Raw genomic sequence first — 1,141,105 nt, forward strand, 5'->3', positions numbered from 1 at the left:
TGGCAAGTGGGGACTGTCTGCAGGCAACTGTGTTAACATTGGTGGTGAGGGTGGGCTGAGCAGTAACTGTCCGCAGGTGGCTGTGGCACTGTTGGCAGCAGGGAGGGGTCTCCCCACAGCCATTGCTGACTGGGGGTCTCCGCATGGCCACACACTGAGCCCAGAAGTGCCAGGGGCACTTCTTAGGAGGGGGCACCAGTGGTCCATCTGCCTCCTACCCATCGCCTAAGCTGAGAGTCCTTGCTTGGGGGGGGACTAGGGCGCTCAGGGGATCACATGCACGCCTGTGCACCCCCTACACGTTACCTATGATGGCTTTCAACAAGCATTCCCACGTCCCCAGCTAGTCCAGCTCGGCTGAGGACACCCGAACTTCGGGCGGCCAGTGTGGAAACAGGCCCACGAGGGCGCTGAGTTGCTCTAGCAGCCCCGGACTCCCGCTGAGGCTGTGGGCTCGGCTCCTCTCGGAATGTCCTGCGGGGCACTGAAAGGCGGGGACGCCTGGCTGTGGCTGAGGTAGCGGGGTGCGAGCTGCGCTCCGCGACCGGAACGGGCGCCCAGGACCTCGGCCCACGCAGCGCTTCCCCGGTGCAGAGCGACCTGTGGAGGACGCGGGGCAGGTGCGGGCTGTGGAGCAGGCGGCGCTGCTCCCCCCCGCACTGAGCCGAGAGCGGCCGCTCGCTGCCGGGGTGGGTTGTGCCAGGACTGAGCGCATGGCCAGGCGCTGGCGGGCGCGGGAAGGCCCCCTCCATGTTTGGGGAGCCTCGAGGCTGCCCGGAGCAGGGCTGAAGCGGCTGCTGCAGCAGCAGGAAGCCGGAAACCCCCGAGACAAGGCGGGCGAGGGGTGGAAGCCCCGCGCTCCCCTGCCGGGCAGCGTGGGCGGTGACTCAGCCCCTCTCGGCTCCACCGGGGGAGGGGGGAGGAGGAGGAGCGGCCGCCGCCGCGCGAGCCCCCAGCCCGCGCGGCGCATGCGCGACAGCCGCAGCCCGGAGTTGTGAATGGTGCGGCTGTTTGGCCGGAGTTTACGAGCTGGGAGGAAGTCGTGGGGGAGGGGGCTTGAACGCGCGGCAGTGGCGGCGGGAGCCTCGCGGCGCGCGGGGAGCGGTGGCGGGATCCGCCGGGTCTGGTCGGCCCGGGAGAGCGGGACGCTAACAAAGGGCAGGGCAGGGCAGGGCAGGGCAGGGCAGGGCAGGGCGAGTCGCGCCGCGCAGCCGGGCTGGGCCGGGCCAGGGAGGCGGCAGCACCATCACCATCACCATCACCATGCCGCGGGTGGTGCCCGACCAGCGCAGCAAGTTCGAGAACGAGGAGTTCTTCAGGAAGCTGAGCCGCGAGTGCGAGGTGAGCGCGCCCCGCCGCGCCCCTACCCAGCACTGCTCTTATCGCGGCCGGGCGGCTCGTGATTTGCTCCTGTCGCTTGCAGATTAAGTACACTGGCTTCAGGGACCGGCCGCACGAGGAGCGCCAGGCCCGCTTCCAGAACGCCTGCCGCGACGGACGCTCCGAGATCGTAAGTGCCGCCGCCCGGGCCCGTCGCAGGCGCCACTTCCTCGTTGCCGCCGGGGGCGGAGGCGGCTCCTGTTGTGGTGGCCGATCGGCGCTGCGCGACTTTACAGCAACTTCTCAGCCGGCACCGGGGTGGGAGGCCCCGCTCCTCTGCTGGCCGGGACGGGGACAAGGACAGGACCCTGCTGGTCCTGAGGGGCAGCCCCTTGCTGGGCCGGCTTCGCCTGTAGCAGCCCGCGCAAGGGCGCTCAGCTGCTTCCACCTTGTCCTTTCTCTTAGTCCTTCTCACACCCGGTTCTGGCCATGACTTGGGGGAACCTGGTTTTTGAACATCAGGGTTTAAAGGGGAGGTATTAGGAGCATGGAAAGAAAGCATTTTCTAGCCTGGGCCATGACCTGCGAGGGTGGCTTGGGAGGGCTCCCTTGGAGGCATGGAGGGGAAGGACAAGCTCCCCAGTTGTCTTTCTTACTCACTCACTTCACTAAGAAAGCTTTCCCTGAATTACTGCTTTCAAAGCCCTCTTTTCAGGCAGTAACTTCTTACCTCAGAAGCATGTGTTTTATCTTCACTTTTTAACACAAGGAAGTTTGGGTTTCTTTTTTCTTCCTTTCTGATAGAGGCAATGGCCTTGAATAGACCCTTCATATCCGTGCAGCAGAATATAAGGCTTGTGTTCCTTGACGTAGTTCAGAAAGGGATGCAACTTATTTCCTGGTTACAATTTCTGCTCGATCCATACCTTGCAGTGGTGCTAGTGAGAGAGTTCTTAGCCCCACACCATTCCTTAAAATGCAGAAGTCACCTCAGTTTGCTTTAAAGCACAAGGGAGATGGTGGCAGAATTTTCCACCTCATTGAAATAGTAGATCTTCATCTCTATGGAAATAGACTTAATTTTAATCTTTATTTGAGTTCTTTAATGTGTTTTGCAATGTATTTGGCTCTACGTATCTGTGTTTTCAGTTACTTCTGTAGTTATGTTACAGAACATCTTACCTAACGCTGCAAGGGAGCAGAGTTTTAGAGAATAATAAAGTTACTTGGAGTTCCTTGCGGTAAATATGTAAAGTTTCTTTCGATGCTGTTTCCACTAAACATGCTTTTCGTTACTCTAAAAAATTTACTGCAGAAGAGAATGGGTGTATGAAGAGAGAATTTTATTAACTTCTGATGTCCCTGAGCAGGTGACAGTATACACTATATAGCTTTCCCTGACTGTTTATTGAAGCCTTTAGATTGAAGCTTTAGTTTCAGTTAATCCTGAAGAGTTATTTCTGTAAAGTGGGAAATCACTGTAGTTTTACCATCTCATTTTTATGCTTGCTGAAACTCTGCCCCTTTGAAGCAACCAGTGATGCTTGTTCTGTTATAACTGTAGAATTGTTCTTCATTATAACTGTAGAAAATTGTTTGGTCCAATAACACTGATCACACGATATCCATTTAGAAATGGTGTGTTTCCTATGATCAAAGCTTAAAAAATCATAACCAGTTAAGGTAGAGTATGTGGAGGGTTTGCTACAAACTAATTAACTTCCTTTCATGTCTTTGGAAGGAGGGAAGATGGTAGATCCTTAAGTATTTAGAAAAATAATGTGGAGGTGGGCTTGTGATAGGAATGCATCAATCTGTTGAAATTTAGTCTCTGTTACCATTATTAAATAGCACTTGATTAAATGAGGAAAACACATTTGCAAGGAATTGTTAAATGTAATTGTCATATGCCACTTGAACTTTCTGCTTAATTTCTTAAAACGAAGAAATGAACCAAATGAGGAAAGAACAATAAGGTGGCCTGAGAACAGATTATTTCCATATCAGGCTTCAGAGGATACTTATGTAAACATCGTAACATCCAAGGCACTATCAAAGTAGAGGTTTGTACCACCTAATAGTAGTTCCCCCTGCAAAATTTCAGGTTTCCCAAGCATCCATATAGTAGTATATTTATGATTGAATTGCAGTTTTGACTGCTTAGCAGTTTTTAACTACTGTTAAGTGCTAACTTCAGTGCTAAGTTTCAAAAGAAACCCATCACGTCACAAATGCTTTTTAAATTAGGTAACAAAGTTGGCTCAGGTATTGGCTTATATTACCAGTCATATTTGAAAGGTTTTGATATTTTAAGGAGAAGGGCCTATGGCTACATTTGTCTTCTAGGAGTGGTTTGTGCATGTAAACTTACCTTTATTCTTAATATGCAGAAATATGTAGGTAAACTAAATGGTCTGAAAAAGGTCTTTTAGTCTAATGAGCAATGAAAAATCCTTTGGAAAAGAGAAAAAGAAATGTAGCCAGAAATGTTGCCTCAAACTTCTGTTTTTGAAGTAGAAAACTGAAAACCCTGTGAAAAGCACCTTTTCTAACTAGATTAAATCTTGTGCATGTAAGTATGTCTGTATATAAGTATGTGTGTACACTCGCACAATATGTTTTTATAGCTATGTATAAGAGATTTATCATAAAAGGTGAACTCTAAATGAGAAGAATTTGTCAGTGTCATACGTGGCAACAAGAAAGCCAAGATTTTTTTTCTTAAGGCTGCATCCAATATACAGCAGTCCTTGATTGCCTGACCTGCAGGAAGTTGTATTTTTGAAGTCAACTGACTTGCTATTAAAATGCTGCTATGGTAATTGATGCTTTTTTTTCCCCCTGCTCCCTTTTGCGGCTATGTACTATCAGCTTAGACATGATATGCTCCCCTAAAACCATTGATGGCAGCTGAGTTCATGGGGATGATACTCTTATAGGGTGGAGGTTTGAACTTTTTTTTTTCTTTCCTGTGGTGGACTTCTAATCTGCTTGTGGACAGGGTGAGAGACTAAGGATTGACATGCTTATTAACTACTTTTGGGAGCTCAGCTATGTTGTTAGAAACAGGGCTCTTAACAGTGTTCTTACCAGTGCCCCACAAAACACTGGTAGTGATAGCTGGCCTCTACATCAGTGATTTTGATACCTAGGTATTATGAGCTCCTAAACTTTTTATGGAGATTGGGAGGATAAGAGGGGCACCCTTAGTTTACATGTGATATTACTCTTTTATGTGTGTATATGATGAAATTTGAGGAAACGTGGGGAAAATAGATGTACACTATACATCCAGTGTACATATATGTACGATAACCCTTAGGCCAGATACGAGCTGCACAGTGCAGTGGGGTATGAGAGCTAGCATGCTTTGGTATTGTCTCGGGTTCTTTTATTCCCCCTTTTTTATAACTCCTTGGCCACATGAGGATTTATTCTAAATGGTGCTTTTCCCTTTGCATAGAATATATTGTTGTAAAACCAGAATCCTTTGGCTTTCTAAAACTTGTGCAACTTGGGAAGCTGCAAATGTCATCTAAATCAGGCTGTATTTGGGGGGTTTTTTTGTCCGAGTACATATTTATGTAGCATCCTTAGTTTTTAAATACTTTATTATTGGATAAAGATACTGCAAAGATAGCCAAACAGTGTCACCTCTATGTTCAACGTTACTGCATTGAGCAGCATTTTAAACCTGTGCAGTTTTAAAAAGTGGGTTCTGTATTTTAAAGAGATACTTAAAACTTTGTACAAAGTGTAATTCTTTTTGCTTTCTTATGTAATGCACTGATTAAAAAATATGTGGGGGCAGAATTCAGTGCAAAGTGATCTCACATAAGCAGTGTGAGCTCTAACATTATTTCTTATAGACTAGATAATGATGGAACCTTGTTCATAGAAGTGCATTTTCACGTTAAACTTCTGCTTAGCTTTCTGTGATGTGTTTTATATTTCTTGAGTTGTTTTTCTTTGTCTTGTATTCCAGACAGGTAATCTTACTCATGCAGTATCACTTTGATACTAGTGACTTATTAAAATTGACATATATGTTTGCTTAATGTGAATTCTTACAAACACTGCTTTGAAAAAGAAAGTTAATAGAATAGAACCTAGTCACAGGTTATTAGTCTCCTACTACGTAAAATGTCAAGCCAAAGCAGGTTTTATTTTCGAAGTGGAAGATATTGATCTGATAGTGACAGAGTTCTACTGCAGTGAGTTGCACTATACAAAATGATATTGAGAGCTGTTTTATTTTAGGTGATGGCAAAGTTCTTTTTGTTTCTGATACTACTGACTTCCTGATTTCTCAGTTGCTTGGAGAGGAGACCCCTGTTTTCAGTCAGAAAATCTTCCTTATAAATTAATATCGCTTTGAGCTATTCTTTCATGAATAAAGTTCCTTCTGGATTAAGGCCCTTTTAAATGCAAGTGAACAGTGATAATCAATCCAGGTATTTGATTGCAACAAATTTTGTTTGATGTAGCGTTCAAATAGTTAATTCTGGTGGAGCATTTCTGTATGTGCATACAGACGCACACTGTAGTGTACCACATAATGGAAATCCTGAGTCTTTTACTTTTAAATGTGCAAATCTTTTTCTCTCTCCTGATTCTTGGAGCTGGAGTTTTCTTTTTTTCCTAGGAATTAGTGTGAAATCTGTGACTTTGAGGAGTTTGTAACAAGAAATGAATCACTTAATTTTCTGCTTGCAATTCAATTGCATTATTTACCTAAATGTAACATACGTTCTCTTCTCTGCTTCCCAGGAACCTTAAGTCAGGATACCTTCAAGTATTTTATAGAAGTGGCACATGGTGGTTGGGGGGGAGAACTCAATAGATTTCGCATACAGGAAACATTAAAAAAAATCTTGGTTCCACTGAAGCTTTTGCCTACCTACATACTAATCATGCTGGCAACAAGATGTCATGTTTTGCATGGTCTAATAACGTATGATTAAAAAATGTTGTTTATTTCTATATGCTCATTCAGTCAAAGTAAGGATAGATAGTTTCTTGTTCATCTGTCTGGAGACTTCAGGTGCAATACTTTCCAGATTTAGATATCTGTACAGGCGTAATAATGATTTGTTTTTGTTCAAATTCTTTTTCCTACTAACAAATCCCTGGAGTTCATTTTCTTCTGAAGTAATGAAAGTATTTAAAATGCGAAAGCCATTTTAGTAGGTTTCATATATTCAGTTGATACAGGATTTCCAGACAGAACTCTGAAATAACAGATTCTAATGTCAGCAAAAACTGATTTGAAAGAAAGTATTGATTCCATGTTGTATTTTATATCCAAAGCAGCCAATGGCAAATGTTGTCAAAATGGAATCAGATGTTTGTAACTTAATACTTAAGAAAAATGATGAGTGCATGTTTTTGACTTTAAGTATTCTCTGTGCTGCCTGGCTTAAGACACAAACTGATGTAAAAATAAATGACTGCCTGCATAATTTATGTAATGTCTTGCTCCCTGATCCTGTTTGTATTGATTTTTCTAAAAGGCTTTTGTGGCCACAGGAACCAATCTGTCTCTCCAGTTTTTTCCGGCCAGCTGGCAGGGGGAGCAGCGACAGACACCAACCCGGGAGTATGTCGACTTTGAAAGAGAAGGAGGCAAGGTAAGAAAAAAATGTTGCAATCCAAGGATGTTTATATGCAGTGTCAGTGGGCTTCTTTAATACAGACGGTGTATTCTGATGTAGAATTCCTAGTGTTCTATAATTTAATGCATATAATTAATCCTAGAAGTACTACTGAAACTTAAAAGGATGAAATCTGGTAAATCTTATCCAGTTATTGTGTTAAATAAATGTAATACTGCTGCCCCCCCGCCTAAAAATGTGATTAATATTAGGCTCTTCTGCTTTAACTCATTTATTTTGGAGGGGAGGGAAGAAGCCCATTTTCATCATCATGGCATAAGAAATCTGATAGTTTTAATATTTGGTGAATACACTTTAGGGACTCTGTTAAAATTACAAACTTTGACCAACAGATTTTCCTTGAGACTAATAAAAAATGGCTTTTTGAATGTTATAGCTGCAGGGCTTAACTTGGCAATTGACATGAAGTAAAGGAATTGCTGTTTAGTGGGAAGAGTAACAATTTTTCAATTTCACCATAGAAAATTATAAAATATCAGTTTTTGACTCTTCCTACTTTTGTGTCCTGAAATGATTGACCCATGCTCCTAGTCTGAAACCAGAAGTTTCAACTTCTTGTCTAAAAGATTTATTTTTACGAAGAGTTTTAATGAGACTTGGCGGACTTATACTTCTGTCTTAATGTGTTCTATTAGCAGTAATAATTTAACATTCAGGAATTGTGATAAACAAAACATTTCTTACAGTCTACATGCATAACTTTTTATCGTCTTTATGTACCGGTTGGTGGAAGAGAGGCATTTCCTATAATGGAAAAACCACAGAAATTATCAGAAAGATGTGCCCAAGGGCACATGTGACACCTGAAACTTCCTTTAACTCATCTATTGAAATTCAAGTGAATGCCATCTTAATTTTTTTCTCCTTCTCTGTATTGTGGAGACCTACACAAGTTTAAAACATATGTTCTGGGGATTGGGAGTGCGAGAACATGGTTAGACTGGGTACTAGCTTCTGTACTGCAGAAACTGAATTGAATCTGTTGTTACTGAGAAATATTGATTCTAGTTCATAACTGAATGAAAAATTATTTTCTTGTAACATGGAAGACTTAAGTTTCTCTCTTCACTATTTCAAAGGAGATTTTATTTACTTCCATAATTTTTTTTACCTTTGTTTCCTCCCAATGAGCTCTTAAAGAACTGAACTATTTCAGTCATTTCCCTATGTCATTTTTACCATACAGAAACTTGGTACCTACTACTGCACATTAAGATAAATGATCCATCTTGTTGTTTGTATGCTGCTACTTGCTATTTACATGTTTTCTTAAAAAGTAGTAAATTTTAGGACACTTGATTAAGTACAGGCATACTTCCGTTACATTTTTCATCTCCAGCTATTAGGAAATGGGGGGTGGGGAAATGGTGCAAACTACTTGCATTGTGTTATGCTATGAGCAAAACACACATTCATGATGGGTATGATTGAACTTCATATGTACTTTATAGTATTGAAACTTTACAGAATTAAACTTTTTGGAAAGTAAAGCCACTCCCATAGTTTGAAAAGAGAAGCAAACAGAAGAAAGAGAGTAGGTCATGATGTTAGCAGAAATTACCTGGTGGTATTAATATTGTGATTTTAATTCTTTTGTTATTTAGAGGACTTAGCTTAAGAATCTCTTTCACGTACTTCAGCTATCCCTTAACTGAGCACCATGTGATTTCTGTAGCTGTATGCAACATTTGTTTTTTGAGCTTTGATTCTTGAGGCAGTAGCATAATGTGTATTTGTTCATCACTGGAGTTTTGCCAGCAAAGCACGTTTTTAATTATATGAATAAAAATAGGCTATCAGGGGAGCTGTCAGTTAATTATTATTCTAGGCTTCAGACTGAGATCCAGAATGTAGATAAGCTTAACAGTTTACAAACACTGAAATATTTTTATTCTGGAATTCTATTTTACAGTACTTTGTTAATCAGCTTTTGTCCCAGAAATATTTTATCCAGAATATGTAAGTGTATACTAGCTATGTATAAATAATAAAAATAATAAATCGGTTCACCAGCAACATTACCCTCTTAGCTGTATAACTGAATTCTAAGGAGATAAATGGGACTTTGAAAATAATATGAGATTCTGGATTTAATTGTTTATATAGCTTGTGCAATTATATTTTTTTTCAGTAAATGGTATTTCTTATTAACTAAAGAATTGTTCATACATTTTTATATGGTTTTCTTAAGGTCATATATATAAGTGTTCACAAGGAGTGGATATGAAACAGTTGCTGCTTTTTTTTATTCTGCTTCAGCTTTGCTACATACATGATAAAACATTGTTTTTATCACTTTGTGCTACATTTGGCATAGAAGAAGTATACGCCTAATAAAATCTATTTCTGGAGAAGGCTTCACTTCTTATTTTAGCATTTTATACATGTGAGGACCTGGTATGGCACAGTTTTTTATAAAATTATTGGTAAATTTGATTACTACAGGATGTTCATACTTCACTATTGAGATGCAGAGGGTCAGATTTTCCACTAAGGACCTTTTTGGTTTTGGTATAGAATGAAGACAGTCTTTAGTAATCTAATGTACACTGTACAATGCTACATTTAATATACTTCAGGAATGGATATTTCTTTGTTAATTTCCACACTTCACAGGCTATCATATTAAGGATTCAGGTTCACAGAATCATTAAAAAAAAAAAAGGGCTACAAGGGACCTCAGAAGGTCATCTAGTCCAACCCTCTGCTCAATTCAGGGGCAGTCCTGCTTAAACCACCCCAGCCAAGTGTTTATCTGACAGGCTCTTGAAAATTTTCAAGAACAGAGATTCAGCATCCTTTCTGGGTAGCCTGTTGCACTGTTTAGCCAACCTCATGGTAAGAAAGTCCTTCCCAATGTTCAATCTAAGTTTCCCCTGCTGCCATTTGAGACCCTTTTTTCTAACTTTATCCCTTACAACTCACATTATATTGCAACTGACTCCACAAGGTTTAATGCAGCATTTTAAGACTGGGGTGTAAGTTGTAGCTGTGTTGGTCTAAGGACATAGGCAGGCAAGGTTCTTTGGGTGAATTTGATATCTTTTATTAGACCAACTTAAATAGTTGGGAAAAATTTTTTTACAAGCTTTTGGGTTCAAAAACCCTTTGTTAGGCTGAGGAAGTCTCTGCAGTTGGGCGTGCTCTTCCTGGTTGGAATGAATAGTAAAGAAGCCAGAGGCTGGGTTGGTATGCATCCAAGATAGGCAGTCAGTAAAGATGTAAATTGAGGAATCAATGGGTGAGAGATGGATTGGGTTGGGGGGGAGGGTCAGGAGAGAAGACGGGGGGTGAATGTAGCAGTTAAATAGTGGAGAGGTAGCTGGGGATGTCAGGCAGGTTATAATGCGTCATAAATCCAACGTCTATATTTAGTCCATGATTTTTTGTATCCAGGAGGTTGATGAAGTGAAGTTCATAGGCTCGTCTTAGAAGTGTTTTGTAAATTCCCTTTGAAGATTAGAATTGAGAGATTAACAAGAGGGTATTTTAAGACAAACTTTTACAGCCTAGTAGGTATCTAAATTCTTTAAGGAATAGGACAGGATGGGCATGAACATTTTTAGAGACTCTATTTAGGATACAAAGAGAGAGATTGCATTTTTAGTGACAAAACTGAAGATGGAAAAAGCACTTGATAGATTGCGTGATGCTAGGTCACTATTTCTAGTTATTATCATTCATAATGACTTCTCCCTACTTCTTAGCAACTTACAGGAAGATGAGAGTTTGGAAAGTGTAACTTGAAACTGCTTTTTTAAATATTTCCACTTGATAAGGAAGGAACTGAAGAACAAAATTGCAGTTACCTGTATAGATGAATTTCATAGATTTCATAGACATTAGGGCTGAAGGGGATCTCGGAACATCATCAGGTTCAGCCACTTGCCCAAGGGGCAGAAAGTCAGCTAGAGTCAAACGACCCCAGCAAGATAAACATCTAAATGTTTCTTGAAAGTGTCCAGAGTAGGTGCTCATACCTAATTGAAGGTCTAGGTCTAATTCTTGCATCTCCTTGCATGTTTCTCCCTCACTGCAGAAGTGCAGAGCTGTGTTGTTTTACCATATTTTGAGTGCCATCTTGCTGTCTCCTAACTAGGACATATAAAGACTTAAAAATGTAAGAGTTATGATTCTGAGCCTCCCTGGCTGAGTTCTATTTCTGGCATTTGCTGCTGAGGGCTTGTATACCAAGTTGAGTGTCTGCACATCTTTCCTTTCCCTATTCCAAATAGAATAAGTTATGTCTCATATTGGAGTCCTTTTGAAGTAATTTCTCTTTCATGAAGATCTCTGGCAACCCTCCTTTCCCCTATGTTCACTCCAAGACTTTTAGCTGTCTTAATGTCTGAGATTATAATTGCTCCCAGAGGTCCTGTCTCACTTGAGTATTTTATAACTCTTTGGTTTCCCTTATCAGAACACACTACAGCTTTGCTTGCAGGTAACTGTTATGCATATTTGACCTCTTCAACAAAATTATCTAAAAACAATTTTTAAAAATCCAAGGCGGATTTTAAATTGTTAGTCCAGCACACCATCCAAAGATAAGGACTTCACATCCCATTACTCATCTACAAAATTAGAACTCTGGCCCACAAGGCCTTTAGAAGATGATAAAGGTCTTACTTGTTACTAGGACTATTGGAGACTGGTCTTTTCAGATAGGTACAACCTATGACTTGTGTGTGAAGTTTGCATTATTTTGTAACTTGTAGGATGTAACACATTCTTGGAAACTTGGTTCTAGATTCTAAGGAGCCTAAAACAAAATCCTCCCTGCTAAAATGAACTCCTTTGGTACCCTAGGCCAGATCCAGGTTACAGGGCTCCTTATGGGCTGAATCTGGACACAGTACTGGTGCCAGAGCAGGTTGGGGATAGACATGGGGTTAGCAATGCTATGTTGGCTCAGGGAACCATGTATATTAACCTATCTGTTGCTCATCCCTTCACTGAAATGAGTCCCCAGTGTGGCTCCAGATCTTTGGTGGTAGGCCAGCCCCTGCTTACCCTGTCTCTGAATTCCTGGCCTCTCCAGGAGCTGCACAGACCAGATCGGGTGTAGAGGAAGATGGGGTTTACATGCTTGATACGGATTGTAGCTCACCTGATTCAGTGCCTTGACAGCTGCAATCGCCAGACTTTTTTGAATTGTTTAAAAAAAATAAGAATAAGGAAAAAAAAAGAAACATCAGGATGCAGGTGTATGGTAATCTGCCTAAATTAGTCTCATCCTAATCCCTAAAAGTCAGATTGATTTTTAAATGTCAAAAAAATAAGAACTTTAGTTTCCCAATTCTTTGTTATCATTAATTATTGTGACTGTTTTTGCCTATTTCTGGCTCCTCATTTTAAGTCTGATCTACGTTTGATGTTAAATGTCCCTTTTGTTTGATGAATCCATGGTCAACTTCTTGTTACTCTTCTCTGTACTTTTATACAATAAATAGTTCTTTGCTTTTCAGTGCCTTCACATGATTTTTTTTGTATATGTCTAATGTAGTGATTCCCAACCAGGTACCACAGCACTCTGGGATGCCTTGAGAACTGTTCAAGGGTACTGTGGGATGCCACACAATATTTTTGTTTTTCAGATGACCAAAACTTTATTTCAGTTATGCCATTCGGAGACTTCCAGAATTCTACTGGAAAAGCACATTCAGCATAACTTATATAATTAGTAACCATATTACAGTGTGAAAGTGCTAATGTTGGTTGTATATCTGTTGACTGAATTAAAACCTTAACTTTGTGCTACCGTTCTATTGAGAAGCATTTAAGAGTATCAAAAATTCAGCTTTCTTCATAAGATGCCAAGTGGTTTTTAATTTATCCTTAACTACTACTATTCTCCACTTCCTTTCCTTTTTTGTGTCTTTGTGACAACATACTTAGCAGAATTCACAGATTTTGTTGGAATCTGACAGGCTGTGGTGTGAGCACTTCTGCTGTGGCCTGAAACTTGCAATCTCTGGGCTGTCAACCATGTGCCTTGGCGCCTGTGCCACCCTAGCCTGCTATTTTCCACTGAAACTAGGATTGTTTTCTGTTTGTGAACATAGGAAATCAAAATGTTCTCACACTCAACTCATCCAAAATCCTTTTAGCAGTGAAACTAAAGACTTTGTGACACTAAAGACTTTCTTTCACCTAAAGAAAAGAAAGTCTCTGAAGTTCTTTTGAAACTCTCTAATGGTCTTTTTTTTTCCTTCATTAGAACCTATGTTCCCAGTTGTGGCCTTCATTGTACTAGATTTAATTACAGACTTCAGCAGTTTTTTCCCCAGCTTGGACTAGACCTCAGCCATTTTGTTGTTCTCAAACACCAGTGATCAACTGATTGCCTGCTCAAATCCTGGAGCAAACAGTGTTTCTAGCCATATAAGATCATGCTGTTCACCAGTGTGCCTTCTGGAATTTGTCCAGAGGGCCAGATTCTAATTCTTCTCTTTCTTTCTGCTTTTTTTTTTTTTTTAGAGGTGTAGGGAGGGAGAGGTATGGCTGCTTGTGTAGAGCTCTGGCTTCTCTTCATATCTAGAAAATACTAAATTGAATCTTTCATTCAATTTCTCTTCTTGCTGGAGCTCCCGTGGCCCAAAGGGATCAGCCAGTAGTAAATACTTTCCTTCTCTGCAGTGTAGCCAATGATCAGCAGGTTGGCTATTGGGTAGGTGAAGGGAATATGACCAGTGAAGGGAATATGACCAGTCTTTATGCCAGTAGTCATCAGTTTCATGTGTCATTAATGTTTAGACCCTGACAACAAGTTAAATGAATGATCTGGGATATTATTGTGGTTCTAACCAACCTGTTGCAAATTAATTTTAACAATCTGAAACCTTTCAACTTAAGTTAGATTTAATTTAATATACTTTCCTGGTGGTAATGACTCCATCCTAACCTTCATAGTCATCCTTAGGTGGAATTAAATTAATCCATTATTTAAATGTTTTCTGCCATTGATAATGTGGTCTTAGGGTTGAATTGTATATATATTCTAAAACAGAAGTGTTGTAACCTCACTTTAATTCTGCTGTTACTTTTCCAGTCCATTTTGTCAAGCTCACCTTCTGTCTAAACAATATAGAAGAAAGTCATTAAAGCACTTGTTTTGACCATAGATTAGTAGATTACATACTGTATCCAAAAGACATCTGGCAAAAAGTCTCAGCGACTTTCCTTGGGTTTTTGATAAGGATCGTGTTAAGATTTCTAGACCGTGAGGAGTAACCGCTTCCCTAGTTGGCTCTGAATAAATTCCCAGTAGAAGATTTGTAAAACAGCTTTGACCAATGATTTTGCATTTGGCATTTTACATGCGTTTAAAATCTATTCTTGAGTAGACTTTTCAGTTGTTACATTTCTCTCTCTGTTGATGGAGACTGAATTCTTTCCTGCAGTAAGGAGTATTTTCTGCTGAACACTCCTTATTTTGTCCTCCTTGCTCACAGATTTGATACCTGTGACCTGTTTTTTGTTCTGGTTTTTTAATTAGAAATGATTTAACTGAAATTCTTGGTTTGAAGTTAAATAGTTGTAACATATCTTTTGCTCACTTATTTTCCCCCTAGAAATGTAGTATCATGTATCTGCAATAGTTGCATGGTTACCACAACAGAAATTGTAGGAAAGAAACTTCTGGACAACCTCTAGGCTTGGTGGGATTCATATAATGCCTGCCTTTCTGTGGCTTTTCAGTACTTCATATCTGCTGTCAGTAAAACTGATTTTGATTGAACTTTCTATTCCATGCTGTAGAACCATTTATTTATTTGGTCATGATATATCTATCTATCTATCTATGGGGAGAGGGATGTATGTGTATACATAACACACGTGTATGTATGTGTGTGTTATATAGTTATAGTGTACATGGCTACCATACATCTGTAGTTATTGTTATCATTTACGTGGCTATCATTCCGACTATTAGAAAAAAAGTAAAACGTATATATAGGTTTCACTTTTTTCTAATAGTCAGAATGGTAGCCATGTAAACTATCACTAAATACTTCGAATTTCACAACATATTGTCGTAGTGAGAATGAAGATAGAATAACTGTATTTACTTTTTTATGTGCTGCATCAATTAAAATGGTGCCTGAACATACATCTTGAAAAATCCAGTCTTTTGTCATGGTCTATTGTTCTCCCAAATCAATAGAAACTGATGTGTGAAGTGTATAGTACTTCTCTGTTTTTTAAATGCGAGAGAGAAATATATTAAAAAAACAAAAACAAAAAACCCTTAATGTTAGGGATTTGAGCATGAATACATCTTTGTGGAATTTGGATAAAGAAATATCTCCCTGCTTTTAAGGAATTGTTTAAACCTTTTTTGATGTCTAGATGTTCATTACCATTTTAAAATGGGTTTGTTTGTGAATCATTGGTATCCATTGTAAAGTTATTTTATTGTCCAAATATAAGTGATAAACCAAAAGCTTGAATTCAGATGAAGTATTACAATAGGGCTGTGTGAAATTTCATCAAGCTCGAAACAGCAAAATAGAAATGAAATGGAGAGCTTTGAAACAGCCTCGAAACGAAATGAGGCAAGTCAAAACGTTTCAGAATTTTCAAAACATTTCAAGTTTTGAAGCTCAAGCTGGGCTTGCCTGCAGGGAAACAAAAACTAAAGTAGTTTTTGAGAGAGGTAGAGCAGGGAGGAGGGGCAGGAGGGACTGCTCTCATTAGTGACTGTGTAGCTGGCCAGTGACTGTCATCCTTCCCTAAGGTCCCTTTCAATCCCAGTGCTGTGGGGGAGGGATGGAAAAACTGCATAAAAGGCAGCATTGTTTGAATTGCCTTGCTTTCTGCCTTGGTGTCAGTTGAGTGAGGGGGCACCTTAACACACACCTGTCACCCACCTGCGTCACAGTTTGCCTGTCAGCAGCTAGAGGTGCAGGGCCCCAGAACCCAGACTCCCTCTGCATCCGTCTCCTTGAGAGCTGGCAGGCTTCGTGGCCACAGCAGGGCCTAGCAGGCCTGCTGTTTTCACCCCCCTATGCCCCAAGATAGACCCAGTCCTCAATGTCATGAGTTTTGCCTGTCAGCAGCCAGAGGTGCAGGGCCCTAGAAGCCCTGCACCTATCTTCTTGAGAGCTGGCAGGCTTTGTGGCCTCAGCAGGGGCTAGCAGGCCTACAGCTTTCACCCTGCTGCACCTTAACACATGCAGTGTCACCCATGTCACAAGTTTTGCTTGTCAGGAGCTTGAGGTGCAGTTTCCCCCAAACCCCTGCACCTATCTCCTTGAAACTTGGCCCTTCATGTCCTGAGAAGGGGCTACCTTTCCTACAAGTTTTATCCAAATCAAGCCAGAAATAACAAAATTATAGGCTGTTTCAAGCTTTCCCGTTATAGCCTATGGGCAAAACATTAAAACAATGTCAAAATAGAATGGTGCTGTTTTGCACAGCCTTATATTACAATTGGATTAGTTTTACCAAATGTCTTACCAGATCATAGGGTAGGTAACAGACCTTACGAAGCCATTAGTCTGTCTCAATCAAGCATCTAACCTAGGTCTTGAAAACCTGTAGAGATGGAAATTCTACAACTCCTGTGTGTAGCCTGCTCCAGTATTTGATCATGCTCATAGTCAGAAAGTTCTTCCTAATCTCCAATCTAAATTTCTTCTGCTGCATCTTGAGGCCACTGCTCTTAGCCTTTTGTCTGTGGCTGTAGGGGACAGGGCTGTCTCTACCCTCTTTGTAATTGCCCTTTAAGTATTTGAAGACTGTTACCAAATCCTACCTTGGCCATCTTTTTCCCAGACTCAATAATCTTTGTTCTTTCAGCCTTTCTTCCTAGGCCATGCAATCCCAGAATGGATTGTATTCAAAAGCTTGTCTAATTTTATTCCAATAAAAGATAAAAACAAATCCTTGCCTTAGTTCCTCCACCACCCTGGCTTCAGCATCACTAGCACTAATCATTTCTGTCATTCTCTGCTGGAATCTTTTCAATCTGTTCCTGTCTTTCTTGAAGTATATATTTCTGTTTTGATTGAAAATTTTTAAAGGAGTCTAAGGAGCTCGTGTCCAAATGTCTTTCAGTGGAATTGGGTATGTAACTATTAAGTTCCATTTGGAAAATTTCTTCTATTTTATGATGAAAGCAGCTGAACATTAGCAGCGCTGGTAGCAAAAACAGGTTAAATCAACATTTGGAGTAAAAGAATTGCTACTAGGGAAGATAAGGAAAGATTTATTAAGGGATGAACTTAGTAAGTTAAGATCTCTTCAGTAAAAAACAATTCCATACTTAATGGACATGGCAAATAAATCTGGAAGATTAGTGGATTAGCCTATTTCAATGCACCTTGTGACTGATAGTGAAATGTAATACAAGTGACCCTCGCCATTTACAGGGGATACATTCTGGCGGTCCCCACGAATGGCAAAATCCATGAATACAGCACCGAGTCCATGAATGCAGTGACCCCGGCAGATGGGAGGCGGGCTGCACTGGCAGCAGTGGGAACCCAGTGGCGGCGAGCGCGGAGCTCCTGAGGAGCTCCTGTAAGTGTATTTAAGATGCGGGTTTGGCATTCGGACAATATTTGAAACTGCGAATGCCAACCCCACAAATAGCAAGTGTTTCCTGTATAAGAATTTTCTTTTTCAGAAGGTCCTTATTTCAAACACAGATGTTTCCTAGTAAGGATTATTATTGTCCTAGGTGTTTGGTCTGATCAGAAAATCATGAATTTCTTCAGCTTCCTTAAGTGTGTTTTAACTCTGTTTTTCTCAGTCTGCATCACCTTTTAGACTAGGGGCTTGGTTTTTATCTTTGCTGTCCCTTAAATCTGTATTAAAATGTCATGCATAAGTAGTAACATGTTTGCACCTGGCACAGAACTGAGTGAGTCATTAAACTTTCTCCACTGATAGGAAACACCGATGAACAAAGTTGTTTACTATATGGTACAAATCGGTCTTGCAGGGGAGAACGTGGCTAAAGAACCCATCATGTCATGTGTAGCTTTTGATCACTTAACAAGGATGGAAGATGGGATTCACCTCCAAGGAGGAATATTCTGCACTGGTCTGGTCCTGCAGCGAGCAAACCAGGAAAACCAAGGCTGCAACTGAACTCCAACTAGCTTCAAGCATCAAGGACAATAAAAAGTCCTTTTTTAGATATGTGGGGAGCTGGAGGAAAAGCAAGAGCAACATTGGACCCCTGCTGAACCAGATGGGACAACTGACGCCCAGGAAAAAGCCAACCTATTAAATGGGTACTTTGAGTTGGTCTTTCATCAGTCCCATGGGATGCCCATGCCCGCTATGGGACAGGGAGGTCCAGGTGAGGGAGATGCCCTCCAGTGCTGACCTTATGAAGGAACACCTTGAGAGGCTAGATATCTTCAAGTCAGCTGGCCCTGACAATCTACACCCCAGGGTACTCAGGGAGCTGGCGAACATCATAGCCCAGCCTCTAGCACGGATCTTTGAAAACTTCTGGCTCTCTGGTATAGTGCGTGAAGACAGGAAGAAGGCCAGTGTGGTGCCGATCTTCAACAAAGGGAGGAAGGTGGATCCAGCCCATCAGCCTAACTTCTATTCTGGGGAATGTCTTTAGAAAAGTTTATTAAAGAGGCCATCCTTAATGGACTGGCCAACCCCAACATCCTGAGGGATAGCTAGCACAGGCTTGTTGCTGGTAGGTCTTGCTTGACCAATTTCATTTCCTTCTACGACCAGGTGACCGATCACCTGGACAAGGGAGAAGAGATTGATGTCCTATATTTTGACTTCAAAAAAGCCTTTGACCACCTCTTGGCAGAACTGGGCAATTGTGGCCTTGGGTCCGCCACAATCCAATGGCTGGGAAATTGGCTCTGGGGTCAGACCCAGAGGGTAGTAATTGATGGAAGTCAATCATCATAGTGCTCTGTGACCAGTGGCACTCTCTGCTGTCCTTGGACCCATATTGTTCAACATCTTCATTAATGATGTGGACATTGGAGTCAGGAGCGGACTGGCCAAGTTCGCCAATGACACCAAACTTTGCGGTAAAGCATCCACACCAGAAGACAGGAGGACGATCCAGGCTGACCTGAACAGGCTCAGCAAATGGTTGGATGAGAACCTGATGGTGTTTAACACCGAAAAATGCAAGGTTCTCCACCTTGGGAGGAAAAACGTGCAGCATCCTTATAGACTTGACAGTGCTACGCTGGCTACTACTGCAGAAGAAAAAGACTTGGGGGTCATCATTGACCACAAGATGAACATGAGCCTGCAATGTGATGCTGCAGCTAGTAAAGCAACCAGAACGCTGGCTTGCATCCATAGATGCTGCTCAAGCAAATCCTGGGACTTCATTCTCCCCTTGTACTTGGCCTTGGTGAGGCCACAGCTGGAGTGCTGTGTCCAGTTTTGGGCCCCACAATTCAAAATGGATGTGGAGAAGCTTGAGAGAGTCCAGAGAAGAGTCACGCACATGATCAGAGGTCAGGATAACAGACCTTATGATGACAGGCTGAGAACCATGTGGGTCCTTAGCCTGGAAAAGCTCTTTAGCCTGACCCACCCAGTTTATCAGGGTGACCACCAGGATCTGGGGGAACGTTTGTTCACCAGAGCGCCCCAAGGGATGATGAGGTCGAAGGGTTATAAACTAGTGCAAGACTGTTTCAGGTTGGACATAAGGAAGAATTTCTTTACTGCCTGAGCCCTCAAGGTCTAGAACAGCCTGCCATCGGAGGTGGTTCAAACACCTACACTGAACGCTTTCAAGTGTAAATTGGATGCTTATCTTGCTGGGATCCTATGACCCCAGCTGACTTCCTGCCCTTCGGGTGGGGGGCTTGACTCGATCTTCTGAGGTCCCTTCCAGCCCTAATGCCTATGAAATCTATGAAACAAAACCAATGAAGGAATTTCTTGACAAAAAGACAAGGCATTATAAAAGATGTTCTCTCATCAGCTATATGGGAGAAGAAAATTGTAAAGGGTTTCCTTATTCCTGTGAAGAATCCAAATGCAGAGAGAAAGGGAAGGATCTTCTTTATTTGCTGAAGGTTGATCTGAGCATCAAAAGTGCTCAAAAGGGCTAAAGAAAAGTAATGAGGCAAGGAAATGCTTACAGACATTTTACCAGATCGACCCAGTTTAGGTCAGAGGCCTGCCGTGGATGGCAAGCATGTACTAGGAACCAGTCACTACTGCTGCTTTTCCCTGCTGCTGGTGTAGGGAAAACGCCTACCACTGCCACTTTACTATATTCTAGGTACTAGTCACTAGGAAGGTCCTGTTCTTCTGCTACTCTGTATTGGCATTGGCAGCAGCGAGTGCTTCCCCCTTTCCCTTCCATTGGCATGGGGAAAGCAACTGCTGCTGAAGCCCCCCTGCTGACCAATTACACCAAAGCCCCATGTCCATGGACTGGATCTGACTGCAGGCTGCCAGTCCCTGGCCTAGATCTTTGCTAGGTAAAGTAGATTGGGAAGGATTGGGGTAGCTGAATCATAAGATTACGTGTCTGTGAAGGGATAAAAGACGGATCCTATTCTCAGGATGTATGTTGGAGAGGCCTGGAAAAGAGCTAGTGCTGCAGCTTGCTTAAGTCAAGGGAATCTTAGCAGCACAAAATCTCAGTGTGGGAGTCCTAATGACTCCAACCAGGAGCACTTTGCCAGCATTGTGATGAGTAGATGGGAAACCTGTTGTTTCTAGTTGCGTCAGCTGATCTTCACAGACACTCTAAGAACTATTTGTATTAAAAATTACAATAGTTCAGATGTCCTCTTCTTTTTTCAAAGGATCAGTATTGGTGATTCTCATTCAGGGAACCCTCAGAAAATGTCATCTTAGTTTTCACTCATTTTTTTGACTATGGGAAAATAATAGAGCAAGTCTTCTGTTGCAAAGAACTCGGAAAGAACATAGCAGTCAGACCATTTTTGACCCTATGGATTTCTGATTGAAATCTCTGAGTTTATCTTGTGTAAACACCTGCACATGATTCACATCTAAGAGTGCTAGTATTTCATGGCACCCTTGAAAGGATCTGTCTCATAGCATGCCACAGCACCCTGGTTGAAAATTACTGATCTGCATAAACGATAGACCATTCCCAGTCCTTTCAAGCCTCAAGTTGATTCAGTTTAAACAGGAAGTATGGTTCATGTCAGGTTTTTTTTAATTTCTAGAAAAATGTATCAATGAGTGCTGTATGTGGAGGTCAGGAAGTGGTAAATGGTACATAGGCGTTGAAGCAATAATCCAGTTACTTAAAACTTTCTTTCCACCCTGAACAGTGATGATGCTGTCTCTCTTTCTGCTTTCACTGTTAGAGAAGTCCTACTCAAAACACTCCTTGGCTTTGTAAAATTGAACTGACCCTTATTTATGATTTTCAGTTTTGTAAGTTTTTCAGATACTTACGGTGTGAAAAGCTTAAGAGAGTTTTTTTTTTTAACAGAACGACTGCTTTATTGCTTTTAATAAAGTTCCCAGGCATTCTTAACAGTGTTCCTTATCAGAATCTGAATGTCTTCTACATGGAATAAGCAAGATGCTGTAAAATTTTACTGGGTGATGATAGGAAAATACCTAAAATAGAGTATGAAAGACAAAATGGGATAACTTTTGTATTACTTTAAACCTTAATACTATATTACTTGTTGAATAAATGTTCCTACATTAGATTCTTAGCAACGCTGTGTGCCATATGTGTTTAATTTCCTTGGAAAAGGTTCTTCACTTAGCACTATATTATGTGGTATATAAGAATTGGAAGTATGGTAAAGGAGAACAGTAATTTAAAAATAAGTTTACCTAGTTTTTTTTACAATGGTCTGCTTTTTTCTCAGTATAAGCTATAACCGTTACCTTGACTTTTGTTTCTGTGGTGTATGTGAAGCATTTCTCAAACCAGATTGTGAGGCCAGGGATCCAAATGACAAAAGCAGCACAATTGCCACTGTAGCTGGCTGCTCCTATTGGGTGGTGTCAGCAGAAAAAAAACTAAGGGTTTGAATGGGGATGGAGGTTGCCAGAATAAATTGAAACATGTTGATAGGAACCATGAAGAAGTCTCTTTCCCATTCCCAAGTAGCTGAGGCTCTTATGTCTTTACACCTCAGTTTTAGTTAATAAAAATGAACTGATTTGTTATTTTTTTAAATGTAATTACAGTCTAGTGTAGTGGTTCTGAACAAATCAAGCTTGCTTTTGCCAGTACCTCTCTTTCTATCCTGCGTTGTAGGGAAAGATTGTAATTTATTTGCTGCCTTTCCCTTCTCCTTTCCTAGGTATGGTCCACTCTGATGGAGCTGTTGCATTGTCTTTGGGGTTGCTGGGGTGAAAGTGAGCAGAACTGGGTGAGAGTTGAAGGACAGAAAGAACAAGATACTTCTTGCCTCTCCCCTAAATGCTGTGGTTTCTAGCACAATTCTTTAGTTGCTGTTTTATCTTCCAAATATTGAGTTCATTCTAGTAGGTGCCATCTTGCTAGTCACTTCTGGTGTTTACTTTTATAAGTTGAGAAATGTTGGTTGCCATTTGTGTATGTGTAGAGGGGACCCCCCCTTTTGCAGTTTTTCATACTGCTGTAATTGCATACTGTTATTTGCTGTTCTGGAAACTTGAAAATAAGGTTGTGTACACACATTCAAATAATCTGGGAGAGTTATCCCAGATTTGTTCTCCTGATAGGAAAAACTTATCCAAATTGTGTATACAAATATTCAAATGCTGAGGCCCTGAAGAATAGGGAACTTGCAGTATTGATACTGTAGAGCCAAGCAGGGGGAGGAGGCTGTGCAACATATCAGCATGCTTTGTAGGCTCCCTTAGTCTGCCTGGTGACAGATGGCAGCAGTACATATGGCAACCCAGATTGTGCCACAGGGAAACATTGGCTTACCCTGAGCAGTTGGGCACAGCAAGCATGAGGACTGTGGTGTGTTCTCTGATGGAACAGCAGAGTCCAGCAAGTGATACACTGTCTCCCTGGCAGGGGTGGGTGCTGGAGGGCTGTGTTCTCTTCTGAGAGAAGTCACAGCATGTACAGAAACTCCTGCGAATAATTAACCCTGGTTGTTCTCAGGTTATTTTTCCCTTGGACTGGCCTTCTTTACTCTGGGAGAAAAAGTCTTAACATTATACACATGTGGCTTCTCATGGGAGAGCAGCAATTCTCCCAGGAGAAACTGAATGTTTGTACAAGGCCTAAGATGAATTTCCTTACCAGTTTAAAAAAATTTCATGTGCAAAATGTATAGTCTAACATGGCAGAAATCCCATTAGTTAACTTTGTTTTCTGGGCATAATCATTTGTCAGTGGCATGTATGCATCATTTCAGTAGTCTTAAGAGCAATACGACACTGGAATAAGAGCATTTTTTTTAAGATGCACATATACCAAATTATAATAAAAGAATTTCAGTTTTTAGAAACCTTTCGTTAGGGGAAGAGACAGTAGAATTAAAGTTCAAAAGCTTTTCCATGTAGGAGAATCTAGCTATTGTTATATAATGATGGGTGACCATCAAAGTTCATATTGGAAAACCCCAAACCATATCACTTCTTTGAAGTAATCCATGTGTCCTGTGCTTTCTTGATGGCTAGTTGTTCCAAGGGTCTCTGTGGTTTTATGCATTCCTTGTGAGGGTTATGGGTTGAGTTATGAATTTTGGGGATGGGGGGGGGGGGAAAGAATACAGGCTTCTATTTGCTGAGGTTGAGAAGCAAACAAGCTATCTTTATTAAAACCAGTAAAATAAATAAATAAAAATAAGAGCGAGATATGCACAACTGTTGGACAAAACAAAGGGAACTTTGACATTATAGGAGATGCCTCCATATGCCAGTGCATGTATTCAGGACCTGTAGACTGTTTTAAGAGGTATCTCTTCAGAAAATAATTATGGGTTGGTAAATAACTAATTGAAGAGTACTATGTTAGTACAAGTACATTTCCATCTTGTCTCCACTAACTTCTAAACATAGAACTGACAATGATTTTAATTAAGAAATACAACTTTTTGTGGCACTCATGGCTAATATCCATTCTGCCATTTGTTAGAAGTGTTTTTCTGGCCACTTTAGGTAATTTACAACTCCTAATAACTGATTTAGTTATTTGAACCAAACATTTAAGTTTTGGAAAAAGTATCATGTTCACATAGTTGTTTTAGAAAATTAGTAGAAAAAAATAAAATCATACAATTAGTAGTCTGGTTTGCAGTTTCCTGAAAGATGAATGAAAAAATTCTGTGGTATTCAGTTTAGTAGGAAAAATTTTGTTTTTGTGTGTGTTTGTATGTTGCATTTTTGCTTCATTTTTAATTGAATCATGGAAACCAAAACTAAAAGACATTTGTGGAGTATTTCACTAACGTTAATACCATATTGAAAGTGTTCTGCCACCATTTTGAGCTTCATATTTTACTGCTTATGAAACAAGTTTTTAACATGAGTTCACAAATTAATTTGATTACTTAATGGGATAGTAAAAAAGGATGACACTCCATTAATATCCAGACATGAAAATCCTTTTTAAACATGATCACCTTCCAGACGGGTCTTTTCCAGGACACTTTTTTTCTTGTAATAAGCAGTATATATAAATGTCAGTAATGAATTGCTGAGTTGCTTAATGGCTCTCCAACATTTTTTGCTATAGAACAAGACTTTTGGGAGTAAGCATTCCCTTTTATAATACTTTGAGTGCATTCCTGCTATTTTGAGTGGGCATACTGGGGGAATAATACTATTTGTTATCCAAACACTTCTTTCCAAAATTGGAGTGCTAAAACAGATATTTCCATTGCTGACATTCTTGGATAGAACTTGTGGAAATTTCATTGATATTTTTTTTCCCTTAAAAAAAAAAAAGTTTATATTTTGACCCTGAAAAATAATTTGGCATTGGTACATGTAAATTTTAAAGCTATAATCTAGCCATTTGTGTACAAAAGTACTCCATCAGTACATCTAAAATGTCTTAAAAGTAGCATTGTTTTTCTCTTCCAATTCCCAAATAAGTATGGCAGATGATATGCTTTGCCAAAGTTAAAAACAGAATGAAATACTTCTAACATCTCATACTAAAAGGTAATGGCGGGCTGCAGCTGAAGGCTGGGGTCAGGGCAGTGCCGGGCTCTTCTCAGCGGGGGGGCAGGGCTGGCGGTGGCACTGGAGGGGGACTGGGGGAGCTATGGAAAATTTTGGCGTGGCTGCAGCCTACCCTATGGCCCCCTCCCAGCACCACTGCCCTAAGTGCAGCCCAGCCCAGCCCTCCACTGGGAAGAGCCTGGCACCACCCCAGGCCCAGCCTGCCCCCTCAATGTGCAGATCCTGGGGCACGCCCCCCCCCATGCTTTCCTGAGGTGCACGCATCAGTGGGAAGCCCCCCATGCCTTCCAGACAAGCTGCTCTCAGCTCTGTCCCCAGCTCCGCCCCAGCTGTGCAGCACCCACCCCAGCCCCACTCCCTCCCTCAACACAGGGGGCCTTGATATGCTCCCCTCCCCCACACACCCCTTCCCACCTTGCTTTCCATGCTGCCCAGCTGCATATTGGAATCTGATCAATATTGGCTGATACAGCTCATTGAAAATAGGCCGTTGGTATTGGCCCAAAAATTCTCTGTCAGTGCACCCCGCGTTAATTCATATGTGTGTATCTTCTGAAGTTACTTATTTCAATGTACAGGCATACCTCGGAGATATTGCAGGTTGGGTTCTAGACCACTGCAATAAAGCAAATATCGCAATAAAGCGAGTCACACAAATTTTTTGGTTTCCCAGTGCATATAAAAGTTATGTTTACACTATACCGTAGTCTATTAAGTGTGCAATAGCATTATGTCTAAAAAAACAATGTACATGCCTTAATTAAAAAATACTTTATTGCTAAAAAATGCTAACCGATGGAAAAATGGCACCGATAGACTTGCTTGACGCAGGGTTGCCACAAACCTTCAATTTGTTAAAAACACAATATCTGCGAAGCGCAATAAAGCGAAGCGCAATAAAACGAGGTATGCCTGTATAGTATTAGACTGGACAAAGGATATTTTGCTCTGGTGGAAATACATGGGTGTTTATAAAAACTCAACTTGTTAATTGTTTACATACAAAAGCTATGCAATTACTTCATATAACTAATACTCAGATAAATCATTTTTAATACTTTAGTTTCCCAGATATTAGCAAATTTGAAATACTGTTGATTATCAGTTCATATGGATTTACTGAATTATAGTTTCAGTTATTTAAAAAGGCATAATTTATCCATTAGTTTTTCAGAGGTCTGACTTCTTTTCTAACCCTTGAAGATCAAATATTGACAGTTGTTTTGAAAATAGTATTTTTTTTTATTTTGTCTAAAATGCTAGACCAATACAAGTATAATAACATAGAAGATAAGTGTCCATAGGTAATGTTCTGTTAGGTTTACTTTTGTATGTTTGTATGAGGAATTGAACAGTTGCTATTGGGCTAACAACAGAGTAAAATAAGTTTTGATTTTGGAGTTTGAACACTACTCTTCTGAAAATTCTGGGAAATGCTATACAAAATTGCAGTTCATAACGTGATGCGTCAATGACATAAAGCAAAGGGCAGAGTGGTAGAGCTGAGGTCATCCTTTACTAAGGAAACTCAAGATAATTGAAGGTGTTTAAATTGGAAGCAAGCTGAAGCATCATTAATTGGCTGTTTCTCAATGAAAAGAGGAAAATCAGAGTAGTAAAATGGTTTCTGTTGTCTGCAAAGGATGCTGAAGTTACCGAGTACGTGCTGGAGGGGGATAAAGGAGAGTCACTGGTTGGGGATGGTACCAACTCTGTCAGGAATCGAGTAGCTTCCATTGGGTGCATCTACACATTCATTAATGTGCTGTAATTACAGCACATTATGTTAGTGCCTGTAATAACAGTTTGAATTTTATTAGTAGATGTTAAGAGTTATGAATCCAAAAAGGTGACAAAGCCAGTAAGGAAATACAGATTGCCTGAGCAAGGGACTAACGTAAGAGGGATGAGGGTGAGGAGGGGAACGCAACTAGGTTACAGAAAATGCAACGTTAGCCAACTAAGCAAAAGGGTGGAGGAAGCTGAGGGAGGGGATTCGCAGCACTGAGAGAGAAAGAAGATAGATGCACATAACCCGCAGGTTGAGGAAAGTTTCTCAGTCCATATAGAGACTAATCGCGGGGGTCCTCTTCTGGTGGAGCAGGGTGGTCCATTGCTGAAGATTCTTCTCAAAGTGAACTCCATCAGGTGCAGAGGGGGGTTCAGGCAGTCCCTTCTGGGTCTGGTCTGGTGGCGGTCCATCTGGTGGAGTCGGTGCACTGATGATGGCCCGTGGTGTGCTCCACATAGATGTCACGGGACCAACGGATCATGTCTGATACCATCAGGCAGTGCCACAGTTTAACATAGTGACAGGAGACATGGCAGACACACAGGACGCTCTTGTTGCTGGGGTCCCAGGCTCCGAGCATTCCCACAATGAGCGCGTCAACTGTCACGTCTTAGCTGTGGCCCCTTAGGATGTCAGCCAGCGGGGCGTACTTCTCCCACTTGCGAGCCTGGGTGTTGGTGAAGGCTTGGTGCCAGTTCTCAAAGGCGATGGTCACATCTATGATCATGATCTTCTTGGCCTCTTTGTCTGTGATCATGATGTCGGGGTGCATCTGGCTCTCAGCCCAGGACAGTGCGGTTCACGGAGATCTCCTCTGCTGCAGCCAGAATGGTCCTCAGCAGGTGGTCCTGGACAGCGTTGTGGTGGGGCTGCCAGGCTCTGGCATGTGGCCTACAGCTGCCACACCGTTGGCACCTCTTGTCCCTGTGGCCAAAGTGGATGGCCCTGTTCAGAGGCAGGCAGTTGAGGCTGGTGCGGTGGAGGAAGCGCCAGTTCATGAAGCATGCGAAGCTCCCACTGGGCATGAAGTGGCTGCTGGAGTCCTGCTTCTAGGTGATGTTGAAGACCTTGCCCTGGTCGGGTTTGGCCCTTAGGTTGCCGGAATACTTGTTGCAGACAGCATCCTTCGGGAACCGCTCCAGGAAGATCCTCATGAGGGGTGTCACAGTGACGCAGTTGTCTTGCAGGGAGACGGTGGGGCATAGAGCCGAACGCATTGGAGATGTCCAGCCATGTCACCACGCACTACTTCCTGTTGGAGAGTTGTATTTTGTTTGGAGAAAAGCAACTTGATCCTAATGTGTTGTTAATAGTAATATAAAAGCCTGTATCTTTCAGTGTATTATTAATAAAATGTTTATATCAGTGTCAGTATACACTGCATTTATTTGAAAGAGAAAACTAAATAGCGCAGATTTAAATTGGCATTTGGATAAACAGGACAGCTGTTGTGACCTGTGCTTTGACCACTTTTCCTTATTTAAGTTCAGAAGATTTGTGCGAGTGATCAATATTTTAAAGTATTATCTGGAACCAATATGCTTGGGTTGATCTTTTAAAGGTGTTTTTCTTCTTCCCTCTCCACCCTCCCTTCCCCCACAACTACCAATTAATATACCTATCACTATGCCACTGTTAACCATCCTGTTTTGCCCCAGATATTTCAGCATTTTACCCATGTGCAAGTACTATTTTTTGCTGGTTTAAAAAAAAAAAAGCAAACAGTAGGTTTTCTTTCTTGGTAGTTCTCCCATCTCCCTTCTTCCCAATACCCTAAGTAACAACTGTTTCTGCAAAACTAGATGTACAAGTGAAGTGGGGGAAACCCCAGAAAACAAACCAACCATATGGCATTCTTTGGTTCTCATGTAGATATCCAACTAATTTTAAAACCATGTAAAAACTTGGGGGAAAGTGCACATAGGTTAATGTATAACAACGTGTATATTTGAACAGTTTTGTGAGTTAGTTATAGATGAATGCTAACTTTTTTGAATATGTGATTACCTTGAACGGGTTCTGTATTATTAACTAGTGGGAAGTGGAGAAAATCAGGATACGAGTAATTAGGATGATAGTCGGTCTTATTAACTACTGTGATCTCTTTCTCACTTGCAGGTAATATTTTATAGATGCTTCTTTTGTCATAGGCAGTATTCAGTAAATTAAATATTTGAATGGTAGTTTTCCCTAATGATTTAATTTGGGTATGATTCAGGGGCAGGTGGCATCAAAACTGAAATTTAGTAACTATGATCAGTCAGTTGACTGAGTACTTATCAATGGGGAGAGGCATGTGATTAGACCACGATGATGAGTCAGAGATTAGTGTCTTCGCAAAGAATGCATTTTGGTCCAGTATGCTGGGAATATAATTGAAAGGAAATAGGAATGGGGCATACCAGTTCCTTGAAGACTTTTCCTGATGGATCAAGTTTGTCACACTGGCTGTGGCTGCTATTAGTGTGCTGATTCACTAGTCAGTGGGTGGTGAAAAGAACTATGTGCAGTCACTGAGGGAGGAAGCAGCTTAGTTGCTTTATGGAAAAGGAACTCTTCTTTCTGTAACTGCAGGATGTCTGGATGAAGCACACAGATAGCATATCTAAAATCACGTCAGGCATATACCCTGGTATCATGTGATAAAGGCTTACCAGAGGACTAAAATAGGATGTGAAACTGAGAACTAGGTTTTGAGTTTTGTATTCAAGTAAATCACTCTTTCAAAATCATTGAGAACTGTTTTTTCATATAGTGAATAAATGTAAGGGAATCCTCCAGTTTTGGTTTTAAATATGTATGTCATTCTTCCTCTTATACATCAGCTTCTTTCCCTTTCACAGTAGCTGGTTGGTCATCATGGGGCACTGGACTATATTATTATTTTAAGAAATAATTTCTAATCTAATCAAGGAACAGCAGTTATACCTACAGATGGTAGCAGAACTGTGACATGAGGCAGCCTTTGTCCTAAGGTCAAAGGGAGTGCCTTTTGTTGGCCTCAAATTTCTGCTTATACTTGGCTAGTCTAGGCTATTGAAGCTTGCTAATATGTGTCTTTGTTTCACATTTCACAGTTTGCTTTTGGCTTTCTGCCAGAAACTGTTAAACTTGTATTGGCCACATGTGCATGTCACCAATTCTGTGTCTTTCATAACCCTTATTAAACAAGACCTTGCACATTATACCAGTGGTCTCCAAACTTTTTTGATCGCGCACCCCTATCAGTAAAAAATTTTTTGAGTACACACCCCCAATCTATGTATATTTATTTATAAATTATCCACATGTACTACTGTACTAATATATTATGTACAATATATGTAGATAAAAAATATATATAAATAGAAGTTCTAATATTTTCTTCTCACACCCCAACGGATTATCTTGCACACCCCTTGGGGTGTGTGCACCCCACTATAGAGACCACTGCACTACACAACTTTGAGAATGGATGATGTCTAGAATGACCCATTAAGGAATGCAAGAAGTATGCTTTCAGAAACTACTGGTACTGTTGCTGTCTGGAAAAGGGGGTACTGTTGCAGTAATCAATTGCTTCAGTACATTAGGGTACTCTGGTTCACTGAAGACAATATCCACTGTTTGCCATTTTGTCTTATTTTTTGAGCGAAGCACAGAGGTTGTGCGGTTGTGCTCATGTTTTAGGGTTCAAACCCTGTTGCTGATATTGATAAGACGGAAAAGTTAAATGTGGTTTTAAAAAATCTAGTATTCTGAAGTTTGTAAATAACAGATCTTCAGTTTCCAGTCTAACCTGAGTTTTGTATTATTTATGATCCTGTTTCACTTACATAATCTCCTGTTGTTTTCTTCACGGTATCCCTGTCTCATGTAGAGATCTGTATGAGAAATCCCAATAGTTGTGTGTGCCTGTATGGCATTTTCTGTATACCATAAAACCCTGGACTAAACATGAGATCATTAATTGCCTTGGGGTTTTGTGATCATAGTAGCTGAGTCTCAAACACAAATTTATTTCAGATATTCTCCTGACAAACATTATCAGCAAAGAGAACTGACAATGTATGAAAGAACTGATTAATCTTGAAAACAGATTTTCCTTTAAGCTTTGAGGATATTGTTGCTAACAAAACTAGTTATTGAGCTAATTGTCATCACAGACTAATAATTACCAGTTTATTAGGAAAAAATCTTGAGGCTGACTAGAATTGTTGTAGTCTTCTTTCACTGGCTTACTGTGATCCGGTAACATCTTCTGGATAACTGACTTGAGCATGTGAGTTTGTAAGAGATAAAACACTTTGGATTTCGAAGTGTGCTGACATAGATTGTGTGATAACTACAAAGCAACAAGAATTTATTAAGATTCTGTTGAGTTTGGAAATTGGAAAGGGACCAGCAGAGTTTTATATGAAAATAAGGAAATACGTGGTTAAACGGTTTAGGCTACAACAGTAGGTGGTTTCCCTTCTTCCAGAAAGAGAGAAAAAAGAAAGAATCCCTGTATGCCTTTTTCTGAAAGAAAGGAAATTGCACCAATGTGCATGATTTAGATGTTTTGAGGGGAGGGGGTGGCATAAAATATGTGCAGCTGGCAGAAAGAAATACTCTGGTTTTATTCAGTAATGTGTCTGTCTGTTTGTAGTTCATTACTAATTCAGCCTTTCAAATAAGTTTTGGGGGTTTTTTTTCATTCTTGAGATGTAAAAGTTGTGGAAATAAAATGATTGAAAAATCGAGTGAATCAAAATCCAGAATACAATCTATGTACTATCTTGCATGGATATTAAGTTCAGTCTACTTTGTGCTGCTTGTAACTGTTCTCATAATGCAGATAATTGTTTTGTTTTTTTGTTAAATGTATCATGCAAGTTTTCTTAACAGAAAACTAGAGGGTTTTTTGGTAACTGCATAGGGGAGAAATTGTCCATCAATGTACAGTCCGTGGGTTGACTCCATGCTGTGAAACCTTCTTATCCAGCCCATGGAGCTGGAGGGGTTCCAAAAGAGTGGGATGGGAGGTGCTTTGCCCATGTAGCAGCCAAGCAACAGGGGGGAGTGGTGACTGGCTTGGCTCTCATACTTGGTGTTAAGTTCTGTTAATGCAGCCCCTGCTACAGAAACAATGCCTGCCCCTGGCATAGGGGAAAAATTGATGCTCTTGGCACTTTAACAAACAAACAAACAAACAATGGGGCAGAGTTTGGGAATGTGAATTAATAAACTTCTTCCACATATTTATTTAAAACAGTAAAGGCTGAAATATTTAATCATTTATAATAATGTTGTTGCTAATTGACACAAGTCACCAGTTGAATAGCATATAAGTAATTACGCAGTTGCTACATCAGTTTATTGTATTCTATTCCTTTGTGCAGGCAAGATTAAGCCATTCCACATGAAATTAACACGATGCAATAAACTCCAGAGCAGTTCAGCTACTCCCAGGTGCAGCATCTACATATATGCTCAGGACAGCAGTAGTTTGAGTTGCTAGATGTTGTTTTTTTGTGGTTGCCCTGAGTCACTAAAGGATAGAGGTGTGGAGAGGGGGTGAACATGTCACCTCAGCCTCCCATTTATTTTTTAATTTCCTATAGTGGTAAAAGTCCAAACATTAGTTTTTTAAATGCCTAGCTAGAACGTTTTGTTGGACTACAGAACATACGGATTTTAAGCAATATGGACAATTGTGAACAAAATCCTGGATCAAGATCTTTTGATTCAGAAGCTTTGATTCATAGATTGTTAGGAGCTGGAAGGGACCTCGCAGATCATTGGGTCCAGCCCCCCTGCTCTAGGCAGGAAGACAGCTGGGGTCAAGTGACCCCAGCGAGGTGACTGTCCAGTCTCCTCTTGAAAACCACCCGGGTAGGTGACTGCACCACTTCTGGAGAGAGTTTATTCCACAGTCTGGACACCCTGACTGTGAAGGAGTTTTTCCTAGTATTAAGGCTGAAGCAGCCTTCCAGGAGTTTGCATCCGCTAGTCCTGGTTTTCCCCAGGGGCATCCTAGTGAACAGTTGTTCACCACGCTTCTGATGCCCACCTCTGATATAGTGGTAAACCACTATCAAGTCCCCTCTCAACCTTCTCCTCTTTAGGCTAAAGAGGCCTAGGTCCCTCAGCCTTTTCTAGTATAGCTTCTCTTGCAAGTCCCTGATCATACCAGTGATTCTTCTGATAAAATGTAACAAGTGAAAGTCCTGAGAGGTTTACAACTATCTAGGAATTCTACTTTTGTTGGGTGTTCAAAATCGCTAGCAGCCCTTCTTTATCTGTTTTACTTTTCAGACATTTATTCACATAAGCTTCTATTCCAGATACTGTTTGCCTGCAGAGGAGGGTAGAGTATCTACTGAAAGCAGTTGGACATTTTCATGAGTTGCACTGTACTATAATGAGGAGGGGGTGGTGGGGTGTCTCTTTAAAACTGATGTCAACAAATGTAACCAAGCTCCCTTAACAGAGTATCTATTTCTTTTTTAAATTTCCTGTGGGAAGATGAATGTCTGGTCTTTTGAGTAGAAAGTACTTTTGCTTTAAATCACAATATCACCTATCACTATATGGATTGTAGGTTCTTAGTGCTGCATATTGTTTCTCCTGCTCCTTTAAATGACACCATGAATAGTATTTCAGTAGAAATCTTTAATAATTGTCATTTTTAAATAAACTGTTCAAAAAATATTAGAAAAAAACTTCAAACAATTGGCTTCCTTGTGAGGAGTGGGAATTAAAATATTACCTCAGTCTTTGTGGTTTGGTTAGGGCAATAGCATTAAACTTGAGCTTTTTAGGCCTAAATGAAATTGATGGTTTTCAGTATTGGGGAAAAATGAATTTCAGGCAGAGTAACAACAAAATACAGCACCTGTATAAGAGTAGGAAAGCCAGTCTTCATTTAACTTTTAAAAACAAATTTGTGGTAAATCATCTTTTCCTGGTTGACTGTGTGCCACTTTACACATCAGACTTCCTATTACGTTTACATGTAAAACCGAAGGTGCCTGTAGATGTGCTGGGAGGCTGCTCCAACATGCTGCAATTACAGCATATCAGAGCAGACTCAACGAAGTCTGCTGGAGTGTGCTAATTAGTGCTCTAGCAGCCTCTGCATCTTGTGTATCAACATCCACGCGCTTAAAAAATGGTGGTAGGGTGCTTTAGATCAGGTGCTCAGGGCAGTGCAGGGCCTAATCCCAGTGTGCGAGGTTAGACTGAGGCAGTGTGGGACCCGATTGGGGTGCACACAGCCAGGTGATGGTGGTAATGTGGGGTGAAATCAGGGTGGGAGTGTGTGGGGCTGGGTGGAGCCAGCTCTGGGCAGCTGGTTGAGGCTGTTCGAAGTCCTGTCCTGGCTTTCAGTGGAGACTGCATGGGGCTTGCTCGATAAGCTTTAGTTAAAATGCCTCTGCTACCATTTTGAAGCTCAGGGACATTGAAATACAAGATACTGGCACTTAATTAAAGCATATTCCCACCCCTGGAGCACATATAAAACCACCCCAAGTGACTTTGTGAGCAATAATGGAGTTATAACTGAAAACTGGGTATACTAGCTTATAAATGAATGCGTAACATAAAATAAATTTAATTTTTGTAGTAAGCAAAATACAGGGTCCAGATTAGTATCTTGTAAGCATTTGAGTAGAATGTAGTTCATGGGGGAGTGAAGCAGTTCCGTGGAATTTCAGAGTATGCACTTAGGTAAGTGTTGTATGTAGCTTTTTTTTTTTTTTTACACTAGTTATAGAAATACAGCAGTATGCTATCTTTAGTGTGTATAAATGCTCTTGAATTCAACCCATATATGTTTGCTATGTTTCAGGTGTACTTAAAGGCTCCTATGATTCTAAATGGTGTCTGTGTTATCTGGAAAGGCTGGATTGATCTACAGAGACTAGATGGTATGGGCTGCCTGGAATTTGATGAAGAGAGAGCACAGGTAAGGTAGTCTCAAACCCTGTAGTCTACCCACATAGTCCTGTTTGTAAAAATGTGCAACTACTAAGAAGATGTGGTTTCTTTCAGAAGAGTGACTATTGTTCATTCAGGTTTCAGATTTAATAAGAGATCACAGGAATGCTCTCTAATTTTTGTCTCTTCTGCCTTCAACCTTGTGGAAAAAATTTAGCAGGAAACTTCCAGTCTGGAAAATCTACAAAAATAGATGGTTGCACTTTTATAAATATGTTGTAAAAATAATTTGTAATTTCATTTGGGCAGGGACTGTCTGTGGCAGTGGTGCTCAACCATTTGGCCCTGGGAGCTGGGTCAGTCTGTTGGCCAGATCGGGCCCTGCACACCAGGACTGGGCCCCATGCAGTCTCCACTGCAAGCTAAAATAGGACTTTGCACAGCCTCAGCCAGCTGCCCAGAGCTGGCTCCACCCAGCCCCACACACTCCCACCCTGATTTCACCCCGCATTACCACCATCACCTGGCTTTGTGCGCCCCAATCGGATCCCATACTGCCTCAGCCTGACCTTGCACACTGGGATTAGGCCCTGCACTGCCCTGAGCACCTGATTTAACATGCAGGGCCTAAAATCCTTTTTATCTGGCCTGTGGGGTACCTCATGTGTCCAGAACTTTGGCAGTAGGGAGCAGCAATTTTGGATCTTGGCTACACAGGCCAGACCTGGTAGATCTGTTCTACAGGTTACATGAACTATGAGGCACTCAGCAGATTTGGACAGTAAAACATCTATGCTGCTGAACTGAGAGTACGGGAAAATTATTGGCAATCTAGTATTAAAAAATAGCATAGGCATCATTTAAGACTTGTAAAAATTATAAAGAGCAGTGGCTATTACCTAAAATAATTGAAACAAGCCTATTCCAATTCACCATCATCCAAGACATTTTCTTTTTCACAGTAGATTTTTGTCCCCCACTTCCCAGCCCTTTTCTGATAGTGGATGCCTTGGCTTTGTATAGATATGACATCTGAGAAGTCTGATAGTGTAACTCAAGTGAAGTGATACTTAGGCTTGCTTTCTAGACAGTATATAGGAGCACAGTAAACACTTGCAAAGTACAGTTCCATTTGTCAGGCAAGATGACGCTCTGAAATTTATATAATATGTTAAAAGTTGATTGCATTACTGGAAGGAGGTTTAGTCTGCAGACTCTTTTGCTTCTTAAGAACAGCTTTAGATCTGAGTTCTTCATCTCTTATCAAAAAAGAGGATACAGCAGTTTATCACAGTAAGTGTCTGTGCTGCCTTGAAGACTATAATATGTTATTGCTTTATTTTCTTTGCTGCAGAAAGGAATAGCAGTAAAGATCATGTATCCTCTCTCTTCAGTGTACATGTTGTAGGCATTGTTTGTATTGTTTTTTATATTGTACTGATCATACTGAGTGGTTTAGAATGGCATGAAGATGAGGGCCCTGGCCTGGGGCAAACAGTTTCTAAATAGCAAGAAAAGAGAGGTGATGGATGCTGTGGAAAGCAGAATGATTTAAGCGCCTTGTTACACCTTGCACTGAGAGGCATAAGTGTTGATCTGTATTAGTGCTAGCTCAAGTTTGGAGCAGTTGCATGTTAAGGCCAGCAGGGACTTGGAGGACTGAAAGGGAAGACTCCTTCCTCCATGCTGGACTCCTCTGGGCTCCCTCCAGCAGAGCACGGAGACCTGTGCAGCAGGGAGTGGGGGAAACAGCAGGCTCCAGTGCGGGTCTTCCCCTGCTGCAAGTACTGGATTTGCAGGTGTGTGGCATGGAGCCCTGGCAATAGAGGCAGCCGAGCAGAATCCACTCCCTCCCTCTACACAGGGCTGGCCAGAGCCACACCCCACTGGGCACTTGCACTGGGCATGAATGCCCTGACCTCCCCGCCTGCTGCTGCTGCTGGCAGTGGGGCCTGCATGCCATGGGAGTGTGTGAGGGGTCCCTACACCCCCCACCCTCCCTCGTGCCCTACGCAGGCACACCCTGCCCCCACAACCCCACTTACATGCATATACCCTAACATACCTTACGCCCCCCTACACAGCCACACCTTCTCTCAACACCCCCCCACACGCATGCATGCACACACATGCACACACAGTAAGAGTGAAACAATTTTATAATAAAATATAATAGGTGTTTGACTCCTAGTGTATGATTTGGTTCTTAGATGGCAACCCCCACTCCAAAAAGGCGTATTTCGGGGGAGAGGGGCTTCCAGTGGCAAAGGTCAGGTTAGGGGGCAGGACTTCTGATCCCAGTGTGGTAACCAGGGGCCAGGGCAAGTGTCAAGGGGTGAGACAATCTGTGTGGCCCCCAACAACTTGCCAAAACTGTTAAGCTGCCCTCCACCTGAAATAATTGCCTGCCTCTGTTTTAGACATTCTTCTTCACAGGGATGAACTAAAGCCTGTGTGTGTGTGTGTGTGTGTGTGTGTGTGTAGTTATACATGCACATGCATATATATGAGACATATATACTGATGTGTATGAATATGTGTATATATACACACGTGCACCCCCAGGCATACATGTGCGCACACGTGTATATTAAATGTATGTATGCATGTCTATGTATCAATATACATGTATATATGCCTATACATATACACATATGTTACTACATACACGTGCTCATATACATGCATGTAGACGCATGCTTTGACTGAACCAATGCTTCTCCTGGGACCAAAGCTGGAGGTTCCTGGCTAGAGGGTCTTGTCGCTCAGCACAGGGTCAGACCGATTGCCAGATTTGAGATCAGGAAGAAATTTTACCTGGGGTCAGAACTCCGGAAATCTTCAAGGGGAGACTAGACAGTTGCCTTGTTGGGGTCACCTGACCCCCAGTTATCTTTCCTGCTTGGTGCAGGGGGCTGGACCCAATGATCTTCCAAGGTCCCTTCCAGCCTTACAGTCTAAGAGGATTAACTGGTGCTTTAGTTTAATTCTTTTTACCCTTTTTCCCTTAGGTAGGGAAATAAGTTTTGATCTATTAAAATGCATGCATATTAGGATTATAAAATGCATAGATGGATATACCTTGTAAACTGAAAGAAATAAACCCGTTTTTTTTTCATATACTTATTCCCTAGAACCCCATCATCAATGTACACATGCCTTTGATGACAGGGTGATAGGCTTCTAAACAGCAGTCACAGTTACAATTGGTGGTTCCTCCTTCAACTACAGGATGCTCCATAAAATTATAGAAAGGGTTGTAACTGAATTTTGTAGGAGTTTTTAACCTCTGTTTCCTGAAGACTATATGTCTGCTACTCCTGAAAATCCCAAGTCACATTTGATATAACTTTTCCCTTTTCTTTTACCCTTCCTTTTGGGGCTTGTCTTGAGACAGATGGATACTGGAATTAATTAAATGATGGTATATACCATCTGTTGCACATTCCCATGGAGGAGTGCTTTCTTGGGATCTTTGGCATTGTGTGGTCTCTCTTAGTACCTCCTAAAGACAGCCCAGGCATGGGTTCTTGAGTAGGGGGAGGAAGCCCTGACTTCCCAACTCTGAGACGTTAGACTTTTAGTCCCTGACCCTCCCTGGCCAGCTGTCTTCCTTCCAGTTCAACTCCTGAGAGATAGACTTTACTTCTCCAAAGGGAGAAGAATACAACCCAAGCAGCAAAACAGGCATCTCCTTTTCATCAATAAAGGCCTTTCCTGGGGGCAGAATAAAATGTTTTTATTGTTTCTGGGTAGGTAGGGTGGAGGGGGCATGAATAATTAATTGCCTTTGCCAACTTATGGTGTCTCAAATATAAATACTTGTAGTAAGCAGTGAACCACTGGGTTCCGTGCATTCTGACTTTACAAAAAACGCTAGATGTTCAAAAGATAAGTTCATGGTTCATTGTCTGGTGCATATGGTCACATTGGAGGGAGCTTTCACTTTTTTTCCATGATTGGTCTACTGTGTCCTAGTCATTTGACTAATGCTGTGTTTGGTGGGCTTTTTTGTATGAGTGAAGGGGACTGATGCATTCAATTTCCACAAAGTATAAACCTTATTTAAATAAAACAATGCATCTTTTAAATTTAAGATTTCTTTAAATTATAAAATGATAAGGTATAGAAACTGTTTGACATCCAGACAGGCCCAGCTGTGCCTGTTTGGTCAAATGATACAGTAATCATGTTGGAAAATTAAGGCGTTTTTAGCATGAGTATTCCCAGATTAGACGAACCTGATTTTTTTTTTTTTTTTTTTTAAGGCCTCTTAGGGTTTCTACTCATTTTTTTTCCTCTTGTGGTATTTCTGCAGAAAGTAAAACTATGGAGGAAGGAAGCCCTTTCTGTCTTGTAAAAATGAAGTTAGTCTAATCCTAGACCACAACCACTAAAATACCTCAATTGCAATAATGCTATTATTGCTTGGTGTTACTAGAGGGTAGAATTAAGACTCTTTGGATCCCTTAGCTGTGAATTTACATTCCCTAGCATGTCTTTATTGCTTTTAAGTGTAACTTGAAGTCTGAATTTCCTGACTTATATATATATTTGTTTTCACAGTATTCCTGTAATGTATTTTATCCTTAAGTTACTAAAACATATGTTTAACCTTAACTAGTTTAAACAGTATTTTTGTCTTAAAATGTATCTCTGCATTGAACCTGGATTTTAATGAAAGACTCTATCTTCAGCCTCAGATGGTAGTCTTTTCTTGGGGTGCCTAAATTCAGAATGTAAAGAGTAAAAATATACTAAGGGTGCTGATCTGTAAGGTATATGATTGTGCAAACTCGATTACAAATGTGTAATCATTCTTTTCAATGTCTTATTTTAGTTATGCCTTAAAATGAATGATACTGTTATGGTAGATAATCATGTCTGTCATAGAAGTGCATAAGGACCAATCAGGAATTAATCTCCATGGTGCTGGGCAATGCACAGACATATAAAAAATGGTTCTTTAATACCTTGTTTAATTTCCCACTTAAATCTCCTTAAAAGGTTAACATACATAAATAAAATATATACTCATTTTTGAAGTTTCATTTTGACCAGCTTTCAAAAATCTAGGTACTATTCTTCTAGTATATTTAAGTTGCAGCCTCTGAACTGTTTCTCTAATATACTTCCCGTGTCCCTTTTTCACTTTTAATTTTCAAATAGCTGAAATCTTTATTTACTTCCACTTGTAAAACTCTTGTAGTAATATTACTGTAAGATGACTGCCTGCTATATTCAAACTCCAAAGTAATTTAAGTTATCCTGATGCATATTATACAGTACAGTGCCTGGGACAGCCACCATCTAAGTAATTTCATATTATGTTGTCTAGTTGATACAAGTGGTTTTCTCTATTGTGTGAAAGTTACTTTATAGAGATAAAACTGTCCCTGCATTCTCTTGCATTTTCAAATCTCTTTCTACTTCACTTCATAGGGAATTCAGATTAAATTCTGTCACTTCCATTGTTTTGAAATAAACTATCCTCTTCTAGGTCATAAAATATCTAAAGGATGAATTGCACATAGACATTTTCAAAAGATATGATGACAATTAAAGTATTTCTTTTTTTTCAAAATTAACATTTTTGTTATTTTACAGATATTGTAGTAATCTTCCCATTTATTAAGCAACCTGTAGATTTTCACCATTGTTATTGAAAGCCTATACTCAGCAATGAGTTTATATGTATGTATGTTTAAATACAAATAGTCTATGACTGGCTTCACTAGGATGACTACTGTAAGACCCTGACTGAACTGAGGCAAAAAATCACATATTTTGAATTTCTAGGTTTTTGGTAATTTGTCTGTGCTCTGTGACGATGTACATATTTTGGTATAGCACTATGCAACATACTTTTGCTAAAGCTCCTGATTTATCTAAACCTTATTTCTGTCAAATTTTCTTTTCCTATCAGGTTGCTGCAGTGTCACTGAGATATAATTGTGCTTATGGATGGCAGCCTGTCTTTCTTACTGAATATTTCCTGTGTTATGTAGAGACCTCAACTGTTTTGCTTGTTTTCCTCATTAATCTGATAAATGTTGTCAGCTGTAAAAGCCAACTTTTTAATTTGATTAATTTGTATTTTTTGTGTGTGTGTACAGCTCACTGGGACAGATTTGAGGCGGCATTTGGAGGGATGGGACAAAGGCCTTCTATAAAAGATTTTCTGTTGATCCACTTTATTGTAGGCCATGACAGCTTCAGTATGAAATTTATTACTTGGAAATGACACCCTCACCTTTTTCCTAGGTACTAGTGAGCCAGTCCTATAGCCATCAATAGATGCCCACTCTAGGTATCAGCTTACTGAGTCAAAATACTGCCAAGGTTTAAAAGGTTTTGAAGTAACTGGCAAGTGAGTACATAAATATTATAAGAGCTTAACTTCCATCCCAAAACTGAATTCTTACTTGAGAAGATGGAATAATTACTTAATGATTTTGGTCCCAAAAAGCCTTTCAGAAAGATTTCATTCTTTGACTATATAAAATGATGGAATTTTCCAATCTTCTATCTAAACAGATGCATTAACCCCTCACCCAAAACAAAACAAACCCACTTGTGTATATCCTTCTATGATCCAAATGGTTGAAAGATATGGGAAGTTAGATGAGTTACTAGATCAGTAATGTTCAGTCAGAGATACTTTTAGGGAGGACTATATGTTTTTCCCATTAGGTTTCACCTGTCTTGAAATACTGTTTTTTTTCATTATACAAAAAGTCATTTAAATTCAAGAAGTAGGTAATCCTAATTTTCTGTATAGATCCCCTACATTTAAAAATTAGGATAGTTTTTCTATACTCATCAGTCACCAGCTTTGCCATCTATTTTGCTGCTGTCTTTCTCCATTAAAAAAACAAACTCTTCCCTTCCCGGAGGTAAGCGGGCTCATGGTGGGAAGGGGTTAACTCCTCGCTCCCTGGGAGGAGGCCGCTGCCTGGTGCCGGGCCGGGTCAAGCCCCCGCCCAGGCCCCTACTTGGCCCAGCCCCCAGGGAGTGACAAGAGAAAGAGTGGGGTACTCACTAGTCCCTCTCCTGTAGGGCAGGGCCCCCCAAATCCCAGGCAGGGCCCCCCTGGCCTGAGAAACCAGCGTTCCCCGATGGCAGGCCCACTGCATATGCGCGCAGTTTAAAAGGGCCTGCCAAACGGGGGGGGGGGGGAAAAAAAAAGCTCAGTTAGGCTCCAGAGTGGAGAGAGATGCACGGGTGAAGCCCGCTGCGCCCCCGCTCCCCCGAAGCCCCCCAGACACCCCCTCAGCAGCTGCAGAGCCCCCTGCCGACCCCCAGCACAGCTGCAGGTAAGCGGGCTCGTGGTGGGAAGGGGTTAACTCCTCGCTCCCTGGGAGGAGGCGGCTGCCTGGTGCGGGGCCAGGTCAAGCCCCCGCCCAGGACCCTACTTGGCCCAGCCCCCCAGGGAGCCCGGCGACCGGAGCCGTGCGAACAGGCTGCGTAAACAGGCGCTCGAGTTAGCGCGGAGTTCGTGCAGGAGAGGGCGTGGGAGGGCACGAGACCCTGCCTGCAACCCCCCAGAGTAGTCGGCCCCAGCCGTAGCCAGCCTACCAGAGGCATGACACGGATGGGCACGCGCCGCACCCTGAGGGTCCCCTTGGGCTCTGCAGCCCCCCCATCGGGCACCTCAGAGATGGCCGCCAGGACGGAGCCCATGGTTCCGGGCTCCACGCAGATGGAGCCCCTGGCTCTTGGCTGCGGGGGCTGCCTGTCCCTTTTTCAGGCTCTGGGGCCTGGGAGCATGGCCACCTCCCCTTGCGGGGTCTGCTCTCTACTGGGGTCTCTGGCGCGCCAGCTGGAGGAGCTCCAGGCCACAGTCCAGAGACTGCGTGCCATCAGGGACTGCGAGCAGGAGATAAACTCCTACTGCCAGGCCCTTCTCCCCCGGGAGCCGCAGGGGAGAGCACTGTCTCCCTCCAGGACTAAGGAAGACTCTGGGACCTCCCGTTCTGCCCAGTCAGGGGCATGGACCAAGGTGGTCAAGGGCCCGAAGGCCCGCCGCACCAAGGCCCCTCCCTCACCGGAGCTTAGCAACAGGTTTGCACCTCTTGCAGCCCCAGCAGAGCCTGCTCAGTTGCCGGCTCCCGCAGGCAACCCAGGCTCAACCACAGCTACTGCCCCTGCTCTCCCCAAGTCAAAGCGAAAGGTGTTTGTTGTGGGAGACTCTATCCTGCGGGGCACTGAGGGGGCAATCTGCCGCCCCGACCCCTTAGCCCGGGAAGTCTGCTGCTTCCCGGGGGCCCGCATCCGAGACATTGTGGAGAGGATCCCGCAGCTCCTCCGGCCCACAGACCACTACCCCATGACGTGGGCACCAATGACACAGCTCAGAGCACCCCCAGCCAGGTCATGAGGCGCTACAGGGATTTGGGAGCGGGGCTTAGGGGTCTGGGAGCTCAGGTGGTGTTTTTGTCGATCCTCCCAGTCTCGGGCTATGGGCTGAGGAGGGAGAGGAGGATCCACGCAATGAACCAAAGACTGCGGAGCTGGTGTCATCGGGAAGGCTTTGGCATCCATGACCACAGCCCGCTCTTTGGAGAGCGAGGTAGCGAGCTGTTGGGAAGAGATGGCCTCCACCTCTCCCCCCTGGGGAGAAGGCTCTTCTCAGCCAGGCTGGCTGACCTGCTCCACCGGGTTTTAAACTAAGCCCGCTGGGGGATGGGGGGACTACTGCCACTGCTGGCCCGCTGAGCGACCCTTGCAAAGCCAGCAGACCGAGGCACTTAAGGGAGCCCACCCCTGCCCCAGCCCTGGCACAATCTGTGGGCAAGGCAAGAGCCCCCAAGGGCACACTTGCCTGCCTGTACACTAATGCCAGGAGCCTGGGAAACAAGCAGGAGGAGCTCATCCTCCTGCTCAGTGCAAAGAATTATGACATCATTGGGATAACAGAGACCTGGTGGGATTCCACCCATGACTGGACCACAGGTATAGATGGCTATACCCTGTACAGGAGGGATCATGTTGACAAAAGGGCGGGGGTGTAGCTCTCTATGTGAAGGAAAGCTACATGTCCCTGCAAGCTGATGTTGGCGACCGGCATGGACAGCTAGAGACCCTCTGGGTAAAAATTCGTGGGAAAAATGGCACAGGGGACACAACGGTGGGAGTCTACTACAGACCTCCCACTCAAAGTCCTAAGCTTGACCAGGAGTTCGCCCGGGAACTGACCGAGGCCACTTGCTCCAGGACCTTGGTTGTCATGGGTGACTTCAATTACCCGGACATCTCCTGGGAAGATCACTCAGCAAAATCCGAGCGGTCGCAAAGCTTTCTCTCGTGCGTGGATGACCTCTACCTGACTCAAGAAGTCTGTGGGCCAACGAGAGGCAAAGTGCTGCTCGACCTGGTACTGGCTACGGGGGACGACCTAATCGGCGACCTAGTGATCGATGGGAAGCTGGGTGACAGCGACCACGAGCTGATCACCTTCACCATCCGCCGTAAAGCTGGCAAGTCAGTCAGCAACACAGAAGTCCTTGACTTCAGAAAACCCAACTTTGACAAGCTCAAGAGGCTTGTCGGTCAGGCCCTCAGGGACCATGACCCCAGGGAGATGGGAGTTCAAGAAGAGTGGTTGCTTCTCAAGGAAGCGATCCTCAATGCACAAGCTAAATCTATTCCAACACGGAGGAAAGGCAGCAAGAAGGCACAGCAGCCCTCCTGGCTCTCCAGGGACCTAGCGGACCTCCTGCGGCTAAACAGGAAAGCCTACAAAGGATGGAGGACGGGATTCACCTCCAAGGAGGATTATTCTGCACTGGTCCGGTCCTGCAGGGAGCAAACCAGGAAAGCCAAGGCTGCAACTGAACTCCAACTAGCTTCAGGCATCAAGGACAACAAAAAGTCCTTTTTCAGATATATGGGGAGCCGGAGGAAAAGCAAGGGCAATGTTGGACCCCTGCTAAACCAGATGGGGCAACTGACACCCAGGAAAAAGCCAACCTATTAAATAGGTACTTTGCGTCAGTCTTTCATCAGTCCCGTGGGACGCCCATGCCTGCTATGGGACAGGGAGATCCGGGTGATGGGGAACCCCTACCCTCCATAAATGCTGACCTCGTGAAGGAACACCTTGAGAAGCTGGATACCTTCAAGTCAGCTGGCCCTAATAATCTGCACCCCAGGGTACTCAAGGAGCTGGTGAGCGTCATAGCCCAGCCCCTGACACGGATCTTTGAAAACTCCTGGTGCTCTGGCGTAGTGCCCGAAGACTGGAAGACGGCGAATGTGGTGCCGATCTTCAAGAAAAGGAGGAGAGTGGATCCGGCAAACTACAGGCCCATTAGCCTGACTTCTATCCTGGGGAAGATCTTAGAAAAGTTTATTAAGGAGGCCATGCTTGATGGACTGGCCCAGGCTAACATTCTAAGGGACAGCCAGCATGGGTTTGTTGCGGGTAGGTCTTGTTTGACCAATCTCATTTCCTTCTATGACCAGGTGACCTATCATCTGGACAGGGGAGAAGAGATTGATGTCATATATCTTGACTTCAAAAAAGCCTTTGATCTGGTATCCCATGATCACCTCTTGGCCAAACTGGCTAGTTGTGGCCTTGGCTCCACCACGATCCACTGGCTGGGAAACTGGCTCCGTGGTTAGACCCAGAGGGTTGTAATTGATGGCAGTCACTCATCGTGGTGCCCTGTGACCAGTGGGGTCCCTCAAGGCTCTGTCCTGGGACCCATCCTGTTCAACATCTTCATTAATGATGTGGACATTGGAGTCAGGAGTGGACTGGCCAAGTTCGCCGATGACACCAAACTTTGGGGCAAAGCATCCGTGCCAGAAGATAGGCGGGGGATCCAGGCTGACCTGGACAAGCTCAGCAAACGGGCGGACGAGAACCTGATGGTGTTTAACACCGAAAAATGCAAGGTTCTCCACCTTGGGAGGAAAAACCTGCAGCATCCTTATAGGCTCGGCAGTGCTACGTTGCATAGTACTACAGAGGAAAGAGACTTGGGGGTCATCATTGACCACAAGATGAACATGAGCCTGCAATGCAATGCTGCGTCTAGTAAAGCAACCAAAAACGCTGGCTTGCATCCATAGATGCTTCTCGAGCAAATCCCGGGACGTCATTCTCCCCTTGTACTCGGCCTTGTTGAGGCCGCAGCTGGAGTACTGCGTCCAGTTTTGGGCTCCACAATTCAAAAAGGATGTGGAGAAGCTTGAGAGAGTCCAGAGGAGAGCCACGCGCGTGATCAGAGGTCAGGAAAACAGATCTTACGATGACAGGTTGAGAGCCATGGGACTCTTTAGCCTGGAAAAGCGTAGGCTCAGGGGTGATCTGATGGCCACCTATAAGTTTATCAGGGGTGACCACCAGGATCTGGGGGAACGTTTGTTCACCAGAGCGCCCCAAGGGATGACGAGGTCGAATGGTCACAAACTCCTGCAAGACCGTTTCAGGCTGGACATAAGAAAGAATTTCTTTACTGTCTGAGTCCCCAAGGTCTGGAACAGCCTGCCATCGGAGGTGGTTCAAGCGCCTACATTGAACACCTTCAAGAGTAAATTGGATGCTTCTCTTAAATTGGATCCTATGACCCCAGCTGACTTCCTGCCCTTTGGGCAGGGGGCTGGACTCGTTGATCTCCTGAGGTCCCTTCCAGCCCTAATGTCTATGAAATCTATGAAATCTTCCACTGCCCAGCCATAATTGCTATATATTATGCCCATATTAAAAATAGCCAGCAAGAGCCCAGTGTGCTATACAAGTTACTGCCAAAATGGTATCTTGTTGCTGGCAGCTTTAAACGTTGCCCTTCAATATAACTTTCTGGGGACTTAATTATGGAGAATTATTGACTGACAGATGTTTGTATTAAAATATGTTGGGTCACCTGGGGCACTCTTTCACATCATTTCACTATGTAGCTGTAGGGTACAGTATATAGTGCCTTAGGCAAAAAAAAAAGCAATTTCACATTCTCTTAGACTAGAGACATTTTATCTTAAATTTAAAAATTAATGCATTTAATCCCTTGATATATAAAAATCTAGTTGGGTTGTCAGGAACTGAACATTTTTGTCTTTTAAAGTTCAAGGTTAGGATTTCTGTCTTTTAGGAGAAATCTTCAACTTGAAAATAACATTTGCCTAATATGGACAGTTAAAAGTACAATATCAGATTGCAAGAACAAAAAAAGTTAATATGAAAAGGTATTTTTTACTTTTTACTATTTGCTGTTCCCTGCATAGTTGGCTCATCTTTGCTTGACCCTTAAAACCATCTGCAAGGGAACAAACTTTTTTTTTTGTTTAATTTTAAATCAGTCAGTTTATAATTCCTGCTTAGTAGGTCCCTTTTAAGGAAAGTGCATCTATAAACCAACTGTGGCAGTACTGGCTGAAACAATGAAATCTTCTATCAAAAATACTGTCACTGGACTCTTACAGAGTGGCTGCTAGAAAAACAAGATGTTTCCCCTTCTCTTCTCTTTCTAATTGTAAAGCTATATTTAAAACATGATTTATTTTTTTACCAAAACGTGGAAGTCTGCTGATAAAATTTAGATGTCGTGTGTGTGCACACATGCACAATTGAGAAACAAATGTTTTCTACCTCTTTACACTTCCTAATATATTTTTAACATAAATTATACCCTGAGGGCTGTGACTAATAAATATATGTTCAAGCTACGCCGTTACAAGAATTTAAATGTTCATCTGCTAACCAAAATAGTTGCTTTTAGGACACAACAATTGCATTTAAAAGCCATCAGTTGTCAACTATGGCTATTTTTAGTGCTATCAGTGAATTTACTAGAAAACAAAAAAATAGCAAATTTCCATGAAGAATTTAATATTTCAACATGTAGGTTCAAAGATAAAATCTATTTTACAAGCCAGTTAATTTTTTAACACAGGTGAAAGGTAATGCCATTTTCCTACAACTCTTGAGGCTTCCTTTAAATAGTTGATCTTAAACCTGCACTCCAACTTGAAGCAATACAAATAGTCCTTTAAAAGCAGTTCTTCTCCGGAAGGTGTAGGGGCTTTTTGGTGGTTGTTTTTTTTGTTGTTTTTTTTTTTTTTAAGGTGGCTCTTTTTCTATCATTTAATATTATGTTTCCTCAGCTTGCTTGTGAAAAGATATTCTCTCTAGCTGCTAAACTGGCAAATTCAGTCTGCAGTCTGGATTGTAAAACTGTGGCCTCCCTACTTTTTGTGTCATTCTTGCCAGTAGATTTCTGTAGATTAGTTGTCCCTTGCTGCCTGAGGTCAGTATTATTATCTTCAAATGATGTCTGAAATTCAATAAAACAGGATTTTTTTGGAAGTAAGTATAGAGTTTTGTGTCATTTTTCTGTCTTCTGGTTTGGTAGCAGGAGGATGCATTGGCACAGCAAGCCTTTGAAGAAGCTCGGAGAAGAACTCGCGAGTTTGAGGACAGAGACAGGTCTCATCGGGAGGAAATGGAGGTGAGGGTTTCACAGCTGCTGTCAGTAACTGGTTAGTACTTTACCAACAATCTAGATTGTTTCTGTTAACTTGTCTGTTTGTCCAATGGTGGGGCATTTCTGTTTGTTTCTGTTGAATTTTGCAATGTGTAAAGCATATTTTTTAAATTACTTGCACTTAAAATTCGGAAAACACAAAGATATATTTTTGAAATTAGTTGAGTAACTATAGGTTGTTTTTATTTACCCTTGCTTCCTTAGGTGGCCCATTTTCCAATTATGGGCACATGTTTCTCAGGTTGGCTTGTATGACCATGATACAAATGCTAACAGCTATTAAAAAAAAAAAAAGTGAAGTTAAGCTGTATTAGTGAATCTGTTACTTTCTGCCTCTTTCACAGACGCTGGAGAAGTCTGGGGGATGCTGGCAGTCTCTCCCCTAGTGAAAAAAGAATACCAACAAGTTGATTCAGACCCTTATTTTCTACTGCTGGCTTAGATCTGCTCTCATCTTTCCATCTCCTTCCTCTCTTTAGGTCTATCCCCTGAGCCTGACACCATCTTCTGTCTCTGGGCTAGCTCTTCATTTGCTCTTTCTGGTTTTGGTACCATCTGAGTTCTTTTCCTTCTTGCTGAATAGAGAGCAGGCATCCACTGGGTCTAAGGAAACAAAGGAGCTGGAAGAGCAGATTGGGAGAAATTTCTTATTATACCCAAGAAAGGGAAGCTACCGATAGAGAAGTCCATGGAAGGAGAAGGCTAGGAAGCTGAAGGAAGTGGTGGGTGAGAATATAAGAGAATGCGGGGGAGAAGTTATTTGAATTTCTTTATTAGGATTACTTCCCACTCCCAGTTTCATCTGTAATTACCTTGGAGACAAGCAACAGTGACAGGGAGCCAATCTTCTTTCTCTCAAGCTATTTGTAACTTTATTTGCTTCTATCTCTTTCTTTGCTGCTACCTCTACAGAGTTAGCATTAGTCTTGCCATTACAGATAGCAGTGAAAGCTGCTGAGTAGCATGGCTTCAGTGTGGAGTTCAGAGACCTTCCTGGGCATCCCAGATGATTGAATGGCTAAAGCCTGTGCTACTTATTAGGGCTGTGCAAAGCTTTGGTGCCTAATTTGATTCAGTCCAATTCAGTGGCTGAATCTCCGAATCAGAATGGAATCAAAGGACCGTTTAATTTCTCTGAATCAACTCAGAACCCTCTGAATTGATTTGGCAATTTGAACATAGACACAGTTTAAAATTTTTTTTCCCTACATACTTCTAGTAGCAGGCAGCTCATGAATGCTGCGATGCTGGGGTGAATGGAGTGTCCCACAGAAATGTGGGGGGCTCCCCAGTGCACTCTGCAGCAGATCCAGAAGTGGGCCAATCGCCAAGCCGAGAGGGGCGCGGGAGGGCCCCCAGCACACTCCCTGGCAGACCTGGAAATGGACCAGAAGTACTTGCAGTCCACTTTCTGGTTCGCTGCCAAGCACGCAAGGCTCCCCCCGCCCCACCCCAGCATTCCTAAGCCACACCTGGTACCTTGAGTTATATAGAAAAAACATTTAAAGCCGTGTCTATGGCCAAATCACTGATTCCCTGAATCAGCATCGAATCTTCAGATTCAGATTCAGCTGAATTGAGTCAGGGACAGTCATCCGAATCAATTAATCAAATCACTGTCCCTGATTCAGGCCGGATGCAAATCAAATAGGGACTTTTTTGTACACCCCTACTGCTTATGGCTTCATTTCTAATAGAACCTGTGTTAGCAAGACTGAAATTAGACGGGGTAAGTTTGTACCTAGGATGACCATAATGGCCTGATTTAACTACGATGGTCCTGGATTTCGAAGGCCAGTCCCGCCTGGCTGGTGTGAGTTATAATGAGCATTCCAGAACTGTGGGGGCATAGGGCACAGTCTAACAGGGAGACAGAGCAATTCGGAGTGGCATGGTAGGCAAGTAGGTACTGCTACCTGCTCAGCGTACAACACTGTCCCACCCCTGCCTCTGCCTGCAGCAGCACCACTGACTTGGGAGAGTGGGGAACAGGATGGGCAAGTGTCTCAGATTTCCTTATGGTCAGCTTGCTTAGATGTGCAGCAGTCATGCTTCCCACTTGTATTGTAGACAAAGCCCAGTTTATTGTCTCAGGCTGCTTATTTCCATAGTTTAAATGCTTCATTATAACAACAACTATTTACTCATTGGTAGCATCTAGAAGTATTCATTCTGTTGTGTTTAGGCACTGTACACAGATACTGAGCTTATCAGTTTTCATGAAGCTTGGAGCTGGGAAGAAATATTTTGTTCTCACATGCTTTTTAAAAATGTGTATCTGGTTTGTTTGCAGATAAGCACTAGGCAATTGATCTTACTTAAGACTATAGAGAAGTCGACATATTTTGAAGCAGACAATGGCAAGATCATCTAAATATGGGGTTTGAGGAAAAAATTGTCTGGGTGGTTTTTTTTGTGGTTCCCCCCACCAATTCAGTGTATTTTAATTGAATTATAGTAGTGGGCATAATCATTAAACACACAGATAACACAAGCATGGCTCAGTGTAAAATCTGAAATGGAACAGAATACATTTTAAAAATAGCATTGTAGATTTTCATGTTCGCTGTGTTTCTAGTCCAATCTCAAATTTCTTAACTACTGCACACGTGCAGTCAGTATCGGATACAGTTGTCAATCTGTATTTCTTTTCATGCTTGTATCATTGCCAGTAATAATGCTTGAGGTCACATTCTACTTAGTTATATTTATACAGCTCCCGTGACGTTAAATCATCTGTTGAGTTCATAGGTGCAATATAATTTGACCTGTAAAAACATGGTACAATGAGGTTTTGGGGGTTTTTTGTAGAAAAGGTAGTTGGAAGAAACATCTTTTAAAGTAGTTTAGCTTTACTTTGGATGTTGAAACACAGTGAGGACCCTGCAATAACATTATTAGTTACTCTACATGTAGAACTACGTATCTAATCCTTTTGTTAATGTTGTTCTGTTTATCATGGAATAAACAACAAAGCTGGGAACTGCTGGACATAGAATAAGAACTCATCAATGTAAGGCATTGTCCTAGGAATTGAAACAATGTCTGTATAAAATTAGACAATTTCAGACTGTAGTACTATAGCTGAAATGGCTTTAATAGAGACCAGATTCTAGTTCAATAAGAGAGGGGAAAAAATCTTACAGTACTCCACCCGCCCCTACCCAAAAGAGAGGCGCCAGCACTTTGGAAACAGTCATCCAAAGCTTGGCAGCATATGAAAATGATCACAGATTTCATTCTTTATTTATACAGCTTTCTTTCTTTGTAGATATGTTTCTTTATAAGTCTTTATGTAGATTATTTTTTTTAAACGTAACAAATAGTAGATCATTGCCAAAGCATGTGTCTGAACACTTTAAGTACTCTTTTGTGTTGATATTTGTTTTTTAAGGACAATTAGAGATTTGGATTGGTGGTATTTTAGGAAACAAAAAATAATGATTGAAATAGCTGCTGCTTTAACTGAAACTTTTAAATGTAATAGTAGAAAATTGTAATGGTGAAAAAACATTGCTTCTGTATTTGTGCACACAAGAATTGCAATGCAGACTGTTAGGGAACATATCTGAAGTATCTGAGACCAAAATTGAAGAACTATGTAACTTAATTCCCCTTCATTTTGTAAATAATTTTTATTACGTCATTATTATTATTCTGCATTTGTATGATATTCCTCGGTTAAATGACAATTTTTAAATGTAAAAGTAGTAAACACTTGTGGAGAGGATTTATTTCTAAATGTTAAGTTCTAGTTCTTATAAGTATTTTTTCCTTTAGTTGACATACAACATACAATTCCAGCGTGGCCTAAATAGTTTCTATTCAAAATTTCTATGTTTAAAATAAATGTCCTTGAACATAATACATGTTTTCAATAAGTACTTTCTAAATTAAGGTTGTGTTTTAATGGCTTCCACTTTTGCAGAATGTTGTTTGAATGTTGTCAGAATAAAAGTTGAATGGGATGTATGTGAGGAAAGACCAACATTCATAATTAAAGGACTTAATTTGCTGTCCCTGGTTTTGAAAATCTTTCATGCACTTTTGTGATGGAGCCACTAGATAAAGCTAAGAGCCAAGTTCCATAAGTGGATGCATACCAGTAATGAATTTGTCCCACAACCTTTGCCTTACTAATTCATGTTGTTAACTAGTTGTTTTTTTTATATAAAAATCTCAACTTGGAATATGTTTGCTTTTTCATTGTTCTCCATACAGTAAAGGAGTTTCATAATACTCTTTGGTTCTGGAAGAGGTGTCAGGTATATAATTTTCATATCTCCTGCTTTTTTATTTTTTGGAAGAAAGTTGTCAGCATTCATCAAGGAAACCTCCAGTGTATTTTCACTATCACTAATGGACAAAGTGCTCCCCGTAGGTTGCTGAGCAGTACTGATGCCTGAACAGGTTTTCCTCTGATAGAGCATATAGAAGTACAGTCTTAAATACAAACAAGGTAAACCCCAGTTACTGCTTCTTCCTCATCCAGCTCTCACCTTCCAGTTTCCATTTGCAGTATAGATGCCCTAAGGATCAATGTCAGGGGTGCAAGGCTCCTGCTTTTAATATATCGGTGGGAGATGGCAAGTGGCTTCTACTTTTTACATGAGTTAAATGGCTGTCCAGGCTGGTTGTCACTGTCTCGCATGCATTTGACTGTAGTAGTTTCCTATGCTGTTTCAATGTGATGGAGTCTTGAAATAGATTTTTCTTTATAGGCACTATTTTAACTGAACTTAGTGATTTGTTTTTTACAGTGGGCACATCTACCTATGCTACACTATGCATGAATAAACTGTTCCCGGGCATGCATCTGAATGTGCGCCCAGGAGCAATTAACTTCAGAGAAATCTGCTCCGGGGTTTATTCACGAACAGCATGTGCAGCTGTGTTGGAGCACCTCTAGCTGTCAGGGAATCCCAGGGATCAGTCTGCCAGCCCAGGGCTGCTCCCCTTGGCCCAAAGTGCTGTGGAGGGGCTGGCTTGGGGCATGAGGGAGCTTCATTGCAGAGCTACCCAGCAGGCAGGCTCTGCACTGAAGCTCCCTCATGCTCCAGGCCAGCCCCTCCAGCATCTATATGTGCGCTGCTACGGAGTTTTTTACTCAGCAGCAGGATAGTACTTTCATTTACAAGTAGTACTTGTATTTACAATTACTATTCTGCTGCAGAGTGAATTAGTTTACTCCTGCCTAATAGGGGTACACATGTAGATGTTGAAAGATTTACTGTACAACTAATTAGTCAAGTGCTCAGTATATGGCTACTACCAACTAGAGAGACTTTCAGGAAGAAATCTTCCAGGGCCTCAGACCAGTGGAGTCAAAATATTTTAGGAATAATATAGTCTGTACTTGCTCCAAAGAAGCTGCAATTAGCTGCCTTCTGCCGAATGTTCAGTGGAACAACAGGTACAAAGTGGTGGTCTTATAGCAAGGGATTGGGCATAATGTATTGGAAATCCTGTGCTCCTGTTTTGTGGTGTCTGTAGATAATTTTGGTGAGGGTTAGCTTTGTATGTGGAAATTACAGTTTTATAATATAAAAGGTTTTTTTGAAAGCTCAGATTGTGTACTTTCTATGACAGAAGCTCAGATGTCCAAATTCCCTCCTCCCTTACCCCATTCGTTCACTCATGAACTTGGTCAGAGATATTCTGTTAAGTCTGGGTTCACTTGGGGGTTGAGCCATCAACTATTTTTTTAAATTCAGTTTATGCAAAAAAGCAATTTAAAGAATTGCACAAAAAAGAGCAGGAAAAAGAAAAACTAAAATGTTTAAATTTCATTTCCCAAGTAACTGCAGTGCACTTTATTTTCGCAGTACTGCAAGCAAAAAAGCAGAGTGGTTTACTCTTCCCTGAAACAGCCTAGTCTAGGAGTCTGTCTCTTTGTGGTCTTATGCTAAATATAAATTACATTAATGGGTAAGCAGAGCCATTTTAGGAAACTAAATGAAATTCCCATTTAATATGACTTTAAGTTTTCTTAAGAAAACATTAAAGCTCGGAAACTTTTTGTTGTTCTTTCTATGAAAAGCAACGCACACAACTGCGAATACTTGAATTATGTTTAGTAAAAAAACATTTAGCTCATGACTGGACAACTGCTGTGCCTCAGTTGTACATATCTCTTCACTGATTGTTGTTGGGAATTATGCGTGAATATGCACAATAGATTTCCAAATGAATTTTTATGAACAGTTAGAAACCAGATACAAATGCTGATACTAGATGATCAATATGAAACAAAACAGTATGATTAATTTTCAGATTCATTTCTGAGGTATTGGGAAAAGATGCACCTTTCCTGTCTACCTTGTTTTTGTTTCTGTACTTTTAGAAATATGTTTTAAATCAGTGGTCACCAACCAGTGGATTTCAATTCACTGGTAGATCTTGGAGCCTCTTGGACTTGATCCGAAGCTGGGGTGGGGGTCTGAGTGTACCCCAGCCCAGCAGGCAAGTCCATGGGGGAGGGAAGGGGCAGGGGATAGATTGAGGCCCCCACGGTGAGGGGCAGTGCTACAGAAGCAAAGGTAAGTTGAGTGGGGCCCCGGCTGAATGGGACTTACCGCACCCCCAAATAATTTTTTCCTTCCTCTGCCTCGATCTATCTCCCTGCCTTCCCTCCCCACAGACTTTTACCTGCTGGGTGGGAGGGAAGCGGGGGGTGGTGATAGCAGCACACAGTAGATCTTGGGTTGCTTTTAAATACCAAAGGTGATCTCCTACTTAAAAAGGTTGAAGACCACTGTTTTAGATGAAAATTGTAATTTTTAAAATGCCTATGCAAACAAAACGTAATGGTTAGATTTCTTTTCATTAAGCATGTTATGTATTCTAAGATGAATCGTGCATGTGACTTCATAGATTTCATAGACTTCATAAACATTAGGGCTGGAAGGGACCTTGGAAGATCGAGTCCAGCCCCCTGCCCAAAGGGCAGGAAGTCAGCTGGAATCATAGGATATAATCAGCTAGGGTCTATTGAATATCACACACCCCTAGTGCTCAAAGCCCTCCCCACAGGCCAGATCTGGCTTCTGGTTCCATGTGCTCTGATCTGCAGGGCTCATCCCAGGTCCAGAAGTTTGGCAGTGGGGAAGCTGGGAACACTACTCCTCTGATGCTAAATTTACAGACCTATGGGGAGGTCCAGGCCTTGCATGCTAACTGGGGCGCTAAACCTTTTACATATACAAGTGAAACCTTGTAGCTGTTTTTTGCCCACATGTAACTCAGATGTGTAAGGGACATAGGACATCCATGCAGAAGCCCTGTTTTTCTATACCATCTCTGAGCTATCAGCCCTTGGTGGCAGCTCCCAAGAAACTTTCCTAATGAGGAGATTCTACATTCTTCTACAGAGTACCCATGGGCAAGCCCAGGTCTGACTCCTCTCTAGGCTGTGCCTCCTGCTGCTGTGCTCTTATCCTGCACCACATCTTGTTTTCTTCCTCCAAAGTGACCTAGAGTATGATCAGGCCAAGAATGAATCATTTGCATTCTTAGCTTAGAAAGTGTGAATTCCTTGCATGTACTATTGCCTGAAGCCATCATATAAGCTGTTTCTTTGTTTAAAAGGTAGTATGAAATCACAGTTTTTTGGTACCATAGGCTGATAATTGGGCCTTTTTTGAGCAGTTTCTCAAAACTGTCAATGTAAAGCACTTGAAATTTAGCTCTTGTGTGAAGATATTTTTTCCTAGAAAAAATCTGAAATGCTTGCTTTTTCGAAGGTATGGTTTGAAGTTGGTGCAGAAGTTATAAATATATAATTAGTATTGATTGAGTTCAGTCAGTATTTCTCTGTTGCTCAGCCCCTTTCTAACCTCATTGTCCGAAAGAAGATGCTTATATTACACTATTCCATGATTTGCAAAATTGATCTTTTCTGTACTACATTCAGAATTGATTCTACATGGCACATAAATTGTTTTTCTGATGTATGTGCTCTCTGTCACTTTAGGCTAGCATCACCTGTTCTGAACTTTTTGTGAAACAGTACTCTGACTAGATAATTATTTGGACATTTGTACTGTGTTCATATGTTACAATCTTTTAAAATAACTTTATTTTTAAAGAGAATTTACTTCAAGAAATCTTAAATACTCAGCAGTATTATTAGAAGCTTCTCAGGAACTTGGCATAAGTGCAAGTTCCTCCTGGATAGTTGTATTGACTTGTGTTAGGTGATATTTTCAGATCTTTATTACACTAAGGACACAGCCACAAAATGCAGTTAATTTATTAGAAGTTGAACTATATATGTGTTTTTAGTTAAGAAAACTACACTTCTAGAAAATAGAATTGGTAGAAAGAATGGAATTTTTATAGATGTTTGGTTGTTAAATGTGTTGGGGTTGTTTATGCTTAGCAAGATAACCAGTGAATTCGGCACTGAAAATAGATGGTGGAATTAGCATTCCCTCTTAAGCTGTGCGGCATAGGCGGCCACGCAGGTGCACTCATGCCACACTGCCAGGCATGATTGCACACGCTGTGCAGCTTAGAGGGAACGCTGTACGGAATAGATATGGGATAAAGAGCATAAAATGTGTAAGTTCTATTGAAAGTGTAGACTGCCAAACTCCTGTAGAACCAAGTGAGAGAGGCCAATAAACTAATTAGTCAAATAGTAAAATTGATACCTGACACATCTGATGGTGAAAGTAGGACATTCTGCTTCCAGGCTTAAGTGAAAAATAGGTATGTTTACAGAAATGGAGAAATCGAGTTAGACCTCTGAGATCAGGTTTACAATACAAAGTTTTGTTGGTGTAGCTGTCGCACACAGACGCATGAAAAAAATTACTTGACCAACCTGTGTTGGTGCTTACAAGTCAGTCTGTATACATGTATAATGATTGGGGAGGGGGCTTAATTATGCTGGCAAAACAGCTGCTTTTCCCTCTAAGCTTTGAATCTTGCCAGTGTAGCTTTGGAGGCTCTACACTGGTTCTGGAAAGACTGCTTGTTTTCCTTCCTATCCCTTCTCTTTATTGTTTTTCTGTTTTTCTTCTTTCCATACCATACTGTCAATGATGGTTGATATAGAGGAACTGGCCGTTTAACCATAGTCTACTATTTATAAAACATCTTGCTAAGTGGCATTTCAGAGAACAGCTTTTAATTGGTACTGTTATTTTTATGATGTTTGTCTCCTTCCTGTGATGTGGGTTGATCATTATCTTTAAAACATTTTTTATAATTAATATTGATAATGTAAGGCCGTGTAATAAGTTTGTCTTTGCTAGTATTAGTCTCTTCAGGAAAAGACTGTGGAGAAAGACTATATGTTTAAAAAACACCACCCCGGTGACTATTCGTTTTAAAAAAAGTTCTTGTTCTTTTGTACAGGTATAAGCATTGTGTTCCCAAAGAGATTTTTTTTTTAAGGCTTTAAAAAAAAATCTTCTAAAAGGATCCCAATGTTCCTGTTTTTATGTTTTTATTGTTTATAACATAAGTTGATTTTTTTTTTTGGCTTCTTTAGTAAATGATAGGCAACAGATGCCAAAGGGTATAGTATATCTGATTTGTCTATCATAGATGTATGCAGCTGCCAAAATGCAATTAAGAATAGTAGTACAGTTGCTCATGAAAGGGTGGTTATTTTGCCATTCTTTGATTCTGCCTTTTATTTTAGAAAGGATTTTTCTCTTGTCAACATTTCTTCATGGAAAATTATACATTGGACATGAATACATTTCAGGAGCATCATACAAGCTAATAAATGAGACCTGATTTTTAAAAAAAAAATTTAAAGTGCAAATTCAGAATTTTGGTTGCCAGTTCCCATTGGTAAACACTATGCACCGTTTATTTTTCTCATTTAAATGAATATTGTGCATATTATTAACCACCACACCTAAAACCTAAAATGAATATTTTCCAAATAAAATCTCAAATGTTATCCAGAGTTTAACAAATTAACAGTAACAGCATCAGCAAAAATCCCATCCCCCTGATATTGTTAGCCTGTACCAGTCTCCTACCTAACTGTTCCCAGTTGGCATATCCTTGGGACTTCACTCAGTTGCTGACACACCCAGCCAGAGTGAAGGTATATAGGACTAGCAGCAAAATTGACTTCAAATCTCTCTTTGTTTGATCTTTGATCAGTTATGCTTCTTTTTCTGTTTCAGTTTTGCTTTGTATTAGTCTTGGTACATTCCCCACCCCTTGCAGTGTTTTGTGCTCCAGTTATAAATAAGTCTAGACTTACATGAAAAGGTGGCTTTCAAATGTTTTCTGACAAATAAGTTCCTATACTTTTTTTCAGTCAGTCATCATGCCATCTCTAAAGTTAGGTTTTAGATGGCTTGTTGCCAGTTATAATTCCTTCCGTATTGCAAAAGATTTGCATGGTTTCATGTGCTGAAAGCTGTATATGAAGCTTTTTGGGTGTTGGAAATTCCCTTTATTTCTATAACTTAAACTATTTAATTTCAGGATATTTGGTGAAACTGCTAATTTAAATAATAAATCATTAGCTTCTAAGAAACATATTAGTGTTCTAGGTTCTCCCTGTACTTGCAGAGATGAAAGTGGAAGCTTTTCTCATAACCTATTCCTCATACTGACATAATTTGTGTTGTGTTGCTCTGAATAAGTCACTCAGCTGTTAAAATTCTCCTATCTGTTGCGTTATTCACTATTAAACTTGGGATTTTCAAAGAATCTCTTCCCCAAATTTAAATTCAACATCGTATTGAAAAGTGCAGTATGTAGTATTACAATAAACAAACACTTTTTCCCATATGATTTTTAGTGCATGACTCACTGGAATAGATTTGATAAAATGTAGGTGCAACTTTTATTGAAGTGATTCTGAAATTCAGCTCACTGCTTATCTTGATGATAGTACTAAGAAATATTTGCTTAATTTTTTTTATGGCTTATTATTCAGCAGGTTGCCAGGAGATATTATAAGCATCTGGTTCAAAATACAGAGAATTTTCAAGTTGTAATTTTAAAACTAGGTTAAGCAAATAAAACTTTTTTATGTCTGCATTAATAAATTGAGGTTCCCTGTAGTGTATTTTCTGTGATTCTTCCAGATGCAGTATCATACAGGAAAGATAATTTGTCCTCTACTTACAAATAAATATTAATGATCCAATAATACTTTTTTATGAAAGTAATTTTCTCAGTGCCTGTGACTAGAAATACCTGTACTTTTGTCCAGTATAATGTAGTGTGCTTGCCACCTGCATACTGGCTGGCTGGTTTCTATTCTCCACTCTAGAGGCGTTTCAGTAGTTACTGTGGTGGGTGTGTGTGTGTGTATGTGTGTGTAAAAGCAGTATGTTATAAGGTTCTTTCACATCCTTTAAGATGCAAAATGTTATTTCATCATTAGCTGTGGTGACTTGACAGGATTATGTCTGTATATATGTATATGTATATATTCATATACATGCACACACAGTTCAGTAGCAAATAATTGGGGATTCTTAGACTGAGCTGTCATTTCAATATGTAGAAATAGCATACATAAATCCCCACTCACTGAATACAAAATTATACCCTTGCCCATATATACCAGTAACATACTGTAATGAATGTTTTTCAAGACATTTGAGGATAATTTGTCATTCCGTTCATAGCTTACTTGAAAGAGCAGATCTGGTAGTTGTTCCACAGTGGCTTCTGCAAAAACCTACAACTAGCTATGATGTCATAAATCATGTAGATACTCTCATATATTTTGAAGGAAAAGGCCACTTTAGAAAAATTATAAATACAACCATATGCTTGTACCTTGGAGTCTTTATTGAGATTTGACAGTAAAATTACTGTGTAAATGATTTGTTTTCTGAGAGACTCCTTCCCTTTTAAAGTAAAAATAAAGCAGCAACTTGTTGCTTTTTTTTTTTTTTTTTACTGTGAAGTGTGAAATATGTGAAGACCAAATTTTATTAACTAAATTGATCTAAAGATCTACCTAAATAAGAATTTGTGAGTTGTTAAATTTAAATCATAGCCTTGTTTTTTTCTAAACCACAGATAGTTGAAAATTGAAGTCCAAGAGATAACAATGAAAAATAGTTACTAGAGGTGCACTGATACATTGGTCTGATATCGGATCAGCACTGATATAAAGAAAATTGGGAAATTTTTAGGGAAATTGGCCTGATGTGGCCAGTAATTTGGCTGATAAATGCCTGTGCCAGCTCGCAACTGCAGCGTAGCACACGGGCAGTGAGGAGCAGAGCTCGGTAGGTCCGTTGTGGTGAAAGCGGAGGGAAGAGGTGGGGGGGCAGATCGATTGACACCCCCCCCCTCCCTCCGCGGTGAGGAAGCAGCAGGACTGGGGTAGGCGCTGCCTGGGCAGGGTGGGCACAGGACAGAGCCGTGGCTCATCTAGGAGGCATGGGGAGGGGAATGGTGCCGGTCCAGGGGTGGCTCATCCGGCAGCTGCTGCTGCTGCTCCTGCCATTGCTCCAGGAGGGCACTTGGGGGGGTTGCCCCCAAATCTGCGCAGGGTGGGCCGGGCAGGCTACAGCTGGGGCCGGGGGCAGCGCTGCACTTTGCTCAGAGTGGGTACCCGCAGCAGCTCATCCTGGGAGCATGCCCCTCCCCATCCCCCTGTCCCACGCTGATCTGGGGGCACATGCCCCCTCCCAGACAAGCGGCAGGAGCAGTGGCAGGAGCTGCCATGTAAGCAAACAAGTCACTCCTGAACCAGTGGCATGCAGTGGCAGGAGCCAATGCCCCCCCCCTCCCGCACCCGCAGGATGAGCTGCAGCTCTGTCCTGCGCCCGCCCTGCCCCGCCCCTGCTGGACAGCACCAGCCCCACTGCTCCCTCACCACAGGGAGTATTGATGTATTGATCTGCCTGCCCCATGCCCCTTCCCTCCTCCCTCCCCTTTCACCACAACAGATTTACCAGATGCGTGCAGCTGTATCAGAAATCAGATTGGTATTGGCCAATACGCCTCCTTAAAAATCAGCTATCGATATCGGCTTCCAAAATCTCTATCAGTACTCCCGTAATAATTACCTTTTTAGTCTTAGTAATACTATACTTCTGTTAGTGTACCGTACAGGATTATAAAACATCTATTCTGTTGAGGAGAGTAACTTTGCACAGGATTCTCCTTTTTAGGGAAAATTGAACTGTAACCTTATTTAATAAAAACCAGTATTTCATATACTTTTGTCAGTGTCATTAAAGGTTAGTGAATTAATGTGGAAGCAATAATTTATATTTTCTATAGTAATTCAGAGGAGGTAGTTTACGAAACTTGTTTTCCTGGATGCAACAAATAGATGCCCTCTAGCATTTAAAATCTTTAGCGCTGTACATGATTGATTATAATCTATTTTTTAATTTAATTGTCTGTACAGAAGGCTTTCTGAAAGTTCAGGCTTTATACATAACCAGTGATGGTGGCTGTCCTTGTCAATTTTGTAAGCATGAGGCATAAAGGAATAATTTCCTTTTGTTTTGAGTATCACCAAAGTAAGTGATTCAATGCAGAAAGGCTACTTAGTCCAAGCCTCAAATAGCATATAATCCAAATTAGATAGTGATTTTTTGGGGACACATGATTGTACCAGATCAAATTTTTAGCAGTTTTTCAATAGTTTATGTTTAAATGACTTCATGAGGGGGGGAAAAAGTTTGCTGAAGGAAGACGTTTTGAAGTACCGGGATGATTATTTTAACAGAAATAGAAAGGCTTTCAAACATAATTACAGGGGTGAGTGGATGAGAACAGGATGGGTTTCGACACTGACAAGTACAAGGTGATGCACCCGGGGAGGAAGAACCAGCACCATACCTACAAGTTGGGGAACTCCCCTCTTGTCAGTGCAGAGGCAGAATAGGATCTTGGAGTCATTGTTGATGCCAAAATGAATATGGGCTGGCATTGTGGGGATGCAGTCAGGAAGGCCAACCGCACCTTGTCGTGCATCCACAGTTGCATCTCAAGCAGGTCCAAGGAGGTAATACTCCCCCTTTATGCGACAGTGGTCAGGCCTCAGCTGGAGTACTGCGTCCAGTTCTGGGTGCTGCACTTCAGGAGGGATGCGGACAGCATGGAGAGGGTCCAGAAGAGGGCCACTCACGTGATCACGGGGCAGCAGGGCAGGCCCTACGGGGAGAGGCTACGGGACCTGAACCTGTTCAGCCTCCACAAGAGAAGGCTGAGAGGGGATCTAGTGGCCTGTTACAAACTAGTCAGAGGGGACCAGCAGGCACTGGGGGAGTCCCTGTTCCCCCGAGCAGTACCAGGAGTGACCAGGAATAACGGTCACAAGCTGGCAGAGGGTAAATCAAACTAGACATCAGGAGGCGCTACTTCACGGTCAGGGCGGCTAGGATCTGGAACCAATTTCCAAGCGGAGTGGTGCTGGCTCCTACCCTGGGGGTCTTTAAGACAAGGCTAGATGAACACCTTGCTGGAGTTGTTTGACCCAGTACTCTTTCCTGCCACGGCAGGGGGTCAGACTTGGTGATCTGCTCAGGTCTCTTCCGACCCTACCAATTATGAAACTGTAAGAATATGCTTAGGGCAGGGTTGTCCAACTTCTAAGCTCCTGGTGGCTGCATCAGTGGTGACCACAAGCCACGTGGGCCACACAAGGCAGGGCATGGGCCACTGGGTTGTACCCTACATGGAACACCCTCCCTCCCCCCAGCCACTTCCTGTTGCTGCATATGGATGTGATCCCCTACCCCCTTCATGGCCACAATTCTCCCTCCCTGCCCCCTGTGATCCAGAACACTGAGCAAGCGCGTTTGTAGCAGTGGGAGTTCATATTGAATGAAGTGTTGTTATTAATATGGGCTGCCAGATAACCAGAAAGGAAACTGTATGAGGTAAGAGATAGTAGAAAATAGGCAAGCAAGCAAAAGAAACTGCTTTTTTAAGAGTAGTGATGTAGTCCAAATAGAATTGAGCTACCTGCCTGGATGAAGTTCAATACATCATGAAGTTACAAGCTCACTTAATGAACAAAATGGAGTCCTCATAATGACTGAGTTGCAAGGAAAGAGTTTTGAAGGATTCCAACTTTTAGCTTGCTTAGTTTGATGCAGTAATTACTGTTACATATCCACTTGATCATGTTGGAAGGACAGTTGGAGATGCAGGACTAAACAGATTAAGAAAAGTCAAAGGGAAGAGAAGAAATAAATTTGGGAGTCCTCAGTATAGCGGAAGAGATAAGGCTACATAGATGGTGAAGAAAGAAGCAGAACACTGGGGAAGGATGCAGAGAGGAGACAACACACTGAAGGTGCAGAACACATTTTAGCCAAAGCCTACCATGGATATAGGTAATGCTTGACTATTTTAACTATTTTAATATTGGATGAAAATAGGCTTTTTATAGTGGGTGGTGGTGGTAGTTATTTTTAAGATGAGGTAACAAAGTGTACTTAAACGTGAGTTCAGCGAGCCAGATGTGAGGAATAGTTTCAGAGAAAGGGAGAAAGAAGCAGTGAGACAGCAAATAAAGTTCCATTCAGAAGGGAATAAATTAGCAGTGCTTGTCTGAAGGTTGGGAGTTGAGATTAAATTTATGCTTATTGGAGTTCCAAAATAAAAGAAAACAAACTTCATATTCTGCAGCAATGTTTATAGCATTAATGCCAGGAAAACTTCCTGTTTTGTTAGTAAACTCAGCAGGTATAACACTGAAGAAATATAATACAAGTGCAATAATTGTCATTTTTAATTAGTGTTCTGGAAACCACACCCTTGATTGCAATATTTGAATATCAACTTATAAATTGAATTCAAGGTAAGGTAGAGGTGCTTCTTAGACTAATGGACTCGGAGGTGCATAAGCTTTTGTGAGCAAGAGCTCACTTTATCAGATGCTAAATAGGACTATTAGTTACCTCATATCAAGCCTACAATGAGTGAACACTTAGGTCGCTTTATAAAAGTAACCACAAAAAGTTAAGCTTTGGGGTCTTTATATTAAATTGCAGTAAGCTGTTTAACACAGTTTGACTAAATCTTTCACTGGTATTGAAGATACAGCTGCTACCTTACACTTCCTTCCCTTTGTCATCAAGGTTTGAAGGATCTTTGTGTAGGTCCTGTGAATTTTGTAGTCCACAACTGTAAATCCATACAGTTTCATTGATTTCACTGGAACAATTATCACTTGCACCACTGGGAATCTGCTCTGTGATATTATCTTAGTGTATTTGTGCCAAAAGCCAGACTTACTGAGCTGTGCATTGTACAGACATGAAGAAAATATACCAAAATATTAGACTAAAAATGGGGAAAAAATGGTGAAACACTTCTTGGACAGAAAAATAAGTACAGCTTCTAAAAAAGAAGTCCTTACATTGAACAAACCAGTCTCTTTAAGTGTCTGCTGACAAAAAGATTTTCTGTACTTACTGGAGAATTGTTGATAGTTAGAAACATCACTGGGAAATGAATGAGGAATATCCTGTCTCAAGAGGCCTTGATAATTGTTAAAGGCACCATTTTCATTATGCTATTGCCAATCTTGTCAAGTTGGCTGCAGCTCTTAATACCTTTGGCGCTTTAGGAGCTCAGTAATGTCTCCTCCATGGCTTGACTAGGAAAACAGGAGGCAAAAGTAACTTTTAAAATAATTTGAGCTGCATTGATCTCACTGAAACTGTAGAGAACAAACATGGTCGTTTTGGGTTAATCGGGGGGGGGGCAAGGGGAAGGCCATTAACTAGACTTGTCCCATGTATCTCTAACTGAAGTTAAATCAAGGCTGTATTTGCAGGAAAAAAATATTGTATTATTTATGGTAGTACCTGTACTGTGTGATGTGGTTGTCAGACATGCAAGGAGCTCAGAATCCAAGAACACACAAACAGGAAAGCATGGGAAAGGGAATGAGGAACTTGTGCACAGTTGATGTATAAGTCAACTAAATTGATTGTGACAAAGGAGATGTAAAACAGTAGGGTGGGGCATTTGTGGATGAAACAAAAGGTGCATCATGCATGTGGGCTGTGTTCAAAGAAGGTACAGTGGTGATTGTTTGGGATTGACAAGTGAGTAGATAATGTTAACAGCATTGATATAGCAGGAGGAACAAACAGTAAAGTGAAGGCAGTAAGCAAGTGTAAATAGGGGCAAAACAGAGTTCATAGAGCATGGAAGGGACGACCATGGACAAGCTTAAATGAGGAGCATTGCCTAAGAAGCCACTTGCGAGGGATCCAAGGGAATTGCATATCCCAATCAACAGACAACAAAAATGAGGTTTAGGAACAGTTTGTGGTACTGAAGCAAGGTAATGTTTATTTTTGGTTAGGACAGAGGAGAATGTTAAAGTAATTGAGAGGAAAACATTTGGCGGCAGAAATGTACACGTAAGATCTTGGCAGTCTTCAGAAAGATGTGGTATCCAGAATCTGTATCCATCCTATCTGTATGAAGAGGCAGCAGTCAAAGTAATTTTCAGGTTTGGGGCCTGCATGATAGAGGTGGTAATGTCAGCAGCAACGAGAGAGAAAATGTTTTACCACCTTACTATTCACTACATCAACCTCCTTGTAACAGCAGGCATCTCAGACTTTGTGTTTCCACATACTTTTCTACATAAATTCATTGGAAATGTGGCTCAAAACATCTACATTGACTATGTCTAGGGTTTAAGATAGGGATGCACTGATAAAGATTTCTTTGGCCAGTTATTAACTAGCCAAATTGCCCAATGCCAGTCCAATAGCCAGTTATGCAGCCTGGCAGCTTGGAGACCAGCACCCAGTTGGTAAGTTTGTGGGGTGGAAAGGGTGTGGGGGGCATCAAGGCCCCCATGTTGAGGGAAGGAGTGGGGCTAGAGCAGGGGCAGGCACTGCTGGGGTGTGGTGTGGGACAGAGCTTTGGACAGCTCATCAGGGGGGAGCCAAGAGGCTCCCTGCTGCTGTGCATACCCCCATGTGGCGTGTGTCCCCTGGATTTGTGTGTGGGGTGACAGCAGACTGCAGGGTCAGGGGCTGTGCCTCTTCCTGGCAGGGACTGGCTAGGGCTGTGCTCAGGGTGGGTGGGGGTGGTGCAGGCAGCAGTAACACTAGAAGGGGGTTATGGGGTGGGCAACAGTCACCCCAGAATCTGCCATAGCCCACCGCCCCTACTGGGAAGAGGCCAGCACAGCTCCTGGCCCTGAGCCCGCAGCAGGCAGCCCACCCTTGCCCTGTGCAGAAATCTGGGGGGCACATGCCCCCCATGCCTTGCATGGAGTGCATGCAGCAAAGGGAGCCATTCCCCACCCTGTTTCCCTCAGACGAGCTGCGTGCAGCCCTGTCCCACACCCCACCCCAGCTGGGCAGCGCCTGCCCCAGGCCCACTCCCTCCCTCACTGGGGACCTCAATCTGCCCCCCTTCCCACACTGCACACACATGCAGGAAGCTGCTCTCCGGGCTGCATTCCTGGCCCCATGCATGCTGCAGGTGCATGCGTGCACACAGCATTTATCAGTGACATTGGTTACACCAGCCAAAAAAAGCTGATTGCTGATAATGTCAGTTTTCATTTTATCGGTGCCCATCCAATATGGACTGATGTATTAGTTTTAAGATAGTGTACAGCTGTAACATTCCTGATTAAGTGGCAGTGTTTCTAAGGTTTACACTTAGATTAGCTATGACATATTTCATGGACCCTAAAAAAATAAAAGTTTTGGCTTTCAGACTCTCACCCTTTTAAAAAAAACAACCAAACTGGATTTTTTGGGGATGTTTATAATTTGTAGTTAAGATTATAAATACAGACTGAATCTACAGTCTTTTTTGTCACACCTGCATCTACATAATTTTTGCATAATAAAGCATTTGGTTCTTAATTTGCTTTTTTATTAACATAAATGAAAAGGTATCCACCAGTACGACCTTGAGGACACACCTGAGAAAACAGAATACTTCACCTAATTACTGCATCTTCATTTATTGCTTTTTTTCTTTTTTTCTCTTCAGTAATATTTTTCCATGTGAGCCAACTGTTTTTGTTCATGGTTTGAAAGTGGCCAAAACTGAGATTAGTTTGAGGGTAAAAACAAATGAACAAAAAAACTGTAGATATAATGTTAATGAGTGTATTATTTCATTATATGTATTGAAGTTCTTCATTACAAAAAATAGATTGTGTTGAATGTCTGTCAAACTAACATGTTTCAGGTGGATTTATTTAGGAATAATGACAGTATATTTCTGCCTTTTTGTGTAGACTGTGCTGCTATAATATATACTTACAGCAAAGGGCTCCCATCCAATAAGCCCTTAGACAGTTGTTCAACAGGAAGGGGTTTTGAGAAGAATTCTGTTTTGGGAGAACCGAGGCAGAATTTTTAGCTTTCCTGCTGCTCTCCTGGAAGGCTCCAGTCAGTCAGTTGGCAGAAACTGAACTTGACAAGCCTTCCAGTCCAGCTGCAAAAGAGGTGCAAGCCTGGACAAAACTTGCCAGCTCTGGAAACCAGATAGCTGGGAAGTTCTGAATTGCCAACTCCAAATCCGTGGGGGAGAAATTGAGTGCTTGGAGTCTGCTGTGATGGCTCCAGAGCTGGGGAGGGGAAGCCAGAAAGTCAGAGAACTCTGCTTCTGCAGCTGTCTTGGGAGGCTTTTGTCAGTTCCCCTTCTGCAGGCATAAGGTGGGGGTATTTTGGCACATTAAATATACTTGATCTAATACTATTCGCAGTGTTGACCTTTTTGTCTTGGAATTGAATGGTTTTATTGCTGTAGTTGAATTGTTAAATGTGCTGTTCCCAAATCATATGTATTATTCTAAACACATGTTTGTTAACACAGGCAAGAAGACAGCAAGACCCTAGTCCTGGATCTAACCTAGGAAGTGGTGATGATCTCAAACTACGTTAATCGACAGCAGCAGCAGACATGCCATGGGTCTGTGCATATGCATTGCTTATACTTGGCAAAGGATTGAATAAAAGACCAGAAACTGTGATAACTGGGTATACTATGGTCTATTTCCTGACCGACAGCAGTCACAAACATCATGAACTGCCATGGTTTGCACTATGTTTATGTTACAATACCTGCATTTCCCATTTTAAGCATGTAGCCAGTGGCAATTTGAGATTTTGTTTTTCTATGCAAACTTATTTTTGTTGGCACTATTTTAGTGAAATGGAAACTTATGCAGCTATAAAACCATTTTTCTCAACTGTAATAAAAATTGTCACTTAAAAATAGGTCAAGATATTGCAGATTACAATTTGTTTCGTTTTTTGTAAATTGCTGGAAGCCAACGCATTCCAAACTTAATTTTTTTTATATGGGCTTTTGGAAGTTTCATTTGTCATTATTGTGCTCCTGCTTTTAGATACGCATTCTTATCTTTTTTGCAGTTTCTTTTTTGTTGTGAATTTGCAAGACATTTTAAAGACTGATGACTTTTTTTACATTATTTACAAGTTAAGCCCAGTAGCAGAGCTGTCAGAATCAATTTTCTAACATATGGTTTTGATTGTTCAAGTTGCAGTATTCTTTTAACTGCTAACAACTCATTGGTTCCATATTTTTAAATGTTAATTTTAAAAAATATATATTTTTATGTCCTAGTACATTCTGTCCCAGGACCTATTCTAGGTTTTATTTCAGTGCAAAATGAGTTTGGGTGTTAATGTGCCCCTGTATATAGTACTCTACTGAAACTTTCAGGAAGTCGCAGGCTGGCTTCTGTTTTATTCAGGGATTTCTTTTTTTTTTTCTTTTTTTTTTAATAGTTCTGAAATGGAATACTGCAACTTTATGATTAAATTTGACAGCATGTTAAACTGGGGACAAAGTGATCAGCTGCAAATATGATATGTATTAAATCATGTTTAAGATAGCTGCTTTAAATGTATTTTATACCTTATGCTTTTTGTAAAATTATGCTGAATGATGAAAGAGATCAGTGGTTGTGTACAGAAAAATTCATTGTGCATATAACCCACTTTCTTTTATTAAATCTTCTGCAAATAAAGCAAAGTTACACAGTATTGTTTTCCACCATGGTACGATTTGAAATTAATTTACTTGTGTGAATGAATGACTTTGTAAAGGGCTTACTCCTAATTTCCATTAACTTCATTACTAACATAACAGGTTGAAAAGTACTGCCATTTGGTTTTGTTTGTATCTATATTCTTTCTAACTTTTAGTCATTTGAATTTTGTCATGTGAAATAATTGCTTAATATTAAAATGCTGAAGCTGTTTGGTAAACAATTTTGAAAAGGAAGCTGTGGGAGCATCAGATGAAAATATTTGGATGCATTGATTTAGCTATGGGTAATCTGAAGACCAGCTTCAATGTGGCTTTTGGCCCACCCAGGTGTGTTTATCCCTCCTTCCCCAAAACCCATTTTTCTAGGACGTTTATGTAGCATACATACAGCCCTAGCACTATCCTGGTTCCTTTCTGCATTCTGTATAATTTTGATGCAATAGTCTGAAGATTTATTTTACATAATTTTCCTAGTGGTTTTAGATCTTGGTTTTAAACCATAAGTACACAGAAAATTATGCTATCAGATATTAACATTGCTCTATGTAAATACTGAACCTTTCCTGTCATCATTTAGCATTGTGCTGCTTACTATATCTTAATGCTGGCATTAAGATCACAAGTCCTTACCCACTCTGCTGGTTAGTGCAGACTTTTTAAAGTGCGTTTTAAGTTATTGATGCAATTTGATATTTTTCATAATTTCTATTTAAACAGAAGTTGCATCATCTTTCTTGAATTCATCTCCTCTAAGAATTGCCTTAAACTACAGGATTGCTTTTGCTACCTTTGTGTTGTATGTTTAACTTACTTTCATAATAAACTTCTTGTGTAGTGAAAACAAATGGCTGTAAATTTATTTCTGACAATTCTGGTAATCCACACTAGCACACAGATGTTTGTTAGAGATTAACTGAATGGTGCGTACTATTTCCAAATTGCTATCATTTGAGGTCTTAGTGTTTAATTTTTTTAAAAAGCAACAGTGACATCCAGTGGTCATTTAAACCAGTCCTAAAATTCCCTTTTACTTTGAATATTTCAAAATATTAATGGCTATTGTAAAGTACTTGCAATAATAGTAAAGGAACACAATCAGTGTTGGTGAATTGAAACTTGTTATTGCTTCCTTTAAACTTGTTTTTTGCTTGTAGTTTAGCTTGTAAAGATTTAGCCATTGATTTGTAGTATAATTTTAAAATAATGCTTTTTTAAAACAATGTGTTACAGCAGCAAAAAGTCATGTACTTCTACAGTAAATGTTTGTTTGTATGCATGTTTCAGTATAAGCAATTAAAGCACACTTGTAAAGTAGGTCACTAAAAAAACCCTTCAATTTACAGGACTGGGAGATTTTGGAAGCTAAATGTTACATTTAAAAAAACAAACAAACAAGTTTTTCAGCTGAAAAACCATAAACATTTAACATTTGATGATGCTGTTACCCCAGGTCACACACAGGATTCCCCCCCTAAAAACTTCAGCTTGAAGTCCAAATAGAAAATGAAAGCATTAGAAATGAAATAAAGATAAAAGGCAAGATTTTACTCCCAAATTTTCAAAATTTCCTTTTATGTAAACGAAGCTCTGAATTAACTGTATTTGCTTGAATACAAGATTAGGTTTCACCCTAATCAGCCCTGGGGGAAAAATCCTTCATCTTAGTCGTATTCGAGGAAACTTCCATTAAATACATTGTCTGTTTTTGAACTTTTGCTAAAAGCAGTATGTGCTCAGTCATGGTAACCAGTTGTCATCAGCAGTCCCTTGGAGTCAAGGATGATGTCTGTCAGGCTTGATGGGTCCTCAGGTGACTGAGGAGCCTGATTCTGGATACACGCATTCTTCATAACCAACTATGACCTTGATGAAGTGCGGCCAATGCTAAGCATGACTACAAAGTACATAGCCCGTATTGCACAAACATGCTGATGAGAACTTTTTTTTGGAGGGGGAGGAGGGGGCCTTAAGAAAAAAAATTGGGCAGGTGTTTCTTCCACAGGCCAGCATAGGGAGGGCCAGAGCCAGCCCTGACGACCCTCCCCTTGGTGCCCTAATTGCTGCATTTGATATGCTGATGGGAACTTTTTTTTTTTGCACCGGTCCTGGAAGCACTGCAATACCAGGTCAATGCATGGAGTGGACGGAGCACGCTCCGGTTCCACCAACCAATACCAAAAAGAATCTGCTCAATATAAACCTTCTGTGGAGGACATAGGAACCTACCATATGGCTAGGTTAGTTCAGCCCATTTGAATAAGATGTACAGTAGTGCCCATTGAGCATAGCTCCTCTCAGCATTAACTCTTTCAAGTCACGGTGAGCTGCTAAATCGAATAGATTTTGACTTCTTCACTCCCACACCTGAGCTGCATCTTTCTTTCCCATTTCCAATGACTCATGTTTCTTTACCATCCTTAAATATTGGGCAAACATCACCAAATGGGGCCCCAAACAGTTCATCCAGAATCCCTCCCAGCCTGTTGCATATGATGATTGTGGCCCTACCTGTCATGGGGTGAAACTGGACCAGGTTGCTGTGTGCTTCATCTGCATATAATTTTTGGAGGATCACATAACTCATGACAAGAACACCCAGTTAGCACCCTGGATCCTTTGTGGGGGGTTTCTGGAGTACACACACATACAGACTGAACATTTCTGAGCAGTGGGGTCAACATATGGCCTGAAATGCTCTTGACTCTCCTGGGGCTCAGCCCAATGAACTATATAGTAAATCATGAGTCTCTGAGCTTCGAACCAGTATCATGCATAGTTTGGCACCTACTTACATATAGTACAGAGTGCTACTTAAAAGTGTGTTTATGGAGTACCTGTGCTAAATCTCGTAGCAGTTTCAAAAAAAGTAAAATGTATCAATTCTGTATGAACAATCTATGGGTACTATATGCAAATTACTACAGTTACATTTATCTCAAGATTTTTTTTCAAATTTGCTCATCACTTTCACGTGTTAAGGGAGAGCAAGCAGTATGTAAGGGTGGGGGGCATAGGGGTTACCTGATCCCCCATACTTATTTTCCTTGATGTAGAAATGGGAGCAATTCAAGACAAAGCTCCGTTCATTAGATTATATACCTGGAAAATTACCAAATTCCTAAATTTTCCATATGTTGAATCTAATTATGGGGGATTGACTTGTAATTAGAATCATCTTATATTTGAGCACATATGATAATTTAAATCCTTGTTTAAAATAAAATTTTAATGTTAGTTCAGAATTTTCAAACTCATTAAATTAGCCATTGAATTTGGGCAGGTAGTTATTATGGTAAAATGCAGTAGTTTTCAACTTTTTTTCATTTGCAGACACCCAAAAATTTTGAATGGAGGTACAGGACCCCTTTGAATTGTAAGTGTGGGTATTCACATACTTTAATTAAATCGTAGTCATCTTTCACAGACCCCTTGGGTGTAGTCTGCAGGCCTGCAGGGCTCTTCAAACCACAGATTGAAAACCACTAGTATAATGAATAAATTTCAAGTCTTTCACTCAATAGAAGCAGTTTGTATCCTTGCCACTGCCATGTATAAGCTGTTAACCTTGGGCAAGTTGTTTATCCTTTCCTGTGCTTCAGTTTCCATCTGTAAAATACTAACCTGACTCAACTCAGTGTGTGAATATCATTGCTTAAACTTTGTTGGCTTTTTACTGTTGGTGATTAGAAATATGTATGAGTAACCTTGTCTCTAAATTTATCAAGTTGATTTTAATGGGAAATTAGATCTTTAGAGAAAAACTCAATGTCTGCTACAGTAGTAGGTAAAAAATAATGCACTAATTAACATAGACCATGCTTTAGCTTGTTCTACTTTTCAGAGTAAATTTGGCATTTCCCATGTCAAGTCAGGTGTTTGTTTAGGAGGGGTTGAAAAACATTTTTGAAGACCTGGTTAAAATAGTAAACCTATTACTACAGCTTACTTGTTCGTTCTTGGGGCATTTAAACTTCGTATGTGCTACAAATTAGATAAGGACGTGAGTGGTTCAGATCCCACCTTAAATGATAATCTTAAAAAATCCTTGACTAGGGAGATGTGCTTTAGTACTTTCCCTTTTTCTTTAATCCGTGTTGGAGACTGTGCTGGAATATGCAGGCAAAGAGCTGGAGATCTGGGCAAAAATTTAACAGAAATGGCATTAGTACAAGCTTGAGGTTGGTGGGGTTAAAGCACAAGATTGGGCTAATTGCTAGTACCAAAGGCCAAGTGAATGAAATAAATGTTGGTTTTGGGAATCTTGAACACCACCTGGAAAAGCAAAGTATTAATGGTCTGTTTCACCCTTGTATAGTATGGGCTTAGCAAGCACCTGTAATACCTCCCTAGTCTGAAAGATTTCAAAAAGATTTGCTATTTGATTTACTCTTCACTTATTTTAAGTTATAAATGAATAATTCCCCTATTCTCCTTTGAAGGGGAAGGAAGTTTTAACACCTGTCCCTGTGAGCTCTTGTTTTCACTTAACCTGTAATTAAGAGGTGGTTATTAAGAAAATCAAGTTCTTTTTGTCAATGGAAAGAACAAATTTCCTTTTCCTGTAAATTACACTGTGCGTATCTTGAATATCCTTTAGCTGAAGGGCTGGAAAATAAATGGGGGGAACTTTTTTGGAAAGAGTCCAAGAGCCCATTGTCACATCATCCATAGCATACTTGGATCTCGTCCATTTTTTTAATTACTGCGTAGTTTGGGGACTTTAGATGATTTGTGGTTTCACTAGAAGTCCATCTATCCGTTGTCTGTACAGCCAGTTTACATGATTAACATGAAATATGCCACACTTTTAATTGGGATTTGTTTGCATTCCAACTGCAGAATTGTAAAAACAACCTATGAGAAATGTTACATTTTCAATTTAACTTGTACAGTAGCCCCCTAAGCTACTGCTCTCATTTTAGGTCTCTGTTCCATTTAGCATCCTACATTGGGACTCTGGTGAATAAAGATGTTTGTGTAAAAATATAAACCAACCACTGTATGACTTGGAACTACTCAAGATGTTACATTTATTGTATTAAACACATTTAACTGTTACCAATTGATATAAGCAGACTTCCATAATCTCCCCACTCCCAGATACTGAACTTGGCAGAGATGCAGGGTGAATGTGAATGCTTGTCAAATAATAAGTAGCCATTAATAGTAAACCCCAAATAGATCAGCTTCAAGAGGAAAAAATTCTGAACTCTTGCATGGAGAGAGTGTAAAATTAACAAATTATAGTGCATTTCTAAGGTGGCCTTGTCCCCAGCTTATTGAAGTTGATGGCAGTCTTTTAATAGGGTCTAATGGGTACTATGTAGTGTCCAGCACCTCAGGCAGCATGTCAGGCAGTTTTGAGAGGACTGTGCTTGGTTGTTGGATCCATTTGGCCTGTTAGTTTCCTGCACCAATATGCAATTGGTATGCAGCCAATGGTGAGTGTAACTCTGCCTGTGTATTTTAGGAATGTTTCAGGGCTGCTTCCCCCGTGTAATCCACACAATTCGTTTTTCTTGTTGTGCTTCTCAGTGAGATCACAGATGTAAAGAGCAGATGTTTGCCTGAGAGAGAAGAGGCTATTAGCTGAAAGAGATGGGTGTGAAGTGGGTTTAGTTCTTGTTTCACCACCCAGGTTCTGTGGTAAGATTTCTTAAAAGATTTGTTCAGGGAGGGAAATTACGAAGCTGCACATGCATGTATTTCAACTCTCAAGGATTTTTGTAGTGCCGTTACAGAAAACAGATTAGAGAAAATAAATCTGCCTCTCTGCACCAAATATTACTACTTCTTTGTATTTGTGAGAAACTATTTATTTGAATTCGGCCAATATCTTGTGCCTTGTCATGAAGGTCACTCTGCAGGAGTTTCTGGAGTCTGCATAAACAAAAACAAGCTGATGTCTTACCACTAGCATTTCAGCTCCTTCCCAGCCTGCCCCTCCAGTGCCACTGTTGTGGCTGCTTGCTGATGGTTTTTTGTTTTTTGTTTTTTTTAAAAGCACTTTACCAAAGAAGCAGCATGTTACTTTGACCTGGCTCCACAGCATCTGTATACATCAGGTGCTTCAGCAGGTCTTTGACACTTTTAGCTAAAGCTCACTCAGTAAGCTATTGGATAAAAGCACCAAAAAAGCCCCACTAAAGGACCCAGTCTATACAGATGTCAGGCAAGCTGGCTCCAACTAAGGCACTGCCTCTTCTAGGCATGCACAGGACTCAGTGCAGGAACATGCCAAGTTTAAAGTGTTTTTAGGCAGTTTTTTTTTACATCTGCAAGCAGCCAAAACATATGTGCAGATCCTATTCACTATAGGGAAGGTGAAAGAATGAAAACCTGTAACTTTGTCATTTTGTATTCACTCTTGGTTTATTTTGAACTTAATGTGAGGAAAGTAATTGGTTGTTGCCTCTGGCTTGAGTTACAAGCAGAGCAGGAGCAGATATTGTACCTGCAATGTACAGTCCACTCAACTAATGGATTCTGATTGTGATTATCTGCAGCATTCCTGCTTCTCTAGTCATGGGCATCTTCTGAACAGACCTTCAATAAACAGACCTTATTTCTCCTGTGCTAATGTCTGTTCTTGAATAGCCATTTAGAGAGAGAGAGACATAGTAATGGGGTGATGTAAAAGGCCATTAGTTCTTTTTGAGAGAAAATGATCCTACTTCACATATTAGTTCTGTTACCATCTGCTATGGTCCCTATTACCATAACGTATGAATCATGTAATGTATAAGTTTGGGGCACAGCAGGGAACTGAGCAGAGGCCTCCCAGATCCTGCACCTTGCTGCTTGTATGGCGCTGATCTTAAAAGTTAAACTCCATGGGCACATCCAGACAAATGCGCTCATGTGGGCTGTGGCTCTGCAGACCTGTCTGCAGTACCACAAACCTCATGGACCATGCATGCAGGCATTTGCCATGCTACTGATTTGTAGTGTGGCCGAATTTGACACTGGGAGATCTGGGTGTCAAAAAAAACCTGCACCTGAAAAAAGTGGGGTCGGGCACATGGTGGCAGCATGCACTGCCTAAAATTGGAGCCAAGCCAGCCGGAGCAAGGCTGGCTCTTAATAGGACAAGAATATCTAATTCAGTGGTTTTCAGCCTCATTGGACTTAAGGCACCCCTCCGTAAGTCTTATGAATTGAGTGGCATCTCATTTCGAAAACAAATTACAGTGCTTCCACTCTTGCAGAGGGGCCAGGCAGTGAAGGTAAGGGGTCAGCCAGGTAGAGACAAGCCTGAGCCTGCATTGACCTGCTTGTCTCCATACACCTGGCTTATTTCATCACACCTTGAGGCACCCTTCAGAGTATCTGGTAGCACTGATTGAGAATCACTGATTAGTTCCTCCCCCAAAAGAATGGGTCATCAACACTGTCAGCACTCTTGAAATTCAGACCTTTATTTGGGAGCGTAAATATGGCCTATTTTTTTAATGTCTTAATCGAATGTTGTTCAATGTTTTCTGAGGTTATACTGGTACAAGTTTTAGGGTGAACACTTTTCCAGCCCATATGGCTGATTTTAATATTGTGAAAAAAATCAAACTTCACTTTGTGGTTGAATCAGAACTGACAGAGCCAGATTTTCTTTATTTAGGGCTATACTGTGATCACAGGGAGAATTCCGCACAGCAAGGGGAATCACCCACTTGTCTGTTTCAAAGGAATCCTCCCCCTCCCTAAATTTCTAAGCATTTTTATACTTAAGACAGATAAAGAGAAAAAAAATACAACCTTTAAGAAACTAAAACAAACTTACTTAATTGGACATTGTGCACACAGTAATAATGCAGGATTTTTTTTTATCTCAGAATGTATAACTGAAAAAAGCAGTATCAGCACTTCTGGTCTCTGTCTGTTTTTCTAGTCAGAGAGGCCAGAAGCTTGACTAAATTTACTACTGTATTCCCTGATTTTTTTTTTCCAACAAGTTAGATATTTATAGCCATTAGCCTTTCAACCTCTAGTTGTCTTTCTCTTTACTTTCTGCTATTTTAACATATAAATCATATACTTTGTTTCTGGTTGATGAGCTATTTCTCATTTGCTTGGCAGCACAGTTTAAGCAACATTGAATTATCATAAACAGTAGGCATACTCCAATAAAAACAACGAACAATATCAACAAACTATGAATGACGGTAGAGCCTAAGGAACTGAAAATACAGTTAAACTAAGAATTCAAATTCCAGCTATCTGACTCATGCAATTTGCCTGCTTCTTTTCGAATATGTTTACTTAAATCCTGGATTTCTTCTGAATTATCAGGAATATAAGTACAACATTCTTTACCTATTAAAGCACAGACTCCTTTGCTGGCTAGTATATAATCTAATGCAAGTCAGTTTTGCAATGTCATTTGCCTTATTGCCTTCATTTCTGTATTTATTTTATCAAAACTATCAGCAGTAGCATTAGCAATCTTTTCCAGAGATGCTGCAACTTTCTTTATCTCGGACATGGCTAAGCCTGCGCCATAACTGGGGAACATTTATACCCCAAAACCTTTGATTTTCTGTAATTTTGCAAACATTGCAAATTCTTCCTTTAGGTAAGTGAGATCTGATAGTAAAGGCAGGATACGCTGCAGAGACATAGCATGTTCCTCTCCAACCAGAGGGAAGATTTTTATAGGCCTTATCTCCACACACAAAATAGTGACCAGCTAGTGCAGTATGTCTACCTGTATTATAGCGTGCTTACAGTGATGGTGTCAGCTTCTGCACATGGGTAGGCTTCTACCCATCCAGAAAACATACATACAATAACAAGAACATATTCATAAGAACAACATTTCTGCATTTGAATAAAATTTAATTGTAAATTTACAAACGGTCCCCAAGGTGGGGGACATGCTGCCTTCTCTGTTTTTACAGGCTTTCCCACATTATGGGCTTGGCAAATAGGACAGGTGTGGCAGTACTGGTGAGCCATAGATGGAAAAGTTGGAGCAAACCAATCAAGCTTAACAGCTTCTATCATCCCCCCTTTGTTCACATGTGCCATGCCATGGTATATGCGAGCAAGATGAGGAACAAGGACCATGGGGGCCACCAGGCGGCCATCCAGGGAGCGCCACAAATGGTCAGGGTGTAACAAACACCCAGCCAGTCTCCATGTATGTTTCTCTGGTTCTGGAGCCTGATCTTGGAGAAGGGCAACGTTGTGAAGACTTGCCAATGGAAACGGGTCAGTTGGAATAGACAAAAACACAGGCGTAGCCTGAGGAGTGGAAATAGCCACAGCTTTGGCAGTGGAATCTGCCAGAGCGTTTTCACATGTAACGTAAGTTTTCTGGTGAGCTTGGCATTTAATAATAGCAACAGCAGAAGGTAATTGTAAAGCATTCAACAAGGCATTTATGTATGGACCGTTACTGATTTTGGCACCTCCTGAAGTGAGGAAGCCTCTTTGTTTCCAAAGTTGACCATATTCGTGTACAATACCAAAAGCATAGTGAGAATCAGTATAAATATTAACAGAGGCACCAGAGGCTAGGGTGCAAGCCCTGGTGAGGGCCACAAGCTTGGCAACTTGAGCTGAATACACATTAGGTAAGTGATGGCTTTTTATAATATCATATTGGGAACATACTGCATATCCTGCAACAAGGGAACTTTTTGAGTTTTGCTTATCTTGAAACCTGTGTTCTCAAATTGATAGCTGAGAGAAACTTTTTAAGAGTGACCGACTACCCTGTTTGCAAGTGGAAGATCTTTGTATTTGAAAGACAGTATCTTGGTACTGGAAGTTTCTGTGGGATGGCTAGGAGTACACAGCAATATGCAGTGGTCAAAAAGTTAAATGTATTGCCAACACAAGTTTGTGCAAAATGGGTTTCTGTCACTTGTGTGCTAAGCAAAGGTGTTAGTGCTGGTAATGTGAGCTGCTGGTTCCAGCCTCCTTGAAACATGGAGAGAAGGATGGAAAAGTTTATTGATAATTTAATGCACTTCGTGCAATTTCCTTTTTGCAAATTACTTGGATAAGAAAGAAAGAATATAATTGTCACTGAAACATTAGATCATGGCAATGCAAGGAGAAACCTCCCCTCTCGTTTTTTGTCATTTTCTGACTAGAGTCAAGACTGATTAACTTATGGTAAACCATCTGCTATATAGTCAGAATATCAAATCTGTAGAAATGTGCTAAGTTCATGTTAGACCCTTTCTGAGTACAAAACTCATCAGAAAATGATTGTAAGAAGTCCCAATATCCTGTAAAGTAGGCCTGATACTACACTTGTCATAACTGAGAGATTGTTCATCTGAAGTCAGTGGCAGTAGTATACAACCAGTTCAGTTGAGAAGGAAATCAGGAGTGTGTGTTCTGTTTTTACTGGACTGCTTGTAGATGATAGCAACAAATCATGTAACAGCAATTTAGCACCAATTTCTTATATAGCTAAAATTTCAGATTTATCAACAGGGTCCATTTTCATTCCATTCCCTCTCGCATGATAGACCTAAAGGATCAAAACAGCTGTAGTTTTTTTATTTATTGCTGTCAATGTTCTGATAAATCCCATTTAGCTAACGTAACATTATCCAGACTATCATGGGCAGCAGCAGACTGGGATTCTTACAGAAAGGAGGTAGAAGCGGACTGGTACTGGGCTAGTAATGATGTGGACTTGTAATAGTAACCTATCTTGTGAAACATTTTCATGCCAAGAACAGCTTTAGAAATGTTTCTTTTTGATTCTGACGATTCAGGCCTTTGCAGAGATAATGTGGTTGGTCTTTGACATTGTGAGTTTTGAGAGAGAGAGGCAATGTTACCTGATGCATGGGCACTAGACCAGGAAACCTGGGAGGCTCTTCTCTGCTGCTGATCATTCACTGAGACCTTGGGCAAGGAACTTCCTCCCTGTGCCTCTGTTTCCCAATCCATTGTCTAGACTGGAATGTTTCAGATCAGGTTCTCTTGCTACATCTGTATGGGCCACAGCAGAGCTGGTCTCAGCTGGGAATTTCTAGCTGCAACTATTACAAACAACAATGACATGCCCAGGGCACCCCCTTTTTAAATCATTTTTCTATTGTAAGAATAATGCCACAGTGCTAGTGTCAGATTTAGAGGAGATGACTTGCCTTATCTCCAGGTCAAGTATGAACTTCTTCCCTAATACCTGTGAGCATGGAAAGGCCAGAGAAACAGTGTACATGGGTGTGTGTGGGGGAGGAGATCTAGAAACAGGAATCTACAGATACCTCTCCAAAACAAACTGCAATGGCTGTGTGGGTTGCCAGGTAGGGGGTTGGATTTGGATGGAATCATCTTGTCATCTGTTAATGATTAAACAAACCTTGTTTGTGTTGTTTCTTAAATTTAAGAATAAGAAAATGGAAGACTAAGAAATAACTGTAATTTTTTTATATTTATATTTGTTTTATAAATGTTGTTTATCAATGTGTACATTGCACGTGCAGATCGATGAACTTCTAAAATGACCTTTGATTGCATCATGCTAATAGAGAAAATGTTTTCATTCTGAGCTCTTCAGAGGCCAGTGGAAAATGAAGTGTGGAAGGGTGAGCAAGGGTCTATAAATGGGCAGACAGCTTTCTGAACATAGCAGGCAAATGGGAAATACATAAATAAAAGGGCTGAAAGATAAAGGTGCAAGAATTGTGCAAACAGCCAGGGAACCCTTTCCAACTCAAGCACAGTTAGCCACACCTCTGTTGCCTCCATATGATGAAGTGGGTAGATGGGTTGTTTGGGCCACAGTTCAACATACAATGACCTGCACCCTTAAAGAAGCTTGCCATATGGGGCTTATCTCACCTCAGGTATAAGTTAAAGGACTTGGAGTGTGAATCATGGGGATGGAGAGCACCAGTGAAGTGGCATTTCAATGAAGAAAACCTGCTATGCAATCATACCCCAAAGCTATTTTAACATACTGTTTTCTGGGCTTAAATTTGTCAGCCTTCTTCTCAGGCCATATGTGACTTTGTTCATAGTTTACAAAGACATGCTGGCTATTTTTAGTGCTCTAGACATGCCACATTTATTCCTAAACATGCTGCTGCCATCAGACTTTGTCTCCTTAGCTGAACTGCTTGACAAGAAGAGTCCCGCAAAAGATGCATCCTCTTTCTAGTTCTGCTTTCAGTTATGCTGTGCTAAAGGATGCATGACATGGCCACCAGGGCACAGCATCAGTTGGATTGTGAAGCATGTGACTTACTTTCTAAAACCATTTTAACTTGGGGGTTTATTCGCATAAATTGTCACATTTGTATTAAATGGCAAGCCGTGGTCACAGCAGAGGTTTCACTATAATTAGTACCTGAGCATGGAATCTGGCCGTGGTGTGGTTTTAGCATTCACACTTACCATAGCTGCAGTGCCTTTCACCAAGGCTCTCGGGTATTTTATAAACAGTGAACCTTGCAACTCCCTAGGAAGGTGGATAGGCTCAATCCCCACCTTAAAATTCCCTAAGAGACTTTCCCAAAGTCCTGTAGAGAGATGATAAGAAAACGAACCCAGGAGTCCTCACTTCCTTGTCCTGACCACTTAGACTCCTGCATGGTAGATGGTTTTTCTCTATTTAGTTGGTCACATGATGGTTTGTGACTGTGATGAAGGTTTTCCATAGCTGCAAAATCAGATGAGGGAGCTGGGGGGAGCTACTAGGCTGTATTTTAGCCTCTGGAAATCAACACCTCAGTAAATGCCAAGAAGGAGGGTATGGCTTCCCCTCCATAGGTGTGGAAGAGAAGATGATGCAGGGAGCCTTCTCTCCTTATACTGCTGTCAGTAAACAGAGCCCCTCACCACTTCCTTGCACTCCTTCAGCACAAAAAGAAAGGAGGCTTAGGGCTGTCTGGCATGCTGATGTCCTGCCATGCAGCTCCTTACTTGCTGGCAGATCAGGACTCATGCTTGCAGGGGGTAGGGTTGGCTGCTTCATGCATATATCTACCTAGAGGCATTCTGCTTCTCTGCAGTCTGTCAGCAGAATGCATCCCATCTCTGTTGCTGGAGCATTCCCACCTCCACACATACCCTGTTAGCAGCAGTAGTTTGAGAGGCCTCAATCTGGCCCTGTGTTAGCTGCTGCTTTCTTGACCGGAGCCCCTGCTACCTGTTCTGGTCCCAGAAGGGCTGTAAATGGCTGAGCCCATTGCAGGATTAGCTCATTCATTTTGATGACACAATCTTTGTGTGGCCTGTAATTTGGAGAGTTTCGTTCCATGTTACGTTACTCCATGAATTACTGTAGGTGCAAGGTTCTCAGGGGAGGCGTGAGAACAGCACTCTCAGGTTTACAAACAGGGCGTTAACAACAGCAGTCATTGCTAAGTAAAGCTGCCTGTCTTCCCTTGGCTTGCATTTGGCTGATTTCTTCCTGGGACACAACCAATGTAAGATTTGCACTTCTGCCCACAGGCAGCATTTCAGGTGGCTTTAACTGGAAGAGACTGAATAAAAACACTGTTTCTCTCTCTCTCTTTCATTGTGCTTTTATGCCTTTGGCAGCAGATTATGCCTAATCATCTACACTGTTTTTCCCAGGTGATTTAGTCAGTTTCTCTTCTTTCTTTGAGTTGGGGTTTTCTTTGGTAGAAAAAGAGAAGTGCTATCGTGAATATGCTTGGAAGATGTGCTCTTTCTGTACAAGAAAAGAGGCAATTTATAGAGTATCTGCAATGAGCTGGTACTGTTTTGTATAGTTACCTAGATCTTGAATGGTTGGGGGTCCTTTTTATGCTCATTTGTGCCCAGTATGCTCTCAGTGGAAAAGTGGCTAATTACCTCATTTATTTTGAGGCCCCTGGGAGGTACTGTGCTGGGGACAATGAATGGCCTATGGATGCTGGATGAAGACTGGCCCCAAATTCCATAAGTTGGAGCATCCCCTTCCTTCCTTTCCTCAAGCCCTGTTCTTTACCACCCTTATATGAGAGCAATGTTGCTGCCACTGATAGTGCTGAACTTGATGGTAGGATGGGGGTAGGGAGGCTTTTTGTGTTGCTGTTGTTAAAAATATCTTACTGGAAACAAGGTTCTGGACTCCAGGTCTACACAGAGAGCAGGCTTTGGTGGTAGTGTATCCATCTGCTTCATGCAAGACCAGGAACCTGTTGGAAGAGTTAAAGATGCTTGCATCTGATTCTGAGTTCTCCCAGGACCAGTGTCATCTTCCCAGGAAGTAATCCTTCATTTTAATGCTAAATGGCACTGACACACACGGGGAGCCTTCTTTGATATTCTGGAAATCCAGCTCATCAGAGCAGACTCGATTAATTGAGCATGTAAATTGATGTGCTCTGGCAGCCTCGCACATCATGTGGTGCAGCACATCCCTGCCCTGAGAAAATGGCGATGGTGCGTTTTGAAATAAAACACGTTCAATGTGCTTTAGTTCAAAGTGCCCCGCTCCCATTACATCAGTGCTGGGAAATACTGTGCTGCTGATGCATGCGATGCACAGGGGCTTTTAATTAGCTCAGCTCACTAATTAAAAGTGCCCAGCGCTGTGTCAGGAGCACAGGTAAAAATGCCCAAAATGTTGTTCTTGGTATAGGTGACATCCATGTGAGAGGGCAGCCTGACATCTATGCACTACTAAGACTTGTGCACTCTTGACAGGGGTACTTCTGTGGGATTTACAGTCATCACTACATGGGCTTTGTGCTCTGACCTTTTTTGGACTTTGGTGAGTTTCCCCATGCTGATGGGGTTGGGGGGAAAAACCCCTCATTAGCTACAGAAGAGGGTAAAGAGTTGGATATTGATTTGCTAGAAGGAACATCTTTCACCAATCATAAATAATAGTGGGTTTGTGCTGAGTAATTCAGAAAGAGCTGAACTGTTTTCATAATGCGTCAGATCTGAGGTCTGCATGTGAATTGCCAAGTCTCAGTCAATTGTTTCCTGGCTAGAAAAATGAGGCCTCATACACCGTTTTGATAGCTAGAGCTAGAGATGAATTTTGTACCCAAACTTTGCCTTTAATATGCATAGAGTGAATTGTATCCAAGTCCACATACATTATCTCCAAAGCAACCTCGTTTGGAATAAAGTGAAACTTGTGCATCTGTTTTTAATAAAACATCCAAATTTAAATCTAACTCTGCATGAATCATAGCTTCAAATATAACTAGAGGGGCCAAGTTCTGTGAAATTCACATAATTGTGCTGGCCATGAATGGAGAAGCACTACAGAAGAAATCAGCATAGCAGCAAGCTTTTTAGGGGAACTGCTATTTTGTGGTTAACAGCCACACCCACAGCTATTTTATTACTTTATGATTTACTTCGTAGAAACGCTGTTGTGTCCTCGGTTCCAGTCCTTATGTCTGGCTAATTGCCATCAAGATAAACCTAGCTCATAGGGTGGGATGAAGTATCTAAAGCCTTTCCTAAGCAGTTTGTTGATGCTACTACTCCTGAGCTTGGCAGAATAAATCTGTTTCTCTCTCCTCATTGATGGGTGGGAAGAGAGAGATAAATCTGAAACAGACTGATAGGGCAGTTGCTGAGCAGAACAACTGTACTATTTCCTTTGCTGGCCTTTTTTCTTCTTGCTTAGCATTTAATTGAATTATCTTTTAAAACAATCATAGATGTTTGTGTTAGAAATGCGCAGCTTGCATCTTGCACCTGATAAGAAAGAAATACTGCTCAAGGTTTCTTTCTCCCCCGGTCCCGCCTTAGCCTTTCTCATGCTGATTACAGAAGCTGGAATTCAATTGACTGTGGCCTTGGGGTATGAACTTTTGGCGAACTGTTGTAGTTTCTGGGCATGCTTAATAAGCTGTTACATATTTACCCCTCCGCCCCGCATACTTAAGTAGCTAATTATACTATACATGCGATGTATGTAATGATGTAACTACATGTATGCTTGTATGAAACGGAAGTAGCTGTAAGAGTTCCGGTGTCTGCACACGTGCTCAGGAGAGAGAAGATAAATTCCGCTTGCAAACACAATTAGTTTGTCAGAAGCTGATTTGGGCATCAATGCCCCACTCTGACCTTGTTTGCAAACAAATACATCCTTTTGTGCCGGCTGATGTTTGTGTGTCTGTGATCTTTGCGGGCCTCCAAAGAAACGAACCACTTTTTGCAACATTTGCTTCCAGGGACAAGATATATATAAAATATCTTTTGACTCAGACTTGGAAGCCTCTTTTCTGCCTTTCTAATAGAAACTTAGTACTGTGCTGAATTATACATATAGCATGGTCATGATTTTGGGCTCAGCAGATCAGGGTTCAGTTCCCATTGATAGGCCTCTTGGGTGACCTCTCCTGATACAGTTAGTGAAATGGGGATAAAGGTCCTTTCTTTGTCTGTCTTTCCTGTTTTAATTATAAGCTCTTTGGAGCAAAGACTTCTATTACACACTGTCCATATGAGCCTGGCACAATGGCAGCCTGTGCTGAATAGGGGCTACTGTACTACAAATAGTGATATACTTACTGTAGGACTAGGGGTGGTCTGGAGACTCCCATGGTTGGCTATGGAGCATCTCAGCAAAGAAGCTGAAATCTGTGGTGTTGCCTCACTGTTCTGCCTTGGAACTGGCTGATTAAAATTGTGTTTCAGCAAGTGGTTTGGTTGCAAGTAAATAATTCTATTATTTGACCATCCATGGCTCCAGCCAACGTATTATCCCACTTATTTCTCATCCTTTCAGAGGTTGTTCATACCTAAGTTGCATATGGGATTGGTAGATAATGTCATGTCTCGCCCTTGTAGTGGGCTTTGTGAATGTTACTTGTTGAAAGCAGAGCCTTATTGACATGCATGTTACTGATTTACATTCACTCCCAGATGTTTTGATATTGCTGAGGCCATTGGCCTTGGGTAATGTCTGAAGTCCTTTTACTGTCAGTTACAGTTTTGTGGAGTGCAAAAGCTCATTTGTTTTTGGAATCTGATAAATCTGGGCAACTTAAATGGCTTTCCTGTGACAGCAGAACGAACCCAGCTGTCAGGCAACCTTCCTACTTAAACACAATGCTCCTTGGAGTTCACTGGGTGCATATGTTCAGCCTTATATAATTAAGGCAGCATGGCCAGATTCTAATCCAAGTTCTATTGGCGAAAATCAGAAGCAACTTGACTAAATTTCTCTTCTCTGTATCTGAGCACGTGCCTACCTCTGAACTTAGAAACATAATGAATTCTACTAATGTAAGAGTCAGCAGCTTCAATGAATTCAAATTCCCCACTAACTAATTGCCTTGGGTTCAAGAAGTTCCTTTCTGAATCATTTTTAGTCACACTCATCATGGAATGGACACTCTTCGGAACAGAGAAAAGGCCTTTGGAGGAGCTTTTCTTCTTAACCTTTGTTGGTGTCTATATTATTTAATGTATCTGAGCCCACTGAAGGCTTCTGGAAACTGCTGGAGTCCCGAGGGCCAACTAATGGTTGGGTGATTGCTTAAAGAATAGCCTGTTCTGAATGGATTCTTTCCCAGCAAAAACAAATGGAAATTATTTTTGTAGGATGCATTTGAGCGTAAGTGCTCGTCCAACCATTGTTCAGAGGAATGACAATGGCATATACAACTCATAGCAGAGATCTAAAATCAGAGAATTGGAGATTCATATGGTCAGAAGGGTCATCAAATACAACCTCCTGCACAGATGTAGGATTCACTGTTCGCGAACTAGAGAGATGCCTCATTTGAAGTTTTTCAGGGAGATTTCAGAAGTTTCCAGGGCAGCTTGTTCCATTGCCCTATTGTTCTTACAGTTAGGAAGTGTTTCCTGATGTTTGCTCTAAATCTGCTTCACTGTAGTTTAAACTCACTGCCACATGCCCTGTCCTCTGTAGTAAGGAAGAAAAGTGTTTCTCCATCTTCTCTGTAGCAGCCATTCAGATATCAGAATATCAGAATACTGCTGTCTTGTCCCCTATAATCTCCTTTTCCAAGCTAAGCATATCTAGTTCCTTCAGCATTTCCTCATGCAACTTGCTTTACCACACTTTTATCATCTGCACTGTTTGCTTCTAGCCCCTCTCCAGTTTCTGTGTGTCCCTCTTAAAATGTAGTTCAAAAGCTGTATTCTACTCACATGGGGAGATCTAGGATTTTGAAAAAAGGGGTGTAGTGTTGTGCATCATTACATATAACACAACATATTTTTTTCCAGGTACAAAGAAATTAGAAGCTTTACTAATATACTAGGAGCCTTGGGCTATATTATTCAGTTAAGATCAAAACAAGAACAAATATAACGTTATTGGAATGTGCATTAATTTGCTATATCAAACACAACAAACAAAGTAAAAATAATCAGAGGGTGTGTTTGTATGTGTATTTGGTCTGGGAGCAGTTTACTCGTGAGTAAACTACTTGCTAGTAAACACGTTCAGGCAGGTGTCTACAAGTGCAGAGTCTTGGGAGCAGATTTGCTGCTCATGGCAGCAATCTGCTCCTGCCCCCATTGGCTCTGCACTGGCTTCCTGCAGCAGCCAAGGGGAGCTCTAGGCTCCCCTGGGTGTTAGGGAACACCTGGCCAGGAGACAGCCGTCTCCTGGCAGGGGCTGGGACATTGCTCCCTGCCCCTGTGGGGGTTGCCTGCTGCCAGGACAAGAGCAACATCCCCCTGCCCCAGCAGCAGGGAACACCTGGCATCAGCTCCTGGGGGCCAGCAAACTTGGAAAGAGCTTCATGAGAGGGTCAGATCCCAGCCCCCTGCCCAGCTCCATGGGGAACAGGCTCCGCAGGCCCTGCCAGCAGGGAGCTCCCAGCCCCCACTCGCCAACTGGGTCTCCAAGCTGATGGGGCCAGGGGGACGTTGTGCAGTAAAGCATCTTTTGTAGATGCACCCAAAAGGTGTTTTTTTTTTTTCTTTAGTGCTGTGGTGATTAAAATTATATGTTCTTTCACATTTATAAAACAAAATCAAGCCTTCTGGATCATCTTGACAGTACATCCAATGCTTCAGTGAGCATTATTTCCTTGCCTGAGTTGATGTTTCAGCTATGGTTAAAAATAGTTTGTAGGACTGTGAAATAGGAGCTACATTAAAAGGATCAGTTAACAGACAGCAGAATTGCAGAAGAAAAAATAGATTGATTACTGGAGTATTGTGACCATTAAAAAAAAGGAGAGAGTGCTCTTAATACCTGTCAAATGAAGAGTTTAGAAGGAATCAGGTAGATTAGAATGAGCTACAAAGTCAAATGACTTTTTCACTGCTATGGTATAGAAATGTTTCTGCTACTACCAGGAACTTTGTTTTAAACCTTGGGTGGAACAGAAACCAAAAAGCAGGTTGCAGCTGTACCACCGTACCCCCTGAATCTGCCCCTGTCTATTTATTTGAGGCCTAACCAGTTCTGAGTAAACAAGTACCATCTTCTCTGGCGTCTTGCACGCAATGCAAGATGACACATGAAAGGAAACCCCAAGGGAAGATGTGAATGATTGTGGAGGGAGCTCTCTTTCTAATATTAGTTATTCTAAGGCAGGGGTTTTCAACCTTTTTCAACAAGTGTGTACCCCTTCTGTCTCAATGTTTCAGCTTATGTACGCTTTTATATTTTTTTCTTGTTTTTAATGTTACCAATTATGTGATATAAGGCAGGCTACACTAATTAACATTAATGCATTATTAATATATGCAGCATCCAGCTTGTAAGTCTGTTGGGGGGGGCAGATAGAGGACCCCACAGTGAGGGAGGGAATGGGGCTGGGGCAGACGCAGGCACTGCACAGCCAGGGTGGGGTGCAGAACATCCACAAGTGGCTTGCCTATGGGGAGGGGGGTGCAGCTCCCACCGTTGCATGCACCCCAGACAGGCATGGGAGGCATGTGCCCCCAGGTCTGCACACAGGGCTGGGTGGGCTGCCACTGTAGGCTGGGATCAGGGCTGTGCCAGGCTCCTCCCAGTGGGGGGCTGGGCCAGGCTTTGCTCAGGGCAGGTGGCAGAAGTGCTGGAAAGGGGGCTACAGAGGGGGAACCAAACCCCTCCCAAGACTTCCCCGTATCCTCCCTTCCAGCACTGCCGTCACCCGCCTCAAGCTCAACCTGGCTCAACACCCCTGCTGAGAAGAGCCCAGCACTTCCTTGGCCCCAGCGCACAGCAGCAACCCGTCCTCTCCCCAGGTACAGATCTGGAGGCACAACCCCCATGCCCTCCTGGGGGTCTGCATAGTGGCAAGAGCCACCACTGCTTGGCTTAGGCCTGTGCCTTGCCTCAGCTGAGCAGCCCCTGCCCCAGTTCCACTCCCCCCCCCCCCCGCTGGGGCCTCAGTCTGCCTCCCCATACCCCTTCCCTCACAACAGACTTACCAGCTGTACCTGGCTGATCTCCACGCTTCTAGGATGCGCTTTCTGGCTGCCTGGATGCTGCGCTGTGGCTGCGTGCATGCATGTGGCATTATTGGCCACATTATCAGCTACATAAGCCAAAAAAAGTTGATTGCCAATGCAATCAATTTTCCTTATATCGGTACCAATCCACTATGGGACCAATGCATTGGTGTACCTCTAATTTTTTCTCATTCATTCTGCATACCCCCTATGACCTTTTTAAGTAACCTTAGGTACACATTCCCTGCTACTGCTCTAAGGGGTAGAGGGTCTGCATAGAGATTAAGCATTCCCAGTGTCAGTGAATAACAATGGGATAGTGCTACTTTAGGGAGGAAATAGGGAGCTACAGAAGACAGTCTCAAAGCATCATGGAGCTTCCAGTGCAGCCCAGAACTGGAAGTGCTGGTTCAAGGCCTGTCTGTGACCCAGCCTAAAAAGGGTTCTTCTCCCCAGGTCTTGAAGAGGCTGCATGACTCCCCGGGCACGCAGACTGTTACTTAGGCTGTGCTCTGCTTTCCCAGATTGGGCCCTTTGGTTCTGTAGCATCTCTGTACTTTGCCTCTGCCTTCCTAGCAGCAGTCTCCTGGAGTATGTAGGCCTGGCAGAGCACTGCACACCCACAAATGTTTTGTGTATTTTGCTTTGAAAAGGCTATTGCAGATGTGGGGAAGGTGCTATAAAAATTCCTTATAGCAGCAATTATGTGGCTCCCAAAAGGCAGGAAATATGAATCAGAAGGGGATGCTCTGTTCCACATTAGATAACATTTTTAAGAGATCTCTTGCATGCACACGTGTATCTGTGTGTTACACGCATCCCTGCATATCCAAGCACACACAGGCAACCCCCCAGCCTACCATGCACAAATGTAAGTGTGTACATTCTATGACCCAGGCAAACACATGCCCCACCATCTGTACACACCAGACTCTTTTAATCTGTAAAAAGGCTTCACCTATTTTACCTATGTGACAACCAGCCCACCTGGATGTGCTTTAAGCATACAAGTCCAGTTTGACTAAACCCAATTTTCATAGCCTTGCTTGGAAAGGAGCACAGGGTCCTAAAACACAGAAACCAAGGAAAATGCTAAATTAAAAGCTACTACATTAGTAAGTGCCAGAGTCGTTAGGACGAATTGCTGGAAAGCAGCTTTTTCCCCAGCCCCACACGGGTATTTACTCTGCAAATTCTGCCGCTGTTAACCTTGGCTGAGGCTTGAGACCATTTCTGGAAGACTGAAAACATCCAGGCAATATTTAGCTTTAGCTCAAAGGGGGAAGAAGGAAAAATGCTGAGCCAGTGAAAAAAGGCAGCCAGGTATCTCCCCCTGGAGGAACACAGCTTCTGGAGGGAGCCAACAGCAGCCCCAGCTCCTTTAAAGCAATAATCTCCTTACCTAGTTAGATGTGACTGGTAATTCAATCTCTTGCTTCCATTGTTACTGATAGGGCTATGGAAGCACTCTTGTCCTTGGGACTGTGATCTGGTGTATAGGGTACTGGGCTGTGTCTTGGGAGAGCTGCAATCTGTTCCTAGCCTTGTTGCTGAGCTACTGGCTAACATCAAGCAAGTTGGCTCACCTTATTTCACCTCTCTTTTCCTTGTTGGCTTTTAGATTGTAGCCAAGAACAGCATACAGTATACAGAGCCTAGCACAGTGGGCACCTTTGTTGCTATCTAGTTCATTAGGTGCTTCTTTAATCCAAATTAAAGTAGGAGTCATAATAATAAAGATCCATTCCTTGCTTTGGTTCTAACAAAATCCAGAAGTCTGAATAATTCAAGCAGTTTTTCAAGGTGGGAATGAAGCTTCATTAAGGTAAGATGAATTTGGCCATTTATGTACTGGGGCAGTGGTTTTTAAACGGCATTTCAGGGTGTGGCAGCGCACCTTTGGTGCCTGTCACTTTAAGGGCTGGAGCAATCATCTGGCAGGTCCTTGATTAAAGTGGCCATTTTCAAACTTAGGCAAGCCAGGCAGAGACAGCAGTTTGTTGCTTGCCACCAAGGGAACAACATCATCCAGCTGAACCGCTGCTCACAACATCTTGCAGGTAAGAGCAGGAGCTATGGGGACAGCAGGAGGCTCCTGGTCCTGGGCAGGACCTGAAACTACCCTGCTGGGGCAGGGAGGCCTGGAGGGACTGCCTGTGTGGGACAGTGTCATTCAAATGCCAGGACCACTAACCTCCCCAGTGAAAGGTAGGTAGAGGGGTGCCTTAATATCCCCAGCCCCCACAACATTGTGGGTAAGATGCATATCTCCAGACATATGAGCTCTAGGGAGTGCAAGACCCCAGAAGACCCAGTAGTAGGTAGTGGGGCCAGGCATGTCTGCAGACACATGAGCCCAGGGGGATGTAAGGTCCTGGATGGCCCTGAGGGAGCAGGCAGGAGAATGATCCCCAAAAAAGGGCAGTAAGATATTTGGTGGACCCTCACAGAGTAGGGAGCATCTTTATGAACTGAAGGACTGTGCATAAGCAAGAAGCAGAGTAGGGCTAAAGGACTGCTTTGGGGGGGGTGCTGAGTGGGGCTGAAGGACAGCCAGAAGGGCAGCACACAGGCCAATACCCACAAGACTGTATTTTGTATGTACAAAAGTGCCTGCTTAGAGGCTAAGATGAAGTTAGGCCAATGTCTGGTGAATTGGCTGATCACTACCCAGACGAGGGTCACAGAAGAGGCCCAAAAGGCTGCATGTCGGCCAGTCAAGGAGTGAAACTGATAAGCCTGATGACCTATGCGAGCCGCTCAAGGGAGCAGGACAGAGTGAAGGAGGCCCAGTAAGGAGCAGCAGGAAAGAGGCCTGGTGAGAGAGGGCATGGTGTAGGAGCCATGGTGTAGGGGTGTTACAGACCTGTGGATAGCGCCCCTTGGCATCAGTGCATTATAATGGGCAGCTTCCCATTTAGAACACTAGTTTTTATTTTACCAGCGAGTCGAGACTGAGTAGACTACCCTATTTTGATAGATAGGTGGACCAACGTGAGATCCAGCCCCAGGATGCCCCCCCATCACACAGGGAAACCTGGGCTTCCATGGTAGGTCATTAGGAAGTTTTCAAAGAGATTAGGGGTAATGATGGAGAGGGCTGGGCGGTGGTGCATCGCTGTTGCTGAGCTGGGTCGCCTGGCTCCATGCCAGTCATTAAGAAAGTAGTAACATGGCAGAAGTAGTATGAAAGGGATCCATGACTTTAGGAAGTTTGAAGACCACTCTTGGATCTCACGTTGTATCAGGGAAGGGTTTTTCATGGTTTTTTAAACATAGACTAAAATTAATTCCGTATGTCCATTGTAACATCTCAGTCTGAGCAATAATCAGGGGCATGATGGAGTTTTGGGGTTTTTCTTCGCACAATGTAACAAATAATTTTTAAAAATGTTTCAGCATTTCTCTTCACCTGATGCGAACCTTTTCACAGTGAAGCTCCAGCAGACGGAATCTAGCAATGACTAAATAGAAAATGGAAGTGTTTCATTTGAACAGGTCTAAACAAAATATTTCAATTTAATCGAAGTGTTAGCATTTTTTCAGTCCAACTGATTTGCCACATTCAGCAGAAATTTGCCAAACATTCTGAGCCCTCCAGTTAGTTCATTTGTTGGAAAATTTTCATTTGAAAAATGTTGCCCATGTCTAGTGATCCCTTTTTTTGTGTGGCTTAGCAGATGAAGCTCTCCCTTCAGAGTCAGCCATTCAGCTTTTCTGTTATTTTCTCCTTCAAACATCCAAAACTCATGAGTCAGTCCTTTAAAAAAAGAAAGTGGTTTAAAAATAATGAGATTATTTTTTTTAATCTGATTTTTTTTTTGTAGGTTGGTTTTTGAGCCTTTAGGTTATATTTGACTTATGGTATTAAGTAAAAATGTATGGGGTAGATTTTTTTAAAAATGAAACAGGCATTCTTGTGTAATGACAGGTCTCAGAGGTGGAATATTAAGGGAAAACATCAAATGTCAGGAGATTTGCAGTTAATTCGTAAGTGTTAGCAACACAGTGGCTGAGGACAGAGGGAGGAAGGGAGAAATGGAGCCAGCTTCCTGTTAGCCTAGAGTCACATTCCCATTCTTCTAGAGTTGCAATCTGATAACATGGCCAAATAAAAGCATGGAGACAGATCTTCAGCTGCTGTATCTGGCCCAGTGACAAAGTGAATAGAAACAGACTGGTTTACAGCAATTGAATATCTGCCCCAAAGTTTTAACTGTAGCACTATGACCGTGTAAATAGGAGAAAGCAGGGCAGTGTGGCACTTTCCAGATATTCAGAGGCATGAGCTACCTTGCTCTACCAGTGTAAATAACCGAAGCTTTGCATGTAATCAGATTCAAGTGGCTGGAGGTTGCTGTGATGCAAAGCTAAAAAATAATCAGGTTTACACAATGTGACTTCCTAAGCTGTTTTCTTCCCTGAGGTATATTTAGGATGACCCTGAAAAGCAAAGGTCTCAGCCAGTTTCTCTGTATGTTTAGTCTCCCAGCATGGGGTGTATGTCTTTGGTCTGGGATATTGCATTTCAAGCTGACCAAATAACTGCACACATGACCTGCTAGGACTTGCACAGGGAAATACATTGTGGAAAAGAGCCAAGCCCTCAGCTGGTGTAAACTGTCTCAGTTTGTTGTAGTCAACAGAGTTAGTGCTTGTGATGATGTGAAAACTGGATCCCTTTGAACCATCTGAAGCTGAGCCCCACAAAACTGAAACAACCAACCTCACTAAGGGGTTTCCACAGCTTGCTCGTTTTCTGCCCATGATGTTATTATTCATGCCCAGACATAGAGAGAGCAAATGCTGCCAGTCAGAACTCCCCTACCATTTATTGTCTAGGAGCATTTTATCCCTGCCTAACCCGGACAGATATCTGTGCTGCACTTGGAGATGTGTGGCTTCATGTTAGTTTTATACCACTCGAACTTAGGGCCACTGGTCCTCAGGCCAATTCATAGTGTAAAACAGATCCGACTCTTAGAGTGGCTAAAGAAGAAAACTAAAGATAGCTGTTGATGTAAAGAGAAGAGCAGGGGTGAATCTGTTTTCAAGACTGCTTTAGCTCTCCTGACACCTCGCTGCTCTAAACTACAAGAGCAATGAGCTACAACTTAATGTTACCATTATCCAAATGGTCTCTTGCAGTTCCCTTTCTTTCCTCTGACCAGCATAACCAAACAACTTGGAGAACCTAAAAAGAAAGTGTTCCCATTCTTTTATATAAAACATCCTGGTTGAATGTACTGCAGCTGCTGCCACAAACACACTTGTGAATAAGTTGGTCTAATAAAAGATATTGGATTTATCCAAAGAACCTTGTCTGCCCCTGAATAAATGCACTTTATTTTTGAAGGGCAGAATGAAGGGGGGGAAAAAATCTTTCCCTGCTTCTGCAGCAGGAGCCTCTGCCAGAGAAGGGAAGAGGAGGGGAGAATGAGCCAGTGTCTACACTCAGCAGATCAGGAACCCCAGGTACAGCACAGCAGCATTACTTTTGTTTCCCCCACCTCCTACTCCCTGGCATAGGTAACTACTGCTATTGCCATATTTCCTCACATATAATACATCACCCAAATTCAGGCAGCTGATGTTTGGGGGGAAAGGTGCCTGTTGTAACCAAGAAAATATGGTATTTCTTTTAAAAGTGAAGATATATCATCATGCATGTTTTTCACTTTTAAAAGAAATACCATATATCTCAAAATATTAACACATCTCTGGCATTAAGACATTGTACAATTGTTTAATAGATTGACTTATACTAACTGAATTAAAAATCACATTTGCTTTTTAAATGAAGAAAAGCCATATTTGTTCATTTATTTTAAAAGCTTCCATTATGGCTAAATAACATTCAAAATGGCCTTTTTACAAAATGGCTGATGGTGTTAAAAGTGCATATATCCAAATATCAAACCAGAGGGGCTTTGGGGAGGCAGTGGAGGAGAAGGTTTGTAGGATTTTCCAAACTGCTGGGCTAAAAGACTAGACAAAAATGGTTTGGTAAAAGGACAGGGGAGTAGGGAGTTGATACGGGAAGGAAGGGTACTACTATGGTCAGTCAGAATTATGACCCTTGTTTTTGGCTCTGTATTCAAGCCATATCTCTCACATGTAGATTAGGATTGAAAAGTTCTGTTTTCTCTACTCACCCAGGACAAGGAATCTTTTTTTTTTTTTTCAGTGAGTCACTAAGATACTTTGTTTCACAGGAAAATGACACACTGGGGAAGGGAACTGGATAAGAAATTCGGAGGTCTGGCTCCTATCCCAGGCCTTGGATGGTGCTTTGGCCCACACTTATCCAAGAAGACTGTGTAGAATTATACTCAAGTATAATTCAACACCCACCTGGACAGGGTCAGACCCTAGTCATACAAGTAGGCTGTCCATACCAGTGTTACTAGGTACCCTATATGCCCTAGTCATATCTGACCATTGACCTCCACTGCTTCCTGTACTCCCTCTTCAGAGTGCACCTGTAGTCCCACCATACATACTGTTCCAGTCTTACCTTGCCACCTAAAGGCATCTGAAAAGCAAGCCCTAAGGAGGCCTATGGGAGACAAATCCAGTTGCATCTCAGCCCAAATAGCTGTCCTGTGGTTGTGATAAATGTCAATGGCCACCGGAGGTCCCCCTAGCCACAGTTTTCAGCTCTTTTAGACTGAACTCTCCTAGGGAGATGTGGCCAGCCAGCAGCGTTTCTTGTTCAGTGGAACATCTGTATGCTCGTTTAAATCATCAGCTGGAAAAGATACTACTTTCTTAATAAGCAGTGTGGTTGGTGACAGTCTTGGAAAACACACAATAACCATCATGCCTGCATTACATTGCATTGCATCATGCCCGTATCCAAAGCAGTCACTTGCTCCCATCACAGCCATGGCACTATGAGCCTCACCTTTCAAATATAGCTTCAGCTGGTTGCAATTTTTGAAATAGTAGATGACATTTTGGAAAAAAAGGGAAAACATTTTCATAATTTTCCTCCCTTTTATTTTTCACAGTCTGTTTATGAAGGAAGTCTGCCAAGCCTTCCCATGAAATCCAGATGATCTTATCCTTTCATCACAGGTTTTGTAGGACAGTAGAAATATTTATTCTGTCAGCAGGGCACTAGTAAGCAAGTTTGTGCTGTCCTGTGTGAGGATGAAATTTTGAGTCACAATATGCCTGGCATATTGGAGGTTAAAACTGTGCCTCATTAAGTAATATGCCTTACTGCTGCTATCTGCTCTCTATTAAGCTCAGTAGCATTCTCCAAGGAAAGGGCTAATGTCTATCTGGCAGTGCACACTTGATTTCTTCAGACACTGGAGTTATAAATCAGAGGGAAGTGGGAAGTGGGTAGGAAAAAGGGTGTGTTGAGATTGGGTGGGGAGGAAATGTGAATGTTTTATGAGTGCCTGTAGGCTTAGCACTGCAGGGAGGTTGGTGTTTTGATTGTAAGCTACTGGATGTTTTACTCTTGCTCTTTGCTGAGACAAGCTTTAGTTTTATGACTTAGGATGAAGGAAGCTTTAGTGCTCTCAGATGATGCTGCAGATGGCTGTCTCCATTATTTTGATTGTCAAAAGAGTTCCCAATCAGTGTAACTTGGGAGGTCAACATGCAGGACAGTGTTCCTGCTGAGATCTTCTGAAAAGATAGCCTGCATGCAGGTGCTTGAATGATGGGGAGGGGAGGTGTTGAGAAGCTGGTGGATGTTGAAAAGCCCTTGCAGAGACAAAACTTCTCTGGGTCATGGGCTGAGATAAAAATTTTAGTGCTAGATGTCTTCAAAGAGAAACTGTTGTTGTTATGAGATTGACGAGTAAGTGAGGAGGAGGGGCGAAGTGCGGGGCCAGCTGTAGGAGATAGGAAGGGGTTTTCCCACCCTCCAGTTCCCATATAGTAGTGCCAGGAGGGAGCTGCACAAACAGGCATACTCTTCTTGGGTGTTCTGGAGTTTGCGTGGTAGTGGGTGTGGGCAAGGAGGAGCCGGGGGGCATGTGCCCTTGGCTTCTCCTGACCACACCTCACCACACCACACCACATCAGAGCAGCCTGTCTCCAGCAGATGAGGATTTAACACACAGGTAAGTGGGGCGAGTGGGGGGGTGCAAAGTGCGGGGCCAGCTGTTGGAGATCAGGAGGGACTTTCCCACCCTCCAGTCCCTATATAACGGCACTGGGAGGGAGCCACGTGAACAGATCATGCAAACAGGTGCGCTCTTCTGGGGTATGCCGGAGTTTGCGCAGGAGTTTGTGCAGGAGGGGCCTGAACTCTAGGCATCAGTGGCCCCAGCCAAAGACTTTGGGAGAGTGGAAGAGTTTTCAACCCTTGTAAGGACACAATTCACAGCCAGGGATCCTACCCCAGTGATGCCTCCTACGTGGGGCTCCTCTGAGGCCTCCGCCCAGATGGAGCCTTTGCAAGGGTTGGCAGTGTGGCAGGAAACCACCTTTGTTTCTCCCCAAAATCTCTGCTATGTGACAATTTGGTTAGGATGGGCCCAGCAGAGGATACACACCTTACCCTTAGGTAACCTGAGCTGGCTACATTCCTGAGGGAGGGGGGAAACCTGCTCCCTCTGCCTACATGACTAGTATCACCTACCTGGATGAGGGGCTTCTACTTGGTGGGCTAGAGTCTGCCTGGCAACTAGTAATGTATTTCAAATTGGTTGGCCGATAGCCAACCAGTGCTGGCCTCCATTGGACCAGGTGAACGAGGTCACAGGGGCTATATAAGTTAAGACTGCCCAAGAGGAGGGGGCATGAGCCATGTGGGGGACTCAGACATAGAGAGGAGCTTTACGATCTGAAACGGGCTCTCTCCCCCATAACTCATGAGCTAGGAATGGCCTGCCTCCAGAGGGACTCTCCAACAGCCTCTGGATGATACTTGTGAGTAAGCTACTTGAGATCTGATTAGATATATTGCTGGCAGTAACTCAGATGAGTGATCAAAAGGCTACCTTAGCCAGACTGCTTTGCTCTATGGGATTTCTATGATATTACTCTATCTTGTACCCTATTTTTACGCTACCCCTTGTAATCAATAAAGTTCTCCTTTGTGACCGGTGTAGGAGACTTATTGAGGGATGAGTTTAAATTATGCCTAAGAGACCCCTTAGGTCTGCAGACTAAGAGGGAATTTCTTTTTTGACCCCTGACTCGGGGAAGTGCCCCAAGTGCTCGTACTGGGTCGAGTACCCATTGGACTATTAGGCCCGTGTTTCCCCAAGGACACAGAGCTTAAGAGGGTCCCCCCTCGGGGTGGTGGCAGCACACGTTACCCCTGGATTCTGCGGTGGGGCTCGAAAGCCGGTCTGCCAGGGCTTAGGCACCTTTGGAGAGACGCGTGGAATCCAGAAGGTGGATGGGCGTAGTGAGGTGGGAGGCTTAACGCAGGAGCTCCCCCTACTGGCCTGCTACCAGCAGCACCCTGTCCCCCCATCTGTGGGAGTTGCCTGGCAGGGCCCCTGAGGCCTGGCAGTGGTGAGAGGAGGGGGAACAGGAGTCCCCTCACCTGTCTCATGTGTGCCCAGCTTGAGACCCTGGAGAGGCAGGTGAAGGAACTCTAGACAGAGGTTAGCATGCTGTTGAGGATCAGGGCTGCTGAGGATGTGATTGATGGGTATTTTCATTCTCCACAGGATTGTACACCATCTCTCTTTGGAAAGTAAGAATCTGTTCTCTTATAGGCTGGCTGATCTTCTATGCAGGGCTTTAAACTAGGTTCATCAGAGGATGGGGATACAGAAGATTGAGAGAACCTAGGAACAATGAACCACAAGCTATGCACTGGAACAGCCCACATAAGTACTAAAGGGCCTGATAGGCATCAGGGTTTACCAAGGGTACCTATCGAAGGGCTTAAGTGTCTCTATACTAATGCTAGGAGCATGGGGAACAAGCAGGAGGAACTCACACTCCTGCTTGCAAACAAAAACTTTGACCTGGTTGGATTAACTGAAACCTGGAGGGACCCTACCCATGACTTAAGTAGGCATTGGGGTGTATAGGCTGTACAGATGAGATAGTTGGGGAAAAAGTGGGGGTGTTCTCTATGTTAAGGAGCAATACACATCTTCCATAATCAAGGTGAGATCAAAAACGGGGCAAATTGCGGTACTGTGGATCAGAATAGAAGAGGGTCAGGGTAAAGGGACCTGGTAGTAGGGATTTTGTTGTAGACCATCACAAGAGGAGGATGAGCTAGACCTGGAATTCTCAAGGCAAATCTCAGTAGCAGTACATTCAAGGGACATGGTTGTCATGGGTGACCTAAACTACCCTGACATCTTCTGGGAGGAGCAATCAGCTAGATCTGATCATTCATGTAAGTTCCTTTAGCATACAAGACCTTCACCTAATGCAGGAAGTATAAGGTCTTACTAGGGGAAATGCCTTACTGGACTTGGTGTTTGCTACAGGGGATGACCTGGTGGGAGATCTGCATATACAGGGTAATCTGGGGGATAGTGACCACCAATTGTTGGAATTCACTATCTGGTGAAAGGTGGGAAAGACAACCAGTAGGGCAGAAATACTAGACTTTAGAAAGGCTAACTTCACTGTGCTCAGGAGATTAGTAAGAGAGGCACTGAAGGACAAGAGCAGTGGTGAGATAGGAGTCCAGGAAGAGTGGTCATTCTTCAAGGGAACGATCCTTCGGGCACAGAAGGGAACAATCCCATTGCACATAAAGGAGGGCATCTGAGCCAAGAAAACCCTCTTGGCTGAAAAGGAAAATCCAGAAAAGCATAGGAGTGAAAAAAGAAGCATACATACTGTGGAAGAAGGGGGTAGCCACCAAGGAGGAGTGTATCTACTTGGCTTGCACTTGAAGGGAGTTGGTTAGAAAGGCTGAAGCAGCAATAGAACTCAGGTTGGCATAAAAAATTAAAGACAGCATAAAGTCCTTCTTCAGGTACATAGGGAGCAAAAAGAAGATGCATGGCAACATAAGACCCCTACAGGACAGACTACGGCAATTGGTGACAGACAGGAGCAAGAAAGCTTCAATGAGTTTTTCACATCCGTATTCCTGAACATGGATAAAGACACATCTCCCAGTTGGATTATAGACAGGCACAAGAGGGACACCAGCCCACCAACACTTAGCATGGACCTAGTGAAGGGACACTTGGTGGGGCTGGACGTGCTTTAAGTCAGCAGGCCCAGATGATCTTTATCCCATGGTGCTGAGGGAATTAGCGAGTGTCATAGCAGAACCACTGGCAAGACTGTTTGAGCACTCATGGCACTCAGCTCAGGTCCCAGATGACTGGGAAAGGGCCAATGTGGTCCCTATTTTCAAGAAAAGGAGCAATGAGGATCCAGGATGGTTAGTCTCACCTCTATCCTTGGGAAAACCTTTGAAAAAATTATCAAGTATCACATTTGTGGTAGTCCAGCAGGAAAAATAATGCTGAAGGGCAACCAGCATGGGTTTGTAGCAGGTAGATCCTGCCTGACTAACGGTGTTTGTTTTTATGACTGGGTCACAAAATGCTTAGATGTAGGAGTCAAGGTAGATGTCATCTACTTGGATTTTTAAAAAGCCCTTTGATATAGTGTCTCATCCCATTCTTATAAATAAACTAAACAGCTGTGATATAGATGATTATATGGTCATGTGGGTGGCAAATTAGCTTATGGGACACACCCAGAGAGTGGTAGTTGATGGGTCGGTATCAGCCTGGAAAGATGTGGGCAGTGGGGTTCCCCAAGGTTTGGTCCTTGGACCACTGCTGTTCAATATCTTCATCGGTAACCTGGATGAGGGCATGGAGAACACTCTGTCCAAATTTGCAGACAACACCAAATTATGGGGCAAAGTAAACACATGGGTGGGCAGGGAACAGATTCAGGTGGATTTGGACAGGTTGGGAAAGTGGGTATAACAGAATAGGATGCAGTTTAACAAAGAGAAGTGCAAAGTGCTGCACCTAGGGCAGGGGTGGGCAAAATATGGCCCACGGGCTGGATCCAGCCTGCCAGGCCATTCTGTCTGGCCCACGGTGTCCCTAAAAAATCTAGAAAATTAATATTTATTAGGACCCCGGGGAAGAGCCAGCAGGTTGCTGCAACATCAGGACCCCGCTCTGCCACTGCCCCCCCCCCAGTTGGAAGTCCCTGCCTAGCAGGGACTTATGACTTGGGACTGTGGGGCTGTTCATGGCTGTGCCAGTGTGGGAAATTCAAGTAAGAAGGGCGGGGGAGGCAGGGAAGGACCGCAGGGATTGTCCCAGTCCTCGGGGATGGGCCACCTCCTGCTGAGCCCCATGATATGGCCGTGCATCCAGGAGTCAGTGGGTAGGAAAGGTGGTGATGGAGGCATGCAGGAGTGGAAGTGAGCAGGAGCACAGGGCCTGTGCCAGTGTTGTTAGACCCCAACTCCATGCAGCTTCTAACAACTAGGGAGATGATGGTCCAATTGCCCATTGATCCTGGTACTCATTAGCCAGAGCAGAGCAGGGAGCAAACACCAGCACACATTGCTTGCAACAGCTTTATTCAGAATGGAGACAGCTTCAGAAAAGGGTCCCAAAAAACAAACCAGGGACCTGCCCTGAACATCAGTTCTTTCCAACATTTATACACCTTGGTTCATACATATTAACATTTGCTGTGGCTAAAAAGGAAAGCCTACAAAGGATGGAGGACGTGATTCACCTCCAAGGAGAATTATTCTGCACTGGTCCGGTCCTGCAGGGAGCAAACCAGGAAAGCCAAGGCTGCAACTGAACTCCAACTAGCTTCAAGCATCAAGGACAACAAAAAGTCCTTTTTCAGATATGTGGGGAGCCGGAGGAAAAGCAAGGGCAATGTTGGACCCCTGCTGAACCAGATGGGGCAACTGACAACTGACGCCCAGGAAAAAGCCAACCTATTAAATAGGTACTTTGCGTCAGTCTTTCATCAGTCCCATGGGATGCCCATGCCTGCTATGGGACAGGGAAATCTGGGTGAGGGGGATCCCCTACCCTCCATCAATGCTGACCTCGTGAAGGAATACCTTGAGAAGCTGGATACCTTCAAGTCAGCTGGCCCTAACAAACTGCACCCCAGGGTACTCAAGGAGCTGGCGAGCGTCATAGCCCAGCCCCTGGCATGGATCTTTGAAAACTCCTGGCGCTCTGGTGTAGTGCCCGAAGACTGGAAGAAGGCCAATGTGGTGCCGATCTTCAAGAAAGGGAGGAGAGTGGATCCGGCTAAATACAGGCCCATTAGCCTGACTTCTATCCTGGGGAAGATCTTAGAAAAGTTTATTAAGGAGGCCATCCTTGATGGACTGGCTCAGGCTAACATCCTAAGGGATAGCCAGCACAGGTTTGTTGCGGGTAGGTCTTGTTTGACCAATCTCATTTCCTTCTATGACCAGGTGACCTATCACCTGGACAAGGGAGAAGAGATTGATGTCATATATCTTGACTTCAAAAAAGCCTTTGATCTGGTATCCCACGATCACCTCTTGGCCAAACTGATCAGTTGTGGCCTTGGCTCCACCACAATCCGCTGGCTGGGAAACTGGCTCCATGGTCGGACCCAGAGGGTTGTGATTGATGGCAGTCACTCATCGTGGTGCCCTGTGACCAGTGGGGTCCCTCAAGGCTCTGTCCTGGGACCCATCCTGTTCAACATCTTCATTAATGATGTGGACATTGGAGTCAGGAGTGGATTGGCCAAGTTCACCGATGACACCAAACTGTGGGGAAAGCATCCACGCCAGAAGATAGGCGGGTGATCCAGGCTGACCTGGACAAGCTCAGCAAACGGGCGGACGAGAACCTGATGGTGTTTAACACCGAAAAATGCAAGGTTCTCCACCTTGGGAGGAAAAACCTGCAGCATCCTTATAGGCTCGGCAGTGCTACGTTGGATAGCACTACAGAAGAAAGAGACTTGGGGGTCATCATTGACCGCAAGATGAACATGAGCCTGCAATGCGATGCTGCAGCTAGTAAAGCGACCAAAACGCTGGCTTGCATCCATAGATGCTTCTCGAGCAAATCCCGGGACGTCATTCTCCCCTTGTACTCGGCCTTGTTGAGGCCGCAGCTGGAGTACTGCGTCCAGTTTTGGGCTCCACAATTCAAAAAGGATGTGGAGAAGCTTGAGAGAGTCCAGAGGAGAGCCACACGCATGATCAGAGGTCAGGAAAACAGATCTTAGGATGACAGGCTGAGAGCCATGGGACTCTTTAGCCTGGAAAAGCGTAGGCTCGGGGGTGATCTGATGGCCACTTATAAGTTTATCAGGGGTGACCACCAGGATCTGGGGGAACGTTTGTTCACCAGAGCGCCCCAAGGGATGACGAGGTCGAACGGTCACAAACTCCTGCAAGACCGTTTCAGGCTGGACATAAGGAAGAATTTCTTTACTGTCCGAGGCCCCAAGGTCTGGAACAGTCTGCCAGCGGAGGTGGTTCAAGCACCTACATTGAACACCTTCAAGAGTAAATTGGATGCTTATCTTGCTGGGATCCTATGACCCCAGCTGACTTCCTGCCCTTTGGGCAGGGGGCTGGACTCGATGATCTCCCGAGGTCCCTTCCAGCCCTAATGTCTATGAAATTTATTCCACCCTCATCCCACCTTTGGTTCCACCCATTTCTCCTCCCATCTCAAGCTCCACCTCTGTTTACTGTTTGCTTCCTTAGCATGGTATTGCCTATGCATTTTATTCATTTACATGCCTCTCTGCTAAGAGCACATGTGTAACTCTTTGACCCCTATCTTCTTTTAGTCACTTTGCAGGTTCTTGCTGGTTCTTGCTGGTTTTCTTGCTGACTTCCCTATCTCCAAGGCTGTATCTCTGTTTTTGTCCCCTAACACTAGTTGCTTAACACATCATGCACTTTGCACCCTACCCTTTTGTCAAGAATCCGCTTACTTAAGCATTGGGTAAGTTAGCTGGTTTTAATATATCAGCTAGCCTTGGAACCGACAGCTTTTGCTGAGACAGGAAAAAAACCTTCATTCAGCTGCACACTCAGTACTGCCCAAAGTTCATATTGTTACCCCAACATCCAAAATCCATATTGTTACCCTAACAGATGTCCCGGGGTCAGCACTGGTGGGGCCCAGAGTGGGACAGTGGGAGTGTGGGGTGTGGGCTGGCAGTAGTGGCCATATGGAAGAGCCACTGAGCAGCAGAGGCAAGCAGCGGAGCAGCCGCACCACAGCCTAGTGTGGCGCTGGCTCTGGGTGGGTGAAGCAGTGAGTGGGGACGAGCGCTTTGCTCAATGCCGAGCAGCAGCTTCTGCTGAGCTGCTGCTGCCATGGCTGAGCCCCGACGGGCGAGCCCAGAGTTGGCGTGGGGCCCATGCCAGCAGCGGCAGTGGGTTACGAGCTGGTGCTCAGCGTGGGGGAAAAGCGGCCCCTCCTCCCCCCCCGCCGATGCCCTGTGCCACAGCCTCCCCGAGCCCACGCGCGGCTGCCTGTGCCTGCTCTCCATTGCCACCACTGTCGTGTGGGGCGACGGTGACACGGTGGGGAGGCAGGAGAGCCCCTGCCGGCTCTGAGCAGCTGCAGCATGGGGCGCCGGCCACGAGGGGAGCACTTTCCCCCACGCTGAGCACCGGGGTGTTTCGCACTGGTGAGCGCAGGGTCAGGACCGCAAGGCTGGGGCAGAGACACAGGGAGTGAGCGGGCAGTGGCAGCCGGGCAGGAGTGCGGGGCCTGTGCCAGTGTCCCGGGGCCAGTGCCAGTAGGGCCCGGACCAGGGCGGCAGAAGCGCGCTGCCAGGGGCTCTGTGGCAGCTCCCCCTCTCCCTGCTGGTGCAGCCCACCCTGGCTCCACAGACCCCTGCAAGCCCCCACCCCACGCTCCTACCACCCTGCTCTGGGACATTAGTGCAGGCCCTGTGCTCTCACTTGCTTCCTTTCTCCCCCTGCCCCTACTACTTTCCCCACTTTCCTGCCTGCCCACTTTGTACTATACATGGCTTCCATACCCACCACACACACCAATCCACACAGTCCCACAAACCCCCATATGCAATCACTTCTGCATATACACCACAAACGCCCACAAATCAGGACAAAAGTATTGTTTTTAATTAAATTTAAATATACTATTATGGGTGTTTTGATTTTTAGTATGTAATTTGTTTTTTTCCCCCTAAGATGGCATATCTTCTTCCCCAAAGGAGTACTTCCAGGGGCAATGAGAGCGACATCCAGTGGCAAAGGTCAGAGATTTAAGGGCATCACTTGACAGGTGCCCTGCCTCAGAATGGCAACCAGGGAACGGGACACCTATCAAGTGACTGGGCTACTCATGCAGCCCTCAATAGCTTGCCAAAACTCGGTAAGTGTCCCTTCACCTGAAATAATTGCCCACCCCTGACCTCACCGACACACATACAGACTGGGGGATGACCTTCTAAGCAGCACAGCAGCAGAATGGGATCTTGGAGTCATAGTAGACTCCAAGATGAACATGAGTCGTGAATGTGACAAAGTGATAAGTAAAGCTAACTGCGCTCTATCGTGCATTAGCAGGTGCATCATGAACAGGTCTAAGGAGGTGATACTTCCCCTTTATGTGACATGGGTAAGATGCAGCTGGAGTACTGCATCCAGTTCTGGGCACTGCACTTCAAAAGGGATGTGAATAACCTTGAGAAGGTCCAGAGGAAGGTTACTCATAATGAGGGGCCTACAAGTAAGGCCCTACAAGGAGAGATTGAGGAACCTGGATCTCTTCAGCCTCCACAACAGAAGGCTAAGAGGTGATTCTTGTGGCCATCTACAAATTCATTGGTGGGGGAGGAGAAAGCAGCAAGGAATCAAAGATACTCTGTTTACCGGGGCACCCCTCGGGGTGACAAGAAACAATGGCCACAAACTGACAGACAGCTGATTTAGATTGGACATCAGGAAGAACTTCTTTAAGGTAAGGGTTACCAGAATCTGGAATGGGCTTCCAAGGGAGGTGGTGCTCTCCCCTACCTTGGAGGGCTTTAAGAGGAGACTGGACAAGCACCTGGCTGGGTTCATCTGACCCCAGTGCTCTTTCCTGCCCAGGGCAGGGGGTCAGACTTGATGATCTACTCAGGTTCCTTCTGACCCTAAAAATCTGTGAAATATATGAATTGACCAATTGTATCCTCAGTGACAACCAGGCTGGTTTATTCCCTTCTGCTTACTCCTCTCTGTTTTGGTACAGGCCTCAGTTTAATGGAGAGTGGAAGAAAGAAGTCTAGGATCTTTGCGGTACAATGTGCCTCTGCTTCTCTGACTTTTGTGGAAAGAACGGTTTAAAAGGCAGCAAGTGAGTGAAGAGGCTAGTTATTCAGGGAAATGCGTTTCTTTGCTCAACTTAAATACTTGTTCTGTTGGTGTATGGCTGGAGGCGTGTAGTGCTTAAGGACACCATATTTTCTCACATACCACACATACCCAAATGAGATGTGTCTTGTTTTGGGAAGGCAGAATGAAGAAATTTTTTCCCCATAGTTATGGTTGCATAGAGCAGGGACTGAGGCTAATCTTCAGTTGACTCACCCTGCCTTTCCTGCTTAATGAAAAGCTGAAACCCTAGCTGCTGCTGAATACTGGTCTCCATTGGTGGAGCTATGATTTTGAAACAAGCTAAAAACAGTTTCCAAGCTGTGAAATAGGAGGAAAGAGATCAGGAGTAGCTAAAAGTAAGAAACAATCCAGAAAAAAGGTTGGCTTCATTAGTAGAACAGCAAGGCCATTAAAAACAGGGGGCTAATCATTAACACCTGTGGAATGAAGAACAATAAGCCATTAAGTCAACTGACTCCCACAGCTGCCTGAACAGAAATGCCCCTGCTATTGCAAGCAGGAATCAAAGTGGGGCACTTTTCTTCCAGGTTGAAATCAGCTTCCCCCACTTAAGACGTAAACCCCAATGGAGGAGGGGGGTGATATTTTGGGGGGCAAAAGGTACATGCATGTATGAGTACCTATGACACACTCGATAGTCACAAAACCTAAATTGGCTGGTGCTCAATTGTGATCACACCTGTTTCTATTTAAATTTGATCTGCATGTGATTCCTTCTTGGCCCCATTGCAGTCTCTTTATAAAGAAACTAGAATCTATTGCTTGTCTGTGTTCAGTGCTTAACACAGTGATTCTCAGCCAGGCTCCGGGAGCACCCTGGGGTGCTGCACTGCTGGTCTCCTGTGTAAGAAGGTAAACGTTCTATTTTCCCAGTCCAGTGCCCAGCACCCACCCTAGCTACTCAGCACACTTTGGGCTACTCCATTAGTAACTGCCACAGCTACTGCGCTCCTCTGCCCTCCTCCCACCCCCTAGCAATCCCTATGCTAGCTGCCCCTCATGCTTCCAGTAATAAGCTGTGTTACAGGTGGGCAGCTGGGTAGATGTGGAGTAGGTGTGCCGCCTGGATTGTCCCCTCTGCTCATCCTGTGCCTCCAGGATTGGCAAGAGAGGGTAGTTTCTGGTGTGTGAAACCTTGCAGGAGCAGCCTCAGCAGTGGGGACTGCTCTTGCCACCCTCAGATACAAACCAGGTTAGGTATCACCCGATCTACTCATCTGGCACCTGCTCAGTCAGTGGTTCTTAACTTTCTTATTCTCCAGGCACCACTCCATGTCTTTTCTAAATGTAGATTGTAGCTCTGTGATTCTCAGCTAGGGTGCTGCAAAATTCAGAAAAGTTATGGAGTGGGCCTTGAGGCTGAAAAGTTTGAGAAGCACTGGCTTAGCACAACAGATTCCCATGATTCTCTGGTATTTAATGTGTCATAATAAATACGATCACTAATGTGCTTCTTTCAAAACTTTAGTCCTCTTAAACAGGGCTGTCCATCGTCTAAGCAGCCGGGGGCTGTACCAGTGGGGGCTGCATTAGCAGGAGGGGTGGGAGCCCTTCCCCGCCTCGACTCCCTTGGCTACACTCCATGCATGCACATAGGCAGGCTTTCCCCAACCCTGCTGCACTGCACTTTTCCTTATACAGCACCACATGTGGGTGAGTGAGCACAATCCTACCCTGCTATGCTGCATGCGTGCATTACAGGGGCCTGTTACAGATGTGATGAGTCTTGGAAATACTATGGGGCATCCTAAGTGGTCCCACTGTTCTTCACATGGTGTGGGTGGCTGAATAGCTCAGTCACTGAAGCTCTAGGTTGTCCATATCATGGACCTCAGCATAGTGTAGGGGTATCTCAGGTCATTTTAAATGCTCAAGCTTGGGTATGGGTTGTTGTTTAGTTGCAGTAGCATGGAGCTTGGCAAGGGATAGCTTACTCTGCTTCTTGGCAGCTCCATGCCACTGTTATATCTGTAACTCGTACTTGAGAGAGCACGACAGACTGCAGTATTAGATATACTACCCATACTGATGGAAAACTGCATGACCTATATTGCAGCAGGTGTGTGGCAAGTGTGTGCTGGAGGTTTGGCACTGACTAGACCACTTAGACATCCAGCTGTTTTATGTTACAGTCATTGTGCTGCATCCTTTCATTATATCCTCTTTCAAACTATTATCGAGACAGCAGGTGAATGCTGTGGATCAGATGCTGTGACTTTAGGCTCCCTCTAGTTCAGTGGAACAAAAAGGCCCTAAGGCTGCCTTTTAAATAACCAGCTAAAGATTCCCCTCTCTGACACAGAGTCCCCATCTCTTTCCTCTGCTTCCTGGTGAGAGGGATATGACCAGGGCAGGTTGCACACTTAACAGTTGCCAGCCCTGTGTGTTGCTTTAATTCCTGGTGGGGATCAAAAGATCCCAGCTGCTTCAGGGAGGTGGGATACCATAATAGTCGATGACTGCCTTTCCGTCTGTATTCCTTCACCTTGGATTGCATATGATTAGTCAAAAATCTGAAGCTTTTAATAGTGAAATGCAGAGAACCTGTGCCTTCTGGGTTGGCCACCAGTGAGTGCTTGTGTAGGTTTTGCCTGGCTTTCAGAGCAAAGAATTTAGCTAAGAAATACAAAAGCTTTTATTTTTTAATCCTATTCTGGATGTATTAGTGACTCTACCTTATGGCCAGGTGTTGGAGTGAGAATAAATTGAACCTCAGATGTGTATACTCTCCAGCCTTCAGCTAGCTATCCTCCAGTGTGAGATCTTCAAAAGGTCAGTAACCAGCTGGCAAAGAAGCTGAAACAGTCTGCTAGAGGGAATGGTATAAAAAAGGATGGAGAAAGTTATCTTTCTTCCATGCGGACCCAGCCAAAGGCAGTTGATGCAGTGTAGGAAATGGGAGTTGAGTGGAATACTGTATAGACAATTCCAAACAAACCCAATATAGTACTGAATACCTTCTAGAAGTGTTGGAAATATAGCAGCAATGAGGAAAACTGAGGCTTTCTCCAAAGCAAAACCTTTTATTTTGGAATTCTACAGATTTACACACCCATTGTCCCACTTTAAGTACCTGTGAAGTATCAAAGAAACTTTTTTCCCAGATAATAGGACTAACTCTAGTTAATTTCCATTCCAACTGTGTATAAATGACTGTCCCTCCTGCCCCCAACCTACCTCTGCACCTGTTTTGTTGCAAGTCAAAGTCCAGGACAATCAGACCTGGGATAAACCTAACCTGTTTTTACCCTGACTTAATCTCTGTATGGCTGTCATTGGCTGCTAGTAGAGTTTGACAGATCTGTGCAATGATTCCTGTTAATGGTCCAGTACAGGGTTGGGCAAAATACAGCCCGTGGACCGGATTCAGCCCACCAAGGCAATTTGTCCAGCTTGCAATGGGTCGCTCGGCCCCACCCAGTCTAGGCCGTGGCGTATGTGGCCAGACTTCATTTCCTGGCAGCCCCAGCAGTGACTTCTTCCAGCTGCTGCTGCCTGGGCACCTCTGGCCATCTGCCCCGCACCCACTGTCAGGGGTGCTGGACAGGGCAGGCAGGTAGGGTCTCCATAAAGACTAGCTAGGACCCATGCAGGTAGGGTATGCAGTCAGGTGGATAGGATAAAGCATCCAGGACTGGGATGGGTGGACAGAGACAGGGATAGGGATCAGGATCATGAGGCAGTGACAGCGCAGGCCTGGGGACAAAGGCAGAGCCACAATCCACTATGAAAACACTCTCCGCTAATGACATAGCCATCTGGCACCAGCTAAGTCTGGTTGTTCCACGTAGTTAGACCATCTCTTATCAATTGTGAGTCAATCCCTACCAGAGCAAACAACTTGAGTTGTGGTCCCAATCAGCTGTGGATCATAGTGAAACTACCTTGGAGCAGGGAGGTGCATAGATTCCCATAGTGTGGTATGGGAATACCTCCAATGTAGGTAAGCGTAAGAAATTGAGGGCTGTAGCATGTGAGTAAGAATATATATAACTCCTTTCAGTTTCCAGGTTCACAATGTAGGAACAAGACACCAGTCTGTATGCTTTTGTCCTTAATGGAGATGGTGACAAAGGCCAACTTGAAGAGAAGTAATGCACTCTGTGAGGCTTACAGATGGTGCCTAAAAACAACACTCCTGGTAGGAAATGCACAAAAAGAAATAAACCAAGGTTATCTCTACCTGTATTTAATTTGTTTAGCATGTGATAAAAACTGAATCTCTGAAAGTCTGTCCTTTCCTCTTATAAAAGTCAAACAGAATTAGCAAGGTTCACTGACACACAGGTCCATTGCTACCAGTAAATGAATTACCTGATTGAGCGGTAGCTTTCTTTGCTCAGTGTTGTTTTCATGTTCTTCCCTAAGGCATGGGAGGGTTTAGGAGACAGAGAAATCAAATAAAAAATCCTGCTGGAAAGACTACTTGATGAGTACATGGACACATGATGCTAGATATTTTTTAAGGGAATTGATAATAAAGCTGCCTGTAAAAAATTCTTTGAAAATATTTTTCAAGGAAACATGTCTCTTCAAAGGAATAGAATTTTTTGCCAAAAAAGAGTTTTGCTACCCCATTATTGGTGGTTTCCCTGCAGTAAAAACCAAAAAATATAATCATCTCCTACCCCACTCCCCAACTAGCACTTCTCTGCTGTCATGGTAGGAGCCATATTTATTTTTCAGATGCAATGACTGTAATGTGGGAACCAGATTTGGTCATGGACTTGTATATACTGGATATGGAGCTTTGCTCATGGATGTCACAAAAGCTAAGTACAGACAGTCAGAAACCCTGAGGCTGAATCAATTTAGTCCTTGCAGGTTACTCTAAACTGCAGAGATAAAAGTGAGAAACACCTGGACAGACTCTCACTTTTGATTCAGAAAATTCAGCCACATACTTGCTGTGGCTCAGGTCAGAAGTGGGGGGTGCTACAACATGGCCCTCTGGCACGTAACCAGTAGGACTGTGCAAAGCTTTGGATCACAATTCTGATTCGGAGATGGTTCAGATGATTTAGAGGCCAAATCTACGAATCTGAATCAAATATCGAGATGCTTCAGGCTTTCTGAATCGATTCGGAAAAGATTCTGTGGTTCGGAGGTTTGGCTATAGGGTATAATGGGGAATCAATGAAATATCTATAACTTTGTTGTATTTTGGCTGATTCAAATGAAACCTGATGGGATGGTAGCCTCTGCTGAGAGCATGACGCATGCCAAGTTTCAAGGTGATAGGTGCAGGGGTTTCTGGGAAACTGCACCTCAAAATCCTGAAAGCAAAACTCATGTCACGTGTGTGTTGAGCCACAGTGGGGTGAAAATTGCAGGGATGGTAGCTCTTGCTGAGGCCACAAAGCCTGCCAAGTTTCAAGGAGATAGGTGCATGGGTTTGGGGGAAATTGTGGGGTCCCAGCCAGCAGGGACTCTATGGAGGCGGACCAACTCCCTGCTCTCCCTGCTGGTTCAGTTAAACATGGCTCCACAGACCCCTGCCAGCCCCTACCCCGTGCTCCACACTGGGCCCTGCTGGCGCTGACCCTGGGACATTGGTGCAGGCCCTGCACTCCCACTCACTTCCATTCCCTCCCCCCCACTGCTTTCCCCACTTTTGTGCCCACCCACTCTGCACTACATGGCTTCCATACCCACACATACACACATCCACACAAACCCCCATATCCAATCACTTTTGCATATACACCACAAATACCCACAAATCAGGACAAAAATATATTTTAATTGAATTAAAATATATTAGTATGGGTGTCTGATTTTTTGTATGTAAGTTGTTTTCTTTCTCCCTAAGATGGCAAACCCTCTTTCCCAAAGGAGTGCTTCCAGGGGAAAGGGAGGGACTTCCAGTCAGATGCTTGGCCCCAAGATGGCAACCAGGGGGCAGGGCACGTGTCAAGGAGCAGGGCTACCCATGCAGCCCTTGACGGTTTGCCAAAACTTGGTAAGCGGCCCTCTGCCCAAAATAATTGCCCACTCCTGTATTAGAGCCCCACTACAGTACTTTCTATGCCTAATATTCCATATTTTATTCTCTGCAGATGTGCTTAAAGTTGGCTGTACAAAAATGAGGTTTTGATTTTTGAGTTTTAAGCATTAGGGATTTCAGTGTTGAAGCCTTGTAAATAGTGCTGTGCAACATGCTGCTTATGTTTAGCTTGCTTATGGCTTCAGTCTGTGGTTTTTTTAGTAGACTGAGGAAAATACACCCTAATCATTTTCTTACAGATTAAAAAATGCTTTTAAAGATTTTTTTAGTGATAAATTATGTGCTAATGTTTTATGGGGAAAAACCCACTGTGCTGAGATTTGTAGAGATGAGAAAACACATGCTAAGATTTGCAACATGCATGCATTTAGTTGATTTAATTTCTTGTGAGATAAAAACACATTGTGCACTTGTTTCTGCTGGTTGGTTGGTGATGTTGTTTTGTTTGTATCTGTCATGGTTGTGAGGTCAACATGGCATGCTGGGTGGGCAGAGGCAGGGGACATAACAATGAGACTGTACTGTAGCCAGCTAACAGATTGATAATGGCTGGGCTGCCATTTTGAGTATGTGGCACTGGGAAAAGTTGGCTTGATTAGGGGAAAGGGAGATGGAATTAATTGGGAAAGACTGTGAGTGGGACAGTTAACTGGCCCTGGAGGGTTAGAGCTGTTATAAAGTGGATGAGTTAATTATTTCATTCACGTTGACTGTGTTTGCTGATTTAAGCGTGCAGAGAGAAGATGTAATGTGGAAAAGGAGGGAGAAAAGCACAGAGAAGACACCATCTGCCATCTGCCCATGATGGCAATACCAGGAATAAAAAACGATTCCAGTTGTGGAGCAAAATGCATACCAGTTGTTTATAATAAGGGCAAACAAATATCTGATGCTGCAATATGGTGCCATCCAGAATGCAATTAATCTGCATAAGACTGACTGGCAATAGGAATGGAGGCCTAAGACATTCCAATCTATTTGTGTAAGGTCTTGATCTGGCTCCTGTAAATTAAATGCACTGGCTGTCAGGTGCATTTTTGTGGAAGCAATCATCAGTTGTGTAGTCCCCAGTGTCTTCCTGTCTGTCAGCATGCCTGAGACAAAGTGCCAATAAATACTTACATCCTGTGCTAATGTCTTTGGATAACTGGATGGAATATTGCTGCATTCCATTAACCTGCTTCTAAGTCACCTTCATACCCTTCTTTTTGATACAGCACTGCACCCAGTTGTTAATCTCACCTGGTCTTACTATGGTGATGCTCTTAAATACAATGTTTCTGTGTTTCAACACCAAAACTTCTTGTGCTTTTGCCTTCCATGGAGGGCAAGGAGATCCAAAAACCTCATTCCTCAGTTCCTTCTGGAAGCACAACCAGGAGAAACATTAAGGGAGTAGGATAGAAAGTGATGTGTGCTGCCCCCTGGAGAATGGAGACACAGAGGTAATACCTGACTACATGCCACATGTAGAGGTTACATCTAGTCAACATGACTCCAGAACAAATCGGACCATCTAGGTCAGTGGCCACCAACCAGTGAATCTCGATTCACTGGTAGTTCTCAGAGCCTTTCGGAGTCAATCCAAGGCTGGGGTGGAGGGCTGAGTGCCTGCATGCATGCACACGTGTGCCCCAGCCCAGCAGGTCAGTCTGTGGGGGAGACAAAGGTCAGGGGCTAGATCAAAGACCCCCATGGTGAGGGACAGTGCTGCAGAGGCAGGAGCAAAGGCAAACTGAGTGGGACCCTGGTCAGGTGGGACTTACCTGTTGGGGAGGTTTGCTCCCAAATATTTTTTCCTCCCTCTGCCTTGATCTTTCCTCCCCATAGACTTACCTGCTGGGCAGGGCAGGGAGGGGGGATGGCAGCAGCACATAGTAGATCATGGGTTACTTTTAAATGCCAAAGGTGATCTCCTACTTTAAAAGGCTGGAGACCACTGATCTAGGTAAATAGAGCAGCCTTTTGGGCCAGGGCACAAAGTGTGTGGGATAGCCGCTAGACAACCACCACAGTACTTTAGAGGACAGACGCATGGGATGCATCTACACATGTATTTTACTGCAGTGTTCTCTAATGAGCTCCACAGTAAAATGTCATTGTCTACTCATGCACTGGTATTACGGCACAGTAAATTAACTATACTGTAAGATACTACTGTCAGGAACAGTACTATCTTATGGCAGAGTAAGTGCAACAAAACATGTGTAGACAGTGGCAAGGGCTGGCTGGGGCAGGGGCTGTCTGCTGCATGGCTGTACATTTTAGCCCTCTTGTGCCCCAGCCAGCCTCTCTGCCATCTAATGTAACTGCCCAAGGCTGACTCTCCTGAGCCTTCTGCCAAGTGCTGCTGTCTCAGGCACACGTGTAGAGTTTATTGCATCACATGTACGCATGGAAACCCAATGTATTGTTCTCCTGTGTGAAGTTACTCCAGATTCCAACAGAAATAAAAACTCAAAAGCAATTTGCCAGTTAAATCGGTTTAAGGAGTTGCATCATGTGCACACAGATCTTCCTACATTAATGCAGCTTGGTTTGTGCCCACATAGATGAGCACTCTAACTGATTAGGAAGGTATTTATAATTAGCACTCTGCAAAAACAGAGAAATATCCCATTTTCTCTCTCAAAATTTCATATAAAAATAACTAACAGTGAAATCATACCACTACATTTTTTCTTTGTGCCATCCAGCTCAATTATTTTGTCCTTTCCTTCTACTTGGAAAGTGATTTTTATTTAGTTTTTTGCTAAAGGGGTGTGGAGGGAATCCTTTCACTCAAAAATGAATCCATTTACACCTGAATATTTCAACATTTGTGATGAGCCACAGTATCTTTGCTATACTGGGAGCTCTATTTCACTTGATAGTTTACTTTCCTGTACAGCCTGGTTGGCACCTGTTCTTGTGACATGATCTATGCCATCGGATTCTAACTCTCATGCAGAGCATCTCTGGATAGGGGTAGACTTTACACACAAACCAGTTTAAGTGATCAGAAACTGGTTTAAACCTGTAACAGAACATACGTTCAGTGCACATAAACCAGTTTCAAAATGGCTGAAACTGGTTCTCCCAGCAGGACGCAAATGGAGGTCCTGAGAACCCCTCCCATGGCGGGACCTGAGTCTGGGATAAGCTCCCAGAAAAAGAAAACCAAAAGCCCTAAGGAGGAGGCTGACTTACCTCCAGCAGGAAAAACTGTGCTGTCAGTGCAGTTCATCAGCCATTTTTATTTGCAGCTGGGAGCAACGCTGGTGGATGACATCATCAAAAACCGCTGCCCGGTGGATTTAAAAGCCGGCGGTGGGGAGACAAAGAGGAGGGCATCAGAACCAGGGATAGGTGGAGAAGCTGTCCCCCAGACTGCAGGACCACCAGAGAAGGGAAGCTGCAGGAGTCCGGATGGGGGCCCACCAGAAGGATCCTGACCCTCTTAAAAAGGTAAATGCCCGGCTCAAAAGGACAGCCGGATCAAGGAGGCCAGCGTTGAGGGATCCTGACGACCACAGACCCTGGACCCATGTGTGGGGCAGGCTGTGCCCAAACCCCTGCTGTTTCTTTTTCTCCTTTTTTTTTTCTTTGATTTCTTAGTTGATATTGGTGCCTCGTAGGGCACCCAGAGCCCGAACTGGGGAAGCATCCCCAATTGACCTGAAGGGTCAAGAAGAAGGGTAGAGGCCGCCTCAGAAAACCCGACGGCTCAGAGATAGGGCCAAGGCGGAAGTTGAGACAGGGCCAGTCCCATACCCTGTAGAGGGGTGAAGAAAGACACTGAGGAACAGGCCAGAGAGAACAAGAACAGGAGCGAGCATCAAAGAGACAAGCCAGCGACCCATCACCTGGTCATCCTGAAGGCTGGTGTATGGCTGGAGCGGAGGTGGAAGCCCAAGAACACTCAGAAAGGGCAGTGCCCGGTCCATGAGTTTCCGCGAGGGAGAGTCCCACTACTGAACAGAAGATCAAGTCATGGCAGGCGAGTGTTGGGGCCTCCCTCGGAGTTGAATGCAGCCCAACACCTAAGTCTCAAGGACATGCCCTGAGGCCTGGACTGGGCGTGCACTTCAAGGCTGCTAAAGAGTGCCTATGTCAAACTAGACGGACGCACTGGTTTAAGATAAACCTGGTTGAATGTAGTATCAGACTTAACTGATTTGGGTCAAACCGGTTTATGCAATGTCTGTCCCAGACCACTTCTCGGTTTAAGTATGAAGAAGCAGGGAGAGGGAGATTGAAAAGCTTAGGATCATCAACAGATGCGTGCACTTCACATGCTCCCCTTTGCCTCAGAGAGCCAGCCCAGGGCTAGGTTCCGGCCACACTCCTGCCTCTTGAGCAGCAAGCGGGGAAAAGTCTGGGATTGTGCAGGCAGGGTGGGGGCTCAAACCCCTTCCTAATCAGAGCATCCTGCTGGGGCCTGGTCATGCACCCCTTCAGCTCAGCACTGTTAAAGGGAAGAGGGGGCTGGTCAAGTATCACCTGCCCCCCGCCCCCCAGCTTCTGGCCTGAGCCACTGCAGGCATGTACCTGCATTTCCTCCATCCAGAGGATGTCTGTGCAGTTGCAAACTGATTCAATCTAGACAGGTTAGACTAACCTACAAAGATTGAATCAATTGAGGCTTGGGCTTTTTGAATGTCTGTCCCTTGCCTCTGATTTGTTTTCTGAGGTGTATGAGAACAGATCAAACAAACAAAAAATTAATGCTGAAACAGAAACGAGGTTCTTAACTAGGAGGTTGTCTGTGTTGGCTAGTGAACTGAGCACTAGACAAGGGACTTAAGTGTCCTGAGTTGTAATCCTAGCTCTGCTGCTGGCTTGTTGTGTGACCTTGGCTGAGCTATTTTTTTTCTCTCTTCTTCAGTTTCCCCATCTCAGAACTGGGGATAGTAGTTCTGACCTGTGTGGTAAAGCACTTTGAGATGTTGATGATGAACAGCACTATGAAAGAGGTGGGTGCGATTGTCATTTTATTATTTAAATTTGCTGTTTAAACTAATTATAGTAAAGAAAAAAAGCTAAGATTTCTTCCTGTAATGCTAAACTTGCAACAACAGGAATTCAAAGTGCTGGTTTTGCTTTTCCTGCTTAATTACAATCCTTAAAACTATGGGGAATTGTTAGAACTGTTGTTATTAAGGTTGCTGCACACTCCCCATTATAAGACCCTGTGTCTAGTTCCTTATAACTTTGCTATACATTAACTATCCAGGCTGAAGTTTCCTAAGTTGTCTCCTGAGGATCACTCCTTTCCTCCACTTCAAGTCAAAATAGTTCAGCTTTTTCTGAGAACAAGGAGGGCTGGGGGAAAAATGAGGTAGTATCCCCCTGATGAGATACTGCTTGTTTTCGAGAGGTGGGGGGGAGGGGTTCCTCAGGACCTCCTGTCTCACTCAGAGCACAGGAAGTACCAGTTCTGGTGTATTGAAGAGACTGATGGTCTGTTTGATCCCAGCTTCCTTTGTTGTGAAAGGTATATGCTACTTGGATGCATTCTGGTATGGATGGGCCCAAGCCTGTTCTAAAAGTCCTTTCCCCTTTGTCTGAGGTTGGGGGTTCATGGCTAGGTCCCAACCAATTTTTGGGGAACCACAAATGCAGAAGTGAGGCTAGGAGTGCGGCCAGAGAGGCAAAATGAGGGTTACAGAGATGAACATCAAGCAGACAATCTTTGAAAGCACTCACTACTCTCCAAAGTGCCCAAAGAACCTACATACACTGCTAAGAGTAATGCTGACTTCAGCCTTGAAGCAACAAAAAAACAAAATTGGGTCTGACAGTCATGGTGCTGATTCTTACCTCTAGTGTCATTGATGTCCAGCAGGGGCAGGGCTAAACAAGCAGGTTCTGAGTTACACATGCACACACAGACACACACATACAGTGTCTCTTTACCTGGGTGTGGCTTGCTGGGGCCCATGTGCGGAGCATGTGACCCCTGACAGCCAATCACCTTGCCTGCAGCTCCCAGTCCAAGCAGCCAGCCTGGGAAAGGAGCGGAAGAGCAAAAACCTGGACATTTGCTCTCATTTTTTAAAAAACCCTGGACATAAGGACAGGGGGCCAAAAAAGAGGACATGTTCAGGAAACCCTGGTCCCAAGTCTTTCAGCCTCTCCTCATATGATCTGGTCTCTAGCCCTCTAATCAGGCCATCCTTTGGACACTCTTGAGCTTCTCCACATCCTTCCTGAAGTGCTGCATTCAGAACTGGACACAGTACTCCAGTTGTGGTCTCACCAAGGCCAAGTAGAGCCTTGGAAGGATGACATCCTTTGCCTTGGAAGACTCATGCCAGTGTTTGATTAACTCTGCTAGCCACAGCAATGCATTGGTGGCTCATTTTCATTTTGTTGTCAATCATGACACCCAGGTCTTATTCAGTTGTGGTGCTGGCAAGCTGAGCCTGTAAGTGTGTTGTAGATTATTTCTTTCCAGGTGGAACACTTTACATTTCTCTTTATTAAACGACATCAGGTTGAAGTCTGCTCGCCTCACAAGCCTGTCCAGGTCAGCCTGTATTGCCAGCCTGTCTTTGAGAACGATCATGCTCCCCTGTAGTTTGGTGCCGTCAATGAACTTTGCCAGTTTGCTTGTAATACACAAGTCCAAATCATTGATGAACATGTTGAAGAGCACTGGTACGAGTACTGAGCCCCCAGGGGTGCCACTGGTCACCTTCCACCATAATTACTCAATTCCATCAATCAATACCCTTTGGGTCCTATCATGAAGCCAGTTGCCTAGCCACTGAACTGTAAAGTAGTCAAGGCTGTATTCTCCCAATTTAACCAGGAAGACATCATGGGAGACTAGGTCAAAGGCCTTTTTGAAATCCAAGTATATGACATCTACCTTATTTCCCCTATCCAGGTGGTGAGTTACCTGATCATAGAAGGAAATGAGGTTGGTCTGGTATGACCTGCCCATAATGAAGCCATGTTGGCTATCCTTCAGAATACTGCCTTCAGTTAGCCTATGTGCAAGGTTCCCCCTAAGGTGCGCACATGTGTGGCCACACACAAGTAAAAGTCTGGCCACGCACCAACTTTTTCAGGCCTTGCACCCAGCAGGAGAGGAGCTGGGCTGCAGCGTGGGACACTTACTAAAAGTAAGCTCCTTCCCGAGGCAAGGCAGAGGCAGGGGTTTGGCACAGGCTCCGCCGGCTCTGGGGAACTGCTCCACTCCCCTGCATCACCTCAGGGAGTGTGGAGGTACATGGCATCAGGGCTGGGGAGTGGAGCACTTCCCCAGAGCTGGTGGAACCCATGGAGCAGTTCCCCAGAGCTGACAGAGCCTCACTCAGGGCAGGCAATGGCTTCTCCCTGAGGTGAGGCAATGCAGGGATGGAGGCTGGGGTGGGGGCTGGCACGGGCTCTGCTGGCTCTGGGGAACTGCTCCACCCCCCACATCACCTTCGGGAGCGAGGAGGCACGTAACATCAGGGCTGGGTGGGGGAGTGGAGCAGTTTCTGCACTAGCCTCCAGGCCCCCCAGTCCCCACTGCCTGCCCCAGGTGAGGAGTGAGGAGCTTACCTTTGGTAAGCGTCCCATGCCACACCGAAAGGGGGAGGCAGGACCGAAGTGGTGAGCTCATGGATCAAAGCGACACACTCATGGACCACTACTCCTTAGAGGGAACATTACCTGTGTGTAATGAATGAATTCTGGCTGCTCAAGGGGTGGGAGTGTTGCCAAACCCCAGCCTGTTGATTAGCTCCAAAAAGCCCTAAGCTGATACTGTCCTGTCTGCCTATCCCAGTGAAACTGGAGACACACACACAGACACCTCAGCATTAGTTAGCATACCACATGCCTAGGGTCCGTGGGACTGGGGTCTGTGCTATGGGAGGGAGGGAGGGGGGAATCCCTGCTTGAGCAGCAAGCAGTGAGGGAAACCAAGTAGACCCTGCTGTGCCTTTGATCTCCCCCAGAGCTCTGGCTAGGGAGGAAAGGGGTGGGACCAGCCTGTTCTCTGGAGCAGAGGTCACAGCCTAGCCCAGCCCAGCAAAGCATCTGGGATGCTGTGGGACTCCGATTTAACTTAAACCAAGAAGTTTAAGGGACAGACATTGCATAAACTGGTTTGACCTAAGTCAGTTAAGTCTGATACTACATTCAACCAGGTTTATCTTAAACCAGTTTCAGCCATTTTGACACTGGTTTATGTGCACTGAACCAGTGTTCTGTTACAGGTTTAAACCGGTTTCTGATTACTTAAACAGATTTATGTGTAATGCCTGTCCCTAAAAGGCCACTTTGCTGGAGCGGGGAAAGATTCTTTAAGGGGCATCTTTCTTCAGAAACATGAGAAACATGACAGTAAAAATGCCACCTCCTTTGAGTATTTGGAATAGGATTTTTCAGAGAAGTTTCAAAGAGTTAAGCTTTGGAAGCTGGGTGCCTGATAAAATGAAAAGCTTAGAATTAGGTCTGTGTGTATTATTGACTAAACTGATACTCGCACCTTATTTCCTTTAGTCCCACAGGGCAGCTTCTGCTCTGGAAAAGCATTACAGCCTATCTGGGATCATATGCAAAAATTACTATCTTTATTACTGGTGATAAGCAGGATAGTAAGAACCATCAGTTCTCAGACTGAATTTGCAGGGAAGGCTTTTGGCTGGGGTCGGGGTGAAAGTGAAGGGGAGAGGAGGGCAGAAGGAAATGCTGTGTTCTAGCTACTGAAGAAATGGGATATGCAGTTATTGAGAAAATATACCTTGAGCCACGTAATGGCCATCAGGAGCACACCATTTCACAGTACATCCCAAGTTTGCAGCCTGTATGAACTTGTCATGTACTATGAAATTCCGTTAAGTTGATAGAATTCCATCCATTGACACCAACAGAGGATCAAGCCATATACCTTCAATCCATTCATTAAAACAATAGGAAATGTTTATGTCCAGACTCAGATTTTAAAGAACAAAACTGCGTCTATGAATTACTCAACAAGGAATCGGACATTCTGCTTTGCCCAGCATTTTACTCTCTTGTTAATTATCATCTTAGGTTAAGTCTAAGCCAAGGGACTGAATTCTTCTCCCTCGTGAACTGCAATTAATTTAACAGCACCAACAAAGCAAAATTAGAGCCAGTGTTTTTAATACACCTCCTCCATGCATTAAAGTAAATGAGAGTGGATTTTGTAGAGCTTGTTACATAATTCATTAGCAAAAAGGGCCTTGGAATTTCTTGAGAGAGTCTTGTTCTGCAGCTTGTTGGAGTAAAGAGAACAGATAGATACTTCCTGCAAATCAACTTTCAGAGTTCAACTTCAGCTTCAGCCTAACAAAGCTACTGAACCTTGTTGCAGACTCATAGTGAAATGGAAGGGAAGCTGAGGAAGAGCTGGATTTCCTTTGCAAACCACACTGCTGCTGTATTTGCTTGGCACAGTTCAAGACTAGTTATTTGTCTCATTGCTAAGAGGCAGAAATACCATGAAAAGCCCCATCAGCACCAGTGCTTTTTCAGACTTGGAATCAAGTGTGGTGTTGGATGAGGCTACTGGTAATAGTATCTTTCCAGCAAGTGTCTGGTCACCTTTCTGCTCTGTAATTAATACTTCCCCATCACTTACTGCATCTGACCCTACTGGGAAGGCTGTTCTGGAAAAAACTTGAACTGTTAATTTGATGGACTCTCAATTAAAGAAGAAGACTGATCCTTATGGCTGGAAGATTTTTTCCACCGGGAAGCAGAATGGAGTCAGTGGGTAAAACCACATGTTCTTAGAACCTCTCAGAAGAAGCTTAAAACTAAATGGGAGATGGATTCCCCCAAGGTGGCCTCTGAAACTCTGATCAAAGAAATGACAAGTACCTTGTCATGCATCCACAGATGCATCTCAAGCAGGTCCAAGGAGGTGATCCTCCCCCTCTATGCGGCACTGGTCAGGCTGCAGCTGGAGTACTGTGTCCGGTTCTGGGCGCCGCACTTCAGGAGGGACGTGGACAACATGGAGAGGGTCCAGGGGAGGGCCACTCGCATGATCAGGGGACAACAAGGCAGGCCCTATGAGGACAGGCTACAGGAACTGAACCTGTTCAGCCTCCACAAGAGAAGGCTGAGGGGGGATCTAGTGGCCTATTACAAACTAGTCAGAGGGGACCAGCAGGCATTGGGGGAGTCCCTGTTCCCCCGAGCATTGCCAGGAGTGACTAGAAATAATGGTCACAAGCTGGCAGAGGGTAAATTCAGGCTAGATACCAGGAGGCGCTACTTCACGGTCAGGGTGGCTAGGATCTGGAACCAACTTCCAAGAGAAGTGGTGCTGGCTCCTACCCTGGGGGTCTTTAAGAGGAGGCTAGATGTACACCTTGCTGGGGTCGTTTGACCCCCAGTAATCTTTCCTGCCATGGCAGGGGGTCAGACTAGATGATCTGCTCAGGTCCCTTCTGACCCTAGAAACTATGAAACATGGTTTCCTAGCAGGAGATGAGAGATACCAGACCACCATGCTAAATCGACCCTCCCCACTTCCCCCACAAGAACAGAGATCGTTCCATCAGGGCTTATTTCCTGATCTAGCACCTAGTGGTAAATCCATCCACAAGCTGTAAAACATATGTGGGCGCATCAAGTGTTGCAAGTCTAGTGCTCCAACAGTCAAAATAAGACAATAAAACTGTATTTCAAAACACTTACAGAAAGTTCAGTGTGGTATATCCTCTCCCTGGAGCCTGTTTGGCCCAGGACTTGTAAAGAAATGTTGTGTGGAGGAGGGGAAAACAAAAATCCACTTTGTGTCAGTGTGGCACAGTGCCCTCTTGTGGACTCAGCACGTATCAAATGAGGGAGATTCAGATTGAAAGAGTGCATAAAGGTTCTCTGCATAAGCAACTGCATTCAGTGTGATCTATCATGTTCATGTAATTGTTAAATAAAAGCATTTCAGGGCAATATCTGTTTCCTCAAAAATCATGTAGGCACAAGGCACATACCAGCTGCCAATTTAAACCCAGGTCAGACAGAGGAGCTTCACTAGCAGGGCCACAGGTGGCAGTTGAATACACTTAGATGGAGAGAAATTACTGCAGTTTAAGGCTGCCACAAAACCATCAGTAGCAACCCTACTCATGTACCAGGGGGAAGCCCGGCAGACTGCTGTGTCTGCTCTCTCTGCCAGAGCCTTACACAGCACTAGCTAGCATACCACATGCGTATGGTCTGCTGTGGGAGAGGGGAAGGAAGGCATCCCTGCTTAAGCAGCAAGAGGGATGGGGGAGGGGGCCATGGGGAAGACAGCAGACTGCGGTGTCTACAGGTCTGTGCTGGAGGAGGTCTGCTCAGGGAGCAGAGGGGAGGGACAAGCCATGCTGTGAAGCAGAGCCCTGCCCAGCCCAGACAGCATGCTGGGACGCTGATGGAGTCTGGTTTATCTTAAACCAGCAAGAGGTTTGGGACAGACATTGCATAAACCGATTTAACTCAAATCAGTTAAGTCTGACACTACATTCAATCAGGTTTATCACAAACTCGTTTCAGACATTTTAAAACTGGTTTATGTATACTGAACATCTCTTCTGTTACAGGTTTAAACCAGTTTCTGATCACTTAAACCAGTTTATGTGTAATGTCTGTCCCTAGCCCTGCAAACTTAGATGGACATCAGTTATAGTTTGTTCAAATTTTCAAACTTTTCTTTGCATCCAGCAGAGCTAGGAACATTTTGTTAAAGAGATATTTGATTCTGATATCTGTGTGTGAGTCCAGGAGCTGAATTGAAACCTTTGATATGGACCTATAGCACTCATTCTTTATTCTAGCTTTGGTACAGAGAATATACATAGAAAGAAAAGCAGTTGAGTAAGAACTCACTTTTAGACCATCACTCTTCCTATCTTAGCCAGGCTCAGACGTAGAACAGCTGTGAGTTTCTATTGTCCGTCCCCCCACCCCACCACCAATGATTTGGTTTGTCTACAAAGAAACACCAACCAGCTTTCAGTTATTAGTATATAAATTATCAGTACAGGCAGTCCTCCCACTTGCAACACAATTGGTTCCTGAAAACCACATCTTAAGTTGAAATGTTGTAACTCAGAACCGATTTTCCCATAAGACACAATGTTATAGATGGGGGATTGATTCCTGAACCAAGGCCTGACACCCTATTTTCACCAAAAATAACCCAGAATTTTGTACTCAATCAATTAGAGATGAGCAATATAGCTACATTAATGTATTTATATTGTAAATAGCAATCATACTGATTTGGAAGGACTTCTTTGAGATGACTTTGCTGGACTTTTTGAAGGGCTCTCAATTAGATTTTTTGAAGGGCTCTTGGCTGGGGTCTTCTCAGGAGTCTTGGCTGCAGGTTTTTCTGGAGTCTTGTCTGCTTTCTTAAAGGAAGTGTCCAAGGAAGTTTGAACAGATGCTCTCTAAGGAGATGGGCAACATGGCAAACTCGTTTGCTGGCATAGTGTGGCATTGGATCAAGCATTGTAAAGGCAAAACGGAAGTCAGAAAGTTGAAACCGTGTCAATTTATAAGGTTGTAAGTGCAAAACATTGTAAATCGAAACATTGTAAGTCGAGGGCTGCCTGTAACACAGTTTGAAAACATGACTGATAGCTTTAATTTACAACTGTTCTAATATATAGTCCAGGTGCATTATGTGTCTATTGATTTAGATGGAACAGTGGTATTTATGTAATCTGCTGGCATTAAACATCCCATTTTGTAGACTGAGCAGGAATGATGCAAAATAACTGCAACTCCAATATTCTGCATGCAAGAACAATGCTTCTTACATGCTGCTAATAAGTGTATGCCCAGGAAGTCTGAACAGATGCTAGTGGGGTGCTGGCTTTCTAATCACCACTGACCATGGTGGAAATTAGATTGGAAACAGAACCAAATTACTGGGTGTACAGTTGGATTAGAAGCCCAACCTGTGAGTCTACTTGAACAGGCTAGATTGATTTTATTAATCTGATATGTCTGTTTGTCACACAAGAAGCAAGTTCAATATCTGACTTGAATCCCTAATGTAACAGAAGCAGCAGCAATTTGTCTTTTGCTATGAGAGATTGCAATTCTCTGTTGTTTACCAGGTGCTAAACTATCAATGCAGAGCTAGGCCAACAATGAGCCAGTAAGAAAGTCCCACTGCCTGTGCCCAGAGGCGCTCTCTTCGGTACTAGACAAGCAGCTGGTCCAGATTTAAAATTATCTTGGTGACACAAAATATCAAGAACCCTACATTTATTGCTAGGGGAGTTTTGCTTGTTTCAGGACTGCAGGTTTAGGTCCTGAAATAAATGTGGAAAATGTTATTTGCACAAGAGAGTAGAAGGGGAGCATACTGCCAATCCAGGACAAGGCCGTGCCAAAGATTCAAACAGTCTGCAAAATATTTCAGGAGCTTTCCCAGACAAGACAATGTTCACATTGGTTCCATTTTAACAATAATGTGAAGGAGTCTTTCTGCAGCTCTACCTGAATGTGCATCCCTTGCTTACCTATCTGTGGTCGTGGCACGTCACCAGCAGATCAACAGAGAGACAGCAAAAAAACCCTCCAAACCAAAATAGAACAAGAATCTGTTTCACTAGTCAAGTCATGTAATTTGGTGTGTGAATCAGCTGCTTCAGCAGAGGGAAGGGAGGACAAGACGGTCCCTTTGTCAGAGGTTAGCATGGTTCCTTTGTCAGAGGTTTGTTCTTGAGGGGAGGCTGGTGTTTGCAATGAGGAGGAAAAATGAATTGGTGCAAACAGAAGAAAAATAGAAAATCCCTGAGGTGGTGGTGTCACTCAGCCTGGTAATTGCTGGGTATAGAGCTGAGCCTTTCCCCTCCCTGCTTTTCTGAAATAGCCACTCTCTCCCTTCCCTGCTTCTGCTCATTACCAGCTAGCCATTCTTAAAGATTTGCCGGCATTAGGCTCACTCTCTTCAGCTTGTGTCTTAGCTGTATATCACATAATATGTAAATTCAGGAGATCTGAAGAAATTAAGGCTACTGTAAAGTGACTGTGACTTGAGACACACTAATTGTGAGTTCAGTTTGGAGAAAACTGCTGGCCCTCCCTGTGTCTAGGAAGAAAGAATCTGTTTCTGACCTCTTGGTTCATCTCTTCAGAAACTGCAGTGGGATTATGAAGGTGCGTGAGAGCAGAACGTGGCCGGGTATCCTCAAGCATTGCACCCAAAACATCCATGCTTAGGAAGAGCAAAATGTCAGTGGCTACCAGTGCCTGTCCGTGAAGGCAGGAGGGTTAGGGCACAAGATATATTTTTTTTAAATGGGGGGAGGAGGATAGTTATGTAATTTAAATCTGCCTGTGTCATATATTCCCTCACAGCTGCTAAACCACATTCACTACTGGAATAAGCAAGTGCAACTGCTGAAGTTCTTTCAGTTTTCAGTAACTAATGTTATTAGGAATTACAATCTATTTAACATGGTATTAAAGGTGATCAGTTCAGCTTGGATCATTTAAAATGGTAAACAGAACACATATATCAGCTTCTCTGGAATTGACATCCAGGTGCCAATGGCAGTATCCGGCCATTTGTTGTACAGTGCATGGAGAGCTTTTGAAACACTGGTTTTGTTTAATTCCTTAGTCACTGCACAAGTCCAGATGCTATATGGGACACAGTACTTTACCACCAAATTCACACCTGTGTTTTTTATTTGTCTCTCTCTTTGGGGCAGCATATTTGCCTAAAACCACTCACTTTCAGTCAAGTTCCTGCTATAAAACGGATGATCTAATCCACAACAAAACTTTTACATACAAACTGCAAATAAATAGAATTCCAAATTGGACAAAAAACTTCTCCCAAATTCCCAAAGGTTTGCCAAAGGAGAAGGCATGATCAGTGCTGTGGTGGGGGCAGGACAAGCTGAGTGACTGCCCCGGGCACCAAAGCAAAGAGGTATCAATAGGCACTGCCCAGCCAGGGCAGAGAATGGGATGGAGCTGCCAGTAGCTCGTTTGGCAGGGGTGCAGGGATGGGGGAAGGACAGCTCCCACTGTTGCATGCACTCCTGGGCAAGCACGGGCGGGGGCGTGTGCCCCCCTCATCTGTGCATGGAGTGAGGTTGGGCTGCTGCGGGCTTTGCCACAGGTGCCAAACTTCATTGCTATGGCATTGGGCATGATCTGATGGATGGTGAGTGAGGCTATACAGCAATAGCACTCAGGAGCTGGTAGTTTCCTGCAGATAAGTAACTTTTCTGCATGAAGCATAGGGTGTGTGCTTAAGAAATTTCTTTGTCAGGCCTGTGCTTCCTTCCTTAACTACCAAATTGTCTTTAAACGTGACGAGAAAACCAGAATTCCCACTACAAGGTGGTTTCTGAAGGGAACATTTCAAAGTAATCTGGTGATCAGAGCCGAGGCACTAGTCCGGAGTTTCAAGGCAGCTGGGGTCCCTCCACAACGGAAGTGGCAAATTCAAGATCTACCCCTGGCAGTGTGACTTAAAAACCCAGAGCTGAAAAGAGTAAGAAGTCCCTTCCCAGACCCAGAGGAGGGGTTTAGCAGCATGCAGGGCTCAGGATTCTGGGTCTGATTACAACAGATTAGTTTCTATCCGCTTACTGGACCCTGTGCCTGCAACATTTAGCTTGCAAACCACCTAATTCATCTTGAGGAACTGATTTAATTTCCTCTGAATCCTATCATCTCTCCTATATTTGTTAATAACTTGTACTTCCTTTTAAAGAAAATCACAAATCACATGCAACTCAGGTATACCTGGTTGTGTACCACCTTCTCCAATTGAAGGGAGATGTTGGCAGAGCAGGTGCTCTGTGGTGGGAGAACTGCTGCTAGCTATGTGCAGTTTCCCCTCCCCCCATAAACAGTCAGATCTGCACTTCAGATCTTAACTATATACACATTTATTACTATATGTAAGATTTACAGAAAAATAATGTTAATAAACATATATAACATATAATAACTTATACAATACTATATTCTATAAATAGCAACTAGCGGATTATGCCATCCCAAGGGCTTCATACTCTACACAGGAAATTAACTAATCTAGAACAAATAACAAACAGGTAAGTAAAGGTGAACCATAAATAAGTATCAACAAGGGTGTTATTAGAATATACATATATAACAAAACATTTAGACCATCAAGAATATAGGTAATATTTACCTAGTCCTATATCCCCCCTCAGGATACAGGTAACTGAGAATTAAATTTAATTTTCAATATTTGTCTTATAGCTTTACATTCTACCAGATCCAAATCTACATAAACATTAAATATAAACATATAAAACATACATACTCTGTCACTACTTAGCCTCATTATATCAGATTAACAATTTTAATATACCTCTTCAGTTTAGACTTTATTAACTTGCACTTATAAAACATAAAATATAAACTATATAATACAGGAAGCCCATTCACAGTATATAAGGTGCAGCCCCCCCTTTGAATATAGCTAACTCTTATAAAACCCCAAGGCCCAGACCATTCTGGAGCCTTGGCTGTGATCCTGTGGCCCAGGGGCAGGGTGGGGGTAAAGAAATTCTCCTGGTGCCCTTTAGGCTTTCCCCAGCCCAGCCAAAATGCCCCTAAAACTATAATACATTTAAACTCGGAGAGTCCTGTCCTTCTAGCCTTTCAGGTCAGCTCCACCGACCTGGGTGGACTCTGTCCCCACTCCCCTGTGAGAATTGTCTTCTCCAGGAACTCATACTCCAGGGAGCAGGGTAGAGGGTCCTTGTCTCTCCCCCCATGAGTCTCTCCTTCTGGGCTCGCCAGCCCTGTGCACTGGGATGTGCACCAGTGGCTTAACTCCTTTGCCTGGGGTTGGGGCCCCAAGCCACCTTGCCAGGTTCCAGGGTCTCAGCCCTTGCCGGGGCTCTCCGTGCAAGGCTTGGGTTTCAGATGCCTGGCTTTGTGCCGGGGGGTTGGAGGCCCCAGCTGCCCCATGTAGTTTCTGGGACCTGGGTCTACTCCTGGACCCTTCATGCAGCGTCCCCTGCACTTAGCTTTACCAGCCTCACGCCAGGAGTTAAAAGCCCAAGCTACCTCTTACAGCTCCGGGGCCTTGGTTTGGTCCCACCTGGACCATGCCATGCACTGACCCCTGCCTAGTTACCACAGGCTGTGGACCCAAGCCGCTTCATATGGCTCCCAGGGCCCTGGTCTGCTCCCAGACCCTCTGTGCAGTGACACCTACATTGGGCCTCTAGCATCATCCCAGGGGTTGTGGACCCAAGCTGCCTCATATGGCTCCAGGGTCCCTGCTCTGTGCACCGCACCTCTGGCTGCACACCAGAGGTGCAGACCCGAGCTGCCTCATACAGCCTCCAGGGTCTTGCCCCATGCATTGAGCTGTACACCACTGTCGTGCTTCTCAGTGGTACTGCTGTGGGCTACACCACTCACCACTCCCCATCCAGCAACCAGAAGGGGTCTTCAGGCTCTTCTGGTACTGCCACATTTGCCTCACTGGGTAGCTCTCCCCAGCTCTTCTCTGGCCCATCTTCCCTCTTCTCCATCCCTTGCAGCAGTATCTGTGTGCTGGGCACACTGCTCTTTTATAGCCTCTGGAGGCTCTGCCCCCGGATTGCAAATAGGACCAACCAGGGTGAGGGGCAGTAGGGTCCTCACCCAGGTCCAGGCTCTTCACCTTGCCCCGCGCAAGGGTGGGGCAGCCTCTCCTTCATTGCCTCCTGATTGGTGAGAAAGTCTCACCAATGGCTCGAAGCCCTTTCAAGCAGGCATGCTGGGCTCCTACCAGCATCCCTGCCACACACAGATACAAGTAAGTATGGACCATACTAACTTCAGAAATTAGTACCAAGGTGAATTGCTATATCACTAGTCCAGTCTCAGTCCACAACAAAGCATGCAGGCACATTCATCTTTCAATTAACTACAGTTTTTTGGTAGATCTACAATCTGGAGTGCTTTGCAATAAGTGTCTGGAATGTCTTACCACAGTTTGTGTTGGAAGAAAAGAAGGGGGATTATTGTTGATGCCTATGCTTTCTCAGATAATGTTGCTACAGCAATGACCCTCATTTAATGCTTGCCTCTTTGAGTCATTCACAACAGTATTTCAGTAACTTTGTCTGCATTGCTCATTCCTGCTAAATTCTTTTGTGCAACTTTGTTCTATGGCTTTGTGTTTGCTCTTAATTTTCCTATCTCAGTAACCTAGCTGAGGTTCTCCTTAGCTTACTCTGGTTCCTGACAAAATAAATAGAGGGCATGAGCTTTCTGTTCAACACCTACCTAAAAGTATCTTAATGCAGCCACCGGATAGAGATGCGTAGGCTAGGTATAGACATTCAAAAAGCCCAAGGCAGAATCGATCCAAGTTATGTGGTTTTCTGCAAGTGATGTAGTTTAGATTGGTAACAAACGGAATACACAAGGCGCAGACAGACGTGACAATTTTTACTTCATTTGGCCCCTGAAAGTGCTCCATAACCATGACCAAACAGACGTGCATGGCTGCAGAGTGCTTTAAAAGGGCCAGATCCCACAAAAATCTGAAGCCTCACAATGACAACACTCCAAAATGAAGCAGCTTCAGTAACGTGTGTCTGCATTCCTCCTAGCCCTGGCGCTGTTTTCAGAAGGGAGGGGGGAGGGAGCAGAGGGAATTTGGTCTGTGGTTTTTTCAGCTGGCACTGGAAGGTGGGGTAGATGGATTGGAGCCCCGCCACAAGTGGAGGGGCTCCAATCCACCCACCCCAACCTCCAGTGCCGGCTGGGGAGACCCCAAGAGCACTGGGGCTGGGAAGGGGATATTGCTACTAGACAGCCACTCTAAACACCAGCTGGATTCCCTAAGTCTTGGAACCCAACAGTGAACTTCTGTTGGGCCTGGGGGATTGTTATAATTCATGGCACTTCTTCTCTTCTGTCTGTGCCTACATTTGCCCTTTGGTAATGGGGAGAGGTGGGGGTACAAATCTTAGACTGGGTTCCGCCATTTTTAAACCAGTCTATGTGTTCCAAACTTCTGTTCTGTTATGGGTATAGACTAGTTTTGTATGCTGAGCTTTAGTTCATTTGTACCTGTCCAAAGAGTTACTATGCCTTGTAATGTTGTGATATTTCCTGGATGAAAATGATATAGGAGAAATTGTTAAAAGCCTCTTCCTGATGTGGCCTTATGAATTAGTTTATCAGATAGCACTAGTTTTGTATTTAGCCTGACAGCTACATGCTACCCAAATATGCATACTTTAAAACATTTTTTCCAACCATTGTGAGAAATAACCCGCAATTTCAGGGACTTATCACGAATCCTAAATTCCCAGCGCCTGTCAGTGGCCATATTTTACCTTGTTCTAGGAAAGAAATTGCACCTCATTATCTCAGAGGTGAATCTCTGATACCTTTTGCTGTCTCTAGACTTGACAGTCTTCATAGTTCCTAAATGGGACAGTTGTGAAAGTTGTTGGGCGTGATAGTGGGGAGAGCATGAATGGCATCTAGTAGCTGGGCTCTATTTCAGTTTACATACTGCTAGAGAGGGCAGACATGAGCTGTGTAAATTCAAACGATTGTGAATATGTGAAGTAGTCAAAAATTGGTATTTCCTTCCATGGGAAATTCTGAGATTATTTGAAATGGGGTCTTATCTGAAATCAGAATGAAACATCCTTTGGGAATATTTCATTTCTCACAATACTCTCTCTGACCTGATGGTTTTGATTTGATCTTATCTTCAAAACAGTAAAGTTGAAAAAGAATGTTTTGACTGTATCGAAACAAAATATTTGAGGACTTTCAAAAGTCTTGATATGCGCCATCCATTCTTTCAAAATGCTTTATTTTTCATCCTTTTTTTAAAAACTGGCTCCAATGAATGTATCTTAAAATGCCCATCAATATAATTGTATCAAAGACAACAACTAGTCCAATCCTGTTGTGCTGAGAAGGAAGCTATATATGAAGTGGATATAGATGACAAGCAGATGGGGTGGGGAGAGGTGGTTTTTGGGACTCTGCAGAGATAAAACAAAGGAATATGTCCCTCCTATCGGCATCACCAGTCTGAGTATGTCCCTCCTATCGGCACTGCTAGTGATGAATACCAGCCTGTATTCCTTTGGGTTTTCACACTGAGACATCAAACTGTTAAGTCCCACCTTATCTAAGGTAAGCAGCAGCCAGAGAGGAAGGTTTCACCAGGGTAAAAATTATCCCCATTATCTAAAGATTTGCCAACTCTTCCTCTGTTCTTGCTCCCATTAGAATCATTGAATTAGGGATAGGGTAGTTAGCTGTGTTCATCTGCTGAAGTCAGGTAGAAGAAAGGGCAATAGTGCATGTTAGAGACAGTCTCTCTCAGAGTGGCATAAGCTTCATAGGTGACAGCATCTGACAAGGTAGACTGATGCCTATGAAAACTTAAGTCTCTCTGAGCCAGTTAGTCTCTCAGGCAGGGGTGGGCAATTATTTCAGGTGGAGGGCCACTTACTGAGTTTTGGCAAGCTGTTGAGAGCCACATGGGTAACCCCTCTGACTTGACAGGTGCCCCACCCCCTGGTCACCATCTTGGGGCCAGAAGTCCCACCCCTAACCTCTGACTTTTGCCACTGGAAGTCCCTTTCACTGCCCCTTTAAGTACTCTTGTGGGGAAGAGGGTTTGCCATCTTAGGGGAAAAAAACAAATTACATACTAAAAATCAAACGCCCAAAACAATATATTTTACTTTAATTAAAAAACATATTTTTGTCCTGATTTGTGGGCGTTTGTGGTGTACATGCAGAAGTGATTGCATATGGGGGTTTGTGTGCATGTGTGTGTGTGGGTATGGAAACCAGGTAGTGCAGATTGGGTGGGTGGGAAAGTGGCGAGAGGGAGTGGAAGCAAACAGGAGTGAGGGGCCTGCACCAATGTCCCATGGCCAGCGCCAGCAGGGCCTAGAGCGGGGCGGTAGGAGTGTGGGGTGGGGGCTGGCAGGGGTCTGTGGAGCTGGACTGGGCTGCACCAGCAGGGGGAGGGGAGGAGCTGGCCCAGCTCCATAGAGCTCCTGGTGGCAGGGACCCTGTGCTCCTGCCGCCCTGGTCCCAGGACACTAGCACAGGCCCCGCACTCCTGCCCACCTGCCGCTGGCTTCCACATGCCCGCTCCCAGCCCCATGCTACAAGCAGGGAACAACACGCAGCCCCAGCCCTGCGCTCACCGGCGGGCAACAAAGGGAAAGGCGCCCCACCCACCCATGCCCAGTTCCCAGTGCTGGATCCGCTCGGAGTCCGCAGGGACTGTTCTGCCTCAACTGTGTCACCGCTGCCCTGCACGGCAGTGGTGGCAATAGACAACAGGCACAGGCAGCCCTGCGTGGACTTGGAGCAACTGCAGCACAGGGCACTGGCCACGGAGAGAGCAGCTGCTCCTTGGCACAGAGGAAAGCACTGCTGCCTACTTTTCTTGCTGCCGCTAGGCAGTGTTTGCTTTATCTGCAGCCCAGAGCCCATGCCACACTAGGCTGTGATGTGTCTGCTCCACTGCCGCCACTCTGCTGGGCAGCACAGAGGTGGCAGCGAAGCAGCTGCACCATAGCTTACTGCAGCGCAAGCTCTGGGCCAGCGGCTGCAGCAAACACTGCCCAGCAGCAGCTTCTGGGGAACAACCTGGTGCTCAGCATGGAGGAAAAGTGCCTCCCCGCACCCCCCATGGCCAGTGCCCTGTGCTGCAGTTGCTCTGAGCTTGTGCAAGGCTGTGTGTGTATGTGGTGGAGAGGTAGGACAGCCCTTTGTGGGCTGTAAGTGGCTGCAGCAGGAAGCACCGGCCTTGAGGGTGGGGACGCTTTTCCCTAGTGCTGAGCACCAGCTCATTCCCTGCGGGCAAGTATGGGGTCAAGGCTGCACGCAGCTCCGCACCTGTACCACAGGGCTGGGTCAGGGGCACTGGGAGTGTGCGGGAGCCAGCAGCAGCTGGGCAGGAGCACGGGGCGGTGATGGTGTCCCAGGACCAGTGCTGGTGGGGCCCAGAGCAGGGTGGTAGGAGTGCAGGGCCCTGGCCAGCAGGGCCTGTATGGAGCCAGGAAGGCTCCCCCCCATCCCTGCTGGTGCAGCTCAGCCTGGCTCCACAGACCCCTGCCAGCCCCCCACCCTGTGCTCCTACCGTCCTGATCTAGGCCCCGCCAGAACTGGCCCTGGGACACTGGCACAGGCCCTACGCTTCTTCTCGCTTCCACTCCCACCTACCCCCGCCACCACTTTCCTGCCCGCCTTCCCGCAGCATGGCCGGACCATGGGGCTCAGCAGGAACTAGCCTAGCCCTGAGGACTGGGGAGATCCCCGCGGTCCTTCTCTACCTCCCCCTACCCCTTACCTGAATTTACCATGCTGGCGCAGTCACAAACAGCTCCACAATCCCAGGCCAGAAGCCCCTACTAGGCAGGGGCTTCTGGCTGGGTGGGGGAGAGCTGTGGCAGGCCCTGATGTTGCAGAAGCCTGCCAAGGCTTCCCCTGGGTCCTACTGTACCTGGCTTCTGTCATCTTTGACAGAAACCAGGGGCAGATAAATATTAATTTTCTAAAAATTTTAGGAGCCCCATGGGCTGGATAGAATGGCTTGGCAGGCCAGATTCAGCCCATGGCTGTATTTTGCCCACCTCTGCTCTTAAAGTGCCACCCTGCTGTACCTTTTAACTGAAGTCATCAGGAAAAGTCATCCCCAGTGTAGTTCTAGCATACTTTGAGTGCTTATTTTTCAACTTCAGTCTTCTGTCATTTTTTCTGATGTACATGTATCCTCTATTTAAAAAAAATAATAATACTGACTAATCAGGCAATGACATGGCTTATTTTGATACAATCCCCAGAGAGTGAGACATCTAGTTTACATCAAGAACTGAAAGTAAGAAGAGATGGATGTGTATGTATATATGTGGACTTATACTCACGCAATATGTCTAACTGAGATTCCCATCTAAACATAAGAAGCCATGGGAATTGTGTTTTTCTGTGTTAGAGGCTGGCTTTGAACAAAACAGACAGATGCACTGCAGATGTTAGCAAAGAAAAGGGACAGAGGCCTTTTAATTTATGTCATTAATTGAATATAAATAAAGTCTTAATGAATATCTGCTATCACAAAGTCCTCACATTCTTTTGATACTGTGATTTTGCATAACATTTAAAGGAAAATACCTGTGGCAAGATTTTGCAAGGTTTTATTTTCTATTCTGAATTAGGGCACCATTCAACCTTTTTTCATTAGGTTTTGTTTAAATTACACCTGTAATTATCTTAAAGGTAGCAAAAGATCTTTATTAAGCTGGTTCAGGGGGACCACCTTCAGTTATGGCTTTTTGTGATGCCTATGCACTGCTGTGGAAAGAGTAGCATCAACTATTTACATTTAAATGTTATGATCTGTTGTCTAGACTGTGATCTTATCAGCCGTATCTGTTACAAATGTAAGTTGGAAGTAAACAGCAGGAAGAAACTTCACAATTCCAACTAGCCCTACACATAGAATGATTACAAGAATAGGGGTTTTACCTATACCCTTTTCATATTAACACACCTCAACCTACTTTACAGAGTAATAATGAGGTTTTGGTGGTAACATAGATGCATGAGCAAATGGAACAGCTGTTATGGGCTCAATATTAATAACTTCCAGCCTCGGGCATTAGTACTTGCTTTATCAAGAGAATCTTGGCCAACACACCAGTGTTATCACTTTACTCTGTGTCAAAACATATGATGAGCTCTCAAACTTTTAACTTAGAGAGCCACAGAAGAAGGGACTTTGGTTTCATGTGCTATGGAACCAGTCCCTTTTCCGAGCCTACTTCTGCACTAAGCTAGTTCTGTATTTGGGGGTGGGGGGAGGTGGTAATTTTTCAAAGAAATGCAGAAAGCTGGAACAACTCCCAAGATGTTTTCTCCTACATATTTCCCTCTCACACTGAATGCTATCTTCTTATAATATAATTTATAACCCTACTGTACTGGAACAGCCTATTTAGCTTTTGTTTAAATCTGTTATCGCTCTCTCTCCGCCCCCTCTGCATCCCCTCCCCTACCCTACACATGCCTCATTCTTACCTTCCCTGTTGACTGGTTTTCTTTTTCCTTTTATCTGTTCTCTCACCAACTCTCCTCTAGCTTATTATTTTAGTTGTCTGCTTTCCCTCCTCCTGTATTAACAGCCCCGGCCCCAGATCCAGTCACTTCCAAGTTTTGGTTTTAGGCTAAATGCTCTGAACTAGTTCTCAGAGCAGTTCAGAAATTTAAATCACATAATTTCTGCATTTGTGAACTAGTTACATAGTTGTTAAAATTCAGTGGTGCTGTTGCTTTGTCCACAATACACAAAAATCAAAAGCTCAACCCCCTCATTTTGAGTATTGCCAAAAAGATGAAACCCTTTCTCCAAAAGCATCTCTTTGCTCGCCTATAAACTAGCTGGTATCTTTTTAAAAGTCCTGCCTCATGCCATCTGAAATTCTGGTCCATGTGAGGTTAACAAATGCAATCTCAAAAGATACTTTCACTTGAAAAGTTAAATATCAAATTAAGTTCAGAGGGAAGAGAGGAGAGATGTTACTTTGAGAAACACAGTTAATTATATTGTAATGTAGGAGATGGGAAAGATCCAGTTTTAGGTTATTAAATCCATCTCTGTCAGTACAGGATTATTCTATTCACTACGTTTTCCTCTCTTATATGTTTAAATGTTTGAAGCCCATTTGCTTTTTTAATCCACTCTATAGTGGAGACAGAAGCAGAGCTGACCTTGGAACTTTTTTGTTCTCAACATCCACTAACAATTGTTTGGCTGATCCTTCTAGACATTGCTGTTTCTAAAAGAGCTTGTGAGGGTCAGAGATTAGTATGCTGATGTGACTTCCAAGGCACTAGGAACAATCAGTGAAACTCTTCAGAGAGCTTCTGAAAGCCCCAAACCAGGAAACCTTCTCTACTGTCTCTCTGCATGTTAAAATAGGCTGAAGTGGGAAATCCTCAGAAACATTGATATCTTGCCTACCAATTTAGAAGGAATGGAAGCAGATCCAAGGGTTCTTCTCGACCAACTATATTAAGGTAATTACAACTTTCTATGTCTATACTAGAAGTTTACCCATTTAGCTGTCATCTTAGCTATACTACTATAAAAGTGCATTTAATTTTTCTTCGGATGGACATGACCAAAGTTTCATGGGTTTTACTAAACATGTTGTTATAGAGTGCATCCAAAGTAGGGAAAAAGGTGCATTCTTACCATGTTAGCTAGTGTCTGGTAACTAACCCAACATAAAAACCTACAGAGGGAAAGATCCTTGGAAGTTTTCACATGCATTGATAGGTGAACACCAACTCTAGATTTTATCTTGACCAACTAAAATATTACAGCCATAAATTGGCTTGTTAAAAGCACCATGTTTTTAATGCAGAAAACCCATAGGCCTTCTATATGTGAAAAAGGGTTTGCTGGCATGACTGAATAAATATAGATATTCCATCACACCCTCTAGGGCTGATGTCCTGCAAAGACTCTTTTACTGGTGTTAGAAATATTATTAAAAATGTATAATGAATAGAGTGTTGTTAGAACTGCACAGTTTGTATCTCGTACCTGATAAGGAGAAACACCACCAAGGACATCTCGCTAATTTACTATCTTTTTCCTACACTAAATCACACATACCTTCAAACTCCTCTGCCTCTACTCTTGTAGATTACAGAAACTGTGATTTAATTGGCTGTGTCCTTGGAGGAGAGAGGGGTTTGAACTTTTGGTAACCTGGAGAGCTTTCTAAGCATGCGTAATTAGCTAATGCATATAAGCCTATCCGCCCTGCATACTTAAGAAGTTAATTATAATGCACATGCGACGGATGACGTGACATCATTTCATGTATGTTTGTATGAACCGGAAATGAGTTGTAAGAGTTCCTGCTTCTGCACACATGTCCAGGAGGGAAGGGATAAAAGCCAGCTAAGAGTTTTCCTCGGGGGCAGAGTAGTCTTTTGTCTTCACTCTGACCCTATTTGCAAATATATCCTTTGTGTTACTAACAATGTGTGCCTGAGGAATTATTATTCGTGAGCCTCCAAAGAAACGAACCGCGATTTTCATATCACTGGTACAGTTAAACCTACCTCCCTGAATGTCATAGGCTATGCCAACAAAACAACTTTTCTTTTTGCTGTTACATCTATACCAGGGCTTTTGCCAACACACCTTGGTTAGTTAAGGGTGTGATTTTTTTTTTAATTTCATATTCTTAACTGACTTATCAATGCCAGCTAAACTTTTAAACATAGCCAAGGCCTGCATGTTGACATGGGAGTAGAATTTGGGGTGGGGGGGAAGGGGGAGGAGGTCACATAAAGAAAAGATTAGACAGCAGTAGTATTAGATCAGACATGACAAAATAGGATCCCACAGACACCCTTATTGTTCAAACTCTTCTTGTCTCAAGATGGATCACTGCTTGAAAAGCCTGTCATGGAACTCTTCCCATTTAAAAGGGTAGCGTAAATAATCCACTTCTGCTTGAAATAAATGATGTCACTGCCAAAATCATGTCTCACAATATTTTTGTTGGGTTTTTTTATTAAGAACTCAGCTGCTGGAATTAGACTGAGAATCTTTGGCTTTTGTTTAACAACAAAGGAAAAAACTTGTGGCTGTGGAGAAAAATCTTGAAAATGTGACAATTGCATCTTAGAAGGTTCAGAAACCAGAAGGAAACGAAAAAAGGATATATAGCAATCTCCTGAGTTTTAAGCCAATTGCATATGACATGTGGCTTTGACTGTTTGGCATCCACATGGGGGTTAGAAAACTGATGTGTGTAAGTAGAAGGTAGCTGGTCATCTCAAGCTGCAGTGTGTTTCCTGGTTGCCTCCAAGAACTGGAAGAAAAATCTCCGTATTGACTGCCCTTTAAGTGCATTTTTTGACTTTGGGGTTGTTTTTGCTTTCCTGTGACAGCTAGATGTGGGGGATTGGCTGTGCACTGGTGCCCCTACTAATACTTAGCAATCTCTCGAGATTGGCTGTTATGGTTGTCCAACTGGTTGCCAGGTTTGAGTTCAGGAAGGAATTTTCCCTTGGGTCAGACTGGCAAGGACTGCAGGTTGTGGGGCTGCTACTCAGGCTTAGCTCTGTGTTTGTTTTGCTTAGCCCTGCTTGGGTTTTGTCTTTCTTTCCAGCACGGGCCACTTCAGCACCCTTGGACTAGTTTTTACCTATCAAATTCTCAGCTGCGGCCATGGGGCCCAGGTCCTTTCCTGTTACATGCTGTAGGTTTTTATCATCCAGTGCTTTGTGACAGGGGTGGAGGAGAATAGCTGGAGCAAATGTTTTTCTGGCCCCTTTTTGGGCCAGCAGGTGTGAACACAAAGGACTGGACAGCGCAGCTCAGTAAGTCCCCTCTAAATTCTGCGTCCCTGCCTTTCTTGCAGGCCAGCCCCCTGTCTCTGAACCCAGGCATCAGCAGGGCAGAGGAAGGGACTGGCACAGCAATGGGGGGTTGCTCCTGCCCCCACTGTTTTACATTCTCCCCCTGTTCCTGTCCCAACCCAACCACTCCTGCCCGGGCGGTGCTGACAGGAGGGTAGAAGGGACTTGGTCAGGGCCACGCCTGTGGCACCACCAGTCTAAGAGGCTGAGGTGAGTTGAGAACTATCTTGCTCGCTTAGCCCCGCCCAGCCGCGGCGGTCTCGCTTGACGGCAGCTGCAACGCGGCTTTTCAGCAGCCGCAAGTGAGGTGAGTGCAGCCCACGGTGCGGGGGGAGGGGGTCCCCCGACCGGGAGAGGGGCGCTCCCGCCTGCCCGCGGCCGAGGTGCTCGGGGGGCGGCGGAGCCCAGGGTGGCGGGCTGCGGGCGGGGCAGGCCGGGCCGGGCCGGGGGTGACCGGGCCCCGCCGTGACTCAGCAGCCAGCTGCAGGCGGAGCGAGCCCCGGGCCGGGGAGGGGTGACCGGCGTCTTTGTGCTTCCCCGCTCAGGACCGCCCGCCCGAGCCGCTGCGTGAGCCTGGGCCCGGCCGCCCGAGCCCGACGCTGAGCCAATGCTAGATCTGGAAGTGGTTCCCGAGCGCTCTTTGGGCAACGAGCAATGGGAGTTCACCCTGGGTAAGTGCCGGCTCGGGCGCTGTGGGGATGGGATGGGATGGGATGGGATGGGGTTCCTGCTCTTGGGGCGTGGGCCTGCCGCCGCTCTTCACTTGCTTTGCCTCTTATTTACCAGCTGCCCGGTGTCCCTCCTTCCGGAGCCTCTTGTTGGCATATTTTACCTGTCATTCGAAGAGTTCCCAGAATAGACCAGGGGGTTGCATCCCTCAGGGATGAGTAACGTCAGTCAGGTGACAGGGTGCTTGGTGCAGGGCTTTTGCCCATGGGGATTTCAAGTGAAGAAATCCCCATGGATTTCTGAGAGGGCGTTGCAGCCACCTCCTGGAGTAGCTGAGTTGTCTTCATTTTGTACTGGGGAGGAAACAATGGTAGAGTAAAATGCTGAAGGCACCTAACGTCACTTCATACCTTCAGCATGTTTTCCGTGCTTAGATTTTGTCTCCTTTAAAAGATGCTTCTTTTTTTTTCTCCCTTCACCCACTCTTCTTCCCCCACTCCCATTTGGAGAGCCAATCTTTCCAGCACCTGACGGAAATTTACTTTGCTTCCAGAGCTAACTCCAGGCGTTTGCACACAGTGGTGGGTTTTACATGGTATGGAATTGAACAGCTGTTTAGTTTTCAAGCCTGTGTGTCTAGTGCTGTAAAGGTTCAACCCATGGCTATACTCTGCACTAATCTTAAAGCGGCTCTGAGTGAGCTTATTTTACAGTTGCGTCTGGTTTTGGCATTAGGTTCTTTGCCCATAACTTCTTACTGTAGATACTACAGGTTTCTGAATCACTCTTGGTTAAGATAGTCCTTTGTACACTAGCATTTCTTCTGTGTAGAAGCCAGTGTGTAGACACTTGTTTATCTAACCTGCTCAGAGCAGTCTTAAACAATGTAAGAATGGCTTTAGATGTTGGTACCACATCTGTGCTATTACTCCCATTAATGCAGCAGTGAGTGGAGGCGAACCAGTGGTGGAAAGGAAAGGAATCATGGATGAAATACTCAAAAATCTTCAAAGGGTGTCTGTTAGGACCAGTCCTACAACTACCTGTGCCTACATGGAGCTCTGACTTTTTTGAGGCTTCGTGTTGGTGCAGAGGTTCACCAGTGTAAAGCTCATTATGGGATTGTTGCCTTAGAGTTCTCCCTGAACTGTTTTTTATGGGTTTTGTGCAGCATAATTAATTAACCCCAGCGTTAAGTAGGATTTAATGGCTGATTTGAGTGTCGATATGGTTTTTGGAAGATAACTGTAGTAGCCTTCATTTTATGGTGGCTGCCCCCATTTTTTGACTGAACTATAAAATTGTCTCTCAAATAGTTTTTCAGATAGGCATCCTTTGATCAGGGTAGCAGCCCTGTAGTTGGGAATGAAGAGGTACTTTTTTGTTGTTCGAAGTCCCCTGTCTCCAACGTGTTACTGAATTGCATTTTGAGGCTGATGCTTCATTTTTGTTCTCAGTCCAAAGTCTGAAGTTTCTTCCTTTTTTTTTTTCTCTTTAAATATAAAGTTTGATCCAATTCTTTTTGAACACCTGAATTCCCTATGGCACTGGATGGGGGAAGAAAAGGTTGTGAAAATGCTTGGCTCTAGTTCTTGTAGTTTCTTAGTACATATATGAATGAATACATTTAGCATCTTTCACGTTATTTCAGTGTTTAGCATTTTCATTCTAGTTAACTCTCTAGTTTGGGTATCTTTTGTGTTCAAACTGGGGAAATAATTGGAGGTATACTTGCATTAAAATGTGCCACAGAGCAATTACAAGTCCTAAAAGCAGATTTCTGTATTCTCATGTTTATAGCTTGTTGTTTAGAGCACAACTCTGTGACTTTATACAGCAAAACAAAGGTATTGGTTTCTTCAGACTAGTATCTCTTATATGCTAAATCAGGGGTTGGCAGTGTTTTTGGTTGGCGTGCCAGAAACACCCCAACCCCATTCTTCGACATGGCTTGCCAGGGGCAGGCCACAGGGGAGCCACGAGCCCAATCCTTGTCAATGGTGGCAGCTACACGTGCACCTCTGGGCCAACAGAGGTAGAGGGTTTGGAGTTGTGCTGCCTCAGTCCCTTCTCCACCCTGCACCCTGAGGCACATGTGCAGTCGCCACCAGCTGATGCTGGGACTCTGGAGCCTCAGTACCAGCCCTGCACCTTGGCTGGGTGCACATTGCCTCAGATCAAATGTTGGGACAGGGACCTGGGGCAGCGCAACCCCAGTCCCTTCCCCCACTGTCCACCTGGAGGCACTCGTGCAGTTACCACCAACACAGAACCTGACTGAGGACTGTAGGGCCCCGTACAGCTCTGGGCAGTTGTAGCAGGCAGGCAGCAGGCTGCAAATGGCTGCACTGGGCTCTGGATCACTGACAGTAGCTTCATTGTGGTGGTAACTGCATACATGCCCCTGGGCAGATGATGGGGGAGTGGCTGGTGTTGCACTGCATCAGGCTCCTCCCCTGCTGTCCACCCGCTGGCACAAAGCCTGGCTGGGGCTCTGGCAAACAGCTGCACTGGGTTCAGCCTCCTATCTGTAGTTGGCCCAGGCTTTGGGTAGCTGGTGCCAGCCATGGAGCCTGGGCTGCTTGCAGCAGGACTTGCAGCCTCCTAGCCACCTGCTGGAAGCAGCCTGGGCTCCATGGTTAGCAGCAGCTGCCCAGAGGCTGGGCTGATGGTGGTGTGTTGAGCAAGGTGGCCTTATGTACCATGCTGTGGCACACATGCTGGGGGTTGCCAACCCATGTGCTAAATGTTCTCTCTCAGACTCTCTAACCTAGGAGTAGGCAACCACTGTCACATGTGGCACCTGAAAGCATTTTGCTTGGCATGCATACTTTGGAAGGGCCAGGGACTGTGCTGCCACAGGGATTGGTCCCCTTGAAGCTTCCCTGGCATCCACCTCTGGCACATGAACATCTTAAAAGTTGAGGTTGCTGGTGTTTTGGTACCCGCCCCAAAAAGGTTGCCAACCGCTGCTCTAACCTGTTGGTTCTCACCGTTTTTTTGAGATAACAGTTCTCTCTGTGCTAATGGTAGGTTGCTGTTCCTACCTCATGCTGTTACAGTTTTGTATGACCTTAAATGATCCCTGTATTTCTGTTAATCTGAACATCTCTAAAATCCACTTTAAAGTATTTGCATATACTAGGTACGCTTATTTCACTGTGTGTGCACTCACTGTTTGTTTTCTTGTATAAAAACAAGCAAACAAGGAAGTGAATTTTTTTCTCTCTCTTTTTTTCACCCTGCAAAGAACAAATTATCCTGTCAGTGCAGTCTTATAGTCAGGGATCCTGGTTTCCTCTGCTTAAAAATTCCAAGTCCTCTGATTTTAAATCCCACAAACCTGCATTTTTCTGTGATTTAAAATGCAAAGCATATATACGTGTGTGTGTGTGTGTGTGTGTGTGTGTGTGTGTGTGTGTGTGTGTGTGTGTGTGTGTGTGTGTATACATACACACACATTCACACACACCAGTTGAACACAGTGGTTTTTAATATATTTACATTTTTAAAGCAATTTGGAAACCTACCAGTGTCTCAATAATTATAATAAAATACGTTCTAAATACTGCAAAAACTTTATTATCTGGCACCCATGGGGGATTGGGGTACTGGATAACAAAATATGCTGATTTAATTGAGAGGCCCAAACAGGTGTCTTTACCTGTTCGGGCCAGTGTCCCTCCAGTGGGCCCCGAGGGACAGGGAGGCAGGCCCCGCGCAGCCTGCTATACTCTGGGCCGTTGGGCCTCGGCAGCACAGGCTGCTTTGTCCCAGGCTGTGGGGGCCCAGCACAACCAAAAGTACCACGGTGGGTACTCCCAGTTGCGCTTTTACCTTACAAACCGCATGCCGAGTAATAGAGAATGCCAGCTTGTAAGGTGCTGGTTAAGGCAGCTTTTACTGTACCTATATATTTTGGCATTTGATTTAATCTTCTTTGTCATGGAAAATCAGAGCTCCTACTACCCCCATCGCTCACAAGGACATTGGGTCCAGCTGTGGCTGTCCCTCTCTTTTCCTTTGTGGCTCTGAGCAGTCCTGATATGTCGGTGTCCTGCCCCTGCCCCTGTTATTGCCCCTCACTGCTAAGTCACAGCCCCCTCCAGCCCCGCAGGTGGCCCTAACTCCTGACCTACGGCCCTCTTGGCTCTGTGGGCATACTACTGACCCATATGAGAGAGGGGTACAGATGATGCATTGGAGCTGGGGGGCCACATGCTCCTTCCCCCCCCCCCCCCCGATTTCTGCACCCACAAGTGGTGTGCAGGGTGTGGGGCTACAGCTGCGCCAGATCACCTGCAGGCAAAAGCTGCCTGGCACAGGAGGGAATACCATGCCACCATAGCTGCTTACAGACATTTAAAAATTAAAAAAAACACAACCCCAAGCAAACCTTACTTTACCAGAAGAAGCAGTGCTTTAGTTTGACCCAGCTCTGCATCATCTGTATAGAGTGGGCACTTCAGCTGGGCTTTTTGATGCTTTTATCTACTGAACCAGCTAGTAGATTAAAAGCGCCAAACAAGCCCCACTAAAACACCTGATATATATAGATGTTGGGCAAGCAGAGTGCAACTTAAGGCACTGCCTCTTCTGGGTATGTGCTGGGCTCCAGGAGCATGCCAAGTTTATAGTAAAACATTGTTTTGGAAGTGAGGGAGGGGTTGGTTTTGGTTTGGGGGTTGTTTATTTATTTTTATTTTTTAAGATCAGTAAGCAGCCATAATTCACAGTTCAGCTCATGAGGCGTGAGATACTATTTGTGTGACCTAGGGGTTTAGAGGAGAGAACTAAATGGCTTGCAGATCGCTTGCATTTTGTCAGTGTGGGTGATATTTAGCAGAGATTTTCTGTTGGTACTAAAATAGGTTCAGTTCTGCCAGGGGAGAGAATGGTTGGGAGCAGTCACGTAAATAGATTTCTGGCAGCCAAATGGTGTTCCTGTGAGCTGTGACAATTAGATCTACTTTGAGTAGAATTAGATGACAGCATGCTTGAAATGCTGATGCCTTTGTCTCCCTGGTGTCATACCATGGTGGGAGGTGATTAGTAGGAAATGCCAGGAAAACTTTAGACAGGACCTCAGATTCTGTTCCTGTCTCAGGTGCTGACTCACAGTGAGACCAAGGCATAAGAAATTTACCTGAAGATTGAGTCTTCTGGTCATTTAAAAATGACTGTGCTACCCCACTTCCTGCACCATCTTTTGCCATTTTAGAGGAGGCAGATAAGTGAGCACTTACTGGCATGAGCTTTCTATTCTACATGGTATTCTATTCAACATGGTTTACCATTTTTGTAGCTATTTTTTTTTAAATTCCTTTCCTAAAATAGGACAAGGTGCACCTTTTACTACATTATCCTCATTCTCTTTTCTCTGTCCTTCTCTCAGCTACCCATTGTAAAACATGTCAGTCTTAGAATTTTTACTAGATATTTAACAACTGAGGGCCTGAAACAACTAGCTTGAAACGAGTAGCTAGATGGTACTTCTTTTCATAGGCAGTGCATACATAAAAAGTTAGCCTTGTCATCCTAGCTGTTGGATTGAGGGGGGTGGGATAGTGGGATGCCAAGCTGTTGGCACTAGATTACACTTATGGAACCTGTATCTGAATTTGGCTAGCTACTACTGACTGATGAATTGGTAGCCATTTCTGCTCGCATCTGAATGCCAACTGACTGGCAGAAGAGAAACAACCTTCTCTCTTCTCTTTCACCACAGAGCCTCCTTGTTGTGGCTGGGATGGGTGGGGATGTTTTGTTACTTAGTCCCTACCTTGATTTTGTTTACTGCAGGAGATGGGTGGGTGCACTACCCTCCACCTGTGTTTCAGGTTCTTCTCCAAACTATGCTGGGAGTACCTCTGCTACTATTCAGAGCTTTGCTAAGCAGCACTACAGTAAATCAACCTGGTTCTTAATCAGTGAGAATTAACTAAAAGCAGTCTGTTTTTCTATTGTTTGCACCTGGGGAAAGCTCTGAGTAATAAGAACATTAGCTGTCTCAGAACCTTTTTGGAACACAGGACCTCGGAGTCTATTTCTGGATCAGTTTTGAAGGTAGTTTTTGCAACAAGAAGTTTACTTTTTTCATTTTGAAGTTGATGCCACTTGCCATGGCCACATGGAATCTTTAAATCTGAATTGAGCCTTTGAGCCTCAATGTACTTAGTTTTTTAAATAGTTTTTTCACCTCTGCATCTATGTATTTTTCAACTTGAAAGTATTGGGTTTTGAGAATCCAAAAACTAGGTACTCAACATATATTGCAAAGTAACCTATCTTTGCATGTATGTTATGAGATTTACTTAATGCCTGGAATGTGCTGGACACTAGCACCTTTTGACATTAAAAATCCTGTGTCAGTTATTTAGCTTATATTTTAAAGGTGCTATTTAAGAGGTAATATTCATCTTCTAAGAGTATTTTTAGAGTGCTTATATAAGAATGTTTTGCTCGTCTCCTTGATAATACGAAACATCTTTATATCATTACAATAATACTGAAATGTACAAATCCACAAGCATTTTTTTCAGCCCAGTACTGCTGATCTATTTTCCACCTATTTACCCTCTCCATTTCATATATCACTTATGTATTAAGTTTGAAAAGCTTACATTTTCCCTTCCTTGACTGATTATGGAAGTTCTTCAGTTCTCCCAAATCCTGTTGTTTATATGTGTGAACAAGTGATTTTTTTTTTCTTTAATTGAATCTGGATATCCCTTTTGGCAGTTCTGAGCAGTGCCAGTGGCTCAGCTTGTCTTTTTCATCTAAAATAATAATAAAGAAGAAATATCTCCCTGGAGTCCAGTTTTCTATTTATGATTAAATTTGTTCCTCATAGTGATAGGTACCTCGGGGAATCTTTTTTTAACAAGATTTATATTCAGTGTTTATAGCTCGAACACTTATATTATTAATCTATAAATGTGTCTGTTCTTGCAAAACTCGAAGCCATAATTCTTTATCAGCACAAGTTGTGGTATGGAGAGAGTTAAGACGTGAGAGTTTGACATATTGATAAAAATGTGTACATTATCTCTGGTGTTGTTACAGTAAAGCTTCATCTGTGTAGTGAATTGAAAATGGGCTAGGGGCATTGTAGTGAACTGAAGAATGGCCTGGGGGCAAGGGCGATAGTTAGGTATTCATTAAGAATAGAGTTAATACCCAGTAACTTAAAATTTGTATATGAGTATGAGACATTGAATAAAATAATTACCAAATTTTCCTGAATGGAGACACTTGGCTTAAGACAAACTTTCAAAATGAGAAAATTTAGATAGAGGCAGGGGTTGTCAATAAAAATAGGCAAATTAACATGTGGCAATCAGTTCTGTCTCATGTTAGGTACCAGATTCAGACGTCGGGGCTATAATATGTGCACATCTGGTTTGCACACGATCACATTTCATTAAGAGACACAGTTCAGGCTTTGTTTTCACTGCTGAAAATTAGCTGATACAGCAGTATTCTGTATGCACAGTCACTGTTTAGCATCAACCCAAAAGGTATCCACTAGTTTTACAGGCTACAAATAAGTGCTCCCTAAAGTGGTGTTGGAAAACAAATTGTAGCAGGGCTTTTATTTTCATTAAAGCAGATTGTAACACTATATTGATTGTACTTCCTTTCCTTAACTGAATCTGCTGAACAGTTTCTTTAGAAGGCACTCGCATTTATTTAGCAAATTCATCCTAACTGGCATCCCTGGATTTGCATCATTGACTTGCATCATTGATTGGCCCATAAAAGTTCTCCTTCCAGTTTATTATAATAAAAATCTGACAAAAAATATTTTCCTCTGCATTTCACTTGTATTGTACAGTTGCTAAATAGGTTACCAGGGATTGTTAAATGTCCCCTTGTAAGGGACTGACACAAAAGTCTGTTGATCATACCCTTTGGCTTCAATGAGTTTTGGATTGAGCTATTAAAAGGCTACCCTGTGATTCTCAACAAGATGCATGAGATCCTTTTACTGTGCAGCTTCCTTATTAGCAGTTCTACATCCAGATACCTTCACATGATTCACAAGATAAACACAGAGATTTCAAATAGTAATCCTGAGTGTCAAAAACATTCTGACCTGTAGTGGTATTTCTGAGTTCTTTGCAACAGAAGAATTGCTCTAGTATTTTTCTATACTCAAAAAATGAATGAAAGCTAAATGCTGGCATTTTCCAAGGGATGCCTCCAATCTAGCAACCTTGAGAACCACTGGCAAATTGAATCCCCCAGGAAAGGCTAATTAAATAGAAACCTGCTCTATAAAGGTTGAAATGTTGAAGTTTTCTTACACAAGTTTTCTGTCTTTTATTTTTGCCTTTGGGGATAATCTGTCTGTCAGTCGGTTGCTTAGGTGCTGGCCTTTCTGTTCCAGAAACTTAGGCTTATGCTGAGATAAAGACCAAAGTAGGTTTATTTGTTGGCTTGCAAATCTTTATGTTGTAATTTTACTCTTACCTGATGAGCCAGTATCACCACACCTTTAGCTTTAACCTGTGGCCACATCACTGACAAAGAGTTGTTGTTTTGTGGGGGGGTGCGGGTTTTGGTCAGATTGGAGAAATATGATTGTTTTTATTTGCAGGAATGCCATTGGCTCAGGCCGTAGCAATTCTTCAAAAACACTGTCGTATTATCAAAAACGTCCAGGTTCTCTACAGTGAGCAGGTGAGTAGTGAAAGATCTGGCCAGGTTGTTCAGGTAATCGCAACTAAGCAATAAGGTTTGATGGGGTGTGGTGTTATGTTATGTTAGTAGTTATATTGTATGTATTGTTCTGTGCTTTACACTGGGTGACATTAGACAGTTGCCACATTCTCTAGCACATCATATCATTTCAAAGGAGCATCTTAAATGTTGGGTGGATTTTAACTCTGAATCTTAAGAACTGACAGGAAGTATTTTTATTGTCCTCCCCAAGGGTTGGTATTGTCAGGCCTCATTTGGCAAATGCTACTCTCTTGCCAAATATTTCAGTGCTACTGGAGCCTTTGGAAAATAATGGGGAGTTGGGAAAGGAGGGTTGCAATCTACTGAGTCTGAATGTGAATTAACTCAAACACGTAGCCTCTGTTTTGAATGTGTATTTCCTTTTTATAGTCTTTCTTTGTTAAGCATAGAAAAGGACTCTTGCAACTCTTCTCTCTTAAATAGCTGGGTATGATTTAATTCCAGTCTTTATGTTGTTACCGTCAAGTATTGTAAAAGCAAGATGCTTATTACTTCCTACATTTACACTGGGTGCAGTGATGGTGAACCCACTGGAAATGCTGCTTCTGCTCTTCCTCTGTGCATCTGCAGTTCTGCCTTCAAAAGTGGATGCAGTAGTTTAAACCAGTTTGATGTTTGAATCATGCAAAAGCATGTTTTGAACATTACCCAGCGCTAAATTTAATTTCTATAATTTTAAGTTCCATCTTGGCCTAATTGTCATAATGTGCTAAAAGAAAATCTATTCATTAAGTGCAATAAAATGCATTTTTGTACCTGACACACCTTGAAGTGAGAAGGAAAGGGAGATTTTGGTTTGTTGAGGAGGGGGAGGGTAAGGAAGGAATAAAACCAAACACTGAAAACACCTGTAAAAGTGACCTATTCATCAGCTTGCAATATGTCATCACATGTATAGGAAGGAATAAATATAAAAGGTTTCTGAATTTTGTCCTTGACATCATTTGAATTTGTATCAAAATGTTAAATACTGAGAGAGTAATTTTTGTACTCATTGTACATTAAATGACAAGGGAGAATCCTGCCTCTTAGGTTTGCTGTCAGCAGGGCCGGCCTGTCCTATCCTCCGGAACCTGCAGCTGCAGGGGGTCCCGCAGAGCTGGGCAGAGAGGCCACGGCCCCTCCTGCATTTGCTGGTTGCCTTGTTTGCAGTGTAGCCCACCCGGCAGGTTGGTTGTTTAACTCCTCCCCCCATGTCTGGTGTACTGGGGTGTTCGTTTACCAGCATTTTTGTGCCGTGGGACAGTAAAGGGGGCCCCGCACAGGCTGATTTGCCCCAGGCCCCGTACCCTGCTATGGTTGGCTCTGCCGATGGATCAAGGAGCCTCAAAAAAATTGTGGGCCGGCCCTGGCTGTCATATTTTTCATTAATTGAGTCATCCCTTTTTTTATTCCGGATTGTATAAATTGATGACTTTGATAATGACTGAATATTTACTTGGAAAAGTTAGCTCATTACAGATGGTCTTGTACTGTTTGTAGTTAGTGTGGACATTAACATTAGTTTAAATGTCCCGTTTTCTTGCTACAGTGCACACCAGAATTTCATCTGGATTGATTTAGAGGAATAATTGGATTTTTTTTTTTTTTTTAATTTCATTTTCTAACATGGAGTGATAGAAGGATTAATAGTCCAGTGCTAGGAAGCATAATACACCACTAGCTGACCTGTAGTCTTTTAGAAAAGCTACACTGAGACTGATCATTTCCTGCCTCTTTCAAAATGGAAAATCTTTATTCATATTTGCTCTTTGTGCAGATTTTCCATATCTTTGTCTCCCCAAATCATGCATACAAAACTAGAAGAATGTCTGATAAATGCAGTACCAAAGATAAAAACATTTTGAGCTTTGTGAGTGGATGGAAATACAGTTGGTGTCTCTCTCTAATTGTGCTATACTAAACTCTGATGCTATAATGAAGTTTCACCTTATAGCTGACTGTAGGGGCATCCTTGCCCCCATGTAGTTTTTCACAGATTTCAGTGGTATAATAAATAGGAAGATTCAGTGCCTTGAAAGAAGTGTCCTTCATGCTGGCTAGTTTAACAGTTTTATTTTTAAAACTATCTTCCCCTCTGTTTTGAAAAACATATAACTTACATTGTGGAATTTAATAACTTAGTTTAGATCAGCAGTGTTCTATGTATTTGGTTCAGCAGGCCAGATGAGTGGCACAGGGCCTGTGTGTGCACTAGATTCCTAAGCATGGGGTCCATGGATGCCATTTGGTGCACCAGCCTGACACCTCCCACCAGATCCATGCATAGACTGCATGCACCAGCCCAACCCCATGTGTGAGGCTGTCATCCAGAATATGGGGTTCCCCACAGGTCTGGAAATTTTGGCAGTTGGGGAGCAGTGGCAGTGTTAATTGTTGCAGCTCCAGGAGCAATTAACCCTGCCACCACTCTCCGGTTGCCAAATTTCTGGACCTGAGGGGTGCCTCATGGGCTGGTTGACGTGGCTCCATGGGTCAGATGTCTCCATTGGTTGGGATGATTAGTGGGGATCTGGGTTTTTCTGTGGGGAAAAATGCAGATTTTCTCCTTTAAAGGAGAAATACTGTGGGAACCCATGGATTTTTTTCCCCTTGCAGTCTACCAGAGTTCCAGCCTGCAAGAGGCTGCTTGGGGCTGGGGTGAGTGGGATGCAGGGGGTGCCATGTGTGTAAGTGGTAGCCAGGCAGGGTAGTGGAGAGCAGGTCCCTTAGTTCCCTCTAGGTAAAGTCCATGGGAGGGAAGCAAGCAATTTGGAGGGGGCACGTTCCTCCATCCCCTGATTTCTGTGCCCACAGTGGGCTGTACCCTGGCCATTGGCCAAACCAGCTCCAGGGAGGAGCTGCCTTCATGGCATAGCTGGTGGAACCTGGTGGGGAGGGAGCACCATGCTGCCATAGCTCCTAAGGTGAGACGACACCCTGCCTGCCGGCCAGCAGCAGGGATCATAACTCCATGCTGCTGTGCCTCACCATGGCGGTGTGGTGCTCCCTCCTGTGCCAGATCCCCCCTGCTGGGCTGCAGAGGCAGCTCCTGTCTGGGGCTGGTCCAACCCAGCTGCAGCTGTGCACCCCATTGTGGGTGCAGAAATCTGAGACGTGCCCCCTTCACTGCCCCCCATGCATCACCTCTGCCACCCCCCATCCCCTTTTGGGGGGTGGGTGACTGTGGTTTTGGAGTGAGGGGCACCAGCAGGACCAGGAGACAGGGTGATTTATAAAAACAAACAACCCCACCCCCAACCAAAATCAAATGCCAAAATTTACAGGTGTTTAGAATTTATTTTATTATAATGATTGAGGCACTCATAGGTTTCCAGATTGCTTTAGAATGTATTAAGAAAACATTGTGTTCAACTGCTTGCATTTAATTTTAATTGTGGAGAAATGCAGACTTTGGGGTTTAATCGGAGAATTTGGGCTTTTTAAACAGAGAAGACCAGGATCCCTGATAGTCAGGTACACTGAGATCTTAATCATGTACACCATGATTCCATGTTTACTTTTCCCTGTATTCAAAAGCTAGTCAAATAAACCTGGCACTGACAATGTAAATTGTAAAGGGTTTACTTTTAATAATGTACAAAGGGGATGCACAGACTAATTAGCCCCTTTCTGTAACTGTTAGGTAAGGAATATGTTTAACTCTGGTTTTTAATTGCTCAATTAATGCATCCTAAATTTAAAGATATCTGCATTTCTAAGTTGGGCATCTAAATCTCATTTGTACCTTTTGAAAATATCTTCCTTTAACTTTTATAGCCTCAGAATTGATGTCGTAGGTGCTTCTATTCCCCAGAGTCTTTTGTGGATTGGTGATGTTGATAGTTGATAAGGCATTGTAAGTAAAGCTTTTTGGAAGGGATTCATCCCAAGGCACCTCTTGAAATTTTCCTGTCATACTTGAAGTCCTACTTTCAGTACCAGAAAAATCACACAAACTTAACTGGTGTCCTTGAAGCTTTTTACGTCTGGCTGTGTAATCTGCTATGGGAGCAGATGTACTGATGGTTGTGACAATTATCAAGCCTTCTCTTGGATCTTTTTTTTTTTTGTCCACAAGGACACTTTCAACTATCACAATATTTTTGGAATGAGTTTATAAACATTTTGACTAGAAACTTCTAACCTGGCTTAAATCATCTTTTGGATAGGAGGTACTAGAACCAATGACATACAAGACCTGTCACTTATAGGAAAAGCTTTTTGGGTATGTTTTCAAAACAATACAGCAAATGTTATTAACTCTGTATATACAGCAAAAGCTTTGTTATCCAGCACTTTATCAGCTGGAAAGCTCCACTAACCATCATCCGAGGAACACAGCAAAAGCAAAACTAGAAGTCCTACTTCTGGTTTTGCTGCCGCGAGCTGAGTTCTTCATTTCTTCAGCCCACAGCCCAGGGCAAAGCAGTGTCCCCCGGCACACTGATGCCAGGGAGTACACTGGATGGTGTACATTTGATTAAGCGGCATATTTTTATTAACCAGTATCCCCCATTCCTGGTTTTGCTGTAACCCTTTTTATTTAATTTTGTAAGGCAGTAGAAAAGATCATCAGAGCCAGCATCCATTTGCTCTTTTACATGCATTGTATAGATGGTTGTTTACAATCAGTAAGTCTTAATGCTATTGTCCAAGGCAATGAACAGTAAGACCTGACCTGGAATAATGCATAAAAGTTTGCTTACACATGTTCAAGTATTAACAGTGAACTAGGTATGCCAAAAGGCTGTTGATGTAATCGGGGAATTGGAGAGTCCTGACTGACAGAGCATATCTATATAGGTTTCCTCCCAACCCTGGATCCCCTATTGACAAAATAACTCCTTCACTCTTTGCTTAGTGGGTGCACCAGAGACCAGCAGTTCTGCCACGGAAAAGCTGTCTGTTTTACCCCAGTGCCAACTGTATTGCCTTACTTAGGTTCTCTGTCCTAGCAGAGCCCAAGAGCAGTACTGGGTAGTGTTTAATGCTCTCAGCTGCCCACCCCTCTTAATTATTGGTGCCTGAGGACTAAGCAGGAGAAAGTACACAAAGCTAGTTTGTTTGTGGAAGACCTGGGATTGTGAAGGGAAAACCTTATGGCCATGTCCTAAAAGGACTTGACTTGTTTGGCCTAGTAAAATGAAGGATGAGAAGGCATGAGAGGTGTTTTCATTATATATTTCCAGGGGAAGAAGAAGCACAAGGGAAAGACAAGAGCTATTTACGTTTAGTGTGCCAGAAATATCAACTAAGATGAGCTATCTACAGTAAAGGGTCGCTGGAAATTAGAATTGATGCATAATTGTCAGAAGCTGCTTTTCAGGAGTAGCTTCCTGATTAAGGCTTGATAACTTTTATGAAAGGGGTTGAATGGTGTAAATGGTGTACTGGTTTGTGGTAGGTGTGGACAGGAGTCTGATTTGGGAGGTGCTTTCCAGTTCTGATTTCTGCCACATCACTTATTGTTTGGGTAGAACTGAACTGCTTCTCTAAGTGCATAGAATGATAAAGAAAACAAATGTTTTGTTGTGTGGGATGAGGAAAGATGGCTTCTATTTCTTTTTCATAATTGAATGGCTACTGTCAACTGATTGCAGGTACTAGGATTAAACTACCTTATATGGAAACAGATCCCTGCTGGTATTCCTAGTAAGGGCATTTTTTGTGTATTATAATAGCAGTTAAAATGGAATATTCTGTAATTAGGGACTTACTTAATTCGTGGTTTTCTGGATTTTGTGGAAACTGCAAAATCTGGGATTGTCTGCAAAATCAACAAAAAAAACTCCTAATGAAAGTACAGTGCTGGCTCCCCAGTGGGAGTCAGCAGTCTGTGCTGCCAGGAGGGGAAGGCACCAGCTTGTGGGGTTGCACAAAGGAGAACAGACAAGATGACTGCTGCCCCCTTGTCCTTCCCCCCACTTGGGGCATCTATGCCAATCAGTCAAGGGACAGGATGACATGAAAGGCAGCCAGAAATCAAGATGGCGGCTGCCCCCTCACCCTTCTTCCCCCCCCACCAGGCCTCTCTGCCAGTCAGCGCCAAGGGGCAAGGCTGCCATAAAATACCTGTGAAATCTGCTCAGCAGCTACAAAAACCCCTTTGTCTCCCCATGATTTAGGTAGGTCCCTATTTATAATCTGATCTTCCATAATGTAAACTACATGTGGTTCTGCATAACAACCAGTTTCCTAAATGCAACATATTCCATGGTTTTCTCAGCATGCATTATTTCTTACATTGTATGTACTGGTCTTAACACTGCAGTCTGTGCAGCTTTCCATAGCTTCCATATTTAAATAAAAAGAAACTTCTATGAACCTTTTTCCCCAGCTTTGGCATAGTATGACAGTTCACAGTATAACAAATTGAAAACTATCAAGGGAAACATTGAAGGAGGTATGCTTTCCCCCCCCCCCCCCAAAAAAAAAAAAAGCTATGCATCTTCATTCGCTGATGAAAAGCAACATGCTCTTGGTAGTTTATGAGAAATTTGTGTTTAAGTGTGAGATTCTGTTGCATAGGATAATGTTAGGACTTCTCTCACCTATTGGCCTGTACAGTTGGTCTGCTTTAGTACTCTATTCCAACTAAGCCATGATGATGGCACGGGTATAATTCATCTCCTTGCTGCTATGGTAGTGTTTTTACAGTGCGTGAACTTCTCTTAGTACTGCCGCCTTTCTCCCATTCCATTTGAGCTTCTCTAGAGCAGTAGTCTCCAAACTTTTTTGATCGCGCACCCCTATCAGTAAAAAAATTTTTGAGCTTGCACCCCCAATATCTGTATATTTATTTATTTATAAATTTTATATGCATGTACTGCTGTACTAATATATTATGTACATTATAAAACATAGGCAAAAATAGAAATTAAAAAAGAGAAAGATGAAATACAATTTTTAAAATATTATTTTTTTTATTAACGGTACAAAAAAACTTTTTGCTTGTGCTAAAAAAATATTATTTCGTTTTTACCTTGTAATATGGCTAACAAAGAGCTTGTACTAGGAGTAGGAGAAGTGTCAGCTTTGCCATTTTCTTGCTGTTCGCTTGTGCTCGCATTATTAGTGTCATCTTCAATCCACGGTTTCTTTGCAGGAATCTTTTTAAGCCACTTGTCCATTTTGTGAGGGTTAGTTTAGTTAAAACTAGACAATGTAATTCATAAATCCACTTAACTGGGCACACGTAAACTGCAATACGTTGCAATATGCTGAAAGCGAACGAACGCTTCTTCCCTCAGGATACCTCACGTACTGTACATAACACGTGACCGGGGGGAGGGGACGATGGGCATGTGGAAATTTTATGCATTTCAGGTGACAGACCTCTTCCTGAGGGGCCCGAGCACCCCCACATACTCGGTGCCTCTGGAATACCCACACTTATAATTCAAAGGTGTCTGTACCTCCATTCAAAATTTTTTAGGGATCTGCAAATGAAAAAAAAGTTGAAACTCACTTCTCTAGAGGGATGGGATCAAGGAGTCCTATGCTTGATGTCCCATTTTGTACTGTATTTTACTTATGTAAGATTGAGTATAAAATTCCAATCAGCATGGGGGGGGGGAGGCTTCTTGTCTTGCACTTGCATACAAGGAAACCTCATTAAATGCATCATCTAAACTGCCAAAAGCAGCTTGTACTGAGTAATGGAAACCACCTATGAAGGTAATTAAATGTAGCCAACACCGAGTGTGACTATAAAACACATAGCCTGTAATGGGCAAACCATACTGTCCCTTGGCTATAACATAAACCTAAGCCATCTGCCTATAATAACATTCCAGCCACTCTGGGGTTTCTCAATCTCTCACCAGTACCGCATCATTCATTCATTCAGGCCTCTTCTCTGTTCTTACTGCAACAGAGTTCCTACCCCTTTGGCAGCCAGCAGGGAACTGCTTGCCTGGCTTCAATCTGGGAGTTATATGGGAGCCAGGCCCAGCCTCTTCCGGTCAGCTGACTCCCACCGGTTACCCTGGCAACACAAAGTTTTGTGTTGACTGTTTACAACCAAAGGACTGGGTGAGGCTATAAGGGTATGGAGGAGGCCTCATAGGGGAGCCACAGCCGTGTGGAGACCCCAGAGAAGGCCCAGAGAGGGGGAGCGAGAAGCCTCAGAAAGGGGGCTGTGGAAAGCCAGAGTGCCTGTGGGATGCAGCTGAGAGATGAGGGCTGCGGCGAGCCCAAGTGCCAGAGAGGGCGCAGAGAGTGAGATAGACCAAACAGCATCTGGTACATCTGCAAGGCTTGGGGTGTGGTACAGGGGTGGTTGGAGCCACACATAGCCCATAAGGCTGGGGTTTTTGGAACTCCATTATAGAGGCAAGATGTGACGTAACTGAAGCACCGTGACCAACAAGACGAGAGGCAGCCTCCCTTTAAAATATTTATGATCAAGACATGGCGGGTGAGAATGAAGGGTGCCTTATAGACGAATTGGACACGTTGAGGAGTGCTGGGAGAGAGCACGGCAACCTTAGGGGCCCCTGCCTGGTACAGAGTAAATATGGTATATTCTAGCACTATTGCCTGCTCTGTGTACCAACCTTCTTCCTTTTCCCCCTTTACAGGGGGTGAAGTTTGAACAGTAGGTTTCACAGTATGGTGGAAGCTCCATCCTTGGGGATTTCCAAAACCCTGCTAGACAAAACTTTTGCTGGGATGGTCAAGTTGGGGCTGGTTCAGCTTTGAGCAGGGGTTGGACTAGATGACCTCCTGAGGTCCCTTCCAACCCTACCTTTCTATGATTCTATGTAAGTGCGAGTGTTTTGGGTACTATGTGCTCTAATAGGCTGCATTAGAAGCAACTTGCTGGGAGGTATAGGCAGCAGTGATGATAGAGAGAGCTGCTACCACCATGTCTCTAAAAACAGATAATTTTATACCCTTATTCAAACTCCACTAAAGCTAATAGAATGTCTCCTGTTGACTTCAGAGGGCTTTACACTAGGCCAACAATTTTCAACCAAGGTGCTGTACTTTTAAGAGTGCCATTAACACTGTTAGGTATGCAGACATGTGCGCATGATTCACAGATTAAACCCAAAGATTTCAAATAGGATTTCATACTATCAAAACATTTTGACCTACTGTGGTCCTTATGAATTCTTTGCAACAGAAAACTTGATTTATTATTTTCCCATAGTCAAAAAACAAGTTAAAGGTAAGAGCTGACATTTTCGGAGGGGTACCTTGAGTCTAAAGAGGTACATTGAGCCTAGAGTCTAAAAAGATTTAGACCTAGTGGATTAGGCCCTCACTGTTACGACTCCGTAACTAGGAAAACTTAAAATACAGCATAAGAGTCTGAAGTCTTCCTTGCATGGACTGTCTACTGTTTGTGATGATGTTTATTGTTTGAAGTACACAGCCCTCCCTCCCCGCCCCTTAATATTGCATATAGTATCTAGCCTTTCCTTCTAAATGACGTGCAGTTTTCCTTTCCACACAGTGGGCTTTTACACATCCATGAAGACACTATTACAAGTCTCCTGCGTGTATTCAAGGTTTTTTATTTCAAACCCAAAACTTGCCCTTTTCTTTTTAAAACCAATACACACTGCCTTCCTATTTGGTTCGGAATATATGCAAGTGGTGAATCCTTACCAAGGACACTTATTTCCTTTTAATATGAAAAGTAAAAGGGGAGGAGGACTGATGAACTGTGCTTTGGCTTATGCTTATTTATAGAACCAAACAATTGTTTTCTGTAAAAATAGAAAATCATAGACCAGTTATTTGGGAAGGATAGTTCTTAATTTGATTTTTATATATGCAACCTGGACAGCTTAATAATAAATCGTTAAGTGAAAAGCTGATGTCACTTTTGTTTTATTTACAGTCTCCTCTCAGCCATGACCTCATCCTTAACCTGACTCAGGATGGAATCAAACTGCTGTTTGATGCTTTCAATCAGAGACTTAAGGTAAAATGATAACTAAGATAGAGTCTAACCTAATATGATGATTGAACAGATGAATCCAGTTATTTATATGCTACACACAATGTGCTCTGGAAATAATTGGCTATATTGTGAGTTTCAGTGGCCAAATGTCATATTTGTAGAAATATTTAATGTTAATATATTCTGTTGGAGACTATATATAGATGCCATAAAAAATACTTATTCTAACAGGATCTGTTTTCACTTGTTTTAGATTGGAGCATATGCTTAAAAGGACTTGACTGATCAGTTTAAACACAGGATCTAAGTTCAGATGGATTACTGCAGTACAAGTAGCTGTAATATTGGGAGGCAGGGTGGAGTCTTCACCCAATTGCTTTTTTTTCTTGCTGTTTTACTTCTGTAAATCCTTGTTCCCACCTCCACCCACCCTTTAATTCCTACTTTTAGGTGAATTATGTTCATAATAAAATCATGTGGCCACTGGTGTATGTTTACTCTCAGAAGGCCAGATAAAAGGCTTGTGTAACCACAAACTTTACCATGGAGTTCAACTGCATTCTTAGAATCTAACCCAAAAGCTTAAGAGCCTCAGCCTACCAATCCCCCTCACAGTGCACTGAACACGTTGTTACTTAAACAGTTTGTATACAAAGAATGCTTTTTATATTCACCATTTTTAGTAGATGACAAAAGTAGCCTCTGCATGGAATCTTGGGGGGAAAAAATGCTACTATTAATGTGATGTGATTGGTGAGTACAGGTGTAGGGCTTTGTGGATATTTGGTTGCTAGTATGAATTGAATAGCATGCTCTACAGTCCTCCTTCAGAAAAGGTTCCTCCAAAAAGAAGGGCACCTATACACGTGAATTGAGGCTGCTCTAATGCACTGTAATTACAGTGTGTCAGAGCAGACTTGATCAGTGCATATACAGATTAGGCATGTGCCTAGGGCCCTAAGTGAAGAACGGGTCCAGTTGTGGTTATTTTACATGTTCTAATTATTGAGTGAAAAGAAGTAGGGGCCCATGAGTTTGTTTGCTTAGGGCCCGCTAAGGGGTTAATTCGGCCTGGTCTGCTGCAGCAGGGTAATTACCAGAGGTGCACCAATACATCAGTCCAATATCAGATCAGCACTGATGTAAAGAAAATTGACTGTATCAGAAATCGGCTTTTTTTTGCCCGAGGTAACCAATAAAGGTGGCCAATAAATTCTCCGTGCACATGCGCAGCTACAGTGTAGTTTGTAGGGAGGGAGAAGCACAGCCTGGCAGCTAGGAAAGCTGTGTGCAGCTGGTAAGTCTGTTGTGGTGGAAGGGGTGGGGATAGGGAAGGGATGTGGGGGGCACAGATCAAGGCCCCTACGGTGAGGGAGGGAGCAGGGCAGGCACTACCCGGGAGGGGCACAGGACGGAGCTGCGGCGGAGGGGGTGGGGAGAGGCTCCTGCTGCTGCTGCTGCTGCTGCACACACCCCAGGAAGGCACAGGGGGCATGGGCCCCCCAAATCTGTGTGGGGCAGGGTGGGCTGGGGCTGGGGCTCCGCTTGGGGCAGGGCAGGCTCTTCCTGGTAAGGGTGCTGGGCTAGGCTGTGCTTGGGGTGGGGTAGACGGCAGTGCTGGGGGGGACAGTTGGGGGCTGTGGCAAATTTTGGGGTGAGTAGCCCCCCTCCCCCATGGTCCCCTCTCAGCACCGGCGCAGCCCCAGCCTGCACCAGCAACCTGTCCCATGCAGATCTGGTGGCCCCATGCCCCCCATGCCCTCCTGGAGTATGCATAGTGGTGGGAGTTGCCCCACAAACAAACCACTGCTCTGTCCCACATCGCACCCCACTGGGTGGGTAGCATCAGTCCCATCCTCGCTCCCTTCCCCCTCCCCTTCCACCACAACAGACTTACCAGCCAGACACTGCTCTTCAACTGCTGGACTATGTCTTGGAAATCAGATTGGTATTGGCTGACATGCCTCCTTAAAAACTGGCTATTGATATTGGCCCCAAAAATCTCAATTGGTGCACCCCTGGTAGTTACTGCACTCCAGCAGACTCCAGCATCAAATGTATCGGCATCCCTGCACTGAAAAATGGTGGCAGGGGCACTTCAACAAAAGCTCATCAAATAAGCTTTAGTTAAAACACCCCACTGCCATTTTTCATGACAGGGACGCTGATACACATGATGCTTCAGGCGCTTTAGTGAAGTGGCTCTTGGAGCCTCTCTAATTAGGGTGTTTCCCTCCCTCTCTCCAGCCTCCCAGGGTACATGTATAAATGCTACAGGTCTGTGTCATGCCTCTCAACCATTGCTAGGGTAATATGTGATAAGCTGTCCTTTTTATCCATGGCTATGCCTGGTTGACAGTTTGAAGAGCAAAGTGAATAAGTTGAGTAATTTCCATTAGCGCAAACGCTTCTTTAAAGATAGTTAATAAAAATAAGGGATGAGGAGATCAGTTCATTCAGATTTAAAATATTCTCATACTTGTATTTATATTAAAACATAAGCATTTTAACAATTTAAGATTTCTGTAGTATTCTAAAATACTTTGCATTCATATTTTGTAGATGTAGATTTTCAACATTAAAAATAACTTGTGTGTTATGCAGAACAATTTTTCATTAAAATTTAAATTGGATTCAGTTAAACTCTTCTTTACCAGAATAGTCTGGATTCTAATGCATAATTGAGTTGTTGAAGCTTCTGGTCATGAAATCACTTATGTATTAACAGTATTTTTGTTTTCTTCAAAATGGAGGGTTTACTGCTATTCAAACAGTGGAGGTGAGCCTAGGTTTTTCAAATAAATACCTTTTAAAGCTGTTCCTATATCTGATGGATTACCTTTTTGCGGTGGAAGATACTGCATTTCTTTAGATATTCTTTCCAATAGAATAATTTCTTTAAAGTAACTAAGCTTGATGAGACAGAAATAATCATTTCAAGGATGTGTTTCACTTCGTGCCATTTATTTGAACCTCTGAATCTCTCTCTCTCTCTCTCTCTCTCTCTTTTTAATTGAGAAAATTTATATATTCACCAATTCTGTCTCTGCACAATTTTTGAGACACTGGGATCAATGCTGGAATACCAGTAGCTCTAAGAAACATTTAGGAGCTCCCTTCACTTTTCTCTTTCCTCCATCATGTATTTTAACTTAATCCATTTTTTTCTTTTTTTAAACATGAAGATGATGTGGCAATTAGTATTAAACTCATCTGCTGTGGCATAGTTTAGTGATCCACGAAAAATATTTTGATTGTTTTTCTTGTCTCTAATTGTAAATTGTATAATTTTCAGAAGAAATGTTGGCAAAGTTGTAAAGGAAGAGGGGTTTTATCTGTGTGCTGTGAAGTTCTAAGTGATATTTGTAAACTTTTTTTCAGTTTTTATGTAAAAAATGGTGTAAAATTTAGTACTTCTTGCAATAAGTTGTGTTTCTCATCCAAGAAGAGTGTAGATGGGGGTTTAATGAAAAAAAAACAAAGTTACCCAAGCTGAACAGTTCATTGGAGTAGCATGAGTAGGACATGCCTGTTTCTGTATGCAGTAGTACACAAGAGTGACTGGACAAAATTATGTTTGACTGACCACCTTTGACTCCACAGAGTGAATTATCATGTACCATTCACAGCTGGATCAGCTGAGGAAAGGCTTACAGGAGGATTCAGCATAGGTGTAGAGCAGGGCTTGAATTTGTGCCTCTAGAGTGGTAACAGGATGCCTTAACTTCACTACTTCTATGGGCTGGCATGTGGGAGCTGGTAAAGATGACAGAGTTCTTATGGGTTCCACTACTGTTCCAAATCCAGTGGGTAGAAGAAAAATTAGAAAAATAAATGTTAAATTCATTCTGCTTCTCGAGTAGTCTGCTGCTACCAGAGCTAGAATCTTTTAGGTCGTTAGGATAGAATTGAAAATAAACTTTGCTAAAAGGTAAAATACACAACGAGGACTTTTAAAAAGTAGTGTAAATGGACAGTGGAAAAACTGTCTCCAGTAGCCAGTTGCATTCCAGAGATTTTAACCTATTGTATGAGTTAGCCAGAGGCTGTTTCATAGTTTCTAGGGTCGGAAGGGACCTGAGCAGATCATCTAGTCCGACCCCCTGCCATGGCGGGAAAGAATACTGAGGTCAAACGACCCCAGCAAGATATTCATCTAACCTCCTCTTAAAAACCCCCAGGGTAGGAGCCTGCACCACCTCTCTTGGAAGTTGGTTCCAGACCCTAGCCGCCCTGACTGTGAAGTAGCACCTCCTGATATCTAACCTAAACCTACCCTCTGCCAGTTTGTGACCGTTATTCCTGGTCACTCCTGGCGGTGCTTGGGGGAACAGTGACTCCCCCAATGCCTGCTCATCCCCCCTGAGTAGTTTATAACAGGCCACAAGATCCTCCCTCAGCCTTCTCTTTTGGAGGCTGAACAGGTTCAGGTCCCGTAGCCTCTCCTCATAGGGCCTGCCCTGTTGTCCCCTGATCATACTAGTGGCCCTCCTCTGGACCCTCTCCATGCATCTGTGGATGCATGACAAGGTGCGGTTGGCCTTCCTAACTGCCTCCCCACACTGCCGGCCCATGTTCGTCTTGGAGTCAGTGATGACCCCAAGATCCTTTTCCGCCTCCGTGCTGACAAGAGGGGAGTTCCCTAACCTGTAGGTATGGTGCTGGTTGTTCCTCCCGAGGTGCATCACCTTGCACTTGTCTGTGTTGAAACCCATCCTATTCTCATCCGCCCACCTTGTAACCTGTTGAGGTCTGATTGTAGCCTATTGCATCCTTCCAGTGTGCCCACGTCCTCCCACATCTTAGTGTCATCAGCAAATTTGAACAGGGTGCTTTTTACCCCCTCATCCAAATCACTGATGAAGATGTTGACAGGACCTGCCACTAATGAACCTGTGTTGGTTGCTCCTAAGCATGCAGTCCCCTGCTGGCCCCTCCTGGATGTGTGCCAGCATAATTTTCTCGAACAGCTTGCCTAGGATTGAGGTAAGACTAACCGGCCTATAATTTCCCGGGTCCTCCTTCCTGCCATTTTTGAAGATGAGAACCACGTTGGCCCTCTTCCAGTCCTCCAGTACCTCACCAGAGCACCACGAGTGCTCGTAAAGCCGTGCCAGGGGACTTGCAATCACCTCGGCCAGTTCCTTTAGAACTCTAGGGTGGAGATCATCCGGACCGGCTGACTTGAATATGTCCAACCCCTCCAGAAGCTCCCTAACTAAATCCTCGCTAACCCGTGGCCCAGGTGTGCCTCCCCCAGGGTCCAAGGGGGGCCCAGCAGGGAGGTGGCTGTTCTGGTCCCTACTTAGGAAGACAGAGGCTGTATTGCAGCATGGAGCTCTGGACTGAGGTTTTAAGACTAGTTCCTTTTTATGAATCTTGGAACTTTCCCTCTTGCTCGCAAATAAGTTGGGATGATTCCTTTGTCTATAGCTTGTAGATGTCTGGGAAATTTTCAAAGCCCTAAAAAAAGCTAAGTGTACAAATGTAAATGTGGTGAAATTCTTCAAACGGTTTACATTGATGCCATTGTTTAAAGCGACCAGTTTTGCTCAATTTGAGCCCAAAGCTGCTTGGTTGTGTAGAACTTTGATCCAAGATTAGTTATAAATTCTACCTGATTGGCTTTCTGTGGGCAGTGGAATAAATGCCATGATTTCTTTGATTTCTTTGTCACTAGTAGCTAAACTGGTTGTTAACAATCCTGTCTTAACTTTGTCTTCGCAGTATTTCTTCCATGTACGTCTGCAAAGACCATGTGCTTATGTAAATACAGTGGGTGTTACAAGACTGCTTGATTATCTGCAACTATTCCTAAATTCAGCTAGTTCTTCCTCTCAACTGGAGTTAATAATGTATTATGCCAGAATAGATTTGAGTTTAATCATAAGCCTTTCTCCTTTCTTTAATAGCAAGCAACACAAAAATTTATGCCCTCCTTTGACCTAAATCTCATTTGTGAGAGATGTTATTTTCTTGGCTGTTCTTTGATTCATCCTTTTTAAATTTATTTCTGGATCATGAATCGTTTTAGACAGGTGGCAGGAACAGCCTCTGGCTCCAGTGCTCAGGAGGAGCCTGTCTTTTTCTCTTATTTTTGTGCTTGATGAGAACTCCTCCACCCCCTGCCAATTCCAGAGAATGTTCTGCTTAAGTACTTCAAAAAACTATTTTGATTTCTTATGAGTCAATTAAACCTATGTTTAAATAGTGTATCTTTAAGGTCTTATTTAAAATCATACAGGTGTAGTATGCTGTGTAGTAACAGCAGAGTTTTAAAAATATAGGAAATGACTAATTCCTACCTTTTTAGTAGGAAATTCTCTGGGGAATCCTAACTTATTATCCTTGTCCACAGAAATTTTGCATCCTGTCAGAGAAGTGTTTTTTCTAAGTCCTGTTAAGGATGTGTTGCTCTAGACCAGAGGTGGGCAAAATATGGCCTGCGGGCCATGTGCCCACAAGACCATTCTATCTGGCCTGCGGGGCCTCTAAAAAATTTAGAAAATGAATATTTATCTGCCCTTGGTTCCTGTCAAAAATGTTATGGAACCAAGGCCAGTAGGACCCAAGGGAAGCCCAACGGGCTCCTGCAACAGCAGGGCTCACCCAGCCCCGCCCCCCCAGCCAGAAACCCTAGCAGGGGCTTCTGGCCTAAGACCACATGGCTGCCCTGCACTGGAACTGCACGTAAGGGAGAAGTGGGGGGAAGGGCAGGGAAGGATCCCAGGGAAAAGTGGCCCAGGGAAAAGCTGAGCACAAGGGGAGAAAAGCAGCCCTTCGCTGGCCCTGTGCCCGGCACCCCACACTGCAGCCACTCGCAGCCTGCCTGGGGCTGCCTGTGTCTACTCCAGACAGCCCCGTACAGTCTGTGAGTGGCTGCAGCAGGGAGCACCGGCCATGGTGCTCCCCCACCCCTGTGCTCGTTTTTTCCCCCGGGCTCCTTCCCGGCATGGAGGAAATTGGCCCCTCCCCCACCCCGTGGCCAGCACTCCCTGTTGCAGCCGCTTACAGGCTGTGCGGGGCTGTCCTGAGCAGGCACAGGCAGGTTGCAAGTGGCTGCAGCATGGGGCACCGGGCACAGGGCAGGTGAGGGGCTGCTTCTCCCCCCCTGCACTCAGCACCAGCTTCTTCCCTGCTGGTGAGCAGGGGGTCAGGGCTGTGCACTGCCCCCACCTGTACCGCGGGACTAGGGGGACACTAGGAGTGAGTCGGCAGGGAGCCAGCGGAAGCACAGGGCCTGCACTGGTGTCCTGGGGCCAGTGCCAGATGGGGCTAAGAGCAGGGCGGCAGGAGAACGGGGTCCCATCTGGCAGGGGCTCTGTGGAGCCGGGCCAGCTCCCCCCTCTCATTCTGGTGCAGCCCAGCCGAGCTCCACAGACCCCTGCCAGCCTGTGCCCCACTTTGGGTCCCACCGGTGCTGGCCCTGGGACATTGGTCCCAAGACAGCGGGACATTGGTCCCAAGATGGTGACCAGGAGGCGGGGCACCTGTCAAGGGGCAGTGCTACCCATGTGGTCCTTTACAGCCTGCTGAAGCTGGGTAAGCAGCCCTCTGCCCAAAATAATTGCCCACACTCTAGACAATAGTGCAAATTTCATTTCTGTTTCCTCACCAGCGTTTGGACACAGTTTTTACCTTGAGACAGTTGTATGGTTAAATTCTTAGTTCTTTGTAGTGGTTTAGAAATGTGATTTTGGGGCATTGGTTTTTCACTTTTTAATTGTATCAGGTTAGATGCCAACGGAGCAGGTTTCCTTTACGTAAAGAGAACTTCATAACTGCTTTTACCTTTTGTCAGTCAGTCTGCCCTAAATATTATCTTTTGAATATCTGTGAATTCAGAATAATTTTATACACTTTTTTCTTTTTTCAGGTGATTGAAGTTTATGACTTGACTAAAGTGAAGTTAAAATATTGGTAAGTGATTTTAAAATAATTTTGTCATTTTGTCTTCCGCACTTTACTAATTACATTCTCTCTCTTCCCTTGCCCCCCACTGTGTGTAGGCTACTGGCCTGCATTGAGTTCTTGTATCATTGAATTCCTTGTAATAAAACAATTTATCTCACTGTGATTTATATTATTTAAAATATTGTAAACTCTGTTTCTGTAAAATGGCAAATGAATTGGACTGTAACTCAATCAGTAGTCTAGATTTAAGGCTGGTGGCAAAATTGTGATAGCTTGGTATTCTTACTGTATCCATAAGATTGGTTTGAATGAGTTAGCTGTGCCTGTTCTTTCTATTTTAAGCATGAGGAATAAAATATTCTTTTTGTTTAGCTGGGAATGTGTTTTACTTGTTTTTGTTCTCAGTAGTTTAACAGATGGAGAAGAATTCAGATGACTTCAAAAAGTCATTTGTAAAAATGATCAGCTTCCTTTTTTTTTTTTTTTCCCTTATAATGGTAGTATTACAGCAAACGCTTTATCTGGCACCCATGGGGAATGGGGGATACCGGATAACAAAATATGACGGTTAGCTGAGAGGCATGAACAGACGTCTTTGCCTGTTCAGGCCACCGCCCCTCCCGTGGCCCCCACAGGCCCTGAGGGACAGGGAGGCGGGTCTTGCTCAGGCTGCTATACCTCTGGCCATGGGGACTCAGCAGCTCAGGCTGCTTTGCCCCAGGCTGTGGGGGCTCAGCAAAACCAGAAGTGCCACGGTGGGCACTTCCGGTTTTGCTTTTACCTTATAAGCCAGCGTGCCAGTTAATAGAGCATGCCAGCTTGTAAGGTGCCAGATAATGCAGCTTTTACTTTATTTGTTAAACAGCTATATGCAACATCCCTATACCTAAAGCTTTTTTAATAGAATAAGGTCTCAGTTACACCATGAAGTACATTAAAAACCTTGTGTGCAGATTGAAATAATATTAAGCTGGATGGAGAAAGCAAAGTTTATGCAAAATTGTTTTAAGTTGAAAGCCAAAATGGGGGGGAAGGGGAGACTCAAAGAACCTCTGGCATCTGGTTAGCAGACCTACAGGATCCAACTGCATGTGTGATTATGGACTGCTGGGGGTCCCTAAAATAGAGGTGGATTGGAAGGTGACACTCAGGGAGCTTGTAGGAGAGAATGGATGAATGCAGCAAGTCCCTCATGTACAGTGTGCAGCCTTGGCCCCTTTTTCACCACTTGCCTGCAACTGGCAGGCTGCAAACAGCTGCACCACCGGTGCCCTTGGTGTGGTTTGGATGGTGGCATGGTTGCACACTCATTTCTGGTGGATAGCGAGGGAGGGGCCTAGGTTGCAGGCCAGGCCATAGCTCTGGAACCCAGTGCAGCTGTTTGCAGCCTTCCAGATGTAGCTGGCCTGGGCTGCTTGCAGCATGGCTTGCAGCCTCCCGGCCATCTGCTGCAAGTAGGCCCAGCTCTAGCCGGCAGCAGCTCCCCAGAGCCTGGGCTGCCTGTTGCTTGCTAAGCAAATGACCTTGCATGCTATGTTGCAGCATACATGCTGGGGGTTACAAACCCCTGACTTAGTGTATCTTAATCATTTTAAGTAATGTACCCCCTAAATAGCTTCTTCTTTAACAGTGTTTCATTTATTTTCTATTTCTTTTTCAGCGGTGTCCATTTTAACTCTCAGGCAATTGCTCCAACCATAGAGCAGATTGATCAGTCATTTGGAGCAACACATCCAGGAGGTAGGTTGCAGCTTTACTAAGTTACTTAGTGTGTATAGATAATGAACAGAAATGCACCTTTCTGTGCTGTGCCTTTCAGGATAAAGGGTAACTAGAATTGAATGACCTGTTGTGTTGTCCCCAAGCCTTCTACACAAATTTAGGCATAAGACTGAAATAATACCAGCCTATAACCATTTAAAGTAGGCAAAATGTCCCTTTAAAGCATCTATTCTCCTGTCTGTTACCTCAGTTATGTTCATTTGGAGATCTTCAGGCTGGTCTCAAATAGGCTACAACCAGTGTCTCCTATGTTATTGGGGGGCTTTCTTGCCACATTAATTTTCTGTAGACAGTATCTTAAGCAACCAGTTACAGGGATTAAGTGATACAGAGGGCCCTGCACTGGTTTTAATAGTTATGCAGTTGGAGGGAGACATTGCTATAGCTATAGAAGTTGGATATCAGATTGGGATAAGTGAATGTCCTTGATTTCCTTATTTAAATCAAGTAAATGTAAAGATATGACTGGTTTATTTGGAAATGTGTAAGGGAAGAAAAGCTCATAAAGCTATGAATTGGTATTTGAACCATAAGGATATGTTTACAGCTATAAGACTTGTTTATTTGATAACTAGCATTCTTTATAACCATGTAAATTGGTATACATACAGTTTTACTAAAAGTACTAGAACAGCATGACTCCTTGAGCTGCAGCTACCCCAGATTCTATATACCCATTGTATCCAAATTAAAAATATGCACTAGCTTGCTTCTCTGATTCTAATTGTCATGATGTCTTAATTCACTCATAGAAATTACATTTTCTCACATACAAAAGCTCTTTCTTAAAAAGTACAGGTGTTCCTACTAGTATCTATGTCATGGTTTTCACTAAAATGTGACTGAATTTTATCATGAAGTGCAAGTTTAATGCATTTTTATACTTTCCTCCTTTTAATAAATACACTTCATGAAGCCTAGTAAGAAGCATTTTGAGGATTCAAAAACTTTACCCCAAATTGGGAATATATTTTGGCAAATCAAAACAAATTCCGTATCAGGTTATCAAGGGCCTTCTCTTTTGACTTCAGCCTTTTTTTAACATTTCAAAATGAAAAGTTGTTTTATCTCAGAATCAGTGGAATTTCCCACACTGACCTTTTTCATGACGCAACAATTTGGATCTTGAGAGGAAGGTGAAAGATTTCCCTTGGAAGAAGAAGTTTGTTGCCTTTTATACCTAGATATTAAGAAACATTTGTAACAAATGAGAACTGATGTAAGTTGCCTAATCAAATACCCTGTTTGTTATAAGCGTTCGGAGCAAAACTTCTCCAGCTGGCTACAGGCTCTGGAAAAGATGCATTGTATATTCATTGCATGTAGGAGAGCTGAGTAATTTTTCTGTTAATCAAAACAATTATTTTGGGGTGGGGGGGTTTGCACGCACAATCATTTTTCAGTGATACAAGTCCTCTGAAAGAAAAGGACGAAGAGGGAGCAAATTTAAGAATGTTTGAACTGATTCACGGCCAGTCTGCAGCAAACACAAATAATGATCTTTTGGAAGCTTACAGTGGAAAACAGATCATTTTATCAGAGTTTTTTTGCCTGTTGGTTAAACTTATCTGTATAATCAAAGTTCTTATATATAGCAGCTGATGAAGTAGACTATAGCTTACAAAATCTCACACCTTTCTGAACAGGTTAGTCGTTAAGGTGTTGCTCTTAACCAGCGACTGGAAACCAGACAAACCTCTCTGTAAAAAGCTTACAAGTGATCAGACTGAATTCCCTTAACTTAATATTAGTGCGCTCAAGTGCATGTCCCAGGGCCATGATACACACACCTTTCTTTCCTCCTCAGCATTGTCTGAACTGGTGACCCATTTTGGAGCTGAGAAACTCAAACATGCTTCATAATGCAGTTTGACTGTAGTTTGTAAAACAATGCCAAACTGTTTTATGATCTTAAGTGTGAAATAAAAAAAAGTGAAGCCTCCGTCTTCAGTAAATGGGATGAAGGGGAAAAACTTCACTTCAAGTCTCTTCTGTTCCCTCCCTCCATTTTTTTGCTGCTATTGTCTACTGACTTCTTTTGCAGATATAGTGGGTACAGTGTGTAAAAAGAACAATCTCTGTATGCTCTGTTCCACCCAGCCAATAGCAGTAACTGACTGAAGCTTGGTAGCAACATCATGAAAATGGTTTCTATGCTGCTGAACTGCCTTATTGTTTAATTCTGCAAACCTCAGAAGACAGCCTGTCTTGTTAGAGTAAATTCTGAGGTATCTTTCATTGCCACTCGTATTATGCAATTCTTTGAAGTAAATTAAAACATTAAATGTCATGTGATGACAGTCAACTTATTTTTGTATTCCAAATTTAGTCACGTCCTTGCAAACTGACTAGTAGACTTGTTTCTAGTGACAAGACCTAAACAGGCAGGAATTAGCACATGTGAGTGTTGCATCCCTGTGCTGTAGCAGGGCTAGCTGGGGCCCTCATGCTAGATACGTCTTTGGGTGGAATGCTTCCAAAGCTCTAGGATGCTGGATGTTGCAGTCCTTCTGGATCAAAGTACTGAATTTAGTGATCTTTAAGCACTTATGCCAGTTAGGTGCATTGTTTTTAAAAAGGCTGAGGGCATGCGTCCCATAATCGTGAAGGTACAGAAAAGACGTTGCTTGGTAGCTGCTGCTGATTTAATTATTTCAATGATGCTAAGATGTAATTGTATTGTTAATGATATGTTAGTGAAGCTTGGATAGATTTTTTATTAAAGGGCTAAATAGGTAGATTTAAGGCATTCTGTATGCTTTATTATTATTTCCCTTTCCCTCTTTTTGAGGTATTTCATTTAGGGATGTGAACAGTTAAATGACTAATTTGATAACTGGCTATAGCTTACTGGTTATCATTTAGTGCAGGGCAGGGTGTAATCCAGCAAGAAAGGGGAAGAAGGCAAGCCGTGTGGTGCTCCAGCAGGAACCAGAAGGCAGCAGGGCAGGCAGGAGGGGGGAGGTGGGTGACTAGTACCTAATAATTAGGCTCTGAGGACCCTGGTGCAGCTGCTTGCAGACTCCCCGCTTTCTGCTGCAAATAGCCAAGGCTCTGGGCACCCGTCACGGCGTCCGGGATGCTTGCAGCAGACCATAGGAAGGCTACAGGCAGTTGCATGAGGGTCTGCAGAGCCTCACTATTATGTACTAGTTCTACCCCCCTCATTTTCATCGCCTACTCTGCTGTCCACAAAGAGCATGTGGAGTGCGGAAGTCAGAGCCTGGCAGGGGCAAGGTGGACACAGGATGGCTCCTCCAGGCCTGCAGCTCAGCCCTGCAGTGCACCCCATTTGCCTTCCCTGTCTGCGCCCAGGGATGGACTCAGAGGGCCTGCCTGGCTCATTACGAGACACAGCCCTGGGGAGCTGCTGAGTCCCCACTGCACCTTGGAGGGGCTGGACATGCCCTACTTGTGCCAGGCTGGGCAGGGCACCCCACAGGCCAGGCTGGAAAAACCTTACATGGTCCAAGCTGGGGGTTGCTATACTAATTAATTGTTTAACCATTGTAATTACAACAGATTAAATGGATATTTTTTAATTGTTTCATTTTTAATTTGCTTATTGTGATAAGACATCCTTGCATTCTACATAATTTTTCTTAAATTTCATCACATTTTACTGAGGTAGAGGAGGTAGCCAAGAAGAAAGTAAGGCAATTTAAAGTGCTGTTAGGTCTGAACTATGCCTGTCCATTTCATAACTCCTTTTGGGTTGGTTTTTTTTCTCCCCTCCCGCAGTGTACAACTCAGCTGAACAACTTTTTCACCTCAATTTCAGAGGACTTTCGTTTTCCTTTCAGTTAGACTCATGGACTGAAACTCCGAAGTATGAGGTCAGGAATTTTTCCTAGTTAATACATGGTCTCTGTTGGTTTTTCTCTCCTAACATTTGCAAAATATTGCCTATAGGCCTGCCTCACTTTCAAGCAAAACAAACCATTCATTTGCAAAATTGAATGTTTTCCAAATCAAAAGTTTATGCCTGGCTTTTAGCTGAATATTGTTTGGCTTTTATTGCCAAGTGGGAATGGCAGTTCCATTATTGAGATAAATCTCAGAAATTTGTCTCTTAACTGTAACTTCTCCATTAGTATTTACAAATGTTTTCGCTAAACAAGTCTTGCTTTTGCTTTAATATCAAAAGAGATATGGCTGTCCTTTTCTCAGTTCTGCTTCAGATTCTTTCAAAGCTAAATTGCAACAGTGTAAAATACACCTGTGACTTTAAAAGTCTGCTGTTATGTGAGTTGGGAAGCCAAAATAAATGTTTGGTATGTTGTTCATATTTCCTTAATTACGAAATATTTTGATGTTACTAAATACTTAAGTGGGTAAGCTTCTGTACCCACTGAAACCTGTAACAAATATCGTACTCAAAGTATTTCCACTGGATGCAAGATCAGGTGGACTGCAATTCACATTAACAATAATAGAAATATTATCTTTAACTTATAAAATGAACCCTAGGGTGTTACCCTTCTTATCAAGTAAAGATAATTGTATATAGTGAAATACTAGATTCTAAGATGATGAAGAGCAGAAATAGAACTGAGAGTGGAAGTAAGTCAAATTAGTTAATTGGCAAAAGGGCATGTGTTCTCACTATATTAGGAGCTTGGTGCTTTATGAGTTACACATTTTGACTAATCCAGTAATCCGGGATAGTTCTAAAACTTCTGGCTCAGGAGAGGCAAGTGGTGCTTCTCCGTGCAATTACAGTTCTTTGACAGTCTCCAAAATAGCTAATAACATTGACACATCATGTTCAAAGCATCAGGTTACCTTCAAAAAATTATTGGAGAGATTAAGTTTTTAGAATAAGAGGCAAAGTTCTTCTGTAGATTATAAAGTAATGTAGACATAGAAAATAAAGAATAGGATAAAATGGTCAACATGGGGAGGGAGTGGGAAAGGCAGAAAATGCAGTCTCTCACAGAAGTGCCCTGGGAGGGGGACTAAGGAAGTGGTGAAATTTTCTTATGTCAAAGCTGTTTGCTTAGGATTAGAGAGAATGACATTGCATCACATTTCTAGGAAGAACACTGAGCTTTTGAAACTTAATGGATAACAAATTGCAAGCACCATTGGAGATGTTTTCAAATCATTGTAAAACTATATATAAAAGAACACTGAAGCAGACTGTTGGAGAGAGGGAAATATTGAAACACTACAGAAAAGGGAAGGGGTACATCAAAACATGTTTTCCAGACCAACAGAGGAAGAAATATTCTAATTTTGGGGGGATTTATTGAGGTATTACAAAGCTGGTGTGAGTAACATAGCAAAAGATAACTGACACCTTCAATTTTAGAGCTAATTTTGTTGTTTACTAGTACTATAAATAATGTAGCATACCAATGCAAATGCTTTCGGAGATGACAGACTTAAGATGCTAATCACAGACTACAGACTTAATCAAGAACATTTGAATTCGTGGGTCCCTGTAAGGCCAACTGAAAGACTGCTGCCATTTTTGACAAATAATAGAATTGAGGAAGAATCAACAAATGCTGTAATGCAAGCTGTTTTTGTCTTGTGGCTCGTTTTCACTTTCGTAGTAGACATAAATTCAGCTTAACTAATCCTTGAGGTTTGCAGTACATGCTTATGAATACAGTTGTTTCTTGTGCAGGATTTTGAACTGAAGTGGTTTTGTACTTATGCAGTATACGATACAGTTGGTGAGAATCATTTTATATATCCACAGCCTAACTTTGCCCATGGCCTTGCTTCTCTACAAATTCCCCATGGCGCAACTGTGAAACGTATGTACATCTACAGTGGAAACAGTCTGCAAGATACAAAGTATGTATATAGTTGGATCATGGAGGGTTGTTAGAACAAATATAAGAAATCTGATTTTTTATCTTTTCTATTTTATTTAGACTTGAATGAATGATAAATATATGTGAAATTAATTGGCTAGTACCATTTGTTCCTTATTTTGAATACCAGCAAATATATTATTTTTAGTAAATCATCTTCAGATATGTCCACAGGTTTCATGCAGACAAAATTATCCAATAAATTAATAAAATTATACTCAAGATGTTGATTATAACTGAAAGACTGCAAGCAGACCATATCAGGATTGCTTTGAATTAAATAGATATAAGTATTGTATTTCCCTCATTTTCATGAGAACGAATTTGAAGCCAAGGACTCTGAAACATGTTCCAAGAGGTGTACAAAGTCTGAAATCTAGATGCAGGTGCTGTAACTTCCAGAGACTAGCAACACATTCATTTTCATGATAAAAGACCCTGTCTTTCTTTCATGCTGCATGTTTATTCCTTTTGCTGTGTAACAACTTTATTCAATAGTATCAACTTTTCTCAACTGACATATCAGTTTCAAACATTAGTTTTCCCCTCTTTTCATTCAGGAGAGTGTAGGTCCTCCCATATCAATTCTGTAGGTTGTATTTGGTTCTCTCAAAACTAACAGACAGTTCAAAGCTTGGGCCTATCCTGGGTATTTTTTTGGTACATCTTATCTGTTTCAGGGCTCCCATGATGCCACTCAGCTGTTTCCTTGGTAATGTGTATGCAGAGAACGTTGATGTTCTGAGAGATGGAACTGGACCCTCAGGTTTACGACTCCGCTTACTCACTGCAGGTATTACTGAAGACAGGTGTTGGCCCTTATATAAGTCGGGAAAAGGACAAATTTGACTAAATCGTGTATAGGTCATTTATTATGTTTCCTAGGAATGTTTCAAAAGCGTTTTGTTTTTATTTTAAAATATAAGCCATTGTATAAAAAAAGAACCTACTGCTGCTATGTATCCGTACCTCTGGATGATCACAGGTGGCTGTGGAATTTCAGGAATAATTGTGATTTTGTAGTTTCTAGTTCATGGTGTCTCTTGATGGTAATAGATTTTATTTCTTTGAGTAGATATGGGGAAAATGCAGATACATCCCAGGAAACAAAGAAACTTCTGCTAGGCACTCATTGTTCTGTGCATTGAACCCAGCTGTGAGATGCTTAAGTTTTAATGATGAATCCTCAAAGATGTGTAAGAAATGCATCTTACAATGCTGTCTTAAACCTAGCATTCTAAATTGAATTCAGTGATAAACCATTCTGCTTTAGAGTAGGCTGAGAGTGGTGTTGCTGTGATGGTCCAGGAAATGTAGATGAAGCAAGGATTTTTAGTAATGTCTTTTATTGGACCAACTGTACAGTTCAGAGAGCTGTTGCTTCTTTCTCCATGCTTCCATCTCCCAACTATACTTTTGGTCCAATAAAAGTTATTACTAAAAATCCTTGCCTCTCTGTATTTGGAAACAGCATTGTGAGTGACAGGCTGTTTGGTTACTTTCCCACATATCTCTTTAAAGTCTTACCTAACTTTAAAGCAAAAATATATTGCTGCAGAAAGATGCTTGCCAGTAATTCCCCTTTTAAAAAGATTTAAAATATTGTCAAGCGGTATAGTCAGTTTACTCAAAATTCTTTTGAATAGCAGATCCTGTTTTTTTTCCTTAAGAACTTTTCAAGCCTATTTATGTTGAAGAAACTCTTTAAAATGTATTCCCAATATGCAAAAAGTGGAAAAAAATAAGGTAAGAAATAAAAACCAATGAATAAAAATATAGTAGATTTGTTAAAGTTACTTTGCTTCTGTCTTTACAGAGGAAGATAATGGAGAGCTGCCTAGGACAGGGATCATATATCCTGCTGTATTAGGGAAGGAGTTAGCTATATTATCCTGATAATGTAAATGATTTTGAAAAATTGGTCACTTCTAAGGTAGAGTGTCGAATCTAGATGAAATACATGCCTAAGTTTTAAAGGAAAGGTTAACGTTGTAATAAATATTTTATTATTTTTTACATGAATTGTCAAACTTCTAAAATTTTGCAGGATAGGCGTGCAATAGGCCATTATTTCCTTACTCAACTTAGCACCTTTAGGGAATAGGTTCCACAACCTCTCTAGAATTAACTTCTCTGTAAGCATCTTGGTTTTTAACTTAAAACAACAACAACAACAACAACAAAAAACTGTCTTAAGCAGATGGGGGTGGGGAGGGTAAGTGTGGGTCATTCCAGTTTTGTTATAGTTGAGAGAGAGAAGTACTAGCTACTGGACCAGGAGATGGAACGGGGGTGGGCAAAATGCGGCCTGGGGGCTGGATGCGGCCTGCCAGGCCATTCTGTCTGACCCGTGGGGGCCCCTAAAAAATTTAGAAAATTAATATTTGTCTGCCCCTGGCTGCCTATCATGTGGCCCTCGATGGCTGCCAAAACTCAGTAAGCAGCCCTCTGCCCAAAATAATTGCCCACCCCTGAGGTACAGCTTGATTACCTTTTCTTGACTATTAGGAGAGCCTTCTGAATTATGCTGAGAGCACTGTTACGTGGTAAGGAAAATGTCACTTTCCTTTGGCTTTTGGAAAGCATAAATTTAAAATGACAACTAAGTAGACCCTCTCTCAACCTTTGAAGAAGCCAGGAGACCTATGGTGACCCAGCGAGTAGCTAGACAAGCAGGGGATGCCTAATGGGCCAAAGAAATCTTTCCATGAGCATGTCTACATGGTAAACTTACTGAGCCAAACATCTGGGTGTTAAAACGCTGTGCTACTCTACAGTTAGCACCTCCCAAATTGGAAGCTAATTATTCATGGGCATGCTTTTTAGTACTGAGAATTCCACACTGCACCCACAACATTGTGGTAAAGGTCCCCATGTAGAGCAATGAGACCTGTTTGAGTGACTAACAGCCAGGTACAGAAAAATGATGATAAAAGTAACCTATTGTGTTAATGCAGCTGAAAGGCCCTGGTAAGGTGCAGCCCAGCATATCTGAGGCTCTGCTACTTGTCTGTGTGTAGCAGTTAAATAAATGGTCCTTGGCCATGAAAGATTAGAAATTTAGATGGCTTCTAAGAGTTCAATATCCAGAATTCTGTGAATAGTGTTGAAGTTATTGTTGGTGAAATGCAGTGAATTTGGCTTTTTAAATGGACAATCTCTACCTAACCAACAGCAAGCTGAGCTGAAAACTTAATCATTCAGTGTATAATACCCTTCAGTGATGCTTCAGATATAAAAGGAAGTAATTTCTTTATTTGTTAACCAGATTTTGGGATTAAAATGGCAACTTTTTGTTTGGCAAACAGTTTGAATACAGGCTTACAGATGATTAGTAATGGGATGTTATTTACAGTGATTTGTCTTATAAATAGTATGTTTCAACTATGCATCTATATATTAGAAATTCATTGTTGTTTTTAATAAGGCTTGTGTATATATGAATGCATTTGCTTCATGTTCCATAAAATATAGGAATCCATAAAAATATCACTGTACATTTCCTACCATAGAGCAGCCCTCGATGAAGGACGAAGAATTTTGATCCATGGTTTCTACTTTCGACTGTTCAGATAACATGTTTTATAGTTTTTTAAAATACTTCAGTTACTGCAATTTAGCCTTTTTAAGGAGAGAACTAATTCTTGGCAGTTGAAGATGATATCAGCTGATCAAATTTGGATTTGACTGTGAAAATGAGTAAATTCAATCTTGTGAAATGAGAAAAGGCACAGAAATATGCATCTTAATATGCTTTCCAAGAGAAAGCATTGCTAAACTTGGCCATTAAGGTATGGGCCTATGTCACAGTCAGCAGTAATATCACCTAGATTCGAGACTTTTTTTCATAAACAAACAGCCAGAAGTGAAGAATTAGATTTGCGTTATTAACGTGAGGCTTTTTCATGTTCTCCAGGTTGTGGCCCAGGTGTACTAGCTGATGCTAAGATGCGGGTATTTGAACGCTGTGTGTATTTTGGTGATTCGTGCCAGGATGTTCTGAGCACTTTGGGGTCTCCACATAAGGTCTTTTATAAGTCGGAGGACAAGGTAAGAAAATACATTTGTAATCACAGCGCAGTGTTTGTGTTCAGTTCAATTAAATGTGTAGAATTTCTCAAATAAAGTGAAATCATAGTGCGACACCAGGTACTCGGTGTGGATAGGATGGTTATGTACGCAGGTGTAATTTTCATTGGTTTTGTGTAGCAGTGTACATTATGCCAAGATTGGGAATGGGAAGGTGTGCAGTCACCTCGAAGTAGCTTTTGCAGCAGGTGGCCTTTACTGTGCCTTACTGCTAGGTACTAGAGGAGGAGCTACTAGACCTTTTTTTAAAGCATATAGATACCCACTAGTGTTTTGCCCCCTGACTCTTCAGAAGGTGGAGTGAAGTTATCCCAGTTCAGTGGTGACGTGTATCCCCTGAGAGCACTGGTGCACCTCCTGACAGGCCGTGCTCTCTGCTTAGGTGACCGGGGGGGGGCAGACGGGAGAGCTGGTGCCCCCCCTGCAACCGCCGGCCAGGGAGTGGGGGTGCTGTGGCCACTTCCAATCACCTCTCCCATCCCCCTTCCCCCCCCCCCCAAAAAAATGGCTGTGGGGGACCCCCTCCTCCCCCCCAGTTGCCGATTTGGTTGCTAGGAGGGGGCACATGCCCCCACTGACTAAGGTGGCACCAGTCACCCATGCCAGTTCAGGTGTTTACATCCTCTATTTCTCCCTTTTTTATACTGGTGTAATGCTGGGTTGCTTGTTTTTGTTTTTATTTAAAAAAGTAAAAACTAAGGTCACATTTGTGTTTTGAAAAGTTGCTCTTGTTGTTAAAATACTGCCAGTAGCAGGTAACATTTAAATATGACATTTTACAATTTTAAATATAATTTAAAACTACCTTTTGTAGCAAATGTTTTAATAGTGAAAACTGCTAATAGTATCAGTTTTGTACTTTTCATTTACTGCAAGATGTAGAAAAACTCCATGAACCTTTTTCCTGCACAAGGCAATGCAGTGTGTGTTCTCCAAATATTTTTAGATGAATTTGTATGTCTTGGATATCACCTGCTCTTTCAGTACTACAGGGAGAAGGCATTTTACAATGGTGGCTTTGCCCATCGTGCCAGAGAGAAAATGAAGAACATTGCTGTGCTCAGGCACTACAGGGTGACCTAGCCAAGCTAGATTTATTTAACTTAGTTATATTTATTTGGTAACTTTATCACCAAACCAAAGTTGAATCTGCTACAAACTCCTTTCTTTAGGACTAAATGACCAATAGGTTTTGAGACTTATTGCAAGTGACTCGCCAACTATGATTTAGCATCTCTCATTGCTATGCAGAGATGTAGAGGGTGCATTAAAATGGAACAGTATGGAAAGGTGTTTTTTTTCAAAATGTGTAATCCCTTATTTGTTGTTAAAATATTTAGTCCTGGTAGAATAATCTTAACTTATTGCGTTATAGACCAAAAAAAATCCCTTGCCCATCTTTTTGTCAATATTTGTCTGTTGGCTTTTCCTTAAGTAGGATTTCCTTTTTGAAAATCCTCACAAATGTTGAAGAAAGCTAGGATCTAACTGTTTAATGTGAATAGTCTCTGAAATTTCCCTCTCTCTTAATTGAAACAGAGTCCGTTTGTGCAAATCATGTTATACACAACTTACACTACACTATCTCTAATTTTAGATTTTAGGATTTAACTTAAATAGAGATCATTGTGTGGACAAACCATGTGGTTGAATGTTATCCTGCTGACCACACCTTCACTAATGTAAGCATCAGTAAGGAAATCTAAATGTGGGTTTTTTTGCAGATGAAAATTCATTCGCCCTCCCCTCATAAGCAGGTTCCATCAAAATGCAACGACTACTTCTTTAACTACTTCACACTTGGAGTGGTAAGTTGAAGATTTCCATAAATAAAACCATTTTAACTTTGAATTGTCCATCCAGTGTTCCCTTCATAGTTGTCTAATGTCAGAGTTTCATATTTTGTGAAACCTTCATTTGCTGCCTCACAAATCTGACTATGGAAGATGAGACTTTGTTTGTTTGAACTTCCACCAGTGCATAAAGGCTCTGTAAAGTTTGGAGTTTTTTAATCTTGGTGTTACACAAGCTTTCCTATCTCAAGTTATGCTTAATGTGTAGGAACCACAGGCTCCTGCTTACAGACTCTAAGCTCCTCTTGCCCCAGCAAATGCTTTAAAAGCATGCCTGTGCCTAACTGTCTTCATGTTTCTCTGGTATTTGTAACCATGTTTTTTCCATCCTCGTCTTCAATTTAACGTGATCAGGAATTGAGGTTCTAAATATCTTGAATGAGTATAAATTGAATGATAATAGGCAGACAAACTTTTTTTAAAGAAGTTGCCAGTGTTACAAATACTAATACATTTCCCGTTAGCAATATAATTATGGTTGGGTTGGCATTTTATGGGGGAAGTAATGAATTTGCATTTACAGATATTTCTCTCTTTTTTTTCTTTAAAAAGCACCTTTTCTTGTTACTTCTAAAATACCTGCCTTGTAATTATACCTAACTATATTCCTTCACAACTCTTTCTGTTCATGTCTCTCCTTTTTTGCAATAGGATATTCTTTTTGATGCAAATACTCACAAGGTGAAGAAGTTTGTCCTGCATACAAATTATCCTGGTCATTATAATTTCAACATGTAAGTGTAAAGTATTACCCTAAAAATGAATTGCGGATCTGCCACCCATAAATCCTGTAGTCTCTGCCAAGCAGCTTTTGGCCACTATTGATGGGGTAGAATTTAGAGCCACCACTAATGGGGCTATTTTTCAGCTCTTTTGTGAGTTGATGTATATTTTGAAAGAAAAATGGAAAAGTACAGCACTTCCATTGCTATAAGGATGTGAAAAGCATTTTTCCTGTGCTGTTCAGTAGGTAGGTATCCTTTACCCAATTTGAGGTGCCATATTTTAAGAAAGATGTAGAAAAACTAAAGATCAGAAGACAACACAGAGTGGTGAGAGATTTAGGAAATGTTGAAACATGGAGGTTTTTGAAAATGGGAACGTAAATCTTCAAGTATGTAGGGTGGTTTGAGAAGTAGTTGGCTTAATTACAGAAGGAGAAATTTAGGGTTATAGGACAACCTTTCTTACTGTGGGAACAAATAAATCCTGGCATTGGTTACCTACAAAGTAGAATTCCAATCCATGCAGGTTTTTAAGAACAGGCTGACAAACTTCTCTGAGGGATGGTTTACAAATACTTAATTTTGCCTAGAAGGACACGAATGAACTAGATTATCTTTGAGGTCTAGTCACATGTTTATTTTGAGTTGCAGATGTATGGGAAGTCACAGTCGTCTTTGGAGGCAGTAAGAAGTATTGCAGAATAATATTTTACAACATGTTTACAACTACAGTACCACAGCAGAGTTAGTTAATGTATTTCTTCTGAGACAGTAGTTATGAACATTGGTAACTTAAAATGTTATCTCAAGAAGTTATTTTTCTCAGCTTCTGTTAGTCTAATTTTCTCCTTAGGAACAGTCCTTAGATGCATTTTTTGGGGTATCTTTTCAAGAAGACAAAGCAGTATATGGCAAGTTTTAACTATTAAAACTACACAAGTGAATACACTGGATTGTTACAGCTATATGGAAGCAAAATGACCAATTGAATGTATCTGCATATATTTACAGCAGGTTGTCTTAATATGCCATGCACTTTACTAGTTTAGCATTCAGAACAGACGACACTGAGATCATACTAATCACTAAAAGTGGTACTAGCCTGTATAAGTCATAGCAGAATTCTGTTCCTTTCTTTGAAATACTGGTGACCCTTAATAGCAAATGTATTTTTCAGACACCAGTATGTAGTACTGTAACACTTTCTAGAAATGTAACCCTTTCCTTTATGTCAAAAGATAATTATTTGCAAATACAATGCTTTTTAAAATTTCCTACATCTTATTTCCCATCTGGTCTCAATCCTCTGACACGTTTTCCACAACAATTTGATTCATAAGCTTTTTTTCCTATATTGGAAAGGATTTTCTGGAATAGTTATACTAGCAATTCTATTAAAGATGCAGCTTATATTGTTAACAGAAAATACTTCCATTGGTATATTAGTGTGTTTGTGACTTTTACTAGATTAACTGTTTGTCAGTGATAATTTCTCTTCTATCCCCCTTTACATTCATAATGGCTAACCAAACTTTTAAGTGTGGACCAAATTATAGAGGACTTTAACTTAAGGAATGAGCAAGAGGAAATCTGAAGAGCAAGAGCCTGTTCTTAGTATTGGGAAATGAAAAAAATCCAACAACTGGATATTGTTTCTCCACTGAACATTTTTCCAACAACTTGGTGGCATCAGCAGGGTTTTGATATGCAATTGACTTTCCTTAATAAACTTTAGGAAATGTTGTCACTTCATTATTAGTCTGTCTCCTTCCTTCATAAAGAAAATGAAGTGTTAGTGTTCTCCTCCTTAATTTATTAGCATTGAGGCTGAGAACAGTTCACATAAAGAATAACATTCGTCAGATTGTCAGTGCTAACGAATTAATAGTTCAGTCAGACCATTCTGTCTGGTTTCTTTTCCTAATAACTTTACTATTGCAATTTTTTAGTTACCATCGTTGTGAGTTCAAGATTCCACTGGCCATTAAGAGAGGTGAGTAGCTTATCCTTATACTTCATATGGTTGTATCATAAAATACAAAAACAGAAAGAGGACCAATTTTCTCTTCAAATGCAGTTTTAAACTGCAGAAGTTGTTAGCGCTGAAGGTAGAAGTGTGAAACCTTCTGAACAGAGAAGTGTAGTACATTTGGAATAACATTAAAGGTTTAACTTTTATAGTCAGTTCATTAATAAAACTGAAGTAATGGTTTCCTTATTCTTAGAACATAGGTATGTGTGCTGCAACACACCACTGATTTCCTGGAGAACTGTTCCATAGAAATTGGGTTGCCCATTAAAGTTGTAGAATGGCATAGTGAACCTGAGCCTATTTTTCCAAGCACCTTTTTGGTATTGATTTCATGGTGCCATATAAAACTTTTCTTCTCCTTACTTCTTAACTGATCCCCTGGAAAGGCTACTTTGATTAAACTGGGTGTGTCTGTGTGAAAACTTTACTGTGCAATTGACTAATTAGCTGCACCGTAAACATCTCAGCATCTACATGTGCATCCCTTTTAGGCTGGAGTAAACTAATTTACTTTGCAGCAGGAGCAGGATAGAACTTGTAAATACTGCAAAGTAAAAAAACTGCAGCAGTGTGCATGTAGATGCTGGAGGGACAGGCTGTGGCCCAAGGGTGCTTTTGTGCAGGGGCAGCCTGCACAACTCCTTCATGCCCCAGCCAGCCCCTCTGCAGCAAGTTGAGCTAAGGAGAGCTGCCCTGGGTTGGCAGGCTGATTCCCCCAGAGCCCCCTGGTAGCCAGGGCTGCTCTGACCTGGCTCTGCATGCTGCTTATGTATAAACTCCAGAGTTGATTGCTCCAAAGGTGATTTTTTCCTGGGCACAGTGAAGCTGGCATGTAGACTTGCCCACTGTCAGTTTGTATAAGCATGACAGTGTGAACCTCCACTAAGTGGAATATGTTTTTCCCTAACAGATACTTGGAAATTTCCAGACTCAGGAAAAAGGATAGATCTCTGCTTCCTAAATTTCTTGTTCCATTTTGGCTCTGATTTAGTAATGTATAGTCTCATTAACACATGCTTAAGTGTTCCTTGATTAAGGCCATTGTGATCATGTTTTAACAAACAACTTCCTGCCTTGTCCTCCTCCTGCTGTTTTACCTGTGGCAAGTTAGTGTTCTTCATGTGTTCAGGCATTGTAGCCTGTGGATAAGGGTTGCTAATGCAGTTTTAAGAATAGGTTAGACAAATACTTGTATAGGATGCATAGATAAAGATGATTCTGCCTTGAGCAGTAGGTTAAATTAAATGACTTCCTGAAGCATGTGCTTATGCATCTTTCTGCATTGGGGTTTTAATACTGGAAAAGGATGTAGGATGCTGGTTAAACTGCTGCCCAAGATCTCTTTCGTTGTCTCTTGATTATCTCTGTTAAAAGTGCTCTTCTTCATAAACCTTGGTACTTTCACTGAAGACCAGGGATCCTGGCTTTCTGTGATTAAAAAAAAACTCCCCAATTTTCAGGCTAAAAAAAGTAACCCCAAATCCACATTTTTCCATGATCAAAATGAAACACCACTGTATGTATGTATATATTATTGGTGTTTCATTTTAATCATGGAAAAATGTGGATTTTGGGTTACTTTTTTAAATCCAAAAATTGGAGATTTTTTTTTTTGTCAGAGAAAACCAGAATCCCTGCTGAAGACATAGCAAGAAGGAGGAATGAGTCAGGGAAAAGAAATAAAGTTTATGTCTGCATATATATGCATATTTATTATAAGTAAACATTAGATTTTTGAGTCTGGCCAAGAGAGCAGGCAGTAAAACCCTTTACTTTCTGTTTCAAAAATTTCCCTAAGGCTTTTATGCAATATTTTGAATACTCCCAGTGATATTTTTAATTCAGTCCAAGTAGTTCCATTAACTGATATTGAATTTATAATTCCTTGGATCTCCCCAATCCCTGCCTACCACACTGAAGTTTGAAAGCAAGCACTGATAGTATGAAACCAATTGAAAAATCTGTGTCTTTTCCATCTGGCCACAGTGTGCCTTGGAATTCTCCCATTTACATTCAGCGGTCCCAATGGACAACTCCTTGTTGTGACAATCTCCTTAAACGGCAGACCCACCAACATGAGAGAGAGCTTCCTGTTTGTTTGTTTTTTAATGAGTGGCAAATGTAAATGAGCTTTCCATTAAATTTAAAGAATGCTTGCAGTTTTTGGCATCCATTAGCTTCACTTCCTCCCCATTGCTCTGGCGAGGATATTTTTCATTTTCACAATTACCCTGAGAGAGATAAATGTACCCAGAGCCTGGGGAAATTTCTAGCAGTCAATTCAAAGACTCAGATTTTCTCTGACTGTAATCCCACATGTGGTAGTATCCTTCCATGCTCCCTGATGATTTCTTTTTTGGGAGGAAACAAGGATTGATATTCTCAGGGTTTTTGCTTTCTCTGCCCTTCAGAGAATAGTATCCACATGCAAAGTCAGCCTAGAAAACAGCTATTGGCATCTGTGTTCATCCATTCTGGGGGCCAGGTGAGGTTTGTTCCCCTTCCCTTTTCACAAGGGAGACTGGTAAAATAGAATCTACTATTTTTGAAGAGATTGAGCCAGATATGAGAGCTTTCATTTTCAGTACACTGCTCGGTCTGCAAGAGAGCTTGTTATGAGAGTCAATTTATTCCTGCTGCTAGGCCTCTTATCTGGTACTATGTATAGTCTTGATGCATCTGTTCTGTACATTTAGAATACTTCCTTCTCATTCTCTTAAATCTTTATATCTCAATTTGCAACTTGCTTGCTTGCTTTTTTTTAATAGACATAAGTGGGGAAGAAAAAATCTGTGGTATAAACAGTGTCAGTTTGACATCTGCATACTCCCTATCTGAAATAGTTTTGGAATTCACAACAGAGTCTTCTTTATGTATCTTTCACAGATAATGCTGACTCTCAAACTGAAACATGCACAACATACAGCAAGGTGAGTCTTCACAAAACCAAATACAACAATTCTTGATATAAACCACCTAGATGATGCATGCTGCAGTAGTATAATAGCTGTATACAAACACTACTTTTAAAAGAAGGTAATTTAAAATCCCCTCTTCCCCCAGCATCATACTAAATTTTACATGAATTATACATTTTTTCAGTTGGGTTTTTTTTTTGATTTTAAACTTTTTACTTGTGTTTAAAAAAAAAAAAACAACCCAGAAATAATAGTGCACCAAATCAATGAGTGTACCTGGTATTTTGTTTCACAGTTTATTAAAGTGAGGGCCCTATTAAACCTTAGACTGTAAGCTGCACAAATGTTGGTTGATGTTAGTACTTGCTTTGAGTTTTGGAGCAGTCACTTCAGGTGAGCATGGAGGACTGAAAGGCAAGAATCCCACCCCCCCTTCCCATTCCAAGTCCCTCCCCTACCTTTTGGGGTTCCCCACTGCACCCCCACCTACTTGTAGCTGTCAGGTTATCTGTCCCAGGGAAGCAGGCAAGGAAGGGTTAACCTGCCTGCCCAGGTCCTTCTGCCGGGCTGCTGCTCTTCTTAGGGCTGAGCCTGCCCAGAAAGCTGCAGCAGGGCCAGCCAGGTAGGCAGGTTAACTCTTCCCTGGGACAGTATGGGCAGCCACAAACAAGGAAAGGGTGGGCAGTAAGAAGGGATCTGGGGTTCTGGGGAGGGCTGGGGGCAGCAGGCCCAATCTGGACCAACAGGAGAGCAGGGCTGGTGGGATGTTTACACTAAGGTATCACCTAGAGTGGCTATACCTTCCTATAACAGGAGCTGCCTAGTATAGATCAGAGGGAATCCTGCCTTGGAGTGGTATAATTTTGAGCCTCATATGTGTTAACATGTGGGCAGTCCAGGTGTTAAGAGTTCCAGGAGCCACTCAAAATTACCATGTAACAAGGCCCTGAGTTATGAGTTAGAACAGTTCAAGACTCTTTAGCCTGGAAAAGCGCAGGCTCAGGGGTGATCTGATGGCCACCTATAAGTTTATCAAGGGTGACCACCAGGATATGGGGGAACGTTTGTTCACCAGAGCGCCCCAAGGGATGACGAGGTGGAACGGTCACAAACTCCTGCAAGACCGTTTCAGGCTGGACATAAGGAAGAATTTCTTTACTGTCCGAGCCCCCAAGGTCTGGAACAGTCTGCCAGTGGAGGTGGTTCAAGCACCTACATTGAACACCTTCAAGAGTAAATTGGATGCTTATCTTGCTGGGATCCTATGACCCCAGCTGACTTCCTGCCCTTTGGGCAGGGGGCTGGACTCGATGATCTCCTGAGGTCCCTTCTAGCCCTAATGTCTATGAAATCTATGAAGATATTTTTGGAGTATAATATTAATGAAAAAAAGCAATAGTTTGGCTTGAAACAATTTTGGATGGTTCTAATTATTACAGAAAAACAACATTAGTCACAGTAAGATGACCCTGCATTGTTAGGAATTTCATTTAACTAGGTATTTTTTTCTCAGATACGTCTTTCCTTTGTTTTTAAAGGAATTTGCTGTGATTTGGGGGTGACTTACACTTGGTTTTGAAACTTTTATGATCATTTCTATTGTCTGAAAAGGGTTCATTACAGTTTTCTGAAAGTTCAAATAAAGGCAAGACTACTTTGGCTAGCCAGAGGAGACTGCTCAGTACCTTTTTGGGTGAACACTATATTTGCTTTTCATAGCAAGATGAACAACATTAAGTGGAAAAATCTTCAGTGGTTTGGTTCCACAGTCTTTACCAGCCCATGTCCAGGCAAAATCAGTGGCACTCGCTTAACTGTTGGAGGCTGAACAGTACACTAACACTTACAACATTTTTATTTCCTATCCACTTGAAGAATCAGTTCAGGCCTGTGAGGGGAACTCGGTGATTGTAGTGACTGGAAGTCCCATACAACAGTACAAAATATTTACAGAACTCAAGAGAGTCCTCAGGCTGTGGTTTCATAGATGTTTTAGTTCATCCTCATTCTGGAAAAGATTTGTTTTAGTGGGACACTTTGCACTGTTTTCTTTAGGAGAACAGCGGACCATCACCTTTGGGGCTTGATGCTTCACTGCATTGTTAGACCTTTCCCCTTTTTTTTAAGTGATCACACCAAATGAATGGTACTGGAAATTCCCAAATAGACAAACCATCCATCTGTTCTGCTAATGTCCAAGACTTGCATTTAGAAACAACCAAAAGTTTTTGAGAGTGAGAAAGGAAAAGCTTTGTAAGAGAGTGACTCCCCTATGGGAAACTTCAGATACCTCTATCTCTGAAATAATGCTTGCAGAGTTTAAAGCTTGCAGAGTTTAATGTTGTTGTTCTCTCTTCAAACGATGTTCTGTTTGCGACAGGAAGTGGAATTTAACCCATAGGAAGGTACAGAAAGTCTCAGCTGGAGCTTTCAATTGTGTGACTAGTTTTATTCTAACAGCTTTTAAATATTGCAGTGGGACAGTATTCAGGACCTTCTTGGGCACCCGGTGGAGAAGCCAGTGGTGCTTCACAGGTAATACATTTCTCTTTTTTTGATGCTCTGTACATTTGTCAAGACACAAGCTGGGCACACTTTTGCTACAAATAGAAAACTAGCAATATGGTAGCAGTTACCCAGAGGAAGTGGGGATTTTACCATCTCAATGCATGGGTACAAAACACAATGGCTCTGGAGTAATTTATCTTGGATTTTATTCCATAGTAAAAGCTCTACTAGTAAGGAGTGACAAAAACCAGCTTTCCCAAGCTTGCCAACTGTAATAGGTGCTATTACGGCTCTTGGCCACTAGGTGGTAGGGAGCTGGTTTGCTTTAAGCAAGCAGCTACCCTGTCATGAAATTTATAAGGAAACTGTGTAAAATACATTCCTTGCAGTATTTTTCCTATGTAGTAAACTTTGCCAAGGGGTAACTCGACCTACGTTTGTGTGACTTACTGTGTAATCGAGCAGTGCACTGGGTCCACTTCACTTTTAGTGTATAGGAAAGTCAGTTTACTACATAAACAACTCGCTACAATTTATCAAATGCTTAATACCAATCAGTGTGGTGTGTCCATACCTTTTGCTGTTGAAGTTTCAGTTCTGCTGCCTCTATCTAGAAATTGTTGAAATTCTGCAAAATCCTGATCTCTGCAATGGGGAGAGCTATGAAAATATAATTGATACAGTATGCGGCTGTGGTTTGCATAGTATCTGAGATTACTTAGATTCTAGTTGTATCTGAAGGCCATGGTAAAAATCAGCACCCTCTTGTATGAATCTCTGTGTAAGCATCCAGGAAGGTGGTAAAGAGCCTGAAAGGTCTCATAAGCCCATTCCTATCAGGTTCTGAAATATGTTTGTTTTTACATATTCTGATTTTGAAAACGCCTGGAAATAGTCAGCTAATAATGTTTCTAATGCAGCCAATATACTGTAATTAATGTTCCAATGATAAGACAAAATAACTTAGATTTCAGGTTTATAATACGTATTGACTGTAAGATTTAGGAAGGTTCTGTTTAAACGAGGACAGCTATTAACTTTAGTCACTTTCCCTGTTACAATTAGTTTAGTTAAACTTCAGTCCTGTCTCTCTGGTATAAAATAAGCGATAGACATAGGGAATTAATAATGGCCTACTATCTTTTCATGTCCATTGTCCACCAGCTCAAATCTAATATGAATGGCGTTACCGTTGGATTGTAGTTTGAGTCCCCATTTAGTCAGAGTCCAGGTCCTAGTGAACCAGTGTCTCCAACACAAATATATAATTGGTGCCCTGATTAGCCCTCTTTCCTAAAGGTTTGAATGGGCATGAAACCAAACCTCTTTTCCTTGCCAGAAAAGGTAACTCCTCTATAATAGCTTGAAAAACACAGGTCTAGCAGTGTGTTTTAAATATTCTTTTTCATGTTAGGCCATTTCTATGGTTAAAACAGGAGTCTCCTCTCCACAGGGCTGTGATACTGCATCTGTTTGCAGAACAATAGTTAAGTAAAGGTTGCTATCAACCTGGTAGATGGGGGAGGGAGAGAGGGGGAGCTCTTTTAGAGATTTCAGAAATACTTAACCATGACCATATCTTTACCAAGCTTACACTATTACTATTAAGCATTGGATTTTAAACTACTGTGGTCCAAGTTTCCATTATTTTGCTCTAGTTTTAGTTTAGAGAAATCACCAGAACTGTAGCAGCATACATTTGGGGTGAAGCATTATTAAATCAAACTTTTTCTTTTCAATTTGGGCTGCTAAGCAGAGTGCAACCCCAGCTTGCTTCACAAAGCACTTCTACACTCGTATGTGCAGCTAAAGAAATTTGCCAGTTACAGACAAAGCTAAAATGTAATAAGAAGGTACATCTGGAAGAAGCTGTGGCCAGAAATCAGTCTTAAATATGCTGGAACTACAGCATGAAGCCATATGATTTACTTTTTCCGGAGTTTGTCTTATCTAAAATCTGTTGCAATCTATGAGTCTTGATTGTGACTTCAAAGGACTTCGGCCTGTTTCCATTGGCTAGGTACAGAAATTATACAGAAACTGGTTTAAGTGTCCAGAAACTGGTTTAAACCTGTAACAAAACAGAAGTTCAGTGCACATAAACTGCTTTCAAAATGGCCAAAACTGGTGTAAGATAAACCTGGTTGGATGTAGGATCAGACTGAACTGATTTAGGTCAAACCAGTTTATGGAGCTTCTGTCCCAGATCCCTTCCTGGTTCAAGTTAACTTGTAGTCCCCCAGCATCCCAGGATGCTTTGCAGCCCTGGGCTATGTTGTCTGCTCCAGTGGATCAGGGACTGCCTCACCCCTCTGCTCACCCCACAGCCTGCTTTCTGCCTGGATGCATCAGCCCATGGGGTTGGGGTGGAACAGGCCCCCAGACCACTCTCATCAGGGTTTACACAGCACATGGAGGGGAGGAAAGCCACTGTGGTGGAGGCTTTTCAACCTTGACAGCACTCTCCCCTCCCCCCTCCAAGTTGCTAACTGCTTCAGCCACTGCCACAGGAAGGAGAGAAGAGTCCTCCCAGCTGGGTGCCTGTCTGTGCAGCAACGCATGGGGGCATGGGGAAGTCCTTGCCTTGTGGGGGCAACCCTAGGAAGTTTATGGGAATTCTTCCTCTCCCAAACCCCAGAGCTGCTTGCCTTATCCCTTGTGAGTCCCAGGCCACCTCAGGGAGCAAATGGAAATTCTGCTCCTCCACAGCCAGTTTTACGTCAGCAGCTGTGAGTCTGAGGCAAAACTAGTTGCAGGCAGTGGAAGAATTTCCCTCAGGCCACCTCAGGGAACGAAGACCCACAGCAGCTAAGGCAAGCAGCTCTGGGGTTTGGGAAGGGAAAAATTCCCCTTGGCTCCCTGGCGCTGCCCCAGGCTAGGGTGTGGGGGAAAGTCACCCAAAGGCAGGGACTTCCTGATGCCCCCATGCTGGGCTAGATGGGCAGATAAGTGGCTGAGAGAACGTCAGTGGCTGAAGCAGACAGCCACTGGGAAGGGGGAGGAGGGAATTCCCCCAAGGTGGGCCAGCACCTGGACAGGGGGCTCCTTAACCCCCTGTGGGGGGATGTCTTAGAGAGCCAGTTGGAGATGGTTGGCTGGGCTGGTAATGGCCAGCAGGCTGGGAGACATGCTCTAGCACCCCTAGCCTACTGGCCTCCCCCTACCTTTCCCAATTAAAAACTGAATGTCAGTTCTGTTGGTATTGGTTCAACCTATGCAGCTTAGAGAAAACTGACTTGGCCTTTTTGACTGTGTATTTAGCTATAATAAGTGCTGTAGTAGGAGTTTTGTTTTGTGTTTTGTTTTGTTCCTGCTGGTTCACCTTGCTAGGCTGCTCTGTGGCTCTCTTGCTCCCTGGCTTCACTAATGATCTGCCACACGGACTACACTGGAGCTAAAAACTAGGGGTGCATTAACAGATTTTTGGAGCTGATACCGATAGCTGATATTTAAGGAGACATATTGGCCGATACCGATCCGATTTTTCCAATACAGCTGCCTCTAGCTGGTAAGTCCAGTGTGGTGGAAGGGGAGGGAAGGGGCGTGCGGGGAGCAAATCAATGTCCCCTGTAGTGAGGGATGGGGCAGGGGCAGACGCTGCCCAGGCAGAGGTAGGGGGGGTAGCTGCAGCCACAGCTTGTGCAGCTTGTGGCTTCTGCTGCTGCTGCTTGCACCCTGGGAGGGCACAAGTGGGGTGTGTACCTCCTGGATCTGGACAGGGTGAGCTGTGCAAGGCTCTTCTCAGTGGGGGCTAGCGGTGGGCGCCAGCAGCGCTGGGAGGATGTTGCATCCACCCTAAATTTCACCACCAGCTGCCTGGCACAGCCACAGCTTAATGCCTCACCTGCACCCGTGTGTCGGGAAGAACCAGGGCTGAGCTGGGTAGCTGGAGGTGGTGGCACTGGGAGTGGAGTGGCAGTGAAATTTGGGGTGGATGCAGCATCCTCCCAGTGCTGAAAAACCATGTGCAGCCTGCTCCCCTCCCCCACTCTGTACAAATCCAGGGGGCACACGCCTTCCCAGGGTGCAAGCAGTGGTGGGGGCTGCCCCTCCCCATGATCCATAGCTCTGCCCCCACCCCCTGCCTTGCCTGGGCACTGCCTAACCCTACCCCCTGCAGTGAGGGAGGGGGTATTGATCTGCCCACTCTGGACTTACCAGCAGGAGGCAGCTCTCCACGCTGCCTGAGTGCTATGTTAGAGCTGCGTACAGCATGGGCATTTATCGGCCAAATTGTTGGTTCCATGAGGCCAATCTCCATACAGCCAATTTTCTTTATATCAATACTGATCCAATATCGGACTAATGTATCAGTGCACCTCTACTAAAAACCCAAGACATCCCAGCTCCCTAATCCCTGCAGTGGAGCCAGCTGTCTAGAAACCTCAGTGTCACACCAGGATTATAGAGTTTCTGGCCTTCTAGTTTGCCTGTCTTCCATTCCCATGGAAATCTTTGGGAACTACAGGGTTATGGGAGTCTGGGTCACCTAGCTATTGTGAACTTTTCTGGGTCACCTAGCTATTACCTTAAATGGAATGCTTAAGAGCCACAGAGTCTGGGCTGCAAAGGGTCAGCTTCTCTTCTGCTACCGTGACAGAGCAGATGACCCTGTGCAGTACCCTAAGAGCACCAATTATGTCCCTTCAGGGTGCCACACAGGATCATCTGTTCAATACAGTAGTGCCTTATTGTTGTGATCAGAAATCAACCCCATGTCTAAGTCAAGGGTGACTTTTCTCTTTGGCGAAAGGGGGAAGTTACCTTAATCAGGAATAACATGGTATTAAACATATTAGATGTCTATTCACCATGGCCCAGCATATTTTAAAATAGTGTAACTAATTTACAGTTAAAAAAAAAAAAAGTTGAAAGGGGACTATAAAGGTAAAAGGAGCTAGCCACAAGCTTCTTTTCTTAATCTTTTCTTTTTGTTACCTATTTGTGTGTGTGTCTTTTTTTTTTTTTTGTGATTAATTTGTACTTCTGGGACAGGGGCAGGCAAAATATGGTTTTCAGCCCACCAGGCCATTCTATCCGGCCCACAAGGCCCATAAAAAACTTTAAAAAGTTATCATCATCTGCCCCTGGTTGCTTGTCAAAGATGACAAGGCACCGGCAGCAGCAAGACTTGGGGAGTTGGCAGCGGGATTCAGTAGCTGCAGCAGGAAGGCCTGCCAGGCCCCACTCCTCCCAGCCCTCCCCACCCCCAGCTGGAAGCCTCTACCTAGCAGAGGCTTCTGGTCTGGTGACCTTGGGGCTGTTCCCCACCTCCCTCTGTCCAAGAGGGAAACTCAACTAAGAATGGGGAGAACCACGGATAGTCACCCCTTGGCCGGTTCCTGCTGGGTCCTGCAAGTTCAGCTGAGAACCATGTGGTGTGGGAGTGGCCAGCTGGGGGGTGGGTAGAAGTGGTGGCGACAGAGGGAAGGAAAGCGGGGGTGGGGACAGGAAGATGCATGGCAGCAAGCAGGTGGTCATTCATGAATGCAGTGACAGCTGGGCAGGACTAGTGGAGACCGAGGTGGGGCGGCAGAAGTGCAGGGCCCAGCGTGGCAGGGACTGTACAGAACTGGGCCAGGCTGCACCATCAGGGAGAAGGGGGAGTTAGCCCAGTTCGATAGAGCTCCTGTCACCCCGCTCTGGGCCCCCACCAACCCTGACCCTGGGGCATTGGCATGGGCCCTGTGCTCCTACCCAGCCATCGCTGCATTCATGCCTGCCCACCTGCTTGCTGCCACACACCTTGCACTGCTGCTGCTACCACCATTTCCCCACTTTCCTGCCCACAACTGCTGCTTCTCCCTCCCGCCCCCACCCCCCACTGGCCGCTCCCACACCATGTGGTTCTTAACTGCATCAGGCCACAGGAGTTGGCAGGAGCCAGCCCTACCCAGTCCGGTCCCAGTGATTCTCTGCTGGCTCTGCGCAGTGTTGGCCAGGCCAGGCCAGTCCCTGGTGCTTGCTGCAGTCTTGGCTGTGCAGCTGGGAACCGCATGGTGCCAGAGCAGTGGACAGGCAGCGGGGGATGGGGAAGCAGCAGCAGTGGGCTGGAAGGTAGGGAAATGGCAAAAGGGCAGCAATGGCAAAAGTGACAGGGAAGTGACAGTGAGCAGGAGCTTGGTGCCCCGGGGCCAGGAGCAGCAGGAGCGCAGAGCCCAGGCTGGCAGGAGTGCTGGCAGGGGCTCCAATTGTCATGGCAGGGGCTGTGGGCAATGAGGGAAGGGGGTGGGTGGGTGGGTGGGTGGGTGGGTGTGCATGTGTGTGGGCATGTTTGTAGGGCAAATCCCTCCCCACACACCCCACCATACACATTTACCTGTACCCTATACCCCCAGCTCACACTGCCATAATGTCCCCCTCCACACATGCTACAACCTTTCTCAGCCACTCTCCCCTCCACATACTCACAGCCCCCGAGAAACCCCATACTCACCCACGCTCCACATATCTACACACATACGCACATGCTCCCACACCCCCCCTCCTCTACACCCCACATTACCACACACCCACAGCCCCCCAAAAATCTATGCCCCCCATAATATATTTGAGTAAGTCTTCATTTTAAGCTATTATACAATCACGTCTATGAACACTACACAACGCATGTAAATCAGAACAAAAATAGTTTTTGAAATCAATTTAATTAATGTGGTAGATGTTTGATTTTTAGGATATAATTTGGTATTTTTCTGGTTCCAAGATGGCAAACCCCCTTGCTGAAAGGAGTACTTCTAGGGGCAAGGGGAGGGACTTCTAATGGCAAAGGTTAGGGGTTAGAGGATGTGACTTCCCATCCCAAGATGGTGACCAGGGGCAGGGCTACCCATGCGTCTTTCCACAGCTTGCCAAAACTTGGTCAGCGGCCCTCCAGCCAAAATTATTGCCTGCTGCTGCTCGAGGTACTCGGAGTCCTCTGTTGCATTAAACGGAGAGCAACTTTGGGGGAGTGAGTCATTTGGAATCCACAGGCAGTGTAGCAAAATATAAATAAATGTGATCCCTCTCATTTTAACTCACTTTGCATGATATTTTGCCACGTACTCATGGGTGGTTATTATTTCTTATAGACCTTTTCTTTTAATTAAGGTCATCCTCTCCAAACAACACTAACCCATTTGGATCAACGTTTTGCTTTGGACTGCAGCGAATGATTTTTGAGGTTAGGAAAACATTCATCTTCATTTGGGCAGCAGAAAATAGCGTGGTGTTTGCTTCTTTTTCCTTTTAATGCACTCTTTCTGCTTTTCCACATTGCAGAAGCTAGCATTCAAGAATGGTTATATTATCAAGGAGCTTAAGAGAAGTGAGATCCCCAGATCTGAATCTTTTTCATGTGCCAGAACTGGTATTTGTAGCTCGTCATCAATGACTCGTACTATTAGGAGACATGCTTACTGATTTTTCTAAATACTTGTAGATGGGTGGGAGGAATGTTTGTGTTATGACAAGCACTGAAGCCTGAAAGTAGAGAAATAAATATATAGCTAATCTTTGAAGTCCAGCTGTTCTATTTTTTTAATATTATTTTATTATTGTGAGGTATCCTGGTTGTAGCCATATTGGTCTATAGGAAAAGGCAATCCAGACTCATAATAGAGAGGATATCTTTCATTAGACCAACAAGATTTTTGCAAAAGTCTTGTTGGTCTAATAAAAGATATCCCCTCTACCACAAGTCCTTTTTGCCTTATTGTTTTCTTATTTATTTCAGGGAAATAAATGTTCTATTTGTGTCGCTGCTGGTTTTTCTGAAATCCCCTTTGAGATGTGTGACATTTTTAAAAAGCAAAACTGTTTTTCCCTGCTACCCTTTTGCAGGTGATGCAGAATAATCACATAGCATCTGTTACTCTGTATGGCCCTGCCAGGCCCACCAGCCAGTTGAGACCTTCGGACCTTCCCCAGTGAGCATCCCCTTCAAAACCCGCTAATCTAAATGCTACAAAATTAGTACAGCGTGCCTTGATTTGCTGCCAGTTATAATATGGAAAGCACGGTATGATTTTTTTCCAAAAACAACCTTCCCACCAATGCGTGGTGTGGAGGAGAAATTCTCTCAACCCTTCATCATGAGGCATGGAACTAGTGGTGGAGGAATGCAGTTAGGTGCCTGTGTCATCATCTTATTCCTCTTGGTTGCCCTCACCCTGTGTAGCACAGGCATGAAGAGACTGTGTATCCTTCCTGAACTGGCAGAAGGGTGAGGTGGAAGAAGGGGCACATAACGACTGCAAGAGTTAGAAGCACAAACTTTCTGAGCCTTGGAGCATCTGGAAGCAGGTATTGATTTTAGTCTGTGTTTATGTTACTGTATTGATGTGGTGGTCACATTTTAAGAAAACGAATATGTATACAATATATATAAACACATCGGTATTTCTGTGACTAAGGACATTGTACCAAGTGTGACAAAGGTGTATTTATGTCCATGATTTCAGGCACCACATCTTTGTATAACTTTAAAACAAGCAAGTAGCATGTGCAGAATACTTGGTTGTAACATTTGCACTACATACACTTTAATTACTTGATAAATGTTCATCTTCACTGAGGAGCATCTGTGTATGACGTGAGTGGGGTGTAATGGTTATTTAATGTACGCTGCACATAAAGCTTATTTATACTGTGGATCAAATAATCCACCTTCCTGCACTAATACTTGACATGCTGAAGCATTTGTTTTCCTGCCATGCCTGGTTTACTAAAATTTTTTTTTCATGTGCAGTTTTCTTCAAAAAAAAAAAAAAAAATTCTGGAGGAGAAGGTTATTCCTATGAATGGAAGTGTTTTACTTTAAGGGGTTTGATACCTTTTGTTTTCCTTTTATGCTGAAATATTTTTTTAAAAAAAGTTGCCTCATTTATGTTTGCTCTGGACTCCTTCTCTCCTCTCCTTTTCCCTTGGGGAATTGTCGTGTGTGTGTATATATAGTATATTGAAAAATAATTCCCCTGCTCCTTCGGTACCAAGAAATCTTTTTCCATAATGTCTGATGTATAATTTTTATTTAATGCCAAAGGTTTAGCCAAAGACATCCTCACTGTAAGTTCACCACTTCTGTACATATATTCTAACTGCACACCCTGCCCCCAGGTAACCAGATAGAAGGGGTTTTTTTAGTTTGGAGATGCTGCTCACTGCGTGTTATCCAAAGTGGATACTTTGGGTTTCTGGTTCTTTTACCTGTCTTATTTGGGGAGAATAGATGGTCTGTCTTTGCAATATTAACCCTTTTTAAAAAGGAAAAGAGAAATGTATAATTTTATCCCATTTTTAATATTTTGGTGTAGCAACTTGTGATACATAGACAACAATTTTGTGAGTTTTACTATGTGTGTACAGATTTTGTAAATATGACATTTTTGTAATTCTAACTCCATGTACAGTGTAATCCTGTATAGTTTATCAATGAGTGAGAGATAGGAAATAGAATGTTATCTCATGTTTTGGATCCTGGACCAGTAGCAGGGATACATGTGTTGTATGTACAATACTCCTTTGCCATTTTAGTCTTCCTGTATACTGTGATATTCTAGACTGTTTTAATTAAAACAAAAATGTCCCATTGAGAATCTAACTTAACTGATAAGGAAAATGTTACTGTTTACCTTTGTTCCTAGGTGTTACTCCTCCTTGAATTCCTTTTCAGTCTGTGCAGTTTCCTGTGATCATTGCTTGCTAAGAAAATTCTACGCCTCAATCTATTTCTTTATTTCCTTTCTAATTTTAATCTTGTTTTACGTAACCCTCCTGCAAATGTAAATGGAATACATAATGAGCATGTACACTGAAAGACAAATAAAATGAAAACTCAGTTACTGTTTTGTGCTAAATACAGTTGCTGGGTGTTTCTTGTAATAAAGTTGTGAATTTGTTTTATTTATTTCATATCAGTCATTTTATATTGTACAGCATAACTGCCATCTGACAGGTCATATTGCCAGTATTTTTGTTCTAAAAGTCAGAACAGCACATCTCTTGATAGACATATAAATGCAGAACATCCAATCTGTTTAATAACAGGTATTTGTATGCATAGCATAAACACTTGCATTTCATCTTATAACAATGCTCTGAGCTAAGAAAAAATTACTTTGAAGGCCTGTAATAAAGAGCCTTCAATGTATTTGGATATTTTTTTAAAAAAGAAAAGGCAATCTTTGGCTACATTTGTGGCAGTGGTTCTCATTTTCTGAGCGGAACCTTGAGTCTCAGAAGTTGTCAGGTCTTAGCTTTTACTATGAAAAGAATAATAAGGGAATTCTTATGTTGTAAACAACTCAAAGACCACAACAGACCAGAATGTTTTTGAAACTATGCTTTTCTAATTGAATTTTTTAATTTATCTTATGAAGCATGTAGGTGTTTGCACACCTAATAGTATTGTGACACCCTGGTTAAGAATCACTGACTCATAGACTTCAAAGTTTTTCTGCAATACATGAAGTTAGAAAGATATACACAGTACTGCATGCAGCCTCTTTGTCTGTTGCCTCTGTCCTAAAGCTGGGGTAACAAGAAAGTACTTAAAACGTGCTTAAAATCAGTGTATATGTATATTCTTGGACCTCTAAACAAAGAACTTAGTCAAGTGGCTTACAGATTAAAGCAAGGATTTATACATAAGACTCTGGGCTCTTTTCTCTCTAGTAGTGACTTGGAAATGGCATTTGAATTAATCCATTCCAAAGGGAAGCATATTAATTTCAGAATTCCATTACCATGTGGAATGTTTATAGAACATTTTAAAGTCTTTGAATGAATTTGTGTCACACATTCTTGTATGTTACTATGGATAGCAGTAAAACTGTATTGCTTGCTATGAAAGCTTAATTTACTAAATCATTTGGAAAGCTGACAGTTGTTAAAGACTCTAGTTTAAAAGCACGGGGAAAAACCCACTTATCTACAGAAATAGTACACAGGAGCTATTGCTGTGTAAATCTCCTGAACCAGTGACTATTGGTTTGGAGAGAGGGGACATAACTAAGCCTAAGAGCAGGGGTTGACAATTATTTAGGCTAACAGCTCACCCTAAATGGTTCTGCCATAGGGCCTGGCCCCACACTATCACCACCTGGTAATCCCAGGGTCTTCATGGAGACCAGTCAGCAACCCCTGTGGGCAGGGTTAGTTTGGATTGTAGGGTGCATGCCAGCCTCTGGCTTCTTTACTATTCCTTCCATCCAGAAACAGCACACAGGCACACCAACTGCAGGTGTTTCCTCAACCCTAAAGCTAGCATCCCAGGCAGCTAAGCTGAGGTCACCTGGAGCCTCACAACTCCACTGCAACCAGCAAGGCTCAGGCCTGTCAGACATCATGGGTCTGGGCCTTCCTTAGCCAGGACTGTGCATGCATGTGGTAGCTGGAGGTTATGACACCTCCTACCCACCTTTCACCAGGGGGATCCTTGGTCATGGCATTTCCTGGGGCTGCTCCGCCACCAGCAGTCCCACCAGGCCTCCCTCACCCTGGCAGAACACAGTTTTACTAGTCATGACCAAGTCCTGGGGCCTCTTCCCCATAGCCCCAGCCCATACCTCCAAGTTTGTCCTGGCATGGAAGCTCAGCAGGGACATGTTCTTCTCCTGCGGGCTGCTGCTGTAGTCAGTGCCCCTCCAGCTCAGAGAGGGGGCATTAACTGGTTTAAAAACAAAACAGAAATAGGTGCAGATGGAGTGAAGAGAGTGGCACTCTGTCTGCAGGTGGAGCTTGGGGAATCCCAGCAGCGGGAGGTTCACCTTCAGGAACAGCTGCCCCACGAAACCAGAATCCAAGCAGGTGTGGTGAGGTGTCACAACATCCCCAAAAATGCTGAACACCTTCTCGCTCAGAACATGGGTCAACGGACAGGACAGGTGTTCCTGGGCAACTGCGGTACATCCGGCCACATCTGGCTGTGGCTTGCCCAGTAGGCCAAGGGGTCACAGTCCAGCAGCTCCACATCTTTGGCAAGATAGGTAGCCACCGAAGCCTTGGTGCTACCTGCCCAAGGCTGGGGTCTGGACCCCAACATTGAAGCCATGCCCTTGGTCCACATTGGCAGTGGCTGGCGTGGAGGACGCTGGCTGGTGCTGGGAGTGCTGGCATGGGAAAGTGTATCCCCTTCCTCCACATCACCTCACCTCTGTCCTTCTGCGTCAAAACAGTGATGCTGTTCTGATGCTGTTTCGATGTTTTGCCTGTAGGCTATAATGGGGAAGCTCGAAACAGCCTCTCTCATCCAGCAGGCAGATTGGGGGCCTCCAATGCTGGGAGGGCTGCAGGGGCTGTGCCAGTTCTCCTGGGGTTGCAGGCCCCCAATCTGCCTGCCAGATGAGGGAGGGAAGCCGGATGCTGCCGCCGGTCCCGGGGCTGTGCGATTGGACTTGGTTCTGTTCCCCAGCCTGATTGGGCTGGGGAAGGGAACTGAGCCTGATTGATTGCAGTGCTGGGGAGGGGAACTGAGTGATTGGGCTCAGGTCCCATCCCCTGTGCTATGATTGGCTTCCCACAGCCCAGGCGCAGGAGGCAGGGAGAGCCAGACTTTTTCTTCTGTGTTGTATTTACTGTTGTTTCTCTACTTAAAATAATATCTCTTTTGTTCTATGACTCTCTGACTTCTGTGTTGTGTTTACTGTTGTGTGTGTAACTAAAATAATATCTTCTATGACTGAGTGTCTGACTTCTGTGTTGTGTTAATCTGAATTTGTACCTGACTACTTCTGTGTTGTCTTTAGTCTGTATGTAAATATAACTAATACTAATATTATAAAAGCCTAAGTCTGTCTGTCTGTACTGCTTTATTCACACTCTGACTGAAAAATAAAATCAGAGTGCAAACAAGCATTCCAACAGGAGCTGGTGGCTGGTGGAGCTCTGCCATGATGGTGGGGACATGGGATGGAAGGGGGGTGCAAGGCCAGTGCGGCTCGCCTAGCCCCCAGCACCCTGCTCCCTGGAGGCAGGCGTAACAGAGCAGATGGAACGGGGGGCAAGACCAGCAGCGTTGGCCTTGCTTCCCCCTGCCCTGTTTCCTGCAGGTGGCAAGGATTGAGGAGTGGGGTTGGGTTGCTGGAGGCAGGGAGAGAGGGAGCAGGCCCCACCCCTTCTGTCGTTGCTGCCTGCTGGGCCTGAAGAGGGATGACATGGCGGTGGTGGGGGGAGAGGGTCCAACGCAGGTTGGGGGAATTATCTAGGCCTTGGGTTCCTAGATAATGACCCATGCTTTTTGGGCAGGGGGACTTGCTCGGGTGGGATGGGCTTCACCTCTCTCCTAAAGGCAAGCATGTCTTCTCTTCCTGGTTGGCTGATCTCGTACGGCAAGCTTTAAACTAGCCTCACCAGGGGAGGGGGCCGCAGGAAGACGAGGAGACACCACCCGAGCAAGACAGGTGACAAATGCAAGGAATGCCCAGGTAAGAAGCAGGGGTCCAGACAATCTCCCAAATCGGGGGGTGGCGCACGCAGCTAGGCAAGGCCTTAAATGCCTATATACCAATGCTCGTAGTACGGGGAATAACCAGAAGGAACTCACCCTCAGAATAGCCAGTTCAGACCCAGACATAATAGGGCTTACAGAAACATGGTGGGATTCATCCCATGACTGGGCAGTTAGCGTTAGGGGCTATAGGCTTTACAGGCGGGATAGAGAAGGAAGGAGAGGTGGGGGTGTGGCGCTCTATGTCAAGGAGCAATACACATCCTCTGCCAGCAGAATGGGGTCAGAGGAGGGGCAAGCTGAAGTGCTCTGGGTCAAGATACAAGATGGCCGTGGGGACAGGGATCTAACGGTGGGGGTCTACTACAGACCCCCCAGCCAAGGGGAGGAGCTAGACTGGGATTTTTTGGGCCAGCTTGCAGAGGCACTTAAGGGATGTAGTTGTCATGGGTGATTTAAATTATCCAGACATCTCGTGGGAGGAACAGTCAGCCAGGTCGGACCGTTCCAGGAGGTTCCTGGCCGAGATACAGGACCTCCACTTAATTCAGGAGGTGCACAGTCCCACCAGAGGAAATGCCCTGTTGGACCTGGTCCTGCCCACAGGCAACAACCTGGTAAGGGACCTCCAGGTCCTTGATCACCTGGGTGATAGCGATAATTGCTTGCTGGAATTCACCATCCAGCTCAGGGTGTCAAGGGCCTGCAGCCAGGCAGTAGCCCTAGACTTCAAGAGGGCCAACTTCAACGAGTTGAGGAGATTAGTGGGAGAGGCACTGGGGTTCTTGAGAGCAGGGGAACTCAGTGCCCAAGATGAGTGGTTGTTCCTTAAGGAGACAATACTCAGGGCCCAAGGGGTGACCATCCCAACAAGAAGCAAGGGGGGCAGGAGTGTCCAAAAGCCCCCCTGGCTCACCAAGGGTGTCCAGGAATGCCTGATTGCCAAAAAGGCAGCATACAACCAGTGGAAGGGGGGGTGCTATTTCCAAAAAGGAGTATACCTCCTCTGCTCGGGCATGTAGTGGGGCTGTCAGGAAAGCTAAGGTGGACATAGAGCTAGGACTAGCATCCAAAATCAAAGATAATAATCAATAATCCTTTTTCAAATATATAGGGAGGATGAAGAAAGCACCGGGTAATGTGGGGCCCCTTCAAGATTCTCTGGGCAATCTGGTGGTTGCGCTAGAGGAGAAAGCAGACCTCTTCAACCAATTCTTCAGCTCTGTTTTCTTGGGCAGGGACTGGGACTTCCCCACCATGATGCAAGACGGACTCGAGGGGGATGCCTCCAGACCTCAGTTTGGGGAGGACTGGGTTAGAGAGCTTCTGGAGGGGCTGGACATGTTCAAATCAGCGGGTCCAGATGCTCTCCACCCCAGGGTGTTGAGGGAGCTAGCAGGGGTTATTGCAGAGCCCTTGGCATGGCTTTTAAAGTGCTCGTGGTGCTCGGGCCAGGTGCTAGATGATTGGAAGATAGCCAACATGGTCCCCATGTTTAAAAAAGGGAGGAGGCAACTATAGGCCCATCAGTCTTACCTCAATCCTAGGGAAACTCTTTGAGAAGATCATCAAGGAGCACATCTGCGATGGACCGGCTTCAGGGACGATGCTCAAGGGCAAACAGCATGGTTTCATTAGGGGCAGGTCATGTCAGACCAACCTGATTGCCTTTTATGATCAAGTCACAAAAGCATTGGATGCAGGTGTCGCCGTGGACGTGGTCTTTCTGGGCTTCAGCAAGGCCTTTGACGATGGGGTGAAAAGCAACCTGTTTAAATTCACCAATGATACCAAAATTTGGGGTGAGGTGAGCACACTAGTAGGGAGGAAAAGACTGTAGCAAGACCTGAGTAGGTTACAGGGGTGGGCTAACTAAAACAGGATGCATTTCAATACTGACAAGTGCAGGGTGCTGCACTTGGGCAGTAGTAACCAGCAGCACACTTATAAGATGGGGAAACTCCCTTCTTGAGAGCATGGAGGCAGAAAGGGATCTTGGAATCATTATTGACTCCAAGATGAACATGGGATGACAATGCAAGGTCACGTTTGGCAGGGCTAACCGGACCTTGTCGTGCATCCACAGGTGCATCTCAAGCAGGGCCAAGGAGGTGATCCTCCCCCTCTACACGACACTGGTCAGGCCACAGCTGGAGTACTGCGTCCAGTTCTGGGCACCCCACTTCAGGAGGGATGTGGACAACATTGAGAGGGTCCAGAGGAGGGCCACCCGCATGATCCAGGGACAACAGGGCAGACCCTACAATGAGAGACTGTGGGACCTGAACCTGTTCAGCCTTCACAAGAGAAGGCTGAGGGGAGACCTGGTGACCGTCTATAAACTCACTAGGGGGGACCAGAAGGGTTTGGGAGAGACCTTGTTTCCCCTAGCACCCCCTGGCATAACAAGGAATAACGGCCATAAATTGTTGGCGAGTAGGTTTAGATTAGACATCCGCAAGAACTACTTCACAGGGCGGCTAGGATCTGGAACCCACTTCCAAGGGAAGTAGTGCTGGCTCCTACCCTGGGGGTCTTTAAGAAGAGGCTTGATGCCTACCTGGCTAGAGTCATCTGAGCCCAGTTTTTCTCCTGCCCAGGGTGGGTCGGACTTGAAGATCTACAAGGTCCCTTCCGACCCGGCTTATATGATTCTATGAATAACTGGCATGCTGCACCGGTAGCGATTGGGGGAGGGGAGGAGTGGGCCTGGTCTCCATGAAGGGAGGAAGGAAGACCAAGCCTGAGCTGGGGGAAAAGCCAGCCCACCACAGCAGAGGGAGCAGATCCCTCCCTGCAGCATCCCAACCCCACTCCATCCGTGCCACCTGCAGGGAACAGGGCAGGGGGGAGCAGGGCCAATGCTGCTGGCCTTGCCCCCCTGTTCCATCTGCTCTGTTGCCCCTGCCTCCAGGGAGCAGGGTGGTGGGGGCTAGGCCAGCCACACTGGCCTTGCACCCCCCTTCTGTCCGCTGTGTCCCCACCATCATGATTGGAGCCAACAGGGGGAGGAAGGGGGTGGGGGAGGAGTGGGCCTGAGCTCAATGTGGGGAAGTGTCTCGAGTCTCCTGTCACCCAGCTGCTGCTGCATTGGGCCCAAGCTGCTGCTCTCGCCCACAGTTGCGGTGGACAGGTTCTCCCCCAGCTTGGGCTTGGGCCTCCTCCTGCCCTCAGGTCCAGGCCCACTCCCTCCCCCCCACATCTCCCGCATTGGCTATGAGCCCACTCCTACCCTTACCCCACTGCTGTAAGGTCAGCCCAAGCCCAATGCTACTGCAGCAGGCCAGCTTCTCCTGACCCTTGGGTGCAGTCCTCCCTCACATTGGGCCTGGGCCCGCTTCTCCCCTCCCTGCACCGTTTCAGCGGGGGGGGAGGGCAGACCTGGACCCCACTGCCAAGGAAAACAGCCTTCTTTTTTAAAAGTGTTGGAAAAAAAAATCAAGAACAGATTTCAATTGAAAGAAATGGCTAGGCTAGGTATATGTAGAGAGATTCTAGTTAATAAGCTATATGCAATCCTATCCAAGAAAAAGAAGTAGCAGGAGACTGATTAGGTAGGAAGCCAAACCAGTTCAGTACCTTTAAGATGCCATTCTCAGGCAGAAACAGCTTACAAAAGGCACAGAGAACGTGCAGACAGAGGCTTATATGCTGTTTCTACATCCCTTCCTCAGAGCACTGTGATTGGAAGGGGACTCAGGGAAAGATCACAGTCACTGGCCAGCTCGAGATGTCAGTCTTAACCCCCCTGCTGCCCCTCCCTCTTCATAGTTTCTGTTCCCCTGAAAGACTGCCTTCTGAATCTCTGAATCTTTTCTAAATTGATTTGGAGGTTTTTTTGTCTTCTCCCAATTCAATTTGGAGATTCGGCCTCCGAATTGGGCTGAATCTTCTGTGAATCGAATTGCAGACTGAAGCTTCACACAGCCCAGGGAATAATTTCATCTGGTGAATCAGTTTGCATCTTGCAAAGAGGGCAGAAACTCTTTGCACTGATTGGAGAAGTTGTATGGGACTTATGAGGTACATTATCTTCTGCTGAACCCTAGTGACTTAAAGCTGCAATTAAGTATAAAGCTGCTTCCTAGCTGTTTATATCAACCAGGTCCACTTTTCAAATAGTCACTAACGCATACTGAACTCCAACTAGCTTCAAGCATCAAGGACAATAAAAAGTCCTTTTTCAGATATGTGGGGAGCTGGAGGAAGAGCCAGGGCAACATTGGAACCCTGCTGAACCAGATGGGACAGCTGACAACTGACATCTAGGAAAAAGCCAACCTATTAAATGGGTACTTTGCATCGGTCTTTCATCAATCCCATGGGACGCCCATGCCCGCCATGGGACGCCCATGCCCGCTATGGGACAGGGAGGTCTGGGTGAAGGTGATTCCCTGCCCTCCATAAATGCCAACCTCCTGAAGGAAAACCTTGAGAGACTGGATACCTTCGAGTCAGCTGGCCCAGGGTACTCAAGGAGCTGGCTAGCATTATAGCCTAGCCCCTGGCAAGGATTTTGAGAACTGGTGCTCTGGTGTAGTGCCCGAAGACTGGAAGAAGGCCAACGTGGTGCCTGTCTTCAAGAAAGGGAGGAAAGTGGATCCATCTAACCATAGGCCCATCAGCTTGACTTCTATCCTGGGAAGATCTTAGAAAAGTTTATTAAAGAGGCCATCCTTAATGGACTGGGTGACACCAACATCCTGAGAGAGAGCCAGCACAAGTTTGTTGCGAGTAGGTCTTGCTTGACCAATCTCATTTCCTTCTATGACCAGGTGACCTATCACCTGGACAAGGGAGAAGAGATTGATGTCATATATCTTGACTTCAGAAAAGCCTTCGATCTGGTATCCCATGATCACCTCTTGGCGAAACTGGCCAATTGTGGCCTTGGGTCCACCATGATCTGCTGGCTGGGAAATTGGCTCCGTGGTTGGACTCAGAGGGTAGTAATTGATAGAAGTCAATCATCATGGTGCCCTGTGACCAGTGGGGTCCCCCGAGGCTCTGTCCTTGGACCCATATTGTTCAACATCTTCATTAATGATGTGGACATTCGAGTCAGAAGCAGACTGGCCAAGTTCACCGATGACACCAAACTTTGGGGCACTGCATCCACACCAGAAGACAGGAGGACGATCCAGGCTGACCTGGACAGGCTCAGCAAATGGGCAGACTAGAACCTGATGGTGTTTAACACCGAAAAATGCAAGGTTCTCCACCTTGGGAGGAAAAACCTGCAGCATCTTTATAGGCTCAGCAGTGCTACGTTGGATAGCACTACAGAAGAAAGAGACTTGGGGGTCATCATTGACCACAAGATGAACATGAGCCTGCAATGCAATGCTGTGGCTAGTAAAGCGACCAAAACGCTGGTTTGCATCCATAGATGCTTCTTAAGCAAATCCCGGGACGTCATTCTCGCCTTGTACTCGGCCTTGGTGAGTCCACAGTTGGAGTACTGCATCCAGTTTTGGGCTCCACAATTCAAAAAGGACGTGGAGAAGCGTGAGAGAGTCCAGAGAAGAGCCATGCACATGATCAGAGTTCAGGAAAACAGACCTTACGACGACAGGCTGAGAGCCATGGGGCTCTTTAGCCTGGAAAAGTGTAGGCTCAGGGGTGAGCTGATGGCCACCTATAAGTTTATCGGGGTGACCACCAGTATCTGGGGTTCACCAGAGCGCCCCAAGGGATGATGAGGTCGAATGGTTATAAACCACTGCAAGACCGTTTCAGGCTGGAAATGAGGAAGAATTTCTTTACTGTCCGAGCCCCCAAGGTCTGGAACAGCCTGCTATCGGAGGTGGTTCAAGCACCTACATTGAACACTTTCAAGTGTAAATTGGATGCTTATCTTGCTGGGATCCTATGACCCCAGCTGACTTCCTGCCCTTTGGGCGGGGGGCTGGACTCGATCTTCTGAGGTCCCTTCCAGCCATAATGTCTATGAAATCTATGAAATCCTTTCTCCAGTAGCATGCTGAGTTTTCTGGATGGCTTATAGCCATTCCCAGTGTTGCTGGCTACTTGTGGACTGCAATCATTTGAAGACAAAGTACCACTTTGTGTATAGGTCTAATCCTGTTTAGGAGGTGGGGATGATACTAACCCTAGATAAAACTAAATCTTCCTCTCCTCACTCACCAAAAATTCCACTCAAATATCTTGGTACAACCATTCTATGTATAATCACCTTGGAAGCTACTTTAATGTGTGTACTTAAAATTCCAGTCTGCACCATAGGTTGTAATTGGTGGGCCAGTTTGGACAGTCTTGTTGCATGACTAATGCACACGAGAAACTTTAAAACAAAGTCAGTCTAAAAAACCGCAGGCCTGTGTAATGTTCAACCCATGCCACCAGGTAATCCAAGCAGAACCTGATACTGCTGAACTGCCAGCTCCCCTGCCTACAGCTTAATTTTAGGGTTTGTCTCTCCATCCTGCTCTCCCTCAGAAAAACTTGTGCTGATGTAGCTAAATAGATCTCATAAGCTACCATGTGAATATGTTTAGACGGGTACTTAATTTAAGAATGATGTAAATAACTAAGCTAAATGTGTATGTGTGATAATTTTTTAAAGAGCATGTATTGGCAGTTTGCAGTGACATCATTAAATTGATTTGTGCCAAGCATACAGCTGTGTATGTCTGACCCTTCTGGGTTTTCTCGCCTCTCCTTTTGTTTGACAGTAGCTTTTCCTAAAGTCTTGTGCTATCTCTCACTTGCTTCCAAAGCTGCTGTTGACACAGCTGCTCTAAGCTACTTGTACCCCACTCTTTTTCAGATCTTTACTGTTAACAAGTCCATGTTACTCTCCAAACCTCTGGAGAGCTTCCTTGAGGAGAAGGGTAGGAATGATTGTCCTTTTCAGTGCCAGGTTGCCTAGCATAGAACCTGAATTTGCTTGGTTGTCCTACTGGGCTGATGGCTGACTTTTTATTGAAGGGGCTGGGCAAGAAACAGGAAGGGGCTGTTAGACAATGTCTATGAGCTGAATTTGAACAGGCTGCATTAGGAAGCTATGCTTGTGTGTTGTTTTCTGAAAGACTGTAGTGGAAGTGGTATCTATTTACCTTTATTGTTGGCTGCCTGAAACCTCTATAGCACCTTACTAGTGTCTGAGACTGAACTTTTGGGGGTGTTGGTTGTAGCCGTATTGGTCTAAGGACACAGGCAGACCAGGTTCTTTGAATAAATGTGATATATTTTATTAGACAAACTAAATAGCTAGAAAAATTGTTCTTTGCAAGCTTTCAGGTACAAACACCCTTCTTCAGGCAGAGGGAGTGTCTGCAGTTGTACTGTGTTCTGATAGGATAAGCCAGTATGCAGGAATGCAGGTCAGTGAAAATGCAAATGCCTGGCATTCTTCCTCTGCCTGAAGAAGGGTGTTTGAAGCCAAAAGCTTGCAAAGAACAATTTCTCTAGCTTATTTAGGTGGTCTAATAAAAGATATTACATTTAACCTTGTCTGCCAGGAGACTCTTCTGTCTGTGTTGCATACACCTTGCACAAAAAACGTAAGCAGCAGAAATGGTAAAAAGCAGGTCAGATGTTCAAGTTTTCCAGTTTTAGTCATCACAAGAAGTATGGTGGACTGGTCTCCAGAACTTTTATGCATCCACAACACCTGCAGTGCTTCTAAAAGTCATGTCATAACATTTTAGGGCTTTAAATTATTATTTTTTAAAATCAGATTGTCTTTTTAATATTCTCACGCTTCTTAACATTGCAGGTTAGCATGAATTCTCAAAACTTGCTTCTGTACCTTTTTTGATTTCAGTCTCCAGAGTTCACGTCCAGAACCTGCTTTAAAAGACATATTTTAAACTAGGATCTAGACATAAAACACATAATTCTAATACCTTGTTGCTTCAGAAAATTCCATTTTTCTTCTTTCTGGTCATCAGTCAGCCTGATCTAAAGCTGGGTCTTGGCATTCACCTTCAGTTAATGACTTGGGAGACAGAGGTGCTGAATGTGAAGTCCAATCCAACTCCTCATTAAACAAGCCTAGCCTGGCTGACTAGCATAGTCTGAAAAGGGTTGGATTGTGTGTGGATCCCTGAGTTTCAATAAGTACTGCATTAGCTTCATGTTTGCCTTTAGTCTTGAGGAAGTCTGCTTGCTTTACTTGCTACTGTTGGAACCCACATAGCACCTTTTCAGCATCTATCCTTCCTCACTGAGGGTTATTGTCATCTACAGAGCATCTACAGTGCATTGATTCAGTCCGCCAATGACAAACTCAAGTGGCTTTTAGCAAAACAGATGTATTTAATACCTGGTTTTCTGTGATGCAGCTTGGATTTTTTTTTCACATCTTGTTGCCATTTATGGTTTTTTTTGTTTGTTTTTTATGCATATCATTTTGCTTGGAAAAGGTAAAATGAAAAGTCGCTGTCTGGATCTCATGTATTTATTCTCCTGCAGTGTTTGTGTGTGTGTGGGAAGAAAAGAAAACCACACCTAGGGTACAATAAATCAATCTAGTATGCAACTGGTTTCAGTGAAAATGTGTAGTCAAATTGTCCAGTCTGGGGGCTTGAATGGAGTATCTTAACCTGCTTTTCAGCATTTGAAACATTTTCTTTCTTTTTTTTTAAATTACTGAGCACCTCTGAAAATTAAGCCCAATATAAACACCTAACTATGGACTGTAGCTATCTTATTTTAGACATAATAACGTGAAACTGTTGTTTTATGTTTATGTAACATATTTGTACTCAGTAGGTGTTTGTAAGACCCTCTGTTCTCTCTCCCCCTCTGGAAGCCTATAGGGCAGCATTCCATATTTCGTTTTACAAAGGGTCTTCCAATCTACTGGTGGTACATGCACCATGAAAGCAATTGATTCTCTTTGCTTGCTATGGAGACAGCCTTCCTGCTTCCAAAATTCGAATCCTGTCCTTTCCAAAGAAACTTCTACTGGTGCATTATTACTGCACATAGGCCTAGGGCCTTACAAAATGGTTCTCAAGCTTCATTCTACCCATTATTGTGCAGAGGGCTTCCAGGTAGCCTGCTAGGCAACACAGAGTGAGAGAGTAGCATTTTCAGAAAGAAAATAGCCCAGTGTTATCAAATGGACCTAGTGGGTGAGCTAGTAGAAGAGCCTTCCTCTAGGAAATGAGGGAATGGTGGTGCTATTTATTTCAGTGTGAACCTGCAGCTCAACACTGCCACTTTTAGAGGTAGATGGAAAGTTTTAATATTAGACAAAATGTGCAGAAAGTTTTGACAAATAATGATGGGTCCTGGTGCTTCCTGGGCAAAGAAATGAGGTATTCTGAAAACAAGGGCAACAGAGGTGAATAAATTGTGCCAGTTCTACTCTTAACTTTTGGGACATATGCTGATGTCCCAATGATAGCCTTTCTTTGTTCCAGGCAGTTTGGCTAATTCTCTTGTTGGGCTTACCCCTCTTTTTTACTTAGTGGAAAACCAAGACCCATTCTGTCAGGATTGGGTTAGTTGCTTCCTTCTGCAAAATCCTGTGCTCTGTCTCCACAACATGGGGGAGATATTTACATTAAGAACAATGGATAATATGGCAGTCTTGACACTAATGCTGTGCTCTGAGTGTTGCAGCTATGGAAGCAATGTTCAGCAAAACAGGAGCAAGAATTTGTCTGGCCTTGCAGCTCAGAATAACAAGCCATCATGATTATGGGTGGATCTGAGGACTTGTCTTCAGTTTAAGAAGACTCAACTGGATGTCATGAGGACAGGAGGATCTAAGTAGTTACATGATGAGAAGTTCTAAGGTATGTACAACTATTTTTTTCTTTCATTAGAATAACAAACCTCTTCCTTCATTAGAAAGGATATTCTGTGGTATCCAAGATAACTAATTTTCTTCTGCAGGTAGTTTTCTCTGTTCAAAAATATGTGTATCATTTTTTCTTACCTCTTCCCACCACCCATCTACCCATACATACAAACCAAATTAATCCCAATAATTGGATAAGCATGTTGCTTTTAATTACAATATAAATAATTTCCCAACTACCAGACTAATAACAACACTTTTCTGTACAGCTCATAAATACATACATAAGGCACATTTACTACAGGCCCTGAGTGGTGGTTTCTAACTGACAAGGCTATGACATATTTTCACCCTCTGCAGAACTACTATATTTTTCAGCAATGTTTTTTTGTTTCTGGAAATCTATATGTGTATAAAATCTTATTCCCAGAAATTGCCAACCTATTATAGATCAGCTTATAGATCTTCAGTGTCTACTGTAGCTAGTATTTTTCCCTGAAAATATGTTGTCATAAGGCTAAATTTTAACCTGGAACACATTGCTGAGCATCTTTAATTGCAGTAGTGAATCAATGTCCTTAACAGCCTTTTTTCACTCTCTGCATAGTTAAAGTGGGGACTGAGCTTTGGCTATGGCTAAATAGAAAAATAAAGGCTGGAATTCTGTGGAATCCCACGTTTGAATTACAGTTGTCACCTAGGCTCTGATTTAGAATGTGCTTAAAGTTCTGTTGACTTGAAAGACTTGTGTAAGAGCTCTCCAAAATAAGGATGGGTTTAGCACATGCTTAAATGCCCTGCTCTCAGGACATTGTTGAGGGAAGAAGTTTCATAAAGATTGGGAAACAGTTTCAGCCAGCTGAATCCAGATCCATCATCTCCAAGATTAAAAGGCCTTTCTGACCCTTTTTAAGTGATTCATTTCCTGAATGTGATGTCCAAGGAAGGGTTTGTTTTAAGATTCACTGTTATTGGGGGGAAATGTTTTAAGTGGAAAAAAGTTCATTCAGTGTCAAATAAGCTGGTGATCTTCTGCGAAGTTTAAAATGTTTAAAAAACAGGACATAGGATACCATTTGATGACAGAGTTTGGGGGTGAGGTGGTTTTTGGAGAGGGGGGAGAGGGAGTTGGGTTTGTTCTTTTGTAATGAGTTTTGAAAGGCTCTTATTTTGAAACCTTTTTATCTGAATAATAAACTTGTGTCCTCAGCAATCTGAAAAGGCCCAGCTGCTTCTTATAGTTGACTGCTCTCAGTATAAAAATGCCTCAATCTATAAACTAGTGCGCTATACTGATACTTTTCCTTCCAATTCAAAGGAGGGAGAAAAAAAATGTGGTCCTCCTGGGAGTTCTGTATGTTGTTCCTCTTAACAAACAGAGGTCAAACATGGAGCTGCATTGCTGCATACTGGCTGAGGATCTGGTCTGCAAAGGTGAGCGAGAGAGAGTGAGAGAGACATTGCCACTTTCAAATGATTTTTAGCTTCCATTGAATATAAATCAAGCTTATCAGCTTGCTAGGAACCAACCCAATTTGAGTCCTGATTCAGCAGCAGTTTAACAGGTGTGTAATCTGTATATGTCACTATAAGCAATGAGATATCAATATGTTAAGATGGAGCAATTGAAAAACCTTGTCCTTGTCTTTAAGGCTCATTTCAACTCTGCCCCTTCCTAATTACCTGGGGATCTTGGGTCACTTACCTATATTCTGCTCTGCAAGTGACACCATCCTTAATTTCTTATTTGTCCCTTCTTTCTCCATGTTCCCCCTATAGGACTAGAGTCCTCTCTATAATAGAATCCATGAGGGGATTAAATGTTATTGCAGTTCTAATAAATCTAATTTTGTGATTATATGAATTACATTAGGGAGAAAATCCTACCATGTATAGTATGTACAAACCAGGAAATCTGACAGGCTTCTGCAAAAACTTGCTCTTGTGTACTTGAAAAGTGCTAAAATACTCTATTTCTAAACCAAGTTTATTACATTGAAGCCTTCCTTTGTTTCCTCCTTTCTTGAGCCTGGCTCACCATGTGCTTCTGTTATACTTTGTCTGTTTTATCAGGAAGTTGCAGCTTCTGTTACCATTTTAGTCTTCTTCTTCCATTGGAACGGCTTTTTCACTTGCTTCTTTTGGGTGCAGGAAAGCCGTGGGCTATGCAGCAAGTTCCACATAAGCCAGATCTCTGGTACTTTTAGACTGTGGACCACCATAAGATCTTTGTAAAAGCAGGGCTCAAATGTCTGTAAGTGTGGGGCAGCAGAGGGCTTCACGATGCCAAATGTCTTGAATCCTTCATGCAAAACAGGTTTGAGATTGATCCTCTGCAAGCACATGCCCAAAAAGACATCATCGATAGGAAAAAGCTCCACTTCTTTGCAAGCCTCAGAGAGCTTTTTCATGGTTTGGCTGGACAACAAGAATCCCCCTCCTCCTGCATAGGCTGGATACATGCCTAGCCCATACATTGTTTCCGGGATGTAATATTTACTCTTTCTCACACGGATGGGGTGTGCATTGTAAATTATGTCCCCAACAAAGAGGTCCTCTGTGGGGTCACGCCTCTCAAGGAAGTCAATGATGTTCTCCACATTCACAAAAACATCATTATCTCCCTTAAAAATAAAGTTCACATTTGAACAAAACTCATTGGCCCAGTTCAGGAAATTTAGCTCTTTTAAGGTCAAGTTGAAGAAGGTATCCATAAAGTCCCAGAGTAAAATGTCCCGGTAGGTCAGACTCTCTTGATGGATGAGGGTCTCCCATGTAGCCAGTGCTGTCTTATTCTTTGGTATTCCCAGAAGGAAAACTCGTTGAACCTGTGCCCCATGTACCAAACCTTCCCTGCCCCAGGTCTTACGGACAATTTCACGCCTGTCAAAGTCCTCAACCACTGATTTGATGGCAATAAGCAAAAAGGGACCTCCAGGCGTTCTTCTGCATTTTTTGGGCTGGTTAATGAGAAGTTTGAAGTTTCTTTTGTCCTTGTTGAGAAGATAGCTCTTGAAGTCAAAGGTAGAATAAGTCACTGGGGACACAGTGGTAGTTTGGGAATAATCATCCACCTCTGCCTTCTTTGTAATAATAATTCTGGGTCTGGCTACTATCACTTCTTCTTGAGAGTATCTCCCAGGGGCTTGGGGGTCTGGGAAGATTCTTTGTGTTGATGAAGGTTTCTTGTGAGCTTGTTCCTTGTTACCTGCTAAAGCTAAGTGCTCCAACTGAGAATAGAGTAAAGAGCAAAGTGCTATAACAAGGAAAAGGGTGCAAATTGCATCTCCTTTGAGCTGAACTTTCATTGTTTCCAGAATGTTACCAGGAATGTTAAAAGTTGTTTTTGAGCTGCCTTACAGCTATATCCATCTGCAAATAAACACATGGAGCATCAGTAAAAAACAGCATTTGGTTAAATAATTAAGTAACCCCCATAAAACTCCTTGGAGAGAGAGCTATACAGCAAACTGGGGGCAGATTAAGGATTTGAACTCAGGAGGACCTGGCTTTCCAGTCCTGCTCTCTGGCAATTTGGATCATGTTGCTCTTTAAGTATGAGATACTCAACTCTTAAACTCCTTCTACAAATCTCAAAAAATATCGTGTTTCTGGTGCCTAGAAAACCAAAGTGTAAAACTGTGCACAAGCCCATTCTTAAAATAATGACCTGATAATGCTAGGTGATCTCCTTCTAATTCTTTAGTGCTTTTCATGTCTTCAAAAGTAAGAGGTGGCTGAAGGCTGAACATTAAATGGCCAAGCGGATATGTGCACATAGTTTTGAGAGGACCCATAAATGAAGAACTAAATAAGGCTATGGTGGGGGTTGTGTGCATCTGGAGTCATAGTTATATTGGGGTTACCATACATCTGGGTTTTCCCAGACATCTCCTCTCTTTGGGTCCTCTGATCTCCACTTGGGCAGTTTTTTAAAATATGATCAAATGTCTGGGATTTTGCTCTGCTCCACTGATAGGACTTCGGGAAGGGCAATTGGAGGCAGGGTCACCACATGGATCTGTGGCTGGCATGCAGCCAGGCAGGGTGGTGGGAACAGCCTCAGCATCTGGATGCAGGTAAGTCTGCGGGGGTGGAGGGTTGGAGGGCCAGAGCTTGGGGACTGTCTGGGTGGGGGAGGTGGAGGGGATGGGTGTCTGAGGGGGGGACAGGTGCCTGCCAGTGCTGGGAGGTGATGTCTAGGCACTTGGGCTGCGGCAGGGTACAGGGGCAGGGGAAGGTACCTGCCCTTCCAGCAAGGGAAAGAGCTGGGGGGGCCTTTTGCAGGCAGTGGAGAGCTGTGTGGCCAAGCTAGTGGTACCAGGGGCTGGTGCCCATGTTTACAGGGGCAGCGCACCCAGGAAATGCTGCCTGACGGGGGGAAGCGGGGGGTCATAGCCTGGCCTCCTGGTGCTCTACAGGAGCCACAGCCTGGGGCAGGGATCCCCTCCTCCTCCTCCCTGCAGCTTGTGCTGCAACCAGACTTGATCTGCTGTCACCTGCAGGAGCTGGAGCCACTGCAGCTGCTGCATTCTGGCCTGGTTGGGATAGGGGCAGCTGGAGGCTCCCTCTGTCAGGGCTGGGGGGGGCTGTGGTGGGGAAAGAGGGGCAGAGGGGAAATGGAGGGCTGTGGGGCAGGAGCATGGGGCTGTGGTGGGGAAAGAGAGGCACAGGGGAGATGCAGGGTTGTGGGCCAGGAGCATGGAGCACTGACAGCAGCAGGGGGCTGCGGGTTGGGAGTGAGGGGCATTAGCTTGGCCCCGGGGGAGTGGGGAACTGGTTTGGGAGTGAGAGGTCTGCGGGTCAAGAGTGAGGGGCAGCAGCAGGGACGGGGATTGCAGGTTGGGAGTGAGGGGCACTGGCAGGGCCAGGGGTTTGCGGGTTGGAAGTGAGGTGTCCCCTTGTTGGTATCCTCTTTTTTGGAACTGGAAATATGGTAACCCTAGTTGTATGCAGAATCTAACTTTTGTGTGCCCATGATAGTAATTGCACATTTACTTTGAGTCCAGTGGGTGTGCTTCTGAAAATGCACATTTAGCTCAGTTGCTTTCTTTATCATTTAATTAATGGGTGGAGGGTTTTAATAGTTATTTTTTATAATGCCTAATGGTCATACTGTTGTTTTAGAAATTAGAGAGCTGCCAAAATCAGTAAGACGAGTGGCCCATTTTCCCTTTGTCCAATCACTGATACCTCTTAAATAAAAGAATCCCACTTACATTCAGAGACAGTTGTGCAGTGTTGTTTAAAGATTAGTGAAACCTGATTTTTTTTGTAAAATAAAAGGTTTGACTGCCCACTTACACTTTCCCCAGAAGTCTTCTGTCCAGATCAACTAGTTTTTCAGCTGCAAAAGAAAAATTATAGCGTTCCGAGGAGGACGCAGAAAACAGGATCTAAATATAATCCAGAGGGAAAATACTGATCATGTGTCTATTGCTGGAACAGGGACAGATTGTTAATCACCACAGTACATGTAGCTACATTGTTTCCCACAATAGCTAAGTAATAAGTGGTACAGAAGTGACCTGCCAGTGACAGTCATTCCAATCACCCTTAGAAGAGATTGGTTCCCTTTCTCCCTAGGGAAGTATGCATCTCTTTATTTAAACCCTACGTAAACAGCGGAGGTTGGAAACAAAATACTAGAAGCATCAACACCAAAGCTAGTTTTTTAAAAGGTCTGTCCAAGGAAAGCATGTGGTAAAACTTCATCTAATTACATTTCTTATTGCTGCCATTGACTACATTCAGTGACCAAGATTTTCAAGTCCTTAATTCTGCTGTACATTGATTTCTATTTGGATGCTTTTCTTTCCCTTATTTCTATAGTTTGTAGCTTCTTATTTACATTATTTCCTATCAACTTTCCCTTACCAATTTCTAATATTATTTGTATTGCTGCTTTCTCTTCTCTTAGCCAATTGAGCTATAAATCAGTATAGCCTTCATTCTCAGTTATGGGATGATATTTTTGGCATCTTGTAAAATGTTCTTAAACAATTTCCAATTACCATTCACATATTTCTGTCTAAATTCTAACAGCTGATCTGTCTCAGTTGTTTTCAGCTTTGTGACACCAGCCCTTCTAAGGCACTAAATGTCATATGTCTTAGTTTGTATTTTAGTGTGTTTGCACACCCCTTTGCACCTAAGCAATTTGATCCATTTTCTTTTATCTTTAAAAAAGAGGTGCTTTTTGTAATCTAGATGTGCTTTTCATAATTTAAAAAGGTTTGGGGACCAAGATGCTGAAACTGAGGCAGTAGGAATGATCCATGTCAGTTTTCACCTATTTTGAAACAGTTAAGTCACATATGGAAAGATGAGACAGAAGACTACATTTTTCATTTAGCTATTATATCTTTTTTTACAAATAACAATCTTTTCCTTTCTGCATCTGCTTCTTGCCTGCAAAACATGATCAGTATGGAATCTACCCAGCAAGAAGATGAGAAATTAGGGAATTGTTATTACTGATCTTGGTGGTTATGGTCATGTTTGGTCCTGGGGCCCCTTTACCCTAGCAACTGTATCAGCCTTGCTTGAAAGTTAATAGACTGAGAAAGAAGTGGAAGTATTTCCAGATCCAGGCAATTTTGTTCCATGTTACAATGGGTCTGGTCTTTCAAAATACAGTACTGAGCAAACCTTGTGAGAGGCCTCTGATTTCAGATTGAGGATGCTCAGCCTCTTATAGGATTGATCCCTCTATTAGAAAATCCAGCGTATGCAGGGATGTTCATTGCTTATTCCAGATTAATCTTAATCCATTAGTGGTTTTCCATAAAATCATGTCTCCATTCCCATTTTAAATGTGATCTCTTTTCTTTTATACCAGCGTCTGATCTTATTTCAGCTATCAGACTCCAGACACTAATTAGGGACTTGGATTAAAAACCTATCCCTTTACTACTTGTTATTTTATGGGTTAGGATTTGGAATGAAATGCATATGTGTCATGAAGCTCACAATTTCCATGATTTACAGAATTATCCTGCCAATGTTTGGAGTCTGGCAATTGATTTCTTGTGGAGAAGCCAAAAAACCCTGGATTGTTACATGTATCGGCTGAATGCCCAATCCCTCTTCTGTGTTTTCATTTATTGAAAGAAAAGCATCTAAAATGCAGAAATTTAATACTGAAATAAGTGTTTTAATGTTGAATGTGCACTTTATATTAAAAAGCTATTTCTAACCCAGGTCCCATATTGAATTCTATGGCTCCTGATGACAATACTGGTTATTTCCCCCTTATACAGCTATGAGCCAAGAGTCACTTTTTTGGCATTTGTCAGTGCAGAAGAGCTCTGTAGGTCTTGTTACTAAATTCAGACAACAATGAAGGTGATGACTCCTGCAGATCCCTTATATCTTCTAGAGCTGAAAGATTACTCATCTCCATTCAGCATCAGAGAAGCCTGCTATGGTATCAAAGCCAACAGAAGATACTATGCACCAAATGAGAGTACTCAGATCAACTGTGCATTCTCCAGTGAGCACGTCTGCATAAAGAGTATGGTTACAGGTAGTCACGGATCTATGTTGTAGCTGTGTTGGTTTGAGGAAAAAAAAGATAAACAAAGCTCTTAGGTCAGGGGTGATATCTTTTATTAGACCAACTAAATAGTAGCAAAAAAAAAATCTTTTCTTTGCAAGCTTTCAGGCACATACACCCTTTTTCAGGCTGAGGAGAAATCAAAGATTGAAAAAGTCCTCCTAGGTAGAAAAGAAACTTCATTTTGCACAGGGGAGATAGAGAGTGGATACCCCTGGGTATCTCAGAGTCCTTTTGTGAGAGTGTTGCTCTGTGACGGCAGATTAGGCTGGCTTCTTTTCTGGAGGTATCTGATGTTAGAGTCAGACAGGAAGGTGAAAAATCCTTCTTTCTTGTGGTTAGGAATGAAGTTTACTTTTCCAAATGGCTAAAATACAATATTTCTACTTCCCCTTTGCAAAATGAAGTTTCTTTTCTACCTAGGAGGACTTTTACAATCTTTGATTTCTCCTCAGCCTGAAGAAGGGTGTGTGTGCCTGAATGCTTGCAAAGAAAGGAATTTTTTTTGCTACTATTTGGTTGGTCTAATAAAAGATATTGCCTCTGACCTCAGAGCTTTGCTTACAGGTAATATCCATCTGATGTATGGCTTGGACGATTTGTGGCCTCCCTCTGCATGTGACTGATGACTTCTAGTTGATGATATGAAATGGTTGCATCATCGGATAGCTATATGCTGTCAGGCCTGTGCTGTGTGTTCTTTTGATGACTAGAGATAAAGGAAATGGTAATTTAAGATAATTTAAGGATAAAGGAAAGTCATTAACTTTAATGACTGTACTTTAATTGCTGAGAAGTAGGTGTTTGAGCAAAGAAGCCAAATTAATTAAGTTTGTCTACAAGGACCCCGAGTTTGGAGAATTAAAAATTCCTCAGTAGCTGAACAGAAAACAGGTGTTAATGGTAGGACTTCTGAATGGGGGTAGAGGGAGAGACTGTGGAGGACAGGCAGAAACAACTTTGGGCCTGAGAGAAGAAAAGAATGACATGCTTGCTGGAGAGGAAGGGGCTTCTTTTTAATTGCAAGATTAGCCATAGTGAGAAGAGGAGGAGCCTGGACAGAGGTAGAGATTACTTTATTTAGAGAGGGAACTGTAAATTGCAGGGAGGTCCTGAACATCCCAATGAATTCTCCAGAGTAGTGAGGAAACTGAGGGAGGAATCTGCATTCATATTTTGTGTTATTACAAAGGTCAGACCAAACCAGGTCTGCTACCATTACAACAGTAGATGGTTCTACCTGCAGCTGTCAGCCCCGAGAGCTGGGCAGCAGGAAATAGCCAAGTAACCTCTATGGTGCCAATAGCTTCAGGCAGAGGAGCAGCCTAGAGGAGAGTACTAGTCCTTACCCCTAGTGGAGGAAATGCCACCAAAAGGCGGATGGCATGGCAGAGTGGACTGGGCACTCCTGACTTGGTTGGCAACCAGACTAGGAATGCACCAATCTAGGAGTGCAGCCTCAAAAGGCAGACTGACTGAAGTTCTTCGTACTAGCAGCTCCTGCAGCCAAGCTGGCTCCAAATATACTGGCTTCTGTTTCCACCAGTCAGTACAATAACTGCAATATCCACCATTACTTGCTGATGAACAGATACCAGATACCATTTTGTATGGAGCCATATGGTTTTGTGCCTAAGTAAAGAGGAACTGTGATTACTTTGGTAGAGCATTTTGGGAGTCTGTCTACTTCATCTTATCACATGCCCCTGAAGATTTCAGCTGTAAACTCAAGGCACTCTGAGGCTCTGGGAAAGGTTGTGCATAACGTATCAAGAACATACAGGTTCAGTACTGGGCTTGGGAAAATAGGAATTTCTCTTTTTGTCTCCTGTGACAAGGCATTTAGCAGAATTGGTAGATTTGTTGGAATCTGACAGGGCTGCGCTGTGAGCACTTCTGGTATGGCCTCAAACTTGCAACTTCTATAGGCTGTCAACTATGAGCCTTAGCACCAGTGCCAACCCAGCCCAGCCGATAAGAATAAGGCAACAGGACAATGAAGTCCCATCCTTGTGAAGGGATTAAAGATTCAGCCTGTATCCTGGAAGTAGACAAGAGAGAGCCAGTGCTGCAGCCTACACAGATCAAGGGAAGCTAAAGAGGACATGAACCTAGTGTGGTGGGAGCCAAGTCCAGAAGAGTGAACGCTACCTGACTTGTTAAATGTTTGAGATGATGGCTCAGTCTTCCTTCTGTGCTTTCATTTATTACAGGGAAAGACTAAAACACAGCTATTTAATGCAGAAGAGTTTAGTAATGAGTATAATCTTCTAATTTAATATAAATGTTATCCCTGGATCTATACTGAATATTATGGACCCGCATGTCAACACTGGGTATTTCTTCCTTGCATAGTAACCATCATGCCCTCAGTTATTAGCCATATGTCAGATCTTTTTTGGTTTTGCCAATGTGGGAAAGGCATGCCAGGTCCTGCTGAAGTCAGCCACCAAGGCTGCCTATATATGTGCTTGGAGGTGCTCATGTTTTTTGTTGTATCACATTTTGAGGCAACTTTTGAGGTTTCAGAGTTTGCTTATATTCCCCACCTCATTGAAATCAAAACCTTTAGGCAAAAAATTTTTGCCAGAGTGTCTCTGTGGTTGGCTTCTTGCCCTGGTGCTGAACACACGGCCTGCCAGGCTGAATGTTCAGCACCAGGGCTCCAGTGCCATAACTAAGGGATGGGGGGGAACTCCCACTGGCCCCACTCACTCCATCAGCCCCCCCCAATCCCTGCCCTGCCCAGCCTTATCCCTCACCTGCCCTCCGAGGCCCCCATCACTTCCCTGCCTGGCCCCTCTACCCACCAGCCCCGCCCCAACCACCCTGATCACTTCCCTGCCCAGCCCTGCCCGCCTCCTGTCCCCCCACTCCAGCCTCCCTAGTTTTAAAAAACCAAAACCCCGGCACTTACTGGCAGTTCAGCTGCCATCTGTCTCACTGGGGCCCCACCTGCACAGTGTGCCCAGGGGGCTCTGCCAGGAGGCCCTGGAGCACCCCCCCTCCCCCCGCTTCTAGAGTAAGTAGAGGCTTTTTTTCTGGGTTTTTTTCTGTTTTTTTCCCTTTAAAATGATGGTGCCTGGGGTTGGGGGGGGCTGCCATGGGGGCCTGGGGGTGCAAGTGGGGGGTGGAGCTGGGCGGGGCAGCCATTGGGGGGGTCTGGGGGAGTGGTGCAGCCATTCAGGGGGGCTGCAGCAGCTGGTGGGGGATGGGGCCAGGTGGGGCAGCAATCGGGGGTCTGGGGTGAGGCATGTGGACAATGCGGGGGGGTGGTAGCCTCTGCAGGGGCCATTTAACCCCTGTTGGGGGGCTGTAGCCCTTGTGTGGGGGTCAAATCCCCTGTTGGGGGGCTGTAACCCCTGTGTGGAGGCCATAGCCCCTGTGGGAGGGCAGCAAAATATATATTCATGTATTCATCAATTCAGGAAACATGTATTTAGAGTTCACGTTATTATTATGATAAGAGACATGCTTTAACACTGCAGATATATCAATAAAACATTGCCCAACTAATCAGTTTCTCTCTCTCTCTCTCGTGGTCTTTTGTTTTACTTGTGGAGGAACATGGATTTTGTGATATTTTACAGAGTGACTTCGGGATTTTTTTTATCAGGGATTTTTCAGTTTTCAAATAGGGAACACCAGATTTCATGCTAGGGAGCCCTGCTCAGACCTGGCACCTTGGACCCAGCTGGCTGTGGGTGACCTCCTGGCCAAATGCGGCCAGGAAGATGTGCTTTGACAGTTCAAAGCAGGCTACCACACCCGGAACATCTTCTGGGCGATAGCTGCCTAGATAGCCGGGCAGGGGGCACATGTGACACTAGTGTCACACAGAGGACAACCCTGCAACCACAGCCCACTGGCAGCTGGCCCAGAGGGGCAGATGCCTCTACTGGCTGTGCTGTCCCTATCCAGCAGGGCTATGCAAGGCTTTGGACCGTGCTTCAGTTCCAGAGACGCTTCGGACATTTTGGCGTCCAAAGCAGCATGTCCGAATCAAAGCGCTGGCTTTGTTAGGCTTTCCGAAGTGGTTGGGAGCTTCCGAAGCACTTTGGAAAAGCTTCGGAGCCGCTTCGGAGATCTGGCCATAGGGTATAATGGGGAATCAATGAAATATCTGTAAGTTTGATGTGTTATGTCTGATTTGGGCATGAAGCCTGCCGAGTTTAAAAAAGATTGGTGCAGGGGTTCGGAGGGAACTGCACCCCAAATTCTTGAAAGAAAATTCATGTCACATGTATGTGTTATACCACAGGGGGGTGAAAACTGCAGGGGTTGTAGCTCCTGGTGAGGCCACGAAGCCTGACAAGTTTCAAGGTGATAGGTGCAAGGGTTCAGGGAGAAGTGCACCCCACATTCTTGAAAGAAAACTCATGTTATGTCTATGTGTTACACCACCGGGTGGTGAAAACTGCAGGGGTGCTAGCCCCTGGTGAGGCCACAAATCCCACCAAGTTTCAAGGAGATAGGTGCAGGGGTTTCAGGGGAACTGCACCTCAAGCTGCTGACAGGCAAAACTTGTGACACAGATGACCCTGTGTGTGTTACAGTGCAGCAAGCTGAAAACTACAGGGGTAGTAGCCCCAGCTAAGGCCACAAAGTCTGACAAGTTTCAAGGAGATAAGTGCAAGGGTTTGGGGGAAACTGCATCTCAAGCTGCGAACAAGCAAAATCCGTGATATGGGTGACACTGTGTGTGTTCTTGAAACTTGGCAGGCTTTGTGGCCTTACCAGGGGCCACCACTCCTGCAGTTTTCACCCACTCTGGTGTAACACATACACGTGACATGAGTTTTTCTTTCATGAATTTGGGGTGCAGTTCCGTTCTTCCCAAACCCCTGTGCCTATCTCCTTGAAGCTTGGCAGGCTTTATGGCTTCACGAGGGGCTACCCCCCCTGCAGTTTTCACCCCACTGTGGTGTGACACATACACGTGACATGAGTTTTGCTTTAAAAAATTGGGGTACAGTTCCCCCCAAACTCCTGCACTGATCTTCTTGAAACTTGTCAAGCTTCATGCTCTCTGCAGAGGCTACCACCCCTGCAAGTTTCATCCAAAGTAGACAAAGAACAACAAAGTTATGGATATTTCATTGATTCCCCATTATACCCTATTGCCAGATCTGTGAGGTGGTAATGAAGCTCTGAGCTGCTTTGGCCGGATCAAAGCGGAAACCCGGTCCGGAGCTCTGGATCAGATCCCTGGCATGTGAAGCAGCTGGATCCAAAGCGGGATTGAATAGCTGCCTACTCGCACAGGCCTACCCTTCGCACAGGCCTACCCTCCAGGTCTGGCAGGTGCACAGCAGGTCACAGCCGAGCAGCAGCCCCCACTGCCAGACTGCTGCAGGGGGTACAGGGTGCAGGGAACTCTCAGGGCTGCTTCAGCAGTCCAGCTAGCACAAAAGGTAGTGTCCCCAGGTACCAGTTGGCTGGGCCCCAGAAGCTCTTTAGAGCGAGTAGCCACAAGCTACTTGACAGGGCAGCTTTTTATACTGCTTGGGACAGCACAGGTACTGGTCCTGGGCTCTAGCTTCCCCTGGCTGAAGATCAAGGAGGAGCCAGTCAGGGTTATTTTGCCCCAAGTGGCACAATTTGCTCCACAACAAAGTGCATCTCCAAGCATATGCTCTGAGGCAAAAAGCCCTGGCTCAAATTTGCAGCACTTCTTTGAGCTGCTGCAAGCGCATGTGCTTGCATGTGTGGACAGGCCCATAGAGTGAATCTGGTGCTATTGCAGCTACAAACTGTTATTGGTAGCTAAGCTTGCTAAGGTAATGTCTGCCTCCAGCTTCAGTGTACAGAAACCCCAAGAGACAGAGCTATGGGTACAGAGTGGGAATGCAGTCTCATCTGCTCTAGGTTTTACCCTGAGTTTTAAATTCCCATGAACAGAAAATAGAGGGCCAAAGTTCGGGATACAGGGAGGGAGTCACTGAGGGAGTTCAGTACAGTAAAAGAGAAGATAGGAAAAATGATCAAACTATTTGTCTCAGGACAGCTGAGATTTGGACAGGGAAGTGAATAGTGGAGACAGGAGAAATTATAGGGGAGGCTTCATTTTGTTACCCCCAGGTACCCACTAGAACTCATCTTCGGAGCCACCAAAGCCTTAGATTGTAGTGGAGGTGCAGGACTCATCCTCTCTCTAGGCATACACCTAAGCCCTGCTGCCCCTCCAATTGCTTCCTGCCTACAGAAGAAAACACTGCTGGTCAGAGGGAGTTACTGGACTGCCCCCCCCCCCCCGGTGTGTGGTAAAAGCACAGACCTACCTCTGCTGCAGAGGCAGGAGTAGCATCCCATGCTGCCCCTAAGAATATCACACAAACCTAACTACAGCTGTACAGAGTGGGCAGGAAGGTCCTAGGACAGTGTTCAGAGTTGAGCCAGCCCATGTGGTGCCTTGCAGACACCTTGCAGGATATAAGACCACACAGGGCTATCAATCAGGTGCGCAGCAGGTTCCCTTAGGAGATGAAATACTTGTAGCTTGCATGAGTTACCTGACTGATACAGCTGTTCTGGTTCAACACTGGCTGCTCTCACTGTCTTCACTTTTCATGCCAGGCTCTCAGATGCGGAAATAGAAAATGTAGCCCTGATGCATACTGTATGTGTTTATGCAGGAGCAAGCAAACCCTGGGGCCCCAGCAGACCAAAAAGCCAGCTGCTCAGTGTAACGATCATCTCACAGAGCTAGCTCTGTTCTCAAAAAGTCCATCTCAAAGAGCCAGCTTTGTTTGTTTGGTGGATCCTAGACTCTTAGTGCATCTGTGGACAGAAAATACAGTGTTTTTCAGCACCTTTAAACTGGAGAATCTAACCTTGTTGTTTCTTGTGGCATCACAATAAGAACTGCCAGGAACACATCTGCTGGTTAGTCTCATTCCACTTCAGCAACAGGAAACATGAATCCAGCCCTCCAGGACAAAGGAGTAGAAGAAAGCAACCCTTATTCTTAAAGAACAGGAAATGCCAATATGAAGAATTAAATCAAGCAAGTTAATAAACATTTCTCTCCAAATCCAGATGTGCAGCTGAGTTTTACTCTGCCATTACTGTGCTCCAGATGTACAACTTAGTCAGACTCATTCTCAATTTGATGTTCTGCTTGCACACAGTTCTAACACAGTGTCTGAGGCCTCCCTGAATTCTAGGTGCACAAGGATGTTTAGGCAACACTCCAACATGCAACTATATCACCATGCCTGACATTAAAATAACACCAGCAATTGTCTCACATCCTTCCCAGTCTGCACTGCATGATACTGTTCTAGAATTTCTGTTTAATCGTTCATTTATCCGGAGTGCAAGTTAACTTTGGACATGGCCCTTGTGTTCCAAACTTGCTCTGCCACTGACTATCAGAGTGACCTTGGGCAAGTCACTTCTCATTGTGCTTCACTTCCTTACCTAGAAAATGGGAAGAATGGTAATTATCTCCCAGAGGAGAGATGAGTCAGGTGTCCAAGAAGGCGGTGCTGGCTCCTACCCTGGGGGTCTTTAAGAGGAGGCTAGATGAACACCTTGCCAGGGTCGTTTGACCCCAGTACTCTTTCCTGCCATGGCAGGGGGTTGGACTTGATGATCTGCTCAGATCCCTTCTGACCCTACCAACTATGAAACAACTATGAAACTATGAAGCTTCCTGTGAATACCATATGACACTCCTATTAGTAGGTTCCAGAAGGCTATAAACTTTTGCAATAATATTACATTATTTACTCATATGCAGCTTATAATCACAGTCATCCTCAGGCATGTTTCAGCAGTCCTATAGCTTTGCCAGTCATTCCCCATTTTGTATTTGTGCACTTGATTGTTCTTTCCCAAGTGTAGTATGTTGCACTTATCCTTACTGAACATCATCCCCTTAATTTCACACCATTTTCCCAATTTTTTCAAGGCCACTTGAATCCTAAGTCTGTCCTCCAAAGCACCCAGGTTCACATCATCCATAGATTTTCTAACTATATGCTTAGTTTCACCTTTCAAGTATGGATGAAGACACTGAACATTACTAGACCTAGGTCCAACCCCATGGGAATCCCACTTGATATCTCCTTTCAGTCTGACACTGAACCGAAGATGATGGCTCCTTGGGTATCGGTTATGAGCTCATATTATAGTAGTTTCATCTAGACTTAGCTTACTTACTAACTAGAATGTTATGGAACGCTATCAAAAGCCTAACCTAAAGTTGAGGTATGTCATAGCTACTTCTTTCCACCCCACTTTGCAAAGTGTGTTAACAGTCATAGAAGAGAATCTGATTGGTTAGGCATAGCTTGGCAAATCCATGATGGATATTAATAATCATCTTTATATTTTCTAGTTGCTTACCAATTGATTGTTTGATGATACAGAATCAGAAGATTTGTCTGGAAAGGACCTAGAGAAGTCATCTACTCTACAAATACAGAACTATAAGGCTGGAAGGGACCTCAGGAGGTCATATAGTCCAATGCCTATTTAAAGTGGTATCATCCCTGTCTAAATCATATCATCCAAGTGCTTATCTAACCTGCTGTGTTACTACAGTATCTTTCCAAGTATCAAAGTTAGACTGACTGATCTGTAATTTTTTTGTGTCCTCTTTTAAACTTTTTTTAAAAGATGAGTACTATATATGCCCCTTTCCGTTCTCTGGGACCTTCATTTACCTTCATGAGCGTTCAAAGATAATAGCCCAATGACAGCCCCAACACACCTACAGGCTTGGCGGTACCGAACTGACTAGCACCATGAATGAAAAGGACCTGGGGATAATAATAGACCACAGTATGAATATGAGCTGGCAGTGTGATGCTGTAGCCAGTAGGGCAAATAATACTCTGTTATGCCTCACCAGCAAAACCAAGGAGGTGATTCTTCTGCACTACTCAGCACTGGTGAGACTGCAGCCAGAGTACTGCATCCAGTTCTGGGCACTACACTTTAACAAGGACGTGGATAAGTTTGAGAGAGTCCAAAGAAGAGCCACACGTATGATCAGAGTTTTAAAAGGCAAGCCACATGAGGAAAGACTGAGCGATCTGGGACTCTTCAGCCTGAGGAAAAGAAGACTGAGAGGGGACTAGGTAGTAGCTTACTGCTACACTAGGGGAGTACATCAAGGGCTTGGTGAGCAACTGTTCACCAGGGCACCCAAGGAGAAAATCAGGAGTAATGGCTGGAAGATCAATTCAGGCTTAACATTGAAAAAAACTTCTTCACAGTCAGGGTGTCCAGACTGTGGAATAAGCTCTTCCCCCCAGAGGTGGTGCAATCACCTACCCTGGAAATCTTCAACAGGAGACTAGACAGTCACCTTGCTAGGGTCACCTGACCCCCAGTTATCTTTCCTGCTTGGTGCAGGGGGCTGGATCCTATGATCTTCTGTGGTCCCTTCCGGCCTTACAATCTATGAATCTATGACTCTTCAACTGCCTCAGCTAGTTGCTTGAGTACCCTTGCATGAATTTAATCAGGCCTTTTCATTTCCCCATCAACAACTGATTCAACTGAGGGAAGATAGGAAACCTGTATTTACCAGCAGTCCCCCACAGGGGGGCTGTTCTTTATAGCACATTTCAGAAGTCTCTATACGTATTTCTCTACATATCCAAACAACCCCCACTTCCCTACTCTTTAGACTAGGGCAGTGATTCTCAACCACGATGCCGTGGCACTCTGCAGTGCCTTCAGATTCATTCAGTGGTGCTGCAGGATGCCACACAATATTAGCACTGTTAGGTGTGCAAACACAATTCACAAGATAAACCCAGAGTTTTCAAATAGGAATCTATAATGTTAAAACCATTGTGATCTGAGTTATTTGCAACAGAAGAATCGCTCTGAATTTTTCTTTAGTCAAGAAAAGAATGAAAATGAAGACATGGAATTTCCCGAGGGGTGCTTTGAGTCTGTCAAGGGTTGTCTTGAGTCTAAAATAATTGAGAACTACTGCCTTAGAGAGAAACTCAGGGTTCTATAATCCTATCAGAAAATACGCAGGTTGCATTCCCTTTGGACCTAGCAGACAGACTCTTCATATTCCCTGTGGATAAATGTAGCTATCATTTTTCTCTCCCATTGTAATCCTACTCTGGGGAAAGGATTAAAGCTTTGTTGAAAGAGCAGCCTGGCAAGAAAGGGAAGGGTAGGTAAGGGGGAAGGAGTGGCAGGGGGTGCTGAGAGGGGAAGTGTATACTGGCTGCAATAAGAACAGCAGAATAAGAGAGAAAACAATCCTTCTGAAAGCAACATGTTGCTCAAACCCTCTCCCGCGTAAGATTGTGTATGCATTGCAGCCAAAGGAGTGGTTGCAGCTCTGGCAGCTATAACAAACTTGGCTTTAAACTAGTTAGGTCAGATACTACTAGGAATGAAGCTAGGGCAGCATGGATTTCAACATGGGTTACAAAACCTATCTGAGAAGCTGAGCAAAAACCTCAACTGTTTAATTTCTATTTTAGGTGTGTCTATGTGAGCTGCTGTATGGTAGTGTCCCTATTGGAGCTGCATAGTACACCCATTTTTTACCTTTATTCCTCTCTCTGATTAGATTTAGGACTTGTCTCCACTATAAAGCTACACTAGTTTAACTGGTGTAACTTAAATGTGTTAAGCCACTGTATACTTGTGTGGCCACTCCCTTGGATTAAAGAGCAACTTATTTGGGTTTCTGTTGCTTCAGATAAATAGAAATCAATAGGATTCAAAGCTGAAATATGTATGTCTTATGCTGAATTAAGATTGTCCATAAACAGCTTTTGCACTGGTTTAATATCACACACTTACAGTTACAATTTTAGTGCAAATTTCCATGTATACAGAATTTCAAACAATATCCATATTTGACTTCTTCAGAGAGCCTCTGAGGCATGCTGTTGGTTTTCAATACAACTTTAATTCTGATGCATGTACCTGAAAACTTTACTTTAAAAAAATCAGAGTCAGAATAAGTTCTAACTGTTCATGATTGTGAATGCCAAAATGGTCTCATCTGCAAGCAAACCAGCATCTACCCAATGGAAATCATGGAAACTATAAAGTTTCTGAAGCATTTAGAAAAATACCATTGTAATTTTAAAATAAAAAGAAAGCTGCTACATTTGTGGTCTTGAGTCTTACATGTCAAGTTTCAGCCTTGACTCTTTTTTCAGGCAAAGTCACAAACCTCATCAAAGTTTATAGTATAAATGAATATGGTGCTATGTGGGCTTCTCTAAGTGCATGGAAAAGGGGTATCTCATGAGGAGGTTTAATTTGAAGATCTAAGATTACAAAGCAAAGCTGAGTGGTTTGATCTTGACCTAACTAGGGACAAAATGCTTTGAAACCGAGAGAGGCCCTTGGGAAGCTAAGAAATAAAGCATAAAGCCTTGGAAAATGAAGTAACAAATGCAATCAGTAAACTGATTTACCAAAAAAAGTGCTTTGTTAAGACGCTTAGAAGTTTCCAAATCTATAAACAAACTGAAACTTTGCTGTAGGATTTGATTAACTGAACATTTTACAGAGCTTTCCAACAAGTCTGGGAGCTGATCCAAAGCCCACTGAACTTAATTCAAGCACTCCTGATGACTTTGAGTGGGCTTTGATAAACTCCATACTGAAAGACTGTGAGTTTTCCAAGGCAGGGATTGTCTTTGTTATGTTTTGTACAGCACCTAGCACCAAGAGAAACTGGCCATGGCTGAACCTCATAGATGCTACTGAATTATAAGGGTCAGTGAGGATCTAGTCAGGGAACTTCTGGAGGAACTGTATGTATTTAAATCGGCTGGTCCAGACGATCTCCACCCCAGAGTGCTGAGGGAATTAGCTGAGGTCATTGCGGGACACCGGCACAGCTTTACGAGCACTTGTGGTGCTCTGGTGTGGTGCCAGAGGACTGGAAGAGGGCCAACGTGGTTCCCATCTTCAAAAAAGGTAGGAAGGAAGACCCGGGAAAATATAGGCCAGTTAGTCTTACCTCGATCCTGGGTAAGCTTTTTGAGAGAATTATCTTGGCACATGTCCGCGAGGGGCCAGCAGGGGAGATTATGTTTAGGGGCAACCAATACGGTTCATTAGAGGCAGGTCCTGTCAGACCAACCTGGTGGCCTTCTATGACCAGGTCACCAAATCCTTAGATGCAGGGGTAGCAGTGGACATAGTCTTTCTGGACTTTCGGAAGGCCTTCGACACTGTCTCTCATCCCATTCTCACTAAAAAACTGGGAGACTGTGGTGTTGACACCTACACAGTCAAATGGGTCGCCAACTGACTGGAGGGCCGCACCCAGAGAGTGGTGGTGGATGGGTCATTTTCAACTTGGAGGGATGTGGGCAGTGGGGTTCTGCAGGGCTCAGCCCTCAGTGACAAAGGGGTAAAAAGCACCCTGTTCAAATTTGCTCATGACACTAAGATGTGGGGGGATGTGGGCATGCTAGAAAGAAGGAATAGGCTACAATCAGACCTAGACAGGTTACAAGGGTGGGCGGATAAGAATAGGATGGGATTCAACACTGCCAAGTGCAAGGTGATGCACCTGGGGAGGAAGAATCAGCACTATACCTACAGGCTGGGGAACTCCCCTCTCATCAGCGCAGAGGCAGAAAAGGATCTTGGAGTCATCATTGATGCCAAGATGAACATGGGCTGGCAGTGTGGGGATGCGGTCAGGAAGGCCAACCGCACCTTGTCATACATCCACAGGTGCATCTCAAGCAGGGCCAAGGAGGTGATCCTCCCCCTCTATGCGACGCTGGTCAGGCCACAGCTGGAGTACTGCGTCCAGTTCTGGCCACCGCACTTCAAGAGGGATGTGGACAACATGGAAAGGGTCCAGAGGAGGGCCACTCACATGATCGGGGGTAGCAGGGTAGGCCCTACGAGGAGAGGCTATGGGACCTGAACCTGGTGCTGGCTCCTACCTTGGGGGCCTTTAAGAAAAGGTTTGCTGGAGTTGTTTGACCCCAGTACTCTTTCCTGCCATGGCAGGGGGTTGGACTTGATCTGCTCAGGTCCCTTCTGACCCTACCAGCTATGAAACTATAAAACTATAAATATTAGAATCGAAGAGATATAAGTTTGGAAAATACCTCAGGTTATCAGATAGCCCAATCCTCTGCTCAAGGAAGAATCATTCTTCTGTCTAAATGATCCCAGACAAATGTTTGCCTAACCTGCACCAGTAACAGAGGCTTCCATAGTATCTCTAGGTGAAAAGTGCTTACAGTTAGAAATCCCTCTTAATATCTAACCTAAATCTCCCTGGCTTTAATTTATGCCCATTGGGTTCATCTACCCTGCCTCTTTTAAGCAGACTTAGCCTAAAATCACAATTTTTAAGGTGCATTAAGGGTGCATGTCTACATATGTGTGCCCTTACTGCACCTTTAAAATGGTGATTTAAGGCTATGTGAGCCTAAGTGAATAGCTAAGTCGCATTAGTGCATGTGTAGATGTGCTAATGCGTATTAACATTGTATGTATCAATGGACACACACCACATTAAGTCGCATTAGCAACTCTGTACATGTGCTGATGCAACTTAGTTATTTGGATATTTTTACAAATGTGTGCATCACAGCACCGGGTGCTTTGAAAAGCGCCTGGTGCTGTGATGCATGCAGTTGGATAAATGGCAAAATGCATGTCAGCACTGAGAAAATGGTGGCAGCGTACTTTTAAACTAAAGCACCTTGAAGGTGCCTTAGTTCAAAAGTGCACCATTGCCATTTCTGCATGCTGATGTGCAGTTCACTGCTTATACAACTGCATGTGGCACAGTGCAGTTTGCCTCAGCTTGTGGATCTCTGGCGCGTCACTAGAAAAAAAGTCTGTGTATAAATACACTTTGAACCTAATTTTAATGTACCTTAATGTGCATTAGCGCATCCATATGTAGACACACACCTAAATTGCCTTAATGCACTTTAAATAAAGGCGCATTAAGTTTAGGCACGTGTAAATACATGCCCATTATTTCTTGTCCTATCCCCTTTATGTATAGTGAACAATTGATCACCATCCTCACCATCCTCTTTATTACAACCTGTATGGAAGTTAGCAAAGGCCTTGCTCAGCTTTTTCATCTTCCAGCATTTCCTTACATCATGTTATATAGGCAATTAATCGTAAACAATGATTATTTCTCTAATTCTAGTATTGTGTGCTACTGTTGGTGCTAAAAACCAGTTGGCAACAAATCAGCAGCTTCTAAGCCTTCAGCCAACAGAGGAATGTGGTTTGTCCAGAATGATGCTTCTGTGTGGATCTGGACCTTAAAATGTCTGATCATCTCTATTTATATTTATATTTGTCCTTTGGTAGCCTATAGAGACCGAGGCACCCTGTACAAATAACAGAAATATGGTTCCTGCTCCAAAGAGGTTACAAAACCCCTCCACAGGCTAGAAAAAGTTAATCAATTAAATCCATATTATAACAGGACAAGACAGGATACATTTCTTTTTAAGTTTCTATTTGCAAAGATTTTTAGGAATATGATCTCTCGCCTTTCCAAGCTACTTTAATCACTTTTTCAGGCAGGTCACACTTGGTCACATAGCCCCTCATGTCATATTTCAGTTCTGTCAGCCTTTTCATTTCCGGGAGACAGATGCCCAAAATTAGACTTTGAGAAAGGCTCTAAAAAATCTTAGATGCAAGGCTGTCTAGATATTTGGTTTCAGTTTCTACTTGATTAGGTATCAGATGCAAATACTGAAATGCAGAGGAAAGCTGCTGCTGTCTCTAGCACAATGTTATGAGTGTAAGACATTGAAAGAAGCCAATGGGGTAAAACGCTTTGCAGTTACTAGACCCAATCCTGAAGCCCTGTTTGCCTGAAGCTGTTGGATAAGTGCTTTGCTGAAGTGATAACAGTCATGGTGTGGTGTAAAGGTCGCCCAGGATTTGGGACTGAAACTCTGCTTCCCTTCCTGAATAACCACTTGCGAAGCATCGTGTGATCCTGAGATCTCACTAAGGGAGCAACTACTTTGATCTTTCATGAGCCTCCGTTGACAAACTACAAATGTGTGCGGCAGGGGTGGAAAAGCGAAGGTTCTGTGAATCCTGAGTTATCTTCCGCATCCATAACAGAGCCCACCCCAGTCTATACCTTTGTGCACATTATTTGAATAAGATTCCCAATCCAGCTACTCACAGCAAGTGTTCTTTTATCATTGGATTCTGATCTAACATGTATCTTAAGGGAGCTTCTGATGGTTTGCAGCATACAGTCAAAACGTGTAAAAAACGGCAGCGTTCAAGTTAGGTTTCTTAAATCCATACTTAAGCTCCTATATAGCTGGTGTGATTTTCAGAGGTGCTGAGCAACAGTCCCCTCTGTACTCGCTTCTTGCTGAAGTGAACAAATGCTCAATGCTTTTGTAAATCAGGCCACTCAGCATAGAGCCTGTCGCTAGCCTTCTGTTTCTGAAAACTTTGACTTTCATGTCCCCTGAACTCCAGAATCAAAATGGAGTCCAATAGTATAGTGAGCATAAATCTTTGGATTTTGCTTTCCTGCTCTGTAAAGTAACAGATGACTGTCATAAAGTACTGTTTACTCCAGCTATCTGTGTTATTTATTGTCTTTCTTGTTCTAGCTTCGATTCTGTATTAATCTCTCTCTCTTTCTCTCTGAATTACTTAAAACTGGCCTATCTTGATGACATGGCACTGAAGAATAGCAACTGAAACAGGTTTAAACTTCACACACCTCCATACAAATCTTCTGTCATTGGAGTTTGATAATTTATTAGCACCTTACTCTGTTAGTAGCTCTGTATCAATTTAAATGGGATAGTCATGGAGTAAGATACAATGTGCATAAGAATACCATCATCCAACCCACAGCTGTTAAAAATAAGCAATGCCAACTTTCTGCTAACTTGGAACAACATACATATGTTTCTATAACGCAAACCTTACAAGTGTAAGAAAATACTGAAATCCAAAATTTTAGAATAGATAAATGTTGGTAATAGAATTTCATAAATATTGTGAGTGCACCCACAGGAGGGTGTCTTTGTAAAAGTATCATGCCTAAATTTTCACACATTTACTTTTGGAAAGGTGGAGCTCCAAGGTTTTTCAGAAAGAATCTCCTAATTTCTTGTAAATGTGCAAATAAACCATACAAAAAAGATCCTATTGCAAATAAAGAGCAAGCTGTGCAACGTGGGCCAGAAGCAGCAAATTCAACTTGATTTTAACTGCTGCTGTTCCATGTTCACAAATCACAGTTGCATGGTTTCTCTTAAAAAATGCTGTCGGAACAAAAAGCTGTAAGATTGAATAAAAGTATGACTCTACAAAAGTCTCTAAGTCACGCTGCCTTTACTATAACAGTCTTCCCCTCCCCTGCCCCCACCAATAAAACATAAATACTAGATACTTACATCCAATTTGATAGTGTAGATCCTGTGTCTCCTCAGCAATGTTTCATCAGCGGGATGCCAAGTAGGCACATCTGGATATGGTTACTGTAGGCATTCCTTAGCCTCTGAGCGAAAGAGAAGAAATCCTTGCTGAGCAAAGCAGTGCTTCAAGTGCTGCGTTTTGGGCCATTTTCACTATGGAAGCCACTGCAGTTCTTCCATGCACACGTGTACCTGTGTGTGCATGTGTTAATATGGCTTGTGACAACACTCTACATTTCTTCGTTCCAGACACTTTTGTATTGTAGTGGTGAAAGGGGAAACTGCATGAAGGAAAGTAATTCAGTCAGGCTCCAAGTCCTGGTCATGTGACATAAGCAGATGTCTCCGTACTCAGGATTTGGGAAGCTTTATAGAGCTCTGCTGATGTTTGCTGCTATTGCATATTTGCTGGCTGTGTGTGTCTGAGAGTATAATGATGGATGGTTTGCCTGTCAAATCTGGAAAGCGTTCCACGTAGTTTGCTTGGAACAATAAAGTTAACTCCTCATAAAGGGGCAGAAAATGTCAGTTGTTGGGGATTAAAACTTGGTTTCTAAGTGGAGACTTCCAAACACCAATTAACTCTCTCTTTACTCATGTACAGGCAGGCAGAGTGCCACTACTGAACGCTGGAGCTGCCTGAACAATGGCAATTAGTTTTCTTGACATTGTTTGACACAAACCATTTTCATTTTGTTCATATTCTATCACAGACTTTACATTTTATGTCAAAATGATTGTTTGCAATTAAAAATTAATTTTGATTTGATTCAGATCAAAATGAAAATAAATGTGAGGGTTTGGTTTCCAGTGGAAAAAAATTAAAATCTATTACACTGCAAATAATGTTATTAAATGTGTAGAAATACACCTAAAATTTCTGGTAGACTGGAAGAGCTGTAGCAGCACTGTCTGTAAATCAAAGGCTCATTGTATCAATTTAGAGCTTTTAATCTACAAAAAAATCTGGGTAGTTCAATGACTCTGTATAGCAAATGTACTAGCAATGACGCATGGCCTTGTAGGTATATATGGAGACCTTGTGGGGATAGTTAAGGCGAACTATTTTATTTTTTCTTAGCAGTCTCATCACAACATTGTCCATATCATGTATAAGTCAGTTTTCTTTGGGCCAGCATAGGTTCTCTATCTCATTGTATATCTTCCTGTTTTGCAAGGTTTAGGCTCTATCCCAAAGACCACTGGTTGGGCAGAAAGTTCAGGCAAACCTATAAAGCCTTAAATGAGTGATGTGCTACCTTGTGAAACAGCGTACAAACATCTCAGGGTTGGTTTCAAATATTCTATCTACCAGTAAGACAGTGAGTTCTGCATTCTGTGAGACTGTCCCTGAGCCTTAATCCATGTGGTTAGATCTAAAGACATGTGATAAGCAGAAGAAAGATGATCTTGTGGTAGAGGTTTTGGTCTCAAGATCTAGGGTGAAATAATGGCATCATTTAATTTGGGTTTAGTTTCCAGCTCTGTGACCTTGAATAAGCTACTTTCTGCCCCTGTGCCTCTACTCCCCATCTATAAAATGGAAATAATCTTTCTGTGCCTTTCAGGGATGTGAGGATAGGTCTGTTTATGTTTGTAAACTGCATGCGTACTATGGTTGATAAGAATCATGTAGGTGGACTGTGTCACACACAATGACGTTGAAAGAATCTAGGGAAAATTTGCCAGTCTTCAAATTTTGTGCTCCGTTTCTCATCATGTTTGCTGAAAGGTCCATCAGTGTTAGGTGGAAACTATGAAATATGAGGGTTTAGCCTGATTTCAGCCGAAAACAAAATCAATTAACTTGTAGGTGGGACATCAACCCTTACAAACCAAAATGACTGAGATTTGCACAACTGTCATGAGAGTTCAAATCCACCCAGGATTTGCACCTCCTTAGTTTTGGACAGGAAAACTCTCCTCTATTTTCAGAATCTTTCAGTTGGATAACTCTTCAGAGACAGTGATGACAGTACTGTTCAAAGCTTTAGTATGTCATTTTTATCTTTGTCACCTTCTTTTTAGTAAGCTTTACTGAGTAACAAATGATCGCTCGGACAGAGGAAACCAAAATAATTTTATTTCCCTTGCTAAAAACTTTGTAAAAATAGTCTCTCATGCATACAATGTTCACCAAAAATATGTTTGCTTGTAGGACAAATAAGAAAAAATAGAACAAAGTGCTCTCTAGTTTAAAAGGTGAATACCATGAGACTAAATGCCAGCTAAGGTTAAATGCTGTACTTAAAATGTGGGCATATGCAGTGTTCCAGTTTATCAACAACTTCAAAGGCAGTCTTAAATTGCCGACTGCTGATCCAGACCCAGAGCCAAAATTCAGGGGAATTCAGAGGAGTTTGTTGCAGGGCACTTCTGTGCCCTGCTCCTAGAAAGAGGGACAAGTGCCGGTTGCCGGGGCAACCGCAGTTTGGTCAGCTGACCAGAAGGGGGCAGGGCCTGGCCTATATAAACAAGCCAGGCCGAGGCCAGAGGCAGTTTCCCGCTAACATCCAAGGGTGAAGGAGCTCTGCTGGAGTAAGCAGTGTAGAGAAGCCTGATGGCCTGAGCAGCTGCGGTTCAAAGATACTGGGTGGAGAAAGCCCTGGTAGGGAGTGGGATGATGATTAGCCAGGTGGCTTACAGATTGCGTTTTAGCCAGGAGGCTTAGTTTGAGTTATAGCCAGTTGGCTCGTGTTATTGCGTTTGTTGTTTGTTATTACACCGGAGGACCGGGCGAGGCTAGTAAGGGCTGGAGGAGGCCTCATGGGGGCTCCACAGTAGCGGGGAGACCCAGCGCCAGAGAGGGCGCAGTGTTTTGGGGTGTATCGACCCCGGCCCCAGTGTGGGCAAGAGCACAGAGAAAGGCCCTAGTGCAGGCGTAAGACCTGAGAAGGGGGTCTAGGGCCAGGCATGGCTATGGCCACCTGAATCTCGATTGTGGGATTGTGAGAAGCCCCAGTGCGGGCAGGGGTCACGAGGCGAGGCCCCAGTGTGGGTGTGGGTGCAGAGAAGGGCCCCGGTGTGGGCCATGAGTATAAGACAAGCCCGGAGGGCGTCCACGAGGGCACAGGCAACAGTAATTGACTAGACAACGTCTGGTACATCTGAGAGGCTTGGGTCGTGGTATCAGGGGTGGTAGGAGCCACGCGTAGCCCTTAAGGCATTAGTGCACAGAGTCACCATAGACGGGGCACAGACTTGGATACGTCAGGGATACTGTGTCAAGGAGGACAAAAAGGCAGCTTCCGTTAATACTTTTGACATCAAAGATGTGGTGGGCGAGAACAAGGGTGCATAGACACCAACTTGGCATAGTAGGGGGCGCTAGGAGAGATCACGGCCACTCTTAGTACCCTGCCCCGTGACAGAGTTCATATATGAGATCTTCAAAGCTGGCTACGATGTTTAGCTACTTCACTCTTCTTGAAATGACTGAGGGTTGTGTGGCAAATCTCCTATTTGGCCTGGAGACCTCAGTTGTATTAATTTAAACAAGGAACAGCTGCAAAGTTCAGATCCCGACTTGAACTCACCCAGAGGACACAGGGTTAAATCCTAAACTGTGTAAATCACTATACCTCCATTACTGTCCAGAAAACATTCCTTATTATCTCCCTTTCCAGTGTCCATCTCAGTGGCTCAGGGCGCATAATGTAATAATCCCTTACAGGTACATTTTTGTGAGAATTTCCAGTCAAACTAAACCAGCAGTTTGAATGAGTTCATAGACTTTTCATTGAACTGAGTCCATTTCTGGCTTCTGATTTTGGTGAAACATATTTTGAGGCTCAGAGGTGATTCTGGGGTTCACGCTGAATCTAGAGAAGGATGAACTTGTCCTAGCCATGTGGCCAACAGCTTGCCAGCGTGCTCCTACTAGTCCTGTTATGTACAGGTTGATGGGGAGGCAGCTCCAAGATAAAAGGAAAACAGGGCCTTACATCTGAGCTATTCCAAAATCAAAGTATCCTGATATTTTTTCTTAGTAAGCATTTTTCCTCAGCTCTAAGCCTACATCCCTTCAGGTATTAACTTAATGAGTAATATGAAGTATGTCTTGTCATTTTCATTTTCCTCCAAATTCAGAAGTATGTACACATAGTTTTATGATTTGCTACTTATTAAAACCAAGTGTTGCTAACTCCTACAAATTTATTGTAAATCGCAGAACTTTTCTTAAAGCCCTATGTCCTGAAATAGTATGAGATCAGAATCTCGGCTTTCATTAAAAAAGAATTAAGTTTTTAACTTGCATAATGTCTGGGATGATAAAACCTTACAAGTGCTAACACCAGGTGTCAAATAAAGAGCTCCAAATGTATTATATTTATACTCTCATCCTTTGTAAATTAATTTCAAGATTTTTGAATGCCTGGTATTGACAATACTGAAAACCTTGTGTTATCCTTGGAATCATTCATAGTTCTTGAATTACAATGCTTTGTGCCATGAGTCTGTGTTGTGTATGTAAGAATTGAAGCTGATGGAATAAGGTATCTACAATATGGTGTGCTCTTCCTTCCCCAGCTGAATTAAGTTAGGGCACTAGTTCTCAACCTTTTAGCTAGGATCAAGGTACCCTCAATAGTATCAAGGCAACCTCTGGAAAATGGCATCCCTTTGTTTTCGTTCCATTTTTAACTACATAAAAATAATAGAGCAATTCTTGTTGCATATAACTCAGAAAGACCCCAACAGGTCAGAATCTTTGACTGTCTAGACAATGTGCTTGGGGGTAGGGGGTTGAGGGGTGCATTTTAATTACAGCAGTTCCTGGAGAGCTGCTCTAATTAAAGTGCCCTATCATCATGTATATTAAGCCCCCACAGGTCCTGAATTGGGCTGGGCCCTTTATGTAAACCTCATATGATGAGGTTTAGATAAAGCACCCCAGCGGCTATTTTTAAACTGTGAGGGCTTATATATGTGATGATGAAATCATCTGGAGCATTCTAATTAGAATATAAACCAGGATGTGTATAAGCAGCCTTTGGATTTGTGAATCATGTTTGCATGCCAACCAGTGCTAACCTTGTGTGGCACCCCAATAACATGCTTGAAAGGATCTCAAGGCACCCCAGAGTGCCTTGGCACCCTGGTTCAGAAGCACTGGGTTAATGTGCAATTTTTCAGAAAAGCCTAATAGGATCAAAAGTGTTCTGCTTTCATTGCCTTTTCAGAATTCCATTCCTAATAGCCAGTTAAACATTCCATTCCAATTAGATATTCCATTTTCTTCCATTACAACTTTCAACAAAGATGTCCTGTCAGGTTGACTTCTTTCCTTCATGTAGTTAAATTTATTGTGGCATTCAAAAAGTGGTGGCCATTTTAAGTTTTGTTCTCCTCTTTATCTTCCATATAAGCCCTTTAGCTCAGCTGTAGCAAAACAAATGATTCAAATTCCTCTTGGCTAAAACTCTTCTTCCCTCTGGCAGAAAGAAAAGAGACTTTCACATTTGAAACAGCACTACAAAACAACTGTACTGCAAAATAAGCCCTCTTAGATTCCTCCCAGTAAATTCACTTTGGCCTTATCTCCATCATTGATTTAGTAATTTAACTATTTATTTAATTTTGATGCATCTGATCAGTTTCTCTTATGGCACTTTTGACCTGAGGGGGAAAAACCTGCAGATACATCTTAACAGAATCTCATTCAGATTCAGGACAGGTGTCAAGCTAGAAGGACACATTCAGTGGTATCACAAACCCATGGTGTACTTCAGGGGGCAGTAGATAAGGAACAGAATAGACAATAGATAAGGGGTAGTAAGGGAGTATTGTAGTAAGGGAGTGTCATTTACCTGGCATTTTAGTGAGTGAAAAGTGTATGTACTTGACACACCAATAAGAGGCAGGAATTGAGGCAAGAAAGGCAACCTGCATGAGCCTCTCATTGATAAGAAATGATGTGGCAGATGAGCAGAATTGCAAAGAACCTAACTTTACTGCTCCTGCAAAGAGGCCAACAGTATATGCTGAGGCTCCGATGCTTGCATACTAGCAGTGCGGCTCAGCTTGCATTGCTGGACACACTAGGTCCATCAGTGATCTTGACCCCTTTCTCTGGGTCCACTCATCATATTACTGAGGTAAACCAGGCCCCCTTAGATTATTCACCAAATCCCTGTTATTTCTTTTCATTTCACATGCTCCCCTTCTTCCTTTTCTGTGCATAAGCCATATTCTTTTTGCACATTTGGTGCATATTGAGTGTAATTCCACTGATTTAAGTGAAATTAAAAGGATATAGAACAGGGATGTGATCAGAATTGGGTCCCTCATAGAATGCCAGATGAAAGCGGTCCAGGGACTTCCATGAGTTGCATCAGTTTATTCTAGGTCTGAGTTTGGTCGCAGTACTTGATGATACTAAAAACCATATAGTTGAGACATCTGTGGAATACAGGATTGGCCTGAGACCAGAATACAATTTTGTACTGTGTTTAGTGTATAGTTACTGCTCCTAGAATGAATAATCACTAAAAAGGTGCTGTGAAATATTACCATTTCTGGTGATCCTAAATTACTTGGCATACTTGTAAGAGCATTATTAAAAGCAACACTGGAAAAAACCCTCTATGAAATGAAAGTACTTGTGAATACTGTTATATAGTACATAATACTATACAAATGACCAAGAACTCCAACATTTATGGCACTTTTGAGAGAATATCTGAGTAAGAGGGGAACACACGTCTACTTCTTGCAGAGGGATAAAAAAAGCACAAGATTTGTAATATGAATTTATGCTTAGTCCCACACAAAATGGCAACAGCAATTAAAAACAAAACAAAACAAAACCCAGATTTAAAATAGAGGTTGAAAAATAAGATTAATGCTCATAATTTTGAGCATTAATGTTTCCTGCAGAGAGCTGGCAGCTTTCCCTTTGGACGGCTCTGGCCAATCTGTGCATAGGAAAGTAGTATATATGGCCAACAAAATTCTATTACATTGATAACTTAAATGTTAAGTATACAAGTGGCAGCATGCTATGCATATAATCATATATTCTGTAAAATGTTACTGTAAAATGCAAGAGCAAAAATTTGATCTTTTAAAAAGAGATTTTCAAGTTTCTGATGATTAAAATGGCTGTTAAACAAGTTCTCTTGCCAGGAACTAGCAGAAACATAAAATAGCTAGTGGCCCAAAGTAAGACTTCAGTACTGCTCCCTTTGAATGCAATAGCAAGATAATGAGAGCAATATTATTTTCTAAATGTGCTTTTCCAGATTTTATACTTCCTTTATCCTACTGGGATATAAAAATGTTTAGCTTTGGAGATTCACACTGTATTCAAATGAAACCTTCCTGAGGTTTAGACTGAATATTCAGGTTGAGCTTGTTTTAGGCACTAGGGCCACAGTTTCAAATCAAAGGGAGTTGGGCACCTAAATAGGAAAGAGATGCCTAAATGTCTCTGATGATCTAGTTCACATGTACTAAACAAAGGAGTACAGAATACATTCTAGCATTGTTCTTATTGGCTGTGTCTGCATGAGATGCTAACTGCACTGAGGAATGGCTTCTTTGTGACGACAACTACGCAGTAGCTCATGACGACTGCACCGTGGCATCATGTCACATTTCCTTTCATGCGACACTACTACACAGTAGTCATGGGCTGCTGCACAGTATGCGTCTCATGCAGGTGTGGCCATCTTTGTGAACCTACATCTGAATTCAGGTTGTGCTCTTTCTTATCAAGGACTTCTTTGTTTCTACCAAAGCAATGGTGTACTGACTGTGTTAAAATACGAAAGGGTTAAAAGGCCATCAGGTCTTGTCTGTGGGACAGCTTTTGCACTTTGGATGCAGAACCAGTTGATGCTTATCAGCTGGGGCAGATCCATCACCCTATACTGGAAACATATCCCAAAGATCAGCTGCAATTACATGGTTGCAGAGGTCTGACTAGAAGAGGTAATAGAGCCTAATAATAAGTAAAAACCTGCCAGGATGCCACAAAAAATGTTCCAATAGAAATCAATCTGCATATTTTGGTTTGCATGACCTGTACCTGGCTATCCTCCTTCTGCTGTGTTACACTCTCATAGGCAAAGGCACAAATTCTGCTCTGCTGCATCATGCACAAACCTTCTGAAGCCAATGGTCTTCCATGATGCAACTAAGAACAGATGCTGGCCCTGGATCTTTTTTCACAAACTTTATTGTTGCAATGCAGACCATGTGATCCTGGCACACAGGCACAACCAATTCCTGGCTGTCACTAAATCACATCTTGCCAAGGATGGACTCCTCTAGTATGCAAGACCCCCAAAGTCTGTATTGTGGGGAATCACATAAGACAACCTAACAGACCTAACAGGTTGGGTCGTTAGTTGTTTTTTGACTTCGCAAGTATCTTTTCAAACCTGGCTTGCCCTTTACTGCTTCTTTACCACCTGAAGTTTATTCTGCTACATCTGTTTGCCATGTGGAGGATTATGACTGCCACAGAATAGGAAGGATGAGTCCAGGTGGGAAAAGAAAGAACAGGCAAACTCTTACTGGGATGAGGTGGGTAAGTTTCTGGTTTCATGAAATGTCCTTAATTTTATGAACAAAGGGACAAAATTCTCTCTACATATAGAACAGTGGAACTCAAGCTTCTCACCCCATGGGTGAGATGAGTATCGGAGGGCTGGCCTGTGGGCCAGATCAAGCCCTGTGTGTCCAGATCAGGCTCTACACTGCCTCTGCCCCACAGGGCGCCTCATGGGGCTGGAAATTTGGGAACAGGGTAGCAGTGCCACTGCTCCCCCACTGAGAAATTTTTGGATCCATGGGGAGCCCCATGGGCTAGCTGACACAGTGTTGGGGACCACAGCTGGCCCACAGGCTGGAGGTCAAGCACCACCTGGTATAGAATGTTTCCCAAACAATTTTCAAAGACCCTGAGGGCTCTTTAAAATGCTCAGGAGTGGAACAAAGTTCCTCTTTGGCATACTAGAGGGTAGCATGTGGAAGTTTGTTTTGAAACCATTTGCACCATTCCACTGGAAGATAACAGCCCTGACTTGTGCCAGCAGAGAGAAAGGATCAGTATCAACACTGTCTTAACTGAGTACACCAGCCTGGCTTTTGTGAACGCACAAGCTTATACTTTGGGCCAAAGTGGATACCAGGCTGGTTAATAGGGCTCTACATTCCTGGGTCTCCAGCAACAGTCTTGTAAACTATCGGAAATAGGACAAGTTCCAGATTAGAACATATGATCACCACCCAAGGGGAGGTGCCTTCATTTTTGTTCTATGATGTGTCGTTGTCACTGTGGTGGAGGCCCAGCAGTTCCTCTGCTAAGTGTATGAGACTGTTTTCCTCCAGGGCTGCTATCAGTCTCTGTAATGTGGCTCTTTTCCCCTCCGACTGGATAAACTTGAGAAGCAGCTGATAGGCTTGTTCATACAGTCCCTCACGGTCATATTCGAGGGCCAAGTTGTCAATCACAGGATCCCGAAGAGCCCGGCAGTTCTTCTGCAGAGACCGACCCACTTGCTTCCACTTCTTTGAAACGAGCTTGGCAAATTTTTGATGGTCATCCCGTGTGAGTGTTCTGTTGGCTTTAAAGGTAACAAAAAGCACTTAACAGTGGAAGTCTGCATTGATTGTTGCTGTGATGCAAATAAAGTTATGTTAAAGTCTACACAATATTTAGGAGAACAAGGACCTCCAAGCCAAATGGCAAAGTCTAGATATGCACAGTGTGTTAGAACTCCATCACACAGTTCAAGTATGCCATCATTAGCTTTTGTATACCTAGTACTTCCCAACTGACACTAGCAGCTAAACTGCTGCAGTTGCTACCCAAGACAATTATGTGTTTAGGATGCCCCCATGAGGCCAGTTCTGGTTATATGCTGCCTCACACTCAAATACAACTGTCTTACTGTGTGTTGGGGTTTACCTTTCTCTGGGACATTTTTTGCAGTCTGTCCCCAGTTCCCTTAAAAAAACTTTTCTTTAGGTTTCCTTCCTCCTGCACTTTGTATCTCCTTTTTCTAAAAACCGTGTTCCTTATTGGCCCCAGAAATACTGAAACAAAGAATGCGAAGCTTCCTCTTCTTTTTTAAGCTCTAAAGTCTTTATCAGGCCCTGCACTGCCTCCACCTGGCCCTGCCTGGCCCCTGCATGCTGGTATCAGGCCCTTAGGGCCTGGCCATCCGGCCTTGTACAGTGGGCCCAGGCTTGATTTACTTGGTCTCCAGTGCATAGCGCACAAACCCATATTTGCTATATGAGACCAAGAAAACATGCTCTTCTCAGGAAAGGGCCAAAACGGCCAGAAGTGCTGATGACCACAATTGGAAACCCTGAGCTGGGCTTGAAAGGGATCCCAGATAGTGCCTGGTTTTGATCAATGATATTTCTCCCTCTTTTTCAAAAGTACTAATTTCATTCATGGGCCAGTCTTTGCAAATAGAGACATCTTCCTTTTTTACATTTATAAACTTTCCCCTGTTCACTCATTCTAAATGTGAATTTTCTAAACTTATTTTATAGCTGTGTGGAGCATCCTCATGTTAGAGCAGGAATGGCCAATTATTTTGGCTGGAGGGCCATTTAGGGAGTTTTGGTAAGCTATTGCAGGTTAAGGGAAGTGGTGTTGACTTGGCTAGGTGGGAGGTGTGTTGAACCTTCCTGGTGTGGGAGAGAAAGGCACCTGATCCTATCTGGCCTGTCTGCCCTGTACCCACCAGGAATACTGGGTGGGGTCTCCATGGTGACCTGCCGGGACTCCTCAGGCAGGGCATGCTCGTCCAAGCGGATAGGATGGGGCCATGGGCAGATGGAGAGTGGCATCTGGAAGCAGGATGGATGGGCAGGGAGTCAGGGGCTGGGGCCAGGATCACAAGGCAGTGACAGCATGGGGCTGGGGCAGGGATGCAGGGAGTGGATCGCAGCTTTGCCTTGGGCCCTGGCTCCATGCTGTCACTCCCCCACAATCTCGGCCCCAGCCCTGCTCACCTATCGTGTTCCTGGATGCTGTTCCCCGCCCAACCACAGCCCCATCCTATCCGCCCGACCAGATGGGAATGCAGCAGGCTAGATAGTATCCCATGGCAAGATTTTGCCCACCCCTGTGTTAGATCCACTGGTGTCCATAACATACCTAATTAGTAGAAATCCAATTCAGAGAGCCCCACTGCATTCCCAAAGACAAATGATGCTCCTGATTGACTTCAATCATGTGGCATGCAGAAACAACACTAACATTTTAATTCACCCTTTTTCACTGCTGGCAAAAGTGAGGCAGAGTTACAGCAGTGAGGAGAACTCAAGAGAGTGGAAGGGTGGTAAACTCTGAAACATCCACTGCTGTCCATTGTCAGAGCCAGGAGATTGGACGAAGTACTGATCTGCACAGTCTGTCAGGACCTAGATTCATATCATAGTCCCTGCTACCTCGGACTCTGAGAAGTTCACGTTTTGCCTCATCCAGGAACACCTGGAACCAGTTTCATAGTAGGGGTCAGAAGGAACCTGAATAGATCATCTAGTCTAACCCCCCCGCCACTGGCTGAAGCACATGCTGAGATCACACGACATCACAGCATACAGTTACTAGCTCCCTATGGTATTGGAGGAAAGGACAGGCAAGAACTTTAGGTTTCGGACAGTTTATGACTAAACACTCACCAAAGTGCTGTCCTTGAAAGATAAAAGTGGTTCCTTGGGGTAGAGAGCTTGCCCCAGAAGGGTAAGGCAAAGATGAGGAGTTCAAAGAGTTGCTTTTCTTTGCAACAACCATGTTGTTCTCCTGTCGACAAGTCAGGCTCCTGAGAGATTTCTCCAGCTCTGCAATTTCCTCATCCCTCAGACGGTCAGGCTGTAAGGCAAATAGCAGCAGTCATTTGAGCCAAATTGTCCATCCCAATAAGCAGTCAAATCAAGCCTTGATGCCTTTCTGGAAAACATGCTTTAGTCAATTGTAAATCATTAGGTTCAACACAAGGACAACCAGATTAAATTCTATTGCTCTTAAGTGGATCAGACTAGATGGCCTAATAGCCCCTCTCTGTCCTTACAGTCTACGGATTTGCACTACTTTTCATTTTTTTAAACGTGGCTTTCCCTGAACTCCCTCCCCACCTCCCTGCCATTTTTGTTTTTTCACACAAGTTTAGTAACTACCCATAGAGTGAAGGGAATATACTACTAATTGCTACTTATAAACAGAGCCTAATTGGGTACATCTACACATGCCCCTTAATGCACAGTGGTGTATTCTACTGCGCATTAAAGTGGCACGTAAAAAACCTTACTAATATGTGAATGCACAGTAGAACATGCTGCTGCACCTTAAAGGTCACCTAAAAAGTATGTGCTTACCCTAGTGCACATTAGGGCAGCCAAACACACATTAATTTAGTACCTCATATTGGAGGGCATTTGAAACACTTTTAAAAGTGCCTGGCACTGCGGCGCATTCATTTGTATAAGCAGCAATATGCACGTCAGCACTGAGAAAATGGCAGCGGTGCACTTTTGAACCAAAACACATCAAAGGTGTGTTAGTTCAAAAGTGCACCACCACCGTTTTCTCAGTGCAGACGAAGATTTCACCATTTATACAAACGTATGTGATGCAGCACAGGGTGCATCAGCTCACATGCCAGATCTCCAGCATGTGCATACCAGACAAATGTATGTGTATAAATGCCCAGAGGTACTAAATGTAATGTGCATTAGGAAAAGCACATTAATGCACATGTAAATGGGTCTACTGACATCAGCTCAACTACCCTTACTTAAACCAACTAAGGATCAGGCCCAAAAAATAAGTGTCAAAGCAAGAACTAGAACCCATATGTTCCAATTCCCAGCACTATAAGCATTAGATTTTATGCAGAGATTATTAATTGCAAAAAACTGTCTTTTTTGCTAATGTTCCTTTGTTCCAGTCAGTACACAAAGGTAAAGATGAGACCATGTTCTGTTGCTGAGTCTGTCATAATATTACATCAAGGATGGGGATTTTGTGGCTCAAAGTTTGTCTAAGATGTCACAACTACACAGCTGGTCCAATAAAGGGTGCTGCCAAAAACACCCTGCTTCTTAGTTTGTCACTTTAACATTTGTTACACTAACAGGCATAAATTAGACTGAGTCCATTCTGGGGAGTAGAGAATGCACTCATCTTTTTTTTCTGGTTGGTCTGTTAAGTCCATAAAAGGGATGGAAAGAGAGGAGCAGTCAAAACTGACAGAGCTTCTAGAACAGTCCATTGTTTGGGCCCAAAATGAAAGTTTTGCTCTTTGTTTCCTATATGCTTGCAAAAAAGCAGCTTGCTGTGAAACAGGTACCACTTACTCCTTTGGGATATTGCAGGTGGCTTTTATTCCCTGGGGTAGTCAAGAGACTTGGAAGCTACCATTTTTAGTTTTTCCTAATGGTTTAGATAGGGATGATCTTGCCTCAAGAAGGGGATTGAACTAGATCAGTAGTGCACAACCTCCACCCATGGGCCAAAACTAGCCATCCAGCCCACAGGGCTTCCTACAGGTCTAGAAATTCTTTGGCAAGGGAGCAGTGGCAGTATTAACTGCCAGTTGGTCTGAAGCCATATTTGGCTTATAAGTCTGAGCTGGTGCACAAGCTCTGTCCACAGCCAGATGTAACATGTGCAGTCTTTCCATGGCCAGATCTTGCACAAATAGCCTGTCTGTGCCTGGATCTGGCATGCAGGGTCTGTCTTTGGCCGTTTCCAGTGCATGGATAAAGACAGGATGCAGGCTCTGTGTGCCAGTCTAAAAGCCCAATCCACATGCTGAACCCATGCTGGATCCAGCTCCCAGACCAGCCTCCTGTTATTCATCTGGCTCTGTTTGAGCACTACAGAACTATATGACTTCCAGAGGTCTCTTCCAGTCCTATTTTTCTGGGTTTTTTCTGTATCTTTTTAAGATTTTTTTTTCCTTAATGAATTCCAAGTTGAAACCAACATCTCCTAAGTCCTCCACTTGTACCATCACCCCCAGACAATCCTTCCTCACCAATTCACCTTTTCTTTGTAGATACAGTCTAAGCAGTGCTCCACTTCATTCAGCATTCTGTCAAGATGCTCACTTCCAGTCTTCAGATCTGTTTCAACAGATATGGTGGGCATTGACAGGGTGAGTTGGAGGTGATTCTGGAGAGACTTCTGGAGCGCTCCCTCTCGGTAACTCTGAAGGAATTTACGGCAGTTCTCTTCGTTGCAAAATTTGAGCTGGACAATCAAGTGTGGGTCACTGCAGTGCACTTTGAGCACATCAACCCCATTCATGCTGCCTGTGGAATCTGTTAGGAAAATATCCAACTGTGAGACAGCCAGTGAAAGCCATGACCCAGTGTACATCTCAGTGTCAAGCTCAGTTAGATTCCTTTTTCTGTGGTCATTTCCCCTTCGTGCTATATCACAGTGTTTTTTCATGACTAAGAGTTTGTATTTGAAACTGGGAAGAAAGGGTTAATCTTTTATTGACTATGATATAATGAATTCATTTTATGTAGGCAACCTGATTAAACTTAGGTGCTGGTAATGAGGTGTTGGTGCTGAGAGTTAGTAATTAAACCAGAGGTGAATTAAAGGCTATTTAAACTACAGTGCACAAAGGGAGAGTCTTTGACTTCCTGCAATGGGGAGAGAATCTGAACATTTGTATATCTAATGTAAATTAAAATGTACCCTGCACACAAAACCCTTGTTTACACTTAACCTTCTACCAATAAATCTGATGACAGGTATCCTCACAGAAAATGGCTTTATGACTTGTTACTATTTACCTTCTATGTCTGCCAATCTTTCTGCACTCTACAGGTAATAAGTACCCTTTCCCTTTTGAATGCGCTAGCTCTTCCACACAATTATCTATTCTACTGCACTTCTCTTGTTTTGAAGTTATTCCCTTTGCTCCTATTTTACTGCCTTCCTCCATTCCTTTAAGTGACTGTTTTTTCACATACATACGCAGTCATGGAAGTCATTGTTCTGTTTTATTTAGGTCAAGCTGTTTCTGCTTTTTTCTCACACCTGAGGAAGGGCATTTTGTCCCAAAAGCTTGTCTAAAATCTCCCCCAACTATACAGTTAAAGGTATCACCAAAAAAAGCAGCACATGCCAGCTAAATCAGTGCTCTCCACTGCTCTAAAACCAACAGCCAGATAATCAAGCTTTGTATAAGGATGTTGTGAACAGGGATTAAACCTGGGAGCTAAACCATCCATATGAGCTACACCAACAAGTGACGCAGACCCACAGGGAGAAAATACCTATGTTAAACCAATGAGGTAAATTTAATTTTCAATCAGATTTTATTTCAAAGGAGATTAAACAGAAAGATTTCTTCTGCCAAGGAGCGTTCCTCTCTTTGTCCCCTATTGAGGTGAGAACTAAGACAAAGTTTTACTTGTCTGCCTTCTGTTCAGATTTGTGATCCCTCTACATAGTAGCCAAAGAGCTTTTTGTTGGTAGAGCTTATAGAGCAAGGTGAAATTTTGAAAAAAGTCTTCCTGGTTTAAATTAAAGAAAATACTAAAAAGTCTTACCAAATATGAAAATTAAAATGAAAGAAAAACAATTAGACTTGATCGAAACCATGTTGTTTCAAGCACATTGCATTGTTTTGCTTTTGAGATTTTTAATGTTTTTAAAAATAAAATTAGATTCAATTACGTTAAAAAGTAATTTCAGATTGAGACGTCAAAATGTCAAATGTCAAAATGTTTCATACAAAAATGTTGAAGGTGCATGTTTTGGAATTGTTAATGTTTTTCCAAAATGAAAAATTCAGCAGAATGAACACCCCCTTGTGAAATGTTTCAGTGACACCATGCCTGAATTTTTCACTGAAAAGCATAATGAGAACTTTTTGATTTAGCTTTAACAGCTTCTACTATTCTCCTGGATGGAATAAGCTATACCTACTAAATTATCTTATTATTAAGACTAGACTGGGGTGGGCAAAATACAGCCTGAGGGCCAGATCTGGCCCACCAACTGATTCTATCTGGCCTGCAGTAGGTCCCTCGAACCTGCCCAGCCGAAGGCGTGGGGGGCAGCCCAGATCATGGTGCATGCAGCTGGTCCCAAGATCCCTTGCTGCAGGGGTGCTGCTTGGCACAGAGTATAGCCTGCCTTAGCCCTGTGTGTGGCTGTCAGGCACACTGGGAGCTGTAGTTCACAGAGCCAGGGGGTGCACCAGTGGAGTAAGGGCATTGTGGTGGCTGGACTCAGCTTCCTGGCAGCCCCTGAAGCAGTAGCTCCTTCCTGCTGCCGCTGCTAGCATCTCCCCCAATGCCACTGGACCTGGCTCCACTGCCTGGGCACCCCAGCCCATTTGCCCCTCATCCACTGCTGGGGGCTCTGGATGGAGCAGACAGCCAGGATCTCCATGGAGACCGAGCCGGGACCCATCCCATCTCCCCAGCTGAGCACACCTTGCTGGCTGTAGTCCCGGGCCCCGCCTGCTCCGTCCAGTGCCCCCAGCAGTGGATACAGGCAGACAGGCCCAAAGCCAAATAAGATAGGATGAGTTTGGCATTTCCCTGGACCCCAGCCCGCAATTGGGTAGTGTAAGCAGTAGGGGTGTGCAAAGTGGGTTCTATTTGATGTGGATTTGGATTTGGCCCAAATCAGGGACAGTGATTTGATTAATTGACTCGGATCACTGTTCCTGATTCAATTTGGCTGAATCCAAATCTGAAGATTCGCTGCCGATTCGGAGAATCAGCGATTCAGACATATACACAGCTTTAAAAGTTTTTTCTACATACCTTGAGGTAGGAGGCGCAGCCTGTAATCGCTGTGATGCTGGGGTGCATGGAGTGTCCTACACGAGCATGGATGGGGGCCCTCCATGTGCTTGTTGGTGAACCCAGAAGTGGACCAGAAGTACTTCTGGGTCTGCCAGGGAGCGTGCTGGGGGGTCCTCTGCACCTCCCCAGCTCAGTGATTGGCCGCAGGGATCCTGGGTGTCCCCCCCCCAGACCCAGGAGGCACCAATCACTGAACCAGGGGGCACAGGGGACCCCCCAGCACACTTTTGGTCCACTTCCGGGTCTGCTGCTGAACATGCTGGGGAGCCCCCTGCACTTCTGTGGGGCACTCCATGCACCCCAGCATCACAGCATTCACAAACCCCTGCCACCTAGAGGTATGTAGAAAAAACATTTAAAGTTGTCTTTATGTCCAAATCTCCGAAGCTTTCCAAATCACCCAGTGTGGGTGTGTTTTAGTTATAGCCAGTGAGCTAGTTTATGTTCTAGTTCAGTGGTTTTCACCTGTGGTGCACAGACTCCTGGGGGTCTGCAGACTATATCTAGGGGATCTGTGAAAAATTATTATGATCATTCAAAAGTATGTGAATACCCACACTTACTATTCAATGAAAGGGGTCTGCATTTCCATTTGAAATTTCCAAAGGGGTCTGCAAATGAAAAAAGTTTGAAAACCACTGTTCTAGTTTATACCGGTGGACAAGGAGTGGCTGCAAAGGGGAAAAGAGGTGGCCACAGATGGGTGCCTGAGTGGTGCACCTAGACTTGAGCCCGAGTGGGGTGCCTAAGAGGAACACTGGGGTGTAAAGCTACAGGGTGCCTGAGGGGCAAGTAGGCCATTGAGTCCTGCCAGGGGGCCAGGCCTGGCTCAAGCATGGTCAACCAAGGGTTAAGACCTAGAGAGGGACTGAAGCCTAGCATGGGTGGAAGCCAGACAGGGCCAAGGGGCAACAACAGGGCCAGGGGCCCTAGAGGGGCGAGACAGGGACTGGAGCCCCAAAGCTGCAGTCTGGTGTGGTGGACCTAGGCTGAAAGGGCCCCAAGGGGAAAAGGGCCAAGTCTGGAAAGGCTGAAGCCCCAACAATGGTGTGGAAGTGCAAGGAGGCCTGAAGTAATAGCTGGTAACATCTGTGAGACATGGGTGTGGCTGTAAGGGCAGAAGGGGGCCATAAATAGGTCTTAAGGCAACAAGTGCCTTAGGGGCATGGATGGGCCAGAACAGCCCACTTGGCCTGAGAGGGCAGAACTGAGACCCTCAGCATCCAGGAGGGACCTCCTGGTTACAAAGAGGATGAGGGCTCGATTTGGGACCTTAGGGTCTGAGGGATCATTGTAACTCAGAACCCTTCCTGAAAAGTGTATTGAGTTACAGCCTTCCTTTTGGTAATTTAATTATTCCATCCAAGGCATGGCAGTCAAGAGAGAAGGGAGAGTATTCAGTGAGCTGGATCAAAGCAGGAGTCGAGCAGCCCCCAGAAGACACCATGGCCCCCCTGGGGCCTGATCCTTCCTGCAGCTACACAGATGCCTTGTCTCCACTAGAACTTGACATCACAATGGCTAACTTGAGATAGCAACCTTGGTGTAACAACACTCCTTCTTTGCAGTCAAGACAACAGAATTCTGAGAAGCTATTTAGGACACCAAACCACATCTATACTGGATCTGTTTGTTCTAAAGAGCAGAGCATTTTAAATCAGCTTCAGCATCTGTCAAGTCTCTTTGCACTAAGTATACAGTGAGTGTCTCCTGTGGTTTAACAGTGGACATCCTTTACGACTTTCCGGTCACAGCACAAAGTCTGTTTTAGAGCAGATACGTGACTGGGTCACCTGTGAAGGAACCTAGGGAACAGCATTTCAATTTACTGCTGACAAGCTAATGTTCCTTTCATTTTATGACTCCAATTTATTGGGAGTGAAAACAGGTTGATTAAACAAAGGTTTGCCTAAGAGTTTGATCTGTTCAAACTGGTATCATACAAACCCAGAAACCTTTATGTATTATACATGTTATCTTTGTAGGCTGCTTCAAAGAAGAGAACTTTGTTCTTAATTCTTCCAGAAACCTATTCCCTTCCTAGGTCTGAATGGACAGCGTGGTTCTTTTGGCTGGTTTCACCAGTACAATCTGGCTGTTTCACACCACCCTGGTGACGCAAAGCAGCCATAAATTTGGCTGGCAGGCAATGAACCTGTGTTATAAGCATCCAGAGTAGACTGGTGAATCAGGGGCAGTACTATTACATTGGTGAATCCCAAAAGAAAAGGCAGGAGGACTCTGTAAGCCCAATTAAAAAATTAAAAAAAGAGTTGGTTGCATGGTAAATAATGGACAATAGAATGATTATTATAAAGAAGAGAAAATAAACAGGAAAGTTGGTTTTACTTAGTGTTACACAGGCAGTTAATGCAGTGAAAAAGATAATAGATGACATTTTTTGGCTCTCTGTAACTCAAATTCCCTCTTGATACAAATGGATTCTGTCCCACTGCGTCTAATGGGTGTCTAATGGAACTAGTTCTTTTTATAGCAGTAAAAAATTTCCCACAATGTGCTGACTAACATGAAACCAAATAGCAAAATATTGGCCCTTTTATTGTATGATTTTTATCCTGGCAATTTTTCAAAAACATCCCTGTAGCAGGGCACTAAGATGCCTGCTCCTCTTAGAGCAGAGATAAGAACCCAGGTACAGGTTGCCAGGACAATCGGTTAATGAGGGAATTGGCCGCACCTGCACCTGATCAGCTGGCGGGCCCTAGGCCCATATAAACCTCAGGGGTGAGACCAAGCAGTTAGTCCCTTACCAGCAGCCAAAGAGGAAGGAGACTCCAGGAGAAGGAAGGGCCCAGAGATGTGGTAGCCGGTAGATACGTTACCCTTAGAACAAAGGGGGCACCAGGAGCCCATAAGGTATCTTTGCCTACTAGGCACTGAGCCTCAGAGAGGGAGTTTTACTCTTTTAAAAGGGCAGAGCATGATGTGAGCTCTGCGTTGTTACAGCCCAGGGACTCATGGAGGTTGGTGGTTGAGTGTGTGCTGTCCGATAACAACCGATGGTTTGGTTGAGCCTATTAGGGGAAGGAGGATGCCTCATAGGGGCTCACGGCAGCGTGGGGACCCCAGCACCAGAGAGGACACCGCACTTGAGACAGGGCTGCGGAGAGCCCACCTCCAGAGAGGGTTCAGAGACAGGGCTGTGGAGAGCCCGATGAAGACAAGGACCCAAATTAATAAGAGCCCTAGGCAAGACAATGCCTGTATCATCTGCAAGGCTTGGGGCATGGTAAAGGAGTAGTTGGAGCCACGCATACGGCCCATAAAACTGAGAGACTCGGGAACCATCCACAGTGAAGCGGGATGTCAAAGGGGGTAGAAACAACAGGGTTAATAGGATCTAGCCTGACCGTGTCCAAAGCTAAAGCTCAAGGGTAGCATCCCTGTATTTATTATACCAACAAGACATGGCAGGACAGAATGAGGGTGCTTGTCAGGCGAAAGACTGGCATGGTTAAGGACCCGGGGGGGTAACATGTCCACCCCTAGGTAGCCTACCCTATTACAATCCCATACTTCACAAGTCTAATTGTCAAATCACTGGACTGCAGTAGTAAACCTAGGAGTAAGAAACAAGAGTCAGATGTTCCAATCCCCTGAGGGAGTTAGATTGGGCATATTCCTCCCTCCTGAAACCCCTCTGATATTTGAGGAGGATAAAACTGTTGTCATTTGGTTTTACTGATTTATCTAAAATAAAAAAAACAAAAATCAGGATTTCAGGGCAAATTGCTGGCTTTGTGATCCAAAATGTGAAATCACTTGGTGAGTTGTTGTGACCACTGTGGGGACCTTGCAGGGAATTCTGGTTGCATTTTAGAAATAATTGCTTTGCTGAATATGTGGGTATATGTTGCTTCCTTCCTTGGGTATATGTGGCTTGCCAGGGCTGGGTTCACATCTGGCCAGATCAGAGACAATGGAGAGTTAACCAAAATGGTTCTTTCAGTTAGGAACATCTGGGAACACTGGTGTTGCTAGAGAATTAAAGGACTAGCAGCAGGGAGAAGGATTGTAGCAGTGAAATTTCTCCAGAAGGAAATGGGAGAAACCAATTATTAGTGCTAGAATTTAGAAACATGGGGTACATGTACATGCCACGAAATCTGCCCTTTCAGGCACTGCAAATGTGTGTGTGCTCCTTATAAATCTCTTAAGTGCAATAAAACTGCATGTTCCCCTGCATAGGCAACTAGCAGGGGGTACACGTGCCCCCCTGATGGGGCCAGTGCCCCCCTGACAGCCAACACATGCTGTCGGAAGGGCTGGCCCTCTCCTTGACAGGGCCTCCACCGCCAGTGGTTTCTGTGGGTGCCCCCCCAGAGTCAGTCTGTAATGCTCTGTGGTATGGTATTAGTTCACTGTAAGACCAATGTGATTTTCATCTTCCTAAGGGGAGCGGTGGGGGGGGGAGGGGTGGAGAAAAAAAAGATGATGAGCTCAGTTGGTCCAATTGGCCTGATATTTTTTTCAAGTCCCTGCAGTGCACCTACCTTGGAAATTAAGAAGATGAAAATGTGGTACTATTTCAAGGTAGCATTGCGCCTAGTTAGGAGAACTATAATCGGTGCCAGATTACGACATGCTGGGGCCCTAAACTGTTTCCAGCTTAAGAGGCCCCATACGATAAAAACAATACTTTATTATTATCAGAGAGAGGACACTGGAAATATAAATGCTTTATATTTGCACATATAATTACAAATATATAACTACAGAGTCATATATATCTATATTTCTGTCATATTAGAATGAAAATGTCTATATTTAGAGAGTCACTTTCCCATATGTCTTTTATTTACTGACTGATTGTTATAAAACTTAATATTGAGTCAGGGTTTTTTTTATTTAGAGGCCCTTTATATGGTGATGCCCTAAGCTGTAGCTTAAGTAGTTTAAGCCTAAATTCAGCACTGATTGTATGGTACTAGTTATAACATGACAGGAGAGAGGTTGGTTCAGACAAGCAAAAGTTTGGATGGTCAAGAAACACAGGATGGAAATCTCCTGGGAACAAGTTTCTCCTGAAAGTTCTTGTGCTATTCATATACATTCTTGCTCTTACTCCTATCTGTCAAGCTAGAAATGTTATTAAGAAGAGTATTTCTTTGGTATGTCTACAATTAAACTTCTGACGGTAGACAGTTGGATTTTATTAAGCAGAACTACATTTTAAATGAAATTTTCATCTCTTGAAAATATGCTGTGACCTTTCTCCACTCTGTCTTCTCAAGGGCGAGGGTCCGAACTGATCCAACGTGGGCATTTCCGGACTCCTAAGGTAACCACCCCCCCAATTTAGTTTTTACTTTTCTACAGACACAATTCAGAGCAAGTCAACCACTCCTGATTCCTTTTCACTCACTTCTGTGGCCATAGAGCAGAGAGCAGTGAAAAAGCTAAGAAAAGCAGGGAGGGCACCCCCTGGCCCATGGGGCGAGAGCAGAGGCAGCAGGCAGGCAACAGAGACCAACCCTCCCTCCTCCCCAATTCCATGTAATGTGCCCCTGTGCTGCTGCCAGTCATGATTGCCAGTCTCCAGTCATAGTCAGACCTAAATCCTTACCACTGCTCCCACCTGCCCCACTGTTCTCTGGCCAGGGTGAAAACAGCACCTTCTCCCTCTACTCTTCCCTTCCTCCTGACTAAATGCAGCACCTAGCCATGGGTTTTTCCATTTTATGGAAATTTTTTACATTTCAAAGAGGGTAATTAGCACCTTCTCAAGCCAAGGCCTGTCTGTGTTCTCCTGGGAGCAAGAAAAGCTGAAGGGTTTTCTTCCCCTCCCGCCCCATCCCACCCAGAGGCAGGCATTTTTCCTCCTTCCCAACAAAGGGGACAGACAGACAGACAGTGGAACATGCAGTTTTATTGCACCTGAGAGATTTGTACACCAGTATTAAGAAAGTCTCCTTTGTTTGTCTTGAAGGAGAAAGGACACTATGCACCCAGAGTCCCCAAGACAAGACAGTGATCTGTGGGTCTGTCAGGGGTCCCCATGGAAACTGTACCAAGCCTGGGCAGCTGGGGGATGCTCGGAACTGTAGTCCTGTCAAGCAGGGAGAGGGTGATGGGGGGGGGGCAGTGACATGCTGGTGCCCTGCTTTGCCCATTCTGTTGCCCCCAGTGTCAAACCACAGCTCCATGCCAGCCCTGCTGCTGCCCCTCACTCCTGATCCACTCACTCCAGCCCTGCCAGTGCCCCTCACACCCAGACAGCAGTGCCCTGTCCCCCCCAGGCCATGCTGGTGCCCCTCACTTCTGACCTGTAACACCCTGGTGCTGCCAGTACCCTGCACTCCCAACCCACAGCCCCTCCACCCTTCCCTCTGGTGCCCCTCACTCCTGATCTGCAGCCCCTGCCCCCTCAGCCCTTTCTGTGCCCCTCACTCACGACCTGCAGCCTCCTGTGCCCCCATCCCTGCCGGTGCCCTTCCCTCCCAACCTGTAGCCCCCTGCCCCCTCCCCAGCCTTCCCAAAGGGATCCTGAATGTTCCTTCCTGACTGGGCTGGAGCGTGGTGGCTCCATTTCATGCAGGCGGCGGCAAAGTGTATCTGGCCCAGTGCAGGCTGCAGGGAAAAGGGGAGGCTTGTGGCACCCCCCACCCTGGGATGGGGCTGCTGCATTGTGCCAGGCAGTCTGACTCCTTCCCCGTCCTTCCCCGGGCGCAGCGTCTCGTAAGTATTCAGCACCTGCAAGCACAGGCACCAGCCCCTGTGTTACCCAGCAGGCCACGATGTTCCCTGCTGCCCTCAGAGGCAACACCCAACCCCCTTACCTGTTGCAGCCCCTGCCCTGTTGCAGCCCTAGCCTCCGCCCCTGCTCCAGCCGCCCTAACCAAATGTCAGGGATTTCGCTTCACTTGCCTGGTGGGAGTAGAGGGAGGGCAATCTGAGCCAGACTGGTATTTGGTTCTCCATGCTGGAATTTAAGGGGAATTGCACATGGGACTTAATTTGTTCGCAACCCTGTTGTGTGCAAATACAAACATGATGCAACAAAATAAACAAGTTTAAATTTTTTAATGCTCGTTAAGTTAATGAGGATTATATGTGCCCATGGATGCAGAGGAGTTTCAGGACTCACAGAGAGAGCACAGGGAGAGTTTCTAGATAGTGGGATAGAATTCTAGAATTTGAGATAGTGGGCTGAAGTTCTCTGCTCAGTGTCCTGCCTTGGCACCCTAGTTATTAGACTCTAACCTGCATTTCTGTTCCTATTTTATTATAATCTGCCACAAGAATCTAGTTGTTATACATTTAGTGGCCTCTCTCTAGCCACTGGGTGTGTGGGGCAGCAGGGGGACTTGTTGTTCCTGCTGTAGTGTACTGTCATTGTGTGAGGAATAGGTTTCATGGTGCTGGGGGTGGGTGGAGGGGAATCTTTCTGACTGCCAGGCAAGTTAGATCTGAAGGAAAGAAGAGATGTAGTCCAACTGGCAGCCTGCATTACTACAGAAACAGACCTCCTGGGTACAGACAAGTGCAACTTCCAGCTGTAACTCAGAACCATCTCTGCAAAGCAGTCTGAGTCACAGCATTACCCCAAACCAGATGAGTCCACTGTTGGCTTCAGGGGACAGGGAATCTAGCTGCAGGCTGGGAGCCTGCAGCCAGGTTCCCATAGCAACAGCCAGGCTCTCTGTCTGTGCTCACTGTTTTCAAAATGGGAGAAGAGGGAGTTTGTTCTTGGGGCTCCCCAGCTAATGCTGAAGGGTGGGATGGGTGAATTAAAGCCACCCCCCCACCTCCAGGGGGGTGGGGGCTCCAATACACTGGTCCCATGCTCTGGGGGAGGAAGGGGAGCTCAAAAACTGAACTCTCTCTGGTCCCTTTCCCCCCTCCCATTCTGAACACCACAACAGGCTGGGAGCTCCACAGACACAAGTTACAGAAGACCCTACATTTTAAAACATCTTTATCTGATACCTCATGCAATGAAGGGTCAGATTTTCACCAGATCGGCCATTTTTAAAGCTGTTTCAGCCATGTACTTGTATTTGGTCACAGCTATAAACTGTTTTCTGTGCCTAGATCAGGCAAAAATTATCACTTCTGTCTGCATCTGGGGGGTCATCATAACTGTGAGCTGAATGAGTCAGTGATGTAATACAGCTACATAAAGGTTAATATCATTCTGGGATATATTAACAGGAGTATCACATGTGAGTCACAGGAAGTGACTCATCCATTTTAGGCACAGACAGAAATGATGCCTGATCTGCCCACAGAAAGTGGTTTATAGCCATGACCAAACATAAGTGCATGGCTGCAGACTGCTTCAAAAATGGCAAATTGGGCAAAAATCTAAACCCTCATTGCATGAGGGTCCAGATGAAGACATTTTAAAATAGAGTGTCTTCTGTAATCTGTCTGGGCTGCCTGCCATCCTCTGAGCTGTTTTCAGAATGGGAGGGGAAAAGGGACCAGAGGGAGTTTGGTCTGAGGTTTTTTCAGCCCCCACTGGAGGATGTACAGGTGTACTTGAGCCCCGCCACCCAAGGTGGGGAGGCTCCAATTCATCCACCCCACCCTCCAGGGTTGGCTGGGGAATCCCCAGAATGATCTCCCTCTGCTGTCTTTACCCTTCCCATTCTGAAAACAGTGGGGACTGGCAGGGAGGAGGGGCTACTGCTAGGGCAAACTGGCTGCAGGCTCAAAGCTAGCAGCTAATTCCCCCTCTCCTCTGGAAGTTCAACAGTGAACTTCAGCTTGGTCTGGGGGATTGTTCTAACTCAAGAATCTTCCTGTGAGGCATACTGAGTTACAGCTGGGAGCTCCACTTCTGTCTGCACCCTTTATTCCTCACTGGTGAAGCTTTCTGTGGAGTACATGTCCAGTTTTGGACATCACACTTCAAGAAAAATGTGGACAAATTGGAAGGAGTCCACAGGAGAGCAACAAAAATGATTATAGTCCAGAAAATATGACATATGAGGAAGGGCTGGATAAACTGGTTTTATTTACTTTAGATAAGAGAAGATTGAACAGTGAGTTTGCTAACAGTTTTCAAATACAACTGTTCAAAAGGAGTTGCTATTAAGTGATAGTGATAAATTGTTCTCTGTGCCCAAAGGGTACAAAACAAGAAGCAACCGGCTTAAAATATAACGAGAGAGATTTAGGTTATGGACAGACATAGGCAGGCATACACCCAAGCAGTGCTGAGCTATGAGGTCACCATGGCTTGAAATGCTGTTGACTCTGCTGAGGCTCAGCCCAATGAACTATATAGTAAATCATGAGTCTTTTAGCTTTGGATTAATATCATATGTAGTTTGCATTATATATAAATAGATACAAAAGTACTGCTTAAAAGTGTGCTTATGAAGTACCTGTACTAAAACTTGCAGCGGTCAAAAAAAAAATGCATCAATTCTGAAATAACTAAATCTATGGATGCTATAAGCAAATTACTACAGGCCTTTATTTCAAGGTCACTGTTCTCAAATTTGCTTCTAACTTTCATATCCTCCTCCACACCCTCCCACAAACATTGCACCCACCCACTTCCCCACATGTACCCCCTGTGAGGGGAGCATGCCTCTGGGGGAAGCCCCACTCACTGCTACGTGCACACATCCCACCACACACATGCACACACCTCACCATATACACACACCCACAAGCATGTATACCCCACATCCACCCATCACATATATACCCCAAGCCACCTCTACACACCCCACAAACTCCATACCCACCCCCACACATACCCATACATCCCCCAAAACACCACCCCCACAAGGCACCCCTACCCACCCACCCAAATCCACACATCCCCACACCCTCCCCCATATGCCACATCCACACACATCCACAGCCCTCCACAAATCCCATACCTACCCACCCATAACCCTCCACACCCCCCACAACATACAAGAGTAAGATTTCATTTTGAGCTATTATGTAATCACCTCTATATACGCAACACAAACACACACAAATCAGGACAAAATATATTTTTAAAATAAAATTAAAATGTTATTGTCAGTGTTTGATTTTTAGTATATAATGTGGGGGGCAGTTCCAGTTCCAAGATGACAAAGCTCCTTCCCAAAAGGAGTACTTCTGGGGGCAAGGGGAGGGACTTCCGGTGGCAAAGGTCAGGAGTTAGGAGGCGGGACTTCTGGTTCCAAGATGCCAACCAGGGAGTAGGGCACCTGTCAAGGGGTGACCCTTGGAGCCCTCAACAGCTCACCAAAACTCATTAAACAGCTCTCCAGCTGAAATAATTGCCTGCTCCTGATTTAGACTGTAAACTTTCTGTGGCACAGACTGTCTCTTTCCCTGTACATGCACAAGCGTAATGCAATGGGAATGAATCTTCAATCTTATTTCTGCTACTACAATACCAAAAACAATGCCCAGAATATGCTCAGACAGTTCTGTGAAGTACTAGTTTTAAACATGTGGTCATCCAAAAAAAAAGAAACTGTGTTCCCTCATGGGTTGCAAATGCAAAAAAAAAATTTCCTGTCCAAAAGGGAATCCTTTTCCCCATGTCAGAAATGGGGCTAAATGACTAAATGAGCAGGGAGGTACAAATACAGGAGGTTATTCTTTGAGAATGTGTGTTAGTTTCACTATACATATTGCTTTTGAATTCAGGTTTTGCACTTTGATTTGGCAGCCTAAGAAGGAAGCATGGTCTGAACATAAGAGTAGGAGCCAGAAGTTTCTGACCTGTAAGCCAGAATCAAACTGTAACATTAAATCATTCTATTTTTATTACAGTCTTTCTCAACTTTTTACTATCTTTTCATCCAAGCTTACAAGCACTACTAACAACGAAAAGGATTGCACATGATTTTGATGTTGGAGGAAAGGAAGTGTTGTATGTGAATGTTTAAACTATTATGGAACTAAATCATCTGACAAGAGAGCATACAATCTGGTTTAAGGTCTGAATGAATGTAATGCAAGATCTCATGCTATCAGTGTAGAACTAAAATGTAACTACACCATTTCACTGCCTTCTGTATAACTTAAATATTTATCTTGTGTTGTAGTGAAAAGGAGAAAAGAGAAGTTATCTTCTCAGTGGATCATTGTTCATCTACAAGTTGCAGGTATTTTGAATGACTTGGAACTCAAATTGACATCTTGGATTGAAGCTCTCTGTAAAATCCCTGAGACTAAAATCAAGATTAACACAAATGTATAGAATGTGACTAATGAAATTAGAGTAGATCACTTTGACTCCTGAAAATTGTTTGGTGTTATGGATCAACCATTTTTTGACAGGCATCACATTCATGTAGCAATTAAAGAAATCAAAGGGCAACAACAGAAACAGGATTAGCATTCCCAATTGTATTCAGTGCAGTGATAAGCAAAATGAGATACGTACCTGCTAATGCCAACTTGAGGGCTTGGAACACCTTGGGTTTCTGTTGGGAGCTTCCATAAAGAGAGGGCAGAACAATCTTCTTAGACTGAAGGAATAAATAAGCGCTGCCAATCCAGACTTCAGAGCTGCTGGCCATCTTCTGAACCTAAAACACCATGTAGGTGAGCTGTGAGCCTGGTCCACTTTGAAGGCAGCTCTGATATGGGGTAAGCACAGAAAACACTACTACAAGCTTGTTGGGTGCTAGTTTGTTGCCTTTTTATATAGACTTGCTCTTCTTTGTGTGTGAAAAACACTGCATTAGTGATACTGAAGAAGTATTATTATTACTGTAGTTTCTAATGGATGAGATACATCTGCGTATAAGATGCCATTCACACTCCTCAAAAGGATAACATTTTGGGGATACATGTTTTTAAGATAAATTGAAGTTTGATCATCTCTTATTAAGATGTTTTCTATAATTTTCAGTACCTTGGTAATAGTATGGGATGCACCTTAATTTTAGACCTTTTCCAGGAACAGAACTTGTTGCTTATACACTAGAAAACATGGTATTTTTGTAAACAGTGTTACAGCATTGTTCCCCAGGAAAACAGTGGCTCAAAGAAACCGAACATTAAAGTCCCACTAATGGGTCAGTTTTTAGTCCAGGGAATCTCTGAACTTAAAGTTGAGAACCTGCTGAGGGCTCACCAATCAGGATTCTAATCAGGATCCCAAGAACTGCTTAAACTTGGCTTCTTTCCACCCAGTAAAAAATCCCAAAGTTCAAATCTTGGTTTCACTGAAGTCACTGGGCAAAATGGACATGAACTTCATTGAGGCCAGGATACCATCCTGGTAGGACAGATGGAGGGAAGAAGATGGATCTGGCTCTCTACACACTCAGCTCCCCCACCAAAAACCTGTCTGAGTTAGTTTACAAGGTGCCACACTGCCCTGCCTTCTGTAGTGGTTTTGCCAGTTAGCCACACTGTAAAGGCATCATGACATGATGTAGAGCACGATGGTTGGTGAAACTCTTAAAAACAAAGCCAGCTCTTACATTTGACATGAAAACAATCCTCTCCTAAGTGTAAACAGTTTAAGCTTCAGCTACTTCAGAAACCATTTGCAACCTGCATAAAATAACCGATAAAGAACAAACCACAACCATCAGCAATGTATTTTTGTTTTAGGGTTTTGGGGTTTTTTTGTTTTTTTAGTCAAGAGTTGCATAAGATGTACCCCATGCAGAGAGGAAACTTGATAACATCTTGGTATCAGCCAGGCATACTCCCCTAACATGTGCCTGTTAAATGGAAACAATTTTGCAGCCAGAAATGGCCTGAACACTTATTGCAGAGATGCAAGCAGGTCTGAATTTTCCAATTATTGGAACCTGGTAGAATAAAAAAAACCTTATCGGACTTTAATCGTGTACTTGAGGTCTTGGATACTTGGGAGGTTGCATCACATAGTAATCTAAAACTAGAAGCATGAATGTATTTCTTTTTTGTAGGTATTAGCCTAACTATTCTAATTTGTGCTGGCTTGAGGAAGCCCCACCACTCCTAGCAAGGGCAAACCCTCCCAGCCTTCAAACCCTCAGTTCCATGGCATCATAACTTAGAGCTATTTTGAGACCTCTTCTCCATTCACAAGCCTGACCCTACGTTCTCTTCCTGTCTACATGCCCACCTACCTCACCTTCAGTCAATCTTTTCCCCTCCACATATCCTCTTCCTACCCTGTTAATCAACTTCGTCTCCCTCAATAGGATGCTGTATCCCATTCTCCATGTTGTTTTCTAGATTTTAAGCATGATGGCTGTTATCTTGGCCAACATGCAAGGGACTGAACCAAGGACTTCCAGGCCAGACAGCATGAATTTGGGATTTCAAGCCTTCTCCTTGGCGAAGAGCTGGTCTGACGAGGAAGTCCCAGGGAATCTTGAAATTGCACACCACATGCAAAATAAGCTTAGAAGGTAAGTAGTCCCACACTGGCTTCACAACCAGGAATTTTCACACCCATGACAACTGAATCATAGGGTTGGAAGGGACCTTAGGTCCTCTAGTCTGACCCCACACACAGATGCAGGATGTGCCTCTTCTAAATCACTCAAACAATGTCCATCTAGCTTCCTCTTAAAAACCTGCAGTGAAGGAGATCCCACATTTTCCTCTAACCAGCTTGTTCCATTGTCCTGCTGTTCTTATAGTTAGGATTTTTTTCCTGAAATTCAATCTGAGTCTACTTTCCTGTTTTTTAAACCCTTTGTCCTGCCCTCCTTGGCTTAGGAGAACAATTTTTCTCCATCTTTATGGCAGCCAGTATCTGAAAACTGCTATTGTGTTTCCCCTTAAACTCCTTTCAGCCAAACTTAACTTCCTTAGGTCCATTAATTTTTCTTCATGTGAGTTGCATTCCATGTCCTTTATCATCTTTGTCACTCACTTATGAATCTTCTCTAGTTTCTCTCTGCCTTTTGAAACATGGAACCAAAACTAGACAACGGTACTCCAGCTGAAGCCAATTTGTGTCATGTAGTATAGTATCATTGCATCCTGTCTCTTGCATACAGTGCTTCTATTACTATAATGCAATATTGGATTTGTTTTTGTGTGATGGCATCACATTGCTGAGTTAGGGTGAGTTTGAGAGCTATCATCTCAGATCCTTTTCATCAAACCAGTTATACCCCATTCTATATTATGCATCTCACTTCTCTCCCCTATGTATTGCACTTTATCTTTGTCTTTGACTTTCATCTTGCTGGTTATAGCACACAGTTCTATCAAGATGCCTTTGAATTTTAATCATGTTCTCCAAAGTATTTGCAGTTCCTCCCCGTTTTGTGCTACCTGGAATTCTGATCCTATGTCTGAGTTATTAATTAAAATACTAAACAATAACAGATCCAGAACTCTGCAAAACTTCTTGTAAGTCCAACATTGATACATTAATAGTTACTCTTTGCTTACTGTTATTCGACTAATTATGCACCCGTTTCCTGGTTATTCTATTTCCTTGTATTTCTCTAGTTTATCAATGAGAATACCAAGGATTTTGACATAGTCCCACATGACAAAGTCCAGGTATACTATGCCCACAGCATTTCCTGTATTCACCAGATCAGTTACTCAAGATCAAGGTGGTTGGTTTGCCATATTTTTTCTTAAGAAGTCTATGTTGGCTACTAGTGATCACCTCTTCATTCTACAGATCTTTGCAAATTTAATGTCTTATCATTTGCTCCAACAATTTTCTAGATATTGAGGTCAGCATGACACTATAGTTCCTAATTACTGCCACTCTCTACTACCATCAGTCTCAAAATAGACCTTTTAGAGTTGTTGTTATATCACAAGATTTTGCACTGAATTTTGCAGTTTCTTCTTTCATATCTCATCTCAAAATCTCAATCATATCTCAAATGTTAAAAATTATTTTAAATATTAGTTGTAGTTTCAGTAGCATCTAGAAGTGCTATTGTGCTAGGTGATATAATAGAATCATAGAAAACTAGGGTTGGAAGCAACCTTTAAGAGGTCAGCTAGTCCAACCCCCTGATCAAAGCAGGACCATTCCCAACTGGATCATCCTGGCCAAGGTTCTGTCTATCCAGGTGTTACAAACCTCCAAGAATGGAGATTCCACAACTTCTCAGGGTATCTTGTTCCAGTGCTTTACTACCCTCCTCATGAGAGGTTTTTTTCCCCCTAATATCTAACCTAAACTTCCCTTGCTGCAACTTGAAACCATTGCTCCTTGTTCTGTCATCTGCCGCCACTTAGAACAGTCCAGCTCCATCCTCTTTTAAACCACTCTTCAGGGAGTTGAAAGCTGCTATTGAATCCCCTCTCAGTCTTCTATTCTCCAGACTAGATAAGCCCAATTCCCTCAGCCTCTCCTCATAAGGCATATTCCCCAGCCCCCTAACCATTTTTGTTGCCTTCTGCTGGACTCTCCAATTTGTCCACATCTTTTCTGTAGTGAAGGGCCCAAAAATGGAACAAACCCAGAACAAAGAGATGTCAAAGAAACCCAGAACAATGAGATCACCACTATTTAAAATGCAAATAGAATAACCATAGTTCTCATTGTGTTACTGTATTATTTACATTTACTTGGTGTAATATCCTTCCTATGCAACATGATATTTCCGGTAGCATGCTCTGTTAGTAGGTTGCCTCCAGTTTAATGCTCCTAGCCTTTTTCTAGAATCACAGCGAGAGCTCCAGTGTACCAGATCCAGTGTACCAGAATACCTGGAAGGAGCAGCAAGTGCTGACAGAGTGTTTCATTTGTTAGTACAGTGGTTCTCAACCTTTTTTTAGACTTGGGCACCCCTCAAAAATGCCAGCTCTAAGCTTTCACTTGATTTTTTTCACTACAGAAAAATAATAGAGCAATTCTTCTGTTGCAAAAACTTCAGAAAGACCACAACAGGTTAGAATGTTTATAACACTATGGATTCTTCTTTGAAATCTATGGTTTTATCTTTACACACCTAATAGTGTTAAAATATTGTGCAGCACACTTTTAAGGATCTCTCAGCACCCCAGGGTCGTGTGGCACCCTGGCTGAGAATTAATGGGCTAGTACCATCTCCAGTAAAAATATCTTGAATTACGTATTGTCTTTAATACATGGCTTCATAAAGGAGAAAGATGTTCTATAACTCCAGAAAGTCCAGTGCAGAGTGATTTATTACAAACAGTAACATTTGGCAGAATATTTGCACAAATATGTTAGATTACTGAGGTGGAAATAGGCCTAATTCTTCCAGTGATTTAAATGATTCATTTTTAATACAGTAGCCAGTGTAAAATGCTTTGCTGGTCCCTCTGCTGATTTAGTTCTTGGTGAACAAATGTCACCGTCCGGCCATGTTTATAACTGGTACAGAAATACCTGTACCCGCAAAGTATGATTTTGTACCATTATATTAAAACAATGCATTGTCATTGCAGTTTTGCTAATATCACCGCCTCTATACCAGGGGCTGCAGCTGACACAGTTATGATAATCAAGGACTGCACCTCTTCCCACCTCTAACTGATATGGCTTTGCCAGCTGGGGTCTATAGTATGGGCCTGACCTCCTAAATCGAGCATCATATCTGGTACTTATTAACAAGACACATCAGGATTATCATCTATTAACATTTGAGAGGTCTTTTTCAGTACCAGTACTGCAAGATGACAAGATTCTGGCCTGTTAGTTTCTACCGTTAGGCTGTTTGTTTGTCTTCTTTTTGTAAAAAGCAATAAAAACCATGCCGATGCGTGCATACAGCACATGGGTAGGCCTGCCTGTTGCGCTTAATGTGAGAATTCTCTGCTGGGGTAAAACAATGCTGCTCCATAGACTACACCAGCAGCAAACTGGGTTCTGTATTTAAAAATGGCATCAGTGACATACGGTTAGGAAGGAGAAAGAATACTAAGCCGCCCCACTGGACTGACAGCTCAGAAAATCCCCTTTCCAGAAGTGAAACTTTTTTCCGAGTCCAGAAAGTTAGCTTAGCTTAAGAGCACATGACTATAGAAAAAGTGCTTGCTTTGCTTTTTTGTTTAACTTCCGATTTAGCAGCAAAAAACAGATAATTTAAAATTAAATGCTGGCAAAAGGCAATGACAAATTGGTTATCTCAGCCATCAAGTTTCAGATCAAGAGGATGTGTAGGGCATGCTGAAACTTTCTGGGCACTAGAAGGAAAAATCAGGATAGTCTCCCCTTGCAACCAAGGCCCCTGATGGATGTGAACAAAACACATAGTGTCACATCAGCCCACTTGCGAGCCACCCCCTTATCAGTGATGTTCATTTACCTTTTCCAAACACCCCTCCTCACGATTGCGAGAAGCCTGCACTTCCGTCTCTGCGCAGAACAGGAGAGAGAGGTTCACTGGGGGCTCCTGGTCATGTGGCTCCAATGACAGGTATCTCAAGAGGTACAGGAGGGGCTGAAGGCTACAAATCAGTGCCCTCCACAACTTCCTGGCTATAGTCCTAGTGCCAGTTGGCTAGTTAGTTGCAAGGCCTGCGAAGTGCTACTGCAGAAAGGAAAGGGGTAAAATCTAGCATGCCTGTAGGTCACAGAGGCTCAGATAAAGCAAGTTCTGTTTCTGGGAAAGTGTGTTTTCCTGTGTGCTAGAGCTGAACCACCCTCAGGCCAAGGAATCAATGTTATTGGTCGAGGCCCTTGCCAGTCCTGAGTACATAAAAGTCTCACTTGAAAGTTAGCAGTGGGACAGGAAGGAGGAACTGGTAAAAAAAACAGGCTTCTCTCATCAGCTGACTCACTAAACCAATCAACTGGATTTTAGGGACATGAGAGTGCCTTTGCCCTCCCTTTACCTTGGTCTGAATTCAGCTGTATGTAACCCTTTATAGTCTGGACAGAAGTCTTAATATTCCAAGTAACATAGAAAAGCAAGCTTTAAATTTAGAGGTTTACACCTTAGTTTTCCCAGTGTGGAAATTTGGGAGTTTGTGTTTATAAAAAGAAAGAAACGGGACAGGCGGGAGGGGGTGGGGGTTGATGATGCAGAATATAAGATTGGCACTTTTAGCATGCGTATTGAATGAGCACCACATTGTGAGCATCAACTATGTCTTCTGGCACCCAAATATTGCCCATGGTTAACGAGAGAAACTGAGGCACAGCACAGTTAGGTGACTTGCCCAAGAGCAGCAAGTGAGGCACTGGAGGCCGAGAATATATTCAAAAGTTCTGATCTGATTTCCTCTTGCACCAGATGATATCTTCTCTCAAATCGGCCCATTCCCACAAAAGATTAATTCAGTCACTGCACCTATGGATTTGTTTTTAACAGGACTTTTTCACCATGGGAAATGGAGAATGAGAATGTGATGGAAAAGCCAAGGAAATCCTTTCTATAGCATTAAACCTCTAAATTAGAAAAATGAAAGAAAGAAAGTCCTTAATACAGTTCCAATGTGCCTACAAATTCATTGGGTGGCAGGACAGCAAGGAATAGGAAATGCTCTGTTTACCAGGGCACCCCTTGGAGTAACCAGGAACAATGGCCACAAACTGACAGAGCAGATTTAGATTAGACATCAGGAAGAACTTCTTCATGGTAAGGGTTGCCAGAATCTGGAATGGGCTTCCAAGGAAGATGGTGTTCTCCCCTACCTTGGGGGTCACTAAAAGGAAGCTAGACATGCACCTGGCTGAGGTCATCTAACCCCAGCACTCTTTTCTGCCCAGGCCAGGGGGTCGGACTCGATGATCTACTGAGGTCTCTTCCAACCCAAACATCTAAGAATCTAGGAAAGTTCAAACATCTAGTGTGCATTTCTAAAAGGCTACTGCATCTTAGTTGCTTACTGTCCATGCAGCATGGCAAATAAAGAAAAAGATCATTGCACTGAGCCATAAACTGGGGCTAACCACTCTAGATTAAAAGACTAGTAGCTGTGACCACACAAAGCAACTGTAGAAGAGTGCAGGTTGGGTCCAACCGTGCTGTCTTTGAAGAGCCATAAAAATAGCCATGGTCTAGGAAATGAAAACTTTTTTAAAATCAATTTTATGAAGCTGTTTTCATTTCAAAGGCCTTGAAACCGCCCTATGTTTGCTTCGTTATATTAAGTCAACATATTTTAAACATATATTCTCCAATCTTTTTTTTTAAATCTAACTGGTTATTGTCATACTTTTACTGCAATGCTGATTTTTGGTAAATACTTTCCCTGGGCCGTAGGGGCTGTATGGCCAGACTTCTCCTGGTTCCCTATGCCTGAGCCAGGTGGGGCTGTCATGGAGCCCCAGCCCGCTGGGAAGTGCCCCACAGGGCTGGCCCATGGAGACAGGGCCCTCCCCAGACACTGGGGTGTGTGACAGCCCAGCCCAGCCCAGCAGCACAGGTGGGGGCTGGCTGGGGAGCAGGCTTCCTGGGCCTGCTTGGAGGCGCTGGTGGGCCCCGAGTCCAGCAGCCACCACTGCACTTCCTGTCCTATGTAGTGCCTGGGGCTGCAGGCACAGAACCATCTGCAGGCTGGCCGGGGTCAGGGTGGCTGTTCTGCCCCCGTCACCTCCAGCTTCCTGTTGCTGCCACACCGCACCACTCTGGGTTGGGGGGATGGGAAGCTTCAGCCCCATGGCTTCTGCCCAGCGGATGGGTCTCCAGCTCCAGCCCCTGGATGCCTTCCACCGGATGCCAAAGTCTGGAGCTGGAGCTCCACATGCTAGGCAGAAACCACGGGGCTGAAGCTTCCTGCCCCCCTACCCAGAGCAATGCAGTGCGGCCACGGCAGCAGCAGCAGCAGCTGGAGGCGAGAGGGGCAGAAAAACCTCCCCAGCCCTGGCCAGCTCACAGCTGCGGCCGTTGGGCCTGAGCCCCCCAGCACCTCGGAGCTGGGAACTCCATTCCCCAGCCAACCCCCGCCCATGCTGCCAGGCTGGGCTGTCACACAGCCCTAGTGGGCTGGGAAAGGACTTGTCCCCTCAGGCTTGCCCTGTGGGGCACTTTCCATGACAGGCCCTCCCGGCTTGGGCACGGGGAGCTGTGCAGCTGGCTGAGAAGGACCCAGCCCTGGCAGCCCAACCTGCCTCCACCCTCAGCAGTACTCACAGGCCAGCTAGGTTCATCCCTGCAGCCCCAGCTGCTGGCAAGGCAGGTGGATGGTGGGGGCCATGCCAGTGGTTCTGGCCATTCTCCTTCTACTGTCACTGGAGTGGGGAGGAGGGAATGGCTGACAGGGGCTCCAGTCTCCCAGCAGACAAACCCCCTCCCTGCTCCCTTTGTCTCAGGGGGCCATGCTACTGGCCATACTCCTGCCCCTGCTTGGGCTGGTGAAAAGAGGGGTGGGGCTAGCCCTCTTTTCTAGAGCAGAGAGCCCAGCCCCTCCCAGGATTACAAAGTATACCGGGATGCTGGGGGACTGTGATTTAACTTAAACCAGGAAGGGGTGTGGGACAGAAGTTGCATAAACTGGTTTGAGCTGCATCAGTTAAGTCTGATACTACATTCAGCCAGGTTTATCTTAAACCAGTTTTGGCCATTTTGAAATTGTATGTGTGTACTGAACTTATGTTCTGTTACAGGTTTAAACCATTTTCTGATCACTTAAACTGGTTTATGCATAACTTCTGTCCCTAGCCTGGGAGCCAGAAAACCTGCTTCCAAGGGAGAGCAGGGGTCTTTTCTGCCCTCCTCCCCCTTTCACTGGGGTGGCAAGCAAATGCTATTTGAAGGGAAAGCCTCAGGTAGAGGGAGAAAAAGTCTGTTTGGGAGTTTGAGACTCATATTTCCTCCCTCTTTCTTTTCTTTTCTTAAGTGGGTTAACACCATGGGGATGTTAATCACTGACGCAAACTGCCCAGGAATGGGTTCTGGCAGTTACTGGCTACAGAGGCCTGGCCCCCTCTGATTTGTAATTGTTTTGTCTCAGCATAGGGTATAGCTGAGACCCGGTGTCCAGGCCACAGCCATAAGCCTGGGCCTTTTTTTCTGCTGTTTCTATAGCTATGGTGTTTCAGCATAGCTGCATGGCTGAACTCCAGCTGTATGTTCAGGCCTCAGTACAGTATAGGCCTGGCTGGCCTTTGCTGCCCAGTTCAGACCCTGTGAGGTAGGCCTGACCTCTCCTTCAAAATTTTCTTCTTGCAGTTTCTGCCCAGCAGAGCTGGGACTGTGACTAGGTATTCAGGGGTGCAGTATGCTATCTGGAACCACAGTTAATCCCTCAAGGCCACCCAATGGAAGTGGGCCATGACCCTACAGCGTCACAGGGAGCAACGAGGGGCCCCTTGCAACACAGAAGGATCCCAGTTCTCTGGCAGCTTTCCGTGGCCCAGTGAACCTGAAGAGCAACTCAAAGCACTCTCCAGTGAAAGCCCCCTTCTCTAGCCCACTGCTAAAGGGAGGTGTAAGGGTGCAAACCTCTGGGACTGCCTTTTGGGTGAGCCCCAAGTCCCAGACTGCCTGGGCATGGGTGAAGCCTTCCCAAGAGGTTGCAATCTATGAACTATGCCTTGCAGTTGGTAGCTTTTTAAATTGTATTGTTTTTCTTTGTTTGCTTTGCCTTTGTTTTTTGTAATAAGTTTATCCTCTGTGTTTACACTGCTTGCAAGGAAGGGGTTTGTTATGCAGGACACCCTAGCAATTTATTTAGTGTTTCCCAGGTGATCTGGGTGGGACCTTAAGCCATGGCAAAATATACTTAGACCCCAAAACTGAACCCAGCCCTTGTTGCTGCTGACCAGTGCCCGGCAGAAGGGTTACACTTAAAAAGTGCTGAAGACCTTCAATTCCAATTGGCTGGTGGCCTCAGAGGTAGTAAAGGGACCTAAGTGCTCTTACAGATAGGGCCTCAAAGTAGGCCAGCCACGAGTTAGGTGACTAAAGCTTGTGGGTCCTGGATATAAGGCTGGTGTTTCACAGAAGTCACTGGAATTGCTAGGGCAGATAAAAATATAGAAGGCAAGAAAGCTAACAGAAGGCAAGAAAGCTAACATGATCACATGGGCCTGTAACTTATTAACCAGAACAGGAAATTCCACCAATCCAATACCTTCTCTTGCCCTGGATATAATTGAAAACCGAGTATCCAAGACATCAGATATCTCTCTAGAAATTTCACTTAGCAGTGTTGTAACTCTGAACCATGTGCTGAAGAAGTGTGTAGACTTCCCTTTTTTAAGGAAACAGAAGACTTTAATCAGGTGCAGTTCAGTTGTCTCATCTCTTCTTTCTGAAAGGTGGAGGAGGAAGTTTGACAACTGATGTAGACCAGGAACAAAGTGAAAAAGAGAAAACCATACAAAAGCAAAGAGCTGAGACTGAGCAAACCGTTTATAAAAACAGCTGCCAGTGGAAGGGAGCAGAGCACAAAGGGCCACCTTGGAACACTCATAGTGACCAGAAAACAGCATCGTGGAGAGCAGGTAAGAATACCCTGCCTGGTTTTCCAAAACTTAACAGGTATTTTTCGTTAAAGTGCAGATGAAGTAGTGGGTATTTAAATCAGTCTATGTACATGACCAAAGAAGGTTTGTTTAATGTGCATCCTATCTTAAGTACGTATTTATTCCCCAGACCTGTAATAGCCAAGCAACCCACAGCACTCCTACAGGGCAGGAAAATATTGTTGTCTCTGTTGTACCTCCTGGGAAAATGAGGCACACAAAATTGAGTTTCAAGATACTGTGGCAAAGCTAAGAATTGATCCTGAGCCTGCTGAGTGCCAAGCAGCATGCTAATCACTAGACAGTCCTTCTTTCTGATTTGAATGTGTTTATCTTTATCTAATACATCAAAAATAGCAATGTATTACTCTTCCTAAATAAATAAGCACCTTTTGTTTCAAAAGCAGCATGTAAACTGTCTTGAAGGTAAATGTTCAGAATAAATATTTAACTGCAGAGATGGTAAGTGTGATATTAAATTTCCTTTATCAGTGAAGTTTGGCAGTATTGCTTTTCTGTTCTGAATTGCACTAGGCTGTACAGAACTCAAGTGGCCTAACAGGATTTATGTTCATACCTCAAGGAATGACTGAAGTCCAGAAGCCATGGTTGTTTGTCAGTAAACTCATCTGAAAATAGGGTTTTCATCTCTTGAAAATTTGATGTTTTCTGGCAAAAATGTCAAGTTGATATATTTAGCTCGTTCATTTTTTGATGAAAAAATATCATAAGTTCTCTATGAAAAGCTTTTCAGAAACAATACATTTAATCAGTACCACATTTTCTGTCCAGGATCAGTTTGAATAGAATGGAATATTATCAGCCAGCTCTAGCTGTGTATATTTGCTAAATTTCTGAGGAGGAGAATATTGCAGGGATTGCTTGAAATAAAGAATGGGGAAGTACAAGAGGAGGAGATTTTCTTTAGAGCCCAGACAAGCACAAAGGCTACAGACCTAGCAGCCCTTCAGGCTAATCTGGTTAAGCACAACAGTATTTGTAGCTAGGGGGCACATCTACATGAGACACTTTACTGCTCAGTAATGATAATTACTGCACAGTAAGCATCTGCATTTACACATGCAGACACTGAGGCTAGATACAGACATTCAAAAAGCCCGAGCCTGAATCAATTCAATCTTTGCAGGTTAGTTTAACCTGTGTAGATTGAACTGGGAAGCAAGTGAATAGATGCTCACTTTTGATTCTGGAAATGCAGGCACATGCCTGCAGTGGCTCAGGCTCAGGCTAGAAGCCTCCCTTCCCTTCTGCAGCAGGTGCAAGACTTCAAGGAAGCTGACTGGGGAGCAGGGGGAGCCTGGCCAGGCCCTGGCCAGCCACTGAGTATGATAGGGGAAGGGTTAAAACCCCAACCCTGGCCAGCAGGGCCAGCCACTGTGAGCAGTGGTGGAACTCAGTGGGATTGGGAACAGCAGCAGTGACAGGTCCCCTGGGAGGAGCCAGCTGACCTCTGCAGCACCTGAGGCAGTCTGCACCTGACCACTCAGTAGCTCCACTGCTCCTGCAGGGCTGTCCCAGCTAAGCAGCATGCTTGAGTGCAGCACCTGGAACAGCTGCAAAAGGCCCCAGCCAGGCCAGACCCAGGCAGAATCCAGGGCTGCTTCCCTGCTTGTAATATCCTGGCTGCTGCCCCTGCCCCATGTGGCTGCTCCCATTTTGTTACAGGTTTAAACCAGTTTCTGATCACTAGTAACTTCTGTCCCTAGCCTTACTAGCGGTGATTCTGTCCCAGCTTAGTAGCAGTAATTGGCTCTAATCATGAGTAAATTTGCTACCTGAAAATGCAAGTAGCAAATTTACTCAAGTTTACTTACTGAGCAGTAGTGCATATGTAGACACCTGACCAGGAGCAAATGTGCTTCCAGGAAGCAAGGGGTAGGAGACTGTTTCCTGCCCCTGGGAGCTGTCTGCTGCCATAGCAGGCTCTGCCACTGGAGCCCAGGTGGGGACAATGCCTCTCCTGCCCCAGCAGCAGGGAACTCCCAGCTCCCGGTTCACAGTTGTAGGGCCTGGGCTGGGAGATCCTTACCTCCCAGCACCAGCTCTGTGGTTGTGGGGCCAGTACTGGGAGATTCTTCTCTCCCAGTGCTAGCTCTGCAACCACAGACCTGGACTGGGAGATAAGGATCTCCAAGCCTGGGCCCCATGACCACAGGAATTGGACTGGGAGATAAGTAAACTGCTCCTGGATTCTTTGCACGTGTGGATGTGCCAAGTGGCACACAGGAAATGATGTCACTAGTATGCCATTGGCTGCCTTTGACTCCGCTGCAGAATGATCGTGTATGGGGAAGACTTCAACACAAATCCAGAGCAAAGTTTGGGACTCATACCTCTGCATGCATAGTGAGATGCCCTAACTGCTCCAGCACTAGACTCCATCTTGAAGTACAGCAAAGAAAATTTATAATCCTTTAACCATATTTTCTGGACCATTATGACAACAACATCATTTCAGCACTACCAACAAATTGTTATATGATGTACCTGTGAAGCAGGGATTACAGCAGAACTCCAGTTAAAAGAACTGTTTGCCCAAGACCAGATGTATTTCATACTCAGGGGTGCAAAGGATAGGACAGCTCATGGAAACGAGAAGCTTCAGATGACTGCAGCTCTGCTGAATTACTCCCATTTTATAGAGTGGAAAGCTGAATCATGTAAGAATGAAGCTACTTGTTCATGATTACACAGAGTCTGAGCTAGGAAAGCACATAAAATGCCTGACTCTTAGTTTTCTTGCTGTGGGGGATTCAGTCTACCCAGGTTTGGGCTAAGCACTGCAGATGCAGCCAAGTACAATACAGTATATAGGAAGCCTTCTATAGTGAAGTGTTAACATTTTAGCCCTGACAGGGAAATTGTTTCCTTCTGGAGGTTTAGGATGTGATGACAAATGAAGTGGGAAGGGTGTAGGTTGTAATCAGTTTCTCCACATGAAGGATATAAAAATAGCTTTGCTTTCACTGTGAGACGGGGAAGGGATTTCTTTCCTAAGGAGGACAAACATTATAGTTACCAGAACTCCTCCCCCCACTCCACCCTCTGAAACGTAGCAGCCTGGACTGTGATGTAGATGAGCTCAGTCCCCTGGAGGGGCTGGCGGGAGCAGCAGTGAGGAGAGGCACAGAGGAAGAAGGGTTCTCCTGTAACCGGTACGCTGGGTTCCCTTTCCCTTGCTTCATAGTGGAGGAACTAAAGCCACATCCAGAAACCATAGGAATCTCTTAGGAGCAGGGAAGCATAGCAACTAACCGCCTCTCTGGGAAGCTGCACAGACTCCACCTGTCAGGGCCTTTCCCTGGGTTGCTTCCTGGGGGCTGGCGTGGACGTGGTGGTTCACCTCTCTGTCCCTGTAGATATAACCTTTGTTGCACTTCCAGCCTTGCCAGCAACTGGTGATGGGAGAGACACTGTAATGAAATCTGATAGGCCAGAGAAGCTTTAAATCATCATGCTTCTGCTCTGGCTACTAAAAGTGCATGCTTTTGCTGGCTTGGTTGGCTAGCCCTATCCTTTCCTCTGTCCCTCTGATTGGCTGGGGGATTTGCTTTTTTGCTTGTCTGAGAGGCACTGTCATTCTACAGTGCAGTCAGGACATGTGACAGTTGCTGGCTCCTCTCATCAGTCATGTGGGCTGGTGGGATGAGGAAATCCTCTGGGTAGGGCTGATGGCTCACAGGAACCAATCTAAAAGTGAGACTGAGGCTTCCTGGAGAGAACTGGCGATTAACGCTTTAGACGCTGAACTGAAGTAAGCAAGCAGTATCACCAATGCCAAGCACCCCGAAATCAAGTCCTGCAAATAATGTAGTTATAGAAAAGGAGTACGTTCAGGATTTTCTTCCTTTGCCTTCATGTTTCTGAGCTTATAGGATGTACTCAAGTCACATTTTTCAAGCTGCTTTGTACAATCAAAGGATTCTATTTCACAAGACTCTGGGATCTGGGGCTTTGAGACAATGATCACTCGGGATTAAGTTAGAAGAGCTGGCAATACAAAAGGCTGGATATGGGATGGGTAATAATATCTAATACTTCGGCAAGAATCAAAATGGCAAGAGAATTTATTAAAACAGCTGGAAATAAGAGCACTGAAAGCAACCATTGTAAGGCATTGCCGGAGACAACAGGGAAGAAATATGCAACTGGGGAAAGCAAAAACAATGTTGCTAGGGAGGTAGCCAGAATACATTGTTGAACAAATGGTAGGAAAGTATTTGGAAGAGAAAGGAGAACACAAGCAGATGTGATATCTAGTTAGAGGTAGCTGCAATATTGTCACCCTTAAACCTTTAAATATTACAACTTGGGTCTTAAATCATACAATGTTTTTAAAAAATGTATTGAAGTTCCTTTTTCTTTTCTTTCTAGTTTCTAAATCATAGATGTGTACTTAGGTTGCCTTTTCAGGTGTGTCTCTGACCATAAAGACTAGAAATTTCCCTTAAAGTTTAAAAGGAAAGCTGAGATTTGTGTACCACAACATGACCCTGAGAGTTGGGGAATTTGAAAACAATACTCACTGTCACAAATCTGATGATTAAATTCTGAAAACTAGCAACTCTGCTGCTGTAATCAAGGCAGGAAGGAGCCTTCACATTTTAAAGTACTCTTATTTTAAAACTCCCCATTTGTTCTTGAGAAACTTGAAAGAGAAGAATAAAAGTCCTATTTGTACAGAAGTATACAAGATAAGTAGAGAGTGAACTCCAGTGAGGAACAAGGAGTAATGTTGCTAAGATGCGATGTTTTGTGCTGTACGACTCAGAATGCTTTCCATGTATATACTTTTCCCTTTTAATTCTCATAGAAGTATAATGAAATGAAAAGTACATCCATATTCAAGATGTTTACATATCATTTTGTGAGTAGCATGATCACAGGAATAATAACTGTTTACCAGATGGCCAGGTCTTAGCTACCGGCTGCTGTAGCTAATAACCACTATAGCTAAAGTCACAAATGTTTTCATTTTAATTATTTGTTTTTATGTACAACAGAAAATTCATGCTTGAGGTTGTTTTTCATGTTTAGACTCTTTCCTCAAGATTATTTGTTTCGTTTTTTTCCTCCCAGAGCTTAGAGGGGAAAAAAGAAAGAAACCCTTCCCATGTTTTGAATTCAAATGGTAGTAAAAAAATTATCTTCATTAACCAGGGTGCAGTGATTACAGTGTTTAGGACTAATTGAATTAAAAAAATGCAAACATTTTTCAAATGTTTCTCATTGCGCTAAAAAAACTGGAAACTGAATTCTTGAAAAATTTCCAACATGAGAAATGTAAGATGCTTGGTTTAAAAAATGAGGAAAAATATTGGACAAAATTTTGTCTCAATTTTACCCCAAATCTTTTTCCATCAAATTTCAGTTAGCTGAACTTTCAAGATTAAAAATGTTCTGACCAGCTTTAATAGTGCTGTCATTAAAATATCCAAGGGTTGGCTTGATTTGGCAAATAATTAATGATCTTTTCCCATCCCAATATGTTTTCTTTTTTTGAGGGCATTATTTGCAGCGTGGAAGATTGTCCAGCTGAGTGAGAAAGATGCCTGCTCCAACATCACACCTTTGGAATTACATCCCAGAAGAAATCCTTATCCATATATTTTACTACCTGTCTCTTCGAGACAGATACACAGCATTGCAAGTGTGCAGACACTGGGCTGCAGCAGTTACTACTAGTTCAGTGTGGCATTTCACGGAGATCAGGTGAGGGGGATGGTTTCTAATGCTTGAAGCTGTGGATGGAGATAAACATATGGGAATATATCAATATCAATCAGTATCAATGCCATGAGTGTGCAGTGCCATATAATCTGTTTTCTGCATCATTGTTTTTTGTACAAAAGCAGCATTACTAGTTATGGCCTACACAAACAGAGACATATAACCTGTGTCAGTAACATTACTACAAGCAGTAGGTTCTGTTTGCAGTAGGGAAAATAAAGTTTTTGTTGATGGCATGATTTTTAAAAAGAAAATATTAAGTATTTTGAGTCAAAGAACAGAAAATCAAGGAAAAAATGGTTTTAGTATCCAGTTCTTTTTATAGTGCTTATAATCAGTAGGACATAGAGGTGTTTTTATAGAAGAGGTCGGTATCATTATTCCTACTTTGCTGATGGGGAAACTGAGGCATGGTGGAGGTGAAGAAACTTCCTAAGCTTGCTCAGCAATTTGGGAATAGACCTCAGGTCTCTTGAGTCTTAGTTCCATGCTCTCTCAGGCCACACTGGGTACATCTACATGTATACTTTGACTAATTAGCACTGCAGTACAGTGTCATTGTCTATGCATGCACTGGTATTAGGGCACAGTAAATTAATTAACTCCGCTGTAGGATAGTACTTTCCCCGACTTTTCCTACCATGAAATAATTACATGTGCAGAAAGACATGGGTCAATGGTGACAGGGGCTGGCTGGGGCACAAGAGTGCTAATGTACAGGGGCTGCTTGCTGCCTAGCCCTGTACTGTAGCACCCTTGTGCCCCAGCCAGCGTCTCTACTGCCCTACACTGCCATTCGGAGCCCAGGGCTGCTCCACCCTGGCTCAAAGTGCTGGAGTCCCAGGGACACGTGTAAACACTGTGCCCAGGAGCTGCTGACTCTGGCACAAACTGCACCAGAGTTTATTTCTTCACACTAATGGCACATGTACATGCAGCCACTCAAGTGCAAAGGAAAAGCTGCAGCAATCTTGGTCTGCATTCCCAGGTCACTGGAATAATTATTGTGGTGCCACCAAAGCTGGATTCACAGGTTAAGGAATAGTGAAGTAGTGATTTGATTTTTACTTTATGAATCTGACTGAAATAGCTGTGGAACATAAGCTTTATGAAAACCACCAGCACCCCACACCTTCAGGTCTGTACATCCTGCTAGGCTCCAAAACTCATTCTGTTCTTGTTACTATTATTTGTTATAGTGCCTGAGGAATTGTAGGACCATTGGGCTAATCATCAGGGCCGTCCCTAGGCGGGGATGAATCGGGGCAACTGCTCCAGGTCCCACACTTTGTGGGAGGCTCCGCGGAGCTGGGCGGAGCGGCAGATCTGCATGCAGCCACTTACTACCTCCCCCACTTCTGCTGCCGACATACAAAGTCAGTGATTATAGTGGCTGTGTGGCAGCATTCCTACCTACCATGTGGAAGATATGGGTTCAAGTTCCAGCTGAGGTGACTTGGGGTGAGTGGGATAACAAGAAGCTAACTGGCATACAGACTCAGTGAGAATCTGTCTCAACAAGCTAGAACCTAAATAGATGTGTTGGAAGGGAAACAGTCTTGAAGTGGTTGGTCCTGTAACAGTCAGCAGGCCACTGGCTGGCCTGGAAAAAGGACTCTGCACTTCTGACACCCAGGCTAATATGGGATCCACTATGCCATGCTACTCTTGCAGACATTAAAAGAGACCCAAACTCTAAGACAGCACAAAAGTGTAGTATTAATAGCAGTAGCAGCATTAATAATAATGGAGCATCCTTCAAAGTAAAGTCCCTGCTTTGTGCTCACTTATAGTAGCTCCAGCAAATGACTGTTTTTATAATGCTTTTCTAGTTGTGATTCGGAGGATGAGGAGGGCATGCTGCAGAGTTTACACCAGTTCTTAAGCCAGATCAAACACCTGAAGATTGTATTTGACCAGTCCAAGGAGATTAACCGGAAGAACGTCACTCACATCCTAGACATGTTGGCTATGCAGAACCACAAATTGCAGAAGCTGTGTATTATGTGCCAAGGAGAGAACCCTTACTTCTACTCTGGTCAAGACATCCTACAGAGCATACGGAATATATGTCAGAGTAAGAACCACATAGACCTTCAGCACATTGATTTTCGGAGAATGCCATTCACCCTTGATGATGGGCTTGTTGGACTCATAGCTGCCAGCAGTCCAAACTTGCACAGTTTGTTCATCAACAACCGCACACTGGTTTGCAACGTTAAGTCAGAAACCATTATAGAGGTTCTGAGAATGTGTCCTAAATTGTCTACCTTAGGAGTCTACTATGCCAGTCTGTCTGATGATGTCTTTCTGGAATTGATCAAGCCAAAGAGAGAGTCTTTCACAGGCTTAGATATTTTCTGTGAACGTCTGGACAAATACATCCCAGTCATTTCTGAAGAGCTTTGGGCTGCTGTCACCCAGAAGCATCCTCACCTCTGTGTAGACCTGGAGTTTGACCATACAGTTCCTGCCTGGAAGATACCACGAATCCTAAAACCAAATATACCTGTGGGCACTTTACAACTTAATACCTTCACTTACATGGTGAACCAGGTTAGATTTGTCACCAATAGCTACAGCACCACGTTGAAAAGACTGGTGCTCCACACTACTCCTTCAGAGGACTTGAATGCCTCACTAATAGACCTGGCAAAGAAATGTGCCAACCTGACAGAGATTCATTGTTACTGTGTGGTGAGTCAGGACGTGGTGGGTGCCTTTCTTGAGCACTGTCCCAATCTTAAACGATATACACTCAAGATTACCAAAGAACAACATCCTTGGAAACCCATAATACTTCAGTGATTTCCTCATCCTAACTTATGGATTTCATGGATGCATAGATTCACGGTGAATGGAGTTTGAATTTTTAGGGACCTTTCCTCAAAACCCATACCCCAGTCTTTTCACTAGCTCTCTTTGCACAAGCACAAATGTACACAGACACCATCTCTCTTCAGCCCTAGCCTACCTTCTGTAAAAAGTACAATGTTTGCATCTTTGCTCCAGAAACAGAGGTTTTAGACTTGGAAGTAACATGCAAAAGATTAAAAGAATTGGAATGTGTCTTTTTGTTTGTTCCTGAGATAATGTGGAGGTTCATTTTTCTGTTCCTTTATTTAAGTTAGCAATATCAGGAATGTTAACTTTGCACTTTTTTTTTCTTGAGGACCTCAGGACTGTGCATTGTTATTAATTTAAATTTTACAGTGTGGTAGCACCCAGGCCACCCTTTGAAGCCATATTCTATTAGGTGCTATTATAGCTCCTTAAATAGAAGGGAAGGAATTGGTTATCTTTAACGAAGTCTTTTATTAGCTAGAATGCCCATATTTCGTTGTGACAGACTATGGGATTTATCATATTACAATATTTCTGTTTTAAATGTGTTCATGTTATCATGTTGTATGCCTCAGTTTGCCCATGAACCTAGTACATGGGAAAGGAATGAGTTAAGAGGCAGTGAAGCAAGAGATCTGTTTACAGTGTGGGACAAGACTAGACATAGTTTCATAGTTGATAGGGTTGGAGGGGACCTGAGCAGATCATCAAGTCCAACCCCCTGCTGTACCAGGAAAGAGTACTGGGGTCAAATGACCCCAGCGAGGTATTCATCCAGCCACCTCTTAAAGACCCCCAGGGTAGGAGCCAGCACCACTTCGCTTGGAAGTTGGTTCCAGATCCTGGCCACCCTTACAGTGAAGTAGTGCCTCCTGATATCTAGCATAAATCTACCTTCTGCCAGCTTGTGACCATTATTTCTTGTCACTCCTGGTAGTGCTCGGGGGAACAGGGACTCCCCCAATGCCTGCTGGTACCCCCTGACCAGTTTGTAAATGGCCACTAGATCTCCCCTCACCCTTCTCTTGCTGACTCCTGATTATGTGGGTGGCCCTCCTCTGGACCCTCTCTATGTTGTCCACATCCCTCCTGAAGTGCAGCACCCAAAACTGGACTCAGTACTCCAGCAGCGGTCTAACCAGTGTCACATAGAGGGGGAGTATCACCTCCTTGGACCTGCTTGAGATGCATCTGGGAATGCATGACAAGGTGTGGTTCACCTTCCTGACTGCTTCCTTACACTGTCTGCCCATGTTCATTTTGGCATCAATGATGACTCCAAGATCCTCTTCTGCCTCTGCACTGATGAGAAGAGAGTTCCCCAGCCTGTAGGTATGGTGCTAGTTCTTCCTCCCCAGGTGCAGTACCTTGCACTTGTCAGTGTTGAAACCCATCCTGTTCACATCTGCCCATCCCTGTAACCTGTTTAGGTCTGATTGCAGCCTATTCCTCCCTTCTAGCACGCTCACTTCTCCCCACATCTTAGTGTCATCAGCAAATTTGAACACGGTGCTTTTTATCCCCTCATCCAAGTCGCTGATAAAGATGTTGAAAAGTGCGGGCCTGAGGACTGAGCCCTGCGGAACCCCACTGCCCACATCCCTCCAGGTTGAAAATGATCCATCCATCACCACTCACTGGGTGTGGCCCTCCAGCCAACTAGTGACCCATTTGACTGTTTAGGTGTTGACATCACAGTCCCCTAGTTTTTTAATGAGAATGGGGTGAGAGAGTGTTGAAGGTCTCCCTAAAGTCCAGAAAGACTATGTCCACTGCTACACCTGCGTCTAAGGATTTTCTAACCTGGTCATAGAAGGCCACCAGGTTGGTCTGACAGGACCTGCCTCTAATGTTGGTTGCCCCTATGCATAATCTCCCCTGCTGGCCCCTTGTGGACATGGGCCAGGATAACTCTCTCAAAAAGCTTACCCAGGACCAAGGTAAGACTTACTGGCCTACAGTTTCCTGGGTCCTCCTTCCTCCCTTTTTTGAAAATGGGAACCACACTGGCCCTTTTCCAGTCCTCTGGCACCACACCAGAGCACCATGAGTACTCGTAAAGCTGTGCCAGGGGTCCTGCTATGACCTCTGCTAATTCCCTGAGCACTCTGGGGTGGAGATCATTAGGACCTGCTGATTTAAATACGTTCGGTCCCTCCAGAAGGTCCCTGACTAGGTCATCACTGACCTTAAGTCTGGGTGCGCCTCCCTTGGGACCTATGGGGGTCCCATTGGGGGGGGTGACCCAGGCCCTGCTCAGGAAAATGGAGGCAAAGAAATTGTCAAAAAGATTCGCTTTGCTGTCTGGTGCAATGACCAGATTTCCTAGTGTGTCCTGCAGAGACCCTATGTTACCCGGTACCTTCTTTTTACCCGCTATGTATTTAAAAAAGGACTTCTCGTTGTCTTGATCTGGGTAGCTAGTCCCAGTTCCATCTCCGCCTTGGCCTTCCTGACCACCCCCCTACGGCCCTGAGCAACCGAGCTATAGTCCTCTCTGGTGATGGCCCCTCCCTTCTGTTGGGTGTATGCCTCCTTTTTAGCTAGGAGACATTCCCATATGCTTTTGATGACCCATGGGGGCTTTTGCACCCTCTTGCCCCCTTTGATCCCTGTTGGGACAACCACTCTTCCTGGACACCCGACTCCTCTCCCCCCCCCCCAGGACCTCAGTGCCTCCCTGACTATTCTCCTTACCTTATTGAAGTCCGCCTTCTTGAAGTCCAGGGCTGCTGCCTTGCTGCAGGCCTTTGCTACCTTGCGCTGGATGGTGAATTCCAGCAGGTGATGATCACTGTCGCCCAGGTGGTTGAGTACCTGCAGACCCCTCACCTGGTCATTGCCCATGGCCAGGACCAGATCCAACAAGGTGTCTCCCCTGGTGGGGCTGTGCACCTCCTGGGTTAGATGGAGGTCCTGTATCTTGGCTAGTAACCTACGTGAGCAGTCAGGCTTGGCTGACTGCTCTTCCCAGCAGATGTCTGGAAAGTTCAGGTCACCCATGAATGACCATGTCCTTTGACCTAACTACCTCCGTGAGCTGACTTAAGAATTCCTGGTCTAGCTCTTCCCCTTGGTTGGGAGGTCTGTAGTAGACCCCCACTGTTAAGTCCCTTTCCCCTCGACTTCCTTGTATTCTAATCCAGAGCACTTCTGTGTGCCCCTCCTCTGACCCAGTGCCTCTTGTTGAGGATGTGTATTTCTCCTTGACGTAGAGCACCACACCCCCACCTCTCCTCCCTCTCATATCCCTCCTGTACAGCCTGTAGCCCTTGATGTTCACTGCCCAGTCATGTGTTGGGTCCCACCATGTTTTGGTGAGCCCCACTGTGTCTGGGTTGGTGTTAGCTAGCAGGAGGGTGAGTTCCTCCTGCTTATTCCCCATACTACAAGCATTAGTGTAGAGGCATTTGAGGCCTCCTGAAGACGTATGCACTGGTCCCCTAATCTCAGTACTACCCAGGCTCCTGTTGTCTACCTGGGTATTTATTCCTCATCAGGTGATCAGGGCTTTTCCTGGCTGCATCATTAGTGCCCACATGGATAAGGACCATGGGGTAGTAATCGGTGGGCCAGGTAGTGGCCTGGATCACCCCCCTCACATCCTGAATCTTTGCTCCGGGCAGGCAGTAGACCTCACGTGTCGAGGGGTCCTGGCAACAGATGGGACGCTCTGTACCTCTCAGGATGGAGTCACTTACGACGATCACTCAACGTTTCTCGAATGTCTATTTTCATCATCCCATACTTCTTCCAGGTCTAAAGCTATTTATCTGAATCTCTCTGAGTGCAGGTATGATGGGATCCACATCCAGACCAAAGCAGTTTTGCAGTCTTTAAAACCAGTCCTGATTTTGCCCATCTGTGGTTGCTTCTGCTTAGGACAAGTAAGCAGTGAAATGATGTTTAAATTCAGCGCCTTCACAATCTGGTCTCTGTGCTTCCTAGTATCCTGTAAGTAGACCAGCAGGTGTTTTCCTAGTTCATTCCCATAATTTGCTACCTTCCCAGCTGAAGGTGTAAAGCACGTGTTCTCTTTGCATGACACTGCATGTTTATTCACAGCCCTGTGAGATCCACTGCAGTGCATTTTCATTTTGTGCATTGTTCTCTGTGGCTGGTGATGCCATGGCATTGTGTTGAGTTTTTAACTGTGTGAGCCGTGCTGCTGATGTGATTCATGGGGGGCCTGCTCTCAGCCTGACCTGGATAAAGCTCAAGGGCTCTTTCTCCCTCTGACATGCACACAGAGAGACGGGTGCATTAAAAGATATGGAGTTTGTGTAACCAAAGACTGAAAAAACTATGCAAGATTCAGCTAATTCCCTGACAATGGATGGATATTCCAGTAATGTGCCAGCATTCCTAACTAAACTGTGGACACTGGTGGAAGATCCTGAAACAAACCATCTCATCTGCTGGAGTACTGTAAGTACAGCTAATACAGCTTGTCAGTTACATTACATGGAACAGCAGGGCACAAGCATCTCCAAGACACTGAAAAGACAGACCATTCCACAGTGTTCATCTAGCACTTTACATTTGCAGAGTACCTTGCAGGCACTAGTTGATTTACTGAAAAAAACTGTAGTTCTTTAGAGAGACTTTATGGATCTATGTAATGGTATATTTTTGTAAGCTAGAGAGATCAAGATAGTCCAAGGCACTAACTGTGGGGTTATGCATTGTTTCTGGGTTTGTCTCTTTGAAATACTTTGAAGGGTAGCTAATCCCCAGATCTTTAACTATTCACTTGCAGGAGTCTGCAGTTAGCACCTAAAGTCACTAGTCACATTGGGGGACCCTAGACACTTGAAACAGTTCCTGCAGTGATCCAAGTGACATATATGTATTGTTAGTTTAGTTTTTTTTATTTTATTGGGTTTTATTTGTTGTAGTTTTTGGGGGGAAATAATGATTTCTTATTGTTTTTCATTTTGGGCTTTAAAATGCTATGTGCAATCAGAGGACTAATGTGCTTACTTTTTCATGTATCATTTTGAAACCTCACTGCATGCCTGACTTGATTAATAGCCGCTGCAAATAATAGCATTAATACCTTCAGCAGTGAATTACCAAATGTGATGTGTTTGTAAACTTGTGTTCCAAAAAACCTTTATCTATAATAAACATTTGGTTTTGTCTGTTTTTAATGTATTTTGGTTTAATTTTTTTGTCATGTATGTAGGTATTATTCAGTGCTGTTTCCATTCAGAATGCAAGGGGTGATATGCTAGACACACTGTTGTTTGATTTATGAAATGCCATGTGGAGCTGGTATTACAGGTCTTCCCCAGGCCTTTTATTGAATCACTGGTTTTGCATGTAGTGCAAATGCAGAGAGAACTTCCAGAACAGGGAGGATTATATTTTCTAAAAATAATCCCTTTTCCCTTTCATGTTTGTAATTTGCTAGATTTTTTTGCATTTGGTCAACTATTATTTTTTATTTCTCCACACTTCTTTATAGCATAATCAAGCTGTATCTAGAAAGAGGAACTCAGAAAAGTTAAGGTGAATTAATGAATGAAGTCAATGTGCCTTAATTAAGGGCTTTTAAAGTTCTGTGTGGAAACTTTCATTCATACAGCAGCCTGAGTTTGCTTTAGCGAACATACTAAAGTGCCTTTAAACTGTAACAGGATTGCCTGTGGAGGTGGTTTAATGTCCTTCAATTAAGGTACATTGACTCCACATCTTTCTTTGGTTGCTTTAGCTTTCCTGGCTACCTCATGTATGCCTCATGTAGCTAAGCCCCCACTGTCTCCTACTTTGACATCTACCTGATGAATCTGTAGTAACACAATCATGTCTAGGGCTAGAGCTGTAAGGAGCATTTTGAACAGAGTGTACCCAATGGCATGAATAAAGTAAATCTAAATTTCAGCTTTTAATTAGGTTAACCAATCCTTCTAATACTTCCTAAGTGTTGACTGAGATGTTTATATCTGAATAATGTTTAGCATACAGGATTATAAGTGAATTGTTCATTTTCAGAGCTTGCAATCTGTTGTTCCAGGCATATGACTAAAGTCACATGGTATTTCTTATGCTTCTTAACTGGACAGTTGGGGAAATGAGGATGAAATATGCCAAACACACTTTTCCATAAACTAATGTCCTTGCTTTCATAAAAAGAACAGACATTCCCCAAACATTTGTCTGAACCAAAAAACCATTTGTGAAAATGTTTGCTAGTAGTGGATTAACAGTGGGACAAATCCATTGAATCGGACAGTTAGTCAGAATTTGATCAAATGTTTATGAGCATATAGCATTGGATCAGCTTGAATTATGAGTTAACTCCAAAGCGGGCAGAGAAGAAGTCAAGCCCCTTCAGATGTAGAGATCAGCAACAGCAGCAAGGGACTCATAATAAAAATGACAGGAGTAGTAGGGTTTGCTTATGTGCATTCTTCAATAGCAATATATTGCATATAGAAATACAGTAGTATTCTTTTAAATAGTTTGTGAGTCATCCAGTGGTGCTGACTATGTTCTGTGCTTTAGAAGGTGCCAGAAACTAGGGAGAGCAACAGTATGCTGCCTTGCCTAATCTTTTTGTGCATATTCAGTAAACATGGCTATTCTAGGACCCAGCTGAGCCCATACCGTGCCTGTATGAAGAGGAAAAGGTCCAAAACTAACTTCTACAAAATAATAATCTCCACTAAAAATATTTTCAGTTGCAAAAAATATAACCCACATGACAACATGAATGGTGATGCTGAACTCAGCACCATGGAGAATTATGGGTTCTATGCTTTTAGCTTTCCCCAGCTACCTTGTATGGATGTCACTGGTGTCTCAGTATTATCTTGCAGTATAATCAAAGCAGAACTAAACAAAAAGTGTGAAGTTTGGAGCTGCCAGTTATGACTCCAAACAAAAACCTGCAGTCTCTTCAGTATTAGAGGGTGAACCATGTGGCACTCACAAGTGTAGTGTAAAGAGCTTGGAGAAGCAATGTGTCTCCAATACAAGTCTGTTCATAGCTGAGAGACTGCTTAGTATGCCCATGAAAAAGTAATTTAACCTTTCTGTACCTCAGAATCCCCACCTGTGGAACTGGCACAAGATCTTAATCCACTTCAGAGAGCCATTGTGAGGACTAATGAGTTTGGGCATAGTGCCAGAGAAGGAAAGAGCTATACATCTGCCACTGATTCACTGGAAGAGGTTCAGTGAATCACAGTAGGCAATACCATTTCTTCCTCTCCATTTCCATTGTGAGGCAAAGGAGAAAGCTTGGAAGAAAAGGGCTGTACTACAAATATTAAAGATATTACAGTTGTTTACAAAACTGAATGATCATAAAGGCTGCTGAAGACCTCAGCTATGGATCAGAACTATCTGGACTTCTTTCATTTGCAAAACCTAAAACCAGAAGAAAAAAAGTTGTGGGAGGTGGGGGGGAGTTTATGAAAAAAGCTGCTGGGGAGTGGGGAACCAGTTTCTCCATCGTTTTTGCGTTCGTTTCTTTGGCATCAACTAGAACTTGGAAGCTTGAAGAAATAAGGAAAAAAAATATTTGCCCTGGCTGGAGTAAAGGTTCAGGTAAAATCTACTTTACAGACTCCTAAACAATATCGTGGGATGAGTTAGAAGTGGAACACTATCAGAGATGCAGGTCTGCAGCCTGACACTACTGGCAAAGCCATGGTAATCTCTCTTTAATTCATAATTTTTGGTAAATATTCCACACATACTTTGAAAAGTAGCCTGAAATCCTTTCTTCCAGAATCTGACAGGCACCCCTCTGATCACTGCAGCATAAAATTTAAACGAATCCAAAAATATTCCTGAAAAAATGCATATGCATTAATTCATGTTTCCATAGTTTTAAGATAGCTGGTTCTTCTAAACGATAGTACATTGGTCTAGTTATAAATGAATCTCAATTTCTTCTGCCCCTTAATAATATAGGGCTGGATTTTATTTATCTAAGGTTTTAGTGAACAGTATGCTGAGTACCTCCAGCCAACATTTGTTATGGTTAGTCATTAAGAGATTGACCTAGGAAAGCATTTCAGATGGAGTTTGGAAACCCAGCAAATATATGGAAATACCCCCATCTTGCATTACTTGGATGCCATCAATCTTGACAACACAAAACAGTTGCATAGCCAACATCACCCACTGACCTTTGTGCCCTATTGAAATGCAAATTGCAAATCCCTGGATGGTAAACCATGCCAATTAGAATTTGCATGGCTCATTAAGCAGCAGTTGTGGAAAGCTAGTCCTGCAGCAGAATTAGCACTGTCCCTTCAGCAGAGAGTGATGGTGTTTATAGTTCATCAGTGTAATATTTCTGTAGCATACCCTGTAGCAATCTTTCTCCCAGCTTCCCAATGTCATGTGAGCTCATACTTGCAATTATTCTGTCAATAAGTGATCAGACAAGTCAAAAATGTAGTGCTGAGCAAAAGGTGGGAATATGTGCTAGGTAGACAAACAAAATAGAGACATTGGAAATTTCCCCCCATCCAGGGAAGGAGGGGTTAACAGAACCTGCCAATAACTTCACCACAAAAAAGGACTCCTATCTTTTCCACTCAAGTGGGAAGAAAAGAACCTTGTTCAAGACCTATTTACCCTAAAAACCTTTACAGAATCTTTCCAGTATCCTCAAACAAGGGGCTCTGATGAAAAAAAGAGACAGGGATTGACAGACAACAGGAAGCAAACCAAATGGACTAGAGGCCCGTGGACAGCAAGAAGCAGATCCTTTGCAGGTGTTAGTGAGATCATCATTATTCTGTTGACTTTAATGAAGCTACAACAGTTTGCACTATAAGAATCTGCCCCTGTCACTGTGGCTGCCACCGGTGACTTCAAAAGCAGCCTAACTTCAGGCTCTGCAAGGAGGTGCCCTGTGTTACTGTTTTGAATTACTCCCATTGATGATTAATGGGGTGCTAGCTACTTTCAGACTGGGCCAGAAAGCTTAGTGCACGGGAAGGGTGTAGGCTTATCACAGCAGTTTAGGGCTTGTTAGCTATATATTATAATTGTTACCAGGACATGAACTCTACTCTTCCACCAACATTGCTCAGTGCCAGAAGTTATTTGTGTTCTCTCAAACAACAGAAGGGAGATTTTGTTCTGCTTTCTCTGTCACATACCAGCTCTTTGGTTTTATTCAAGGGTGCGTGCACTTCTGTGACTACAGCTCATGTAGGTACAAAAGAGCTGGCTTTAAAATGATTGGCTCAGGTACTACTAGCAGTGTAGCCATGGCAGGACAGTGGTCAGTATGGGATGATGACCAGGTTCTCAGGCAGCTTTGCAGTCCATGTACAGCAGCTACAGTGATAGCAGATACAAAGTGTATGTCACTATTGTACGGCCTGCAGAACATGGGCCCAGCAACCATGGAAACCCACAAGAAAATCCAAGAGACGGTGAGGAAAAGAGACACCATGTCACCCATGGACCTGCTCCCGGGAGGTGCGTGCCAAGCCATGTGGGAGTGCATCCACCGCAAGGAACTGCACAAAGATCAAAGGGACCTAAATTGGCTTATAGCTGACGGAGCTCTCCCGGTAAGGGCCCAGAGATGCAGAGAGGGGCAGTTGGGGAGACCCAGCTGCCTGTGGCCCAACTGCCATGGGGCCACCAAGACAATAGAACACCTCCTGCGGCTCTGCATCTGCACCAAGGAGGTATGGAAGAGGGAATAGCAGCTTTGTGAAGTGGTGACCGGCGTCAGCTGGCTCACCAGCGAGGCTGCGGTCGGTGTACAGGCATCTCACCAAAAACCAGGGGAGCCCCTTGCTCCAATCTGACCAGTTTGCATCCTGTGTCAGGAGCACCGTGTGGAAGGCCAGGAACCAGCTCCTCTACAGACAAACAGATGTAGCGGTAGTGGGCTGCATGAAGATGGTGCTGAGTGAACTCCGGACCTACCATCAGAAATTGGTAGCAAAGGATGGAGAAGACTCAGCGAACACCATCTGGCACAGGGACACATGGCACAGAACCATACAACCCCTGCCAAGGAAAGAGGAGAGCGACGGCAGCAGAGAAGAGGACCAGACAAGTGGGACGGAGGACAGCGACAGTGACAGCAGCAGCAGCGGGTCCTCCAGTGGAAGTTGTAGTGGCAATAACAAAGAGACCAGCTGAGCTGAGTACCTGACCCCAGAAACAGGGCACGAGTAGACGTGAAGGGAGGGCTGGTTGAAGAGACCAGAAAGAACTGGGTGTATTTTGTGTGTTTTGTGTGTGGTTTGCGGACATTGTAATGGGTACAGCTGGCCAGCAGGCCTTTGTACGGGTGCACAGGAGCAGGTTTGTTTTTCTTTTATAGCAGGATCAGTTAGATATATATAACCATATATAGAGACAGAAATATATTTTTACAAAAAAAAAAGTCGCTATTGTCTCTGTGGCCATCCTGAGACCAGTGCTGAAAAGCAGGCCCTGTCCACATGCTCCTGCTCCACATGCTGGAAAGATGCTGAGTGGTTGCTTTTTGGAGCATGCCTGGGCACACCCTAGGGATTTCACTCAAGAGACATGGTGGTTGTGCTCAGCACTGCTCTAACAGTTATCACAGAGCATTTTTCCAGCCTGTGATGCTTGTGGTGGAAGAGCAGGTGCATGAAGCTTGTTTCTCAGTGGTGACTTCAGGATTGCAGCAGAGATGCTACCATCACAATCAAAGCAATTAAGCAATTAGTGCAATTATGGCAGCATAAATATACTTGCAGCCACCAGGTGAAGACTGTTTTGGGCCACATGACTCATTCAGTCTTCCTAAAACCATCACTCACCTGAGAAATGACCCACTCACACAGCCTTTTTTTCTGACACTGCCTAGAAGTAGATGTAGCTCAATTAAGCAAGTCAGCTGTGCTGAAACGTGTCATGGTACAGCTGATTTGGATCACTGAGTGAAATGCATGTCACCCCTTGCACCACCCTTGATGGTGGAGGACAAGGGGCAATGTGATTTCTTGGCATTCTTCATTCAGCCAGACCTGGGGCATGAATTTAACTGAGTGAGGAAAATGCCACAGAGGTAATAGGTGTCCATCACAATAAAGCAGCAGAGTCTATATTGCCACCTTTTGTTGCACCACTGATTTTCCTTCCAAGTAGCATAACAAAGGGTAATGATGTCTATTTGCATTTGTACTGCCCTAAAAAATATTATGGCAGCACAAGTGAGACGTCAGACAATGTCGGTTTCCACCCTATGTTACATTCCCCAAGTTTAGCAGTTAGTGGGAAGAATCACAGATCCTACCCCTGAATGGGCTTGAGTAGCTTTTGGTAGTTATGTAGGTGTTGCCTGCAGAGCTAGTGGAGTTGTTGCATCTTCAGTGTATGTGTAAATAGTTAACAGGTAGGTGCTAGGAACTGATGTTCAAAAGTATGCAGTATAGGTCCTGGGTTGGTGGAGTTACAGCAAAATTTCACTGTAATATGTACTACTATAGGCTTCCTTTCCACAGGTCTGGAAATACTGGGAGTCTGGAGATGCCCTTGGGCTGGGGCATGGAGCATTGGCAACCCCTAGCATTCAGAAATCATTAGCCAAGCCCCTCCAAGTCATAATGTTTTAAAAAGCATGTGCATAGCTCTCTCAGGTTCTTTATTTTGTCTTCTAGTTTATGAACCTTTAGCTGACACCCAAGTGACATTTTCAAGCCCTTTGTCACAACCATGAAAAACTAAGAAATTACTGGTACTAGTTTACAGAAATAAAAATCTTGATCTCCATAGTCATGTGACTCCAAGACCTGAGATTTTAAGAAAGCACCAAATGTTATGAAATTCATTGAGAATGTGCGAGTGAGTGGCACTGGGTGAGCAGCACGCCTACCAAATGATAGACAATTCAGTTTATTGGAGGTCCTTGTGCCCTGTCCCATTTCCTTATCCAGTGCTAGAACTGCTTGCAAGTTATTTGGCTCCTGTGGCTAAAAGCCTTAGGTCCCTGTATTCTGTTTACTCACACATGCATCTTTGCCTACATATCTCTCTTCCATTGTTGTAGCACTTCTGGATTTCCTTTTGACCTGTGTTAGGTTCACAGTCCCCAAGGAGAGCCATCAGTCCTGTTGAGGAGCAGGTAAAATGTTATTCTTTAGAATGCTCTGATTTCTCCTCTGGTTTGTACATGCACATAGTTCTTGTGTTGCCCAGCAGTACTCATGGCTGTATGGAAAAGCAATAAGGTCACAATAGCCAAGGAAACCTTAGCCTCAAAGTGGAAGTCTTGTGTTCTGCCTACCCATATAGGTATTGCCATCATTGTATCTGATGATGTTTTTATGGTTTGGCAGCTATGGCCCAAAGATAAAATTAATTTGGCTTCAAGACATTTGTGGAGATTCCTGAATTACTTCACGCTATCATTTTCTTTTCTTTTTTCTATAGAATGGAACCAGCTTCCATGTTTTCGATCAAGGACGCTTTGCCAAAGAGGTGCTGCCTAAATATTTCAAACACAACAATATGGCCAGTTTTGTCCGACAGCTGAACATGTGTAAGTACAATTCTAGCTCAAAGAGCAGTGATTCACAGCCAGGACGCTATAGTGTTAGCACTGTTGGGTGTACACACATGGTTCACAAGATAAACCCAGAGATTTCAAATAGGAATCCATAATGTTAAAAACGTTTTGACCTGCTGTGGACTTTCTGAGTTTTTTGCAACAGAAGAATTTCTCTGTTATTTTTCCATAGTCAAAAGATGAGTAAAAACTAAGCTGGCATTTTCTGAGCAGTGCCTTGAGTCTAACAAAGGGCGTTTTGAGCCTAAGAAAGTTGAAAGCCACTGCCCTAGAGTGTGCTGCCGTGCAGACATCACTTGTCTGGTGGGAACCACAGGAATAAAATTATATACATAAAAATAAATAAGTTTAGATATAAAAACCAAATCCCAAACATGGGCTTCAAAACATGTGATATACAAATAATAAACGAAGTTGATTGCTTTTGCATTGATATTTTTGCCTTACCTTTCATGGTAGCAAGTAGCATTTATGCTGCGAAAAATTTATAATTCTATCAGTATAGTGATTATAATTCTATAAGCTTCTAATTCTATGAGTAAGATGATGGCAGGTGTATGCTTCTAAAATGAAGTTATGTGTCTAAAATGAAGATCTTCCCTTGTAAAGAGAACAGTTTGTGCCATATGGATAAGCAATTAGAATAGAAGGCTGCGGTCTGGTTGAAAGGTTCTGAGGAATGCATAGATCATGAAAGGCTTGTTTTCAGAAGACAAAGAGGAGATTTCCTAGTACTATATTTATAGGAATGCATAAAGGTTATTTAAAATAACATAAGCTAAGGAAGTTTCATTCCATAGTCTTCTGCTTACGCTTAGTAAATCCGATTACATAAATTTAGTCATTATGTTTATGAATCTTTCTATATGGAAATTTTTCTGTATGGATATTTACTGAAACTTGTATAAGACAGATGCTCTACCATTAATGCATCTTAAGGAACAGCTGTCACCCGTGCTTGGGACATGGCATTACTGAGGACCATTTTCCATCAGTTTTTCTTAGAACGTCATCTCTGTTGAGAAATCAGTTTTTATTGGCCATTGACCAGTTGCTCAGTACACCTTTCTTTGTGAATTGTAAGTATGTAATGGCATAGTTTGTATGTTAAGCCACTCTCAAAGGATCTCAGATCTAGTTTTAAAAACCCATCTAGTTGTACAGGGAAGTGCAGAAAAGTCTCCAAAGGACAGCTTTTAGAAGGCCCAGAGGCCATTTAGGTGCCCAACACTCACTGAAAGTCATTGGCGTGTAATACTGATTTGTGCCTTTGAAAATCTCTCCCAAACTCTTTTTAGAGTAGAAATCAGCAGGGATATTTTATAAGAACTGTTTTTTTAAGGCTTTGATAATATTAAATTGCTCCTGGGCTTAGAAAACTAGATTTAGTGTTGATTTAGCATTTCTTATTAACTTCAATTAAAATAACATTCTATCCTTTCTTAATTATTGGGGAGGTATTGATGTTGGTATTGAAAAACCCACATCAACTGAACATTTCACATGACTCATTCCTAAAAAAGCCTTGAATGATTACAGAACACATGATCTGTTCCACTAAAGTATCTCTTGGATAACAATATACCCCAAATGAATGCTTTTAAAAGATAACATTCACCCTGTGCAGAAGACCAGCACACTGCCTATGCTCTATTTAAAACCTGCTTGGAGAACTCACATGGGGGAATGGTGCTGCTTAGCACGTGGGTTTGACTGTCTGTCTGGAGATGAATTTTGTCTTTGATTACATTTTAATTTTTCTTAAAAGATTTAGGAAGTAAAAATGGGCAACTGATCATGGGCCTTTCACTTCAAGTCCAGCAGTTCATAGCCAGGCTAGGTCAGCCCTGCTTCAAAGCTGTTCCTCTCTGATAGCTGTTCAGTAACCCACGTAGAACAGATGAGTGATCATGGGCAAATTCGTAGTGGATAAGGGCCTCCAAATTCGTAGTGGATAAGGGCCTCCATCAGATTAAACTGGCTGTAGAGATTTCACTGCCATAAACTGTCTCCATCCTGAGGTTTAAGTCATGTTTGCCAAGACAAATTAGGCTTGATAGGAACTATTGGGATGTTATGTAACCAATGTAGGGTTTGCTCTTCACAGCATATTGACAAAATCTAAGATAGCCCTCAGGCAGAAGTGAAGGGATATCAACTGCATTTAAGAATCAGTGGGTAAGTGTGTGTGTGTGTGGGGGGGACACACATAGGGGTCAGAGCACTAATTTACACATTGAGATCCTTTTTCCTTCCTGTTTGGTCCTATCTATCTGTTTTTCACCAGTTCTGTTTATATTTAGATGGCTTCAGGAAAGTGGTAAATATTGAGCAGGGTGGCCTTGTCAAACCTGAACGTGATGACACAGAGTTCCAGCACCTTTATTTCCTACAAGGTCATGAACACCTCTTGGAACACATCAAAAGGAAGGTAGGAACTGAGTTTCAGCTGCACCTCCTTTTCTAAGGGGTTGTTGTGCATCTGATGGCTTACTGTCCTCACATGGTGGTAGAAAGGAGTTTCTTGCAAGGGTTGTGCCATTAGCAGACCTCATTTACTATAATCTTTAATCTTAGAGAAATAGAAGGTTTTTTAAATCATCTAGTTAATTTTCACAAGGCTAGTGCTGCACTGATCCTTTCTGTCAAATTGTATTTAAAACATGCCCACTGATGGGATTTCCTCTACTCCTCTTAGATTCTTCTCCTCTTATTTTTCATGGTTTTCACTCTTTTCATTCAATTTGCCTAAGCACAGTTCCACAGGCCACTTCATACTCCTAAAAATGTGTCCTGTGTTTTAATTCATTACAACTGAATAACCTAGCTGTAGATGTGAGTCCTGCTTAGAAGCCCTTACAAAGCTTTTACCTCTCTGTGCATATGTTGTTCGTGTCTGTCTTATGTTTTCTTCTCAGGTCTCAGTTGTAAAAAGTGAGGAAACTAAGATGCGCCAAGAGGATCTCAGCAGATTGTTGTATGAGGTCCAGATCCTGAGAAGTCAACAGGAGAACATGGAATGTCAAGTGCAGGATATGAAGCAGTGAGTTAATCCTATTCACATGGTTCCTTCATAACATTGGTTTCCTTGACATTGGTTTCCTTGTAAACCTTGGTGAGTACTTAAAAAAATGAGCCTCACACCTCCACGGGCTTTATCTTGCAAACACATTGACATTCCTGTCATGGCCAATGAAGGTTTTTTGGTTTTAGAACAGATCTATGCTGTCCAGTGATAATTATCTCGGGGCCATGCTCAGATCCTGGATGCACCTGGATCATAACTTTTTAGGACCTTTTTGCAGTGTGGTTAAGCCAGTGATTCTCAACCAAGGTGGAATGATTCACAGTATAAACCAAAAGATCTTCTGTTATTCACGTGATAAACCATAAATTCAAATAGGAATTCCATAACATCAAAAACATTCTGATCTGTTGCACTCTTCCTGGGTTCTTCACAACACAAGATTGGTTTCTTACTTTTGCATAGTCAAAAGTAAGTGAAAGGCAAGATCTGGAATTTTCCAAAGGCTTAAGGATTTGATGGACTCTGTAATTTTGGATGCACAGCTCAGTTCCTTTGTGATTCTTATCCCACCAAGTATACTCTGGCCTTCCTGTAAGGCTTTCTAAGAATTTTCCAAGGGCTGATTTGAGTCTAAAAGGGTTGAAAACCACTGATGTAAACTATACCAGCAAAAGATCTCTCTTCTTCATGCTCGTAACCAATGTAGTTTTGTCAGCAAAAATTTGTTGAAAATTTTACCCATCCAACAAATCCAAAAATTTGTTGAGTGAACATGATCTTACTACTATTGTAAATTAGGAGTAATTCTGGTGATGTCAATGGATCTATTCTAGTGGAAGAGGAGCATCAGGACTGATGTTCACATTCATTCACATTTCACATTTGAATTTGAAATGTGAAATCAAATATGAAATGTTAGCATAGGTGTAGTTAGGGATCTTCTGGAAGGGCTAGACATTTTTAAATCTGCAGATCCAGATGCCCTCCACCCAAGGATGTTGAGGGAACTGGCAGGGGTCATCACGGAGCCCTTGGCCCAACTGTATGAGCATTCGTGGTTATCTGGCCAGGTGCCAGGGGATTGGAAACTGGCTAATGTGGTCCAAATTTTCAAGAAGGGGAGGAAGGAGGACCCAAGTAACTATAGGCCTGTAAGCCTCACCTCGGTGCTTGGGAAGATCTTGGAGAGAATCATCAAGGAGCACATCTATGGGCGGCAGCAGGGGAGATCATGCTCAGGGGCAATCAGCATGGGTTCATCAAAGGCAGGTCCTGCCTGACCAACCTGGTTGCCTTTTATGACCAAGTAACTAAATCCTTGGAAGATAGTGTCGCTGTGGACGTAGTCTTTCTAGACTTTAAGAAGGCCTTTGACACTGTCTCAAACCCCATCCTCATCAATAAATTAAGTGACTGTGGCACTTATGCCTGCACAGTTGGATGGGTAAAAAATTGTCTGATGGGGTGCACCCAGAGAGTAGTGATGGATGGGTTGTACTCAAACTGGCGATATGTGATCAGTGAGGTACCCCAGGGCTTGGTCCTTGGGCCCGCACTGTTTAACAACTTCATCAGCGACTTGAACGAGGGGGTGGAAAGCACACTGTCCAAGTTTGCTGATGACACTAAGATGTGGGGCAAGGTGGACACACTTGAAGGGAGAGAGAAGCTGCAACTAGATTTAGACAGACTACAAAAGTGGGCAGATGAGAATAGGATGGGGTTCAACGTAGACAAATGCAGGGTGCTGCACCTTGGGAGAAGGAATCCACAGCATACAGGCTTTGTAGTTCCCTTCTTGAAAGCACAGAGACAGAAAGGGATCTTGGAGTCATTACTGACTCCAAGATGAACATGAGCCACCAATGCCAGACCGCAGCCAGCAAGGCCAGCTATACCTTGTCATGCACCTAAAGATGCATCTCAAGCCAGTCCAGAGAGGTGATATTCCCCCTCTGTGCGACTTTGGTCAGGCCGGAGTTGGAGTACTGTGTCCAGTACTGGGTGCCGCACTTCAAAAGAGATGTGGCCAGCCTGGAGAGGGTTCAGAGGAGGGCCACCTGCTTGGTGAGAGGGCAGCAGGACAGGCCCCAGGATGAGAGACTGAGGGACCTGAACCTGTTCAGCCTCAGCAAGAGGAGGCTGAGGGGGACCTGGTGGCTGCCTACAAACTCATCAGGGGAGATCAACAGCAAATAGGTAGAGCTGTTTTCTCCCCAGCACCACCTGGGGTGACGAGGAACAATGGTAATAGGCTGAATAGGTTCAAGTTAGAGATCAGAAGGCAATATTTTACAGTTAGGATGGCCAAAATCTGGAACCAACTTACCAGGGAAGTGGTCCTCGCCCCTACCTTGGGCAAATTCAAGAGGAGTTTGGATGATCACCTGGCTGGGGTCTTGTGAACCCAGCATTCATTCCTGCCTGTAGCAGGGGGTCAGGCTAGATGATCTGTTCAGGTCTCACCTGACCCTAGCTACTATGAAACTATGAAATAGCTGCTTGCTTTGACCAAAAGAAAGCTTTTTCACTGTTTGAGCCCTTTAAGGTTTGTATTTTTAAGTTTTCCTCTGTAACCTGAAAGAAAAAAAAAGGTAATGGGTGTTTGTGTGCTCAGGGAGTGTTTCTGTTTCACTTTCAGACAGAATGAAGTCCTGTGGCGGGAAGCTGTATCCCTCAGGCAGAATCATTCACAGCAACAGAAAGTGATCAACAAGGTAGCAATCAAACCAGTTCAGATCAGATAAGTTCAGAGCTCTATTGCACTGTTTTGCAGAGCAGCCAATAGCTTTAGAGAAGTAATTTTTCCCCTCCTTCCAGACCTTCCATAATATTTCTCTTTCTCTGTATTTTCCTCCTCTTCCTAATTGCATTGCACATGGCTGTCATAAATGTTAACAGGAGCTGTGGGCATGTCAAAGTGAGGCTAATTATCCCATTTGACATTATCCAGTTTTACAGCGCTGCAGCCTCAGGATAGCAATAGGAAGTTCATACTCAGATCAGGCACAAAGAAGAGCAATATCCTCAAGAAAATGAGTTTGCATGACTTCTTAGTGGTCACAGTGACTTTAAGAAACCATGTATGGGAGTCACAAACGCTTTCAGCTTGAGCCTCTTTCAAGTGAAATCAATGGCGAGGGCTTACTAATTTCAGTGGGAAGGAGATTGTGCATTTTATTTACTGTCCATTTTGTACAGTAGTAGTTAGAAACATGAATAGGTTAGGAAGCAAGTGTTCACTGCAAATGTTAGGGCTCCTCAGATTGCTCCCCAGATTCTTGTTTAAGTCACTAGAAGGTGTTTATAAAACCTATCCATATGCTGCACTTGAGGGCTAGAGGATGCTAATCTCCCTCATCCCAATGGCATTTTCTAATGATATTGAGGTTAGTGGGCATAAAAGCACTTGTCAATGAGAGTAGATATTGCACAGTGTTACCTTAAACTTAAGATCCTTGATTCTGCCCTCACAGGAACCAATACTAAATATCAGGAGTACCTCAAATACTTCAGCAATGTTACTTGATTTGAACAGGTACATTTTTGTGGCTTTTAACAACAGTTGAAGTATGCCTGTCTTTCTCCTGCTTCTTCATCAAAAACTGCATCTGCACCTCTGTCTGGTGATTCAAAATGAGTTTTGTACTTAGAGAAACAGAAGGTCACTGTTTTTACAAAGGTCAAACAAGACAGGCCTACAGTGTGCCCTACTGCAGGGGCATCAAGGGGCAAAAGGCCACCCAACTCCTGGCACAGTTGAAATTCCTGAATAGCAGCACTGGCCAGTTGCCCAGAGGACCACACCACATATCCTGTAAAGGTGACTGTCCTCCATTGCCTTTGTGGCAGCTCCATGAAGAGCTCTGCCCCCAAAATATTAGGCTGGTTGAGAAATTTTTGGATGAAAAGTTATGGTGTGGGTTATGCAGGAGGTCAGACTAGACATGATCACAATCCTCTTTCTAAGATATATTGTTCTTATTTGGGAAGGCAAAATTTCCCAGTGCCTCCACTATGGAGCTAAGTGACTAAACTCACAGTGATTTCCTGTCCAGCAAAGAATAGTGCTCTGATTTTAACATAATGTTGTAGCAGTAGTTCTGCATATACAGTAGTTGCATTGGCACTACTGTTACTTATCCTATAATAGATGGATGCAAGTTATAGTGATATTTGGCTTGAGTCATCTAGCAAGATGGTGCTATGCCATGAAGGATTTCTCACTGTAAAAGCATTCTTGCATCATGGATCATGTCTGATTCAGAAAGGTTGAGCTCAGTAGGATTGAAAAATCCATCAGAAATGGCTGAGATCCCTAATTCAGACCCTCTCTTTAGGGACTGCCTTTTCATTTGCAAAATAGCCGATGGCTTGAGGGAGAGGCTGATTCTCAGCCATCAGCATCTGCATACATTCAATTATGTGCTTCCTTTGCTCACATGCTACTACAGGTGATGGTGCTAGATGGGGACTCACATGTGCACATAATGAGAGAGCTAGGCCTACGTGCGTATGGCTAGTAGTGTGTGTGAAAAGGTAATGCTCAATTCTATGCACATGAAAACTTGCTGAAAATCAAACCTGTAATAAGTTCCTATCTTGCTTTTGCACTGTTGAAACAATGTCCTCTTCACCAATCTGTCTCAAATATTTCATGCCTTGTTCTAAAGAGCAGGCTCCAGTTCTTTGGGGGTTGTGCAAAATGAGGGAACGTGTGTAATAAGAAGGATGCTGTGGAGGATGGAATGCTGAATCATTGTGCTGATTAACACCTGACTTGATTTCCACTGACAGCTGATTCAGTTTCTGTTTGGCCAGCTCCAATCAAACCCCAGCAGTGTGGGAATAAAGAGAAAATTGTAAGTACCCTTGCATGGCGCGCACACATGCACACAGATAGATAATGCTCACACTTCATTAAAAGCACAAACTCAGCTCAGTGTGGGGTGGAGGTCACCTGACTTGGACACCATAGTGATGACAATTGAATGGAGCTGAGCTGCTGAGTCAGACCTGCTGACCGTCCTCATTCAGTGGCCTTTAGAGAACCACCATGTCAGCTTGCTGACCTTCATTTTCGTAATACAGAGTGAGCCTGAGGGCCTGATCCTGGCAAAACTGATGGGGGTTTTGACATTGGCACCAGTGGGAGCAGGATGGGGCCCCAGCCAACTGAAATAGCCTATTCTTTAAAATAAGGTCTTTAACTAGAATGCATGTAAAATATTTCAGGTTACATGTAACTTCCAGGTGTGTTTTCTACTTCTACAATGTCCATGTTAATTTATTGTCACATGGGAGGCATTGATGGAAAGCAGCTCTTGCAGTGCTCACCTAAGTATTTACACTTAGGAATAAGCATGTGTTAGTTGGCTACAAAGCTTTGTTCCATGTACAGAGTACCAAATGTATGCCTTATTTTGTGCTCTTAAGTGGGCAATGTGCCAGTGGTGAATTTCACCCAATGTGTACCAGTACCACAATGATGGGCACAGGTGAAAGATGGGACCTAATTTTACTCTCACTACATCAGTGTAAAGTTGTAGTAACTCCACTAAAGTCAATTAGGTTGCACTATTGTAGAAATGGAGTAAACCAGAGAAGAATCAGGTTCACTTATTTTTAGTTATGACTGTTGGTGAAGGAAAAATTGTTCTTGCTAAGAGTCACCATCACTTGCAGGTGTTTGTAGCACTGGGCTCATACTTCTAACGAGGCTAGTCTTTCCTGTACTGAGCTGTCTGTAGAAGGTTAGAAAGGGGCCAGAGCTATAAAGCCTAGATCCAAATGCAAACTTCCTCATGTACAAGTGTGTTTGCATTCGGAGTTCCAGTCTGGGATCATGATCTGTGGTTGATGCAGTGGTGACATTGAGCAGTAAGAGTAGGAGTTGAAAGAATGACAACAGAATTTTTCCAGGTTTTGTCAAGAAAAACCCAAAGCAGATGGAAAGGCACTTTGGCTCTCTACTTTGTAACTTGATGCAGCTCTTAAATGAAAGCATTTTGCTTCTAAAGGACTTTGTCTCGGAATGTTATGACATTCTGTAATGTCAGAAAGTCCAAGAGTTAATAAAGTATTGTCTCCTGCAATAAGCAGAGTCTCTTTGCTTCCATACAGGCTAGACAGAGTGCAGAGACTGTGCTGTTCCACTGGTTGTAACCTCTAGAACAAATCCTCTCTGATAGCTGTACTGCTGGCTTCACTTACAAGCTTCAGAGCCCAGGTGGTTCATGGAAATAGAGATAAAAACACATTTGGTATGGATGGATGTAATGGGTGTAATCCAACTGGCTTTACTATATTCCCAAGATGTTTATTATTAACCAGACTTCTATTCTTTTTAAAAATAACTGAGAATGAGAGACCAGTCAAGATTTGGTTGAAGGGGTTGGATTGTTTTTGGTGTTTTTGTAACTAATAGTGATGATGAGAACACTCAGTAAAAAAGAGATGCAGAAAGAATGGGCTAACCTATGGAGTCAAACCCATAGGACAGCTCATTGTGGGAAGGATTTGGAGCACCATGCTAACTCAGCTATCTGTCACTGAAAACCAGGTCCAGTTTTTCAAGCAGCTTAATATGCTTGGCTACTTTCTTTTTTTTTTTAATGTACTAAGGTTTCCTGAAACCATCATTTTTCCGTATATCAATTAGAATAATCCCACTTCTTGTCCTTTCCAGAATAAAAGCATTGAACACTACCCTGAGAAGTCTTTCCACTGTGACTTTCCTCTCCCTAAAGTGCTTTTTGTTGGTTAGGATTTATTGCTGTTATTAAGCACTGACAGTGCGTTCAACATCATGCAAGACAAAATGGAGTCTTTTTCTGTCCCACATCACTTCTTGCAGTATTATGAAAGGCTGGGGTGAATGGATGGTTTTATATAGTTCAAGCTAAGGATAGTGCCTCGGTACAGTTCTCAGCTCTGCTACCAATATCCTTTCTGGCCCAGGGCAAGTAACTTAATTTCTCTGGCCCTTAGTTCCCCACCTGCAAAATAGGGATCAGGTAATGAATGGGTTCATTAGAGGTAGGTCCTGTCAGACCAGGTCACAAAATCCTTGGACTCGGGTATCACAGTGGATGTAGTCTTTCTGGACTTTAGGAAGGCCTTCAACGCTGTCTCTCACCCCATTCTCATTAAAAAATTAGGAGATTGTGGTGTCAATACCTACACAGTCAGATGGGTCATCAATTGGCTGGACTCAGAGAGTGGTGGTGCATAGGTCATTTTCATCCTGGAGGGATGTGGGCAGTGGAGTCCCCCAGGGCTCGGTCCTGGGGCCTGCATTGTTTAACATCTTCATCAGTGACTTGGATGAGGGGGTTACAGGGATGGGCGGATGAGAATAAGATGGGATTCAATACTGACAAGTACAGGGTACTCCACCTAGGGAGAAAAAACCAGTAGCATACCTACAGGCAGGGGAACTCCTCTCTCATCAGCACAGAGGCAGAAAAGGATCTTGGAGTCACTATTGAGTCCAAGATGAACATGGACCGCCAATGTGGGGATGCCGTCAGGAAGGCTAACCACACCTTGTCATGCATCCGGAGATACATCTCAAGCAGGTCCAAGGAGGTGAACCTCACCCTCTATGCGGCACTGGTCAGGCCGCAGCTAGAGTACTGTGTCCAGTTCTGGGCGCCGCACTTCAGGAGGGATGTGGACGACATCGAGAGTGTCCAGAGGAGGGCCACTCGCACAATCAGGGGGCAGCAGGGCAGGCCCTACAAGGAGGGGCTACAAGACCTGAACCTGTTCAGCCTCCACAAAAGAAGGCTGAGGGGGGATCTGGTGGCTGTCTATAAACTGGCCAAGGGGGACCAGCAGGCAGTGGGGGAGTCCCTGTTCCCCCGAGCACTACTGGGAGTAACAAGGAATAATGGCCCTAAGTTGACGGAGAGTAGATTCAGGCTAGATATCAGAAGGCACTATTTCACTGTCAGGGTGGCTGGGAGCTGAAACCAACTTCCAAGGGAAGTGGTGCTCGCTTCTACCCTAGGGGTCTTCAAAAGGAGGCTGGATAATCACCTGGCAGGGTTTGTTTGACCCCAGTACTCTTTCCTGCTTGTGGCAGGGGGTTGGGGTTGATGATCTGCTCAGGTCCCTTCTGACCCTACCAACTATGAAACAGGGTGTCTTGCTTTTTGTTCAATATTGTGTTGGCAAATCCACACATGAGCTTCTGACAGGTAGAATCTGAGTAAATTTTTCAAATGTGTCACTTTTTGTGTAGTGAAGTCCTTTTCCCTGCCCTGCCCCACCAAAAAAGGGTGAGGTTCCCATAAATGTTTGTCACTTTTGAAATCTTGCCCAGAGAAGATGGGCAGATGGGAAATAGTTTGAAGCACAGGAAAGGAAATCTTGTCTTGTTGCTTGTGTCTGTTGCAAAAGGGGCAAGTCTTCTGAGGCATCCAGATGAAAAAAACACGGCCTCTTGACAAATATACATATTTGTAGATATACATGTATAAGTGCTGACTTAACCCATTGGGCGAACTAAGTTTCGTCCTTTGATCAGAGAATGGCAGCATGGAAAAAACTAGGTTAGATCTTTAGCTGGTGTTAACTGTGTTAGATGTATAAAAGGAGTTGTTATATTTTACCTCAGATATGAGGATCCTCTCTATGAAAACAGAATAGAGGAGGAAAAATGAGTTTTATCATTAAGTAGCTACTCTGATGCACCACACAGACACTTGGGACTGAGTGACCAGCTGGGATTAAGGCTGTGCCCTGTTCTGTGAAAGCCCTGCTGCCCAAGAGATATTGCCATGGGCCAGACTGTGGAGGAAGTAAATAATTATTGAAAGAAACCGTGGGAGTTTTAGTTGTTTTTGGCCAAAAGGCCCAGAAGCTGATCTCTTACTGCTGTCTTATTAGGGAAATGAGTCACAGAATTACTGAGGATGTTGTCTGTATCAATCAGGCTGATCCCATCTCTTTTTTGGGTAGACAAAAGAGTAGAGCAACTAAATGGATTCCTTTTGCTGGAAGCTGCAGTCACTTTAGCTGCTCACTGAAGAAGACAAAACTACGGGAATGGTTTTCAAATTTATCTCAGGAACTTACAGCTGTAGAGAACTGCCCTGATTGCTTACCACCTGAGCTTGTAACCAATCCCTGCTCCCTGGAAGTCAATGGTAAAAGTGAATTCAGTTCGTGGTAGTGGTGCCAGGACTTCAGCTTCATGTATAGATCCTATCAAAATGCTGGCAAGAAAGAGCTAATTCCCTCACACTGGAAGGACCACAGAAATCTTCCCTTACTGGAGGACAACAAGGCTGGGGTGGCTCTGGGGAGTTAGTAGGCCCTCTTCATCATGCACTCAAGGAGCTAATCCTGAATACTACTGAGCACTCCTTTCCTGGGTATGTTTTGCTTCCATTCAAGCCACTGAACAATGAATGGGCCCTTAAAAAAGGGACATCCTGTGGGTATGGTGGGGAATGATCCATAGAGAAGGCATTCATGCTCTAGATCTGGGATAGGCAATATTTTCTGCCTATGCGTTAGAATGACCTGTCCAGAAACTGGATCCAAAGATTCTGCAGGTTGGGTCGGCTTGCAGGCTGTAGGTTGCTAACCCCTGTTCTAGTCCTTTACTTTGGCCTTGGCTGAAGAAAGCCCCCTGCTATACCATAACGCAGGTTGAAGTATACCCCACTGTATTCATGTGGGCCCCTTATGGAGCCAGGCCATTTACTTTTCCACTTTGTAATGGAACTATGTGCACAATCTAACTACCCGGCTATACAATATCCCACCATGCTCTGAGCAGCCCACTTCCTTCTCGGCCTCCTTTCCCAAAGCTGCTTCTGTACTCACACAGTCAGCACCACTTGCAGTTCCTGATGTTAAGTCCCTCATCCCTTCAACTTATTTGATTTCAGTGGCAAACCCAGGCATCCACATGCAGGGCCCAAAACACAGCCCTGTTTGCTGTTGTCAGCGCTTGTCCGGAAAAGCTTGTCACAGCCATTCTGGAAGAATCCATATATAGCGCACTTGGGCTGTGCTCTGCTTTGTATCTGCAGTATAGGACACTGGTTCTTTTTATGTAGTACTAGATATGAAACAGTTTTGCCAGCAAAAAGCCTTTGGGCAGGGGACAAGCAAGTTCATGTAGAATCAGATAATGGGCTAGATTCTCTGGTTTCAATCAGTATGGCCACCCCTGACTCCAGTGCAGCTGTACCGAGTTCCACTGGCCAAGGATCTTGCCCACCCAATTGCAGAAACCATTGGGATCAGTTAAAAATTTGAACAGTCTGTTGGTTTCTGCCCCCTCCCTGTCCTTCCTCCCTCCCTCCCTTGGTGACCTTTTGCCATAGGGCAGCCCTGTTTTCCAGTTAGATGTGGGACACACAGATGCAGGAAGCTTTGTATGCTGAGATGCCACAAAAGCTCTGAAGTTAACAATACCTGGATTACATGATGATCTATTTTAACAGCATTAATGCTTCCTGCAAACTCAGTAAATAATTTCTTGATGTCATCAAGCATCAGGGCATCAGATAGAAGACAAGCCTAATGAAGACCGGGGGGGAGGGCGGGGGAATAAGTGGTATTACCCCCTCCCCCATTATTGTATCCTCCAGAATTATGTAAAATACAGCAGTCATCCTCTGTAAAACAATACAACGGAAGATTTCCCATTCCAATAAAGTCCTTTGCAGGCAGGCCTTTGAGCTAAAATCTTTCTTCCCTTTTTCTGCAGACCTCTGATATTAGATGATGGTAGCTCAGCTCCCCAGGTGTCCAAGTTCAGTCGCCACCTGTCTGTGGATCTTCTTCATGACTCCTATTTCATTCAGTCGGTAGGTTCAGTTATCCAACATAGATCTTCTTTTCATTCCTTCTTTCCTTCATGGATCTTCTTTGCATTGTGGGAAATGTTGAAATTTGAGAGAGAGAGTTGAAAGTTGAGGGAGAGTTAAAAGTTGAGAGAGAGAGAGAGATGCTAGACTAAGTTGTAGTCATGTGTTTATTCACACATATACCACGCTGTAATAAAACAGCACCTGTCTAACTATTTCACTGCAGTGGTCCATGGTTTACTGCTATAGCTTAAGCTTGATGTTTTGTTGCTCAGGTGACTGACCCAACTCTGGCCACTGCTTTTTAGTTGTAGCTAGCTCACAGAAAGACAACTGGGGCACTGCCCAGTGTCATCCTAGCCAAGCCTGTGGTTATGAGTGGCCTAGACAGACTATGGTTTAGGCTACACTTCAGTGGTTTGTTAGAGTCCTCCCAGGCTTAGAGTTTTGCAATGGGATTTTCAGAAGCACCTAATAAGTTAGGAAGATAAGACCCTGAATGTCACCCCAGACTCTCTAAGTATGGAGACCTTACCCAAAATGGCCTGGTAGTTGTATAACAGGGTTGTTAGTCTAATTTTAAGAATAGGTTAGACCAGGACCTGTATGGTATGATTTATATAGGGATGATCCTACCTTGAGCAGGGGGTTGGGCTAGATGACCTCCTGAGGTCCCTTCGAGCTCTACATTTTCTATGATTCTACTAAACGCTCATGGATCTTTCCACCAAGGGGAAGTGAAAGGATTTTGATGGAACTAAATCCCCCTGTTGTTGTTTTTTCAATTGAAATAGTTATTTGCACAGCTGAATTTCAGGGTTGGTAGCTGAAAGATTTCACATACTTATTGTGCTGTATTTTAGGTATGGCCCAGTCCATTTTCTTCATGTGAGGAGTCTCACTAGTTGCTTTGCTGACTTCAACTAAACTCCTCACAAGAGCATCATAAGCAAGGTTTGCCTAACATATCACATAAGTTCTTACTCTCAACAATAGTTTTTTCCTTCTAAATGAAGTTCCACTGAACTTAACCAGACTGTGCTTGGCAATGATGAGTAGCATTTGCCAATTTGCTACAGCCCAATTAGGAATGATGTAGCTGTGTCACCTCAATGGAAGTTGAAGAAATCAAGAGTGCATCATTTTCTCCCTATCTGTTGGGCTTCTTGTAGGTTCAAGGAGTTGGGTGAAAATCAGACAAAATTCCTGTGCTAATCCATCTCTGTCTCCTCCTGGGAGCCTGCATAGCTGACATAATGAACTTGCTACTTATTTCCTTTGGTGTCTCAAAATGATAATTTTGCATAATTTTTTTCAGCCATCTACAGAACCTGTCTCTTGTTTAAACAGTCCCACTATTGCTGGAGGGCCTATTATATCTGATGTTACTGAAGCATCACCACCTAATATAGCGACAATGCAGTCTCCTGCAGGTGATAACAGGTAATGAACATTATCATGATCATAAATTTAGGAAAATGACCAGAATAGATTATTGCCAGCTTTTAATTCTACTACAGTATCTTCATCTGAGTCACCACCAGCTGCCCTGCCTCTTTATGGAGAGCTATTTTGTCTGTTTTACAACACACAAAACTTTCAGAACCAGATTGTGACATATTCGAGCATAAATTCCAACATGAAGTTGTAGGCTTTGTGCTGGGAACTACCACACACTTCCTTGAGAAGTTCTCCATAGTTCCTTAGCTATACTTTTTTCTTAAGAAACTGGCTATTTCACTCCTTGTCAGAAAATGAGATCTCTGACTATGTTGGTTTTATTTTAAGAATCTATGCGAAAAAGTAAGCTTCCTTTTGGTTTTGATGAGGAAGAAATAGAACCATCTTCCTGGTGATAAGAAAATAAAAACAAGATTGCAACAAATGGTCTAAACCTTTAGGTCAATGTACAAAATTTCCAGAAACTTTCAACCATGAAATACAGAGTTATTTCAGAGCTTAACTCCTGCTTCTAGATAGTAAGGGATTTTAGAGCTAGTGTCAACATTAAAAGCACTAACAATGTGTAAACTGACAAGAATGATGGAAGTCATGGAATAGACAAGGCAGTTATTCTCCTGAAAAGATCTGCTTATAGATATACCAGGTGAAACCAGACCACCATACAATTTCCTGAAAGCATGCTAAGAGTTCCAGGTAGAGATCTACACTCAGGAAGCCATTTTCAGTTAAATTGCTCCTGGGAAGCCTATGAACAATGCTGCTTCTTAGTCTTGAGTGCCATCTACTGGCAATTTATTTATTAACTATCTACATATATGTACATATTCATTTTGTAGAGAACAAAGATATAATGAATGCTTAATGGTGTGGAGTCTGATAAAGGTTTTATTAGGATGAACTTCTGACATGAAGGTTTTACCAGGATCAACTTGGAGCTTGACATTAATAAATTCTGTAAATGATCCCAGATGAGCATTGGTGACTTTTGTACCACCACATGTGCTGTGCTTTACAATTGCAGTGTTTTAATTATTTTTATCAGTATAATTTCAAGATCCTTATGCCAGCAGAGAATTTGGCTCACTATACTCATTTTTTTTTATATTTTCAACTAAAAGAATAACAACCATCTTAATGCAGGGTATTCCCTGTAGACTGGTCATCTGAAGTTAGTTAATGACCCAGAACTGTACCTGGGATCAAGAATTTCACTTAACTGGTTATATATCTCCATAATATAGCAAAGCTTCGGTCATTGTTACTTTTGCATAGCATGCAATCTGAGGAGCACACCAGCTGGTAAGTTAACGTAGTAGGAGAATAAAAACAGATATCACTATACACCATGGTTCTCTTAATTCCGGTAGCTGTGTAGTCTGTAACACGACTGAGCTTTAAGGGACACAGTATCACAGAAAGAGCTGTGTATCAAGTGGAGCTGCTGGGCAGCAGAGACCACCAAGGTTGATCCCCAATTGTATTTATCAAAATGTGTGTGAGGTGAAATCAAATGTAAATATCCTGTCATTGGTATGACGTTTGAAATCTATGACTCTCCAGCCAGCTTTTCTCCTTGACAGATCTTGCTAATGAGAAGTGGCCTCCGCGCTTTCCTTACTTGTAATTCAAAATGTATTAAACTTAGGCGTAGGTAGAGTTCGTTTCCCTGGATACAGTGTGAATGAAGGCTGGGGAATAAAGTCATGGCAGTAGGATCAAAAGTAGAAACAGCCCTTTTCACACTCACTTCCCCTCCCATGAATGCAAAGCCCCTGCTGAGCATATGAATGATGCTGAGACTTTCTTTTGCTTCAGGGAAAAGTGCCTTATGCTGATAAAGGAAGAACCAGTTAGTCCTGAAATGAAAGCCACATCTGAGCCAGATGCCCCCTTGAGTGGCTGCAGTACCTGTGCTGAACCCCCGGTGTTACCAGTGGCAATGGTTCAGTCTGTTCTAGAAGGCAAAGGGAGCTGTGGTGCACCACAGTCTGCGAATTCACAGCCACCAGAAAAAAGAGGCAGAAGAGCACCTCTGGACAGGTGAGGAGAGGAGAACACCTGTGACCTTCCTTGCCATTGTGCTATCTGGCTGATGGCTGGGTAACATCTTGTCTGCTGATAACATCTGTAGCTGTATAAGCTCCATTGTGTGCAGGGCTTTGCGCTTAGGGATCCTGTAGCTTATGTAACTCCTGCCAGAAGTCCCACTGAAAGCATTGGTACTTTGAACTAGATTTCTTTGCAGGATTACAGAAATCTGAGATAACTATGGTCACCGGACATCCTTTTTGAGACCCTCACATGCCATGGGGGTTAGGAAGGAACTTCACTCTCTATTGCCATGGCTTGTTGTGTAATTGGCTTGTTTAATTAAGAAAAGGGAACAGAGACTCCTCTTTTTCTGAGAGCCATCAGAAGAATGTTAGTGAGTATCATCGAGTTTCCAGCAGATTCAATGTTTTAATTATTTCCCATCTTTTATTAAAACTAAGGCCTTCTATGCAAGCGAATGAGTTGTGCATTGGTCTTGTATGAATAAGTTCATTAAAGTTGATGGACTATGACTTATAACCAAGCTTTCAACTGCTAAATAAACAATTATTGAAATGCCTTTTAAAACAAAAAGATGCCAATCTTTTTCCATTCCTGAACAAATGCTTGTCACATGGTTGCCTGTGATTCCAGTGGTCTAGCCCAGGGGTCAACGACTTAATTAATGGAGCCCAGTCTAAGGCAGGCTGCCACATGCTGCCAGTTCTCACCTCCCCACCCTGCTTCCTAAGGCTGCTGATTCCCATGCCACTGCTGATCCCCCACTGCTGCTCTCCTAACTTTACAGGCTGTATACAGTCTTTTTGCTGGCCAGAAAGTTGGGCCATAGTTGTTGATCCCTAATCTAGACTCAGTGTCCAAGCGATGTCTTTGAGGCTGATGTTTGTATAGGATAGTTCTGTCTTTGTCTACGTTTTTTCATTCTATGCTGTATCTGTGACTTACTGGACTCATCTACATATGACATTATGTCACTGTAGTGATGTGCTACAGCAACATAGCATCAGCAGGCACAAACTGTGACACCAATGCTATGTCACCATGGTCATGAGCTACCTTGCTGTAGCACGTTGCTATGGTGACATAACTGCTAAAATAACCATATGCCATCATTTAGTACTTCCTAAAGCAAGTACTAAATGATGGTGCAGTAACAACTGCGCCATGGGGAACACGTGTAGATATGCACCTACTAGAACGCATTTTAAAATGAAACAAAAAGATGGCAAGCCAGGTCATTAATAGGTACGGTTAACAGGCCTGTTGAGTCCTACCCCTGAGCTTTATCCAGAACAAGATGGCATAAGCCAGGGCTAAAAGTGACCTGCGAACCTGCTAAATAAGGTTTGGACATCTGACTTTGGAAAGCTACCAAGTCAAATTTTCTATATAAAAGTGTGTACATTTCATAATTTGAACTGATTTTCCTCTCATCTTTCCACAGAGCAGAGACTTCTGACCCACTGGAGGGCACTGATTTGAGCTTGGAAGGCCTCCAACTATTCCTGAGAAGCCAGCAGTATAATCTGGAGCCTGCTGGCATCTTGGATGTGAGTGCCAAGATCCATACATAAAAAGTTGTATAAGAGAATTTGTAGTGCCCAGCCATGGAACAATGCTATGTATTGGCTCCTAATCTATTAACGATTTACAGATATGCAGATACCATTTTTTAGTGCACTCTTCACATTAAGTGTTTCAGACTCATGTTTCTGTATGTCTTGGATATATATTATCCACCAGGATAACTAAACACAGTGTATGTGGGAAGGCCAGGTTGTAAGACCTAAAATAGCTTAAAAATCTCACAATTAGATAAAAATAGTTGCAATACTGTTATCCAGCTGGCTGGCTAATTGATTTCTTATCATATTCTGAATCCAGCTGGCTTACGTTTGGGGCTCTTTGCCTTCCTCTTTTCCTCCAGTTCTTAGAAGTTCCAGTGGTGTCATATCGTGTCACTACGTGGGTCATTCCCTGTCTGGGACTCTCAGGACATTTTAGTTACAAATGGGCAATGGAGCTTCATCCATATTGTATTGACACAAACACAGACACACACATACAGTTTTATTCAAATAATCAAATAAATTATACCTATAGAGAGGGAATGTTTCTCATTTACACTTCTGGCAGTTACACTTGGATAAGTAAGAGTAATTGATCAACAGAGAGCAGATATATTTTCTTGTCTTCTGTGTTTAGGCCTTTTCAGGGCCAAATCTTGCAGATCTCAAATGTCTGTTGACTTTCTAATGATGGAATCCAGTTCTTCTTTTTCTGTATTATGAGTTTTTCTGCTAATACTATAACTAAATTCTTCTCCCTGGATAACTGAACATCAGATTTACTGGGTGTGAGTCAGAAGGTAGCTCCAGATAGTTAAGAATGGCCTGATTTTTTAAGGAACTCTGGGTACTCAATTGAATGTCACAGTGAGAATGTCTGGGTGCTGGCCTCCTTTGAAAGTTTTGCCCTTCTAAATTACTGTGCCTTCAGACAGTTCTTCAAAACAGACTATACATCTTAAAGCCTCTGTAGGATCCTTTACCTTATGCCAGGAACACCCATATCTTTTTTCAACAGGTATTTAATCCAAATTTGTCTGTGAGTGATTGGAATATGACTGAGATGGAAGCCAACTTGTCACCGGTAAGGGACACGTGTTTGTGTCTGTGTGTGAACAACAACATGAATATGAAATGGCAGTGGACAGAACTTGTACATTCATGGATAACTGAATTTCTTACAACATTTTTTGAAAGATATATGAATATCCTAAATACTGTTTGTTCCAAAGTACCTTACAAAATTTGTATACTTGAAAATGCAGGCTTCTGTGGGGCGGAACTGTTTAAAAGCATGGAGCAACATAATGGAACAGAAAGTTGTAAATATATTTAATGGTAGAAGCTGCAGGAGAAAAAATGAATTGGGCTGGAATTTGACATTGGGACCAATATCACTAAAGTTCAGTGGAAGCAGAATGATAACAGAGGGGCAGAAGAACTTAGGTGTCAGAGCCAGGGTTTCTTCTGCTGCTTGAGACCAGTGGCAGAACTTCAGTGCTACAGTATCTACACAGGGTGAAGTCCTCTCTGCAGAATTGCATATGAGCTTCCTTTACTTTCTCTGTCAAAAGTGGGTTTTACTTTTCTTATGTCAGTGCTAATGAGGTAACAAATGCTTCTAAAGCTTCAGAACATCAATGTCCCTTATGTTTTGTTTTGAGTGTAATAATTGTGAATTTTCTACTCAATGTTTTTCTTAGCAGTTAGGAGGGAAAATTAGTCTTCTTAAGCCTAGTTGGTATTCCCAAGGTTCAACAGCAGAGCACACCCTCTTTCACAATGAAGATCTTTACATAAGAAGCTTCTATTAACCAAGGCCAACAGCTACTCAGACCCTGACCCCGAATGTAGAAGGAACTTACGTGCTTTATCATTCAATCCTATAGCTCTAAAAGGTTTTCCAGCATCAGAGGAAGACTCCCATAATGGGCTTGTTGGTCCAACAGGGTAGCAGACTAGAGTCTAAAAGCCTTCCAGCAATAACTCCACCAGTTTTATGGCCAGAATCACAGTGCAAGCAAAAGCAAAATTCAGCCAGGTACCCTAAGTCACAAAGCAGGAGGTACATTGAAACCCCTGACATGCATGCTTAAATATTCTTGTGCTGAGCACCCTCAGCTTCCAGTCCAGCATTGTTCATCTCTCAGGATTGCTCCAAACAGGAGGTAATTCAGAGTTAAGCCTCCAACATCACCTTTAACTGAGTTGCTCACACGTCAGAATCTGTACATCAGAAGATCAAAGAAGAGCCCTGGGGATTTGGAACCTGTTAGAAATTAGACATGCTTTTTGTTTTATGGCACCTGGTGTTTAGCCTTAGAAGCATTCTTAATCAAATTGGGCTAGTTAATTAATACCATTTCTTGTTGGGTATAGGCATGCCCTTAGCTAATCCAATTCGATTAAGAAAGAGAGATTCCTGCTCCTCCTATGCACCCAGCTGGTGCTGCTTGGTTCACAGGAATTTTAATGTATCATTAAAACTCTCTTAAAAGCATGTGCCATCTTTGAAGTGACAGGATTTTTTTACTTTCCAAGTTAGCCAGAATGAGTGGATTGGGCTAGGTAGGGTTCTTCCACACAGGGTATCTTACCACCCAAGTAGCTGTGAGGCAAGACAGCGAAATTCAAATAAAAATACTTTCTTATGAAAATATGAGAGTGGGTAGGTCAGCTAGGGCTAGGACTTCATTGACTTCGGGTTTATTATATATGCTTAAGTTTGCAGTCTTATGGTAATTCCTACTGTGTGCAGACCTGCAGTTATTAGATGAGACGCTAGTAGGATGAACGAGGGAATACAATGACAATAAGGTATGTGGGAAGACTGAGGATTTTGAAAAGGGGGGTACAGGTGGTATGATGCATCATCACATGTATAACACACATTTTTCTCAAGTTAAAGAGAAACTAGAATGATTAGAATGATAGGGGCCCAGTGCTCTGTGATTTAGTTTAACATCAAAGCAAAAACAAATGTAACTTTACTGGAATGTGCATTAATTTGCTAGATATTAATTAAAAACAACACAACAAACTAGGCAAAAATAGGCAAAGGATATTGTTTTAGTTGTCCTGGAGTCATTAGAATTAGAGGTGCATCTCTTCTTCATATTTGTAAAACAAAATCTAGTCTTCATGACTGTCTTCAGTGTGTCCAACACCGCTGTCAGTCATTTTCACACCTGAGTTAGTATTAATACACCTAAGTTCAGGTTTTTAGCTACAGCTAAAAATGGTTTGCAGGTCTGTGAAATAGAAGAGAGACATTACCAGACAGTAACAGTGTAGAAGAAAGGATAGTCTGAAGAGTGGAACATCAAGATTGTTACAAAGGATAAAGGATCATTAACACCTGTAGAGAGAAGAGAGATGAGCAGGAATCAGGGAGATGATAATGAGTCATGAAGTCAGTTGACTCTCTTGGCACTGCCTGAATAGAAATGTTGCTGTCACTCACAGGCAGTTGGTTTTAAAGTTTGGGTAGAACCGGGATCAAAGAGGGGTGCAGCTGCACCACCGCACCTGCTTCTTCCCTGGATCTGCCTCTGATAGTCTGTATGTGCTATGCTATACTAAGAATTATTGATCTTGAAAAATGACTTAGCTCTAACCAGTTCCCTGCCTTTGTATAATTGTACATTGTAGTTTGTATTTTTGCATCAAGATTCAGCAACTCACAGTGCATCTGGAGAAGAATGCAAATGAGCTGTCTTCAAAAGCATTACATCCTCTGTTTATGCCGCTTGTCCAGGTATGTGCATTCACTCTTATTGCATACACAACAATGAGAACACAGAAATTCAGACGAACTATTAAGCATTGTTATAAGTTAGATGAAATGTTCAGCAGTGATCATTTAGCATATGAGAAACATTTTACAGAACAGAACTACTTGTATGCTTCAGATGACTGGTTAATACTTGATGTAACAGCAGTATGATGATGATAGTAACAGAAAAAGGGAGAAATTGGAATTGGTCATGCCTAAGTTGTAGAAGTGAGAGAAGGCTGAAAGCGCCTGGGTAAGTGGGCAAAAAATTGCTCTTACCCAGTCTGCAAAGTCTCTTACCCCAATCAATTCCCCATGTATCTCAGCTGCAGAGACACAATCTAGAGCCCAGTGAAACTACCAGAAAGATTCCCACTGACTTTGGTGGCTTTCAGACCAGTCCAAGTTCCAAACCTGGGAGTTTCAAAATCCTTCCTGCCAAGATGATAAGACCCCCTTAATCCCTGTTTATCTCAGTATTTCATACAATCCAGTCCTGAATTCATAAATGACCAGTGGCTTAAGTGGTAATAGATAAATTGAGAATGAAAAATAATTTGTTTGTGTATTTGTATTCCTAGGGAAAGATGTAGGTCTTGAAAGCACCCAGCAGCTTCTCACTGATCATGCAGCAGGCTTTGGAAACGACACCATAAGCCTACCTGAAAGTTCTGTTCCATCTGAAAATATGTCTTCCTTTCTCTTTTCTGTGCATCTTGAAGGAGCTATTCCATTGAACCTGAGCTCTCTGACTGAATGTACTGAGTGATTTAGCTTTTTCAAGAAAGTAGTGCCTCCTGCCTCCCCCAACAAAAGATTCACAAGTTTGAATGTAAAGAAACAAAAGTGACTCAGAAACCAATGGAAGAGTTATTTTGGCTGTTTCTTTTTGAACTTATGGGATAGTCCGTCAGCTTAGTTGTTAGCAATGCCCATACTGCACCTGTTCTCCACTGTTTGCCCAGTGCAAAATTTACAAAGTGTTGTTGTCTTCCAAAAAACAAAATTCAACCTTTTCTCTCTCATGTAAGGAGCAAGGTTTGTTATTTTCTTTATCCACAAAGCAATTAATTTTGTTTAAGCATTTGCATGGTTAATTCCTCTGGGAAAAGCTTTTAAGAATCAAACAGTGGAGTAGATGGCAAGGTTGTGTCATGTATGTTAAAACATAAATGAGCCTTTATTAGTGTTCACTAAAGGAAGACCCATGGTTTTCAAGTGGATTAGCAAGACAGTGTATGGATGTGAGGGGAATTTTGACTGCCTTGCTGCAGAAAATCAGCTGTATGCTGGCCCACCCACTGAAAGCATTTTCTTTTTACCAGTTTCCTTATTTTGATATAATGAGATGTGCTCCTATCTCTCCCTTATCTTTCCCTTTTAAGCAGGACACCCTGAATATGCACAACCTGCAGTTAGTGTCAGTCTTTGCAGGAAACAGCTTTACTGAGTAGCCTGTCTTAGCCTGCGGGCATGATTCTCATAGGAATGAACTAATATCACACCCACCTCACCCCCTTCCAGTCCAAGCACATAGCATGTGACTTCAACCTGCCTTCTCTGAGAGACACTCAGAGCAGCACCAAACCAACACACTCCACTGCACATACAATTCTCCCCTTAGGTAAAAGATAAAAGAGAGAACAAACCACTTAACAGATGTTAGTTATGTCATGTGTTGCACTTCTGGAAGGCACTCAGTTATGAACAGTTGTCAAGGCATTATAAGAACCTCTGTAGAATATTATAGAAAATAGAGCATAGGGCTAAATATCATTTTCATTGTCAGGGGTGTTTCAACGTCTCACTTACTCATCCAGTTGAGTGAATTTTGTCTTGGCATTGACAAGGACGTTGTTCTAATTCCCCTTAATACAATATAGACAGCTTGTCATCTCATTCACATGCACAAGTGAGATGACTCAGGTTTTTTAATAGGACCTGAAGTTCCTTTCAGCACAGATCCCAGCACTGGGTAGGGAAAGGGCTGAAATGTATGGTCCGCTAGCTTTTCTTCTGTCTTTTCTGCCTACTTGGTCAGCTTTTCATTTGTCTCCGCTTCCATGTGGTTTCTGAAGACTGTTTCTCAACAAAGCAGAGCTTTGTTTTTTATGCTGTAGTTCTAGCATTATACCAAGGTTTAGTAAGGAGAACCCTAGATTGACTGTGTACTATTTATTTCAATATTTCTAAATATGTTATTTCCTTGGAAAAATTACTGGCTCAGCTACATGGCAGCCAACCCAAGCAAGTTGAGGGTGAAATTCCTAGCTGAAACAGAATCTGGGTATATAAGCCAGAACAGTGTTAATGGAAAGGAGCACCTTATCCACTCACACTGCTGTGATGAGTCATGGTATTTAACTATATTTATGAGCATCTTGAGTGGTCAAGTGACATCTATCCCAGACAAAGCTGTCATTCAGTTTAAGCTGGCTTGCAGTAAATTCTGTTGAACAGGGAAAAATACCCCATGTAAATGGACTACCTCCTCAGGGCATTTTTTCCATCCCCTTGTCAATAAATGAAGACCTGTAAAAGTTTAGAAACATTGTGCTTGTCAGCAAATTTTGTCCCATTTGACTAATAACAGATGAGTGCAACTATTTTAAGTTTTGTTAGGTTATGCCATCACTACCAGACATGGTATAGTCCTTTCAGAACTGATAGTATAGCAGCATTTTACTGAAATTACAATCAGTGTCTTTGTGCTCAGGATTACAAGAAACCCATGGCTGCCCCACAAGGATTGGTATTTAGAAGATATATTGGGGTAGCTTCTTAGACCACATATCCCCTTTTGACACTTGTGTGCTTAGAAAATTGTCCTTTAATGATTACACGCGCTACTGTAACTTGTGTTTTTTTGGCAATGTATTGACATTTATTTGATTTTTTTCTGTTTACTTATTTTCTCTGATTAGAAACCTGAAGATTGTCTGGAGTCTTATTCCACCTGACAGACGTATGTTTTCTTTATCCAAAACCCATGTATTTCTATAGCACTTGATATACTAGAGTGCTGTATCAGTGAGCTATTTAAGCACATGCTTTAAGTCTATGACAAGTCCCCCTGACTTTGCTGGGACTATCACATGTTTAAATTATCCATGTGCTTAAGTGCTTTGTTGAATCAGGACCTAACTATGGTTAGAAAATGAACTTGAATGGGATAGCTACATGCAAACAGACATTTACTTGATCCAACCCAAAAGGATGCATGAATCCAAACTAACTCCTTTATAAAGAATTTTTAGATTCTGGTTTCTCGTATTACCAATCAGTATTCTGTGCTTACCATCAGCAGCTACTCTGGAGTGATTCTGTCCTTTTTTTTAGACCATTTGCTCTATGATAAACATTAGATTGGAAATTCATGGTAGGAGAGGAACCCATAGGAACAATGTTTTGAACTCCTGTTGTGAGGAAGCGTGGTTGTATTTCTTGGCTTTTTACACTTTGTTAACTTTACTTGAAGTTAATGCGCTGACACTGCCTTTTGCACTATGCTGTACATTTGTAAAGTTTTACAGAGAACTAAAAATAAAAATGTTGCCTTTTTCTCATTTAATCATGCTTAGTCCCTTTCTCTTTCCCCTCCATTCCTAGACACCGACTTTTCTTTTTGCTGGGGGGTCCGAAGGTGATGAACCTGTGGAAAGTATTATGCATTTCAGGTGACTGCCCTCTTTCTGAGGGGGCCAGGGCCCTTGGGCCCCCATATACTGAGCACCTCTGCTTCTATGCCTCTTTCTTGCTGAGAAGTGGCCATAGTTCCAGGCTGAAGGGAAATCTGATTGTAAGCATTTTCCAAAGAGAAGACTGTCTCCACAGATCGTTTCTATAAGAAAAGGGAAGAAAGAGGAACACAAAGCCACGACAGTAGAACTTTTGGATGCTTGTACATATGATGCTCCAACCCTAATTTTCTATGATTAACATGTATATGTGATAAAAATGTCATTTTGTGTGGCTTAATGGTATCACACTATACAGGTTCCTTGTTTCCCGCCCCCCCCATGGCCAGGTGGTGAGCTGCAGGGGGCCCTGGTCCTTCCCTCCATGGTGATGGTACCCCCCAGGGCTGCCTGGACAAGCTGTTAGTGAGCTGGGGGCTGTCCCAGCTCAGAGGGAGCACCCAGCCTGATCCAATTCTTCCTTGACCCCAAACTGGCTGGGGCAGCACCCAGTCCACTGGCAGCCCGCCCAGGCAACTCCAGAGGGTGCTGCTGCCACAGAGGGAAGGAACGGGGCCTCCTGCAGCTCAGGAGCCATACAGTCCACTGGCAGCTCACCCCCTGGCCATGGGCAGGCTCTGACAAAAAAATAAGAAAAAAAAAGGATCTGGTTCCTCACCATAATGTGATGGAAAAATTAAAATGGTGGGTTTCAATGAAAAACCCACCATTTCAGTTTAGGGGGCATAGAATGCAACACTGGGGATTAAACCCCTGAGTACAAGCACCATTTCAGACTAAAACCCTGTGTATGCACTTTATGCATGGGGTATAGGTTGCTAAAGCCAAGACCAGGGTCTAAAACTTGTTGTCCGGGGCCCTAAGAGGCAGTCCAGCCAGGACTAATTGCTTAATTGGCCAAATTTGCCTGTGGTTCTACCTAGCAGCCACATCCTAGCTGATAAATCAGCTACAGTCTCCTGATGGGCTGCTGGGGACAGCAGCCTCCCCATGTAGTTCTACCTGTGGTTGCAAACTGCGGGGCAGCCAACAGTTTTGCCTGATGGTCTGCTGTGGTAAGGCCCCTCTGGATCCTGGGCTCTTAGTCCTCTGCCTTCTGGCCCTGCTCAGTTCTGCTTCTGGACTTCGGCTGCTTGGAAATTCTGCTGGGTGTTGGCAACTCACTCCCTAACTGCAACACCCTGATGCAGGGACTCTGCCCCTGGATTCACCCCTTGGAATTGGTTATTTGGTCTCTGACTTTGGAATTTTTACTCAGCCTGTAACTTAGAATCTGTTTTTGGAATTTCCCCTCAATTTGGGTACCTTGAACCCCATCCAACTCCTGTCTCAGGCCCTCCCCTAATGGCCTACCCCCTAGGCCAGACCCCTTATGCCCTGGACTTTACACTGGTTAGCTGCTGACATCTGACTATTTAACTATTTATTTTGTGGAAATATTCAGGTAGGATTTCTTTAGACTAAATACAGGACTTTTTTCTTCTTTTCTCATTACATCTCTCCTTTTTGTGTAGTGGTGGAGGAGGAAAGATGACAAATTGTAATGATTAGAAAAGGGCTCATTCCACTGGAAAAATGACCTGCTCCATCTTTGGGATAGTAAAATAATGCAAAGCACGGACTGAGAGATGCCGCATCGTTTTGGGTAGCCTCTTTGCCTGATCATGGGCTGCGGCCCACTCCTCCTTTCAACCCTAAAATTATGTTGCAACATGGAACTGTATTTTCTGGATTTACCCAACTGCATCCCTGATTTCAGGTAATTACAGTTCACCCAATGTTACATAATTAAATCCAACTAAATGATGCAGCTTTATCAGTGCTTTATATAAAGGGATAATGTTGTGAGTTTGGAAATCTGGCTGTGATTTGTGAATTCCATTGGTTCTTCCAGAGTTGTTGTGAAACTGGCATGCACGTTCACATGGCAGGCTTTGGTAGGAATGCAAAATCTGACATTTGATGCTAGCATCTATAGCAGCTTTTGATCAGATCACAACAATGGAAAGTTGGTAATATTCATGTCTGTGCTGTGCTATATTGTCCTGATAACCCAATTTTGAAGCAAAATGAGATTCATTTGTCTACAGAAAGGGTAACACATGCCATTCTGCTCTGGCTGCTGCTTCTCCTTTGCTTACAGACTCAGGATGCTGGATTATTGGTAGCTCTAGAAGCATTTTCTTCACCAGTTTAATTTCTGCACTGTCTTGCTTTTTGTGTACATTTTTCCTGTTGGTTTGTCCCTCTTCCTGCCACAGGAGATTGTACAGTAAAGAGATGAAAACTAATTGTAGACTAATATAGCAGTGCTGGAGAGACAAATCATTCACCCATTAGACAGCACCAAAGTTGAGCAGATGAACAATACGTATTTCCTGTAGCAACAGGACATTAGCTTCATGTAAAACAAATCAGGAGGGTGGCCCTCAGTTCCTAGAGACTGAAACCATATAATCAGCATAACCACCAAGTAGAAAACCAGATCCATGTGTTTTCACCTGAGACTGAGTGTCTCTCTCTCTCTCTCACATTGTCCAAAGGGCAAAACTAGTTTCAATAACTAGATTGTAAAAGGTGGCACAGAGACTTTAGTACTTATTGTATATATAGATTCAAAAACGGACATTTTCCCATCTTCACTGAGAAAGTCCTCGCTGCCATGGCAGCAATGGAGTGAAGCGGGGGTCGGCTGTTTGTTTATGAAAAAGAGAGGCAAAGACAGCAGCAGAAGAGAAAATGGGAGGATCAACTCTCTCCCAGGAAGGAGATGTGGGAAGGAGAAGAGTACAGCAATGGTGAGATAGGAGAGCAAATGCAAAGAGCTGGAGTCACTGCAGTGGGTGAGGTGAGCAGCCAAAGAAAGCAAGGCCTTGGTGGGCAGACAACCAAGGAAAGGACATGGCACATGGCCAGCTCCATGCATGCATGCATGAATTACTTGTAAATGAGGAGAGGACTCAGAATCCATGTTCAATGATTTTTATTGTTAATTTGGAATAGGCCATAGGGAATGACCCCTGCTCAAAACCCAGAGGAAAGCAAAAAACATTGCGGGTCTTTGGACAATGTGCCTTCTGAAACTCTCTCTTTGTATGAGGGAGTAACCAACCTCCACTCAGGGCCATGTACTCTGGGCTGTCACCCAGGGAGAAACACCAGAGCCCCTGACAAAACCCAACACTCCCTGTATCATAATAGTGTTGCCTGATATCATCGCCACAGCTTCTATTGGGCATTGTGAGATAAGGGCCCAGCTTGCTCCACTGCCTTGTCTAACCATGATATCATCTTAAGTACCTTTCTCTTGGTTTCAGGCTCATTGGCTTTGCCTGTCAGGGGTTTCCGTTCCCGCTAAGGAGGTGGAGCCAGTTCTACCAGCGTGGGTTCTAGCCCTGCTCAGCAGCTGGAGCTTCTTTGGGGTCCCCCCCCATGGAAAAGCAGAACAGGTGCCCCTCCATTTCCCTTCTCACCCCAGGGAAGATGCAGCTGCATGGGTTTCCACCTGATGATCCTGAGGATCTGCCCCTCTCTCATTCACACTCTCTGTCTTCTCTTCCAAGGGCCATGTCCTCTTTCGGTGACATGGCACCATCAGAGCACAAATCCAGGCTTGATACAGACTTGATTAGCTGTTTTGTTGTTGTTTTTTAATGGATCGAAATACAGACGTTTTCCCATCTTTCCCAAGAAAATCCCCTCTTTCCATGCCAGCAAGAGGGTGAAGCAGGAGCCAGCTATTTCTTTATGAGAGAGGGAGAAGCAAAGACAGAGGTAGAAAAGAGGGTGTAACAGCACAGAGACATGGGAAGGAAATGAGCCCAACCCTAGTGCGGGAGGCGAGCAAATGGAAAGAGCTGGAGTGAGTGGGGTGGGAGAGGGGAGCAGCCCCCGCCTGCCCCATGGCTGCTTTGTGTCAAATTTGAAAGGGATAACCTCCTTGCACAGGCCTACAAGCCATTTCTCCTCCTTCTCAGGAGCTCTGCCCAAAGGCATGGCTTTATTCATACTTACTGCAATGTCCGGGGTGACTTCCTATCTTGCCATGTACATGGGGAGGCATTTTCCTCCTCTAAAAGGAAAAGCCCAACTGCAGATTCTCACTTGTCTGCTAAAAGTAGATGCCTGACCTCAAGATAAACAGAAATCCCTTCTGTGTGCCGTGGCTCTCTTCTCCTCCATGATCTAGGGCTTTTGGATCAAGTGCAGAAATCAGTGCCTGATGTCATTGATAATTGACAAGCTCCCAGCAGCCTTAGAGTGTGTGTTTCTCTAAGTTATATGCTCACTGGCTCTGCCTGCCAGGGATTTTCCTTGCCCCCCCAGCAAGGGAAACAAGTTCTGTCTTTCTCAGCTCAGCACCTCTGAGCAGGTGGAGCTCATTCAGGAGACGTAGGAATGAAAAAGCAAAACTATGGGGAGAGAGAGAGAGAGGAGCAAATGGAAAGAGGTGGAGTGAGCATGGCGGAAGTGGGGACTACTCACAGGAAGAGAAGGCCTGGTGGAGAGGAATCCCTGGGGTGGATTGCCACGTTAAACATATGAATTGGGGCATGTGAAGAGGATAAGGCCCACACATGTATGAATGATCTATAAATGAGGAGTGGACACCAAATCCATGTTTAATCATTTTTATTGCCAATTGGGAATGGGCCCTAGGGGATGACGTCTGCTCAACGCCTAGAGGAAGGCAAAAAACCTCCCAGGTCTGTGGCCAATGCGCCCTGGAGGAAAATTCCTTCCTGACCCCAAATCTGGCAGTCGGTGCAGAAACCATTGTGCTCAAGCCCCTGCTGGATACTATGCCTATAGACCCTGCTCTGCCTTGGTACTGATGCCTCCATCTTCCTCTCGCTCTACTCTTCTTTCTTCACTTACCTGGTGTCTCTTGTCACTCTTTCATCCACCTCTTCCCCCAACCCTGCCTTTCTCACTCCCTCAGTCCACAACTCCTACCCGTTTCCCCAATTCTCCCTCCTTATTCAAGTCTTGGGGCTTGTCTACACTCTGGTGCAACCCTCCTATTAGTGGGGAGCAACTTACTTCCAGTTAGAGCCATGTGCTCTGGGCCCTCACCCAGGGGGAAACAGCAGAGCCCCTGGCGACTAACCCAACGCACCCTGCATCATATTGTTGCCTGACATCATCACCACAGCTCCTATTTTACGTTGTGAGCTAAGGGATCAGCTTGCCCACTCCCTTGTGTCACCATGATGTCATCTCAGGGCTTTGTGCCATCGCCTCCGTCACATTTTTTGGAATTTCTGTGACAACAGAAGTAAAACCAGCTAGAAGCAAACTGCTCTAGCCAGATATCGGGGGAGCTGCTTTAGCTTGGAACTTGTGTTTTTTCTGTTCTTTAGAATTTATTCTCCCTCAGCTACCATATTTCTAAGAGCATCCTAGGTGAATTCCTGATTCCCTGAAGGTCAGAGGTACTTGAGACAGTATAGGAAAGAGGAGAGGTGCTAGAGGCTAGCACAACGCTAACTCTCTTGGTACAAATTCTGTCCTGAGTCTCAACAAATCTTTCTCCATTGATGGGGAGCTTCTTCAACCTAGAGTATTTGGCTTTTTCTGGTCCCAAGGGTCAATCCACATTCACAACCTTACCCTCTCTCAGGGACTGCCCCATATCTCTAGTCTTCAATTTATAGCACTGTATCTTTCCTTCTGAACAAAATAATAGCCGTTCACATATATTATAATGCACAATTCATATGTTTAACATGGCAATACTATAGAGAGTTGAGGTATCCCCCCCAAGTACAGGCAGCTCGATCTGTTTGCACAGAAAAAGAATCAGTTCTATTGTCCAGGCATCTCATTGCATAGGGGGCAATCTAAGTAATCTGCTGTGTTATTTAACAATGTGTCTATACAATACAATGGGTCAGATTGTGTTAAATTCCACACACATTGGCTCTGGGTAACTGGTTGTTTTCATGGTATACTCCTTGATTGCAGTGTGACTAAGCACATTTCCATACTTGAGCAGCAGCACATGCTGCCTAGGATGCTCCTGAGCACACCAAACACTCTAGCAAAGCTTCTACAACCTCTTGAGAGTTTTCCCCATTTGCTTTTGCACTTATGTAGCTGCAGCACCCACATACATGAACTGGACAGAGCAATACAGACAAAAGAATGCCTTGACCATTAACACTAGGCCTTGCATTATTAGGTACGGTCATAATGCTACGGTGTTGGATGGAGACAATAGCCTGTACCAACAAAATGTCCCAGTGACTTCATCTATGTTACCAAGTTGTGTCCCAGGGATGGCTATGACAGCCCCTGGTGGCCCCATAACCTTGTACCCCACTCTGCATTTAGGGTAACCACTCCATTTTTTTTGTCTGCCACATCTTGATGTACTTATTGGATTGAAGCGGAAGCTGACTTGGGAGTCTTAGAGTGAGCCCAATAGCCAGCAGGTCCCTCCTGAACACCAGTGGCTTCAGTCCTGCCCTTAGGCTGAGTAGGCATTTTCAGTCCATCCATGTTCAGGGCACTCATAAGCCTTAAGGTAGGGGCGAGCAATTATTTCAGGTGGATGGCTGCTTAACACGTGTTGGTGAAGTGTCAAGGGCCACAAGGGTATTTCTGCCTCTTAGCAGGTGCCCCACCCCCTGGTCACCATCTTGTGACTGAAAGTCCTGTCCCCTAACCCCTGACTTTCGCAGCAGGAGCTGGTGCAAGCTCGGCTGCAGCCTTGCCAGGCAGGTGTGGGACAAAGACTAAGGGAGCTGGTGATGCCAGGTTCAGCTTCCTGTCCCCCCTCCTCTCTCAGGGGCTTCTGTTGCTGCTGGTGGTGGCAGCTGCTTTCCTGCCCTTCCCTGAGTTAGTGGAGGCTGGGGGAACCCAGCAATTCCCTGGGCACTGGCAGCAGCAGGAGCCCTTCTCAGAAGCTGTGCTCCCAGCCTCACCCATCAGCAAGAAGAGCACACTCTGCCTCAGGCAGGACTCAGCTCCAGGCAGAGCACAGCACAGCAGAGGCAGCCACAGGTAGGGACAGATCCAATTAATTGGTTGGTGCCTGCCTGTGGGCTGGATCCAGCCTGCAGGCTGTATTTTACCCACCCCTGCCTTAAGGCTAATTATGTGGCTCTGTCCACCCCATACCACATCCCATGCCTCGCTGTGACAATCCAATCTGTCCCTTATAGGGGTCTTAGTTCACTTGGCTTCCACCCATTTAACTCATGATCCACTGTGTTAGACCCAGCTTCCAGGCTCTAGCTCCAGCCTTGTCCTATTGGGCTCCAGCTTAGACCCTCCTAGGTGCTAGGCCCTTGACCCCGTCTCTGCCAGTCCCAGGCACTGGACACTGGCTTCATGCTCTACTCTGGGCATGGGGCTCAAGAGAGCCCCATGCTCCACCCCGATCCAGGCTCTGAGTTTGATCTGCCTTAAGCCTGTCCCCCAGCAGGGCTCAAGGTGATCCTTGAGAAATAGAAAATAGAAATAGAAAAGTTATAAATTTATTTAACCAACTTAGTGCCCCTGGGGATACCCAAAAAACCATCCCTCCTAGTCCCAACCCAAGCCACCAGTTGAAAGTGTAACCAAAAGATAACCCCCCTGGCTAGAACACAAACTCTCTCCAGGGTTCAAATCACATTCTCTTAGCGGGGGTCTGTGGTGGTGGCAGCAGCTAGAAACCAGAAGAAGCCACTGCCACCAGAGACATGGGGCAGGCCAGGGAGGGCTCTTTTCTCTTAAGGGGGATCGCTCACCTCTTATGGGGGAGTTCAGCCCTGAGATTCCCTGTAATCCAAACCCTGACTCTCCCTACTGGGCTCACCAACATCAACAAAATGGAAAACAGCATACTGTCACTTTAAAAGGGAAAAGCTCCCCCCACCTCAGGTTAAGCTAACAAACACCCAGGACAACCCTCACTAGGTACCAACATAACCCCCAGCTCAACGTATCTCCACAAGCTGTCTCACTGGTGGTCCCAAGGCAGCTCAGACGTCCACCAGGCACTCCGCAGCTTGCAGGCCTGGCCTGCCTGCACTGGTTTATATTCTTCTCAGGCCCCACCCCTCTCTGGTCAGGTGACTCCACAGCGGCGGCAGGTTTCCACTGTTTAGATTCACTGCCTGGTCTCCAGGGCAGCCCATCTGCTGTACTACTGTGGAGCAACTAGCACTGCAGTAGGTTCATGCAAGTATAGTCCTATTGTGGTAGCTCTGAGTAAGCACTCATAGTTCCTGTTCCCCTGGGTCAGCTCTCCTGCAGCTTCCTCTCCAGCTAGATCTCTCCCTGGGCTCTTTCGTCCTTACAGTACCCAGGGAGTCCCAAGCTTTCTGTTACACTTTGGTCAGGCTTTATCTACTCCTTTTAGATGATTTTTTTTTTAAATCCCAGCACACCCCTCTTCTGTATTCCCACCAGGTGTGAATAGCTATTGTAACTAGAGATTTGATCTTTTCACACTTCTATCTGGGTCCCTCTCAACTGGATCCATGAAGATGTGTATGTACTAGTACTGTCACCAAACTTAACTTTCATTATGGCAAAAAGCAGCACAGCTGTGTAGTAAACCTCCCTGTATAAAGCCCTGGAATATTGTCCCATGCTTGTCAGGACAAAATGAAGAAGGTCCAGAGTATAACTGTCACAATTTAATCCTTACTTCATTTTTGGTATTGATGAAAAGAACAGATTCTGGCCTCCAATGTTATAACAGAGACTTTAGGTTCATTGGTACAGCCTGGCCTGTTATTTCCAAAGTGGATTATTGCATTGGTCTAAGAACTTGTATATATTAGAGAAAATCTACTTAAAACAGATCTGTGAGCATCACAGGTCTTTCTAATAGAAGTAATATATTAACCTGTGTTCATTTTCTTGTATTGAACTAAAACACCTATTACCTCATGGGGTTGTGGAGTCTATTTCTGTCTGATGTGGGGGTGGATATTCATTTATACTGGAACTGCAGATGATTCTGAGCATCATTATGGTCTTGGAGTAGTTTAGAAAGAAGTGGACCTAGCTGAATGTACAAAAATATGCATCCATAATTTGCATATGCACTTGTGTATGAATATTTGTATCTTACTAAGTCGGTTAACTTGGGTTTCACTGAGCATTTATCTGACACACATCTGCTAAAATATACACATGGGACTGTGATACAAGTTAACAATACACCACATTCCTAACAGAAATCTTTATTTAACCAAATTAGAAACAACAATGAGCTCGGGTTAAAACTAAGTAAATAAGCAGCATTTTAGGATAGAAATATGTTTTTGGTTTTTTTTGTCAAAATGTAGAAATAAACTGACCTCTGAAAAAAAAAGCCTGCATTCGAATTTTAAATGTCAGGTATCTGGTTTTCAAAGGTACTGAGAACTCATAATTGTTACTAACTCTTGTGGGGGCTCAGTATCTTGAAAATCAGCTCCATAAGGCACTTTTCATCTGTAAATTTGCTAGATATTAGCGCTTCCTTTCTGCACAGTAATGTATTCGGCACAAATTTCTCTGATGTTCACAACCATGCTGTCTTTTAGCATAGAGTTTCTGTGGGCTGTTTTGCTGGTTGAGCGTGGGTAATGGGGCAATGGTCCTTTTCTTAAAGGCAGTAGTTCTGAATAAGGTTACCAAAAGTGTTGTCTCTGGTGTTTGATTAATTGAATAATTGCTAAATTGGGTATTTTGGAATAAACACAAGTTTCATGAGTCAGCCTCAGTGGCTTATTCCAAATTCAGTCCATTTTATCCATTGCTAATCTAATCCATATTCAATCTTCTTGCTGCTGTCTTGTGGTTTATGAGCAATCATTCCATTCTCAGCTAGGCACTGGTCAGTTTTGTTGTCAACGCTAGTCCCTGTTAAAGCACAAAGATATTTTAAATTGTGATTTGTGCATTTATTACTGGAAAAAAGACTATCAACCCCCAAATGAAACCTATCAAAAATATCTGCATGGAAAAGGGCAAATTAATGCTCTATGTTCAACCTACTGTGATTCCAGAAGAGTAAAAATTGAAAGATAGAGCCTGGGGACTTATGTAATCTCCATTAACCTTTATTGACAAGGATGAACAAAACCCTTCATTGAAGATAGAGGCACCATTTGCTGTTTCACATGGTTTATGTGATTGATTTTTTTCCCCTTTTCTTTTACATCCTGTTAAAATAATCTTACCAGAACAAAGGGGTGCACTGTGATTGTCCCCACTGTCCTTTTCCCATGGGACTGGATCATTATCATTATCTACTTCATTGCAGGCTGATGACACTGGCATATCACTCTCATTTTCAGGAATAATCTCTAGTATCAATGGTTTTGGAGGTCTGGCTTGGTTATTTTTGGTCTCCAAGTTTGTTTCTGTATTCAGAGGCTCTGTTAATAAGGCTTCCACAAGGGGACTTAAGGTTTTCTTTTGACTGTCTTCAGGTACCGTGTATATATTTGAAAAGATGGCTGTTGGGATCTCTTCTGTTACTAAATTCTCGAATGTGGTTTTAACATGTTCCTCTGATAAAGACTCCTTATCATTAGTTACTTCAGAAATTATTTCAATCTTTAGATGATATGTTTGCTATAAAGATAGAAAAAGACAACTGTAAAGGGTCTTTTTGTAAAGGAGCAGCTACTAAAAGACGTATATTACAATGTAAAGGCAAACTTCTGCTTTCAGATCCATATGACTATTCTCACTTAAAATTATAGAATCACAGAAAAGTAGGGCAGGAGATAATTTAGCACAACTCTTTACTCTTCAAGGCAGGAGCAGCCATGTTAAACCATCCCAGACAGGCATATCTCTTAACTTGCTTTTAAATATTTACAACAATGGAGATTTCTTAACTTCTCTAGGTAATCTATTTTAGTGTTTCATGATTCTTGTAGTGAGAAAGTTCTTTCTAATAGCCAATCTAAATTTCCTGCTTTGAACTTAGAGGTTATAAATAGACAACCAGTTTGATGCAGCCTTGATTATGACTCACTGGGCCCAGCCATTTACATACTAGGCTTACATGGAATTAGACACAATTGTTCTGAGGCTAAGTATCAATCTGGATAATTCACAGGTACTTAACGTGGGACATTGAGCTTGGCTGCCCATAAAGATGGATCTGATGCAGCACAAAACACTCTCATGTGAATCAAATTGGTTGTCTGTTTTAAGATTGTTACCACTTATCCTGTCCCTTGAAGTCACAGAAAAAGTCTACTGCCATTCTCTTTATAACCCCTCTTCATGTATTTCATGCTCCCCATTGTTCATGGGTTATCTGCTAACTACATAGTCTCACTTCTATAGTTTCACTTTTCTAGAGGGCAAAAATGCTAAGGTTACTTGTCAGATATGAGCTGAATTTTTCACTAATTAGTTGCACTGCCTCAGTCTTGAACTAGTTTTTTATAAACTAAACATACTTCAGATTTCACTGGTAATGATCTTATTAAAAGTGAACAAAATAGTAACAGCAAACTCTAAACACCTCCAGCTTAGGAGTAGCTTGCGCAAATTAATTGACTGGTTTAGAAAATAAATTGAAAAAAAAACAAACAATGTTTTAGTTTATCCTGAAACTAAAATTTTTAGGGAATCAAAAATAATTTTAGATTGAATGAAATGGCTTCATTTGCGTAATTTTGTGCATTTTGTAAAGAAAAAGACCACTTTTTAAAAAATACAGAAGAAGGTACTATCAGCACTCCGTCCCAGAATTTAGGACACCAAACTAGGATATGGAAAATGCCCTTTCTACCTGATTCAGAAAAGAGATATAAACACAAGTCTTCTACACTTCAGAAGAGTATACTAAGTACTGGACTTTATGGGTGGAGGCTGCTCCAAGGCACTAGAATTCCAGTGCATCAGGGAAGACTCAATTAATCAAATCTGCTGGAGCCTGGCAATTACTGCGCTCCAGCAACCTCCTATGTCTCATGTATCACCATCCTTGTGCTTAAAAATGGCAGAACTAAAGTCTGTCAAATGAGTTTTATTTCAAGTGCCCCTGCCACAGTTTTTAAACATGGGGATGCTGATACAGGATGTGGTGATGCTTTAATTAGAGTGGCTCTTGGAGCTGTTCTAATTAATGCGCTGCTCTCCCTCCCACAGCATGTGTAAAAGTATCTTATTTTTCTGAGGTGAGTTTCTCTCTTGTTGATACTCTTCTCTTTTATATAAGATACTTAAAACTTCATTGAGCAGAAGAATAACTCTACAGTTTTGTTGGTGGGCTAGGGAGAGAACACCTGGGTTTCTGTATCTGTTTCAGTGGGAGCTTAAGCATTTTATACACACTAGAACATGTATAAAATGTGTTTTTAACAGAGATAATGTGGAAATTCAAGTTAAAACAATGAGACTCATTTTACTTTTGCATGGTTACAGAACATGCTTATATATTTTACTTTATAAAATCAAAACCTAACTATTCTCTCAAACCAGAAAAGTACAACTTGTACTTTATTTATTAATTAATGGATTAATTAATGCATGCCAGAAGGAAAATACTAAATTGATGAGAATTGGCAAGAAGCTCACATTTCTGGTTGAGACGTCCTCTTCTTGAGAGAATTCACTAGCACCTACATCTTCTAAATCAGGCAGTTCCTGAAGAAAATCACAAACAGCTTATTAAAGGAAAAGGTGACTTCTAGCCCATTTGAAACTTGAGATCTAAACTACATATTTAATGTTGGCAGACCTTTACTAGAAGTCACTGCAGTCATCACCCCCCCCAAAACAGAAGCCTTATCAAATGCATGCTTGATTAAAAAAAGCATATATGCTTCCAATTCAGGGTTGCAGTAATCTTAAACAGAAGGCTAACTGCTCTCTATTACAGTACAATGTACAATGTGCTGGTGATCAAAAAAAGAGAAAACATTCTGGGACAGCAAGACTATAAAAAGTGGCAAATGGAGGGTGTGCTCCACTTAATAATACACAAACAAAGTAACTTGCATGACAGTTACGATGCTGAAGATCTATTGGGTGAAGGCACTGATTCTGAAAAGTTTCTGCACTGTATCCCATGCAGCGCTTAAACCTAATTGATATCTAAATGGAAGTAAATGTGTGTGGAGGTTAATGCTAAAGCCTACAGTAAAGGAAGAATATGAGTTATCTGTGATTTCGAAGTCCCAGTTTTTAACAAGAAGCAAATAGAGCCCAAATATTTAGATTTAGGCTTTTGCGCCCTAGAGACGTCACCCCAGCTTCACTTTATTTTCAAACAAGGACTACTTTCATTGGGCTGAAATGGTCTCACATGGTGTTATTCTATTGTCTTGTAAGACAGACTGATACCCACAAAAACAAAATCCATCAAGGAACTGCATATTTCATCCTATATAATCTCTTATTCAGATTCATAAAACAAAATCCAGTCTTCTTGAATGTCTTTTACAATGTATCCAATATTTCACTGTCAGTCATTTCTACACCTGAGTTAATATTTACCACACCTGAGTTATGGTTTTTAGCTACAGATGAAAACAAACTTCAGGGTTATGATATAGAAGAGACACCATGACTAGGCATGGCTAACAGACTGCAAAGTTACAAAAGAAAGGATAGTTTGAATGGGCCTCTACCTGCCTTTTTTGGAAAAGGAAGTATCTGAAATTAAAATCTTTCATTCTGTGTTAGGGAGGTACAGGATATTCTGTACCTAATTGGAATAAGAACTGCATTCCTTCTAAAAGAAACTTCTTATGAGATCGCCCTTGAAAGAAACAGGGAAAGTTGGTTTGGACCAATTAGTGTACAAAACTGGACTGTTAAATCAGCAGAAATATTTTTCAGTGACAACCCAAATGCACTTGTATGTATGCTGTCAATAACAATGAAAGGCTTCCTCAATAAGTTGCTGAAAAATAGGAATGGGTGGGCTAGATCTGAAAGACTGATTGGTGTCCAAGTCTCACTGGGTGCATCTACACAAATGTTTACCGTGGAGTAGACTAATTAGTTCCAGAGTAAATGTCTCAGCATCTACACGTAGGACACTAATTAACTCCACAGCAGAGTAGTACTTCTAAATACAAGTACTGTAGTATCTCACTGTGGAGTTTTTTACTCCACTGCACTGTACTGCATGTGTAGAGGCTGATGGGGCTGGCTGGGGCATGAAGGTGCTTCAGTGTGAGGGCTGTTGCTAGCCAGTGTAATATGTTCAGCCAGGTCAGAGCAGCTCCAGGCTGGCAGGTTGACCCCTGGGACCCTTGCCAGCCAAGGCTCCTCTGACTTGGCTCTGTGTGCTGTGGTCCCAGGTGCACATTAACGAAGCACTTGGGATTAGATGCACTCACTCATGTTTTGTTAGGGGTTTTAGGTACCTCTTCCAGACAAATATGCTGAGCCTCTGTTATCTTTTTCATCTATCACTATAGGGTCCTAAAGCCATGATGCTGAGGCCAGTGTCACTTCTTCATCTGGTGAGGATCACAGGTGGTGAAACTTTTTGTTCAGGCACACCTTCCTCCTCTGACTGTCACTGTTGCAACATGTACCTACTGCTCAATAACTGAAGTGAGCTTAAAGCTTTCCAGGGTCAGTAGAGTGATATGCTTTAAGATGGTGTTTCAACACTGGATCCCAGGTTTCTCAGCCAAAACCCTACCTTGAACTTCTTTCATATGGCTAAGGCAAGCAACAGCAGAGAAGGTGCAGGTTAATTAAAGTTGCATGTTGAGGCTTGATAATTAGTTAATGACATCTGGGCCAGCTAAGTGGATTGCTTTAATCCCTCCATGATATGCAAGTTCAGGCCAGGAGTCTGCAGTGTGGCTCACTTACTGCACCTCACTGCATATGCAGTTTGGCAAGTTTTAATGCCCCATTTGTTCAATAGACATACTTCCCATGTCCTATGCAAATGGGGTTTCACACAGTCCAATATTTACATTGCAGGCGGAAACCCAGAAGCTTGATGGTCAGCTATATGGCCAAATTTTTGTTGCACGCTGTTGCTGCAGACCATATTTAGCACCAGCAGCTCTCAGCATCCAGACTATTTGATGAAGGTTGGAACGCATGTAATTGGAAAGGTTTCCTTGACTTAGGTTTGTTTGGTGGGTGTGTGATATCTTGATACAATGGGAGTTCAGGGTCAGTCATGATCTTTTGTACTCACAAAGTATAGCCTAATCCCTTCTCACTATGGAGGGACTGATATTCGATAACATAAGCAGCCACAGAAACAGTATGGATTTTAAAGCACCACTTACTACTTGCATGGCAGCATTCACTTATGTGTTGGTGTGAGGGCGCATTGCTTCCCCAGGTTGTTTCAGCAAGCTTCTCTATAATGTTTACCTTCATCACTATTTGCCAGAATATCGAGGTGCTGGCAGTAACTCAGAGTTCAATCTAGAGCGACTCCAAGGTACCGTGGATGATTTTCATGCGTTTAGTTCCACAAAACCTATACACCAGCAACATCCCGTAGACAGCATTGTATAAATTTATTTATGCCAATGATATTGCATTAGCCACAAAAGGTGATACTTTCAAGACAACAGAAAAAGTCCTCAAGCGATCTGCACACCCTAGAGGACCTATTTCTGAACTTAGTGTTTGAAATCTAATACAGCTAAGATGGCCATTTCCTCTTTCCACCTGAACAACTTTCAGGCCAATAAAATGTGAAATGTACCTTGGACTAAGCTGAGAAGAATATATTGAAAAAGAGTACAGGTAGTGCAGTTCTACTTTTGGCACACATGCAGAGAGATATGAGGCTCTTCTATGCCAGAGGTTCTCAAACTGTGGTCCTCAGACTACTGCTGGTCAGCGAGCTCCATTCAAGTGGACCACAGAAAGGTTGTGGAACAATTGAGAATATCTGTACTTGTAAGGTAGGACTACTGCTATTAAAATATGAATTGTGTCCTTTGATTTGTAGAACAAAAAAAAAGTTAATTAAGTGGTCCACCAAGATCCTCAGCAATTTTCAAGTGGTCCATGAAAAAAACATTTGAGAACCACTGCTCTATGCAATAAAGACAAATATAATGGTCATTGTTTAAATGCAAAGGCATAGATAGTTCTTAAAACTGGTGAGTTAAGCTTAAAAATCTTTTTGCTATTAAGTGAAAAATAAAAATGGAGAAAGGTAGTAGAAATAAATTGGAAGAGAAAATTCCTTGTTCCTCCCAAAGAAGCTCAAATATATATTAACATCTAAAATACCAGAAACTATGTAGAAGTAAAATGAAAATCTAAGTAGTTAAGCTAAAGTTAAGACACTAGTATTCCATTTCACACCAAGGGCACTGAGAGGGAATGAGAGTGGAAGTTGGTCCTGAATCTCCTGTATTATAGCATAGCGCATTGAGGCTGGTTGGGGTCCATGTGTATATCAACTAGGCATTGCCATTTAAAAGTTCTGGGGTCTCACACATGCATACCCACACTGGAACACACCCAGGGCAAACACTCAGAGATATAAACTTCTAAACATTTCCATGTTCTTTTGACTGGTTGGGGCTTGATGAAGCTGTCACAATTGCTGCAGGGTAAAATGCCATAATGTGTAGTGCTGTTACAACCTGTGCTTACACATCCCCTTCACTCCTAATTTAGTCACTACTCTGTCCAACTTTAAAAATTCTCAGAGGAGATCTGGATCTCAGACTACTACCAGGATTTCTCTCTCCTGGTCTCTCTGCTGTTTCCCCAGAATGGTTCTGACAAAGGTGGCTATGGGAACTGCTGTCATGTGAGTATTGGATATTGCTATCAGAATCTTTTTCCATTACTGTGCACAGTTTGGGGAATAGCTGCAGAATGGAGTACTACAGGGCACTAATAAGTACATTAATGTTGTAATTTATCTGGGGTTTTTAAAATTTCTGTATGGCTAAATTAATATATCTCTTCTGAATCAAAACAACACTTGTGCAAACTCAAATTCATGAGAAAAATAGTGAAAAATTTTTTTAAACAATATACTAGCGTAAGTGCAAAAGGACTTGATATGGGGCAAGGTAGCCCCATAAAAATAATCTTACATACTCCATGTGGTTGTCACACTGTTGGTACATACAATACTAAGATGTCTTTGAAGCTAGTTTTTGAGTGTCTTCAAAATGTGCACACCAAACTAGATACTTTCTAAGGTATCTGTTTTGACAAATACTCAGTGCTAGCACAAAATTATAAATAGTCAATGGAATGATGCATTGGTGAGCCCTCCAAAAAGGCAGTCAGTGTTTGCAGGGTCAGGTCTTTAAAGAATAAACTGGAAATTATCCCAACAAACCTAAAAAATAATGTAAAGGTACTATAATGATGCTAAAAAGAATCATAATGCAAAAACAGTGACTTGTGTTAGGAAACAAAGACTATCTAGTACCTTGAGAAAAGAAGTTTGACATTACCAGTACCACAGAACCTGAATCCACCAAGTTAAGATATTTGAAATATTTATCCCCTTTGTGCTTGGTTTAGACCTTTGATTATAGCTAGAGAGATTTTTTTAAATGGTATTACTCATGTCTTTAAAGTTAAACAAATGAATAATTATCTGAAGTATCAGGGCCTTGAATAATGGAGTGTATTAGAAGTGGTAATTGTGAGTTGTATAATGGTTAATGTATATTACTCAAGTTTTAATTATTAAGCATCCTGAATAATTAAGTTTGAAAAAAATGATTCCAGACATTTACATGAAATGATTGGGTGGCTATTTCTTTCTTATGAATTTTTTGTGAAGAATTTATTTTTCATTATACACAAGTTCTGGATTCTGGCTACTGCCTGGATCATCTTTGATAGGGACAATTCTGCCCTGAGCATGGGACTGGTTTAGATGACCTTATGAAGTCCCTTCCCTACTTTCCTATGATCCTACATTGTTTCCTGATGAGAATCTTCATATTGCAATTTAGTGGATCTTTTTTGTTTTTGAGTGAAAAATATTATTTCCTTAAAACTGGAATCAGATTTGGAGCTCTCAAAGTCTAATTGTAGAATTACTGTGTGCAACAGAGAAGACAAGATTTGGAAGACCAAATATTCTTTAATCGGAGAATTTCAGGACATCTTTTTTAATGGCAGATAGCACCTGAGATGAAAGGAATGAACTGCCTGTAAATTATATGAAAGAGAGGGGAAGTTTCCACAGGGGTGGGCCACATACAGCTGTTTAGCCAGGGCATAAGAGAAGTGATTTTGTGAATAGATGGTATCTGAATGTGGAAATCCCAAAACCTGAAACAAATTACTAACTTACATACACCAGCCTTAATACATACATCAATGTAAAACTTCTCTGGAATTTCCAGTTTAATTTGTTCTACGTCTGCAGATTCATTCAGTTCAGTTACTAGGGCTCTTTCAGTAGCCATCTTCCCTGGAAGTATTTCTAGAATAAAATATACATATATATATATATATATAGATGTTATTTTTATTTACTAATAGAAGGCTAAATGCACAAAATGACTTATATGTTGCACCACTGAGCACCACAATGCCTAATGCAGTGGTGGCAGCATTAAATGCCATAGCTTCTACAGCTGTGGCACTTAACACTGTAACTGCTTGTCTGCTGCCAAATTTTTGGACCTGTTAGGAAGTCCCTGTGCTGGATGACATGATTCTGTGTGCTAGACTGCACCAGCGCATGGGCTCAGTTTGTGGCCAAATCTTCTGCAGGGCTGGGCCAGACTGATTCCACACCACTTATCTGTCCCATGGGGCTGGATGACTTGAGCATAACTGCTAGACTATAAACTTATATTCGCGGTTGCCTACAGCATAGTCTTGGATTATATCTCTGGTTTGGTGATTATGGCACTCTCCTGGGTGATAAGCACTTCAGATTCCTTCTGCAGAGCAGGAAATTGTATCTGACATGCTCATGTGCATTCTTAACCACCATTAAATGGATAAAACAGCATGAGCAACAATACTAAACCTCACTCATGTTTTGTGGCTGGATTGGGCAACATAGGTGGAAAGGACTACCTAATTTACAGGTCTCATGGCCTCAGACTTGGCTAGACAGCAAATCTCAGTAACATTTATATATATCACATCTGTATACACCACATGTAGCATTATATATGTTAAACATGAATATGTGCTTTATTATTATTTTACATAGGATTATATTTAAAGGCTGAATTATGCAACTCATAGTCAAGTGAAGCAATGCTTACAGAGGAAAGCAGTCTCACTTAACTGCATAAATATTCAAGTATAATTTGCAGAATCAGACCTGATGTACATAAGAAATGTTATCAAACCCAGTTTAAATCTTTTAGTTTGATATCTTCAGATTGTTGTACTGAGTTCCATCTGTATCTTACCTTTCTGTTTTACCACACTGCCAATGAACTCCTTTTAATTTGCAAATTGTCTTTGCATTTTCAAACACTGCATCTTGTGAACTCACAAAAAATGAAATGTAGATCAATGTAACTATTTTAGGTATGAGGATACCAAAGCATCAGTTCTCTCCATTATATTTCTTTTCTTCATTGGCTCTTAATATGTAACCCAAAATAGCAATTTTTCAGCTGCACACTGAAAACAGTGTTTCTTCATTTTTAGGTGTTTGTTACACATTCATTTTGGGTGGTTCCTAAAACCCTTAATCCTTGGATTATCAGCACATTAACACCTTTAAATGTATTAAAGCACTTATTATGTAGCTCAAAGTTACACCACTCCAGAGCAGGATTATTTTTTGATCTGCCTAACCCAGCTCCTCTTCCATTAAGGTGTGGCCACTCTCCATAGATGCACTGCTCAAACTGAAAGTATGACTGCAATCTAGCACTAAGCCGATCAACATTTTTGCAGCTCACAGTGTACTGTGTAACAAGGCCCTTACATCCTTGTCCGCTAGATCAGAGAGGAACATGTATCAGCATAAAATTTAGGATCGTCATTTCTATTTCTTTCATTTTTGTTTGGTTATTTATAGTGTACATTACCTTTGCCTTTAGTGGTAAAATTTGGCCGCTTGTGAGAATCTGATTCTCGCTCATCCTCTTGAACTTTAATTACAGTCTTACAATTTGGGATATTAGACTGATATTCACTGCTGGAGATTGCAGATGGAAATTCATCATGGACTTCCATGCTTTCATTTACAACTTTTTCAACGGTACTGTCAGTTGCAATCCTGTCACTTGACGGTAGAAAGTTTCCTAAAGTGGAATAAAGCAAATAAAAGTTCAGGGTTGCATTAGATTCTATCAAGCTAGGAATGATAAATCAAATTTTGTTTTCACTCACTGGATATTTACTCTGGTATAACTCCAGTAAATTCAATAGCGTTCTGAATTTACACCCTGCTAAATAACAGATTTTTTACCATTGACTGTTGTTTGATCAATAAGAATATCAAAGCAAGTTAAGGCCATTACTCCAAGTCAGAGTTGAAGCAAACACAATCAGGGGTTTTATCCAAAACTGTAACCACAAACCTTCCAATGACTTTGTTATGTCTATGTTTTCACATTTTTCATGTGCAACACTTTGTTCCATTTGTCTTTTTTTCTCTTCTGCTTTTTCCCTGATTGCTGCTAGAGCATCAATACTGTCTTGGATCTTCCTTCTCTCTCTGTTCTCCCATTTTTCCCTTTCTTCTTTCTCAGCTTTATTCCCTCCTTTGGCCCAGGCTTCTGCACAGGCTCTAATGGGAATGGGAAAGTATATTTTTTTAGCAAAAGAAAAGTTACCGAGATGTCACAATTTTAACAATCATAAAATGGTCCACAAAGTCTACAGTAGATACAGACATTTTTAGGTGACAAGGAGCACACATTTTTAAATGCTACTAATTATAAAAGCAGAGATTACAGAGTAGCCTAAGTTCTTTTCTTCATGACTCCACTCATAAGCTGAGTTTGGGTTACTGTCTTTGAGGCAAGGCAGTTCTGTACAAGAGGTTACTTGCACATTCTTATGGAAAACTACTAATTATAAAATCCTAGTATGCATAAGCCTACCTACTCCCTTTGGCTACTGGTCATATTCTTCCTCCTCCCGCATGAAAACAATACATATAAAAACTAAATTTGGTGGTATGACCATTAACACTTGACCTTCCCTGATGTGTAAATAAGATTTTCCTATTTCTCACCTGTCCTTTGGAAAAACTGGCCTATCATCCAGGTATGTTAACTGTTTCAGTCGTACAGTAAGGGTCTTTCGATAATTAGCAATTTTCTTTCTCACTTCATTTCCCATCAAATTCAGCACACGCTAGAAAAACAAGGAAAATAATTTTAAAGACAGAACATTAAAATGTAACTCCTGTTTGACACTTTCTTTTTCATCTTTAAACCCAGAAGTTTGAAAAATAATAGTAAAAATCCCAGCACTAAGAATGCTTCAAGTCAATTCTACAATTCTAGTGAAAACTCTATTCATAAGAATTGGTTTAGATCACAGGTAGATTGGCCCCTTATATTTAATTAGCTACAGCAGCATTTACTAATAATGCAGACCTAGCTCAACTACTTCCACGCTAACTATGTCTAATTTCCAAGATTTTTACCAGTAATTAAAATTCTTACATAAATTATAAAACTCTTCCCATCAAATCAAACTAATCTTTGCTAGAACAAAGAAAACCAAAATAAGAGCAATTAGCCTCAAATGAAATTTTGGTAAAATTTGAAGCTTTTCCAATGTTATTTGGTTTATAGTCAGCATTTTTTCCTAAAATGCAAATTCTGTCTGGAATTCTTTTTAAAACATTCAGGGGAAAGATCAGAATGTTCACAGAATATAACTGACCACTGCTTTTTATTTATAAAGTACCTTCTTCTGCTGAAATGTATTTTTGTGTCCTGAGCTCTGTGATACTGTTGGCCCAAACACATGAAAATGAACATTTACAAAAACCTTCAGATATATATATCTATTGCTTACCAAATCAGGCATGGTCTCCAAAACATTTATAATTTGTGGATCATCTAGCTTGTTGTGGGAAAGATCAAGAACACATATACTTGGACACTCCTGTAAATGCTGTATATCTTCCACAGTTTGTAACCTATTGTGAGCAATCTGAAGAGTATGCAATACTCTCAGACAAGCTGTCAGACAACAATACAATGAAAGAAAAATTAAACCTCTGCAAAGAAAATTTTTGGGAAAAATCATGCTTCTAATATCAGGATTTATTTTTCATTGTGTAGTTTTCCTAGGCCTCACTGGAGTATTTAACATTTGCTAAAACATTAAACACTGTAGGCCTCATAGTATTGTCAGGGAAGAGAGTCAGTACTTGTAAGTTTAAGAAAGAAAAGGAACCCATAAATTAGGGTGCATGGCAGATCCAAGATACCCATGTAATGTAATATGTGGTTTGTTTTAATTAATGTGTTTTTGCTTAGTGGGTTGATCTGGATAGAACAAGAGCTTAGAAGCTTGGAATTTTATATTGCCCTGAGAACATGGTGTGTGGTAATACCTTGTTGCAGCAAGCACAGGTTAATTGGAATGTAAACATTGTGTCTTGCTTATAATAAATTTATCTGGGCACTTGCACATGCAACGCCATTATCATGTGCACGTGATAAAAATGTCACTTGTGTGACTTAATGGCATCACACCGTACACATGCTCTAAGAGTTTGGGGGTTTTAAATGAATTTGCATCATTGCAAACTAAACTACAGTTTCTAGCGATGTGTTGAAGCTATTGGTCAGCTTGCCCCCTGGCTGTGGGAGAGGCGGGCAGGCTCTGCAGAAAAAACAGATTGGCTCTCTAACCACTTCTGCCTTCAGCAGACACCTGACAGCAGGCCAGGTGCTGCCCCAGGAAAAACCCTTCATTTTAAAATCAAATGTGAAGGTGGGGGGAGAAGGGGATTGTGAGTGGGGAGGCAGGCACTGTGGCTTGGGTTCCAGCCCCTACCTGGGATTGGGGCTACAGCTATAGCTTCTTCATGTCCCCACACCTCTGCCTCTGAACCCAACCATCTCCCCCTGAAGTCTCTTACCCCTGTTCCTTCCCCCCTGCCTGACCTTGTCCTTCCCTGACTTACCTTTGCTTCATGCATACTGGGGCACTGAACACAGCCCCAGCCCAGCTCCATAGCTGCGGCATGCAGCCTGCTTGGCTATTATGGGGTCAGGCTGGGGCTGTGCTCAGTGCCCCACCCTATAGCAGGGATCGAGCCTGCTGGGACAGAGGTGGAGGGGAGAAGCAGATGTTATGGGGAGGAGGGAACAGACACAGAGGCAGAAATGGGAAGCAGAAGCTGCAGGGTAAAGCAGCAGAACTGAGGACAAGGGGAAGGAGGAACCAAGGCTGCATGGGATAGGCAGGGGGCAAAGGTGGCAGGGGGACAGGCACAAGCATGGGGTAAGATGATTAATGCTACACCACCTGCCTATCTGCTGCCTGCCCTCCCTGAAGCAGTGCAAGGGATGAATTGAAGATGACCCTCCAATAAATAGATTCCATATATGGAAAATTGTAACAAATTTATAAATTTTCCATGTATAGAATCTATTTATGCGGTGGGTCTTCTTAAATTAATTTTAGATTCAAGCAAATACAGTTGTCAGTTAAACATGTAATGAATTCTTTTGTACCTTCTTTTGTTGCCAGCTTGACTGTGATAAATAGGAACGAAAATAAAGGATTAAGTAGTTACTCCAATGTATAGAGTAACTATATAAATTGTTCCAGTCATCAGTGAAAAATATTTACAAAATTACTTCTGTTTTGTTTACATTTTAACCATACAGAGTTGACACTACTTTCAGAAGCTCTGCTGAACTCCCCCCCCCCTCAATATTTTAACCCAATAAACTAAAGTCTGTAAACCACTTTGACTAATAATAATTGATAAGATGATGCTTGGGAAAATGAATATAACATAAATAAGAACACACTGTATTAGGAATTCTTACAGAGATTTTCAATGGTCTTGACATAATTGTTACTGATGTTGAGAGAATCCAGCTTTTGTAGTGGTTCAAGATTTTCAATCTTACTAATTAAGTTGAGTTGCAAGTATAGGCAGCGCAACTCTGCCTGTGCCTCCAGATTCTCAATCTTTGTTAAACCGTTGCACTCCAGCCATAAACACTTCAATCCTGTGTATTCTTCAAGATTCTCAAGACGGTCAAATCCTGCAAGAAACATAATAGTGCTTTAAAGAGAGAATTGGCTGAAAATGAGCCAGAAGAGCAACAAATATGAAAGCAATGATGATGATACAAACTGTAATTGTGCTTTCACTGATGTCAACAGCATAAGTCCCATTGACTTAGGTGGCCTAGTAGCACAAAAAGTATCATTAAATGGGAGATGAGATCACTGGAATCTTATAGCATGTTATATTTATATTTATATAATATTCTTACACTATTATGGAAAAACTAGTTATACAAAGAAAAGGACACAACTGCATTAGTTCTAAGAATTTTTTCCTCTAAAAATACTGAAACAAAGACGGGTATTATACGTTGTAGCCATGTTTGTCTAAGGATATAGACAGACAAGGTTCTTTGGGTAAATCTGATATTTTTTATTAGACCAACTAAAATAGTTGGAATGAAAACAATAACCTACATTTGGATATTGCTCATCAGTAAGACAATCAACTCGCTTCTTTTGGATCCATAATGGTAAATACAGTGAATGTGCTTGCTTCTTCCTTGATAATTTTTTATTAGTATCTCTGGAGCTGTTAGTCCTGGTGAGAAAGCCCAGCTGTGGGACATTTGGATTAGAAAGGAGTGTCCAGCAGGAGCTTTAAGAGCTCCCCAAAGAGTAAACAAACTTTGAGTGGAACAGTGTACTGTTAGGAGGGGCCAGAGCAAAAGAGGCTCCCCTTCTTGTGCTTGGGACAGGGCAGAAGGATTTTGTTTTGTGTTTCTTTATTTGTTTAAAAGACTGCTTCATTTGGGAGGACTGGCTGAGGACCTCCTCAGGAAGCAAACGTGCCAGCAGGCTAAGCAACCTGTTTACAAACTGGAAAACTGCCTCTTTAGAAAAACACACTGCAGAAAAAAACAAGGTAATTTTTTGCTTATCTTGTTGGAACCAATATTTTAAACCAGCATCTCTTAAGTGAGAGGCTAATGTAAATCTGATGTACTATGTTTTCCAGATTGTGCAAGTGCTGCATTTCGGTGCATCTGCCCTCAAAGTTGACGCTGATGTATTCCTGTAGTTTGATACTGATTTAGCTCAACTCTTAATTATTTATCCATTAAACTAAATTATACTTCTAATACAACAGTTTTAAAGTACCTTCCCTTCAATGAGCTCAAATTCTCTGCCATATTTCTATTTAATTTGACAAATCATTTTCATGTGCCTTACCTTTATAATGTAAATAAAGTGTATCATTCAAGGATGGGGTCAAGTATAATTTTTGCTGTTTGCAGATGTCTTGCAAAGCCTTCTTTGTCATTCTAAAATATTAAAGGAAAGAGTGAACAGCTAAAGAAAAACATCTTTAAATCACAACATGTGTTCTGAAAACTTTTTAAAATCTATGTTTGAGTTTTGAATAGTTCAACTATCTGGTTTCTCACTAAGACAATTAATTAATGTCTTCACCCTTCTGGAGATGTATCTACAGCTTTTAGGAGCATAATCAAAACAATTATAAAGCAGTTCTTTCAGGATGGCTTTCTATTTCCACCTGTTTAAGTATAGCTGTATTTCCCATCATACTATATAGGCTGTTAAAAAGGAGAACAAACATTTAAATAGCTGAAAAACCACATGATTTTGATGTTAAAACCTTTTATGCTCTTCCCTTGTTCTTTCATTCCTCTTTTCTTATTTATGCCTTGGAAGTTGAATCACTGCCTGACAGGGCAGGCATACTGCTAATGGAGGATCAAGGCCTTAAATTACAAGTTTAATCAAGAACCTGACTTTTTTGTATTACTCTATGCATGCTTTGGGTATTTATTTAAATAAAAATGTTTGAATGTGTAACTTTCTCATTAAGGCTATTGTCAGAGCAATTGTGAGTGGGTGGGAAGCACCCTGTCCAGATCTGCGGACAACACAAAGTTATGGGGTGCAGCTAACATCCTGGACAGGAACCAGATCCAGGCCAACCTAGACAGGCTGGGGAAGTAGGCAGAGAGCAACAGGATGCAATTCAATAAGGACAAATGCAAGGTGCTGCATCTAGGGAGGAAGAACTGCCATCATACCTACAGGCTGGGGAGTGACCTTCTCAGGTCCACTGAGGCAGAAAAAGATCTTGGAGTCACTGTTGACTCCAGGATGAACATGAGTTGCCAATGTGATGAAGCAGTTGGCAGAGCCAATCGCACCTTGTCGTGCATCAGTAGGGGCTTCACAAACAGGTCTAGGGAAGTGATTCTCTCCCTCTATGTGGCACTGGTCAGACTGCAGCTGGAGTACTGTGTCCAGTTCTGGATGCCGCAGTTCAACCGGGATGCGGACAACCTGTAGAGGGTCCAAAGAAAGGCCACTCGCCTGATTTGATGCCTGCAGGGAAGGCCCTACAAGGAAAGGCTAAGGGACCTTAACCTCTTCAGTCTCTCTAAGAGAAGGCTGAGAGGGGATCTTGTGGCAGCATACAAATTCATAAGGGGAGAGCAACATGAAGTAGGCGACGATCTGTTCACCAGCCATAAGCTACTAGAAAGAAGGTTTAGGCTGGACATCAGGAGAAAGTTCTTCACTGTCAGGGTTGCCAGAATCTGGAATGGGTTCCCAAGGGAGGTGGTGGTTGCCCCATCCTTGGGGGTCTTCAAGAGGAGACTTGACAGGAACCTGGCTGGGATCACATAACCTCAGGGTTGGTGACTCTTTTCTTGCCTGCCAGGGGTAGGGGGTCAGACTAGATGGCTCACTGAGGTCCCTTCCAACTCTATGAATCTATGAACTTGCAGAAAATATTTAATTATTTGGTGAGATGAGTTTGTACTGAAATATACATCCCTAAAAGATTGAAAGAAAATCTTAGTAACTTATCTCACGTACCTGCTTAGTTTAAAAAGCCCTCTACCTGGTTTTGCATGGCTGTATTACAGCAACCAAAATTACATATTGCAAAACTGTTTTTCAGGCATATTTTCCATTTTTCTTTTTAATTCAATAAAAGTAGAGGTCGAATTGTTATGCTCTAGTCTTGCAAAGACTTATTCATAAGCTTAACTTAGCACATTATTAAAATAGTCCAGTTGAGTTCAATGCTGCAACAAGTTAAATATGTAAACATTTTCAAGATTGCTGCTTAAAACAGCAGGATGTTCCTGATGGGAAGACACTCCTAAACCAATAAAGCTGGTAGAATCGGACTTCTAATAAAAAAAAAAATTGCATTTAGATTTGTAATACTACACTGAAAAATTTGTTTTTTTTTTCTAAGGAACAAACAGTTCTGACACAGATTACTCTTCAGCTGAATTAATAAGGCAGTATAAAGCATGCATAATTGTCAGCATGTAGCTGTCTCTCCGAACCAAACATGACTGGAATAAATCCTAGGAGGTCTACACGTTCCACAAGAGAACTGGAAAGACATAAATAATGACCTAAACCATACTTTAGTAGCTAGTGAAAACTGCTTACATAATGTAGTATGGTATTTTACAAATCTAACCTATTTCACTGTTATTCAAAAATAGATCTTGTGTCTTTTTGGGAGGTCTTTAGATTGAATTCTTGGCAAATTATAGGTTCACGATAATATTAAATTAATTCCTTTGGAAATGCAAATTATTTTACTATGTACACTATTTGCTCCAAAACCATGGAACTGAAGTTTTCTACATATTTAATTTGATACACTGCCTGATAAAATCAGTGGACATCTATTCTTCAGCTTTAAAAGCAGCAGGGAGAAGTCCCTACAAAACAGGTATTTTAGGGCTAGCAGAAACACAAACATCCTCACATTATCTTTTACAAAAAAAGGATGAATTGCTACTGAAGTGAGGAATAGTTCATTCCTCACAGCCATGCAATAGTATGGCCTGCATGCTGAAATACTCAACAAAATGACCAATTAGTACTAATTGTGGTAGCAGGTTTTGTGATGTACTCATGCTTCTGCTGGGAGTTGGACTGAACAAACTGGCTTATTTCCTGTTGGTCTCTGAACAAGACTCAAATGGTAAAAATCTATATTGTCCTGGAGTGAATTTGACCAAAACTTACTACATAAACGAGTTAGGTCCCATTATTTATCATGAGGAGAAAAATAAAATTATTCACATTTTAACTGTGTGTTGTCTGAATTGATAGTAAGACAGTCACTTCATACTATGGCCATCAGAAAGCAGTATGGAGTTTGGAACAACTTTTTATTGGCATCAGGTTTATCTCATATAACATTTTTCTGTATTACTTAAGATGCATTTTGAGAGTGAAATTTTGCTTTCACTGAAGTTGTGACAAAACTTGAGTTGATTTTACTGAACTGCAAATTTAAGCAATAAATAACATTAAAATTACCTTGAGCAACCTTTTGTTTCTTCTACCTTTTGCATGGATAGATCAGCCACTGGTTTATGATCACCACTTAATTTCTGCTCATTTTGTTCATTTGTTTCAGATACAGAGATCACAGTTTTCTTTTCAGGCTGAATGTCTTCATGTTTTTATGTAATAAAAGAAAATTAAATGTATATATAAGAACAGTATGTATGATAGTTATGCTGCTCATCTAAAGAGAGAGACTGACAGCTATTTGCACGATTTCAAAGGAAAAATGTGTTTTTTGGCTTCCTTTTCAAAATTAAGAAAAATTGTTGTTTGGAAACAGGAGTCTACTAATCATAGGATATGAATGTTAGAATGTTTTATTTATTGTTTAGATTAGATAAGTTTGAAGTGAAGTTGAGGTAGCATCTGGGTTTCCAAAGGAGCTATGACATATGATGCTAGTAATACTGACATCAAAGCTCTTGTGGTCTATTTAGTTATACAGATTATAGTATAACTGTGCTTTTAATTAATCCTAGTTGGATGTTAGGATTGTCAACCATATGTGTAGACAAACTAAAATAACATTGCATTCATATTATGTCAGTACGCTGGAGTTTTGTTAGTGTAGCTTTTCCATGACTTTCCTTTACCTGCTTTCACACCTATCAAGGTGTCTCCACTGCTGTAATCATTTGCAATGTCTTCTTTTCTTCTAAATTCAGCTTCACCATCTTTGATCCCCTCTTTGGGCCTTTGTTCTACAGATTCTGACTGTAATGGTACTTCAACCACTGAGAGAGAGAGAAGGAGGTGGTGTCAGTATTGCCTCTTAGGAACTCAGGGAAGCTGTATAAATATAGGGACAATTTAATCCACAATAAAAGGACCAAAATGTATGTAAGGTTCTAATTCTGTCCTATGTTATGACAAACTTACTGATCTTACTGGGTGTAGGAACAAACTTGTCAGACTATATTCTCATTTCTTTAACAGCAGGGTAACTAAGAATTGCATTTGGATGAGTAAGAGCAAAACTCAATATTAAGAGTGGAATCGGTACAATATCCCCTACTAAATCTAATATTACAAAAACTTAAGTCTGTCTATCTGTCTGTCCATAATGCTTTATTTGCACTCTGATTGATTGGCTGACAGAAACAGCCGATCAGAGTGCTCCAAGAGTGGGAGAGGGCCAAAATGATTCCAAAGCCGCGCCGAGGACCGGACAGAGGGTGGGGGGGAGCCAGGGCCAGCAGCATTGGCCTTGGCTACCCCACCCTGCTCCCTACAAGAGGCAGAACAGCGGAACTCCATCCCAGGCCCCTCCTTTCCCCCCCATCATTCTTGATGGGCAATTGGCTAATAAGAAATAAAATCAAATAGCCATGTAATCACTAAATTATGATTACCAGAGAGAATTGTGGCCAACTGATAGCGTAGCTTTTCTTGCAATTACCTGCTTTTAAAAAAGTGTTTTCATTGTTTGTCTGGGTTCTACAGTCACTCGAAGACTCTTCTGACACCTCTTGCTCATTAACATCTGCTCTGGCTACCTTTTCCACACCAGTTTCTCCACGCAGTTGTTGCATTTTAAGCCCTGCCATTTAGATTAATAGCAATCAAGTTAGTAATAGCCTTCCGATTCAATCCTTTTGCCTGTATTCAGGCCAGATTTCCAGTGGTCTCAATGAGAATATCTCCTATGTTGCAGTTGTATCAGTGGGTGCTTATATGCATGCTCTGGAGTTTGAGGAAGGAGGGGGGCTTTTGAATTAGAGTGGCTCTCGGGAGACGCTGTAATTGTAATGCCTGCAGAGTCTTGTGTATTTAGCATCCTGCTTTTCAAAATGGTGGTGGGGCATTTAACTAAAACTCATTTGACAAGCTTTACTTAAAGCACCCCGCCACCATTTTGAAATGTGGGATGCTGAATACATGAGACCAGTGCCGTAGTGATGAAGTTTGGTGCCTGGGGCAAAGCCTGCAGTGGCAGCCCATCCTCACCCCACACACAGATCCATGGCGTACACACCCCCCATGCTTGCCCAGGGGTGCATGCAGCAGTGAGAGCTGCCCTTCCCCCACCCCGCCCAAATGAGCCACTCGCAGCTCCGTCCTGTACCCTGCCCCAGCTGGGCGGTGCCTGCTGGGGCCCCTTTGCTTCACTGCCTGGGGCAGTTGCCCCACTTGTCATCCCCCCTTTTATGGCACTGCATGAGACACTGCAGCACCCTGGAGCATCCTGGTTGGAGCACTGCAGCAGGCTCAATTAATGCTCTGACATGTTCAGCGTGAGCAGACTTCTGAGCCTGTGGCATGATGAACAATTACGTCCAATATCATTCAGACAGGACTTTTAACATATCAATGGGAGTTATGGGATCATTTGGACAGGAAACTGGGTAGAGATGCACCGTTATAGATAGAATCATAGATGCCGATGGGTATTTGGAGCCTGAACTCGCAATGACTTATGCATCTATTTTACCTTCTCTATAACCCTGTGCCTGCCTTTAGACTAAGAACTGCTAGACTCAGTATCATCCAGGAAATTATTTGGGTGTCTGAAAAACAGGGTCTGTGAGGCCTTGCTGTAGGACTTCACAGTCCCAGCCCTCAGGGTCATGGCAAGAGTGAGCTGCCTGCAGACCCTGCTGCTCATCAAACCAGACCTGGACAGAAACCCGCCACAACTACAGCGGCTCTACACTTTCAAGCACGAGCTTTGGAGCTAGCGAGGTCCCATTTATCCAGTGAAAATGACTTTGCACGTGTGAACGACCCTAGTTCCCTGCACAGAGGCGTACTCTATGTAACCTGTAGCAACTCTCCCCCCCAAAGAGCCAATGGAGAAGCTGCGAGGGCCCCAATTCCCACCCCCTGCAGCCACCGGGAAGCAGGCCTCTGGCCAGGGCGCCCGCGAGCGCATGCGCCCCTGCCCGAGTGAGTCTGAGGCGCACTGCCAGCTTCTCCAGCTCGGGCGCTGCCCGCCACGTCCAGCGCAGTGCGGAGCCTGCCGCGCCCGGCAGCGCATCTAGCCTGGGGGAGTTCACCTGGGACCCGAGCAGCCCAGCGCCGCTCAACCGCTCCAGCCGCTCCTCCCGTTTCCATGGCGACTGGGAAGCGGGACCGGCAGCCCCCGCGCCAGCGGGCCCGCCCCCAGCGCCTTGGTGGGCCGCGGGCTGAGCGTATGGTGCAGGGCCAGGCTGCTCAGGTAGCGGTGTGGGGGGCTGGGTAGCGTCGGGCCGGGCCTGGTGGGGTGGGAATTGCCCGCCCGGACGGGACGTGTAGGATCTGCAACACCGCTCCGGAAGCTGCAGCGCCATGTGTGGGCCGGACCCTTGCTAGAGGCGGGTGGTTGGCGTTACCCTTGGAGCAGGCGGAGGGCACCTGGGGCAGCGCCCGCTCCTGACCCGAGCTGAGCCCCTGCCCTCTAGGTCACCCCCGGCCTGGGCGTGTCCTGCGCCCCCCAGCCCCTCTTGGGGCTAGTTTCCTCGGCGCCACAGGGCTGAGCGGAGCCATTTAGTAATCCTCCAAAGAAAGGGCCTCGTGGTTCGTGTACTTTGATAGCCTCCGCCTCTGGTATTCGGTATGGATCAGTCTTTTTTTGTCGGGTCATCAGGCTGCTGTTCAGTCTCCGGTGCATCTGAACCTAGTGAATGCATTGTGTCTACTTTTGCTTAAGGTCTTTTGTTAGATTTACTTGGCATGGGCCCTTTCTGTTCTTGACCCTTTTCATTGCAAGTGCTATTTCTTGCAGTTGGAGATGATCCATTTCACCAGCCCCATTAATGTCATGTAATGGATTTTTTTTAACCATCTCCTAGAGTTTCTTGAAATGTTCCTTCCTTGCGACCATCACTCGCTCTTCTTATTTCAGATTTTTGCCTGTTTTCCGTGTAATGACTTTAGTTTGCAGTGTCCCATCAGCGAACCGTCTTGCACCTCAGCCTTATTTTACTAAAGTGCAAAGTAGAGTTTTGTGATACAAGCTCTCTTAAACTACTTTCATATTCTGTCAAGAGTGAATATCACTCTCCTAGTTTCTCCCTTGTCTCATGATGCTCGGTTACGTACGTTTCTTTGTGTAGTAAAATCAAAACACCCTGCCAGCATTCTCTTGTGCAAGAAAGTAGTGCACCAACTTCAGAATAAGTATAAATAAATAAATAATAATTATAAAAATATGTTTATAGTTGTATTTTCTGCCACTTTGCCACAAGGCTGAATAAGTCCTATTGTTTCTTCCTGGCGGACTTTTGATCATTGGCTTATCACCTTTTACATTCAGGACCCCCAAATAATTTTCCTCAAATTAGGATGGAGAGAATCCATCTGAATTATAATTTAGATCCTGGCCTTAGAAACTTCAAATATCAGGTTTCTGCACTGTGCTTCCACTAAAATCATAATTTTACAATTTACCTTGGTTTACACTATGTTCAGGATGTAGAAAATGTCACACTTGCTGCTCTGTAAAAGTTGAGTGTAAGAAAACCTGGATTATGGATCTTTCAATTCATGGTTTGTCAGCGCTGCTCTTGGCATTTTAGGTGATGTGAAAATTCATTGTCCATGTTTTCCTCTGATCTTGAAGCAGCAGCTGGTGCTGAGCAATAAGAAGAAGATGCGGGGGGGGGGATTTGCTGCCTGGCTAATCTCGCTGACAATACCTTCAAGCATTTCATTAGAAATACTGGACTAGTTTTTCACATCGTATGTAAAATGTTGTGGATTTCATCTGCTGTAATGATTTAGTTTTACTTGATACAAAAGAAAAGCTATTAAAGGAGTAAAGCAGGTTAGTTTGTGGTTGCTTTTCACAATGAATTCTTGAGGGGCAGGTTTTGTTTTTGTCTTTTAAAGGATTTGGTGGTAAAAATTATTTAAGATTAAACATTTAACAAGTTAAGAAAGCTGAAATGAAAGTATTACTACAAAAATGGTATCAAGAAAAAGCAAGCCTAGCTAGTAAAAAAACAAAAGAAAAACAGGGCGAAGACAATACCTCCTGGATGAGTGGCACGCTTCAGTTGCCTTGTATGCTAGTGACCTTGAGTCCCGTAAGTAAATAGAGAGGAGTTAATATTTTCCAACAGAATAGTTTGTGAATTTCAGCATTCATTGAATGACTGAAATGAGAACAAATAATACAGAGGTGGTCAGAGTCATTCTTAAGACCCAAATTAGGGGATGATTCACTTGAGAGGCAGTAAGTCGGGGTGGGCAAAATGCGGCCTACAGGCCAGATGTGGCCCGCTGGGCCATTCTATCTGGCCCACAGGGCCCCTGAAAAATTTAGAAAACTTATTTATCTGCCCCTGGCTGCCTGTTACGTGGCCCTCAATGGCTTGCCAAAACTCAGTAAGCAACCCTCCACCCAAAATAATTGCCCACCCCTGCAGTAAGTAGTAGTGCTGTTCCTTGTGGCCTCCATTGAAAGGTGCAGCCCTAAGTGACAGAATGCACCAAGAACCTTGATGCAGGACGCACTGAATGAGCATACATGCTCACTGGCTTGGCCCCATCCTCTTGAAGTAGTATTACCTGTAGCTCTCTAGGATGTTGTCTGCTGTACAAGACTTCCATCATCTTCTTATAGCAAAGACTGAGTTTTTTTCTTATGCAGGCAAGTTTAAAGCAAGGTATTCTGACTTTTAGGTTGTTTGTGGATGTTAAAAAAAACCACGAAACAAACCCCAAAAAACAAACCTTCCTTTCCCTGTGCTCTATTGGGTGTTTTAGTGGGACATTTTTGGTGCTTTCATCTAATAGCTGATTCAGTTGCTATTAAACCAATAAAATGCCTGATCCACGAGAGTGCACAGTGCTTAAAGTAAAGTGGCATTTTTGGGGGGGTGGGTGGTTGTTTTTTTAATGTCTACAAGCAGCTGTTGGGTAAAGAGCTAATGTGAACATTCCAAGATGTTTTCATGGCTGTTCCCTGTTCTTTTAAGAAAATGAATGCTTCTCTGGTCCCATCTTCATTTAATAACATATACTTGGGTAAGGCATTCCAAATACTAGGTTCAGATTGCTCATTACATTATCCTGCATTTGCTCTCAAGAATTAAAAATCTTCTGTTGTCACTCTCAAAGAAGAAATAAAATTCTAACTTTTAAGTAGTCTTAAAATATTGTAGGAACCAATGAAATTCCATCATTTATGGTCTCGTATCACGAATGAGCATATGTAAAGCATTTGCATCTCTAGATGTGATCTGTGTTGCTACAGATTTACATTATATACATAAGTCGTGTACTGCCTGTATTTTGTTTTATATTAGTTTTTCATATAAGTAAGTTCCTTGGACTAGAAATTACATATTTCTCTGTTTTACAGGGTAATTTAAGCATCACTAGTATTTTGTGATATAATAGCAAGAAGCATGAGGCTAGTGACCAGCAGAATTTGGTATACAAGACAAGATCAATGACGGCTATTACAATTAGATAATTAATAATGGGAAGATATTATTTTTTCTGGAAATATTTGCTTGAAAGTTAGTAATTGTTAAACAGATCAACTGCTAAAAATTGCTGAGAGGAATAAGTACGCGGTTCTCTTGACTTAACTTTCAAGAACTGATTTTATTAGATTTGATACATCTCAAGTGTCACTTCTATCCTGTGCCAGCTGTTTTTCTGCTCTTCCATTTTTCTGTGATTCCTGGCTTTTACCATTTCTTATGCAGCCCCCAAGATTAAAGTAGCTTCCTGTTTTCTCCTCCACAGTGACTTTTCTCTGCCAAGTTCTGTTTTAACTATTTTGTGCTGTTCTACATTTGACTAAGTCCAGGACTCTTTCTAGAACATATACAAGACTTAAGGCTCTGTTCTGAAGGGTTACAGTAACTTAATATACTCTGTGAATAATAAATAAGATTTGGTGTCCTTTCAAGGAAATTGAGATCTACTGGGTCAGTTCAGGGATTAAAATTTCCATTACTGGCATAGAGATTTCAGACTGGAGAGGCATTCTTCTGGACATGTTGTAAAGACTTTTAGTGACTCTTTTTAGATTCTTGTGGTGGGTTTTGTTATCGCATTATTGATCGTTATTTAGCAGCTCTCTTCACCTGCAGATGGGGTGAAGGGGGATTACCCAGTACCTTGATAATTGGAGTGTCATGTCTGCAGTACATCAGTGACATTTTTTAGTTTGTTAGAGAATAGAGTTTTAGATTTATTTTATTTATTTTTCTTAAATCAGCATTTCCAAATGTATTGTTATTCCTGGTTTCTTTATTCTTACCATTTGATTTGGGGTTTGGTTTACTCCTGTAAATAATATGGAACACTAGCAAAATAGTGATGTTTCCCATGCAGACTTTGTACTATTCTAGTAATATTGAAAAGGGGTTGGTTATTCCTCATATTATTCTAGCTGATATCCATGGACATATTTTGTACAAAGGTTTCTAAAAGATAAACTTTTGTTTTACAAATGGTCATTTTATTCTGTTTTTTAGGAATTTATTGACAACTTATTTCTTGCTTTCAAGTAGATCCTTTCACAGCAACATCTGCTTGGAGGGGATTGACTTGCAAAAAAAATGCAGTAGGTGATCTGTTTTCAGTTTTAAATGCATACAAATGAATGGGTGATATTAAATGAATATTTTGGTGCTTCGGTTTGACCTAGTGGGGAAAGTTTATTTCCTGGAAGCATTCATATGTTCTAAATTCAGGATATCACAGATATCTGTGCATGAGTATCTGATGGTATTTTTAAGTCAGATTTTGATACAGACCACATTCTGAGTTGAGAGTGTTGCTTAAAATTAATGAGGCAGTAATTAAAAGATGCCAGATAAAGATTTACAGTAGATTATTGAGGAGACTTGTTTAGCTCAATACTGCTTTATAGATGGTGACAATTCATGTGCAAAACATTAGTAATTTCATGCTGTTTTGGGCAGTAAATGACTTGGGCAAGAATGTTTTTGTCTGGATTTCCAAGCATGAGTGGGTTTTCCTGTACCAATTAAGCTTCAAAGTTAGTACTGCTTAATAAAAAAAGAAATGGTATCCAATATGTTTTACAGTTTTACACATGTGTATACTGACAGGTGAGTGATTGCCACACTAAAAGATAGCTATTTTGGGGGTAAAATGTGGCTTACAATTATTGGGAATACTGAATAATAATTTAGGAAAGGAAGTTAAAGTATTTTTCTGTCTGAAACCATCAGTTTGGGTAAGTAGAACAATATAATTATAGGACTGGAGTTTAGTTTTGGCAGTGACTTTAGTGTTGCTGTTTTTAAGTCTAGGTCAAACTTCCACTGTTTTGTTGAATGTAAACTATTACCCTTCCTGAAGTGTATTTGGCAAATAACTATAAAGGTACTAAGCTGTGTGTGGTGTCATTGCTGAAGAAAAGGGGTTCAAATAACTACTACTATCCTCTCTCTTTGTTAATCTAATGATACCTCTGTATTTCATTTGTGAGCAGCGGTTACTGATTTTTACTGCTGTGATTGTATCTGTTCTAAAACAAGAAATACGCCCTTGCAAGGCAGCAGAAAACTTTACAATATATTACAGCTATATTCTGGGTGAAATCTCGCAGGCCCAAACACTTCATAGGTTAAATAATGCAATTACACTGATAAATAGATCTCATAGACATTAGGGCTGGAAGGCACCTTGCAGTATCATTGGGTCCAGCCCCTGCCCAAGGGGCAGGAAGTCAGCTGGGGTGCTCTGGTGTTGCATACAAAACAATAGCAGAGAAATCAATTATCATATGGGGGGGAAGTTTTGCACCTATAATTTGCAAAACGTTGGAAAGTTAATGGATGAGTATAGAGGAAAGCAATTTCAGGTAGAAAGCAGCATTGTTAAAGGTACTTGGTGCAGGTGCTAAATGAGCAGAGGTAGGCATGAAGGGTGGGATGCTGAAAGCATATCATATTGTGTCTTTAAAACCAACAAATGCAATTTTGATCTTGGAATTAATAGTTAGACTCAGATCTGCAAAGGAGTTTAATTTACGAGTGCTGACCATGGCTTCACCTATTGTGCCTGGCCCTAGGGTGGAATGGACAGCGGAGAGAACAGTGCGGACACTTGGAAAGAGTTATTCATTTCAGAACAGGCTTAGCAAAAATTGGCATGCTCAGCAGGGAGCTTGAAAGTTATCCACTAGAGTTGTTAAGTATGAGGGTGTTTCAGAGAGGCAGGAAGGATTTAAGAGAGTTAAATGCATATGTATGCACTCCCTGCACTGGGATTCAGTTTTAGTTTCATCCTCCCCATCCTTTCCACAAAGGTATCTTCCCAAGTCCTTTCACAAAAGGTAAAGGAGTTGCTCCTTTCTTTAAAAATATAGGGATGGGCTCATGGGCTGGAGGTTGAGCACCTGTACTATTTGCCGGTGACTGGGGCAGATACCATGGGGGCTGGTCCCTGGTCTCTTCTCCCAAGATTGTTCATGCTTTTGACAGTAAACTGTCACTGGATACATAAACAGCCATTGGAGCAGGGACTGCAATTCAGATGTGGTTGTCCTAATCACTAGGTTTAAAAGGTCATATCGTTCTTAATCCCTAGTTTTGGGTCAGGAAATCTTTGGATTATTCCTTGCAAAGTGGAATAGTTTAAATAGGAGGAGTAGAATAGGGTCAGAGGAAAGTTGGGGCTGGAAGGGATTTCCTAAAGTCATCTAGTCCAGCATCCTATTCAAGGCAGGATCACCCCTGATTCCACAACTGATGATTCCACAACTTCTCAAGGTCACCTGTTCCAGTGCTTAGCCACCCTCGTAGGGAGAAAGTTATTTTTTAATCTCCAACCTAAATTTTCTTTGCTGCAGCTTAAGGCCATTGCTCCTAGTTCTGTCCCTCCAGTGACGGGAAAAAAAAAAGTCCATCTCTATCCTCTTTATAATTTCCCTTTAAGTATTTGAAGACTTATCAAATCTTAATCCCCCCCCCCCCTTTTTCTCAAGGCTAAGTAACCCTAGGTCTTTCAGCCTGTCCTCTTAAATCATGCTTCCCAGGCTTCTAATCATTTCTACCACTCTGTTGGACTCTGTCCAGTCTGTTTGCATTTTTCTTGTGGCACCCAAAACTGGTCACAGTGTTCCAGGTGGGGCCTCATCAGTGCTGAATAGAGTGGAAGAATCATTTCCTTTGACTTGTAGGAGTCCATCCTGTTAATAAAACTTGGTATGGTGTTGGCTTTTTTGTAACAAAAGCAGGATCTCTGGACTCCCTCTCTCTCCACTGGCTTCAGCATTTTGCCCCCACCCCGCCATAGCACAGTATTGCAGAAAGCACCTCCACAGTGCGTGGCAGATGAGTGTCTGTGCAGTGTTGTGCTGCACTGTGCAGCAGGGAGTGGAAGAGTGGTATTAAATACGTCTGTGATTCTGGGCCTAGAGTTTGGGGCAGGTATGGGGAAACATATAGTAGGATCATCCTTCATGTGACAGTCCAGAGTAGTGGTTCTTAACCTCATTGGACGCAAAGCATCTCTCAGGAAAATGCTGTCTTTCAGTCTCCACTTTATTTTTTGACTACAGAAAAATAATAGAGCAGTTCTTTTGTTGCAAAGAACTCAGACCACAGCAGGTCAGAATGTTTGTGATATTGTGGATTGCTGTTGAATTGCTGGGGGTTTATTTCATTTGTTTATCTTGCTATGGCACCCTGGTTGAGCATCACTGTTCAAGAGAGAGAATTTGGAGCAGGCAGAAGACTGTCAATAAATAAATCAAGAAAAGATGGCTGGATCAGGATTCGCCTGAGGTGCAGTTGATATCGTGGTGTTTGGTGTTTTAAATACACTGTATACATTTACAGGAGCTCTTTGGGAGCTCCACGCTTGCTGCTACTGCCGAGCTCATGCCGCAGCCACTGCGCTCCCGCCATCACCACCAGAGCTGTGTGTGTCATTGTCGTTGTCCCCCGCCACCCACCAGCCACCGGGGGGCACTGCATTCATGAACGCAGACTGTGTTCATGAGCACAGCGCCTTATTCGTGGATTTCGTCATTTGCGGGGGATACCAGAACGTATCTCCCAAGAATGGTGAGGGTTGCCTGTATGGGAAAAGGAAGGTAGAAAAGTCAGATTGAGAGGATTGGACAGTGCAGTTGTCAAATGTTAGACTGCAACTTTGGAAGGAAGCAATCATGTCTATTGCATCCAGAAACATTACTAAACACAATTACTGAGCGTAAAATTCCACTGTATCTCAAAGATTATCCTCTGTTCTGCATATATAAGTGCAATGCTGCTAACCTGCTGATAATTACTGATGCATTACCTGTTCCTTTATTTTATTTTTTTTAGACTACTTATTGTCATGGCTGCAGTTGACAGTTTTTCCCTCTTGTACAAGGAGATTGGCCGTACTTGCAGTTGTTACATGGAGGTACTGGCTATAATTGGAGCCTGTTATACAGCTAAAAAATGCATCGTTTGTGCATGGGATTGTTACAGCCTGATCAGGTGGCATTTCATCCCTAAGCTGGTCAGAAAGGCTGATCTGATCAAGCAGTATGGAAGATGGGCTGTAGTCACTGGTAAGAGACTGAAATAGTGGTTCTGGTATTTTTTTTTTTTTTTTTATGGAAGAATATCCTCTGTGAAGAGTTATCTTGTGCCCTTTTCTAGGTTCTAGTCCAAACTCTCCACCTCCTATCACCACCAACATCCATACATGCACAAATCTCTTATTTGTAATTAGACGATTAGAAGCATGTTGAGCCCAAGCTAGTTTACCAGCTGGGGTGTAGATGAGAACCTGGGATTAACTCCAATTCAGATTGGAACTACTTTGACACTGCAAACTGAATCACTCATATACTGATAATCCCTCTGTGCATTTTCATAATCCCTTCAAAGGATGCACAAATGTTACTACAGTTGACTGTGAGAGAGTCCTAAAACAATTGAGTCCAAAGACCCAGGGATAGATCCAGGGGGAGTGTAGAGGGTACAGTTGCACCCCCTTGAGCTGTTGTGCATGTACAGTGAGATGAGCTCGCTATCTTATCAGTGTGGCTTCTTGTCAGAACCACTGCTTTGGCACAGCTCTGGGACCCCACAGGTCACTACCACTGGCCCTCCCTACCCTCCCTCTTTTCCCCAGCCACTGAATTTTGGGGTGGGAAAGAGGGTAGCCTTAGTTGAACAGAACACCAGAACGTTTCTTCCTGCTACATGTTATTCCCTATATATGCTTTGGTGATGTGTAGTATATTTTTGTTAAGCTCTTTTTTTTTTTTTTCAGTTGGGTGCTTCAGAAGGGGATGCTGTTGCTAAAATGACAGAATTGACAGTTAAGCTTCCAAGCAATGTTTGCCATCTCCTCTTAACAAGGATCCAGGTTCAGCTCCTTTTAAAATATTCTTTAGGGAATGCAAAAAGGAAGGTAGTAGGATTTCCATCAGCAGTGGCACTTACCCTAAAACTTCCAGTGTGCAGTTCCACTGACTTTTTTCTACATTCTTACAATCTTTTCCTGTAAGACTTTTTTTCCTGGATCTTTCCTCCTTACTTGGTTATTCTGATGTTTTGTTTGTCAAGTCAAACTTTGGAGCTAGTGAATGTCCTGGAACACCCCCTGGAGTCTAGTGGAAAGTGGCTGTTGAAGAGGCAGAATAGCAGGCAGAGATGTCCCTAGTACCAGATTCTCACTGTGCATATAAAGGATTTAATTTAATGTAATGCTCATATTTGGCCCTTAGTGAAATTCTGCATCTTGTTTTCCACCTGAGTTTTCTCAAGGCTGCTGTATCCCTACTTTGCATCTTATTCTGTTTTGTTATAGTTATGCTTATAATTTAGAATTTGTGGTTTTAACTAGCTATTAAATAGTAACACACTGCTGTGGCTTTTTAAAATGAGAGCAGTCACTTTTCCAATGGCACATCACTTAAAGAATGATAAATTTTTTGTTCCTTATCTTTACAAGAAAGTGGAAACAACTATGTCACCATATTATTGCTATATTTTCTTACTACTATCTTATCTTCTGTTGCAGGGGCTACAGCTGGAATTGGAAAAGCCTATGCTGAGCAACTGGCAAACCACGGTGTGAATGTTATCTTAATCAGCCGGAACAAAGAGAAGCTTCAGGCAGTAGCTAAGGACATAGCTGAAACCTATAAAGTGAAAACTGATTTTATAGCAGCTGACTTCAGCAAAGGTCGTGAGATTTACTCGGCCATTAAGGAAGAGCTGAGAGACAAGGAAATTGGGATCTTGGTAAATAATGTAGGAGCGTGTTATAACTATCCAGACTATTTTATCAGAGTGTCTGAGGATAAACTGTGGGAAATGATCAATATAAATATTGGTGCTGTTAACATGATGACGCACATGGTTCTGCCAGGGATGGTAGAGAGGAAGAAAGGTGCTATTGTAAATATTTCCTCTGCATCCTGCTGCCAACCTGTTCCACAGTTAACAGCATATGCAGCCTCCAAGGTATGACAGTATAATGTTTTGTTGTGACTTTTAAAAAGATCCATGTTTATTAAAGATAATTATACTTAAGAGTTCCCCCATAAATCACCCTATATTAATCCAGCTATTTTTTTGGATTAAATACAAGATATTGTTAAAGTGTGGGTGTTTTTTTAGGGTTTTCTTATTTATCAGGGCCAGATTGAAACCAAGGTATGTATGTGTAGATACTGTGATGATATCTTGCTGCACTAATAGTTCCAGAGGCAATCTTCAGGGCACTCTTTGAGACAGTGAATACTGGGTTGTTCCTCTGCCATTTGAACTCTGCAGTATGCACAGGTAGACAGAGAGGGGTCTGAAGCTGTTATTTATTTATCTTGCAGTGGTATAGTGGGAGCTCCTCTATTTACATATGAGAGTACCACTGAGAGGCTGTGCCAGATGTCTCTGCAGTGACAGGTATTGCAAATGGTGCTAATCCAGGGAGCACAAGGACTGTAGTTGTGATGGCTGCTTGTACAGAGCACAAAGCAGGAGGGAAGGCTCCATATATCCTTCTTTTTCCCTCTTCTCCAAGAGCTCAAAGTTCTGTATCGTACTGTGTTCCCTCAGGTGCTCCAGTGGTTACATACAGTGCTAAATGCCATACACTTTGGTGGCAAGTTTTTTTGTTTTTTTTAAAGATTTCTCAGTAATTTGCTATGAATACCAGGAAGCCTTTAACAATAGAGTAGTATCACTGCTTCTCACCATTTCTTTTCTGCTGAATTCATCCTAATTGAATACCTGTTTCAGAATTACAGAGTCTCCTGTTGTGCCCCACTGCTGAATTTAGAGATAAGTGTACCTGAATCTAACCTACCTAGATCTAAAACTTACAGTGCAGGAAATTCTAGAAGTGACTAAAGCTTATGGTGATGGCAGTAGGGCTGGTATTGGTGACTTCCTGTCCTATCTATGAAATCCTGTGAAGGACCATGATTACTGGCCCCAGCATTGCAAACATGCACTTGATTAAATTTGGTGATATGAATAATCCCACACATTTTTAGCTACTGATATGCAGAAGTATTTTCATGTCTTCCCACCACTCTCTAGAGATGAGACAGGAGAAGAATTTCAACAGCTGAGTGATGCTGATTGTGTGGTCACACTTTGGGACTCTGGGATCATGTTGTTTGGCTGCTTTATAACTTGTATGAACATGAATAAAATTCCTAGCACTAACTGGTCACATACTGTGGTGGTAACCTTCAGCATTGCACTAGTGTTATTGGTATGATTGGGCCAAACACATTTTTGTGCTGTGCCTGATCACGAAGTCTATTGGCTTCGTGCTATTCAAGATTAATTTCATAGGGAGAAATAAAATGAGCGGTGGGAAGTGTTTTTGCAGACGCTCACAATTTTGGCCCTAATCCTTCGAATATTTATGTGCTTAACTTTTATGCCTATGTTGAGTAGAACCAGCTGATTTTCTAGGGAAAGTTATGAAACTGCCCAAACCTTGTCATGTGTGCAAAGTAAACAAAATGGGGATCCGAGTCAAGAGAATGTTTCAAATGCAGTAAATGTCATGATGTTTGTAACAATAGCAGATTTTTAAAAAGATGTAGCCAGAAATTAGTTTGGTTTTTTAAATGATAACAGATTTTTGTTAAATTCTCTTCCAAGTTGCTGAAAAATACTCTACATTTGTCAGCGAATGAATTCTGAAAAGTAGAAATCTTGAATTATGCTAAACAAGTATTTTATTCTAATACTAATATTAAAATAATGGTTTTATTTATTTATCTCTCTCTATTAAAAGGTTACAAAAATTTAAGTTTCCAAGAGAGATTTTTAGTAATATTTACACCAAGATTTTGTTGCCTTCCTACTACAAAATAAAGGAACTCTGATTCTCCACTTTCATCTTATTAGGCCTATGTGGACTATTTCAGCAGAGCTCTATATTACGAATATGCTCCAAAAGGAATCTTTGTTCAGAGTTTAATTCCACTGGTCATCGCCACAAACATGACACAGTTCAGTCGGTTGCTGTCCAGTAAGAGTTTTATAATACCTACTGCTGAAGTATATGCACGTCATGCCATTTCTACTCTTGGGATATCCAGAAGAACAACAGGATACTGGGGCCACTTTGTTCAGGTAATTAAATGAATCCAACTTTCATTAGTAAACCTCATTAAATTTTTCCCTTAGCAGAGTTAATCTTGTAACTTCCATTTGTTTGTTGTACACAAAGTATAGTACCATATTTTCTTGCATACATACACATCTTCCCCCTAAAATCAACCGTCCCAAAGTGGGGCATGTGTATTAAGCAAGGAAGCTGATTTTTCTGCCTGGGGCTGGAAGCACCCTGGTTTCATTCCTGCTCCACATTGCAGCATCAGTGGTATTGATTTCAGACAACTGAGAAAGTCAGTTGACTTAATGGTTCATTGTTCTTCACTCTACAGGAGTTAAGTCTCTCCTTTTTAATGGTCTTGATGTTCCACTAATCAAGCTAACCGTTTGCAGGGCAATTTTGCTATCTGCTAGCTGTTCTTAGTCTCTCTCTTTCACATACTTTTTAGGTCTTTTCATAATCATGGATCTACCTGTGGTGACCAGTCTTCAGCAGCAGCTTAGGGATTCATCTTTCCTTATGCAGAAAAGGGAGGTTGACTCAGCTGCAGCTTAGGCTCTGTCCCTCCCGCAGCCATATCTCTGGGCCTTTTTCCCCATCAAAAGCAAGACGTGTATTATATTTGGCGGTGTGCTGTATGTGATAAAATACAATATTTTGAAAAGTTAAGGCACAAATAAATTGGCATAATCTGGAGGCTGTGAGATACAATTCTTGACCAACTCTGTTTAGTTAAGTTGTGATGGGATGTAATTGACTTTAAAAGTAGAAAATAATATATTAATTCTAAATGTAGGGACCAAAGTTAAAATACAATCTTGTATTAAAAAACACAAATAATATTTTTCAGCTCACTGAACTTAGACATGAGTTTACTTTCTGATTCTGGTACTCAGTTGAAACAAAAACTTTTCATAGAATCTTTCCTAAAATATGGTGGGGTTTTTTAAAGTCTACTTTTTAAACTGAAATGCCATAAACTGTTCACTTGTTGGTATTATTGTGTTTTTGGTTGTACAATTGGTGCCCAAAAACCTCCTGTGAAAGGTTTGATGTATGCACTGATGATGCTCCAGTGGTTAATTTCCTAGCATTTTAAAAATAGGAAGGAAGGAGGGCATAAGGTGGGAATTAGTCCAAAGTGGGAAACTTGCAAAGAAAGATTATGTAAAAGTTGGCAACTGAAAGAAGGAAACAGGAAACACCATGCTATTACAAGTTCAAAGAAAATTTGTAGTGCCTGATCTGTCAGCATAATTGTAAGGGCTTTGTATCTTAATTTTCTCATGCTCTAAGGGGAAATGGTAACTGCTGTTCAGACCAGGAGTCTTTTTTTATACTTCAGTAGTAATTTTAGAAGCTACTTGTTCACTTCAAAAGAGTAAATTTTATTTATAACTTCTCTCTTCCTTTCCCCTCTGTCCCCTTCTTTTTAGGGCTGCTTACTGAGCTTACCAGAGTGGTTGTATGCCTGGCTTTCCAACAATATAAGCTGGTTTCTACGTCAGGATGCCTTATCCCACCGACTGGATTAGAAATCTCGTCTGTAAATAGCCAGTGTGCTAACCTACTGCAGTAATCTTGGAAGAACACTTAAAAATGTGACTAGCATGTATTCATCATTTCTAAATGAGTATGCATATCCTAGACAGCAGAGAAACCTGGATCTTGGTGATGTCCCTGTACTGCTTGGCCCATGTAAAAACATTTTTATTTGAAAAGTGAAGGGTTAGTGTAACCCACAGATGAGCTATGGACTATTTACTGTGATCTCAGAGACTGCTAGTAGTTTGTGAACTGCAGTTGGGGAATCTCTGGTGCAGGATAGGGTAAGAGCTGTATTTCATGGTGGTGATATTGAGAGAGGATGCACAATTTGAAAGATAACAAAAATTATGTATAACTCCATATTCTAAATAGATTTCTTTTAAATAAGGAATATGCATATGGAGCTACCACTTCTCATAAATTTACATAGAATTAAATACCAAAACATTTTGAATATTATATTTGTATTCATTTTTACCATGTAAATGCAGCATCAAATAAAAGATTCTTTATTAAGCCAAGTTGGACTATGTTAAACAAGGAATTATGGGTAAGAAGGGAAATGAGGTTTATAATGGATCAGGGTTTTGTGTCTGGAGACAGAATGTGGCTTTGGTTGGATTTGGTTATTTCAAGTGACTGTTGTCCTCCAAATAAATAATTGCATTGTATTGGGAGAGCTGTGTGAAGAATTTCTCCACGTCTTTCATGTGGTAATATCCTGTGTGCACTATTCTAATCTAAGTCTACACAAGCACAAAAATAGGTCTCATCTTTACAGATTAAAAGGTACAATTGTCTGCAGTGTAGCTTTGTAAAGTTTAAAGGCGCAAGATAAATAGGGAACACATAACTATGTACATTTGTCTTAGATTTCAGAGCTTACAGTATGCTTAACTTTTTAAGACAAGAGTTGGCAAACAACAGCCTGTGGGCTAGATACGGCCTTTGGACCTGGCCTGTAGAGCTGTGTCTTCAGCAGCATTTGGCAGCGGGGAGTTCTCACTATGGTTTGCCACAGTCAAGTGTTTGAGCTTTCAATGGAGAGGGAGATCTGCTCATGTGGTGCTATTGTCAGGAAGCAAAGGCTCAGGTGAAGGGGAGCTTTTGTCATGGTCTTTCTATGGGGTGGGGGTAAGGAGGGGAAGGAGCAGAGGTGGCTACTGACTCTTAATGCCTCTGTGCCTCCAACCTGAGGTGCTTCATTCCAGCCCTTGTGCTGGAAAATGTTGCTGATACCCATTTTAAAACATAGCTGTAGTTTAATAAAAAGTCCTTTTTCAGATATGTGGGGAGCTGGAGGAAAAGCAAGGGCAACATTGGACCCCTGCTGAACCAGATGGGACAAATGACGCCTGCAATGTGATGAACATGAGCCTGCAATGCGATGCTGTGGCTAGTAAAGCGACCAAAACGATGGCTTGCATCCATAGATGCTGCTCAAGTGAATCCCAGGATGTCATTCTTGCCTTGTACTCGGCCTAGGTGAGGCCGCAGCTGGAGTACTGCGTCCAGTTTTGGGCTTCACAATTCAAAAAGGATGTGGAGAAGCTTGAGAGAGTCGAGAGAAGAGCCACGCACATGATCAGAGTTCAGGAAAACAGACCTTACGATGATAGGCTGAGAGCCATGGGGCTCTTTAGCCTGGAAAAGCGCAGGCTCGGGGTGATCTGATGGCCACCTATAAGTTTATCGGGGTGACCACCAGTACCTGGGGGAACGTTTGTTCACCACAGCGCCCTAAGGGATGACAAGGTCAAACAGTTAAACTACTGCGAGACTGTTTCGGGCTGGACATAAGGAAGTATTTCTTTGCTGTCCAAGGTCCCAAGGTCTGGAATAGCCTGCCAGCGGAGGTGGTTCAAGCACCTACGTTGAACACCTTCAAGAGTAAATTGGATGCTTATCTTGTTGGGATCCTATGACCGCAGCTGACTTCCTGCCCTTTGGGCAGGGGGCTGGACTCTGTCTTCCAAGGTCCCTTCCAGCCCTAATGTCTAGGAAATCTATGAAGAAAAAAAAAGACTAAAATATTAGGGTTTCCTGTGTCAGCGATTTTTTTTTTTTTTTTTTTTTTTTTTTTTTAAATCAACTGTGTTCAGTTTGCACAAAAATGTTCTCTGTGTAACTACCAGAAGTTCATCGTTACCTCAAAGCTGAAAGTTGAGCTGTCTTGCTAGTTGAAACCGGAATTACCTAATTCTTTGACATGTTAGCCAGAATGGACTCCAGCTTGTTCTCTGGCATGTCCTGGCTCTGCAGATCTGACAAATTTATTTCTCTATGCTATGACATGGTGGCCACATTGCAAAAAGTGCCAAATTACTATTATATTAGTTACTAAATCTAGGGCTGTGCAAAATTTCGCCAGCTGTTTTGTCTCAACGCTGTTTCAACTCATTTTGAGTTCGAAACAGTGAAATCGAAATGAAACAAAGTGCTTCAAAACAGCCTCAAAACAAAACAAGGGCATTCGAAACATTTTGAGTTTTGAAGCTCAAGCTGGGCTTACTTTCTGTTTCCTTGCAGGCAAGGGCTGGGGGATGAGGGGGAGGGGGAAGGACTGCTCTGGTATTGACTGATGGCCAGTGACTCTGATCCTTCCCTGACATCCCTTCCAATCCCAGTGCACTGTGGGACGGGTGGAAAACACACAGTCATACATGTCACAAGTTTTGCTTGTCAGCAGCCTGAGGTGCAGTTTCCCAGAAACCCCTGCACCTATCTCCTTGAAACTGGGCAGGCTTCATGGTCTCACAGGGGCTACTATCCCTGCATGTTTCATTTGAATTGGGCAAGAAATGACAAAGTTATAGGCAGTATTATGCTTTCCCATTATAGCCTATGGGCGAAAGTTTTGATGGAACGGAACTCGAAATGACACACTGTCCTGTTAAAATGGAAGTCGAAACAAAATGGTGCTGTTTCACACAGCCCTAACTAAAGCTGCTATTGTTAGCTGAAGTCCCATTCCAAATCTGTGAGAACTACAGTCATGCCTCATGGATGAATATTATGTACAGGTTTTCCTCGCTTTATGCGGGTTCTGTAATGGCAAATTTGCTTTCATGCAATGACCCTTTTTATATTAAAAAATCGTTATACGCGAGGTAAATTCACTCTTATGCAATTGGTGTGGTGGTGGCCTGCAGTTGCTTTGTGCAGTGCATTGTGGGAGTGACTTGCACCAAACTAGAGGCTCCTGGGTGGATGTGTGCTTGCTTGTTCTTTAGTTGCCATCCTCATTATGATAGTGCCCTGTACTTGTGTGTACCGTCTGCTGTTGGTGAGTACCAAAATTGTCTTGTAAAAGTGGTAGAAATAGGTCTGGGGGTCAGTACAGTTGAGGTCTTGGAACATATCTCGCCGTAACATATTTGTTACATTGTAAAGTGGGTTCCCTGTATGTGAATTTGAGTTATGGGCCATTTTCCAGGAACACAAAGCATAAAGTGAGGGAAACCTGTATGTGGCTCATGCATAAACAAGTCTGGTTAAAGAGGTCTTCCTTGTAGCCTTAGGGACTTGCATGCAGTTGGATGCGGCCAGGACATCCACTATTGAGACAGATTTGTATTAATCTTTCTAATGAAAGAATGAACGTAATGTAAAGCTCTTATCCAGGCTGAAAAAGCAGGTTCTCTGGCTGTAGGTAGATCTCTCATTTAGGGATGTCCAGATACTACTGGCTTTTTCAACCTGGATCAAAACGAGAGGGATGCAGCCATTTACACAGGTAGTGCTTCCAAGCTGCGCCAGTGGGAGTTAAGCAGAGGGGCAAGGCCCTGGAATGGAGGTCGCGTCCTACAGGGCCCTCCCGCAGAAAAAGCGTTGGCCGGCTTCATAGATGCTTGAAGCAGCATGCCGGACGTGCAGGGGGCGGGAGCCAAATGCTTTCTCTTGGGACAAATGCAACATCTGGTCGCAGCCGGGGCCTGGCTTTGAAAGTGAGAGGTAATGGATTAACTAGCACGGTAGGATCCCCATTCCTTGGAAGAATTAACGCTGTACTAGACCGCAGAGACACGCGCTACGAGCCGCAGCTGCCCACCCCCGACCGAGTCCGCTGTCGGACCAATGGGCGCCTCCGCACGGAGCGGCGCGACCCCGCGGGCGGTGACAATCGCTGTAACCTGCCCCGGCCAGAGCAGCTTGCACACGTGTGCACGCACAAGTGGCTGAAGCTCGGCGCTGGCGGAAACCTGCGCTCCAAGCCTGAGGCGAGACGTAGCGCAGCAGCCCCGCGAACCCTGCCAACCTGCGCCCTCTGCCCCTGTCATAGTGGGGCTCGACCGCCCTCTCTCCCCATTGGCCAGCAGGCGCGCCGAAATCTCGCGAGACTTGTGGGAGTCACTACAGCCCCTTAACCCTCCTCGGGCTGCGCATGCGCCAACGCGGTTTGTTCTGGCAATTGCGGTTTGCAGGGCGGGCGTCGATACGTGTTCTCGCGAGACAACGGGGTAAACACTGCACAAAATGGCGGCGGGCGGCCCTGTGAGCCCAGCGGCAGCACGGTGAGTGCTGGGAAGCGACGCGGGGGGATGCAGGGCGTGGAGGGGCGCAGGGCCTGGTCGGGCGCTCCGAGCCTCCTAGTTTTTGTCCAAGTTGCTTATGGCGCTGGGAGCATCGCCCTGCGGCTTGGGCCGGGCCAGCAGCGCGGTGTGTGCCGTGCCCCAGGTGACTCCTTTCTCCCAGCCCCGGGGCGGCCTGCAGCTGCCAATTTCGTCTTCTCGGTGTTGCGGCCAGGATCGGGTCTCCTTACTGTCTACCCCGCGGGGCCTGCTTCGGTCGGCACTGCAGCGCAGCTTCCGGCGCCGCACGATCCCCTAGCTGAGCCCGCCGTGCCCGGATAGGCCCGACCCCTGCACGCGCCGACCCTGCCAGCGGCACCCCACGGCTCGGAAGGGGAATGGCGGCTCCTGCTACTGCTTGCCTAACACCACGTTTTCAGACCCTTGGGGGGCCCGGTGGGATGCACGGGCTGGCTGTGTAGACTGGGGACCTGGCTCCCTCTTCCCAGGGTGTCCTGGAAGGCTGATTCACTTTCACTTCCACTTCCACTACACTCTCACACTCATTTACACACATGCGCTTCTACTCTCCTGGTCTGGGATCAGAGGAGACCTCTTTTTCATGTGACTCACAAGTACTGTAAAGGAAGATGGGCAGAGATGCACCTACATGCTAATTGAATTATTTGTATAATACAAATCTCTCAAGTAAAAAATGAGGTCTACTCTCATAATAGGAAGGCCAAGCAAAGTAACACTGAGCTTGCCCTTAGTATTTTCCTTTGGCATCAGTTTCTACCTGTTTTAACGGCAGAGCAAAAAGCAAGAAACATTGCACGTGGTTTCCAGCCTCGATCTGCAAGATAGGAAGGGAAGTTTGAGTGCCCAAAATATCTATCTGCTGACTCTTCTATGCAATATTGAATCATAAACTTAGTAGTTGTGATTGTAGGGCTGAGCGCTCTACAAATGTGGATGTAAAGATGAGTATATAAAGAGATGATTGTATAATTATAAAGGAAGCATTTTCCTTTCTGATGCTGCCAATCCTGGATGGCAGTAGGCAGTAATAGTGCTGTAACTTGGAGGAAAAAAAAGGCCTAGAAGTAACTAAACTAAAATCAAGAAAGGTAAGGTGACACTTATCTTTTGGAGAAACTGGAATTCAATACAAGACCTGTCAACATTCTCTCTTCTTTGTGCCATGTGCTTTCCTGGGCATTATTTTTTAACATGCACAGGAGACGTTTCAGACATCTTGCTAATACATTTTTAATCCTGCATGACAGCATACAAGTCAGGATTATTGTCTTTCAGACTCTTCTGCTTTTTCTTCTTCATTCAAGATCTATTTATAAGCTAAGTGAAACACAATCTAGCTGAAGAATAATTTTTTAACATCAGAACCATCTTTTATCCTATCTACTCCTTTTTGTTCCACCTTGCTTGGTACAGATATAATTTTTGATACATGTGGATGTTTAAAACCAAAATAATCCTTCAAATGAATTGGACTTTGGGCTGCTAAATTGTCAGTACTGAAGGCAATGCTTCCTTAGGCGCTGCATGTGCAAAGAGAGGGTTTGAATTTTTTTAAATACAACAATTCCTAGTAGTTAATATTGTAGTTCTGTTTTAAAACTTCCCTAAGGGGCAAAAGGGAAATAACATGTATTTATGGCCCTGAGGATACCATCAACTTTGTATCTTGTTTTGTTTTTCTCTTTGAATCTTTCCCTTTCCCACATGCATGGCATGCATTAATGTTACATTGTAATGACTTTCTTTCCACCTTCAGGAAGGTTTAGTGAGCTTTCATTTATACTACCTCTCTTTTTGCCTGGAACTCAATGCTTTCTTTGTGCAGTTTTCTGTTCCTTGCTGGTGGTAGGAACAGTAGTCTGAAGTGGAGTTTTGTCTTTTAGTGCAGCACCAGCCAGTGGAGCTGTAGTGTTGGTGGTTTTTGATTGACTTTTTTTTTCTCCAGAAGGAAGAAATTATGTGAGTATGATTAGTTTTTCAAACTGCTCTCTTTCTATCTCCATAGTAGGCTGTAGGTGCTGGTTTATTCTCTCAGCTGCTGCTAAAAGAAATTTTGAACTCTTTGGTAGATGTAATTATATATTTTGGTCACAGTCGTGAACATGTCAGGAATGGTAGAAGTTCTTAAATCTTTTGACTTTTCAGTAACATTTCATTGGGAAAAAAAAAAAAAGTCACCAGTGTTTAAAAGTCTAATGCAGGCTGAAGTAATATGATTATAAGGTTCAGTCTTGATATTTTTTTAAACTTTTTTTGTTTAATAACAGCTAAAACTTCTTGGTTTTTTTTTTTGTTTTGTTTTTTTTTTACAGGTGGGATTGCAAAAAGCTTTGCTAGTTCTACCGTGGGGTTATCGTTCCCATCAAAAAATGGAATTTAGGACTCAGCTGTCACATCCTGAGTAAGAAAATCCTGTCTTCCAAAATGGAGAAAAAGCGTAGAAAGAAATGAGCCTGTTCACTAGGCTTGACATCAAAAGACCATGAAATCTAGATTTTTGCTTATCTTGGACACAACATTAAGAATATCCAGTTCAATAGCATTAGCACACTTCATAGGTACTTTGCATAGCAAAGGCAGCGTTGCAACAAAAATGAACTAATTTTTAAAGAAGACAAGTGTGACTTGAATATATGGAGTTTTTGGGATGAAACTCTATTCTTTTAGGACCATGAAGTTTGCAAACATCTGGTTGGTCCTGATTGTGATTTTGCTCTGTGGCAAGAAACAGCTGGGCACCAGAGTAGGAAATTCTTCCCAGGAGGCCCATCCTTGTTTTGGATGCTCTCATCTTACTTTGAAAGTGGAATTCTCTTCAACAGTAGTAGAACATGGTAATGAGAATCTAGGTTTTAAAGTGTTTTAATACCTAGGTATTAGTACAATGATGGTGTGTACATTATTTGTATTGGTTATAATGCTGTAAAGTTCCAGGTGGCATGGGATCCTTTTGTGATAAGTTCTTTACAGTCATGGAGCAGAGCCTGGTCCCATTTTCAGAAGCATCTAGCTAACTTAAGGAAAGATGTGAACAAGTGTGCCATAGTAGCTGGAAGGGGAGGGAGCAGGGAAGTCAGGAGGCATGGATGGTAAAAAATAATAACAATAATAATGATGCACTGCTCATGTAGGCTACAGAAGTGCACTGTATAATGATTTTAAATATTTGGCAGGGAGAATATGGAATTAGAGGAGTATTGTGTTTCACGTCATTTGTTGACTTATATTCAAATCGGAGATGAATCTTGAAGACACTTGAAAGAGGAGAAGCTCAATGGACTAGCTCAGAAAGGATGCTTATAAGTAGGAAATGCAGAAAGATACTTGGGAGAGAAGCAGACAGATGACAGTTAAGGCTAATGTGATTGTCAGAACAAAAAGGGTTGAGGGGGTTTCATAGTTTCATAGTTTGTAGGGTCGGAAGGGACCTGAGCAGATCATCTAGTCCGACTCCCTGCCATGGCAGGAAAGAATACTGGGGTCAAATGACCCCAGCAAGATGTTCATCTAGCCTCCTCTTAAACACCCCCAGGGTAGGGGCCTGTACCACTTCTCTTGGAAGCTGGTTCCAGACCCTAGCTGCCCTGACCGTGAAGTAGCGCCTCCTGATATCTAACCTAAACCTACCCTCTGCCAGCTTGTGACCGTTATTCCTGGTCACTCCTGGCGGTGCTCGAGGAAACAGTGACTTCCCCAATGCCTGCTGATCCCCCCTGACTAGTTTATAACAGGCCACAAGATTCCCCCCTCAGCTTTCTCTTTTGGAGGCTGAACAGGTTCAGGTCCCGCAGCCTCTCCTCATAGGGCCTGCCCTGTTGTCCCCTGATCATACGAGTGGCCCTCCTCTGGTTAGCAAGCCAGAACAAATAAATAAGTGAACTGAGTTGTGAAGAATTTTATAGGTCCTATAAAAAGCTTGGATTGGTTAAAGTGGAGAAGAGAGCCATTCAAAAGGAATAAAATATTATGAGAAATGGCTAAGCAGCACTGACATTCATATTTGGTGTACTCTATTTTTCAAAAATCATAGCATTTCTTATAGAAGAATATTTAACATCTAATTTGATCTTGTATAAACAATCTTTACCTCAAGGAATTTGCTGTCCCATCTCCTAGACTAGCTGGAATTAGGAGAGACAACAAAGAAGCATGGAGGAGAGTATAAATAAAATAATGCAGTTACATAGGGAGCTGTTTGAAACTTGATGTTACTTAAACACTCAACGATAATGTCAAGAACCATCTTTACACTGTAACTGAGTAGTTATACTTATTTTATAATACAGTGAAAGATGAGTAAAAGGAATGAACTATGTGAAATTAATATATTAACCTTTTGGCAGGGTAGGTATATTGTTCAAGGCTTAGGGCTTTGATTCTACATCATTTTAAGCATGTGCATAATCTGTAAATAACCTCATTAAAATAGGTGTTCATGTTACCATCAATTTAAGCCCTGTTTCTGCAACTAACTATAGTGGAAGTTGTGGATATGCTTGTAAAGTTCAGACCAATACCTGTGAAGTTGGAACTAATTCTGTGTGGGCAGACTGTCACTAATTTCAGTGAGGTTGCACACGGGGTTGAGGTTTGCCTGTCGTTCTCAGAACTGGGACCTGACGTAACTTCCTGGGGTCTGACTTTCAATTTATAGTGCTAACATAATAGCATAACATAGTATAACATAATTCTAGTTCTAAGTGAAAATAGCACATATCAATCAGATAACAAATTCTTTTCTTATAAAACTGAATACTAAATTAGCATTTAATTTTTGGGGGGGGGGAGATGTGGAGGGAATTATGTTAGTTTTTGTATCGTTTTGTTTACCAATTCAACTGTTAACACTCATTCTCTTTCCAGAGGTGGCATCAGGTTTTCAGAATTCAGAACCATGCCAGTTTTTTTCTTAAATGTTTAGTTCATAAAATGCAGAAAGCCATGTAAAACAAACTGTTCACAAAAGTATGCTGTGTTTAAATACATTGCCTCAGGATTGGAAAAAACATTGTGCACCTACCCTGTGTCTACACTCTTTCGAACACATTAACTATAGGAAAAACCTGCTTTAAACTTTTTTCCTTCTTGTTAAGGTTTGTTACCTTGCTTCTCAGACCCTTGGCATTGACCAGACTTAGTTCAAAGTTTCCTTTCAGCTTTGAAGTTGATAGTTTCAGTTACACAGAATGACTGTGTACTTTCACCCAGAGTACACAATAGGGCCAAGAGTTCCTGTGAACTTCAGTGGTATATGGTATTAACCAATGTGCAAGTAACTGGTGTTTGTTCCAATAGAGAACAAACTAGGGCTGGCATTGTTATAAAGTTAAATGGATTATTAATTCATCTGATATGCCTGTAAATAGGGTAATACTATGTTTTATTTCTTTTACAGTTTCTCAATAAATCTAACTCCAGTTGAGAGTAGTCAGGCAGTCAAGAGCTCTTTCTTATTTTTCCATTATAATGAATATCCTTATCCCCTGCTTCCAAAATATGAACTTATACATAGAGATCCAAGTTACATTAATAATACACAAATTGAATCTAAATATTTTCATTTAGGAGGTATAAGGGATTCCTTTAATTTGTGGTGGTTGTTTTGACGGGGAGTAGGAATATTTCATCATCTGGAGCTATGTAAAAGTATCCTTTGTAGTATACAGTTCAAATGTCAATTCTAACATGGTATTCTCCTTGCAGAATACATTGTGGCTTTCAATGGATACTTTACAGCTAAAGCTAGAAGTAAATTTATTTCAAGTGCATTGAAGAACAGTGATATAGAGAACTGGAGGATTGTACCTCGCAACAACCCAGCCAGTGACTATCCTAGTGATTTTGAGGTGATCCAGATCAATGAGAAACAGAGAGATGGAGTGCTGACACTGGAAGATCATCCAAACATCAAACGGGTAACACCCCAGAGGAAAGTCTTTCGCTCTCTCAAGTATTTGGAGTGTAAGTATATTCCTTGTTTAAGAGTGGCTTCTAAGCTGTTTTCACTCCATTCACTGTATTAAAAAAAAAAAAGTCTGTAGGATTTATTCAAGCCTCCCAAAATTAGTATGATGTAAATGCTCAAATGAGAAAGCATTGATAAAGACTCATCCCTTTAACTGTGAAACTATCTAGTTCTTACTTTGTTAAACTGCTAGTGATTACAGCTGTGACTCAGAAGTTGTGTTTTCTGTAGTGATCAAGGGCACTATACTACTGGTCAATTAGGGGTGTGTGAAATGAGCTATGTTCGATTCAGATTCAGCCCACCCCAATTTCAGCTCCCAGTGTGAGCCTCCCAGTGCCAGAGGAGGAGCTGGATCTGGAACCAGCTAAAGAAATTCTGGGGACTGAGGAGGAATCTGACTTTGTGGTCCGCAGTTCTCAAAGTTCCCCTAGAGCCAGGTCTCCTTCTCAGAGGAGGTTGTGGAGGCAGGTGGCTTAGCTTTCCCTGTTGTTGTGCCTCTGCCTGCTGAAGAGGGGGATAAGGTAGGATCCCCACCCTGAACCCAGAAGTGGGGGAGTAGTGTAGCTTGGGATCATTTTGAGGTGGCAGATGATCCCAAGTAAGCTATCTGCCAGCACTGCCGAAGGCATATCAGTCGGGGCAAGGAGGTGAAACACTTCACCACCATGGTGATGCTGCTGCATCTCAGGAGGCAGCAGCCCCTTGCCCTTGTTCCTCCTCAGCCTGGCATCAGTGGGAGCATGCCCAAAGGGAAGTCCCCCTCTCACTCCAAAGCCCCTGTCCCCACAAAGCAGAGGCAGGCCACCTTGGAGCGGTGGGGGAAAGGTGCAGACAAAAGGGGACACATTATAAAGGTGATGAGGTCGCCCATAGCATTGGAGAGATGCTTGCTCTGGATGGCCAGAGCTTCTCCTTAATTGAGCGGTCAGGGTTCAGGCAGCTCATGGCGCTCATGGTCCCATCCTATCAAGTGCCCTCACGTGCCACCTTTAGCAGGGCAGTGGTGCTCTTCCTGTATGAGGCATGCAGGGAGTACTTGAGGGAGGAGCTGCACAAGGCAGGGCTGGAGGTAGCCTTGCACTTCACTTCTGACATCTGGAGCAGCTGGGGTGGAGATCACGCCTGCTTCTCCCTCACAGGGCACTGGTGCGATCAGTCAGACCATCGGTGGGCTCTACTTCAGGCTGAGGTGATGGATGAGTCCCACACAGCAAGGGAGATCATGGTGGCCATGAACCACATGGTGCAGGGGTGGCTTGTTGGGCAGGGCGAGCTGACCCACGGGTTCGTCGTCACCGACAGTGGGGCCAGTATGGTCAAGGCAGTCCATGATGCCAACTTTGTTGGCATCCACTGTGTGGCATACAAACTGCACCTCATAGTCACAGATGCCTTGGAGGACAGGGCTGCCAGTGATTGTGCCATCACTACCACCCACCTGATTTCAAAATGCAGGAAGGTGGCAGGCTACTTCTACCACAGCATCAAGGGGGGCAAGATGCTGTGGGAGAAACAGGCAATAGGCCTCTACGAAGTAGCTAGCATTCGCTTTGGATTCAGGAGATAGCGATTTGAATCACCAAATCGAATCACTGTCCCAAATCAATTCAGCTGAGTCCGATTCAGAATCAAACAGGCCCCAGGCCCCAGCCCGCTCTCCCAGTCCTGTCCGTGGCTGCCCTGCCTGGCCCCAGCTTCCTAGCTCTTTAGAAGGAAAAAAAGAAAAAAAGCCCTGTACTCGCCAGTTGCTGCAATGTGGGGGGCACAGCGGCAATCCTTGCTGCCCCCCACTGCCAAAAAAAACCAACAAAAAGCCAGGAGCTGGGGCTGGGTAGGGCAGCCTTGGAGAGGTGGTGGAGGGGCACTCAGTTGGGCTGGGGGAGCAGGCAGGGGGTGGGGCCTGGCAGGGGTCCCCCCCATGGTCCTCTCCTTCTTCCTCCAGCTCCTTGCCCCCCACTTACCAGCACAGAATCTGGATCTAGCTCCCTGCAATGGCAAGTAGGGACTGCCATTCAAATCTCTGAAACTCTCTAGATCGATTCAGAAAACATTTGGAGAGCTTTGAATCGATTTGAACCTTTTTATTTGTCTCCTGATTTCATAGACATCAGGGCTGGAAGGGACCTCGGGAGATCATCGAGTCCAGCCCCTGCCCAAAGGGCAGGAAGTCAGCTGGGGTCATAGGATCCCAGCAAGATAAGCATCCAACTTACTCTTGAAGGTGTTCATTGTAGGTGCTTGAACCACCTCCGATGGCAGGCTGTTCCAGACCTTGGGGGCTGGGACAGTAAAGAAATTCTTCCTTATGTCCAGGCTGAAACGGTCTTGCAGGAGTTTGTGACCATTCGACCTCGTCATCCCTTGGGGTGCTGTGGTGAACAAACATTCCCCCAGATCCTGGTGGTCACCCCTGATAAACTTATAGGTGGCTATCAGATCACCCCTGAGCCTATGGTTTTCCAGGCTAAAGAGCCCCTGTCTCTCAGCCTATCATCGTAAGATCTGTTTTCCTGACCTCTGATCACGTGCATGGCTCTCCTCTGGACTCTCTCAAGCTTCTCCGCATCGTTTTTGAATTGTGGAGCCCATAACTGGACGCAGTACTCCAGCTGCGGCCTCACCAAGGCCGAGTACAAGGGGAGAATGACGTCCCGGGATTTGCTCGAGAAGCATCTATGGATGCAAGCCAGCGTTTTGGTCGCTTTTACTAGCTGCAGCATTGCATTGCAGGCTCATGTTCATCTTATGGTCAATGATGACCCCCCAAGTCTCTTTCTTCTGTAGTGCTATCCAACGTAGCACTGCTGAGCCTATAAGGATGCTGCAGGTTTTTCCTCCCAAGGTGGAGAACCTTGCATTTTTCGGTGTTAAACACCATTAGGTTCTCGTCCGCCCATTTGCTGAGCATGTCCAGGTCAGCCTGGATCACCCGCCTATCTTCTGGCGTGGATGCTTTGCCCCACAGTTTGGTGTCATCGGTGAACTTGGCCAGTCCACTCCTGACTCCAATGTCCACATCATTAATGGGTATGGGTCCAAGGACAGAGCCTTGAGGGACCCCACTGGTCAGAGGGCACCATGATGAGTGACTGCCATCAATTACAACCCTCTGGGTCCGATCACAGAGCCAGTTTCCCAGCCAGCGGATTGTGGTGGAGCCAAGGCCACAACTGGCCAGTTTGGCCAAGAGGTGATCATGGGATACCAGATCAAAAGCTTTTTTGAAGTCAAGATATATGACATCAATCTCCTCTCCCTCGTCCAGGTGATAGGTCATCTGGTCGTAGAAGGAAATGAGATTGGTCAAACAAGACCTACCGACAACCAACCCATGCTGGCTATCTCTTAGGATGTTAGCCTGGGCCAGTCCCTCAAGGATGGCCTTCTTAATAAACTTTTCTAGGATCTTCGCCAGGATAGAAGTCAGGCTAATGGGCCTGTAGTTAGCCGGATCCACTCTCCTCCCTTTCTTGAAGATTGGCACCACATTGGCCTTCTTCCAGTCTTCGGGCACTACACCAAAGCGCCAGAAGTTTTCAAAGATCCGTGCCAGGGGCTGGGCTATGACGCTCGCCAGCTCCTTGAGTACCCTGGGGTGCAGACTGTCAGGGCCGGCTGACTTGAAGGTATCCAGCTTCTCAAGGTGTTCCTTCACGAGGTCAGAGTTTATGGAGGGTAGGGGATCCCCATCACCCGGATCTCCCTGTCGCACAGCAGGCATGGGCGTCCCATGGGACTGATGAAAGACTGACGCAAAGTACCTATTTAATAGTTTGGCTTTTACCTGGGCGTCAGTTGCCCCATCTGGTTTAGCAGGGGTCCAATGTTGCCCTTGCTTTTGCTTTTCCTCCGGCTCCCCACATATCTGAAAAAGGACTTTTTGTTGTCCTTGATGCTTGAAGCTAGGACTTTTTGTTGTCCTTGATGCTTGAGTTGGAGTTCAGTTGCAGCCTTGGCTTTCCTGGTTTGGTCCCTGCAGGACCGGACCAGCGCAGAATAATTTTCCTTGGAGGTGAATCCCATCCTCCATCCTTTGTAGGCTTTTCTTTTTAGCCGCAGGAGGTCCGCTAGGTCCCTGGAGAGCCAGGAGGGCTGCTGTGCCGTCTTGCTGCCTCTCCTCCGTGTTGGAATAGATTTAGCTTGTGCATTGAGGATCGCTTCCTTGAGAAGCAACCACTCTTCTTGAACTCCCATCTCCCTGGGGTCACGGTCCCTGAGGGCCTGACTGACTAGCCTCTTGAGCTTGTCAAAGTCGGCTTTTCTGAAGTCAAGGACTTCTGTGTTGCTGACTGACTTGCCAGCTTTACGGCGGATGGTGAAGGTGATCAGCTCGTGGTCGCTGTCACCCAGCTTCCCATCAATCGCTAGGTCGCCGATTAGGTCGTCCCCCGTAGCCAGTACCAGGTCGAGCAGCGCTTTGCCTCTCGTTGGCCCATAGACTTCTTGAGTCAGGTAGAGGTCATCCATGCACGAGAGAAAGCTTTGCGACTGCTCAGATTTTGCTGAGTGATCTTCCCATGAGATGTCCAGGTAATTGAAGTCACCCATGACAACCAGGGTCCTGGAGCAAGTGGCCTCAGTCAGTTCCCGGGCAAACTCCTGGTGAAGCTCAGGACTTTGAGTGGGAGGTCTGATTATGAGTTGGACATTTGGCTGCCAAATCGAGCCAAATTTCCTCCTTATCTAATCAGTTCCTGGAGCTTCGCAAAGTCCTCACAGGCAGAGCTGAGCATCCTGGAGCAGAAAATAATGCAAAATATGGAGACTGGTTGGAATGCCACATACCTGATGCTGGAAAGGCTGGTGGATCAAGAGAAGGCCATCCATGAGATGGCCTTGCTTGTGAAGATTGGGATCAGCGGTCCCCTTAACAGAGATGAGTGGGATACCATCTCCCAGATCTTGGTGGTCCTCAAGCTCTTCCTCAAGGCCACTGAGACCCTCAGCACTGGCAGTGCCCTCCTTAGCCAGATGATCCCCATAGTGAGGGAACTTGAGAACCAGATGGAGAAGTTCCAGGGAATCAATGTTCTTCTGAGGCAGATTCATCCGAATGGATTCGAGACAGTGATCCAAATCTCTGAATTGAATCACTGTTGTCTGACTCAGCCAAATCCAAATTGAATACTTCCCTATTTGCACAGGCCTACTGGTCATTAAATCACCAGGAGATTAAATCTAAACTTTACCTGTCTTTAGTGGAATTAGAATGTTATCACTGACTGATTTTTTTCAGGTAAAAAAAACTTTCCCATCTGAAATGTTGATCTGTGATAGGGCTGTAGTGTGAGGGGTAAGGGTTTCTTAAGGTGATATCTTTACTGGACCAACTAAATGGCTGGGATGAACTTAGATAGGCTTTCAAATGTAAAACATTGCTTTTGAAATGTGCACCTCAGAATGTAAGGCATTTAAAAGGTTGTCTAACTGTATCCCTCTCATAATTTTTGGACCATCGTAGCTAAAGCATCACCATTACACTACCATAGAGCTATAGTATAATAATAGTATATAAAATGCACGTATTTTGTATTATCCTCTTACATATTTTTCTCCATCTTAATAACCATATATAGTTGATCGTACATTGAACTGCAATGAAACCAGATGGACCCAAAAATGGCAGTCATCTCGTCCCCTGAGAAGAGCAAGTCTCTCCCTAAGTTCTGGATTTTGGCACGCAACTGGCAGACATTCAAGCAGGCGTCTACTGAGAGCTATACCACGGCAAGTTGCACAGACACTTCAGGCAGATGTACTCTGGCAAATGGGTTATACAGGTATGCTGTTGCACGTTGGCTTGTCATAACAAATAAGCTAAGTGCCTCTGAGATGCAGGGAAAGCGAATACTGCTTTAATAAGCATGAGGTAACTCATGCATGTATTCAGTTGATACTGATCATCTGCATATTTTGTAGAGGTTGAGAAGTACCTGTTTTTGCAAAGCATTGATTTAACGAAGTTTACTCAATGTAAAGGTTTGCCTGTTGTTTGAATTTGTGTAGGCTAACCTGGAGACAGTTTTTTCATGTAATCCAAAAATAAAATAATGCTTTATTGCGTGAGAGATCACCAAGCCCCAGAGCCAACATTCATACAACTCTTGAAAACCTCCAGGTTTTTTCTGTGTTAATCTCCTTTCTTCTCTCTTCCCACAGCCTTATTTCTCTTCCGTTCCCATTCCTGCTGTCCTATCACAACAGAGTACTAAACTCTCAGTCTGTAAAAAATGAATGCAGTACTGGGAGACTGTTGGGAACAGGGTGTTCAGTGTTAGAGATGGAGCACATATCCACGCATGGTAGGGGGAATGAGAACAATCAGTCCTCTGAGCAGGACTCTGTGGGAGGCCTAGGAAATAACAGGCCTGTGTAGGCAAACTGCTTTGCACTTAGCATATAAGCATCCATAAACCAAACACTAAATTGCTCCCTATTGGACTTTAAATATCCAGCCCTAATTCCAGTCTCATACTTATTCATATAAAAATAACATAAAGGTTTGCTCTATACCCATAATCAAAATTTTAATTATGCACTATAATTTAGCTTTACTCAGATTTAAGGTTGTGCTCTGGATGGAGAAATTTTGTACCTCTTCCATGGATAGTTACATATTGGAAATCAGAGGAGCATTATGCAGGTGATAACATTTACTGCATACCTGGGACAAAATGAAGGTTGCACAAATAATTATTTTTGTCTCACCTTTTAAGTGATTCACTTCTTTAAACTTTATATTTTTTTGTAATCATTTTTAAAAGAGACAAATATAGCATTGATATTGGAAAAACCCAAATACATTAGTGCAACTTTCAAATATACTTTAATACAAGTAAGAGTAAAACAAGAGATCACATTGTTGGCCTCTTTATCCTTAAGTAAATTATAGCTCATTTTAGTTTGGGAGAACACAAAATTATAGGCCACATGGTGCTTTAAGCAGACTGGTCTCCTTTTATATACAAGTATAAAGTCATATGAAGATATAGTTAAGAACATGTAGTTGCATACTACTAAGACAAAAATATTTCTATATTAATCCTTTTCTTTGGCAATAGGTGCTGGTGTAAGAGTAGCTGTCTTTGACACTGGACTCACTGAAAGACATCCACATTTCAAAAATGTAAAGGAAAGAACAAACTGGACAAATGAAAGAACCTTGGATGATGGTAGGTCTAGCCTGTAGCATTCTTAAAAGTAGGACTCGTACATATGATTTAACACACTAACTTGGAATGTGAAGCTATAATTGTTTTTTAAATGTTACAGCAATGTTTTCTTCATGTATAATAAAGTCTAATTATACATGTAACAGAATGTGGCAAAGTCTTACCGAGGTAAGTGGTACTTTCTGATTGATATGGTATAAAGACTCAATACTTCAGAAGATCTTGTGTTAAGTTTCCCTAAGTCTGTCATATGTAACTCCAGAAGTTATAAACAGAGCTTAAATGTGGACTTCAGAACATATGTCCTTTTTCCAGTATGATGTAGTCTTCCCAGTTTTTAACCTTCTGTTTGAAATGTTACTTATTGAAAAATAAAGGAAAAGGAACAGTCTAGCAGAAAACATTTTTTGTCCAAGAGAGATTCTATTTCTTCTCTACTTGCCCATTATTAGGAATCTGGCATAATGGAAGTAAGCAGCAAACCTCAGTGGGACTGGATTTTCACTATATTTCCAGTTATAGGCATTTTTGTGGTTAAGAATCTTTTGGACTGTTGTATATGTGGTTTTTAAAAATAAACGTAGGCCTCTGAGAATGAAAGATGAAAGCATTTGCACAGACTTCATCAATTTATTCTTAATAAAACAGAAGTCATTTGGCCTCCAGCACCTGCTTTTATTGACTTTATATTATTGTTTACATGCCACAGGCCTTGGACATGGGACTTTTGTAGCTGGTGTGATAGCAAGTATGCGGGAATGCCAGGGATTTGCCCCTAATGCTGAGCTGCACATTTTTAGAGTCTTCACAAATAATCAGGTAAACAGTGTAAATATTTTATTTTCATTCAAGCCTTTTTGCCTTACAAATCTTGCATATTCCTATGGGCTTTGAACTAATTCATTTTATGGAGAGAAGTTATTCAGTCTAGAGCTGCACCAATACGTTGGTCTGTTATCAGATCGGCACCGATTATAAAGAAAATTGACTGTATTGGAAATCAGCCTGATGTGGCTGATAATTTGGCTGATGAATGCCCGTGCATGCGCGCATCTGCAGTGTAGCACGTAGGCAGTGAGAAATGCAGCCCATGTAGCTGGTAAGTTGGTTGTGGTGGAACAGGTGTGAGGGGACAGATCAAGGCCCCTGCAGTGAGGGAGGGAGTAAGGCAAGGGCTGGGGTAGGTGCTGCCCAGCTGGGCTGGGCCAGGGCACAGAACAGCCGTGGCTCATCTGGGGGGGTGGTTCCGGCCACTGCATGCACGTGTGGGGTAGGGGGAGAAGGGGGCAGGCATGTGCCTTGTAACAGGGGGCCTGCTCAGGACTGTTCCCAGGGTGTTCCTGGGCTAACTGCCTGTGTTCTCACCTGCCATGCCTTGATGTCAATAATTAATTAATGTTAATTAGCGGGAGGCTGCCCATTTACTGCCCCGATCCCAGGGGGTGCTATCTGCAGCTCCATTCCTCCCCTACACCTCAGCCCAAGCCTTGCCGATGGCATCTAGCTGTTCTCGTCATCAGTGGCCCCACGCTGGGCCCCAGAATCCTTCTATCGGGACCCCTCCATTCGGGTGGCCTATCCCATCTTCATTCAGCCTATCCCTGAAACTATTTTCCCCTCTTGGGTGTGGTCTTCCCAGCACCTTTGGCTACCAGCCCTGGCCCACCTCCAGGCCAGTTGGAACCCCAGGCCCTCGGCTCTTGGGCATCCCTTGCAGTGGGTCCCTGGCCCTTTTGACCGTCCTGGTCTTGGCCCCAGCATGGGCCAGTCGACGGTACTCTCTCGATCAGGTCCGAGTCTCCAGCCCTGTCTCTCTTGGGGTCTGCTCTCCGAGCCCTACAAACAAAAGGGTTACCCACCCAGTTGTGGGGGCTAGGGGTTACGGTGCCCCAACCCACCTCTCACCGGGGTGTCCCAAGCACATCCCAGCCCAGCCTCCACCAAGAAGAGTCCAGCGCTGGCTGCCTAGCCCACAGCTTCACTCTGCCCTGCCTGTGCCCTGCGCAGATCTGGGGGCGCCTACCCCACCCCTCAGTCCCCCCCCCATGCCTCCTGGGGTGTGCGCAGCAGCAGGAACTGCCCCCCCCAATGCCTCCCAGATGAGCCATGGCTCAGTTCCATGCCTACTTCACCCTAGCTGGGCAGTGCCTACTCCAGCCCCACTCCCTCCTCACTACAGGAGCCTTGATCTGCCTCCCCCCACACATCTTCCCTCCCTTCTTCCCTTCTACCTCAACAGACTTAGCAGCTGCATGCTGCTCTTCAAGCTGCAGGGCTGTGTATCGGAAATCGGATCAGTATTGGCTTATATACCTCCTTAAAAATCTGCTATCGGTATCAGATAGCCTCCCAAAATTTCTGTCGGTGTACCCCTAATGATCTACCCCACTTAATTCAAAACGTGAAAATTTCCTTTATTCGGAGCTGTTGACACTCACTTTCTCATTTTATACAATCAAATGACAATTTTAACTGAAAAACTCAATACTTGTTCTTTTGTGTGTTTCCTACCCTTAGTTTTTTGTGTCTGCTGCCCAGTTCATTTTACTGGCATTTGATTTTTCAAGGGGCGGCTTGTTTTCTTTTCTTAAACAGGTCTCCTATACATCCTGGTTTCTGGATGCTTTTAACTATGCCATCTTAAAGAAGATAGATGTGTTAAACCTTAGTATCGGTGGGCCAGACTTCATGGATCATCCTTTTGTTGATAAGGTTAGCGCAAAAACAGTGGTAAATATATTTTTAGAATGTTCACCTCAAAGGTCCCAGTTCTGCAGCATTTTTTTATGTGAACAGATAGATAGCTTCGCCAGGTCTGCGCAGTAAAAGCCAGCACAGTACAGAAAAAAACAGCGGCGGATGAGGATTCCCAGAGGTAGCAGGCAGGCAAACAGTTATCTCCCAGCCCCTTCCACTTCCTCAAAGTGGCAGCAGTCCTTGTGTAGCTGGCCCAGCAGGAGGTACTAAATGTGGGCCTTGGGGCAGGGCTCAGCTCAGGCCAGTCGGCAACTGGGGGGCGGGGGTGAGTCCCCCTGTGGCTGATCTCAACAACTGGGGGTGGTGTGCCCCTGCTCCCTGGCCAGCACTCACAGAGGAGGCACCAGTGTTCCCTCCTGCCCCCCCTGCCTGTTGCTTAAGCAGGGAGCTCTGCCTGTCATGGGGCCTACGTGTTGCTACTGAAGGCAGGCAAAAAATGGCCCAAGGATCCAAGTTTGGTCCATCAGGCAATTCCATCTAGCCTGTAGGCCTCCTCCATAAGCCTTGGCCCTGGGCTGCTCCTTTGCAAGCCAGCATGTCCCTGCAGGAGGTGTTGGTCGCTAAGCGACTACCCCCACCCCAGCCTGGCCTGACCCACCCAAGCCCTGAGTCAGGCGGCACCATTGACAAGAAGCCTCTGCCTGGCAGAGCTTGTGCCTGGCCACCCCAAGTCTGTTCCCAACCTCACTGCCTGTGAGACTGGGAATGCCAGTACAGGCCTCATTGGGCTGGGGCCAGGGCTGCTGGGGAAAATGGAGCAGGAGCACGAGAAGCTGTGTGCTATGGGGCAGGCTGGGCAGGCCCTGCATGCTGCAGGAGCTGCGCACTGTGGGTCTGGGTGGGGGTGACCCTCACATTGCCATCATGTGCAGCTGGAGACTGAGGTGGGTGTGTGCAAGGTGCACACTGTGGGGCTGGGTGGAGCTGGCCCCAGATGCTGCCCCCATGTGCAACCAGGGACTCTTGCAGGAGTGTGGGAGCTGCAGCTATGGGGCCAGGTGGAGCTGGCCCCACTCCCTGCCCCCACACGTGGCTGGGGATTTGGGTGGGAATGTGGGAGTCGCACACTATTGGGCCTGGTGGTACTGGCCCCTGCATGCTGCTGCCATGTGCAGCCAGGGGCTGGAGCTGGGGCGAGGTTGGCCCCGCACACTGCTGCCACCTGTCTAGGGACTGGGGTGGGGAGCACAGGGAGCTGTGTGCTGTAGGACTGGGCACAACTGGGGACTCGGAGGACCCCCTCTCCCCCACACAATCCCACACCCTCCCACCATACCCTCATACTTCCACATACCTCACCCCCCAGCATAACCTAGAACACACACACCCTTCTTACCTCCCATATAATATACAAGAGTAAGACTGTATTTTGAGCTATTATGCAGTTGCCTCTAGACATACAATGCAAATACGCATAAATCAAAACAAAATATTTTTTAAAATAAAATAAAAATAAGTTACAGTAGATGTTTGATTTTATTTATTTAAATAATATATGATTTGTGTGGTGTTTTTTTTACAGTTTCAAGATTGCAATTCCCCCTCTCGTCAAACGAGTACTTCTGGGGCAAGGGGTGGGACTTTCAGGGGGAAAGATCAGGAGTTGGGGTCGGACTTTCAGCTTCAGGATCGGGGGGAGGCATCTGTCAAGGGGTGGGGCTACCCTTGTGGTCCTTGACAGCTGGCAAAAACTCATTAAGTAGCCCTGCAGCTGAAATAATTGCCCACCCCTGAGTTACATGTTTCCCCGATGTTTCATCAAGGGGTTAGCATGAACAGGATCAAAACATAAACCAGATAATAAAATTATATAATTCACAAATTGGTGTCAATAGATGAAGTGCAATATTTAGGTGGTTTTGAGGATCTATCATCTCTCAACCATTTTTGTCTACAATAAGTTTATCTAAAATTTGTTTAAGAGCAATTTTGATTTAAATTGAAATAATAGTCTGGATTATTTGATTGCAAGTCTGTCACCTAATAAATCTGCATTTTAAAAAAAGATCTGTTTTAGCAAATATAGCAAATATAAAAGGAATAAATAGAAAATTTAAAATTATAAAATTTAGCAAATATAGAAGGAGCTCACAAGGCACTAAAAACTGACAGAACTGGTACATAAATTCTGCAAAATGCAACTTCAGTTTCTTTGGTTATTTCAGCCTGTCTTTCAAAAGCACTGAATTAATTTAACTGAATCAAAAGTATACTTTAGAAATGGCTAATGAGGAAGGGTACAGTTCTTTTTTTAATATATTCTGAATTGCTAGAATTGAATTTTAATCTGACAACCAAATTTGAATGCTGTTTAGCAGGACTTAACTCTGACTGAGGGTCTAGGCAGACAAAGTTGCAATGAAGTAAGAGGGTGAGGTTTTACTGCACGCTTTTTATTGAGGGTTAAAATACCTCGGTGTAGCTTTCCATCTACTAATGGTAAGAGCACATGAGCAGTTGCCATGGAGCAGCTGATGTACAGGAAAATTTTGCTCCCTTATAACTTGCAATTAGTTTATCTGCCCGTGCCCTCAGGTCTCTGAATATATATTTCGTAGTATAAAGCTGGTATTTTACAACAGTGCAAGCAGAGCTAGTACAGCCAGCAGTGTATTGCTGATATTATAATATTTTATATTTGATATTAAATGCACATCATGTAGCTTTCTTAAGCTCTTGCTCTGCATTAATAAAAGGTTGGGTTTTTTTTTTTTCCCCTGTAATAGTTAACCTTGAGGCTGACAGGTATTACTAAAACTATCAATAGGGTGTATGTTGCAAGTAACATTAAGATGAAGGTTGTAGACATAAGAAAATTGCTGCCATTATACCAGTGCAATTGATAAGTGTTCTAAAACAGAAAAACAAACCAAAAAAAAGCAACCCCAAAAGCTTTTTGACTTCAGTACGTTGTTTTAAGTGTCTGTTTTTTGGCTTTGGAGGTATGGGAGCTGACAGCTAACAATGTGATCATGGTTTCTGCTATTGGCAATGATGGCCCCTTATATGGGTAAGTTTCTTAAAAGGATTATTTTCTCCTCTTGAAAATCATTAGTCAAATGCTAATCTGTCTATTAAGAGTAAACTGAGTTAAGCTGTTTTCTCCACTTTCACTTTGTGCTTCACAAATATGCTCCTGAATTTAGCTGGATAAATTTAATTGATTCGGTTTTCACAGGGTTTGCAAAACCGGAAAAGAAAAGTCTTTCCTTACTTTTGAGTATCAACAGATGTTTGCATTGGCGAATTTCAGCTTTTAAAGAATGCAAAAACATGGGCGTCTAAAATGATTGCTACTTCAAAATTTGGCCCCTTTGACATGATGCTGTAATATGTAATCATTGCCTGGTTTTCTGGATATGCTTTGGTCACTTTAGGTATTGCTTGAAAAGTTATTGTTAGTGAAATAAGTGACCGTACTATCAAACAGTATCTGTTATCATAACCATGGAGAACTCTGTTAGGTACATGCCTGTTGTATTTATGGACTCTCTTTCCTCCTCCTCTTTAGCACTCTCAATAACCCTGCAGACCAGATGGATGTGATTGGAGTAGGTGGAATTGACTTTGAAGATAATATTGCTCGTTTCTCATCTAGGGGTATGACCACTTGGGTAAGTTACTCTGTTTAGCTTAATCAATTTAGGTTCCAGTAAATGCAGGTTTCTGGGATTTAATGGAATTAACAGAAGTTTATGAAGTTTGGCTGATGGAGGAAAAGAGAAAATTTAAAAGTTTCAAACTTCAGTGGTTCTAATTAAAATGTGTAAACTGACAGAATACCTGTTCTAAACACAAACTGACATCAACTCAGTAGTTTTTTTTATATTTTAGATTATAAAAGTATGGCCATAAAAAGGCATTTGTTAATGAAGAAGAGGTTGGGGCCACTAGCTTATTCCTTTTTAACTTTTGATGTGAGCTTGCATCAGTTGCTGGCATCATTCTTGAGCCATTTTTTAATTGGAGGCACAAGAACTAAAACTCTCTACACACCATGTAGACAGGAGGAGGTTTCTTGTTCTTTCTCCTTATTCTCATCACACTTATACATGCCACAGGATTGGTTACAATCCACCCATTATTACATATTTATTTTTAGCTGTTAGGTCCTGGGAAAAGATATGCAGGATCTCTACTTTATGTATGTGAAAAAAAGATAAGCACATGAATTTTTTCACAGGCTTGTCTCCTGATTTTTTTTTTTTCTTTCCTAATTCATAAAGTTTTTTCTCACATTTTTTCCTGAAGTATTAACAAAACCACGTTTAGGCTAGTTTAATCACGTGAGAATTGCCGTATTGAGATTTGTCCATCTACTTCAGCTTGTCAGGGGCATATCTTCATTCATGCCACAGTTTAGATCAGTAAAGCTTTGTTCCCTTTAAATTGCTACAGTTACGAATTTATAAACTCACTTTTTCCAAAGCAAATGGCCTTTTTTGGTTTAGCTGGTGTCATTTTGGAGGAAGTTTAAGTAGAAAAAAGTTTGATTACTATAATAATTATAACGGGCATAATAGGTACAGATTTACTATGTAGATAAACATTGCGTTCTTCGTCTCAGCAGATCCTGTCCTAATGAGTTATACTAGGGGTTGGCAACCCCTGGCATGCATGCCAGAGCATGGCACATAAGGTCATTTTGCTTGGCACACCACAACTGACCCAGGCTTTGGGCAGCTATCGCCAGCTGCAGACCCCAGGCTGCTTGCGGCAGGGAGGCTGCATGCCCTGCTGTGAGCAGCCCAAGCTCTACGGCAAGCAGTAGCTGCCCAGAGCCAGGGCTGGATGTGGCAGGCGGTCGCAAGCCTGCAAGCAGCTGCACTGCAGTCCAGAGTTCTGGCCCAGCTCATTGCCATGCATGCCTCGGGGAGTACTACAGGGAGGGGGCTGGGGTCTGTGCACTCGCAAAGCCTGGCATCCCCACAGGGGGCACATCCCCATGGTGCTAGGCCCATTTGCAAAGAGCAAGGCGAGCTGCGTGAACTCGGCAGACGTGCTCAGGAGAACTCTAACCAGGTGGGTATGGCTCTACTGCTCTCATCCACATGTCTTCTCCCTGTAGAGCTCATCCACATGGTGGCTGAGGGAGCTGTGTCCCAGGGGGGTCACACACTAGGTTTGACCTATAGCCCTGAGGACAGGATGGGGCAGCCCTTAGCCTGGCCATGGAGCCAAGGGAAGGTGCTTGTGGGCAGGGATCTGCCATCCTGGCCCAGGGAGCTCCTTTTCCTACACCCAGGTGCTGGTGGGCTGAGCCGAGCTGCACTGCCAATCCAACCCCAACTCCATGGAGAGCAGTGCAGGCCTGCCCAGTGCCTGGGTTACCTGAAGCATGCAGCTGCATGGCTACAAGTGGCTGCACTGGGCCCAGCTCAGCTCATTGTTGGCAGCAACTGCATGCGTGCCTCAGGGAGCACAGTGGGGAAGGGGCTGGGGCTGTGTTGCCACAGTAAGGTTAGGCCCCTTGCAACTATGCCGCTGCCTGCCCCTGGTGTGCTAATATCTTTGAAGTCCAGGTTGCCTGGGTTTTTGGTTCTCAACCCAAAAAAGGTTGCTGATCCTTGAGTTGCACAGTCTAGTAATCCTATACTGTACTGTCGTTTTTTTTATGAGGTTTAAATTTCCCATCTTTTATTTTCATTAAATGTCCCCTTATTTTTGTATTAAAGGAGAAGGGACAGAAAGAAAATGCATTTTATATTAATTTGCATTTATTTTCCTTTAACTAATTAACTTCAGCTTATTCTTTTTGATAATGTAATTATTTTTGAATAGCTCAGTAATTAATTTTGCAGATGTCTGAGATGCTCAAGCCTAGACAAAAAGAGGATAACTTGTTTATTTTTTAACAGGAACTTCCTGGCGGTTATGGTAGAGTGAAGCCTGACATTGTTACTTACGGCTCAGGAGTAAGAGGTTCTGGTATGAAGGGTGGCTGCCGCTCCCTATCTGGAACAAGTGTTGCCTCTCCTGTAGTGGCAGGTGCTGTCACCTTGCTAGTCAGGTAATTGTTGAATGATAAATACAGATTAAGTACAGATCTTAGCAACATTTGATTCACAGCTTGTAACGTGACCATGAGAAGCATATTCATTAACCATTATTTTCTGCAAGGCTGCTAACTTTGAAGAATCGTGATATAGTTCTTCAATTTGAAATGTTAACTCGTCTCAAGAAAAATCCAATTCTGTGGAGGAGAAGCTTGGGCCTAATTGATATATGGAATTGAATAAATATTCTATTTTGTTGTATTCTGTCATCCATTTTTTATTGGCAGAAAGGGGAGCAAGCTCTAAAAGTTTAGCTTTACAAAAAAACAGGCTTCAGGTTTCAAACTGCAGGAGACTGGCAGAGAGTAGATTTAGGCTGGATATCAGGAGGCGCTACTTCACCGTCAGGGCGGCTAGGATCTGGAACCAACTTCCAAGAGGAGTGGTGCAGGCTCCTACCCTGAGGGTTTTTAAGAGGAGGCTAGATGAAGACCTTGCTGGGGTCGTTTGACCCCAGTGCTCTTTCCTGCCCTGGCAGGGGGTCAGACTAGATGATCTGCTCAGGTCCCTTCCGACCCTACAAACTATGAAACTTCAGACAGGGACTAAGATATCGCTTTGTCTCAAAATATTGTTGATTGAATATGCTCAATTCTTAGGGCAATGTTGAGAATGTGAGTCTTCAAACACACAGGAAAATCTTTCATTTTCACCTTCTGCAGTTCTATTGAAAAATTACTTGTGAAATATTCTCTAATGTAACTGTTATGTACAGACTAAATGTCAGTTTTATGTTGTTTCAGAATGAACAGATTAAAGCAATGGGGGCAAGCTTTTATGGCAGGTGCACAACAGATTAGCTTCACACCTTCCCCATATGCCACTCACATTCCTTTCCCATGCCTAACTGGCTGCTCTGCTTTCTGCTCCCTGCCCTATCTGTGTCTGTGTTCCCTGTTCCTCCTCAGTCTTCCAGGTGTCCCACACAGAAGCTGCCAATCCCACAGGTGGGCCGCCCCTGGATTAGAATATGTTGTTTTGTTTTATCATTTTATACTTGATAAGACCAGAACAGGACCTGCCAAATGTAATATTAATAACTATTTCTCAATTTAGCACAATTCAGAAGCGTGAAATGGTGAATCCAGCTAGCATGAAGCAGGCTCTCATTGCATCAGCGCGTAGGCTTCCTGGCGTAAACATGTTTGAACAAGGACATGGGAAACTGGATCTTCTTAGAGCTTATCAGATTCTCAGTAGCTATAAACCACAGGCCAGGTTGGTTTTCATTATTAGTTAAGTAGTATCCTTTTGTTCTTTGAAAAGAAAGTTCCACATGTATTGTTCAGTTAAATCGTCTACATTGTGAAAAAAGCTTGCCTATGACTTAGAATTTCAAAATTGTAAGTTTATATGAAAGTCTAATGAACTTGCACATAATTTACGGTTATTACTGTAAGTCTAATGATCAGAGGTCAGGAAACCAGAACTTACGATGACAGGCTGACAGCCATGGGGCTCTTTAGCCTGGAAAAGCAGAGGCTCAGGGATGACCTGATGGCCGCCTATAAGTTTATCGGGGCGACCACCAGTTTCTGGGGGAACGTTTGTTCACCAGAGCACCCCTAGGGATGACGAGGTCGAACGGTTATAAACTCCTGCAAGACCGTTTCAGGCTGGACATAAGGAAGAATTTCTTTACTGTCCCAGCCCCCAAGGTCTGGACCAGCCTGCCATTTGGACGTGGTTCAAGCACCTACATTGAACACCTTCAAGAGTAAATTGGATGCTTATCTTGCTGGGATCCTATGACCCCAGCTGACTTCCTGCCCTTTGGGCAGGGGGCTGGATTCGATGATCTCCCGAGGTCCCTTCTAGCCCTAATGTCTATGAAATCTATGAGACATTACCCCAGCAGGACAGTTGACAAATGCAAAGAATGCCCAGATAACAAACAGGGGTCCAGACATTCTCCCAAACTGGGAGGTGGCACGCAGCTAGGCAAGGCCTTAAATGCCTATATACCAATGCTCATGGTATGGGGAATAAACAGGAGGAACTCGCCCTCAGAATAGCCAGTTCAGACCCAGACATAATAGGGCTTACAGAAACGTGATGGGATTCATCTCACAACGTTTGTTCACCAGAGCACCCCTAGGGATGACGAGGTCGAACGGTTATAAACTACTGCAAGACCGTTTCAGGCTGGACATAAGGAAGAATTTCTTTACTGTCCCAGCCCCCAAGGTCTGGATCAGCCTGCCATTGGAGGTGGTTCAAGCGCCTACATTGAACACCTTCAAGAGTAAATTGGATGCTTATCTTGCTGGGATCCTATGACCCCATCTGCCTTCCTGTCTTTTGGGCGGGGGGCTGGACTCTATCTTCCGAGGTGCCTTCCAGCCCTAATGTCTATGAAATCTATGAAATGAAAAGTCTTTGGTCAGAAGCCACTGTAATAACCCCGAAATTAGAGACCAAGAGTGTGAACTTGTCTCTTCTTTCTCATGAAATCTTCTAAATTTTCCTTCTTTTTCTGGATCAGTTAAAACCTCATGGTTTGTAGTGGAAGATTTGATATAGCGTTAAGAATAATCTTTTGAGTAGCACAATAAAATAGAGAAATAATTCAGTTTTAGCTAGACATTGCAAGATCGTTTTTCTGGGCTAAATTGTTTATTTTTTCCTTTCCTTCTAAAATAAAGAGTGAATTTTTTTTCATACAGCTTTTTCATGTTGTTCATGTTGGTTTTTAATTTTTTTTTTAAATATCTCGATAACAGCAATAAGAGTGACTAGAATTTGCATGTTTTGCTTCTATTTAATATTCCAGTTTGTATGAATACAAAGGTATTTATTTAACTGTATGCGTGTATGTATGCATTTATTTTAGTTTGAGTCCCAGCTATATTGACTTGACGGAGTGCCCCTACATGTGGCCCTATTGCTCCCAACCTATTTACTATGGAGGAATGCCAACCATTGTTAATGTTACCATTCTTAATGGTATGGGAGTCACTGGGAGAATCGTAGACAAGGTAAGACTTATGCATGACTTGGAAAAATAGCATGCCACGTTAAAGTACTGTTGCAAAATAGTTCTTTCATGAAGATCATTTCAGTCATAATTCTAGTAGAATAAATTTTCTGCCTAGGAGGGGTGCCTCATTTCGTTTCGATTATTTTTTTTTAAAAGGATGGTATCAACTTAATGAAAGTAGACATAGTAAACTGGTAACATCTGTTCTCTAAAGATTGCACTGGGGTTAATTCTTATTGTTAGTTTAGCTCTGTAAAAACCCTTCTGATTTGAATAATATGATATAAAGTCATTTTTATGTTCCTGACAAGCCTTTTAATGTGTTAGGGTACTCAAGCTGATCATGCCTATGTTGTTTTCTTGTGCTGGAGCAGAGCAGTCTCAGTGGAGGGTCATTAATCTGTATATTCTCCATTATGGTTCAAAATCTGAGTATTGACCTTTCTCAGGACCTTCTGCAAAGACTGTCAAGTTACCTACAGTTGTTAGTGTGTGTAAATTGCCAGTAAATGATCTTAGTTTTTGTGGGTCAGAATGTATTTTAATGTTGCCATTATGCAGAATTCTGTCTTGCAGGAATAGAAACGTTTTATAAGATGCAGTGTTGTTGAACAATTCCTAGTCTATTCCAAAATTGAAGCTTCCTTCAGAGTTATATTGCCACCTCTCAGTAATGCAGGCAAAGCTAACAATCAGACCATCGTAACTTGAATAGAGCTGCCTTAGGCATCACCCTTTCTACTGCTGTGTTGTATCTACTATTCTGGTATGCAGGGACCCCAGAATAACCAGTCCATTTTTGCTGAGCACAGTGCAGAAACTGATTAAAGACACCCTCTGCCCCACAGTGCTAATTCTGTGGCCCTCAATCTTTTGGTCCTGTGGGCCAGATTAGGTCCAGCATGCCAGGATCAGGTGTCATGCCACTTCTCTTGGCTTGTGTGGCCTTCTGCCACCCAAGTTGGCTCCATATGCTCAATCTAGCACACAGGGCCATGCTATCCAGCCCTTGGGGCTCCCCCTTCAGGCTCAGAAATTTGACAGCAGGGGAACGGCAGCTAACTGCCACCCCTTCTCCACTGCCAAATTCTTGGACTCCTGAGGAGCCCTGCAGGCCTGATAACAGGGCTCTTTGGGCCAGGTGTTGAACACCGATGGTCTAAATAATTGGTGCAGGGAGTACTTGATAGCTGGCTTCTAGTTTTCTGATTATGTTCATTTAGCACAATTTAATTAAAAAAATTAGTATATGTAAAATGTGGTGTATTTGCATTGCAAATCTTTTCACCAACATTCCTGAACGTTATTGCAAATCTTTTCACCAACATTCCTGGACGTTTACTAACACCTCTTATTTTCACTCTGCAGCCAGATTGGCAGCCCTATTTACCACAAAATGGGGATAATATTGAAGTGGCTTTCTCATATTCCCTGGTGTTATGGCCTTGGTCAGGATATCTAGCAATATCAATCTCTGTGGCAAAGAAAGCAGCATCTTGGGAAGGCGTTGCTCAAGGTCATGTTATGATCACAATATCATCCCCTGCAGAAAATGAAGTAAGCTTTCCTTGTGTTATAATTATCTCATGTGATATATCAGTGTTTAAGTGTTTACTTTAATTCTGTAAGATAAAATACCATATGATTTGTGATCAGAGAGGAAGAGATTATTGAAGAATGGACTAACAGATGAGAGCACGATCAAGCCATGAAATGAATGCTCTTAAAAAAACCCAAAAAACCTGCCCACATGACCAAACCCCTAGTGAGGTTAAACTAAGATAAAATTAAGTACATTTTATGAAAAGGGGGTTGCTAATGAATAGAATGTATTTCTCTCTCTTCAAAAGAGCGCTTCAAATTCTTGAAAACTCTTTAAAATGTCAAATGTGTAAAGCAAACAGTACTATATTTTGATTTCTGGGTATGCTTTCACTTAGTATAGAAAAAGTGTTGGAGCACAGTGTTACTTATACTGGTTTAGACCTCTTAGTTGCCATTTTTTGGCACTGGCATTGGAAACTAGATCCTCAGTGTAGTGGATAGACTTGCCAAATAAAGGTGGAACGTAAGTTCTATTTTTAGACCTTTGGAAGTTTAAGTAAAGCTATGAACAGCGTATTGGAAAAAAGGATTTTGTTTTTGTTTTCTCTTTTAGTCTAAAAATGGTGCAGAACAGACTTCAACTGTGAAGCTGCCAATAAAAGTAAAGATTATTCCGACCCCTCCTCGTAGTAAGCGAGTCCTTTGGGATCAATATCATAATCTCCGTTATCCACCAGGGTACTTCCCCAGGGATAATTTGAGGATGAAGAATGATCCATTAGACTGGTGCGTATCTTAGATTTTATTGATAAATACTCAGTATTTCCTGTAGTTTTTGTTTCTTACTACTGTATGTTGATAGTATGTTCTATCGTGTTCCTCTAGAGAATTTAGTATATTTCCAGCATCATTCTTTGCAATAATTTCATGGAAGACTGCAGTCTAGAATATATTCCTGGCCTGTATCTGTGGTTTATTAGTAAATTACAGCCAGCTTTTTTAAAGAAAAAAATGAAGGATGACATTTATTTGGAAATTTTAATTTTTCCTCTTTCAAGGTTTTTAGAATTACATAAAATTAGTGCTCTCAGGGGATCTCAGGAGGTTATATAATCCCTGTCTAAACCCTTCTAGACAGCAGTTTGTCTGACCTCCTGTGTAAGATGTCCAAGGATGGAAAGTCCACCACCTCTGTGTAACTTGTTTCAGTTTTTAACCACCCTCATGTTGGGAAAGCACTTTCTCATATAAACTTCTTTGCTGCAATTTAGGAACATTTCTCCTTGTCTTGTCCCTTGTAGCCACAGAGAATGGTCTTATTGCCATCTTCCATATAGCCACCTTTCAGGTTTTCAAAGACTGTTATCAAATCTCACCTCAGGCTTTTCTTCAGACTATATTATTCTAGTTCTTTTATCCTTTCTGTATAAGGCATGTTTTCCAGATCTCTCTACATTTTCATTGCCCTTCATCGGACTCTAATTTTCCCATGTCTTCTTTGAAGTGAGGGCCTCAAAAATAGACACAGTACTCCAAGTGAGGCCTCATTGGTGTCAAATACAGCAGAACAATCACTTCTCTTGACTTGCAGGTGAAACTTTTGTTCATACAGCCCAGTATGCTATTGGATTTTTGCAACAAGAGCACAGTGTTGGCTTATAGTCATTTAATGGTCCATAAGAATCCCTTCTCTGCAGTGCTATAGCCTAGCCAGTCGTTCCCCAGTCTAAATTTAGGCATGCAATTGTTCTGTCCCAAGTGCAGGACTTTTCATTTGTCCTACTAAATTTCATATGCTTTATTTTGGACTGTGTCTCCAATTTATCACCAACTTACCATCCACAAATTTTTCTAAGCATGTACAGTACTCAATCCCATAGTTGAAATCTACAAAATCTCTTCATTAATGATTTGATGATATTAGGGTCTGGAAGGGACCTCATGAGATTTGAGTCCAGCCCTCCGCGATAAGCAGGAAGTCAGCTGGGATCAAGTGACCCCAGCAAGATATACATCCATATGTTTTTTAAAAGAGTCCAGAGTAGGTGCTTGCCAGACTGTGGACACTCACATTGTAAAGAACTTTTTTCTTATGTCTAGTCTAAATTGGCCTTCCTCAAGTTTATGGCCATTAGACCTTGTTATCCCTTGGGGAAGCTCTGGTGAACAAGTGTTCTTCCAGGTCTTGATGTACCCCTCTTATGTAATTGTTGGCCACCACCAGGTCCCACCTGAGCCTTCTCTTCTCCAAACTGAAGAGTCCCAAGTCCCTCAGCCTCTCCTCTGTATGGCCCTCCCTCCAGGCCTTGGATCATATGAGTGGCTCTCCTCTGGACTCTCTCAAGCTTCTCCACATCCCTCTTGAAGTGGGGGCCCCAATACTGGATGCAGTACTCCAGCTGGAGTCTCACCAGGGCTGAGTAAAGCAGGAGGATGACTTCCCTGGTTTTCTTTGGTGTGCATCCACCAATGCATCCCGAGTTTAGTTTGCTTTGTCAGCCACAGCATAGCATTGGTGGCTCGTATTCATCTTGTGGTCAGTCAAGACCCCCAAGTCCTTTTTGGTAATGGTGCTAGCAAGTGTAGCACTGCCAAGCCCGTAAGTATGTTGAGGGTTCTTCCTACTGAGGTGCAGCACTTTACACTTCTCTGCATTGAAGGCCATCATGTTTTGGTCTGCCCACCTTGAGAGCGTGTCCAAATCGGCCTGTATCCTCAGCCTGTCCTGTGATGTGACTGCCCTCCCCCATAATTTTGGTATCATCTGTGAACTTGGCCAGTTTGCATCGGACTCCTGAATCCTGATCATTAATGAAGATGTTAAAGAGTGCTGGCCAAAGTACCGAGCCCTGAGGGACTCCACTGGTCACCCTGTGCCACGTTGATTTGCTCTTGTCAACTAGTACTCTTTGGGTCTGACCCCATAGCCAGTTGCCTAGCCATTGGACCATAAGATGATAAAGGCCACAGTTCCCCAGCTTAACCATGAGGACATCATGGGAAACGATGTCAAAGGCTTTCTTGAAATCCAGATATATGACGTCCACATCATCTCCCTTGTCCAGGGCACATGTTACCTGTTCATAGAAGGAGATGAGGTTGGTCAGGCAAGACCTGCCAGTCCAAAAGCCATGTTGGCTGGCATTCAGATGCTTGCCTTCCGTTTAAACTGGTGTTGATAAATCCCTTGACAATTTTTTCCAGGATTTTTCCAGGGATGCACATCAGACCGATTGATTGGTCTATAGTTCCCTGGGTCATCCCTCATCCCTTTCTTGAAGATTGGAAAAGAGTGAACATGGTCCCTGTCTTCTGGGTCCTCGCCCGAGTGCCACAAATTTTCAAATATCTCTGAAATATATCTATTTGAAATATATCTTGTGGAATGTATTGATGTCTGCCAGCTCCTTCAAGACTCTCGGGTGCATTCTGCCTGGTCCCACGTACTTGTGAATATCCAGTTTCTCAAGGTGTTCCCTCACTTGATCCACATCAATTTGTGGGACTGTCACCTGCTCTCTTTCTGCAAGTGTGATCCTCCTGGGAGGGTGAAAAACCGATGCAAAAAAGTCATTTAGGAGACTGGCCCTTTCTTGGGAGTCGGATGTCAGTTGCCCTGTTGGATCTCACAGGAGCCCAATGCTATCTTTGTTCTTTTTTCAACTTCCCACGTATCCGAAGAAGGACTTTTTGTTGTCCTTGATTCCTGTAGCTAGCCTGAGTTTGGTTTGTGCCTTGGCTTTTCTCAGCTGCTCTCTACAGGTGCAGGCTAGTGCTGAGTAGTCCTCTTTGGGGTTGCTTCCTGTTTTCCAGCTGGTGTAGGCCTCTCTTTTGAGTTTAATAAGGTCCCAACAGTTCCTTGTTCAGCCAAGGGGCTTCCTTGTCCATTGACTGCATTTCTTGCAAGATGGTATGGCTTTCCCCTGTGCTTCTAGGGTTATGTTTTTGAGCAAGAACCATTCCTCGTGTACTCCCTTTTTTAGGAGGGTATGGCCTCTAATTGCCTGATTGACCAATTCTATGAGTTTGCAAAAGTCAGCCTTCCCAAAGTTAAGGACTTCTGTTTTACTGAGGGGTTTGCCTGCTTTTCAGTGAACTAAGAATGTGACCAATTCATGGTTGCTGTCACCAAGCTTCCTCTCAATCCACACATTGCTTACCGGGTCCTCCCCTTTGGCCAGGACCAGATCAAGCAATGCCTCTCCCCCAGTTGGCCCATCGACCTCCTGCGTTAGGTAGAGGTCATCAATGCAAGTGAGAAAGCTACGCGACTTGTCAGATTTGGTTGAGCGCTCATTCCAAGAGATGTCAGGGAAGTTGAAGTCCCCCATGACTATCATGCACCAGGAGCACGCAGCTTCAACCAGTTCCCTATTGAATTCCCGATCTAGTTCTTCCTCTTGGTGGGGAGGTCTATAGTAGACTCCTACAAGTATGTCACCCTCCCCATGTTCTTCTCATGTTTTGACCTAGAGGGTTTCAAGATGCCCTTCCTGGTTAGAAAACTCAACCTGCAGGCAGGTGAACTGATCCATGACAAAGCAACACCCCCACCCCTCTTCCCCACACGGTCCCTCCCATACAAGATGTAACCCTCTAAAGCCATGAGCCAATCATAGGTGGAGTCCCATCAGGTCTCTGTAATCCCTACAAAGTCATAGCTGTTTTCACATAGGAGAAGAGCCAGTTCCTCATGCTTATTTCTCAAGCTCCTGGCATTTGTGTGCAGGCAGTTAAGTCTGCCATGAGAAGCCCAGTGCTTCCCTGAGGGGTGAAGTGGGACCTTTCCTTGGGCTGCCCAACTTGTTGGTAATGCAGCTAACCTAACCTGGGCCAGAACTGTTAATAGACTGCCCATCCCCCAGTGGTCTTAGTTTAAAGCCCTGTCCAGAAGGTCAGCCATTCTGGCTGATAAGAGATTCTTCCCTTTCCAGGTGAGGTGGAAGCCATTTCTTCCCAACAGTCTGCTCTCTCTGAAGTGCAGGCTGTGGTTAAGGAAGCTAACCCCTTCATGATGGCACCATTACCAGAGTCTTCTATTCACCTCACCACTGCACTTATGCCCCTGGAGCCTGTGTCCTGTGACTGGGAGGATCAAAGAAAAAACTATCTGTGACCCCAGCCCACAGCCCTGTAGTCCTGCATGACCCAGCCCGGACTGTTCTGTGCTGTATCATTGGCACCCACATGGATGAGTAGCATGGGATGGTGGTGGCATAGCATGGAATATTAAACAAGACTGGAGCCAGGACAGACTTCTGAGGAAAACCCACTAAATATGTCTTCTGATTAGACATTGAGCCATTAATGGCTACTTTGTTTGTAGTGGTGATCTGACTAGTTATATATCCACTTTACAGTGTTTTCACTGATGTTGTATGTCCTTAACTTACTAATAAAAATGTTGTGGAAGACAGTGTCAGGAGCCTTGATAAAGCCAAGGTACATCATGTCCACCTCTTAATTTACATCCACTTTGTCATAGAAGGAGATCAGGTTGGTCAGACATGCCTTGCGCTTAATAAATTCAAGATGTCTGTTCCTAATCACCTTGTTCTGCTCCAGGTGCTTAGAAGTAGATTTCAGGCATCAAGGTCAGACTGGTCAGTCTGTAATTCCACAGTTCTTTCTTCCTTTTCTTAAAGATGGGTACTATATTTGACCTTTTCTAGTCATTGGGTCCTCGCTTGATCTCCAGGATATGCTCAAGGATAATAGCCAATGCCTCTTGGTATTACCTCAGCTGGTTCCTTGAGTACTTGAGGATACATCCCATCTCCCTGTTGACTTGAAAATACCCAGATTTTCTAAATAATCCCTAATCTTGTCTGCTATCCCAGGGTGTTTTGCTTACACAGGCGAAGGGAGGGGGCAGGAGGAGAGGAGAGTCCATGAGAGTCTTTTGTTTTGTTTTTTGTTTTTTGTCCTTTATTTTTTTTAACATGTGAGTGTGGTACTTCCCATTTGCCTTCCTTTTCCTAGTAAGTCGGTACAAGCTATGTTCACTGTCTGTACTGGCACCAGAGCCAACCTGAGCAGGGTGCAGGACCCGTGATAAATCAGCCTATGCAGGGCCCCATCCCCACTCCAATCCCGTGTGCCCTGGACCCAAAGAAGCTGCTGCCGCCACCTGCAGCAGTGGGGTGGGGGGTAGCAAGTGACTGGACATGAAGCCAGTGGCGGTGGTGAAGAGTTGCCATAGCCATTCCTCCCAGCTCTGTAGAGCCCCCCAAAAGCTCAGGGCCTGGGGCAGTCTCCCCAATCCGCCCCCTTTAGGGACAGTTCTGACTGGCACTCAATCATTAGTGTGGCTCTGACTAATAAAATGCCTTTCAGTGATTCCTTATACCTACAGGAGTCTGTATGAGGGTAAAAGAGAGCTTACTCCAGTGTCTGGTATGAGTAGAGGGGAGAGCTACAGGCAGTATGTGGCAGGAAGTATAGAGTGAAACACTAGGGAGAACCATGCATGTTTCAGGGTGCAGGATGGCTGCCTCTGAATAACTGCCTGGTGCATAGGGATATGCTGTCTTTTTCTTAGAAGGGCTCTTTGCAAATGGCCAGGAGCTGTTTTGGGCTGGTTTCAGCAATTGTCTAAAGATAGTGCTGCTTATGTGCTTCATCACTTGATAGCTGAAGCTGCTCTCACTGGCTTTTCAGTGTGCAGAAAAAACTAAGAGCATGTTTTTAATGTAGTAGCTTTCCTGAAGTATAACTACAAAAAAAAAAAAAAAATTGCAGATGTAGTTTGTGAGTAACTCAGTCATTAGTTTAATTGTATCATTTAATGTAATATGGTTAGGGATCTACTCAGTTCACAATTTTGCAATTTTTGTGGAAACTGCATAATCCTGGAATCCAAAAATGATTGAGGATGGAAAACTAGAGATCCTGATTGGAAAATACCAGTTGTAGACTAGAAAATATTCTATAACACAATGATACAATTTAAGTTTCTGTGTGGTATTATTGTTTACCTTTAATTTTATTAGGAATGGTGACCATATCCACACAAACTTCAGGGATATGTACCAGCACCTGAGAAGCATGGGCTATTTTGTTGAGGTTCTTGGTTCTCCATTTACATGTTTTGATGCTAGTCAATATGGTAAGTATCAGAGAGCTTCAGTGTTTGCGTTTAATTAACTTGCTTTATGAGCTTTAAAGGTATTGAGAACATTGGAAAAAACACAGTAGAATAAAATTTAGTAAGAAGATAATACCATAAATTTGTTTTTAATTATGCAGAATAAGCTTCACCATAGCATTTTACATGGATTGGTGATAAAATTAGTCTTCTCTTTTGTTATGTTGAAAAGCATGAATACACTGAGAAGGGAAATTCCTAATTCAGTCTGTGTCAATGATTTGGTCTCCCTGCTCCATTGTATCTAGAACAATATGTAAAAGTTTCCAACTGTGATGAGTCCTTTAGACACACAGCTTAAATTTTGTTAAAGTGTCTGGGTACAATTAGGCTTGTGTGACTTGCAAGCTTAACACAGAAATTCCCACCTGAGAAATGCTTCATCTCAACTGTGCTGTTTACAAAATGTTTAGGGAAGTAGGCTGGAAGGGACCTCCTGAGGTCCTGTAGTCCAGGCTTTTGCTCGTGGCAGGATGATCCCTGATGAAACCATCCTAGTCAAGCATCTGTTAACATTTCTTTTGGGAGCAATAATATTGCATAGGAGAGTGTTGAAATGATTCTTTGTCATTCACTTCAGGTGCAGGGATGAGAAGGTGTGACTATATATATCTATATCTATATATCTATATCTATATATATATATATATATATATTTTTTTTTTTTTTCTGTTCATGGAGTGAGGGGAGGGTAGCTACTTACTGCAGAGCCATAGAATTGTCTAGTACAGGTCAGCTCTGGTGAAGTCTGTCCCCTCCCACCCCCCAGTTGGCTGTGGTGCCCTCTACAGTGTACCTGCCCTCTCCATAGAGTATCTTCCTGTGTAACGGGGGCAAGGGAGCATTCTTCAGGGATTGCAGGGTGGCTGCTTCAGATCAGATTTTGGACACATTAACTTGAAAGCATGGAACACTTGTGCTGATGCTGCCTCACTGTTAGGTCTCAAAGTAGAGATAACACTATACTGATTGATCCTTCAGACATTTTGAATTCCTTTGCTCTCTTTACGTAGGGACTTTATTGATGGTGGACAGTGAAGAAGAGTATTTCCCTGAAGAAATCACCAAACTGAGGAGGGATGTTGATAACGGACTCTCACTCATAGTATTCAGTGACTGGTACAATACTTCAGTAATGAGAAAAGTCAAGTTCTATGATGAAAATACAAGGTATGAGTTTCTTTGTGTTCTTGTGAGAATCAAAACACGATTGCTGCCTATAAGGAAAGTACTGAAACGAACTGCAGTCATGTTGGCTTAGTATTTGCAGTATTTTCCATAGTAAGAATAAGGAAGAGAATGCTGGCAATGCAAACTTACCTTTATCTTTAAAACAGAGGTTTCTGAGGGCAACTCCTATATGTGCCAACCAAGGTATTAGACTATCAGATAGGGGTGCACCAATAGAGATTTTTTTGGGCCATTTAATGATAGCTGATTTTTTTAAAGGAGGCATATCAGCTGATCCAGGGGCACATGCCCTCCTGGGGTGCATGGAGTGGTGGGAGCCAACCCTACTCCCTGTGCCCCCTGGATGAGCACTGGCTCTATCCTGCACTCCACCCTGCATGCATCCACTGGGCATTTATTGGCCACATCAGACAAAAAAAGCTGATTTCCAGTGCAGTCAATTTTCTTTTATATTGGTGCTGATCTGATATTAGACCAATGTATCAATATTGGTACCTCTCATATCAGATGACGTAGTCAATTCATACAATTTGTAATTTATGATCTTTCCCATTCTTCCTAAAATTGACAATTATTTTACTACTTTGGACACTCATTGCTTTCTTTCTTCTCTTTATATTTGGGACATTTACAGATTATGTCATACATAAAGTTCTTCATCTAAAGACGGCAAGTGTTCCAGCTCTAAATAGAATAGAGAAAACAATGAATACATAGAATACAGGTGGTATGACTTGGCTAAATTACCCAGTATTTCAATATGTTGGATGTTTCCCTATATTTTATAAAGGGGAGAGTGTATTGTTGCTTCTGATTTAAGGAAAAATTGGTAGTTTGAAAATTAAAAAATCACTAAGGATAATTATCTGTTAGTTTCAGAGAGTTGCAGGGCAGGGAGATGCATAGTGCCTGAGTTGTCTTGTCGACTGTTGGATAGACAATATTTTATTTATTGAAGGCTGTTACTTTTCATTTTGACAGCAAGCCACCTTTTTAAATGATTTGATCTCATGCATGCTAGGTTTGGCTAGGATAAATCAAAGAGTTTATTTATAAGATATTTTATATCCTCTTCTAAAACACACTACGAAGCTGGAACACTTTAAGTTTCTAATTCCTTTTCATTAATTAACTTATTTTGGGTTTTTCAAATTGACTTTCAGTGGGATTTGGGAATACAAGTCACTTAATCATGTTTTACATTCTTGCTTCTGCTTTTGTTTTAGTGAATTCTGGATATCATGCAGATACACCTAATTTGTTATCGAGCAGAGTGTACACTCCTCCACATACTAACAAACTGTGCCATGTTTAAACTTTTTATAGGCAGTGGTGGATGCCTGATACTGGAGGTGCTAATATTCCAGCTCTCAATGATCTTCTTTCTCTCTGGAACATGGCCTTTAGTGATGGACTATACGAAGGTGATTTTACCATGGCAAGCCATGAAAGTAAGTAAAGGAGTACAGTATTTAACACTTCCAGGAATAGTATGTTATTGGTGCCATTCTGGCTTTTGTGGTTTAATAATACAATTCTAAAATCATGTTGAAATTTTGTGAAAAGGAACCTACTGAAAGTTCTTAAATTAATATCCATATAATAAACAGTGAGGTAAAGTTTACAGATCAAGTATTGATTTGTGTTTGTATTGTTTGTTATCATTTTATTTAAAGACTATTTTGTGTTTTATTTTTAAAAGTTCTATACTTGAAGTTACTTCAAAAACTATCCTTATTTTGACCCCCAGTCAGATGATCTTTAAATGTTGTTTAATGCATCTTGTCCTCTTAGTCTTCTGAGTTGAGTTCTACCCATAATAGATTGATTGATTGAAATTTGTTTCAGTGTCTGAGTTTGTAATTAAGAGAACTTCTGGTTAAAAGACTGAACTGACCTTAGAAGCTCTGAGTTTGTTTCATGGCTCTAGTGACTTGTGGCATGTTGCTTCATTTGTTGGTGTCTTGACTTTGAATCTTCTACATGCCATGTGTCCTATTTTAGAATGTAAGTTCTTCTGTTTAGGGAATTTTTTTGTTAGGTGGTGACTGGTGCTACCTTGCTTAGTGATGACTCGGCACTACCTTGCAGGGTTACTGTACTGCAAATACTAAACTCCTTGTTACTGGTTTTAATCAATTATATGGGTGTAACAGTGGTTTGTAAAAGATAAATCAATGTAAACCTCTCATTTTTGCTTCTAAAATAGGCAAATATTCTTATGAAATACATGAAGTTAGGTAAGTGAAATACATGCTTTGGAAGTGCCCTAACAGTGAAATGAAACTCTCATCCCCATTTGATGTGCAGATTATATGGTGATTTTAATCAAAATATGAGAACTCAGGTATATCATTTTGCACTTACTGTTTTTCAGTGAACTACGCATCTGGTTGTAGTATTGCTAAATTTCCAGAAGATGGCATTGTGATTGCACAGACTTTTAAGGACCAAGGTACGCAGTTGCATATCTTCATAGAAATTTCTAAGTAGATATAAAGATGAACTTGTAAATAAGTGCCAAGTTTGCCACCAGCATATGGAAAGGAAAATTCTTTGTTGACAGACAAATTGTTTATTTTTTTGCAGTACTCCTTACTTAGAATTTGGTGCATGAACAATTTGCACAATAGTTATAAATGGGTAAATAACACTTTTTTTTTTAAAATGCAGTACAGCTATATGCAACTATATATACAGGTATTTATTGAAGTTTTGCTGTATGCATCTATGTAGGTGTGTTTCCATCTAGGTATATAAGAAACTTGCTTTGTTCAGGCTATGATGATTTAATTCAAGCCATTGTTCATTCTTCTCCCTTGCATATTTAGTTAAAATGATAGCTGAAGTCCTTGCAGTTAATTTTAGGCTTTTGCCTTTTGACTGTTTTCTTATATACCTTCTATTTTTTTTTAAATCTTTTGCTATGTCTTAGTTACAGGCTTTTCTTTCCAAAGCCGTAATCAAGTGGTAAATTTTTCTCATGGCTATGGCTGATGCTTTGGATGAGTATCACACTTCTGTTAGCCAGGAGAGTGTCCTTCAGGGTTCATTTTCTAGCATATTATTTACTTTCTGTAAATTCTTACTTATGCTTGGATATAGCTTTTTTTTGTATATGTAAGCAGTTGCAGATGATACGTGTATTATTATGACTAACGAACTTCCATCCTCTTCAGAAAAGTTATTAAGATTTTCTGAGTTCATTTTGTGGGTGATGATTAGGATATAAAAGAGGTGGTTACTTTCCTTGTAGCATTCTAGTATTATAAAAGCCCAAGTCTGGTTGACGGAAACGGCCAAACAGAGTGCTCCAAGCATGGGGGAGTGCTGCCATGATTCCGAAGCCAGGTTGAGGACTGGACAGAGGGTGGGGGAGCTGAGGTCAGCAGCAAGCAGCACTGGCCTTGGCTCCTCCACCCCGCTCCCTGCAAGAGGCAGAACAGTGGCAGCATGGGACATTAGGTGGCGGCACTCCATCCCATGCCTCCCTGTCCCCCCTCCCCGGTCATTCTTGATGGGCAGTTGGCTAGTCCTTGGTATAATGATGAGGGGCTCAATGTGTAAGCATTCTGGAGTAGGTTTGGTACCCAAGAATTCTGTGTTTTGTAGATTGTTAGCATATGTTTCAGTATCTGCACAAAGTTTGGCAGTTTGTCCATTGCTGTTTACTTTTCTGAGCCCCTTTCAGTTTGTTTTGCTGTTGCAGTAGAGAGGTAGTATCTGATGTCGAAGAATTTGAAACTATCAGGTTTTTTGAGTTTATTTCAGGTCTTCAGTTGATTTCATGCCTGAAATGGATAATTTCACCTAAAAGTAATTTTAAGTATTTTTTTTCCTTTGGCCCATTGTTTTGCTTTTTATTGTTACGTCAAAACTTAAGATAGCTAAAAGCTTCAAAAAATTAGTGCAACATGGTGTACAATTTTGTTCACCTAAAAATATGAGTGGCTGATCATAATTTTTTTTTTTTTTTTTTTTTGCTCTTTAATTAATTTATCCAACCCAGCACCCACCTCTTCAGTTTTGCTCCTTTCCCATTCACACATCACTTCAATATAGGTGCAACTATTTCACTGACAGGGTTTAAATAGTAGTGGAGAGATGTGTAGCTGTCATGGTCCAGAAAATGTGCAAGAAGCAAGGAGTTTTGCTTGTGATTATCTTTTGTAGGACCAACTGTATGGTTGGGATAGATTTAGAGAAGCTTTTGAATGCAGAACACTCTCCCAGTTAATTAAATGAATAGTCTTGTTAGAGACAGACATCTAAATAGGCCCTAAAATGATAATTATGACCATCTTGGAGGAGACTGTTAAGCAGCACCTGATTTAATGGATACTTTGCTTTTAAAATAGAAATTTTAAATACATGAAACTAGGAAATCATTAATAAAAGGGAAAATGGGAGAGCCATGTAAGTTAACTCTTTTCTTTTTGGCTTATGTCTCCTTAATAAACTTAGCTTTTCATTTGTTCATAAACTGAAAGCTTTAACTGTGAATATATACTGGAAATTTGTGCAGTGAGAATGAAAAGTGCACACTAGAAAATGTTTGACTTGATTCCTGAGAGCTATGCCTGATAAATGTGGTTATCTTCTGTGAGACGTTACATTTTATTGTGCTTTATTTTAGGAAACCATTGTTTCCAGTTTCATGACAGTTTTGAGGCACCTAATGCTGTTGAAACATTGCTACCAAATATGTGGATGTAAATCATTTTGTGTCGCAGTGGCCAATTTTTAAATTAGTAGGTGTTGCTCAGTCTTACAAAAACATTATTTTCATAAAATCACTTTATATTTAATTAAAAAAAACCTTTGTTCTTTTCATTGAAGGAAAGATCTTTTGTGGGAAAACAGACTTTTCTGCTGACTTAAATTTTAAGAAGCTAGGTAGATTATCTAATATGATCTTTCATATTAGTTTCAAAGTTACTTTGAGTCTTATCATCATCACCATCGCTGGTACAAATTTACCTAGGAACTTTTTGTATTAACCTATTTTAAAATAAGGAGCCAAATAAGTGTGTTTCTTCATGGCTGGTGATTTTTAATTTTTTGATGTGGAAGGTTGTTGTGTGTTGAACTCTCATATATATTTTAAAATTTTAAAACTTTCCCTCTTGCTTCTTCAGGTCTTGAAGTTTTAAAGCAAGAGACTGCTACAATAGAAAATGTTCCCATTTTGGGACTCTACCAAATTCCTTCTGAAGGTGGAGGCAGAATAGTACTGTACGGAGATTCTAACTGTTTGGATGATAGCCATCGGCAGAAAGGTATCTAAATTATGAGATGCAGAATAAAGGTGCAATATGATAGTGGTGCTGATGATTAGAACTCCTATCAATAATGTTTATGCTTGCCAGGAGACCATTTTAAATGGCACCAAGCCAGAGGTGATTTCTTCATAACAATATTGAAAATTGTTTTCTCACATATTTGTGAAGCAGTACCTTGTATAATCTCAAATTGCAGTTGTTAAGAAGCATGACTGTAAAATAGCTCCATGATGTTCAGCAAACTTCATTTTTGTACTTATCAAGAGAGCTGTTCTGACAAAAGTAAAGGTTTTTACTCCAGGTAGCACTGGCAGAGTGCTGGAGCAGCAGGATTATGCTCAGACCCTATTCATATAATTTTCCAGTAGCAGTGTCTTTGTTGTGTTTCTGATGTATAAACCAGAAGGAATACTGGCAGATCACAGGGTGAACATCCAGCCTTAACACTTGGAAAAGCTTTCTTTATTTGCAAAATGAACACATTCTGATTTCAAGTCATTGGGAACCAAGTATAGAACCCTAGGATACAATTTTTATAGTCATTTTCGTTGTATAACTTAGTTGGCTTCTCTCCTCCTAAATGTCTTCCAATTAATGTAGTGTCTAATTCACAAACATGGTGACATCAGAGCGTTGCAGATTTACTAGAGGTTATTAAAACACCTACAGTGCAAAGGATGATAGATAGTTAAGAAATTAGTCTAGCAATTGTAAGCCATGACTTAAACATTGATTTTTCTTAAATTTGGGGTGTATACTCTTATGAGACAAGCATGCTGGAAAGCTTGACCAATTCCATTACATTGGCTGTTAAGTTATGAATTAGCAGCTGTATCTCTTGCTGAGACATTGCTGACCTTAAATTTCTAGCATATGTGAATATCAGTTGCGTAAAAACCGAAGGTGGAGATTTTATGTGACGTTAGAATTATGAAGATTAACTCGCCTTTCCCACTGAATGACCCTTCAAGATAGAGAAATTCTGAGAAAAATGTTTTGCTATGTATTTGAAATGTATTAATCTTTGCTTGTCCCTGTTTTGCAAACCATAATTTCAGACAGTTTGAGACAGAGGAGGCATAGGGTATTGTTGCACATTACACTTAGCATGTGCTAACTGCAGTTGCAACACTAGTGTCTCAGCCTTCAAGTAGTGAAGCATGTGGTAAGTGCCATTGTAGTTTGGTAAAGTTAGGTCTTTTCCAGAGAGGAGCATCTCCAGATCATATTATGTAACGTGTGTTGAGCTGATGTCAGACTGCTCCATGGAGGCAATATGATCAGGGGATCCTGATGTGATGGGAGGCATGAGCGTCTGACAAAGCTGTTTGCTGGGCTCCTTCCTCCCCCTATTCCCTACCTCACCAGAGCCCTGGCATTTCAAGTCTCCTATGCAGTAATGTAACGAAGCTGAAGACAACACTGGCATAGCACAAGAACCAGTCCCAAACCTTGCACTGCACAGGAACCCCTGCACTGCATTGTGTCAAAGCCAGATCAATGCTTGGGTGCACTACTGGGTGCCAGTGTCACTCTCAGCCTTTGCAACACACTGGCTCCAATGCAGTCCTAGGGCTGAGACCAAGAATCAGCTGATTTTTTGGTCTTAGCGCCAGGACCACACCAGAACCAGATCAAGATTCTGGTGTGGTACTACAATAACTTTCTGAGTTGTATTAATACTTACTATGATCTAAATGTAATATATAACAATACCCCTACTTTTTTAAATTGTTTGTGACGCTTGTTTCTTCTGAGTTTTACAGTAGGCCAGGGCAAACTGACATTCAAAGTGTGTCTCTGAGAGATGTTAGAAAGTGAAGGATGCTCAAGAAGGTAAAAGATGCCTAATAGCTTCTACACGTGAGCAGATAAATTGCTATCTTGGGTAGTAACTCCATTTGAAGTTCTAAATTTTGCCAAACCAGAATTCCCAATAATTTAACACTGTTGTGGAATGACCTAATTCTAGCCTCAAGTATTAGACATTTTTTGTTCAGAAGATAAGAAAATATTTTCATTTAAAACTAAACAGTTTGTTGTTTGACTCATTAGAAGTCACTCCATCTGTCAGTTTATCTTCTAGGTGTATGGGGGAAAAGCATAGTACATTTAAAACAAAACATTTAAAACAATAACAAAAACCAGAGAGAAATTAGATACGTTTAACACTATTTGGCAACATATTTAAAACTCAATCATGACTGCATTATTTAAAAATCTTACTTAATCCACAGACTGCTTTTGGCTGTTAGATTCCCTTCTGCAGTATACTTCCTATGGAGTGATGCCACCAAGTCTCAGTCATTCTGAAAACAGACAGCGGCCTCCAACAGGAGCAGGCTACTCTCTTCCTGAAAGGATGGAAGGTGAGGACTAGTTTACTCATCAGAGCCAGGAATGTTTTCTTTTGGCCTAATGTTGTTTTTCTAAGGTACCCCAAGTGTGCTAGGACCATGTTGTGCATCAGGAAGCTGATTGGTTAGTAAGTTGCCCAGAATTTTCATGTATTCTTAATGCGGCATTTACAATCTTTTTATAGATTTAAAATAATTCATAAATACACTTCATTTTTAAAATACAGGTTTGTTATCAGTATCATGCAAATTTGCCTATGTAATTACAGTTGCTGAACACATCTCTAACATAAAACCTGACAAATAAATGAAAGCTGGGTAGATACTGAGTGCTTAAAGTTTACAGAGAACTTAAGAGCACAATTTTGTCTAAAATAACGATTACCAACACTCAAGAGGTTTAAAAACTGGCAGGCTGTTGACTGTACACTTACCATTTTGATTTGGAAGATGCTGTTTAGTTGTTTAGCAGCGAAGCTAAGCTCTAGGATAGTTTGCAAAGCAGTCGTTCTTACCTGCAGTTATGCTTGTTATAGTTTTAATATTTGAAAAAAAATATCTAAGTGTAGTTTCTTGATTGTAATTTTTATCTTTCTTTGTATAACAACGGACTTTCAGGTAATCATCTTCACCGGTATTCAAAAGTGCTTGAGGCTTACTTGGGAGACCCAAAACCCCGTTCTCTTCCAGCTTGTCCTCATTTGTCCTGGGCCAAACCACAGCCTCTGAATGAAACTGCACCCAGGTTATTATATGTATTTTTATATATGGTATAATATAGATTTTCATTTTTGGACATGCTTTTTAGAAGTCTTTTGTGTCAGGTGCTAATTGCTTCTGTTTCTTAAACCTTATGTAGGTGAGTAAACATGGGATATATCACATAGGAAAATGAGGTTAATGCATTTCTGGCACATTTTTATGCAGCTCCATTATGACAGCTATGACTTACGACATCTTAGAACTTTGTAGGCAGTTTCACAAATAAAATAGCATATATCCAGGGTGCTTGTAATCTGCTAGCTACATGATCTCATGAATGACAGTGATACAAATCTGCATTGCTTTTTCTTTTTAGAAAACTAAAAATACCTTTTATACTTTTTGAGTGTGTCTGTCTTGATGGAAATGTCTTGATTGCTTAGGGATGAACAAATCGGTGACCACTGACAGATGTGTGGGGGCTGGGGGAACAGTGCTTTAATGAAGGAGGAAGTATGTTAGTTTGACACGGCTCTCCAGTGTCTGTATAAATTGGGTGCTTCAGCGGAGCTTTTTGGCACTTTTTATCTAATAGCTGATTCAGTCAGCTATTAGACAAGTGCCAAAAAGCTCTGCTGAAGGGACTGATCTATATAGATGCTGGGCAAGCCGGGTCAAACTACCATGATGCTGCTTTTGAGCATGAGCTGTGTTCAATGCAGGAGCGTGCCAAGCTGAAAGTAAATTGTGGTTTTCTTTTTTGTTTGTTTGTTTGTTTGTTTGTTTGTTTTTTAAGTCTATAAGCAGCCAGTATGTCCTGTAGTTTTCCAGTGAATCACTATGGCTAACATCTGGTAGTCCACACAAACAGATTTTTAAATAAATGGTGATTCTCTGGACTTCCTTTCTAGAACATTGGAAACCTGTTTTCTTATAAAATTTAGAAACAATATAACATTGTTTTGTTACATCTTCTCTAGTTTACTGACGTTTTTGTTCAGATCTCTGCCACACACAGTCTGCAAAGCACATTGAAATATTTGGATCAGCATACCAACACTTACATTATCATTTCTTTCAGCAACCTTTGGAAGCATCAGAAGTTGTTATCAATTGACTTGGATAAAGTGGCTTTACCCAACTTTCGACAAAACCGACCCCAAGTAAGACCTTTATCCCCTGGAGAAAGTGGAGCATGGGACATTCCAGGAGGTGCGTTAGAAAGTTTTATGTTTGTTTCTTTATATAAAATTGTTACTAAAAAAAAAATTCAATTTTGCCTAAAGGGCAAAAAGATGGCAAGTCTTTTTCCTGGGGGAAACCTCAAACTGCAGAGGTGACTGGTGGTATAAAGGTTTGCTGTACTGAAATATATATATTTGTATTTGTTTAAATTAAGCTTTTAGTGAATGACTTAAATAGACTCAAAATATACTATACTGACTTCTGTAATAATTTTGTAGTTTTAAGACCATCATGCTATGGCTTTTGTTACCTTTTGTGTAGAACTAGAAAAGACTCAAGATTTACTTGAAAATAGGACACTGTTAAGGATAAAATTCTGTCATGATATTAATTATTTTACCAACCTGGTAAAATAACTAATAACAGGGTGATCTTAACAGAACTGCACATGCTAGGGCATATTTACATTTGCATAAAATTTAGTGGGTTTTATAAGCATATACTTAGCTTTACACATCATAGTAAGGTGTCAATAAATGAACATGAGGGCCTCACATTATCTGTGCTTGCTCTCATCCCCATGGTTTTATGATATATGTTTGTTTTTAATTTATGCACCAAGAAGGCATTGTGCCCACCATCACTTTCCAGTAAATCCAGTTATAAAAGTCTTGGAACAGCTACGTGTCTCTGAGGCTCAGCATTTCATGCTAGCTGAGTAAAATGAGGCTTCTGTCACCTCACTACCCTTTTGGATGTGCACAGGGCTCCTGGCATCTTTACCATCATCCTTCATTCTCTCTGGGAGAGTTGGCCCCGGCTTTAGCTGTTCTGCTCCATTTCTATTACAAGACCTAGTCCTGGGTGCCACTCTGTTTCCTATTATCAGGTTGCTCACCTAGTCAAATGAGCAAGATAAGTTTTCATAGAGGTAGGGTTGGAAGGGACCTTGTAGACCTTCTAGTCTGACCCCCTGCCCTGGGCAGGAGAGAAAACAGGGCTCAAGTGACCCCAGCCAGGTAAACATCGAGCTTCCTCTTAAAGACCCCCAGGGTAGGAGCCATCACCACTTCCCTTGGAAGTTGGTTCCAGATCCTAGCCGCCCTGTCTGTGAAGTAGTGCCTTTGGATGTCTAGTCTAAACCTACTCTCTAGCAACTTATGGCCATTATTCCTTGTTTCTCCGGGAGGCGCTCGGAGGAACAAGGTCTCTCCCAAACCCCGCTGGTCCCCCCTAGTAAGTTTATAGATGGCCACCAGGTCCCCCCTCAGCCTTCTCTTGTGAAGGCTGAACAGGTTAAGGTCCCATAGCCTCTCCTCATAGGGTCTTCCCTCCTGTCCCCGGATCATGCGAGTGGCCCTCCTCTGGACCCTCTCCATGTTGTCCACATCCCTCCTGAAGTTCAGTGCCCAGAACTGGATGCAGTACACCAGCTGCGGCCTGACCAGTGTTGCACAGAGGGGGATGATCACCTCTTTGGCCCTGCTTGTGTTGCATTTGTGGAAGCAGGACAAGGTACGGTGAGCCCTACTGAACGTGTTCTCGCATTGTCGGCCCATGTTCATCTTGGCATCAGTAATGACTTCAAGATCTCTTTCTGCCGCTGTGCTTTTGAGAAAGGAATTCCCCAGCCTATAGGTATGCTGCTGGTTCCTACTGCCCGAATGCAGCACCCTGCTCCTTGTCAGTATTGAATCACAGTCTATTTTCGTTTGCCCACCCCTGTAACCTGTCCAGGCCCTGCTGTAATCTGTCCTTCCCTTCTAACGTGCCCACCTCACCCCAAATCTTGGTGTCGTCTGTGAATTTAAACAGGCTGCTCTTCACCCCATCGTCCAAGTCATTAATAAAGAAATTGAACAAATGTGGGCCCAAGGACTGAGCCGTGGGGGACCCCACTGCCCAGTTCTCTCCAGGTCGAAAATGACCCGTCCACCTCCACTCCCTGAGTATGACCCCTCAGCCAATTTGCAGTCCATCTGACTGTGTAGGCATCAGTGCCACAGTCACATAGCTTTTTAATGAGAACGGGGTGGGAGACAGTGTCAAAGGCCTTCCTGAAGTCCAGAAAGACTACGTCCATGGCGACACCTGCGTCCAGTGATTTTTTTTTTTTTTTTTTCGTGACCTGATTGTGGAAGGCAATCAGGTTGGTCTGACAGGACCTGCCCCTAATGAAACCATGCTGATTGGCCTTCACCATCATCCCCGCTGCTGGCCCATCACAGATATGCTCCTTGATAATCTTCTCAAACAGCTTCCCCAGGATTGAAGTAAGACTAACGGGCCTATTGTTGCCCAGGTCCTCCTCCTTCCCATTTTTAAAGATGGGAACCACATTGGCCCTCTTCCTGTCGTCTGGCACCTGGCCAGAGCACTACAAGTGCTCATAAAGCTGTGCCAAGGACTCTGTGATAACCTCTGCCAATTCCCTTAACACCCTGGGGTGGAGAACATCTGGACCTGCTGATTTGAACACCTCCAGCCCCTCCAGAAGTTCTCTAACCTGGTCCTCCCCGACCCTAGGCTTGGCGGAGTTTCTCCCAAGTCCGTCCTGAATCTCGGTAGGGGAGTCTAAGAAAATAGAGGCAAAGAAATTGTTAAAGAGATCTGCTTTCTCCTCTGGTGCGACCACCAGATTGCCAAGCATATCCTGCAGGGGCCCCACATTACCCAGAGCCTTCATTCTCCCTACGCATTTAAAAAAAGGACTTTTTGTTATCCTTGATGCTAGCCCTAGTTCCATATCTGCCTTAGCTTTCCTAACAGCCCCCCTACAGAAGCGGACGGTGGAGGTATACTCCTCTTTGGTGATAGCCCCTCCCTTCCACTGGGGGTACGCCTCCTTTTTGGCAGTCAGGCATTCATGAATGCCCTTGGTGAGCCAGGGGGCCTTTTGGGCACTCTTGCCCCCTTTGCTTCTTGTTGGGATTGTCACCCCTTGGGCTCTGTTTATCATCTCCTTATGGAATGACCACTTATCTTGGGTACCCAGTTTTCCTACTCTCCAGGACCCTAATGCCTCCCCCACTAATCACCTCAGCTCATTGAAGTTGGCCTTCTTGAAGTCTAAGGCTACAGCTTTGCTGCAGGCCCTTGACACCCTGTGCTGGATGGTGAATTCCAGCAAGTGATAATCGCTATCACACAGGTGGTCAAGGGCCTGGAGTCACCTCACTAGGTTGTCACCTGTGGCTAGGACCAGGTCCAGCAGGGCATTCCCCCTGGTAGGACTGTGCACCTCTTGGGTTAAGGGGAGGTCCTGTATCTCAGCCAGGAACCTCTGTGAGTGGTCAGACTTAGCTGACTGCTCCTCCCAGCAGATGTCCAGGTAATTTAGATCGCCCATGACAACTACGTCCCTTGCCTTTTAAGTTACTGAGTCCTGGCAATGTTGGAACCTTGTAATAAGGTTAAGAATAATATTAGTAGCTGCTGATTAGAATAAATATTTATAGAGAAGCAGGTAGGTAGTCTTCAAGGTGCCACTCTACCCTGCCTTCTGCCTAACTTCAGATTACCACAGCTAAATTGTTCAGAGAGGTGTGAGTTTTTATAGACTGCTTCGTCCGGTGAATGGATTTGATTTCTGAGGTAGGCTGTAGCTTACAGAAACTTGTGCTTCTCTGAAGGAGGTCGTCTACCAGGTGTCATACATACTGCCCTGCCTTCTGCCTAAAATATATGTAGATTATACAAGTGGTTTTACCTTAGGTTCAAAAAATGGTTTGTGTGTTGATCAGAGTTTATAGTTGTCATGGTCTTGAGTTTGAATCAACTTTTAGAGATGGAATTCAGGATTTTGCAGATGAAGCATTTTCATGCATCTCTAGATTGAACTCTTTCACATAACATGAAACAACTGCAAATGTTGGTGTAACTTAAGTAAATGTACAATATCTAATATTTAGAGTAGTGACTATTTTCAGTGATATGTTAGCTGTACCATGTTAAACTATTGTTTTCCTTTCTTAGGCCTACAGTCCAAACTAAACTGTGCATCTCAAATTCACAGTGACCTATTTAAATAAATGTAGATTACATTCAATTGTTTCTACTGAAAGCTTCATTGACTGCAGCACATCGAAGTCTAAATGACACTGCTATTTGGATAATAATTTTTGTGATGATAACCCTTTGGCCAGTCAAGGTTTCTTTTTTTTGTCTGGTTACCTGATGGATATTAACAGTAGTCTAAAGGGCAGGCTTTTCAAGTTGTATTTTGGGGAGGGCTGTTTTGTCCTTTAAGTCTGTGGATGGAGAATTCCCATTAAGATAATAAGAATTGTGTGCACGACGAGTCTGCAAATTGACTCTAGGACAGGAAGGGATTGTAAAGTATTGCCAGGTAGTTAGCAGAGTTTTCAGCTTGATACAGTGTCACTTCCCTCATGAGTTTTCCTTTACTGGCACTGGGATCTCTGCCATTCATTCTGTTTTAGGGCTTTAAAAAAGAAGGTTTAGTCTCAAACCTGTCCCTCAGTTTGTCCATGTAAAGCAGCCTGAGCAGTTGAAAATTAATCTGCTGACTGCATCAATATTTGCTGTTAATGTATGGCTTAAATTTAAAATGTGTTCCTGGTTAGGTTTTTTTGTTGTGTGTGTTTGTTTGTTTGTTTGTTTTTTAATCTTGTTTTCCCTAACAAGAAAAACATAGCTGCTACGTATTGAGCGCTCTTCTTTTTTCAAAACAAAGTCGAGATGAAATCTCTCTTTACTATGCCATTAATTGTTCTGCATTTAATATTTTCCCTTTTCAAATGTTTTCTGATTAATTGGTCTCATTAAATTGCTAAATTTAGAACAGTTACTGTACTAACTGTAGATGGATAGAATGCAAACATTGTACTGAAACAAGTACAGTTGCTAATTGTTTCTCCTCCCACTCCCTTCTACAGGTATAATGCCTGGCCGCTATAACCAGGATGTGGGACAGACTATACCTGTCTTTGCGTTTCTTGGTGCCATGGTGGTTTTGGCATTCTTTGTGGTGCAGATCAACAAAGCTAAGAGCAGGCCAAAGAGGCGGAAACCGAGAGTCAAGCGACCACAGCTTATGCAACAGGTTCATCCGCCAAAGACACCTTCAGTTTGACAGACCACATTTGCCAAAGATGATCTTCCCTTACTAATTGCTATACTGGATAGGTGGTTGCTCCTAATAAAGATCCATCAGATATGGTGATTTGTACAGATGATTCACCTATGACATCATCTCATTTTTTTTGTTTGTTTTTTAAAAAAAGGAACTAATTTTATCATATGTATATAAAACTGATTTTAAGCAGCTGAACTCACCAAAGACTTGAACACTGTTTAAAATGCTTAGTCACTACGTATCCCAAGAGGGAAGAAGGACCTTTTTCTTTTTCTTTTCCCTTTTTTTTTTTTTTTTTTTTTTAACTGACCAAACTAAAATTCATTTCTTTAGAGGCTATTTTCTATATTTATTGTTGGGGAGGGAAACGTTACTTTAAGGACCTCTGCTATTTGGAAGCAAAAACCATTTTTTCTGGACGGAATGCAATTTTCTAATACTGTATTATGATGAAGAGCAAAATTTACATTGTTAAAGGAGGACAGTGTAAAGTGGAATTGGTATATTTGAGGGAAACAGGTACAAATCAGTGAGACATAGTCCTTCTGTTTATTTTTATAAAGCCAATTACCATGATGTTTTGTAATTTTTTGGTCATAATTTCACCATTGTTGGTGGAGCAGATTTTCAATAAATATGTTACCTATATGAAGCTGGAAAAAAATGGTGCTTATACCAGTTCTTTCTCCATCCGGCATAGGACAACAGACTGCCAAGCTACAGAAGGATTCTGAGGCTGTGTTTGTTCTCTCCTACTTTTTAGCCTTAGCTTTAACATACCAGTTTGCAGTATCCCAAATGGTGGATTTTGTTTCTGAGTATTTAGCCAATCAGCCTTAATACTCACTGTCTTAGTGGTGTGCAGTCTGTCAGAGTCTGGGAACCGCTGATCTAAACCACAAAAATGAGAGATTTAGTTGCAACATATTCGCAGATGAGACTAAATTATGGGGCAAAGTTAAGACATCAGAGGGTAGGAAATAAATCCAGGCAGATCTGGGCAGGTTGGAACAGTGGGCGGAACAGAATAGGATGCAGTTCAAGAAGGACAAATGCAGAGTGCTGCATCTAGGGAGAAGGAATCGCCAACATGCTTAGAGGCTGGCGGGGGACCTTCTCAGTAGCACGGCTTCTGAAAGGGATTTTGGAGTCACTGTTGACTCCAAGATGAACAGGAGTCATCAGTGTGACAAAGTGATCAGTAAAATTAACCACACTTCCCCCCCGGTCAGTCATCAGCAGCTCCCTCCCCCTTGGGCAATCTGGTGCCCACCCCCCAGACTTGGGAGGCACCAGTTGCCCATGAAGAGGGATGTGGACAACTTCAAGAGGGTTCAGAAGAGGGCCACTCATATGGTTAGAGGCCTGCAGGCAAAGCCCTATGAGGAGAGATTGAGAGCCCTGGATCTCTTCAGCCTCCACAAGAGAATTCATCGTGGGGGGACAGCAAGGAATAGTAGGAGATGCTGTGTTTACCAGGGCACCCCTTGGGTTAATTAGAAACAATGGCCACAAACAGACAGCAGATTTAGGTTAGACATCAGGAAGAACTTTACAGTAAGGGTTGCCAAAATCTGGAATGGGCTTCCAAGGGGGGTGGTGCTCTCCCCTACCTTGGGGGTCTTTAACAGGAGGTTAGACACGCACGTGACTGGGGTCACCTGACCCCAGTGGTCTTTCCTACCCAGGGCAGGGGGTCAGATTCAGTCTGTTAAGGTCCCTTCCTACTTAAACATCTATGAATCTATGTTCTCAAAGCCAATACAATCCAGTTAAAACCCTGTAGAGCAGACTGGATCTAACCATATTGTAACTAGGTTGTATAACTAAGCTAAAAACCTGGTCTGTGTCAAAACTATTCTAATTTATAGATGGGTTTCTTAGGAAGTTGTGTAAAAATATAGAAAATAACTTATAAAGTCTAAGTATCAGTGGCTTAGGGTTCAAATTAACAGTATTTATCTAACAACTTGGTTATTGTGAATTATAAATAATGAGGGAGGACAAAAGAAATGGTAGTGATAGACAAGAAGGTGGGCAGGCAGGGAGAAGAGGAATATAGTGGGGGCACTTCATCCTTTGCTCTTTTTTTGTAGGGGCCTATATTATTTATGATCATGTATATATTTGGTGTTCATAGGGTGAAAATAACTTGAAAAAATCCTCAGGACTGGAAATCTCTGGTCATCTCCCTTGGGGGAAGATGCTGGCTTTGGGTTTTGATTTTGGGTTGCTTCTGTTTTATTTCCCAGTGCGGGGTATGTGCTTAATTTTGATTTCTGCTCTAGACCAGAATAGGATGTGGACCTTTCCAATGTCCTGTGCCGTGGTTTCCTGCATAAGGCAACAGGTTATCAGGGCTGAAAGGACAAAAATTAATGAAATGAGTAATATGGCAAATTAGGGCTTCTTAAAAATAGGTATATTTGATTTTTGGTAGATAAGCCTTGTGCTATTTCTGGTCACATCTACATTACCGAATTCTGGTAGCATAGCTACATCAGTCAGAGAGAGGAATGAAGAGGTATGATCCCTGATTGACATAACAGCTCAAGTCCTCATAAATCTGAAGTCCTTGGTGTAGACTAGCAAAACTGCTTTTACCAGTATAGCATGAGTTCAAATCTGTGCAAGTAGCAGTACCCAAAAATGAAATTAATGTGATAACAGATTCTTCCTGTATGAATAATTATCACCTTAATTGCAGTAGCTCCTTAAAGGCTACTACAGAAATTAAGGCCCTGCTGTGCTAGGCCACCATGTGTTAAGAAAAGACATTGTTTATTGAAAAGAGGATCTGGTCTGAAAAGCCTTTGTCTTCCAAACACTTGTGATTTCAGTTAATGCTGTGAATGTGTGTAGTGCCTTTGAAATCAAGTAAGCAGTGTTGTTTGTTTGCAACACTGGGGTCCAGCTGTCCAGTATCTCAACCTGCTTGCTTTTTCACAGAGGATTTAAACACATCAGTAGACTTTAAACATTTCTGCAGAAGTCCCATGGCCATAACTTTAACTACCTTCATTTGAATAAGTACTCTTGCAGCTCTACTTCTTTCTGCTCTTTTGAGGTAGATCAAATACAGCTTTGAAAAGGTGGCTCTTGAGGGAGCAAACACTATCTTGCATGCAAATAGCTTTGGGAATTAACAGGCAGGAAAGAATCTAGTTACAGCTGTATTAACTTTCTTGGTAATTATGTATCTTTTAATATCCTGGCAGAGACTCTACAAATGGCTTGGCAAAAAGTCCACAAACAGGAGCAAAGCCCACAACCCTTTTTTTACTTGCTAGCTCTACAAGGATTAAGTGGTAGAAAGGTAGGTGCAGCTGGAGCTCATTGCAATAGTGAGTGCAGCTAATATGCTGAAACATGAAGCAAAGGAAAGGAGAGGCTAATAAGGGGGAATTAGCCTATATTCAACAAGAGGGGAGACTGCTTTTTCCAGCTTCAGTCCTAGAGTGAAGAAGGTCTGCCTGTTCATATAGGTTCCTAACCTGCATACAGGACCTGCACCTAACACAGGAGGTATGCAGTCCCACTAGGGGAAACGCCTTACTTGACTTGGTGCTGGCCACAAGGGAGGACTTGGTAGGGGATCTACAAGTACAAGGTAACCTAGGGGATAGTGACCACCAGTTGATAGGATTCACTATCTGGTGAAAGATGGGTAAGACAGCTAGTCGGGCAGAAGTGCTAGACTTCCAAAAGGCCAACTTGAATGAGCTCAGGAGATTAGTTGGAGTGGGGCTGAGGGGTAAGCACATCTGGGAGTCCAAGAAGGGTGGGAGTTTGTCAAGGGACTGATCCTTCAGGCCCAGAAGGGTACCATCCCAGTACATATAAACGGAAGTAAAGGAGCCAAAATACCTTCTTGGCTGAGCAGGGAAATTCAGGAGAGCCTTCAGAGGAAAAGAGAAGCTTACAGGCTGTGGAAGCAGGGGGCAGCCACCAAAGAATAGTATACCTGCTTTGCTTACGCTTGCAGGGAAGCAGTGAGGAAGGCCAAAGCAGATACAGAACTCAAGTTGGCAACAAAGATTAAGAGTAAAGGCCTTTTAAAAGTTGGCCTTTTGGAAGTCTAGCTGGAAGATAACTAACATAGCTAATATGGTCCCCGTCTTCAAAAAAGGGAAGAGAGAGGACCCGGACAACTATAGGCCTGTCAGTCTTACTTCTATCCTTGGGATCCTCAAAGAGCACATCTGTGATGGGCTGGCTTCAGGGATGATGCTCAAGGGCAACCAGCATGGTGTCATTAGGGGCAGGTCAAGTCAGACCAACCTGATTGCCTTTTATGATCAGGTCACAAAGGCAATGGATGCAGGTGTTGCCGTGGACGTAGTCTTTCTAGACTTCAGCAAGGCCTTTGACACTGGCTCCAACCTCATCCTCATTAAAAAACTAGGTGACTGGCATTGATGCCTACACAGTCAGATGGATTGCAGATTGGCTCAAGGGTCGTACTCAGAGGGTGGTGGTGGACGGGTCATATTCAACCTGGGGGGAAGTGGGCAGTGGGGTCCCCCAGGGCTCGGTCCTGGGGCCCGTGCTGTTCAATTTCTTCATCAGCAATTTGGACGATGGGGTGAATTGCAACCTGTTTAAATTTGCTGATGATACCAAAATTTGGGAGGAGGTGAGCACGCTAGTAGGGAGGGAAAGGTTAGGTTACAGGAGTGGGCTGACATAAACAGGGTGCGTTTCAATACTGACAAGTGCAGGGTGCTGCACTTGGGCAGTAGTAACCAGCAGCACATTATAGAATGGGAAACTCCCTTCTTGAGAGCATGGAGGCAGAAAGGGAGCTTGGAGTCATTATTGACTCCAAGATGAACGTGGGCTGACAATGCAAGGTCACGGTTGGCAGGGCTAACTGGACCTTGTCGTGCATCCACAGGTGCATCTCAAGCAGGTCCAAAGAGGTGATCCTCCCCCTCTATGCAACACTGGTCAGGCCTCAGCTGGAGTACTGCGTCCAGTTTTGGGCGCCGCGCTTCAGGAGGGATGTGGACAGCATGGAGAGGGTCCAGAGGAGGGCCACCCGCATGATCAGGGGACAGCAGGGCAGGCCCTACGAGGAGAGGCTACGGGACCAGAAGAGAAGGCTGAGGGGGGATCTAGTGGCCTGTTATAAACTAGTCAGGGGGGATCAGCAGGCACTGGGGGAGTCACTATTCCCCCGTGCACTGCCAGGAGTGACCAGGAATAACAGTCACAAGCTGGCAGAGGGCAGATTTAGGCTAGATATCAGGAAGCGCTACTTCACGGTCAGGGCGGCTAGGATCTGGAACCAGCTTCCAAGAGAAGTGGTGCAGGCTCCTACCCTAGGGGTTTTTAAGATGAGATTGGATGAACATCTTGCTGGGGTCGTTTGACCCCAGTATTATTTCCTGCCATGGCAGGGGGTCAGACTAGATGATCTACTCAGGTCCCTTCCGACCCTAGAAACTATGAAACTTAGAGAGTAGATTTAGATTAGACATCCGCAAGAACTACTTCACAGTTAGGGCAGCTAGGAGCTGGAACCAGCTTCCTAGGGAAGTGGTGCTGGCTCCTACCCTGGGGATCTTTAAGAAGAGGCTTGATGACTACCTGGCTGGACTCATTTGAGTCCAGTCTTTTCTCCCACCCAGGCGGGGGGTCAGACTTGAAGATCTACAAGGTCCCTTCTGACCCTGCTTCTATGATTCTATGATAAGTACTTAGAGAGCAAGACGAAGGTGCAGGGTAAAATAGGGCTGCTACAGAATGGACTAGGGCAACTCAAAATAGATAGGATGGATAAAGCGGAGCTCTTAAATGATTTCTTTGCCTCTGTGTTCCTGGACACGGATACAAACACACCTCCCAAGGAGACTAGTCTGGTGTGAGAGAAATACCAATGGTTAGCGCTAACCTAATGAAGGGGTACTTTGAGGGGGTGGACATAAGTTGGAAGGCCCCGATGCAAGGGTACTAAAGGAATTGGCCAGTGTCATAGCGATACCACTGGTGCAACTGTTTGAGCACTTGTGGCACTCAGGACAGGTCCCAGAAGACTGCAAAAAGAGCCAATGTAGTCCTGATTTTCAAGAAGGGGAGGTAGAAGGACCCAGGTAATTATAGGCCAGTTAGCCTCACCTCTATTCTTGGTAAGACCTTAGAAAAAATCATAAAGGATCACATTTGTGGGGGGTAATACAATGTTAAGGGGCAACCAGCATGGGTTTATAGCAAGTAGATCCTGCCTGACTAACCTGGTCTCCTTTTATGACCAGGTCACAAAGTGCTTAGATGCAGGAGTGGAGATAGATATTATTTACTTGGATTTTAAAAAGGCTTTCAATACAGTGTCGCACCCAATTCTCACAAACAAACTGAGTAGCTGTGTTGTGGATTTTTTCACAGTAAGGTGGGTGAAAAACTGGCTTAGGGGACATACCTAGAGAGTGGTGGTGGGTTGGTTTCCTCCTGGAAAGATGTGGGCAGTGGTGTCCCCAAAAGCTCTGTCCTTGGACCAGTACTGTTCCATATCTTCAGTGATCTGGATGTGGGTGTTGAAAGCACTCTGTCCAAATTTGCAGATGGCACCAAACTATGGGTAAACACACTGGAAGGCAGGGAGCAAATTCAGGCTGATTTGGATAGACTGGGGAAGTGGGCGGATCAGAGTAGGATGCAATTTAACAAGGATAAGTGTAAGGTGCTGCATCTGGGGAAAGAGAATCTCCAATACACCTATGGACTGGGAAGTACCATTCTGAGTACCACAGCAGTGGAAAGGGATCTCGGAGTAAGAGTCGACGCAAAAATGAATATGGGTTGCCAATGTGACAAAGTAATAAGTAAGGCTAACTGCACTCTTCCTTGCATTAGTAGGTGCATCACAAGCAGGTCAAGAGAGGTGATACTTCCCCTCTGTGCAGCACTGGTGAAACTGTAGCTGGAGTAGTGTGTCCAGTTTTGGGTGCTGCACTTCAAGAGGGATGTGGATAATCTGGAGAGAGTTCAGAGGAGGGCTATTCATATGGTTGAGGGCCTGCAGGTAAGATCCTATGAAGACAGACTGGGGGACCTGAATCTCTTCAGCCTCTGCAAGAGAAAGCTGAGAGGTGATCTCGTGGCTGTCTACAAACTCATCAGGAGGGTCAGCAGGGAATAGGGGACACTTTTTTCACAGGGTGCCCCTTAGGTTTACTAGAAATAATGGCCACAAATTGAAGGAGAGTAGATTTAGATTGGACATCAGGAAGAAATTATTTATGGTAAGGGTTGCCAAAATCTGGCAGGGAGGTAATGCTCTCCCCTATCTTGGAGGTGTTCAAGAAGAAGAGGAGAGCTTTACTATCTATAATCTTAAAATACACCTCTCCACCATGGTATCCCTCCTGCAGACTTTCCTATGCTTATGTCTGACTGACTGACAACATTATGTTTGAGGAAAAATGTGGGTACAGTTTCATAGTTGGTAGGGTCGGAAGGGACCTGAGCAGATCATCAAGTCTGACCCCCTGCCTTGGCAGGAAAGAGTACTGGGGGCGAACGACCCTGGCAAGGTGGTCCAGCCTCCTTTAAAGACCCCTAGGGTAAGAGCCAGCACCACTTCTCTTGGAAGTTGGTTCCAGATCCTAGCTGCCCTGACAGTGAAGTAGCGCCTCCTGATGTCTAGCCTGAATCTACCCTCTGCTGGCTTGTGACCGTTATTTCTAGTCACTCCTGGTAAGGCTCGGGGGAACAGGGACTCCCCCAATGCCTGCTGGTCCCCCTGGCTAGTTTGTAAATGGCCACTAGATCCCCCCCCTCAGCTTTTTCTTGTGGAGGCTGAACAGGTTCAGGTCCCTTAGCCTCTTCTTGTAGGGCCTGCCCTGCTGTCCCCTGATCATGTGGGTGGCCCTCTTCTGGACCCTCTCCATGTTGTCCACATCCCTCCTGAAGTGTGGTGCCCAGAACTGGACGCGGTACTCCAGCTGCAGCCTGACCAGTGCCGCATAGAGGGGGAGTATCACCTCCTTGGACCTGCTTGTGATGCATCTGTGGATGCATAACAAGGTACGGTTGGCCTTCCTGACCGCGTCCTCCCACTGTCAGCCTATGTTCATCTTGTCATCAATGATGACTCCGAGATCCTTTTCTGCCTCTGCACTGACAAGAAGGGAGTTCTGCAGTCTGTAGGTCTGGTGCTGGTTCTTCCTCCCCAGCTGCATCACCTTGCACTTGGCAGTGTTGAATCCCATCCTATTCTCATCCGCCCTCCCCTGTAACCCATCTAGGTCCGATTGCAGCCTAGTCCTCTCTTCTAGCATGCCCACTTCTCTCCACAGCTTAGTGTCGTCTGCGAATTTGAACAGGGTACTTTTTACCCCCTTGTCCAAGTCTCTGATGAAGATGTTGAACAGTGCGGGCCTGAGGACTGAGCCCTGGGAAACCCCACTGCCCACATCCCTCCAGGTCGAATAAGACCAGTCCAGGGTACAGCCCTCTAGCCAGTTAGGGACCCATCTGACTGTGTAGGTGTCAACGCCACAGTCCCCTAGTTTTTTTTAATGAGAATGGGATGAGAGACAGTGCCAAAGGCCTTCCTAAAGTTCAGAACAACTATGTCCACCGCAACACCTGCGTCCAAGGATTTTGTGACCTGGTCATAGAAGGCCACCAGGTTGGTCTGACAGGACCTGCCTCTAATGAACCCGTGTTGGTTGCCCCTAAGTATAATCTCCCCTGCTGGCCCCTTGTGGACATGTGCCAGGATAACTTTCTCAAAAAGCTTACCAAAGACCGAGGTAAGACTAACAGGTAAGACTAATAGTTTCTGGGGTCCTCCTTCCTCCCTTTTTTGAAAATGGGTACCACATTGGCCCTTTTCTGGTCCTCTAGCACCTCACAGAGCTGTGTCAGGGGTCCTGCAATGACCTCGGCTAATTCCCTCAGCACTCTGGGGTGGAGATCATCAGGACCTGCTGATTTAAATATGTCCAGTCCCTCCAGAAGTTCCCTGACTAGGTCCTCACCCTAGGTCTGGGTGTACCTCCCCTGGGGGCCTATGGGGGTCTCAGTGAAGGGGATAACCCAGTCCCTGCTCAGAAAAATGGAGGCAAAAAAATTGTTAAATAGGTTAGCTTTGCGGTATGGTGCAACAACCAGATTTCCTAGAGTGTCCTGCAGAGGACCCACGTTACCCAGTACCTTCTTTTTACCCCCTATGTATTTTAAAGAAGGACTTCTTGTTGTTCTTGATCTGGGTAGCTAGTCCCAGTTCCATCTCCGCCTTGGCCTTCCTGACCGTCCCCCTGCAGTCCTGAGCAACAGAAGTATAGTCCTCCCTGGTGATGGCCCCACCCTTCCATTGGGTGTACACCTCCCTTTTAGCTAGGAGATGTTCTTGGATGCTTTTGGTGAACCTTTGGTGATGCTTTTGCCCCCTCTTGCCCCCTTTGATCCATGTTGGGATTACCTCCCTTTGGCCTTGGAGGATCATCTCCTTAAGGAACAACCACTCTTCCTGGACACCCAACTCCCCTCCCCTCCGGGAACTCAGTGTCTCCCCGACTATTCTCCTTACTTCATTGAAGTCCAGGGCTGCTGCCTTGCTGCAGGCCTTTGCCACCTTGTGCTGGATGGTGAATTCCAGCAGGTGATGATCACTGTTGCCCAGATGGTCAAGCGCCCACAGCCCCCTCACCAGGGCCATCACTTGTGCCCAGGACCAGATCCAACAAGGTGTCTCCCCTGGTGGGGCTGTGCACCTCCTGGGTTAGATGGAAGTCCTGTATCTCAGCTAGGAACCTACGTGAGCGGTCAGACCTGGCTGACTGCTCTTCCCAGCAGATGTCTGGAAAGTTCAGGTCAGTTAACATATCCTATTTGATATATAGAGATATTAACAGGCCGGCTCCTGTTTTGCCTTCCTCAGTGTTGTTTTTTTTGATATATGATTCTCTCAGAGCAGGGATTTTGCCTTCTTTGTTTGGTACCCAATTAGCATGTGGTGTAGCCCTGCTGTAAATGGGTAAGCATCTTTGCCTAGACAGGAGGGAGCTGTGCTTTGGATTTGCTTATAACCCAGAATACTGAGAGTTGCTTGTTGATGAGGGTACTTGCCAACCTGGTAAACAGTGCTTTTAGTGCTGCTTTGCAATCTGGTTTCACATTCTTGATTGCTGATAGTCATTTTATTGTAGAAAGGACATCACTGAATGTTGCTTGGAACACCTCTGTATGCCAAGCTGCAAATATTTGTGAAACAGTGAATAGGGTAGATAAATGTGAGAACCTAAAAGTAAATATTCTCTAGATGATAGCTTTTAACTAGCCTTGGGACTTGTTTGAGAACAAATCTTTTTAGGCTACCTATGCGTTGTAATTATTCTTACAATACATGTCATGCGATGGGAACATGTTCCAAAACATTGGAAAAAGGCACTTCCAGCAGGTCAGCAACCTCCTGGTGTTAAGTTTTCTTTCCAGTATCATTAAAGCACATCTCTACATGTGGGACTTGCATGTGCAACCTGTTCAGAAGTAGGTGAGAATGCTACCAATTGAACTGTACATGTACCATCATAAAAAATAACTCTAAAAGTGTATTGAAAATAATTTGAAGCACAGATCTGTGTGCTGAATGCTTCTGCTCTCAATACAGCAATACATTTCAGTGATCTGCTTACATTTTTTTTCTATTTACCTTCCCCCATAGCCTTCTTTCAGATTGTCTGCCACTTGCTAGTAGTGCCTCAACAGAACTTAATTCTGTGATCTCACATAGGATGTATTTGATGTGCAAGTACTGGTTCTAGTGATGTCACAAGCATGGTATCCTGCTGCTCCTTGGGGTTAGTACCTGTGATTTAGCCAGTGCCAGGAGGCTTTGAAAGATAGGAAAATTTAAAATATGAGCTTCTAGGTCTTTGTCCTGAGTATAACCCATCGGTCTGATTAGCAAAGACACTGCATAAGAAGATATGTTTAACTTATTAAATATTTCTTAAAGAAAATTGTAATCTTAATACATTCTGTGACAAATTCCCATGCAAATGAACTGTGACACAAGGACTATAAACACTGTCATCCACGACTGCGGCATCTGCAACAGATTTGGCATCTGTGTGTGACACATTACCTCCTGCTAACAAGCTCATGTCATGGCTGTGACCTAAATCTTTAGTCATTAGTGTATGGCAAAATGGTTTTGTATTGGAATAACTGTTGTCTCTGTACTGCTTATTTCAGCAGGATTTGGGATTATAAGAAGATTCATGCAAAATACAACAGATTTGTAAAAATGCATGCTCCGATATAAATGAGCAGTTACTACATATTCCCAGCTTTTTGAGGGATATTGAGTATTTAAGCTACAGATAAGAGTCTCTTTTCAGTTGTGTAAACAATGTAACTTCCTTGCCATCACTGCGCTAGGTCCAATCACATAAAATGAAGATGACTTTGTGGGGGGAGGATGCAGAGGAAAGAAAGGAGGGATCATGATAGATAATTAATTGAACACAACCCCCCAGTCTAATGCTGCAGCCAAAACTATTAGTGTGATTCCAACATGTATAAACACAGGAATCTTGAGCAGAGGTATAGAGGTTATAAATTGAAGCCTTTCTGTTTTGAGCTGGTGTGGTTACTGGGGATACTCTATCTAGGTCTAGCATGCACTATTTAAGGAGAAGGTTGATAAGGAAGAGAATTCGGAGAAGAGTCACAAAAACTATATGAAGATTGGAAGGTATGGCTTAGAGTGAGGGATTTAAGGCATTCAATCTATTTAGTTTACCAAACAGAAGATGCATGGCAGTCTTGATTACAGTCTAATAGCAATTACCTCTAGCAGGCAAAGGTGTAAGAAAGTGCAATAGCTGGAGGCTGAAATCAGATAAATTCAAACCTGAATTCAAGCCCAAATTTTTAGTAGTGAAGGTAATTAACCATAGAAAGAATGATGGTTGGATTTTTGTTCTAAAAGATATGCTCTAGGTCAAACAGGAATTAATTTACAGAAGTCCTGCAGATTAGTCCGTGCTGGGTTTCAGGGTAAGCAAGGTAGGTTGTCACCTACCATAACAAGGAGTTAGAGGTGCCAAGTAAAATTTGCACATGTGAAACATTTATTATTCACATATTTTCTATTTATGGGCAAGACTTACAGGAAGCAACAGATGACCAGCAATGCTGAATTGCTTGTAAATCCTTGGGTACTTCTGCATGACATACCTAATAAAGTTAATGTGGATATAGAACAAACTGCATCAGCTAATGGCCTTGAAGGATTCACAAACAAGAGATTGTTTCTAAATATATCCTTTAGAACCAACATTCTGGTTACACTGTTTCTGCTGCAAGATGTTAACGTTTTTCAAAACTTAAGCTTATATATTTGCAGTCCACAAAAGCAAAGTCAAAATTAGTGGATCTTGCTTTTATTTCAAGTGAAAGCTAAATTGTGGAAAGTATTAATCTAAAAGCCACTATCCATGAATGAATGTGTACACATATTAAAACAAGGAAAATTAGTTTAGCTAGAGGCTAGTTAAGTAGAAGGAAGTATAATAAGGCAGTGCAGCTTAGCCTACTCTAAAACATAGGCTAAAGTTGGCACAGGGCACAATATGCAGCAGATCAGACAAGATAGTCGTACCCTTCTGACTTTATAATCTCTGAGAAGTCAGACTTTTTTAATAAATTTACCCAAAAAAAATCTCAGCTCAGAGGTGGTATCTGCTCTACCTCCCATACCCACTGAGATGTTGCTGCTTACCTGATTTTCTAAATGAATTGACTGAGGAACAGAAAGGTCATAGGACTTGTCAGAGGTCATGTAGTAAATCATTGGCTCAGCCAGAATTAGAACCTAGGTTAAACAGCTTAACCCATGTGATGTTCTGTAAAATAATTCCTAATCAGGCTGACATCTTGCATACCAAGCTTTATCCTAATGCAATTATAAATAGCTGATGGACCAAGCTCCCTCTGGGAGTTGCAATAAAAAGAACCATGTCCATCTTTATTACAATAGTTGAGCAAAAATTGTACACTGGACAATTTGCCAATAACTGGAAATACCTAGACTGGTTAAGTAATAATGTGAATTTTGGGGTGATGTTATAGCCATGATGCTCCAAAAATACAGGGGGAAACAGGTTTTTGTGGGTGATATCTGTTTTTTAATTATGTGTGAGTGATACAGATGAGCTTTTTGGTACCACAACTATATAGTTGGTGCAATAAAAGATATCCCACACACAATTCTAGGCTGATTAAGGAAAGTATTGCTTGAACTCTTGTAATATTTCCAAGCACTCATTTTAAATCTGCTGTAATAAAAAGGTGGCTTAAGAAAGCTTTCACTCATGCAGACTTGCATACAAAATTGGTTAAAATGCTTCTTTTTGTTCTACATACTGACTGAAAAAAATATCTTGTAATACTAGGTACTGTACTTGGCAGGATGAAGCAGTTGTAGACCGTTGCAATGCCTGATGAGAAATGTATTTATTTATTTTAAAAACCCTTTGTAAATGGTTAAGACATTGGGCCAAATTCCAAGAAATTGCAAAGAAATATTTTACAAACTACTTTTGATTATTTTAAAAAAATATATTGAAATGTGATTGGAAGTTATTAACTTTTATTTCTTAGAAAGGAGGTTTGGGGTACAAAAATGGTATGTTTTCTACTTTTAAAAAGAAAGAAATGGGAGTTTTTTTACAAGCAATGAAAAATTCAACATGAATAATTTTTCAAAAAAAATAATGAAAAATGACATTTTCCAACAATGCTTTTAATTTAATAATGTTGATCAGCTCTAAGTTAAAAGTGTAATTGGCATTGATATAATCATTTCCTTGTTCCCATCTCTCCATTCTCCTTTACTTTTCATCCTGTCTGGGGGAGAGCTCTTTCAAGTGCCAGTGCCTTAAGCTGTATCAGGCAAGTGGGCTGAGCTGAGGTAGAGAAGGGGTGAAGCTGGTCTGCTGGTGAGGGTTAATAACTCATTCCGGCTCTCAAATGGTTCTTTGAATTCTATTTTGATGGAAGGTTGTGGCTCAGCTAGCCAAGTGCCAGGGGCCCTATTTGTTTCCCTCCTTTGAACTTTTCTGAAGTTTCATCACAATAAACCTTTTGAAACTGAGAACACTCCCTAAAATTTGGAATCCATCAATGTGACATTCAAACATTACTGCATTTCAGGCAGAAGAATGCTATTCATTGAGTTGACTCTAAGTGTACACATAGTTTGGTCAGTTGTTTAAGAAAGACACTAACAAAAGTGCTGGAGTTCAGTCTTTTACAGTCTTTTACTAATTTCAGTTAAAGCCTTTTCCCCTCACTAAAATAGATAAATTAACATGATACGTAGTGTGGGTACCATTATATTCATTCTAACACATTCCCCACAATGTGTAGGAATAAGCTCTTTGGTGTATGAATCTTCCAGGGCAGTGAAGGGTGGCAGTACCTTGTTAACTAGGATAGTCCCAAACTGAGGTAGATAAAGCAGTACAGAAATGATATATAGACCAACACTTATCAAACTAATAGCAAGAGAAAAAGGATTTTTGTGCCATTTCTGCCAGGCCTTTTTTCTCAGATGTGCTTAATGTTTTTTTAATTGCTTTGAGCTGTACCATCTTCCAAGTCAGACTTGATAATCCATATTATTAGCACAGGAATTTCATAGACATTAGGGCTGGAAGGGACCTTGGAAGATCTTTGAATCCAGTCCCAGGGGCATGAAGTCAGCAGAGGTCATAGGATCCCAGCAAGATACACATCCAAATTTTTCTTGAAGGCATTCAAAGTAGGTGCTTGAACCACCTCTGGTGGCAGGCTATTCCAAACCTTGGGGGCTCGGACAGTAAAGAAATTCTTCCTTATGTCCAGCCTGAAACGGTTATGGAGGAGTTTATGGACATAAACGACCTTGTCATTCCTTGGGGTGCTCTGGTGAACAGATGTTCCCCCAGATCCTTTATAAACTTAAAGGCAGCCATCAGATCATCCCTGAGCCTGCACTTTTCCAGACTGAATAGTCCCATGGCTGTCAGCCTCTCATCATAAGGCCTGTTTTCCTGACCTCTGATCATGCGTGTGGCTCTTCTCTGCACTCTCTCAAGTTTCTCGACATCCTTTTTGAATTGTGGAGCCCGATCAATTGTGGATTGATCTTGTAAGTTGTGCCTGTTGGTGTGTGTTTTGTAGGAGTGATTTGTTTTCTTCTGATCTCAGAATGACTTGCATTATCTAATAATGTGCTGCTTGTTTTCAGCTTTCACAGTGTATTTAGTAAATTTATTTCATCCCTCAATTTTTAACACTCAGAAGTAGTGTGGGGAAAGGAGGGAATGACTGCTGGTGGTATAGATTCTTTGGGTACGGAGGTCCAGCAAACTGGTTGAAAACCAGCTTGTATCCATATGAAAAGAAAATATCAAACAGCTTCACTTCTCACTTCTCACTGATAGACCGCAAAGTGCTTTCCAAAGGTTGGGGCAGGGCACATGGATCCAACTGAAGACCGGAAAGGTGAAGCAAGTTGCCCAAGGCCACACAGGACCAATGTCATAGCCAAATGTAAGATCCAGGTCTCCTAATTCCCAGGCTACCTCCCTCTCCTCTCTTACTATACAGATAGTTAAACTGAGGAGCAGACAGAAAGTGAACTGCCTGATGTTGCCCATTGAGCCAATGGCACTGTTTCAGTAACACCAAAAGACCTTGTTTCAAGTCTTTCTGATGATATTGCAGTAGTGCCAAAAAGAGCCATCCAGGCTTAGTCTGACATAACCAGCCAGTTCTACTCCGGAAGGAGCTCAGTTAGTTCAGATCTAAGATGGCTTTTAACATCATCACTGCCTTCTTCAGTATTTCTTATAACTTCTTCTGATGCATCTGATAATAATTATTGTGCAGGACAAGATCCAGGTCTTATTTGATATAGCAAGTCCTAGATTCCTAAAATGGCCATCTGCAATTTGATCTTGCCTTATCTTAGCCTGCTGTTAACTCTTACACACGCAACTAAGAAATGGAAGCATGCTGACTTCAGCTGCTGTTAGACTAAGCTCTTCTTCAAAACAAATGTGGAAAACCAGAAAGCAGTGAAGGAAGCCAAACAGTACAGCAGACAAGCCCAAACCTAACTGGTGTGTTTTATGATTGGCCTTCAAAGCTACCATGAAAGCCAATCTGCAAAATGTTAATAGTAGCATAATCCACCCGAATAAATACTGCATGAAACCTTCTTTGCCTCTTCTACAGGGGATTTGATAACCATAGAATGTGAGAACCAGTGATCTCAGTTCACAATTAAGTTAATCAAATCTTTTGCAAATGAGGTCATGTGACTTCATCTGCTGGATGCCTCCCAGACTTATATTCCCTTCCAATTTTTTGACACTCTTGCTTAGTACTTGCTTTGAAGAAGGTTATTAGACACTCCGGAAGGCTTAAGTCATTGATGTATGGAGGTCTAAAAATGTCATGCCAGAATGCAAGGCATACTCCATCAATTGCTGATAGACCATGAGAGATTGGTCAGTTAATCATAATTTGTGATGCAGGTGATGCACAGGAATGCACTAATGGAACTGTCTTTGCCTAAACACTGCACCCGATCATCCCACTACCCTTTCCCTGCTGCGCAGCCTGCCTCACTTCTACATTGAATCCTCTTGTGACAGCTGATCCCACCCTCTTCTTTTTCCTACTCCACTGACCAGTACGTTCCTATTTTCCAGGAGAATAGATATTTGTCTCCCACACTGGGCTTGTCTACAGTGCCTCAAGGATGGTGTCAGGGAGTGTTGCACAGCTTGCTCCTATGTGCCAAAAATGAGTTAATGCAGATGCCTTAGAACAGTACTGGGCATGTGCCAATAAACTCATTCACTTAGGATAACATATTTGTGCATGTTTAGCATCTCACTAAGGTAAATACACTACATCAGTGTTGGGATACTACTCATGTAGAGTGGGTGTGGCATAATATACTATAGCACTCCCAAGCATGGTCTTGAGCCATGGTGCTAGAGACATGCCAACTCTTGTTCATCTTGTCTCTGATACCTTCCCTGTCTTCTGAGTGTCTTTTGGCCAAACCACTGATCCCTTTCTTTACGGCTGGAGCTTTCTGGGGTTAGACATTTCCTCAAAGTCTCCTTCCTTAATCTGTATGCTGTGCCTCCTACCTCAGGGAAGCAGGGCAGAGGTAAGTGCCCAGGGTAATGCTGAAGGCAGCAGCAGCAAAGCAGTTCCTGGAAACAGAAATGGGAGGGAAGGATTTGTAGCCTGAATGGATGACTGAAAGCTTGGTAGCAGAAGTGGATCAGTTCCTTCTAGAGAGGATCACAGAGGAAAAGCAGCTGCGCAGAGAGCAAAAGTTGATGTTATGTTTCAGGGAGTATGCAGCAACAGAAAAGCAGAAAGCAAATGAGATGGCCTGGTACAGCATATTTTAACCTCCTGGGCCCACATGTGCTGCTTGCCCTGCATTGGAAAGCTGGGAATTGCTCCTTTCCAGGGATAGAGAGTCAACCGTTTCTAGGCTTGAAGGGGGAGCTGATCTGGCTACCATGAAGGACAGGTGGCTGAGTGAGGCAGCCAGAACTGCAAGCTGGTGCCTCTGGTACAGCTTCTCTGTACCTCTGCAGTGATTTTTTTGTACTCCAAAACATGAGTGACTAGTGTCTTCTGAATCGGGGGTGGAGGGGATACCAGCAAAAGCTGCCAATAGCAGTGGCCTTGTCAGGGGGCACCAGCCCTGCTGACAGCATCAGTGTTGGCCCTCGGGGGGGGCCACTGTCCCTGTTGGGGACCAGTCGCCTGTGCTCCAAGATATGAGCAAGTTCGCTCTCCCATGACAGACACAGAGCATGACTGCTGGGAGTATGTAACACTGGGGAGAAAAATTGGCACAAGCCACTCACTGCAGCAGCCTTAGTACTACCATGCCATGTATGCACACACCACAGGGACCTTCTTGACACACTTAGTTCCGTGTTCAGGGCCAATGTGCTGATGGCCATCTGGGGCACCTGGCACAATCTGAAGCAGATTGCAGCTTTCCTTCTTAATAATGTCAAGGTGGACTTCAGAGAGACTAGTGACCCTATTATGCAACATGCATCATTGTGATCTGAGCAACCAGGTCACCTTGATCCATGCCAGAGCGTGTTCTTTATGTGGACTTCATCTCCATGTTGAATGACAGCAGCTGAGAGTCATGAGTCTAGATAAACTTTTGGGTCTTATTTGTCCTAAGGACTGTACACCAACCACTCCAGGTCCTGAAGGCATGGGGCTCTTTATCTTTATGCTGCTGCATTCACTTCTAGGGAGAGAGAGAGGATGGAATCTTCCTTTCCTTGTGACTTTGGTCCTCAATCTGGTTAGGTCTGACTGATAGGTTGCCTTGTTGGTCTAATATGTGTGCATTTGCCTTAAGGGGAGCCTGGGAAGCCTTCTTCTTTTACTCAAGTCAGTACTAATGGGGGAGCTGTACCTTCTCATAACATCATAACAGATTACAAACCCCTCCCCAACTTTGAAACTAGAGAGAAATTGTATCAAAGAACCAGTCCAAATTAAGAGGCTTTCCCATTGGCTGGTATTTTACAGCTCAATGGCCAATTTTTAAATCATACAAGCCAATTATTTCTGAATTCTTTTGTGTACAGCTAATGAAGGCCTAAAAGAACCCTTTAAATGGTTATAAACACCTTAGCCTGCAAAGATATAATTGAGGTGGCAGGTAGAATTAGTCATCTGTAATTCCTTATAGCAGCTGATTAAAGTCTCTTTATCCTTCTTACTGAGAGCAAGAGGTCACATATTTGGGAAATATAAAATGAATTTGTTAGAATGTTCCATGGAGTCATTTGTATAAAATATGTTAAGGTGTGCTTTCCACAGAGACAGCATTCACAGTGCAATGGAGAACCAGCACTAAGCAGCCAGATATTGCATGATATGGGCAAAATGTTCCTCGTGGTGCAGAGATTTAGTCCTTTTCTCCAATTTGTCTCAATTCATGGGCCAAAGCTGAGATCAGAAGGTGGCAGCAAAACTATTTAACAACTATCTTTTCCCTTTTTGTGCGGCTGCATATTGTGCTGGCTGAATGCAGGCAGGGCTTTGGCAGCTGTGGGTATATGTGTACTTGTTCCCCATGCAGGGACAGTTATCTTGCCTTGAGAAGAGGGTCTGGGTAGTCTGCTAAAAATGAATACCCCATATATGAAATACAGCTCTGTGAGCATCCCCATATGCTGTCCTGGGGAGTGTAAAGAAACAGAATAAACTGGAGATAAAATTAGGGACGAGGCATGGTACTGATGTGTCAGTCACTGCCTGAATCTGCTGAGCATTGTCCTTTGCGGAACTGGGAAATACCAATGACATGTAATTACTACACCTTCAGGGTTAGAGTAACAGCAACAGGAAGAATCTGGGCACAACCCCTTGCAGTACTTAGCTCTGGTAGTTGCATACTGGGTGCATCTACACTTTACTGAGGAGTAGACTAATTAGATTTCCAGTAAAGTGTCACTGTCTACATATGAACCTGTATTAGGGTGCAGTAATTAACTCCGTCATAAAATAATACTGTCAGGGACAGTACTATCTTATGGTGGAGCACTTATGTGTGATCACATGTAGACTGTAACAGGGGCTGGCTGCGGCATGGGTGCTAAAGCGCCAGGGACTGCCTGCTGCCTAGCTAAACAGTGGTACCCTCATGCCTCACCAAATCCAGATGCTACCACTTGGAGCCCAGGCCTGATCCACCCTAATTCTAACTGCTCTGGTCCAGGGCACATGTGTATATGCTGCACCCTGGAGCAGCTGACTTCAGTACAAACTGTGCCGGAGTTTATTTAATTTAATTAATTGCTCATGTAGATGCACCCATTGGATACAGGATTTGGCCATTAGTGCTTGTGAGAGGTTTTAGCTTTGTAACCTTGGATAGTGAAGTTCCACTGTGCATAAGGCTTGGATAGTTGGAATGCAAACTCCCCTATTGTCCCAACAATGTGCCTCCATCCTAAAGGAAGGGAACACCCCCAAGCCCTGCAAGAAGAATTAATTCTGCGTGGCTGTTCAGTCCTTGGTGCTTCTAGTGCTGCGGTTGGCAAGAATGCTAATCAGTACCAGATGCTGTGGTGGTTTATATGGGGCACAGTGACTCTTTGCTCAGAATTTCCATATGAATGAGCCCTCTATTTGGCTACTGCAGCTTTGAACGTCCCCATTCCAGGCCAGCCCTCCCACCCCCAACCCTACCCTCTGAGATGGAGGAATAAGTCCAAGAGGATCACTTGCCAGTACTGGCAGACCATAAAGCAGTCCAGATGAGAGCCTCCCATAGCTGCTTATGACGCTTGCTCCCTCCCCCAACTGCTTCCAAAAGGAATTCAATTCGTGGGAAAGTTGTGGACATGGCAAATCCAGTACGAGCCCAAGTCCTGATGGGAAACTTGAACTCTTGAAATACTGACCCAGGGATGAGCCTGTGACCTTCTGACCCACACAGACCGCTCACGTAGACTTGTAATTCTCCTTTGTCACTGAAGTGATCATGCTCCCATTTAAGTGCTTATGAGAGAAAAAAAAATGCTATGGGGGATCTGGATGCTTTCCTTTGGCCAGGGACATTTTCTGTGTGCCCAGCTGCTTTATTGATGAATAAAGTAGACTTTTCTGTGAACTAGGATGTTATGTATTACCTCACAAGAGTTTGTGGGGAAGAAGCTTGCCTCATTGGAAGGTTTGACTTTTTGCTCAGTCACCTGGGTGTAAATCTAGGCTATTCCACAAATATTAAGGGAATTACTTAGCTCTACTCCAGTGTAACTGAGAGCAGTATTTGGCCCCTAGTTCTGCTCATGCCAAAAGTATCTAATTCTCTTGTCTTACTTGCATGACTGTTGATTTATGATCTAATATGAAAACTATAACTCAAAGCTGAGAAACAAACAAAAAAAAAAATTCAGGAAGCTTCTAATACTGAATATTTTCTATGGAAGAAAGTTATCTATTGTGTTATTACATGTTATCCTACATTGTTTTCCTACAGAATTCTGCAAGTTAAAAATGTAATGTTGAAGGAAATAATTGTTTGGTTTTATATTTACATTGTGTACATAAAACTTTTCCTCTGATAAGCTGCTGTCTCTATATGACTTTGTGCATAAGCTTGCAGGTTAAATAACATTGTCCTGTGGTATAAAATGCACACAAAATGCATACGGCACAAAATGCACTAAGCACAATACTTAACAGCTCCATCAATCAAATCTGTGAGCGTAGAATCCTGTGCCATAGCTGATAGCTGAGATGATCTGAGTGCAGGATCAGGGCTTTAGTTTGTTCATTGCATGTACCTCTGCTACAGGGTGGGATGATGATGATGTGTTTTGGGCAGAGCTGTCAATCATAGTTAACTCATGCAATTAATGTAGAAACAAATTGTGTTAATTTTTTTAATTGCACTAATTGCACACATCCTTTTGACCAGTGGAAAGGATCAGCTCCGATGGAACCTGTGCACACAGCCCCGGCTCTGGCCCACTCTGTGCCTGCTCCAGGCATACTTGCCCATGCTGAAAAGCAGCAGCAGCAGCAGCAGCTGGGCAGAAGCTACAACTTGGCATGAGAGAAAAGCAGCCCCACCCCCTCACTGCTGCCAGGGCATTCTTGCTGCAGAGTCCAGAGCCTGTGCCCAGACTGCCCCACAGTGAGGTGACAGTGCAGAGGAGCTGCAGAGCAGCCTGGGTATGGGCTCCAGACAGCTGCAGCAAGAAGGGCTTGGCAACAGTGAGGGGAAGGGGCTGCTTTTCCTTTGTGTTGAGCAGCAGCTTCTGCCTGGCCACTGCCATTGCTCAGGATGGGCAGGTAAGTCTGGAGCAGGTGCAGGGTGGGGTGGGGTTGGGGCTGTGAGTGCAGGTTCTGGCTGGTTTGCTTCTGCTGGGGCAAGTCTGAAGCAGGTGTGGGGTGGACCAGGGCTGTGCACTATGGGTGGTGGCAGTGAGGAGCCACAGGGCAAAAGGGGTCTGGGCTGTTGGATGGGGGGTGCTGACTATTGTTTAACTATTCAGTTAAAATTGCAATTAATTGCAGCTATTTTTATTTCACAATAATTGCAATTAATTTTTTTTAATAGTTTGTCAGCCCTAGGTTTTGGGTAATACTTACACACCAAGGGATCTTCAGTACAGGAATACTGCTTTCACCTTTGTCTATGAAGCAATTACAATAATGCAACATGCCTGGGGAAGTCTTATTTCTAGAGAACAAGCATTAATGTAACTGTTTAGTTTTGTTAGGTGTCACAGTTAGTGGCTAGTAGGGCTGTGCGATGCTTCCGGCGCTGATTCGATTCGGAGGAGATTCGGTCCGATTTGGTGGCTGAATCTGAATTGAATCAGGAGAACAATTAAAAGGTCCAAATCTATTCGAAGCTTTCTGAATCGATTCAGAGAGCGTTGGAGCTTCAGGCAGTCCCCGTTAGCTGCAGCAGGGAGCTGGACCCGGACTCCATGCTGCTAAGTAGGGGGCAGGGGGGGACACCACAGCAGGGCTCCTGCCAGGCCCCATCCCCTGCCTGCTCCCCCCAGCCTCCCTGAGCACCCCCTGCCCACTCTCCCAGCCCCCCTAGCTCCCGGTTCTTTAAAAAAGAGCCCCCACTCACTGGCTGCTGCTAGGTGGGAGGGCCAGCAATCCCCGTGGCCCCCCAAGCCCCATGCCACATGGGTGGGCTTTACCCTGAGCCCACTGGCTCTCCCAGCCAGGCCTCACCCCCCCATAGCTGCCCTGCCTGGCCCAGCTCCCAGCTTTAAAAAAAAGAGCCCCCACACCACTACTGCAGTGGCCTTGGGGCTTCTGGGGGCTTGTGGCAGTCACAGGGCAGTGGAGTGGAGTGCAGTGCAGTGGGGATGGCCTTCTTCCCGTCCCCCCCCACCTAGCAGCAGCCAGTGTGCCCAGGGCTTTTTTCTTTTTTAAAAGAGGGCCAGGACCTGGGGACCAGGGGGCTTGTGGCAGAGTTTCCCTCCCCCCCAGCATGGAGTAGTGGGGGGCAGTGAAGATCACCCTCCTACCTGGCAGCAGCCAGTGGAAGTGGGGTTTTTTTTGTTTTTTTTTTTGTTTGTCATTTAAGAGAGCCAGAGCTGGGCAGGGAATGGGGAGATTCAGTTGGTTTGGCTGTGGCTGAATCTCCGAATCAGATTTAGCTGAGTTGATTCAGGACAGTGATTCAAATTGCTGCCCCCTGAATCGGCAGAATCCTAATCCAACGCAAATATAGCCACGAGGCCTGTGTGAAGTGGCTAGGAGTGCTGCTTCTCTCACAGACCCCTGTTATCTCATTGTTTCCTAGTACTTCCCTGTCTGTGTTCTTTGGTTGTCTCTTTTCTTGTGGTTTAGGCTTGGACATGCAACACGTTTCCATTCATATAATTAGTCTTTAAACTGGTATACAATACAAAGTGGACAGCCAACACAAACACCCACATTGATGGGTCATTAGACTGCCATGTAAAAGTACCCCATGGAAAACCAGAAAAAATACATTAGCATAAGAACTGTGGCTGCTTATAGACATGCTCGTTCCCATTCTAATTAGACCACACCAGAGCAGACTCAATTAATTGCCTCATTGTCACCCCCATGCATTTCAAAATGGCTATGAGGGCACTTTATCTAAACTTTGCCAAATAAGCTTTAGATAATGTCATCCCATGGCCATTTTGAAATACATGGGGATTTAATACATGCGACAGTGAACCGTTTTAATTACAGTGGCTGTCCAGGATCTGCTGCAATTAAAACACCCCTACACCTGAGCACATGTAAAGGCAACTGCAGTTACCCCAGGGCAGTGGGTTCCAGTGTACAATATTACATGCTTCTTCACCAAGTGGTGAGGTGCTGCAAATTTTTAGCCTGGGAAAGCTACTGGCTCCCAACTTAACTTGCATTGGTATAAAGGTGTTCTGTGTCAACATCCTTAGCTTGTAAATTTTTGAGATGGGGACCAGCTTTGATTTACATTTTCACTAGAGATGCACCTATACATTGGTCCCATAATGGATTAGTACCAATAGTGGGATAGTACTAATAGTATCGGAAAGAACCTTTTTTTTGCCTGATGTGGCTGATAATGCAGGTGATAAATATCCTGTGTATGCATGCAGCCACAGCATGCATGTCGCCAGGAGCACAGCTCAGTGGCTTGGAGAGCAGCGTTGGCTGATAAGTCTGTTGTGTGGGAAGGGTAGAGGGAGGGAAAAATCATGGGGGGGGGGCAGATTGAGGCCCTTGTGGCAAGGGAGCAAGTGGGGCATGGGCAGGCGCTGCTCAGCTGGGGAGGGGCAGGCATGGGACAGAGCCATGAGTGGCTTGTCCAGAGGGCGTGGAGGCAGCTCCTGCTGCTTCCCTACCCTGGGAGGCACAGGGGGCAAGTGCCCCTGAATCTGCATGGGGTAGGGTAGGGCAGGCTGCCACTGCTAGCTGGGCTGGGCTCTTCCCAGTGGAGGTGTTGGTCTGGGAAGGCACTGGGGTCTTCCTGGTGGGGCTGGGATAGGCTGCACTCAGGGGGTTATGGGGGAGCTAGAGTGAATTTTGGGGTGGTTGCAGCTCCCCACCCCTGTAGCCCCCTCTCAGTACTGTTGCCACCCATCCTGAGCACAGCCCAGCCCAGCCCCCCTACTTGGAGGAGCTCAGTGTTGCCCCAGCCAACCTTTGCCCCATGCGCAGATCTGGAGGCACATGCCACCCATACCCTCCTGGGGTGCATGCAGGGTTGGAGCTCCCCCCCCTTGGGCAAGCCACTTGCAGTTCCATCCCATGCTCCAGTCCCCTCCTTCCTTCACCATAGGGGCTTTCGTCTGCCCCCCACCCCAGATCCTTCCTTCTCCCACACCTGAATTACCAGCCTGACACTGGTTTCCAAGCTGCCTGGTTCCATACTGGAATCGGATCAGTATTGTCCAATATAGCTCCTTAAAAATCAGCTATTGGTATTGACCCAAAATCTCTATTGGTGCACCTCTAGTTTTCACAGTGTGTAGCACTGTGCAGTCCTTCCCCTTCCTTGCTTGTGTTGTACAACAGTGTGTGGGTCTCCATGGAAACTCATGTTTGCCTTGCCATGTGTCTGATCATTTCAACAATGGGCACAGCAATAGGTAAGAGCAAATGTGATGGGAAAGAAGTTGAGGAGCAAGGTTTAGAGTAGGAAGTTCACCAGGTTACTTAGTTACTGCAAAGCACATCAGTGGCTCAGTGCTTTGAAGCAATAGCAGAGGAAAGTCCAGTGCAAACAGTAAACTTCTACTAATAAATGTGATTCTGTCACTTCAGGTATAGATAAGTATCCAGTGAAGGTCTCAATTCAGCAAAACATAAGTGCATATTTGAGCACATGCTTCAAACACTTTGCTGAACTGAGGTCAATAAGAACTGATCTAAATCCTACTGAAATCATTAATGGGTCTCTCTCTTGATCTGTAAGTTGGGGTAGGTCCCTCTTGTCTGCAGGTATCTAGCTTGCATTATACAGCAGACCTAAGTTGTTTCTATTTAATGATGCCCTGACCCTGGAGAGAGCCCTAGAGCTCACTTTTCTGTTCTGTTTTGAAAACACCTCTTTGCTACAAAATCTTATGCAACTTTGCCACTTGTTTCACTGCTATTTCAACTGCTCCACAGACATGCTAATTGAATTAGCAGCTACTGAGACATGACTGAACACAGCTTGTTTTGCTTAATTGGCTCAAATTCTCCCAACCCTTGATTGGTTGAGAAGCTGTTTTTTTCCTCCCATCTGGGAGCTGTGGTGAGGGAGAGTGTGGAGGGCTCTACCCCTTTTAACTTTTGTTCTCCAAAAGGGCGGGGGGAAGGGAATAAACTCTTTAACCTAAGACGTCTTTGGAACCTGGCCCTAGGACAATGAGCAGACCTGCCTTCCTGAGAAATTGTTACTGCAGATAGAGTGGTCAGTTCAGTAAGGTCTGCCCACTCTGGGGCCATTAAACCCGCCCTCCTTTCCTTCCAGAGATGGAGAAGCTAGTTAGAGAGAGAATCAGCTTGTTAGCCGAGCACCCTGTGGAGAGGGGTAACCCACATTTATCCTCAGCTGGGGCTGTCTTCATCATGCTGAAATCAGCTCTGGGAGCAGGACTTCTCAATTTCCCGTGGGCTTTCAATAAGGCTGGAGGGATCACAACAGCTGTGCTTGTGGAGCTGGTAAGTGGCACGGGCCCTTACTCTGTACTCATTGGCTACCAGCTTGGGGAATATTCTGCTTTAGTGGCTAGAATGGCTTCCATAGCTTAACCTGGCCTTAGTGATAATAATTGCCTTTCTGCATCTTCCCTTCTCCCTCCTGAGAAGGAAGATGCAGAAAGCCTTTTCACCCATAAAATCCAAATCCTGTGCATCTGTAGCTACCTCCTCTCCCTCCTTGAGTCCAGCCAGAGCTGCAAACCTTACACCTGTCTGCACAGAAAACAGCTATGTTGTCTTGCAGCATCTGACAGAGACTCTGATTGTGACTGGAATATATTCAGCTGCTTCCATAATGTAGATATACCCTTTTGGAAGTTCAGGAGGTGCTCTGGGCTCAATAATTAAGTGTACACTGGACTCAGCCTGCCCTATCAAATAAGTGGTTTACCACTGATTTTAGTTACAGCGGATGATCCTGTTTTGAAGTAGCCTGTTCAGAATCAGTCTTTATATGGTGCGTCTCTCTTCTTTAGTACCCTCTGTCCTTCAGTAGCTACGGTGCTAGCTTGGGACTCCAAAGGCCAATGTTCAGGTTTTTGCTTCAAGATTCCTGTAGCAAGTCACTCATACTCAGATCCACAGCAGGATTTGAGTGCCTATTCTACTTATCACCGTGGAGCTGTGGCTGTAAGACCTGTGATCAAGCTGTTAGGCATCCACCTTTTTGTCAGCAGTTTCCCCAGATACCAAAGACTTTGCGCCTCTGCATGCCCACAGCTGCTACACTTTGGAAAGTGTGTGCAGCTCATTGATGATCTCAAACCTGTAACCAAACAGGATCCCCAAACGAGCGTTCTTCACCACAACCACTCCCCCCAGGGGGTTGGTCCACCAAGCATACGTACCATTAAGAGCTCAATGCAGAGCCGCCTCTCATTAAAAAGTAAACGTGGAGCTTCATTTTTCAGCTAGGTTTCAGTGGTTAGAGAAATCACCTGGACACTGGAGATTATGTTCAGCACCCTGCTTTGTCTGAGGGGATTCTAAGCCATGTCTCCCACCTCTGAGTGCTTTGACCACTAGGTTATCAGTTAGATTGTACCCTGCCTGTGATAGTAGTGCCACAGTAGAAGGAGAAATGCAAGATTAATGGTGCCAGAGAAACTGCACCACATGGCGTACAGTGTTAGTCCAGGTGCCTGGCTTATCCTGGTAGGATCCTTCCATTTTGGAAAGAAGAAATAATCATCTGATTTTTGCACTCCCTCCTCCAGCCCCCCCCCCCGCCAAGTTTGAGAAACCATTACAAATGCACTCACATTCTTCCCTACCTTCATAAGCCTTGCATGAGTACAGAAGGAAAAGGTTGGGTTCTAGTGTCTTCACTGTGATCCCTTGTTCTCTTCTGTTCTTTAGCTAATTGACTGTTGTCAAAGGTGGAAGCTTCTCCAGCCATGTTGTAACTGAAATGCAATAGCAAACACTATGTGAGCCTATTCCTACCTGTGTGGGTTAGCTATGTTGAATGCACCTGCAACAATGAACGCCTCGGAAGACAGCATGGAACAATGGACCCCCAGCAAGCTTAGATGCGAGAGATGTATTGAGACAGAACTTTAGGTGCCTGGGGACCCTTAACATTAAGAATGAGATGTCTCTGCAGGTTAGGCACTTCCAGGATGACATAACAGCTGAGTTTTGCTTTCAGAAGCACAGTTTTACAAGGTCGTTTGGCTCCAGCTGTACAATTCCCTTTCTCTCCCTGCCTGATCCAAGGTCCAAGGATCAGGTCTTAATTCATATTTCCTAGAACGTGCTTCATATTTTCTCACTATATTAAACTTTGTAACTTGTATTCACAATCTTTGTATGTCCCCCTCTTGGTAATCAGTTGAAGAACTCCTGAGAAATGTCTAAGACTTTATGTAATAATTGGATCCTTTTATTTTCCAATAGCATGCAGGTTAAATCTATGGAAAGAAGTGAAAGGTACAGAATACGAGTGGGGTAGGAATACAAACAAAAGCCTTTCCTCAACACCAGATGTACATTAAATAGTAATTTAATAAATCATTTATAAGTAATAATAAATTAGTTCAAGTTAAACATGTACAATGCTTAATGATCTCTTCAGTGAACTCTATTGTTTTCATCTACTCTGGAAATATATAACTAGTTCAAAAACATAAGTTCTTCCCAGAGGAGATTTACTCTATTCTCAGTTGTTACAACAATATTTTAATATCGTTAAGTATATTTCTTAAAGAAAAAACAATGGATACCAAAAGGCAGAGGGTTTGTGTTTGTTTCTGAGAAACCTTCCTGATGCTATTATAGCATCACCCTAAAAGCATGTTCTGCATAAGCCGGTATATTTATTTCATTGCCGCTCTAATCTTCAGTACAAGAAATTAAAGGACTCTGGGTTCAATCCTGTAAAATAATAATGCATGTAATGATTACTGCTGTGTAAATCTGTTTTCCCTTAGTGGGACTAGATGAAATAGATAAGTGATAAAAATTTGGAGGACTCCATCTTAAGCAAAAGACTTACTGCCTTATAAAGCAGACAGGGCTTTTAGCATGAACAGCTAGCAAGATTTCCAGTGGCGCTGCCTAGTCCTTATTCTCACCTCTCAAGTGACACAACACAAATCCAAAATAGTGTGGCTGCTACCTCAGAAGTATTAAGTTAGTGCAGAGTTATTATTTCCCAACTTGCATCTATCATGATTACCAAGTTGTTCTATGCCATCCTGGTAGGTCTGCACTGTAGTCATTGCAGTTTGTGCAAGTTTACTTGAGTTAGCTTGTCCTAACCACACTAGCTCTGGTACTGCCAGCAGCAGACCCACAATAATAAGAAACTTAGTATGGCAGGGGTGGGTAAAATGCAGCCCGTGGGCTAGATCTGACCCACCAAGCACTTTCATCCAGCCCAAAGCGCCCACCAGCAGATTGTGCCCTGCCCAGCCCTTCCACCCATGAGGGTGGGAATGAGGTACCCATGTATACACACAGCTCAAACATACCCTACTGCCTTGCTCCCACCCTCACGGGCAGAAAGACTTGGTCAGCCAGCGCGCAGCTTCCATGCAGGGCTGCTGCTGCCACTGCTGCTGCCCCTGGGGACCTGCTTTGCTTCCCTGGTCTCCTGCTGGCTCTGGGCAGCAGGTAGGGAAGTGGCAGGGGTGTAGCTAAAGCTGGACAAGAGTGTGGACTATGGGGATGGTGGCAGTGTGGAGCCCACACCTAGGGAGGTGGTGGCAGTGCACAACTCGGCTGGGCAGGGTGTGGGTGTGAGGGAGGGTGAGCTGTGTGGGGACCCCCCCACATATTCCCCTCATGGCGCACAGCCCCAGCAAGTGATGGCAGAAGCAGCAGCAGGTAGGGTACTCAGCTCCAGCCAGTACTGCACAGCAGTGAGGTTTCACAACCTCTGCTGGGCTGCTCCCTGCCAGTCACATGCAGCCCCTGCACTTGCACAGCACAGGAGGGAAGCCTCAGGTCTGGAGCCAGCTGCCTTCACTGCCCACCAAGAGAAGGCACCTGGGTCTTCTCTTCCCTGCTGTGCAGCCCCAGCAGGGAAGGCAGCCAGGTCTAGTACCTGGGGCTTCTGTCTCATGCTGTGAGCACAGGGGCTGTGTGTTTCTGAAAGGGAGCACCAACAATAAAGACAGCCCAGCGGAGGTTGTGCCCATTGCTGTGATGTGCAGTGCTGCTGGAGCTGTGCCCCACCAGGCACCTGTGCCCTGAGCATCCCACCTGCTGCTGCTTCACCATGGGGGGGAGTGTGGGGAGGTCCCCATTCCTCACTCCCCACCCTCCCCCTCACATACCCACACCCTCTCCCCAAAACCTCCACATATATACAAGCCCCCAACATACCCTATGCCCCATACACAGCCACATCTGCTTACAATCCCCCCACACCCTACCCCACCATATGCCCACCCACACCCATATCCCACCATACACCCCCCACAATAAAAAAGAAAAACTAAGAATTTATTTTTGAGTTATTATGTAGTCACCTCTGTATACAGCATGCAAACAAATCATGACAAAAATATTTTTGTAATAAAATGTTATAGTAGTTTTAGTGTATGATTTGTTGGTTTTTTTCTGGTTCTAAGATGGCAACCCCCCTCCTCCAAAAAGAAGTATGTCTGAGTAATAAGAGGAGGGACTTCTGGTTGCAAAGGTTAGAGGTGGGACTTTCAGTCCCAAGATGGTGACCAGGGGGTGGGGCAACATCAAGGGGTGGGACTACCCATGCAGCCCTCAACAGCCCACTACAACTCATTAAGTAGCCCTCCACCTGAAATAAATTGCCTGCCCCAGAGTATGGACTAACTGCTTGAGCACATTCCCAAGTTCCTGAGCTCAGCAGTGCTACAGCTACAAGGTCAGCAGTGTTTGTGATAGCCTTATACACTTACCAGAACTGGATTTAAACTAAGATAGAAGGAAAAAAAAAAATCTTGCTAGTGATGGTATCCTACTGTTTTAATTTAGCAGTTATATCATCCCCAGTAGGAAGGGGATCTGTGCAGCAAATCAAGGGGTAGAAAATGGAGTGAAAAAAGAGCATAATTATAGGAAAGTCTCACTAGTGACTATCTAAATCAACTTAATGCACAAACTTCCTCCATATTAAAGAACTCTTAAATTGGTCTAATTCCTAAAAAATAATGTTCAGTGTGGAATAGTAGGGGGCGCTCCTGTATCAAGTCACCCACCTCACTGTGCCCGACCACCTTCCAGGCTCCAAGTGCCTCCCTGGGGGCGCCTCACGTCTGGCCAACCCCTTTCCTGGAGCACAACTACTAGCCTGGTGTTTCCACTGCCACCACCCAGGGCTGGGCTTGATTCTAGCTCTGTGCACCCTGGGAAACACAGGCCTAGTAGTCCTCAAGGGTACTTGATTCACTTCAAGAACTTGGGATACTTCCCTCAGTCAGAAGCACAAGTAGTGATCTCCCTTAGTCAGCCAAACCAAGGGGACCCCAAGGCATAATCTAGACCCACTCCCAATAAGTCTCCCACACTAGGTACAAAGGAGAACTTTATTGGTTACAAGGGGTAGGGTTGGAATAGAGTACAGGGTAGAGCAATGTCAGAGAAATCCCATATAGCAAGCTCCCATGGCTGGGTAGCCTTTGATCACACATCTGAGTTACTGCAAGCTATACATCTAGTTAGATCTCAGGTAGCTTACTCACAAGTATCATCCAGAGGCAGGTGAAGATTCCCTCTGGAGGCAGGCAGTTCCTTGATCATGAGTTTTGAGAGAGAGAGCAAGTTTCAGATGGTTCAACTCTTCTCTCTCTCTCTGAGCCTCCCCCCCGGCAAGTCCTTGACTTATATAGCCCTTGTGACCTCATTTACCTGGTCCAATGGAGGCCAGCACCTGTTGGCTGTCAGCCAACTGATTTGAAATACTAGTTGCTGGGCATACTGACAGTTCCTAGCTCCCCAGGGAGCAAGCCCCTCACCCAGGTAGGTGATACCAGTCACATAGGCAGAGGGAGCAGGTTTCCCCCTCCCTCAGGAATGTATCCAGCTCAGGTTACCTAAAGAGATAGGGTAAGGTGTGTCTCCTCTGCTGGGCCCATCCTAACCAAATTGTCACAGAGCAGAGTTTGGGGGGAGAAACAGAGGTGGCCTTCTGCCACATTGACATATACCAAATCTTTACAGAAATCACATTAAGTTCTTCCTTGCCACATCTTTTTTTTCAAACTGTGGAGAACTGTAAGAGACTGGAGAGCAAGGATCATAGGATGAAAGCTATTTCTAAGAAATGTACTGATTTAAAGTCTGACTCAAAAGGCTGATAGGGTGACAGACACTGAAAACAGTATGTACCTTCAGTTTGCTTTTACCTTTTTAAAACTAAAGACCAAGTGTATGAGGCTTCTATTAAATCTGCTAGATTTCAGCAGGCACATATGCCAGTCCTACAGCCACAAAACAATAAATTGCAATAAGTCGTGATTTCATTTCCATCCACTTGGACATGATCAATTTGCATATATAGAGTTTCTAGTGATAGATTTAATTGCATCCATCCTATCCTTTCCTGAGGGTTCTCATTACAGTTGAATTCATAAGGACAGTTAGATTGCTGGGGTAGTTAGTTGTAGGGTAGGCAGGTCTTGCATACTTGCAAGTCCTCCGGTGGAAGAATTTAAGTTACTTGTTCCAGTTACAGATAGAAAACTCTTGTCCACATCTCAGCTGCTTTTACTGTGAGATTTCTTGATTGGTAGAAAGTACCAATGAAGTAGCCACTGAGTGACTTCTAACACAGGATACTTCGCTGAGGGGTTGGCAAAAGAGGGAAACAAATTTTGGTGAAAAACATTTTAATATTAAAAAAAGGAATCTCAAGATACATTAATTTATGGTTTACAGGCTATTTCTGCCGTAAACAAGTATATGGACACAATGTGCATTTCCTACGCACCAGCTGTGCTAAGAGTTAATCTAAATAATCTTGATGAGCAGACCCCACAGTATTTTGGGGCTTTACAGAGATCTTTGGCTTAGGTAAAAGAAGTGTTGCTGCACAGCAAGTGGAGAAGGGGAAGCAGAGAAGAAAAATACACCCAGTTACCACCAGTTTGACTATAAAAGTTATTTATTGCTATGTATATGAAATTTATGATGGTACTAGTAATAATAGCCATGCAAGGAAAAACAAAAACAATTACAGTTCAGTTGGCTGGTTCAGTTGACTATTTGGGAGGAACCTAGCTCAAGATTAACTAATAAAATTCAGGTTCAGAAAGCTACGCCTAGAGAGAAAAAGAGAGAGAGAGAGAGAGGAAGAGCGAGAGCTGCGAACAGTTTCATGCCTGACTTTTAACTTGATGGAGCTGACCCAGTTTCATGCCTGACTTTTAACTTGATGGAGCTGACCATGGATGAAAACAGACCTTTTTTCATACATCTGGTCAATCACTCCATTAATCATTGGGAACCTGGGAAAGAACTGGCTGTCAGGTTGAGGAGACTGGACAGCTAGGCAGGCACTGTTCCTGCCTCCAGGTGCCTTGGGGTAGGACTCCCCTCAATTCAGTCATCTAGGCCTTGAAGCCTTCTGTCTTATAGTTTATCTCTGGGGGCATACTCTTAACAACAGAGGTCATTCATGGGAATCTAAGTCATCAGTGTCACTGGGGTAAAGGGCTTATAAGAAAGGCTTACTGCCTGGGCAAGTTCTGTCTCAAGGTGTTGCAGCTTTCTTGTGTGTGTCCTTTTGTTTCCTCCCCTCCCCATTTGATCAATAATATCCAGTGTATAATATGGGGACCTTAAATGTCACGATCAGTGTAGCTGAATGGAATGACTCTTCTATGTAAGAGATTTATTCATGTGACTTGCAAATCAAGCATACCTAAGCATCGTAGAATCTGTTACTTTTGCATGAATTGGGAATGAGATGCCATTTTAATGGAGTGTCTTGTCCTTCCTTCTAATATTATGTCTCCTAAAATGTGTAGCAGGATGCCTTAGGGCTTCATTAGCCTGTTTTGGCCAGACCATGTGACCATTCTCTCAGTCGCATGGAACCACATACTGCAATATTACTCAGGACATGCAAATACACCGGAATGTCTCATAAATGTGCATGTTGCCAGGACGGGGACCTCACTTTGATGCTGAGGAAAATCTTTCAAGAGATGCTCACCATCCACAACACAGGCTGAAGTACATGGGACTTGGGGCAACTCATCCAAAATGAAAGTCAGCTGAATACTGAAGTAGGGTTGGAGGGTTGCTGTAGCTGTGATGGTCCAGGAAATATGCAAGGAGCAAGAGTTTTTGGTGATATGTTTTATTAGACCAGCCATATAGCTTGACTAGCATCTCTCCTAACTATATTTAGGTGGTCCAATACAACATATTACCAAAAACTCCTTTGCCTCTCTCACATATCCTGTATGATCACAGCTACATTAGCATTTTAACCCTACAACAGCAAGGAGGGTATTGAAAATTGCTACCTACATACATGAGTTGAGGTACTTTGTGCCCACAAGGTTAAGATCTCTCCCAATTATACAATTCAATGTCACCAAAAAAAACCCTTGCTTGTTCAAAATTGAGACACTGACCATAATTACCCATATACAATTGAGTAATTAATTAGGGGCCTTTTTTGGGTTTGAGTAACTTTAATATGAAAGCATAATTGAAAATAAAGGAAGCTTCAAATCTGTTTCTTTTATAATTTGCTTGTTAAGTTTAATTTAATTCAATTTTATTGCTAACTTTTGTATTAAGAGATTTCTTCTCAAGGAATAGTTCAGGTATTAGAAAGTGGGTTCATTTCCTTCCTCTTTAAAGAAGCCTTTCTCTCAAAATGTCATTTTTTTGCAAGGTGTAATCTTTCAGATATGCTAGTCTGCTGAGGTTGTCCTGTCTGCCTTTATCTGTGGTGGTGCTGTGTGGGCCTAGTATGGTGGGGAGAGGAAGAGGGGAGGAGAGCTGCAGACTTTGGAATTTCTGTATCGTCCTAGAAATCCTTCAGAAGCATTTAATTTGATTTTTGGCTCTTACTTATTGAATATGACTTCCAGTGTATTGCTGTGTGTTTTATATAATAGTGATTTGAGTATAGGCATTTGGGGTGGGTGTACTCCTTTCCTCAGCATACTTTTGCCCATTTGCTTCTAGGTTACACCATCCATCCTCATAGACACTAACATCTCCTGGATCACAAAAGTTAATGCGCCTTTTAAAAACTTCTGTTATTAATCAAGATTAATAGAGGCCACAGAATGCAATGGGAGTTTTGCCATTAACTTCAGTTGGACCAAAGACTGATCGCTTCTGGATTAAATTAGAGAATTATATTTTTCTTTCTCTTTTATGTATTTGGCAGTAATTTCAGCATATAATCAGTTTTATTCTTTCCCCTTTAGAGTCAATCGGTTTCTCATCCGGTTGGAATAAAGGTAGCAAAGAGGAGAAAACATTTCTAAAAAAGGATTGTAACTCCCTTCAAAATGTCAAGGGGAGCTGGGTAACTGTCAGACTTGAAATTACTTCTGATTCTTTTTCTGTTTTTGCTGACTACGTTCCAGATGGCCTGCTCCTTTAACTGTGATAGCAGTCAGGCACTCTGATGGAAGCAGTGATATTTCTTATTGTTGACTAGCCAAACCTCTGGTAGTTTATCAGTGGAGAAATGTGAGTCTGAAAAGGAGAGAGTATAACAATCCTAGGTGGTTCACATCACAAGCAGAAAGTGAAGCTATGTTGCAGAATAAGAATTCTCCAAGGATTCTTGATAAGTTGGTAGCTGCTTTTAAATCTGAAACCTGCTCAAGCTAAATCCGTATGTCTTCTGCCAAGAGTTTATTGGGGAACAGCATAAACAGTGACAGTTTATTGGGGGCAGCTGCAGTCTCTTAAAGAATACACAGTGTCTGCTCAACTGATGGATGAGACCTGCTTGGTAGAACAGCAGCACAAGTGCAAAGTAATGATCAGAAGAGTCCAAAAACTGGGATCTGCTAATATATAGGGATGAAAGAAGATCTTTGCCTAATGTTATCTTTCTCCAAACCACAGTTTCTTGTCTGCATCCATATAGGGGGAACAGTCTCCCTGCTAGGTCTTCTCTTTCCCATTTCAACATCCCTAATGTATTTCATATGTGACTGATTCAGAGTAGTAGCAACATGTTTATGCCCTGTTGTTTCTAAATGGCTGTTACTGTTGTAACAGGGAGTGCCATCTTACCAGAAATATTTCCCTTACCACATGCTGCTATAAATAGGTGCCAATTGTATTAGCATCTGTGGAGTAAGATGCCTTTTATATACAAATACAAAGAGGTAGTTGGCCATCGTTAGTCTGAAATTAGGCAGAAACCAGGTCTGGGTGGCATTTTATAGATGAACTTAGGGGTGTGAAATGTAAGGTCCGTGGGCTGGATCTGGTCCATGAAGCTCTTAGAAGGGCCAGGAATTCAGGGGTGGGACAAGGACAGGGACTGCTGCCAAAATCTGGGGTACAGAGCCCTCCTGGGGACCAATGTCAGCTGTGGGGAGTGAATAACAGCTGTGTTAACCCCTGTGGCTCTCTGACATGTTTACTTCACCACCCCTGCTGCTTTCCCTGCTGCCCACAAGAAGTCCTGTTATCTATATCCAGCCCTCAAGGAGCCCTGAGGTTCAGATCTAGTCAGGGGAGCTGGGTGAGTTTGACACTCCTGGATTAACTTGTTCAGAGAAAAATGAGCTTTCATAGTTTTCAGCCTGCTTCATCAGATGTTATGAATGGACTTGCAGAGAGCAGGGGTATTAAATAGAAAGGAATATGGTCATTCAACTACAAAAGAGAGGGAAAGAGGGAGGAAATGATGAAAGAGATGAAAGTGAGTTGAAGTGATTTCAAGTGAAAGGCCAAACCACAGATTGACAGCCTTCGTCAGTGATTGCCACAAAATACTACCCCCAGGCCCAACTCCTTTCCTCTGTAATCTTTAAAGAGGGTTGTAATGATAGCTGGTGAATACCAGTAATTTAGTTCTGAAGCTGTGACATCTTTGAGGTTTATTTGCCATCCTGCCAGTGGTGCTATCTGTTTTCTGTTTGTTCTCCATGATGGTGTGCATGCATACTACAGACACTATGTTTCCATAACTAAGCTGCCACTCTCAGGATTTCTTTAGGAAAGACTTTCACAACATGATATGGGTGTCTAGAAGGACCTGAGATGATCGTACCTCACTGCACTTTACTATGTCTTCTGTCTCTGCGCAGGGATCATTAATATTCCTAATCAGTGGCCTAGTAATCCTGGGATATGCCTCCTCCATTAGCACCCAGTCGACATACCAGGGTGTTGTCAGAGAGATCTGTGGATCGGCCATTGGGAAACTCTGTGAAATATGCTTCATTTTAAACCTCTTCATGATCTCCGTAGCCTTTCTCAGAGTTGTGGGTGATCAGCTGGAGAAATGTAAGTCTCTGTCTCTGCATAGAGCATGAATTCTGGAAATAAGGCCCTTCGTTCCCTTGACCAGAAGCTTAGATCCATTCAAGCAGACATGTTCATCCAATTTCATGCCAATAAAACCATTATACATACAGCAGCCTTTGCCACTCATACTCTGTGTTGATGTGAAATATTCCACAGCAATGGAAGTGATTTCCAGTAAAGGTACTGGCTTTAAATTTTTGGGTGACCATCCTGAGACACTATAAAGGGGGCCAGATCTTTGGAGTGAACTGAAGAGCCTGTCCTCTGAACAACTGGTAATCTCCAGGCATCTCTGGAGCACCTAACATTATTTGACACTTTAGTGAAATTAGACCAGTTGTGCCCAAGCTTTTGGCTCCATAAGTCAAATAAGTGGTGCAGGGCTGGTCCACAGGCTGGATGCCCTGCATGCTAGGATTGGGCCCTAGAAGTCTGGTGCCATCCCATTCTAGCTCCTACACCAGGATTGGGCCCTGGCCTGCCAGCACCACCTGTGCCTGGCCCCGTTGTGCTTAGATCAGGCACCCAATCCAGCTTGCTGGGCTGGGGGCTCCCCACAGGCTGGAAATTTCATAGCCTGCCACTAAATCTCCGGACCTGTGGGGAGCCCTGTGTGCTAGATGACATGGTGCTGCAGGCTGGATTTGGCCTGTAGGCTAGGAGTTTAACACCATTAAACCATTAACTCTAGCAACACAGAGATAACATTTAAGGGTTGCAAAATGTTTGTGGCCTGTTCCCTGTAGAGTTGGTGAAAGGAACCCATGAAAAGGCCATCTTCTCTGCCAATACTTCCCAGACCTGGGATTCTTTGGTGCTGGTGAGATCTACAACCTCTTCTCACTATTACTAGGGCCATCTTTGCTTCTGCTCATTAGCATGCAACTGATGCTGAAATGCTGTGCCTCAAGGAATGTTCTACCCCTTGACCACCTCTTCCATTGTTCTTCCCAGTATGTGACTCCTACCTGAACGAGACACTGAGTGAAGGAGGGCCACCTACCCAGCATTGGTATATGGATCATCGCTTCACCCTGACTACTCTTTGTGTCCTGGTTATCTTTCCTCTGTCTGTTCCTAGAGAGATTGGCTTCCAGAAGTACTCAAGGTAGACGTGGGTGAAAATAACACATCTAGCCTCCCAAGACTATACACTGTGACCAAATGCACTCAGAAATCAATCCTGCAGAAGATGGTTGAGGGAATAGTGCTGGGCCACTAGCTGGGCTGCAGGGAATGGGAGCTGCTGGCTGGTATACAGCAAGAGCCACTGCACTGTACTGTGAGCTAGGAAGCAGTAAGTGGACACATTCAGGTTCACTTCATGTTACTAGTGGACCCCTATCACTGCCTCTGGTCTTCTTAAAGTACTCCAGTGAGCCTCTGCTTCTGGCTGGCAGTGAGAAGAACTGAGATCTAGAATAGGCAGCCTTTGCATTCATTCAGACTCGACCTGATATCATAAGTCCACCCTTCTGGCCATTTGAGACTCCTCTTCGCCAGTCCTCAGTTCATTGCAAGTGCAATAGCCTCAGCTTTAACTGCAGAAACACTTCTGCATCTGCATAGTGAACCAGGATGGAGTGGTTAATATTTTTGGACAGTTTTGGCAGCCTGCAGTATTGATCAGAGTCCCAAATGTGTACAGACGTGACCTGTCATTGGGCTAGGATTCTGGGAATTTGGCTTGCTCCACTGGAAAAATTCAGGTCAGTCTTTACCGCACATCAGAAAGTTTCTATCTACCAAGTGATAGTAGGGCTAAATGAAAGAGGATGTTCGCTAAACACCCTGTCCTAGCTGTTGATAAATGAGCAATGTGAAACATGAACCAGGGACAGCAGACATCATTGTAACATGTTCAGATGGTCAGGGAGTATCATTTATTTTTGAAGCAATGCTGTTTTGGCCACTGGATTCTATTGGCCATTCTGTAATGTCATTCAGAACCCCGGAACAATCTTGAAAGAATGCTTAAATCAGTGTCCTGGTCAAGCTGTAGCATGGGCAATGGTCCTGGCTGCAGTTTCAGACTGAGTTATTAACCTGTCACTTTTGCTTCCCCAAAATTCCCGAGTAGTGCCGTTTGTGCAGTCCCTCAGTTGTTCCACCCCAGAGAAGGCCGCAGTTCAGTAGCATATGCAGTCACACCTGTTATTACTTCCCAGCTTTACAGAGATTATATTAAGTATAAATAAGTACTATATATAAGTTCTAAAAAGTATGTGGCTTAGGGCTTGACTGCTCTTCTTTATGATGATGTGATTTGGGAGCAAAATCAGTGGAGTATAAAATGGAATGAGAGAAAATTGGGCCCAGTGCCCTGTTGGAAGTTACGTCCTTTGTGTCTGCGACAAAGGTTTTTCTCTTTATGCAGAAACTGGTCTGGGTTTGGGGTGCTGCCTGCTTGTCAGATTTGCCAAGCACAATATTTTTCTTGTGCCCTTAGGCAGCCAGTTTGCCAGGGTTACTAATCTCTAGTATATTTCTTGATCTTCTTGGTATGTATGCCAGTTGGACCTTACTGTATGCCAAGAAGCCTCATCAACTCTTCACTCTGCACAATAAGTTCAATAATCTGATCTCCAGTTCTTTGTTTTAGTGTCCTCGGTACCTTGGCAGCGTGCTATCTGACCCTGGTGATTGTATTAAAATACTACTTGCGACCAGAGCATATTATCATGCACGAAAACCATTATGCCTCAAGGTAAGGATTGGTGCAGCCATTTATCACTGCTGCAGGAATCTGTTTGTGTATCCTTGACTGGGCAACTACATCCAGAAGGCTAATAGCTTGAGCTTGAGCAATTAAGATGCTAACACAATCCATGGGCTGTGACTTGTGGGCCTTTTTTATGCAATTCATATAAGTCCCATCTTGTATTATTCATCTTTTGCTTAAATTCTGAGTGTTTCTTTCTGGTCCCACTGAGATATTTTTTTCCTGAACTGCTCACCTGGGTATGTCTTCCTTTCTTAATTTTGCAGGGCTTCTTCCTGGGCTTCCATGTTCAGTGTCATCCCAACCATCTGCTTTGGATTTCAGGTAACATCCCCTTGGATTCAACTGGTCTGCTGTATAGAACAATGTCCAAGCCTAGGGAAGAGCCTCCTGGGACAGAATTGAAGAAAGCAGAGACTGTCCTGCTGTTCCCCAGACATTGCATCCCTGCCTCCACAGAAATTGCTAGCTGTTAGGATGGGAATCTGGGGGGAGGAACTGATTGTTCCATTGAAGTCGATTGCAAATCTCATGTTGACTTCAGCAGGGCAAGGAAGTCACCTTGGGAGTGAGTGTAGTGCAAATATTGTAGAATCAAATCAAAGCCTGGAAAAGCTGTCAAAAAGTCATCTATGTAGCCTTTTGCACAAAGCAAAATCACACCGTCTAAATCCTCCCAGACAAGTGTTGGTTTAAATCAGTGTTTTTTAACTTGTGGTCCATAGACTATGTCTAAGGGGTCTACGAGAGATGACTATGATCAATCAAAAGTACATGAATGCCCACACTTACAGTTCAAAGAGCTCTGTACCTCCACTCAAAATGTTCAAAGGGGTCTGCAAATAACAAACGGTTGAAAACCACTGGTCTAAATATATAGTCGAGACAAGAGCATAAAACTTCAGCTGTGTTTTTCATTAATCACTCTGGTTGAGAGTGGGGAAGGCTTGGATTTTTCCCCAGTCACTCCCAGTGATGGACATCTTATCTATAAACAGGACTTTTAAATAAGGCCACTATGCACTCATTGTACACATCCTATTGCATTGTACTCATCCTATTGCACATGCATGTGCCCCCAGTGAGAATTATGACCTGCGTTCTGGAGTCAGAGCCAGTGGATTTCAGATACAAAGCAAAGCTTATACTGCTCCTGTTAGGTCCTGGACTCAGTTCACTCTCCCTGGGGGTAATGGGGCAACACATGGTGTGTGTCTTCCACACCCCTGATCTCTGGCCCTGAAACGAGGGTGGTACTGAATCAAGTAGCCCCATCCAGAGGCAAAAAACATCTTCCTTCTTGCCTTGGGTGAAGATGAAGCAATCCTTGGCCCTTTGGTGACTGGGGAAAATCATTTTGAGGCAAGTGACCTATACATATTGAAGGAACAGCCCCCCCCCCCCCCAACATGTAGTGGGTGATATGCCACTCACTGGAGCAAGTGTGCATGGAGTGGCTATGGAAAGCCACAGGGGAAGGTTTGAGTGCAAGAAAGGTGGTGCAGAGGAAATGTAGGCATAATAACCTGCATCTGTGTGTTGTGATCTACAACATTGAATCTTCACTCCACCTTCTTACAAGGGGATTATACTCTCCTGTGTATTTCAGTGCCATGAAGCCTGTGTTGCCATCTACAGCAGCATGTACAACAAGAAACTCTCCCACTGGATTGTGGTGTCTGTACTCTCCATGATCATCTGTTTGCTCATTTATTCCCTTACAGGTAGCCCTTCCCTATCATATTATTTCATCCTCCCACCCTGGTCTCTTCACCCTCTCTCCCCATATCCCCGGTGTCTTGTCCCACTGTCTTAGCTCCCCCCAGTTCCTGGCTCCTCATTATCTCTCTTGGCCTCCCCCCTCACTCCCTATTTCTGTTCCAGTCTTCCTCCAACTCCCTTTCCAATATCAGCCTCAGGCCTCCTCCCTCAAGGTTCCTTATCCTTGTCTGCTATTCACAACATCCACATCTGGCTCTTGTCCCCTTTGCATTTGAACTGGACAACTCTGTCCTTTGTGTTACTTGGATATCAGGTGGTGGTGGGGAGCAGGGGTGAAGCAGGGAAAGTACTAGTCCCAGAAGAGACTGGCTCTCTGCTCTCAGTTCCAGCACCCAGCTTCAGCCTGGTCTGCAGCAGCAGTTTTTTCACTCTAAATGTTATGAAGAGGTCTTGGGCAGCCTTAGCACTAATCCATGCTGTGCCTATAATAAAGAACTGTAATTTTACCTGGTGGCTATTTCTTCCTTCAGTCTCCTCACCAAAATGTTTGGGGGGTCATATGTCAACGCCTTGCTATGCTCTTTGGCCTCTATTTTGTAGGACTGTATGGCTACTTGACATTTGGTGGTGATGTTGCTGCTGATATTCTGATGTCCTACCCAGGAAATGATGTGGTTGTCATCATTGCTCGCCTACTCTTTGGTGTCTCCATCATTACCATCTACCCCATCGTTGTCCTCTTGGGAAGGTAATGGGAAGAGTGAAGATGTATGTGTATGGTGAGTGACGTGCATGAAAGACTGCAGGACTGATATCCAGGAACAAGCTTATGCCCTCTGTGTCAGAATGGTATCTCTGGAATTTAGATTTCAGGGAGAGCACCTAGCTTGGGAGGAAGCCTTACTAATGGCCCTGCCCACCCCCACTCCTCAGTTTTGTCCCCATACCTTCTGAGAGAGAGGCAACAAAAGTTCCTAACCTTTGGTTAAAATTTAGATGAATCTGATTGAATGTTGTCTATCAATGAATACCCTTTCAGACTTCTGAAGCAAGAAAGCTAGCAAACTCCGCAGAAACATTAGAGAAGTGATAATGCACCCATGCAAGACAGGGAGGATTTCCCAGAAATGACTGCTAGGCAGAGATACGTTATGACACTTGTGCTAACTGACCTGGTTCAACAACTTTTGGGAAGGGTTGGAAAGCATTGTTGTAGGATGCAGCAGGAAGAGGATGTCTCAAGGTGACATATCAAAAGGTTCAGAGAAGAGAATGAGAAAGCAGGTAGAGAATGAGAAAGCAGTAGCATCTTCTAAACCAAGGTGAGCCTAACTCCTGGGACCCTGGTCTCAGGTGGAACATCTAGATGCTACTGAAATATATATACTGGGGTGTCTCTGGCTGTCATGCAGGGGGGTGAGAATTTCTTTCCTTAAGGGCAAATGTGGCCATAAAACAGCAAATGTGGCCACAAAATGTGCCATACCCCATTTGCCCCTGGGAGAGCCTGTTGCACTGCAGAAAGTAGATGCTCTCCTTCTGTAGGCTGTGTAACTTTGGAAGAAGGGGGAGGGTAGTGAAGGACCTGTCGACAGAATGTTTTTTTCATGAGCATCTTCCCTGTGGCAGTGCAGTTCAGCTCTGTGTTGTCCTCTATTGCTGGCATTGCCTAACTATCACAATCCAGCCCACAATATTCTATGCCTAAATTATGTACTTACTGGGATACAGAACAGTCAGTATCTTAAGTATGTAACTGTAAAGAACTGATTGTGTATGCTGTTAGTTTTGGAGCAAGGCAGTCAGAGTCTGGTGAAGAGGGGGAAGCAGAGTTACAAATAAGATGGCTTTGTCTGCATTAGGTCTGTCCTACGGGATGTCTGCCTGAACTCCAAGTGCAGCTACATGGTGATCATGGAACCTTATGAGAGATGGACGAGGATCATGCTGACTAGCACATGGATCATAGTCACGCTCATTATTGCTTTGTTTGTCCCTGACATTAGTGAAGTCATCAGTATTATTGGTGGCATCAGTGCATTCTTCATCTTCATCTTCCCAGGCATGTACATTGTCATCCGTGTGTGTGTGTGTGTGTGTGTGTGTGTGTGTGTGTGTGTGTGTGTGTGTCTAATTAAAAAAAACAAAAAAGACTGGGGAACATTTAATGATTTAGCTGCTATTGATCACTAAGGCTGTTCAACTTGCTTCACATGTTTGGCATGTCTGGGAGGAAAATGCTTTCTAAATCAATTCAGTCTGAAAACCAGGGTTATGCAAAAGACTCCACTGAGTTACCCTCTGATTAGGGGGCCCTGGAAACTCCAGGTAAGTCTGAAAAATTACTACTAGTCACTCCTCCATTTGCCACTTAAAAAACCAACTTTCATCTGTTCTCTTCTGAGCAAGTGGTTTTTTTTTTTAATGTAGTTTACAGCAGAGGTGTCCATCTCATGGCCTCCAGGCTGCAGCTAGCTTGTGAGGGGTTAGTGTTCCTGCTGTGCTAGGGTCAGGGGTCCCTGGGGCAAGACAGCATGGTGAGAGGGGAATCTGGTGAGTGTGTTGCCCATATGATGGCAAGAGGGAGGTTCACACTGCCTATGCAAAGCTGTGAAGGGAGGGCTTGTGCTATCCATACAGTGGGGAGGCTATACCAGCCATGCACAGTGAGGCTCTTGGGGAGCCATGGCCATGGTTTATACAGCTTTGTGTGGACCTCTAGGTTGAAGAGCTGTAGAATCCCTCAACTCCTGAAAGCAGACTTCAGAGAAGCAACTGCTGTATGCAAACAGCAGTCTGGCTATTTTGGTACCATATAAACACCCTTTAATTGTGTTAAGTGACTTGTCTCCATTCCAGGCATAAACCCTGATTCTCAGTGTCCTGTATCCTGTGTAAGCATTTCCACTCCTGCAAACTAGGTGTAATGCACTAACAAGTTAGAAACTGGGGCTTGTATATTTTTGGCTGTGTAACTGCTCATTCATCAGCAAAGGTATTCTTTTTTGTCTGTTTACTGCCTTCTTCAATTATCTTCCCATTTAACAAATGTCTTATAGGTTCCTTCATTAATCTTGTGATAAGTATGGATACCCGGAAGCCTATTTAGTTTGATTTCAATCTGCCTTGTGCTGGGTGTTTTTATGTAAATTCCCTTCGTGGAATCACTTGCTAAAGAATATCCTTGGCCTCTAGAGTAAAACTTTGCACAGGCTTGTAGCTTCTGATGGTAGCTCTGGTCCTGAATTTACAATGTAGCAGTTAAGATTTGCAAGTCTCTCATATTAGCTGTAAATAACTGATGAACAATTTCAGTGTTCACCATGCTTAGTGAAAAACTGCATTACTGGAGGAATCTTCATCTCAATGTATGTAAGGTGATAAAATTAAGGAGGAAAGTTTAGTCAAATTGCCCATGTATCAAGACAAGAATTCTTGTGAGTAATCTTTTATTGGACCAGCTACATCATGGGTATAGGCAAGTCTTCTTCTTCTTTCCAATACAAACTTAATTCTTTGATAGTATATGCAGAATGTTCTTCCAAGTTTTTGAGATGCTGTGATCCTAACGGGACCTACCTACTAGCTACACACCTTTTTCCCCCTTGTGGTTGATACATAGAGGTAGCTATGAAGTTTTAATGGATGCATCTGACCATTTGAAATGTATTGTTTTTTCATGTCACATTAAAAAACATTACATTCTCTACAGTCAAAGTATAGAGTACTTCATTTCCCTCTCTACGTGCATTTTTAATGTACTACTTCATTTTTCACGCCTCTAGCATTTCTCTCCTCATACAAATTATATGCTCATTTTTTCCAAGTAAAATGTAGCTGACATAACTCAGATTCCATGTATCCACTTAACTGCTAGGAGTTGTATAACAGTTTAAAGTAACAAATTACAAGTGAGCTTTCATACTCCAAAGAAGAAGTTATGAAAACTAAATGATAAAAAATCTTACCAAATGTCTTTAAATGGGGAGAAGGGGGAATGTTTAATTATGGCTCTAATAATTAAATGCATCAGACACAGGGATGATTTTTATCCATGCATGTTCTAGTAGTGTTGATTGGTGATGCACAATTGAATTAATATGCAATTAATTAAGTCCATGGTTCCTTCCTAACACTGCTTTCTCAGTGTTTACTGAGAGGAATATTTGGGAATGAATGTAGGTGTCATAATGAGAGTTTCATTTTAGAACCACTGACCTTTTTTGATTGCAGGGCTGTGTCTAGTTTGTGCAATGGAAAGTGAACCCATTGAACCACGGAAAAAGTAAGTTTATATTTACTATGATAAAGGACGTAGCTAGTGATTGTGTAGAAAGATGAACCTACTACACTACACACAACCCAGTGACCCAGGGCAATGGGTATAAAGTGTGATAACTGATGAGGTCCTTCCATTCCTATCTTTCTCTCTTGGCAATAAAAAGCCAGAAGGACACATGTATAGAAGTAACATTTCCCAATTTAGGAAAATTAGCATATTTTATGAGGCGGGGAAACAGAGAGTCTAGTTTTATTCTATAAAGCTGTGTAAACTGCAAAAGAGGGGGAGTGGTTAGACAGTTTTTAATGATGAAAATTAAATTTTGAAAGATTTTCCCAAATAATCCTAGGTGAGCTACTAGAAGTGACTGATTTGACCAGTTTGGACAAAGGAACACAGCAGGTTCTGCTTCTCTTAAAAGCTGCCTTTCCAAGTTGTGATTTCTGCTTAAATTGAGACCGTTTGCACCTTGTTTGGTATTTGGGGGGTGTGGCCAGTCAATCAAGCCACACCATGGTGGTTCTATTCCCTGAAAAACTGAAGCGCAGGCCCTGGGGACATGTTGGCTCTTAACATTTCTCTGCAAATATCTGTGAATTAGAAAAAGCCCCATGGAATATTAAAATAAAATAAAAAGGTTCCTGAGTACAATCAGAGCACGTGTGTTTTGTGAGAGGAGGCTGGGGTAGGCACAGCTACAGAGACAGTTTAGGTTTGTGAATGCTGATGACTGCAGCCTAAGTGCTGGAGGAGCATGGGGCTTAAGACCCTGGTGAATCTTAGGCACTCCAGAATGGGAACCACACATCCAGGTTCTTTTGATCTAACCCTAAATTTGCTGCAGCAGGCAGTTTTCATAGCAAAGTACACAACCTTTTATCTTGCGATGCTTTACTTGAAAACTGCTGTTGCCTGATTAGAACTTGCTTTTTGTGTGGAATCATTGCTTTGGAGGGTTGGGTTCTTTATCCACTAAATGCTTCTCCCCAGGTATTTTTTCTACCAGCACTCATGCTGCTCCACTTCTTGGTTGGTATCCATGCTTCTAGTCAAAGGAAATTGGTTGTAGTCTCCCACCTGAGTTCCTTGCAATAATATCCAAAATTATTGTGATCTACCCACAATGTTTCAGTGCTGGGCTTTGGGGACTGGGCTAGGGAAGGAGAGGGAGGAATGTTTCTGAAACACAATTTGGCTTAAACATATACTGAAGAGAAATCAACTCCAATTCACCCATTCACAAAAACTAGCATGACAGCCCTAAGGGAATTAAGCCCTAAGGGAATTAAGTAGGGCATAGAAGTAGAGTGTTCACTTTCCCTACATAGGTAAAAAACCACCCTTTTAAAAGGAGGGTTAAGTACATCACTGTAAGCCAGAGGGTTAAGGACAGAATCAGATTTCTCTCATAGCAAGTCTTTCAAAATAGTTTTTGCATTTCAGTAATGCTCAGGTTGACATTGACAGCCTTGCCCACCTGAAGAGAGTTGTCAGACTATTGCTCCCCTTATCCTGAAATGGGTGAACATCTCACTCACCTGCTAGGTTTGTGAACACATATGCAGACAGTAACTTGAAGAGCGTCCTCTGCTTTTTTTTTACCCCAGCATCCAACTCCTCTCATTAATTATGCAGTGATGTAGTGGAAACGATTAAAATGTTAAATGCAGGCAAGATTTTTATTTTTACTTCCATCAGAGAGATGGACCTTGTCATTACATGACCTGGGACTTAGTAGGTTCTTTCTATAGTTGCTAGGACTCAGTTGTGCCACTGACACCACTGGGTGAGTGTAACATGAACACAGGAGGAAAGATCTTGTCCTGCCCCTAACCTCTGTTTCATTCTTGAAACCAAATGCCAGAAAGCAACTAGTTTCCTTCATCTGAGTACTACAGCATTTAAGATGTGTGGCCTGTGACAAAAATCTTGGAAGTCTACATGCCTCAAAAAACCCAGCTGGAGAATAAAGACAATGACTTTGTGGGAGAGAGATTGATTTATTTAAGATTTGGATGCTCATTTGTTCATAGCTAAAAAACCTAACAGTTTGCTTTCATCCTTGAGAAAGAGATTCATATTTTATTTGCTGAGGAGGACAGAAGTTTATGGCTGTCTGCTACATCCACTGCTGCCACCCCTGTACTACCAGTTCTCCATAGGCGAGTCCAGCTGTTCTGAGCAGGACACTTGACTGACAGGGTATCTTTGGGCAGCACCCCTCCTTCTCAGTGAAATAAGTTATAACATGTGAAGGCTGATTTGGTTTTTGTGCAGCAATTATATAATTCACAGTGAAGACTGCAGTAAGGTATCAGGAGTCATTTTATATAGAGAGATTTTTTTCCAAGCACACAGGATCTCAAAGAATGTAAGGCATTTTTTCAGACTTAGGCAATGTCTAAAGGGAAAGTTGTATTTAGGATTATGCAAGGGACTTGTTTCCCAGAGTAGCTTGCCATGGAATAAATTCTGTATTCTGTTTATTTTTTTAGGTCCTGTTTAATTGTCTGGGGGGTCATCTCTGTCTTCTGTGGAGCTTTCATCTTTGGCCAAAGCACAACTATTGCCATCATGGAGTTGTCCTATAAACTCTAGGTGCTTTTAGCAAGGATACTCGCAACTTGATCTCCTATAGTCTGGTCCACTGTGACCAGCTTGGTGCTATTTGTAAAGAATAACACCCCTCCATAGAGGACAGTTTGGAGCATCATTTCCAAATGACTGACAGGAGTGTATCAGCCTTCCTTTGTAATTTAATAAATCGTTTTTAGCTTTTAACAAAATAAAGACTGATTTTACACAATGTGTCACTTTTTCTTGCCTGGTAGGTCCTAGAGGTCTATATGGTAAGCGACAGACCTCTTCATTCACTACAGCGTGTGCCTGATAAATTTTGTACCAAATGTACATATGCCACACCATTATCACCTCATAGAAAATGATTCTATGCCGTAAGAAGGCAACAGTTTACCGGAAAGTCATGAATATCCCAGCTGTCATCAAATTATTTTAATGCAAATATTTTTCTTCCAGGACTTTCTTACCATTTCCCTCCTAAGGAGCAGGAAGATAGAATAAACCACTGCAGCTTCCCAATGAGATTTTATTTGGTATCTCTAGTACTTAACTGTACATATTCTAATATTAAATTACTTATATGTTGCTTAATACTGACACCCTGTAGTGTGCTATGCTTTCAGAGCCAGGTACATTTGCTGACATACATAGAGAATAATATCAAACGTCATAGTCAAAAGTGAAGAAATAAGCAAGCCTGCATCTCAGAGTTGGTTCCCCTGCAGTAGTTCCCATTAAAAACAAATAAAAATGCACTAAACTTAGTAAAGGAACAGATTGCTACTTTCTACAGCAAGAAGGCATCTATTGTACATCAAGGCTTAGTTAGCATGCATTGGCTTTAAAGTGAAGGAAACTTCAGTCTGACAGGAATTGGAGAGGAGGAGGAAAAACAGTTTTCATTTTCCTCCTGATTACACAGGACAAAACCAATGATTAAATTAAAAATCTAAAAATGGTGCATCAATTCTAAGGCAGAGTGGCTCTCCTTCTCAAGTTAGGCCTGTTCCACTAGGCAGCTCTGAGCTGCTGATACCTCACAGCTGGATTTATTTCATAAGTAAATGGCAAAGCTGAGTTCTAGAGAAAGGGTACAGATTGCGTTGCAAAATGTATTCTTACAAGCCTACTAGATGAAAAAACTAACATCTATCTGGAACAAAACTTTCTGAGTAGAAGTGGCTTCTTCTGGCCTCATCACAGGAAGGGCTGGCCAGACTGAATCATACTGTTCGGCCCATGCTCCAGTGTCCTCCCTATCTATTTTCTGTAGTGCCATAAAACCTACTGTTTTTTTGAATTCTATGGAAATTGCAGCACTTCTGAAAATTAGGCCATTGGTGCTGAACAGTCAGTTCTGAGAGTCAGGCTTTGGCCACGTGTTCACTTATTTAATTATTCCCACCTTACTGAGAATAATAAAGAAGTTTTGCCTAGTATCACAGAGCCTAGAAGAGACCCCATAGCTCTGTGGTTTCTCAAACAGCAACAGGGCTCTAGTGATGAGGAGGCAGCCAACAAACTCCACTCCGCCCTCTTTCAGAGATGGTCTCTGGGGAACTGTAAGGGTTTTTTTGTTTTGGTTTGTTTTCCTTCACTTCAAACAGCAAGCAAATACATTTCTGACATTCCTGGTTAGAAGTGTATTCAAAAGACAATACTTGTAACAAAGTCATTAGAAAAGACAGGAGTTTAGTCCTCTGTAAAGGAAGAGAAAATTCAGAAGACCGAAAAAGACAAGAAGGTGAGAGTCTGAAAGTTGCACTGTTCACCTTTCTGTGTCCTCTCCAGGAATGCAGTTAGTCTCTGTTCAGAGTGCACCAGGCCGCTGTGAGAAGAACACAGAGTCAACTCAAGTGCTCAACATCTTCCCCTGAGCTTTGCAGGCACCCCAGGGGAAAGACTGAAGGATTCATCATCAAAGTATTCCGAACGGGCAGAACTTGATTTTGTCAGGCAAACCAAAGCATGCAGGAGAAAAAGAATGCGTCTCACAGCTCATAGGTCAAGGGATAAGAATAATGGAGGAGGAGGAGTCACATCCTTGAATTAAACCACCCGCCCCCATGTAAATTAGTGGAATTTTGCTATTAGCTTAAAATGGAGTTGCTTATGTAATATAACATCACTTCTTTTAGTCCCTGGAGATCTTCTAATGGATGGGGCTTAATTTAGAAGGTAGTTCCCTGTGGGAACTAAGCAATTATCCACAGGAGAAAACTGAGACCCAAAATGAATAAGGCCTTTTCATTATACATAAGTCGAATGTTATTCCTTTCATGATACAGGGTTGTGGAAGTTTTACAACTTGTGGAATATGGTTATATCATTATAACTTATTCCCCCTGGGGGTGAGGGGAAGGTGGCCCATAACTTTGGCAGTAAAAAAGAAAATCTACTTGTAAATGAGTCAGCACTTGTTGGTATTTCCTGGGGTTTTACCCAGAAGTCAGACTTTAGAAATTTGGCACATGGGCAGTGCACTCCCTGTCTGGCAGTGAGAAATAGGGTCTGTGCAGTATCTTATTTCTGTCCTTGAAAATGAAAAGCTCTTGAATAAGCTAAAATCCATAATTTGTTCGCAATTCTACATGCAATTTCACACTGCTCTGAGAGATGACAATGAACCCAATGGAACTGACTGGCAATCATATATCTTGTGCAAAGGCATGGCTGACTTTGCAAACAGTGTAAAATGCTGCCAAGAGGTAAAGAACGACAGAGCATAAGGCTGCAGAGGATAAGGCCATCTGTGTGCAGCCATGTGGAGCTGCAAGGTGTTTTAATGTCCACAACTTAATGAATTTATAGAACCTTCACATTCAGTTTGCCCTTCAGGATGAGAATGTCTCAATGAAGTTCATGTAAACTTACTATGAAGGGCAGATAAAGTCTTGCAGAAACTGATGGAATTAAGACTGCCAGACTTCAGGGTGACTAGTGAGCAGCGGTCACTAGCACTCAAGCTGAGATCTAGCTGCTTAGTTTCTTCAGGGGCTTCTGCCTCTACTGGTAGCTTTGTCAAGGCCCTTCAGGTGTTAAGATACCTCTATTGGCTTTACCTGGAACTGACACACTGGAAACAGCTTCCGGCTGAGTCAGGGTGTCCACTTTCACATGCTGGAACCCTTTGCAGGCAGCGCTCTGCAGGTGTCTGGAACAAAGATTAATAAGTGATGAGTCTTAGCCTAATGTAACAGGGTAAGAGCAGCTATACTGCTGTACATAGGGCAGCTGTACTGGGGCCTCTCATTGCCACTGGAAGTTGCCAGTAGCAATGACTAATGGCACTCATGACATGTATGGTTTCTGGTTTGTTCTCTAGGTCAGGGAGACCTGACCTCCTCTTTTAGCTTGCCAGGATTTTTATATTAATTTGCAGCAATCCTGAGTGTTCTCTTTTTGTGTGTCTTCCTTATCTTTCCAGTAGTGTAAAAATGATGTCATAGCCATGATGGTTCAGAAGTTGTGAGAGACAAGGATTTCTTAGGGTGATATCTTTTATTGGACTAACTATCTTGTCAGGAGAAAATTCGACTCTCAGTAAGACCTGACAAAGAATGCCTTGCATTCAAAAGCTTGTGTAATTTTATCCCAATGACACAGTTGATCCAACAAAAGATATCACTATAAGAAATCCTTGCCTCTTGCATTATCTTTCAGGCACACTTTTCCTCATTCTCCACGCAGTGTACAAATGTGTTCATATGCAAAGTACAACACAGATTCCAAACTTTGGCCCTGAGCTCAGCTGAAAGGAGTAAGGGAATAGAGGAGAGCAAGAGTCATGAAAAAGACAAGGCTATTTGCATTACCTGAACAGATGGAGGATCTATGTGGGCTGGGATTACCCTGTGGGGTTGACGAATTCTGTAAAACATCCTATGCAAAACTTTCTCCTGACATCTGCAGTCAGAGGGCACTTAGCTAATTAATGTGATTTAAAAGGTAAGCTGGTTTCATGTTAGTGTCAGGTAGAGTAAATTAGCAACTAACAGGAAGCAGGCCTGTGCCAAATTTTTAGACAGGGGAAAGCCCATTGTGACCGGCCAGATCCATACAACAGCCCATCCATACTGGTTCAGCATGAGCTGTTACAGGTTAAGGTAAAGTAGGTTTGGCCACTGTTAGCAAATAAAACATGACTGAAGGTAGTGGGGTTTACCCTCACCTTCTCCCTTCCCCCCCCCCCCCCACTAGGGCTGCAGTTGCCTCTCTTTACACTACATAATATAACGCTGGCCTCTACTGTGGAGAATCAGAAGCTGATTTAAAAACAAGAATCTGTAGCTTTTATCTAATGTTCTTCCTCATCTCATGGAACTACTGGCCCCAGAGAGTCGAACAAACCTTTCTTCAAGTCCTAGGACTCTACAGCAATGATAAAATCCATGTATTTGTTGGCTTTTCCATCATTTAGTTTACTTTTATGCTCTGGGAGATAAGTGGAAATATCAGCACAACGATTTAGTCATTTCTTGGGCTGAGCTGGGAAACCCTGAATGATTCCCTGGGTGCTTTCACAGAATGGAGATGCAAGCAGAATATTCCTTAGCCTCTGGGTGGCATCAGTGAACTACTTCTCAGGAGCAGTTTCATATTCAGGCTGTATGGTCAAGCTGTGGTCACTGAGAAAAAAACCCCATGGCATCGGTGAGCCTTAACTTCCCCTCCCTTGTGTGTACTTGCAGCCTGTATGCTTGACAGTTTCTCATTGTCTTTTTAGCTTCTTGAGAAGTCCCCATGTCACATGGTTGCTGTCTTTGATCTTCCTACCAATCTAATACAGCTCAGTTGAGCCTGAGGCTTCTTCCATGGTCATTTTGGCTCCTACCAGTCAGGGACCCAGGACAAGTCACATTGCTTTCTGGCACCTGTTCTCCCTGGGGCTTGCAAAGCCTCAGCTTTCTCTGGATGTTAAATGGCAAGGACATCCATTTCTTAAAAGGGCTTAAGTTTCTTCCAATACAAGGGGATATTGATTAGGATGCTGTTTGGGAAAAATTTCTCATTCTGCCTTAAACCCTGCATTTGCAGAGAATATAAATACACAAGCCTGTTCAGGTAACTAGGGCTGTCCACCAGCTTCTACTGATGCAAAAAGCCTGAAATTCATGTCACCTGTTGTGCTTTGCTTACTATGCACCAAAGTGAAAGGAAATCTACCAACTAAGTTGAGAATACCCTTCCTCCATGTCATTTCCACCACCATTACTAACCCCTTCACACTACAGTCATACTTGACCAAAGATTCTTATATGAAACACAAGAACCATAAAGGGGAGATAAGGTAGTATTTTCTTTTAAAACTGCACCTGCTTATCTCCCTTTCCTGAAATTCCTTGTAGCAATTTCCTGTCCCATGAGCCTTTTGCTGCTCCCACATTCCATCTCCCTGTTCCAGAAAGAAACAGTTTTTGTTGCCTCACCTGGCCACAGCATTTTCCCATCTAGGAGATACCAGGTCAGGGCCCTAGCAATAGTAGATGTTAGCTATTATGTATAGTATCATAAACCCTATGCTTGGAACATGTCAAATGAAAAGCAAGATGAAAGTTAAAAAATGCTGAACTTTTAGATACTCACATGGAGAGACCAGCTTCTGCATTCATGCACACACATGCATGCGCACACTTCACCATACAGGGGAATTGCATACCCTCTTGCTTGTAGATGATAAAATGGCCCAAACCAACGCCCACCAGGTTGGAACACCCCTCACCTGCACGTCAGACAGGATTAAATTTTGTTCTCTTACCTCTTCCAATCTTCCTCAGACTCCCAGAACTCATAGACAATGAAAGTTACTCCATCCGGGAGCCTCACTGCAGTTACACTGAAAAGGCAAAGAGAGTAAAAGCAACTCAATCATGATTTGTGCAAGACAGACAATTCCAGGCACCTCACTGGCCTGAGAACAGTAAGTGATACCCCATCAGCTTGTGTGAAAGCCACTACAGTACGAGAATGAATTACCCCAAGATCTTGTATGTCCTGATTCCCATGCTGGCATCATGGCATGAGTTTGAGGCAAAAATACTTGGAGCACTCACAGCTCCTACTCATATGTGCAGAGAGCTGAGGATGCTCAGTATGTTTCAGGACCATGCCTGGAGGCCGAACAGCACAGCAACCGGTTGTTACATTTTATGGGAGTATGTACAAATTCATCACTGAGATCTGAATGGTAGCACAGATGATTCTGAAGTTTGCTGTCCCACTGCCCAAAATAAATTAATGGGTAGTTTAACACTGTTAGGCTATCACACCTGTTCTCAGCCTGAAATTGAATCTGGCATTAAAATGTTGCTTTATCTTTCTCATCAGGTGAGAAACCAACTACAGACAGATTGCCTAGGTCACAGGCTAGGAGGAGCCATCAGGTGCATCTGATAAGAGCAGGGATTCTGTCTGATGAAAGAGGGCAGTCTTGTTGCAAATGAGCTAGCCAGTCTGTTCCAGGAGCTTATAACAGTGATGTGAAGTCACTTCAAACTACAGCACTTTCAAGCACTTTGGAAAAGCATAGGAAAATCACCACTTGAGGACCCCTCTGAGCACACTGCTTCCTTTGCTTCTGCTTTGCCTCTTGTATATGTGAAGAAGGGAGCCCAGCAGTTAGTGCTTTCCCTTATATATAATGACAGAGGACTTCACACAAACTCCTTAGGGGCACCTATACCTATGCTGAAGCTCTGCTCCGTGTAGTAATTAGCATGCATCAGACAAGACTTGATTAATTGAGTCTGCTGTGAATCTGCTGGAGTGTGCTAATCAGTGTGCTCCAGCAGCCTCTGCATCACGTGTATTCAGTGTCCCTGCATTTCAAAATGTCGGCAGGGGAGCTTTAACTAAAGCTTGTCAAAAAAGCTTTACTTAAAACCTCCCTGCCACCATTTTGAAGCATGGGATGCTGAATATGTATGATGCTGTGGGTACTTTAATTAGAGCATCCCCAGAGCTGCTTCCAGAGCCTCTGTAATTAAAGTGCCGTCCCTCCCTCCCACCCCAGAGCACATATAAAGATGTCTTAAGGTACTCCAAAAAAGGTGTGGTTTATTGTAAGTAACCCACATTAGTTTACTTGAGTTAAAATAATTGTGTAAATGAGGCAACTTGACTTAAGTCAGATTAGCAGCTCAACTTGAGCCCTAAGTTCCTCTATAGGTTTTAAAAGGAGCTGCTAATGCAAGTTAAAAGTTATCTAACTGGAATGTAGTGCACAGTATTTTTTTGCACTGAAGATAAACACTTACATATGGAAGAACATGCCAAGAACATGCCAGACACATGTAGGAAATACATTTCTTCCAGATATACTAGCATTCCTTGCTAGCATACACTAGCATCACACCTCAACAACCCCCTTTTATGAGGTTTCCTGACTGATGTTTGGGGTTTGATGCAGGGGCCATTTGCAAAATCTGGATCTGCCTCTAGCTTTAGATTTCAGATGGTCCTTTTCCCTTCTCCAGGCAATTATGATGGGGATTGGATTTGTGATTTTGTTTGGGGCTATCTAACTCTTGATTAAATCTACATCTGTACTTATGATTTATAATTGACAAGGCTGGTGGGATATGAACAGCTGAAGCAGTAGCTGTGCTATGTTATGCAATTAGATATTCATTATAAAACAGGTGCTCCCGCTTTCCAACAGAAAAGGGAAAAATCATACTTACTGGAAACAGTCCCTCTCTCCTGCCACAATCTTCAAGTACTGCTTAAGGGAGCTACAGAATTCTCCCAGGTGCTTCTGGGAAACTGTCATCTCATTCCGTACCAAAAGGAGATACTGTGAAGACAACACAAGTACAAAAATAAACCGGGGGGTTTAAAAGAACTAGAAACAGACACTCCTAGATTGCTTTCTTTTAAACCAGAACCACAAAAAAGGGTTTCAGCTGTCAACTTTAGGTCAGTCATCTGGCTGTCAACTTTAGAGTCTTCTGGCTCTGTTTAATTACCTGCATTTTTTTGCTAGTACCTTAGTACTGATTCCACAACATTCCTAGCAAAAAAAATTCTAGAGCTTGTTTAGTACGGTGGTTCTCAGCCTTTTGGATACCACAGCACACCTTAACAACTACTTATCCATAAACCACCAGGCCTGGAAGTAGTATAGCCAGAACTGGAAAGAGCATTGTGTACACTGCTTAATATGGCTCTGTGTTGGTGCAAGGCATTGCTGTGCAGAGTTACCTGAGCAAACTCTAGTTCTGAAAAGCTCCCTAGGTACCAGATCATATCATGTCATGAACTGCTCCACACTTAAAACTTCCCAGCCCAGAAGCAGCATAGCTATGCTAGTGCAGTGCTCTGCTTGGGCTAATTAGCTCTGCCTCCCATCTGGGCTATTCAGCCTGCCCTCAGTGTTGCCCTGAAGTGCTTGTGCTGTTTTGGGTAAGCATGCTTGGAGCAAGTCAGTGCCTCATGTGACACTGCTTGGCACCAGGGGATCCTTTGCTAGCCTGTCCTCACAGCTTCTCACAGCAATTCTGGAGCCTGGTTTTGGAGAACTACTGGCGCAGGAGTCTAGAGAGTTCCTCTTTCCAACTCTTTCACTGCCCTACAGTACAACCCCATGCCATGCCAGTCATTTAATCTTCATTACCCCTCCCATATTTTATCTTGTCTACTTGAATTTTAACCACCTGCAGTAAGGGGGGTACCATATACACTGCTTAACAAAAAGTGGCTCCTACCTCAGATGAGGCTTCTGTTACTGTAATAAAAATAAGAAAAAATAAGGCAAGTGCCCAGAAGACTTTAACTGGACTTGCTTGGTAAGCAAGCTCTTAACCTGGCAGCTTTACAAGACTAAGTCATGAACCACTGAAAAATTACATATATGTATATGTGTGTGTGTGTATAATCATGCACATGTGTGCATGTACATATACACGCAAAGCAATTACTTGCTTTGAATTCTAATTACTGCCTTCATGCACCAGATATGTTCTATACTGACAGCTCTTCAAAAGCTGATTGACATAAAAATCCAAGTTTATAAGTACAGTGCTGTGAATAAGTGTTTTACATCCTTAATGTCTATAGGATTATAGAGTGCAATTTTGAGTTGAAGTATTGTCATGCTAAAAAGAGGTTACAAAACAGTCAGCATGAGAAAAACCACCATTTTCTTGGGTCTCCCAGGGAAGAAAACTAAATTAGATGTAAGGTTCTGCAAATAATTTGGTTTATTTGAAACAGTCGTTCCCCCTCTCTCTCCAGTCTGGCTCTCTGACCTGAGACAAGCTCTCTCTGCTGGAGACAGGTTTACCACTGTCCCACACAGATTAGATGTACTCTAACCATCCCATCACAGATGAAAGATAGAAAGCACTGCATGTTCTACAGAGAGAAATCCACTAACATTTCATTACGCCTCATTTTGAGTCTCTGATATGTCTGTGGTCCCACATTTGCCTCAGGGCAGCTGAAGTGGTTTGCTACCCCTGGTACCAAACCAAGATATTGTGTGACCAAGAATTCATCTTAATGCTTTTTTATGACTTGCCTTCCTAAGCAGGCATAGCATGTTTCTCAAATCTCAGGTTATGCTCAATAACAGGATTTCAAAGACAACATATGAAAATCATCAACACTCCTATAGCCTGGGAGGTACCATTCTAAGCAGCACAGCTGTGGAAAGGGATCTCAGAGTTGTAGTTGACTCCAAAATGAACATGAGTCACCAGTGTAATGAAGCAACAAGCAAAGCTAACCACACTCTTTCTTGCATAAGTAGGTGCATCACAGACAGGTCTAAGGAGATGATACTTCCCCTTTATGCAGCATTGGCGAGGCTGCAGCTGGAGTACTGTGTCCAGTTTTGGGCATCGCACTTCAGGAAGAATGTAGATAACCTGGAAAGGGTTCAGAGGAGGGCCACCCGCCTGGGTAAAGGCCTACAGAAAAAACCCTATGAAGATCAACTGAGGGACCTGAATCTCTTCAGCCTCCACAAGAGAAGGCTGAGAGGTGATCTCGTGGCTGTCTACAAACTCATCACGGGGGGACAGAAGGAAATAGGGGATACGTTATTTACCATGGCACCCATCGGGGTAACTAGAAACAATGGCCACAAACTGAAGGACAGCAAATTTAGACTGGACATCAAGAAAAAAATCTTTACAGTGAGGGTTGCCAAAATATGGAATACGCTTCCAAGGGAGGTGGTGCTATCCTCTTCCTTGGAGGTATTTAAGAGAAGACTGGACAAGTACCTGGCTGGGGTCATCTGACCCCAGCACTCTTTCCTGCCCAGGGCAGGGGGTCAGATTAGATCATCTATGAAAATGCTCTAGCTCTGCTCTATGCGTGTTGTTATAATACAAAGAGTGATCTGCAAGCAATTCCAAAGTGGACCAGAGAGTGCACCTCACCAAGATGTAAGCAACAGGCATGAGTCATGGAGAAGAACAACTAATAAGATACTTTAAAAAGTTCCTTGGCTGTGAAGCAAGGCATCAGTACCTTCCTGAAATGCTCATTAACTGCCTGTGAATGGTAACAGCACAGGGCAAGCTAATATCTCCACCAACTTTTTAGCATAGTGCTTGTCAAATTCAATTTGTCAGGCAATCTGTCCTATGCATGTGTTGTGAAAATGCAATGTGAAGCAGCAGACAGTGAATTTTTAATGCAATCTGTCCACTGGTAGAAAACCTGTCTGTGGTACTCTTTGCCCCCTTCTCAATGGATTTCTAATGACAGGCTTAGGGCCAATGCACCTTGGTATTATTCCACTGAAATCAAAATAGTCACACCAGGGCTAAGTGTGGCCTCAAGTGCTTTCATGATCTGTGATTTAGAAGGAAGACACTGCTCTACATGAGGTCTGGAAACAATTGTGAACTTGGACTTTTTTGTGTCTCAAAAAATGAGTGAAGATAAGGTTCATGAGTTGGCCTTTCATGATAGCATGGGGCACATACCATGGGAATTGGATATAATCTCAGGCAAATTTGTTCAAGCGGATGTTTGCACCTGTTATTCTACATGGGCAGTGGGTGAGGAGCAGACTTTCAGGCAGGTCAGTAGCTCAACCACACCTTGTAAACCCGGTGCTTTACATCTTAGTCCACTCTATCAATTGGAAGACTTAAACTGACTGGCCAAAGCAAACCCTGGACACTTCTGCAGGAACAAAGACTCAGCACCTTGGGGGCTCTCATGCCCCTGCTTCATTAAGACTGATATTTCCTTTCCCTTGTTACATCTCCACTCCCCTGTCTATCAGACACAGCACTGGATCACCTTTCTATCTCTCCTTCTATATCAGGCTCATGTTGTGGTAGTGTCCTCAGTGACAGACCTCTAGGGAAGTGTTACATCCCATCTAGCTGCCTTGGCAGCTTCCTTTTACCCCCTGAATAGAGAACTTCACCACTCTGCTATTCCCATACTGTCCCAGCTGGGTTGTGTGGGGCAGCAAAACCTGTACACAGATTGAGCAATGTTCTGAGGTCCAGACAACATTATGGCAACTTGACTCAGTTTCTGTTGACTTTTTGATCCTGTCTTTCATCCTGGTTCTGTCCCAGGCAGAAGCTCCTTTCTCTTCCAAATAGCTCAACAGTCTTAATTGTTTCCTGTTTACATCTCTGGTGCAATGCTTTACAATGTTCTGTAACCACAGCCAGAGGGCCAGACTGACAGGCTGGCTGACTGCTTCACCAAAGGGACAATTATCCAGCAAAAATACATCAACATACTTCAGCTTCCTTGAAATGCCACTTCAGTTCCAAGTTAGACAGTCACTGGCAACCTGCAGATCTGTGAGCTCATTTGCTGGTGCATCTCTGCTTCAGGAGATTTTATATTCAGGGTAACTTCTTTGACAGGTCACACTTTCCTTCAAGAACAGGGCTTATCTACACAAGGGTATTTTTCTTTGATACAGTTGGATGTGAATTTAAGTGGCTTGAGCTACTTTGGAATACCATATTGTTCTGATTATAAGTCAAACCCATCTCTTTTGGTTCAAATTTAGGTTGAAAACCAGCTTTTTGCCCTAAGTATAAGTCAATGTTTCTGCAAAGGTCAAAAGAAAATGAGTCATACAATGCAATTATGCCTGCTTGCCAGGGGACAACCTTCCAAATAAGTAGAACATAAAATAGATTTCATAGATTTCATAGACATCAGGGCTGGGAGGGATCTCGGGAGATCATCGAGTCCAGCCCCCTGCCCAAAGGGCAGGAAGTCAGCTGGGGTCATAGGATCCCAGCAAGATAAGCATCCAATTTACTCTTGAAGGTGTTCAATGTAGGTGCTTGAACCACCTCCAATGGCAGGCTGGTCCAGACCGTGGGGGCTTGGACAGTAAAGAAATTCTTCCTTATGTCCAGGCTGAAACGGTCTTGCAGGAGTTTGTGACCATTCGACCTCGTCATCCCTTGGGGCACTCTGGTGAACAACCGTTCCCCCAGATCCTGGTGGTCACCCCTGATAAACTTATAGGTGGCCATCAGATCACCCCTGAGCCTGCGCTTTTCCAGGCTAAAGAGTCCCATGGCTCTCAGCCTATCATCGTAAGATCTGTTTTCCTGACCTCTGATCATGCGCGTGGCTCTCCTCTGGACTCTCTCAAGCTTCTCCACATCCTTTTTGAATTGTGGAGCCCAAAACTGGATGCAGTACTCCAGCTGCGGCCTCACCAAGGCCGAGTACAAGGGGAGAATGATGTCCCGGGATTTGCTCGAGAAGCATCTATGGATGCAAACCAGCGTTTTGGTCACTTTATTAGCCGCAGCATTGCATTGGAGGCTCATGTTCATCTTGTGGTCAATGATGACCCCCAAGTCTCTTTCTTCTGTAGTGCTATCCAACGTAGCACTGCCGAGCCTATAAGGATGCTGCAGGTTTTTCCTCCCAAGGTGGAGAACCTTGCATTTTTTGGTGTTAAACACCATTAGGTTCTCGTCTGCCCATTTGCTGAGCATGTCCAGGTCAGCCTGGATCACCCTCCTATCTTCTGGCGTGGATGCTTTGCCCCAAAGTTTGGTGTCATCGGCGAACTTGGCCAGTCCACTCCTGACTCCAATGTCCACATCGTTAATGAAGATGTTGAACAGTATGGGTCCAAGGACAGAGCTTTGAGGGACCCCACTGGTCACAGGGCACCACGATGAGTGACTGTCATCAATTACATCCCTCTGGGTCCGACCACGGAGCCAAATTCCCAGCCAGCGGATCGTGGTGGAGCCAAAGCCACAACTGGGCAGTTTGGCCAAGAGGTGATCATGGGATACCAGATCAAAAGCTTTTTTGAAGTCAAGATATATGACATCATTCTCTTCTCCCTTGTCCAGATGATAGGTCACCGGGTCATAGAAGGAAATGAGATTGGTCAAACAAGACCTACCCGCAACAAACCCGTGCTGGCTATCCCTTAGGATGTTAGCCTGGGCCAGTCCATCAAGGATGGCCTCCTTAATAAACTTTTCTAAGATCTTCCCCAGGATAGAAGTCAGGCTAATGGGCCTGTAGTTAGCCGGATCCACTCTTCTCCCTTTCTTGAAGATCGGCACCACATTGGCCTTCTTCCAGTCTTCGGGCACTACACCAGAGCACCAGGAGTATTCAAAGATCCGTGCCAGGGGCTGGGCTATGACGCTCGCCAGCTCCTTGAGTACCCTGGGGTGCAGATTGTCAGGGCTGGCTGACTTGAAGGTATCCAGCTTCTCAAGATGTTCCTTCACGAGGTCAGCATTTATGAGGGTAGGGGATCCCCATCACCCAGATCTCCCTGTCCCACAGCAGGCATGGGCGTCCCATGGGACTGATGAAAGACTGACGCAAAGTACCTATTTAATAGGTTGGCTTTTTCCTGGGCGTCAGTTGCCCCATCTGGTTTAGCAGGGGTCCAATGTTGCCCTTGCTTTTCCTCCGGCTCCCCACATATCTGAAAAAGGACTTTTTGTTGTCCTTGATGCTTGAGTTGGAGTTCAGTTGCAGCCTTGGCTTTCCTGGTTTGGTCCCTGCAGGACCGGACCAGCGCAGAATAATTTTCCTTGGAGGTGAATCCCATCCTCCATCCTTTGTAGGCTTTCCTTTTTAGCCGCAGGAGGTCCGCTAGGTCCCTGGAGAGCCAGGAGGGCTGCTGTGCCTTCTTGCTGCCTTTCCTGTGTGTTGGAATAGATTTAGCTTGTGCATTGAGGATCGCTTCTTTGAGAAGCAACCACTCTTCTTGAACTCCCATCTCCCTGGGGTCATGGTCCCTAAGGGCCTGACCGACAAGCCTCTTGAGCTTGTCAAAGTCGGCTTTTCTGAAGTCAAGGACTTCTGTGTTGCTGACTGACTTGCCAGCTTTACGGCGGATGGTGAAGGTGATCAGCTCGTGATCGCTGTCACCCAGCTTCCCATCGATCACTCGGTCGCTGATTAGGTCGTCCCCCGTAGCCAGTACCAGGTCGAGCAGCACTTTTCCTCTCGTTGGCCCATAGACTTCTTGAGTCAGGTAGAGGTCATCCACGCACGAGAGAAAGCTTTGCGACCACTCGGATTTTGCTGAGTGATCCTCCCACGAGATGTCCGGGTAACTGAAGTCACCCATGACAACCAAGGTCCTGGAGCAAGCAGCCTCAGTCAGTTCCCGGGAGAACTCCTGGTCAAGCTCAGGACTTTGAGTGGGAGTTCTGTAGTAGACTCCCACCATTGTGTCCCCTGTGCCGTATTCCCCACGAATTTTTACCCAGAGGGTCTCTAGCTGTCCATGCCGGTCGCCAACATCAGCTTGCAGGGACATGTAGCTTTCCTTCACATAGAGAGCTACACCCCCGCCCTTTTGTCAACATGATCCCTCCTGTACAGGGTATAGCCATCTATACCTGTGGTCCAGTCATGGGTGGAATCCCACCAGGTCTCTGTTATCCCAATGATGTCATAATTCTTTGCACTGAGCAGGAGGATGAGCTCCTCCTGCTTGTTTCCCAGGCTCCTGGCATTAGTGTACAGGCAGGCAAGTGTGCCCTTGGGGGCTCTTGCCTTGCCCACAGATTGTGCCAGGGCTGGGGCAGGGGTGGGCTCCCTTAAGTGCCTCGGTCTGCTGGCTTTGCAAGGGTCGCTCAGCGGGCCAGCAGTGGCAGTAGTCCCCCCATCCCCCAGCGGGCTTAGTTTAAAACCCGGTGGAGCAGGTCAGCCAGCCTGGCTGAGAAGAGCCTTCTCCCCAGGGGGGAGAGGTGGAGGCCATCTCTTCCCAACAGCTCGCTACCTCGCTCTCCAAAGAGCGGGCTGTGGTCATGGATGCCAAAGCCTTCCCGATGACACCAGCTCCGCAGTCTTTGGTTCATTGCGTGGATCCTCCTCTCCCTCCTCAGCCCATAGCCCGAGACTGGGAGGATCGACAAAAACACCACCTGAGCTCCCAGACCCCTAAGCCCCGCTCCCAAATCCCTGTAGCGCCTCATGACCTGGCTGGGGGTGCTCCGAGCTGTGTCATTGGTGCCCACGTGAATAAGGAGCATGGGGTAGTGGTCTGTGGGCCGGAGGAGCTGTGGGATCCTCTCCGCAATGTCTCGGATGCGGGCCCCTGGGAAGCAGCAGACTTCCCGGGCTAAAGGGTCGGGGCGGCAGATTGCTCCCTCAGTCCCCCACAGGATGGAGTCTCCCACAACAAACACCTTTCGCTTTGACTTGGGGAGAGCGGGGGCAGTAGCTGTGGTTGAGCCTGGGTTGCCTGCGGGAGCTGGCAACTGAGCAGGCTCTGCTGGGGTTGCAAGAGGTGTGAACCTGTTGCTAAGCTCCGGTGAGGGAGGGGCCTTGGTGCGGTGGGCCTTCGGGCCTTGACCACCTTGGTCCATGCCCCTGACTGGGCAGAACGGGAGGTCCCAGAGTCCTCCTTAGTCCTGGAGGGAGACGGTGCTCTACCCTGCGGCTCCCGGGGGAGAAGGGCCTGGCAGTAGGAGTCTATCTCCTGCTCACAGTCCCTGATGGCACGCAATCTCTGGACTGTGGCCTGGAGCTCCTCCAGCTGGCGCGCCAGAGACCCCAGTAGGGAACAGATCCCACAAGGGGAGGTGGCCATGCTCCCAGGCCCCAGAGCCTGAAAAAGGGACAGGCAGCCCCCAGAGCCAAGAGCCAGTGGCTCCGTCTGCGTGGTGCCCGGGACCATGGGTTCCGTCTGGGTGGCCATCTCTGAGGTGCCCAATGGGGGTGCTGCAGAGCCCGAGGGGACCCTTGGGGTGTGGCGCGTGCCCATCCGTGTCATGCCTCTGCTAGGCTGGCTACGGCTGGGGCTGACTACTCTGGGGGGTTCGCAGGCAGGGTCTCGTGCCCTCCCACGCCCTCTCCTGTGCGAACTCCGCGCTAACTCGAGCACCTGTTTACGCAGCCTGTTTGCGTGGCTCTGGTCGCGTGACTCCCTGGGGGCTGGGCCAAGTAGGGGCCTGGGCGGGGGCTTGACCCGGCCGGGCTCCAGGCAGCCGCCTCCTCCCAGGGAGTGAGGAGTTAACCCCTTCCCACCACGAGCCCCTTTACCTCCGGCTGTGCTGGGGGTCGGCAGGGGGCTCTGCGGCTGCTGAGGGGGTGTCTGGGGCGCTTCGGGGGAGCGGGGGCGCAGCGGGCTTCTCCCGCACGTCTCTCACCGCTCTGGAGCCTAACTGAGCTTTTTTTTTTCCCCCCCCCCGTTTGGCAGGCCCTTTTAAACTGTGCGCATGTGCAGTAGGCCTGCTGTCGGGGAACGCTGGTTTCTCAGGCCAGGGAGGCCCTGCCCGGGATTTGGGGGGCCCTGCCCTACAGGAGGGGGACTGCTGAGCTCAATTAGGCTCCGGAGTGGTGAGAGACGCGCGGGTGAAGCCCACTGCGCCCCCGCTCCCCCGAAGCGCCCCAGACACCCCCTCAGCAGCCGCAGAGCCCCCTGCTGACCCCCAGCACAGCCGGAGGTGAGCAGGCTTGTGGTGGGAAGGGGTTAACTCCTCACTCCCTGGGAGGAGGCGGCTGCCTGGAGCCCAGCCGGGTCAAGCCCCTGCCCAGGCCCCTACTTGGCCCACCCCCCAGGGGGAGAGAAGAGAAGGAGTTTTGAAGAAATAAAAGGCCAATTTATAATCAGAGCAAAACAGTAGTTCCTGGTGGGAGGCATTCATTTCAGAAGTAAATGTGTCCACCCAGGAGAACAGACATTCCAATCAATTTTCCTGTGGAATAGCTGGGTTGTAAGTCTCACATACTGAATGTCAGAAGTGAATATTAACTTATTATAGCTGTTCAACCTGATAGGTGATGCTTACTGGTGATGCTCTTATTGTGTGTACAAACACTGCCAACCACAGTGCTGGCCACTATTATAACTTGTATTATAGGGATGTCTAGGAGACTCACTCATGGATTGGGCCCCATATGGCTAGGTGCTGTACAAACACAGAATAAAAAGTTGGTCTAAAGTTTCTTCTGGAAAAGGAGTAAGAAATAATATAGGTAAAAACTGGGGAGAAAATTTAAAAGTGTAGTGCTAACAAAGGCAAGCAGTAAATAAAATGCTTATAATCGTCGAAATCTGGAAAATAAGAGTAACTACTTACTGGAAAAGTAAAAAAAATGAAGCTTAACATCTGTGCTATTATGATGCCTCACTACAGTAACAGTAAGGTGAATGTTGCATTAGAAAAGTCTAAGATCGAACCCTACTTTTTAAAACCACACCTAAGAGAGCAAAAATATCTTTTTTCCAGGCTTCTGGGATTCTAAGAAGCAGCTTGAGAGAGGCAATTTCCATATCATTTTTCTCTTTTAATTAAAATAATTGAGGTCAATGCATCTTCCTACATATATCAAACTCCTCTGATGCAACTTAAAAATGAATATGAGAACAGTGTGCCTCAAGGGAAAGAAGCCAGCCTTACTGAAATCTGCCATTAAAAGACAATTAGATTTTTGGCTCCACTTGTAACTGAGTGAGGAGAACAATAATCATTGAACAATTCTGACTTCCTTTTTGCAGGGTGTACAACATGAGGAGCAGCAGTATCACCCCGGGAACACAGGCAGGCGTCATTTCAAGAGAGACTTGTTAGAGTCCATTTTGATTTGCAATCTTGGACTTTGAAAATCCTAACCCAAGGGAATGAAATATTTGGAAGACACAAGAGCTTTAACAAGGACCACAGAGATGGCCATTCTGGACTAGTCCTTCTAATCCAATCTTCTCTTTCCTGTAGGGACAGGACTGGATCAGTGGTGCCCAATCTCTTGGCCCAGCACAGGGCTGGTTTGTTGCCTTGATCCTGCAGGTGGGGTTGGCGCATGGGTGCAGTCTCACATACTGAATCCTGTATGCTGGATCTGACCTGACCCTTGCAGACCCAACCCTGTGCACAGGCTGATCCTGTGCACTGCATCTGGCTGTGTAGTAACCCCGTGTGCTGGCCCCACCAGTGATCTAGTATGCAGGACCACGCCATCTGGTCCATGGAGCTGCCCCAGGGTCCAGAAATCTGGCAATAGAGGAGTGGCAATTAGCGGAATTCAGCTGTTTCCCTTCTGCCAAATTTCTAGACTAGGCTGGATGACATGGCTCCATCATTGAGCACCACTGCTTCAGAGAAATGTACAAGAAATCTTGCACTATGCTATGGTGGGATAATCTACTAAAATCCTTCCTAGCACCATGCATTTAGTGGCTAGCCTAGAGCCCTGAGGGGTTATAGCTTTCCCACTTTTAAGAAAAATATCCAATCCAACTATTTCATAGTTTTCATAGACATTAGGGCTGGAAGGGACCTCGGAAGATCATCGAGTCCAGCCCCCCACTCGAAGGGCAGGAAGTCTGCTGGGGTCATAGGATCCCAGCAAGATAAGCATCCAATTTGCTCTTGAAGGTGTTCAGAGTAGGTGCTTGAACCACCTCCGATGGCAGGCTGTTCCAGACCTTGGGGGCTCGGACAATAAAGAAATTCTTCCTTATGTCCAGCCTGAAATGGTCTCGCAGTAGTTTATGACCGTTTGACCTTGTCATCCCTTGGGGTGCTCTGGTGAACAGACGTTCCCCCAGATCCTGGTGGTCACCCCTGATAAACTTATAGGTGGCCATCAGATCACCCCTGAGCCTGCGCTTTTCCAGGCTAAAGAGTCCCATGGCTCTCAGCCTGTCATCGTAAGGTCTGTTTTCCTGACCTCTGATCATGTGCATGGCTCTTCTCTGGACTCTCTCAAGCTTCTCCACATCCTTTTTGAATTGTGGAGCCCAAAACTGGATGCAGTACTCCAGCTGCGGCCTCACCAAGGCCGAGTACAAGGGGAGAATGATGTCCCGGGATTTGCTTGAGAAGCATCTATGGATGCAAGCCAGTGTTTTGGTTGCTTTACTTGCTGCAGCATCGGATTGCAGGCTCATGTTCATCTTGTGGTCAATGATGACCCCCAAGTCTCTTTCTTCCATAGTGCTAGCCAGCGTAGCACTGCCGAGCCTATAAGGATGCTGCAGGTTTTTCTTCCCAAGGTGGAGAACCTTGCATTTTTCGGTGTTAAACACCATCAGGTTCTCATCACCCCTTTTGCTGAGCCTGTCTAGTATAGCTCTGCCTTCTCTTATTAGCTATACCAGCTCTTTTGTGAATGCCAACAAACTCTTGGCCTCAACTAGCCCATTAGCAATAAGTTCCTCAGGCTAATTGTTCCGTAAGTAGAAATACACCAAATATTTCCTTTTGGCCTGTACCTTTCCAAGGAAAGATAATCTTCTCTGAAACTGATTCATACAACTGCGCTCCTTATGAAATAGTATCAGATAGCACACAGACATACACTGTGCAAGCTATTTTCCATCTCTCTAGGCTACAACTATATCCCTACTGCAAAGGGTTGTGTTAAGTAAGGGAACAAATTCTTTCTAATGCTCTTAACAAACAGTTGCCTCACTCTCAAAGCTCAGACTTAAATAGGACAATGGATCAGAATCTAAGGGACCCTCCCCTCTTTTCTTGGGAGATTTATCATGGCTTGCTGCTAGTAACAGAGGTAAGGGAAGATGATGTCCAGACCTTCAGGTTGTTTGTCCTTAATGCACACTTACTACTAAGTAGCAAGTGTGAGTATCTCCATTTGTATTGCTTTTTGCCCTTTGTAGTCAAGCTATTTGCCTGAAATGATGTGGTAACAGCACACAGGATAAATACACTGTCTTTCATCAGACACCTATACAGGAGAGATCACAAGGGGCCAAGACTGATCAAAATGGCTCCAACTCTAAAAGCAAATGTAGTTAAACAGGAAACAACATAAAATCTATGGTTCTTTAGGCTTTGGATAACTGAAGCTAATCTAATCAGACTGCAGGGATTCTTGGTGCCCAGGACATGCTTCATCTATTTCTCCAGTGTTCTAATAACATGCTACAGAAAACACTGACAGGTTCTGTTCCTACCATACTTCTCACTATCTCAATTTTGACTTCATTTGAAGCAGTGCCACAAGGGAACCTTTATTTATTGGCTGCCCTCAGAAACTTCTTTTAAAGAGGGACTTTCCAGCTTTGAACAGGAAGGGTGAGTCAAGGCAGTGTGTTCTATTCTAGATAGGTCCTTTTGCCAACTAGCAACAAGCCGCTAGCACCCTGCCTTAATTTATTCACACTGCCTTAACTTATCCATCACTGGATCAGCTTCAGATTCCCCTGAAATTTGGTGAGAGAGGGAAAAATGAACCTCTCCTGGCTTGTTCCTTCCTCTAGCTTTTTCTGGGTACCCCAATTCCTCACTATCATAAAATGCTCCAAAACTTTCATATCTTTGCCTTTATGACTCTCCTTCCCCCTACATCCACAACATCACAGATGCCAGGTAGAGGTGTGACCAGGTAGCTCAGTGCTCAGGGAAACTGTGACACATGGGCAGTGGTGGCTCTTGGGTGCTAGTAATGTGGCCAGTTGGTGGCAGTGGCAGCTATTATTTCCTATCCTCTAAGTTGATACCTGGAGCTGCTGACCCAGCTTTAATTATGCTACTGATGCCAGCACTTTTTCAGCCTTTAAGTCTTCCAGAGTCATTCAAAGTTTCTAGCCAGTCCAAACTACAATGCTTGGACCTGAACACCTACTTTTTTTTTCTGGAGTCTGGCTTGTTTGGTACTGAGAATTCAGGTCAGGCTCATCTTATTGGGAAGCAAATCTCATCTGCTTCTCAGTCAGAGAGTAGCTAACAGCACTATTGGTATACTATCACCTACACTGTTCTGAATAAAGATGTGTTTTGCAAAGCAGTATCTAACAGAGCAGACAGTGTAAAATGCTTTTTGTGACAAGGATAAACGTTCATGCTTAAAATAAAATTCATGCCAGCCTTTTTATTCACCATCTGAACATTAGGAACATTTATCTGTGTTATGGTAATGCCTCAGGTCCCAAATGGAAAATGGCCTGGCTGTGTTACACTCTGAACATATAATTAATAAGAGAGAAAGCCGTTCCCTGAAGTGGATGACACCAAGCTGGGGCTGTAGTCAATACGCTGGAGGATAGGACTGGGATTCAGAGTGAACTCAACAAATTGGAGGATTGGACCAAAAGAAATCTAATGAGGGTCCTTACAACAAGGATAAGTGCAAAGTCCTGCACTTAGGATGGAAGAATCCCCCTGCACTGCTACAGGCTTGGGACCAACTGGCTAAGCAGAAGCTCTGTAGAAAAGGACCTGGGGGTTACAGTGGACAATGAGCTAGATATGAGTCAGCAGTATGTCCTTGTTGCCAAGAAGGCTAACAGCATACATGGCTGCATTAGTAGGAATGTTGCTAGCAGATCAAGGGAAATAATTATTCTCCTCTGTTCTGCACTGGTGAGGCCACATCTGGAGTACTGTGTTCAGTTCTGGCCCTTCCACTTCAGAAAGGATGTGGACAAGTTGGAAAGACTCCAGCAGAGGGCAACGAAAATGGTTAGGGGGCTGGGGCACTGGCTTATGAGAGGCTGAGGGAAGTGGGCTTATTTAGTTTGCAGAAGAGAAGACCGAGGTGGGATTTGATAACAACCTTTAACTACCTGAAGCATAGGTAATGCACAGGGGAGGTATGGGTGGGCACATGTCCCCCTGAGATTGGCCGCTGTTCCTGGTGTCTCGCCATCCCCCACCTCTCCTGCCACTGACACCGCTGCAGCTGCCTATGTGTGGTCCCCACTCGCCGCCACCATGCCTCCTGCTGCCAACACCACCACCACTGCCTGCAGGTGGTTGCTGTGCCCCCCCAGCCTCAGAAGGCACCCACCCTGAAGTGGGTTCCAAAGAGGATGGAGATGGACTGTTCCCAGTGGTGGCAGAACAAGGAGCAATAGTCTCAAGTTGCAGAAATTAAAATTTAGGTTGGATATTAGGAAAAAACTTTCTCCCTAGGAGGGTGGTGAAACACAGGAACAAGTTATCTGGAGAGATGGTAGAATCTCCATCTTTGGAGTTTTTTAAGGTCCAGCTCAGCAAAGCCTTAGCTGCAATCATCTAGTTGGGGATGGTCCTGCTTTGAGAGCAGGATTGGGCTGGATGACCTCACGAGGTCCCTTCCAATCCTAATATTCTATGATTCTATGAAAGATCTGTCTGCTGAAGCTGCAGTGACATACAGGTTCATGAGAAACAAATGCCAAAAATGCCATGGGGAATATCTGTGAACACAGAACTTCCCATTTACAAGTGCAAAGCTTTTTCTCATGGTGCTTCCTGCCTCATTCAGTCAAGGAGCAGACATACCATTATGCCAGTTATGTGACCAGTCATGACTAATCTATGCAGTTCACATTTTGTGTATTGAATGTTTATCATAAGTAACCCTTTGAGTTAAACAAACAAACAAACAAACAAACAAAAAACCCCAAAGATATATACGTAAGGCATTTCAGTAACCAATACATCATGTTAAAGTGAATTTAGCCAGGCTTTTGGCTTCTCTGACTAGAAAAACAGACAGAGACCATAAGTGTTTCTCTTGGTCCTGTTTCTGATCAACATGCCTTTCTCCTTAGTCCTTGTTCTCCTGTTAATTTATTAGGCAGAGATTTGCTTTGTAAACTCAGCTATAGTATCTATTGCTCTCCTAATGGTGTTTATCTAGATGTCCCCTGTGATAACGAGACAGCAGTACTTGCTGCTTTAGCTAGCTCACCTCTTGAGCCTGAGTTCCCTAATCTTTCTGTGTTGCAAGAAGAAATCATAAAAGCTGTCCCTCCACTTCTCTGGTCCCAGCATGCATACAAATCCATACTACCCAGCCTGTAAAAATTAAATTAAACCCAGCTAAGCCTTTACCCAAAGTTACTCAATACTCTTTACGTCCAGAAGCTGATGAAGGAAAATGCTCTGTTATGACTGCCCTTTTAAAGCAAGGTATCATTGTCCCAACTAAGAGTCCTTGTAATACACCTATTCTTCCTGCAAAAAAAACCTAGAAAGAATACCTATCACTTTGTACAAGACCTTCGTACAGTAAATTCCGCAGTTTTACCTACTTTTCCTGTTGTACCAAATCCAGCTACTATTTTGTCCTCTTTTCCTCTTAATGCTTGTTGTTTTACTGTTGTTGACTTGTGTTCTGCATTTTTCTCTATCCCTATACACCCTGATAGCCAGTTTTTCTTTGCATTTACCTACCAAGGACTTCAGTATACCTGTACGTGTTTGCCCCAGGGCTATACTGAATCCCCTTCTCTTTGTTCTCAAATTCTGAAACAAAGATCTAAATGACATAATATTTAAAGAAAATTCTGTGCTTGTGCAATATGTTGATGATTTGCTCTTGGCATCTACCTCCCTTGAAGCCTGTAAAACTGATTCTTTAATTCTCCTCACCTCTCTTGCTCTAAAAAGCCATAAAGCATCTAAAGAAAAGCTGCAGCTTTGTCTTCCTCATGTCCACTATTTAGGTCATGATATTTCTGCTAGAGAATGACTGCTTTCCTCTTCCAGAATAGAAGCTATTCTTAAAATTCCTATACCAACTACTGTGTCCCAAATGCATACCTTCCTAGGCATCAGTGGATACTTGGCTATGCCTCTATAGTCAAGCCGTTGCAAAATCTGACTCTTGTTAATACCCCTGAGCCTTTACCCTGGACTTCAGAGATTGAAGCCACTTTTGTCTCTATTAAACAAGCTCTGTTGAAAGCTCCTGCCTTAGGCCTTCCCGATTATACTAAACGTTTTATTCTTTTTTGTCATGAAAAGGATGGATTTGCACTTGCAGTATTTACTCAGACACATGGAGACAAGCACCGTCCCATTGCTTATTATAACTCTGCTCTTGACCCAGTTGCAGCTGGATTTCCCCCATGTCTCTGACCTGTAGCTGCAGCTGCCGTCACTGTTGAACTTTCCTCCACCCTTGTATTAGGTTCTCCCCTTATTGTTGCTGTCCCACATGCTGTAGCAGCCCTTTTACTAAAAACAAAAACCTAACACCTTTCAAATGCTAGATTAACTAAGAATGAAATCTTGCTTCTCTCTGCTGGAAATGTCACCCTAACTAGGTGCCCTGTTTTAAACCCTGCTTCCCTGTTACCTACCCCTTCAGATGGTGAACCCCATGATTGCATTTTTGTTACTGCGCACCTATCAATGCCCCGCACTGATCTAAAGGACAACCCCTTGCAAAACCCAGATCTAGTATTCTATGTTGATGGATCATGTCAAAGAAACTCAAAAGGTTCCCTTGTTGCAGGATATGCAGTTTGTTCCCAATATGATGTTATAGAAAGCCATCACTTACCTAATGTGTATTCAGCTCAAGTTGCTGAGCTTGTGGCCCTCACCAGGGCTTGCACCCTAGCCTCTGGTGCCTCTGTTAATATTTATACTGATTCTCACTATGCTTTTGGTATTGTACACGATTATGGTCAACTTTGGAAACAAAGAGGCTTCCTCACTTCAGGAGGTGCCAAGATCAGTAATGGTCCATATGTAAATGCCTTGTTGAATGCTTTACAATTACCTTCTGCTGTCACTATTATTAAATGCCAAGCTCACCAGAAAAGTTATGATGATGTTACACGTGGGAATGCTCTGGCAGATTCCGCTGCCAAAGCTGCAGCTATTTTCACTCCTCAGGCTACGCCTGTGTTTTTGTCTATTCCAACTGACCCGTTTCCATTGGCAAGTCTTCACAACGTTGCCCTCCTCCAAGATCAGGCTCCAGAACCAGAGAAACATACATGGAGACTGGCTGGGTGTTTGTTATACCCTGACCATTTGTGGCGCTCCCCGGACGGCCGCCTGGTGGCCCCAATGGTCCTTCTTCCTCATCTTGCTTGCATACACCATGGCATGGTACATGTGAGCAAAGGAGGGATGATAGAAGCTGTTAAGCTTGATTGGTTTGCTCCAACTTTTCCATCTGTGTCTCACCAGTACTGCCACACCTGACCTATTTGCCAAGCCAATAATGTGGGAAAGCCTGTAAAAACAAAGAAGGCAGCACCCCCCCCACCTTGGGGACCATTTGTAAATTTACAATTAGATTTTATTCAAATGCAGAAATGTTGTTCTTATGAATATGTTGTTGTTATTGTATGTATGTTTTCTGGATGGGTAGAAGCCTACCCATGTGCAAAAGCTAACACCGTCACTGTAAGCAAAAAGTTGCTCAGAGACTTTATTCCAAGGTTTGGTATTCCTTTATTCCTAAACTCTGATAGAGGAACTCATTTTACTGGACAGATAATGAAAGAAATCTGCAAAGTCCTGCAGATCCAACAGAACTTTCATTGCCCATACCATCCACAGGCTTCGGGCCAAGTGAAACGCCAAAATGGCATTCTGAAAAATAAACTGGCCAAAATTTGTGCTGAGACTCACCCAAAATGGCCAGATGCATTTCCCATAGCCCTTATGAGTATGAGATCTGCTGCCAACCAAAAGACTGGGCTTAGTCCACATGAAATTCTAATGGGAAGACCCATGAGGCTCCCCGCCTCGCCACCTGTTGCCTCCCACTTTTGCGATGTACATTCACTTGATGATACTATTCTAGACTATTGTAAGGCACTAATGAAGTGTGTTAAGGCTTTTCATTCACAGGTACAAGCAGCTCTCCCCAAAGAACCAGATGAGCCGTCCCATTCTATCATGCCTGGAGATTGGGTCCATGTAAAAGTCCGTCAACAAAAGTCATCGCTGGAACAGCCCATTCCAGGTACTCCTGACCACCAACACTGCAATAATGTGTCAAGGACTCCAGACATGAATCCACACTTCACACAGGAAGAAAACATCAGCCCCATTAGACCAAGAGTCTCATCCATATCAAGCTTGTAATCAGCCTCCAGAGACTGGAAGTGAACCTAGCGCCTTCCAGCAACAGAGCTCAAGACCAGTAGTGAGCCAAGCACCTACTGGCGAAGAGGATGTGCCCCAACGACACCACTATGCCCTTTGGGACAAGAAAAAGGCCTCTACCTAGTTCCTGGTTCCCAAGGTGGAGTTGGTTAGTCATGATTTGGGTAGATCTCAGTATTTCCTTTTGGGCCATCTTATATGAACTTGACTCATCAGTTATAAGAAACTCTGTAAACCAAACTACACTTCCGCACCGACAAAGAAGATCATTGCATGAAAATATATTCTCGTCTTTAGTTAACCAAATTGGGATAGATTTAAACGTCTCTCGTTGTTGGATATGTAGCCATGTCCCTATCTATTCTACCGGAGGAATACCCATGATACCAGTACCCTTGAATGCAACTCAGATGTTAGTCCCTTACTATTCAGATTTTCATGGAAATGAAACTTGGCAGAATGTAAGTTGTAACTGGTCTGACTATGTACGATTACCTTATGCCACCCCTGGAAAGTTCTGTTGGACTTGTAATGGATCTTGTGTTGCAGTAGGAGTCAGTAAGTGTGAGGTAGAATTTAAGATAAATAGTGCTTAGTTTTCTAACGGTTCCTGGATATCTAATTACTCTCCTGCAAGTCAATTTTCAGGCTATTATTCACAATGGATGATATCCCCACACTGTAACACAGGTGGATATACTGCACTAGCTGGTCATTATTTTGTGTGTGGAGATAAGGCCTATAAAAATCTTCCCTCTGGTTGGAGAGGAACGTGCTGTGTCTCTGCAGCGTATCCTGCCTTTACTATGAAATCACACTTACCTAAAGGAAGAATTCGCAATGTTTGCAAAATTACAGAAAAATCAAAGGTTTTGGGGTATAATGTTCCCCAGCTATGGCACAGGCTTAGCTATGTCCGAGATAAAGAAAGTTGCAGCATCTCTACAAAAGATTGCTAATGCTACTGCTGATAGTTTTGATAAAATAAATACAGAAATGAAAGAAATAAGACAAATGACATTGCAAAACCGACTTGCATTAGATTATATACTAGCCAGCAAAGGAGGAGTCTGTGCTTTAATAGGTAAAAAGTGTTGTACTTATATTCCTGATAATTCAGAAGAAATCCAGGATTTAAGTAAACATATCCAAAAAGAAGCAGGCAAACTGCATGAATCAGTTAGCTGGAATTTGAGTTCTTGGTTTAGCTCTATTTTCAGTTCCTTAGGCTTTACCGTCATTCATAGTTTGTTGATATTGTTTGTTGTTTTTACTGAAGTATGCCTAATGTTTATGATAATTCAATGTTGCTTAAACTGTGCTGTTAAACAAATGAGGAATAGCTCATCAACCAGAAATGAAGTATATAATTTGTATGTTGAAATAGCAGAAAGTAAAGAAAAAGAAAAACTAGAAGTTGAAAAGCTAATGGCTATAAATATCTAACTTGTTGAAAAAAAAATTAGGGAATGTAGGAGTGAATTTAGTCAGGCTTTTGGCCTCTCTGACTAGAAAAACAGAGACCAGAAGTGCTGATACTGCTTTTTTCAGTTATATGTTTTGAGATAAAAAAAAAAATTCTGTATTATTGCTCTGTGCACAGATGTCCAATTAAGTAAGTTTGTTTTAGTTTCTTCAAGGTCATTTTTTTTCCTGTTTATCTGTCTTAAGTATAAAAATGCTTAGAAACTTAGGGAGGGGGAGGATTCCTTTGAAACAGACAAGTGAGTGATTCCCCTTGCTGTGCGGAATTCTCCCTGTGATCACAGTATAGCCCTAAATAAAGAAAATCTGGCTCTGTCAGTTCTGATTCAACCACAACGCGAAGTTTGATTTCTTCCACAATCAGAAAATTTACTATCTATCAGTAGATGGTTCGTAGAAGTAAAAAAAATGGGCCATTCATATCTTTTGTTTGAGCAAATCTGGCATCTCCTGTTAATGCCAGGTTGGATATACACCTCTGCGCCTGAAAGCAGAATTGGCTCAAGAGAGACCCCTAGCGGTGAGAAGGGGGAGGCGCAACTGCCAGTCACCAGGGCAGTACAGGTGCTGGTTGCTGGGGCAACCAGTGAAACCTGCTGACAGGAAGGGGCAGGGCTTAGCCCTTCTTAAGCCCAGGCAGGAGGCCAGGAGGGCAGTTCCCCTCTGGCAGCCAAGGAGGGGGGAACTCAGCCAGTGCGGAGAGAGGGGCGAAGACTGGCTGCATGAGCAGCCCCTGGTTTGCTGCCATGGGCTGGAGTATTTTCCTGGTAGGGATCGAATGGTGTTTTGACTGGACGGTTTAGTTTTACGTTATAGCCCAGGGCTTTGTGCTTTGTGTTTAATGTTTGACCACAGGACCGGGTGAGGCTATTAGGGGTTGGAGGAGGCCTCATAGGGACTCCATGATAGCGTGGGGGTCCTGGCGCCAGAGAGGGTGCGGCATCTTGGGGGTGCATTTTGGCCCCAGTCCCCGAGCAAGGAGCCCCGAGAGACAGAGGGGGTGGCGAGGAGCCCCAGAGAGATAAAGGGCCAAATTACAGCAAGGCCCAGGTCAAGATCCTGGCAGTACCATCTGCGAGGCTTGGGCTGCGGTGTAGGGGAGGAAGGGAGCTGCAGATAGCGCCCCCTGGCACTGGGGCATATAACGTGGGCAGCCTCCCACTAATTACATCATTCAATCAATTAATATCAAGGTGTGGCAAGTGAGTAAGCAGGCGGCTGGCCCATAACAGGAGCGCGAAGTCACCACTAGAATGACTCCGGCAGCAATCCCCCTGTCACAACATCCAAACACCTTGGATAGTGACAAGCATAGAGAGATGCACAGATTCAAGCTAGGGGGGATCTGTGCATCTCTCCTATGTATTGCCTATGCTTCAGGTAGTGAAAGGTTATTATCAAATCCCTCCTCAGTCTTCTCTTCTGCAAACTAAATAAGCCCACTTCCCTCAGCCTCTCATGCCTCCAAGCTCGCTTCCCTTTCTAAAGACAAAGTCTTCTTCTGTGCACTCTCTAAAGCCCAGAATGAATAGAAGCAGTTTGTGATAACAACATTGTGACAATAGCAGGAATGATTATCTTCCTACCTTAGCACACAAAACAACTTGCAACAAAAGATGTGTATTTTTCAATGTACTGTTGCACATATTCTTTATTGAGGGACTTTCATTTATGCTTTTGCTACAGATGAAGACAAGTGCAAATATCTATTCAGTTTGAGACTAGAAAAATATTAATTCCACCCAGTTGACTAAGGTGAAAGCAGCTCATTAAGCTCTTCAAAATAAAAATACACGTTTAATTGTCATTTCCCAATGTAATTGCCAGATCATTTCAGGGACTCTAACTAATCTAGAGGGATCAAATGTTATCCATGGAAGGAGACAGCTTCATTTACTTAACTTCTGAGGGCTATGGATATTGCACTGCTCATTAGAGCAAGTATTAACAAAAAGCTTCATGTGACAGAATAAATCTATCTGATGATTTCTGGAAATTGTTAATGTTTGCTCCACTGAGAAATCCTGAAAATAATGAGAAGCAGAATCTTGGTCTTCAAAACTCCTAATCATACAGTTGCTTGAAAAGGATGTTCTGTCCATTTTCCTCCCTCTGAAAGGTTTCATGAGAAGTAACTCAGTTAACTGGAACTTTATCTTGCTGGAGTGATATCATAAGGCATAGTCAATATAGAAGCCTAAAGGAAGATGTTAACCTGACTTAAACAATAACAAGTTGACCTATATCAAAGCCACAGCCACAGCTTTAGCAAAGGCCAAGTGTGACACATCAAATGTGTCAGGTATGCACCTGTATTTGCATATACAAAAAAAGACCTTGGTATTTGCAGGGTCGTGATTATTTGTATATACTCACTGTGCAAGCACTGCTTTCGCTGTCTGACAGTCGCTGGTGCAGGTCAAACCAGACAGTCTAAAAAGCACAAAAAGAAACAGTATAATTTCAATGAACAGGGAAGAAAGACCTGTAAAAGGTCCCTTTTTCTGATCTGAATGTATCACATCGAGTGTCAGGCCTAGTGGCTGATGCAGCTAATATGATGCCACACCTCTCCTACTTACAGTCTGGCCCCTGGACTTGAGCCCCTGCATATCAACTGTCCCTCTCCAGTAAGTGTGACTGGGATCAATATTTGGAGTCTTTCACATTAGGAGTCTGTACTCAGTGTACAGAATAACAAATACTCCTCTTAAAACCAAAGCATTATTTATTTTAACAGTAGGAAGAAAAGAGAGGAGAAAAGGATTTTAGATCAACAGTTCATAGGCATATTGATCTTATCAATGGCCATACCATCACATTACAGGGACCTAGGCAGGCCTAGTTTCCTCAGGTACTCTCACAGGGTCATGCACATCAGGCTATAGTCTTTCTGAACAACTCTTCAACAGCTATTTTCCCTCTGTGAAAGATGGTCCGTTTCTAAACTGCTGTCCTTTGGATCATTTGGTTCCCAGATGTTGTCTTGTCCTTATTTTCTCTTAAGCCACTTCTCAGAAAATACTGAAAAACTTATCTTGAGCCATTCTTCTTCCATTCCTGTCTCCTTTCCTTACAACCTCTTTATTACACTAAATCAAGATAGTCACACAGTAAATATTCAGTAAGCGGTTACAGAGCAGTTCCATTTCCGTCGGTCTCAACATCTGACACTGGTGGAATGCAATTAATGTGGCAATGTTTTGCACTGGTGGCATGATCAAACACTTATATCAAATAATTTCGTTTTGAATAGTAGGGCTGGAAAGGACTTCAGGAACGCATCTAAGTCAGCCCCCTTGATCAAGGCAGGATCACCAGACAAGTATTTGTCTAACCTTATATTAAACTTCCAAGGATGAAGTTCCCAGCACTTCCCTAGGTAATCTGTTCCAATGCTTTACCATCCTCATAGTAAGAAAGGTTTCCTAATCTCCAACCTAAATTTCCCTTGCTGCAATTTAAGCCTGTTACACCTTGTCCTGTCTCTCAAGGCCACAAAGAATAGTCTATTGTAGGAGTTTTCAACCGTTTAAAATAAATGTACCCCCAGCGGCCCCCTTTTTAGTAAGTGTACCCCGGGGGGGGGTGGCAAGTGGCCAGATGCCAAGCGTGTGTGTGGGGGTGGGGAGGGAGGCAAGCAGTCAGACATGGAGAGGAGGTGTGGCAAGCGGTGGAGCGGTGGCAGTGCAGTGTCTGTGCGGTCCTGCTCTCGCTCCACCACGGTCCTGCTCCTGTGAGGCAGTGGCGCAGGGTGGTGGTGCTCCATCCCTGCCAATCCGTGTACCCCCTGGGACCTTTCAAAGTACCTCCAGGGGTACACCTACACCCTAGTTGACAACCCCTGGTCTATTGCTACCCTTATCATCACACTTCAAGTATTTGAAAATTGTTATCAAATCCCCCTTCAGCCTTCTCTTTTCCAGACTAAATAATTCTAGTTCTTTCAACCTTTCCTAAATCATGTTTAGCAACATACTGATGAGAAGCAAACAGTTTAAAAATAACCACTCTTTTATCCCAGCCCATCCTTTCTGTGTCTTTAAAAAGAACAGTTGGATCTAGCAAATGAACACCTTCATCCATATGCAAAAGAAGCATGATGCTGGTTGTGCTGGTACAGTTTCATCCAGCTACTCTACCAATGCTCTACAATTGTGACAACCTCAGTGGTTATGAGGAATTTCAGCCAACAGCAGCCATTCTGTTCTTGGCCTCTCTGCTGGGACTGACAAAATCTATAGCAGGGGCAATCCAATTTACTGGACCCCATGGCAGCATATGGCCTGCAGGGCTTCTCACGAGCCAGATGACTCACCACTGGTATTGAGTTTGCAGCTTGCTGGAGGGGCTGCTGGATGCACTGCACTGGCATGGCTCCAGAACCAGTGGGGTGGAAGCTGCTGTTACTCACTCCCTCCCATCCCCCTGCTGATTGGAGTCTCTAGTGGTAATGGTACAGGGCTCCATATCTTGCTACCAGTTTTTATCCACCCAGCCCAACCGTCAGAAGTAAATTTGTATATGCAATTTACTCATAGCAGTAGCTGAACAAATTAGTTTAACATATCTTAAAAGTCAAAGTTATGCAATTACTTTATCACCTTAATAGCATGAATACTAATAGTCTAGTTAATGTATGTATGAGCAGTGGGACTCTTGTGTCTTTTATCTATCACTTTCAACACCTAAGCTAATTTATCACTAAAAAAAACATTTTCCTAGGTTCCCAAAGTGAGGCAGAGAAGCTGTTTCCCCAGCAACTTGCACAGACAGCAGGAGCTCCAACAGACACAGAAAACAGAGTTATCTACTGGCAACAGCCATGCAACTTCACCTGTTTCTCTTGAACTTGAAATGCCAATTCCTAATCAATTATGTTGAGACCAATCTCAAGGCTGAAAGTTGCAAACAACAGTATGTTATTTATTTATTATAACAGGATCAAATTCTGAGCACATAACATATAGGGGCCTACCAAAATTGTGATTTTGCAGTTTTCATGGAAACTATGATTTTGGGTAAGCTTTGCAAAAACGCATGTGCTCCCTGGGAAAAAAAAAAACTTAGAGAAAATAAATTGCTGACTCCCAGTGGAGAGTCCTTGTGGCTGCTGTAGCCCAGCTGTGCAGCCTGCTGGAAGGGGAGGTGGGGCTGCCAACACAGCAAGATTGGTGCCCACCAACTTTGCAGGAAGATGCCAGTGGCTGCATCCCACCACTGATTGTCAGTGAGGGCTGTCTATCATATGGCTCCACCCCTCTCTACTAATCAGTGGCAAGGGGTGTGGCCACTGGCATTTTCCCATGAAATCGGCAGGCAGCTGCCTCAAGTTTGGTAGATCCCTGATAATACACCCTTAAAGGGTAGCAACAATTTAGAATTGATATTCACTGTCTTCTCTAGGACAGGAGAAAATAAGAACAAGAGTGGAGCTGAGACTACAGGTGAACTAATGAGACAGAAACATGAAGCTACTTAACATTGTTGGCCCTTTTCCTTGGGCTCTGGAGTCTGCTTGCATTCCATTCTAGCTCTTTGTTCTCACATCCAAGGCCTCATGCAAACCTGGCCCCTCCCTTTAGCTCTCACTTTCTCCTGTTGTCCACCCCATCTATATGTTCTTCCTATTTCTCTCTCCTTAGCACCCATACACATCATGTATTTTACCATGCTGCTCCCTAAGACCCTGACCCAGCAAGCATTCTTAATTTTGCTATTGTAAATCATTCCATTACTTCCATTGAAACTAGTTGTGATAGTAACGGTTCAGCACATGCACAGGTGTTTGCAAGATTGGGAGACTAAGCCCAGAAAATATTCAGCTCCCTGCACTTTGAGTAGAAATTCATTTAAATTCTCTGCATTGTGACACTTCCAGGAATCTTTCAGACCTTGCCTTTTTCAAGCATAGTCTCTGTACATACTCCCATAGCTCAGCTGTTGCACTGAGTCTCGTCTTGCATTTGCTTTGTCCATTGTATCTGCTTCAGGGCTAATCATGTAATTCACTGGGTCCTGCCTTTGGGATGCCAAAGATCTCCTTTCAAAATGGTATATGTATTTCTGAAGAGTCAGGAGATAACCCTTAAATACAGAGTATAATATTCTGCCATGGTGGGCTTTGGCCACTATACATGTTATATATTATTTGGCCACTATACATGTTACATCAGAAGACATGGAACAACCATTTCTATGACTGGCCAATTTACAGTGGTGACCAACCTGTCTCAGAGGTTTGCAATGCTCACAGCAGTGGCAAGTGGATCCAAGAGGGCACTGTCCAGGTGTGGTGATAAAAAGCTTAGGATAAATGCAATTTAGCACTGAGTGCTGCAATTTTCCACACCAGTATCATCTCCTCATATGTGAGATATCTACTGATATGGAACCAGGCAGAGAGCCAACAACATCAGGTGTTCATGACAGGCTGCTGCTTTTAGCAATGTACAGTTTATACAACATTCAAATTGGGCCAGCCTCAATACACCCCCTTTCCAGCATCAGCCCTCTCCCAAAACCCTGCATTAAGAACAACAAATCTTTTCCTGTAAATTCTCTCTCAACTGCATATTTAATTGGCATCTTAAATTACAGATTTCTCATACGAGAGACAGATGGGATCCTTAATAAGTCTGTAGAGTTCAAGCTCAACACAGAGAATATTGACTTGTTCCTAAACCCCCTACATAAATGACCTGGGACAAAAATGTTGAGATTCAAAAACACAGTCCCTATTGTTTGCCCACAGAGAAAGCAAAGAGCTTACTGCAGAGCATCAGGATATTTAAAACATTTGAATCACAACTGAGTGCAATGTTATGAGTAACAACATGTTTCTGTATGGCATAGGGCTGAGTTACCTTTAGTTTGGGGTACTCTGTAAACAGGGCTATTGCCTTCCTCACAATTTTCTTATGCTAGTAGAACTGCCAGTTCTTTAAAAGCTGAAGACCTAATAATGCCTGTGTAATGCTGTCCCAGGCCCCAGCAGGTTAAGCAACTAGTATGTTTCTCAGTATGCACCTGGCATTTGTAACTCCTTCCTACACTGTTGAAGAGGTTCTGAATGATATAACACAAACCAGTTTCTTCACTATAGGGATCACTGAAGGGCATTCTCAGTAACTAACTAAAAATGTTGTTTGCTCAACAGCAAAATTAATCTGGAGCTGCTTAAGTCCCCCTGAACAGATTTTTCAGGAAGTTAGTTTGTTACCCACCCAAGGGATTTCAGGACATAGGCCAAAGCAGCAGGGGCTGATCCAGAGCAGATGCAGTGTCACGGTCGCAAACAGCAGCAGCATTTACCCCCTGGGCTCCAGAGCCATAGGAAAGCAGAAACTCCAGCCAGACCCTAACCTGATCAGTTGGTGAGCTTAGAGCTCACTGCATATGCACGACACAGCCAAAGTTGCAAGGGGAAGACACCCCTCTTGCCTTCGTCTTGGATCCACTACTGCAAAGCAGTCCTCCTTCCCATGGTGTCCTGCACACAATCCTTTCCCTCCTAAAGCATATTTGCTGCACAAAACAACACAACATAATCCCAAAGCAAACATACCAAACATGGAACATACTGAATAATGGACATGTGAATGGTGTTTGTAAAAGATGCTATTCATTTATAGCTCTTCTGCCTCTTATTTGGATAATGCCACTAATAATGCCACCAGGTGCTTTAAAAGATGAGGAGTTTGAAGTCTTTTTAAATAAGGAACCCCATCTCCTTAGTGTTGGAGGCGTATGAAAGGAAGGCAGGAAGGATTTCTAGGCATGATTGTAGCAAGTCAATGTCATTCTACATCACTCTAACCTTAAAGTCAAACCTTAAGTAGCACTATCTTGGCAAGGAAATGAAAGAGAGAAATAGATAATAGGTGAATTGAGAGCAAGGAGGGCTGCTGTGCTTCAGCCAACTTTCTCTCTGTGTATCCATTTATATCCTAGCTATATTAAAATCACTGCCAACATTGCTCTGCTGTGACCAGGACTCATATTTTGGATATTGTATGTGATGGATGCCAGCAGAAGTCAGATGTCACAGAGTTCCATTGCACATATACCTATCTCACTATGGCACTTAGGGGTAAGACCAATCTAACATATGGTTTGCCAACAGTATAATCCTGGGCATCAAGCAAGCTTCCATACCGGTGCACTGTTTTTTATGTTGAAATATCTGTGCAGACCCTGCCTCTGTGCGCAAACCTGATAAAAATGCATACAATGATTTGATGTGCACATGTGATATTGCAAAGGCAAAGGTGATGGATGTTTCCAAACTTAAATCTTGCCTTTAAGTTTTACCCTAGTTGGCCCTCAGTGACACATTTTATAGATAAAAATACAAATAAGATAGGTGCAACTGGGAAAGTGTGGCCTGGATTCCAAATTAAATTTCATCTTTCATTAATGCTTGATATATCTTTTTAAAAACACAAAATTGGGGGAGGAAAGCAGACTCAAATAAAGGAAAATGCCTGTGCCAACTCAAGGGTGTCAAGTAGGGCTGCGCACAGCTTCAATCGCCGATTCGATTCAGAGGAGATTTGGCCTGATTTGGTGGCCGAATCTCCAAATCTGAACAGAATCAGGAGACCCATTAAAAGGTCCAAATAAAATTGGAAGCCTGCGAACTGATTCAGAGAGATTTGGCACCAATTTGGAGATTCAGCCATAAATTAAACAGGCAGCAGTACTTGACCATGCTGGACACAGCTGCCTCCAGCTGGTAAGTCTGTTGTTGTGGGTGGAGGGGGGAGGGAAGGTCCTCACAGCAAGGAAGGGATTGGGACTGGGGCTGGGACAAGCTGCCCAGCTGGGGCAGGGGGCTGAGGGACTTGGGGAGGGGGGCTCCTGCCACTGTGCACTGCCACGCATCACCAGTCCAGGAGGGCATGGGACCAGAGGTGTGCCCCCGGGTCTGTGTGGGGTGGGCTGGGCTAGGCTGTGCTCCAGAAGGCTAGCCCCAGCTGCAGCCCTGGCTCTGCCCACCCTGCAGAGCACAATGGAGCAGGGCCTATGTGGGGGCTGGAACCTGATCCAGGTGCACGCACCAGACCCCATGTTCTGCCACTGCTCGCCCAGCCGGGGCAAAGCTGCAGCTTGTCCAGGAGGCACAGGGAGGCTGGAGCAGCTTCCGCTGCTGCATACCGCTTGCCTGAGGCAGTGCAGCAACACCATCCTGTGCCTCCCTGACCCAGCTAGGTGGGAGGGCATGGCCCCTGCTCCCAGTACATTCTGCCTGGGGCGAGTTGCACCTGCATCATGCCCTCCTCCCCTGCCTTCCCCCTGGCTGGGAAAATGGCAGCAGGGCATAGTCTCTGCTTCCAGCGCTGCCATGCCTGCATCTCATGCCCCCCTGCCCCAGCTGGACAAGTGGCAGCAGGGCAGAGCCCCCACTCCCCATGCTGCCATGGTGCATCCCCCTCCCCCCGGACAAGCAGTGGCAGGGCAGAGCCCCCGCTCCCAGCACCTTCCACTGCCCGTCCAGAGGGCAGCCCAGCTCAACCCACCCCGCGCAGATCTGGAGACACACACATGCTTCCATGCCCTCCTGAATTGGCAGCATGCGGCAGCTTGCAGTGGCAGAAGCCCCCCCTCCCCGAGTCCCATGCCCCCTTGGCCTCAGCTGGGCAGCCTGTCCTAGCTCCAGCCCCAATTGCTCCCTCACTGTGGGGGTGTTGATCACCCCCTCCCCACACCCTTTCCCTCCCCACTCTGCCCACCACAACAGACTTACCAGCTGGAGGCAGCTGTGTCCAGCATGGTCAAGGACTGCTGCCTGTTTAGTTTATGGCCGAATCTCTGAATCAGCAACGAATCTTTGGATCTGAATTGGCTGAACTGAATTGGGACAGTGATTAGAATTGAATCACTGTCCCTCCAAATTGGCCAAATCCAGATCGAATACTTTGCCACTTGCCACTTTGTGTCAAGCTATTGAAGTGTTCTTGATTGACTGACTCCCAGACCAAGCCTAAAATTGGGTTCAATAACTTACCTTCCCAGCCACAAGGACACACATACAAAAACTAAGAAAGGAAAAGCTAAGGGAACTTCACCCATAAGACAACTGCCAGCTAACTAAAGTGTGCTGCAAACTAGAGTGTGTATTAAAAAGGAAGGACCTGTAGGTATAGGTACTGGTACAGATTTGAAGTTGGGTGAGAGGCAACAAGGTGCATCAAGAAACTTTTCAAGAACATTCTGTGATGGACAGAATTAGTACAAAATCGGTACAATAGATGAGAAAAGCATGTAGGGCAGTACAAATACACCTGGTACAATAGGGAAAAGAGGCATATAGAACCATTGTTATTATGTTCATTCATTAGCTCAATGTGGTGAATAACACCAAATATTTTTTGGTAATGACTAATGATGCATGTGTGGCTCAATTAGGTTATAGTGGCATGATCAGGATAATGATTGGTTAAGAAAACATGCTTGGGAACACTTATATCCTATAAAAAGGGTGGAATAAAATGTATGTTAGATTTATGTTTAATTCTGCACTATGCTTGCTGTCAGCCAGCCTGATCACCAGGTTGATAGTATGGTTATAGTTAAGTTTATACTCACTGGATAACTGTGTGTTTAGTGAAACTGCATTGTGGAAGCATCAACACCCAAGCCTTCAGAAGCAAAGGCCCTCAATCTAATAGTTTTCAGCACTTTATCGAATTTTAAGCAACAAGGACCATTACCATCACCTAGTCTGACCTTCTGTATAAGACAAGACCATAGAATTTCATCCAGTCGCTCCTGTACTGAGCTCAATAACTTGTGTTTCTCTAATGTATGCAGTCGTGGTATGGCTCATTCAAAAGATAGAGCTTGGCAGCTTGGTCAAATAGTTAATCTTCTTAACAGTGGACCATGGGCTCCCCAGCCAATTAGGAAGAATGCATTTGCAGAGTTCAGAGGCAGGTGGAAGGGAGCTGAGATAGTGGTGCCAAAAATGAGGCTTTTTGAATGAGATGAAAGAGCAGAAGGGACATGAATAATAAACAAGGCTTCTCTCCACAAGCACTTTCCTGGTCCAACCAAAGGCACAAAAGGATAAAGATTAAAAGGTGAGAAGAAGCATTGCATATGCAGGTATTGTATGATCAGTGTATCCAACTTCCTCTATTGCTTTCTTATTGATTAAACAGGAGTCAGCTGTGTTTTGCAGGAATAAAAGAAAAAAATTAAATAAAACTTTTGGTAGAATAAAATGACCTTGGAAAATGACATTCTGTCTCCTTGACAACCAATTTTCTAAAAATATTGTCAAGATGAAGATTACTTACTGAGCTGCCTTAAGTTGTTATGACAACAAGAGGGGAACTGTAAAGTCCATTAAGGATATAAACACTACCCGCTTTCTAGAGTTTCCATTATACAAACCATGTCATATTGATATCTATCAGAAGCTCTAGGGGTCCTACCAGATCCCTACTCATTTCAGTAGATCAGATGTAAGGTTTCCTCAACTATTCTGTGAACCAATTCATGGCTTCACTCCACGACAGCGCTCTCTCTCAACTATCTAACCTCCCTGAGGCATCTTCTATGTGTTCTGATTGTCCAGTGGCCACAGGATGACAAAAGGTTTGGACCTTCTGTCAATATTTAAATCATAGTTTTTCAGATGCTTTAAAACTTTATTTTACATACACATGCATTCAATGCCTTTTTGACAGTCTGGGCTTTTCTCCATGGGAAATGGCCTGGAATAGCTATCCTGCACTTGTTCACTATGTGGACATTTCCATATTAACTACCTCTCTCTATACGTCCCCATGTGCAGTCAGGAATGCAGGACTAAGAGATTTCTGGGGTCAGAGTCCATCCTTCCCCTATCACAGGCACCAGGTTAGCAAGGTTATCTCTTTCATAAATGAACCAAGCTGCTTCTTAAAACTATTTAATTTTTTCTTGCTACTACTACTACTGGAAGGTTGTTCCCAAACTCACTACTCTGGTGTCTAGAAACATCTTTCTAATTCCTAGCCTAAATTTAGTCATGGTCAGTTTATACCCGTTTTTCCTTGTGCCCAACTCAGTTGTATAGCTTAAATAGTTCTTCTCTTTTCCATGCCTTCCCTCCTCTAACTTTTCTAACAGATGAACCCTTGGCTTAGATCAGAAGTTTGTCCATAAAGGAATGACCCTGCACTTTGCACTACTGAACTGGAATGCAGCAAACTCATTTGGCACCCAGGGTGCAGCGGATATGCTGACCACTGTCAGAGAGGGGAGGGGTGAGGGACAGAAAGGGAAATTTTACCTGCTCAAGCTCACTGCACAGGGAAGGAAGCTGCTATTGGTAGTGCTGCCACTGCTGTTGCCATTGCTGCTACAGCAGCAGAGGCAGTAGCAGCAACATCTGCCTTCCCTGTGGAGAAAGCCCCAGCAGCAGTGGCAGAGACAGAGACAGAGAGGGAGATGGAGAGAGAGTATCCAGAGGTCAAGGATCTGCCCCGAGGGCCCCATTCACTTTTCCCCACCCAAGATATGCTATTGGGCAAACGACTGTGCCTACCGGAAGAACGCCCCCCGGGGGGACGGGAGGCGAGAGGAGCACCATTCCATTTGCGCCCTCCTCCCCACTGCCCCAGATGCACTGATGGGTGCAGGGCCATGGCAAAGTCATGGCAGGGAATACTGGCTTCCCCTCATAGTTAGTATCTGGGACTGGTGCCCTGCTTGCCTCTTCTCACCTTCTGCCAGTCACATTACTGCTACATTACTCATCCATTTCCTATTATACCAGTCCTACTACTATTGCTATGCTTAAGTTCACAGCCTGGATCATTTCATAATAGCTCCCCCATCTAGACAAGGCTTAATTTCAAATTTCCCTTTTGTCAATGCTGCTCACGTAATTTTGGGTAATGCTAGTGTGACATAAGGGCTCCGTCTGAAAGGCCAGTTGCAGGTGTTCACAGCTTTATGACTACAGACCTCTACAAAATGTTTCTGCTTATTTTTCTTTCAATCACTGGGGTAGAAATATCAAGGTTAAGGAATTCTATACACTGGTTGTTTTCATTTTTCATAACAAGCCAGTTTGGCACTTACACAGCAAGGCCCAGGTGTTCCACAGCTCATGGTATTTATTCCAGGTCATTGTTCTGCACAGACCTGTACTGGACAAATTCCAAGGGATCACAAGGTCAGGGGGCCCCAAGAGTAACTAGCGGAAGGCAAGAGAAGTTGTTTCTAGTATAAACAAAGTTTGTCTTGAAAGTTATTTTAGAAAGATGCCTGGGACTGAACACAACCTTAAGTGTCTTCATCTTGAGACACTGTCCATTTGGGTCAGCACAGGAAGAATGCATCAGGAGAAGTTTGCATGAGCTCAGCTTCACCTTTTCAGAGAGAAATGACAGTCAAGTTCCTTCACCGTCTGGTGCCCTTTATAAATATAATTTGTTCTCCATAAGCAAAGTGAGAAACATTTAGATTCTCAGTTAGGAGACACGCCTGGATGTTCCACTCTGTTATTCTTCAACTGAATTTTAAATGAACTGAAATTTAAATGAAAAAGGAGAATTAAGAAAGCTCCAGCTAAAAGTTAACAGGCTGGAAATGGGATTTTCAACATTATTGTAGATTTTGACACAGTTCATATGTTCTTGGAGCCTCCATTGCATGATACAAACTCATGAGAACATGGTTCCTAACCTGAACTTTCACTGCTACTGCAGTGACAGGACACTGATTTCCCCCCTCTGCTTTTTACCTGTGGGCTGTTGTAGGGTATTTTTGGTTTTGTTTTCACAGTGTGTTTTGCAGGTTTGGTGGGAGAGTGTTTGGGGTAGACAATTTTAGGACTTCTTAAATAAATAGTTGCTTGTAAACACCAGGGACTGGACTTGATGGTCTGAATAGGTTCTTTCTAGTCCTATTTTCCTATGAACAACTTATAATATAACTAGACAATCAGGGCAAAGTTGAGAGAAGAAAAAGCAGCACAGACTCAACATGTCTCATCCAAAGTCACACAACAGGTCAGAAGTTAAATGAGTAATAGAAATCCCATTTATTAATTCCTAGTCTAATGCCTTATCCATCAGATTTAGAGTTTCATTTATATTAGGTGTTAATTTTCAAAGATAGGGATGAAGTTGCCCACAAAACTTCTTCAAGAACATTATTCTTTAATTACATTCAGCCTATTGGAAATACACTGCTCTGATAAGGCAATAGCTAGCACACAGTTCAACAAACACAGGTCATTAGAGAGAGGTAATGAGAAGAGTTAATGAAATGATCCAGGTAAAAACTCCTTTTTGAGTATCTATTTGTATCCGTTACTGTGGTTTTTTGCAGCACTGTTACTCCAATGGCTTGGAGCCCAAGTCAAAAGTTATAGTAGTATTTATAGTTTGATTGCTAACAGATTGAAAATAAAGTTACATGCAGTAATTTAAAACCTGAGTACAGTGGGTCTGGAGGCAATACTGGAGGTAAAAACACAATTTGTTTTTAATATAGGTCTGTCACTCAGATGGATTAAAGGTATTATTAAAGTGGGATTTTGAGAAACATAGTATCTAGTGGTTTAGAAGGTAAAGGGAGCCAGTTTCAGAAAGGAGAATGGTGTTTTTTATGGAACTGGGTAAGAACTGCAGAATGAAATCCCACAGGATCCTAGGACCATTCAAACCTCAGCACTCTATGCCAAGTGCAAGACTTTTGCCCCTGCTGTCTCTTATAGATGCATACAGCAGGTAATACACAAAATGGAATGAACAGAAGGACAGTGACAGATACTAATCATATTGCTTAATATTCTGTACAGTACTAAGGTGCACAGATAAAATGGTGTCAATCTGAATAGACAGGAAGAGCCACAATCAGAGTAAATGGATGTGGTTAGAGAGAAGGGCTGAAGGGATTCGTTTGGAGAGTTGATGCAATCAATGAAAGCTGACAAGTAGGACAGCTCAATGCTGATTGAGTATGAAACAATAATGGGCTGTGTGGTATTTCATACACACTACAAAACTTCAGAGATGTGCTTTGTACTCTAGAGTATTGCTAGTACTACTGCATCCCAGAGACCACTGGGTTCTGGGGACCACTGCTGGGCAATAAGGCCATAGTTCCTACTTATATCTTTGTGTGATTCTTATGGATCTTGACTAAGGACTACTTTGCTGTACTCAACAGTAAGTCTTATATATGAATCAAGCATACATTTTCCTCCAGCATCCTTATATTCCCCTCACTGCCTGAGAGAGTCAAGTTGGAAAAAAAAATTCTTAGAACAGGGAGTTGGCAGTTTACATCTGAGTTTCATAGGCAATATGAAGCCAACCCTCCCATTCCCATGAGGACCTTCCACTTTGAGATGACAAGCAATGTTTAAGGGCTCAGAATTATTAGTTCTGACATGACTCCTCCATTCAGGAGCAAACAACAAGTCTTCCTATTCTCTTTGTCCTACATAACAATGAATAAACAGGGTGCGTCTACATGTTGCCCTATGGCAATGTTGTTACTGCACTGTGCTTCAGTACTTCCTTTTGGCAGTACTACAGTATGGCACAGTAATCACTCGTACTGTGCCATATGCACAGCGCATGGTTATATCGCTAAACATTTTATCCACTTCCCCCACTGCTTCACCTGAAGTCTTTAGTTTCCCATATAAAGCTTTGCCTGGCAAAGAGCCTTACTTCAAGTTGCTTTATAAGGACTCCTTTTTATATCAGCTTCTTAATCCAATGCACACAAGTACATACAACCAATCTGAGCGTCCATGTGAGCCAAATTCTTTAAGGATAATTTTCCTTATTAACAAAAATCACCAGATCTCCTCAAAAGCTCAATAAGCTTTAAATAGGCCTCAGAGATATCTAAAGGTCTATTACTATTGCTTTATTCAGAAGGTAAATAATGCCGGTAACACTAAAGGATTTTTGGTTTGCATGTTATAAATGAGTTAAAAGAAAAACTGTCCATTCAAACTGTAGAGTGCATGGTACTACATGCCCCGGCCTATCCAAAAGTGATGTAATATTAAGAAGTTTGAATCCAAGACATGGGCAGTGAAGAAAGGTTATGAAGGTTCGAGAACCAGTGAATTTTCCACCTCTAAGGAGGTACTGACCTTGTAACATATATTAAGCATGTGCAGTGAAGACTTGGTAACAGGAATTTTGGCACCAAAAGGTGACCAACATCTTATGAGGCAAGATGAATAATGAGTAGCCTAGAGTTTGAAGATTGATATGTTTGTTTCAATGTGATAATTGACAGACACATCAGTTGAATGACTGAATGAGTGGCATATGCTCTAGACATATGATTGGACTGATAATATGGTGTGATTTTGGGATATAAAAGGGGCCTGAGCTCCACTCTGGTGTGTGTCTGGTTCTGGCTATGTGTGGGAGTTCTCATGTGTGAGGTGTGACTCTAGTGTAAGTTTGAGATTGTGAGAAATTAAGGGTGTTTTGTGAGTGTCTTGTGTCTGTGGTCTAATAAAATTTGAGTTGAGTCTAATAAAAGATATCAGATTTACCCAAAGAACCTTGTCTGCCTGCTGTCTGTGGAATGCTTGGAGTTGTGTGTAGCCTGGGTGGTGCAAAGCTCCCCAGCAATCACTTTGGGATTCAGCCACAGACTAGGACCAGTGCCCATTGACCAGCACCCATATGGTAAAGTATCACCCATTCCCTTTGTAGAAGAAGGAAGAGTACCCTGAAGAGGGGAAAATCTTATGGGGAAGTGGGGGAATCCTCCCAGTTCTCACTGAAAGCACAGGGCCTGAGACCCTGTAACAACTAAGCTCTCTGTGTCTGCGTATGTACATTGCAAAATTGCTTGGAGTATACAAACCGAACGTTTTCATTCTGTTCCTTCCTCTGTCATTGTTTTCTTACTCACCATTGTAATATAATTTTTGTATATAAACAGAAAACAACAACTATGGTTATTATTAATACATTCTTGTGGTTTCCAGTTAAGTAATGAGTCTTTTTATTTGTACTACTGTGGCGCAGTAGTGCTCTGCTGTAAGCGAACATCCTACTTAAAATCACCAATCACCTTAAAAATCCTTTCCCGAGCTGAATTTTAAGAGGAGTAATGCTCTTATTTGTTTAATTAAGTGTTCAGCATTTAACAAAACCATGTTTAAAAAATGATAGGTTGGTAAAGGAGACAACAGGTTTGACTCTGATTTTAGTCATATAGCTGCCTATCTAATAAAGCAGATGAATTACTGTGGATTCAGGGATTCTCTGCAATTCATTGTAAATTTTCCTTTCACATTAGAGATGCAGTATTTGGCCCTTTTACCAGTGTATAAGCCAGGGGTGGGCAATTATTTTGGGTGAAGAGCTGCTTACTGAGTTTTGGCAAGCTGTTGAGGGCCCACCCTTTGACAGGTGCCACACCCCCTGATTGCCATTTTGTGACTGGAAGTCCCACCCCCTAACCCTTGTCCTTTGCCACCAGAAGTCCATCCCCTTGTCCCTAGAACTACTCCTTGCAGCAAGGGGTTTTGCCATCTTGGAACCAGAAAAATACTAAATTATATTGTAAAAACTGAATATCTACAACATTCATTAATTTGATTTCAAAAAATATTTTTGTCCTGATTTACATGTGTTTGTGTAGTGTACATAAGCTGCACAATAGCTTAACATGAAGTCTTACTCTTGTATGTTGTGGGGGGGTATAGGTTTGTGGGGGGCTGTCAGATGTGGGGGAGGGTGTGGGTGTGTTCATGGGGGTGGATAGGTGTATGAGCAGTGGGGTGAGGGAGTATGTGGGTGTGTGTGTGGATATGTGGGGGGTGGGTGAGTATGGAGTTTGTGCAGTGCTGTGTGTAGGGGGAGGGTGGCTGGGGTGTGTCGGGGGGGGTGTGTGTGAGGGTCTGCATGTATGGCAGTGCGATGGGGGTGTGTGGATGCATGTGTATGGTGGAGTGTGTATAGGAATCACCCTATGATCACACACACACACTCTTCCCCCCCCCCGAAACTGTTCCTTCCTACACACACATACACACACACGGGGTACCGGCACAGCCCCGTGCTTCCTGGTCCAGTGATGCAGCCAGGAGCCACATGGTGCTGGAACAGGGCAGGGGCAGAAAGACAAGGAAATGGCTGGGGGTGGGGCAGGGCTGTGATGCTCGGTCCTGCTGCCAGCTTCCCCTGGTTCCTACTGCCCCTGGCTCCTGTCATCTTTGAGAGGCAGCCAGGAGCAAATAAATATTGATGTACTAAATTTTTAGGGGCCCTGTGCGCCAGGTAGGATGGCCTAGAGGGCCAGATGCAGCCCATAGGCCACATTTTGCCCACCCCTGGTATAAGCCATCCTACTTTATGCAATATAGTGTATAACATAATTTGGTCCAGAAACTTAACTTCTATCAGTAATTTCATTTTTAATTAAGGTTGGCCATGCAATCTAGATTGGGCTCCCTTGTGCATATGTAGTGTTATGATATGGTCTTAATTATACACTCACAAAGTTTTTTTCCAGAAAGCCTCTGACTCATTGAGTGAACAGGATGGAAGGTAATGTATAACTCTCCAGTATTTCTTTTTATCCTCAGCATTCAATGTGTGGCCTCATGAATTACTTACTGCACACCCTCCAATCTGGTATGAGTACACAGGAACAAGTTTTACCCTGAGAGACTTGGAGAAGTGCTTGATAACTTGGAAGGAACAAATCAATAAAAGAGAATAAAAGACTTTCCAAAAGGCCTAAAAATAAGCTGCAAATGTTTTCTCCCAACTACACCTTAGTTTAATCCCACTAAGTGTCTGATCAAAGGCCTACTGAAGTCAGCACAAAGTTTCTCCTTGGCTAGGGACAGACATTCAAAAAGCCCAAGCATGAATTGATTCACTCTTTACAGGTTAATCTAAGCTGCACAGTTTAAACTGATTAATAACTGGACAGACATTTTCTGTTAATTCAGGAAATGCAGTCACATGCCTGCAGTGGCTCAAGCCAGAAGCTGGGGGGTGCTACAGCATGCCTGCCAGCCGTTGCAAAAAGGGGAGGAAAGAGATGCCCTCCAAGGCTCCCACCACTCCCTGCTGGAGCAGAGGGGGCATGGCCAGCCACCAGTGTGTGTGTGTGTGGTGGGGGGGAGGCAGCTGTTGCCAGACTGAGGAGTGGGGATGGGGAAAAAGTCATCATCCCAAGATAAGCATCGAAGTGTTTTTTAAAAGTGTCTAGAATAGGTGCTTGTACCACCTCTGGGGGGAGTCTATTCCAGGCCTTGGGGGCTCGGACAGTAAAGAAGTTTTTCCTTAGGTCCAGCCTAAAATGGTCTTGGAGGAGTTGAACAGGACTGTTGAACCTTGTCATCCCTTGGGGTGCCTCAGTGAACAGGCATTCCCCCAGATTCTGATGTAATTATAGGTTACCACCAAGTCACCCCTGAGCCTGTGCTTCTCCAGGCTGAAGAGTCTCATAGCTTGCAGCCTGTTCTCTTGCCCTCTAATCATGCACGTGGCTCTCCTCTGGACTCTTTCAAGCTTCTCCACATTCTTCTTGAATTGTGGAGCCCAGAACTGGATGCACATACACAGTGAACAAAGCAATTTGCAAAGCATAAAACAGGGAACTACCAAAAATCTTTGCCTAAGCTAAGATACAGCCCATTAAAACACAGCATACACAGCTTAGTCTAACTTAAAATGTAAACTAGGAAGACAAGAATTGGTTTTACTAATCCTGAAGGCAGAATGCCTCCTTATAGCCAGGCATTCAGAAAGGCTCTGTTTAGGTATTCCCAGCTTTTATACATTCTGTTTTATAATGTAAATGTAGCTCTCTGCATTCTTTGGTGAAGTTGTCTGCAACTTCCCTTAACTACATCTCCAGCATGTGTGATGATTGTCAGTTCTTTGTCAACACTTTCAACCTCTTAGTCTGGTTCTGCAAGTCTTAGCTCTGGGCTCACAGGTGCAGGGTTTGGATCTACATACAGGGGACTACTTGCCCTCCCCTGCTCCAAGACATGCTGTGGAATTAATTCCCTCCCTGCCTGGCTGCTGGCAAGTCCCAGAGACTGTAGTCAAAGCCCCAGGGTTCTGAGGGGGAGAGAAGGGGCAGAGGAAGGAATTAACTCTGTCCCTGCCTGGCTGCAGGCAAGCCGTGGAGGTGCGGCTGGGGTTGACAAACCCCAGCTGCAGCCCCCAGGTTTTTCTGGGTGGAGGGGTGTGGAGACAGGACAGAGGGAGGACTTTGCCTCAGGGGCCATGGCAGGCCAGCATCTGGCTACACCCTGACCCTGCTCCAGCTAGAGAGGGGAGGGGAGGGGAGCGGCCAGCCCAGCTCACTGGAGTAGAGATCCACCCAGCCCAGAGAGCATGCCGGGATGCTGGGGGAGACTGATTTAACTTAAAGCAGCAAGGGGTCTGGGACAGACATTGCATAAACCAGTTTGACCCAAATCAGTTAAGTCTGATGCTACATTCAACCAGGTTTATTTCAAACCAGTTCAGACATTTTCAAACTGGTTTATATACACTGAATGTCCCTTCTGTTACAGATTTAAACCAATTTCTGATCACTAAAACCAGTTTATGTGTAATGTCTGTCCCTACCCCTTCAGTTCAAGGGGCTCTGGATCAGGTTTTACAGCACTACCATCTCTCCACCCCACCACAGATTCACTAAAATAGTCTATTCTTATAAATGGTTTTCTATTTTCTCAAGCAGCCCATTCACAAGCATAATAAGAAAGGCAAGGTGTCGGAGAAATGGACAAGCCAAAAAAAGGAACCCTAGAGGAAAACTGGCAGCTTAGGAAAACCAAACTCTCACAGGGAATGCAGCTCCTTTACAGACTTTCAAATGTCAAACAAATAAGTTTTTTCTTATTTTAAACTTTTTTCTCCTAGTCTGCAAGAAAACCATGGGTGTGTTGTTAAAGTGACACACTGCTGTTTTTGCTCTCTTGAAAGCAGATGATGGATTTTTCGTTTTCAGGCATAAGCATGTGGTGCTACAATCCTACTGGGGAAGCAGGTTTCTCTACAAGCCTGTATTTTCCTACACTGCTTAGCACACAGCTTGCAGGAGCCTATCTTTTTGTGGTATTTTAATTAGCCATCTCCACTGTAACCACTGCAAATAAAAAATAAAGACTTGTTTATTTGTGGTTACAAAGAACTCAACCTGTACTCAACATGCTGTACTAAAAGAAACCTAGCAGAACTCAATAGTCTGAGAGACTGCCATGGGACCCATGGGACATGCTCCCCACACAGCATGTCACCCCCATGGATAATCTAGAGAACATCTGTGTTTCCCCTTTACAGCAATAACTCTTTGGCTGTAATGCTGAAAAGGAGACCTTGGAAATTAAATCTTGTACATTACCAGAAAATCATTAAACCAGGGTGTGATAGACTAAGGAAGGAAGAGTGCTTTAGAACCAAGAATCTCCTCTGAGAATGTTTTGTTTTCAACACTCTTCCATTTACTCATTCAAAAGAGGGCTTGTATATCACATACCTAAAACAACTTCAGGTGAGGGCAGTGCCTCTGCTCATGTACCTTGATGTGCATAATTAGGAAAGCTCACCAAAAATTGAAGAAAAGAAAAAAATTATAATTTTTAAATTTTTGCAAAAAAGAAAAATCAGATTTTAGTTTGTTGTTTAAAAAAGAGGAACTTTTGAAAGAAAACAGAATTTTCCATGAAAACATTAGCTTTGGAAAAACGTCATTTTTCACAGAACATAACCATAACTTTTACAAATTGACCATTTGTAATTATGAATAGAAGTGGCTGAATACAGAAAAGCAGTGCTTGTCAGATAATTTATATGATGACAAGATGCAGCAATGGAGATCACCTCTGGGACTTGAACCCCTAACCAGTGAAGAATTGGGACTGCTGCCATTGCTAGGGTTTATTAACTGTCTCTGAAAACCTTGTCCAAATGCTATCAGTTGTGCAAGGACTGTATCATAAGCATTCACTGCTACCAAAATCTAATGTGAGGCTATTAACACATTTCCCAGAGGCCAGCAAACCACTCTCAGATGGTACCTAATAAGAATTGTTTTGGTCTGGATGTCACAAATGTTTCAAGAGATCATGACCAACTACAGTGCAATTCAGAGAGAGAGAGAATAAAATGGTGACTATATCACAAACTATTCTGGAAAGGATCAGGCTTAGATTTGACTTGGACTACATGGCATAAGGTAACAACTATGAAGTGAAACGCAAACAGTTGTGAAATTCGTATGTATAAGTGTCTTACCTGTATCACAGGATATTACTCTATCATTACAGTTGATGAGAATATGTGAGACTATGACTGTTTGGAATAGGTTTGGTTATTAATTTATAGAGACAGAACTTCCTCAGAAATGAAGAGGATGCTTCAGATGATCACTGGAATGACATGCTGCTGCACACATTTAAATACTGCAATTGCTTATGGGGAATACAGAAGCTAAGACATTTGTGTCTCTTCTTGAAGAGTGTGGCAGGTGTGTATAGCTTGTCAAGGGAGTATAATCTTCTTGACTTATTCTATCACTATATTTATGCTCTCTTTTCCTTCTGCATTTAAACTGAGGTGGAAATTTCCAGTGTTAACCTATTGCTTTTAAAGATCCCTACCCAGCTTTACTGTAGTTCAGTCCAGAAGAAGGGACTTGATTAATTCCACCCCTCCTTTCTTCAAAGATCATGTGTGGATTTTAGGGTTCCATGACTATTTTAAATTACTATGGTTTTGGTAATAAACATTTTTGCAGTGATGTCAGCTGTTTAAAGATACAATTTTACTTTTCACTCACTAGGTGGAGGAAGGAAACCTAACCGAGGAACTTTTCCTTAAGTGAAAGTTAAATGTCATTTCACTTTATACTTCTAAATATACATTGTTACCAACAATATGGCAGAGGAATATGTTCCTTTACTCCCAATATCAATATTCCAGAACCTACTTTAGAATCCATATTGGCACAGGCAACTGGCAGGGATCTTTTGCTACAGGGACCTTTACCCACCGTGGTACAGTGTCCGAGACTCACCTCATCAACTTCTGTTCAGGAGCCAGTGTCCCCAACCTCTCTTGGCCTTGGCTAAATTCTCTGTGCACACAAGCTGTTTGAATTGTCAAGCTGTTTGAATTTTTGGTTGCTATCTGGCTTTACTGGCTTTTCTCTTGGCTTTCGGTTTCAACATAGCAGTTTTTAGGTTCCTGCAGAAATCTCTTTTAAGATACTCCCATGCACAATTATATTCATCTGTCATAGTGCTAATGAAACTCTCCCAGGTGAACACTCACAGAGCTACTACATTTGAAGCACACACATTGGGTTCACTTATTTTTTAGGTTTCCCAAAAGTGAACAGAGCACAGGCACTGTGTCTTGCTCTGTGTCAAGAGATACCCTTGGACTACAGATGTGCAGGCTTCCTGAGAAACGAGACCATGACTGTTATTATCAGCACTCCCAGATTCACCAACAGATTTAGCATACTCTTTCCCTGAATTCCATCTTGTGCACATTCTGGCTTGCACAAATCTCTCTCAACAGCACAGGGACTATGGAACAAAGGGTTCTGGGCCTCTCTCAATTTAAATTATTCAAATCCAAATCCCCTTGACTACATCAGAAGACAGAGATAAGCAAACATTTTTCTCTCTCTCCCCTTAGGTCTGTGTTTCATATTTTATCTTTTTTCTCATGTTTGAATGTGAAAGGGGAACTTTTGGGGCTACCTTGGAATTTTCTTATGTTTCCCCCCAGGGTTGGAGGTCAAATCCTTCTCAGTTTTTACGTTTGTAATGCTTGCCTTTGCTTTGTAATTTTCAGCATACTTTTTTTTAAATGTAAGTTATGAGGAGGTGCAAAGCCAACACACAGGAGATACAAGGAGGCTAACTGTGTTCTGAAGTTTACTGTCCCTGGAAAATCAGTCAATGCTGAAGAGGCAGACAGATTTTTTAAAAGCCGATTTCCTCTTAAGATTCCCTCATCATACAGATGTATAGGCAATTAGAGCAAGAGAGGACTAGAGGCACGCCCAAACAGAATTTCTAAAGACACAGGGGCTAAGTTACCAACCAACCTTTGAGAAATAGCTACAGTCTGCGAGGCAAAACTGTACCAGCGGAAACAAGGTAGGCTGAAAAGCATCAAGCATTGATTCCTGGTGCCGATTAAAAAAAGAAAAAAAATCATATAAGCTTATCAGTAGGGCAGAAGAGACAGAAAGTCAAACTCTGTGTTACAGCCTGGGGTTATCAACAAAGGTCCAAAAACCCCAAGTTAGATGAGAGATTTGTTTGAATTTCCTAGCATGTAAAGTTTAGCTCTTCCCAGAAAAGTTACTAAGAAAAGCATTGCAGAGCTGAATGCTGAAAGATTGTCCTTAGAAATGATCTTCGATCTGTTTTAAGTAAAGTTTAGTTGGAGTGCACATCTATTCAGGAGACTACTGAGTCAGAAGTGTCAACATCTGGTATGGTACATTTAAGTGACATACTTTAAAGTTCACAAATTTGATCCTACAAATGCTTACTGCTGTGAGGGTGTACTATCTAGAACAGTATATGGAAATGAATAAATATAGTGGTGCCTGCTTGAAGGAGTAGGCCTGCATGAGGCAAATCTAAAGCCTTCACTTAAGCAAGCAGAGCTTCTCTCGCAGCAGAACTACAGTAGTTTCTGTGCAGGGGCAGAAGGAAAAGATTCCATTGCAAGGAACCTTAATACTGCAGCATTGTAATGGCAGAAGGAGGCATGGCTGGTTTGGAGAACTTGGTCATTTACCCTTGTTCATCCCTGCTGCATGGGCCCATAGAGCCTTTTTGTGGATCTAGAGGTCCCAGTGCAATCCAAATGTTGCTATGATGTAGCTGTATACACAGCCCAAAAGACAACAGTGACTTATTTTCATTTCCCCCAAACAAGCAAAGACATTGGCCTGGTTTGTTCTTACCTATTCTGCTGGTATATGTTCTGGAGGTAGAAAGCAGCTGCCACTGCCATCCTGCCAATGCATATGCTCTTCTATGCACTTCTGGTGGCTCCACAGTAGCAGCTGTACTGGCAGAGCACAAAATGCACTCTAGGAAGGCATCAGCTGCTGAAGGGACCACAAGATCCAGGAGAAGGTGTGGGATCATTTACCTGGCCTTCAGCCAGATGATGGATGGCAGCAGATGACTGCTTCTGTTCAGGAGAGTTGGTGTAACTCCACCAGCAGGAACGGGAAGGAAGAAAGTTTTGATGGTGGAAAGTTTTGCTGATGGAACAGTGTAGATAAGGCCATAGTAAATGAAAAAAAATGATTCCCCAGTTGCCACATGGTGTTGCTAATGACATGAGGCAAGGAAACTAGTATTACATGTCACAATTTTTAAATGGATGGCAACCCTTTTTCTCAAAATAAAGAATGATTAAACTTAACCTTTCTACTAACAAAAAATCATTAAAAAACCCCCATTACCTTATTTTCCAGTCTTCCAATCAGCTCAGCTAGTCTGTTAATCTGAGCCTCCAGTCCTTCCTCCTTAGTGTCTGAAGACCCTAATGAAAGAAATTAAGTAGAAATACAGTGAAAGAGAAACATACACATAAAAACACATTTAGGCACATATGCTTATACACAGTTTTGCTGAAGTTTTGGATCATAGATTGCAGAGTACATGATCAAGAGGTTTAAAAACAATTTGATGTATTGTTTTCCCTCAAAAAAGGACCTGATCAATTCCTGCTGAAGTCAACCAAAAGGCATTTAATTTCAATTTGAGTTGGAGGTTGGTGCTGACATTTGAGCCTACATTTAGGAAGCCAGTAGTAGTTATTGTTGAATGGGATATAAAGTATGGGCACTCAGAAACCTATGTCGAGACATGATAACTGTGAAGTAGTTTCTTTGATACTATTTGTTGTGGCTTCTGTCCATAAGAAACTGGACACTATGTTGACAATACACTAATGATTGAACTGGGGCAGTGGTTTGCAACCTGTGATCCACAGACCCTTGAGGTTGGCAGACTATGTCTACAGGGTCCACAAAAGATGACTATGATCAATCAAAAGTATGTGAATACCCACAGTTACAATTCAAAGTGGTTTTCATCTCCATTCAAAATTTCCAAAGGGGTCCATACCTCCATTCAAAATTGTTTAGAGTTCCACAAATGAAACAAGGTTGAAAACTACTGATTTAGAAAGTTCCTGAATTAAAAGAATGAGCTGTTTACCCTGAGCTAAAGGTCTCTAGCTGCAGCTGTAAGAAACTTACTATAATCTCCAGAGCGGACACAGGTGGGGACCTCAACACAGTTTTAGGATTCATTTTTGTGTCACTAAGTGCATAAACTACCCCAGCCTGGATGCGAACAGTTGACCTGTCTCCAGTTGCCATTTAGAGTTCCCTTTCAGTCAGGCTATCGTCTCTGTGAATTAGCTTAACTTGTTCATATTTATTACTTACTGTACTTTCCCTTCCTTGTAAATGTATGATAGAGGGTCTCCGTGGTCTCCTGAGCCATGGCTTAGTCTATAGCACAAGCAGAGTTGTCAATGTAATGGAGTAAAGGTATTCATGAAAATTTCAGGTCACAGCATAGTTGCAATGTTTGGATTTCAAAAATTCCCAAAGTTCTGGGCAGGGGTAGTTGCATCTCTACATATAAGTCTCATTGGAATGAGTTCCAATTTTGTCTCTTAAAGCAGGCCCCTCTCTTAAGGAAAGACAGAGAACTATGGTTCAAAGTTACATTCAGGTTCATGTCACGTTGATCCCTTACATGAGTCCTGGTTCCTTCTTCCCCACCTATATAACAAATACCCAGCTACACGCCAGATGGGTTTTCCCTAGGTCAACAACCACATTTTCACTCCTTATACAAACTGTTACTCTACCTAGCAGGCAAATGCTACACATCTTCATCAGACTGGTAATGGCAGATAACAGATGGGAGCACCTCTTGGCAGTCTCCCTGACCATTAAGTAGCTTTGCATCTCACTTAGAGAAGAGCAGAAGCAGTGGTGGATGAAGAGAAGACCCGCTAGCGAGGCTAAGATTTCTTCTCAATGACAAAAGTCAGCTTGTGGCTGAGAAACAATTTTTGTCATAATCAGCAGGGCACTAGTTAGTAGTGTGCTAATGCTGTTGGACATTTAGGTATAAGAGTTCAGGTATCAGCCCTGATAGCTTGGTGAGTGCTTTGAAGTGAATGTCTCATCAGGAAGGTCATTCCTGTGACAGGCTTTGTGGCTTTGTTGCTATGTGTTTGAGAAGGAGGCTCTAGAGACAGCTTCCTGGAGACCTATAATAAAATCCTGCCACTAATCAGAAAGAAAAATAGGGACGTCTCTTTGTTTCTGATTATACTAGCATATGGCCTTCTTTCCAAATAGCACTCTCCAGGAAAACCTCTCCCACTTTGGGGAGCTGCTTCATAATTTTCTTACAGGGACTGCATAATTTTCTACATAAAGCAACAGATTGGTAATCAGGGCATTTTCTGCTTGAGCTCCAAGGGAGAAGGAGATAAAATGCTATGTCACTTTGAATGTCTGTGACATCTTATGACAAGACATCCCAGCACGTGCGCATATCAAAAATGCATCCTTGCTTTCCTTCAGGGGTATAGGTTGTAGCCGTGCTGGTCTAAGGATATAGGCAGACGAGGTTCTTTGAGTAAATCCGATATCTTTTATCAGACCAGCTAAAATAGTTGGAAAAATTCTTCTTTGCAAGCTTTTGTCCTTGCTTTGCTGGCATTCATCTCTGAGATCCATCTAGCCAAGATATCCATGAGTGAGACCTTATCATTAGAAGCTGTGGGTGGAATAGGGATGAGACCGTTCACCATGTCTCAGAATAATATTTTTTCAAGCTCTTCTGCCAACTGACATGGCAAGTATGATAATAACTGAAAGCATCAGGGAAACTGATGTGCAACACCCCATTACAGAACCCTATAAGGAAGTACAGCAGCTAGAGATGGACTCAAGCAGTTATGTTTTCATACTACTTTACCCAAAACTTTAAAATCTGAATGTATAGCTGTAGCGTTAACGGCTAACATTCAAATTCATATATAAACTTTCCCAGATATCTGGAGTAGAATAAGAAAGTCTCATAATACAATAGCAAAATCACACCAAAAACTTAAACACACTCACCAGTCTGGAAGCTTTTCCTGTGCTCCTTGGTCATAATTCTGTTATTAGGGGAGTAATTAGGCACAGGGTTGTCATACCAAGTATCCATTATACCATGGCCAGATTTACTGTGGTAGTGCCTGCAGTGAAAGAACATACAGATACTTGAAGAGATCTGGAAGAAACTGACTCTAGATAATCTCTGTTGCCTTTGTCTGTTCACAAATAACACACTCCATGCTCTTTACCATGTCACTCCCTCCTGAAGGATGGTAGAATACTACCTCAGTAAAAACAACCTCCTGTTTCCTGACTAGAAAACAATTTGTTATCAGCTGAGATGACAATTTTTTATAAATGGCTCTTTTTTATGTCCTAATTTAATTACCCCAGACATAATCCTAGCTACAAAAAATTAGTAGCATTTGTTCTGCAACCTTTTCCTAGGAAGTTAGGTGCCCATGATAACAATTTCCAGTATTGTATAGTTCTTTGATATCATTAATTATATTTTTGATATCATTAAAGTAACCACTATCCATTTCCAGATCTGATCACATGACTTTTCAGCAAACTCAGAACATCATTACATAATCTCTTTCACCATCCATTCCAAAGTATTTTTATACAATGTTATCTCTTCGCAATCTAATACATCATTAATGTTCAGTGCTACTCTACTACCTTCCTCTCTGAATACCTGTAAGTCATGACTGATGTTCCACCATATTTCTGAACCCATAGTCCTATAGCTGAGTTGCTCAGGCTCTTTGCACAGAGTATTAATACAAACCCTCTACCCTGAAAGCTCGTTACAGAAGTCTTGTGCCCTTCTGAGAAAATAAACAGAAAATCATCAGCCTCCAAATGACTCTCTCCCTTATTCTGTAGGCAAAAGTCAGAGAAGAGAGATGGATTTTATACTATAGCCAGAAGTTCCACAAAGGGGAGATGCACTGGACACAGCAGTGATTTGGAAGAATTCTTCTTGCTCTGCACCACAGTCATGGTGCCCTACAGACTTGGAATTTCCTTCAAGCCCTGCACAATGGACCCCAGGTCTGGCTGGTTGATAATGCTTGATAAACAATAGTACACTAGCTGTGATGATGCAGAAATGAGCATTTATAACATCTGTACAGATGCACCCTTTGGAAAAAAAAGCAGTTATGGACTTGTGGGAAGGTTAGTTGAAGTCAGGTGATTTTCATAAAACATTTAAAATAGTAATAAAAGTCATATGTGAGATGGGAAAATTCTTAGCTAGGTATATGGAGAATGCACAGCAGATTCATAATTCATTTTTGAACTTCAAATATTTTATTAAAGTTAATGAACCCAGTTCACTTAACTGTGTTCTTATTATTGCCCCAAAACATGCAGCAGAATAATTATTTGTGAAATGAGTGTAAATCAAATGTTTACTTAACCAAAGTTAAGTTGGTTACTTACCAAAGTTATGTGAAATTATGTTTGATCCCGGACTGGATAACTAATACACACATATACAGCAGCTATCAACAGATTGCACTGACACTGACTTTTGAGCAATAATAAATATTCATGGTAAGGACTTCTTCACAAATTCTACTCAGTTTCTGGATTTATAAGGGCCAGGTTGAAAGCCTGCCTCTCTAAAAGAATAGTCTGCAGAAGAAATCTGTACTTCTGGGGGAACTATAGTGTTCTGGTCACTGGACTTGCTTTGGACAAGTCACTTAATTTGCTCATGGCTGTTACAAACTGTGGAGAATAACACTTTCTTCCTCCAAACTCCTGGTCTATCTTCTCTGTTTAGACTAAAAACTTACCCAGACAGGAATTGCCTGCTTACTTCCTAATGCAAAGAGCTAAACTCTGTTGGACTTTTAGGTACAAGTACAATACAAACAATAATCTGACATTAGTATTTGAGCAAGCAAGAGAAGGCCTTCAAGGCTGACCAAGGGAATGGACAGACTGTTTTACAAGAGGAGATTAAAAGGGCATGACCGGTTTCTCACAACAAATTGAAGGCTGGGAGAGGGCATGATTACTAATTTGTAAATGGATCAGGTGAGACAATATCAGAAAAAAGAGCTATTTAGGCTAAAGGGTTATACTGGCACAGGACCAAATGGTCATAAATGAGCCATGAATAATTTTAGGCTAGAAATTAAAGGAGTGAGATTCAAGAATAGCCTTCCAACAAGAGTAGTAGGGACAAGCAACCCAACTGGCTTCAAGATGTAGATTGATACATTAATGAAAGATTAGATTATTTTGTTGTTTATAATTGCTAGCCTTGTTGATTCATGACGCCCCTTCCAGCCCTGCGTTGCCTTGTTCAGGACCATTTATCTGTAATCCTGGCACAAAAAAAATAATAATATAGTTGGTCAAAAATATTATGTTTTCACATTTTGTGGAAAAAGTGGACCAGGTTATAAGCACTTGAAACAGGAGCCAAGATATTAACAGCAGCCCCTAGTTTACATAGTGTAGTAGTGTAATCTTAACTCAAGGGTGGGTGGTAAACATGAATCAGGCTCCATCACTGATTCAAGTGAGAATTAATGCTTTCTGCTTTGAACCTACTCAGTGGTTTCTAAATGATTATCTGTCACGTGAAATATGTTGAGAATTAGTAATACCCACAGAGATACTTTCAAGCAAATCACTTCCTTTTAATGTGTGCTCTTCCACTGAACACCAACACTAAATGGCATTATGGGTGAGGGAGAAATAAGGTTCCATGACCAATTTGGGATTCAGCTGGTTAGCAGAATTTTTACATAGCTATTACTGGTCCCAGCATATGCTGCAGCCTTTAAACCAGTCTCCTATTGATGGAGCAGCATGTGTATATCTGAAGACAGAGTTGGTCTGTGGCATATGCCAGCACATAGCATTTCTTATTTATGCATGTGCATGCACGCACACACGTGTGGTTCATTTCTAGGACTGTTTCCATTGTGTTTGTTATGGCACAACACAAACTCTTAAGTCCCTCTGCCCCTCTGATTGACCAACTATAAATATACTGTGGAAAAGCTCTTAAGCAAACCACACCCAATCCTCCTGTGAATTCTGTCAAAGGGCTGGAAGGATTTGGATCAAAGGAGATGGACAAATTGTTAGCTCTACAACATTTCCAGACTCTATCAGCCTGGAATCTCACACCCCCTGCACAGAGCTTGCTCAGAGAACTGGGCCACCTAAACCTAGGCAGCTGGGAGATTTGATCACATCTGAGGACAGAACATATATAACTATAAATCATTTATTCTTTATTTGTTTGATAAAACAAACAACTATTAGGTCCTGTTGTGACTGAAAGTATGAATGAGGCAAGCTGTAAGTGACACCAGGACCAAAGTTTCCCTTTCACACAAAGCATAACTCTGTACTCTCCATACTGCTATAGCTTCTCTGGACCACCCATCTGGGTGCGTCCACACATGCAAGCACATGCGCTTGCAGCAGCTCAAATAGAAGTGGTGCAAATCTGAGCCAGGGCTTTTTGCCTCAGCGCACGTGTTCAGACATGCACTTTGTTGTGGAGCAAATTGTGCCACTTGGGGCAAAATAACTCTGCCTGGCTCCTCCTGGATCTTCAACCAGGGTGAGCTGGAGATTGGGGCCAGCACCCCAGCTGTATAAAAAGCCGCCCTGGCAAGTAGCTCAGGGCTATTAGTTCTCAGGAGCTTCTGGGGCCCAGCCAACTGGTACCTGGGGATATTATCCCTTGTGCCAGCTGGACTGCTGAAGCAGCCCTGAGCATTCCCTGCACCCTCTACCCACTGCAGCAGTCTGGCAGTAGGGGCTGCTGTCTGGCTGTGACCTGCTGTGCACCTGCCAGACTTGGATGGGGACTGCAAAGCCAGTAGAGGCATCTGCCCCTCTGGACCAGCTGCCAGTGGTTGCAGGGTTGGCCTTTGGGTGCCACTACTGCCATTTGTGTCCCCTGCCCAGCCATCTGGGCAGCTATACCCTGGAAGAGGTTCTGGGTGTGGTGGCCTGCTTTGAACTGTCAAAGCATGTCCTCCTAGCCCAATTTGGCCAGGAGTTCAGCCACAGCCATATGGGTCCAAGGTGCCAGATCTGAGCAGGCAGGGTCCTGTCACTGGCCTCCCGAGCAGGAATTCTGGTGTTCCCTATTGGAAAACTGCAAAATCCCTGATAAAAAAGATCCCAAAATCACTCTCTAAAATACCCCGAAATCCATGTTCCTCCACAAGTAAAAGACCACTATAAAGAGACAGAGAGAGTGAGACAGAGACAATGATCAGTTGGACAATGTTTTATTGATATGTCTACACTGTTAAAGCAAGTCTCAAAAAGGGACATCATGGAGAGGATCCCGGCCTACATCTGACCTGCAGACCAGTACCCCATGGTTATTATCCACGTGGGAACGAATGACATAGCCGGGGCAACCCTGACTGCATTATGAAGGATTTCAAGGCTCTGGGGGACAAACTTAAGGAGATGGGGGCACAGGTGGTATTCTCCTCTCTTCTTCCGGTGAGTAGGCGGGGACGGTGACACGAGGCCTGCATTGGTAAGGTCAACCGGTGATTACACAGTTGGTGCTGCCAGGCAGGCCTTGGGTTCCTTGATAAAGACCCATGCTTTTGGGCAGGGTGTTTTGCTGGGGTGGGATGGGCTTCACCTCTCTCCTAAAGGCAAACATGTTTTCTCTTCCAGATTGGCTGATCTCGTATGGAGAGATTTAAACTAGCCTTGCTGTAGGAGGGGGCCGCAAGAAGACTTGGGGGTCATCATTGACCACAAGATGAACATGAGCCTGCAATGCGATGCTGCGGCTAGTAAAGCGACCAAAACACTGGCTTGCATCCATAGATGCTTCTCGAGCAAATCCCGGGACGTCATTCTCCCCTTGTACTCGGCCTTGGTGAGGCCGCAGCTGGAGTACTGCATCCAGTTTTGGGCTCCACAATTCAAAAAGGATATGGAGAAGCTTGAGAGAGTCCAGAGGACAGCCACGCGCATGATCAGAGGTCAGGAAAACAGATCTTACGATGATAGGCTGAGAGCCATGGGACTCTTTAGCCTGGAAAAGCATAGGCTCAGGGGTGATCTGATGGCCACCTATAAGTTTATCAGGGGTGACCACCAGGATCTGGGGGAACGGTTGTTCACCAGAGCGCCCCAAGGGATGACGAGGTCGAACGGTCACAAACTCCTGCAAGACTGTTTCAGGCTGGACATAAGGAAGAATTTCTTTACTGTCCAAGCCCCCAAGGTCTGGAACAGTCTGCCAGTGGAGGTGGTTCAAGCACCTACATTAAACACCTTCAAGAGTAAATTGGATGCTTATCTTGCTGGGATCCTATGACCCCAGCTGACTTCCTGCCCTTTGGGCAGGGGGCTGGACTCGATGATCTCCCGAGGTCCCTTCCAGCCCTAATGTCTATGAAATCTATGAGACAATACCCCAGCAGGATAGTTGACAAATGCAAGGAGTACCCAGATAACAAACAGGGGTCCAGACATTCTCCCAAATTGGGAGGTGGCACACAGCTAGGCAAGGCCTTAAATGCCTATATACCAATGCTCATGGTATGGGGAATAAACAGGAGGAACTCGCCCTCAGAATAGCCAGTTCAGACCCAGACATAATAGGGCTTACAGAAACGTGATGGGATTCATCCCATGACTGGGCAGTTAGCATTAGGGGCTATAGGCTTTACAGGCGGGATAGAGAAGGAAGGAAAGGTGTGGTGCTCTATGTCACATCCTCTGCCAGCAGAATGGGGTCAGAGGAGGGGCAAGCTGAAGTGCTCTGGGTCAAGATACAAGGTGGCTGTGGGGACAGGGATCTAATGGTGGAGGTCTACTACAGACCCCCCAACCAAGGGGAGGAGTTGGACTGGGAATTTTCGGGCCAGCTTGCAGAGGCACTTAAGCCAAGGGATTTAGCTGTCATGGGTGACTTAAATTACCTGGACATCTGCTGGGAGCAACAATCAGCCAGGTTGGACCATTCCTGGAGGTTCCTGGACGAGATACAGGACCTCCACTTAATTCAGGAGGTGCACAGTCCCACTAGAGGAAATGCCCTGTTGGACCTGGTCCTGGCCATGGGCGATGACCTGGTAAGGGGCCTCCAGGTTCTCGACCACCTGGATGATAGCGATCATTGCTTGCTGGAATTCACCATCCAGTGCAGGGTGTCAAGGGCCTGCAGCAAGGCGGTAGCCCTAGACTTCAAGAGGGCCAACTTCAGCGAGTTGAGATTAGTGGAAGAGGTGCTGGGGTTCTCGAGAGCAGGGGAACTCAGTGCCCAAGATGAGTGGTTGTTCCTTAAGGAGACAATACTCTGGGTCATCCCAACAAGAAGCAAGTATGGCAGGAGTGCCCGAAAGCCCCCCTGGCTCACCAAGGGCGTCCTGGAATGCCTGATTGCCAAAAAGGTGGCATACAACCGGTGGAAGGGGGGTGCTATCTCCAAAGAGGAGTACACCTCCTCTGCTCGGGCCTGTAGGGGGGCTGTCAAGAAAGCTAAGGCAGACATAGAGCTAGAACTAGCGTCCAAGATCAAAGATAATAAAAAGTCCTTTTTCAAATATATAGGTAGGATGAAGAAAGCACCGGGAAATGTGGGGCCCCTTCAAGATTCTCTGGGCAATCTGGTGGTTGCGCCAGAGAAGAAAGCAGACCTCCTCTTTAACCAATTCTTCAGCTCTGTTTTCTTGGGCAGGGACCAGGACTTCCCCACCGTGATGCAAGACGGACTCGACGGGAATGCCTCCAGACCTCAAGTTGGGGAGGACTGGGTTAGAGAGCTTCTGGAGGGACTGGACATATTCAAATCAGTGGGTCCAGATGATCTCCACCCCAGGGTGTTGAGGGAGCTAGCAGGGGTTATTGCAGGGCCCTTGGCATGGCTTTATGAGCGCTCGTGGTGCTCGGGCCAGGTGCCAGATAATTGGAAGATAGCCAATGTGGTCCCCATCTTTAAAAAAGGGAGGAGGGAGGATCTGGGCAACTATAGGCCTGTCAGTCTTACCTCAATCCTAGGGAAACTCTTTGAGAAGATCATCAAGGAGCACATCTGCAATGGGCCGGCTTCAGGGATGATGCTCAAGGGCAACCAGCATGGTTTCATTAGGGGCAGGTCATGTCAGACCAATCTGATTGCCTTTTATGATCAAGTCACAAAAGCATTGGATGCAGGTGTCACCGTGGACGTAGTCTTTCTGGAATTCAGCAAAGCCTTTGACACTGTCTCCCACCCCAACCTCATTAAAAAACTAGGTGACTGCGGCATTGATGCCTACACAGTCAGGTGGATTGCAGATTGGCTAAAGGGTTGTACTCAGAGGGTGGTGGTGGACGTGTCATATTCGACATGGGGAGAAGTGGGCAGCGGAGTCTCCCAGGGCTCGGTCCTTGGGCCCGTGCTGTTCAATTTCTTTAGCAGCAATTTGGATGATGAGGTGAAAAGCAACCTGTTTAAATCTGCTTATGATACCAAAATTTGGGGTGAAGTGAGCACTCTAGTAGGGAGGGAAAGACTGCAGCAAGACCTGGATAGGTTACAGGGGTGGGCTAACAAAAACAGGATGTGTTTCAATACTGACAAGTGCAGGGTGCTGCACTTGGGCAGTAGTAACCAGCAGCACACTTATAAGATGGGAAACTCCCTTCTTGAGAGCACGGAGGCAGAAAGGAATCTTGGAGTCATTACTGACTCCAAGATGAACATGGGCTGACAATGCGAGGTCACATTGGTAGGGCTAACCAGACCTTGTCATGCATCCACAGGTGCATCTCAAGTAGGGCCAAGGAGGTTATCCTCCCCCTCTACGCGACACACTGGAGTACTGTGTCCAGTTCTGTGTGCCCCACTTCTGGAGGGATGTGGACATTGAGAGGGTCCAGAGGAGGGCCACCCGCATGATCCAGGGACAATAGGCCAGACCCTACAATGAGAGACTGTGGGACCTGAACCTGTTCAGCCTTCACAAGAGAAGGCTGAGGGGGGACCTGGTGACCATCTATAAACTCACTAGGGGAGACCAGAAGGGTTTGGGAGAGACCTTGTTTCCCCTAGCTCCTCCTGGCATAACAAGGAATAATGGCCGTAAGTTGTTGGTGAGTAGGTTTAGATTAGACATCCGTAAGAACTACTTCACAGTTAGGGCAGCTAGGATCTGGAACCAACTTCCAAAGGAAGTGGTGCTGGCTCCTACCCTGGGGGTCTTTAAGAAGAGGCTTGATGCCTACCTGGCTGGAGTCATTTAAGCCCAGTTTTTCTCCTGCCCAGGCAGGGGGTCAGACTTGAAGATCTTCAAGGTCCCTTCTGACCCTACTTCTGTGATTCTTATCTTAATAATAAAGTGAACTCTAAATACAGGTTTCATGAATTCATATTTTGCTGCCCTCCCACAGAGCGATGGATCCACACAAGGGCTATGGCTCCCCAACAGGGGATTCAGCCCCTACACAAGGGATTCAACCCCACCAACAGAGGGTAGCCCCCACACAACGGCTACACCCCCCAACAAGGGGGTTCGTCCCCCACACAAAGGGTTCAGCCCCCCCCAAAAGGGGGTCAGACCCTGAAAAGGGGGTTTGGCGCTCTCACAAGGGATGAACCCCCAACAGTGGGTTCATCCCCCACACAAGGGGTCTGGCCCCCCAACAGGGGGGTCAACCCCCACACGAGGGGTATGGCTCACCAACGGGGGCCAAATGGCCCTTGCAGGGGCTACCACCCCCCTCTGCAAGGCCCACATGCCCCACTCCAGCCCCCCGATTGCTGTCCCACCTGGCCCCATCCCCCACCAGCTGCTGCAGCGACCCCCAGTGGCTGCCCCAAGGGCCCGGGGGGCTGACAGGGCTTGGGCCCAGCCCCGGCAGGGGTCAGGGGCCTCGGGGGGGCTGGTGGGAAGAGGGGCGCTGGTGGAGTGGGTGGGGCTGCTGGAGGTCCCACCCCATGGTCCCCTCCCCCCTCCTCCAGTCCCCCCGCTCTTACTCACCAGCACTGGAGCCCTGGTGCTGAAACATGTGGCCTGGCCAGCCATGTGTTTCAGCCCCAGGGCAAGGGGCAACCATAGAGACACTCTGGCTGCCTCTTTGGAGGACCCAGCCTCTGATTGCTTCAGGTCACAGCCCTGCTTTTTTATACTTCACTTTTTTTGGACCCCTGGATAGTCAGAGGTCTAATTTTCTCCCCAAGCTGCAAGTTTACAGCACGGGGAACATTTTTTTGTTCCCCCATGTGCCTGTTGCCCTGCCTCAAAGGGGTCTGAGGTGGGGCAAGAGGTATATGCGCGCACATGTGCCCATTGTCTTCCATGGCCTCCCAGCATTGCACTTGGTCTGCCCCCTAGCTAAAAATCCAATAACCCTTTGCCTTTTCTTTCTGGTGCAAATTTCACACTGAAAAATCTTTGAAGGTAGTTAGTTGCCATTCCCTTTTGCATAATATGCCTCTTATGTCTCTAGCTCATTGCTGGGGACTTCAAGTGGGCTTGTATTCTTGCACTATGCTTGTATCCCTGGCTAGTACTCCAAAGATATGGTACTCAGGATACAGTATGAAATAAATGACTTGACATTTGTACCAAAGTTTGCAGGCTCTATTCTTCTGAATACATATTTATCAGTGTTTACCTTGGTTAAGTGAGAGCTTTGTTTAGTATATTTAGAAATGGGTGATACTCTCTCACTCCTTATAATAACCACTTACAGGCAGTTGGCACAATCGCCATATTGTACAAAGAGACAAAAGGACATGTAAAATGCAAATGAAAGAAAGAAAAAAAGGTTCTGCATATTTGCTTAGTAGCCAGAGAAAAATGAATGTTTCAAAATAAGACAGGATTTTCTCTTCTGCCTGAACCATTATTTTTATACATGTGCCTTGGGAACCAGCTGGCTCCAGGGTTTATTAATGGATATTTATATCTTTAGGTCAACCATCTGATTTATGATTCAAAAAACAGTCAATAACTTCTGAAAAATAATCCTCAGCCCGGATGCAATGAAGTGGCTTCAGTCCATTGCCATGTGCCCATCTTGTATCAAGTATACAAGGTATCTGTGAAACTTGGGAAACATCTTCACAATGAGGTCTCTTTTTGTCAGCCTGAAGTGAGGACTGAATGAGCAAGCAGCCTGATATACTCTGTCTGGAGAACATCCAGGGAGGCCTGAAGTGCTCCTGCAGATAAAGATTGAAATTCTCCAGAGCTCTAAAGCCAACCTCCCTGTTACCACACACACACAAGACCAACACACTTGCGCCGAACTACAGGATAATAATAAATGCCTTGTCAGAGTCACTGGCAATGTAAATGCAAAGGATCTATATAGGCTGTAGCCTATATAGACTATAGGAATGGTGACTGCAGAGACATGGTTTGCATACACAGGAAATGGAAAGCAGGATTATAGCATACGCTAACAAAACCAACCTCACTTGCGCAATGACACCAGGAAAGGCACAACAGCACAGGACTCAGTATTGGTTAACAATTAGAATACAAATTCTCCAGAGTCTCTTGGGATGTACTTGGCTTGCTAACATTCTTTCCCAGGTGTAGTCATCTCATACATATAGTTGTATAAGGCACATCAACATCTACAACACCCCACTGATAACTGCAGGAACTGACGCATGGAAAAATAACTTTAGGGCAGTCCTCTTTATTGTTAGACAACCAGTGTAAAGAGTATGTTGCCTTTCCAAAAAAAGATTAACAACACTTTCTCCTTCTGCTGTTCATTCCCTCTCATTTGGAACTACTGCCCCTTACTCCCCCAACTTGTTTATCCATGATCTGCTTCCTTACTCCTGCACTTCCTGTCTTTCTTGTAGCATCTCTTGGTGGACGCTCCACTATTGAATAGAAAGCTTGCACCTCTATTAAGAACACTGCTGTGGCAGAGTAGATGCACCTGATTTCACCTGATCTTGGAAACTAAGCAGTCCTTGACCTGGCTAGCACTTGAATGGGTAGGCCACTTCGGGATTCCAAGTACTGTAGATGCAAGGCAAGAGCTGTGACAAAACACTTGTCATATATAAGACCACAGAAATGGAATGAGGGGCTAGTCTTCATTGAGCTTTACCACTGCTGCTGAGCTGAGAGATGGAAGTAAAAGGAAAATAGGATGGATGGGAGGACATTAATAAAGACTGCTGATAACAAGGGAGTTATATCAGTTTTAGAACAACCAGTTTGGTTTTCTCTCTTTTCCCTCACTTAAATCTATTTGAAACTCACTGGAATACAATATTGTCCATTATCCCAGACTAATAGGACATTTTAGTGTAAGAAGAAAAAAAAGTATATTTTTTCCTCCTCTACCTATGAATTGATATCATTGTGCATCAGGCAATATATTTGATTTTAATCCTATTCAATTGTTCTTCCCTGCTCTTTAAGTAAACAAGATAAAAATAGAAAAAGAAAAGTGCACTGAACAAAGATGGAGGTTAGTCCTAAATCTTAATGTTGGATTCAAAGGCTGCAAACCTATCTGCAGTAACTTGTGAAACCTAAGACATGGTACATAGTGACTCAAGTGCAACAATTAGCCTGCTTATGTATATCAAAGCATAGAATTCATGTTTATTTTATCTCAAGAATTTCCTAAAGCGGTATACATAAATATACACTATGTGAATACTAAAGAAGGTTTAGAAATTCAAATCAAATGAATGAGTTGCATGAGAAAACTTAGTTTCAAAGACAGAGACTGACTACTGATGAACTGCACAGACAAAAGGCAGCCATACAGGTAAGTTGTTTCAGCCCACCACATAGCAATTTTAAAATAGATTAGTGTGTACAATTATTTAAGTTGGAACTCTCCTGCTTTAGATAAGAGTTCATCATTAAGATGAGACAGATGGTAGTTCTTCATTGAGATGAATGTCCATTAAGGACCATTGGATGAACTACCAATTAGAAAATACAGGGTTTTACAATGAACTTTTGACTGGGTATTTCATGCCTCTTTGAAGAATGATGTCATAATTATGCAGTTTTCCTATTCATTAGCTTGACAAATATTAAAAATGATCTTTAAAGAGTCTGTTTAAAGACTCTAATTGATACTTTTAGTCATACACTGTAGACCTTGTGCTAAATTCATGACTGCTCAGTGCACAATTTGGGCCAGATATTCTGGGGAGTTCAGCTCCCAATTAAGTATCTAGAACAATGACCATCCAGCATCTCTTTTTGTTCTGCTGATGGCTCAGTTTTTCAAAAGAACTCAGCAGCCACCACGCTGAAGAAGCTGGCCACTTATTTTGGTCATTAGATGGGAGTGGAGCCCTTTTAAAAATTTTAGATACTGTGTAATTGAAATGCATGCACAGTATATTGCAATTAATACATTACAAAATGAAACATACAGGCTGTTGTGGCTATTTAAACTGCCTCTTTTGATTATGGCCTACTGCAGTTATTAAAGTCTGGAAGAGGGAAAATGATCTGATGTGTAACACGCCTTATTGTCAAGGGAGCAATTTCTAGTCTCCTATTGTCCCTGAGATCAGCCAGTATCTCTGAAGTTTGAAGACTTATATAAGATAACAAATGCATCTGACAGATGGTCCCAAAGCCAGACACTAGATAAAAATAGAGAACAATAGTAGAGGTACCAAGAGAAATGCACATCATTACACTGTATTTAATAATTCCACTGTCAGTCACTGAACGATACCCTGTCAATGGACAGGAAATTATTGAAGAACAGACAGTGATTTTTTTTATTTTATTTTTTTAAGTATAATGATGTGTCTCATTCTTGGTATCTTTGCTATTGTACTTCCTTTTGCAGACCTCTAATTATATAGTTTTTAGAGCATGTCTTTGTCTGTCTGAGATAATTTACTGTTTTTTTGTAATTGTTGAAAGCTTTACAGCATATGCCAATGAGGAAAGAGCTGTATTTTTTATTACATGTTCAGCCCAGACAGAAGCGGAAAAAACGGGATCAATAAAGATGCCACAAATTGCTCCATCTGAACACTGACTCATTTCCTCTTCATTGTTTCCTACACCTACCCAGTAGCGTAACTAGGGCAGGGCACCAACTTAGAGGGGAGTTTTTACCATGGCAGGCGCAGCCTTGTTTCCCAGCTGAAGGAGCCAGGCAGGCACAGCTCCATGCCTAGTAGCATATTTGTGGGGAGAGTAGGTGGGAATAAGACCCCCATCCCAGGAGGCACAGCCCTGTGTCTGCAGGTGTGGAGGGAGTGAATGGTGCATGAGGAGTAATCCCCAGGAGCAACCCAAGCCTGTGCTGCTACAACCATAGCTGCAGCAGTAGCAGCTACCAGTGGAGTGAGGAGAGCCAGGCAGGTAAGAGTTCTCTTCCTCTCCACTCTTCCCCCTCACCCTCACCTCTGCCCCAGGTGCTAAAAGAACTCGTTATGCCTCTACTCCCATCTTATTCGGCTTTATGAAAAGGTTTGCTGAAGGCTGTGAGGAGGCTTCCAGAATGACAGAGAGGAATGCTCCCAGTCATGTAAATTAATAATACACCCACCTCACCTGGGAAATATTGCCAGGTATTACTTAAGCTACTCAAGCTCACACACCTCCACTTCTGTTACCCATATGCATACAGCATCTGGTTTCCTACATTGTGAATTTTGCATGATATTGCTGAAGCAACAGCTTATTCATACTAGCATAAAACCTTGTTAATCTCCTTTGAAAGAATGATTCTTTAAAAAATGGATACTATGGCAGAAGTAACTTATTCTCTGCAAATAAAAGGCAAGCTGTGGGTTGCTGGTAATTAGTAGGAGGTTATTTTCACCATCCTTTGAGAAGACATTCTGGAGAGAATCAGCTCTTAAAGCAGAAGACAGACGAATTAGTCTTGTGTGTGACTGCCATATATGTAAATGTTATTGACTTGGAATAGCATTTTTATTTTTATGCCAATAGAGAAGATAGCAGTGGTGTGAATGAGTGAGAGATCATAAAGACAGCATGCAAAAGAACTTCACACATTCATGTGTCAAGATGATAGATGACTATAGCCAAAGAAATAGGAAAGGGAGCAGTAGAAAAAGCCATCATCTGTCATGTCATGGGCCTGATTCTCAGGCCTGTCAAGTCCCTTGGCAGAAAACAGCCTTCAGCCTGGTAGAACAGGCTGTTAATTCCCTCAGTGCAGGGGAATTCTCTGGTAGCAGAATGAAAGCAACAGCTCCTGTGCCATTTCCTCCCAATCGCTGGTGCAGAAATTATTATGGGCATGACTAAAGTGCCCCTACAGTGTCAGAATGCTATAATCTGGCTGCTAAAACAAGTCCTTGGGGCCATGTGTAGATGGGTATAAAACAAAACAACAGTTCTGTTTTATACTTGGTACTAGAACACCAGTCAGCAGCCCTGGCAATACGGAAGTTTAAATATGACGTAACACTGGACAGCATAGCTTGATTAGACCAAGGAACACATATGCTGGAGTTCAAAATTACTGGTCACTTTTGGAAAGCATCAGAGTCCAGTGTGTTTGACAGGAGAAGTTAAAGCTAAGGCTGAATTTGGTTTTTCATTCCCCAAATCTAGCATGATTTGATGTAGGTTCCAGTCAAAACACATTGGCAAATTTTGAAGGGATGGTTCTGAAGGGAACAATGGACCCAATGACACATTTGTAGACATAAATGGCTTCCCTCACCAGAACAAAGCTGAAGCATACTGGTGGGGTAGTAGGAAGACTGTGATGCACCTGTTTTGAAGCCTTTTATTTTCCAGAGCTATTAATCCAGCAACTTCTAGTCCAACAGCCACCAGAATTAAAATGACTGGGCTGAGGACTTGCTAACTTACTTTTGCACCAAGGGCTTGGACTTGGGATGTGTCAAGTCTGCCTGAAATGCAGGACTACTCTATTCTGCCTTTTTAGAAACTTTCTGGACATACATTACACCTGAGTCCTTATGGCAAGTGCAAAATGGTGATCACAGTGGCAGGAAACATGACCATAGAAGGAGAAGGTATAAGCATTTTTATTTGGTTTCTTGCTGCTAGTACCTTAAGCTGATTCCACCTTCTTGCTGCTGGAAGAAAGACTGCTGTACAGGATGCTACAATCACAAAAGGGCAGAGGTAGACTAGGAAAAACAGTAGGAAATACAACACAAATATTTATCTCCTAAGGTTTAGGAACAGGTTTTTCCAAAGTCCCCCTCCCCCCCCATCCTCAACCCCCTCCAAATTGCATTGCTTTTAAAACTCTGAGAGCTTTTATTTAAGCATCCTGCACCCAGCAGGCCCTCTTGTTTTAATTTGCAAAGGCTAATAAGTAACTGGCAGGATGCCAGAAGGTACTGAAGAATAGCAGACACTCACAAGGCCAGTTTTCATCTCAGCCAGTGCTAGAATTTACCTAAAAACTTAAACAATATTAAAATAAATGGCATCAGTATGCTTTCCCTTGACAACAGTATATTTTCTGTTAATTGAAGGCAACCAGGCACAAAGCAAGGCTGACAAAGATCTCATTTCAAGGGAGGTGAAAATGCTGCTCTTTGTCAACTTGTTAAAGGCTTCCAGTCTGATTTACCAAAATATTAATGCACAGATGCCCATTAAAGACAGGACTAGTCTGTTGTAATCAGAAAGTGAGAAAGCTGGCATATATTGTGTGAAACAAGCTTCTACTCTGCTCAGGCCCAGTGGCCAGAGCAGGTTCCTAATTTCAAACCACACACAAGGTGGTCCTGGACTAAGTACTGGCCTGGTTTTCAGAGGTGCTACCTCTCTGTAGTTCTCAATCAACTTAATGGAAATTGTCTATACTCTGAAAATCAAGTAATAGGCACACATCTGTACATGCATAATTATGCAAGCAAACGGGCCAAGATGAACTAGGGAATATTTTGCACTTTCAGATTCCAGGAATACGAACTGAATTTCTCCAAGTGGTGTAAAAATTGGAAACTGAGAACAAAATTCTCCTCTCTGGTCCTCCTGGCAATTCAGGACTTACCCAAATGTGCTCTTCATGTGTGAATGGAGTGTTATGTGGATGCAAGAGCAAATCATTCCCCTTTACCTCGGTCTCCATTTCCTAGTGATGATATCTTTCCAGACATATTGAGTCTTGGCATCACAAGCTAATTTGGATTGCAGTTGATGTACTAAATGTCATTGTGCACCAAATACGAAGGAAGAATTGTCTGTGTATCCAGGAAAAATACCAGGACAACTACATCCCTGGAATAACAGAAAGTATTTTAGAAGAATTTGAAACAGAATTTTCAGTTGGGTAAATTTGGGTCAATATCTTTTAGCATTTATATCTATTACACCAATATAGCTTGTTTAGTTGTAGTACTAATTTGAAGTACTAATGACAAAGCTTACCCACAATAGACACATCTGGGTTACTGATAGGTTTATATCGGCATTAAAACTGCCTGCAACTTAAATGAGGAAAATAAAGCAGAAATTCTAAAAAGGTCAAATTTTCACTGCTCTAAAAACTCAAGCTGAAGCTTTCCCCCTTAAAATAGTTGAAAAAAATGGCTCATTCTTACTTATACATCTTCAGCAGATTGAAAAAAATACATACCTTACAAATACCTTCTCATCCTTCTGGTTTTCATATATAACCAGAAAAAGTCTCTTTAAAGGCTTTTGATTTACCCTAAACTGTTTCTATGGCAACCCTTGGCTACAGTGAGTGAGCTCATTACTCCATAGAGATGCATGACACTTTGACTTCCAAGGAGTCTCTATGCCAAGATTCGGGCTGTGTTTCTGGGTATCCCATATCTTTGTCATTACTTGGATTTTAAAAATAAAAACCCAGAAGATCTGAAACTCTTTTTTTCCTCTATCTTTTCCTGACAGGAACGCATTCTATGAAAAGCCTGCCACGGATTAAAGAGTCATTCTTTAAAGATCCTATCCTGTGGTATGCTGAAAATAATAGAAATTTGCAAGGCAGCAGTACCATCAGTGCTGCCAACATGCTGACATGGGCACAATACTTCCGGCATTCTTTTCTTCTCCTTTTCCACAGGATTTGCACAGCACCTCTGATTACTGTCTCTTGCTTCATTTTTATCTTTGATCATATTTATTAGCATTTCATATGATATGGGGTCACTAAAGAAGAATACAAATTAAAGGGAAAAAAGTGTGAAAAATCTGTGCCATATATTTTGGAGAGAGAAGCAGCCTCAAAGCTCCAGCAGGGGAGCTAGGGGCTTTCATCAATATTAGCCAAATATTTTGTTAAATTAATAAATAATTTCAAAAAATGCCAAGCAGATATATAGAGTACTAGGTGAAATTCAGAAGCAAAAACTCAAAAGTCTTGCAGAGTCCAAGTCTAGTCTAGAAGGTGGATAAAATGGTGCAACTTCCTTGTTTCCCCACCCCACCACACCCTCTTTTTTTAGTACACTAAGAGTAAACTACTTTAGAACATGTGTACACACACTGCAACATGTGTGATGTGGTTTCAGTAGGCACTACTGGGCCAAATGTAATCTGGCTAGTCTGGAAAAGAAAAGAAGTCAAGATAAGGTAGCATTCAGTTCAGCACAAGTTAGAAACCCAAGTATTTGTCTAGGGTCCCAGTGGGCTTGTACAACATGTGCTGAAGTCCACCATGTTGCTTCTTCACTGTTACTGTTAGTGCACACCTTTGACACATTGCAGACATATCTTTGAACTTTTTCTAAAGGCCATCAGGATTTATTTAGACTTGAATCCCTTAAAGTCATGACCACTACTGATACACACTCCCTTTTCTCCTCATGAATCTGAACTTGGCATACTGGATCTAACTGAACCTAAAACTGTGAGCAAGCTATATTTTAGCAACAGTGCACATGATTCCCTTACCAAATGTCTTGATAAAACTGTCTGCTTGGCAGTTATTCTGCCAAGGGGCAAAAGAGAAAATAAAGCAAGGACTAGAGAAGGGTGTAAACTAAGGACACCTTAATTGCCCTTTGGGGCTAGGGACAGACATTCAAAAAGTCTGAGTCTGATTTGATTCAATCTTTGCAGGTTATTCTAACTTGCTTAGGTTGAACTGGTTTGCAACTGCCCAGACAACCCCTCTAGACTGAGGAAATTCAGGCACATGCTTGCAGTGGCTCAGGCAAGAAACCAGGGGGTGCTAGAGCAGCCCATCCCTCCCCTTCCACAATGCTGACCTGAGGTGGGGCATGGCCAGGCACCGGCAGGACACTCTGATGGGGGGAGGGGGGCGTTTACCTCTCCTCCCTGTCTGCACAGTCCCAGGCTTTTCCACTCGCTGCTCAAAGAGAAGAAGTCATTCTTTAAAGATCCTATCCTGTGGTATGCTGAAAATAATAGAAATTTGCAAGGCAGCAGTACCATCAGTGCTGCCAACATGCTGACATGTTGCCAGCTCCCAGATAGCACTCTGAGGCAAAGTGGCAGGGAGGAGGGTTGTGCAGCTTATGCATCTGTTGATGATACTGAGCTTTTCAATCATCCTCTCTTTGCTTCTTCATGCTGCCTGCAGTAAACCTGACAGGAGAGGGAGCCAGCAGGGAGCTGATAAACACAGTGTTATCAGCCCCCTGCCAGCTTCCTCATCAGCCCATCAACAAAAGAAAAGCCTCTCTCATTAGTTCAAGCTCTTCTTAAACAGATTTTGCCAAGGAAGGAATGAGGGACATTACCAGCTGACTTGCTGATTAGCTCCAAAAAGCCCTAAGCAGACACTGTTCTGTTTGCCTTTGTCCTGTCCCAGTGAAATTGGACACACACACACTTCTCAGCTAGTATACCATATAACTAGGGTCTGTGGGGCTGGGGTCTGTGCTGTGGGAGATGGGAGGGAGGGATCCCTGCTTGAGCAGCGAGGGTGGGGAACGGGGAGAGCGGGAAGCCAGGCAGACCCTGCTGTACCCATCTCCACCAGAGCTCTGGATAGAGAGCAGAGGGGTGGGGCCAGTCTGTTTTCTGGAGCAGACAGCATAGCCTAACCCAGCCCAGCCCAGGGCTGCAAAGCATCTGGGATGCTGGGAGACTCTGTTTTAACTTAAACCGGGAAGGCGTCTGGGACAGATATTGCATAAACCAGTTTGACCCAAATCAGTTAAGCCTGATACTATACTCAGCCAGGTTTATCCCAAACTACTTTCAGCCATTTTGAAACTGGTTTGTGTGCACTGAACTTACATTCTGTTACAGGCTTAAAGCAATTTCTGATCACTTAAACCAGTTTATGTGTAATATCTGTCCCAAGCCTAGGTGTTCTTGTCAGTGGCCAAGTCATGAGAAAGTGTCTGACTTCAGGAAAGCCATTGTGCCTCACTGCCTCACTTTCCTCATTTCTCAGATTAAGTAGAAGTGTAAGTGTTTTTGTGGCAAAAACCCATAAAAGACAAACTCCATGTCAGCAGAGAACAGTAAAATCCTGTTTCCTGTTATGTCTTTTGTATTGTGCCTTTATACAGGGAAAGATCTAACTCTTCCTGTGCATTTGTTACAAGTTCTAATTCAAAGCAATTTTCACTGGGGTCTCTATTGCTAATTTACTCCTGGCCAGCTACTAGCCCAGCAGCTCTATCTTTGAGCCTGTCCATTAGCTCAAGTTAGTAGACTCATGTTACTCTGCCAGAGCTAGCTTAACCATAAGTGAGAAGGACCATACCACACAGACTACACAGAGTGACCTGAGTAGTCAGTGATGAGCTGCTGTAACTCAAGCTGCTGCATCCTTAGACTGGCTTTCAGCAGCACTCCAGCTTTCATGTGCACCCCTAATGGGCCTGCTAGCTTGACTTCAAGGCTGTTTGAGCTCCACTACTTGACTGGAATTTAACTTCAGCTAGAGACTCTTATGTGGATGGGAGTCTTGGGCAAAAGCCTGGTTACAGTTTGAGCTAACAGTGCCAAGATGAGCCTTTTCAGATAAGCCCATTGCAAAAGCTTGTAAACAGAGTATTTTGCACTATAGCAGATAAGAGACTGGTCCCTGGAGGATTTTTCCTTTTCCCATCCTTTTTTAGTGATCCAAGACACTGTTTTTCACATCTGCATCCAAATCCTTTTCCCCAGCAAGGTCCAAAAAAGAGCTGCCATCTCAACCCATCTGTCAGTTTGCTCAGATATTTCAAACGGCCTTCTCTGATGCATCTAGGGGATGCAGAAGCATCTTAGTTGCTGAAATGAGCGGATCATTTGCAGCTTTCATTTGCTCGCATCTGTCATGCTGGAAATGCTTCAAAAGGTGCAGTATATTCTAGCAAGGGACTGGGAGTCAGGAATTCCTGAGTCTTAGTCTTGAAGCTGCCCTTGATTTACTGTGTGGCCTTGAGCACATCAGTCAAGTTCCTTCCACCTTTGAACTCTCTCTCCTGAAGCATTTTTTAATGGAAATGGAAATGTTCACATAACACTCTAAAAACACAAAAAATTATATATAAGCATTACGTTTCATGGATTCTCTCATTTGCCTGGCAAAGAAACACAAGACACAGGATCTGCTAGACTGGTTTGGACCTAGTGATCATTTTGGCTCTCGAATCTTCTATCTGGCAAGGGCCTGGACCAGATGTTTCAGAGACAGGCTGGCCCATTCATAATTAACAGTTAGGTAACAGAATGGAGGCAGTTCACTCTATTTCCCATTGAATACTACCCATGTGTGGCAACCAGCCATCAGTCTATTCCAGTTTCAGTCAGTGACAGTATGGTTTCACACAAACAACGCTCAGTTTTAAACACATCTTGGGGTTCTCACTGTTTGCTACTCACAGGATAGAACTGAGAGGCAAGGAATCACATTCTTCCAACTTGGGATTGCCAACCAATGGAAGGAAAGTGAAAAGGGGGCAAAGAATCAGAACAAAACCTTTGAGGTCTCAAAGAATGGAGGCCAAAAATAGCCACAAAGAGAAACACAATTATGATCATCTTATGAAAAAAAGCTTAAGTGACCAGACTTGTGAAGATCTGATGGATGCTGTTGGCCCTTCTTTACTTAAAGAAACGAAGTTATTGGCAAAGAAAAACTGAAAGTGATCAAATAGCACAAAGCACTCCAGCACAAAGGAACTCTGAGAAGAGGCTTTGAGAGCAGTGAAGAGTGCCTGCAATAACCCAGAAGACTAAAAGAGCCCTCAGCACAAGAGCTGGAAAAGAGAAAGGGAAATGAGGCAGTACCTACCTTGTAGAGAGTGTTCTCCCTCTCCAAACTGCTTTGCCAATTAAGGTGCTGATCTTGTAAACACTTGTAACTTCACTCCCATGAGTAACTGCACCAAGCAGAAAGCGTTTGCAGGAACCAGGCCCAAGTCATTCAAAGATACACGGATAATACAATTAGTCTGAACTGTACACAGGGATGAGATAGCTGAACTTGCCAACATGAGTAGATCCAAAGTTACATTAATGTGGCGAATTAAGAGATTTAAAGACAATGCCAAGGCTGGTGTTAAAAAATTAGGTAATACTATCACTGAGGTGGTCTGAGCAGATGATCAGTAAGTAGAACAAGCATGAAGCACTTAAACAGATGCTAAAGATATTCTTTATTTTATAGCATCATTTTCTCAGTAACACTTTCTGAAGACTGGTGAGGAGCCACTAAAGTAAAAAGTATGCACTTTAGGAAAACACAAACCATTGAGTTTTATCAGCATTGTAAAGTATATCTTACATAAAAAAGCATCTCCAAGATGGAGAAGATTCAGTATTTGCAACAAAGAGAGGAAGGTAGGAAGAGATTCAGATTTTTGCTTCCGAGGTCTTGTTCTAAATCATAATTTAGCTATAAAACTAAGAGTCTTTGTCAAGACGCACAAAAATTTAAACATGACATATTTCCATTACACATGTCCACAAACACCAGTCAGTTATACACATATTATTAATTGTTTTGATGCCATTGTTTCCTTGACAAAGAAATAATGCAAGTAGTTTACTCCTCAGCAACAACCAAGCAGCACACACATTCCAGCAACCCCAAAACAAAACACCTTGCCCAGCTCAACTGCAAGCAATCTTCATGGCTGTGGCTTTTCAGTGTGGAGGTACAAAGGGTTCACTGAGCCCTCTTCTTTCATTCTGCTCCAATACATGGGATGGGGAATGCCAATCACAACATTTTTATCTCAAACTGCGGAACTGCTTCACATTCTGGGGCATAACATCCTGTTTTTAAAGTAGTGTAAGTGCCTACATCCAGCCTTCCCAGTGATGGCCAGCTAAGGAAAAAAGTACATGCTGGACTGTCTTCAAATTCTGGGAAGGATTGTCCAGAGGGTTTAGTGGTAGACAGATTTGCTAGTGGCTCTCCACGTAGGAGCATCCCTCAGAATTTCTGGGCTTTAAAGGTTACAGAAAACAATTGGACAACTTACAAAAGCTGTAACATTATTTTCTGTCTCTACTTTGAATCACTTGCCCATTCAATCTGAAGTAAAAGGTGTTTGAGAAAGACAAAAATCACATGATCAAGATGCAGACAGAATTGATGAGCATTCACCCATCAGCACCAGGGATGCCAAAAAGTCTTGTTAAAGATCAGGCAAACATTAATTTATGAGAACAGCAATAAGCTGCAGAATGCAAGTGGCCCGAATATGTTACTAACCTGATCTGATTGGTTTGTTCATCAATGGCATCAACAGCACTCTCCACAGAGCTCAGCAGGGACTGGATCTGGTTGGCAGTCTCCTTCAGCAGGAATCGGGTCACAAACTGGTCCACATTGGTCCCTCTTTCATACACCTGAAAATGAACGGCACAGAGCTCTGTGATAGTGCCAGCCACTCTGGAAACTACATGCATCCCAGTGAAAAAGCTCTGTGATGTTTCTTGGCTCAGAACCCAGCACATGCAGGGCCATGGCCAGCAGCAATTTCCTCTACCGAAGAGGGCACCAAGCAACCAGAGAACCAATTGAGCTACTGTAGCACTGAGCCTGCAGTAGTCACCATGAGATGATTCTGTATGTACCTACTTTGCTGCCCTGGATGGGGAACAACTCTTGTGTATCCCCCCAGAAAAGCCTGATTCCATCATTTGCTCTATAAAGAGCAGAATACCTTCCTCTCCTACTTGCTAACTGGGACAGAGAGTAAGAAGATACACTGCAACTGTTATATTGTCACCCTGGGAAACAGACTAGTTTATCACAGTGCAAACAGATATTACTGGGAAATGGGTGATGCATAAGAATTGCTGACAAGGCATCATTTGAAAGCGTTGACTTTTTCAAATGGATGTGGGATAGTAATCTTGCTGCCCTTTTGGATAGTTATTTAGAGGCTTGCAGCAATATGCCATGGATCACTCCAATTTGACTCAGATCTATCCATATTAATTGGCATTTTCTCCCCCACACAGCAATTCATTAATCTCAGTGGCAGATCAGCAGTGTTGACAGTAAAAAGAGGGTTGTTGTAATATAAATATACCCCCCACTTTCAAAGAGGTTTCAATTCATCTGTATTAATTTTGTTGGCCTGACAAGCTATACAAGCTCTCAGCTGGGGATATAAATTACCCCATCCATTCCACCCCGATTCAAATTTAAACTCAAAATGGACCTCTGGTTTTCAGGGCCAGCTATCTTGTATGAGGGACTGAGTATGAGGTCATTATTTAATTGTTTGTGCATAGCTTCTTGTTTTTTCTGCTCCCCTTTCAATCTTCTCTCAGTAGACTGGTCAAGGATTTGGAAGCTCCACATCATCAGACACTTATACAGACCTCCAAGGGGCAAATGCTGGCCTCTTAAATAAATGTCAGCAACAGAGAAGCTGAATTGGTCAGGAGTTATCTCATTCATACACAGGGAATTTTATGCAGTGGAACCTTAACATTCATTAGAAATTGTCATCTTATAAATTTGGTAACTGCCATACTATTACCAATGAGGAGTCATAATCCATTACTGGCGATTATTTGTATTATGTTAGTTCTGAAAGACCCCAGCCAGGAAGAAATCCCCATTGTACTAGGCAACATACATGCATCTACAAATATATAACCCCCATGTCCTAGAAGACACAGGACTTGCTCTAAAGGTTCAATACCTGGGAGGATTCACTGAATTGATGCAAGTATGGCAAAAAATACTATTTCTCTAAGTCAAATTTTAGTAGGGTTTTTTTGCTTTGATGTTCTTTCCTTGTCCAGTATCTCCCGTACTTTTCTGTTAACTTTTCCTTAAGGCAAACAGGAAACCACACAAAGAACTAGGCTTGACTCAGAGTCCAAATTTGAGTAACTTCCAGGAGTGAATAAAAATCAGGTTCCAAGATGCTAAACACCACTGAAGAATCGCTGTCCCAGAGAAAAGCCTTAACAGATACATCATAGCCTAATACCCAAGCATCTGACAAACACAGGGGGAGCAAAGGTCAAAATCAGCTAATTAGCCATTCTTGTGACAAAAGGTCAAAATCAGCTATTCTTCTGTCTGATTTTTTAATGGTCTGTCTAAGTTCCACTTCGTCTTCCATGTAACCAGCTGGACTGCGATGCCGAGGTATTTTAGAACCTATCTGAGAAAAGCATCAAATCCAGCCACTTTATTAAAAGCAGCTACTAATTATAATGGGCACATTTGAACTGTTCTCACTACTGGATAAAAGGCAGATATGCCCACAGATGATGTTAGAAGCAGCAATGTCCTCAGCAGTCAGGAGGACAAATAGCTGCGGAAGCGGGCTTTTTGTTGGCTTCACTTATTCTTTTAGACAAATTGCAAACAAAGATGGATAGACAGATGCTCTCTCCTTTGCAGTCCCTGCAGTGCTCTATTCTATCACACCTTCTAGTCCATGCCTATGAGGAAAAAGACTGTAATATTCCACATACTCAATATACTGATAGTATCTCCATCCCACTTCAGTAGAAAGAGATAGTACAATCTTCCAGATGAATCAAGATCTGAGGCTTGTCTTCATAGGAGAATTTTAGCAGTCATATAGATATATCAGTTGTGATGGCCAGAACCAGAAGGGTTAACGAGCAACTTATAGCAAAAAGAAAGAAATTTGCTTTTTGAAGGTATCTGAAAATATTGGCTAAAATAGAACGTATGAAACTGCTTCCTGTAAATGTTTCCTGCCTGTCTGGAGTATAACCGTAAAGAATATATATAACTGTTTGTATCAGTCATGAGATAGACATAAGTTTTTAAAAAGTAGAACTAAAGTGAAACTGCAAACTTAGCTGATTTAAAAATTTTTTGCTTAGAGTCAGTAAAATTAATGAACCTAACCACAAGGTATAATTAACATAAGTGGGTTGACCTTTGGGTGGGAAATATGCTAATCTCAAACCCCAAAGTGATGTGGTGTGATTTGCTTATTGGGTAAACCCAAGCTTGGGCAGTAACCTATTATAATGATTTCTAACACCTTTTAACCCCATAGGGTAACAGCTATAGAATAAGATTGTGAGTGGCTTTAAAGCCAACAGATTAGCATAAACAGGATATAAAAGAACACACACATTAAGTGACCAGCAGGAAGGACAGAACAGAATGGTCATTGCACCTCTGATCTCTTACTTCTAGTGTGAGCCAGGACCAGATCCTGGCTGAGGGATCTTCCCTGGTATTTTCCTCCGACAGCGTGGATCGGGGACACCTGACTTCGCTGAATCAACTTGACATGTACCTGACACTGAGGGACTATCTATAAGTTGCTAACCACGTGGGAACTCTTTGTTCATTTGTCTGTCTGTGTTTATTATCAATGCCAGTTTTTAACATTTATTGATATGTCTATTAGCTTAACTTTTTTATAAACTGCTATATGTGTAAACTATATCTTTTGTTGTTATACATAAAATGCATTTTTATTGTCATAAGTTAAACTTGTTCTTGCTTCCCTCCCAACATCACCTCCTCAATCCCAAACCAAACAGCCCAGTGGCTGATACAGTTGCAGTACCCAGTCAGCCTGCAACTAAATTGATAAATTCATAGTGCCCAGCTGACCTGTGACAATCAGTATACATGCAGCCTTCCCTCTCCCCTCTTTGGACACTGGTAGAAAAGTAGCTTGTTTGGTTAAGTGTAAACATCCTTCCCAAAAGACATAAGGCAAATATACCAAAGCATTCTTATACCAACAGCAGCAGTGACATCAGGGGTTATATTAGCACATACGTTATTGGTTTACATCCACACGTGAGGTTAGGCATAAATAAAAAATCCCTCTACCTTTTCTTTATAAAGAAAGACTAGAGGAAACAGGATCACAGATGGAAAAAGACCTGACTCAGATAAAGGTGTGGCCTTTGTAGGAAATTCTTTTCATGATACCTCCAGTTATGCATAAACATGGTTCATATGAAACAGTAATTTGTTTCATTCATAACTACATGCTACTTTTGCTGTTACAAGGATAGGTACATGAGACACGTGCAGGGACATGTTTTTAGAAATAGCCTCATGTAACTACACAGCAAAAATAAGTATCTTATGTGAATATACAGTAGGGCTGTAAGAAGCTTCGAGTGCTGATTCGATTTGGAGGGGATTCAGACTGATTTGGTGGCCGAATCTCCAAATCTGAATCAAACTGGGAACCAATAAAAAGGTCTGAACTGAGTCAAGGCTCTCCAAATCAATTCGGAAAAATTTGGAGAGCTTTGACAATTTGGGCAGTCTCTGCCAGCTGCAGCAGGGAGCTGGAGCCAGATTTAGAGCCAGTAAGTAGGGGCTGGGGAAGGTGGACTGGGAAAGGGACCATGGGGGGACCCCTACCAGCCCCCACCCCTTGCCTGCCCCTCCATCCCACCCCACCTCACCCCCCGCCTGCTCTCCCAGCTTCCCCATGGTTGCCCCACCTGCCCCAGCTCCAGCCCTTTAAGAACACCTCAACCCCCACAAAAAAACCTGAACTCATCAGCTCCTGCAGCGGCCTCAGGGCTTCAAGGGGTTCATAGAAAAGCCCCCCATGTGGTGCAGGGCAGTGGCGGGCAGAAGGGATCACCCCCCACCAGGCAGGAACCAATGATTTCGGGGTTTTTTTGTTTTCTTAAAGGACTGGAGCTGGGGTGGGTGAGGCAGCCATGGGGGGGTGTTGGGAGAGCGAGGGAGGGGTCAGGGGACTCATGCAGAGCCCCCCCATGCAGCATGGGGAGTGGGTGAGCAGTGGGGATTACCCCTCTGCCCAGCAGCACCCAGTGATTTGGGGTTTTTTTTTCAAAGTGCCAGGAACTGGGGTGGACAGGGCAGACATTGCCGGGCTGGGAGAGTGAGCAGCAGCTGAATCTCTGAATCAGATTCAGCCAAATCACTGAATCGAATAACTGTTCCCTGAATCGGTCAATTCCAAAGCAAATACTAGCTGTTTCATACAGGTCTAATATACAGATGTGGTGATTGAACACAACTAGCGCACTAATGAATGCCATTATCATTAGACAGGCAATTGTAAAGTAGCAGCTCTAAAAATCTAGGCCACATGGCAGATAGAATCTGTTTCTTCACTATCCATTTGCTTTAAAGTTTCCCTGAAGAGGGAAGGAAGTTCTCTTTCAGTTTGATGGCTCACTGGGCTAACACGGCTCATGCACATGAAGGGGTAATGTGGCCAACACCACATCTGGCTGCCTTTGTCTCTCTGACCTGATACTTTTACAGCAGAGTCAACTGGGGGTAGCCTCTGGCATAAGCCCAGAGCAGGGCTTGAGCTCACACCCCAGCAGTAACACCTTATCCACTGTGCCACATTGCTTTTAGCCCTAATGAAACAGGACAGCATATCCAAAAGTGCTCATAGATATTTGGAGTTTTTTCTTTTAAGTGATTCATATATGCAACATGAAGGAGCTCAGGGAAGATTATACTTAAGCAAACAGCTTCACATATCATTAATTTTAAAACTGACTGTACTTCAAAAGTAGCTATTATCCAGGGCTTAAATATGTTTTTATTATGATTTTTATGTTAAGATATTAGCATTTTGGTTAGCGTTACTGATCTGTTAAGAATATTTCAAACACCAGTACACTATTTACATTCTATAGCACTGAAGAATAAAGATAATCTTCTACTAGGTCACCTGGTAGCCATTTAAATAACAAATTCAACAGAAGAAACGGACTACCAGGGGACTGGGCAGAAAGGAAACAAGGTATTCTGCCTTTAGGCTGCTACCTTGTTCCTAAACTATATCAGTCATATCAGAGGCATTGCAATATAAGGGCTTGCTCACTTTATCCCCCAGTAAACAAATAGCTCCACCATAAATACTTATCATCGTTTGGCACTCTGTCTCAGCATCAAGAATTAAGAACATAAGAATTGCCTTTACTGGGCCAGACTGTAGTATCCTGTGTCATGAAGTTCCTCCTGAGTCTGGCCTTGCTGCCCATCTACAAGATCAAGAAGGAGGCTCTGGCTGGGAGGAACCCTGGCAAGTGTGGGGCTGTCTTCCTGTCACTCCTTCATTCACATCTCTGGGTAGAGTTTCATTGGTCAGTGTCCACTGGCTCCCTTGACCTATTCAGGAGGCAGTGGGCACTGGCCTATGTGGTTGGCATGGGATCCCTTGTTTTGAACCTGTAACTCTCACACCCATTCCTGTTTTCTTTTTTATTTGTCCCAAGCAATCAGCTGATGTGTCCCCATTGGCCTCCCTTATTAAGGGAGGCTTGTAAGTAGTTCATGATAGGCCTTAGCCTGTGATCTTATGGCACTTCAAATAGGACTGTGTAACACAGCAGCAGACAGTGGATGCTGACATGGAGCATGAACTGGGTATGGCCATGGTTTTTCCCCTGTTCCTCTCTCACTTGCGGCCTCCAGAATTTAAGGTTTAGAAAGTTCTGATTTAGAGGCTGTATCCCTAACTCCCGTGCTCAATAGCTACTGATGCCCTTTTCCTTCAAGCATTTGTCCAGTCAGTTTTGAACACTCATGGACCTGATGTTTTAAACTGTCCTCCCATCCACAGAGATGGCTGGCCCCTCTCAAAGACAAAACTTTCAGGACAGTGTGGAAAACCTAAGCTCGTATTTCTCTCAGCCATGCTTTATCCATCAGGTAGAGGCTGTCACTCACCAGGATTTTCAGTTCATTAGCTTCCACCTGTTCTGCAATCATGCAAATGAATGCAGAGCAGGTAAAAGCTAGTGAATGAAATAAGATGAGTTTAAATCCCTGAGTGAGATTTCCTATCCCTGGTGTCCCCCTTTGCAAATCATTCTCATCGTGATGGTGGATAACAGTCCATTGTACTTACATAATCCCTAAATATTTGATTTTACCTGAATATTTGAGCTAGTTTAAGTCTCTCACTAGCCTGCTGTCTGGTTTTTAAAGCTGTCCTCACTGTAAAATGGGGACTCTTTATTTTTTTGTAGTGGATTAACTAACATACATGCACTATTCTGCTCTGAAGTCTAGTAGAAACAAGGCTGTATAGTTTTTAGTGTCAGTTAACTAGGCAATGTCAATGTTACACCTCCTCTCACAGTTGACCTTGACTGTTTTATCTCACTGAAATGCTGCAATGCAGTGCTGCCACTAAGACTACATAGCAGTATGGTTCATTTACACTGGTTATGTCACAGTAAAGATGCACCCTTTTTGGCAAAGAAGAAAACACCCACCTATCAAACAAACCCCTATAACTTGTAAGAATCTATATTCTAGATTCTCTGATGCCCCTTTCCGTTATTGCTACTACTCTAGTAACACCACAGGTATTTGTATTACTGCAGCACCTAAAAGCCTGATCCAGTCCCATTGTGCTAACTGTTGCATGAAGACAAAGTAATCAGCAGTCCCTGTCTTGAAAGCTTAGGCTGTTTAGATAAGAGGCAGGGAGGAAAAGCTCAGGCACACTGAGATGACATGACTTACCCAAGGTTACATGGCAATTTGTTGTAGAGTCAGCAATAGACTTCAGATCTCCTGACATCCAGTGCAGACCAGGGCAGACAGGTGCCTTATCCACTACCTCATACTGCCGCTCATTTTAATTCCTTCCCTGCCAGTTTATGATTAGGAGGGAGACGCATGGAAAACTATGTTACTGTCAGGAAAAGTTATGAAAGAAAAACCAAGTCTTGCATTTAAATTTGAAAAGGGCAAGACTCTGGGTTTAGGACATAGCTTCAGAGGTACATCTCATAGTTGAGAACACCTTTCCCTTTGAAGTCTTATTTAGACGTCCTTCCAGAGCTTGGTGCAAAGAGACACAGAAGAGATCACTAAACTAAGATGGAAAGTATTCCAGAGATGTGGGTTCTTGACAGAGACAGTCTTCTCTAGACATCTTTGTGGTGTAGTCACCAGCTCGTCATTCTATCTGTGTTCCCAAAACAGAATTAAAGATAGTTCTTTATTTGAACCAGTCCAACATATGGGTTACACTTCAGCAGGGATTATGCATACTTTCAGAATCTCAGGTAATTTTACAATGTTCCCAGATGACAGATGCAACAGTAACAGATATTTTCACTGGCTCTCTGCAACACAATTTGAAGTCAGTTCTTTTGAGGGAAAATTCTGTGCACTAAGACACCATCTATTTAGGCTGGGGTTTCCAAAGCTATCAGAAGATTTGGATGCGCAAGTCATATAAAAGTAACTGGAACGATGTTCAGATCCTCTATGTGTCTATGAACATTTCAGCCTTATTTTTCATCTAAGAGATGTCACTGGGTGCGTCTACATGTGCTATTAATTCACAGCAAGCTTACTCTGAATCACATCTACATGCGGTACCTGTTGAGAGCAGATTTGCTCCCAATGGAAGCAGCACAGTACAGGGCTGTTCCTACCCTGCTCTAGCTCCCTGCAAGGGGGAGCTCCAGGCTCCCTCTGGTGCTAGCTTAGGGGCTGGCAAGGGGCATGGGGCTGGTCCCAGTGGCTATGGGGCCAGGAGAGCTCCGCCGCCTGCAGTGTCAGTTCTCCTGGGGTCCTGGGGCACACTGGGAGGGGTCCTGATGTACACTGAGACAGGAGAGAGCTGCCCCTGCAGTGGGCAGAACTCTTTTGGCCCTGCACCCTTTGGGGGACACAGCTGCCAGCAAGCCCCCTGCTGGGCAGAGTTCACTGGGAGCTATCCTGGGTGTGGGGCAGTTGCTGGCGAGCTTTCTGCCAGGCAGGGGAGGGGCACAGAGCTTGCCAGCAGCTGCCCTGCTTGGCACAGAGTTGGCTGCTCCAGGGAGTGGGCAGGCGCTGAGAATCCAGGTCCTACCTATCCCCAACAGCAGCTCCACAGCATACCAAACTGGCTGCTCTGGGGAGCAGCTGGGTCATGGGCCTGAGCATGGTGTGGAGCTGCTCTGAGGGACAGGTGAGGTTGGGTTTCCAGTCCCCTCTTGCTCTCTGGAGCTGCCAGCTCTGCTCTGGGAGCTGAGAGCTCCCCAGTTCCAGCGGTGATAGGCTCCCAGCTCCTCAGTTGACCAGTACCAGGACCAGGGACAGAGAGCTCCTTGTCAGTTTACAACCTGTATTTGCAGGTAGTAGCTAACTGCATAGTAGACTAATTTATTGCATAGTAAATGGTGTGCATGTGTAGACAGTGATGCAGACAAACCCACTGAGAACTTATCTTATATTCTATCTCATGAACACACAAATCTAACAAATTATACTGAATAGACATTACAGGAAGTACATAAATGTGAGGCAGCACACAGCAGTAGTAACATTAATGAAGTGAAGTTTCTGTCCCTTAACAACAAAACTGACCCTAATTTTGAAGGGTTTATTCAATTAAGCATCCTCTCCTGTATGAATGTTAGGCTGAGAGGCCATAGTCATTCTTTAAATACACCATCCAATTTAAAATAAAACCACAGATGCATATTTTCTTAGTCTGCTGTTAACAGACAGTACACTTTCCTTTTGAGATCTTTTCTTTTGATCTCCTCTGATCACTTTGTCCTTTAAACTATCCATCCTTTTACCTTATGCCTATTTGGACCAGGACGATGCATCTGAATCCAAGATCACCAAATGGCAAAACTGTTCGCTCTTGACAAGCTTCCAAGACCCTTTTGTTTTAACAGCAGCATTTTATAATTGAGGTAAGGTTATATCAGACATCTGTTCTCCTGTTTTGATCCACACTCCATGAAGACCCCATCCTTAAACTTCCCGCCTTAAACTTCCTGCCTTATTAAATATGATTTGGTAACTAACCGATACGTAATTTGTTTTCCTGTACAAAGAGTCATCACAGCTTTTGTCAAGGTTAAACTGAATTTGAAACACCATAATGTTAATTTAAAATATTGTGGCTAACCATATGGACAAATAAGACTTTTAAACCATGTGAAAAGTTGGCGTACTAGGAGTACAAAAACACTGCAGACAGATAATACACTCTGAAGCAGATTTATGCAGTGGCATATTTAGTCCTGGATGAATCAGTGGTAAATATATACCATTCTAAACCACATTAGAACATACTAGCTGTCTGTCCATGGTCTAAACAATATTGTCTCAATGACTATTAACTACCTTGCAGCTGAAAACTTCCTATTTCTAATTTTCAAAGTACTGCATTTACCTGAATCCAAGATGACCCTGAATTTAAGACGACCCCTAGTAATTAGATTCAATAAGTGGAAAATTTACAACTATCTTATAATTTTCCATGTATAGACTCTAATTATTGCAGAGTTGACTTAAACGTATCCATCCCAACTGCTGCAGCAGGGAAAGCAGTGGCAGGGGGGCAGGCAGTGGGAAGGGAGCCAATGGAACAGGAAATGGGGGTGAGCAGTATGTAGAGGTCAAGCAGCTTTCCCCCTTCTATCACCCCCACCACTTGCACCCTGCTGCCTGGCCCCCCCACATCTTGGATTTACTGCCCTCCCTTCCCCACCATCTTCCCCTCTCCCCTGCCCCTAGCAGCCAGTGCTATTGGACTAGGTTGGGGCCATGCTCCATGTTCCAGGCTAGTGTAGGGACAGAGCCTGCCAGCACCAATTCAAGGGTAAGTGTTGGGAGGGGGGTAGGCAGAAGATTCATAGATGTTAGGGCTGGAAGGGACATCAACAGATCATCTAGTTCACCCCCTGCATAGGCAGGAAAGTGTGCTGGATGTGGAAGAGGGGGCAGGAGACCCAAAGGTGCAGGAGGGAAAGGGGAGGAGGAAGCAGCTGCAGTTCCAGCGCTGATCCTAGGTTGGGTCTGGAGCCATAGCAGGTGCCTGCCCTTTCAATGCCTCACACTCAATTCCAAGACAAGGGGTCTTTTTTCCCCATGTTAAATGGGGGAGGGGTTGGAAGCACCTGGAATAAAGTAAATCTTTCCACACTCAGATAGGTCATGGCTCTGCAGTAATGAGTAGACATGTGCAAAGCCTGCCCTATTTTATTTGGATTTGGATTCAGCCGGAATCAGGGACAGTGATTCAATTAATTGATGTGGATCACTGTCCCTGTTTCAATTCGGCTGAATCTGAAGATTCGATATTGATTCAGAGAATCAGCAATTTGGACATAGACAAAGTTTTTTCTACATACCTTGAGGCAGCAGGTGCGGTTCATGATTGCTGTGATGCTGGGACACATGGAGTGTCCCACAGGAGTGTGGGGGGGGGCCCTCCATGCGCTCGGCGGTGAAAACGGTTCTTCTGGGGAGCACCCTGGGGGCACCCTGGGTGCCTCCCTGAGACCCAAGAGGCACCAGTCACTGATCTGGGAGGGTGCAGGGGACACCCCCGGTGCTCCCCAGCAGACCTGGAAATGGACTGGAAGTGCTTCTGGTCCACTTCTGGGTCTGCCGCCGAGCACACTGGGGAGCCCCCCATGCTTCTGTGGGATGCTCCATGTGCCCCAGCACTGCAGCACTCATGAGCCCCTGCTACCTAGAGGTATGTAGAAAAAACATTTAAAGCTGTGGCTATGTCCAAATCACCGAATCTTTCTGAATGTCTCCAAATCGATTCAGAGGGTTCTGATTTGATTTGGAGAGATTAAAGGGTCCTTTGATTGGATCTGGATTCAGAGATTCAGCCACTGAATTGGGCCAAATCTCCACCAAATTGAATCAGGGACCAAAGCTTTGCACAGCACTAGTAATGAACATAATTTTCAGGGGGAACCATTGAATATTATTGTTAATTTTTATCATCTAAAGGACCCAACCTTTGGTGGTAGGTAGTAAGTTGGGTTGCCTAGCTGATGTGAGCAGGACAGTATTTCAGAATTTATAATCAATACGGACAAAACAAACCCATGTCTTACCCAGAAGATAGTTCTTCCTTTACATGCACCCCTGGTAAGTGTGCCATAGCAAGAAGTCCTCTGAATTCCCCACATTTGAACAACACACTTGAAACATCTGAACCTGGAGTGTTTCTCTGATCAGAGTCATAAACTTTATATAAAAAATGATTGCCATACAGTGACATTTTCAAGTAAGAAACAATCTCCGAAAGGATCCTGACTTTTTAGGAAGTTACAATTTTTTTTTTCATGCAAATACAGAATAACTTTATTATAATAAACCCATCTTATTATAATATACCCCATTTCCAATAGCAGGAAATGACTTTATTATTGTTGTTATGCTTTTTATGTCATCATTACAACTAATCCTATTATAGTAAATACCCTCTTTAAATTAAGTTTTCCCCTGGTCCCATGGGGGTTTACCATATGATGTTGTATTGGATCTTGTATCTTACACAAATAAAAGAGAAGTTCAGATAATACAGACTCTCTATCAGAGATATCCTTCACTAGAATACTGTTTACAGTTTACCATGAAGGTTTTTTAAAGAAAATATTTTGCTATTCTTCCTGGCTGTACCAACACATTTTGTTCTTAACAGAGATTAAAGCAAATCCAGTCTTTTGGAGGAAAACACTCCTGGGTTTTATCTGTCTGACATATTCCTAATCTTAGGGATTTTCTCGTTAAGAAAACATTTCTTTAGCAAAGAAATAAAAAAGTACATTGCACCGATGTGTGTCTGATTTGAAGCCATTCAGACTAAAAGAAAGATTCCTACCATCTTGAATGGGTTTTGGATTATGCATATAGCACTTGACATTTTCTAAAACGTGTATAGCTTTCAGGTTTCTCTCTATTATTTGCATTAGAAAAAGCAGCCAGAGGCAGCAATCAAAATCAGGGCCTTGATATGGTAAGTGCTGTACATACATATGGAGAGTGATGTCTATTTAAATAGTAAAATCCTTGGCAGGAGCTAAGGGGGAGATAAAGGCCTTGTCTACACTAGGCTCTTTCTGCCACCAGAGCATGTTCCCATCAAAATAATTTCACTATACAGCAGTTGTGCTGGCATGGGAGAAATGCAGGTTGGGAAGGCACTAGCTGCTGAAGGAACTGTGGCAGCCAGCAAAAGGTGCTGGTGTATCTCTGTTTGCCTTCTGCCAGCTGTTGGGTGGTAGCAGAAGACTTTTTTCTGTTGGAGAGGTGGTGTCATTCTGCCAACAGAAAGAATGGTTTGGCCTTCACATGGAATCTATACATGTTCTACCAATCCTCGCAGTCTCATTGGTAGAACATGTATGGTCTAATTATGTAGAGTAGGCTGGGCACATGAGGCAAGTTGTCCAACATCACACAGGAGGTCAGTAGCAGAGACAGAAATAGAACTGATGTCTTCTCAGCAATATCCAGCAGACCATGGGGTCTCTGAAATAGGTTAGGTTATATTTATACTCTGCTTCTTTTAAGAGATGCCAGCTTTCATTAGTTTGTGCAACATTCAAAATTCCATTATTTGAAGAAATATTTAGATACCGCCACGATGAGAACAGTAAAAGAGAAAATACCCAGAAATATTGACAAGGCCTCAATGGGGGCCACAAGCATATGTGGTTTGTGGCACTGGCACTGCAAACTGCACATGCTGTACATGCAGGTGTTCACCACACTGCTAATTTGCAGCACACCAGGTTTTTTGGACAAAGAGAGATCCCGGTATCAAAAAACCTGTACCAGAAACAAGTGGGGTGGTCCACATGGTGGCAGTGTGCATCACCTGAAACTAAGGACTGAAACTAAGTCCTGGCTGGCCAGAGCCTTGCTCCAGTTGCCAGTCAGGCTCTGCATGCCTAGATCACCACTGTTTGAGCCCCAGGAGGCTCCCAGGACCCCAGGTAAGGATGCTGGTGTCAGCTCAGGTGCTGGCCCCAGCTTCCCCTACCCCACCTGGGGCAACTTGCCACACGCCATAACGTACATGTAGGGGTACTATCTGGGGACAACTAGCAGCAGTGGGACATGCCCAATTTGTTTTTCAAGGTGTAAATAAAACACTATAAGGAAACAGCAACATAGGACACAGACAGAAGTGCAGCTCCCCACTGTAACTGAAAATGCTTTGCAGAAAGAGTTTTGAGTTACAAGGAACCCTTGAAAAAAACAGAAATTCACTGTTGGTTTCAGGGAGGAGGGGAATCTAGCTTCTGGCTGCCAACCTTTAGCCAGTTTCCCCTAGTAATGACCCCTCCTCCCTGTCAGTCTGTTGCTGTCTTTAAAATGGGAGGGGGAGGCTCCAATATACCTGCCCTACTCTCCAGTGCTGGCTGAAAACCCCCCAGACTGAACTCCCTCCACTCCCTTCCCCTCCTCATCCTATTCTGAAAACAGCTCGAGACTGGCAAGAAGTGCAGACACAAGTTCCAGAAGATGCTCCGTTTCAAAATGTCTTCACCTGACTCCTCATGCAATGAGGAGTCAGATTTTCACCCAATTGGTCATTTTTGAAGCAGTCAGCAGCTATGCACTTGTGTTTGGTCATGGCTCTAAGCCACCTTCTGGGGCCAGATTGGCCAAAAAAATTGTCACTCCTCTCTCTGCCCATATTTCTCACAGAAATTATGCTCCATATCTTTACTGTTTTCTTAAATAACAGGCTAAAGTCAAGGGATAGAGGCAAAGAAAATGGAACCCTGAACTTCTGGTATTTATTTATTTATTAGATGTATATGCCTGCTTTCTGCTTACAATAAGAGGAAAATAACTAACAAATGCAGATAGAGTATTAAAATGAGATATTAAACAACATCTCTCTAAACAACATACTCACAGCTCTTCTAGTGATTTGCTCTATCAGGTTGGGTTAGTGATTTAACTTGGGGATGGTAATAGTAAAAACCTATCTAGAAAAGGTGTTTCAAGGTATAATTTATCATTGGACAAAAGACACCACTGAATACAAAACCCCAAGTTTACAATGAATAAACAGCTCTGCAAACACCCTAGCTTTTTCCCTACCTATTAAAATATACTAATCTAATGTATTGCACGAAAACAATTTTCATTTCTTTGCATTTTATTTTGAGATGTAAAACTCATTCAACTTGATTTTAGAGCTGTTTAATAACAATTAACACTACTTTCAATAAGAAAACAGTATGCCAAAAAACCCACCTTTGATCCAACTGGGATAGGTTTATTATAATACTTTCAATGAACCTGTATAGATTAAGCTGGAGATCTCTGGTACATCTCATGTTCTCAACAGATAAGGCATAAAATGGGTTTTCACAGGGGAGGAAGACTCTGCAGACATCCCAAGCTTGTTGTACTATGTAGAGCTTTTCAGAAGTAACTGGTTTGCTATCAGCTTGAAGGAACTGGTTCATATAATTGAATGTGTCATTTCCAGATGCTGTCAGCTATTTCCCCAGGCACATTACCAAACAAAAGCAAAGATAGAATGATAGGTGGAAAGAGTTGAGAAGTGTGTTTGAGTTTGTGACCTGGTACTTGCACCGGATGCATTAATTAGGAGTTATGGCAGTAGGTATAAACAACAAGTAATAATAACAGTAGCAGTAGTAAAACATTTTGTCTTGTTGGATCTAAAACAAAGTTTTGCTACAGCTGATCAGCACCTCACTGCAATCCAAAAAGAGGAAAAAATTCTTTGCTGATACTTTTCCCATTAGAATTTGTTTATTTCCACCAAAGGAGAAAGAAGATCACATTGGAAAACTTCAAGGCTGCCTTAAGCAATTTACAATGGGGAGTGAGCTGTTTTATCAAACAGGACTTGAATATTTGCAGAGGGAACCTTCCTCTGTTCTGCATGTTGGCTCAGTTACAAACACTTTGTATGCTGCAAGTAATTAAAGCATACCAGCTGGCTGGCCAGAATAAAGATAACTAAAACATGCCAGATCCTGGGCCAGAGTTAGTCTCTTTTGGCCCAGAAGAAAAAAGAAACCAACACCTGCTACGGCAGCCATTCTTTCTTTTCCACAGAGGTGGCCGTTAGCAGCTCATACGCAGCATGACAAATGCTTGACCACAGAACTAAATTTATTCAAGGTCTCTTTAGACTCCCTCTACCACTATGCCTTCATCTTAACTGATTAAAGTGGACATATGCTTTCAAAAAAGGATACTGCTACACTGGAAAATTACAATGGTTTGAAATAAGAGATAATCATTGTGAATGATAAAATAGCCTCCTGTCTCAATAAATAGCTTTACCTGAGAAATTGTTTCCTGCAGGCTCTAATGCAGAAATCCCACTAAAACTTAATTTCATTCATAGATTCATAGATGTAGGGCCAGAAGGGACCTTGTAGATCTTCTAGTCTGACCCCCTGCCCTGGGGGCAGGAGAGAAAACTGGGCTCAAATGACCCCAGCCAGGTAAATGTCAAGCCTCCTCTTAAAGACCCCCAGGGTAGGAGCCATCACCACTTCCCTTGGAAGTTGGTTCCAGATCCTAGCCGCCCTGTCTGTGAAGTAGTGCCTTTGGATGTCTAGTCTAAACCTACTCTCTAGCAAATTATGGCCGTTATTCCTTGTTACTCCGGGAGGCGCCTGGGGGAACAAGGTCTCTCCCAAACTCTGCTGGTCCCCCCTAGTAAGTTTATAGATGGCCACCAGGTCCCCCCTCAGCCTTCACTTGCGAAGGCTGAACAGGTTAAGGTCCCATAGCCTCTCTTCATAGGGTCTTCCCTGCTGTTCGTGGATCATGTGAGTGGCCCTCCTCTGGACCCTCTCAATGTTGTCCACATCCCTCCTGAAGTGCGGCGCCCAGAACTGGATGCAGTACTCCAGCTGCGGCCTGATGAGTGTTGCACAGAGGGGGAGGATCACCTCCTTGGCCCTGCTTGTGATGCATCTGTGGATGCAGGACAACGTACGGTTAGCCCTACTAACCGTGTTTTCGTATTGTTGGCCCATGTTCATACTGGCGTCAGTAATGACTTCAAGATCTCTTTCTGCCACCGTGCTTTTGAGAAGGGAGTTCCCCAGCCTATAGGTATGCTGCTGATTCCTACTGCCTGAGTACAGCACCCTGCTCTTGTCAGTACTTAATCCCATTCTATTTTCATTTGCCCACCCCTGTAACCTGTCCAGGTCCTGCTGTAATCTGTCCTTCCCTTCTAGCGTGCCCACCTCACCACAAATCTTGGTGTCGTCTGCGAATTTAAACAGGCTGCTCTTCACCCCATCATCCAAGTCGCTAATAAAGAAATTGAACAGTGCAGACCCAAGGACCGAGCCCTGGGGGACACCACTGCCCATTTTCCTCCAGGTCAAAAATGATCCGTCCACCATGATCCCTCAGCCAATTAGCAATCCACCTCATTGTAGGCATCAGTGCCACAGTCACATAGCTTTTTAATGAGAATGGGGTGGGAGACAGTGTCAAAGGCCTTCCTGAAGTCCAGAAACACTATCCACTGCAACATCTGCAGCCAGCGATTTTGTGACCTGATTGTAGAAGACAATCAGGTTGGTCTGACAGGACCTGCCCCTAATGAAACCATGCTGGTTGGCCTTCAGCATCATCCCCCTGCTGGCCCATCACAGATATGCTCCTTGATAATCTTCTCAAACAGCTTCCCCAGAATTGAAGTAAGACTAACGGGCCTATAGTCTACCAGGTCCTCCCTCTTCCCAGTAAAGATGGGGACCCTACTGGCCCTCTTCCAGTCATCTGGCACCTGGCCAGAGCACCATAAGTGCTTGTAAAGCTGTGCCAGGGGCCCCGTGATAACCCCTGCCAATTCCCTCAACACCCTGGGTGGAGAGCATCTGGACCTGCTGATTTGAACACATCCGGCCCCTCCAGAAGTTCTCTAACATGGTCCTCCCTGACCCTAGGCTTGGCAGAGTTTCTCCCGAGTCCATCCTGAATCTTGGTAGGGGAGTCCTGCACAAGAAAATAGAGGCAAAGAAATTGTTAAAGAGATCTGCTTTCTTCTCTGATGTGACCACCAGATTGCCAAGCATATCCTGCAGAAGCCCAACATTACCCAGGGCCTTCATTCTCCCTATGCATTTAAAAAAAGGACTTTTTATTATCCTTGATGCTAGCCCTAGTTCCGTATCTGCCTTAGCTTTCCTAACAGCCCCCCTACAGACCCGAGTGGTGGAGGTATACTTCTGTTTGGTGTTAGCCCCTCCCTTCCACTAGGTGTATGCCATCTTTTTGGCAATCAGGCATTCACAAATGCCCTTGGTGAGCCAGGGGGGCTTTTGGGTACTTTTGCCCCCTTTGCTTCTCATTGGGATTGTCACCCCTTAGGCTCTGATTATCATCTCCTTATGGAATGACCACTCATCATCTTGGGTACCCAGTCCCACTACTCTCCAGGACCCTAATGCCTCCCCCACTAATCACCTCAGCTCATTGAAGTTGGCCTACTTGAAGTGTAAGGCTACTGCCTTGCTGCAGGCCCTTGACACCCTGCGCTGGATGGTGAATTCCAGCAAGTGATGATCGCTATCGCCCAGGTGGTTGAGGACCTGGACATCACCTGTGGCTAGGACCAGGTCCAGCAGGGCATTCCCCCTGGTAGGACTGTGTACCGCTTGGGTTAAGTGGAGGTCCTGTATTTCAGGCAGGAACCTCCGTGAGCGGTCAAACCTGGCTGACTGCTCCTCCTAGCAGATGTCCAGGTAATTTAGATCACCCATGACAACTACATCCCTTGCCTTAAGTTCCTCTGCAAGCTGACCCAAGGATTTGCGGCTCTTCCCCTTGGTTGGGAGGTCTGTAGTAGACCCCCACTGTTAAGTCCCATTATTTCTTTCTGAACAAGAAAGACCCCTGAATATCCTTGGATTAGAAAGAGGAGGCAAAATCTAGAATCTCTGAAAATATAAAGCAGGTCTCAAACAGAAGTAGTATAAAATATTCCACTGTTCTTTGGTTAAAAATAATACTGACTCTGCTTTCAGCTATACTCAGACTGTTTTCATCCAAAAAGGGGAGCATGAAGCCTTTGTGAAAGAAGATCAGTTATTCATGTTTTAAAAGAGTATGACCTTGCTTTGTTAAAGTTAAAATAAAGTTTTAATTGAAGCAAGATCAAGATGCGAGTGAACAAAGCTGAGTCTTGCACAGTGGAAACAGAAGATTTCAAAATCCCCCAAACACTCTCAATATCCCCTGCACTTCAGAAAATGTGTTTCTGTTTAAAGTACTGGATATCTCTTCCCTCCAGTACAATATTCCAATTTCATACCAAGCCACTAGACATTAGGGCTAAGTACAGATGTTCAAAAAGCCCCTGGCAGAAGTGCTATAACTATTGCACATTACTTAAAGTGCTATAAATCTGAGCAGGAGGATGCCTATAGTGGATGCTTGTTTGTGTTCTACTTAGAATGCGTCGGAGCAGACTCAATCAATCGAGTCTGCTCCACATTGTAATTAGAACACTTCAGCGTCACCTCACTGTCACGTGTAAGGTAGCTCCCTGCTGTGTGGACCCAGCCTGGACCCTCCTTACCCCTGAGACCCCAGCCAGCAAGCCGTGTGTGTGTGTGGGGGGGAGTAGTGGCAGGGGGTCTCCTCCCCCGCCCCCCCAGTGTGGAAAAAAGCTGGTCTGGGCAGCCCTGTGCTGCAGCTCCTGGCTGCAGCTATTAAGAGACTGGGGTGGGGAGAGCAGGGGAACCTCCTGCCATGTGTATTTGCCCAAGCCTCCCTCAGGACCCTAGACAGCAAGCTATGGGAGGTCCCATATGGTGGGAGGCCTCCCTTTCCCCACACACCCCAGTATGAGCCTTCTGACAATGGCAGCCAGAAGCTGCAACACAGGGCTACCTGGCCTGGCTTTTCACCACACCATGAATTGGGGCTAGGGGGGAAACAGAGCCTCTCTGCTGCATGGACCTGGCCTGGCCCCCACCAAGACTCAAGTCCACAAGCTTGAGGGGGATTCCCACCTCAACCTGGGTGCAAAGGGATGAGATGGAGCCTTTTTTGCCTCCTTTCTGTGATAGTCTGGGGGTGGGGTGGACTGGTGCTTGCCCAGAGCAGATGAGCACTAGCAGAGGCTAGCAAGCCCCCCAGCAAGGGGCTCCTGGGATGGTGGCATAATGCCACCTACATTGAAGTGTGATGGATGTGGTACAGATGTTCAAAAAAGTGCTTTAACCTAAAGCGCTTTAGTCTAATATCACATCCATTGAGGGTTAACTTAGAGCAGGATCTACCTTTTCTTAAGTGTTTTAAGTGCCCTGAACATCTGTTCAGTTACAGCTTTACACGACTTTCTTCCTGCTTAATGGATGTTAAGTGTAACATCCATACTTAGCTTAGGTTCTATGTGTGTGGCCATACATTTAAGATGAGGTTTGCAAAATTTTCAGGTGAAAAATGCACGTACAGGTTCTGATTCTTCTCTCTTATGTCAACTAATCAGTCCAATACTCTGACACTTATTTTGCGTATATAATTACAAACACAAACTTCATGTGAAATAGCCCTTGGTGCAAAATGCTTGTGACTAAGAATAATTAGTCATTTAAGCAAAATATATATTCAGGCAATTGTGTAGCTAAAGATTTTGGAAAAAAATCAGATAGTACCTGGATGTCTCACTCTTTCTGCAGTGCCATTAGGGTTGAGATATGCTCCTCAGTGAAGAGAGGAGCATACAAAAAAGTAATTTATTTGGGTGATAGAAAAAAATTGCTTTTAAATATGTTCATGGTATTTGTGTTTCCTAGACAATGTTAACAGTATTTTAGGGGTATATTATTATGGACTTCTTAACAGGTTACCAGAAAGTAGTGAAGGGAATAAAAGGCAATTTGGAAGATCATTTCAATCATTAATAGAACTGACAATATCTTGTATAGTTTGCAACTTTCACAATACTGTTACATAAACAGCTATAGTATATGTGGGTTTTCCTTTGTTTCGGTTGGGCATTATGAAAGAAAAGTGTGCCCAAGGCAAGGTTTTGGAGAACATTCTTTACCTTTTATTTGAGCCTTCAGCCATGTAAAAACTGCTGGAACACAACCTTGTTCCCTTAAAAAGTCTTGTTTACTCCATATTTGTTAAAGGGATTCTCATTCACAGACAAAGGAATTGCCAAACTCTTCATCTTCTAGATGAAGTTCATACCTTGTTCACTATGCCAGAGTATTAAGGTGTTGGGCAATGCAGCTCCCCTGCTACTCTAGCCCATAGGTAGAAACAGAGACCATTGTCCCAGTATATCAAAAACAGGGTATCATGGTCAAAATAGGCCCAGACCAAATTCCAAACCTCTTTGCATATGGTACTGGGAAGGGGTGGTACAAGGAATATGCAGGGAGGTGGGGGTGGCAGAGGCTCTCCTGTATGGAGATGTCATTCATCATCTGCACTTCCTCTTGCAAAGAGGTCCTTCCAAGCCCTTCACACACAGACAATTCCATCTGATGCTACTGGAAGAAACTGAAACAGCATTGTCAGGAAGGCACTCATTTCCCTTACGATGCCTTCATCTTCTCATAACAAGACAAACTGCATCACGTACAACGGAGACACAAAATTGATCAATGATTCAGATGGCATGATTAGCTACCGAAGTGTTAAAAAGCCCCTTATGAACTGAAATGAAACATTAAGGTGTCAACAAGGACACAGGGAGAGGATTACTATGAAATCAGTGGAGCAATTGACTGCATGCTTATCAAGCCCATCCATTCACACTTTTATGAAGATCAACACTGATCTGGAAAATCAGGAGGGATTCTCTACTGCATACCATCTAGGTGCATCCTTATGAAGCTTTTGCTGGTCAGAGTACAGTGACGTGCACAAGATTTTTCCAAACACCACATGTCTCCTTGCTACCAGACAATACAAGCAGCCATGTGTAAGACCCACAGACAACTAAAGCAATGGATGACGGCCATATGTTTGACATTGTTTAGATTCTTTCAGAATACTTTTGGTTCTGTTTCCCTGACAGTGCATCAAGCCAGTGACAAAGACCCTTAGAAATTTGTGTCTAAAGCTCTTCTTTCTATTATGTCATTCAAACTTTTCCTACCTGTATCTTTCAAATATGACCAGAGCTGAATCGATGCAAAAAAGAGGGAGAGAAAGAATGAATGTTGTCAGCTTTCAGCAGGTTAAGGACAGCACTAAAATGCATCCTTAGGAAGACAAGCATCCTCAACCAGGCATGCAAAGTTCTTTTAAAAGAGATTAATAATCAGGCAGTGCTGACGAAGACAGACTTGTGTGTTTATTGTAAGCTATTTTTAATGATTAAACTAAGAGATAATAAAAGAGTGCAGGCCAGGAGATATCACTCATTACAATTTATTTGAACACACATTATGCAATTTGAATAATCAAAGTTCTGTATGTACATGAAAATTGCTCTTCGTTTATGACAAAGAGATTAACTAGGGTCTATTTCCATGGTAACCAATGCAGTTCAGAGATAGGAAGAGAAATGAGTGGGCTTTTATTTCTCATTTTAAAGAAAAAGGGAAGCCATCCAAAATGCAAAGCAAAACACTTTTTAAAAGCAAGAAACAAGTTAAAAAACTAATTTCCTTTCTTTCATCCAAATGGGTCACGCAAGCCATCCTAATCTGATATGCAGCTACTGAATTAAAAAAAAAAATCTTTTCCTTCTAACAAAGGGAAAAACGCTATATCTTATTCAGTCTCCTTTTATGCAAGAGATTTTTTTTAAACTTTGAAAAAACTAGGAAGCTTTTCTACTTTACATAAAATTAAGTAAAATATTACCCATCACCAAACTCAGAAACCAAAGGAAAGACCCTGGGAATTCATGTTGCAAGTTTAATATACAGAAGTCTTCAGAGGTCCACATAACTCTGGGGGAATGTGGAAGGATAGTTGTTCAGAGATGAAAGTATGACTAGAAATCATCCAGACATTGAGTACAACCTTTTCCCTTATCCATTTCCAAGTTATGTATTACTTGCCTGAAAAAGGATGTATAGGCTGCATCTATGTAAACACATGCAATAATCACTGAGTTAAACTGCAACTAGGTTCACAGGTCCCAGCTTAGATAGGTGTTAGAAATATTATTAAAAATGCATTATCAATAGTGTTGTTAGAACAGCACAGCTGCCAGCTCTCGCTCTCCCTGGTGGGAGAAGGAGGGGGGGAGATTGAAGAAAAAGCTACTAAGGGCTCTTTGTATTAAGGTATCACTCTCTCTTTGTTCTGCAAATTTACTATCTCTTTGTTACACTAAATCACACTTCCTTTCATGCCCCCTACACTTCTCAGGCAAGATAAGAGTAATTGCCATCTTTTCCTTGGGTTTGAACTTTTTGTAACCTGAAGTACTTTCTGAGCAAGCGCAATTAGCTAATACATATAAGCCTATCCACCCCGCATACTTAAGTAGTTAATTATAATACACATGCGATGTATGACGTGACGTCATTTCATATATGTTTGTATGAACCAGAAATGAGTTGTAAGAGTTCCTGCTTCTGTACACGTGCTCAGGAGAGAGGGGATAAAAGCCTGCTGAGAAGTGTTCCCCGTGGGCAGAGAGTGTGGTCTTTTGTCTTCTCTCTCTGACCCTATTTGCAAATATATACCTTTTGTATTACCAACAATGTGTGCCTAAAGAATTATTATTCATGAGCCTCCAAAGAAACGAACCGTGATTTTTACATCAATAATTGGCGCCCAACGTGGGGCTCTTTGGATGACCCTGGAGTCCATCGGCGCATCGTCTCTGCCACCATGGGGAGTGCGCACTGAGCCCTTTTTGGCTCGCCCGGGGGCGGGGCTTGAGACGTGAGTCGGGACATCCTGGACGCTAAGGGCTCCTATGCAAATTTTGTTTTTGGAGTCTTCAGGTACACATTTTGGGATTTGGATCGAGATCTCTGGGGTATCTGAGTGAGTATACAAATTCCCTTTGCCCAATTTGGTTCTGGATCCAAAACGGAGGGGGGCGGGGTAAACGATCGCTGGGGAACTTTTGGCTCAGTTGTCATCGTAAAACCCTCTGTTATAGAGGTCTTTTGGTATTTGGTGTGCCTTGGGTGCACTCTTGTGGGCAAAATGGGTACGGTTAGCTCCCGTGTAGAAAACAACATTGATACTCCTCTAAGGTTCTTATTACATCATTTTAATAAATTTGCAAAGCCAGCCGATTACGGAGTAAAAATGAAAAAAGGTGATTTAATTAAGTTTTGTCAACTCGAGTGGCCAACATTTGGGGTCCACTGGACCCCGAAAGGATCCTTTGTGCTAAAAGAAGTGATAGCTATCCATGAAATTGTCATGCAGAATGGGTATTGAAATCAGTTTCCTTATATTGATTGTTGGTTGTGGGTAGTTCAAAATCAGCCACCTTGGATTAAGAATTACTTAGCAAAGTCTGATGTGATGGTTGTTAAGGAAAAGACTCGGGGGGGGGCGCCTGTACTCCCTGAGTCTAATGGGGGGGAAGATTCTGAATTGGCTGAGTACTGGACCCACGCTCCGGTTGCCCTGTCAGGTAGCGAAGATGAGTCAGATGCCTCCTCGGGATCCAGTCCTTCTGCACCACCGCCCTCTCCCTTAGAGAGACCACCACCAACGTATCAAAGCATACCTAATGATTTAGAGCGTGAGCCTCAGCCAAGTAATCGGGGAATAAGGGTTATTATTTGCGCAAGCCTGTAGAGTCACAGCTGGTGCTGAACTGCCCGATGCAAGAGGTTATTGGGGAAGGAGGCAATGCAACTTTTGTCTACACCCCATTTAGCACTTCAGATTTATTTAACTGGAAGAATCAGAGCCCCTCTTTTCGTGAAGACCCTGAAAAGATGAGGGACCTGTTTCGATCTATTGGGCAGACTCATCGACCCACTTGGGCTGATGTCCAGATGATGCTCCAGACCCTCCTAACCCCGGAGGAGAGGAGATTAGTGTTGGGTACAGCGGAACGTATTGCGGCAGCCAGAGTTGAGTCAGAGGGTGCTGCTAGTCGTACTCCGCGTGATACCTGCCCTGTAGAAGAGCCGAGATGGGATAATCATACTGCAGAGGGAAGAGAGCTGAGTGCACGGTATCTGGGAATTATAGTGGAAGCAATGGGAAAGGCAGTGCCTCGGGTTACCAATCTGTCTAAGTTGTGTGAAGTGAGACAGGGAAGAGAGGAGGATCCCTCAGCTTTCCTTGGGAGGCTGTATGAGGCGTTTCGCAGGTTTTCGGATCTGGATCCAGAAGCCCCAGATAATCAACGCATGGTAAATCTTATGTTTATTGGTCAATCTGCTGCTGATATCCATAAGAAGTTACAGAAAACTGAGGAAGGTGCTGGGAAACCAATTTCAGAGCTGGTGGAAATTGCATATAAGGTGTATGGGAATCGTGAGCAAGTGCAGGAGCGCAAGGAGGATAAAAAGGCTCAGCGACAGATGGCAGCACTGGCAGCTGCTATAACCAGAGGTAACCCTGGAAAGGCTGGGATACAGAAGGGGAAAGGAGAAAGAGTGGGAGCAGACGTTTGTGCTTATTGCAAAGAGAAAGGACACTGGAAGAAGGAATGCCCGAAGTTGAAGGAGAAGAGAGAGAGGGAACCGAGAGGTCACCTCATGCGGGCAGAGGAAAAGGGTGAGGACTCAGAATGAAGGGGATGGGGATCTAAGACCACTACCCTTCGGGTTGGAGCCCGAGAAGATCCCATGGTAACCATTAGGGTTGGTGGCAAAAACTTTAAAGCCTTGGTGGATACTGGGGCTACATTTTCAATGATTCCAGAAAACCCCCCCTGTGCAGGAACTAGTGAACAGCATGTACTTGTAGAAGGGATTGAGGGAACGCAATCCCGACTCCCTGTTTGTAAACCACTCCTCACCAAAGTGGGGGACCATTTGCTCGAGCACTCCTTTGTGTATTCTCCAAGTTGCCCGGTTGCACTCCTTGGGCGGGACTTACTCACAAAATTGCAAGCTGAGATCTTTTTCAGAGACGATCAGATGGTGGTCCAGCTACCTGTCAAGCAGAGCTCGAACTATCAGATGGCTCTCCTGGAGGACCGACGCCCTGCAATAAGTCCAGAAGATTACATGACTGGAGTAGACCCCTCGGTATGGGCTGATGGAACCCCTGCACGAGCTAAGTCCGTCTCCCCGGTAAGGATCGTACTCAAGGATGGGGAGGGGCCCGTTCGGGTAAAGCAGTACCCACTCAGCCGAGCGGCCAGAGCTGGACTCAAGCCGTTAATAGAGAAGTACAAGAGGTGCGGGTGGCTAGTGGAAGGGTCCTCACCCTATAACACCCCCATCCTTGGAGTGCCGAAGGCAGATGGGGTCTCATACAGACTGGTCCAAGACCTACGGGCAGTAAATAAGAAGGTCCTTTCAGACCATCCTGTAGTCCCGAACCCTCACACGATTTTGACACAAGTACCAGGGGAAGCTGAAATATTTTCAGTGCTAAATTTGAAAGATGCTTTCTTCTCTATTCCCCTTCACTGAGAGAGTCAAAAATTGTTTGCTTTTGAATGGGAGGATCCAGACACCTTCCATAAAGCCCAACTCATGTGGACAGTTCTCCCACAAGGATTCGTAGCAGCCCCCCATATTTTCGGACTTGCTCTTCAGAAAGACTTGGAGGAGTGGAAGGGATCACACCCCGCAGTCACTCTCCTCCAGTATGTGGATGACCTGCTAGTTGCAAGCCCAAACTTGCAGCTCTGCGAGGAAGCCACCAGGTCACTCCTAAACACTCTGGGGGAAAAAGGATATAAAGTCTCTAGAGAGAAAGCCCAGATATGTCAGCCTGAAGTCACATTTTTGGGATATAAGCTCTCAAAAGGAGTCAGAGCCCTAAGTGCAGATCGCATACAGGCAATCCAAGGTCTAACCCCACCTAAGTCACCCAAGGAGCTGCGGGCATTCCTAGGGCTAACTGGGTTCTGTCAACTATGGATACCAGATTATGGCGAGAAGGCTAGACCACTGTATGAATCCCTGACTAAGGAGAGTCTCACTAAATGGAAATGGAATAAAGAAATGCAGCATGCCTTTGATCTGCTGAAGGCAGCATTAACCCAGCCCCCTGCCTTGGCCATCCCAAACAGTAAAAAGCCATATCGACTGTATGTTCATGAGAATCGAGGGGTTGCATCAGGGGTGCTGACACAGCCATCAGGCCCGACCTGGAGACCCGTGGGATATTACTCAAAGGTTCTAGATCCAGTTGCACTCAGGTGGCCAGCCTGTCTTCGGGCTGTGGCAGCCACAGCAGTGGTTGTTGAAGAAGCCCAGAAGATAGTCATGGGTGCGGATATGGAAATACTCACTCCTCATGGAGTTCCCCAGATCCTAGGGACTAAGGGAGGAAAATTTCTTAACCCCTCCAGACAATCACAGTATGAGATATTTTTGCTCTCTAATCCAGGACTTACTTTCAAACATACTACAGCTTTAAACCCTGCAACCTTGCTGCCGGAGTCAGGGAAACAGACGCATGACTGCCTTGAGGTCCTGAATCAAACCATGCAGGTGCGACCTGATCTTGCTGAGGACCTAATTGAGGACCCAGATGTTGAATACTTCGTAGATGGCTCCAGCTCTGTCATCGATGGAAAAAGACGAACAGGATGTGCAGTGGTAACCTTGGATAAGGTAGTATGGAGGGAGTCATTGCCGAGCTCATGGTCAGCACAGGCCGCGGAACTCACTGCGCTCACCCGAGCATTACAGCTGGGGACAGACCAGCGGGTTAATATATACACTGACTCTCGCTATGCTTTTTCTACAGTCCATGCGCATGGACTATTGTGGAAAGAAAGGGGTTTCATTACAGCCTCTGAGAATAAGATTGCTAATGGCCCCCAGATTATCAAGCTACTAGAGGCACTCCACCAGCCTAAAGAGGTAGCAGTCATTCATGTGCGGGCCCATGGGAAGGCTGCTGAGAAAAAGCATAAGCTTGGAAATGCAAAGGCTGATGCAGCAGCAAAGGAAGCCGCATTTATTGGGGGAGAAGCGGAGGAGGTATCCAGGCAGGCCATGTCCCATGCCATATGGCCATATGTCCAGGATTTAGTCCCACAGTATTCCCCTGAAGAAGATAAATTTGCACAGAAAGCTTGTGCAGAAAAGAACTCCCAGGGGTGGTGGATAGTACCAGGAGGGAAAGTCATGATACCCAGGCCATTGCTTCGGGAGGTGCTGCAACAGCTCCATGCAAGAACCCATATGGGAGGCTTGGCCATGGGTGATCTAGTGATCCACCAAGCAGTAGCCCCAGGGCTATATGTAGAACCTCAGCGCATTGCTACCAAGTGCATCACATGCCAGAAAGTAAACCCTCGAAGAAAACCCCCTGTGCCAATGGGAGGTAGACCCTGGGCAGCATACCCTAGACAGGCATGGCAGATTGATTTTGCCGAGCTCCCACGGTCCGGACATCATGGGTTTTTACTTGTCATGGTAAACCAGCTCTCTGGTTGGGTCGAGGCCTGGCCCACCAGGACTGCCACTGCGGCTACAGTAGTAAAGTATTTGTTGCAGGAGATCATTCCACGGTATTCCCTGCCTGAGTCCATTGAGTCGGATCAAGGACAACACTTCGTGGGAAAAGTGGTTCAAGAAGTTGCACAAACTCTCAAGGTTACTTGGAAACTACACACACCATGAAGACCACAAAGTTCAGGACAAGTGGAACGCATGAATAGGACTTTAAAGACTCTGCTCACCAAAATCTGTATTGAAACACGCCTTAAGTGGCCTCAAGCATTGCCGCTCGCTCTTACTAGCATTCGAAACACTCCCTGACGGGGCCTTAAATTGACCCCATATGAAATTATGTTTGGCAAGCCCCCTCGAGTCTTATCCCCTGGGATGCGAGAAAGTGTAACTTTTGAATTAGGTAATAGTGAGCTTCATATGTATGTTATTGCTTTGCAGTCTGTCTTGTCTTCTCTTCACAGCCTCATTTCAGCGTCTGCCTTTAGACGTACCGGTACATGACTTCTCCCCGGGAGACTGGGTCTTGGTACAGCGGTAGAAAAAGAAACCTTTGACTGAGAGGTGGAGTGGCCCATTCCAGGTACTTCTAACAACCCACACCGCTGTAAAGATTGCTGGCCATGACCGTTGGATACACCATACCTGTGTAAAACGACATCCACAAGCGTCAGAGGACAACAACTCCCAAGACGAACTCACTCCGAAAGCTGAGTTGTCTTCGAAACAAGAAGCCAGCAAGTGGAGCTGTGAACCTACTGGTGATCTCCAAGTGCGCCTGAGACGGCTTAATCAAAGTTCAGAAAATTAGATAAGAAAGTAAAAGGGAAACATTTAGGCTGTGTTTGATCTCATAAAAGGAAAAATATGGTGGGAATCTTAATGTGCCTTGTTGTTATCTGCATAATGAAAGAAGCAGGATTGCGTAGCCTTAGCCGCTGGCCTATGCCCCCGCTTTCCCCAATTGTTTCCCCAGGGACAAATTTGTATGTTGACATGATGGAAAGAATTGCAGGTACTTTTAATCTTACCAACTGCTGGGCCTGTGGGGGGCTCCGGGAGGCCGGAGGCCAGTGGCCTTGGAGGGCTTTTCCTTTGGCCCCGAAATGGCTAGTAAGTAGTAAGGCAGATGTTAAGAGTACTAGTCAAAAATGGGATGAGAACCACAGTTGGGAACTTTCCCAAGTGGTGTTGGGAGAGTATTGCATCAGTAATAATGGTACAGGAAAAAGGTTGGGACACAGCCGTTGCATATGGACTTTAAAAGTAAGGTGGATGAACCTTACAAAATTAGAACGGCTTTATTATCCTAATAGCCCAGGGTATAATCGGCTAGTGTGGCAGCATCCTAATGGAACAATTGTGTGGTTTAATAAGTATTGGAGTGCCACAAATCGAAGTGATGATCGGACAGATTATACAGACAAAAACCAGGATGGGCTATGGAAATGTTCCATGAAAGGAGGCCACGCAGTCGCTGGTCCTTTGGGTCCAGAAGAAGGCTTGGGGTTTCCTGAGATGCCCTATGGTTGGGCCCCTTCAAATGCCACTAATAGAGAAAATAGGGCCTTAAGAGGATACTATTGGATTTGCGGATGACGGGCCTATACAATACTACCACAAGGGTGGACAGGAACTTGCTATATGGGAGTAATTGTACCAGCTTTCTTTTTGTTACCGTCTGAGGGTGGAAATAAGCTGGGAGTCTCTTTGTATGATGACTGGAAAAGGGCCAAGAGAAGTATTGATGTAAGTTTGACACAGGGTGGCTCCCAAAAGTAGAAGGAGGATGAGTGGCCTCCTCAGAGGATTATTGAGTATTATGGACCAACTACATGGGCTAATGATGGGAGTTGGGGGTACCGGACACCAATATATATGCTAAATAGAATCATCAGGTTGCAGGCAGTCTTGGAAATAATTACTAACCAGACTGCCACTGCTCTCGAGTTATTGGCCCGACAGAGTTCTCAGATGAGAGCAGCCATATACCAAAATCGGATGGCCTTAGACTATTTACTTGCAGAAAATGGCAGAGTCTGCGGAAAGCTCAACCTTTCTAATTGTTGCCTCCAAATAGACGACAATGGAAAAGCGGTCTTAGAAATTGCCAAAGAGATTAGGAAAATAGCCCATGTACCGATACAAACGTGGGAAACGACATGGAATAAGGACTGGTGGTTTCAATTATTTGGAGGACCCTGGTGGAAAAAAGTAGGATTTGTGCTTTTGTGTGCTCTGACTGGTTTGATTTTTATCCTTTGCCTTATTCCTTGTCTCACTAGATTGATAACCACCACAGTAGAAGGAATGCAGGTCGCAGCAGTCCCTTTGAAAGCACAGACTGTAGCAAAAGTCATAGTCCTCAAAAAAATTCCTCATAATTATCTTGATATGCCCAGATGAAGTAAAGAGCAGAAAGCATCTTGAGGGGGGATATTGTTAGAAATATTATTAAAAATGCATTATCAATAGTGTTGTTAGAACAGCACAGCTGCCAGCTCTCGCTCTCCCTGGTGGGAGAAGGAGGCGGGGAGATTGAAGAAAAAGCTACTAAGGGCTCTTTGTATTAAGGTATCACTCTCTCTTTGTTCTGCAAATTTACTATCTCTTTGTTACACTAAATCACACTTCCTTTCATGCCCCCTACACTTCTCAGGCAAGATAAGAGTAATTGCCATCTTTTCCTTGGGTTTGAACTTTTTGTAACCTGAAGTACTTTCTGAGCAAGCGCAATTAGCTAATACATATAAGCCTATCCACCCCGCATACTTAAGTAGTTAATTATAATACACATGCGATGTATGACGTGACGTCATTTCATATATGTTTGTATGAACCAGAAATGAGTTGTAAAAGTTCCTGCTTCTGTACACGTGCTCAGGAGAGAGAGAATAAAAGCCTGCTGAGAAGTGTTCCCCGCGGGCAGAGAGTGTGGTCTTTTGTCTTCTCTCTCTGACCCTATTTGCAAATATATACCTTTTGTATTACCAACAATGTGTGCCTAAAAAATTATTATTCATGAGCCTCCAAAGAAACGAACCATGATTTTTACATCATAGGGATCCTACTGCACTAGTTATTGTACATATACAGTGAGGGACAATCACCATCTCAACTTCAGAGAAGCTTCAACAAACACACAAGACACCTGAAGGGAGCATGATTCCAATTTTAGAGATAGGGACCTAATGTACAGAGAGACTGGGATTTGCCCAACAATATGGAGGGAGCCCATGGCACAGCAGGGAACTGAGGGCATAAAAGAGTTAGAATAAAATTAAAAAAGATGTTTAGCAGCCACCCATCAGATAAAGAGCTGCTTATCTGAATTCAGGGGGTGCTGTGCATCTTGGATTAGGGGGAGAAATTAGGGGGATTAGGAGCTGCACAAGGCAGCAATAGAAAGATTGAATGTAGAAAGAGACAAACCAGAAAGACAAGTGAGGAAATTCCTAAGAAGCTGGAAATTGTAGCAGCAGAGCAGAATTGCACCCTGCTTTGGCCGCAGAGAGTTCAGGGTCAATCTCTTCCTAAGAGCCTTGAATTGTTGGACTGCACATATATCAGTCAATGCAATTTTTGAGTGCTGTTCAAGATGTGGTAAAATGTAAGGGTAAAAAACTTGTGATCAGAAAATCCCAAATCTAACAGAGAGGTTACAAATTGGTGACACTGGGTTAACACATCAGTGTCCCGCTGACAAGTTACATAAACTGCTGCAGCCCATACTGAAATAGTGGGGGTTGTTTTAAAAGACAATAACTGCTGTGACAGAGGTTCAGGCCTAAGAAGAGAATTACAGCATATAACTTACAGATTTGAACCTGGCTCTTAAAATGTCTGTTTTTCCAAAGGTTGTAGTGGCAACTTCTTAAATCCAATAGCAATCTATTATGTTCAGTAGTGGCCTTTTGTGTAAGCAGTCAAAGGGAAACATCTATTTAGAATTTCCTGAACAGAGTTTGTTGAGTTTGGTTAGAGTGTGAGTGTATCAGGAGGATAACAAGAGCCAGTTAATCATTTAACTGGGGACCAAGTCATTCAGGATTCTCTTCCTGACTCTTTGTAATGAAAGAGGCCCGAGAGACCCCACGAGAGCAACCCCAAGAACTCCAAATGGACTAAACAAGCCCCTAACTTACCTCCTGTACAGGAAATGGCAAAGCCAAGACGACATCTGGCGCTGCTGCTGCAGTTTAAGACCCAGCTGTCAATCAAGCTGACTTGTGCCGGGCTGATAATGTCAGCTCCCGACACCGCCGTGGGAGATTTAAAAGACACCCTGAGTGCCGGGGAAAGAAGAGAAGAGCCTGCTGCTATGCTAGCTGCAGCAGAGGCAGCGGCAGAAGAGGAACACTGAGGTGGTGAAGTGTCAGAGCCCCAGGGCTGAATTTATATGGCGCTAAGGAGAATTCATGGGCCTGAGGCTAGGGAGTGAAGCCTCAATTAGTGAGCAAAGCTAGTGGCTTCGGGGAGCTCGGAGAGTTGCCAGTAGGCCAAGAAGGGCATTAGCTAGAATAGAGGCAACCCTCCAGAAATTAGGTTCCTCTTCATTTCTTTCTTGTTTTGGTTCGGTTTTTCTTTTCTTTGTTGGAAGGCTGCCTAGGACCAGTACACACTGGAATCCTAAAGTTAGGGCTTAATCCCAAAATTAACTGCTTGTCCTCAAGAAGGCAAGACAGCAATCCTGACAAGGCTAGAAAGTGCCTTCAGAATTGCCTCAGGTCAAAACCCGGATCAGAATCCTGGATCAGTCCACTGTCTTAACACTGACAGCTGGTCTGTGGCTGGGGGTGTGGGGGAGGTGGCACCTTTTTGTCAAACACTCTCTGATCTGTGAGTACCCCCAAGTGGGACCACTGTATTAAACAACACTGAACCCCTCCTATTCAATTGTTTATCACTGAAGTCGTAGCAGGTGAGTTGAGGGGAGGCAGGGACTCAAGAAAATTCCACTATCAGATAATCAGGAGCATTACACTCTGACACTAGTTTCTTGAGATGGTCTTATAGCAGTTGCGCTCATAGCAGTAGGTCTCATGTTAACCTACTTATGGGATGGATCTTGAAATATTTCCAAACTCCCACAAGCATCTTGAGAATGGACTGCTTCTAGGCTGCTTCGTGGCTTAGATTAAAGGGTACTAAGGGAAAGGATAATTATTTGTGGAGAAGGGGTTACATTGTACAACTTAAATCCATGTCTTAATCACCCAAATTTTCTGAATTTTCAGATCTGGGGCAAGAGGAATATGAACTGAAGAATGTTTAAAATTATTTGAGAAAGCTTCTCAGTGAGAGATAATGTCTCGTTCAAGTCAATAAGGACAAGGTTCTTCCAAATTACCTCAACTTCCATTAAGATGCATGTGCAAGCCATTATTCTCCTTAAAGAAGGATCAGTCTTTGTACAAGTGCTGTCCAAAACATCCCCTTGCCCTTTAATCTGCAAAACTGTACAGCTGAAAAGTTCAGCCGACATGACCCAAATCTTCAAAAGGACCACACTTTGAATTTATCTCCCCATTTCATACCTCAAGCTTGGCAGATGAAGGGCCTTCTGCCTCACTAGCTTTTCATAACAATATTTGTGTCCCTTAAAAACCTACAGTTTGAAGCAAAATAAGAACAGCTCAGCTGAACATATTAAATGCAACTTGAAGTGCCAGAAAATTCCACACTCATTAGTTAGAAAGATTAGTGGGGTGAATAATTTTAAGGAAGGATTTCAAAGCTTCCCATTAGCCATCAGTGACTTATCTGAGGGAATGAAGTAGAACTTCAGTTGCAAAGAACTATGGAATGGCATAGCATGGCTGAATTTTAGCATCCCTTTTAGTACCCTGACTCATAAACTGGTACAAGTGATTAGAAACCAGTTCAAATCTGTAACACAACAGAAGTTTAGTGCACATAAGCTGCTTTCAAAATGGCCAAACCAGTTTAAGATAAACCTGGATGGATGTAATATCAGACTTAAGTGATTTAGGTTAAATCAGTTTATTGAACTCCAGTCTCAGATCCCCTCTAAATTCAAGTTAACTCACAGCCCCCCAGCATCCCAGGATGCTTGGCACCTCCCCACAAGGCAGGTGGGGTAGCCTTGGCCTAAGCTGTGTGCTGCAGCCAAACAGGGAGGCATGCTCTAGCACCCCCTGGGTTCTGGCCTAGGCCACTACAGGCATGTGGCTACATCTGGAATCAAAAGTGAATGTTCACTTGCTTATTGGTTCAATCTATGCAGCTTAGACTAACTTGCAAAGACTGAACTAATTCAGCCTTGGTCTTTTTAATTGTCTGTACATAACCTCAAAGAACATGGATTATGGAGAAATGGAACTCAATTACACTGTTCTTGTCTCTGTCAGGAGATTTTAACTGAAGCCAATTAAAAAAAATACAAGAGTGGTGGGAAAAGAAAATTCCATTCCATTTGATTCCATTTTATTGCAAAATCTGTCCCTTTTAAATTGAATTTCAAACATTTCTGACTATATCTAATTTTAATAGGATAATACCAGGTCATCATTGTTCCCTTAGTGAGGGATCACATTGAACTCTGGTCCTCCCCACTCATCAGTTTATACTTGAACTTTAAGCCCCTGCCTGCCAGTACCATTTACTCCAATTTAACCATTTGGTTGGCCTATAGTCTCAACCCTCAGTGTTTTGGGAGAAGCATGCATTTCTTCAGGTGATAATTTTTTGATGGGCCAGCTGAAGAAAAGTACTATGTAATGTCTTGTTAAATATCTCCTAAAGCATACAATCATATCAGCAAACACTGAAAAACTCAGAATGCTATATATTGCCTTCAATGCAAAGTCACCATCACAAAAGTATAAATTAAAATATCATGACAGATGTCTCCATGGCAGGTCACTACCATGCTGAAGGCAAGACTGTTCATTGGAATGTCTGTGAGCAGTGTTTCATGTCTGAGTTTCCTGTAGCTGTCCTGTAAATTAAAATACACATGTATCACAATGGCATGGAAGTCTAATAGACTAAGGAGTTTGCGAATGTGAACTGAACTGAACTGTGGTAACATCATTAAGAAAATAAAGCTTACTTCCTTTAACAGAATTTGATCATGAAGAGAAGTAGTCTACATTTTGATGAGGGGAGAGCAAATGAAATTAATGTCACCGTTGGTTATTGCGTGCCTGTGATACAGGCTCTTCAGTATGTTAGGATTTTGTAAGACAAGCCCATCAAGGTGCTTTTTAAGATGTTCTGTTACCCTGAAAATTTTGTGGAGAGGTGGAATGCTCAAATTTCTGTCAGAGGGAATGTTTTGAAAAACAATGCGTCTTGATTGTAACCACAACCCTGGGATCTAACACAATCAAACACACTCCCAGTTCTGTAAGATCTACCCTGATTCCTTTATTTTTCAAACGACCTAGTAAAGTTTGATTAAAGGATGGGTTGGTTGTCTTTTGTTTTGGATGATGTATATTGGGAGGGGAACGCAGAGAACCAGCTAGCAGTACACTATCACTCTAAATGCTCCCACATAATAGGAGCTACAATATAGAAAATATGGCTGGTAAAAATAATAAAAGCTTTTCTTTTTGATGTAAAAAATGCCAAAAAGTAGATATAAAGGATTACAATATACAGAGTTTGGTCACATAGAAATGTAACTCTAGAGTCCTCCATGAATTATATAGCCTAAATAGTAGTGTAGCAGGGCACTAAGGTGCCGGCTACTTGAAAAGCAGTAGTATGGGCTCAGGTGCTGGTTGCAAAGGGCAACCAGGAGGAGCTAAGGGCCCACACCTGGTGAGTCAGCTGACTGGAAGGGGCAGGGCTGACTACTATAAGACCCAGGCTGGAGACTGTGAGTGCTCCCTCTCTCTCTCTCTCTCTGCCTCTGCTGGCAGATAGGTAAAAGGAGTACTGCCTGAAGGTGGGAAAGAGAATAAGGCCTGAATGTACCCACCGCTAGTTACACAGGTGAGACGTGGTGTGGTTTGGAGGATGTTTAGCCAGGAGGTTTAACTGTGTTACAACCCAGGGGCTTGTGTTATTGTTTTTTTTGTTGCTGTTGTTACACTGGAGGACTGGGTGAGGCTATTAGGGGTTGGAGGAGGCCTCATAGGGGCTCCATGGTAGTGTGGGGATCCTGGTGCCAGAGGGGGCACAACATTCAGGGGTGCACTGACCACAGTCCTGAAGAGGGGAGCAGCGGATTGAGAGGGGGCCAGGTAAGGTCGAGGCTGCCTGAGCCCCAGTGCGGGCAGTTGCAAAACAAGCCAGAGAGTGTCCGTGGGGCGCAGGCTGCAAGACAAGCCAGAGAGCGTCCATGGGGTGCGGAAAAGGAAATTGACTAAACATCTTCCGGTACATCTGCAAGGCTTGGGGTGTGGTACAGGGGTGGTTGGAGCCATGCATAGCCCATAAGGCCGGGGTGCACCGAAGATAGCACTAAGACTGAGATGCATCAGAGCACTGTGTTAGACAGGACTAAGGGCAGCCTTAACATCAAAGACATGGCGGATGAGATTGTGAGGGTGCTTTTAATATCACCTTGGCATGGTAGGGGGCGTTAGGGGAGTCCACAACCACCCCTAGGACCCTGCGCCATTACAAGTAGCATAGCTAATTTTGCTAGTTTATTGTGGATTTTCAGGGTACTTTAAAGAAAAAAAACACCAGATACCAACTCCTGGGGTGCATCCACACATGCAGGCACATAAGCTTGCAGTAGCTCAAATAAAAGTAATGCAAACTTGAACTGGGGCTTTTTGCCTCAGTGCACGTGCCCAGACATGTGCACCACTTTGGTGTGGTGCAAATTGTGCCACTTGGGGCACTATAACACTGCCTGGCTCCTCCCAGACGTGAAGTCAGGGGGAGGTAGTGTGAAAAGCTTCCCTGTCCTGGCCCCATCAGTATAAAAAGCTGCCCTTGCAAGTAGCTCAGGGCTACACACTCTCAGGAGCTTCTGGGGCCCAGCCAATTGGTACCTGGGGATACTACTCCTTGTGCCAACTGGACTGCTGAAGCAGCCCTGAGAGTTCCCTGTACCCTCTATCCACTGCAGCAGTCTGGCAGTGGGGGCTGCTGCTCGGCTGTGACCTGCTGTGCACCTGCCAAACTCAGATGGGGACTACGCAGCCAGTAGAGGCATCTGCCTGTCTGGGCCAGCTGCCAGCAGACTGGCTACAGAGGTGGCCTTTGTGCAGCACTACTGTTGTGTGTGCCCCTGCCTGGCCATCTGGGCAGCTATGACCTAGAAGATGTTCCCAGTGTGGTGGCCTGCTCTGAACTGTCAAAGCATGTCCTCCTGGCCCAACTGGCCAGGAGGTCAGCCACCTCCAGCTAGGTCCAATGTGCCATCTCTGAGCAGGCTCCTCTGCCTGGGTCCTTAGCAGGAATTCTGGCATTCCCTATTTGAAAACTCCCTGATAAAAAAATGCCAAAATCACTCTGTAAGATACTCCAAAATCTATATTCCTCCACAATTAAAACAAAATACCACTATATATAGAGAATGAGAGAGACAGTAATCAGTTGGTCAATGTTTTATTGATATATCTACAGTGTTAAAGCAATTTGGAAGCCTACCAGTCTCTATCATCATAATAAAATGAATTTGAAATACCTAAATGTTTTGCTGTTTGCCTCTGGTTTTCTTACCACAGAGCAGTTAGAGCTCCCCCTAACCCCTTCACTAACCAGGATGTGGGAACAGATGCCCCTGTAGTCACAGCTCCTGCTAGCAGGTCTTATCCTGTCTGGCAGCTGGGCATGCAGGGTGTGTGCTGGGGGGATGTGGGGTTTGCAGGAGGGGAGTGGGGGGATGTGGGTTGCTGTGGAGGTATGTGGGGGGCTTTAGGGTGTGTGGGTAGGTGTGGGTGGATTGTGGAGGGACTGTGAGGGGGCTGCTCAGGACAGGTGTGTCCCCTGCCACCAGCAGGGTGCAGCCCCCCTGCACAGCTCACAGACTACTCCCCAAAGGGCTACAGCCCCTCCACAGGGGCCACAGCCCCCCATAGTATCTACAGGCCCCCAACAGGGGCCACATATCCCCGCAGAGGCTACCAACCCTCCCCTGCAGGTCCCATATGCCCCACCCCCGCTTGCTCCCCCAGACCCCCAGATTGCTGCCCTACCTGGCCCCATCTCCTGCTGGCTCCTGCAGCCCCCCCAGTGACTGCCCCACACAGCCCCCTCCCCTGTTTACAACCCTAGACCCCCAATGGCTGCTCCACCTAGCCCCAGCTTCCCAGCACTTAAAATAAAAAAAAAGGGCTCACACTGCCTGGCAGTAGCAGGGGCTGTGGGAGCTTTGGGGCCATGTGGTAGCACAGCATGGGGCAGCAGGGACTGGCCCTGGTCACCTGGCACCCACACTGCCACTGCCCCATTGCATGGGTGCAGCCTGGGGTCAGCAGGGTACCGCATGGCTCTGCACACTGTCAGGCAGCTGGGGCCACTGCAGCTGTCATCCAGGTCCCATGCTGTGCAGGGGGTGCTGCCATGAGGCCCCAGGGGCCCCGATGGCAGATGCTACTACCGGTGAGTGTGGGGCGTTTGTTTTTTTTTAAATTGCTGGGATGCTGGTGCGGGTTGGGGCAGTGATCAAGAAGTTCGGGGCCCAGACAGGGGATGGGGCCAGGTGGGGCAGCTATTGGGGGGGCTGCAGAAGCTGGTGGGGTTGGGGCCAGGCAGGGCTGCAATCCAGGGGGCTCAAGGAGTGGGTGGGGGATGTGGCCAGCATGGATCCCCCCATAGTCCCCTCCCCACTCATCCAGGCCCCCCTGCCCCCTACTTACCATTATAGAGCCCGGGTCCAGCTCTCTGTGTGTTTCAGCACCAGGGCGAGGGCCAGCCACAGAGATGCTCTGGTTGTCTACCAGAGCTTCTCTGTGGAGGACTGAGCCTCCGGTTGCCTACCCTGCTTTTTTTCCCTTGGGGGCCAGCTCTGCAGCCACAGCCCACTGGCAGCTGGCCCAGAGGGGCAGATGCCTCTACTGGCTGCGCAGTCCCCATCTGGGCCTGGCAGATGTGCAGCAGGTCACAGCCAGGCAGCAGTCCCCACTGCCAGACTGCTGCAGTGGGTAGAGGGTGCAGGGAACTCTCTGGGCTGCTTCAGCAGTCCAGCTGGTACAAGGCGTAGTTTCTCCAGGTACCAGTTGTTTGACTCTTGGATATCCAGGGTCTAATTTTGCCTCCACAGTGCAAGTCTGCAGCACAGGGAATTTTTTTTGTTCCTGCACATGCCTCTTGCAGCACTTCAAAGGAGTTTGAAACACTGCAAGAGGCACATGCACGCTGATCTGGATGTGCTGCTGGAGTCCTAGCCTCTTGGCTTTGTATAAAATTCTGCAGTTGTTTCTCCTAAATAGTGAAATACCTGAAACAAAATTTTAAAAGTCAAATATAAAAAAGCCTCATTATTTTTAATCCATTTGCATGATTTCTGAGAGCCTCAGGAATTTTGAACAGGTGAGTCTGGAAGTGTTGTGATACAGAAGGGACAACTTTGTAAAGAAGATTTGGCTGGGTTCTCTTTTCAACCAAGCTAAGCTGTGTGACACAACTTATACCTTGTATACCTTTTTGTCTATTGCATAAAGTCAGTGTTGTAACCATTCATTTTAAAAGCCACTCCTTGAATATTAAATATTTAAGAGAGACAGAAAGGAGGCCAACAAGCAAGCAAAATGCCTTTTCTCTGCCCATTGGAGAAGTCAAAGAAGTTAAACAGTTACAGGTAAGAAGAAACCGAAGTGTGACTTACTCATACTGTGCAAAAGTATCATCTGATAAACAACAGCCAAATAAGAGGCAAAGAGAAATTATCACATACAAACCAAGGACAAAGAATACTAGTAAAATATCCATTTCATATATGTTGCAATGCAAGAAAAGGAGAGAGGAAGCATGTTCACAGCCAGTAGAAGGTGGTACTCAGTCAAACTTCAGAAATGTATTGTCTAAAAATGAGACTGTGCATTTCACCTTTTACCCATCTTTCTCCTTCACAGATGGACGGTAATGCTTACAAACAAGGCCAACCAGTCTGAAAAAGACATTTTCCTCCTGGTTATGAATATTAAAATTCATAATTCTCTGAAACTGCAGCATGGTGAGAGTGCTTATTACAGCAAGGCTCCAGATATGAATCTTCCATATGACTGAGCAGGGGATGATGACAGGAGCTGGAACAGTTATCATTCCTAGGTGAAATGTTAATCTATCTATCCTAATAAAAAGCCATCTGAAGTCCTCATCTCTCACGTAAGGAATGCTTCTCTTTAAGAATTAGAGATAATGATCTTCATCCTATGATTGTCTTTCTGCATTTTACTTTGGGAGCTATATGATGAGGTGAACTAGCAAGAAAATATATATGCTCTTTTGCCTTATTGCATTTTCTGCCTCCATTTCCATGACAAATAAGGTTTTTTTGTTTGTTTGTTTTGGGTTTTTATTTAATCATTAACTGCTGGAAAACCAGGATGACCAAACTGAAGCTCGCTAGTAAGCTCCTTCCTGTCTGGCTTCCAAGTGAGTACACATATTATGCCAAATCTCCAACTCATGAAGAACAAAGATGAGCTACACATCAAGGATCTTTAAAGAGGAGGCTCACAAGGACTTAATATAATAAATGCAGAAATGAAGGGAGACAAAGCATATGGTCAATGAGATACCACTTAGTTATTTACTTCTGTGTCCTCCTTTATTGACATTAAAAAGGAGCTGGAAAAAAAATGCTGCCTTGGGGAAGGACAGGTCTTAAAATACACCTGAGCATTTCAAATCAATCTATGAGGCTGTTTGGTTAGAGTTACATGACTGGATTACTATCTTGTAGACCTCATGAAGAGCACGGTGTATATTATAGAATAAAAATTTCATTAGGTGGCCAAGGCAGCCATCTGCACACCCTCATGTAACTCTGCTGAAACTAGCTGAGTTACATCATGAATGAAACTGGCTCCCTCATATCATTTACTGAATGAGATTATTTGACTCTGCTTTACATATCACTAAATTAGAAGATAGAGAAACTCCTAACCTAAAAAGAGTTTTTGTAAAGAAATAAAGGAGAGTAAGCTAGGAAAGTAATGCAAAAATACTATTTTGCTTGGAAAAATAAAGAAAGGAAATTCATATATATTTCTGAATTATTTGCTTCTCCCTCTCTTCCCACACAATACATACATAGCATGTAAATTATTTAAAAGATATTCATATTCATTAAACTTTTCAAGCTTGATATTTTAGACAGGCACAGAGATTTCACAACTGAAAAAGTCTGCATATATAATGTATAAAAACCATCTTTAAGGATAAACATCTTTCTCTTTCCCTACTGAAACTCTACTGGCAAAGCTCGCATTAAGCTAAATCTAATCCTTTAACAGGTCAAGTATTGTATCAGATAACTATTTATCACATTTTTGATAAAGAGAATGTTATTAAATCAATCAAACCTTTTCATCGAAGACAGATAATTACACATCAGCATCTGAAACATTTTTAAAAATAGTTCCCTTTCCCTGAATACTGCTTATCTCTTAAGGCTCCATCAGCCACATGAAGTGGGAGAGTGGGAGCTGGTGCATAATGAAGGTTTATTCTATTAATCAGGTGTTTAAATAGGTTTTGCTACAATTACAGAAAGATTCTGATTAAATGAAAGGCACCCCCCACTCCTCTGCAAGTGCTAGAATAATGAACATTTAAATTGTGACTGGTTTGTCTATATCTGGCAAAGGGACTGAAAAAGGGATTTTCCAAATGGCTCCCACTAAGAATGGAGAGAGCAAAAGGGTGCAGATTCCAGGGAGAGGAAGGCTGCTTCTGGGGAGGACAGTATTAAGGAACTATTTCACCTCTGGACTCAGATTCCTACTAGTGGACTAGATCCTGGACTGTCAACAGTTACCACTGTTTTAACTGGAGTTTTAAACAGTCATTTAAGTTGCAGAATTTTATTTTTTAATTTAAATTTAAAATGTTGCTTTTCCTTACAGAGTATAGCATAGATCAGATTCTAAGACCTCTCCTTGGAACAGGCTGAGAATACAAGTACTGCTGGGTACTTTACTCTCAACCAAATTTCCTTTAAGGCTGAAAGGGTAGAAGAATTTGCTTGGATTCCCCACTTGGTTCCAGGGAGAACCATCTTGTGGAGGGTTCAAGGGTTGGCAGTGAACACTGAGTCCCTAGGTACAGACATTATGTTTAGATGGGTCGAACCAGGGCTCGGTCAATCTCAATGCCCAATTGTACAGGCATGCAGAAGGCTTAAACTGGCCAAACACAGCGCACTTGATATAACGTGCAACTACCCATTGACTTACCAATCTAAGAAAAGGTTATCTCATATTTGTGAATGCCTGTGTTGTACCTGTTTGTAGCTCAGCCCCAGGGTTAGGAAAGCCCAACCACTTGTCCCAGCCCCAGAGGTGCACTATTCCTGCCTCCCCCCCAACTCCCCACGACTAGGCTCTCACCCTCTGAGAGCAGATTCATAGATGCTAGGGTCAGAAGGGACCTCAACATATCATCGAGTCCGACTCCCTGCCTAGGCAGGAAAGAGTGGTGGGGTCAGATGACCCCAGCCAGATGCCTGTCCAGCCCTCTCTTCAAGACCCCCAAGGTAGGAGAGAGCACCACCTCCCTTGGAAGCTGTCAAGTATCTTCACTACTTGCAGACCTGTAGGACACCACCTGCTGTCCAACTTGAGTGAGATGGTTTCTAATTGGAGCTCTACACATCCACGTTTCGCCTGCCACGACTTGGTGTTAAACGAGCTGGTTCAGTACCTGGGTGTGTAGTCCCATTAGTCGTCCCATCATCGTCCCACGAAGGTCCTACGCTCCTGAGGGCTTTGCCACCCCTACACTCTCACCCGTTCCACCGAGTTCTGATCAGTCAATTGGTCTTTCAATGTGATCTCCATTCCAAACAAAAAACAGGAAAACAAGAAAACAAAACCAGGCACTCCTGGCCTGGGTTATTGTTCCGGCTGCTTTTAGCAGAGAGCAAACAAAATTGGCTTTCGTGAGGTCAGTCCCTCTTTTCTGCCCCTTTCCTCTCTTTGGTGGGTCTCCCTGAGCCTCTTGTTGAGGTTGTCATGATTCCCCTTATCACATTAGGTCCATTGGTGACACCATTTTGGCTTGTGCCACTTTTAGGGACTTTACGGTACTGCCAATCTGTAGTGCCCCTCTATTAGTGACTTCACGGTACAAAACTCTGCCGGGCTCCCCAGCTCCCCGCATGGTAACAAACAGTTCTAAGCCCACAGGGTCAGCAGTCCTTGCTCTAAGTTCCCTCTGTGCAGCTTACTCTCTGCAAGAGTCTCCTACTGGCTCTTCATGTTGCTCTCAGAGTTCCTGCAGCGTGTCAGCTCTCTCCTCCTCCTCCTTCCTGTTCTCTGCTCCCTCCTCTTGCCTGTTCCAGGCTCTTCTTTATACCAGCATTGGAGGTCCTTTCCCCTCCCATCCAGAAACACCTGGGTAAGGGAGATTTCTGCTGGGCTCTTTGGGGCTGTGGAACTGGGGTCGCTGAGCCTTTGTTTAGCCCTTGTGCTTTAGAGCCCTGTGACTCTCTCTCTCACAGAAGCCTATTCCAAATTTTGGCCACCCTTACTGTGAAGAAGATTTTCCTGATATCTAGCCTAAATCTGCTCTCCATCAGTTTGTAACCATTGTTTCTTGTTACTCCAAGAGGCACCCTGGTGAACAGTCCCTTGCTGTGTCCTCCTAATGAATTTGTAGGTGGCCACAAGTCACCTCTCAGCCTTCTCTTGTGGAGGCTGAAAAGGTCCAGGTCCCTCAGTCTCTCCTCATAGGGCTTCTCCTGTAAGCCCCTAACCATACAAATGGCCCTCCTCTGGACCCTCTCAAACCTATCAATGTCCTTCTTGAAGTACAGTGCCCAAAACTGGATGCAGTACTCCAGCTGTGGTCTGACTAATGCTGCATAGAGGGGAAGTATCACCTCCTTGGTTTTATTTGTCATGTATCCTGCTGATGCATGATAAAGTCTGGTTAGCTTTGCTGATGATTTCGTCACACTGATGACTCATGTTCATCCTGGAGTCCACTATAACTCCGAGATCCCTTTCCACTTCTGTGCTGCTGAGAGGGTTGCTTCCCAGCCAGTGGGTGTGCTGGCTATTTTTGCGCCTGAGGTGCAGCACTCTGCACTTGTACTTGTTGTACTGCATCCTATTGTGTACCGCCCACTTTCCTAACCTGTTCAGGTCTGCCTGCAATTGTTCCCTACCCTCCGGAGTGTGGACTTTGCCCCACAATTTAGTATCATTCGCAAACTTGGACAAAGTACACTTCGCACCCACATCCAAGTCACTGATGAAGATATTGAAAAGTACAGGTCCAAGGACCGAACCCTGTGGGACCCCACTACCCAAATTCTTCAAGGTCAATACCGACCCATGTACTACCACTCTCCAGGTGCAACCGCTAAGCCAATTTGCCACCCACTGGACTGTGTAACCATCCATAGATGTGACATATCACAGTCTTAATTTATTTATAAGAGTGGGATGAGATACCATATCAAAGATCTTGCTGAAGTCCAAGAAAACAACATCCACTTCTACTCCTGTGTCTAAGCATTTTGTGACCCTGTCATAAAATGAAACCAGATTGGTCAGGCACGATCTACCTGCTACAAATCCATGCTGGTTTCCCTACTGCATTATTTTTCTCACTGGACTCCCACAAATATGAACTTTCATAATGTTTTCAAGGACCTTTCCAAGGATGGACGTGAGACTGACTGGCCTAGAATTACTTGGATCCTCCTTCCTCCCCTTCTTGAAAATAGGGACAACATTGGCTCTTTTCCAGTCCTCTAGAACCTGCCCTGAGTGCCACGAGCATTCAAACAGCTGCACCAGTGGTTCTGCTATGACACCGGCCAATTCCTTTAGTACTGTCGGATGCAGCTCATCCGGGCCTGCTGACTTGAACTCATCCAGTCCATCCAAGTGACTCTGCACCAAGTCAGTGTTGACAGTTGGTGGGCTGGTGTCCCTCTGATGCCCATCTAAGAATCCATTCAGAGACTTATTTTGAGCCCTGTTCAGGAACACTGAGGCAAAAATCTCATTGAATAGCTCGGCCTTGTCCCCCTTGCCTGTCACTAATTGCTCCTTCTTGTTCAGTAGCCAGTTCTATGCTGCCCTATGCCTTCCTTTTACTCTCTTATACCTAAAAAAAGATTTTATGTTGTCTTTAATTTGTGTTGCCAGCCTCAGCTCTGTAGTTGCTTTGGCTTTTCTAACTGCTTCCTTGCAAGTGTGTGCCAAGAAAGTATACTCCTCCTTGGTAGCTTCCCCCTGCTTCCACTGCCTATATGCCTTCTTTTTTGTTCTTAGGCTCCCCTGGATTTCCCTGTTTAGCCAAGGAAGTTTTTTGGCTCCTTTCCCTCTTTTCCCTCATACTGGAATAGTCTCCCTCTATGCCTGAAGGATCACTTCCTTTGGAAATGACCACCCTTCCTGGACTCCCATCTCACCAATACTTCTGTCCTTAATTAGACTCCTAAGCACACTGAAGTTAGCCTTCCTAAAATCAAGCACTTTCACCCTACTAGTTATCTTACCCACTCTACACCATATGGTGAATTCAATTGATTGGTGGTCACTGTCTCCAGGGTGACTAAGAATCTGCAGCTCCCCTGTAGCCAACACCAGGTCCAGTAAGGCATTCCCCCTAGTGGGACCATATACCTTCTGTGTTAGGTGAAGGTCCTGTACACAAGATAAGAACCTACGTGCATGGTTGGATTTGGCTGACTGCTCCTGCCAGCAGATGTCAGGGTAGTTTAGGTCCCCCATGGCAACCGTGTTCCTAAACTGTATGGCCTCTGAGAGCTGACTCAAGAATTCGAAGTCTAGCTTTTCCTCTTGGTGTGGTGGTCTGTAGCAGACCCCCTCCACCAAGTCCCTTTCCCCATGACCTCCATGTATCCTAACCCACAATTTTATCCTCCTCTGATCCCACTTTGATTAGGGTAGATGTATAATGCATTCTCTTTTACATAGAAAGCAACTCCACCCCCTTTCCTCCCTACTCTGTCCCTTCTGTACAACTTGTGGCCCTCAATGTGTACTGCCCAGTCATGGGTAGGGTCCCACCAGGTTTCCATTAGCCCCACTAAATCAAAATTATTATTTGCAAGCAGAAGTGCTAGTTCTTCCTGCTTGTTCCCCATGTTCCTAGTATTAGTAGAGATAGAGGTACTTGAGCTCTCCGAATGGTGTCTTTGGTGTCCCTGCTATCCAGTTCTGATGCCCAAAGGGTCCCTTGGTACTTACCTAGGGTGTACTGCTGCATGTCTCACAGTTTGTAGGTTCTAGACTCTTTCCACCTCCTGCCTCCCTGTCCCCCATTGTACTTTGTTTAAAGCCCAATGTAGGAGGTCAGCCAACCTGTATGCGCAGCCTCCATGTCACAGAATGGCAGGGAAATGTGTGTCCCAGCTGCAGTGAATTGCCCTTCATCTCCAGCAGACTCCCCCTGTCCATGGGCTCTGGGCATTAAAACCCTTACCATTTATCTAGAGGAGATGCCCAAATCTCTACTGCCTTTACCAGAACAATAAAGGGTGAATCTGACTAACTGCGCAAGAGTAACAGAACAAGAAAGACATTCCTCAATGTAGCATGTTTCACCTCAGATATCATATTAGTGACAAGTTAAACTGCAGTCACTCTGAGCAGAAATTCAGCACTGAGCTAAGCACTTAACTCTTACAAGGTGTAAAATATACTAGGAGGATGGTGGGGGAAGAGACAAGGAAATGGTAACCATGTCCACTTAAAGACAGTAACATGAAGGGCTTAATATACCAACTAAACAAGTGTAGGGAAGACAGTAAACCATCCATCAAAGGACTTGTAGGAAGCTCACGGAAGGAAATCAGCTTTCTGCATTAAGAGCAGCTCAGTGGAACACAAGTGACACAAAAGACAGCCCTGTAGATACAGAAGTACTAGATCTCTTCAAGGCTTGAAATTAAAACCATACTAACAAAAGAAAACTCTGCTTTGTGAGGCTGAACAGAATGAAAGCTGAGTCTCTTCCCACTGCAATTGTTACAGTTAATTTAAAAGATAAGAAGCACTGGCATGGTGCTAATCCCTTGTCAGAAGTAGATTATTGCAGTTCAGTTCATTCAGAATCATACTCTAATGTGACAGGAAAGATTCTTCATCATATTCCCATACATGCACTTAATAGGAAGTTACCTAGCAACAGCTCTCCTGGATAAATATGGGGGAGAAACAGTATATTTGGGGCCCAAGCACAAACAGAAACTAGGGCTATGAGGCCGAAATGTACTTAATTCATTGAGCTGTTTCTGTACTATTGAAAATAAAATGCATAAACTGTGGAAGTCCTAGCTTTGAGATTAGTTGTTTACAATTAATAACGCATCAATACCAATGCACAATAATCGTCCAGTCTGCATGTCTGTAGAAAAAGTAGTAAAGTAATAAGAAATAAAGCTAGGGATTGATTTTGTGGTCTCAAATGGGAAAAAGGCAGAAAAAAACCCTTGGAGCATAGGTGACTCATAGGGGTGATATGGGGAGGCACATGCCCCACGTCCCTGCAAGACTGGCCACCACAGGCTTCTGCAGGCAGTCACCACTCGCCACCCGCAGCCAGTTGCCACTCGCTGCTTGCCACTGCCAGTGTCTGTGAGCAGTCCCCACTCCCTGCTCGCCGCCCACCACCTCCCACTCGCTGCTGGTATATGCAGGTGGTCCTTGCTTGCCACTGCCAACTACAAGTGATACACCCCCACCCCCAGTCATTCATGCTTTGGAGTAATAAAATGTGGAGATAACTGTAACTGCTGCACTTGCAGGGCTGGCAACATAGATACCTAGGAGGGATGTAATTCATAGAAGTAGGGTTGGAAGGGACCTTATATATCTTCAAGTCTGACCCCCTGCCAGGGCAGGAGAAAAAAACTGGGCTCAAATGATCCCAGCTAGGTAGGCATCAAGCTTCCTCTTAAAGACCCCCAGGGTAGGAGCCAGCACCACTTCCTTTGGAAGTTGGTTCCAGATCCTAGCCACCCTAACTGTGAAGTAGTTCTTATGGATGTCTAATCTAAACCTACTCTCCAACAACTTGTGTCTGTTATTCCTTGTTATGCCAGGGGGCGCTAGGGGAAACGAGATCTCTCCCCGCTAGTGAGTTTATAGACTGTCACCAGGTCCCCCCTCAGCCTTCTCTTGTGAAGGCTGAACAGGTTCAGGTCCCGCAGTCTCTCATTGTAGGGTCTACCCTGTTGTCCCCAGATCATGCGGGTGGCCCTCCTCTGGATCCTCTCAATGTTGTCCACATCCCTCCTGAAGTGGGGCGCACAGAACTGGACACAGTACTCCAGCTGTGGCCTGACCAGTGTTGCATAGCTCCCTCAACAGCATCTAGAAGGGGTTATTGCAGGGCCCCTGGCACGGCTTTACGCGAGCTCGTGGTGCTCGGGCCAGGTGCTGGATGATTGGAAGATAGCCAACATGGTCCCCATCTTTAAAAAAGGGAGGAGGGAGTACCCGGGCAACTGTAGGCCTGTCAGTCTTACCTCAATTCTAGGGAAACTCTTTGAGAAGATCATCATGGAGCACATCTGCGATGGACCAGCCTCAGAGATGATGCTTAAGGGCAACCAGCATGCTTTCATTACGGGCAGGTCATGTCAGACCAACCTGATTGCCTTTTATGATCAGGTCACAAAAGCCTTGGATGCAATTCTCCCAGGCTGCATTAACTTAAGGTCTTCCTTGCCTTTTTGTCAACATGATGACAATGACAGAAATGCAAACTCTAATTTATTGGCTACTCTGTATGTAATTTGTGACTACTTTTCTACTGCATTTACTTCAGGGGGAAGTCTGGCAGCACTCTGAGCCCATGCATGGTGGTGGCACTGTTTCGGCTGAATGAGGTTCAGCAAGGGAAGAGCATATTTAACTTGGAACTGGTAATACAGCTTTTCTCATTTAGATCACTGGCTCAAATACAGCCCCAGATTGAGATGCCCTTAGCTGGCAATTGTTGTTAAGTGATTTCAATCTAGTCCCCAGAAGCATGCCTACACTACAAATTTACTGTGCCAGGTAGCAGGGCCCTCTAACACACTGCACCACTGTGCACAGGTTGCTTCCTAAACCAGAACTATTGTAGCTGAATCCCCACAGTGCGGGACAATGAGCACTGCAGAGAGACAGTGCTAGGTAGGCAACAGATTGCTGCCGGGGTGGTATGGTAAGTCTACCATATAGACATGGTGTAGGGGTCCCCCCTCACACAGTAAGTGATAGCATGATTGGCAGTAAATGGAATGAAACCTTGATGAAGAGTTAGCAGGAAGGTCAGACGCTGAAGGGACCATGGGGACCAAGCTACTGAACCACTTCTGCAATGTCTTCACTTTTGATACCCAAATCCAGATTGTTTATAAATATATTAAAGAGTACTGGTCCACGTATGGAGCCCCGGGGGATACCACTGGTCACCATGAGCCATGTTGACATGGTGCCATTCACTATCACTCTCTGGGTCGGACCACGGAGCCAATTCCCGAGCCTTCGGACAGTAAGGTTGTTGAGGCCACAGTTCTCCAATTTAACCATGAGCACTCCATGGGAGACCAAGTCAAAGGCTTTTCTGAAGTCCAAATAAATGACATTAACCTCTTATCATTTGTCCAGGTGATGTGTTACCTGGTCATAGAAGGAAATGAGGTTGGTCAGGCAAGACCTACCTGCAATGAAGCCATGCTGGCTATCTTTCAAAATGTTGCATTCCATTAGCCTGGTGTTAATGGTTTCTTTGATGATTTTCTCCAATATCTTTCCAGGGACTGAGGTCAAACTGATTGGCCTGTAGTTACCTGGATCTTCCTTCCTCCTTTTCTTGAAGATAGGCACCACAATGGCCTTCTTCCAATCCTCAGGAACCTCTTCCAAGCACCACGAGTTCTCAGATATCCTTGCCATTGGCTGCTGTAACAGGGGGCCTTCTCGGGGCCCATTTTCCTGTGGCCTGCCCACCTGTTTCTGGGCTAACCACTCGCCTTCTCGCCCACCATGCCTTGATGTTAATTAACTGATGTTAATTAAGCGGGACGCTGCCCATTTTTTGCCCCGATGCCAGGGGGCGCTATATGCAGCTCTGTTCCTCCCCTATACCGCAGCCCAAGCCTTGCAGATGGCATCCAGATGTTATCCATATCACTGGCCCCACGTTGGGCCCCAGAATCCTACCAGTTGGACCCCACTTAGATCCCTCCATTCAGGCAGCCTATTCTGCCTTCATTCTCAGCTGCATAGCTCCCTGAGCTACTTCCCCCTTACGGGTGTGGTGCCCCCGGGACCTTCAGCTCTGCTGGCCCTGGCCCACCTCCAGGCCAATCAGAACCCTGGGCCCTCAGCTCTTGGGCATTCCTTGCAGCGGGCCCCTGGCCCTTTGACCCTTCCAGGCCTGGCCCCAGCTTGGACCAGTCGGGGGATGTCAAAACAGGTTAAGAGTCTATGACCCGACTCTCTCTCTCTGGGGTCCACCTTCTAGACCCTACAAAGGGGGTAACCCACCGGGTTGTGGGGGCTAGGGGTTAAGGCACCACCTTTCACTGGGGTGGTAACTGGCCTGGCATTTCCTGGGGGCTCCCGTGCCACTGAGAGCCCCACCAGGGCTCCCACTCCTAGCAGGGTGCAGTTTTAGGTCATGCCCAGGACCATGAGCCTCCTGACCATCCCCTATAGCTCCTCCCTTACCTCCAGATGATACCAGCAGCGCTGCGGCCAGGCGATGTTGTTGCCTGGCCTTCCAGCAGCAAAATGCCCTGTTTATATGGGCAGCCCTGAATCCAAAATGGTTGCCCTAATCAGGCCCTTGCCTGCTTCTGGTTTCTGGCCCTTAAAGTGGCAGGCACAAACAGTGCCCTGCCACAGCTGCACGATGATGTCAGCCAGTTCCTTTAGCACTCTTGGGTGCATTCCATCTGGGCCAGCTGATTTGTGGATGTCCAGCTTCTCAAAGTGTTCCCTCATGAGATCTTCACCAATGATGGGTGTGTGTTCCCCCATACCCTGGCAATCCTGCATCTTGTTTGGCAGGGTGATCCCCTTGGGCTAGTGGAAGACTGACGCAAAGTAATGATTAAGGACATTAGCTTTTTCCTGGGTGTTAGTTGTCAGCTGCCCCATTTGATTTAGCAAGGGTCCAACGTTACCCTTGTTTTTCTTCTGACTACTCACATATCTGAAGGACTTTTTATTGTCCTTGATTTCCATAGCCAATTTGAGTTCTGTTTTGGCCTTCGCTTTCCTAGTTTGCTCCCTACAGGTGTGGGCCAGTGCTGAATAAGCCTTCTTGATGATATTGCCTGACTTCCAACCCTTATAGGCTTCTCTTTTCAGATGCAGGAGGTCCATGAGTCCCTTATTTAGCCACAGCATTCGCCCAGCCCTTTTGCTATCTTTCCTACAGGCTGGGATGGACTTCCCTTGTGCTTCAAGGATCGCGTCCTTAAGGAACGACCACTTGTCATAAACTCCCCTCTCAGTTGGATCATGGTTTCTCAGGGCCTTGGCAACCAGCCTCCTGAGCTTATGAAAGTCGGCTTTCTTAAAATCAAGGATTATTGTGTTGCTGATTTGCCAGCTTTGTGATGGATAGAGAAAGTGATCAACTCGTGATCACTGTCTCCCAGCTTTGCTTCGATTCTTAGGTTGCTCACTAGATCATCCCCTTTGGTTAGGAAGTCCTCCTGCCTGTGTGTCTGAGAGAGAGAGCTATATCTGAGCGAACCAGTATTCCTTCAAACATAGAGCCAGACAGCCCTGAAAAGTGTGCTTAGAACTGTGTAAATCACTAACATGAGAAGAATCCTTTCCATGATTTAAGCATTGATCTTGTAACATGGCACTCCTCAGAAGTTTGCAATGGCCCATCACTGTACTGCTAGTGTCAAGATTTCCGAATCACCTGAGACTGAATGTAAAATGTCTACAGGGCAAGGGCACCCTGGAAGTGCCTATCTGGGGGAGGAGGAGATCTCAGTCTGAAATGCTTTGAGGAGGCACTTCCAAACTCCAGGAAAAGGTAGGAGCTGAGAATACCACAATACACATTGGAAAACATCGAGTTAAGGGGATGGGTTCAAGTGCACTGAGGAAAGTGGTAAGTTAGTGAAACAAAGGAATCTGCATTTGCAAACACAACCACAAATCTAAATCTACAGATGCAACCAATCTTGAACACAGTTTGACTTCAAAGGAATAGACATACAGTTCTACAGAGTAGTTTGGTGCCTCCATCAGCATAGTACCTGAGACCTCAGCACACAACCACGCAAGATGTCATGGTTCTATATCCAAACAGAAGGAAAGAGTGCTTTCTCCTGAATCATTTCCATGGGTCATTGGAGATGACCCATTCATTTACAGTCACTTTTGTTTGGTGGTGAGATGCACTTAAGATTTAGCTGCCAAAGCTGCCAATGGTAATATGACATACTGATAAGAAAGGAAAACAATTTCATTTCTTTGCCAACATAGAAATGCAGATCCATCGTTCCTTGTCTTTAATATTTTTATACAAATAAAATGTTATTTCCATTTTTTTTTTTTACTTATTTAAGGGTGTATTCAGTCTCCCATTCTGAATCATGACCAGCTCCTTAGCAAATACAGTATATTTAATTCACTAATTGATGCTTACTTAAGTCTTGAGTCTGGTGTTGCTTTACAGCCAGCTGAAGCACAGTGCAAGTTTATATAAATACCAGCAGCTGTGACCATTTAAATGAAGTTTGCATCTTGGATTGTCTTCCTGTTTCTTCTCTTCTCGCTACCAAAACTGACCTCCCTACTGTTAATATTATATTGGCATTAAAACTGCAATGCATTGGAAAAGCATATTTCTTTGTGGAGGTAATGCTGAAGAGTAATTTTGTGCTAATTTTCTTTTACTGTCACATTCGTTTATTCTTCTTTGATATTCAACTAAATCACTTACTGAATACACAATGTTTACTTGATGTACACTGCCAATTTTACAGCCACTTTGTCCTGTTTATCCTACGTTAAATTTCCCTTCTTTGACTTCGGAGGAATGCATCAAATAACTGTTGCTTTTGCATTTCAACTCAATACATTAAACAAACTGGATAATCTACTGCTGCTTACATCCAGCTTTCAACTCACTAGTCTTACGCAATGCTGTAAAGATGGAAATGTACTCTTAAAAATGTTTTTGTGTGCTATGTTTTTAAACCAGTTCCCTCAGCATGAAAGATTGTGCCTTTATCAAGTTAGACTTTTTCACCAAGGTAAATGCCAAAAGTTATCTATACAAATCTTTTAAATCTGCATTTAGACTTTATTAACTTGATATAAATCTATAAATTGTATCCACATTTTATAAAAGCATTTGATAGTCTATAATTATCCAAATTAATTCTTAATTTGCATTGTATTTTACATTCAGATTTTTTTTCAGAAAATGGATTAATCATTAAGCAATATTAGTTGGTACATAAAGACACAATTTAGGTGTTGCCTTTTAAATGGAGAGTTCAGTGCAGCTGTAGTAGCTATGTAACAGAAGTGAATAGATGGGCAGGATATTTAGAAGGCAACTATGAGCTGATAAGCCCATCTAGGATTCCTGCTTTCAATAAAATAAACTATAATGACCAAAGGCTGTTAGACTTGCTGCCTTGCATTGCAATATAATTAAACACTATTTGACTCTAACGTGCTGCTTCCCCAGTTGATATAGCAACACACACACACATTGACTTTTCTCCTCTTTATAGCTACATGTTGTTTTCTCCTGAAAAGATTAACTTTAGTAAAAAAAACAATGTTTAGTTAGGATATAAATTACCTCACTTGTGGTGTTTCCTCCAGGTTTTTCTCTTGACATAGTTTATTATGAAAGGCCTATTTCCATCTTCTTCATTAACTCGGGCTTTCCTACTTATGGTTAAAAGTAAGAAGTCATAATCCTCTGTTTATGAACTCAGAACCCCAGTGCTACAGAAACTGGAGACATGCCACTTACTGGAGGATTATCATTCTGTTCCATGTCAAAAAGACACAGAGGCAGGAAATGAGAGAAGATCTTATTCTTTGTCTTGTTGATCTAACATCTCCCCTGAGAGAACTTAGAGACCCCCTTAGATACAATAGTGATTGGCGCACGAGAAATAATTAGCTAGATAGATGAGCGGAGTGTTCTTTCTATAAGGCTTCTAGTCCAGCTGTTTGTTAGCTTGATTATTCCAGCTGTCTGTCACCCTAAGATGTCCCCGGTGCTGAAAGCACTGTTCCAGCTAGCAAAAGAAGTCAAACATTGGATGCAAAAACCTGGGAACACACAGGTCTTGTAGAGCAGAGGCTTCTGGGATGGTGTCTAGTACTCTCAACAGACTTAGACAAGAATAATACATGCTTACATCAGCTCATGGACTCCCAATCTGGTACCCATTGACTTTATGAAAACTGGAGTGTGTCCCATAAGCTGAGACACAGGCAATGTATTGAAAAATTATGAAATTCAATACTTTGCTATCAGACAGTGTAAAATTGTGCAAGTTGCATAAGGGACAAAAATCAGCTGTCTTTTAAAAAACCCCAAAACAAAGTCTGGCTTGATCTAAACCAAAATTAAGGCTACCTTATTTACCATATTACCACACTGGAAGGCTGTGGGTAAGCAGCCGAGAGAGGTCTCAGATCACCATACCCTTCCCCATACCTAGTCATAGGTCTGAGAACCAGATCCTTGACTAGTGTAAATCAACGTAACTATATTGGCTTCAAGAGCTATGCCTGGTTCCAGCAGTTGAATTTTCAAGTGAGACTATAAATACTGACAAGCTTAGGTTAAAAAATAAACAAACTTAACAAGAAAATGGTTAAAACTGAACCTGTTTAGGGCTCAGAGTTGATAAGAAAGGCATTAAGATCTTACTGTCTTACAAGTAAATCAAGGATTGGTTTACTGAATTGCATTTCACACACATGCCACAGCCATTGCTACTGCCTACCATGCTAAGCCTATCAAACAGCTGAACACTAGGTCATGTTCAACAGGCATTACACCTTTGTACCCTTCCAAGCTCATTTCTTTAGGGGCTGTGGCTGAACAGAAAAAGCTGTCACTCAATACTAACTTGAGCCTCACTTCAAATTAGATAACAGCAGTGTGTACAAAGGCTACAGGGAAGTTATCTACATCAGTTTGACTGTTTGGTAAAACAGCTCTGTTTCTATTTAATCTTCTCTTTGGATGCTCTTTGTTTTCTGGATGATAAAATTTGATTATCAACAAAGGAAAAAAAAGTGTTGAGACAGCAAACAGAATGCTACAAAGGTACTATATACTTGCTCTAACACAAATGCCTTTTGGGAGATCTCAGCCATGACTACTGACTAACAGATGAATGCACCTACTGACCTAGAATGCCCAGCGCCATAACATCTTATCACTGTCGGCACCATATAAATAAGAGAATATCTGGGTTTTTTGCTTTGTCCAAAAAAGTAACTCCAATGTTGGATTAATGGGATTAATTTTGGGGGGGGGAGGGGGTTGCTCTGGTGAAGAAAATCTCCATTATTTAAGTATTTGTCTTGTATCACCTGAATAGCATTGTTTACTGGGACTTCCAATAGCTTTAAGAGCTGAACTAAACTCTAGACAGATCCTAAGATAGAAATATAAACAAGTTCTGGATCTAAAACAAAAATTGCTGCCCACATACTCACAAGATCTGGTCTAAGTTTTTCATTAAAATTTGCACTCCTTAGAACTGAAATTTTCCATTTTCGGAACACTTTAAAAATGTTTGAGGATGTGGAGGGGTTAATAAAAAAGGTTCACTTTTTATAATCCAAACCTGACTTTTTCCACTGACATTTTTTCTACAACCTTTTAAATAACATTTTCAGAAATGTTTGCAACATTGTTTTTCAGTTCACAAAAACATCACAAAAAGGGTCCAAGCCAAGAATTTAAAACTGAAAATAATGGGGAAATTTCTGAGGAAAGAAATCTGTTTTCCAACCAACCGTATGAGTGACTGGTGCTTTGTGAATCCGGAGGGGCACCTGCAAAAGCTGCTGACAGCAGTGGCCCTGTCAGGTGGGGCACCAGCCCTACTGACAGCATCAGTGTCGGCCATCAAGGAGGGGCACTGGCCCCATGAGGGGGGGCACGTGCATTCCCATGCACTCCCCACCAGTCTCCTATGACCAACTGCACTGCTCACACTCAGGGGCATACTTCAGAACATGCCTGCGCAGACACCCTTCAGTAGTCCCTTGGGCCTTTCCATAACAAATGTCTTAGTTTGTTTTGCAAAAGTAAGTCATTAAGAAGGCCAGCACCAAAGGAATCCTTTCCATGGTCTTATTAACACATTTGTCAGCCTGTCCTAGGGAGATTTAATGAGGTTTACTCTGATTAATTTTGCTCTGAACAGCTATTTCCTCCTTATTTTGCTAAAGAAGTTAAAATATTTATGGAGATGGTATAATAATTGCTGCTCAATTACGCTATTTCACAACAGAAGATCATTGAAGGGTGTATCTAGGATACTTTTCTTTTTCTTCTAACTAATCATTAGTGCACACTAGAAGGAACCATGTTATTTGGTATTACTGATGCTACTACGACGGCAGGAAATTAAACAGGCAAGCGTTGTTTGATAATGCTAATAAGCAATAAATCCAAATTTATATTAATGACTTGAATGCAAAAGGAAAAAAAAAACTTTACAAAAGAAACTGAACCATATTCTACTTTATCATGTTTGTTCAAATATTGAAATATTTCTTTTGATTATAAGTGATCAGCTCACTCTGAAACCCTCTGCAGTTATCCAGAAGAAAACAAGATACAAGTACTTCTGTGACACTGCATAAGAGTTTAGCTTCACAGAGGAGCTATTTTGCATGCTTACGCAGTCCTGGCATAAACTTCTGTAGTTACACTATGTATGATAATGCAGAGTGAAACCAATGAGTAACATCTTCTATACCATACAGACGGAAATCTTCCTTTAACAATACCAAGCAATAACATTGCATTTCATTACTATTGTAACGGGTTTCAAGAGTACCTGGATAGATAAACAAAGGCAGACAAAAATAAAGCATAAAAATGTGCAAGCATGTTCTACCCTGATGTCACAGGATACTGTAACTGCAATAGCACATAATGCTGCAAACCTGCAGCATCTCTCAGGTCAGTATTTATTAGATAAATCTCATTACACTCTTGTGAATTAAAATGCTGGGGAAAATGAGACAGAGTGGTTCAGGAATCTCCTCAAGAAGCCAGTGAGTAAGAGAATCCAGGACTCCCAGGGTCTGACACTACCTAAAGGAAGGCAGCCTCTTGAAAAATGAAAAGATAATTTTAGATTATAGAAAATAGAACTGATTTGGTTTTGGATGAGAGTGCATAGAATGAACTGTTTTGGGGTTGAGTCTCCCTCCTGAATGTTGGGTGCCTGAGGGTGCAAACTGCATGAAGTTACTTGTAGGATAAGCAGCAGCCCAGAGGAAACAAAGATGATGGGAAATTTTGTTGCTGAAGTTTTGTGCTCCAAGTTTGTACCAAGAGGAAAAAGGCCAGGTACAGATACTTTACCAGCATTTTTACCAGTACCACTTTTACCAGTAAAAGTGATCAGAAACCAGTCTATACCCATAACCGAATGGAAGTTTGGCACATGTAGACTGTTTTAAAGAATGGCAGAACCTGGTCTAAGACTTGTTCTGCCCCCCTCCCACTCCATCAAAGGGTGAATGCGTGATCTGTTTGCTATTGATCTAAACTACACCTTTTACAGAAAACTGCATACCTTGTACTGATTCTGCCTCAGGCTTTTTGAATGTCTGTACCTAGCCAAAGTCCCAGCTATGCAGTGAAAGGAGGCAGAAAATATAGGTTATTATCTTAACCAGTCTTCCAACTGAAGCCAACTAATCAAATCCACATTTTAATGCCTCATGAGGAATTATTACCAGGAATGATTTTCTTCTTTGTAATTCCGTATCACTGAACCTTAACTCCATGGTGTGACTGCCTGCTCCAACATATTAGCCCTTAAGTGGTCAGCTGGAAAGCCTGATCTCGCCACTTTGACCTACATATAATTCACACTGGATCCTTGTGCTGCAGGGTTGCTCTCCTGTGAGCAGAGGTCTGAGATGGAGGTCAAGGTATTTACATAAGACACCATAAAAACTGTTACTCAGAAAAGTAATGGTGCAACAAAGTTCCCTGCTTCTAGCAATGCTTTGGTTCCAGCAAGAATATGAACCTCAGTCTCACACCTCCCAAGCAAGTGCCAAAAATTCCAGGATTCAGTCTTTATTTCTGACTCATTGAATAGTTAATCATGTATACAAAGTAGAACAGCTCCAACAGGAGAAGCTGAGAGACCCATTCCAGGACAGCCAATAGACTGGTGGATAGGAAGTGCGCAGCTAAGGTTCAAATCCCCGGCCTGTATCAGGCAGAGTAGAAGCTTAAGTCTTTTGCCTCTCCCAGCACAGGTAAGAGACTGATCCTTTGGACTACTGGCTATATGGAGACAGGCAAGTCACACATTTTGACCAAATTTGCATTCCTGACAAAAGTGCAGTTCCACAAGAATTCTTCCAGCTAAGTCATTTATTTAGCACAAAAGTGCTACCACTGTCTTTTGCTCTAATTCTCCTGTTTGTGCTACTGTTGCTGAGGTCTTTGTGAGCCCTCAAGAGCAGCAATTAGAATTCTCTACTAAATTTCCACTGAGATGGCACACTGGGAACTGTCTGAAAAATTAATAAGGAGAGTGGGCCACACAGAACAGCACTTCCCTTGCTTCAAGTCCACTGCTGCATAAGGTACTGTACTGGAAACATGTAGCTGTCAGGGTAAATTATTCTGAGGCAGACAACATGCATCTTCATCAGCAGCAGTTCAAACAATGGACACTTTAGAGAGCAGTGTAATACATCTCATCCTATCACATGCATTTTGAGCTCACAATGGAGGAGCATTTTATATACATACAGGCAATGTCTACACGAGATACTGACTCTGCAGTTGTTACTGCGCAGTCATTTAGTAGTGGCATACATCAGTAGAAAATGACTGCATAGTTACTGTGCGGGAGTGTCGCCAAACAGCTTTTAGGTGATGCTGACTGTGCAGTAGCTCGTTACCACAGTGCAGTAGCATCGCGGCATGCTTCGTGCCACACAATACTATTGTGCAGTATTAATGAGCTACTGCACAGTCAGCATCATGTAGATGCAGCCACATTGTAGTAATATACAGGCTTTAATATATAACTATGCAAACACACAGCCAAGATTAAAACAAACACATGAACGAGCTATCATGCCTTTAGTTAGGATCCTAAAATCATATTTAGGCACTGAAATAAATAGCCAGATTTTCAAAACTGTTGAACCTCTTATAGCTCTAGTACTAGCATTTTGAAGAGGTCACTGTTAAGCTTCTTAGTTCTGAAGGATGCAACAAATGGTGACTATCCCATCTCCCATGGACCCTAGGGATATGATGGCCATCCACCAGTGTGAGAGAGCTTACAAGCTAAAGAAGAAAGAAAGGCAGGAGAAAGGAACCAATATATCCCTTTCACCCAAGTCACAGAACCAGAGAAGGCACCCAGGCCTGTTTCCAGTCCAGTGCTGTGACTTAAACTCTGTTAGCAGCTGCCACCATCATGTTTCTCACCCTGATATCACACACACATATTTATGCTTAGGTATATTTCTATAAAGATCAAACACAGCCATTTATCCTTCTAGAAATTCTTACTAGTGATGGTTTAAAGGCGATACTTAAAATTGAGTTAACTAAAACTGCTGTAGTGAAAAAAGACGTACTTGAGGAGAGACTCTTGTGGTTAATGCACTAGATTGTAACAGAGGGCTTCCAGGGTTAATGACTCCCTGCTTCAGTTCCATATCTGTATAACAGAGATAACATTTTTTTCCTCCCACCTTTTGCTTTTTTCATTTAAGTATGTTCTTCAGTACAGTGCAATGGGGATCAATACTGTGGCCACTGCATGTGACCTTAATACATACAGTAAATGTGTCTTTTCTCTTCCCCCCAAAAATGTTTCAAATAGCCATTTGTGTTTAATTTTCTGATGATAAAGGAATGCTTTTTCTCATATGAGAATTTAATATAACTCAAAATTAATTAAATAATTTTGAATGCAGTAGAGAAACGCAGGGGGGGATTCTGCTGGATTAGAAATATTCATCACAATGATACTCCTTTATGTGATATTGACAGCAAGAGAGAAGATCTGTTAGTATCAGGGGGATTTAAAGTATGAACAGGAATATTTTTACTAGGTTGTTATAAATTACATGCATACTTTATGTGCTATTTAACGTCGGAAGGAATCTTGCTTAACTGATAAGAGTTATCTCAGCCAAGATGAGCCAGTCTGCTCTTGATACCCAAATCCAGATTGTTTATAAATATATTAAAGAGTACTGGTCCACGTATGGAGCCCCGGGGGATACCACTGGTCACCATGAGCCATGTTGACATGGTGCCATTCACTATCACTCTCTGGGTCGGACCATGGAGCCAATTCCCGAGCCTTCAGACAGTAAGGTTGTTGAGGCCACAGTTCTCCAATTTAACCATGAGCACTCCATGGGAGACCAAGTCAAAGGCTTTTCTGAAGTCCAAATAAATGACATTAACCTCTTACCATTTGTCCAGGTGATGTGTTACCTGGTCATAGAAGGAAATGAGGTTGGTCAGGCAAGACCTACCTGCAATGAAGGTATCTTTCAAAATGTTGCATTCCATTAGCCTGGTGTTAATGGTTTCTTTGATGATTTTCTCCAATATCTTTCCAGGGACTGAGGTCAAACTGATTGGCCTGTAGTTACCTGGATCTTCCTTCCTCCTTTTCTTGAAGATAGGCACCACAATGGCCTTCTTCCAATCCTCAGGAACCTCTTCCAAGCACCACGAGTTCTCAGATATCCTTGCCATTGGATAACAGGGGGCCTTCTCGGGGCCCATTTTCCTGTGGCCTGCCCACCTGTTTCTGGGCTAACCACTCGCCTTCTCGCCCACCATGCCTTGATGTTAATTAACTGATGTTAATTAAGCGGGACGCTGCCCATTTTTTGCCCCGATGCCAGGGGGCGCTATATGCAGCTCTGTTCCTCCCCTATACCGCAGCCCAAGCCTCGCAGATGGCATCCAGATGTTATCCATATCACCGGCCCCACGTTGGGCCCCAGAATCCTACCAGTTGGACCCCACTTAGATCCCTCCATTCAGGCAGCCTATTCTGCCTTCATTCTCAGCTGCATAGCTCCCTGAGCTACTTCCCCCTTACGGGTGTGGTGCCCCCGGGACCTTCAGCTCTGCTGGCCCTGGCCCACCTCCAGGCCAATCAGAACCCTGGGCCCTCAGCTCTTGGGCATTCCTTGCAGTGGGCCCCTGGCCCTTTGACCCTTCCAGGCCTGGCCCCAGCTTGGACCAGTCGGGGGATGTCAAAACAGGTTAAGAGTCTACGACCTGACTCTCTCTCTCTGGGGTCCACCTTCTAGACCCTACAAAGGGGGTAACCCACCGGGTTGTGGGGGCTAGGGGTTAAGGCACCACCTTTCACTGGGGTGGTAACTGGCCTGGCATTTCCTGGGGGCTCCCGCACCACTGAGAGCCCCACCAGGGCTCCCACTCCTAGCAGGGTGCAGTTTTAGGTCATGCCCAGGACCATGAGCCTCCTGACCATCCCCTATAGCTCCTCCCTTACCTCCAGATGATACCAGCAGCACTGCGGCCAGGCGATGTTGTTGCCTGGCCTTCCAGCAGCAAAATGCCCTGTTTATATGGGCAGCCCTGAATCCAAAATGGTTGCCCTAATCAGGCCCTTGCCTGCTTCTGGCGTCTGGCCCTTAAAGTGGCAGGCACAAACAGTGCCCTGCCACAGCTGCGCGATGATGTCAGCCAGTTCCTTTAGCACTCTTGGGTGCATTCCATCTGGGCCAGCTGATTTGTGGATGTCCAGCTTCTCAAAGTGTTCCCTCATGAGATCTTCACCAATGATGGGTGTGTGTTCCCCCATACCCTGGCAATCCTGCATCTTGTTTGGCAGGGTGATCCCCTTGGGCTAGTGGAAGACTGACGCAAAGTAATGATTAAGGACATTAGCTTTTTCCTGGGTGTTAGTTGTCAGCTGCCCCATTTGATTTAGCAAGGGTCCAACGTTACCCTTGTTTTTCTTCTGACTACTCACATATCTGAAGGACTTTTTATTGTCCTTGATTTCCATAGCCAATTTGAGTTCTGTTTTGGCCTTCGCTTTCCTAGTTTGCTCCCTACAGGTGTGGGCCAGTGCTGAATAAGCCTTCTTGATGATATTGCCTGACTTCCAACCCTTATAGGCTTCTCTTTTCAGATGCGGGAGGTCCATGAGTCCCTTATTTAGCCACAGCATTCGCCCAGCCCTTTTGCTATCTTTCCTACAGGCTGGGATGGACTTCCCTTGTGCTTCAAGGATCGCGTCCTTAAAGAGCGACCACTTGTCATAAACTCCCCTCTCAGTTGGATCACGGTTTCTCAGGGCCTTGGCAACCAGCTTCCTGAGCTTATGAAAGTCGGCTTTCCTAAAATCAAGGATTATTGAGTTGCTGACTGATTTGCCAGCTTTGTGATGGATAGAGAAAGTGATCAACTCGTGATCACTGTCTCCCAGTTTCGCTTCGATTCTTAGGTTGCTCACTAGATCATCCCCTTTGGCCAGTACCAGATCCAGGAGTGCCTTACCTCTTGGTGGCCCATGGACTTTTTGGGACAAGTAGAATTTGTCAATGCAGGTGAGAAAGCTACGCGACTGATCAGATTTGGCAGAGTGCTCCTCCCATGAGATGTCAGGATAGTTGAAGTCGCCCATGGCAACCATGGATCAAGAGCATTCAGCCTCTGCCAGTTCCTTGTGAATGTGTGGTCAAGATCTTCCTCTTGGGTAGGAGGTCTGTAGTCTCCTACTGTTTTATTCCCTTCACCATGTTCCCTCGATAATCTGACCCAGTGGGTCTCGAGTCGCCCTTCTTGGGCACCAAACTCCACTTGTAGGAAAGTGTACTGCTTCTTCATGTAGAGAGCTACACCTCTACCCTTTCCAGCAACATGATCCCTCTTGTACAAGGTATTGCCACTATATCTGTGGTCCAGTCATAGGTGGAGTCCCACCAGGTCTCCGTTATTCCTATGAGATTGTATTGATTTTTGCTTAGCAGGAGAGCCAGTTCCTCCTCTTTGTTCCCCAGGCTCCTGGCATTTGTGTACAGGCAAGTAAGCCTGCCATTGGAGGTGCTAGGCTTCCCAGTACTCCTAGAAGAGTCCCACCCTGGGCTGGAGTAGGGGTGAATTCCCTTGGAGTTCACTTGTGTCCCTTCTGCTGCATGACTTACTGATTCTGCAGTTGATGCTTGGTGGGTTTGCACTGGTGGTTGTCTGCTCATCCCCCAGCGAGTTTAATGTGTTCTTGGTAAGCCAGCCTCATGATTCTGACTCCAATGTGCTGAGCCTTACACCCAATGGAAAGCTGCAAACAGATGGCCTCCATCTTATTCCCCTTAATTTTGCCTCAAAGATTCCCATCTGACTGCCAACTCTGAAACCACCTTATTTTTACCAACTGTTTTAATCTGAGAAAGGATCAAATTTGTTGCCTCTGATTTCTGTTAATCTGATCCAAACCCAAGCTTCTCTCAGGTTTTGGTTTTCCAAGATCTAAACAGGTTTTTCAAACCCATCCAGCAGCACATCTTTTCAGCTAAACCCCACATTCAATAAATGGAACTACAGTGTCAGTCCCTGGAAGACAGACTGTTCTCTAACAAGGTTTTGTTAACTTTCAGTTTCTTAACCTTTTCCTGCAATTAAAGAATAGACGCAAAATACCCAAATCCATCAGACATCTTTCTCCAATGACCTTGGGTCATCTTTCACCCACCTACTGCTTAAAAAATTAGGCATGTGGTGAAATGTAAGTGTGGAATTGCTGATTTAAATTCTTTGTTCATAAATTAACTGCTTCTTCTGAGATAGATCTCTCATAAGTAGCATATTCATACTGTCTTCCCTGACCACTTGAATTCCTTCTCCAAACAAAAACTGGGTGTCCAAATACCAATTGCTAGGTACATAATCAGTAGAAGAAAGCCAAAGAAAAAAGACAATTAAATATTTGATAAATGAAGGTATTAACATATGAAAGCCCCTCTCAGATTTACTGAAAAAATGTCTTAATGAAAAATAATAAGAGACACCTGTTCAGATAAAAGCTACCACTGCATATATTTATAAAAAAGATTCTTTTCCTAGAATTGCTGTCTTTTTAGGAACTGTCTGGGTAGTTACCATTCTACCAGATATTGTTTTTTCTGAATTATTTTAGACATTTTGGGGGAAAATTTTTTTCAAAAGTTTCTCTCTTTAGCTGTTTTTTTCCCCCCTGTGTGCACCTCCATAGTATTGGAACACTTTGCCCTTCCAGGGTTCTGGAAAGCAGCTGTGATTGTAAAGAGATGAAGCACTGGAAGTCTCAAGAGTTAAGATGTGCCCCTGAAGTGCCCAGCAGAAAGAAGCTATCCTCCCCACCTAGGATGGTGTGGCATCTTCTCTACGCTGTGGCCTGCCTGTCTCATGGGTCAACGTGGGAAGGCTAATGTTCTGAGCCCTCTTCAACTTGGAAACTAAATTTAGATTCCTACTTCTGAAAATACTGGCTTTAGTTAACATTTATCCCTTTTGGGTTCTCAAATTAATCTTTTTGTTGGCACTACACAATTAATTATTTAGTTGCAACTTTCAGAGAAAGCACTTGTTTCATTCAGCAGACTGAGTTATTTTAAAGACACTGTTGATTTTAAGATCTGAGATTTATAGGTAGGAATCTTCTTAAATTGTAGTTTCAAATTTTTTTTCAGAAATTGTGAAAACTGATGATCTCCACAAAAAACAATATTGTCTGCGATTTCCCAGGAAGCCAACTAAAAAAAAAACCTTAATAAACATAAAATGCGGGGGGGCGGGGGGAACCAGCAGTCCTTGCTGCCACTGCGGCCTGGCCTTGCAGCTTGCCAAGGAAGGGAAGGCACAGGGCAGCCGCTCAGTGCCAAGGGGCAGGGCTGCACAAAGGGCAGCCAGCAGTTAAGATAGATGGCATTCCATCTCTCCTCCCCTGCCCCTCCTTCTTCTACTGACATCAGAAGCACAGACATACAGGAGACAAAATCTGGCCACAGTAAACAATCAAATATTGCAAATGCATATAATTAGACTAAAGAAAGGGTTATTTTGGAACGCCAGGGAAGTTAGGCATTAAAATATGCCTTGCATATCCTGTTGGTACAAAGTGAATACTAATGACTGCAATGGGCAGGTATCATTGTCTGAAAAAAATTTAAGAGCAACATGCAAGCTCTCAGAACCAATTGCTCTGAAAAACTATGATAAAGTTTCTTGAAAGAAACAAGGAAGGAGTACTGGTAAGGAAAATAAAGCTGAAATGCTGCAGAGTGTAGTATTATGGTCTTGTTTCTAATTCAGGTTTTTTGTGCTAATACAGAAAAACTTTAAGCATGTAGGCCAGCAGTCAGCAACCTTTCTGGGCTGTGGGCCAGAATGACTCAGTTCAGCTCAGAGATAGGAGGACCCAGCTGCTGCCTGCGCTTTAACCCCATGACAGCATGGGGAGAGCAACTGCTGCCAAAGTCCCCACTACCAAATGCAGCAAAAGCCCCACATCTGAACCAGATGGCTCCATGAGCTGGATCTGACCTGCAGGCTGCAGGCTACTGACCCCTGATATAGGGGATTCTGAAGTATAGTTATAAGAGGACTTTACATATATCTTGCTCATTTACTTACTTTTGAATTAAAAGCTGTTACTTGCTCTTTACTAATTTCATATGCCTGGAATAATATTTTTAAAGCATTTTTCCAGCACTTTTCCAGCTCACCTCCTTCCATTGTTTAGATGTGGGGATGCTAAGGAACAATGAATGAAGCTTTATGGAAATAGACACACTCATTTTCAACAGCAATTTCAACAATCTCATTAGAACTCATTTCTTGTTCTTGTTAAAAAGAATAGCCTACAACAACATTTCTGTAGGGGAAAGTTATTAAGCAGACTGGATAAGCTTAAGGACATAAGTTTGGACAGCTAAACCAGTGGTTCTCCACCTTTGGTACCTTATGTACCCACTGCTGATCGACACAGCAAAAGCAAAATGGGAAGTGCCACCACAGCACTTCCAGTTTTGCTGCCACGAGCTGAGTCCCCCTTTTTCCTCTTGGACCATGGCCCAGGCAAAGCAGCCTGCGCAGGGTCTCCCTCCCTGTCCCCCAGCACACTGACACTGGGAAGTGAAAGCCCCGGCACACCAGACACAGTGAGAGGGTGGTGGCTGGAACTTCCGGCCTGACCAAGCAAAGATACCTCCAACTCACCAGGCAAGCGGGAGGGCCAAACTCAAAATGCAGCACCTACGTACCCCCTGCCTGTATCTCACTTACCCCCAGGGGTACACGTACCACAGGCTGAGAAACAGTGAGCTAAACCATCTCCTAAGGTAAAGCATAGGAAGAATTGTTTTGTTGCTAGAAATAGAGCAGGTTTGGGTTAATTCAGTTCTATTGTTGATCTATAATCTAGCTGGAAAATGGAAGCAGATTTGAGCCTCTTCTCAAATAAATGATCCTGCACAGTTGAGGAATATAGAGTGTGCAAGAAATTCTCATCCTCATTTAGTTTCTATAGTAAGGTACATTTTTCACTAGAGTAAAATGAAAGAGAAGGCATATTGAATGCATTCAGACAGACTGAAGAGGTACATATTTTAATGAACACTGACATTTGTCTGATTTCTGTTGACCTAGTGAAATATTTCATCCTGAACTCAAATATTACTTTGATTAGTAAATGCAACTTACAAACACTCCTAAATATTGCTTTATCAGAAACCTATTCATAAAATTTGGGAAATCAGAGAACATTTCAATAAAAGACTCCAACTGCTGATTGGTAGAGGGGAAAGAAGAGTCCCGAGAGCAGATGCCTTTACCCAAGATACTCTATAAAGCAACCATGGAAAATTCAAACCTGAACTCATTTCCTTTCCCCAGGGGCTGGCTATATTAAAGAAGAAAGCATTAAGAAAACAAAGACCAGTCAGCCTGTCATTTGCTTTAACCATTCTGCCATTGATTCCTCTCTCCCACCTTTCCTTGCCCCAATAAAGCCTGAATCTGGATTCAGTTTCTCATCAGAAGCGACTCTTAAATCAGGAGAACTCAGTTTAGATTCAAACTAGATCTAGAATGCTATCAATGTTAGAAAAACCTAATAGATTTGACAGTTTATGCTATGTTCTGCAGCACCCACAGAGATGCTATCACCATCCTTGCAGCCCTGCTACGCCAGGAACCTGTATTCAAAAAATTACACTGGAAAGGAGCTAAGTGTAAAAACCAAGTCATTTTATAGCCTGCTCAACAGAAGAGTCCAATGTGAAACAAAAATTAAAAAGTAGGGTACAGGCATCAGCCAAATCAAATCACATTGTAGGTGCATTGTTCAGGACAGTTCAACAGTAACACCTGACAAAAGTAGTTGGCAGGAAAAGAAAAGAAAAGCATGCAAGATGTACTGTGCTTCTTGGCTGTCACAGAACATAGATCACAAACCCAAAAGTTTCAGCCTCAAAGACAGACTGAAGATGGTGTTCATTCCAGTGGCATAATCAAGCCACTGAAGTAAGGGTGCTCCTTGCACACCAGCCTGCGTTTGAGAATTGATTGTTGCAAGCTGGGAGAAGTCTGATTCTATCAGAAACTGGAATGGAGAAAGGGGCTCTGATGCATTTTTTAAAACAACACACAGCAAGTTGAAAGGGAAACTTCAGAGGCAGTTCAACATCAGATACAAGCCAAAAATTCAGAGGTGCTCTCATTGCCTTCAGTTGGAAGTTGTGGGTGCTCAGAACCTCTAAAAATCAAGTCCAACTTGCCTCAAGTTGAAATCCCCCCCAAACCCAAGAGCCACATTACAAAATTTTGGCTGTGCTGATTTCCTAAAGGCCTAAGTTCTCTCAAAAGAATTTCCCACTCCCATGAAAGGCTCTGAGTTCATCATTTGTATATTCAACAGTGGAGGAAAAAAATGGTCTTTGGAAGTAAACGGGTTGTCACTTGTTTACAGAGGTGGATCCACAGGGGTCCAGCGGTGCAGTCACACTCCCCTTTGGCTGTGTCACATGAGTGTTTGGCTTGGGATTTGTCCAGAATTTCATAGCAGCCCAGAGGACTAGCGCTGCTGCCACCACTCATCCCCTCCTTTTTCCTGGTACTGAATTCAGCAAGGAAGGAGAGGGAGGGGAAGAGAAACAGCAGCATTCATTCACCTGCCCTGGGCTCCTGTGCCATGCAAAAACAGGGATTCCATCCACTTCCCACATTGATCAGTTGGTGAGCTCAGAGCTCATTGCTCAGGTCCAGCTCTGGCACGAAGCTGCAATGACCAGGCAGCAAGCTCAGGGCTCCCTCCATACATCTGACACAGCCAAAGTTGGCAGGGGGCTGCACACCCCTTGTCTGGTTCCTGGTTTTGCTACTTCTTGTTTGCCTGATTAGCATCTTGAATGAAATCCAAGTGGATTTCTGCTATGGAGCAGACGAGAAAGCAAGTAGGACCTAAGAACTTAAAACCAGTAAAAGATGTTTAAACCAGGAGAGAGAGATGGGGAAATGAAATGTATCATGCTTTAAAATAAGATGTTAAAGTTATATGACCTGGCAACTTTTCCTGTAATATTACTGGTTAAAGACAGCTGGTCCCCACTGCCTCTACTGTAGTGGTGCAGAGACCCATGAATCCTGATTAAATCATGACAGCTAGCTTTAAGGGTAAGCTAACTGTTTTTTTTAGAGGCATATCCAGTTACTCCAAGTGATTCCTTTTATTTATACCCTTGATACTTCAGATGACTTAGTACTGAAGGTGCTCCCTGCAACTCAAATTATCCTTGGTTAGGGGAGGCAGAACAGACAAGCAAAAATGACTTTCCTTATGACTGTAGCCAGATGGATGCTTCCACGTTCTGTGATATTCTGTACCTCTCTGCATGTTTTACTGTTGAGCTTGTACTGTACTGTCAAAGCTATTACACACCATGAGGGACTCATCTGCCATTTTCAGCTGTAATGAAATTGTAAGGGTGATAGCAAGGCCAAGCATTTCTTTTTCCAACAGAATGAGCTAGTGCAATCATTGAACATAATGCTTTTTTATAGTTTTATTTCCTCTAACTGGAAACCCCCCCTCACAGAATGAGTCCCCCAAATCATCAGATGGCAGCAGAGGGGAATTCATGTCCTGTTGCAATTAATTTTTCTCTCAAGGCTTGACATGTTAAAGCCAGGGTTGCAGGAAAGTGCCTGTGATTTTTGAACCAGTATATGCATTTCCCTTTAGCAGGGCAGAGAATGAAAATTGCTGGAAGACTGGAATGTTCATGAATATAAAGAGAACAAGGAAATGGAAATAAACAGCATCCCCCCTGACTCATTAGCCACTGGTACTTACTAAAGCTGGAATCTGAATGAAATACATGTTTGACAATTCTAGTTTCAAAGTTATTTTGTGAATGGAATAATTTCTGGTCAAAAGCATGAGAAGAGCACAGATGTCTTCTATTTCTGTCCTCAACACATTCTCAAAAACAATTCATTGGCAGAATTAAGGAAAAGCTTTAATTTAATTACCTGAGGGGGTGGAGAGTTTTGGCAATTTTTGCACCAACATAGTCCCATCTAGAAGGCAGATATTGGATTCCATCTTTATACAAAGGGCATTACAGTCTCTTCTTTTACAAGTAATTTAACACATATCAGCTACTACAGACTATAGTCTCATTAATTTCAGTGTGCATATGCTCCACCCATCTCTACCATTTCAATCCAACAGAGATATATTCCCTTCAAGCCAAACTCAACAGCGACATATACTTTCTAAGCCTATGCAAGAAAACACAACTTCGTTCCCCGAGGACTAAACATCTACAGTCCTCTGACTACTACACGCAACTCCAAATATGCTTCACAGCTATGCAGAAGAACTTCAGAGAAAATTAGAAGTCATTTACTTTACTTAATCTACTCCAAAAGAGACCAACTCAGGAAGGAAATCACCACATACTACAACAACTTAAAGACAGAAATCCAATCATCTTCCCTGATAATATACAATGGAGTCAAAGAGACTTCAAAAAACTTTCTACAACATTCATCCTACATAAAAAGAAGAAATGGAACAAATTACTCCAAGAACAAGCTCCCCAGCCACAGAACAACCATCAGAGGAACAACACCAACACCGTACAACATTCCGACCTCAGACTTGATGAACTGAAAACAGCAACCAACCCTCAAATATCATCAATCTCTCTACGCACACACTTACTAAAACTGAAAAATCTGTCCTTTCTAAAGGCCTAAATTTCTGCCCAGAAAAATACCCTAATAAAATACTTCAATGTGGAGAACTAGAGGAATTCTTCCGATGCCTTTGCCTCAAGGAATATTTCCACAAAGAAACTGAATCCACTCCCAACAACAACTCATCCTCTGACACCACTCAGGAAAAAAATCAACCCCCCAAAACCTAAAAAAAAAAAAATCAGATTGGACACCTGACAATGGACGAAACCCTAACCTTGACCACTACATTGACTGCTTCAGGAAAAGAATGAACAATGAAATAATCAACAACACACACCACCATAACAACCTCTCTCTACCAGAGAAAAAGGCCATAGAAGCTAAGATCTAACCACCAAATAGTAATAAAACTAGCAGATAAAAGGAGGAGCCATAGTCGTCCTAAACCGTGAAGACTACATAAAGGAAGCCAACAGACAACTCTCTGACATCACCTACTACAAAAAACTACAAGAAGATCCTACTTCCCTTTTCACCAAGAAACTGAACAATACCATCAAATCATTCCCAACAGGACTACAAGAAAAACTACAGACCTTGATCCCCCCATTACCTAACTTGGGGACTTTTTACATGCGCTCTAAAATCCACAAACAAGGGAACCCTGGCAGACCTATCGTATCCAACCATGGGACCCTAACTGAAGAAGTATCATGTTAAGTTGAATCAATACTAAAACCACTCACCACCCACAGAACAAGTTTTGTCCAAGACACTACAGACTTTCTACAGAAATGTAAAAACATAGACCACCTTCCCAGTAACGCCCTCCTAGCCACCATAGACATTACCAGCCTATATACCAACATCCCACATTAAGATAGCATCCAAACCTGCCTTACATATCTATAGGAAAAAGATTACAACTCAGAATACAGACCCAAAGTTATCCCTGACCTTATACACTTCATCCTCACACACAACAATTTCACTTTTAATAACCAACCCTTCCTCCAGACAATGGGAACAGCTATGGGCACCAAAATGGCCCCACAGTATGCCAACCTTTTTATGAGCCATCTGGAAGAAGACTTCCTCAAGAACTGCACCATCAAACCCTTGCTATACTTAAGATGTATTGATGATATCTTCATCATTTGGACTGAAAACCTGCAATCTCTGATTGAGTTCCATCAGAAATTCAACAATCACCATCCCTCCATCTGACTATCTCTTGAATACTCCGATGCCAACATCTCCTTTTTAGACACAATGATTAGTATCCAGAATGATAAATTATGAACCACGTTATACAAGAAAGCCATAGACCAACATACATATCTGCACAGAACCAGCAATCACCCTAACACACCAAAAAGGGCTGTGATATACAGCCAAGCCCTCAGATACCACTGAATTTGCACTGGAGAGAACACCCAGGATTGCTACCTCACCAATCTTAAAAAGGCTTTCACCCAACAAGGACACTTCTCCAGAGAGATAGATCGCACATTTGAAAGGGCTACCCAGATACCATGTGAAGAACTGCTGCAGTACAGAAGAAACCCCCCCACAAATCATACACTGCTTGTTATTACATATCACCCCCCCTCGATCCCATACAGAAAATCCTCAAACAACTGCAACCCATACTAGAAAGAGACCCTATTCTTAAAGAGACCTTCCCAGAGCCCCCCATCCTAGCTTGCGAACAAGCACTGAACCTCGCCAACCTCATCACCAGAAGCGAAATTCCTCAGACCCAGAACACACCAAATGGATCCAGACCATGCCATGACAAGAAATGCAAAACCTGCCAACACATCTCCACCACCCCCACAATCACTACACCCCACAACAGAGCATCAGCATTCCCGGATCTTACAGCTGCACCTCCAGAAATGTAATACATCTCATCCAATGCACCAAGTGCCCAGATGAAAAATACATAGGAGAGACCAAACAACAACTGCGCACCAGGATGAATGCACACCGGAAATCTATCAAAGACAGGAATACCCAGTTACCTGTGGGGGCACATTTCTCACAAGAAAATCACTCTCTCTCCAATCTCTCAGTCCTGATCCTCAAAGGAAACTTACAAAACACTTCCCAGAGACGAGCCTATGAACTCCACTTCATCAACCTCCTGGATACTAAAATCATGGACTAAATATAGACATTGGATTAATGACACATTACAACCTGCCTGACAGCTGACTTCCCAGGTACTTCTCCACTATTCATCCCCCTTCTCTCCAACATGCGCAGCCTGTCTCTCACCCATTGACTCCTCAATCTACATTTTCACTGACTGCCTGTCTTGTATGCATACAGCCCAGCCTCTGGCTTCTTTACTTTTCTTTTCATCCAGGAAGAGCACATACCAACTGCAGAAACTTCCTTAGCCTGATGAAGGGTTTTTGAACCTGAAAGCTTGCTTAAAAATTGTTCTTCAACTATTTAGTTGGTCTAATAAAAGATATCAGATTCACCCAAAGAGCTTTGTCTGCCTTTAAACATCAGACATTTACACCTTGGAAGGAATAAACAAAAACTCAAATACAAAATGAGTGATACCTGGCTGGTTGGAAGCGCTATGGAAAAGGACTTGGGAGTCTTGGGAGACAACAAGTTCAGTATAAGTCTGCAGTGTGATACAGCTACACGAAAGGTGAAATGCAGTTCTGGGATGCATCGAAAGAAGCATTAGATGCAGAAATGGGAGGTGATAGTGCCTCTCTACTTGGCACTGGTTAGGCCTCATTTGGAGTACTGTATGTAGTTCTGGGTAAGTAAGAGGGAACATGATAGCAAACTTCAAATACCTGAAGGGCTGCCATAAAGTAAAAGGAAAACACCTTTTCTTTCTTGCTGCATAGAGGAGGATGCAGTCCAGCGGTCTGAATTTGCAGCAAGGCAAGTTAAGATTGGATATCTACAAAAACTTCTTCACAGTTAGAATAGCAAGGCAGTGGAATAAATTGCCTAGGGAAGGTGTGGATTCTCCACAGGGCTGGAAGAGATTTTTTCCCCCCTCTCCTGCTGCTACATGTATCAAGGCTTTTTTTTAAGCTTTTGTCAGAAGCCCTGGATGTTGGCTGCAGCCAAAGCTAGGGGTATTGTATGGGCTGTGCCAGTGCTCCTTCTGGGTTCCTGGGTAAAGGGTCTTGCCTCTCTACTGTTGAGTCAGACTGATTGCCACATTTGGAGTCAGGAAGGAATTTTATCCCATGGTCAGCTTGGTATGGACTGGGATGTTTTATGCCTTCTGCTGTAGTTGGGGGCATGGCCCTCCTCCTGGGATCTCTCTATTTTAACAACCCTTGCAACAGCTGAACATAAGCTTCTGTGGTCTCCTTGCTTTACCTGTGACAGACAAGAGCTTTATGTCTTGTGTTGTGTCAGGGTTGACTATAGTTTTGCTAAAGGGTTAGACAATGGATTTTTGTGTGACAGTTTGCACAGGTATGATCCTGCCTCATGGAAGGGGGCTGGACTACATGACCTCTGGACCTACTTTTCTCCAAGACTCTATGATCAATGCCACTACAGGGAAGCCCTCTCTGAAGCTTTGACAACACACTACATCAGAGATACGTAAGACACAAGAATACGTTCATAGAACCTGGCTTGTCATGGTTTTCTCTTCTTCAACATGTGCATCTCTTGCAGGGATTGTCTTTGTTTTATCTTGGCCCCTGGTTTTAGAGGCCTCTCTAGTCAAGGAAAGAAGATGTACTGGGGCTGACATACTCAATGTCCTAACAAGCTGCTAGCAGGAGGATGGAAGGTGAGGACAGAATGACATCAAAGTGCATTTCCCTTCCCTATACCCAAAGGGGTTTGAGAAGCTTACTTAAAAAAGCTCAGGACACTTTTGGTTCTTGAGATGAAATACATTACAGAGATGCAAAGCAAAATAGAAGTATTTATGAGCTTATGTCTACTTTTCTCCCTTTGCATTCAATACTAATTACAAATTTCAGCCCAGATGGGGTTTACTTGAACAGTGCATTGTATATAAAAACGGGCACAAACATTCATTAATTTATGCCATGAGTTTAATAATTGCCACATTTTAGACAGGTCTTAACAGAAAAGGTGAGACAAGTTTACAGGTGTCCTAACCTTACATTAGATGAAAGACAGCTGGAGTGGTTTGGATTTAATAATGGACCTTGATGAAAATTAAGCCATTGTTATTTACTTAATTAATATCAAGAATACAGAGTCGAACTTCTCTTTTTGGCAAGGTTACCACAAGCATAGTGAAAATGAATAGCAATAATTAAAGGTAGGGTTCTAAAATGCATCTCATTTACATAAATTAGCATACTACTGAGTGTTGTTGGCCAGTGGATCACTTCATAAATCAGCTGTTACCAAATCTGTCTTTCTTCACTTGACCAAAGAAAAGAAGAGAATGCTTATCAGAGACATACAAATCTGCCTTTCACAGCTCTGAGAGAAGAATTATCATTGCACAGCTGATAACTTCATGTCAAGTTTCAGGAGACATATCTGTTGATCAAAGGCTGCTGGACAATACCAGCTAAATTCCTTTCATCTCACAAGGATTCAGCCGCATCATAGTAGTATCAAGCAGCATGATGTACATCCTACTCTCTGTAAATGCCCTGTGGTATAGTGGTTTTCAAACTGGGGTACACAGCACTTTGCCAAGGTATGTGTACCTAAATTTTAATAATGGTGGTGGAGCTTCAGGTTGGTCAACATGAAGTGAGTAATAGCATTATTGGGTGTGGATGTTGGTGTCAACATTCTTCCTAATGACTGAATATGCAGAGACGCAGGGGGTATGAGCAGCAATATTTCACAGGTAAAGAAATATATGGCCAAAATTTTTAAAAAAACAGAGCTCTAGGATTTAAAAACTGTACATACAATCAAGAATATGAATAGATGTTGCATTTTTCTCAGCATCAGTTGTGCCTGCATTTGTCCTGGAACAGAACAGTCCTGAAACTGGCATGTATACATACTGCCCTTCTAGTCAGCCTTTAATGACTGGCTGAGTGCATTGTTGTTTTTCTGCCATTTATTCAGTAATGCAATTCCAGCATAATAGTTCAGATGCACTTGGTAATGTCCCAGGACAAACTGTTAGCATTTTTCCCCATGAATCTTTTTTGGAGTTGTCTCAGGACAAGAGACTGGACATCTGAACAACTGCACTTTGTCGTAGTGAGAAAATAATTTCTTCCAGCACAAATGTGACATTTGTTTGTAGGGCTGTGCAAAACAGTACTGTTTCGTTTTGACTTCCGTTTCCCTGTTTTGATGGGACAGTGTTTCGTTTCAAATTTCATTTCATTTCAAAAGCACTATTCTGTTTCGTTTTGTCGAAACTGTTTTGCTGTTTTGATGCTGTTTCATTGTTTCAACCATAGGCTATAATGGGGAAACACAAAATGCCTATAACTTTGTCATTTCTTGCCTAATTTGGATGAAACTTGCAGGGATAGTAGCTGCTTCTGAAGCCATTAAGCCTGCCAGGTTTCAAGGAGAAAGGTGCAGGGATTTCTGGGAAACTGCACTTCATGGTGCTAACAAGTAGAACTCGTGACATGTGTGACTTTATGTGTGTTACGGCACAGTGGGATGAAAACAGCAGACATGGTAGCCCCTACTGAGGCCATGAAGCTGTCCAAGTTTCAAGGAGATAGGTACAGGGGTTTCTGGGAAACTGCATCTCAAATTGTTCAGAGCAAAAATTGCGTCACTTGCAAGTGTGAAGGCACAGAGAAAGCTCAGTTCAAACAATGCCTTTTATGCTGTTTTTCCATCCCGCCCCCAGAGCACTGGGATTGGAAGGGACTTCAGGGAAGTATCACAGTCACTGGCCAGATACACAGTCAATATGAGAGCGGTCCTTCCCTCCTCCTTCCCCACCCTCTCCTTAGTTTCTCATTAGCTGCAAGCAAGCCCAGCTTCAAAACTCAAAACGTTTCAAAATTTTCAAAATGTTTCAATTGCCCTCATTTCATTTGAAGGCTGTTTCAAAGCCTTTTCATTTCAATTTCAATGTTTCAAGCTCAAAATGATTGGAAACAGAGTTGAAACAAAACAGCTGGCGAAATTTTGCACAGTCCTATTTGTTTGTAGCCTAAACTTCATTATAAACTGTTGTTTATAACTTTGCTTTGCAGAAAGCCACTTGGCCTAAAAAAAGTTACATTTAAGATGCTGCTTATCATATGAAGTTGGGCGAAGGGGGCATTCTGATGGCATCAGTAGCTGTTAGCTAAGTGACTATTTTCAACTTTCAATGACATTTGGGAGCCTAATTGTCATTTAGGTCTTTGCAGCTCTCCTCCCTTAACTGCTTTACAAACAATTATTTTCAAGACATCCACTGGACCACCTCCACCCCCATAAGCCCCAGGGGCCACCATAACAGAAAGTATATTATTTTGGAGAATAGGCGTACTTAGAAGTCTGTGAGTTGAAAGCTGCAGGCATCTGTAATCTTCATTTGTCAGTTACTTGTAGACAGGAATGAGGTTCCACGACTGAAAACTGATTGTGTTTTATCATTTTGCTGATGTTAGCCACCATCTCATCATAAAAGCTCCCTCTCACCCATCTTAAGGTCCAAACGATAATTCACAGCTGCTACTTATGAGCTATGTATTTTGGCACAATATCCATTGCTGCTGGTGCTTTCTGCCCACAAATTGAAACATCAGGTATATACTATATGTAATATGGTATAGAAAGTCATGAGTCATGTGAGGGAAGACAGACTAAAGTTATTCCAGCTTGGGGACCTTCGGAACGTTACAACTGCAAAGATATTATCTAAATCCCACCCATCCGCTGCCAGACACCTCTCATCTATCTATCCTCACTGGATGATTATCTAGCAACATTGAGTCAATATGGTTATAACATTTTAATATTGGTTTTGTTTGTTTATCTGCATGTTATTTACATGCTTTAGAAAGTTAAGAATGGGTGGCAATAGAAGATGGAATGGTCCTCTACCTATACTCTATTTTTGAGATTATTTTAATATGCTATGTGCATATAAATGTTTAAGTGTTCAAATGTTTATAAAAGTCTTTTACATTTATCTGTGCATCTTGAATCTTTAAAACTGGGCCACAAGAAAATCAAGCAAGCGTAGGTTCTCATGAGGTTTGTGGCATGTTAGCATCTCCTGTTATTTCAGCTCTCTGATGGAAGAAGCAGTGAATATGGGGAAAATGGGAAAACGTCTGGACTTTCACTTAAGTGAAAGATCAAATGTGTTGTTTTACATAATCCCATTTTCCTCCATCTGTAGCTCCGTCCTGTTTCATGCTGTGTCGTTTTGCCTGCCAGTTACCTAACATAGCAGCTACTGCATGCTAATATCAGGAAAACAGAGAAGTACATCCTTCACGTGTAATGGCGCGCAGTTCCCTTAGCTCCAAAAATATTGACAGTTTACAGTTTTGCCTGTCACAAGTCACAGATTTCCTTATGAAAAAGACTTGTTATTTAATCTCAACTGCTGCCTCAGACTCACTGAAACAATAGAAATTCAAGTGCAACTAAGAATGTTTAAAATACATCAAGGAAATATGTTGCTGGAACAAAGCAAAAAGTCTAAATGCAAATTACTTTTCCTGAGTATACTACCTACAGATTGGCTAATTTCTTTGTATATGTACTGAAGATGGCCAAATACTGCATAGAATACATTAACAAGACACAGTTAAATACTTGTTTCTTTTCTGGTATCTAGTCGGGTGTATTATGCAATCTACATACTTGCACCACTGTCTTTATATAGGAACTTGACAATAGGAATATTACTGTACTCTGGGACTCAAACAGTCAAACAAATTCTAAGTTACATTCATATTTGTTTTCAAATGCTGTCTTGTCTCCTTACATAATGCATCCACATCTATTGAAAGTGACAGACGTTTTTCCATCAATCTTTGAATATTTAATCTGTGTAGGTAACATTGCTCAACAACCAACAGCAAAAACCAGCTAGAGCTTTGACCCCAGAAAGGAGTCAAGGAGGAGAAGGACTTTGCTATTACTACTGATTTTATGTGGAAAGGGCTCAGTTACTATATGGCTAGATACAGACAGTCAAAAAGCCCAAGGCTGAAGCGATTTAGTCTTTGCAGGTTAGTTTAAGCTGCACAGATAAAAGTGAAATGGAAGTGAACAGACATTTACTTTGATTTAGAAAATGCAGCCACATACCTGCAGTGGCTCACGCCAAAAGTCCAGGGATGCTAGAGCACGGCTCTCTGCTCATGTGTTCACTTCCTCTTCCTGCTGCCCCCACAGTCTCTGCGATTTGCAGTCCAGAATTACAGCAGGACTGCAGAGTTGCTCATCACTTCCTATTCCTGCTTCCTATTCCTGCCTCTGGGATTTGTAGTCTACAGCTGCAGCCAGCAGTAACTTTGAGCACAGGGGAAGGGGTGTTTAATCCTCCTCCCTAGCCCCATAGCTCAGCTGGGGTTTGCTGGGCCCTCCCCCCCGGTAGACTGGACTGCATCCCCAGCTGGGCTTGCCCCCTCTACCCCCTTGTTAGCCAGCTCTCATTGCTTCAGCTAGAGAGTAAAGGGGCAAAGCATGCTGGGATGCTGGGGGACTGTGATTTAATTTGAACCAGGAAGGGGTCTGGGACAGAAGTTTCATAAACTGATTTGACCCAAATTAGTTAATTTTGATACTACATTCAACCAGGTTTATCTTAAACCAGTTGCAGCCATTTTGAAACTGATTTATGTGCACTGAACTTCTGTTATGTTACAGCTTTAAACCAGTTTCTGATCACTGAAACTGGTTTATGTGTAACTTCTGTCCCTAACATAATAGAGCAGCAGTACAAAACCTTTATATAGACAATTTGATTGGATTTCAGCTCTCTGCCACAAAGGGTACCCGAAACTAACTGAATTTAGAGTTGGTGCAATTTCACCACAAAGACATGACAAGAGGCTGGGCAAGTACAGAGGCCGGGGCAGCAACCTCTACCTGTCATGGAACACAATTCCGCATAACTCATTCTCAGAATGAAGGATTGTTATTCCAGTATTGCCGTTAATAAATTAACACACAGACTACCTGATATTACTCCCCGACCTTTATCCTACTTATATTTTCCTTTGCTCAATGTCATTTCATTTTCCTAGTCTATGTTCCCCCTCTTCACCGTTTCCCAATGCCCAATGGTTTATGCTTTTAAATGTTTGCAGATATTTATTACAACCTCACAAATAATTTTCTGTCCAGTGTAGTCCACAGTTATTTTTGGTGTTCTTGCTTTCAGTAGCAGAGCTGCAACCTTAAGTCTGATTTCCTTTGTTTGCATGGGTTTGTTAGTTCAGTCCTTTCTTCCTTGTGAATTTTACCACTCTAGTAAAAGGGCAGCTGAAATCATATTTTCTTTACTCAATACTATGAAATGTTCTATTTAAAAAAGTAGGGTAGGGAAAAGTGAACATTCAATATTTCTTCAAAGTAACCATAATGAAGCAGACTATAAGAGGTTTGTTGTATAGATAACAGCATAATTCACAGAGTCATAAGGAAGTGGGGCTGGAAGAAACCTCAAAAGGTCATCTAGTTCAGCCCACTGCTCAAGACAGGAGCATCCCTGACTAAACCGTCCCAGCCAAGTTTCTGTCCAACCTGCTCCTGAAAGTTTCCAGGAATGGAGAGTCCACAACTTCTCTAGGTAACCTGTTTGAATCCTTGATTACCCTTATAGTCAGAAAGTTCCTTCTAATCTTCAACCTAATTTCCCCTGCTGCAGCTTGAGGCCATTGCTCCTAGGCCTGTCTCCTCTGGCCACAAAAAAAAGCCCGTCTTCATACTCTCTAAATGTCCTTTCATAGATTTCATAGACATTAGGGCTGGAAGGGACCTCGGGAGATCATCGAGTCCAGCCCCCTGCCCAAAGGCCAGGAAGTCAGCTGGGGTCATAGGATCCCAGCAAGATAAGCATCCAATTTACTCTTGAAGGTGTTCAATGTAGGCGCTTGAACCACCTCCGCTGGCAGACTGTTCCAGACCTTGGGGGCTCGGACAGTAAATAAATTCTTCCTTATGTCCAGCCTGAAACGGTCTTGCAGGAGTTTGTGACCGTTCGACCTCGTCATCCCATGGGGCGCTCTGGTGAACAGATGTTCCCCCAGATCCTGGAGGTCACCCCTGATAAACTTGTAGGTGGCCATCAGATCACCCCTGAGCCTGCGCTTTTCCAGGCTAAAGAGTCCCATGGCTCTCAGCCTGTCATCGTAAGATCTGTTTTCCTGATCTCTGATCATGCGCGTGGCTCTCCTCTGGACTCTCTCAAGCTTCTCCACCTCCTTTTTGAATTGTGGAGCCCAAAACTGGACGCAGTACTCCAGCTGTGGCCTCACTAAGGCCGAGTACAAGGCGAGAATGACGTCCCGGGATTTGCTCGAGAAGCATCTATGGATGCACGCCAGCATTTTGGTCGCTTTACTAGCCACAGCATCGCATTGGAGGCTCATGTTCATCTTGTGGTCAGTGATGACCCCCAAGTCTTTTTCTTCTGTAGTGCTAACCAACGTAGCTCTGCCGAGCCTATAAGGGTGCTGCAAGTTTTTCCTCCCAAGGTGGAGAACCTTGCATTTTTCGGTGTTAAACACCATCAGATTCTCGTCTGCCCATTTGCTGAGCTTGTCCAGGTCAGCCTGGATCACCCGCCTATCTTCTGGCGTGGATGCTTTGCCCCAAAGTTTGGTGTCATCGGTGAACTTGGCCACTCCACTCCTGACTCCAATGTCCACATTGTTAATGAAGATGTTGAACAGTATGGGTCCCAGGACAGAGCCTTGAGGGACCCCACTGGTCACAGGGCACCACGATGAGTGACTGCCATCAATCACAACCCTCTGGGTCCGACCATGAAGCCAATTTCCCAGCCAGCGGATCGTGGTGGAGCCAAAGCCACAACTGAGCAGTTTGGCCAAGAGCATGGGATACCAGATCAAAAGTTTTTTGAAGTCAAGATATATGACATCAATCTCTTCTCCCTTGTCCAGGTGATAGGTCACCTGGTCATAGAAGGAAATGAGATTGGTCAAACAAGACCTACCCGCAACAAACCCATGCTGGCTGTCCCTTAGAATGTTAGCCTGGGCCAGTCCCTCAAGGATGGCCTCCTTAATAAACTTTTCTAAGATCTTCCCCAGGATAGAAGTCAGGCTAATGGGCCTGTAGTTAGCCGGATCCACTCTCCTCCCTTTTTTGAAGATCGGCACCACATTGGCCTTCTCCCAGTCTTCGGGCACTACACCAGAGCGCCAGGAGTTTTCAAAGATCTGTGCCAGGGGCTGGGCTATGACGCTTGCCAGCTCCTTGAGTACCCTGGGGTGCAGGTTGTCAGGGCCAGCTGACTTGAAGGTATCCAGCTTCTCAAGGTGTTCCTTCATGAGGTCAGCATTGATGGAGGGTAGGGGATCCCCCTCACCCGGATTTCCCTGTCCCATAGCAGGCATGGGCATCCCGTGTGACTGATGAAAGACTGACGCAAAGTACCTATTTAATAGGTTGGCTTTTTCCTGGGCGTCAGTTGTCAGTTGCCCCATCTGGTTTAGCAGGGGTCCAACATTGCCCTTGCTTTTCCTCCGGCTCCCCACATATCTGAAAAAGGACTTTTTGTTGTCCTTGATGCCTGAAGCTAGTTGGAGTTCAGTTGCAGCCTTGGCTTTCCTGGTTTGGTTCCTGCAGGACCGGACCAGCACGGAGTAATCCTCCTTGGAGGTGAATCCCATCCTCCATCCTTTGTAGGCTTTCCTTTTTAGCTACAGTAGGTCCGCTAGGTCTCTGGAGAGCCAGGGGGGCTGCTGTGCCTTCTTGCTGCCTTTCCTCCGTGTTGGAATAGATTTAGCTTGTGCACTGAGGATCGCTTCCTTGAGAAGCAACCACTCTTCTTGAACTCCCAACTCCCTGGGGTCATGGTCCCTGCGGGCCTGACTGACTAGCCTCTTGAGCTTGTCAAAGTCGGCTTTTCTGAAGTCAAGGACTTCTGTGTTGCTGACTGACTTGCCAGCTTTACGGCGGATGGTGAAGGTGATCAGCTCATGGTCGCTGTCACCCAACTTCCCATCAATCGCTAGGTCGCCGATTAGGTCGTCCCCCCGTAGCCAGTACCAGGTCAAGCAGCGCTTTGCCTCTCGTTGGCCCATAGACTTCTTGAGTCAGGTAGAGGTCATCCACGCAGGAGAGAAAGCTTTGCGCCCGCTCAGATTTAGCTGAGTAATCTTCCCACAAGATGTCCGGGTAATTGAAGTCACCCATGACAACCAAGGTCCTGGAGCAAGCGGCCTCAGTCAGTTCCTGGGCGAACTCCTGGTCAAGCTCGGGACTTTGAGTGGGAGGTCTGTAGTAGACTCCCACCGTTGTGTCCCCTGTGCCGAATTCCCCACGAATTTTTACCCAGAGGGTCTCTAGCTGTCCATGCCGGTCACCAACATCAGCTTGCAGGGACATGTAGCTTTCCTTCACATAGAGAGCTACACCCCCACCCCTTTTTTCAACACGATCCCTCCTGTACAGGGTATAGCCCTCTCTCCCCATGGTCCAGTCATGGGTGGAGTCCCACCAGGTCTCCGTTATCCCAATGACATCATATTTCTTTGCACTGAGCAGGAGGACGAGCTCGTCCTGCTTGTTGCCCAGGCTCCTGGCATTAGTGTACAGGCAGGCAAGTGTGCCCTTGGGGGCTCTTGCCTTGCCCACAGATTGTACCAGGGCTGGGGCAGGGGTGGGCTCCCTTAAGTGCCCCTTTAAGTGCCTTGGTCCGCTGGCTTTGCAAGGGTCGTTCAGCGGGCCAGCAGGGGCAGTAGTCCCCCCATCCCCCAGCAGGCTTAGTTTAAAGCCCGGTGGAGCAGGTCAGCCAGCCTGGCTGAGAAGAGCCTCCTCCCCAGGGGAGAGAGGTGGAGGCCATCTCTTCCCAGCAGCTCGCTGCCTCTCTCTCCAAAGAGTGGGCTGTGGTCATGGAAGCCAAAGCCTTCCTGATAACACCAGTGCCGCAGTCTTTGGTTCACCGCATGGATCCTCCTCTCCCTCCTCAGCCCATAGCCTGAGACTGGGAGGATCAACGAAAAAGACTGGGAGGATCACGTATTTGAAGACTGTTCACCAATACCCCTTCAGTCTGTTCTTCTCTAAGCTAAATAACCCTGGCTCTTTCAGCCTTTCCTTGTTAAGTCTTGCTTCCGAGGCCTGTAATAAATGTTGTTACTCTTCCCTGAACTCTTCTGAATCTGTCCACCTCCTACCTGAAGGGCCCAGTGGGGCCCAGCAAAATCATTATCAGAATTATGGTATGTCTTGTTTACTGAGCTGAAGAGAACTTGTCATAAAAGTAGGCCTACTGGCAAATCTGACTCCTGCTCCTGAAATTTACCCACAAATATCCATGTTGCCACAATAATTACAATTGACTTCGAATTTGCAGATTGCTTCTCTTACTAGTTAAAGCTTTTTTGACAGTTGTTGATTTTGCTACATGACAGCAAAGGAGACTTCTATAAAGTATCCTGCTGTCTTCCTTTTCAATATGGAAACATAACATAGCATGTTTGCAATTTAGGGTAGAAGAGTTCAGTTAAATAGTTTCCTATTTAACTTTACATTTTACATTCTAGTTGGCAACTAGGTTAATGCAACACGGACAATTGCCTGCCAACAGCAAAAAAGTCCCAGTTAGGCTCCAGAGCAGCGAGAGATGCGCGGGTGAAAGCCCGCCATGCCCCCGCTCCCCCGAAGCCCCCCCCCCCAGCAGCTGCGGAGCCCCCCACTGACCACCAGCACAGCCAGAGGCAAGCAGGGCCCGTGGTAGGAAGGGGTTAACCCCTCACTGAGTGGGGGCAGGCGGTTGTGTGGAGCCAGGCCGGGTCAAGCCCCGTCCAGGCCCCTACTTCACTCAGCCCCCCAGGGAGCCATGTGACTGGAGCCATGCGAACAGGCGGCGCAAGCAGGCACGCTTGTCTGCCGGAGCGTGAGTTAGCGTGGAGTTTGCACAGGAGGGTGCGCAGAAGGGCCTGAGGCCCTGCCTGCGAACCCCCCAGGGTAAACAGTCCTAGCCTTAGCCAGCCTACCAGAAGCATGACACAGATGGGCACGTGCCACACCCCGAGGGTCCCATCGGGCTTTGCGCCGCGCCCCCCCAGGCACCTCAGAGACTGCCACCCAGACAGAGCACATGGTTCTGGGCTCCATGCAGACAGAGCCCCTGGCTCTCGGCTGCGCAGGCTGCCTCTCCCTTTTTCAGGGTCTGGGGTTCAGAAGCATGGCCACCTCCCCATGTGGGGTCTTCTCCCTTTTGGGGTCTCTGGTATGCCAGCTGGAGGAGCTCCAGGCCACAGTCCAGAGACTGCGTGCCATCAGGGACTGTGAGCAGGAGATTGACTCCTACTGCCAGGCCCTTCTGCCCTGGGAGCCGGAGGGTAGACCACCGTCTCCCTCCAGGACAAAGGAGGACTCCGGGACCTCCCACTCTGTCCAGTCAGGGGCATGGACCAAGGTGGTCAAGGGCCCTAAGGCCTGCTGCACCAAGGCCCCTGCCCCGTTGGAGCTTAGCAACAGGTACACATCTCTTGCTGCTCCAGCAGAGCCTGCTGAGTTGCCAGCTCCCACAGGCAACACAGGCTCAACTGCAGCTACCGTCCCCGCTCTCCCCAAGACAAAACGTAAGGTGTTTGTTGTGGGAGACTCCATCCTGAGGGGGATTGAGAGGGCAATCTGTCGTCCCAACCCCTTAGTCTGGGAAGTCTGCTGCTTCCCGGGAACCTGCATCTGGGACATTACAGAGAAGATCCCAAAGCTCCTCCAGCCCACAGACCACTATCCTATGCTCCTTATTCATGTGGGCACCAATGACATGGCTTGGAGCGTGCCCAGCCAGGTCATGAGGCGCTACAGGGATTTGGGAGTCGGACTAAAGGCTCTGGAGGCACAGGTGGTATTCTCATCAATCCTCCCAGTCTCGGGCTATGGGCTGAGGAGGGAGAGAAGGATCCACGTAGTCAACCAAAGACTGCGGCGCTGGTGTCATCGGAAAGGCTTTGGCTTCCATGACCACAGCCTGCTCTTTGATGAGAGAGGCAGTGAGCTTCTGGGAAGAGATGGCCTCCACCTCTCTCCCCTGGGGAGGAGGCTCTTCTCAGCCAGACTGGCTGACATGCTCCACCAGGCTTTAAACTAAGCCCATTGGGGGACGGGGGGACTACCACCACTGCTGGCCTGCTGAGCAACCTTTGCAAAGCCAGCGGGCCAAGGCACTTAAGGGAGCCCACCCTTGCCCCAGCCCTGGTACAATCTGTGAGCAAGGCAAGAGCCCCCAAGGGGACACTTGCCTGCCTGTACACAAATGCCAGGAGCTTGGGGAATAAGCAGGAAGAGCTCATCCTCCTGCTCAATACAAATAATTATGATGTCATAGGGATAACGGAGACCTGATGGGACTCCACCCATGACTGGACCTTGGATATAGATGGCTATACCCTATACAGGAGGGATCGTGTCAATAAAAGGGGCAGGGGTGTAGCGCTCTAGGTTAAGGAAAGCTACGCATCCCTGCAAGCTGATATTGGTGACCAGGGTGGACAACTGGCGACCCTCTGGGTTAAAATCCATGGGGAAAACAGCACAGGGGACACAATGGTAGGAGTCTACTACAGACCTCCCACCCAAAGTCCTGAGCTCGACCAGGAGTTCGCCCGGGAACTGGCTGAGGCCGCATGCTCCAGGACCATGGTTGTCATGGGTGACTTCAATTACCTGGACATCTCGTGGGAGGACCACTCAGCAAAATCTGAGTGGTCACAAAGTTTCCGCTCATGCGTGGATGACCTCTACCTGACTCAAGAAGTCTATGGGCCAACAAGAGGCAAAGCGCTGCTTGACCTGGTACTGGCTACAGGGGATGACCTAAATCGGCAACCTAGTGATCAATGGGAAGCTGGGTGACAGCGACCACGAGCTGATCATCTTCACCATCTGCCGTACAGCTGGCAAGTCAGTTAGCAACACAGGAGTCCTTGACTTCAGAAAAGCCGACTTTGACAAGCTCAGGAGGCTTGCCAGTCAGGCCCTTAAGAGATCATGACCCCAGGGAGAGGGGAGTTCAAGAAGAGTGGTTGCTCCTCAAGGCAGCTATCCTCAATGCACAAGCTAAGTCTATTCCATCTCGGAGGAAAGGCAGCAAGAGGGCACAGCAGCTCCCCTGGCTCTCCAGGGACCTAGCAGACCTCCTAAGGCTAAAAAGAAAAGCCTACAAAGGATGGAGGATGGGATTCACCTTCAACGAGGATTATTCTGCACTGGTCTGGTCCTGCAGGGACCAAACCAGGAAAGCCAAGGCTGCAACTGAACTCCAACTAGCTTTGAGCATCAAGGACAATAAAAAGTCCTTTTTCAGATATGTGGAGAGCCGGAGGAAAAGCAAGGGCAACACTGGACCCCTGCTGAATCAGATGGGGCAACTGACAACTGACACTTAGGAAAAAGCCAACCTATTAAATGGGTACTTTGCGTCGGTCTTTCATCAGTCCCACGGGACGCCCATGGCCACTATGGGACAGGGAGGTGCAGGTGAGGGAGATCCCCTACCCTCCATTAATGCTGACCTCGTGAAGGAACCTTGAAAATCTGGATACCTTTGAGTCAGCCGGCTCTGACAATCTATACCCCAGGGTACTCAAGGAGCTGGTGAGCGTCATAGCCCAGCCCCTGGCACAGATCTTTGAAAACTCCTGGTGCTCTGGTGTAGTGCCCAAATACTGGAAGAAGGCCAATGTGGTACCTATCTTCAAGAAAGGGAGGAAGGTGGATCCGTCTAACTATAGGCCCATCAGCCTGACTTCTATCCCGGGGAAGAGCTTAGAAAAGTTTATGAAAGAGGCCATCCTTAACAGACTGGCCAATGCCAACATCCTAAGGGATAGCCAGCATGGGTTTGTTGTGGGTATGTCTTGCTGGACCAATCTAATTTCCTTCTACAACCAGGTGACCTATCATCTGGATAAGGGAGAAGAGATTGATGTCATATATCTTGACTTCAAAAAAGACTTCGATCTGGTATCGCATGATCACCTCTTGGCAAAACTGGTCAGTTCTGGCCTCGGGTCCACCATGATCCACTGGCTGGGAAACTGGCTCTGTGGTCAGACCCAGAGGGTAGTAATTGATGGCAGTCACTCATGGTGTCCTGTGACCAGTGGGGTCCCCCAAGGCTCTGTCCTTGGACCCATATTGTTCAACATCTTCATTAATGATGTGGACATCGGAGTCAGAAATGGACTGGCCAAGTTTGCCGATGACACCAAACTTTGGGGTAAAGCATCCACGCCAGAAGACAGGCAGGTGATCCAGGCTGACCTGGACAGGCTCAACAAATGGGCGGATGAGAACCTGATGGTGTTTAACACCGAAAAATGCAAGGTTCTCCACCTTGGGAAGAAAAGCCTGCAGCATCCTTATAGGCTCGGCAGTGCTACGCTGGCTAGCACTACGGAAGAAAGAGACTTGGGGATCGTCATTGACCACAAGATGAACATGAGCCTGCAATGTGATGCTGCGGCTAGCAAAGTGACCAAAATGCTGGCTTGCATCCATAGATGCTTCTCAAGCAAATCCCAGGATGTTATTCTCCCCTTGTACTCGGCCTTGGTGAGGCTGCAGCTGGAGTACTGCGTCCGGTTTGGGCTCCACAATTCAAAAAGGATGTGGAGAAGCTTGAGAGAGTCCAGAGAAGAGCCACACGCATGATCAGAGGTCAGGAAAACAGACCTTACAATGACAGGCTGAGAGCCATAGGGCTCTTTAGCTTGGAAAAGCGCAGACTCAGGGGTGATCTGATGACCACCTATAAGTTTATCAGGGGTGACCACCAGGATCTAGGGGAACGTTTGTTCACCAGAGTGCCCCAAGGGATGACGAGGTCAAACGGTCATAAACTACTGTGAGACCGTTTCGGGCTGGACATAAGGAAGAATTTCTTTACTGTCTGAGCCCCCAAGGTCTGGAACAGCCTGCCATCGGAGGTGGTTCAAGCACCTACATTGAACACCTTCAAGAGCAAAATTGGATGCCTATCTTGCTGGGATTCTATGACCCCAGCTGACTTCCTGCCCTTTGGGCTGGGGGCTGGACTTGATGATTTTCCGAGGTCCCTTCCATGAAACTTTATTTTGCCTGTTCATTTAGTTGCATGTTTATGAAGATTAATGCCCATATTTGATATATAAATAATGTATAGTATTTAAGTCAATACTATATAAACATAAATATATAATGCATAATATATATATTATAAATAAATACACAATATATTATTTACAAGTACATGCACAGGCATAATTTTTATAATATTGCAAGCAGATGACTTTACCAGTGCCTTATGTAAAAAACTATTTAAATACTTAATGTCTAAATAATTAATACATCATATATATAAAATAAGCATTAAAGATGTAAGCAACTTCTAGCAGAAGGGACTAAGTCCTAAGACCTCTTTTCAAATAGGACACTTTAGTATTACTTATAAGTAGGCTTCCCTACTACAGACAGCACCAATGCATGCTTACAGAATCAGACAATGCAATACAAGAGAAACAGTAAGTAAGGATCTGATGAAGATTTATGTACTAGTGTTTAATTAGGAGATGAAAGGATTCTTGAAGGGATTATCCACACAGCTACAAAATGAACTGTTTATAAGATATGATGGAGGTATACTCCTAAATCGTTAGCTTGTTCCCTGTTTATCCCAGTTATTGTCCTCTCAAGTACCAAGGGTCTGTGTTTATAGAGATTTTATTGATATCTCCTTAAGGGAGTTGTACATCACCATCTTAAACATACGGATTCCAGCACTTTGGCTGACAGAAACAGTTGATCTGAAAATTAGCAGGGTGCTGTATCAAAGCTGGAACTTCTAAAATTATTGTAGTGCAGGCAACGTCATCCAATTTGCAATTTCTTCCATCCTTTGTTCAGCTTAAAGTTGATCATACAGATTTGTGTCTTACATCTGATTCAATTATATGCATGGTAGAGGAAGCCTAGCTCTTCCTACAGAATGGTGCTAATTAACAGGTTACCATGTGTGAAAGTTCATGCGTGCAATGGAGACATTTACTTAGTTGACAAAATGCTAATCAATTATTTTGGCATAACCATAACTCTCCCCCTTGATTTCATAAGCCTTCAACAAACATCGAAGTTAGAAGTAGCTTGGGTAAACTAACTGAAGATTAGGTTTGTTATATAAGACAAATTGGGTAAAAAGTAGTTATTAGCAGAAATCTTGCCACATGTATTGTGAATAATGACTGTATACCATTGTACAGAAAAACATTATTCTCACAGCCAGTAGATTTTTTTTAAGCTAAGTTGGAACCATTCTTCTATACATTCTCTGGCAGGCAATACATCCAGATATTGGAGTCTGAATAGAATGTAATTTATCATTTTCTCCATGGTTCTTTTTCTTCCTAGTATGAAGATAACATATAGCTCCTTAGTTGCTACTAGTGACATTAAAAAACCCAAAACGAAACGATCTATTTTTATTTTAAAGTGCTAATTCACAATATCCTATTTATGCTTCTCATTGCATTCACAATACAAACCCTGCCTTCCCTGAAAATAGCACAAAGGAGGAGGACACAAGAACATTCTAATCCAGAAAATAAAATGCTTCCTTCTGGGGAGTCAGCCTGACATACAAAGCATCAAACGAAAACAAACCAATTCCCCCTCCCCCACAATTGCCTTTACTCTAAAGAGGTTTCCTTTCACTGTGAAAGAAAAGTGAATTTGCAGCTGCAGCAGGTGGCCCAGCATTAGAGAAATTCTGCCATGCTGTGCAGTTTATGGGAGCACAGCCAAAGGAAAGCAGCATGCTGCATTAAGGACCTGATTCTGTAAGGTGCTTAGTGCCCACAGCTCTCACTGGGAGATGAGAATACTGGCTATCTCTTGGAGGTACTGAGCACTCAGCATGATTGCGCCCTATGGCCTAGATGCTAAATGGATTCTCTCTCTCATGTCTCTAAGGGAAGCAGCAGCTTTCCTTACACTCAGACCAAAGTGGGTGGGGGGGAAGTATCAACGTTAGAGTGTAATGCAGCGATAATAAAAGTATGGATGACTTCTATTGATTCTCTGTTAAGCAGTGAAAGCATCCAGGCAAACCAGCTAAGATGTGAGTTGCTATAGTCTTGATTCAAGATTTCCCAACATGTATTTGTGAATAACTCCCTTGACAAAAATCCTGTGGCAGCAGAGAAACTATAATATTACACACAGAGGAGAGTTTTAACCCTACATCTAGGGTCACTACAGGTGGGAGACAAGTAGGGCATCAGTTATCTGAACAAGGCCAAGTCACTCTGAATGAGCTGTCCCTTTTCACCTTCAGTTCCAGAAAAGCGGCAAAGAAATCTGCAATGCTTCATTTGCATTTATGAAGTGCAAAAACATTTAATCAATTCAATGTTAAATCACAATGTCAGGAATGCACATGTTACAACGACACCAACACATTTGATAAGTCACAGTGATGTCTTAAAGCATTTTACCTGCTATTGTTACAAATAAAACACAAAATTATACTTTGGTAAAAACTGACAAACACAAGTACTGCCATTACTGGACACACATGAATGGCAGCACAGACATATCAACCCTGCAATCTCAGGTGCATGCTGAAAGACATTCCAGGATTTTTAACAAAAAAACCCCTTATTATTTAGTTGCAGATTTCATCTGTAGGACAAAACAATCCTATTTATCTTCACATGGGGGTGTTGGGTCAATATACACATACCAGCACAAGGTTGTGCATGAGCTAGCTGACAGTTGTATACTTATGTGTGGCATGGCTAACACTTCAGACAGAGTGCCCTGTAGACATTTTCCCTCCTGTTAGGAATGAAATTATACTAAACATTTACATGGAAACAAGATATCTTCCATCCTGTGGCTCCAGTTGGAAATGGTTACATGGAAAAGCAGTATTAGAAATGTATGAAAGTCAAGGGAAGGTGGCCAACTTTATGCCATTTATGCCTTTGAAAGTCTTCCACTATAGGCTTAACTACCTTCAATGCAACAGAGCTGGCAATAGGACCTTTTCACAGGCCACCAGACCCTACTCCACAGGAAGTCCACAGTAGCATCCTTTGGAAACAACTGATCTAGGGTAAGGTTGAAGGTTCCTTGTCTAAGTGCTAGTTAGCTTTCACCTTCCTTACAGGTTCCTGATTAATCACTGCTAAGACCCATTCTCTATCTCAGAATGTAACATTATCAACATTACCAAAGAAATAGTATTGTTAGAGTAAGGAACCATCATTTACCAAGCTGGCCTGTTTCACTTTCTTGTTCTATTAAAGAACTGCTTTCCTGACAGGATCTGTTGCTGAAAAAATGACTCACTCTGGCCAGTCTTTATGCAAAAAGGCCAGATATTCATGGACTGAGTTACAACTGGGAGTGCTTAACCTTATGGCGTTCACCCCTGAGAAAAGAACACTTACTAATTATAATACTAGGTATTTACTTAATTTGTACCTCCAGTCCTAGTAATAAATACAGCAACTATATGAAACACTAAAGACCATGAAGAATCCTGCAGGGCAGAACAAGGGATATAGCAGAATGGAAACAAAATGGAATTCAATAGCTAACACCAATGAAATCTTTCTTAGAAGAGCCTGCCATCTTAAGCAATGCGACACTTACACAGTAGACCAAACTGGAAATTGGGAAATACACTTTAAGAGTATGTGTTAGATGGGTAAATCAATTTTTTCCATCTCTCTTCTCTGAGATTCCATTAACTCCGTGACAGTACTCAAATGGACATATAAACCAGTGGGTAACAAGTACGTAGACAGATGTAGGTTCAATCTGAAAGCCTCGTTAACAGTGAAATCCTCCTTCAGAGCATTACAGAGTAATTGAGTTTCTCTGCAATTAAGCTGGTCATAACAAATCAGTAAAGACATAAAAATTCATCAACTGGGCTTTTCACCAAGAGAATTTGCTTTAGTGAATGCATCTCAGTGCTCCCAGGCAGACAGGGAGGCAGCAGGAAGGACCTCTACCTACAGTGACCTTACATTGATCGTGACATTTTTATAATCAAAAGTCTCACACTGTACAGAAGATAAACCATGAATAGGCACTACTTACAGCAATGGTGATTCTTTGAGATGTTTTGTTATAAGAATCCTTCCCTTGTTGTGCCCATGCCTCACATGTGCAAGACTGCAGTCTTTAATAGGCAGTGACAAGGGAACTGAGCTTACCCCTGCAGGTCCTGTATCCCCCCCAATGCTTGAGGTCAAACAGAAGCAGTTGGGGGTGTTCTGCCCTATGCTCTTTTGCTGATTCAGAATTCCAACAGAGATGTGGCTGAAGGAGTGGGGAAATGGAAGACTGGTCACGGGATCCAAAGAGACAAAACGTCTCAAAGAAACTTAATTATGGCCAGTGAGTAACCTTTAATTCAGCAGTTCCCACTTGTGGTGACTTGCCATTGTTCTCCAATTCAGAGGAGAGAGAAGAGTTCATGGAGTCCTTGGCCCAAGCTAGGCAAGGATTGAATAACTATTTACCTGAATTTAAAGCATAAATTGAGCTCCAAGTAGCTTCTCTTTGGATTCCTGGTTTAGGAGCTGCAGAAGTTGCCTGAGCATTCACTGAGTAAGCCTTGATTTGTGGAGGGAGGGGCAGGCCTTCTAATCTGCAGTACATTGAATATATAGCACTGGGTGTTTCACCTGGACAATCTGCAAGAAGGGTTGGGTTAGCCCTGCTTCCCTTTGTTCAGTACCACATATGTACTGGGCAAAAAAGATGAGGTAGAATTTGGGACTGTGAGACTATAAATGTCCAGACAGTATCTGGTAAGTAGCTATGTAGACCTCCTTGGCTAAGGGAGTCGCATAAGTACAAAACACTATGCAGCCAAACAGCACAAGATTGTTGCTTTGTTGGACTTTCCCTGACTTTTGAGATCATGAATGTCATGAACCAAAACCTACTTAGAAGGCCTGTGCCTGTACTGACTTGGAATCTAAGATAGCACCTAACAATTATGTGGACTGAGGAGGAGCGAACAATGACTTTTGATGGCTCTCTTAGATGGAGAAAAGTGAGGCTTCCCCTCAAAGTCTAGATATTAGGTCAATGCTGGTGAAAAAAGGAAGTTCTCTGATCTGATTCCTAAATAATTTTCTCCTGGTAACAGACATATTAACAGACCTTAGTGTTGACTTGGGCTCCTTTACATAATGGACCAAATCTTCTGTACATGAGATGAAAACAACTGGTCTTCAAATCCCTGACAAACATTTATCTAAAATGTTCTTAGGAATCTCTAGAGATGCAGATTCTGCCACCTCCAGACAAATCTACTCCATTGCTTAATTATCTTTAGTTTTTCCTAATGTCTAATGGAAAGGTACCTTGCTGAAATTTAAGGGCATTTATACACATGGTCTGGGAATGTGTGTGTGTTGGGTGGGAGGGGAGGCGAGAGGGAGGGAGCCACTCTAAATAAAACACCTGGAGCATCTCATGTATCAGCATCCCTGCTGGGGATGCTTTATCTGAAGCTCATTGAATGCGGAAGGCTGCTGGAGCATGGTAATTGCCATGCTCCAGCACACTTGATTAATAGAGTCTGCTCTGATATGCTAGAATAACAGCACGTCAGAGCAGCCTCCTTGCTCATGTATAGGCACCCTAAGTCTACTATTTCTTGTCCTATTCCAAAGGATAAGGAGAATAATTTATTACCTACTTTGCAGATACTTATCACATATTTGAATGCTGTTATGTTTCCATTTGTTCTTCTCTTCTCTAAACTAAACAAACACAATTATTTCAATATTTCCTCATCAGTCATCTTTTCCAGAACTCTAACCATGTTTGCTAAGCTCATCTGGACTCTCTCCAATTGGTCCCTGACTTTTCAGAAGCAGTGCCCAAAACTGGATACAGTACTCCAACTGAGGCCTTTCCAGCATTGAGCAGAGTGAAAGGATTATCTAACTCATGTTACATGATATTCCCTGTTAATACAGCTCCATGTGGAATTTGCTTTTTTCCACAGAAGTAGGATGCAGCTGATTCATGTTCAGTTTGTGACCCACCATGGCCCTGTTTGTCTTCAGAACTGCTGCCTTACCCAGCCACTCATATCTTGGCTTTGTACACTTGATTATTTCTACAATACAATAGTACTTTGCACTTGTCCTTATGGAACTGCAATCTATTTACTTCAGATAATTTCTCTACCTTTTCAAGATAATTTAAAATTCTGATCCTGTCCACCAAAGGAACCCCTCTGAGCTCTTGTCATCAGCAAATGTAAAAAGCATTCTCACTATGTTAAGTGAGAAAGTTTGAATTGGATGAATTTGTTCCATTATGTAAAGGAGTTGAGAACTGGATGATGGAATTGCTTTATATTTTTTTATTACATAGTAGCGGTGCCCTGTCTGTTCTGGGAGTGTGTAACGAACATTTTGTAATCAGTGCTTCTCTGAGAAATCATGCAAGTTTTGGTTTATATTAAGGATTCAAAATGTGGATATATCCAAATTTTATTTGAACCAGCTTGCTCTAGAAATCTGACTCCAATTTCATACTTATCTCAAAGGTAGTTTTCATTATGTCATTATTTCTTCTGTTCTGAGAGTACCACTACACTCACCCCATGTTTGTACACAGGAAAATCAACTGCTTGTGTATCCCTGAAGTCCCATACAAGCCCTATTTTAAGGACTTAAAGGAGTTAGAAGTTTTCTAGGGCTGGCTTACACTGCAGAAGTAGGGGACTTACAGATGACCCCTGTGCCTGTGCCAAACCCAACCAGCTCTGCAGAGCCTGTGAACAGTCATGCTCTGATGATTCTACTGATTATGCTAGGTAAAACCAGAAAAAGTAGTGGCTAAAAATATGTAAAAGCACCCATACATACTGGCTCTGTGGATATAGGGAAAGCAGTGGATGTGATATACTTTGACTTTAGCTAGGCTTTTGATGCAGTCTCCCACAGCATTTCTGCAAGCAACTGAGGAAGTATGGGTTGGTTGGATGGATGGACTGTAAGGTAGACAGAAAGCTGGCTGGATCGTTATGCTCAATGGATAGCGATCAATGGCTCGCTATCTAGTTGGCAGCCAATATCAAGTGGAGTGCCCCAGGCATTAGTCCTGGGTCTGGTTTTGTTCAATATCTTCATTAATAATCTGGAATATGGGATGGAGTGCACCATAAACAAGTTCATGGATGACACCAAACTAAGGGTGTAGTAGATATGCTGGAGGGTAGGGCTAGGATTCAGAATGGTGAGACACATTGGAGAATTGGGCCACAAAAGATCTCAGTGAGTTAACAGTGTGCACTTGTTGCCAAGAAGGCTAACGGCCTATTAGGAATGTTGCCAGCAGATTGAGGGAAGTAATTATTCCCTGCTATTCTGTACTAGTGAGGCCACATCTGGAGTTCTGTGTCCAGTTTTGCCCCCACCCCACTATAGAAAGTATGCGGACAAGTTAGAGAGTATCCAGCAGAGGGCAACAAAAATGATGAGGGACCTGACATACATGACTTCTGAGGAGAGGCTGAAGGAACTGGGCTTGTTTAGTCTGCAGAAGAGAAGACTGAGAGGGGGATTTGATAACAGCCTTTCACTACCTGAAGGGTGTTTCCAAAGAGGAGGCAGATGACAGAACAAGGACCAATGACCGGTCTCAGATTGCAGCAAGGGAAGTTTAGGTTGGATATTATGAAAAACTCTGTCACTCAGAGAATGGTGAAGCACTGGAATATGGGTTAACTAGAGAGGTGATGGAATCTCCATCCTCAGAGGTTTTTAAGGCTTGGCTAAATAAAGCCCTGGCTGGAATGATCTAGTTGGGGATGGTCCTGTTTGAACAGGGGGTTAAACTGTTCAAAGCAGGTTAAAGATGACCTCTTGAGGTCCCTTCCAACCCTAATTTCTTATGATTCTATGCATTCAAAACCTAAAAAGTGACAAAAGGAAGAAAATTCCTGTTGCTAGGTTTGATTACTGGGAAAACTTCCAATCAACTCGCAAAACAAACCTGTTTGAAAACTGCAGAGTAAGTTTTTTTCCTCTGTAGAAAACAACTTTGTTTCTGGATTCTTACACCAGTTTGCTACAGCCAGAAGAATGCTTTTATGAAACATTTATTGATGCATTTTGCACCTCTCTAGTTACAGCTTCTCTATAGGGAGCTCATGTTCTCCTGTGAATTCATTCATGATTTGCCAAATTGTTTGTGAAGGACTCTTGATAGATTTGTTTGCTTGTCAGCCGTTCTAATAATCTATGAACAGATCATGAAGTGATGACTGGACACACTATGAAGAGAAACATCTCATGTGACCTGACTGAATGAGCAAAACTATTAGACATTGGGTTTCTGGTAGGAATATTTGCAAAAAGAACAAAGATGGTCTTGTGGTTAAAATAATGCATCTGAGAATTGGGACATCTGGAGGAATACCCTGGTTCTGCTTGTAGAATTAATTTATCTCTATGTGCTTTTGTCCTCATCCAATAACAGGAATGATGTATCCTTTCCTTACAAAGTATCAGAAGGGTAAATCTATAAATTCTGATCATGTATTCAGATTACTGTTGTAATGAGGACCATCAGTACCTAGATAAAATGAATTATTAATCTGAAAATATTTATTTCCATGAGTACTTTAACATTCCCTTAAGATGCGTTTCATCAAACATTTCTGTTGGCAAACTTGCTTGCAGTAATATTTGGATAGCACAAATATAAGGGAGGCATGAACAGAAAAAAAATAATCTAAAAAAATTAGAATCTTTCTGACATTTTTCATTATACATATGGCTTTATTAGTTAGAGATATTAATTTAAAAAGAACCCTCAAGTATTTAGCCAGTGTTGACTGAAAGGTTAAATCATCAGTTTAAAATAGCAAAATATTAATACTTTGAACACTTTATTCAGTTTTCATACAGTGCTCTTCCCCAGTACATAAAAAACATCCTGAGGTTAAATTAAATACACCAGGACGTTTAACTAATAGCCAGAGAAGAGAATAAAATTTAGATGTTTTCTGACCTAGTCCAGTTCCTAAAGCTTCCTACTGTTACTAAACCTGTAACATTAAATTATTCAAATTTCCTTAACTTCAGAAGCAAATGAAAAGAAGATTTTGACTTGGACTATGCCAAAGAGAACTGGAATTCAGTCTGTGAATGAGTGAGGAGACTTAATAAATGGTGAGAACCTCTTTATTTTGCTCAGCTTTCAGCAGACTGAACAGCTCCTTATCAGAGCAAAAGACAGACTATTTTTTCTCTTGATGAAATGTATGTAATAAATGTACAGTGCAGGAAGGGAAGTTTGTAATTGTAGGAGGATTAACGATTTTTTAAAATATTATGGATAATAAGTCAGGTCTGGTTTATTACATTATTTATAAAGAACACAAGGGAATTGATTAAAATGGAATATCAAATGTAAATCTATTTATCGACTACATGGAAATATGCCAATGAATGACTCGCTTCTCTGGCAAAATATTTCTCTGGGGCATTCATTCAGTTGGGTTTTCCAGATATTTATTTATAAAGTTTGTAAGCCTTTAGATTTGATACAATTGTTAATGGTCCATTATTTACTAATTGGTTTATTAAGGTATTGTGCATCATATTTGGAAAAAGTAGAGACCCATTTGCATACATAAAAATGCATACTTATGCAGACATGCAGAACTGCTTTTCTGAATGCAGTTTTGCTAAATGCACACATAAATGGTACTTTATTTCCCCAACCACTTAACTGTTTTTGAACAAAAAGCCCTGTGGTATTTATTATATACTGAAAATATGTTGCTATATTTTTGAAAGAACCTCAATATGGCTTCTAATTTGGAAGGTGTACTTAACTGAAAGTTTAAGAGATGGGATATAGGCATGAGATTCTCAAAGGCTCTCAAAGTCAGTGCAAACCTGCTCCAAGTTTACTTCGATAAAAAAGAATTAGGCCAATTCTGAGACCTCCTGAAAATCCTATCATAGGCATCTAAATACCTGAACCACTGGTAGAACTGCACCAGGAACTATAAATAAAAACAGTACAACTCATGACTCAGCTGAGATCCTTCAAATACTTTCTGGCTTATAAAATTGCTGAGCAGGTACAACTGTATACTACAAAATCCTTATGCCATTATTCACTTCACATATTATTTTCACCTTGATTTAATAAACTGTCCTTGAACTTTTAAGGTTTATCAGGCATTAATAGGAAATGTCTACCATCATCATGTTATTGCCAAGATCCAGATGATATTGCTAACTAAGAAAGAGCCCTTCCCAATTATTTGCTTCATTGACATCAAGTTTGCATTGCAGTTGAGGTATCATATGTAACCTTTTTATTATTCATGTGGTTTTCTCTGCTATAGCTTATGTTGGCTACAATGAACCAAAGTGCTTGAATGGAGCAAAAGGGAAAAATCCACTTGGATAAGATCAACATATTAATATTTCAAGTCCTGTAGAATTCTCAGCCTTTAAGATGCTGAGAGAATTTTTCACTTTCTGAAGAATTTACATTTTTTTCTAGTTTAAAGACAACAGAAAAAACAAAGATTGCTTCATTGATTATACATAAACCAATATCCACATATCTGATTAAGATAATTTGTTTGTTTTTTTTATACTGATGCCTAAAATGCTGATGCTTTAGCCATTTTAGAATAAAAAATAATGATTTTTACAAATGTATTTGTTTTCAGTATAGGCTATCATATGAAGCGTCTTATAGGGTACATACAGATGTCTGGAGAGGTTAGTTTGCCCTGATGCAGAATTTACACTTAGATCTCTGGTTAGGTGGATCTAAGTGAGAACCATACACATGTTCAAGATAGTTGGATTGGTCCAAAAATGGCAGCTGATCTAAGTCAACACTACCTCCAATGCACACCTAAGTTAGATCACGTTGGCCATTTTTAGACTGATTTAACTGTCCTGAACTTCTGTATAGTTCCCAGAACAGCCCCAGGGCTGGGAAAGCCCAGGCACTGGCCTCAGCCCTGGGGCTGCTCTTTTCCTATCCCTTCCCTAGTCCTGGGCTATTTTTAGCACCCCGCACTCCCTGCTTCCCCAGCCCCTCCCTCCCCCTGCCCCCAAATGGACAATGCTGTCTCCTGCAAAACAGTCAGACCCCGCTCTACCCCCCCCACTCTTACCCATCGAGCTGGCCAAACACCCCATCCCACAAATACCTCCTAGTGCTGGTTTTACCAGCATTCACCAATGCCAGGAGCTGAGGAAATAAGTTGGAGTGGGGAGAGGGGCAGGAAGGATGGAGGGAGTTGGTTCACTCTGGGGGTGGGGGGTCAGGGGGATAAAAATAGCCCCTGGTCCTGGGAGTCAGGTAAAAAAGACCCCAAGCCTCCCTGTGGTTCCTCCAAGCCCCCCTGATTGAGCCAAACCTGCTTGGAACCCACCAACCCTTCCCACAGATGCCACCAGCCCCTCCTGAGCCTGGCTACCTCCCTAGTTTCTCCAAGCCCCCACTTCTCGCCCCCACCATCCCAACTTACCTTAGATTAGGTAGACATTTTTAGCTTCTCCTAACCTCCCTAAGGAATAGGCACTTTGTAGAAAGACATTAAATGGCTATGTCTAAAACAGACATTTTTTAAATAAAGAGATTAGTGAAATACAGCAGAGTCGCATCTTACCCAGGAGTTGCATTCTGAAGTCAGCATGTAAGGCGAAAATCACATATAGTTGAAAATCCCTTAAATTGCCTTTCCTGCCCAGCTCTTGTGGTGAGCAGCTGCCGCCAGGCCCAGACAAGGTGGGTGCGGCACTGCACAGCCCGTGCTTGCAGTGCAACAGCTGCGCCTTCTGCATGCACTCCTCGCCCCTCTCGTCCTCCACCGCTTCATCCTGCCAGGGCAGTCAGCTGAGTGTGAGCGAGCTGCTGCCCCACAGTCATGCCAGTGCGTGCAGGCAGTACCACGTGGCGCTGCACTATGCGCCATGCCCTGGCCGGCAGCCAGCCCCAGCAGCTGAGCACATATAGCTGAATTGGTGTAAGTTAAATGCACGCAAGATACGACTCCATTGTAAGAACAGCCTGAACTGTTTCATTATTTCTTACCAACTTTTTGAAGTTAGTATGCATTAACAACCACGTCATTTTATCCCCTGGGTTTTAAAGGTAAGATTTTGCCTCTCAAATTCCTTACTTAGCTTAACAGTGAAGTTACACTTATTTCTCCCATGACCACTTCAGAAGCACGTTATTCTTTCTGATGTTGTTGTTTCAGGTGCTGTCACCTCTATCGCTTTAAGTAAAATGAGTCAGAAAAAGTGTTAGCCCTCCTCCCACAGGGCCAAAGAAGGCAGATGAAAGCACTTATGTAGATTTACTTGCATGACATAAGCTATAACAAAAAAGACGGTAACTCACCCTCTTGGTATAGTCCATGGCTTTCAAAATGGAGAGGTTAAGGGTTTCCAATGAAGCCAAAACATCTTCATAATCTCCCATATGATCAGCAAAATAATCTGGAGAAACAATATGGGACAAAGGGAAGAATACAGGAAACTTAATGCTCCAGGTCTGTTCAGGGTTACAAGATCATTTTTGATGAAGAGAAAAGTTTAAGAAGAAGAACTGAAGTACATATTTGAGAAAGACATAAGTGCAATTAGTACAAAACTTATTTCTGTATTTTCTTTTAACACTGTATTTTCTCCTAAAGAACAAACTAACAGCTTCCATGCTGAAGAAATGTGGGACTTGGCAGTACTGAATGTGTGTATGGCTTAACTGCCCCTTTGATTTTACTTTTTAACCTAGACTTTCACATGACAGGTGATGACTTATGTCAATCTGTACCATGATTTTCAGACATGGGCAAACATTCACTATGGCATAGGATGGAATTACACAGCTCATTTCCATTTGAGTACACCAGATCTAAGCCTCAGTTGTTTTGTTGTTGTGCTCACATGCAGACTATTATTCTAAGACAAATGACACCCCTGAGAAACTTTCATGAGAAAATTTGTTATCTACAGAAATTACACATTTATAAAACAGAAATGATGACAAATTATGGGTGGCAGCATCACAGTTCTACAGTAAGAGTTTGGAATCTAGAAACTAAGTTAATGAATTTATGTGTAATTAATATAAACTAGAATTAAAATGCATTGCCGAGCATTAGTGAAAATTCATAATTGGCATCACATCTCCATCAAAGTCAGCTAAAAATAAACTTCAGGAGACAATTCCATTAATTAGTTTCTTTTGAATTAAAACATAATTAATTAAAACTGCATATATTTATTTACAGCCTGAGAATGTTTCCAAGTGGCTTGCGAGACGAAGATATTGGCAGCCACAGGAATGACAGCAAAGCGAGACTCCAGTATGATTTCTTGTACCTCATCACTGACCCATAGATATGCCAAATGGCTAATTCTTGGCAGCAGCAGATTATTTTTTCACATGAAAATGAAAAAATAAATCACTGTATAGAGCTGCTTTTCAGAAAGAAGGTAGAGGAAGTCTACTTTAGAGATGTTAAAGTAAAATGTTTTCATGTGATTCAAAAATGTCAGGGACAAAAACTCTATTGTTTACAGGGGGGCGTACTTTAACACTGTATGCCCCCATGTAATATACAATTGATATGGTTGCTAGCCACAAAACCTACATATCAGCTTGCACAGCAAAGTGCAGGAAAACAATCTTTATGTGAATACTGGTAATTACCCATCCATAAGCAGATACCTACAGCTCTTTTTTGTCATGTATTTTAATTACAGAGATTATGGATCAATCCCATATATTCATTGTTCCCAAAGTAATATGAGCTCACTCTGGACAACAGCAGTATAATTTTTTTTTATGAGTTTGTCAGAAAAAGAAAAGAAAGGTATCAAACAATCATAATAGTTCGGTTGTATTTTCATGTGAAGTTTATACCTTGACATGCAGTTACTAGTTTATTGGGTTGGCATGGTAGACAAGGAGGTTTCATCAAAAAAGGAATGAAGTAAATGTCATTGTCAAACAAGACTCAATTTCTCGTGTGTCAGATTTCAGCAAATGGAGCCAGCTGACTAGTTTAGGACTAGAAATTGGAGCATAGTAAGTTATTAAAAAAAATCTAGTTTATGTATTAGTGTTCCCCCTATTAAATCTCAAGCTATAATTATGGGCTTATTCAATGCTACTTCCCTGTGCTAAATAATAAAACCATGCAGCAGGAAATCAGGAACGTGCAACCTCCATTCTATACTATGGTCAACAGCATAAAGTTTCCTACTCAGAGGTTTTTAAGGACCAGTTATAGCAGCACACACACAAAGAAACATCACTAAGTTAATATGCACCTTTACTGAACTACTACAACTGGCTGTAGTAAAGATACAGAGGCCTTCAAAGATATTCAGGATGAAACCCTAGCTACTCTGAGCTCAGCATAAACATACCAGCAAACATACTAATGTTCATCAGGGCCTGACTGGCCTCTAGGAGCTGGATTGCAAAATGTATAAATTCAACAGCAAAGATAACCTGTGCCCCTTTGAAGTTGGAAAGAAGAATGTGACTGGCAAGTGCTTTTCTGTGTCATTAAAAACAAAACAAACCCAAAATAAATCATGCCCTCCTTTCGCAGGACATTGAAGTGCCCTGCTCCTAGAGAAAAGTTACAGGTGCTGGTTGCCGGGGCAACTGCAGTTCGGTCAGTTGACCAGAAGAGGGCAGGGCCTGGCCCATATAAACAGCCTAGGCTGAGGCCAAGCAGGCAGTTCTCTGCTAACGTCAAAGGGTGAAGGAGCTCTGCTGGAGCACTGCAGCCTAAAGAAGCTGGATGGCCTGAACAGCTTCAGCTTGAGGATACTGGGAGGAGAAAGCCCTGGTAGGGATCTGAGTAATGATTAGCCAGGTAGCATAGAGGTTTACATTTTTGCCAGGAGGCTTAGTTTGAGTTGTAGCCGATTGGCTTATGGTTTTGCTTTGTTGTTACACTGGAGGACTAATAGGGGTGAGGCTAATAGGGGTTGGAGGAGGCCTCATTAGGGGTTCCACAGTGGTGTGGGGACCCTGGCATTGGATGGCCAGGTAAGACTGAGGCTGCCTGAGCTGTATAGAAATTGTAGACCCGAGGAGGGGATTTAGGGGCCAGGCATGGCTATGGCCACCTGAGCCCCAATTGTGAGGAGCCCCAGGGAGGGCGCATAGGACGAGGAGCCCCAAGAGGGGAATTTGGGGGCCAGGCATGGCTACGGCCACCTGAGCCTCAATTGCGGGAATCGCGGGACAAGGCCCCGGTATGGGTGAGCGCAAAGGGGGCCCTGGGGGGGGGGCGCACGAGCACAAAGGGCCTGGTATGGGCTTGGCCTAAAGAGGCCTGGGAGCATCCGCGAGGGTGTGGGCAACAGTAATTGACTAGACAACAGCCGGTACATCTGAGAGGCTTGCGGCGTGGTATTAGGGGTGGTAGGAGCCACATGTAGTCCTTGAGACTTTAATTCATGGAGTCCACCAAGATGGGAGACAAACTGGGATACATCAGGGTACCGTGTCCACAGGGGTTGAAAAGGCAGCCTCCCTTAATACTCTTGTCATCAAAGATGTGGTGGGCGAGAACGAGGGTGCATGGACACCCCACTTGGCACGGTAGGCGGCGCTAGGAGAGGTCACGGCCACTCCTAGGTCCCCGCTCCGTGACACCTTTCCCCCTGTAAAAAAGGCCTCTTTCCTTCACCTCAAATCTTAACATCAGGAAAAAAATTCTCCCTAAGGAAGATTCACAAGTCACTTTAAAATCTAGACACAGCACTCAAAATTCTTCAGTAGGAATATTTTCTCTTTTGGATGAGGTGTTGGATAAAATGTTTTTATAAATTTTTTTCTGTCTCTAAATTTCTCTGAACAGTCAGGAGGGTGTATATTTGATTATGAACATTAGGCTGCTTGCCATGAAACATGAAGCTTTTCCTAAAGACATTATCTGATTATTATACCGCAATACTGGTCAATTGAACCTAAGAGCAAAGCCTGGAAGTAAGATATTGTCTGGAATTAACCCACTAGTTCTTAGTGAGCTTTATCTGCTGTGATGGCCAGAACCAGAAGGGTTAACAAGCAACTTATAGCAAAAAGAAAATGCTTTTTGAAGATATTTGAAATAAAGCTTATGAAACTGTTTCCTATCTGTCTGGAGTATAACCCGTAAGAATGATATATAGCTGTTTGCACTAGTTTTGAGACAGCATGAGTTTTAAAAAGCAGAACTAAAAAATAAAACTGCAAACCTAGCTGATTTAATACTTTTTGCTTAAAGTCAGTAAAATTTAACGGATCTAACCACAAGGTATAATTAACATAGTGGGTTGAACTTGGGTGGGGATGTTTTAATCTCAGACAAGGTTAGGCAGTAACTTATTATAATGCTTTCTAACTCCTTTTAACCCTATAGAATAACAGCTACAGAATAAGATTATGAGTGGCTAAAAAGCCAACAAATTAGCATAGACAAGATATAAAAGAACACACACATTAAGTGACCTGCAGAAAGAACAGAACAGAAGGGTCATTGCTGTCCCATGGCCCCAGATCTCTTACTCCCTGTGTGAGCAAGGATCAGATCTTAACTGAGGGACCTTCTCCCAATACTGCCCTCCGATAGCGTAAATTGGCAATGCCTGACTTCACTAAATCAACTTGATGTGTACTTGACACTGAGGAACTATTAATAAGTTACTAACCAAGTGAAAACTGTTGGTTGATTTCTGTCTATTTTTATTATCACTGCCAATTTTAACTTGTAGTATTATGTTATCTGTTTATTAACTTAACCTTTTTACTAACTGTCATATATGCAAACTATATCTTTTGCTGTTATAAGTAAAATTCATTCTTTTTTATAAGTAAAAACTTGTCATTACTTTCCTCCCAACATTACCTCCTCAATCCCGAACCAAAAAGCCCAGTGGCTAATATAAGTTGTAGTACTTAGTCAGTCTGCAACTGAATTGATATACTCACAGTACCCAGCTGGCCTGTGACAATCCGCATTTCAGATTTTATTGTGCGCAGTTCTGCACTCATTTGAAATATGGCAAAATTGAGAAAAGTTTTGCCAACTTCACTGCTGGATGGAAAACCAAGTACAATAGTTCTGGGAGTTCACAGCTTCTGGAACTGCCAAGGCATGTTATCAAAACTCCCTCTTTTCAGTTCACTAATGCACTAATAAGGTTGAGTAACCTGGGGAGAGTCAGAGGACACTACTTTAAAATGAGAGGAGGGTGAGCAAAAACAAGCTGTATTTGAGGCCCAGATGAGCCTAAGCCAATGTATTCAATGACAGCTAGTCAGCTGGTGTCACTTCAGTTCAATACACAGTGGTCCCAGCCTTCCATTCTTTATGCCTCTATAAACATCTTTTTTTTCATCTGAATGTTGCGGGGGGGTTGTCCATCAAGAACTGCAGAAACAGAAAACTAACATTTGCAGTCACATACATCACAAACTAACCCAGGGGTCGGCAAGCCCCAGCACGCATGCCAGAGTATGGCACGCAAGGCCATTTTGCTTGGAAGGCCACATCCAGCCTGGACTCTGGGCAGCCTGTTGCTGGCTATGGAGCTCAGGCTGCTTAAAGCAGGCAGCGTGAAGGCTGCAAGCCCTACTTCAAGCGGCCCAGGCTCTGTGGCTGATAGCAGCACCCAGAGCTAGGTTATCTGCAGCTGGTAGGCTGCAAGCAACTGCATCAGGCTCTGCAGCCCCAGCTGGGCTCTGTGGTGGCAGTAGCAACACACACGCCTCTGAGCAGATGGCAAGGGAGGAGCCTGGGCCAGCACAACTCTGGTCCCTCCTGCACTGCTCCCCTGGAAGCACATATGCAGTCACCACCAGCAACAAGGATTGGCCCCTCACGGCTCTCTTGTGGTCTGCCCCTAGCATGCCAAGTCAAGGTGTGGGTTAGGGCTGGGGTGTTTTTGGCACTCCAGCCAAAAACATTGCTGACCCTTGAACTGATCTAAACCATGGGATATAAGGTGAGTGCCTCTTTTCATATAAAGGGATCCAAGATACAACACTCCTATTTAAAACTGACATAATGTTTAAAAGAAAAGGCACAATTCTCTGGGTTTTACCCCTACCTTCTGCCCCATTTCTTCAATTTACAAATGCCAAGATTTTACAAGCTAAAGATTAGGGCTTCAGGGAATCAGGACTGCTAGGAGTCTAAAGTTAGAAATAGACAATTCTTGATGTTGCCTCTGTGCCTCCATTATGGTTTTATGGCATCACAAATACCAAGCAAACAATGGTTCTACCTTTTTTCCTGCCACTGACGCAGCACGCAAAAGGTACTAAGGAGATGTGCTGCTTTATTGTGGCCAATGTCTGTGTTTGGTTTGTGGTGGGAGAGTGCAGGCAGCCCGAAATTGCCCATGATCCCCCGCCACTCCAGGCAGGGACTTTAGGGGCTTGAGAGCCCTGATTCTGCACACCCTGGCTGTTACAGTGATGTACCCCTGAGGTATATTTCTGTAACCAGGGAAATCCCATGCAGATCCCAGCATGGAGGCAGGGGACCTGAGAAACACAGCTGCCCCTTGCCTCCACACCAGGACCCTCATAGCCTTAGGCCTCCATGGGACCTGCGCTAACCCATGTCTCATGCAAAGGTATGGTTCAGCATGTATCCAGGCAGGGGCAGGGGACAGGCACTGGAATTGAGTAATCCCTGACTGTACCTCCATGCAGGGATTTGAGCCTCCATGTGAAGCATGTGTCAACATAGGTCCCTGCACAGAAACACAGGGTGCTGGGGATTTCCTGGCTCTTTCATCCCACCACCTTCCCTGCCAGGATTCATGCTGACCCAATGCTTCAGGGGGACGCATAGGCTAGTGTGCAGTCTGGCAAGGAGAGGTGATTAGCACAGGAGCCAGGGAATCTCTGGTGTCCCATACCTCCCTGCCAGGATTTGCACCAACTCATGCTTCAGGCAGAAGCATGGGTCAGTATGGGTCCCCACATGGAGGCAGGGAGTGCCAGGGATTCCCCAGCCCCTACGCCACCCTGCACCTTCCTGCTATTCCACAGCAGGGCCTATGCTGACCATGTCTCCACATGAGGAATGGGCCAGCACAGAACCCAATGTGCGGGAACAAGGGGCTCAGGGAATCCCTGGACAAGGGGAGCATAACATCTCTTGTGCTGCATCAGGCAGGTGATATGCTGCATCATCGGTGTCCTCCTTTGAACCTGCCTGTCTATTCTGAAATGTAAAAGCAAGCCCCTGTTTTTCAAAACCTTGGCTATTCTGTATAAGATAGTTTCTTTACAAACAAAGAAGAGAAGACCCCTCTTTTCCTCAGCAATACAAGAGTTCACTTTACTTTTCATATATCCTGAAAAAACACTGGCATTAAAATAGATAAAGAAAAGGTACTTACCACACAGTTCCTTTGTATCCACATTACTGTAGCAAGGGAGATACAAGTAAAGGAAGAAAAGAGAGAGTTAATAGTTTAAAAGTAAAGGGAAAAAATAAAAGATGTATGAAGAATGTATATTATTAGAGGTGGACGCAACACATAGAAAAGTTATGACCCTAGTTTCAACTTCATAGTTTAATCCCATCCCAGTTTAATACCCATCCGTGCTTTTCACAAACCACCCTCAATTCACTATAACAGGCTTTTAGTGCTTTAAACCTTAGTAAACTACTTAATAGCAGAGCTGTGCCAGTGCTAGATAAAATTCTGTCTGCATACTGACAATACAGTCTCAGTGATGGGAAGTGTTTTGATTCCCATCAAGACAAGCAGGAGACAGTCATTTACACACACATAGTTTGAATGGCAATTAACTTGAATTAGGCCTGATTGTCCAGGGAAAAAAATGTTAATCTCAGATACTTCATAGGTACTTAAAGTGGGACAATGGGTTTGTAGGTCTGTAGGATCCCAGATTAATGGCTTTGTCCCAGGGGAAATCTGAAGTTTGTTTTTAGCCTGTGAAATTCACCAGATCGTCAACACACAGGGAGTCACAATAACCAACCTACAAGACCAACACAGCCCAGTTGCACCTAAATGGCACCAATTTCAGTGGATTATACTAAGGATTTCTCACTTGGTAGTTTTTCACAGATCTAGTTAATCACCAATGTTGTACACCAAAATAAAGTTCTTTAATAGTTGCTCTACTACAAGCATCAGTAACCAAGATACAGAATTATTCATATGCATGCTGTGGAACCACCACGTGCAAAGATCATTCCTTATACCTGAACACGCATAGGTCTAGCAACTTTACGGACAAGTATTTTCTTGTTAAAATTACCCATTGCATTCTGTTATAAAACAACATGATACTGGTACTTTGTAAATTATCTGCAAAGTAAGTGATGTTTTAAGCCTGTTTTATGTTTCAAAGGTAGCGAGATCAAGAGTTCATTCCTTGTTGGCACTGAATATTCATTTAAAAATACAATCTGAATTGGTATCAGTGACAAATGTCAATTTAGCAGTCTCAGCCATGAGAGATCTGATCATAACTTGGTAAGAAGAGGTCAGTATTATAAAGGTTCAGTTGGATAAATGGCTTGCTCTGTGTTCTTCTCTTCAGAATGACTCTGTAGGTCAATGGACAAGCAAGGGACCAGGGCAAAGCCTGACAGGAAGGGCTGATTCCATCCAAATAATATAGTCACCTCATTAGGCATGAAACTAGAGTAGCACCACCTACACTGTCAGTGGATTCAAAAGAAAAAAGGCTCCACCTAAAAACCATTCTGTAAAAAGGCACAGAGCACCAGTTTCTAGTACCATATTTAGATTACTAAAACTGAAACAACACAATTACAATTCATTTAACATTTTTATTAAGACTCCCCCACCATTTCTCATAGCGAGGGAAACACAAGGGAGGGAGACAGTTTAACTTTCTGTTCTTTCCCCCCGTGCAGTTTGGCATTTCAAACTTTTGCCAGGGAACCGATGAAACTGAAAGGCATCAGATTTAACAGTGAAAAAATATGCTGGTTTATACACAGCATAGTAGTATCATGCGGGCTCACTGCCACACAATTGGAAGTTAAGAATTTAGTAGAATTGAAAAAAAAAAAAGAAGGCATCTATTTGGCCAATAAGAACATATTCATAGATTCATAGATTGTTAGGGGCTGGAAGGGACCTTGTAGATCATCGGGTCCAGCTCCCTGCACTAGGCAGGAAAAGACAACTGGGATCAAGTAACCATAGTGAGGTGACTGTCCAGTCTCCTTCTGAAGATTTCCGGGGTGGGTGACAGCACCACCACTGAAGGGAGTTTATTCCACAGTCTGGACACCCTGACTATGAAAGAGTTTTTCCTGGAATTGAGTGTGAAGCGACCTTCCAGGAGTTTGTATCCATTGGTCCTGGTGTTCACCAGGACACCCCTGAAGAAGAGCTGTTCACTGAGTTCTTGATGTATTCCCCTGATGCAGTGATAAGCTGTTACCAATTCCCCTCTCAGCCTTCTCTTCTGTAGGCTGAAGAGGCCCAAGTCCCTCAACCTCTCCTCGTAGGGCATGTCTTGCAAGTCCCTGATCATAGGGGTGGCTCTTCTACTGTCTCACCAGTGTGGAGTTCAGTGAGAGTACCACTTCCTCAGTTTTGCATGAAATGCAACAGTTAATGCATGCCAGTATGTTGCTTGCCCTGCTGACCACAGTTCATGTTCATGCAATAATCAATCACTATCACTAGGTTCCTTTCAGCTGTGGCGCAAGTCAAATTGTCGCCACTGAGCCTGTAGGTATGCTGGGGATTGTTTACCCCCAGATGGAGTAACTTACACTTCTGAGTATTGAACGTCATCTGGTTCCAGTCCACCCAGCTCTCCAGCCTGTCCAGGTCTGCCTGTATCTGCACTCTATCTTCTGGCATGACCATGCTCCCCCATAACTTGGTGTTGTTTGCAGACTTGGCCAGTGAGCTTTTTACCTTCACATCCAAATCACTGATAAAGATGCTGAAAAACATCGGTCTAGGCACAGACCCCTGAAGGACACCATTGGCCACTTCTTGCCAGGATGACGTGGATGAACTGTCTGGGTCCTACCATGCAGTCAGTTTTCTACCCACTGAACTGTTGAGCAGTTAAGCCCGCAATCTTCCAATTTTTCCACAAGGTGGTCATGGGATATTAGATCAAAAGCCTTTTGGAATTGTAAGTATATAACGTCAACCTTCTCTCACCTCCTGGACACAGCAGAGAAGTGTTTATGTGCAATGACATGAGATAAGATATGGTGCAGAAGGGATATAAAGTAGGCCAGTTTTAGCCAGTTCATGGTGGTGCAGCATACTAGCACTTCTGTCACACTGCTGTCATAAGTTCCAGAATTTCAACTTTCATCTTCCAAAAAAGTCAGCCTTTGACTCCAATGTTATGAAGAAAATTCTAAAAATCCATTCGGCTGATACGACGATAAATAGGAGTCTTTAGTAAGTATGGAGCAGCAGCTCTGTGTGGGATGACATTTTCTTCCCAGATGTTAATTCAGCTACCCACTTATAAATGTAATGCCAACATCATTAATACAAAGTTATTTTATTAACTAGGATCACATATGTGCACCATTTTACAGTGCAGCAGATGGACGGCATCTGGGAAATACAAGAAAGAGCTATGACCATGGAGTCCAGCAGAGTTCCTGAACAGTCTGAAGTTCTACTAAGGGAGCCCAAAGGTCATAGAGTTCAGAGAGCACGGATATCAGATGGTTATCTCACACACACACACACACACACACACACACACTTTTATCATCTGCACCTTCAAGTATGCACTGCATCTCATTTTGGCAATTCTCATGAATAGTGTTCCCTCCTAACGTGATCCCCCAAATACAACCTCAAAATGCAGGGCACAACCCAACATCCAAATTGGTAGGAAAGTTCTTCTTACTCAAATCATATTACTCCAGTAATGACCTATTATGGGAGTTCTTCCACTTTCCAATTATGTGGGTCACTATGAGACAGGTCACTAGGCTACCCAGACTCTATTCTTCTGATCTGGTATGGGACATTGTTTAATTCTGAAAAACTCTGAAAAAAACCACAGTTCATAAGAACTTCAGTCTCAATTCTGTCTGGTCAAAGTGCTTCAAAAAGTCTTATTGCCCTATGTAGAAGCCAGGCATAAACTACAGTTCGAGAGTTCCCTGTACACAAAGTTCCACAAACTAGCCCTCAGTGTATGTATGTGCTACTAGTATGTAAAATGTATGCCCACAAGCACAGAGGGCACGGCCAGGAAAGAAAGACTGTGACTAATCTACTTGAAGCTCAGATTCCTGCATTATTACAAAGGTTATTTCAGACTTGAAAGGAATTTGAAATGTTGTCTTAATAGAATTATTCTTTATCAATCCATTTATATCCAGCAAAGCTATTTCTTTAACTAAACTCATTCTTGATCTGCCCGACTACTCAGCACAGAGTGGCTTAAGGAAGAAAAGATTTTTAAACCCTGATTTCATCATTGGAGCTCTCTGATAGTCTTAACGTCGCCACCTACTAACTCTCTGAAAGCACTCCTGGCACTTTATGCCCTAGAAGACTTTAACAGGAAGCACTGGCAGTTTCCTTACTCCAGATTCTGAGCTTCTATAGATCTCAATCGAGGGACCCATCTCTTTCATGAAGTAAACATCCAAGACTTCCCACTTGTGGGGGTTTTTTTACTTCACTGAAATTTTGTTTTGTCTTTACAGTTTATAGGAGAAAAAGCAGCTCTTTTCCCTGCAGGTTGTTTATCCATCATTTTTCTCCTCTTGTACTCCTTTCTGGATCACTAAAAGTCTCCCAAATCTTCTCCTGTCCCTAGTCCTCTCTCTCAGTTCTGACAGAGTCTTTTCTATCTCATGCTACCAGAGACCATAGCCCTTGCTTTTCTGAAGCTTTCCTGACATTAGCATTTACTATAGTTCATTTCTCCAGACCTTTAGTGCTGCTGATTCACTGCATTATGGGACCTTTTCCATTCACTCCTCTCTTCCAACATATTTCCCATTTGGGTAATCATTTCAGGTGCTCCACCTCGGGAGAAAGAACCCACATCATACTTACAAGCTCAGCAGTGCTATACTCACTAGCATCACAACCAAAAGAGACTTGGGGGTCATGATTGATCACACGATGAACATTAGCCACTCATGCAATGCTGCAGCTGGCAAACCAAATACAGTAAATGCTCTGTTATCCGGCATCCTCTGTTACCTGGAACGGGGAATGCCAGATAACAAAATATGCCGGTTTATTGAGTGGCCCGAGCAGGCATCCTTGCCTGTTTGGGGCGCCGCTTTTCCTGCAACATCCAGGGCATTGCTGACCCTCCCACGGGCCCTGAGGGATGGGGAGGTGGGCCCTGTGGGACAGGAGGCAGGCCCCATGCAGCCTGCTATTCTCTGGGCTGTGGGGGCTCAGAGAAACCGGAAGTGCCATGGTGGGCACTTCTGGTTTCACTTTACCTTACAAGCCAGCATGCCGGTTAATAGAACATGCCGGCTTGTAAGGTGCCAGTTAACAGAGCTTTCACTGTACAACTCTAGCTTGCATCTACCGATGCATCTCAAGCAAGACCTGAGAAGTTATCCTCCCATTTTACTCTGCCTTGGTGAGACCACAGCTGGAGTACTGCATCCAATTCCGGACTCCACACTCTAGAAAGGATGTGGAGAAGCTTGAGAAAATCCAGAGGAGAGCCACGCGCATGATTAGAGGTCAAGAGAGCAGGCTTTATGAGGAGAGGCTGAGAGGCATGGGACTCTTCAGCCTGATCAAAAGAAGACTCAGAGTGGACTTGGTGGTAGCTTATAAGATTATAAGGGATGTACATCAGGAACTGGGAGAATGTCTGTTCAACAGGGCACCCCATGGGAAGACAAGGTCTAATGGTCACAAGCTTATGGAAAACTGTTTTAGACTGGACACAAGGAAAAACTTTTTTACCGTCCAAGTATCCAGAGTCTGGAATACACTCCCCACAGAAGTGGTGCAAGCACCTATCCTGGATATGTTCAAGAAACACTTGGATGCTCACCTTGCTGGGGTCATCTGATCTCAGCTAACTTCCTGCCCAATGAACACACAAGGTCTCTGCCAGTCCCAACATCTATGACATCCATGAAATACCAGAGACCTTGGGGGCAGCAGGAAGATGAAGTGAATACGCAGTCCATGCTGGCTATGTGCCAGAGAGCCAAGCTCTAGCATCCCCCACAGTTTCTGGCTTGATCCACTGCAGGCATGTGACTGCACTTCCTAAATCAAAAGTTATGTCTGTTCATTTCCTTATTGGTTCAATCTTTGCAGCTTAGACTAACCTGCAAAGACCAAATCAATTCAGCCTCAGGCTTTTTGACTTTCTGCACTTAGCTTAAATGGCATTTTTGGGACTTAGATGATCATACCCTATCATCTTTCAGAAAAGAATAGAATGCTACCCTTAATCATCAGTGGAACATTAATTTTTCTTGAAAAATGCCACCATGTTAGGGAGGAGATAGGTCGGGGAGGAGGGGGCAAGCTCTAAAGAGGGATGGGTCTGTAAAGCAGGGTGGGATGCTAGCAGACTGTGACCTAACTTGCAGCAGGAGGGGATCTGGTAAAGAAGTTCAATAGACTGGTCTAACCTAAACCAATTAAGTCTGCTACCATATCAATCCAGGTCTATCTTAGACCAAGATCTGCCATTTTTAAACAAGTCTGTGTGCCCTGAACTTCTCTATGGTTGCAGGTTTTGACTTGTTTCTGATCACTTGCACTGGTTTACATGTAAAGTCTGTACCTGGCCATTGATGATGTAGGGCCTGGTTACTGCCTGGAGTACTGAATGTGGAAGTGCTGAAGGGCAATCATTTGGGTAGTTCAATAGATGGCAAACTTCTCTCTGTTCATTACTGAACAACTATCCTGAAATGGTACTGTACTCATGGAGATGCTGTCTTTTTCTCTTAAAGATGATTAGCAGATCCTGAACACTTGTTATTAAAGATTGTATTCCAATTTTCACAAGCTGTAGGGTTGTCAGCTATAAAGCACTAAGCTAATTTCATTCTATCTGAATATACTTCAACATCTATTTAACTGCATTTTGTGATGTTCTCTTCTCATTCTTAAATTATTATATTTCAGTGATGATTTTGCTGGAGTTTAAGATCCTTATGGATGCTAGTACTTAGCTAAACACTCATTACAATATGAAAGCAATGAGGTACAAATAAATAAGAAAAAGCCATTTTTTAACATTTAAGTTTAAATTTTACAATGCACATGCATTGGAGAATACAAACAATTCTGTTTCTGTTCATAGCAACTCATTGAAATTGCAAGTACTATATACAGATAGGTATACATTTAAAAAATCTAACTAGAAGCTGAAAATACTATTTATATGCATGTGAGTAGTGATGATTTTACATGCAATCTATGACCTCACAGGTGCACTAGAGTAGCTATTGATTTCACAAGCTGTATTAAATTTATCTGTATTTATAAGATTTTCTTACAAAATTAACAGGAAATTAATGGTGTACTAGTGTAGGCAGATTAGTTTGACGACTGACCTAAACTGCCTTTTTTCACCCCAAGAAAGGAAAAGCTCTGAGTCTTCATTTCATTTTCATACCCTTATGTGGAACTGCATATGGGTAGAAAAGCTTTTTATAAATGATATTTATGGCCTAGTTGAAAATAAGAAGGACTAAAACCCTCAAAAGTACCCATTCTTGTTAGCTAAATTTCCAGTCTAACTTTGCTGATTAAGTAATTCTGGTAGAGTCTCTGAACTTGTAGGTATCTTTCTGTACCATCTGAATGGTTTTAAGCTGGTCTGTTCTGATATTAGATGGTATATTCAGACTGTGTTGGTATGTGCATGTGTATCAAAAATTAGAATCACATGGTTAGACATCTTGTGAGTTTTTTTATGCCATTAGGAATCAGGAAAATAATTTGCTCCATTAGAGTTTAGTTGATTTTCTTTTTTGGTAAAAGGTTGTGCGCTTTTGGGTTTGAAAAGCATAGTGTAATAATGATTAAGTTAATCACTTGTGTAATAATTTTGGCATTTAGTGAAAAGTGTTCTACAATCAATGTTTGAATACTATTCAGACCAAGAGTAGAGTAAACAGATGGAGGGTTTATTCCAAGAGATGGATGTTCCTCTTTCCAACAGTGCTGATGAAAGTTGGCTCTAGGGCAGAGGGTTAAGCTAGCAGATACTTCTATACCTGTTGCAGTTTTCCCACAAATTGAATATGAAATCCTATCTATCTGTACTAAAGATGTACTGTATTGTTTCAGAATGGAGGGTGGGGTTACATCAAGGATGCTTGGGAGTGTAGGCACCCCTCTGCACTATTCTTAGCTTTGCCACTGACCCACTGTTGGATCACTCAACCTCTCTCTTCCTCATTTTGCTGGAATGGAAGGTGCAGTGGAGTTCTTGTGCTTGTTTTCCCTCTGTTCTTGTAATCCACTCTGCTTTCCCATGGATTCTTACCACCTTCTCCATAAAACAAGGACACTGTCCTGTGCTTTGCTGTTATCAATGCATTTTATAGGCCTTCCTTGTTTTACCAAGGGAACAGAAAGGTTGGTCCAAAGTGAAAGAATAAGATGGAGGAACAAAGCATGAAATTCCCCTTTTCAGTTTTTAAACAGCGGGGAAGGTAGCCACCGCATCTGTGTTTGGGAAGGGCAAACAAAAAATAATGTGAATTCATAGGTTACAAATACATCAAAGTCTTCTCTTCAAAGTGTATTTCACATGCAAATTGCTGCCTGAATGGGCTGTTCAAATGCCAATCAACACCTGATCAGTTTCAGCTGAAGTTAATAACCTTTTCTGCTTTGGCAGATGAAAGGCTCACAGCAGCCACTGGGGCTGCATAGCTGGCTCCCCTGCAACAAACAGGGAGGTCTTTGGAAAATGCCTTTCTGTTTTTATTTCCATCTCTAACACACAGCTTTGCGTCTGTGATGAGGTTTCTTGTGCTACTCCAAATGAGCACAGAGAAAATATATTCTCTAGTCACATCCACCTGCAAAACTGATTTTCATTCAGAGGAAAAAACCCAAGAGAAATGCATGCAATTGGAAAGAACAATTCTGTTTTAGGATACTTTAAATGCAAATGCTAGCGACTATACAGGACCTCATGGACAGGGAAAATGGATCACAGCCTAACTTTTGTGCATATGCTTTTAAAAAACTAGGAATGAGAAGTCTAACAGTCTCTGCACTCAGGAGCATCTACAGAGTGATCCATCTATTAAAGCTCCTTGGCTTTCTAAGGAGAGTCTAAATCATCCCAAGCAGAAGCAGGGAACAGTTGGAGCCATGACTTTTACCCATCTACTTCCATACTCCTCTGAGTACTTTAAAAAGAATCTAGATAACTCTAAAATCACACAAGGAGGTCCTTAGCAGAAGACCATGAAAAGTTCTGATTTAAAAAGGCCAAGGAGCCAAAGAAAGGAATACTGGCTTTACATTCAAGTTCAAACACATGCTAAGTGGAGACTGCCTCCTGCATTATTTACACTGTGAGATGTGTGAAAGCCCTGGCCTTTCAATAGGATGTGGCATATGACAGCAGGTTCAACCTCAAGCTAGCAAGATATGCTTTTAAATTAGGATGAGAACCTTCCAGTTTAATATTCTGAAAGACTCATGCTAAGATATATGCTGCTAAGGACTTGATAACTAGAATCATGCTGGAGAAATAACTTAGGTGTGATTTTTCTCATTTTGTTTACATTTCTTGACGCTCCTGAATATTTATCGTTCCCCATCCCTTTAACTCACAATTCCTTTGTCTGTCATTTAACAGAGCTCTGGGGAACAGAAATCATGTTGCCCTCAATGCTTCAAAAAAAAAAAGGCTAGCCACAGATTCTCATCAGAAATTAGTAAATTCCAAGTGCCATACATAGCTACAATCTGTATTCTGGGAATCTTCCCTGCTGATCCTTTTTCCTTGCTTTAACTTCTTCCTGTCAGTTTTATTTTGTGTCATCCCTGCTATTCTCCACCTTCCCTTACAATTTTTCCTCCTTGGTTTCCATTCTTCTTCCAAATAATCCTTTCCTGTTTTCCTATCCTCTTGCCAGAATATAAATACATTAAGGCTAACACCTACCCCAGGGTTTTTTTTGTTTGCTTTTTTAAGAAATCTAACATGAAATTCACTGTGCTTGTATGTTGCATCTTTCTCTGCCACTCTGTTTCTTCAGCCTGCAAGTTCCTCCAAGCAGGAACTGCCTTTTATTCTGTTATATATATAGGCCAGGTACAGACAACTCTTTTACCAACGTAAGTGATCAAAAATCAGTTTATACCCATAACACAACAGAAGTTCAGCACACAAAACTGGTCTATACCCATAAGAAATAGGGCTGTGGAAACCTTCGGCTGCTGTTTCAATTTGGAGGAGATTCGGCCTGATATAGTGGCTGAATCTCCAAACCTGAATCAAATTGGGAGACCAATAAAAAGGTCTGAATCGATTCGAAGGTCTCCAAGTCTATTTGGAAAAGGTTCAGAGAGCTTCAGAGATTCAGGCAGTCCCCATTTGCTGCCACAGGAAGCTGGACCTGGACTCCGTGCTGGTAAGTAGGGAACGGGGTGGGGGGAGGCCTGCAGGAAAGAGGAGGGGATTATGGGGGGACCCCTGCCAGGGCTTATCCCCTGCCTGCTCCCCCAGCCCCCCTAAGTACCCCCCCCCACCCACTCTCATAGCCCCATCAGTGGCTGCCCCACCCCCCCAGTGCCCCTCACTCCTGACTTGCAGCCCCTACCTGTCCCCCAGCCCTACCAGTGCTCCTCACCCCTGGCCCCGCAGGTGCCACTCATTCTGGCCTGCAGCCCCTGCCCTCTGCCCCTGTCCTCTCAGCCCTGCCGATGCCTGTCACTCCCGATCCTCTGTGCTCCACTCCCTGCTGCCTCTGATCACCCTCCTACTGTTCCCACCAGTGCAGCAAAGAAAAATTGCAAACTCAACTCCCGATAGTGCAGGCGCTGCACTAGCCATTCTGGGAACTGTAGTTCTACTTAGTGGCAGCCATACTGAATATGGAGAGGAGGAGGAAATTGTACGCCATAGCCCCCACTGCCTTGTGGGTGACCCTGTGGAGGGGAAAAGCTAGGGGAGCACACCCCTACAGAAAAGAACAGGGCCAAGGCCTACTGAGTGGGGCCTGAGGTGGGATCTAGGCTGATTGAAGTGGGCCAGGCACACTGAGGCCTGAGGCTCAAGAGGCATTAGGTCAAGCAGACCAATGAAGGGCAGGGTAGAAGCCCAGTGTGGGAAGGGCATAGGAAGAGGCCCCAGTGTGGGAGGCATGAGGACCAGATAGGTCTGAGGATGCCTGAGGCCAAGTTTGCGCCAGCTAAGAGCTGCCAAGTGCAGCCCAGCTAAGAGGCCGGGGGAGTATTAGTGGATGCGGATGCCATCTGCGAGGCATGGGGACATGGTATAACGGAAGGTTCAAAGCCACGTATTCACCCTTGGCATCAGGGCAATTAAAATGGGCAGCCTCCCACCTGAGAACAACTTTAGATACAAAGGCGAGGCAGATGGGCAGAGTGCCCTAGACAGGTGGGTAGGTGTGGCAGGGCACTGTTTGTGCCTGCCACTTTAAGGGCCTGGAGCTGGCAGCTGCCAGATGAGGGCAGCCATTTTGAATCTGAGGCTACCCATATAAACAGGGCAGTTTTGCTGCCGAAGGCCAGACAACAACACTGTCTGGCTAGAGGGCTGCTGGTATCATCTGGAGGTTAGGGGGGAGCTGTAAGGGATGGTAATGGGGCTCCTGGTCCTGGGTATGACCTAAAACTGCACCCTACCGGGAGTGGGTGGCCTGGTGGGGCTCCCAGTGGTGCGTGAGCCCCTAGGAAATGCCAGGCCAGTTACCAACCGGGTGAAAGGCGGGTTGGGGTGCCTTAACCTCTAGCTCCCACAACTAGGTAGATTACCCCTTTTTTGGGGGGCCTGGAGGGTGGACTCCCAGAGAGAGTGAAAAGATGCCTGTCTGAACTTCCCGTGACTAGTCCATGCTGGGGCCAGGACTGGAAGGGTCGAAGGGCCAGGGGCCCACCGCAAGGAATGCCCAAGAGCTGAGGGCCTGGGGTTCTGACTGACCTGGAGGTGGGCCAGGGCTAGTGAACCAAAGGTCCCAGGGGGACCACACCCGAAGGGGAAGCGGTTCAGGGAGCTATGCTGCCTAGTATGAAGGCGGATTAGACCGCCTGAGGAGAGGAATGCAGGTGGGGTTCAATTAGGAGGATTCTGGGGCCCAGTGTGGGGAGGCCGGTGATAATGCTAACATCAAGATGCCATCAGCAAGGCTTGGGTTGTGGTGTAGGGGAGGAATGGAGCCACAGACAGCACCCTCTGGCATCGGGGCAGGAATGGGCAGCCTCCTGCTTAATTACATCATTAATTAATTACCAACAAGGCATGGCAGATGAAGATGGGTGATTATCCCATGAACAGGTGGGCAGGATCACCAGTAGATGGACCCCAAAGAGGCCCCTTGTTACACTGGGCCAATGTTCAGACTGGCCAGCAGGACAGCCCACTTCTTACAATGACCAAATAGACACTCTTCAAATAGGGAGCAAGGACACACTGCTTGATAGATAAAGGTGGGTAATCCATTTCCTGTCATGTTCCAATATCAGTGAAAAAGAAAGATCAGGAAAATAACCATGGAATAAAATCCTCCTTGTGTTTTCTCCCCTCTGTCCCATTTTGAAACAAAGTTTTCAAGTATTGATGTCACAGAACCTGCGTCTCTCTGATGGTTTATTTGGGATCAAAAACAGATTTGCTAGAGCATAGGCTGGTCTCTACTAAACGTGATGACTGTTGGAAGCACTCCATGGACTTGGTTTGCAGCACCGAAAACCTACTACCTAAGCTACAACACTCAACATGCACACCATCTTTCCCAATTAACTCCCTACTTGCAACTCTTTTTAATCCTTCCTCAGGACCAAATACTTAAGATACAAGAGCTAAGTACAGACATTGGGAGATATCAGGGGAAGGTTAAATCTATTCAAAATGGCTGCCTGATATCAGGTAAGTCAGGATGGGGGGACTAGTTGGGGGCTTGGGCATCCACCGGGGGGCATAACCCATGAGAGGTAAAGGGCTGGCATGACCCACAGGTGGGTGGGTGGGGTGAGGTCCCCTCAGTGGACTTATACCCCCATCTCTCCCCACCCTCCCCCCAACCAGGACTTACTTGCTCAGCTCTGGCAGTGGCAAACACTGATAAAAGCGGCTGCACCTGGAGTGGCTTGTGGGATGAGGGTTGAGAGGGCTAGTTGTTTGGGGAGTTGGAGGAAGGAGGCAAAAAAATAGCCCAGCTGGGGGGAGGGTGAAAAGAGCAGCCCCAGGGCTGCACAGGATAAGTGTATAGAAGTTCCATGCACCGGTTCGACCCAAATCAAATAAGTACTACATAGATCCTTGTGCATCTTAAACCAGGTTCTGGAATTGTCAGACCTGCTTGTGCGCATGGAACTTCTATACAGTTACAGGTTTAGACTGACTGCTGGTCACTACCAGGTTTGTAAATGTAAGGTTGGTACGGGGATGAGCCAGAGGCAGAGAGGGATCTTGGAGACAGGATTGACTCCAGGATGAATATGAGTTGCCAATGCGGCAGAACCAACCACACCCTGTCATGCATCAACAGGGGCATCACTAACAGGTCCAGAGAGGTCTTGCTCCCCCTCTATGCGGTGCTGGTCAGGCCACAGCTGGAGTACTGTGTCCGGTTCTGGGCGCCACACTTTAAGAGGGACATGGAGAACCTGGAGAGGGTCCAGAGGAGGGCCACTCATATGGTTGAGGGCCTCCGTGGCCAGCCCTATGAGAAGAGGCTGAGGGACCTGAATCTCTTCAGTCTCCGCAAGAGGAGACTGAGGGGGGATCTTGTGGCTGCCTACAACCTTATCAAGGGCCACCAGCAGGGGCTTGGGGAAAGTCTGTTCACCAGGGACCCCCTTGGGGTCACCAGGAACAATGACCACAAGCTGAGGGAGGATAGGTTTAGGTTAGATATTAGGAAGAACTCCGTCATGGTAAGGGTGGCCAGAGCCTGGAATAGGCTTCCCAGAGAGGTGGTGCTCTCACCTTCCCTGGAGATCTTCAAGAGGAGACTGGATAGGCACCTGGCTGGAGTCTTATTTCCCAGTGCTCCTTCCTGCCCGTGGCAGGGGGTCGGACTAGATGATCTGTCTAGATCCCTTCCGACTCATTGATTCTATGATTCTAAGTTTAAATTGGGTGGCCATTCTGAACTTTAATTTCTTCAAATATTTATACATAGCCAAGATGATAAAAGGGAGTTTTGTCAGTTTATTTTACATGGTTATCTCAGCTAAGGAAATTAAACATTAGAGCCATATTTTTTGATTTAGGAATGCTCAGGAAGGCAAGAAGCTGAAGAACTTGATGTAGAACTTGGCTGCTTCAGTTTTAGTTTACTACAGAGTGTCCTTAAGCACAAAGGTGAGGCAAATCAACTACACATGAAACTGAATGTGACATTCTGACATTTGGAGGGACCTCCTGCAAGCACAGCACGAGACAGGCCACAAGGATTGCTCTAGGAGTTCACCCCAGGAAGTTTCAGACAGACAATGTACCTAATTTTCAGTGTCAATCTTTAAGTATCTTTAACCACAAGAGCAGAAGCCAAGCTAGAACAATTAAGCAGCACAGAAACATCTCCCTTATCAGAAGTTCATAGCATGGGAGTAAAGCTTATAGGGGCTATTGCTAAGTAAAGCAGTCAGTGCGGTATTCCCAGAAGATCTATTTTGTTCAAACTGAAGTTTAACATGCTATAAATGCATACGGCTATCGGTTTGTTCTAGTAATCAAATAAATAGATAAAAAATTGTTCTGGCAGCAGTGGTATCAATTTTTATGACTTCATTGTCAATTTTGATATATTTTGTTTTTTTCTTAAACCCCCAACTTCCAGAATCAGGCAACTGCATAAACATCTCAACTTTCACTTTTAAAATGCAATTTTTAGCCTTCAGATCAGAAGTAATGCATGAAAAATGCAACCCTTAAAGGTTAAAGAAATGGACATCAACGGAATTCATTTGAAAATGTCATTAATTTTAAAGCCAAATCTCATCGGGGGGAGGGGGGGGAAAGCACGCAGGACTTATTTTTTTTAATACCCAAGGCCAGAAATACTGCAGTATAATTTTAAATATCTTGTTCCTTTCATAAGAAAAAACTTTCCTACTAATGCACACTATGTTTGAGATCTTTCATAGTGTCACAGTGTTGGTGTCACTGGGCATAACCCTGGGTAACTCAGAGGGATGGAAGACCATGAGTGTCGAGGAAGTCCTTCTGCTCCAGGCTCAGAAGAGCCAAAACCCCCCCTTGCCCAACCTTTGTAACCCTTTCTTTGGCACCTGCAATCTCCTGTCCTTCTGGAAAGCAGGCGAGCTAAAACTGTTATCTGTGGAATGCAAGGGCACCGCTCGGAGAGAGAAAGGAGGAGGGAAAGGGGAGAAAGAAGGGGGCCAGGTGGTGGAAAATCACTGACAGTGAAACTGACCGGGGTATAAAGATCTCGCTGTTGCAGGGTTAGGTGTGCAGGATTTGAGACAATTCAGTCTCCCTGTGCCTTTTACTTGAGCTCAAATAAACTCTGTCTGCTTCTCCCCCAGTGTGTTTATTTGGTGCGACGCACACCGGGCAACGAACCCAATTGTTGCCTCCCTCGGGCACCTTGTGCCGGCAACAGTTTTGGCGCCCAACATGGGGCTCGAGGCTAACATTTCGCCTTGCCCGGATCCCTCCTGGTGTCAACGACTTGCGGCAAAAACTGACGCCCAGCGAGCACCGGTGGTTTCATCGGGGGCCTCGGCAGAGATGTGGTTTGATTGACCCCGGAGGGCACAACGGTGCAACGTGCTCTAATAGTGGAGAAGCGATCGTGGGCGACGGTGTGAAACCGGTCCCTCGGATAAGGTAGGATAGCTCAGCAGTCTGAGCATTGTCTGTTAAGACCTGGGGATGCCCAGTGTCTCCCTGGAGTATGGGCAGGGACAGAGTACGGTTGGCAGGGTACGGTGTACACCCATAGAATGCATTCTGACTAACTGGAAACTGTTTAAGTCAGATCTAATGACTAAAAATGATCTTAAAAGGTTCTGTACAGTGGAATGGCCTCAATGTCAATTGGAGGATCAGGAAAGGTGGCCTCCGGAAGGGTCAATTAACTACAATACAATTCTCCAATTACTCCTGTTTTGTCAGCGGACAGGTAAGTGGAATGAACATTTGTATGCACAATTGTTTATGGCTTTATGGAACAAGACAGATATTTTGCAGAAGTGTAATTTGACTCCGACAGGATCAGTAGTTGTTAGTGTTGAGTCCCAGCATTCCCACCCCCATTACTGTAATGCCAGAGTCGGCGTCCCCTTCGGCTTTAACACCTCCACCATATAAAGGTCAGATGCCCCCAGCCCCAGAGATCCCTCCCTCAGTGGGATTTTATCCTTTACTTACTGAAACTGTAATAGCCCGGCCTGGGGCAGATGGGCGTGCAGCCCAGACCATGCAAGTATACACCCATGTACCTTTTAACCCAGTGGACCTGGCGGCTTTTAAAGCAGAATTTTCAACTAGCCCGAGTAAGTTTATCTCTGTCTTTGAGGGATGTTTAGCTAGTCACAAGCCTGACTGGGATGATTGTAATATCCTTATGCGAACCTTATTATCTGAAGTAGAGCAGAATCAAGTTATTTCCAAAGCCAGGGAGGAAGCACAGAGGAGGCATGAAAGGGATCCTGTCAATGTTCCTGTTCCGGCAGATGTGGTTCCCCTAGCAGACCCTAGATGGGACCCTAACAATCCTGTGGATCATACCCATCTTACCTCTTACAAAGAACTACTTATGCATGGGCTCAGGCACTCAGCTGTCCGATGTAATAACTGGGCAAAGCCATATGAAATAGTACAGGAGCCGAAGGAAAGTCCCATTGCATTCCTACAGCGCATCCGGGATGCCATTCGGCAAAATACCAGTGCAGACCTTGATGATCAGGCGATGGAGGCAATTATAAAGGGTATTTTTACCAGCCGTGCAGCCCCTGATATAAAGAGGAAGTTACAAAAGAAGGAAGACTTAATGGGTATGTCTGTAGCACAAATCCTGGAAACTGCAAACAGGGTGTATACTCTCAGAGAAGGAGAAAAGGACAAGAGACAAGTTAGAATCCTACTAGCAGCAGTACAGGCCAGAGTCAGAGAAAGGCCACAAGAAAGTGGGAGAGGCGGAGGTATAAGGGGTCGTGGGCACGGGTGCCCTGGCCCACAAGAAAGACGCCTGGGACGGAACCAGTGTATGCTGGCAAGAGGGACACTGGAAGAATGAATGCCCAGAGAAAGGGAGAGACTGTACTCCTGTAATGACAGCGGAAGGACAGGAGTAGGGGTGTCAGGGGAAACGGACCACCCCACCCCCGGAACCCTGAGTAAAAATGCGGGTGGGGAATTCAGAAATTGATTTTTTGATAGACTCTGGGGCAGCACGGACCGCTGTAAATCAACCTCTTCAACTTCCCGTAGCGGACTTTCTCACCGTGGTGAGTGCCACGGGAAAAAAGACTCAGTGCCCAATGTATGCTCCTGCAGAATGTGCTCTGGGAGACCGGGCTCTTTCTCACAAATTGGTCTACCTTCCAGATTGCCCAACACCCCTGCTAGGACGAGACCTGCTTTGTCGATTAGGTGCATCACTGCATTTTAAACAGGATGAAATAACCCTCACATTGCCCCCCTGAAAACGCATGGATAATGACCCTCGCGGTTGAACCCTCGGCTATGAACGCTCCCCCAGAGTGGAACCAGTGGGAAGACCAGGTATACACTTTGGTGTGGGCAGAGGGGGTCCCTGGAAAGGCTACACATCAAACCCCCATTAATATCCAACTACTGCCGGGAAAAGGTCCAGTACGAATCAAGCAGTACCCAATCAAAAGGGAAGCCAGAGAGGGACTGCAGGAGACTATAGACCGTTTCCTAAAGTACGGCATACTGCGAGAGTGTCAGTCGGCCTGGAACACTCCTATCTTGCCGGTACTGAAGCCTGATGGCACATATCGACTGGTGCAGGACCTAAGGGCGGTTAACGAATGGGTTAAAACTATTCATCCCCTCGTCCAAAACCCGTATACCTTGCTGGCCTCCGTAGGGAGGCAGTATACTCATTTCTCAGTTCTTGATTTGAAAGACGCTTTCTTTACGATTCCAGTTGACCCCCCCCTCAGGAGATATTCTCTTTTGAATGGGAGGACAGAAAAAGGGTTAAGAAACAACTTTGTTGGACAGTATTAGCCCAGGGATTTAAGAACTCTCCTACCCTTTTTGGCCAGTCCTTAGCTAAAGACTTGGAGGAGTGGAATAATGAGCATGAAGTTCTCTTGTTACAACATGTGGATGATTTATTAATTGCTGCCATAGATTTAAACTCTTGCCTTAACGCCATGGTAAGCCTCCTAAATTTTTTTGGACTTCGAGGATATCGAGTGGCTCGAAATAAAGCTCAAATTGCTCTCCCCGAAGTATGATACCTGGGATTTCACATAAGACAGGGGGAGCGCCAGCTTTCAAGCGAGCGAAAGGAGGCTATATGCCAGGTTCCCATCCCAAGCAACCGTAAGCGGCTCAGGGCGTTTCTTGGCATGGCAGGTTTTTGCAGAATATGGATCCCTGAATTTGGACTATGGGCAAAACCACTATATGACTGTGTGAAAGGGGCAGACCATGACCCCTTTTATTGGACTCCAGAAGCCGACAAGGCATTTAAGATACTAAAAAGGAAACTAATGGACGCCCCCGCCCTGGGGTTACCGGACCTTTCTAAACCTTTCCAATTGTATGTGCATGAATGAAAAGGGATGGCTCTGGGAATGCTTACTCAATTGTTGGGGGCGTGGAAACGTCCCGTTGCTTATTTCTCCAAACAGCTTGATCCAGTTGCCAAGGGATGGCCAGCGTGTTTACGAGCAGTTGCGGCAACTGCCCTAATACTTGAGGAAGCTGAAAAGTTAACGCTGGGAGGAGTCATGCAGGTGTATACCCCTCATATGGTCCAGGCTCTGCTAGACGCGAAGGGGGGGTCTCTGGCTCACCCAGGCTCGGGTGGCTCTGTACCAAGCTAAGCTGTTGGAGAACCCTGAAGTGACTCTGCAGCCCTGCCCCTCCCTCAACCTGGCTACTCTCTTACCTGAAACGGAGGAACAAGAGCATGATTGTTTAGACAACATAGATGCACAGTACTCCAGCCGTGCAGACCTACAGGATCAGCCAGTTCTGAATGCTGATTGTGAGTGGTACACTGATGGCAGTAGCATTGTTGTAGAAGGGCAAAGGAGGGCAGGTTATGCTGTTGTGACCCTCTATGATGTTGTTGAGGCCAAGGGTTTGCCCACCGGAACATCTGCTCAACTTGCTGAACTGGTGGCCCTGACCCGGGTGCTAGAACTGTCAAAAGGGAAACGAGTCAACATCTATACCGACTCTAGGTATGCTTTTGGAGTACTGCATGCCCATGCTGGCCTATGGAAACAAAGGGGACTGCTGACAGCCCAAGGCTCCCCAGTGAAGTATGGACCCCAAATTCTCCGACTCCTGGAAGCTGTTCAACTTCCCTCGGAAGTTGCAGTAATGCACTGTAAGGCACATCAGAAAGAGGATCAAGACGTAGCCGGGGGTAATGCCCGGGCAGACAGAGAAGCTAAAATTGCTGCCACCCTGAGGACGCCGAGACCTGCTGACATCCCTATGCATGCTCTCATTCCATCAGTGGGGGAACTCCCGGATCCCCAGTACTCATATGAAGAAAAAGAACTAGCCGACAAGCTTGGTCTCCAAGAAAAGAAGGGATGGCTCTGCTCCACGGATGGGAGGATCCTCCTACCAAAGAGCCTGACCCAGCCGGTGTTGCAATGGCTACATCAAACTACACACGCTGGAAAAGAAGCTCTCACTCAGTTGGTGAACAAATATTTTCTAACCTCTGGACTTCAACCTCTGGCCTCCCAAATACAGGCCAGCTGTTCGATTTGTCAAAAGAATAACCCTCAACCCAGTCTCTCAGTACCTCCAGCCACTTTGGAACCTACTCCAGGCCCCGGACTGGTTTGGCAAATAGACTTTACTGAGTTCCCCCGAACTCAAGGATTTAAGTATCTCCTTGTTATAATAGATTGATTCAGCGGATGGCCTGAAGCCTTTCCATGTCGCAATTGTACAGCTAAGACTGTAGCTCTAAAATTCGTCCGGGAAGTTATTCCCCGCTTCGGACTTCCCCAGTGGATGGAATCTGACAACGGAACACATTTCACTTCAAAGATCACCCAAAACATCTCAGATGCCTTACAGATCCCCTGGAAACTCCATACTGCATGGCGACCACAAGCTAATGGTGTAGTAGAACATACAAATCAGACCCTCAAGCGTCATCTATCAAAGATCTGCCAGGAGGCCTCTCTGCGATGGCCCGATGCTTTGCCCGTTGCTTTACTTCGTATCCGTGCCCTCCCCAAGGGAAGATTAGGGCTTAGCCCCTTTGAGATTATGTTTGGAAGGGCATGGCCTATGAACGGGACGCTGGTTCTAGCAGGGGAGTGGGAAATAGGATGTAGTATTTTGTCATGGTATATGTGCTCTCTGTCTGCTGTTCTTTCTTCTCTCCATAGGTATACTAAAGACTTGCAGCCTCTTCTGTTGGATGCTCCAGTCCACTCATTACAACCGGGAGATTCTGTGCTCATTCGTACCTGGAAGAATGAGCCCCTCCAAGAGAAGTGGAAAGGACCTCACACTGTTCTACTAGTTTCCCACACAGCGGCAAAGGTCGACGGACACAAGAACTGGATTCATCACTCTCGTCTGAAACCGGTGCCTACTCCACCCGAGGAACAGTAGACCGTCCAGCTCCCTGATGACCTGGGACTAAAGTTGCTATTTAAAAGGGAAAAAGTTTAGAATTGGCAGTATGAATTCTAGTTTAAGTTTCAAGACTACTGTAACATTTTCCCTTTCCATTGTAAGCTTTCTTTTCCTGCTACCTTCTGCTGCATTCTCTTTACATGCAGGATGGGGAGGGGACCCAGCAGACTTCATTACAAACACCTACGAAGCATTGAAGGTTACTTTTGGCAGTGAGTTTAACCTATCTAACTGTTGGATATGTTCCCAAATCCCTTATCACGCTGCAGGACTCCCATGGCGAGCCATTCCTAGTAACTGGTCAGATATCTGCCAGGAAGAAATAGCCATTAATATTACAAAATACCATGACTCTATCTTTAACCCCTCAGTATACCCCTCCATACCTGGAATCGCTCCTGGGCGACCACACTTAGCTAGCAACTGTACCAAAGAGGCTCCTTTCAGTCTCTCCAATTCCTCATGGAAGCCAGAGTGGAATGACTCCTATATCCCCCAGCCTATCCGCTTACATTCAGTTCCCCCTGGGCTGCTTTGTTATACTCAAAATGAAACCACGAACCATACTTGGTTCGCTGGTAATAGTTCATGCCAATATTATCTCTCTCCTGATCAAAACATATCCATGCCTTTGTATAATAGCTCTGGTTTTGACACCGGCGAAGGCTTGTTTTTCTTTACACCAGATCAATCCAGTCGAATGCGAGAGGGGCTTAATGGAATGGTGGGAAATGGGGAAACTTTCTGGATTTGCGGTACCTCGGCCTACAAATGGCTACCTGATGGCTGGTATGGAAGTTGCTACATAGGGTTTCTTGCCCCTCCTCTTCGAGTTTTAACCCATCCCCCCCCGGCCGCCCAAGATGCCAGAGATCCCTCTATGCAACTCCGCCACTTCTTAGTGAGGGAGACCGATTTGGCATGATCCTTCTCCCGGCACATGGAGTAGGCCAGTTAGCCAAGCTATATCGTCAACTTTCTACGTTCCTTACAAAATTTGCTAATGACACTTTAGCTATTGAAAAGAGCCTTAACTCCGAGATTTATCAACTTCGTTTATTATCTCTTCAAAACCGTCAGGCCCTAGATAATGTTTTAGCTTCTCAGGGCAGAGTATGTGCTCTAATTGGGAACGAATGTTGTACTTATATCCCAGAAAATTCCCAAGGTATTAACAAACACATGTCAGCTGAACAGGCTTTTGAGCTGTGGAAAAGTCAGGAACGTGAACCCACTGTCTTTGATTCTCTCTGGAGCTGGTTGCCCAACCTTGGAGGCCTAGGAGCGGGCATCCTTCACCTCCTGATCACCAGTATTGTGTTGTGTTTAATTACTCTCCTCTTATTTGCGTGCTGTAACACCCTCCTGCACAAAGTCTGTGCATCCCCCTCCCCGAGCACCTCATTATACCCATGCATTGAAGATTCCAATCCTCAAACACTCAATCACTTTTTGTCTTCAGAATATGAGAAAACTCAGCCAAAACTTTGTTGAGTATTCTCAAAGGGGGGAGCTGTTGGTGTCACTGGGCATAACCCTGGGTAACTCAGAGAGATGGAAGACCACGAGTGTCGAGGAAGTCCTTCTGCTCCAGGCTCAGAAGAGCCAAAACCCCCCCTTGCCCAACCTTTGTAACCCTTTCTTTGGTGCCTGCAATCTCCTGTCCTTCTGGAAAGCAGGCGAGCTAAAACTGTTATCTGTGGAATGCAAGGGCACTGCTCAGAGAGAGAAAGGATGGGGGAAAGGTGAGAAAGAAGGAGGCCAGCTGGTCGAAAATCTCTGACAGTGAAACTGACTGGGGTATAAAGATCTCGCTGTTGCAGGGTTAGGTGGGCAGGATTTGAGACAATACAGTCTCCCTGTGCCTTTTACTTGAGCTCAAATAAACTCTGTCTGCTTCTCCCCCAGTGTGTTTATTTGGCGCGATGCACACTGGGCAACGAACCCAATTGTTGCCTCCCTCGGGCACCTTGTGCCGGCAACACTATGAGCGGCCGTGATCTCTCCTGGTGCCCTTACCGTGCCAAGTTGCCAGTTTAGCACCCTCGTTCTTGCCCGCCACGACTTTGATGGTTCTATAATATTAATGGGAGGCTGCCTTTACTCAATCCCTTGAACCCGGTGCTCTTACCCTTCCAGTCCCTGCTTTATACAAAATAGATTCTGGTGCCCCAACCCTATGGGTGTCGCGTGGCTCCTTCCACCCCTAACACCACGCCCCAAGCCTCTCAGTTGTTCCGGATGTTATCTCGTCTATGGTCTTGCTCTCTAATCTTGTACTTGCCCTCACCGGGCTCTCTAATCTTGTACTTGCCCTCACCGGGCTCTAGCCATACACTGGCCTTCACCGGGCTCCTAATTCCTGTACTTGCCCTCACCGGGCGTCTATTCATATGCTTGCCCTCGCTGGGCTCCTAATTCCTGTACTTGCCCTCACCGGGCATCTATTCGTATGCTTGTCCTCACCGGGCTCCTAATTCCTATACTTGCCCTCACCAGGCATCTTAGTGCGCTCACCTCAGAGCACTCGCCCCTATCAGGGCCATCCTGCGCTCCCCACGTGCTCACCCCCACAGGGGCCTGTCTCATATTCCCTGTGCTCACGTCACCCACACTGGGCTTCGTCTCCCGCGATCATGATGCCCACACTGGACTTCATCTCCCGCGTTTCCCGCAGTCGGGGCTCAGGTGGCCGTAGCCATGCCTGGCCCCCTGACCCTCCTCAGGGGTCTTACGCCCCACTTGGGCACCTCACAATTGGGCTCAGGTGGCCTCTGCCTTACCTGGCCCTCAAGACCCTTTCATGGGACTGGGGTCAGTGCCCCCTGAACGCTGTGCCCTCACTGGGCTTCTTGCTTGCACGCCCCTCCCTAGAGCTCTACTCGTGCTCACGCCCACACTGGGGCCTGTCTCGTGCTGCACGACTCTGCCCCACTGGGGCTGGGGTCTGTACAAACCCCCCAAATGCAGCACCCTCTCTGGTACCAGGAACCCCCACACTACTGGGTAGCTCCCATGAGGCCTCCTCCAACCCCTACAGCCTCATCTGGTCCTCTGGTGTTACACAAACAACCAAACAGAAAATACAAAGCCATAAGCCAATCGGCTGTAACACAAAATAAGCCTCCTGGCTATAACATAAATTCAGCGCCACCCTGGCACTCCTTCATACCTCCCTGTCAGGGTTCTCTCCACCCCGTACCTTCATGCAGACGCTCAGGTGGGCAGGCTGCCCTGCCCTGGCCTGCCCTGATCTGCTCTGCAGCAGAGCTCCTGCTGCTCAGGCTGCCAGAGGGGAACTGCCTGCTAGGCTTCAGCCTGGGCTGTTTACATACTCCAGGCCCTGCCCCTTCCTGGTCAGCTGACCAACTGTGGTTGCCCCAGCAACCAGCACCTGTATCCCTTCATAGGAGCAGGGCATCAGAGTGCCTCTGCAACACATAGCCATAGAAAAAATTTAATCATGCAACTTACCATCATATTTACTCAAGCAAACAATTCTCACTCTTTGGAACGTAAATGGAGCAGCAGCTCTCTTTCTAGTGTAAATTCCGCGAATTTGGCCCTTGATGAACCTAATGTAATGCAGTTTGTAGGTAAATGTATTTTGAGAAGGCCTGAAGAATTATCTAGCTGGAATCCAAAGAGAGTTTTCTTCCACTTATTTTACCTAGTTTTATATTAGTCTTAACAAAGTTCACAGATATAAAAAACCCTACATATTCCACAGCAACTGGGCCTAGGGCTTATTGTTTTAACGTCATAGCTTGTGGATTACTGGTTTGATAAGCCATCTGTGCTTTCATTAACATGGACACTGCACATCTCCACTGTACCTGGAGTTATTAAACTATAAAAGAAAGTTCATTTTAAATGTTAGTCTGCTTGAACAGAAAGCTGTGTTTTCCACAGCACACATCAGGACCATTAATCTTCTTACAAAGCACCCAAAGAGCTCAGTTCTTATTCTGGACCAATAATTTAGAAAAAATTGATTTTGAAGGTAAACTGGCATGCCCTTTACAATAAATACACCAAACCTTACTTAAGGATCATCCCAAAGACTTAAGTGATATTTATTGGCTTTTTTGCCAGTCTTCTGCACAAGGGAGCATTTAACATGTAGTGCATTCAGAACTACAAGCATATTTAAAAATAAAACTAAAAGTTCTCTTTCCTCTTTTCCCTTCATTTCAGGCCACTATCCTCACCTTTCTCTGGTGAGTAGGGCCAGCAAAGTTGTAGGACTATGCCAAGGAATAAGGCCAAGTTATAATAATCCTCTTTTCTCAGTTACAGCTTAGTGGTATTATAAGAAAGGCAGTAAAAAAATTCAGGGGACACACCTTGGCTCTGCTTCGAGGATGGGGACTGTTGCCATTTTATTATTCATGGTTGCAGGCCTGAACACCAATCAAAAGCATTTCAAATATACACCCATCTGTGATGTCAAAGTCTACAGTTCTATTGTTTTGGTGGCATTTACTGATGGTGGGGCAGATCAGCACAAATGCTCTCTCTTTCCCTCAAGCCTCACATACAGAGAGTTGCAGAGGGATTAATCTGAGAGATGTGTACTCACCTTCTGCATTGTGCTAAAAGGGTCTTCTCCTGACACTTTTTCAGATGACAGAAAAGAATAACAAGAGCATGCCAAGGCTGGAGCTGTAGTGGTAAGCAATATAGCAACACCCCGATCTGCCTGCTTTTACAAAGTTCAATTTCACTTTTGCTTCTTCTGAATTCCACCTTCAAATAGCCTGATTATACTCAACTGCCTAAAGATGGAATCCATTGCTCCCACAATAGTTTGGGAGTGTGTGCGCGCACACATGTTCATATATTCTTTAAATCTAGCTGTTCTTCTTTAAATACATTTAATCCATTTTGAAAGTAAACACAGAGGAGGGGTTTGCCCAAGCAACTTAAAATTTAGCATTTGATTTTTCTCCAAAATCTGGATGGGAAAAATGTTGACTGAAGAAGGGTACCTTGTCCCTGAAAGTTTGTCTAAATTTCTCCCAATCATGCAGTTGGTTCAACTAAATATATAACCCACAAAAATCCCTACCTGACATTGACATTCATAGCTAGCACTGAACCAGAAGAAGTATAGTTTTGCAAAACTTACTACACCTGAAAATGGTGGTTTAGGAAATAAATCCCAAAACTGCAACCACAGTGGTCATAAATGACAGAGCAGCTGTCAGGTGCTTTACTGTATACTAAAACGTGCTGACACAAGGTTGAAGCAACACACACAAAACTTCATTACTCTAGAGGTTTTAGGAGAGAGAACTTCTATATGCATTCTACTGTCTATCCCCTTCTGCTGTACATATCACTAAGAAATATTGATCCCAGTGAATACTTAATAATTCATTACTTATGGTAATTAGAAGTGATCCTACAGTCAAACTACCATAGTTTTGCAACTGAACCCATGTACTTTATTGGAACATGGAGATTTTGACCTTATAATACATTGTATAAAGCTGCTGCTATAGCATTCAGGGCTCATTATAAAAGGAAAAGGGACAAAAAATGTTGTAGCCTACAGGATCTGACTTTCACTTTTCTTGTGGCAACAGCCATTGAAATAAAACTGAGCTAAAACCATATTACAATTGTAAAATGAAGAAGAAAATGCCTGGAAATATCAAGGTTGCTGTTCAGTCAGAATTCTGATGCCTTTGTGAATCCTCTCTATGATCCAATATTCATTTAGATGGTGACACACTGTTCTCCCACAGGATTTGTGTCTCATCAAGTATCCAGGCTGGTCAGCTAACACAGCTGTTCAACATTATTCTTTTTAATCCTCAGTGTTCAAAGCATGCCCTCTGTTTCATTCATTGCAGGCTATAATAACCTTTCATACCACTGTGATAAACAAACCATGCTCGATTAGGGTATGGAGACATGCATATATTTGGAGTGGTTTCCTAAGGGGACTGTTTCAAAAAGGCAGCAGTTCTACCAGTTATGCATGGACAAGCCAGGAGCAATACAAAATGTAGCAAAAACCTGCATGAGGCAGTGTCAGAGTTGGAGTCATTTTGCTACATTTGTATTATTCCCAGATTATCTAACAAAGGCACAGCTGCCACCCTTCTGAAACGTTTCCCTTTGACATCTGCTCCAAATGCAGGTGTGTCTACTACCCTTAGGCCCTGTCACACGTTCATTTGCAATAGTTGCAAATCACTGGATTGCAGTGATCCATTAAAAGTAATAAGTGTTTAAGAGAGAAACCTTGTCTGAAAGGGAACAACTTTGCAACACCACAAGCTAAACTGCTTGACAATGCACCTGATGGTGTTAACTGTTCCTATTAGGTGTGTAGTTGAACATTTGACACCACCCTTAGACTGTACGTTTTAATAAATGTAGACGAGGACAGGCAACAAAAAGGTGGCAGGGCCTGCCTCTGAGACTCTACCTTTTCCATAGGTTGAATTGTCCAGTCTTCTCAATGTTTTTGTAACAAATGTTTTAAGCATGAAACTTCCAAGGTCTGTTTTTTCTTTCCACAGCAGGGTGCTCTTCGCTAGAGATTCCATGGCATGGTTCCTGTGAGTGGTTTTTAATTCTACACTAGGACCATATTCCATCCCCTGGAGTACTGAACACAGACCGCCATGCCAGTCAGTAGTAAGAGCCCACCCCTTCTCTAGGCCCTAATTAATGACAGTCTGTTTTTGGGTAGTAGATCTCAGCTCAGCCCTGGGACTTGGCCCTAAACTGTCACCAGCCTATGATTCTGGCCCCACCCACCCACTCATCTTGTTCCTAGACACTATTCCCCACCCGCATGCAACACCATCCCATCTGACTAACTGAGCGAGTCCTGCCTGTGGTGGGGGTCCCAGGCTGATTCTCCACAGAGATCCTGCCTGCCAGCCCACTCTGTCCAGCACCCCTGGCAGTGGATGTGGGTTGGACAGGCCCAGATAGGATCAATTTCTCACCCCTCCCCCCCAGGCCAGGTCAGCAACCCTCCCCACCCCAGACAGCTTACTGAAACTCCTTAAGTGGCAAATAATTACCCACCCCATATCTTTTCTTAAATTGAAGAGCTGGATAGAAAGTGTTTTTCTCCCTAATGGCTTCTTGGTTATAGGACAATTCTCCTTAAATATTTACCAAGCAGCCCATCCTCTGCTGAAGTCAAATTAACACTAAAATAACCCATAAGAGGCCAACATTTTAGAAAGGAATGCATAATTATTGTAATCCTGCATACCAAATAGTTAGTTACATGTCAAGCTGGCCTTGTGGGAAATTACCATTTCTGCCCACATTATTGTACTAGCTGCCTACATGGAGATTTAAATATCTGACATGGGATAATTCATGACAATAAAAGAATGTTGTTTGGGGAATCTCACAGATTACACTGTCCTTTCATTCAAATGATGGATATCAGAATCGTTCAGCTGTGCTGTATGATTTGTTGAGCCATATAGAACTGCGCAGGGGATAACCTTTTATACAGTATGACTCAGCTTCCATGCCACATGCTGCTACTTTATTCTTGTACACACTTTTTGGAATATGCTCACTACCACAGAAAATGCCACTGGATTGAAATGAACTATCCATAACAATGAAATTGATCCCTTGCACATGCCAGGCCTAAGCTCTCAGGAAAAGATTTTCAAGAGCCTGTAAGGGAGTTAGGACACAATTATCATGTAAATTCAAGTACTTCAGAGAGCCCATGCCCTCATGTTTGGTGAACCCATGAGATTTGTACAGTGAAACCTACAAACAATAATCATAAGAAGCTATATCTTCTTTTAGACATTTTCTTTTATATATCATATTTACTCGACTATAAGATCATACTGGCAAAGACCGGAAGCAGTCATCACAAATATCAGCTGGAGCTATGTGACAGACCTAAAGGTAGCAGGGGAGGGTTGCCAGACTGCTTAAATGGGCTGGTGTGACCCAAGAAAGCAGGGAACTACATTTACATTTCAAACAGAACCTGTAGGGGGCAAGAGACTGGAATACTTGAGAAGAGACAGAGACACTGAATGCATGAGGTGAATGCATAAGGTAAGATTCTGAATGACAGCCAGCATAGTTTTGTCATGGGCAGGTCTTGCCTTACCAATTGTTACAGGGTAAGCTTCCAGGCCCGGTGCTAGCACCAGCCTGCCTCCTGTCTATGGGCATGCTGCCTGCCTACCTCACCTGCCATGCCTTGTTGGTAAATTATAAAGATGGGAGGCTGCCCATTTTGAACCCCTGATGTCTAGGGGTGATATCCACAGCTCTGAACCTTCCCTATACTGTGGCCCATACCTCACAGATAGCACTTATTATTATAAATGCTCCAGCCAAAAGCCGGGCCAAATTCTGCCCCATGTTGGGCCTCTTCCACTCACTGAATCATACTGCCCCCTCTCACCAGGCCTCACTCACTCTGCAGCCTCTCACAGGGCCACTTTCATTCTGCCCCTCTTCTGGGCCTCTTCCACTCTGGTCTGCTCCCCAAGAGTAGCCTTCAGGCAATCAGGCTTATTCACACTCACTCTGGGCAATCAACCCTGCAGCCCTCTGGGTGCCTCTTGCAACCCAGCTTATGAGTGACGGTCCATGCTGAACTCTAGGCTGAATCTAGCCACCGGCTCCTCCCTGGGCCCTCAGCTTTTTCTGACTCCTCTTGGAACCACTTTCCACCCTTCCCTGGGGTCACCTTTATGCCCATCATGGGCTACATGCTGCCCCTGTCTAGGGCTCCACACTGCCCCTTCTCCAGGGTTAACTCTATGCCCCTTCATGGGCTTGGGGGTCTTACACTTCCAGGGGCTCAGGTGCCTTTCCTTCAGCATGCCTGGCCCCATAGTTTGTATCTTCTCCACTATACGGGGGGGGGGATGAGGTTTTAAGGGGCCCCTACCCACCCTTCACCAGGGAGGTAATTGGTCTGGCATTTCCTGGGGACTCCCATGCCACTAGGAGGCCCACCAGGCCCCCCTTCCCCAGCAGGGTGCAGTTTCAAGTCATACCCAGGACCAGAAGCCTCTAAACCATCCCCCATAACTCCTACCCTTACCTCCAAGGTGTTCCAGGAGCAGCTCAGCATGATGTTGTCTTCTTGGCTGCTCAACCCAGACCAGTGCTGTTCTGGCTTAAGTTTGAAAATGGCCACCACAATCAGCCACCTGGCAGCTCCCTGCTCCAGCCCTTAAAGTGACAGGCACCAAAGGTGCTCTGTCACACCAACCTCATCTCCTTCTATGACCAGGTAACTCGCCACCTGGACACGAGAGAGCAGGTTGACTATACCTTGACTTCCAAAAGACGTTTGATCTAGTATCCCACAATGTCCTCACAAGAAAATTGGAGGATTGTGAGCTTAACTCCAAGACAGTCAGGTGGGTGAGAAACTGGCTGTGGGATAGAACCCAAAGAATCATAGTAAACAGATCTGTGTCACCCTGGCAAGAAGTGGGCAGTGGTGTCCCACAGGGGTCGGTGCTCGGTCCCGTACTTTTCAACAACTTTATTAATGATTTGGATGTGGGGGTAGAGAGTTCACTGGCCAAGTTCATAGATGACACCAAATTATGAAGATAGGCTACAGATACAGGCAGACCTAGACAGGCTAGCAAGTTGGGTGGATCGGAATCTGATGAAGTTCAACATTGAGAAATGTAAAGTGCTCCACCTTGGGACAAGCAAGCCCCAACACACCTACAGGCTTGGTGGCATCAAACAGACTAGCACCATGAATGAAAAGGGACCTGGGTGTAATAACAGACTACAGTACAAATATGAGCCCGCAGTGCAATGCTGTAGCCAGTAGGGCAAATAATACTCTGGCATGCATTAATCAATGCATCTCCAGCAAAACCAAGGAGGTGATTCTTCTGCTGTACTCAGCACTGGTGAGACTGCAGCTGGAGTACTGCATACAGTTCTTGGCACCAAACTTTAACAAGGACATGGACAAGCTTGAGAGAGTCTAAAGAAGAGCCATCCGTATGATCAGAGTCTTAAAAGGCAAGCCATACGAGAAAAGGTTGAGAGACTTAGGACTCTTTAGCCTAAGGCAAGGAAGGATGAGGGGGGACCTGGTAGCAGCTTACTGCTACACTAGGGGAGCACATCAATGGCTCAGTGAAAACCAGGAGTAATGGCCACAAACTCCTGGAAGATTGATTCAGGCTCAACATTAGGAAAAACTTCTTCATAGTCAGGGTGTCCAGACTATGGAATAAGCTCACTCCAGAGATGTAAATCTTCAAGAGGAGATTAGACAGTCACCTTGCTGGGGTCACCTGACACCCTGTTATCTTTCCTGCTTGATGATCTTCTGAAGTCCCTTCTGGCCTTGCAATCTACAAATCTATGAATAAGAGTTATGAGGGGCATGAGGTGTATGTGACAGATGAGGGATGTGAAAAGCATGTTATGGTCAAGACACCCAAGGAGGAGGTGCCGATTTACCTATATCAAGGCATTAATGAGGTCATCAAGACACCCAAGGAGGAGGTGCAAATTTACCTATATCCAGGCAATAATGAGGCCTGTGGAACCTCCTCTTCATCAACTAAGATGATCTGCAGATCCCCCAGAAAGACCTTTTGAATATCTGCAAGGAAACACTCTTCCCTCAGGATTAAGTAAGACCTAATGTAACAGGGGACCACGTATAGCTACTGTTCCAAAGGAAGAAAAAGAAATAAAAATTACTTACCTGGATACTGAGCCATCCAGCTGTGCTCCTTCCAGATGGTGACAGAGATGCAACTGGATAGGGGATTCCTTGCCCCACATGGCAGCTCACTGAGAGCTGGCACTGATTGGCTGAGTGACCAGAAGGCCAGGTAGAAAAGACTGTCCAGGACACAGCTTCTCCAGAGACAGGAAAAATGAGAGCAAGCAGCACAGGGCTGCTGTGTGATCCATATGTAGGCACAGAGTGGAGCTGAGAGCTTGGAAAGCCCATGTACCATGCTAAAGCCGGGAGAAAGGTTGGCAGGTAAATCTCAGCAACAGCCAGCCAGTGACCATGCCATAAGTGGCAACTAGATTAGGAAGAAGGGAAAGGGGGTGTGAGCTGGAACCTATAGAGAAGGGAGACAATTTGAGTCAGACCCAGTCCCTTTAAGGTCCTGAGAAAAGGACTGCTGGTAGATGGAGAGGACTTGCTTGCTGAAAAAGTCCTGAGAGACAGAGTTTGGCCTTATGCCCTATAACCCTCTGGGGACCAAGGGGGCTGTAATAGACTAAGGGCAATTGAGATTCCTTCCAAGATAGAAGTGACATACTTAAACTAAGATATGATGAATCACCTTTCAATGAGGAAATAACCATGCAAGGGTGAACAGTATTTTATGGAATGTGAGCCAGGGCAAGTTTCCCACTTCCTCAATGACTGATATTCACCAACAAAGTGAATCAACCAGGTGTGGTGAGGACAGGATGCAGGTGAGATGGAGCCCTGTGGCCAAGACCAAGACACGTATGTTCCAGTGTCATACCACTTGATTGTTGACCTCATTCCATTCTTATTATTTCCTTAACAAAGTGTGGCGGGCAAGTGAGGAGAAGGACAAGGACCAGACTGGAAGAGAAGGGTGCCTGATTGGGATGCCAACTCACATCTATGAAAGGCTTTCTGTTGTCTTTTTAGCTTATTATGTTGTATTTTAAGTTAGGCTAAGTTATGTGTGCTGTCACGGTGTCTTACTAGACTGTATCTTAGCTTAGGTGAAGTTTTTCTGCTGTTCTTTGTTATGTGCTTGAAGCTGCAAATTGCTGTGCTCAATAAATGCTCTCTTCAGAGTAGGGCCTATTCTTGTTCAAGTATTTATGAATTCAGTACCACTAAAGTCTAATATTAAATCTGGTGACAATGACCCTGAATATAAGACAATCCTCCAAAAATTAGAGGGGAAGGGGGCTACCTGACTCCTGTTTCTTTACCAGCCTCAGGCCTTAAGTCACATACCATTTTCCTTTCCTTTTCTCATACTCTGTCACAGAAAAAAAACAGTTGATCTCCCAAAACATCAGCTGTTTAGCTCAACTTACTCCCTTACAGATGCTTCATATAGTCACTATGGTTCAAAGAATGATAAGTTGACAATGTTCTTAGGCAGCAATCCTGATATTCTTGCCAAAAGACATGTACATTCTGTTAACCTGGTTCATGCAGGTTCCATATCTGGGATATTACAAGCATTATGGAGCAATATTATTATGTTTTCTACATACATTGGAATCACTGTGTGTTGCAGGGCACCTCAGTGCTCTGCTCCTATAAAGAGGTACAAGTGCTGGTTGCCAGGGCAACCGCAGTTTGTCAGCTGACTGGAAGGGGACAGGGCCTGACCTATAAAATATTTCATATATTTTATATAAAAATCCAGCTGAGGCCAGGGAGGCAGTTCTCCGCTAGCGGCCAAGGGAGAAGGAGCTCTGCTGGAGCAAGCAGAGTAGAGAAGCCTGATGGCCTGAGCAGCTTCTGTTTGAGGATACTGGGTGGAGAATGCCCTGGTAGGGAGTTGAATGTTGGTTAGCCGGATGGCTTAGATTTTACGTTATAGCCCAGGGGCTTGAGTTTGTTTACTGGTTAAGACCAGAGGACCAGAAGAAGCTATTAAGGGTTGGAGGAGGCCTCATAGGGGCTCCACAGTAGTGTGGGGACCCCAGTGCCAAAGAGAGCACAACGTTAAGGGGTGCACTGACCCCAGACCTGAGAAGGGGCACAGAGGATTGGAAGCCAGGCAAATCCGAGGCCGCCTGAGCCCCACAGGAAATTTTAAGACCCGAGGAGGGGATTTGGGCCCCAGAGCGGGCACTTGCAAGAAGTCCCAGAGTGGGCATGGAAAAGGAAATTGTCCAAACAATGTCTGGTACATCTGCAAGGCTTGGGGCGTGGTACAGGGGTGGTTGGAGCTATGCATAGCCCATAAGGCTGAGGTGCACCGAGTCAAACAATACAGAACAGGGGGCCAGGATAAACCAGAGCACCATGTCCAAGGGGACAAAAGGCAGCCTCCCTTATAAAATACATAACAAAGACATGGCGGGTGAGAAAGAGGGTGCTTTATCGCGAACTTGGCATGGTAGGGGCATTAGGAGAGATCGTGGCCACTCCTAGGACCCCACACCATGATACTGTGCACTTATTAATCCTCACTACCTCCTATAAAGGTATGTGGGAATGTATTATAATTTGTATTTTATAGAACGAGGAAATTGAGATAGTTGCACTAGAGTGCTGCTGTAGCTGTGATGGTCCACAGTTGTTCCAAAAGGGACTTTCTGGTGCATCAACAGTGTGCCAGTATAGAGCACAGGGGTGAATTCTACCTCCAATACATTGTCTATTGATTGACTCTTTTAAATAGCTCAAATGAATATTGCGCTAAAATGGAAGCAGGAATAATTGTTTTTGTCCATCCATCCATCCTTCCTTTTTTTCAGTTCAGCAGCCAAACACATACAAAAATAGTTGGCTCAATGTAATACAAAAATATATGACATTTTTGGTTATTTTTTCCATCTACATAGAGGAAAAATGCTTTCAATGTCAAATGAAACATTCCATTTGATCCAAAGAATATTTCTATTTTATACACATGCACATATTTGTAATACATGTAAAGGAAATGAAGGGCTAGATTCACATTGATGCTGACCTCTCCCCATACCACAATGGTAAGAACAGTTGTTCAGAATCCAGGAGACCCAAGTTGAATTTCCTCTGAGAAAGTAGACAGATCAGTCTAGGCATGCTGGGCATAAATGCCTTCCTTGTGAGATAAGAGGATGCTGGGATGGGTGGACCTGTGGTCTAACCCAGCACAGCACCTTGGACCAAGTTCAGAGCAAAGATTGGAAATTGTGAACAATTCGTAGCAACTAAAATTGCATTTTTCAGGGGATAAAATGCTTACGACAACAAAAAAACTGCTATAAATCTCAACTCAAATCACCAGGAATGCTTATGGTAATAAGGCTAACATAAGAGGCTGCAATACAGGATCTGAGCAGATTAAAGTGAAAGAAATGTTCTGGACCCGAGAGAAAAAAACCCTGTTAGAACTTACCAGTTAGGAGACAAATAAATGACTCTGTAAAAACCGATAGGGGTATAAATTGGCACCTGTGGAGAACTGGACATTTGTAAATTAATTCATCAAACAGCCATAATATGACACTTCAGTCTGTTAATTGCTATTAGACCACTATGTTTCTTTACACAGCTACATTTAGTGAAGAAACAATGAGAGATAATCGGGATTTTGTGAACTGAAGTTTCAGTGTGTGTTCAGTGTAGCATTTATAGCATATAAGTGGAATTAGGCATGTAAGGCACAGAAGGAGGGACAATTTTCACATGATCTGGCCCCTGAAAATGCTCTACAGCTGTGACCAAACACAAGTGCATGGCTGCAGAACACTCTAAAAGGGCCCAATCCCATGATAATCTCAGCACCTTCATTAACCTGCATCTGGGCACATGTGAGCAGGGCTTGGCTCATGCAGCCCAGCACTGCTCCTGGCCTTGTTTTCAAAATGAGGGAGGGGAGCAGAGGGAGTTCATTCTAGGGGTCACCCAGCTGGCACTGGAAGGTGGAGCAGGTGGATTGGAGCCCCATGAGGAGCAGCAATCCATCTACCCCACTCTGCCTACTCCAGCATGGCTGGGGAAACTCCAGAATGGACCTTCCTTCCCTGCCTTCTGTCCCACTCATCCTGAGACAGAACAGGCACTGGTTAGACCTAGGGAAAGGGGCTGCAGAGATGCAGCCTCTCCCCAGATTGGCTCCAAATTGGCTAACATCTGTTGGGTCAGGAAGATCGATTTAACTCATGAAGCTTTTTGTGAAACACCATTGGTTAGACCCAGGAGCTACACTTCTGTCTGAGTCTTTAGTCCCTAATGCTGTTCCTGAAACCTGGCACATGCTCCTCACAGAGACCATTAATAGTTTTCTTCCCGTTGCTGAATAGACTGAAAATAGATCCCCTTCCAGTAAAACAGTCAATTTTGTTCCATATCCTTGGAAAGCTACAGTGTGTGAACCTGGTCCTCCTACATCATGCTGCAAATAAATGTCAGCATTGAAATGACAGGATGGGAGCTAGAAGGTTCCATAAAGCAAACTTGGAATTTGATTTGGGGGGGCAGAGGTAGAGGTGGGAGTAGGGTGCAGGCTGACCAGCCAGGATGCACAGCCCAGAGCAGAAGATTCCATAACGCAGTTTCCTGCCATGGGTGATTGTTTCCTACAACCTATTTCTTAATGTGTTGTCTAGTCTTAAGGGGTGCGTGTAGATCTGCGGGAAGGCTGCTCCTACACTGATTGAGTTTGCTAGAGTGTGCTAATTAGTGCTCTTCCAGCAGCTTCCATGTCTCATGTATCAGCGCCCCCATGCTTCAAAACCGTGGCAGGGACACCTTAACTAAAGCTCATTTGATGAGTTTTAGTTAAAGCACCCCTGCTACCATTTTGAAGTGCAGGGATGTTGATACATGAGACACTGTGGGTGCTTTAATTCAAGTGGATCTTGGACCTGTACATCTGAAAGAGAAAATCCCTTGAAGGGCTCATAAAATCCAAGTAGTTCTAAGAAAGAGAGACACAACACTATCAAGAAGCTGTTCATAGTACAACTGAGATCCTAAAAAAAGAGGTGTTTATGACACACATTGATCTATTACCTAGGTTCAGTCCAGCACAGAGTACCTAAAGCCAACCATTACATTAAATAAAAGTGGCATTTAGCACAATATTATTACATCAGATTCAAACTCTGCCAAACCCTAAGTAGCTCAGGTTTGAGTTTTTTCAGTAGATGTCACGATCTTGAAAATGACTTGGGCCTACAAATAAAAGAAAATACTGCTTGGGTTTAGTTAGTACCCATGTGTGACTTGGATGGTATTTCCAAAAAAGATTAGATGGCCAGGAGGTTTTTTCTGGTTTTGTTGTTTGTTTTTTAATGCAACTGACACTCCCCAGGTTTATGCCAAAGATGTTTTCCATTAGATTTAGGACCTCACAGTTAGCAAAGGACTGTAACCAGCTCTCCTTTGAAAATGCCAGAATCATTTGTCACAACGGGATTCTCTCGAGATCTGAGTGAGGCAGCTGTATTTTTAAAATCAAGAACTGGAGAATTTTTGTTGGAACATCTCTTAGGGTTCAGAGATGATAAAAGGAAACTTTTATAAAATTCATATGGGAATACCAGTGATAGGTTGACTCAGGCAAATATGCATCACACTGATACTGGAAAGCTGTTCTAACTATAATATTTTAAATGTTCAAAGCATCAAATAAGGTCATTTACATTTACTTTTGGCAAAGGAATAGTTTTGCTACTGTTTCCACTCAACTGATCCAACTTAATTCATACTGCTGCTTATCACTGGTATAGCTAACTATTTTTGACATAAAACAAATAGAAACAGGCATATTCATTGTAGACTTCATGAAGTCTTTCTAACTCTGGGGATCAAAAGACTGCTTTGGATAGGGTTTGCCTCCTTGCTTGTTTGATATTTTAAAATTTCCACTAATGGGGTTGTTACTTAAGAACAGAAATATGCGTTGATTTTTTTAAGCCATTCCTTGCTGAAAAATCTGTTTACTCCAAGCAGTTCTACACACCTGCACTGGCAAGTATATTTCTGATAAACATCCAGCAAATTTTAATACCATGTAGAAGTACATCTTACACATTTTTAGAATTAAAAAAAGCCCTCAAGTCCCTAAGAAGAAAAAGAATCAGTAAGCCTAAGCACTTTAAATCAGAGCACTCTACAAAAAGCCCACTCTGGACTGAGAAAACACAATGTCTGCAACATAAATTCAAGAATTACGTGTTTAGAAGGTCTGACAGTTGCAAGGAGCTTAACTTATTCAATCTTTATCTATATTAGCTCCACTGCATTAAAGTGACCCGTTTTATTTCATCTCCAAAAACTACTTGGTGAAAACTATAATAGAGTTACTATAAAGAAGTGCTACCTTATATATACACACTGCAATGGTTTGATCCCTATGTGAGAAGGAAATAGAGATTTTGCCTTTGAAAAGTGTTCTCATTGCTGTTTTTCAAAAAAGCCATTCCTGAAATGTATAGCTTAATAAAAGTTTTCTACCACTTTCATTTCTGATTTATGCTCTTTCAGCCTTCCTCTAACTCTGGACAAGGATGGTAGAGTACACAGTATAAATAATACTGCATGCAGAAAGACCTGGCCAGATTCCTATTAGGACAATCTATCCTGCGAATAAAGCTATCTGAAAAGCAGCATTTCCAGCTAGCAGGAAATACTGATGGTTTTCTTCCACCAGGCATGTCTGCTGCAGCGTTACAAGTCCTACAGCTTTTTGAGCTTACCAAACCTGAGGCAAATATACCAGAAATACAAGCAATAGCTCTCCGGAACCCTACCTTGGCTTCAGCAAAAGTACAATAAACCTTAGATATTTCAAAGAAAACACTTCAAAGATTCAACGAACAGATATTGTTCGACTGAACTTTGCCTGGTCAGAACATTTCCAAATGCATCTATTCTTCAAGCATAAAAAGACATGATCTGTCAATTCATGCTCTGTGTACTAGTACTGTAGTGTGCTTGTACACATGATGAAAATTGGCTGTTTTTGTGGTTTATGTGTGTTGAGCTGTACACATGCAGAGGGTTTTTACAATTTAAATGAATGTGCAGCGTTGCAAACTAAACCACATCTGCATGTAGTTTAGTTTGCAATGTAGCTATTTGTAGTGTTGCAGCCCCCATGGGAGAGGCGGGCTGAGGGCAGAAACAGTGAGGGGCCCAATCCTTTTTTTTTTCCATGGAGCCTGCCCACATGTCCTGTGGCCAGGGCACAAGCTGCCAGTGGGCCAAGTGGCCCCTGAGCTGCAGAGGGCCCCGGTCCTTCCTTCTGCAGTGCTGGTGCCCTCTGGGGCCACCTGAATGGGTGGCTAGTAGGAGAGTGCTGCCCTGGCTCAGGGAACAGCTGGATCAGGTTGGGTTCAGCACCCACCCAGTAGCGCCCACCTGGGTGGCCCTGGGGGGCACTGCCACCATGGAGGGAAGGTTCAGGGCCCACCCCCCCCGGCAGCTCAGGCCCTGCCAGCAGCTTGCCTCCCAGCCACAGGAGAGGCAGACAGGCTCTGTGGAAAAAAGGATCAGTCCCCTCGCCGCTTCCCCCCTGCCCCAATGGAGCCTCTCTGTGCAAGCTCCCACTGGGTTGTGTGGCCCCTGAGCTGCATGGAGATATAGTCCTTCCTTCCACAACAGCAGCACCCTGCCAGGGTCACCCAGGCAGTGGGGCAACACCCACACAGCTAGCACAGTTTGCAGGCAGCACCTACCAGATCCAACTCTTTCCCAAGCCCATGCATTGGCACTGCTCCCTGTGTGGGTTTGGGGAAGAGCTGGATCTGGTGAATGCTGGCTGTGAGCTGGGGCAGCACCCATACAGCTAGCACCCCACCCAAGCAGCCCCGGGGGGCACCACCACCATGGAGGGAAGGACTGGGCCTCCCTGCAGCTCAAAGGCTTCATGGCCCAACAGAAGCTCACGTGGGCAGGCTCCACTGAGGGAGAAAAAAAACTGGCAAGGGGCCTCATCCTTTTTTTTCCCCACAGAGCCTGCCCGCGTCTCCTGTAGCTGAGAGGCAAACTGTTGGTGGGGCCTGAGCTGTGGGGGGCCTTGGACCTTCTCTCCATGGTGGCAGCACCCCACAGGGCCACCCAGGTGGGCAGCTAGTGGGCAGATGCTGCCCCAGCTCACCAGGCAACCCCCAGCCCAATCCAGTTGTTCCCTGAGCCTGAGCTGGGGCAGCACCCACCCACTAGCAGCCCACCCGGGTGGCCCCAGGGGGTCCCGCCACCATAGAAGGAAGGATTGGGGCCCTCCACAGCTCAGGAACCATTTGGCCTATTAGTAGCTTGCTCTCATAATGGTGATGAAAGCCCCTGAATTGAAATGGTGGGTTTTTAATAGTTGCAAATAAAATCCCACCATTTCAAATTTAGAGGACTAAACCCCTGTCATATGTACAAGCAGCTGTAAAGTTTCTTGGTTGCAGTCAGTTGCTAAAAGGAATGAACAATGGCAATGGATTTATATTCCAGTCAGGACATATAGCAATATTTTTGTAAAACTACCACATATTTCCTAGAATTACCAGTGCTGTTTGCAGTGGAAAACTTGTTGAAGTTGCCCATTCTCACACTCCATTTATAAATGGAATAGAAACATATAAAATTTCATGTTTAAAAAGATTCGACTTGATTTAGGGAGGATTAAAGTGAATGCACTTCAGGCCATGAATTGCTTGTAAACTGCTCATTTGAATTGCTCCCAAACAGGGTATATTTCTATCCTTAATAGGACAAAAATAACTTCTGGCATCAGGTTGCCAATGTGAACTGGAAATATGAATTTGAAATTTCCTAAAATATTAGCTTTAATGAACTGTTTCAAAACCTGCTCCTGCTGGCAGATCTCCACAGGAACATAGAAAAAAGAGGGAATGAATAAAATCAAGGCAAAAACTCAGATTTAACTTCAATGTTTTGCAATTCTTAGTCAGTTTTTTTTAAATGATCATCCTTTAAGTTACATTAATAGTTGGGTCAAGGTGGGCTACTGAGTTTTAGGGGTTTCCCAAGTCTGCTTGCCATCCCATTTTCCTTCCCCTCTTCAGTCAAGACTGTTATACTTTAAAATTGCTTATAAGTAGGAAAATTTGAACACCCAGACAGAATTTATTTTCCCATATTTTTGGGTAGGAGCTTAAGCCAAGATAATGAAATTGTATAAAATCCCCAAATTGAATTTGGCTCTGATTATTACCATCTTGTTACATTTTGGTCCTTTCACAGCATCTGATGAAGTGAGCTTCAGCCCATGAAAGCTTGTGCTGTATGTATGTGTGTATTAGGACTGTGCAAAATTTCAACGGCTGTTTTGTTTCAAAGCTGTTTTGACTCTTTTCAAGCTCAAAAGAGTGAAAACAAAATGAAATGAAAGGCTTTGAAAGATTCGAATGAATTCAAAAGTTTCGAACATTTCAAAATGTTTCAAGTTTTGAAGCCGGCTTGCTTGTAGCTAAACAGAAACTAAGGAAAGGGAGGGGGAAGGACCGCTCTGATTTTGACATCTAGCTCCTGGTTTGATTCTCCAGCTCTCTAATCACTCCCTCAAGCTCTCTAATCATTTCCCCAGCTCTTCCTGGGGGGCACAGGCCCCCGATCTGTGTGCCAGGTTTCAGCAGGCTGCTGCTGCAGGCTGGGGCCAGTGGCAGCTCCTTGGTGCAACACACGTCGAGCATGGGGTGGTCATCATAGAGAACCATCCCGTTGTCCTCTGTCCTCTATTGATTGAAGAGAAAAATAGAGGACATAAAGGTGTCGTGTTTTGTATCAATAGAGGACAGAGTAGCAGAAAACCAGGATGTCCTTTATGATATGCTACTGCCCCCAGCCTGCACTGGCAGCTTGCTGAAACCTGGCACACCCCCCGAGAAGAGCTAGGTGAATGATCAGAGAGCTGGGGAATCAAACAGGGGGCTAGGGAATTAAAATAGGAGCTGGGGAATTGAACAGGGAGCTGGGGGAATGTTCAGGTCCCTGAACTTTCTCCTGGTTTGATTCCTGATTCCCCAGCTTCCCCAATCTTTCACCAACTCTGATTACTTCCCCCACCCCGTTCTTCCTGGGGGGGGGCAATCCCCCAGATGATGCGGGATGACAGCAGGCTGCTGCTGCCAGCTGGGGATAATGGTGGCTCTGGGCTATTTCCCTAGCCAGCAGCAACAGCCTGCTGAAAACCCGTGTGCAAATCTGGGGGCTGCACCCCTTGGAAAGAGTCGAGGCAATGATCAGAGAGCTGGGGAATGAACTGGGAGCTCCGGCTAACTGCTGGAGCCACCCCAGCTCCCAGGCAGGGTTATGTTTTGCATGGTTCATCCATTCAATATCCATTTAAACCTGTCTTAAAAAAAAGAAGGGAGACAGGAGTTTCACCAACTGACAATATGCCCCTATGACTTCAGGAAGGAAGATTCACTATCCAAAATGCACTTTCCCTCCTTTCTAGTGAAACTGGCAAATTAAGCCTTGAGTGAAAAGTTAAATTTTTATTTGTGAATTCAGAGGGCACAAAAGCATCAAAGCTCTTTTTGCTTTGTGTTTTAGATATTTTCTGTAGCTTTAGGTAACCAAGTGCATAATCAAAATAGAAAGTGGAAGTTCCTAGGAAACTCTAAACCAGAACAAGTGTTTTATGCAATCATTTCACTAAAGGCAAGAAAGATTACTGCAAAAGAATTGGGGCAGGTTAAAACAAAAAACAAAAGGTGCATTTTGGCAACAAACAGCTGAACAAATGTGCCAGGTGTTGATTCACATCAATTTGCACTTTGAGGCTGTTATCCTCTAGTTTCTATAAAGAGTTACCAGCTTAGCAATCAGAGAGGTACCACATTAAGAAGCATTACCCAGATACAGAATATGAATGAACTTTCTCAGCAACTTAAGGAAAGGCAAGTAAGGGGAAAAGGTACAAGAATAAACAAGCTATCAAGACTTCCTGTAATCAAGGAAATAAGAATAGTTCAGATATAGACTGAATCTGTAAGACAGTCAGGGCTGACAATCTATTTCAGTACCCAGAGCTCAGGAGCAAATAAATCAGTGCTAGATTTCTACCAGTTATTTTAAAATCCACATCCTCATAGGTTGCTCAGTTACAGTTCCGATCTATGAAACGGCTGAAAAACCTTCACATTTTTAGGTGCCACTCCTCAGTGGAGAGATGCTGATTCACTATGTATAATATTGATAGTACTTGTCAATGATCAAACTCAGAACAATATGGAGGGGCATTGTAACTACTGCCAAAATTAATTACCCAAAAACAGCCTCAATCCAGTTCATGGTGAAGAAAACTGCATAAAATCATAAATCCAGCTTAAAAATGGGTAAAACTGTTGCAGGTTCACAGAACTTCTAAGCCTTCCTGTCAAACAAGGCACACTCAACCCCTGGCCTGCAGGCCAGATCCAGCCCTTGGTGCAATTAGGGTTGCCAACTCTGCTTGAATCTATGCCGGGAGGTTTCATCACATGATGTAATGACATTAATGACTTTGTCAGGAAGGCAAATGCACTTTACTGTTACATTTTACAAACCCACTGGACAACTGTATAAATAAGATTTAACATTTAATATTTATTTTAATAGATGCCCTATCATTTATCTACCTGGTGACTGTTAGCAGTCTCCTGGATATTTATTTCTAATTCCTGAAGACTCCAGGACAATCCTGGAGGGTTGGCAACCCTAGGTACACTGTCATCTGGCTTTTGGGGGTCCTCCAAAGGCCATGGCCCTGCACACTAGAGTAGATATACAAGGCCTGAATCTGGTACGTGGGGCAGAGGGTGTTGCAGGGTCCCCAAAGGCCGGTTCTGGTATATGAGACCTGGCAGAATCAGCACATAGACCCCATATCCCAATCCCACTATGCAAGACTGGGTGGAGATGGCACAGGGCCTCAGGCCCAATCCCAGCGGGCAGGGGGAGCATGGAGTCTAATCCTGGTGAACGGGGTGGTACAGGGTCCTGGGGCTCAATCCTGGTGCGTGGAGCCAAAAGTTTGAGAACCACAGCTCTAGAGCAAGCCAAGATACTATTAAGCCTTCTGGAATGACATCTCAACCTCTTGAAGAAGGCATCAGTCTTTTGGGAAAAGCATCAGAAAGGCTGAATGGTGCCCAGAGTACATAGGATATAGATTTTCTGCAGTTGCATTTATCAATATTTTCCAAGCAAAACAATTTATTTCACTAACTGCTTTGCTGAAAGCCAGCAATACTTCTGACCTTGCCATTGTGAAACTTAAACAAGTGTTGTAACAAAAACAGCATTCAGAAACAAGTGCTTCATTCACAACCTGACTATTCAGCAGGATTTTACTATATACAGCATGGCTTAAGCTACAGCATTGGACACCTAAGCAGACATGGGATATAGGTTATTAAACTATCATTCATGAACTCACTACTACTTCATTCCTTCCCATCTGAAACAATAATAAATGCTTACCAAACATAACACATTCAGATTACTTTCCTATAAATACTAGTGCAGCAAGCTTTTGTATTTACAAACTAGTATTTAAAAAGTATTTATTAATTGATAGAATAAATGTAATAGCAACAGCAAAGTGTGTTATGAAAAGTAATGATATTTAGGTTCCAAAAGAAGGGAAAGATTTATGTATTCACAGCCTGGACACATCAATGACTAGGTTATAATTTACTTGGCTTCTTCTACTTTTTCTATTCTGTTGGTAATAGGACTGCAACCATGGAGGCTTTGAGAAAGAAGACCTGAGGCCAAAGTTACCTAAGAAACGCAATTTGGAGTTCTGATATAAGACAGGCTCCCTGGACTGACAAACCACTACCATGCCATCAGTCTGATATCTTTTTAGAGCTATATGAATAACCAATTTTTCATTTGGTGATTCAACCCACAAATAGACGGAAAAATGTTTTTTTCAGTTCTTCTCCTAGAACCAAAAGTGTTTTGTTTCTGGGTATTTTTTGAATCTTTATAATTTTGAAACAAAACATCATTTTAAAATGAAAAGCTGAAAGGATTCATTTAAAAATATCAAAATGAAATACTTTGACTCCAACCTTTTTGGATCAAACTATTTGTCAAATTCAGCATGAATCTATGAAGAGTTTTGGTCAACCCGAAACTGTATTTTTGGTGAATAAATTTAAAAACTTCACTTGTGCCTAGTGGACATGTCAAGCTATATTGACTGTAGTAGTACTGTAGATTCTGGAAGGTTTAATTTTATTGCTATTTATTTTAAGGAATTTATATTTTTTGTTCAGTCTTCACTATGATCTGTTACATGTATTCCTCTATAATTACAAATGCTGCCTCTATTACAGGAGCTCTGATATAAAAAGAGTGTGGCTCTACTTTTCAAATCTCTTTCTTTTTCTGTACATCTTAGCCGGCAATTTAGAATTTTAAAAACACTGGAGATACCTTTAGCTAGTATCTATACTTTTGGAATAACTGACAGAGTCTGGATAAACTAACAGTTCTGAGCTCAGCTGGCCAATACAGTCAATACATGCCTTTGAGTGATGGGAGTTTATTTTATTCAACAGCAACTGATTTGACATTGAAAGGATTGCTTCAAGTTAAATAAATTATTCTTCTTTTTGGATTTGGTTCTGTGCTAATAATCATTGAAGCTGCATCTAGTCTAGGAAAACCCAGAAAGAAAAACATACTATGCTTGGATATACTGTAAGTAACACTACTGGAAACTAAGAACTGAGGATTACAGAGGTGGGGAATATCTTTGATAGTCTTCTTTCTAGTATGTGTATTTCACCCATATACTTGCTTTCCCAGAATTATTTTCTCTTACCACCCTTTCTTTAAAAAAAGATCCCAGTACTTCATCATCAACTTAAGTACTTCTTCCCATCAGACATCTCTCTGGAAGCCAAAATAAATTCAAAGGGCAAATTCAGCATTTGCGCCTGGAAAGATTTACAGGCTCTGATAAGCCCTATTGATTTCTTTTTATAGTACATAAAATTAAGCATGCAAATAAGTTTGCAGGATCAGGGCTTAAATTAGACAAATAACATTCTTCTAGATATCTAAGTGATGACTTAGATACTTGAGTGACATTAAATGTAGGCATCCAAGTCACTTACACTCTTATTTCACCCAAGGCTTTCATAAACATCTATGCTCTAAAAAGAGAATGTCCCGGGGAGACGGGGCGGGGCTCGCCCGCGGAGGCGGCGGAGCCCGAGCGGGACATCCGCCGCTTGTTTATGCCGGAAGCCGGCGCCCGTGCCGGTGGCCGGGAGCTGGCAATAAAAACAGCCGGCCGGGACAGACGCGGCGGGAGTCCGGAGGGGGGACTCCCTGCCGCGGAGACAGGGAGTCCAGAAGGGGAGACGGCAAGGGGACCCGCACCAGGCGGGAGCGCGGACCCCGACGGGGAGGGGCTACTTACCCCATTGGGGGGAAGGACAGCGGTGGCAGCTGGACCCCGAACCCGGAGCGGGGAGTGGCGGGTTGGCCCGGACGACGAGGGTTCCAGCGACGGGGAGTACTGGGACTGCGTCCCGCCTGCGCCCGGAGTTTACAGATCGGGAGCCGGCGCAGGGGCCTGGGAGGGCACTGACGAGGCACCGTAAGCGCCTGGACCGACGCCGGACACCAGCGGGCCAGAACCGGAAGGGAGGACCCCCAGGAGGACCCAGGTCGGAAGCGGGGATGCCAGCCAGCTAGGTTTCTACCCCGGGCAAGGGACCCGGTGAGGAGCATCACCGGGGTACCCCCGGCGAGGGCCGGGGTCTCGCCCACAGGAAATCCAAGGGGGCGTAAGGCCGGGGTGTTAAGGGGTGGCGGAGCCCTGCAACGTGACCGTCGGGGACCCCGGGCTACGGAGAATCAGGAGCCGTCCCACTGAACCTTACAACAAGTCGTGGCGGGCGAGAACCAGGGCGGGGACCTGAGTACCTTACATCTGCTCCGGACCTAGGGGGATAGCAACACTCTTCCACCGTGACGCTGTTCCGAAGAGGGTGCGCCCTCCACCTCCTCTAGCCCGACGGTCACAGAGAAATTATGACCATGTAATGCAATACATCTATACACACACAGAGAAAGAAATATAATCAGCTTCACCTTATTTCTGGCTAGGAAAGAGTCTAGTGAAATGATTTTCAAGCTCTGCAGGCATGGACAAATTCTCTCTTGCACCTAGGGCTGATAAACTATTACAAAAATTAATCACAATTAATTGTGTGATTAAAAAAATACTCACAATTAATTGCAATTTTAATCGCACAGTTAAACAATAGTCAGCACCCCCACACCAAACAGCCCAGAGCCCATCTGCCTTGTGGCTCCTCCCCACCACGACCAACACTGCACAACCCTGGCCTCTCTGGACTTGCCCCAGCAAGAGCAAACAAGCCAGAACCTGCACGCACAGCCCCAACCCCAGCCCACCCCACACCTGCTCCAGACTCACCTGCCCATGCTGAGCAGTGGCAGTAGCCAGGCAGAAAGAAGCTGCCACTCAGCATGGAGGAAAAGCGACCCCCATGCCTTCACTGTTGCCCAGCCCTTCTTGCTGCAGCCGCCCAGAGCCTGCACCTGAGCTGCCCTGCAGCTCCTTTGCACTGCCATTGCTGCCCTACTGGGCAGCCTGGAGGCAGCGGTGATGGTAGCGGAGAGGAGCCACAGGGCAGCCTGGGCACAGGCTTTGGAAGGCTGCAGCAAGAAAGCCCAGTAGCATGAGGAGCCGCTTTCTTCTCATGCCAAGTTGCTGCTTGTGCCCAGCTGCTGCTGCTACTCTGCGTGGCTGGGTGTATCTGGAGCAAGTGCGGGGTGTGCTGGAGTTAGGGCTGTGTGCATGGGTTCCAGATGGTATGCTCTGCTGGTGAAAAGGATGTGCAAGATAAATGCAATTAAAAAAAAATAAACACATTAATTTGTTTTTGCATAAATCATACAAGTTACTTGTGATTAATTGACAGCCATACTTGCACCACAAAGTCTTTGTAGCAAATACAAAACCTATCTTGCTGTTACCATGAAGCAGGTGCTCTCTCTAACAACCCAGCAAAATGGCCATATTTAAAAATACCTATGAGATGTTATTCAAAAACACCCAGATACTTGTTCAAATTTATGAGTTTCTATGGACTCTCTCATGTTGTTTCTTTTTTAAAATAAATTCTGGTTTCATCTCTGTCTCACATTCTCTCTTTTCTCAAGTATGGCTGAGAATGATTTCCCCAAAGGCTTCTTTTGTGTTCCACTGCAAAAATCTGTGCTCTGTTTAAAACACCTGTGCCCATATGAAGGAGCATTTCACTGCAATGTATTCAGTCCCAAATATCCTATCTGACTGTGAAGCAGCATACCAAGTAACATAGTGACGCTTGTTGAGAATTATAGAGAAAAGCCAGCGTTGACCCTGACATTTGAAAGAAGGAAAGAAATCTATTCATTGTGTTCTTGAATTTAATTTTCCCCAGTTCTCCAACTTCAATAACAATTCACCTCTAGTTAGGGTCCCAAACTGAACAGATACCATGCTAAAACGTCTTAGGAAAACCAAAACTGGTTTTCCTGCTTCAGGAAAAGTCTTGTGTTAAAAGCCTAGAAATTAGTTCTTAAATGAGCAGCTGTAAATGGAAGAAGAGAATTGTTCCACATTGGTGCTGAAAAGCACAAACACTGCTTGGTACATGAACACCTCGCTTAGGTAAGTTCATTTCTTTATTAGTTAAATATTCAGCTTAATTAAGCAAAATGTATCGAGCAGTATCCTTAGGGTAAAGAAATAACCTTTAATATAAATGGTGCTTAGAGAGGCTGAAAACCCCCAATGCCATTACTCATTCATAACCTACTTTCGATAACTGAAAACAAAACAAAACAAAACAAAAAACCCATAGGGAAACAAACAGGAAAAGCAAGAAGAGCCAAGAGAGCAAGAAAACTCGAAACTATCCATAGTCTGGAAAAGGATGGCAATTCAGGACTGAGCTAGGTTTTTGAGAGAAAGCTCATAAGCTCGGAGTCTAATATCTTTTCTGATAGGCCAATACAAAACAAAAGACTGCACCAGAAAAAAGAAAGTAACAGACTGCTATTTTTGTGATTATATCAGCACACAGCTGCTGCACATAAGCTTTGGCCAAGAGATTTCTGTGCTTAGAGGAAAACTGACATGTAATATAATTTAAATTACATTCTAATCACCATTGTACTTCTAATTATAGAGAAGAGTGAATGATTAACAAGTGTTTTAAAAGCATTTTAAGCATACCCAGGAAGAACAACAAATCGATCAGGTAGGTAGTCATGGGCCTGACAGTCTAATGGCAAAAAACGTGTGAATAATCTCTCAGAAATTTTCTTTCAGAAGAGACCACAAATTTCTTGACTCATTAATCAATGGTTCAAGAAATTGTGATCCATAACTTAGTTAATGAGCAATTTCACCAAATATGCCTGATAGTCAATAGCTGAGTTGGCTTTGCTGGACACATGCAGCACAGTCTGTTAGTTTTCTGTGTACAGACTGGGTAAATACTACCTAGAGTTACATTTTCAATGTGAACTTCTGACTAGAACGTATTAAAAACAGGGAGGCATTCACAAAAGTAGTTTTCCTGTACCAAGAGGTGGTAATACTTTAAGTTCACATCTGGGGGAACCTAAATATTCAGACTGCTGAATACAAACATCATTTAGATAGGTATTGCTCTACTAATGCACCCCTCAATCCAAACAGAGGCCTCAAAAAGACAGAAGGCATGACAAAGGTTGTGGAGAAGTCAACTGTGGGTTGTGGAAGACATCCATAGGACCTATTTAGTGATGTAGTGACCTTTTCTGACTTGGGAAACTGATAGGCTACTAGTTGAGAAAGACATGAGGCTGTGTAAAGTAAATGAGTGGAGTTTTGCAGACACCTTTTTAAGTCTGTTATGAACAGTTTGTCAAGAGCTGTTCATTCATGTGTAAGGATTGCCCTTGCTATCCTGTCAAGGTCCATTTCTGCTCAGATTCTTGGCTGTTTAATTGCTGGAAGCAAAAAGTGTAGCTTTCACTTGCATGCAACAAACTTCTTTAAAAATAATTCTCTGTTTAATAGAAAGCAGTGGCTGCAGCACAGTACAGCTTGCAGCTCTGGCCTTGGCACAGCTCCTCACTGTTCAGCCCTAGAGTGGGCACAAGTACAGACAAAGCCTGTCTGTGGGGCTGACCTGTGGGCTATATACGTTGTGACCTATGCTCTAGAGCAGTGGTTCTCAATCTTTTTCCTACCAGGAGCAATTTGCATAGGTTCATGGCCTGTCCTGACCCACACCCCACTGGCCCTGCTGGGGCACAACCCACAGTCCCCATCCCCCTTCCTCCCCCAGGCCCTGCCAGTGCCCTTAACTCCTAACCTGCAGCCCCCTGCCCCCCACAGCCCTGCCGAGGGGTCCCCAGCTGCCCCTGCCCTGCTTAGGCCAAAGTGCGGTGGCTGCAGCGGCTCTGACTCATCCAGACAGCAGTGGAGTGAGTCTAGTCCCAGCATGGGCTGACGGAAGGAGGAGGGGAGGCCTGTGACAGCCCTTGCCCTGGGCCAGGCAGTTTAGTCACAGCCCCTTCTACCCTCAGAGCAGTGTTTCCTAGCTTCCCTGCCCTCACAAGCACCCAGCTTGGCCTCACAGCTCTCTCCCACCCCCTTGCCCCACTGGAAGGGGCAGGCACCTTTTCACCACCACTCTGCCCTGCTGCAGTCTTGGTGCTTTCCCAGGATCAGCATTTCTCAACCCATGGCTTGCAATCCTCTGAAATCTTCTAGTGACCCACTTTTGGGTCATGACTCATGGGTTGTGAAAATGCTGCTCAAGAGCTACAAGTATGTGCCCCTATAGCCTGACCCTTGTAAGACACACAAAGCAAAGTACAGCACTGACCATTTAGTAACAATGGTACTGGGAAATTCTTGCATCCCATCTACTGCAGGAGCATTAACACAGCCATAAAATACAGTATTATCAGTTTCTCCAACCCTGAACATAACTGAAACAGAGTAAGAGAGATGGGTAACTATCTGTTTCAACTGGACATAAATATACCACACATTATGTCTGTGCAAATAGGAAAGTATTTGATTCAGATTCAGATTCGACTGATTCAGAGAACAATGACTCAATTCTGCAATTGAATCACTGTCCCCATTCAATCTGGCTGAATCAGAGATTCGGAGCTGATTTGGCACTGATTCAGAGATTCAGATTAGTCGGGGAGAGGCAGGCACGGTCAGGTGGCTGCAGGTTCTTCTGCAGCTTCTCTGGCTGTGCCTGCCTCTGCCCCGGCAGAGGGAGCCACAGGAGAACCCCCCACGGCTACCCTGCTTGGCCCCAGCCTCCTGGCACTTAAAAAAACAAAACAAAACAAAACAAAACCACACTTACCAGATGCAGCAGTGGCGATCGGGGCCTCTTAGGGCTTGTGGCAGAGCCCCCCCACCCCCGCAATGCAGTGCAGGGCAGTGGGGGGCAGCAGGGATCGCCCCCCCACTTGGCACCCATGCGGCAGATGTTCCATTGCACGAAGACAGTGCGATTTGGCAGAGCGTCGAACACCGTCTGGGAGCTGATATTACTGATAAATATTATCATTTCCATAATGCCCTATATGAACATTGTAGTAAAAATCTTATGTTTCAGGCTTGAGGTAGCTTTCTACCATGCTCAGGAAAAAATCATACATTCCACATTGAACAGCTGTTCAAGTACATTAATGGGGGAATAGCCTTCTTCTGAAGCAATATGCTGATGTTAGTCTAGATGTACAATTGTTTGACAGTATTTTCGGTAAGACTGTTGCTTGCAGTTTATTAGTTCTAACCCTTAAACAGTAAGAAGTCCTTGTTCCAATGGTTTTAGAATCTAAATAGATAGGGCAGAAAAAAGGAGATTAAAAGAACAAAGCAATAAAGTGACTTGCCCATGATCACACTGGAAGTCTGTGGTAGACACAGTTGCCCACCCCGCCCAGGATTGCCCTGAAGTCTCCAGGCATTAGATATAAATTAGGGCTGTGCGAAGCTTCAGGTGCTGATTCGATCTGGAGGAGATGCAGCCCGATTTGGTGGCCAAATTTCTGAATCCAAACAGAATCAGGGGATCAGTGATAAGGTCTGAACTGATTTGAAGCTCTCTGAATTGATTTGGAAAAGATTTGGAGACCTTTGGCGATTTGGGCAGTCCCTGCTGGCTGCAGCAGGGAGTTTGACCCAGACTCTGTGCTGGAAAGTATGGGGTAGTGGGGGGGCTGACGGATGGGGGAGGGGACCATGTGGGGATCCCTGCCAAGCTCCTTCCCTGCCTGCTCCCCCAGCCCCCCTGAGTGCCCTCCCTGACCTCCGGTCACTCTCCCAGCCCCTCCATGGCTACCCGGCCCAGCCCTAGCTTCTGGTTGTTTTAAAAAAAAGCCCCCACTCATCGGCTGCTGCCAGGAGGGGGGGGCAATCCCTGCTGCTCCCCACTGCCCCATGCTACATGGGGGGCTATGCCATGAGCCCTCCAGCCCCCACCCACTCTCCCAGCACCCCCCGCTTGCCTGCCCCAGTTCCCAGCCCTTTAAAAAAAAACAAAAACAAAAAACCCTGGGCTCACCAGCTGCTGCAGCAGCCTTGGGGCTTTTGGGGTCTTGTGGCAGAGCCCGCATGCAGCGTGGGGCAGTGGGGAATCACCCCACACACACACCTGGCAGGAGCCAGTGAGTCGGGGCTTAAAAAAAAAAAAAGAGGGTTAGGAGTTGGGGCAGGTGGGGGGTGGGGGGGCTGGGAGAGCGGGTGGGGGTTGAGGGGCTCATGGCAGAGCCCCCCCACTCAGCATGGGGCAGTGGGGATTGCCCCCCACCTGGCAGCAGCTGGTGAGTCTGGGTTGGTTTTTTTTTTCCAAAGAGCCAGGAGCTGGTGTTGGGCAGGGCTGGGAGAGCAGGCAGGGGGATGGGTCCTGTGTAATTCGGAGATTCGACAGCAGACGAATCTCCAAATCAGATTCAGTCGAATCAATTCAGTGATTCAACTTGAATCACTGAATTGAATCACTGTCCCCCAAATCAGCTGAATCCGAATCCAAAGCAAGTACTACCTGCTTTGCATAGGCCTAATGTAAATCTTCAAGAGACTGCTGAGAGTCACCCAGGATATAAATGATAGGGCATTCATTAAAATACATATTAAATGTTATATCTGATTTATACAGTAGTCCAGTGTGTTTTTAAAATGTAATAGTAATGTGCATTTGACTTCCTGATGTAAAATCTACACACCGTAATTATAATCCATAACTGATATACACAAGCATGCTGGCGCACTCGTGTTGTGTATCACAGGCACACAGGCATTTTGGAAACCTTCCAGAATAGATTCAAACAGAGTTGGCAACCCTAGTAGCAGAGCCAAGAATTTAATCCATATCCATAGGTCATTAGCGCATGTGCTAACCACTCCACTCATTAGAAGGAATGTTTGACTAACATGGTAAATGTTAGTACATGTATTCTAATTGACCCACCACAGATTTAAATGGAAACAACATGACAGCAGGAACAGTTCCCCCTGAAACAGCATGAAAGTAAAAGAGGGGGAAAAAAACAAAGGATGTACAATCACTGCACATCCACAAAGGAAATAAATGTAAGGAAGCTACAGGAATTCCCTGCAGTGCATTTACTGCAAGGTGGTTTGAAGCTTTCCTGAGAAAGGTCATGGACCAGGTGCTGAAGAGAAGCTCAGCTGTAGTTGAACATATTTCAGTTTCACTGACAGCTCTAAAATGCTGCTGGAATTCTCAGAGGTACCAAAACAGCACTATAGCATAAAGCCAAACAAAACAGACTGTATTGTTCCCTAATAAATAGCAAGATGAGCAGTCTTCCCTATATTAATATGAATGCCCATTATACACTTGCATTGAGACATATGCCAATAGTGTTGTAGTACAGATGCAACTACTCTACAGTGCCAATTTTGAGAGACAATATTTGTTGTCCAGATCCAAAGGTCACTGAAGCCAATGCAAATCTGTGTTCCCCAGCCTGTAAATGAATATGCAACCATTAAAATAGGGGTTTTCTTTATATATTTATCTATATACAGAGTCTATGTGGTGTTGATATTAGTGTAATACATTACATTTATCTTATCTTTTTTATAAGATCACCAGCACCCTGCCTACTAATTCATGTTCTCTGCAACTACTAATGACATCCCAAATCTCTCAGGAGATTCAACACATATACTTTATAAACACAAAATAATCTGCCCCCCAAATTATTCCTTCTTCCTATAAAATTAGGGATTTATACATCATACCTCTCTACAAGAAATCTGCTGCTTACTAAGCACCTTTCCCAAAGAAAACTACAGTGTCCTCATATCCAAGGGAAGCAATTATCAAATCTACCCCACTGACACTTTTAGGTTCCAAAATTCTATGACCCACTCAGATGAGACTTATCACACTGGAGTGGTACCCAGTATCACAAAGACAATTGCTTCCAACCCTGGAAAGCTGAGGGAGAGGGGTGTAAAATGTTGACATTAAAAACAGGAAAGTTTTCTTATGATTAACCGATGACACTACATTTTGGGATAGAGTGTCCACACCTGAGGATAGGCCAACTTGGATAGGGTCAAAACGTGGGCGGATACAAACCTGATGACATTCAATACCGACACATGCAAGGTAATCCACCTTGGGAAAACCCCCCTGCAGCACACTTATAAGCTTGGCAGTGCTACGCTCTCTAGCACCATGGCCGAAAGAGACTTGGGGGTCATGACTGACCACAAGATGAACATGAGCCACCAATGTGATGTTGCAGCTGGTAAACAAAACTCTGGCTTGCAGCCACAGATGCTTCTCAAGTAAATCTCAGGATGTCAACCTCCTGCTGTACTAGGCTTTGGTGAGGCTACAGCTGGTAGTGCACCCAGTTCTGGGCTCCACAATTCAAGGAGGATGTGGAGAAGCTTGAGAGGGTGCAGAGGAGAGCCACATGCATGATCAGAGGGCAAGAGAACAGGCCTTATGAAGGAAGGCTGAGAGCCATGGGACTCTTCAGCCTGGAAAACAGGCTCAGGGGTTACCCAGTGGCAGCCTATAAGTACATTAGGGGTGTGCATCAGAATCTGGGGGAATGCCTGTTCTGGGGGAATGCCTGAGAAGGTCCAACGGTCAGAAACTCCTCCAAGACTGTTTTAGGCTGGACATAAGGAAAAACATCTTTACTGTCTGAGTCCCCAAGGTCTGGAATAGACTCTCTCCAGAGGTGTTGCAAGCATCTACATTGGACTCCTTTAAGAAGCATTTGGATGCTTATCTTGCTGGATTCCTTTGACTCTAGCTGACTTCCTGCCCTTGGGGCAGGGGGCTGGACTCAATGATCTTCTGAGGTCCCTTTCAGCCCTAACATCTATGAAATCTATGAAACTTTACTTGTTTTAACTCTCCTTTCATTCTAACCCCTGTCCCCAATTGGGCACATGATGTCTGAGATTCATTCTCACACAGGCAAGATAACCAAGTGGAACTCACCTTCATTATTTTCATCTTTTCCCCCTGGGGACTGATTACTTCACTCAGTTTTCTGTCCTCTCTGAACAGTTACTCCTTGCTCATCTTTTCTTTTCTTGCTCACCTCCCACACAGTTTTCTTTTGCCCTTTTAAAAATGCCTTTCCATTGTCTGAATGCATCTTGCACGCAGCTTTCAGTACTGAGCTGGAATATTCTGTGGCATGTCAGGCAGGGTCAAGCCATGTAGCAATAACCCTCAAGCCATTTTAAATAGGATTCTTGGTATCTTTGAAGTCTAGTGTAACATGCTCAAATATGCTTTGAGCTAAAATATAAGTACCACCAGTTCCTTAACATTTGGTCACAAGACATCAGTTAGGAGTAACCTTCCACAAACAGTAACCTTCCACTAGCAGTGAGACTTTGTGGTACGGGTGTAAAACTAGGAACCAGGAGCTTCCACATTCTAATCTTAGCTCTGCCAGGGATACTTGCTGCAAAGTCTCTGATCTTTTCCTCAGTTTTAAATCTCAATTTTTCATCTATTATGTGTAGATAACAATACTTGCCTCAAGAAGAGGTAGGGGTCAACGTTTGGAAGTGTGTAAAAGATTATTTTTTCCTCCTCTCATTTCCACCACTCATATTGCAAAAAATAACAATTAATGCACATTAAGTGCCAGTTCACATTCTTCCCAAAGTGGAACCCAAGACTTCTGAGGTTTAACAATTTGGATAAACTTGTTCCCATTCTCAATGTTATATAGATTCACTTCTCTGAAATCTGCTTCTAGACTGCAAACATCAATGGTAAAACAAAAGCAGAGAAATTTCCAATCTGAATAGAAATGAAGAATACTGCAGGTCTTTGGAGTAAACAGTATCTTAATCAGCTGCCAGGTGAATTCTGTCATCCCAAGAGGTCCGGGATGAGCAGTCAAACTTTAAGGCCCTTTGTACACACCACAAAATTTACCATTAAAGAGGCTTGAATGCGCTTTTGCACTGCTTTAATGGCATTGTTGTTTGCACGCTTGGCAGTGTATTCCACTTTAAATGGCTTTGGTACGTAGCAAGGTAAAACACCTCTGAAGTGTTTTAGTTTGCTACCTAATGAAGTGCAACAATGCATATGGTGCTGGAAGCTGATGTGCTCAGGGCTTGGTGGGCCCTGCATTGCTCAGGGGCTGTGGGAATAGGTGCCAGCCCATGCAGGCAGGCTCTACTGAAGAAAAAAGGCAGTGAGCCTGATCTTTTTTTTTCCTCCCCAGAGCCTGGCTGCCTGCGCTGTGCAGTGCTTCCCTCTGCAGCTGGAGGGGCGGGGGGTGTTGCTTCCCTCCATGCCTGCAGTGCCCCTTGGGACCACCCGGGCCAGGTGCCAGTGGGTGGATGCCATGAGGGGGCCCCCATGCATCTCAGGGACAGCTCAGCCTGCTGGTAACTTGCTTCCCTTCCCCCGTCCAAAGAGGCAGGTAAGGATCGGGCGCCCACCCTTGTGTACTCCTTGGGGGTTTAATTCAGTTTAATTCTCCCTAAATTAAATTGGTGTTTTTTAAAAAAAACCCCACCATTTCAATTTAAGGAGAACTAAATTGAATTAAGCCCCCATGGCATGTACAAACAGCCCAAGGCATTTACCCCAACCCTTTCTCCTACAGTACTGGAGGTTCAATCCATTTTCACATCTTCTCACTCTTTTCTGCTAATCTTGTCCTCCATATGAATAACAATGACTACAGGAGGAATGAGATCCAAACAGAATACCCAAGTTGAATACCCAATACCTGACAACTTTAGATCTAGAGCCAAAGTGTCCCATACTGCTGTACTGTCTTACATACAATATGCACCTTTGTCCACCAAAAAAGTAGCTGCTGGAAACTAGAGTGCATATTATATGCAAGGAAATAAAGCAAGATCAGTTTTGGTCACCTACTGGCCAAAAACAAAAGTAAAGTCTTTACATGATTCATGGGGAACAGATAAATGAGCAGGCTAGGCTCTCTAACTGCTGCTGTTTAGTTGCTTACTACAAGGAAAGTTCTTTTTCTCCTTCATTCTGCTTTTCAAAAACAAGGAGTGCATCTTATTCCAGGCATAGGCGACGCATGGGGGGGAGTACAGGGGGACACATGCCTCCCCTGACAGGGCTGTTCCCACTTTTGGTGTCAGCAGGTGCTTGGTGTGTCCCCCTTGCAGTGGCATACCAGCGGGGGGCCCCATCTATTGATACCAAGCCTTGCTGTGGCATTGTGCACGTGAAAGGCTTTGTGGGGAACCAAACAAATGTCCCTAAAGCAATGGTTTCAAAGTCTGACCAACTTGGATTCTCCATTTGTCAGTCCTCCGATACACTGTGACTGAAGTCTTGGACGGACTGAGAATTAAGAACCTCTGAGAACAGATACCACATATTTTAATTATACTACAAGCAAGTTCCAGTATCTTTAATATTTGCCACTGGAGAGACAAGTTCATTTAGAAAAGAAAAAAAAAATTAAACAATTAAAATAATAAACTTTAGCCCAGCTGAGATGATACATTCCAGTGCAGGAGAATGCTAATACCATTTTCCTGCCTCCTTTTCAACAGACATGTACATATCACCTGAAAAGTTTTGCTCTAGAGCACAGATCAGCACCCAAAAGGATTATTTCCTTATTCTATGAAAACTGCATGAGATTTTTAAAAAAGAAAACCCTTCTCCACACCCCTCCCCCCACCCTGCAATCCCAAAACTAAAACAACACCCCCACCAGGATTTTCAAAATTTCTATCCAGGACAAAATTAGTTTGGTTGACAGTCATTTCTGTATTCCCCCTTTCTGCTTAACAAGCAACAACTCATGTAGTCCAGTAACTACAGCAGAGGAGTGGAAACCAAGCCTTTTCAATTGTATTCCCAGCTCTGATTCTACCTTGTATAACCCTGGGCACATCTTCATCACTGTGTGTTTTCTTTTTACCACTTGGATTATTCCCTTTCTAGTGTAGGTGTATGAGGATTAACTAAAATATGTAAAGCACTTTTGAGATGAAAGAATACAATTTACCATATATCAAAAATGTTAAAAACAGTATAACAGACAGGAGCTTTCAACAGGAAGCAATTAGCAATCACTGGCAATTAACACTCTACATGCATGTTACGTTAACTTATACAACTCCATCCTAAAGGCCATGTGACAGGAGTATCTCTACTGAAGTCTCTCTATTGGTGATTCTGCCCTCCTGTTATGGGCCAACTGCCTGCTTACTTGGCTGCCATGCCTTGATCTTAATTGATTAATTAGCAGGAGACTGCCCATGTTATTTGCCCCGGTAGCCAGGGGGCGCTGTCTGCGGCTCCTTTTCCTTCCCTACACCGAAGCCCAAGCCTTGCAAATGGTACTGACATGATTTTAACCTGGACCTTGCTGTAATTTGGCCCTCTTCACGACTTCCCTGGGCTTCCACCACCCTGTCTCATCTTGGACCTTCCTGGCGCTCTGCCGCCCCCTCGCTCTCCCTCTCACTGGGGTTGTTCTCTGCCCCTCACTCTGAGTCTTCTCCTGCCCCTGTCCCGCTCTGGGGGTTCTCGCTGCACCACACCCTGGGGCTGGCATTAGTGCACCCAAATTGCTGCACCCTCTCTGGCACCGGGGTCCCCACACTGCCATAGGGCCCCTATGAGGCGTCCTCCAACCACTAATAGCCTCACCCAGTCCTCTGGATAAACAGTGAACACAAAAAACAAAGCCCCTAGGCTATAACATAAAATCCTAAACCACCCGGCCAAAACAACATTCAATCCCTACTGGGGAACACTCCAACCCATAGCAGCAATCAGTGGCAGCTTGTGCAGTCAGGTTTTTCCTCTCTGTCTGCACTGGCCAAGCCCCTTCTCCCTTGACCGCCAGTGGGGAACTGCCCTCCTGGCCTCACTCCTGGAGTTTATATGTGCCAGGCCCTGCCCCTTCCTGTCAGCTGACTCCCCAGCGGTTGTCCTAGCAACCAGCACCTGTGACTCTGGCTGCCCTGGTAACTAGAAGCTGGGCTTCTCCCCTCGCTGCTAGGGCTCTCTCCCCGAGCTGTTTCTGCTCTCAGGTGCAGGGCACCTGTGTGCCCTGCGACAGGCCACAAGACCATAAGCTTTTGTCCAGAACTTGAAACAAGCCTGAAATAGTCCATTTTTGGAAATAAAGAATTCTGTTTCTGAGCACAACCTTGTGTCTAGATCTGACTTGTACTAGAAACAGAGGAGCTGAAACTCCCAGTCGCTTAGGTTCTTTTTGTGATGTTTCTAGGTTAGTTAGATAGAGCCAAGGAAGCCAAGCAGTTTTGCAAAGCCTAAAAAAAATGCCCTTGTTCTTTAGTGAGTTTGTATTTTACTTTGATAACTATGCATTCAAGTGTTTTCTTCTCACTTCTAAATGTAATGCCCTTGAATTTCATTGCTTGCACTCTACATTAATGTTACTAGAATCTATGGAGCTATAAGCTTATAAAGCAGTCCCTTTTTCTCCCCTTCCCCAAGATTTGGAAACCTGGAAGACCTTAGCTATACTACCCATAATATTATGAGTCTCAGTCTTGGTCCCCTTACTTGTCTGTTTCTAAAACACTAGCCTGGCCTTCCCTCTACTAGAAAAGCCTTACCTCTCTCTGATCCAAGTTTCCCACTCCAGCTCTAAGCTCAACACACTCCACTATATTTAAAAATAAGTTGACAATGGGCCCTGATCCTACATTCTTTGAAGTCAGTAGAAATATCCCTATTGCCTTCAGATGTCATTGGATTAGATCCTTTAATTTTTAAGTTAAGAGCTACACTGTCGGTTCCAAAACAGTGGCTCACTCCTTTATTAGAGGAATATACAGAGCACAGTTCTCTTGACTTGCCCTCATTTATATTGTCTTTTTACAATAAATACCCTAACAGAAGCTTGGTTAAAAAAATCCTCTGTGAGCCCAAGTTTATTACTTAGTAAGATAACATTCTTGTTTATTGGAATTATAGACTTTTGAATTTCAGGCAGGATTCCAAATCAGTAAATGCCTCAATGATATTCCAACAAGTGTTACATTCATGAAATTCTGTTCATCTAGGAGATAAACAAATACAACACGTCATCAATCATTAACAAAAAAAGTGGCTAAGGGAAAAACTTCACAAAACAGACATGAAAGCTATTTCCTTTGACAGGGTAGACAAGCCACTGTGATCACTGATTAAATTCACAAGCTTACATCATTTTCACCTACAGCAGATTCCTGGCAATACCTAAAATAAGGGAGATTTTGAATACCACTGAAGGGTGGAGGGTTCCTGTAAAGTTAATTAGCTTCTCTGAAATAAATCAGGAAATGAAATCTAGTATCCAAGACAGATTATTGCATGAAGAATTAGCTGAGGCTCCTAAGGAACACTGTCATTAAGCTTCAGGAAATGGTGCAGTTTAGTAGAGACAAAGCAAACTGGCTCCAAGCATTCTTGAACTTTTTGGACTGAATCCACTTACCCAGCATTTAGGACTTTTCCCACTTTTTGTCACAAAGTTTTAACTTCTACAGATAATGAGGACTTTTGGAGTAACAGCATCCATAGTGTCTCACAGTATAGATTTTTGATATTTGTATTCATGCCCCCAGTAATTCTCTCTTCTTCTTCCTTTCACAGCCCACTGTCCTTTATTTGTCTCCTCTCCCATCTCTATATGTTTTCTATCCTCAACATCTTCCTCACAGTCTTTATTTTCCTATGAACTAATAGCCAGTCTTTTTAGTGATTTAGCCACATCATAGGAGTCAGGCATTCTACAGTTGGTTAAGTGAATCATTTGGCTATCTTGACACAGATCAAATGCTCTACTTCATAGATTAAAATGAGCCCAACTTGACAGCTTAGATCTTGATCTAACTAAAATTCTAATTTAAAAATTCCATGTTTGTAGTGTTCTGCCTATTTAAAACAAAGAGTTGTTAGGGGATCAAATAATGGTAACACAATGGATTTGCTTTGGTCTGCTCTAACTCTCACAGCAGGCATTGACAGACCAGTGCAAATATGCCACTACTTGGCTGTATAGTAAAACCAAGAATAAACCTGCCCTGATCTAAATAACTTGATTGGGCACAAGTTCAACATAGATGCAGATGATTTGTTGCAATCCTCACTCTCAAGACAGCTACTGTACTGAGACACTCCCTCTGCCTGAAGAAGGGTGTTTGTACCTGAAAGTTTGCAAAGAAGAATTTTTCCAACTATTTTAGTTTGTCTAATAAAAGATACCAGATTTACCCAAAGAACTTTTTCTGCCTACATCCTTAGACCAACACTGTCTACAACCAACACCCCTGAAACGTGCAGAACTGTACAGTGGGGCAGGGAATGAAATAATTTGCAAAGTTGGGTTGAATTTACCAGATAATTTCACCTGAAAAAAAAGTGCAGGAGGAGAGGGAAAGGGGAGAATTTTGAAACATTTTGCTTTGGCATTTTCAAAATAAAACTTTCTTACTTTCATTGCAAAAAAGTGACCTATTTCTTTGAAGCAAGAAAAATAACCCCAGGATACAACATAATTTTCCGAGTTAACCTGAAACATTTTTATTTTTTTAATTCAGGCAAAACTATAAATTATTTTTGCAACTCTTGTGGCAAGTGATATTAGCAATACCAATAACTATAACGGTAGCATTTCCCATGAGTCTTTCAATAACAAGCACAATTTTATTAGGCTGCATAAGTAGCTTGACCCAATTGTGATAAAAATTAACTTTCACTGGGCCCATTGCCTAATTAGCTCCACAGTAACACATCGCTGTCTACATGAGCAGTGGTATTAGGCCGGAGGAAACTACTTAACGCTGCCATAGGATAATACAGTACTGCCCAACACAAATACTATTCTACAGCGGAGTTGCTTACTCCACCACAACTCATGTGTAGATGGTGACCGGGGCTAGCCAGAGCATGAGGGTGCTACACTGCAGGGCTGCCTGTCGGCTAGCCCGCATTGCAGCACTCTTGTGCCCCTGCCAGCCAGGGCTGCACCACCTCAGCTCAACGTCCTGTAGTCCCAGGCATGAATGTAAACAATGCACCCAGGAGCAACAAACTCTAGTGTAAACTGCGCCTGAGTTTATTGCATCAAATGAATTTCATGTGTAGATGTGCCAACTATATGTTGCTACTGCTCTATGCTTCAGACAGTAAAGGAAGGGGGAGCAGGTGACACTGGAGATGGAAAGAAAAATATCATTATATAATTATAATACTAAAATATTATTAATATCATATCATTATATAATATAATAATACTATTAAAATATTATTAATATCATATCATTACTACTGCTTTTCAAGCAGTAGTAGGATTTAAAAAAATAATACTGCTAAAAGGAATTAAAATCTAAGGCCTCTCTTACCCACTTAATCCTCCTGACAGCAAAAATAACCACTAATCATGTGTATTACAGTTTATCCATGTATGTTTCCATTAATAGCAGTTCCGTACAAAGTTACCCATTAATAAAACCTCAGCATGATGACTTAGTACTTTCTGCTAATGTGGCTGGATGCAGTTGTGATCATTATAGAAGAACTAGCTAATGGAAGAGCCAGAGCAATAACCAAGAGAAGGGACGTGGCAGAGTTTTCATGAGAGAAAGTTTCTCAGTATAGATCATGCCCTGTTCTCCAAGGGCCCAGAGCTGGTGAGGTGCCACACATCTTCAGCTCCCAATGACTTTTCAACTGAGATAAAAGATCGCAGCTTCCTGCACCTTCCCCACCATGATCAAGAGCGCTGCATTTTTTTCAGGTCTTTCTTTTTGTAGTGGCCTCCAGAACTAACCTGTCCCAAACACTTCATCCTATTTGCCACTTCTTTCAGAATTTGGAAACACTCTGTGCCTGGCATAACAGAATAGTGTAGCTGCTTGATGAACACAGCACTCTATGATTTTTTTATTCCCTTCAGCACTTAGCCTATTTTTTCTCTTGAAATAAATTTCTAGTGCTGAAGCAGCTCACCCTTTTCAGCCTAAATTAGTAATATCAAAATATCTCTAGTACTCAGACTAGGAGGAGGCAAGATAGGGTGACAGACTACTCCAACAGAACCCACTGGTTACTTAGTGGCAGAACATAATCCTGCAGACATTTAATCTCTCACCTTCTTCTGAAGTCTGTCTTGTAAATGGTGTAAATGGCAGAACATATAAATTAGACTCCACAGGGAGCAGGGCAGTCAGAGTGAGTTTCCAATTTGATATATCTCTCCCCCTTTATGCTATTTCTGACAGTGCTGCAAAGTGTGATGCCTTTGCTCAGGCATGATTTGGTCACTGAATCTGAGGTCAGTCAAACCTCTCCATCAGAACATATAGGAAGGAATCTCCAGGCTTAACTCTGTCCCCCAGAAGCAGTGATCACTCATATACTAGTGGATTCCTTTCCTTTCCATCCTGTTCTAGGGTTCACCGAAGATGCTAATCCCAGTTCCACACCTAAGATAATAAAAGAAACCCAGATTCGCGTCTCGTACCTGTGAAGCCAATGACAGGACTATGGAATTTTGTAGCAATTTCCTTACACACATTTGTTTCCACAGTGAAGTGTGGTTTCTCTGCTGCTCCTTACCATTGGATGGAACAACAGGGGCCACAACACACAAAATGCATATGTCCCTTCTACTCTCTACACAGTTCAACAGCATGTTCGGGCCACGTGTCCAAATGTCATGGCAACAAGGTACAATACAGTGAAACATGGCTGAGGCTCATTTCAGATCCAAAGTGGGGGCCAAAAATGGAGCAGAAATAAGTAAAAAAGAAACAGTTAAAAAGATTTTTAAAAAGATGAGAAACCCCCTAAAGCTCTTTCAGATGCATACTTCTATTACCTGCTAGCCCAATGAAGATATGATTAAGGAACTGCTCTACTAAAGATACCAGTCATTGTATAGAAGCACTAAATCTACTTCAAAGGAAAACTAACATCTAAAAAGAGCAAAATACCACATGAATTTAAAGCCCATAGATACAGTATAGTGCTGCTGGTCTTCCATAATCATGTCTGTACAAACCATTTCGCCAAGCACATGCCTATCATGCCACATCATTAACCTCCTAAGTGACACGTTCTAGGCAACGAAGCACAGAGGACAAGCCTCATTAATGTTCACAGGCTATTTCTGGGTATCTCATTTCAATCAAATACATAAAGCAACCCCTAATGACAAGACTATTTTTTGCCTCTGAATTTTAAACTGAAGTGCATTTTAAGTGGGTCCTCATGGGCAGTGGCAGGGACTTGCTCCTAGATCATTACAGATTCTCCTGTTCCTTGTGCACTGTGAATTCTGCCCAGCTATTCTGTGGTTAATCATCTTCCAAATGATCCTTTATCATCACCATCATTTTATTTAATAAAAGAAGCCCCAAAGAACAAAACAAGAAAAACTATATGAATGTTCCACTTACACATTCAAGTCAGTCAGTTTCCCTATTTGTATAAATATGCTGAAAATCAAATCAACCTGTTATAATTTGGCTGGTAACAGCAATTATTAATAATAATCAAGAACATAATTTTCTTAATCTAGAGCTACTGTGGCTATACAGTAATTGAAGTAGAAATTTTTTTTCTACTGCATGCTGAGCAAACATGATGGGGGAGTAAGAGTAAAGCAGACAGATAAAATGGAATATTGAAAACAGCTCTGAAAATAAATTAACTTCTCCTTTCAACCAGCAATTCATTTAATTCAACCTGTAGAAAGATAAAATTAATACATCCCTGCCTTTCCTTGTACAATGGAAAAATACAAGAGAAAATGTGCAGCACCCATCTAGTATAGAAATGTTAGTCTTTTACTATATAAAGGAGCAATACTTGTTAGAAAAGTAATAAAGAGAAAGGGAACATTATTAATCTTTTTTGGCACGGTTCCAAACCAGAAGGTGTTGTAATGATTGAATGCAGTATTAAACAGTTATATTTCCTAGCGGTCAGAGAATTTTTTAGTTCAAAAAACTGAACCCGCATTTGACACCAGGATTCCTGACAGAAACATAAAGCAAAGTATCCCTGAAGTCATACGGGATAACTTTTTACTTCTCAATTGACACAGAACTGGCACACAAATTGCCCTGTTCTTATTGATTAACATCTGAGGGTGTAAAGGATGTAAAGATCAGGCATCCATGATAATTATTTCAGGTAAGTCAGAAAACCAAAATACTGCTAGGCACTCCTTCCCCTCACTGGCCCACAGGTTCTGGCCCAGCCCTCCTCACCTCTCAAGCTGCAAACCTGGCCCCCTGCACATCTCAAGCTGCCTAGGCCAGCTTCTGCCTCTTGCATAGAACTGGAAAGGACCCTGCCCTGCAGGTAAGCCCAGGAAAATGGCTGCTGGGCAGGCTTTCCCTGTGCTGTGCCATGCCAGTTGGGCCATGCCGGGTCAGGCTGGGCCAGCTCTGGGGAGGGGAAGCATCAGCTGGACCAGCTGTGCCACATGCAGCTCTGGCCTGGTCAACACCAGTGAAGAGAGGTGGTGGCTGACTTGTGTGCTGCTTGGGACTGGCCAGGTGGGCTGGCTGAGGTAAGGGGACCACTTAGGGCAAGGTACAGACCACATCTTGGCTTTTGCTTGTGTGAGGCACGGTACTGAGAGTTAGGTTTTTGAGGAATTTGGGATATAATTTTTGCAATTTAAAAGAAGGATGTTTTCCTTCTCAAACTTTGTAGATTTGCCTGGAGTATTTATACATTTAAAAGGCATAAATATCTGCCTATGTATGCTAAGATTTAACTTGGAACTGTGACTGGTTAAAAAAATTCTTTCAGAAGAGAACACCAGATGCTAAATCTGTCTGGCCTCATGAAAGTGTCTGGTCCTCAAGGATGCCAACGACTAGATTAAAGCTAGATCCTGGTTTCAACAAAACTATATATATTCCTGAAGATGTTAGAGCTCTTTTCATGTTAAATCATTAAGTCAGTGAGGCAGGAATCTGATACACTTAATTAAAACACCAGGACAATTCAAGCACTGCCACTGTCCATACTAAATTTTTCTTCAAAAGTAGACAAAATAATTATAGAAAATATCACAGCTGCTTATTTCACATACTCTATTTAGGAGCAAATGTTTAACAATTTATCGCTGTTTAATATCAAGAGTGGGTAAGGAAAGCAAAAGACATAACAAGACCTTTCCACCCAAAGCTAGTTATAACACTTGCACAACTCTGACAAGGTCTCAGTTAAACACACAAAATAAAATGCTATGCAAATTAGTGTTTTACAACACATTTTCTGCATTTGCTACTGCATACGATCAACAAGCAGCCTAACATTGCTTATTACCTTTTGTCTGAAAAGTAAAAAGTGACCCCACTCAGGTTTACTTAAAGCGTTTCATGTCAAACCATATATTTCACAAAAGAAAAACCTAAATCCTGATACCTAAGAGTTAAGTATTCTCCCTCTCCTACAGGGTTTGAAAAATTAATATATTGTATGTGCAAGCTTCCAGAAGCTAAATCTCTTTCAGTATTAATGAACAGAGCTATTATTCTTACAGTATTACCATGAGACTTTTTACTTAAAATAGGATTTCTTTTTCATTAGCTAATTTACACAGGTTTGTTATTCCTAGAGGAACGAGGATTTCTTTTTATATCTTTGGACAGAAGAGATCAGGCTTGTAAAGACTGGCTCTTCTTAGAAGGGAGAACCAAAACTCCTGGGAGAAATCCTTGGTATTCTAGGTTCTGTTGTGGTGCCTCTTACTGGAAAAAGAACACCAAAAAAGCCAGTGCCAGGGAGTTCAGCGTTCATGTGTCTTCTATTAATCCTGAATGATGCCTCTGCCACATGTATTCGGTAGTTCATAAACACTTCAAAACCCACCAAGGGAAAATGCAGTTAGAGAACGTTCATTCATTGATAGCAAAGACAGTCAAAGTTGTGAAGCTACATATTCTAGGAAGAATACATTAGAAGCAAAAGCATGTGATCGTAATTGACAGCATAGCACAGTACACATGTTCCTAAGAAAATCTGTCTTCAGACTTTCATAGATTCCATAGACATTTGGGCTGGAAGGGACCCCGGAGGATCATCCAGTTCAGCCCCTTGTCCCAGGGGCAGGAAATCAGCAGGGGTCACAGGATCCCAGCAAGATAAGCATCCAAATGCATCTTGAAGGTGTTCAAAGAGGGCGCTTAAAACGCCTCCGGTGGCAGTCTATTACAAACCTTGGGGGCTTGGACAGTAAGGAAGTTCTTTCTTATGTCCAGCCTCAATAGGTGGTGGCAGAGTTTGTGACCGTTTGATCTTTTCATCCCTTGGGGTGCTCTGGTGAACAGATGTTCCCCCAGATCCTGATGAGCACCCTGATAAACTTATAGGTGTCCACCAAATCACACCTGAGCCTGTGCTTTTCCAGGCTGAAGAGTCCCATGGCTCTCAGCCTCTCATCATAAGGTCTGTTATCCTGACCTCTGATCATGTGCATGGCTCTCCTCTGCACCCTCTCAAGCTTCTCCACATCCTTTTTGAATTGTGGAGCCCAAAACTGGATGCAGTACTCCAGCTGCGGCCTCACCAAGGCCGAGTACAATGGGAGAATGATGTCCCAGGATTTGCTTGAGAAGCATCTATGGATGCAAGCCAGCATTTTGCTTGCTTTACTAGCCACAGCATCACATTAAAGGCTCATGTTCATTTTGTGGTCAATCATGACCCCCAAGCGCTGTAGCACTGCCAAGCCTGTAAGCATGCTGCAGGTTTTTCCTCCCAAGGTGGAGAACCTTGCATTTTTTGGTGTTGAACATCATCATGTTCTCATCCACCCATTTCATGAGCCTGTCAAGATCTGCCTGGATCACCCTCCTGTCCTCAGGTGTGGATGCTTTGCCCCAGAGTTTGGTGTCATTGGCAAATTTGGCCAGTCTGCTTCTGACACCAATGTCCACATCATTGATGAAGATGTTAAATAGTATAGGCCCTAGGACAGAACCTTGAGAGACCCCACTGGTGACTGCACACCAAGACAATTGGCTTCCATCAACCACCATCCTTTAGGTGCTACCGCAAAGCCAATTCCCCACCCAGTGGATTGTGGTGAGGTTGAGGCCGCAGTTAGCCAGTTTTGCCAAGAGGTGATCATGGGATACCAGATCGAAGGCTTTTTTAAAGTCAAGATATATAACATCAATCTCTTCCCCCTTGTCCAGGTGATAGGTCACTTGGTCATCACAGGAAATGAGATTGGTCAAGCAAGACATACCCACAAGAAACCCATGCTGGGTATCCCTCAGGATATTGCCTTCAGCTAGTCTGTTAAGGATGGCCTCTTTGATAATCTTTTCCAAAACCTTCCCCAGGATAGAAGTCAGGCTGATGGGCCTGTAGTTTGCCAGATCTACTTTCCTCCCTTTCTTGAAGATAGGCACCACATTGGCCCTCTTCCAATCTTTGGGCACTTCACCAGAGTGTCAAGAGCTCTCAAAGATCCATGCTGGAGCTGAGCTATGATGCTTGCCAGCTCCTTGAGTACCCTTGGTTGTAACCTGTCAGGGCCAGCTGACTTGAAGGTATCCAGCCTGTCAAGGTGTTCCTTCACAAGGTCAGCTTCAATGGAGGGCAAGGAATCTCCCTCACTCGGGCCTCTCTGACCCACAGTGGGCTGGGGCATCCCATGGCACTGGTGAAAAACTGATGCAAAGTACCCATTTAGCAAGTTTGCTTTTTCCTGGGCATCGGTTGTCAGTTGCCCCATCTGGTTTAGCAGGGGTCCAATGTTGCCCTTGCTTTTCCTCTGGCTTCCCACATATCTAAAAAAGGACTTTTTATTGTCCTTGATATTTGTAGCTAGCTGGAGTTCCAGCACAGCCTTGGCTTTCCTGGTTTGCTCTCTGCAGGTCTGAACCAGAGCAGAGTATTCCTTCTTGGTGGTGGTTCCAGTCCTCCATCCTTTGTAGGTCTTCCTTTTAAGATGCAGGAGGTCTGCCAGTTCCCTGGAGAGCCAAGGGGGCTGCTGTGCCCTTTTGCTGACTTTCCTCTGAGACGGAGGATGGACTTTGTTGCCTTTCCTCCGAGATGGAGGGATGGACTTTGCTTGCGTATTCAGGATTGCTCCCTTGAGGAGCAACCACGCATCCTGAACTCCCTTCTTCTTTGGGCTGTGGCCCTTTAGGGCCTCTCTGACAAGCCTCCTTAGCTTGTCAAAATCAGCTTTCCTGAAGTTGAGGACTTGTGTATTACTGACTGACTTGCCAGCTTTATGGCAGATGGTGGTGATCAGCTCATGGTCACTGTCACCCAGCTTCCCTTCAATCGTTAGGTCACTGATTAGGTCGTCCCCAGTTGCCAGCATGAGGTCGAGCAGCATTTTACCTCTTGCCAGCCCGTAGACTTACTGCATCAGACAGAGATCATCCATGCATGAGAGAAAGCTTTCTGACCGCTCGGATTTGGCTGAGCGCTCTTCCCATGAGATGTCTGGGTAGTTAAAGTCTCCCATTACAACCATACACTGGGAGCATGTGGCCTCCACCAACTCCCTGGTGAACTCCTGGTCAAAGTCTTGACCCTGGGTAGGGGGTCTGTAGTAGACTCCAACCATAGTATCCCCTGTGCCATGTTCCCATGGATTTTAAACCAGAAGGTCTCAAGTCATCTACTGTGGGTGCCAATGTCGGCTTGCAGGGATGCATAGCTTTCCTTGACATAGAGAGCTACACCCCTGCCCCTTTTGTCCACTCGATCCCTCCTGTACAGGGTATAGCCATCTATACCTGTGGCCCAGTCATGGGTGGAGACCTCTCCGTTATCTCTATGACATCATAGTTATTTTCATTTAGCAAGAGAACAAGTTCCTTCTGTACATTCCCCAAGCTCCTGGCATTTGTGTATAGGCATGCAAGTGTCCCCTTGAGGGCCCTTCCCTTACCTATATTTTGTTCCAGGGCTAGGGATGGGGTGGGATCCCTTAAGTGCCTCGGCCTGCTGGCTTTGCAAGGGTTGCTCAGCAGGCCAGCAGTCTCCACATCCCCCAGCGGGCTTAGTTTAAAGCCCGGTGGAGCAGGTCAGCCAGTCTGGCTGAGAAGAGCCTCCTCCCCAGCAGAGAGAGATGGAGGCCATCCCTTCCCAGCAACTAGCTGCCTCTCTCTCCAAATAGCAGACTATGGTCATGGAAGCCAAAGCCTTCCTGATGACACCAGCGCTGCAGTCTTTAGTTGACTACCTGGATCCTCCTCTCCCTCCTCAGCCCAGAGCCCGAGACTGGGAGGATCAAAGAAAATACCACCTGTGCCTCCAGACCCTTAAGCCCCACACCCAAATCCCTGTAGCGCCTCATGACCCGGCTGGGAGCCATGTCTGAGCCATGTCACTGGTGCCCACATGGATAAGGAGCATAGGGTAGTGGTCAGTGGGCTGGAGGAGTTTCGGGATCTTCTCCGCAATGTCTCGGATTCTGGCTCCTGGGAAGCAGCAAACTTCCTGGGCGGCAGATTGCCCCCTCAGTCCCCCTCAGGATGGAGTCTCCCACAACAAACACTTTGCGTTTGGTCTTGAGGAGAGCAAGGGTGGTAGCTACTGTATCGTCTGTGTTGCCTGCGGGAGCTGGAAACTCAGCAGGCTCTGCTGGGGCTGCAAGAGGTTTGTACCTGTTGCAAAGCTCCAACGGGGCAGGGGCCTTGGTGCAGTGGGCCTTGGGATCCTTGACCATCTTGGTCCAACCCCTGGGCTGGACAGTAAGGGAGGTCCCCAAGTCCTCCCTTGTCCTGGAGGGAGACAGTGGTCTACCCTCTGCCTCCTGGTGGAGAAGGGCCTGGCAGTAGGAGTCTATCTCCTGCTCACAGTCCTTGATGGCATGCATCTCTGGACTGCAGCCTGGAACTCCTCCAGCTGGTGCACCAGAGATCCCAGTAGGGAGCAGACCCCACAAGCGGAGGTGGCCATGCTCCCAGGCCCCAGAGCTTGAAAAAGTGTCAGGCAGCCCCCACAGCCAGGAGCCAGGGGCTCCGTCTGCGTGGAGCTTGGAACCATGAGCTCTGTCTGGGTGGCAGTCTTTGAGGTGCCAGAGAGGGGCGCCGCACACCCTGAGGGGACCTTCGGGGTGTGGCACGTGCCTATTCATGTCATGCCACTGATGGGCTGGCTACGCCTGGGACTTTCTACCCTGGGGGGCTCACAGGTAGGGCCTCAGGCCCTTCCACTCGCCCTCGTGTGAACTCCCATGCTAATTTGCACGCCAGACCTAGGAGCATGCCTGTTCATGAGGCTCTGGTTGCGTGGCTCCCTGGGAGACTGGGCGAAGTAGGAGCTGGGGGGAGGGGTATGACCCCCTTCAGCCCACTTAGCCCACTCCCAGCTGGCCCCTCCATGGGCCCCTGCTTACCTGTGGGCAGGCCGGGATTCATTGGGGGTCCTGGGGTCACTGCTCGGGTCTGTAGGCTCATGGGGGCACAGTAGGCTTACACCTGTGCGTCTTGCACTGGAGCTGGGACATTAATGAGGCTTATGCTGTTGCAGGACCCTTTTTAAACCGTGCATGCACAGAAGGGCTGGCCAGCACCTCGCTGTTTTTGGGGGGCTAAGGAGGGTCCCTTCCCTCCACCAAGGGAAGGAACAGGTGGGTAACTCCCCCCAACCTGGCACACACGCCTGCAGGGGGGTCGCACAGCTCCCTGGGGGGTTGAACCAAGTAGGAGCCGGGGCGGAGCGTGACCCTCCTCAGCCCACTTAGCCCGCTCCCAGATGGCTAGGTCCCTCCCTCCACAGGCCCCTGCTTACCTGCGGGTAGGCCGGGGCTCATCAGGGATCCTGGGGTCACTGCTGGAGTCCCTAGGCTCCACTGCTGGAGTCCCTCAAGGGTGCAGCAGGCTTACACTTCTATTTTTATGGTCAACAAAATGTAGAAGGTCAGGATTATCTGAGCTCAGGTGGTCCATGAGGTCTCCGCTTTGATGTAAAACAGGATTTAAGCTTAACATGATTCTCCCCAAGGCTTTTCACTTGTGAAAAGACACCTCACTCAAGACCTTGCATTCTGCCTTCCAATAAGACAGATATATTTGTGGGTGGAGACTTTTGAAGTCGGCTATAATATGTAGAAAGTATGACGAAACTATACCAGGTATACAATGAGCCCACATGATGAGAGGTCAAACCAAATAGAAATGGAGTCAGTATTGATGGATAAATGAACACCATCATGGCATGCTCAGCATGCTCTTAGATCTCATAAGCAGTGCAGCCTCAGAATCTGAGCACCAGGATTCCTAAAATCCAAATCAACAGGAGGAAACAGACATGGACTGGTACGCTCACCTGGTGTTGTCCGAGTCAATTGTATGAAAGAGCTTTTCAAGTTCTTCCTCATTCAGAGTCCCATCAGAAAAAAAAGCCTGGAACTCTTCCAAAGACAGCTTTCCATCATCTGTAAATAGTAAGACATCAGATGTTAAAAATCAAAGATGAAGGAACTCAAAGAGAGGATTGTCTTCCCCAACTGAGTCACAAGCAGTATGATAAAGCATGCACATGTTTTATGGAGTTATCCAAAATAATGAAGAGGGGTTGGCAAAATACTGAAACTAACTTGGGGTCATATTTTCAAATGTACAGATGTGCACAGAGTTGCACTTGCATTTGTAAGTCTCAGCCCCTATTTTTATCTAGGACTGAAATATACTATGTTGCATACACATGGCACAGATGTATTTCAGAGCCTGAAAGAACCCCAATAAAGAAATCAGCAGAGCTGTGTGTCAGGGCAGAGGGCCTATCCATGTTGCAGGATCTGGGACTAAGCATCAAATTATGATATTTAACAGCTGACCCAAGAAAGATGAAGAGATTCAACCCTCCAGAGAGGAATATTGCTGTGTAGGAAAAAATTATTAGGCTTTAATTCCCTGCGTGCTTGTGGATTAAGGAAAAGAGGTTCCTTCCAAAATGCAGTCTCACCAAAGAAGCTCAGGAGCCCTTTTGTCTGTTCTACACTTAATGCAGAACACTCATTAGAGTCTATACAGTGCCTAGAAAAGCCCAAGGGTGTAATTAACATTGAACATTAACATCTATTCGAAACACTGACTGAATAGCTGTTACTGCACAGTCATTTAGTATTTTAGTACAAGTCCTAGATGACTGCACAATAATCAGAGTTACTGCGCAATAGCACTGCTGAACAGCTTTTAGGTAATGCTGACTGTGCAGTAGCTCATTACTGCTGCGCAGTACCATCACATCATTCGTCATGCCATGTAACACTACTGCACAGTAGTAATGAGCTACTGCTCAGTCAGCATCTCACGTTGATTTGGCCATTGCATCTTGTAGCTTAGAGCATAAAAGCAAAATTACAGCCACCAAATGTAATCACATACATTTCACTTGAGATGCCAACTGTTTAAAACACACAGAAATTTAGCATCACCTTAGTGTTAAGCCTACGCTTTTAAAGGAACTGGATGACACTATACCCATCTGCTGGGCCATATGAGATATGATTTACTGGATATCTGTTCCAAATCTACAAGTTAGTGAAGAAGTTATAACAGAGAGCTTGAAATCTTCCCCGACATTGGACACTCAGTCAGTAACCTGCAGCAATTAAAGACAACAATTTTGAACTTGGCCAGAGAGTTTTCAAGCACTAGCTTGACTCCCTTGAGTCTGACTTTCATAAGTACCAATAAAATCCTTAATACCAGATGCACTGAATGGGAGCTGCAGGAAGTTAGCACTTGTGTAAATTAAGGCCAGTTTCTCAAACTGAAGACTAAGGAATCAATATCTGCTTTTGAAAATCTGGTCACAATCAAGTTATGAGCCCTCTGGGACTGAGATGTTCCAGGTTATGCATGACAAAAGAGGTCGAGCATTTGCCAGCCTTGTTAATTGACTGAAAAATGTATCACGTGTCAAACATAAAATAATCAATAATCTACTGTATTGATCCCAAATACTGCACCTTCCTTCAGCCCTACTATGAAGTTTTGGGCTCAAATTATAAATCACACTACCAGTTTGAAAGGCTGAGAGAGAAAAAGAGACTGAAAACTCATATGTGCTGTCATGTAAGGGGAGAAAAGTTGTATAGCCATCCTTGATATAACAAAGACACAAGCCGAGCTGTTAAATTGGGAATTTCCTTCATTATATGCATTGAAAAGGCATACTGTTTCTTTCTACCTCTAGCGGGTAACCAGAGAGGTGGGGGCTTGGGAAAGCAGTGAAGCAGGTCGAAATACACTTCAGCTTCAGGGGAACTTGTATTCTACTTAACTTCTTTGTTCAGTGCTGTAAGATCCGGGAATGCTGATGGCTCTATTGTGGGGGGTAGTAATTGTGGGAGTGGTGGAGATGTGTTAGCAGGTTTTGCATTTCTTGTTATGCCATGGTCTGGATCCATTTGGTGTGTTCTGGGTCTGAGGAAGTTTGCTTCTGCTGATGAGGTTGGTGAGGTTCGGTGTTTGTTTGAAAGCTAGGATGGGTGGCTTTGGGAAGATCTCTTTAAGAACAGGGTCTCTTTCTAGTAGGGCCTGCAATTGTTTGAGGATTTTCTGTATGGATTTGAAGAAGGGGTGATAGGTCATAAGCAGCGGTATACGATTTGTGGGGGGTTTTCTTCTGTACTGCAGCAGTTCTTCATGTGGTATCAGGTGGCTCTTTCAAACGTGCAATCTCTCTCTGAAGGAGTGTTCTTGTTGGGTGAAAGCCTTTTTAAGATTGGTGAGGTGGCAGTCCTGGGTGTTCTTTTCAGTGCAAATTCGGTGGTATCTGAGGGCTCGGCTGTATATCACAGCTTTTTTGGTGTATTTAGGGTGATTGAGGGTTCAGTGCAGATATATGTATGCTGGTCTGTGGGTTTCTTGTATAACGTGGTCTTGTTGATGTGCCCGTCAACGAGTTCAATTGCTCGGTCGTCTGTGTATGGTTGTCCACTAATTCCAGGTTGGGTCCTCACTCTGGGATGCCCGCGTCAGGTCTGCCTGCCACGACTTCGATGTTCCTTGGTTCAGTGTGTCTTTTATGACGCGTGCATGTCCGGATGTGGGACCTCCAGTCAATTCAAGTCCAAGATCCTTGAGGGCTCCTTCCTCCCCTACGCCCTCACCCGGGCCTCCAGGTCCAAGTCCGGGTTGCCCTCCCGGCCTCCCCTCGGGAGAGAGGGGTGGGCAACGCCTCGGGTACAAAATACAAAGTTATTAACCCACGAATCGAACCGCCAGTCCCACCACGGGTGTCTGACACTGGGTCCCTCGCACCGGCCGGTTCCCCTCAAGTCCTGCTCTCCTCCTTTAGGAGGCCTTCGGCTCCTGGTTGGGGTCAGCCGTATGCCACCGTAGGGTCCTTGCCTCGCCTGGGCGGCTCCACCTTCTGCCCCCAGCGCACTGTGGCTGAGGCCCACAGCCCACTTCACCCGGGTCCCGGCCAAGCGGCCTCCAGCTGGGGCGAGGTGCCCCCCCCAGCCTTCACAATTGCCTCCAATGTCTTCGGGGCTTGTTGCCCCTGGTGCCTTGCCCCTGCGGGGCCTTACCCTTTCCCCAGAATACGTGGGCAGGACGTGTGTCGGCGAGCCTCCGCCGATCCAGGCTTCCATCGCGGATCCGCTCCCCTCCCGGCCCTTCTGGTTCCGCTCCTCCCCGTTCCTGGTGACGCCCCTGCACACCTGGGGGAGGTAATTAAGTTTCCTGCCCTGAGGGCCCACGGGGGACTCGTTCCTGTAGTCAGGCCCGCTCGGTGGCTTGCGTGCAGTGCCGGTCCCGCCACGCCTGCACCGGCTGTACCGCGCCCCACGCTCCGCAGCCGCCGGCAGTTTATTGCCGTGGCAGCACCCGCTTCGCTGTTCCCGGGGCTGCTTGAGGCTGGGGCTCTCTCACAGGTCTGTAATTTATCATTCCGGATACTGATCATTGTGTCTAAAAAGATGTTGGTGCTGGAGTATTTTAGGGAAAGACGGATGAAGGGATGGTGATTGTTAAATTTCTGACGGAACTCAGTCAGAGATTGCAGGTTTTCAGTCCAAATGATTAAGATATCATCGATATATCCTAAATATAGTAGGGGTTTGATGGTGTGGTTCTTGAGGAAGTCTTCTTCCAGGTGGCTCATAAAAAGGTTGGCATACTGTGGGGCCATTTTGGTGCCCATAGCTTTTCCCATCGTCTGGAGGAAGTGTTGGTTATTAAAAGTGAAATTATTATGTGTGAGGATGAAGTGTATAGGGTCAGGGATAACTTTGAGTCTGTATTCTGAGATGTAATCTTGTTCCTATAGATATGTAAGGCAGGCTTGGATGCCATCCTGGTGTGGGATATTGGTATTTAGATTGGTAAAGTCCATAGTGCTTAGGAGGGTGTTGCTGGGAAGGTGGTCTATGTTTTTATGTTTCTGTAAAAAGTCTGTAGTGTATTGGACAAAACTTGCTCTGTGGGTGATGAGCAGTTTTAGGATTGATTCAACAAGCACGAAACCTCACCAAACTTATCAGCAGAAGCAAACTTCCTCAGACCCAGAACACACCAAATGGATCCAGACCATGCCATGACAAGAAATGCAAAACCTGCCAACACATCTCCACTACCCCCACAATCACTATACCCCACAACAGAGCCATCAGCATTCCCGGATCTTAAAGCTGCACCTCCAGAAATGTAATATATCTCATCCAATGCACCAAATGCCCAGATGGAAAATACACCAGTGAGACCAAACAACAACTGTGCACCAGAATGAATGCACACCGGAAATGTATCAAAGACAGGAATACCCAATTACTGGTGGGGGCACATTTCTCACAAGAAAACCACTCTCTCTCCAATCTCTCATTCCTGATCCTCAAAGGAAACTTACAAAACACTTCCCAGAGACGGGCCTATGAACTCCACTTCATCAACCTCCTGGATACTAAAAATCATAGACTAAATATAGACATTAGATTTATAACACATTACAACCTGCCTGACAGCTGACTTCCCAGGTACTTCTCCACTATTCATCCCTGTTCTCTCCACCACACCCAGCCCATCTCTCACCCATTGACTCCTCTGTAGCAGGGCACTAAGGTGCCTGTTACCTGAAAAGCAGCAGTATGGGCTCAGGTGCTGGTTGCTAGGGGCAACCAGGAGGAGCTAAGGGCTGGAAGGGGCAGGGCTGACTACTATAAAACACAGACTGAAGGCTGTGAGTGTTCTCTCTCAGCTGGCAGCCAGAAAGGAGGAGTACTGCCTGGCAAAGGAAAAGAGCTCAGCCCTGAATGTGGGAAAGGGAAAAGGCCTGGATGTACAAGCCACTAGTTACACAGGTGAGAGATGTGGTGTGGTTTGGAGAACATTTAGCCAGGAGGCTTAGATTTGTGTTATAGCCTATTGGCTTGTGTTACTGCTTTTGTTGTTGTTACACCGGAGGACCCGGTAAGGCTATTAGGGGTTGAAGGAGGCCTCACAGGGGCTCCACGGTAGCATGGGGACCCCGGTGAAAGAGAAGGCACAATATTCAGGGGTGCACTGACCCCAGCCCTGAGAAGAGGAGCAGAGGATTGTGGGGGGGGCCAGGTAAGGCCGAGGCCGCCTGAGCCCTACAGGAGGTTTAAGACCCGAGGAGGAGATTTGCGGGGCCAGGCTGCCTGAGCCCCAAGGCCCCAGAGTGGGCAGTGCGAGAAGCCCCAGAGTGGGGACAGAGATTGACGAGTGCCAGGGAGCACAGTTGCGAGGCAAGCCAGAAGCACTGGTGGGACGCAGGAGAGTGAAATCGACCAAACAACATCCAGTACATCTGGAAGGCTTGAGACGTGGTGCAGGGGCAGTTGGAACCATGTGTAGCCCATAAGGCTGGGGTGCCCGGAGCCCCATTATAGAATCAAGCCACAGGGGGAACCAGCAGAACCGTAGCCAAGGGAACAAAGGGCAGCCTCCCTACATAACTACAGAACATCAAAGATGTGGCGGGCAAGATTGCGAGGGTGCTTTACACCGATTTGGCACGGTAGGGGGCGCTAGGGGAGATCACGGCCACCCCTAGGGCCCTGCGCTGTCGCATCCTCAATCTACATTTTCACTGACTGCCTGTCCTGTATGCATACCAGCCCCGCCTCTGGCTTCTTTACTTTTCTTTCCATCCAGGAAGAGCACACACCAACTGCTGATACTTCCTTAGCCTGACGAAGGGTTTTTGAACTTGAAAGCTTGCTTAAAAATTGTTCTCCAACTATTTAGTTGGTCTAATAAAAGATATCAGATTCACCCAAAGAACTTTGTCTGGCTATGTCCTTAGACCAACATGGCTACAACTTACACCCCTGTAAGAAAGCAACTACTTTTAGCACTGTGTGTTATAACAGTGCCCTGGGTGGTGTAGTTATTCCAATTTATGTACTATATAAAAACTTTACACTCCTATCCATGGAAGAAAAGACTCATAGACTGGAAATGTTTTTTAGATTGCAGTAGGAGAACATTTCATTCATTATTTAATAAAATCAGTTAAAAAACACACTGTTTCTCTTTTCAAGAAATGAACTTGTACTCGGCCTTGGTGAGGCCGCAGCTGGAGTACTGCGTCCAGTTTTGGGCTCCACAATTCAAAAAGGATGTGGAGAAGCTTGAGAGAGTCCAGAGGACAGCCACGTGCATGATCAGAGGTCAGGAAAACAGATCTTACGATGACAGGCTGAGAGCCATGGGACTCTTTAGCCTGGAAAAGTGTAGGCTCAGGGGTGATCTGATGGCCACCTATAAGTTTATCAGGGGTGACCACCAGGATCTGGGGGAACGTTTGTTCACCAGAGCGCCCCAAGGGACGACTAGGTCAAATGGTCACAAACTCCTGCAAGACCGTTTCAGGCTGGACGTAAGGAAGAATTTCTTTACTGTCCGAGCCCCCAAGGTCTGGAACAGTCTGCCAGTGGAGGTGGTTCAAGCACCTACACTGAACACCTTCAAGAGTAAATTGGATGCTTATCTTGCTGGGATCCTATGACCCCAGCTGACTTCCTGCCCTTTGGGCAGGGGGCTAGACTCGATGATCTCCCAAGGTCCCTTCCAGCCCTAATGTCTATGAAATCTATGAAATCTATGCAGGAGGACAAAAGTTAGCTGACTTGCTGCACACACATGCGCGCATGCACACACACACACGTTTTCTGGCTGTTGATCGTGAAATATAGCTCTAGATCCCCAAAGCTACAACCCAGTTTTCATGGGTTAAACCAGGTAGGTCAAACAACTCCCATGGGACAGCGCCAGCCCATGGAGCCATATAATCCAGCCTGTAGGTTTCTGGACTGATCCCATGTGCCACACGGGGGACATGCTGCACACAGCACAGGGGGCTGTTCCAGGGCATGTGCTACACATGGCAGTGACACAAGGCTAGCTCTGCACCCTGGCTCCAGAGCTGGTCCAGATTGGGCTATGCCAGAGCCAGCATGCAGGGCACTGCATGCAGTGTATGCACTGTGCTGGCCCCCCATGCAACATGCGGCACACATAGTCAGTCCAGCCCACACACCAGGTGCAGCACATGGCAATCCTGGAGTTCACTCCGTATGAAACATGCAGGTTAGATTTGGAGCTGCACACAACACCAGGGGGTTGAGCACAGCCTGCACATGATGCCTCATCAGACCAGCCCCGCTTGCTGGCTCCAGTGGGCACAGGGAGCCTTGGCCTTGATCCAGACTAGATCCACAACCAGCATGCAGAGCTGGTCCAGCATGGGTACCACATGCAACCCATGCCCCAGACCTCCTGTGCTGTGTGCAGCACTAGGTTTAGCCTACACACCACATGCAGCACAAGCCCTAGAGTAAGTCCTGATTTGGATTTGGTGCATCAGGTGCTGCACATGACATAGGGCATTGGCCCCAATCCGGCCGTCAGACCTGCCCAGCAATGCTTATCTGGCCTGTGAGTTTGACACCTCAGGCTAAGTAAATGGATTTGGCAAAAGGTACCTTTTTTTTTTTTTAAATTATAAAATAAATATTAGGATGTGAGGTATATTTTCTTCAGTTTTATTGAGACAGGCTAAAATTAAGGGGCCAAATATTGAATTCCCTATTTAGCTTTTTGTGCTTGTCACCACAGAAACATGTTTTCTTCCTATTCTTTTCAAAGTTTCTGAGCCATGTGGCTAGGAATACAGGAGTAGGTAGCACTTTTGCTGTGGTAGTTCACATCACTTCAAACTCAAGTGTCACATCCACTGAATTATTCAAATTGCTGACCACATAAATAGGTTCAGGAGAAGAAAATAAGTGACAGCTTAGAACACCCATTGCTGTAATGGCATTTCTATTATTGCCTAACATAATTCTTATTTAGGGATGCATCTATTGAAAATCTACTTGCTCTGCACCATTTGTAGGTCTCATATCACTAAGGTGCTTGTGGGAGAAACAGAAGAGTATTCAAATTGATTGGTAAGTTGTTAGCAATGATTGTTAAGATTAATCAATAAGGCTGGTGCCAGAGTCTAGAATATACCTGGTGAAAGCAGAAAGTCTGAGGATCAGGGTAATGTGGTAGAGGTGGTACAGGCATGTTAGTGAATTAGTGATAAATAACAGCAGATAAATAAACTTGATGAAGCTTTTGGTACCGAACTAGCCTATGTGGTCTTTCTTTTGGAGTAATGTACAGACAACATCCTGACAAAGTGTTCATATATGGAGAAGAACTACACTGATCAAGAGATGGTGTAGAGGAACAACACAAATGGGCATACAAATGGTCCTGAGAAGCCATAACCAGGTCCTCACAGGTCACAGTGAGGGATGTACAGGAAGGAGGTGCCAATTACACTTTACTTTTACTAATTTTTTCCTAAAAAAGATTACTTTTGCTAAAAACCTAATTAGTTTTTTTTAATGCAAATACAAAGAAAGGTGAAAAACCTGGGAGGTAAACATGATTTAAGATTCTCCTCCCTTAACAGATAGTTTTCCCTTGTGAATTTGTCGATATGGCTGCAAGTTTGTTTTAAATGATTACTTGCTTTTCCATTTGCATTAAAAAACTATTTCACAGTAACAGAATAATCCTTGACCTATGTATCTACAGTTGTAGAACAGCCTTAAAGGTGCATATCGATAAAGCACAGTAGACAAGCTGGTATGGTGGGATTGAAGAATTGAGAGATAAACAGAAGCAGACCATGGTGGGATTTGAAAGCTAAAATTAAAATGCTAGAAAATCCTGACCCAAGATGATTACCCAAAACATTAATAACATCCTGTTTCTGCAGCCAATACTATTCAAGATAAGAGATGATGTATTCTATAGACTTTGTACTCTAGGAAGAGTCTTCTCAGAAAGGTCTTGGAAAAGCAGGTTGCAAAACAGATAGTTCTGAAGTAACAAAGAATGGATAAGTCTTTACGAAGCCTACGTTTCATAAAATGTTCCTGTGTGCAAGAGATACATGTTCTCCAAATGAACTGTCATGGGCCATATCAAAAAGGCAACATAGGTCTTAGAATTCCAGTTAGCCTATTTTTCACTCCATAGCCATTATTTTTTGACAGATGTAAGTACAAGAATTGCCTTTGATGCATATTGTAATGGAAAACAAATGCAAAATCCACATTAAAGAAAGTTTACATTTTCAGTGATTTCAAGATTGAAGGCATTATTATGATCATCTGGTCTCACTGTGTGTATAACAGACTGTGAAAGTTTACCCAACAATTCCTGCATGAAGCCAAATCATTTGGCTCAACCCAATTGAAAAGAAGGGGTTATAATGGAAAAGTTCAGGCAACCTCAATACACATTATTACTGGATCCATCTGCAATGTCCTGACAAATCCATAGCATGTCTCTCAGAGCACAGTTCCTCTTTACACTAATGCTGCAAGGAAATAAGATCACATGGCATAAGGTTTTTTCCCCTCCTGCATTCACCTTCTGCATATATAAACAGCTGACGTACTCAGACTTGTTCACCGTATCTATTATAAGCCTTAGCTGTTGACATTACAGATCAATATGGCTAGGGACAGAAATTACACATAAATCAGTAGACATAATCAGAAACTTGTTCAAATCTGTAACAAAACAGAAGTTCAGTGCACATACACCACTTTCAAAATGGGCAAAATTGGTTTAAGATAAACTGGGATGGATGTAGTATCATACTTACTTGATTTAGGTTAAACTAGTTTATTGAACTTCTCTCCCAGATTTCCTCCACATTCAAGTTAATTCACAGTCCCTAAGCATCCCAGGATGCTTTGCACCTCCCCCATAGCCACCCCATCCCCCACTGCAGGGTAGGTGAGCTAGCCTTGGCCCAAACTGTCTGCTCTAGCTAAGCAGAGGCATGCTCTAGTGCCCTCTGGGTTCTGGCCTTGGCCACTGCAGGCATATGGCTGCATTTCTGGAATCAAAGGTGAATGTCTGTTCACTTGCTTATTGGTTCATTCTATGCAGCTTAGACTAACCTGTGAAGATTGAATCAATTCATCCTCAGTCTTTTTGACTGTCAGCACTTAGCCGATATGATCAGGAATTTTCCCTAGACTAACTCTGCAGAACTAACACGGCTACCAGAGAGATTTGAATTACATTTTGACTTCTGTGCAAATCAACCGAACTGTCAGCTATGTTCTAATCACATCAACTTTATGACTACTGATGCATGGAGCCATAAAATGCAGTCTGGCTTCCAGATTGGGCATCTAATCTAATCTAATCTAATCTAAACTAACCTAATTTTCATTGATGTAATGCAGCTGGATGAAACCTAAAGCTTTCAGAGCTGGCAGTTAGGGAAAAATGTCTTTAAAGTGTCAGGATTTGTTTTGGGGTGTTTTCAACATACTAATAGGATGTAAGTTCCACACCAGGACTGCTATGCAAGCCTAAATTTGGAGAGTTTTCACAAGGAATGTGTATACACTGCAGTGAAGCACAGGAATACATGAACTGGCTTTAACCTAGTGGCATGGATACTGGTAACAATGTAGTCACAAAGTCATAGAACCCAATGTAGACTACTAAACCTGCCCCAAAAATTTGGATAGAAAAATTGAGCTATTAGTCCACAATAAGCTTTGTGTTGCTGTGACCATCCTTCTAAAGAGACCCAAGCTGGCTAGACTAAAGCTGTCTTCGGTACAGTGAATGCAGTGTAGATCTACACAAAGTTACCTTGGGGGGGGAGGGTTGCAAATATTCAGCTGCAGAGGAAAGTCAATGCTAAAAATTTTCTGCATTTACAGAATGCATAATGGAGTAGAAAAATAAAACAGGACCCCATAACAAGATATTGTGAAATGGTCAACAAGAGAAGACTTTCAATCCATCACAAAGATCAGCCTATTTTTTTTTAAGCTCAGGAAATTTGTTTTTGTGAACTCTGTTACTTTTTCTCACTTTGAAACTTTGGTGCCCATTGTTCACAGTGCACCCTAATTCAGAGGTTAAAAGAACCCAGCATCATAGGAAAACTAACCAAGTGAAACTAACTTGCTATTTTACTCAAGTCACTGAAGGGCTGAGACAATTCCCATGTAGCTGGCAGGTTCAGTTAATCAAAATCCTTTCACATTTGGCCTTTCAGAGAAAGAGGCTGAATTTCTGCCCTCTGGTGTAACTGCAAAAAGCAGGAGGGGTGAATCAGGGATATCAGAAAAAAGTGCATCCAAGATGTTGTGACCAACTCTAGCATAACAACAGCCTTCCATTAGCAGAGAAAACCTGATGCAAAATGCATATCTATATTAATATACCCAACACCTCGGGACTCTGGGAATGATTTCAATCAGGGTCGTCTCCCCCCCAACCTAATGTACAGATAAGGGGACAACTGGACTCAGAGCTAGGGAGAGGGGTTGAGATTATAATAGAAGTTTTAGTTCAGGCTCAATGCTTTTTACTACCATATTTACTCAAATCCAAGATGAGGTTGGGGGGCAGAGGCTGCAGGGATCAGGTACTGGGAGATGCCAGGAAAGAGGGCAGGCACAGGGGCAGCGAGCAGCAAGGGGAAAAAGGGGTGGGAGGGGCAGAGGTGTGGCCTGCCACCCCTGCTTGCTGCCTGCCCCTTTGCTGTTCCTTCCTTTTTGTAGCAGTGGGGGAGATAAATTTGAGACAGCCCTCCAAGAATTAAATTGTACACCTGGAAAACTATAACAAATTTATAAATTTCTTTATATAGAATTTAACTATTGTGGGGGGGCGCTGATAGTAAGTTTGAAGTCATCTTGGATGTCATCTTAGATTCAGGTACATTTGTTGGGGTGTAATTCTTGTTATAATTGGGCAACATTTCTTTATTACTGCTGTATATTTTGACTCATGGGTGTATCTACACAAGATGCTTTACTCAAGAGCAAATTACTGCACAGTGTCACATCTACACATGCAGCTTACTGCACAGTAATTTGCTGTAATCATGATTAAATTTGCTACCTATAAAGACAAGGAGCAAATTTACTCAGAATTTTTTTAATTACTGCACAGTACTGAATGTGTAGATGGCTCCCAGTCAGCTGGGCAGCAAGGGGTGGGATATTGCTCCCGAAGCAATTGGGGAGCAGGGGCTGGGAGATTCTTATCTTCCAACCCCTGCTTTCCAAACACAGAGAGAGGGCTATTAAACTAAGCCTGGGCTCTGGTGGCGGAGCCCACCCAGGCAGCAGGCAGCTCCCAGGGGCAGGGAACAATCTCCAAACCCCAGCCAGGAGATAGCAGTCTCCTGTCCCTGTGCTCCCTATGAGCCCCTGGATTAGCACCCAGAGTTAGCCCAGAGCTGCCCCTGGCTGCTGCAGGTGGCCAGTGTAGGACTAGTGGGGGCGGAAGCAGACTGCTGCCATGAGTAGCAAATCTGTTTCTTCTTCCCTACACATGTAGATGCCTGCCCCTAAAATGGTCCAGGGTGGGTTTACTTTAGAGTAAACCCACCCTGGAGCATTTGCACTGATTGACGTATAGAAAAAACAGGGAATGGACTAACCTAAACTTCAAAAAAGGTACTTTACAGAATAGGAGCATCTACAGGGGTAGTCAGTACAGTATAGCCACCCTGCTTGCAATTAACAGCCCAGGAGTTTTGCAGTACCTTTTTGGGGGTATCCCTCTGCAGACAAGCCCTACACATGATTTTGGTTACTCAAGCTCAGGATTTCTGCCACATCACTTACTTTTGTGGAATCTGTGAATCCATGCAAATAGCTATGAAGCTTTATATTAGAATAACAATATAGTGCCTACAAAGGAAGTCAGTAGCACAATGTAACACACCAAACATATTACATAACCATTTGGGGGGTAGTCTGATACCCTTAAATTTGTCCATTTGGGAAAAGAAAAAGAAAAATATTCATGCTTTCCTTCTAATATATTCTTGTGTCGGTCATCGTACTCAAATCAATACTAGACTATTTCTCTCATCTGGACAACAGCTGATAAAAAACGCACTCATTCAGGTAAAAAGAAGTCAGAATTTGGGATACATCCCTTTTCAAGATCTCCCTCTGTACTCAGCCTCCTCCTGCTGTACTCAGCCTTGGTGAGGACACAGATAGAGTACTGTATCCAATTCTGGGCTTCACAATTTAAAAAGGATGTGGAGAAGCTTGAGAGAGTCCAGAGGAGAGCCATAAGCATGATTGAGAGGGTCCAGAGGAGAGCCACAAGCATGATCAGAGGGCAGGAAAACAGGCCTTATGATGAGAGGCTGAGCGCTACGGGACTCTTCAGCCTGGAAAAGCGCAGGCTCAGGGGGGAACCTGGTGGCTGCCTATAAGTATATAAGGGGTGTACATCAGGATCTGGGGGCCCCATGGGATGACAAGGTCAAATGGTCACAAGACCGTTTCAGGCTGGACATAAGGAAGAACTTCTTTAAAGCCCAAGCCCTGGAACAGACTGCTGCCAAAGGTGGTGCAAGCACCTACTCTGGATTCCTTTAAGAGTCAATTGGACATTTATCTTGCTGGATCCTGTGACCCTAGCTGACTTCCTGCCCCTGGGGCAGAGAGCTAGACTTGATGATCTTACGAGGTCCTTCCAGCCCTAATGTCTATGAAATCTATTAAATCTTTGCTTTAATGCTGTTAACACAGCTTTTGGGTGGTCTTTCTAGCTTCCCTTCTCCTGGCCATCAACACCAGTAGGTACTCCTTAGATCTCAAAGAATGTATAATATAACATCAATCTCTTTGCTGCACAGCAGCTATTTCTTCTAATAAAAAGAAAATGCCATAGGCAGAGCCATATTCTGCCCATACTGATCATTTTCTCTTTTGATTTTCAGCCAGCTATGTACCATATTTTCTAACCCTATGCATTGCTTTGAATTCAAGTGTAAAATAAGGCCATTAAACACCCTTAAATAAACTGTTCCTCATTAGTACAACTTTAATTCCATGATTATAAAGAACACCAATATCTCACAACACAGCACATCAGAAAGTGTGTTAACCAATTTGTTCCACTGTCTTTAATATATACCTGGGGGTTTCCCCCTTCATAAGAGAAGATATTCCTTTCCTAGCATGCATTCAGTCCCAGGGCCTGTATGCAAATAAAGAGTTGCATTCTGAGAAAGTGATTTTTAGTCCTTCTCCTGCAGAATGTAACCTAATTAGCATATAATGGTTTATTGTTTTAATGTACTTTTCTTGGAACATAAAATGATGTTTAATCAACAAAGCTATGCCATATTATTGTTACTTTTATACCTTTTTCTTCCAAGGCATTTGTGCCTGAAGTTGCTTTAAAGGTGTACAGCAAAGGGTGTGGAATTCTTATGCTCAGTCCTGGTTTTAATATCCAACTAAAATCACTTGCAATATTAGCAAGGACCCAGGTTTTCTATTCAACACAGAAAACATGGTAAAATGTGGATTTTCTCATTTTAAGGTGAAGAAAACCCCAGATTTTCTCCATTAAAAGGAGAAAAATGCAGGAAATAGTGCGTTCTCCCTTTCAAGCTGGAAGAATTCCAGCCTTCAAGGCTCTGGGGGAAGCAGATGGAAGGAGGGCCAAGCATGGAACTCAATGTGCATGTATGCACGTATGCATGCATGTAGCTGTCAGGTAACCTGGAAAGCAGCTTCTGCAGGTAAGTCTGGTGGGGGGGGGTGGGGGGAGGATTGAGGTCTCCATAGTGAGAGATGGACAGAGTTGGGCAGGGCTGGGGCTGGGACTACTGCCCAGCCCAGGTAATTCTTGGGGCCTGGGATTAGAGTACATAGCTGCAGGGTGAAGGTGGGGAGTGGGATGGAGCTGTGGGTGGCTCGTCTTGTGTGTGTGGGGGGAAGGATGGCTCCCTGCTGCTGCACAAACTCCAAGGGGGAGCTCAGGGGGCATGTGTACCCCCAGATTTGAGCATAGGGCAGTGGTAAATGGGGGCTGCCCACTGTGGGATCAGGCTCCTTGCCCTGCTGCCCTACCCCTGCGGCCCTGTGGCCCAGTGCCTGAGACATAGCGCAGCAGAGTGAAGCCAAGCAGGGAAGCTTGATGCCACCACTGTAAGTCATGTGCCACTATGGCCAGGTGCCCTCTGCCTGCTTGGCAGCAGCAGGAGGCAAAAGTCTGTGCCACTATATCCGCTGCTGCCAAGTGGGCAGGGGGTGCTTCACTATGGCAGTGCTTGGCTCATGGCACCCATACAAACCTCCCTGTCCTGCTTTGCTGTGCCTGATCCCACCCGCTGGGCCACAGAGGCCCTGGGGGGAGGGCAGCAGAGTGGAGAGCCTGAGCCCACAGCCGCATCTGCCCTCCCAGTGGGCTCCACTCCGGCCATGCTGCCCGGGGGGGGGAAGCTGGGCTCCATGTTCTGCTCCACTGCAGCAGCTGCCGCCTCCCACAGCTGGCAGCCAGGACTTGGGCAGGGGGCTGCAGACCCAGGTCTGCAGCTAGAGGCCCCCTCCAGCAGGGCTGGTGGGGCGGCTGGCTGTGAGTGGGTAGTGAGGGGCACCAGAAGGTCAGGGGCCTGTGCTTTGGTTGGGGAGCGAGGGGCACCAACAGGGGTGGAAGGGGGGCTGTGTGTGGGGATTGACAGATTTGGGGGTTTTCAATCAGAGAATTTACAATTTTTAAACAGAGAAAGCCAGGATCTCTGGATATTAGTAACATGGGAGAGATGTTCAGAATATACAAAACATTTCCCTTTTCTTCAAGAGTTAATATTTTCACTTCCGTCAACTAATGAGAAGGAAGCAACTTGTAGTTTCAAATGACCCCATCAGTTAGCCTGAAATGTCACATACTGATTTAAGTCCCAGCTCCTATCTAGGATTAGGAGAAATATTTTACATGCCAAGAGTATGTGGTTGGCAATCTGAAGTTCAAGGTAAAGAATTCCACTATGTTTGCAATCTACTCATATTCTTCAATGGAAATAGCTCAGGCATCCAGCAACTTCCATTAATATTTAAGTATTTCTCAAGCACTTCTTAACTTCTGTTTTAAACTGAAGACTTATGTTTACCAAATCTCCAAGTGATCTAGAGTTGTTACTGTCTAGAGTGGACACGGCTACCTAAGACCTTAATTGCTGTAGCAATTAGCTATGTTGTCGTAGCTTGACGCTATGGTGACGTGGGGTTGGAAGAGACCCATGAACTGCTGGGACTATAGGTACTGCACAGTTGGGAGCACATTTAGATGTGCCCACAATGTACAAATAGATGCATAACAAATGTAGAGTGATAAGAGGGCACACAAAGTTCATTTACTTACTGTCTTACTGTGTGCATTTATTTCCCCAAATAATTCTCACAAGCTTATTTAATTAATTTTCTGCCTTTCATCATACCCAGCATGCTGGTTTTGGATAGTAAATAAAGTTTATTTTTGCATAATGTCATTCAAGGAGGTTCAAATTCTTTCAGAAAGACAATGCAGGGATCATAATCCATCATGGAAGAAATAACAAAGAGAGGTAACATTTTGAAGATAAACAAATAAGAACACCACTAATCTTCAGAGCCTCTTTGATCTGTTGTATTTGTTAAAGGACTCTGTTGTTGGTGGCTTATTTCTCCTTTTGGTTTTTTTCTTTTGAAACTTGCTTTCTCTATTTCTCATTTCCCAAATTAGGATTATTTTTCCTTTTGATTTTAAAAATGAAATACCACCAGCTGTTTTCCATCTATTGGTCCAAATGCTTTACATAAAATCTGCAGCAATAAAAGAGAAGCCAAAGCCAAGTCAAATCTCAACATGTGCGTTTGCTCTGTAATAACTCTTGCATTCTACAGGTAACCTGGCTGGAAGGATGTTTACAATATGAATACATTGGTTTAGTTTAATAGCAACCCGTTAGAAAAACAAACAAGGGAAACAATAATTATAGATAAGCCACATCTTGGTAAATGCCACAGGCTTGGAGACAATGCCCAAGTTATTACATTTAAAAGTCCTAGCTCCAGGATTCAGACAAGTTACAAAGTTTGTTTTACACCAAATGGTGTCCAGCAAATCCAAACAGCTACAAGCAGTTCTGTCTAGAGGTCTGGTAGTTTCTTCTATGAAGCTATTCAGATGGCCACAGACAACCAGCAAATTACCTCAAAAGTATTTTGAACTTAACAAAAAAGATTAAAAGGGTGGGTTTTTCTAAAAAAATTGCCAAATTATAACTAAGTCAAACAGAAGTTACAGATACAGATATTAGTTCTTGATACAGATATTACACTTGATACAGAAATTAGTTCATGAATTTCTACAGTACTAATGAAAAGTTCCTGTTTTAAAGAAGAGTGTAAAGATTTAATTCTAAACTGATTAAAATATCACTTCCTTTTGATTCCTGTACTATTATTTGTTATCTGTATTACCATAGAAAATTTAACACAGAACCCCTTTTTGGATAAGTTCATTTCTCTCAGATTTTTGAACTTCAGAATCTCAAAAATAGGAACAAGCCTTCCATTACTGGAATCACATTCAAGTTGCAGCCTAAATGACAGCCTGTCTCAATACTTGACCTAAAGGAAAAACAAAGTACAAGAACAGCACAATCTATGGTTAATAAGACCGCTCAATTCTACAGCAGTAAAAGTCTTAGCTCAAAAATAAGGGTCAACAATTATCACATACGCAACTTTTTTTTTTTTTTGCCATAAAAAGAGGACACTGTTGAAAAAAAATTACATTTCTTCTAGTAACTCAAAATTTAACATTCTGCATATAAATTACTATACCAAGTGAAGAAAAGGAAAAAGAGGTTTTGAGTAAATATTAACATTTGGAGTAATAAATTAAAATACTGAATGCCAAAACAGAGAGTTATTTAAAAAACAGCCTGTGTTCATGAGTTAAAAGTTAATAAATCAATCAATCAATCTATGGCTACAATTAATTCACCATGAAGTTGGATATGAGAACTAGACTACACAATGAGAAGGTGAATGCCTTGCAAAGGAAAAAACTGTTTAAGAGACAATATGCAACAGTCTGGCCTCCACAAATCAAAAGTGACTACAGGGTTCTAGGTGCAAGAGTGAAGGGGTCAGGGGCTCAGGTGGTATCAATGAATTAATCAATGCAGTTCAATGAACGGCTGTGCAGATGGTGTTGCCAGCATGGCTTTGGCTTCTTTGATCATGGCATGTTGTTCCAAAGATAAGGATTGCTAAGAAGAGATGGGATCCACCTGACAAAGAGAAGGAAGAGCAGTGTAACAGGGAACCTGAGCCCTGTCACCAGAAAGCAAGTCCATCCCTTTAAGGCCAGAACTTTCTGGGCATGGAGTGCTGGTACGGACAGGGTCAAATGCTGAGCCTGACCAGCTAGTCAGCTGACCGGAAGGGGCAGGACTATAAAAGCCCTGGGCAGAGTAGCAGTAAAGGGGACAGCAGATGAAGGGGAAAGAGTGCCTCCGAGAGCTCCACAGAGAAGCTGGGTGAGCAGTCCAAAGGCAGGAACTAAGGAAGCTGTGGAGAGATGGCAGCTGCACCACGGCAAGGACTGTAGCTGACGGTAGGGAGCTGAAGCACAAACTCTACAAATGTAAGTTGAGCTGCTGCTTTGCTTGATCAGATTGGTTGGTGGTGGTTATTATTTTTTTCCCCTTTTTTTGATTATTGAATAAGACTGGTGGTTTGGGTGAGGCTATTAGGGGAAGGAGGAGGCCTTGTAGGAGACCCATGGCAGTGTGGGGAGCCCCAGTACCAGAGAGGGTGCAGCATTTGGGGGTGCACTGACCCCAAGTGCCAGTGAAGGCGCAGGGCGAGACAGGGCTGTGGAGAGCCTGAGGTGAACCAGGGGGCCAAATCGAGGCCTGTCACTGGAAAAGGCTAGAGCCTCTGAGTCAAACCCTGTTTAGTGGGTTTTGGACAGGGAGGCCTAGCTAGAGAAAGACAGGGGTCAGGCCTGTGACCCCCAACGTACAAAATACAATATGCAGTCTGCCACTCGCAAGAACATCAGCAGTAATTTCCATCAAGATGTGGCAGTGAGTAGAGGGCGGGACATAAGAACTCCAAAGACGACTCCAAGGGTGCCCCACGTAAAGGCAAGGATTAACAGAGAAGATGGCGTTGGGGAGGGCAACCTGTTACAAGTATCTTCAGACAGGCTCACTAACCTATGAAGAGTATTTTAAACTAAGTTCACCGGAGAGTGGAAAACAGCCCTGAGGAATGTGGGGAAGTGGGTAACCTGGAGGGGGCAATAGGAGAGACTCTTTCATTCTTCCTGAGAAATTAGGGCAATCAGCTAGTTACCTCAGGTGTCTGTACATTAATGCATGGACCTGGGAGCAGGAAGAATTGGAAGTCCTTGCACAGTCATACAACTGTAACATGGTCAGAATAACAGAGACCTGGTGGGAAACTCCCATGGCTGGAGCACTGTCAAGGATGGGTACAAACTATTCAGCAGGATGGGTGTGGGAAAGGAGGAGTTGCTCTTTATGCAAAACAGCTGTATGCCTGCTTAAAGCTCCAGTATGGAAGTGGAGATATGTCTGTTGAAAGTCTCTGGGTTAGGGTCAGAGGGGAGAGCAATGAGGGTGATGTTGTGGTGGAGGTCTGCTATAGACCAGCAGGATGAAGTGGATGAGGCCTTCTTCAAACAGCTAGCAGAAGTTTCCAGGTCACAGGCCCTGGTTCTCATGGGGGACTTCAGTCACCCTGCTGGGAAGGCAATACAGCAGTGCACAGATAATCTAGGAGTTTCTGGAGAGTGTTGGGGACAACTTCCTGGTGCAAGTGTTGGAGAGGCCAACTAGGGGCCATGCTCTTCTTGACCTGCTGCTCACAAACAGGGAAGAATTGGTGGGGAATGTAGTAATGGATGGCAACTGGGGCAGCAGCAACCATGAGATCACTGCGTTCAGGATCCTGAGGAAAGGAAGGTAGGACAGCAACAGAGTAAGGACTCCAGACTTCAGAAAAGCAGGCTTTGAATGACTCAGGAAACTGAAGGAATCAAAACTCATGGAAGAGGTGGTATCTTTTATTAGACCAACAAGATATTTGCAAACAAATTATTTTAATTATTTGCAAGCTCTTGGGCACAAGAGCAGAGAGTGTAAAGTTCTCCTAGGTGGAAATGAAAATTCATATTTCACAGGAGAACTGAAGGTATGGTAAAATCTCCTGTTTGGAATAGTTAATTTTTGTCCAGGTTAAACACAGAGAAAGGCTGAAAAAGTCTTTTTAACTCAAGGTTGTCTGGTAGCAAGCAGGATGTAGAAGCATACTTTCCTTCAGGTTATGTTTCATATTTCACAGAAGAGTGGAAAGATGGCAAGCTCTTCTGGGCAGGAATTTCTTTTGTGGTGAAGTATCTGTGTGTCTTTGTGCTCTGTGAGATGCAAATTCACTCCAACAATGGCAGTAGCTTGATGTTAGCATATCAGGTGGTAAAATGCTTCCTCCTTAAAAAATTATGAACTTTTCATTTTAAAAAGTGGCTAACAATTCAGTATCTTTCATGTGTCGGGTATCCAGGTTGTAGCCATACTGATCAGCCTAGATGAGATCATGCTCCTGCTTCGAGCAGGGGGTTAGACTAGATGACCTCCTGAGGTCCCTTCCAACTCTAATTTTCTGTCATTCTGAGATATGACCCTGTCCTCTAGATGAGAGCACATAATGTGGATGAATTCAGCTTCCAGCCTTGACTCCCTTTACAGAATTTTGAAGAAGTTGTTAGCAAACTGTGAGCATCATCAAAAACTGCATCACCCTGGATCCTCCAGGGACAGCTTCAGGCCAGGAAAGTTACCTGATCCTACACAACACTGGTTGCACAGATGGTCTGCCTTGTGCTGATAGACAGACACGAAACACCCATGCATTCAACTCGCAGTCCAGTTATAGGCACTGCCAAAACTTCTGCTGCATGCATCCTGGCAGGAGTAGGCAGTTGTGCAAAGCTGACCTCATGCCTTTCCTAAAGACCAGCAGTCATGATTGGCAATCAACTCAGAGAATTCTTTGAATCTCAGAGCTCAGTCCTATCACTACCTCAATTCATTTATTTTGCACAAAACAGAAGCAACTTGTTGTATCATAACAGAATGTGTAACTTTTTCAACCCATACCACACCACTGATTCAGATAGGATAGTGCCTAAGGGAGACTATAGTTTAGAGTAAGAACAAATGGATAAATATAAACCAAAGAGATCCAAATGATGCTAAATGAAAGCAGCACATGCTCTACAGGGCTGGTAACCACTCCACTCATTCTTGTTTAAGGGCAAACGCCATTCATCATTTCACCGTTCCCCACCATGCTGGATTCATCATTTTCCCCTGGAGAACCAGACAGCAGTCAGTCATCAAGAATACTTTTTACTACCTCCAGCCAGCAAGGCAGTTTCATTCATTCCTACTGGATGAAGACACGGCCCATGGTACTTTAGGCATTTAACTCTAGGCTGGTTAATGCCAGGCTGGAGAATGCCTCTCCACCTTAAATCTGGACAGAAATATGTTAAGAAGATTCAACTGGTAGGCGTTTTCTTCTTGACCCTGCCATAGGTAGCCTCCTTGACACCTCTCAGATGTACCTTATTAAGGGACATACCAAAATGTATATCTGTCCTTTACCATTGCTTAGAGGCCCTTCCAAAGTTGACAGTTATGTGTTAAGTAAGAACCCTCTCCCCACTTCCCTCAGTGAGGGAACTTATTCACTGGAACAAGAACAGGGCTCTCTCAGGCATATTTACTTCTAAAAGGCCAAAATAGGATTTCACAGATAAGGATTTATTTCCTTAATGGGAAGAGAAGAAAAGTGGATGTAATACCTTTGGTTCAGATTAGATAGAGTCTTGTAGAAATTTTCTAACAGTATTATAGATAATACTGTAGAAATCATCTACAAAGCAAGACTCAGCATTTCACAAACACAGCCTGATAAGACTCTGGAATGACTAAACCTTAGTCGTCTTAAAGTCTGAAGCAAACAAGGATTAGTTAGCGGTTCAAAAAACAAGCACGTAGCCAAAAACCAGTCTGAGCCAATTAAGGGTCTCAAACTGACCTGATACTTTGTTTTCTTTCACAGTGGAAAATTCCTACCTGTGCGCGCATCTTGTCTGTAAACTATAAAATGCCTCTAACAGTTTTATTCGGGGCCTCCGAGTTCGCTCAGGGTGCCCAGCATGCTGAATAAATTTTGAGACAGACAGCGACTCTGTGTCTTTGGGAATAGCTCTGCAAAAGGGGTCATGAACTCCTCAACAATTCTGGTGACCCAGATGGGACCCCTTGTGTGCTGACCTGGCTGCTTGTCATCTGGACCAACCTTCCCAGCCTGCATAGGTGAGTTTGTCACCATTCGGAGGGCTCGGTCCAGGCGTCGGGTAAGTGGGGCCTGCCGTGAGGGGTAGCTGTTCCCAGGAATTTATAGACCAGAGTGCTTAAGTCTCAGGAGGATGGGACAATCGGCTTCAAATGTCCCACCGGGATCTCCTTTAGGGAGGCTTCTCCAAGTTTGGGGAGAAGGGAATCTGCTAGTGCAGTCTGGCATGGGCAGGAAGCGTGTTTGTATTTTGCATACACAGAAGTGGCCTGTCTTAACTCAACAACGTGCTCCAGATAAACGGTGGCCAAAATTTGGCTCATTTGATCAGTCTCGTTTGGCATTCCTTTGGATGGAATTGGTAGCTTTAAAACCTCAACAGATGGATTATTGGTACCTGTGGGCTGAATTGGCCGAAAAAGCCCCAAAACCAGTTCTTTACTCTACTACTCCACCTCCTTATGATCCTCTGATTTCAGTCTCTGTGGAGTCTGAAGATGACCCTGAGCCTCTCTACCCTACTCTCCCTGTCCCCGGTCAACCCCTGCCCCCTGACGAAAGCGCTGCAGCTCCCATGGTGTCAGCACCAGCTACGAGCTCCGGGCTCCCTGCCTCCAGAGGCTTTTCTTTGGTCTGGACCCGGAGCTGGGGTCCTGTGGGGGAGGCATTTCCACCCAGCCAGGGGAAGGAACACCCAAATACGGTGGTTCAGGCTCCTTTGCGAACCTACCCGGTCCCATTTGTGGATGGCGGTGGCAGCTTCCAGGTTCACCCTACTCTAATTCATGTGCCTTTCACCTGAGGGGACCTCCTCATTTTGCAACAACAAACCCCCTCTTTTTGGGAAAAACCTGATGAAGTAGGATGCATAGTCCGGCGCACAGTCCATACTTATGACCCTTCTTAGTCAGACATGCAGGAACTCATGGATACCCTGCTGACCCCAGACGAGCAGGCTAGAGTTCTAGACTGCGCCAGGGCTGTTGCCTCAGCAGCAAACAGAGATCCTTGACCTTCTAATGAACCTAATTGGGATTACAACACCCCTGGGGGAAGGGCATCCCTGAGGGAAGCCCGGAATGATTTACTAGCAGGCTTTGATGAAGCGAGTAAAAAGCCTGTGAATTGGGGAAGATTCCATGCAAACAGGGACCCGAGGAGCATCCGGATGCCTTCTTTACCCGTTTGTGTGAGGCAGCCAAGACATACGTTTGTCTTGATGTAGATAAACCAGAGCATGTGCCTTTGCTGGTATCAGCCTTTGTAAACCAGAGTGCTCCCAATATTAAGGAGCATTTCTGCAGGTATACTCCAGGGTGGGAAGCAAAGAGTATGTTAAAGATAAGAAACATAGCAAGCTATGTGTTTTGATGGGAGAAAGGAGAGGGAAAGAAGGAGAGAAAGGAAGACTTTTAAGCTAGTAGCTGCAATGGTTGAGGGAACGATGCACAGAATGTCAGGAAGAGGATGGAACAGGGGAAGGGTCCAGGGAAGGTTTCAATGAAGGGGATTAGGTCAGAGAAACCAGGGTGAGGGGTGGTCCACAGTTCAAAGGGCTGGCAAAGTATGTTACCACTGTAAACAACCTGGACACTTCAAATGAAAGTGTCCCCAGAGGAAGGGGATGAACATCGGAGCCATCTCAGAACGGGGGCCCCCTCCAGACCAGTGACGCAAGGAGCTGGTGTCAAAAACTACTCGCAGGAAAGAAGGACTCAATGACTTGATTGACCACCCTCACCCAGTCTGCCCTGTGGTAACTATAAATTGCAATAAGAGCGACCCTGTTGCCTCAATTCAGGTAGGAGAGCAACAATATGATTGTTTAATTGACACCGGCACTACTATGTCTATGTTATCTACAACTCCTGAGTATGCAGGTCTAATTGAGGAAGGAACTGAGAATGTGATGGGAGTGGGGGGGGGGGGGGGGGGGAATTGCTCAAAACTAGCAGAAGTGCCCCTACTCGAGTCCAAGGGGGACCCTTGTCATGTGAACACTCCTTTTTGTTGTCTGCCCACGCTCCTATGAATTTATTAGGATGGGATGTACTGTGTAAGTTGAGGGCCACTCTATGCTGTAGTTCGGAGGGAATAACTTTAGAATTACCAATTGACAAACTGCCTTATTTCGCCGGGGCACTGGCCTCGGGGGGGGGGGGGGGGGGGGGGAGGGTGAAATTCACCGGTGGAACTACAACGATTGCCAGCCACATTGTGGCTGGGAGTCCACTAATGTAGGACTGCTGAAGTCTGCCACTCCAGTTGTTATTCAAACCAGGGGGGGAGTCCCGCCTTGTGTGCCTCAGTACCTGCTGAATAAAGAAGGTTTGCAGCCCCTTATAGATGAATAAATCAGGAAGGGGATTTTAGTGGAGTGTCAGTCTCCTTGCAATACCCCCGTGTTACCAGTCAGGAAACCTAAATTAGGAAAGGATGGCAAGCCTGTTTTATCATTTTTTGCAAGACTTATGTGCGTTAAATGATTATGTGATTCCCAGAGCCGCCGTAGTTCCTAACCCTGCCACTATTGTTACCTCCATCCCATGGTGGGCCACTCGATTCACAGTAATTGATTTGTGTGCTGTCTTCTTTTCAATCCCAGTTGCAGCCCAGTCTCAATACCTTTTTGCCTTCACTTGGAAGAGAAAACAACATTTAACCTGGACACGACTTCCCCAAGGATACACCGAGAGTCCTACTATCTTCAGCCAAATCCTGATGAGAGACTTACAAGGTATCATACTTACCTCAGATACAGTGCTTGTACAGTATGTAGATGACCTACTACTAGCATCATGGACTCAGGTAAGCTGCCGGACAGATACTTTAAGACTGTTAGAAGGATTAGCTAAAAGGAGGACATAAAGTATCCCCAGGAAAATGACAATATTGCCAAAAGAAGGTTACATACCTGGGGCATGTGATCTCAGAGGGACTGCGGGAATTGTCTGATGAAAGGGTAAAGGCTATAAAAGACTTGCCAAAGCCCACCACTAAGAGGCATATGTGAGCCTCTTTAGGATGCTGCTGCCAAATCTGCTGCTCAGCAACCCCTAAGTCTCAACTCCCTTGCTCCTGTGTGGGAGACACCCAGAGCCTTGGAAGGATATGAGCAAGCGTGCAAAGGAGAAGACTGGAAACATCTCTATGGGGCTTATTCAAAAGATGGACTGTGGTACACTAGCGATGACCGCCCCATCTTGCCTAAAACATTACAGCAGCCCCTGTGCCAAATAGTCCATGGGCAAGGTCATTATGGGGCAACTGCCATAGCTGAAACCATTCTTCAAGTTTGGTTTGCCCCTGGAATCCATGCAGTGGCTAAACAAGTGACCAGCATCTGCCCCACTTGCCCAGCGTTCAACTCTGGCCCAGAGAGAAAAGCCCCACCTGGGGGCTGACCTTGGGCCTATCAACCATTTGAGAGACTGCAAATAGACTTCATTGAACTTCCCCGGTGCCGAGGATACAGATATGCCTAGGTAGTGCGAGATCAGCTCACCTATTGGGTGGAGGCATTTCCTGCCACCCATGCCTCATCAGCAAGTCGCTCATGCACTTCTAAAGGATATTATTCCGCAGTTTGGTATACCTCAAGTCATTGAGGTCACTTCACCTCCCAGGTCTTACAAACAATTTACACATGGTTGGGAATCACTAGGCAGCTTCACACCCCTTATCACCCTCAGTCATCTGGAGGGGTGGAAAGGTGAAATTGGACTCTAAAAACCCTTCTAGGCAAAGCATGTTCAGAAACTCAGCTTAAGTGGCCCAAGGCATTGCCCCTTGCACTGTTTGCTATGTGAAACGAGCCTAGAGCTGATCTTAAGATATCTCCCCATGAGCTTTTGTTTGGTCATCCACCCCCCATTACCCGTGGTTTCCTTCCTCCAGCGACAGGATTGCTAGCGGGGGATGAGAATTTAACCCATTATGTGATTTCTTTGCAGAAGCAGCTTACTTCTTTACAGTGCCATGCTGCCGTTCAGCAACCTGTACCCTTTGATTGCAAGATACATCCCTTCAGTCCCGGTGACTATGTGTGGGTCCGTGTTCTGCGACGGAAAAGTTGCCTAGAGCCAATGTGAGAAGGACCATACCAAGTCCTACTACCCACCCACTCCGCAATCAAAAATCGCCGAAAGGAATTCGTGGATCCATCACACGCATGTGAAACCTGCAGTGTTTACCGCAATGGAACCTCATCGTGTACCTCCCATTCGGCTGCAGAGATCCAACAATCAATGGACAATATGTGCCTTGCAAGTACTGTCATAAGTACATTTGTGTTAGTAGTCTGCAGAGGCACCCAATTAAAGTGGGCAGACAGTCTCATCCGGTTCGTAGGAGTCTATCCTGGCACCCAACTAGGGTATGCTAACACCAAACAAGTTTGAGACAAAGTTAATCAAGTCCCACCTAAAGGGGCTTCCGCTGTCATGTACAGGTCCAATGCTTCCCCAGGTCAATGTAAGCTGTCCAGGTATTACGCTAATAGCAATGAAATATTGGAGTGCCAGAAGCATTTAGATGCCAAGTATAGTAGAAAGTGATCCCGGCCTTTGAAGGCCATGATCAAAGGGGGGAATTGTAGAAATTTTCTAACAAGATCATAAATAATACTGTAGAAATCATCTACAAAGCAAGACTCAGCATTTCACGAATGCAGCCTGATAAGACTCTGGAATGACTAAACCTTAGTCATCTTAAAGTCTGAAGCGATCAAGGATTAGTTAGTGTTTCAAAAACAAGCATGTAGCCAAAAACCAGTCTGAACCAATTAAGGGTCTCTCAAACTGACCTGATATCTTGTTTTCTTTCACAGTGGAAAATTCTCACCTGCACGTGCATCTTGTCTGTGAACTATGAAAATGCCTCTAACAGTTTTATTCGGGGCCTCTGAGTTCGCTCAGGGTGCCCAGCATGCTGAATAAATTGAGACAGACAGTGACTCTGTGTCTTTGGGAATAGCTCCGCAAGGGGTCACGGACTCCTCAACAGTCTCTCTAGTGCTCGAATGATTTAAAGAGAGAGTAAATATTCTGGCAAGGATATACACACATGCTAGCCTGGGTTTTAGCCTGTTTACAAAGATTGCATTGTGGGACAGATGGTGGTTGGGTGATCAGGAAGAACAAGTTAAGTAATAGCAGGAGATATTTACACCAAGGTAAATAAAGTTTTGCTCTGGGGAGTAATGACAATGCATAGGTACAGGCTATTAAGCAAATAAGAGAGTCAGGTATTGACATAAAAGGGAGGAGCACTGCAAAAATAACACTGTGGGGAAACACTTTCATCAAGCATCGCTGGAATAAATTATTTAAGTGTCAGAATGCTCTGCACAACAAGACCTAAGGGAAAAATACAGTAAGAGAGTCATATGCCCATGGTCTGAGGCAAATTTATTAGAGCAAACATGTCAATGTTGCAGCCATTCAAATTCACACATACCACAGTTATGTACATGCAGCACCTCTGTACCAAGGCCTATCCCACAAACATTGAGCCCTGCACCTTTTTTCCTTTTCAGCCAATACCATGAAAAATATGACGGACACAGTGCACGTAAAAAAAGGCCTTTTAAAGGAAAATGATATAAATAAGAATTAAAATTAGGAAACATTTTTTTATTAGGAAACCTTTACTTTTATAATCCCAAGGAAAGAGTTTGAGTTCATAAAAGCTGTTAATTTTTTTCTCTGTATCTACTGATTGATTAAAAAGGCACTCAGAACCCCCTTATCCCACCATACACCACCTTGTACCCAAACACAAATTCTAGTAGAACATTACGACTGCAACATAACTCCTTCATCAGTTAGGAAATTCCAGTTTCCTGGCGTAACCTTCATTAAAGCCCCTTCCTCTAACCCTTGTACTTTGGACAAATATAGACTTTGCAGAATTTAGCTGCTGAACTGTGACATATTTGAGCACATGCTCCATAACTTTTCAAAAGTGAACACCTTGTTCACTTTTGGGCAGTCTTTTGCAGATGTAGTAAAAAAGCATATGCCTTTCACCATGCTGAAGCCCTCAGCCAAAGTATGATGCATTCAAATGCAGTGCAAATGGTGCATTGCATGATGTATCAGATAAGGATGTTATAAAACGTAGCATCTTTGGTAACTTGTGTCAGGGTAGCTCCCAGCCTGTCCCTGTTTTCAGAATGTGGGGGGGAAAGGGAGCAGAGGGAATTCAGTCTAGGCATTTTTCAGTGCCCCCAGGCGAGCGTATTGCAGTCTCCGCACCCCCAGGTAGGGGGCCTGTCACGGGGCAGGGTGCAGGGGCGGCCGTGATCCCTCTAGTGCCCCCCCACCATGTCAAGTAGGCGATCCAGCACCCTCTTATCTCGCCCGCCACATCTTGTTGTTATATGGTTCTAGAAGGAAGGCTGCCTTTGATCCCCTAGTACACGGTGCTATGCTGGAACTATTCCCTGTTCTATATGGGGTGACTCGGTGCACCCCAGTCTTAAGGGCTATGCGTGCCTCCAACCTCCCCTTCAGCACGCCCCAAGCCTCGCAGCTGTACTGGACGTTATCTGGTTAGTTTCTTATAGGCGCCCTTCACCGGCGCCCCTGGGCTTGTCATGCAACCGGCGTCCCTTTATTCGCTAGCCCTCTCAGGCCTACCAATTATATCCACTCCCCCCCAGGGGCCGCTCAATCTATGCGCCCTTCCTGGGGCTTCTCTTTCTCACAGACCGTGCCCGACTGGGGCCAGTCTCCCTGCACTCATTGCCCTCACCAGGCTTCTCAGTAGGTCTGCCCCCTTCCGGGGCTTCTCAGTAGGTCTGCCCCCTTCCGGGGCTTCTCCCATCCAGGCAGCGCCCCCCCAGGGTCTACCTCTCGTATGTTGCGCGGTCACCCCCGTATCCGGGCCCACGCTCCACACGTCCCACGGTACTCGCTCTCTCTGGGGCCTGCCCCGTGCTTCTTGCGCTTTCCTGCCCGCACTGGGGCTTCTCACCACAGGGCTCAGGTGGCCTCAGCCTTACCTGGCCTCAGACCCCTTTCCTGGGTTGTACACCCTACTGGGCAAAATACCACCCACACTGGCTGGAGTCTCAACACCCCACACACCATGCCTCTCCGGCACTCACCCGCTGTGCCAGCTGTGGTGCCAATCGCTGTGCTGCCGAGCCAGCTTGTGGCACCACTTGCTGTGCCCTCACTGGGCCCCAGGAACCCCCAAGCTACTGGGGAGCCCCTGTGAGGCCTCCTCGCACCCCTGCAGTCTCACCTAGTCCTCCGGTATAACACAAAGAAGTAAACAGAACCATAAGCCAAACGGCTGTAACACAACGATAAGCCTCCTGGCTATAACATAGATTCTAGGCCCACCTGGCCCTCTTGCAAAGGCCTACCAGTCAGGGTTCTCTCCACCCTTACCATGGTGCAGCCCCTTGTGTGTTCAGGCTGCACCGCTTGTCTCTGCCCTGCTCAGCTCTCCTACAAAGCTCCTGCATCTCAGGCTGTCAGAAGAGAACTACTGCTAGGCTTTGGCCTGGGCTGTTTATAAAGGCCCAGCCCTGCCCCCTTCTGGTCATGTGACCAGCCTGGCTGCTCCAGCAACCAACACCTGTGCTATCTCAGGGAGCTTCCGCAGCCCTTATTCCTAATGCCAGTAGCAGGCACCCTAGTGCCTTGCTACAGGGCCCATTCACCCACCCCACCCTTCAGCACCAGCTGAGGAACCCCAGGAATGAACTCCTTCCACTGTGTTTCCCTGCTCCCATTCTGAAAATGGGGAGCACTGGCAGAGAGCCTGGCCATTGCTATGGGAACCAGCCCCACGCTCCCAGCTCCCAGCTAAATTCCCCTCGCCCCACGAAATCAAGAGTGAACTTCTGTTTGGTCTGGGGTAAGTACTTTGCAAAAATTGTTCTGAGTTACAGCTGGGAGTTGCACTTCTGTCTGCACCCATGAGTATTAACTTCAGTTGCTGAATCTGCATGCTGAAAAGTCCATTCATAGAAAATCTTGTAGGCAACCCTCCTTGAAGCCTCATATATTGAACAACAGGGAAAACAGTAAACTGTCTCCTAGATACTCATCCAGCTGTACCTTAATCAGCCATTTTCACATGCACTTTCTTCTTAAGATTGAATATGAATATTTCATATGAAAGAAGCAGGAGGACATAACCCATATTCAGCTGAGTGTGCACAGCACCCTGCGCTAGTAATGAAGAAACAGAAGAGTGTTAGAAAAATGGACAGCAGTGCCTGGTGAACGCATGTCCCCCTGTTTCCAAATTAAGGCACATAAAAGAACCAAAGCTTTTATCTGAAGGCTAAGTTCTATTTCCTGGAGCTCCGTACTTATGCCACAAATGAAGATAGGACAAGTCTGAATGTCCCAAAGCAAATAACAAAGCTTCTGTATTTCAGCTTCACTCTCTTGGTATCCTTAGACGTCAGTGAGGACTCCTTCATGGGTTATATTTTCATGGTGGTGACTGTCAAAGTTTTTCTTCAGGATAATTTTGACCAGAACCTAGGGCCAGGATTTTTAAATTGCATCTGATCTGTGTTTACTGATGTCAACAGGAACCAAGTTACATCCTTATACAGAACACTCAAAAAGCCCACATGGCATTATTGAGGGGGGAAGGAGCTAGCCAAAAAGCAAGTGCAATACACAAGTGATCCTAAAACCCTTGTGTTGAACTTAACCAAGGCAAAGTCCATACTTGTGAATCTCCATCTATATGCAGAGTATCAGACAACATAGCCTGAGATGGATCACTTGAGTGGAAGGTAACCTAATCTCCTCTTGGTTACAGTTAGCAACAACACTTGTCTGCTAGAGCAGAGGTTCCCAACCACCAGGCCACGAAATGTTGGCTGCCAGGTACTACCAGAAGCCCCCTGCTCGGACCCCCATCTGTTAACCCAGGCAAGCAGCTTCTGTCACCAACAGTCATGTGTGGGGTTAAAGCTGGGCAGCAAGGCAGCCCCAGGAGGGAAGTTGCATCCTGCTCCCATGCTGGTCCACAGTATAAAAAAGGTTGGGACCCACTATGTGAGAGAACAGTTTGCCCCTGAATGGAGACTAAAGCAGGAAAAAGAGAGCAAAAGATCATATATAATCCTGGCAGATCATGCCAAAAACAGCAATAGCTGTGCCTCCTCTCTTATGATCTACAATCCAGACAAGTTGAACTTGGGCTTTTTAACACTTCAATTACAGCCTGCAGAAATGCCCTCCGGGGACCTGCTACATATTTAAATTGAAGCTGGATAGAAACCAGGTATAGAGTTGTTACACATTTTCAAGCACTATCTTTGTAGCTGGTTGACTCTTTTTACAGCTTGATAGTCATTTTTACAGTATGATAATAACTCTGCACATGTGGCTGGTCTACACTTACTGTGCAATTGACCAGTTAATTGTGTGGTAATTGCTTTGCACTTGTGGCCAGCCTTACTTTGCACATGTGACCAGTCTAAATCCAGTTAATTGTGTAATATATGTAACGTGTAGCAGGGGCCCCAGATGACTAAACACAGTTGACTATGATTCTAAGAGAAAAAGGTCATGAGTTTGTCTTGGTCCTGGGAGGCATTAACCCTGAGGCCCTGGCCAGATAAATTTATTTCCTTTGAGTTATTTGAATCTCCCGTAACATTTCGACGTACACAAGATTTTCCTCACCTGCACTATGCACCTCAATGCCATTTGTGCTTTTGAAAATTTCCCTCTAAATGTATTGTGTTTTCTAAGATGCATAGATACTACAGTGCTAAGTTCCCCAGACCAGCAAAGTAGCTTCCATGAAGTTACAATAGCTGGGGGGGGGGGGTATTTCTTTTTCTTTTTCTACTATATGGCAATGTCCCCAGATTTTCCCTTTTTGGGGAGAAGTTACAGGACACAGTCATTGCATATTTTTTTCTGGTTAAAAAAATGCATTAAATATAACTAAAGCATTCTTCAGTCTTGATTTCATGTAGCAAGGGATAGGAAAAGGAAGGCACCCCACTACTGAACTGAATCCCTTCTTAAAACATTTGAAAATTACTATACAGTGGTTTCCATGGTGCTACAGGACAAAATTATGTCTCTATCTCCCCTCCAAAAAAAAGAGCATCATTTCACTTTCTAAAGTGTTTAGACAGTGGTAAATGAAAAGCACTTATACATTGGGCCAGCATAACTGTTACTAAAAATGGGAAATAACTGCAACATTTTGGATAGCCTGATGTGGTAACTGTTGTAGTATGTTGACTCAATAAATTATTTCTAAATTAATGAGGATTGTGGAAAGAATAGTATGACCATCATTTATCAAACTAATGAAACCACATTCAGATTGCACTTAGACACAGATTCTTTTCAGTTCATCTATAAAATTGTATATAAATGAAAACAGCAAAGTAAAAATCACTGAAAGAAGTCAATATCTGATCCTCAGTCTCAGAAAACAGAAAAATTAACATGCAACATCATAATCTACAGAACATGTAACATTAAGCTACTTGTGCCAACACTGACAAGACAAGAAATTACCTGTAAGCAGGTTACTGAGGATGGGGAAATGCCAAAGTAAAAAGTGATGACACCCAAGTATTTATTTTCAATGCTATGCTCCCATTGGAGAAGCTTCTGCCTTACCTTTCGACTCTCTCAGAATACAAGTCTGAGAACTATTTGATCCTGCACTTCAAGGCTCCTGAAAGGAAAACTTTCCACATCCACGTGCAGGGGTTTGTCCTAGGCCTGGTTCTTTTCAACATGTTTATTAATGATTTGCATGCTAGAGCAGAGAGCTTCTTAAGCAAATTTCAGATGACACAAAACTGGGAGGGATTAAGGAAGACAGGAGCACAATTCAGAATGATCTTGATAAACTGGAAGGCTGAGCTCAAGGCAAAAGGATGAAGTTCAGTGCTGGCAAATACAAGGTGGTACACATCAGGAAGAATAACCAAAAATAAAAGCAAAAGCAAAATGGATGACAACTGGCTAGATGGCAGTACTGCGGAGGACCTTAGAGTACTGGTGGATCATGCACTCAACATGAATCTGCAGTGTGATACAGCTACAAAACAGGTGCATGCAGTTTTGGACTGCAGCAATAGGAGAGTTAGGTACAGGACTAACTCATTTCTGGTTAGACCTCACCTAAAGTATTGTGTGCAGTTTTGGGGTCCACATTTTAAAGAATGTGGAAAATTTAGAAAGGGTCCACAGGCAAGTTACAAAAATGATAAAAGAGATTAAGAGGGGACATGATAATAGCCTCTAAATCAGGGGTGTCCAACCTTTTTGAATGTGGGGCTGGATCATGAACTTTTTGTCACCCAGTGGGCCAGCAAGCCATATTCAAAGACCTCACAGGAAGCGGTATCACATCAGGAAGTGATGTCACGTGACCTTTGACACCAATGAAGTTGCAGGAAGTGACAATAAAATGGGTCTAACCAGTTCAAAACTCTCCCTCTATAGCATCTACCTCTGCCACTGTTCAGGATAGGATACTGAGCTAGATGGACCATTGGGCTGACCAAGCATAGCACTTTTTATGCTCTGATGTTCTTTGGCTGAGCTTCCAATCTATGGCTGAGATTTGCAAAACAGGGTATATAGGCATGTTACAAAGTTGAATTAAAAGATTTGGAGCCCTCTAAATCCCATTCATTTTAATGGAAGTTGGCCTTTTGACTCAGCTTTGAAAATCTCAGCCCAAGGTGCCAACCAAATAAGTCAAAATGAATTTAGTTCAGTGGCTATGATTTTGCTTTCTCATACAGAGGCAATGGCTCTCACAAAGTATGGCATATTTTAGTAGGAGAAAAACATTTTGAAGCCCACACAAAGCAATAAGCAGTCTTTACTCACATGAGCTTACCAGGTATCAACCACCTGCTGCTTGGGTTCCTGACAGGTACAGACATTTATTAGCATGTTGTTCAAGAGTGAGTCTCTGTGCCATAGCCCACATCAGGTCTCAGGAGCCTGACCCCTCCCCAGCCATAGGCTTGTCATGTTATACCAATCTGCTGGCCAGTGCAGACCCGGCTGGGCTCCTCCCATCCCCAGAAGCATGTGGGAAGCCAGCTTCAGCTGCATGCCACTTTTCCTGGCTGGTGCTGACATGGCTGGGTCCATCCCATCCAGAGCAGTATGCAGCTGAAGCCAGCTTTCCACGAGCTGCTGGGGATGGGAGGAGCCTGGCCAGGTCTGCACCGGCCAGCAAAAGCAACGGTGGAACTGTGTGCCACTTGGGATGGGACCAGCCTGGCTGCAGCGGCAGGGGCTGAGCTGCATTTTCTCCCTACCTGCGCCGGTCAGTCCTGAGCGGCACATGGCTCCGCCGCCACTTCTGCTGGCTGATGCCAACCTGGCCAGGCTCCTCCTGTCCCCAGCAGCACATGGGAATCCAGCTTCAGCTGCATGCTGCTCTGGATGGGACAGACCCACCCAGGTCGGCACCGACCAGCAGAAGTGGCAGCGGAGTTGTGTGCCACTCGGGACTGACCAGCACAGGTAGGGGGAAAGTGCGGCTAAGCCACTGCTGCTCCAGCTGGGCTCATCCTGTCCCGAGCGGCACACAGCTACTCCTCTTCCCACATGCACCGCATCAGCAACATCAAGCTGACACAGTGCATGTGGGAACCTTATTCCTTCAGCAGCCATTAGGAATCTGCTGAGGGGTTGGGGGAGGGACAAGGGCCTTGCAGCACCTCGGGCCTCAGAAAATGGCTTGGAGGGCCTTATGGTGGCCTGTGGGCCACATGTTCGACAAACCTGCTCTAAATATCTGAAGGGGTGCCATAAAGAAGAGGGAAAACACCTTTTCTCTGTTGCTGAAGAGAGTAGAACATGTAGCAATGGCTTGAAATTGCAAAGTAGGTTTAGACTGGATATCAGGAAAAACACTTTCACTCTTAGAACAGTGAGGTAGTGGAACAGACTGCCTAGGGAAGTTGTGGGATCTCTTTCATTGGAGGTTCTTAAGAAAAGGTTGGATAAAGCATTGGTCAGTGCTGATCTGAAGAACAACAGGTGTAAGCCCAAGAGTCCTGCACACACTGATCATGAGAAGAGCTTTGCAGCCCAGAGTTAGTGGAAACTGGTGAGGACCATGTTCAGTAACAGAAGAATGAAGCAGAGATCTACAACTAATGAAGAAAAGTTTAAAGGAGAAAATTAAAAGATCCAGGATAAGTTTATAGAGGAGATAGGGTGATAGAAATGGGAGTTCTGGCTCTCAGTTCAGATGTATCGAATTGTATTTGCCATCTCTAGACTGCAGTGCAGAATGGAGAGCATTCATTTTTCTAAGCATTACACTGATAGTGGGCATGTCTACATGCACACATTTCATGTGCATTAGCCCAATTTAAAGTGCATTAAGGGAACATGTCTATATGTGTGCCCTTAATGTACCTTAAAAATCTTAGGAAGGACAACACAGAACTTGGACCAGTTTGAAAAAGAATGGGAAAAATTGTTTTAAAAAAATTAACAGACTTACCCCATCATAGATTTTTGTATCCATTTGATGTTATATGCCTCTGTGCTTAGATTTTCATATGCTATTGAAAAAATATACATATGCATATTCTTGCTTGTAATAGCTACAAGAAAATATATTTGAGAGGTGCTTCAGTGAGAATGGTTTCAAACCACCACCAACATCACTGGACAGACTTGGTCAGTTGCCTACCTGAGGCAAAAAAAACAGCTAAAGATGAGGTTATTTCAGACCATATATTGACACAAGATTTCAATAATAAGCATGCCTATTATTGCCATCAAGGACTGTAACAGTCAGAGGCAAATTAAAATTAGTATTTACTTACTAGAAACAATTTTACAGGGTAAGTCAAATAGTTATTATCATCAGATTTTTTCTCTATTGGCAAGGTGATATCTTTTGACCTTGTTCTCCAAAGATGCACAGGATGGATAGAGGTTAGAGACTTCGTGTTTCTGCATTACAGACAGTGGGTGTGTGTGTTGTAAGGGCAGGGGAGGAGTGGGGGAATTATACATACAAGAAAAAAATAGCACATGGTAATTATGTTAATTGTTTTATTCTCCCCCATTCTGGCAAAATGCTGACATTGCAAAGGTTTTGCAAAACCAGCTAGGAGATACTCTCCTACTGTATCAGTTTTACTGTTCTGGCAGAAATTACTATCTGCTTATGGATAACAGAGCAGATTAATTAGTGAGAACAGACTGTTTTGGAGTGCCAGGAAAAAATGGATCATATAGACTTTCTCTCTCACCCATCTCACGTGCACAGTACTCTCATTACATATTAAAACCTTTCTCTTGGAGAATGAATTTCACAGAAGCCTTTTTGAATTGTAATGCTTTTGTGCTACTTAGCTTTTGCTGAATTCACATTTTCTCCTGCATAATCTCAACAATATCTAGAAAAATATAATCCTTTTATCTTTTCACAGCTATTAAACCTGTGCATGCAGCAACAGTGTACTGGATACTTGCCAGTGTAGTTTATAACAGAAAATATTCAAACCCTGAAGACTCAGGCCTGCCCAGGGTGATGAAAGATGGGAGTCTCTACCCTATGGCTTCAGTACTGAAGTTAGTGCCAAGTCCTTAAAGCCCTGTCATGCGCCTCCAGTGGCTAGGCAGACTAAAGTTAGTGCTGAGTCGCATCTACACATATGTAATGCGCTTTAACTAATTGTGCCTAAATTTGATACTTGCATTTGATACCTTAAATGCACATGTAAGATGCATACCTATAACATGTATTAAGTTAAGCTAATGCATATTAATGTTCCTTGTGTAGATATGCCCTCTGATTATTTGAGAGTCTTATTTGGAGCCATGAAGTCCCATAGCAGGTCAGTAGCAGAATCCCTAGAAGAACTCATGAATCATAATTTCTTGTTGTCTGCCTCAAACACTAGAGTCTAGACACTTTAGTCCACATCCTCTTCCATCCATTCACAGCCTAACTGTGACCTTGTTCAAATCCCTGGAAAAACATTAACATGTAAACTTTTGTAAGGTACCAACATCATTGCCTTAAAACTAAATCACAAAAAGCAGCAAGCAGGAGAGGGACACATTCCCCTCTTGTGCTAAGCCTTTATAGGAGTTTTAGAGTCACACTTGTGTACTAGGGCTGTGTGAAGCTTTGGGTGGTGATTCAATTCGGAGGAGATTCGGCCTGATTTGTGGACCCCTGACAGCCCCCATCCCCTGCCTGCTCCTCCAGCCCCCCCCCCAGCCCCCGTCCACTCGCCCAACCCCTGCCCCCCATGGCTGCCGCACCCACCACAGCTCCGGCCCTTTTAAAAAAAGCCCCGGTGCTCACTGGGTGCTGCCAGGCAGTGAGGCAATCCTTGCTGCCCTGCACTGCCCCATGCTGTGAGGACATGAGCACCCAACCCCCCCCACTCCCCCAGCCCAACCATGGGTGCCTCACACGGGCCAGTTCCAGCCCCTTAAGAAGAAAAAAACCTGAGAAAAGCCCTCACTGCTCCTACAGTGGGCTTGGGGGAGTTTGTGGAAGAGCCCCCCACATAGTGGGGGGCAGTGGGGATCACCCCCTGCCACCAGGAATGGTGAGCCCAGGGTTTTTCTTGGGTATTTTTTTTTTCTTAAAGGGCCAGAGCCATGGCAGGCAGGGCAGCCATAGGGGTGGCTGGGGGAGCAGGGGAGGATTGGGGGGCTCGTGCAGAGACCCCCATGCAGTGCGGGGCAGTGGGGGGCAGCAGAGATCACCCCCCTGCCTGGCAGCACCCAGTAAGTTGGGGCTTTTTTTTTTTTCAAAGTGCCAGGAGCTGGGGTGGGTGGGGCAGCCATTGCCGCGTGGCGGAATGGGCCTGGCTGATTCAGAGATTCGGCTGAGTCAATTCAGCCGCTTTGCATAGGCCTATTATGTACCTGAATCCACTTACAGGCCTAATAGGTGGAGTAGGGTCTGGCCCTTCCTCTCAGTCAATCCACAATAATGAAATGAAAACACTGTAATTATCTTGAAATAAAATGTCAACATAGAGGGACTAAAAAGAATTATGTAAGTACCAAAGTGCCCTTAGCAATCCTATAAGCAACTACATGTCAGCTATGCACAGGTCAGGGTTGGGAAATGAGAAATTGCTGTTCTCTTCTATCCCTGAGATCCCAGACATTGTTCCCTCTTCTTTCTGATGGGGGATGGCAAGGAATGGTAGAACAGAGACAAGGTTTGCTGTGGCAGAGGAGGTGGTTTTTGGAAGGGATGCAGATCCAAAAAAGCCCAGTTCCTCCCAGAATCCAGTTTTTGTCCTTCTAGTGACATTAACTTTCCCATCTTCTCTTCTAAAGCCCGTTAGTCCTGAAAATGATTTCCCAGTCAGCCAGTGTCCTGTTGCTAATATGGATGGTTTAATGCAAGGTTCACTGAGTTTCTCTCTAACCACTTACAAAAATTAGAAAGAAACACAACTGATGCTCTGTGTACCCAAGTGTCAAGGAATTATACCACTATATTAGCACAGCTGTGGTTACAGCTGAGGGGACCATTTCCATTCTAAGCATCTGTTTTCAGATGCTTATTGCTTTCCAAAACAATTAGCCTTTGTGTAGAGATTATATATGCTAGCTGCTAGCCCACAGTGGAATGTTTTTGATTAAATTCTGTTTTAAGTTAGCTGAACGTGGTAATAACTTTCTCTCCTGTCCATAGTTTCATAGTTTCTAGGGTTGGAAGGGACCTGAGCAGATCATCTAGTCCAACCTCCTGCCATGGCAGGAAAGAGTACTGGGGTCAAACGACCCCAGCAAGATGTTCATCTAACCTCCTGTTAAAAAACCCCAGGGTAGGAGCCTGCACCACTTCTCTTGGAAGTTGGTTCCAGACCCTAGCTGCCCTGACTGTGAAGTAGCGCCTCCTGATATCTAACCTAAACCTACCCTCTGCCAGCTTGTGACCGTTATTCCTGGTCACTCCTGGCGGTGCTCGGGGGAACAGTGACTCCCCCAATGCCTGCTGATTCCCCCTGACTAGTTTATAACAGGCCACAAGATCCCCCCTCAGCCTTCTCTTCTGGAGGCTGAACAGGTTCAGGTCCCATAGCCTCTCCTCGTAGGGCCTGCCCTGCTGTCCCCTGATCATACGAGTGGCCTCCTCTGGACCCTCTCCATGTCGTCCACATCCCTCTTGAAGTGCGGCGCCCAGAACTGGACACAGTACTCCAGCTGCGGCCTGACCAGTGCCGCATAGAGAGGGAGGATCACCTCTTTGGACCTGCTTGAGATGCATCTGTGGATGCATGACAAGGTGTGGTTGGCCTTCCTAACTGCTTCCCCACACTGCCAGCCCACATTCATCTTGGAGTCAATGATGACCCCAATATCCTTTTCCGCCTCTGTGCTGACAAGAGGGGAGTTCCCTAACCTGTAGGTATTCCCTCTCCCCACCCCCAGCCCCAACTGTTTTTAAAGCCCCAATAATTTTAAGCCATGTTTCCCATAAAATTTCAAACTCTCCATGGATTCAGTCTTCAGTAAGGACTAATACAGTAGCTATACTTGAAGAATCCTTCTTCAGAAAAAATATTACAGCAAGGGTTTTGAACTAGCACATGACAATCCATAGTGTGTTAATTCAGTTATTTTATACCTTTTCCATAGCTAGGTTCTAATTAAGATTCCCTTCTCTCTTAGCAATATGGGAAGAGCAGCACTGCTTTTATCTACTACTTGCAGTTGCTGGTGAGAACAGCTGCTGGTTTGAACTGTAACACTAAAAAATTTCTAACACAGCCCAGTACTCCAGATAAAACAAACTACATGCACGTGGCCCAGTGAGGACAGGATGCTGAAATGCAGTCAAAATCACTTCAAATCAAGCTTTAGGTTGGTGACCATATGTCACAATTTAGCCAGGACAGTCCTTGATTTTGAAGGCCAGTCCCAGCTGCCTGGTGTGAATTAAAATGAGCACCCCAGAAATGCAGGGAAGCAGGGTGCAACTGGCAGGGAAGTGGAATGATACAGAGCAGTGATACAGAGCCTGCAGCAGTTTTATGGACTTGGGAATGGGGATAGTGGGGACAGTCCCCATATTTTCTTATGGTCAGCCTAGCTTTAGGATGTTCTTGCATATTAAAACAAACAGTGTGGATGGATTTGAACAGGAGAATCTGTACAAATATTAGTCTTTAGAATATGCCTGTATGGTAAATAACTGTGTTACTTGCAATTGAATGGTGACCAGGACAGAATTAACAGGAGAATGGCTGCATCTACAGAAAATACTGTGATTTCCAGAAGTTCACAAGCTCAAATTCAGCTAAGGAAGCATTTTTCTCCTTTCCACTATTCAGGTTAGAAGGTCAATAAACTGTCTTCATGCAAAAAGACAAATGTTACTTCAATCTGTTTTTCCAGGAATTTCAGTCTATCAAAATAATCTGAATGTAGAAATCAATGACCATTTCATTTATACTTCTGAAACCCTAGGCGGTGCAATGTGTACAAAAACCAAGATGCGTTTCTGATCAGTGCACTAGAAAATTAAGTTTGGATGGGGGCAGTGAGTCTCAAGCAGTGTGTTGTGATGCCCTTTCAAGGGTGCTGCAGAGTTAACGTTGTTAGCTCTGCTAACACCTATACCACATAATTCACAGGATAAATGAAGAGATTTCAAATAGGAATCTATAGCATCAAACACATTTTAACCCATTGTGGTTTTTCTGAGTTCTTTGCAACATAAGAATTGTTCTATTATATTGCTAGAGTCAAAAAGTGAAAGTTAAAATCTGAAGTGCCTTGGGTAAAAAATCTTGAGAACCACTGAATTAGTGTCTCATCTAAATACTTGGTCTACTAGAACTAGAATACAGCTTATTTATGCAGTATTTGAATTAGTCAACTTAACATTCAATGCTCCGACATATCAGCAGGAGGGAACTGTTTCACAGAACTCTTGTTGTACTTTGTTAGAGACTTCTAACATAAAACTTAATAACACATTGTTTTAATAGGATTCCTACACTAATTAAAGAAAAACAGGCCTTGTTCTGTGTATGGGGAGTTTCATCAAGATCATTTGTTTTAAGAATAGGAAATCCCCTGTGGGTTCTCCACTTTTCCTTGAAATATTAAAAACCACAGCACAGAATTAGCCATTAGATTACAATTCTTGCAATGTTGCATCAAAACCTTTTATTTTAGAAAGGAAATTCATTAAGATAGAGCTGTGATCTCTTTCAAGAGGTAAGCTTTTTCATTCAACAGTAGGGTTGTCTAATTGCTATACTACACTTGCATGGTTCACAGCATATACATACAAGATGTGTGATGGGAAGAGTAAAGGAAATCTTTTCATGAGAACCCACACTTTTATTCCTATCTGATATTTATTTTACCTTGGCCGAAGAAAATACTACAAATCTCTTTCATATTTTCTGCAGAACACAATGAAATGTCCTTCCAATGAGAAACTGGAGTAGCTGAAAGAAGCTCATGTTGTGGGCAGATCAGGAAGATGGTTTCCCACCTGAAACAGTTCCATGGGTCATTTCCAAAAGAGAAGAACCTCAATATCTACCACAAAATGGACATGCAAAAGTCTGCATTGAGTCTCTGTAATGACATAGCTGCCATAGGAAACACATTAATTGCACATGCAGGTGGTAAAAAAGGGCCAAAAGTCTCAACATATGGGTATTCCAGTGAGTTAACAGATCAATATCCAAATTTCATTCCAAAGAGAATATGTAGTATTTTCCTAAGATGAATAATAAAATCTTAAATTATAATGAGGGATCCCCCATTCCATACTATGAAGAATTTGGAAATGCTCTCTGGCAACTTCTGAATACTGTAAGTTGACCTGGTTGGGGGATGTTTACTGTGTAACTATACTGGTTTGCTTATTACAGTGCTGTCAGGGGGAAAAAAGCAGAAAGGAAAAGACCAGCTTCAATTGCCAAGGACACAACTCTAGTGATGTTAAGAGAAAGTGCCAAATCTACTAACCTGCATTATTTTGCAAGTGCCAGATCTACTAACCTGATGAAGTCTATGAATGTAGAAGAACAAAAGAACAGCAGCAGGGTTTTTTAAGTGTCCTTCTTTAGGCCTAGTTTCTATTACTAAAACAGTATTTTGGTTTTAAGAAGATGGTCTGTTTGTCTGTTTGGGAAAAACTGTCAACATCTAAACTTGGTTGGACAGAGGGATAAAGTAGCTGACATGCAGGGTGCTGTAAATACAGAATCCAGTGTGGGAACCCTGTGAATTCCTTCCTGAAAAGGTAAATGCTTGGGATCTAGCACCTGGGAAGGGACACTCAGAAAGACCAAAAAGGGAAGGGTGATAGACCTAGCCTTGTAACTGTGAGACACATTAAATACCTAGTCCTATTACTGCTAGTACATCTGCATATTGTAGATCTGCCTTATTGGGGAATACATTTACAGAAGCTGACCCCCAGCCAATTAAGCAACTATTTGTGATGCTATAAAGGACATCGCAGACCACTAATGAAGCACTTTGATTGCTTTTTCTTATCATGGGATTGCAGCTCTTCTCCAAACAATGACCTCTGAAATGTCAGGCTTCTCATTTAAAAAGCAACAGCTGATTTTTCAGAGTTTTAAGTGTTCATTCAGTGCTTGAGCCATAAAATAGACACAGACAGAACACTTCCCAAGAAGCATCCCCTACTGTTCAGCTTCCCCCTTTGCCATTAAAGCAACAAAGATTTCAGCATTTACTATCTTTTCTGTTCATAGTGCTCTCATTTTACAGTGTCATGCTTTGGTTTTAATTTTCCTTAATATGTAACATCATCAATTCTATAGCTTTTCAATATAATAATTCTTTCAGTTAAATACTGCAAGACTACTTTCTCCTCCATTTTCCAACCATTGTGTTAAATTAATGTTGACAACAATATTTTTGTAACATATAAACTTTCCACTTTTCTCTTCCCTTTATTCTATAATCTAGGTGACAGAAAACAGCCAGGCTCCTTTCTCTGAAAAAGCTTTCATCTTTTATTTTTACAGTGTTTTACCAAGTAAGGTTTTCTAAATGTCACACATATTATAGACAGCACTTTTCTCCCACAGTATTTAGTACACATTATATACCTTAACAAGCTTCACACTACCACAGTAGAGATACAACAGTATGATAACATCCATTTTGTTGCTAAATTTTGACATAATGAACAATTGACCTAGATAAGTTGACTTGTTAACAAAAGTCTCAGATAACACCACGTAATACTAGGTCCAGTGCAACCTTCGTGACTTCAGTTCCTACTTATGTCAACACTTTGCATGAGACCTGCTAGCCAACTATAACAACAACACAGGCATCTTGGGCATTTTTATACATGTAAGTGCTGTAGCTTGCTGTTGCAGAAGTGGTGAAACGTGTGTCAGCATGGAGAAAATGGCAGCGGTGCACTTTTGAACTAAAACACATAGAAGGTGTTTTAGTGCAAAAGTGCACTACCGCCATTTTCTCTGCGCTGATGCACATTTCATCATTTATACATCTACAAGTGGCACAGCACCATGCGTATCAGCTCAGATGCAGAGCTGACTTGATTACTCAAGTCTGCTCTGATGCACCAGATCTCCAGCAGGTCTGGGCACGAAAATGTATGTGTATAAATGCCTGTGAAGGAGTGAGACAGAACTCACAGCATGGAGGGCCAGCAGGGCTGCACTTGCAGCCGGGAAAGGAAGGAAAATACCCACCAAAGACACAGGGATCAAGACCAGGATCACCATGGGCATTGCCTCCTGGGAATATATAGGTCTAAGTCATGGCAGGAGAAAAAAAGTAAGATCCACTTCCTGGCAGCCCTGGTGATCCAGAGCCAAGGTCTACCCTGTCACCACCTGTAGGCAGATAAGCACAGGGCAGCACAAGCGAGCCCTGTAATACCTACAGATGTCACATTGCCCCTTTTTCTTTAGGCAATTTTAACCATTAAACATTCTTGGGGTCTGATCTTATCCTTGTTGGAAGGAAATTAATTTTTTTCATTGATTACATGGAAAGCAAAAGCATTCCCCTTCCCCTTAGTATTTTTTAATTTCTCGACATAAGATGACACATTATAATATTTCCCAATAGGTCCATTTAATGACAACTCTACAGCTCTCAACCAGGGCTCTTAAAATCTTGGAGACTAAAGATTCTCAGATTAAAGCTTGTATGAAGATAATGAGAAAAGGGTGGGGGAAAGAAATTAATGGTACTAAAGTACAGAGGGAAAGAAAAGAGTAAAATATTGACATTCCCTAATGGACTATAAAATGCTTGAGTCACAGCTAGTTAGTGGGATGAGCAACACGTTTCAGTGATGAAAAGAGCCTTCTGCAAAGGAAGATGAATCATCACATGTATTAATTAGTAGATCAGGTGCAAAATTATCTCTTACCTTCAGCATCCTAGAATAATACATAACTGAACAATCAAAGTAGTCAGGGGACCCAAAGGGTGCAGACACAGTATTACTGCACTGAGGAACAACAACTCTGTATATAACTGTCCAGTAGCAGAGGTGCATGGAAACCACTCATTCCAGTCAGCACCAACAGCCACCTGCAAAAAGTGTGGCCTAATATAGCCTCAGTAAGGTTTCAATGTTAACAACTGAATCAATGGTTCTCAACTTCCTGAGACATGAGCATTCCTCCATATTGCTTGTGAACTGAGTGACACCCCACTTCAAACACCAATTTATTTACCATAGTGGCTTATCTGCTGGAAGGGCTGGGAAGAAGGAGCAGCCAGGCAGTGAGTAAGGGGAAGAGAAGGAGTGAGTAGGAGGGAAGAACCTGCATTTACAGCATTCATAGGAGCCTGTTCTTATCTTGCTAATCTTTCTCCCAATAGCACCTTCAAAGGCTGTCACGGCACCCTGGTTGAGAATCACTGAACTAAATTGATTCCATGGGCCCGAGATAACATCCCAAAGACCATGTGACTCTCATACATCCTACAGTCCATCAGGCAATGCCAATACCTTACTGGGCATTTTTACTTGTTCATGTACCTGTAATTACAGGTACTAACTTAATGCATTGTGATTGGTGCATGATTTTTTGTGATGCTAATGTGCAGTAGACTAATACTATGCATTAGCACAGTTTTAGCTTGCCACACAAATGCACAGTAGAATTAGTCTACTGAGCATTTAGCACCTTGTGCAGATACATGCACTGTTTTCTTTCTTTCTGTTCTTTAGTTACATCAGGTTTTCGGGAGGGAAGGGGGGTCCCTCTTCCCACCTTCAATCTGCCTAAGAAACTTTAATTTCCAAGATTTAAGAGGCTTGGTCTTTATTTCACTAATCTAGAGTCCTTTAGACCCTTGGTCTATTAGAAAAAGTGCTGTACTGCCATGCTACTGGCTAATACATTTTTGCAGAACTCCATCAGTTTCAAATTTTCATTTTAAACACAAAAAAGATTAAAAATCCTAACTTCAGTTAAAGCTTCCTGAAAAGACCCCATGACCTGCAGGCAGAAAGCCTGGAACAAAACATTTCAATTTTCAATGAGGTTTGGGCCTCTGAGACCCTAAGGTTCTATGAAAAAGCATGCCATGAATGGCAGTATGAACTATTATCAGAAAAAGCAACTAGTCCTTGCTACCTATACCTTACTCCTAAAGGAAGTCACAGATTGATTGGATGCGTCACTTTTTTAGCTGCAGGGATTTCATATTTTACAGTAAGAAATCATTCAACTCTGAGACAATTATTCACATCTCTCCAATGTGTGTTACTTAATAACCCCAAGATCTGAAAAAGGCCAGAGTGGTAATGAGGGAACAGGGATACACAAATGATTTATAGTTGTTCCCGGCCAATTGCCTAAATGTAGGCTGCAAGAACATATTTTCTTACGATTGTCTGGCACAAATTGCTAGTGAGTTACAGTGATTATACACAGCAGCATATTTGTACCAGATTCAATTTTTTCATTATTTAATTTTTACCAGCTGTTGCAAACTATCTTTGATGAATATGGCTGATAAGCAGAAGATACATAATTAAATGAGATTCCAATGGATGATAAGCAGGAGATACATAATTAAATGGAGATCCCCACACTCCTCTGCTACTGAGAACAAAAGGAGTTTGAGTCCAAGTACATAGGTGGGAAGAACACACTCACTAGTAGTTATTTTCTCCTCACTGCTGTTAAACTCTGTTCTCTATTGCTTCTTTAATGTTTGTTATCCCAAGTGTATATTTTTAAATTAACCATGATCAACAAGTGAAAGACATGGAAAAGCAACAAATACATAGAAAGAAATAACCAACCTCTAGAAGCCTTCACTGACATTTAAGCCCAGGCTAGAATTAGTAGGATAACTAGGAACCTCTAATTGAATGTGGACTGAGAAATCTGAAGACAGCTCTACAAATGCTCTGCCAGCCACCACTAGTGTATAACACATTGTTTGTGAAACACTGGTGTAAGATAACTTTATTAACAATGTGCATGTGTATTTACTCATATGCTACATATGCATACACAGAGCAAATTACAACATGGATTATTTTAAACGTCTTCTGTATGCCAACATGCGCATGTATAATGCTGTAAGACATGCATGCTGGATATCACATACACATTCCCAACTATTCACCCACCCACACAACCAAAAGATCAGTTTATCAAAATGCTTGCAAAGATAAGATCTTCAAAGTATGAAAGCAAGACAAAACCCAAAACATATGAAGTATTTTGAAGCCTCTCTCTGCCACTGACGTCAATTTACAGGCAGGTTTTGTAGTGGAGGTACAAACAAAATGCACATACTTCTGGAAAACCCATCAAAGCCTGTTGAGATAACTAAATAAGACATATGATATGCATCACCACCTAGCTGAATTTCAAGCACTGATGGCTTAGCACATACAGTAAATGCACGTGTATTTCTTCTACCCCATTTCAAAATGTTAACCAGGAATACGGTAATTAAAAACCAAAATCCCAGCCCTATTTCTAAACATAAGGATGTAAGAAACTCTTTGTTTCTGTCCTGTATGTAATAACCATGTTGCCATTAATTATACAATCACATTGTCTGTAATATTATCTGAACAGTATCAACCTGTTTTTTTAAGGCAGGGAGTAGAGGTAGTTTCTGCCAATGCTAAATTCTACGATGAATGTAGCATGGTCAGAACTGTTAGCTATACAGATAACAGTATCTGAGCTATCTAGTTTTAACCTACTCAAATGACTGTAATGTTGATGCATCCCAAAAAATGAGTACTTATGATTCTTGTCTTCCAAAACTGGACTCCTTGCTGTTCTTTTTTGGTTTCAATTTTGCCCAAAAATAACATGAACAATTTGTCAGGATGAATTACTTGCTAGAGGTATCTTGAAAAGTGTCCTAGACATACAGTTGATGAGATGGATCAAAAAGTGCCCTGGCTGTTATTCAGTATCAGGCAACTCCTGACAATATAATTTTTACTAGAGTTTTCAAACTTAACTTTTTCATGCGATAGTATGCACAGTTCCACCACAAAATTATTCTGCAGACATCATTCCCTTGCCTACCTTACCAATCCTAGTTGCACACACAGAGTAGCATAACTAGGGGAGGCCAACCAGAGCACTGATTAAGGGTGTTACCACTATGGCAGCCACTCTGGACGCAAGCTGCCTGTTATGCCTTTGCAGCCACTTTTTCTTCCACCCAACTGAATAGCTATGGACAGCAAAATTAAGTCAACGTTCATGTGACAAGATCAAGAACTCAGTTTAATATGGTGGGAGTGTCTACTTGGATGCCTCCTTGCCCATTTTGAGTGTGCTGTTCATTTCTCTCAGGTGAAAGCTTGACCTTTAAATACCTCATGTCATAATACACTCAGGGAAATCATCATCTCCTCACAGTGCTTTGCAGTTTCAATTTCTCTGCTACAGTGTTTTCTGCTTTCTAAGGATGGTGTGCTGGATTAATTTGCCCTTTTACATCATTTCAATACTCAAGAAGAAAAAGAATATTAATAGATTTCAGTGCTTAAGAAGCAAAACAAGAACAAGGTCACAAGGGAGTTTTGAGAAAGAGTGGACACAAGTGGCAGTCCAGCCATTCTACCATTTCCAGTTGCAATATGTGTCCACTAGGCCAGTGTGAATAGGGAATTATTTGATTTGGATTTGGCTGATCCAAAGGACAGCAATTCAATTCAGTGATTCGAATCGCTGTCCCCATTCGATTTGGCCTAATCAGAATAGAAGATTTGGTGCTGATTTGGAGATTCGGATCAGCAGGGAGAGGCAGATACAGCCAGGTGGCTGCAGGTTCTCCTGCAGCTCCTCCAGCTGTGCCTGTCTCACTCGGGCAGGGGGAGCCACGGGAGCCCCCGTGGCTGCCCTGTCTAGCCACATCCCCTATCCAGCCCCACCTACCTGGCACTTAAAGAAAAAAAAGGTGATTGCAGCAGCCGGGATCAGGGCCTCTAAGGGCTTGTGGCAGAGCCCCACTGTGCAACGTGGGGCAGTGGAGATCACCCTCCCCTCACCTGGCACCTGTGCAGCAGCTGGCCATGACACAGGTGCAGCGCTGTCTGGGAGCTGGGCCCACTGGGCTCTGGCTGACATGTAGAGCCACCCCAGCTCCCAGACACCACGCGGTGCCTTGGCAAGCCACGCTGCACTCGTGCAATGCCACAGCTGCTGCACAGGTGCCAGGTGGTGGGGGGTGATCCCCGCTGCCCTCCACTGCACAGTGGAGCTCTGCCACAAGCCCTCAGAGGTCCTAATCACTGCTGCCAGAGACAGGGAGCATGTGGCTTTTTTTTAAGTGCCAGGAGGCTAGGGCTGGGCGGCATGGGGGTCCATTGGGGCAGGGCTGGGCAGAAGTGGGGAAGTCAGGGAGCAGGGGCTGTATGGGGGGGCTCTGTCATGTGGCCCCAGAGCCCCTGCTACAGCTGGTGTGTGTAGGGCATTTTGGGGGTTTTTTTGACTGGGGAGCTGGGGCTGAATGTGGGGGCTCTACAATGAGCCCCCAGGGGCCCTGATCACTGCTGCCAGAGCCGGTGAGTGCTGAGAAGCTGGGGCTGAGGTCAGGCAGGGCAGCCATGGGGGCTTCTTATGTGCCTGCATCTGCCCCAGTGGAGGGAGCCATAGGAGAAGCCCCCAAGGCTTCCCATCCCCCACCAAGTCCAGCTGGCATGGGGGGAGGCACGATGCAGGCACAGCTCTCTCCAGGTAGCAGCAGGGCATCGCCCCCACTCCCAGTGCTGCTGTGCCCACATCCCGTGCCCCGTCACCCCTCTCCCCGAGTAACATGCCCCCCTGCCCCGGCTGGGCAGCTTGTCCCAGTCCTAGCCCTAGCCCCAAATTCTCCTTCTCCCATGACCCTTCCCCCCCCGCCCCCCGCAACCCCAACTGACTTACCAGCTGGAGGCAGGTGTGTCAGCTGCCTGTTTAGCCTATGGCCAAATCTCCGAAGTGGCCAGATTTTTTCCAAAGCTTTTCCGAACCTATTCATATGCTTCTAATTGATTCAGAACTTTCAATTTGTCTCCCACGTCAATTTGGATTCAGAGATTTGGTCCCCAAATCGGGCAAAATCTCCTCCAAACTGAATCAGCTACTGAAGATTTGCACAGCCCTAGTGTCCACAGTTGGAACAGCAGTAGCTTCCTGAGCCACTAGGAAGAACCACATGATTAGTCCAGACTACACAGAGCCAAGTTTGTGAACCAGCAATTTTACTGCATTTCTTGAAACAAGGTTCACATTTTTTGGCTTCTGATCTGAAGTACCTAATAGCTACATAAATAAATCTTTCACAATGCCCTTTGCTGGCTGTCATCATGCCATGTAGGCACGTTTGCTACGCAATGCCCAATTAGTATTTCAGGCCTGGCTCCATACAGCAGCCCAGCTAATGCGTTTAGAGAAGATATTTCTTTTAAAAGTCATACTCTGCTAATTGAATGGATTTTCAAAGCTTTCTACTGAAAAAATGATTCCATGCTCCCACCTTCCACAACTCATAACAAGGCCATTAAATCTGCCAGCCATAACTGAGTCCCATTCACTTCTATTCCTCCTGAAGTCTCTAATGAGGACTAGGGAAGGAAACCCACATCTATCAACCACAGAGAAAGAATAAAACGCAGCCTAGCTGCTTTGGGTTAATAACCTATGTCTAGATTTAACTGGTATACTTCAAAGGGAATCGGGAATATTTGAAAAACACTGCCCTCTCTAGATCAAATATTCTGCTTCAAATTGCCAGGCTAAAACGTAATCCGTACTCAGTGATTTCCCTTTTGTTCTATCATGGAGATCCAGACAGTGTCATCTGTCTCAGTCTCTCTTGCTGTTTTAAAGGATTTCAAATGCTGGCCAGACCATTATCAACTGACACTGAAGCATGTGACAGCAACGTTCAAAAACTGTTTCTCAGAAAGAATTGTTGTTTCTTCCAGCAAGAGTTCACATATTTAATTCCCTGCTCAAAAATAGAGTTGGGAGGCGTGAGGGGGGCATCAAAGAGGAAGGAAAAACAGAAAGAAACTGGAATATGGGCAAACAAAGTGGAAGGAGCAAGAGATGAAGAGAGAAAGAAGTAGGCATGTTTTAAAAAACATGTGTTGTACAAGTTCTCACCTCCTACCCCACTCTGCTTCATGAGATGGGGGATCCTGATATTTGTGGCCATTGTAAAGGCAGCTGTTTAAACCACTGTGCTGGCTCATCTGATTGCAGCCATGCATAATAACTGTTTCTACAGTGTCTAAAATGAATAAATCTAACCTGCAGTAAAAAGCCTCCCCCAAAGGACCAAATGTAATATCATCATCATGCTTCCCAAGAAGAAACCTCTAATCAGAACCATAAAAGAAGTTTCAAAAGAAGGTTGTGAAAGGCTACTAAGCATCTCTATGCACAATTAATAGGAGACTGAGGGCTCATTAAGGGGTATTTGTACCCGTTAACTTTCTGGCTTTGTATGTTCTAAGAAAATTCACATTTAATGTAATTTCAGTTGCATCTGTTACCCATTTTGAGACACCATGTGTAATCAGTTCTTTAGTTTGGCCAGCTAATTTCAGAAGTGTTAATTAGTTAACTAACTGCTGTGGATCAGGTGTTATCCTATGATTCTGGAAGTAAAGATTAAATGCAGCAGGAGGGAAGTCTGGCAGTTACCAGAAGACAGGGAAGTGAAAACCAGGATTTACTCTCCAAATACTGGAATGTCAGAAGCATCAGGAAAGAACAATGAGAAGGAGACAGCATGAGACAGACAGTGTAACAATGACACCTATTTTAGGTATTTTTATGCCATAAAGATGTAATTAGAGGTTTTGGGGTTTTGTTTTGTGGCGTTTTTTTAATCAGAAAGCAAGGAAGACCTAGAAGACTGTGGAAATTCTTGACTCTTATTTTGGACTTAGCAAAACAAGTGATTTTGTGAGTTTTTAAAGAAAGGGTAGTTAATACATTGGCAGGCCAGACAGTCATGACTGTATGAAACAAGAGTGTGGGAAACAGCTGAATGAGTTGAGGTGGTAGGGCAGAGTACATTACTAGAATGGAAGAGTTATGTGGTTAGAAACTGGTTTTATGTATTAGTCACAATTATGTAGAAACTAATCATGGACCATAAACAAATAACCATTAGAAAATTTAAAAAGAAAGTTAAATGTAATTCCCTTTATCTACTTTACCCCGCTTAAAGGTACCCATCTGCCTTGATGGGACACAATGTGGTCTACAGGACATGGCAAAAGGCTAAGAATCAAAAATAGGGGTTCTAATCTTGGTTCTTCTGTGACCCAGCCTGTGCATTTGGACAGGTAACAGCCTTGACAATGATTCTTTCCCCTAACGTGCAATCTGGATAATGCCAAGTCTGTCTACCTCTGGGACCTACAGGTAAACTCTGCAAGCAACTGATTAATTCATCCTCACGAGAATACATGGGGCCCACCATGCCTAATGTCCTGATATGAGGACACTGAGCATCCCAGCAAAGCATTATTCCTTTGGGCAGATGCATAAGGCATGCTGATGCACAGAGATCAGTAAATATCACATGTAGCAGCCAAAGGGAGACCACAGATCTCTTTACTAGGAAGCTAACAGTCTCCCCCACACAAGGCTATAACAGGTGACTCCGCTCCACTGTTCGTGACTTTTGCAAACAGCAGACTCTAAACTCATTAAATGTATAATTCCTAACTTCAAGTGGCATTAGGATTAGCAGGGAGACTCATAAACTACATGCTGATTCATCTAAGAGCTGGAAAACATGTGGGCCATATATTACCCTTTTGTCTAGATATGTTTGTGGCATAATCTGACTCTAACATAACTGCTATTGCTCCAGGGGTGAACATGCTTTAGAATCAGAAGAAAGTAAATACCACAAGCTGACAAGGATGCCTCAAGAAGACAACATATCAGGTGACACACTGGAATTGTTTTTCACCTAATGTGATATTCTGGCTGTCTACTCCATAGCATGAGGGCATATACCCAAGACAATTATCCTTAATGCTGCAGTTACTCAGGATTTTTATAAATATGTTAAATCATAATGTATATGCAGAGGATGGTAATGGTTAGAAAATAATATTTAAAAATTTGTTTTTAGAAATTGGCTTGTAGGTAAAATAAATATTGTATGAGAACAATGGTTCAGGGGAACATACCAAGGGTTATTTGATTTATAAAAGCCTGCTTGTAACAAAGTTTTCTTTAAGGCCCACTGAATTATCAAGCATAAAATAAGATGCCCACAAGCTGGTTCTAATCATAAAGATCAGGTAGATCTCGTCCCTTGGCTATCTTCCATTCGACAGGTAACTATTCTCTCCTGTTCTCATGATACTCTGATACAATGCAGACCGCTCTTATAAGAAAAGAGGAACAGGGTCAGGAATGAGGAGTTCCTTAAGTTTGTGTTTATGAATTATGTTCTGATGCCCTCTTTTTAGTCTGTTATGGTTTTGGCAGTGGAGATCTGAAGGAACATGACAAAGTTGGCCATTTTAATGAGAGAAGAATAGTAATTTTTGTTATACTACTAGGTGGCAAGCCAATGTTTACAATATGGAAATTAACAGGAAGGTTCTTGGGCCAAGATTTTCAGAGAACAGTAAAGCCTCGTCTTGGTTGCACTGTTAGCTTGAGCCATAGCTTTTGCCCCTAGCCTAATTCCCATCCATTCGCAAAGATCTCTAGGTTGAGACATACAGTGCATTTAGTCAAGCTCACTGGCCTCTCTGAGGGTGTAGGCTGAAGCTAGAGTGCTGCTGATGTTCAAGCCAGTGAAGTAGCAGGTGCTGTTGCAGCCATTCTAACCCAATCATTCTATATAGTTTGAATGGTGTTTGGTGTGGTCACCCTCTCCATCTAGGTTAGTCCAAATAGAGTAACTCAGGTGTGCTAACATGGGCAATTTCTGGCAGCAGACAATCCTAGATTCATTCCAGCTCCTAACCCGCACTGAATTTCAGTAGAATCCAAGTATCTTCCTCCCTTAGGGTCATTTGAAAATCCCATCTCTGAAAATCAAAAGCAGCAAAGAGATTGGTTTATGCCTACATCATGTAAAAGTAGGATCAAGCTGATCAATAATAAATATTAAACAATCATTCCATACTCACAGATTAATAGATTTTAAGGCTAGAAAGGGCTACCCGGTCCCTGTAGTGGCATTTCCTCCAGAACATAGGCCGTAGAACCAAACCCAACATTTTCAGCATCAATTTCATATAACAGTTTCTTGCACCTTTTTTCCAAGAACGAATTGCTAGAAATTAGGGTGTGTATTATAAGCAAGGAAATATGGCAAGAGCGGTTTCACTTACACTTCTGCAGGGTGAAGGTGAGAGTAATTCTGCAGCAATCCACATGGAACACAATGAGTAGGCTTTGCTCCCTAGCTGCTGCTACTCGATTCCTCCTTCCCTTCCTTCTGCCTTTCAAAAAATAAGGTGTGCATCTTATCCCAGGGCATGTTGTATGCAAGAAAATATGGAGATTTCGATATGATGATTTAAAAAGATATCCAGTCCTGATTTAAATACGCTTTCCATATTCAAAATGTCTGCTGTGCAAATCTTAACTAATCAGGCAGCTGAGAAGGTAACCCACCATACTGGTAAAGTTTTGGTTACATTAAGCACAGAGGCCAAAATAATTGACAATGGTCCTAAAATTTCTCTAACTGTAAAATAAAGACAGTGGTCCAATTGCATACTATGATTTATGACAGAAAGGTGCTAAATAAAATTTAAAATATTATGTGTAAATTCACAAGTACTTTTAGATTCTGTTACCATTCATCATAGAAGATCCCAATGAGTGTGTTCACTTTTATGGGTCTAATTCATTCCTGCACTCTAGTTTTATGTGGGTAATTGCTAATTTTTGATAGTACAAAAAGTAGAACTATTCATACCTTTATCTAACAGTGTGAATTCAGTGCGAGCTAACAGTAACATTCAGCTTAAAGTGTATCAGTGAGATGGACAGAGAAGGTTCTTTGGGTAAATCTTTTACTAGACCAATTCCAATAGCTGTAAAAATTCTTCTTAGCAAGCTTTTGGGCATAAACATCAGTGAGATGGATAAACCTTTACCTACTAATATACAGGAGAAGCAAATGACCAAGTGAAATAGTAATTACATTGCTCTGAAAGTTAACTATTTTGTTGTTGGATTGTAAGTCATTACAGAAAAATGCAAGCAAGAAGAGAGAAAGCTTTTGGTATTTTTACAGTGGTAGGGATGGATTTAAAAACAAATAAACAAACACACACCAAGTATCAGATCATCATGTAAAATACAATCTCCACAGGAAGAGAAGAGCAAGTATGAAGTGCCTGGGGGACTGACATTAAGAGTGGCAGCATTTGACTGGAAGACACAGATTGACTAATTTCCTATCTTCTCCTCAAAGGTGATAAAATAAATGTTAACTGTAACCTTAAACCACAGTAGTCCTGGCCAATACCAACTCTATTTTGAGGAGAGAAGACATACTCATCTACAGAGACATTAGATAGTGCTGCCACAACATACACCTAAAGAAGTTTGGATACAGAAGGGTTGATTCCATGACAGGCTGAGAACCTATAACTTCTCTCAGATGCAACAAGACCTGCAAAGGGCCAGAATCTTGGAGGCCTGGGTTCTTTGTCAGCAAGCACTGCTGACTCTTCTTATTCTCCTTTACACAACTGCATCCATGTAAAATACAGGAACTTTTTAATAAGTTAGTGAATGTGGATCTAACTAACCAGATGCAGTAATCAGGTATCCTATGAAGGAACTTAAATTTTTAAAAAGTATACTCTCCATATGCCCAATAACTGCTCCTATTCATGTATTTTCAGTACAAACTGCTTACAACAACTGGAGCCATATATGAATGCATATCCAAGTGCTTCTTAAATTAGAAAGATAAATACTGCAAGTCTCAGAACTGCTTAGCAAACAATTACTGTACTAAATTCAAATCAAATAATTTTCTGAAAGTACTTCAATAAATTAGCTACATATTTAGTAATATATGTTTGTTATTTTTAAACTCTGAACCACGAATTTCTGTACAGAAAATGTCTGACATCTGAATATAGAAGACATGTCTTACTGGGAAAGAAAGATGGCTAGTGCTAGTTCCTTGGTTTTCAACAGGAATTTTGGCAAGCACACATACATGACAAAACACTGGACAAGCAACAGAAAAGAAGATGTGCAGATGACGTAATGGAAGCAAATAAGGCCTAAGAAGACAAAGTACGATGCAGTGTTTATGGGGCATGATTACATGTTCCCCTATGGCAACGTAGCAATGTGCTACATCACTATAGCATACTACATCAACACAGCGATCATGTGCGTCAGCTACATCACTTTAGTGGCATGGTTCCTGGGTATAGCACACTGCTACAGTGACATAGCAGCAAAATCCACCTGTGCACTGCATGCACAATGCAGTAACAGCTCCTAATGCTTTAATACTTTCATGTGTAGATGCACACCTATCGTATTACATTGCTCTACGTGGCTTAAAGAACACCAGACCTAACTCTTCCTGACCTACACATTTTTTATCTGGCTTCTGCTTTTTTAAAACAGTGGATTAATAGCCTGTATAGCTGGGAAATAAACTGAGGCAGTTCTGTCATCCAAACTCTCTTGTTCATCCAACCTGAAGTTAACCCTGCACTTTAAGACCCCTGACTACATTAAAGGTTTGGCTGAAAGGGAACGCTAAAGACTACCTTCCTATTAACACCAGTTGCAGACAACCTTTACTTTTTTCCCTTTTACCATGCAAATTATCTCATGATCAGGAATTACAAAATGCACTTTGTATGCTTAGATCCTCTTATGTTCACTGCTAAAATATAAGGCTTACTTTCAACTTCTCACATGCAGTTATCTTAATCAGCAATTCAAACTCTGTGCTACCTATGAATGTTACTTCATCAGTGTGCCCTCCTATGACTTTGCATGGATATTTTGGTAAGGTGGGTGCATGAAAACAGTGTACATTTCAATATAACAACATGAAAAGTCATACGTGTAGAAATAAAGAATGCAAACTATATCTATACTTGATAGGGGATTCTATGCTGGGATGCAGTGACTCTGAAAAGATTTGGAGAAGGGATGTGGGATAATCAGGGGAACATTAGCTCCCAGAGCAATCCTGGCCAAAAGAAGTAAAGCAATTCTTTAACTGAATAAACAGAGGATCTCAGGTTGGGTAGACCTTTACATTTAGCAGTGGAGCGACAACTACATGAACTCTAGGCCTGTGCAAAGCAGCTAATATTTGCTTCAGATTTGGCCAATTCAGGGGACAGTGATTCTATTCGGTGATTCAAATCACTTCCCCGAATTGATTCGGCCTAATCCAATTTGGAGATTTGGCCACTGCCAAATCAGTTGAATCTCTGAATCAGACCCTATCCCCTGCCCACTCTCCCAGCCCCACCTGGCCCCACCATCCTGGCTCTTTAAAAAAAAAAACAACCCAAAAAACTACCCTGCATTTACCTGCTCCTGCCAGGCCAGGGGGCAATCCCTACTGCCCCCCACTACCCCAGGCTGGAAGGCTCTGCCACAAGCCAACATCCCCTGCTCTCCCCCGCCCCCCCGTTGGCACAGCTCCCTATGGCGGTGATTGGGGACTGCCCAAAGCTCTAAATCTCTCTGAAGCTCTCCCAGTCTTTTCCAAATCAATTTGAAGAGCTTTGAATCAATCTGGACCTTTTTACTGGTCTCCCAGTTCAAAGATTTGGAGATTTGGCTGCAGAATTGGGCTAATCTCCTCCAAATCGAATCAGCACCTGAAGCTTCACATGGCCCTAATGAATACTGTATCCAGTTCTGGTGCCCATAGTACACAGACAAGATTGGAGAATTGGAAAAACTTCAGAGAAGAGCCACAAGCATGATACAAGTATTGAAAAACACACTGGCTGACTGACTAAACTGCACCTGTTTATTTTATTTAAGAGAAAAGTAAAGTGCGTCTTGGTTACAGTCTATCCATATACATAGAACAGAAATTTGATAAAAGAGGACCCTTCAGTCTAGCAAATAAAGGTAAAATGAAATCCAGTGGCTGGAAGCTAAAGCGAGCTAGACAAATTCAGACTCCAAACAAGACGCTAACTTTCAACAGAAAAGTAACCCTTGCCCAGGATTGTGATGGATTCTCCACCTTTGTAAATTTTTAACATCAAGATTGCAAGAGGCAATGATTTAGGGTGATATCTTTTATTGAACCAACTGCATGGTTAGGATAAAATAAGACAAGCTTTTGAATGAAAATGTGGCAAAGCATCAGTGGGGTGCTTACCACTTAAGGAAGTTGCAAGCTTTGGGGGAGCTTTTTGGCTGAGCAGAAGAGAAAATGCACCCCCCCCGAACCGTTTTAAGGGGGAAGGCATGTGTCAGAGTACTCATGGTACTCTGCCACTTTAAGAACTTGGCCAGGCAGCAGACAGGTGCAGCCCAGTCTTGAGGAGTGGCCATCTTAAGACCCAGGTCAGCAGGACTAGAGGCAGCAGCTGCTACCTGCAGCTGAGAAGGAACATTTCCTGGCAGAGCTACTGCTCTGGAGACAGCACAGAGGTAAGGGCAGGAACTATGAGGTGACTTGGAGGCTCCTGGTCCTGGTCCTGACCTAAAACTGCACCCTGCCAGGATAGAGAGGCCCGATAGTCCTGCCTGTGGAGGGGCAGGGCCACTTTTAAGTGCCAGGTTTGAGGACCATCCTGGTGAAAGGTGGGTTGGGGCACCTTTATAACCCCTGCTCCCACCACCCAGTAGGTTACATGATAACATTGGAGAGAGAGCAGTGTGGCCAGGGACATCCACAGGGGACACCTGAGACCATCAGGGGTGCAAGACCTTGAAAGGGAGCAGTGAAGGCCAAGTAAGCTTTGAGAAGTGCCTGAGCCTGGAAGGTGGAAGACCCTGGAGATTAGACCAGGATAACTTCGAGAAGGACCTGAGCTTGAAGGGATGGAAGACCCCAGAAGAGGATTAGTTAGGGCCCTGAGAGAACTTCAATGTAGTTTCTTTTTAGTGCTATCCTGGGGTTCTCCCTGGGTTTGCAGGCATGTGGGCTCTGGCACCCACATTACAGTTCTTCTGAATTCAGCACATGCAGAGTGGAAGCAAGTGGGTGGAGCATATTTCTTAGCAGTAGTCTGTAGCACAGTCTAAGAGGGTATAGACATGCCCCTAGAACATCCACAGAGTTCTACTGAAAGCAGTGGAATTAATTCAACTTCAACTCATGGGTGATCTAGCCCATCAGACGCATCCTTGAATTTTTTTTCTTTTAACTTTGTCTTGCTCTCTAGAACAATTGAGTGGATAATTTGAAGAGTAAAAACTGACCCAAGCCTTCACCCAAAATTCATACAAACACATCAGTGTGAAGCTTTAAAATGAGATCAGTTAACTATGTATTTATTTTATTCATGTTTGCATATCTGTATATTTAATGGTTTGACCTGAGACCAGAAACAGAAGCATCACAACATCCCAAGAAAAACAAAATTAATCTTATTTCTGCCCAGGTAACTGCAGAAACTACCTAAGAAAACCTCTGTTGAGTGACTCAGTTTCATGTCTCATAGAGTATGATGTGAATTAATATAGCATAGTGCCTTTGGCTTAAGATGCCTTACAGTCATCATGCGATGTCCCTTGGAAATTGGCTTTATAAGGCATGATATTAATTTTGTGAAACTCTTTGTGAGGATAGCTATGAAAAAAAGATGTTCTTTAACTAGGTCATATAGTACAACTACTAAATTTTCAGAGTGGTACTGTGTCTATGCTCTTATTTGCAGTAAGATATCCACACAGCAAATTACACAGCAGTTTTTGTACAATAGCTAAGGGCACACATTTCTTTTCTTCTAAGAGTATTGAACCACAAACCACATTACTGCTACCTCGAAGAGAGCAAGCTGGTTAATATCCCTCAATTGACTACATTCTCAGAACACAGTAGGAAAGATTAAAAAGGAAAATATTGTTTGGAGTAATTCTTACCTCTGCATCATGGGTACTCTGAGCATAAAACAACAGTAGTAATAGCAATATGAAAAACAGGATCACTAATTTAAATTCTGGTTGCTATCAGATAAGTGAATTGCAAACAGTTTGGAAACTGCATCTGGAATTGACTCCCCCTATTATATATGATCTCAACCAAGTTGCCAAGGAACTCTGAGGTGTGGCCAGATTCTTTGAGGGATGAAGTGTGGAAAGATAAACAAATAAGGTAAGCACATAAGCATAGGTTTAAGCTTGTCCCTGCCTAGAGAATCCCCTACCCCTACTGGAAGGAAGTGAAGGACTGTAATATATAAATTAGTTTTTGAAATTGGGTGTCACTTAATCCCAAGGAGTACCTTGTGTCCAGAGGGGTATTTCAAGACCCCAAAGTTGAGAAGCACCGATACAAGTCGTATTATGGTCACATGTACTTGGTTTTCATGTTCTCTATTTCTCGTCTTGTACTAAAGGTGCATGCAGTCCAAGAAATGTATAAAACTGAGTTCACAGAAAAGGCCATCAAATGTACAAGATAAATGGGAAAAAAATAGTGGATAGATTTATTTTCAGCCATTTTTACAAATATTTTCTCAAGTGGCTAATGGTTTTGTGTGTCCGAATTTGGACACCTTAAAGGGAGATAATTTTCAGAGAGATGTGCTCAGTGCTTTCTAAATATCAGGCCTATTTAGGGGGCATAAAGCTTAAAGTCAGTAGTCACCTGAGACAATATTTGCTTTCAGATACTCTAGAAGAAGTCGTTTTCATTAATTAAACTATGATAGGGTTACCACACATCCGGGTTTTCCTGGACAAGTCCTCTTTTTGGGTCCTCCCATCTCTATCTGGGTGGTTTTGTTCTACTCAGCATCGAGGTTTTTCCTTGTACTTCCTAGCTTGCCCTAGTAAGGAGCTGCTTGGGGCTGGGCAGAGTGGGAGGAGGGTGACTGGAGGCAGGGGGCATCACATGCCTCTGTGCGCGCGCGCACACACACACACACACACACACACACACACACACGTGGTTGACATGGAGCCAGGCAGGGTGGTGGAAGGAGCCCCAGCAGCTAGATGCAGGTAAGTCTATGGGGGGCAGGGGTTAGAGGGCCAGAGCTTGGGGACTGTTAAGGGGGTGGGTGGATATGGAGGGATGGGTGTGTGAGGGGCTTGGTTGCCTGCCAGCACTGGGGGATGGTGTCCAGGTACTGGGGCCCCTCAGGGGCAGTAAGGAGCTGCATGGCCAGGATAGTGACACAGGAGCCAGTGCCTGTGCTTGCAGGGGTGGGGCAGACAGGAGATGCTGCAAGGCTGGGAGGAAAGGAACTGGGGGAAACTGCGGGTTGGTAGTGAGGGGCAGCAGCAGGGCTGAGGGGGCGGGGGCTGTGGCCACAATCATTACCCCCCTCAACAGGTGTCCTCTTTTTTAAAGTGGAAATATGGTAACCCTAAAGTAGGAGATTCCTCTCTGAGATACTTTACACATAAGTATACAGTAAAAAAGATGCCATAAATAAGAGTAATCAATTGTTCAATATGGCCAAAGAAGAAATTAGATTAATTTGCAGCAAGTAAGATTTCTGGTAGGAATGAGGAACATATTTTATTTTGGCAGAGTGGTAAAACCAACCCAACAGGCTGCCTAAAGAAGTTATGGGACTTTCTTCATTGGAGGTTGTCAAGAGGTTAGACAAATATCGTTGAGAGCAGCCTATGTATATTTGATCCTGGCTCAGAGGAGGGACTGGACTAAATGATCTCGAGGTCCTTCTTGCCCTTCATTTCTGTGACTTAGTGTTGGAAACTTAATGACTTGTTTTTGCAGACATGAACATGTTTCTTCCCCCTCCCACCTACAGTAGAAAAGATTATATACAGATGGTAAGATATTGTCAAGCTTTTCAGTTTATGGTTTTCTACTTTGATAATACTTTAAAAGTATTTAAAAATCAGGATTTAATTCATGTAACACTAATTATGACACTTAGTTTGTCAATAGCAGTGATTTGAGTTTCAATATGCAGATAATAAAGGTTATATTTTAGTGAAGCAAAATTTTGCATATAATCAGTGGCCAATTAGATTAATACAATAAAAGTAAACTTACTTAATCTTCTTGAAATAAATATTGTAGTATTTAATCCTTTTATGCAAAGAAACTATTCATGACTCATGATGTAAATTCAAGAACATGAGAGAATTCTTAAATGGTCTATAAGTCTGTTTTAGTAACCTATAAAGCTGGTATTCATTGTGTTTTATAGCACAAAATACTGTTCAGTAGTATTGCAGATGCATTTGCTAGTAAAAATGGCAAAAGATGGAAGAATGGAAAAGGTATACTTTAATAAATGACATGCTCCTTTTCACCACAAACTCTGGGCACAGCAAGAGAAACTAAATGCTTCTCCCAACCTTATTTCTGTTTTTGGACTATTTATAGATTTACACTAATCAGTAACATCAATCCTTTTTTCAAGGTACATTCACCAGAGAATTTATTCAAATTAATTTTAGCCTATGTGTGAACTCCATTTGTGAACTGCTTGTATCAGCTGTTTGCTATGGATATCATAGGGTTCATTTCAAAAATTTATTTTAAAGGTATTTTAAAAAAAGAGATGTGTGTGTGGTTACACTTGCAATACAACCTTATTGATGAGCAGAGTCCTCACAAAAGTAAGATATACAACTTTTGACCTTTCGTACTTATATTGTACTTGTGTACAAAATAACCAGATCTCTTTCTTCTCAAAATAACTGGGTAAGCTTAACGTAACAATCTTGTTAAAACAAGTACAAGCCTTAGTGACTCACCACCAATGCGTGATTAGACCAAAATATACTTAGCATTGACTTAAGATTATATGTCAAGGAATAAGTCAGTGCTAAAAACTCCAAACATCCTCATAAACCCGAACTGTATCAGGTCCTTGCAACACAAATAAATTACTTGGAAAATGACATTTTAGATCTACATCACACATCATCCTGATATAGGACAATTTTCGTCTAAGAGCAGGGGTGACCAACCTTTTTTGCAGACATGCCAGAAGTGACAAGGGCAGCCTGTGTGGGTGGCATATGTTGGTTCAGCAAGGGGGCAGGCAGCACAGTGGCAGACAGTGCAGGGAGCACAAAGCAAAGCAGCAGAGACTGGGCAGGGGAAGGGGAATTTGAGAGGCACTTGGGGATAGCATGGGGATTAATTTGTGGCACACCTGCCAAAAAGGTTGGCTCACCCCAGAGTCCTAAAGAAGAATCCCTCTTCTCACAGAAGCCTATGGAGAAAGAAGAGGAAAAACACATTTGGCATTGTGATAACTGTGCATTTCAACACCTAGAAGCAAAAACAACCTCTGTTGCAGCGACACTGGTCACCTATGTGTTCCTCATTCTGGCATTTATTAATGTCTCTGTTACTCAATCAAAGACAAGAAAGATGTACAAAAACTGAAAAGGAAAAGAGTTCCATTAACAGTTCCCAAATGAGAGGAGGACAATGCCCTGGCCTGGAGTTCTAATTACAAGAGATTTTTTTCCTGTCAGTGGGAAGTATAATTTAATTTAATTTCAAATTTCATATAAAGAATCCTTGATAAGAAACCACCAGCAACTTTCAGCCTAGTTGTTTTTGCCCTTGCTCTACATTGCAGCTCCCTTTAGCACCTGAGAGACTGAAAGAAAGTGTGCTCTGCCTAAAAACAGGTATAAGTTGTTTTCACAAATTTCTTTAATAAGTGCAAAACTTATGATGGGTTACTACTCTAGAAAACTGCAGCAGATAAATCCCTCTATCATTGAATTAGAATCTTACAGTTTATAAGGGCTGCAGTACCTTGTTAGGAAAGCTGGCCATCTTGATATACTCATGGTGAACCTTTCTTTGTAACAATCATTCCATTCTCAGCAACTCAGGTATTCAAGGGCCTCGATCAGGGTTAAAGTATAACAACCCAAACATCTGCACCTAGAGTGAAGGGTGCTTCTGTGACCAATTCAAAGAGGCACATCCCTTTCTGCTCCTCCTTGCAAACTTTCACTACAGTTAAAATGCTCTACATTTACATGGTCCTGGTAAATTCCAGTCTGGTAGGACTCTTCAGAGGAATATGAGGGTGAGAGAGGTTTTTCTGAAAGACTCCATCACAAAGATTTCATTGACAGAATTACTAAGAAAAGTACACAGGCCCCCACACATTCACATTAATATGACAGACTTATAATAGTATGGTTAAAATACTCAACACTCAAAAACAGTTGCAGAAGGCATGCTAACCTTTCCTGCAATCATTTTAAACAACCTCTATCTCAAGGAAATCAGGAGCAAAATTCTCCTGGGAGCAGGTTATCCTACAGCTGTCTATGGAAGGTTTTCTTGCAGCTTTCTCTGATGCCTCTGCTTCTAGTCACTGTTAGATTATGGACAAAACAACTGCATTATGCAAAGTTAACAAGGATCTGGGACTTATCACAGAACAACTTATGTGGAATAACTGTTTGCATGCCCACAATTACTCTGCAGTACATGAAAACTAAACAGGGACAAACTTAGTCCTGAAAGAAATAGAGGTAAGTTGTTTTCATTTACCACACTGTATTGCAGGCACACAAACAATTGTCCTATATCAGCTGTTCCAAAATATATTCTTATTGCCTGTTAATTCACCTTAACACAGTTGTCTGCTCAAATCCTAAGGCTAGGAACAGAAATTACACACAAACACATTACTCATAAGTGATAAGAAATCAGTTCAAATCTGTAACACAACAGAAGTCCAGAGCACATAAGCCACTTTAAAAATGGCTGAAGCTGGTTTAAGATAAACCTGGATGGATATACTATCAAACTTAACTAATTTAAATAAAATCTGTTTATGTAACTTCTGTTATGTAACAGATCCCCTCCACATTTAAGTTAACTCACAGTCCTCCAGCATCCCAAAATGCTTTGCACCCCTCCTGAAAGCCCCCCTGCAGGGTGGGTGGGCTACCCTTGGCCCAAACTGTCTGCTCCAGCAAGCAGACAGGCATGCTGTAGCACCCCTGAGTTCTGGCCTGAGCCACTGCAGGTATGTGGTTGCATTTCCTGAATCAAAAGTGAATGTCTGGTCACTTGCTTATTAGTTCAATCTACACAACCTGTGAAGACTGAATTAATTTAGCCTTGGACTTTTTGACTGTCTGTGCTTAGCCTAAATGACAGGAACACATGGAGCAGCGCTCTGCTACTCCTTTTACAAGGGGCCTATTTTAAAACCTCTCTAATTAAATTTTCCAACCCTTGAAAACCTTCAGTAATGGTGGCCATTCTTCAAAGCCATTCCTCTGTGCTTTTACAGGAATCACTGTAAAAAAAAGTAGAGTTCTAACAGGCAGATTGCTTTTTGTATGCTCCAGGATCCCACAGCTTCCATTTTTCTTCCTCTGTTACTTTTTCCAGACATAAAATGGCATTGACATGTTTTAAGAAAGAGGAGAGAAATAAACCAGAAGGATTCAGAATGAAGTATTTCTGCGGTTCCATTACTATAAAGGGATAGGAAAGAAAAACATTTCTGAATATTTGGACAAAACGAAGACAGCTTCAAGCAAACGCCTTGTTAACACATGGTACAGCAGAAGTGTCCCTGAAGAGTCTCGCTTCATGCGCTATAGTAGATGCTTTCTGGCAAAGAGGTGTAATGTGAATGTAATGTGTGTAAGAGCAGGTGGAACCAGGGGCAGTCTGCAGAGCTGTGATGTCTGTTAATTTAGACTGCAACTTCAACCCCCACCCCAGGGTCTGGGGAACTAGGCAAAAAGGAAGAGGAAGCTTGAGGCTGGAGTAAGGAGAAGAGAGAATAGCGTGCGCATGGAACCTGGTCAGCCCTACACAGAGGAGTGCACAGTGCAGCTACAGATCTCACTGGCTCAGTCAGCCAGGACTGTGGCCTGAAGGAACTGGAGTCAGACTTGGGGGCAGCTACAGGCTCCTGTTTGAGCGGTCTAAGGACTAAAGGCCTTAGGAACACCTCTGGAGTTGTGGAGGGGGGAAAGTAAGGTACGGAGTACATTTTACTATAGTGTTGATATTTCTTTACCTTTTACCTGTTCCCTCCCTTTGGCCCATTGGCTTGTGACCCTAACCCCTATGATTTTCTATATAAAACTGGGAACTCCCCCTTCCTTCCTGTGTCAGTTTCTGAGGCTGCAGGATGGGCACAGAGGTTTTTGCTTCCAAAGATGGAACATAGGACTTGCTAGATTTTAGATCCTGGAGCATGATATGTTATTTTGGGAAGCTGACAAATAGTCTATTAAGGATGCCATATTTAAATAGATTTCATAGATTACATAGACATTAGGGCTAGAAGGGACCTCAGGAGATCATTGAGTCCAGCCCCCGCCCAAAGGGCAGGAAGTCAGCTGGGGTCATAGGATCCCAGCGAGATAAGCATCCAATTTACTCTTGAAGGTGTTCAATGTAGGTGCTTGAACCACCTCCACTGGCAGACTGTTCCAGACCTTGGGGGCTGGGACAGTAAAGAAATTCTTCCTTATGTCCAGCCTGAAACGGTCTTGCAGGAGTTTGTGACCGTTCGACCTCGTCATCCCTTGGGGCGCTCTGGTGAACAAACGTTCCCCCAGATCCTGGTGGTCACCCCGATAAACTTATAGGTGGCCATCAGATCACCCCTGAGCCTATGCTTTTCCAGGCTAAAGAGTCCCATGGCTCTCAGCCTGTCATCGTAAGGTCTGTTTTCCTGACCTCTCATCATGCGTGTGGCTCTCCTCTGGACTCTCTCAAGGTTCTCCACATCCTTTTTGAATTGTGGAGCCCAAAACTGGACGCAGTACTCCAGCTGCGGCCTCACCAAGGCCGAGTACAAGGGGAGAATGACGTCCCGGGATTTGCTCGAGAAGCATCTATGGATGCAAGTCAGCATTTTGGTCGCTTTACTAGCCACAGCATCGCATTGGAGGCTCATGTTCATCTTGTGGTCAATGATGACCCCCAAGTCTCTTTCTTCTGTAGTGCTAACCAACGTAGCACTGCCGAGCCTATAAGGATGCTGCAGGTTTTTCCTCCCAAGGTGGAGAACCTTGCATTTTTCAGTGTTAAACACCATTAGGTTCTCGTCCGCCCATTTGCTGAGCTTGTCCAGGTCAGCCTGGATCACCCGCCTATCTTCTGGTGTGGATGCTTTGCCCCAAAGTTTGGTGTCATCGGCGAACTTGGCCAGTCCACTCCTGACTCCAATGTCCACATCATTAATGAAGATGTTGAACAGGATGGGTCTCAGGACAGAGCCTTGAGGGACCCCACTGGTCACAGGGCACCACGATGAGTGACTGCCATCAATTACAACCCTCTGGGTCCGACCACGGAGCCAGTTTCCCAGCCAGTGGATCGTGGTGGATCCAAGGCCACAACCGGCCAGTTTGGCCAAGAGGTGATCGTGGGATACCAGATCAAAGGCTTTTTTGAAGTCAAGATATATGACATCAATCTCTTCTCCCTTGTCCAGGTGATAGGTCATAGAAGAAAATGAGATTGGTCAAACAAGACCTACCCGCAACAAACCCGTGCTGGCTATTCCTTAGGATGTTAGCCTGAGCCAGTCCATCAAGGATGGACTTAATAAACTTTTCTAAGATCTTCCCCAGGATAGAAGTCAGGCTAACGGGCCTGTAATTAGCCGGATCCACTCTCCTCCCTTTCTTGAAGATCGGCACCACATTGGCCTTCTTCCAGTCTTCGGGCACTACACCAAAGTGCCAGGAGTTTTCAAAGATCCGTGCCAGGGGCTGGGCTATGACGCTCGCCAGCTCCTTGAGTACCCTGGGGTGCAGGTTGTCAGGGCTGGCTGACTTGAAGGTGTCCAGCTTCTCAAGGTGTTCCTTCATGAGGTCACCATTTATGGAGGGTATGGGATCCCCATCACCCAGATCTCCCTGTCCCATAGCAGGCATGGGCGTCCCACGGGACTGATGAAAGACTGACGCAAAGTACCTATTTAATAGGTTGGCTTTTTCCTCGGCGTCAGTTGTCAGTTGCCCCATCTGGTTTAGCAGGGGTCCACATTGCCTTTGCTTTTCCTCCGGCTCCCCACATATCTGAAAAAGTACTTTTTGTTGTCCTTGATGCTTGAAGCTAGTTGGAGTTCAGTTGCAGCCTTGGCTTTCCTGGTTTGCTCCCTGCAGGACCTGACCAGTGCAGAATAATCCTCCTTGGAGGTGAATCCCATCCTCCATCCTTTGTAGGCTTTCCTTTTTAGCCGCAGGAGGCCCGCTAGGTCCCTAGAGAGCCAGGAGGGCTGCTGAGCCTTCTTGCTGCCTTTCCTCCATGTTGGAATAGATTTAGCTTGTGCATTGAGGATCGCTTCCTTGAACTCCCATCTCCCTGGGGTCACGGTCCCTGAGGGCCTGACCGACAAGCCTCTTGAGCTTGTCAAAGTCGGCTTTTCTGAAGTCAAGGACTTCTGTGTTGCTGACTGATTTGCCAGCTTTACGGCGGATGGTGAAGGTGATCAGCTCGTGGTTGCTGTCACCCAGCTTCCCATCGATCACTAGGTTGCCGATTAGGTCGTCCCCCATAGCCAGTACCAGGTCGAGCAGCGCTTTGCCTCTCGTTGGCCCATAGACTTCTTGAGTAGAGGTCATCCACGCACGAGAGAAAGGTTTGCAACTGCTCGGATTTTGCTGAGTGATCTTCCCAGGAGATGTACGGGTAATTGAAGTCACCCATGACAACCAAGGTCCTGGAGCAAGCGGCTTCAGTCAGTTCCCAGGCGAACTCCTGGTCAAGCTCAGGACTTTGAGTGGGAGGTCTGTAGTAGACTCCCACCGTTGTGTCCCCCAGTAGGGGTCACTTTAATCAGAAAACCACTTTCCTGAAGATGCCAAAGAATTTCTGATCTGTACGTTACATCAGAAAGATCTCATGCCCAGGCAGCAAGAACAGAATTTAGATCTAGCCTCTTTTAAAATGCTTCTTTTAAGGGACATTAAGTCCTAAAGGCTGCTGTAAAAGAGTATTTCCCCATAAGGAAGACTGCTGGTATCCTAAATATGGAACAATAAGTTGCTATATCTATGAAAGGCAGTGCGAAAAAGGCAAATAGCTCTCCCAAGTTAAAACACACATGAAAATAGCAGGGCACAGGCAACAGTGGAAGCATCCACCCCTGGTAAGACAGAAGGTGTTAAATTTCACCCTGTTTAGGAATTAAATGTTAGCAGTACTGTGAGCCCAGTGAAGGGAGGAAGGTGGCAGTGCAGGAAGTGCTGCGTTATTAAGAAAGAGTGACAAAACTAGCCAGCTGCCAAAAAGAAAATGAATCAGAAAAACTGCTGAAGCCAGCCACTATAGTACTGACAGATGTTCTCTTGAGACTACAAGACAGCTGGCCATAAAGAAAGACATTTCTGGAAGTGTTGCCACAAAAATGATAACCTGCCAAAAAATAACTAAAGGATTATAGAAATGCCTGCTATAAAACAAACTCTGAAAACAAATGAATTAAAACAGGTTCATACACACTTTGCCATCATCCTATCCAGTACCCAGTGAGATCTAAAATTGGTGCAGGGCTTAAAAAAGAATTCAGAGTAATTTGTGACAATAAGCGTAGCAATGGGGCTTGTACTTTTTTCCCCAATAACTACCATGACATCTATATAGTACATCTATGTACCTAGTACAAATTCAATTTGTCCTATCAAGAAGAATGCTCAGACTTTGCTGTCAGTCATAATAATGTAAATCCCGAGTAAGAGCACAGTCTGCAGTGAAAACTTAAATCATCTCTGTGAATTTCACATACTTCAAGTCATTGATCTCCATCTCTGCTTTAGACTATACTGCATCATTTAGTATGTCATAGCTTGAAAGCATCAATCTCACCACTCATCTGGTCCCTATTACCATAATAGCTGAGCAGTTAGTCTGTCTTTCTCCTCTGCCTTTCTCCACAGTCTGCCCCTGTGATGTGGGGAAGTACAGATAATGCTGTTAAGCAGATGAGGAACATGAAACATAGAAATTAAGGGATTTGCCAAAGGGGATAAGACACCTTGGCTGCCTATATGTGTACTGGTTCATATTCTAATTAGAACACTTAGTATCACCCTCTCCCCACCCTGCATTTTTAAATGGCTGCAAGGTGCTTTAACTAAAGCTTGCCAAATGAGCTTTAATTAAAGTGCCCCCACAGCCATTTTAAAATGTGGGGGGGCTTAATACACATGATGGTGAGCCATTTTAATTAGAGTGGCTGTCAGGGAACTGCTGTAATTAAAATGGCCCATCCCTGAGCACATGTATAGGCATGTCTAAAGTTTAGCAGAGAATTGGAGCTGGGTCCCTTGAGTCTCAGGTTAATACCTGTGGACCATCCTTCTTAGTGGCAAAAAGGAAGACACAATGTTCAGAAGTAAGTTTTCATGTAAGGATCAGTTTCCATACCAGTTTATTAAATTCACAATAAAATAAAAACTTTTTTCCTTGGGTTAATCCAAACCGTGTCACAATAACAGAAATAAACATGGATTTTTTTTTTTTAACTGAGTCAAATGTTACAAAGACTTCAAGTCACAAGATTACACATTCATCTTATTATGCATTTTGACCTTATACTTTTATTCCTTCATCTTAGCAGAGATTGCTCCCACAACTCCAAGTCCCGTATGTACCATATCATGACTTTACACCTAGTGGAATGCTGATGGACCATGCAGCTGTTCCATAGTGACTTAGGTAATATGGTATCCCTTAACACAGTGAGGAACAGCCTTTTTGGCAGGCATGCCACAAATAAGAACCATACCCTCCCTGAGTGCCACTCCAATCCCTTTCCCTTACCTGATCTGTTGCTCAGCTTTCCACTCCTTGCCTGATCAAATGCACTGCTTTGTGTTCCCCACCTCACCCCAATCTGCTGTATGCAACACAAAGAAGCTACCTGTGACAGTTGTGGCACCCACGCCGCAAGCTGGCCACCCCTGTCTTAGATTATATTGCAAGTTGTCCAGTGTGCTAATGCCTATTATTCTTATTAGATATTTAAATACATGACACAAAACATGCAACTGTCATTGTCACTTTCCAGAGCTGCTTCTTGTCAGATTCAGGGCTCCACAGTAGCTATGACATCCCAGCAGAATGCTTGCTTGAGGGCCGTCACAGAACAGGAACTACCCAGGGACAACAGGTTGTAAAGTAAGTGTTAGAGATTAGCTAATAGAAAAGCACAGTAAATTTATCATACAATTGCCAGGGAATCCTGCCCTTACGTGTGCCACCATAACACCATGGTGTTATTAACACATGGAATATTAAACCCAAAATATGTAACAGGATGTGGTAAAGATCAAACTGTAATAATTAAAATTGCTACTGCTTGTTCATTTATACAGGCACGTTTGGTCTGAGGGCTGGAGATAAGCAGAGAACCAGTGTTGCAGACTGGTCAGTGAGGAAGAATGAATGAAATTAAACACCTGAAGGATATTAAACAGCTAACAATAATAGCAATAAGAAAGGGAAAATCTAAGCCTTAGGTGAATGAGCTGGTTTTAACTCTGATTGAGTTTAGTTGAGTCTTCTGGTTTACCAGTGTCAGAAACTGGCATGGCAAGCTTCAGAATACTGAATTCAGCTGCCTGTTACAATCTGCTTGCAAAGGGATGCCTCTGCCCATACAAGAAGAAATGTTAGTCTCCATGCCCCATTCTGACATTGGTATTATTGCTGAACAGCTCTATTTAGAGTGTGACCTCTGTGGGCGGGGACCCTGTCCTTTATATGCATTTGTATATCAGCTAGCACACTGTGGAAGCTAATGGAAACACATTACTGTTATTAGTTAATTTTTTTAAAAAATCTATCATGATACAAGCTAAGCACCAATACCTACTAGATGACAAATAGCAGCTTCTGCCAGTTGAAGCTGGATTTGAACTTATGGCCAAGGTATAGATACTGTACCTCTTTTTCACTCCCTACCTGAAGTATTCATTGTGACATTAAATGGGTTATTTGGGAGAAAGGAAAAACGATAGGCCTAATCCTAATGAGAGAGTCTTGTGAGAGGGCAACTGCCCCAAAAATCTCATTTATTTCTGTAAGAATCAATGATGCTCAGCACCTCTAAGGATTAAAATCTCCCAGCTCCACAGTGGGAGTTATAAGACAGCACACTTCACTATTAAATGGCATGATCTATATTTTCACAGCAGACGTTACAGCTGGTGAGCAATAAAGTAGAAATCAGGGAACTATTAACAGGTTTTGTTATGTTGTGTGAAATGCTTATTACCAAAAGCTGTCTCACTGTGTATACAGCCTCCACTAGGCAACATGTGGGTTGATAAAGGCAAATGAGACTTTTAAAAAAAAAAGAAAAAAAAAGAGGCCTGTAGTTGTAACTTTCTGACTGAACATCTGAGGGAGCTGGCAGCAAGCACTTCACACAGCACAAACAGAGGGAATCTTAGAAGGCCATTTGGGGAGAAAGATGGGAAAAACTTGGTTGTTTCTTTCAAAATAAAACTCATTTCTCCTATGCAGCAATGACAGCTGGAGACAATTATCCTTTCTGAAAGAGAAAAATCTCAGTGAGATGGCTGGAGAGAAACAAGAGCTTTCAGGAGTCTTTGGGAACAAACATGACACATCTGTGCTCACTTTTCCTATCGTGACTGCAAACAGGGTAACTTGTCAGTCCAGCTGCATTAGCCAAGAAGCAGGGATAAGGGCAGTTCTTCTGAAGGTACAGCTCCTAAACAGCTATAACAATCTTCCCAGAACAACTCGCTCCCCATCCGCCATAAAAATCAAAGCAGACCACCTTTCAAAGCTATCTGCTTTCCTGTAGCCAATGCTTATTGATTGAGACAGCTAAAAAGGCAAAACATAGGTTCTTTACACCTTTATAAATGAAAATGACATTCTGTATTTCAGGAGCTTTCTTTGCACAGGCTGCTAAATGCTTTATTCAATGTATGGCGCAGTGCCACTTTATGTTGGTAACGTATCATAATCTTAGTCCCCTTTATCTACATTAACCCATCATGCCAAAAGCTGTTTTGAATATAGCAATGTTAATCAAATCTGGCTTCATTAAAAACCTGAGATATCAACAGCATACATGGATAAAAGGGATATCAAGTGCCTATAGTCCTCTCCATATAGACGCACAACGCGGCACAGATTAGTTCAATGATCAAATGAAGCATACTACATAAAATGGTTCTTAATTAGATTACAAAAGGCAACTGAGAGGCAATGGATATTTTATACCCATAAACAGAGTTAGGATATAGACAAATATAACAGTTAAACAGTTTTAAAAGGGCAGGAAGCTAACAGAGGACTTGCCTGTTCTGTGGCAACTGTTCTAGGTGTCCACTCCCATTCTATAACTAGTGGGAGTTAAATCAGGACAACTTAACCTATAAATGAAATAGGCTCATGTTACCATATTTTATAGGAGAGGAGCAGACAGACAAACTCTTACCGAAGACTTAGCTGATGCAGTCACAAACAGCATTTGCAAACTCAGCTCTTTAATTTTCTAAATTGTATGAAGAAATTGCACACAGACACCATTAAAAAGCAGTTCTGTGCTGTTTACCTGTCTCTCTTCTCTCAAACAGTAGCATTTTTTTCTACTTCAGAAGAAGTATACATGAAAATGCTTCTAAAAAGTCCTACCATATACTAACAGCTTGCTCTTTTCTTCTTGAGACAAAGTAATGTATTTATAGTTCACTAATTCTAATAAAAGGCAAAAATACCATCCAAGTGGCTGTAGAGAATTTGGGATGCCAGGGGAGGGGGGATAGTGCTTCATTGAATTAAAAAAGGAGAGAGAGAGAGAAACAAGTTAATTATATCTAACCAATGGAGATGCTGTGTTTGATCTTTATTCTGCTAAAGTATTGGAGCAAAAGCCTTTGCCTTTCATCAGTAACTGAGTATATTGCAAGACTGTGCAAATGGACTCAGTCAGGTTTCAATAATACAGATATATTTAGTCAGCCAAAGGAAATGATGGAAGGGGGTCTGTTTCTGGAAGTTGATATTTGACCTTTAAGAACACTGATACACAGTGATAGAGCCCCAACAGCACATTCTGTTTCCAAACTTACTTTAAAATTGCCTTAAATTTTACAGCCCAAACACTCTATATGGGGCATAAATCCAACACACCACTGAATGGGTAAAATGATCAGCTTTCTGGGATGCAGCATATATTAATGAAAATCTTCCTTTTCTGGATATAACTTATCAATACAATAGATCATAGGAAGCCAGTGTTTACAGAATGCAGTTTTTCCAGTCAGAAGCACTGAACACACAGTTATACAGCCTCAGTGTCATTTATGCCTACTAAATACCATTCATTTCTATATTTACAACAGGATGAGATATGCACTAGCACATGGCTCCTTGCACCAGGTAACTAGAATTTTGCTTCTTATGCCTGGCTACACAGACACTGGTCTACTTCCCCCCACCACCACAGAGGTAGCACAATCCTTGTGAAATGCTGCAGGCAGGGTAAAGAAAGATACTATCCAGCTGCTATGCTTGCATTCTTCAGAGAAGCTAATAAAATGTTTTGTGCTTTTTCAGAACAAAGGATACTGTTACACCTAAATATCAAGCTGCTTTCTTAGTTAAGATTAAGACAAAAGCCTGAAGCCACCATCTGGTAAAATAGGTAAGTGATTAGATCTGAAAATTAATCATCTAAATTTAGAAAAATCAGGATATGGACCCCATCTATTTAATCCTGCTTAATGGGATATCACATATTACTGAGGTAATTTCTGTTCTATAACTACATTATTTTGCATAAGTAAGAGTTATGACTCTTTTTCTCTTTGAAAGTTAGGTGATGATTTTAGTGCAACTAGAAGGAAAGGACTCATAGCCAGCAGCAGTTTAAGAGTGTAAACCTGAACTCCATAAACTTCACCAAAATGGTCCAGCAGGAACTGAACATGGAATTTGATCCAGTACCTTTAAATCGAGACATGGAATTAGAAGGAAAATATAGCTATCATTGAAATTATCATGCTTTCTTGGTTCAGAACAACTGCTTCCCACGTGCAAGATTTAATTTAAAAAACCCACAACTTATTGCATTTGTTACTGTCAAGACATTTTCCTGGTTTCCCCGCAGGTAAAATTCCAATGAGCTAATACTATTGCTCTATACTTGCTTGGCCTCAAGGCAACACTAGACTCATAATTTAATACAGGTGAAAGCTAAACTGCTCAAAGCAATATCTTAGAGCAATACCGTCTAATATGGAGGCCAGGGTTGTGCATGCATTAAGGTTGCAAGCTTGAGGCCATAGCAGAAGCACTTATGCATGGTGTGGCCCTATCATATTCCAATGAATCTGCAAATTCTGCTACACATCTTATCACGAGGACACAAAAAAGGAAAAGAACCATCTAATATTTCATCAGAGTAATCCTACTATGAAACAGTAAAATGTTTATGCAGCTGTGAAGCATGACATTGAATGCAAATGTTTTTTCCTATTGTTTACACCCCCAGCCTTGGTTTTGACTTGACTATAATTTTTAACCCTCTTTCTCTTTTTCAGCAAAAAGGTCACACTACCTTATTTTTCATATAGTACCTCTATATTGCAGGCAGTAGCATAGCATAAAGATGCCCAAGCTAGCTCTAAATGAGATAAACTTGAGTACCATATTGCCTTTCCAAAACAATAGGGCTTGGAATTAGCCAGATATAAAATGGGCCAGTAAAAGATCATCTTTCATTAGAGAAAGCCCTCCTTCTCAAGCAGGAGCTAATCAAACTGCCTGAGACTGGATTGGCTGCAGGGGGCTCCCTTGCCTCCTTGTCAGCAGGATCAGCTGTGGGGTGACCCCTGCCGGTCCCTGACTGGCTGCTGGTGGGGGGAAGTGCCCACCCTGGCTCAGGAGGCACCAGTTGCCCATGTCAGCACTCATTGTTCAGTAGATTCATTCTTAGGATTTAGAAGCCTAAATCCAAGTGCTTTGATTTTCTGGGATAAGACCTGCATCTTCCTTTTCCTAACACTGAAAAATTCACTTTTGCAATATCTCTAAACTTCAGCAACCTTAACCCACAACAAAGTGAAATATCTCCATTCTAAGTTGAGATGCTCACTGTCCAAACATAACAATTATTTCCTTTAGGAATAGAAAATCATCTAATGAAGAAGTTGATGCCTGAGGCCAATATTTGACTTTGCTATCCAATCATGTACTTTCCTATGGGAATAAATTAAAAATACATTCCAATACAACAAAGTCCCCATTACTTCCCAAGTTATAAAAGATTTGAAATAAATACCTATCAGTCTTTAATACACTGAATGATTACTAATCTTTGAACTACTTTACACAAGGGGACAGAGCATAATTGGAAAAGATGACCAACTACTCTCTCAAACAGCTGGTTTATAGTCCATCTGGACTCAGGTAGTTTACAGAACACTGCCACTTTCACTGCATGGCAAAATTCTGTAAGAAACACATTTACTTGTTGGGACTTGCATGCTAACATCATACTGGTTGTAAGAATATCAGATTTACAGAATAAGCAAAAAAATAAATCTTCTTAAAGTAGTAAACCATATTACTTCCTTAAGGTCACAGATGATAGATGAGATTCAAGGAAAAAAATAGTTTCAGCTGTCCATAAAAAACAACAAAACCAAAACTAAACAAATGTATATGAATATAAAGACTTACCATTTTTGTCAGCTCGTCTGAAGATCTAAAATTAAAGAGAGAGAGACATTTTTACAATTTTTGTAGTCTGGCCATGACATTTCTTTTTCCTAAAACTACATTTATATCCCATTATTTCTAATACTAAAATTGTACCCCAGTTCACATGTTTAAGCAGGGTGATTAAGCCCAGGTAAGCTTGCTTTAGATGGTATTTTTAGTTTATATTTGAAAATACTGTTTTTTAAATACTAGGATCCTGGGAAGACCCCAGAAGAAAGGCAACACAGATGAGGTAAAGGCCACAGAATTACAGAGGAAGGAGAGGACTGAGCTGACAATACTGAAATGTCCATTTATTCATAGAACATGATGTCAGAATTTTCTATCCCTTCACAGTGTTTTAAACCCTATTTAGCATTTCAGGTCAGCCCATTCCTAGTTTATAATAAGGTGCCCAAATACACTAGCACAGAAAAAGCTTGGCCCATGTTATCAGTGAGAAACAAGTAAAATTCCCGGAATGTAGAGGATTCCCAAGAGAGAAAGTTCTTTCCTCATCAATCAGTGCCCTCTCTGCTGAAACTGCCAACACAATGATGCCCAATAACATCTGTTTTTTAATCACAGACATATATTCATTAGAAAGTGAATAGAAGCCACCAACTCATTCTAAAAATAAGAAGTTAGCAAAGAAGTAATCTCTTTTAATCACTACTAACTAAGCTATAGTGGCATCAGAGAAAGAAGTGAAAGACTCCATACATATTCCATGTTGTCTGAAGACTTCTCTCTTTTAGTGATGTCTTATCTCAAAGAAGAAAATAAAGAACTATAGATTTTATTTCACAGAATCATACCAGAAAGCTTGTGCTGACTTTCTACCTATCTGGCTCAATAACCTACTCTTAGTTTCATTAAAGAGTCAAAAGACATTTAGTTTCAAAAGCCTTCAGCATTTCAGTGATGCAAGAAGGGAAATCTATTCTAAACTATTTTTCTTCCATTTGTTAAGCATCTACAGTGCATTTGGCTGTGAACTAAATAGAAGGAGCTGGCCATCAGACACTAAATTCTGTCTAAGCAGCATTCTTTTCTTTCATAGAAAAGAAAATTGAGGAATGGGTTTCAGTATGGGGCAATTATCCTCATGTCTCTTACTTTGGGTAAGAGGAAACAAAACGACATGACATTAATTGCTCTGACATAAATAAAATGGCATGTAAATGGAGTTTCATAATGCTGCACTTCTAATTAAAATACTAAAAGAGAAGTACCACTAGTTTTCTCTGTGGGAAGGAGATTACATTTAGGCTTAATAGTGCTGAATAGAGAAGTAGGCACATAAACTAAAGAAGTAAGACCACCTCTTTTGGATATAAATTCTCTGATGAGATAGTGAAATCTGCCATGTTTCTTCTTTTTAAACCATTTTATATCAGAATTGATCACCTGGCAAAAACCAATAATGAAAAAGTCTTGTGAGGGTTGTGTTTTCATAAGTTATAGAGGAGGAAAAAATGACTGCTGGTACAGGTTTTGTTAGTATTGAAAAATTAAGATGTTAATAGACACTGTAAAGGGGAAAAATACTGTCAAGCTTGACCTCATTAATTTGGGCAAGAAAGGAAAATATGACTGGACAAAAAGGAAAGAGAGAAGATTTCCTTCTGGAGGACACCTCTAAGCCAGCCATAAAATGAAAACCACTATTTTCTGGGTCATAAAATCAGTCAAAGATTTTTTAAAAAATCAAAGGAGAACATACTGTATGAAACAAGGAACCCAGGAGACATATTGAACTGCAGAACATGTTACTTAAATGAATACTGGTTAATTAAGCCATATTAATCATTCTTCTACCAAGTGCCCCCTATGTTGTTCCATATAGGATTTAAAACCAATTCTGCAAATCCTACACATTCTGTAATATTTAAGCATGAACAAACTTGTTCAGCTAAAACAAGACACAAATTGCAGGGGGGGAGGAAGGAAGGAGGTCAAGCCACCCACATAAGTGATACCTTCAAGAGAAAGCAACAGAAAGCCTATTGCCCTTCTCTAAATAAAGAAGTTGCTGGGGTCTGACTTGTGAAACCCACATTAAGAGGACTCAGCAGGGTTTCAACGCAAATACCGTTTTGAGGTTCAGCCAAAGGGATCTGAGAAAGCTTGTTCATATATACACATGCGCAACAACACACACACACACAAACACACACAAGTGCACAACTAGCCAAAGGGAAACATTGTGGCTACATCCAGACAAGTGCAGACATGCGGTATGAGGTGCTGCAGACACATCTGCAGCGCCACACACCACACATGCAGGCATTTCCTGTGGTGCTACTTTTCAGTGCAAGGAGGTTTTATGGCCCCAGGAGATCCAGGTGTCAAAAAAACCCACACCAAAAGAAATCAGGGCAGTGAAGGTGGTGGCAGCATGTGCCGCCCAAAACCAGAGCCTGGCCAGGCAGAGCCATGCTCTGGCTGCTGGCAAGGCTTTCTGCCATGGCTGCAGCTCCAGGAGGCCCCCAGGATCTCAGGTAAGCCACAGTTGTGGGCCCCAGCCTCCCTACCCCACCTGAGGTAACCTGCCATGAGCCAGAGTGCATGTGGCATGGGTGTGCCCCAGAAACAAGTAGCAGCAGCACAAGGTGTGCCGCTGCTACTTGTCCATGGGGAAACAAACATCCACACTTGTCCGGACACACCCTATGAGTGCATCTATACATGTACTTTACTGTGGAGCTGACTTATTAGCTCTGTAGTAAAGCATCGCCATTTACAAGCATGCCTGTATTAAGGTGCAGTAAATTAATGACCTACACTAGGGTAGTACTGTCCAGGACACATACTAACCTTCAGCACAGTAGTTACATGCACCAAAACACATGTGTAGACAGTGAGTGGGGCTGGCTGGGGTATAAGGGTGCTACAGTGCAAGGGCTGCCTGGCTTTGCTTAAACTGCAAGTCCCCTCAGCTGAGACTGTACCCCACATGTAGGACAACCAAGGCCAAAAGTCCCACAGTTGAGGGGACTTATTCCATATTTTTGAGCAATAACTTCAGAGCTGGTTGGACCTATTTAAGGCACCATAGTTAATCCGTATGTATAGCCAGTCTAAATTTATTGCACAGTTAACCAGGTAATTGTGTAATAGACATAATGTGTAGAAGGGACTTAAGAAAAAGACACCATGCACAATTTTCCCAGCCTAACCACACAGTGAAATGTGTGAGCAGGACCCTTCACTTGAGTTTACTGCCAAGCTTTCAACCTGTCTGAAAGTCTGGTTTCCATTTGGAAAGGCACCTGAACTGTGTTGCATCGGCACTGCTTCCCCTCAGTGGAGGACTGCCCTCCTTGAAGGTGGCCCTGGGTACAGCTGCTGACCATTACATCTTTGTCTGGCCCTTTACATACATACATCTTTGTCTGGCCCAGCAGCCCAACAGAATGATTTGAGGAGGTGTTTTCATGAGGAAGATGTCTCGTAAGTTGTCTACTTGAGCCCTCCTTCCTGTGGCTTTCTTTCCCTGAAAGACCAACAAAAATAATTTAAAGGAAAATCCTATCCACCTCAGTGGGTCCCATTAACTGCAGTGAGACTATGCAGGGTTTGCAGAGCCACATGTGGAGACCTTGCAAACACCATGCCTAATGGCTAATTGCCATATGTTTGGGCAGTTCCAATGGGTCCTACACGAGAAGAACAAATTAAGAGAGCTCCATTTAATGGCTTGTCAGTTTGACATGGAAGCACAAGGCAATTGGACCTACCACTGTCTATGCATCCCACTGCCCAATGCCCACTGGCGTTACATGTCATGTACTTCCTTAGGAAGTCCAACACTTCGCTTTTACTCAGACTTACCAGATATTTGGCCTGTTTGTTTTATTTAATGACCTACACTAGGGTAGTACTGTCTATTACAGTGTATATTAGGGTATATAACAGGTATATAACAGGGTATAGGGTATATAACAGGTCTATTACTTTTTTTTTTTTGGTTATTTCCTTGCTGTTCCCTGCTGTTATTATTCCCCAGTGGTGTGAATCAAAGGGATAGCATGAACTATAATGTTGAAGCAGCAAAATCTATTTAAAGGTTCTGTAAGAGACATCCTGCTCTCCTAGTGCAATTGTCAGAGGCAGAAAGGAAGAAGAAAATTACTGGAACTAAAGGAATGTAGGTCTTTAAGTATAGCTTTTAAAATAGGTGAAAATCTCTTTTGGGGGCCTTTTTCACCACTACAATTCCCAATGGGTCAAAGGGATCAAAGTAATCCTTATCCCACTGAACTGTACCAAGAAAAACATTCTCCTCAGCTTTACTATCCAGAGAATCCTATCACAGGAAACGTGACCTTATCACATATAGTAGCAGCATAAACCAGAATTAAACAAGCCCAAAATACAGTAGAGAGAGACCAAAAATCAAGTGGAAGATGCAGTATGCAAACAGGGAAAAGTGTTCCTTGAAATAAATGAGATTACCTGGAAAAATATGAAGGAGCTGAAAGTGACTGGTGGTGACCTGTTCTTCTGTCTGTGCCTTATGGAGTCACTATTGTGGCAATGAGGTTTCATAAAAAGGAATGGTATACCAATATGTATGATGAGAGAAGAAAGGTCAGGCCCTGCTGGAAATTAACAAGCAAAAGAACTTTGTGGATACTAGATTACAGCATGATTTAACTGTCTTCCCTTGTGTTTTTGTGTTTTGTAATTTATCATTTAAGAGACTATTAATTCACTAAAAGGCTCTAAATGTCAAGTGTATAACTCCTTGTGGCAACCATGAACATGCACTGAGGTTCCCCTTCTACTAAACAGGTCTTTAAATTGAAAAAAGAGAAACTCAGTGTCTTAAAGCCATTAATAAAAGTTGGAAGTAATATAGCAGATATTGGGCTGCTCCGTATATGCTACCTCCCAACAGAAGCAGCAGAGCCTCCTTAGAGTGGTGCTGCAGGCGGGCTAATTAGCTCTTTTGAGAGACTGAGCTAATTACTCCAGGTGAAGCACCATGTGGACATAGCTCACATGTGCAGAGCTAACCTAAGTGCAACATGCATGGTAAGAGGACCATGAGGGACATAGGTTTGGGCCCATAGCTGGAGGTGGGTGGAAATGGGCCATGGGATTACAAAGGTTGAGAACCACAGCCAATATATAGAACCAGGGTTTGCTCAAACTGTGCAACCTTCCTTAATGGTGAGCAAGAGTTATTCACCACGCAACTGGACCATAAACTCACAAACTAAAATATAAGAAAAAAGGAAATTATTCAAGAACCCAATCTTCTAATTTAAGATTGAATTGCTCTGTAACCAGGCACAGCAAGCAGGCCATGTTCTGAACATTTAACCTAAAGTTTAAAGTCTAAACAAGTCCAGAAGTCTGAAATAGCACAAGTAATCCAATGATTACTCAGCAATACTGCTAACAATAATGCTTACATAAAGGCTCACAGCTACAGGCTGTCTCTGGTGCAAGAAAAAGACAGATTTCATAGATTTCATAGACATTAGGGCTGGAAGGGACCTCAGAAGGTCATCAAGTCCAGCCTCCAGCCCAAAGGGCAGGAAGTCAGCTGGGGTCATGGATCCCAGCAAGATAAGCATCCAATTTGCTCTTGAAGGTGTTCAGCGGAGGTGCGTGAACCACCTCCGATGGCAGGCTGTTCCAGACCTTGGGGGCTTGGACAGTAAAGAAATTCTTCCTTATGTCCAGCCTGAAACGGTCTTGTAGTAGTTTATGACTGTTTGACCTCATTGTTCCTTGGGGCGCTCTGGTGAACAGACGTTCCCCCAGATCCTGGTGGTCACCCCTGATAAACTTATAGGTGGCCATTAGATCACCCCTGAGCATGCGCTTTTCCAGGCTAAAGAGCCCCATGGCTCTCAGTCTGTTGTCGTAAGGTCTGTTGTCCTGACCTCTGATCATGCGTGTGGCTCTTCTCTGGACTCTCTCAAGCTTCTCCACATACTTTTTGAATTGTGAAGTCCAAAACTGGATGCAGTATTCCAGCTGTGGCCTCACTAAGGTCAAGTACAAGGGGAGAATGACATCCCGGGATTTGCTCGAGAAGCATCTATGGATGCAAGCCAGTGTTTTGGTTGCTTTACTAGCAGCAGCATTGCATTGCAGGCTCCTGTTCATCTTGTGGTCAATGATGACTCCCAAGTCTTTCTTCCATAGTGCTAGCCAGCATAGCATTGCCAAGCCTATAAGGATGCTGCAGGTTTTTCTTCCCAAGGTGGAGAACCTTGCATTTTTCGGTGTTAAACACCATCAGGTTCTCATCCTCCCATTTGCTGAGCCTGTCCAGGTCAGCCTAGATCACCCGCCTGTCTTCTGCTGTGGATGCTTTGCCCCAAAGTTTGGTGTCATTGGAGAACTTGACCAGTCCGCTTCTGACTCCAGTGTCCACATCATTAATGTGGATCCAAACACTTCCACAATGTAGATAAGGCTCTCATCTTAGATCTCCAAAGATTAGACTTGATGGTGCTTTATCAGCTGCACTTCAAAATGGCAGCAGGGATGCTTTAAAGCTCAAACAAGTTTTCATTAAAGCATCTCTGCCACCATCTTAAAACACAAGGATGTTGATACATGAAATATGGAGGCTGCTGGAGTGTGCTAATTAGCACACTCCAGTCTTAATTAGCACACTCCAACAGACATAATTAATCTAGTGCTCCAACGCTCTCTAATTACAGCATATCGGAACAGCCTCCCTACACCCTATGGTCTTGGTAACAGCAACTAGACATTAAAGCTTTAAAGGGAAGTAAGGAGATCCTAGCTAGCTCAGAAGGGGAAGAGGGGCCAGAGAGCTTGGAGGTTTACATCCCAGGAAACAGCAGGGCTAGAGAACCCAGAGATCTCTCCACCTCAGGAGCAAAGCTAGGACCCAAAAATGGACTGAAAGCCAAGGAAGGCAGAGACTGGTGGGGCTGGAGGAGCCCATGAGTCTCAGCTGGCCCAGGAGCAGAACCAGGGCCCAGAGAAAGGGACCAAAGACTGGGGGGTCACAGCCGGAGACTGAGGGGGCCAAGAAGCCTGTAGCCCAAGGAGGGAAAGGACTGGGGCTGGAAGCCTGTAGCTCAGAAGGAGTGTGTGTTAGCAGAAATAAGTATCATCTGCAAAGCGTGGGTGTGGTGTAGGGGGCAGTTGGAGCCATGTAATTAACACTTAAGGCACAGACACCTGTGTTTATGCGAGAAGATCTGACTTGGGGAGTCCTAGAGGACCCTCTCTTTCATTCTAGTATCATTTCATCAGGTCATGACAGGTGAAGCGAAGGGGAAATAGTCCACATAAGGCCAAGGAGGCTAGGGCTGAGGGGGTCTCCAGGGGCATCACAGCCACTCCTGGAGATAAACCCTGTTACAAGATATTTAAATGTCATACATAGTGTATTGCATCACTGCTCCTTAAGGAAATATCTTTAATATGCCCCACTGAGTCTCACTATATCTATTTTATAGCACTACAGTCAAAACAGAATTAAATAGATTTTTTTAAATGCACTTGTATTAACTAAAAATACTTCCTACATTGCAAAGCAATATTTATAGCACAAAACAGTCTTTGAAGTGCCTCCATAGATACCTAGCACAGCAATTCCCATTATTATAATCACCACAAGCAAAGTCGTCTGTCTGTATCAGCACTGATTTCTGCAGTCAGATTTTCAAGTCCACAAAAGGTGGAACTGTATTTGTTGTTAAAGCAGCCCAAGCTAAGCAGATCATTATAATGGAGCACGGTTGAAGGGAAAAGATAGATTAGTTTCAATATAAGCTATAAGCTTCTGCATAAATCTCCAGCCCCTGGATTCTTGGGATGATATTTAACTTTTCTAGAAAGAATACATTTAGTTCTTATACTTAAGAAAGGCTTGAAAAAAGTGTGACACAAGCAATTAAGGAACGGGCCCATTTCATCTTGATAGGATGTTAACCCCAAAATGCATCATTCTGAGCATGCCACCATCACCTCCAAAGTATATGGGTGCATAAAAGGAGGGAAGTGAAGCAGCTCAGACCTGCACATCCACACTGGTACACACCAGCAGCTGTGCTAAGTACTTGGGATCCCTGGGTGCTGCTGCTGCTTCCCCAGAGCTGCCATCTCTGCTGTTCTCAAGGAATGAAGCCCAATACCTCAGAAGAGCAGCAAACGTCCATGTACCTGCCTGTGGCACTTCCATCACAGAGAGAGACATCAAACAAGTTTTGGCTGGGTCAGAGAGACAGGGACTTAGCCAAGATGTACCTAGAGCCTCAGATTGCCTTAATCAATCCTACGAGGAGCCAACAGGAAGTCCTAGGAGAGGCAGGAAGTATGGATAAGTATTATTACACAGCTCAGTGCAGAGGTGGATGGTGCCATAGGAAAAATTAAAATACAAAATATAAAGGGGAGCCCCACCTACGTTTTTTAAAGGTTGCCTTTTCTTTCAGATATCCAAGCACTTGTCTTTACACAAAGCTCCATTGTAACCAGAAGTGAGAGAGGCAGAACAGCATTTTAAACTGACACCTCCAAAGAAGAAAATATTGAGATCCTCACTGTCATTCCTGCAAAGAGTAAAATACAAATCAACTCTACCAGCTGGCTGACTCTCTATGGGTTTACAATAACATTGTACTATTTTCACTTCATAGTGGAGCCACTTAGGCAAGGCAACTGCACTGTAGGTCATCAAGAGTGGAGGAGATTAAATATTAATGAATAAACTCTTTTTTCAATACCATACATGCAATGCTGATTGGCTTCTTTAAGAGTTCCATTACTGACTGAGGAAAGTATGTGACTGGTGAAAGCTTTGTGGAGCACAGAATCTGGCAATGCAGAGACCTGCATGAGAATGACCAAGAATGTTCTTCCCACACCATCACCTCAGATCGTCAGGCTAATAAACCCCTATTAGGAATTAAATAGGGAATTTTGTCTGGACGGAAAACACTGAACCCATCATCGCCACTTAATGTTTAATGTCCATGCTCCTAAATGCATTAAATATACAAGCCTTCCAAAGTACAGCCAAATTATGCACATAAAATGTGCCAAATTAATCAGTGGTGTATACCTATTGATTTCAGTGGAGTTACATGGGCAATAAACATGGCCAGTTGTCTGCAAAACATTGAAGGTACTAAACTGTCTCAGTAATGAAACTGAACATAAAAACTATCTTGCAATAAAAATTCAGAGGAGTAAAAACAATCAAATTATATTTTCAATGTTCTGTTCCCATGTTTAAACAACAATAGTTGGGCTCATAGCACTATGCAGTTCAAAACACCAGCAATGCTAATAACCTTGAGAAATCTGATGTTATAACATAAATGCTCAGCTCTGCCCTAGATTTCCTCTTGGAGGCAAAGCTGCTTCTTTGGAAGCTACTTAACTAAGGATTTTCTTGAAATTTTATTCATTTCGCACAAGCACTCCCTTAACAAGTCTAAGAATTATTAAACTCTATATAGAGTTTATTAGTGCTCCTTCAGTACTTAGTATGATATTGATTTTTCAGAAAAGAAACACACACAACCCAAAACCAATTTTCATTACTGCACTAATATCAGTGGGAATCCAGGGAAAAGTGAGCTGTGAGCAAAGCCTGCTGGAAAAGGCTTTGAAGAGGACAAAAAAGGAAGACAAAATTCTCAGTTGTATGAAAAATCTGATTAATGAGTAGCATATTCCCATGTTCCCCTGCAGGTCACGCTGAGAAGTCCCTTCCCATGCTTTCCCCTATGAGTAAATTTTTACTCCCCAACAGAAGAGACCAGCTTGATGAGTCTGCTGTTCTTGCATCAGGTATGCTCCTTAGCTTTCTAGCCCTGGACACTGTTAGTAAATTCCCACCTTGTGAGGGCAAGGTAGACTAATGTACCTTCCATCATTAACATGAAACATTCATGCTTTGGGCTATGTCATCATCCAATTTCAAGGGTTAAGTGCAGCAGGGTAGGATGAGTAGTAAGATGGGAGGCAGGTATTACTATCTCCTATACAGAAAAGAGAGCTGGTTTGGGGGATTCATTTAGTGACCTCTGCTGTGTGTACTGAAGTAACCTCCCGCCATGATGCTCATTGATCTGTCCTGTTGGGGATACTGCTTTTATAGATCAAAACATCAAGTCTTCAAAGTTCTCGTTGTAGTCAAGATTCTAATTTTCACAGAATTAAGGTTGCTAATTATGTCATCCCTGTCAAGTTTTTCTGTCCAAGTTTTATGCACTTTTAGCTTATATTCCTCCTGCAGTTTCATCTAGTTATGTCTGTCCTAAATCCTAAAATTGCCACCCTGCCTGTGGAAAGGAAGCATCTTTTCTATTAAAAATTCAGCTTTAAAGTAATTTACCCACAAGGACAGGAAATCCTCTGGAGAAGAGATGGAATTGTAACTGCTGCCTATCCAGGCAATCTTACAAGTGAGAGATAAGTGACGAGATCTTCTTATGTACACAGTAACTGCTGGTTCTGAGAAGTCATAAAGGGTGTACTCTATTTTCATATTCCAAGAACATGATGTGGCAACAGCCAATGGTTACTTTGTCCTCTGGTACCATTTAAAGCAGCCTCATGACCGACCTAAGGTGCATTCAGATACCGTGGCTTCTGACAGCCAAGGACAGCTATGGCCCTATGATACTTGTTAGTTGTATCCTCATTGAATCAGTCAAGCCAAAGAGCCACAAAAAAGCTATAAAAGGGCTAGAAATCTGTGCAGAAGTCTCCTCGTTTGGCTGCTCATTTTTCAGAGGAGTTTTCATGCCTATTTGGATGGAGTCTTAGATTTTACACTATTAAGAAGTTTATAGGCACCCTCACCCTGGCATTGTGCTTTATGTAGATTTCTCTTGGTCCCACTGCAACAGGTTCTGATTGTCATCTATAAACTCTTTCTACCATTTTCCTATTGCAGTTTTGAGTGGTAGCTTGTCATGAAAATCTATTAGTGGAGAAAGTAACAATACTAACTTAGCACAGTTAAATTAGAGCAGGCACTGACAAAAGGGAGATTAATATCTAGATTGCAGGGTCTGAACTGTTTTAGGGTAACCACTGCTAGGATATAAATGATATTTCAACAGACACCATATGACAACAGCTGGACATGAGCATAGGTTTTAAGGAACCACTTACAACTGTTTGTTGGATGTAATATTCTCACAGAAAACTCATTTAACAGCAGCTCTATTTCAGCTCTACAGTTCACTGATTTGCAAGTGAAAGATATTAGCTTACCATGGCAAACTTTAACCAAATCAGGGGGATTCTGGAAAGAGGGGGGCTTTTATACTGATGATTTCACCAATCCTGTTTATTTTCAAAGGGAGCTCTTATCATACGTGGTTAAATCATGCCTTGGAACACTGACTACATTTCATGCAGGAACCAGGAGTTATACTGCTAAAGCATTTTTATTTATACTTTAAAATGTTAGTATTAGTGAAAAGGTGCTGTGCTGATGGTCCCTTACATTTCTACAGAATAGATGCAAATAGGACAGTAGTCCAAGCTGTCCTTCCTGGTTAGGTACAGACATTCAAAAAGCCCAAGAGGGAATCGATCTAAGTTACGCAGTTTTCTGTAACCAGCATAGTTTAAATCAATAGTGAACAGAACACACTTTCACCTTGGGGAGCGTCAGGGGGGAAGCAAATCTTAGACTGGGTTCCATCATTTTTAAACCAGTTTACATGTGCTGAACTTCTGTTCTGTTACAGGTATAAACCTTTTTTTTTTTTTTTTTTTTTTTTTGTGATGAACTTCTGTTCCATTACAGGTATAGATCAGCTTCCAGTCATTGGACTGGTAAGAGTATGTCTGTACCTGGCCCCTATTATATTATATCCTATTATATCCCTAAGTATATGCAGTATGCTCTTCTACCAGAGTGCTTCTATTCTGATCATGGGGGCTGTGGTGGGCCAGTAGGGGGTGCTTCTGCATTGAGCCACCCACCTCACTGTGCCTAACCACCTTCCAGGCTCCAAGTGCCTCCCTGGGGGCACCTCACATCTGGCCAACCCTCTTCCTGAACCACCCCCACTAGCCTGGTGTTTCCACTGCCACCACCCAGGGCTGGGCTTGATTCTGGCTCTGTGCACCCTGGGAAACACAGGCCTAGTAGCCCTCAAGGGTACTTGATTCACTTCAAGAACTTGGGATGCTTCCCTCAGTCAGAAGCACAAGTAGTGATCTCCCTTAGTCAGCCGAACCAAGGGGACCCCAAGGCATAATCTAGACCCACTCCCAATAAGTCTCCCACACTAGGTACAAAGAAGAACTTTATTGGATACAAGGGGTAGGGTTGGAATAGAGTACAGGGAAGAGCAATGTCAGAGAAATCCATAGAGCAAGCTCCCATGGCTAGGTAGCCTTTGATCACACATCTGAGTTACTGAAAGCTATACATCTAGTTAGATCTCAGGTAGATTACTCACAAGTATCACCCAGAGGCAGGTGGAGATTCCCTGTGGAGGCAGGCAGTTCCTTGATCATGAGTTTTGAGAGAGAGAGCAAGTTTCAGATGGTTCAGCTTTTCCCTCTCTCTGAGTCTTCCTTATGGCTGCTTCCCCCTCCTCCTGGGTAGTCCTTAACTTATATAGCCCTTGTGACCTCATTTACCTGGTCCAATGGAGGCCATTACCTGTTGGCTGCCAACCAACCAAATTTGAAATGTAGACTGACAGGGTCTCTAGAACATTAGGGAGCCCAAGCACCTCACCCAGGTATTTGATGCCAGTCACGTAGGTAGAGGGAGCAGGTTTCTCCCCTCCCTTAGGAATGTATCCAGCTCAGGTTACCTAAAGAGATAGAGTAAGGTATGCATCCTCTGCTGGGTCCATCCTGTCCAAACTGTCACAAAGCAGAGAATCAGAGGTGGCCTTCTGCCACAGGGGCATACCATTGAAAAAAAAAAGAAAAGAAAGGGTAGTTAAATTTTTGTTTATTTAGTTCTTGACCTCTGCTGAGATTGCCAAGAACCAAGGGCCAACCATGTAACACTCAATCAGCTATTAAAGCACCAAAAAAGCCCCACTAAAGCTCTCAATCTATACACACTTTGGGCGAGCCAGATACTGGAAAACTCTTTGTAAAGTTGGGCCCAAAGAGAACTAGCCCCCTATATACAGATTTTATGAAAGAAGATCAAGGAGGAGAAGAATAAAGAAAAGCAAAGAGTTATATGATGAAAGGCAGAGAAAGAGAGATTGAATACAAAAAAAGAAGTGAAAGGGCTAGTGGAGATAGGGAAAAAAAAAGAACCATAAGTGAATTGTGAAATACACCAATTCACAGCCCAAATTTGAAATGAAATCTCCTACCACTCCAGGCTATGAAAAAAGTCAAAGGGAGAGAGGGTTCATAATCTTTCCTGCTATAAAATATTTGAATACCCACTGGGTCAGAGATCAGAATCTGTAGTTTCTCTCTTCTTGCTGAGGCAGTATTTAAAGCCACTCTATTTTGTACTGAAGAGGAGAAATTGAGACCTTTCCCTCCTTGTATCTTGATTTGAATCCCTGATCTGAATCAGGCAAAAAGTAGATATAACCATGGATTTCTCACATCTCAGGTGAGTATCTTAATCTCGGACTACAGGACATGCAGGGATGGGAGTAACCCCTCCTCCTGCTGGGCTATGAATGATACCCAAGTCTCCCTGTGAATCTAAGCCAAAAGAGAGAGAGAGAGAGAGAGAGAGAAGTGTTTTATTTCTGAAATATCTAAAGTTTTCGTGTTTCAACATTTCTGAACTTTTTTCTTCACCTGAAACAATTCACTGAATTCACCCAGAACACATAATAGTTTCAGGCCAACTGAAACTGGATTGTTTGTTAAGTAAACTATCCAGGATGTTGTTTTTAGTAGCAAAAGTCAGTAAATAAATCAATCAATCTACCTGGATACATAGATATCTATAGATCTCTCTCATACACACACACTATCTATCTATATCTATCTAGAGAGAAAGCGAGACAGAGAAAGAGAGATTCCCACTAACTGAAATAAGAAAGGATTCCATCCAGACATTTTCCATTTTGGTAATATTCAGCTATTTATGCTTCCCGTTGTATGTGTATAAACACACCATTTCTAGTATTTACTATACCATATTTTCTTGCATGTAAACACATCCTGGAATATAAACACACACCATGCTTTTGAGAGAAAGAATGAGGAAAAAAGGTTTTCCAGTGTTACAGCTAGATACCTAGTCTTCATCACTCACCATCCCCTTTCTGCTAAACTGAAACTGAAACCCCAGCTGGTGCTGAAGACTGGTTTCCCTGGTTTTGAAAAGAGCTAAAAGGTCTCTAGGTCTGAAATGGGAGAGACCATTAAAAAAGCGGGGGGAGGGGGGACACAATTATTAACACCTTCAGAGTCAAGAACTGAGTCAACTGACTCCCTTAGCTGCCTGAACAGTAAAGCAGCAGCTGCTGCCCTGTGAATCAGGAATCAGAGAAAGTTGCTTTTATTCTGTTTAGAAAAATCAGCTTCCCCACTTAATACAGGCACTCCAATTTTGGGGGGTTGATTTTGGGGAAAATGGTGTGTGTTGTATATGATGACATATGGTCATTTGTTTGCAATACTTTCCCTTTTTCTTTCCTATTAATTCTAGCTGCCAGCTATTATTGTTAATCTTTTTTTGTTCAAACTCATGCTCCAAGTGTCGAGTAACTGAAAGAATATCAGCTTTCCTTTTTAAGAGGGTTTTACCCCTTGCAGCTGTAGATACCAACCTGAAAGGGTTCTCCAAAGAACCTAAAATACAAATAAAGAGTAGAGATGCACCAATATATTGGTCCATATCGTATCAGCACCAATAAAAGGAAAATTGACATTACTGGTGATCGGCTCTTTTTGGCTGATTTGGCCAGTAACGTCACCAATAAATTCTGCATGCATGCACACAGCCACAGCATGCATGTGGTTAGGAATGCAGCCTGACAGCTTAGAGAGCAGCATCTGACTGGTAAGTTGGGGAGGGCGGGGGAAGGCATGGTGGGGACAGATCAAGGCACCCACAGTGAAGGAGGGAGTGGGGCTGGGGAGTCGCTGCCCAGCCAGGGTGGGGTGAAGGATGGAGCCACAGGTGGCTTGTCGTGCACCCTTAGGGGAGACATGGGGAACGTGTCCCCTGGATATATGCACAGGGCGAGGGTAGGCTGCCCGGTGCAGGCTTGAGGCTGGGGGCTAAGCCAGCTTCTTCCCCATGCAGGGGCTGGACTAGGGCTGTGCTTGGGACCACTGCTGCCTGCCCCACCCAGCCTGAGTGCAGCCCCAACCCAGCCCCCCAACTGGGAAGAGGCTGGTGCAGCCCCCGGCCCCAACCCTGCAGCACTAGCCTGCCCTCACCCTGCAGTAATTTCAAGTTACAAGGAATGGCATTTATGACATTTATAAATTGACACCCTGTTTCAATTTTCTGTTGTTAGTTTCAACTTTATGATGCTTGATCTGATGTAACACCACACCAGTGAACAAGTTCGCTACAACACCTGTCTCCCTGGAGAACATCTGTCCAAACTTCCTTGGACACGTTCCTTATGAAAGCAGACAAGACTCCAGAAAAACCTACAGCCAAGACTCCTGAGAAGACTCCAGCCAAGAACCCTTCAAAAAGTCCAACCAAGAGCTCTTCAAAAAGTCCAGCAAAGTCACCTCAAAGAAGTCTTTCCAAATCAATACAATTGCTACTTACAATATAAATACATTAATGTAGCTATATTACTCATCTATAATTGATTGAGTACAAAATTCTGGGTTATTTTTGGTGAAAATAGGGTATCGGGCCTTGGTTCAGAAACAAATCCCCCATTTATAACGTTCCTATGGGAAAATCAGTTCCGAGGTACAATGTTTCGACTTACGATGCGGTTTTCAGGAACCAACTGTGTCATAAGTCCGAGGACTGCCTGCACCATGCTACGGTTTTGTCTTAATTTATTAGTATCTCCATCAGGATTTTAAAAGCAACTTTAATAAACTTCATGTACTAATTTAAATACTTGCTTCATAGAAAAGGAAAACTATTTGCAAATGGGTCTTTGTAATAGTGGGGCACCACCAAAATGATTCCAAGCTCACATATTGCTAAGTATGTCATACTGCAAGTATAAGGGGTGCATCCTAATGTAACTCAAATTTAAGGAATGACAATGGACTCAGATACCTTGATGATAAACACAGCATAGATATGGCTCCCTGCCTAGCACATTAGGCCAATCTTGTTGATAAAACACTTCATGTTTTCTAGTGCAAGAAATCAACACAGCATAATTTGCCATTGCTGTTTAATAGCACTTATCAATTACATTTTAAGTGCTAACTCTATAAGGAAGTGCCTGTTTTGTTTTAAAATAGATCTTTGCTGTTTGTTAATTAACAGGGTTTAGAAAAGCCAGTCCTTAAATGTTAAATATTTTTAACATTTGGAACACCATAAATTTAAGTAGTGCCTTTAAAAACTACTTGCCACCTTTTCTACCTACCCAAAGGGACATGTGTGAAGCCATTTGCAGAGATGCAAAATACAAAACGTAGGACCAAGACTGTTCACTAGAGTTATGTGATGCTTCAGTTGTTGATCTGATTCAGTAGAGATTCAGTCCGATTCAGTGGCCATATCTCTGAATCTAAATCGAGTCAGAGGACACTTTAATCCCTCTGAATTGAATCAGAACCCTCCGAATCAATTTGGAGAGATTTAGAAAGATTAAGAGATTTGGACACAGACACAGCCTTAAATGTTTTTTCTATATACTTCAAGGTACCAGGTGACTTGAGAATGCTGCGATGCTGGGGCTCATGGAGTGTCCCTCAGGAGCATGGGGGGGGCTGCACACTCCCCAGCAGACCTGGAAGTGCTTCCGGGTGGTCCACTTCCAGGTTCACCAGGGAGCACGCAGGGAGGCCCCCCTCCGTACCTCCCACGGCTCAGCAACTAGTGCCTCCTGGGTCCCCCATAGCTGACTGCCATGCTGGGAGGGGTCTGGGGGAGCCCCCAGTGTGCTCCCCAGTGGACCTGGAGGTGGACTGGAAATACTTCTGGTCCACTTCTGGGTTCGCTGCCAAGCATGTGCCCCACCCCACCCTCGCACTCCTGTGGGAGCATCGCAGCGTTCACGAGCCACACCTGGTACCTTGAGGTATGTAGAAAAAACATTTGAAGCTGTGTCTATGTCTCATTTGTTGATTCTCCAAATCAACATCCAACCTTCAGAGTCAGCCAAACTGAATCAGGGATAGTGATCCAAATCAACGAACTGAATCACTGTCCCTGATTTGGGCCAAATCCGAATCGAATAGGGCCTGTTTTGCACACCCCTACTGTTCACCACATGTGGTGTTTGCACACCTGATGAAAACTGTAAGATCTTACAACTTCCACCTTTTCTATTTTATCCCTCCTTAGTCTTTAAAAGGTCCCACAAGTGACAGTCCATGTTTATTCATCTTGTGGAGGAGTATATATACTCGTACATCATGCATGATCTACCTAAGATGTGCAGAAATGTGTATTAATCACTTAGAGGGATAATTAGCAAATAACTGATGATCCCTACCCCTTCTATACCCCACCTCCCCATTGTCTGTCTTGTATCACAGAAAAAAGGAAGCCTGGATTTGGTTATCAGAGGGCGTGTCTACCTGTACATTTATGCTGGCTTAAATTTACTGTGCAGTAAGCGGGAATAAGCTGTTGTCTACATGTGCAGGTGTTAAAGTGTATTAATGCTGTGTGTGGACTGGCTTCGGACTAAAGTTAGTCCCAAGTCAGTCCATACACAGTGTTACTGTGCAGTAAAGCGTCTACATGTGCATTACTGGGCAGTAACTAATCGGGCATAAATTTGATACCTGCACAATGCAGGTATCAAATTTATGTTCATGTCAACATAAGTCCCCACATTTACTGTGCAATATGGGCATGCATGGGTAGACACATGCTCATACTGTGCAATAATCTCAGTTACTGTGCAGTAGCAAGTGTAGACATGCCCAGAGGATAGCAAGAAAAATGTCTACAAACTGCCTGGGCAAAACTCTCCCAGCACATGAAGGTTCAGGTCTGTAAATGGTAATACCTCTTTCTTCTCCCTCCCTCAACCAACCTGTAAATTCTTTGGAAGAAGTCCTCCCTCATTAGTGCTTGGAAAGAGCCTATTGCAATAAAGATATAATAAGTTGAAACTTTTACTGTAATGATAAATAATGGAGATGGAGCAAACTTTATGACATTTTTAAAAAATCCTCAAAAATAATTTTTGCAGAATTTGCCTCATTCTACCTGCAATTGATAAAAGATAAGGCAAAGACGACTCCAGCAATCTAACTGGAAAGTGACAGAATGAGTCTTAGGAGCCAGGGTCTAATGCTGGCAAGCATTAGTATCAATTTTGTTTCCTAGTGCTTAAATCATTTTACAGGTTTATGGCTTCTGCTTTCTTAAAATAATTATTTTTCCTTTTGGAAGCAATGTTAACACTTCTTAACTATAACAGCATCTTCCACTGACAGAGTACTTGGTCAGGCCAAAATACTGCTATTTGCCTAGCAGTATCATCCATGTTCTCAGGACCACTTCCAACAGCTGTTGACTAAACTGCTGCTACACTATGAGTGGATGGAGCAAAAAATGTTGTCAGCTCCATGAAAAACACTCTGAAGAAAGAAAACTATCTTCTCCATGATGCAGCAATTAGTTTTGAACAGCAGCATGCCTTTGCTCTCCAAAACAATTAATTTGGAACGATTTTTGATTCATCACATGCATCAGCTATGCCAAAAATAACATGGAAATCAAAACAACAAAATTAGCTCATTGTTCCTATAAGTTAAATCCCAGAATCAGGCTTATATCATAAATAAATGAGTTCTGGGGTCTTTAGAGAATGTTACTGTCTGCCTCAGAATCTGTTACAATTCAGTAAGACTATTCAGGAAATCCAACGACCAGCATAAAAGTGGTGTTGCTGGTTCGGACTGAGGGATATTGGCAGACTTGACATAAAACCTACAGAGCTATTATGAATTATCCCTAACCTCAGCTCATGCCATCAAGGTAAAACTGATGCTGTGTGTTTTAAATTAGTAGATGCCATTGTCTGAGTGACTATATAATTATAGCATTTGCACTATGTTTTGTTCTGGAGTTGCCTGTGCTGCTGTTTGTTTTTCTCCACTAGTCCATTCTCTCTTAATTCAAAGTGCAAATAATTTCCTAAAAATCTAATTTAGATAAAGCACTATAAATATCAGAATCAAGGTACTAAACATGCATTCCCCAATAACTACAAACATAAATGTTACAAACTGCTTGCATGCCCATAACAAACAGTTTATTGAAAGCTAGTATGTAGTCCTCAGGAATGTTGCTGACTAACCTAAAACGATTTCTATTTTATTGCCAGGATGCTATTGGAGAAAAAGTTCCAAAGTAAATTTGCACAGGCGCAAGGTCCCAACAAAGGTTTCTCATGCCAGAATCCTATTATGGAAAAAAAAAAAGGACTCTTGCAGTTATGGGAACAGAGAAGCAAATGTTTAAAAGCCCAATGGCGTGTAATCAGTCCCTTGTTCCTACTGCTAGGACATGGCAAAGGTAGCCCTTTTGCTAATGTCCATTTTACAAAGTGCTGCACTGCTTGTGTCCCGTGTCAGGTACAGCATTAGGCTGGCTGGGTTTCCAGCAACGTAAGACCTGCCACGCGCTGGGTGAGACCACAGGTCCCATCCTGAGTCCTACAGTGGCAGAGAGAGTGAACTGGGTCTCCCCAGGTTTCCCCCTGTTCCTCCCCCACTTGCAGCCCTCGAGGTGCTGGCCCCGAAGCCCGTGCCCCTTATGCCAGGCGCCCAGCCCCGGGCTGCACCCGCACCCCCACACCTCGGCGCAGGGGCACGTCCCTCGGGGCTGTGCTCGCCCGTGGCTGCACGAATGCTGTCCGGTGTGAGGTCCCGGCCGAGGGGGAAGCTGGCAGCCGGGCACTCCGGTGCCTCGGTTCACCGGAAGGGCATCTGCCGCGCTTCAGCGCCCGGTGCAGCCGCCCCGCGGCGGCTGCCTGGAGCCCAGCCGCCGTGGGGGAAGGCGGCCGGGCCGGGCCAGGGGCCGCTCACTCACATCCAGGATGACCGAGGTGCCTTTCCTCTGCTCGGGCGCGAAGAAGTGGCGGGCGGCGGCCGCCTGCTCCTCGGGCAGCAGCTCGCGCTCGGCCAGCACGCTCTTGTCGCTCATCTTGGTGACTATCCAGCGGAGCAGCCCGTCCAGCCCCCGGAGCTGCGGCTGCGGCTTGTGCAGGAGCTTGTGGACGCTCGCCCTGCAGTAGCGCGCTGCCTGCTCGCACATCTTTCACACCGTCTTCATGCTGGAGCGGGGGGTACTCCCTCCCACACGGGCTACATCACCCCTGACAGCCGCTCCCGGGCACCGCTGCAAACCCCACCCTGCGCCACTCTGCCGGGGGGGCAGCCAGGGGCGGATCCAAGGGGCCACATGAGGGAGCGGCCACCCCTCTGCTCGCAGCTCCTCACCCCCGCCCCCAGCTCAACTTCGCCCTAACCACTAGCCCCCACTCCTAGTCCAGGCCCCAGCCCCTTGCTCTAGCTTCCGGCATCTGCATTTTGTCAACCCAGGGTCCTGCCTGCCTACTCTCTGCTCTGGCAAAGAGGAAAGGGAAAATCCCCCTCCCCACTCTGGGGAAGAGAAATCTAATGGCCCCTGTGCCTTGCCAGGCTGGGAGATGAAGCCGCGTGGCAGGTCAGCTTGCCTGCCCTCCTGGGGGCAAAGGGAACTGGGCTCACCAAGTTTGTTTGCAGCTGGAATTTAAGGGGGGGGCTGCTCCCCCCCCCACACACAGTGATGGGAGGAAGCTTTGCTAGCTGCCTGGCAAACACTGTACAGACAAACACCACTCCCTCCAGTGGGGCAAAGGCCTTCTCTCAAACACACACTTCATAGTATTTTTAAAACACAGTTGATTGGGAGGGCTCAAAAAACTTCACCAATAAATAAATAAATACCCTAAAAATACTCAGCCAGCTTTTCGCTCATTCTAGAGCATTTGTGGCTATTGAACTAATCTCATTGCCCAGTTAGACAAATCTCTCTCTAATCATCTCTTTCTCTGTGTAAGAAGATATGCTTTGTTGTTAGCTTATGCCACGGTTTTGGTTTGTGGTGTGCACAAATCCTTCTGCCAAAGTGGCATTAAACTACTTGCTCTCCCTTCCAGTGCCCTCTGCACACACAAAAAAACATTACAAACTGGGAGTGAAATGGAGAAAATGAAGTTTAGCAAATAGGCCCAGGCAGCAGAGTCCCAGCCCAGAGCTTCTCAAAGGTTGCTGAATGATGTCAGATCTCAGGAGTGGCTGGACTGGAGTCATCTCTAATTACAAGTTTATTGTTTGGGTCAGTAAAAGACACAAATGAGCTGCATTTTTGTGTCAGCTCCAATGACATTTGCTTCATTAAATGTTTTTTCCATGTTCATATAGCAAAATCAAAAGTATAAAAATACAGATACAAATTTTCAAACACCAGTGGTACCCTCGAGGCTTCCTTCTCTTGTGTTACAGGATGTCTTGTTTAAAACTGTCAGAATAAAAATAGCCACCTTCTCTCATCCAGTAAGGCTGGGGAGCTCTGAAACCTTTTTATAATGTGCAAAATTGCATAATCAAAGGATTGCTCTTTTTCATACTCCAAAACATATCCCCTCCAGTCTGAGATGCACAGACCACCTGCCTTCTATCACTGTAGCTGTGACAGCTGCAACACTTGCTCACCATGAAGAGTATCAGAAGGTAGTTGCTTTAATACAACTTTACAGCTGGAAGCAAGGTGGGGACTCAGCAGCATGTGGCCAGACAATTCTCTATAAATTGTCAAAAAATGTGCTCCAAACCATGATTTTGGAACTGCTGATCTAGGCCATTGTTTCCCAACTTGAGAATACAGAGGCATTGTACTTCCCCAGGGCAAATCCCAAGTGGGGATATGCTGCAGTCCACTGTATTCTCACTCACAGAAATAGTCCAGTCTTCAGTGACACCTGACTCTCTCCTCCCTTTATACTGGCAGTCCTCGGGCAGCCATGGTATATTGCTGGGTTTTCACTGATTTCAGAGGCATCTCTCCAAACCCATTGAGCAGTAAGAGTGGGTTTCTCTGATTACCACCTATTTGCCCAGCTTCATGACTGACTGCTGTGCCCCCACTCACCTTCTGTATTGCAATATAGTGTTGCCCAACATATCCCTTCAGAATAGGCCTGATAATACCTGCCTGTTCCTGCTCTTCCTGTTTATTATTTTAATGGAAGCCTGTGGATGGAAAATCTATCAGTGCCACTATCCCAGAGCAAATCCCAGGTGGAGACATGCTGCAGTCCACTCTATTCTCATTGCAATTATTCCCTAGTCAAGAGAACCAGGAAGAATTTTTTATTGTTTCATTTCAGAGGTACTGGCACTCAGCTGTTGTCACACACAAATGAGTGGGAGATCAGTTCTCTCTGCCGGAATAAGTGTATAATGACTATGGTTCTTGAAACAAGTTATAAATAGAGGACACAATTTGCAGCAGTGAGATACTGCTTTCATTTTCAGTGCCCCTCATTTACTTATACTTTGGTATAGAGCTTGCTTTTTCCCTAGCAGTTCAAAATTAGTGAAAAGAGTTGAAAAAAGGGATTTTTGTGGTGGCAGTTAGGCATAGTGTTCCAATAGAGTTGTTCTAATAGGGAAACTTACTGCTGTAGTTATGGTTAGCATGTGATCTGGGCAACACTTCTTAAGTCCCATTTAAGCCTTTTGGCAAAGATTCTTAAGCAAAACATAAGGCTTGTGACTTCTAATATCTTTGCCAGAAAACTTGATTGAGACTTAAGGTAAACAGCTGTAGATGACACCCTCAGAAGATAGCCAGAGGATGCAATTTGGCTTGACATTCCCATTCTGGGAAGTTTTGAATAGATCCTAGAAGCTAGCACCTGGCTAGAGCCCAAGAAACTACTCAGCCAAGTCCAGCCTACTCTGTTGCAAGATTGTGCTATACTGTATATTTATTTCAGTCTAGTTTTAAAACATGTGATACTTACTTGGTATGTTTATTTGACAGCTCAAAAGATTGCATGGGGTAGAAATTAACACAATTCTTTTCTTTCTCCCATTAAGCAGAGTTATACCCCTTTCTGCCCTAAATCATTCCACTCTCTCCTGGGCATTTACACCCACCAAACTATTCATAGACCTACCTCTCCCCCTATGTCATCACTGCTGAATATGTATGTGTGAATAATTCAAGTCAATGAATTAGCCTCTTTTCCAGTTCCAGTTTAGGATTGCTTTCCATTTATTTGCTATTCAAAATTATTCACTGAATAATGTTATTTATAATGTTTTTTTTCTGTGCATTTTCCTAGCAATTGTGGTAAGTATTTTTTATTCAGTTTGGACACTGGGACATATCTATGTTTATATGGAAAAATGACACTGTACTGAAATTACTTTGTAGTAGTGTAGGATACACATATCAGACCCAAAACATTTTACTCATGAAAACAGACCTGACTAGAAAAGAATATATTTCAACCATATGAAGAGACCTTAGGTAAAGCTAACAATTTACTTTAGACAGCTAAATTTAGTTGGGAACCAACATTTTATTATGAGTTGTGAGACTGGTAGATCTAACAACAACCCTTGATTTGTGATAAATATAAAAAAAAAACTGGTAAAGCACCTTTCTGGAATTAGATAGCTCAAACAGTTGTAGCTTCATCCAAAACACAGGCACAAGTCATTTTTAGAGCTGACAGGAAGAATGCTTCAGGTTCTACAAGCTTTAAGCAAATTGGATCGGGTTCTACTAGCAATGTGTTTGGTTTCCTGGTGGGCTTCAGGGGACACTAAAAGCATCTGAAGTCCACAGTTCAGTAGCTCTGCCTTGCAAACTAGCTCAGAGACAGGGGGCCCCTAAGGACCACGGCTTGAGGATGGCCTCACCATGCAGGTCATGATAGAAGACACTTCAAGCCTCCCAGATACCTCATGTTGCTCAGTACCTAAGTGGGCAGCTCTGGGAGCCAGGAAGACACGGGATCCTCACATGCTTCTCACATTTCCTGGACCATCTCAGCTACCATAATACTACTTCATCTTACACTAACATTTCTGTTTAAGATGAATTACACTGAAATTTCAATATTCAAATAATATAATTGCAGAAATTTGAGGTACTTGTTAGAACACACCTGACAGTGCATTTTGCTTACACCTAGCACTTAAACAAGACTCTAAACTCTTTAGATACCAAAATGCCAGGGAGTCATATCTGTTAGGTTTTTTTACCTGAGGAGGAAGGAAAGGTATTATTGACAACTGTTGGTAGCCCTGAAAGTTTAATAGGTAGAGTGCCACTTAAGTGGAGATAAAAGAAAATAAAAAGCAAGGCAAAATCCTCCAACACTTTATCTTCCTGTGTGAAGCACATAGTATCTCAGTGAAGTTAGCAAATTCTGATTTTAGATCTAGCAGAAACATAAAGATAATTACTCAGTCTGATATAAGAGTTGCCAACTCTTATATGCTAACATTACTCGGCCAACCAACTTCACAGCTCTGAAATGGCATTTTTAATACTTTTCCCCCTCAGTAGCATCTGAGTTATTGCAAATCAATGGTAGGACCACAGGACACACAATACTAAACATTAACAAAACTCATAATGCAGTAGTTCCTGCTGTGCCTCTATTAGTGGCTTAAGTTAGACTATCGATCTGCCTGCAGTTTGTTTTTCACTTTCCTTTGGTAGCGCACCCTTGACATACTGGACACTGATGAGTTGGGGCATATGCCAGTAGAAAGAGGGTGTTTGAAAGCTACAGTGTGGGCTCCATTTTGAGATCATTGACGTTTCATTTTTGTTTCCTATTGTTGCATTTTCCAGGCGCGCGCGCAAGCACGCGCACACGCGCACACACACACACACACACACACACATATATAGCACATGCTAGTCACAGACTATTGAAAGGGTAGAAAAGGCTTTTATATAAAATGTTAGAAATGTTAGAGCCCCTATGTAGTTAAGCAAGATGTGTTTTCCTATTATACACCCTATTTTTTTCATTTCCTAAAAAACTTAATAAAAAAATAATTTTAATTTTTTTATCTGTGGTCAAAAGCCAACAGTCAATTTTTTTCTCTACATGAGACATTTAAAAAAAAGATATCTATCTATCGATCGATCTGTATCGATATTGATATCTATCTATATCAATAGATAGATAGATAGATAGATAGAGTAAAAACTGTGTTAACTGACATTCTACTATCCAGAATAGTCCATTAACTGGAATTTCTGGCTGGCCAGCCAGCCAGATGTGGGGGGAATAGTGGGAAGCTTGCACATGGCTGCCGCCACTGCCACCCACAACCCTGTGTTGCTGCTGCTCTGCATGTGGCCACTGCCACTGCCCTACCCACCACTCCCTCCCCCGTTCTGCAGGGGTTTTCAAAAAGGTTGAAACCCCTTGCCTCAGATAACCAGAATTTTTAGATACCCAATGTGGCAGAATGCCACCTCTGTCTCTCCCCCAAAACTCTGCTCTGTGACAATTTGGTTAGGATGGACCTTGCAGAGGGTACACACCCTACCCTATCTCTTTACGTAACCTGAGTTGATACATTCCTGAGGGAGGGGGGAAACCTGCTCCCTCTGCCTACATGACTGGCATCAAATACCTGGGTGAGGGTCTTGGGCTCCCTAGTGTTTTAGAGACTCTGCCAGTCTGCCCAGCAACCAGTGATGCATTTCAAAATTGGTTGGTTGGCAGCCAACAGGTAATGGCCTTCATTGGACCAGGTAAATGAGGTCACAAGGGCAATATAAGTTAAGGACTGCCCAGGAGGATGGGGCAGCAGCCATGAGGAAGACTCAGAGAGAGAGAAAAGCTGAACCATCTGAACTTGCTCTCTTTCTCAAAACTCATGATCAAGGAACTGCCTGCCTCCAGAGGGAATCTTCACCTGCCTCTGGATGATACTTGTGAGCAATCTACCTGAGATCTAACTAGATGTATAGCTTTCAGTAACTCAGATGTGTGATCAAAGGCTACCCAGCCATGGAAGTTTGCTCTATGGGATTTCTTTGACATTGTTCTACTCTGTACCCTATTCCAGCCCTACTCCTTGTAACCAATAAAGTTCTCCTTTGTACCTAGTGTGGGAAACTTATTGGGAGTTGGTCTAACTTATGCCTTGGGGTCCCCTTGTTTCAGCTAAGGAATACCACTATTTGTGCTTCAGACTGAGGGAAACGCCTCAAGTTCTTGAAGTGAGTTGAGTACCCTTGAGGGCTACTAGGCCTGTGTTTCCCAGGGGGCACAGAGCCAGGATCAGGCCAGTCCCTGGGTGGTGGCAGCACTACTGCCAGACTAGTGGGTATGCTCCAGAAAGGGGGTCGGCTAAGGCACCCCTGAGGGAGGCACTCGAAGCCTGGAAGGTGGTTGGGGGAAGTGAGGTGGGTGACTCAGTGCAGGAGCACCCCCTAGTGGCTCACCACACCCGGCACCACCCTTACACCACTCATGCTGGTTAACACAGCTTTTACTGTACAAGTGCGTGTGCATGTGTAACAGGTCACCCTTCCCAGCACCATCTTCCTAGTTATCCGCGGCCCTTGGAGCCTTCTTTGGGGTTCTTATGTCCAGCCCTATACTCACCTGCCACGTCTTGATGGAAATTATTATGATGTTCTTGCAAGCAGGAGGCTGCTTATTGTATTGTGTATGTTGGGGCCTTTCCTCTATATGGGCCTGACCCCTGTTTTTCTCTAGCTAGGCCTCCCCGTCTAAACCCACTAAACAGGGTTTGACACCGAGGCTCTAGCCTTTTCTGGTGTCTTCAGGCTCATGTCCCCCTTTCCTGCTCCAATCTAAAGCCTGGCCTCCCCTGGCCCAGAGGTCCAGGTGCCAGTCCCACAGCCAGGGGCCTCAAATTCAAAACTGGGGGACGACACTGAACTCACACCCTCTTAGTCCAAAAAAGCAAAATAAGATTGTACCCCAGGTGTGCCAGACCTCCCTGGCTTTTTTAAGATTGCACCTTGAGGCACAGGGGTCTGTGCCCCACCCCAAAAGCCGCACCCTCGCTGGTGCCGGGGTCTGTGCCCCCCAAAAGCTGCTCCCTTGCTGGTGCCAGAGTCCCCAAAATATAGTCTCCTCCTTCCCCTAATAGCTTCACCCAAGCCACCAGGCTTATTCATTAATCAAAAAAGAAAAAACATAAACAGTCCCATTCATGGGTAATAACTACCCCCAGCTAATGTGAAAAAGAAAAAAAACATCATGTCCGCTGACATTCACAGAGTCCATGCTTTGGCTCCCCACCATCAGCTCACGTCCTTGCTATGATGGGGTTGCCTGCCTCTCCGTGGCTCCTCTCTTCCTGCCTTTGGTACGCTCCTTCATGGAACTCTGAGGCACTCCTTTCCCTTCAGCGGCTACCTTCCTAACTACCGCTCATCCCAGGATTTTTATAGGCTTGCCCCTTCCAGTCAGCTGACTAGCTGGCCAGGCTCAGTATTTAACCCCTTCTTTTCCAGCCCTCCATGCCCAGAAAGTTCTGGCTTTAAAGGGGTGGACATGCTTTCCAGTAACAGGGCTAGGGGCCCCTGTTACAGCATGTGTGTATATATCATGACTATTTTTAAATTAGTTTTGAAATTGGCTCTTTTTTTACTATAATCTTCACTTTAACATTTTTCCTAGAAACTTTTAAGATGGATATACTGGTTTTGGAAAATCTTGGGTTGCTTTCCTCCCATGTGGCAGTTATGAGCTGGCGAAAAAGCACATTCCAGGTGTGTGCAGTGGTGAATTAAGAGTATTGGAATGGCCTACTGGGGTAGAATTCAAGATAGCAAGTGAATGGTAAGAACTTGTGCTTTCATTTGGAGAAAATACATCTGTCAAGTCTTTCTTCCTATGCAGTCAGCTTTCAAAACAAACTTATTGCTCAGGAGACTTGCCAGCACTTTGGAGGGAGGAAAAAAATCAGTCTTCATCTCAGGTACTGTAGTACTTCCCAGTACATTAGCTAACAAAACTCTTACCTGTTTCCTCTTTTCCTCCTCCCAGGCATGTATCAGTAAATAACAGACACATATGAATCTCCATTCCCTATGTGCCCTCTCTCAAGGGTCTGCTCTTGTTTTCACTAGCTGAACTACCAAGATTGCTACTAGGAGAAACCCCACATTTCTTCCCTGGTCTGTATGACAACCTCCATTTCTACCATCTGTATTCCTGAGTGCTAGCAAAATTGAGTGCAGGGGATTCCACTTTCTCTTTGCACTACATCTGAATGTCATAGAATGCAACTCTCCCACTCTGCTGTCTCTTGGATCTTAGGCACTGTCACCTCGAAAATGGCTTTGGCTCAGGATACAAAAGATGCTGCAGAGACTACATAGTAATACAATCTTCAGCCTCCTACAAAAGCAAGTTGTTCAACATTATAATACCCACACCTACAATAACAAATCCCCAGTGTGTCTTCAGGCAAGTCACATCATTTCTGTGTCTCCATTCATCACCTGTAAAATGGGACTTGCCTACCTCACAAGGGTGTTTGTGTGGATAAATACTGTACATGAAAGATTGCACCATGTCCCAATACAACAATACAGGGACTGCTGAAGTAGTGGATTGAAAAAACAGTGGACTGAAAAATCCACTGTTACTACAGCATCTTTCAAAACAATCGAATCATAACTCATAAGCTACTGAAAAGAAAGCACAAAATATTTTGCAGCTTTGAAAGAAATGTAGTAAATTATTTCCTGCAGTTCAAGCCCTGCACTTTCCATCAGTTTCCACGGTAGCTGTTATACAAGTTTATTATACAGATACCAGACTATTGCAAAGGGCACTCTAATCACTTACTGTAATTTAAAATAACAGGTTATCTGAAGAATCCAATGCCTTTTGCAGAAAGAAAGGTCCAAGACAAAGATCAGAAGCATTGCCTACATCTCAGCATGATAGGCTGAAAAGTGCACTTTCATCTCCTTTTTGAATTATACTTTTTCCCTCCCTTCCACACAGCAAGGAGCTTTATTTAATTAAAAACTTCCAACAGGCAGAGCCTACAGTTTCACTTCATGCAAAATGTCAAAGATGACTTACTAATATTTGCTAATGACTGACAGATTAAGGTTAGTCCAACTGTTTGATATCAGGAAAAGGAGAGAGCAGATGAACCATCACAGTAGGAAAAATAATGTTACCAGTGCAGCTCTTTGTATAAGCAAGAGGAAAGTGATAATTCTAGGTGCAGGTTGGAGATTGAGGGAAAGTGGGGACCAGGTCTGAACTTAATTTTATTGACTGCCTGATACCCACCAAGCCTCCAGAACTTCACAAAGAAACTTCCTTGATCAAGTCCCTCTTCAGAGGGAGTCTTAATTACTTCCTGTTCCATACAGACCTTTATTTTGACACTAAGTTTGACATTCTTCAACCATAACATTCATTTGCAAAAAATACTTTGACTCCCCAAAATTGGTCAGCTCTTCCACGAAGAAGTCTGATGAACAGACAGGTGGTCAAGTTGTGTTCTTTGGCTGACAACTTGGCTGTAAAGCAGTAGGAGGAATGCAAAACTACAAGAACACAAGTAAGTAAGATAACTTTGTGAGACCTGGTAGAAGGGTAACTTTGGTGATTAAATGTTTATTTCAGTCTAGGTGTGACTTCTGAAGTGTATGTTTTGTTTATCAGCTTTTTAAAAAATGTTACACTCACTTACTGTCCCAGGCATTTCCTTTGCCTACAAATATTAACGCCATCCCCATCTAATGCCCAATGCACAACATGAACCATAGAACAAAGAATAAACTCTAAAACTTGGCTTTATATGATACATTTTTAAAAGGCAGGCTACTTAAAATGAACTTGACTTCTTTACTACCAACTGCCAATTAATGTCAACATTTTGTTTTCCATACTTTTCTCCAATTCCATAAAGATCATGGCATAGGTAGGCATGATTCTGAATGACATTTTTCCTCATAATGGAGGGGTTTTCAACCTTTTTTAATAGATGTACCCCCAGCAGCTGGACACAGAGTGTGGGGGGGGGCGCTGCCAGATGCGTGGGGTGGTGGGTGGCAGCGGCGGCTGCCACATGTGACCTTCCTTCCCCCCCCCCCCCCCCCATCTGGCTGGCCGGGCAGTACCTGTGTGACCCATGGAGGACAGCCACTGCCCTTGCCCCCCGGCCCTGCTCCTGGGAGGTGTGGGGTGGTGGGTGGCAGTGTTCCAACCCCACCTGCCTGCGTGTATCCCCTAGGGCCTTCCTAAGTACCCTGGGGGTATGTGAACCCCTAGTTATCAATCCTTGAAGTAATATGATGGCCCTGTATTGATTTCAGAAGCTGGAAGGCAGCATTTCTAACCTTGACACAGCTGAAGTCACCTGAATAGGATTCTTTGCTATTGTTTTCAATGCAAGAAAGACCAGGTTGTTATGTTATTGGAATACGTTGCATGGTAATGAATGTTGTTTTGCATGTATCTTATCTAAATGGTTGTATCACTTCTTACAATACAATAAAATTGAATGCTGTAAAACCCAAGAGCTAAATATAAATGGTTATTTCAGAATAAAAAGCCCTATTTTCTGGGTGAATGAGACATTTTATAGTCTTGTTTCTTGTATCTATTTGTTAACATAGCAGGAATATAATTATATAGAGCCAGAGCTTGCAAACATCTAGCTATATCCTAAGTTTCGCTCATGTAGGCATTCCAGCCAATATCAATGTACTATTCGCCCAGGTGAAATTATATATATGCATACTTTTTTGTAAAACCGGGACCACAGTCTTTATACAGCCTAAGGCTGACATTTCCTTTAAATATTTGAAGTTGAAATTCTATGTTAGCTCCTGTATTAACATGTGGTAATTGGTAGCATTAATATAATCACCAATCACAAGCACCAAATAATTTCACTGAAATACCAAATTTTGAAAATGTCAAACTATAAATAGCACCATACCGAAGTGCATCCATCATTATGTTATCTAACTGAGAAAAACAGGAGGACTATGGCAGATTGTGTTTGCGAATGTATGTATTTGCTTACTTCCCCTAGAAATAAAATGAGGCTGTCCTTTCAAAAATACGTCGTACTACTGACGCATGCAAGCAGCTCAGAAAAGCTTTTCTGCCCACACCTTGTCTTGCCAAGCTTCAGTCTGAATCCCAGTTCTTCCTGATAAGGAGAATGTACGGCTTGATTTTGTGTTTTAGTTCTTATGTACTTCTGCAATATATCAGGGAATATACTGCAATAAAATTAAAGAATCCTTCTGAACTTCCACTCAGAATTTTAGAGTAAATTCTAAGTTCAGGTCAAAGGCTAAGAAGTGCACTCTTAAGCTTCCCACCATGGTCCGTGTCCCTTTGTAATTCCCAATTGCAGGTAAAACTGGGGACACCAAAATACTGTGAGAAAGGTATATTTTTGCAGCATGTACATACCAGTTTTACGATTTGGTTAACACAAAAAAACTATCCAAACTAAACAGAAGCTGTTTTGTTAACATTCTGAGGTCCACCAACCATGGGAAGCATATGAGGCTGTCTGAAAGGCTCCTGCAGGGAGTGGGAAGGGCTGCCAAGAGTCCAAAAGCCCCCGCCACAGAAGCTTTCCCTCCCGCCATGTACTGTGCAGACCCTGACTAGGGGGACCAGGGGGTCTGTTTCTCTTTCTTTCCCCTGCCCCCGCATCCGTGCCGTTCCTAGGACCCTATGGGCTGATAGATGCAGGCAGGAACCAAACTAGGGTACAGAGGGGCAAGGAAGTCACTGCTCCACTGGAGCAGACAGTATAGCCCAGGGCTGCAAAGCACCTTGTGATGCTGGGAGACTGTGAGTTAACTTGAACCAGGAAGGGATCTGGGACAGAAGTTCAATAAATCTAAATCAGTTAAGTCTGATACTACATCCAAAAAAGTTTATCTTCAACTGGTTTGGGTCATTTGAAAGCAGTTTATGTGCACTGAACTTCTGTTCTGTAACAGGTTTCAACCAGATTCCGATCACTTAAATCAGTTTGTGTGTAACTTTTGTCCCTAGCCTTAATTTGAACCAGGAAGGGATTTGGAAGATAATTTCAAAAAAAAGATATAACTTAAATCAGTTAAGACTGATACTATATCCATCCAGGTTTATCTTAAATTGGTTTCAGCCATTTTGGAAGTGGTTTATGTGCACTGAACTTCTTTTGTGTTACAGATTTGAACCAGTTTCCAATCACATATACTGGTTTATGTGTAATTTCTGTCCCCAGTCCTATAGCCTAAGATGATGAAAGGATGAAGAAGTTTTAACCTTTTATCACTTCTAGTACTTTTCTTCTTTATTTGTCCTTACATGGTATGTCCCAAAGGCTAATTAAAAGGACCTGTAAGAGTTAATCAGGACCTGTAAGAGTTATAGTAGAAAGATGCTTAAGTGCATTACTTGAAACTGCCCCTAAAGGCTATGTCGACACTATGTTGGACAGTACAAAGGGGCATGTAGCATGTCAGGGTCCCAGTGGTGGCCATGACTCCTCCTGGTAGCTCCACAACCATGCTCTGCTCTGCCTCGAGGGTGATCCCCCTTGTGTCTTACCCACCACACCTTAATGTAATTATAGGATTAAAAGGGAGGCTGCCCACAGGCCCTAGCATGGGTGCCAGTCCAGCTAAATCTCCACCAGGGTTCCCATGCACTCCCCTGGTCTCTGCTATGCCCTTAGGCTCAGTATAGCCTCTTGGCCTGATCATGCCTCTGCAGGACACCTACAGCTTTATGGGCTAATTGCATAGCTCCATTCTTTCCCTACACCACACCTCAAGTGTCACGAGTGTTGCCATATCATCACTCTCTCTCCTGTTGGGGCTTTGGCTTCCTCAGCCTCCACTCCTTCCCTTTGGTTAGGTCTTCTAGTCCAGGGCCACTGTATTTGAGGCACCAGCTCTAGTCTAGCCCTCCTGGGCACTGGGCCCCTGGCTCCTATCCAGCTGCACCCCTCTCAGGCTGGCACCGGGCCTTTGACTCTTGTCTGGCTGCACCTCTCTTGGGCACCAGACTCTTGGCCCCTGTCAGGCTCTGTGGCTCCATGCTCTGCCCTGCTCCAAGCTCAGCACTTGCTCAGGCCTTAAGCCTGCCTCAGGCAGGGCTCAAGGTGATTGCATGCCCCTAAGGCACTAATGGGACCTCTGAATACCACCCCTTACAGTCTCAACCCAAACCACTGGCTCTAAACTGCAACCCAAACAATAAGCCCTGCCTGGGCTCTAACAAACTCTCCCCTCTGGGCCCAGCACCATCAACAAAAGGGGAAGCAGCCCTCTGCCCCTTTAAAGGGAAAAACTTTCCCTCACTTCTAGCTAGGATAACTGCCCAGCTCTGGGATATATCCCTTTGAGCCCCCAGAGGCTCACTTGTGATCTGAGGCAGCACAGCAGTCCCTCTAGTATTTGCTGGTAGCGGTCCTACTCCTGCAGCTTGCAGAGCTAGACTACCTTTCTAGCTCAGGCCCTAAACTTATATGCCTCCCAGGGCCCTGTGCCCTTCCAGTTAGGAGAGTGGGCTGCCTGAAGTTGCGGACTAACTAAATCTCATTGATGGGCTGCTACAGCGACTTGCAGTCCTGCCTGGCCTGCAGTGCTCCCACTCTGGGCTGCTTCTGTCTTGGAGTCCCAGGTTGTTACATGGTGCTACCATCAGCTAGCTCAGACTCTAGAAACCTAGCAATCCCAAGATCATCTGGAACCTCTTAACTTCAGCAGGCCTTGGATGCAGATCCCACCAATGCACAGATCATTATGAGATCATGACCTATATTGTTTCCAGAAATACTATGGATAGGCACTGCTAATTCTGCTTTTTACCAGCTGCCTCTTACACTAAGTTAAATGTTTGCTTAGAGAAGGTTAATCCACATCTACAGAAAGTACAAATGTAAATTATGAGTCCTTTGGGAAAGGAAATATGAGCAGAGAGAAAAACTGACATTCAAAATACCTTAACAGGTCAGAGGGGGAAAAAAGGCTTCCATCAAGTTTTCCAATTCAGACATTAATCAAAATAATTGTCAAAATTCTCAATTATTCAACAGTCAGTCTCACTTCAATAAGAATCAAAACACATTTTAAAGAGGAGCTCCTGTAAGAAACTAATATCACTCAGTTAAAAAAGACAGATTCTCACATGGGTAAAATGGAGATTAATAGTCAGACCAGGTATTTAAAGAAACTTATCTGTAATGAGAAAGTCACTCCAGTAACAGCGTGTCCTGGCTTTAAGGTATATGCCAGATTTGAGCTCAGATCAGGAAACTCTTGGAATTAATTCTTCCCTGCACTGACAGAACTTACAGGTTCCTGGTTAATGAATGGAGGGAGGGGGGCAGGTGCACATCAGTAATTTTCTTTCAATACACAGTAAGACGGAGAAGAAGTAGGGACTGCAGACTTTAGCAAAAGTCTTAAGAACCTTGTAAAATGCCATATGGGTGGAAAAGAAACTCTTGAGAAATTTGGGGTTCTTTGTTGGGGAAACCCAGTATTTAGAGCCATGGTTGGGAGGAGTAATAAAGAAAGTTTCTTATAAGAGTGAAAGCAGAAAATGTCCCAGTGATAAGAATGATCCTTAATACTTCCTTCAGAACCCACACGACAGTCTTTTATTAGACCAGTGGTTTTCAACCTTTTTTCATTTGCACCCCAAAACATTTTGACTGGAGGTGCAGACCCCTTTGAATTGTAAGTGTAGGTAATGACATACTTTTGATTGATCATAGTATCTTTCACAGACCCCTTAGACATAGTCTGCAGACCCCCAGGGGTTGAAAACCACTGTACTAGAAGATGGGTAACTCCTTGTCACCTCAATTTATCAAAGTATCAAGGTTTCCATGACTTTCACAGGAGAAGCTGTGTGAGAGAGCAAGTGAAAAATGTGTATGATCTTAGATTCATTACCTGTGAGAAGAATGGGATTTGATCTGGATTTCAGAGCTGACAAAACAAGGGCAGAGATCATCCAAAGCCCTGAATGAAGATAACTGAGGTAACACATGACAGCAGCCATTTATCAAGTTAGGAGACTGAAAGTTAGGTTTATGGTTTTATTTCAACTTTATGGACTACCAAAAGAATTTATGCCATCTTCATTTCACAAATGGACAAGTGAAAGGTCTTTGGACTAGGCTATGCAAGTATGAGGGAGGATAATTCAGTGAAATAAGAACCTTCCCTGAAATAAAGGAAAGTGAGCAAAGTTTTTTCCCCTATCTCCTAAAACAATGATGCTCCAAATATGGTACGTTTCAAACTGATGTAGTGTGGGAGGTGAAAAGAGGGCATCACCACTTGCTATGGCACTAGATATAAAACTAAGCCATGCCAGGTACTTCACACTATAAAAACAGAAAACTTGAAGATGCGGGGGCGGTAATAGTACCCTTCAGTCTTGCAGAGTCTCAGTCAATCCATGTCTGGGGAAACAGCATGGTTTAGGACTCCAGAACTTTTGATCCGTGCTATGTGACATGATGCTGCCACACCACTCAAACCTCCCAGGTCTCCTCCCCATCCATGGGAACCTGGCGGCTGTGGCCTGGCAGGGCAAAGCCTCTAACCATTTTCAAGACTCTTCATTCCCCTGTACCTTCCTCAGCCATTGTAAGAACCCCCATTGGCAAAACACCTCATTTGTTTCAAGAGCATAGCATAGAGCACTTGACTTAATTCAAGAAACCTTTTCTAAACAAAACTGAATTGATAGTAAATCTACTTGAATTTAACACAAGTAGTGCTCTCCCTTTGAAGCCTCTGGAAAATCCTGACTCTCAGACCCCTGAACGAGTAGCATAAGAGCATACCTCTGACATTTTGAGAGGATATTGCTAGGTGGGGGCACATTTCCAAGCCATTGTCCCATTCCAAATGATAGGGGCTTCAAATGAAGATGAAAGATGAAGTGTTTTATATGTACATCTGTCCACACCCAAGATCCCAAAGACAAACATCTAATGCATTAAAGTATTCAACGTTGCTAAGTTTCATGATGAAGCAATTTCTAACTGCTTAACTGTAGCTACCTTCAACAATGTCTTTATTCTGGATGACCATATATCTGTCATGGACAAGTGTTCATTATTTCAAAACTGTATCTGCCTGAATTAATGAAGAGATACCTCCACACCTCCCCCCCCCGTAAGATGCAAATGCAACTTGATCCAAAACACATACATTGCAGAAAATAGGCCAGTGACATTAGTGGAAGTGATGTTGTGAAGTACCTACAAAATGATAAAGGCTCCTATCTAAGCAATATCTCAACGGATCTAGCAAGAGTTGTGATTAGATTTAGTTTATCAGCTTCACAGAACTGCCTCAAAGGTTTGGGAAACTGATGGCACTCTAGAAGATTGGAAGGAGGTTGTATTGGACTATTTTTCAAAAAGGGAAAGCAATCAGCCTGCTCAAACTACAGAGAAATATTGCTGTTATCAGTGCCCAGAAAAGCACTTATACTACTACTGAACTGATGTAAAAACATTGTCACAAACCCCAAATGATTGACAACCGGTGCAGTTGCTGTACAGACTGCTTTACAAGCAACACTGTTTGTCATTTTGACAAATATTACTGAAACCTGACTAGAAAAAACAAAGGAATTTAACATTTTATTTAAAGATGCTGCACCTGCTTTTGACTTAATGCTTCAATCAGTGCTTTACTTACCACTACAGGAATACAGCCTGCCCAAGGACTTCAGCATGTTTAGCAAGGTATAGTAAGGTGTTATACAACAGACAAGTTTTCAGTAGAACCAGAATTGTCATGGAACAATATCTCATCAGTATGAAGTACTGTTCTCTTTGACTATCTGAGACAAAGCTAATAAAGGTCAAAGAACTGGAAGGGGCCTCTTTGGTCATTCTATCTATTCCCTTGCATTTACAAATAACCATTTGTCAAACAGGTCCAAATCTTTGTCCATTTTAAACTCACATCACAGCTACAAAGAACCCTTTGCAAAAAAAGGACCCTATACAAAAGTCACAGTTAAGAAAGAGGAGGGGAGACAATGGTGATCTCTAAACAGAAGTAAATGGCAAAGAATCATATTTTGATGATCTCGAGTATGTGGATACTTCACTCCTGTTTGGTGAGACTCTACCAACTACAGCTGATGTTGGAAGAGACATAAACAATTGCAGGACCTATGGGACTGTAACAGAGAATCCTGGCCCTGTTACTGAAAACCAGAGAAGCCTCTTTAAGAGCAGAGTCTTTGTAGCAGGCATCCAGCAGAGTCAGGGTTAAAAAACAGCCCTGTAGTCAGGTCAGCTGACAGGTGTCAAATGACATGAGGAAGGCTCAGCCTTGAGCTATATAAACCCTCAGCCTTAGCCAGTCAAAGAGACTAGGCTAAGGTGACCACCCATCCCTAATTGGACAGAGCAGTGCCAGAATGGGATCAAGTCCTGGTCCTGGACTGCCTGACTCTGGAACAGCATTTGTCTCAGATTCACAGCATTGTGCAGGGATGCAGGTTCCCCTTCAGGCCGGCAGCATTCTAGCCTGCAAGGGGCTGCCAGAGGCAGGACACAGGGGACACCACGTATGTACGCACACCTGCACACATCTGCGTAGCTAGGAAAGAGCCTGGCAGCATGGATAGCAGCTCCTTGCAGATAAGTCTATGGAGGGTGGGGGGAGCAGATTGAGGCTGGGCCTGGGGGTGCTGCAGTGCATGAGGCCCCTGGGCTGGGGCAGGAAGCAGGACAGAACCATGGGCAGGTTATCCCAGGGGTGTGGGGGAGGGTGGGCTCCCTGCTGCTGTGTACACCCCCCCAAGAAGGGAGGTATATGGAGCACTTACCCCCCAGATTTGTGTGTGGTGAGGGAGTAGATGCAGGCTGTCCACTGCAGTCCCCCTCCTTTCCCCTGGGGGCACAACCAGAGCAGAACTGAGCAGGTCAGGGGCAGATATGGGCTCCCCACCTTGCTTCCTTTTCTCCAGAGCTCTGGACCAGCTGCATGTCCCTGCCCACCTGGGAGCAGCCAGGGCAGTGGTGGAGTGGAGTTGTGCCCCAACTGCTACTGGGTAGGTGGGGGGCATGCACATCTGGTGCAGGGCTTCTGGTGAAAAGACAGCAGGGCAGGGAGCTTTGATCCACCTCCAACCAGCTTGGCTCTGCTCCAGCTGTGCCACCATCATGGGGGAGGTGGCAGCATGGGGGGAGGCGGGCATGCATCTCGCATTTACATTTTAAAAAGGTGGTCACCCTAAGTTAGCCCTGAGAGTTATGGACTGCAGAGCTCCTGAAAGCAGCATGGTGGGCCCCTGAATCTACAGTGAGACTTGGAAAGAAGCAACTCTGCAGGCCTGGAATCATGAGAGTTACCTGGGGCAGAGAGAGACTCATTATGCAGGCAGATAGTATTTATTTTATGGTAAACCCGGTAAGGGTTTAGATGCCTACCAGAAGGCTGAGGTATTTTGATTTAAGCTACACCAGTGGCTTGGATTTGGGACTAAGGGGTGGTTTGGAGGTCTCATTGGTGCCCTAGGGGCACCTGATTGCCTTGAGCCCTGCTGGGGGCAGACTTGAGGTGCAACTGGAGGCCTGAAAGCAAGGCCTGAGCCCAGAGCCTAGAGCAAGGCCATGTTTGGGGCCAGAGTGTCTAGAGTTGGGCACAGGGCAGCATTTGGGGAGTAGAGGGGCAGAGAGCCCAGAGCAGGGTAGCAGACAGGGGCTGGGGCCCAGAAGCCAGATCTAGAACAGTGGTTCTTGGTTCTGCCAGAGTAGCAGGGCTGAAGCCAGGGAGGCTAAAACCCCAACAAGGGAAGGAAGGCCTGAAGTGGCCTGGAGACATAGGGACAAGTGTCCCACCTCAAAACACCTGCAAAGCATGAGGTATGGCGTAGGGATGGAATAGAGCCACACACTTAGCCCTTAAGGTATTGACCCCTGGCACCTGGAGATCACCAGTATAAGACCAGGGCAGCCTCTTGTACTTTATTAACAATTTATATCAAGGCATGGCAGGAAAAGAAGGGTGGACTGCCCTGAGTGCAAAAAATTTTCATGGCCTCCAGAGGCTTCACAGCTGCTCCTGGAAATGGTGCCCTGTTACAGGAACTTAAAATCAATAGCAATAAAATTGGATTTATCTGTGTCTCGTATAAAACAGGATTAACAAACCTACAACCTTGCCTGCAGATGGTAAGGATATCAAATGGGTTCACAGTTCTATCCGCCTATATCTGACATCTTAAGGCTGGGGTATGAAGATGGCTCTGTGATGTGGAATGCATCCCACAATAACATTGAAGTCTAGTTTTTCCTCTTCAGTTAAGTTACAGAGTGCTCTTAACATCCACTGATGTTCCACTGATGAGTGGAAATCATGATTAAAGAGGTTTTTGGAAGATTCCAGTAAGTTGTAATCTACTGAGAGTGAACTGACTGCAATGGTGGAGTCATGCTGAAGATGCCAAGGAAGGTACATTCCTACAGAAAGTCTGAAGAACTAAGGTCAAAAGGAAGAAGACTGCAAGATCATCCATGAAAGAAACTGGAAGTTGCAATCCTGAGAGTCCATTTAACTTTGTGTACTGATCTCAAAGGAATCTGCAACTGATAGGTTTTGCTATAGAATGGTATACAGAAGCAGAGAACTTGCCAATGTGATTTTATTTACATCAGTGCCTAGAAACTCCTACCCAGGTTCAGAGCTCTATTAGAAGTGGCAATTAAAATAGTCCATTTCTTTGGATGAAACACTGGCACTTCTGGTTTTTTATTATTGTTGGGGTTGGGGTTTTTTTTGCCAGGGGATAGGGGTTGACTACTCAATATGAGCCAAATCATTCTAGGGAGAGAACACTTTTTTGCCTGACAATGTGAAAGACAGGGTGGGGTTTTTTTGGCCTCTGTTCCCCACCCACCCCCCAGAAAAAAAATTCAAGGTAAACACTCAAATAATTTAATGTTTTTGCAAAACTGTGATAAACATCTTATTTCTGTCATGTGGGGGTATTATGCATGCTAATTGTCTGGATTGCTGTCATGTTGCTAACAAAATAAAGTATAAATAGCAATATCAAATAAGAACATACATTAAAACCTTATTTACAAAGAGGACTAACTGGGCACAGTAAACTGGTCCCTAACATGTGCAGGGAATTCTGGAGGCCCTCTTATATGCCCCCTCCCCATGTACAGACTGGTTGGTTTCTCTCCAGCTTTACATCTGCAGGATGGATGCTGTTTCTTAGGGTGACCACTGACAGTAGCAGAGCAGGCCTTGAACATCCTTGTGCAACCCTTCCTAAACAAAATGAAAGTGGCTGGGTAGCAACCTGCCCATATAGCCGTGGACATGCAAGGAACCCACATCTAACAAGTAGCACTGGCAGATACAGTACCCACAGGAGACCACTTCCCTTCTGAGTCACTTTTAAGGGAAGACTAGAAACAGGGTCAAACTTGTCCAGCACTCCTTGTAATTGGATGGCTCTTCATTATCTTTAAGTCTTGCCCCTGGCCAAATGCCGTATCTTGTTCTAGACAGACCTAATTTAAGGGATGGGGGATGAAGGGGGGCGTTGATTCACAGAGGGCCCAGGAACAGAAGGCAAGTGGTAAATAAAGGGTGGGAGAGGTTGAACTGATTGTTTGTCATTGATCAAAGTGCTAGACTCACTCACATTTTGAGGAAGACTGAAATCAGTTGAATCGGTGAAAACCCAAAGCGTTTAGAGTCATAGAGTTACTTTAGATGCATACCAATGTAACAGCAGAATTTGGGTCAGATACTCTTGCTCCCACTGTTTTCTAACCCTGATGTAAATGTGAATTAGATTTGTACATTTAAAGGATTCATGTCCACAAAGATCACTAGCGTATAGAAAAGAACTTTGCCTAGAGACCGTCATCAAGTTGCAGTATACAAGCCATTAAGCGAACTACCTCTAGGAATGGTTTAACATGAAAATTACAGAAATTGTTTGTCACATTATGTTCATGCTTATTGACTGCTGGAGCAGCTGTTGAATAAGTGTAATTTATCACCAGATACTCTTGGGACACCCGTGACACAGCCTGTTCCACATATAAATTATTCATGCTAACAGAAAAACAGGAGCTAAGTAATGTCAGGTGGCTGACTTTTGGATGAGATCTCTAATGACTAGGAATCAAACGATGCAGCCCAGTGATAAATGAGGTTTTTAGAACACTATCAGAAATAGCAAATCTAGTTACTTTAGGAAGAGTTTGCATTAAGGACATTCTTTTTAGAACAGCAAAGGCCATCTTGCTCACAGCATTATTGTTGGGGTTGGGAGGGGGAACAAGTTTTGTGCACAGAAGGAAACATAAATTGATTCACAGAAAACTTGCATGGGTTGACAACAATTGGAAAGTTACCTTACAAACAAATCTCAAATATGTCCACTCAGAGCCGAGGATGTGGCTGGAATTAAACATCAGTACCCAAAAGGAGCAGCAGAGTCTGCACTGTGCCCTGTTTGGAGGTGCAATTTTAGTTCTCACACATTTTTTGTCTTGGTTCAGCGTTTGAAGTTAATTTGACAAAAGGTCATAGAAGGCTCTTACTGACACAGACACAGAGCTAGCCATATGAAATCGTGGGATTTGCACTGTATCACATAGCAGTTTATCTAGTGTTGAAGTCTTTGCCCAGGGTTGAGAATTAATGATTGAATTTCTAAAGCGACACACATTATTTCACAACATACATCTGTATCCCTTTTATTACCAACTTTAGGAGTCCATGGACATGATGCTCAGCTACTAGAGTCTAGCACTTGGTGGGTAGATTTAAAACAGCTTCAAGTCTTTTTTTGTAGTTGTTCCCTGGGGCTGTCTGGAAGCCCTCTCTGCCTCTAGGATAACTTAAAAGTGAGGCTCTAAAGCTACACTTATCCACATCAAAAGTTTCACTTTCATAAGCACCAAGAACCAAAAAACCCATGATGTCAATTAAAATTGCACTTTGGGAAAAAAAAGCAAGCTTATCTGGTCTCAAAAAAATGACACAAAATTCAATATGTAGCCTGATATTTTACTGCAATCATGTGTGAAATTCATTTATCCCTCTATTACCCGTCAGCTCTGTGTTCTGGGGAACTCATGAGCAGTACCCAGCCTGTTTGACTCACAGAGGACTCCCCTTCCCCAAACCAGAACTGATGGAAAGAAGGACTTACAAAAGCAATGAAGATGCAGTGGAAGATAAACCTAAACCCCTCAGGAAGGGATAACAATACCCTCAATCTCATTTACATCAGAAATGGGGGCAGGATGGCAACACCCCTACTCTCATTTACATCAGAGATGAGACAAGGGAGGCACCTTTATTAGCATTCAGAATGGAAAACAGAGATTCCAAGGCAAGGACTACACTGAACTCTGGGACTAGAGAAGCAGGAGTGTACTGCATGATGGGGGATCCCTGCTCCAAATGCTAAATCAACCCACATCGGCACAGCCAGCTCAGCATTTAAAAATCAGACCAATTCTAGTAATGTCTCCTTTATTGGTACCAAAACACTGAATCTGCCTGTTTGCACTGTAAGCTTCCTTAGAGTAATGCCACCCATATCCAGGGGTGATCAGTTCCTATTATCCAGAATATGAGCCATTGTTTACCCATAAACAAACCTAGTGTTCTCCCTTGAGCCCCTACAAAAACCCCTATCTCAGATCCAGTCTCTGTCTTGGTGCTTGGATCCAAAAGCTGCACCAGTTCTACTCCTTTTCTGCCTGGAATACCTTCAATGAGCATGCTGGGGGCTCTGCCTGTCAACAAACACCACCAGCTTTCTCCGTGTCTCTCTTTTGTTTAAGCCCACTTTCTAAACCTCAAACTTGGTTCAGTCCCTCTCTCCTTCTCTCTCTTACTCCAAGCACAGCTCTCTAAACCTGACTTTTCCTGATCAAACTTGAGCTAGGCTTCCCCAAATACCTACTTGAAATTATGTAATATTGTACATGTTTTGTTTGTTTTCCTTGCATGGCTATTGCTACTAGTATCATCATAAGTTTCATATACCTGGCAATAAGATTTTTATAGTCAGCTGGTTGCTATACACTCTCTCTGAACCTCATTTACTCTTCCTTCTCCTCTAGCTCCCCACCTGCTCTGCAGAAACACTTTTTACCCAAGCCCAAGATCCCTGTAAAGCCCAAAGATCCTGTGGGGTCTGCTCATCAAGGGAGTTACTACTAGGACACTTATGGCAAGAGATTGGGATATGCAGAGTTTTGAGGGGCATGAGGGTATCAGCTGAAAGTGCTGATCAGACCCATCCTGCTCAGATGTACCCTGTTAGCATGTGTGTGTGTGTGTCTAACTGCATTTATTATTGTCCTGCTGCAGGAAGGGGTGTGCTGAGCTGGGGCACATGAGGGTGTCAGCTTGGAAGTACTGAGTAACCCTGCCCACTCGGCAGTCCCCTATTAACCTGTGTGCATGAGTTTGACTGTGTTTTATTGATTGGCCTGTTATGTTGAACTATGGCATATAAGGGGGTCAGCCTGTAAATGCTGATCCAGCCAACTCACATGTATTCTATTCATGTGCTTAGGTTGGGATGCATGAGGGTATCAGCCTGGAAATGCTGAGTAACCTGGCCTGACTCAGATGTGCTCTGTTAGCCTATATGTGTTTGATTGATTCGGTAGCTGGAGAAACCCAGCCCCACTGAAACTAAACCCTGCAAGGTAGCTCCATTGGGGGTGAGGACTTGCAGAAAGGGAGAGAAACAGCTCCATATATAAACACAAGTGACACAAGCAGCACATTGATAGAAATACAGAGAACCCAGAAACATAACTGAAATAAATGAGCATACCCCAAAGGGATGGGGAAATCTGGTAACACTTCTCATCATGGACTCTCACCAAGACCTCAGGGAATCAGCCTTTAAATTTAAGTGGAGCACTTTGCAGCTATTTAAGTATGGTAGCTGATATTTTTACACTGTAACCATTTTGAAGCTATTTGATTAAGTTTGCATGCATCATAGTTGCAAGTCAGTGCTAGACAGCTCGAACAGGTCAGTTGTGTTGACAACTGGGTTTTTTGTTCATGCAGATGGTTAATTTGCTCAGTCAAATCAATCCTAACAACGCAGTCAGGAGGCCTCATGTTTGTTACTTGCCTAAAACATTGAGACCATTGGTCATACATATATAAAAGTCAAATATACTGGTCTAGCCATGTGACTAACCGAAGTCATCTCTCTTACCCGCTATTCATGCGTCAGTGCTGAATGGTTCTAATTACAAACTTTACCGGTGGCCGCCTGTATCGCTCATTCTGTAAAAGACAAGATATAAGGAGTTTGTCAAATCCTAGTTTCATTGTTAGTGACAGGCACATAGAAGTCCTGGATGCCTATACCCATGCTCCGGCGGGGGGGGGCACTTTAATTAGAACAGCTGCAAGCGCCACTCTAATTAAAAGCACTAGCAGCACAATGCCTATTCAGTAGGGCTATATGAAGCTTCAGTAACCAATTTGATTCGGGGGAGATTTGGCCTGATTCAGCGGCCAAATCCAAATTGAATCAAGAGACCCACTAAAAGCTCTGAATTGAAGCAAACCCTCCAAATTGGACTTGGAAAAGATTCAAAAGGCAGATATGCAAGAAACAGGAACTGAGAAGAGGGAGGGAGAGGAGGGGGTGGAAAGACTGCTCTGATATTGACATCTGTAGCTGGCCAGTGACCGTGATCTTTCTCCGAGTTCCCTTCCAATCGCAGTGCTCTGGGGGAGGGACATAGCTCAAAAAAGGCACACAGATGAGTTCACACAGCCTTATATGTTGTTTCTGTCCGTTTCTTTGTTGCAGCAGAAATGCCCGAAGGGCTCTGGCTTGGTAATATGTAGTCTCTTGCCACCAAGTTCTATCCAATCGTTTCCTATTTACCCTCGACTACAATCCCTATAGTTATCCATTCTTTACAGCTTATTCTTCCCCCAAAATACTCTTATTCATTCTTGTTAGCTTGTCTTTCACCCCTCCCCCCACCACAAAAACAAATCTGTGTTTTCCCTGACAGTGTCATCACTGTACAGGAAAGCACAACATATATTGCATATAATTACACAGACACACATTTTGCAGCACACCAAACATCATAAAGCATGCTGGAAAGGCAGGTGCCAGGTCTTCTGGCAGAAGGAGAGGAGACAGAGAGAGAGTTGCAAGTCCTTCCCCACCCAACTCCCAAACATAGACACATCCTCCTTCCTGGCAGCAAGGAGTCTTCTGCTACTAGTGGGAGCAAGGAAATGGGAGCTGTGTCTGTGCCTGCAACACCAATAGCATCAGTAACCACAACCAGCAGCAGCATGACATTCTCCACTTCAATTTCAGTTGCCAGCATGAGCCTTCTAGTGCCAGAGGAGGACCTGGATCTGAAAAGAGAGGAAATCTGAGTTTCTGCTCCACAACCCTCAAAGTTCCCCTAGAAGGTCATCTCCTTTTCTGGAAGGCACTGCAGAGGAGGTTGTGGGGGCAGGTGGCTCAGCTCCTCCTGTTGTTGTGACTCTGCCTGCTGAGGAAGGGGATAAGGCAGGATCTCTACCTGCAACCCAGAAGTGGGTGGGTAGTGTAGTGTGGGATCATTCTGAGGTAGCATACTTGGCAGTGCTGGCAGATGGCAAATGATCCCAAAAGCAGATCAGCCAGGGCAAGGATGTGAAACATTTCACCACCAGTGATGCTGCTGCATCTCAGGAGGCAGCACCCCCTTGCCCTTATTCCTCCTCAGACTGGCACCGGTGGAAGTGTGCACAAAAAGAAGTCCCCCTCTTGCTCCAAAGCCCCCATCCCTAAGAAGCAGAAGCAGGCTACCCTGGACCAGTGGTGTAAAGGCAGGGACAAAGAGGGCACATTCCCACGGCAAGTGAGGTCACCCAGAGCATTGGGAAGATGCTTACTCTGGTTGGCCAGCCCTTCTCCTTTGTTGAGTGCCCAGGGTTCAGGTAGCTCAGGGTACTCATGGCTCTGTTGCTGGCACAAGGTGCCCGAGGGAGGCAATAATTGGGTTTGTTGCGCCAAATAAACACACTGGGGGGAGAAGCAGACAGAGATTATTTGAGCTCAAGTAAAAGGCACAGGGAGACTGTATTGTCTCAAATCCTGCGCACTTAACCCTGCAACAGCGGGATTTTATACCCTGGTCAGTTTCACTGTCAGTGATTTTCCACCAGCTGGCCCCCCTCTTCCTCCCCTTTCCCTCTCCGAGCAGTGCCCTTGCATTCCACAGATAACAGTTTTAGCTCGCCTGCTTTCCAGAAGGACAGGAGATTGCAGGCATCACAGAAAAGGTTACAAAGGTTGGGCAACGGGGGGGGGGGTTTGGCTCGTCTGAGCCTGGAGCAGAAGGACTTCCTCGACACTCGTGGTCTTCCATCCCTCTGAAGTACCCAGGGTTATGCCCAGTGGACACCAACAGCTCCTCCCTTTGAGAATACTTAACAAAGTTTTGGCTGAGTTTTCTCATATTCTGAAGATAAAATGCGATTGAGTGTTTGAGGATTGGGATCTTCAATGCAGGGGTATAGTGAAGCGCTCAGGAAGGGAGATGCACAGACTTTGCGCAGGAGGGCATTACAGCACGCAAATAAGAGGAGGGTAATTAAACACAACACAACACCAGTGACCAGGAGGTGAAGGATGCCCATTCCTAGGCCTCTGAGGTTAGGCAACCAGCTTCAGAGAGAATCAAAAACAGTGGGTTCATGTTCTTGACTTTTCCACTGCTCAGAAGCCTGTTCAGCTGACAAAATGTGTTTGTTAATATCTTGGGAATTTTCTGGGACATAAGTACAACATTCGTTCCCAATTAGAGCACATACCCCACCCTGAGATGCTAAAACAATCTAGAGCCTGACGGTTTTGAAGAGATAATAAACGAAGTTGATAAATCTTGGAGTTAAGGCTCTTTTCAATAGCTAAAGTGTCATTGGCAAATTTTGTAAGAAAACGCAGAAAGTTGACAATACAGCTTGGCTAACCGGCCCACTCCATACGCCAGGAGAAAGATCATGCCAAGTCTGTCTCGTGCTGAATCCAGTTCTTGTGTCCATCAACCTTTGCTGCTGTGTGGGAAACTAGTAGGACAGGGTGAGGTCCTTTCTACTTCTCTTGGAGGGGCTCATCCTTCCAGGTATGAACGAGCACAGAATCCCCCAGCTGTAATGAGTGGACTGGAGCATCCAGCGGAAGAGGCTGCAAGTCTTTAGTGTACCTATGGAGAGAAGAAAGAACAGCAGACAGAGAGCACATATACCATGGCAAAATATTACATCCTATTTCCCACTCCCCTGCTGGAACCGGCGTCCCGTTCATAGGCCATGCCCTTCCAAACATAATTTCAAAGGGGCTAAGTCCTAATCTTCCCTTGGGGAGAGGGCACGGATACGAAGCAAAGCAAGGGGCAAAGCATCGGGCCATCGCAGAGAGGCCTCCTGGCAGATCTTTGATAGATGACGCTTGAGGTTCCGATTTGTACGAGTACTGGGGATCTGGGAGCTCCCACCACTGATGGAATGAGGGCATGCATGTGGGTATCAGCAGGTTTCGGTGTCCTCAGGGTGGCAGCATTTTTAGCTTCTCTGTCCACCCGGGCGTTACCCCGGCTACTTCTTGATCCTCTTTCTGATGCGCCTTACAGTGCATTACTGCCACTGCTGAGGGAAGTTGAACAGCTTCCAGGAGTCGGAGAATTTGGGGTCCATACTTCACTGGGGAGTCTTGGGCTGTCAGCAGTCCCCTTTGTTTCCATAGGCCAGCATGGGCATGCAGTACTCCAAAAACATGCCTAGAGTCAGTATAGATGTTGACCCATTTCCCCTTCTGACAGTTCTAGCGCCTGGGTCAGGGCCACCAGTTCAGCAAGTTGATCAGATATTCCGGCGGGCAAACCCTTGGCCTCAACAACATCATAGAGGGTCACAACAGCATAATCTGCCCTTCTACAACAATGCCATCAGTGTACCACTCACAATCAGCATTCAGAAGTGGCTGATCCTGTAGGTCTGGATGGCTGGAGTACTGTGCATCTATGATGTCTAAACAATCATGCTCTTGTTCCTCCATTTCAGGTAAGAGAGTAGCCAGGTTGAGGGAGGGGCAGGGCTGCAGAGTTACTTCAGGGTTCTCCAACAGCTTAGCTTGGTACAGAGCCACCCGAGCCTGGGTGAGCCAGAGACCCCCCCTTCGCGTCTAGCAGAGCCTGGACCATATGAGGGGTATACACCTGCACAACTCCTCCCAGCGTTAACTTTTCAGCTTCCTCAAGTACTAGGGCAGTTGCTGTAACTGCTCGTAAACATGCTGGCCATCCCTTGGCAACTGGATCAAGCTGTTTGGAGAAATAAGCAACGGGATGTTTCCACGCCCCCAACAATTGAGTAAGCACTCCCAGAGCCATCCCTTTTCGTTCATGCACATTCTAAACCTTTCCAATTGTAAGGTCCAGTAAACCCAGGGTGGGGGCTTCCATTAGTTTCCTTTTTAGTATTTTAAATGCCTTGTTGGCTTCTGGAGTCCAATAAAAGGGGTCATGATCTGCCCCTTTTACACAGTCATATAGTGGTTTTGCCCATAGTCCAAATTCAGGGATCCATATTCTGCAAAAACCTGCCATGCCAAGAAACACCCTGAGCCGCTTGGGGTGGGAACCTGGCATATAGCCTCTATTCGTTCACTTGAAAGCTGGCGCTCCCCCTGTCTTATGTGAAATCCCAGGTATCATACTTCGGGGAGAGCAATTTGAGCTTTATTTCACGCCACCTGATATCCTCGAAGTCCAATAAAGTTCAGGAGGCTTACAGTGGTGTTAAGGCAAGAGTTTAAATCTATGGCAGGAATTAATAAATCATCCACATATTGTAACAAGAGAACTTCATGCTCATTATTCCACTCCTCCAAGTCTTTAGCTAAGGACTGGCCGAAAAGGGTAGGAGAGTTCTTAAATCTCTGGGCTAATACTGTCCAACAAAGTTGTTTCTTAACCCTTTTTCTGTCCTCCCATTCAAAAGAGAATATCTCCTGGGGGGGGGGGGTCAACTGGAATCATAAAAAAGGGTCTTTCAAACCAAGAACTGAGAAATGAGTATACTGCCCCCCTATGGAGGCCAGCAAGGTATACGGGTTTTGGACGAGGGCATGAATAGTTTTAACCCATTCGTTAACCGCCCTTAGGTTCTGCACCAGTCGATGTGCCATCAGGCTTTAGTACAGGCAAGATAGGAGTGTTCCAGGCTGACTGACACTCTCGCAGTATGCTGTACTTTAGGAAATGGTCTATAGTCTCTTGCAGTCCCTTTCTGGCTTCCTTTTTGATTGGGTACTGCTTGATTCGTACTGGACCTTTTCCTGGCAGTAGTTGGATATTAATGGGGGTTTGATGTGTAGCCTTTCCGGGGACCCCCTTTGCCCATACCAATGGGTATACCTGGTCTTCCCACTGGTTCCACTCTGGGGGAGCGTTCATAGCCGAGGGTTCAACCGCGAGGGTCATTATCCATGCATTTTCAGGGGGCAATGTGAGGGTTATTTCATCCTGGGTAAAATGCAGTGATGCACCTAATCGACAAAGCAGGTCTCGTCCTAGAAGGGGTGTTGAGCAATCTGGAAGGTAGACCAATTTGTGAGAAAGAGCCCGGTCTCCCAGAGCACAATTCTGCAGGAGCATACATTGGGCACTGAGTCTTTTTTCCCGTGGCACTCACCACGGTGAGAGAGTCCGCTATGGGAAGTTGAAGAGGTTGATTTACAGCGGTCCGTGCTGCCCCGGAGTCTACCAAAAAAATCAATTTCTGAATTCTCCACCCGCATTTTTACTCGGGGTTCCGGGGGTGGGGTGGTCCGTTTCCCCAACACCCCTACCCCTGTCCTTCCGCTGCCATTACAGGAGTACAGTCTCTCCCTTTCTCTGGGCAGTCATTCTTCCAGTGTCCCTCTCACTGGCATAAGGCACACTGGTTCCGTCCCAGGTGTCTTTCTTGTGGGCCAGGGCACCCGCGCCCACAACCCCTTATACCTCTGCCTCTCCCACCTTCTTGTGGCCTTTCTCTGACTCCGGCCTGTACTGCTGCTATTAGCATTCCAACTTGTCTCTTGTCCTTTTCTCCTTCTTTGAGAGCATACACCCTGTTTGCAGTTTCCAGGATTTGTGCTACAGACATACCCATTAAGTCTTCCTTCTTTTGTAACTTCCTCTTTATATCAGGGGCTACATGGCTGGTAAAAATACCCTTTATAAATCGCCCTCGTCGCCTGATCATCAGGGTCTGCATTGGTATTTTGCCGAATGGCGTCTCGGATGCACTGTAGGAATGCAACGGGACTTTTCTTCGGCTCCTGTACTATTTCATACGGCTTTGCCCAATTATTATGTCGGACAGCCGAGTGCCTGAGCCCGTGCATAAGCAGTTCTTTGTAAGAGGTAAGACGGGTATGATCCACAGGATTGTTAGGGTCCCATCTAGGGTCTGCTAGGGGAACCACATCTGCCGGACCAGGAACATTGACGGGATCCCTTTCATGCCTCCGCTGTGCTTCCTCCCTTGCTTTGGAAATAACTTGATTCCGCTCTACTTCAGATAATAAGGTTCGCATAAGGATATTACAATTGTCCCAATCAGGCTTGTGACTAGCTAAACATCCCTCAAAGACAGAGATAAACTTACTCGGGCTAGCTGAAAATTCTCCAGTCTGTGCCTTAAGAGCTGCCAGGTCCACCGGGTTAAAAGGTACATGGGTGTATACTTGCATGGTCTGGGCTGCACGCCTATCTGCCCCAGGCCGGGCTATTACAGTTTCAGTAAGTAAAGGATAAAATCCCACTGAGGGAGGGATCTCTGGAACTGGGGGCATCTGATCTTTATATGGTGGAGGTGTTAAAGCCGAAGGGGACACCGACTCTGGCATTACAGTAATGCGGGGGGAATGCTGAGACTCAACACTAACAACTACTGATCCTGTTGGAGTCAAATTACACTTCTGCAAAATATCTGTCTTATTTCATCAAGCCATAAACAATTGTGCATACAAATGTTCATTCCACTTACCCGTCCGCTGACAAAACAGGAGTAATTGGAGGATTGTATTGTAGTTAATTGACCCTTCCGGAGGCCACCTTTCCTGATCCTCCAGTTGACATTGAGGCCATTTCACTGTACAGAACCTTTTAAGATCATTTTTAGTCATTAAATCTGACTTAAACAGTTTCCAATTTGTCAGAATGCATTATAAGGGTGTACACCATACCCTGCCAACCGTACTCTGTCCCTGCCCATACTCCAGGGAGACATTGGGCATCCTCAGGTCCTACAGGGAGACACTGGGCGTCCCCAGGTCTTAACAGGCAATGCTCAGACTGCTGAGCTTATCCTACCTTATCCGAGGGACCGGTTTCACACCATCGCCCACGGTCGCTTCTCCACTATTAGAGCGCGTTGCACCGTTGTGCCCTCCAGGGTCGATCAAACCACGTCTCTGCCGAGGCCCCCGATGCGCACTGGGCGTCGGTTGTTGCCACAAGTTGTCGACCCCAGGAGGGATCCGGGCAAGGTGAAATGTTAGCCTCGAGCCCCACGTTAGGCGCCAAAACTGTTGCCGGCACAAGGTTTCATAGTAGGGTTGGAAGGGACCTGAGCAGATCGAGTCCGACCCCCTGCCATGGCAGGAAAGAATACTGGGGTCAAACAACCCCAGCAAGATGTTCATCCAGCCTCCTCTTAAACACCCCCAGGGTAGGAGCCCGCACCACTTCTCTTGGAAGTTGGTTCCAGATCCTAGCCGCCCTGACCGTGAAGTCGCCTCCTGATGTTGAGTCTGAATCTCCCCTCTGCTGTTATTCCTGGTCACTCCTGGCAGTGCTGGGGGGGGGAAAAAATCAGTGACTTCCCCAATGCCTGCTGGTCCCCCCGACTAGTTTGAAACAGGCCACAAGATCCCCCCTCAGCCTTCTCTTGTGGAGGCTGAACAGGTTCAGGTCCCACAGCTTCTCCTCGTAGGGCCTGCCCTGCTGCCCCCCGATCATGCGAGTGGCCTCCTCTGGACCCTCTTCATGCTGTCCACATCCCTCCTGAAGTGTGGCGCCCAGAACTGGACACAGTACTCCAGCTGCGGCCTGACCAGTGCCGCATAGAGGGGGAGGATCACCTCCTGGGACCTGCTTGAGATGCATCTGTGGATGCAGGACAAGGTGCGGTTCGCCTTCCTGACCGCGTCCCCACACTGCCGGCCCATGTTCATCTTGGCATCACTGATGACTCCAAGATCCTTTTTCGCCTCCGTGCTGACAAGAGGGGAGTTCCCCAACCGGTAGGTATGGTGCTGGTTGTTCCTCCCCAGGTGCATCACTTTGCACTTGTCGGTGTTGAATCCCATCCTGTTCTCATCCACCCACCCCTGTAACCTGTCCAGGTCCGATTGCAGCCTATTCCTCCCTTCTAGCATGCCCACATCCCCCCACATCTTAGTGTCATCAGCAAATGTGAACAGGTGCTTTTTACCCCCTCGTCCAAGTCACTGATGAAGATGTTGAACAGTGCGGGCCCGAGGACCGAGCCCTGGGGGACCTCACTGCCCACATCCCTCCAGGTCAAACATGACCCGTCCACCACCGCTCTCTGGGTGCGGCCCTCCAGCCAGTTGGCGACACATCTGACTGTGTGGGTGTCAACACCACAGCCCCCAGTTTCTTAATGAGAATGGGATGAGAGACAGTGTCAAAGGCCTCCAAAAGTCCAGCTGAGGGGAAGCCCCCCGGATCCCTCTTAACTGAGCTGGTAGGAAACCGTGCCGTGCGTGCAAACAGGGGGTGAGCTATGGGGGTACTTGCCCGAGGGAGGCAACAATTGGGTTCATTGCCCGGTGTGCATTGCACCAAATAAACACACTGGGGGGAGAAGCAGACAGAGTTTATTTGAGCTCAAGTAAAAGGCACAGGGAGACTGTATTGTCTCAAATCCTGCGCACTTAACCCTGCAACAGCGGGATTTTATACCCTGGTCAGTTTCACTGTCAGTGATTTTCCACCAGCTGGCCCCCCTCTTCCTCCCCTTTCCCTCCTCATTTCTCTCTCCGAGCAGTGCCCTTGCATTCCACAGATAACAGTTTTAGCTCGCCTGCTTTCCAGAAGGACAGGAGATTGCAGGCGCCATAGAAAGGGTTACAAAGGTTGGGCAAGGGGGGGGTTTGGCTCGTCTGAGCCTGGAGCAGAAGGACTTTCTCGACATTCGTGGTCTTCCATCCCTCTGAGTTACCCAGGGTTATGCCCAGTGACACCAACAGCTCCATCCTACCAACTGCCTTCACATGCCACCTTTAGCAGGACAGTGGTGCCCTGCTTGTATGAGGCATGCAGGGAGTACTTGAGAGAGGAGCTGTACAAGGCTGGTATGCATGCAAGAAAGCTAGTCAGTGAAAATGTAAATTGAGGTATTGGGGGGTGGTAAAGGGGAGGGGGGGAAATGTAGCAGGTAAAAAAGTGGAGAGGTATCTGGGGAGTCAGATGTTCAGCAGGTTGTAGTGCAGGGGTGGGCAAAATATGGCCTGTGGGACCATTCTATCTGGCCCACGGGGCCCCTAAAAAAAAAAATTTAGAAAATTAATATTCGTCTGTCTTTGGTTCCCTGTCAAAAACCTCCTTGATACAAAAACTCATGGACTCAATATAGACATTGGATTTAAGACACGCTATAACCTGCCTGACATCTGACCCCCAAGGTATCTCTCCACTTACCTGCTACAGTCCCCTTCCCCCCCCCCACCCCTTCCAGCCTGTCTCTCACCCCCTGATGCCTCAATTTACATTTTCACTGACTGGCTTTCATTCATGCATACTAGACACTGGCTTCTTTACTATTCATTCCATCCAGGAAGAGCACACACATGAACTACAGATGCTTCCTCAGCCTGATGAAGGGTTTTTAAACCTAAAAGCTTGCCAAGATAGATTTCTCCAACTATCCAGTTGATCTAATAAAAGATAATCACATCTACTCAAAGAACCTTGCCTGCCTGTTCCTTAGACCAACATGGCTACAACCAGAAACCCAGTTAACATAAACAAGTAACATGAGTTTTGCTTTCAATTGTTTCACAGAAACCCCTGCACCTATCTCCTTGAGACTTAACCCCTTCTGAGGGCATGAAGCCTGCCACCACCCCTTGCTGGTTTCATCCAAATCTGCCAAAAAATAAAGTTACTGGCATTTTAGTGATTCCCCATTATAGTCTATGGCTGAATCACTAAATCCAATTTGGCCGAATTGAATCAGGCCAGCGGCTTGAATCGAATCACTGTCCCTCTGAATCAGCCAAATCCAAATCCTAAATGAATACTTGCCGCTTTGCACAGGCATACTATTCAGCATCCCCACACTTCAAAGTGGAACTAGGAGTGCTTGAACTAAAGCTCATTTGACAAGCTTTAGTTAATGGTCTCCAGCAGCTTCTGCATCTATTCGGTGTCCCTGTGCTTCAAAAATTGTGGTGGGGGCACTTTAACATAGTCCAGAAAAAACTCAATTAACTGTTAGTTAGCACACACCAGAACAGACCACTGGAACCAGTATTGGTGCCATGACTCATGTTCTCTAGATGAAAACTCTAAATGGCTGGTTGTTCTACAGATTTTAAACCTAGCAGTCTGAAACAAGCAACACACACCCCCTTTTTTAATCACAAACTTCACTACACTAAAGTAGAAAGCCAAAGCAATGCGAGATGGTATTTTAACTCCAAGACAGCATTACAACGGGGGCTACTGATTAAATTTAACAGCCAAATTTATGATGCTTCTTCTTGGCACATAATTAGATGAATTAACTTTAATATTCCCCATGAAGTTCCACTTGTAAGAGTCAGTATCCTCATGACAACACCAGAAAATTCAGTCTGGTTGACTTGAAAATCCAAATTTTTCTACATCCAGAGATCTATTCATTCCATTTTCTGCCACCCCAGGGGGCTGTTTCCAGTGCATGTAAGGATTTCACTTCATAAGCACATGCATAGCTTCATAAAAGTAAATCCACCTAAAAGCGTTGCTATATTTGCCACACAGGTAACTCAGTGAAAACTTATTGAGACATCACTGTGCCTTCAAGATATATGTCGATGTCCCATAATAAGGAGTTGTTCATTAGGCATTTTAAACAGAAACATCATTGACTTACAACCCCAGTACTTTGGAAACAGGGACTAATGAAGAGCAATTCAGATGTTCCAGGAGTCAAACAAAATGACGCAGAGCTGCATATGGCAATAACACGCACAGAAGGGGCATGGCTGTACACCCTTCTACAGCAAGCTGAACTCAAAATCTATATTATTTAAATGGCCATTAGAAATACAAAAACTGGGCAAATTCAGGACAGAAAGTACTTTGATTCCTATGTTCTAAAGCATTCGCTCACATTTTGTCACTGTCTTCATTATCTAGTGCAGGAGTGGCCAACCTGCAACACAAGTGGTACAGGCAGCCTCTGTGTGGCAAGGGCATGTGGCAGATGAGGGAGGGGACAGGCAGCATAGTAGCAAATAGGATAGGAAGTAGAATAGAAAATCAGTCAGGAAGCACAAGGCAGGGCGCAGAAAACAGAACAGCAGATTGGACAGAAGAAGGGGATTGGAGTGCCACTCAGGTAGAGCGTAGAGCTAATTTGTGGCATGCCAACCAAAAGGTTGTTCCTCATTGAGTTCAGGGATACCATATACCTAAGCACTATGGAACACCTTAAATGTTCCATCAGCACTCTAATAGGTGTTGAATGTGCATTGGAACTGGGCATATTTTGGCCCTGTTAATTTGTCCTTTCTATCTACTTCTGAGGTGGCAAAAGGCCTTTTAGAGCCAGAAGTACTAGGATAGCTGGCAAATAAGAGAAGAAACAGATTACATGGTGGGAGGTGGTGGGGATGATGAAGGATAAATGAGAAAGGAAGGGAACTTGGGAGAACTGTCCTGTGCATATCAGAAGACAGACAGGGAAGAACTATAGGTGTTTTGAACATCAGATGCATAGTTCAGATTTATCCTTAGAGATTCCATAGTCAAATATATGGAAACCCCAGTAGAACTTGGTTGTAACAATCACTTTTCTTATTGATACATCAAACCCATCTTTAACCAGATTTAACCCCCTCCCCCCCCACCAAAAAAAAAAAAAAAATAGAAAGGTTTTCTGACCTTGTGGATAGTCTTTTTATATAGCACCTGGACAACCCTAGGAAGACTGGCAAAAAAAGTAGAATTTTTCCCACAAAGGTATCATTATAGAAAAGTGATACATTACTGGGTCAAATTCAGTCCTTGTACCAACAGATGCACTACCATTACACTCAGTGAAGATGTGTCTGCTTACAGCAGATCTGAGCATACCCCAATGTATATGGAACTACCACAGGAGAACTTGGTAGAATTCGATCATTATTACAACTTGAAAGTTAAACTTACAAGTTGGCAAAGTTACCGAAAGCCAGCTGAGAAGTCTATAGTTGTTGTTAAAAGCAAGAACTTATAAGAGCACCAAGTTTGCAGGCTAAAGAATGGAATACACTCCAGTATCTGTTTGCACCACTCTTGTAACTTTTGAAAAATAAGCTCAGTTAAGGAAATCTAATGCCAAAATTAGGCCTATTTCATGTATTTAGCATGTTAGTAAGAGACAGCCTGGGTCAGGCAAAGAGACTTGTCTGAGAAACACAACAGGAAATTATTGGTTATGCATCAAGTTACAGAAAAGAGGATGCAGAAGAGGCTGAAGTGCTCAATGCCTTCTTTGCCTCAGTCTTCACAGGCAAGGTCAGCTCCCAGGCTACTGGGCCACGCAGCAGTTTGCAGAGGAGGCAAGTAGTATGGGTGTGCAAAATGGGCTGTATTCAATTCGAATTCAGATTCAGCCTGAGTCAGGGACAGTGATTCAATTAGTTGATTCAGATCACTGTCCCTGAATCCAAATCTGAAGATTTGATGCCAATTTGGAGAATCAGTGATTTGGCCATAGACACAGCTTTAAATATTTTTCTACATACCTCAAGGTACCAGGTGCAGCTTGTGAATGCTTTGATGGTGGGGCAGATGGAGCATGCCACAGGAGTGCAGGGTGGCCCCCTGTGTGCTCAATGGTGAACCCAGAAGTGGGCCAGAGGTACTTCTGGCCTATTTCTGGGTCTGCTGGGGAACACGCTCAGTGATTGGCCACAGGGGGACCCCAGGTGCCCCCCCAGACCCAGGAGGAACCAGTCACTGAGCTGGAGAAGCACAGCAGTCCAAATGGGATGCATCCAAGGGTGCTGAGAGTTGGCTGATGAGATCGCAGAGCCATTGGCTATCATTTTTTAAAACAGTGATCAGGAGAGGTCCTGGATGATTGGAAAAGGGCAAATATAGTGCCCATATTTGAGAAAAGGGGGGGGGGGGAAATCCAGGGAACTACAGACCAGTTAGCCTCACCTCAGTCCCTGGAAAAAAAATCATGGAACAGATCCTCAAGCAATCCATCATCTCAAAGCACTTGGAGAAGAAGGTGACTAGGAGTCAACATGGATGCACTGAAGGAAAGTCATGCATTCTATGACAAGGTGACTGGAGCTGTGGATGCAATATACCTTGATTTTAGCGAGGCTTTTGATACAGTCTCCCACAACATTCTTGCAGGCAAGCTAAGGAAGTACAGGCTGGATGAATGGACTTTAAGGTGGATATAAAACTGGCTGAAGCATCGAGCTCACAGGGTAGTAATCAATGGCTCAATGTCTAGCTGGCAGTCAGTACCAAGTGGAGTGCCTCAGGGGTTGGTTCCAGGGCCAGTTTTGTTCAGTGTCTTCAATGATCTGGAAGATGCTGAGTGTACACTCTATGCTAAGTTTACAGATGACATCAGGCTGGGGGGAAGTAGTAGATATGCTGGAGGATAGGGCTAAGACTCAAAGTGACCTAGACAAATTGGAGGATTGGGGTAAAAGGAACCTCATGAGTTCGACAAGGACAAGTGCAGTCATGCACTCAGAACAGAATAATCCCATATACACATACAGGCTGGGGGCTGACTGGCCAGGCAGCAGCTCTGCAGAAAAGGACCTGGGGTTTACAATGGACAATAAGCTGAATGAGCCAACAGTATGCCCTTGTTGCCAAAACAGCTAACAGCACACTGGGCTGCGTAAGTAGGCATGTTGCCAGCAGATCAAGGGAAGTGATTATTCCCTTCTATTCAGCACTGGTGAGGCCACATCTGGAGTACTGTGTCCAGTTTTAGCCCCCCCCCCCCCGACTACAGAAAGGATGGGAACAAATTGGAGAGAATACAGCAGAGGACAACAAAAATGGTGAGGGGGCTGGGGGACATGACTGTCATGGCAGAGGGTATTAGGGGTGGCTGTGATCTCCCCTAGCACCCCCTACCATGCCACATTCATCTCAAAGCACCCTCATTTTCTCCCACCACGTCTTGATCTTTCATATAAGGGAGGCTGCCTTTCATCCCCTTGGACACAGTGCTCTGTTGTATCCTGGCCCCTGTTCTGTACTGCATGACTTGGAGCCACACATACCCCATAAGGCTGGGGTGCACCAACTGCCCCTTTACCATGCCCCAATCCTTGCTGATATCCTGGATGTTGTTCAGTCTGTCTGGCTCTCTGCACCCTCTCTGGAGCTCAGGCTTTCCACAGCCCTTGTCTCACAACCACACCCTCTAACACTCATCAATGGCTGCCCCCTTTGCCTTGGGGCCTCCTCAGGCTGCCCCTTTTGCCTCAGGGGTTACCACAGCCTTGGGGCTCAGGGGGCTGTAGCCATGGCTGGCCCCAAATCTCCTCCTCAGAGTCTCAAACCTTCTGCAGGGCTCAGGCAGCCTCAGTCTTACCCAGCCTCCAATTCTCTGCTCCGCTTCTCTGGGCTGGGGTCAGTGCACCCCAAATGCTGCACCCTTTCTGGCCCTATGAGGCCTCCTCCAACCCCTAATAGCCTCACCCAGTCCTCCGGTTGTAAACAGAAAGCTCAAGCCCCTAGGCTGAAACATAAACTCAAGCCATTTGGCTATAACATTAGTCCCACCACATCAGGGGTGTTCTATCCTTCCCCCCAGTCTCAAAGCTGTACCTGCAGTCTCACCACTCCTTTTTATTCAGTCCAACAAAGCTCCTTACTCTATAACTGCTAGCACGGAACTACCTGCTGGGCCTCAGCCTGGGTTTAAATGGGAGCCAGCCAGGCCCTGCCCCTTCCCATCAGCTGACTCACCAGTTTCCCTGGCAACCCACAGCTGTGCTTCTTTAGTACTACTGTGGCTGCCCTGGTAACCAGCAGCTGGGCTCCTTACTTGCTGCTTCACAAGTAGGAGGTACCTCAGTGCCCTCCTACACACCACCCCTCTTTATAGGAGCAGAGCACCAAGGTGCTCTGCGACAATGACTTAAGGAAACATGGTGAGGAAAGACTGAGGGAACTGGTCTTATTTAGTCTAGAAAAGAGAAGGCAGAGAGGGGACTTAATAACTGCCTTAAACTACTTGAAGTGGGGTTTGAAAAAGGATGGAGCTAGATGTTCTCAGGGGTGGCATATAACAGAACAAGGAGCAATGGTCTCACCTGCAGCAAGGGAAGTTCAGGTTAGATAAAATTCTTCCTAGGAGGATAGTAAGACACTGGAGAGAGGCTGTGGAATCTCCATCTGTTAGACCCTGACTCCATGCAACGCCCAACAACTAGAGAGACAATGATCCAATTTCTCATGGGTCCTGTTACTCATTAGCCAGAGCAAGCAGGGAACAAATGCTATTTGCGCACATTGCTTGCAACAGCTTTATTCAGAATGGAGACAGCTTCAGGCCAGGTCCCAAAAAAACTGCAGCAAACGGGAGACCTGCAGTGAACAATAGTTCTTTTCACATTTTATACACCTTGATTTATGCTCATTAACATTCACTCCACCCTCGCTCCTCCTATGTTCCACTCATCTTTTCTTCTATCTCAAGCTCCGCCTCTGTTTAGTGTTTGCTTCATTAGCATGGAATTGCCTATGCATTTTACTCATTTACATACCTTTTTGCAATGAGCACATGTCTAAGACCTTCACTCCACTTCTTTGGTCAGGGGGTGGACTTTGACCAAAACCTAGAAGTTTCTGGAGGCTTCTTCACCAGTCACCATTCACCTTTTTGCATATGTTCATCTCAGATTCTGTTACCAATTATGTGTTGTTTTTTCACATTCCAATCTGGTTTTTTACACGTTCCTAAAACTTCACCTCATTCACAGCACACAAACTCACTTGCTGCATTTTCTCAGAAAATAGTTGAAACAGTTAAGATGGTTACTTAGCATAAGCAAATGGCTGACTTAGATATTCTGTCAGCAGCTTTTGCTAGCACAGGTTAAAGCCTTCATTCAGCTGCAAATCCAGTGCTCCCCAAGATCCAAATATTGTCACCTTAACACCATCCTTGGAAGTTTTTAAGGCCCAGCTTTGGCTGGGATGACAAAGCTTTGGCTGATTGGGGATGATCAGGTTGGTCCTGCCTTGACCTTCTGTGGTTCCTTCTAACCCTAATTTTATATGATTCTAAGTTAGCACCTTACATAATTATCTGTTGTGTGAAGCTGATGATATATCAAGTATCAGGAAATATTATAACAACTGTTAGCTACATTCATCTTAGTTACTGGACTTAAAATGAATGTAGCTCTGTGCTTTAAGTTTACCTGCACTTCTGCCTCCATGTCTTTGGAGATGGAAGTGTCTGTGACCTCTGCATTGTACCTCTAAATGTAGGAAAGGAGCTTCCTTCATGTAGCTGACATCCTGTTATAATTCAGTTGACAAATGTGAGGCACTGGTGTCTTCCAGTCTATTTGTCCTTTCCATGTGCCAAATGTGTCAGTCCTTAAATAGAAGCAAGTTGCCAATGGCATTTTTGGGAGCATTAATCATAAAAATATGCACTATATAATCTTGATATTTTTATTTTGTTTCACCTGGAGAAGGTGTATTTAGAAGGAAATTTAGCAATATTTTTCACAGACCTGATCTTCAGCTAGTGTAGAACTGCTACTGACTTAAAATTTATGCTTCCTGTAAATCTGACCAATATAATTATAAAGCAGATAAAAATCTGTTCCATATCCCTCCCTTGAATGGGCCCACTACACAGCCCTTGCATAGACAAAGATTTAAAAAGGTTCACATCATAAACATACTGCCATGGTTTATGTCTAGTGAGGACAAGGTAACACTGCTGAATGCATACTAATTTGGCAGAGATTAAGCTAAGATTTACTCAGGTTTAGGAAGTAGTAAAGTTGAGGCATGATATATGGACATCCCACCCTCGATTCTGTCCTAGCTAAGGCCTGGTCTGGACTAAACTGCTGTATACCATGTGACACTACATGGCACCCCTTGTGTCTGAATGATGTACTGCAAGTAGATGCATCATCTGATGTCTGAAGTACAGAGAATCCTATTCATGATTTGCCTATTGACAGCAACAAACATCCCAGAAATCACATCATTACAAATCACCAGTGGTGATGGTGCATTAACAGTGGTCAGATAAAACTAACTCATGCATCTTAAGAGAATAACGTTGGACAGTTATAACACACTGTTCCACCCTGAGCACAGTGTTACAGCCCAACTTGTCTTAGTGTCTATGACTTCATCTTAGACATTAGAACTGCTGAAAAAGTTTTATTTATATAAGCAAACAGTACATGGTGCCAAAGAAATACACAACAGCAGAAATAAAATATGGATAAAATGAACAGCTGCAATCACAACTAAAACTTCTGCTAGCACTGCATTGTATGATTTTGCCAACCCTGAGTCCTGGCCTAAAATTCAGGTAGCTCAAGAAGGTCAGTTCTTGGGTTTTGTACTGTGACCCATAGTTTGGGTTCTAAGTGCCCCACAAGATTCTGTTGGGGGAACCCCCTCACACTATCCCCCCAAAAACCAAACAAACCCTGGTCTATACAAAAATCTTACAGTTTCCATAGCAATGTGCAAAACAGCCTTCATCCAAAAAAAGACTGTTTGCTATAGAAATCTTCAGTGCAGCAATGGAATAGGCAAATAAATCCAAAGCATGAATAATCCCAGTATATTTAAAACAAGAAAACCTGTCAGAGATTCACTGTTAATCCCCTTCTCTGCTGAAGTAACCATTTCAGAATTGTTGCACTGTTAAAGACTTTTGCTATTTCTTCACATATGCCAGCACATTGCACTGTCATTTTTAAATATTCTGTCCATTTATACCAATGTCTCCCCTTTAGCTTTTAACTGCCATGATTTACTTTACTCTTTTGTCTATTTCTGAGCTCTACTGTCTATTTTAGAGCCTTCTAGAATGGACACTGGGGTCTGTAGTGTCTAGTTCCAGAAAGTTGGATGTACTCAGCAAGTCCACAGGTCCTGAAAATGCTGACTACTACTTTTTCAAGGCTGAGTCTGACCAGACACAACTACATCTAGTCACTATCAGCATCTTAGTTCACCAGCTCAACTTCATGTCCTCATATAAGACTTAGCCAGCAGTATGAAAAAATCACTAGGTTTAGGGCTTAAATGTTCATTAACATGAGGCGGAGTTGAAGAGAAGGAATGAACATAGAAGCCTAGCATAGATGTGGTGCAGCAAGTCTTCATGAAGGGCCCTGCTAGCTCATGTTTGAAGAGCTTTATTTGGTTGGTTTGAAACAGTACTTTATTCGTTACTGGAAATTCCTATCTCATGTTAACAACTCAGTCCAAAGCATCTTCTGTTCCACTGGCGCTGATTCTTGTTTCTGCTATTCCTTAGCATTGTTAACATTCTGGGAAACAAGGTTCTTATTAGAGATGCCTAAGTGTCCTCATAGTCTGCACTCAAACCAATGACATGGATGACTGAAACATTTAAATGCTTGTTTCCTGGGTCCCTTTTGTACCATCAGAATCAGACAAGAGGGCCAACGTAGTGCCTATCTTCAAGAAAGGGAGGAAAGTGGATCAGGCAAACTACAGGCCCAGCCTAACCTCTATCCCAGGGAAGGTCCTAGAAAAGATCAAAGAGGCCATTCTTAACAGACTGGCCGATGGCAACATCCTGAGGGATAGCCAGCATGGGTCTGTTGCGGGTACGTTTTGCTTGACCAATCTTATTTCCTTTTATGACCAGGTGACTTATCACATGAACAGGGGAGAAGAGATTGATGTCATATATCTTGACTTTAAAAAAAACTCTTTGATCTGGTATCCCATGATCACCTCTTAGCAAAACTGGCTAACTGCAGCCTTGGCCTCACCACAATCTGCTGGCTGGGGAATTGGGTCCATGGTCGGACCCAGAGGGTAGTGATTGATGGAAGTCAATCATCGTGGTGCACTGTGACCAGTGGGGTCCCTCAAGGCTCTGTCCTTGGGCCTATACTATTCAACATCTTCATTAATGATGTGGACATCAGTATCAGAAGCAGACTGGCCAAGTTCGCCGATGACACCAAACTTTGGGGTAAAGCATCCACACCTGAGGACAGGAGGGTGATCCAGGCTAACCTTGACAGGCTCAGAAAATGGGCAGATGAGAACCTGATGGTTTTTAACACAGAAAAATGCAAGGTTCTCCACCTTGGGAGGAAAAACCTGCAGCATGCTTATAAGCTCAGCAGTGCTACACTGGCTAGCATTATGGATGAAAGGGAATTGGGGGTCATGGCTGACTACAAGATGAACATGAGCCATCAGTGTGATGCTGCAGCTAGTATAACGAGTAAAACACTGGCTTGCATTCATAGATGCTTCTCAAGCAAATCCCAGGACGTCATTCTCCCGTTGTACTCAGCTTAAGTGAGGCCACAGCTGGAGTACTGCATCCAGTTTTGGGCTCCACAATTCAAAAAGAATGTGGAGAAGCTCAAGAGAGTGCAGAGGAGAGCCACGCACATGATCAGAAGTCAGGAAAACAGACTGTATGATAAGAGGCTGAGAGCCTTGGGACTATTCAGCCTGGAAAAGCACAGGACTAGGGGTGATCTGGTGACCACCTATAAGTTTATCAGGGTGCTTATCAGGATCTGGGGGAACATCTGTTCACCAGAGCGCCCCAAGGGATGACAAGATCGAATGGTCACAAACTCCTTCATGACCGTTTCAGGCTGGACATAAGGAAGAACTTCTTTACTGTCCGAGCCCCCAAGGTTTGGAATAGACTGCTGGCAGAGTGGTTCAAGCACCTACTTTGAATGCCTTCAAGAGATATTTGGATATTTATGTTGCTGGATCCTGTGGCTCCTGCTGACTTCCTGCCTCTGGGGCAGGGGGCTGGACTCAATGATCTTCCAAGGTCCCAATGATCTTCCAAGGCCCCTTCCAGCCCTAATGTCTATGATAGCAGCATTTCAGGGAAGTGATTCCTCATTTCAGTTGTCCATTGTTCAAGAAATCAAAGACTAAGACCTATTTTTTCTTCAAACATTTCTGGCTCTGCTGTTGAACTGTAACTTAAATTTTCCTCAGATAATTTTAAAAAGGAAAGAGTTTTTTTTTCCCCTTCTGCATTACAGATGTCAGATGCATGTCTAGTCCAAGATGAGTCAGTCTGGTTATTATAAAACATGAGTGGGATGGGAGATCTACTACCTGAGCTGTAAAACTAAAGAGTGAGCGAACATTTCAGAATTCCAAAGGAGTAGGAAAAGGAGATGTGATGCTGATTGACATGTTCCTAATTTTATAAATGGAGAGAACAAGATGGACATCAAACAGGGCAATTTCAGACTGAAAGCCAGTCATTATTCAGTCATCATATGCCAAAATATGAGCATAAAACCTCAGATAAAACCTTTGCTGAAAGTGGAACAACATCCTTTCTATTTTATTGTACAAAACACAACCTATGACTTATTGCCTGTCTCTAGCAGGGACATTTACACTAGTGTAATTGCCATGCAGTATGTCTACACTGGGGCATGCATCTTTGCAGGTGCTTGGGTACTAATAGCGAGCTGTAGACAGGCGCTTAAAGAATACTTCATTCTGTCAAACGCTGAGAAACTTCATTTAGTTTACTGACTCATACAAAGCCCTTTTAAGTCTTTGTCTCTCTGTGATCTATCTTGTAGAGAAACTTGACCTTAATATTCTACAAATTACTCTTTTCTGATCAAATAAAAGAAATATTACAAAATAGTCAACCACTTTACTTTGAAGCCAATAGACATTTGATCAGATGAAAACTAAAGCTTTGCTCTACTCCTTTGAAAGTTAAAAATATTTTAACTAAAGAAATGCCAGCCTTTATCAGACCAGCCGTACAGCTGCACAATAACCTCCTTACAGTGACCAGTACTAGCTGTTTCAGAGGCAAGTTATAAGCACCCACATCACAAGTTTTGCCTGCCAGCAGCTAGGGGTGCAGGGCCTCAGAACCCAGAAGCCCAGCACCCATCTTCTTGAGAGCTGGCAGGCTTTGTGGCCTCAGCAGGAGCTAGCACGCCTTCAGCTTTCACCCTGCTGCACCTTAACACACAAAGGGTCACCCATGTCATGATTTTGCTTGTCCACAGGTTGAGGTACAGTTTTCCCCAAACTCCTTGAAACTTGGTAGGCTCCATGGTCTCAGCAGAGGCTACCACCCCTGAAAGTTTCATCCAAATGAGACAAAAAATAACAAAATTATAGATATTTCATTGATTCCCCATTATACCTTATGGCCAAATCTCCAAATTGGCTCCAAAGCTTTGGAGCCAATTCAGCTGAATCGAAGCAGAAAACCCATTTGGAGATCTGAATCAAATTGCTGGCATCCAAATCAGCCAAAACCAAACCCAAATTGAATAGTTCCTTATTCGCACAGGTCTACTAAGTACTACATTATCTATAATTTTTGCTGAGTGAGTGATCTCCCTCTTCCAGACCATTAATGTGTTAAATGTTGCTGCTGGAATGAGCCAAGTCAAATGACTGGAAACTTCACACTCTCTTGTAATAATCTGCGCATTCTCAGATAGTATGCTAATAAGCGCTTGGAGCCAGGTTTTCTGCTTCCTGTGGGAAAAGGTAGATTTTCCCCTTTTGCAAACAGCTCTCCTCAGGCTGGCAGAATTCCAACCTGCAATGAGCTGCTTGCAAAAAGGGCACAAAACCCTAAGCCCTATCCAGGGGGGGAGGGGGAAGGATAGTGGGTTAGGGTTAGGGTTAGGGTTAGCTTAGACTCACCTTTGCTTCCTGCAGCTTTTGGGGTAAGTAGGGCCTGGGGGACTGGGAGCTAGGGGCAGCTGAGGGCTCTGTCCAGCATAGTTGTCGGGGCAGGGGGCTGCAGGTCAAGAATGAGGGGCACTGGCATGTCTGGGGCAGGGGCTGTGGGTAAGGTGCAGGTCACACTGCCAGGACAGGGACGCTGCAGGAAAGAGCCATCAGGGCAGGTAGGAGCAGGACAGGGCTGTGCAAGTGGGCTGCTTGGGCCAAACTGGGGGGGCTGGGAATGTGAAGGAAACCAGCCTCCCCACAAAAAAAAATCCAACACATGGCGGTGGCAGCAGCCCTCTAAGACTGGATCAACAGGCTCAAGGCTTAGTCTATCTGTCTGTAATGCGCTTGGAACACTGTGATTGGTTGTCTCACCAGCCAATCACAATGCTTACTGAAACAACAAGAGTGCTCCACACAGACAGATAGCTGGACATGGGGATGTTGGGGGGGTGGTGTCGCGGGATGTGGAGCCAGGGAGGAAACTGTTGGAACTCTCAAGCGTGGAGGCTGCAGTGGCACAGGGTGGTGGTGGAGGGGGATGGAGGAGAGGAAGTGGGATGGTGGAGTGCCACCATGACAGCAGGGACAGAGGGGACGGAGCAGAGGGATGGCCCCTAGGAGGCAGTGGCAGTGCAGGGTGCTAGCAGAGGGGGACAAAGGGGCAAGCTCCCCCCCTGTTCCAGGGAGATGGCACAGGGTGGTGGCACTCCGTCCCTTCCCACACCCTTCCCCCCCATGACTCTTAATGAGCAAGTCAATAGTTTTATTATAATGATTGAGGCACTGGTAGGCTTTCAAATTGCTTTAAAATAGTAAATATAGCAATAAAACATTATGCACAACTGATACATATATACATATACATCAGTTGCACATAATGTTTTATTGCTATATTTACTATTTTAAAGCAATTTGAAAGAGTGCCTCAATCATTATAATAAAATTATTGACTTGCTTGTCAAGAATCATGGTGGGGGGAGGGACAGTGTGGGGGTGTGTATACATATACATATATATACACACAGTGATGTTTCATTTTAAATTGCAGAATAATGTAGGTTTGGGGGATTTTAAAATCAGAGAATTTGGAATTTTTAAATAGAGAAAACCAAGATCCTTGGCAATGAGGCCAAAAAAGGTAACAACTAGGGCTGTGCGAAACTTCACCGGATGTTCTGTTTCAACACATTTCGAGCTTGAAACAGTGAAACTGAAATGAAACAAAATGCTTCAAAATGAAACAAGGGCACTCAAAATATTTTGAAGACAGGCTTGCTTGCTACTGACAGAAAATAAGGAGAGGGAGGGAAAAAGACAGGGGAAGGACTGCTCAGATATTGACATCTAGCTCCAAGCTTGATTTCCCAGCTCTCCGATTGCTTCCCCCAGCTCTTCCTGGGGGGCACGGGCCCCTGGATCTGCATGCAGTGTTTCAGCAGGCTGCTGCTACTGCAGGCTGGGGCCAGCACCAGCCATTCAGTGCAGCCTGTGCCATACACCAGGAAGACTGCAGTGCTGCTGCCAGCCCCAGCCTGCAGTGGCAGCCTGCTGAAACCCAGTGTGCAGATCCGGGGGACCTGTGCCCCCCAAGAAGGGCTTGGGGAATGATCAGAGCTGGGGGAAGTGAGCCAGAGGCACGTTGAGGTCTCTGAATATTTCCCCAGTTCCTAGATCTTTCCCCCAGCTCTCTGATCACTTCCTCCAGCTCCTCCCAGGGGGCACAGGTCCCCAGATGACTTGGGATGGCAGTGGCTCTGGGGATTTCCACAGCTGGCAGCAGCAGCCTGCTGAAAGCCTGTGGAGGTCCGGGGGCCACGGCCCCCAGGAACAGCTCGGGGTATGATCAGAGAGTTAGGAATCAAACCAGGAGCTTCAGCTGACAGGTGGAGCCGTCTCAGCTCTCAAACAATGTGCAGCACCCTGCCAAGCCGGGTTGCATCCATGCCTGGGTGCCAGGTGTGGGGGGCGATCCCCATTACCCCTGACTGCCCTGCACTGCATGGAATGACTCTGCCATGAGCTCCTAGAGGGCTCAATCACCGCTGCCAGAGCTGGTGAGCGGTGTTTTTTATTTTATTTTTTTTAAAGCATTGCACACCAGCTGTGGAGCATGCAGATGACAACGTGCTGCCACTGCTGTCTGGGGCCAGTCCCAGCACCTGAGATTGCCTGGCGCAGCCTGCCTCCAGTATCAGGAAGAACCCAGCATTGGCGCTGCCCCAGCTGGTAGCGGCAGCTTGCTGTCATCCTGCACACAAATCCAGGGGCCCACACCCCCAGGAGGGCAGCAGAGCTATGCCAGACTCCTCCCAGGGGGAGTGGGCTCCCCAATCTGTGTGCAGGATGACAGCAGGCTGCCGCTGCTGGCAACTGATTCTATTTTGCCTTGAACAGTTTGAGGTGCAGTTTCACAAAAATTCCTGCACCTATCTCCTTGAAACTTGACAGACTTCATGTCCTCAGAAGAAGCTACTGTCCCTGCAATTTTTATCTGAATCAGGCACAAAATGACAAAGTTATAGGCTTTTTCCATGTTTCCCTGTTATAGCCTATGGGCAAAATGTCGAAATGCATCAAAACAGCATTGAAACAGCAAAACAGTTTCAACAAAATGAAACAGCACTTTGAAACACCAAAACAAAACACTGTCCCTTCGAAACGGAGAAACAGAAGTTGAAACAAAACAGTGCTGTTTTGTACAACTCTAGTAACAACATTGTTGATGTCTCAAGGAACATTGCCTTAAATTCACAGTAATTAACCCCTTAAACTACACTGTTTTCTTAAGGAGGGACTGTAGACAACAACGTGATGTGTATTTTATAGTAGTCTTTAAATATGTTTAGTTTTGGATTTTCAGATCACTAGTCAGTTCATATCTGTATAAATAAATCCTCTTACATTTTCCACAAGAAACAGTAGACAGCCCACTTATAACAAAATCCGGAGTTGAGGGCTTAAGATCAACATGATGATAATGTTAACAATTAGTCTTAATACCTAGACTTAAGAAGCTTTAACAGAAAAAACAAAAAATGGTCTCACACATTTACCTAGGTTATGATGAATCTTAACTCTAGATAAGCACCTGTGAATCCTCCTAAAGTAAAAGTCTAAAACGAGTCTATAACATAAAACAAGTCTATAACTTATTAAGCCAAAAGGATAATTCATCAGTATACAGTACATATCACACAGCCTTGTAACACCAAATCCCATCACGTCCCATAATTAACAAAATAAAAGGAAATACTATTGTACACAGTTTACAGTCACATATAGCATTTAAGCATTGCAAGATATAATCTAAGTCCACTCACCATGAACATCTGATTGCTATACTCATTTACAATTATTCTGTTCCCTCAGCAAGATCTAACCTATTTGTATAGTCCCTATTGCATTGTGAACTGTTGAGGGCAGGGACTTTTGGAGATTTTCTAATGTCTGATACTGTGATACTTCTGGAAGATGACAACTAAAAGGTCATTGAGTTATATCCATGGCAAATACCCAGATGATGAACAGGTCCATTAGGAGCTGGACAAATAATAATTATCTTATTCAGAAGTCCTTAGCCTTTTTGGTTTGTAAATGCTGCATAATTACTCAGCCAAGCTGTTTTCAGTGTTCTTTAACATATTTTTGATCTAACTATTGTCTGACATGGCTGAAAAAGAACAGGTCATTTTACCACATACGCTATCATTCACAGAACCAAGAGGAAAACCTTTAGAATTGTTGTTTGGGCAAATAAAGGCTTATTTGGCAGAATTTATTCAGGTTGAGCTGCTTTGTTTCATTTTTAAATGAGAACTTCTGTCAGAGTAGCCCTATGTTCCTCAGCTGTCACTATAACATTTTCAAGAGCTGGTGGGTTTGCACCTCATCTTTAACTGCTACCTAACAGTCTGCAATAACCTGTCTGTTCCCATATCCTAAAGCGTACCTTCCAAAAGGGAACGCTACTTGTTTCTGAGCACAGTTGTGACAAATGCTCCACAGACCCCAAGCGAATTATATGTTTCTGAACACAGCCTGTGAGATCTTGCTTATGCAACGGCTTCAAACATAGCTGCACATAAGATCAGCATTCTTGCCAAGTCTCTCATCACTGAACCAAGATCCACTCCCCCAGAATTTGTATGAACTTTTCAGCTATTTCACATCTAAAATTAGAAATCAAGCTGGGTTTGTTTTGAACTTCCCCTTTGGTTTAAAATTAACATTTAAACCAAATTAAGATAATGGGTCAGACTGGCAGTAGCAGGCAAATCCATGGTTACATGAAACAAAGTGAAAGTGCATTCTGCACCCTGTAAAAGTGTTTGTACCACACTGCTGTAGATAAGCGCTAACATTATCAGCTGAAGCTATGCTCCAAATACAAATTGCTGACACCAATCAAATATTTACCTTTCCACACATCCATTATTATCTCAACCTCAAGTTTCCTACCTTTCCCATCGAAGGAGCAAGAAAACTGATGCTTACAGCATATGCTCTGGACAATATTTTGTCATTTGTTTCATTTCCTCTTCGAGTGAAAACAGAAGTGCTTTGAAAAGAAAAGCAATGAGAGAACCTAGTGTGAAAACTCTATAAGTCTGCTCTGGCTGCAGCCTTTCCAACTATCCTCCTAATGACAATTGGGGGCCCCAGAAAACACCTCCTTACTAGACCCACCACACACAGAAGGGCTTTTGACAGATTAATGCAAATTACTATGCTCATGTTATTTTAGGTGAATTTGCTATTTCAGATTAGCAGCCTCTTGTCTGGATTATAGCAGGAGTGGAACAGCAAATGCAGGCAGTAGAGAGCAGGTAGTGAGTGCTCAGGACAAGGTGCAAGCCCTCCAAAATACAAGTACCTAACCACAGTAGGTGCAGGATCCCATCTCAAAATCCGCAAGATGCTGTCCCAGACAGTAGAACTACATGATTCTACTCTGAGGCCCTTGATATCTTTGCAGAAGGCATCAGAGTGTATGCTCAGGCCTACATTTTCACAGATTGTGTGTGATTCAGGGTACAGTTATTTATGTTTAATAGCACTGAAAACTGAGAAGATGGTTGATCTGCAAAACCTGGGACTTTATATCTGGCCTTACCCATAAAACTCTACCTGGAATACTGGCTGCATGTGGAGTACTGGAAAGGGTTCAGTCACACGGGTTGCAGTTTGTCTGGAGAGTTTCTTTCTTATACATTTGTTACTGTACCTTCTCCTGTTAGGCAGCAGTGGAACATACTCTTTGGGGTAGGGGGAACCCTCCTCGGGGCCAACCTGGACCTGGCAGCTCAGCCCCACGCCATGGAAAAAACAGAGACAACCCCGCTCCCCCACCCCATTTGCAGGGGTACCACGACCCCGCACAGTGTTAAGAGGGGCCCCCGCATAGGCGGATTTGTCCTGGGCTCCACACCCACCCTAGGGTTGGCTCTGCCCATGTGCCAGTCTCAGAAGAGAAACCTTCCATTGAGTGGGCACTTCATTTGGATTGTGTTTAAAGTGGGAAACTGGGTTCTAACAGGAGATAACTTCAATTTAGCTTGCCATATGGCTCACACTTCCATGCTTTTTGATAAGCCATCCATATTTCAGCCAGATCTCTCTCTGCCTTCAGAAGCAATTTTTGTAATGAAGGTTTAGGATATGATGCTAAAAATACACTTTAGGATTAACAAAAAAGTAAAAGAAAAAGAAAAAAGGGAAAAAAATAACACTCTTCCCACTTTTAAAATCACCAGAACAGAAAAAGGTCGAAAATACAACCTTACTATTTGTACTTGCAGAGATCATCTCTAGCAGAATAAAGAGAAAGGGAATTATTTAATGCTCCTGTGTGGTTACACTGCACCTTTCACCTAAAGCTTTTCAAGTATTTTATGAACATTAAACCACACACACACACACCCCCTAAAGCAATCCAGATTACAGATGAGAGTGAAGGAGACTTTGGGGTCTAGAGGGGGAAGATTTTCAAAAGCGTCAATTGAAAGTCAATGGAATTAGTGCTTTTAAAAAAAGAAAATGCCTTGAGATGTTTGTTTTTCTTCTCTCCCTCTCCCTCCCTCCCCCCGCTTTAAAAAAAAAATTCCTCTAGGTGTTCAAAGCCTCTTCAACAATCACGGATGACTCAATTTGTTGGTGTCCAATGTGTGCCAATATGGCCACCTGAACTTAGTGGATACTTGGAAAAATTAGGACTGGACACCTCTTCAAGTGCCATACTTCAATACCAGAATACCAGTACAGCCCAGTCTAGACCGATGAGCAGAACATATACATAGGTAAACAACAGGGGCCAGGGCAATGCTGTGATTACAGGGCCAGTGCACACATCCACAGGAGGCCTCAAATGCCTCTACACAAACGCTCATAGTATGGGAAACAAGCAGGAGGAATTTACCCTCCTGCTAGCTGACACCAACCCAGACATAGTGGGGCTCACTGAAACGTGGTGGGGACCCAATGCATGGCTGGGTGGTGAATATCAAGGGCTATAGGCTGTACAGGAGGGACAGGACAGGGAGGAAAGGCGGGGGTGTGGTGCTCTACATTAAGGAGGAATATACATCCTCACCAGGTAGCACAGGGTCAGAGGAGGGGCACACGGAAGTGCTCTGGATTAAAATACAAGGCAGTCGAGGGGAAAGAGACTTAACAGTAGGGGTCTACTACAGACCACCCAACCAATGGGAAGAGTTAGACCAGGAATTCTTTAGTCAGCTCCCGGAGATAGTTGGGACAAAGGATGTGGTCATCATGGGTGACCTTGTGGAAGAAACCAAACTTCGCGTTGTGGTTGAATCAGAACTGACAGAGCCAGCTTTTCTTTATTTAGGGCTATACTGTGATCACAGGGAGAATTCCATACAGCAAGGGGAATCACTCACTTGTCTGGTTCAAAGGATTTCTCAGACTCTCTAAGTTTACAAGCATATTTATACTTAAGACAGAGAAAGAGGGGAAAAAAAACGACCTTGGACAGTAAATCACTGATCTAACACACACAGTGACATACAGGTTGTTTACTTAAAGGAGAATGAAACATTGTGCTTTTAGAAATAGCTGTCAGTTTCTGGTTTCTCAGAGAGAAAAATAAACTTAACATCCATACACAGGGTAATATATCAAGACAAAAACAAGACATGCAGGATTCCTTATCTCAGAACATTTAACTGAAGTAAGCAGTATCAGCACTTCTGGTCTCTCTCTGTTTTTCTAGTCAAGTAGGCCAGAAGCCCAACTAAATTTATTACCACAACCTGAACTTTCCAGACATCTGCTGGGAGGAGCAGTCAGCCAGGTCTGACTGCTCATGTAGGCTCCTAGCCCAAATGCAGGACCTCCATCTAACCCAGGAGGTGCACAGCCCCACCAGGGGAGACGCCTTGTTGGACCTGGTGCTGCCACGGGTGATGACCTGGTGAGGGGGCTGTGGGTGCTTGACCACCTGGGCGACAGCGATCATCACCTGCTGCAATTCACCATCCAGCGCAAGGTGGCAAAGGTCTGCAGCAAGGCAGCAGCCCTAGATTTCAGGAGAGCGGACTTCAATGAGCTAAGGAGAATAGTCGGGGAAGCACTGAGGTCCCGGAGGGGAGGAGAGCCAGGTGTTGCTCCTTAAGGAGACGATCCTCCAAGCCCAAAGGGAGGTAATACCAATATGGATCAAAGGGAGCAGGAGGGCACACAAGCCCCCATGGCTCACCAAATGCATCCAGGGATGTCTTCTAGCTAAAAGGGAGGCGTACACCCAATGGAAGGGAGGAGCCATCACCAGGGAGGATTATACTACAGTTGCTCAGGGATGCAGGGGGGCAGCCAGGGAGGCCAAGGCAGAGATGAAACTGGGACTAGCTTCCTGGATCAAGGACAACAAGAAGTCCTTTTTTAAATACATGGGGGGCAAAAAGAAGGTACTGGGTAACATGGGGCCCCTGCAAGACACGCTAGGAAATTTGCTTATCACACCAGATGACAAGGCTAACCTATTTAATGATTTCTTTGCCTCCATTTTCCTGAGAAGGGACCAGATCAGCCCTCCCATGGGCCCTTCTCAGGCACCAGGGGAGGCGCACCTAGGCCAAGGGTCAGGGAGGATCTAGTCAGGGAACTTCTGGAAGGACTGGATGTATTTAAATCAGCTGGTCCAGACAATCTCTACCCCAGAGTGCTGAGGGAATTAGCTGAGGTCATTGCGGGACCCCTAGCATGGCTTTATGAGCACTTGTGGTGCTCTGGTGTGGTGCCAGAGGACTGGAAGAGGGCCAATGTGGTTCCCATCTTCAAAAAAGGGGGGAAGGAGGACCGGGGGAACTATAGGCCAGTTAGTCTTACCTCAATCTTGGGTAAGCTTTTTGAGAGAATTATTCTGGCACATGTCCACAAGGGGCCAGCAGGGGAGATTATGCTTAGGGGCAACCAACACGGGTTCATTAGAGGCAGGTCCTGTCAGACCAACCTGGTGGCCTTCTACAACCAGGTCACCAAATCCTTAGATGCAGGAGTAGCTGTGTGGACATAGTCTTTCTGGACTTTCGGAAGGCCTTCAACACAGTCTCTCACCCCATTCTCATTAAGAAACTGGGGGACTGTGGTGATGGATGGGTCATTTTCGACCTGGAGGGATGTGGGCAGTGGGGTTCCACAGGGCTCGGTCCTCGGGCCCGCACTGTTCAACATCTTCATCAGTGACTTGGATGACGGGGTAAAAAGCACCCATTTCAAATTTGCTGATGACACTAAGATGTGGGGGGATGTGGGCACGTTAGAAGGAACGTTAGAAGTCCGTGTTTGAATATTTTAATCAACTACTCTACCAAAACCAGTCCGTGTTGAATATTTTAATATTTTAATCAATGATCTTGCAGTGTTATCCTTCCCAGTATTAGTTCAATACAGCAGCTGAGGAGAGTTCCACTGTGATCTGTACTGATAGTAACTCAGTCCTTTTCCAAGTGAGATTATTCCAACACTTGTACTTAGATTTTCATAATGGAACTGCCTTCACAACTTCTGCCCTACAATTCTCTTGCAAAACAGATCATTAAAATAAATAGGAATGAGCAAAATACTGTTGGAGAGTCCATGAGGAATGAGGCTGTGATAACATCCTATGCTTTCCTCTGGTGCCAGAGGATGCAGAGAGTTGCTATTCTACCCCCTCAAGCCTTTGGATGAATCCCCAAGACATTCCAACAACACACACTCATAGCTGCCTTGAGGACTTAGCAAGTTATTGCTAACCTTTAGATGGACCAAAGATTCCCTTCCCCCATGGTAATTTAGCAAACAAAAAATGATTCTACCCTTATTAGCTACTCTGCGAAATACACACCTCAGATTTTTCCTTTAACTGGTGACACTACAAGCAACAGAAGGCTCGATAGAAAAAAGGGCAACTGGGTCTATGGAAAATAGTGAAGCAGGTTCCCAACATTCATTTGTGCCCTTAAAAATATTTCCAGAGCCAAGTTATCAGCTGTCACATGTTATAGGTGAGCAGGTTATTCTTCAATTCCAGGCACTTCATGAAAAGAAATGGCTTGCTTCAACTGTGAAGTACATAAAGAATTTGGAGGTGGAAACCTTAATGCTAAATCTATAGGTAGTAACTCTTAGGAGTTGCATTTTACCCTTGGTATGTTGCCAGAGGCCACAAGCCAGAGCCTATGAATGTGACTGTTTGCAACCCTTTTTGTTTAGAAGGTTTCTAGAATCAAAGGGATAGTTCCAAGGTGATGCTGCTCCTGTGTTCTGCTCATTGTGCAAGAGCCTCCTGTCTGAGGCTGAGAAAAAGTTTAGCAAAAGTGGTTCTCTTCTTTTCATTCTCTACCCCACAGAAACCTGCTTTATTCTTCCCATTCTATTTTCTCTTCCCCTTTCTCTGCCTGTCCTATGCTGTGTCAAAGCTCACTCAGTGCTCCTTGTGATTTGGGAATTCTGCCCCTGCAAAACTTTAAGAAATCAATTGCCTTTGTAGTGAAACAAGGTTTCCTAAGGAAATGGATTCTAAAAATATTCTAACCAACAGTATATTCTGCAGCCATGAGAGGGAGCTATTCAACTGTGTATTGTAGGTTTTCTTCCACAACTTTTTGATTAGTCATTACAATTTTCTGTTACTGAAGCTGGGGAGTAGGAGGGGGAGGAGAAAGAAAAAAGAAAAGAAAAAACACATCCTACCACCAAAGAAAGAGCAAAGAGCCCATCTTAATTACAGGAAAGAGGCTTGTGCTTATAATTACACAGGAACAATGTATTAGTCCCAATACTGTACCCATTATTGCTGCTATTATGTGCAGTGCTGTACAAACATATCTAGTCCCTCCCTAAAGAGTTTAGAATACAAGCAGGTGGAAGAAAGGTGATTTTATCTGTGTTGTACAGATGGGGCTTATATCTATGTTAGCATGAGGAATTAACCTAGATCTCTAGAACCCCAACTTTCACCGATCACTACAAATGTACTCTTTCTAGAATTTGGTGCTCACTTAAAAAGGCTATTCAATTTTTAGGAAGTGACTGCTTTACAGGAATAGACCTAAACTCTACCACTTAACTCAGTCTCTGCTGGAGCTCCTTGAATAAGTTTTGGTAATTTTGCTTATTTTTATGAAGTTTTTCCTTTGATCCAAAACAAGATATCCCATCTCCTTTTCTGAACCTTTGGTTTAGCTTCTTTTCCTTTTTGATTTAGGTCAGCTTTTTTGAGTTGAAAATGTCATTTCAAAATGAGACGTTGAAAATTCTTTTGTCTGAAAGTATCAAAAATATTTTTCCATTTAAAACAATTTGAGAATTAAATGGCTTCACTTAAAATATTATTTGCCTCTTTTTCCAAGCCGAGCTGTTCACAAAATTTGAAGCATGTTCAGGAAAAGATTCAGTTCCCTTGAAATTTTCTCTTTTTTTTTCTTTAAGAAATTTTACTATAGTAAAACCTTTCATCCAGTTTCATTCAGGAAGTATCCCCCACACTTCTCCAGGCTCAGAACCAGTCTCCATTTTGCAAGGCAGCTTCCTCTGCCAGATTCACATTTCTACCCCAGAATAGGAGCAGAGGTCATATGCAGCATGTGACACACTCCTCTGCCCTGAAGTGTGAAGAGCCTCCCCACCTCTCCCACCAAAGCTGCTAATTGCATTGCAGCATTTAAGGGCAAAAGCTAACTGTGGAACTGTGGCTTGCAAAACTGTTGTAAAGTTATGGCACGAAGGTCTTAGGTATGCTAATTCCAAATGACTACATAGCCCTGAAGAGCTCTGTTTTTTTGCATCATAGACTCTTCTCTAGAAGCAGCAAGTAGGAAGGAACAGGGACAGAGCTACCTTGGAGAACCAGGTCTTTCCTACCTTTCAATGATCTTTTACCAAGCAAGTGGCCCTTTCTAACAACTGACAGGTGGGCAGTATAGACCCAAGTCCTTACTAGCCTAACAACTGGTTTAGCACCTACTATATTCCCAGTCTCAGTATTTCTAATTGTGATAGGGAATCTCACCAGAAACATGACAGACTACTGACTCAGACAGTAATACCTCTTTCCCAGGAAGGTTGACAAGAGAATATTAATGGCAGCCATTGCAAATTACACATCAAGTTAAACATCTATCAACTTTTGGTCCAGGATGTGACACACACTTTCAGAATCTCCTTTCTCCAAAAAAGGAAGAGAAAAACTAAGGCTCTCCCATTAAGGCTCTCCCTTTCTGTACAAGCTGGAAGTAATGTTAACACTGCCCAAGGGCTGGGAGCTATGCTTCTTGTATGACTATTAAGTAATCTTACTGAAAAAATGTCTGAACATGCTGTACTCCAATGCCCATGCCCAAAAATCATATCTGAAAGTATCTACATACCGTTCGTGTGAGCCTACTACATTGTTCTTTGGAATAGTGCAGGCTGTTTCATTTTAACAACTCATAAGTGTTCCTAGGGAAAAGCTTCTCAAGCATTTTGTATTTTGCCTTGGTGCCCATATGACTAAATGTGTATGTACCTAAGCCATGCACAAGAGAACACTAAAAACTAAAAACTACCCACTTTAATTGATGTAATGCATCATCTGGCTTTCTCTATACCTGTTTAGCAGTAGCAGTATTATATGATTCAAATTTTAAAGGGAAGGAGGGAGTGGAGGAATTGATTGGGTGGAAAACTAGATTCTGGTCTGGTGGTTCTCAATCTATTTAGGCACAAGGCAGTGGCACCCCTCTCCCATAACTTTTCTAATTTTTTTGGTACCCCATTTCAAGTGAGAAATTTCATCAATTTTTCAACTACAGAAAAATAAAACATCAATACTTCTGTTGCAAAAGGACTCAGGAGGCCCACAAGTCAGAATGTTTTTGACACTATAGATTCCTGTTTGAAATCTCTGGCCACGTCCAGACAAGAGAGCATGTGCCTGTTACAGCACCTCAAAGCAGTTTGAGATGCCACAAGAGGCACCCTAGGAATGAAAAAAAATGATACCAAGAAATCCCAGTATTAAAAAAAAACAACCAACAACAACTAAACAAACAAAACACTCTGGGAAAAAATGGCATAGGGCACACTCTGAGGCAGCTGGAGGCTAGATCCTCCAGAGAGAAGCTCTAACACCCACCAAAGTATCTCTATGCCTGCTACGTGCCCCTGCTGCTCCAACACACTGCCTCAGCATGCTAGAGCAAACAGAAGCAGGGCAAGGCTGTAGCAGTGGCTCAGACCCAGGCTTTGGCCCCAGAAAGTAGGAGCATGGGTGTGGCAGGAACTGTGGGAGTCTGGGGGGTGCTGCTTGGGAGGGATGGGTCCCCCGCCCACCCCCCTGCATGGCATATGTCACCCCCCCAGCCCACCATCAAAAGCCAGCAGCAGCGTGCCATTGGGGCACTCTTGGCCCACTCAACCTTAGATGCAGAGGCTGCACATGGCACACAGCACAGGGCTGGCCCACTGACGTGCACCCTTGGGCAGAACCAGACCAGCTCTTGCTGTCACCTGGGTTCCTGGCATTGTGAGCAAGAGCCATGTGCTCTCAGGCTGGACTGGGTCCTGTCTCCATGTGCCTTTGGGCTGGGCCAGCTCCATGGAGGAAGAACCTGCCTGGTCCAAGGGTTCATGGCCCCTGCATGTGGTGCTGGGAGGCCAGGTGACAGCAAGAGCTAGCTGAGTTCTGCCCAAAGGCACACAGAAGAGGGCTGGGCCTGTGCCATGTGCAGCCCCCACATCTCAGGCAGCAGTGGGTCATGAGCACCCAGATGGCCCACTACTGCTGGCTGTGTGCCATATGGGCGGGGGGGGCTATGTCCCTCCCCCCCTCCCCACAGTCCTGCCCTACCTCAGTCCGTACTCACCGGGGACAGAGCCTGGGTCTGATGCACCGCTGCCAGTCTTGCCTCGCTACTGTTTTCGCCAGAATGCTGAGGCAGCGCGCTGCAGCCGCAGACACTTGGTAGTCAGGGACGCTCTGGCTGCATCACACCCACAAACCCCTTCTCAATCCACCCCCAAACTACACCCCCCAACCCTACACCAACCCAGACTCTCCTCAAACACCACCCCTGCAAAAAGACTCAACACCCCCCCCACAAATTTCACACACTGTATGGCCAGCTGCTAGATGAGATGGGACAGGACCTGCTGGTGGGAGCCAGTTGCAGAAGCAACTGCCACACTGCAGCCCTGCCTTATGTCCACACTGGTGGGACTTGCAGGCCCAGCCTGGGGGGTGCTTCTGGTCCCAGGAACCACTTGGGTGTGTGATGGGCTAGAGGGAGGGAGGTGAGAGGTAGAGAGAGATAGGAGAGGCTGCCAGAGCCAAACTTAGAGCCCCTCAGCCCCCCTAAAGCAGCTTGTGCAGGGGGACGCCGGCCTAGAAGGGAGGGGACTTGTCTAGCCCAATTCCTGAGCCCCAATCAAGGGCTTTCCAGGAATGGCATGGGGATTGCTGGGGCCTGTGCACAGGCACAGGAAGCAGAACAGCAAGGGCTGGCACTGCTCAGAGCCACAAAGCAGCGGATGGGATAGCTGCAGGTGGACTCATTTCCTGGTGCTGGGACAGTGCTGCTGCTGGGAGGGAGCTAGTGGGGGCAGGCAGGGGACCAGACTGCTGCAGTGGGTAGAGGGTGCAGGGGCCACTCTAGGTTAGGGCTGCTTCAGCAGTCCAACTGTCACAACAGGCTAATGTCCCCAGATACCAACTGGCCAGGCCTCAGAAGCCCCTGTCTATTTGTAACACTCATATCATGGCCCCTAAGGCCCACATGTCTAACTGGTAACCACATGTGGAGCTAATGAATGAGTGGTATAACTAAATTCTTGGGACAACTAATGAAAAAAAATGGTAGGAGTGTTGTATGGGTCAAAGGTTCAAAGTGTGAAAATAAGTGCGCCTGAGGGGGGACACCAAGCAAGGCCTCCCGGGTTGTTCCCACTGGTCCTCAAAGGCATCCAAGGAGCCAGTGGATGCCATCCAGTGGTGCTCTGCCCAGAAATGTGCATAGACAAGTGAAAGGAAAACGTCCATACAGTCTTTGGGCACCTTCCTAGTCATGTACAGGGCCCACTTGGCCAGGGCCAGGAGGAGGTTGACCAGGAAGTCCTGGGACTTGGTGGGGCCATGGATAGGGTGACCAAAAATAAAAGATGGGGGATGAAGTTCAACCAGAACATCAGGAGGAGGTTCTGGAGGTGGAGGGGCTGCAGCCTGGTGCACTCTAGTGTCATGTGTGCCAGGGTCTCCCTCTGCCCACAGAATGTTTGTGAAGCTTGCCACATACACACCCGTGGTGATGGCTCCATGGAGGAGCTGCCATCTGAGGTCCCCAGTGGCTTGTGTGATGGGGTGCCCCAGCTACACCCTTGCCGAGCAGGTCCCACCACTTGGTGTCTGGGCAGGACGCGAGGGTGGCATGATGGATCATGCAGCATATGAGCGTGTAAAGGTGGTGGCGATGGATGGTGGAAAAGTGGACTGGTTTGGTGTCCTTCAGCTGGTGGAGTGGGGAGCCCCATGAGGCTGAGTGAAGCACCGGCCCCAAGACAAACTCCACTGGGAGTCCTAACCATGCCCGCAGCAGCTCCACCACCCTCACCTCTAGGTGGTGCCAGTTCTATGGCAGGGAGAGATTCATGGGGGACAGGTAGACCCCCACATAGAGCAGCAAGCTCACGCTCCAGTGGATCCCAAGGAGAATGGGTGGGAGTGAGCCCACCTGCCACCCGTCACCCACCGCCAGGCCAAAGCTCTTGACCTAGTTGACCTGGGCAGAGGAGGCCGCCGAATACAATGCCTGACAGGCCTCCACCTGCGCTAGGTTGCCTGAGTCCTGGACTGTGAGGAGTACATCATCAGCATACACTGACAGGACCAGCCACACTGCCAGCTCCTGGAGCATCAACCCCAACACCTGCCTCCACAGGAGAACGAGGAAGGGCTCCAGGCCCAAGTCATACAGCTAGCCTGACAGCAAGCAGCCTTGACGCACCCCTCTCCTGAACGGGATGAGTTCTGTCAGGGTCCAGTTGTACTTCATCAAACACTCTGCAGAGATGTACAGCACCTGGAGAGCCTGAACAAAGCAAGGCCTGAAGCCAAAGGCCTAGAGCATGCTTGTGAGGTATCCACTCTGTCAAACACCTTCTTCTGGTCCAGGGATAGGAGGGTGAAAGACATGCCCTCCCAGCATGCTAGCTCTAGGAGGTCCCGAACCAGGTACAGGTTGTCGAAGATGGAACATCCAGGCACTGTGTACATCTGGTTGGGATGCATCATATCTATCAGCATGGACCGCAGGCACAGCGAGATGGTTGCCTAAGCCTGGACCATGAGGAGTACATATTCAGCATACGCTGACAGAACCAGCCACACCGCCAGCTCCCAGCACTACCTCTCTTCCACAGGAGAACAAGGAAGGGCTTCAGGGCCAAGGTGTACTACTGGCCTGACAGCAGGCATACAAAGCAGGGCCCAAAGCCAAAGACTGTGAGGGACCCATGATCCACTCTGTCAAATGCCTTCTCCTGGTCCAGAGATAGGAGGGCAAAAGACAGGCCCTCCCAGAACACTAGCTCCAGCAGATCCTGAACCAGGTACAGGTCATCAAAGGTGAATCATCCAGGCACTGTGTATGTCTGGATGTGATCCATCCCAACCAACAGCACGGACCACAGGTGCAGTGAGATGGCCTTCGCTGCCACCTTGTAGTCCATGCAGAGAAGGGAAACGGGCTGCCAGTTCCTCAGGTCATAGGGATTCTCCTTCTTTGGCAGGAGGGTTAGCATGGCCCTCCAGCACAACAGGGGGTGCTTCCCACTTCCCTCAGATTTGGCCCAGACCACGGCAAGGTCCAGACTGAGGATGTCCCAGAAAGCCTGGTAGAACTCAGCAGTCAACCTGTCGATGCCCAGCACCTTGTTGCCAGGCATCAGGTGGAGGACAACTGAAAACCCAGCCAGAGTGAGAGGAGCTTCCATACAATCCCAATCACCCATGCTGACCTGCAGGAGTCCCTCCCGCAGGGTCTGACAGGCTTCAGCATCGGTCAGATCCAGGGAGAAGAGCTCTTCATAGAAGGCCTGCACACGCTGGCACATGTCACCGGGATCTGTGAGGGGATGTACATTTCTTGGCCCCTGTCCTCCTCTCCAGGTCATAGAAGAAGCAGAAGCCATAGTCCATCTCCCAAAGGAGCTGGACGTGTGAACAGACAAATGCACGGTGGTCGTCTAGAGCACGAAGGTCTTCCCACTTCTCCCGGCACTCTATGAAGAGGGATGGCTTGGTTGAGTTGGTGGCAAGGCACCCCTCAGCTCTAGCACTTCCCACTCAAGCTGCTTCTGGACTGCCTCCCTCTGCCGGGTGTGCCCCTATGTGTAGCTGCAGCAAAAAAGGCAGATGCAAACCTTTTCCACATCCACCATCTCTGAGCTGAGGGGAAAGCTGTCTGTTGCTCCCTCCAGGCTAACCAGAACTCTCAGAAGGCCTCCCTGAACCCCATATCCTCCAGCAGACTGGCACTGAAATGCCAGTAGGCCAACCCCAGACACCCATGCCCTGGCGTGGCCTGGGCCCAGACAAGGTGGTGAATCGCTGAAAGGAGATGCCAGAGGAGTAGGCCCAGGCAAAGTGCGGCAAAGAGATATAAACCCAGTCCAACCAAGAGTGGCATGCCTGCTCCTCTCCCACCTTCACATAGGTGAAGACAGGGGGGTCAGTAGGGTGACAGGCATGCCAGATGTCCACCAGTGAGTAGTCTGTCAGGATCTCCTCAAGGATGCCCATGGCAGCCTCGTTCTGCTCCCTGCCTGACCAGTCTCACACATCTAGGGTGACATTAAAGTTGCCGCCAAGGACCAGGCACTCACGAGGTTGAGACTGCCGATGTATGTGGCCACCTGATGGAAGAAATCCACCAACTCCAGTTCCCTCGCAGGGGCATACACGTTCAGAAGGTTCAGGACCAGCCCCTGCACCTGGACCTGGAGGTACAGCAGGCAGCCTGGCACCACCTAAATGTCCTGGAGAACGTCCGGCTGCAGGCCTGGGGAGAAGAGGGTGGCCACCCCACAAGAGGTGGCCAAGAGATCACTAAAAAAGACCCTGCCTCCCTACTCCAGCTGTCAACTATGCTCATCTGCTGGAGTCATCAGGGTCTCATAGACATTAGGGCTGGAAGGGACCTTGGAAGATCATCGAGTCCAGCCCCTGAGGAGCAGAAAGTCAGCTGGGGTCATAGGATCCCAGCAAGATAAGCATCCAGATTTCTCTTGAAGACATTCAATGTAGGTGCATGAACCACCTCCGGTGGCAGGCTATTTCAAACCTTGGGAGCTCGGACAGTGAAGAAATTCTTCCTTATGTCCAGCCTGAAACGGTCTTGCTGGAGTTTATAACTGGTAGACCTTGTCATCCCTTGGGGCACTCTGGTGCACAATCATTCCCCCAAATCCTGGTGAACACCCCTGATAAACTTCTGGGTGGCCATCAGATCACCCCTGAGCCTGCGCTTTTCCAGGCTAAAGAGTCCCATAGTTCCCAGCCTGTCATCGTAAGGTCTGTTTTCCTGACCTCTGATCATGCATGTGGCTCTTCTCTGGACTCTCTCAAGCTTCTCCACATCCTTTTTGAATTGTGGGGCCCAAAACTGGATGCAGTACTCCAGCTGCGGCCTCACCAAGGCCAAGTAGAATGGGAGAATGACGTCTCAGGATTTGCTTGAGAAGCATCTATGGATGCAAGCCAGCATTTTGCTTGCTTCACTAGCCACAGCATCACATTGAAGGCTCATGTTCATCTTGTGATCAATCATGACCATAGTGCTATCCAGTGTAGCACTGCCAAGCCTATAAGGATGCTGCAGGTATTCCTCCCAAGATGGAGAACCTTGCATTTTTCAGTGTTAAATATCATCAGGTTCTTGTCCACCCATTTCTTGAGCCTGTCAAGGTCAGCCTGGAGCCCCCGCCTGTCCTTAGGTGTGGATGCTTTACCCCAGAGTTTGGTATCATTGGTGAACTTGGACAGTCCACTTCTGACTCAAATGTCCACATTATTAATGAAGATGTTGAACAATATAGGTCCAAAGACAGAGCCTTGGGGGACCTCACTGGTCACAGGGCACAGTGACTAATGACTTCCATCAACCACCACCCTCTGGGTCCGACCATGGAGCCAGTTCCCCAGCCAGTGGATCATGGTGGACTCAAGGCCACTGATGGCCAGTTTTGCCAAGAGGTGGTCATGGGATAACAGATTGAAGGCTTTTTTGAAGTCAAGATATATGACATCAGTCTCCTCTCCCTTTTCTAGGTGACAGGTCACCTGGTCATAAAAGGAGATAAGATTGGTCAAGCAAGACCTACCCACAACAAAGCCGTGCTGGCTATCCCTCAGGATGTTGCCGTCAGCCAGTCTGTTGAGAATGGCCTCTTTAATAATCTTTTCTAAGACCTTCCCCAGAATAGAGGTCAGGCTGATGGGCCTGTAGTTTGCCAGATCCACTTTCCTCCCTTTCTTGAAGATATGCACCACATTGACCTTCTTCCAATCTTCAGGCACTTCACCAGAGTGCCAGGAGTTCTCAAAGATCCGTGCCAGGGGCTGGGCTATGATACTAGGTAACTCCTCGGGTACCCTGGGGTGTAGATTGTTAGGGCCAGCTGACTTGAAGGTGTTCAGCCTCTCAAGGTGTTCCTTCACAAGGTCAGCACAGATGGAGGGCAGGGAGTATCCCTCACCCAGGCCTCCCTCACCCAGGCCCCTGTTCCATAGTGGGCAGGGGCATCTTGAGGAACTGACGAAAGACTGACGCAAAGTACCCATTTAATAGGTTGGCTTTTTCCTGTGCGTCGGTTGTCAGTTGTTCCATCTGGTTCAGCAGGGGTCCAGTGTTGCTCTTACTTTTCCTCCGGCTCACCACATATCTAAAAAAGGACTTTTTATTGTCCTTGGTACTTGTAGCTAGTTGGAGTTCTGTCACAGCCTTGGCTTTCCTGCTTCATTCCCTGCAGGTCCAGACCAGTGCAGAATACTCCTCCTAGGAGGTGGATCCTGTTCTCCATCCTTTATAGGCCTTTCTTTTTAGCTGCAGGAGGTCTGCTAGTTCCCTGGAGAGCCAAGGGGGCTGCTGTGCCCTTTTGCTGCCTTTCCTCTGAGATGGAATAGCATTAGCTTGTGCATTGAGGATCACTCCCTTGAGGAGCAACCACTCTTCCTGAGCTCCCCTCCCCTTGGGGTTGTGGTCCCTTAGGGCCTCACCAACAAGCCTAAGCTTGTCAAAGTCAGTTTTCCTGAAGTCAAGGACTTCAAGATCTCCCCAACAGTCCAAAGCTAGCTATACTTTGCTAGCAGACCAGCAGGTGTAGTCTCAGTCAAGAAATGCAAGTATCTAATCCCTTGGGGATCACTAGGACTGAGGGGTCTGCAGGTTCCATGGAGCCTGCTGGTTCTTGGGTGTCTTCCTCCTGGTCTTGGGGCTCAGTGCCTGTGGCTTCACTGGGTAGACCCTGGTCAGCAGAATGAGGGGCTTTCTCCATGGGCTCCTGTTTGAGAGTATCTAGCAGCCCCGAAACTTCCTCCATGGGGATCACCCATTTGATCTTTCTCAGGGGTGGGGTGTCAGGCACAGCTGGGGAGGCCCCTGAAGACTGGCCCCTCCTTCCACCCATGTGGTTGTCCTGGGTGGGGGAGAGGAATCTTCCACATCAGAAGGCTTCAGCTGTGCCTGGGCCTTCCTCATGCCTTTACACTCAGAAGGGACCTGCACCCACTCAGCAATGGGGTGGTCCTCAGGTGGACAGACTCAGGTGGGGCAGCCACAATGGGTGCATGACTAGTGGCAGGGGGGCCCCACTCCTTCTCTCCCACTGGTTGCTGCTGCCCTCCCCGGGACTCTGCCAAACTTGGTTGGGGGGGAGGGTCCCTTGAGCTCATGGTGGGGCTCATAGTTGTGACTGGGATACAAGGGGGGCCTGAGGGGGAAGGGGTGCCAGTGATACGGGCATCCCTCCTGCCAGTGGGACCTGCAGATGCCCTCCCCGCCTAGCCCATGGGGCAGTCATGGTGTAAGTGCCCTGGGGCATGGCACTGGAAACACCACAGGTCCTCCAGAGTATAGAAAATCCTCACCAGGGCCCCCTGATAAGGAATTTCCAGGCACCCCTCAGCCTCCAGCCATGCTTCCACTGCCAGCTGGATTATAACCTGGTGACAGAAAGAGCACATGTGGCAAAGGCCGGGGTCTTGGCACCCCAGTGAGAGGGCCACCACCGGGGAGATGATTCTTTCCAGGGTTTGGATCTGGGGGAGCAGGGCCCAACTGGGGATATAGGGAGAGACAGAGCTGAGGACCACCCTGGTCCCCAGCTCTTCTAGAGGCTCAAAGGGGTGTATTTGCCCTCCACCATGAGCCCTCTCTCCACTGCCTTTTGTGTGGCATCCTCTAAGGCAAGAAAAAAGATTCTCTTGCCATGAAAGCGGGAGGCCGCCACAATCTTGGGGGCCCCTACAACCTGAGCCAGGGCCTGCACCCAGGTCTCAAAGTGCAGATACTTCTGCTTGGGCAGTCTGCACTTCACTCCATGCCTGTGGGTGAGTGCTGAAAAGGGGGGCCCTGCCACCCGAGCTAGAAGAGCTGATGGTGGAGGGTCCAGGCCCCCTGGCTTTGGGTCTCCCCACAGCTGCCTGTGCATACTTGTGGTTCCCCCCCTGGGGGGGGTCATGTTGGTGAGGCTGGGGCTGGGGCTAGGGCTAGGGTCAGGGACAAGCTGAATGGGTGTGCTGGCTGGTGTAGTACATCTAATCCCCTCAGGTGCTGGTGGTCTAGGCTTGGGGGCAGGGCCCTTGCCCTTCCCAACCCCTGCTGTGGAGGAGAATGAAGAGGAGTCCTTCCTACTTCCCTTGTCCTTGGTCCCTGATGATGGAAGAGGGGGCTTGGGAACCCCTCTGGTGGTGGGGCTGACTAGGGGAGACCCCCTGGCCTTGTTGGCTCCCTACCAGAGTCCCACCTGCCCCTGCAGCAGAGGTTGCAGGCTTCTCCACTCCCAGAGGAGGTTGGTCAAACTCTACCTCCAGGCTACAGGGGCATTCATTCCCTTAGGGGCTTGGCTGGTATCCGTCCCCATAGTGGGGGTTGCAGGAAGCTCTGAGGGGGCATCTGCTCCCCCCAGAAGGTTCCTGTCCTGTCATGGTTTCACATGAGGGCTGGGAAGACAACAAAGAAAAAATGAAATATCCAGTAGGGCTGGTGAATCTAGTGGGGGTAGTCTGGGGTTGTAGGGGAAAAGGGGAGCAGGGAGGGAGGGGGCTGAATCTCACTGAGCCCTATAGGAAAAAAACCAGGAGGCCTATGCTTTGGGAATATGGGGGAGGGGGTACACACACACACACACACACACACACACACACACGGGAAACTTGAGCTGGCTTACTCAGCCACACAACAAACACCAGGGCAGGGGGAGTGGACCACAGGACTTACCACACAAGGGCAAGAACACACAGGGAAGGCTGCTGAGGCAGATGTAAAGATGGCTAGAGTGGTGGAGGGGCTTCATTTGTTGAAGATCTGTCCAGAAGCCCCTCAGGCCTCCAGCCAGGCACTCAGCAGCAGAGTAGTAGTTAGGAAGACAAAGCAGGATCAGATGCACTGAGGTAGCTGTGGGGAAGCACAGGAACATAGTAGTTTCATAGTTGGTAGGGTCAGAAGGGACCTGAGCAGATCATCAAGTCTGACCCCCTGCCATGGGCAGGAAAGAATGCTGGGGTCAAATGACACCAGCAAGGTGTCTATCTAGCCTCCTTTTGAAGACCCCCAGGGTAGGAGCGAGCACCACTTCCCTTGGAAGTTGGTTCTAGCTCCAAGCCGCCCTGACTGAAGTAGTGCCTCCTGATATCTAGCCTGAATCTACTCTCTGTCAACTTATGGCCATTATTCCTTGTTACTCCCAGTAGTGCTTGGGGGAACAGGGACTCTCCCATTGCCTGCTGGTCTCCCTTGGCCAGTTTATAGACTGCCACCAGATCCCCTCTCAGCCTTCTCTTGTGCAGGCTGAACAGGTTCAGGTCTCATAGCCTCTCCTCGTAGGGCCTGCCTGCTGCCCCCGATCATGCAAGTGGCCCTCCTCTGGACCCTCTCCATGTTGTCCACATCCATCCTGAAGTGTGGCACCCAAAACTGGACACAGTACTCCAACTATGGCCTGACCAATGTCATATAGAGAGGGAGGACAACTTCCTTGGACCTGCTCATGAGGCATCTATGGATGCATGACAAGATGCGGTTAGTCTTCCTGACTGCGTCCCCACATTGGTGACCCATGTTTATCTTGGAGTCTATAATGATTCCAAGATCCTTTTCTGCCTCTGTGCTGATGAGAAGAGAGTTTCCCAGCCTGTAGGAATGCTGCTGGTTCTTTCTCCCTAGTTGCAGTACCCTGTACATGTCAGTATTGATTCCCATCTTGTTCTCATCTGCCCACCCCTGTAACCTGTCCAGATCCAATTGCAGCCTGTCCCTCCCTTCTAGCCTGCCCACTTCTCCCCACATCTTAGTGTCATCTGTGAATCTGAACAAGGTGCTTTTCACCCCCTCATCCAAGTCACTGATGAAGATGTTGAACAGTGCAGGCCCAAGGACCAAGCCCTGGGGGACCTCACTGCCCACATCCCTCCAGGTTGAAAATGACCCATCCGCCACCACTCTCTGGGCACGGCCAATTGGTGACCCATCTGACTGTGTAGGCACTGACACCACAATCTCCTAATTTTTTAATGAGAATGGGGTGAGAGACAGTGTCAAAGGCCTTCCTAGAGTCGAGAAAGACTACATCCACCATGAGACCTCAGTCAATTAGGAAGTAATCCAGTGCAGGTGTGGTGTCAGGTGGTGCAAGGTGGGCATCAGGGAATCTCCCTCTCTCCTGAGAGGGGGCAGCAGCAGAAACAACGACAGCAGTAGTGATGCTGGGAGCTATCTAGTTTAGCCACTCAGTGTGTGCTTCTGGTGAAAGTGGAGGTGAAGGTGGGGGTGGCCTGCCAAAGCAGCCGGGGCAGGCAAGCACCTTCAGGCTTCAGCAATGATGGTGGGGGAGGAGGGGCCTACAGGCAATGCAGGCTCCCTCCCCAGGCTGTCCTCTGACTGCTGTTTGGCAGTGGGCTGGGCAGCAGGCCAGAACAGAGGTGCAGAAGCTGGGGTGCAGTGCAGTGCAGTGCAGTGCAGAGAACCCCTCCCATGGTGGGAGCAGCAACCAGCAACAGCAGCAGCAGCCTGGGACAGGAAGGGGTGTGGCCAACTTCCTCCCAGAGGCTCCTCTCCCAGAAGCTCCTGAAGGCAAGTAGCCCTGAGCATCTTGCTAAGACAGCTTGCTTTTCTGCTGGGACTAGCACAGGTGCTAGCCCCAGCCTCTAGCTCTCCCTGGCAGATGTCAGTTTGTCCCAAGTGGCACAATTTGCCCTACAGCAAAGTGCAAGTTCAGGTACATGTGCCGAGGCACAAATCTCTGGCACAAATTTGTGCCACTGCTATAAGAGCTTCTTCAAGCGCATGTGCTTGCATGTGTGGATGTGCCCTCTGGGTTTAATCTTGCAAGTTGTGTAGGTGTTTGCACACCGAAGAGCGCTGATATTGCACAATCCTGCATAGTTTCCTGAGGTACTACATCACTCCGGTTGATAATCACTGCTCTAGCCAGTCCAGACTTAAGAACCATGAAGATAAACATCAAAACCAAATAAGACTGAGACAATAGAAACTTATTACCAAAAACAAAGTAGCTCTAGGCTAATCCCTGCTTTCTTGTTGAGCAAGGGACTTGCCACATACCTGATAAATAAGCAATACAAAGTAAGAGTGTGGTAAAACCATGAAACTAAATTATTACCACATATAATGTCTCCTTTGAAGGAGGGGACAAGAATAAAGTCATTAGAAGGCCATCCCATCTTAGTGATATTAGATATTCTGCCATTGTAACTGCCTACTAAACTCCTCTGTTTTCCCAGTCACTAGAGTGCACCATTGTCTTATAAAGGGAAAGGTTTCTCTGGAGTGTATCATCCCTATCCTGCGGGTAGCTTAGATCATCTTCATTGTCCTGAGCAGGTTATTTTGAATGACATCCCAGAAATACAAGTATCGTCATGCCAGGATTTAGTGTTCTGGGGCTCAGCTGAGTTTGCTTACAGATATGCAATACATTTACTAAATACTACTGGTTCCATTTTGATTTTTTTCTTTTGGAAAGTCTGGGAGTAATGGACTTTTATGCTATCTGCTGTCATTTAACACATTCTGTTCATAGGTGTACATATTTTAAATGTAGGTTAGGTTAAGTTTCCTATACCTGTGACAGTCATTTCTTCATTAAGAGGAAAATGATTACTCTTAAAGTCCATATTTTAGCAACTTGTTAGAAGTCTTGTGGTTCTGGGTATGATCATAAACTGAATCCAACTGGAGGGCCTGGTGGCAACATGGTGGGGGATACCTCCTATAAAATACCACAGTATTACAACCTCCAGAGTAAGGTGAGACTAGGGCACCTAAAACCCTGGCCCCTACTACCTGGTGGGTACTCCTTGGTTAGACAAAGGCTAAGGGACATGAACCTGACAGAATCACACCCTCACTGAGGTTAGGCAGTTGGCAGCAGCTATTATCTGGTGTTCTCTGGCAGAAGCTACAACCAACGAGGCACTGGATGTCTGGACTTGATCTGGCCTTTGGATTCTGTCTCAACAGTCTAAAAGGTGGGGGGGATGGTAGGTCTTGGGTAGACTCCACTCCTCCTGTATTCTTGCCTAGGCATATGCATCAAAGGACTTGATGTGATGGTTGCAGGACCATACAAGTGGAAAGCTTAGGCACCTGACTAGACCTCTTATTCATACACCATGATCCAGAGGATTGACAGTTGCCATCTACTGCAGGAAGTCTTGAATCTAAAGCAGACTTAAAGACATCTTGGGAAGGGTCAGATATGTCCTTGAAGAATTTCATTGCCCTGGGTCCATTCACAAAACATATGCACTGAAAAGCAAGAGGTATGCTGTTCTGCAAAATGTGATTTGATCTAGTCTATAAGGTACTTTTTACTATAGCAAACAAGATGACCAAGATGACTAACTGTAGCATGTAGTTCTAGAGTGTAAGTAGCTCACAACTGTTTATAAAACAATAGGGAAAGTGATTAGCGATCATGGATGACCACTTTGAGACTTCAAGGGGTCAAATTGTCATGACAGGCACTCAATGCCTTCTGAAAAATTGCACTTCTTAAGATCACAAGCTGGGCATCCCAAATCACTAATCATGGATAATGTAGGCCAATGTTAGCTATCACCAGTTTTATCCAGCAAAATCTAGGTAAAAAAAGAGACCACAGGGGCCAAGACTTTAGCTTTCCTGTGAGTAACATGGGAGTAAACCTCACTTCAAGGAGAGCAAGATCACTATAGAAGGCAACTGAATCTCATCTAACCAGAACCATAATGGAGCATAAACATACACATACTCAGACAACCCAGAAGTGACCCTTTGTCAGCATGGTTGAGTTTCATGATTTGACTGCCCAACAATATTTGATGTTTTTCTTATAGCCCCAGTTACAAACTTGAGGACACAGACCTACGAACAAGTTTCTGCGAAGCAAGTGATGGGAGGAATTTACAGCTTGTGCCAGGTACTCTATAACTGCTTGCATGAACACTGTTGCCCCCTGGCAATAGAAAGCTATCCCAAGGTAGCTTGGCTTTCAATGAAAGAATGGCAGACTATTATGGTTTAGCTTTCTACTAAGCCCTAAAAGCATGCACATAAGTAGCTACTGCAGAATAGTAGACACGCTGTAAATCCCTGCCCTCCCTTCACAGTAACTTTTTCATGCACTCTGTTTTTGTTTACAAAGCTTCTAGCACTTGTGGTTGCAGATCTTGACCTGATGGCAGTTATTTAGAACCAGTTTCATTTGAAGGGAATTCTGAAGTAGAAGGGCTTTAAAGAAAACTCCTCACTTCTCCTTCACAGAATGAACCTCAGACAACTGGCTCTCAGTGCCCCAGTCTCTCCACGATTCTCAACTATACATTCTCAGCTGGTCAAGATGGAGTTAAGCCAAGTTTCTACAACCTAGTAAGAAGGCTGCTGCCTATATTTAACCTTAGACACCTCCCTTTCTGAGAACATCATGACAATACTTGAAAGCAACTTTGCATGGAATAGATAATTCTCCAGAATGCTAATTAGCCAGAAGATAGTTGCATCATTGGCATAAGTGGCTTGCAGTTCATTTTGTTCCAAGAAAGTTCTTCAGTTGGATGTTCATACTTGTCCTATCAGGGATATTAAAGGGCACACCTTAATATCCTACCATAAAGGGTAAATTACATGGGAATTCAGTTCCATGTAAATGAGATTTATTAAAATTACTTATTCCTGGAAGGGTGTTGGCATTTTCAGCTCCTAAAAATGACAGCTAGCATAAGGAAGTGGGAGATGTCTAGGGTAATCAATGAAGTATGGGAAAATATTGAAATGATAGTCATATGAAAGACAAGATTTTATCAGTCAGATTCAGCTCTGGTAAAAGTGAAACTGCATTAGCTTAGAAGGAACTGGATTTATCTATGCTGTATCTATGTGGAGGTGTGGCATGTTAATGTCTGGGATTTTTGAGTTATAGTAGAAAATAACTTTTATACACAAAAACTCTGCACTGCATCTAAACTCATGTTAAAGGCCTGAATTTGCAGCAATTACACTTGCTACAGGCCATGGATTAAATTCAACTCTGATAAAATTCTGGTGAAGTCATTTGCTTAATACACAAAACATGGATAAATTCAGCCTTACAATCCAATACTCCTAACTTTAACTCTTATCGGGAATTCAAATGGTGATATAGTTTTCTCCTTCCCACTTTGCTGTAATCAATAATCAAGATAAATGTTTATCTGATAAACAGAGAGGGAACCCATCTATTCAACTTTCCTTGCACATCTTTAAGGGGTTGGTTTGTGGAAAAATGAGAATTAGTGTGTATGACACTAACCTAAGTTAGCTTCAAGTCTGCTTCTCTAAGTACAAATAAACTATGTAGTTTTATACTACCATCTCACTACACATCTATCAGTTTGGGTTGCCCACCCAATTATGCACTCTTTTGCTATTACTTATAACCCTTTTTTGGTATTTTCTCTGGTGCCTTTCACCCACAACTACCTCAGAGGAGGAATTGTAACTTACATAACATAACCTCCATACAACATGCTATATGCACACTAAAGTGCTAATAAATCTATTACAACAAAAACAAGATACTACAAGCAGGAATGCTGCTGCTTTTTGCTCCGCTAGCCCATTAGGCATATAATAGAAAGGACAAACAGTAGATCAGTGCTATGTTGAGTGATGATTTACTCTGCATGTACTCATATAGTACCACTCTAGAACCAATAGTCAGTGTGCATCAGAATATAGCTTTGGGGTTGGATTACAGATTACATTTTCAGAGGGCAAGCTTAACTACTCATTAGTAGAAGTAAAGGTCTAGCTATTGCTCTGAAAGATCCCACCCCTCAGAGTTTGGTTGTGTAGTATAACATGCACCTGCTTTTAGTTTCTGTCCACTCTAACATGTAAAACTTGAATTCAGTTTATATATATGTCATGTTTGCCTTGAAAAGATTTCCAGTGGTACAAACATTAAGAAAGAACTTCTTCAACTTCAAGATGTACAACCACTTGCTTCAGAGATAATTTAACCTAGTCCAGCAGTCTATTGCACCACAGATCAGCAAGCCATAGTCAGTGTTTGACCACCAGAAGAGCATCCAGATGAGCCTGCATGTGCCTCTTACAGTGTCAAAAACTAGCTTGTGACATTGCAAGAGGCATGCTGGGAACAAAAAAACATTCCCCTGTGCTGCATATTTGTGGTGCTGGGTCAGAATTCGATACCTGGAGATCCAGGTATCAAAAAATACCCCAGGGAAAAAAGCAGGGCAGGTCATGGTCCAGGGCACAGTACCAGGCAACTGGAGACTCAGGTCTTCCACAGAAACACTCTAGTAGCCATCCAGAGCATCTCTATGGCTGGCCCTTGCCCCAGTGCTGAACCATGCTGCCTGCCCATACAGGGCAAGCAATGATGCAGGCTACAGGGACCTGGACCCAGGCTCCATTCCAGGTGCAGGGGGGGGAGGGGGTGGATAGCATGCTTCAGCACTGGGGCAAGGACCAGCCATAGAAATGCTCTAGCTGGCTACCAGAGCATCTCTGTGGAGGACCTGAGTCTCCAGTTGCCTCAGGGCACAGTCTGGGATTGTGCCCTGCCCCACTTTTTTCCCCTGGGGTATTTTTTAATACCTGGATCTCCAGGTATCACATTTTGAGCCTGTGCTGCACATGGAATGCTTTTTCTGTTCCCACCCTTCCTCTTTTGGCAAACTGGTTTGAGATGCTGCAAGAGGCACATGCGCACTTGTCTGGATATGCCTATAGGTGGCAATGTACTATTGTTCTAGATATAGCAGCTAGTCCAAGTATTTTCCCTGCAGAAATTTTTGCTGAAGTCTATATTCATTATGTTTTTCACCAAAAAACTTGAAAGCCACAATATTTTTCCAGAACAGTTATATCTTTGCACCTCATGGCTCCATCCTTTCCTGCATGCTGGGATTCCCAAATGGACAATATTATCCACAATGCAGCATTCTTTACCCATTTAATGCTTTGGATAAAAATTCACTGCCTTTTCTTGGTTGCTCAGAATGGTTTTTATGCCCAATTCGTCACTTCTGTTCTACCTGTGCTGAAACTTTAGGCCATTGCTGGGCACCAATCCAGGAATCTCACTGTCACCAAACTGGTGTCTTGTATAGAGTCTACACAACCTCCTCAGAAGACTGGAAAGAACAATCTGTGGCACAGATTCTTGTGTGGACATACTCCATCTGGATTAATTTCAGGTGTGTCCAGAAGTATCCAATTATCTTAACACATGAAGTCCTTATAAGAAAAAAGTATTGATTGTATCTGTTGTGGAAGAGACTATTAGTCTTTCAGGTATGCAAACTCCATCCCTGTTTCCATGCAAGAACCCTAAGGCACCAAACTGAGACTTGAAAGATTCTGTGTGCAATTCCTAAAATGCACAGTTTAATTAAAAAAACCAAAAAACCCCAAAATGATAGAAATAGTTCCTCTGGAAATTCTTCCCCAACAAATAAGGAGTCTTCAAGAACTTTTTGAAAACAAGAACTTTTGTTTGCCAATTTGCATTCATAAGTTTAGGGGTAAGTTCAGTGCTGTACCAAAGGTTTTCAGTGGCTGGGGGGGCAATGCTTACATTTGCGCTCCCCACCCCCCATCGCAGAGTGGGGGGGAGGGGGCTCCTCCAGTGCCCAATCGCAGACCATGGGGCGGGGGGCAGAACCAGAAACCAGAAGCACTTCTCTGTGCTGTTGCCACGGCTTCTGGTTTCATGGCTAGGTGGCACTCCTTGACAGCCCTGCACCTGGGGGCCATGGCACCCTACCACCCTGCCCATTGGTACACCACTGGGTAAGTTACTCCCCCCCAAAACAAAAATTTGCATGGTTAATGGTTCCCTGCTTGGAATAGGACACCATAAGCACAGTGTTTTGTCTCCAAGATTGGCACAGAAAGCTTTGCTCACGTGCTTCATTGGAAAGTTTTATATTATAATCAAAATTGGGGATTCCAAATGTGATGTAAAAACTAAAGCCCAAAACCAAGCACATGAGGGGCACCTGCAACTCAATGTTACCAGTAGCAAGAGCCACAAAATGGCATGGGCAGGGCATCAGCATATTAGGGCTTCTCAGCACCACCAAGTAGTGGTGGTCAGGGAGGAGCAGGAGAGGTGCAGCTGGACCCTTGCCCTGGTGAGCAAAGGGGGCAGGGAGAAGCTCTGATTCTCCATGATAAAAAAACCTAAAATCAAATGCCAAAAGTTATAGCTTTTTATTATAGTGATTCAGGCCTTTATAAAAAGCTAAAGCTTCTAAATTGCTTTAAAACTGTGAATATATCAATAAAACATCATGCTCAACTGATATATATATTAGTGACATTTCATTTTAATCACAGAAAAAACATGGATTTGGGTTTGTTTTTTAATCAGAAAATTTTGGATTTTCTAATTATCATTTTAAATCATAATTTGTGATTTTTGAACAGAGAAAACCAAGATCTCTGGTGATTGGAAACTGGTCTACACCTGTAACAGAACAGAATTTCAGTGCATAGAACTGGTCTATACACATCATGGAACAGAAGTTCAGCACATGCAGACTGGTTTATAAGTGGTGGAACCTGGGCTGAGATTTTCCACCTCCCCTCCATACCAAAGGGAGAATGCATAATCTGTTCACTACCAGTCTAAACTATGCTGAGAGTTTGGATTAAATTCCACTTCAGGCTTTTTGAATGTCTGTACCTAGCCCTAGTGGCAACTCACAGCTGTACAGGTGGAGGACAATCAGAGAAGGTTTCTAGACTAAGGGTGTGACTACTCCAACAAGTTAGCACTAATATGGATCAACACTGGTACAGCTCACAGCATAAGGTGTAATAAGGCCCTCAGTCAGTGTCTATAGTGCTCCCTTGTGACCCAGTCTGCAATGCTTCCTTATGGACCTTTTGTTACCCCTGCCTTTTTCTCACTGTGCAGTTTAGGTCTTACATTTCTGAAGTAACTTGAGGCTTAGCTTCAGGCCTCTCCCAAATCTGGCATTCAAACCTAAATCCTTTCTCTTTAAATCCATTACTAGCCTTTGGCAGGGCAAGGAAACCCAACCTTTACTTTTTCCCCAAATGGTAACTAGGACATTTCACCATCTGCTACGGCACTCTCCCTGTGCTGGGGTTTTTAAAACAGCTGGCTTCTAACCAGCTACTTAGTCACAAGTGGGGAAGCCTTTGTAGGCTGCTGCCTACATCTGCTACACGCACATACAGGTGTTCTAGGTTTTGATCACTTTAAATTAACACTGACAATAGTGTTAGCTGGATAGCTTACCTTTAAAAACTTACCTGTGCCAGGAAATGGAAGTACAGAGATACTATATTCAGGGGGTAGAACATTTTAAGACACCGCTGGGTCTTCAAGAAAAGGCAATGTCTAGGAACTGAAACCAATTAAACATGCCAGTCCAGCTCACATCTATCTTTTATATGCATTTAAATTCAAAATGTAAAGCATCCTTGCTTAGCAACAGATGAACTGAAGTCACTATTTTCCAGTGACTGCCATCTCCCCAAACTCATGCCTCAGCTCACCTGTACAATACCCAGGAGGGGAGAAAAGGCAGGAATGAGCAAGCAGGAAGATGGAGCAATTAGGAAGGGGAAGAGGATGTTCAAGGGGCTGAGATATCAGTAGCTTAAACTCAGAACTGGGTCAAATGACTGGTGATACAGTAACTTGTAGTCTACACTCAAGCTGTCTCTGGGGAAGCTATGATACTGGCAGCCATTTCAGAAAAAACACTGGTGTTTCCCAGAGCAGAGCCCTGCAGTCTCAACAAAACTACATTTCTACGTTATAAAAAAAAGCAGAAAAAAAATCATAGCCCCTGGACCTCTTCTGTACCACAGAAGCAGGGAGGCTCAATTTTCTCACCCCTTGGGTCAAAGATCCTCTTCAAACTAGTAAGCCATGGGACCAGAGTATTAAGGGCTTCTGTATCTCCCTCTTTTGTGCTACAGTGAATGTTGAGTTGCTTTTGATCCTCCAGCCTGAAATACCTAATGCCAATTTAAAGCAGGGTCAACTGTGAAAAGCCTTTAGCACAAGTCCAAAAAGGGGCTCAAACCCATTTCTAGAGCTGTAGCAAGATACCTTAATTGTTTTACTGTCACATCCTACCACTGATTTGGGCAGGGCATCCTCACTGTCACAATTACCAGGGCAGGGGGAGGAGGCTTTATTTTTATTAAACAGAATTTTAGAATAAGATAACTGCACCCAGAAAGGCTCTTCCCCACTCTCCCCTCCATCACCTCCCCCCCAAAAAAAACAAAAACAAAAAACAAAACTGCCTTAGCACTAGAAAAATGAAAAGCTCCATCAGGACGCTGATCCCTCTGGGACAAGCAGTTAACTGAACTATCTCTTTCTCCCTGGTGCGATTCTCTGCCCCAGCAAAGATTCCTCCCTATTTATCATAAGTGTACAGCTTAGCCAAGCCCACAGCTGTCTCAGTGCTCCATAACAGAACCAAAGACCTTTTCATACAGCTTTCTATATGCACCCTTCCCCCTTTCCGTCTTATCCAAAAATACAACAGCTATAATTATATTCCTGTCTTGCTGCTTGTATCATGTTGCCAGATCTCTTTACAAGGCTGTGCTGGCTTCCCCTTCCTATCTTAGACTTCAAACTTCTCCTTGGGCAGGGGTGCTGCAGTCCTCCATACTCCTATCTCCATTGCTGGCAGGTAGCCCCAGCCTCTCCCTTTCCCTGTGCCCTTTCTATCTCTTTCACACACCTTGCTCTGCTCACCACCTTTTACCTCAAAAGTCCCTGCCAAATTCTTGTTCCTTTGGACTTTGTTCTTTGTCACTCTCTACTTGAAGGCTCTATTACTTTTTCTCCTGAGGTTTAGTGAGGTTCTCTTGTAGCAAACCCCCAGGTTTTGGGGTTTTTTAAAAGTTAAAAATACATTCCCGCCCCTTCCCCAAACTTTTCGGACTTTCCTTCTGCTCTCTGTATCCCTTATAAGTAATTATAAGTAGTCATAGGTAAGCTAAGTTCTCGTATGCTATTATTGTAATAAACCCATTTTAATATTGTAAAAAGTGTTCTGTTATGTTTGTATTGATTGTTACTGTTTTATATTGTATTATATTGTATTCCTATCATTTTGCATTGATTTTTATTGTTTCATATTAGTATTGTCTGGTTTAGGCCTGTGTCTGTGAAGTTAAGCAAAGTAATGTCAAGTAATGTCAAGCCTCCATCTTGTATCCCCTGCTCTATTTAATAGGGCATACCCTATTGTATAGTATGTTGCAGCTGTGACTCATACCTACCCCTCCAATGTAAATTGGTTCCTGAATAAATGGGAATGAATGAGGATGCTTGAGGCATAATGATAGCAGGCCTCTACTGAATGACCAGTAATGACCGGATCACCAACTCATCAACCCAACCATTGCCTTGCATTGACTCACCCAGGAACCACAGACCTCACCCAGGAACGGAGACAAAATCCAGCATTTGAAAGATAAAGAACCTACAGGAACCCACATTTGGAAGACAAAGACCCTACAGAAACCAGCAACCACACCATTGTATCCCACCAGACAATGAGGACACCTGGATCTACACATGCATCTGAGCAGAACTAGCCCTTCCATGGGCATGTCCTTCCCATAGGAGACACAGGTACCCTACCCCTATAAAAGGAATGGTAAAGTGTGAACTCCTTGGGATGCCCTCTCCATCTGGACCAGCACTACGCCACATCATCTGTCCACCCAGAGGCCCTGCCAGCTACCCCACTCTGGACAGCACCTTGCTGAAGAAGACCCCAATTGGCTATCAAGGATAAACTCACAGCCCAGGATAGGTAGCTATCATGCACCTTTTTTCCCCAAGTTTCATAGTTGGTAAGGTCGGAAGGGACCAGAGCAGATCATCAAGTCCGACCCCCTGCCATGGGAAGGAAAGCATGCTGGGGTCAAATGATCCTGGCGAGGTGTCTATTTAGCCTCCTTTTGAAGACCCCCAGGGTAGGAGCGAGCACCACTTCCCTTGGAAGTTGGTTTCAAATCCTAGCTCCCCTGACTGAAATAGTGCCTCCTGATATCTAGCCTGAATCTACTCTCCGTCAACTTATGGCCATTATTCCTTGTTACTCCCAGTAGTGCTTGGGGGAACAGGGACTCTCCCATTGCCTGCTGGTCTCCCTTGGCCAGTTTATAGACTGCCACCAGATCCCCCCTCAGCCTTCTCTTATGGAGGCTGAACAGGTTCAGGTCTGTAGCCTCTTCTCATAGGGCCTGCCCTGCTGCCCTCTGATCATGCGAGTGGCCCTCCTCTGGACACTCTTGTTGTTGTCCACATCCCTCCTGAAGCGCGGCACCTAGAACTGGACACAGTACTCCAACTGTGGCCTGACCAGTGCCATATAGAGGGGGAGGACAACCTCCTTGGACCTGCTCATGATGCATCGGTGGATGCATGACAAGGTGCGGTTAGTTTTCCTGACTGCATCCCCACATTGGCGACCCATGTCTATAATGACTCCAAGATCCTTTTCTACCTCTGTTCTGATGAGAAGGGAGTTCCCCAACCTGTAGGTATGCTGCTGGTTCTTTCTCCCTAAGTGCCTGCATTTGTCAGTATTGAATCCCATCTTATTCTCATCCGTCCACCCCTGTAACCTGTCCAGATCTAGTTGTAGTCTGTCCCTCCCTTATAGCATGCCCACTTCTCTCCACATTTTAGTGTCAGCTGTGAATTTGAACAAAGTGCTTTTCACCCCCTTGTCACTGATGAAGATGTTGAGCAGTGTGGACCTCAGGACTAAGCCCTGGGGGACCACATCCCTCCAGGTCAAAAAATGCCCACATCCCTCCAGGTCAAAATGACCAGTTTACCACCACTCTCTGGGTGCCAATCAGTGACCCATCTGACCCATCAACACCACAATCTCCCAATTTATTAGCAAGAATTGGGTGAAAGACAGTGTTGAAGGCCTTCCTAAAGTCCAGAAAGACTATGTCCACTGCAACACCTGCATCCAAGGATTTTGTGACCTGGTCATAGAATGCCACCAGGTTGGTCTGACAGGATCTGCCTCTAATGAACCCATGTTGGTTGCCCCTAAGCATACTTTCCCATACTTGCCCCTCACAGATGTGCACCTGGATAATTTTCTCAAAGAGCTTCCCCAGGACCAAGGTAAGACTAACAGGCCTATAATTTCCTGGGTCCTTCTTCCTCCCTTATTTTCAAAATGGGGACCACATTGGCCCTTTTCTAGTCCTCTGGCACCTCGCCAGAGCACCATGAGTGCTCGTAAAGCTGTCAGGGGTCCTGCAATGACCTCTGCTAATTCCCTTAGCACTCTGGGCTGGAGATTGTCAGGACCTGCTGATTTGAACATGTCCAGTCCCACCAGAAATTCCCTGACTAGGTCCTCTCTGATCCTGGGCCTGGCTGTGCCTCCCCTGGGACCATCGGGGATCCCAGTGGGGGGGATGACCTGGTCCCTGCTCAGAAAAATGGAGGCAAAGAAATTGTTAAATAAGTTAGGTTTGTCATCTGGTAAGACCACCAGATTTCGAAGCATGTCCTGCAGAGGCCCCACATTACCTGGAACCTTCTTTTTACCCCCTATGTATTTAAAAAAGGATTTCTTGTTATCCTTGATCTGGGTAGCTAGTCCCAGTTCCATCTCTGCCTTGGCCTTCCTAACAGCCCCCCTACAATCCTAAGCAATGGAGGTATAGTCCTCCCTGGTGATGGCCCCTCCCTTCCATTGGGTGTACGCCTCCTTCTTAGCTTTGAGATGTTCCTGGATGCTTTTAGTGAGTGCTTTTGAGCACTCTTGCCCCCTTTGATCCTTGTTGGGATTGCCACCCTTTGGGCTTGAAGGATAGTCTCCTTCAGGAATGACCACTCTTCTTGGACTCGCAACTCCCCACCCCTCCGGGACCTCAGTGCCTCCCCAACTAATTTCAGCTCAATGAAATCTACTCTCCTGAAGTCCAGGGCTGCTGTCTTCCTGCAGGCCTTTGCCACCTGCACTAGATGGTGAATTCCAGTAGGCGATGATCGCTATTGCCCAGGTGATCAAGCACCCGCAGTCCCCTTACCAGGTCATCGCTTGTGGGCAGGACCAGGTCTAACAAGGCATTTCCTCTGGTGGGACTGTGCACCTCCTGGGTTAAATGGAGGTCCTGTAACATGGCTAGGAACCTACATGAGCGGTCAGACCTGGCTGGCTGCTCTTCCCAGCAAATGTCTGGATAGTTTGACTTAACTGCTTCTGCAAGTTGACCTGAGAATTCCCAGTCTAGCTCTTCTCCCTGGTTGGGTGGTCTGTAGTAGACCCCCACCGTTAAGTCTCTTTCTCCCCAACCCCCTTGTATTCTGACCCAAAGCACTTCAGTCTGCCCCTCCTCTGACCCAGTGCTGCTCATTGAGCATGTGAATTGTTCTTTGACATAGAACGCAACACCCTCGCCTTTTCTCCCTGTTCTCTCCCTCCTGTATACAGCCTATAGCCCTTGATGTTCACCACCCAGTCGTGTGTTGGATCCCACCAAGTAAAGGACCTGGACTCTGTCCCTACATACCTTGACTTCCAGCCTTCTACCAAGTCTTTTCTTCTCCTGCTACCATTGTGTGAGTGCATGGGAAAGAGCATTTGTGTGTGTGTGTATGCATGCGCATGCGTGTGTGTGTGTGTGTGAACCAATAATTTTGTGCTCTGTGTAGTGCATTTCCTGCTTAATAAAACTGATATTTTTGGAACCCCAAATTGGGTTTGTCTTTTGCAGTCCCAGCCCCACTCTAATATCTGCTCCCTGTCCCTCTGACCCTCATCCAGTCTCTCTTTCTCCCCAGCTTCTGTGTCAGCTTCTACTCACTCCACCACCCCTTACCTCCAGCTCCTTGATGCGGCCCCGGCTTTCTCCCTCGCCTCCACCCAGGGGCCGAAGTGACCCCAAGTAACTCCAGAGCCCCAAGGCTTGACAATCACCTTGTTTTGACCCCAGTACTCTTTCCTGCCATGGCAGGGGGTCTGACTTGATGATCAGCTCAGGTCCCTTCCGACCCTACTAACTATGAAACTATGAAGTGACCCCAAGTAACCCTGGGGCACTGTGACCCTGAGTAACCCTAGCCGCCATGACCCTGAGTAACCCTGAGCCCAAATTACCCCAAATGCCCCCTAGTGTTAACACACAGCCATTGGAGTGTGTGTTTGTGTATGTGCATGTGTGTATGAACCCATAGAGTGTTTGTGTGTGTATATATAATTTTGTATCATGCCCTCCTGTCTAACAGCACAATATTGAGATCCCAAGTGTTGAACTGGCACATGTCAAGTCAGCACTTTGAAAATAAAAAAGTGTACCAACTACCTAACTGTGCAAGAAACAATACATCCCACTACCCCAACCCCAAAGTAAAAAATAAGTTTGGAGATGTCACCACTAACGCTGCAGCTTAAAGAGAGCATGAGGGTGCTGACTTGACATGCTTTAGCTTTGAACCTTCTCCCATACGTGGAATGAAGGAAACCATTTCTTCTCCTCTGTACAATTTACAAGCAACACACGCACTGATGTTAGGTCAATCAGGTATGTGTCTTTATCTTTTGGATAGGACCATGCATAGGTGGATTAATGCATGGGCCAGCTGGGCATGAGCCCAGGGGCCCCTACTGATTTGGGGGCCCGGGCCCCAGGATCCTGATCAGCCCTGTTGTCCCCGGATCATGTGGGTGGCCCTCCTCTGGACCCTCTCAATGTTGTCCACATCCCTCCAGAAGTGGCGTGCACAGAACTGGACACAGTACTCCAGCTGTGGCTTGACCAGTGTTGCATAGAGGGGGAGGATCACCTCCTTGGCCCTACTTGAGATGCACCTGTGGATGCACGACAAGGTCCGGTTAGCCCTGCCAACAGTAACTTCGCATTGTTGGCCCATGTTCATCTTGGAGTCAGTAATGACTCCAAGATTCCTTTCTGCTTCCGTGCTCTCAAGAAGGGAGTTTCCCATCTTATAAGTGTGCTGCTGGTTACTACTGCCCAAGTGCAGCACCCTGCACTTGTCAGTATTGAAACGCATCCTGTTTTTGTTAGCCCACCCCTGTAACCTATCCAGGTCTTGCTGCAGTCTTTCCCTCCCTACTAGCATGCTCACCTCACCCCAAATTTTGGTATCATCAGCAAATTTAAACAGGTTGCTTTTCACCCCGTCATCAAAGGCCTTGCTGAAGTCCAGAAAGACTACGTCCACAGCGACACCTGCACCCAATGCTTTTGTGACCTGATCATAAAAGGCAATCAGGTTGGTCTGACATGACCTGCCCCTAATGAAACCATGCTGGATGCCCTTGAGCATCATCCCTGAAGCCGGTCCATCGCAGATGTGCTCCTTGATGATCTTCTCAAAGAGTTTCCCTAGGATTGAGGTAAGACTGATGGACCTATAGTTGCCCAGGTCCTCCCTCTTCCCTTTTTTAAAGATGGGGACCATGTTGGCTATCTTCCAATCATCTGGCACCTGGCCCGAGATCATCAAGTCTGACCCCCTGACATGGCAGGAAAGAGTACTGGGGTGAAATAACCCCGGGAAGGTATTCATCTAACCTCCTCTTAAAGACCCCCAGGGTAGGAGCCAGCACCACTTCTCTTGGAAGCTGGTTCCAGCTCCTAGCCGCCTTGACAGTGAAGTAGCATCTCCTGATATCTAGCCCGAATCTACCCTCTGCCAGCTTGTGAACATTATTTCTAGTCACTCCTGGTAGCACTTGGGGGAACAGGGACTCCCTCACTAGTTTGTAAACGGCCACCTGAACCTGTCCAGCCTTCTCTTGTGGAGACTGAACAGGTTCAGGTCCCTCAGCCTCTCCTCGTAGGGCCTGCCCTGCTGCCCCCTGATCATGTGGGTGGCAGTCCTCTGGATGTTATCCACATCCCTCTGTGTGCATACACATGTCTGTGTGTGCACATGAGTGTGTGTGTATGTCTGTGTGTGGGCCTATCTGTGTGTGTGGGCATGCCCATCTGCATTTGTGTATGCGCATGTCTATGTGTGTGTATTTGTGCCCCTGTGTGTGCATCTATGTCTGTGCATCTGTGTATATGCATCTGTGTGTCTGTGCATGTTTCTGCATCTGTATGCATCTGTTTCTGTGTCTGTGTGTGACTGTGTGTGCATATATGTGTGTGCATGCATCTGTGTTCATTGCAGTGAGAGTGTGTTTCTGTCTGTGTCCATGTGTGGAGAGTGAGTGAGTAGAGTACACGCCCATTTGCATGTGTCTGTATTTGCATGCATGTGTCTGTTTGTGTGGACATGTGTGTGCACTTGTGTGTATTCCTGCATGCATGTGTGTGCATGTGCGTACATGTGCCTGTATTCATGGTAGGGAGAGTATGTTTGTGTCTGTGTGTCTATGTGTAGACAACGAGTGAGAGCAGAGTGTGCACCCATCTGTGTGCTCGTCTGTGTCTGTGTGCCTGGGTATGTGTATGTTTGGCCATAACGGGGGAAGGGGGCAAGTAGCAGGGAGAAGAGGGGGGTATGTGCCCCCCATCCCTTCCAGTCCAGCAGGGTCCACCCAGCCTCCCCTACCTGCACCAGAAGGGGAAGGGGCCCTTCCCCTAGCTTCTGTAGGGGCAGAGGGGCTAAAATTTTGTGTTTGCCCAGGGCCCCAGTACACATTAAACTGCCTCTGGTACTATGCTGGTGTACTTCATAGTACTTCATGATTCTCTTTCAGGCTGCCTAAATGGACTTTCTTTGGAACTAAGTCTTCCTTCCATTTCAGCAATGGTTCATTCTCCTCAGTCTATTCTTTCGTTCCAAAACTGCTCCAGTAACAAAGGTTTTTGTACAGGCCATCTTGACCTTATTGCTTCTTTAAAAGATTTGTTGCATTGCTCCCTGTTTCTCTCAAGATTTCTATTTATTTGCAGACATAAGCAAGTGTTGCAGTGCCATCTGCACCTCTTTCCCCAAGTTTTCCCCTTCTTTTGCATTTTTTATAAAATGTTAAGAGAACATTTGCTAAAAGGATTTATTTATTTGTATTTTGCTTACGTATCAAATCTCTGTAGCCCTAAGATCACGAGATGAAGTGTTGGTGATGCAGAAACTATAAGCTGGTTGGGAAGGTCTGTGATTTGCTTCAGATGTTACTGTGCAGCCATTTTTGTACTGATAAGATTTTTGGTTTCCATCATGGATGTGAATAATTCCTTTTCTATCTGAGCATAGCACTGGCTTTGCTTTTCTATCTGTATGCCATGTAAAAATGCTGCTCCAACTTCTGCTTCTGGAGTGCTTACTTTTTGTATTATTTCCTTGTTTTCATAAAATATTTTAGTTGTGTTTCCAGGGAGATGGTGTCTTTCCTGTCTGGAAAGGTCTTGTGCAGATGGCTATCCTGTTATGACACACTGGGAATTTTTTACTTCTGCAGTTCTCACAGAGGCATTGTGATTTCTGATAGATCTCAAAAATTAGGTCACTATCTTTGGTATGGTTCCTACTTCTTCCTGGTAGACTGGCGTTTATAACTTCCCTCTCATTATCACTTTATTTGTATCTAGTGCCACCTTTTCCTAAAACACAATCGAACTAATTCACCTGCTCTACAATGATTTGCATTTTGCTATTGCTCTATTTGGGGTTGCGTTAGACCTATTGGCCACATTCAGACAAGCGTGGCCATGCACTACGTGGTGCTGCAGACCCTTCTCCATGCTGCAAGGGAGAAGTGCAGTGGGTTTTTTTGACCCTTGGATATTCAAGGTTCAAAAAACCAGCACAAAAAAAAGGCAGAACAGTGCACGCAGGGGCCTGGCTAGCTGTATCCACACTGCAGCTGCTGGCCAGGCTCTGAGTGGCAGGTTTGCCATTACTGCAGCCCCAGGAGCCCCCCAGGACCCAAGGTAAGGCTTCTTAGGCCAGCCCAGTGCTGGATCCAGCCTCCCCTACCCCACCTGGGGTAACCTGCTGCATGCCAAAGGGTGCGTGGCACAGGAATTCTCTAGGAACAACCAGCAGCGGTACAAGGTGTACCACTGCTAGTTGTCCTTGGAACCAAACTTCCACACTCATGTGAACACAGCCATTTAGTTTTATTATACTCTTTGTAGCTGACACATATTAGAATGTCATCAGTGATGATTCTGACTCCTGTCAGTGATCCTAGAATTTCATATATCTTTTCTGGAGTCTATTCTCTTGCAGTGCCATCTTTCAAAGAGTTTAGGCAATAGCTGCTGCTCTCTTTGTTCAGCTTGATTTGTCAGTATCTGGAATACATTCGCTGAAAAAAGCTGATAAATTAGGTCATCTAGGAAAGGAAAGCTGTAACATTCCCACATTATTGCTTTTGTTTAGGTCTCCAGGGTCTAGGCATGTCTTGATGAAACATATTTCCTTTTCTACCACGTCATTGAGCTAGCCCATTTCTGTGGTTCCTCCACCTTTCCAACTATTATTATATAGAATTGTGTCACATTAAGGGCAGCTGTATGTACTACTGGTGCTGAATTTTTAAGTAGCTTGATTTAAGAATACCTTATACTTATAAACACAGCAGGAATTTTTTCCTTAATCTCCTGTCATGCAAGATTTCCTTTCATGGATTTCACAGTAATTAGGACTTTAAGACTTTTGGTTTCATCACTGGTTATGCTCACATATGCACACACACACATTTAGATTTTCATATTTTTCAGCATTCCCTGTGTGTAGCATCATATTTCCCTACTCTAAAGAGTGGGTTTTCCTCTATAACCTGCCACTCTAGCTGATGCAGGCAATGTTAATGTCATTATGGACTAAACTTTTCTTATATTCTATTTCAAAGATAGAGTTCACTTGTGCCTAGTGAGGCTGTCACATATGACTCATTGCTACACTATTCTGCATTGCCTATTGTAGCAAAAAAGAATGCTATGCCATTGCTGCTAACCTGCTCTCCCTTGGAGGTATTCTTCAATTGCATGTCCTGTGGGCCCATCTGGCTTTGCTTGTCCCCCCCATGGGCCAGCCCCTACAGCCCTTCACTCCTCGATCCCTTCCTACAGGGTACCCTCCCCACTATGGGACCCTACCGAGACTTCCCTGCGGCCCTGCTGTGGGGACGTTTATCCCTATCGCCTCTGCCCCATTGCTTGGGGTAGCCAAAATAAAATGAATACACCTAAACCATCCCATAACCTATTCCCCATCCCTGGACCGTTAAGGGGAGGGATGGCTCTCCCCTCTGTTCGTCACTTCCCTGACTAGCTCCAGTCCATCACTTAAAGCCCCGGGCCCCGGCAGCGATCCCTGCCCCAATTGCAACCCACTTCAGGACTGTCCCCGGGTCTTCGCCCCTTGGCAGGTCGTCCTCCTCGCCCTGTCATCCCGGCACTCCCACCTGAGTCCTACTGCTCTCTCAAGTGCCACTTTTGCTCTCCCACCACTCAGCCAGCCAGTCGCTTCTCCATTGTTTGGCAGGCATATGCTCTGTAGTGTCATGGGTTCCCTGAGGGCTTTGGTTGTCCCTCTGGCCTTCCCCCAAATCACCTGCCACATCTTTGAATGTTATATCAGTGTGGGGTTCAGCCTCAAAGTTGCCCTCAGAGATGACCACTCCACTTGCAGGATGTTCATTGGGCTTCACCTCCCCTACACCCTAGTCTCTGGTGAGGCACCAGATCTTGACACAGCTGTCTCTCCAGTGCAGATGTTTCTTGTGCCCTATCGTATCCTCCTCTATCCTTGGGGAAGGATAATTAGCTGGCCTGGGCTCTAAGCCTGTGACCCCTTGAGCCAATCAGCTGTCCTCTTGGGGTCTGAGGGTGCCCCTGTCGAGCAGGGGTAAAGCAACAAAACAAAGAAAAGAAACCAAAAGAAGGGTCTCCCTATTGGTTGGTGTCCTGGGAGATAAAGTAACGCGGGGCACTCACCAGCAGCTCAAGACAAGATGCACGTGGGGCAGAAAGAGGAACCCGCGCAGCTCGTTAGTCGCCTCTTTGTACAATTATGGCTGGCTGGTGACATCAGCATCAGATGCCGGCCAGCAAAAATAAAAATGGCAGCCACAGCTACAGAAGGGGTGGATAGCCAGGAGATGAGCTGCAACCGATACTGGCAGCAGAGCGGGCTCCACGAGCAGACCCTGGGGAGCCTGGCAAGCAGGAGGTGACTCTGGCTGGGGAGAAAGGAGCACCCCATCGAAGATGCCTGCCAAACAATGGAGAAGCGACTGGCTGGCTGAGTGGTGGGAGAGCAAAAGTGGCACTTGAGAGAGCAGTAGGACTCAGGTGGGAGTGCCGTGATGACAGGGCGAGGAGGACGACCTGCCAAGGGGCGAAGACCCGGGGACAGTCCTGAAGTGGGCTGCAATTGGGGCAAGGATTGCTGCTGGGGCCCGGGGCTTTAAGTGATGGACTGGAGCTAGTCAGGGAAGCGACGAACAGAGGGGAGAGCCATCCCTCCCCTTAATGGTCCAGGGATGGGGAATAGGTTATGGGTTGGTTTAGGTGTATTCATTTTATTTTGGCTACCCCAAGCAATGGGGCAGAGGCGATAGGGATAAACGTCCCCGCAGCAGGGCTGCAGGGAAGTCTCGGTAGGGTCCCATAGTGGGGAGGGTACCCTGTAGGAAGGGATCGAGGAGTGAAGGGCTGTAGGGGCTGGACCATGGGGGGGACAAGCGGAGCCTCTAGCCATTGGCTCCGGGGCGTGGAGCGGTGAGCATGACCCGCATGGAAGACCACAGATAACGGCTAGGCAGTCCACTGAAGATGGCATGAGCCCAGGGTGTAGGGGTGGTGGAGCCCCATGAGCAACCTTCAGGAACAGCCTGGGCCACTGAGAGACCTGTTATCGGACCCCGCCTACTGAGGAACATGAAGACATGGTAGGCAAGAATGGGGTTGGTGACACGGGAGAAGAAAACTACCTCAACGTGACTAGGTACCCCAACGTTGTGCCTCTAAGGTTGGTGACTGCACCCTGGATCGCCGAAGAGTTGGTAAAATGGATAGCCCACATGGGGATTCCCCATGAGATCCTGATAGACCAGGGATGAAACTTAATGTCAGGAGTCCTGCGAGGGGTGTGTCAAACCCTGCAAATTAAACAACTGAGGACATCCATCTACCACCCCCAAACCAATGGGCTGGTTGAGTGATTGAACAGAACCCTGAAAAGGGTATTGTGATGATGCCTACAAGGTGACCCCCGACATTGGGACCTGATGCTTCCACTGGTCTTATTCGTGCTCAGAGATGCCCCATCAGAATCCCTGGGGCATTCCCCCTTTGAGCTGGTGCTCGGTCATCAGCCACAGGGTTTGTTACAGATCCTCCAGGGGGAGTGGGAACAGGGCCCTATGGCTGTCTCCAACCCCTCGAAATACCAGCAAGCCTTTCGACGTCTAGTCCAGAGTGCCTGAGATATGGCGGCTGACAACTTGAGACAGACTCAACAGAAACAGAAGGAAAGGTACATCTTACATGCGAGGGACTGGGAATTCCAACCAGGACAGAAGGTGCTGGTCCTATTACCCACCTCGCATAGTAAGCTGTTAACTCAATGGCAGGGACCATACAAAATCATTCCACAAGTCGGCCCGGTCAACTATGAAGTATATCGCCCAGGTCACCAAAGAAACAAAACAAATTTACCACGTCAACTGTTACGAGAATGGCAACAACCTGAGGGATGGGCAGCATTCAGAGAGGAAGCGGCCGAGGACCCTAAGCCACAGGAATCCTGTCGAAACCCAAGGGAGGCGGAACCCTTATTGGCTGTCCAAGTGAGCAGCGAGCTAACAGCACCCCAGAGGAAGGAAGTGGGGAACCTCCTCGAGGAATTTAAGGGGGTCTTTTCGGAGGATCCGAGATAGGTAAGGGACACCTACCACGTTATCCAGATGCTCCCAGGTATAATTGTACAAGATCGGTGGCAACACATACCTCATCATTTAACAGAAGAGGTACGTAAGGAAATAGAGAAATGCAGGCCCTTGGTGTCATCATGCCATCCCAAAGCCCTTGGCAGAGTTCCTTGGTACCCATATGAAAACCAGACGGGACCCTAAGGCTCTGCGTAGACTATCAGAAATTAAATGAAGTGGCCACGTTTGATGCTTTCCCCATGCCACGGGTGACAGAACTAGTGGAGTGGATCGGGGCTGCCCAATACATAACCACCCTAGATCTAGCCAAGGGGAATTGGCAGATCCCAGCAAACCCATGCGACCGCCCCAAGACAGCCTTTGGAACCCCTTGGGGCCTATAGGAATTTGTTAAGATGCCGTTTGGCTTGCACTGGACTGCGGCCACATTCCACCAGCTAATAGAATGCCTTCTGGCACCACACGCCGAATACACTGCAGCGTACATCGACAATATTGTCGTATTTACCCAATCATGGAATCAACATCTATGCACCCCTAGGGTGGTCCTGACTGAACTCAGGAAGGCAGGCCTGACTGCAATCCCCACTAAGTGTGCAATCGCATTCAAGCACATGAAATACCTAGGATTCCTGGTTGGCCAGGGGACCATCAGACCATTGGAAGACAAGGTCCAGGTCATCCGCTCCTTTCAGGACCCATAAACAATAAAGCAGCTGTGGTCCTTCTTGGGCCTAGTGAATTACTACTACAGATTCGTCCCCCTGTTCTCAGAGCTAGCATCACCCCTCTCAGAGGCCCTAAGGGGCCACATCGGAAGGGGGTCCAGTGATGTTACGCAGTTTTCAGGCCTGGAAAAAAGCCCTGTGTGAAGATGTGCTTATACACACCCCTAATTTTGAGAAACCTTTATTGTTGCAGATGGACGCTTCTGCAGTGGCGATCGGGGCTGTATTGACACAACGAGATGTCGACGTGGACAGGCCCGAGGCATATGTGAGTCGGAAGTTGCTACCAGCGGAAACCAGGTATGCAACAATCGAGTGGGAATGTTTGGCAATTTGATGGGCAGTGTAGCGCTTCTGTTATTACTTACTCAGAAGGGAAATTACACTTGTCACGGACCATGCACCCCTGAAATGGCTTAGTACGGCCAAAAACGATAATGCGCACATAATGCAATGGGCATTGGCACTACAACCCTTTAAGTTCCGTGTTGTATACTGCCCCGGGAAGGACAATGTAACCACAGATTTCTTATCTAGATGTAATGAAGGTGTGGACCATGACGTGGAGTGGCGAGGTTGTCGACCCCTGCAGCAAATTCCAGGTAATGGTGACGCGCGACTTGTGGAACCGCCACAAGGCAACTGGCGGGGGGGTTATCTCCCGGGACGCGAAGTAACGTGGGGCACTCACCAGCAGCTCAAGACAAGATGAACATGGGGCAGAAAGAGGAACCCGCATGGCTTGTTAACCGCCACTGTGTACAATTACAGCCAGCCAGTAATGTCAGCGTCAGATGCCAGCTGGTGAAAATAAAAGTGGAAGCCACAGCTACGGAGGGGGTGGATAGCCAAGAGACGGAGCTGCAGCCGACACCGGCGGCAGAGCAGGCTCCACAAGCAGACCCCGGGGAGCCTGGCAAGCAAGAGGTGACTCTGGCTGGGGAGAGAAGAGCACCCCATCGAAGACCCCTGCCGAACAACGGAGAAGCGACTGGCTGGCCAAGTGGTGGGAGAGTTAAAGTGGCACTTGAGAGGCAGCAGGACTCAGGTGGGAGTGCCGGGATGACAGGGCATGGAGGACAATCTGCCAAGGGGTGAAGACCCGGGGACAGTCCTGAAGGGGGTTGCAATTGGGGCGGGGATCACCACCAGGGCCTGGGGCATTAAGTGAAGGACTGGAGCTAGTCAGGGGAGTGATGAACAGAGGGGAGAGCCATCCTTCCCCCAACGGTCCAGGGATGGGGAATAGGTTACGGGTTGGTTTAGGTGTATTTGTTTTGTTTTCGCTACCCCAAGCAATGGAGCAGAGGCAATAGGGATAAACGTGCCTGGAGCGGGGCTGCAGGGAAGTCTCGGTAGGGTCCTATAGTGGGGAAGGTACCCCATAGGAAGGGATCGAGGAGTGAAGGGCTGTAGGGGCTGGCCCACAGGGGTGGCAAGCAGAGCTTCTAGCCATTGGCTCTGGGACATGGAGTGGTGAACATGACCTGCAGTGAAGACTGCAGATAATGGCTAGGCAGTCCACTGAAGATGGCGTGAGCCCAGGGTGTAGGGGTGGTGGAGCCCAGTGAGCAACCTTCAGGAACAGCCTGGGCCACCAAGGGACCCATTAACTGACCCCACCTACTGAGGAACACCAAGACATGGCAGGCAAGAATGAGGTTGGTGACGTGGGAGGAGAAAACTACCTCGATGACAAACTGGCCCAGAAGGGGTGTGACACCTGCCAGTAGATCAAAGCTGCCCGAGAGCGGCTAGTCGAAACCCGGAGGTTGCAGTCGGCTTTCTCAGCCCTTCTGCCTGAACTTGGCAGTGCTCCCCCAACGCTGGTACCACAGGGTTTCTCTCTCCTCTCCACCCCTAGCCCAACTCCCCGACCTGGTACCTGGGAACAGTTGCGTGGGGACACCTTTGCTTCCCCAAGGTTGGCTTCAGCCTCCCCCTTGAGCTCACTGTCCTGGTTACGCTGCTGCTCGGCATTTCCCTTGATGCACCTGCTCAGCAGCACTAGGGGGAAGTCCCTTCCAGCACTCTGCCCCTCCTGAGGCTCGATCTCAGTGCCCCCGATGTGAGGAGCTCTTGGTGCTTCTCCAGCTGCCTGTCATGTGGGCAAATTCATGCTGGTCCCACTTCCTACCTAGCCTCCGCCTCCTCACTGGCTCTTCCTTCCCTACTGCCGGCGGCCGTTTTTATTCCTGCCAGCTGGTGCATCCTTGTGATGTCACCCACCGGCCTTAATTGCATAAAGGCACAGCTTGTAAACCACATGGGCTTTTCTTTTAGATCTTCTAGCACCACTCCTCCTGCAGGTAAGTAACTGTTTTGTATTTCTTTCTTTATTTTACTATTTCTTCCCACATTGAGTCCCACAAGCGGAGCTTCCCAGCCCCTCCTCTCGCTATCCCCAGGACATCCTGTAATTTTCATTTTGACCTATGTGGTATGCTTGTTTTGTAGGCCTGTGTGAAATGGCACCATTCTTTTTCAACTAGCATTTCAACGGAACAGCATTTCATTTAGAATTCTGTTTCTATTCGAAACCGCTGTTCCATTGTATTTCATCAAAACAGTTTCTCTGTTTTGACATTTTGCCCTTAGGCTATTAAGGGGAAGCTTGAAACAGCCTATAAGTTTGTTGTTTCTGGCCTGATTTGGATGAAATTTGCACGAATGGTAGCTCCTTCTGAGGAGTGTGGGGGTGAAGCCTGCCAAGTTTCAAGGAGATAGGTGCAGGGGTTTCAGGGAAACTGCATCTCAAAGTCTTGAAAGCAAAGAACTCATGTCACATGTATGTGTTAAGCCACAGCAGAATCAAAACTGCAGGCTTGCTAGCCCCTGCTGAGGCCACAAAGCCTGCCATCTTCCAAGGAGACAGGTGCAGGGGTTGCGGGGAAACTGCACCTCAAGCTGCTGACAAGTAAAACTCATAACATGGATGACACTGTGTGTGTTAAGGCACAGCAGGGTGAAAACTGCAGGCATGCTAGCCCCTGCTGCAGCCACAAAGGCTGTCAAGGAGATAGGTGCAGGGGGAGTCTGGGTTCTGGGGCCCTGCACCTCTAGCTGCTGACAGGCAAACTTTGTGATGTGGGTGGGTGACACTGTGTGTGTGTTAAGGTGCCCCCTCACTCAACTGGCATCAAGGCAGAAAGCAAGGCAGTTCAAACAATGCTGCCTTTTATGCAGTTTTTCCATCCCTCCCCCAGAGCACTGGGATTGGAAGGGACCTCAGAAAAGGATGGTAGTAACAGGCCAGCTACACAGTCAATAATGAGAGCAGTCCTTCACATCCCACTTCCCCTCTCTGCCTCTCCTTACCTTATTTTCTGTTTCCCTGTAGGCAAGCCCAGCTTGAGCTTTGAAACTCGAAATGTTTAAACAATTTCAAAATGTTTCAACTTGCCTTGTTTTGTCTCAAGGCTGTTTCGAAGCTCTCTGTTTCATTGTGATTTTGTTGTTTTGAGCTTGAAACGAGTGTTGAAATGAAACTGCCGGTGAAATTTCGCATATCCCTAGTGGTTTGCTTGATGGCTGTTCGTCTCTATCTTCACTGCTGCTGGGCCCTCCTGTTTTCACAATGTAATCCACATCTACTGCAAACCTGCTGTGTCTGAGCCTGTGTTATATGTAGCTCTGCTATATTGTCCCCTGGGGGCCTATGTGAATATGGCTGAGAGACAGAGAGTGGTCAGAACCAAGTCTTTTGATAGGAAGGTACCAGTTTCAATTAAGCACTGGAAGGAAGAGAAAAATGCTCCCAGCAATATAACCAGTTGCCCATTAGTCATGGTTCTCAGCTGGTGTATGGGTGGCTTGGGTTAAAATATTTCCTCTCTGTCCATTCTCCCCACTTGCTGCACTACATTGTGTGACCACTAAGCCAGTGGCCATTCTAAAGTGAAGCTCTTACAACATACACTTGACAGCATGGCATATCTGTAATTTAAATTGTTATATTATTTGCTTTAACATGCTTCTTTCATTCAGGCTCTTGTTCAGTCATCTTGATAATCAGAAGCTGGATGGGCAGCTAGAAAAAACAGTAATCAAATACTTGTTCTCTTGAAAGTGTCTTTTTAAAATTAAAATCTTTATAGAATTAATATGAAAGTGATAAGCTGTATTTCTGTGAACAATGCAACAATCACATGCAGTTCTTTCACACAGAATGTTGCATGTCCTTCTCACTCCCATTAAAGACAACTTTGATGGGCAATTGGCCAATTCCTATGACAAAATAAGCAGCTCCAGCATTTACAGGAAAAGGTCTGAAAAAACAGACAACTACTTCAAATGAACTCTATGGTGAAATCAGCAGATACTAAAATAACAACTTGATCTCTTGGCTCAGGAAAAAATCCTAGAGATTCCAGTTAGCTGTGGTGCCTTGAGATGCCAGCTAAAATCAGCACCCTGCTGTACCAAGCCCTGGGCATGCAGCCTGAAACAATACCTGCACAAGGGCTTGACAACATAGACGAGACAGGATGGAGAAGATGGGGAGGGGGTGAGATATATGAAGAGAGATGAAGTGAACCAGAGGTGCCTGGTAGAGCCAGGATCAGATTACCTCCTTCTCATTCCAGTAAGTGCACTATCCACTCGACTATGTCAAAATATAAGTCAGAGCAGCCTCTGGATTTTGTTTTACCTTGCATTAATGATTGCTCTAGTTTGCCTTCACCTTTGTCTTCCCCAAACCCTGTCCCTGAGGCTGTAGCAGAGACCTGGGGCCCACTACAGGAACTTCTCTGTAGTACAACATCTTGCATACTGAATCCTTTTGAGACCTAGCCACTCATAGGCAAATCATTCTCCACATCATAATGAAACATTTTTAGCTATCTCCTTTGACACAAGATACGAGGGGAAAAATGTTCTTCACTACAGACTATTTAATGCAGGGCAATTGCATTCCTGACTTCTAAACTGAACACGCCTCTCCTGACTACAGGGTGAAGATGAGAACAGAAAGGCTGCAGAGGAGGCTGATATTTTCCCTCCTGAAACTCAGCCCTCAGTCATTTTGGGGCAAAGGCACCTGAACTGCCCTGTTGCACAAGTAAATAACATATATATCAGAATGACCTGGCAAGATTAGTTTTCCATTTTTTCTCTCTGCAGAACTCCTTTGTATTTAACTCTATGTCAAACTTCTAATGGAAAAGTGCTGTGGTCACGTATCTTAGGTCATCATTTTCTTGGAGTTAGTGGGTGCTGGTACATGATCAATGGGTCCCTGTAATTACAGTGCATCAGAGCAGACTCGATTAATTGAGTCTGCTGGAGCATGGTAATTGCCATGCTCCAGCAGCCTTCCATGTCTCTTGGGACAGTGTTCCCACACTACAAAATGGCAGTGCAGGCACTTGAACTAAAGGTCATCAAACGAGCTTCAGTTCAAGCTCTTTTGCTGCCATTTTGAAGTGCAGGAATGCTGATACACGAGATGCTGTGGTGCTTTAATTAGAGTGGCTCTCAGAGCTGCTCTCATTAAAGCACCATGCCCCACCCCCACCCCTGGAGCACTTGTAAAAGTGCCCCACATAATTAGTCTCCTTTTTCATTAATCCTCAATTCTTGGGGAAGGAAACCTAAATGTACTAGAAGACAGCAATTTCATCCTAGTCCCCCTCTTTATGAGGGTTCACAAACCTGCCTTGTAGTTCAGATCAGTATGACGCTTTATTATTAGAGACCAAGGAGCAGAATATTAGGGTTGCTATATATCTCCCCTGAGGTGCAGGCATAACACAATCCCACTAAGCTAACACAACACTCATCTCCTGTGCCTGACTTTAAACAGTGGCTTTATGAATGTCTCCCTTTTATAATCATTGAACCAGTATGTTTAAATCTGAGGTACATACAAACTATCATATTTGCCAGTGGTCTTACTGATGGAGACAAAAAGTTTTTCATTATGGTTAATCCAATCCCTTACCTTGAAACCTTGCTGTGACTTGTGACAGGGTAGTCAGAGCAGGGAAGGATACTGAGGTGTCTTATACAGATCATGCTGCTGGTGGGTTTGTAACACAAGAAACAAGTGAAAAATGTTTTGCTTCACTAAGGCTGTGACACAAATACAATGGGGCCCGGAAAGATAGGATTCGAAGAACAGGGAAAAGCCTCCTTTGTCTTCCAACTCTCTTTACAGAGAATTTTTTGCTGTGTTCATTACTAGAGCCTCCCAATTGCAGAATGTAGGGGAAGGGGACAATTCATTAGTTCTCTGCAGCTAGTCTGGCCTAGGTATATAATGTAATTCTGCAAAAGCCTGAAGGTGCAGAAAGGCAAACTACCCTCCAATTTATCCCAATTAACTCCTTCCTGGTCCCTCCCTGGAGGGATATTTTTCAAGTGAACTTTTTGACTACACTGTTAAAACTGGCCACTTTTCTTATTGCTAATAAAATGTCTCATTGGAATGAAAACAACAACAAACATATATATATACATGCTACAACAGGCTATCTTCCTGATACAAAAAGAAGAGCTTGCAACTTAGTCTATTTGAAACTGCATGCAAATAAGCATCACCTTTCACAAAAGATAGAAAGAACCAGGGAGGTGAATTACCTCCCAAGGATGAGAATAAACTAAAAGGTTCATGGCTGAAGGTAGGAACAGTTCAATCACAGAATGCTCCTAATATATATACTTTCCAACATGAACCAGGAAGGAGTCACAAAGGCTAGGGACAGACATTATACATAAACCAGTTCAAGTGATCAGAAACTGTTTTAAAATAGGGCTATGTGAAATGCCTGCATTTCATTTTGGGTTTAGATTCGGTGTTTTGGAGGGGCAGGGTTTTTTCAGCATTTCGTAGGGCTGTCCAAAATGGCTGTGTTTCATTTTGTTTCTGATATGGCATTTCAGAGGGACAGTGATTTGTTTCAGTGTTTTGAATCACTGTCCCATTTCGTTTCAGCTGAAACTGTTTCGGAATTTCAATGGTGTTTCGGCCACAGGCTATAATGGGAAATCACAAAACTGCCTATAACTTCGTCATTTCTTTCCTGATTCAGATGAAACATGCAGGGATATTAGCCCCTGCTGAGACCATAAAGCCTGCCAGGTTTCAAGGAGATAGGCACAGGGGTTTCTGGGAAACTGCACCTCAAGCTACTGACAAGCAAAACTTGTGACGTGTGACTGTGTGTGTGTTATGGTGCAGCGGGGTGAAAACTGCAGGGATGGTAGCCCCTGATCTCACCCTCAAAACTCCACTGTAACCAGTAAGCTTCAGGCCTCTCAAAGATCTTATAGATCTGGGATTTCCCCAGCTAGGACTGTGTGGTAGCTGGAGGTTATCAGGTATATCTTGCTCCTACCCGCCTTTCACCAGGGAGGTTCATGGGCCTGGCATTTCCTGGGGTTGCCATGCCACCAGCAGTCCCACCCAGGCCTCCCAACCTTGGCAGGGTGCAGTTTTAAGTCATGCCCAAGATAATGTGGGGCTGCCTCCTCGCCATATAGCCCCTACCTTTATACCTCCAAGTTCTTCCTGGCATGAGAGCTCAGCAGGGAGATGTTCTTCCCCTGCTGGCAGGTGAGAAACTAAATTGCCACCTCCACCTCTGAGAGTGGGCCATTAAAAGTCTACTCTCATTAGCACCTGTCCTGCCACATACATAGCCCCTCACGCAGGCATGACAGAGGCCTGCCAGGCTTCAGGCAGAGTGGTGCAGGGGTTTCTGTGAAACTGAACTTCAAACTGTTGAAAGCAAAACTCGTGTTATGTGTGTGTTAAGGGGTGTAGGTTGTAGTCATGTTGGTCTAAGGACATAGCCCAGACAAGGTTCTTAGGTTCCAGCCTTGCTCCCTCTTCCCCGCTCCCCCCCCCACCACCATGGCCCTTTCCCCTCAGACTTTTGCACGGTGGAGATTTCCACGTCTATATGTGCACACTCAGCCCCCCCACCATTTTTTTCTCCCCCTCCACCCTTGGCCCCCTGGTCAGTGATCAGTTGGCCACTGGGGGTCCCCCCCCAGTTGGCGGTTGGTCATTGGTTCCCCACCAGTATTCAGAGCCACCGGTCACCCATGCCAGAATCTATCAAAGACAAGAATACCCAACTACCTGTGGGGGCACATTTCTCACAAGAAAACCACTCTGTCTCCAGTCTCTCAGTCCTGATCCTCAAAGGGAATTTACAAACCACTTTTCACAGATGGGCCTATGAACTTCACTTCATCAACCTCCTAGATACAGAAACTCATAGGCCCAGCTGTGAATAGTGGTTTGTAAATTCCCTTTCAGGATCAGAACTGGAGACAGTGGTGTTTTTGTGAGAAATGTGCCACCACAGGTAGTTGGGTATTCTTGTCTTTGATAGATTCTGGTGTGCAGTTTGTGGGGGGTGCTGGAGATTGGTGGCAGGTTTTGTGTTTTGAGTTGTAGGGAAGTTGGCTTCTTGTAATGATGTTAGGTTAGACAGGTTCAGTGCTTGTTTGAATTTACAAACCACTTTTCACAGATGGGCCTATGAACTTCACTTCATCAGCCTTCTAGGTACAGAAACTCATGGACTCTATATAGACATTGGATTTATGACACACTACAACCTGCCTGACATCTGACTCCCCAGGTACTTCTCCACTATTTTACCTGCTACATCCCCCTCCTTGCCCCTCCAAACCTGTCTCTCACCCCTGGATGCCTCAATTTACATTTCCTCCAAACTAGGATCCAAGGAGGTGTGGTGGGGTGTCACAACATCCCCAGAAATGCCCCACCATCTTGCTTGGAACACTGGTTGGTGGACAGGACAGATGTTCCCGGGCAACCATGGCCAGATCCTGCCACATCTGGCTATAGGTCACCCAGTAGGCCAAGGGGGTGCAGTCCAGCAGCTCCACATCCTCGGCAAGATAGGTAGCCACAAAAGCCTCAGCACTACCTGCCCGAGGCTGGCATTTGGTACATGTGGACCCCACCATGGAAGCCATGTCCTTGGCCCACATTGGCAACAGCTGATGTGGAGGAGACTGGCTGCTGGGAGTGCTGGCATAGGAAAATGGATCCCCCTCTTCCATCTCCCCTTGCCTCTGCCCTTCTGCCTCCCTGACTCTGTTCACCAGCAGCTGCATCCAGTGATTGAGGGTGTTGGTGCTGCCAGTGTACACACCCCTTCACCCTCAGGTTGCACATGCCCACCAGCATTCCCGTACTGGACTGCAATGGATCCAGCCATTTTTTGATGCCCTCCTTCAGCCACTTCACCAGTGCCTGCACCTCTGGCCCCACCCAGGAACACTGATCCCCTGAAACTTCTCCATTTGGTTCTCAAGCTCCTTGACTATGGGGATCACCTAGCTAAGGAGGGCATTGCCAATGTTGAGAGTCTCAGTGGCCTCGAGGAATGGCTTGAGGACCAGCAAGATCTGAGAGACAGTATCCCATTCAACTCTGTTAAGGGGGCCACTGATCCCAATCTTCCTGAGCAAGGCCATCTCATGGATGGCCTTCTGTTGCTCCATCAGCCTCTCAAGCATCAGGTATGTGGAGTTCCATCAAGTCTCCACATCCTGGATGATTTTGTGCTGCAGGACATTCAGCTCTGCCTGTTTGTCCTGCAGCATCTTGCCCCACTTGATGCTCTGGTGAAAGTAGCCCACCACCTTCCTGCATTTTGAAATGAGCTGGCTGGTGGTGCTGGCACCGTCATCAGCAGCCCTGTCCCCCTTCAAGGCATCCCTGACTACAAGGTGGAACTTGTGTGCCACACAGTGGATGCCAACAAACTTTCAGGGCTAGATCCAGTAAAAGAATAATAGAAATCTGTTAGATAGGTACTACATTTTCTAACTGTTGGGGGCCTGGCCCCCAGAATGAAATCCAGAACCTTGTGTTAGTCCCCAAGGTTCCCTATAGAATGAACAGGTAGAGTTAGGTGACAAAAAGTCAACATGCTGACCCCAATCAGAAATACCAGGCGCTAAAATCTCACTAGTCTCCAGAGCTCTGGTTCCTTATTCAGGGCTGTAGGCAAACAGCCATTTCAGGATCCAGAGTACAGAATCTTCTCCAGGGACTAGATGCCTACTAATGCATTCCAAACACTGTACAGGACCCACGTCAACTGAACCACGACCTTACACGCTGTATTGACAGTTGCTTTTGCCTTATGCCAAGTATAAGAGCTAGGAGTTGGACCTGCATTCAGTTTTTTTGAGTTAAGCTTTACATGCAGTTTACATAGGCATATTTATTACCCTACGGTGACTTAAAGAACTTTCTATAAACAGTCTGACATTCCTAGCTAAGTACATACTGGGTAGATTATTAACTGTGAAAACTATCTGTTCCTTAGAGATTTCCATTTGACATAGAATTACTGTAATAAGGAGTACTAGTAAAATAATGCCAAGTTACAAATGATGTTTGTTCTACTGGGCCAGCTGTCAAAAAAGTCTTGATTGTAACTGTGCTATGGCTTCTGATAAGAGCACAATTTCCCCAAGATTGTCAATTTTCCAGCAGTTTATTGCTGTTAATGGAATGGCTTAAAACTTGTAAGTTTGACTTAAAGGCAATTGTTCCAAAAGCTTCATAATTATAACTGAAATTTGCAAACTCACTCATTTTAAAAGCACACACCATAAATTTCTAATCAGACATTTTGCATTTCTATTTGCCCATTTAATGAAGTTTTTAGAACTGGCTTTTCCAGTCCCTGCTGATGTATACCACCTCACATTTATAATCAGACATTTTGGCCTTCAGACAGGCCTTCACAGAGGCCAGGTTCTGATATAACCCCCATATAAAATCTAAATTCTCTCCACTGATCTTGGTGAAGTTGATAAATATGCATAACTAAAATAAGCATCTGGTGTGTTACAAGCAGAGCTGCTAGAAAAATCCTTTCCCTGATGGCTGTAGCAGTGATGTGTCAAAATAAAATAAATCTAAGCTTGCCCCACTTGGTATCAACACCTCTGTGTACCTTTGGGGATTTCCTCCTGCCAAAGGGATTGTAAAGTTAAGTTTCAGAGAAAATTGGTTGCTACTTTTATATTGAAGAGACATGGTGTTCCCCATTATGGGAAAGATTGCAAGGTAATAGGCCCCATGTGTTTACTTCTCCATTTAATAAATAAGAGATTTGACACACTGGTAGCTTTTGTATGATTTACTCTGAACTTAAATGTATATTAACTAGCTAAAGCCTGGATTACAATTGACTTGTCACTAGTGCGGGCAAAGCAGTGGGGACTACTGTTGAATTTGATGCTTACATTAGCTTATTTCTCTCAAATAAAAGTAGTATGTTCCTTCTCTATATTGTAATGATGGTGCCAAATGAAAAGAACACCATGTACATCAGTGGCACTCTGAGGATTTTAATTACAGCTTTGTTGGCATAAGATGTGTGCAGCAGAGTTTATACAGAGTTAAAATTTGAAACTGGTTAAGTACTGACAGACATATAATGGATTTGAAGGCAAGATACTAGCTCCCATATCAGCATGATAACACAATAGATCTTATTTTGAAAAAGTTAAGTCTTGCTTTATAATCTTGATTCCTTTTTCATTTGGTCATTCACTTCCAGTTAAACCAAGATATGGAAATTTCCCAACCAGGTAAACTTTTTGATGTGACAAAGTGTATTTTGATGGCTGATGGGACCGCAGATCACTGCCCATACTGACTGCAGACTACTGCCCAAGTTCCATAGCTATCTTCACTGGGTAGCTGGGGATTTTTTTGCTTTGTGTATCATTTACAAAATACTGTGGATGTCTGTAAAGTCTGCATGTATTACCAACAACAATTCCAAGAAATGAATGGAACCATTCAGAAGCTGGAATCAGAAAAAAAAAGAAAACCCTTAACTCTAAGAAAGTTCCTCATGCGCTGTGGTGAGTGAACCAATTTCAGTGTAGCCTCTTGCTCAATTTCCCTTTTGAAGGTCTTTATACATGTTTTAAACCAACAGATTACCATGCCTCACACAGACATTCTGCTACTATGGAATAAGCTGGCCAAATTCTGTATTTGTGCCCAGATAGCTGAAAAGAAATTTTTTTATCCAGCCTTACTTGTAAATATGGAACTGCTGCAGTTGGCTTGATTCTAAATAAGATGTGATATTCTACAAATATTTTAAAAAGGAAGTACTGGACTTGGCAGGATTTTAGCAATTCTCTAGCCACGCTGTGTCAGGGTGATAAGATAACATGACGCGAGTTGGAAAAGCAAAACCTGAGCAAGTAATTCTTACACAGTTTAAAAACCTATTTAAAAATCAGAGCACTAATGAATGCATTAAGGAGAGGACTTTTTAAAAAAAATTTGACTCTCTTCTATTTAAGACAGTGATTCTTAACCAGGCTGTGCATCCAGGCTAGGGACAGACATTCAAAAAGCTGGAGACTGAATTGACTCAATCTTTGCAGGTTAATGTAACCTGTGTAGATTGAACCAATTTGCAAGTGAAGAGACATTCACTTTTGACTCCAGAAATGCAGGCACATACCTGCAGTAGCTCAGACCAGAAGCCAGGGGGTGATAGAGGAAGCCCTTGACTGGAGGGAAACTAAGCTGAGGGAGGGGACATGACCAGACCCAGACAGGCCTGAGTATGATTGGGATGGGGTTTAACCCCCCACTCTGGCCTGCAGGGACCCCTATCAGGAGTCCCCCGCCCCCCCACCCCCACTCACTAACTGGCTGGCAGCAGGAGTGGGGGTGGGGCCAAACCCCAGTAGTCTGAAGGAAAACTGGGTTTTAATCCCCCCGTTGCAGGGAGGGCAGGGGGTGGCGTGGGCACTGATAGGCTCTGCTCATGAACCCTGAGCCACAGTGGCCAGGCAACAATAATCTGTAGTTCCAGGGGGTGGGGGTCAGTGTCTGCCACCTCCTGCCTCGAGCTCCACATGGGGGATGCAGTTTGCAGGCAGGTTGCAGCTGCAGCATGGCTCCCCACCTGCTTCCTTCTTCTAACAGTGGCAGCAGAGCAAACTATTGTGGTGGGTGGATGTGAGGCACCTGTCACACACTTCCTGCTTACAGAAGTGCCAGGTGCTCAGGGTGGGCTGTTATGGGCCAGGGGCATGGGTAGTGGTGGGGGCACGCAATGTACCACCAGAGCCAACAGCCTAGGAGTGCAACACAGCTTGGCCCAACCCTACAGCCCAGGGCTGTAGCCAGCCAGTGTAGCCCATGGCAGCCCACCCCTCCTCTCCTGGTGGTGGCAGCAAAGTGAACCATTGCAGCAGGCAGAGGTGAGGTGTCTGTCACCTTTAGCCTGCTTGTGGTAGCACCAGGTGTTCAGGGTGGACTGCTTCAGGCCAGTTGCTGCCTACACCCCTGAGCTTCAGGGCCAGGCTGGACTGGGCTGCACTCCTGGGCCATGGGGCCAGGCTAGAACATGCTGCCTCTACGGCAGCAAGAGAGTTGGGGGCTAGGAATGCCTGGCCAGGGCTGCTGCCCCCCTGTCAAGCAGACCTGGCTGCACGCCACAGAAGGGTTTCCCATCCCTACCTCACCTCAGCCAGCCGGAGCAGTGATAGTGCTCTGACTAGGGAAGAGAGTGGGGGGGCCAACCCCGGTTGGCTGGAACAGACAACCCAGCCCAGCCTAGCCCAGGGCTGTAGAGCATGCTGGGATGGTGGAGGACTCTGATTTAACTTAAAGCAGGAAGGGGTCTGAGACACAAGTTCCATAAACTGGTTTGACTTCAGCCAGTTAAGTCTGATACTACACTCAACCAGATTTATCTCAAACTGGTTTTTGACCATTTTGAAACTGATTTATGTGCATGGAACATCTGTTCTGTTACAGGTTTAAACCAATTTCTGATCACTTAAACCAGTTTATGTATAACTTCTGTCCCTAGTCCTGGGGTGCCATGAGACTTCTGAAGTGTGCCTAGAGGTGTTAGGAGATAAGTGCAAGCTCTGGCTTGTCCCTGCCTAACTAGTGCCCTGCCCCCAAAGTCTGGCTCCTGATTAAATCCAATTTATCAAATAACATTTAAATATATATCCAATTTCCTAACGTGTATAAAGACAGATAATCTTCTGTCAACAGTTCTCCTTTAACCCAAGCCAACATCCATGACAGGAAGTCTTATGCTCTTTTCTTCTCTTCTTTACAGTCTGCAAATAACTCCTTACCTTTCATAATCGAAGCCAACCTTCTGTGGTTTTCATATGTGGCATTTTTGAAACTGGAAGTACAGTAGAAGTTCTGTTAACTGGCACCTCACAAGCTGGTATACTCAATTAACTGGCATGTGGCTTGTAAGATAAAGTAAAACTGTAAGTGCCCACCATGGCACTTCTGGTTTCTATGAGCCCCCATGGCACAGGCAAAGCAGCCTGCACTGCGAAGCCTCCATGGCCCAGGGGCATAACAGAGCTTTTACTATAAAATGATGAAGGAAAGCCTTTCAGGCCTTTAATTTCTTTCTTCTTTAAGAGTAATTGAAAAAGCCACTAGAGAGGTATGAAATTGATCACAGGAATTCAGTGACCTGCTGAGCACCCTGTGAAAGATATCTGGTTGACATGGGGGGCTAGAGGTGTCTGAGAGCTAACTTCCATAAGGATGAAAGGTTCAAAAGAAATCTTCATAGCTAGCTAACTGGCTGAATTCCTTTTAAAGTAACCATTTTAATGTTGCTTGAATGTTATTGTATTAACATATTAGGGCATAAACAATTTTGGGTGAGTCTCTTTTATTACATCAGAATAAGCAACTGGTGTTAGAAATGTTTGTTAGTTCTTAGGCTCATTTGTAGGGTCCACTGGTGTTGCTAAACTTGTCCAGATAGGTAGCAGGAAGCAGTGGCGGCATAACCGGGGGTGGGAGGTGGCAGTTGGTTGCCACCTGCATGCCACCTGGTGGTGGAGCAAAAAAAAACTGGTGCTGTTGGTAGCTGGACATTCACAATCACAAACCATAAGTTGCTGCTTCCATTTGTGCCCTGGAACATCCCTACATTGGTGGTAGGAAGAAATGCTTTAAGCCTCAAGGCTTAGGCATTGGGAGGACAAAAGGGCCTATAAAAGATCACCTGTGAAGTAGCTTACAGCAGAAAATAGGTGAAGAACTATGCTTCTAGGTTAACTTTCTGAGCAGTATTAAGAGGAACAAGAATGTGGTGGGAAGAGTGGAAAAGAAGACACATTTGTAGCTTCTCTAATGAAATTGTATCAATGTTGTAGCAAGAGACAGAAGAGCTACAAGAAGACTAATCTTTGTTTCTTGGCTCTTGTCACATGACTAAGTCAGGGTTATGAATGACTAAGAAATCCCTCTCTCATGTGGTTGGTTTCCATTAACTCTAGTGGTTGATATTAAAATAAACTCCTTGCTTACACACACAAAAAAAACTAGGCCATAATTGATTAGAATTACCACAATATAATGTTGATTTGGGATTTATTAGTCACTGGGCACATCTACATGTGCATTAATGCACTTTAGTTAATGTGCATTAAATCTTGTACCTCTGGGTGCCGATACAAGAGTGGTGAGGTTGCTCTTATGCACTGAAATTCCAGCACCTTGGAGCAGACACAGTTAATGAAGCCTGCTGGATCATGGCAACTGCCATGTTTCAGCAGCCTCCTGCATCTCAAGCCTCCTGCATTTTTAAGTCCCTGCACTTAAAAATGGTGTCAGGGACAGGGCACTTGAGCACTTAACCACTTTAAGAGATCAGGCAGCCTGCTGAGCGACTAGCATGTGGGGGTCAGGGCTAACTGCAGAGTCAGCTGACCCAGGGGGCTGGCAGGTGAGGCTAGACCTGATCAAGAGAGTCACCTGATTGGAGAGGGGCTGGGTTTGGACAGGGTATAAGCCCAGACCCTGAAAGCAGGGCTGGTGGTAACATCTTGGGAAGGAATATCACCCAGCAGGAAGGCTGCCACTTCTGAATGCCAGCAAGAAGAATAACATCTGGAGACTTGGGTAGGCACTAAAGGGATGGAGGAGGGTCCTGGGGACTCAGTGTGGGGGCTCAGAGCCCTGAGAAAAGAGCTGAGTGCCTGGGGCCTGTAGAGAGGCCAAATGAGCCCAGAGAGAGGGGATGAGTGCACAAGGGGCCTCCTGAGTGGCCAGGTGAACCCTTAGAGAGGGGCCAAGTGTTTGGGAGACCTAGTGAGGGGCCTGGGTGAACCCGGAGAGGGATGAGTAAGATCAGGTAGGCCTGAAGACTGGTCCTGGCTAAGACCTGAAACTGCACCGTACTGGGGCTGGTAAGCATGGTGGGGCTGCCCATCATGAGGACATGGGGATGCTGGTACAAATGGGGACACTGACACATAAGATGTGGCGGCACTTTAATTACAGCTGCTCTAATTAAAGTGTTGCCCCCCCCACACTGCTGGAGTATGTTTAAAAGTGCTCTCTATTGTGAGGTACTAGGAAAATGTGCATTAGCCTGTCTCACTGCATATTAACTAAATAGCATGGTTTTTTTTAGTGATGCCTTAATGCCCATTAAAATAGGCTAATGCACACTAAAGCACATGTGTAGATGCACCCACTACTGAGTAATAAAGCATCAAGCAGAGAGAGTAGTTCCTGTAGTAGGATTATGATGCAAAACATGAGGTCTTTTTTTAGTACTGGCTATAAAAATCTTGTTCCCTTCCTTATTCTTCAAAAACATTATTCTTTTAGGAAAACATATAAGCTGAAAGAAAGAAAGATCACCAACAACCCCTAAATTAGGAAGGTGTGACTTTGACCTAGATCTGGGAGCTGCTGGTCAGCAGACTAGATCATGGTGACATGGCAGCTGAAGCTGGAATGTACAGTATGAGCACTAGTCATTGAGCTTGAATTTAGCGACATAAATAGTATGGTTTTACCTAGCATTACTGCTACACATATCCCTTATTCCCAGTCCTCTCTTCACTGATGCCCCACTTTTTTAGGTGACCCACTGGCTCTTGTACTCTGCTGTGTTTGCTGCTGATGTGGAAATTCTGGACTTGACTGAAACAACTATTTTTAGGAAGGTGCATGCCATCATGTTTATTGATCTTTTTTTAGAGAAGGTCAAGTGAACCACAGAAATAGTGTGACACTGGAAACTTTACGTACTGGGACATCTGCAAAGACAATGAGAGTTGAATGAATGACTGGGCAGTCAGGTTACTGGAAATCTGTGGGAAACTGAAGGAGACTAAGTCGACTCCTGTCCTGTCATGCAAAGATGCTCAGCCCCTTCTGTGGCATTAACCTTTTTCTTCTAGACAATACTGACATCTTTATGCAGACCTGTGCGGGAGGCAGGGGGGAGAGATAGAAACTTGAACTAGGAGATCAGTGGGTTGGACACAGAAGTTGCCGATCACTTCCTTAGTCATGTCCTCCTAGTGACTGCACAAAAAAGGTAGCTTAGCCTAGGACTCTCTTACTTGCACCACAGAATTCCCTATATGGTAACAATTACCATACAGGGAAAGGGAGGCTTCCCCAGGAGGCCCTGGAAGTTTAGTGTCCTCAGAGCTATGCTGCCAGTCTCCAAAGAACACAGGCAGAGAGCCCATAGAATAGAAGGCCCTGGTCCTACCCCTTGTGCAGATCCTTGGCAAGTTATGGAGTTTGGGTGAGAACCCTGTGGTTGGTCTGTCCCCTTTCTTACCCTTGATATGTTATTTTGAATACAGTGTTGAATACTTGTATGATAGCTTTCCAGAGGTATAACCTGTTGAGCTCTGATCTGAGCACCCATAACTGTTGAAGTGTCTACATGTAGGCTTCATGGCCAGCACATCAAAGATGTGCTGTTTGTCTACTGCCACTATCCCAGCACATGATAGGAATATATTATGGGAGAAGTGGGAGAAGATGAGAAAATCATGCCAACACTCAAGATGGGGCTAGTAGTGGTAACTAAATAAAACTTCAGTCACAGACAGAGGTTGTATTGACTAGACTCCTGGGTGACTCCTCTGTGCACAGCTGATCTCTTTTGATTTCTTTTCATGGTACTTTACAATATAAAAGACATGGGTACTTTTCTTATGAAAGTGATGATTAGACATACTGCAGATTTACTTAGTAACATTCAGTCCCGCAGGGAGCAAACCAGGAAAGCAAAGGCTGCAACTGAACTCCAACTAGCTTCAAGCATCAAGGACAATAAAAAGTCCTTTTTCAGATATGTGGGGAGCTGGAAGAAAAGCAAGGACAACATTGGACCCCTGCTGAACCAGATGGGACAACTGACGCCCAGGAAAAAGCCAACCTATTAAATGGGTACTTTGCATCGGTCTTTCATCAGTCCCATGGGATGCCCATGCCCACTATGGGACAGGGAAGTCCAGGTGAGGGAGATCCCCTGCCCTCCATTAATGCTGACCTTGTGAAGGAACATCTTGAGAAGCTGGATACCTTCAAGTCAGCTGGCCCTGACAATCTACACCCCAGGGTACTCAAGGAGCTGGTGAGCATCATAGCCCAGCCCCTGGCATGGATCTTTGAAAACTCCTGGAGCTCTGGTGTAATGCCCGAAGACTGGAAGTAGCCAATGTGGTGCCTATCTTCAAGAAAGGGAGAAAAGTGGATCTGGCTAACTATAGGCCCATCAGCCTGACTTCTATCCCGGGGAAGATCTTAGAAAAGTTTATTAAAGAGGCCATCCTTAATGGACTGGCTGATGCCAACATCCTAAGGGATAGCCAGCACGGGTTTGTTGCGGGTTGGTCTTGCTTGACCGATCTCATTTCTTTCTACGAGCAGGTGACCTATCACCTGGACAAAGGAGAAGAGATTGATATTATATACCTTGACTTCAAAAAAGCCTTCGATCTGGTATCCCATGATCACCTCTTGCCAGTTGTGGCCTTGAGTCCACCATGATCCGCTGGCTGGGAAATTGGCTCTGTGGTCAAACCCAGAGGGTAGTAATTGATGGCAGTCACTCATCGTGGTGTCCTGTGACCAGTGGGGTCCCCCAAGGCTCTGTCCTTGGACCCATGTTGTTCAACTTCTCTTCATTAATGATGTGGACACTGGAGTCAGGAGCGGACTGTCCAAGTTTGCTGTTGACACCAAACTTTGGGGCAAAGCATCCACACCAGGTGAAAGGTGGGTGATCCAGGCTGACCTGGACAGGCTCAGCAAATGGGCAGACGAAAACCTGATGATGTTTAACACTGAAAAATGCAAGGTTCTCCACCTTGGCAAAATAACCCTGCAGCATCCTTATAGGCTCAGCAGTGCTACACTGGCTAGCACTATGGATAAAAGAGACTTGGGGGTCATGATTGACCAGAAGATTAACATGAGCCTGCAATGTGATGCTGCAGGTAGTAAAGCAACCAAAATGCTGGTTTGCATCCATAGATGCTTCTCAAGCAAATCCCAGGATGTCCTTCTCCCCTTGTACTTGGCCTTGGTGGATGTGGAGAAGCTTGAGAGAGTCCAGGGAAGAGCTACGTGCATGATCAGAGGTCAGGAAAGCAGACCTTACGATGATGGGCTGAGAGCCATGGGGCTCTTTAGCCTGGAAAAGCATAGGCTCAGAGGTGATCTGATGGCCACCTATAAGTTTATTAGGGGTGACTACCAGGATTTGGGGGAACATTTTTTCCACCAGAGCACCCCAAGGGATGACAAGGTCGAACAGTCATAAACTACTACAAGACCATTTCAGGTTGGACATAAGGAAGAATTTCTCTACTGTCCGAGCCCCCAAGGTCTGGAACAGCCTGCCATCAGAGGTGGTTCAAGCACCTACATTGAACACCTTTAAAGAGCAAATGGGATGCTTATCTTGCTGGGATCCTATGACCCCAGCTGACTTCCTGCCCTTTGGGCAGGGGGGCTGGACTCAATGATCTTCCAAGGTCCCTTCCAGCCCTAATGTCTATGAAATCTATGAAATCCTGGAAGCTGTCAGTAACCTGGTGGAGAATGGTTTGTTAGCTTTCGTCTTCTAGTCAGTGATGGCTTCTGGTCAGTGATTCAGCTAAAGATGAAGGAAACTACTACGCTAGGAATAAGGTTTCACTTATTTTATTTTTTAAAGTTCCGTATATGAAGATGATATGGCCAGCTTAGAAAAAATAGAATTAAGTACCAGAGCGCTACACAAAGTTGCTAAAGGACAGCACCAACATAGAAGGGGCAGATTGTGTTCTTCACCTCCCCTCTCCTCCACGCACTTTTTGCTAATAAACTTTTGAGTTGATTCAGCTACAAAAAAACCCAAACAAACAAATGTATGCAACTTTCCAGAGACATTAGAACTTAATGAAGCAGCACATTCTTCTAAGTAAGCAGCTGCCTGAAAGGATTCTGCATGGTCAAGGTGCTGGTACAGAAAAGTGGTCTGTTTAGGCCTTGTTCTGAACAGCTTGCTGTCTCAGTGGAAGTCTTGGCTCAGGAAGAAGTACAAGGTCAGGCCTCTACCTTGGGTAGCATATTAGCCCTGACCCTACAGGCTAGGGACAGACATTACATGTAAAATGGTTTACATGATGAGAAACTGGTTTAAACCTGTAACAGAACAGATGTTCAGTGCACATAAACCAGTTTGAAAAATGACTTAAACTAGTTTGATATAAAACCTGGTTGAATGTAATATCAGACTTAAACTGGTTTGACCCAAATCAGTTATGCAACATCTGTCCCATACCCCTTCCTGGTTTAAGTTAAATCAGAATCCTCCAGCATCTCAGTCACTTTGCAACTCTGGGTCAGGCTTTGCTCTCTGATACAGCCCAGTACAGGTGGCCCCTCCCCTCTGCTCCCTGGATGTAGATCCGATGGAGATTGCAGGTACAGGGCATCTACCTGGCCTCCTCCTGCTTTCCCCCCCACCCCACCCTGCTGAAGCAGGGATTCCCCCCTCCCCTCTGTCTTACATAGACACCTCTCAGCATCAGGTAGCAGACCACATGCTGGCTATGGTCCATGCTGTGGGAGACAAGGCAGACAGGACAGTGCCACTTAGGGCTCTTTGGAGCTAATCAACAAGTAGCTGGTAATGTCCCACTGTTCCTTCTTTGGAACAAGTTGTCTAAGAAGAACTTGACTCAAGGGGTGATGCATGCTCCCTGCTGTGCATCTAAATCCCTGCTGGTTCCCTCACTGACCAGCAAGGGGGGGGGGGATTCCCTTCCCAATCAGAGCATCCTGCCAGGGCCTTGATACACCCCACTCAGCTCAGCACTGTTGAAGAGAAGGGAGGCCTGCTCTAGCACCCCCCAGCTTCTAACCTGAGCCACTGCAGGCATGTGCCTGCATTTTTTTTAGTCCAGAGGGGATGTCTGAGTGGTTACAACCTGATTCAACCTAGCCAGGTTAGACTAACATGCAAAGATTGAATCAATTCAGGCTCAGGCATTTTACATGTCTTTCCCTAGCCACAGTCTCTCTGCATGTGAACTGCCCACTGAGTTCCATGAAGGTTCAATGTAGCATCAGGGCTATTATTCAAGTAATCTACAGTGGTCTCTATCTTCCAGTATTAATCTAGAATCTCTTTGAGTAGAAAAAGTATGAAAAATTCAAAGAGAAATGTAATGAGACTTCATGCACATTTTCCCCTCTCAAGAACATACTTTGTGTAAATGTTCTTAAACATTATGCTACATGGCCCATGCTACCATAGCTAATGTAGTCCAACTCTACTGAGTAGAGTAAAATGAATGTGCAGAATCTAGACATAGTAACTGGATCTTCTAAACTCATAATTCCTCTTTATTTCTATCTTTAACATAGTTACTCCATATATCATTCTGGTTTTTGACTTTTAAAAACTGTCATTTTAAAAGTTAGTAAGTTTGTGGCATTACTGCAAAAGATTCCTTCATAAGAAAAAATACATATCTGTATTACATGCAAAGAAACCACATACAAACAAAAGTTGGTCTCTAAATGATAAAGCCCTTCAGACAGTGCTTTTATGACAATTTTTTTTATACTGAGGAATTCTGTTTTAGGTACGTAAGATACTTACAGTGCAGCTTTCAAATGACTCTTGCACAGCAAGAACATACAACTGTGCCACATGAGACTATATAAAGCAAGCATTTGTTGTTGTATTATGTAGTGTTACTGGTGTTATCCAGAAACACTGTAAAGACAACAGAAATAGGGCTTGCTAATGTGGCCACTAGAAAAGAAGTAAACAGAGTGCAGAATAACTTTTCAACTGCCTCTTTGCCCTTCCTCCCCCCCCCCCCAAGTATACCCAGCATAAGATATAAGCTCTGTCTGCTATAGTGCAAATAGATGCAGAGAAAAGGAACTGCTACTCTAGATTTAACATGGTAGAAACTTCAGCAACACTACAAATCTAAATTCCAAGAAGTGTGCCTGCTTGCTTATTCTTCCCAAACAGACCTGATGACAACCGGATGACTGCACAGCCTTGAAGAGCACCCTGGGTAGGAAAGTACACCTATCAAAGAGAATAGTATAATCTATGTCAATATTTCTGACTTATTGTGCTTTGTTTGTTAAGGAGGCTTTCTGTTGTCTTTCTTTAATAAAGAGCTAGCGACAGCTAGAGCCCCTCCCTGCACAAAACGCACAAAGTTGTCCCCAGCTAATGGCCCCACAGCATAAAGTCCTTTTTCCTGAATGCATTCATATGTAAATGGGTCAACATCTATGGGATTCCTCTTGGGATTGACTGGTTGCATATTGTCCATTGCCAGGTTAATGCCATGATTTGGTAAAAAGGAGAGGTTGGGGTTTGAGCCGATAAGAACAAAAGCCATGGAAATGTTATAGACTTTCTGGTGGCCTTTCTTATCCTGAAAGATGCACTTCTTGTCCTCTGTGAAGGACATCACATGATGTTCAGGAAGGCTGATGTAACATTCATATGGCCCTGAACAAACAGCTGACTGTTCTGTCATCATCTGATGGACTTTGTGGTACTCTGGATACATCATTTTGGGAAGCTGATTGAAAATGAGGCCTGGATCACTGACTCTTCTCCGAAAAACATGGATCACTGGGATGCTGCAGTGATGAGCAAAGAGAACTGCATCAGCCGCTGTCAGGCCAGCACCTACAATGAGGATTGGATCTGATGTCATATCAACTGTCTTGTTCTTCACTGCTTCTTCAAGGGTAGAGAGCTTGTGATGAACATAAGGAAGATCCTCTCCATTGACTCCAAGCCATGAGGGACTATCATAGGTTCCTGTAGCTAAGACCACATTCTCTGCATAGATGGAGAAGGGCGTCTGATCACCCATAATGGTTTTAATGAATCCATCCACCTGGAAGAGACTTCCATTAGCAACCTGGTTATTCTCCTTATTTATCTCGGGGAAATCCCAGGGGGAATCACCATTCCCCTGAGGATCCTGCTGTGTATTGTTAGAGATTACATCTTGGCTCACTTTCTGCACAGATGTCACAACAGTCCCACAGATAAAATTCTTCTGCAGCCCTTTCTTTGCCACATAATGTTGATAATATTGAGCAATGTCTTCTGCTGTAGCTCTGTTGTTTCTGAGGCCCCTGTAATAAGATATTATCAAATTATGATCACATAATTCATCTTCTCTGATTAGTGTATTGGAGAGTCATATACCCCAACACTACCAGAGAAACTAAACCTCATTTTCTTTCCACTAATTTTATACCAGTGTAATTCAGTTAATCCCTCAACTACGAAGAAATTATCACACAAGCAGCAGCAATATTGCCTGCTATGAAGACTCCACAATTCATAGCAATTTACTTACTACTTTTTATCACTTCTGTTTTGCTTTTTGATCTGTGCTTTCTCAGAATTAAAATGTAAAAATGTAAATAAATTACAGATCCAAGAGATACTAATAGTCTATTTGCAGTTTAATATCTGACTGATTGCATTGTACCTCTGGTGGATTTGGTTTGCCAGTAGGAAATAGTACAAATATAAAAAAAGGACTACAGATTACTAAAGTTAGTGCTTTCCATGCCTCCTAACTAAACTTTAAAGCCCAAGCTTCATTTGCAGGAAAGCATTCTGAGTTGCCATGATCTCCTGAACCAAACAGAAGTTTACTGTTGGTTTCAAGGGGGAGGTGGACCTAACTGCTGGCTGCCAGCCTGCAGCCAGTTTCCCCTAGCACTGACCCCTCAACTCTCCTAGCCTGTCTCTGTTTTCAGAATGGGAGGAGGGGAAAGGGAGCAAAGGGAGCTTGTTCTAGAGGTTTCCCCAGGTGGCTCTGGGGGGTAGGGTGGGTGAATATATTTGACCCACCCTCCAGTGGGGGCTGAAAACCCCCCAGACCAAACTCCTTCTGCTCCCATTCTGAAAACAGTTTGAGGCTGACAGGCAGCACAGGCAAGTTACAGAAGATGCTCTGTTTTGAAATGTTTTCATTCATCAGAACCCTCATACAATGTGGGTTCAGATTTTTGCACAATTGGCCATTTTTGAAGTGGCCTGCAGGCATACACTTGTTATGGCTGTAGACTGCTTTCACCAGATTGGGCAAAAATTGTCACTTCCATCTATGCGCTTCATCTACAATAGGTAGCTAACTGCTGCAAGGTATTTGCACTGGTTTTACATATAAGATATAATTTTACATATAGGTGGGGGCACCTACACATGACTGTGGAGACTGCTCCAGCACACTGGAATTCCAGTGCATCTCAGCAGACTCTCTTATCCAAGTTTACTGGAGTGTGGCAATTGCTGTGCTCCAGCAGCCTCCTGCATCTTGTGTATCAGTGTCTCCACATTTAGAAAATGGTGGTGGGGGTGCTTGAACTAAAGGTCCTTGAACAAGTTTAGTTTGAGCACCCTTGCCTCCATTTTTAAAGCACAGGGACGCTGATACAGGAGATGGGGTGGTGCTTTAATTAAAGCACCCTACCCCTGCAACCCCAGAGCACATGTTAAAGTGCCCTTAGACGATAGAAACAGGGAGTTGTATAGCAGGTCTTTTCACCTTCTCTTTTTCCTCATCCAGTCTTTCAGTTGAAAATCTGGAAGCCCCATCCACTCTCCTTGGCTCAGAGTGATCATAGATCCTTCAATAAACTGAAACAAAAAGAGTCAATCATTTTAGCCTCTGAAAAAAGGCTATAATACTATCAATAATAGTACATTCCAACCATTCAATCACATGCTAGGTAATAAGACTTCAGTGAAGCTAATGGACTTCAGCCTAATTGAGCCAAAAGGTAGAAGTCAGCTGGGGTACAACTCTCATATCCATTCAAACCCTCTTACTTTTTTGGGATGTATAAAGCAGAGCCCTGTAGGATGCTACTTACCTAGAGGACTAGCTTGTTCAAGAATATTTTATGTTCCTGAATTAGGACACTTTGGCTATCCTGAGACAGACTTAAGCATAATCATTTAGACTGGAAATGGCCAACCTGCATTACATGTGCCACAGGTGGCATGGGCAGCCTCTGTGTGTGGCATGAAACAGATTGGGGAGGGGACAGGGAGTACAGTGGCAGATAGGGCAAGAAGAGGAAAGCAGAGCAACAGATCAGGCAGAGAAAGGAGACCAGAGTGGCACTTGGGGAGAGTGTAGGGTTAGTTTGTGACATGCCTACCAAAAAAGGCTGGCCCCACCAATCTAGATACACATACATGCCAGGCACCTCCAGGAGGATTCTTGCCAAGGACCAGATGGGGAATGGTTCTGTTAGCCTCATGCCACCAAGAAAGGACTGAATCTGCCGTTCCACCAAAATCCGTATCTGGACGCAATAGAGTATCAAAGAGAAGAGCCACAGGACTGTGGGATCGTCCCTCTAAGCCTTCAGAAAGGTACTGCAGATCCTAGAAGGCAGAATTGAAACTTAGAGTTCACATCACTTTGAAATGCAGCTGCTACAAACAACATCATTTGGTGTTCAGTACTGCTGAAATTCACTTAGTTAATACAAGGCTTATGAATTGTTTGAAGATATGAGAAGTGCTTAGTACTTGTGCTGGCTCTTTATACAAGAACAATTTGGAAAACAAATTAGCATGTGGTTATAGTTTGTTTTGCCAGCATTCTTAGGGTATCCAAGGGGACCATCAATGTCATTTTATTATTTACAAAGTCAAATAAAAAAAATAAAAAAAACTCAGCACATTTAATTATGCCATTATTGAGGCTTTCACCTGTTAAAAGGCCCTATCATTTTATACACACCTGGTCTAAAATGGAGACCTCTGGCAGCTCTTGTAGTTTCCTCTGTAGAACAGGATGAGGGTGAACAGAGTCTCTACTGACATATGGGATATAGCCAGACAGCAGGTAGGAAAGGCATATTCCTGAAGGGCCATTTCCTAACATACAAATAAATAAATAACTTAAAATTAGTGCTGTGATTGGAACAACAGTCTTTAGCAGAGCATCTCAGATAGATAGCATAGTTCACTGGAAGGCATCCTGGACTACAGCTCAGGAGACAGGGGTTTGATTCTTAAGTCAGCCGTCACCCTGCTGTATGACCTTGAGCAAGTCATGCTGCCTTTCCCCTTTTTTCTCTTCCTACTATAAGCTCTTTAGAGTAAAGACTTATTTTTCTTTGGTACCAGAACCCTGATCTCAGTTGGAGTCTCTTTTTCCACTGACACTAATGCTTTTAGCAAACACTGGCAGAAACTGTGGGCTTAGAGAGAGCTGAATTTTGATTGCCACAATACATAGGCATCTGGAAGCAAATAGGTTATCATTATGGAGAGATTTGGGATTTAGTTTTTACTCACTTTAGAATATTTGCTGGAGATTATCTGATGAGGCCAAAGAATTCAGTAGCAGACTTATCTTGTAATGAGTTGCTTTGAAACTTTAGGTAAATAAATATATAAATAATTCAGGTCATGGAGGAACCTAGCTATATGTGAAGCAAATGCTGTGTACCCAATACCCGATATGCCAGTTCGCAGGTTTGGGGTTGTTATTCAATACATTTCCAGAAGACTTTGGTCTTAACATGCTATAAACCCAGCAAAAAAAACCCCAAACAAACAAAACAAACTTTCTTATCCAAGTTTGAATGATTTCTAGCTTATTGATGTATTGGTTTTAAAATGGAAGTCAGTGAAGATGTTTATACTAGATTTCAGTTCAGCCCTGTAGACAGACGTTTTGTTCTTCACTCCACTCTGTTTCTCCATATATTTGCTGAAGCCATGGAGTGAGCTGGAGATCTAGCAAAAGAACCAGTCTCTTTCCCACACCAATATCATCCCACAAAATATCACACTTTGAATAAACAATGAGACAACTCATTCTTCCTAGGGAACTCCAACAGCTGTCTTAGGAAGTTAATATACATATTCTACTTCAGTATATGGCATAGTCATTTGTGGAAAGTTTTCATGTGGCTGTTTTCCAATATGCGTAATATTTTACAGTGTCTGCATACCTTGCTGTCAGTCTAAGGCTCAAAGCTGCTTACTTGCATGTCACTGACTACAATTGCATAATGCTCTGTGGGAAGAAAAAAGTCAGGGTGACACAGCAGTCTGTAAATCTGTGCAATCTCTGAGCATTTCTGTCATAATCCCCACATTGGGAGCAGTATGCTGCTGGGAGCAAAGGTCACTTCTCATTTCTGTTCCTAAGTTTGTTTTCTCTTGATGGAGTTTTCCATCCCAGCCAAACTGTTTGGATTAGACATGCCACAAAAGATTGGGTTCAAGTTAGTTTGTACTTCAAAAGAATATTGGTAGCTGTTGAGGAGTTGAGTGGTAATTTTCCCTATACTTGCCTCACTTGAAATGGTGCTTAGGACAGAAACGGTCTTTATTTGGCCTTTTGTTGTAGGAATTATGATAGACTCCCCGAGCCTTATTTAAGATATTTGATTATAAGAGTTTCAAGTTACAGATAAAGTTGTACTGTATGTATGAATGAATCTTCTTCCACTGCCACAAATGATAAGCTTCTTCATTTGAGGGTCTCATACTAATCTTCAAAACAATACCAGTAGCTGGTAGAATGAGAAGACAAAGCAGTTGAACCTATCCAGCTGATTTTCTTGAAATAAGGGAACCCTAAAAATCAGTATAATCACCCCCTGAGGGAGTGACCAAACCACAGTTCCCCTCAAATAATACCTAGCTGGCACTGTTCTTTGAAAACTGGTGTCAGATTACAGAGCTACTTCGTATAATTCCAGTGCTTCCTTTTTATGCTGAGTGGATCTTTGCATTGAAGATCTTCAGGGGAGCCTTTAACTTGCATGTGTTTTGATATCAGGCCCTTTTGAAGGCAACATGATGAATTGACCAACCTGATCAAGATAAAACAAACTTCTTTAATTGTCTGCCTAATGCTTTCTTTCAGGATGCAGCTTACTGAGACAATCATCCACATGGCAAAGCCACTGTTAACAGGAATTGAGACGTAGGTGGTGCATAGATTTTGGACTGGATCTTTTTCAAGGGAATGAATTGGATAGTGGAGATGAAACAGACCCAGACTGATCAAGGCACACAGCAAAAAGGGCAAGACTCCTATACTGTGATTCATCACGGCTGCAAAATCAGATATAACTGCTATGTATGACCATGGCTAGCTAATGTTAATGAAGCTGCACTTCCTGATTCACTAACAAGTCAAACTTTCTAATATCACAAAAAGCAGCACTGTTTTAATTTTCAGATAAAAATCTGTTTAAAAAAATGTAAATACTTAAGAGTTGGTGTACAGGCCTGTTCCAAAATTTATGGAAATGTTCCACATGACTTCAGTGAGGTTTGGAGCAGACCCCATTATAGAAGCTGAAAATATATACATTTTACATTATTAACACTATATGACACCTTCTTAGGGTTATTTCATTGAATTTGGCACCTAAGTTTCTCCAAAACACAAAACAGGCCAAACTGTGTGTACTAAATATTATAGAATTCTTTATCTCAGAACAGCCATAAATTATAACTTTCTATATTCTTAAATCAAACTACATTTTCCTCCATATACTACAGAAAATCAAAGAAAGAACTACCCAGCACACCTTTAGGTTTAATTGCCTTAGATTCTCATGCACGAGGCACCCCAGAATAAGATGCATACCTTGTATCTGAAGCAAAGAATGAAGAAAAAAAGATCTTTCTCTGTAGCAGGTAACTAAATAGTAGCAGCTAGGGAGCTGAGCCTGCTCACTGTGGATCCCACAGACTTTACTTTTACCCAGTAAAAATTGCTCTTATTGTATTTCCTTGTATATAGTGTGCACTCTAATTTCCAGCAGTTGCTTTTTGAAGAAAAAGATGTGGTATATGTGAAAAAATACAGCATAAGCCTTGGACAATTTGATGAGGAGGTCAGATGCCTGCAGCAAACATGGATTGCAAATAGAACATTTACCTATGATAACCACAGGAATTGGCTTGGAATCGCTCTTATAATACTGGTGTTTGGTCAGCACTGAATACATCTTCCTGCCTGAAAAGATTAGGACCAGAAATTCACCTGTAAAGACAAAAGGCAACCATGAACTATATTTGTTGTTATAACAAATACTATATTTTGTCTCCTTCCCATACCCTCCTACAACAGCCAAACTTAAAAATTTCACCCACATACACTGAACTTATCAACTGAGCTTCTTATTGGAAACTTAGCATCAAATTTGGATTATGCCATAAATAAAAGAAAACAGCAGCCTTCCAGCTGGCACACTTGGTAGCTTCCACTCATGGCAGGTCAAGGACTAAAATAAACATAGCATGTTACAGGTGAATTGTGGTACAGCTGCATTGGGGGAGCCTTCCTTTCATCTACACTGGGACAGTGTACAGCAACCACAAAGGCCCCTTAATTATTTTTCAAATTTTTCTGCTAATGCAAATTATTACTGCATATTATGATGAATTTTATTGTTCTAGGAAATCTGCACACTCCATGAGTATTAGAGCATGCATTTTAATCAAAACTTCTCCCTGAAGGCTTGAAAACTGCTGGCCTCTTTTAATATGCCCCATTGCAGTGCTAGAGTTTTGAGTCATTTGAAGTACTAAAACTAAATCAGTGGATGCCTTCATTAACAAGTATGTTAATTAACTCCTTTGTCTTCTTGTAATGATATACGTTACTGTCACAGATTTACAGGATGCAAAATATTTACATTCAGCTAGTAATCTAATATGTTGTGTTACAAAACACTGTAGTTACGTTTCCAAACACAAAATGCAAACAATGCATAGTCTTACTAGACAAGTTTCATGCAGATTTAAGGTTGTGGAGAGGAAATAAAATTTAAGTCAAGAGCAGGATAAGGCTACATGTTCTGTACCAGGACAGCCAGCTGATCTGGGTTACGACAACAGAACATGGCACAAAACTATGTTACTGCTCCTATGGAATTTCTTGTTTGGAGTTTGGAGAGCCATAGAAGTCCTCTAATTCTGCTTCCTTCAATAGCAGGCTCCCTTGGCCTCTGGCCATTCTGTTCTTCTCCTGTAAACAAGGATGGCAGCAGTTCAAGAGCTGTAGACTATCAGTGACCATCTGCCTCATCTGTGACTTTTGATATGTGACAGGGATGCAATGATCATGGGAAATGATTACTGGTGCTTGTAGGTGAGAACTACATCACTAGCAGTTCTGCAAAAGATGACCCACACAGTGTGTCCACATACATATATAGTTGTAGATCAAAACTTAAGTCATTAAATGATGACTAATACACCTGTCATTTGAAAGAGAATAGCAATCTGCATTGCTCGGTACAATAGAATTAGCAAACCAATCCCCACCATGTCATTCTGGTATTTTAATTCAAGAAGACAGGATATAGATGGGTAAACAAAGTGTAAGGTATTCACATCTACCTTCCTGCTACCTTAGGCTGCAATGACTTTTCCCTCTTCTATAAATAGTGCTAAAGTCCTTTGAAATGCATTTGATTAGTCACTTATTCTTGCAGTGTGGCTAATCAAGACAGTAAAAAGAGTTCCAAATTTTATTGTGGTTACTATGACTAGGAAAAAAAAAGGTTAAAACAAACTAGCTTTCAAGCAATTTAAATATTGAAATTAAGAACACTGTCATTTTGTAAACCTCAAAACAGTTCCAAGCTCCACTTAAGAACTGAGCCTAGCAGGGTATTATATGCTTTTTCACTAAGTGTAGGAAATTATCTGGCAAGTAGGCTGTGTCTTCCCAAACAAGTTTGGCAAATCATAATATCTGCCACAAACCTCTCACCAACAAAGCAATATTCCACTTAAACCTGAATTCTACAATCGCCACCCATTGCTGGAATGTATTAAGATCCATGGAGATTGAATAAGAAGCCACAAAACCCACTATCAAATTTAAAAAAAAAAAATCTTGCAAGCAGATTTGTCTAAATTGGAAGTAAAGAAATTGGTATTCCTATATGCAGAATATCTCTGTTATAAATTAATTGCAGTGCCAATATATACCTCCTGCCTGCCATCTGTAGGAACCCTATTAACATTACAAATTCTTATATGTACCCTACTACAGTGGATCCTGTAGATCAAGAAAACATGTTGTTTGCAAGACACTCTACCATTGTTCCTAGACACTAAAAATTAAAAAATTTAAAACTGAGACTGACAGAGAGAATTATGATATTCCCAGCAGCACTGCTCACTCAGTAGTGTTGCCCATGGGCCAATGAATGTTGGAGACCAGTGCTGTATTGAAATAAATTGCCCCTGAAATGCTGACCATGGTAGCTATTCCAAGAAGGGTTAGGTTCACCCCAGTACAGAGAGGCCATGCAAGGCTGATGCCTCATTTAAGTCATATATAAACTTCATGCAAGTCCTGTTCATAGAGCTGAATTTCACTTACATTGAGTGAAATTCAATTGAGTGAAAGGTGAATTAAAATTAATACCCTCTTTCTGAGGAGTAAAAACAGGTTTTTAAATGCAGTAACTGAATATGCCAATTGTACTAGATTAGCTGGATTAGTGATGGCATCAGGTAGGCTGGAAATAAGGGTGATAGTGAAGAATGTTGATTACAAAACGACAAGTTTTCTTGGAGGGATATGGCTAACTCAAAGCCTGGTAGAGCATTAGTCTTCCTGAACAATAGCATTGTAGATCTTCTTGAAGGCATGAAGGCCAACCTACCCTTAGGGGGTTTTTTGTTTTGGTTGGTGTGTTTTGGTTTTTTGTTTGTTTTTGTTTTTTGGGGGGGGGAGGGGGAAGAGACAGTCAACATTCCATGGCCTGGGTTTGAGAGATGTCAAAGCATCCATAATTGCTCATTAGAAATTAACACATGCTTGTCTATTGCTCTACTTCCAGGTTCCAGGGATTTTTTTTCCCCCACTAGCTTTCTAGTACTGGTAAACTACGTGCTTCCACTGACAGAAACTATGTACCAGGGAACCCCAACCTAGTTAACTGCAATCAGAGGGGAATCAGGACTTTTTGTAGCCAGTGGGGGCAGACTGTTGCAACAAGAACTCCAGCCTTGGGGCTGGAGCCTGCTAAGATCCTTGGGGAAACTGCGGAGCAAGAACAATCCAACAATTAATTAGGCTGAGTAAGAACCACTGGGCACATCGCCAGGGGCAGCAGTCAGCTGATCAAAAGGGACATGGCTTGGCTGCTTATAAGCTGTGGCATGCAGTGTAGGCTTACAGGCTGCAGGGGAAAGGTGGTACTTTGGGGCTGAAGAAAAATTAAGGACCTTCTTTATGAAGGTGACAATTATTATGGTCCTGATAAAGTTGAGTCCGAGTTAAAACCAGATGGTTAACTTTGTGGGTTGGTTTTCTTTTATTTAAAATTTGTGGGTGTAGGGAAGGTCAGGAGGCTGTGCCAGGGGTTCTTCAGCTTTGGTCAGATGTGAGGGGCTGGAAACCAGGAACCCAGAGTCTGAGGCAATGTACCTGGACTGAGAGGGTTCAGGCAGATAAAATATGCAAGGCCAGCAGTGCTGCAAAAGATTCTTAAATCCAAACTCACATCAGATAAAATGCAGGCTAAAAGACCACATTACACCCATTTCAGAGCTTGTATCTAGTTAAAGTTAGGTGGCTGATGCCTCTGGATATCACTTTGTTTTGATCCAGGGTTACATACAACTTTATTATCCATCAGTGTTTTAACTAGTACCTTAGCAGAGCCCTACTGATTAAAAAGGGGAGGGAAATTCTCTCTGCCTTGGAGCTTCTCTGTCTGGTTTATGGTAATAATTTCAGTTACGTCTTTACGCATCGCAAAATTTATGCCTCTGGGCCAAGTTCCTCCTCAGTTTACACCTCTTTCCCAATCTGTTTACTGGATTTGTGAGTCCTGGAAAAACATGACTGAATGCAAAATAGCAAATACACAATACAAGCAGATGAAGTCACAAGCAAAGGAACCAAAGGCAAAAATCTTTTGACCACTCAGAACTTTGGGCACCTATACACATGCAGAGAGGCTGCTCTGATAGGTTGCAATTATGGCATATTGGAGCAGACTCAATTAACTGAGTCTGCTGGAACATAGTAATTACTGTGCTCTAGCAGATTCAAGCGTAACATGTATCATCAGTGTCCCTGTGCTGAAAGATGGTAATGGGGGAGCATTAACTCAAACTCAAAGCACCCCTAAGCCATCTTTCAGTGAAGAGACACTGATACATGTGACACTCTGGGTGCTTTAATTGGAGCCACTCTAAAGTGTTCCTGCCCCTCCCCCCCCCCAACTCCTGGAGCATGTGTATAAATGCCCTTAGAGGCTTACACCAGTACTTCTTACAGTAAAATTAACATATCAGGCTGAATTCTGCTCTTTCAGCAAGGTTACTCAAGCACAGCAGTTTACCTAAATTTTATACTGAATTTGTTTCCATCCATGCGATAAGAGAGGCTGATCTAACAAGAAACATGAGACCATCCTTCCTTTTAGTTTCCCTTTAAGTAAACTAGATTGCCTAGCATTACCGTACTCAGTGGCACAACTCACAGTATTGGCTCCTAGTTTAGGATTCCATCCTGATAATGTTCTTCACTCCCTTTGTGCCCCACTAATTTGGGAAACACTATCTGTTCTATTATTATAGTGCTCCAAAATTCATCCTCTCATTACCTCAGCAATAAGACACATTGATAGCAACGTTACATAAAACTTTCTTTGCTGAAAAAAGTGACTAACATCAACCTAGGAGTAAAAATTCTGTTGTACTCATTAAAATTAAAGCTTTTACACGCATTGAGCAAGCCTGAGGGACACTTACTGTTTCCAGACTGCGCAACTGAAACATTATTAATGGAGGGGGAAAAAAAATGATGCGTTAGCAGAGCATTATAACTAATATAATTTCATAAAGAGGGAAAGTTTTTTCATCCTTACTTGAGCAAAACTCCCAGAAAAATCAATGGGAATTTTGCTTGAATGAGAACCACAGAACTGGGCCAACAAACCAGATAGAGAGAGTTCAGGGAGAGCAGCACAGCTGGCATATAAATAATTGAAAAGTCTGCAGGTATTTCTGAGTCTCAGGTGTAACACAGGCAACATTATCATGTCATAAGCCTAGCAATTCCATCAACTATTGATTCCTTCATCTCACCATTAATTTCTCCAGCAGATCTTTGTACTGTAATTTGATTTTATTCATTCATATTTTAAAATCCTGAACCTCCTGCAACAGTTTAAACCTTATTACAACCTTCTAAAGTTTGGGCTTTTTTCCCCTCCCCTCAAGTTTTCAGTATTGTATACTTGTTCCCAATACACATAGACACAGCTTAAAGATTTGAGAATAAACCAATTATGTGGTACTTAAAGATAATACCCTTTTTCTAAAAGCATTTTCTTATGCTATTTTATAAAGCAATATGCTACAAACTGCCCGGGTAAAAAAGCTTTCTATTCATTTCCAGTCCTCTTACCTTAGTAAAGGGAGTTGGTGAGAAAGAACAAAGTCTTAATACAAACGCTTGTATTGCTAGAGAAGCATGACAGACTATGAGTCTTGAGCGTATACTGTATTGCTCTCTGTTCCAAGACAGCTGCTTAAATATAGTAGGCAACCAGCTCTTGGTTTGAAGGAGGTGGGATTGAAACTGCTGTGGGAGGGACTAGGAAAATTACTCATAAGCATGATTCAGCAATCATGGCTAGGTTTTCCAGTTTATGAATGAATCATGCAGAGTAACTTACCCATACTCAGCTGATAGCATGAGGCAACACAAACACATGCAAAAGCAGCCTTAAGTGAACCAAGGTATGCAGGGCTCCTGCCTGACAAGAATTCAACACCAAACAGGTTTTATGGTTTAATTTTTAGATTTAAATATTTTTGTAGGCTAAGACTTTAGAACAATTTAATGTAAGTTTTATTGTGGTACTACCTGGAGTTTCTCTATAAATAAAACACAGCTGCAGCATGCTTTCTTTAACACTGAGGAACTTTTTGGACTATATAAAGTAAATGGTATTGCAATTGCAGCTGGCCAAAAATAAAAGGAAACTTGCAACATCTTCCCTTAGGATTGATATTTTGATTACAATTATATTTGTAAGAAATAGGCTGGTGTTTAGAATTGCTCAACTGTATTATAGGTCATGTACTTCCCATAGAAATTTACTTTTAGCTCAAGAAATAAACCCTTTCTCTGTTTTCTCCATTTGGGTCTTATTAGATATAGTTTGCTATGGCTATGACTTCACTATGACTGTGATGTCACAAATGGCAATAGATCTGCCGCTCTATAAAGATTAGATGTAAGCACCTGATTTGTCTCTTTAATGTCCCATTCTTTCTGGTCTGTATTAGACTGTATATTAAAGATATCATATTTTTTCAAACATGCCATTTAAAAATGTATACTATTATAATAGGAAACCTTGTACAAAACAAGGTTAGTGTTACCTGTACCTTTGGGAAATTGTACTCAATATGACAATTGTCTTGTATTCCTGCAGAAAAGTCAGGAGACCAAAGTAGGAGTCTCAGTCAAATCAAATGGCTCGGTAAGGCTATTAGGACTGGGTCTTTGGTGAATTCAAAGCATTCAAATAATTTGAAACCATAATGTTTCCAGTTGAAGGAGGGAGCTTAGATGAAGACAGCTAGTCATCAGCACTTACTACTTACTCTCTGAAGCATTTTTTTTCAAATCAAAGCTCTAGGAAATGAAAGAGAAGTACTGGCACTTGGTTAAGGGGGATATTTAAAAAAACTGATATGGGGGAAAATGTAAGACAAAAGCAGTTGATGAACTGAGAATTCTAGATTCTCCAGAACCTATCTGAAAGGATTCAGTGTACTCTATTTCAATTTCTCCAGAATGATTTTCAGTACTTCTGTATCCGCTGGCTTTGGAAACTCTCCAAAGTGGCTGGAACTCTGAGCATTGCCCAGTAATTATGTGTGAAAACTATTCTGATTCTTGGAGAAGAGCAAATAACTGAGACCTTTTCCTGCATTTTCACATCTGTATTTTCTAACTCCTAATAAATCTCTCTATTCATAATTACCTAAAAGAAATGAAAGTTCTCAAAGAAACTGGCAGGATCATTTAGTTGGAACAACCTTATTTCAATAATTTATGTCACAGTTTTATAAATGAAGATACTATGTCTTAAACTCATACCATATTACATTTCAATTATATAAGAAAGAAGAATCAACAATATTTATTCTTGGCATAGGGACAAAAGAAAAGCATCTGATTGGCTATTTGGGTAAGCAGCAGATTTAGGAATAACATCTGTATCATGGGCAGATCTAGGATTTTAAATGGGGGGTGGTGGCAGATGGTGTGGCACATCACATATAACACAGCACATTTTTCTCCAGTTAAAGAAACTGAAAGCTTTATTAATATGATAGGCAGCTATAGCTATATTATTCAGTTTAAAATCAAAGCAAAAAAATCTATATTTATTGGAATATACATTCATTTTCTGAATTATGTATTACATTTAAACACAAACTAGGCAAACAATAGCGAAAGATATTATTGCATCGGTCCCGTAGTCTTTATAGTTAAATGTACATCTCTTACTCAGATTCATAAAACAAAACCTAGTTTTCTTATTTTTGACAGTGACTCCAATACTTCAGCCCCAGTCATTTCTACACCTGAGTGAGAATTACCACACCTGAGTTAAGGTTTTTAGCTAGAGCTAAAAACAGCCTGCGGGACTGTGAAATATGAAAGAGACATTTCCAGAAATGGCTAACAGACAGCAACACTGCAGAAGAAAAGATAATTTGAAGAGTGAAGCACCAAGACCATTAAAAAGGAGAGTCAGTCATTAACACCTGTGAAGTCAAGAGAGATTAGCAGGAATGGGGTAGATGATAATGAGTCATAAAGCCAATTAACTCAGTCAGTACGACCTGTTTCAAATGAGGCAGTTGGTTTTAAAGTTTGGGTGGAGCAAGAATCAAAAAGGGGTGCAACTGCACTGCCCTTGGATCCACCCTGGATCCATATGCATCTCTTCAGATATGCAGTTGTGTGCTTTCCCGCTCTAGATTTACATAAAAGAAACTCAATTTGTATCTAACATTACATATATAAACCCGGGATTTCTTTCCCCAACTAAAAGCCTTATTATATTTTTGCAAATACTATGATTCTGCACTGAAAAACACCTCACTATTACAATAGCACCGCTTGCACTTTAGTTGCCTGCTCTGAAGGATCATTGAAGGCAAACTTCTTTATTTGGTTTGGTGGTTAGCAAGAGCTGTCCTCACATGCACGTCACATTGAGTCTGTTCCAGTTTTGGTCCTCCTTATGTGTGACTGTGTGGGAAAGGGAAAGTGTGACTAAACATTCTGAGCCTAATGGAGTTTGTTTCTGGGGCCAACTTTTCCAGGAGACAAAGCAATTGCATAATCTACAGTTGTCCAGGCAGGCAGCCTCTGACTGACAAGTACTCATGATCCCCTGCTCAGTTTTTGTTGACACACTTATGAAGAGTGTCATTCAGATGAATAGGCTCAGAAAGAAAGTTCAGGATCCTGCATACAACTGTAACATGACTTTGCATTATCTCTTGTAAGCAACTTTCTCAGGGGCTGCACCTAACTCAGCAGTTTCAGCTCAGTTTGTGTTGTGAATTGGCACTAACATTTTTGTTCCAGTTTTGGACATTTAAATAACTTTTTAGCCAGCTCTAGATTTCTCCAGCAACAAGCTGAATCTTTTCCAACCTGTGAGTTTGTAGGAACTCTGTCTGCTTAGGTGCTAAGTTGTTACTTTTTCTTCTCTTGTTGCAAGGCATGGCAGGAAGTTACAGCAGAACTGAAGAATCCAGGAGCTTCTGTGCAACATAGCCTATGGAAGCTGATTTAAAGCAAGAGGGAAAGATGGAAGGGGCATTTGTGACTCCAGAAGGCTTCTGTTTTGTTCTCTCTCTCTCAATTTTTCCATAAAAAATTAAACAGTAGAGCTGAGGCTCAAACAAATAATATCCGTGAAATTCAGAACTTAAGGCATAGGTAATCTAGAATATCAGTGGCATGGCATGGTATCTAATGGAAAGGGTCACTAATGTAGCAGCTCTACACAAGTTCATGTTTCCTAAAAAAAATAGGTTGGTTATGAAATAAGGGCTTCTGGTGGTGAGGACCATGTTTTGGCACATTAAGGGCTAGCTTGTGCCTTTGGCCATATTGCTGTCCATAACAGTTAAATGCAGCCTGAATATTCCATAGACGCAAACTTTGCCTGCTGTCTCAGTGACCGGACAGAATATCTCCAAAGTGTATGGAAACATTGGATATACTGCAGAGGGACTAAAATGGTGTGAGAAGATTGTGGCTTGCAAGAAGAGCAGATGTGGTTCACTCTGGCAACTGTTAAGCACATCTCTTTTTCTTTCAAGTCACCCTTCATAGACAGCAGTGCTGTTTGCCCCATTGTCTTTACTTGCAGGTTCACATCGTCTGTCTTGGGTCAGTCAGGACATATTTTGCTTTGGAAGTGACTCAGCAGGATAAGCTCCTAGTGAAAACCCCAGATACTCTGTGTGCAAAACAACCACCAAATGTCCCAAAGAGATCTACAGCACTGTTTTCTTCCATCCACAACACCCCTGGTGTTGACAGAGTTTTTTGTGTTATCCATAAGAACATTTCAGGTCACATTCTATTCAGATATATCTGTACTGTACCCCTGAAGCTGATGAGGCGGATTTGTACTGATTGAAAGGATTTTAAGAAATAATGTATTTTCATAGTCAGGATTCATGGCTCCTCTTTGGTTACAGACAATTTATGACTGTTTGAGACAGAATGTTCATTTCATTGCATTACAAGCATTCCTAGGGCCTCCACCTATCCCTCTGGCATAGGTTTAGGTGTACTTCCACAGAGTGCCAAACTATCCTGGCACACTGCATTGTTTCACAAGTTAGAACTACATGTTCCTGCTGCTTTGTAATTACTGGCACACTCCCAGCTTGATCTATTGTACGGACAAGGACAGTGATCTTACTGTTTAGTGTTTCATCTGACTCCAGAAAAAAATACAAAATAAAAAAACCAAATATTTTTTTCATCAGCTTCTCCTAGTGGGGCTCACTCAACTGTTCAGAATGAAATGTGGAAAAAATGACCCAGGTTTTTAGTTCTATACCTGTTCATGCTAATTAAATGTTTAGCTTCAGTTTGGTTATCCAAAAAGTATTTCCCCCTGCAACACACACAATGTGGGAACATTTACACCTATGAAAAATGTGGCTTAGCAACTTATAGATTAAATTTACTTACTCAGTGATGGCATGCAGCCTGACACCGACTTCAAAAGTACTCTTAGGGTGCATCTAATATGAGACGTTTGTGCACAGTAGACTAATTCTACTGTGCATTAAGCCTGAAGTTTTCAGCCCACTGCACCTTAACCCACACAGGGTCATCTGTCATAAGTTTTGCCTGTCAGCAGCTCGAGGTGCAGTTCCCCCCAAACTCCTACACCTATCTCCTTGAAGCTTGGCAGGCTTTGTGGCCTCATCCGGGGCTACTACCCCTGCAGTTTTCACCCCCCTGTGGTGTAACACATACATGTGACGTGAGTTTTGCTTTCAGGAATTTGGGGTGCAGTTCCCCCTGGGACCCTGCACTGATCTTCTTGATGCTTGGCATGCCTCATGCTCTCATCAGAAGCTACCATCCCTGCAGGTTTCATCCAAATCAGACAAAAAAAACCAAAGTTATAGATATTTCATTGATTCCCCATTATACCCTATGGCCAGATCTCTGAAGCGGCTCCAAAGCTTTTCCGGAGCCTAACAAAGCCAGCACTTTGGACATGCTGCTGCAGACGCCAAAGTGTTCAAAGCTTCTCCAGATCCAAAGCACGGTCCGAAGCCTCGCACAGCCCTACTGGATGTCTGTCCCCAGGCTTTGCCCCTAAGTGCCTACCTTGGGAGTGCAGACACAGCATGCACTGTAAATAGTCTGCACAGTGAAGATGATGCTTTACTGGTTGCGGGTGAGATAGGTGGTGGAGGGGGGAAGTGGGGGTGGGGAGAGGGAAGGAGGAGGGGAAGTTAGTTTGTAGAGGAGAATAAACTGCTTTTTGGATAACTGTCTGCAGTAAGCATGGTCCTGGGGGGGGTTGTGGTGGGGTGGGGGTCTGTGGGCAGCTGTCCAGGCGGGCTACAATGGGGAGTGCAGAAGGAGATGGTCAGCCACCACCTCCTGCACCTGGTACCCTGGCCTCCTGGCAGGTGAGCAGCTTGCCCAGGGCCTCTCTGCAGGGGGGAGGTGGGGTCAGGCATCTTCCACCCAACTGTGCCTCCTCCACCCAGGCCTTATGGAACAGCTCCCCCCAGATGCCTCACAGATGTAACGTAGCCTGTACACTGCAATGATGACCTGGGGGATGTTGGCTTTGGCAATCTTGGAGGTCAGTGATGAGGATGCATCAACATCCCTTCAGGCACCCAAAGTTGCACTCTCCCAAAAGCGTGGGTCCTGCCCAGATACCTGTTGAAATATGCCTGGTGGGGATCCAGCTGGCAGGTATACAGCTGCATGAGCCAGGGAAGAGCAGATAGGTAGGGTCCCCAGTGAGGTGGGACAGGACCACCATTGCCCCCAGCTGGAGATTTGGTACCCCCAGCATGAAGTGCCTGCTCTCTACCAGGTACTGCAGAGTTGCGGAAGATGCAGGCAGCATGGATGCTGCCTGCTCAGCCAGCACTCACATGGGTGACAGCCTGGAGCATAACAGACTGGAAGCCCTGCCAGCTGTAGTAGGGGCGGTCACTGCAGGGCGTGCAGGTGACAGGTTCTGGGTCCTGATGCACTGGGGCAATTTACCCCTCAGCATTTGCACATGTAGATGTGCCCAGTATGGGCAGGACTTCAGTGTAGTTTGCCATGCTGTGGCTCCTCCCTTCCAATGACCAAAAGGCACTTTGTGGACATACATTATTTTGGCCTCAGAGGTAAGGAAGGATGTCCTGAGATAAAGCTATATATAAAAGCTTTTTTTTTTAAAATAACAGATTAAACTTCACAGTCTCTCTGCCAGGTGGGAGAGAAGGTTGTATGCCTTACAAATGAATCAACAGGGACATACAGTTGAAGTTATTTTCTGTCAAATTCTCACAGTCAAATTATGGATAAAATGTAAAAGTTGCCTATGTGGAAAGTTAGGACACAGCAAGCCAGTGCATGAATTTAAAGCACATTGGCTACTGCATCCTAACTCGCCTATGGACAATTTTAGCATTCATTAATGTGTGTGGGGTAGCTTTCTCCACTTTAAAAAGTAGGGTTAAGCGGCCTTGCACAAAGGTCATGCTAGTGAACAGCAATAGGTCTGCATCACTTCCTTCACATTCTAAAAGTGCCTCTGAGGAGCACAGCCCTGCCCCTTCCCCCCCACCCCCTTCCTGAACAATGTGGGCTAAACCTGGAAATGAGGTGGTTGTATGGTCCTAAGGTGTCCTCCACTCTCCATCTCTCTCTCTCTCTCTCTGGCATGCATTAGAGTGGTTCCAAGAGCAACTTCAAGGGGGCTTCGCTGAATCATTTCCAGATTTGGTAAACAGGGCGGTAGAGTAGGTGAGTGGAGTCAGCTTCTTAGCAGCACTCTCAAGATGCTACTTAAAGCATTATAGACATATCCTAAATGTGTCCAGATGGGGAATTTGTGCAGAATAGCTCGTGTACTGTAAATTCACCCCTACCCTATTTCACATCAGTTCTGCCATGCAGACAAGCTCTTAGAAGAGGAACAAAGTACTGCTAACTCTCAGTGCTCTTCTCCTAGTACAACCCACACATACCACGTGTTCTTCTTTTAACTACATTTCTCCTCATTCAAAAACTCAGTGAGACAATTTCCTACCTTGGGTTTTAAACAGATTGAGATGTTCACTCCATGGACTAATTCCATGTGTATCCCTTCTGCTCAGACCTCAGAAGAACTGTGCACATGCAGTTTTTGCCGTCTCTGAACTGTGACACACATGGCTGAGTTCATTTCACAAATACTGACCTCAGGTCTCCATTATGATCTCACCACTGATATAAGGGGAAAAATAAACAAACACACTTCCATGTCACACAAGCTGCAGGTTATGAGCTAGTCAAAGATTAAACAAAGAATGAGGCTCACAAGGAACTGTACTCTTATTAGGTCGATACATATATATTTACAAGAGTCCAGAGTAGCATGATCATTTGACAGCATGGTCTGCATAATTCCCTTCATTTCTCCCTGTTTGTAATAGCATGCAGCAGTTGGTATTACAAAGTTAAATCGTTAGTATCACATGATGACCCCAGTCAGCTCAGCCTACTTGGAAGCAAGGTGACCAAAGCAGCTAACTATACCAGCTTATTTACTGAAGTAACTGGTATGATAGGTGCACGCACCTTTTGGCATTCTCTGAAACCTAGCGAGTTATAGATTAACTTTAGGGAAATGTATTGTGAATTGCTGTTCACCTTTCCCCAGAAGGAAAGAATCAGAGAACTTTTAAATAAATGGTGGCAAATTCAATATTGACCAAAGAAAGTGTTTTTCTTAGAGATCTCTCCTGTTGTAATGAGTTCTACAAGCTCAAATAGACCAATAACTTATCAAAATTCAGAAAAAGAGGGATTGCACATTAATGAAGTGTTACCAGATTTGCCCACTACTTTGGGGTGTGCTCATTTATTAGGGCTAGGGTCTTGGTAATTCTATCAATGTGCTGCTTGTGTTACTTGTGTTTCTATATGGAGCTGTATCGCTCCCTTCTGCAAGCCCTCACCCCCAATGGAGCTATCTTGCAGGACTCAGTTCAGTGGTCCTGGGTTCCTCCAGTCCCCGAATCAGTCACACACACAAACACAGATTAACGTGACATGCCTGACCTGGCCAGGTTGATCAGCATGGACAGGCTGACACCCTCATATGCCAAGAATCAGTTCATCAGAGCAACAATAAACTACAGTCAGACACAAGCACACAGTTAAACAGAATACCTCTGAATCTGGCTGGGTGTCCAGATGACACCCTCATGGGCCAGCATTCAGTTCATTAGGGCATGTCTGAGCCAAACTGGGTCAATCAGCCTGTACAAGCTGATCCCCTTATGTGTTTCAAACTCAGCACGTCCCAATCTTTTAGCCTCTTGATGAGCAGACCCCACAGTATTTCTGGGCTTCACAGGGCTCTTTAGCTTAGGTAAGAGGGGCGTTGCTGCAGAGCAAGTGGGGAAAGAGAAGTAAAGAAGGCAAAATATACCCAGTTACCACCAGTTTGACTATAAAAGTTATTTATTGCTAAGTAGATGAAATATATATCAACACTAGTAGTAATAGACATGCAAAGGAAAAACAAACACAAACAGTCACAGTATACCCTGGTTTCACTAAGTATTTGGGGAAACTTAGCTCAAGCTTAACTAATACAGTTCAAGTTCAGAAATCTATGCTTAGAGAGAGAGAAGAGAAAAGAGAGAGAGAGCTGGGATCTCACCAGTCCAAGGCACTCGGGTTGCAGAGCTGACAAGTCAAAGTTCTCAGCACGATCCTTGAAGGGAGACAATCTGCCTCCTGCAGCCTCTCCAGAAGAAAGCGAGTGTTGTCAGCACTCACACTGCTGCTTCTTTTACAGATTTTTCTACCCCCAGTTCAGTTTCTTTCAAGCATTCTCAATAGTGGAAATCAAATTGTCCTCTCTATTGACAAGGGGTTATCTGGGTGGAACATCTCAGGAACTTGATTGATACTCAGGAAACACCTACTTGGGAGCCAGCTTGACATTATATACTTGATGGGATATCTCTTGTTCCAAAACAATAGATTGCAGCATCAGAGTTTTGGATTTTTACTTGCTGTGAACAAGCCTCAGCTTAGCATGACTTTTCCAGATCTTAGTATAGTCTTTTAACAGACTTACAGCAATTATTGGAGTGTTCATAACTTGTTGTGGAGAGGACTTCCTCCAGTCATCTCGGGAAAAGTATGACAACACTTGTGGTCAGGGCTTCAACGGGCTGGACGCTGTGATGAACCCTGTACCATTGTTCAAATGTTGCCCATACCCCCTCTGACTTGGTCTATTGCCTCATCATTCCCTTACCCGGCAACCAAGTTGTAGCCAATTAAGTTTACATAGGCCTCCCATAGTGGGACCGGGGAAATGTACAGCCCGAGATGCCTAATAAACTTACTTTTGCTTAGAGGTGTGGGGGGGGGGGCGCGGAAGGAAAAGTCCTTTGTAAATCCAGATTAGAACTGGTCTGATAAGTGCTGAGCTGGGTGCATGGATTCATTATCATTTGGAACACAGCTTCCCATCATGCAGTGCTTCCCTGCTTTGCTGATCCCAGAATTCACTGCAGTCTCTGCTTCAGGCTTTCTGTTCTCCATCTCTCATGTAAATGAATGGTCATCTGTTCCCATCTCAGATGCAAATGAGACCTAGGGCAGTTGTTTCACTTTTGTCACCCTTATCTGGAGGGTTTTAGGTATGTCTCTCACTGCATCTTAATCAGCTTCTGTTTAGGTGGGGGGGGGCAATTCTTTGTGAGTCAGACAGTCTGTGTCCTGTGTCAGGGTTCCCCAAGAACATGGAGCTGACAGGTAACAGAAGAGAGGCACTTTAATTAACACAGCTCTGATAGCCGCACTAATTAAAGTGCCCAGAGCATCACACGTATCAGTGTCACCTGCACTGAAAAATGGTGGCAGGGCACTTTGAACTAAAGCTCATCAAATTAGTTTTAGTTTAAAGTGCCCTGCCACCATTTTTAGGGTGGGGATGCTAATACACACGATGCTGGTGCCTGCCGGAGTACGGTAATTACCACACCTCAGCAGAATCTGCTCCAATGTGCAGTAATTACAGCACATTGGAGCAGCTTCCGTGCATGTGTATAGGAGCCCCTAGACTTCAATAGACAATGTTAAAAAACAACCAAAATTTTGGAAAGGATGCAAAAGCCCTCCTGCTCCAGAGCATAAGTAATGAGGTTTAAGAGGAATCTTCATCTTGGAGTTCTCTCGTAACTGTGTGCCAGAGGGGTTTTTGGATCTTGTTTGTTAAATTCTAAATGTTCTAGCCTTCTGCTGATGCGTGCCCAAGGTCCTTTTCAGACATGTGGAAGTTATCACATGCATTGTCAGATGATAGCTTTTCTAGAGCTGACAAAGCCAATATTCACGCTTTATTTTGCTCGGCTCCCATCTGTCCAGGCCTACCAATGCTAGGTGCTACAATTCTGAAAGCCAGTAAAGAAACTTGAACTGCACTGAAATAGCTCAGCGTAAAATACAGGGTGAACTGTTCGGAGCCCCCCACCCCCCTTTCTATCTTTGTCACAGTGCAACAATGTTACATTGAGCAGTAACATAAAAATGTTCCCAAGGTCAGGGTTTTTTAACCCCAACACAGTGCCCTAAATTCCAGGAATAGCTTTTGGAATGAAGAGGGAAGACAGAAGATTGCTTCAGTTCATGGTACATGTTAGAAAACTGAGCTGCAGTTTAAAAAAAAATGAAATTGGCCATTTCAAAATCTGTAAATACAGTCTAGGCAGGGGTGTCAAAGACACCAGCCTAGCCCTGCCATCTAGCCAACCACCCCCAGGTCTAAGCAGACCCACATAGGGCATAGCACATGCCAGATCAGCCTCATGGGCAGAGCCCCGGACTGCTCCGCACGGGCATGTGCATGCAGGGCAAATCCCAGAGTGGTCGGAACAGGCACTGTGTACAATGCAGTCTAGCTGGAGCCATGTAGCACAGATACCCAACTAGGTGCCATGCTACACATTGTGCCAGCCTTGGCTAAACTGTGACACATGCTGCCAACTCCAGGACGCGCACCGTGCACAGAACATACACCAGCAATTCTAGGGCCGTGCTGCACGTGGCACCTGCTTCAGCCAGTCCAGGACCCATGCTGCAACTGGTGCCATGAACCCTACATTCAGCCTAGCTCCCAGACACACACTCTGCTGGACTGTGCTATATGCAGTGCCCATTCCAGCAGTGCAGGTCACAAACCAGCTTGGAGCAGCTGCTAGATCAAATATGCTGGAGAAAAAGGAAAGAAAAGAAAAGAAAAGGAAAGGAAAGGAAAGGAAAGGGGAGGGATTCCAGGGGCCTGATTCAGCCTGTGGACTGGCTCCACACCATTCCACCATTCCAACCTACAGGGCCAGTTTTAGAGATGTGCAAAATATGCATGTGAAGTGTTAAAACTTGTCATATCAGTTTGCAAGAAAAAGTGGGAAAAGTTGTAAACATTTGCACAATTTAAAAGTTACTCAATTTCCATTCATTGGTTGTGTTTTTAATAATATGTAAAAAAATGAATGTCATCATTCCAAATTTAGTTCCAAAAAAGAAATGATCAAATTTTGTACTTGGTAATGTCAAAAACCTGATGATCTTTGTGGTGTGCCCACAGAACTAAGCTTACAAGGCATTTGGACAAAAGAGGCAGTAGTGCAATAGAAAAAAGTGAGAATTGCACAACAGTGACAGTGCTGTACAGGAAAATTGTCGAGAACTTAAATAAATTGCTACTGAGGAAAATCCTTCCAAATTGCCTTTTATCCCTCTATTTTAATAAAATCTTAGCCATATCCATTCAGACCCAGTATAATATTCCTTCAATGCACTAATTGTGCTTTCAGCATTTTTTTTCTGATACATTTGCATTTTTTTCCATCCAGGAAACAGTTTTATTTTGGAGATGCAGGGGAAATACAAAATTAACTTCCTGTTAAGTACTTAATATAAAAAGAAAGCATTTGCATATTTGCAGTCACTTTGCAATTTTTTGGAAGCTCTGCAATCCTGAAAGGATTTTAATAAGTTAGTTACAGAGATGTTTCATGCTCACTAATAGAAATGAGGGTTTTTTTCTTTCTTTGTTCTCTTGTCAATATTTGTCAGTGTTACAAAATCACTGGATAGTTAGGCACATTGATCAAAGTCTGCTCCAAAAAGTCTGGAACTTGCTGCAACCTTTTACCTCAGGTTTGAGGCAAAGCTGCAGAGCTGTGCTAATAAAGTGTGTATTTTGGTCTTCTGCTTGGTACTTAATGAGAAAATCTCTACAGAAAAAAAGTTAAACATTCTCCTCTTCATTCTGTGTCCCATTCTGTATCCCGTGTGCCATTCAGACATCTCCCACTAAAGAAAACGAATGTAAAGAAAAAGAAAAAACAAGTACTTCAGGATTTACTTTGAGCAGCAGTAGCAGCTCTCACACTGCATCAAATACATGTTAAGAGCGGGTAAGTGCACACATTGGTAGAGCATTAGTCAAAAGCAGGGCCAGATGGGCTGGGCTAGTGCTTAGAGAAACAGAAATGGTAAAAAGCCAGGGAGACCCAAGGCCCATGAGGTCATTGATATCAGGTTCAGGGAGCTTTATACAGTATTGCTGCTAGTCTGAAAAAGTAATGCTCTAGTCTTCTGCTGAGAGCTAACCTTGCCTGTAAACAGGGAGTGTATGGCATGATGCACTTTAACCTGCCTGCAGGAACCCCTGAATGAGTTTGGATGTTTCATGCTCACAGAGAAACAACATAATTAAATAGCTATGAGACAAAAGACACATCTACACATGCACTTTAATGTGCAGTAAACTATTTTACTGTGCATTAGCATGTCACAGTTTGATGTGACGCTTTAATGTGCAGGAAAATAGTGTACTACACATTAAGCGTCACTTAAAAAGCAGGCATATGTATTACTACTACACATTAGCACAGCCCAATGGACATTAGTTTAGTACCTCAGGGTGCATCTATACATGCATTAATGTGCTTTAGTTAATGTGCATTAAATCTAGTACCTTTGGGCTCCTATACACAAGGGTGGAATTCCAGCACATTGGAACAGACTAAATTAATTGAGTCTGCTGAAGCGTAGCAATTGCCACACTCCAGCAGCCTCCTGTGTCTCATTTATCAGTATGTCCACCCTTAAATATGGTGGTGGGGGTGCTTGAACTAAAGCTTATCTAATGCTACCATTTTTAAGTGCAGGGATGCTGAGACACCAGACACAGCAGTGCCTTAATTAGATTGGCTTTTGGAGCCGCTGTAATTGCTGCCCTGCCCCCTGCATCCTCAAAGTACATGAAAAGAGTGCCCTCCATTGTGAAGTAATAGGAAAATAACATTAGCCTGTCTTAATGTGCACTAACCGAAGAGCACAGAGCATTTGTACACCTGCTTGCATCTGGTGCTGTGGCACGTGCAGTTGTATAAGCAGTGACACATTTATCAGCGCTGAGAAAATGGCACGCTTTCAAAAGCGGTGAATGCTTTTGAACTAAAACACCTCAGAGGTGCTCAAAAGCGCACCAGCGCCATTTTCTGAGTGCTGATGTGCATTTGGTCACTTATACAACTGCACATGATGCAGCACAGCGCACGCCAGCTTGCATGCGGAGCAACTCAATTCATCAAGTCTGTTCCAACCCACTGAATCGCAGCGTGTCATAGGATGAAGTAGTATGTGTATAAATGCCCATGGTTTTTAACTAATGCTTAATGTGCATTAGCCTATTTTAATGCACATTGACTAAATAGTACGCTTTTTCAGTGACGCTTTAATACACTACCTCCTTCCAGCAGCTTGAGAGGCCTGCTTTCCCCACCTCTGTCCTGCCTGAGGCTGGCAGCCAGAGAGCTTGAGGGGTGGGCTGAGCTAAGTGCTTGGCTGGAGCAGCCAAGCCATAGATGCCTGTGAGGTGGGGGCCAGCAGGGGTCCTGCAAAGGAACCTGTGATGCCAACGGACAGCAATCTAACATCAGTTGATAAGGGATTAATGTGCAGAAGTTCAATAGACTGGTCTAACTTAAACTGATTAAGTTTGATTCTACATCTATCCAGGTCTATCTTAGACTGGGTTCTGCCATTTTTTCTGCCTAGTTGCCCGTCTCCATGTATCTCTTCCCCAACTCTTATCTTCTTTCCGCTCTGCCTCCTGTTCTATCTAGCCTCCTCTCCATTTTAGACTCATCATGTTTTTCTTCACCATTTATATGTCATTAAGCCATCAAAAACTTTCTGTAGGAACATCAAACTGGATGAAAGCAAAGAACACACTCAGGTGTGCATTCACCTACTAACTTTGTAAACACTGACATCATATAAACTTAAATATAATATAAACCTCAGCATCAACTTTATGAAAAAAACCAACTAATCAAAGTTTTGTTTCAGATCAAGAAGGGAAATACTCCTAAATGGACTAGGTCTTTTCAAATTTATAGTACTGACAAGGAGTCTCAAAACCACAATTAAAAATAATAAAAATAATTTCATTATTAAGTGTCCTAGTGCCAATGATTTCATAGTAGTTCCACAAAAAATATAAACATTACAGAAAAAGGATAGATACCATACAGTAAATAGAAATATTATAGAAAAGGCTAAAGCAATTCAGATTTACTCAAAAAAAAAAAAAAAAGGTATGGAATCTCATAATGTATAAGGAAAAATTCTAAACTTGGTGATAGTGGGAATTAATATAACAAAACATAACTAGAACTGGGATGTCAAGTGGGAACAAGTTTCAGACTTCTGAGGTCATGAAAAAAGGCTTTACCATGGTTATTATCACTAAAGAGATCATCTGACTCGCCTAACTGGTATACATCATGTAACAATGTCAGGATGCCCCGATTCTGACATACTGTTCTGAACACGTTAATGAAAAGTTTTTAATGTATCAGCAAAATATGCAAAGAAACAAACAAACATTAAAAAAAATCCCTCTGGATATTTCTATAAATTCTAGAATTCATCTACAGCAATGGCTTTCAACCTTTTTTCAATTAGAGACCCCTTAAAAAATTTGGATGGTGCAGACCCCTTTGGAAATTTCAAATGGAGGTGCAAATCCCTTTGAATTGTAAGTGTGGGTATTCACATACTTCTGATTGATCATAATTATCTTTTGCAGACTCGTTAGACAGTATGAGGAACCCTCAAGGGTTTGCAGACCACAGGTTAAAAACCACTGCTCTAACACGGCAGAATTCTGGAGTCTTCTCTGACACTGCTCAGGCATGTTCTGTTGTAAGCAGACAACTTTCTGCTTATATTGCTGTAGACATCATTAAAACTACTGAGAATGAATAAGGCAAGCTATAATCTTGCTGGATGAGTGTCACCAGCAACCAATATATAATAGATGAAACATAGGAACAATCCATACCTGCTTATATCCCACCATACTTAAAAGATATCTTAGGCTGCAGACGTTAAAAAAAAAAACAAAAAACAAAAAACAAAAAACTGAAAAACCACACTTTACCCAAATCAGCAGCGTGTTAGTTGGACCTGGCTTCACAGTGTTTGTAAAGATTGGGTGCTTCAGCAGGGCTTTTTGGCGCTTTTAGTGAAAGCTGATTAGATGAACTGACAAAAAGGTTTAAAGCTTCAATAAAAGCACCAGAAAAGCCCCACTAAAAGCACCCAATCTTTACAGATGTCAGGCGAGCCAGGTTCAACTAAGGCACTGCCCCTTCTGGGGATGCGTGAGGTTCAGCGCAGGAATACACCGAGTTTAAAGTAAAGTACTGCTTTTTTATAGGGTTTTTTTTTTTTTTCCAACACCCTTATTTTTCAGCTTTTATATCCTGGTAAAGTTCCCTAATTGGTGATCTAATTGCTAAAATTCCCTAACCCAATTTCTATACAAATCTTGTATTTGTTTTCAGTACACTGGAATTAGTAAGTGTGCCAGAAGTGGCCACTACAAGGGACTCTGTCATAGAGACTTAGTTGTGGGGTTTTTATCTTGTCTTGTTTTAACACTTGATCTTATACTTACACCACTGTGCTTGATCTTAGCTAAAAGACTATTCCAGAAATATTTATCTTGCAGACTTTGATCACCCATACCGAACTTTACAAGGTCATTTTGTTAAACATAAAACATCTATCCAATCTCTCCTACTGTTCTTAATCTTCTGGAAATAATTATTAACTGAATTTAATGGCAAATTGCTCGTGGCTTTGCTATGAAATTCACATTGCACATTTCAGATGAGTCATGCAACATGACTGCATTACCTCCAAGGCTTTTTCCTATAGTCCTGTATCAGGGAATTGCATCCACACCTCTTTTTTGCATACGTTTTCTATGGATGTAGCCAAGAAGGAGTATACATTTTTGCATAACTTGTCTTGGTTCCATTGTCTTGGTGCAAGTATAAGCTAATCCAAAAGCAACACACCATTACTGCCATATAACCTGAATTTAGGGGTCACTCAGGAAACAAAGAAAATGCTTGAATGAACTTTCTCCCTCTAATATTGAGCCTGATCATATTTAGTGCCTTCTGTTTCCCCTAAAGTCTGTAGGTAGTAGGGTTGCTTACCACTACTTGGAGATATTGCCATGTGATTTAGAGCAGCAGGCAGACTCAGCTGCACCCCGCTGAGGTAATACAGTGGTAGGCTGATTGCAAGAGACTGAATAGACCAGAGGACATGGCTAGAGTCAGAAGCCTGGACAGCATGCACAGATGCTCCTAGTGATACCTACTTGGTGCCTGGCTGATGTGTCTGGCTCACACACAGATAAAATAATTACCAAATTTGGTGAGAGGAATGAATTTTCCCTGGGTCAGAATGGGGTTCCCCTCCCTCTGTACCTTGGAGCATGATCCACTTCCTGGGAATCAGCTAGCAAGTTCCCTTTGACTGAATATTCCCAAGGCATTGATGTACTTCTGGACCCTTTTTTTCCCCCCATGTGGTCAGTTCAAAGATGCAGGTGTCCCTTCCAATCTGATGTTCAACAGTGAGTTCATTACTTCCAAATGTAATAGGGAGGGGGAGCTCTCCTAAGGCAAATTAAATCCATCTCTAATTGATCAGCCTTAAATGACTACTTGGATACAGTGTGCTAGTTTCAGCAGCAGATGCTTTTAGAGTAGAAGGTTTTGCTATTTGTCCTTCTCTGCAGGATACCAATTATTACAAATGCTACTATAAACATAGCTTGGGAAAAATAAGGGTTGATACTGTCTTTCCTTTAGAGACCAATCCATATTTTCAATGCATCTAATACTAAGAAACAGCTTGTCTAATGAGAGCACCAGACTAATTCAGGAGATGTCAGATTCAAATAAATCCCCAATTTCAGGCAAATTCATGCAAAGCACTGGGGATTTGTTTAATTCCAGCCCCAAACTATAAGTTATGCAGGTTCATTTCACTTGCTAAAACCTGTAAGTACTGCATCAGAACTGGCTTGAATTTCAGTTTTGTAATGAAACCTCAAACCCAACACATCTGCCCAAGAATTAGGCATCAGAAAAATAGTTTTCCCCAGCTCAGAACTTAAATAGCAGGGTGCAGTGAAGGTGAATTGGTACAGCTGCAAGACAGTGACTCACACATCATCTTAGCATCTGCCTGGAGGATACTTATCCCTACCCAATATTACTAATCTCTGAATTTCACTGCTGTTTCCCATTAAAGGGTTTGGATTTTTTTCTCTTGGATTTGTTCTTTTAATATGCGTGGGAGAGGGAAAATACCTCAGTCAGTCACTCAAATCTTAAATGCAGTTTATTCTTGTTAGTCATTCATTTGCCCTCTCCTCCCCACTCCCCTCCATTCTCCACACTTGCTGCCTTTAGCTACAGAATTCCATTTTATTCATACCATTTTGTGTGGTGGAAGAATAAACCTCTCTGAATTCCCTCAGTCCATCCAAAATGTACTTCTGGACTGAAATGTACATATTTTAATAAAGGCAATATCTGAAGGGGAGCCTGGGTTGTAGTAAGTGCCACTACAATGGTGGATCCAGTTTTGAGTTCTGGGCTATCTCAGTTGCCCTCAAAGGTATGAGCAGAAAGAAATGATAGAATTGACACCTGCTCTCCTGTAATCTCCACTGAATGTTGCTAAGTGTGGTACTTAAACTATTGTAGACACTTAAAGGTATCTCCATTTGACACCTAAAATTCTTAGCCTCTTAGATCACTATACTAGCTAATTGCCCATCAAGAATGACGGGCGAGAGGGGGTGCAAGCAAGGACAGAGGCCTGCATCTGGCTCCCCTCCCCCTCAGCTTCAGGGCCGGGCCCACTCCACCTTTCCTTCCTTCTGCTGTTGGCCAGCCCCTGCCTCCCCTGCCCACTGCTGTTTTGGGGCTGGACCCACCATCCTCCATGTTGCGAGACCAGGCTCAGCGCCCCCCTGCCACCGTTGTGGGACTCGGCTGGGCCTGCCTCCCCCGTCCACTGCCATTTCGGGGCTGGGTCCACCCCCCAACCCTCCCCACTGCCATTATGGGGCTGGGCCAGGCCAGGTCAGGCCAGGCTGTGCCTGGTTTGAACCCCTAACCTGTCTGCCCCCCCACCCTCCCTGCTGCTGTTTTGGGGATGGGCCCATTTCTCCCCCATCTGCCAGGCCCACATCCATCTGCCTCCCCTCCCTAAGAATGATGGGGGCAGGGCGTGAACAGAGCACCACCACCCCCATGCCACTGCTGCATCCATGACAATCCCCACCTGTCCACTCTACTCCCACTGTGTCCACTCCATCAACACCACCTCCCGAGAGCGGAAGGGGTGGGGGTGGGGAGGCCAGCTGTGCTGGCCTTGCCTCCCTGTTCCTTCCCCTCTGTCCCTGCTGCCATGGTGGCATCAGGGCCTGCTCTTCCTCCACACTTTGGTGGACCCAGGGCCTGTTCCCCCTGTCCCTATTGCCGCCACCACAGGTCCAAAACTGTTCCCCCATCACCCTTGCACTGCTACAGCCATCTCCACCTCCACCTCTACCTCCAGGTCCTCCATAGAGCAGGGCAGGGGGGTGAGGCCAACTGTGCTGGCCCTGGCCCTATCCTGCCCCCTCTGTCCCTGCTGTCATGGCAGCGGTCCGCCATGGCACTGCCAACATCTACAGTCCCAGTGCTCTTGGAGCACTCTGATTGGCTACCGAGACAGCCAATCAGAGTGCAAATAAATCATTATGGAGAGACAGACAAGCAGACTACAGCTTTCATAATATTAGAATACTCTTGAAAGGCTAGTTTGTAGGTTGACAGGTGCATTTTTAACCTTCATTTCATGGACTTCAGTTTCCAGGACTAGCCTCACCCATACCAGGACCACATTTCTCACAGTTCAAGTCACTTTTGCCCCAGATCACTAAGCCAGTCTTCACCTTACCTCCACCCCAATGGCCCCATTCAGATTGAGATCAGAGTAAACAAGGAGCTGAGGCCTTAGTCATCATCCCATGTCTGTAGCTTTGTTGAATCCAAGCACACTAGCATCACAAAAATCCCACTTACAATATTGCAAATTGTGTTTTATTTGCATTTTGTATGAAAACACTAAACAAACAAGCAGTGGGCGCAGTAATGAGGATAAAAGATTATTTTATCATAGGCAAGCTAAAACAAACCACCTCCAAGACAAGTAACAGTATACACAATGTTACCAACCGAGGTAAGTGAGGTTACATAAATGGCTAAATCCCTTGCATGCTATTGTTCTATCCCATCCCTCTGAGCTGCCCTGGTGTGTTTTTATGAAATATGATAATACTCTGTCCCTTCTGGGGTGAATCCATCACATAGAACCTCAGTAGGGGGGTAAAAGGCAGCTAAGCATTCCGGGGATGGTTGGAGAGAAGTATATTTTTGGGGAAGTTAATTAATAGGGCCCAAAATTATGAGGTGCTGACTGCAATAGAGGTGACAGTGCTCAGTATCTCACCAGGTCAGTCCTATATTTCACAGGTACGTCGTTCCATTTATATTATAATGCACCATAAATGAAAGAGAGTCAGGTAGGAAAGTGGAAAAAAGTGTTCCCAGGTTGTGTTTCCATTGCCATGACAACCCAGACTTGAACCAAGAACACAGACTACCTACAGACATTCAAAAAGTCCCTGGTGGAAAGCACTCTAACTATCATACTTTACTTAAAGAGCTGTAAGAGCATTTTCCAATTAAACAGACCCCTGCCCCCCAGTCCTAGCGAGTAAGCTGTGGGAAGGCTCTCAAGGAAGGGGGTTTCCCCCAGCTGCATCCAGTGGTGGCAGCACAAGTTCCCTATGCCTGGAACTCTGGCAGGGTGAGGAGGTGGAAAAGGAGCTCCCCTGCTTGGCAGGCCCTTCCAGCTTCTCAGCTTGGGTCCTGGTGGGGGCAGGGCCAGGTCTACAGTGCAGGAAGGCTCCTTTTCCATCCCCCCCATAGTTTCTGACATGGCACAAAGTGGTGCAGGGAACTCACACTGCTGCTGATGGCTGCAGCTGGGGGAAGGGAGCCCATTGCCAAGGGAAGGACCTGGACACCCCCACCCCCACTCCCAAGACCCCAGCCAGCAAACTCCTTTTCCACTACCACTCCATACCAGACTTCCTGGCACAACAAAAAGTGGTGCAGGGCACTTGTGCTGCAGCTGGGGAGTGCCCCCCTCCCAGCTTATTATCTGGGTTTGTTTTTTGGGGGGGGAGGGGGCAGGCTGGGTCCTCACAGCATGGGGCTCACTTCCCCTCTGCCCCAGTTCTCCCGTGTGGGGAAACACCAGGCTTGCCTGGTCCTCTTGCAGCTGCTGCCATCAAGAGGCTTGGGTCACAGGGAAGGGACCCACCCCCATCATAGGGACCCAACCCATCCCCACCAAAGACCCTAGCTAGCAAGAAGTAGCAGAGGGCTCCCTTTCTTCCTGCCCCAGCCTCTTGGAAGTGGTGGCCACCAGCTTCAGGAGGGGCAGTCTGGCCTGGCATTTACCCATGTGGGAAACTGGAGCCAGGTGGAGGAAGCCCCCCCACAGTGGGGACCTGATCCAGCTTCACCCAAAGACCCCAGGTAGCAAGCTGCATGGGGAGTCCCTCATGGCAGGGGGGGCTCCCTTTCTCCCTGCCCCAGACACTTGACAGCAGCTTCAGCAGAGCTGCTTGGCCCTGCCTGCCTTTACCTGGGCCAGGAACTGGGGTAAGTGGGAAGGGAGACCCCATGCTGCATAGAACTGAGCCAACACCACAACTCTTGAAGCATCAAGCTGTTGGGAAGCTGTCATGTCCCCTTCATCCCCCTCTGCTATAGTTCCCAGCATGGAAAAAAGCCAAAGAAGACCTGCCCTGTAGCTTCAGGCTGCAGCTGCCATGTTTCTTGGGCAGGGAGGCCCCCTGCTGTTGAGACCCAGTCTAGCCCCCCCACAGGGCCCAAGCCAGCAACCTGTGGGGGGGGACCTCATGGTAGGGGGGCTCCCTTTCCCTCCTCTTCCCCACCAGCTTCTGCTGACAGTTGCAGCAGGAGGTTGGGGGGCAGGTCTGGGGAGAGAGGCCACTTCCGCAGTTGCTGCTAGAAAAGAGATTCCACACTCTTCCTCTGAAGCATCCCCCTGGCGGGGCAGCAGAAACAGAAACCCCCCTTCTCCCACCCCCAGCCAGGCTGTGCATGGGGCTGGGATCAGAGGCTATCCCTGCCAAGGGGGCAGGGCCATCCCAGTGCTTAGGGAGAGCAGAGAGCTAGAGCAGCCCTGTGCAATACCATCCGGGATGGCGGCAATTGTGCTCTAAGTTAACCCTCAATGGGACCTGGCACAGATGTTCAACAAAGCGCTCTAACAGAAAGTACCTTAGGCTAGTACACATCCATCCAGGGTTAACTGAGAGTGGGATCTGACATTTTTAAAGCACTTTGTGCCATGAACATGTGTTCTGTTACAGCTGTAAAGCACTTTGTATGCTTAAAACGCATTAAATGTCTGTACTTAGGCTTATTTTCTAAGGAGGCCTCATACAGCTCTAGTGAGAAGATAACATTATCCATGCCTTTTATCAGCAGGACTCCATTCATGCATTTTGGCTTCCATATTCTCAAGATAAGATATCAGCCCAGCAGATATTGGTGCATATCCTGCTCAGAGGTATTGCTTTTTAGCTGCACTATGCCCCAACTTGATCAACATTTTCTAGTCCTAATAAAGAAAATAAGAGGTTTCTATTTTTGCCATTAACTCTGTTGCACAATTGTATCTGGGTCCCTAGATGCTCTCTAATCATTGGGATGCATTCTTGTTGCTGCTTGAAAAGTTTGCCTATTTGTCAAATAAAGTGATAGCACTGAATGTGGCTAAGTGTGGTACTTATAGGCACTTTAAAAGGTATCTCCATCTGACACCTCGGATTCTTAGCTTCTTACATCAATATATACGCATAAGGCTAGTTTATAGATTGACAGGTGCATTTTCAACCTTCATTTCAGAGACTTCAGTTTCCATGACTAGCCTCACCCATACTAGGCCACATTTCTCATAGTTCAGGTCACTTTTGCCTCAGATCACTAAGCCATTCTTAAGTTCACCTTACCTCCATCCCAATGGCCCCATTCAGAATGAGATCAGAGTAAACAGAGCTGGCTCTTCAGTCATCATCCCATAGTTGTAGGTTCATTGAATCAAAACACACTAGCATCACAAAAAAACTACTTCTATTTCAAATTTGGTTTTATTTGCATTTTGTATGAAAACACTGAACAAATGAACAGAAGGTGCGGTATTGATGATAAAAGATTCTTTTATCATAAGCAAGCAACAACTAGCCATCTTTCAGACAAGTAATGCTATATGCAGTGCTACCAATTGAGGAAAGCAAGATTACATAATTGGCTATATCCCACAGATGCTATTGCTGTATCCCATGTAAAATCTTTTATCTATGTAAAAAGTATTTCTAACCAGTCTTTTAATTAGCAGTATGTAAAATCTCAGCAGTCAAAGGTTAATAATACCAGAAAAGAAGCTTTGTGCACATTACACAACTACTAAAATATCTCATTGTAGTTGGTTTTTTAAATGGATTTCAAGGGCAATTAATTTTTTATTGAATCAATTAGACAAACAATTACTCCCCATAAAAAAAAAAATATGGCCTCTCTCTCAGTGGGCATTTCATTATCATGTCTGTAAATTGTGAATGGTCATCACAAATCCCAGTTGAGATACTTAAACAGTTTCTGGATATGTTTTTGCATTCAATGGCCTGTAGCCCTGCCACTTCAGTTTATGATCTCATAGAATTTCACAAATAAATCAGGACTTAGCTAAGCCACAGTTAAATGACAGAGCTCCAAAAAATACAGCTGTGCTTATTTTAAGATGAAGCTTGATATTTTTATGAACAGCAGTATATGATGTGGTTGCCTGAAACAGCATGGGATTACACTGAGTTATGCATAAGGTCCTATGTTGCTACCTCAGAGTAATGAAATTCAGCAAATCTAGGGCATTTATACATGGGAGGTGGGGAGGGAGGTTGTTTTATACATGAGCATTTATACATGGGAGGCAGGGGAGAGTGGGGCTCTTTAATTAAAGCAGCTCCAAGAACCACTCTAATTAAAGAGTCTGGAGTGGCATGTGTATCAGCATCTCTGCACTGAAAAATGGTGGGGAGGATGCTTTGACTAAAGCTCATCAGACAAGCTGTAGTTAAAGTACCCCCACTGCCATTTTTCAGCATGGGGATGCTGATACACATGATGCTGGAGTCTGCTGTAATTACAATGCCTTGGAGCATCCTTGATGCTTGTGTAGAGATGCCCCAGCATCAACCTCTTTTCTCTCCAAGCAAATATTGAATGAATGTCCCACTGAGATTTGGTGACACCCTGCTGCTGAAGGCATCATCTTGTGGATGTTCAAACCAAGGTAATGACCAGAAAGGAGTATTAAAGGTCCACAGTCCTATTTCAAGAGTACAGACATTTAAACTGAGAATTGTGGTCAAATTCCAGTTTGATACTTGCATTCTGCCCAAAGCATGCTTTGGCCAATGCAATCTTTTTCACCATCTCCTGAATTTTTATACTGTTTTTATAAGGCTGCTGAAGCTTATACATTTATAACAAGCTGCTGAATTTCACCCCAGAGTTGGCTGTGTTACATAAGCACAAATGTGGGATCAATTTGCCTCTGACTAAGTATATCTACACAAGATGCTTTACTGTGGAGCTGACTAATTAGCTCCACAGTAAAGCATCATTATGTACATGTGTGGTGCCATTAGGGCAGAATAAACTAATTAACTCAGCCATAGGATAGTACTGCCAGACAAAAGCATTATCCTATGGCAGATGCTGGGTTTTTGGTTGTAGCCATGTTGATCTAAGAACATAGGCAGGCAAGGTTCTTTGAGTAGATATGATATTTTATTAGACCAACTGAGTAGTTGGAAAAAAGTTCTTAGCAAGCTTTCGGGTGCAATCATCCTTCTTCAGGCATAGGGAGCCTCTTCCAGAGGCTGTAGAATGGGGTAGGCCACCTGGGCCATGGCCCAACCAACATTTAGCACAGAAATTCAAACAGAGCCCCGTTCCCTGCCTGCCTGCCTCCCTCCCACACTCAGCAGCAGCCACACTCCACCACCCACACCCCTGCCAGGAGGGAAGAGTGACAGCTCCCTGCAGCCAGTGCACTGGGCCCTGCTCTAGTACATTGGTGCATTAGCTGCAGGGAGCTGTCACTCTTCCCTGCTGGCGGGGCTGCGGGAGGCAGAGCATGGCTGCCACTGTGTGTGTGAGGGAGGCAGACAGGCAAGGAGCGGGACTGTGTTTGAACTGCTATGCTAAACATTGGTCCGGCCATGGCCTGGGTGGCCCACTCCATTCCGCAGCCTTTGGCCTTTTCTGTTCTAAGACTCCAAGGAAGGAGAGAAGCTCGTGGACAAAATCCTATGGCAGAGTTATTTAGTCTGCCTCAGTGCACATGTAGACAGTGATGGGGCTGGCTGAGGTACAGGGGTGCTACAGTGCAGGGGTTCCTGCCAGCTAACCCCACACTGTGGCACCCTTGTGCCCCAGCCAGCCCCTTTACAGCATGTTGAGCTGGGTCAGAGCAGCCTCAGGTGGCAAGCTTATCTTCAGGACCCCCTGCCAGCTGGGGCTGTGCCGCCCTGGCTCCAAGTGCTACAATCCCAGACACAAACATAAACACTGCACCCGGGAGCAATAAATACTGGCACAAACTGCACTACAGTTTGTGTCATACTGATTTTATGTGTAAACATGCCCACTTATACCAAATCAATTCAGGAGTAACCTTGCTGAATTCAAGGGATTTATACAAGAAAAAATAAAACTAGGGTTGAAATGGAAGTCTCTATAAAAACTTTTCATTGCTTATACAATATAGCTACTGAGACAAATTCTGTGCTAGTATGCTCTCCAGTCAACCTCACTGAGATCATGAAGGCCACATAGGGTGTAAAGCAGGACAGATTTTGGCTAATAGCTTGCAAAACAAACAACATATAGCTTATGAAATGTAATTGTGTAAGAATAAGCCAAGACAAACTGTGATTAAATCTGATTCAAAGTTTGGAATAAATCTGCCTCTTTTTGGCTTTTCAGTGTATGGAATTTTCTAAACACATGCATGTCATTCTTATTCCTATGACTTTACGTGTTTTGATCAGAATCTTTTGCTCACCGCTGCCAGTTTTGAGCTTGAATTAGTAAAGATTAAGGACTCAGTTCTGCCTTGATATGCTTGTGCACATTCCCATATTTAGGCATGTAAATAAAGGGAATCTGCTTATCATAGGTTAAATCCCTTCAGCCCTCTTCGACTTCAGTAGACTCTGTGAGCGTACAGAACCTCTAAGAATCAGGCCACATTCAGTTAGGCAGTTAACTGTGTATTTAGTTACAGGGATCCATGATAAAAAATGTGGGCCTAAGTTTAATTATTGACTGTGTAGCTGGCCAGTGACTGTCATCTTTCCCTGAGGTCCATTCCAATCCCAGTGCTCTAGGGGAGGGATGGAAAAACTGTATAAAAGGCAGCATCGTTTGAACTGCCCCGCTTCCTGCCTTGATATCAGTTGAGTGAGGGTGAACCTTAACACACACAGTGTCACACACCCATGTCACGAGTTTTGCCTGTCAGCAGCTTGAGGTGCAGTTTCCCTGAACTCCTGCACCTATCTGCTTGAAACTTGGCAGGCTTTCTGGCCTCAGCAGGGGCTAGCGTTGCTGCAGTTTTGACCCCACTGTGGCTTAACACATACACATGACATGAGTTTTGCTTTCAAGACTTTGACATGCAGTTTACCAAAAATCCCTGCACCTATCTCCTTGAAAACTTGTAAACTTCATGCCCTCATAAGGAGATACCATTCTGGCAAGTTTCACCTAAATCAGGCCAGAAATGATGACGTTATAGGCTGTTTTGTGCTTCCCTGTTATAGCCTATGGGCAAAACGGCAAAACAGCGAAACTGTTTTGACAAAATGGAATGGAACAGTGGTTTCAAATTGAAATGAAAGTGCCGTTTCACACAGCCCCATTGAATAAACCACTTTTTACCCTATATTTTAGCTGCTGTTCCTGAGGGATACCAGTTGGTGTCAGACAGATGTAGACCTGCTCATAGACCCTAAGGAGGAGCTACAGAGAGCAAGAGAAATTTCCATTCAGACTGTGGACAAAAGGACAGGATTTTCAAGCACATACAAGTTTCTTTGTATTTGTATGGATGCTCCCAAGTTTAACAAACATTGTGACAACATTTTATTTTAAATTATGCCTCCTATTAGATAGAATTTCTTAAACATGTAGCTTAGATACACTGTAGAAATACATAAGAAAACAGCTTCTAGAGTTAAAAGTGAAGTCTTGAATTTAAGATATGTTTCCATCCCTCTTTTCTTGCTAATGAGATGCTTTTAGATCAATGGACATATCAACAGGAACAGCATTTCTTATTTTCTAGTAGTTTTGGGGTCTCTGGCAGTCCTAAAGTATCTGGGCCAAAGTGTTGTGTGTATTGTCACTCTACAGGAGGTTGCAGTTCACAGCACCACTTTAGCATTATAAAAAGGATAAGGCTGTCATCACTAAACAGCTGGAAAATCCATATGTTGTCTTTGTTCAATCAGTTCTTCAAAATTATAAGTTTTTGTCAGTTTACAAATCTGGGTTTCCCCAAACAGATACTGCAAGCAATAATAAAATGGTTATTTCTCTTAGCTGTAATAACCCAAACCCTTTATAGGCATCTTATTTTCTCCATCAGACAAAACAGGAGCCAAGATGATTCCTAAAAGGAATCATATGCATGAAAACATTCCATTTTACCTACATGAGTATAAGAGTGTTAGCTTACTGGAACCAGAATGACATTTGAGACATGATACAAGTACAGTGGTAGTTTTGTAGGTCTCAGATCCTAATCCCCACTGCCTTTGTCTATAGAAAACTAGATTCTTTCAAGTAATATCATAGGAAACTTATACACATACAGGGTGGCTGCTCTGACACACTGTAATTCCAATGCATCAAAGCATGGAAATTAACACATTCCAGCAGCTTCCAGTGTCATATGTATTAGCATTCCCACACTAAAAAATGGCAGTGGGGCACTTTAAACTAAAGCTCATTCAATAAGCTTTAGTTCAAAGCACCTCACTGCCATTTTTCAGCATGGGATGCTAATGATGATCCAGGCAGGCACTTTTAATTAGCACAGCTCTAGGAGCTATGCTAATTAAAGCAGCACCCCTTCTACCTTACCTTGTGGAGCACATGTCATTGACCATAGACATTGACCAAAGACATTGACCAGAGCCACACAGGACACCTTTAATATTATGATTTTTTTAAGAGATCAAGGAACATATACTGGTAGATTATTTAGAACAGGCAAAATATTCACTACCACTGTGTCAAGCATTCCCCGCAGACTCAGAGAGAGGTATCTTACAGATATATGTATGCATTTGGGTTTGCAAACAGGAATGGCTCCATTCTGTGGTAAGTATACTAAATGTGGAATGCACCCATTAAAGCTGTGTGTAGGAACCAGAGTTAAGTAGAATATTTCAGTCATTTTGCAGAAAAACAGGAAAAGTTTTCTCTTAAGAAGTTCTACTCCCTGTTTAGATTATTTTAGAGCTTCCTGAAGCAATTCACAATGAATAAATAGAGTGTAATGTGTTCCAGGCATACCCCTCCTTTTGGCAGGGTCCCAAACTGAGGAATGTGTGTGTGGGGGGGGGCTTTAGGGCTGTTTCACTGGTCCTACACCACCCTGGGAACTTAATTCAGGACGATTTCCCAGAGCGTGTTTACACATGCAGTATAAAAAGCTGCCTTGGTCTTTTAGGAATTTGGAAGCTTACTAGTGCCTCTATCATCACAATACAATACATTCTAAATATCTATGCACTTTGGCATTTGGTTTTGGTTTTTTAATCATAGAAAAACCAGAGCTGCCCCTGCCCCCTTCACTCACCAGGATGTTGGGACAGCTGCAGCTAGACCAACAGCTGCTTTGTAGCACTGAGCAACACTATGCCAGTGCCCTGCCCATGACCTAGCCCCTCACTCCAAACCCACAGCCTCACCAGTGCCCCTCACTCCTGACCTGCAGCCCTTGCTTCCCCACCCCACCCCCACAACTAGCTCCCTTCTGGCAGCAGGTCCTTCCCTGCACCACGACACGGGTCCAGCTACAGCTATCCCACCTGCTGCTTTGTGGTTCTGAATAGTGCCAACCTTTGCTGTTCTGCTCCCTGCACTTGTGCCCAGGCCCCAGCAATCCCCATGCCCTTCCTCAGAAGCACATGACTGGAACTCAAGGACTGGGCTACACAAGTCCCTTCCTTTCCAGGCTGGCCTCCACTTGCACAAGCTGCTCTAGGGAGGCAGGGGGTCTCCAAGCCTGGTTCTGGCAGCTGCTCCTATCCAGAGCACTCCCCCACAACTTCTCTCTCTGTTTCTGTCTGTCTGTCTCACACACACACACACACACACACACACACACACACACACACACACACACACTCCTGCTGCCACCTCGGCCCATCACATAAACCAAGAGACCCCGCTGCCACCTGAATCTCAACCCCCCACCCATCACCCATCCTTGATCCCACCTTCACCTTTTCCCCCAGCCCATCACACCCCCCAAGAGGTTCCTGGGACCAGGAGCTCCCCAGTTTAGGGCCACATATCCCAGCAATGGTGTGGGTGTAGGGCAGGGCAGCAGTGCGGCAGTTGCCCCTGCAGCCACAGCTCCTGCCAGTCGGTCCTGTTCCATCTAGCAGTTGGGCACACGGGGTGTTAGATTTGTGGGGGGAATGTGGGGTTTGCAGGGACACCATATGCCACTTGGGGCTCTGTCTGTAGTGGGCCATGACCGCCCTGAGGGCCCACTGCTGCTGCAGGTGGTAGGGTCTATGTGCCATGTGGAGGGTGGGCAGGAGGGCATGTGACAGTCCCCCCATCAAAAACTCCACACCCACAAGCGCCCCCACAAACCCCAGCACACAGCAGTGGGCCAGGACAGTTCCATGTGCCATGGCCTAAAAAAAATGTTCCCCACACCTCATATTTGCAGCACAGACTCTAAATTAGATACTGGGAAATCCTGGTACCAAAGAAAACACACTGGAAAAAAAGTTCCTGGGTCTCAGGAACTAGGCTACCACTGCCACCAGCTATGTGTCATAAGGAGGCGGGTGGGGGACCCACCCTTCTCATACAGTCCCCCCATCCCCACACACAGTCCCCCCCACATCCACACAGACCCCCCATCCACACACTCCCCACCCCCACATCTCTGCTTATTGGGAACAGATCCTGGGTCCCAGCCAGCTCTGAGCCACTACTACCAGCCATGCCCCACTTCTATTTCCTTCAGCATGCTTAGGCAGCGTGATGGAGCAGCAGGGGCATGTGCAGGCATAGAGACGCTCTGGCCAAATGCTAGAGCCTCTCCTTGGAGGACCCAACCCCTAGGTGCTTCAAGGCATGCTCTAAGAGCATGCCTTGAGCTGTTTTTTTCCAGTGTGTTTTCTTTGATACCAGGATTTCCCAGTATCTAATTTAGAGTCTGTGCTGCAAATATGAGGTGTGGGGAACATTTTTTTTAGGCCATGGCATGCCACCTGTGGTGTCTCAAACTCCTCTGAGATGCTGCAACAGACACATGCTCACTTATGTGAACACGGCCCCAGTGTCCTTTTACAACAGAGGTACTGTAACCATTTGTTGCATTTACCAGTGGACAGGGAACAGAGGTAATCCAGAACTGCAGCCATATTTTAAATACAATATAGCTCCATGACTTAACTATGAAACCAAGAGCAACTGAATGGTTGGAAGTGAGCTTCACAATGAGATTTTGGGTTTGGTGAAGGTGGGTACAAACTAGCCTAGTTCAGAACCGGTGGGAAAGGTTCAGTTGACTGGGAAGTCTCATGTAGTATAATTTCTGAATTAATTCACTGAACACAGACAATGCTTTAAATTTCAATTGCAATGCCAGGCAAATTTTCTTTTTGAACAAATGTTGGATTAAGTTTTTGTATTTCTTTAATCTTGTAAAAAGATTTATATAATTTGGCATTAGCGCATCAAAAACAAATTTGATGCAGAATGTGAAATGGACCTTTAATCCCCATCAGAATTGTATATTATTAACATCATCAACTCAATTTAATTGTCTGTCCGAAGAAACACCTTGCTGAGTGTTCCTTTTATATTATGTGTTTATGATACTAAAGACAACAGGCCCTTGGCTACAGCTATGCATTTCTATTGAAGCCAAAGGGGTTTCATGACTTTCTTTGTGGGCAGTATCTGACCCAGTGTGACAAATGCGCTTACAATATAGCATATACCAACTTCCTGCTCCTAACCAGGCTTTCATAAGAACAAACCTTTGATTCTACAACAAAAGATAATCTCTGTAAAATTAACAACAAGATGTAAAGAAAAAGAAGAGGTTTATGTAAACTAATAAGTAAATAATGAGAGAAATGTGTGCAACATTTAAACAGATGACTGAGGAAACCAGAAGACTAGTTTCTGGATCATTTGTTCTCCTTATTCTTACCCAAATGTTTGAGGGAGTAAACAGCATTAATCATATATTCTAAACTGTATTTACATTTACTAGAAGAACTAAATTAAGTTGGTACTGCATACAGTTCAAGTTTGTCTACACTTGGAAGTTTATCAAAATAACTGTTGCAGAAAACCTTTTCTGTTTTAACCTCCTTGTGGGCAGAGTTGTTTCAGAATAAGGCTGCCCTTTTTTATTCAGCATGAAAGACTGAATGGCTCCAGAACAGATATTTGAATAAATTTGCAGATATAAATAAACCCTGGGAAATCCTCAGTCACTGCAGAAAATTTGCATATCAATGGAACACACTTGTCACTCCTTGGAAAAATGCAATTAACAAAACACAAGAGAAATTCTGCCCTTTGTCCACAGTCTGAATGGAAATTGCTCTTGTTCTCTGTAGCTTCTCCTTAGGGTCTATGAGCAGGCCTACATCTGTCTATAAGCAGGCCTGTATCTGTAATTTTCCAGAAGAGACAGACAGAGCCAGCCTCAAAATTACCAAGGGGTACGGGCATTCATCTAGGATATTAGAGATTCAGGTTTAGATTCCTGGTCTTCCAGATTCAGAGCAGGAACTTGAACCAAGGTCTCCCACAGACGAGGTGAGTAAATTTATCACCAGGCTTCGGTCTGTTTTTTCTTTCAGTCTCTCACGTTACAATTTTTACGAGTTTTACCTACACCTTATCAGGTCCCTCTGTTGATTTGGCAGTGAAGAGAACAAAGCCATGCAGCCTGGCTTGAAAATCTGCTAATCACCCAAACTGAAAGAAATGCATGCCCATCAAGCTTATGCAAGTCCCTCCTCTTTCCCTGTACACACATGGAACACAAAGTCAAGCAAATAGAAACCTTTTTTTACATAATTAAACACAACTGATATATTAAGCATAATTTACATAATTTAGCAAATCTCTCCCCACCCCCCCAACAGCATTTACAAGTTAAGGATAAGCAATAATCAACAGCTTTTATAACAGATGAGGATGAGGAATAAGAATTTCTAAGTTTCTGAGTGTGACTGTCATTCTCTCCCCCTCATCCAGAAATGTCTCCTGCTGCAGTGCTCAGATGAGAAGCAGCCACTGGCGAGATGTACCTGTCTGGCAATCTCACGCAGCCACACGATATGACAATTGATGGTGTTTATGATCCTATCCTATCCTATCATAAACAGCCTGCCTATCTGTATTGGTTCTGGATTTAGGACCTAGAGACCTTGTTCTGGGGAGGAGAAGACCCGCGGTGGAGGGGGACACACATGCAAATTCTAGGGATGTCATCAGAGTCAAAGTACATCTGTCTAGGATGCAGTCTTCACTCTGAGGCACTCTCTTAGTGTCAGACCCTTTGTTACTGTGACAAAACCACCTTCCAGGCCTGGTACTAGTGTGGCCAGCCAGTGTTCCTGTGCTGAGCCACCCACCTCATTGTGCCTGACCATCTTCTAGGCTCCGAGTCCCTCCCTGGGGGACACATCTGGCCAACCCCCTTCCTGGAGCACACCTGTTAGCCTGGGGGTAATGCTACCACACCCAGGGTCTGGACTGGTCCTGAACCTGTGCCCCCTGGGAAACACAGGCTTAGTAGTCCTTGATGATGTTCAACCCATTTCAAGAACTTGGGGTGCTTTCCTTAGTCTGAAGCACAAATAGTGGTCTCCCTTAGTCAACCAAACCTCAAGGCCTAATCTAGCCCCTCTCCCAATAAGTCTCCCATACTAGGTACAAAGGAGAACTTTATTGGTTACAAGGGGTAGGTTTAGAGTAGGGTACATGGTACAGCAATATCAGAGAAATCCCATAGAGCAAATAGGGTAGCTGGGTAGCCTTTGATCACACATCTGAGTTACTTCAAGCTGAGTTAGATCTCAGGTAGCTTACTCACAAGTATCACCCAGAGGCAGGTGAAGATTCCCTCTGGAGGCAGGCAGCTCACTGATCATGAGTTTCAAGAGAGAGCAAGTTTCAAATGGTTCAGCTCTCCTCTGTGAGTTTTCATCATGGTTCCTGCCCCTCCTTCTGAGCAGTCCTTAACTTATATAGATCTGATGGCCTCATTTATCTGCTTCAATGGAGATCAGCACCCTTTGGCTGCAAGCCAACCAATTTGAAATGCATCATTGGTTGCCAGGTAGACTGGCATGGATTAGAACAATAGGGAGCCTAATCCTGCCACCCAGGTATTTAGGCAGAGGGAGCAGGATGTATCCAGCTCAGGTTACAACTCAGGGTTACCTAAAGACATGGGATGTCTGCCTTCTGCAGTGACCATGTTAACCAAATTGTCACATAGAGTTTTTGGGGAGAGACAGAGGTAGCATTCTGCCACACTAGTGTTGCAAAATGTTGCGGTTCGTTTCTCGGGAGGCAAAGAACTCTCAGACACACACTATTAGCAGAACAAAAGGTGTATTTGCAAATAGGGTCAGAGCAGAGACAGAGAATCTCAGATTACTCTGCCACCGAGGAAAACTCTTAGCTAGCTTTTATCTCTTTTCTCCTGGGCACGTGTGCAGAAACAGGAACTCTTACAACTCATTTCCGGTTCATACAAACATACATGTGATTACGTCACATCGTCCGTCGCATGTGCATTATAATTAACTACTTAAGTATGCGGGGCGGATAGGCATATATATGCATCAGCTAATTACGCATGCTCAGAAAGCTCTCTAGGTCACCAAGAGTTGAAATCCCCCCTCTTTCAAGGACACAGTCAGTTGAATTCCAGCTTCTGTAATCTGCATGAGAAAAGGCTAGAGGGAGGCTGGGGGAGTGTGTGATTTAGTATAAGAAAGAGATAGTAAATTGGCCAAGGGGTGGGGGAATGTCCTTGGTGGTGTTTCTGCTTATCAGGTACGAGATGCAAACTGTGCAGTTCTAACAACACTCTATTCATTATGCATTCCTAATAATATTTCTAACACTAGTATGGCCCCGCCCTTGTCTCTGGGCAAATGGCCTGCCTTGTTCTTCTGCCACACATTGTTGATTAATGATAGTGATGTTAAATAGATGGGAGCCTGCCCTCTGTGTGCCCAAATGACTGTGGGCAATAAGTACAAGTTGTAGAAGTAATTGGCTTACTTGACTAGAAAAAAACAGACAAAGACCAGAAGTGCCAATACTGCTTAATTCAAATGTTCTGAGATAAGAAATCCGCATTCCTGCATGCCTTGGGTTATCTTGATATCTTGCCCTATGCATAGATAGTTGTTTAAGTAAACTTTCTAAGTTTCTGTGTAATTTACTATTGTTTTGTTTCTCCAAGGTGTATTTTTTATCTCTTTCTCTGTCTTTAGTATAAATACGCTTGTAAACTTAGAGAGTCTGAGAAATCCTTTGAAACAGACAAGTGGGCGATTCCCCTTGCTGTATGGAATTCTCCCTGTGATCACAGTATAGCCTTAAATAAAGAAAAGCTGGCTCTGTCAGTTCTGATTCAACCACAACGCGAACTTTGATTTCTTCCACAATGCACCTACAGCCCCTACACATGTCCCATACTTGTCTCACAGTGTGTTCCATCTCTGGTTCAAAGCCGTGTCCAATTAAACACATAGAGGTGTCTTTCCCATACTGTCTTCTCAGGCCACACACACACTACTTCCCTCTCACTGGGGCCTCTTGCACTCCACTGGCTCTCACCTGGTCTCTTGCATACTGCCTATCCAGGTCGCACTCACTCTACCCTACTAAAAGAGATCCTCAGGCTTTTCTCTCCACCCCTCGGTCAGCCCTAGCATGGTCTTTTGGGCCTCTCCCATGACCCTCACCTGAATGGGACTGAGCGATCTAGAGACCAGTGATGGGACTCAACTATGGGCCTACTTCACCGCTCATCGGTCCAGTATGCCCCTCTCTCAGGCCACAACTCCTCCCCCTACTTTCTGGGGCCTGGGGCTTCCACCCCAACAGGTTCAGGTGTTTCTCTTCCTTAAGTGTGTCTGAGCTTCACTCCGCCCTCTCCCAGGGCTGGGGCCTTACACCCCTGGGACTCAGGTGCTGCTCATTCAGTGCATTTGGCCCCCTCTCCAGGGTCCAACACCCCATAGGGCTCAGGTATAGCTACTCTACATGCCTGGCCCCCCTTAATCCTTCCAGTAACCTACCCAAAGGTGGGGCTGGGGTTTAGGTGCCCTAACCCACCTTGCACTGGGAAGGTGATCAATCCTGGTATTTACATGGGGCTGCCCTGCCACAGACAGTCCCACCAGGCCTCCCTATCCTGGCAGAGTGCAGTTTTAAATATGCTTGTGCCATGCTGGAAACTTTGTATCCAATAGGCATACTTATTCTGGACATCTTTTTGTAATTTGGCACCACAAATATCTGCAAGGTGTAGCTAATCAATGAGCCATGTACTAATGGCGAGGCCCACAATGGCTGCCCACAAGGTACCTCTCAGTGCATGACAACAGCAGGCTACCCACTAGTGACCCATGTGTCAAGACACTGGTCCCTGCTCATAGTTTCTTACATAGCCAGTGAGGGAATAAATAGTGACAGAACTGACCCATGATTCATAAAGCAGGCACATTTAACACTCAGGTGGGCTCACACAAAGCTGCCTGCCTGTTTTACGTAAAACTGGTGAGCAAATAAATGGCGTTGGGGGGATAATTATGCTGTGTACTTATAACTGTTCATGTAAGGAACTGGATTTTTGGCTGGGATTATATCTGCAAATCCTTTCTGGGCCACACAACACCATGCCTCTGTGGCACTGGGGTAATCTCCTGGACATCACTGACTGAAGCCTTGCCTGTCAAAAGGCTTGTCTTGGTGCTGCCAGACTTTCAACTGACAGCCCCCTTCCCCCTGCCCAGGCCATTAATTAGGTCGGTGGATTTATTCATTCCATTAATTCAGCACAGCCAAGGTGAGTCAGATGGCATGAGTGCCAATGAGGTGAAGGCAGCCTCAGCCACAGCACAGCCACCCACAGCAGGTGTAGACAGCTACTCACAGACAGCAGTGAGTGGGATCAGAGTAACTCATGGGTCCTGCTGGCACCACATAGCCCTGGAAAGTGGCTGCCTCCTCCATGGACCCCAATGCCTGCCCCACATGTACACAGCCAGGATGCCCACTTAGGGCCATGCTGCCCCTGGCTCTCCAGCAGGGTCCTGATTTTCAGTGGCTCCACTAGCGCATAATCCCCCCCTGCATAATACAAAGAATATAAAACTATTTGGACACCTTATATAAGTGCCTGGCAGTGGTTTCATTTCCTGGTAAAAAGCAAAATGAAGGCAACCAGTCCCAGGACTACAAGCAGCAGACAGCCCTAGGAAGCAGATGCCACCTGCATGGACCTGTGCCACCTTGTATGGCCATGGTTAGGATGCCCACCAGGGCTGTGCTACCCCTGGTGATTCAAGGGGAGCCCTGTTAGCCAGTGGGCCCATCAGCCCATAAACTAACTGTGCTTAATGCTAAAGGAGTATGAAACCACTTGGCCACCTTATGCAGACACCTGGGAACAGTTTAATTTCCCAGTAAAAAGCAAATCGCAGTCACCTAGTCCCAGGACTGCAGTTTCTACTCTGCAGGCAGCACATAGCCCCAGGAAGCTGCCACCACCTGCAGGGAGCTCCATGCCTGCCCTGAGCCCCTGGCCTTGGCCCTGGACTGGCCAGAGGGAAGGAGGTACGTACTGCCAACCCCAGATGCCAGCAGTCAGTCAGCATGCCCACCTGGCACCCAAGGCAGCCCATAATTGGCAGAGGATCATTTGCTGTTTAAAGCTGTATGGTGTTGTCTGATTCCAGGAGTGCAGGTTTTAGCATGCAGGCATCATAACAATTTTTTTCTGGTGTGCAGCTTCACTCCTCCCCTCCCCCACCCCAGCTTTAGTTTTACCAGGGCAGACACTTTTCCTGATTTGCCATGGTTACTGAGGCTTCAGGTACAAGCCAGACCCAAGGCTTGTGCCTGGTTCAATGCCAGGGAAGGGGCAGGCGGTGTCCCAGATGGTTAGGGGGGTGGAGGGATGCGGGGGCAGTCAGTTGATCAGTCAGGAAGAATTTCCTGAAAGTAGTGTCTGGGTCAATGGATCACAATGTCTGAGTCACTGAGTTTGGCAAAGGTTTTTTTTCCTCATTGCGACTCCTCAGAATCCCCCTGCCAATGGTGCCAAACAGAAGACACTACTCACTCACTCCAGTATAACTTGCAACAGTTGCAAAAAAATCTTTGCAAAAGCATAGCTCCTGAGACTGCCTGTAACTACCTGTGGCTGAATTTTACCCCAACACCATTTATTCACCCAGTTTAACAAAACCCAACAAGCAGTGCTCTGTGACCATGCAGGACTGTTAAGCACAGCCACTTTATGAATATCTGGTCAGTTCTGTCAGCATTCATTTTCTCACCAGCTATATCAGTAGATTGGATTAAGATGGCATCATAGAGCAAGATACTTCTTGGGCTACCTGTCTGACCTGTCTGTACCACCCTGGCCCCTGGATCCTACCAACACAGCATGCAGGCAGGCATGGCAACATTCACACCTTTATTTAGCATCCGGTGTCCCCACAGGTGAGCAGGAATGCGCCACTCATGCACCAAGGTAGGCATTAATTCCAGCAGTGATCTCCTCCTCGGTAGCACGGGACAGGGATGTGTAGCACAACAATAGGTAGCCTTCCAGCTGGTGGTGGAGGTTGTGTGGCAGGCCAGGCTTGCCCCCTGCACCACCTTAGCTAAGGGTCCTGAACCAGGAGTACAGGTGTGCCTGGGGCACCAGAAGGATCATCATCAGCAGAGCATAATGGCTCAGGCACCCCTCAGTCTGCACAAACAGTTCGTCATGTGCTACCTGGGGTACACGCAGCAAAGCCATGCTTGGGGCACATTGGTGTCACAAGAGGTTATGGCCCCAGAGAGGCCCCCAGAAGGGATGGTGGCTGGACAACCAGCCCCTTGCACCAGTTGTCCTGCAGTCCCACATGTCCTGAGCCTGGACACCAAGGGCGGTGTAGCAGAAGAACACAGTGGTTGGCATGCAGGGGGTGGGGCAGAAGAGTTTGGAGCGCTGGCAGCAGATCCTTATGGCTAGCACCCACCAGCCTCAGGGGACCAAGCAGGGACTGGGAGGGGAGGCTTATCCAGCCACCTAGCCACAGGCCTTCTCAGTCGATTTACCATTATCACTGGGCACACTCATGGATGGCTGAACCCCGATCTGAGGCAAAGCAGTAGATGGCCCCTGGTACTGAGAATCTTATCTCTGAAATGTTGCAAAGTTTCACAAAAGGCTTCTGTCTTTTGCCTCTGCAGAACCAGCATCTGTGCATGGATTCCTGAACACCTAAAGGTCACATGCAAAGAAGCATGGTCTGGGGTAGCCCAAGACGGCTTTTCATCTGTAATAACAGGCCAAAAGCCAGTTCCTTTTTCAAGCACATATACTAAGTACAGTGGTCATGGAGGGGGCTGTTAGTTGTCAGCTTGCCACAGCCAAGTTGCACTTTGGTCAGGGGAAGCCTGCTCAGCAGTTCAGACCATACACCTCTGGTAATGGTGTTTTGGCACACAGGAAAATGCTGTTGTGCCAAGACCAGAAAGGGGCTTTTTTGGGGTGTTGGGAGAGTGGAGCAGGGCTTCCGCCATGTTTGTTGTGCCAAGCCTTGCATAAAGAAGCCTGAACTTGCCAAGCAAGAAAACCATCAAGCATGTGGTACTCATAGCCCATACAGCTCAAGGCTTGCCTAAGTTTATTTCCTGAACATCTAAAACATCTCTTTTTAGTTGGCTGTGGTATAATTGTTCCCCTAACGCCACTCTCAGATTTTACAGAAACCTGACAAGAGGTGCTCTGTTAACCCAAATGAGTGTTAAGGGCATACAATTAATGTATAGCTGATTAATCCTGCCAGCACAGCCCTCAGCCCATACAACTCAAAGTCTGCCAAAGGTATGTTTTCTCTTGGCTTCACTCGATTGCTCACTTATTTTAGATAATTGATTATTGCTTATCATTACCTTGTAAATGCTGCTTTGCGGTTCATTAAATTGTATAAATCATGCTTAATATATCAATGATGTTTCATTATTTAAATAAAGGTTTCTATGTGCTTGAGTGTACCATGTGTACAGGGCAAAGGGGAGGGACTTGCATAAGCTTGATGAGCACAGGTTTCTTTCAATGTGGACAATTAGCAAATACTCAAGCTAGTCTGCCTGGTTTTGTTTTCATCACTGCCAAATCAACAGCAGTTGACAGAGACCTGTAGGGGGACTGGTAAAACCAGAAAACCTGATAAAACCATGCATGATCAGTTCTTCCCACTACAGCAGGCAAACATGGATGAAAATTCCTTTTAATTTGAGAAAAGCATTTACTTTAGTGATGGTAACCTAAGCAGACCTGAAATAACATGGGATGCCCACTCCCCACTTTCCTAAGGAGGCATCAGCATTGCCAACTAAAGAACCCCTCACCTGTTGAATGGTCTTCTTTCCTGCCTGTGCACCCTCTGCCTGACCCTCCCCACTTCTTCCTTAAAGTGTAGTGGCACTCTTCTGGTCCTGCTAGAGTTGCGGCGCCTCTCACTCACAGCCACAGTGGGTGTCCCTGAGGTTGGCAGGGATGATCAGGGACAATGGTCTCATTGAGGGTCACCTCACAGATAGAAGCAAGCTTACTGGATCTCACATAATTAGTCCCAGGGGAGCTGCTTATGATTCGGAGCTGTAGTCATATGCCTAAGGATCTCCTCCCTAAATGTTGACTCTGAGCAATGGCTCTCTTCAAGACTGGCATGCCACCATGGCCAGCTCAAAGAATTTATTTGTGCTGTCCATAATATCCCTTCAGAATTCCCTTGTGCTGGCCATGCTTTGTCTCTCTCTCTTTAGCCTCCCTAAGTGTCTCCCAGATTTCATCCTGCCACTCATCCCACTGCCAAAGCCTCCATCATGCTTTGTGGACTGTCGCTGCCTGTGGCAGAATTCACGCATTCACTCAGCTCCACTTTGAGCTGGTGACCATGCTTTGGGTGCACATCCCTGGCATCCATTGGGTGTGGTAGCTGGTAACAGGAATGGAGAAAAAAAAGTACTTATGGTCAAAGATCTTGTCCCCACTCCCTAAACAAAGTAACGGTTAATGCCTGCCTAAGCAACATTCAGAAAAACCATGGCATGTCCACCCTACTGGAAGAGAAACATTGCGTGCTTGCTCTAGTCCCACAAATCATCTAAAGCCCCTTCCCTGAAAATCCCTGGGTTTGAATTCTCTGGCAACTGTTGCACTGACACTGATCTTTGGGTCTCTGGAACTTCATCCATGTCACATGAATCAGGGAGGGGGCAGTATCATCGTTGTATCCCATGCATCCTCATCCTCCTCTGTGCTTGGAAGCCAATTTATCAGGAAGACTGGTTGCATTGTCAGGGTAACTTCTTCTTGGCTGTCCCCATCCACCAGCTCCTGTGAACAGTCACCCATGCCTCCAACATGTTTCCTGTAGGAGGGGCAGAACAGTCTGCAGACTCTTGGTGAGATGTGGTCTCCTGGACTACCATTGTTCTGAACAAATGAACGCAAGTCTCCCCTGCACTGTTGGTGAGAATAACAGACAGCTAGTCATAGAATGGGGCAATTGTGTATCCTGACCCAAAACAAGAGTTGTTGTCATTGGCCCAATGGAAAGTAAAGCACAATTCAGGGCCTTGATCTTGCTGTGGCACTGTGTCCAGTCCTGGTTCTGCCTGCACACCTTCATTTCTTTGGCAATGACTGCATAGGGTGGTTTATTTAATCTATTTTTCCATCTGCTCCAGAATCTTTTCTGCTGATTGATCAAACCTTTCAGTTTTTTCCAGGTCCAATTGGGGCCCAGGTTTATACATGTATCTGTCTTCTGCTCTGTACCCTGAAGACTTGACTTGTTTTTTGGCATTGGATATTTTTTAATTGCCAAAATGAGTCAAGGGAAAGCTCACTATGCTGTCACCAGAGTCACAAGATGCTTTCTGGCAAAGGCAGACTATAGACACTGGGTTTTTCATTATAGCCATGTTGGTCTAAGGACATAGGCAGACAAGGTTCCTTGGGTAGATGTGATATCTTTTATTAGACCAGCTGAGCAGTTGGAAAAAAGTACCTTGCAGGTTTTTGGGTGCAATCACCCTTCTTCATGCATAGTAAGTCTCTGCTGTTCTGAGATCTCCAAGGAATGAACAAAGCTAAAAGTATGACAGGGTGTCAGTAAATATGTAAATAGATGGAAATTAGGAAAAACAAAAGGTAGAGAAGGGAAGAGAGGGGAGGAAATGGGGGAGGGGGGAATGCCAAAGGTACATAAGGAAGACTCTACTGTACTTAAGTTCTCCAAGGTAGAAAAAAGACTGCCTGTGAAAAAGTAAATAGATGGAAATTAGGAAGTCAAAGGGTAGAAAAGAAGGGGAGGGGAGGGAGGTGGTGGAAGAAAAGTGTAAAAGGTCAGATCTGGCAGGTACCTAGTGAATCAGATGTCAGGCAGGTTGTAATGTTTCATAAATCCAATATCTATATTGAGTCCATGATTTTTGTATCCAGTAGATTTATGAAGTGAAGTTTGTAGGCTCATCTATGAAAAGTATTTTGTAAGTTCCCTTTGAGGATTAGAACTGAGGGATTGGAGAGGAAGTGATTTTCTTGTGAGAAGTATGCTCCCACAGGATGTTGGGTATTCTTGTTTTTGATAGATTTTTGGTGTGCGTTCATTCTGGTGCATAGTTGTTGTGTCCTTTTTCCTACATATTTTCCATCATGCATTTGGTGCACTGGATGAGATATTTAACATTTCTGGAGATGCAGGTGTTATATAGACATGTGTTTAAAGCCAGATAAAGTCAGCTATTCAAAAATAGTGCCAGCAACACACACCCATATTTCTTCCCTGGTTTATTTTGGGGTGGTGTAAATTGATGGAATGATACTCCTTGGTGGGCCTATTCATTGGTTCAGTAAACACCATTCTCTGCCCCCTGGGCTTATTATGGTTTTCTGAGGTCATCCTACACCCCAAGTTCTTCGAGGATATGTGGGACATGCCTTGCTCCCCACCCCCTGCAGGACAAGTGCTTTGCTAAGCTGATGCCCAGCCAACATTCTCCTGAGCCATGTACAAAATGAAGAGTAAATAGCATGGCTGTTATAATGCTAATGTTTCTATTCAACAGCCCTAACTATTCAACCAACCCTCTACTGCAGCTTGGTGGTGCTGTGAGCTAAACAGCCACCCTGTTGTGTACTGCAAAACAACATAGCTTTGATGAACCCTGATGGACTGAACAAGGAGAACCAAATGCTGTTGGACTCCCTGGACAGTCTGACTGCAGAATGGAGGCACTCAATAATGAAGAGATGCTGCTACTGGCCACAATGCAGAGTATGATGAACCTTCTATGAAGTTGCGAAGACAGTCCAGGATCTAATTACATGTGGCTATACTAGGCAATAACCTGTGCAGTGAAGTGGGAAAACTGAGGCAGTCACAGATATTAAGGCTGACAGGGCTCTGTGGATTAACCTACAGAGCAACAATCACAGGGTCTGGGCCCATGCGAGCAGCTCTGACTGGTGGGATTGACTCATACTGTTGACTTGGGATGATTAACAGGGGCTTGAGATGTTCTGCATGAGCAGAGACACATTTCATCACATTGTCTTGAGGCTGGCACGAAAAATTGTGCAGCAGGATACTGTTATGCATCTCTCCATTGCACTAGACAAGAAGGTGGCCATGGCCACCATGAAACTGGCCACCCCCACCAGCCTTCACTCCATTGGGAACCAGTTCAGCATGGCTCCCTGTATGGCAGGGGTGTTGGTATGTGAGGTATGTCAGCTGCTGCAGGATATCGCGCTGAGCAACTTCATTTGCCTCCATAACCCCATGGAAGTTGTTGAAGTCTTCAAAGCTATAGGGTTCCCCAACTGCATGGGTGCACTGGGCAGCACACACATCTCAGTGTTATCCCCATCACAAGTGAGCCAGTCATTCACACAGACAGGAAGAGATTTGCCTTAGGTGATCCTCCAAGCCATAGTGGATCACCAGGGACATTTCACTGACATTTATACAGGCTAGGCAGGCAGCACACATGATGTGCATTATGATAGAGAAATAACAATATGCACCTGGAGTCCCCACCTGGGGTGTTGTCATGCCCCCACTTATCAGAACAGGCGTAGCTTAAACCCTATTGTACCAGCTCATGAAGCCATATGGACCCACAAAAGATGGCATTCAACTATCATCTCAGCAAATGCAGGATGACTTGATTGTGCCTTTGGCCATCTGAAAGCCCAGTGGAGGTCACTGAACTGCAGGCTCAAGGTGGAGCCAAAAAACAGAATGGCTTTCACTGTGGCAGCCTGCATGCCTCATAACATATGTGAGATCGGGGGGGGGGTGGTATTCAGTGAGCCTTGAGCTGAGGAATCACAGGAGGCAGCGGGTAAACCAAGACATGGGCAGGCAGTGCATGGTGCCCCCCCATCATCAGCATGCAAATGCTAGCCAGGCAGCCATTGTGCAGAATTGCCTGGCCGCACACAATTTGGCTGCTGAAGACGGTGACAGTTTTCTCTAAGATGATGTATGTGGTACAAATACCATTGAGTGTTTTTCTGAATAAAAATAACATTTTTGTTGCAACATAACACTTCTGTCAATGTCATAAGTACATTGTCTGTAGTGCGGGTGAGATTAGGCTGCAGTAACTGTGGGGGAAGGAAAGAGGGGCAGGCGTGGGGTTCCCTGCAGCAGGGCAGGGGGGAGGGGAGGGGACGGAGATGCTGCCCAGGGGCAGGGGACATTGTCAGGCAGAACACACAACAAAAACAAAACTTCATGATGTCTGCAGGCTAGAAGCTGCATTCCTGGGGCTGGGTGGCTGCACTTTGCATTTAATGGCAAATGAAACTGCTCCCAGGCGCCTAAGTAAGGTGGCCAAGCAGCTTTATATTTCTTGTATTATGTGGGGTGGATTATCGGTTGATGGGGCCACTGGCAATCAGGGCCCCCCCTTGGGGATTCAAGGGCAACCCAGCCCTGGTGGGCATGCTTACCATGCCCATACAGGTCAGGCACGATGGTCCATGCAGGCAGCAGCTGCTTCCCAGGGCTGTCTGACACCTGCAGGCCTGGAACCAGGTGGCCACCATTTGCTTTTACCAGGAAATGAAGCCGCTCCTAGATGCTCAAATAAGACAGCCAAGTGGTTTTATATTCCTTGCATTAAGCAGGGGAGGATTATGGGCCAACAGGGCCACTGGCAAACAGGGTCCCCCTGGAGAACTAGGGGTAGCACAGCCCAGGCAGGCATCCTGGCCGCAGCCATGCAGGGTGGGTGCAGGTCCATGCAGGCAGTGGCTGTTTCCTGGGACACCAATATAGCCTTGGAGTGAGGGGCACAGATAGGACCCTGGGACAGCCAGGAAGAAGCAGACAGGGGCCTGATCCTACTTTCAGCAGAGCCTGCCCACCATCCTCCATGGCTGGGGAGTGAGCTGCTGGCAGGCTGGATAGCTCCAGCACTGTGGGGAGAGCCAGATTCTTCCCCCATGCAGCAGCATTTAAAAAAATATATGTGTTAAAAATTAATGAAATTAGTTAAATGACAATTAAATGTATTCAATTAATGAAATCACTACAGTTTCAGCCAGTTTTACATGTCATCAGCCTGTGAGCTAGACATCATGACAAGTCTGTAGTGGGGATAAGCGGTTTGGCGGTGCCCCTGCTCTAATTCAGTACCAGAGAGATCAGCAGGGTGGATTGTTATGTGGTGCCCTCTACAATAATTTACTGTGAATAGCGCACTGAGATTTATTCAGTTTAAGAGCTGTCACTTGTACACAGTGATAGAATAAATTAAAACATGCCATGTCAATTTTGGGGGCATAGAATAAACCCATTACGTTTAGTGAGGACTAAACCTCCATCACATGTTCAAGCGTTCATGGGTTGTGCAGTGGGAATAATGACATTCAGGCTAAGCAAATCCTGGTGTTAAGATCTGGATGCCAATCACTCAGGCTATTTGCACAGTGTCCATACAGCCAAAGACAGGGAGAGACATGAGTCTGTTTGTATATCAAAGAAACTCAAGGAAGATGAATTCCCTCTGAATCACAACACCTTCCAGGGCTCCTTCTCATATAGAAAAGAGCCCTACACCCCAACTGTAGGCTTGTGTCTAGTAGGTATAATCAGGTCCACAGTACATACAGATCTGTATCTATATATTATTCTTGTGCTGCCCTGCTGTTCCATTTAACTCAGCTTAACCCTATTTTGTAAAAGTTTAACCTATCTGCTTTTTGTTATTTGCGCACCAATTTAGCAAAGCACTGAAGCATATGCATTGGTTTTTTTTCTATACAGTCAAATCAATACGAATTATGAGAATGCTTGAGTGTATTACTGAATCTGGGCTGCAGAGACTATATTAGCAAGAGAGAAGGAAGCAGCACCTGGAAAAAGCAGCAGATTTAACCTACCTTTCTGTTGCTAACAGCATTGCAAACACCATGATAAAATAAAATAGTCCAAATTCTGCATCTCTTGCTGAGAGCTTGATCAGGAAATGGATGAGCCCTCACATATCAATCAGTCTGTCCTTGGTCTTGGACAGGACAGACTGATTGGATAGATCAAAATCTTTATACCCTATAGGAATCCATCACATGCATTAAAACTAGGATACAAATAAAGACTGAAGTCAATTTCTCTCTACAGAAATACTGAATGAATATGTTTTTTATAACAAGTCTTATTCAACAGCAGCAGCAGAAATATATGCAGTAGCATTCCATCTTAGACCTCATGCTCCACACTGGGTGCATTACATGAGATGCTTTACTGTGCATTAGACTAATCTAATGCACAGTAAAGCATTACCATCTATAGATGTGCAGCAATTACTGCTCAGTAGATTAGTCTAATGCACTATTTTCTAGTACCTGTAGTACCTTTCTAGTATCTGTAGATACAGGAACTAGAAATCGGTGGATTAAACTAATGGGCCAAAGTGCAAATCTCGATGCTGACCCGGAACAAATTGCTCCTGGTCAGATTAGGCAGCAGGGGGTCACAGTGGGTAGGCAGAACTGTCCCAGTTCGGCAGAACATTGCCTGCCAGCCACATGGAGATTGGGACCCATCCCAATCTCCACAGGGTAGGGAGAGCTGTCCCAGCTGCTAAGCAGCTGCCTCCCAGCAACATGGAGATCAAGACCCATCCTGATCTCCACATGGTTGGGAGGCAGCTGCTTGGTAGCTGGGACAGCTCTCCTGAATTTTCTGTGCAGAAAAATTCAAGCGCATTAATCGCACATGTAGACATACCCACTGAGTAGAAATCTGCTGATGCAATACACTGAATCTTTAAAAAAAAAAAAAAAGGGTATTGTTTTAAACTTCTGTATTTTTGCAGTACATTCTGTGCTGGACCCACAATTGGTTGCCTTTAAAATGCTCCTCTAATTTTTCATAATAATTTAGTGTTACAGTGGTGTATGATTCTAAAGTCTAAATAATTTAAAACATTGCCAACAGATAAGGGGAGTTTGTGTGGTGGGATGTTACCCTGAAAAATCAGTTGATCTGGCCAAAAGAGAGGCACCCAAAATTATATCCACAAACTATCATGAAGTCTAATATATACATAGGTATACAAGAAATATAAGAGGAAAATATTTAGAATATGCTGAAAAACTTCTAGGCCTGTCAGAATCCAACAAGAACATTTCTGTTGCTGCATGTCTGACAAAGATGGTTTTCTATAGATCTCGCGGTCACATTTTTAAAGTTCCTAAGGCCTGTGTAAGGGAAAGTTTTACCAGTGATTCCAATATAATTATAGTTATACTAGCATAACCCTCCATAAGAAAAATCTTAAATTAAAACAAGAGCATACACATGAGTGATTAGGCTCATGTAGAAAAATTGGTTTTAAAAATCACACAGATGGGTAAATAAAATGACCAGGTCATCATGGCCTAAGTAAGTTAGGAACACAAGCATTACTGGCTTACAAATGACTTTATGGGTCTAACACCAGGATGAACAAAATACGGCCCAGGGCTGAATATGCCCTGCCAAGGGATTTTGTTCAGCCCATGGTGGGTCCCCTTAATCCTACCCAGCCCAGCTACAAGGGGCAGCCTGGGCAATGGTGTGTGCAACTTGTCCTGCAGCACCTAGGTATGCAGTGGGCCTGGGATGGCACAGTGGCCACATTCACTTTCCAGCAGCAGTTCCCTCCAGCTGCTGCCACTGCTGGACCTAGGCCCACTGCCTGAGCACCCTCACCCATCTACCCTGCACCTACTGCTGGGGGGTGGGACCCACACAAGTGGGATACATAGCGAGGTGGCTAGGATGGGGCTATGGGTGGGTGGAGACTGGTGTTTGGGAATGGGATGGGTAGGCAAAGCCAGGATCATGGAACAGGATCTTGGGGCAGTGACAGTGCAGAGCCAGGGCTGCGGCAGGTTCTGTGGGCAGGGGTGTGCAGGGAGTGGATTGTGGCTCTGCCCTGGCCCCAGTCAGTCACTGCCCCACAATCCCATTCCCAACCATGCTGCCTGCCTACCTCACTCCTGGAAGCTGCTGCTCCAGATACCATCCCCATTCCAGCAAAGCAGAGAGCAGAGCCATGGTCCACTGCCCACACACCCCTGATATGGGTGCAAGTTCTGCAGGCAGGGACATGCAGGGAGAAGACTGCAGCTCTGCCCTAGGCCCCAGATTCACTCTGTCACTGCCCTGTGATCCCAGGGCTTTCATGGAGACTGGCCAGGACCACCCCCCAGGCAGGGCACATGGCCAAGTGGATGGGTTGGGACTGCTTAGGGAGTTTTGGTGAGCTGCTGTGTGGGAGGGTGGAGCAGGTTCTGACCCAGCCCATGACAGCTCACCAAAACTCCCTAAGTGGCCTGCAGGCCCAAATAATTGCTCTCCCTTATCTAACACCTTTAGATGATCAAATAAAAGACATAGATCTATGGCTCACTCCTGCAAATTTTCATGCATATGCTCTGAATTACTATCATAAATTGTCACATTGTAGATGATGAAGTTACACTGGGCACATCAACAGCACATAATCCAGGAGCAATTTCCAACTCTCCCGGGCACATGTCTACATGTACAGGGACATAAGAGCTCCCACTCTCTGCAGCCCTGCAACAGGCCCCTTCAATTTGCACTTATATATGTGAGCAAAAGATGATTTTCAAACTAGTATGCCTGGTTGCCAAGGTGATGCTGCAGTGTGGCCATGTGGTGATCCTCAATGTGTGACTAAACCTCATAAATAAATGAACAAAAATTCAGTAAATTTATTGAATTTATTCAATAAATGAATAAGTCAGAAACTGAGAAATTCAGGTGTACCTTGGTTAACAAAGTAGATGCATTCTATGACATCACTTTGTGATGAGAAATGTCATTATCAGAGGTAGAAATAACATAGGAGGTATAGGGATGCATTCCAGGATTTCAGAAAAGGGAGAGGAGGGTGCAGTAATAAAAAAATACTTAAATACTCAATTCAAAGCCTCCCACAGCCCCCCTGGCCCTGCTCGTGCCTCTCACTCCCCCCCCCCCCGACAGCCTTGTTGGTGCCCCTCAACCCCCAGCCCTGCTGGAGTGGGGTCCCCAGCTGCCAGGGCTATGGACTCAGGTCCCCAGCCCCCTGCTGTAGACTCAGACAGGGCAGCTCCCTGCCACTGCGTGCACTTCCAGGAGGCAGGGGAGACCTGCACCCCTCAGATCTGTGTGGTGGTAGGTGCAGGCTGCAGGCTCAGGCTCCTGCCCTGCTTCCCTCCCCCAGGGCCTGTGCCACCCAGCAGGCACAACACGGAGTGGCTGGAGACAACCGGGCTGCATGGGGATCTCGCTGCTGTGACCCCCCACCTCCGCTGCCCTGGCAATGCGCCACCTGTGCCTGCCGCTGCTTGGAAGGGCGCAGCTCCATGCCACTGCCCTCGCTGTAGCACCATGTGGAAGAGGTGCTTCACAGGGCAGCACAGGGTGAGAGGTGGCAAGAAGATCCCCATGTGGCTCCTCCACTCCCTGCAGCACCTCAGAGAACAGCGCCACAGGGAACTCCCTGCAGGGAACAACTTCTGCCCAGCTTCCCTCCCCTGCCACCCAGCACTACAGGGAGTGGAGGAGCCATGAAGAAAACCTTCTTGCTGCCACTCACCCCATGAGTTTCTTGTGACACTGTTCTCTGAGGTGCTGCAGGGAGTGGAGGAGCCATTCAGGGATCTTCTTGCTGCTGCTCACCCCATGCTGCCCTGGTGAAGTGCCTGCTGCGTGCAGCCCGGCAGGTGCAAACTGGAGTGGCTGGGAAGAATGGGGCTGTGCGGAGAGGCTGTGAGCTCCACGCTGCAAGCAGCAACACGCGCAGGGGGCATCATCAAGGCAGTGGCGGGAAAGCACATTCTCCATGAAGCCCTGCTATTCCCAACCATGCTGGATCATGCCCGTCAGGCTGCAGAGGCACCTGAGGCAGGGAAGCAGAGTCGTAGGAAACAGCGGCTGCTTGCCTTGCTGCTCTTTGCCCTAATTGCAGCCCTGCATGCAGAAGGCATGGCACCAGGGCAATGCAAGGCAAGCAGCAGTGGCCCCTGCTTCCCTGCCCCCGAGCCTCTGCAGCCCAGCAGGCATGACCCAGCACAACAGGGAACAGCAGGGCTGCGCAAGGATTTCCGCACCGCTGTAAGCTCCACACTGCCCTAGCAATGCACCTGCTTCATGCCAAACTGCAGTGAGGGCAGCAGCGCTGGAGCTCACAGCCTGCCCCTACCCCACATACAGATATGGGGGGTGCAGGTCCCCGCAGTCCCTTGGAAGTGTGCATGGTAATGGGTAGCCGGCCCTTCCCCTACGATGAGCCACCCAAGGCTCTGTCCTGCTTCCTACTGGGGCAGTGAGGCACTGCCTCCCCAGGCCCCAAGCACTCCCCGGCTGGGCAGCAACCCCAGCCTCAGCCCTGACCAGCTCCCTCCCTACAGGGATCTCAATCCCCCGCTTCCACCTGACTTACCTGCCAGAGCTGCCCTGAGGCTGCCTCCAGCCATGTGCATGTACTGTACATGCACGTGGCGCCCCTGTCTCACTGCCTTCCTTCTGCTTCCTCTCAGCTCCCTGTAGGCTGATCTTCATTATAAAGGAGCTTCTCTCCCAGAGGCTTTATTAACAGAGGTATTACTGTACTTTTTATGGGAGGGCAAGCAATATCACCAGTTTTCAAGCACACTCATATTTCTAGATTCCCCAGTTAGGTATGTATTGTATGATATGAGAGAGTAAACTATTACAAAGGTAACACCCTGCAATAGTGTCATCTTGATAGCCTATCCATCTGTTTCTCATGCACAGTGTCCTCTGGGACTGTTATGCTGCCTGATGTGTACAGAATGCTGTCTCTAAGCCAGTGTGCTAAATGTCCTCTTAAGAATTCCCTTCTTTGGCAGTGCCCACAGTGAGTAAGTCAGCAATGTTTGCTGCCATGTCACATTACTTATTTCTAAAGAGCGTGGGACCACAGGATTCCATTGCTGTAATCCAGTGGTATGAGATTGATATGCAATGGATAAAATAAAAGTATCAAAGGAAAGAAGAGAAAAAAACCCAAATAGATCAAAATCCAACACAGTGCAAAAGAGGACATGGTAAATGTATCTGAAATTATCAGCAGGAAACAATACATTATTATCACTTTACTCAAATGATTTTTTTCAAATGTACAGAACAACAGAAGTAATACAGTTGATGAACTTTCTTAAGAGTTTGGAGGCAGGATCAGTGAACAATTTCCTGAGCAGTAAGTCCAGGAAGGATAATCAATCAAATACCAACAGCTCACCATAAAAAATCTACAAACTTTGTATATTGTACTCTTTAACATCCTTCCTCAAGTCGTTTTCTGTTGTGATGTCTATATATCCCTGGATGATGGATAAGTAGCTGGCTGGCTAAGTTTGCTGCATATTAGCAAGCATAATCATCACACTGCTATCATGTGCTCTCCATGTGTTTATTGTATCCACCTGTTTTCTTGCCTAAAATTGTAAATTGCTGGGGTATGGACATCCTTTTTGTTATATAATTGTACATCAATTTTGTTTTTATATTTCTTTTATCCTCTTTCATCTGGAAGTTCTCTACTTCCCTACTTCATGAGCTCTTTGGTTAAATAGCTCTCTTGTTTCCCCTACCTGTATCTGCAAGTTTCTCACTGATTTTGCTCTTGTTCATTCTTGCATTTTGTAATTGTATTATTTACAATAACACAGAAAAGATTTTTAGAATAGTTCATAAGTGGCTTGTACTGTATTCTACCTAGACTGTTTCATTCTGAAGGATCCAAAGGCACATACACACATATTTACTACATATGTCCACTTAAGTATGTATGAATCTGGCATGATAATTCATTCCCACTGGGGTGCAACTAAGCTGCAATACATAATGGCTGTGAGCCCTCCTAGCTCCCATGATAGTTAGCTCAATATTCCTACATTGCAAAAATCTCTTTTGCATGTGTCATATAAAGTGCAAGAATTAAACCAAGCCAGGCAAAGAGACTTCCATAGGAAGTAATACACCAACAGCAGAGTCATCTACCAGAACATAAAGATGGATCAGACACACATAGTAAATGTATGACTTTCATTAAGTGTTATATTCAGCTATAGGTTTTGTATGTAAATAAATTACTCCCTCATTGTGCTTGACAGCATAATACCTTGCACATTTTTATCTCATACTTATTATTCCTTTACTCATGATTAAATTAAGAAAGATCAGACCAAGCCACTTCCTGAAACTTAATGACTGAACTGCAGAGAGAAACTGAAGCCAGGGAGAAGCCAAGCATATTGTTTTAAAAAAAACAAACATGCTCCATATTACCCAGTAAGCTCATTTGCATATTATCTCAAATTTCCATGAATGGTAAAAGCTAGTACAGAAATAGCAGCATGTGGGAATGCCATGACAGGGTAGATTTTTTTTTTTTTTTAATTATAACATGAGTGCCTAGATGTTTTAAATTAGAAAAATATTTTTGGTGCAGCCAGTCCAGCAAATAAACAAGTACACATGCACACCTGCACATGTGCATACACACACACACTCTTTGTGGCCTCCATTCAGATTACAGTAGAACAACTGTATACATTACAAAAATAAACTACTACAGACCTCCCACCCAAAAGTCAAGAGCTTGACCAGGAGTTCGCCCAGGAACTGGCTAAGGCCGCATGCTCCAGGACCATGATCCATGGTTGTCATGGGTGACTTCAATTACCCAGACATCTCGTGGGAGGATCACTCAGCAAAATCAAAACGGTCACAAAGCTTCCTATCATGCGTGGATGACCTCTACTTGACTCAAGAAGTCTACGGGCCAACAAGAGGTAAAGTGATACTCGACCTGGTACTGGCTACTGGGGATGACCTAATCAGTGACCTAGTGATAGATGGGAAGCTGGGTGACAGCAATCATGAGCTGATCACCTTCACCATCCACCATAAAGCTGGCAAGTCAGTCAGCAACACTGAAGTCCTTGACTACTATAGACCTCCCAACCAGGGAGAAGAGCTCGACCTGGAATTCTTAGGTCAGCTTACAGAGGCAGTGAGGGCTAAGGATGTGGTCATCATGGGGGACCTGAACTTCCCAGACATCTGCTGGGAGGAGCAGTCAGCCAAGTCTGATCGCTCACGTCGGTTCTTAGCCAGACTGCAGGACCTCCATCTAACCCAGGAGGTGCACAGTCCCACCAGGGAAGACGCCTTGTTGGACCTAGTGCTGGCCACGGGTGATGACCTGGTGAGGGGGCTGCAGGTGATGGGCCACCTGGGAGACAGTGATCATCGCTTGCTGGAATTCACCATCCAGCGTAAGGGGGCAAAGGGCTGCAGCAAGGCAACAGCCCTAGACTTTAGGAGGGCTGACTTCAACAAGCTAAGGAGGATCGTTGGGGAAGCGCTGAGGACCCAGAGGGGAAGGGAATCAGATGTCGAAGGTGAGTGGTTGCTCCTTAAGGAGATGATCCTCCATGCCCAAAGGGAGGTAATCCCAACAAGGGTCAAAGGGAGCAGGAGGGCACATAAACCCCCATGGCTCACTAAGAGCATCCGGGAATGTCTCCTTGCTAAAAGGGAGGCATATACCCAATGGAGAGATGGGGTCATCGCCAAGAAGGACTATGTTATAGTCGCCCGAGGATGTAGGGGGGCAGTCAGGAGGGCCAAGGCAGAGTTGGAGATAGGACTAGCTTCCCGGATTAAGGACAATAAGAAGTCCTTCTTCAAATACATACGGGGTAAAAAGAGGGTCCCGGGTAATGTGGGGCCCCTGCAGGACACGATGGGCAACTTAGTCATCACGCCAGATGACAAAGCTAACATATTTAACGATTTCTTTGCCTCTGTCTTCCTAAGTAGGGACCAGTTCAGCCACCTCCCTGCTGGGCCCCCCTCGGGCCCCGAGAGAGACACGCCTGGGCCAAGGGTTAGCGAGGAGTTAGTTAGGGTACTTCTGGAGAGGCTGGACGTGTTCAAGTCCGCTGGTCCGGACGATCTTCACCCTAGGGTTCTACAGGAACTGGCTGAGGTCATTGCGGGACCCCTGGCACGGCTCTATGAGCACTCGTGGTGCTCTGGCGAGGTGCCGGAGGACTGGAAGAGGGCCAATGTGGTCCCTATCTTCAAAAAGGGAAAAAAAGAGGACCCGGGAAATTACAGGCCAGTTAGTCTGACCTCAATCCCGGGTAAGCTCTTTGAAAAAATTATCCTGGCACACATCCAGGAGGGCCTTGCGGGGGAATGCATTCTCAGGGGCAACCAACATGGGTTTATCAGTGGCAGGTCTTGTCAGACCAACCTGGTGGCCTTTTACGATCAGGTCACCAAATCATTAGACGCAGGGGTTGCTGTGGATGTAGTCTTTTTGGACTTCCGGAAGGCTTTCGACACTGTCTCTCACCCTGTCCTCATCAAAAAGCTGGGAGACTGTGGTGTCGATGCCCACACGGTCAAATGGGTCGCCAACTGGTTGGAGGGCCGCACCCAGAGGGTGGTAGTGGATGGGTTCTTCTCGACCTGGAAGGATGTGGGCAGTGGGGTTCCGCAGGGCTCGGTCCTCGGGCCTGCACTGTTCAACATCTTCATCAGTGACTTGGATGAGGGGGTAGAAAGCACCCTGTTCAAGTTTGCTGATGACACTAAGATGTGGGGGGATGTGGGTGCACTAGAAGGGTGCAATAGGCTACAAGCTGACCTTGACAGGTTGCAACGGTGGGCGGATGAGAATAGGATGGGGTTTAACACTGATAAGTGCAAGGTGTTGCACATGGGGAGGAAGAACCGGCACCACACTTACAGGTTGGGGAACTCCCCTCTTGCCAGCACGGAGACGGAAAAGGATCTTGGAGTCGTCATTGACTCCACGATGAACATGGGCCGGCAGTGTGGGGAGGCAGTCAAGAAGGCCAATCGTACCCTGTCATGCATCCACAGATGCATCTCGAGCAGGTCCAGGGAGGTGATCCTCCCCCTCTATGCGGCACTGGTCAGGCCGCAGCTGGAGTACTGCGTCCAGTTCTGGGCGCCACACTTCAAGAGGGACGTGGACAATATGGAAAGAGTTCAGAGGAGGGCCACTCGTATGATCAGGGGTCAGCAGGGCAGGCCTTATGAGGAGAGGCTACAGGACCTGAACCTGTTTAGCCTCCACAAGAGAAGGCTAAGGGGGGACCTTGTGGCCTGCTACAAACTGGTCAGGGGGGATCAGCAGGTATTGGGGGAGTCCCTGTTCCCCCGTGCGCTGCCAGGAGTGACCAGGAATAACGGTCACAAACTGGCGGAGGGTAAGTTTAGATTAGATATTAGGAGGCGCTACTTCACAGTCAGGGTGGCTAGGGCCTGGAACCAGCTTCCAGGGGAAGTGGTGCAGGCTCCTAGCCTGGGAATTTTTAAAAGGAAGTTAGATGAGCACCTTGCCGGGGTCATCTGACCCCGGTGCTCTTTCCTGCTAAGGCAGGGGGTCGGACTAGATGATCTACCTAGGTCCCTTCCGACTCTAGCTACTATGAAACTATGAAACTATGAAACTTCAGGAAAGCCAACTCTGACAAGCTCAGGAGGCTCATCAGTGAGGCCCTAAAGGACCAGACCCCAGGGGGAGGGGAGTCCAGGAAGAGTGGTTGCTCCTCAAAGGAGCAACCCTCAATACACAAGCTAATTCGATTCCATCTTGGAGGAAAGGCTCTCCAGGGATCTAGCAGACCTCCTGAGGCTAAAAAGAAAGGCCTACAAAGGATAGAGGATGGGATTCACCTCCAAGGAGGAATATTCTGCACTGGTCCGGTCCTGCAGGGAGCAAACCAGGAAAGCTAAGGCTGCAACTGAACTCCAACTAGCTTCAAGCATCAAGGACAATAAAAAGTCCTTTTTCAGATATGTGGGAAGCCGGAGGCAACACTGCACCCCTGCTGAACCAGATGGGACAACTGACAACTGATGCCCAGGAAAAAGCCAACCTATTAAATGGGTACTTTGCATTGGTCTTTCATGAGTCCCATGGGACGCCCATGCCCGCTATGGGACAGAGAGGTCCGGGTGAGGGAGATCCTCTACCCTCTATCAATGCTGACCTGGTAAAGGAACACCTTGAGAGGTTGGATACCTTCAAGTCAGCTGGCCCTGACAATCTACACCTCAGGGTACTCAAGGAGCTGGTGAGCATCATAGCCCAGCCTCTGGCATGGATCTTCAAGAAGTCCTGGTGCTCTGGTATAGTGCCGGAAGACTGGAAGAAGGCCAATGTGGTGCCTATCTTCAAGAAAGGGAGGAAAGTGGATCTGGCTAACTATAGATCCATCAGCCTGACTTCTATCTCAAGGAAGATCTTAGAAAAGTTTATTAAAGAGGCCATCCTTAATGGACTGGTCGATGCCAACATCCTGATGGCTAGCCAGTATGGGTATGTTGCAGGTAGGTCTTGCTTGACCAATCTCATTTCCTTCTACGATCAGGTGACCTATCACCTGGACAAGGGAGAAGAGATTGATGTCATATATCTTGACTTCAAAAAAGCCTTCAATCTGGTATCCCATGATCACTTCTTGGTGAAACTGGCCAATTGTGGCCTTGGGTCCACCATGATCTGCTGGCTGGGAAATTGGCTCTGTGGTCAGACCCAGAGGGTAGTAATTGATGGCAGTCACTCATCGTGGTATCCTGTGACCAGTGGGGTCCCCCAAGGCTCTGTCCTTGGACCCATATTGTTCAACATCTTCATTAATGATGTGGACATCGGAGTCAGAAGCAGACTCCAAACTTTGGGGCAAAGCATCCACACCAGAAGACAGGTGGGCGATACAGGCTGACCTGGATAGGCTCAGCAAATGGGTGGATGAGAACCTGATGGTGTTTAACACCGAAAAATACAAGGTTCTCCACCTTGGGAAGAAAAACCTGCAGCATCCTTATAGGCTTAGCAGTGCTACACTAGCTAGCACTACGGAAGAAAGAGACTTGGGGTCATCGTTGACCACAAGATGAACATGAGCCTGCAGTGTAATGCTGCAGCTAGTAAAGTGACCATAATGCTGGCTTGCATCCATAGATGCTTCTCAAACAAATCCCGGGATGTCATTCTCCCCTCGTACTCGGCCTTGGTGAGGCCGCAGCTGGAGTACTGCATCCAGTTTTGGGCTCCACAATTCAAAAAGGATGTGAAGAAGCTTCAGAGAGTCCAGAGAAGAGCCACACACATGATCAAAGGTCAGGAAAACAGACAACAGGCTGAGAGCCCTGGGGCTCTTTAGCCTGGAAAAGTGGAGGCTTAGAGGTGATCTGATGGCTACCTATAAGTTTATCGGGGGTGTCCACCAGGATCTGGGGGAATGTTTGTTCACCAGAGCGCCCCAAGGGATTATAAGGTTGAATAGTTATAAACTACTGCAAGACCATTTCAGGCTGGACATAAGAAAGAATTTCTTTACTGTCCGAGCCCCCAGGTTCTGAAATAGCCTGCCATCGGAGGTGGTTCAAGCACCTACATTGAACACCTTCAAGAGTAAATTGGATGCTTATCTTGCTGGGATCCTATGACCCCAGCTGGCTTTCTGTCCTCTGGGCACGTGGCTGGACTCAATGATCTTCCAAGGTCCCTTCCAGCCCTAATGTCTATGAAATCTATGAAACACCACTACAAATGATAATAATATTGTTAATTTAGTCAGAGAAGCTAAGTGCTTAATCACATTGCTGAGACTACCCTACCATTTTGATGGACATTCCTTCCAGGTTAGAAAGACATTGACTGGAAATGGATATGTTTCCCTGCTTCTGCTTGCTCTGTGGATAAGCAAGCAACTTCCATCTTCAAGCCTATCAGCCTGCAATAATATATAGGCAGTAATAGGTACTGCACATTTTTGGTAATTACATACATGAAATGAAGATCAGTAAATGTTGAGTCTTTGGCCATGATCCAAAGACCACTGAAATCAATAGGAATCTTCCCATTGGATCAGGCATTCGATGTATTAAATATTCCTGTGTGACAGAGCACCTTTTGGGTGTCTGTCACTTTAAGGGCTGGGAGCAGGCAGCCAGAAAGTTCAGGCCAGCCTTGATGAAGCAGCCATTTTAGACCCTTGCTCTTAGGGCTGGGGCAGCAGTCTGCTGCTGGCAGCCAGAGGAACAACACCCAGCTGAGCCCCTGCTCTCAGAACATCTTGGAGGTAAGGGAAGGATTTATGGGGATGGTAGGAGGCTCCTGGCCCTGGGTACAACTTGAAACTGCACCCTGCTGGGGACAGGTAGCTTGGTGGGACTCCCTGTGGCAAGGGAGTCCTCAAGAAATACCAGGCCAGTACCTCCCCAGTGAAAGGCAGGTGAGGCACCTTAACCCCAGCATCCACCATCCGGTGGGTTATCATGAGAGCAGGGGAGGCCAGCCACACTTACACAGAAGCATCTGAGGCCTACAAGTGTGTAGAACCCTGGAATGGTGGGCCAGGCACGCCAGGTGGAGACCCCTGAACCTACAGGGGTGTAAGACCCCAGGCCCTATTGAGAGGGTGGACCAGGTACACTGGGTTGAGGCACCTGAGCCTACAGAGGTGAAAAAACCCAGAGCCCCAGCAAAAGGAGCAGAGTTTTGGCCCCAAGGAGGGGGCAGAAATGATGCACTGTCCAGTAATGGGCTAGGGGTAGTAGCCCGGAGTAGGGCTGATTGAGTGGTCACCATTCAGATGACAGCCAAGGAAGGGAACCAACAGGATGAGCCAGGACTACTCAAGGAGTGCAAGGAGAAGCCTGAAGGCCTGTTGGAGCCATTCAAGGGAACAGAGCAGTGTGTGTGTGACCCAGGATCAGAAAGAGTGACAAAGGCTTTGTGAGAGTGAGTGAAGTGTCAGATGCCCCAGTGAGAGGGCCAGCAGAGTAAGCGAGGCCCAACCAAGGCAGAGTGAGAAAGGCTTTATAAAGCTTGACCTGGCTGCAAGCCAGATTTATTGAACAGACTGGATGACATCTGTGAGTTGTGGGACATGATAAAGAGGAGGTCAGAGTCATGTGAGAACCACCCTTTGGCATCAGGGCACTCAAAGGGCAACCTCCCGCCTAGTAACATCTGGATTATTTAACAACAAAGCGTGGCAAGTGAGTAAGGTGGGTGGCTTGCCAAAAGACAGGTGGGCAGACCAGCACTGTGATTTGGTCTGGGAGTTTACCCCCTCTCACACCATGATTTTACAAATATCCTCAATTTGCTACCTTGGCAAAAAGGAAGGATTAAAAAGAGCTTCGTTTTAGTGAGATAGTGCCATGCAAGGGCAATGGGATGAATCGTGTCTTCTGGAGGATGCATCCTGGCAAAATCCTAACTGCTTACCAATAAAGGAGTATAATAATAAAATGCCAGTTAACAAGCTTTTGCTGTACCTATATTTATCAAAGCACTGGTGAGCATGGATAACTGGATTATGCGTCTGGGCTGGGAGGTCTTAGAATGTTGCAAGACAATTGCAAACATTCAGTAAATAGCATCTGTACAGAAAGGTCAATGACATTGCAGTCCAAAAAAAAATAAAAAAATAAATTGTCTTTTTATTTTCCTTTATGGAAAAGGAGCTCCTTTCAACCCCTTCTGCTTCAAGCATAGTGCTATGACTAACATTATTTCCTCTATTATGTCTGGCAAATGTTTTGTATATGATGAGAGTCATGTTGGACCCAGTTCACAAAACTATGAGATTATCACCCCCTGTCAGAGAGGTGACTTTAGGTCGGGAACAGTAAGGAAGCCCATGAGAAGAGATATTGAACCCAGCAATTTCCCAAGTTTCTTACTACTGTATTCTGCAGGTTGATGACTTCAAGAAGTCCCTTCCAGCCTTAAATTCCCATGATCCTAAGATACTGCATTGGTGAACCAGGACAGGGTTTACAACTGCTGCAAGTCTGAGGCATTTGCCAGAAAAAATGCTATCATAAAGAAGGGCTGTCCTGCACTATCCTGTGTGGCCCTCTTCTCCTTTCTACTCATATGGATTGCTAAGGTCCTGTGTGCTCACTGGCTACTCCAGCAATCTTCCTTTTTCTCATAGGGGCAGGAAGGGAAAGTTAGTTGCACAGGAAGTACAGATTTTCACTGGTTCCTGTGGAAAGCCAGCTGCTAAAAGCAGCTTGCTTTAGTTATCTCCCCTAAGAGTTTCAATGCTCCCTTACACAAAGCCAAAGAATCCAAACATTAGAGTTTCTCAGATAAATTCCTATGGGTACACAATAGGGGAAGACAAAATGTCAGATGCTGCTCTTCTATATTCCTTTTGGAGCCATTCTGTCCAGTTTAACTCTTGTCACAATGTGGGGTCCCCAAGGATGGCTGTGACACCCTTAGGGCTCTTTGACCATGCCAATCCTGCCCCATGGGCACCCTCTTTCTGTCCTGCCACATCTTGCTGGTAATACTAATAAGATCAGGAGGTTGCCCTCTAGTTTGCATTCTGGACACAGTCTTGATGGACCCCACTGAACCCTGCGGGTTCTTAGACCCCTTTTGGGTCCCACTTCAAAATGGATGCCTCATGTGACACCCTTACCCTTATGGGCTAGATGCATGGCTCCAAAACCACCCCTTTACCACACAGCTAGTGGTCACATCTGAGGCCCTAAACTAGCTAGGTCTCTGATCATTACCGGGCTCTCTGCAGCACTTTCTCTGCGCCCACACTGGTGCCGGGCTCTCCACTGCCCTGTCTCCGCACACCTCACACTGACTGACGTCAGGACCTGTTCACCCCCTTGTTGCTGTGCCCTTCTCTGGCACTGGGGTTCCCACACCGTAGTGGGCCCCCAACGAGGCTTCCTTCTTCCCCAACAGCCTCAGCCCAATCCACCGTTTTTTATAAACAGCAACTTAAACATAAGCCCCTGGGCTATAACATAATATAAATGGTTCAGGGTGTGCTCTATCCCTTTAAAAAGTCAAACTTCCCCCAGTACTAAGTGCCTTGTAGGCTAGGGTACCTGTTGAGTTCCTGGAGCCCCATTACCCCTGTATGCAGCATATCAGGCAGTCACTGCATCCCTGGGCAATTCTTCCCTAGAGGCTTCTTCCCCTTGGCTGCTGCTAGAGAACTAACTCCTACTAGTCTCAACCCTGGGGCTTATATGTGCCTAGGGCCCTCTCCCTAGGCAGTTTCTGCTCTTAAAGGAACAGGTACCTTAGTGCCTTTTGCTCCTTTTTACACCATCAGTGGGAGGGAAATCTATCCTTCCCATACTGGGAATTTACTTTTGGGAAACATTTAGTTTTAATGTGGGACAAGAATATCTTGTCTGTTCCTATCCCGGGAGATCTTCAAGAGGAGACTGGATAGGCACCTGGGTGGGGTCTTATGAGCCCTGCCACCCCCAGTGCTCCTTCCTGCCCGTGGCAGGGGGTCGGACTTGATGATCTGTCTAGGTTCCTTCCCACTCATTGATTCTATGATCTCCTTGCTATCTTTACCACAGCTTCAACAGCTAGTTGAAAGGTTTGTTTCCCCCCTTCCCCATCAAAAAATATCCTTTTCTCAAAAATGATTTTTTAAAAAAAACATAATGAAAACTAAATTATTTTCAGGTTTCTTCTTCTGTCCTTCTCCCTTTTCAGTGTCTAAAAGAAAAGGAACTAAATAAAAAAAAACTGACAATTGACTTTTCTTCTAAAAAACAAACAAACCCTCAATCCTATTGGAAAACTTCAAAGTGAAACATTTTCAAAAATTGTGAAATGCATTTGATTTTCAACCCTTCCTATTCATATCTCTCAGTCATTAATGATTAAACTTGAAAAGAAAGTCAATTCACCTGACTGAAAAATCCATTCCAGAATGCATGAACTTCACCCAGCTTTGACTACCTCATGCTTTCAAGAGTGATTTCAAAGTCTGTGCATATTTCACAGGCTCAAAAATGATCATTTGAACCTTGCCTAGTTTAGGGTGCAGGCAGAGGTGACAATTTTCACCCTATCCGGCCAAAGAAAGCAGTCTATAGTCATGACCAAACACAAATGCACAACTGCAGACCACTTCAAAAATTGGATGAGGGGTCAGATGAAGAAGACATTTCTAAATACAGCATTTTTCCTAACTTCTGTCTACAGTGCCTGTTGCTGTCTTCAGAATGGGAGTGCAGGCAGTTTGGTCTGAGGTTTTTTCAGCCCCTGCACGGGGCTGGGGTGAGTGTATTGGAGCCCCCTGAGGTTATACCCCTAGAACAAGCTTCCTCTCCTCCCTTTCCTCCCTCCCATTCTGAAACAGAGACAGGCTGGGAGAAGAGGGGCTGTTGCCTGGGGAAACTGGCTGCAGGCTCCCAGCCAGTGGCTGGATCCTCCCTGGAACAAATAGTGAACTTCTGTTTGGTCCCGGGCATCACTGTAACTCTCTGAACTGCTTTCTTGCAAAGTGTTCTCAGTTACAGCAGTCTGAGCCCACAGTGTAATATTGACCTCTCTTTTTCACAGTCCCTTCCCCTCAGGTGTGCAGCATAGTATTTTTCTTTACACATGCTTCCTCCAGCCTATCAGCATATCATCTTTAGGAATTCAGAAGAGAGTTTTGGTTATCTCAGAAGGGAACTGGGAGAGCACAAGGCAATAAGTCTGTGTGAAGCTTCGGTCCCTAATTTGATTCGGCGGAGATCTGGCCCGATTTAGTGGCCAAATCTTTGAATCAGAACCAAATCAGAGGACCCTTTAACCTCTCTGAATCAAAATTGGAACCCTCCGAATTGATTCAGAGATTCGGACATCTGGACATAGAGACAGCTTTAAATGTTTTTTCTATATATCTCCAGGTAGCAGGTGAATGCTGCGATGCTGGGGTGCATGGAGTGTCCCACAGAAGCACAGGGCACTCCTCACCACATTCAGCAGCAGATCCAGAAGTGGACCAGAAGCACTTCCAGTCTACTTCTGGGTCTGCCAGGGAGCACAAGGGGAGGCCCCCCTGTGCTCCTCAGCTCGGCAACTAGTGTCTCCTGGCTCTGGGTGGCCACCCAGGGTCCCCCCACAGCCAATCGCCAAACTGGGGGGGAGAGCAGCGGGAGGGGGTGGCTGTATGCATTCCCTGGTGGACCCGGAAGTGGACAAGAACTACTTCTGGTCCACTTCTAGATTCATGGCCGAGCACATAGAGGGCTCCCTGACACTCCTGTGGGACACTCCATTTGCCCCAACACTGCAGCATTCACAAGCCATGCTGGTACATCAAGGTATGTAGAAGAAACAGACTGTGTCTATGTCCAAATTGCTGTTTCTCCGAATCAGTATCAAATCTTCAGATTTAGATTTGGCCGAATTGAATCGGGGCAGTGATCCAAATCAACGAATCGAATCACTGACTCTGAATAGGGCTCGTATCACACACCCCTACAAGGCAACATGTTTCTAGAGAGCCTAGATTCTTTTTTGACACATTTGGAAGAACTACAAAGACATTTTCAATTTGTTACTGTCTGATTTGACAGGTTTCTTTTTCTCATGCCCTTATTACAGCATGGAGAAAGGTTTCAGAATCTGGTTGGATGCTACTGGGTGTGTCTACACATTCATTAATGAACGCATCTACATATTCATTAATGATACTGTGCATTTAATTTACTACTTCTTTAATAAAGGACTAACTAAACGTACAGTACCTAAAGTTACTGTGAATTAGCACTGGCGCATGGTTATTTAGTGATGCTTACTGTGCATTAACTTAAAAACACAGCGTAGTAAGCTATTAGCATGGTTTTTACCATAACATGCTGCACGCTGTTATTAGGCCAATGCACAGTAAGCATATCATGTAGATAGAATTCTATGAAAAGTTTCATCCTGATCCAAGTGGACTTTTCACCCTACAGTTTTTCATGCCAATACTGAGAGGAGAGAACTGCCCACAAGCGTGTTTTAATACAAATCAAAGATAAACAAGTGAACATGACAGGGCTAGTTTCCATTCTGGGTTCAAATAAGTTTAAATAATCTTTCCCGTAATCCTGGCTCAGCCACCACTGGTTCCAAATGTCTGTCAGCAGTTAAAGCTATTGCTATAATTTTAGTTAAAATGTTACTAAAACTTTTGTTTTCTTTTTGTTTTTTCAATCAATAAAAGCTATATCCTTTTCCTCACCTCACTTAGTATGGCCATGTGTACAGGGTATTACACAAAGAATATGTACCTCTATGGTCGTTTGAAAAGAACACAACCTCTCCAATTATTCTAAGTCAGATACACTACATTTGCACACACCTTGTACTAGCATATAAGTGAAATCCAGATGGTTAATTAGCTGTCTTCCCAAAGTCTGAAAGCACTTTAATACCACTAATTGGCATGTAAGTGTTAACTTAAGTTGAGATCTGTTTTATGTCCTTATTTTTTTTTGCATGAATCAACATGGGAATGTTATTTACTGTCCAAAATGCAAAGGAGATAATTGCTTCCAGACCAATGTACCATGCAAAAGCAATAAAGCCTTGTCTTCTGATTTGAAATCTTCATTTTATAAGACCAGTGTCCTTTTTCAAACCAAATTGAAAGTTATAATCTTGGAAAAAAAGTGTTATCCAAAAAACCCTGTCCACCCATGTGTGGCTATGTCCTATCTGACCATAGACTCCTGGGCTACCTATACATGCTGTAATTACAGTGCATCGGAGCAGACTTGATTAATTGAGTTTGTTGAAGCATGGTAATTATCGCGCTCCAGCAGACTCCAGTGTCACGAGTATCAGCATCCCCACACAGAAAGATGGCAGCAGGGGTGCTTTAACTAAAGCTCTGTCAGCATGGGGACACTGATACAAGACACTCTGGGCACTTCAATCAGAGCAGCTCTCAGAGCACTCCCCTCCCCCGCAAATCCTGGAGCACATGTATAAATGCCCCTTGACACCAGGGGCCAAGAGAGTTTAGGTTCGTTGTTCCAAATCAATTCAAATAGCAACATGTTCTTGTGGAACCATCCAAATAACAAATCCTTCTTTGTACAGAACACAACTATATGCATTTGGACTATTCTCTGAGTTAATGCTATTTTCATAGTTTTATAGTTTCATAGTTGTTAGGGGCTGGATGTTCTTTCATTTAGGTATGTTCTTTTCAGTATGTTCTTTCATTTCCTGAGGGTATAGCTCCCAGTTATTATTACTTTATAGAAGCTGGACCAAAGCTTGAAAGGTAAAATCCTGTTTGTCAGAGTTATTTCCATCTGCCGCCATACCTGGGGATTACAGTTTAATTGCATGTTAAACATGTAATAGCAACTGTTCTGAGCTAAAAAATACTGAACTAGAGCCAAATGGGGAACTCTGGGAAAAGCTGAATTATGACTGGACTATAAATTTAATGTGACAATTCCCTTATGCAACATCTGCAGCCAGAGAATGAAGAATTAACATTTGATGAAGAATACTTACTCATAATTATTTCTGATCTGTTCATTGCTGGATCCAACAGAAGGGTGGAAACTCTTTGGTGGAGTCTGTGCTGCATTAGGGCTGTCCAAATTTAGAGCAGCCAAGGACCACACATTGCAGCAGCCGTGGCCCTGGACCACACACTGTATAGGCCACATGCTGTGCCATAGGAGCCACATACTGCATGAACTTCCCAGGATCTCTGCCATGCACAGCCTATCCCCTTTTGCTGCCACCTGGACAGTGCAAAACCCCACTTGTTGCCATTGCAAGAGCCTCTCCACTGCTACTGCCATGCAAGCAGTGAACCCTCTTTCCCTCCCCATGCTGTAGAGAGCAGCAAGCTCACTGGGCCCTCTCCTGCCATGCTGCCTCAGCTGCTACAGCACCAAGAGCAATGTGGGGGAGTGATGGTTATGCAGGAGTCTTATGGGCTGCCAGTTGGACAGCCTTACCTTATGGGATGGCATTTCCAGATATTCAGCATCTGTGTAACTATACAAACAAACAAAAAAGCATGCCTTGAATGCCCTGAATCCATAAATCTTTCTGGAAATCCTGATGTGGGTGTGAATCTAATTGACTTGGCTTCTCATTTTTCTATTATTTGTTAACATTTAGTTTATATTTAAAAACATTTCAAGAGTCATTGCAGTCTTCTACTGTTATATGTATTATTTGTACAAATGTTAACACCCAATGGCCCAATCGGAAACAAAGGCTCATGGTAGGTACTAAGAACTTTATAGACATTGAGGTGAACATGGTTCTTGCTCCAGAGAACTCAAAATCTAATTTAAGACAAAGAATGACATATGAGGGTGACAAATAAAAGGAAGGAAATGGAAGAGAGACTGGAGAATGGAGGTTACACTCATGGTTACGCCTTGAGGGGTCCAAGCCATCTAAAGGTTTAAGTATGTAAATACATTATGTCACCTAATACTGGTTACCACCCATACTTATTTTGTTGGTTACCTGATTTCTTATAAACATCAAAACAGTACTGGGTCCTAAGGAACAATGTAGAGGAAAAGATAGTGGGAAGGAAGAGAACCTAAAGGAGTGAGGTCCTAAGCAGATACTAAATCTGCCTTGAATTTTTTTTAAGAGTATGAGTTTTCTCCAGTGACCTGTCATGGGAGGGGTGGGGGGGCTGCCATAACCACACCCAACAAGATCTCCTGTGTGTCTTCCTCAAAAAAAAACCACAAGTGGGGAAAAAGGATCCAAATAGAAAACTGTTTACACAAATTACTCAAGTACAACTGCAGTGTTGCAGGCACTCCTAAGAGCTAACATCAATACTGTTATTTCCCAGGAACTAATAAATGCCAAATGCTAACTGTGGGACAGAAGGAATTTGATTTCTTTGTTTATGCTATTATTTGGTATAATGGCTATACCTCCTCTATTCCTACTTTAGCCTTTCACCTTGCCTTATTTGTTTATTTATAGGGAACTGATTACAACCAGGCTTGTTTGGTCCACTGTGACAAGTCCCAATGGAAATATCCACCTCAGTTCACCCCTTCTAACATTCTGAATTACAGAGTCTATTAGGTCAGAAGCTTTCGTGGCTTTCTCAGCAGGTCCTGCTGATCTTTTGCTACATTATTGAAAATTAGATTGAACCAGTGCAGGAAAAGTCCTGAGAAAACGTGCACACATGGTACTTGCCTACTAACAAGTGCAGAATGTGCCATCTGCACAGCAGGATGCAAGCAAACCCCACTCAAGGCCAACAAGCCACTGAAGCTACCTGGCCTACATCAGACTACAGCTGGGTTGCTTCAGCCTGTGGTTTGAAAAGGTTGCTAGCCCCTGGCTTGAACTGTATATCTAAACTGTACTGCATATAGTCACAGCCTAGAACCTTTAACTCTCATCCTGGTGGTACTGTAGACAGGAGAGTATGTTCAGAGCTAGTCTGACTTATATCATGCTGTAAAACCACAGTGATCAACAGTACAACTCAAGATTGGCAAAGCATAGGACTGCCCCAGGTGTTCCTTCTGCCATGTATTCTTTTCCATGTTCTGCCATCAGAGGAACAAGAGGGAACTGGGGTGATTCTTCCAAGACCACTTAAAATGGCTTGATACCTAGAGTGCTGAGGCAGCATGGTGCCAAGGGTCTGCCCAGGCATGAGAATACCCAAAACATCTTAATAGCAAACATGCCATCAAATAATGTCATTTCACTTTCTTTTTGCCATTTATTATCTTAGCACATAAGACCATACCATACCATACCAAAAATTGCAGGACACTTACTCTGCATTGTTGTAGTGTATTTCACAAGACAGGAACTCTTTGAAATGAAGTTTTAATTGGCTTGCTGTATGGAACAGAGAGTACTGCTATGACCTAACCCCATAGGATACAGGTCATAAAGAGTGAAGTGTGGTTGCCACCAAGGATGACTGAAGCAATTAAACCAAAGAAACACAAATATTTTGAGCTACAAATCGGAAGTAACACAAACTCTTTCTCTGGATTTCTGGCCTCCAAATCAAGGCCTCTTTGAACTGATGACAGTTTATCTGGCTCTAGTGGCACTTTGGCAGAGAACTTGTGTTTCCTTCAAAAAGCCATCAGCTGTGAACAGCTACAGCATTTTACAGCGATTAATAGTAATTTGGCAATCAAATGATAATCCAAAACCATTTTTACTGGTAGTGCTTTAATGATGCATTACTGCTCCTATAAATTTCCAGTGATTCTCATTAACTCTATATAATGTGTCTTGATTTGACAGTCAAATATGTAAGACACTTATTTCCTTCCTTTTCCATGTCAGCTGCGTTTAATGAACACCAAGATATTGAAATTAACCAGTCACATATAGAAATCCATTACATTTTGTTACATTTTATAGCTAGTGCATCTTTTTCCAGTGGTTAAACACAGTATATAACTGCAGTGAATAATACTTTTATTACAAAACAAGGAAATACTTTACCCTCTGTAAAGGGGTGGCCGCACTGCCCAGAGCCACATGGCCTCCTGACTGGAATAGTAGTGTCTCAGTGTTGAACATAGCCTGCCATGCATTTGATGTTATGGGAGGTATGCTCAGACACTCCTGGAAGACAACTGAGAATGACTATAGACTCAAGGGGTCGGCAGTTTTTCACAGGGTTCCACCATCCCCATACCTTGCCCTCACCACACCTGATGATCCAGGCGTTATTAATTGCCTCTGAGACTGATATTCCTACCCTCATTCAAAGGTCCCTCAGCTAGGACTCTTGTCTAAGTGGCTGCTTGCCCCATTCTTCCCCACACAGGACCCACAATAGCTATCTTTCTCTCTTCTGGTTCCCCTGTCACCCTCCTGTGACTGGGGCCCCCTCTCTCTTCTTCTTCCCCTCTTTGGGGAGTAATTCCTCCTATGTCTTCTCCTTTCCTTGGGTCCCTGGAGTGGTTCTCTTCACCCCCCGGTATTGGACTCACAGGCCAATCAAGCCTTTCCATCAGATCAAATTCCCTGCAGGGTCTTGTCAGGTAAGTCGTGAGGCCACAGCTTTCACTTTGGCCCCTGGGTCAGTCTTCTCCCCATGCCTGATTTCTGATCTCCTTCTCTGCTCCTCTTGGTTCCCTTTCTTCTTCCGACCCCCAGATGCTCCCTGAGGCATAGATTAAAATCTAAGACAGAGATAACAGATGGTTATCGGTTATAGACATGGAAGCAAAAATAAACCAAAGACAGTACTGTTCAGGAAGACAGGGAGTGATCTTAGCATACCAGTGGCCTAGTCTTTGTGAAGTTTTTGCAGGCATTACAACAAGATAGGTTTTTGAGGAAAGAACTGAATGGGGATAACAAGATAGCTTTGCAGGTATTCAAAGTAAACTTCCCAGGTGTAAGAAGCAGCATGGGAGAAAGCACAATATTTCTGTTTGAATTTTTCTCATATCAGAAATGGATGATGGCATCCTGGACTGAAGGGATGTGGGAGCTCAACCCTCAGTATGGAATGAGAGGTACTAGATAAGTGAAGACAGGCAGTTTCTATTTGATGTAACAGGAAAAGAAAGTGCCAGTGATGGGAAGCATTGAGAGAGGTGACATGGGTCAAAGTGATGGGTTATAATATAGATGCTAGGGTTGGAAGGGACGTCAACAGATCATCGAGTCCAACCCCCTGCCTGGGCAGGAAAGAGTGCTGGGGTCACATGACCCCAGCCAGATGCCTATCCAGCCTTCTCTTAAAGACCCCCAAGGTAGGGGAGAGCACTATCTCCCTTGGAAGCCCATTCCAAATTTTGGCCATCCTTACTGTGAAGAAGTTTTTCCTGACTTCTAGCCTAAATCTGCTGTCTGTCAGTTTGTGACCATTGTTTCTTGGTACCCCAAGAGGTGCCCTGGTGAACGGAGCATCTCCGATTCCTTGCTGTACCCCCACTAATGAAATTCTGGTGGCCACAAGATCACCTCTCAGCCTTCTCTTGAGGAGGCTGAAGAGGTCCAGGTCCCTTAGTTTTTCCTTATAGGGTTTGGCCTGCAAACCCTTAACCATATGAGTGGCCCTCCTCTGGACCCTCTTGAGGTTATCCACATCCTTCTTAAAGTACGGCGCCCAAAACTGGATGCAGTACTCCAAGTACAGTTTCACCAACGCCGCATAGAGGGGAAGTATCACCTCCTTGGTTCTATTTGTCATGCATCTGCTGATGCATGATAAAGTGCAGTTAGCTTCGCTGATGATTTCCTCACACTGACAACTCATGTTCATCTTGGAATCCACTATAACTCTGTCTGACAGGGAACCCAAACCCTGTCACAAGGAAAAAGTTGTGCCCCTATAAGGCCAGAACCTTCTGGGCACAGAGGGCTGGTGAGGAAGGGTTAATTGCTGAACTGGGATGGCTAGTCAGCTGACTGGAAGAGACAGAACTATAAAAACCCTGGGTGGAACAGCAGTAGGGAGGTCAGCAGCTGAAGGGGAAGCAGTCCCCCTGAGAGCTCCAGGAGGAAGCTTTGGCAGCGGTTCTCAGTGGGAAGGGAGAAGCTACGGGAGCCCTGCAAGGTGACCACTGCATCCACAACCAAGACTGTAGCCAGTGTTGCAGAGGTGAGACTCGAAGAGAGTTCATGTAAGCTGATGCGGCATTGATTAAGCACGTAGTTATTTATTTTTATTTTTGTGTGTGTGTGATTATTGAATAAGACCAGAGGATTGGGGAGAGGCTATTAGGAGTCAGAGGAGGCCTTATTTTTGGGACCCTCTTCAGAGTGGGTACCCGGCACCAGTGAGGGCACAGTTTTTGGGAGGGGCACAGACCCCAGCACCAGTGAGGGCGCAGTTTTTGTAGCAGACACTGGCGCCAGTGAGGGTGCAGCTTTTAGGGGACATGAACCCTGGTATTTGAAGGACTATTTTAAAAAGGCCAGGGAGGCCTGGTGCATCAGAGTGCAGGTATAATTTGTCTTTTTCCTGTTCGGACCAACAGAGACAAGTTCAGGTTGTACCTGGGTCTTAAACCTGTGACCCACTGGTTGTGGGTCCAGCTGTCATGCCTTGGGCCCAGGGAGTGCTGCATGCCACAAGGGAGCAGGAAAAGCTAGATCCTCGGAGTCCAACCCTGTTTAGTGGGTTCAGACAGGGAGGCCTAACCAGAGGAAACAGGGGTTAAGACATAATAAGCAAGACCCCAATATACCCAGAATAATAGGCAGTCTCCCGCTCAAAAATAATATTCCATCAAGACGTGGCAGGTGAGATTAGGCCAGGGCTGAAGAATTACAAAACATGCCCCAAGGGCGCCCCACGTGAGGCGCAGATAATCAAAAAGATGGCACGGGGGAAGGTGACCTGTCACATTCTGAGATCCCTTTCCACTTCTGTGCTGCTGAGAGGGTCATTCCCCAGACAATAGGCGTGCTGGATATTTTTATGCCATAGGTGCAGCACGCTGCATTTGTCCTTATTGAACTTCATCCTACTGTATTCTGCCCACTTTTCCAACCTGTCCAGGTCTGCCTCCAATCATTCCTTACCCTCTGGAGTGTTCACTTCACCCCACAATTTACTATCATCCACAAACCTGGACAGAGTACACTTCACGTCCACATCTGGGTCACTGATGAAGACATTGAAGAGTACAGGTCCAAGGATTGATTCCAGAAGGACACCACTACCCACATCCTTCCAGGTCAATACCAACCTGTCTACTACCACCCTCTGGGTGCAACCCCCAAGCCAATTTGCCACCCATCAGACCATGTAAACATCTAAGTCACAGCCTCTTAATTTATTTATGAGAATGGGTTGAGATACCATCTCGAAAGCCTTCCTAAAATCCAAGAAAACAACATCCACCTCTACTCCTGCATCTAAGCATTTTGTGACCTGGTCATAAAATGAAACTAGATTAGTCAGGCATGATCTACCTGCTATGAATCCATGCTGGCTTCCCTGCTACATTATTTTTCCTGCTGGACTCACACAAACATGATCCTTAATAATCTTTTCAAAGACTTTTCCAAGGATGGAGGAGAGACTCACTGGCCTGTAATTACTCAGCTCTTCCTTCCTTCACTTCTTGAAAATAGGGACCACACTGGCCCTTTTCCAGTCCTCCAGGACCTGACCTGAGTGCCATGAATACTCGAACAACCATGCTAGTGGTTTTGCTATGACACCAACCAATTCCCTCAGTACTCTTGGATGCAGCTCATCCAGGCCTGCTGACTTAAACACATCCAGTCCATCCAAGTGACTGTATCTAGTCAGTGTCGGCAGTTGGTAGGCTGATATCCCTCTGATGCCTATCCAAGAACCTGTTAGGAGACTTATCTTGATCCTTGTTCAGGAACACTGAGGCAAAAAATTAACTGAAGAGCTCAGCCTTGCCCCCCCCGTCTGTCACTAATTGCTCCTGCTTGTTCAGTAGGTGTCCTAGGCTGCCCTGCACCTTCCTTTTACTGCCTACATACCTAAAAAAAAGACTTTTATTGTCTTTAATTTGTGGAGCCAGCCTCAGCTCCTTAGTTGCTTTGGCCTTTCTAACTGCCTCCTTGCAAGTGCAGGAAGGTATACTCTTCCTTGGTAGCTACCTCCTGCCTCCATTGCCTATATACCATTTTTTTTTGCCCTTAGGCTCCCTGGATTTCTCTGTTTAGCCAAGGAAGTTTTTTGGCCCCTTTCCCTTGTACTGGGATTATCTTCCTCTGCACCCAAAGGATCGCTTCCTTTAGGAATGACCACCCTTCCTAGACTCCCATCTCACCAATACTCCTATCCTGCAGTACGTCATTGACTAAACTCTTGAGCACACTGGAGTTAGCTTTCCTAAAGTGAAGCACTTCCACTCTACTAGCTATCTTACCCACTCCACACCATATGGTGAATTCAGTTGATTGGCGGTCACTGTCTCCAAGGAGACCACAAATCTGCAGCTCCCCTACTAGGTCATCCCCCATAGCCAACACCAAGTTGAGTAAGGCATTCCCCCTAGTGGGATCGTATACTTCCTGTGTTAAGTGAAGGTCCTGTACGCAGGTTAAGAACCTACGCAAATGGTTGGATTTGGCTGACTGCTCCTCCCAGCAGATGTCAGGGTAGTTTAGATCCCCCATGACAACCGCATCCCTAGGGTTAGGAAAAATTATTTTTGCTGGCACATTCTGAATGAATACAAAGAGCGAAGACTATATTTGTCTACAACAGAGAAAAAGATGTTGTATAAGGCAAAATAATGAGAGCCTGGATAAGAGTTTTAGTTACATGGAGGTCATGTCTTATGATTTGTTGTGCACATCTCTGACATAGCCCAGTTGTAAAGTCCTAGAGAGAGGTTTGAGTTGAAAATGTCTTATATTGTATGGGCTTTAATAAGATTTTAAGAAGAGTATGATCAAAGAGTCTCAAAGGCACCTGCCTGGTCAAGGCAGATGAAGCTGAAGTACAGGTTGAGGTACAACTAAGAAGAATTCGTTAAAGATCTTGGCAAGAGTAGTAACTGAATGGAAAATAATTATAATCAGACTGTTTACAACCTTTTGTTTATCAAAACCTATCTATTTAATAAAGGAAGTCTGTGTTGAATATTCATTATGGTCATCCTTTGACTTGCCTGTGAACTCCCCTTAAATTCCCCAGAGGTCTGCAAAACCAAGGAAACCACATATGAAATCACTGACTGTCTTAAGTAAAAAAAAAAAAAAAACTAGGCAAGTATTATAATTAAAAGAAGTGGTCTTTAAAACAACCTTCAGTTTTCCTTTGAGACAACATAAAGATGCATAAGAAGAGCATATATTAATTTAGGAAAAACCCCAAACAATTAAAAAAACACCTAACACATTTTGCCAACTCGCCTTTAAAAACTCAGCTCTCTACATGCCCAAAAAGTTTCTAAAAGCACTTAAATTTCTCTCTGTTAAACTGCACATATGGCACTGTGGACAACTCTGGTACAAACATTCCTGGTTAATCGAAAACATGATTGCAGCACATCTCCATTCCAGCTCACTTATGCGTGCACACGCACAGACATACACACAAGCCGGCAGGGGTTTGTTTTTTTTTCCACTAATTCACATTCTTTCACTAAATGTCATTCTGTTACTGGCTGCTCTCCAACCTGTGCTTTTGTTGGGTTTCAAGGAACCTTGCCTTTCACAGCAGGAAGAATAGTTATATAAAAATAATTACTTCCTTAATTTCTTGTGTGACAATATCACCTGGGACTTTATCCAAGGCATTCAATGTCTTAGTATAATGTATGGACAAAAAGAACTTCTTAGAGCAGAGATAAATGAAAAGACCTCTTCAGAAAACAGCATAATAGTTAAGATTTCTTGGAGGCGTTGAATTCTGTTTAACTTCAGGGATTTTTTTTCTTGGTTGACAACAATTTCTTCTTATTGTTACATGCTAAACTTCAGGTGATCTAAGTTAAACTTAAAGGGGCTTCCAGATTCCAGCTCTTCAAACTCCTAAGCTCTTGTAATTGTATCTACCTGGAAGCTCACATTGAATTTAGTGACAAGCCCACATGAAGACAGGAGTCTGCCTACACAAAACCGCCTGTAGCCATGTTGGTGTAAGAAAGAGAAACAAACAGAAGTCTTGGGCTAGAGGCGATTATCTCCTGTAAGATCAACTAAATAGTAGCAAAAACAATTCTTTTTCTTTGCAAGCTTTTGGGTCCCAACACCCTTCATCGGGCTAAGAAGAATTCAAAGATTGTAAAAGTTCTCCCAGATAAAAAGGAAACTTCATTTTGCACAGTATTCAGGGGAGGTTATGTATCCCTGGAATCCAGCCAGTCCAGGGGGCTAGGGGCACTTAGCATAGTCCCTTAGAAGTCACCTGTTTTCCCCTTGGTATTACTCCTCCATGCAGGGTGATTACTGTACCACTGTTGATTTTGGATTGTAACTGTTCAGGTTTATGTAAATGGTTACGGTTGCCCTGGGTCCCAGTGTATATATGTGGGGTGGGCCATAAGCTGTATCTTTTATTGTGAAGTTATTTAATTCATTATGGTATTTTACAATGTTTATATATTACCTTGTTCTGTCTATTAATTGCTGAGCTGCTGAAATGCTGTGGAAAGTCTTGTGATTATCACTTTGGATTCAAGGGGTTGGCTATGCCTAGGTGTGGGTTTGTATTGCTGTAACATTATTCATGTATGTTCTAATCATTGTTTGTTTATTGTTGAGTTCTATTTAGTGAACCTCTGTTTAACCTGGTGCCACTGTTATTTGTTCCCTCAGCTGAGGCCTGGGAGTAAGGGTCTATATCCCAACAAGAAACCCCTGGGAGCCGAGGCTTACATCGATAAAGTTTCTCTGTTTGTTATATCCACTTATTCCTGCACATGTATATGAGTAACAAGACTCATCTGCCTTAGATGGTATAAATTTGTATATTGTTCTAGGATATATCTGTGTATATGCTGAATAAGTTCTATGGATCCTGTAAATACAATTATGTAAACAGTTAAATTTTACTGAGTGATCACAGACTCACAGCAAGGTTGTTTGAATGTACACAGCAGGGACGCTTCTCAGATCACAGCAACAGCACCACCACCACCACCAAGCAGTGGGGGTTATGGTCTGGAGCTCTGTGTAGCTGCATTCAATCAATGACCATTGCATTTTAACTCTTATCTGCATTTCAGTAAGTAACCCGGGGGCACTGGGCATTTGCACAGCTTGGTGCCTTGTTTGGTGGAGGGTGTTGCTGTTTACCGTGGTGAACAATGGTGCCCTGGCTTCAGGATAACTGTGTATACCATATCAGTGGATAGCCACACCCCAGAACAATATACCCAGAAAATGGAGCATAGTTGTCAGGTGTGCCTCCTCATTCCAAAGAGTCCTGACCTGCAATAACACTGCACTCCTAGCTAAAAAAACAAGGTCCTCCCAGAAAAAAACATTTGCCCTGTCAAGTGAGGCACAGCATTTAAAGTTAAAAGTGATGTTTCGGATGCATAGGATCTCCTTTTGAAACTTGTGCTCACTCTTACTGTGTCCTAGTGAACATAGGGCAAAAATTTTAAATACCCTGAGATAAGAAAAAAGTTATAATTGAAAAGTTCTGATGCATCAAGTCTTTGTTCAAGACAACTGCCATCAAGCTAGGCTTGCAAAGACTTTTAATTCTCCAGTCAGACAGATAAAAATTTACCATACTGCTCTTGTGTTAATGTAGGACCACACAAAGCCTTCACAGAATCCATGTCCAGATGAGCCAGTATTTGCAAGGTCAGCAAAAATAGTTTGTGCTTCTCTAGTTGCAGCAAATTGGTTCATTTGGCCTTGATTCTGTGGGGGGTGGAGGTTCATCACCATACTCTTGAATGCTTGGGGGAAGGAAATGTGACCAAGCCAGGAGCACTTTTTTCCATGTGTTTACCAGCTACCATCTGGGCACGTGCCCCCAAAGCTCGGACCCTAGCTCTCACTACAGCAGAGCGCTCAAAGGATATGCACCGCAGGCAGCAATGATCCCAGAACAGCATGATGGAAGCTTTGGTGGAGGTCATCACAAAGCAGAGTATCAGCCGCAAATGGCTGGCAAGACAAACTCTGGGAGTTGCTTCATTGTGATGAGGTCTTAAAGAACTGACTTGTGAACAACACAATTGCCATCCAGGAGAAGTTGCTAGACTGCGTGGGCCAGTTGCTGGACATGGCCGCACAGTGCCGTGTGGATGCTGAGAGAGCATATGAGCTGATAACTGATGTCCTGCAGCACTTGCCGATGTACATCATTAAAGAAGGTACCATCCCAGAAAAGGCAAAGTAGCTCTGATTGGCTTGCCTCCGTGCAAGAGGTAGCCAGGAGCATTACAGCTGAGCCTGTTCCCCCAACCACAGTGGAGTCAGTAGAGGGGCACACAAGTGCCAGCAGAGCCAGGCGGGCACCACTGTGATTCAGGGAGCCAGGGCCAGTTCTGGATGATGGTGGACTAAAGGCAAAGAAGCCCAAGTAACCAACAGCTTCAACACTACTTGTTTTGGTGCTCCTTACAATAAAACCTCATGTTAGTCTGCCTTTCTGAGTCTGGCTCCCTAATTTTGAAGGACAAGCAAAATCCCTGCTTACAGTGCTGGCAGGTGGGTGGTTGATCGATGTGGGATACAAAAACCCAAAACCCAAACATTGGCTTGGACCATGAGCAATGGTGGGGGGGGAGGGTACCACAAGCACTGAAGCTCCCTTCCCACACATCACCCACACACTTTGCAAAGCCCCCTGCCAAGTCTTTTTCTGCACTTATGCCTGCTGCTTTTTCTGGGCAACTTCTGCTCAGAGTGCGGGGGGGGAAAGGAACTCGTCCATGCAGAGCTACCCAAAGTGGTTGGCTGATCACCCCCTAACAAGTCTGGCTTGCCAGCATCCCTGGGCATTGGCATCAGGGGTACCACAAGCATTACAGCTAAAATCCCCACAGCAACCAAGTGCCTTGCAAAGCCACCCAAAGGGGCTGCCCCGCCCAGCCAAGTCTTTTCCCACACTTCCGCTGGCCGCTTTTTCTGGGAACCTTTTGCACGGGGTGCTGGGGGAGCAGAGGGGTGGGGCGGCGGAGGGCAGAACTCATCCGTGCAGAGCTATCCAAAATGGCTGGCTCCCTACCCCCTCACAAATCTGACTTGCCAGGATCCCTGGACATTGGCATAAGGGTTTGGTACCACAAGCATTGCAGCTCTCTTCCCTTGCATCACCCATGCACTTTGCAAAGCCACCCGAAGGGGCTGCCCCCGCCAAGGCTTTTCCCGCAGTTTTTTTCCACGGTCTCTTGGTGCTCTTTTTGGACAGTGTTTTCACATTCTTTTCCAGCCTAGCACCAGCCTGTCTGGAGTTTTTTTTACACCAAAACAAAGGTGGGGGGGAGGGGGCATCTTTCCTGCTCCACTCAAGGCCTATAAATTGTGGGCACTGTGGTCGGGGTGCATGTACACTGTATCAACAAGAGAGGATTGAGGAGGATGAACATCCTTCTCTCCTATTTTCAGCTCTGATTGCTATGCTGGCTGTTGCTCCCTCTAGTGACAACCGCTATAGCCGCCACAGAAGAGAAAAACACAGACAGCTTACAAAGCCTGAGAAGGATGCCTGACGCCACTTCCTTCTACACAGTTGCATTGTCTCAACTGGCAATGCTTGCAATGTCTCACTGCCAGGTGCCTATTGCTACTGGTATCCCTGCCTGCCTGCAAGCCTGAAATAAGTAGTATCCTTAGATTCATAATACTGAAAAAAACCAGAATGAGCATGATGATTAGTGCTGATAATGGCAGTAAACAGTGCATTAAAAATTAACCCTTTCTTTGCCGCAACATACATACTTTCTAAACAGAGACAAAAAGGGCCTGTGTATTTAGCAGGAACTAAATATGCATGTGAAATAATAATTTTAAATTTGTAAAATTTATATTTCATTTTAATATTAACATACTAGTATTTATCAATAACTAGAATGCTTTTGTCACTGGTCAGGGTAAGAACTGTCTGTGAAGCATGCTGTGTGTGTCCTCCTTCCAGGGCTGATTATTGCTCAGCCTCCTGGCCTACACTGTGCAAGATTTTGAAATGCTGAAAAATTACAAATGTTCAAGTAGTCCAAGCAGCTACTTACTCAGGTATGCTTCATTAGTTCTTCTGAAGTTACTAATTGCCCTCTTTCAAATGTTAAGCCTTTTCTCCGGCTCTTCCCTGGCATAGTATTGCCACTTTTTCTTGTCGGGTTTGGGATGGGGAGCTCTGCGTGGGGGGTGAAAGAGGCAGTCTTTCTTGCAAAACTGCCAAAAGATGCTGCCCCTCAGAAGTCTGGCTTGCCAGAATCCCTGTATGTTGGGATTGGGGGTAATACAAGCATTGCACAAGCAATAGACCTCCCATACCAATCCAGCCTGTTGCTGTCTTCCAGTAATCTCATCACTCCCAAAATGCCCCCAAGCAAGGGATCACCAAGACAAGGCACAGTCATCACCTCTCCCACCCACCCCCAGACCACACATGCTACCATGACAATCTGCCTATTCATAGATATTCGGGTCGGAAGGGACCTCAGTAGGTCATCGAATCCAACCCCTGTCCTGGGCAGGAAAGTGTGCTGGGTTCAGACTACCCCACCTAGGTGCTTGTCCAGTCTCCTCTTGAAAACCCCCAAGGTAGAGCACCACCTCCTTTGAAAGCCCATTCCAGATTCTGGCAACCCTTACTGTGAAGAAGAAATAAACTATACATTTCAAGTCTTTATTTCAACATTAAAATGATGATGCATTTACATGATTTTTTTCCTCATAAAAAAGGTCATTATTTAAAAAAATAAAATTGTTAAGTAGTAGAAAAATAGAAAAAAAGCAGTTTGGATTTTCCTTCCCTGTACCTATTCTTTACTATTTATATACTATGTAACATTTATACAGTATTTACTCATACACTATATACACTATTTAAACATATGCTATTTATAAACTATTTATCATTTATACACTATATATTTACTTATATATGATGTACACTATTTAAACACTGCTATTGATACTATGGCTACCTATGTATAGCTATTCCTATTCTACTTCCTTATTATTTACTCTGTTATTCTATTTCTTGTGCTGTTGTTATGCACTCATTCTTTCATTTATTCATTCTTTTCAATTTCTGATCTTGAAAGTCTTCTTCAGGGGAACAAGGAAGAAGAAGAGGATGGGTTTTGGTTGGCTCACAGTCCAAACATCACCCTCTTCACCTCTCTGTTGTAGAGGTGCTACGACATCGGTGGGATATTTCTGACATTATCTATATATCACCCGGGATGCTGCATATATCACCCTGGCATGCAGCATCCACCTGCACTATTTGTTATGTTTCTGGAATGGCAATGATAAGAAATAGGAAAGTTACCCCTGAAATATTAAAGTGTTAAAAAGAGGTGCCACACTCCCTTGATTGCAAACTTACCATTTCGGTGCTGCTGCCGCTGTGCTCCACAGTTTAGAACACTGTGCTGGGCACCAGGGGGCGGGGAGCACATACTGGTGGTGGTATGGGCACGACCACTACTAGGGGGTAGTACACCACACTGTGCATTGGAAATGTACTGGGTTGCTCCTCCATTTGTTTTTCTTTCTGCATGTGTACTAACTACTGCTCCAGTACAGGACAGAGGGGTGAGATGCCCCCCTCCACCGTGCGCTGCCTGCATGCAGCTGTGGGAGCAGAAGTGCGGGGCAGGACAGGGGGAAGAAGGCACAGGGGACAAAAAAAAAAAAAGAATGACAGGAACACCTGAATATGGCACCTAGTGGACAACAAAGGGCTGGATTGCAGAAATAGTGCACCGCCACCTGGTGGGAAAAGAAGGTAATTACAACTCTGAGAGTTTGGCATTTGCATGCAATGAATCCATAGATGTGACAAGGTAATTGGCAGTGACACAACCTAAACTATGTCCCAGCAGTTTTATTTTAATGTGTTGAAAGGACTTTTAAGGCAGTGGGAAATCCCACTTGTGCAAACAAATGCAGTTACAACACCTGAAAGGGCAAATCTTGTAGTGTGTACATGTACCCTTTGCCTCTAGCCAAACAGTTTTGTCTGAAAGACTGGGATTATTTAAAGTGAAGCCAAAATTTTCAAGTAGCCCTGATTTTCTATCTTTAAGTTATCCAAATTAAGAGATACCTTGAACCTGACTTGAAGATATGCTGAGCACGTACAGAACTAACTGGAGTGATGGGAGCTGTTGATGCATGGTGCTATGGGGCAATGGGGGAGGAAAAGGGAAAAAACATGTTCAGAAAGTGTCTCATGTTAAGCACCTAAAACTTAAGGGCACTCTTGAAAATACTGGCCCCAAACTTCACAAAGATAAATTAACCTTAGTAGAGCTCTCCAAGACTGAGGCTGGGGTTCAGAAACACCCTGTCTGAAGTTAACCAAGAGCCTAACTGATGTGCTGAATCAGAATCAGAATATTCACAATGTGCAGGATCATGCTCCATGGCAATTTATATTAACTCAAATTGACTGTGATCAAAAGTCATTACCATCTACCAGTTGTCTAGAAAGGTTTGGACCTTGATCCTGCCAGCTATTCTGCAGAGAGGAACTGCAGGATCCTTTTGACAATGCCTTCTTCGTGATGTCCACATCACAACACATATTGCTACAAGCTGCAGTCCCAAGAAAAGGACTAATTTTCATAAATAAAAAAGCCAAGTAGGAAGCAGACTTCAAAACAACCTTCAGTTCTGTGTTGCAATGTAAATATGCATAAGAAGAGTATGTATTCATTACAAAATATCCCAACACAAAAAATAGCCCAATACCGTTACCAAGTCACCTGTAAAAGCTCAGATCTCTCCACACACACAACATTTTCATATGTGGAATGGATTTTCAAGTTATACTAACTTCTGGTCTGTAGAGATGATTCCTACCGGGTATAGTTGGGAAATATTGATTAGAACAGTATGGAAGATGCTGACACTACCTGCCTTCTACCTCTCCGCTGGGCTGAGTACTTCAGTCTCTGGGCTTATCACTGTGGCACCTTGGACAAGCACTGCAGTCAAGTCAAGAGATTTCCTCTTGCAGAATGCAGTTTTACAGAACACCTCTGCACAACATAGCATGCCCTGGCACTACAACAATCTTCTCTTTTCCTCCTTGTTCTCCCAGTCATTTTCTCAGATCCTGCATTGGTTCAGTTGCTGAGATAACTTACCCTCTGCTAAAACACAGGAGTCCACACCTTGCAGGCAAGGGAGGGAGGAAAAACACAAATCAACAGTTTTAAACTCTTCTTTTCTTAGGCCATACTTCCAGTGGTCTTTGTCTTAGTTATTTTTATCTTCCTCCCTTTCGCACCCAGGGCTGCTGTACCTTCTTCCAGGGTGGTAACTGAGAGAAACCCCTGCTCAACTTTTGGCCTTGGGAATCCTAAGCAATTGGGCTATCAGCACTGCAACTCAAACCTCGACTCACTCTCTTTTTATGCACCAGCCTCGCCTCTCTAAATAGGCTTTTTCCTCATGTCTTTCCTAGCCTGTATCCTGAGTTCAAGATCCTTCCCCTTAAGAAAGAGAAACCACAGTCCACTGTCCTGGGCTTTTACTGCATGTCTGGCAGGCTTCCCAGCCCACAGGGTTTTCTGCCTACAGGAGGCTCCCTCCCACTCTCTCTTGGCTCTTTGCCTTCTGTCTGAGCTCAGAGCAGTTCTTTACCTGATGCACGTTATAGCTACTTGGCTCCTATTTCCAGCTTTGTCTCACGATCCCTTTAACACAGTTCTTAAAAAACTATATCAGGAACATGGTGGCCAGCTTTGGGTTTCCTTCCATGCCAAAGTGTATAGACCACTTGGTTACAAGCACATGAACCCCATTATATTTCTTGAAACTTTCCAAAATCTTCATTACATTTATAGGTGACCTCTGTTCACTTTAAAATTAAAAATATAATTCCTGTGAGCCCCAGTATATCTGCAAACTGCATAATAAAGAAAACACCAATGGGAGGATTTAAACACACAGTGACTAATTAAGCTCTATTGTTAAATGGGAAAGAACAAATATTATTATTTTGCCTTTATGTCCAGGTCCAATGATCTGCCTAGGGGAAGTTCTTGCTCCAATTGAAATACATTTCTTTGCAAGCATCAGATATCTCGGGATGATGTGTCATCACCAGACCTAACCCATTATTTTTGGAGGACTTCATCCACAGCTTGCTTCAAATATAGCATTGAAACATAGCAAACATACACTAGTCTGGTTCTAGGACTTGCTTGCATGTGGAGGTTACTACAGTGACTATCAGCCTATGGACTACTGGACAGACCTGGTACTCCCATAGTCTCAGACTCAAGGAAAGACCCACCAGGTGGGTTTCCCTAGGACTAGCAACACTTTCAGTCATGCAATGATTTCCAGAATCTCTGCCACAGAGCTGGAAGGCTGAAAGCCCTGAGAACCCCAGCTCTAATGAGGCCCCTGAATCAGAGAATCCCAGCCCACTGCTCAGTGAAACTGATATTTTCATGAATTTCACCACTGCTAATAGCAGACAAAAGAAATGTTACACATTCAGAGAGACCCATCTGTTACCTCTGCCTGTAGACAAAACTTGACAACTGCTGTGCAAGTAACAGAAGTGTCGATTTTGCTAAGCAGCTGCAGGGTCCAGGGAACTCACTTCATAGAGGAAACACCATCTGTCAGTATTTCCAAAACAATTTTTTCTCCAAATTCCTAGTTTGCAGGAAATCTTGAAATTTTTTGTTTCAATTTGATTTGGACTAAAACTTTAATAAACCCCCAAGACTTCCCAGGAATCTGAAATCTTTCTTTTGGCCACTCTACTAGCAACATAAACACTAGCCAAATAGTGTAGGGACAACCTCTGCTGTACAGATCAGGAAATTGACATATATATGTTCTCACACCTGCCATTAATATACCAGAAAAGTAAAACCAAAAAAAGTTGCAGTTGCTTTCTCAGGATATCTAAGCACTTGAATATCCATAAATGGGCCTCCAAATACCTCGGTAAGTTACTATCTACATTTTACAAAAGGGGGAAACCAAGACATAGAGCTAGTTCAGAAACTTTCCCAAAGTCACACAGGGCATCAGTGGCGATGCATCAATAGAGACCAGCCTCCTCTCCCTCAGGTCCTGTGCTTTAATCACAAGGCAGTCATCCATCTTTTGTGCTAGATCAGCATAATCTGACTAACTACAAGACAGTAGTGTCAGTAAACAGTAGTGTCACACTGATTTATCACATTTAATGCCATCTGTATGGCAAGTAAAAAAAAGCAAGTCAGTATGCATGGAGAAAGGACTGGAAGTTTATTTCCAACTTCTGGCACCATTTGGTCATGTGACAACACTACACATGTGAGAAGGTAATAGTTAGCTTTCAAGACACCTATGCATATTAGCCTGATTTTGAGAACAACAAAGCCTACTGAAGTTGATTGTATCAGCGTATATAGATTCAAGAATGTTTTCTCTGTAAAGCCTTAATCATCTTACTTTGTCATGTTGTACATAAGGGTTGTTTTTACAGTTGCCTTTATTCATTTCATTTTACCTCATAATTTCATACCTGGCACTTATTTGCTCTTTCTGATTTTGATTTCATATAATTTCTCACTTGCATAATGCTGGCTTAATACTATTATTTTATAACCCTGTTTCAAAATTAGTAGGGTCACTGGGTTCCCAGTAGCAATCTCATTTTAAGATTGCCAACTTGCAATTTTGTTACTAGACCCACTGACTCTTTGGACTTTCCAACAATAACATTTTATCAAAGCAGTAGAAGTGTATGAATATATATGAATGGTTACTAGGGCTGTGCAAAGTTTTGGGTGCTGATTCGATTCGGAGGAGATTCGGCCTGATTTGGTGGCCGAATCTCTGAATCCAAACTGAATCAGGAGACCAATTAAAAGGTCTGAATTAATTAGAAGTTCTCCAGATTGATTTGGAAAAGATTCAGAAAGCTTTGGAGATTCAGGCAGTCCCCACTTGCTGCCATGCTGGTAAGTAGGGAGCAGGGAAGGAGGGACTGGAGGAGGGGAAGGAGACCATGGGGCCTGTGACAGTGGTGCCTCCCTGGGGCTGTCTATTCGTGGCCCCGCCACACCGATCCAGGGCCAGCCGCCCGCCTTCTCTCCTGCCACACCTTGTTGTTATTTTGATTGATTGAAAGATCTTAATCAAACGGGAGGCTGCCTATTTTCAGTCTCGGTGCCTTAGGCAATATCTGCAGCTCCTGTCCTCCCCTTATACCGTAGCCCAAGCCTCACAGATGTATCCGGTGTTGTTCGGGTCTGTCCTATTCCCTGCCGTGCAGACGCCCTCTGGCTTATCCCTCCATCTGTACCCTGGCCAGTGCCTTCTAGTTCATCTCAGAGTCCGTGCCCCTACTGGCACCCTCTAGCCTGTCCCATACTGCCCGCTCTGGGCCTTCTCACCCGTGCCAACTCTGGGGCTCCTCACTGCCCCCTAACTCTGGGGCTCCTCCCTGGCCCCCTTCCTTTGGCTCTGGGCTCCTCACTGCCCTCTGGCTCTGGGCTCCTCACTGCCCCCTGGCTCCGGGGCCTCTTGCTGCCCCCTAGTCAGGGGCTTCTCGCTGCCCCCCCTAGCTCCAGGGCTAGGCCAATGCGCCCCAAACAAATCTGCACCCCCTCCAGCACCAGGAGACCCCACGCTATCGTGGAGCTCCTATGAGGCCTCCTCCAACCCCTCACCCACAGTCCTCCGGTGAAATAGAAAACACAAAACGCAAAGCCCCCGGGCTACAACATAAAAGCTAGACCGTTCTGGTCAAAATACGAATCTCTCCCTACCAGACCGAGAGGGAGAGAGAGAGAGAACACATCAACCCCCAGCAGGAACCAGGGGATGTTCCGACCGTCAGAGTTCTCCCCTTTGTTCTGGCTGAGTTCCTCCTCCCTCGGCTGCCGGAGGGGAACTGCCCTCCTGGCCTTCTGCCTGAGCTTAAGAAGGGCTAAGCTCCACCCCTTCCTGGCTCTAGTTTTCCCTGGTTGCTAAGGCAACCAGCACCTGCGCAGTCCTGGTGACTGGCAGCTGCGCTTCTCCCTTCCTGCCACTAGGGGTCTCTCCCAAGCCGTTTCTGCTCTCAGTCACAGGGCACCTGAGAGCTCTGCAACAGGGCCCCTGCCAGGCCCCATCCCCTGCCTGCTCCCCCAGACCCCCTCAGCACCCCCGACTCCTGCCTGCTGTCCCAGCCCCCCCCCCACGTGGCTGCTGCATCTCGCCCTAGCTCCCAGCTCTTTAAAAAAAAGCTCCCATCCACCGGCTGCTGCAGTTGCCATCAGGGCTTCTGGGGGCTCATGGCAGAGGCCCCACACAGCATGGGGCAGTGGGGATCAACCCCCCCTCCCACCTGGCAGCAGCCAGTAGGTGGGGTTTTTTTTTTGAGAGCTGGGGTGGGAGAGTGGGCAGGGGATGGGGGCTTGTGACAGAGCCCCCCATGGAGTGTGGGGCAGTGGGGATCAGCCCACCCTCCCCACCTGGCAGCAGCCAGTGAGTGGGGGCTTTTTTTTCCAAAGAGCCAGGAATTGGGTCTGGGCAGGGCAGCCATTGACAGGGCTGGGAGAGTGGGCGGGGGATGGGGCCAATTCGGAGATTCAGCCAATTCAGCAGTGGCCAAATCTCCAAATCAGATTCGGCTGAATCAATGTGGGACAATGTTTCAAATCACCAAATTGAATCACTGTCCCCCAAATTGGCCAAATCCGAATCCAAAGCGAACACTAGCCACTTCACACAGGCCTAATGCTTACACTATTTAAAAGACTTAATAAATTGTCCAGCTATATTTCGGCAACTTTAGAACATCTACTTAGCATGAACTAGCAACTTCTTGAGGTTGGTCTGACAAATTTCCACTTTCAAGGGCTGGAAATACAGCTTAAGGCCATTTGTACATGCTACAAAATTGGCCTTTAAAGTGATTTAATGCCCTGTTGCACTGCTTTAATGGTGCAGCTGTTTGCATGTGTCCACAGCACAATGCACTTTAATGATGGGCTGTTTGCACGTGTCAGTGGTGTAATGTGCATTAAATGACTTTGGGACACAGCAAAATAAAATATCTCCAAGGTAGTTTAGTTTGCTACAGAGGGAAGCATCAGGCCCCGTGCATCTCAGGGGCTGTGCAGGCAGCCCATGCAGGCAGCCTGGCAGCAGCCTGTGCAGGCAGGCTTCACTGAAGAAAAAAGTAGATCCTGCCTGCCTGCCTGAGCTGTGCAGGGGCCTGTTGCTTCCCTCTGCAGCTGTGGTGCCCTCCAGGACTGGTCAGGCTGGGTGCTTGTGGGTGTTTGCCACCTGCGGAGCACCACCACTGCTGCAGAGGGAAGCACCAGCCCCACTCCCCTCAGCTCAGGGACTGCTTGACCCGCCAGCAGCTTGCCCTCCCCTCCCCACTGCTGGAAAGGCAGGTAAGGGTCGGGCCTGACCCTTGTGTACACATCACAGGGGTTACTTCACCTTAAATTGAAGCAGTGTTTGTAAAGATCCACCACTTCAATTTAGGGAGAATTAAACTGAAGTAAACCCTTGTGGTGTGTGCAAACGCCCTTAGTCTTTCCAAAGTCCATATACAGCACTTAAGAAGAGAGATCACAGCAAAATACAATTTAAAAGAATCACCAGCTTCCCTGAAATGTGCGTGCATGTGTGTATACATGTGTGTGTGTGTGTGTGTGTGTAAATAAAATAATATATACTGTAACAAGATCAGGCTCCAGGGATGACCTTGACACCCCCTGGTGGCCATATGGTTCCCGCCCAGCTCAGTCTCTCAGATACCCTCCCTTTATTCCGTTCCTGCCATGCCTTAGTCTTATTAATAGATTGAAAACGGAAGCTGCCTAGGGGTCTTAAAGTGATCTGTGGTCTATCCCTGCCAACAGATCCCCTCTTGCTCTGACTCCACTGATCTCACCAACCTGTCCCATTAGGTGGGACATTCTGGCCTTCATGTGCCCATAAGGAACCTGTCACCTCAGGCCTTTACTCCCTTGTTGGGGTTTCAGCCTTTCTGACTTCTGCTCCTTTCCTCTAGCTGGTTCCTTAGCCAAAGCCCACTGTCCTGGACCTGGTTTCTGGGCTCCAGCCCCTGGTCTTGTCTTCCAGGGTCTTTATCTCTGCCCTACCCAGGTTCCGGGCTCCTTGACCTCAACCTCTGCCCCTCTCTGGGGTCCCTCTCTCTGCCCTACTTGTCTCTCATGGTTTACACTCCCCTGCAGGTTCTCTGGCCCCTATCCCCCTTCTGGGCCAGCTGGGACCTTCTTACCTCCCCTTAGTCCCTTCCACAAACCACCAGTGTCAATTTCTAATCCTAAGTAACCCCTCTGACTATAACACAACTTCCCCTCTAGGTCTAAGCACAAACTCCAGCTCCTTGGCTGTATCACTCAGCTCCCCGCTATCCTGAGTCCTACTCCCCTGAAAGTCAGCTGCATACTAGTTGCATTATCCCCAGGATAGTCCCAGTGTCAGCCACGGGCTGCTCTGCAGCTCTCCTGCCCTAGAGCTCTTTCCTCAGCAGCTCCCAGAGCCAGACTGAGGGATCTGGGTCAGACCCTGGGTTTATATGGATGGAAGCCATGCCCCATTTTGCTCATGTGACTCCCTGAGCTGCCACAGGTACCCCCTGATTTAGCTTGCCATTCTGCCCCAGGGTGACTTACTGCTACTGGACTCTGCTGTAAAAAATAGCTTGTCTCCCATGCAGGGCAATAACTTAGTGAGATACTGCAGCACAGCTGGTTCAGCAGATTACCTGGAAGATGAGGAATTAGGAGGTTGATAATATTTGAATAAAGAGACATAGTTACCTGTGTTAGTCTCTAGCGATGCCTGTACATGAGTGCAGAGGCTGCTTCAATGTACTGTAATTACAGTGCAATCAGAGGAAACTCTATTAATCAAGTAATTACCACACTCTGGCAGCCTCCTGCATCTTGTGTATCAGTGTCCCCACATTTAAAAATGGTGACACAGGCACTTGAACTAAAGCTTATCGAATTAACTTTAGTTCAAGCACTCCTGCTGCCATTTAAGTGTGGGAATGCTGATATACAAGATGTTGCGGTGCTTTAAGTAGAGCAGCTCTCCCCATCCGCAGAGCACATGTAAAAGTGCCCTAAGGTGCTACCCTATTCCCAGGGAATATTTGGGTAAGTGATCTGAAATCCAATACTGACACCATGTGGTGAAAACTGAGTACTGCTACTTAGTTACAGACGCTAAGTGGACTTTTTCCACTCCTATAACATTAAGTAATCAATTAAGTTAATAATTGGAATGAGAAATATTAAAAATAAATCTACGTGAAAATCTCCAGTTACATTTTAAAACTAAAGTTTGCTTCGCCACACAAAAGCAAATATGGGGCAAATATTATGGGGAGACATGCTATGGCTATGTGGAAGAGGTGAATTCTATGGAGGGATTCAAGTGAGAAAGATGGGCATTCAAGGCAGATAGGCATTCTGAATATAGGGGAAAACTAAAAGAAGCTGAGAACATGCCTGAAATTGCAAGGGACCTGCTGGCCATTAGTTCAGCAAGGCAAGATGTGTTACTATACGTCTTCATTCAAAATATTGAAAGATAAAAATTATGTTAATGAAATCCACAAGAAATGATACAAAGCAGAAATATTCCAGCAACTAGACTGAAGTCACATGACTTCAGAGAACCCAACAGGCCCTGCTTGGTGTGCAAAGCATGCCCAGCTTCATGTCTGACTGCTTATGCTCGCTAAGAGTCTCATCCTTAGTTCTCTGGAAACAAGATTCAAAATAACCCAGGATTGCCACAGTAGAAAAGGAAACAAAGTATTTCACAATCTAGCTATACTTTGTTATTGCTATGGTTTTACATAGGCTCACAAGAGCCTATTTTAAGACTTGAAGGCCCCATTAGATCATCTTTGTCTGATTTCCTGGAAAACAGTCCTTTAAATTTCACTCAGCTCCACATGTATTTTGGCCAATAACAGTGTTTGGTTAAAGTATATCTTCCAAAAGACAGCCAGTCGTCATTCAAATGATTTTAATTATGATATCACTTATCTTTGGTGTTTTTGCTGTTTTACAGCTGCACTGTAAACAAACTAACGAACAAAAACAAAGGTGCCTGATTTTCTATCTGAATTTGTCTGGATTCAGTTTCCAGGCATTTCTTCTGTTATGCCATTTTCCAGTAAATTAGGGAGCCTTTAGCATTCAGTATGTTCTCTTTGATCAGATAGCCAGATTAAGTTTCCTGAGTCTCTAAGGTTGAATAATGTATGGAATACTAACTTTAAGTAATAGAAAGTAAAATATGTTGAACTGGCTCCACTCAATGACTGCAAATGCCATGTTATTCTTCTTAGATTTGCAACATGTGAGGCTGTATCTGATCAATTAATTATCATTTTAACCAGTCAAATATTTAACCATTGTCAGTTTGGTTTTTTGAGCCCTTTCATGTCATTTAATTCTTCATGGAGACAACAGCCAGTATATGACAATTTGATAAAGATAAATTATCAACAGGCTAGAGATCCTCTCAGCCAACTCTTTAAGTTGCATGCAAGTTACATGGGCCCACTAATTCAAGAATATTTTCAATAGCAGATATTGATTAACATCTTGCTTGGCTACTTAGGTTTTGGAAAGTACTTCATCAGCTGTGCACTGTAAAGTCACATCATCTTGCTTCTTTCTAAGTCAAAACAAAAGTATTTATTGAAGACCTCAGCATCATTATTTTATATATATATAATTCCCCTGCAGTTATAGGCCTCTACCCAAGGACCTTTATCATAATGTAGTTTTAAAATCTTTATTGCCCTTAGTTTTGTCAGCTGTAGATTTTTTCCCTGATGATTTTTGCTTCCCTTATTTTCTACACTTCCTAATTGATAGCGATTGCTATTTATTTCTCATTTTCCCTCCATTTCTTATAGATTGTTTTAATTTCTAATTCATGTTTCCACTTTGCAGCAAAACCAGGATGGGTTTTAACCAAAGTTGTCCATTTTCTTGGCCAAAAAGTGAAGATTCCAGAAATTCTTCACAGAAATTTTCTAAGTTTTTCTCTTCTGAGTAAAGTGGCATATGTAAAACTTGGCACATGTAAAACTAGGGAACTAGTATAAGCTAGACTAGATGAACTGCTACATTATTCTCATCTCTAGGTTCCATGACACACATTTCAAATGCAAGCCTCATTTTCCAGCAATTTCCTGCATTTCTCCAGCACATTTTCTCTCTCTTCACCAGACCTCTATTTGCACATCTAGATCATTATTTCAAATCTGCCCAATGTCAAAAGTAGCTAAGAGGTGTAATCAACGATCTATGTAAAATGAGCTTGGTTCTATCATCCAGAACCTTGTTTCAATCCTTGTGCAATGTAGCAATAAGTTACTAATGAGAAGGGATCCAGGTTTTCCATTTCCCACTGAAAAACAGAGAAAAACACAGGTGTCCCACTTTACCTGAGGAAAAAATGGATTTTTCATTTTAAAGGAGAAACTGGTGGATTTTGCAAGTAGGCAAAGAGCTTTCTACAGGCTGACAGAGTCTCAGCCTGCAATGGACTGGGAGGAGCAGGAGGAGAGTAGTCAGGCAGGGGACACCATGTGCATGCATAGGCCATCAGGCAGCCTGAAGAGCAGGTCCCACAGGCAAGTCAGGGAGGAGTGGGGGGGATTAAGGCCCCCATAGGGAGGGAGGGAGTTGATCAGGGCTAGGGCTAGGGCTGAGGCTGCTGCCCAGCCAGGGGGTGCATGGGGCTTGAAGCCCGGGACCAAAATGTGTGGCTGCAGGACCCCGGCAGCTCATGGGGAGGGGGGGCAGCTCCCTGCCACTGCACACACTCCTGGGAAGGGGAGGGGGGACCCATGCCCCCCAGATCTGTGTGCAGGGTGAGGGTGGGTACAGGCTGCCTGCTGCAGGCTTGGGCTCTTCACAACCCAGTGGGTGCAACCCGGCACTGAAGGGCAGAGTGGAGCTGCACAGAGAAGCTCCTTGCTACTGTGAACCCTGCAAGGCATCCCCTGTTCACACAACAGTAGGGGGAGCAATGGTGCAGAGTTGTGTCCCTTGCTGCTGTCACATGGGCAGGGGTTGCTTCACCAGGGCAGTGACTCACGAAAGGTATCCAAAGAACTATATAACCAAGCACTAAATTATAACCAAACTAAATTGGCTGTGAATTATCTGTTTTTAAAAGTTTTCTGTTTTCCCACCTCCTAAACCTGCAACTCAGCACTATCCACAAACACTACTGTGCCAGTGACTTTCCTGGACTTTCTTCATTTTATGTGCCTTAAAGTGTCAAGTCTGCAAACTGCAATGTGCTCAGTGCTTTTATCCACCTTCTCACAAGCCTTCCTTTCTCAGAGAAATCCCACTGCCTTTACTGTCACACTTTTAACATGTGATCCAATGGTTGGGTGGGGGAGGCACTTTAATTAGACCAGCTCTCGGAGCTGGTCTAATTAAAGCACCACCACTTTTTGTGTATCAGCGTCCCCACACTTAAAAATAGTAGCAGTGGGGGTACTTGAACTAAAACTCATTGAACAAGCTTTAGCAAAAGTGCCCCCCCCACCTTTTTAAGCACAGGGATATTGATACATGAGACATAGGAGGCTGCTGGAACATGGCAATTGCCACATACCAGCAGACTCAATTAACTGAGTTCACTCTGACACACTGAAATTCCAGCACATTGGGCAGCCTCTGTACTTGTGTGTAGGTGCCTTTAAGACCCAGTTCACATTTATCCCCCTTGTTTTTAAAATTTTCCACAGATTCATTTTAAAATTAGTACTTAGCTCATTTCCTTCCTTTTTACCCTTCCCACTTCCTCTTCTTTCTTGGCACATGCCTCTCCTCACAGAATTTCATCATAGCTGTTACAATTATCTTCCTAGCAACTCCAATATTTAATTTCTTATTGGTTGACTACAGTAACATCTAGAAGTCTCCTAGTATAACCAGGGCCCTATTGTGCTAGGCACTATATATACATATAAAGATAGCCAGAAATAGTAACAATTCTAGTAGATGCTAACAGATGAAAAGAAAGAAAACAAGCCAGGGGAAAAAGATGACAGAGCAGTGACATGATTAAGTCTAGTAAAAGATACAATATTCTCAGCAGACAAACTTCCCGTCAATTTCTCTCACTCAGAACCAGATCCATAACTCATGGAAATCACCTGAAAGATGCTCCATTAACTATTAACTATCAGAATCTTTGACTGAAATCTTCAGTTTTTCACCATTTGTTTTTACATAGCTAATTATTTTCTGTAGCTGCACAGCACAGATTGCTCTCATTTCACCCACATTAATATATTAAAGTATGTATAGATTGTAAACTGTAACAATATAGCCATATAATATATAAATGCATATATTTAATATAAGAATCATTGCATATTTTTATAATATTGTAACAGAGAGATGAAGGCTTGGGGATTTACCTGATACAAGAACTTACTACAGAACCAGCTGTGCTGCAGTAGCATCATGGGCTAGAGCCCTGCATAGGAGGCAAGATAGGAGCATAGGGGAAACCAGCAGCAGTAAGTCACTATGGGGTTGAGCTGGCAAGCTGAATCAGGGAACACCTACAACAGATCACAGAGACACCAGACTGGAAGAGGGCATGGCCAGGGAGCTATATAAACACAGACCCTGAGCCAGGAGGTATAGTCTAGTCCTGGAGGCTACAGAGGCAAGAGGAATGCAGGCACCTGGCCACCATTCCTAGCTGGCACCTGGGCTATCTTGAGGAAAGCGAACAGAGTATTACTACCCTACAGGGCACTGCTGCTGCTCCATGGACTGCCACCTTGACAGGGTGAAGGGGATTGTGTATACACTTAGATTAAGAAAAACAAAGCTCCTGGCCCTGATGGCATACCAGCTGAGGTCTTCAAAATTGGTGGAGAAATTATGACCAACAAACTCCACACCCTGTTTCTTAAAATTTGGAACACTGACAAAATGCCCACTGGCCTAAGGAATGCCAATACTGTCACCTTTTTTAAAAAGAAAAATAAGGATGACTGTGGGAACAATCAAGGTATCACCCTCCTTTTCATCACTAGGAAAATCTTTGCTCAAATTCAGCTGAATTGACTGCTCCCTTTTGCTGAGGAAATCTTGCCCGAGTTTCAAGTGGCATCAGGCCATCAACAGGTCCCATGCACATGATTTTTGAGGCCTGGCAGATTAAGGAAAAATGACAAGAACAACACCAGGAACTGTATGTGGCCTTTATTGATTTGACCAAAGTCTTCAGCTCTTAACTATGAGGCTCTATGAAAGATCTTACCAAAGTCTGGCTGCCCGGGAAATTTATCACCCTCCTAAGACTCCTTCATGATCAGATGACTGACTCTATCCTATGCAGTGGCTCCATTATGGAGCCCTTTGCCATTCTAACTGGCATCAAGAAGGGCTGCATGGTCGTGCCAATTCTATTTTCCATCTTTCTAGAAGTCATCAAGATGCTTATCCATGACTATCCACCACATGGCATCGGCATCAAGTACAGGACAGATGGGAACCTTTTTAATCTCTCCTGCCTCCGTGCCAAAACCAAAGTTACATCAGTCTCGACTGTGGAACTTCAGCATGCTGATGATTGTGCTGTCATTTCATAAACTGAGGAGGACCCTGCAAATGGCTTTTAATTGCTTCCCACACACCAGTTCCTGGGACTAATCCTTAACATCAGAAAAGCAAAGTGCTTCACCAGCCTGCTTCAAGCCAATCAACTCCCCTGGAAAAGATCCTCATTGATGGACAGGAGCTGGATAACATACCTTGGCAGCCATCTATCAAAGAAGGTCAGCATTGACGAGGAAATCCAAGATAGGATCCAATGCGCCAGCTCTGCTGTTGGAAGACTGCATCATCATTTGTTCAATGATCATGACATCAGGACTGTGGTAATTCTAACTTCTCTATGGCTGTGAAGCTTGGGTGACCTACAAGGACAACTGAAAAGCCTAGAACATCTTTACCAGTGTTACCTCTGGAAGGGTCCTTGGCATAAAATGGGAGAATCATTGCACAAATGCCGGTGTCCTCACGGACGCCACCAGTATGGAAGTGTTGATCATTCAACATCAGCTGTGGTGGCCAGGGCATTGTGTGTGCATGCTTGATGCATGTTTACCAAAACAACCACTATACTCCCAACTCAACCAAGGACAAAGGACATGCAGGGGCCAGAGGCAACACTTCAAGGGCACTCTCCAAGTAAACATTAAGAAGTGCGGCATTAACATTACAAATTAGAAAAAAAACTATCCCAGGACAGGGCTACATGGCCTTGTGAGAGAAGGTATATCTTACTTTGGGGAAAATCGTCTCACCACCCTGGAGGCAGAAAAACGACAGATACAGAAGGAAAGGAAATAAGACCAAGAAACCCATGGCCGACCCTCCCTTGAACCACCGCCTGTGGCATCTGCCAGAGAGTTTGCAACTCTAGGATGTGCCTTCCTCAGCATCAGTGGACTCATTTACAACTCTTTACTTGACCCTTGGGAATGACCAACCTTGTCCATAAGGGATTGCTGCCAACAACAAAAGGGAAATATTACCCAGGGTAAGCGGGGGGCCTTGTTATGCAGGCAGGTAGCCATTGTTTTTGTGTGTACCCAAAGGGGGCTTAGTTTGTGTTAGTCAGAAGGCTTACTCTTTGATTTCATACACATTCCGGCTGGAAGGGACCCCAGAGGATCAGAGTCCAGCCCCCTCTGCAGAGGCAGGAAGTCAGCAGGGATCATAGGATCCCAGCAAGATAAACATCCAAAAGTGTCTTGAAGGCGTTCAAAGTGGGTACCTGAACCACATCCGGTGGCAGTCTATTTCAAGCCTTGGGGGCTCAGACAGTAAAGAAGTTCTTCCTTATGTCCAGCCTGAAATGGTCACAGAGGAGTTTGTGACCATTTGATCTTGTCATCCGTTGGGGCGCTCTGGTGAACAGATGTTCCCCCAGATCCTGGTGAACACCCCTAATGAACTTATAGGTGGCCACCAGTTTGCCCCTGAGCCTGTGCTTTTCCAGGCTAAAGAGTCCCATGGCTCTCAACCTCTCATCATAAGATCTGTTATCCTGACCTCTGATTATGCACGTGGCTCTCCTCTGCACTCTCTCAAGCTTCTCCACACCCTTTTTGAATTGTGGAGCCCAAAACTGGATGCAGTACTCCAGCTGCGGCCTCACCAAGGCTGAGTACAACGGGAGAATGACGTCCTGGGATTTGCTTGAGAAGCAACTATGGATGCAAGCCAGCATTTTGCTCACTTTACTAGCCGCAGCATCACACTGAAGGCTCATGTTCAACTTGTGGTCAGTCATGACCCCCAAGTCCCTTTCATCTGTAGTGCTAACCAGTGCAGCAATGCCAAGCCTATAAGCATGCTGCAGGTTTTTCCTCCCAAGGTGGAGAACCTTGCATTTTTCAGTGTTGAACACCATCAGATTCTCATCCGCCCATTTCATGAGCCTGTCAAGATCTGCCTGGATCACCCTCCTGTCCTCAGGCATGGATGCTTTACCCCAGAGTTTGGTGTCATCGGTGAACTTGGCCAGCCCACTTCTAACACCAATGTCGACATAATTGATGAAGAAGTTAAAAAGTAAAGGCCCTAGGACAGAGCCTTGAGGGACCACACTGGTCACAGAGAACCACAATGATTGACTTCCATCAACCACCACCCTCTGGGTCTTGCCATGGAGCCAATTCCCTAGCCAGCGGATCATAGTGAGACTGAGGCCGCACTTAGCCAGTTTTTCCAGGCGGTGATCATGGGATATCAGATTAAAAGTTTTCTTAAAATCAAGATATATGACATCAATCTCTTCCCCCTTGTCCAGGTGATAGGTCACCTGGTTGTAAAAGGAAATGAGATTGGTCAAGCAAGTCCTACCCACCACAAACCCATGCTGGGTATCCCTCAGGATATTGCCATCAGCCAGCCTGTATAGGATGGCCTTTTTGATCATTTTTTCCAAGACTTTCCCCAGGATAGAGGTCAGCCTTATGGGTCTGTAGTTTGCCGGATCTACTTTCCTTCCTTTTTTGAAGATAGGCACCACATTGGCTTCTTCCAATTGTCGGGGACTTCACCAGAGCACCAGGAGTTCTCAAAGATCTGTGCCAGGGGCTCAGCTACGATGCTTGCCGGCTCTTTGAGTACCCTGGGGTGTAAACCGCCAGGGCCAGCTGACTTGAAGGTGTCCAGCCTGTCAAGGTGTTCCTTCATGAGGTCATCTTTGATGGATGGTAAGGAATCTCCCTCACCTGGGCCTCCCTGTCCCACAGTGGGCAGGGGAGTCCCATGGGACTGATGAAAAACTGACACAAAGTACCCATTTAGCAAGTATGCTTTTTCCTGGGCATCAGTTGTCAGCTGTCCCATCTGGTTTAGCAGGGCTCCAATGTTGCCCTTGCTTTTCCTCTGGCTCCCCACATATCTAAAAAAGGACTGTTTATTGTCCTTAATATTTGTAGGTAGCTGGAGTTCCATCACAGCCTTGGCTTTCCTGGTTTGCTCTCTTTAGGTCTGGACCAAAGCAGACCTTGGTGTGGTTCTCATCTTCCATCCTTTGTAGGTCTTCCTTTTAAGATGCAGGAGGTCCACTAGTTCCCTGTAGAGCCAAGGGGGCTGCTGTGCCCTTTTGCTACCTTTCCTCCGAGATGGGATAGACTTTGCTTGTGCATTCAGAATCACCCCCTTGAGAAGCAACCACGCATCCTGAACTCCCCTCCCCTTTGGTTGTGGCCCTTTATGGTCTCACTGACAAGACTCCTGAGCTTGTCAAATTCAGCTTTCCTGAAGTCAAGAACTTCAGTATTACTGACTTGCCAGCGTTATGGTGAATGGTGAAGGTAATCAGCTCATGGTCACTGTTACTCAGCTTTCCTTGAATCATTAGGTCACTGATTAGGTCATCCCTGGTTGCTAATACCAGGCCAAGCAGTGCTTTACCTCCGGTTGGCCTGTAGACTTCCTGCATCAGATAGAGGAGATCCACATATGAGAGAAAGATTTGCAACCACTTGGATTTGGCTGAGCGCTCCTCCCATGAGATATCTGGGCAGTTAAAGTCTGCCATGACAACCGTACAACAGGATCGTACAGCCTCAGCCAATTCTCTGGCAAACTCCTGGTCAAAGTCTTGATCCTGGGTAGGGGGTTTGTAGTAGACTCCCACCATAGTATCCCCTGTGCCATGTTCCCCATGGATTTTAACCCAGGGGGTCTCAAGTCCACCATGGGTGCCAATGTTGGCTTGCAGTGATGGGTAGCTTTCCTTGACATAGAGAGCTACACCCCTGCCCCTTTTGTCCACTTGTTCCCTCCTATACAGGGTATAGCCGTCTATACCTGTGGTCCAATCATGGGTGCAGTCCGACCAGGTCTCTATTATCCCTATGGCATCATAGTTATTTGTATTTAGCAGGAGGACAAGTTCCTCCTGTTTGTTCCCCAAGCTCCTAGCATTTGTGTATAGGCACGCAAGTGTCCTCTTAGGGGGCCTTGCCTTGCCTACAGTTCATTCCAGAACTGGGGCAGGGTTGGGCTCCCTTGAGTGCCTTGGTCTGCTGGCTTTGCAAGGGTTGCTCAGCAGGCTGGTACTGGCAGTAGTGACCACATTTCCCAGCGGGTTTAGTTTAAAGCCCAGTGGAGCATGTCAGCCAGCCTGGCTGAGAAGAGCTTCCTCCCCAGTGGAGAGAAGTAGAGGCTGTCCCATCCCAGCAACTCACTGTCTCTCTTGCCAAAGAGTAGACTGTGGTCATGGAAGCCAAAGCCTCTTTGATGACACCAGCACCTCAGTCTTTGGTTCACTACCTGGAACCTCCTCTACCTCCTTAGCCCATAGCCCAAGACTGGAAGGATCGATGAGAACACCACCTGTGCCCCCAACCCCTTAAGCCCCATAACTGTAACTTTGGTTACAGTTTCAGTTGGTGGTTTGGGTGTGGCTCATAGGGAAGCATGTGGAGGCCATGCTGGGATGCCTAAAGGGTACATGGTGGTTTAACCCACAGCAGGGTGCCGGGGCATATCAGTGTTTAGGGCCCTACTGGGAGCCTGTATTCAAGCCATCCTGTAGGCTTAGACCTGAGGGCAAGGTTAAAGCCTAGAGAGGAAATCTGAAGCCTAGTTTGGGCAGGAGCCAGACAAGGGCCAGGAGCCCAGTGCCCAGGAAGGACAGAGCCAGGGCCAGGGGGTCCTGTGCACAAAAGGGGCTGAGACAAGGGCCAGGGAGCCCAGGAGCCTAAACAGTCTCAGCAAGTGTATTGCCCAGGACAGGACAAAGATAGAGCTGGATTATGCAGTCAAGGTAGGCCTCAACAGGGTGTAAAGGCCTGAGGTCCCCTGGTATTGGATTGGGGGCAAAGTGCCCAATGAAGTCACTGATCGGTAACACCTGTGAAGTACGGGCACAGCTGTAGGTTGGGGGCAATGATTAGCCCTTAAGGCTAACACATGCCCTGGGAAGAGCACTGATGGGTTATCAGGGCCTACCTAGCAAGGGCAAAGTGAAGACAGGCAGGAGCCTGGAAGAGCTATCTGGCACCTAGGGAAACTGGTGCTTGCTCTTGGACCTATTAGGCAGCCTCCCTTCTAATCAAACATGGTAGGCGAGTAACACCAAGGCATGGCAGGCGAGTAACAAGGGGAGGGCACCCTAGACTTGAGCTGGGTAAGGGTTGTGTGACCACAACAGGGCAGAACAGTCAGCCCTATAGCCTGAACCTGGTTACAAATATATTATTAATACTTGTCAGCATCTTAATGTAGAACTTGTAGGACAGAAGCTATATAAAAGAAAGGCTAGTATGTTGTATTGTGTTCCGTTTATCAACTTTGAAAGTTCCCTTCCTTGAAGTGAAGCCAAGAATATGTCTGAGATTCCCTAGGAGACTGAGAATGAAAGCAGATGTTGGTTTATATGTGAAGTTATTAAAAAAATGCCTGAAAAGTCCCACTTATGCAATAGTAGGAAGAGATTTCACATGTGCCTGGCTCAGTACTGAGGGTAAAATGGGGAAGTACTAGAGTTAGAATGAACTGCTTAGACATTTTCAATTAGGTAGGCATCTTAAAAAGAAGCATTAAAAATAAATCTCTTTCATCACCTAAAGGTTCAAAGTTGGAAATCCCCATGACACTGGTTAATGATTTTTATCCACATACTAAGCACCCATCCTACATTCACTTTTCAGATGCTAGTCCACTGGATGCTAGTCCACTTTTCAGATGCTAGTCCAACGCAGAGTGGCTAACAATAATGGACAGGAGATGGAGAACATTGGATACTTTGCATGCCTCAGCAGCCATCTGTCAAAGAAGGTCAACATTGATGAGGAAATCCAAGATAAGATCCAATATGACAGCTCCCCCTTTGGAAGACTGCATCATCATGTGTTCAATGATCATGACATCAAGACTTGACTACAGCCTTATATAGTAGGAGCTTTGTTAACTCTAACTTCTCTATGGTTGTGAAGCTCGGGTGACCTACAGGGACCACTGAAAAGTTTAGAACCAATACTACCTCTGGAAGGATCCTTGGCATAAAGTGTGAATATCATTGACACTAATACCACCAGTATGGAAGCATTAATCATTCAAAATCAGCTGCAGTGGCCAGGGCATTGTGTTCACATGGTTGATGTATGTTTACCAAAATAACTGCTACTCTCTCAACTCAGCCAAGAATGTGATGGGGGCTTGGTGGTCTTTTCGCTGAACTACGTTTGTGGGTTTCAATGGACAGGAGTTTGTATCATAAGAACTTTTGCAGCTGCTCCTTTTCTCAGTCTCTGAGGATTTAAAGACAAAACATAAATCACAGAACTAACATGGCTTGTACAAACCACTGTTTTGCTTGTATACACTGTCCTATTCTCCTTCACTTTTCCTGCCTTCACTATTTAGGTTTTACTGCAATGGGGCTTTCTCTAATTCTGTGTTTATATAGTGCTGTGTATAGTGCACACCACAGCCCTGACCTCAGGTGGCCTCCAGGCACCACCATAATATTCAAAACATTGACCATTGTACAAAAATAAGGCATCTCTCCTCTAGCATACTACATTCCAGTGTCGTTTACATTTTTGTATTTTGTAGAAACATCTATTAGAATTAGTTTGTGGAAACCTATTTTCTTCCAACTACTGACACTGAATGCCATTCACTGGCTATTCATTTGCTGACAATGTTTTTATAAATGGACTGTGAAATTTTCCCTTGGCAGATTTGCACAAGCAAATTATACTTGCAAAAATCTATGAAATGGATCCCTCCCCTACACAAAGTTAAAAAAGCCCTGGGTTTATCATTCTATCAATAAGCAGCTTAAATCATACTCAAGGTGGAGAGAGTGCAAAGCATTTGGAATTTTTTTTAAATGAGAAACACTTTTTATAGTAGAAAAATAGACCTGTAATTCACACTGACAACTAATGAGGACAGTTTGCAAGTTACAAAATAAAGTGCTAATAAAAGAACTAAATCTAAGAAATAACAGTATTAGTGATTCAGGAACCTGACAAAAGCCTAGCTAACTACGAGAAACAGAAAGTTCATTTTGCTCCATGTAAACCCAGTCCCACTAAGATTATACAAATCAAGTTTATTAAACTATTGTCTCTTGCTCATTCATTTACACATGCTGAACTTACTTTATAGCATCTATAATGGATTCAGTGGACCTAATTACAACATAGTTTTAACTTAATAAAGATGGAAACTAGAGTAAAACTTTGAACAATTTATATCTTCAACCAATAATCACCCATTTGATAAATCCTGTTCTAAGACTGTTTCCTGTTACTTGCAAATTTATCAAACTTCAGCTATTCTGGTTGAAATTTTCCATACTAGATTGTCTTGATTGATTCCATGTCTTGATTGATTTTTTATTTATTTTATTATTTTTTTTAATACATTTCACTCAAAACAGTTAAACCATTTCTGAGAACAAAATTATTGAAAAATATGTTGTTTTGCACGTGCGGAAAAAAAATTCTAGTAAACTCATTTGAAATACTCTAGTTCTCTTATCACTTGGAAATAGATTCGAATTTTGTCTGTGTCAAGGAAATGCCTTTTGCAGTGAAAAATCCAGTAAGTCTGGCCGACTTAATCTTTAACAAAATATTCAGTTTCCATAGATTCAATAAAGACTTCAGACTTTAGCCACTACATGCATCAAAGAATCTATACTGGGCATCATCCAGATCATAGATAAGTGTGACTTCCCATTTTGGGGCTGCTGTGGACTACAAGAAATTGACAAGAGGAAGTCTGTCTAGTTTTTTGTTATAACTGACTCTCCCTGATAATGCAAGAGAAAATGGAGCAGGAAGTTGTCATATTCAGTACAAAGAAGTAGACACATACTCCAAGTCAGAATTCACAGCCCTGAACTCTCCCTCCCAGAATTAGGGGCCTAACCCATGATTTCTCACAAAACATAGGTGGACAAGAACATGGTAGTACGAAAACTGCAGTTATCTCCCATACATTCATCCAGGACCTCAGTGGTTTAAATATGTATCAGGAGAACAGGAAGTAGAACCTGGATCTCTCTTCTTAGAGAAGTCAGGTACCCTAATCACTAGAAGAACAGGCAAGGTTCTTTGGGTGAATCTGATATCTTTTATTAGACCAACTTAAATAGTTGGAAGAAAAAAATGTTAAGCAAGTTTTCAGGTTCAAAAACCCTTCATCAGGCTGAAAAAGTTTCAGCAGCTGGTGTGTGCTCTTCCTGGATGGAATGAAAAGTAAAGAAGCCAGAGGCTGGGCTGGGCTGCATACAAGATATGCATAGTGCATATTGTGTATATGCATAATAGTTGGAAAACTTAAATAGTTTTCTAACTATTTACGTTGGTCTAATAAAAGATATCAGATTCACCCAAAGGATCTTGTCTGCCTATGTCCTTAAATCAACACGGCTACAACCTACACCCTGTAATTACTAGACCAGATTCATGCTTGTTCTCTTGCATTCCCCAGTCCCCTTTTGGGACCATGTAAATTCTAATTACTCTGTTTAAAGTAGAGCAGATTAAACAGGTAAGACTAAAAGTACTCCGGCCAGAATCTCAGTACCCAAGTAGAGTATTTAGGTGAGGTGGCAGCACATGCAGGATTCAAATCCTCACACACAGCAGGGAATTGAGTTTGGGTTTCCTACATCTTGAGTGTTGTTCTTCTGGCAGCATTGTCTGTGGGACCTAATCTGGTAGGTTTGCTTTGAAAATGCTTAATGGAGCAGGCCCTATAGGTGGCACAGAGTCCCAAAGGACTTAGACACCAAGCTGCTCAACACTATCAGCACATAAGAACTTTGTGTATGCCTAAAGCACCCCTTTAGGCACTTAGGAAATATTACTGGTAACAACTTTGGAACCTAGGAACTTAAGGCACTTATTGGATTAGGTGGCTGAGAGGAGGGCTGACCATCAAGATTTGAACTTAAGTAATTCAAGAACTCTTTAAAGGCATTACAAAACCATATAATCAAAGACCATAGGCAACATGTGGAGAGGGCAGAGGGGCATGTGCCCCCTGAAGTTTCTGCTCCGATGGCAGGGCACAGGGCTACAGCCCAGCCAGAGCCAGGGCCCAGCAGCAGTGGAGGTGGGGTTGGGTGGCAGTGCAGAGTCATGCCACTTTTCCCCCTGCCCCCACCAACACTTACATGTCATCTATGTCAAAGACTGTACCATACTGCATAAGCGCAAATGAGAGAGGTGGGATTAGGGTGCACCAACATCAATTCTGGCATTGGATGCTCAACCTTGCAACCAGAAGTTATTTTAATCTAGTTTAATAATTAATTTGAGAATATTATAAATATACTTGCATTGAAGTTGTATACCTGACAAGTACAAATAACATAAATGAAAACCTATCATTGATTCTATCATTACATTGAAGGCTGAAAGAGATCACAGAAACCTTGAAGAGGTTTTTTTAGAAAGCTAACTGCTAGTGAAGAATGTGCACACACTGACCTGAGGCAATTATGGAACTTCCCTTCTTTGTTTTCAGCAATAACCAATGCTCCTAAAACCAGTCTCGTCACATATTTCCAAGGCAAATGACTCCATGGTCTTCCAAGGGAAACAGATTAGTAATCCAATCATATCTATTGGGCATAGTGGTATAACGGCTAACTTTTTAATAAAAAAAATGTCTTTGGCAGATACTAGTCAATGTATAGTTTAGCTGATAATAGATGCACAAGAAATAGGCCTTAGAAATGTGGCTGAACTTCATAGTATCACAGTGCTTAGGCTCAGAAGGGACCTAAACAGATCATCAGGTATGACATCCTGCCTCGGGCAGCAAGGGTGCTGGGGTCATATCACCCCAACCAAATATCTGTCCAGCCTCCTCTTGAAGATCCCCAAGGTAGGAGAGAGTACCACCTCACTTGGGAGCCCATTCCAAAGCCTGGCAGCCCTAACTGTAAAGTAATGTCTCCTGACGTTGAGCCTGAACCTTCTCTCTAGCAATTTGTGGCCATTCCTAGTAACCATGGGTGGTGTCCGGGGGAACAGAGCCTCCCCCAGTTCTCGATGGTCCCCCCGGTAAGTTTGTAAACGGCCACCAGATCCCCTCTCAGCCTTCTCTTGTGGAGGCTGAATAAGTTCAGGCCCTTTAGCCTCTGTTCATAGGGCCTGCCCCAATGCCCCTTGACCATGCAAGTGCTGTCTGGATCCTCTCAATGCTGGCCACATCCCTCTTGAAGTGCAGCGCCCAGAACTGGACACAGTACTCCAACTGTGGCCTGACCAGTGCCACAGAGGGGAAGGATCACCTCCCTGGACCTGCTTGTGATGCATCTGTAGATGCACGACAAAGTGTGGTTAGCCTTACTGACTGCTTCCTTGCATTGGCAGTTCATATCCATCCTGGAGTCAACAATGACTCCAAGATACCTTTCTGCCACCGTGTTGACAAGAAGGGTGTTCCCCAGCCTATAGGTATGTTGCAGGTTCCTTCTCCCTAGATGTAGCACCTTGCATTTGTCTGTGTTGAATTCTATCCTATTCTCATCTGCCCACCTCTGTAACCTGTCTAGATCTAGCTGGATCCTGTCCCTGCCCTCCAGCGTGCCCATTCTCCCCAAAACTTGGTATCATCAGCGAATTTGGACAGCATGTCCACATAAAAGGAAATACTTTAATTATTCCTGTAATAATTCAATTATTTTCAATTGCTTTAGTATGGATTTAATCAACTTTAAGATGAAGTATTTGTGCTCAGAAACCTCTTATGATTCCATACAACTCGCATGCAAGTGTTTAATCAATCACACAAGCCTCCATGGCTCACCAAAAGCATCCAGGAATGTTTCCTTGCTAAAAGGGAGGCGTATACCCATTGGAAACAAGGGAACATCACCAGGGATAACTATACTGCAGTCACTCGAGGATTTAGGGGGGCAGTCAGGAAGGCCAAGGCAGAGATGGAATTAGGGCTAGCTTCCTGGATTAAGGATAATAAGAAGTCCTTCTTCAAATACATAGGGGGTAAAAAGAAGGTTCCGGGTAATGCGGGGCCCCTGGAGGACGCGTTGGGGAATTTGGTCGTCACACCAGACAACAAAGCTAACATGTTTAACGATTTCTTTGCCTCCGTCTTCCTAAGTAGGGACCAGAACAGTTACCTCCTTGCTGGGCCCCCCTTGGGCCCCAGGGGAGGCATACCTGGGCCAAGGGATAGTGAGGAACTAGTTAGGAAACTTCTGGAGGGACTGGACGTATTCAAGTCAGCCGGTCCGGACAATCTCCACCCTAGAGTTCTAAAGGAATTGGCCGAGGTCATTGCAGGATGCCTGGCACGGCTTTACGAGCACTCATGGTGCTCTGTTGTGGTGCCAGAGCACTGGAAGAGGGCCAACGTGGTTCCCATCTTCAAAAAGGGGAAAAAGGAGGACCCAGGAAACTATAGGCCAGTTAGTCTTACCTCGATCCTAGGCAAGCTGTTTGAGAAAATTATTCTGGCACACATCCACAAGGGGCCAGCAGGGGACTGCATGCTTAGGGGCAACCAACAGAGGTTCATCAGTGGCAGGTCTATCAGACCAACCAAGTGGCCTTTTATGATCAGATCACCAAATCATTAGATTCAGGGGTAGCAGTGGACGTAGTCTTCCTGGATTTCCGGAAGGCTTTTGACACTATCTCTCACCTCATTCTCATTAAGAAACTGGGGGACTGTGGTGTCGATGCCCACACAGTCAAATGGGTCACCAACTGGCTGGAGGGCCACACCCAGAGGCTGGTAGTGGATGGGTCCTACTCAACCTGTAAGGATGTGGGCAGTGGGGTCCCACAGGGCTCGGTTCTCGGGCCGGCACTGTTCAACATCTTCATCAGTGATTTGGACGAGGGGGTAAAAAGTACCCTGTTCAAATTGGCTGATGACACTAAGATGTGGGGGGATGTGGACACACTAGAAGGAAGCAACAAGCTACAATCGGACCTAGACAGGTTACAAGGGTGGGTGGATGAGAATAGGATGGGATTCAAAACAGACAGGTGCAAAGTGATGCACCTGGGGAGGAATAACCGGCACCATGCCTACAGGTTAGGGAACTCTCCTCTTGTCAGCACAGAGGCGGAAAAGGATCTTGGAGTCATCATTGACTCCAAGATGAACATGGGCCGGCAGTGTGGGGACACAGTCAGGAAGGCCAACCGCACCTTGTCATGCATCCACAGATGCATCTCAAGCAGGTCCAAAGAGGTGATCCTCCCTCTCTATGTAGCACTGGTCAGGCCACAGCTGGAGTACTGTGTCCAGTTCTGGGCGCCACACTTCAAGAGGGATGTGGACAGCATGGAGAGGGTCCAGAAGAGGGCCACATGCATGATCAGGGGACAGCAGGGCAGGCCTTATGAGGAGAGGCTCAGGGACCTGAACCTGTTCAGCCTCCACAAGAGAAGGCTGAGGGGGGATTTAGTGGCCTGTTATAAACTAGTCAGGGGGGATCAGCAGGCATTGGGGGAGTCCCTGTTCCCCCGAGCACTGCCAGGAGTGACCAGGAATAACAGTCACAAGCTGGCAGAGGGTAGATTTAGGCTTGATATCAGGAGGCACTACTTCACAGTCAGGGCGGCTAGGATCTGGAACCAACTTCCAAGAGAAGTGGTGCAGGATCCTACCTTGGGGGTTTTCAGGAGGAGGTTAGACGACCACCTTGCTGGGGTCATTTGACCTCAGTACTCTTTCCTGACATGGCAGGGGGTTGGACTAGATGATCTACTCAGGTCCCTTCCGACCCTAGAAACTATGAAACTGCTTAGCAAGAGTTTGAATATTTCAAGATAAAATATGTAACCCCCTAAAATATACTATAGCATGTAACTTGGTAATGTAATACCACCACCAACTCCCAGAATCTATGTTTGAAACATCCTGTGTATTTCCGTAGTACCTTTTCCCCTCTACAATCTCAAAACACTTTGCAAACAATGGTTAAGTCTCATTGCATTTCTGTGATGTGAAAAAGGATATTTAGAGATCGCTTCATGAAGGAGAGGACAAAAAGGAAAAAAATAAGACCCATTCAGCTGAAACCGTAGGAAGAACTTACGCAAGTAAAATGTAGTTATTCAGCTTCACATTTGACCATGAGGATTCACTCGAGTGAACTGGGCCAGCACCCACTTATAAAAGATTTCTCTCTACTGGATATGGCATGGCAGTGAGCACTATATTGATTCATTAAAATGGAAATCAGTTTAATGTATCTCATCTCAAGTAGATACCTAATATTATACCACAGGCAGAAACTCCCTTAACACGCAGATACCATTTACTATCTCTTAAATAGATTAATCTCTTTTGTAATAAATAAGGGGAAATTTCAGCAAGATACTTCTATGAACTTCTTAGGGTTATTGCTTTTTATTATGCAGTACTTTTTAGAGACAACCCTCACTTAGTGCTTTTAATTGGTTCTGGAAAAAACAAGCGCTAAGCGAAACCATGTTAAGCAAAACCCATTTTCCCATGGGGTTTAATGTAAATAAATATAATTGGTTCCTGTGCTTCTGCTGTCCCTGGCCCCACCGCTCCTGGCAAGGCCCTACACGGGCTCCACCAGGGAAAACATTGGCTCCTCCCAGACTCTTTGTTCCACAGCCACAATGGCCCCTGCCAACCCACACCCGCTGGACACCAGCGCACCTGTGCACGGCCCCAGCCACCCTGCCTGCAGGGCCTGCCCACCCAGAGATTAACAGCAAGATGGCAGGAATTAACAATGAGCAGCGGGGCTCTGGTGGATGAGTGCATGACCAGAGCAGAGTGGGTCACGGGCTGCAGCCCAGGTGTGAGGGAGCGGGGACTAGGGGTGGCCGTGAACTCCCTAGCGCCCCCTACCGTCACGTTAGGGTGAACGTAGCACCCTCAGAATCTCGCCCGCCACGACTTTGATGACCAATAAGTAGTATGGGAGGCTGCCTGTTTCCCTAGTGGACAGTACTGATGTTCCTGTCCCTACTCCAGAATGGGGTATCTATATGCGTCCTGCCTTAAGGGCTATGCGTGCCTCCAAACCTCCCCTTCAGCACGCCCCAAGCCTCGCAGCTGTTCTGGGGGACGTTTGTATAGTCCCTCGCCCCTCGGGTGCCCTCGTTCTCTCTCTCGGGCCCCGGGGCCCCTCGCCCACCTGGCGCCCCCTTGGGCCGGGCTCCTATCTCCAGCCCGCTCCCTGCGCCCTGGGCCTGTCTGCTGGCATTCAGCTAATCGCTGGCGCCCCCTGGGTCCGGCTCGCTAGCGCCGCCTAATACCGGCGCCCCCTGGGCCGGGTTCTCGCCGGCGTCCAGCTAATCGCCGGCTCCCCCTTGGGTCTAGAGCGTTACTGCTGCCCTCTCTGCCGGCTCCCTTGCGCCGGCTCGCTCTCGCCGCCCTCTCTACCGGCGCCCTTGGGCCGGCTCGCTCTCGCTGCTTGTTCTGCCCCGCTTTGGGGCCTTGCCCTCTTAGGGGCCAACGCCTAGCACCTTGCGCTCTACTTCTGCCCCGCTCTGGGGCCTTGCCCTCTCTAGGGCTGACACCGCGCGCCTCGCGCTCTGTCTCCGCCCCGCTCTGGGGCCTTGCCCTCTCTAGGGCTGACACCGCGCGCCTCGCGCTCTGTCTCCACCCCGCTCTGGGGCCTTGCCCTCTCTAGGGCTGACACCGCACGCCTCGCGCTCTGTCTCCGCCCCGCTCTGGGGCCTTGCCCTCTCTAGGGCTGACACCGCGCGCCTCGCGCTCTGTCTCTGCCCCGCTCTGGGGCCTTGCCCTCTCTAGGGCTGACACCGCGCGCCTCGCGCTCTGTCCCTGCCCCGCTCTGGGGCCTTGCCCTCTCTAGGGCTGACACCGCGCGCCTCGCGCTCTGTCCCTGCCCCGCTCTGGGGCCTTGCCCTCTCTAGGGCTGACACCGCGCGCCTCGCGCTCTGTCCCTGCCCCACTCTGGGGCCTTGCCCTCTCTAGGGCTGACACTGCGCGCCTCGCGCTCTGTCCCTGCCCCGCTCTGGGGCCTTGCCCTCTCTAGGGCTGACACCGCGCGCCTCACGCTCTGTCTCCACCCCACTCTGGGGCCTTGCCCTCTCTAGGGCTGACACCGCGCGCCTCGCGCTCTGTCTCCGCCCCGCTCTGGGGCCTTGCCCTCTCTAGGGCTGACACCGCGCGCCTCGCGCTCTGTCTCTGCCCCGCTCTGGGGCCTTGCCCTCTCTAGGGCTGACACCGCGCGCCTCGCGCTCTGTCCCTGCCCCACTCTGGGGCCTTGCCCTCTCTAGGGCTGACACTGCGCGCCTCGCGCTCTGTCCCTGCCCCGCTCTGGGGCCTTGCCCTCTCTAGGGCTGACACCGTGCGCTCGCGCTCTGTCTCTGCCCCGCTCTGGGGCCTGGCCCTCTCTAGGGCTGACACCGCGCGCCCGCGCTCTGTCTCTGCCCCGCTCTGGGGCCTGGCCCTCTCTAGGGCTGACACCGCGCGCCCGCGCTAGGGGCACAGCCGCTCGCCACCGTGCCTATCCCCTTGACCCTTCTCTGGGTCCAGTTGCCCCGCTGGGCCAAACACCGCCCTTATGGGCTGGGGTCTGCAACCCCACACACTGCGCCTCCCTGGCGCAATACGGTGCCTCTCCGGCACAGACAAGAGTGCTCCGCTGGCACTGTACCCCTACTGGGCACCGGGAACCCCCAAGCTGTTGGGGAGCCCCCGTGAGGCCTCCTCGCTCCCCTACAGCCTCACCCGGTCCTCCGGTGCAAACTGTAACATAAACTCAAGCCATCTGGCTGCATCATAAACACAGAGGCTCCGTACGCCTAACCATAACTCTAAGCCCCACCAGGGCTCTCAGTCCTACCTCCCTTCAGGGCGATCTGGTTCCCCGCATCATCGCAGCCGGTTAGTGTGGTAAGGCTGTGACCACTAACTCAAGCCACTCAGCTCAGCCGCAGAGCTCCTACTCCTGCGGCAGCCAGAAGGGAACTGTGAGGCAGGCTCCGGCCTAAGCTGTTTATAAAGGCCTGGCCCTGCCCCCTTCTGGCCACATGACCCGCCTGGTCGCCCTGGTAACCGGCACCTGAGCTGCCTGGGTGATTGGCAGCTCTGCCAATCACCCTCACAGTCACGGGGCACCTATGTGACTCCGTGACACCAGGGATGGGGGTGCTCCGTGGACTTGGCTCCACTGTGGGCTGGGGCAGGGGACACTGCGCACGTGTCCTTGAGCACTGGCTCACACCGGCCCAGACCCCGCACTCCTGTCGCCTTGCCGACCCTGGCCCTGGGTGCCAGCCTGGGCCCCACACTGCCCCTTCTCGCCACCACCACTGCTCCTCCCTGCCCACTGTCTGCTCCAGCACCATGTGCTGGGGTGGACCCCGGGCTCCTGCCACCCCGCCCTGGGCCCCATTGGCTCAGGCTCCATGCTTACGCTGCCCAGCCCCCTGCCAACCCCTTCTCACCACCAGTTCTCCCTGCCTACTCTGGCCACCTCACCCTGGGCCCCACCGGCTGCCACTCACCGCTTCACTCAATGCTGCTGCCACTGTTTCTCCCTACCTCCCATGCTGAGTATTATAATGAAACCACTGAGCATTAAGTGAAACCAGGTAGGTATTTTTAATGAGTGCTATAGCAAAACCACAGTAAGCAGGGGTTGCCTGTATACTGGAAGATTAACAACAAATTGTTTCCAAAAGATATTTTAGTGACTGTGTTATAATTCCAAGGTAATTGGAATTGGAGCTGCCCTGCCTAATATTCCTGAAAGAAAAATATTGTAATCACTGTAGGAAACAACAAACCGGTAAAAATGCTTCAACTGTGGATACTAAAATGAAACTGCTGAGGCACCCAACAAATCTCCTTGTACCCACTCAAGTACTTGAAGTCAAACTAATCCTTAGTGCCAATCCAGCAACTTCTATGGATACATACTAGCAATATATGCATTAAGGTATTAATACTCCTCTAACTTCTCCATTTACTATCATGTCTTCTTTCTACCAGGCCACAAAGCAGATCTGAGTTCAAGCCAACAGCCAATTTTAAATACAGTTTTAGTTTCTACACTTACCCTAAAAACTGACCCTGTTCTACAGTAACTATCTGTGAGCAAATCCTCTACAAGTACATCTAAAAGGTAAAAGAAACAGCTGTTTGTGGCTATGCTTATGCATGATGAGGCAAATTAAAACCTCACTGAACCTGTACCAAGAGTCTCAGGCCGATTTGGCTCTTGAATTGCAAATGGACCTGCAATAGCAATTTCGGAATATTTAGGGAAGAATACAAAGGGTCTAGAATTCACCTTCAGGCATGGTGAGTTTGGGGTGACAGTCTCCGAAACAGAGAGAAGAGACTCTACAGAAACCATGGAGGAGTGTCAATGTTGGAAAAAGTGTCTGGAAGTTGTCAGTAAACAGCTGAAACAATAGGCTCAGATCAGTTCTGAGTCAAATTACCAGGAGGACCACATATAGTACAGGAATCCTGTATCAGCCCTAACACCTGAATTTGTCCACACTGCTTTTGACCTAGCTCTACGATACTAAATCTCCAGGGAAGATATTGAGATCTTCACAACCATTCTAAAAGCATCAATATGTTTGCTTTTCTGTTAGATTTTTATGTTTCATAGTTTGTAGGGTCAGAAGAGACCTGAGCAGATCATCAAGTCCGACCCCCGGCCATAGCAGGAAACGGTACTGGGGTCAAACAACCCCAGCAAGGTGTTTGTCTAGTCCTGTCTTAAAGACCCCCAAGGTAGGAGCCAGCACCACTTCGCTTGGAAGCTGGTTCCAGATCCTAGCCGCCCTGACAGTGAAGTAGCGCCTCCTGATGTCTAATCTGAATTTACCTTCTATCAGCTTGTGACCATTATTTCTAGTCACTCTTGGTAGTGCTCGGGGGAACAGGGACTCCCCCAATACCTGCTGGTCCCCTCTGACTAGTTTGTAACAGGCCACTAGATCCCCCTCAGCCTTCTCTTGTGGAGGCTGAACATGTTCAGGTCCCTAAGCCTCTCCTCATAAGGCCTGCCCTGCTGACCCCGATCATGCGAGTGGCCCTCCTCTGGACCCTCTCCATGTTGTCCACATCCCTCTTGAAGTGCAGCACCCAGAACTGGACGCAGTACTCCAGCTGCGGCCTGACCAGTGTCGCACAGAGGGGGAGTATCACCTCCTTGGACCTGCTCGAGTTACATCTGTGGATGCATGACAAGGTGTGGTTGGCCTTCCTGACTGTGTCCCCACACTGCCGGCTCATGTTCATCTTGGCATCACTGATGACTCCAAGATCCTTTTCTGCCTCCGTATTGACAAGAAGGGAGTTCCCCGGCCTGTAGGTATGCTGCTGGTTCTTCCTCCCCAGTTGCAGTACCTTGCACTTGTCAGTGTTGAATCCCATCCTATTCTCATCCGCCCACCCCGTAACCTGTCTAGGTCCGATTGCAACCTATTCCTCCCTTCTAGTGTGCCCACGTCCCCCTGACATCTTAGTGTCATCAGCAAATTTGAACAGGGTGCTTTTTACCGCCTCGTCCAAGTCACTGCTGAAGATGTTGAACAGTGCAGGTCCGAGGACCAAGCCCTGCGGGACCCCACTGCCCACATCCCTCCAGGTCGAAAATGACCCATCCACCACCACTCTGAGTAAATAAAGTAATTAGAAATGGATTGCAACTGGAATATCAAGTCTAAACATATCTGCATTTGGAAGAAATATATTGGTATCCAAATATCTAATTCTCTCCTCTTTTTCCAAATACTCTGTGAAGTTGAGGGAGTTCTGGATTTGGATCTACTCCCATTATTGAACATGGACTCATTTGTAATAATTTGTAATTTTACCTGCCTCATTAAATAAGAAATAATGTTTACCAACTCTTTGGACCCTGAAATACATATATCATATTTTTTTAACCAAATGATCAAACTCTTTCTATTATTAAAACTAATACATGTCTCTTTAAAAATATGAGTGCAATTACTTTTGGATGGTCAAAGTTGTTTATCTGCAATTAATACAGCTGTTTTCCAAATATTTTCTTCTTAAGCCAAAAAAGCAGTGTGTTTTCCCCTCTCTGAAATCTTTCAGTATACATAAAACATATCTAACTGATCATACTTACTATAATCTAACATATTTTGGGGTGAGAGGAACTTTTGTAACTGATATTTTCACACTGAGCCTTAATAATAGATGGCTAGCTGACCACCTGCCTTGAAATGAAAGAACCAGCACATATTCCCCTAACAGCTACTGAGGGCATGAGAGACAGCTGAGTCCTAGGTCAATTGCTCAAGTGAATCTTAACAGGAGGAGGGGCTTTACATGTACCTGAGAAAAAGGAGGAAGTACATGAATCAAATGTGCTGCTCCCCCAAGCCAAGGAAGATCGCTCCCACTAGCATTCAAAGAAAAACAGCTCCTTCCTTGCTTCTTGTCTTATACCAGGATTAGGGGTGAGATGACAAATCTTTTTAAGGAACTGCAATGTTCTGAATATGTCTATCATGCAATAGGTATTTCAATAGTAGATAAAAATGTATTTAGCAACAATGAAATTAAATACCACTGGTCTTTTCCACCTCCTCATTTGCAATTTCCTTTACACAAGGAGGAAGACAAATATTGCACAAAAATAGATAAATATCCTTCCAAAGCATTTTATTCAAATTTACCACTACCTCCACCTTAGCAATACACAATCCTATATTTGTGAAGCCTGAAGCTCCACAAATCACGAGTTTCCCCTTCTTCCCCATTCCAATTTATATTTTTACACAACATGAAAGAGAGCACATTCACCAAGTTAAAGGGACAACAGCTATGTTATAATGGAAGATTAAAATCTATTTTTAATTGCAGCTGAATAGGGAATAATACTATATTTCCCTGAAGGCTTATGGATGCCTATAAAACAGAGATCTTATGTTAAGGCATAAAACCTAAAAGATGGTATTGACTAAAAAGACAGCATAAGCCACAAATGAAACTGAGAAACTTAATTTCACCTTTAAACAGAGAAAAAGTTATCATGATAAAGTTAGATTTTCAATTTAGATTATTACAAGTGAAAGGAGTTCTGGTGAGTAAACCTGAAGTGAATATTGAGTCAAAGGCATGCTGAATTTTTCCATTAACCAAAAACTCAAAATTAACACTTTAATGCAATATTTTAAATGAAATTCTAAAGAGAAAAAACCCTGCTCTTTTACTGCTTCTCTCTCTCACTCTCTGGACCAATGACACTTCAGCGTAAGTATTTTTCCATTCTACACAACACTTGAGAGATGAAACAGATTCTCTCAAATTACTCTTTACTTTCAAAGAGTAGTTAGTAAGAACTATATGAAATAAAACAAATTCTGTCACAAGTTACACCACAGCAATTTTGTTAACCTCTGAGACTTCTGCAGAAATGTAACAGTCCAATTTGGTCACTTGATTATAAAGTTCTGCTGTCATATTTGCTGGACTAAAGGCCTTTCCTTGCTTTTTCAACATTCCCCAGATTTAAGTGCTCTGGAAGAAGTTGAAAAGTGGTTGTTTAGTGAGACAAGTCATTACTCAGAAATACCTCACAATTATTTTTGTTACCAGAAAGCATTTAAAGAACCTCTTCCCCCTCCCCAGCAAATGTAAATGTTTTCAAGCTTTTTTTCAGAGTTTCAATATCCATGAATATAAAGCCTCTGTAGTACATAATGCTGGTATAAAAACACATTGACATCAGCCTGCATTATATAATTAAGACAGGAAGAACTTTGAGAACAAGTTTTGTAAAGATAGCAGCTCCACATCCAAAGACTTCTAACACAGGCAGGTAAGTGACAAGGGGAGCTGTCTCACTGTGAACTAAAGATAATAATTTACATGCTGCAGATTTTCAGGTATCAGAACTAGACAGAGTACTGCTCATATACAATGACAATCCAGCGGTATCAGCAGGAGCTGCCATCACTTTTAACTGCCAGCAACTCAACCACTCAAAAAAGCAAAAGAGTCACAGGACTGAAACAAAATACAAACACTGCTGTACTTAGACTCTACTCTTTTAAACATTCCACTACCTGGGTCCATTTCATCTTTATGATCAGGTATTTTGGAGGAAAAGAAATACTGTGAAGTTATTTTACCAATTATTTTGATACATTTTTACTCCCACACTGGTAGCATTTCTAGCCTAGAAATGATCCAATGCCATTCTTGGCCATATTCCTCAAAATCCAGATATATATATAAAGAAATAAGGACCATCCCATATTACTGTTTTAGGCATAAACCTATAACACAAAGATAACTTTCTGCCATTGGTGGTTTGTAAGTGAAATTAAGAGAACGGTCACAGGGTAATGGCACAGTATGGCCCCGAAGGGCAAAAGGGGAACCCCGGAACCCGAAACAAGGCCGGGGAGATGAGGGGAGAAGAGAAAAAAACAATGATCTCCTTACCTGCAGCCGACGACACGGAAGAACCGAAGTGGCGGCCGGACCCACACGGCTGATTAGCCACGTCTTTTTAAAATTGCACCCAGCTGTGATCAATAACGATTGGAGTTGGTGCAGGGGCATAAGGAGTGCCCCGAGAGAAGAGGAAAAGGAGGAAGAGAGCTGGAGCAGAGCCACAAGGGGAGGCACTCCTGGGGCCCCGCTCGGAGGCAAAGAAGGGGCCAGTGGCCAGCCACGAGGCAGGAAGACATCCCTCAATGGTGGGAAGGAGAACGCCCAGGGAGAGGCAGTGGATGCCCGGGCTTGCGACGGCGGAGCTGGGTATAAGGATTTGGGGACAGAATCCGGCGATAGGAACCACCCCGAAGAGAGGGGAAAGGAAGAAGACCCAGCAATCGGCACGGGTTTGGGGAGTACCCCAGAGTCCATCCTGGCAGGGAACCAAAAGTATAAGCAGCGAGAGGGGCTGCAGAGTACGGGATTCTGCCAGTCAGAACCACTCGGCAAGGGACCAAGTGAAGAAGGAACCAGAGTGGCTGGGAGCGGCACTTAGAAAAGTACAGCAACCAGCCAGAGGGGGTGCTGTAGATAGGGTTAAGCCAGGATTTTCTCCAAGCCAGAGAGACCAAACTTTAATTTGTAGCCCGGGAGACTTCTTTTGAGTTATGTGCTAAGTGGCCCATTGTTGGATGGTCAGGGAGGAAGCCTCAGAAGGATTCCTTAACTGGCTGGGTCTAGAGTCAGGACAAGCCTGCGGATTCACCACCAAGTACCCCTTGGCATCGCAAGACAAGGGTTGGGCCTGGGAATCATCAGTAACTCAGCATGGCTGGGTATTAGGGTGAGGTGTAGGGGAGGGCAAAGCCTCGCAGAAGACCATCACCCCAAGAGTCCCGGCTCCAGAGAAGCTTTAGTAGTCAGCCCTTCCACTGAAATTTACAAGCAGTCGTGGCAGGCGAGATAGGGACGGGGACTACTCCTAAGACCTATCTGGAATAGACAATTCCAGGGATGAGGCGACAGAAGCCCACACACCAGAGGCCAGGCAGCACGAGACCTAATGTTCAAAGCCCGCTGGTTACAAGAACTTTCTTCAAACCTAGCTGTCGCAGAGCACCTAGGTGCCCTGCATCTGAGAACAGAGACAGCTCAAGAGAGACCCCTAGTGGTGCGAAGGGGGAGGCACAGCTGCCAGTCACCAGGGCAGCACAGGTGCTGGTTGCTGGGGCAACCAGCGAAACCTGCTGAGAGGAAGGGGCAGGGCTTAGCCCTTCTTAAGCCCAGGCAGGAGGCCAGTCCAGTTCCCCTCTGGCAGCCAAGGAGGGGGGAGCTCAGCCAGTGTGGAGAGAGGGGTGAGGATTGACTGCATGAGCATCCCCTGATTTGCTGCCATCTGCGAGGCTTGGGCTGCGGTGTACGGGAGGAAAAGGAGCCGCAGGTAGCACCCCCTGTCACCAGGGCACGTAAAATGAGCAGCCTCCCGCTGATTCCAACAATCTATTAATCAAATAAGATCAAGGTGTGGCAGGTGAGTAAGCAGGCGGTTGGCCCATTACAGGAGGGCGGAGCCACTCTCAGAAAGGCTCCAATAGTGATACTCCTGTCACACTAGCCAATTTTGCTTAGAAGATAAGAAGTAAAATTTATCTAAGGAGAGAGACCCTTCTCTCCACGTAACAGAATTAATCTCCACTTTTAAAGACAGCACTACTCACAGATACTGGACATTAAGAATACTCGCATGGAGTAATAGAGATTATGGAGTAGTAAAGTTACATCCATGTAAAGTTACATCTTATCCCTACATAAGCAAGCTCTAAGTAAGGGGAAAATCAGAAAACAAACAGAAAATCGTAAGTGATTTTATTTTTTATTTTTATTATTGTTACCATTTAAACTGTGGCATTCCACATTAGATACTCCCTTGAAGTTTACCTTTTTGGACAGCTCCAGTTCAGGGTGTTTTATTTTCATTTCAGTTTAAGATCAATTTACACTCCCTATCTAAATTTCTACAAAAATTAAGGGAACTAAAGTATTATTGTAATTAAAGACAGCTAACAACTTATCTCAAGTATGATTCAAATGACAGCGATGTGGAGGTCAGTGCTTTGGTCTTGCTATACATATTCATTTAAATATTGCTTTTATTGGTTTGAAGGCGCTGATATGCTAGGAGCCATAAAGGCTAGTAAGACCTAAAAAAAATTTGAAGACTTGTAAATGGAATTGGAACATTTTAAAAGCTATTATGATGTTTGTAGCAGAAACTCCAGGCCATTACGCAAATGAATAACCCATGACTTCTACTCTGTTTCATGTAACAATGAAAACAACATATTAAGTTTCACTTGTAGCAAAAAGATGTTCAAGAAATACAGAAGTTCAGAACAGAAAGCAGTAAAAGAGGAACATCACTGTATGAAGTTCTTTTGTGCTTAAGAAATAAGTCTGGGTCATTAGAAATGTGGGTAACAGACAAGAGTTTTAGCTCAACAGTGACCTGTTCGGCACATAACATGCTCTTATCACTTTATGAACTACGAGTTCAGCCATTCTAACCAGGTCTGGATGTTTCTTTGTTTTCTACTAGGGAAAAAGGTATTTTAACTTAATCTGTCACAAAACAAAAAAAAGGCCTAGTTCTTTTCAGAGCACTCCCCATCAAGTCAGAATTATACCAAGCATGCTGACAAGCTGCAATTTAATTCCTCCCCCCAACTTCTATGCCCAGCAGCATTAGGACCTCCAGTTCTCTCTAATCCTCATCCATCTGATTTCGCTGTTGGTACTTGATATGCACAACCAGCATGACAAAACCAGCGAGGATGCAAGCCGAGCCAAAGACCAGGTAGGCAATGCCCAGGAAGGGGTTCTTGCCACCCATCCAGGAGACTGTGCTGAGAATGACCTTCTTGGTGCCCTTGAAGGGAAGGACGGGGTAGCTGTAATTGATGTTGAGGCGGTAGGTGCCATGGGGCAGGCCAGCAGAGAAGTTGCCCTGGTGGACACGGCGGTAGAGCTTGCGGAAGGTGGGCAGGGCGGCGGTGCGCATCCACACAATGAAGTCCTCGTTGACGAAGCCTGTGTTGTTGGGGTTGCTGGCATCCAGCAGGTACGCGGCCCGGGGCCAGTTGGGAGGCTTGGCTGTGCCCCAGAAGGCGGTGGCCAGGCTGCCGTTCACCAGCTCCGGGTTGCGGAACTTGACGTTGGAGTCGGTCCACCAGGAGATGCCCCGGCTGTCCAGGGGCACCGGCACGAAGGACCCGTTGACCAGGTGGTGGAGGGTGAAGGTGTCGTTGAAGAGGCTGTTGGCAACGGCGCCACAGGGGGCCACGGCCTGGCCCCGTGGGTCCCACCGGTAGGGCCAGCACTCCTCGGCTGGGTACCGCAGCCCCCAGGGGTCCCCGCTGAGCTGCAGGTCGTCGCGGGACACACCGTAGCGCCGGTGGTTCTGGTAGTAGTTGGACAGCTGGTAGTACAGGCACACGGGCCCCGGGAAGGGCTCAGCCAGCTCAAAGAGCAGGGCACAGGGGCATGGGCCGGAGCTGGCACTGGCGCTGGCGTTGGCGCAGCGGGCGCAGTCGTGGTCACTGCCCGGGGCGCCCGTGTAGTCCAGCTCCAGCTCGCGGATGGTGCCCGACGAGAAGTGCAGCCCCAGCCCCATGGCCAGCCCGGCCAGGCCCAGCGCGAAGAAGAGCGGCAGCGCGATGCCCGCCGACAGCAGCGGCTGCCAGGCCGGGAGCCGTTGCTGCGTGAAGGCCGTGCGGTCCGGCCGGCCCCGCTCCCGCTCCCGCTCCCGCCGCGCCGCCGCCATCGCCGCCCCGGCCCGGCGGCCGCAGGTGCTCCTGGTCCCGCCCCGCCCCGCCAAGCTGAACCCTCCCCCGACCCGGCCGCTCCAAGCCCGGGCACGACGGGGGTTGCGCTCAGGGAGCCGCTCCCCCGAGGCCAGGGCCTGGCAGTGGCCGCGGGCGGAAGCTCACGACGGGGCAGCCCCGTCCCAGCGGCAGCCACGTGCCCGGCGCCAAATGCTCATGGGGACGCGATCGCGGCCACTGGTGGGCTGTGCTCAGAGGCATTTGCTTGTGAGAGCAGCAGCGGGCACTGATGCAGCACAAGGGTAATGTGGAGGTGTGTAAGCCAGCAGCCAGATTTAAGTCCACGAGCGTGGCAGTGGCTGTTCCTCAGGGAGCCTGACAGTCTTTTTCCCAGGTGTGTCCAATGATGTTCTTGACTTCAGTCTTTACAGTTAAAATGCCATCCGTTCGCCAGCTCTGAATTGTTGTTCGGCTGGATTGCAACTGGTTCCACAACTATACCACGTCACCATGTCCTTAGGCAGCTGCCAAGTGCCTGTTATATGCCTTTGCTGTGTGATCATTGGGAGCAAACACAAAGAAGCATATCCCCAACAGGCACATGCTCATTAAACACAAAATCCAAGTCTCTTTATTGCTGATTGGTTCCTGTTTCTAGTGTTGCTTTTCTAGTTACTCTGTATTTCTCAGGCTACTATTACCAGAGGCTGTGACACCAACATTTACAATGGTGAGAACACTATAGTTTTCTGACTCTAGCAGCACTGTACCAAGGCCAGAGAGAAGGTAGAATAGAGATGTAGCTTATACACTAAATGTAAGACGCATAAAGATGCCACAGAGCCATTTAAACTAGGCCCTATCTATACCTGTGCTAGTTTTTTTTGTAAAAATTCCATGCTGCAGACAAGAGAAGCAAGAAAAAAAATCGTATTATTTCCTACAACAAACTTCTTCCCTTTTGGGACTTCCTGGGTTGCGTACAAGAAACACACAGCCAGGACAGTAACTCTGCTACACTTTGACACTAAGCTAACTACTTTCAAAATAAGACTTAACTTGGGGTACTGATTGTCCTCTGCCAATCTCTTTAGCTGTTTTGAAAAAAAGCTCCAGCAATATAGATACTGCCAGCTGCATTTTCATACATCTTTGCCAATTCTGAATATACAAAGAACCACTGTGTTTACATCCTGTGAGAAGCACTAGAATTTGTCACCCAACATGCATCAATGGGCACAAAATCGCTTGCACAATTTCTGAAGATTTTTTTCTTTATCCATAGTTGTTTTGTTAATAAATTAGCAAAGTTCCTGTGCAATGTAGAAACAAGGGAATTGCGTGTGTCATTTCCAGGAATGGGTAAGTCCTTTTGTTTTCCTCTATCAGCTAATCTCACAGTACAAAGTAGGAATCTCCAAGGACACGCTTCAACAAACAGCAGTAATCATTTTCTGTTATTTTTTGAGCTAACAGAACAGCAATACAAATTCTACCTCCTCTGTCCCTACTCTCTCCTACATAACAGCTTCTTTTTAGTGAATAAAGAAAATGGTTAAAAACAAAGGAGAATGTTTGGAAGGTAATATTAGTATTAAAACAACTCTGTTTTGTACTTAAGTTTCCGTGATTTTGCTGCAAACCTCTCATATTTAAGGGGCTATAACTTAACTGTAACAAATTCAGTGTGAACTGAAAACTGGAATCCAAAGATTTAACCTGGAAAGAAAAAAAACCTGCTTATTCTTTATAACAGTATTGTCTTAAAAATAAATCATTCAATTTCTTAATCTATGTGTCACTGTGAGTGAAATTAATCTGTTTACAAATAGCATGAGAATTGGGAGGAAGTGTGGGCATAGTAGGTACAGATTAGACTGGGATTTGTATCTGGGTTGTGTTCCTGGACCTTGTCTGCTAGGTGACCATGGACAAACAATTTCTATTCCCATGTGCCTCTGTTTCCCCATCTGTAATATGCAGATACTGATATTAACCTCCTAAAGTACTTTGAAACCTGCTGATAGAATGCTAGCTAAGGGGTAGGCATTGTATTATTATCATCATCCTCACTTACACTATTTATATGCAATATTGCCACTTCCAAACATTTAAAGATCAGACCCCAAAACAATCAGAAGAAGGAATAAAAATCTTGAGTTTTTTTAAATAATAAAGTGTGGGATTTTATTTTGTTTCTAGTTGTCTTCTGGCCTTGCGACTTGGATTCCTGAGTCTCAAGGCCTCATTTTCATTTTTATTTTTTTCTTTGCAATCCTAGGAACTGGAAACGTAGTGTTTTTCTCTGAAAAATTGAAGTATGGTTTTTCCTTGAAAGCTGACACTGTCATGCAATATCCTGGTCCCAGGAGCTGGAGCATTAACAAGCAAGCCATATATTGCAAAATTCAAAACTGCAGAAATTGGGAAAACTGAATGGCCTTTGTGCTTGCCCTTTGTACAGGACTGAATTTCTTACTCTAGGGTTTTGCTGTAAGGCAGGCATGCAGAAATATAGCTTGTAAGCCAGATAATCTGGCCCATAGTGCTGTCCCTAGGTCCAGAGTTGACCCAAACACTGTACGTGACACACACCAAACTAGCCACATAGACAGGGCCTCACATACATACCACACACAGTTCCTGTTCCAGCCAGTCTGCACATGGTACCCCCCTAGCCAGTCTGGTATACTGCATTCACTGGTTCTGGCATGGGGGGAGGGGCTGGTGGCATTGGGGGAGGGGGAGGGGTTGCTGGGCCTGATCCAGCCTGCAGGGCCAGCTCCACACCATGCATCTGCCCCATGGACCAGCCCTGTACCACTCAACCAGCCCATGGAGCCAAATGTGTTTAACATGACTGTCATAAGGAAAGACGGTATGTCCAGAAAAAGAACATTGTTTCTTTAGACCAACATCTCATCCTTGTAAAATGTCCATTAGATGCACTGAAAGTTTTTAGAGGGATTGATGCTTCTCTACCTCCTGTGATAAGCCATGTTAGGTAGGGGCTAATTGATAAATTCCAAGAAGACAAGTTCAGCAGAACTTGGTTATTATAATGGAGTGCAATTTCAATACAAGAATGGAGTATTTGTATCATGAAAAGGTGAAAGTCCAACTGAAATGCACTGAAGCAATAAAAGATTTTTATTCCATATGACTAAAGACAAGTGCCGAACAAATGGATTTCACTGTACAAACATCTAAATATGAAACCAAAAACAAACCTCTTATATTTAAGGGGCTATAACTTAACTGTAACAAATTCAGTGTGAACTGAAAACTGGAATCCAAAGATTTAACCTGGAAAGAAAAAAAACTGCTTATTCTTTATAACAGTATTGATTTAAAAATAAATCATTCAATTTCTTAATCTATGTGTCACTGTGAGTGAAATTAATCTGTTTACAAACAGCATGAGAATTGGGAGGAAGTGTGGGCATAGTAGGTACAGATTAGACTGGGACTTGTATCTGGGTTGTGTTCCTGGACCTTGTCTGCTAGGTGACCATGGACAAACAATTTCCATTCCCATGTGCCTCTGTTTCCCCATCTGTAATATGCAGATACTGATATTAACCTCCTAAAGTGCTTTGAAACCTGCTAATAGAATGCTAGCTAAGGGGTTTCTGGTTGCTTTCATATAACTTCTTGTCCACATGTATTTCAAACTGTATCTGATTTCTTATATGCCTACATTATTTTGAAGTTAGAAAGGCAAGTGTGGTGGCTTCTCAGCAAAGCAGATATGAAAAATCCAGGAGAGGCTTAATAAGGAAATAGACAAAAGCACAGAAAAAGGAAAAAGGGAGAAGGTTGAGGGGAGAAGAGAGAGTGGTCTCGCTTACCTAGAGAAGGAGTTGTTTATCCCTCAATAAGAATGTCTATGTGAGGACATAAGGAATAGTGAATGAAGAATAACACCATGAGTTAGACAAGCTCTAACTATATGTTAAAAAATAAAACAGACTAGGAAGGTGTGTAATGGAAAATCAAATAAATGAGAGACAAGAAGAAAAGGAGAAAGGAACAGAAGAGGATGGAAATAAGAGAAATAATAGATGGAAGTATGAAACTAGAAAGACAAAATAAGGTTTTTATTTATATTGCAGTAAAGCCTGGAGACCCCAACCAAGCTGGACCCCTTTATCCTAGTACTATCTCAACACATAGTGCAAGAAGAACACACAATCACCTTTTGGTGGAGGGGGGGAAAGGGAAGGGGCAAATCTTAGACTGGGTTCTACCATTTTTAAACCAGTCTATGTGTGCTGAACTTCTGTTCTGTTATGGATATAGACCAGTTTCCAGCAATCCCTTGTACTGGTAAAAGTGTAATGTCTGAACCTGGCTTTTATCTCAGCCCAGTGCCTCATCTCTTACACCAGAAAAATAGTCCTGGTAAAAACTTTGCCTCCAAATAATATTATTATTTTTACCACTGTGCCTAGGAGCCCTAGTTACAGACTAGGGCCTCATACTGTGACATGAATGTTGTTCTTGTTCTGTGGTTTCATTGGCCCAGTGAGCTTCAAATCGAAATAACAGACAGAAAACAACAGAGGGATACAGACTTACAAAGAAGGACAGGGGAACAATGAGACTAAAAGATAAAGAATAAAAGACAAGAAAGTAAGGAAAAGAGGCAAATTTGAAGAAAGAAAATGAATGGAACAGAAGACAAGAAAAAGCTTAATAAAGGAGAAGGAATCAGAAAGGATGGAACAAAGAAAAGGGAGATAAAGGAAGAATGGCAAGGGAGAGTTTTTAAAAATATATACCAAAGCCATGCACAAAAAGGATGGTTTGGCAGCTATGTAACAGGAAAACCTGAAACAAGAGTGATTAAAGGGCTCTCATTTCTAATGCCCCTGAACTTGAGCAACATACCAAAAATAAGGGAAGGGGGTTCTATATAAAGGTACAAAATCCTTCTGAACTCTTTGGGAATATATATTCTGCATGATACAGAAAAAAGCCTCTCCATTTTCCTTAACGTGTATTGTACTCTATAGGTGAAATTACACACCATGTATAATCAGCCTCCAGTTTAAACCTGATAGCAGAACTCTTTCTTCAGTCTTTTAAAAATGTTTCCATAATATTTGTCAATGCAAGAAAACTTTTCAAGGAAGTAGCTAATTTGTGCATGGCTCCCATGCTACTAATCTTAGTCTTTTAAGCAAAATATTCAAAGTTAGTATAATAATAGAGAGGAGTGTTAGGTTGCCAGTCACAGAAACTGAATTTATTCATAGCACAGGTAGCAGCCGTGTATACTTTGCTTATAATGTCCAGTGATGCTGACTTAGTCCTTGGCCTTTTCTCTTTCTGTTCCTAGCCTCCACCAGCCCCCACTGGGGAAAACATGGGTTCCCCCCTGTCAGGATAGCTCCCCTACAGATACCTTAAATTTGACCTTAAGTTTAAATACAGATTTATGTTTATAGTACTAATTTATCTAGGGAGATGTAGGACTGGGAGTCAGGAGCCAATTACTAATTCTGACTCTAATGCTCACACACTGAACAACCCCAGGCAAGACAATTAAATTATCTGCCTTTGTAAATTAGGTAAATACATCACTCATGGGAGGTCCTATATACTCTTGACCAAGAAACATTATGTCAATACCATATTTTCTTACATACAGCACATCCCTGTATATAGTACACACCTTTTTTTGAAGGGCAACCTGAAGGAAAAAAAAGATCTTCCTCTGTGGTAACTAAGTAGCAGCAGCTAAGGTGACATGCCTGTTGCCAGCCCTTAATGCCAGGTGGGGCATCCTAACCAACCCAGCATGCTGGGTCCAGGCCCACATGCGAAGTCCAACCTGACATGCTGGCTCCAGGGCCATGTGCTGGGTCCAATCCAGTGCACCAAGTCAGGGACTGCACACCTGCTCTGCGGCTGTGCACTGACTCTGGAGTCACATGCCAAATTGGCCCATGTGTGCCAAGTCCAGAACCACATGCCAAGTCTGGAACTGAGTGCTAGTTACAGGGCCAAATCCTGGATCAGACCCAGCACAGCAGGTCCATCTGTGGATCAAACCCATGTGCTAGCCCAATCTGGTGCATAAGGCTGTATCATCTGGCCAAGGGGCTGCTAGAGCTGCAACAACCAACACAACCACCAAACCCTCATTGCCAAATTCCCAGACTCATGGGGAACCATTTTTCTTATATATAGCGCATAACCCAATTTTCACCAGTTGGTTTCTGTGGGGAACGGTGCAGCCTCTATGTGAGAAAAGATGGTATTAGTTGTTATTTTAATTTGATGTAAGCAAAAACTTGGTCTTGTTTTGTTCTGTTTTGTTTTTCTTTCCCTCCCTCCCTTCCCCCGCTCCACAGCCCCCAAGATAAACACTGCAGATTTCTTATTTAATTTCAGCTGCACAATTTCTTACATCATATGTAGGCTTTTCCTGTGACTCTTCTTTTTAAAACATGTTATAGAATTTTCACAGATGGACAATGAATCCCCACAGAATCAATCTAAACTGGGATCTCTGATTAACTTTTTGGGTTTTTGGAGTTAAAAGTCCTAAACAGGGAAAGTCCCAGTCCTTCCTACAACTAGGAATGCTAGTAGTCATTGTCAGCTGCCAACTGTCTGGAAAATCCCTTTACTGTGGGCATATTACATGGGTGCTGTTTCTTAGAGTTTTCTGGCAGGTGTACAACAACACAATGCTGCTTCATATATAGTTTTCTATACGAAGGATAGCCGTAGAGGGCTACACCCTGCACAGAAGGAACAGAGTAGGGAGAAAAGGCGTAGAGGTAGCTCTCTATGTGAGAGAGCAGTACTCCTCTCTGCAGGCTGACATTGGCTTCAAAGATAAGCAGCCTGAAACCTTCTGGGTCAAGCTATGGGGGAGTGAGGTGACAGGAACCTAACTGTAGGCATCATGGGTGACTTCAATTACCTGGACCAAGATTGGGAGGAACACTTGGCTAGGTCACATCATTCATGCAGTTTCTTGATTGTGACTGAGGAGCTCTTTCTGACCTAGGAAGTGCAAAGGCCAACAAGAGGTACTGCTCTCCTAGACTTGGTCTTGGCAAGAAAGATGATCTGGTGTGTGGCTTGAACACTGAGGGTAATCTGGGTGACAGCGACCATGAATTATCAGGTTTACCATCCACTGTAGCATCAACAAATCAACCAGCAGGGCTGAAGTCCTGGATTTCAAAAATGCTCACTTTGACAGGCTCAGAGCATTAGCAGGGGAGGTGATGTGGGACCAGGAAGAGAAGGTGAATGGGGTGGACGAAGAATGGTCGTTGCTCAAGGATACAATTCTCGAAGCACAAAAGAAAACCATTCCTGCAAAGAGGAAAGGTAGCAGAAGGGCTGGCAAGACTTCCTGGCTTAATAGGGACATTGTGGTCCTCTTAAAAAAGAAAAAAGAGGTGTATGCACATTGGAAGCTAAGGACAGTCCTCAAGGAGGACTATACATTAGTGGCCAGAACTTGTAGGGTGATGATCAGGAAAGCCAAGGCAGTGACTGAATTTAGGTTAGCCACAGGGGTCAAGGACAATACTTTCTTTAGGTATTTAAGCAGTAGAAGGAAAACAAATGGAAGTATGGGACCCCTGCTTAACACCTCGGGACAGCTGGTAACTGACATTCAGGACAAAAATTTATAAGCCAGCAGAACTGGATGGACTTCATCTGAGAGTGCTGAACGAGCTGTCTGAGGTCATTGTGGAACCCTATGCCCATTGTGCTCATCTTCAAGAAAGGGAAGAGGGAGGACCCAAGCAACAATAGGCCAGTCAGCCTAATCTCTATCCCAGGGAAAATCCTGGAAAATCTCTTTAAAGACTCTACATGCGATATGCTCGCAGAAGGTAAGATTCAGCATGCTTTGTCACGGGAGGGTTTTGTTTTACCAATCTCATCTCCTTCTACGACCAGGTCTCCCTCCACCTGGACATGGGAGACGAGGTAGACATTATATACCTAGACTTCCAAAAGGCTTTTGATCTAGTATCCCATGATATCCTCGTGGGAAAACTGGAAGATTGTGGGCTCAGCTGCTCAACGGTTCAGTGGGTGGGAAACTGGCTACAGGGTAGGACCCAGAGAGTTCTCATGAATGGATCTATGTTGTCCTGGCCAGTGAAAATGGCCAGTGGTGTCCCTCAGGGGTCCATGCTTGGACTGGTGCTTTTCAGTATCTTTATCAATGATTTGGATGGGGAAGTGAAAAGCTTGCTGGCCAAGTTCGCAGACAACACCAAGTTATAGGGCAGTGTGGTCAGAAGACAGATTTGCAGATACAGGCAGACCTGGACAGGGTAGAGAGTTAGGCAGACCAGAACCAGATGAAGTTTTAACATTTCCAAGTGTAAGGTGCTCCATCTGGGGGCAAATAACCCTCAACATACATAAAGGCTCTGTGGTGACAGCTTGCACCACGGCTGAAAGGGACCTAGGGTAATGATTGACCATCACATGAATATGAGCTGTCAGTGCAATGTGGTGGCCAGCAGGGTAAATAACATGCTGGCATGCATCAACTGATGCATCTCGTGTAAAACCAAGGAAGTGATACTCCTGCTGTACTCAGCATTGGTGAGACTGCAGTTGGAGTACTGTGTCCAGTTCTGGTTGCCGCACTTTAATATGGACATGGTAAAACTTGAGAGGGTCCAGAAAAGAGCCACCCATATGATCAGAGACTTGCAAGGCAAGCCATACGAGGAAAGGCTGAGGGACCTGGGCCTCTTTAGCCTAAAGAAGAGGAGGTTGCGAGGGGGCATGATAGCAACTTACCACTATATCAGAGGAGTGTTTCAGGACTTTGATGAACAATGTTTTACTAGGGCACCCCTAGGGAAGATCAGGACCAGTGGATACAAACTCCTGGAAGGCCTCTTCAGGCTTAATATCAGGAAAAACTCCTTCACAGTCAGGGTGTCCAGACTGTGGAATAAACTCCCTCCAGAGGTGGTGCAGTTACCTACCCTGGTGGTTTTCAAAAGGAAACTGGGCAGTCATCTTGCTGGGGTCACTTGACCCCAGTTGTCTTCCTACCTAGAGCGGTGTGGCTGGAGCCGATGATCTGTGAGGTCCCTTCCAGCCCCTAACAAACTTTGAATCTATAATGGCAATCCCACACAATCAAAAATAATTGGTCTTCCAAGACTGTTTTATCTGTGGGACTAAAGATAGCTTATGAGGCCTATTTGGGATTGACAGACTCTGTTGCAGCTCAGTCACATGTTTTCCATCTCTTGCTGTCATTGTAAAGTTTCAAAGTACTGAGATCCTTGCAGCACACTTTTCCTCCATTTGGGCAGTCCTGGGTGATGGTCTCCAATGAGTCAATATTGATGCTGCATTTTTTCAAGTTGGCCTTAAGGATGGTCTTGAAGTGCTTTCTTTGCCCTCCTCTTGAGCATATGCCTTGATTTATCTGGGAGAATAAAACTTGCTTCAGGAACCTGGAGTTGGATATCCAGGTGACATGGCTGGACTCATGAAGTTAATGTCAGATGATCATCGCCTCAATACTCGTGATGTTTGCTTGCAAGAGGACACTAATTTACGTGTGTCTGTCTACCCACTGGATTCAAAGGATCTTCTGCAGGCAGCACTGATGGTATTTCACTAGAGACTTACGGTGTCTCCTGTATGTTGTCCATATCTCAGCTCCATACAATACTGTAGGGATCATAACTGCTTGATAAGACATCTAGTATCACAATCTTCAAACATTTGTTTCCTCAGGTGCCCAAAGGCTGCACTTACACATTTGAGGTGATGTTGGATATCTTCATGTCAGCCCTCTGCAAGAGATGGTGTCTGAGGTACAGGAAACATTCAACATTCTCCAGAGTTTCACCATGAATTGGAATTACTGGAGCTGGGGCCTGCTCATTAAGAGATTGTTGATGGAGGACATTAATCTTCTGAATGTTAAGTTGCAATCTCATTTTCTTGTATGTCTGCATAAAGAGATTGGGGATTGCCTGAAGGTCTGCTTCCAAGTAAGCAAACAATATAGCATCATCAGAGTACTGGAGCTCAATGACTGAGGTCAGGGTGGTCTTGGTTTTGGCTCAGAGTTGGCCTCAGATTAAACAGTTTACCATCCATTTGGTAGTTTAGTTGCACCCCGACTGGAAGGTTGCTTGTGGTCAGATGTAGCTCTGTGGTAAGAAATACTGAGAAGAGAGCTAGAGTGATGATGCCTCTTTGCTTAACTCCTCTCTTAACCTTAAAAGGATCTGTGATAAATCTGTTATTGAGAACCACCACTCATATATCATTATGGAACAGACAAAGAACTGTGACAAACTTCAGTGGGCATCTGTACTTCAGAAGAATCCTCTACCACGCTTCTCTGTTGACAGAGTCAAAGGCTTTCAATGAGACCAAAGAAGGCCATAGAGGTTTATGTTGTTCCTGTCATTTTTCCTGCAGCTGGCAAGCAGCAAAGATCATGTCAGCTGTGTCTCTTGATGGCCTAAATCCATGCTGAGATTCCAGAGGAGCTCTTCAGCAAGTGGAAGAAACCGGTTTAGGAGGGTTCTCATAATGAACTTTCCTGTGGTGGACAGAGAGGCAATCCCTCTGTAATTTCCACAGTCAGATTAGTCTCCTTTCTAAAAGACTGTCATGATCATGATGTCCCCCAGATCCTTAAGATGAGGGCATGAAACTGTGATGTGAGCTCCTCTGCCCCCTGCTTGAAGATTCCATCAACACCAGATGGCTTGTCATTCTTCATCTGCTTGATGGCTTTCCTCACCTTGTCAAAACTTGGAGGGATTCCAAGATTGGGTGTTGTAGGATGGAGTTAAGAATACTTTTGTCAACAACAGAGTCTCAACTGAAAAGACTTCAAAATACTCCTTTCAATAGCCATTGATGTCTCCACTTTCCTTGATCAAGTCTCCTCCATCCTTAGGTCTCAAGGGGGTTGGTCCCTGAGTACTTGGATTGTGGATGGCTTTGGTGGTACTGAAAATCTATGCATATCATGGATTTCATCGAGGTGTTAAATCTCCTTTGCTTTTTCATCCCATGATCTGTTCTTTAGATCTCAGGTCCTCCTTTGGACCTCTGCCTTTACTTGCTGGTGATTCAAGTCCTTTGGCCTGGAGTCAACGACATTCTTCCAAACACAAAATCCTTGTGCTTGCACTCAATCAACTCTTGGATCTCCTGATCATTCTCCTCAAACCATTCTTGATGTTTCCTGGAAGAGAATCCACACATCTCTTTGAAGGTGCTTATGATGGTGGACTCTAAGGCTCCCCAGGTACTGCTGACATTGTCCTATTGCTGTCGATTGGAATTTGCCAGTTTTTCATTGAGGCAGTGGTGGAAGAGGTCTTTCCCAGTTGGGTCCTTGATTCTTTCAATATTGATCTTCCATTGGCATTGCTTCTGCTGCAGCTGTCAATTGGGAGTCAGTTTGAATACATAACAAAGTAGATGAGTCAGTTATCAGTCCTGCAATCATCAGCTTCTAGTATAGGTCAACTGATGTGAACATCTTTGTGATCCCAGGCAGGAACAATGATGTAGTCAATCAAGTGCCAATGCTTGGATTTTGGGTGTTGCCATAATGTCTTGTGCCTGTTTTTTTGGTGGAACATGTTGGTGATGGTGAGTCCTGTAGGGGAAAACCGAACTGAATGGATCGGGCCCCAAGGTCATGGTGGGCTGGGGTGGCAATCAGATACGGACAGGTGGGATTAACGGCGTAGAGTCAGGAGATACGGACCCGGAGCGGATTGAAATTAAGGTGGATTTATTTGACTTACGCTTCAGGCGTAGGCCGAGAAGTCTTCAGTTACAGTTAGGAACGAACAACAGTAAACAACAAAGGGGTCTGTTGGCCCATGAGGTTCAGTCCGAAGACCTAGTCCCAGGGCTGGTCAACAGCTCATTAAATGGATAATACAAACAACAAAATGAAAACTGTAACACTTAAACGATGAACCGCGTGACACCAGTCCAAGGTAATGGACAATCGGGTGGTCGAAGGAGAAAGCCGAGGTCGGAAGCCAGGAGGTGATGCAGCGGAGACGTCAAGTCAGCGGAGTGAGCTGGGCCGTAATCAGTGAAGGAAGCCAAGGTTGATGATCCGGAACCGGGTTAGAACAGAGTCCAAAGGGTGATCCAAAATCGTAGCCGTTTGTCAACACGAAGGTAAGTCAGAAGCCAGGCAAGTGTAGTCAGAACGTACGTAACGATTAATACGAAAAGCAACCAGCAACGGAGGCGAGAAAGGAGATCTATAGGCCCAAGAGCCTGACTGAGAGACAGTCCCTGCAGCAGCAGCCTCTGTCTCCAGTCCACACGATCTCCCCCCCCGAGGGAGGGGCTCACTGAACTTTTATATGAATTTAGTGGCCAATCAAAACGCTCTCCGCAGAGAAATTTCTAGTCAGATTACCTCATGTCAGGTTCTGACTGAGCATGCTCTCAGTCAGAAGCTGACACAATCTGAGCATGGTCTGTGGGGAAAGTAGGTCAACAATGATTGACAGCTCCGCAGGTCACCCAGGGGGCAAGGGCTGGGTGAGCCTTGGAACTTTCCACTTACAGAGTCAAATCATGCATGTCAGTCCAGCTCTTCTGTGCTGGCAGCATATACTCAAAATTTTTGCTCTGACAAGTCCATGTTCCATGCATTTGGTCAAAAAGAGGATGCCACTGGAGTTGACCTTTCCCATTCCTTCCTTACTGATGGTTCTGCTCCAGAGGTTTGTGATGAAAACATGCTCCAGTGCAGCATGTTTTGGACTATTACAAAACTACATGAATCATGTATCCAAGTGAAGTGGTGAACATTTCTATCAGCTTGTTGAATTTCATCTAGGGGTAAAAATTAATGTTGCATTTCTCCCCAGGGAAAATCTTTGTCCTGGGTACCTACAGACCAGGGATATATAACTTCTGCACAGCTAGGGGTTGCATGCTACACAGGCTGCATCAGGACAAGCCGCAGCCCCAGCTGCATACTACAAGGACACTCTCTTCTCCCACACTGCTGCACCATGTACTCCCAAACTAAGCCTCAGCTCCCTGCTCTTCCTGGGTTGGGGCAGGAAGTAGTAGCGAGAGGAGGGAGGGGGAGGGTGATGAGGGGATTAGTGGCCATTTAAGAGTCATGAAGCCACAACTTAATCCCTCATGGGCCACATGCAGTCTGTGGGCCATTAGTTGGACAACACTGCTACACACATACAAGTCCATGGTTCCACGTTAAGTACCTGTGAAGTATGCGAGACAAAATGTGCTAACACCATTAGTCTGGGACAACTGAAGCTCGTTCAGATTATTTGCCATTCATTCAAGGGACAACCTAAGTGTGCAAAGTGCTTTTTTGCCCTGGGTTTTGACTCATATCAATCAGAACCACCACAAATGCAACATCTGGTTTTGCCCTAAGAACTCTTGGAACTGAAGAAAGAAGTGAGGAGAAAATAAAACAGATTATTTTCCTTTATAAGAGAAAGAAAAATGAATGAAACATGGGAGAAATTCTCCAAAGAGAGAATGCGGAATATTAATTTGTTTCATAGAGAGTACAGAGTCAAGTGCCTTGTTCTGTTAACACTACAGCAATCTGCATCACCTGCCAGTAGCTGAAATGCCATCTTTGAATTCCAGTGCTATTGGTACTGAATGAGCATTTAACCTAACAGAATACATAAAACACAAATAAAAGAAAAAGCCCAAATCAGCATTATGACTGAGTCTAGCATTTAACCCATGAAACAAGAACAGAAGGTTTCTGAATAAAAAATTATATCATGCCCATTAAGACATTTTCTGATATATTTTCTGATATATAACAAAATGCAGAATTCTATCATACTTTTTAACTTTACCTCATCATAAGTAACTGGGTATATCACAGATTCAAAATTCTTCTTTATTATGAGTTGATGATATCAGACATATCAGTGAAACTCAAATAAATTATCTCTGTGATGTTTAATTCTGTGCATTATCATAGTTTCTACTGCCTGGTACAAGATATTTCCTCTAAGTTCAGGCACTATTAGATATGAAATAATTCAGTTAGTTTTTGACTCACTTACAGTAAGGAATCAGATAACTGATTTCGTTACTTAGAGAGAATCAGTAGACCTTGTTTTCCATATTTCCCCTTGCCAGGGTGGCTTCCTCTCTTCTCCCCTTTGTAAACCTTAGATCTGAAAATTATTTTTAGGGTGAGTTGTACTCTGAATGATATACTCCTAATGCATGCTTCTGCCAGCCTTTCTCCATGATAGGTACTATCCCACCATTCACTATCCATTTGTCACCATCCGTCTTTTCCCTGCATGTCAGGAAAGCTCTGGAGTTTACACCAGGAATCTGAGAGTTATCAGGAAATCTTTTCCACAGTGAAAAAATCAGATATTTTCACTTGCGTTACTAAACCATGCACAGTGCACATTTGCAAATTACAAAACAAATAGTATATAACCCTGACATTATAGTGTAAAGGAGCTCTGGCATCAGTTGAACTCATGTTTTCTACAGAAGAGGAGAGAGAAAAGAAAAAGAATTAAATTTATCTTGAACAATATCAAAAAAGAATGGAATGACATGCATTCACATTCAGGAAATTACATAGTTTTCCATCTAATTTCCAAACAGACTTGCAGACTAACTAGACACAAATAAGAATTCTGTGGCGGCTTTTGTGAATATATTATGGAGCTGTTGGTAAAAACTCTAAGTTAAATTTGCATTTGGGATCAGAGATATGAGTGAAAGCAAACTGATAGGAAATACTGGCAAAAATGGATGCTTGAGCTTCAAAAAGGCCTTCTGAAGTAGAGAGGAAGAGGAGAGGAGGTCTGATTTGGCCAGCCGCATATAATTTTTCCTAGGTAGTTTTCTAACACTCTCCCCCACCCCCATGCCCCAGCATGGGGAACACTAGGATTATGGGAGGGTTGGTACAGCCAATAATACTGTGTACCTCTATGGTACACAAATTACATCCTTTTGCCTAATCAGTCAGTTCTGAGGGTTGCTATATGTCAGGGTGCAGCTATGGTTTTACTTGCCCACCAATCCTTTTTCTGATGCCATGCATCCCCAGAAGAGTAGGGAGAGAGCAGTTGCTAGGCTCCAACAAAGCCAGGGGCTGGAATTCTGCCTGAGCTTTATAAAGACAATGAAGGGTGGAAAGTGTTACTGTACCTTCCCTCACAGGCATGTGCCTATAACGTTCCATAACATAATAACTTGGTGATGCTGTCCTTCCTCCTCCTCACTAATCATTTCTTTCTTGGGTTGCAACCCAATAGAGATTGCAAGCTCTCTGGCAGGGGAGGGGCTGAGGGCAGAGCCGGGCAGGAAGGTAGCATGTTTTTATTAGTTCTCCAAACTCTAAAGCACCTAGTACTCTTCTGAATGCTATGCAAACAATGCAGAGATAGCATTCAGGTTTTAAGAACCTAGAAGGAATTCTCTTCATCGCTTCATATGGCTATTCAGATTTATAGAAAGTATATATTGTCTGCTACATATTAAGAATACCATAGTTTTAAATGGATACTTTAAAAATCTGAAAAATGTGATGGTGCTATTCATTAGTTGATTCATCGATACTGGTATTTTGTAGAAACAGCATGAAGATCAGGAGCCATAAGATTTTTGTTTAGTCATCTAATTAAAACAAGTTAAGTCTCTGCTCTGACAAAACAATGTGCAGGTGCTTGTTGAAAATGGGAAAGTGCTTTCCTTAGAGAGTAAATGGGAAGCAGTAGTTCAAATGTGGACGATTTAAATGGTAATTAAAATTCTGCATTTAGAAATTTAAACCAATAAGAAGTAGTTTGTGCCTATATATTGTTATGGGATTTAATGTGGCTGCATGGGTGTAACTGAATGGCACTTGGTCACAGTTTATACATACATATTACCCATTAAATTCCCATGTGTTAATCTCTACTGCCTAGCACCAAATGAGAATGACAGCACTTTTACATTCACTGTACAAAGGAGCATATGACTACAAAAGGTATTGGAGAACTGGAAATCAGGCCAAGTTCTTCATTACAAAGCCAACTGGAATGCTCAACTGGAATAACCAGATTGATTCTTCAAAGGAAAATTCATATGATGACTTCTCACAGGTACTTATTGAATATACATCATATGCTGTGGTATTTGGGTCACTTGCCTGCCTCTGCACATTGTACCTTGCCATTCGATACTCTGTGTCATTTGTTCTTATTGCTCATACATACTCAGATATTCTCCTTTTGTTATGGTGTGCTGCTCTCCACGTTCTGTTTGATATGGAGACACATCAGAACATAATTGTAGTATCAAGTTAATTATTTAAACCAAAATTGTAATAGAAGCCTAGCCAGAACCATCCGGTTTCATTTCTTCATAAACACCTGAAACACTGACTGAGCTTCAGTTCATACCATTTTTGAGCAACACTACCTAAGAGCATTTGGACTTCTCCCTGACTGTAACATGTGTTCATGAGCACAACGCAAACTGAGACAACCTCCAGAGTGCTGGCTGTGGATTGGGCACAAAAGCTGTTTGTACTAAGAATAGAAATGATTTGGTTTTGTATGTGTCTTTTATAACAGAAGTAGGAAAAAAGCCACACTGAAGATGATTCTAAAAATGTAAGTATCATTTTCCCTTTTTTATTGTTGTTTTAACCCCTTGATAATTTGGTGCTGGAGGAAGTTTGCTGTCTTCTAGATGAGTTATGAAACCTGACCACTGTGGTCTTTACACATCACAAAGCATTTTTGAAAGAGTGCAAGTGATAGACTTCATGACATGAACAAATTTCAGTATGAGTAATTATTTATTGTAGCTTTAGATTTCTCCCTCTAATTCTAGTTAGACACGCTGTGCCAGTTCAATCCCTGTTCTAACACCTTCCATGGATAAGGAGCTTTTATATATAAAATCCTCCTCCCTCTTCCCTTCCCTCACCAAATTAGCTCTCAGTTTATTACTAGGAAGAATTCCTTGCATATAGTTTAAATCGTAGTAAAAGAGAACCTTTAGTTACAAATTTGTCACTATATAGTCTTTACCTGTGATTGACAGCTATACAGTATTCCTGTGAACTACATAGTTTCACCAGAGCTGACTGCACTTTACTGGTATCTATGTATTTAGGGGTTTAAATAGCTGCAACATATGCTCTGCACAAAGAAACACAGGAATTGGACATAGAAAAGGCTTAATGGATCCATTGTCCATTAACTGGCCAATGCTAAATGACTCCATACATTGTATTTTCTCCAGAGATATCATTATCAGAAAAATGTTCTTGTTGTTGTTCTTTTTTCTTAATTTTGAGGCCTTGTGAGATCCTGTAAACTTCCTTTTCCTTTAGCTGATATTTCTAGACTGTGATATTGCATAAGATTAATTTTAAAGTACTTTAGAAACTCTCAGAACAAGTGTGTGTGTGTAAATATATACATTAATACTTATTTTCAGCATTTTATGATGTACAATAATAGTTTTATGTCTTTGTACAATGTGAGGTTGGGTCTGATCTTCAATTATTTCCAGAAATGGCTAGTATGACAGTGATTAAATCTTACCACACACAGAACTAAAATTAGGCTTTAGTAACTTATTTTGGCATTGTGAAAAGCAATAATCAAGCTAAGAAGCCAAGCAAAGGACATTTCTATTATTCTGCGCAGCTTGAATAAAGCTGAGCAGCTACCTCAAAAGCCCTGTGTGTCAGAGGTCACTAGTTCTGTGACCTTTCCAAGGTCTCCAAAAAATCATTTCTGGGGAACTGTTTTTAAATACAAAGTGTTTCTTTTTTCTGCAACTGTAACAGTCAGAGCCTGACAGTGACTAGCTTTAAGACACAGAACATACTTTGACATACTCCTTGAAGAAATAGGTTGCAACAGTAAGATACTACTGTTAAATAGAGGTCAAAGTGGAAAGGAAGGGGAAGTGACCATTGTAGTAACTTACTTTTCTCTGTCTGCAGTTTTCCTTCCCCTGTGGTAGCTACTCCCATTCTATTGCTGCTGTTGTCTCTTATCCGGGTTAATTATCCTGGCCATCTCTCACTCTGAGGGGTGCACAGGCACAGAACAGATCCTCATGCTGCTATTGGTGTTGATCATTTCTACTTAGTGTCATGCAGTTTGAGGAAAAAATTCAATGGACATGTTGGACTGATAAACCACAGAGCCTGAGCCACATGACATATAGCACAAAGGGGCTTTCCCAAGTCCCAAGGCAAGCTGTGGCTGACCATACCCAGTGATTGTTCTTGCTCCCTGAACCAAAGCTCGCTGAATAGAGTAGAAACACTTTCTTGGACTTAACTGGACTTTTGATCACATCGGTGCCACGTAGCTGAAGCCACCAGACCAGTCTATGTTGACCAAAGGACCACATGTGGCTCATAAGTGAGCTGTAGCCTATTGACTCCAGTTACACACAAAAACAAAAACACAAAAACAGCAAACCCTTCAGTACTTGTAGCACAATTGCTAGAGCAGTGGTTCTCAACCTTTTTTAGAATTAGGCACTCTTCAGTAGATTTGAGGCACACCTCAATAGACTTGTGGCATCCTTTGGAAAATGCCAGTTCCTAGTTTTTACCTATTTTTGACTACAGAAAAATAACAGCAATTCTTCTGTTGCAAAGAACTCAGAAAGCTCACAACAGGTCAGAATATATTTAACATTATGAATTACTACTTGAAAACTCTGAAATTGATCTTGTGAATCACACCTAACAGTGTGAACATTGTGTGGCACCCCACAGCACCCTCAGAAAGATCACAAAGCACCTCCGGCTGCCACAGCAACCTGGTTGAAAATCACAATACTAGAGACTACATTATTTATGACAGTGGGAAAGATATGCCCAAATCATGCAGTTAAAAAACAAAGCCCCTTTGATAACTGATAAGTGGAAGAACCACTTGTAACTTGGGAGCTGCAGACAAAGTACCACTGGACAAATCCCATTACAAGGTACCATTAAAAAAACTACGCTTACATTACACTGTAAATAAAGGCAATAAGTCAACTATGATTGATTCTTTTCCGAATCTCCTAATCTTTCAAGGTGTTGAGCACCCTTCCAGTTCCATCAGCTTAATGAGAGTGCATGCTGCTTTGCAATTAGCAAGATCAGTTCTGTTATTACAGTACCAGTTTTCCATCTCCCCCCTAATCGTATGTGTATAGATCACTGTGGAGTGGAATAAATTTCCTTCACTTCTATTTAGAGAAGGCACAAAGTTTGGATCCCGAAGCAAAGTAGTTTTGGGGTCAGCCCACTGTTATAGGGGCCAGTTGCAAACTCTAGTTCCAGCTCTGAATATTCCTGTATTTAGATAGCTTCAAAGGTGGAGTTTCCAGCCCCTTCCATTTTGTTGTTTTCTGCCTGTAGTGATAGCTACAATAAAGTGACTATCAAACCTCCCTACTTTTTCGCTATTACTTCTTCATGCCTACTGCAAGCAATTAACTGATCTGCCAGATGGAAATGTAGACAACAGCAGTCACTAAGGAGTTACAGTTTGTACACCCAACCAAGGGAAATTTTGGATGGGTATAGGCAGCCAATCAAAGAGGAGATAAACAATGCAGCTGACTCATACTCAGCAAAGCAAATGTGATTGCATTACAGTTTGAGGCAGCCTTGCAGTTCTCTGCGGCAGTCACACTGGCTCGTTCCAGCAGTCTCTATGCCTGTATTTCTGGAGGTAAGTGTCTTTTTCCAACGCTTCTTTTAGTTGGACATTTAAATATTAAATTAATCCATGCAAGCCTCTCACATATGGAGAGAGATACCCATATTCTGAATCAGCTATGAAGGTTGTTTTTGAAGTACCCTACTCTTGAGAAGAAGGGTTTTACAGTGTTTGAGTTTCCCAGTTTCATGCCACTCTCCATAATCTTCCTTGCTCGAATTGCTGAGGCTTCTGGCAAGTCTGGGTTAAAAACTACACTTAAGCAGTGGCAGGAAAATGATTCTGGATTTAAAAAGGGAAGTAGTAAACTTCTGTGGTCAGGAGAACAGAATTGCTGGGAAAAAACTTTCATTGCCACACTTCCAATCAATGACCCCTGACATTGTACTTGGGGTGGCACTTTACTCCCAAATTAGTCACCAGTAGACCAGTACTCCATGTGAGTAGGGTGGCAACAAGTTGTGGGGGGCATGAGATCATCATATGCACATCAGTGTTTAGTACTAATAAAGGACTGGTCTACTTATTTTTAAAAGAAAAACTTTTCTTCCAGCTCTATTTGCTTAGCACCTGGTGCTTTGGAAAAAAAATGAGTGAAACAAGTACCATTCTTGTTTCACAAAACCTCTGCTCAAGGTTAGGTTTTAAAAACCAGAATGTGGGGGTGTGAGTTTCATATTTTATCCATGTTATCAAAGCTCACAAGAATTTCAATAACCAGTTTCAGGTTTATGCAGTTCCATATTAAACAGAAATAGATAAATTCAGCAGTGGTTTAAATCCAAAACTCAGTATTGAAATCTTCCCCCTCCCCCCGTGTAATATTTGGTGTTTTGAGAAAATGGTTCCAATTCTGGTGTTTACAGATGGGTAAGATGAGAGTGCTTTTGGTTTTGATCATCTTTTCCCAAAAAACCTGGACCTAAATTCAGTAGTGAGTTGGCTCCAGATCCTAATTTATACATTGTCCTTAAACCTTGAGGAATACATGGGTCTTGGTTAGCCCATCTCAGTTTGGAAGAGTTCTGTGTAATACTGCTTGTAAAACTACTGTTCCCCCCCGACAGATCCATGCCAGGTTTGATTTTTTTCCCTTACAATGAAACTGCGAGTTGAAGCAGATGCATAAGAACAATTGGATCTTGTGCTTAAAATCTTTTTCTGGGCACCAGAGAAATCCTGTATATCCAAAACCTTTACTGTCAGTAGTAGCTGCCATCCAGCTCAACAATTTTTCTGTCCTATATCCCATCTGAGTGCTTTGTTTGAACAATTCCTGCAGGGATAGCAGTAAGTGTTTAACCTAGGGTTGTATTTCTTCTGCTAAAAAGCAAACAGCTAACCCATTCTTTTATATTGAACTAGAATTAAATTATGTGGGACCTATGTAGGCCAGCCATTTTAACTATTTATCATCTTATTATTTGTACTATGGGAAGACCAAGAGGTACTCACTGAAACTGGCATCTCCTTGTACTAGATGATGTAAATATGCATTGGGTATATCTACGCTACATATTGCAGTGGTACCACAGCTAAATGTTAATGAGCTAGGTCAGTACCAAAAGTAATCAAGACACATAAGACACAAATCAGTATGGGTTAATTTATTCTCAGAATTATCCTTTCCATTTTACAGATGGCGAGCTGAGTCACTGAAACATTAAGTGATTTGCTCAAGGCCACACAAGCGTTATGTGGCAGGCCTCCTGTGTCCCAGTCTAACGCCTTAATCACAAAACCATCCTTGTCTGAGTCTTTCTGTTAAAATTAAGTGCAGCTATCCACCTATGCTCCTTATTTACCGCTTAGTATGTATGACTTAGAGCAGTGATTCTCAACCAGGATGCTGGGAAACCAGTGGATCTTTTGAAGGTTGCCAGTAGAGTGAAGATGTAAATGAGGTGTTAGGAGATAAACAGCTAAACCAAGCAGACTCTACATATTTTAAAACATCCCCATGTATCTTACTCAATGCTGCTGGGTGAGGGCTTGTTTACTCTAGAAATGTGCAATAAGTTATATAGCATGTACATACCTCAGATGCATGGCTCTAGGGATGTACTATCTATATACAATGGGCCAAATTATCTGCCAGTTTACAGCAACAGGGAATTTGGCCCTTTGTTTTGTTGTGTTGACATATAGTTTCCTAGTTGGTAATGATAACCTGTAAATGGCATGGCACCAGAAGTGGAATTCAAGGGATTATTTCTTATTGATATTTTTCCATGGGCTTTGGTGGGAACTATATTTCTTTTCAGCCCAAAACTGTAAGTTCGTTAATTTTTTACTTCTATATATTATGACATCATCCTTAGAAAACTGAATATTACATTTAAATAATGGTCTACCCTTCCTACTGACTATAATGGGAACTGGGAATACTACTAAACACTTATTTCACAACTCCCTATATAAACTGTAAGTAATCCTCAGGGCATCTCTGTGCTTTCAGTAACATTTGCCATATGTCTTTAAGACAATCTGGTCCAGCAAACAGTAATAAGAAACCTTCTGAATTCAGGTGAAGATTAGTTTGGGAAGCAAGGATTACTGTAACTTCACTGACCCTACATAATGGTAACAAAAGCCCAAGCCTAAACTTTTCTCTTTTCTTTAGTTCTCCTTTCCAAATAAACATCAAGAAATGGCCAATTTAATGCCCATAACAACCCAGGAAGACCTGAGTAGCCTTATTTTGACCAGAAGAGGCAGTGGCTTTGCCCTTAAAGCTTTTCATGTACCTTGGAAAATTAACATCTCAGTGAAGCTGTTGACAAGCCAAAATACAGCAGAGAGGTAGGTGTTGATTTTAATTCATCACATAAACAACTTGGTAAGATAATAGTGCAGCGATAGAACCAGTGTGAATTCTAGCATGCAGGATTCTTTGAACCCAATATGCCTTTCCAATTTGATGATTTCCAGTTGAATAGATTAGAATGCAATATGCAAGGAATTTTAATATCAGCCAAAAGGCCTGATCCAGCAGTTATGAACTATTTCTCTTATTCTAGCACCTAACAGTACACTTCTTAATTCAGCACTATACAAATGACTCCAAAGAAATAAAACATGACAAGTTATTAAGTTTACAAATAGGAAGAATGAAGAGGAGGGAGCTGGGTTACATTGGAAATAGGTATGTTTGCATACATCAGGAGTGCTCAGCCTTGGGCCTGCAGAGTGTTTTGATCCCCAAGGGTCAGAAATTTGGTGGCAAGGAAATAGTGGTTATTAATGCTGCCACACTTCTCCACTACCAAACTACCAAGCCCCACAGGGAAATGACAAGACCCCGTGCACAGGATCCAATGGGTGTACCAGATCAGACTCACAGATGGTATTTAGCCCATGACATATATTATTAAAACTATGAACTTTTTAATCATACATGGATGTCAGCCACCCACAAAACTCCCTTTTACTTCAGTGGCAATAACAGATAGAATACATCAGGTTTTCAAGAACAGGTCCATGTATCTCTAACGATGTAAGGCCAAATTTTTCTGGTGAATGTACCTGTTTGGTACCAGATTCTCAAAAAGGAACTTAAGATGTGAACCTGCAAGTCTAACACAACCTACTCATTATCTGAGAATTATAGATTTTTAAGTGGCTCTGTAGGAGGTGAAGTTTAGCTAAAACACTCATATTTTAAAACACCCTAATGGGCTAGTTCGCTCCATTAAAAAGGCAGAGATCATTTGCAAAATCATGTTTACAAAACACCTCCCCCCGAAACTTTGAGGGTGGCTGTATCCAAAGGTTTCAGCTAAGACCCTTCTCTGCTCTTTGGTTGCCTTTGAATCTAAGTTCTTTTATTTAAGAAATCCAAATATTCATCTTGAGAGACAAACTATTCTTTCTTTAGTGATGGTCTCCATATGGCTCAGAGGGCCCCCAGATCCCAATTAAGTCTTTGGGAAGGCTTGCATAGAAGCTAGTTCAAACCAAAAAGGAATTACCCATGGATATTATACTTAAAAAGAAGTGGAAGTGCAAGAGCATATGTTTAATTTCATGTTTGAAAAGCTCTCCTATCTGCATATATCATGTTAGTGTGCCATTAGTGCTGTTGGACATGCAATTACAAAAATTGCAACTGGACAGTTTGAGGTATAACTGCATAATCTATCCCTACACAAATTAGGCAAATAAATTAGCATCAGAATTTTGCTTGCCTTTTTCCTCCCACAGCCTGGCATCCTCAGTTTAAAGAACTTGTGGAACCCACAAAGTAATTTTTAATAATTTCTGACTATAACTGCACTTCATATATTTCCATGAATCATGTGTTATATGTAAAACAGAGGAGATTACAACAAAGAGTTTGAAAAGTACAGGAACTATCTATAAATGGGGTAGGACTAAACTACAGCTGATAGATTTTAACCACATCTGTCAGCATAGTGCTTCAGGAGAAGGGCAGGTAACAACCTCTGTGGCACTGGTAAGTTAGACTGTATACTTTTCAATGGCTGCGTCTACATGAGATACAAATACTAAATGACTGTGCAGTAACCAAAGTCACACCAAAGAATGGCTTTTTTGTGATGCCGACTGCACAGTAGCTCATGACTACTACGCAGTAGCATCGTGTCATGCTTCCTGCCATGTAACACTACTGCACAGTGGTCACAGACTACTATGCAGTCAGCACCTCGTGCAGATGCAGCCAGTATGAAAACTGACCATCACATTCCTCAAAGGGAATTTTTAAGAAAGCATCTTTTTTCCTTTAACAATAATAGGGAGGGTATGGGGAATTGAAGGGGTTTAGGATATTCACTTGTTTCTTCCACCAGTAGACATGGAAATTCAGGGAATGAGTGTCAGGTCATTGAATAGAGTCTTCTATATGCTGAGGCTGACTAGGGAACAGAAGTCAGTGGAGAAATTGCACACACAATTATAATAGGAGCTAGGGTGCTAGCACTGACGGGCATTGTTAGACAGACCAAATTTTGATATTCTAAATTCAGTTTTGCTTAGCCAAGCTCTGACTACAGGTAGTGAAACGGTCACTAAATTCTATGAGAGTCTAATGGCATACGAGATGAATAATCAGAAGATGTCAAGCTTTGTCCCGCTACCTACTGGGATAACAAATGTAAACTAAAATATAAAAAATGACATGCTGTTGTGAGTCTACTTCTAAATGGTGTCTAATGATTGCTTCTTCATAGCTGAAGAGTTGTTAGAGTTGAATCAAGATCCAAACATTGGAACACTTAGGATCCAAAGCCAAACTATAGGCCCTTTCTCTATATGTATAGATTTATTTTTCAGTCCCAAGCCCTACCTACTTAGTCCCTAGAATAATGACAGAATGAAATCCAAGCCCACTGAAATCAATCAGTTTGAATAAACAGCATTGAATCTCTATTTCAGAAAATACTACAGAGAAGATCATATGCTTAAAATCAAATGCCCAGTATAGGGAATTAATCTATAGTGAGAGGAGTTCATTTATTTTCCTTGAAATTCAAATAACGCAGTTGTGTGTCTCTGTTGTGTGGCTGCACAAAGAAGATACTGCCTGAAGCTGTAAAATAAAATCTTTATCTTCTAATGACAATCAAAGCAAGACTTCCTTTTTCTCCTGAAATATACCACATTTGCACTTACAAGTAAAGACCAGTCTCAGCAGAAATGGATGTAATGCCAATGAATTCATTAGGCTGCATCACTTTTGTTATTACTCTGACAAAGACACCCCAAGACCGGCAAACCAGATTATAGCAGAACAAGGTAGAATTTGCAGGGAGTCCCATTTATAGTACAAGGAAAAACATGATTTTTTGGTGGACAGCAAAGAAAAAATTAATTATTTTACATCTATTTTTAATGCATTTTAGCTTTCTGCTGTCTTTGCATTTTAGACCTGATTTAAAAAAAAACCTTCATGATACTAATACAACAAAGGCATGATATTAAAGCTAGCTTTCTTATTCTTTTTCAATTAAACAATCACTTTGTGAAATATATTTTTAAATATATATTGGTTGGGTAGCCAAAAAAACATTTGTTGGTATTAAACAGCGGCTAATGATGGGAGAGGAAACCCTTCCTTTTCCAGATGATAAAGAAACAACATTACCCTGAATCTGTCTCTGAAATGCACTATACTAAATACTGTCCCTATATCTCTGTTATCTGTCTGCAGTGAATTCAAGTTGCTGCTCCAAGACATAGCCAATACCCGACGCATTCGATCTGAACATCTGTTGCCTTCTCTTGGGATATACCAGTCTGAGGGACTTCTTGGGATAGTAACTGAATGGGCATGTAATGGATCCCTCCAGTCACTCATCCACGAGGTACAAAAGAGAAGGGGTTTTTGATTGAACTCCTTTTATAGGTGCAATACTGCTTAGGAATTGGAACAGCCAGTGTCTAAATTATGGGCAATACTTTTGAAATAATTGTTTTTGCCAATAATACATTTTACTTTCCACTTGGGCATTATAATTGTTAATGTAAGTGATAATCACTTTAAGATGCTGAAAATATGTTGTGGAATACTACATTGAAATTAGTGTTCCTTTTTTAGCATCAGTTGTACCCGGAATTGCCATTTCCTGTACTCATAAGGATCCTGTCAGATGTTGCTAATGGACTGAATCATCTCCACAGTCTAGACCCTCCTCTTCCCCACTATAGCCTAAAACCCTCCAATGTTGTTTTGGATGCACAATACAGAGCAAAGGTGGGACCCTATTCATTTACCTTTTTATCTTAACTATTTTCTTAATATAAAACTTAGAAAATTAGTCAAACCCTGAAAACAGGACAATTTTACAGTATTGATCAGATGTCTACCCTAACAAAATACCTGATTGGCATGTGATGCTGCCATATCATAGCTATAATCGCCACCCTCCCTTTTCTACAGATAACAGATTATGGCCTAACATACTGGAGAAAGAAACAGCTGGGATCAGCCTTGGAGAACTGTTGCAATAGAAGCTGCTGGGATGTAGTGTATCTCTCTCCTGAAATACTCAAAGGAGGTTATCCCTCACAAGAAGCTGATACTTACAGGTTAGTGTTTTTTTTCTTCTTCAGTGAGAGTCACAATTAAAGGAGACATGATCCTTGGTGGCAATTCATGTAGCATTTGAAATGTTTCCTCTAAGAAAATATTATTACTCACAACAGAACACAACATAGGACACAAGCTGACCTTAAAAGGTGGGTATTACATCCAAAGAAAAGACTTTAAACACATCAAATCTGGGAGGCACTCTAATATGTTTTAGCAATTAATTAAACTTCAAATTCCTAATTTTTAGGGGAAGTGATCTGTGTGCAGCTTAATATATTAAGAATTAAGGTTGATATATTAAGAATGAAGATTTTCTTATTAAGAAATAAAAATTAAGCTGCAAAATTTCAGCTTCAAAACAGTAACACAGTAAAAATAGGTGCATGATAGCAGAACGCATGCTATAAAATATATTAGCTTTTTAATGTAAATATTTACTTGCCTGCACTTAAACAATTCTCTTCTTGTACACTGCATATGGCCAATCCTTAAAAATGAAATGTCATTTTTTCTTTATTTTTTTCCTTAAACTTCTAGTATTCAGACCAGGGACCAAACTTGTAACTGTCCTTGCTATATTAGATCTGTACACCCAGTCTTTATACCCCAAACTTAATCCACCTACACAAACTGGCATGTGCAGTTTAAGTTAGTTTTTTGGATTTTTTTAAATGAGGTTAAGTATATAAAGATTTATTTTATAAAACTCAACTATAGGTCTAAATGTTAAAAGGTTTCCAATGCAAGTGTCAAAATTACAGAAGCAAATTTCCATGCATATAATTACAATCCATATAATAACCTAATAGCTACTATTCAAATATTTGGATTTTTAACTGGGAACTAATGTTGGTGTAAACAACTGTGACCAGATTTAATTTCAGGCACTATAATTAGATACCTGGGTGAGGCCTAGCTAAAAATAAGAATGAGATCTTTATCTTGACAATGTGGCTCTGGAATCTCTGATGAAATAATTCACTGTGCTTACTCACATGAGTTAATAACATTTAATTGAAGTGATTTGCATGAATAATTAATGTTATTTACACTGCCATCTTGTTTGTTATTTGGATGCGTCATACCTCCTTAAAATAGAACCTGTGTGAATCACAAAACCTCAGAAAATAGCAACCCATACATCTGTGCACATATCTTTACAACTGATGTAGTAGATTCTCTGGACAGACTTTTTAATAATGTCAAATACGGCTAGCTTTCTAGTCTCAGAGCTTTTATCTGTTGTTTAGACAACTTCAATTCTACTTCCATTGTCATAAAGGTAGACAGCAAGAATGAGTCATGCCATGCATGTACTTAATGATACATAGGATAGAAATGATATGTTTTACTGACTGCAAAGAATGTAAGAGACTCATGCTGGAAGAGAGGGGCGTTTACTTTCAGGTGGCATATTTCACTTTACCTTCTGTCATACCTGCTTAGAAATGACTTGTGCTGTATGAGATAAATGCATGTCTAGCTGTGATGTGGTATCAAATACACTTTTTGTTTTCCATTAACTAATATTATTAAGGACCTTCCAAATTCACAGGCCCCAATGCCCAATTACATGGCTGTAACATGGCCGGGACCCCCAGTTTCTTAGCCATATAACTGTCAGGGCAGCCATTTTGAAGGAGGAGCAAAGCTGCCCCCCACACTGGCTGAAGGGTGTTGAGGGGTGCTCACCCCTCCCAGGCATCAATTATAAACCCTAGCTGGAGCTGCCTGGTTTGTTAATTCAGTAATTATCACTCTCTTCAAGGGACTCAGGGCAATAATTACTAAGTAAACCACCAGCTTAAGTGTGGCAATTAAATAGTTCCTGTACCCAATGGAAGTATAAAGCTGACTACCTGGCTAAACTAAAGGAATGGAGGCAACGATTTTTTAAGAATACCAACTGTAAATTTTATTCAAGAGGAAAACCAACAGCCGACATCAGGGGCTCAGCCTCTGATTTGCTCTGCTCTGCTCTGGCTGTCATCCCGCCACCCAGCTCCCCTTCATTTTTACATTGCCATCTTGTAGCCTTTGGTGGGCTTTTCCCTGTTCCCTCCATCCTCTTCTGGAGAAAGAGAGATGGGAACTTTTCTCACCTCTCTCTCCCCTGCCCCCCCCACCACCCCCACTTCAGGAGATGGGCAGTCTGCCTTTTTTTTCCTCCCTTCCTCCCTCCCCCTGCCCTTCTAGGGGACAGCTTTTTGCCAGCTCTTTGCCAGCTTGTTGAACATAGCCATTTCCCCACACTTTTTCATGAGGAACCAGCTATTTCATGGGAGACTGCCAGTTATACAATTTCTGTCCCTAAATATTATATATTACACCAATATTTTTCCAGAAGTGAATGTAAGTAAAATCACTTGAATATTTCAGTGAAATTTTATATTTCCTAGAAATTACAGAAGGAAAATACACTCAGGGCTTGATAAAAGTTCACCAATGTAGAGAGAAAGATTAGCGTGTTCTGGCTCAAGCTTTTAGTAAATCAACTTTTCATTCCCCTGCCAGCATGCTCAATACTACCATCGCTTTCCATATTTCAGCTGCTGTAATAAAAGAGAAGAGAAGAATGAAAAGTTTTGAAGGCCACATAAGTAAATTAAGTTACAAATTTTTGCAAATAATATACCAGGTTTAAGAGGAATCCTAAAACTCTGAAATACCTACCTTATGGCTGTTATCCTCCTTCCCCACTTCCACCCTGGTTTATTTTTTGGGAAACTGAGGTGCAGGAATATGCAAAACAGGAAATCCTGTTAATTGAGAAAGACTTGGATAGATTTAGATGTAGTGGAAAGTGGAAAATGCCCTCCTCTTGAACCAATGAAGTCATTCTTTCAGGAATAAACCACAGCGCAAATGTAGATTCCAAACTAATATAAACACTTTCCTTGTTTCCCTCTAGCTTTGGAATGATGTGTTGGGAAAGCCTAAGTAGACAGAAGCCTTTTAAAGGTATTTATCTCTTTGTGGTTCATGGCTGATTTTCCATTATTTTTTCCTTAGCTTTTTTTCTTACATTTCCCTCATCTAAGAAAAGTGTTGATGATGTCTTTTTTTTTTTGTTGAAGATCTCTATTATAATGCAGTATTCCACAATATCACATCTCTCGTAAGGAGCCTTAGATCCAACAAAATATTCTTATGATTACAAAAGAAGCAAAATTTCTCTTTGAGGGCAACTTTAATGGTATATTGTTTTCCTAAATAATATATACCCATGTTTACTGTAGTTAAGTGGTTATTTGGCATTTCTATTTATTTGTTAAAAAATACCTGTATCTCTTTTGTATTTATGACACCAGTTTTACAGCACTGTACATCTGCAAGGCCCTGTAGCACCATATAAGCACCATTACATGCACTAGGAATTATCCTGAGTTTACAGACTGAAAAATGGAGAAAGATTTGAGTGACTTAACAGAAAAATCACCCTGCAAGTTAGAGGCAGAGATAAGAACCAGGATTCAGATGTGCCCATTCAAATCCCACTGTCAATCACTGACAGCATGCCTCCCTTGACATATAACAAAAATCCTTTAGAGAAAAATCCATTCTACCCCACCATGAGTTCTATAAAAGTGATATAATGTCATGTTGTATCTACATCCTACTGTAATTGCTATAGCAATAAAAATGTTTCAGAAGTGCAAAAGAACATGCCTTGATAAATAAACTGCATGACACTTGCTGCACATTTCTGTGTGAAAAATGGCATGCAGTCTAGCCATTTGTGGGATTTTTTTCATTACATGGTCCAATCAAAAGGATTTTCCTGGTTCCAGTGTGCGCTAAGTACTATAAGAATCAAGCATCAATAGGCTTTGTAACCAGCAGGGATCTTTTCTTGGAAATTGCTTAATGTCCATTTGTATGAAACATGACTCTAAAATGATAACTTTACAATTATACATCACCTTCCATCCAATTACTGTTTATACATGCACTGCTTCCTTATTAGCCTTGTTCAATTCACTGACTCTGGAATGGAAGACAGCAGTCATCTAACATGTGGTAATATTACACAATCCTGTCTGTCAGGAAATAAAAAGGCTAGTAGATCTAATTGAAACTCCAGAGAAAAAGAAATATAGACATGATGTAATACTCCAGCTGGACTGTGGCCAGGACATCAGAGCTAGCAAAGAGTCCTGTTCCTACAAAGAGTGCCCTGGGTATTTTAATGACCACAAATGGGCAGGATTGTGATTTTGCACCTCTTCAAATTTTCCTAGAGTTTTATCCACATAAGCATGGCTTCTGCAAAGTTCATCAATAAACATCTCATTCCTCCTAGCCTGTTTCACAAACAAAAATTCTCACCTCCTCTTATGAAAGAAGATAACAATTTTAGACTTATAAACTTCAACTATGTCTCTACAAACAGCTATGTACCAAGCGAAGAGGGCAGTATGCAATTATGATTTTGCAGCACAGTTCTGAGCTCTTGTGTATATAGTATCTTAGTTTTACTGGCTGTAGTTCACCTAACAGATTATAGCATACTCCACTTAATAGCCCAGGTTTGGGATTGAAAAAAGGCACTGACACAAATTTAAGCAAAGTTAATTAAATTCAGAATAATCTCTCTCAAAGGATGTGAATACTATGGTATTAGCAGACCCAAAATTGACTAGCTCCCATCATTTTCAACACATTTAGTAGCAGCTCCGATAGGAACTAGCTCTGGTAATTTTTAAGGCATCTGATAATCAGTTTGGGGTTTAGTATAGGAATATAAAAAATGATGCGAGCTGGTTGGTCCTGAGGTGGGCATCTACCTGCATCTTCAAGGCCTAAAAATAACTTCCATCAACATCAAAGCTTATACTAGCAACCCTTTGACAACTGCTTCTACTTTACTGTTTCTGGCACCAATTATCGTAGTTAAACTGAATGCAATTACATTATAAAGTAGACTTTGGGACTGAACTACATATGCATGTAAGTAGTTTATACACTTAACCAATTTGAAGATAACCAATGTTTGTAATGATGTAATCAATATGCATAACATTTGGAGTGGCATTGTGTTATGTAATTAAACAAATTATATATCCAACATGGAAACGAGTTGAGTGCACTCCACTTGTTTTTTTTATATGGCATTTCTCATGTTGAAAAGGACAGAGTAAAAATATCAGGTAAAGTAGAATGTCAATATTCATGAAAGACAATGCCTTTATTTTTACACTGCCATCTTGTGGCTACCCAAAAAAATCTCATGAACAACAGAACGTATCTTCAGAATGAACACAAAACTGCAAGATAGAGCTGTGTGCTTAGGCTGTACACACTTTAATAGTCACTTTATGTACAAGTCAGGTATTTGTGCATATGCTTTGCTAGTTATGCATATGCACCCAGTTATGTTTAGGCATAATCTTTATAAGTAGAAATAAATGGTCTGCTGCCACTGGGTACATACGGTATACACTGTTCAGATTTATTTAGAAGTATGTTGTTAGGTTTTTTACTTGCTTGTTTGTTTTATATTGTTTTGGTTTTTTAAGTCTTTATTTTAAAATATACAAAATAATATGCACAGGTCACCAGTTTAAAAGCATTTGTATATGCAGTGTGTGTGTGGGGAAGGGATGCAGGTTTTACACTAATATTTCCTTGTTCAATTATAGGCAAGAAAACACTGCTGAAGGTTGTGACAGGAGTTTGTAGTGGTCAGCGGCCTGTAACTGAAGCAGAGTTTATACCAAGCAGTTTGCCCCAGAGAAACAGGCTGTTACATCTGATCATTCTGTGCTGGCACCAGGACCCAGATTACAGGCCACATATGGCAGGTAATTTTAGCATCTTCCCTCTGCCAGTTGCAAATGCAAGCCACAGGGATATCCCAATGAAGACAATATTATAGTTTAACTTAGGTATAAGATAAAGCAATCTGGGGACCATGATCATAATACTCTAGGATTTTTTTCTAGTAAGGCTGTCTTCCTCCTCAGAGGTAGCTTAGCTATTTCCAGTTTCTTTATTTAAAAGTAATGTAGCAAATTTAGCAATATAAAGGCTGGGGATTGATATCCAATCACAGTGTTTTTAAAAAGGTCAACTTACTTTTAAAATTTCTTATTTATAAATAATAACCAATTTCCTTTGGAACAGCTATCACCACTGGTTAAGTCATTGAAGCTGTGCTTATTTACACTAGGCAAGGATCTGATTTCCTCTTTCTAGGAAGATAGTTCTGAAAGCTTAATAATAAACTACTGCCTAGATTTTTCAGATCTGTACACAAAAGCATCCAACTAGCAGTCTGCATATGCATTTACTGTGACCGCTTTCAAATTATGAAAAAATAGGTTTAAAATTATGCACATTGCTGAAAATCAGATCCTAAACTTTGTTTTAACACCAGATCAAAAAATCAAATATATGTATTAGGTAAAGGCAGCTTCTAAGTTATTCATTTAAAAAGTCTGAGGTGGCTGCTTCATATGATTGCATTGGAATATGAAAGTAAGTGGAAACACATCACTATTCACATGCTTATTCAAATACCATATTTAACTTTTTTTTTTTCCTCCCACAGAATGTGCAGAACTCCTAAGAGGAATTCTGAGCACTTTTAGCAAGGAGATGATATCTAATGCAATCTACAGTTTGACTGATACAAAGGTTAGTGCAGAATTCAGAATTGGTCCCATATATGTCACCTGTGAATATTGTCTTTGTGATTATCATCTTCAGAATCAAACAAGATTCTGTCTCTTTCATTGCTTCAAAAGGCTATGCATGAAGATTCTAAGGCCATTTAGATGGAGCTATCTAATTCATTTAACTCCTAATGATCCAAAATTAAATGCCAGCCTTAAAAGTTTCGTTCAAGGGTGCAGACAGAAGTGATAATTTTCACCTGATTTGGCCACAGAAAGCAGTTTATAGCTGTGATCAACCACAAGTGCACAGCTACAGATAGCTTAAAAAATGGCCAATCTGGTAAAAATCTGAACCCTCGTTGCATAGGGGGTCAAATGAAGACATTTCAAAACAGAGCATCTTCTGTAACTTTTGTCTGTGCTGCCTGCCAGGGGTCTCCAATACACCCATCCTACCCAGCAGTGCTGACTGGGGAACCCCTAAAACAAGCTCCCTCTGCTCCCTTTCCCCCTCCCAGCTGGTGGGGGGGAGGGGGGCATTGCTAGGGAAAACCAATAGCTAGATTCCCCTCCAGCTCCTGGAACCAACAGTGAACTTTTGTTTGTTCCAAGGGATTGTTGCAACTCAGAACACTTCCTGCAAAGCATTCTCAGTTACAGTGGGGAGTTGCTCTTGTGTCTGCACCCCAAGATTCACATGAGATGAGAACTACACTAATAATTGATCAATCCATAAGACCCCTATCATACCATGCATACATGGCAGGAGGCAGTACTGTGGAATTGAGCATCATATCCCATCATGCCTTATTGCCAATGCAGGGGAAGCCCAGGATCCCCCTGCACCAGCAAGTAGCAAGATCCCATGGATAGGACTCCCCTCAGCTCATGGGAATCCTAGCCACAGGAGCCCATGTTGTGCCCCTGCAGCTGAGAGCCTAGATCAGCTGTCAGGGCTCCCATCCAAGGGGCTGCACCTCAATTAATGGTGTGGTAGGATTTTTTGTGGGATAACTTGGTGGCTTAGTCCTTGTTTTATGATTCCATTAATTGTTTTAACATGTGGTCAGGTTACAACTTAAGAGGTGATTTACTAATTTTAGATGTCTTAAGCAGGGGTTGGCAATTATTTCAGGTGGAGTGCCACTTATCCAGTTTTGGCAGGCTGTTGAGGGCCGCATGGATAGCCCTGCCCCTTGACAGGTGCCCCACCCCCTGGTCAGCATCTTGGGACCAATGTCCCAATGTCTCGGGACCAATGTCCCAGGGCCGGCACTGGTGGGGCCCAAACCGGGACACAGGTTAGCAGGGGTCTGTAGAGCCAGGCTGGGCTGCATCAGCAGGGAGAGGGGGGAGTTGGCCTGGCTCCATAGAGCCCCTGCCAGCTGGGACACCACACTCCTGCCACCCTGCTCTGGGCTCCACTGGCACGGGCCCCAGGACACCAGTGCAGGCCCCATGCTCCCACTCACTCCCACTCCTGCTGCACAGCCCCAAACCCCTGCTTCCTACCAAGAAAGAAGCTGGTGCTGAGCATGGGGAAAAGCAGCCCCTCACCCACCCCATGGTCAGCACTCTCTGCTGCAGCCACTCACAGCCCACGCGGGGCTGTCCTGAGCAGGCACAGGCAGCCCCACATGGGCTGCGAGCACCTACAACATGGGGCACTGGCTACGGGATGGGCAAGGGGCTGCTTTTCCCCGTACTCAGCACCAGCTTGTAATCTGCCTTGCTGCCAGCCTGGACTCCATGCTGGCTCCAGGCTCGCCCTTCAGGGCTGCACATGGTGGCAGCAGCTGCAGCCCCCCTACCTGCCGCGCTAGGCAGTGTTTGCTGCTGCAGCTGCCCACCCGGAACTCATGCACTGGGCAGCCCACAGGTGGTGGTGGCAAACACTGCTTGGTTGCCATGCACAGCACTGACAGGCAAGCCTGGAGCTAGTGTGGGGCCCAGACTGACAGTGGGGCCAGGTTACAAGTTGGTGCTGAGCTCAGGGGGGGAAAAGTGGCCCCTTGCCCACCCCGTGCCCAGCGTCCCGCACTGCAGCCACTTGCAGCCCACCTGGGGCTGCCTGTGCCTGCTCAGAACAGCCCCACGTGGGCTGCAAGTGGCTGCAGCAGGGAGTGCTGTCCAAGGGGCAGGGGAAGGGCTGCTTTCCTCCACACTGGGAAGGAGCCCAGGGAAAAGTTGAGCGCGGGGAAAAGCTCCTCCCCCGCCGTGGCTGGCGCTCCCTACTGCAGCCGCTTGCAGCCCACGCGTGGCTGTCCTAAGCAGGCACAGGCAGCCTCAGGCAGGCTGCAAGCAGCTGCAGTGTGGGGCGCCGGGCACGGGGTGGGCAAGGGGCCACTTTTCCCCACACTCAGCTTTTCCCTAGGCCACATTTCCCTGGGTTCCTTTCCTGCCTGGGGTCCTTCCCTGCCCTCCCCACCCACCCTTACCTGAAGTTCTGGCACAGGGCAGCCATGTGGTCCCAGGCCAGAAGCCCCTGCTGAGGCTTTTGGCTGGTGGGGTGCCAGGTGGGCCCTGCTGTTGTGGGAGGCCACCGGGCTTCCCCTGGGTTCTACTGCCCCTGGTTCCTGTCATTTTTGACAGGAACCAAGGGCAGATTAATATTAATTTTCTAAATTTTTCAGGTGCCATGTGGGCCAGATAGAATGGCCTCATGGGTCTGACCCAGCCTGTGGGCCATATTTTGCCCACCCCAGTCTTAAGTATCTTCACATCTTAAGTGTAACATGTGGCAGGGGCTCAAGAGTCAGACATATAGAGAATTTATGACAATTTATTGAGGAGTGAAAACAGAAAGATGATATTAGGTTAACCATGTCAATTAATGCATTGTTTCAGTAGGTAACACAACTGAGCTGTGGGCTACTTTACTTCTACATGAAGCTAATGCATGTGATTAATACTTCTGCAGTACTTCCATGAATGTTTTGCATATGACTTTAGCCTCATTTGAAGAAGGTTTTATTTTTTCCATTTGCTAAGTTAACCAAGAGAACTGCTCATTGTTCAAATAACAAGTTAGGCATAACAGTTTCTAATATGCTACTGAAAATATCGGCAACAGAAGAAATGGATTCAGGCTTAGTGAAATGCATCGAGCAGTTAAATGATCTTGAATGAACTTCTTGCAGATGAACTAAATTGGGAAAATGAGGACAAAAGCTACAAGTCATGACGCATCTTTGCTGCAAGCAAACATTTTGACACATTAGCTCCAGCACAGCTTTGTAGATTAGCTATATTAGAGGAAACTAGTTGTTGTAGCAATCCTGATACACTCATACAGATTTCAGCCTATAGGCATCCTCTTTCTCCCTTTCATGATCCAAAACTGGATTTTATCATTAATTTAAAACAGCAGAAACTTTAGCAATATAGACATGAGAACAAAATCTACAAACAGCTGTGTAAAACTAGGGTCACAACATGGAGTTCATTGTATATAGCTGAAAACAGAATCTGATTTAGTGTTGAACACAGATTCTCTGATTACATGGATTATGTGGGTGTTTACTACAGTGTATCTTTTTCTTACAGGAGAGTACAGTGAATGCATGCAAAGGCTCAGATACACACACACTTCAGATAAATGTACAGAATTTAGAGGTAAGCAAATTATGCCTTCTTTCACAGGCAGTAGGGGAAAAACTTTAAAGAACACATAAGTCCCATTTTCAAATTTGACTTAAGGTGCTTCAGCTATGCACCAGTCCAGAGGTGTGACTAGTTCAGCTTGAGTTTCAGTATACAGTATAGCTGCCAGTACCATGGGTTGCAAGATCCACCTGGGACCATGGCTCAGTACCTAGGTAATTTACCTAGGTCTGTGCTGCTGTGGCTATATCATTACTGGCACTTCAGCTAGCTAGTATAAACTAGCTTGTCTGTGTCAATACAAGTTGCAGTTGCACTTCTGGATTGCAGTGCTGATATACCCTTTCACCCCTAAAGGAAGTTTTTTTAGTCAAGATGATCTCTGGTAAAAAAGAGGGGGAAAAAAAATCAAGAAAAAAAAATCTTTGTTTCATCTCTTTTCAGCTTATCAGTGCACAGAAAAATAGCAATTGGTTCTTCCACAAGATAATTCCTTTAATACCCCAGAGCTTGTCAACTGTTCTCCTTGACAGCAGTACAGATGATGCAGGAAGAGAGGATGTTAATCATATGGCACTTGCAGATACCACATCCCAAAGCACAAGAGAAAAAAGAGGTATGCAGGACTGGAACCACCTTAGGATGCTTTCAGCTCCAAGCTCTAGCAAAATGTTAAATATTTCTAGTGGTTTCCTCTCCATGACTCCCTGTTCAGTGTACAATTATATATCCTCTGTTGTCATAAACCAAAGCAGTACAATCCACTGCAGTGAAGGTCTTTTTTGAGTGCTGCAGTGGTACAAGATTTTGGCCACCACCCTTTAACTGCAGAGCTCACATCTAGCCGGTGTATATCTAGAAGTGAGTGGGTAAACCTGGGATCAGGAACATACCCAAGGCAGCCATGGAATTTTCTGATTTGGCACATTCTTAAACAGCCTTTACCAATGGGACTTCTCTGAACCCTGATCATGGCATACCAATTACTACCCATTCTTTCATCCAGTGGATAGAAGATAGGTGCAATTTTTATTGCCTTGTGCCATAAAGTAAAACAAGCTATCTACATAAGTACCTAATGAGACCATCATCACTGCAGCACTTTTCCCCTAGTTTCTAATATCTGCTGAGAAATATCTCGCTGTAGGTAGAAAGTAATTGCCCAGGGAAAGTTCCATCTCTTCAGGCAATTCAGGAATGATTCATATTAGCCATTCCTAGGTAATAGCATCCTCTGACTGTCTGGGGACTTATCTTGGTGCTAACATAAATAGGTCTCCTTTGCTCCTCTACTTACAGGATTTGAACCACTGGACATTTCTTAATTTTTGTGGTGGAATCTAAATACATGAAACTTGTGAAACAGATTTCTTAGTACTGAAATAAATCAGTGTCTATTTCTGGATGAGAGACTTCTTACCAACTTCAGGTGCAAATGTATGGTAGTCCTAAACTGTGAGCAGCCAGTAATATGGGTAGTGGAAACCTAAATATAAGCTACATTTTATGTTTATTTAAAAAGCCTGTTATAAAAATTACTACCCAGAGGAGTGTTCCTGTATTAAAACCTAGCTGAAACATATGATTTAGATGTTACCCTGTAGTATTATTAGTTTGACAGTAGCACCTAGGAGCTCCAGTCAGGGACCAGGACAGCAATGTACAAGACACCATATAAACAAAGATGTTCTTGCCTCAAAGTGCTAGATTGTACGCTGCAGCACCAAAATCCTGAAAACAAAGCTGGATAAATAAATGGCTGGTGGTATACAAGCTGAGATCTTTATTTTTATTACCAGTAAAACATATAAATAGTTTTTCCCAATCTATGATTTAAAATGCAACATCCATTATACATTCTCATTTTATAAGCAATGATTAGTTACTTAAGCCTTAGTAACAGTCCCTCTACATACAGTGCAATAAAAGAAGTATTCTGTATGAAAAGACAATATGGTACACCAATTGTGAATTTCTCATCCATACACTCCTCCTTAAGACAATCGTCTCAAGGTTTGAAAATGTTTACTGACAAAATATTTACTACGTTTACTAATAAAAGTCAAAATCTGCATAAGACTGGAACCCAGAAACAAGTATCCTGATGATGTAATATTTGATGGTGCTCCCAGTTCTCTTTTTATTAAAGATATAGCCCTATATGCCAGCAAACTCCTGTTCTGCTGTAAATCAGTTCAGATGTCTCATCTTAACCATCTCTAATTTTTCCATACCTAGGCTATTGCAACAGAAAATCAAATCCACAGTCTTCCTCTTCCACTCCTTCACCTGTTCCAAATGCAGACAGTGAAGCTGGTGTTCCATGTCATAAGGACCTAGAAGCATGGCTGCACCAGCCACGACAGTCACCCAAGTGCAATTCCCAACAAGCCCCACAATTTCAACAAACAGAAACAGGTGGGATTCCAAGGAAAAAGCTCATCCTTTTTATAGTCAAGATTTTTCCCTTCCTCCAAAAACAGAAGTAACTAACAATACGACAGGGTACTATTTTGCTTGCTAACCATTAGCCATGGACTAAAATAAAAATTGTATTTTGGGTTTAGGGGATATTTAAGCAGGATATTTCTTTGGGAACTGCTTTCAGATTTTTCTTGTACATTTTCTAGTAATTATGAGCTTTGACACTGGTCATTGTCATTGTCAGAAATAGGATATAGAACTAGATGGTCCCTGGGACTGCTCCTGTGTTCCTGAAAGCTCAGGCCTTGGCCAAAGACATTTTGCTCTTTTGCATTTTTTGCTCTTGTTCAGAAATAGGCTCTCATTGGGCAGGATTTTTATGGAAAATACATAACCTATATACTAGGCTTTTGGCAAAGCAGGCCTACTGGTTATAAAAGCAAGAGGAAAAGACATTGTTTAGGTTTAGTTTAACCTTTAATCATGAATACTATATGCTTCTGCCAAGGCTGTTACTGGATGTGGAAAAGGGCAGATGGAGGACAACTTTCCTTTCTTATACTTTTTTCTTGCAAGATCCTAAAGAAAAGGCTTTAATTTACCCTCTGAGTAGAAATGGATAAGGCTAATTGTTACTCTGTGAAAGCCACCTCTTTTCCATAGTGAAAAGTTTGTGAAAGCAAGTTTCCCAGTTTTTGCCAATTTGACCCTTATCATCACCATGAAGTTGGACATCTCTTTATTCCCTCCAGTAATTGGAGACTGGAGGCACGGTTTCTAGGCAAACCAACAAAAGACCTTGTGTGAGAAAAGACAATGACAGGGCCCCCTTAGTAACAGAAAAGGAACACAAAGAATGATCAAGGCGTGTTCTCCAGCGTTATGATGACCTCTTTTCTTCTTCTCACTAGAGGGACAAAATAATGAATACTAATCAATCTAAAAGGCACAATTTCATGAGCTAATAAAGAGAAGCTTCTAAGACAAAATCCAGAGTTCTTTACAATTTTGTCAGAGTTTGAATTTCTGCACCAGTCTCATTTCAGTGTATATACTAACTCCTCCTTGCACTGTAGAAGTACTGAGCTGTATTATCCTCCAGATTTACCCATGCTGCCGTCTATCCTGCCATTCTCTACAAGATGGAACAATCCTCCCTACTACTTCACAAAAGTCTCCAGGTGCTCCATTACCCAGGCCAGACTTGGGAATCCCCTCCCTTTATATCTTCTCATCACTCACTAAAAACACTCTTTAGAAAGAATTATTTTTCTGTAGTGCTGTTCAATGGCCAGTGCTATTTTTATAACAAAGTCTGTAAGTCAATGAAATCTCGATCATCTCCTTTCAATTCAGCAGAGTAACACTTCTGTTAGTTAATTCTGCCTATTGATTAATTATGCAGTTCATGGAAAAACAGCACTGCCAGTTTGAGGCTTATCTAATTTTGGGTTTTTTTTCCCCTTAACTCAAGGTCCTTGCTACAAAGGACACTGCTGCCAGATACTAGCATGTGGGCGAGAGGCCATCCTAAGCTGCATGACAGAAGGGCGCCTCAACCATATCCTTGATGTCCTTCGCTCCCAGCATGTTTTGTCTAGAATGGACTATGAGACAATCAGCTCCTTCCCTACCGTGACTGGCCGTGCCCGCGCTTTGTTAGATACTTGCCTCTGCCTTGGAGAGGAGGCAGCCCAGACTGTAGTGACTGTGCTCTCAGCTAACAAATGCTGCCTTTTGGCACAAGGAAGCTCCAGCTGTGACAGCCTGTCTAAAATAAACAGGCTTCTGCAGTAACTGAAGGTATTTTTCATGGTTTGTTACATGGATCAGTGCACAGCAATTGGAATGGCATTGATTCACATTAATTCCTCATTATCCACTGAATGAAGTTCATTCCTTTGACTGTTGCTCTGCAATTTTAGCACTCTACTGGAAAGAGTAGGCTGGATTAAGGGATCAAGTCACAAATTGCCTGCAGAAATGACAGTGCTTGGTAATACTTAGATCTCTGAGATGGTAGGATTATGGAACATGCCAAAGTCTAGTTGAGGTCAGATTCATTTCCTTCATTTTTAATGGAGACAAAAGAGATTGTGGCTTCCTAGTGTTTATACTGTGAGAAGAAGGCTGCTGCCCAGCCTTTTGAAGTCTAAAGGCACTTAAGGATGGAGTGCTGCACAAGGAGGAAGAAAGAAGCTGCCAAATTGACAAAAACCAGGCCATCTGTTGCATGTAAATTTTAACTTGAAAAAAAATAAGGAATAATTTTTCAATTTTACAGCATGAAGATAGAATAACTGATTCATTATTTTCACACACAAAAGTCCATTCACTCTTAGAAATTGGTGTATTTGTATTTTAACAGGTGTATATTTAGAGACTGTCTTGAAAAAATAGCCCTAAATGTGTTAAATAACAATAACATGCCACATCCATGCAGTTTTAGGGAGTATACATATGATGCAAATGTAACATTAAGTAACTGGCTGCTGTGGAAAGAAAGTTCCACTGAACTGTAAATGAAAACTACTAAGATTATCTTCAATAAAACAAAAATGAAACTGTGCAAAGTCCTTACATTTTAAGGCACAGTGGGATGCCTTCAAGCTTCAAGGAACAGGATTAGCATGAGAACATTGCCATTACATAACTTAAAAATATTTAGATGGCAAGTTAAATTTTTTTGATTTCACTACACTGCAACTGTTCTTTGTACCTCTGAGCTGCTCGGTTAATACAGTACTATGGTTTTATAAACTGGAATCTTAAATGTTGTTGTGGAACGCTATAAAATATATCTATACAAGAGATTAGTCCATGGCATACAATGGTTTGGAACTTATAGCCTCAGAAGGTCGGAAATAATCATTTTTAGACATTCAGTCAAGCTAGAAGGTTTCTTGTGACTACAAGATGGTTAATATTGAAAATAGTGTCAAAGTATGTTGAATATTTGTCACTTTAATCAAAATGACTACTTTTACTTCAGAGTTTATATCAGTCTTTCTTACAAGTGACACATTTCTCTATAGTTTCTACATCCCCAATGAAAAAGCCTGTGGTAATAAAAGAGGGATGGATCATCACTAATCAAAAAAGGAGCAAGTATTCATACTATACTGCTTGTTTAGGTGGCCTAAAGGAATCAAAACTAAAACCCAAACCAGTACAGTTAATAATCTGTAAGATTAATTTTATTCACAGTCTTTTCACATGGAGGCAAGCAATACTTGTCAGCTTTAACTATTTGCTTTCAGGAATTATTCCATTCAACTGATCTTTGAAACTATAAGCCAGCAATCCATTTTAGAAGTGAAGATCTATTTCAAAATCGGTGACTGATTTTGATAAGTAGAGGAGACAGGGTCCAGGCAGCGGTATTCACCAGGAGTGTCCTAAAACATTCATTACAAACAAATACCTTCAAATTGTAGGAACACCTGATGGACAAAGGGACTCACTACACATCATTCAGTGAATTACCATGTATACGTGACAGATTAATGACTACAACGTTTCAAGTTGCAACATTGCAAACTCATTTAAAACCCACAAAACTCACGTACATGTAAAGTGTGATGTTATTAAGTCACACAAAGAGAAATTTTCATCACACGTGCATTGCCTGGACATCAAGTGTACAAGTTCCCCAAATGTTTTGTGTGGTGATAAAAAAAGCAGACCAAAAAGGTAGAAATATATGATCAGAAAATAGTTATTTGAGATTTATCTTTAAATAAGCTAATTTATCTAGTGAAGTCTGAAATGCAGAGTTGTAATAGGAGAGGGAAAGCTGGTAAAATGTAATACTGAATCAGACCTATAGGTGCTGATAGCAGACAGCTAACTACACCCACATTTGCAATGCAATACAGCAAGATAAAAGCCTAGTATAGTGTAAGTTTAGGGCTGGGCACACAGATTTCATGTAACTTATTATAGAAAAAATATTCTTTTCTATTTGGCTTTGAAATGACCACAGCTTGAATTTTCCCTTAAGTTCAGGGTAGGAAGGGAGTGGGGAAGGGGAGCAAGTGGGGCTTCACTGGCCTGAGCTGGAGGGGGGCAAGTGGATTGGAGCCCCACCCCCCACTCCAGCTCAGGCCAGGCAAACACCAACTGGCAGCTCACTCCTCCTCCCTCATCTCCCCAACCCTTTCTGCAGGCAGCACAGGAGCTAGGAGGGGAGATGGGGCTAACAGAGAGTGGCAGCTCCTCAGGCTCCAGCAGGCAGACTCAATTTCCCCCCCACCTCTGACCCAACAGGTGAATAATCTGTTGGATTGTGGTAGGTGCTCCAATTCATGGCATTTTATGTAAAGGACTCTGTTTTAGAGTCGGGGGCCTGCACATCTGTCAGGCCCTTTAGGACTGACTGTGGGTAGGAATACGATCTGTAGGCACCAGAAAAATGAAAATAGTGAAGTCCAAGTGTCGGGGGGGCAGCGTGAGTCGCTGTGTGTCTCTGACACCTCTCCCCCACCCGGAGACCACCTCCCGCCGGCAGCTGGCCACTCCTGGACTCTTCCACGCCTCCGACTCACCTGTCACGACTTTGATGACTCCGGTTCAGTTTCGATTGTCCAGCGCGTGTCAGTCCAGGACCGAGACTCACTGCAGGCGTGGGGTCCCGCATCACTGAGGGCTCCTCCTCCCCTACACCCTCACCCGTTCCACCGGGACGTGACTGCCTATCTGGGCAGGTCACGCAATCAGGATGTCAGTCCCATCCGTTTACAGAAGGAAACAAAGGATCAACACAAAAGATTACGGCCAGGAGTTCCACGGGTTCGGTGGGCTGCTTCAGTCTTCAGCAGCCATTCCCTTCTCTTCTCCTGTATGCCTCAGGGTGGGGACCCTCTTCCCACTTCCCCATGAATGCTTCAGCCCTCTCTCGGGCTCCCCAAGTTCGTTCAGCCCCTCCCTGCCAGGATGGCCGATTCCCCAGTTGGGCTTGCTCCTCTACTTGGGAATATACGGTACCTGGCCCGGCTGCTCCCGGTGCCTTCAGGCCGTCCTCAGCCTCCGCGTACCGGATGCTCGAGTTCCCAAGCTCCGCCGGGGTTGATCCTTACCCCGGAAAGTCCTGTAGTCCCCATGGGCGGCTCGCATCCGCGTTCGGGAGGTTTCTCCGGCGGCGGCTCCTCCGCACACTCCTTCCAGTCCCGTCGCCCCTTCGTCCAGCTCCGGCACTTCCTTTATGCCGCCACCGTCCGTTCTGGGCCTTCTTTCTTCCGGGGACCTGAAAGAGGTGAGTTTCCGCCCGGTGTGTTGGGCCTGCACTGGACGGGCTCGCCTGACGGCGCCGGGACAGGGTAACTCAGAGCCCACTGGCTCCTTTCCCCCCTCACATACCCCGCCCCTCAAGACGCCTTTAGGTGCTCTTTCCGACTTCCTCAGCACCTCTACTATGGCTACCTTGTTCCCCAGGCTTTCCTCTTCGCACCGTGACAGAAAGTCTGCTACTGTATTGTCTTTGCCTGGCTTGTACGCCACCCGGAATTTAAACGGTTGGAGTGCCAGGGCCCATCGCATAATGCGAGCATTGTCTGTTTTAGCCGTGTTCAGCCACCGTAATGGGGCATGATCCGTGATTAGCTGAAATTCCCGCCTGAGGAGGTAAAACCTAAAGTAGTCCACTCCCCAGCAGATAGCTAAGCACTCTCTTTCAACCGTAGAGTACCTTTTCTCTGCATCATTCAGCCGTCGGCTGGCATAGGCTATCGGTCTCTCCACTCCTTCCACCTGCTGGGATAGCACTGCTCCTAGGGCATAGGCCGAGGCATCTGTCTGCAACATAAAAGGCAGATTGAAGTTAGGCGTGTGTAATACCACGTCTTGGCATGGAGCTCTTTTAAGGTCTTCGAATGCCTTTAACCGCTTTTCGTCCCATTCAATGAGGCCCGTCTTACGCCCTTTAGTGGTCTCCACTAGAGAGTTGGCTATCTCGGCGAACTGCAGGATAAACCTGCGATAGTAGCTTGCCAGCCCGAGGAAGGCACGCATCTGTTTCTTGGATGTGGGTGCCACGTAGTCCCGCAGGGTTTTCACTTTGTCCAACAGGGGTTTTACGCAGCCCTGTCCTACTTGGAATCCCAAGTACTTAGTCTCTCTCTGCCCTATGGCACATTTCTTGGGATTGGCCGCCAAGCCCACCTGCCTCAATTCACGCAGGATCGCCCAGAGGGCTTTCACGTGTTGCTCCCAAGTCCCCGTGTATATCACGATGTCATCGATATAAGCGGCTGCGTAACCCTGATGGGGTGCTAGGACCCAATCCATTAATCTCTGAAACGTGGCGGCAGCCCTGTTCAGGCCAAAAGGCATCCTTTGAAATTCGAACAAACCCCAGGGCGTGCCGAACGCCGTTTTAGGTTGGTCCTCTTCTCTTATGGGTATTTGCCAGTACCCTTTGGACAGGTCAAGGGTTGAAATGAACTGGGCCTGCCCTATGCATTCTACTAGCTCGTTGACCTGGGGCATCGGGAACACATTGACCTGAGACATCGCGTTTAGTTTTCTGAAATCCACGCACAGCCTTAGGCTTCCGTCTGGTTTCTCCACTGTCACTAAGGGGCTATGCCAGGGGCTGCAGGAAGGCGCTATGATTCCCTGCTTGAGCATTTCCTCGATTTCCTTTCTTACGGGTTGCTGCCTATGGTAGGGGATCCAGCGTCATTTCTCCCTGGCTATTTGCCCCTTTGGAGTAATAATCTTGTGTTCTACTCCGACTGCTTTCCCAGGACGCTCGGAGAAGACATCCTTAAATTCTTCCACCAGGCTCCATAGTTGGGAGAGCTGATCTCTCTGCAGCTGTCCGCCAATCGCTATTCGACCCCACAGCTTGTTGTCTCCCTTCCCCCCGAGTGGTAGGTATTTTGGACCCCTCCACGTCGGAGGCATGGACTACCAGGAGCCCCTCCGGCTCGTGCCACTCCTTCAACAAGTTAATGTGATACAGCTGCCGCTCTGTCCTAGCCCCTGGTCACGCTACCTCATAGTCCACCGGGCCTGCCCTCCTGGTCACTACGAATGGCCCTTGCCAGTTGGCTGTAAATTTCCTGGTCACGTCAGGCAGTAGGACCAACACCTTCTGGCCTACCCTCAGTTCCCTTGGCCTAGCTCGGTCATCATACCTTTCTTTTTGCCTGCCTTGGGCTTGCCCTAGGTTGTCCTGGGACTTCTCAGTAACAGCCCGAAGTCACTCCAGGAGCTCTTGCACATGGGTGAGAGCACCCCTACCTGGGTCTGGCTCAGCTTCCCACCCTTCTCTTACTACATCTAGTAGGCTGCAGGGCTGGTGTCCAAACGTCAGCTCAAAGGGTGAGTACCCTAACGAAGCCTGTGGCACATCTCTTAGTGCAAATAATAAGGGGGGAATCATCAGGTTCCACTTCTTGGGCTTGGTTTGAATACAGCACCGCAGCATACCTTTCAGCATCCTGTTAAAACACTCTACCAAGCCATTAGTTTGCGGGTGGTACACCGCCGTTCTTAAATGGCACACCTGCAGTAGTTTATGTAGCGCTCCCACCATGGATGACATAAAGTTGGTCCCTTGGTCGGTGATGATCTCCTTCGGTATCCCGAACTTAGCCACCCATTTCATTAGCTCCTCGGCTATCTTAGGCCCTGTAACTGTTCTCAAGGGGACAGCCTCCGGGAACCACGTGGAATAGTCAATCAATACCAGCACGTACTGATGTCCCCCCACGCTCCACGGCAGGGGACCCATGACGTCTAAAGCCACCCACACAAATGGTTCCCTAATTACCGGCATGGATTGTAAGGGGGCCTTGGGGGGCTTGTAGGTGCTCACCCTCTGGCAAGCTGGGCAGGCTTTACAATATCTTTCAATGTCCTCATACATGCGAGGCCAGAAACACCACCGTGCAAGGCGGGCCTCCGTTTTATGTTTTCCCAGGTGTCCCCCCAGAGGGTTGCTGTGGGCGAGTCTCAGCAGCGGTCCCCGGTAAGACCGTGGGATAACAATTTGGGCCACTTCCTCTCCCTCAGTTCTCCCTGCCTTGATCCGATATAATAAGCCCCTTCTCAGCTCTACCCTGGGGAGGTGCCGTTCCCGATTGGGGGGGCTTACCTGGTTGGCCAGGCGCTCGGCTTTTATCTCTCTGAACAGCAGCAGCTCTGGGTCGGTTTCCTGTGCCTCTTGAAAGTGGATGGTATTGGTGAGAGCCTCCATCTCTGCCTCGTCCGTCGCTTTGCTCTCGGCACCGGCAAGCCCGTCTTTCGGGTCCTCGGGCTGTTGCAGGGCGGCAATTACCGCATAAATCCCGGCCCAGAATCATGGGGTATAAAATCCCCTCATCTAGGCCCACCAGCATCATCCGTCGGGTGCCTCCCACCTGCACGTCCAGCATTCGTCTCTCGACATAGGACTTCTGTCTATGCAGACAAAGCATGTGGACTCCGGAGCACCGCTGGGCCTGTTGCCACTCCACCAGGGAGGGGTGCACCAGGGACTGGGCGCACCCGGTGTCCACGACTGCTAGGACGGGGCAGCCCCCGACCCATGCCTGCACCTCGGGTAAGGGCCTGCTCCCTGCTATCCTTTGGCTCCCAAGCCCACAGTCCATCACTTCAGTTTCTGTCGGCTCCTGTAATCCCCTGCGATCCTCCAGGGGGTCTGCACCCCTCGCGGGCCTATGGCAGAAACCCTGTGGGCAGTTCTTAACGAAATGCCCTTGTCATCCGCATAAGAAGCACGTTAGGGTTGTGGGGCTGCTCTTCTTACCTCTCTTGCTTGGCCTACTAACAGGGACCTTCCCTCTGGCCCCACTACTCTTTCAGCAATTACCTCGAGCCGTGTCAAATTGTTCGGCTAACTTTAAGCCTTCTCTTGAGGAAGTGGGGCAATGACGTCTCACCCACTTCTGGGTCTCCTCATCTAGATCTGTCACAAACTGTTCAAGCAGGATCTCCTCTTTTGAGGCTGCTTCTGGTCTAAGCCACTTGTTTAATTCATCTGCCAGATGTTGCCACAGGGCGTGAGGTGCCCTTGCCTCGTCCCCCTTCTCCCCCTGGAAGATCTGGCAATGCTGTTCCGTCCCCTTTGGACAATCGCCCGATAGGCTGCTTGGGTTTGCCCCACCAACAGAATACCTAGGTGGCCGGCCCATTTCGGCCTCTCCAGCCCTGCGGCCAACGCCGCCCTCTCGAACATCTCCAGGAATGCCTCCGGATCATCCTCCCCGGACAGCTTTGGCATTCTGAAGTCCCACGGCCCTCTCTGGGCCCATACCTGCTGCTGGAGCATATGCTCCTGTATGCTCTCTTGCCTCATGGTGTTTTGTTGTTGTTGCTGCATGGCCTGGGCCATTAAGTTCATGGCTTGCTGCAACTACTCCGCCAATGCGGTTAGCGGTTGGTGCTCCATTGGGGTTCCTCAGTTGCTGTTGGGGCCTCCGTCGAGTTCCCAGCCAATGCACCAAAGAATGTCGGGGGGCAGCGTGCGTCGCCGCGTGTCTCTGACACCTCTCCCCCACCCGGAGACCACCTCCCGCCGGCAGCTGGCCACTCCTGGACTCTTCCACGCCTCCGACTCACCTGTCACGACTTTGATGACTCCAGTTCAGTTTCGATTGTCCAGCGCGTGTCAGTCCAGGACCGAGACTCACTGTGGGCGTGGGGTCCCGCGTCACTGAGGGCTCCTTCTCCCCTACACCCTCACCCGTTCCACCGGGACGTGACTGCCTATCTGGGCAGGTCACGCAATCAGGATGTCAGTCCCATCCGTTTACAGAAGGAAACAAAGGATCAACACAAAAGATTATGGCCAGGAGTTCCACGGGTTCGGTGGGCTGCTTCAATCTTCAGCAGCCGTTCCCCTCTCTTCTCCTGTATGCCTCAGGGTTGGGACCCTCTTCCCACTTCCCCATGAGTGCTTCAGCCCTCTCTTGGGCTCCCCGAGTTCGTTCAGCCCCTCCCTGCCAGGATGGCCGATTCCCCAGTTGGGCTTGCTCCTCTACTCGGGAATATACGGTACCTGGCCCGGCCGCCCCCGGCAGCTTCAGGCCATCCTCGGCCTCCCCGTACCGGATGCTCGAGTTCCCAAGCTCCGCTGGGGTTGATCCTTACCCCGGAAAGTCCTGCAGTCCCCATGGGGGGCTCACATCCGCGTTCGGGAGGTTTCTCCGGTGGCGGCTCCTCCGCACGCTCCTTCCGGTCCCGCTGCCCCTTTGTCCGGCTTCGGCGCTTCCTTTATGCTGCCACCATCTGTTCTGGGCCTTCTTTCTTCCAGGGACCTGAAAGAGGTGAGTTTCCACCCGGCGTGTTGGGCCTGCACCAGACGGGCTCACCTGACAACGCCGGGACAGGGTAACTCAGAGCCCACTGGCTCCTTTCCTCCCTCACACCAAGGTAGGGTAAAAAGGCTGTTGTTACAAGTACCTATTCCCTTGGGGCCTAATCCTATTCCCTTGGAAGTCAATTATGAGTCTTCCTTTGATGCCAGTAGAAGCAGAACTGGGCTTTTGGCCAATCCATGACCTGGGAAATATCTTATTGGGCTTTATAGTTAAATTTTCATGACAGAATGTGTATCAAATCACTGGACTTCACAACCACATTTATACCAGCTGTTTGTCTGTGTAAACCACTGAACTAAATAGTCAGAAGCACCCAAATGGGAAACTGAACCTTCTGTTTCTCCTTATTGTAAAATAAACCTAAAACTTCAGTCCTCTTTAGGCTGCTCTCACATTCTAAATCCAGGATAATGGGAGATGTATTGTTTGCATGAAACATTCTTTCCTAAAATAAAAAGGTCAGTTTGCAGTTTGATACTGTGTGACAATGTGTAGTTGCTTCATGAAAAACATGGTATCTTATGATATTTGAATGTATTATGGTGGTGTCAGAAAACTGGAAGCAACTCTGGGTTGTTAATTACAAACTATACTCTTCAAAGTACTCAACCTTCCCACCAACAGAATACTGTACTAAGTTTTAAGTTGGCCAAATTATGAGACAGGTATTCTGATATAGACATACTAATTAAAGCTTAGCTTATGTAGTCAGGGCCAGGAATTTTGGAGAAGATTATGATGTTTACAGCTAATGGTTCTAGTGCTTTACGCACAGGGGAATACTTTGAAATGCTCCATTATTATCACCATCTGAAACATAGGTGATGTTCAGCATGTAGGACTCTACATCTTCCTACTGAAAGCAACCCCCTTATATGATACTCCAAAGAACATAAGATGCAAGCAGGTAAGACATTGTGTTGATATTTTTAAAATATCTATCATCCAGGAAGCCACAGAACCAGAAAGCCTAAAATAACCATAACCGAGTTACCATCTATGCAAAATGGGATTGGAGTACACTTGTAGCCCAGGAAATTTATGAGGCAACATGATTTTGTGTTTGTTTTTGTTTTCATTTTGTTTTGTTTTCTGTGATATCTTTTACTGGACCAACCTCTATCCCAACTATATAGCTGGTCCAACAAATGATATTAAGAAAAAGAACCCCTCCACCCAAAAAACCTTTCCTCTATCCAAACACACTATCCAGTGGAGCTTCACAAGATCCAGGCTTCTGCACAATTTGTCCCCATTGATTGGGCATGAGGAAATCATTTGCTCAGGTATAAGCAGACCTGAACTTCAAGCTGCAAAAAAGTTGTTTTTTCCCACTGGCCATTTTGAAACAACTTATTAAAATATTACACGCAAGGTAAGTTCACTCTTCAAGCCTAAAGCAAGTTTTCCTTCCAAAAAACAACAGTGGTACCAAATAGATAGACATCAGAGATTTATTGGTTATTGTAACTGCTATACAAAACTTACAAAGATCTGTTTATTGAAACAAGCATGCAGAGTGCTATTCAGAGTAGAGCTAACACCATCAGAAAACAGTACATTTCCTATGCAAAATTCTACCATTGCAAAAGCAAATCATTACAAAGCCTGCAAGTATGCAACCAGGATATGTGGCTACTTGCTCATTATCACCTCAGCTGACTAACATTGCCAAGCAAACCTTAAATTTACAAACACACTTGCAAGAAACAAGGAAAATTAACAGGTGATGTGAAATCTCACTTCACTATCTAGTAGATGAGTGTCTGGTATACAACAGAAACTTTAACTGATCACCAGAAATTCAAGCTTTTAAGATTTATACAGAGCTTCATCACCAAACAATTATACTTTATACCAGCAAAAAGACCAAATCATGCAATATACATACTTAACACTATTTCTAATCTGAAATTCTGTGGCTGCATGTTATAAAAAGTAATGACTTGTGCCCTACGAATTACCTCTAGAGGGAAGCAAGGGTCAAGGTTGAAAAAAATATCAAGTTTCCCTTTGGACTCTGGCTTGAATCTCGTTAGCCTTTGAGTACTGCCTCAAAGTATTGGCCTTAACAAACACCCCTGCAGTTGAGGGAAGTTACAACTGGGATAAAAGATCCATAGACCACAGCAATTAAATGTAGCTATTAAAAGCTTTAGCTAATATTTAAATCTTCAAAACTTGAAACATTTTTGATAAATATATACTTGAGTTTACCTCAAGTTAACTAATGCCTAACTAATCTGAGGTAATTACATAGATTTTGTAGACATTTGGATGGAACAGACCCTGGAGGATCATCGAGTCCAGCCCCCTGCCCCAGGGGCAGGAAGTCAGCAGGGATCATGGGATCCCAGCAAGATAAGCATCCAAGTGTGTTTTGAAGGTGTTCAAAGTGGGCACTTGAACTGCCTCAGGTGGCAGACTATTCCAAACCTTGGGGGCTTGGACAGTGAAGAAGTTCTTTCTTATGTCCAGCCTGAACCGGTCACAGTGGAGTTTGTGACCATTCGATCTTGCCATCCCTTGGGGGGCTCTGGTGAACAGTCATTCCCCCAGATCCTGATAAGCACCCCAATAAGCTTATAGGTGGCCACCAGATCACCCCTGAGCCTGCACTTTTCCAGGCTGAATAGCCCCATTGCTCTCAGCCTCTCATTATAAGATCTGTTTTCCTGACCTCTGATTATGCACGTGGCTCTCCTCTGCACCCTCTCAAGTTTCTCCACATCCTTTTTGGATTGTGGAGCCCAAAACTGGATACAGTACTCCAGCTGCAGCCTCACCAAGGCTGAGTACAGTGGGAGAATGACTTCCCAGGATCTGCTTAAGAAGCGTCTCTGGAGGCAAGCCAGCATTTTGCTCACTTTACTAACCGTAGCATCACACTGAAGGCTCATGTTCATCTTATGGTCAACAGTGACCCCCAAGTCCCTTTCATCTGTAGTGCTAACCACTACTAAGCCTATAAGCATGGTGCAGGTTTTTCCTCCCAAGGTGGAGAACCTTGCATTTTTCAGTGTTGAACACCATCAGGTTCTCGTCCGCCCATTTCATGAGTCTGTCCAGATCTGTCTGGATCACCCTCCTGTCGTCAGATATGTATGCTTTACCCCAGAGTTTGGTGTCATCGGTGAACTTGGCCAGTCCGCTTCTAACATCAATGTGCACATCACTGATGTAGATGATAAACAGTATGGGCCCTAGGAGCCTTGTGGGACCCCACTGGTCACAGCACACCAAGATGATTGGTTCCCATCAACCACCACCCTTTGGGTCCTACCACAGAGCCAGTTCCCTAGTCAGCAGATTGTGGTAATGTCAAGGCCGCAGTTAGCCAGTTTAGCCAAGAAGTGATTGTGGGATACCAGATGGAAGGCTTTTTTAATGCTGAGGTATATGACGTCAATCTTTTCCCCTCTGTCCAGGTGATAAGTCACCTGGTCATAAAAAGGAAATGAGGTTGGTCAAGCAAGAAACAAACCTGCAACAAACCCATGTTGGGCATCCTTCAGGATATTGCCTTCAGCTAGTCTGTTAAGCATGGCCTCCTTGATAACCTTTTCCAAGACTTTCCCCAGGATAGAGGTCAGGCTGATGGGCCTGTAGTTTGCCGAATCTACTTTCCTCCCTTTCTTAGAGATAGGCATGACATTGGCCCTCTTCCAATCATCAGGCACTTCACCAGAGCGCCAAGAACTCTCAAAGATCTGTGCCAGGGGCTGAGCTATGACGCTCGCCAGCTCCCTGAGTACCCTTGGGTGTAACGCATCAAGGCCGGCTGACTTGAAGGTATCCAGCCTGTTGAGGTGTTCCTTCACGAGGTCAGCTTCGATGGAGGGCAAGGAATCTCCCTCGCCCAGGCCCCCCCTGGCCCATAGTGGGCAAGGCCATCCCATGGGGCTGATGGAAAACTGACGCAAAGTACCCATTTAGCAAGTTTGCTTTTTCCTGGGCGTCAGTTGTCAGTTGCCCCATCTGGTTCAGCTGGGGTCCAATGCTTTTCCTCTGTCTCCCCACATATCTAAAAAAGGACTGTTTACTGTCCTTTATTGTCTCGTCTCACACGAGAGAAAGCTTTGCAATCGCTCGGATTTGGCAGAGCGTTCCTCCCATGAGATAACTGGGTAATTTAAGTCTCCCATGACAACCACACACCGGGATTGTGTGGCCTCAGACAATTCCTTGGTGAACTCCTGGTTGAGGTCTTGACTCTGGGTAGGGGGTCTGTAGTGGACCCCCACCATAGTATCCCCTGTGCCATGTTTCCCACGGATTTTAACCCAGAGAGTCTCAAGTCATCCACCGTGGGTGCCAATGTCAGCTTGCAGGGACGCATAGCTTTCCTTGACATAGAGAGCTACACCCCCTTCCCCTTTTGTCCACCTGATCCCTCCTGTACAGGGTATAGCTGTCTATACCGTGGTCCAGTCATGGGTGGAGTCCCACCAGGTCTCTGTTATCCCAATGACATCATAATTATTTGCATTTAGGAGAACAAGTTCCCCCTGTTTATTCCTCAGGCTCCTGGCATTTGTGTATAGACACGTGTGACAGGGCGGCATCCTAGGAGCGGTCGTGATCTCTCCTGGTGCCCCCTACCATGCCAAGTCTGGGATAAAGCACCCTCGTTTTAACCCTCCACGTCTTTGCTGCTAAGAGTATTAAGGGAGGCTTCCTTTTTTGTCCTCCTTGACAGGGTACCCCTGACGTATCTAAGTCTGTGCCCCGTCTAAGGTGACTCTGTGCACTAATGCCTTAAGGGCTATGCGTGGCTCCTACCACCCCTGATACCACGCCCCAAGCCTCGCAGATGTACCATATGTTGTCTAGTCAAATCCTATCTGTGACCTCGTGGGCACCCCTGGCTCCTTACGGGTTCCCTGGGCTCATCTTCCCCTGGCCCAGGCCCTCACAAGCTCTCTGGCCTCTTTCTCAATGGCCTGCACCCTTACATACATTTTCTGGCCTCTCCTTCCTTGCAGTCACCTGCGCTCCCCGCGGACGCGCCCTGGCCTCTCTCGCGGCCGAGCCTGCACCGGGGCCTTCTCTCGCGATCCTGCCCACACTGGGGTCTGACCTCGCAATTGGGTCTTAGGCACGCACCCTCCCTGGGGCTCCTCGCCTGTGCGTCCTCCCTGAGGCTCCGCCTGCACTGGGGCCTATCTCCGCACTTGGGGCTCAGGTGGCTGTAGCTGTGTCTGGCCCCGAATCCCCTCCTTGGGCCTTAGAGCAAGTGCCCTCTGGGGCTTCTCACGATTGGGGCTCAGGTGGCCGTAGCTGTGCCTGGCCCCTAAATCCCCTCCTCAGATCTACAACTCCTGCGGGGCTCAGGCGGCCTCGGCCTTACCTGGCCCCCAATCCACTGTGCCCCTTCTCAGGTCTGGGGTCAGCGCACCCTAAATGCTGTGCCCTCTCTGGCACCAGGGTCCCCACACTGCTGTGGAGCCCCTATGATGCCTCCTCCAACCCCTATTAGCCTCACCGGGTCCTCTGGTGTAACACAAACAACAGAATGTAATAACATAAGCCGATCGGCTATAACTCAAAGCTAAGCCTCCTGGCTAAAACGTAAACTCTAAGCCATCAGGCTATTTATCATCCCCAAATCCCTACCAGGGCTTCCTCCACCCAGTCTCCTCACATGGACTGTTCAGGCCATCGGGCTTCTCTACCCTACTTGCTCCAACAGAGCTCTTTCTTCATCAGCTGTAAGAGGGGAACTGCCCTGTCCTCAGCCTGGCTTGTTTATATAGGCCAGGCCCTGCCCCCTTCTAATCAGCTGACCAAACTGTGGCTGCCCCAGCAACCGGCACCTGTCCCTCTTTCTAGAAGCAGGGCACTTCAGTGTCCTGCGACAACATGCAGGTGTTCCCTTAGGGACTCTTGCCTTGCCTACATTTTGTTCCAGGGCTGGGGTTGGGGTGGGATCCTTTATATGCCTTGGCCTGCTGGCTTTGCAAGGGCCACTTGGTGGGCCAGCAGTGGCAGTAGTCCCCCCAACCCCCGGCAGGCTTAGTTTAAAGCCTGGTGGAGCAGGTCAGCCAGTCTAGCTGAGAAGAACCTCCTCCCCAACGGACAGAGGTGGAGGCTGTCCCTTCCCAACAGCTCACTGCCTCTCTCTCCAAAGAGCAGGCTGTAGTCATGGAAGCCAAAGCCTTCCTGATGACACCAGTGCCGCAGTCTTTGGTTGATTATGTGGATCCTCCTCTCCCTCCTCAGCCCATAGCCTGAGACTGGGAGGATCGAAGAGAACAGCATCTGTGCCCCCAGACCCTTTAGCCCCATACCCAAATCCCTGAAGCGCCTCATGACCTGGCTAGGAGCACTCCGAGCCATGTTACTGGTGCCCACACAGATGAGGAGCGTGGGATAGCGGTTTGTGGGCTGGAGGAGTTTAGGGATCTTCTCCACAATGTCACAGATGTGGGCCCCCAGGAAGCAGCAAACTTCCCAGGCTAAGGGGTCAGGGCGGCAGATTGCCCCCTCAGTCCACCTCAGGATGGAGTCTCCCACAACAAACACTTCGCGTTTGGTCTTGGGTGTCCTCTGTGTTGCCTGCGGGAGCTGGCAACTCAGCAGGCTCTGCTGGGGCTGCAAGAGGCTCATACCTGCTGCAAAGCTCCAGCGGGGCAGGGGCCTTGGTGTGGCAGACCCTGGGGCCTTTGACCACCTTGTAGCTGGACAGAAGGGGAGGCCCCCAAGTCCTCTCTTGTCCTGGAGGGAGACTGTGGTCTACCCTCCGCCTCCTGGGGGAGAAGGTCCTGGCAGTAGGAGTCAATCTCCTGCTCACAGTCCCTGATGGCACGCAGTCTCTGGACTGCAGCCTGGAGCTCCTCCAGCTGGTGTGCCAGAGACCCCTTTAGGAAGCAGACCCCACAAGTAGAGGTGGCCATGCTTCCGGGCCCCAGAGCCTGAAAAAGGGAGAGGCAGCCCCTGCAACTGAGAGCCAAAGGCTCTGTCTGTGTGAAGCCCAGAACCATGGGCTCCGTCTGGGTAGCCATCTCTGAGGTGCCAGGAGGGGGGGCCACAGACCCCAAGGGGACCCTCAGGGTGCAGCGTGTGCCCATCCATGTCATGCTGCTGGTGAGCTGGCTATGGCTGGACTGTCTGCTCTGGGGGACTCACAGGCAGGGCCTCAGGCCCTCCCACTTGCCCCCCCTGTGCAAACTCCTGCGCTAAGTCCCGCGCTGGGCTCAGGAGCACGCCTGTTCGTGAGGTTCCAGTTGAGCAGCTCCCTGGAGGGCTGGGCAAAGTAGAAGCCGGGGGGGCGTGACCCTCCTTGGTCCACTTAGCCCACTCCCAGCTGGCTAGGTTCCTCCCTCCATGGGCCCCTGATTAGCAGCTGGCAGGCCGGGGCTTGTCAGGGGTCCTGGGGTCGTTGCTGGGGTCCCTGGGCTCATGGGGGTGCAGCGGGCTTACACCTGTGTGTCTCGCACCGGAGCCGGGACGCTAATGAGGCTTATGTCATTGCCAGGCCCTTTTTAAACATGCAAAGACAGGCCGGCTAGTGCCTCAGTGCTTTTGGGGGGCTAAGGGGAGGACTAAGGGGGGGGTCCCCCCCCTCCAGCGAGGGAAAGAACAGATGGGTGACTTCCCCCTAACCTGGTGCGCGTGCCTAGAGAGGCGGGGGGGGGGGGGGGTTGAGCGGCTCCCTGTGGGGCTGGGCCAAGTAGGAGCTGGGGCGAGAGGGGCATGACCCTCCTTGGTCCACTTAGCCCGCTCCCAGCTGGCTAGGTCCCTCCCTCCACAGGCCCTTGCTGAGTCTACATGTTGTGGGGGGACCATGGGGAAGCCCCCACAGCTCCCCACCCTCCCTCTTACCCACACCCTGCCCACCTGATCTCCATGCTGCCACCGTGCCCCTGGGCACAGACTCCATGCAATGGCCAAGCCAGCCCTATGCTCCGCACTCCTGCCCAGCTGCAGCTCTGCCCCCACTGCTTCCCTGCCTGCTGCCTAGAGCCAGCAGCAGACGGGGGAAGAACAGGTCAGCGGCAGCTGCAGCCCCACCCAAAGGCTGTGTGCTGGCCGGGCCCTTCCACCCACGAGGGTGGGAACAATGCACAATAGGGTATGTTTGTTTGGAGGGGGGAGGGTATATACACGTGGGCACCTTGCTCCCACCCTCATGGGCAGAAGACCTAGTCAGGGTACAATTTGTTGGTGGGCGCGATGGAACAGATGGAAGTGCTTGGCAGGCCAGATCCAGCCCACAGGCTATATTTTGCCTGCTCCTGTTTTAGAACTTTCTATAAAGAACTTAGGATTCTGGGTTATGGTTTATTTCATGTGTATAATACCAGAGCTATGTTGTTCAAGCAGGTATGCTGTCCTCGAACTTTGGGCTTCTCTATATAAGACAAAAACCTTATTATCTTGTCTTCTGTTTTATCTGTCTGTCTTACATTATCAAAAAGTTGCATAGGAGACTTCACTATTATTCTGATTGTACTCCTTATCAAAGGAAGTAGTTCTGTACTTGGTACTGCGTCCACTTCACTTACTGTATGGTTGGCTTGGTAGCTGGTATGCGGGCCAAGTTAAACAAGTTTCCTTGATTTTGAAGGTCAATGCAGCATAAATTAAACTACCTGACAGAGCCCTGCAAAGAACATATTTAATGAGTTATTTGTGTTATAATAAGGTTAGTGTAACCTGCAAGTTGTATTTATAGTCTGATTAAATTAGGTAGGTATTAAGAACAGGCTGCTGCCAGTCCAAATCTTGTACAGTACAGAATCCAAAATGGTGAATGGTGAATAGGTACCATGTCCCAGTGAACTTTATTCAATGTTTTTTTCCAGTATAGAAAATGGGGATACAGCAAGGTTCTAATGGCAACTTGTTACTTACCTTTTGATCCCAGTGCCAAAGAAAAGTTCATATCACATTTTGCAGAGATGTGAAGCTCTTTACAGCCACTTGGTTTACTGGAGTTTAAGGCTTCCTCTGTTTCCTGGAAAAAAGGAAGAGATGCATCAGTTGAAGGAACTGTGGGACCTTTAGACCAGATATTTACAAGAATAAAAATCTATTCACTCTAACAGACCTGAGGCATTGTAAAGGACTTCGGCACTTACCTGCAATACCTCTGCTTGTCCCTTCCTTGTACAGTTTGGCTAGGGACAGAAATTGCAGATAAATATAAGCGATGAGAAGGAAAATGGAGAAAAATCATGTATTTTCCCTTTGCCTGAGGAAAAAGCAGATTTCTCATTTTACCAGAGAATCCCGCAGATTTTGCAGTTTTGAGCTCCCTACAGCCTGGAGAGAGCAGATAAGTGAGAGGATGGGGGATTGAGGCCCACATAGGGAGCAAGGGAGGGAGTTGGGCAGGGCTGGGGCTAAGGCTGAGCTCCGTGTTCTGCTTTGCTGCAGTAGCTGCCGGGCTGTGGACCTGGGTCCCTGGCCCCATAGCCCTGGCAGCTGGAGCCCCCCTCCAGCAGGGCTGGGACTGGAGGGGGCAAGGGCCAGGGAGGCTGTGTGGGGGGGGGGCGGGGAAGGAGGAGACTTTCATTTTTAAAATCACAGATTTGGGGGGTTTTAAAATCAGAGAATGTGCGATTTTAAAAACTAGGGAAAACCAGGATCCCTGGTAATGAAAAACTACTTCAAATCTGTAATACAAACAGAAGTTCAGTGCACATAAACTGCTTTCAAAATGGACAAAACCAGTTTAAAAGGTAAGCCTGGATGGATGTAGTATCAGACTTACCTGATTTAGGTTAAATCGGTTTATTGAACTTCTGTCTCAGGTCCCCTCCAGATTCAAGTTAACTCACAGTCCCCCAGCATCCCAGATTGTTTTGCACATCCCCTACAAACTTGCCCTCACAGGGTAGGTGGGCTAGCCTTGGCCCAAGCTATCTGCAGGGAGGCGTGCTTTAGTGCCCCCCTGGCTTCTGGCCTGGGCCACTGCAGGCATGTGGTAGCATTTCCAGAATCAAAACTGAATGTCTGTTCACTGGCTTATCCATTTATTCCACACAGCAGAGACAAATCTGTGAAGATTGAATCAGTTCAGCCTCAGGCTTTTTGACTGTCTGTATTCAGCCCTCATGGTCTTAAAGTTTAGTAGAATTATATGAGTTCATAAGCAAGCTGTTTGTGCTTTGGAAAACTCATTGCAACCGTGAGATGGCAGTAAAAAAAATGTTTATATTATACAACACTACCAGAATGAATGCCAGGGAAATGTAGTCTACCAGCCAAGGAAGGCTATAGAGATATGTCACCTTGCTATACTATTAACTAGGGAGAAAGGCTCAAAGTGAGGACATAAAAATTAAATAAAGCAATAAGAAAAACCCAAAATAAAGATATGAGCTTTTCAGCCCGACTTCCCTACAAACTCTGTTTCCATATACATGCATTATAGCATCATAACATAAAAGAATAGGAAACTAGTAGAGAAACACTTTGGGGTGAGAAAGGAAAAGACTGCATTCTGGATTTAGTTGGATAGTACTAATTCATACCTGGCAGTGTCATTGCTCAGTTGCAAGTATCGCTGCACAATTGCCAGTAAACAGCCTTCCTGTCCCACTTAACTTCCTTTTTCTAGAACTTAGCCCAATCTAGACCAAGTTAAACCTTTTTCTTCCTTCCATCCCAAACAGAATCTACTGCTTATTCTTTTCTCCCATAACAGAAGATGAGATCTCCCATCTTTTGGTCTCTAGTGGTATGAGCCCATGTACATTTGGAACGGTTTCAGAAGCGGAGGAGGGACCCTTGCTTGGAACCACAGAGCATGTGGACAAGCTAGGAATGATACAAGTGTAGCAGAATACCTCCAATTTTAGCAAGGCTTCATCCAGGATTATAGCTGGGGCAGTTTTACTACATTTGTTTGGCTCCCAGCTTGTCCACACCTGACAGAACACTGCTGTGCACTCCCAATAAGCAACTCCCCTCTGGACATGGCATCACATGTTTGTGTATACATGCTTTCTCTCTCTGGTGCCTGCCAAAATGTGCCCTCTTTTTCTGGGCATGCCCACTTCACACTTCTGATAACCTACTGCTAACTCTGAAATCTTCTTCGGGGATCACCACCTTGTAGTGGTGGAGAAGCTACCATGTTCCAATGATCCTGAGAGCAAAGCCATCAGGAGCTTCATGCTCCTGGTAGGGTCATCCATGGCAGCAAGGTTGAGAGGGAGGCTTCCAATTAAGAGCGATCCAAAAGGACCTCAACAGCGGATGAGGCTGAAGAAAAGCCCTTTTCAGTGGCTGTGAAGGCAGACAAAAACTGCAGCAGATCAAGGATCTCCAATCATCTTGGATTCCATATCATTGGACTTAGATCCCTATCTGTCAAGGACCATGCGTTTGTTAGCATACAGCAACATCCTTATGCTAAAAGAAGTCACACACGGGTGTCTTACTTATGGGGACCATACATCACCTCTGCACAACAGGAAAGTCCTACAGTGATCAGAGTGGTGATGGGGACAGGACTGCGAGATCTGGAAGTCCCCTAGTCATGGACCAGCACATAGGCGGTGGCTGTTTGCTTTGCTGATCACTGCCTCATCTGTTCCTTCATGTCCATCAGGATTACTCCTAAATGAAGAATGCAAAGGAAGCAGATCAGACGCAAGTTAAACACTGAGTGCTTGAAGGACCCACTCAGAGGGTATTCCAGCAACTCCTGAATGAGACACTACCAACAGAACACTGGATCAGACTCAAGACAGCTATTCTCTCATCCTGTGAAAATACCATAGGATACAAGACCAGGAAACATCGACACTGGTTTGATGAAAATGACAGTAAAATTCAAGGTCTCATCGACAGAAAACAGAAAGCTTTCTGTGCCTGGCAGAATGACATCAACTCTGCCATCAAGAAAAATGCGCACCAACAAACAAACTAACGAGATGCAAAGGAGAACACAAGAACTGAAGAATGAGTGGTGGATTCAGAAATCAAAAGAAATCCAACTTTTTGCTGACATCCATGACACTCATGGCTTCTTCAGTGCTACCAAAGTCATCCTAGCACTCAAGGCCTTAATCCTCTCAGATCAAAGGATGGAACAACACTCCTCAAAGACAGTGAATCCATCAATGCTCACTGGAAAGAACATTTCCAGGACCTTCTGAATCATAACTCAGCTGTTGATGAAGATAAGATCAACAATTTTCTGCAAAAAGCAATCAGAGGAGACCTCTGTTTGCCACCTACCCATCAGAAAATGAAGAACAACAAGGCAGCCGGTGTTGACGGAATACCTGCAGAGACCTTCAAAGGAGGAGGAGAACAACTTATGCATCAGCTTCATGTCCTCATCCTTAAAATCTGGAACAAGAAATCCCAGCCAACCCAAGGGATGCCTTGATTGTTACCATCTTCAAGAAGGAGGACAGAGCCGATTGCAGAAACTACCGAGGCATCTCACTGTTGGCCACTACTGGGAAAATCATCGCCCGTATCCTCGCTAATCGCCTTCTCCCACTTGCAGAAAAAATTCTTCCAGAATCTTAAAGCAGCTTCAAACCATCTCGAGGAACTGCTGACGTGATCTTTACAGCACGTCAAATCCAGGAGAAGTGCTGTGAACAAAACTGACTTCTCTAAAGCCTTCAATTCCGTAAACTGTGAAGCCTTATGGAAAATCCTGTCCAAAATTGGCTGCTCAAACAAGTTCATTAATGTTCTTAGACTTTACCATGACAACATGTCAGCAAGGGTTCTTAGCAATAGGAATCAAAGAGAACCATTTGAGGTAAAAAACTGGAGTGAAGCAAGGTTGCATCATTGCTCCAATTTTGTTTTCCACCTTCATCTCCACCATAATGCACTTCGTTGACAGAAATCTCCACCCTGGAACTGAAATCGTGTATAGGATGGATGGAAGACTTCAACCTCAGCCTCAAGTCCAAAATGAAAACGACAACAACTTCCATAATGGAGCTCCAGTATGCGGATGACAATGCTGTCATTGCTTAATCTGAAACAGACCTCCAAACCATTCTTAATGTATTCTTGGAAGTCTATGAGAGCATTGGCCTAACTCTAAACATCAGGAAAACACAAGTCCTTTACTAACCTGATCCAAATGGAGAAACAAACCCCCTCTCCATTCAAATCAATGGAGAATTGCTGGAGAACGTGAATCGCTTTGCCTATCTTGGAAGCCAGCTTTCAAAGGTAGACACTGACACAGAAATACAACACCACCTGAAATGCACGAGCTCAGCCTCTGAACGTCTGAATAAGAGAGTCTTCTTAAATCATGACATCCTTGCTGAAACAAAGCTCTTGATTTATCAAGCCACTGTCATTCCAACTCTTCTGTATGGCTCGGAAACTTGGAGCACATACAGAAGACATCTCAAGAGCTTGGAAGAGTACCACCAACAGTGCCTTTGCAAGATCCTTCAGATTAGCTGGGGGGATAAACGCACAAACATCAGCATCTTGGCTGAAGCAAATTCCGATAGCATTGAGGCCATGGACATCCAAAACCGACTTCACTGGACAGGTCATGTTGTTCGCATGCCTGACTCCCACCTTCCAAAGCCAATCTTTTTCTCATAGTTGAAAGGAGGTCATCAAAGTAGTGGAAGGCAAAGAAAGCACTTCAAAGACACCCTGAAGGCAAACATGAAGAGGTGTAACATTAACATAAACACTTGGGAGACCCTTGCTCAGGACCGACCAAAATGGAGGAAGGCTCTTTGGGAGGGACCTCAACACTTTGGAACAGCTTGTCGACAGACAGAAGAGGAAAAGAGGAACAGGAGAAAACAACATCAGAACATCCAATGCAACAACACAGTGCCCATCCCTCCTGGATACACTATTAAGATCCCTGGAAAACAATCTTACTCATTTGCAAGCGAACACCCATCGTCATCAGCTGTGAAATGGTTCTTGTTTGACCTCCATGCTCGATGCAATACTCTCATGCTAGTGTGCAGCCACAAGCATGGGTCAAGATTTTGTAGCAAAACCTAATGGGCATGTCCACATATGCAGGCATGCGAGTACATGCAGCAGCTCAAATAGGAGTGGCACAAATTTGAGCTGGGGATTTTTGCTTCAGTGCACATGTCTGGACTTGCATTTTGGTGTGGGGCAAGTTCTGCCACTTCAGGCAAAATAACTCTGCCTATCTCCTCCAACATCGGCAGCCAGGGGGTGCTATAGCCTGGGGCCGGCACCCGTGTTGGCTCCAGCAGTATAAAAAACTGCCCTGGCAAGCAGCTCAAGGCTACTTTCCCTTGGGAACTTCTGAGGATCCCCTACCTTTTTGGTCACCCCATCTGAGGCCCTACCAAGTATTGGGACTTCCTGGTCAACCTCCTCCTGGCCCTGGCCAAATGGGCCCTGTACTTGACCAGGAAGGAGGCTCTGGCTGGGAAGGTGCCCGGAGACTGTGGAGCCACTTTCCTCTCACTTGTCTGTGCATGTTTCTGGGCAGAGCACCAGTGGGCGTCCACCAGCTCCTTGTATGCCTTTCAGGACCGGTGGGTGCGGCCTGGGGGGCTCTGCTCGGTGTCCCCCTCAGGCACACTTACTTTCATGTTTTGATTCTTTGACCCACACGACACTCCGATCCTGTTTTTTTCACTAGTTGTCCCAAGAATTTAGTTGTTCCATTTGTCCATTAGCCCCCATAAAAAGGGGCTACAAGTTAGCCAGGTTGGCCTTGCCCATGGCAATCAGATGGACAAATAGACAGGAGCTTCTGAGGCCCAGCGAGTTGGTATCTGGGGACACTACCCTTGTGCCAGCTGGACTGCTGAAGCAGTCCTGACCTGGAGTAGTCCCTGCCCCCTGACCCATTGCAGCAGCCTGGCAGTGGCAGCTGCTGCTTGGCTGTGACCTGCTGCCACCTGCGACAGCATCTGCCCTCCTTGAATCTGCACCATGGCTGCACACCTGCCAGACCTGGATGGGGTGCCCCTGCTCTGACATCTGGGCAGCTACTGCCCAGAAGATGTGCTCCTTGCAGTGGCCTATTCTGAACTGTCCAAGTGGCCAACAGGTCAGCCACCTCATCTGCCCTCCAACTGGGTCCCTACTGCTGGCCCCGGACAGGCTCCTCTGCTCAGTTTCCACCATTGGTTTCACCTTCAGAGATCCTGGCATTCCCCATTTAAAAACTGCAAATTCTCTGATAAGAAACCCAGATTACCTCATGAAAATACCGCAAAAAAGTGTTCTTTCGCTATTAAAATTAAATGCCACTATATCTAAAGAGATCAGTTGGGCAATGTTTTATTGATATATTTACAAGTTTAAAGCAATTTGGAAGCCTACCAGTGCCTCTATAATCATAATTAAATAAATTCTAAATATCTATACACTTTGGCATTTACTTTTGGCTTTTTTGTTGTAGAAAAATAAGAGCGGTCCCTTCGCTCACCAGAATGTGCAGGGCTGAGCAGCACTGATATGCCAGTGCCCTGCCTTTTCCCTTTCCCCTCACTCTCAACCCACAGCCTGTCCCCCACCCCAGTTCCCCCACTCCTGACCCACAGGGCCAGGTATGTGGGTGAGGGGTTTGTGGGGGTGGCTTGGGGGTGCTGGGTTTGAGGGTGGACTGTGGGGGAGTCCATAAGGGGGGCTGCTCAGGAGGGCTGGGTCCCCTGCCCCCTGCAGGGCACAACCCCCGCCACAGCTCCTGGACTGCCCCCTCCACAGGGGCCACAGCTCCCACCACAGGGCCACAGCCCCCAAACAGGGGCCTGTAGCTCACTGGCAGCAGCAGCAGTCATTGGCACACTCGGGGCCTCCTGACACGCAGTGCAGGGCAGTGTGGCTCGTCCCTGGCCACCTGGCGCTGCCTCTGCCACATTGCGTGGGTGCAGCCTGGCTCAGCATGGTACCATGGAGGGACATGCACCTTTGGACAGCTCCAGGCTGTTTGGGCTGCCACCTGGGGCCCTGCACTGCTTGAAAGGACCACCTGTCATGCCAGCCGGGTCCTTTATGCATGGAACCAGCTGGGCCAATGACGCATGAGACCGTGAATGAAGGACTCATCCAGCGTGACAAGCCGTCCTCATGAACATGCCAGGTAGGGGGGCTGTGCCACAAGGCCCCCGAGGGCCCTGATACCTGCTGCTGATGCCAGTGAACTGCGGGCTGGGGCCATGCAGAGGTGGGGCATGTGGGCCCTGTGGAGGATGGGCAGGGGACCCATCCCACCCATGCTGCCCCACCCCAGCACCTCCCCACTTTCTACTTACCTGGAATGGAGCCCGGGTCCAGGTCCCTGCAGCCTGCACCGCTGCTTGCCCTGCATGCACAGGCAGCATGCTTCAGCACTGGGGCAAGGGCCAGCCTCTACGGAGGACTGAAGCCTCCAATTGCCCCGCCCTGCATCCCCTGCCCCCATCCCCCACTTTTATTTTGATACTTGAATATCCAGGTATTAAAGTTTGAAGCCTCACCCCCACCCCTCCCCAGCCCTGCTTATGACTTCATAACACAGGGGTGGGCAAAATGTGGCCCACGGGCCAGATGCGAACTACCAGGCCATTCTATCCAGCCTATGGAGCCCCTAAAACATTTAGAAAATTAATATTTATCTGCCCCTGGCTACCTGTCATGTGGCCTTTGATGGCTTGCCAGAACTCAGTAAGGGGCCCTCCACTTGAAATAATTGCCTGCCCCTGTCATAACAGAAGCTATTATGAAGTCATAAACCTATCAACATAAACTCACAAAGACTTTCAGGAAAAACAAAGATGGGCAAATACGTAGCACAGGGAAGGTTTTTTTTGTTCCCAACGTGCCTCTTGACGCATCTTAAACTGCTTTGAGATGCTGCAAGAGGCACATGCGGGCTCATCTGGATCCACCCAATGCATTTAAATCATGGACCAGGGGATACACAAGGGTTTCAGCAGGAGGGTAAGAAGGCAGTTGGGGCTCTTAGATGCAGAATTCAAATTACTCTCACTTTGTAGCATTACAGAATGGTTTAAGATAACAGTACAAATACCAAAACTTTGAGCTACATTCAAGAATGTCTGAGTGCTTAGTTAATTTGACAATGCCTCTAGCCTCCACCCAGCCATAACATAGATAGCAATGAAGAGAAGGATATGGGAGTTACAGTGAATCACAAACTGAATACCAATATGCTGACAAAAAAGGGCAAAACTAGTTCTGTGATGTATTAACAGGGGACCTTGTAGGCCAGGTGAGGCCTCAGCTGGAGTACTATCTTTGGTATTTGGGTGCATAGTTAAGACAGGTAAACTGAAGAGAGTCACAAGGGGAGAAATACAAATAAGGTATTTAGAAATCATGACTGATGAGGAAAGGTTAAAGATTGTGCTTAGTCTAGAAGAGAGAAGACTGGGAGGAAAGAAGGGAAAGATGATAACAGCTATTCAATATTCAAAAGGCTTTTACATAAAGGATGCCAATAAATTGTTCTCCAGGTCCTGTCAGGATAGGAAAAGTAGTAATTGGCTTTAATTATAAGATATAATGTAGGTTAGCTATTAAGAAAAATTTTCTAACCATAGGGATCTTTAAGTATTAAAACATGCTACCTAGGGAGATTTTGATCTTTCTGTGGGAGGATTTTCAGAATAGATTAGATAAGTTTCTATCAGGCATGGAGTTACTACCTCAGAATGAGGAGATGAAACATGATAGCTTGCAGTCTCTTTCTTTTTTTTCATTCTTATGATTTTATGATCCTAAAGTGGCTTATAACAAGGTGCCTGGAAAGATCTCAGCGACACTGACATGGATGGAGATCTACAGGTCTCCTTCAGTGCTATTCCATATGTATCAATCAGTAATATCCACGGTTTTCTCCGAACAAAGCAAATGTTGCAGGGCTCTTTAAAAGAACAAATTAATATCAGTAGCAGCAGCTACCTTGGAGTGAAAAAACAATGATTCCTTAAGCATTTTCCTTCTATTTGCCTCTTAACCATTTGAGGCTTTGTCTGCATAGCAAACTGAATTAGTTTTACTTATCCAATTTAAAAGTTTAAATTAGTTTACTTTGCTCATATAGACAAGACTTGAGTTTTTACACTTATTTAAAATCACACTGAAAACTATTTAAAATTGCACTGAAAAATTATCCCATCCTTTATTCACTTTTCACTTCACTGGTACCTATGAAGTCATAAACCTATCAACATAAAACCAGAGACTTTCAGGAAAAACAAGATGAGCACAGCCTGATTTTCTGTTGTTTTAAAAAGAGGGCTTGAACTTGTGGCCACTTTCCAGAGCTTTTTTTTTTTCTTCTCCTCAGTCTTGGGTTGTTAAGAAAATTTTTTAAAAAGGAAGAGGACATAACCTTATTTTTCCCTCCCCCTGTAAGTCACTGAGGGGGTACCTACTGCAGACACATTTCTGCTTCACCTTTACTATAAGACAAAAATTTATTTCAGCCCCTTAAATGACGGTGAAAGGTTTTA

General features: G+C 44.2%; 14 protein-coding genes and 3 pseudogenes across 41 annotated transcripts; 9 read left to right on the top strand and 8 right to left on the bottom strand.

Moving 5' to 3' along the window:
* The first annotated feature begins 771 nt into the window (after window positions 1–771).
* CBFB (core-binding factor subunit beta) lies at window positions 772–69,253 on the top strand. 4 transcript variants are annotated; one of them, XM_090062443.1, is made up of 6 exons: window positions 772–1,341; window positions 1,424–1,510; window positions 6,834–6,950; window positions 34,700–34,816; window positions 48,150–48,245; window positions 48,626–53,035. In XM_090062443.1, the coding sequence occupies exons 1-6, from the start codon at window positions 1,264–1,266 to the stop codon at window positions 48,665–48,667; spliced, it is 537 nt and encodes a 178-aa protein (XP_089918569.1). In that variant the 5' UTR covers window positions 772–1,263; the 3' UTR covers window positions 48,668–53,035. The 4 variants fall into 4 exon arrangements, with proteins under 4 accessions (XP_089918569.1, XP_089918570.1, XP_089918568.1 ...); XM_090062442.1 differs by lacking the exon at window positions 48,626–53,035 and adding an exon at window positions 68,058–69,253 and having other exon boundaries at window positions 795–1,341; window positions 48,150–48,276; XM_090062441.1 differs by lacking the exon at window positions 48,626–53,035 and adding an exon at window positions 68,058–69,253 and having other exon boundaries at window positions 807–1,341.
* Window positions 69,254–140,257: 71,004 nt separating this feature from the next.
* Window positions 140,258–199,122, top strand: PHAF1 (phagophore assembly factor 1). 2 transcript variants are annotated; one of them, XM_090063463.1, is made up of 17 exons: window positions 140,258–140,597; window positions 140,836–140,961; window positions 149,562–149,644; window positions 159,543–159,626; window positions 167,482–167,525; window positions 169,180–169,259; window positions 173,043–173,137; window positions 175,012–175,109; window positions 175,810–175,922; window positions 179,046–179,179; window positions 180,943–181,026; window positions 181,723–181,805; window positions 183,746–183,789; window positions 186,715–186,758; window positions 189,223–189,281; window positions 196,347–196,419; window positions 197,079–199,122. In XM_090063463.1, exons 2-17 carry the CDS (start codon window positions 140,898–140,900, stop codon window positions 197,166–197,168), a joined length of 1,272 nt encoding a protein of 423 aa, XP_089919589.1. In that variant the 5' UTR covers window positions 140,258–140,597; window positions 140,836–140,897; the 3' UTR covers window positions 197,169–199,122. The 2 variants fall into 2 exon arrangements, with proteins under 2 accessions (XP_089919589.1, XP_089919588.1); XM_090063462.1 differs by lacking the exon at window positions 140,258–140,597 and adding an exon at window positions 140,608–140,673.
* B3GNT9 (UDP-GlcNAc:betaGal beta-1,3-N-acetylglucosaminyltransferase 9) lies at window positions 198,369–236,835 on the bottom strand. 7 transcript variants are annotated; one of them, XM_090063467.1, is made up of 4 exons: window positions 236,411–236,807; window positions 226,853–226,985; window positions 217,766–217,808; window positions 204,460–215,833 (listed from the first exon to the last, which is right to left on the bottom strand). In XM_090063467.1, the coding sequence occupies exon 4, from the start codon at window positions 215,767–215,769 to the stop codon at window positions 214,531–214,533; it is 1,239 nt and encodes a 412-aa protein (XP_089919593.1). In that variant the 5' UTR covers window positions 215,770–215,833; window positions 217,766–217,808; window positions 226,853–226,985; window positions 236,411–236,807; the 3' UTR covers window positions 204,460–214,530. The 7 variants fall into 7 exon arrangements, 6 of the variants coding, with proteins under 6 accessions (XP_089919593.1, XP_089919592.1, XP_089919590.1 ...); XM_090063466.1 differs by lacking the exon at window positions 217,766–217,808 and having other exon boundaries at window positions 226,853–226,948; window positions 236,411–236,806; XM_090063464.1 differs by lacking the exon at window positions 217,766–217,808 and having other exon boundaries at window positions 236,411–236,806.
* A 1,696-nt stretch (window positions 236,836–238,531) lies between these two features.
* On the bottom strand, window positions 238,532–270,842 carry TRADD (TNFRSF1A associated via death domain). Of its 3 annotated transcripts, none has more exons than XM_090063221.1 (5): window positions 270,439–270,842; window positions 264,618–264,762; window positions 250,449–250,726; window positions 248,084–248,273; window positions 238,532–246,006 (listed from the first exon to the last, which is right to left on the bottom strand). In XM_090063221.1, the coding sequence occupies exons 2-5, from the start codon at window positions 264,751–264,753 to the stop codon at window positions 245,696–245,698; spliced, it is 915 nt and encodes a 304-aa protein (XP_089919347.1). In that variant the 5' UTR covers window positions 264,754–264,762; window positions 270,439–270,842; the 3' UTR covers window positions 238,532–245,695. The 3 variants fall into 3 exon arrangements, with proteins under 3 accessions (XP_089919347.1, XP_089919348.1, XP_089919349.1); XM_090063222.1 differs by having other exon boundaries at window positions 264,618–264,813; XM_090063223.1 differs by having other exon boundaries at window positions 264,618–264,839.
* Window positions 270,843–275,372: 4,530 nt separating this feature from the next.
* FBXL8 (F-box and leucine rich repeat protein 8) lies at window positions 275,373–284,366 on the top strand. Of its 4 annotated transcripts, none has more exons than XM_090063536.1 (3): window positions 275,373–275,525; window positions 281,072–281,279; window positions 283,130–284,366. In XM_090063536.1, exons 2-3 carry the CDS (start codon window positions 281,116–281,118, stop codon window positions 284,103–284,105), a joined length of 1,140 nt encoding a protein of 379 aa, XP_089919662.1. In that variant the 5' UTR covers window positions 275,373–275,525; window positions 281,072–281,115; the 3' UTR covers window positions 284,106–284,366. The 4 variants fall into 4 exon arrangements, with proteins under 4 accessions (XP_089919662.1, XP_089919661.1, XP_089919659.1 ...); XM_090063535.1 differs by lacking the exon at window positions 275,373–275,525 and adding an exon at window positions 278,623–278,722 and having other exon boundaries at window positions 281,086–281,279; XM_090063533.1 differs by lacking the exon at window positions 275,373–275,525 and adding an exon at window positions 278,628–278,722.
* A 3,274-nt stretch (window positions 284,367–287,640) lies between these two features.
* On the top strand, window positions 287,641–320,158 carry HSF4 (heat shock transcription factor 4). Its single transcript, XM_090062889.1, is given in 14 exon segments — window positions 287,641–288,569; window positions 296,535–296,643; window positions 298,974–299,101; window positions 299,589–299,713; window positions 302,340–302,415; window positions 304,496–304,560; window positions 310,431–310,530; window positions 311,849–311,973; window positions 313,810–314,034; window positions 315,491–315,596; window positions 316,633–316,698; window positions 319,285–319,348; window positions 319,351–319,371; window positions 319,971–320,158. Coding segments are annotated over 14 exon segments (1,521 nt in total). The 5' UTR covers window positions 287,641–288,446.
* A 12,148-nt stretch (window positions 320,159–332,306) lies between these two features.
* Window positions 332,307–354,611, bottom strand: DNAAF1 (dynein axonemal assembly factor 1). Its single transcript, XM_090062896.1, has 14 exons — window positions 354,542–354,611; window positions 352,945–353,085; window positions 352,139–352,279; window positions 351,516–351,651; window positions 348,390–348,481; window positions 346,970–347,191; window positions 344,976–345,142; window positions 344,182–344,303; window positions 343,523–343,731; window positions 343,028–343,243; window positions 341,339–341,448; window positions 335,619–335,687; window positions 333,257–333,653; window positions 332,307–332,936 (listed from the first exon to the last, which is right to left on the bottom strand). Exons 1-14 carry the CDS (start codon window positions 354,597–354,599, stop codon window positions 332,833–332,835), a joined length of 2,184 nt encoding a protein of 727 aa, XP_089919022.1. The 5' UTR covers window positions 354,600–354,611; the 3' UTR covers window positions 332,307–332,832.
* Window positions 339,703–369,274, top strand: HSDL1 (hydroxysteroid dehydrogenase like 1). 3 transcript variants are annotated; one of them, XM_090062897.1, is made up of 5 exons: window positions 339,703–339,801; window positions 362,792–363,024; window positions 364,488–364,933; window positions 366,839–367,066; window positions 368,486–369,274. In XM_090062897.1, exons 1-5 carry the CDS (start codon window positions 339,764–339,766, stop codon window positions 368,582–368,584), a joined length of 1,044 nt encoding a protein of 347 aa, XP_089919023.1. In that variant the 5' UTR covers window positions 339,703–339,763; the 3' UTR covers window positions 368,585–369,274. The 3 variants fall into 3 exon arrangements, with proteins under 3 accessions (XP_089919023.1, XP_089919025.1, XP_089919024.1); XM_090062899.1 differs by lacking the exon at window positions 339,703–339,801 and adding an exon at window positions 354,569–354,702; XM_090062898.1 differs by lacking the exon at window positions 339,703–339,801 and adding an exon at window positions 354,734–355,077.
* A 3,728-nt stretch (window positions 369,275–373,002) lies between these two features.
* On the top strand, window positions 373,003–423,254 carry MBTPS1 (membrane bound transcription factor peptidase, site 1). Its single transcript, XM_090062948.1, has 23 exons — window positions 373,003–373,111; window positions 375,463–375,984; window positions 378,854–379,111; window positions 384,695–384,898; window positions 386,180–386,290; window positions 387,000–387,109; window positions 388,886–389,002; window positions 391,990–392,057; window positions 392,559–392,661; window positions 394,906–395,057; window positions 396,160–396,321; window positions 397,937–398,081; window positions 399,452–399,640; window positions 400,242–400,414; window positions 406,621–406,736; window positions 407,789–407,945; window positions 409,293–409,417; window positions 410,344–410,421; window positions 413,105–413,245; window positions 415,486–415,617; window positions 416,224–416,350; window positions 417,389–417,519; window positions 422,391–423,254. The coding sequence occupies exons 2-23, from the start codon at window positions 375,798–375,800 to the stop codon at window positions 422,585–422,587; spliced, it is 3,183 nt and encodes a 1,060-aa protein (XP_089919074.1). The 5' UTR covers window positions 373,003–373,111; window positions 375,463–375,797; the 3' UTR covers window positions 422,588–423,254.
* A 198-nt stretch (window positions 423,255–423,452) lies between these two features.
* Window positions 423,453–827,148, bottom strand: NECAB2 (N-terminal EF-hand calcium binding protein 2). 10 transcript variants are annotated; one of them, XR_016444200.1, is made up of 16 exons: window positions 826,716–827,148; window positions 806,564–806,588; window positions 729,863–729,971; window positions 657,742–657,767; window positions 650,717–650,814; window positions 549,573–549,709; window positions 527,007–527,125; window positions 524,313–524,392; window positions 501,222–501,278; window positions 478,791–478,903; window positions 476,867–476,944; window positions 474,171–474,262; window positions 472,881–472,936; window positions 450,130–450,261; window positions 434,716–434,782; window positions 432,890–433,431 (listed from the first exon to the last, which is right to left on the bottom strand). XR_016444200.1 is itself a non-coding variant. In XM_090062952.1 (14 exons), the coding sequence occupies exons 1-13, from the start codon at window positions 826,938–826,940 to the stop codon at window positions 472,908–472,910; spliced, it is 1,188 nt and encodes a 395-aa protein (XP_089919078.1). In that variant the 5' UTR covers window positions 826,941–827,148; the 3' UTR covers window positions 423,453–423,481; window positions 472,881–472,907. The 10 variants fall into 10 exon arrangements, 6 of the variants coding, with proteins under 6 accessions (XP_089919078.1, XP_089919077.1, XP_089919079.1 ...); XR_016444201.1 differs by lacking the exons at window positions 432,890–433,431; window positions 434,716–434,782 and adding an exon at window positions 423,457–423,481; XR_016444199.1 differs by lacking the exons at window positions 432,890–433,431; window positions 434,716–434,782 and adding an exon at window positions 435,351–444,985.
* On the top strand, window positions 445,427–471,626 carry SLC38A8 (solute carrier family 38 member 8). Its single transcript, XM_090062949.1, has 10 exons — window positions 445,427–448,816; window positions 459,583–459,781; window positions 460,757–460,910; window positions 462,405–462,509; window positions 462,791–462,848; window positions 464,134–464,248; window positions 464,847–464,994; window positions 466,109–466,308; window positions 468,480–468,531; window positions 471,024–471,626. The coding sequence occupies exons 1-10, from the start codon at window positions 448,628–448,630 to the stop codon at window positions 471,124–471,126; spliced, it is 1,323 nt and encodes a 440-aa protein (XP_089919075.1). The 5' UTR covers window positions 445,427–448,627; the 3' UTR covers window positions 471,127–471,626.
* LOC149857300 (uncharacterized) lies at window positions 606,646–612,617 on the bottom strand (annotated as a pseudogene).
* Window positions 620,481–621,829, top strand: LOC149857301 (uncharacterized; annotated as a pseudogene).
* On the bottom strand, window positions 730,878–740,939 carry LOC149857302 (uncharacterized; annotated as a pseudogene).
* A 112,515-nt stretch (window positions 827,149–939,663) lies between the features above and the next one.
* Window positions 939,664–953,738, bottom strand: OSGIN1 (oxidative stress induced growth inhibitor 1). Its single transcript, XM_090063436.1, has 6 exons — window positions 953,621–953,738; window positions 948,116–948,220; window positions 944,945–945,081; window positions 944,392–944,583; window positions 943,736–943,827; window positions 939,664–942,308 (listed from the first exon to the last, which is right to left on the bottom strand). Exons 2-6 carry the CDS (start codon window positions 948,183–948,185, stop codon window positions 941,291–941,293), a joined length of 1,509 nt encoding a protein of 502 aa, XP_089919562.1. The 5' UTR covers window positions 948,186–948,220; window positions 953,621–953,738; the 3' UTR covers window positions 939,664–941,290.
* Window positions 953,739–1,070,963: 117,225 nt separating this feature from the next.
* CDC50B (cell division cycle 50 P4-ATPase accessory subunit B) lies at window positions 1,070,964–1,072,964 on the bottom strand. The gene has a single exon (XM_090063406.1). It carries the CDS (start codon window positions 1,072,924–1,072,926, stop codon window positions 1,071,868–1,071,870), a length of 1,059 nt encoding a protein of 352 aa, XP_089919532.1. The 5' UTR covers window positions 1,072,927–1,072,964; the 3' UTR covers window positions 1,070,964–1,071,867.
* Window positions 1,072,965–1,092,586: 19,622 nt separating this feature from the next.
* LOC149857305 (receptor-interacting serine/threonine-protein kinase 2-like) lies at window positions 1,092,587–1,114,928 on the top strand. 2 transcript variants are annotated; one of them, XM_090063460.1, is made up of 12 exons: window positions 1,092,587–1,092,672; window positions 1,095,284–1,095,462; window positions 1,098,833–1,098,986; window positions 1,099,220–1,099,375; window positions 1,099,562–1,099,710; window positions 1,102,626–1,102,675; window positions 1,105,357–1,105,518; window positions 1,106,268–1,106,353; window positions 1,109,881–1,109,949; window positions 1,110,382–1,110,553; window positions 1,112,176–1,112,355; window positions 1,113,836–1,114,928. In XM_090063460.1, the coding sequence occupies exons 1-12, from the start codon at window positions 1,092,655–1,092,657 to the stop codon at window positions 1,114,156–1,114,158; spliced, it is 1,698 nt and encodes a 565-aa protein (XP_089919586.1). In that variant the 5' UTR covers window positions 1,092,587–1,092,654; the 3' UTR covers window positions 1,114,159–1,114,928. The 2 variants fall into 2 exon arrangements, with proteins under 2 accessions (XP_089919586.1, XP_089919587.1); XM_090063461.1 differs by lacking the exon at window positions 1,099,220–1,099,375.
* The last annotated feature ends 26,177 nt before the right edge of the window (window positions 1,114,929–1,141,105 follow it).

The sequence above is a fragment of the Crocodylus siamensis genome, chromosome 9, assembly GCF_052110815.1.
Source record: "Crocodylus siamensis isolate JL-2025a chromosome 9, ASM5211081v1, whole genome shotgun sequence".
In the NCBI taxonomy this organism is placed as follows: domain Eukaryota; kingdom Metazoa; phylum Chordata; order Crocodylia; family Crocodylidae; genus Crocodylus; species Crocodylus siamensis.

What these genes read in the sequence shown, in the direction of transcription:
- TRADD (XM_090063221.1), bottom strand. Translation starts at nt 264,753, where the DNA reads ATGGCCAGCAGCTCTGAAGTCTGGATTGGCAGCGCTTATTTATTCCTT. An exon ending in ACTGTATCTACAAAGAAAAG is followed by an intron (nt 248,274 to 250,448) that starts GTGAATTGGTGA and finishes TTTGCCTTACAG; the next exon opens with CCTGACCGTCTGAGGGATGA. An exon ending in CTTTCAAGGACAGCACTTTG is followed by an intron (nt 246,007 to 248,083) that starts GTGAGTGTTTAG and finishes TTACCTTTAAAG; the next exon opens with CCAACAGAACACTCACACGG.
- LOC149857305 (XM_090063460.1), top strand. An exon ending in TCCAGTCACTCATCCACGAG is followed by an intron (nt 1,098,987 to 1,099,219) that starts GTACAAAAGAGA and finishes TTCCTTTTTTAG; the next exon opens with CATCAGTTGTACCCGGAATT. An exon ending in TAGACAGAAGCCTTTTAAAG is followed by an intron (nt 1,102,676 to 1,105,356) that starts GTATTTATCTCT and finishes GTTCAATTATAG; the next exon opens with GCAAGAAAACACTGCTGAAG.
- SLC38A8 (XM_090062949.1), top strand. Translation starts at nt 448,628, where the DNA reads ATGGAGAAGCTAGTTAGAGAGAGAATCAGCTTGTTAGCCGAGCACCCT. An exon ending in GGGTGATCAGCTGGAGAAAT is followed by an intron (nt 459,782 to 460,756) that starts GTAAGTCTCTGT and finishes TGTTCTTCCCAG; the next exon opens with TATGTGACTCCTACCTGAAC. An exon ending in GAAAACCATTATGCCTCAAG is followed by an intron (nt 462,510 to 462,790) that starts GTAAGGATTGGT and finishes TTAATTTTGCAG; the next exon opens with GGCTTCTTCCTGGGCTTCCA.
- CBFB (XM_090062441.1), top strand. Translation starts at nt 1,264, where the DNA reads ATGCCGCGGGTGGTGCCCGACCAGCGCAGCAAGTTCGAGAACGAGGAG. An exon ending in TTGATGAAGAGAGAGCACAG is followed by an intron (nt 34,817 to 48,149) that starts GTAAGGTAGTCT and finishes CTGGTTTGGTAG; the next exon opens with CAGGAGGATGCATTGGCACA. An exon ending in CTCATCGGGAGGAAATGGAG is followed by an intron (nt 48,246 to 68,057) that starts GTGAGGGTTTCA and finishes TTGTTAACACAG; the next exon opens with GCAAGAAGACAGCAAGACCC.
- PHAF1 (XM_090063463.1), top strand. Translation starts at nt 140,898, where the DNA reads ATGCTAGATCTGGAAGTGGTTCCCGAGCGCTCTTTGGGCAACGAGCAA. An exon ending in AGGTTCTCTACAGTGAGCAG is followed by an intron (nt 149,645 to 159,542) that starts GTGAGTAGTGAA and finishes TTTTATTTACAG; the next exon opens with TCTCCTCTCAGCCATGACCT. An exon ending in TGCAGCGAATGATTTTTGAG is followed by an intron (nt 196,420 to 197,078) that starts GTTAGGAAAACA and finishes ACCCTTTTGCAG; the next exon opens with GTGATGCAGAATAATCACAT.
- HSDL1 (XM_090062897.1), top strand. Translation starts at nt 339,764, where the DNA reads ATGGTTCTGACAAAGGTGGCTATGGGAACTGCTGTCAT. An exon ending in AAGATGGGCTGTAGTCACTG is followed by an intron (nt 363,025 to 364,487) that starts GTAAGAGACTGA and finishes CTTCTGTTGCAG; the next exon opens with GGGCTACAGCTGGAATTGGA. An exon ending in ACTGGGGCCACTTTGTTCAG is followed by an intron (nt 367,067 to 368,485) that starts GTAATTAAATGA and finishes CCTTCTTTTTAG; the next exon opens with GGCTGCTTACTGAGCTTACC.
- FBXL8 (XM_090063536.1), top strand. Translation starts at nt 281,116, where the DNA reads ATGCCTGCTCCAACATCACACCTTTGGAATTACATCCCAGAAGAAATC. An exon ending in TGGCATTTCACGGAGATCAG is followed by an intron (nt 281,280 to 283,129) that starts GTGAGGGGGATG and finishes ATGCTTTTCTAG; the next exon opens with TTGTGATTCGGAGGATGAGG.
- OSGIN1 (XM_090063436.1), bottom strand. Translation starts at nt 948,185, where the DNA reads ATGTATTCAGTGCTGACCAAACACCAGTATTATAAGAGCGATTCCAAG. An exon ending in AATTCCTGTGGTTATCATAG is followed by an intron (nt 945,082 to 948,115) that starts GTAAATGTTCTA and finishes TTTGTATGTTAG; the next exon opens with GAAATGGCCCTTCAGGAATA. An exon ending in TGGATGAGGAAAAAGAGAAG is followed by an intron (nt 942,309 to 943,735) that starts GTGAAAAGACCT and finishes ATCTTATTACAG; the next exon opens with GGGCCTCAGAAACAACAGAG.
- CDC50B (XM_090063406.1), bottom strand. Translation starts at nt 1,072,926, where the DNA reads ATGGCGGCGGCGCGGCGGGAGCGGGAGCGGGAGCGGGGCCGGCCGGAC.
- B3GNT9 (XM_090063467.1), bottom strand. Translation starts at nt 215,769, where the DNA reads ATGAAAGTTCAGCTCAAAGGAGATGCAATTTGCACCCTTTTCCTTGTT.
- NECAB2 (XM_090062952.1), bottom strand. Translation starts at nt 826,940, where the DNA reads ATGTGCGAGCAGGCAGCGCGCTACTGCAGGGCGAGCGTCCACAAGCTC. An exon ending in CAGACGAGCTGACAAAAATG is followed by an intron (nt 729,972 to 806,563) that starts GTAAGTCTTTAT and finishes TACTATTTACAG; the next exon opens with ATGATGGAAAGCTGTCTTTG. An exon ending in CAGGAAAAGCTTCCAGACTG is followed by an intron (nt 524,393 to 527,006) that starts GTGAGTGTGTTT and finishes TTCTTTCATTAG; the next exon opens with GGTCTTCAGACACTAAGGAG.
- MBTPS1 (XM_090062948.1), top strand. Translation starts at nt 375,798, where the DNA reads ATGAAACTCTATTCTTTTAGGACCATGAAGTTTGCAAACATCTGGTTG. An exon ending in TTTTGATGCTAGTCAATATG is followed by an intron (nt 406,737 to 407,788) that starts GTAAGTATCAGA and finishes CTCTTTACGTAG; the next exon opens with GGACTTTATTGATGGTGGAC. An exon ending in TTCTATGATGAAAATACAAG is followed by an intron (nt 407,946 to 409,292) that starts GTATGAGTTTCT and finishes AACTTTTTATAG; the next exon opens with GCAGTGGTGGATGCCTGATA.
- DNAAF1 (XM_090062896.1), bottom strand. Translation starts at nt 354,599, where the DNA reads ATGGAAACGGGAGGAGCGGCTGGAGCGGTTGAGCGGCGCTGGGCTGCT. An exon ending in AAACACTTTTTTAAAAGCAG is followed by an intron (nt 352,280 to 352,944) that starts GTAATTGCAAGA and finishes TCTCTCTCTCAG; the next exon opens with TGGTTGAAGTACCATTACAG. An exon ending in CCAGTTTTTCCAAAGGACAG is followed by an intron (nt 343,732 to 344,181) that starts GTGAGAAATAGG and finishes CATTCCCATTAG; the next exon opens with AGCCTGTGCAGAAGCCTGGG.